Raw genomic sequence first — 1033617 nt, forward strand, 5'->3', positions numbered from 1 at the left:
GTTTTATGATTATTCTCAAAAAAGAGAAGTTTTTATACTGCATAGGTTCCATGACTTTCTCTTAAATGTAAACTAATACTCCCTTTAAAGGAAATAAAGGAATTGGATTAGGGCAACTGCCTTATTCTTTAAATTGCAAAAATGAAGCACTTTGACTCTGATAAGAAAACCCACATACGCACAAAATTTGGACCCTCCAGTGTAGACTTGAGTTTTATGACATCTACATACTTCCTTGTTCCCTGAAGTCTTGTTAATTATTTGTAACATGTAGCAATAAGAGTTTGTTGTTATGATTGAAGCAACTTACTGATGTTTCAGGTTTGCTTTTATATTTCCTTTGTTTTGTTTTACAAGAGGATTAAAATCCTAAAGAAAACTATGCCACTTAATTAATTGCCAGCTTTATGTTACATGAAATCATTTTTATAACATTAAGAAATATGACATATTAGAAATTAAAAAGCTTCACGTGACTTAGAATTTCTAATTAGTAAAATGATCTCTTTTGTTATGACTTGGTTCAGAGCTAGTTTTTCACGTATCCAAAACTTTGCTCTTAGAACTTTTAAGAGACCTGAGCTCAAATAAACGTTTAAATAAAATTTAGATTTGCCTCCTACAAATAAAGTGAACCTATGCAGCATTTACTATCCTTGTGGACTAGTCGAAGAGAGGTTAAATCAACTGTGTTGAAACTCATTTGTTTCCACACTTGGAATCAGTTCTTAGTTCACAACAGACCATTTAAAGTAATTTTAAAACAAATGAGTAATTGTAAAAAGAAACATCACATCTTCTCAGCTTGAAACAGATGTAAAAATGCAAATTTAATCACATAAGGTAATCCTGCAAATATTGCTAGTTATAGCAATCAGACAAATTAAGATTAATTAAACATTCATGATATCTATATCTAAGAACCAAACCCACTGATATAAAAGAAATAATAACGTAGGGCATGTGTTTTCGTACCACTGAAACCACATTTACTTTTCAGTGATATGGATTTGGAGAAATATTAATTGAGGACCCTAATCAATGGGACTAAATGATCTGATCAAATTAAGATAAACTCTTCAGAGTGTTTGTTCAAAATATTTCAAATACTACATCGTAGTATTTCAGGAGCCACACTATGCAGATGGTAGAATGGCGTGTAAAAAGTCTCAAAAGATATTTAAATTATTTAATTCTGAATTAAGTAAACTCACATTCATCAAGAAAAGCTCACTTTAATGCTTCTCCCATAGATTAGTTTAGACACACAGAGAAAAGTAGAAAATAGCATCTCTTCAAGATATTTTGTCTGATGTGGAGAACAAAGACAAAAGAAATACAGAAAAAAAAACAAAAAACAAACCTTAAACTTCCTTATAACTTAACAGCACATTGAGACAAGTACTTGAGACAGGAAAAGTGACCTTCCTCCAGGAATTCAACTGCCTCAATGTTAATACTTTGCTAGAGGCAAAAGGCAACTTTAGCTTGACATTAGGGGACCTCTAGGATCCTGCAAGTCTTCTTTAGCATATGGAAATCCCATTGGAAACTTCCTTTATCTCTTACCCGACACCTCCCTCCCCCAAAAATGTATGTTGGCAATCACCCTCCAGGCATATGGCCCACTGATACACATCTGAAGGGTCTCATGACTAAGGTTTTCTGAACAGTAGTAAATGATCTTATCCTAGCAGCAGCTAGGCCCCCTAGTTCCTGGAAATCTTGCTTCCAAATTCCTGAGAGACTTACACTATCCCTAACCCCCTCCCAACAAGAAAGTATATAATCAGTCACTCCTCACCACTCCAGTGCAGCTCTTTCTGCCCACAGGTCCTGTCCCTGTGCTTTAATAAAATCACTCTTTGCACCGAAGATGTCTCAAGAATTCTTTTCTGACTGTTCGCTCCTACACCGCAATGTTTCATATCATTGCTCACATCTAACATAATTACAATGATCATTAACAAGTCAAAGAAATAGGTTGTGGCCATTTACAAAAAATTGTAAGCCTATATCTTGGTTGCCTGAATAGCATTTGGAAGAAAAGAGTTGAAGTGTAAAGCGTGAACTAAGTAAATTCTTGTTTATGCATAAAAGAGAACAGAAGGAACAAGCACTAGATACATATGCAGTCTTTATTACAAATGAAATTGAGATGAAAAATAAAAGAAGACTTGTAGAAAATTCCTTTGTTATGAAGAGGTCCAGAATGCAAATGTAAAGCCTAGGTGCCTTGCCTTTCTAAGGCTTTTGGCTTTAAGGATGGTAGTTTTGAGCTCTAAGAGAAATGATATTCATGGAGTGGCTTTGTAAAACAAGAAAAAAAAAAAAAGATGGAGTAAAAGTAATGAAGGATGGTTGGAAGAAAGGCAGGCAGGGACAAGTCCCCCAAACCCCAGGAGGAAACCACCCTAAAAAGGATTTTACACCACCCTGGAAGGAGCCTTCTACCCTTTCCCACATGAATAGTGGATGACAAAAACCTGATTGGATGACAGGCTCATGGGGGGTTAATCTGATTAAAACAGCCCAACAAGCCCATAAAAACCCCTAGACGTAGACACTCTGGTGGCAACCCTCTTGGGTCGCCTCCCTCTTTGGGAGTTTTGTACTACGGCTCAATAAACTGCTTTGCTGCCCACCACCCTTCATCTGGTCTACCTCCTCATTCTTTGAAGTGGCGTGACCAAGAACTGCCAGGCACTAAGGAAAAGAAACCCTGCAACAAAAGTACCAGCCACTAAAGCAATGAAAGACAATCTTAATGAGACATAGTTTCGAAAAGCTAAGTTACAGGAACTCTAAAGAGAAATAGAGGAGGGGGTGAGGTTTCCTGGTCGGATTTCCCACGGTTGCTTAACTTCTCTGGGTCACAACGGCCAGATCTATAAAACGTAAAGAGCCGTGAAGATGTTAAATTGTACAGAGATTTCCTGCGATATCTCCAGGTTCCTTTCAGTTTGAGGTATATAACTTTACAAGCCCCTTGCTATGACAAGATAGATAATTTATTATTTTGATAAAAAGACAATTAAGATTAGAAAGAACAAGACTTCAGGGAGGAAGCATCTTTAATCAAACTAAAGGGGAGTTTATTTCTGTAAATCCATTACAAGAGCTTGCCTCCAAGATAAAACTGAGGTTTGTTGGAATCAAAGCTGCTCTACAGCCCGTCCCGTGGGACTATTGAAGTCTGAGTTGCAAGCCTAAAAATGAACCAAATGTAACATAAGATAAACTATACATGCCTCATCCTAGACACAGGCGACAAGATTTCCCAGCCTCTGTTGGGGTTCGGTTGTGCACGAACCTATGGATTGAACTCTGACTAATGGGATGTCAATGGGATTGATGTGGCCCCTCACAGGCCTGACACTTCAGAGCAGCCAGAAAAATCCTATGGCTCTCTCTGTTTTTCTTGTGGTAGCTGCAAGGTGTAAGGCAGCCATTTGGCTCCTGTTAGACTCATGTGAGCAAAACTTCTTTTGTATTGCTTGTGTGATGTGAAGGGTTATTTGTTGTTGTGAGTAGTATTGCTCTCTCCAATGACAACCTTTTTTTTTTTTTTTTAAGGATTTTATTTATTTATTTGACAGAGAGAGAGAGGAGAGCACAAGCATGGGGAGCAGCAGAGGGAGAGGGAGAAGCAGACTTTCCACTAAGGCGGGAGACCAACATGGGGCTCCATCCCAGGACCCTGGGATCATGACCTGAGTCAAAGGCAGATGCTTAACTGACTGAGCCACCTAGGCTGCCCTGATGACCTTTTATTTTATTTTTACTTACTTACTTACTTATTTATTGATCCCCTTTACTGATTTCTCCAACCCCCTACCCCCTACTTCTGGCAACTACCCATCTGTTCTCTGTTGCTGAGGTTTTTTGGTTTTTTTAGATTCCACATATAAGTGAGATGATGTGGTATTCATCTTTCTCTGTCTGACTTACTTCATTTAGCATAATGCCCTTGAAGTCCAAGCATGTTGTCACAAATGGCAAAAATGTCATTATTTTTTTACGGTTGAATAATATTCTATCACATATATGTATACATATGTGTGTCTATATGTATATAGGCACACATGTCTATTTATACATATATCTATATATATCTTAGCTATTATAAATTGTGCTGCAATGAACATGGGGTGCATATATCTTTTCAAGTTAGTTTTTTTTCATTTTCCTTGGATAAATACTCAGAAGTGGAATGATAGGTCATATGGCAGTTATATTTTTAATTTTTTGAGGAATCCACATACAGTTTTCTGTAGTGGCTGTAACAATTTATATTCCCAACAACAGTGCATGAGAGTTACCTTTTCTTCACATCTTCATCAACTCTTCTTATTTCTTGTCTTTTTACTAATAGACATTATAACAGGTGTGAGGTGATGTCTCATTGTGGTTTGGATTTGCATTTTCCTGATGATTAATGATGTTGATTATCTTTTTATGTACCTGTTGGCCATCCATATGTCTTCTTTGGGAAAAAAAAATGTCTATTCAGGTCCTCTGCCCATTTTTTTTTTTTTTAATCAGACTGTTTTGTTTGTTTTCTATTGAGTTGTAGGAGTTCCCTATATATTTTGGATATTATTCCCATGATCTATGTCAAGGAGTATATGGCTTATGTTTTCTTCTATGGGTTTTATGGTTTCAGGTCTTATGTTCAACTTGTTAATCCATTTTGAGTTGATTTTTGTGTATGTTGTCAGTAAGTGGTCCAGTTTCATTCTTTTGCATGTGGCTGTCTGCTTTCCTGACACTATTTATTGAAGAGACGGTCCTTTCCCTATTGTATAGTCCTGGCTCCTTTGTCATAAATTAATTTGCCATACATGCATAGTGTCTGTTACCATTGTATGTCTTCTTTGGAGAAATGTCTGTTCATGTCTTCTGCCCATTTTTTGACTGGATTATTTGTTCTTTGGGTGTTGAGTTTGATAAGTTCCTTATAGATTTTGGATACTAGCTCTTTATTTGATAAGACATTTGCAAACATCTTCTCCCATTCTGTCAGTTGTCTTTTAGTTTTGCCAACTGTTTCCTTTGCTGTGCAAAAGCTTTTTATCTTGATGAAGTCCCAGTAGTTCATTGTTGCTTTTGTTTCCCTTGCCTCTGGAGACATGTCTAGCAAGAAGTTGCTTTAACCAAGGTCACCGGTTGCTGCCTGTGTTCTCCTTTAGGATTTTGATGGATTCCTGTCTTACATTTAGGTCTTTCATCCAGTTTGAGTCTATTTTTGTATATGGGTAAGAAAATGGTACAGTTTGATATTTCTGCATGTGGATGTCCAATTTTCCCAGCAACATTGCTCCTTTTTTTTTTAAGGAAAGGTTGAAGTTAGCAGCTCAGTGATTCAGCATCAATGTGACTTCCCTATTCACCTGCTCTGACTTTGTAAATGAAATTTCTCTGCAACTGTGGTCATACTGTTTCCTTTTCATTTATTTTTTTCTTTTGAAGGTGTTTCTGATAACTCATTTCCTCAGAAATAAAATTGGTGCATTTACTCCAATTCTTCACTGATTTCAGGTTTCTTTTCTAAACTTGTATCTCATATAGCATTTCAGGGTCTTTCATTCTGTCGTCTCTACTTGTGCACCCTGAAACTTGTGTCTTCTGCTCATGAACACTTGATCTTCTGCAATTTTAACAGAAGTGTCTGTAATGTTTGCTGACAAACCTCCCAGGATCTGAGTCACTGACCTGAGTACTGTTGTCACTTGCTGGTCGTGTGGATAGCTACTAATTGTGCCACCACTGACACAGAAACTGTATCTTGGAATTAGACAATTTGGGCTAATGATTCTGAGTCTGTAACTATCTTTCCCACTCATTAAATAATCTCCCCATTTAGCACTTTTTCTTAGATGTATCCTCATGTGCCACATCTTTAACTAAACCACATTAATCATCTAAATCTGAAGTTCTCCTTAAATGCCATATTGTTTTCTGATCTAATCCATTTTGCTAATAAACATTCCTTAGAAGAGATGGGCTTAGAATTTTGGATATTTTTCATTATTCTAAATTTAAATGATAGTTAGACCTGTCCATCAAGCTTCTGATACAAAAAATAAAAATGGCATCTGGTGTCATCAAATCCTACAGGCGTCTTCAAAGAAAACCATTGATTAGGACACTAAAACCCAGTTAGTTCTTAATTTGAGTCATTAAGGAAACAATACATGGCAATTGGTTCATCCCGGTTTACATGATTAGATGACCAAATCTCCATGGATTAAGATAATAAAGACAGATTTCAAAATGAAAAAGTTATGTGAGAGGAGGTACTTAAAAGTCTACTATGTGAGATGTAGTGCTGACGATCAGTGATAACTCCCCTGATATTCAACAGAGACTAAAGCTTGAAACTCTGCTTTTCAAACTCTGCTCCCAACAGTATAGCCATTAGAATACATTTCTAATGAGTTAGCATATGAGATGTGGAAGATAAATAAGAAGAAAAGTCACAAATTTTGGTAGTATCTATAGGTACACAAGCGAGCATTAGCTGATGGCAGAAGAGGGGTCTTGTCCATGACTTTCAAGCATCCTCCAATCGATTACCCACTTCAGTGATGCAGTTCTAGCAGTTCGGAATTTTATAAAACAAATTTTGTAACGCTTACCTTTATGCATTTTCAACAGTTTTATAAATTTCTATCACCTTGTATTACAATTTGTGTTCAAAGTATTTAAAGTGCTTTTTAAATATATATACAGAATTCTGGCTGACACATTTATTAGCACCCTCACTTGAGTAACCTATTGTATACTTGACTGGTAACTTTAAGTATGCTCCCAAAAGAACAGATCTGTTAAGTTTTGTGTGCGTGGGGACATTTTGAAAAGGCAGGAATAAGGGTTCACAGCAGCAACAGAATAAGCATACAAGGCAAATAGAAGAGAGGATCAAGGAAGAATATGTAGGCACTTAAAAGAGGTGAGAGAGATAATAAAGACAACGCTTACATACCAATATTCTAGATTTTAGTCTGGTGAAAAAAAATGGCAGGTGTACTCCAAGGATTTCTATTAAAGACCACTTAAAATAATCAATGGCAGAAGAGCCAAGTTAAGGATCAGTGTTAAATGCATAGAATATTTTCTGGGGTGCCTGGGTGGCAGAGCAGTTAAGCGTCTGCCTTCAGCTCACGGCATGATCCCGGCGTTATGGGATCGAGCCCCATATCAGGCTCCTCCGCTATGAGCCTGCTTCTTCCTCTCCCACTCCCTCTGCTTGTGTTCCCTCTCTCGCTGGCTGTCTCTATCTCTGTCAAATAAATAAATAAAAATCTTAAAAAAAAAAAAAAGAGTATTTTCTATTCTGGCATCACAAGCTGGATATAGAACATGCTATATAACTTGACTTTAAGGAGTGACTCTTCTTTAACTATTCAATAGATAACAGAATTACATCCATTGAAATTACATTTTGGCAAGCGCTGAGACATCTTCATTAACCATTATGTATGGTTAAATATCACTGTACAGCAATCTAAGAAATAATATTCTTACCTCACTTGAACTCTCTACAATTCTAAGACTTGACCTTGTCTAGAATAACTAAATAAAAATTTTGCATTATGTAGTGTTTAATTACAAAAGTCTAATTATAAAGACTGTTGAAAAACATTCAATTCATAAATAATGCAATTGTGGCCTTAGCCGTTCAAGGTTTTACCATCACAAGACCTCATTGAATATCCAGGATATTTAACAGTGACCCTGGAAATGCCACCTCTTAGAAGGTATTATATATACATACACACATGTGCATGTATACATAATGCACACATATACACGTGTGTATATATGTGTGTATGAGGGAACAAGTGTGGAAACATTTCTTGGGAAAGGGCATGAGGGAAATTTCTGGGTGAGGAAATGTTGTATATCTTGACAGGGATATATTATCTATTTGCTGAAACTCATTAAATTATGCATTTAAAATTGTGAATTTGCTTTCACTACAGGTTAATTTTACCAAAAACAAACAAACAAACAAACAAACAAATAAGGAAAAAATCACCTAAACAAATATTGATTCTAGTTAGTAGGACTCCTTTTTGGTGGTGGTCTTTATTAACAATTCTGAAACTTATTTCTATATATTGAGGCTTATGGAAATGAATACATTCACTGAGAATGGGAATCAGAGTTACCACTGTCAAGCAAGGTACTAATAAATATGAAAATGGGTCTCAAACTTACAGTATTTTTATATGAACACAAAGTATACATTTAAATGTATACATATTTGCAAATTTTGAATATCAATACACATACATACATATACACATTCTAATATGTATGTATAGATGATAGATACAATAATAAAAGCATATGTTGTATATATAAACATATTCCCTAGTCCTCTCACTTTAGAGGGCTTAGACGCATGAACCTTAGTAGTATTCAAATCTTTATAAACAATATCCTCCATGGAGAGAAATCTCAGCTTCCTGAAGAAAAGGCTGAAGGATGAGTAAGGGACATTTGTGCTTCTAGAATGTAAAAATGTGCTCAGAAAATGACAGGGACTTGTCAATAGTACACAGATTACAGACTTCCACTGACTGAATCCAGGACAATTAGAACATACAAATAAATGATAACAGTAATGGAAAATAACCAACTAAATAAAGCCTAAATCCATAAGTCCATGCTGATGTAAATAAATAAGGTGAATAAATACATATGTAAATGGCAAAGAAGGAAAAATGCTTTCTTACAGTAGAACACCAACTAATAAATGGATTATATATTAGAAATTATTCATTAGAAATTATTTAAAGAAATGATGGATTTAGGAAATTAGCAATGTATATGAAAATAGTGGGTAAAAATTTGATCAGAAACTAGGCATTTATATGGTATTATCTCATAACTCTCTTATTCATTATAAAGTAAAAAATAAACACTCTAGTGGAGAAACTGACAGACATTGCCATAATCTAGTGACCAAAGTTAATGTTACTAAAATCAGGACAAGCTGTCATCATGAACCTTCTATATAATGCACTGAGGACATAACACTACTTTTTGGCATTCCTGACCCTCCCACCGAACCCCACTCCTCAAAACCCCATAAACTAAATCTAATAATGGGGAAATGATAGATAAATCCAAATTGAAGGACATTCTACAAAACAATGGAAATTACTGGCTTCTATTTTTCAAAAATGCCAAATTTATGAAAGACGAAGTATAGCTGAAGTACTGCGTAAAATTAAAGATTAAAAAGAGACACTATAATAAATGTAACGCATTATCCCTAGTTAGATATTGTACTAGGAAAAAGTGACTACAGAAGACATTTTTGGGAACAATTGATAACATTTGAATATGAATTGCATTTAACTCAGAGGAAAATAATAGGAGAGAGAAAAGGGAAACAGTGAGAAAAATAATGCAACTGTAGCAAAATATAAACTATCGGCAAATCTGAATTAAGGGTTATAGGAATTCTTTGACTAAGCAACTTTTCTATAAGTTTAAAACTGTGAAAAATAACAATGCATATAAAAGATATAATTTTAAATGTAACTGAGATTAATCAAATACCTAGAAATAATATAAATAAAATAAATATTTAAAAGTACAATATCTCCATACCACACAGAAGCAGCAGTTTGAAAAATTCCTGGGCTATACAGGAAGGAGATTTAATTACTAATCTCAGTACATGTGCTGGAGGGGCAGGGATCTTTAGGAAACTTCTCCAAGATAAAACAACTGGCAAGCACCATTTCCCTTCCCTGCTCCCAGCCCAGATAGATGGCCACCCGCTGGAATTAGTGCAAGCACTCTCCACCTAGCTTGCTAACAACATGCCCTGCCACCACATTCTCAGCCTGAGCACTCCAACCTACCCTTGGCAGGAGTTCTCCCAAGCAGCTTCAGGTCTGCTCCCACAGCAGACTGGTGTAAACCTTGGTAACACTACATGTTCTACCCCCTAATTCTCCTGCAGTCAAACCCCATCCAACCCATCCTTGGCAGGAGTCTATTCAAATCAGTGCCATATGCCTGACAGTGTGAAGGTATCCTCATCAGGGGCAGCACCACTCCAAAATGACTTCTGCCCTGGGGAGAGGGGAAGATAACTACACACACCAGTTTCACTACTGGGGGCAAATATCTGGTCTGACTGTAGACCCTGTCCACCAAAGAAAGCCTCTCAGAACACAACAGAGGGAGAGCACCCAGCAGTTTGATTTGACATAGCTCCAGCAGATGCCTGAGCTGACCCAAACCAAGCCTAAGGTGGCCCCAGAATGGCCCACTAACAACACAGGCACCAAACCTTGCCCACAATAGGCAAAGAGTCATGCAGATGAATGGATTGAAGGCAAATACAACTCAGCCACAGTAGTAGGGATCACACAAAACATACAGGAGACACCCCTGAGGTACCACGTTCTAGTCAACGGGGACTTTGAACAGCAGGGCATTACAGAATCACTTCTTCATAAAGCCACTACCTGCAAGAACAGGAGATGTAGCTGACTTTCCTAAAACAGAAACAGACATAAAGAGATAAAATGAAAAGACAAAGGACTATATTTCAAATGAAGGAATAGTATAAAATCACAGCAAGAAAGCTAAACAAAACAGAGATAAGTAATATTTCTGAAACAGAATATGAAGTAATGGTCATAACAATACCCATTGGATTTGAGAAAAGAGTAGAGATTTTCAGTGAGATCCTCAACAGAAAAAAGAACTAATCAGAGATAAAGAACTCAATAACTCAAATTAAAAATACTGTAGAGGGAATAAAAAGTAGACTAGAGCAAGAAGAAGAATGGGTCAGTGACCTGGAAGACAGAGTAATGGAAAGCAACTGAATTGAACGGGAGGAAAATAATAATTAAAAAAATAGATTAGATTAAGGGTGTTCAGTGACACCATCAAGCACAATAACATTTGCATTATAGGGGTCCAAGAAAAAGAAGAAGAGAGAAAGGAGGCAGAAAAATTATTAGAAGATATAAGAGCTGAACACTACCCAAATCTGGGAAGGAAACAGACATCTAGATCCAGGAGACACAGAGAGGCCCCCAACAAAAAACCCAATGAGGTCTACACAAAGACACATAATAATTAAACTGACAAAAAGTAGTAATAAAGAGAGAATTTTGAAAACAGCAAGAGAAAAGAAAACAGTTGCATACAAGGGAAACCCCATAAGGCTATCAGCTGATTTTTCAGCAGAAACATTGCACGCCGAAAGGGAGTGGCATAATATATTCAAAGTGCTGAAAGAAAAAAACAAAAACAAAAACAAAAAAGCCCCTGCAGTCAGAAATACTCTATCCAGCAAGGCTATTATTCAGAATTAGAGGAGAGATAAAGAGTTTCCCAGACAAACAAAAGTTAAAGGAATCCATCATCACTAAACCAGCATTTCAAGAAATGTTAAAGGAACTTCTGAGTGGAAAGGAAAGGCCATAAATAGGATTAAGAAAAGTAGAAAGCATAAAGGCAGTAAATCAAGTGTATCTATCAAATCCAACAAGGAATTCACAGAATAAAAGAATATAAAGTATGACGCCGTATACACAAAATGTGGGGGGAAAGAGGAGTAAAAAATAGTGCTTTTAGAAGGGGCTCAAATGGCCATGATTATGGTTACTCTATGACAAAGGGGGCAAGAACATCAATGAGTAAAAGACAATCTCTACAACTAATGTGGTGGGAAAACTGAAGAGGTGTATGCAAAAGAATGACACTCAAAATAGATTGAAGACCTAAACGTGAAACCTGAAACCATAAAAATCCTAGAAGAGGGCACAGACAGTAATTTCTGTGACGATCGCTGTAGCAACATTTTCCTAGATATGTCTCCTGAGGCAAGGGGGGGGAAAAGCAAAAATAAATTATTAGGGTTACATTAAAAAAAAAAAAAAAAAGCTTCTGCACAGCAAAGGGGAAAAAAAAACCCTAAATTATAAGACAACCTATTTAACGGGAGAAGATATTTGTAAATGATATATCTGATAAAGGCTTAGTACCCAAAATATAAAGAACTTGTATAAAAATCCCCCCAAGTGATCCAATTTGAAAATGGGTGGAAGACATGAAGAGACATTTCTGCAAAGAAGACATACAGATGGCCAACAGATGCATGAAAAGATGCTAAATATCACTCATCATTAGGGAAACACCAACCAAATCCACAGTGAGATATCACCTCAAACCTTTCAGAATGGATAGAATCAAAAACACAACAAAGAACAAGTGTTGATGAGGATGTGGAGATAAAGGAACAATAGTGCACAACTGGTGGGAACGCAAACTGGTGCAGCCACTGTGGAAAACAGTATGTTGGTTCCTCAGAAAATTAAAAATAGAATTACCAAATGATCCAGTAACTCTACTACTGGGCATTTTCCCTAAAATATGAAAAAATTAATTTGAAATGATATATGCACACCTATGTTTGCTGCAGCGTTGTTTACACTAGCCAAATTATGGAAGCAACCCAAATAACTGTCCACTGATAGATGAATGGATAAAGAAGTGACACATATATATAATGAAAAATTACTCAACCATAAAAAAAAAATGAAACCTTGCCATTTGCAACAACATGGATGGATCTAGAAGGCATAATGTTAAGCAAAATAAGCCGATCAGAGAAAGATAAATACCATATGATTTCACTTATGTGGTATTTAAGAAAGAAAATAAATGTAGAAAGAAAAAAAGACACAAAACAACAACAACAGATTCTTAATTATAGAGGACTGGTGGTTACCAGAGGGGAGAGGGGTGGGGGGTTGGTTTAAATAGGCGATGAGGATTAAGAGTACACTTCTCTTGATGTGCACTGAGTAATGTATAGAATTGTTGAGTCACGATATTATACATCTGAAACTAATATAACACTCTATGTTAATTATACTAGATTTAAAAATTAAATAAAAATGAAAATAAAAGTGTAATATCTCTGTACATTAATGAAACTTTTAAAAATTTCTAAATATATTGGAAAACTCAATAGCATAAAGTGTCAAGTCTCTCCTGATTTTTCTATATATTCAATTAAGTTCAAATCAAAATTAAAACTTTGTGGAAATGAACAGAATGATGTAAGAATTATAGAAATAATGTGCTGAGAAGAGCTATAATAGCTTTAAAATATCAAAATTTGGAGAAATTATATTACAATACTAATTCAAAATCTGCAGTATTGAACACAGTGTGGTGTTAGTGAAAGTAAAGACAGAGTAATGGAATAAAAAATTAGATAAATAGACCCACACATATATGGTCATCTGATGACAAAAGTAGTATTATGATGCAGAGATGATATATGATTTTTAAAACAGGGGCACCTGGGTGGCTCAGTTGTTAAGCATTCTGCCTTTGGTTCAGGGCATGATCTCAGGGTCCTGGGATCGAGCCCGCATCAGGCTCCCTGCTCAGCAGGAAGCCTGCTTCTCCCTCTCCCACTCCCCCTGCTTGTGTTCCCTCTCTCGCTGCCTCTCTCTCTCTCTGTCAAATAAATAAATAAAATCTTTAAAAAAATAAAAAATAAAACAGCAGCAATATATCACTCGGTATTTCAACAGAAAGAAATGAACCTCAATCCCTACTTTACACCATACAGATCAATTCTAAATGGACTTTAGATCTAAATATCAAACTTCTGCCAGATAACATAGAGGGATACTCTATGACCCTGGAGTAGCAAAATTTTATAAACATCTCACAGAACAAATATACATATAAGACAATATTGAAAAATTTGACTTTGTTAAAATGAAGAACATCTTTTATCATAAGATACCATTAGGAGCATTAAAAGCAAACCACAGTGTGGGAAAGATATTTGTAGTCCATATTTCTGACAAAGGACCAATATCCATGATATATAAAGACTCATACATTGATTTAAAGACAGTATAATAGAAAAATGAAAAAAAATCTAAATGGGAGCTTTGCAAAAGAACATTTTCTAAAGGCCATTACAAATATGAAATCTTCACAATAGTATCAGTGGTGAAGGAAATGCAAACTAAATCCAAAGCTGAGATATGAGTAGGCATAATCAGAGTGGGGAAAAATCAGCCTGTTGATACTAGGAAGTATTCACAAGTATTGGACCAATAGGGAATGTCATCCATTACTGGAACGGTTTGTACTGAAAAAAGAACCAAACAAAAACAAAAAACAGTTGACTCTTGGGGCGCCTGGGTGGCACAGCGGTTGGGTGTCTGCCTTTGGCTCAGGGCGTGATCCTGGCGTTACGGTATCAAGCCCCACATCAGACTCCTCCGCTATGAGCCTGCTTCTTCCTCTCCCACTCCCCCTGCTTGTGTTCCCTCCCTCGCTGGCTGTCTCTATCTCTGTCAAATAAGTAAATAAAATCTTTAAAAAAAAAAAACAAAAACAGTTGACTCTTTGAAAAACTGTCAGTATGTACCCAAACTAAACATACACATAACCTTTGATCTGAGTTTTTCTTTGCATATATTCTACAGAAATGCATACAACTGTGCACCAAAAATCATGGATAAGAACATTAGTTGAAGAATTATTTATAATAGCTCCAAATGAAAAATAAATATTATTAAGTATAAAATGGAAAAATAAATGTTGATATATTCCTGTAATAAAATATGACACAGCAGTTTAGAAACAACTTAAGTTGCTTCCTTACTCTTTTCTCCATTTATGAATTTTCATTAATGACCCCAGTATACTTGGGCTCCTAGATTTTTTTAAGTGCAATATACTCTACCCAAATCACCGCTGCTTAGTTACCATTGCAAATTTGGAGCCTATGGTGAAGAAACTGGTGTTGCGAATAGAAAAAAAAATAGCATTTGGGAACAATGCAGAAATAAAGCAGTGTATTTTAAAAAATTTAAGAACGCATAGTAGGTTGGCTGATTATTGCTCACAGTCATTATGATGAAACTTATAACTTAATGTTTTAAGATTTACTAAACTATTTGTTTATCGATGGCAGTTGTTATCCTGTTATCTTACAAGAAACCAATTCATTGATTTTCTATATAATCACAAACATTCATTCAATGCCGACATTTTCTACTTCAGTTTATCCTAAACAGAACCACCAGGATGATTTTGTGAAAATGTAACATAAGTCCCATCACTTCCATGTTCAAAACTCTCTTAAGCTTTTTTTTTTTTTTTTTTTTTTAAGATTTTATTTATTCGACAGAGATAGAGACAGCCAGCGAGAGAGGGAACACAAGCAGGGGGAGTGGGAGAGGAAGAAGCAGGCTCATAGCAGAAGAGCCTGATGTGGGACTCGATCCCATAACGCCGGGATCACGCCCTGAGCCGAAGGCAGACGCTTAACCGCTGTGCACCCAGGTGCCCCTCTTAAGGTTTCTCATCTGACTCAGAGCAGGAGTGTAGTTGTTCTTCATGGCCCTGCCCATCCCGGCCTCCCGTGTCTCTCTCTCCTGTTACTCTGTGCCTCGTTAACTCAACACCAGCCAAACCCAACTTCTTTTTCTTCTCTTAAACACAGAATAGCAGATGTTGGTACCTACTCTTTGCTCTACTTGGTATGTACTTTCTTGTCATCCTTCAGGTCTTTGCACAAATACTACCTTTGCCAGGAAGGAAATTTCCCTGATCATACTCCTGATGCTCACTAGTTATACTCACATCTTTATTTTTCTCTAAAAATAAATGTGTTACATACTACTCTCGATTAGAATAGACGTTTTTGAAGAAGAATTTTTTCTTTCTTTTTTTGTCCCATGTTGTATTCCCAGTACTTTGAAGAGTGTCTGGAATACAGTAGGCTATGATAAGCTATTTGTTGAATGAGTGCATGGGAATAAAGCCTATATGGCAGAGAGCAATGCTTGGACACATAGGGGATAACCACAGTCATGCTGTCTTAGAGAAGATGAGAGGATGGGGATGAAAGTGGAGAGACTCGCTTCTGCTGCCGGCATTATCCTATTAAATAAAAGCAAAGATGGGAGACTGGATTCCAAATGTAGGTAGTAGGTTTGTCAATCTGGAATGGAGAGACAAGGGAGTATTTCTCTGCTGCCATTTCTTAGGAAGGTATCTGGCAAGCTCATTCAGCTGTAAAGTTTTAGAAATCATAGCCTTTCTAGTTGAGAATCAAGAGGCATGTAGTAAGAAGTGGGAGAAATTAAAAGCAGGGGGAAAGGTGAAAGCATGTAATGACAGCACAAAGGAGAGAAAGTATTTCAGATTGCAGTGAGGCAAACCTCTAACTACACTGCAGAGGAATTTGCCCTGGGCTCCCACAGAAGTTACAGAAGAAAAGGAAAGAAATAAAACTTTTCTAAAATTGTATTATATAGAACTTACTAACTTTGCAGCGAATTTTAGATGTTATACACTTCTTTTTTTTAAAGATTTTATTCACTTACTTGAGAGAGAGAGAGCGCGTGCACATGCAAGAGCCCACCTGCTTGCGCACAAGCAGGGGGAGAGGGAGAAGCAGACTCCCCACTGAGCAGGGAGCCCCACGCTGGGCTTGATTCCAAGACCCCAAGATCAGGATCTGAGCTGAAGACAGATGCCCAACCTACTGAGCCACCCAGGCCCCCCTGTTACGCACTTCTTTAAGAGTCTTGGGGCAGCTTATACACTCTGATATTCTGAAATCAGAGTATTTAGGTAAACAAAACAAGAAAAGCAGAGAAAGTACTGCTACCAGGAAATCTGGACTGAGTTGATACCTTCAGGTACTGACATTAGCTCTGGTTTTTCTGGAACCTACAACCCAAGGATAAACAAGTTGAGTTAGAAGGAGGAAGAGGGACAGGGAGGAACTTATAAATTCATTTCAAGAAACAAGTATTTTATCCTGCCAATTGAATTCAAAGAGGAATTAATTATGAAGAAGACACTTGCATTTGAGGTGTTTGAGAAAAAAACAATCTTGACAAGTTGTGGACTTCAAAATAAATGGCTCCAATGAACATTTCTTACGGCCACTTTCACTATTCGTGTGTTGGGTATACTCTAAATCTTAACTCAGCAAAGGCATTATTTTTTTGAGCACCTGAGATAATATGGTCCAAGCACTTTGGTTTGTGATGTCTTAATATAAGAACAGACCTCAGGGAATCTGAAGAAAAGGTTAATTAAAATGTTTATTTGACAGATTCTCAAATACCACATGTTTCAAATGGCCTTTGGCAGAATTTCTCATTATGTTGTGAAACTTTAAGATCTACTCTTGTGGAATTGCCTGGATAGGTTTCTTTCTTTCTAGATGTGGCCAAAAACAGATAAAAAATTATCCTTGGAAGGAAATACAAAACATCGTCAAACAACTGAGGCAGGAATTTGCTTGAAATCATGGAGAACACTGCCATTTAACATAAAATTGACAGAGTTAGTCGAAATATTTTTAAATTTAATCAAAATAGAACCACATTCTTTTTAAGATGGACTTTCCATCAGGTGTTACCTGGATTAGGAAAAGATGTTAGGGTCTTGAAAGACCCCTGACAGAATTCTTGAGACGTCTTTGGTACAAAAAGGTGGTTTTATTAAAGTACAGGGACAGGACCCATGGGCAGGAAGAGCTGCACTAGGGTCGTGAGGAGTGGCCCATCATATACTTTCAAGTGGGGAAGCGGTTAGAGATAGCATGAGTCTCTACGGAATTCTGGAAGCAAGGTTTCCAGGACCTTGAGGAGGCTAGCTATTGTCGGGGAAGTTATTTAGTACCGTCTAAGAAAACCTGAGTCATGAGACCCTTCAGATGTTTACTGGAGGGTCACATGCTTGGGGGATGATTGCCAACATGGATCTTGGGGAGTAGAGATTAAGGCAGTTTCCAAAGGAATTTTCATATGTTAAAGTAGACTCATAGGATCCTAGGGGTCGCTAAGATGACCTGTTGCCCTGAGCAAAGTAGTAACATCGAGGCAGCTCAGTCCCTAAGGAAATGTCACTCTGCCTGTTTCAAGGACTTGTCAATGGGCTGTAAGTAGTCGGGAAATTTAATAATTCTTCTTCTGCTTTTTTCCCACATCATTAACTGTGAGTTAAATGAAAACAGCAGCTATTTACGAGTTTATCTCCCACATATCAAAATCTTTCTGTGTAACCTCTCATTCTACTATCAGAGTCACATAACGTAGACAAGACTCTGCCCTTTACTCCTTACAGTTGGGGAAACTGAGGAATAGAAAGGAAATTGTTCAACTGCAGTCACAAAGCTAACGGAAAGGCCAGACATGGAACCCAGGCGTGGTTTTAACCCTACAGTGTGGCCTCGACTTGTTGAACAGAAGGAGTTCTGAGTAGAGTTACTTAGTGTTATACGTATTACTGAAGGACACGTTTATAAAATGTACAACTTTATTTTAGTGTAATTGATAATAAACTGTTTTTGACAGTAATTACTTAAGTGTTTCAGAGATCTCTTTATTCTCTCCCTTTTAGAAACAAATGACGTTAACAGCATGGGAAAAGATGTTTTTTCTTATTTGGTGTATCTGGGGTACATGCATTCAATTAATAGTTGTCTTAAGTTGTTTCAAATGTGCTTTTTGAAGGGCTGGGCTAGAACATGGTCCTTCCAGGTAAAAATACCACTTAATGTAAGATCTACTAAGACTTTAGTCCACCTGGGTTTTAGTAGGCCAGGTCTGAGGAAGTATTATCATCACAGGAACTGTATCTAGAGTCTAAATTTCCACCCTTACAAAACTGATAATGAATGCTGTGAGATTCTTTTGATCTAATGAGAGAATGGCAAATATTTATCTTTGAAAATTAGATCACATTTTAACTTTTAAAAGAAACTGCTCCTGGGGACTATTGAGTCAATTAGGGTAAGGAGTCTCTTCAACTCACAAAGATTAAGTGTACCTTTCACAATTGAGTAAAAATAATCCAATTCCCAATGGGCTAAAGAAATTCAGCTATCAGAGATCAGATATTCTTGCGGGAATAAAATCACTAGATCTTATTAAAAGAAACCAGGATCCTAAAAGCTCAAAGAAATCTTTTTAGAGCTGCATTTTTGAGTGAATGTTCTCTCTGGTTTTCAATGGAGTATCAATTGCAATAGGATTCCTCTTTCAAAAGAAACATTCTCGCCAAAATTAAAATCATTGATAGGTAACCCAAATTCTCCCACTGAGATTTATCATAATCATAATCATGGTCTCATTCTTGTTTTTATAAAACCCAGTATTATTTGATTTTATCAAGTCTTCAGTTGCCTACAAGAGAGTTTCACTTGAGGTGCTGTTCCTATAACTTTGCCAGGAATTGACCTCCAGGCAATATTCATCATATCAGCTTCATAGAATGTCAAGTCAGCTGGGAGTAGTCAAGGCTACTTTCAGATTGTCTAATATCTGTTGATAGGAAGCATTTTTTTTTTCCTCCAGAAGAGAAAATGAATAGTATTGCACATTCTTTTGTCCTTTGGCAGTTAACGCTGAAACTGATAAATTACTTTCTCCATATAGAAAACCATTTTCCCTATAAACCAAAGATTATGCTTCAGATATATTATGTATAAAATATTTTAAAATAATAAGATTGAGGATAAGAATGAAATTTGTATCGCTGGTTAGTTTTTTTTCAATGAAATATCTCAAATAGAAAAGTAGAATACAACACATGTGCCAAGAAATTTTAACAAATGTGAACAATTAGGTATTTGGTTCAAGTTTTTTTTTCAGTTATTATTTTTTAAAATATATATATTTTAAAGATTTGTTTGTCAGATTGAGAGAGAGAGAGTGCTCGCACACAAGCAGGGGGAGCAGCAGGCAGAGGGAGAAGCAGGCTCCCCACTGAGCAAGGAGCCTGATGTCAGAACTCTGAGCCACCCAGGCGTCCTGTTCAGTTATTTTTTAAATAAACAATTGAGATACAAGTCAAGCCCTCTTTTCATTCCTCCCTGCTGACAAATCTCTCCTTTCTCACATTTTAAAATCCTTTCAAATTGTTCTAATAGTATATTTTCTTATGTAGCTCCCTACGAGCTTTTACTATTTAAATCGTGAAGTTAAATGCAGCTGGGTTTTATGTTTTGTGGCAGGCAGTTACCCGAGCCTAGCTGGGTGTATTGAAGTACCCGGAGCAACTCTAACATTTTTGCTTTTACTAGCGGCACTGAGCGCCCTACCAAAGAGTGAGATTTTGACTCATTTGGGGACACTTCTTAATTTCTTTGATCCCCCCCCCATCATATCCTTGAACAGTGGGAAAAATTCCTGTTGTTTTCTAAAGCCATTGTGAATAATTTTTCTCCCTCAATCTTCACAGATTGTGGAGTTAAGGATGAACCTCTAGGACACCTGAACTGGCAGTCTGAGGAGCTTCACAGAACTTTTCTGCAGGAAAACAACCGTACAATCAATATGTTTTGTTCAGATGCTAACATGATGTATCCTCTTACCATGTAAGGACGCCAGCCCCTACGTACCAGGCAGACCTATAACATACTATGACAAAGGAGATTCAGGTAAGGATGCTAACAAAAGAAAAAAAAAAAAAAGGAAAAATGAATCACCCAATTTTGTTCCACGAATGAAGAAAATGAATTTTGTCATTTAACGAACTATTCCTTTTTAAAAACATATACATTTATGAATGTAAAAGCAGGTACATTTTTTGCTATATAATTGTTACTTTACTTTGCCATTCTTTGTTCCGAAGTCATTCTTTGGTGGTAACTTATTTCTCTGGGAGACGTCAGGTACTTCCCTGCACATCTACATTACTACCGCTTAGACGCTAAGCAGAACTGGTTTGATGTTCTCTTAAATGGCAACCTGGTACAGAACCAATTTAATCAAGTTGATTGAATAGGACTACAAATCAGAATGTAAAATATAAACCATGAGAAATATGCCTTGCACCTGAAAACGCTCTGTCAGCTTCTCCAACTGTCATAGCAACCGAATTACAAAAGTAAAACAGATTTTTTTAAAAAATAGCAAGTTGCACATTTGTCTTCTAAATTAAATATGTTCCAAGAGATCTCACGCAAGGTTCTAAGTTTATTCTGTGAGTATAAACTCATTGTAGATGACAGACATCTAGTGGTTTAGATATATCGCTATAATCATAAAAGCACAAAAGTTAATATTTAAAGTACACGGCAGTAAATTTTGAAAAACACAAATAAAAATATTGTATTACAGAAAGAGAAGCAGTGAGAAGCCAGTGTTGACATCTGAACCTCATGGGGGCATTCACTGTAATATCATTAAGATTAGTGTAGGAATGGCAGTAACACACAGGAAACACATTTTTGCTTGCTCAAATACTCATTATTGTAATAGATAAAATTTTAATTGCCTGTTTCCTTTGAAGTGTAAATATTTGTGAGATATGAACTACTCTGTAAAGAAATCTTAAGAAATACTAAAAAAATGAATTATTTACACAAGTAATTTTCCCAGTCTTTAAATATAGCCTAAGCATTTTTATAACTGAAAAATAAGATTTAAATCTTTATGTACAGATGATTTTATATGTACACATGTGATTAATATAAACTTAGAATGATCATATGCTAAGACTATGGTTCAATAAACAAAGATATCTATAATGATGACAAGAAAGAGTAATTTTGGAAAACAGTATCTTATATCAAAATTTTATTAATAAGTTTAACCTAAAAAATCTTTCTGCTTTTCCCTCAGGCTCTATATTCTTTTTAAACTCCAATAACTGTTAAATTTCTGAAATTGCAAAGGACAAAATGAATTTCATAAAAAGCTATTTATCTCTCTCAAGAGAAATGGTAAAAGTCCAAGTAAATGAGCTAAGATTACAAATAATATCTGTCTAAAAAGACAGATGTTTTAAAGAACTTCTAACATGTAACTTCTCGTTCATTCATCTATCAAAACTATAATTATAGAAAATAAACATCTGACTTCAATTAATAATGAATGATTCGACTTTGAAAAACAAAAATGGGTGTCTTTCATGGATTTTAACATTGAAATCAATGGAAATAAACAGATCAATGCTATTTCAACTAACTAAAGTCTAAAATAAATGTATACTAAATTCTAGCTTGTTAAATTCATAAGAAAGTAACACATTGACAAACTCTAGAAGCATATACAAACTGAGTGCATTCAACTAACTCTTTTCACCATATAGAGAATAGCTTATTCACAATGTTTATTGAACACCCCTCTAGAAGGATAGTTAATAAATACTATTAATAAATAATAAAGAAATAATCACCTGGTGTCTTTTATTTTATTCCTAAGATTTTATTTCTAAGTAATCTCTGCACTCAACATGGGGCTCAAACTTACAACCCTGAGATCAAGAGTCACAGGCTCTACTGACTGAGCCAGCCAGGCACCCCCCCCCCCCCCCGTGGTGTCCTAATGTCAAGTTGAAAGTTTATTAAAATTTTCAAGGTACTCAAATACAGGAGAATAACATTTTATGTAATAGTTTTCTGAAAGAAATGATATTTCTAAATTAATTGGCTTATAATATAAAAATAAAACTTGATGCTTATATGTAATTTGACTTTTGAGAGAGCAGTGAATTCGAATTTCATACTCAACAACGCCTTGATTATTAACTACTGCCCCTCAGGTTACTTGAACAATAGCTGGGACAGAATAGCTATGCAGTAAATATTTACCGAATAAGAGAATATATGAATTATCAAAATATGTTTGGGGAATGGTGATACTTGCTTTAATGAATTTTTACAATGATCTGAATACATCCTTTGATGTAAAAGTAATCTTTAAAATCTATTTTTAAGGGGGTGGGGAGAACTATATAGAAGTGTATATATGTGTGTATGCATGAGAGAGAACTGCTGGACAAAATTCATTTCACAAATTGCTTGCTTTGAAATATAAGCATTTTACTTAGAAAAGAGTATATTTTGTATCCATTTAGATCAATTATCTTAAAATCATTTCAAATGGGCATAGTAAAAATGTCACCTAAGCTGCAATACCGTTAAAAGCGCATTTCAGAGGACGGGCGCCTGGGTGGCTCAGTTGGTTGAGCGACTGCCTTAAGCTCAGGTCAGGATCCGGAAGCCCCATGATTGGGTTGCCTGGGCTCCCCGCTCAGCAGGAAGTCTGCTTCTCCCTCTGACCCTCCCCACTCTCGAGCTCTCTCTCATTCTCTCCCTCAAATAAAGAAATAAAATCTTTGAAAAAAAAAAACAAAATAAAAGCACATTTCAGAAGAAAAGAATTATATGCATTATATCTACATTTTATGTATAAATGACTATATATGTAATGACAAAACAAAAATGACAGTGGTTTGAAAGCAGATAACAAAAATTTATCAAAAACAGTCACAAGCTCTGAAAAATTACAGATATTTGAAAAGCCAAAAATATTTAGAAAAATCAAAGATGCTTGGATCCATCTAGTATCAATTCAATAATATCAATTATAATTTAGTGCTGTATAAAAATGATGTTAATATAATGGATACGAATAACCACATACATTTTGTGTAATGAATTTTGACAGTTCAGGGAGCTCTGTTCTACCCTCAACAGCACATTCTTGGCTATGACAGGAAGAATTTTTGAAAAATGAACATTTCTTTTTGAATGAGAAATACACTGACCTTGGGAAAAGTAATCCAGATTAAGAAAAAGAAAAAAAATCTCAAGGGCTGTGCAAATAACCAGACTTCTCTGGTTGGGGGCAAGTGGCAATTTTGTCATTTGTCAGCTTGTCTGAGCTGCCACGTAAGATGGAGCGAATGTTTGTGTCCTCCCCAAATTCGTGTATTGAAATTCTCACTCCCAAAGGTGATGGCATTGAGCGGGGAAGGTAGTAGGCGGGGATCTACCCTCACGATTGGGATTAGTGCCCTGACAAAGGAGGCTCCAGAGAGCCTTCTGCCCCTTCTGCCACGTGAGGGTAAAACCAAAAGCTTGGCCCCTGGACGAAGGCCCTCACCTGACTCTGAGGGCACCTGATCTTGGACCTCCAGGCTCCAGGACTGAAAGAGTTAAGTTTCTGTTTGTGAGCCCCCCAGTCTGTGGTATTTTGTTAGGGTTGCCTGCAGGGACTGACAGCCGCTGTTGTACTTATCCCTGAAACCAGTCTTCGTTTTCTCCTTGACGCAAGGGGACGGGTCTGCTCAGCACCGAGCACAGCTCTTTTTTGAGGTCCTGAAGAGCGTCACGGCCATTCCAGCATTTAGTCCAACTTTCTCAAGAACGAGTGTTCAGTTCACTTCCTCTTTTACCTCATTTGACTCACTGCCCCTCTGTTTAATAACCAGCTAATATCCAATCTCAATTATCCTAACTAAATCATTTTTTGCTTAAAAATTTGAGCCATCTTTTAGCTCCTCCCCACCAGTTAATCACTCAGATATACATCCTGCATTCTGAATTTCCTCCTTGTAAATGCTCCCAGCAGACTAAGCAGTCCTGATAGAAGGATCCTTCGTGCCTTAGTCTCTGTGACAGAGCGTGAGCATCTAGAGACTCCAAGGTGACATTGCGGATTATCCCCTCTAGGACACTTTCTACAGTACATGTGGTTTTCTTATGTGGCAGGAAAGCATTCACATTATTTTTCACCATTTGTAATTTCCTTCTCCTATTTTAAGGACTTTTAAGAAGGATGAATTCTGAGGAAAACTATTTTGCTAAGTGAGGTGATGGGCGCAGAAAAAACGGGTGGGAAGAGACGGCTGTGTTTTTCCATCTTAAGGAGAAAGAAAAGAAGAATTAGAAAAGCCTGATAAGAATTTGAGGTAGAAGAAAGATATAAGAGGATTAGAATGTGGGTCAAAGAAGGAAAAAAACATGTTTAGGAGGAAGAGAGGGAGAGAGAGATTTGCGGCTCTCAAAGCCTGAAGAAATTTGTAAATAAGAGAAAAGGCTAACACAGGCATGTTTGGAGTGTTTTGTGGTTTGATGTGTGAAATGCTTCCTTCTTTCTTCTCACCACGAAACCCCTGGAAAAAATTTGCGTTTCTAACCATAGTAGGGAAGCTGAAGGGGCTCCATTTTGGAAAGGCTCCTTCTCTGCTGTTTTTCTGCTAAGCCCCATTTATTCATGCTCCATATTTTGCCTCTGAATAAGCCAAAGAAGCTATGTTCCCATTTCAAGGGGGAAGCAAAAAAAGTGAATCACTCTCTGAGCTTTGTCCTTCGCCCCAAACCCCTGATAACACCCGAGAAGAGCCAGATCCCAAACCTGCTGCAGGACTTCACATCAAACACGCCTCGGCTGAGGCTGATCAATACCCCCACCCTCAGGGATTTATGGAAGGACCTATCGTTCACCTGACACGCGCGTTGACTGGATCCTACCCTGGATTCCTGGAAGGACAGGCACCCTAGACCTTCTCTAATACAACCCCCGCCCCCAGCAATAACAAGACTCACTCCCTTTCTTTCCTGTGTCTCCCACTCTGCTATTCTCTACCTGACACACTCTTCAGTAAACCCTGTTTTCACTTTTTTCTGGCTCACATTTGATTTCTATCCTTCACAAAGCCAAGGATTCTCCTGGCTGGACCTGTGGGATCTTCGCCCGGGTCCTCAGACTGTGTCATTATCAGTGCATTGGGGGTTAGGCTTGTGTTTCTTTCTTTGCGGAACTTCTCTCCAAGTTCCAATTACAGTTCCAATTAAGGCCGATTACATCAGCGTTCCTAAAATAAGCTACAGGTCTTACAATATACGTACCTAACAGAAATAAAATTCCCTTTCTCCTCTGAGCAGACTCATCAACGACTCAGTGGGTACTAAATTTGTTTCCATAGAGTTTCATCTGCAAATTACGTTATAAAACGTCTTCTAGTGACTACCTGTCACGTAACGGAATCCACCATCGCTTCTCTCTATTGCAAACTCTAGACCCTCTGAGCTCTGCCCACTGAACACATTCCGTCCACGCATTCTGAACCTGAAACTACTACATTGATTTGTCTCCTTTATATGATGCCATTTTAGGTAGCCATTACGGCGTCACGGGATCTGCCGAATTACACATTGACTTATTCATTCTTTTAATAAGTTTCGACTGATCTCCTATGTGCCAGGCATTTTCTAGAGGGGGACGTTGAAAGCTAAACAAAATAGACATGGTTCCTGTCCTACTGGGGTTTACCTTCTACTGACAGCCTATAAAATAAACAAAGAGGAAATATATAAGCATAAGTACTGTGTTACAAAAACAGACTGATCTGAGAGACTGTGACAGGAACGTCAAATCTTTATGAGATGACACTCTCCGAAAGCCGTTTTTAATCATTTTTAATTTTCATGTTAATATGTACAATTTAAAATTGTATATTAATGTGATTATTTCCTTTAGTGAATTTGGCAAAGTGCAAAAATGGCAAAATTGTTGTACTGTACATGTTTTGCAAGCCCGGTTACTTTTTAAAGAAGCGTACCATAAATCTTGATTGAAGAATTTGCCACTGTCTCTTTTGAGTTTCCCAGGAACATTCAGGGTTTTCTTTGCTATACGTTTTGAATGAATTTATATCACTTTTTCCTATTAATGTCAGCATGGTTTTAAATTCCATTTTGCTGGGGGTAGAGTCTTATTTTGCTTGAGGCCTACTTGACCATTTTTATTAGCAGCAGCTGTTGTATTATCTGTGATTAGATTTCACCTGCATCAATTCATTTCTCTCACTACCCCCGGTTCAAAGCAAGTAAATAAACTTAAAACCAGCATAAGAGACAACTAAGGGCACAGAGGACAAAGTAAATTCAGCACCTAAGTAATAACCCAGAGCAAACTAAAATACCATTTTTTTAATTTCAGTGTATTAAGTGGAAAATACAAGAAAATATGCAGCCATATATTTTGGATAAAACTAGCAGGTTATAACGTAGAGCAAAACAGGCTTCCTGTACAGGGTAACTAGCATTACGCAAAGAGAACAAGATGTGAAGACTAAACATTCTAGATTTAGGGTCGCCACCACTCCCTTCTAAGTTGAATTTTCTTCAACTGAGAACAAGTTTTCCTGAGAAACAATGCCGCACACGATGGCTTGATGTATGTGTCAACCCAGGGAAGCTAATTTAATCTACAGTGTGACTTTGGGGACACTATCGTACTACATCAGATATCTGACAATCATACGTAAACACCACTTACGAAAAAGATGCTTTTTCAGATGAGTTCATTACACATTAAAATAACACCACGTGAGCAAACGATATATTATGCTAGAGTTAAAAGGCAGAAACATGGGCACCTGGGTGGCACAGCTGGGTAAGCAGCAGACTTTCGATTTCGGCTCAGGTCAGGATTTCAAGGTCATCTGACAGCCCTGCACTGGGCTCTGCACTCAGTGCAGAGCCTGCTTGAGACTCTCTCTCTCCCTCTCCTTCTGCCTCCCCCCCCCCCCCCCCCCCCGCTCATCCTTGCTTGTGCCCTCTCTCTCCCTCTAAAACAAATAAATAAAAACTTTAAAAAAGGCAGAAACAAAAAACTGAAACCCAACCCAAATCAAATAGAAATCACAGATCTCTAAGAACATGAGACAGGAACAGTCTGAAATAAATGACAAAGATAATTACTTTGAGGATCACTTCAAGAGAGCTTTTTCTCCCCTATCTGCCAGTCCACCTAAAATAGACCCCACAAGATGGCATTTGGCTCACACTTTCACATCATCATGTGCATAATTCTATCATCAAATTAATGTTGTTTTACTTGTGTGTTTCTCCCATTGTGTTATGACCTAATTGAGAAAAAGAGACCAAATTTTCCCAATTTCTAACACATAGTAAATGCTCAAAACATCCCCAGAAACCGAGCATCCCTATGCTTTAAAAAAGCAGTTTTAAGTAGATTTACAATTCATAAGCTCTCTGGTTTTACATTTTATATTTGATGGTTTGCCAAGTTGATTTCAGGACCAAATTCATTAACGTATGTGTGACTGTCCTATGCCTGTCCCCTCACCCCCTCTACTACCCACCCTCCACACACACACACTCAGTGAGGAGATTAAGTTTCTATCCTACTGGTTCCCTGGCTTGAGAGCCTAAATCAATTTACATTACAAAGAAAGGAGAAAGTAAATGCAGGAAGGTTCTGGCTGGGAAAGAACAGTGAGAAGAAAAAAATGCTTTTGAGAAATGTTGCTGTGGGTTGTGACTTAAGAGTCTTACTGACCTTTCCCTAGAAGCACAATTCAAGTATTGGAAAGCCTTTTAAAACAATTTTTTTGCTGACTGGACTGTGATATTTATGAACTCTGCAAAGTTTGGTCCGTGTGAGTTGCTGGTTTTATTAACCTTATATTGGAGGAGGTAAATATCTAGGATTTGGGACGTAAACTGCAGCATTCGGCAGCATCTCAGATTAGAAGCTTTGCCTCAGATTGAGCGAAGAATTCATGTCAACCATGACCATCTGATTTTGGGCGAATACGCTACAAATAATAAAATTTTAACAGGTAGGGGACAATCATTGTAGGTCTGAGATTATAGCCACAAAATCAATGCTGAGATCAGAATTCCAATTTCTTTTGTGAATGTGTGGGTTCAGAAGTGCCCCTGTACTCAAAAGACGACACTTCAATGAAACTGTATGGATTTGTAAAATGAAAGTCGATTTACCTTAAAAAAAAATAGTGTAGTATATAGCAGCAACAATATCCAACATTTAGTAAGTGCTTTCTTTGTGCGAAGCACTACTTTGAGGACTTTACATGCATCATTTTATTTAACCCCCTCAATAACCCTTTGACTTAGGCGAGGAACTAGGTCCCATTTCACAATAAGTAAACTACGGCACAGGGAGGTTACGTGTTGGGTCCATACTCAAGCATCAATCAAGTGTTGGAGCTCGGATTCAAACCTGGGAAGTCTGGCTCCAAAACACTGACTCTTCCTCACCATACCACGCTATCATTATTCCCTAAGACGCCGGCGTCCTTTCTAGGTAGCTAGCAAAGGTCAATGTCAGACCTGATGGGGTCAGTTGGATGCTATTTCCCTGCACCTGCAGCGAAAAAGCAAAAAACAAAAACAGATCCTCCAAGGGGTATGAATGCTATTGTGGGGCTTGCACATAAGCAGTTTTTGGACTGCTTTCAACGAGAATATAAAGACATAGCCGTAGCCTGTGCTATGGGTCAGAGTAGTGTCTTTAAGTTGTGTTTGGCACATGTCAGTGGCTAAGGTACAAATCTGCAGGGTACATCATAGCACACTACCCATGTACAGACATCATCTATGACTTCATCTTTGTAGAGGATGGCCTCACTGTTTCTGAGTGGGTGAACGGCAATGTGTGCAGGGCCTGAGACTTATGTTGGGTCCTAAAAAAAAAAAAAAAAAAAGAAAAAGAAAATCAGCTGAAAAGGATAATGGGCTCCATTTTCACGTTCCAACTGGCATGTCTGTGAGAATGGGCTGTTTGCCAAAGGACATTAAACTAAGCCTTGGAGAAGTAGAAAGAGCTCAACCAGATTCATTTCAGTAGAGAATTTGGATCAAAATTCATTAAAACTGGATTCCTCAAATTCTACTGGTAAAACTAATCAGGACACAGCGGAAGCTGGTACACCCAGGCTAGCACTCTCTCTCTCATGAGAGTGAGATCTTAACGCTACCTTTCAGCAATTGATTCAAGCTTCAGATGCATAAATTAATAAAAGAACAACCTGAGTTACGTGATCACCTATTTCCCTTAAAACTGGAAGTGGCATCTTATTTTTCTCAACATGAGTCATCTGAGGAAATATAGATGGAAGTATCAATGAGTAAGCCTTTTTTTAAATTGAAACTTGCCATTATGTAATTGAGCTAAAACAGATTTTTAGAATTAGAATGGGCCGTGCATGCCTCTGAGGAAATCTAGTCAGCTAGCCTGACAGTGTTTATATACAGAGATATTTACTCTTTAGTCAAGTTTTTGTCTGATTAATGTGGGTTTTTTTTTTTTTTGATTGATGTTGTTTTAGTTGATGGGTAGCCTTGTGAATAAATGATGAAAAAAATGAAAGCCAAAATACATAGCAATTCGAGCCAGCACTACAGAAAGAAAAGAGCTAATTTTAAAAGGATTATTATTCACAAAGTCGGGAGCAATTTTAAAGAAGCAGTTAATATGACAACTCAAATAATGAACAGCGCTGGAGAGCTGGTTTTCTCTCTGAGGCTGGCACGCTAAGTAGGGAGTGCGTATGCAGAACCAGGAGACGAACTGAGGGAGAACCGTTCTCCCATCTTGTGAGAACAGATTAAAAGCATACACATTTTGAAGAACTAAAGCAAATAATGCTATCTTGGCCAACTCTATGTGTTAGAAAAACAAAGGTAAGGGAGAGCTGAGTTAACGAATGAAAATTAGAAATACGAACTCCGCAGTACCTGGGGACATTCATACCTGTGCTGGGTTAATTTATTAACACTTGCACCCACTGGGAAAGTAAAGAAAAACAAAACATTATCTGTGCATTATCCTGTACTCTTTGCCCTGGGGAGCAACATCTTTACTTATTTAGAGATCAACCCAGCACTTTTTACTGCAGACCACAAATTGCTTTACAAACTTTCATGTTGATTTTAACTGGATTGCCAGATTTGCCTCACAGCTTGGAGCAAATCACATCCTATAATATCTGATAAACAGAGACGTTCTTTTTAAATGGCGCATGTTCCATTTAAGGGAAGTGCAGAATTGCTTCAGAAACCGTCTGGCCCATCAGTAAATTCCGTGGACGGTTTTACTTGAATGCGACCCTGGCACCAAAATGTTTTGGGAAAACAGTCCTTCAGGAGTGAGCATATTAGCTCGAGATATTAAACTGTCAGAGTGCAGAAATTGAATATATTTTTAAAAGTCAATTTTACATTTGAGGTCTACCGGGTACATATTTTTATTTAAAAAGTTCTGCTTTTTCAGGATAAAGGTGAGACTCTATCTCTAACTAAATCTAGGATGCTTTTCTCTCTGTGGTAGGGAAAAAATAAATTCCATACAGTTTTTTTGGTTTTTTTTCGATAACTTATAAAGGATACCCATTCACATACACAGGCACCTTCATCTAAAAGAAGGTTGTAAGGAAAATGCTTATGTCTGATTTATAGCTGAAAAATAAAGTTATTAAGAATAATGTGTTTGTTCTGCCGAACACCCAGATTTAGCTCTCCAGGTGAAATCGCAGTATTTTGGGAGTGCAGTAGACCAAAGACAATGTCTCCTACAGCATGTTTCTCTGTGCTAGAAAAGGGAGAGCCATTGTATTTTAAAATTTATTGTTTCTATTCTGTAAAGAAACACTGAAAAATAGTTCTTGTCAGAAGTTAAAATTATTATATTATTAAAAGAAAAAGGTCTGTAATATATTTTTATTTGAACCAGAATTAAAAATAGTAATATTGAATAGAGCAGTAAGTTTATGCATTTATACTTCAGTCTCAGAATGAAAACTTATTCTGGTTCCTTTGCATATTTAAATAACAACATGAGTTTGGAAAATTATTCCAACAGTCTATTAAAAGGCCTATTGAAAAATTAGACTTTATTTCCCAAGAACTACAAAGACCTAGTAATGAAAAACAATTATATTAAAAGTAAAGTGGATACAACGTTTCTTTGACACGAGTGGGTGGATATTATAAAATTGTTCTATTGGAGTCTAATCCTCTGCGGGGATGCATATCTCTGTACGTGTACATACACCCTCTCAGAAGCGGCTTGTTCATTAGCCTTACGAGTACGGCTCGTACTTTATTTAGAAAGCTTTGCCTCCTGAAAGAGCACCAGATCTGTAAGTGAATGGCTGCTACAGTTGGTATATAAGAGCTGTGCCTCGGCTCCTGTCCCCAAGGAAAAGACCAGCGTGGGAAATAATTTGTAGTAATAAAGAACCCTGACCTCCTTTTCCCACCATTCTCTTCTTATGTCTCCCTCCCCGCCCCCTCCGCAGTCTTGTCCCCTCCGGAAGAGAATAAAACTAAGTATCTACCATGTGCTACATACCATCCTAGGCACTTCATCATTTTAATTACAATGTATCTGAAACCATTTCAACATTGTATGGCTAATAAGCAGTTAGTGATGTTTGAAAAGAAGAAAAAAATAGTCCAATATGTTTCTTGCTAACACACGGCTTTCCTTTTAAATATGTCTATGATTGTTTTGAATGACAACATATAATTTAATACTCTTGAAGTAACTTGTTCTCTGTTGTGTTTGCTCTGATTGCCTGAAAGAAAAATACATGTATTTTAAATTTCTTCCTTTAATTAATATAGTCTATGAGGGATAATTTCTTATTAAGGTATATTGGTCATATATCAAACATATTTTTGATCTCTTTAGTTTTTTGTTTTTTTTTTTTTCCTTCTCTCCACCAATCCAGGAAAGGTTGCTCCTGAAACCACTGCTGTTCACCATTTTCAAACCCAGGGCCCTGACACACTTCTGTGCCCTATTTCAGCTACTATGGTGTCCTCTTCCTAGAACAGAGGGCCCTTCTCTGTGTTTTCCTTGGGGACAGAGCCCCAGGCAGGGTCTGTATCTTACTGATTTTCGCAGCTCCCACAATATCTGCCCGGGACAGTATCTGGACTACAACTGTTCTTGGTTGCTTCGTCTGGTTATATTGCATTGCAAATTCCCCCATTTCCTGTAGGGTTTTCAAAGAGCTAAGAAATGATAAAGGGGGGCGCCTGGGTGGCACAGCGGTTGGGCGTCTGCCTTCGGCTCAGGGCATGATCCCGGCGATCTGGGATCGAGCCCCACATCAGGCTCTTCTGCTGTGAGCCTGCTTCTTCCTCTCCCACTCCCCCTGCTTGTGTTCCCTCTCTTGCTGGCTGTCTCTATCTCTGTCGAATAAATAAATAAAATCTTTAAAAAAAAAAAAAAGAAATGATAAAGGAACCCCAAAATAAATTTCTAACTCTGTTTTCATAAAAATAGCAAATCTTCTAAGTTAGGAAACCCCTTTGTTACAAAGGTAGGTTGAGGAGGACCATGATACAAAGATGCTTCACTTTTTCTCTCCTCAAGGAAATTAGCTAATGATAAGTACAAAATGCTCTCTTTTATTTTCTTAAAGATTTTGTTTATTTATTTGACAGAGAGACAGAGCAGAAGCAGGGGGAGTGGGAGAGAGAGAAGCAGGCTCCCAACCAAGCAGGGAGCCCATGTGGGGCTCAATGCAGGGCTCGATCCCAGGACCTTGGGATCACGACCTGAACCGAAGGCAGATGCTTAACTGACTGAGCCACACAGGCACCCTCAAAATCCTCTCTTCTGAAGTGCTATCTTGATGGAAAAGGTACTGGTTTTTTCTGATCATAGGCTAGGACAAAATGAATTGTAGGAACCCTAGCATTAATTTCCTTTTGTGCTTTACTGAAAGTAGCTGTTGTTAAAGTAAGTATCACATGAGTTTTAGCTAAAATTATGCCCAAGAGTGAGCTACATTTGAGACTCACCCTGATAGAACCGTTCATACATCTCTTCTTCAACTTTATGTCTGACTGTTTGCAAAGTAAAGTATCATGTAACTCAGATAACCATAACTTAAAAATCTGGGATGCCTTCCTGCTATGGACTGGATTGTGTTCCCCCAAAATTCCTATGTTGAACTCCTAACTACCCCATCATGGTATTTGGAGATGCAACCTTTGGAAGACAATTTTGTATAGAAGTCACGAGGGTGGTGTCCTCATGATGGGATTAGTGACCTTACAAGAAGAGTCCCTGAGGGTTTTTTTGCTTTCTCCCTCTGCCACGTGAGGACACCGTGAGAAAGCTTGCATCTGCAGGGCAGGAGGAGAGCTTGCACCAGGAAATGAATCTGCCAGCACCTTGATCTTAGTCTTCCCAGCCTCCAGAACCATAAGAAATAACCTCTTCTGTTTAAGCCACCCAGTCTGCAGTATTTTGCAACAGCGGCCTGAGCAGACAGACACACTTCCCAACCGGTAGGTTTGCAAGAAGCCATATAATTGCAGATCGCTCCTGAACTAAATTTGAAGCGAAGTTCCCACATGTAGCGGAGTTTCAGCTTCACAGCACAAAGCAATCTCAAGAGCTGTCTTCAAGGCTGGGGTAGCCAGTTCTCCTCCCCGGGGAGTGGCCTCCCTTTGGGTTCATCCAGTTAATTCTACTCACTGATTCTAGGAAAGCCTCTGAGACCATCCAGAGGAAAAATAAATAACTGTTTCTTCAGTTAACACTTTTCCATCATCGTCAGAGTTAAGGAAGATTCAAAATCTAAGCCTAAAAAGCCTGAGTTAGGGCCCAGGGGATGCCTCAGACTCTAAGATACCTTGTGGGGCTAAAGGGGGGCAAAGCTCTTCAGGAAGTGCAGGTCTATGCAGGTTTAGTCAAAAACCTGACACCGTCTGGGTTACGCATCCCCAAACCACTGTCTTGCACATCGCCGGGGAACAATGAAGATGGGGCAAACTCTCGGGCATCTATAGGAAAGATGAAAACTCATGCGAATGACCAGAAACTTTTCTCCTTTGAGTCCCAGCCACGAGGGTCAAGAAGTCATCATTCTCTTACACATTTCTATAAAAACCCCAGTGAAGTAAAAAGTTTTCCACTTAAAGTTGCAGAAATAAAACAACAGCAAATATATTCGCAGCTTGGTTAGAAACCACACAGTTCCGTCAACAATGTTCACATCATTAAGATCAAGTTCCTTGGATAAATTAGCAGTTTTCATATGTCTAGTTTACATGGGCTCAATTATAGGTGTGGTGAAATTGGGGTCAAATAGATGGCAGCGGTTCAGATCTGGTTTTGATTACCAAGGTTTGTAGAGTATGTTTTTGTGTTTAACTCTTACTGTAACTTTGCTCGTGAGTGTTTGCCTAACCTCTGCCTCACGAACATCAAGTTTCAATTCCCTGACATACTTCCATGCTTTTAATTTGTATCTTGCTGCTCCTTGCCAGAGTCCCGCTGCTTCTTCTCGCGCCCTAGGGCAGCACGCCTGCGTTACTGCTTCTGTATGGATGCGCCAGGCACATACCACAGCCACGCAAGAACCCTTTCTGGATCTTCCCAATTAGAGCAAAGCTGTAGTATTTAACTTCTAATTGTACGAGTAACACTGATCTGTAACTAGTAACAGACTTCAAAATGAGCTTGAGACTGGTAGTATACACACTACTGAGTTCTTCAACCTACAAGTAACTCACAACAGCATTTAAATGCTGATTATAGGAAATTTGGTCTTTTAGGACCAGAGTTATTACCTTTACAGATATATTCTTTTCTCTGTTACAGAACTCTCATTATTTTCACGAGAAGTACAATTTAAAGTTAGTATTATATACATATGAAACTGGATGAAATAATTTCCTGTTGAATGAATGAGGTCTCAAGCATACAACCCTAATTGTTTATTACGGTTTTCTATATTCAGATCTGTTCTACAGTGGGATCTTTAAAGATATAGGTATTGAAAATTGTCAAGGCATAAATAAAGAAAATTGTTACTTGTTGACTCTAGAAGAGAGAAAGACATAAAACTTAACCAGATGACAGATTCATAAATTTTTTCTTCTGGGGGGGAATTTTCAAGTATTACAAAAATGTTTTTGAAAACATGGTATTAACATTAAGGCTTGTTAAAAGAGCGATAAGACAATCATCTCTGTAAGAAATGCAGAGCTAATTATTACGTGTCCTAGAGAACGTCAATGCAACCTGGCAACTGATAGAAACATGGTCCTGTTTTTATTCAAGTATTCCTCAGCAAGAGGCCATGGTATATTATCTCTGTGGAAAAGAAATTATATATATTTAGATCTATAGGATACACAGGACGCTAGGATTTAGAGTCGGCATTTACTTACAATATCACCATCCAAAAATATGAGGATGGAAAGAATTGCATAATATTTCTGGCAAAATAGATACTTAAACTACTTAACTTCTTCCAGCCCCACTCACCCACTTTGAACATTGCCCTTGCTGTCTCTGCCTGAGGCCTGTATCATTGCATTGACATTCTAGGTTGCACTGAGGAAAGCCTTTTTTTTTTTTCCTTTTTCCGTTTTTTTTGCTTGGAAATACAGAATTTCCAGATACCAGAAAATTTTGAGGTGGGAAGGGAGAGGGAACATGGGAGAAAATGAGAGAAAGTTAAGGATTCTTCAGTAATTTACAAATAAATAGTATTTGAACATCTCTTATTTAAGATCCAATGATATAAATATTTATGAAATATGGAAGACTCTTAAATGCAATCTTAGCTTTTTATAACTTTCTCTTAAAGAAACAACCATCTTTTCATAAACACATAAGTGAAGATATCTGTCATGGTATTCTGGAAGTGCTTAAGACAAACAAGAACGTACCCACACACTTAAAGAAAGAAAGGACGGATTTATAGTCCAGAGCCACATAAAGCGGTCAAGAGTGTTAAAATAATATATCTTGAGGGCGTTATGCTAAGTGAAATAAGTCAGACAGAGAAAGGCAAACACTGTGTAATCTTATTTACACGTGCAATTAAAAACACACTCAGAAAAAGAGATGAGACTTGCAGTTACCAAAGTTGGGGGTGGGTGGAGGGTCAAAATGTCCGAAGTTCCAGTTATAAGATAAGTAAGTCCTAGCGATGTAAGGTACAACGTGGTCATGGTCTGTGCTACACGATAACACAGAAGTCGTGAAGACGGTAAATCTTAAGAGTTTTCATCACACATTTTTTCCCTTTTTTCTTTCTTTTTATACTGTCTGCATGAAAAGACAGATGTTAGCTAAACTGATTTACATATAATGCAAAATAATTACCACAAACCATTATGCTGTACACCTTAAACTTACACAGAGATATATGTCAATTATTTCTCAGTGAAACTGGAAGAAAAGAGTGTTTTATAGATATATATAAAAAACACTATATATATATATATAGTGTATATATATATATATATATATATATAGTGTATATATATATATATATATATAGTGTATATATATATATATATATATAGTGTATATATATATATATATATATATATATATATATATATATATATATAAATCAGCTAAAGTGAGGCAGCAAAAAGCTGTCAGAGATGAAAGGTTTTTGTAGGTCTGAGGGAAATATGCACAATTAGCAGCAAGTGACTGATACGACGAACTCTTTAGCCAACGTGACAGCATTGTATTTTACAAATTTTTTAAGTCATTCGTTTGCTTGTTTTAAAGATTCCCTTAGTTAAAAAGCAATCTCAGTTTTGAAATGACATAATGATGTGTTTAGTTGGTGATACACTGATAAATCTTTAATATTTCCTTTTGCTGTTTTCTAAATCATCTGTTAAAAATCTAAATTTCTTATGGCGTACAAACATTTGATGCCCATACTATCTTTAAAATACTATAAAGATATTTTATTATCAAAAAAATCACGCTGAAAGGATTATCATTTTATATATTTTTTTGAGATGTGGCTCTCAGTATTTTAGTTCTTTTGAACTAAGATTTTAGATTTTACCTCCAGACTAAAAAACAAATGGGAAACATTTTTGCATTATTTTCATAACTGAACATGTCTACAGAATAAAGTAGTTTACTTTCTCATGAACTGTTAGCATTTTTCGACTATGCCAAATACCGTATTATCTATACTCTATAAAAACCTACAAATTCTCTCTGAACACGGTGTATCTTCCCTTTCCCATAGATGTAGATGGACATTTTCAAATACTAAATATGACTCTACAGTTTTGCAACATTACCATAAACATTGTAGCTTCAAGGAATCCAAATTTATTATCTTACTGTTGTGGAAATCAGAAATCTAAGTGGGTACTCAGGGCTGTGTTCCTTCTGGAAGCTCGAAAACAGTGCATTTCTTCACTTGTTCCAGCTTCCGAGGTGGCCACATCCCTTGGCTCCTGGCCTTCAATCACTGCAATCTCTGCTTCCATCATTCCTTCTCCTTCTCTGCCTCCCTTGCTTCCCTCTTCCCTTGTGACTACATTGAGCCCACTCTGATGACCCAGGATAATTTCCCATCTCAAGAACCTTAACATAATCACATCCACAAAAGCCTTCTGGTTGTGCAAGACAACGTGTGTAAGGGTTCTGGAGATCAGGACGTGGACATCTTTGGGGGGACTATAATTCTACCTGCCACAATTGCCTAGTCCTCAGTGTCCACTTGAGATGTTCAGAGCAAAAACTAGAAAGCCTTTAAACTACTTCTGATTATGTTCCCAAAATCTTTAAAAAGCACCTTGAATATAGAACAGCATTTTCACATTGCCTGGATAAGAACTGCATAATTTTTTTCCAACATCTTAATTAATATGGCTCAATTAATCTATATGTGGCACTTAAGTGACATACATGGGACATAACAGTACTTACTGTGCGTCCAGGAGCTGCTTCCTGCGATAGGATAGAGGTTGTCCAGTTCTTGGTAATGACCAGAGTTCACTAGAGCCGTGTGGGCTTCTCAGCCCCTTGATGGTGATCATATGCATGGCTTTGAACTCCTGAAGCATCCCTAACAGGCATCTAGTAGCCACTTGAGTATTAGTTGAATGAGCATATTTTCAACTCCTTCTCATCTCCCAAATAGTTTGCATCCTAAAAGGATATTAAAGAAGAGACATCAAATTCAAATTTGGTGTAAGGGCTCTCATTCCTTTCGTTAAAATTTGCTGATATATAAAAATAAAAAAAGCTACTTAAGATTTACCTACTATGAATTAGTTTCATTTACACACACACACACACACACACACACACACACACATACACACACACACTCTACCCCAAAGTAAGCATAAATGGGCATTCTGCAAGCCACCATCTCCAAGGGAAAAGAATGGGAACAAAAATTTTATTTTCCTGTGCAGCTTTTCATTAGATGCAGCCATATGCCTTTATTTTCCTATTTCTGCCCTAATTTCTTAAGTTCCTTTGAGAACAGGCTGTATAATCTAAAAGAGTGTATGTATGTGTGTGTGTGTATACGTATATATACACATACATATATATATATGACGTCTCTCCTTTCGAATGCCTAGGATGCTGGAGGAACTTTTAAATCATCTTTCATCTATATGATAAAAGGTAGTTTCATATCTTGGTAGCCAAAAGATTATCTCCTGGCCTTCATTCTGCTCACAGAACATTTCAACAATCTTAGTCAGCCTGAGCTATCACCACTTTTAGTCTGGACATTCTCCCTTTGCCCTCCTGAATATATATACCCTCCCTCTTTACTTCTCACTTAAGGAATTGAGATTATTTTTGAGCTTACTTTTATCAATGAGATGTTGCAGATGTAAGATTAAATATGATATTCACTGTTTTCCAATGGAAAAGTTATTACCATTGTACGAGACTGTGCTAAATTCTTGAAACCCTAGAGAATCCTGCTTCAACACTGTATTAGATTGATGATGTAGGATCATAGTTATGCATTATTAAATAACAAATGGAATTTTTTCAAGCTTAGGGCTTTTCATTTAAAAATAAAATATGTATTATAGCAAGTGACATAGATTTACTCTAAATCCTCTTGTGTTTGTTGGAGTTGGCAAAACATGAGGAGGGGTGATGACAAAAAGGGAAAGGGCTGCCTGGGTGGCTCAGTTGGTTGAGCATCCAACTCTTGATTTTGGCTTAGGTCATGATCTCAAGGTCATGGGATCGAGCCCCATATGGGGCTCCATGCTAAATGCAGATTCTGCTTGTCTCTCTCCCCTGCTCCTCTCCCCACTTACACGTGCTCTATCTCAAATAAATAAAATACTTTTTAAAAATCAAAGGAAAAGATGTCTTAATCAGGTGGCTTGGTGTGTGGGTGGCATTTCATCCCACAGGAATGCTCAGCTTTCGGGTCACGAATAACATGGGGATGGGTGGGGGTGGGTTGCCCAGAGATGGAAGGAGGGCTTTATTTATTTATTTTACTTTTATTTATTTATTTGACAGAGAGAGAGACAGCCAGTGAGAGAGGGAACACAAGCAGGGGAAGTGGGAGAGGAAGAAGCAGGCTCCCAGCGGAGCACGGATTCCGATGCAGGGCTCAATCCCAGGGACCCTGGATCATGCCTTGAGCCAAAGGCAGACACTTAAAGACTGAGCCACCCAGGCGCCCTGGAAGGAGGGCTTTAAACCATAGTGTTCTTCTTAGTGTCTGTCTTTTATAATTTGATGTGTAATAATAAAGTAATAATTCAGATCATTCAGGTAATAGATTGTTTTTAAAACACGGTTGGGAACTGAAGGATCTAACATTTCTATGTATTGTGTTGAACTTTAGCACCAATTAAACAATTGTGTTCCTTTCTGGTATTCTATAAACGATTCCTATATATATATATTTCAATATACTTTATATGGGTAATGAAGTCAGGAGGGGGTGCCTCTGGAAACAGATATACATCTTTCAAATCCTTATTTAGAAAGTATAATTTAAAGTTTTTATGATCAACTGTTACTTAATGCTGTGATTTAATGAGACACTTCTCCCTGAACTATCATTGATGTAATCACGAATATTTTCAGTAGTCCCATAATGGCAAGTTTTTTTCTTTCCTTTCAGCTGGGTTCTTTAGAGGATTACAAGGCAGCACAAATATGATAGCTTAGGATAAAGATGCAAAATTAGGCTTCAATTCATCAGCTTAAATATTTTGAAATTATTATTTATCTTAAAAATATTTATTTTTTAAATTATCAGGGTGTTTTCTTTACTCAGTATGTTAAACATGAACATGTCCTACATATCTTATTAATGGAATTGATTACAAAACTATGAAGGTTTTACTATGTTTGTATTCAGTATGATTTAGTTCCATTAGGGCAGAGACCATGCGTTATTCATCCCTTTCTCAACAAATCACACAGCATTTGATGTAAAGTAGGTGCTCAAGAAAAGTTTTCTAAATAAGCACGACCACAAAAACCAGTTCTATAGAGAAATCGCATCACTGTATAACTAGAAATTAGTAAGTTTTATAAATCATAAAAGGCTAATTTGATTACTATATAATACTCAACCATTTGCTTTTGTGGGCATATGAATACAAAACTAAATAGACTAATATTCATGATTAAGGCTGTAACTTGTGAAAACACAGAGCACGAATTAAGCAGGATACCCTGAAATTTTTTAAAGATTTATTTATTTATTTTAGAAAGAGGGTGTGGGAAGTTCAGAGTGAGAGTGAGAGGGAATCCCAAGCACACTCCCTGCTGAGCACAGAGGAGCCTGACCGCAGGGCTTGATCTCATGACCCTGAGATCAGACCTGAGCTGAAACCAAGAGTCAGATGCTTAACTGACTGTGCCACCTAGGTGTCCCCAGAATACCCTGAAATTTTACAGACATTGATGATCACTATAAACTTTCTTGAGTTGAGAACTGATAGGTAAATGGGTAGAGGGAGGAGGATAAAGATATATCTGTTTAACATTAAAGAGGTAGCTGAGAATATCTTAATTTAAATAGCCAAGGGAACATGCATAAAGCCACAGTCTAGGGTGGTTCTCAGTTGGGGTTAATTTGCCCCTCTTCCGCTCGTGGGTATATCTGTCAGTGTGTGGAGACATTTTTAGTTGTCACAACATGGGAGCGATGCCATTAGAATATAGTGGGTAGAAGTTAGGGATAATGTTGAATATCCCACAATACGCAGGACAGGCCCCTCATAACAAATAATTATCTGGCCCCAAATTTCAGTAGTCCTGAGGGTGAGTGACCCTGAACTAGAGGCTAGCAGTCCACAGAAAATAAACAGAGTTCTCCTGTGTGTGTCCTTTCTACAAACAGGAAGACTGTTCTAGGGGAATAAAACAATTAGTTTAAATATATTTTAAAATTCTGTGTGAATGTATTCTTCCAAACAAGTCATAAATGATCTTGAGATATGACTGGCTATTAAATTATGGGCCAAAAGCTAGATCCTGGTGGTTCTACATCTATTAAAAGTGAATATGCATTGTTCTCCTGATCAGGTATGCTTAACATATGTTCTTTTGCGTATTTACTATGAATTTAGTTGAATGTTTGCTACTAGAATAAAGGGCCTCTTTATTAACTGATTTTGTACATTAATACAACCAAAAATCAATAAAGTAGACTATGTCATATTTTCCAAGTGCAAGTAAGATTTTATATGATTTCCACTAGAAAAAAAATTTGTTACAATTTCGGGCATTCGTCCAAATGTAAAATAGTTTATGAAGAGAAAAGATATGCTTACATTATGTTTATGAGTAAATCTAGAACTTAACTTTGGTCAATAAGTTGGAGATGTTATTTAGCAGTGAATGTAGTAAAAATGTCAGTCAAGGAAAAGATGTTTATGCCAAAACTACAGGTTACGTTCAAGTGTGCCATCAGAGAAGTTCAAAATTCTAAACAAAATAAAACAAGAGCTAGACTGAACCTGAAGAATTGTACATAAATGGCAGAAAGAAATCTAAGCCGGATCCAGAAGCTGTATTTTTGGGTCTCAAAACTGGCCTAATAGATATGAAAATCTAAATGCGTTTTCTCCAAATGTAGAGAAGCAAATCCCTTCCACTTTGTGTAAGACTCTAAGTCATTTGAGAGGTACAGGACTCAATCAAATGAGGACCTGTTCCATCTTCAGAAGGAAGGTCTGATCACCTCAAAGGTTAATATTGGAAAACGCATGTGAAACATGGAGGGCAATTTAGCTCCAGAGGTGTTGAGGTGAGCTGCAAAACCTGTTAGCGAACTCAAATGATCGGTTTGTACTCATTTATTCATCTCAAGTTGAGAACAGGATTTTCTCTAGGTCACAGTTTGCTCTTGAAAAGTGCAGATAGTCTATCCTTGGCAATTACTGCTGTTATACGGGAGAATATTAATAAAGGAAAGCACTATCCCCCATTTCCATCGAATGGAGGATCTAGGTAATTCTTTCTTTATACAAGGAATCAAGAATATACTATATATATATATCTCTTGATCTTTGCCAGAAATAATCAGCCTTTATTGCATTTTGGGAGAAAAATATTTGTAATTCTCTTTTGAGAAGTGATAATGAAGAATTCTGAGAGAGTAAAGGATCTCTCCAAGAACACGTTTTATTTCACTTTTAGTTTCTGGTTTCTCATTCAATATACATACCGAGTTTTAACAAATTTTTTAATGGATTGGCTTTGCTTAAAGCTATTAATTGGAATTACATATAGACAATTATTCATTCATTGTATTTACCTTTAGAGAGAATTGAATACTATTTTGAAATAAGAGTAACTTGAGTTGGAAACTGAAACAACCCACAGAGCACTCTAATACCCAACTGGCACTTCATTAAATCTTTCACAATTATAATTTGTTGGATGAAACATTCACTACAAATCATTGCTAATGCAGCATCTTAAATAACTTCAAAAATGAGCTGGTACATTTCTATTAAGCAGTCTTAATGAACAATTTAAGAAGCAAACACAACCAGCATTTTATACTGTATTTTTTCCCCCTTCACATTTCTTTATGTTGTTGATTATTTTTTTTTTTAAATACTAATTTTCACAATGGGGAGAATTTGTGATAGCAGGATTATTTTTCAGGAGAATTTAGTCACCCCAAGGTCCCACTGGCCATTTCTTGGGGGAAAACAGCCATTGCCATGTGAGGTTTTTATGTAGGAAGTACTATGATGAACTTTTCTTTCCCACTCCAAACCCCTTCTGTGCATTTTGGGGCACCTGGAGACTGTTTGTTCAAATGTAGTACAGATTTTCCTTAATTCACAATACCCACTGTACTAAAGGAAGTTGCAAGAAGAAATGAAACAAATCTGTCTTAAGTTTAAAAGAAAAAAAATACTTTTTGGAATACTACTTCATTAAATTTTGTGTACATATATAAAACTGCTCCCTTATATGTGTCCCCAAGGCACATATAATTCACCAGTTTTTAATATAGAACAAATGACATTTCATTATTTTGGTTTCATCTACTTGGTTTCCAGGTACTCCAGTGTTGAATGAGGAAGAACAGAGCTCAGTGATATTTTAAGATTTTGTTGGTGTTTCTTTGCTTTTAAAACAGTGTCTGCAATGCAACTCCTAGTTATACAAAATAGAAGAACAAAGTACTCTGTAGGAAGGGTGATAGCATCCTTCCTCACGTTTAGCAATAGTGTTTCTAACTAGTTATGTGAGTTTTGGTAGAAGGAAGCCAACTGGCATATGGAATCCAGCAAACTTCGAGCAGAGCCCCAGCCCTGTTTGCCTGGAGCATAAATATGAGAGTCTTACTATGAATTGTCTGAGGTGGTCGCCATTACTGTGGACGATAAAGGCAAACAAGACCTTCAAGTCGACCTGCAATTAATTGAAAGAGACAAGACCAACAGGCCAACTCTGAGATGAACCACTGTGCTGGTGTGAAGGGGCAGTGCCTGCAGGGGTAGGGGTGGAGAGGGGAACAAGGAAGGGGTGAGTGTCTCAGATCAAAGCATTTGTCTATGCCATGTCCACGCTGTAGCTAAACCCTCAGGCTCAGAACTGTGCCCAGCAAAATTCCAGGGGATTAAAAGACCAAGAACCTTGATTCTCTTTCCCGTTTGGTGTGGTGTTTTCTTGTTTGGATGAACTTCACCATCTTTGTTTCAGTCGTTCCCTCGATGCTGCAATTGCACATGACGTTTATAGCAGGAGCCCCACTTGGGATGCCAAACACCACCTCGAAACTTCCAACGTCGGCTCAGCCAGAGGGTGGCGGGGCCCCGAAGTAGCTCAGCCGGAAGTCACAGGTGTCATGAGAAGAGTCACATGCATGTCTGTGCCTCACCCCATCCTCCAAATGCACTTCCTGTCGCATGAAAAGAGTTCCACTAACTCCTTATTCTCACTCCTGAAACATAAGTGCTCAGATGAAGGGACTGGTCACCTTTTGTCTACCCTACAGCGAAGACACTCTTCGTCTCCCTCAAAACACTTTTTTCTTTTCTTCCATCCTTCTTTCCTTTTCTTTTTAAAGCTGTTAAGAGCAATAATTCTCCAATATTTCATTTTAAAAGACTGCTTGCTCAATGTTTGTATATCTAAAACTGCATCCAAATGGCTTCCTTCAAACATAATCAGTTCTATAGTTAAATTTGAATTTCACTATTCAGGGGAAAACCCTTAGATTTAGACGATAGTGTTTACTTTGTGGAATTACTTTCATCATCATCTTTGAATATCATATCCACTACATGTAGAGAATAGCTTGTACATTTGAGTTGAATAAAAGTACTCTGGTAGGGGAGTCTCCATTTAAAGAGTATTTTGGTAAAAATATTTGAATCTCTAATGAACATAGTAATGATTCAAGTTTTAATGGATCTGATGTGCAGAACTGAGAGTCTGGCACGGTCTTCAACTCCATGAGGAAGAAATTAACCTCACAATTATTACTTCGGGTGTAGTATAAAGAAGCTTGATATTGTGATCTGGATTTTAAAAAATAAAAGCAGGTGGATTACCCAAATTAACCAAGACCAAATGCTACCTCATTACCATATTTGTCCAGACAAATTTTACCTATATTTTGAAATTTCAGTCACACTTTTTCTTTTTTTTTTTTTTCCTCCAACAGGTTCAGTTTGTTTGCAACCATTGGTGCTCAGTGATAAACAAAATCCAGGCTACACAAAAATTTTAGTTTTACAACAAGGATTAAAGATTAGCTGATTTTTTTTTTTAAGAAAATACAACAGTGAAGAAGGTAAACATGTTAAAAACCCAGAAACAAGCATTTACCTTTATAACTGATACATGGAAAAAATACACATTTTTGCTAATTATTTTCTTATATTAGGGGAGCTGCTCTTAATAAGGTACGCAGTCACATCCAAAGTGGCCCATCCAATGAATATGCACCTTCCTGGCATCGCTTAATACTGATAAGCAGTGCCATGTCTTTTAAGCTTTTGGACACTGATGTTTCTGGACCGATCTTATATCACTGGCTTTCTCAACTCAAATACCAGTGTTCACCAGAGATCTATCTTTAGCCTTCTGATGCTTTCGGTTGGCCTCAAGAACCACTTAATTAAGATTCCCACATAACCCTAGCCCAGTATGTTTCTCTGAACTCCAGAACCCCTATACTCAATTATCCCCAGGCCACCTTCATTCGCACACTTCCAAGTTTCTTAGATTCAGTATTTCAAGTCCTTTTGCAACTCCATCACCTCATATTCAATCCACACATTCTCTCCATATTACCAACGTTCAGAAAGTTCTCTTTCCATGCTACCATGACCTCAACCATTCATCTAAACACCTGCTAGATTGCAGTAAGCAATTTTCCTGCATCCAGTGTGGCACCCCCTGCCCCCACCCACATCCTGGCCATTGCTGACAGACGGCCTTTTCTAAAACACAATCTCTATCCGTCAACTCCTTGTTCTATAAGCCTCCTGCTTTCTACAGGCAGCTCCATTTGTTCATACCTTTCTAGCATCATATCCGTCCACTTTCTCCAGAATGGAGTTTCCTGTAATTCTCCAATTTGGCAGGATTTTACACTTCTGTGTTCACAGATACTGATCCTGGCATTCATTTGTACTTATTCTCCAATCATTTCATCCAGTTGATTCTTATCTTTCTTCAAATCAGCTCTAGTGTCAATGCATTTTCCTCATCTTGCATTGTATCCTGTGCACAACATCATCATAGCACTGATTTTTCTCTATCTCTATACCGACACCATTATCTTTTAGTGTGAGGTTAGGTTGTTTTTTTTTTTTTTTTTTTTTTTAAGATTTTATGTATTTATTTATTTGAGAGAAAGAGAGTGCATGAGAGAGAGAGCACTAGAGAGAACACGAGCCAGGGGGTAGGGCCAGAGGGACAGGGAGAAGCAGACTCCCTGCCCAGACAGGAGCCTGATGTAGGGCTTAATTCCAGGACCCCAGGATCACGACCTGAGCTGAAGACAGATGCTCAAGCGACTGAGCCACCCAGGCACCCTCAGGTTATGTCTTATAATACTAATTAACAGATATAACTTCATTTAATCCTCACAGCATGCTTATAAAGAAGTTATTATTACACACCTTTTTACAGATTAATACATTGAGGGAAATAAAATTAAAAACGTAAAACAAACAAAGGGCACACAGTAAGTGGCATAGGGAGAACTGAAACACAAGAAATAAGACTCGCAAACTCACACTCGTAATTGCTAAATTATTTGATGTTCGTTCCTAGGACACAGTGTGTGGTGCACAGGACCCTCTCTATAAACGTTGGTTAAGGAGTGAATGAACTCCCACTAGTGTGGTTTCTCTTAAATAGACATTGTAATAAAGATATCATGCAAGAACTATAGTGGGTAAAGGTCAGGAACTGAATACAGAATACAGCTTATATAAATATTCATTAATTAAATTAATTAAGGGACTGCTATATCCTGCCTTTGTTTTGTTGCTTATATAAAAAGCACTCACTATTCTCGGACATTAAGGTTGCTCAGGTCACCTAGAGAACACTAATCTTCTCTGATAAATTCTCTTTCATGGCTGTTGTCTCTGGATAGAAGACACACAAAAGCAGCAAAGTCCACAATAGCCAAACTGTGGAAGGAGCTGAGATGCTCTTCAACAGATGAATGGATAAAGAAGATGTGGTCCATACATACAATGGAGTATTACTCAGCCATCAGAAAGGATGTATACCCACCATTTGTATCAACATGGATGGAACTGGAGGGGATTATGCCATGTGAAGTAAGTCAAGCAGAGAAAGACAATTATCATATGGTTTCACTCATATGTGGAACATAAGCAATAGCATGGAGGACATTAGGAGAAGGAAGGGAAAAATGAAGGGGGAAATCAGAGAGGGAGACAAACCATGAGAGACTATGGACTCCGGGAAGCAAACTGAGGGTTTCAGAGGGGAGGGGGGTGGTGGGATGAGCTGGCCCAGTGATGGGTATTAAGGAGGGCACGTATTGCATGGAGCACTGGGTGTTATACACAAACAATGAATCATGGAACACTACATCAAAAACTAACGACGTAGGGGCGCCTGAGTGGCTCAGTCATTAAGCGTCTGCCTTCTGCTCAGGGCGTGATCCCGGAGTTCTGGGATCGAGCCCCACATCAGGTTCCTCCGCTGGGGGCCTGCTTCTTCCTCTCCCACTCCCGCTGCCTGTGTTCCCTCTCTTGCTGGCTGTCTCTCTCTCCCTGTTAAATAAATAAATAAAATCTTAAAAAAGAAAAAAAAAAACTAATGATGTACTGTATGGTGACTAACATAACATAACATAGCATAACATAACTAACTAACTAACTAACTAAATAAATAAATAAATAAAAAGAAGACACACAGAAACCATTATATCCCCTTTTCTCTCCTCTGAAAAAATGAACAGGGCCATTGTGTGCTTATAATATCCTGCTCTTGCAGAAAAAGATTATTGTTCCAGGAAAGTCACTTCTTATTTTCTGTGTCTTAACTTTCTCACTTGGGAAATGAAGAAAGATTTAAGAAGGATATATTTGCCTAACACTTCAGAAGAGTTTGGGGGATAGATGATGAAATAATGATTTCTAAAACACTGGCAAATTTGCAGACAAAAGTTGCTGTGAGATGCAATGATGATAAAAATTTCAGGGAAACAGTCCATTTAATAGTCATTCACAAGAGAGGTTTAATTCTAAGAAGTGCTTAAAGAAGTGCTTCGATTTAGCTCTTAAAGTCCAAGTGATTATTTTAGGACTTTAAAAAATGCCAACTTGGGTAGAAAACAAATAAGCAAGTCATAAACATGTCAACTTTGCTAAAAATCAGATTCTGTTCCTAAATTTAAAATGTAGTAAGACTGGTTACTCTGTATGGAAGTCAACAAAAAAGTTTCAAAGAAAACAGAAATAAGCACATTTCATAACAACACAAAGTGTCGTTAGAAAAAGAACCATAAATAAGATCATGAAACACATTCCATTTCCCAGATATATCAATATAGATTTTAGGTATAAAATCACACAGGAGATACCATTTCTATATTAAATATTGGAAAAGAGAACATAATAATTATAAAGGTGAGTAAAAAGTATTATCTTTTGGGGCACTGGGTGGCTCAGTTGTTAAGCGTCTGCCTTCGGCTCAGGGCGTGATCCCAGGTTCCTGGGATCGAGCCCCACATCAGGCTCCTCCGCTGGGAGCCTGCTTCTTCCTCGCCCACTCCCCCTGCCTATGTTCCCTCTCTCGCTGCCTCTCTCTCTGTCAAGTAAATTTTTAAAAAAATGTATGTTTTAAAAAAAAAAAGTATTATCTTTTGTTTTCATCATGTTAGTAAACAAAACCGAACTGACGTAAATTTCTCTTTGGCACAGAGTTGGATTATTTTCTTCAGACTACTGGATTTTCAGAGAATTCTTTAGGAACTTAGTTACCAAGTTGAAGGAAGATATATTACAACCTATAGCATTTTCCTCTAAGAAGGATAACCTTTTACTAAATTACCCTCAATTATGACCTATTATCTAAGTGAATAACTTTATTTTCTTTCCAATGTATTTTGGTTACCTATATACGTATTCAAGAAAAAGGTTTTAAAAAATTTTTAAGTGTAACTTTAAGGTAGATTAAAACTCACAAGAAGTCATGGAAATAGCACACAATTCCTGTGTACATCTTACCCAACTGTTACCAGCTCCAGTACCTCCAATACCAAACAACATTGTCAAAATCAGGACATTAACACAGGTGCAATAATATAAAGTCAGGTATAGGCAAAGGTATAAGTCATAGACAGATGACAGACAAATGATTGATAGACAGAAAAATAGAGAGAAGATGCAGATAAGATAGATAGGGCTTCATTCCTGGAAATAAAGATGAAAGAATGGGTAATTAATAACTAGTTTACATGAAAATGAGGCAAACCTAATCTTTACTTTTTGCAGTATAAACCCCTTAGTAGCCTCTGTTACTCATCCTCCAAATCTCCTCTAGATACACTGTTATCACAATTATTCATGCTGTTTCTGGCCATACCCACGACACCGCCCTTCCCCTTCCACACCTTTCCGATTGTCCACATCCTCGTCTGTGATGGCTCACAGCCAGCTCTACTTCCATAACTGCCTCAGGGTCCTCTGCCCAAGACAAACTCCTGCCTTCCCTCCATATACAAACTAATCATTCAGTTTTGCATTTTATAGCACTCATGCATGGACAGTCCATTTTTCTTTATTACTGGAAATGTCCTCTATTATTATTTTCATATTTGTCTGACTTCTTGCAATAGATTATAAACTGCAAAAGTATTTCTTCCATCACCTTTGAATTCCCCTAAGTGCACAATCAGTTGTGCATATGGTGAAGCTTAAAAATGCTTGTTGAATGAAAGCCTACCTTTGGCACTAAATGCCAATAGAGCAATTATAAAAGGACGTATCTCCTTAAACACATTGCAAGAAACATACATGTAAATGGAAGTTTTAGGAACAATCCATGTTTATTTAAAAAAATATTTCTCTTTGGCATATATTTGAAGGGGCAGAAAAGGGGTAGAAAATCAAGAAGAATTATAATTGAAGTGACCTGGAAAAATTGAATCTAAGGCTTTGTCAAGTCCTGCCCAAATTCCTGCCCACAAAAATTATGCACATTGAATGCTTATTATCTAAAGCCACTAAAATATGCAAAAATAGTGGACATTTGTTTTAGCATGAGATAGCAGTGCAGTCCTTACATTAATAACTATTTAAAAATAGTTTTATGACTATGACTACATTACAGTATGTGTGTTTGTTATTTCCAGAAAATAATGAATACGGCACATGAACTCAGAAATCCTTGAAGAATTTGACTTTCACTATGTTGAAATTAAAACAGAAACAATAAGAGTGAAACACTTACTAAAAGATAGCATCTGTGCATTAAACTTAGAAAAAAAAATCAAGCTAAAGTGTATAATGTTGATAGTTAGACACTGAAGGACTTGGTTTTAGACTAAGGCCATACATGTACAAGGTTGCTGAATAGAATTGAACTGAATATATCCATGAATATCTATTTTATACACTGTAAAATATTTATGTTTATTTTAATAGGCATGCTTTACTTTTCATTATACATACCCACATACTGAGAGAACCAGAAGTCCACTCATCCTGTTTGTAACTGATGACTTCCAGTGTGTCCCTAAGATCCTTTTTGGATGGAGGTTGTCGACTAAGCGTTTGATTGTCCAGAGACATTAGCTGTATCCTATATACATCATCTGCCTAAATTCAATCTGTCTTGTTTACTTTCAAAATCTTATGTCCTTATTGTGAAGGAGTCAGCACTGTGAGTGGCCATTTCTTCTTGGGTGCCCACATTTCTGAATTCAGTTTTCAAATTGCTTGCATAATAAAACTTTTTCTTTTTTTCCCCCCAAAACATGGAAATATATTTATTACAATCAACATACATATTTAATCAATTTTTTTCTAATCAGATTATCGCCTAATCACTTGAATCTGAATGTTACATTTTGGAAGGGAGAGCAGAGACCACCTACCTGTTCATAAGATGACAAGCAAACAACCAGAAAGGTTATGTGACTTGTCAAAGATCAAACACGTCTGACATCGTAAGTCATATTCTAACTTTAATTTTCAAAAATTTAACTATAAAATACTTTAAACAGATATTAGTGTAAGAAATAATATAAAACCCAGCTCTATACCAATTGCTGGGGTGTTGAACAGATAAGATTTTTGTCATATTGGTTTCAGAGCTCTGTCTTTAAGAAGAGAAGAGAAAAAGAAAGAATACTGATTTTCCAGGTCAATATTCTATTCCAAAACCCTGCTGCCTGTTTCTCAGCTTGGAATTATTGCTGATTTTTATTTTTGTGAAAGGTTAATAGTAAGTTTACTTGGCAAAGAACTTTCATCTATTAGCTCAGTTGATTCTCCCTATACACTTGAGGAATAGTTCTCTGCATTTTAGGAAAGAATGAAGCCCAGAAATGTTAAATGACTTTCCCAAGATGGCAGCGTGAGTCCAAGAGAACTGGGCGCACCTCTGACTGCCAGCCTGCCCGGGTCGTGCTGTCTCGTGCTGCATAGGCTTTAAGGTAATAACTCAATATGGGAATAGGAGCGCGGCATGAAAAGAAACACATATCAAAGCGCAGTTAGAACTCTAAATTTTTAAAGACCCTAAACCTATCAATATTTGACCATCACCAGAATTGCAATCTCATCTAGAAAATGTTAATAATCGTCTCAGACTCCCATGAGCTGCTAGTTGATTCTTTACCTGGAAGTATCGCTTTGGCCCTTTCCAAATGTTTTCGCATCGTTTAATTGTCCCGGCCACCCAACAAGGCAGGACTTTTGTTGGCCATCTTTCTGCAGTGAGAACGTGGACTTGCCGCGAATGCACGCGTTCATAGGGGCTGAGGCCGGTGTCCCCGGTCTTTGCTGTGGATTAGAATCAGCCGCGGAACTCTAAAATCCTCAAGACCCAGGTCACGTTCAATACGGAAAACAAGTCAGAATGTCGGGGAGTGGGTTCCGGGCACCGCCGAGCTGTAAAGAGCCGAGGCGACCCCGGCCTGCTGTGCTGCATGGCCCGCGGGCTTCCTACAGCGCAGTGAGTTACTGCTACGGTCCTAGCGCTGCCCCTGCTACCGTATGCAAGGGCACTCACACCGCGGGCTCTCCGCCCGGCCACATCGGCCCCTCAGTGAAAGGGATCCACGCGGCCCTGCCTTTTGACTTTTCATTCCACTCATGAGTAGAAACAGCTCCTTATATAACACCCCACATCACGCTACAGCTGAAGCGGTAAGTTCTCATCTAAGGCACTGACCTCTAATAACCTTGAGTCTATTTTTAGTTCACCTTGCTATGGCCTATCAGTTTATTCTTGTTACAACAATGAGAGAAAACGTCAGTCTTTTTAACCTGAATTTTAAATCCACGGTGGAACTTTGAACACCCTCTGTACTTTAAGATGGAAAGAGAAAAGTCATGAATCAATGTAATAAATCTCACATTATCTACAAGCTTCATATGCGGACAGTCTGGGGGAGCTCAGGAGGCCACGGTACCGCCAGCTGCTCCCACACAACCTGGAGGATAATGTCGTAGTTCCCAGGACCAGCCCCTTGATTGCTTATCAGCAGTTCTCCAAGACACTTTGCGAACCACAAAACCCAGACATCATGTTCAAGAAGGATCTGTTATTTTCACCACTGCACAGACACTCACAACATTAGAAATTTTCCAGCTGTCTCTCCAAAATGCGGATATACCATGCTCCCTTAATCTTGAACAAGAAAGAATGGCTAAGAAAATCTGTGCTCTAGTCTTTGGCTCCCTTGGAGAACGTGGGTCCAGAATGAGAAGGTAAGAAGCTTCAGTACAGTTACTGTGTCCTGTTCCTCAGGATCTTTACTAGTAATTATGTACAATTAAGTACAGAAATTATGAATCTATGTAATGTATGACTCCATCTTCAAGAAGCTTCCTGGATTCGCAGTGGCCCGATAGGAAAGGCCAGACATTGTGCCAATAAAAACAAAGGAATTATTTCACTAGAAACAATTCCAGTATTAATTGATCCCACTTTGCCATTTAGTATTATTTGGCTATAATATGTCAGCAGGCTCACCGTTCTCTTATAGTGCAAGAAAAATCATCCTAAGACCATCACACACCTCACTGAACTTCTTATTTCTAGATGAGAGAGGTCAATCTTCAGATATAACTAGTACTGAATTAATTTACTACTCGAATTAACAGTAAAGTTATTGAAAAGTATTTTAAATAACAATGCAGACTAAGGATCCCCTTAATTTTGACACTATAAATCTTCTGAACTTTAATCACCATAACATTTTCATGACTCAAATATCCTTTTCAGGAGGAGAAATTCTTAAATGGCATTAATAAAAAATTTTATTCCCTAATGAAACTGCTTGTGATGTCTTCCTTTAGAAAAGCCCACTTCTTAAAGACTAGTATATAGGCAAATAATTTGCATGAATAATAATTAAAATAAACTTAAAATAAGATCAAGGTTTTCTAAATGATATATATATATATCAAATGATTTATATCATATATTTATATATTTAAGGTGCTAAAGTATATATTTAGGTGATATATATAATTTAAATACTTAAAATACATTTAATATGTACGTGTACATATTCATATATATATAATCTTGCACATCTATATCTCTGATTTGCCTGAATTTTATTTTTGTGGATGATATGAGGTAGTGAACTTTTCTTTTTACCACATAAATCAACAATTATTCTAGCAAAGTTTATTGAAAACAAAAGTCCTTTCCCCACTGAAAACTAATGACACCTGTATTATATACCTGTTATATCTGTGTGGGTCTGTTTCTGTCTGTACTCTCTTCTGCCCCATTGACCTATTTGCCTATCGCTGGGCCAGGATGTTGTCTTTATTACTTTCACTAAATAATGTATCTATTAGAACAAGTCTTCCCACCTAGTTTTTCAAGAGTGTCTTGGCTATTAGACATTATCATTTCCATATAATTTAAATCAGCTTGTCAAGTTCCCCACTGCTACACACACACACCTGTTGGGATCTTAAATGGGGTCTCACTGAATCTGTGGATCAGTTTGTACAGAACTGACATTTTTTAAAAAAGATTTTCTTTCTTTCTTTCTTTCTTTCTTTCTTTTCTTTCTTTCTTTCTTTCAGGGAGAGTGAGAGAAGCAGAGAGGGAGAAAGAATCTCAAGCCTACGCCAACTGAGCATGGGGAGCTGGATTCAGGGCTTGATCTTGAGACCCTGAGATCATGACCTGAGCTGAAACCAAAAGTTGGATGCTTAACTGACAGCCACCTGGGTACCCTGAGAATTGACACCTTGAAGCTATTTATTGAGTCTTCCAATCCATGAATACAGTGTATCACTGGATTTTAATATCTCTTAATAATCTTTTATAGTTTTTTATGTAAAGTCCTTGCACACATTTTCCTAGATTTATCCCTAGGTAATTTTTTATGCTATTGAAATGACTTAATATTTATATATTTTTTTAGTTTCCAACTTCTTGGTGCTTATATACAGAAATGCAATTAATGTTCAATACTGATCACACAGCCAACAGTATCTCATTCACTTATTAATTCAAAGATTTCTTTCAGTTTTTTGGATACTCTATGTGTACAAATCATGTTTTCTACATATAATGACTGCTATTTTTTCCTTTCCAAATTTTTTAACTTTTTATTTCATTTTCTTATTGTCTTAGCTAGGATTTCCAATACAATGGTAATAGAGGGGATACTGGGCTCGTTTCAGGAGGTGAGCTTTTAAGTATGATGCTGCTGTAGGATTTCTTTTATAGGTAGCCTTTATCGTAATTAAACATTTTGCTGCTATTCCTAGTTCCTTATTCCAATTTGTATCCTTACAATAAATCCTTACAATTTAAGAGGAGTTGAGTATGTATTCCTAATCTGAAAGCACCTAATTAAAACAGTTTAATTTTGTCACTATCTTTTAAATATTTATACCTCTAATTTTTCTTACTTTATTCTGTAAGGTAGAGCTTCCAGAATACTGAGTGATAACAATGATGGCAAGCATCCTAATCTTGTTCCTGACATTAATGAAAATGCCTCTAGAATTTCACGTGGATTCTATTTGTTATTATTTTATTTAGAACTTTAACATCTATATTCAGGATTTTTACACCTGTATTTGTGGGTGAGATTGGTCTGAATCAATCACCAATCTCATCTGAATGACATTTAATAGCCAAATCCTTTTCTGTGGGTCTATTTTGTGATCTGGTCCTCAAATGCCCCATATTAAATAATCCTCACAATACTCAAAGAGTTTTGTTTTTTGTTTCCATAGTACTGAATAAAAGACAAGACACATTGCGTGATCTTAAAACCTCATGCGAGAAGGTTGCTGTACTAATCTGTGATATAAACATTTCCATTTTCATCAGTTATTTTATAAACTAATTAATACACTGGAATAAGATAGGGGATACATCTCCCAGCCCCAAATTCCAGAATGTGACATAAAAAATTGAATTGAATATGAATCCAATGAAGCCAAGTGGGTAAACAAGAAACAGTGTTATTAAAGCATAGGGATTTTACAGGATCCTTTAAAGTTTAAAAATACACAGGGCTCTAATCTATGGAAAATAAATGTCTAAAACAAGTGCTGGAGAAGATTATTTTTAAACATAGGAATGATGTGTGGAAGCTTAGGTCGAGAATTGATGGATGAAAGAAATGAGACATGCCTTGGAAAACCTGTCATGATTAAATGGAGGATAAATTGAGAGAAGTTAGAACATCTGACAAAAGCACGACAAATTATACAAGTGGACACCTACAGGAGCCTTTGTGCCAAGCAACAAATAGTGACCATTTATCTCCAGGTTATAATACAAATGCAGGAACTGGATCAGAGATTCAGGATAATTCCCCAGGTAACTGCTGATCGTGGAAAGGACAGTGATCTCTTACACACAGGAGTCAAGTCCCAACTTTCAGTTACCAATTCAGACTTAAGTAAACATAAGAAGGTGAATAGGGATTCTCAAATACAAATAAGAACAGACAGCCCCAAATTCCCAATATTGGTAGAAAATTGACACCATAAGAAGAAATCAATTTCAACAGAACTAATACTCAATTAACAGAACCAATACAGACTTAAAAATATATACATAAGTGTTACATATCTTCATAGATATAAAACATGATATGTCCCCCCACAATGAAGAATTCACAAATACAAGTTTTGGAAATTGGAATTTTCACCTTTAAAGTTTAATAGAGTAAATAGCAGAATGGACAATCTTGAAGAGAAAATTGGCCAAGTAAAATGATTAAACTTAGGAATTTTCTCAGGATATCAGGCAAAAGGTGAAGGAAAAGGGGTGTATTTAGGCGATAAGTTAAGGGACATGGAAGCTATACCCAGAAATCCAAAAATCTCTCTAATTAAAGTTTGGGAAGAGAAAATAAGAAGGATGAGGGGAAGGACTCCCTGAAAACAAAAATAAGAGAAAGAAACAATAATCCAAGTCCACTGGTTCTCCCTTTATCTCCATGTTCACATCCTTCGTATAGTCTGAAGAAATCAAATAATAATTATTTTCCTGATTTTTAATAGTCTTATAAAATATAATAATGAACACAATGGTAAAGCTAATATTGAATTAAATTTCAGCATTTTCATTGCCCTTCAGTTCACACTGTTCTCCTGGTCCCATGGAGCTCAAATACGAAAGAGTATACTCTACTTGGCCAACATAGGAATTTGCATAATTTTTCTCCAAATATAATTACAAACTTAAAACTCCAGGTAAATCAAATCACGATGGAAGGAATGGAATGACTGAAATTCTACCAACCAACCAACCAACGTACTAAACACTCATGTGCCGAATGCAGGAAGTTTACAATAGGTAAAGGCAAAGACTTCAGTATCTTAACAGACTGTTTTCTCCCTCATCATATACCTCGAATCTTTATAACAATAACAAATTAGCCCTCCCCCTATGGTAGAATAGCCTTTATTATTCCTCAAACTGGTTTAAATATATGTAAATAATAAGCACCTGATGTTTTCTCTATGGCAACGGCAAATAACTTGTGGTGCTTTCTTTCATTACTGAAATTATGTCTAATATTTCATAAACTCTGTGGCAAATACTCCATATGGCAGAGGAGACCCATTCCTGAATTTGTGTTTGTTAGGACTGAAAATGCCATTTCCAGTAGGTGCACTAACGTTTACAGCAGAATCAAGATTTATTAAAACTACTCCACGGAGCAACATTGTACAGAATTTATGAACTGTAAAACTGCTATAAAGGTCACTTGAGATGCAAAAGTTTAATTTGGAGTATCATGTTATGGTACAGAACCGCTACACTCAATGCTTGTTAAAATAAATGGTTTAAGGACATTTGTCTCAGTCTGTGGAGTTTATGAACTTCAACAAAAATAATTTCATATTATCGCATATTTTACATAGGCTTGGTTTCTTCAAGGTTTGTTCACAAATCCACAAATTATCTCGTGTGAAATAGCAAAGAAAACTGATACAGATTTGATCTCGCTTTCCAAATTGTTTCGTAGAGCATACTGCATATCATTACTTCTCCAGCTTTCAACATTTACTATTTCGTGTTGTTATTCATTCCTCTTTTAATCCCAAAACCTGTAGGAATGGACAACTTCTCAAGAAATATAACAAAAGTGAACAAGACATTAAGTATTTGTAATAGGAGCATTAGGGAAGGCATTGTTCAAGCAGATTATAGATTATAAAAATGTTTTAATTTGTAATATTATATTAATATATATGCAGCCATTTGCAAAACAATCCAAGTAAAATGTAAAGAAAAATACCAGTTTTAGAGAGTTATCACTTTTAGTATGATAAATATTGTGCAATAAAAGTATAACAAAATAGATAATATAAACAATAGTGAGCATTTTCAAAATTTTTCCTGTAGCAGATTCTGTTAATGATATAAATAGTATAAAATTATTTCTCTATAGTTTGATTTTACATCAAAACCAATATTTATTATCAAAGATCCAAAAGGTAGAATCAGCATATTATTTGATGTATGTGAGATTTCTAATTAGCACAGTAACAAAGTATAACTCTGCCAGGGTATTTGCATTATAAATCTCAGACTATAAAATACTGTACTCATATCTCAATCAATTTAAATAGTAGTTTCATTATTTTAAAAACAATGAAGTATCACAGAATTCAATTCTCCCTTTTAAAATAAAACTGGTGAAGATGTTATGTATCCAAAATAGGACTGAAATTTTCTTCCTATGATGAAAAAGTGTAGCTAAAATGTTTTGCACGTCTGTAATTCACTAAGCAATTCTTTGGAATAACTATTTTTTTCCTTTTAACAACCCTATGTCATAGATGTTATCATTACCAATATTTTTAGGATGGAAAAACTAAAGCTTGGATGGTTTAAATAATGTTCCTAAGGTCATCCAGACATATAGTGGAGCTAACACTTGAACCAGTGTTTCAATTCTAACTTTTTTTTCTACAAGTGCATTGCACCCTATCATACTGTATTTATGCTAAGGTCTGTTAGAGCAGGGCATAAGGAATCATCCAGGCAAAAGAATCAGAGATTACTGTGGAAAGTATAAGTGTTTTAATCTGGAGGATTGTCTGTTTTCAAATATCCAGGGTTTATCTCCACCTGAAGTTGCAGGTTATATATTAAAAAAAAAAAAAGTGGCAGAATTCAGCTAATTATTCTGGGTCTGATGTCCTCCGCAGACTTCTCTCCCTCTCACACAGTCCAATGGCACAGTTCCCATGCTGTCCTAAATCTCACTATCTTTCTTCGACTGCTTATACCAGGTCATGCTTTCCTATCAGATCCAGCCAACCCAACAACACCCACCTCTTCGGACTGAGAAATTTGGAATAAAATGGGGTTTTTCTTGGCTAATAGTGCCATGACTCAGGCCACAAACCCTTTAGGATCTGCTCAATGAGTACCACAGTACATAATTATGGAAATCAGCCTATTCACACCCATAACACAAGTTACCATTCTCTTTGAGGTCTGATCCTACCCAATGCTCTTACTGATCTCTGGAAGATATGTTTTATTCCCCCTCGAATTACAGAATTTTATACACTTTCTTTCTAAACTTAAGACATCATTCACAGACATTTGCGAGTGAGAGCACATTTTCATATTATCTTTTCGTGCTCATTCTCACATTCCGTGTACTAAGAGGGTTGTGTAATGGCAGGAATACTTACAGATAGGGTAATTACGTAAGGCTGATTAATATTATCTGAGACAGATCATCTCGATAATTTACATGATGAGTTTTGAAGAACTCTAGATAGAGGACAGAACTGTTAGCAATTAGTAATTCATTCTGATTCAAGGAAATAAGTTTAACCTAAATATTCGTAAATCAGAGTGGATTTAACAGAGTGGATTTAAACAAAGGTTAGACATAAAAAACAGAATGACGTAACAAGACTAACCCCATCATGACCAGGGAGCTCTTCCCTAGCTACTACTAAGTAGCATTTCACCATCATCCTAGAGAAACAGGCTTCTAGAATATGCTAGTTGAATTGTTCATATATGCAATTAGTAATGTATATATAACCTTGCTCATGACATGTTATGACTATACGTATTCTTTAAGTATGAAGGTATTTATTTTCAGCTAGTCGTCAAGTTATATTTTTAAAGTTTGGATTAAAAAAAAACTCTTAAAATGTATTACAGTGAGATACCAAACATATGGAAACTAATCAATGATTTTGATATGCAGCTGGAGATGTCCAGGTAGACAGTGATGCTTTTTATAGATTGGTGGTTTTATAGAGAAATTCCAATCTGAGAGTACCACTGTGTTCACAATAAACCATATTTATTTTAATCAACCCCAGAGACAGAATGTAGCTAAGAACATACACAGGGTAGCAGCTCTCAGTACTGCTGGTGGTCCCATGATAGAGAAAGACCACTAGAATTGCTACAGGCAAACCATAATCTACTTCTCTTATCTTTCTGTCTCTATGATCAAATAAAATGTCATTATACAAATACAGCTCTCGCCATAATCTAATGCTTTCATTTGTTTCTAGCACATAACAAGAGTAACTATTAAACTTGTTGTACAGCCCCTATTCAGCTATTATTGTGACTGAATTAACAGGAAAAAAGCCTATCAGGATCAAGAGTAAATATCCACGGGAAGATTTTATAGATTATTCCTTTTAAAGTCTTAATTTATCACTTAATTGCAGAAATAGTTTAGTAGGTTTGAGGGAAATGAAACTAAAAGTTTATCAATTTCAGGAACTAATGAAAGGGGCGCCTAGGTCGCTCAGTCAGTTAAGCATCTGACTCTTGATTTTAGCTCAGGTCATGATCTCAGGGTCCTGGGATCAAGCCCGGCGTTGGGCTCCCTGCTCAGCGGGCAGTCTGCTTGGGGACTTTCTCCCTCTGCCCCACCTCCTGCTCCCATGCTCTCTAGATAAATAAATAAATCTTAAAAAAAAAAAAACTATAGAAAAACAAAATATGTATTTGTTGATTTGAAACTGCAGAAAGACTAACAATTTTTAACACTGCACATATAGTGCTATGAAATTCGTGCAAACAGCTTTTTCTTCCTGCCTTGAAAACAACATAACACATTGAATTTCTAATACATTTTTTCAATTGGTAAGTGTGTGTGTGTACATGTGCATTCATATATTTTTAACATGAAGTTTACCTATCTGGTCAACAATTTTGGGTAAGCTATGTGGCTAGGAGATGTATTTTTATTAAAAAAATAAAACCTTAGGAAAATAGAATATACAATTTTGAACTTAGAATGTCTATATTTTCTCACATTTTCAAAATTCTCAACATGGCTTACAAGTGCTTTTGGAATCTTGCTTCAGACTAATTTTCCAACGTTATCTCCTAGAACTCATTATCCTTTTCCCTCAGTACTTCCCAGGCAACCGGGTCAGTTTTTAGTTCCTAGAAACATGTCAAACTGTTTCCTGTCTTGGCCATAGTTCACCTGCTATTTTTTCTGCCCTGAGCCATTTTGAAATATTCTCTTGCAGCTCTTGCTCATCCCCGCGTTTCCAGCACAGTGAAATTTTCTCAGACAATGTTTACTGCAGCATCTTTTTCAACTAAATCTTTACTTTCATTTCCTTTATAGCACATTTCATAATATACATTTTTACTTATTTAAAATGTATTGCTTTCATTAGACTCTAGGTTTTAAAAAGGCAAAGCCATTGGTTATTTTGTTCACATAATTGACAAACTGTAGGCACTAAAATAATTTTTGTAAGAATATGAAAGGAATCCCATTCAATCATCCAGATAAAAATAATTTATTTATGTACGTAAGTATTTGTTTTCACTGTGAACTTTCTTAAAATTGGAAAATTGCAAGAAATCCAAAGATAATGTATTTTCTGGTGAATATAAAACTGTATGTTTTGTATTTATATGGCATTCATCCAGTGAGTAAAACTATACACATTAACTGTTCTTGGTTATATCATTCACACCTAGGATAGTTCAAGTACATATTTTGTATGCATAATTTTTCCTGTGTATGTACCTGAGGGATTGTACTAGGAATTTTAAGTGGGTATCAGTTATCTGAAGAATTCTAGCACTGATACATTATCACTTAAAAAGATATGATTAAGTAATTTCCTACTATTACTATTGTGTTTATTAGGAATTTCTCTAGGTATAAATAATTCTGACATAACCATCAAAAATATAAAATACAAGTAGGAGCTGAGCATTTTTGAAAAATTACTTAAAACGATGACATTTCTTATATTTTTGTTTTCTGAAAGTTTATCTCAATTCTAACCAGTCCAGAAAAAAAAGAATGAAAATTCTGCTATCTTAGCCTTGTCACTGAACTCTGTAGAAGCTTTGCAAGTACGCAGAGGTGGGGGATTCTGGAGGAGATCTCAGACCCCACAGCTCAGCTTGCAGCTCCAAATCATAAAACCTGGATATTCTAAAAACACTCATGGTGAAATTTAATTCATGTTTTTCCCAGGCATCCCCAGATGCCTAGCAGAAAGAAAGAGGCAAAACCACCAAATTTTAAAACAACATTTAAAATATTCACAACCCCCCCCCCCCCCCCTGAAAAATGTACTTCTAACAGCCTGAGTAAATGAGGACAATGAAGGAGAATAAGCACAAAGAACTAAGAACAGAAAAATATTTGCAAGGACTTTTTATAATGAAATTATTAAACATATATTATGTAATAATACATTTAATATATAGAGTAAGTAAAGACAAGTTTGACAATATGTGAGTGAATAAGAAACTACAAAGGATGATCAAAGGGGTTTGTAAAATAACCAATATAATTATTAGAAATTAAACATAACTAGACTTTAAAAATGGAAGGAGTTAAGTAGATTATGGCAGAATTCAAAAGAAACTTAGGGAACTGGAATATGGATATAAAGGAATTATACAGAAGGCAGCCAAACGAGCTGAAAAGATGAAACATGTCAAAGAGGTCTTAAGAAACACGGTAGAATGAGTGAGAATATTTTACATACATGCAATTGGTGTTCCTGATGGAAAAGAGAAAGGGAGAAAGTTGTCCCATAGTTTAGGACCACAGTACAAATGTTGATTAATTTTAGATTTTGTTAAGTGGACAGATTATTATTATTTGTATGAAACTAAGAGCCTGAATAATGGGGCAATTCTAAACTGGATTGATAAATGGAAATACCCAATGATAATCATTAATGATAAGAAAACACTATTTTTGTAGCAGGCACTGTTCTAAGTACTTTGAATACTTTAATTTGAGGCCCTACCCCCCAAATCCCCAAAAAACAAAAACAAAATAAAAACAAAATCCAAGAAATACTAAAAATAAAGGTAAGAAAGAAAGAATAAGCAAAGAATAAGCATGGAAAATAGAAATTAAAAGATGGTAAACAGGGGCGCCTGGGTGGCACAGCGGTTAAGCGTCTGCCTTCAGCTCAGGGCGTGATCCTGGCGTTATGGGATCGAGCCCCACATCAGGCTCCTCCCCTATGAGCCTGCTTCTTCCTCTCCCACTCCCCCTGCCTGTGTTCCTTCTCTAGCTGGCTGTCTCTATCCTGTCGAATAAATAAATAAAAAATCTTAAAAAAAAAAAAAAGATGGTAAACAGAAATTCAAGTATATCTACAGTTAGAAAAAATCTAAATGCACCAAGTTGTTCAACTACAAGGACAATATTTTCAGACTATACCAAACAGAAAACAGAAAAACAAGCCATAATCTAACATTGCATATGAGACAAATTTAAAATTGGAAGACACAGAAATAATTTTTTAAAATGGAAAATATACATTTTTAAAATTCTTACTAAACAAAGCTAGTAGAAATACATCATTAGGTAACAGGGATTTTAAGGAAAAGGCATTACAAAAATAAACAAAAACTTCACAATGCTACAAGACTGAATTTGCCATTAAGATTTACCAACTTAATTTTAAGCACCTAACAACAAAGCTACAAACGAAAAACTGAAAATTGAAATAAAAAAGAATCTAACATAAAGATTTTATCATGACTCTCAGTAAATGTTTTCATAAATAAAAAAATAAAATAAATCGACAGGAATTTTGAAGGTCACTGAGACTGTAGAAAATTTGATAAACATTACCAAAAATCTTGACTTAATATATATAAAATGTTGCATAGAATTACTAAAGAACACACATTGCTTGCAAGCTTGTAGAAGATGCTTACAAAATTTGACCATCCAGTGGACCATAAAGGAAGACTCAATGATTTCAGTATTTGAAATCCTACAGCTTATATTAAGATAGAACTCAATAACAAAAGGATAACAACAACAACAAAAATTATATGTTTGGAAATAAATACACACTTTTAAGTAACCCATATTTCAGAGAAATTATCACAGAAATTAGATCATATTTTGAAATCAATGATAAATACAGTATAATTTGATGCTATTTGGAATTAAATAGTAATGACAATACTACATATGTATCTCATAGGTACAGCTAATACAAGAGGGCAACTTCAAACCTTCGAAGCTAATATTAAATTCCTATAATAGTGTATATCACATATGCTCTCCCAGAGCTGTCTATATTTTTTGTATCCCTAAAAACACAAAAAGTGTTCCCAGGAGGTCATAAAAGTAGCCTGTAACACTTTAGCAGTAACAATGCAATTTACTGATTGGCTATTACATCCCATTCGCCAAGTGCGATGACGCCTACTGTTACTCTACATTATAACGTAGAATGTGTCCATCCTTCTTTCCCCTGCCCTCTCCCCCTTCTTTTTGAAGCACATAACTGACAAGTGTAGAGACTACATTTTCCACCTTCACCTGCCGTGTGTCGTGACCACATACTTAAGTTCAGGCCACTGAATTGTGCAAGTATTGGGCGGTGCTTGCAGAAAATCTCTTAAGAAACAGTTGGTGTGTGCTCTTTACATATCTGAGTAATGTGGATTTAACTGCGGGAGCTACTAACTTGACACATGACCATGAGAATTATGTGTGGGGACAGCAGAGTGGTTAGTTGGAAGGGGTCTATGTCCCCAGAAACCTTTTAAAGCCACCATGGCCTGAATGCTTATACCTGTACTTTGTGTAAGAGAAAAATAAGCTTTTATCACAATTATGCCACTGATATTTTTGGTTTTCTGTAAACACAGTCAAACCTAATGGATATATTATGCTCTACATTTTACACATGTCACTTTATTTAATCTACGTACAACCTCATAAGGGAAACCATTATGTTTATTATATGAATTTGAAAACAGATTTCAGTTTTGTGTACTTTCTCAGTAAGCCTAAAAGCTGAGTTTTGAATCTAGGTTTGTCTGGCTCCAACAAGCATTTTCACACACTGATTTCTGCTATTTCATATTATAATGCCTTCTGAGGATACTGTCAGTTCCTAAAACATTGTACATTGCCTAACACATAATGGATATTTGTTTTTCAAGTCATCTATTACTGTGGGTTGATAGGGCTTAGATAAAGTGGCATTAGTAACTATAAGGAAAGGAAGTACAGTTGACCCTTGAACAACTTAGGTTAGGGGCATTGAGTCCTGGTGGAGGTAAAATCCACATATAAATTTTGACTCCTCAAAACTTAACTATTAATAGCCTACTGTTGACTGGAAGACTTCCCAATAACAAAAACAGTTAATTAATTAACACATATATTGTAACATACATGTATTATATATTATATTCTTACAATAAAGTAAGCTAGAGAAAATAAAATGTTATTAAGAAAAATCATGGAGAAAATACACTTATAGTACCACACCGTGTTTACCGAAAAAAAAAATCTGCATATAAGTGGACCTGCACGGTTCAAACCCTGATGTTCAAGCGTCAACTGTATTTAAAACGAGGTAGATACATGATAAAAGTGGTCCCTAAACTTTTGGAGTGAATTAATACATATACAAAATTATGTCAAAATTATGAGGATAACTGTTTGATAAAAAATAGTATCAGGAACTGAGAACACAAAGTGAAAAATATCCTGAGACATAAATTAAAATTGCTCATTTCTTGTTGCACCCTTAGCATATTTGTCTTTTTAGGAAAATTTTAACTCTTGGCGTATTTTCAAATTGCTTAACTCTTCGCTTATTATCAAATTAGATATTTTTTATTACTCTTATAAATTAAAAGTTTAAAAAAGAGCTTCCAAATAAATATGATTTTATAGTTTCTATCTCTAGTAAAAGGAGGAAAAAGGAAAAGAGTCATTCGATCATACTGTGTGAATATGAGAACAGACAATAGCAAAGAAGCTATCTCAGTAAAACTTGAGAGGATCGAAAACAGAAAACAGTTCCTTCCTTTGCAGAGGAGGGAAAGTTACTGCTTTTTCTTAGAAGAAAGGTACTGACAATGCCTGATTCTTTATACTTTGCAGAACCCCTGGATGCTCAGGATTTTAGGCACTAGGAACAGTGCAAATTAGTAAACACAGAGAGAAAAAGGGAAGGAGAGAGAAGATGAAGAAAATGGAAAAATTTAAAAAATAAAGAAAAAGGGACAGAAAATAAGAAAAAATTTTAAAATAAAAATATGAACAATTTTTATCTTAAATCAATATCCTACAGGTGCAATATCTCTCTGATATATGTTATAGAAAAAGAAAAAGAAATGGCATGTATAAATTATAAAATAAATTTCTCAACTGAATTTTCAGACTGAAAGGGTCAAAAAAAAGTGGATAATAAAAGAAAAAGATTGTCACATGAGCAAATCATGAAATTTCCAAATACTTAAGATAAAATTAAGATCTCAAGAGCTTATAAGGGGGGGGGAGCTCATGCAAACAAATAGAAAGCCAATTAGCATCAGAAGTCTAGCCACCATAATTAGATGCTAGGAAATGGTGGAGTCTAGATGTAATTCCCTAGGGGAAGTGATTTTTAATCTAGAATTCCATAACTGTCCATACTACCATTTAAATTTGATAACAGAATAGAAATATTTTCAAATACCCTAGGGCTAAAATACATATAACTTCTATAATATTATAGGCTATGCACAGAACAAATAAAACCAATAGACTACAAGAAAGAGAAAATCCAACAGAGAAACCTATCTGAAGATTAGAGTAGTAGATTAGTCTAAATTAAGGCAGGGGGCACAGGAGGTGGGTCTCCAGGAAATAAATGGATAAGTTTGTGGTGTGAAAAAGAAATATGTTCAGAGTAGTTTATGTGAGTACTTCTAAAATGAATAGTGACAAGTACACTGAAAATGAAACCAATGGAAAAATATTAAAAATTTAATAACTTCTAAGGAAAAAATAAAATGGTGGTCTGTAAAAAAACCTCAACATTTGCAGGTCATATTAATATAAACAATGACTCTTGATTTAACAACAAAAAAAATGATTTAACAATATTGAGTCATGGGAAGAAGCATAAAAAGAGGTAAGTTCTCAAAAAGAAATTAAAAGATGATGTTTAAATTAATAGTGTTATATACATAAATCTGAGAAGTATGGAGTTACCATGCCTTCAATATTCAAAACTATTTAAATTACTTTTTTAGAATTTATGTCTTACCATGCAACACCTTAGGATGGTAAATGGTTTTGCAAAAAGGAATCTATTCTGACTCATTTTTCCATTTACATGAGAGCCAACATATTTTCTTTTTCCTCTTGAATCACCACGCGATGATACAGCTGACTCTCACAGAATATCGTTTCATAGAGTTTTTCCCCTGGTCAATTCTTTGCTAGTGATGATAGAACACATGGTCCCAAGCCAGATGCACTAGTTTATGCTTTACCAAAATACTCCCCTCCATCACGTAGGCCCTAGTTACCAAGGACATAGAAATGAACTCCTATCTTTTTACAGTTGCATTCTACTGACTCATCTCTACTCTAACAATTGCATTCTACTCTCAATCACAGAAAACACTCCGAAAACACCTTTAGGATGACAACAGGAAGACAACAGATACCCACTGGGGGAACTAAGAGATATATTTTTCTCCTACATGTTCGGCTAATGAAGGTAACTGTCATATAACTTCATTTAATTAAGATAATTCAGATATGACATGTAAGAGAGCTAAGTAAAGCATTAAGCATTAATTTAGCAATATTTGAAAATATATTTTGATAAGAATAAACTAACCATTTAAATATAACTAACCAGAAAGCAAATTCTCCTAAAATTATCATTTGGCATATTTCACCAATATTTTTTTTCTCTAATTTGAAAGATCAGAATTTGAAGATGTGGGATTTAAAAATAATACTGCCTTGAGAATTTTTTTCATGCTGATAAAATTTTTCAGTTTCTGTTAATAAATAGTGCTAAGGAGAGTCTATAGAATTTGTACTCTATTCCTATAGTATTCACTGTAATTTCATTTAAAAATGATGCATTCAAAAAAATAAGGTGCTCCTTTAACTGCCTCTTCTTTTTTTGTAGCCAAGTTTTAAAGAAAAATTTGGATTTATAGCTCACTTTGGTTTTATTTTCATTTAAGCAATTATGATGTATTTCTTCATTATAAAGAGCATGAAAATCTCTTTTGGGAATATTTCCTACATATGGTAATAATCTCTCTACTTTATAGAAGTTAAGGCCACGCAGCTTCATGGCTGGATTGAGACGGACGGGTGCATTGCTTGGGGAGGGCCAGGGATGAGTAGATCAAGAAAGACAAAAAAATTGCCAGTTAATTTGTTCTTCATTTAAATTGTTTTGTAACAGTGAAATGCTTTTACTTTGTTTTATGTGTTAGGGTTTTTCCCCCTTGAAAGTGATGGCCTATGCTGTCAAAGAAAACAAATTGTTAGAATCAGACCTATTTCAGAAATAGTAATATAGCTTTATTTATTAATGACCACCAGTGACTTACGTAGGGGAGGAAAAAGTTTTCCTAGATCCTCTTAAAGTTCCTGGCTGGGTCTGAAAATGAAACTGATGAAGACAGATGAACAGAAGAAAAGCATATCAATTTTACGGAATTTTAATATCTACAAGGCAGCCTTCACAAGAAAATGATGACCATAAGAAGTGACCAGAAGAGGAAGATTTTAGACCTTTCAGACAAAGAAACAGTGTATTTGCGAAGACTTGATGAGACAGAAAGATTTGGCCTAAGGGTATGAAATGGTGAAGAAGTAATGAAGAAGGGGTAACAGTTGGTTTAACAAGGTTTGGTTGTACATATTTCTTAGCCCCCAAACCCCCATCTCTGGTCTCTGGGGATAAAAATGTTTTCTTTCCTCCTGGCACAGGGAGGGTACTTGTCACATGGAAGAGTTATGTCTTGCTTTCAGGGAAGAAGGACGAGGTGTTGGGAGGTCAGAGTGACCTTGCTTCTCCTGTTTTCTCAGATTCCTTCAGCTTAAGATTTTGAATATGCCAAGGAGATATATTGAGGTACTGTGTCCTGAAGCCCAACACTTACAGCAAGTGTGAAGTTGCATATTTAAAGAAATAAGCATCATATGAATAGAATGTAGAAGGGTCTGTTTAGCTGTTTTGTAGGTTTCGTTAGGATTCTGGCTAGTATTGAGAATGAATTGTAAGAGGCAAGGGCAGAAGGAGACTTTAGGAAACTATTGTTTGGAGCTGTGGTGTCCAATTTGAGAGCTCTTAGCTACATGGTGTTACTAAAAAGATGAAATGTGACAAGTCTGAATTGAGATGGGCTGTAGGTATAAAATATATACCAGATTGCAAAGACTTAATATGGAAAAAAATGAAAGTAAATACTTCATTAATATTTTTTTAAATTGATTATATGTCAAGATGACATTTTGGACACTATGAGATAAAATACATTATGAAAATTTATGTCATCTTTTTTTAATGTAGCTACTAGAAAATTTTAAATTACATATATGGCTTGTATATTTCCAGTGGCAAACTCTGGTCTTTTGAGAAGTTATCAAAGTCTGGATATACCTAGCATGTACAGGCAACAGATGGATTGCATATGGAATTTGAAATTATGACGTCAAGAAACACTACAGATTTTTTTGTGTGTCTGAGCAACTTGGAGAGAGAAGGTGACATCATTAAATCAAGATGGGAATAATAGAAAGAGCACGTTTGGAGAGAAACATCAAAAGTTAAGGCCAAAATATTATGAATGGAATATCTGAAAAGGTAAGACTGTATTTTATGCTCACCTCCAGTTCTTTTACAAGTTGCCAATTAGGGAAAGGCAACTTGAATGTCCTTAATCTTTACCAAATTGGGTAAAATGAGACCATATTAACACATAATTTTTCTTGGCTCCTACTTTTATGACAGAGAAACTCCACATCCCCCAAAGTCCTCTCCAGTTATGTCTGGCTGCTCATGCTTCTCTGTACAGATGGTATGATACTCCATCAAGTAAAAATGCTACCCTGCTGCTCAAGGCTGAGGACGGTACTCCACACCCAGAGTGTCGTGACCCGTGAAACAGTGAAATAACAATGCAGCACTGTAAGTGTCAGAATCCCACAATGGCTCTTATAAAAAAAAGCTATTTTGAGGGTATCTGGGGGCGCTCAGCTGGTTAAGCATTTGACTCTTGGTTTTAGCTTAGGACTTAATCTCAGAGTCATGGGTTCAAGCCCTGTGTTGGGCTCCATGCCCACTTACTTAAAACAAACAAACAAAAAACATTCTGTAAGATGCAGTCTTCATCTTCGCTGGTACTCAAAATCAGTATATTAGAACAGGTCCAGTAACATTACTAACAGGCCTACCATCATCTTTATATGTATTTTATTCATGCTCTGAAGAGTCTCTAAACAGAATTATGCTCTCCAATCCCATCCCACCACCATGTATAGCAACACAAGGAAGTACACATCGTCTAGGTGACTAGCCTATACAATGCCGCAAACAGCCAGACTCTAAACACGAATATAAAGTTCAGCTAAAACATTTTGCTATAATTGGTTGAAGGAAGTTTTCCTACTCCCTGATCCTCAGCAATAGGAAGACTTGTCTTCAGTAGAGGTCTTCCGTCTGTAGTTCTGTGCTCCAGGTGGACAGATGAACTGTACATCAGACAGAACTGAGATTGCAGAGGCGGAGAATTTAGGAAGTTATTCTGATTGTTTCAGATAACAAACCCAAGAAACAAATATGTAGATTTTTTCCATAAAGATAAATAGATAACTCTCCATTTGGGTTTTTAATATGTTAATTTCTACTTTTGTTAACAAAAGTAAAAAATATTTGTGACTATTAGAAATGGTTTAGAATACTTTGGCACCAAGCATATGAGCAATATTTCAATGCATATGTGTTAGACTTTAAATACGGCAAAATGTGTTGTAATTGAAGCTCTGATTTCGCTTCCTTGTCAACTCTGATTTTACAGTAAGGGGCTGCCAGCTTCCAGTTAGCATGGAAATTAACTTACCTTGCAGCTATTTCTCAGTGAGAGGAATTAGAATGCAAATAGCAGGCTAAATATTTGGTACATCAGGAGCAATATTGTTTGAAATCCTTTCTAGTTTTCATGATTTTGTGACTTACTTAAAATATAACTTAAAGAAAATTGGCAAAAACATTTTAATTTTTTCAGTTCACTAAATTTCTATTAAAATTGTAACAAACCCCATTGATTTCTGAAGTGATTGGTCATTAAAATAATAAATGTTATAGTTCAGTTTTCTTATTAAACTTTCTCTCTAAATCATAAATTTACAATAAAAAGTTTTTAGAATCATGTCTTTATTTTTATATTTATATGTTCATATTTAACAAAAATCAACAATTGCTAGTTAAAAATATTTCAAACTGTTTAATAAACCACAATTCCAAAATGTCTGATAGAGAGAAATCAGTTAATGTGGTTTCATGCTAAATATATGCAAGAAAGTGTGAACAGTTTCATTTTTTTTCAGTGAAGACCATGTCATTAAGTAATTTTATTACTTGTTCTTGGTCACAATCTAAACTTTATGACTAAAATTTACTATCTTTGCTTACATATGATGTTAAGATTTGGCAGTTTCCTTTTTTTAAAAAAATTAATTTTTCTGATTTCTGGGGGAGATAATAGGAGGATCCTAAGCTCACCTAGTCCCACAGATACACTTAGGTGACACACATATCAGTGTAAATAACCCACAAAATGACCCAAAGACTATAAGAACAGACTCTCCGCAGCTAGTCATAGAGAAGAGACCATATCAAAAAAACAAAAAACAAAAAAGGGTGGAGATACAGTTGGGAACAAAAGCGACCCATGAAATGTCCATAGGATGGAAGAATACCACAAGTATTGCGAAGGGAAAGGAACAGACCCCACAGCAGGCAACCCAAGCATGAGGGACCTACATTGGGAAGACAAATCCCCATAACATTTGGCTTTGAAAACCAAGGGGCTTAACTTTGTGAGTTCTTACAGTCAGTGGGCTTTAGCACCTGGAACTTTAAAAATCTGCACTATACTCTGCTCTGGGAGAGCTGGAGCAATAAAAGCTGAGTCCCCACCCATAAAAAGACAACATAACAGACAATTCCACTGAGATACAGCATACATTAGCAGTTTGAAAAACACCTGGGGTTTATGGGAAGGAAATTTATTTACTAATCTCAGAACTTGTGCTGCAGGGGAAGGGATCTTTAGGAAGCTTCTCCAAGAACAAAAGAGCTGTTGGGCGCCATTTCCCTTGCCCTCCAGCTGAGACACAATGACAACTATGGGAACCAGCACAACACAGCACACTCTCTACCTAGTTTGTTAATAGCATACATCACCTTCATGGTCTCTCGTGGATGATCCCTCCAACCTTAACCTCTGTAGTTCTCCAAAGCAGCTCTAGGTCCCCTCCCACAGCAGACCCATGCAAATGTTGCTAACACCTCACAATCACCCATCCAACCTACCCTTGACACGAGTCCATCCAAACACAGAATTATGCAAGCAGGCTTTACAGGAGCCAGAATTACTCTAAAGTGACTACTGGAGAAAGAAGATAATCACACATATCAGTTTGAATGTGGACCCAGCACTTGGCTGCAGGCAGATATCTGGTCTGACTGCAGGGCACACCCACCAACTAAAGCCTCTCAGGGGAAAACACAAGGAGAGTTCCCTGTAGTTTAATGGGACCCCAACTCTGGCAAATACCTGTGTGACCCAACTCAAGACTAAGGTGGCTCCAGACTGGTCCACTAATAATATAGGCACCAAGCTGCCCACACCAGTGAAAAAACCCATTGCAGATGACTGGACTGAAGGCAAATGTGGCTCAGCCACAATAGTAGGGTACACACAATACACATGGGATGCATGTCTGAAGTGGCAGGTTATGGTGAAAAGAGGACATTGCATTGCAGGGCACTAATAGACCTCTTCTTCATAAGGCCACTTCTTTCACGAGCAGAAGACATGGCTAACTTTCCTAACACCTACAAACATATATTGAGAGTTAGAAAAATGAAGGAGTCAAAGGAATATGTCCCAAATGAAAAAACAGGACACAATTACAGCAAGAGAGTTAAATGACACAGAGGTCAGTGATATGCCTCATAGAGAAGCTAATGAAATGGTCATAAAGATAATCATTGGACTTCAGAAGAGACTGGAGGCCCTCAGTGAGAGCCTCAACAAAGAGTTATAAAACATAAAAAAGAACCAGAGATGAGGAACTACATAAATGAAATTAAAAACATACTACAGGGCATAAATAGAAGAATAGAAGAAGCAGAATAAATCAGTGACCTAGAGGACAGAGTAATGGAAAGCAGTCAAACTGAACAGGAGAGAGAAAATAAAATAATAAACAATTAGAATAGATTAAAGGAGTTCAGTGACACCACCAAGCATAAGAATATTCACATTATAGGAGGAGTTAAGATGGCAGAGGAGTAGGGGACCCCTTTTTCAGCTGGTCCCCTGAGTAAAGTAGGATAGGTACTAGATCAGCCTGAACATCCATGGAATCAGCCTGAGATGCAGGAAGATACATCTGGATCTCTACAAATGACCATCTCCAGCTCTGAGTATTGAGGTACGAAGTGGGGATCCGTGAAACTGCTCACAGATATCGGAAGATAAACGGAAGGCGGAGGGAGCTGCCGCGTTAGGGCGCCGGGAAACGGTAGCCACCTGCACGGGAGAGCGGGTGGACTCGCGGACCCACACCCGCGAGAGACCAGACTGTGACCATGAGTGGGGAGCGCGTGCTACCAGACTGAAACGGAGCTCCGGTGCGCTCACTGGAACCAGACTGAGACCGGGAGCTCCGGGAGCACGCAGGGGGCAGCTGGCGGTGACAGAAACACAAAGGACAGAGACGCGCCGGCCCTGGATGTGAGGGCTGGGACGCTGGGTGTGGGGCGCACATCCCGGGACGCTACAGGGTTAAGCAGCACCAACAGAAACAGAGTTAAAGTGGCCAGAACATCAGTGGAGAACAGTCCGCAATTCTTCTGTTCTGAGACAGAGGCTGAGATTCGGCCACTGCTGCTCTGACTCTCAGAAGAGGCACAGCAAACCGCCAGGGAAAGCTGCCAGAGAACAAAAGCCTGGAAACACCGGCTCACAGCGTGCCTGTCCCCATCCCCCCTCGCAGTGACACGGAGACTCGAACCAAACAGGGTTGCGTGAATATTGGCATGGCAGGCCCCTCCCCCAGAAGGCAGGCTGAAAAATCAAGAAGCCCACATCCCTAAGATCCCCATAAAACAAGGGCGCACGGCCTGGGTCCCGGTCAATAATTTGGGCTCTGGACAACCCTGTAACCTCTCCTCATCAGAATGACAAGAAGAAGTCCCCCCCCCCCCCCTGGCAAAGAAAAGACAATGAGTCTGTGGCCTCTGCCACAGAACTAATGGATATGGATGTAACCAAATTATCAGAAATGGAATTCAGAGTAACAATGGTCAAGATGATGTGTAGACTTGAAAAAAGTATTAACGAAAATGTTAATGAGAATATAGAATCTCTAAGGGTGGAAATGAGAGCGAATCTGGCAGAAATTAAAAATTCTATGAGCCAAATGCAGTCAAAACTAGAGGCTATGACAGCCAGGGTGAATGAGGCAGAAGAACATATCAGTGAATTGGAGGATGGGTTAGTAGAAGAGAAACCTAAAATAGAATCTGGACTCAAAAAAATCCATTCTCAAGAATGTAGGTTACGGGAGATTACTGACTCAATGAAAAATTCCAATATCAGAATCATTGGCATCCCTGAGGGGGTGGAGAAAAACAGAGGTCTAGAAGAGATATTTGAACAAATTGTAGCTGAAAACTTCCCTAATCTAGCAAAGGAAAAAAAACATTCATGTCCAGGAGGCAGAGAGGACCCCTCTCAAGCTCAACCACGACAAACCTACACCACGTCACGTCATAGTGCATTTTGCAAATATTAGATCCAAGGATATAGTATTGAAAGCGGCCAGGGCAAAGAAATTTCTCACGTACCAAGGCAAAGGTATCAGAATTATGTCAGACCTGTCTACACAGACCTGGAATGAGAGAAAGGGTTGGGGGGGGGCATTTTTAAAGCTCTTTCAGGGAAAAACATGCAGCCAAGGATCCTTTATCCAGCAAGGCTGTCATTCAGAATTGATGGAGAAATAAAGATCTTCCAGAATCGCCAGTCACTGACCAATTTCGTAACCACGAAACCAGCCCTACAGGAGATATTAAGGGGCGTTCTATAAAAGTAAAAAGGCCCCAAGAACGATACAGAACAGAAAGTCATATTGTATAAAAACAAAGACTTTACTGGCAACATGGCATCATTAAAATCATATCTCTCAATAATCAGTCTCAATGTAAATGGCCTAAATGCTCCCATAAAATGATACAGGGCTGCAGATTGGATGAAAAGACATGACCCATCCATTTGCTGTCTACAAGAGACTCATTTTGAACCTAAAGATACATCCAGACTGAAAGTAAAGGGATGGAATACCATCCTTCAAGCCAATGGACCTCAAAAGAAAGCTGGGGTAGCAATTCTCATATCAGACAGATTGGATTTTAAACTGAAGACTATCATTGGAGACACAGAAGGGCACTATATTATTCTTAAAGGATGTATCCAACAAGTGGATATGACAATTATAAATATATATGCCCCCAACAGGGGAGCAGCAAGATAACAAGCAAACTCTTAACTACATAACGAGACATATAGATAAAAATACGTTAATAGTAGGGGACCTCAACACTCCACTATCAGCAATAGACAGCACTGGAGCAGAAAACCAACATAGAAACAAGAGCTTTGAATGCCATACTCGACGAGTTGGATCTCATAGATATATATAGAACACTACACCCCAGAACCAAAGAATACTCATTCTATTCTAATGCCCATGGAACATTCTCAAGAATAGACCATGTTCTGGGTCACAAAACAGGTCTCAACAGATACCAAAAGACTGAAATTATTCCCTGCATATCCTCAGACCACAAGGCTTTGAATTTGGAACTCAACCACAAGGAAAAATTTGGAAGAAACTCAAACACTTCCAGACTAAGAACCATCCTGCTCAAGAATGATTCGATAAACCAGGAAATCAAAAATCAATTTAAATAATTTATGGAGACCAATGAGAATGAAAACACAACGGTCCAAACCTATGGGATACTGCAAAGGCAGTCCTAAGGGGGAAATACATACCCATCCAAGCCTCACTCAAAAGAATAGAAAAATCTAAAATGCAGTTTTTATATTCTCACCTCAAGAAGCTGGAACAGCAACAGTGGGACAGGACTAATCCATGCACGAGGAAGCAGTTGACCAAGATTAGGGCAAAAATCAATGAATTAGAAACCAGGAGTACAATAGAGCAGATCAACAGAACTAGAAGCTGGTTCTTTGAGAGAATTAATAAAATTGAGAGACCGCTGGCAAGACTTATCCAAAAGAATAGAGAAAGGACCCAAATTAATAAAATTATGAATGAAAAAGGAGAGTTCACAACCAACACCAATGAAATTGGAAGGATTATTAGAAACTTTTATCAACAGCTTTATGCCAATAAATTAAACAATCTGGAAGAGACGGAGGCCTTCCTGGAAACCTATAAACTACCAAGACTGAAACAGGAAGAAATTGATTTTTTAAACAGGCCAATTAGAGATTGAGTCAGTGATAAACAACCTTCCAGAAAACAAAACTCCAGGCCTGGATGGTTTTTCTGGGGAATTCTACCAAACATTCAAAGAAGAAATAATACCTATTCTCCTAAAGCTATTTCAAAAAATAGAAACAGAAGGAAAGCTACCAAACTAATTCTCTGAGGCCAATATTACCTTGATACCCAAACCAGGCAAAGACCCTATCAAAAAGGAGAATTACAGACCGATTTCCCTAATGAATATGGACGCCAAAATCCTCAACAAGATCCTGGCTAATAGAATCCAACAGTACATTAAAGGGATTTTCCATCCTGACCAAGTGGGATTCATCCCTGGGATGCAAGCGTGGTTGAACATTCACAAATCTATCAGTGTCATAGATTTAATCAACAAGGAAAAAGCCAAAAATCATATGATTCTCTCAATAGATGCAGAAAAAGCATTTGACAAAATACAGCATCCTTTCCTGATTAAAACCCTTCAGAGTGTAGGGATAGAGGGTACATTCCTCAATCTCATAAAAACCATCTATGAAAAGCCTACAGCAAATATCATTCTCAATGGGGAAAAGCTGGAAGCCTTTCGCTTAAGATCAGGAACATGACAAGGATGCCCACTCTCGCCACTATTATTCAACATACTACTAGAAGTCCTTGCAACAGCAATCAGACAACAAAAAGGGATAAAAGGTATCCAAATCGGCAAAGAAGAAGTCAAACTGTCTACCTTCGCAGATGACATGATACTTTATATGGAAAAGTCAAAAGAATCCACCCCCAAACTATTAGAAGTTATAGAGCAATTCAGTAATGTGGCGGGATACAAAATCAATGCTCAGAAATCAGTTGCATTTCTATACACGAACAATGAGACTGAAGAAAGAGAAATTAGGGAATCCATTCCATTTACAATAGCACCAAATATTGTACGTTACCTTGGAATTAACTTAACCAGAGATGTAAAGGATCTATATTCCAGAAAGCATAACTCATTTTTGAAAGACATTGAAGAAGACACAAAAAGATGGAAAAACATTCCATGCTCATGTTTCGGAAGAATTAACATAGTTAAAATGTCCATGCTACCCAGAGCAATCTACACTTTCAATGCTATCCCGATCAAAATACCGATGACATTTTTCAAAGAACTGGAACAAACAGTCCTTAAATTTGTATGGAACTAGAAAAGGCCCCAAATCGCCAAGGAACTTTTGAAAAGGAAAAACAAAGCTGGGGGCATCACAATGCCAGATTTCGAGCTGTACTACAAAGCTGTGATCACAAAGACAGCATGGTACTGGCACAAAAACAGACACATAGACCAATGGAACAGAATAGAGAACACAGAAATGGACCCTCGGCTCTTTGGGCTACTAATCTTTGATAAAGCAGGAAAAAACAACTGGTGGTAAAAAGACAGTCTCTTCAATAAATGGTGCTGGGAAAATTGGACAGCTACATGCAAAAGAATGAAATTTGACCATTCTCTCACACCATACACAAAGATAAACTCCAAATGGATGAAAGACCTCGATGTGAGACAGGAATCCATCAAAATCATAGAGGAAAACATAGACAGCAACCTCTACGACATCAGCCAAAGCAAACTTTTTCATGACACATCTCCAAAGGCAAGAGAAACAAAAGATAAAATGAATTTGTGCGACTTCATCAAGATAAAAAGCTCTGCACAGCCAAGGAAAGAGTCAAAAAAACTAAGAGGCAGCCCATGGAATGGGAGAGCATATTTGCAATTGATACTACAGAAAAAAGACTGGTATTCAAGATCTACAAAGCACTTCTCAAACTCAATACGCGAGAAACAAACAAATCATAAAATGGGCAGAAGATACGAACAGACACTTTTCCAATGATGACATACAAATGGCTAACAGACACATGAAAAAATGTTCAAAATCATTAGCCATCAGGGAAATTCAAATCAAAACCACACTAAGATACCACCTTACACCAGTTAGAACGGCAAAAATTGACAAGGCAAGAGACAACAATTGCTGGAGAGGATGTGGAGAAAGGGGATCCCTCCTACATTGTTGGTGGGAATGCAAGTTGGTACAGCCACTCTGGAAAACAGTGTGGAGGTCCCTTAAAAAGCTAAAAATTGAGCTACCCTATGACCCAGCCATTGCAATACCTGGTATTTACTCCAAAGATACAGACGTAGTGAAGAGAAGGGCCATATGCACTCCAGTGTTCATAGCAGCATTGTCCACAATAGCTAAATCATGGAAGGAACCGAGATGCCCTTCAACAGATGACTGGATTAAGAAGTTGTGGTCCATATATACAATGGAATATTACTCAGCTATCAGAAAGAATGAGTTCTCAACATTTGCTGCAACATGGACGGCACTGGAGGAGATAATGCTAAGTGAAATAAGTCAAGCAGAGAAAGACAATTATCCTATGATTTCTCTCATCTATGGAACATAAGAACTAGGAAGTTTGGTAGGGGAAGAAAGGGATAAAGAAAGGGGGTTAATCAGAAGGGGGAATGAAGCATGAGAAACTATGGACTCTGAGAAACAAACTGAGGGCTTCAGAGGGGAGAGGGGTGGGGGAATGGGATAGGCTGGTGATGGGTAGTAGAGGGCACGTATTGCATGGTGCACTGGGAGTTAATGCAACTAATGAATCATCAAACTTTACATCAGAAACCAGGGATGTACTGTATGGTGACTAACATAATATAAAAACACTAAAAAAAAAAGAAATGACAAAAAAAAAATATTCACATTATAGAGATCCCAGAAGGAGAGACCAAAAGGGGCATAAAATTTATTCAAAGAAATGATAGCTGAAATGTCCCACTCAGGGAATAGAACAGAAAGCTAGGTCCAGGAGACACAGAGAACACCCAAAAATATCAACCCAAGGAGGTCCACACCAAGACACATAGTAATGAAAATGGCAAAATGTAGTGATAAAGAGAGAACTTTATTTTTTTTCCTCTTGTCACTGTTTTTTTTCTTTTTTTTATTTAAATAATTTTTTATTATGTTATGTTAGTCACCATTCAGTATATCCTTAGTTTTTGATATAGTGTTCCATGATTCATTATTTGTGTATAACAGCCAGTGCACCATGCAATATGTGCCCTAAAGAGAGAACTTTAAAAGCAGGAAGAAAAAAGAAAACAGTTAAGGAACAAGGGAAACAGCACTAGGCTATCAACTGATTTTTCAGCAGAAACTTTGCAGTCCACAAGACAGTGACATGATATATTCAAGGTGCTAAAAGGAAGACTGTGGCCAAGAACATTCTATCAAGCAGGGCTGTCATTCAAAATAGAAAAAGAGAAAAAGAGTTTCTTAACAAAGAAAACTTAAACAAATTCATCACCACTAAACCAACCTTACAAAAATGTTAAGGAGGATTCTTTAAGTGAAAAGGAAACACCATAAGTAGGAGTAAGAAAAGCAGGAAGTATAAAAGCAGTAAAATCAAGTATATTTATAAAAATCAGTCAAGGGATTTACAAAATAATAATATAAATTATGACACCATATGCCTAAAACATGGAGGGGAGGGGAGTAAAAATTTAGTGCTTTTAGAAGGGATGCAAACTCAAGGAATTATCAACTTAATAACTGCTATATGCATGTTATATAAACACCTAATGGTAACCAAAAATCAAAATCTGGTAATGGATATGCAAAAAACAAGGATAAAAAATCCAAATATACAAAAAGGAAGTCAAAAATGGTGAGAGTGGTAAGCAAGAGAAGAAAGGAAGAGAGAACTACAAAAATAAATAAATAAATAAATAAATAAATAAATAAATAATAAAACAAGTAACAAAATGGCAATAAGTATATACCTATCAATAATTACTTTGAATATAAATGGATTAAACATTCCAAACAAAATACATAGGGTGACAGAATGGATACAAAGACAAGACCCATCTATATGCTGTCTACAAGAGGCTCATTTCAGATCTAAAAACACATGTAGATTGAAAAGGATGGAAAAGATTTTATTATGATAAGGGAAGTGAAAAGAAAGCCAGGATAGCAATACTTATATCAGACAAAATAGACTTTAAAACAAAGACTATAACGAGACAAATAAGGGCACTATATAATCATAAATGGAAAAATCCAACAAAAGTTAGAGCAATTGGGGGCACCACGGTGGCTCAGTCAGTTAAGTGTCCAACTCTGGATCTTGGCTCAGGTCTTGATCTCACAGTCATGAGTTCAAGCCCAGCACTGGGCTCCATGCCTAAATATTGATGCACCCAATATGGGAGGACCCAAATACATGAAGCAGCTATTAACAAATATACAAGAAGTAATTGACAGTAATGCAATAACAGTAGGGGCTTTAACATCCCATCGACAACAATGGATAAATCATCCAAAGCAAAAATCAACAGCAAAACAGTGGCTTTGAATGACACATTGGACCAGATGGATCTAACAGATATACTTGAACATTCCATCTTAAAATAGCAGAATAAAGTATTTAGAAATGCACATGGAACATTCTCCAGAATAAGACACATATTAGGCCACAAAATAAGTCTCAGCAAATTCAAAGAGTTTTAAGTCCTATCACCCATCTGTTTCAACAACAATGCTATGAAACTAGAAATCAACCACAAGAAAAATCTGGAAATAACACAAATACATGAAGGCTAAATAACATGCTACTAAACAATGACTGGGACAAACAAGAAATCAAAAAGGAAATAAAAATGACATGGAGACAAATGAAAATGAAAACACAATGGTCCAAAATATTTGGGATGCAGCAAAAGATGTTCCAAGAGAGAAGTTAATGGCAATATAAGCCTACTTCAAGAAGAAAAATCTCATATAAGGAACCAACAATTACACCTAAAAGATCTAGGAAAAAAAAAAAAAAAGCAGAACCCAAAGCCAGTAGAATGAAGGAATAAAGACTAGAGCAGGAAAAAAAAAAATGAAATAAAAAATTAATGACAACAACAACAACAACAAAAGAGATCAATAAAACCAGGAGGGGGTTCTTTGAAAAAAACAATATAATTGAGAAACCATTTGACAGACTCAAAAACAAAAACAAACAAACAAACAAACAAAAACAAACAAACAAAAAAAAAAAACGGTTGGGGGAGAGGGGACTCAAAAAAGTCAAAAATGAAAGAGGAGAAACAAAACCAATACCATAGAAATTCAAAGGATTATGAAAGATAATTATGGAAAATATGCCAAAAAACTGGACAATCTAGAAAAGAATGGATAAATTCTTAAAAACATGTAAGCTCCTAAAACTGAGTCAGTAAAAAGCAGAAAATTTGAACAGATTGATTATCAGCAACGAAATTGAATCAGTAACAAAAATCCCAACAAATCCAGGACCAGATGGCTTTACAGGTGAATTCAACAAAATATTTAAAGAACAGTTAATACCTATTCTTCTCAAACTATTCCAAAATATAGAAGAGGATGGAAAGATTCCAAATTCATTCTATGAAGCAAGTGTTACCCAGATATCCAAACCAGATAAAGACACTTAAAAAAAGAGGACATAGAAATCAGTATCTCTGATGAACATATATGCAAAAATTCTCAATAAACTATTAGCAAACCAAATCCAAACATACATTAAAGAAATCATTCACCACATCAAGTGGGATTTATTCCTGGGTTGTCAGGGTGGTTCAATATTCACAAATCAATTAACATAATATATCACAAGAGAAGGGGTAAAAGCCATATTGTCCTTTCAATAGATGCAGAAAAAGCATTTGATAAGGTACAACATCCATTCATGATAAAAAGCCTCAATGAAGTAGTTTTAAAGGAAACATACCTCAACATAATAAATGTTCATCATAGATGAACAACCCACATGTAATGTCATACTCAATGGTGAAAAACTCAGAGCTTTTCCCCTAAGATCAGGAACAAGACAAGGATGTCCACTCTCTCCACTTTTATTCAACACAGTACTGGAAGTCCTAGCCACAGCAATCAGACAGGAAAAAGAAATAAAAGGCATCTATATTGATAGTGAAGAAGTGAAACTTTCACCATTTGCAGATGACATGATACTTTATATAGAAAACCCTAAAGACTCACCAAAAAGCACACAAAACTGATAAATGAATTCAGCGAGATTGCAGGGTACAAATTGATATACAGAAATCTGTTCCATTTCTATACACTAATAACCAAGTAACAGAAAGAGAAATTAAGAACACAATTCCCATTTACAATTGCACCAAAAAGAATAAAATACCTAACAATAAACCAAGGAAGTAAAAGACCTGTACTCTGAAAACTATAAAACAATGACGAAAGAAATTGAACAAATGGAATGATATTCCATGCGCATGAACTGGAAGAATAAATATTTTTTAAATGTCCAGACTGTATAAAGAAATATACAGATTTAATACAATCTCTATCAAAATACGAACAGCACTTTTCACAGAACTACAACAAATCATCCTAAAATTTATATGTAATCACAAAAGACCCCAAATAGCCATAGCAATTTTGAAAAAGAAGAACAAAGCTGAAGATATCACAATCCCAGATTTTAAGATACACTATAAAGCTGTATTAGTAATCAAATCAGTGCAGTACAGGCACAAAAACAGACACAGGGATGAACGGTAGAGAATAGAGAGCCCAGAAATATAGTCATAATTATATGGTCATTTAACCTGTGACAAAGGAAGCAAGAATATGCAATAGGGAAAAGAAAGTCTTCAACAAATGGCACTGGGAAAATTAGACAACTACACACAAAGAATGAAACTGGACCACTTTCTCAAACCATATACAAAAGTAAACTCGAAATGGATTAAAGACCTAAATATGAGATCTGAAACCATAGAAATCCTAGAAGAGAACACAGAGAATCTCAAGCGGACTCCATGCTGAGCACAGAGCCCAGTGTGGGGCTCAATCTCATGACCTTGAGATCATGACTTGAGCTGAAATCAAGATTCTGACGTTTACTGACGGAACCACCCAGGCACCTGAAAAGGAATCTGACTTTTAAAATGACCTGAAGCCTGGACATTTTCATTGTTTTTTTTCTTAGAATTTACATGTAGCCATATACATCTATACATATGTATACACACACACACTAAACTTAAACCTGATGACATCATACATGGTGAGTATAGGCCTAATTTTTTCCCCTTTCCATCTCACCATTATCCTAAGTATGTAATGACTATGAGCTATTGCCTAAACTTCTTACAAACGAGATTATATATTAGTCAATGGTCATATTATTGCAGTTTTATTTTTCACCACTATAAATATGCTTCAATAAATATTCATATATGCTTAAATATGTCAAGATGGGGATCAGTCAAAAATATGAACAAAGCTATTTTCATTGTATTTGATTTTGCCAGTTTGAATTAAAAAAAAAGAAATGAATATTGTCCCTTTCCACACACCCTCACTGACAAAAAGTATTTTAATTCTCTTAATTTAACCACTCTAATGGGCATAAAGTAGGATTTCATTGTTACTCTAGTTTGCATTTTCTGGTTTACAAATGAATTTAAATATATTTGCATATGATTGTTGACAATTTCCATTTGTGCTTTTATAAACTTAAAATTCACATATATTAACTCTTTATCTATTGGATGACATATTTCAACAATTGTATGAGATCTTTATATGTACATATACATACCTACATATGCACATCGCTTGTCTTTGTTTTTGTTATATATTCCCCAATGTTTGTCTATTTACTCTGCATATGATACATTTTAACAATTCAATTTTAAGAACTATTTTATGAACTCCCTACCATTTCTTTCATACTTTGATTTTTAGAATTATTCAAGTGGATAACACCTAAAATGTTGATGTGAGTTGTTAAAAAATATTTATTTTAGAAAGAGAGAGTGTGAGGGGGGGAGGGGTAGAGAGAGATGGAAAAGGAGAGAGAATCTCCAGCAGACTGTCTGCTGAGTGGGGAGCCTACTGAGGTGCCCAATCCCATGACTCTGAGTTCATGACCTGAGCAGAAAGGATTGGACACTTAACCAACTGAACCACCTAGGTGCCCCAGATATGATTTCTTAGATTGTCCTGTAATAATTTTTACTTTTTTTTTTTACATTTAAAAATTTCACCTATTGGAATTTTAGTTTTTCTCTATAGTATAACATGAGTATCCATTTTCATTTCCTTCTAAATATCTCAGGTTGTCCATCACTTCTTACTATTTTTTCCCTAATTTATTGAGCTACTCCCTTTTTAGGTATATAGTGTGATCTTTTAGTTCTCTATTCTCTTTTAGTTATGTATTTAAATTTCTACACTAACATCATAGTAACTTTCAAACTATACCAGTATCATGCAATATAGTATTTTTTAATGTCTGTATACTTACAAAATTGTTACTCATTACAATAAAAACAACAATCAATTAGGTGGAATATTTTTTTCTAGCTAAATAAACATCAGATGCTAAAAAAATACATTCCGTTCCTATAATCTTCTGGATAAAACTGAATAACAACAACAACAACAAAGCTTTTTAAGTCATAGTTCTTGCTTTCAAAAAAAAAAAGTGAAATCTCTATGGAATGAATACAAAGGGGTCATGAATTGCAAAGAATTTGATCAAACACTATGGCAGTTGGAGGCAGTTTGGTGGAAACTGGACCTGGAAATATACCCTAATAGCTATGGGCTTTTTTTTTTTTTTTAATGTTATGTTTGTTACCATACAGTACATCGTTAGTTTTGATGGGCTTTGTTTTTTATGCACACAGATACACAGGAAGCAAGCTCTTGGCACCATTTAGAGCAGAGAGTTGTAAGCCATTTCTTGCTTAAAAAGAGAGCCCTTGAGGTATTCCTTCTTCTATGAAAGGGTAACAGAAAATATTGGCTTAACTGCCTGAGAGGTTACAAAACGCTTATCTTTCCTTTAGGCTCTTAGTAGGGGAAACATTCATAGTTCTACGATAATTCGAAGCCCCAGCCTGTGCTTAGGATGAGAATATGATACCGTGGCTATGAAAAATGAATCTACACTACCTCCATGGTACAGAAATTCTTAACACTAAGAAAATAACACAAAACATAGCTCTAGATCACTGACATGCTTGGGGTATATGGCTCCCCCAGCAATAGGAAAACCACTCTGGGGGCACAATTCTTCCACATAGATTACATATGGTTTCCATAGGACTAGGTGTGGGCAATTCTAATGAGAAGGCCAATATGTGTTTTTGTTAGTCCCTAGTATAATAGACTATTATGAATATTTTCCAAAGCCTAGAAACATATTGAAATCTGCTCATTTTATGAGGAAAATATACAACTAATTCTAAATCTAAGATGTTTTCCCCATTAAAAACATGCACATGTTGTCCAAATTATTTTTAATGGCTTGTTTGCTGCTCTTTCACCCCAACTACAGATAAGACATTTTGTAGTATCATGGTTTGATCTATTGGTAAATATTAAAAATAGCCATCACAAACTTTATATGACATAATTATGTTTTAAAACAAGGATATATTTTAATATACTGAAAGATAATTAGAAGTGACCATATTGTAAAGTTGTTTACAGCATGGACTTTAATGTCAAAGGACTTATGGTTCTAGTCTCAGCTGAACTATGTCTGTATATCTATGTTATTCTTTCCATAAATAAATCTTATAAAATGGGACAAGTTTTTTTCTCAACACAGTAATGACCTGAAAAAAATAGTCATCATTATGTTCACAAATAATTTTTAGATACCTTTCCTTAACAAATGAGGAATACAAAAAGAATATAAACCTTCACAACTGTCATGATGGTACTGACATTTTAATAAAATGAGATAAAGAACTAAAAGGAGTTTTGAAAATGAGACGAATTTGTCATTTTCAGCAATATATAGCTATAAAGCTTAAACTGTCAGCTAATAAACACACAGAATTAATGATAAAAGAAAAGCAGGGTCTTTAAAAGTTAAATATATATGACTCAGAGACTTTACTTTCCACCAGTTTTTGTTGTTGTTGTTGTTGCTTGTGCTTTTGGTGTCCTATCCAAAAAAGAAAAAAAAAATCATTGCCAAAACCAATGTCAAGAAGTTTTTTCCTATGGTTTCCTCTAGGAGTTTTATGGCTTCAGGTCTTATACTTCAGTCTTTAATCCATTTTTAACACTGTGAGTAGTGTAAGACAGGGGTCTAGTTTCATTCTTTTGCATATGAATATCCAGTTTCCCTAAGGTCACTTACTGAAAAGACTATCTTTTCCTTATTGAGTGTCCTTGACTCCCTTGCCAAATACTAGTTGATCATAAATGCATGGGTTTATTTCTGGTCTCTCAATTCTATTCCATCGGTCTGTGTGCCTGATTTTATAAGCACAGTACCATACTGTTTTGATAGGTTTGTAACAGTTTAAAATTAGGAAGTGTGATGCCTCTAGCTTTGTTCTTCTTTCTCAAGACTTGTCTATTTAGAATCTTTTGTAGTTCTCTACAAATTTTAAGATTTTTTTTTCTATTTTGTGAATAATGTCATTGGAACTTTGATAGGAATTGCACTGATTCTATAGACGGTTTGGAGAATTATGGACATTTTAATATTAATTTTTCTGATTCATGAATACAGGGTATCTTTCCATTTGTCCATATCCTTCAGTTTCTTCCATGAGTGTCATAGTTTTCAGTGTACAGATCTTTCACTTTCTTGGTTACATTTATTCCTAAGTATTTTATTGTTTTTGATGCAATTATAAGTGAGATTGTTTTCTTTTTCAGATAATCATTGTTAGTGTATAGAAATGCCATTAATTTTTGTATTTTGATTTTGTGTCCTGCAACTTTATTAAATTTGTTGATTAGTTCTAACTTTTCTAATGGAATTTTTTAGGGCTTTCTATATATAAGGTTATGTCATCTTCAAACAGAGACAATTTTGCTTCTTCCTTTCCAATATGGAGCCTTTTATTTCTTTTTCACACCTGATTGCTCTAGCTAGGATTTTCAGGACTATGTAGAATAGGAATGATGTCAGGGAATACCTTTGTCTTATTCCTGATCTTAAAGAAAAGGCTTCAACCTTTCACTGTTGAGTATGATGTTAGCTGTAGGCTTGCCAGATATGGCCTTTATTATGCTGAAGTACATTTCTTCTTTACCCAATTTGGTAAGAATTTTTATTGTGGAAAGACACTGAATTTTGTCATATGCTTTTCTGCATCTGTTAAGATATTCAATGGTCCAGTAAGATTTTTTTGATCTATAGACAAGATTACTCTACCATGTAAATGGAGAGAGAAAGAAACCAGAATATCTGAAGCAATTTTTGAAGAAGATTATAAAGTAGGAGAAACCAGTATATTCTATATCAAGATTTTTATATGGCTACAGTAATCTAGACTAGGAATAGGCAATTGATCAATGGATCAGAACAGAAAATACAAACATAGACATATAAATATAATCAAAAAACATTAAAATACACAAAATTCACCATTTTAATATTTTAAAAATGTACAATTCTGTTGTATTCAGGACATACACAGTTCTATACAACCATCACCACTATCCACCTCTAGAACATTTTCATCACCCCAACAGGAAAATTCATCCTCATTAGGCAGTCACTCCCCATTTTTTCTTACCCTAGCTCCTGGCAACACTAATCTGCTTCTTTCTGTTTGGATTTACTTATTCTAGATATTTCTTGAAATGAATTTTACATTTGACCTTTTGTGTCTGGCTTCTTTTATTTACCATATATTTTTAAGATTCATCCATGTTGTATTAGAATTCATTCCTTTTAATGCTGAAAAATATTCCACTGTATGAATTAAATCACATTTTATTTACTCATTCATTTATTGATGGACATTTAGTAAGTTTTTACTTTTTTGGCTGTTGTGAATAATGCTGCAATAAACATTAATGTACAAATTTTTTGAACACCTGTTTTTACTTCTCCAGAATATATACCTAGAAGTGGAATTATTGGGTCATATAGTATTTTATGTTGAACTTAATGAGAAACATCACACTGTTTTCCACACTTTATGTGCCACTTTATATTCCAACCAGCAATATATGAGGATGCCTATTTCTCTACATCCTCAACAGCAATTGTTATTTTCCATTTGTATTTTTGATTTTAGCCATTTTAATCAGTGGTTTCCTTGTGCTTTTGAATTGTATTTCCCTAATGACTACCTTTGAAGATCTTTCATGTGCTTATTGACTATTTGCATGTTTCTTTGAAGAGATGTCTATTCAAATCCTTTGCTCATTTAAAAACTGGATTCTTTGTCTTTTTATTTTTATTGGTTTTAAGAGTTATTTACAAATTCTGGATACTAGACTCTTAGCAGAGATATGATTTATAAATATTACTTTTCCATTCTGTGCACTGTCTTTTCACTTTCCTGATATTATCCTTTGGGGCACAAGCATATTTCATTTTACATCCAAGTTATCTATTTTTCTTCTGTTTCTATGCTTTCAGTGTCATATCTAAAAAAACTATTGCCGAATACATCATGAAGATTTTTTTTTCTAAAAGTTTTATAGGTTTTTATTTATTATTTTATTAAAATATAGTTGACACAATGCTACATTACTTTCAGGTGTACAACATAGTGATTTGACAAGTTTATATGTTATGCTAGGCTTAGAAGTGTGCATATCATCTGTCACCATACAATGCTATTATAATACCATTGACTATATTCCCTATGTTGCACCTTTTATTCCCATGACTTATTCATTTCATAACTGGAAGGCTGTAGCTCCCCCTCCCTCCCACCCATTTTCCCCATGTCCCCACCCCCTGAGGGTTTTATTATTTTTAATGTTATTATCAATGGAATTCTTTTCTTAAATTCCTTTTTGGATTTTAATTGCTAGTGTATAGAAATAGAATTTTTACATGTTTGTCTTGTAACCTGCAATTTTGCTGAATTCATTTATGAATGCTAATAGTTTACATAGATTCTTTAGAATTTCCTATAAGATCATATCATGTGAGAATAAAATTAGTTTTACTTTCTTATTTCCAACTTAGATGCCTTTACTTTTCTTATCTAATTTCTCTGGCTAAATTGTCCAGTACAATGTTTAATAAAAGTGATGAAAAAGAGCATCCTTGTCTTATTCTTAATCTTAGGAGGAAAACATTCAGTCTTTTGCCACCGAGGATGAACTTAGCTGTGAGTATTTCATAAATATCCTTTATTAAGTTGAAGAAGTTCCTCTGTATTTTAGGTTTCTGAGTGTTTTTATCATGAAAGATGTAAAAAAAACCTCTGAGTTTTTACAGGTGACACTTGACACAAGGGAATTTAAAATTCTGCTCTGCTCTGGGAGAGCTGAAGGCAATAGGAAACTGAGTCCCCACTCTTAAAGAGACAGAATAACAAACAACCCCATTTAGACATAGCACAGAAGAATCAGTTTGAAAAATGCCCAAAATATAACAGAAGATTTATTTATGAATCTCAGAATATGTGCTGGAGGGACACGCATCTTAAATTAAAATTCAATTCAATTCAATTAAAAATACACTAGCTGGAATAAATAGACTAGAAGAAGCAGAAGAATGGATCAGCAACCCAGAGGATAAAGTAATGGAAAGCAACCAAGGTAAATAAAAGAGAAAATAAGGGAATAAAAAATGAGTTTAGATTAAGCAAACTAGTGATACCATCAAACATAAAAACATTTGCATTATTGGGGTCTCAGAAGGAAAAGAGAGAGAGAAGGGGGCAGAAAATTTATTTGAAGAAATAAAAGCTAAAACATCACAAATTTGGGAAAGAAATAGAAACCCAGTTCCGGGAGGCACAATAAGGCCACCCAAAAATCAGGCCAAGGTGGTCCATACCAAGACGCATAGTAACGAAAATGGCAAAATGTACTGATAAAGAGAGAACCTTAAAAGCAGCAAGATAAAAGAAAATGGTTACATGCATGGAAACCGCATAAGGGTATGAGCAGATTTTTCAGCAGAAACCTTGCAGGCTAGAAGAAAGTGGCAAGATATAGCCAAAGTTCAGAAAGAAAAAAACAAAAACAAAACAAAAACAAACAAAAAGCCTACAACCAAGAATACTCTATTCAGCAAGGCTATCATTCAGAGTAGAAGGAGAGAAAATGACTTTCCCAGACAAAGTAAAAGGAATTTATCACCACTAAACTAGGCTTAAAAGAATGTTAAAGGGGATTCTCTGAGTGGAAAGGAAGACTGTAAGTAGGAGTAAGAAAAGTAGGAAGCACAAAAGCAGTAAAATCAAGTATATCTATAAAAATTAGTCAAGGAACTCACAATAAAAAAGGATGTAGAGCATGACATGATATTCCTAAAATTTAGGGGGTGGGAGTAATGATATAGTGCTATTAGAATACATGCAAACTTAAGTGGCTATCAACTTAATATAGACTGCTGTATAAATGTTATATATAAACCATAATGGTAATCACAAATTAAAAAGCAGTAATAGACATGCAAAAATAGAAAGCAATCTGACTATATTACTAAAAAAATGCAATTAAACCATGAAAGAAGAGACCAAGAAGAGAAGGGAACAGGGAACTACAAAAACAACCATAAAACAAGTAACAAAATGGCAATGAGTGCATACCTATCAATAATTACTTTGAATGTAAATGGACTAAATGCTCCAATCGAAACACATAGGGTAACTGAATGGATAAAAGACCAAGACCCATCTATATGCTGCCTACAAGAGACTCATTAAAGACCTAAAGATACATGCACATTGAAAGTGAAGGGATAGAAAAGCATTTATCATGCAACTGGAATAAAAAGAAAGCTGGGGTACCAAAACTTATGTTGAAAAAACATAGACTTTAAACAAAGATTGTAACAAGAGACAGAGAAGGACACTACATAATCATAAAGGAAGCAATCCAAGGAAAGGTTATAACAATTGTAAATATGTGCTCAAATGGGAGCAGTCAAATACATAAAGAAACTATTAACAAACAAAGGAAAGGATTGATAGTAATACAATAATAGTAGGGGATTTTAACCCCCCATTTACATCAATGGATAGATCTTCCATACAGAAGATCAACAAGGAAACAGTGGTGTTTTTTTGTTTGTTTGTTTTAAAGATTTTATTTATTTATTTGACAGAGAGATAGACAGCCAGCGAGAGAGGGAACACAGGCGGGGAGGGGGTGGGATAAGAAGAAGCAGGAAGCAGTCTCCCAGCGGAGGAGCCTGATGCAGGGCTCGATCCCAGGACTCTGGGATCACACTCAGAGCCAAAGGCAGACGCTTAATGACTGAGCCACCCAGGCACCCCAGGAAGCAGTGGTTTTGAATGACACACTAGACCACATGGATCTAACAGATATATTGAGAATATTCCATCCTAAAATAGCAGAATATATATTTTTAAATGCATATGGAATATTCTCCAGAATAGATCAAGGTCACAAAACAAATGCCAACAAATATCATGCATCTTTTCCAACCACAATGCTATGAAACTAGAACTTGACCATGAGAAAAAAAATCAGGAAAGAAGAAAAATACATGGAGGTTAAATAACAAGCTACTAAGCAATGGATGCGTCAACCAAGAAATCAAGAGCAAATCAGAAAATACATGAACAGAAATGAAAATGAAAATACAATCCAAAATCCTCGTGATATAGCAAAAGTTGTTCTAAGAGCGAAGTCTTAGCAATACAGACCTACCTCAAGCAGAAAAATCTCAAATAAACCACATAAACTTACACCTAAAAAGAGCTAGAAAAAGAAGAACAAAACTCAAAACCAGTAGAAGAAAATAATAAATATTAGAATGAGAAGAAGTAGAAAATTAAAAAACAAAAAACAAAAAACAGAACAAAACACACACATTACAACAGATCAGTGAAACCAGGAGCTGGTTCTTTGGTAAGATCAACAAAACTGAGAAGCATTAAGACAGAGTCAGTTAAAAAAAAAAAAAAAAAAAAAAGAGAGAGAGAGGACTGAAACAAAATAAAAAATAAAAGAGAAGCAAGCAACACCACAGAAATACTAAAAATTATATGAGAATATCATGAAAAATTATATGCCAACAAATTGGACAACCTGGAAGAAATGCATAAATTCCTAGAAACATATAAGCTCCCAAAACTGAAGCAGAAAGAAATAGAAAACTTGAACAGACTGATAACCACCAATGAAATTGAATCAGTAATTTAAAAACTCCCCAAAAAACACGAGTCCTGGACCAGATGGCTTCACAAGTGAATTCAACCAAACAGTTAAAGAAGAGTTAATACCTATTCTTCTCAAACTATTCTAAAAAATAAAAGAGGAAGAAAATCTTCCAATTCATCCTATGAGGCCAGCAATACCCTGATACCAAAACCAGATAAAGAAACTACAAAAAAAGAGAATTACAAGCCAATATCTCTGATAAACATAGATATAAAACTCAACAATATAGTCACAAACCAAATCCAATAATACATTAAAAAAATTATTCACCATGATCAAGTGGGATTTATTCCTGGAATGCAAAGGTGGTTCAATATTCACAAATCAATCAGTGTGATACATCATATATGGTCATTTCAATAGAGGCAGAAAAAGCATTCGATAACGTACAAATCCAGATAAAAATCTTCAACAGAGTAGGTTTAGAGGGAACTATCTCAGTATAAAACAGGCCACATATGAAAAATCATCATCAATGGTGAAAAACTGAAAGCTTCCCCTAAGACGAGGAACAAGATAAGGATATCCTCCACTCTAACCACTTTTATTCAACATAGTGTGGGAAGTCCTAGCCACAGCAATCAGACAAGAAAAAGAAATAAAGAAAGAAAAAGAAATAAAGGCATCTAAATTGGTAAAAGTAAAATTTTCACTTTTTGCGATAACACGATACTACATATAGAAAAATCTAAAGACATGGGGCGCCTGGGTGGCGCAGTCGTTAAGCGTCTGCCTTCGGCTCAGGGCGTGATCTCGGCGTTCCGGGATCGAGTCCCACATCGGGCTCCTCCGCTGGGAGCCTGCTTCTTCCTCTCCCACTCCCCCCTGCTGTGTTCCCTCTCTCGTTGGCTGTCTCTCTGTCAAATAAATAAATAAAATCTTTAAAAAAAAAAAAAAATCTAAAGATGCCACCAAAAAACTACTAGAACTGATAAATGAGGTCAGTAAAGTCAGAGGATACAAAATCATATATATCAATATCAATATGCAGAAATCAGTTACACTTCTATGAGGTAGCAGAAAGAGAAAATAGGAACTCAATCCCATTTAAAATTGTATCCAAAATAATAAAATACCCAGGAATAAACTTAACCAAGGAGGTGAAAAACATGTACTCTGAAAACTATAAATGCTGATGAAAGCAACTGAAGAGGACACAAACAAGTGGAAAGTTATTCCATGTGATTATACATTGGAAGAATAAATATTGTTAAAATGTCCATACTACCAAAAGCAATACACACATTTGATGTAATCCCTATCAACATACCAATAGCATTTTTCACAGGACTACAACAAATGATCCTAAAATTTGTATGGAACCACAAAAGACCCTGAATAACCAAAGCAATCTTGAAAAAGAACAAAACCAGAAGTATCACAATCCCAGATTTCAGGATATACTACAAAGCTGTCATGATGAAAACAGTAAAGTACTGGCACAAAATAGACACACAGATCAATGAAACAGAATACAGAACTCAAAAATAATCCTATGATTATACAGTCAATCAATCTTCAACAAAGGACACCAAGAATGCACAATGGGAAAAAAACAATCTCTTGAACAAATGGTGTTGGGAAAACTGGACAGCTACATTCAAAAAAATGAAATTAGATCACTTTCTCATACCATACACAGAAGTAAACTCAAATTGGATTAAACATGAGATCTGAAACCATAAAAATCCTAGAAGAGAGCAGAATCAGTAATTTCTCTGTTACCAGCTGTAGCAAAATTTTTTCTAGTATGTCTCCTAAGGCAAAAGAAATAAAAGCAAAGATAAATTATTGGAACTACACCAAAATAAAAAGCTTATGCCTGCAAAGGAAACAATCAACAAAACAAAAAGAGAACCTACTGACTGGGAGAAGGTATTTGCAAATGATATATCTGAAAATGGGTTAATATCCAAAATACATAAAGAATTTATACAACTCAACACCAAAATCCCCAAATAATCCTATTAAAAATGGGAAGACATGAACAGATATTTCTCCAAAGAAGACATACAGATGGCCAACAGACACATGAAAAGATGTTCAACATCACTTATCACCAGGGAAATGCAAATCAAAACCACAATGATACATCACCTCGTACCTGTAAGAATGGGGATCACCAAAAACACAAGTAACAAGTGTTGGTGAGGATGTGGAGAAAAAGGAACCCTTACCTGCTGATGGGAAGGCAAACTAGTGTGGCCATTGTGGGAAATACTATGGAGATTTCCCAAAAAATTAAAAATAGAATTACCATAAGGTGCAGTAATTCCACTACTGGGTATTTACCCAAAGAAGATGAAAACACTAATTCAAAAACATATATGCACCCCAATGTTTATTGCAGTATTATTTATGAGACCCAAAATATAGAAGCAGCCCAAGTGTCCACAGACAGATGAATGGATAAAAAAGAGGTGGTATAGGTATAATGGAATACTACTCATCCATACAAAAGAATGAAATCTTGCCATTTGTAACAACGGGGTAAAGATAGAGAGTATATGCTAAGTAAAATAAGTCAGAGAAAGACAATACCACATGATTTCACTCATATAAGGAATTTAAGAAACAAAACGGACAAGCAAAGAATAAAAAACCCAGACTCTTAACTAGAGAATTGGTTGTTAGCAAAGAGTAGGTGGGTGGGTGGATGGGTGAAACAGGTAAAGGGTATTAGGAGTACACTTATTATGATAAGCACTGAGTAACATAGAATTATTGAATAACTATATTGTACATCTGAAAGTAATATAATTTACATTAGTTATATTGGAATGTAAATAAATAAAAAGAAAAAAAATATCTTTTAAATAAGAATAAAAAAATGAGGGCGCCTGGGTAGCACAGTCGTTAAGCGTCTGCCTTCGGCTCAGGGCGTGATCCCGGCGTTCCGGGATCGAGCCCCACATCAGGCTCCTCCGCTGGGAGCCTGCTTCTTCCTCTCCCACTCCCCCTGCTTGTGTTCCCTCTCTGCTGGCTGTCCCTGTCACATAAATAAATAAAATCTTCAAAAAAAAAAAAAAAGAATAAAAAAATGAGTGGGGGGAAAAAAAAGAGAAAACCACCCTTACATTTCATTCGTCTTCCAGAGAAAGGCCTTACTTTTTTAACTTAAATTTAGAAAAGGTATATTAAATAAGCCTATATTTTCACCTCTAATGGATGACCTTTCACATTTTATAATACAATGGTTTTAATACTGCTATATTATAGAGTATACATGTGGAGCTGCCAGAGCAGACAGGCACCGAAGTTACATTAAATCTTCTTTCATGACCATGCATTTCTAAACCTAGAGGCTATATAGGGAGTTTCTGAATTAACAATGGATTAAAACTGCTCAGTAATGTATAACTTCTACCTCAGAACAGATGTTTTTAAATATACATTCAATCATCAAAAGCCATGTTACCACCATGGGAACGATACTATGAGCCATTCATCAAATATCCATTTGGTACTATTACTAAAAGGGAAAAGCACCGATCTCAGAAGTGAAAACCTTGAGGGAGGTGAGCAAGTTCTGTAAGATTTTTAAAAAATAATCAGAATCGCCGTAATTCTTTCAAAATTGCGCTATTGCTCAATAAATGCATTAAAGAGAATAAGTGCATATATTCAGACTGTTAAGATTGTTCTATTTCACAGACAAGAAGAAATTGAATTTACACAGAATCAGATTTAATTATTAATATGCAAATGACTAAATATAATCCTTGGCTCAAAAAAAAATACTGAACTAATGATAATTGTTGGGGTTAATGCAGAGCATGAAATCAGCCATAATACCTGGGTTGCTAAAATGGAACAGGGGGGCCGCGGAGGGCAGGGAAGGTTTCGGAGAAGGGCACAGGCCTTTGGAATGCCCAGGCCTACGTGACCACCCTGCTGTTGGAATGCTGCCCCAGTTGCCTTCCGGAACTTTCCCAGCGGGAACAGCTGCCCTGGGATCTAAGAAACTTAGCGCTGTCCCTTCCGTGTAGCAGTGCTCTCAGAACACCCGTTCCAGACCCTCCCAGCTTCAGTAAGACCCCTTGTCACACATCATGGGCTTGAGGGACAGTGATAAGGATTGCCATTATCTTGAAGGACCAATAAAAGCGGGAGCAAAGACGAGCAAAGGGTCTTCGCCTGTGAGCGTGGACCCTCTTGCCTTCCCCTCTCTTTTACAGCAGAGTTTGGAGTCATCTTTCATCTGTCGGTACAGTGATTGCCGGCCATTCCTGGCAGATAATTATACACAATTATTTGCATGACAAATCCTCTCTAATATGCAACTGAACTATTTGTTTTCTTAGTGACTACTGCATTTCAAATCTCATGAGCATAAAATGTAAAACCTGTTTTTGACTATGTACATTCATTTCAGGGCAATAGGGAATACGCGCAATTATCTAAAAAATTCAAACCAAGTATATTTGTGATTCATTATTCAACTATTCTTATTTTCAACAGTGCATCTTTATCAACTATTGCTGCATTTTTCCCAGGATAGAAATGGATAACTTTATGGGTTAAAACTCTGAAGCAATCAGCTTGTATTTTTTTCTGGACATTAATTTTCAAAAGTAGCATTTATTTTTAAATCAAAGATATGATCATATAATATTGAGAGAAAGATACAGGTAAAATATGAGAGAAATAAAGAAGCATTTTTTTTTAACCAAGGTAATTAGTCACAGCAATACTGAAACACTGACAAGCCAGAAAGTCATGGCAAGTATTTTTTTTTTCTCCACAGAGTTGGTGTCTTCATAAAAACTGAAGGCAATCCTTTCAGCCTGTGACTCCATTTTAAAAGAATTGTGGCTATGAAAATCGTAAGGTAAATACTCCCGTGTTTTGTTTTGTTTTTTTCCGAAAAAAAATGAATGGTAAGGTGACTCAGTCCTTAAACTTTTCCTAGTACTTCTCACCTTGGTGCCATTTGAAAATGTCAAAATATTTAAACCATACTGATTAGAATTACTTGGAAAATAATTTCTCTTTCCAACATCTTCATAATAGATGACAATGTCATATGGGTCCTGGACAGCCTTTCCGAAAGACATTTCAGTATATTTCTGCAACACTGAATGTATCTTGAAAATAATGAGTCACCTACCTGCTCTTTAGTAAATTTATTTTAATAAATACCAAAATGAGCAGACAAGCCATCTGTGTTCTTCCTGCTAGTAATAAAAAAGGCATTTGTTTGATGATGACATATTTCTCGGAGTGCACCAAGTACTTTATTTTATGATGGTATTTATACAGCCTCCTCTAAATGAAATAATGCAAGATGTTTATTATTTCAGCATTCTTAGCCACTTGAACAGTGACTCACATTTCTTTGGGAAAAAAAAAATCACTTGATTGTTTCAGCTTAAAGTTACACAGATAGGGCTCTTTTCTTTTTTGAACATTGTTCACTCTCAACCCAACAAATGTTATAAAGGACAAATATAAATTTTACGAATCAAGAGAAACAGAAAAAAGTCTAGCAATAGAAAGTATTTATAAACAAGTTCTTAGCTATTTTCTTTACTCTTATTGATATATTTATTAATACTCCACTTGTTGGAAAGGATTTCATAGGGCTGTCCTGCATTATACTTTGCATTTCTTCTCACGCAGCCAATAATGGAATTTTTAAATGTTCACAGTTATTATTGTTATTCTTTTACTCTCGGAATCCCTAAACCTCAGATGCTTTACCTCTGTTTATGCTCTAGAGAAATAGGTAGTGGCAAGTATTGCAAGTATTCACTGGAAGACCAACCCTCCCTTGGAATGTCTCCTCTACGGATCTATCGGCACGACACCCTCAGCACATCTCTCCTACACACGGTCTCTAACAGAGTAACGTGCATCCATACACCCGCTGTACTGTAAGACTTCAGGAAAGTCCCATCCACTCGCTTTTATCACACAGCATATCCCTAATACAGGACTGTGGAAGAAGAAATGATTCAATTAAAGTAACTGCAACTAACCGTAGTAGGGGAGATGTTGACCCCTAGTAGCCTGCTTAAAATAACAAAATCGAGACAAATACCTCATTTGAAAGTATGGTATACTATATCATTCATAAGTTAGGACGATACTCAGCTCATACCCAGGTCTGACCACACCAGGGATACAGGACTTATCAATCCAGTCAGATTTCTTTGTGCCCTGTTGTACCGTGTGGCTGGTGAAATTCTGGCTATCACTTTGGCTTACAAGAGTTTCCCATTCTGAAAAAAAAATATAAACCTTAACAAATTAACAAAATTCTGTTTCATACGATATTCGGTTATCCTAAAACTCTGCCTTTCCTTTTTCATTTACATAGATTTTCCCATTTTAATGGGATATTGTTGTATTTTAAAATATTTTACCTAGAATATATTAGCAGGAAAGAGTATTAGGACTTAGTGTTAGGATGAGAAAGAGCGATGTCGAGGGCTGACATTTCCAATATTAGAAGAGAGTTATCTTGGGACAAATTGAGATTAAAAAGCTGGATTTGGAAGTGCTGAGATTCAAGTAACAGTAAGCTTCGTTTCTCTTACTAATTCATCAAGTAAATTACAATTATATACACATTAAGTATCCTCATCTGTTATGACCATGAATTTCATTTAATCAGAAAGTACTACTAGGTTTTTATTGAATAAAACGTAAAAGCTGAGTTTAACAGTTTGGTATGGGTGGGAAAGAAGCAGAAGGATGTTAACTACCATCTTTGCAGCTTGCTTAGTGCAATAACATTCCTGACATATTCTAAGCCAAGTATCTAAATTCTCCTCATTGGAGGGGATACAGTGGTTTGGATTACTAAACCTTGATGGTCTCTAGACCCTACAAACTACCCTCGGGTGGGTCTAAGTCACAGCAAGCCAAAACTCTCAGTCAGTTTTAAGAAAGTTCTCTCATTCTCTTCGCCAGGGAAATCTTTTGCTAGCTCACCAGGTCTCTAAGAGGAGATCCCTTGCTGTTCGAGAATACGGGCCAAGTTATTCAACTGCTGTAGAAGAGTGCATTAGAACAGGCCGGCGGACTTTCCAGCGTCCCTTAAAGCTAATCTAAAATATGAAACCAAAGGAAATAAAGAGAACTAATTTGGGTAATAGAGCAAGTCCATCCAAACTCACAGACCGTGCGTTTTGAGTTCTTATTCCATTTCATTTTAGTAATTGGGAAAAAGGCTTGGGGCAAATACAGAAGGCTAATGCGTTAGCTTCTTTCTTTGCTTTTCTTTAAATCAGTGCTATACTCACTTAACCCCTCTGCCAAAACCAAGTTCCATCTAAACATGGAAAATCTATTATGTCACTTTCAGGACAAAATCACTATTATTCCCAATCCATCGAACTCATTAACTTTTCAAGCAGGAAACCATCAAGATTATAATCTAAAATTTCAATTAAAAAAATTTTCCTGAAACAAATGAATCCACACTCTTTCCCTGTAAATAGAAAGTTAATTCTAAGGAATTCTATTCTTACCAGTTTCCTGAGATGTTCTTCACAGATACAACATACTCCGTGCTCTCAATATTTACCAGAAGAAAAGAGGAAGAAAACAAAGAAAGGAATATAAATTTCTATCATTTGTTTGTATTTGTGTGCGTGCATTTGCCAGTTTTGAAAGCAGAGAAGAAAATCTTTTATACATTTCAACACTGACCCATGTAATACAAGGCTGTGATTAGAGACCAGTTAAAATTGAATACAACCTGTGATGACCTTCGCGGTATGATAATATCTGCTGCTTATCTAGACTAATAATTTCAAGTAACAACAAAAGCTGCTATTTTGAGTTAGCCACTGTTTCTCATATTGGGGGGGGAGCAAAATATGCTCCAATTACCTAAAATTTTGAAAGTGTTGATTTCACTCCTCATGGAGATAAGACATTTGACAAATACATCGCTTTCAATTGTCATGCTTTAAACTTTAATAACTGAGAAACTTTTTCAAAAATGCATATAAAAATTCTCTAGAGATGTAAAAAAAGGAGCCTAACATACTGCAGTTCTATTATATCTACCAAGGGATAAGGAGAAGTAGTCCATCATATTTCTAATTAAAACGCTCCAATAGAAAGCACCTTGCTTTATGAGGCCCATTTGTAAGACGGGATTTGACACTAATGTGTGATTACTGAGATAAATTATGATGTTCTAACAAATATAACTAGGAGTGCATAGGTTAGCTATCAGGATAATTATGTTCTGTAAGTATTAATGACTCTTTTTCATAATCATAAATGGAAATTACTTTTTAATTGTTTTCATAACAAAATCACCCCGTTACCTATTCTAGTAAATATCTATTTACTGTATTTCTGTCTTCATTTCTGATAGTTATTTAGGAATGCAGCTGTTCTATCTATCACTAGATAAGTATTTAATTTTCATTATGTTTTATAGGAGTTAATTCATGTAAGTTTTATTCATATTCAATAATGGTATTTTCTACATAAAAAAGTAGGTCAATAATGCTATTTTGTGGAGTAAAGAATCCCTTAGAAAATTTTCAATTAGCCATTTCCCAAACATAATGGATGAATAACGTATCAGTACCCCATTGATTTGCAGGGCTTCTTAATTTCAGAATGCATCACTGTTACATAGTTGCTCCATTGCAGGGTTCAATGTTCTGTTTTGCTCATTGTATGTTTCATTCTGAGTAGTATCTTCATATGGGGTCTTTATGGTATCTTTTATCATCTGGACTCATGTCTCCTCCATAGGTTTATGTTTTACTAATAAATTTCTAGTTATTCTTGCCTGTTTGCTCCTGTGGATCAACTTTGGAACCATTCTGTAATACTTTTTGAAAGCACCATAAGGTTTTTGAGGTTTGTATTTGAGACACATGGAAGTTATCACAATTTCATGGTTCACGTCTAAAAGATTTGAGAGAGAGAGAGAGAGTGCATGCACACAAGCAAAGAGAGAGAGGGAGAAGCAGACTCCCCACAGAACAGGGAGCCTGCCACGGGACTCAATCCCAGGACCTGAGCTGAAGGCAGATGCTTAACCGACTAAGCCACCCAGGTGCCCCTAGGGACAAGGAAAATTTTAAACCACTTTATTAAAGTATGATTGACAGTACAAAAAGCTATATATATTCATGTATGCCATAAATGTATCCATCATCACCAAAAGTTTTCTCCTATCCTCTTTATTTTTTCCTTTTTTTTTTTTTTTTTTTTTTTTTTTTTTTGGTGTTTAAGAGCACTTAACATAAGTACCACCTACTCTCTTAGGCAACTTTTAAGTATGTGATAGTGTTTTAACTACAGGCACAACGCTGGACAATAGATCTCTCCAACTTGCTCATATTGCATAGCTAAAACTTAATACCCCTTGAGTCACATCTCCCTGTTTTCTGCTCCCCCAGCCCCTGGCAACCACCCTTCTACTCTCCTTCATGAGTCTGACTATTTTAGATTTGTCATATAAGTGGCATCATGTACTATCTGTCCTTCCGTTACTGGCGTATTTCACTTACCATAATTTACTCCAAGTTAATCCATGTTGTCACAAATGTCAGAATTTCCTTCTTTTTAAAGAACGAATAATATTCTGTTTTATGTGAATACTGCATTTTCTTTACTCTTGCATCCATTGAGCTTGTTTCCACGTTTATTGCCTATTGTGACTAATGCTGCAATAAACATGAAAATGCAGATTATCACTTTGAGATCCTTTTCTCAATTCCTTTGGGTGTAGACCCAGAAGTGGAATTTCTGTATTATGTGGCACTTCAACTTTAATTTCCTGAATTTCCACAGTGGCTGCACCAATATAGATTCTTATGAAGTATATAAATGGTCCCTTGTCTCCAAAACCTTGCCATCACTCATTGTCTAATAGGTTGGGCTGCTGTAACAGAAACACCATAGACTGAGGGCTGTAAACAATAAACATTGATTCCTCATGCTTCTGAAAGGTGATCAAGGTGCTGGCTGATGCAGACTTGGTAAGTACCTGCTTCCTGGCTCAGAGACTGCTGTTTTCTTGCTGTATACTTATAGGTGGAAAGAGCAGGGGAGTTTTCTGGGGTCTTCCCCCCACCCCACAATTTCCATTCATGAGAACTCTACATTCATGACCCAATCATCTTCCAAAGGCTCCACCATCAAACACCATCTACTGGGGATTAGATTGCAACATACAAATTTAGGGGGATACAAATATTTAGTCCATAGCATTTGTTACCGTTCTTTTCTTTTTTAATAGCTGTCTTAACAAGTAATATCTCATTGTGGTTTGGATTTTCATTTTCCTAATTATTAGGAGAGAACTTTTTCATATATCTGTTGGCCATTGTATGCCTTTTCGGAAAAAAGTCTATTCAGTGCCTTTGCCCCTTTTTAAATTGGGTTATTAACCTTTTTAATAGTTTTCTTTTTATAGTTCCCTGTAATAGTTTACTTGTTAAGAGTTTCCTATATATTTTGGATATTAATCTTCTAACAGATATATGCTTTGTGGATATTTTTTCCCATTCCATATATCACCTTTTCAATTTTCTTTTCTTTTTTTTTTTTTTTTTTTTTTTTTTTTGCTTTACAGAAACTTTTTAGTTTGATGCAGTCACACTTGCATATCTTTGCTTTTGTTACCTATGCCTTTGGTGTTACATGCAAGAAATAATTGCCAACGATTTTTCCTTTTGTTTTCTTCTAGAAGTTTTACAGTTTCTGATCCTACATCTAAGTCTTTAATCCATTTCAATATTTGAATATGGTGTAAGAGGAGGTTCAGTTACATTCTATTGCATGTGAATATCCAGCTTTCTCAACATCATTTATTGAAGACCATCTTTTTCTCATTGTGTATTCTTAGCACTCTCATCAAAGATCAATGGGCCGTATGTGTGTGGGTTTATTTCTGGGCTCTATTTTGTTCCATTAGTCTAGATGTTGGGTTTTTTGTTTTTGGTTTTTTTTTTAATTCCAGTATCCAACTGCTTGGATTACTTAGCTTTGTAATATATATTGAAATTAGGAAGCATGATGACTCTTTGTTCTTCTTTCTCAAAATTGTTTTGAATAATCTGGGTATTTTGTGCTTCCATATGAATTTTCAACTTTTTTTAATTTTTGTAAAATATTCCACTGGTTTTGGATAGAGGTTGCACAAAATCTGAAGACTGATTTGAGTAATATGTTCATTTTAACAATATTAATTTTTCTAATCCATGACATGGCACGTCCATTTATTTGTGCCTGCTTTTATTTCTTTCGTCACTTTTACAGTTGTCAGTGTACAGGTAATTCACTTTTTTGGTTAAGTTTATTTATAAGTATTTGTTTTCGATGCTATTATAAAAAATTTTCAAGCTATATGCTAACAATTTTCTTTTCACATAGTTCATTGTTAGCATATAGTAACACAACTGATGTTTGTATGTTGATTTTGTATTATACGACTTAACAGATTTATTAGTACTAATAAATTTTAGAAAAATATTAGTATTTCTGTGGAATTTTTAGGGTTGTGTACATGTCAAATCATGCATTTTTTAAACAGATAATTTTACTTCTTCCTGTCTGATTTGGATGTCTTTTATTCATTTTCCTTATTTAACTGCTGTTTAGGACTTCCAGCACTTTTTGAACAGATGCGGTCAGAGTAGGCATCCCTGCTTCTCAGAAGAAAAGTGTTCAGTTTTTCATAACTCAGTATGATGTTGGCTGTAGGTTTTTCATATATGACACTAATGCTTAGGTAAGTTTCTTTCAGGCTGAATTTTTTTCCCAGAGTTTTTATCCTGAAATGGTGTTGAATTTTTTTCATGTTTTTTTCTGCATCTATCGAGATGATCGTGTGATTTTTACCCTACATTCTGTTACCGTGGTGTAGCGCATTGCTTGACTTGCATATGTTAAACCATCTTCTTATCCCAGGAATAAATCTCACTTTATCACGAAGTATAATTCTTTTAATATGCTGTAGAATTAGGTTTGTTAATAGTGTTGAGAATTCTTGCATCCATGGTCATTAAGCATATTGGCCGATAATTTTCTTGTGATATCTTTATCTTTGATATCAACATGATACTGGCCTCAGTGTCTTATATTTTTGGGAAAAGTTTAACAAGGATTGGCATTAATTTTTTAAATACTTAATATAATTAATCTGTGAAGCCATCTGGTACTAGGCTTTTCTTTGTTGGAAAGTGGGTTTTTTTTTGTTTTGTTTTTAAGATTTTATTTATTTGACACAGAGAGCAAAGCGGGGGTAGTGGCAAGAAGAAGGAGCGGAGAAGCAGGCTCCCCGCTGAGCAGAGAACCTGACATGGGGCTTGATCCCAGGACCCTGGGATGATGACGTGAGCCCAAGGCAGACACTTAACCAGCTGAGCCACCTAGGTGCCTCTGTTGGAAATTAATTACTGATTCAATCTCCTTATTTGTTATTGGTCTCCTCAGGCTATTTCTTTGTGATTCATTTTTGGGGGTTTGTGTATTTCTAGGAGTTTATCCATTTCTTCTAGACTTTCCAATTTACTGATGTATAATTACAATAGTCTCGAATATTTTAAAAAATTTCTGTAGCATGATTTTCAATGTCTCCTCTTTCATTTCTGATTTTTACATATTTGAGTTCTCTCATTTAAAAAAATATTTGGTTAGTCAAGTGTTTGTTGATTTTGTTTACCTCTCCAAAAACCCAACTTTGTTTTAACAACTTTTCCCATTAGTTTTACCTATTTTATTTCTACTTTAATCTTCATTATTTCCTTCCTTCTGCTAACTTTGGGCTTACTCTTTGGTTTATTTTCTAGTTCCTTGAAGTGTAAAGTTAGGTTGTAATTTGAAATCTGTCTTCCTTTTTAATGTAGGGAGTTAGTCCTATAAAAGTTAGTCCTTTTGTTGTATCCCATAAGTTTTGATAAGCTATGTTTTCATTTCAGTTTGTCACAAGATATGCTTTAATTTCCATTTGAGGTCTTCTTTGGTCCAGTGTTTGTTCAAGAGTGTGTTTAATTTTCATATATTCATGATATTTCTCATGTTCATTTTATTGTTGATTTCTAGGTTTATTCCATTATACTTAGGAAAGTTACTTGGACCCTGGGATGATGGCCTGAGCCAAAGACAGATGTTTAACCAACTGAGCCACACAGGCATCCCTGCATGTAAAAAAATTCTATTTTGATATTAGGAAAATCATGGGAGGAAATATGACTATTTGCCTAACTCATGACTTTGAGGGATAACCATACAAGGATTTTATACAAATATATTATCTTTTCAAATTTTGGGGGAAAATATATGTATGTCTAGAGTGTAATAGAGTGATTATACCAGATAATGTAAAATTGTTCAAGAATGTTAAAATACTTGTAGAGAACAACAGGAGCAAACTTTTTTGCCAATAAGATATAGTGTGTCAATCTATTCCACACAACTATACCAGTGTTAGGCCATAGAAACACTCAATACATGGTTTTAAATGAGTAAAAAATTAAAAAGATGATATTTTACATTAATCTCCCTAAGGCTATTGTACATAATGACACATTTTTCAACTTGTATTTTTTAAAAGATATAGTAGGAGCTTTTAAGAGGAGGGAAGTTATATTAACACGAAGGTAAAGAGAACAGTAATGATTTATTGTGATTTTTCAAATATATTACAGGTCAATAGATATCTAAGAACCAAAACAGGAAAACCACACATGGAAGGCAAAAACCTTATTTTTTAATTAAAGTTATATAATTTAATCTACCTCCTCCCCCAAAATACACTCTTCCCCTGTTAACACTGTATTGTTTTCTTCCTTTTTCCATTTAAAAACAATTCTTTGTGCTTTTAGTCTTTGTCTTTTTATTCTCAAAGCTGTTTTTGTACTCAATGAGTTCTAATCATGGCAGTGTTTTCCACAAAGAATTGACTGCATTTCAACTTTCATTCTTCTCTTCTCTGACCTTCTTTTTACCCCGGATTTGTTCCATCACTTGGCAATTGTTCAGGAAACTACTGTCTATCACTTAGTCTCCAGAGACAGATATAAGAGGAATGGATCAAAATTGCTCCAGAAGTGGTATTAAGGAAGGAATCGGTGATTAATTCAAGATTTCTCTCTCTTATATAAATTGCAGGAAGGAAGCAATTTGGTGGAAAATTTCATCTATGACTTTGAAAATATTTTTTGAGACCAATTTCCTTGACATTTGGCCCTTATGTTATTTTATTAAATCTTTATATTTACCTCAAAAAAATAAGGATTTTATGTGCTATTCAATGCCCCACATGCTTAGTAAATGATCTTAAAACTCAAGATCTTTTCATTAAGCACTGGTCTTTTTACAGAAGATTATATAGTTTTATGATTTTTATAATTAATATAATGCTTTCTTAGGCCTCTGTCATGTTCATTTCACTATTTCATATAATTATTATCTTATAAAATGTAGAAAGTCAATCTGCCCTCAAGTAGAAGTTAATTTTGAAATTGTTGATATTTTTCCTGAATTTTGGAATTTCTCGTACTGATAAAATATATTTTCTAAAAATATTTATGGGAAATTTCTAATCCTAGGATTAAAAATATTTATCTAGCGTTCAGATACATTAAACCATACAATATGGTGGTTAGAAGCCTGGGGGCCTTGTGAAATCACAAAAACCTAAATTAAAAACCTGTTGTTTTACTTGTGTTAATACAGGCAAATGACTTAATTACTACATGCTTCAGTTTATTGCTCTGTAAAAAGGGAAAATAATAACTACCTCATAATGTAATTGTAAGGACTTGGACCAGCTCTGGAAAGGAAACACCCTGACAAGGAGCTACATATTCTACGTAGAAATCTTTCCAATCTTTGGCTGACTCTTACATCATAGAATTGAAAGACAAACTGACAGCAGTGAAAAATTAATGAACAGAGATTTAAACTCCTTTCCAAGCAATAAAGTTTGCCATTTGATTCTACACAAGTTGGTTGCTTCCTAAAGCAAAACTTCAAGATTCTTTGGTGGATATAGCAGAATCCAGATTCTCCACAATATATTATTCACAATGTCCATGATTAAAAAAAACAAAACATAAAAGACATAAAAGAAAATATGCTCACAATGAAGATTATAGAAAATCTCAGGAGCGAAACAAAAAATTTAAAGAGAAGCATATGGAAAATTTTAGCACTGAAAAATATGACACTTGAAATTAAATTTTCGCTGGATGAAGTCAAGACCAAAATGGAGATAACAAAGGAGTGTATCAGTAAATATGAACATGGTTTAAGATATATTACAAGATCTGTAGAAAACAGAAACACTTGAGAATGAAAAAGACAGACTCAGAATCCTATGGGACAAAAAGTCTAACATATGTATAATTGGATTCCCAAATGGAAAGAGAATGAGACAAAACATGTACAAATATGGTCAAAAATTCTTTCAAAATTTTTTTTTTAAGATTTTTTTATTTATGTGACAGAGAAACAGCCAGTGAGAGAGGGAACATAGCAGGGGAGTGGGAGAGGAAGAAGCAGGGTCATAGCGGAGGAGCCTGATGCGGGGCTTGATCCCATAACGCCGGGATCACGCCCTGAGCCGAAGGCAGATGCTTAACGACTGCGCTACCCAGGCGCCCCAAAAATTCTTTCAAATTTTTAAAAGATATGTGTTTATCTTTCAAAAATCTAAGCAAGTCTGAGCAGTATAAATATCATTTTATATGGCTATTGCTGGTAATATTGCTTTTGATGAAGTCTACTTTGATATTAACATAGCTAGTATGGCTATATTTGATCAATATTTCATGATATAAATTTAATCCTTTTACTTTTTAGCTATTATTATCTTTATATTGAAATGCTATTTCTTTTAGATAGCCTATAAGTGGTCTTATTTTATATCTAGTCTGACAGTATCTAATTTTAAATTGGATTATTTAGATAATTTCCACTTAGGTTACATTTTGCCTTATTTTGCTATTTTGTTTTCTATTTTTTCCCATCTACTGTTTTTTTCTACTTTTTTGGCAATTGAAAATATTTTAGGATTCCATTTTATCTCCATTACCGGTTTATCCTATTTTCATTTTCTAGTGGTTGTTCTAGAGTTTATTGTATGCATTTTTAAGTTACATAGTATACTTCCAAATAATTTTTGCATATTTTTAAAAAAGATTTTATTTATTTAAGAGAGAGAGAGTGACAGCACGTGCACAAGCAGGGGGAGTGCAAGGCAGAGGTAGAAGCAAGCTTCTTGCTGAGCAGGGAGCTGGATGTGGGACTCGAACCCAGGATCCTGGGATCATGACCTGAGCCAAATCAGACACTTAACTGACTGATCCACCCAGGCGCCCCTAATTTTTCCGTATTATCTACACTGTTTTGCATATAAATGAAAGAGATGTACGAATACCATAATTCCATTTCATCTTCTGTGTTTAGCTTTATTTTGTTATACTTCTAACTTTACCTATGTTGGAAACTAAATATATTGTTATTATATTTGCTTTCAACAGACACTTAACTTTTAAATAATTTTCAAAAATAAGGAAATGGACTTCTGAAATTATATTTATAAATACATTATCTATGCTCTTTCTGTTCCAACTCTTTTCTTTTTCATTTCTTTTCAGCTTGAAGAGATATCATTAACACTTCATATTGTATAAATCCATTAGAGACAAATTCTCTGTTATCATGTGCCCTCAGAAAATTTTTACTTCTCATCATTTTTGAAGTATAGTTTACTGGATAGAGAAATCTAGGTTAACAATTTTTATTTTTCTCTCACTACCTTGAAGATCTCATTCTATTGACTTCAGAATTTCATTATTTCTGATCAAGGGTCTGCAATTTGCTTATTTGTTTCCCTATAGAAAGGGTATCTTTTCTTTCCTTATTCATTTTATCATTTTTTTAAACACCTTTTTTCATCAGTTTTGATTATGGTGTGCTTAGGTGTGGTTTGCTTCATACTCATTTATTTTGATTTAATATTTTTGGATCTTTGTGTTTAGAGTTTTTGTCACATTTGGAAAAAACAAACAAACAAACAAACAAAAAACCCTGGCATTATTTCTTGAAGTATTTCTTTCTGCCCTACTCCTACTCTTTCTTCTCCTTCTAGGACTTCAGTCACATGAAATATGGAAACTCTTGATATCTTCCCACAGTTCACTGAGATTTTGTACATGGTTGTTCTTATCTTTTTTCTCTCTGTGCTACAGGTTGAATAGTTTCTATTCTTATATCCTTAAGTTAACTGACCTTTTCTTCCTATAGAGTCTAATCTGCTATTAGACCCATTCAGTGAAATTTTTTATTTCAAGTATTATAGTTTTAAACTCTAAGAATTGCACTTCATCAATCCATTACATTATTTCTCATTTCTTTAATCCATACTTACATCTTTGTAAGTCTTTGGGTATATTTATAGGAGCTTTTTTTTTTTTTTAATTTCAAGTTTTTATTTAAATTCTAGTACATACCAGTTTCTCCGACATGACCAGAAGACGTTTCTATTTTATTTTAAACCATTAGTTTCAGTGTGTTTTGTTTATAATAAGACTAAATTTAAAAGAGTGAACATATTCCAAGAAAAGTGTTAAGTAAATAAAGAAGAATGTTGGTGTTACTCATATAAAGTAATTGCTAAGTTAATATAAGCATAAGTGATGTATAGCAAACCCTAATTTAGTTATCAGTCTGACAGAGGATAAGGCAGTGAAAAATAGGGCAATAGTATGTGTAAAATTTTGGAGATATAGGATAGTCAAAGCACTGAAGACATTTCTCTCTCATAGGACACATGAATGTTGACGGATTAAGATCTAAAATGATTGGATTAACTTTACCCCATGCTAAGACATTTGGAGGTTACAGCAAAAACAAGTGAGGTTCTACTAAATAATTTTGATGCAATATGATATTTCTATTTTGGAAAATATACTCTTAAATATGTATGGAAAATGGAGTTCATCTGGCCTAGATTATGAATAAAAACCTGGTAGTCAACAACGCAAAATGCCTGTAAAAATTTAAAAAGGGATGTTGAAAAACTTGATTAAGGCAGGAATAGTGAGACCAGGAAAACAGGAGACTAATTTTAAAGACATTAAGGGAATATAGAGAACATGAAAAAGTACTACAGCCAAAGATCTGAGGGTTGGTAAAAGGGAAGTTTAATGCATATTCTAGGGGAATGATGATCTGCTTTGCATGTTTCTGGACTTGGTGGGACAGAGGACTATTTATGGGAGAAGAATTTTATTTAGGGCATTTATACAAAAGCAATTTAATTTTATACATATCTGTATCTAGTTTTAATTAAAAGCCAGTGATCTATTTATTATATTGCCCTTGGCTTTGGTCAGAACCTTATTAGCATGTGCATGTCTATACATTAAAAAGACTAATATAAGGAGACTCCGGAGAAGCCTTAAACAAACAGAAAATAGGCAAACATACAAAATAAGTAGGATACAAAAGTTAGTAGTATTTAGCTCTGGTAAGGCTAAAATCCTGTCAATGAGCCAGAGCTCCATCAAAAAAACAAACTGAAAAGAGAACAACCAGTAGAATGCTGCTTTAGAATGAAAGATTTAGAAGTGACCTTAAATTTTAGTGTAAGAGATGTATGTTTTGTTCAGTATGTAAGATTCTCTGTGTAGAATTTATAAGCATAGGATAAGAGATTTGTTAATTAAAATTTAAGCAATTTCTAAACTTGAGATTTGGTTAGAGAAAATATCTTGTAGTTAAGTATCTTGTAAATGTATTAAATCCAGGCTTTGCCAGATAATAAGAGTAAAAGAGGGAAAAATCAATGCATTTCTTGATCTCTTCAGGAACTTCAAACCTAGAAAATGCATTTTCACAGTTTTAATGTGCTGTATAGATTGCATTTTCATATGCATATACATTAGATATATTTATTGAAAAATCAATCTTTTTTTTAGATATTAGAACTACGAGTAAATTTGATGGAAATTATTAACATCAACATTATCAATAATTTCTGAAACAGTAGTCATTGGGAGCTATGCTCTAATATAAAATTTCTTAAAATGTTATTTTACATACAGACTAGAGAATTTCAAACTTTATGAATAGCTGCCATTTAATATAGTCCCATTTTTTTACGGGAAAGAAGAATTAAAACAGTTTAAAAAATAATAAGAATATCCAAATTTTGTCAAATTCAGAGACAAATTTCATGGTTTTCACCTTAATTTATCTCAATAGAACATGATGTAGATCCATATTTATCTCTTATTGGGGATTCCAATCAACTGTAGGCAGATATAATACAGCTCCTGATTAATTCCCTTTGCCACCAACCCCATCTGATGATTCATGTCAGCTGGCAGGCACAGGTTACTTTCATATCTGAGTCAATCTCATCAGTCAGAAGGAGAATATAGGACAACTTGGAATAAACCAATGATGATTCCAGACAAAGGATCTAAGAAGAGTTTTGTCCTAGTTGTCCTCCAAGTCTTATTCATTAATAATCAGAGCTAAAAAACAAAGCTCGGGAGCTCTACCACCTATCATTCTAAGGGCTTGGATCTTGTCTAGGTTTGCTTTGATTCATATTCTGATTGCTAGGTGATCTTGCCCATCTTCTCTCCCTTTCCACATTGAAGATTAGAATCATTCACCCACTTCCCATTCATTCCATTTCTCTGACTTGGCTGGTAATACCTGCCGGACAGTATGCAACCAAGAAGAGACTGCAGGAGTATATACTGTCTGCATAATTTACTCCCTAAATATCGTAATTTAATGTTTCAATGTCACAGAGGTGAAAAAAAGGTATGTAACTGTTGAAAACACACTAGATTTTGTAACACTATAGAAAATTAAATCATACTCACATATGCAACTTTCATTATCTGTTTTATGTTTAGTAGTGTCAACAGTGTAGATTTTGAATATACTAATTAAAACAAACTAAACCATGAACGCCATCTTGTGGGGAGATCTGCTACTACTGCTGCATATTGTGCCCCCTTACCCAAACTTCAGCTCCCGAGCAATTTTTAGTTTCCTTCTCCAGAGCATGGTGCTGTCCTAGAAAGCTCCAATCACCAATAAAAGTGTTTTCAGATAGAGACAAATCTGAAAATATTGGGCTCCAGATAGAATTTCATAAAATGTCATCTCCTTCATTTTATCTTATCTCTCCAAGTAATCTTATTTTGCTACTTTGAAAATGAGTCCCTCCCACCTAAAGTTTAAAGAGCTAAGTATTTTAGAAGCAAAAAATATAAAAGAAAACATGGGAAAATACTTATGATACTTTGAAATAGGCAAAACATTCTTAAGCAATATGTAAACTGCAAAAGCCCATAAAGGCACACGTTTAGAGAATTAGTGACATGCAAATAGGTCTTTCTTGCTGATAGAAGATAGCACAGAAACTGTCACACAATAAATACTCAAGGAGAAGAAACTATGTTCTAAGTATATAACTAAGAATGTTCTGGAATTCTATTGTACCTCTCTTCATCAGTTAATGCATCAAACAACAACGTTGTTACTTGAAAGTATTATCCGTTCTCTCTCATCCAGAGCCAATCTGGTCCTCTTAGCCAAGCCTCGGGGGACAAGCATTCTATGCAGTTCCAACTTAATTATTCCCTTTTGGTGTCCTCAAATTGGGGTGGTACATTAAGTATTATATTTAACTTATAGATTAGAGAGTATGCCATTGCATTGCAAATTACAAATGCCAAACTCTGATAAGATTAAGTAGCATTCTATCATTATCATCCAGGAATTGTTCTGAAAAGATAATGCAAAAATAGTTCTATTAAAGCTTTGTCAGAATTTGCATTCTTTACTAATCTCTGTCTATTATCAATTGGTAAGTAAACACATATTTATAGATAAAGGGATTTTTCGTGACTAAAAGACAAAGCAAATGAAGCTGTACCAAGATTGTTATTATCATTTTATACTTGAAGCACATTTCTCAGATCTTCTTTTAAAGCTCTATATTATCCTCAGAATGTTGCCAGGTGAGGACATGAATGTGCACATTCATTTTCCTGGGCACATTTTTGTCCTTGTTTTGCTTTTCCAATACATACAATACAAAAATAACTATCTAAGCCTTAGGAAGGTTATGAAAATGAACAACAAAACACGGCTAAGTACAGAAAGATATAAATGGGACATGATTTTTATTGTATTATAACCTGCTTCATCAAGAATCAGGTCTTCTGAAGTTCATGAGCATTACACTGCAAGTGTTCCAGGATTTGGACACAAAGAAATTTAAACAAAGAATGGAAAATATAAAATTGAGGACCAAGAAATTAAGTCAGAATACATTAAATGCATTTAATGTGTTTGCTTAAAAATTTTAGGTATTTTATAATTATCATATTTGATAGTAAAGACTCTTGACATAACCATGAAATACTCTTATCTCCCTGGGGGAGTTCGACATCATTAAAGTTTTCTATCTTTTTTTCTTTTCCAAGGTAACTTTTAATGGTTAGAGACTGTTCTGTAATGTATGTATCTCCATGTAATGTGTATATCTTTGGTCAATAAATACCTTGTTATAGAGATTATTTGTCAAAGATGAAGAAGAACTGAGAGGAGAGCATTTGTGAATTCTCAAATCATTTTTTTTCTTTTATAAAGGGATTATCCTTAGGAAAATGGTAATTCTAAAGTAGGTTGTATTTTCGTGGGCAGAAGACACGAACAGACATTTCTCCAAAGACAACATACAGATGGCCAACAGACACATGAAAACATTATCATTATCACTTATCGTCAGGGAAATGCAAATCAAAACTATAATGAGGTATCACCTCACACCTGTGAGAATGGCTAAACTCAAAAACACAAGAAACAACAGGTGTTGGTGAGGATGTGGCGAAAAAGGAATCCTTGTACACAGTTGGTAGGAATTCAAAGTGGTGCAACCACTGTGGAAAACAGCATGGAGGTTCCTCTAAAAGTTAAAAATAGAACTACCCTATGATCCAGCCATCGCACTACTAGGTATTTACCAAAAGAATACAAGAACCCTAATTCAAAGGGATACACGCAACCCAATGTTCATAGCAGTATTATTTATAATACAGGATATGGAAGCAGCCCAAGTGTCCATCAACTGATACAGAAAATGCTGTATATGTATATGCAATAGGATGTTATTCAGCCATAAAAAATAATGAACTCTTCCCATTTGCAAGGATATGATGGAGTTAGAGAATACAATGTTAAATGAAATTAGAGAAAGACACATACCACTCTATATGTTGAATAAAGGAAAAAAATGAGTAAAGGGAAAAAGAGAGAGAGAGAAAGATAGAGAAAGGCAAACCAAGAAATAGACTCTCAACGATAGAGAACAAGCTGATGGCTACTAGAGGGATGGTGGGTGGGGGATGGGTGGGGTAGGTGAAGAGGATTAAGGAGGGCACTTGTGTGATTGGCACCAGGTGATCTATGGAATTGTTGAGTCACTATACCCTACACTGAAACTAATATAACACTGTATGCTAACTGAACATAAAAACTTTAAAAAAAGGAGTTAGAGAATAAGGATGTGATTCTCCCTGCCCTCCAAAAAATAAAATAGGTTGCATTTTCATAGTAAGTGTTTCATATACTCTATAATTGGCATATATATTTTGACTTTGGTATTCTGGAAAATTTCAAACAAATACAAAAGTAAGCAGAATAGTATAATGAAATCTCATCTACCTTTTACCCATCTTTTAATAGTTACAATTCACGGAAAATCTGGCTTATTTATTGCCTACCTCTAAAAAAGATGAAAACTTAAACACACACACACACACACACACACACACACACACACACTACCACTTTCACACTGAAAAGGCATTAAAAATGATTCCTTTGTAAATAAGCATGTACTCCGTGTTCAGATTTCTAATAATTATTTCATAGATATTTTACTTTATATACATCCTTCACATACAATGTTCAGTTTGTCCTTCGGAATTAGAATCAAACTAAAATCCACACAGTGTAATTATTCTTAAGTCTCTTTATAGGTCTCTCTTCTTTCTGTCTCCTCTCCTCCACCCCCTTACTTCTCTCTCCTCTCAAGACCCTCCTGCAATTTACTTGATGAAGACATTGAGTCTTCTGTAATTTCAGTCTGAATGTTTTTAACATGTTCCTCTGTCCTCCGGATTCCCTAAAAATGATAATTAGATCTCAACCCCTTTCAGACCTTTGATATTAGAGTATACCTTGAGAAACATACTTTTGACTGATTTGTTCAATTTACCTTCACAGGATATATTTTTATTTAGTGTGTTTTTATCTGTCATACTCTCCACCTACTTTTACTTAAGCAAAAATGGCACAGTAACTTTGCCTGTGGAGTCCTGAATTGGCCTGTTTTAAAAATATATTGCTGAGACTAATTCTTTAGTCTCTTATTTCTGTATAGAATATTTCAATCTTTGCACTGATGCTTATTTTAACGATTGCATTGAGATACCTACACTATTGGATCTTAGAAAGGACAAACAGTAATAAAAAATGATGAGACAATGGACCATGCATTATCAAAAAACCACACTGATGTAAAGAAAACACATTGATTTCAAAAAAGAACCTTCTAACTTGGTTTTCCTCTATTTAAAATAACACCATTTAAAAGGATTAAATTGTGTCTTCAGGGTCGGGAAGAATTATAAAATTTGGATCATGGATTTGGATAATTCTACGAGAGGCTGAATGTCCCTCATCATTTGGAAAGCTCTTTGTCCATTTCTTTCCAGCCCCACCCCATCTTTAGTCAGACCCGACGTCCTGGCTCCCTTTTCCTCTTCTCTCTCTCCCTGTATTACTCCATTATGCTTTTTCCCGGTGTAATAGCTTTTATTTGAGGTTTTCTGCCACTACTTTCTCCATTAAAAAAATCTGCGCTCTTACCCTTTTAGGTCTTCTTTCTCCTTCTCACATAAGAACATAATCATCTCAGGCGCTTAACACAAAAAGTGACTGAGAGGGGCTTCCAGACCCTGGAAATTCCAGAGGATAACTCTGTGCCTTTCCTTCTTTAATCGGCGTATTTAGCAACGTCATGAGGCTATGTAAACGGTCAGTACTGTTTAGGTACTACGGAATTTCATTCGAACCTGCAGATCTGATATTCAGAATTAAAACCTACTTTCACCCAGTCACTTGATCTGCAAATGGTGACAGCAAACTTCAGAATGACTGTGCTAATAAGCTTCCTTGGCTGTAACATGGATATTGGATGAAGACGACGATGGGCTTGTAAGTACTTTCAAATTTCAAATGTGATATATATTCTGAGCCCATAGTAATAAGTCACATTCATATGCTGAACAAAACCACAAATGTGTCTAAATAAAGAAATGTTTTAGATGTGTTTATCCAAGTGACAATTCCCTTTGGCCTGACTACATGTCTCTTCTAATGTCTGTGATATAGACCAGAGTATTTAGAAAAGGACATTTATGGGATGAGTCTTTCAAAGTTAATTTCACCTAAGCTACAACAAACACAAACTGCAATAGCATTCTGGAAAAGAATCACACTACATGGCAGAATTTTTGAGAGGAAAGTAGTTTAAGCAGAACGAGGGTATCAAAAGCAGAGAGATAGAACAGTTAGCAAATACAAGAATTTCGTTGTTTAGCATGCATGGATGTTAAAAAAAAATGCAGTTGTTCTACACACCAACATTAGGCCTAGACTATGGAAGACAGAAAAGACGGACTGAGTTCTGCTGACTCTTCTGGTACAAACTGAGATACTGTGGTTGGACTGACTGTTAAAGGTAACCTTTAGGTGCTTTACGGGAGATAATGGCGAGACTCAGGCTCAACTGAGACAACTGGAGTATTATGATAAAACCTCGGACATTATTCAAAATTTTGAAATAAAAACATCTTAAAGAGAAAAACTGAAGTACGAATTTGACGCATGTCAACGATAAAAGGACTTTCCAGCATGACCCCACTGAACAATAAATATTCTGTTTGTGAATCTGTGGTTAATTGGTATAAAGAGGAAGCTATTTGCTTTTAGTAGATAAGCTACAGACTATATTTATGCACGCATATATATATTGTAGAGGAAAGGGGGAGGAAGGAACAGCACAAAGGAGTTAAATGCTTGGAAAAATAAATAGAATGATAACTTTTAAAAGCTACACTCAGGGGAGAATCCAATAATGCTACCATTATCATGAGTGTGTTTTCCTTTTTCGTAAATGGAACTAAAGGGAAGCAGCACCTCTCATTTTGAGGCCGATCATGTAGCATTGAGCTAAGTGACCTACTTACGTGTCAATAAACAGGAACGAGTATGAATACGCTCTTGAAGTCCACCGAGATTTTCTGCCTACATAAAAGGTAGAAATAAAAAACTGATTATTTTACAATCATTAAAATGATACTTTTAATTGTCCATGCTCGCTGCCTAGTCAAAGAACTGATAAGCTTCAAGAATTTGGCATTGAGCCACAACTAAATAAAATGTAAAGTTCAATTAACTATTTATTAGATTACAATTTCTTAGAATGTAATAAGCCAGTATTTATTTAAAATCACTTGTATTTGTTTCTCTCCAGATCTGCCAATCAATAACAAAGCAATGAATGGTCATTACTTATGCTTCTACCTCTGGTTCCATTGAGTTCTAGAAGGTGTTCTTTTGTTTTTTTTTTTTTTTTTGTTTTGTTTTTTTTAAGATTTTCTTTATTTGACAGAGACGGAGAGAGGGCACAAGCAGGGGGATCTGCACGCAGAGGGGGAGGAAGAAGCAGGCTCCCCGCAAAACAGAGAGCCCCAACCAGACCCTGGGATCATGACCTGAGTCAAAGGCAGACACTTAACTAAGCCACACAGGTGCCCCTGAGTCCTCGATAGTTTTAAAGGTATGTATATTGGCTCTTAAAGGTTCCATCGAGTTAAATAATAACTTGTTGCCACCAAAAGGTAATTTTTGTTGGAAATATTCTAAGTATATGTTTATATTTAAATCACTGCACATTTTTGCTTTTTTTAATGACTACTTTTTGTATGCAACATGCTTCTCTTTCTATATTTATATATTGCTAAATTTTCAAAATATGGTTACATGTTAGGATATTCTTTAAGTTTCTATATTCCATAATTCATGGCAGGGTTTTTTACAAGTAACTAAGTGTAGATAGAAGCACTTTAGCAAGAAAATTCTCCAAGGCAGCCATTCCACTCTGCATTATAGCAGGAGCCTATGGAGAGTTCCAGAGTAGAAAACCCAATTTATCTGCCATTACTGTTGTCTTGGGGAACCAGCATTTGGTGCAAATTTAAGACCCAACGAATCTTTCACATTTCCCCAAAGAAATACAGTTGAATCTTATGTAAATATATGTCCAATGACATTTAAGCTTATTCTATGTGCCATAAACTATAAACTGGAATAAAAAAACGATATTGCTTTTTTAAACTTCCCCACATCCAAAACAAATGTGAATTTACATTTTGAGAAATAATTATTGTAACAAAAGTCTAACAAAAAAGACAAGGTTTTGTTACTTAACGTGTTAACACTAAACTAAGAAACATACAAGGTTATGTGAGAGACTGGAGCAGCTCACCTATAAGGTCATTCGATTGCCAAATCTTGAATTACAACTGAATTTAGCTTCTGACCTCAGATATTAAGATAGATGGTGGGCCCTCCACACAGTGTTAGCTTTTATTTTTGAGGAAATGCTTGTTATTCTTTTTAAACTTTGTTCTATACAGAACACTGTCCCTTTTGCATGCAGCTTAAATTAGCCAGCCCCTGATAACCACCTCTCTCCTTTTTCATTACGATTAAAGTACTCTGATTTTCATCAACTACAAGCTTATTAATGTGTATTTATTTGCATATTGCATATATGAACAAAAATCTGGAATGAAGAGTCAATTGAGAATTTGAATTGAATATGTGATTCACGATTTGCTTTAGCTTTCCTAAAAGCTCCCATTAATAGAAAACTAGTTTTTTTATAGGACGCAATCTGATCTCTACCATCCCCTCTCTTTAAAAAATATTGCTCTCTCATGGAACTTTACATCAAAAACCACGGAACTTTACATAAAAAACTAGGGATGTACTGTATGGTGACTAACATAATATAATAAAAAATATTATTAAAAAAATATATTGCTCTCTCAAAGATTAATAATGACATTTTAATTACCAGACCTAGTGGCCTTTTTCCCTGTTATTTTCATGGATTATGTGCAGCATTTGAAATACTTTCCTGTCATTTTCTTCGCGAAACTTGTGCGTGCAGGTGTGCGTGTGCGGGTCTGTGTGTGCGTGCTCACGTGTGTCCGTGTTCATGTGTGTGCATGCATGTGCATATGTGTGCGTGTGTGCATGCATGTGTATGTGTGCATGTGCGTGCATGTGCGTGCTCACGTGTGTCCGTGTGCATGTGTGTGCATGTGCGTGCATGTGCGTGCTCACGTGTGTCCTCGTGCATGTGCGTGCATGTGTGTGCTCACGTGTGTCCGTGTGCATGTGTGTGCATATGTGTGCATGTGTGTGCTCATGTGTGTCCTCGTGCATGTGCGTGCTCACGTGTGTCCGTGTGCATGTGTGTGCATGCATGCATGTGTGCGTGTGTGCATGCGTGTGTATGTGTGCATGTGCGTGCGTGCCTTTGCTTTAGCGTACTAACTAAAGGCTCGGGAATGTGAAGTCCAACAGCCAACACTCGTATCTATATACTAGCTGTGTGACTTTAAACAAGTCACTTAACCTTTCTAATCTTGAATCCTCCACTACCCAATGGACATTAAAATAATCGGACACTATTAAATCTTAATAAACTAGTTAGATCTATACCAGGTCCGTGGTGAAGGCTCCTACTTTCATCCCACTAATATTTTAACAAGAGAGATCAATGATTTAAAAAAAAAAAAAAGCTAACAGAAATAAATAAAACAGGATGGCGTAATACATAAATGAAAGAAAAGTTTCCATTGTAGATGGGTAACCAGCAAGAGCCTGTCTCTGGAGCAGATATTTGAACTAAGATCTGAATGACAATAGGCAGTCAACTATGAGAAGGTCTGAGGGCAGAACCATCTTGACAGAATATACACAAAAACAAAACCCCAAGGCTAACCAACCTCCACACACTTTAATCCACTCAAGCCAACACTTGACTTCTGGCTGATTCATGACCTTTCCTGTGCAATTCTCCACATTACTGCCATTGTTGATGACAGTTCCTCTACTCTAATCCTCTTTGTTGAAATAAACCCCATCTTTCAAGTTCTGATTCAATTACAATCCTGAAGTTTCCTCTTTTCATCAAAATAATAGGACTTCTTCCTGTCCTTTAGAAGTTGTCTCTTTTTGGGGGCTTTGATTGTATTCCATCATTTATGTACTTATACGTAGCACATGCCCTCTAATAAACTGCAAAGTTTCCAAGAAGAACGTTTAGGATACATTACTATTCTGTTCTCTTCAGGTCTAAAGTACTGCCTTAAACATAAGACTTGTTCAAAAAAATATTTACAGAATTAAAGAAAAGTTACATTTTTATTTAAGCATCTGACTGCAAGTTTATTAAAATTCAGTCTGCATTGATCATAATGGTTCCCAATTGCCCTCCAGATAAAGACTATACTGTTTCACAGGTGTATAAAAGTCTTCGTGATCTCATGTCCAGCTGCCCCTGTGCAGCTTTGCTTTGTATTTACATGGCACTTTTATTTTTCTATTATCCAGCCATCTTGAACTACTTTCATTTGTAGTGATGGGTCATGCCATGTCTCAGTGTTCTCCTTGGACTGACCCTCTCCAATGTGCCCACCTGCAAAGCAACCCAGAATTTTCTATGCCTCCTTAAGTATCACGCTTTCCAAGAAGCATTTTTTTTTTATTGCTCTTTCTGCCCAAATATAGATTAGGGGCCTATCACATGTATTTCCTAAATCCCTGTATTTACTTCTATTATAGCACCAAAGTATAATGGTCTATTTAGTTATTTCTCCAACTACAGTAAAAGCTCCTTGATGTAGGAAATGGACTAAATTTTCACTCATATTCCCCAGGGATAGCATAGTTCCTGGTATCTAATCAGTGTTCGATAAGATCTTTGAATGAGTGAATGACCTGATCGGTCATAAAAGCCACAAGAGCATCATCCCTAGCACACTGCATCCCTAGCACCTGAACCAGGACTTGGGCATATGGTCAGTGCTCAATGAGTATTTGTTAAGTAAATGAATAAAATGTTACAATCATCCATATCTATTTTCTTCTATTTTTTTTTTTTAAGACTGTGCTAGGTATTAAAGGGGGTATACAGAAATGAGTAGAAGGCAGGGCTTTCCCTCTAGGAATTACGATCTTTTTGGGAAATAAAATATATTGACATAGTTTTAAGATGGCAAACCAACATAGGTTGTTTAGAGATAACATACAATATTTATGGACTTAAAAGATGGTCATGGAAACACTGTACATGCATTGAAACAAAACTATGTTTAGTTATTATATAATTATGGGCAGATTCTTTTACATTTCTCATCTTCAGAGTCAGCCAATGTAACCGAGGACAGTAACCCATTTGAGATTTGAGGGAAGATATTGTTAGATACTCTGGTATCTATTGTCTGAGTCATTAGTGGCAATAATAAAATATTAAACATTTTCTTCAGAATGCAAATGCTTTCATTGGTACCATTTACTCCCAATGCTGTATATATAAAGTAGAAAGCTAATTAAAGATATGGTCTCTGCTCTCTAGTGAGCATGTTTGTTTTGGGTAATAATTGAAATAATATCTATTTCTTATGGGTTATGTACATTTATCTAGTAAAACTTCCTTCATAAATTATATAAGGCTACACGTTCGAAACATTTCCTTGCAGAACTAGGAATTATTTGGACTTCATTCTTAAACCATGCTTATAGGGACCCTCTACGTGAAATATGGCATATGTGGATGAGAAATTGCTGAATGACATGTGGATATAAAACAAAATGCTGAAAAGTACCTTGAAAGTACTGGATTAAATCTAATGTCTTTCAGAGAAAGAGACTATGTATTTCTTGCCATTTGAAAATTGTCCCATATGACAATATAGGTTATTCCTAACACTGTATCTTCACATTAAATTTATCACTACATACTGATTTGAAAATGATGGCATGGGATATAATATGCTCTGATTTAAGCATGTACTTTACTATGACCTGTCCTAAGAGTCAAGTTTAGTTAAGTATCTGTAGAAAATCCCTCTGCATACATTTGTGATGGCAAAAATAAGTCTCATGCCCATAAAATGGTCAGGATACTTCTCAAATGTGAGCAATAAAATGGCCTGGAGATGAATCACACTAATATCGATGGGCAATATAATCAGGGTATTTTTAAAAACATTTCTCTTTATAAATCTGTTTAGAAATGAATGTGTTAGGAGAAAAAAGAAATTACATGTAAATATCTGTACTTCGTATGTTGGTCGGTGTAAACCCCTGAGTAGTGGAAAAGGAAGGCTTTTGAAACCAGACAAGGAAGCGATGTGGCAGGTTTCGTGGGAAGAGCTCTGGGCCCTGGCTTAGGAGGACGAGCAGAAATAGTGTGACTTAGCCATCACCAAGGAACATGCCCTTGCTCTGGGTAATATTTCTATTCTCAACTGAGACAATTATTTTTGTTGTTTGTTTCCTCCCCGGTCCCTGCTGCCTTTCTTATTGTTTTCTCTGTGGTTAGTGGGCTGTATTTCCTTTGTCAACAGCTGTTCCTTCTTCCCTAAGCTCCGGGTATCCCCGGTGGACCCTCACCTGTGGTGCAACCAGCATAATTTTTTCTGGCTCTGATCATGTGGTTTGTCCCGTTCCTTGTGGTCTTTGGTAAGTTGTTTATCGAATCCTCTTTCCTTGAGATAGTATCTGCCACATGAAGTTTACTGCACACTTTGGGGGCTCTGTACTCTTTTGTCTACCCGAGGAAGTTGTACAATTGCTTGCTTATTCATGTCACTAGATGGGGATAAACAGGTCTCCAAAAAATAAACACCTGAAATATTCTCAAATTTGTCAAAAATCTGTAGAACTTTGACACCACAAACTTTAGGCATACCACTTGGTGCCAAAGAATTAGGCTCTAAGCAATACTATCTCGTATATAAAAAAATAGGCACAATTACAGCACTCTGATACTTTATGTGAGGATAAGTCATTTACATATAAAGGACTTAGCATAATGTTTTATAGGTCTTATATAAGTCACTAAATGCAAGTATTGTAGGGTCATACAATTTTAAGTAATTATTAACCACAGAAATTCCAGTCACATATTCAGCAGGTAGGACCTAGACTCAGTAGGGTTAGAGTGTGCAAACGGAGAGTAACCATGCACCCCGTTTTCCTCAGAACAGAGCCAGGATAGGTCTGCAGTGCAGCATAATTGTCAGTTATTAACACACCTTTCACTCTCAAGTATCAAAGTTTAGATGATAAAGTTCAAGTTTGCTCTACTAGGAGTCAGAATCACAGAGCAGGTCACCAAAGGAAGTATCCAGGGAATCTGGCCATAAAGAAAATACAGATGTGCCCCAACCTAGGATGTTTTGACTTGATGATGGTGTGAAAGTGGTACACATTAAGCAGAAACCATACTTTGAGTTTTGAATTTGGACCTTTTCCTGGGCTGGTGATATGTGGTCTGATACACTCTCAGGATGCTGAGCAGGGCAGCTCAATGTCAGCCACACGATTCTGAGGGGGAAACAACCGATACACTAACAACCATTCTGTTTCTCATGTTCAGCATTCAATAAATTACAGGAGATATTCAACACATTATGATAAGATAGGGTTTGTATTAGAGGACTCTTCTCAGCTGCAGGACATTTAACTTGGCTACACTAAGCCAAGATGTTCAGTAGGTGTATTAAGGGCATTTTCAGTTTATAGTATTTTCAACTTACAGTGGGTTTATCAGGACGTAACCCTATCATAAGTGAGGGAACACCTGTAGGCATTTGCCCTTCTGGAGCTCCAAGTAAACTAAACATAGGGGGAAAACCAGTCATCAGTTCAGGGGTCTGGACCTTCCACAACAGCACATAAGAACTTACTTAGGTATTTGATTCTAGGAACTGTGATGTGGCTCTGAGAGATGTAGTTTATGCCTTAGAACAAGGTCAAGCTAGCAAAAACAAGACAGCAACATGCCTTACAATGGGTTAGATTTCTAGGAAATCTATTGGGCCAGAAACAAAGCACAGAACACCCAGGAAGGAAGATAGAATGCATAGTAAAAATGTTTTTAAAAATTAATATTTAATGAAAGCTGTTTAAGTGCTATCATCTCCTTTAATTCCCTGATCTGGAATTTGGTGTCATTCTTAAGTTCAAGTCCTATCCTGTTACTTATGTCTCTCACCTTGCCCAAATTACTTGGTTGTATCATAACTCAGTTTCCTGGTTGTTGAAGTAGGAATAATAAAAATAGCTCCCTAGTTGATTATGATGATTAACAAATATATATAGAAAATACATACACACACACACAGAATCCAGCAAATAGGAAAAATGCATTAGTGTTATGATGATTATGAAAACTATCATTTAAAATGGAGGTTTCATCTCAGGAGCAAAGTGAAAGTACAGCTCCTTCCACTTAGCTTCAAATCAAAGCTGGATTGTCAATCAGTTTTACGTGGTCCTAAATCACCTGTTTCGAGCCTTTTAAATTGCCATGCTAATTTGAGCCATGTAAGGTGGGGTAAAGGGGAGCGGAGGAGGGATACATGCTTCAGGTGTGGGTTAAGAAGAGCTAGAGAGGCTAAAAAATAAACAGTCCTTGATAATATCCGTAACACATGTGCTCGACAGTATTAGTCCTCTAGGAAATCTCATGTATTCACAGGACACTGGTGTCACACTAAATCATCAGGTCTGCAAGAAAGCGGACAGGTCAAGATCGGCGGTCTTAAACATTCTAGAATGGCTATTTTCTTTCCTAGAAGCATGATGCACGTATAGTATGACAAATTTAGCTATTACCTGAAGTTAAATTCCCTTAATGGAATATTATCAAGTTGAGCCTCAGACAAAACTTGTTTCCCTTCCTAGAGAAAGTACACATACTATGAATGTGGAAACAATGCATTCTTGATACAAAATTCACTTCAGTGCACGTACTGGCTTAACAACTGAATTCCTGTGCTTACGAAGGAGTTGAAGCTTGTTTTCCTCAGTGACGGCCAAGATGCTGATAAGACAGAAATAGAGTAGAGCTACAGTGGTTGACTGGTCTCCAAAGGCTCATAAAACACCCATTTGTTTTTGTCTATTGCCTAGAAAATCAACTTAAAGTTTTAGAGCAATAGTTCCAAGGACTTAAATAAGGACGTGGGGAATGAGTTGCTTATTTTTAGAATTAAGTACGTCCCAAATATTCTATTCCATTCACTGTGGTTTTAGAACAGAGAAGCTATACAATCAGACTTTGGGACAAACCAGTCATTATTTCTCTTGTTAAGTCTCTTCCAAGACTGCATATTTAGAATTCGTCGTAAATACAAAAATTCTCAGACCCAGATTTGAATTTGGATCAGAATTTGCTTATCAGACCATTCCAATGATTAAAGTATGACTATTCAGTCAATAAAATCATCTGTTGACCAAATATTTATAGCTCTCCTGGTTGGTGCCCCATTCACTTCCCCATTTCTGGGAATCACCTTGCTTTTCCCTTCTCCATTTACATGGAGCCGTCATGTTTTTATAAGATGATCTTGTTTATCTGGTTGAAGGCATTATGCTCAGGAATGGGGCCTTGACTTAAGCTGGGCATATGAGATCACTCCACAAAAATGTTACACTGGGGCCAAGAAAAATTTTATGGAGGGTCTGCCTGAAGACTGAACAAGAACATGTAAACTTGAAGTTTGTTATGACCATCCTTTTCAGCTATGTGGTCAAAGAAAGAAGATACTGCGATGCCTCAGCACATAGAAGAATCAGACAGGAGATGAAGACAGGACCTAGTTTTTACTCTACTGCCTGGGTTTATTTCATTCCTGAGGCTCTGTTGTATCCCTTCCTTTTATTCTCATCCGAAACTCATGGAATCTACTGAATTTTCTTGTCTGTTTAAGCTAGTTACACTAGAATCATGTTTCTTACAGTCAAGAGTCTTCACTAATGCCTACTGTAATTCTGTTGAGCACCTGGGAAAAATGATCACATTTACCTCTTCAAGGTATTTTCAGCAATCCTCTATCTCAGTATTTTTGAGATATTTGATTAAAAAAAAGATAGTTTTGAAAAACTATTTAATGATGTACTGAATCAAACAAAGTTAAACTTTTTCTTTTTTCCTTTTGGCTGTACTCTGAGCCTTTAAGAAAGCTACACACGTTGTGACTCTGTAAGAGCATATTATATGTATGGCATTTTGTACCCATACGTGATCTTAGGACCCTTTTCTGAGGAGCACCTTCAGAAGTAGTATTCCACAGAAAACACTTTGGGCTATGCTGATCTGTCCCAACTACCTAAAGAAGAATGTTAAGGCCAAAAAATTTGACTTAACCTAACCCAAATCATGGTCAGAAGAGAACTACCAAGAAAATCCAGATTTCCAGTCTCCTTGTCTATTTCTACTTCATTATATGCTTTCTGTTGTTATAGCCAAAAGGCACGGAAAAATAAACAACCTAGAAATAGCTTTCAAAACATAAGACCCCCTCATTAAATACTGCAGTCATTTCCCACAAGGCACAAGTTGAAGTCAGCTCCTGGAGAGGCCGCAAAGTAAGATGGCCAGAGAGAAGACTCAGGAGCCAATATGTCTTGGGTTCAAAATCTGGTTCTGCTTCCTTTTAGCTGGGTAACCCCGAACAAAGCCATGAACTTGCCTTGCCTCACTGTCCTTGTATAACACGGCAATACCACTATTATGGATATCTTGTGACGGTTGTGAGGAGTACAGGTTTAATGAGGGTGTAGCAAATACTGAGAAGTTGTTCATTTGTCATCAACCCTAACCACATTCCAGTGGGCCTTCCTGTACTGCAAGACAACATCTTGTGGGACTTGAACTTCAAACTGAGCCATATGGGAAAAGACGTAGACTGCAGATCACACATTTTGGGGGTACAAATTTTGTCAGAGACAGTGTAACGGTAGAGCTGGCAACAAAAACAGCAGCTTCTCAATTCAGCGGGTGGCTTCTCAGAGTGGAAGGAGAAGCAGGTCCTGTGGAGACACCCATCTGTGGCAAGTTGGGGAAGTTCCCAAAAACAAAGTCTAGTGCCTGTATTTTCAGTCCTCCTAAGGATTCTGCAATCCATTTAATACATATAATAAATCTCTTTCTTAAACTTTCCATGGTGGAGTGGATTCTCAAAAAAAACCAGCTCTGAATGGAGAAAAAAAAAAAAAGAAAAGCAAAAAACACGTTCTCACAATACTGCATGGAATGGAGGACACAAAGCACTCACTTTGTATTCTCTCTTATGATTATCTGGTGGACTTCCAAGCAGCAATATATTCTGTCTTACTAGGATGCACTAATTGCTACCCTAGCAACCCAAAGGAATGAAGTTGCCCCTCTAAGTGGAAAATTGTTACAAGGGTAGGTATTAAAGAGAAATGGAATTATGTGCATGATCTGGACATCCCTTTATCAAAGGAGCTGCATTTTCTTTGTATTTGTTGCATGTTAACTTCAGCCAAATATTTCCAAAGAGAGGGAGAGACAGAAGCAGGGAACAGATGGAGAATGACAGAGGCAAAATATGGACTTAGCACTCATAGAAGGAACAGAAGTTATTTCAAAATATTTCTTTGTGAATTTCTGTAACAGAACCCAAAATGTGAATCTTATCGGTTACTTGGTCATACAAAAAAATAACTTCAAAGAAGAAAATCTATTTAAATCATCTGGAAGCAATAAGAAGCAAACATATTTATGGAAATCCAATTGCTCTTGACCTATATGTCTTCAACTCGTACAGCATAGCTACATACGCAAGCTTTCATTAAAAAGTAGCTCTAGTTAAAATTCCTCTTTTCTTCAGTATTTGGTTTTTAAACTGAAAGATTGTAGATTTTTTTTTTTTTTTTACTTAAAAAGTAGACAACTGTTTCAGGGATTTATAGAAGAGTCAATAAATGCCTCTCTTCTCTTCCCTTGTTCTTCCTCCTACTCCCCATTAAATCACAGGTTATTTTTCTAACCTTCCAAACAGAGACCACCATCACAAGCTTCATATGATCACTTTACATTACCAATTATTATGAGCAAATTAATATGTAAATACGAACAAAACAAAAAAGACAGGTACCTAAAAGATGTTATAGTTTGTAGGACAATGGACTTGAATGAAGGCCAAAAAATGACAGATATACATAGATGTCTGCTTTTTAGTAACTTTGGGTCTTCTGAAGAAAGGTTGTGAATAATGAAAGCATCATAGATCCTGCCATGAAAACTTACCTATTGTGTCACCATTTTAATATAACTTTATTAAAGCTGGTATTTCCAGCTGCCCACAGAAGGGGCCGCACCAGCCATCAAGTCACACTAGACAGACTCTGGGATCTTTTGTGGTCCATTTCTTCACCTCCTACCATTCAGTCATTCACACTGTCTTGTAAATTCTACCTTCCACTTCCACAGACATATCTCCACAACTTAACACAAACATACCTCCATAACTGAAACGTTTCTCCAGTTATAACTTAATCATCTCCTGTCCAAGACTCTTTCAGATTCTTTTCCTCTCCTTTAATCCATTTTCTACCTTGCCATCAAAAGGACTGTGGTTTTTAATCTTTGAAATACTATGACAACCAGAGTAGACACATAGGACCTTCTAATTTTTCTGTTATACTTTGTTGAATGATTACAAATAGCCAAGCATTGTGCTAAATAAATCCCCCAGTACATATTATTCCATGCAATTGTCACAGTAATTCTAAGATATCCTATTCACCACACGTGTAGTCAATGCCAGACCCAGAATCCGAAAGAAATCCTGTGCTGCTTTGAAATCAAGTGGATTTGCAGTAAATATTTGATGAAGATCAAATGTCATTACTATAAGCTCACCGGTGCCCTAACAACTCCTAATTCATGAACTGAAGAGAAGACATTCGCCAAGTAATAGTCAACACAGAAGTTGACTTTTCATCTAAAGTACCTATAATCACAGCAGTGATTCTGTAGATGATTCAGTAGTTTAAAAAAATGCAAAGAAAGAAAAAGAAAAAAAATATATCGTAAACACTGGGCGAAGGTAATAATTTGAGAACCCAGGTAGGGCATCGCAAAAATCAATGTGAGAACACAAACCGTAAAACATCATCGTCATTTTCCCCTATATTCTCAACGAAGTAGGCCATCGTAATAGTCATCTTGAATTTTAAATTTACCACATCATTTTGCATAAATCCATTAGACATAATGGCCAGAGTCTGTTTGAATCCAAGCAAAAACAAAGAGGTCACCCAGGATCACACGTGCTTTGAGAGAAGCTGCTGGGTCAGGCTCATGAGCTCCTTCCCAGGATCCTTACACGAGTACTTGCCAACGGTCTTCCTGGGGACATCAGTTCCCTGTTATATGTGTGAATATTTAAAGGATTAAAAAAGGATTCCGTGTTGAAGTAAGTCTAGGAAATTATCAGGACAGAACTTCTCATACATTTGTACTGTTATGCTGTGGAATTTAGGAGTGAGGGGATTCGGAATACCTCAGCCCTTGGGGGGCCCAAGTAAGGCACTGTGAGGCTAGAGACAGGAATGACTAGTTTCAGTTACATATCACAGAAAGCTGAACAAATTGTGTTATTTTCCATGAGTGCCAAAAATGGAGAAGACTGGAAGCATTAAGTTTTTTGTTGCATGAAGCAGACATCATATCTTGATAAAGTGATTAAAAAAAATACCTCATTGTTGAGGATAGTACTAACCTGTATATAATGGGTGAAAATACACTTTTTCAAAGGACATTGGAATTGTATTAAGAGGAATGATTTTCAGGTGGTCATAAACAGCCAGATTGGCACTAATCTGAGTTAAACAAAGGAAAATAGGACTTTGAGTTGTCAGTAGTTTTGATTTGATTAAGTCCATTTATTTGGCTTAATTTTCCAAGGTTTTAATCTGCCTTTTAGATTATAATGTGAGAAACATATGAATTTTCTATATGTGATCAGAAACAATACGTACTCGACTACTGGGCATTTATTCACAATTTAAAGAACAGAAGTTCTACAAAGTATATTTTGTTAAATTTTTTTTCTAATGAAATTTGCTTAAAAGGCTTGTTTTTACACACTTCAAATGCATGTAAATAAAATAAAAATAGATATGTAGAAACACAATTAACAATTTTAACAGGCTGTTATAAATTATCAGGACCGAAGCTGGTAATTATCACAGTTTCACTTTTACAGGAGTTCAGTTTTTTTAAAGGTTTATTTATTCATTTGAGAGACAGCATGCACTCAAGCAGGGGGAGGGGCAGAGGGGGAGACAGAATCTTAAAGCCGACTCCTAGCTGAGCCCGGAGCCCAAAGCAGTGCTCCATCCCAGGACCTTGAGCTCATGACCCGAGCCAAAATCAAGAGTCAGCCATTTAACTAACTGAGCCACCAAGACGTGCCTGAGTTCAGTTTTTAACTCTGGTGAGAAATGGGAGTTCAAATGAGAAGAAAAGAAAACTGTGTGTTTGCTCAAAGCACTGTGACCCCTTAGCAAATGGAATAGCTTAAATTCTTTAAGTATCAGAAAGATGGCCAGATTTACTGGAAACACCTTGTGTTTGAAACATACTAAAATCACATTAAAACACATTAAAAAGTAAAGAACAGATGCTTGTAAGGTGAAAACTTATTTGAGGAGGTCCACTCACCAGTTCACTGGATCAAGCCTTCTTTTAATCTCCAAACAGGAACCAAAATTAAAAAGCAAGAAATAAAACAAAAAAACCAACAAGAAAAAAACAGCAAATAGTCTTGAAAATCTTCCTGCTATTCCAATACTTTTTTAAACTTAAAATCAGGACTTCTCTTTATGACCTGCCATGCCCTCTATGATCGCCTGCCTGTTGTGCCTCAACCTCTTGCCCAGTTCCCAGAATATATAGCGAGTTGTTTCCACCTTAGGCTTCTTCACGTGTTATTAGAATTCAGAATGCTCTTCACCTGCTGTTTGCAAATCTTGCCTCTCTTCATCCACCAGGTCCCAACCTCAGTCACACTCGGGAAGGTGCTGACCAAGAATGAGAACTACTCTTCCCCTTCCTTCAGGCCCCTCATATCCTCTATTAAAGTACCTGCTTTGTTTCCTTCATAGAAGTCAGAATTTGCAGTTTATATAACTTGTTACTCTTTGTCTCCCACAGTAGATGATGCATTTTATAAAGGCAGACACTTTATCTGCTGTCTTCATGACTCTATTCCAGCTACGTGCCTTTCATTGACCAGGTGCCAGTACTTATTTGTTAAATGAATGAACGACTTTTGGGTCTCTTTTGCCCTCCTATTTATGTTTCAAAGGAAAGAAGGTCTTTTTGAGCTCCTGGACCCAATTCGAACGTTTATGTTGGGGGTGGGGGATGTCCTCACACACCACCAAGCACTTCTTGGACACCAGTAGGGTGTCTGGGAATTCAACTCAATTCTGGAACTGTCTACCAGAAACAGCATCAGGTTCCACAGGTTAAGGGTTTGACCCTGCAAGTCTGCCCATCCCCCCAGACTCTAGTCACAATCCCAGGCCATCACCTGTGCTTCGGACCAACCTGGCTATAAATAAGAGGTTCCCGCAATCTTTCCTTTGGTTCAATTAATTTGCTAGAGTGGCTTACAGAATCAGGAAACTATTTTACTTAAGTGCCAGATTATTATAAAAGGATATAAGTCCGGGAACAGCCAGATGGAAGAAATGCACGGGGCATGGCATGGGGAAATGATGCGGAACCGCCATGCTTTCTCCAGGCGTACCACACCCATAGCCCCTCCTTGTATCACCAACCTGGAAGCTCTCCGAACCCTGTTCTTTTGGATTTTTATGGAGGCTTCGTTAGATAAGCGTGTTTGATTAAAGTTCTGGCCATTGGCAATTAATTCAATGTCCAGCCCCCTCTACCTTCCCCAGAAGTTGAAAGTTTCAACCCTCTAATCACATGGTTGGTTCTCCTGACAGCCCCCAACCTTAGGTGATGTTGGGGTATTCCAAGTCACCTCATTAACATAACAGAACACCATCATCCCTCTCATCACTTAGGAAATCCCAAGAGCTCTGTGCCAGAAATGGGGACAAAGACTAAGTACGTATTTCTTATTATACATAAAAATATCACAGAGGGCTTATCTTACTGCCGTTTCTGATATTCCCCAAAGCAATGAAAAGCCCTGATGAATGCCTGTTCTGATTGTATCATTGACTCAAATGAAGGCTAGGGGCTGAACTCCTGAGGGAACTGGGCCATGCGTTTCTCTCTATGCTGTTCGGTAGTAATAATGACAGAAGATGCTCCTGCACTGTCAACCTTAAAAATAATATGGCCAATTATTTTACTAGTAAAATGAGTTAATTGAGGAATTGCAATTTAGAGAAAAAACACAGGTGAACCATAGGCAAGTCTGCAGAAACACAGGGGAGGTCGGCTTTTATTAGGTTTTAGGAGGAAACTGAGTTGCTCTGAACAAAATTTCCTTGAAGAGGGAGAATTCAAGGTTGTGGGAGATTCTCACTGGCTGCAAGAGGTGGTTAGTACGTTGTTGCTGTTCTTTTTCTCAAAAGGAGGAGACAAAATTCCTTTGTGGAAAATATATTCCCCTATCAAAATAATTCTTTCTTCCTGCTGATTATGCAAACGGCAAGGAGCGGTGCGAGCACGAGAGCTCCCCCTTCAGGGCTTCCTGACTCCATTTTATTTATTTATTTATTTATTAAAGATTTTATTTATTTATTTGACAGACAGCCAGCGAGAGAGGGAACACAAGCAGGAGGAGTGGGAGAGGAAGAAGCAGGCTCCTAGCGGAGGAGCCTGATGTGGGGCTCGATCCCATAACGCCGGGATCTCGCCCTGAGTCGAAGGCAGAAGCTTAACCGCTGGGCCACCCAGGCGCCCCAGCCCCCGACTCCTTTTTAAAGGAGGTTTTCTTTACTCCTTTTTGCAGGTGCTGTCTTGATTTCACTTTTAGAAGTCATTTTCAATGAGAAGTCCTCTCGAAAATGATTAATTTAGTTGCATTCGGGTCATATAAATGGTATGTTACAGCTACTTTAAAGCATCTTATAGGAAAATATATAATAAATAAACAGTTCCTTTCTTATCTTCCCTCTTGGAGAGATGTTGACTTTTATACATATGACAGTATGTTCCCGCTGCTTTCCAAACAGCCTAACGCCATTCAATTAAGAAACCTTCCCAGCTGGCATAGCCAATAAGTACTTGCATTTTTCTAAATGTTTTTTCGGGATCTTTCTCTAGCCCTGAGGTCTCCAGTTTTCGCAATGTTGCAATTTAAATGTGAGTTTCCTTTCATAGCCTCAAGGTTAGCAAAAGAAATAGAATGAACTTTTTTTTTTTTTTTGATTACGCTTTTCCAAAAAGAGTGTTGAAATTACTCAGTAATTGCTTAAAAATGCTTATATTTAAATCTATGTTTTGGAAGACATTTATGAAAGAAATTCAATCAACTTCGATTGTAAGTATTCATTTCAATTAATGAGTTGTTTTAAAAATACAGAATATCATTTCAGTTTCTATTAGAACATAATAATAAGGCTTTGGCATTTTACGTAAATCTGATGCTGGGGACCTCTCTTCCTATCTAGTAATAATACATATGTGACATAATAAGAATGTTGAAACATGGAGCAACCATGTTTATTAATAATAAATTATTCACCTTGATTTTATGAATATTTAATAATTTTCTAAAATATTTTATGAAACTGAAAGGTTTGGTTAGTCCGGTGATCAGAGTAAAACTAGTACAGAGGTGAAGGTTTGCTAGAGTTCACTGTGTAGCTTGCTAGGGCTACGGTAACAAAGTATCACAAACTAGGTGTCTTAAACAGAAACTTGTCTCACAGTGCTGGAGGCTGGAAGTTTGAGCTCAAGGTATATACACTGTTCCCTTCTCAGGGCTGTGAGAGAGAATTTGTTTCATGTCCCTTGTCTAGCTTCTAGTGGTTTGCTGGCAATCTTTGGCATCCCTTGACTTGCCAAAGCATCGCTCAGATCTTCACATGCCTTCATCTTTGCATTCTCTGTGTGTGAATGTCTCTATACACATTTCCCCACTTATTAGGAGAGCAGTCCTATTGGACTAAGGCCCACCCTGATGACCGCATCTTAACTATTAATTCTGCAATGACCCTATTGCAAAATAAAGTCACATTTTGAGGTACTGGGGATTAGAACTTCCACTTGAACATTTTTGTGGGGATTCAATTCGACCTATAACATTTCCTATAGTTTAAGCACTTGCCTTTCATTACTTCATTTAATCCCATGCCAGCCGCATAGAAGTGCCATTATTTCCACTTTAGGATAAAAAGAGGCTTCAGTAGCTTAAGTAAATTATCCAGAATCACTCAAGTGGTAAATGTCAGAACCAGGAGTTAAAACCAGACTTAACGAATTCCAAGCTCCATGTCTTTAAAATGACATTTTGAAACTTCCAAACAAAATAATTCTTTCGAACAAGTTTCATTAATGATGTGACAATGTTTGTTCTCAAAAAGTTATATTTAAAATGGTGGTTCATGGTACTGTTTATGGTGACAGTTTCACAGGTGTAGACTGTGTTTGAACTCAGCAAGATGTATACATCAAACATGTACGGCTTTTCTGTATGTCAATCACACCTCCTTAGAAACAAGTAGGGCAACAGGAAACAATAAAAAATGAGCAGAAGATAAAGACAGAGAAATGACGGGGTAAAGAAATGGCATGTAGTTATTTAGAAAGAAATATTGCTACTTATTCCTCAGAGTTTTGTTTTTGTTTTGTTTTTCTGATGGCTTCTGTGCTGCATAGGGATAAATAGTAAATAGATAATAATACCCAAACTTTGTTTTCCTAAGTCATAACTCAAAAGACACTTAGGAAACAAAGATACAGGCTTACAACTCTATTTTATGAAGCCTCATCTCTAATCTAGGCAGCTCTTCTGTGACTTCATCTTTGAAATCTGGACTAGGTAACATATTCCTTTGAAATTAAATTTCTGATATGGAGGGGCTTCTGGGTGGCTCAGTCGGTTAGGTGGCTGACTCTTGATTCTGGCTCAAGGTCGTGAGGGTCATGAGATCCAGCCCCAAGTCAGGTTCCACAATAAGCGAGGAGCCAGCTTAAGGTTCTCTTTCTCCCTCGCCCTCTGCCCCTGCCACCCCTCCACATGCAGGTGTTCTCTCTCAAAAATATGGTTTTTTTCTGATATGGGAAAATATCTAATATGTATCATTATAAAGCCTTTTCAAGCCATTAACTTCTATTATAAATATGTAGCATTCATACCTTGCAAATATGTATAATTTGAAAAGATCATATCACATATATATGCATATATAAACTTGATTGGGGGGATGTTGCTAACAACATTTTGATTCCTATTGCATTTACTGTCTCTACACTTTTTCTTATCTTCTGGTTCTCAAAATCCAAAATTGGTAGCCAAATTCTGGAATGTTCCCTCAAGCACATGCTGTGAATCTGAAACCAGCATACTTCCCTGCCCTGTGTTAAAATTTACTGAAAACAAACAAAATTAAGTTAATTACTTGTTCCAAGAACTACTTGCACTTGAGAGAGAAATTGCACCGACCAAAACAGCTTGCTTATCAAGACCAATGGCTGTTCTTCACGACTCCCTTCAAGATCTTCCCTTTACTGTGCCAAATAGTCTAAAGCTCTTATATCTAATTTATGCCCAATTCCAATGAGTTTCAAGTGTTTGAAGAATCACCTTAAAAATCACATATCCCAGACCTTAAAACAATTTGAATATCCTCTGCTGACTTTCCTCTTCTGAGACTGCGAAGACTGTTTCAAAGTGATGTTCTGTTACCGCAGTAACTGAATGAGTTTGACTTTTTTGTAACTAAATCTTCTGGTACTCCTCTGTAGAGCTGACTGCCAGCAGTTGAAAATAGAGCACCTGAAAATTTGTGAACTTTTTTTTTTTTTTTTGAGAAAGAGAGAGCACAAGTGTGGGTGGAGGGGGGAGGGGTAGAAGAGGGAGAGAATCCCAAGCAGATTCAATGCTGAGCATAGAGCCCAACCTGGGCCTGATCTCATGACCCTGAGATCATGACCTGAGCCAAAACCAAGAGTTGGATGCTCAACCGACTAAGCCACCCAGGTGCCCCATATGTGAACTTCTGTTGGTGATAATGATGGTAACGGTAGTAACAGCAGCCATAGCAGAAGCAGCTGCAGAAGTAGAAATCATTTCGCCATAGCAAGTACTTTGCATGTTCCCCTATCAAATTAGGATTACAAGACTATAACAAATCAAACCATTTTTCAAAAAGAAATGAAAATTACTGATTTGATATATGCTTTCAGATTATTAAAATGTATTGCATCCAATAATTTGAAATTCATATTAATCCTTCTGGACTCTTTGGAGACAGTTACCATTAAATTAAGTGTAAAAACGTATGCATTCTTAAGGTATATACAGCACTTTTATTTTCTTTCTTTTAGAAATCTCAGAAAAAACCTGTGTAATAAGTAAAGTTATGCCCATTTAAAAAACACAAAACCCACAACTCAGAGGAATTAAAGTTCATTGAGGTACTATATGAATTAAATCCTTCAGATTTAAAAGCTCATGTTCATTCTCTCATGCCACACTGTCCCTTCTGTACTTAGTAAAGCAGCAGGTAACTACCTGGAATGGCATATTATCTAATATACTGTAGCAATTTTTATAAAATAAATAGCATATTATTACCTTTGTACATTTCATTATATCTTAAAATGAGTGTAGCATTTTCAACATATTTTTATGAGCATTTATTTTATGATGAGATCACTTGTTAGTACATTTGTTCCCTCAATTTCTTTGTGGCTAGAGATTACATATCATTCATTCTTATATTGCTTTCATTGAATGATGTCTAGAAGTTAGAGACTCAATAAAGAAACATATGTACTAGTTGAATAAACCAAAAAAAAAAAAAAGAATGAGCAGAAGCTCTAAGAAAAATTCAGTGTTTAATTATGTAGCCCATTATTTTTTTTAAAAAGAACTCAGAAAATTTGATGAATATAATAATTTCTTAATTGTTTTTTTTTTCTTACTGGGTTTTTCTTACAATTACGTCTTATACTTCACTCCCAGTTATCATGCAGTGATCTTTTGTTATGAACATTTTACTTAAGAAGAAACTAGACCTCAGGGCACCTCGGTGGCTCAGTCAGTTGAGCATCAGACTCTTGATTTTCGACCTGCGCTTTGTGGGATCAAGCATGGAGCCTGCTTCGGATTCTCTCTCTCCCTCTACGGGAGGGAGGGAAGGAAGGAAGGAAGGAAGGAAGGAAGGAAGGAAGGAAGGAAGGAAGGAAGGAAGGAAGGAAAAAGAAAGAAAGAAAGAAAGAAAGAAAGAAAGAAAGAAAGAAAGAAAAAGAAAGAAAGAGAAAAAGAAAGAAAAAAGGGAGGGAGGGAGGAAGGAAGGAAGAAAGAAAAGAAAGAAAAGAAAGAGAAGGAAAGAAAGGAAGGAGGGAGGGAGGAGGGAGGGAGGAAGGAAGGAAGGAAGGAAGGAAGAAGGAAGGAAGAAAGAAAGGAGAAAAGAAGAAAGAAAAGAAAGAAGGAAAGAAAGGAGGGAAGGAAGGAAGGAAGGAAGGAAGGAAGGAAGGAAGGAAGGAAGGAAGGAAGAAAAAGAAAGAAAGAAAGAAAGAAAGAAAGAAAGAAAGAAAGAAAGAAAGAAAGAAAGAAACTAGGCCTGAGCAGAGAACCACAGAAACAAATACATTGCTCACTGCAACAGAAGGGACATAATATGATTCCCAGTCTTGTTTTCTGCTGAAGCCTTCAGGGTAGCGTAGTTACTCCAGTTAATTTGTAAACCTAGCGTCATAAAACATTCACGAGAGCTCTATAGTTAGTACGTCTGTGAAGCACACACACCAATTGCTGCACCTGTCGGATGGATACAGCGGAGTTCCGGCCGGGCCCACATTCAACAGGGTGAGCATCTCAGGGTGATGAGAAACGCCGTGGGCCTGCTGGAAAGGAGCCAGATGCTAGAAGCAACATCTTGCGGCTGTCTTAATAACCCAAAGTGGCCTAAATTTCTGTTCTACAGTTTGCCCGCTATTGCAGGTCCCTTTGGAGCTTTTGGGTCTAACCTCAGTAAATCAGTCGCATTGTTCCACCCCTGCACTCCTCCTCACTCCGGCTTTCTGCCCTGCCCCAGAGCTCTGCACTGGGCTGCCGGGGCGGGGGCGCTGTGAAGGGGGGGCGCTATGGAGGGGGGGCTGTGAAGCGCTTCCCTGCCTCTTGGACCTGACCGTACGCACTGGTGTTTCTGCATCTCCGGAGTCCAGTAAGGGACCAGACCCTTCTTCAACACCCACTAATGCTTACAAACTGTGGACTTGCCAAGCCCTGCTTATTGACCCTTAAGCAAAGGGGCGGTCTTGCTCTCCTGGCTCCGAGAAACGTTGTGCTGCCGCAGTTCTACTGAGAGCCGACTTCTGGGAGTAAACTGCTTGCTTCAGAAAGTGTTCTCAAGTCTTCCAGGTCATCACCGAGAATTAGTGTTGCATTAATGGTGACCAAGTGAAAGATTTAAAGCAACTGACAAAATGCTTAAGTGGCAACATAGTATCCCAAAAGGATGTATAAATCTCTGTCTCTCTCAATCTCTTAGCTCACTCTCCAAATATTTTATACCTCTCTTTTTGCTCACAATAATCCCATACGACTCAGGAGGTAGATGATTATTTCATAGACATGGATGCTGAAGCCCTTTTCCCAGTCATAGTCTTACAAGCAGTGAATTTTGGTTTATTCTCTTAAGAATATTATAATTATAAAATTATTGCAGTCATTATAAAGTACTAGAAAAATAGTGGGAAAAAGCATAGAATAAAATTCTCCTTAACTAGCCCAACAAGAGCTACAGAGCAAACCTCTTCATGCTCCCATGTAGTTACACATTTAATGATAAACTTGCAGTTGTAGATTTTATTCACTTAATAATGTACTTTGAGCAGTTTCTGAAATTCAAACTCATTTTGGAAAACCTGATGTTTAGTAGATAGAGCATATCTGTACTTAATTCAAGTGAACTACTTCTAAGTAACTGGCCGCAGCAATATCTTTGTAAAGGGCTCTGGGCATTAAGCATGGCTCTTTCCTTCTAATACAGTCTAGAAAGTAGAAATTGGGGTTATAAGGTGTGTACATGTAATATCAAGAGTCTTGATTTTAATTGCCAGATTACCTTGATAAAGATGGAAAAAAATTACACTCCCATTACCAATGGATGAAAATGCCTGTCATGTTGGCAACTCTGAATGTGTTCATCATGTTAAATCTTCACCAATTTGATAAGTAAATAATGGTAAACTGTTTAAATTTGTACATCTTTGATGGTCTTTGAGATGAGCATTTTTTTAAGCATTTATTGGCCCCTTATGATTATTCTTTGTGATTGTTTATTCACATCCTTTGGCATTTTTCTTGGGAGTATTTGTATTTTTCTTTACGTGCTTATCGAAATCCTGTATTTTTTTTCCAATTAACTGTGTACTTTTAAGATTATTTCAGTTACGATTTTCTTATCTATATTCACAAATTCATCAGTATTTATTTTTATGTTTTTTCCTTTTGAAAACATTTCCTAATTCCAAGATCAAATACATGTTCACTTAGATATTTTTTTCAGCACTTTTATTGTTTTACTTTTACTTTTACCTTTCAAAACGATCTGGAATTATGTTGGCTAACTGGGAAAAAGAAAGGTATTTGTCCAGAACTATTTATTTGTTGATTCATGTAAAATGACACATGTATACTAAAGAGACTATACATGCTTGAGTCTGTCTCTAAACTTTCTGCTCCGTTCCAAGCATCTTATGCTAATTCTTACACCATGAACATACTTTCATAACTAGCATAATTGTAAGGTATCATACAGGATATTTGATTTCATCCTTAAATTTACTCAACATTTTATGTTTTTATATTTCACTGTTGTTCCATGTGAATTTAGAATCATTTTATAATATTAAAAATAACTCACTGGAATTTCAATGGTATTAAATATATTCACTATTTTGGGGGAATTAACAGCTATGTGTTTTGAATTTTTAAATCTAGGAATGCAAATTAATTTCTCATTATTCAAATCTTATTTTTTTAATCTCATGGAATTTTTTTTCATGTATTGTAATTCTTTCATATTCCTTATTAGCATGATGGTTAAATATAAGTTAAGTTCATTGAATCTGTGGTTTTAAATATTTATATTTAAATTAAAATTATATATTTAAAATATTTGAATTTATATCTCAACACTCAACTTTTCTGCTCAATTGTTGATTCATATTCATTAGTTTATCAGATGTTGTTACTCAAATATCAAATATTCATTTAAATTTAACCAAGACAAAAACCTGGTTTTATTTTCTGTACAAGTAATGTAAACTCGTTGGGAAGTCTTCTTTGACCAGCCTAGATAAATACTCTTCCAAGCCTACATGACTCACTGCTATAAATTCTTAGTCTATTATTCTGCTTTGCTTTTCTTCTGAATAATGCTAATTACCTAAAATTAGATTGCTTATCTATACGTGTATTAATGATCTCCTTTAAATACACCTTAAAGTATATATTACTTGAGAGTCAGAACTTTGTTCTTCTTACCTATAGCTCAAGTAAGTGTTTCAAACAAGTTATTACTACATAACTATTTTTATTTATTTATTTGTTTGTTTATTTATTTATTTTAAGATTTTATTTATTTATCTGACAGAGAGAGATAGCCGTCGAGAGAGGGAACACAAGCAGGGAGAGTGGGAGAGGAAGAAGCAGGCTCATAGCGGAGGAGCCGGATGTGGGGCTCGATCCCAGAACGGTGGGGTCACGCCCTGAGCTGAAGGCAGACGCTTAACCGCTGTGCCACCCAGGCGCCCCCTTCAATTATTTTTAATGATTTATTTTGCCCACGAATTTATATCCATTCTATTAAATTTTTCAAATGCTTTTGTTGTGCATGGTTTTCTTTCAAGTAGTAGTGCTTTAGGGTTATCTTTTTTTTTTTTTTTTTTTTTTTTTTAATGTTGGATGGTTGTGCTTTTCTTTATTTCCTGGATTAGGTGGGTTTTATTTCATTACAACTTTTTCCATAGCAATCACCTCTTTAATTTATCAATGCCTCTATTTTTTATGTATGTACATATGCATGCACGTGTTGTTGGATATGGTATATAGTAAGGCGGTAAGGAGCACTGGAGTGAGGCTGTTTGAAATGTAGCCCATCACTTGTTAACTTTGTGACCTTATGAATTGCCTAACTTTCTATACCACAATTCCCTCGGATGCAACATAGGATAATAATCACAAGAGATGAGACATGCAAAGCAACTGGAATGTATCTGCCATGCAATAGTGATCACCAGAGTCACAATCATATTTACCTTCTTTCTGCTTTTTCAGAAGTTATTTTTCTGACTTTTAAATTTGATCACTCAACTTATGTCTATTCCTCCTCAATTTAGATCACTCTATTATTATTTCTTTAAGGTCATCATCTCTGATCCTCGGTCCCATACTCTTGGGTAGAATTAAGCACTCATTTCCATGAATCCCCAAGGAATAGAGTATAACCTATACCCTAGTCATATGTGTATTGCACAAGTATGTGCAAGAGTGTATGCTCTTTTTAGTATTTAGTTAGTTAGTTATTCAGTTATTTATTTTAAAGTGGACTCCACACTGGGGCTTGAACTCATGACTCCGAGATCAAGACCTGAGCTGAGATCAAGAGTCAGATGCTTAACCAAGTGTATTCTCTTTTTAATAATAATAATAATAATAATAATAATAATGTTATTCTCTTCATCCTTTTAATAACTAGAAATAAACTACTTTGAAGCAAGTGCTCGATCTTATTTAATATTAAAAACTTAGAAGGAAACCCAATCACTGATATGTAGAAGTACCTTGAATACGACATTGGTGAAAGGACCAGTGATTTGCCTTACTGACTGGAGGTAAGAAAATAATACATCAAAGTAAGATAAATATGGGCAAAGAAACAAATTTACTTTTACCTAAACAAAATAAGGTTATCATAACTTGAAATTTGGTGTAGTCTCCTACTTAGTAAATAGATGTCTTGATGTTCTTTTAGGAGTTTTAATTTCAAAAATGTATTTTAAAAATACTATTATATTCTTACATGTCTTTTACCCATGTCAAAACAAATGGCTATAAATTAAAGAAATAATATATAATAATTCCTCAGTGTCTCTCAAAATCAGGTTCTAAATTTTCCCAGCCCAGACTAATCCTTTATATTTGGCTAAAAATTTACACTGTATTAAATCTTGTCATTTTTTTCTCTAAATAATAAATTGAGCTCTCAATATTTGCTGACGTCTCTTTGGACAGCTGTCTGTTTATAATTTTTTTTATTAATAGGAACATTATCCTGAAGTTCAACATCAACATTTTGATTTAGTTAAGCCTATAATACAGAAGCTGAATAATAGGTCTTAGATAACATTTTCAACCTTTTATTTATATGATTTTTGGCCTAAGTGCCCCTGAAATACAAGTTGATGAAAACAGCTGTGCCACAGTAAACACACACTGTGGTTACAGATTAAACTATTTATGGATCATTGTTGCTAACTCGAGAGTTATGATGAAGTATTGACTCCTTACTATGGCGGCAGATGGTAACTGAAATACGTATTGTCCAGCTTCTAAAAATACTTGTAATTTATCTATCTTTAAGAATATATAAATTATAATGTTATAAAACCCATCTAAAGATATTTTTTTTCTATAGAAATAGAGAAATACTCATTTGCATTCTAAAACATTAAGTTTAACTAATAAAATTCTCACATATCTCATGGAGCTTTTGGGAAACTTTTACATAACAAAATAACCTACATTATAAAATGCTTAATAGAACAAAAACATGGATGATTAATGTTTGTAACAGATTACATGAAATATTCCATATCACGTAACAATAAAATTATGCATCAGGAGATGTCTGGAATGTTAATTTGGTTCATCTTGTCTTAATTAGATTTGTCTACTTTCTAATAAAAAGCATAATTAGTTCACGGATACCTTCCTAGAACAGGAAGTGAACTCTCTCTAATAAGATTCAGAATCCAAGTATCTACCATATAAACTATTCTTATGTGAAGGACAATAGGTTATATGCTATTTCTGGTATATCTTTCTCCATATGTCTGAATAATATGAATCTCAAGGACTTGGACTGCATCTTGGATCTTTTTATTCTCAAGACAGACTACTCACCAGGATTCTCTTTCTGGAACTTTCTTTCTAAACACTTTTTGCAATCTCACACTCTACTTTCTTTGTGCCCACTAAATGTTCAAGTAACATATTATACATTTTTTGAATATATAAAAATTTAAAGTAAAAAACCAAATGAACCATATTCCCATCACCAAGGTAATTTTCTGTATTGGACAAAGTTCTTAGTTGTGAACAACAAAATTCACTTTTATTATTTTAAGCCAAAGAGTAATTTATTACAGATTTTTAGATAGCTCCCAGAGTCCATGGGAGGACTTGAGAAATAGATTGAAGGCACTGTGGGGCGCCTGGGTGGCTCAGTCAGTTAAGCAACCTATTCTTGGTCTCAGGATTCTGAGATCAAGCCCCCTGTCAGCTCCATGCTGGGCATGGAGTCTGCTTAAGATTCTCTCTCTCCCTCTCCTTCTGCCCCTCCCCACCCTGCACCCAGGCGATTTCTCTCTCTAAAAAAAAAGGGGAAAAAAAACACTTTAGACTGAAGTCACTGCTTCCAGTAAAAGTATTCAGAACTACTCTGCAGAACTATCCTTACGTAGAAACCACAGTGCAAACATCACAGGACACCAATGACAGCAATGCTTCCCCACAACAGCGACTAGGACAGCATCAATGCCATCTCCGTATCAGGGACTTCATCTGGTAACCACTGTTCCTTACTTCCCTGACCTCCCAGAACCAGGTAGTTCTGAGGTCACTTATAAAAGCAAAGTGGAAGCTCTATGCAGGGCATGGCTCATTATTCTGCTTTTTCTAATTAGGACACAGAAACCCAGCTCATTGTTTCTAATGATTGGATCTGTCAAATGAATGTATCATAATTTAATTGGACCTCCTCTGAATTTTCTTTTTAGTACTGAAAACTCTTGAAATAAACATTGCTGCTCCTAACTTTGAATTCTCTTTTTGGTATTGAAAACTCTTGAAATAAACATTGCTGAACATACATTTTAGCATTTAGATATGTTTATTGTGAATTCCCAGCAGTGTGATTGGTAGATCAGTGGGAATGTATATATTAAATTCTGAGAGATGCTGCTAAATGCTTTCCAGTTACGCCAATTAACCTACAGACAAAATTTATGATCATGGATGTTTCTTCATACTTGCAAACATTGGTGCTAATATGGTATACAAAAATACTATTTACTGGGGTGCCTGGCTGGCTCATTCGGTTAAGTGTCTAACTCTTGGTTTCAGCTCAGGTCATGATCTCAGAGTCCTGAGATCAAGCCCTGCATGGGGCTCTTCACTCAGCAGGGAGTCTGCTTGAGATTCTCGCTCTCCTTCTCCCTCTGTCCCTCTCCCGCTGACACTTTCTCCGTGTCTCTAAAATAAATAAATAAATAAATAAATCTTTAAAACAATAATATTTACTTTATGTCAGAACTGCTTATTTTGGTTTTTCTATTAGAATTTTTACAATTTTGATATATATTGCTTTAAATAAAGGAAAATAACCATATGTTTATCACATATTTTCAGTTGTTTCAGTTAAAGGAATTATCTATAATTTACTTAATGTAAAAAATGAGGTAGAATTCCAGTTTTATTTTTTTTTCGCCCAAATGGATAGTCAACTGTTCTAGTCTTATTCACTAGTCACTGAATAATTTTTGATCCCTAATCAATCTAAAATGACACATTTAATATTCGTTTTTCTGAATGCTATTTTAATTATCTGTATATTTATTTTCTAATATCAACTTTCTAATTGTTTTATAATAAACTTTATTTGCTCACCATTTTCTGTTCTCTATTACTGATCTTGGGCCTATTCCTCAACAGTGGGATTATCTCAAACCATTCCTCTATTTTCCTTTCTAAACACGGATTTTCTTCTTTCTTATTTACTTACTATTTATGCAGTGATGTTATTTTTCTTCCTCAATTCCTACCACTATGATCTCCTATATCCCGCCCTGTTATTTTGTTAGCATGTGGTTACATCTCTTTCTTCTCAACTTACATCCTCCTGTATTTCATCAAGACAAATAAACCAACTTGAGGGAATTTCTTTTTTCTCCTCCTCTCTTGGTTTTATTTTTTTTCTAGAGTGAATTTTGCATCTTTATTTGCCCATACTCTTCCCTTACCATTTTTCATTCATTGTATTGTTTTTCGCTGCCTGCATTTTATTTGATCTCTTTTCCATGTTTAATGGGGAGAGCTCTTTTGTTTTGTATGAACATACTACAAGATTTCTTCATTTCCATCTTCTCTATTTCATTTGAGAATTGCATTTTTTCCTTATGTTAAGATACATGTATATTTTGTGTTTTCTTTCCTCTCCTCTCCCCGTCCCTTTCCTTCCTTCCCTCCTTCCCTCTTTCCTTCCTTCCTGACCACTTCTGCTTCTGTTCATTGTATGACAGGCGTAGAGGGCATGGTGAATAGTCCCGGGGAGTTAGGAAACACACGGTCTAGTCTGGGCAATTTGATTCTTGGAACTTTTTGTCTTTTTTTTTTTTTCTTTCATCACACATTTAAACATTTTTCACGGGGTCAAACCCTTTGTTTTCTTGATTGTTGACTTTTTCTTATTAAAAAAACCTAATTTGGCACAATTTAATTACATTTTAGGGAAGGATTTGACTTTACTTTAGATTTGTAACCAGTACATCTTTGTTACCTTTATTTTAAAAAAAATAGCACAAAAGAGGATTAACAACATGCAAAAATAGTTTAGCATCCACAACTAATTGGTCTGATGAGAGGGGGACACTGAGGCTGTGCTACAGGAGACAGAGAAGCTTCACCACCATGTTATGCTTTAAAATACGTGCTCTTTCAGCAGCTTCTTCAGACCATGACATATAAGTTCTTGAAGTAGTACTGTTTTTACATTGGCATAAAAATGAATATTGCTTCTTTTTAATTAAATAGTTAAATAACAGCAATTGAGGATATATTGGCAACAAATATGAAAGTCAAAGGATTAGCCTTTTTCATATCTGATGAGTCCAGTCTAACGGATAAGGTAAGTACGGAAAGATCTGGGCAGATATTTGGGAAAGAAAGAAAAGCAAAAGTCTACAAATAATGGAGAGTCATGTTGGGTAGGTTCAAATGTATAATTAACTGAAGAAAGGTATTATATCCACCTATTAAGCTAGCAAGGTACTAAACATGTAATAAAAATGAAGCAATATGGGACACCTGGGTGGCTTAGTCGGTTAAGTGGCTGCCTTTGGCCCAGATTCAACCCGGGGTCCCAGGACTCTAGCCTCACTGGGGACTCCTTGCTCACAGGGAGCCTGCTTCTCCCTCCTCTTCTGCCCCTCCACCCGCTTATGTTCTCTTTCTTTTTCTCTCTCTCAAATAAATGAACAAAATCCTTTTAAAAATGAAAAAAATATGGAATGAAAGAAACAAATGGTAAACCTAAGAAGTCAGAGCAGAAATAGACATTTCCTGCACTGCAAATGAGAATGGGGAATTGTACAGTTTGGGAGGAATCTACTGATAAAATCAGTCACTTCCACCTGCTGGACACTAAAGATAGAGCAGTAAGAACACAAACACTGTCCCTGACGACATCATGGAATCTTCTACTGGGAAGATAATGAGGTAATCGATAAAACAGAGGAAATACAGTGCATGATAGAGGGATAAAATCCAGTCTTTAAAAATGTTCATATATTTTTCACATTCAAATTAAATTTTAGGAATTTATCTCAATATAAACTTGAAAACACATAATGTTTTATGCACTGAGGACTTTCATTGCACAATTAATGAAGTGCAAAATTACGAACAACCAAAACATTCAACATTTGTAATAACTGCAAACTAAATTTTATCACAAATATACAGAATAAGATATAACCACTAAAAAGAATATATATGAAAAAGCAGTAAAATCAGAATAACCTACATGTTATAATACTAACTTTTAAAAAGGTAAAAATTTCAAATATGTTATATTTATCATTTAAAATACATATAAACTGGACAAAATGAGTAAATATAAAGAATGGTCAAAGAGCAGGATGATATATCTTCATTTTTATGTATTTGCCAGGTACAAGATTCTTTTTTATATAATAAAATTAGAATAAAATTCAAGACATAAACACAGGCAACTTAGAGGCAATTTATTTTGATTGCATCCTTATCATTTGGTTTTGTTTTTTTAAAAACAGGTACACATGAAAGGATGCATAATTCAAAAGATACAAGTTGATTTATAGTAGAAAGAAGACTCCCTGGCCCATAGCCTTCCAGGCACTTAGTTTCCCTTTGCATTGGAAGGAAACACTTTCCCTCCTCACCAGCTGCTGATGTGTCTTAAAATGTATGTGTATAATATGTACTCCGTGGTTAAGTCTTTGAACCTGTAGATTTCGGAAATAAGAGGAAACAGTGTAGTGAGTAGACATGGAATCCAAGTACTCAGTTGTGTTAGTTCTGGCACCAGATCCTTCATCAGATTTCTAGATTCCTTCTGGCTTCAGGTTCCTTAGGTATGAATGAGGAAAACAGGCTCCTGCCGGTCTCCCAACAGAAACAGGTCTGATGAGGTATGGACAGCGGTTCAGAGCAGGGTCTCTGGAACCACAGGCTTGGATTTGCTGCATCCCACACATTTCCAAATACTGTGTAGTTCTTTAGGGTTATGTTGCTTAATTTCCACGTTCCGCATTTCCTTCTAGACGTCATTCTGAAAGAATTCTAGGTTGATCTCTTTCTTTAAACATGCTGTTCCATCATCGTCTGGCTTGCATGATGTCTGACGAGGCAGTTCCTGCTGTCTTTATCTTTCTTCCTCTGTACCTAATGTCTCACCTGATCTCGGGTTGATCTTGAGATCTGCCTGTAGACCTGAATCTTCAGCAACTTCTGAGATAGTCTTTTTTTTTTTTTTTAAGATTTTTTAATTTATTTATGTGACAGAGAGACAGCCAGCGAGAGAGGGAACACAGCAGGGGGAGTGGGAGGGGAAGAAGCAGGCTCATAGCTGAGGAGTCTGATGTCGGGCTCGATCCCATAACGCCGGGATCACGCCCTGAGCCGAAGGCAGATGCCTTAACGACTGCGCCACCCAGGCGCCCCTCTGTGATAGTCTTGGACGCTGTTTTGCTTGTGTTTATTGTGTTAGGGTTCCTTGTAGCTTCTTGGATCTGTGGGTTTCTTTCATCAAATCTGTAAATGTTTGTATATTCTTAAAATATTCTTAATTTTTTTTTGAGTTTGTACATTTTTTCTATAGTATTTCTCTAATAGTTTATTTTTCCAACTCCATTGCTCTTTTTTCTTTTAGAACTTCAGTTATCATGTATTAGTAATATTAACCCACAGATCACTTGGTTCTGGTTATTTTTGTTCAGTTTTCTTCTCTCTATGCCTCATACTGCACAGTCTCTGTAAGTTCATGTTCACTTCTTTTTCCTTCTGTAGTATCTGATTTCATATTAAGAAAGTAAACATTTGATTTCCTGTATTTTATTTTTTATACATGTGGGTCTCCTGATTTTTTCCACATCTCTTTATCTTTTATCCTTATCTTTTATTTCTTTATCCTTGTGATTATGTTTTCTCTTATATCCTGAAACATGGCTGTTTTAAAACTCTTGTCTGATAATTCCTCACTGTAGTATCTTAGGATTTCTTTCTATTGACTATTTTGAAAAAAAAAACAGTCATATCTTCCTGTTTCTTTGGATAACTAAAAATTATTGCCTGGATGCTGGACATTGTAAAATTTCATTGTTGAGTGGTTAACTTTTGTTTCTTTAAAAAAGTTTCGCATAAGTTATGAAAAAAAGCTACTTGCAGATATTTCATACGGGTGTGTGTGTGTGTGTGTGTGTGTGTGTGTGCACGCACATGTTGGTCTTTGTTTAATTTGAGTGTGACTCTAGAGTGAACTCTACTCTAGGACCAGTTTAGTCCCACTACTAAGAAATAATGCCTCTGGGACCCTCATTTAATGCTTCACGTTTATCAGGTATATCAAGGTGTATTTAATCTAGCAGATAAAAAAAATCAAATAATTCTCAGCCTTATATGACTTTTTTGCAATGGTTAAATTTTAGCTTCTAGACAATTGTACTTTCTCTCACAGCAACTCTTTTTCAAACTTCATAGACTTTTATCCTGTGCTTATATGGACTGGTGTTCAGGATCTAATCAACCGAAAACTTGAGAAACTTTCATACAGAGAACTAGAGCTCTTTCTCCGTTTGCTTCTCTCTCTCTCTCTTTCTTTTTTTCCCCTGATATGAGGACCTATACTTTTAAGCCATCTTGGACTCCTAAACGTTTGATCACTGCCTCTTTAATTTTAGCAGAACTGTTGGACTCTTTTTGGACTGACCCTCTATGCACTGCTGTCTGGAAATAGCATCCAGGCCAAAAAAAAAAAAAAAAAAAAAAAAAAAGCCTGGTATACGGTTGGAAAAACTTTCCTTGGTTTCTTTTTATTAGGGATAATAGTCTTGCAGTGCTCATTGTCCTATGTCTAAAAACTGGTATTGTATAAGTTTTGTCAAGTTCCCTGTTATTTTGTTTTGTTTTAGTGTTTGTTTCTTCTGGTTTTTGGGGTTTGGTTTTTGTTTGTTTCCCTAACAGCAGAGTCAGTTCCACAGCCCTTACATCTGCATGGGCAACCTCACTGCCTGGTTTAAATCCTGACTCTGCTGCTTAGCAGATGTGTGACCTGGGACAAATTATTTAACTTCTTGCCTCTATTTTTTCATCTGTAAAAGGGAAAAGATAATCATACTTACTTTACAGGATTGCTGTGACAATTAAGTGAGTTAATGTTTGAAAATTGCTTAGAAAATGTCTGGCACATTGCAAGCTCTGTGGAAAATAATGCTTGAAACTTGAGCGGCAAGGAAATGTAGTCACTGTCACTACCAACATGGAGCATAGCAGCCGGTGTGAAAATGCTACAGTGAGAAGCGCAGTCTGCTCCTGGTGACACTGTAGGAAAGGCTTCCCTGAGGAATTGATATTTGAGGCGAAATCTCTGACAAATTGATATTTGAAGTGAAATTTGATATAAAACAAATTACCTTGATTCTCCTACTCTGTAAAACAGGATATTACAAACCACTTTGTATTTTTTTTTTAAAGTTCTGTATTGGATTTCAGTGGGTTATTCCCGTAGTTTGAGAATTTGATGTAGTTTGCTAAAGTATAAAATATAAAACGTTCCTGAAATGTTGTATATTTCCTCAACGTATTTGGATTACATGAAGAACAAAATATCTATGTCAAATGGTATTCAATGCTTTTCTTTTCTCTCCAAAAATAAAATTCAACCTGGCTGATAAATCTTGTACTTTAAATTCTGTGGACATTTGCTTTACTATAGGGGCCTTTAAAAATCTCTAGTAAAGACAATTTAATTTTTTCCTTCCCAACTGAAGGGTGCTTTTACATTTTGGTGGCTCACAATAGAATTCTTTTGATCTTTATAAAAGTCTATATACACTTCCTTGAACTTTGCAAAATATTAGTAATTATTAGCGCTTGTTCCTGACAAGGTAAAAATTGAGTTGGTAATGATTCATGGCATATTTATTCATTGTCTCCATCTCCTAGAAGCTTGAACAAACAGGTAAACGATTGGTTTAAAAACTGAATTAAGACAATATGGTGGGCACCTGGGTGGCTCAGTCAGTTAAGCATCGGTCTTCAGCTCAGGTCATGATGCCAGGGTCCTGGGATCAAGTCCCACATCGGGCTCCCTGCTCAGCAGGAGTCTGCTTCTCCTTCTCCCCATACTCATGCTCCCTCTCTCTCTCTCACTTGCTCACTCTCTCTCTCTTTCAAATAAATAAATAAAATCTTAAAAAAAAAAAAAAGAAAAAGAAAATATGTGAAGGCAGGGGCACCTGGGTGGCTCAGTCTATTAAGTCTGACTGACTCACGTCATGATCTCAAGGTCCCCAGATGGAGCCCTGTGATGACACGCTCCAGGTTTGGCAGGGAGCCTGCTTCTCCCTCTCCCTTTGCACCTACCCCTGCTTGTGCTTGCGTGCTCGCTCTCTCACATACATAAATAAAAATTAAAAAAAGAAAGTATGGGAAAGCATATTAGCGTTCATTTTGGAGGGGGAAAATGATAATAGACAAAAATCCTGTGGACTTACCAGAAAAGTGACTATACAGAATGTATGTGTATCTAGATCAATACCTGTGTCTGTGTCTGAATATGATGTATAAATTTCTTCAAAAAAGTTCTATGTAATTTTACAATGACTTTCATTTTGCTATTATGTTCTAAATACATGTCTTTGGATTCTCCAATAAGTGGAACCCAGATAAATTGTGAAATGCTTATGGAATCATGAAGAGAATGAAATCATCATTTTGTCTTCTTGAAGAAGACACTTTTTTTTCCTCTGTAGAATGATGTATTTTTCTCTCCACCAAAATCTTCACAGTCCATCAGATGTTGAAACCAGCATCACTGGTAGCAGAAGGCTTAATTCATTTTATACTGAAGTAGATATGATTTTATTCTTTCTATAAACGAATAAGAGTACATATATTTTAATTCTACCTGATTTTATATGATTGCTATATAACAAAAGGGAGTGGTATGACTGTTTCTTCTTCCTCATAAGTAATCACTAACTTGAGGTTACTTATTCATCTTCCCCATGAATATTCTTATATTTTAATTTTTTTGTTTCTATCCATAAACAGAAAATTTTCCACTTGGTTAACGTCCATGTAAATACTATCTGTAAGTGTTTTTTGTTTAACTTTGCTTTTTTGTTGTTCAAATTTATTTTTAAAATTTATGCATATTCCATCCATAATTTACCATTCTCCTCTTACATATATTAAGATACTGTTAATTTTCAGCAATATGTACAATGTTACCATAAGTATTCTTCTCGAAAGATTTAGATTTCCTCTAAGGAATAAATCTGGAAATATAATTGTTGGATGACTACTGGGTTATAGGTTATAAACAACTTCACTTTACCAGAAATGACCAAATTAGTCTCCGAAAGTTTGATATCAATTTATGTTGTCATGAACAGTTAGACTGTTTCTATTTCTCAATATTGTTGATATTGCTTGTTATTAACAAATATTTGCCAACCCGTTGGGTGTGAAGTAAAACGTTATTACAGATTTATGCCTTTATAGATTTTTTAATCTGGATATTATTATTTGCTATTTGTAAAAGTTGCAAATACCTATTTTTTTCTGAGGAATGGCCTTGTTCTAACTTTAGCATGGTATCGTCTTTCTTTTTTTATAATAAAAATATTCATTTTAAATTTTTACTCATGATTTTTAGTTTCTGTATCTTTTTAAAAGTATCCATTTTTAATCCACGATCACAAAGATATTGTCTCATATTTTCTTCTAAAATTTTTGTCATGTCACATATCACATTTGGATCTTCCATCTACCTGGAATTGCTTTGACTTTTAGGGTATGATAAGAATCTGGTTTTATTTTCTTTTTCTCTTTGTAATTAAATATGAAAAGTAATTTCTTCCTCATCTTTCAATGCCATCTCTATTTTGTCATGTTTCCATAAATGTTCTTTCTGTTCCCGTGGTCATTTGCTTATCCTTATGCCAATACCACCCTGAAATAATTACCATTGCATTTTAATGTCTTTTTTTTTTTAAGAGAGGGCAGTGGGGGAGGGGCAGAGGGAGAGCGAGAGAGAATCTTAAGCAGGCTCCATGCTCAGTGCAGAGCCTGACATGGGGCTGGATCCCATGGCCCTGAGACCATGACTGACCTGAGCCAAAACCAAAAGTTGGATGCTAAACCGACTGAGCTAACCTCAATATCACCTACCCTCAATATCATTTTAAGATAGATTTGATGTAATTTTATATTACATAGGTGAGACTGATATATTTACCATCTTAGTCCTTATGTTCTTTAATGTAGTATGTCTGCACCCTTATTCAGGTCCTATTCATTGCCTTCAAAGGTGTTTTGAAATATTTCCATAAAGACATTGCCAGTTTGTGTTAGATTTATTCCTAGGCATAGTATATCGGCTCTTATGATGAATAGGATGCTCTTCCAATATATTTTCTAATTAGATTCTAGTGGTTTATAGAAATGTTACTACTTCCTAGATATATCGATTGTCTACCTACCAGTATATTCTGTAATTTCTAATAGTTTGTCTATTTGATTTGATCATTCTGTATTTTATTATTTTGTATAGAATTATTTCATTATTTGATTTTCCCATATAGAACATTTCATTCGATTGTGTGTACAGATAATTGTATCACCTGCAAAAAAAGTGTTCTCTCCCTTCCAATTATGATTCTTTTGCCTTCATTTTATTACACAGGCGAGTACCTCTTGTCCAATGTTGAAGAGATAGTCTTTTTTGAATTAAATAAGAAAACTTCTAAAGAAATTTCCTTTGTTTCTGAGTTAGCTAAGTGTATTTTTCATCTTTTGAAATATTGGAAGCTTTTTTCCCTCATTTACATTTTCTTTAATGTGGAGTATTTCTTTGATATTTTTTTTTCTAATGTTGAATCATTCTTATGTACCTGAGATATAATCTACTTGATCACAGTGTATTTTTAATGCATTCTTGAATTATATTTTCTAGTACTTTAAGTGTGATTTTATTAATTTAGCTCTAAAATGAGACTTACCTAAAATTTAAGTTTATCTTAAATTGTTTTTCCCCAGTTTTAATAGAGAGGTTCTTTTAGCCTCATAATTTAAGTTTTGTATCTTCAATGTTTTTCTACCCCTTATACTTCAGATATAGGGATTATGGTTTCTTTAAATTGAGGTAAAGTTCAATGATAGTTTTTGATCGGATAAGATTTTAATCATTAACTAATCTTAAAAGTATTTTTACCCCCTTTTTTAGCCTTTCTATTCTTAATCAATTAGAGAAATTAATGTTTTCTAGAAAATTTCTTGCTAACAGAAGCTTTCAAGTTTATTGGCACTTGCATTCAAATTTTCTTATAGTTGAAAAATATCTATTGTTTATAGAATTATATTCTTATATAAATTGTTGTTTTCTTCCCTGTTTTCTTGCTCAGTCTTTCTAGAAGTTTGTCTGTTTTATCAGCAATTCTAAAGATCCAAAGTTTACATCTATTTCCTTTTTAAATTTTGTCTTATTTCTACAATATCCTTCTTTCAGTATTCTTGGATTTACTCTACAAAGCTTTTCCTAATATCCTAATTGAATATTTAACCTCCTTAATTAAAAAAAAATAAATTTACCTCCTAAGTTAAGCTTTGACTGCACCTACACACTTTGTTATATAGGGTTTTACATTCTACTTCAGTTACTATTTCTTACAATTTCAATTTTGACATTTTCCTCATGCCATCAATTTGAGTACTTTTTTAGTTTCTAAAAATACATAATTATAGTTATTTTGTTAATTGTTGATTCTTAATATCATTTCTCATTTCTAATGCTGTAATTGCACTTAGATCAGAGAATGGGATCTGTGTTATAGCAATTCTATTACATGTGTTGACACTTTTGTAGTGACTTGGGTTGTCATTTTTTGTAAATGTTTCATGTTTTCAGAAAGAAAAAACACATTCTCATCTTTTGGTATAAGAACGGATAGCTACCAAGTAGATCATGTTTGTAAATTCCAATTTCAATTTTTCTGTTTGATTTCTCTGTTTGATTTATTTCTTCATGTGAGATATATCTCACAAGGAGAGTTTGACACATTTGTTATTTTAATGGCAAGTTTTGATTGTTTTTGCTTTATGTAATTTAAGATTTTATTAAGTGTAGAAACTCATTTGTAATTAACATCATCCAGTGATGATATACACTGTACACCAAGGAAATTTAATAGTGGAGGAGATATAAGATGTCTATTTATTTACATTTTATGCCCTCCTTAATAATTAAAAGAAATAATATTTATGTTTACATATTAGTGAGATTGATTTTTTTGCATGTCCTTATAAATTAAGTCTAAAAGCATTTCTAAAAGATGAATTATAAGAATGTTTTGGATAATGGTGGCATTACTGTTACAAATGCTTTTTTACAATCATAATTGTGACGGGAAACAGCCTCACTGTTTTACCACTACGCGGTCTGTGTATACTCGGATACAATGCAATGCCCATTAGAGGGGATTATCTGCTTATCATCTATCTGTCTATCGTCTACTTTAGAGACTGAAGAACTATCCTTTATAAGGAAACCATTAATTTTTATCTCTGGATGTGGGCTGGCAATTAACATTTTACAGTGCCCCTGGGTTTTTGGGAAAGAATCTGAATGCCTCCAATTGTTCACTTAAATTTTGAACACTACATCAAAAACTAATGATGTACTATATGTTGACTAATTGAACACAGTAAAAAATGCTAAAAAAACAAAATAAATTTAAAAAATATAGTTTGAACACCCACCCAATTTTCCTGAGGAAGAGAGTAAGAGTATATGTGCAAAGAGTGAAACAAAGGGGGAGAGAAAGAGAGAGAGCACAAAAGCCTTATTAGTGAGAGGTGTTATCTGTGAAGGAGGGAGGTATCTACGTGCATTATCAAATGTTCATAGGAATGTGCAAAGTATTTTAAGAGTATGTTGGAAGGACTCAGAAAGGCTCTGTGGTTGGAAAGAGTCACATGACTCTAAGATACAAGAACTGAAGGTAGGAGGAGGGGATTTGGAAGTGACCTCAATGAGTTGGCGAAGCTACTCCTTAAAAGGTGTTACTCGGATGACGATGAGAACTTTGTAATTGAGAACAATTACGCCTCAAGTTCCTGCCATTCATTTCTTTTTTTTTTTTTTAAGATTTTATTTTTTATTTATTTGACAGAGACAGCCAGCAACAGAGGGGACACAAGCAGGGGGAGTGGGAGAGGGAGAAGCAGGCTCCCAGCGGAGGAGCCTGATGTGGGGCTCGATCCCATAACGCCGGGATCACGCCCTGAGCCCAAGGCAGAGGCTTAACGACTGCACCACCCAGGCACCTCTGCCATTCATTTCTTTGGAATGGATAAGTGCTTCTGGGCCTTTTTAACATAGAGAAGGAGGCAGAGAGATAGAATCTCAAATACTCTCCTTCCTATTAATATGGCAATTTGGGATTAGGGAGTAGTCATAATCCAATTTTATAAGAGTCAGGTCGGACGGTGGATGCTATCGGGTCAGGCTAAACTCTGACATCTGCAGTGAGTGCTGGCTGATCTTCTCCAGACAACTGCCATTATTCCAGAGAGATCCATCTCACCCACACACCCACGTCCTGAGACAACCTTGACCAGTAACTGATTGCCCTGGGGGATGAAAGGCCAGCCCTCTTGCTTCAGTTTTTTAGGGGTTTCAAGATGGAGTCAGGTGTAAGCTGAGACTGCATCCTTGCTTAGCTTTTATCCTTTGACTTACCCTATGTCTCTCATACCCTTTCTCAGAGATTTCCACTCACGTGTGTAAGAATAAGGTTTTGTGTGTGTGGGGGGGGGGTTGTCTGTTTGTTTTTTAATGCTGTCTTCACACAGTTTTGAGGTCCTAGCTAGAGGCCAGCCAGTTCCCCTTCTTGAGTGGCTGATTAAACCCACACCCCAACCACCTCCTCCATCAGGATCTCCTATTCCCAGCCACAGGATGCTACCACCCTAATATCCCCAGGGCCAGGTACCAGACAACTGGGGATTGCTGCCCCTAGGTCCCAGACCCAGGTGAAATTACACAGTTATACAAACCAGCCACTCGGAAGCCCTTTTGCCCTGTGTTGCCCTTCTCTTCCTACAGAAACTATGTTAAACACTCTTGCCTAGATCCCCTTCTCTCCCTCTGTCTCAGGACCAACCCTGGTGCCCCCCGCCCCAGCAGCCAGCCAGCAGCTGTGCCCCCCTCCCCACAAGGGAACTGTGAGTAAAACAGAAATGTCAAACTCTTTTCAGTTTTTTCCTCGTGACCTGCGCCTATCCTCATATGCCCCACACAGGTTAATATACTTAAAACCCACCTCAGGCTTTTCTAGGAAATCTGCCTAAGTTAGATGATGAGGTCTGGGAATATCCAGATTTCAGATACATTTTAGAGAAAACCTAGGGCCTCAGGAATCATGAATTCAGTGTTTTTCAATGTGGGCCATACATATCAATCATATATTAGTGTAATATTTATCTGTTTTAAAATATGCGTGTCCATTCCTGACTCTCAGAGACTTGGGTTCAGTGAATCTGTGATGAAGCCACAAGCATCTGTGTTTCTTAAAAAATCTCCAAAGTGTCATGATATGGAGCCATGATTAAAGACCACTGACTGGATCCCTCTTCTCTCATGTTATGGTTGATACATCCATTTATATATTCACTACATGGAGGTACAGGCAAGGGAACTAGGAGCCTATTGTTATTTTTATTACCCTTAAAATTCCTTCCATCTTTTTCTTTTCATTATTTTTTTTCTTTATCTTGATGAAATTTCAGTTCTTTCACACATCCTAGTTGACCTTCAGAAAATCACTTGTCTACTCAAAACTTTTTCCTTTATTAGTAAGGTATATTATTGCTATGTAATTTGCAAGATAGTGCAGAACAGAGAGAAAAAGTATGAAAAGTACAAATGTCTAGACAGCAATTATTACACAGCAACAAGCACACAACTTATTCCCTTCCTTCCTCCCTCCCTTCCTCTTTCCTTCCTCCCTTCTTCTCTCCCTCCTTCATTCCTCCCTCTTTCCCTCCATCCTTCCTTCCTCTCTCTCTCTCTCTGTCACCTTCCTCCCTTCCTTCTTTTAAATTATTCTTTAGACTCTTTGGACCAACTGAAGATATTTGGCCATGAGGTTTTTGCAGCTAACTTGCCTTCATGTATCTGTGTGTATAATTTATACTCAGGTATCTATAATCTTGATGGAACTTCCCTACTTTAGAAACACCTGTCCTTGGATTATAATGAAACAACATAAAGGCTAAATAATAAAGCCTTGGGGGAACCAAGGTATGTAAAGCCCGGAATTTTAAATAAATAAGGTTTACTGAACATTAAAACCAAATATACTGAACTGTCCATGGAGAATACTTTATCCTTGGATGCACTGAAGATAAATATTAACAACACAAGTAAGAAGCAAATATACATTCTTAGTATGCAAAACATCAATCTTATTTGGCTTATAGCTTTGATGTTGTAATGCGAGTGTTCACTGACATTTAATTTTTGGTATAATACTGTCCCTGCTGCTGCCTGCCTTTATGGTTTATAACACAAGCTATTGTCAAAAGTGACTTTGAGAAGTCTTTAGGGGCACTCATTAAATTTATAGCGTTTATAGAAAATACAACCTGGCGACTACAAAATAAAAATAACTTATTTTAAGTTTTTTTAGACGAAACGACATTGTGAGACTGTGAAACTTTCTTATTCTCCACTCGCACATATATTGCCCCCAAAAGTTTTTTGTCCCCCTTTCCATTTCCCACCAAAGTTCTCCCTAAGGAAACTCCTTACCGATTATTCTTTTTAATGCAATATTTACTAAAATGTAGCTTACTAATTCCAAAACAAATTCCAAATAAATTATTTTTTAATGACCAGGGAAGTGTGCTATTTAAAGGTAAACATTACTTATCAGATAGCTCATTCCTGTCTTACTCAATTTATCTATTTACCTATCTTTATCATAATCTACATATTGATAAATGAGATCTGTTTAAGTAAGGCAAATGTATATTATGATTCAGTAATTCCTGAAATTAAATTCCAATAAACTAAGTGCCTTTAATCCTCAGGTAGAAACTATTTATAATAATATACATACAGGGGCGCCTGGGTAGTTCCATCGGTTGAGTGTCTGCTCAGCGGGGAGCCTGCTTCTCCCTCTCCCTCCACCGCTCCCCCTGCTTGTGCGCTCTCTCTCCGTCAAACAAATAATAAATAAAATCTTTAAAATATATATAAATGATATACACTTATAAATTATGTATAAAAATTAAGACTTAATCATACACTGTATAAATTTAACAAGTCCAATATAAAAAACTTAATATTGATATTTTTCTAATTCAAGAATGAGAGATACCTTTCAAACCTGCCTCTGAGTCTGAAGAAAACAGATATGACACTATAGACCTATACTAATGTAAGAGGGTAGCTTGTTATGCTGAGTCTTTGTTTTAATTTCTCTATCTTATCACTAGTGTGGTTGAATAATCTCTTGCTTATTGAGTTTATATTTCTTTTTAAAAGTTGCATATTTTAAGTTAGATATTATAGTGTAATTATATATTTTAATCATATATTATAAGTTCTATAAATTGTTATGGATTCTATTTATTTAAAAATATTTTTAATTAGGGGCGCCTGGGTGGCACAGCGGTTAAGCATCTGCCTTCGGCTCAGGGCGTGATCCCGGCGTTATGGGATCGAGCCCCACATCAGGCTCCTCCGCTAGGAGCCTGCTTCTTCCTCTCCCACTCCCCCTGCTTGTGTTCCCTCTCTCGCTGGCTGTCTCTATCTCTGTCGAATAAATGAATAAAATCTTTAAAAAAAAATATTTTTAATTAAATGTAACTTAATTATATATTTTGAATCATATAATTTTTTAAAAGATTTTATTTATTTATTTGACAGAGAGAGACAGCCAGCGAGAGAGGGAACACAAGCAGGGGGAGTGGGAGAGGAAGAAGCAGGAAGAAGCGGAGGAGCCTGATGTGGGGCTCGATCCCAGGACCCTGGGATCACGCCCTGAGCCGAAGGCAGACGGTTAACGACTGCGCCACCCAGGCGCCCCTGAATCATGTAATTTTACAGATTATATTTCTTTTTTAAAATTCATGGTGCTTCATTTTATGTATTAACTAAGCCAGGCTGTGGTGCCCAGTGGTTTGGGGAAACACTAATCGAGGTGTTGTTGCGAAGTTATTTTTCAGATGTAATTAACATTTAAATGAGTAGACTTAGTAAAGCCAATTACCCTACATATTGTGGGTGGGCCTCATACAATCAGTTGAAACCCTTAAGAGAAAAGGCTGATATTTCCTAAAGAAGGATCAATTCTGCCTCAAGACTGCAACGTAGAAACCCTGAGTTCTAGTCTGTATGTCCTGGACTAAATAACCAATACCAACTCTTCCCTGAATTTCCAGCCTGCATACTCTACAAATTTTAGACTTGCTAGCCCCCACAACTGCATAAGCCAATTCCTTTAAATCTCACTCTTTCTCATATATTATGATATATAAAAGAATGATATATACATAAGAATATATATACTTTAGGGATGCCTGGGTGGCTCAGTCGGTTAAACGTCTGCCTCAGCTCAGGACATGATCCCAGGGATCGAGTGGGATCGAGTCCCACACCGGGCTCCTTACTCAGCGGGCAGCCTGCTTCTCCCTCTACCTGCCACTCTCCCTGCCTGTGCTCTCTCGCTCTCTGACAAATAAATATATAAAATCTTAAAAAATATGTGTATATTTTTTTCTATTATCTGTATCTATCTATACAACTATCACATATATGTATACATATATATAACTCCTATTACGTATATACGTATTTGTGTGTGTGTGTGTATATGTATGTATGACATCCAATAGGAAATATATAATATCCTATTGGTTCTGTTTCTCTGAAGAAATACAGTAACCCTTTCCTATTTTTCTATCAGTATATTCACCCATTCCTTTCTGAGCAAACTTACTTACTTAATAAAATGTTAAACCTTTTACATGTCTCATGATACAATTATTTTTCTTATAGTGTGTGGTTTGATTTTTGTTTTCCAATAGTTGAAGTTCTTACATTTTTATAAAGTATTTTATTTCTTATAGATTTGTTCCTATAAAGCTCTTCCTTGCACAAGATCAGATATATTTCCCCACATATATTCTTCTAACTATAGTTTTATTTGTTACATTTAATTTGCTAATCCATGTGGAATTTATTTTGGTACATGGAATAAGATTAAAAGTTACAGTTTTTCTTACATAGTTTATCAACTGTTTCAGCACCATTATTAAAAAAAGAAGAAGACTGATTTGAAATGTCTGCTTTAGCTAGGGTTGCCAGATTTGGCAAACAAGAATATAGGATGCCCTGTTAAATTTGAATTTCATATAAAATAAATATTTTTGGAATAAGCATGTCCTGTATAATATTTGAGTCATATTTAACACCAAAAATTATTTGTTATTTATTTGAAATTGATGTTTAGCTGGATATCCTGTATTTTATCTAACAACCCTAACTTTAGCTGTTATTAAATTTTTTCTGTGATTCCTATGCATTCTAATAAGTCTCAAATCACAAGGAGGACGACTGCTGATAATGGAGCAAATACAGTGGAAGTCATTAGAGATAAGAGAACCCAAGTCTCAGACATATCATTTCAGCTTCACCTGGACTATTGGGTCACATGAGCTATGAATTCTTATTACTATTTTCAAAAAGTCTAAGATGGTTTTCCAGTATTTGGAACTGTAAATATTTTAACTGACACAGAATAGAGTGTGTTCTTGTAACTGAAATTAATGTACATTTTTGCTTACTTGGGAAGACATAGTTGAATTATTTTATAAAATAATCACTTTACTGTCTCTGACATAAATCTAATTTTGAATATATTTTTGGATTTAAATTAAGCACAGGATTGCCAATGTAAATTAAGAATGGGATTGTCAGAATCAGAGAAAGCAATAGATAGTGGAAACTTTAATACAACAGTAAACTTTTGATACTTTGGTTACTCGCCTCTATAGAATAGGGTAGGATAATATGCACAAAGTCTGAGGTAGAGAACCACCATTTTTCGGCATAACTATACTTCATTAAGTCTTACCCATTTTGTTGTGACTCTTCTCCCCTATGGGGGTAGTTAATATTTTAAAACATAGCAATAAAGATATTGCTGGCATGGGTAGGGGTCATCTTGAGGGGAAAAAAAGTAGCTCAGGGAGGGTAACATTAAGCTGGGAGCTAAATAACCATTATATATGTGTCTACTGCTCCTTTGCCCAACTTCCCTAAACATAGAAGAGTAAGTCTGCATTTGGATTCACCAACACTTTAGGATAAGCTGAACTGACTTTAACAATATTAGAGATTAGTAAGGCCCGGATATGAAAACGTGAGTTTCTAAAGGTGATAAAAAGAGTGTTCCTTAAGAGGAAGTTATAATTTCAATGCAAGGAGTAGAATTTTCTCAACTTTATTAGCAAGAGGAATTTTAGCATGTATTGGTAACATAATTTTGAATGGAATTCCAAGAAGTTTTGGTCTTTCAGGTTGTCAGAATACAGTGGAAACCGTTATGTAATGCATGCGTGAGGGTTGAACGGTTCACAGAAATCTCCACTACCGGTAATTACGATAATTACAATTGACAACTTTTCAACAAGAGTGCTCCTATTTTGCCAAGCTACCATTTCTTACCAAGTTGTATTCAACTTCGGTCTCAATATATTACAACTGATTTGTAATTAGAACTGTGTCAGATTATATTTTCAAATGACTGTTACAAGAATATCTGCCATCCAACATGTTCTTTGACCTTGCCAGTAACTCACCACTAACTCACCAAAAGATGAAGTCTATTTCTTTACTGCCTTAAATCTCTGTGGACCCTACAACTACATTGACCAACGGGATGATGTCGTGTGATTTCTGAAGATAGATCATAAGAAACCAAATCCTTGTATCTTCTCCCTAGGTCTTTTGGAATGCTCACTGTTGGGAAATTCCCTCTTGGAACACATTTTCCATGCTGTGAGAAGAAGCCTAAGCCATATGGAGAGGCCATCTGTAGGCACTGACAACCCCATGTGAGTTCTGAGATGATAGCCAGCTCCACTACTAGTAATGTGACTGAGTCTTCTTGGATATTGTCCAGGCTTGAGATGACTAGCCCTGGCCACAATCTGTCTGCATACCTATAAAAGACCTCAAATGAGAGCTACGCAGAACTACCCAATCAACCCAGAAAACTATGAGAGATAATAATAAATTGGTTTAAGTTAATAAATTTTGGGATAGCTAAAATAGATGCTCAGAATAATTTGAAAAGTCGTCCAAGCAGAATCCATAATTGACTCACTCTTCCAGATGCTACCTTCCTCCACTCAAACATGGCATTGTCATTAAAAAATTGTAGTAAACATTTTCATATAATTTCTGGTTTATCATTTTTTTTTAAAGATTTATTTATTTGAGAGAGAGCGAGAGTGATTGAGCACAAGTGGGGTGAGGGACAGAGGGAGAAGCAGACCCCACAGTGAGCAGGGAGCCCAATACGGGACTCAGTCTCGGGACTCTGGGATCATGACCTGAACCAAAGGCAGACACTTAACTGACTGAGCCACCCAGGCACGCCCCTTACCCCATTATTTTTTATTTCATTTCCTCTGTCAATATCACTGAAATCAATGACTTCATTTCTGAGTTTCAAATGCAAGGAACCATCTCTTGAAGTACTGTATCCTTCCTTAATTGTCTACTTTCTACTGCTGCAGTGATCCTGCTGGTCTTCCCAGCAATGTGACAGTGATGCTTTATTTTGTTGTACTCCTAGCTTAGATTAGGAAAAGCAAAACTCCCATGAGGCACTTGGGGAGAGGTATGCAGTGGACAATCTAGAGAACACTTCTCAGAGGTTAGTCTGGTTTCTCTCGCCCCGTCCTGAAACTAGGAGACAAATAAATTAACTTTTTCCTCTGTAGACTTTCCAAAGGATATTTGGTAGCCATTTTTCAGTGGGAAGGTTAAATATGCAAAATCTTTTAATAGCACAAAAATTTGGAGTTCATTGGAAATATGTGAATAGCCTACCCACTCTACTGGAAGTCCTTTTAATGTGACATGATTGTAAATGAGAAAAATGAAATGAAGTAATGCAAATAACTTTTTGATCACAACGTGAGAAAGCTTCACTTGTAGTAATATCTCTGAATAAACTGAGAAAAAATGTTTAATTGAATTATTTGTTAAAAACAAAAGCTTTTTTCATACTTGTATTTTTTAATGGATGGTCAATAGCAATTAATGTGTAATACTCACTAATAACATGGTCGAGGTCCATCAAGTTACACAAACTATTTAGAATTCAAGATTATTTTGTGATATCCAAGGAATCAATTAATGGGGAATGTGCAGAGAAATTGTATTCCAACAAGGTAGGTCTTGCATTGACACCTATATTCTTTCTACTAAATTGTAGAACTCTGGGTGATTGTTTTATTTTAATATAATGACCTAGTTAAATTAAATAAAGGTTCTTTTCAGAGAGCTTAAAATGTCATTAAAATAGTGCTTCATGGAATATTAAGTTTGGACAGCTATATGACTGGTTGGATTTTTTTTTTCTTGTCATGAAGATAGTAAAAAGTCTCAACTAGCTAAAGACTACAAATAATTGGCAATTTTGAAATAGTAGGATTAAGTTGAAATATATGTAATACATGTTTCTTAATTTCATCTTAAAATTACTACCGACTCTATGTATTAATTTTTACTCACTTTTGATTCTAAAAAGTATTTTTCCAACTCTTATCTGTGGCAGCTCTGAAGATCCTATTTATACTTTTGTGAGGCTGTCTGTGTAATTATTGCTGTCAAATACTGTCCTCCTCCTTTCACCTGAAGAAAGCACCTTCAGGGACCACTAAAACTATTCCCTGAAATCTAGGAAGCAGAGTGATGAACCACCAGTACAACATGCAAACAACAACAATAATAATAAAGACAATAGGCTAAGTATTGTTCCTGTTGGTGAAAAAAACGTCAACTTCATCAGAAGGGAAGAAGAATGATATCTTGTTTATGAATGTGACAGGATTGGAACTTTTTTTCTTTCTGCTTCAGGTGTTCAAATTATTTTATTTTCTTCATATGGTTTGCTATATAAAATGATTCATGGATTAAGTGGTCATTTGACTGACATACATAAAGAATTATTTCATTATGCAAGCCAATTCTTCTTAGTAGAATATGTTTTTAAAAATCCATTCTATACTGCATTGTAAATGGCAAACCAAATTGACAATAAAATTTTGTGCATGTCAAATCTGGTCCCTCGTTGCTTCACAGGAACACACTGGCTTACAGAAGCATCAAAAGTCTTACTCCAAATCCCATTTTTCATTTTTAATTACTCACGAGGACCAAATTATGAGGATGTGTCTTATATGAATTTAATCTTTCCCTTTTTGTAAGGGTTTTGTAATAAAATATAAAATTAAGGTGAATTGACTTCTATCTGTCTTCATAAGACATTTGGCATTAATGGAAATAATTATTCTATTCCTTGCCAGAATGTCTGGATAAACTGTGAAATGAGTGTAATTTGTCACAATGTTATTTTTTTTCAGAAATGAGACAAAGAAGCACTATAATGCATTCACTTTCCATTATGCCATTTTCTTCAGACATTTGCCACGTTATGAGCTCCTACAGGGAAATCATTATCTCTCTTAGAAAAAAAAAAATGAGGCAAGTCACCATTTCATTACCTATATTTCAAAAAGTTAAATGATTTAAAATGTCTGCCCTGGGAGATCACTGTATTTGCTTGTCTGTGCTTCCACAAGCACTATTATCTTTAGCTATAATTCACTTTTGAAATGCCAAAATCAGGCAAAGTAATGTTTACCAGATTTAACCTTGTTCATTTTATTGGTTAAAATGAATCCACTGAATATGTGCAAAGGACATGAACGTGCCCATTCAGAAAAATAAAATAAGTAGGTCTTACCTAGAGATTCATGTGCACAATTAATTTTATTTATGCATATGATTTCTAATGGCTTAAATGTTATGCTTATTTATGATAAGCACTAAATAAATATACAAACAACAGAAATATACGTGCACTGATGGCAAGTTCAACAAGGTCTGTTTGAAATGAGAGTTGATTCATCACGATCTAGTGGACTGTGGAGCAAAGCAAAACCGTAATTCCAACTTGTGTCTGGCACCGTGAGCATGAGCAGCTTACTTCTACTCTTGTCCTTGGTGTCATGAATTCTATGCTCTGCTACCCAGATCTCTATTTTAGGACTGCAGTATTTTTAACCAGCAGCACAAAGGTTGTCCACCAACTGATCTCCACTGAAAGCCTTTTCCTGGATTTCTTCTCACCTGAAGAGAGCTGGCTTGTCCAAGTCCACACCCTTCTCCAGAGACAAACCACCACAGAAGAAAGAACCGAAATGTCTGGTAGGTCCCTTTGGATCTGAAACTCAGATATTTCATAGCAGGGAGTAACAATATGACCTACATATGGGGTGATTAAATGCTGTCAAGGCTGGATAGAGTCCAGAGCATGGAAAGTCCAGGCTAAGGTACAAGTATCTTCTGGGTCAGATGACTGAGTTATTAGATCGATCAGTAGTGGGAAAGGATGCTGTGTGGCATTTCTTGCAAGACCCAATGGGAAAATCACAATATACTCCCAAGATTTTGGAGCAACGCCATGGCATCTTAAGGAGAATATTATACACCTGCTAGCAAAGGAAGAAGCCAAAACTTGGTTTGCAGATGTGTTAGCTGAGGATAGCCCTGGTTGTGAATAGCCTTGCTAGTGCGGAGGAGAAATCCTCTTAGGAGTTTTGCGTGGTGTATCAATTATTTGTCTTGTGCAGAAGAAGGGTCCTTTATTCAGAGTATATAGTAAAACATGTGCAATGGTGAGAAGCTAAGACATCTGACCAGGAACAAGATGGAATACTTGGGAAAAGTGGGTTCATGGACCTACGTGGACACAAGTTTGAATATTATTGTTGTTGTGTGCTAACACCCATCAGAGAATGTCCAGTAAGGAAGCATTACTAAAATACATAGACAGAGTCACCTGGACAGATGACACGCGCCAGCCTGCCTTTAGCCACCCTAGTGCTGACATATGAGCACATGATTGGAAAGCCCAGGTGACAGTAATGGAGGCTACATATGGACCTGACAGAAGGGGCTTCCGCTCATCAAGCTCAACTTACCTATCGCTGCTGATGAATGTCCAGTGTGCCAGCAAGAGGTTAAGTACTAGGTTTCCAACAGCCGTCCCTCAAGCAGAAGAACCAGATACTTGGCACTGACTACAGCGCACCTCTTTCACTCTGAGACAGCAATTTAGACTCACGGGAATTGTCATACTCTGAACATGGCTTCACTTTCCCCGCCAGCAGGACTTCAGCCAGCATCATTATGCAAGGGCTTGAAGAATTCTTGATTCTAACAATCACGAACCCATATGACATCAGACCAAAGGACCCACTTTGTAACAGGAAAGTCGAGGGATGGATGGATGGCTCCTAACACATAGCGCACGATTCAGAAGCAGCTGACCTAACAGAGTGACAGAACAGCATAATGGAGGTGCGGCTAATGCACGAGAGGCACCCTCCCCCAGGCTAAAGATGCTCATTACATTAGTGACCACGGTATGGTGCTGTGTCCTCCACCAAGTAAAATACCTAAGTCTTGGAATCTAGACACAGAAGTAGCCTCATATGCCGATACTGCCAGTAACCCATTTGGTGATCTTGTACTTTTTTTCCTCTGCAACTCTGAGCTCTGGGTTTTAGAAGTCCTGATTCCCAAAGAGGAAATACTGCCACAGAGAAGGTCACAGCAATGATATCAAACTGCAGCTGGAAATTAGGAAGTTGAGACTCTGCTTGCTGAAAGAACAAGAAGAATCATCTTCCTGGGGCGAGGTTCGGGGGGATAATTGGTCCTCACCATCATGAGGGATGCGGTTACTATTGTACACTGTGGGTGCCTTTAGCACCCATGTGATCCACTTGGGCACCCTTAAGACTCATTTGTCCAATGTTGATGGTAAATGGACAAATGTAGGTGCTACAGCCTGAGAAAGCCATAAGAACCAAAATTTAGACTTCTCGGGGATGAAGATCTGGGTAACCTCACCAGATAAGATGCCTAGACCAACAGAGGTGAAGAATTTAGAATGAACAGTGGAGGAGGGAGATAATGAGTATCAGTCACAGCCCTGTAAACAGCGATAGCAGCACAGGATGTTTTTTGTTCCATTAACCTTCCTCTCATCTGTTTCTCCCAGGAAAAGAAATCCAGCAGAATCCTGAAGGTATACATTATAGACCCTGTATGAAGCAACTGAATCCTAGCAATGCATGGGATAATGTTTTGTAAGAACTGGATTCCTTTAAAAGCTACAGGATTAAATTCCTTAACTCCTGAGAAGGTTGCCAACTGAGAGATTTCAGCTGTCAGCTCTAACAAGAACAACCTTTAGCTGTAAACAGACTCTTTACCTGCTCAAAGTCGTATCACTTCTCGCAAGGGTGGCCAACATCCAATGACCGGTCAGTGCAATGACAAAAGGACCCAAACCCTTTATGTTAACTCAGGACACCTCTGAATGGCCCTTCCGGCTATGGGAGTGTCCTGATGTCAACTGAGGCTATGCTACTGCCTAACTCCTCTGCCTGCCCATGCACTCTTGTCTCTTCGATACAATTATAACCCTAAGAGCATCCCTTAATACAATTCCTGTGCGCTAACCCATGTTGCAGAGCTGGCTTCCTGCCAACCAGTGACACTCAATTTACTGATCTATGTGGATTATCATGTCTATATTTAGTTACGAAGTTCAGATACATTTGTGGTTATAAAGGAACAGCCCAGCACTCAATAAAAATTATTTCCCCTCCTGGTTTGTTTTGCTACTGAATACAACCAAACAAACACAAAAGTCGTGTGAACATTTTTCTAGGCTAACCACACCTTTTCCAAAGGTAGAAGAGTAGAAACATCTTGGCACCACGGAATCCAGCTGTGCACTCCCTTGGGGCCTCATTCATGAAGTTACTTTTTAACAGATTCACTTGAGTTTGCTCAGCCAACTCAAATTATTTACTCCAGTTCTTTTGTGATTTACCTTTTTTTTGTCCTGTTCTTTCTTTATTATTATTATTTTTTAAAGATTTTATTTATTTATTTGACAGAGAGAGAGACAGCCAGCGAGAGAGGGAACACTAGCAGGGGGAGTGGGAGAGGAAGAAGCAGGCTCCCAGCGGAGGAGCCTGATGTGGGGCTCGATCCCAGAATGCTGGGATCACACCCTGAGCCGAAGGCAGATGCTTAACCGCTGTGCCACCCAGGCACCCCAATGTTCTTTCTTTATTATTTTTATTTATATTTGTAGTCTGAATTACATGTTATACTTCTCCATATATGTAAAGTAACATATTTTTAAAAAATTAAATGACTTTTTTTTTTTTCCACAAAGCCACTCATAGGGTAAGAATGTGAACACAAATCATAATATGAACTGGGTTTTTACTTGATTAAAATTGAGGCGCTGATATCTCAAACTATAAAAGTTAGGCCGGTTCACTTTGGTTTATTATCAGATTATTTTTATAGAATAAATAAATGCTTCTGAAGATATTTAATGGCAAACTTATTATTTAAAAAATTAGAAATATAAAATAAGGGTTACTTTATTTTAAATTCACCATGCATGGTTTTGATTGTACCCTCTCTGTGAAAGTAATTTGGTTCATTTGGAAAGAAATTTTCTAAGAAATTTCCTGTGCGCTTAAGAAAGTCAGTTCAAGCTAAAGGTCAGGATTTGGGGTTTTCAGTACAAATGTTCCTAACCCCGCCTCCTATAAAAATGCTCAAACCAAGACTGAGGTCAACAAGTAGTTTTTAAAAATAGCAAGAGATACTCAATTTTCTACTTGGTAAATGAAATTTAAAAGCACATCAAGTTGAGGAAATAAATCCTAGCTTATTACAGAGAGGCCAGATTAATCAAATAAATCAAAAAGTTGTCAGAAATTTAAAACAAACAAGCAAAAAACTACCCAAAACCACACACACACACACACACAAAAGGACAGAAGATCCCATGTGGAAAAGAATATAGGATATTAAACACGGAAGTCTTGGCTTTATGCACTATTCTGCTCTGTGCTATGCTTTGTTCTTGATAAATCTTTTACGTCTTCAAGGCACCCCCATTAAAACCTAAAATTATGCTAATATGTCCACAAACTAACTCTGCTTATGAGCCTATCACCAAAAATTTCCTTACCTGTAAAATAAAAAAATTGAATGAGTAATCTTTAAGTCCAATATTTTAGAAATCCAGTATTTATCTTTCTTAACTTACAGGTTTGGTTTAAAGATTAGATAAGTAATGAATGTAAAGTGATTTATAAACGGTAAATGCTATGCAAAGTTAAGTTATTGATAAACATGTAAACCGTTTTTTCCCTAAAATAAACAATTAAATATAGCAGTAAAAGCACAGTAATCCTGTTCTATACAAGATAACTGCTATATAAAGTATCAATTATAGTGGTCTTAAAAACCAATAATCCACGGTAATATAAAATGTTAACTGCCATGTAAGAAACAAAAATTTTAAACGTTAAATAGATCATACTTATTGTGTCTTTGCTGTAAGAACAAAGGGAACACTTGTTCATGGGAAGTTGACTCCAGGCTGGAGGCTGAGAGCACAAATAAGAGGAAAAACAATACAAACAGAACAAAACAAAACAAAATCTTGTACTTGGAGGGAAAGGTCGCTTCAAAGAACTAAGCAACTGAGACTCTTCCCAGTAATTTTAGCACTTCGAGTGGACGCACTTTAAAATTTTGAAGCTTACTAGGTTCTAGCTTCTAGAAACTCACTAGGTTTTCTATTTGTTTTGTTCATCTTGCTCATTGCTTTCTACATAAAAATCATTTTTAAAAAAACCCACTTGTATGCCATTTTATAAGGTCGACTTTGCCTCATGGAGATTGTCCTTAATGATGGAGGATTTCTCCCCCTCTCTTCAACTTATATATATTCCTCAGAAACCCCTGCACAATGTGGATTTTTTAATAAGAATCCCACACTTCTGAGTAATCATTTAAAAACTGGTATAGCTGGTTTCATTCATTTTCTAAATAGTTAATATGGATCTTAGATTTGAGAAAACTCAACAAAACTGATTGACACTAACAAATTTTTCTCAAAAAAACCCCACTCTAAATGAAGAAAGTCGGAATTCAGATCAGCAATCCTTGATTACTTACGACTTTCAGCTTCCCATAATTTTTCGGTATTGTTAGTCACCATTCTCTTTTGATGGACTTTTCTTGCCTCCTGTTGTGTTTTCCTCTATAAAGAGACAAAGAGAGAGGCGCCTGGGTGACTCAGTCAGTTAAGCATACCACTCTAGATCTGGGCTCAGGTCATGATCTCAGGGTTGTGGGACTGAGCCCCACACTGGGCTCTGTGCTCAGCACAGAGTCTGCTTGTCCCTCTCCCACTGCTCCTCTCCCCACCCCGCTTTCTCTCTTTCTCTCAAATAAATAAATACATAAATACATAAATAAAATCTTTAAAGAAAAAAGAGACAAAGAGAATTTGTAAATTCATATGTAGATGTTGTTAGTGTCTTCCTCTTAGGAGTAACTATCTCAAAATAGAATAAGATAAGGGCAGAGTTTATGCCAAAATAACATCTGATGGTGACATGGTGGGGCCTCTCACACTGCTCGTACTCTGCACACCCATCAGGCAGGCAATTGCTAAAGGCTGACCAGGTTTTCAGAAGAAGAAATGAGCAGGATTCAAATTAAAAGGACATAATTCTACTGTAACAACAGCAAGATAGAATGCCTTGCTAAGTGTCAAATTTATTGATGGCCCAAACTTAATGAAGTTTTCCTCTCTTATTCTTCTCAATTCATAAGAAGTTCAGCTTTAGAAGAAAAGTAATGTATGTTTGTGAAAAATGAATTATAATAAAGTGAACACATATTTTCAATTGCTAAATATTAAGTCTAATAAATTAAAAATGTCTTCTGTCTCATATTAGTTGATGATTTTTTAGCAATCTAAGATGGCAAGCTTTATATCTTTTAATTTCCTGTAACTTGTCATCTTTTTTATAATATACAAAATTCTACACCCTAGAAATGCCAGAAATCAATCCTGTAAATAATTTCTCCTGGTTCTGAAATATTATCCCTGCAGAAGTTGTGAGGGCTCCTGGGGTGCTACACTCTAAATAACATATAAGAGAGAGGAATCATCTTTCTTCACTGTAAATCATTCCAGCACCACTTGTGATACAGGAAAAAAAAAAGATACAGATTTTTATCTCTATCAGTATTATCCATATAATTGATCCTTTAAAGTCTCAAGTCCAGCAGGAGACAAAGGCTGAGGCTTACAGAATGCACCAAATGCAGAACTCCCATTTCAAGTTAGGAGTCACCCAAAGCAACTCTCATTGGAATGACTCAGGTGCAGGTAGAGAGACCGACCTCTCAAAGAAAGGTGGTAAAGAAATAAAGGCATTCCCTTGGACACAGGGGAAAATAAAGCCTCCCTTTATACTTTATAAGAAATTCTGGCTCTCAAGTGGGTTTGGGCTAGGATTCATAATTCACCTCTACCAAAAAAACCCATGTGAGTTGAGAATTAAATTTAAATCTGTTCTGGGTGAGTAACGCAAAGCATAGTGCCTGTAACACAAAAGAGCAAATACTCTAGACTAGGGTAATACATTTCAAACTATGCTTCATAAACATGACTTTGAAAAAAATTGTGTGGCGTATGTAGAAACAAATCAACATAAGTGAGAAAAGGAAGGAAAAAACACACTGCAAGACTGGACATTGGAATGAAATGAGTCAAGATATAAAATATTTCTAGAATGCTTAAGGAAACATAAGTGGGTAATCAAAGGACAATAATGAGATAAGAAACTATAAAACTGCCTGTGTATATTAGAAACTAACAGGAAATAACTTCTAAAATAGGATAATATAATTATTGACAAAAGAAATTCTACCGACTAATCAGGCAGTAGTTTAAGCATAGCTAAAAATGAATGAGTGAGGTAGAAGATAAACTTCTGAAAGAAATACCAGGATGGAGCATAGAAAAATTATGTAAAAATATGGATGAAGCACAAAAAGTCATAGCAAAAAAACAAAAAATCTAATATAAATTAGAGGATGCATTTTGAAGAGATATTGGCTTGGAATGTTACAAAGCTGGGGGGAAAAATCCACTAACTGTTGGATCCAGGAAGACTAAAAACCAAATGAGATAAATAGAAAGAAATCAGTGCTCAGATGAATTATAGTGAGGCTGTCAAACACAAAACACTAGGGAAATTCCCTTTAATAAGTCAAAGGAAAGCAGTTTACTAATACAGGATGACATTTAGGCACACCTTGTTTCTCAACAATAAAAGTGAAACTGTTAAAATAGCAGCATAATATCTTCAGTTGCTTAAAAAAGAAATAACAAGTGAATATCATACACCTTATTTGAACTATTTTTCAAATTAGAAACATATTAATATAAGGCCAAAACATTTAGAAGAGGATCTTATAAATGACAGATTTCAGGAAGAAGAAAAAATGAGCTAGTATGAAATGTGACCAAAAAAATAAAAAGCTAGTCAAGAAAGCAATCAACATGTGGATAAATCTAAACAAACACTGACTGTACCAACTAATGACAATAAAGCAATAGCTGCATTTATACCATACGATGTAGACTTCCAGAATTATTAGAAATAGGAGGGTCATTAATTATAAGTAAAAATTCAAATCATTAAGAATATATAGCAATTCTGAAATTGCATGCACTTAATGGCATAACTTCAAAATGAAAAAAAAAAAATCACAACCAAAAGGGGAGATTTTAATACATAGTTTATAGTAATTGCAGGCCAACTACAGAAAAAAAAATTCTCAATATACAAATGGATTTTTTCAGGAACATCGGTGGGAATATATGAAGCACTGCATCCCCAAATTGGAGAACACACAGGCCTTCATGTACATATTAAAAAGCAAAAACAGAAGGAGGTCATATAATTCACATATTGGTAATATCAAATAACTCATTTCATACAGGAAATATATTCTGACAAAAATGAAATTAAGTAAAAATATAATTAAGTACCAAAAATATAACAACAAAAACCACAACAAGAATATTACCCAAAATGCAAATTTAATCTCATTGGTGAAAGAAAAAAGTTCTAGAAATTAAAAAATACCAAATTAATTATTCTTTGCACTGATTACTATTATAATGCTACTATAACATCAATAAGCTAAATGTCTAAATTTAAAAAAGTAAACAAGAACAAGAAAAAAAAAAACCTCACATAAAAGTAGAGGAAATAATGAAGCAAGAGGAAACCAGAGAGGGAGACAACCCTTAAGAGACTCTTAATCTGAGGAAACAAACTGAGGGTTGCTGGAGAGGAGGGGAGTGGGGTGGGGCGGTGGCTAGGTGATGGATATCAGGGAGGGTATGTGTTGTGGTCAGCGCTGGGTGTTGTGTAAGACTGATGAATCACAGACATGAACCCCTGAAAAAAATAATATATTATATGTTAATTACAAATAAATAAATACTAAAAAAATAAAAATAAAATAAAAATTAATGTTATTAAAACATATCTAGACAATGAATGAAACCCAAAATTAGCTTGTCCAGGAGCATAATAAAACCAATAAAATTATTTGATCCCAGCTGAGAGTGAGAGAGAAATGAAACAAATAATATCAAAAATGAGGAGGGAGATAGAACAACACATAAAGTGGGGATGGATTAAAAAGTAACTCCATATTTGGACAATATCATGGCAATAAATGTTGACAATTCTGTGAAATGGATAACTTAGAGAAAAAATTTCAAAGCAGCTAAAAATCTCAAAGAAAAGGATAATTTGAACAGTCCTCCATCAATTAAAATATGTAGTCACTTGTTAGATATTTTCCCACAAAGGAAAGCATCAGGCCAAGGCAGATATTCAACCCAACATTTATGAACCAGGTGATTGCAATCTTCCACAAGCTTTTCCAGACAATAAGGGGAAAAGTATTTTATGCCTCATATACCATGATAACAAACCCAGGAAATTATGAGACAGAAAATTATAGGTTTATAATCTCTCAACATAAAGGCAAAACTCCAAAACAAACATTAAAAAATCAAATCCAGCTATGGGACGCCTGGGGGGCTCCGTGAGTTAAGCGTCTGACTCTGGATTTCGGCTCAGGTCATGATCTTGGGATTCTGAATCGAGACCCACGTCAGACACTGCTGGGCATGGAACCAGCTTGAGATTCTCTCTCTCATTCTGCCCCTCCCTCCCTCCCCCCAACAAAAAGTCAAATCCGGCTAAATACAAAGTTTGTTTTATCTAGAAATGCAAAGGTAGTTCAATTTCAGAAAAAAAAAAAAACCTACTTATATAATTTTCCACGTGACATGGCCAGTGCAAGAGGTGGGCGTGATATGAGGTGTGAGGAGGAGGGCCATGCGTCAGCATCCGGTCGTGTCCCTCTACTTAAGGCCCCATTCTGTCAGGTAGCTCTCTCCTATAGTGACTGTCCCTTAAGTTTCTGTAACAGTTCACTCCCCTTGTCCTTTCCCTTCAGGCCTATGCTGAGGAATAACTCCCTGATGGTTCCGAGTCCCTGGGTGCATCGTCCTCCTCTTTCCTCTACATAGGACTTTAAAATTATTTGTTATTAAGTTAATAATGTTAAGTTACTATTTATTATGTTACTTTCAATTACCCTTATTTAACTGTAACTTCTATTTCCCGCTGCTACTTTGACACAACTGTTTTCAAAAACTATCTGGCATTTTTCAAAAAAATTAAGATGATTATCCCCCTGGATGTTAGAATTCGTTTCTGGGTCTCATTCCAGCATATTGATACCATGAATAGGTTATGTGGGTGCCTGAGGACTTCTCCACTTCAGCCCTGGAGGGGAAAGGGCAGGGCTAGCAGAAGGCAGCTAGAACCCATGGGCTAGTCGCCTCCTCCTGGGAGGAGATCGAAAGGCTTACTCCAGTATGATTGATATGTGTGCTTTACTCCGTAGAGAATTTGAGGAATTTCTTCCCCAGAGGAACTTTTTCACGCGTGGCAAGAGGAGACTGATAGACGAATGTTCACAGCAGCATTGTTTGTAATGGCCACGAATTTCAAATAACCTGAATGTCTATCAACAGATTAAAAAAGTAATCTCATATAATCTGATACTTTACAACAATGATAATGAATGATATAGAGGATGGACCCAGGTAGCATGTTACATAAACCAACATGATAATCTTAAGTCAATTGGAGCAAAAAAAAAAAAAAAAAGGTTTAAAAATATATACAGTGACTCTATAGTTAACACAATTCAAATACAAGTAATACTAACCAATATTTTGTTAAAATACACATAAAATGGATAAATTATAAAGAGAAGCAAAGGAATAATGGATACACAGTTCAGGAAGAGGGTACTGATTATGTCTAGGTCAATACAGAGAAAAATAATCTGACAAAGGTAATCACTGTAATGTTCTATTTTTTAAGCTGAGTGATGGGTGCATGAATGTCCATTTTATTCCTTTGCTCAACATTTACTTTGAAGATTCTCTTATTTTTCATATGTTCATCTTATTATAAAGTATATGCATGTTTTGAATATAAAAGATTATATTAAGATCAGCTTGGGTGCTACTTTTGAGAAATTCAATATATATAGCTTAGAAATAAAAATAACAATACAGATAGTTTTGATAGATACTTTGTTTTGAGCAGAAATAACCCTAAAGGGAAATAAAATTCTGGACAAAGTACTAAAATCATACACTGATTCATATTTTACCCTTTGCACCTTTTAGTACCTTTCAAAACATAACTGGCATAATTAATGAACAGTCTAATAGGAGAAGCAGTTCTAGCAGTAAAAGGAAATTGTTTCGTGCACTTCCCTACAGATTCTGGAAGCTCTATAAAAGTACTGCTTGCAGAAAGAAGAGGAGAGGATGAATGACCCTTGGCTTTACCTAATGTTTGCACTTGACTGCTTTATAAAAATTATACCCTTGAGTAAGACTTAAGGTAGTCAAAAAACTGTAACCAAGGCCAAGGAATTCTAAAATTAAAACATAATCCACTCCAGAAGCTTAATTACATTAGTAACAAACCACAGATATATAAATCAGTACTAGAAGTGGCTTCCAAAGACTGATTAAAAGAAATCTTACTTATAAGGATGTTCTCCTACTTCACCATATTCCTGGCAGAGGTTTCTTACCTCTGCCATTGAAGAGAACAATTTGCTTCACCTGAAGGTGAGGAAGTGCTCCTCTAGCCACTACCTGCCCCTTGGAGATGGGGGACTTGGGAAAGACACACAGAAAGCAAATGGCAGGAACCGTAACTGCCATATCTTGAGGAAGGAAACTACTCACTCATCTTGGCTATTAAACTTCAACTGATACACATGTTCTGAGGTAAAACTGAATCATTGTCCCCATCTCCACTCTTCCAAAAATTCAATATTTAAGAATCCACTATTATCAATAAATATCATTCTTACCGATGCTTCTTTCTTTTGAGAAATACTGATTCCCATTATTGGCATTTTTTTTTAATCTCGTGTCTTTTTGTTGTGGGATTTTAGCAACTTATTTAACCTGTCTTTTACAAGAATTTTATGGTGGCAAAGAACTGGAAACCATTCCATCTCTCTCAAATAAAACTTGTGGACGGATTGAAAGGATTGAGAAGGGAGATGTTATTATATAGATACACATCTCATGTGATTTGATGAGTATTTAAAAGTACTCAGACAACCTAAGTGTCCTTAGACAGATGACTGGATAAAGAAAATGTGGTATATGCAGTTGACCCTTGAACAATGTGAGGCTTAGAGGCACCAACCCCTCCACACACAAATGAAAAATCTCCATATAACTTTTGACTCCTCAAAAACTTAATAGCCTACTATAGACCAGGACTCTTACCAATAACAGTCAATTAACATGTTTTGTATATGTATTATATACTGTATTTTTACAATAAAGTAAGTTAGAGAAAAAAAGTTAAGAAAATTATAAAGAGGAAAAAATACATTTACAGTACTGTACTATAAGACACCTGAGAGGACGGGTGCCTGGGTGGCTCAGTCAGTTAAGCGTCTTCCTTTGGCTCAGGTTATGATCTCAGGGTCCTGAGATTGAGCCCCCACGTAGGGCTCCCTGCTCAGCGGGGAGCCTGCTTCTCTCTTTCCCTCTACTGCTTCCCTACTTGTGCTCTCGCTCTCTCTCTCTCTCTAATAAACAAATAATAAAATCTTAAAAAAAAAAAAGACACCTGAGTGTAAGTGGACCTGCACAGCTCAAACTCATGTTGTGCAAGACTTAGATATACATACAAAGGAATATTATTCAGCCCTAAAAAATTAGGAAATCTTGTCATTTGTAACCATATGGATGGAATTTGAGGGGATTATGCTAAGTGAAATAAGCCAGACAGAGAAAGACAAACACCATATGATACCACTTATATGTGGAGTCTTAAAAAAAAAAAAAATCAAACTCATAGAAACAGAATAGGAAAGTGGTTATCAGGGACTGGGTAAAATAAGAAGAGGCTGATAAAAGGATACAAACTTTCAGTTATAAGATAAGGTTTGAGGCTCTCATAACATGGTGACCATAGTTGACAACACTACTGTACAATTAAAATTTTTCAAGAGAGAACTTAAATATTTTTACCAATCAATCTGTAGGTCATGGATATGCTAATTAATTCAGTGAGGGCAATCTTGTCACAATGTATATGTATATCAACTCATTACATTGTACAATTTAAATATCCTACAATTTTGTCAATCATCCATCAATTATTTAAAAAAATAAAATAACAACAACAAAAAATAAAATTTTCAGGGTGGTCAGAAACCAGGTGTGTCCTGGGACATCTACATTAAGAGTTAATGGATCTTATTTCTAAGTACTCTATTTTGCATGCAACTCAGCTTGTTTCCATGTTTGTTAACTGATTCTAATGATGAATGGCATCTCTGCAACGCTTCCAAATTTTTAGGAGAAAATTCTGATTGGTTCAGCTTGATCATAGAAATAAGGACCATGGGTTCATTCACACCTACTTGACCTCTGGATGCTTAAATCTAAATATGGAAGGAAATTTATCAAGATGGCAGGGGATAACTCATGGACTTGGAAACCCCAAGTAGAATTTTGGATTGATACTAAACAATTGCCTTTAAAAAAAAAAAAGATTTTATTTATTTATTTGAGAGAGAGAGAGAGAGAGAGAGCACACACAAGTGAGGGAGGAGTAGAGGGAGAGGGACAAGCAGACTCCACACTGAGCGCGGAGCCTGACATGGGGCTCAATCCCACAACGCAGAGATCATGACCTGAAACAAAATCAAGAGGCAGACGCTTGCACGACTGAGCCACCCAGGTGCCCCATTACTGAACACTTACCTTAGAGCATACAACACTGCTCAGAAAATGTATGTTTCTCTCACTCACATATTAGAATTCACTTAATGAATTGCTCAGTGTACTCAATACACATTTACTGCTTCCTGCATTCAGTAGAAGCAATTGGAGTGAGAAGTGTTCATTGACGTTCTAAATCATACTTTGTCATTTACCTGATATCTCAATATTGGGCCCCATCTATGGAAGGGTGATATTGTTTCTGTCTTCCTAATACTCAGGAAGCATGAGACTCCCTTATGTAATTTTATGATATAAGATGCATATTTAAAATGTAAAGCAATATTCAAGGTTAGGAATTGCTATCATTCATAACAGATGATATGGGAAATATAGAATATATTCTATAAAATATAGAAATCAAAATATCTAACCTTTAGGAAGTCATTAAATTGGACTAGAAACCAGGTATTCAGACTCCCATCCAGTGTTTTCTTATTAAACCACGCTTCGTGATAATTTAAAAATTGATAAAATAATTAAATGAGACTGGTATATGATATGCAGCGAAGGAAGCATGACTTTTTTAAAAAGTTCTTAAAATCACCTTCTAATTAAATTATATATTTGTTTGACACGGACAACTGCCTTAAAAAATGAGACTTTTAAAAGTAACACAAAAGATAAAGCAGTTAAGTGATACATACCTAAGAGCTGTGAATTATTATTGTGTTCAAGTAATATTTTCAAGTTTTGGTAACAGTTTCTAAACAATCATACGTCATTTTGTGTATGATATGAATATATGAAGGATATCTCATGATTTAATTACAATAGTTTTCATGATTGGAGAGTGTAATTTATGGTGAGCAGACATAAAAATTGATATAAATCATTTAGATTTTCTAAAACTAATACACGGACATGATTGTGAAGCATATGCTTCCCATATTAGCAGAAAATTGAACACAAAAATTGTATCCAGAAAATTGGTTTTTCAATGGCTCAAAAATGAAATACAAATTATTTTCTTATTACTTAGTAAGTCAAATGACAATTCAAAAGAAAATAAATCAAAAGAAAAAGAAGATAGGAACACCCAGTAAACCAGTAAAATCAGCTAAGTAAATCAGCAGCATGTTTTCAGTTAAACAGCTTTTTAATAAACAAAAATAAAAATTTAAGCAAAAATAAATTGCAAAAGTAGCTGGCTATTTACTATTTACTGTTTAATTGTGCCCACCTCTGTGTTAGGTGTTGTGCCTGATGCTGGTGATGCAAAAATGAGTAAGACGAACTTTGCCCATCCTTCCATTAGATAGCTGGGGAAAGGGAGGGATGAGAATTGGATGCTAGCTTGTAATCTTTACTAAGAAGTTGAAACAGTCCATGGGTTACCTTGTACTTTCTAGGACCTTCATTACCATGTTACATAGAAGTGGTAAGAGGAGACATCCTTTTTTTGTTCCTTCTTTTAGGAAGAAAGCATTCATTTTTGAACCACTAACTATGTATCTTTCAGCCATTCTCTTTTATTGCTATGGGTTTTATAGTTAAATTTTATTCATTGCTTTATCTTTGGTAAAATAATCCCGTGATTTTATGTTGATAGGTGGTTGATGTGGTGAATCACACTGATTTTTGAATGCTAAACCAACTTCCATTCTTGGGATAAACCCTATTGGATCACCCTTCTTTTATATTTCTGGATTCAATTTGCTAACATCAAGGACTTTTCTGCCTATGTTCATAAGGGATATTGATCTGACTTTGTTTGGAAACTCTTTTTCTGATTTTCTAGGAAAGTAATATTGGCCTTTTTAGAATGGTCTGCAAAGTGTCCCTATAGCTTCTATTTTGTTAAAGACATCATGCAAAGTCAGTATTCCTTTGAAACTTTTTGGAAAATTCTGAGCCTAGATTTTTCTGTATGGGAAGGTTTTGAACTTGGAAATTGTTTCAATAGATTTAGAATAATTCAGGTTGTCTACTACTTCTTAAGTAAGCTTTGGTAGTTTGCATTTATCTTGCAAAGAATCAAAGTTATTTTCATCTAAGTTACCAAATTTAAAGCATGAGGTTGTTTTCCTAATTTTGTCTTATTGTCTTTTAATGTCTAGTTGATCTGTAGTAGTGGGTCCTCTCTATTCCTAAGATAAATAGTATGTGTCTTCTTCCTTTTATTCATGATTATTCTTACTGGAGGTCCATACTTTTACTGATTTTTCCAAAGAACCAGGTTTGACTTTGTTGATATTGCCTATGGTTCCTTTTTGTTTGTTTGTTTAAAATTTTATTGATTTCTGTATTTATTATTATCATTTTCCTTACTGCTGCTTATTTGAGCTTTAATTTGTTCTTCCCTTTTCAATTTCTTAACATGAAAGACTAATTCATTGATTTGAGCCCTTTCCTCTTTTCTAACATACATGTTTCATGCTTTTAATTTCTCACTAAACGCTCTGAGGCCCACAAATTTTGATATTATAGTTAAGACTTATTTCATATATTTTCTAATTTCCTTTCTGATTTCTTTTTGACCCACAGGTCATTTACAAAAGGGCTAATTCCAAATATTAGTTATACTTCAGAAATTTTTCTGTTACTCATTTCTAGTTTAATACATTTGGTCTGAGGTCATACTTTGAATGGCACTTAATTATTTTAATTTTATTAAAATCTAGTCTATGGACCAGTATGTGGTCTATTTGAGGAAATCTTCCATGTGTGCTTAAAACGCATATGATTTCTATTCTTGGTTGAGTTGGCTGACGGTGTTGTTTTCTTCTCTTTGTTGATTTCTTTTCTCTACTTGTTCCATCAGTAACCAAGAGAGAACTGTTGAAGTCTCCAACTATACTTATGGATTTGCCTATTTCTCCTTTCAATTATTTCAGGTTTTTCAAAAACTGCATTTTTGAAGATCTGTTATTTTGTGTGTAAATACTTAAGATTATAAAATCTTCTTGATAAATTGACCCCTTTCTACTTACATCATGCCCACTTTTCTTCTGGAAAAGTATATTTGTTCTAAATCCTAGTTTTAAATATACATATAGCCATTGCAACTGTCTTATGGTTAAAGTCAGCATTGTTTATTTTTTCCATCCTTTAGTTTTATCTATCTATGCTTTCACATTAAAATCAATTTCTTATCAATAAAACATACTTTGGTCTTATCTTTTTATCCAATCTGACAACTACTAATGCTCAAGTGTTGTGTTAGACTATTTATATATTTTTTTAAACATTTATTTATTTGAGAGAGAGAGCACGCATGCACGTGCATGAGTTGGGGGAGGGTAGAAGTAGAGACTCTTCAACCAGACTCTCTGCTGAGGGCAGAGCCTGAAGTGAGGCTTGACTTCACAACCGGCGAGATCACGATGTGACGCAAAACCAAGAGTCAGGTGCTCAAGCTACTGAGCCCCCCAAACAGTCCGAGGCTATTCATGCTTAATGGAACTGCTGACACTGTTGGATTTGTAAGTCTACTGTCTCACTGGTTTCTACCTACCGCGTGTGTTCTTTGTTCCTACTTTCCACTTCTCTGCCTTAGGGATTGAGCATTTCTTATTAATTTTTTTCTCTCAACATTTGCTTGTTGGTTTTACTCATTTTTTAAAAATATTTTTTAGTTGTTCCTCTGGTATTTACAATATGCACCTTTCGCTTATTACAGTCTATCTTCACATAACATTATACCACTTCACAGGTGGTAGAAGAATCTATAGCAGTATATTTCAATTTCTATAAACCCATTCTTTGTGCTCTTTTTGTCATATATTTTATTTCTACATATGTTCCAAAATCTTGTTATTTCTACTATAAGAAGTCAACTATCTTTATATATTTGCCCTGAATTTTTCTGTTTTTTGTGATTCTTTGTGTGTGTGTGTGTGTGTATCCAAATTTTCATCAAATAGCATACTCCTTTCTGCCCGAAGAATTTCCTTTAAAAGTCCTTGTAGTTCAGGTTCGCTGGAAATGAATTCTCTCAGCTTTTGTTTGTCTGAAAAAAATTTATTTCACTTTCATTTTGGAAAACATTTTCACTACATAAAGAATTCTGATTTATATTTATGTTTATCTCAGTACTTTACAGATGTCAGCGCACACTGCTAGCATGCAGAGTTTCTGACAAGAAGTCTTTGTTCTCTTCAAATATGTATTCTGCCCCATTCTTAAAGAGTTTATGGGAATTTAAGCTTCTTTCTTATCTGCTTTAATGATGGCTGCCGCTTCCTTCCATGGTCTGCCAAATGCGACACCAAGTATGGTTTATATCTCCTCCAGAATAAGCTTGTCATTCTTTAGACGTCAATTTAGTTGGTTATCTTGTGAAATTTGCTATGTGATGTGCTCAACAGTAAGTTCTAATTTTATAGACTATTCCGTTTTCTCTCATTGTTAGGGTGAGAGAGATGTCTCTTGCAGCTTTTTACATCTTAAGTATAAGCAGAACAAGAAATTTATGTTTGATGGCTTTTAAAAAATCTATATAAATATAAGATAAGGATATCTGCTAAGAGTGAATGGTCTCATGGTGGTATGGAAAAATTTAAGGGGATAAAAAAAGTTGGATATAGCTATTGCAGATGAAGAAAAAACAAATTAAAGAAATATGAAAATTTGGCAAATTAGAGTGAAGATGTGTATGATGCTGAGTATTATAATTTGCCATTGGCACTGATCTGTATCAATGAGAAATTTTCTCCAGCACCACTCTGCAGTAGAGCCTAAGTGGGGAGAATGAGATCAATATGAACAGTGGATTGACCCAGTTATGAAGTTGTTTTACTCCAATATATAGGATAATGAAGTCAAAAAAATTGGGATATTAGTTGAAATAATTTAACAATGTATAAACTTGTTAAAGACAGAACTGAAGACAGGAAATAGCTGGTGATTTGGAAGAAAATATAGCACTTAAATCAATGGCAGAAGTAAAATGTGTTTTAGGATTATGATAGCTTAGGAGGCAGGAGAACTGGGAGGCTAATCTTCAATGAGTTACCCGTATAGCTGATGTCCACCAGTGTGATGGCAAAACATGAAACACAGAGAAAGAATATGATACAAGGGAGAAATTCTTTAATGAATGAGAGCAAGCAACAGAAAAGTTGTCTGGAAGCACCTTGGCGAGCATGAAAGACACACCCACATCCTAATAATGAGATATGTGAGGAATGGTGGAATTAGTCTCACAGTTTGCCCTCAGCGAAGAGAGGTGGAGGAAACACTTAGAAAGGAGATCGAGGATTCCAGAGTGACTGGTAGAAAGTTTTGGAAGGGAAGACAGTAACTGACCTTTGAGTCAGAGAAGGATAAACACAAGAAATGGTAAGAATGACTGAAAGAGGTTATATATTTGTTATGACAAAAGACCACAATGATATAAGGTCTGAGGGGTTTAACAGGTTGTAAGTAGTTTTCCCAAAGTTTGTCACCACATCCCTTGGCCATGAGAGGCATATCCAACTTATTGGTAGGTCCCAGTTGTTCCGAATGGAGTTTGCTACAAATGGAGTCATTATCCCCATAAAGTAGCAACATCAACTAGTTGATTACCAGGTATAACCACATATTAAAAGCAGTACCAGCTTGTGTTTAGGGGAAATTTTCCCTTCTTAAAGGACGTAATTGTAGCTTTTCATACAATCTTCAGGATACAGAGAAAAGTAAAGTTTTCCTGGTCTAGGAACCATTCTCTATCTTTAAGATTATTCTGCATATTTTAGTATGAATTTTAGAATTTTTTGACAATTAACGTTAACTATTAGAAGGGAATATTACTTCCCTTTCCATTTTAAATTTTAAGATCACATATATGTCTTTACCTTACTCCAACCCTCACTCCAGTTAATTTTCAAAGATAACATTTTTATACTATTTGAAAAACTTCTCCAATTTATATAGTTTATCATATTTCCAATGTTTATTTCAATCAGGTCTTAACTCTCTTACATATGCCAAATTCTAGTCTCTCTCTCTCTCTCTGTATGTGTGTGTTTATATATGTGTATATATATATGTGTATATATATACACATATATATGTATATTTATGATTAATTGGATTTGAGACACTGGATAACATAAATAGACACCTTGGCCTCCCCTCTCACCACTGCCACTGATAGTATGGCCTTAATGAGATCAAGTGTAAATCAAAAACATGGAAGGTTTCATAGATCTGTAAATACCCAACATTAAAGCCATAAGTTAGTGGTATATTTTTCTGAGGGGTGTGCTAATCTTATATGTAATAATGTTGTAGCACAGCAATTAATGAGTTGCTCAGAAATAATATCACTGCCATCAAGAATCCTGGAAACTAAGGGTCAATTATCCCAGACACATTTTATGGATTCAGTAAACTCAAAGATTTCCAGGGTGCCTGGGTGGCTCAGTCATTAAGCGTCTGGCTTCGGCTCAGACGTGATGGGATCAAGCCCCACATCAGGCTTCTCTGCTGGGAGCCTGCTTCTTCCTCTCCCACTCCCCCTGCTTGTGTTCCCTCTCTCACTGGCTATCTCTCTCTCTGTCAAATAAATAAATAAAATCTTTAAAAAAATTTTTCCTATGGAAATAAAACAAGATAATTCTAAACTTTTTAGGAAATCAAGACCAGACAAGGCAACTTTGAAGAAAAAAGAGAAAGGACTTACCCTACCAGTGAGATTTGTTATAAAGCATGAGATTTGTTATTAAACTACCACATAAAAATAGTTTGGAGAGACAAGCAGACTAGCGGATTAGCATAAAAAATTTAGAAATAAACCAATATATAAATAGACATCTAATACACAATAAAAGTGAAATTGCAAAGCAGTGGAAATAAAGATAATTTTGATAAATGGTTCTACATCAATTGGATAGCCTTAATGAAAAAACAAAGAGGAAACAACTCCGAATGCATAACACACAGAAAGATCAAATTAGGATTCATTATAGATTTAAATCATTTTGGAAGAATTAATACTGTTCAAATGTCCTTTCTACCCAAAGCAATCTATAGAGTCAATGTAATCTCTATCAAAATTCCAATCATTTTTCACAAAAATAGAAAAAGATAATTAAAAAAATAATATAGAAAATATCTCCATGACTTTGTATAGAAAAAAATTTCTTATTCAAAATACATAAGTATTACCCATAAAGAAAGATTATAATTTGAACTTCATTATACTTAAGAACCTCTAAATATCAAAAGCACCCAGTCTGTTGGAAATGCCCCAAAGAAAAGCAACCACTGACATGATCATTTTAAAAAAGCACTGTTATTTACAAGCCTGAGAGCATGGAGAACTACGAACAGAAAGGGCAGCCACAGACTTACTGAGGCTCTTTCAACACATATAACAGAAGTCTTGGACTCAAATACAAATGACTCCTACAATTCAGTGAGAGAAGGAACAGCAATAGAACTATGTGAATAGATCTGAATATGTGGTTTCCAATGAGAATGTCCAAAAGGACACTATACACATGAAAAATGTTCAAGCCCATTAGTAATCACAGAAATGCAAATTAAAACCAAGATGAGTACTTCCCACCAGAATGATCAAAATCTCAAGGTGTTCAAGCTAAGTGTTGGTAAAAATACGAAGAAAGGATGGAAATATACATTTATAATCCACTTCAGAAGACTACTTGGTTACTATCAACTAATGTTCAAAGTATGCATGCCCTACAGCCCTGGAATTCCATATCCACATGGATCCAGCGTAAAAGTGTACATATGAGCCCAAAGGATACATCTAGCATGGTTTTTAGTTGGCAGCGTTATAGGAAATTGCCCAAATTGATGCTGTTTCTTAACTAGAATAGATACATTATAGCATATTCATGTAACATGATACTACACTGCAATGAAAGTGAATAAGCCTCTGCAACATGCAGTCACATGGTTAACTCTCACAAAATGCTATTGGATGAAAGAAGTCACCTACAAAAAAAGAAAAAGAGGAAAGCAGGAAAGAAGGGAGGAAGTGGGGGCGCCTGCGTGGCTCAGTCATTAAGCCAGGGCGTGATCCCGGCATTATGGGATCAAGCCCCACATTGGGCTCCTCCACTACGAGCCTGCTTCTTCCTCTCCCACTCCCCCTGCTTGTGTTCCCTCTCTCTCTGGCTGTCTCTCTCTCTGTCGAATAAATAAATAAAAATCTTTAAAAAAATAAAATAAAATATGCATTTCTGAATCATGAACTAAACTAAAATATGTGAGTCAGGGTTTAATTTCTGGAGAGCTACCTATTACCTAATCCCTAATTACCCACTTTCTTTAAACATAACTTAGATGGTTTGTTGCTTAGCTTTCATCAAAGTTTTAATTTTGTTCTTTTCTCTCCTGATTGAATGTAGACTCGACTGGCTTCAGTCCAACAAGCAACTCATTAAGGCTAAAGATTCTCTTTCTCGGCATACCTGCTAATTTACAACTCCGCTCAATCTTACGAAGTTTGTGACACCTTTCTTTTTTCCCCACAACAATATTTTTACTAATGTCTTCATAATTATAAAACTGCAGTATAATATTTCAAAATTTCTACAAACCCAGCTGGAGATAATGCCACTGGCAAATTTTATTGGTCATTGACAGGCTTCACCAACATAGGAGAATACAAAATATCCATGTCTTAGCTGATCCATAAAACTCTGCATGTGAAAGTTATTATAATGATGTAAATGTGTAAGTTACTACAGTGTCAGTTGTTGAAAAGCAGAATATATTAAAAATAAGTATGTCTAGTATAGTTTATTTTATAATGAATTTCAAATATCTACCGGTACTATTTTCCTTAAGCAATGCCTAGTCTATAGACATACTTCTTGTATATTTTGTTCAAATAAGCTTAAAAACTAGTTTTCAGGTGACCTGGCTGGCTCAGTCAGTAGAACATGCAACTCTTGATCTCGGGGTTATGAGTTCGAGTCCCACGTTGAGGGTAGAGATTACTTAAAAAAAAGTTTACTCTGGCCATAATGAATAAGTGTTATTCTTGAGGCATAAAGAAAATTGAGCTGTTTTTAGTTCTTTTCCCCTTCCCTTAAATTACTCTACCTTAATACCGTATGTTTTCATAAATTTAGAGTATCATGCCTATATAAACAAAACTAGACATGTTGCTATGTTCCTCAATATTTAATTTAATTAACTGATTTTTTAGAGATTTTATTTATTTGAGAGAGAGAGACAGAACGAGCAGTGGGAGGGAGAAAGGGAGGAAGAGAGAGAAGCAGACTCCTGCTGAGCAGGGAGCCCAACACAGGACTCGATCCCAGGACCTGGAGATCATGACCTGAGCCAAAGGCAGACACTTAACCGGATGACCCACCCAGGCGCCCCTGTTTCTTAATATTTTAATCTTCAAACAGGAGGAGCAGGTTTATAAGCTGTTTTGAACATTGTGTGACCCATAGCATTCCTCTATAACTATTTGTTAAAATAAAACATGACATACGTAGGATAAAATAAAATCTTCCTAATATGTTTACATTGTAAGTTGGTTTTAGACTCTCTGGGACTAACAAATGTTAAGTGTCTCTCTCATGGGTTTCTTGGGCTTTTCATTTTATTAATGCTGTTTTGACCATTAGAACGTTTTCTATAGTTATTTATTTTCATCTCTTCCATTATGATTTCTTCTTTTAGTTTTATATTTTAAAAGTCTGATATACTTCCCTTCCCACTACACATATATATCAATTTAGAGTAAGTATTTATTATTTTAGAATTTTAGATTTGATTTTTTTTTTTCTGTCTACATTTTTGCTGGGGCTCTGTGTTATGGGTCAGTGATTTTTTTCTGTTACTTACCGAATTTTTCCATCAATATTTTTTGCATATCTTCCTTCTACACTTGTTTTGAAATGCCACGTTTATATAAAATACAGACGCCTCTTTCTGTTTCTGAGATTTTGGATCCTTTTCCACTGATCCGTTTATTTGTGAGCAAGAACTTTATTTATTTATTTATTTATTTGTTTGTTTGTTTATTTATTTATTTATTTTATTTTTGAAAGCATGAGAGGGCACATGAGGGGGGGCAGAAGGAGAGGAAGGAGAGACTCTTAATCAGGTTCCATGCCCAGTGCTGAGTCCCGTGTGGGCTTGATCTCATAACCCTGAGATCATGATCTGAGCTGAAATCAAGAGTCAGATGCTCAACTGACTGAGCCACCCAGGAGCTCCCTCTCTGAATTATATCTTAATATTGCCCTTTACTCCTTTTCAAGTTTATTCAAAACCTTCTAAACTGCTGTCCACCAATTTTTTGACAATTTTTAGAATCATCTGAGTCTTCCAGGATGAGTAGGAGTGACCAGTTGAAGATGGCACTGTCCATGTCAGGCACAGGACGCTTCAGATGAAAAGGCATAATACAAGAGACCATGGAACCTTCTACGAATTGCAAATGGTAGAGTATGCTTGGACTGAATAATTTAACAAGGTGAGTGGCACAAGGTAGTGTTGGACACATGGTCAGGAGCAGGTCATATAAAAATGTATAAGGATTTTATTCTAAAGACAATAAAGGGTGTTAACCCAGGAGGAAACATGAACAGATGAGTGTTGTTCTTTATTTTTTAATTTTTATTTATTTATTTTTAAAAATTACTTATTTGAGAGACAGCTCACATGCATGAGAAGAGGGAGGAGGGACAGAGAAAGAGAGAGAAACAGACTTCATGCTGAGCAGGGAGCCTAATACTGGGCTCCATTCCAGGACCCTGGGATCATGACCTGAGCCACAGGTAGACGCTTAGCTGAATGAGCCACCCAGCCCCCCCCAAAACGTGTGTTTTTAAAAAGATCACCTTAAGAATATCAGAAAATGAATGAAGAGGAGTGAAGAGTGAGACTGAGATGCCTCTGTGATCGATGCAAGAAATGTTAAAAGCCTAAATTAAGCCTGTGGGGCTGGAGAGAAGAATATAGAATATTCAAGAAAGTGCAAGATGATGACTCAGGAGGTGTAAAAAACATGATTTTTTTTACAATTTTTAACAATTGTAGTCAGAGGTGAAAAGGGCAGGGAGCAGAAGAGTCAAGGATCACTTCCAAGCTTTGAGATCACCGGGAGAGGTATACTTGTTAGAGACTGTCTAATAAGGTACACATGTAAGATACATAATGGTACATATTTGAAGAGAAATTTGAACCGAAGATATGCAATGGAATATGACCAATAGATAGTGGTAAATGTATGTGAGGTCTCAGGAGAACCAAGCAGAACGGCGATTTACATTGAGAGGTTATCCCACATAAATTGAGATCGTGGGATTCCGTAAGATTACTCTGAGAATGTAGGAAAAAGTGACTATAAGGCTGATGCTGAAAACACAAAAACATCCACATTTAAAGTGTAACTAGCAGAAGAATCATCAAAAAAGGCAATGAGGAGAATGAGAGTGAGCAGTCTGAGAAGTCAGAAGAAAAGAAAAAAAAAAAAGAAAAAGTAGTTCCCTGAAAGATAGGGATAACATTTCAAGGAGTAAAAGACAGTCACATTTTCAAATGTTGCACAGAAGGGATGAGATAAGAAATACATGCACTTGATACCACATCTAGCACTTCACTGACAACTTTTGTGAGAGAGAAGTGGGGGAAGGAGACAAAGTCACTGCTTTGGAGAGCATTGATAGTAATTCCAATCGACTACTTATCTATTCATTGGGTGTATATTTTTTCCAGTGCCGCTCTGTGCCAGGCACTATGCTGGACAGGGGCGTGTAGCAAAGAACAAATCAAATTCTCTAACTTAATACAGACTACCTTCTCCTCCGGGAAGGGATAAATCATGAAGAAACAATAAAGAGATAAAACATAAATTAAAATAGACAAGGTCTCCCTGCAGGGTTTAAAGACAGGGCTGAAAGCAGGGAAGGGGGAAGCACTATGAAGAAGAGCACTGTGGGAACAGGCCATGGTCCATGGCTCCCAGGCAGGTGCACGGGTGGTGGGAATGAGGCATGATGGGGAGCCCAGAGTGAAGAAAGGGAAGAGTGTGCAAGATGAGGGAAGAGAGGTGGGAAAGTGCTTGGTCATATAGGGCCTTGAGAATTTGGTAGGGAATTCTGAATTTATTCTAAGTATGCTGAGGTGACTTAGGAAGGTTTTAAACCATGACTGCACTGATTTGCCAAATTTTGAAAGAATCCTTCTATTGCTCTTGGGCGAACAAATCATGGAAGCAACGTACAGAGCAGTGGTAAAATTCCATGCAAGTAACTCTGCAGAAGGAAGGGGATGGATCAGGGCGATGGCAAGACTGCAGTGAAGGTGAGAGGGGGCTTCAATCTGAGAGACTGGAGTCTGCTAAATGGTCTAGAGGAAGAGGAACCTGTAGAGAGACAGGTGAAGACACCACCACGTGTGACTGATGCTGGAAAGGTTGAAGGTGAGAGAAAACTTAGATTTGGGCTGGAGGAAGGATAACTCTTCCATTGACTTAGAAAAAAAGGAAAAGAAGGGGAGCCACTTGAGCTAATTTTATAATGGATTCTCAAGAAGTTGAAAATGCCTTTGTCTGTTGGTCCCTATTTTCTACATAAAGTAGGTGGAAGGTTCAGAAAGGAAAAGGTAAAACGCAGGGATCAGTTTTGGAAAATGGAAAAATTGAGATGAGAAACACATGGAATGATTGCCAAGCATTATTAAAGCCCAGTTGAAAACTGAGGTGATGTATTTTATGACACAGTCATAAGCTTGTCATTTGGCATAATCACTTATTGCTATGTGTTTCTATCCTTATGCTGGGCCTTAACATATCTTCTCAACACTAGACACGTTTGATAGGCATGCCCCAAAAAAACCTCTATATTGGTCTTATTGTTTTCTGTTAATTTTATATTTTTCTAAAATATGATTTATTTAACAGATTGTCTTAATGGGACAATGCTAATAATTATGATTAGGTCAATGTTTCACATCCATCACAGGAAAAATGTTTCTTATAGAGAAGTAAAGATAAATGCTCTAAATTTATATATCATATCAAATCTCATGATAGAAAATATTTCATAAAAAGTCCCATTGTACACAACCCATTGCTAATAAACTGTGAATGCCTCAATTTTATCTCTATTACATTAGGTGCTTAAGGACTAAATATAAATATTCATTGAGGGTAAGGGAATTAAAATTACACATTGAATGAGTAACTGATTTAGACAGAAATAATCCCAAGATATTTATACTTCAAGAGTCATGGTTCAAATAATAAACATACTAGACAGTGGTCCCATTTTAGGAAAAAAAAAATATATATATATATCTCCACATTTATTCTATTACATTAGAATTTTCTCAGGAACAGGTATTGCATTGTAAAATTTAATGGCATAATGGAGAAAGACCTGACCTCTGACTGAAATATATTTTATGATAATAATATTTTACACTTCTGGTATATTTTTTATTTCTAAAAGCTTAGAAGTCAAGTATATAAGAAAATATCTAACCTAACTATTCCTGAATGTGTACTTTTACTTTTTGCGATATTATCTGAATTAGCCTAATGTAGAAATTATTGTTGATTTGGGTACATAGCTATGTATCACTCAACCTTAGAAATATTTTTTTCCCCAAATTTCTCAACTAAACAAATGCAATTAGCATGAAGATTTCAAGAGCTTTCTTACTCCCAGGTAATTTGATGTGCTTCACTGGCCTGCACTTAAGTTTCTGTGCAAAGCAGGGGTAGCGATCTCCTCCCGGGAAGAATAAAATGATCCATGATAAAGAAATAAGGCAAGCACTGTGTGTTTCATTTAACAAAAATATCAATGCACACAGGCCCTTAGGCTAACACATATCATATTGAGAACACACTACGTAAATTAAAACGTGGATTGTGTACTCTGTTCCATGTATTCCCCTATTGCCCTCAGTCTTAGCTCCTTCTACAAGTCTTGTCAGCCTGGGAAAAAGTGTGGTCACCAAATACCAGTCAGCATCACCCAGGGGGGAATGTGTCTTCCATACATTCAAGACTAGAACTGAATACTAATGTAATGAATATGAAGGGCTGTCTCAGCCAGCCTTGGAAAGTCAGATTACGTCTCTGAGAATCCAGGGAATACCACGAAAGGCAAACCCAGTCCTGGTAGGAGGTGGAAGTACTTTCACAAAATATGAGTATCATACTGATTATTTTCAATGGTCTACCTGACAGTATGAGGATGTACATTCCACCTGAGTGTATCTGCAAACACGGTTATCTTCCCCAAATATATAACACTCCAAAGTGTGTACCCAGGTAAAGAAAAATGTAGACAACTCTAGTTTCTATGCACACATGGTGATTTATAGGGGTGACGGGGTGATGGTGGGGGAATTAGCCTGCATGGCTACTGAGTTCTTCAGAATGTCTCCTGCAACATTCTCTTTTCGTCACTTCAGAAATTCTACCCAGGTTTTGGCACATCAAGCTTAGAAAACTAATTTATCCTTTCTCCCCTAGAAATTGAACATTTGAAGGTACCTCTTAGTATTCTTCTTAGGAACAGCATAAATAAGTTTTACAACTTTCAGAAATTGAATGTTACGGGAATCTAAAGAAAATCTGTAGCTTTCTTCTAATTAACATTGAGTCCTCTGCCCAGAGGAAGGAGATGACCACAGGACACTAGGTCATATTTCCCTACACATAACTCCTAAACTTGACCAACATGGCAATTGAAAACCTCAATGGAGCATCGCCCTGTGTTATTTTACAGGAATTTGTAAGCATCCACTTTCAAACACTACCATATAACTATAAAAATTCAAGTGGTGTATAGGAAATATTAACCATAACCTTTATTTTTAATTTTATTCCTAACATCATTCCACTTATTGTATTTCCTTATAATGTTGTACTTAACTTCTATAAGTGTAGCAATAAGTGTTGAATGTTGATTTTAACATGATTAATTTGTTCCATATTGAAATAGAGAATATGTTTTAATATTTATCTTTCCTTATTTCCCTTCCTTTCTTCCTTCCTTTCTCCCTCCCTCCCTCCCAATCTTTTCCTTTTCTTCCTTCTTTCCTTCTTTCCTTCTTTCCTTCTTTCCTTCCTTCCTTCCTTCCTTCCTTCCTTCCTTCCCTCCTTCCTTCCTTCCTTCCCTCCTCTTTTTCTTTCCATTTTTCCTCCTTCCCTTTTCTTCATTTCTTCTTCCTATCAGAGGTCCCAAAATGATCAAGTAACTTTTCAGAAAATATACTCCTGACAAAGAGAACTGCTCCCCCCCCCGCCATCAATCACCTAGTCCACGATTTAATAGGATATCACCATCCTGTCTACTTGGAAACTTGCTGAAAAGGAATGCATATACTTGTTCCATAAATGCTCATAACATTAAAAAAAAAAAAAAAGTAAGAAATGTCCATAAAAGGCTACTCTCCCTTGTCTAGAATTCTGGGTTGAGTTACAAATTTTAGACTCTCTCAGTGATTATCACTCCCTTGCCTTTTTTACACCATTGTAATCTAAAGTAAAAATAATATTAAACTATAAAATAAGAGGAAGAAAGACATTCAGGTTCAGTTTTTTCTCATGGTGACTATTTTGATGTGCTTTGTATTTTGGATACAGATGTTCCTTCAAAAAGTGTCTAGTTTTGTACTGGATATTATTCTTGCACTACTGGTGTCCTAAGCATGTGTTGAGTCTACCCGTTTGGTTATCTAGCATGGTTACCATTCTTTCAATATCACTGGTCCCTAGAGGAAGGGTTGGTTCATACTTAATGATTCTCTGCCTCCTCCTAGATAAACCACTTCTTTATTGTTCAGAATTATCTTTTGTGGGCTTATGACATATCTGTAGACCAATCAGCAGAAATTTATTGAGCATCCAATAAAAGAAACAATATAACAGGTACTACATGCAGGACAAGAAAAAAAAGGCCAAAGAAATTCCTATTCCCTTGGATTTTTTTTTTTTTTAATTAAGTTGCTGCAGTGATGAAGGAGCATGGGGCCATTAAACATATCGCTAACAGTGCAGGGACAGATGAGCTAGATAAAAAATGAATGATAAAAGACCCAGGATTTAAAAAGACAATAAAACTCATTCTGGATTCTTTTTCTCTTAGAGAAATTCAGACCTGATCCATCTTGAAAGATAACTACGGTGTTTCATAGACAAGGAAAAATGGACCGAGTGTTCAGGATATCTAAAAAGTATCGGCAAAGAGAAAGTACACATCCTGTTTGAAGGCTGGGAAATGATTAGCTGAACTTTAAAGGCCTTTGAAAAGTGGAGAGTGGGAGAGAAACATATTAACTACGTTCATCCACATTAAAAAGGGCCTCAAGTATACTGCCAAGGAATTTGGTATAAATGAGGAAACACTGCAGTCTTTTAACCGGAGAATGACATGACTGAGCAGAAACATGACTGTTTCTGGGTTGGCTGTGCAGCAATGTGCAGTGTTTATTGGAATCGAGACCAGGCTGTTGCACCACACTTATTATTACCGTTCTCTTTATTATCAAGTTTTGGAACAGGTCAAAACCTCCCCTGATAATGTGAGGGCTCTCCAGCTCATCTAGCACCGCTCTATACATCTCAACAGCATGACTCCTCTTGACGCCAGATGTCGGGTCAGGACGCTTCCCTTGAAGCTAGTCCACATGTTCACAGCTCTGAATGGGCCAGCCACACCCAGGGCGCCACACCCAGGGCACCACACAAGATGTTTCCTAAGAACAGAGTTTGCAACTCCAGATTGTTTTCCTTTTGAACTTAACCCTTGCATTATACGAAGATGCCCTCGAGTTTTAAGAAGTTGTCATACTGTGATTTCCTTTCTGGTTTCAGGAGAAGGCTCAATGTTCATTTTCCTCAATGTTCTGAAGGGATATTGCTTTCCACTATATATTATCATAGACACCAGTCACTTTATGTGTTTCTCAAATTCACTCCACTTGGCTTTTGAATACCAATCAATTATGAGTATCGGTGATAGATAAAGAACAATTAAAGTGGTATTATCTCAATTTGGTTGTCTATACTTTTGACAAGATTCTAGTTTTCCTAAGAGTTCACGGACTCATTGAATGATATTACATAGTGAAGTAGATGCTGTTAACTGTTTTACAAAATTTGGCTCTTCAGCTTCCTAGGGGCTCAATTCCACTTATTTTCAAGTCTGCCTTGAAGTTAAAAGTTGTCATAAAACCAGACTGAAACCAGTACAATGTGGTCAGAAGTAATGAATGCCATTTGAGCCTAATCCTTAAAATTCTCATGTATACTTGCCATGTTCTTCAAATCTATGAGAAGCTAGAAATGGGATAATACCAAGGTTGACTTCATAAATCACATGCACAAGATAATATACTCTTTATTAACCCAGATCCCTAATGACTTTGAAGAGATACATTATCCTACTGATGTGCCCACATATCCACTATTAGTACATAAGTAAGAAATCAACTTCTATTGTTAAAGAAGTTCTATTCTATTCTATTCTCTTGTACATTGGAACACTATGCATATTGGGAACTATTTGTTATATAGAAGTTAATCTAGCATAATTATACACAGACCACAATTGGTTTGTTCTATTGCGAATAACACAAAATAGTTTTAAAAGAATGTAAACTCATGGAAAGTTTATTTTTAATAATACATTTATGGTGAGTAAAACTTTAAAAATATAGAAATTAAAGGGAGTTGTGGCTACACGATTTTTAAACATTTGACATATACAACATAATTGGGCATATTTAGATGACTAATCACTGTCAAGGATTCAACTCAATACGTTGGGTTGAAAATAACTTTAAAAATATTTATGTGTCATCGCCAACCCCTCCCCTTTTTATGTTTCTTACCACTAAATTTTCAAATCTAAGAAAATTCAATGAGTAAGGAATTTCTTAACATATTTAAAGGCAAACATATTTTAAAGAAACTTTCTTAATCATGGTTTTCAAATGTATTTTCATATGTGGACTGTACCTCTACCTCTACTTCTAAGAGATTAGCTATTTTGGATAGTTGACCAGGATCGCTTCAAATATATATGGAATATGCTGTGTATGTCACACATACTTTTAATAAGTACTCTTTCTAAATATGTTAAGAAGGAAAAAAAGAAATATCCAAGATGCTGAAGGAATAGTTAGGACTACAGTAGATTTCAAAGCTACTCTACCTCTTTAAATATTAAGAAAAAAATGTAAACAGTGTTAGATACACAATTATGTTCCATTCATAATTTCAGTCATTACATTTCATTAAGCATCTACTTGGTAACTAGCTGATAGCTCCCTATTTTCATCTCAGAGTGATTTAAGGGTTTTGAAAACATACATATTCTCTCCCTGCTTCTCTTTTTTTCTGTGTACAGGTGATGGACATGATATAGAATGGACTTGTGGTTTAGAAAGATAGGTTTTCATAGGGTGTTTGACAGCTGCAATCAAATAATACCTTTTCTAAGGCATTTTATTACTAGAGTTAGCCTCACATAAGGCTTGGCTTTTTGTTGCTGGTTGGGTCTTGTTTGTTTGTTTTGATTGATAATTAGAGATCACAGATGATGAATTCAGTGGTGAGCAATATTTTAAGATCCTTACTTTGAGGCACAAGTCTAATATTTAAAATTACATTTTGAAATAGTAGCCAATTCAAATTTTGACATTAATTACAAATTCAATAATAGTCTTAACACAGGCTTGACTCTAAGATTTTTATGATAAACTTCCCTATGACTGTGTGTATGTGTATTTGTTTGTATGTATTTCTTTACTTCTGTGTTTGAATTGGCTTTTAGCTCAAGGATTTTACTATGACTTCCTCACATTTATTTCATCTTAAGTGAGAGATGTTTTACATGCATTTCCTAAAGATTTTTTTTTTGTGGCGATTCTGTATTCTTGGTACTGCTATCAATTATACAAGTGATCCAATTAAATGTAACTAATAATTACGTTCTAATCTCTTATATGCGCTAAAGACACATCCGCAATACACTGTTCAAAATACACTGCCAAACACTGACAGTGAAGTCATCTTAAATATGACATGTGATATCCTATTCATGTCCCTTGAATCTTTTTAATGGATTCTTATATACACATTCTCATCAGTATTGAATCTAAACCACTTGTTGATATTTGATACTAAAGGATTAAAAAAATGTGAGGACAACTAAGCAATGAATCATTCAATCATCGTCCTGATTCCGCCACCAGTACCTAACAATAAAACTGCAATTGTTCTTCTTCAGCCCAGTATTCCTGATAACAAATGTGAATTCCTTATCTCCTCTTTCTTTTTCTTTCAGTGTTAAACATTATTCAGTATTGTCATTAAAAAAAAGAAAAAATGCAAAAACACTCTAATTGTTTGTTGAGGTTTTATGCTAGGAGAGCAATTTTAGATGAATAAAATCACCTTGGAAGAATGTAAAATGTCTTTGCAATCAAAAGAAGCATTATTTTAACTGTTATTATTTTTGCTAATCATACACAACATAGATTGGGTACTATAAAGAAAATTGGTACTTCTGGGGAAGATGGCAGAGTAGGAAATCCTTAGCTCACGTCATTCCACTGATACAACTAGATAGCACATCAGTGTTAATAACTGAGAAAATGACGCAAAGAATGACAGAACACACTGTCCACAGTTAACTGTAGACAAGAGCCCACTTTGAAGAGGGTAGGAAGAGAGGAGACATGGTCAGGAGCCAATGGACCCATGAGACTGTCTTTGGGAGGGAGGGACCTCACAGGAGTGAAGAGGGTTGAGGAGTAGATCCTCAAGCCAGGGACCCCAGACCGGGGTGGGGCGGGGTCCACATAGTGATCACAAATCCCTATAACATTTGGTTTTGAAAACCAGAGGAGCCCAAAACTCAGTGGAGCTTAATACCTTAACATATTAATACTTTAAAAGTCAGCAGGCTCTACTCTCAGAGAGCTGGGATGGGGGTGGGGGGAGAGTCCCCACCCTTAAAGAGGAAACACTACAAACAGACCCTCAGAATAACAGCATAGAAGCAACTGTTTGAAAAATGTGTGGGGTATACAGAAAGGAGATTTATTTACTGGCCTCAGAATAATGTGCTGGAGGGACAGGGATTGTTGCAAGACCTCTCCAAGAACAAAAGAGCTAGCAGGTGCCATTTCCTTCTTGTGCCCCCAGACTAGATAAACTGTCACCTGCAAGGACCAGCATGGTGCCAATACTCACTACCTAACTTGCTAACAGCATGCCCCACCCCTGCATTCTCCTGCAGACACACTCTTCCAGCCAGACCCCAATCCAGGTCTCCTCCGACAGCAGACCCACACAAATCTTACTAACATTAATGCCCCATGCCTGCATTCTCCTGCAGACACACTCTTCCAGCCAGACCCCAATCCAGGTCTCCTCCGACAGCAGACCCACACTAATCTTACTAACATTAATGCCCTGCCCCTGCATTCTTCTACAGATCTGCCAACTCCATCCAAGCCTCGGCAGGAGTTTCCCTGGCTGCTGCTGGTCCCCTGCCACAGCAGACTATCATAGACCTTGCTGGCACTGCATGCCTCACCCCCACATTCTCCTGTATATCTGCCCCTGACAATACCCCCTTGGCTGTAACCCATCTACAGTGGTGCCACAAGCGAGGGCCAGCACCACCCCGAAGTGACTCCTGCAGTATGCCTGACAGAGAATTTAAAGTAAGGGTCATAAAGATACTAAGGGGATTTGAGAAAAGGGTGGAGGATCTCAGTGAGACCGTCAATAAAGAGACAGAAAACATAAAAAAGAACCAACCAGAGATGAAGAACTCAATAACTAAAATTTAAAATACACTAAAGGGAATAAAGAGTATATTAGAGAAAGCAGAAAAATGGATCAGCAACCTTGAGGACACAGTAATGGAAAGCAATCAAGCTGAACAGGAGAAAAAGAAAAGAATAACAAAAAGTGAGAACAGATTGAGGGAACTCAGCAACACCATCAAGTGTAACAACATTCATAGGGATCCCAGAAGGAGAACAGAGAAAAGGGGGAAGAAATATTTGAAGAAAATATTATTTGAAGAAATAATAACTAAAACCTTTCCAAATCTGGGGGAGGAAACAGAAATCCAGGTCCAGGAGGCAGAGAGAGCCCCCAACAAAAATCAATTGAAGGAAGTCCACACCAAGACAGATAGTTACAAAAAAGGCAAAAAGTACTGATAAAGAGAGAATTTTAAAAGCAGCAAGGGAAAACAAAACAGTTAATACAAGGGAAACCCCATAAGGCTATCAGCTGATTTTTTTCAGCAGAAACTATAGGGCAGAAGGCAGTGGCATGATTTATACAAAGTGCTGAAAGAAAAAGAAAAGAAAAAAGTAGTATACAACTAAGAATACTCTATCCAGCAAGTCTACCATTCAAAATGGAAGGAGAGATCAAGATTCTCCCAGACAAACAAAAGTTAAAGGAATTCATGACTGCTAAAACAGTCCTGTATGAAACGTTAAGGGGACTATTTGAGTGGAAAGGAAACACCATAACTAGGAGTAAGAAAAGTAGAAAGCATAAATGCAATAAAATTAAACAGATCTATAAAAACCAATCAAGGGATTCGCAAAGTAAAAGGATATAAAGTAGGACACTTTATACCTAAAATATGTATGTGTGGGGGGGAGAATGGGTTCAAACTTAAATGACCATTAAGTTAATATACACTATTATATGCAGAAGATGTTGTATATAAACCTAATGGTAATGGCAAATCAAAAACTGGTGGTAGCTATGCAAAAAAAAAGAGAAAGGAATCCGAATATATCATTAAAGAAGGCAAGCAAACCAAGAGAGAGGAGAGCAAGAGAAGAAAGGAACAGAGAACTACAAAAACAACCATTAAACAAGTAACAACATGGCAATAAGTACATACCTATCAAAATTACTTTGAAAAAAAATGGACTAAATACTCCAATTAGAAGACATAGGGTGACAGAATGGATAAAAAAAAATAGTAAGACCCATGTGTATGATGCCTACAAGAGACTCATTTCAGACCTAAAGACACATGCAGATTGAAAGTGAAGGGATGGAAAAGCATGTGTCATGCAAATGGAAGTGAAGAGAAAGCCAGAGTAGCAATACTTTATTAGACATAATAAACCTTAAAACAAAGACTATAACAAGAGACAAAGAAGGACACTATATAATCATAAAAGGAATAATCCATGAAGAAATGATAATAGCTGTAAATACTCCCAAAATGGGAGCACTAAATACATACAGAAGCTATTAACAAATACACCAGAAGTAACGGATAAAATATAATAATAGTAGAGGACTTTAAAACCTGCCCCACTTACATCAATGGATAGGTCATCCAAACAGAAAATCTACATGGAAACAGTGTCTTTGAAGGACACATTGGACCAGGTGGATCTAACAGATATATTCAGAAAAGTCCATTCTAAAACAGTAGCACACATTCTTTTCAAGTGCACATGGAATATTCTCCAGAACAGATCACATGTTAGGCCACAAAACAAGTCTCCACAAATTCAAAAAGACTAAAGTCCTATCATGCATCTTTTCCAATCACAACACTATGAAACTAGAAATCAACTACAAGAAAAAATCAGGAAAGCACACAAATACATGGAAGTTAGATAACAAGGTACTAAACAATGAATGGATCAACCAAGAAATCAAAGAGGAAATAAAATAAATGCATGTAGACAAATGAAAATGAAATACAATGGTCCAAAATCCTTGGGATGCAGCAAATGCTACTCTAAGAGAGAAGTTTATAGCAACACAGGCCTACCTGAGGAGGCGAGAAAAATCTCAAGTAGATAATCTAATCTTACACCCAACAGAGCTATTCAAAGAAGAATAAACAAATCCCCAAACAAGTATAAAGAGGGAAATAATAAAGATGAAATCAGAAATAAATGAAGTAGAAACTAAAAAATCAATGGAACAGATAAATGAAACCAGGAGTTCATTCTTTGAAAAGATCAACAAAACTGATAATTCTCCAGCCAGACTCAGAGAGAGAGAGAAAATGTGTGAGAGAGATCTCAAACAAAACCAGAAATAAAAGAGGAGAAATAACAATCTATACTACAAAAATACAAAGGATCATAAAGAATATTATGAAAAATCAAATGTCAACAAATTTGACAACCTAGAAAAAAAAAAAAAAAAGGATAAATTTCTAGAAACATATAACCTCCCAAAACTAAATCAGGAAAAAATAGAAAATTTGAACAGACTGCTTATCAGTAATGAAACTGAATCAGTAAAAACAAAACAAAACAAAACAAAACAAAAAAACAACTCCCAACAACAACAACAAAGTCCAGGACCAGGTGGCTTCACAGATGAATTCAACCAACATTTAAAAGGAGTTAATAACTATTCTTCTCAAACTATTTCAAAAAATAGAAAAGGAAGGAAAGCTTCCAAATAGATTCTATGAGGACTGCATTACCCAGATACCAAAACCAGATTAAAAAACCACACACACACACACACGCACACACACACACAAGAGAATGGCAGGCAATGTCTCTGAAAAACATAGATGCAAACATCCCTAACAAAATCTTAGTAAACCAAATCTAACAATACGTAAAAAAATTATTTGCCACAATCAGGTGGGATTTATTCCTGGGGTGCAGGGTAGTTCAATGTTCACAAATCAATCAGTGTGATACATCACATTAACAAGAGGAAGGTTAAAAAACATGATAAATTCAATGGATGCAGAAAAAGCATTTGACAAAGTACAACCTTCATTCATGATAAAAAAAACCCCAATAAAGTGCAGAGGGAAAATGTCTCAGGATGATAAAGGCCATCTATGAAAAATCCATAGCTAACATCATACTCACTGGTGAAAAACTGAGAGCTTTTCCCCTAAGATCAGAAACTAGACAAGAATGTCCACTCTCACCACTTTTATTCAACATAGTACTAGAAGTTGTAGTCACAGCAATCAGACAAGAAAAAGAAATAGAATGTATCTAAACTGGTAATGAAGAAGTAAAACTTTTAGTATTTGCAAATGATATGACACCATATATAGAAAACCCTAAAGATTGCACCAAAAAACTATTAGAACTAAAAACAAAACAAAACACCAAACAAAAACAACTACTAGAACTGACAAATTAATTTAGTAAAATCACAAGATTTAAAATCAATACACAGAAATCTGTTGCACCTCTATAAACTAATAATGAAGTAGCAAAAAGAGAAATTAAGACAACAATCCCACTTACAACTGCACCAAAAATAATAAAATACGTAGGAACAAACTTAACCAAAGAGGTGAAAGACCTGTACTCTGAAACACTGATGAAAGAAATGGAAGACGACACAAAGAAGTGGAAAGACATTCCATGCTCATGGATTGAAAGCACAATTATTGTTAAAATGTCCATACCACCCAAAGCAATCTACAGATTTAAAGCTCCCTATCAAAATACCACAAGCATTTTCCATGGAACTAGAACAAAGAATCTTGGGATATGTATGGAAACACAAACGACCCTGAATAACCATAGCAATCTTGAAAAGGAAGAACAAAACTGGAAGTATCACAATCCCAGACTTCAAAATATACTAAGAAGCTGTAGTAATCACAACAGTCTGGTACTGGCACAAAAATGGACACATAGACTGGGACAGAAGAGAGCCCAGACGTAAACCCATGTTTATATGATCAATTAATCTACAATAAAGGACACAAGAATATGCAATGGGAAAAAGTCTCTTCAAAAAATGGTGTTGGGAAAACTGGACAGCTATAGGCAAAAGAATGAAACTGAACCACTTTTCTACTCCACATACAAAAATAGACTCAAAATGGATTTAAGACCAAATTGTGAAATCTGAAACCATAAAATTCCTAGAACACAGGCAGTAATGACTCTGACATCAGCTATAGCAATATTTTTATAGATATGTTTCCTCTGGCAAGGGAAACAGAAGCAAAATTAAACTACTGTGACTACATTAAAATAAAGTTTCTGCACAGCAAAGGAAAAAATCAACAAAATCAAAAGACAACCTACTGAATAGGAGAAGATATTTGTAAATGACATATCAAATAAAGGGTCAGTATCCAAAATATATAAAGAATTTATACAACTCAACAACAAAAAACCAAATAATTCTACTTAAAAATGGGCAGAAGACATGAACATATATTTCTCCAAAGGAGACATACAGATGGCCAACAGATACATGAACAGATGCTCAACATCACATATCATCAGGGAAATGCAAATCAAAACCGCAGTGAGATATTGCCTCACACCTGTCAGAATGGCTAAAAACAACAAAACAAGAAACATCAAGTGTTGACAAGGATGTGGCGAAAAGAAACACTCGTGAGACTGTTAGTGGGCACACAAACTGGCATAGGCATGGTGAAAACAGTATGCTTTCTCAAAAAATTAAAAAATAGGGGCACCGGGGTGGCTCAGTCAGTTAAGGGTCTGCCTTCGGCTCAGGTTATGATCCCGGAATCGAGCCCCAGGTTGGGCTCCCTGCTCAGCGGGGAGTCTGCTTCTCCCTGTCCCTCTGTCCCTCCCCTGCTCCTTCTCTCTCTTTCACTCTCCTTCTCTCTTAAATAAATAAAAATAAATAAAATCTTTTAAAAAAAAAAAAGAAGAGGTGGTAAATATATGCAATGGCATATTACTCAGCCATAAAAAAGAATGAAACTTTACCATTTGCAACAACATGGATGAAACTAGAGGGTATAATGCTAAGTGAAATAAGTCAGAGAAAGACAAATACCCTATGATTTCACTCATATGTGGAATTTAAGAAACAAACAAACAAACAAAGCAAGGGACAAAGGAAAAAACACGACTTTTAACTATGGAGAACAAACTGATGGCTACCAGAGCAGAGGTGGGTGGCGGGATGGGTGAAATAGGTGACGGGAATGAAGAGCACACTTATCCCGATGAGCACTGAGGAATGCACAGAATTGTTGAATCAGTATATTGTACACTATACTAGAATTTTTAAAAAGTAGAAGAAAAAAAGAAATTAACTGGCAATACTTAGTTTTCATTTTCATCTATTTTATATCTTCACATGAAACACGTACTAGGTGATGTTTACTAAATGTCAGATTTTAAATGCTTCTACACTGCAGATTTTAATTTTTTTAAGTCCTTGCAACAAGTCTCTGGGATGAGCAATAGGCTTATGACCATGTTACTGTGAGAAATCTAAGCCCTGTTGATGTAGGTAACATGTCCATCAACAGCTGAGCTGCGATACAAACACGACAGCCTGAGCGGACGTTAGGGTTTAACCGGTATGTTGTGTTTACTTGTCACACGTTCAAACTGTAATTCTTTCTCAATCATCAATCAATCAGACCATAAATCAGTCAGAAATATCACTATGCCTTTAGCTCTGGTTTCTCTACTTTCTTTCCACTGGCAGCTTTGTTTGTATCTGTTCTTCGAAAACCAAATCAAGCAAAATGAAAGAAACTTGTCCTTTCGTTCACTGTTTCTCACAATCACACTTGATTTTTCCTTTGGGATTATTTTGTTTATTATTTATTTATTTCATTCTTGTTTTGTTTTTATGTTTGTTTTTAAAATTTTTAATTGTGGGGGGCGCCTGGGTGGTGCAGCTGGTTAAGCCTCCGACTCTTGGTTTTGGCTCAGGCCGAGATCTCAGGGTCATGAGATCGAGTCCCCTGTCGGGCTCAGGGTGGAGTCAGCTTTAAGATTCTCTCTCCTTCTCCCTCTGCCCGTCCCCCACTCTCTCCTTCTCTCTCTCTAAAAATAAATAAATATATCCTATTTTTTTTAATTATGGTAAAGTGCACATAATATAAAATTTAGCATGTTAACCATTTTTACGTGTACAGTTCAGTACGGTAATTACACTGACATTGCTGTGCAACCAATCCCCAGAACTCTTCTCATCTTGCAAAACTACGTCTTTCCATTTCTCCCTGCCTCCAGCCCCCAGCAACTACCATGCTCCTTTGTGTCTCCACGTTCATCCCTGATGGACACTTGGGTTGCTTCCTGTTATTTGTTTTTTAAAGAACTTTCACATTCCTTGTGCCTCCGCTGATGCCTAAAAAGCTTATGGAACACAAAATTTTACCACTAATTATATGTCTCCAGTTTGGAGTCCCACAGTACACTGGATAATCTGGGGTGAATGAGAACTAAGATTCCTACAAATTACAGACATTCAGTAATGGCTTCAAAAGTCCAATGTATCTTTTAGTTAAGATTAGAAAAAAAGAAAAGAAAATCATGCTACCTTTTGGATATTTTATCAATAGTGGATTGATTACAGAGTTTTCTGTACGGTTAAACAATAACCAAAAAAAAACCACATAAACCTGTAAACAGACTCTCTAGTAATAGAACTAACCTGGGGCTAGGAAGAGCTTAAGTTCCAGTTCTGTAAATTCCCAAGTTGAAATGAATGTCTAACCTCTATTTCCTACTTGTAAAAAAGAACGTTGGACTCAAGGCCCCTGTGCTCTCCTACTTCATGGACTGCCATTGGGGAACCCTTTGCTCAAAATGCACCTCAGCTGAGGTCCAGATGCGTCTCAGGAGTGCTGAACTCACCTGACATCTCTTCTCTAGGAGAACATATTTTGATTTGGCAAAACAAAGCTCTAAATCAAAGAGAATTTCTGCGATATAAATTTGCATTGAGAAAATAAATACTTGCAGACAGGAAATACATTGCAGACAGGCAAGGATTCGAAATGAAAAGCCCTATTGATAAACCTCCAGGAAAAAGGGCATATCCGCAGGCTTGAAAGAGAAGCCTGTTTTCCAGGGCTGCCCCACAGCCCACCACCTCTCCGCTTTGAGTCAGCATTCCTTTCCCAGGTGCATCCCTTTCCAAAGGTCACACATACATATGTTTTGGACACAAGCACTGGGTCATAATTTTCTCTGTAATTCTAGACTTTATTTTCAAAATGGGAATTTTCAAGGGGGCAAATTGTGTGTAGGGTATTTTTGGAAAGTTTGAAAGGTTAAGTAGAGTATTAAGGAATTTTAAAGCCAAGGGACCTATGAGTTGTCCCAAAGTATCCATTTGTCATGAGCCTATCATTGGACCCAGGACTCCAACTAATACACTGCATATAAAAAGTAACTCCTTTTCCTAGCTCTGTCCTAGTGATGAGGGAACAGAAAGCAAGCTGAGGACAAAGCAGAAGCTGACACCCGGCAACCCCCTCCCCCTCGGATGTAGGCAACATTCCTCAGGCTCTCCTGACTGCCCTAAAGGACAAAGAAATACTACAAAGAATGTAGATACAATTAAATGTCCTTATAATCTGCAGCTCATAGACAGATACTTCCAGGAATCCAGGAAGTTCCCAACCATCATAATGTTAATGCCTTACTAGAGGGGTAAACAACCTGAACTGGACAATGGCAAGGCCTCCGGTACCTGTGAGTCTTTAACACATGAAAGTACTCTCTTGACACCTCCCTTTGTCCTTACCTCCCCCAACCCCATAGTATATAATCAGCCACACAATCTGGGGCAGCAGCTCTTTCTGCCCAGGGGTCCTGTCCCCGTACTCTAATAAACCACCTATTTTGCACCAAAGACTCTCAAGAATTCTTTCTTGGTCATCGGCTCCGGACTCCACCCCACTGAACCTCACGTATATCTCACAACCTCATCATTAGGACCTTGCAAAAATCTGTACACTCTTTCCAAAAAACACACTCTTCTCTAATGCCATCCAGTATTAGATTTTCATTTGTGTTACTCCTTGCACTCCTTGCAATACAGAGATAATAGCTTCAAAATGGGAAATTCTTGAAAGACGCTACTTCTGAAATCCCTAGTTCTTTAGTCCAGTTTATACCAAGTTCATAAGAACAGGCCAGGCCTGCATGGGTTGTGTGCCTGTCAGCAATATTTCCAGTCCATTTGGTTAACCCAGTTAGATCAAATCTGAAAGAAAGTCAAGTTCTCTTGGAAGCGAACCGATAAGTATAGCTAGCCCCACATTTTGAAGGGCTTTTTGGTACTTTTAAATCTCTAGCAAATAGTCTATGAGTGTTGAGTAACTGGATTTATATTTTCAAAAACATCCAGACCAGTAAATGTACCTTAAAAGGCAAATATATTGGTAGAATGAAAATTTCTTTTGTCAAAGTACAGATTTAATCTCCCCAAATCTCACCTTTCTTTGTGCTGCTTCTCTCCAGAATGACTCTCATTTTTCCATCCTGGATGGTTGTGGTTCCCCATCCCTCAAAATCACACTTGTCAAAGGAAAACAATTTTAAATGCATTTCTAGGCACTCACCTGCTTATAATCACGCCATTTTCCCAGATAATTTTCATATATTTCATCACTGCAAGTCATTCTCCTCTCAGCAACCTCCATAATGATCCAGCATCTGCAAAATAAGAGAGTCAAACAGTCTAAAACACAGGATCATGACCAACAGAGCACAATCCATGCCCTTTATGCCCAAATCAGCACCTCCTCAGAGAGGTTCCTATAAGCAGAGCTGAAGAGGGAAACTGCCCAGAGCAGGCCCAGGCCAGGAGGCCCCGGAAGATGGAAAGTTACTAACAATAAGCTAGAGGTAACCATAAGCCCTCCTGGGAGCAAGAGATAACCAGCTGTTTCTGCTTCTGTAAACAGGCTTCCTGCCCCAGACTCCCTGCACTACTGTTCCCGCCTAAAGCAGCCCCCACCCCCCCAGTTCAAACCCACCTACCAGCAGTCAGCATAGCCCTTGGAACCTGTCTGATGAGGGAACAGAAGGCAAGCTGAGGACAAAGCAGAAACTGACACCCCCCCCCCCCCCCCCCCCCGCCATGGGATGTATGTGACATTCCTCAGGCACTCCTGGCTGCCCTAAAGGACAAAGAAATAGTTAACCTACAGAGACCACAATCCTACAATACTTCAGTCTCCCTCAGTTTACAAATGTTCTAGCAGTCTACAAGAACAAAACATTTCTATCAATAACCTAGCTTCGGGAAGGAAATGTATACAACTGAATGTCTTTGTAACCTGCAGCCCATAGACACTTGAAGCGGCCAGAGTGTAATGTTCCTCCAGGAAGTTCCCAACTATCTCCAAGTTAATGCCTTACAGGAGGGGTAAACAACCTTAACTTGACAATAGCAAGGCCTCCAATATTCTGTGAGTCTTCTTTAACATATGAAAATCCTTTTGAAACCTCCCCTTCTCCTTACCTCCCCCAATCCCATAGTATATTATCAGCCACCCTCACAACCCCGGTGCAGCAGCTCTTTCTGCCCGTGGGTCCTGTCCCCGTGCTTTAATAAACCATCATTTTACACCAAAGATTCTCAAGAATTACTTCTTGGTCGTCGGCTCTGGACTCCACCCCACTGAACCTCACCTGTATCCCACAACCTCTTCATGACGGCCTGCAGTCCCCTATGAAAGCCCTATAACCCTGTTGCCTGGGGCCCAGAAATTTGAGCATGAGCTCATCTGGGTCCGCCAACGTAAAATAAATCCGAGTTCTCCTACGTCTCCAAGTCGCTTGGTCTGATTCTTATTTTTCTGCAACAGAGCCTTCCTTCACCAAATCCATGCATGGACTCTATGGATACCACCTGATTTATTAAATGTCTGAATGGAGAAGTTCCCCAGTGTACTAATACTTGTCTCCTAGGTGTAAGAGTGAAGAAACATGCCTTAACCTGACTGTATTCCAGGGTGCTAAGGATCGAAGCTTTTTGTGAAACCAGCCTAGCTTCCCGTGGTGCCTTTACGAATGGAGTCCTAATAAAGTAGCCCCGGGATAACTCAGTACTTAATTGAACTAAAGGCAGTTTCAGTCAAATATAGACCTACGTTGGGAAGAAAGACCCAAGTCTGGCTTTTCTAAAAAAAAAAAAAAAAAAAAAAAAAGGTGCCAAATTGCTGCAATGCTCTAACAAGCCATACATTTTTAACAGTCATTGTCAAAGAAAACCAGATAATTTCTGAGATGGGCCTGGAGGCTAATGCAGTGTATTGATTTTAAGATTTCCCTGCAGGTGAGAGCGTGGCTATCACATAATTCCTTGGTAGTGATTTGGCCCATGGATCATCAGAGTGACAGCGCCTGGCGTTCACCATCAACAAACAGGTTCTTAATGTTCTGAATGCTGACTCGGTCTGTTGCAACACTATGCTGGGAGGGCCCCTAGCTGTTTCCACCAGGGCAGGTTCCAAAGCAAAACCTCATTGAATACGCCCCCAGGAAGGAACAAACGTTTTAGTGGGTGTTTTCATGGCAGATAGATCCTACATTCCTGGGTAGGTCTCTGAGTGCCCTTGTTCTGCTGTATGACAATGACGAGCATGCTATTTCTTTCCTTCCGACTAAAGTTTTAATTCCATCTATAAAGAAACAAAAAGAGAGAGAGAGAGAAAGAGAGAGAGAGAGACAAAGCTCTTAGCAAATATTTAAAATAATTTTTTATACAGGATGCTTTCTACAAAATTATAATCATTGCAAAGGACACAGATCTAACATACATATATTCAACTGTAAGATGAGTGAAATTAAGGACCAATGCAGTTTTAATTGCTTAGGAAAAAACAAACAAACAAACAAACAATAGGAAACCAAGAAAAGGATTAGACGATGGATACAATCCAAGGAATTTAACATCAGAGAGGTGTCTCTAGATTTTATTAACAACCTGATTCCTATTGGTTTTAGGTATGCCTTATTCAACCTCTTTCTGTGTGTTTGGGGAAAAGATGACAGAGAGAGAGAGAGAAAAAAAACATTGGTGATTTGAAAACTTGAACGTTTATGCAGATCACCAAAGTCACTCCCATTTTTATGGATCTCACATTCCCTAGTAATGAACTGAACACTCTTCGCAGCAATTAATATGAAAGGCATCCGTTAAGCCCTAAAGTTGTTACTATAACCTGAGAAGACTTTAAACTCCGCGCACCACTCACAGCTAAAAGGCCAACAAATAAATTACTACCTTAATATATTCACTGAAATGACCTGCAAGAGTTAATGGTGTTACCCAGGAGCCTATTTCACCTTCAGAACACCTTTGGATATAAACTGAATCAAATTCGATGTGAAAAGAGTCAGTCTCACTGCATTCCTTACCAAAGGGGGGCACATGTTTTTATTTCTATATTGTAAACAAGAATTGTGACACAAGAAAGGATTTTATCCTTATGTGCATAGCAATCTCCATAGAACAGACAATGCTAATCCTAGGCTTGTAATTAATTTGATTCTAAAGGTCACATTTAATAGCCTTTAAGAGTAAATGTACATTGAAGCTCCTGGACAACATTTCTGATTGCTAGTGCACCTGCATGGCTCTCACACTCGCAGTTTATTAGTGGAACAACAGGTATCTTCACTCTTCTCTGCTATGCCATTTTTAAAACAATCCTTGAAGGCTGGTGATTAAATTTAGCTGTTTTTCGGTGAATGTAAGTATTGCTGAAAAAATTCTAAAATAACTGAAGTTACAGGAAAATTAGCCAGATTCAAAATTAAAATAAGAGCGCATCAACTTTAGTGCTAGAATATTGTCTTTGACGTCAACGTCAAGAACATGAAGGCATAGAGTTTGGTACTCGCCGTGCCCAACGAAATACAACAAGGGCTCGTCAGGTTATGTCTTGCACCGATCCTCGGCATATTAGTTTGGCACTGTCTCACTAGTGCCATGACATTCTCACTTCAAGATTTTCATAAGAGCAACAGAAATGCTGGACAAGTTTCCGAATACAGTTTTGTCTTTAGAAGAGTAGACTGCTACTTCATAATGTTTTACTCCAAAGGAGATTTGCAAAGTACAGTTGGCAGGGTTTAAAAAAGTGCTAGGGCTGCATTTTAAAAGTGTGGCTTTTTAAAACCACTGCATAAATACAGATAAACTTTATATTCATCCTTTACTGTTTACTAACTACATAGAAAGGAAGTGTTTAAAATCCCAACAAGCTCTCATACTGCAGTTTCAGATACTACATTTCTCCAAGGGTAAACAGAAATAATTAAGGTAATTATTGTTCGGATCCTCTGGCAGCAAAGCACATGTTTATTTTAAGCAATAGATGTTCAAAAGATCTTTGAAAATGTATGATTCTACCTGAACCACAGTTTCATAAGGAAAGAGAAAAAATATGTACCTGCAGCAAGATTTTTACAAGCCTGCAGCAGCCTTTCTTGCCCATGTAAATAGCCTCACTGCTGAAGAGCTGAGTCATTGTTTTTTCTCACTAAGTAAAAGAAACAATGTATTTTTTTTCCAGAAGCCAATGCACCGTGGCTGTTAATTAGAGTGTCTGTGGGTGGCATTTGAGACATTACCAGGTCAAACATTCTACATTGCGGGTAGGGTATCAAATTAACCCCAGTGAGAAGCCTTGGGTAGGTTTTAGCATGCCAGCAACAACCCCCAGCCCATTTTTGGATTGCAGAATGAGGAATTTGAAGGACTATTAAACACTCTGTAAAATGCTCACAACAGATCAGCATAAAGTCTTAAAGCGCAGGTGTTCCTGTAATTGGAAAAATGCTCTGTGTTCAATGGCCCCTCAAATTCACCCTCTTCCCTGGCACTCCTCTGGGTTTTACAAAGCAGTTTCAGGAAACCGAAATGCTGACTGGACTTTTCTGAGTATTTAGGCTTACACATTTTGTGTAAAGTCAAGAGATGGGTTTTATTTTCCATTTGTCTTTACTTAGGGAGCTGGCGTCCCCTTTCAGCAAGACAGGCATCTGTGGCTCCCTCTACAAGTCTGTGTGAAATCAAGGATCCAGATGCATGAAAAATTCTCGCATGAGGAATGAAGGAATATGTGCCATGAAGAATATATTATAAATATTAGAAACTCTTTTATTTACAAAGCTATTTTACAACTTCGAGCAAACTATATTCACAGAGTAATCCATAGATTAATCCAAAGAACATGATTTCATGCTTTATCTGAATACTGACTGCGTTGACTAGAAATGCCTTGGATTGCTGAGCATGGCCCCTAATTTCTGTTATTTTTACAGATGATGTGCTGATAGAAATCGTAAAGAACCAGCAAAGGAAGACTCTCTGTTGGGCATGCAGTAGGCAGAATGCTTGCCGTTCTTCACGCTGTCTCCTTAGCAGGGCAATACCTTGTTTGCTGAGCCATATTCACTCCCTGTTCTAAGCAGCACCTGCTTGTCACTCTACCTTTAGAGAAATCTGTAATTTGGCTGCACTGTGAAAAGCAGTGTTGCTTGTATTTGAAAGAAAACCTTTCCCATCCCAAGTACCTCTTTTCCTTTTTCAGTTGCTGAAACAAGAGTTTATGAAACTCTTGAACAAGACGCTGTTCTCCTGCACAGCTACCTGGACTCACTTATCTGCCTGAAAGCCGAATACCTCATTCAGAAGGGTGACTCCTACAGAGAAATGGCTCTCTCTGAGAAAATAGCTCAGCCCTGAAGACCTCATTAGTAAGAAACTTCTCACCAAATTAATTATTTGCGTTAGTGCAGGGCTCAAGAAACACAGGATAGCATGTAAAGTCCACAGATTTCAAATAGCAGAACATGGAATAGAGAAGATCCATTCCAAACCTTCTCACGTTTTCTTTCCAGATATTACACAACAAAGTCTGAGACCATGCTTGTGATTTGTCTTACTAATAACCAAAGATAAGCAGTGGAAGAATCAGAAGTTAGTTTAGCTACAAAGAAAATTAAAATTAAATTTAAAAACTTCATTAGTTATATAACAGAAATGGATGTTTTAAAGATGGAAAATTAGACCATCCCCACTCAACAGAAACAAAGTTAGACAAGGCCTTTCATGAGTACTTTGGATTCTCTTTATAAATTATAAAATATGATACATATGATAAAGAATGATGATCGTATATTTGATTTTGGTCCTAAGGCTCCTCACTGGAAAGTTGTCTAGTCTTTATGGAGCATTATGATATGAACAGGAACCCTCCTTGCATTTCACATTTAACTAGTTAAGTTGGTGAAAATTAAAGTTAAGTGCCTAAAATATTTTTCAAAACTGATTGGAAGTATTTATCTACTCTGGTCATTCTTACCATTTTAACACAACTTCATGTACTGGTCACTTAATGACCAGTACTATGTATATATACATATGTCAGGGTGTTTCCCTTATAAAAATTACCTTTTATGGATATGGTATCTTTCAAACAAAGTTGTGAATACATGGGAATGTTTTAACACTCTATGTGGCAGGTATGCAGGCCGCCTGTCTAACAGCGCAGTGGTGAGCATATAGTGAAAGTATGTTTAGGAACACGCTCCACAACACTGAGGACACCACATTCATTTTGTTGGCATAGATTCTATTAGTTTCATTTTATGTTATTATATTTATTTATTTTTCAAGATTGTATTTATTTGAGAGAGAGGGAGACTGCATGTGAGCAGGGACAGGGCGCAGGGAGGGCAGAGGGAGAGGAAGAGGGACAAGCAGACTCTGCACTGAGCATGGAGTCCGGGGGGGAGGGTTGGGGGGGCTTGACCTCAGGACCCTGAGATCATGACCTGAGCCTAAACTGAGTTGGTTGCTTAACCCACTGAGCCACCCAGGCATCCCTATTAGTTTCATTTTATATTAGCATGTGTCATCAGTTACCTGCCATTTTCTTATAATTAGCAAATGTAACTTCTAATTTTTAATTGATAAATTATAGTTTTGCCTGGATTTTCAGGTTGAGAGATAATATAAGAAAACAGAATACGGTGAGTGAGCAAGAAGCATAAGATAATACGTGGCACCAGTGGTAATATAACTGTGAATGTTAAATACATCAACCTTTAAAGGGTAATAAAATTTCAAATCATTGCTCAAATAAAGATCTTACAGTAATAATTCTTATAAATCATAATTACAATAACATTTTAAAAAGGTGAAATTAAAGGATTAACAGTGTATATTCACGTTATACTTTCAACAACAAACATGCTTCATTTGGCACAACAGATGAATTCCTACATAGCTGTTCCCTTTTCTTTCTTTTCCTTTGTTTCTGGTAAATTATTCATAAGTTGAATACCTGAGGGAAGATTGCTAATTAAAGGAATCCAATAATAAATCATTTTGTTAATATAAAACTTAATCTTCTTGTTAAACATGGATTTTTGCTTATAAAGTTAATTTTAAAGTCCATTTGAATTGGGCAGACATTTGTTTATGTGTAATGGTGATGGTTTGCGTGAGTGGCAACTGCAGTAAAATGACACACAGACCACCCAGCTCTTAACCCTGCGATCCTCACAGTCCCGAGGCTCTGTACTTCCTAAGAGAGGGGTATCACTCACATTGCCCACGGTCAGTGTTCAACCTATCCACACTTTTTCAGTAAGTTTTACCTAAATTAGTTGCTAAGTATTACAACCAAGATTTAGAGAAATAAACAAAGTATAAGCCTTGCCTTCTTAAACGCATAATTTAGAAACTTGAAAATAGGTGAATATTGATGATACAATAGGGGACTGGAATAGGCTCTTTAGTCTACAGCCGTACCACCCTGAACGCACCCGATCTCGTCTGGAATAGGCCCTTTAAAAGTAAAAGTATTTCTTGTTTTGTTTTGTTTTTTTTTAATTTCAAAACCATTTACCCTATCATACATATATGTACACACACAGAGGAATGTGTAACATGTACGAAAACGTGTTATGAATGAGTTACATGCATGTGTGTGATGAGAAATAGTGATGAAAGTGTATGTATTATTTTGTAACTTACCTACTTGCCTTAATATTGGTTTTCTCCATTATTTCTAGGAGATATTATTGAAATACTATTGTACTATATATATATATATAATTTTTAGAATAATACTCAACACAGACGCACATAAGCAATGCACACACATAGTTGTAGCTAAAATAACAGAGTAGGTAAAATTTAGCACTAAAAAATACTTCATGCACCCAAAATAAAGCAAAGAAAGTAAGAACAGAACAAAAAATAGAGGTGTGATGAATAGAAAACAGATACCAAGATGCTAGACTTAAACCAACACATACCAATTACTTTTAAGTAAAACATAATGAACACACCATGTAAAAAGTAGAAATAGTCATAATAAATAACAAAAAGTTAAATAAATGTGATTTTTTTTTTTAAAGTTCAAACTAACAATATGCTGTTTAAAGAAACACAATTTAAATATAAAGGAACAAACAGGTGGAACATACATGGAAAGAAAAATACAGACCAAGTTATTATTAAGCGTAAGAAAACCGGAGTGGCTATATACTATCAAAAAAAAAGTAGGCTTCAAGACAAAAAGTAACTAAAAATAAAGGTAAAAATTTCATGATCATGGAAGTTTAATGAAACAGAAGCCATAAACAATTTTAAATGCATCTAATAATAGTGTTTCAAAAAAAAAAAAACAGGCAAAAACTGACAGAACTAAAGAGAGAAATAGACAAATAGAGATCTGAATGCCTCTCTTTCAGTAATTGACAGAAAAATGGAAAAAAATAATTAATAATATGGAAGATTTCAACAATCCTATCAGCGAAATTGCATAATTGACATTTATAGAACATTACACCACATCTTTAAAATACACATTTTTCAAGTGAATATGGACATTTCAAGACAGATAATAGGTTGATTAATAATTCAAACGTGAATAATCTTTAAAGGATCAAAGTCATTAAAAAGTATATGTTCTGACTCTCTTACTATAAGAGTATTAAAATAGATACCAAAAATAATTTAATAGCTCTAAAATCCCCAAATACGTGGGAATTAAAACAATGAATTTTTAAATTACCCAAAGGAGAAAAGAGAGGGGAAACTTAAAAATATTTTATACTTCATTATTTTTGAAAAGTATGTTAGAAATCTAAAATAAATTACCTAAGTTTATACCTTAAAAAGCTACAAAAAGAAGATCAAATTAAACATAAAGGAGGTAGAAGGAAGGATTCAGTAAAAATGAAAATAAAATAGAAAAGCTATTGATAATGGAGGAGATTAAAAAAGACAAAATCTAATGCTTTGAAAGGGTTAATAAAATTGCAAGATTAATCTGGTAAATTCTATCAAATATTTTGTAAAGATATAATACCAGCCTTGTATTCTTTTAGAAAGTAGCAAATAAAGTAAAAATTCATAACTTATCTAATAAACCCACCACAGGAATGATATCAAAACCCGACAAAGATACTAGAAGAAAAGAGAACTGAAAAGGAGTACCTATCATGAATACAGACTCAAGCCTTAAAAAATCTATGAGAAACTACAGTCCGGTAATAGGCAAAAAGCGCAATGGCCAAATGAGGTTTATTCTAAGATCTTAAGCAGGACTGTTTAAACATCCAAAAATCAACTGATGTACCCACCATATTAAAACAAGAAAGGAAAAGAAAATATTATCCTTTCAAAAGGTGCAAACAAATCACTTTACAAAATTACTGGATATTTGTTAAATATCATGCAGAAAATTACGATTAAAGGAAAATTCCCTGATCTAACAAAGGGAATCTAAAAAAACCCTATAGTTAACATCCTACTAAATGCTAAAATGTTCACCCTTAAAATCTATGCCATTTATTATAGATAAATTAATCTCCAAAAATATGTCTGGTTAAATGTTTTATGTGTTTTTATATACTAAGTTATATCCATCAATTATTTGGTGTAACACACACACACAGAAGTAGGCTTATTAACCATGTTATTCAAACCACCTGTATCTTTATAATTTTGTCAGGGATAGGTATACAATTTACGAAGAGCTATTTTTATATCTCCTAATTTTATTTTAGAATTTTTATTCCTGCATGTAATTCTATCAATTTTTACTTATATATTTTAAGTCTGAATTACTAAATGCATTGTAGCAGATTATAAACGCGGCCACAAATTCACCCCTCCCCGAATGTATACCCTTAAATAATGTTTCAGGTCTTTCTATTGAGAGTTGAGAGGAAGCTTTTGCTCCACCCCTTGAATCTGGTTTAGGCTTGAGACTAGTTTTGACAGACGGGACAAAATTAACAAAAGGAGAAACAGAGGAGACCAACAAAAGCAGACACTTGAACATCACTGGTGCATTGGCCCTCTTCTTTCTTGTTACTGTTTGGATCCCCATTACCAGCGTTATGTGGAGAAGCTAAGGATAGCCTGTAGTACGATGAAAAGCAGATGACCCTGCCACTCTACTCACTCGAGTTGAGAACCACAGGGATTAGTCCCACTTAAATTGTCAGTCCATTGAGTCATAAAACAATAAACATAAATAATGCCAATAGTCCTACACATTTTTTTGTTTTGGAAAATATATTTATTGATGAAATATTTATACTAACATGATTGGCTGATTATTGTTATTAGAAATGAATTAAAACTTTTTAAAAATTTTTCTCAGTTTTACTTTTTAATATGCTAAATATCAATAAATATAACTCCACACAAATAAAACACTTGGGGTTTTCTATTATTATTATTAATAATAACAGTTAGCCTCTGTATATTACATCATTAGTTTTTGATCAATAATTTTTAAGAGTGTAGAAGAGTCCAGGGGCACCTGGGTGGCTCAGTCAGTTAAGCATCTGCCTTTGGCTCAGGTCATGATCCTGGGGTCCTGGGCTAGACCCCTGCATTGGGCTCCCTGCTTAGCAGGGAGCCTGCTTCTCCATCTCCTTCCTGCTCATGCTTTCTTGCTCTCTCTGTCTCTCTCAAATAAAGAAATAAAATATTTTTAAAAAAGAAAAAAATAAAAACTTAAAGAGTGTAAGAGTCCTAACACCAAAAAATTTAAAAACCTGTTAGATTCTGGGGCACCTGGGTGGCTCAGTCGTTAAGTGTCTGCCTTCTGCTCAGGTCATGATCCCAGGGTCCTGGGGTTGAGCCCTGCATCGGGCTCCCTGCTCAGCGGGAAGCCTGCTTCTCCCTCTCCCTCTCCCCCTGCTGGTGTTCCCTCTCTCATTGTGTCTCTCTCTGTCCAATAAATAAATAAAATCTTTATAAAAAAAACAACAACCTGTTAGATTCTTCTAAGTTAGATGCACTTCAGACAATTTTGTTTTTATTCTGTCTTCATGTATTTCCTCTGTTTTCCTAATTGTACTTTATTCTGTAAAATTTTCTCAAGAAAATTTTTCTAGTTCCCTAGTTCTCTTTTCAGTTGTGTCTAATTTACTCTTTAATTTTTCCATTGAATTATAAATGTCAATAACTTTTTCATATGAAGGCATTTTATGTTATGTCTGATATTTCCACTCTATAATCTCCTTGGTGTTATAAGTCTGATATGATAGGCCTTGATGACTCATATATATTTGTTAACTTTACTGTTAAATCTTATTCATTCAAACCTAATTCTCACGAATACGGAGGGCCTGGATTGAGGATGATATTCATTAAAGGGGTATTCCTTCATTCCTGACAGCAGGTGCTACCCACCTGTAAGTACTTTAAGTTGATTTTTATAGAGAGATTTCCCTGATTGGGCAGGGAATGTCAATTCAAACCACAGATCCTCATAAAGAAAGGCTTTGTAATTCTCAGAGAAAAATTAGTATCATCATTTTTTTTCCCTCACATGGAATCTATGAAAATAAACTATTTTCTAGATTGGTTCTGTTTATTCCAAGAGGACAGTTCTCAGCTTAAAACTTATACTGAGGTTATGGCACTTTCTGTTTCCCCTTATTTATCTGGCATTCTTAGATTTAGATTCTCTTCTCTGCCAGGGCTACATTCTAGTGTCTTGTTCCCATCACAGCTCTGTTTTCCTGCCAAAGTCCTTTGCATTCAGGGAAGCCCCAATCTCTATGTTTACTTACCACTCTGGAAACCGCTTACTCTCTTTGGGGAGAAGCAGGGTACAGAGGCCCTTGGGGATCTCCATCACCTTCTTGTAAACTCAGCAATGCATTTAAAAGTTTATAGTTGTAATTTATCCAACATCTGTATGTTTTCTGCTAGAAGGGCATTTCAGAACTTCTACTCTGCCACCCTAATGGAAATATGAGACTGGACCCCACGACCTTAGGTATTTTCTGAAATAATTCCTTAAATATTATATAATGACCCACATGCAATGATAAAACGAGGTATATGTCTAAGCTATGGAGCTTAATTTTGTTGCATTTGAAAAGTATAATTAAAAGGTAAAAATAAAACAAGATTCCAAAATTATTTCATTGGGGTTAGGCAAACTTGGAAGCTGCTTGGTTTCAGGCAACCAGAGAATAGTGGAAAATTACTGTTTCAGGAATTCGGGCCCTAGGAAATACGGCTCAATGTGTACCTGTTTTACAGAAAAAATAAATTTATACAGCTGTGAACAAAACCACTGTAATTTGCCATACTCCCCCATTTTCTGAGGTATTCTATTTCCCAGTCTTTACTTTGCTGAGTCATATGGCTCATCAGAAGAAAACAAACATTCGGGCTCTCCCTTACTGTATTTTACACTAAGTGGTATGTTGGAAATTACAGAGCTGACCAGCGTTAGAAATGCTGACACATGGATAATCCAACTGTTTTTTTAGTCTGTTCAGCTCATGCAGTTTGGTATAAACACTGTAATATCACCTGCCTCCTTCTGCATGCCCATTAAAAAATACAAATAAATCCAGGCTTACTTTGACTTTAACGGTTATGGTGTCTGTGTTTTGTATTCTTGTCTTTCATAGCACTGCTCCAATTCCATTCAAAGTATGCCCTTCTGAAAATTTTAACTTTTTAAAATACAACCTTTTTCTGTTCTTTTTTTTTCTTTTTGCAATTCAGAGCTTAGGGGTTTATCTTGTTTTCAGTCAATGGGCATGGCCCATTAACTGCGGCATTGATTACGCCAGTTGTGGTGAAGAAGTAATGAGGTGATTTGAAATCAGAGTGTCCCTTTTAAAATATTACTGACATAAACCCTGGAAATTTGGGGTCTCCTTCTTTGTTATGTTTCCAATGACAAGTGATAAGCCTGAAAAGTAGAGCTTTTTGATAACAACAACAGAAAATAAACAAAACACATGAAATAGTTTGGGCCAATGAAATAGAAAGAAAAGATTCATTCCATTAGTTAAAATTTATTTAACTAATTTATTTAACCTGTTTGTATAGGTTATACCTATGAATACCCCAAAGATGTTTTTCATAATAGCACTAATATATCATACCATGTGAGAGTTTGAACAGGAGCCTGGTTCTGCTGCATGTTGTATCTTTTCGTGTCTGCACATGACAGAGGAGTTTTCTGCATTAGGATAAATCACCGAGGAAGCAGCTTTTCCTGATCCATGACAGGAGACCCCCCTCCTCCTCAGACTCCCAAGCTAGTTCTTGGTATAGAGGACTTTTAGGATCCTTCGCACTTTCTTGTGGACTCAGCAGTGAATTTAAATGTTTGTGGTTGTAATTTATTCAGCAGGGGTGTGTTTTATGGTAGAAGGGCATTTCAGAATTATGTGTCCTGTCATTCTGATGGAAATGTAGTCACCATGTTGAAGTATTTTTTTTTTAAATAATTTCTGGGAAATAATAAACATATATATTGGTCTCTATCCCTGGTTCCTGACACAGAGCTTTTAAAACCCTTATAAATGCTAGGAGAATCATTTGTTCCAATATTGGTCTTTGACCCGAGTTTCTGACACAGAGCCTTTAAATTCCTTGCCATTTCCTGGGGGATGGGACTATCTTTTGTTCTAATGAGGCAACTCCTGGTCAGCTCCTGGATGGGAGCTGGACAGCCGAAAGACCAAGTCATGACTAGAAGCTTGAACCATTCAGCCCCACCTCCTATTCTCTGGAAAGAGGGGGTGCTGGAAATGGAGTTAATAGTCCATCAGATCTAGGGGATACAGCCTCCAAAAAATTTTTTTTGAAGTACAAGGTTTGGAGAACCTAGGTTTGGATTTGGGGTTGGTAAACCCATCTACAAGCCTGAGTGTGGCATACCCCAACTCCACTGAGACAGAATTCCCTGGGCCCTGGACCCTTCCCAACTTGCCCTGTGTATATCTTCATCTGGCTATACAATTATACCCTTTAAATTTCCTTTGTTATAAATTGGCAGTAGTAAGTACTGTTTTCTGGGTCTATGAACTGCTTATTGAACCCAAGAAAATTGTGGGGAACTCTGATTTATAGCCAAGTTGAACAGAAGGTGTGGGTAACCTGGGGACCTATAATTTGTGATGGTGGCTGAAGTGGGAGGCAGTCTTATGGGACTGACTCTTACCCTGTGCATCTGAGCTAACTCTGGTTAGCGACAGAATTGAATTGTATTGCATCCAGTTGGAGTCAAAGAATCGGTCAGTGTTGGGGGAAAAAAAATGCCTCTGGTGACAGAAGTGTCCTGTGTGAGTAGTGAGTTTTTTGTTTTTTTTTTTTAAACAACTGCTTAAAGGCAACTTAAAGGCACATACACAACAATGAAGCAAATGCATATGTTCTGTTCTCAGGCCGTAGTCCTTGCTTATTTTACATGATCTGAAAAGCCATTACAATGAAAATACCCCGAAAAAGCTGTGATGATTTTCCAATGCTGATTAAGGAAGGCCCTATGGAATTGTGATGGATGAAGTTACTTCTCCCTAAATTTATCTGTTGAAGCCCTAACTCCCAGGGTGGCTGTGTTTGGAGACAGGGCCTTTAAAGAGATGATTAAGATTAGACGATGTCCGGTCCTTAATCCTATAGGACTGGTGTCCTTGTAAGAAGAGAAGAGACATCGCAGAGAAACAACCATGTGAAGGCACAAGGGGAAGTCAGCCATCTGCGCGCCGGGAGCAAGAACTGAGGAGTAACTCACCCCTGCTGGCACCTTGATCTTGGACATCCAGCCTCCAGAACTGTAAGGAAGTAATTTTTTAAGCCACCAGTCTATGGTGTTTTGTTACACCAGCCCTAGTTGACAAACACAGGTATGCTTCAGAACACAGAATTAGAAAACACAAAGGATATTTTCCAATCATCTATTTTAGTGTTCTTCAAACTGTGGGGCATGAAACCACAGAAGTTCAGATGATTTACTACCTTATCAAATTTTCAGAGATAAAAAATTGTCTCATAAAATACTATACTCCAATATGGTTTTTGGATGGGGAAAATATTAGTGGAGTTAATTCCAATAATGAAAATAGTAATAACTATAAGTATTTAATAACACCATATAATATATAAGATTTGGCCCTATATAATAATGAACATTTGATAATTATTTCTTCTATGCCAGACCTTGTACTCTTTTCATGCTTTCCTTACTATAGTTAATATTATCTTCATTTACCAATGAGAAAATTGAGGGGCAGAAATACTAATTAACTTGTAAACGGTCATGTAGTTAATAAATAGTCTCTTCCTAGAGTCTAGTACATTCTTAGGTATCATTTGGCAGTGTGACCCACAGGGGAATAGCATTCATCATACACTTCAAAGCAGAATAAAAATTATACCAAAACATGGACTTGATCCAAGCCTGCATTTATCAGTTGACTCAGCTAAATGCCAAGAAACTTTAAGAAATATATTCAAGATTAGACATCCAGTTAGCAGGAGAATCAGAACTAGAACCCAGATTGACTAAATAATTGTCAAAATCCCCTTCCTCTCCTCTACACTAGGAAAAATCATAAATTTTTTAAATGATACTAAAATCAAAATTATGTAAACATAAAAGGCATAGCATAGGGAATATAGTTAATGATACTGTAATAGTGCTGTATGGTGACAGGGGATAGCTACACTTGTAGTGAGCATAGCCCAAGGTACAGAGCTCTCCAATCACTACATTGTACCTGAAACTAATGTAACATTATCTGTCAACTGTATTCAAATGAAAAAATTAAAATTATTTCTGAAACTGAAAAATGTGAGAGCCAACCAAAACAAATATCGGATGTCAAAAATAACGTGATTTACCTAATTTCTGATTCTGATATAGTTAGATTTCATACAGTCATAATAAGGACACTTATTATGAACACTTACATTTTTAGGACAACATTTTACACCATTCATGCTTACATTAAAAAAAAAAAGTATTCAATGAGAAAAGAGAGGAGGATGGAGGCAGAGTAGGAGGACCCTAGGCTCGTCGAGTTCCACGAACATAATCTAGATAATATCAAATCATCCTAAATACCCCAGAAATTGACTCAAAGACTGACAGAACAAAATCCACAACTAAAAGGAAAGAAGTGGTCACATTGAAGAAGTGCCTAGACTATACAGCCTATTGGATTTCTGCTTTCATGAAATTAATTACATGATAGACCTAAAAACTTGTCATTAAAATATTTTTTTGTATTGAAAAAGAATGTATATCCTCTGTTTACTCATGAAAAATGCTGTCCTTTTGCACCTAGTACCAGTTAGACAAACTTTATTTTTATTCATCTATTTATTTTTATTTTATTTTATTTTTTTTAGAGAGAGTATGTGTATGAATTGGGGGAGAAGGGCAGAGGAAGAGAGAGACTCTGAAGCAGGCTCCACACCCAGCACAGAGCCTGACATGGCTCTCAGTCCCACAACCCTGAGATCATGACCTGAGCCAAAATCTAGAGTCGGACACTTAACTCATTGAGCTACCCAGCTGCCTAAAAGATAAACTTTTTAATAAAGTAATTTAAGACTAAAAAAAAAAAACCAACTTATTTAATGAAGAGCTGATATTGATAAATTGTGGGTTGTAAAAAAAAAACTATTAATAAATTAGCAAATGATAAACAAAACTTCCCCATGACATCTTAAAGAAAAACAACTTATAAATTATAAATTGGGAGAATTTTGATTATGAAATACAGTTTTAAACATTCAGTTTAGGTTTTCATTTGGAATTTTATATTTCTTGATAGAAACATTAAAGAATAAGAATTGGGAGCACCAGGGGCGCCTGGGTAGCGCAGTCGTTAAAGCGTCTGCCTTCGGCTCAGGGCGTGATCCTGGCGTACCGGGATCGAGTCCCACATCAGGCTCCTCTGCTATGAGCCTGCTTCTTCCTCTCCCACTCCCCCTGCTTGTGTTCCCTCTCTCGCTGGCTGTCTCTCTCTGTCAAATAAATAAATAAAATCTTTAAAAAAAAAAAAAAAAAAAGAATTGGGAGCACCAAATTATAACTGTAATTTTTAAGGATATAGAGTGTCTTCTAAACTGTGGCTTGTTTTTCTGATTTGTCTTAGAATTGTTTCATCTGTTCTTCCCTCATGTTTATCTGACTCACATAGGATTTAGAGAGAATAATCTTAGAAAATCAGTATGGTTGACATTTTCAAGAAAAAGGAAATCTGATGGTTCAATCCTGAAGAAAATCTTGATAAATTTTTTCATCTTATTTAAAAGGCCAAGTTTGGCAAGTAAGTAAAATATTTTGATAGAAACATGCTTTGATTTTTGTTGTTGTTGTAGGAAAGTTTCCTAGATATGTAATGCCTCCTAGATCATAAAGAGCTTTCTATTATGGACAAGTCTCATTAGAAGTGTTAAGTGGGCATCACCTATTCTTGGGGTCACTCCAACTGGGAATGCCGTGTGGAGACTATCACGTGGCTATCCAAAAAGCATCAAGCAGAAGAAGGTGAATTCATCCATTTTCATATCAAATACTGATGAAACTTATTAAATCATACCTGAAATCCAAATTCAGTTATATTGTTTTTGTACAATGTCCATTGTATAATATATAATATATTGTTATATCGTATGTTTGAGAAAACAAGAAACTTATAGTCTCCAAACTTTCTATTTGAATCTAGTTTTTTAAAACTAGTATAAGAATGTTAAATTTCTTAAAATACCTATATGAAATTAATAGATATCCCACCAGTAGCTAATTGCTCTTTAAAATACTAATAATGTAAAAAATAAGATTGAAATATCCCTCATGACTATAGATGCAAAAATTTTCAACAAAATATTACAAAATTAATTAAATAACACACTGAAAAGGTCATACGCCATGGTGAAGTGGGATTTCTCTCTGGAATGCAAGGATGGTTCAACATATGCAAATCATAAATGTGATACACCACACTAATAGAATAAAAGATAAAAATCATGATTATCTCCGTAGACGCAGAAAAAGAACTGGACAAAATACAACATTGCTTTATGATAAAAACACATAACAAGTTGGATATGAAGGAATATCCCTCAACACATAAAGGCCATATATGAAAAACCCATAGCCAACATCATACTCAATGATAAAATGATGAAAAGATCAGTACCAAGGCAAGGGTGCCTACTCTTAACATTCTTATTAAACATAGTACTGGAAATCCTAACTAGAACAATTAGGCAAGAAATGGATATAAAATGCATTTAAATTAGAAAGAAATAAGTAAAATTATCTTTGATAGCAAATGATATAAATCTATAGAAAATCCCAAAGACTCCACCAAAAAACTACTAGAACTAATCAATAAATTTGATAAAGTTTGTAGGATACAAAATTAACATACAGGAAAGAGTTGTTTCTATACACTAACAATGGAATATCTGAAAAAGAAATAAAACAATCTCATTCACAATAGCATCAAAAACACTAAAACACTTGGAAATAAATTTAATGAAAAAGGTGAAAGATCTGTACGCTGAAAACTACAAAGCTTTGATGAAAGACATTGAAGACACAAATAAATGGAAAGCTATCCTGTGTTCATAGATCAGAAGAATTAATATTGTAAAAATGTCCATGCTACCCAAAGCCAGCAATAGATTCAATGCAACCCCCATGAAAATTCCAATGGCATTTTTCACAGAAACTGAAACAAACCTAAAATTTATTTGAAGCCACAAAAGACCTCTGAATAGACAAAAGAATCCGAGAAAGAACAAAGCCAGAGGTATCATACCTTCTGATTTCAAATGATATTAAAAAACTACAGTAGTCAAAGCAGCATGGTACTGGCATAAAAACAGACACAGGGGCCAATGGAATAGAATCAAGAGCCCATATATACATCCTCCCCTGTATTGTCATCTAATACTGGACAGACTACTCAATGAGAAAAGGAATACTCTCTTCAGTAAATGGTGTTAGAAAAAGTGAATACTACATGAAAAGAATGACATTGAACTCCTATCTTACACCAGTCACAAAAATAACTTGAAATCGATTAATGACTTAAACATAAGACCTGAAACTGTAAAACTCCTAGAACAAAACATAAAGGAAAAGCTCCTTGACATTCATTTTCGCAGCAATTTCCTGGATATGACAGCAAAAGCACAAGCAACAAAAGCACAAATAAATAAGTGGGACAATATCAAAGTAAAACCTTGTGCACAGAAAAAGAAACCATTAACAAAATCTAAAGACAATCTATGGAACAGGACAAAATATTTGCCAACCAATTACTGGTTACAGTTTTAATATTTAAAATATGCAAAGAACTAATACAACTCCATATTAGAAAAAAAAACTCAATTCAAAAATGGACAGAGGAACTGAATAGACATTTTTCCAAAGAAAATGTAGAAATGGCCAATAGGTACATGAAAAGATACTCAACATCACTAATCATCAGGAAAATGCAAATCAAAATCATTTTGAGATACCAACTCACCCCAGTTGGAATGGCTATTATCAAAAGATAGACAAGAGATCACAAATGTTGGCAAAGATGTGTAGAAAAGGGAACCCGTGTGAACTGTTGGGGGAAATGCAATTTGGTGGAGTCAGTATGGAAAATAGTATGGAGTCTTCTCAAAAAATTAACAACAAATCCACCACATGATCCAGCAACCTCACTCCTGGGTATATATCCAAAGGAAATGAAAACAGGATCTTGAAGAGATATTTGTACCTCCATGTTTATTAGGGTACTATTCATAGTAGCCAAGAAATAGAAACAACTTAAGTGTCCATTAATCAATGAATGGGTAAAGAAGATGTGGTAGGCATATATACATTGGAATATTTTTTAGCCACGGGAAATAAGGAAATCCTGTCATTTGTGACAACCTGGATGAATCCTGACCACATTTTATTAAGTAAAATAAGTCAGACAAAGATAAATACTATATGGTATCACTTATATGTGGGATCAATAAAAGCCTGACTCAGATAAACAGAGAGTACAGTGGTGGTCATCTGGGGTTGGGGATGGCGGAGATGGGGAGATACTGGTCAGAGGGTACAAACTTCCAGTTATAAGATTAACAAGTTCGGAGTAATATAAGCATAGTGATTATAGCTAATAATACTCTACTACACACTTTAAAGTTGTTAAGGGAGTAGATCTTAACTATTCTCACCACAAAAAAATAAATGGTAATTATCTGAGGGAATGGCAGGGTTGGCTAAAGCTATGGTGGTTATTATTTTGCAGTATATAAATGTATCAAATCAATAGGTTGTACAACTTAAACTTACACAATATTGAATCACTACATTTACACCTGAAACTGTTAACTAACTGGAATTTAAATAAAAACTTGAAGAAAAACTAGGAAAAAATCAGTTGTCCCTACTTATGAAGTCTTTTAATTATGGATTTTTCTTTCCTTGTAGTTGCGAATTCAAAGATAACATACCGCGGACTGCTTTTATGTGAAATATTTTTGTGTCTAAAGGAAAATTGTACCTGGGAAATTCTAAGCACATAATTAAGATTGTATTTACTAACTCTAATAAATAATGTAAAAAATCCATGAATATCGATTTCAGAAAACCTTCTCTTTTAGAGATGAACCGCAAGTATAAGTTGAAGAGCAGTTCCTTTGAAATGCAGGGCCATAGGGGCTGAAAGGATATGTAGTTGCAAATAGGTTTTCACATATGGTTATTATGTAAAGAATTATTTGTAAATGCGTGTTATTCTTTGACCGTCTGCCATTAACTAGAAATATTTTTCAATAGTTCATAAATCACTGATTTATGAATGTTAATTTTTGAGAAAGAGCTTTCATCTGTGAAAATAAAATATTTGGAAAACGAAGTGGGATTTAAAAAATAATTTATTTAAGTAGTAAGTAAATTTAGGGCTCCCAGGTGGCTTAGTTGGTTAAGTGGCCCTTGATTTTGGCTCATGTCATGATCTTAGGGTCCTGAGATGGACCTCTGCATCATGCTCTGTGCTCAGCAGGGAGTCTGCTTGAGATTCTTTCCCTCTACCCCTCCCCCCCACACACTCTCTCTCTCTCTAAAATAAAGACATAAATCTTTAAAATAAATAACTAAATAAATATTAAGTAAACTTAACTTTACATCAATATCCACTTGGTTAGATAAAGAGGAGATTATCACAGAAAGACATGGAAAAACTTGGAAAATACAGTATGAGTCAATGCTTTTGAGGACAGTAGAATTATGTCAGGTTAGATTACTCAGCTATGAGCTCAGATACAACTTTTTTTTGGTGGGGGAAGGAGCAGAGAGAGAATCTTAAGCAGGTTCCACGAGTCCCACACGGGGAACTCAATCTTCAATCTCATGACTCTGAGATCATGACCTGAGCTAAAATCAAGAGTTGAATGCTTAACCTTCGGAGCCACCCAGGCATCCCTCAGATACAACTATTCTATATATAACTTTGTATAATCCTACCTTAAATAAATCTTCATCTTTCATATTCTATCCTCCCCCCCCCGGGAATGGGAGGACATCATAACATATCAGATCATCAACATATTAAAATCTCAACCATTGACTCGTCATCTACAGTTTATCTCACTCCTTCAGCAGTCCTTTCCCAAACGTTAGCCATGATTTTCTATCATAGAACTATACCTATTATATACCGCTTTACTGTAAGCACTTTAAAATCAGAAATGTCATTTGCTGTCACCATCATAATCCAGTGCCTCTCATGGCTTGGCTAATTCTAATTCCCCATATGGTATATTTACATGTATGTATGGTTCATTTCTTCTTTTCAGCCCTATGTCCTCCAAGTTGGTGTTTAAACTGCCTCATCAATAATTGTGAAATTACAAATTCCCAAGATTTCTTATTAAAATTAAGACTGCTTACATTTGGATAAGGGGCTCAAAATTATTTTAGAAAATTATTGTAATCCAGCAATTATGAAAGCACTACTCTAATTGAACACTGTATCCTCATGGCTTAGAAAGAGGCGCTGAGATCCTACGGAACCTTAATGACGTGTGGAGTGTGTTGACTGGGATCGACTGGAAACTACCTAATAAACTATTTTCAAACAATTAAAATAAATCACTTCAATTACATTGCCTCGTCTGGGTATGTTATTTTTAGTCACAGGTATAATAAGATTTCCCAGGAGGTTTTAGAGAAACTGGGGAGGATCTCCTTGTGGCAAGCTAAGCCTCCCAGAGATCATGAATTCATGTTGGATAGAGCAATCGAACTGGCAAACACTGGCAATAGCTTTAATTTTCTAGTTAGAGTGCACTGTGGGTGGGCAGGTCAATCACTGTCACTTAGAGCCGCACACCTGTGCATCTTCACCTTTTGGTTCAATGACAAATTTAAAACAAAACAAGCTTTACCCCCAGAAAAACACAAACCTTGAAATGATGAATGACAAATTCTACAAAGGAAAGTGCTGTCTTGTGGTGTTCTTACTTTGTTTTTTAAGAAGGATTTATGTTTACTGTAGGCAGATGCATGTGTCTTCGCATACTGATGAGTTCTCAGGTGCAGTGTCACTGAGCTTGAGAAAGCAAAGCTTGCAAAACCGAGGCAAGGAGTTAAGTAATCCTGCCACAGATTGCAACCACCTGCTCTCAGGCCAGCTCCGTAAGTGCTGGGAGTGTATTTCCAAGTTTCTAGAAAACAGATCGACCGCTACTCTTACTCTCACAGAAAACTGATGAGTGAGACGGTCTTAAATTAACCCGAATTTCACTGTAAGTCTCTACTCATGAGAGAAAGATCTGAGTGAAGTTTCAGTCTCAGAGTACAATGTGTGTGTGTGTGTGTGTGTGTGTGTGTGTGCGCGCGCGCGCGCAGGGCATTGGTCAGTGGAATCATTCATGGAATAGCTTACATTTTAAAGCATATTATAAATTAGCAACTTAATTTAAGAAATATATACTAAAATTTGTAACCATATATTCTATATATAATACCAGTTATTATTACCAGAATGTAAGCTTCATGAAGGTGGGCATTTTTCTGTTTTGTTCACTATTGGATCCTCAGCATTGAGAATAATGCTGATCTCATGGTAGGTACTTAATAAATATTTGACAGGATAACTGAGTCTATGTTTCTGAGTTTGTATAATTATTTATAAATGTTTTCCTTTCTACTTGTATCAATGTCTTATTATTCTTACACTCAGTAACCCATGAAGTTCAAAATAATTTATCCTACAATGTGCCAGGTACTTTCACATACAACACATTATTTAATGCTCATACAAGTTAATGACATAGGACTTCTGATTTCTTATTTTATAAATAAACAGAGAGAGACTCAATAGTTGTTCAAAGAGCTTATCAAATACTAGTTCATAAATGTTGGGTTTTGGTCTTGAGCCACTTGATGATATTTATAAAATTTAGATATCACACATATTCTGGCTCCTATTTTGAGTTTAGTGCATTTTGTTCATTTCTTCAATTAAAGTTGTGCATCTAAAACTATGCACTCTGAGTTGAGTTTTTTATTCTATTCCATATCATATATTTGCTCATTTATAATTTATACCCACTTACTTTCACAAGGAATGAGAAGCATGTTTTCCCCACTCTAGAGTTGTCACCAAAAGGATTAGAAGACCTGGCAGGTGTCTGAAACTCAATCCAAAGCAGTAGGGATGAAGGTCCAAAGAAGTGGTCTCTCTCATCCCACATAACATGTGATAGCAGAAAGTAATAGTTGATAAGAGTCTCCTGAAAGGAAGGGCAGCGGAGACCAAGTAAAGGAAGAAACACACACACACACACACACCTTAAAAAAATTATATATATATAGGAAAAAAATAAAACATAAACAAAATAGAACATCTATCACCCAGCTTCAGCAATTACCAAACAATAGCCAATCTTGTTTCATCAACATTGCCTTTCCTTTTCTCCACCCCCTGGATTATTATGAAACATCTTCTCAACATTACATCCTTTCATCTGCAAATATCTCATTATGAAACTATAAATAAGAGTAATTATTTAATACAATTAAATAGCCTAGCATTTTTTTCAGTACCTCATATTAGTTTAGGTCTGTTTGATTGAATTGGGATCTAGATCAGATCCATATGTTGCAACTCGTTGATATGGTTTGTAAATCTCTCTTGATCATTAGGCTTCTCTACTCCTTTCTTTCTCCTTGTGATTTATTTTTTTGATTTTTTTTCTTGTCTTGTGGAATTTTCTACCCACTGGATTTTTCCAGCAGAATTTTTCCGGTGATGTCATTCATCATGTCCTTCATTCCCTGTATTTCCTATAAATTGCTATTTCTAAATCTAGAGGCTTAATCAAATTCCAGGTTGATATTTTCACAAAATAGGTTTGTAAGTGGTGGGAGCCATCTGGAGGCACTCTCTAGGTGGCTCTTCCTGATGACGCAGCCATTAATGGCCGCTGCCTGAATCCATTATTGCGTTAGGTGTTGCAAAGTGGTAATCTTATTCTATCAATTCTTTTTCACTAATTAGTGAGAATATATCCATAAAGAGAAACAACTCTCACCTGGGTGCATACTCTGAGGAGGGGTTTATATAGGAAAGGCAGGACAAAAGCTTGATTATTGCAAACTGGGACACTTTTGAGGGTGAAAGGGGGCCCGATTCACAATGATGCCAGAGCAAATGCATAAACCTGGGAAGTTCTGAGCAAGATAGAACATATAGCGACTATATACATAATTCATCGTTAATTTCTAAAAGCACATGCATATACTTTTTCCTCCCCTCCAGCACACAGCATGTATATGCTAGGAATACAAAATATTCAGACATGCCTATTTTATGATCCCTGCCCTTATGGAGATTTCTGAGAGACATACTAAGACAGAAGTACACTCAGAGCTTTAGGGGCCAAAATAACATAGAGAGTTGGGATGCTGTAAATGGTACTCTCCACATTCCATTTATTAGAATTCAGGCACATGCTCCCCTCTCCCAAACAAGAGAGGCTGGGAAATATTCTGGCAATTTGCCCAGAAGGAAGTTGTAATAGGGACGATGTACAATTAGGCAAATTAAGCACCATGCTCTTTTTATGGAGTAAGGAAGTGAATTTGGAATATATGGAATTTATTGTAAGACATCCATATGCATGTGTACATGCAGGTTCATGATAATACTAGTTTCAGGGTTTTTTTCAGGCAGAATTCAGACACATAGTTTATAAAGTTTAATTACATAACCTCATCCTTAAAAGGGCTAGGGTTATCATGGTGACCAGGAATATGATCTTGGTACTCTGCCAGGTCGATACATAAATTATTTTGATAATTAAAATAAAAGCTTGAAATGAAGCAAAAATAGTTTTGTTAGCTTGGAGTCCCACAATTTCCTATTTTCCGTGGTTGACATGGATAATTTCTTTTTCATTGGTCTGTTTTTGTGTTTATTTTTTTATTTTTTAAAGATTTTATTTATTTATTTCACAGAGAGAGAGACAGCCAGTGAGAGAGGGAACACAAGCAGGGGGAGTGGGAGAGGAAGAAGCAGGCTCCCAGCGGAGAAGCCTGATGTGGGGCTTGATCCCAGAACGCCGGGATCACACCCTGAGCGTAACCAGATGCTTAACGACTGAGCCACCCAGGCGCCCCTGTTTTTGTGTTTAAATCACAGGTGGTTTTCTTCAAACTTAAACATATACCTACCAGTTTCATATTTCCAACACTATATTGCAAAACACTTCACATGACTGAACTTCAGTTAGAGTACCCTTTAGCCACTAAATCACTAAAATCGATGCAGTAAAAGGATATGGGGATGTGGCTTCTCATTTCAGCTAAACTAGCTGGTGTATCATTCATCTTATTTGAAACTGGAGCTATATAAAGGAATTATTACAAGTGTATTCTATCAACATGATTTCATCTTCTTGTAAAATTTTATCAAGAAATGGGTATTGCAGATTTGATGTGATTTCATCTCAGAGAAGAAGCAAGGGAAAGAAGGGCATTGATTGCTAAATGAACTCTCACCACCTAGAACCTGTGGTCCATTCTCACAATGATGATAGTGTACGAGTTCCTATGCTCCAATTTGAAAACAGAAATTATTACAGAACTGGGAGTATTTCTCAGCTTAAAGTAGATTGATATTTAACTGCATGTGGGGATAGCAATATATCATGGTAGATCAAAGGTCTACAAGTTAATAGCTAAAAAAAGATTGGAGTATTTTCTTTCATTTTAGACTACACTCTCTTGAGTATATGCAGTGTAATAGAAGCAGATAAGTACATCCATATACAAATTGTCTTGTGTTTTACATCCAGACTTTGAAACCCCTGCTCAACATTTCCCTTCAGGTCCAATTCATGAACCTGACACTTATAAATTTAAGAATCAAATTGCAGATCATTTTAAGCTGCACGTTAGGCTGAATTGTGAACTCACAGTGAATGTAGATTTTCAGTACACATTTTTTCATATAGAAGAAAATAGAATAAGGGTGTTTGCCATTTGATATAAGAGGAAATAAAATGTTATAGGATTGATTTGAAGATGCAAACTTATTTTAAATGAATATTCACCCTCTTTTCCCATTGACACACACATAGCTCAGGTGATATGATTCATGAGATTTTAAACGTTTCCTTAAAAAATAATCTGCATGTAATTTGATACTTGGAATTTCTCAGGAAACTTATATTTTGGCTTTTTCACTCACAGAGGGATATGGAAAACTAAGGCCATAATAAAGTAATTAATCAAATTAAATATCATAATGCTTTCAATTCTCCACATCCCTCTGTGCTCATAGACACAGACCATGTCTGAGAGGACTCTAGAACAACGCTCTGTCTTTACAAAGGAGAAGACATTACATACATTGCTTAAAAGTTGTAAAATCAATTCTAATACTCCTACATAAATTAAGGACATGGACTATATTAAGAAATGCTATTAAAAATGATATTATAAATTATGGAACCTAGTTTTGATCCAGCTCCCAAATTATCTTAGAGCCAAATGGGAAACTGTTTCTAAGGTAGAGAATATCTAGGGTAGAGGATATCTAAAACAGTCTCAAAATTAGGTATTTGCCATCCTCACTTTTTTAATGACCATTTTAATCAAGTATGGATGTCTGAGTAGTTTTCCCAATTATTTAACCAGATAATTCCTAATTTTATAGAAAAAGCATAAGTCAGTTTACCCTAGAAGTTTTGTGCATCATATAAGTAATAAAGGGATAGAAGTTTCTAAGGAGTTTATCATGGTTCTCTTACTCCTCCATAATCAACTAAATGGCTTGTCGCAAGCTTCTGAATCCAAAATACACAAGAAACATATTACCTGACAGAAAATCGTTTATTAAGTGGACAAGACAGCCTCTGTACTGTAGGTCCAATCTCCTTAAAAAATGTTAGCTAAACTGTAGTGTTGGCAAAGTATGTTGAAGAATAAAGCAAAACTGTATTGGTAATTTGAATGATTTCTCATAGTTGTACTTACCAAATAATCTTTGTCATATTTTTAATGTGGTGATTTATTAAAGAATTCTTATGCTTTTATAATACATGGACAGAGTTTGGATAGTGAAGAAAAAGGGATAGCCCATTCCACAAGCAAGGAATTGCATGTGAAAACCCATGTCAGGACTTTGTAGGGCACACTGAAGCCATGATTAATAAGTCCCTGTGTTGGAAGGAGGGCTCAGTTTATAAGAGTGATGAAAAATGCACGTTAAAATCCTGTAATACAAACTACAAGTTATGAAATTTATCTTCAAGAAGAAAGGACACATGGAGATACTTGAGTCTGGTGATAAGGTGAGACTGAGGTTTACAGAAGATTAATCTCGTAGATGTATGCAAATTGTGCTGAATTAGAAGAGACTGGTAACTGGGAGATTAGTAATATATTTTTACTATAAAATTAGTGAAAGAAGCCTATTGTCTTGGTCATAGGAATAAAAATAAGGGACTACATGTTAAGAAATACAATTAAGGAAGACAATGCTTAATGACTGAATGGAGTTTAAATTTGGAGTTGAGAACTCCAAAATGTTTATTAAGCTTCTGTTACTAGGAAAAGTACAATGTTGTGGACAGAAATAACTGTAGTGGACAGAAAATGTTAAGAAATGAAATAAGAGCAATTAAACAGGTAGGTCATGAAGAAAAAAACTATGTGGTTCATACCTTGTCTCAACCCTTCACTGCTGAGGAACACTGAGCAAATGATACAGTTTTTATAAGCTTCTTCTTCTTCAACTACAAAATGGAATAGTCCTGGGGCACCTGGGTGGCTCAGTCAGTTAAGCATCTGCCTTTGGCTCAGGTCATGATCCCAGGGTCCTGGAATCAAGCTCCATGTAAAGCTCCCTGCTCGTGGGAACCTAGTTCTCCCTCTCCCTGCCCCCTGTTCATATTCTATCTCTCACTTCCTCCCAAATAAATAAATAAAATATTATAAAAAATGGAATAATAACAGTGCTTACTGTTAGGTTTATTGTGAGGTTCATTGTTTACTAACAAAGACAGTCAATGTGAAGTGCTTGGCACATGACATCTCAATAAATGTTAATAACCAAAGAAGTAAAGGATCTATACTCTAGAAACTACAGAACACTTATGAAAGAATTTGAAGAAGACACAAAAAGGTGGAAAAACATTCCATGCTCATGGATTGGAAGAATAAACATTGTTAAAATGTCTATCCTTCCCAGAGCAATTTACATTTAAATGCCATTCCTATTAAAATACCACTGGCATTTTTTAAAGAGCTGGAACAAACAATCCTAAAATTTGTATAGAACCAGAAAAGACCCTGAATCGCCAAGGGAATGGTGAAAAAGAAAAACAAAGCTGGGGGCATTATGTTGCCTGACTTCAAGCTATATTACAAAGCTGTGATCACCAAGACAGCATGGTATTGGCACAAAAACAGACATATAGACCAATGGAACAAAATAGAGACTCCAGAAATGGACCCTCAACTCTACAGTCAACTAATCTTTAACAAATCAGGAAAAAATATCCAATGGAAAAAAGTCTCTTCAATAAGTGGTGCTGGAAAAATTAGACAGTTACATACAGAAGACTGAAACTGGACCATTCCCTTACACCATACACAAAGATAAACTCAAAATGGATAAAAGACCTCAATGTAAAACAGGAATCCATCAAAATCCTAGAGGACAACATAAGCAGTAACCTCTTTGAGATTGGCCACGGTAACTTCTTTCAAGACATGTCTCCAAAGGCAAGGGAAACAAAAGCAAAAATGAACTTTTGGGACTTCATCAAGATAAAAAGCTTCTGCACAGCAAAGGAAACAGTCAATAAAACTAAGAGGCAGCCCACGGAATGGGAGAAGATATTTGCAAATGACATTACAGATAAAGGGCTAATATCTAATATCCAAGATATATAAAGAGCTTCTCAAACTCAACACACAAAAAACAAATAACCCAGTCAAAAAATGGGCAGAAGACATGAACAGACACTTCTCCAAAGAAGACATACAAATGGCTAACAGACACAAGAAAAAAGGCTCGACATCACTAGCCATGAGGGAAATACAAATCAAAACCACAAGGAGATACCACCTTACACCAGTTACAATGGCTAAAATTAACAAGACAGGAAACAACAAATGTTGGTGAGAATGTGGAGAAAGGGGAACCCTCTTACACTGTTGGTGGGAATGCAAGCTGGTATAGCCACTCTGGAAAACAGTATGGAGTTTCCTCGAGATGTTAAAAATAAAGCTACCCTATGACCCAGCAATTGCACTACTAGGTATTTACCAAGAAGATACAGATGTAGTGAAAAGAAGTGAAAAAGCATCAATTCCACAATAGCCAAACTGTGGAAGGAGCCGAGATGCTCTTCACCAGATGAATGGATAAAGAAGATGTGGTCCATATATACAATGGAATATTATTCAGCCATCAGAAAGGATGAATACCCACCATTTGCATCGACATGGATGGAACTGGAGGGGATTATGCTAAGTTAAGTAAGTCAAGCAAAGAAAGACAATTATCATACGGTTTCACTCATATGTGGAACATAAGCAGTAGCACAGAGGACCATAGGGGAAGGGAGGGAAATCCAAAGGGGGAGAAATCAGAGCAAGAGATGAACCACGAGAGACTATGGACCCCAGGAAACAGACCGAGGGTTTCAGAGGGGAGAGGGTCGGGGGATGGGGTAACAGGGTGATGGGTATCAAGGAGGGCACATGTTGTGATGAGCAATGGGTGTTATACGTAACTAATGAATCATTGAACACTACATCAAAAACTAATGATATACTATACAGGGCTAACTGAACATAATTTAAAAATATAAAAAATGTTAATAATTATTGTTATTGCTGTTGTGGTGGTGGTTATTGCTGTGATTTAGGAGACCAGGGAGATGACCCATTAAGGGAAAAACTGGGATATGATTTGAGCCATATTCATCCTATTGAATAGTCAAATAGGCTGCTGGAGATACATGATTATAGTACAGGGATGGCTCACAGCTTGAGATGTGGAACTGAGAAGACTTAAAATGGGGTAAAAGTTCACATTACGGAATCAGCTTCCTTTTACCAGGATGAGGTAAAATGAAGACAGGAGAAGTCAAATTTCAGTCTTTCCTCACAAAAGAACTGGTTAAACCACAACCACACACCAGGAATTCAGACAACCAACTTCTAGGAAAGCAATCTAGAAACTTATGTGCCAATGCAGCAAACATCCTTCCTTGAAGAAGTCAAAATGATACCACAAGGTATTAGGGTTTCCCAAATAGTTTTCTACAGAGCATTCATTCATCCAGATATTTCATTTAGAAACTTTTCACATTTAGGGGCACCTGGGTGGCGCAGTCGCTAAGCATCTGCCTTTGGCTCAGGGCGTGATCCCGGCGTTCTGGGATTGAGCCCCACATCAGGTTCCTCTGCTATGAGCCTGCTTCTTCCTCTCCCACTCCCCCTGCTTGTGTTCCCTCTCTCGCTGGCTGTCTCTATCTCTGTCAAATAAATAACGTCTTTAAAAAAAAAAAAAAAAGAAAGTTTTCACATCTAATATGGTTTAGAAGCCTATTAAGAGATCTGAAAAGTCCTGCAGGAATCTTGCTTACTTTACTTGAGCCAGAATTCCCAAAGTTATTCAAAGAAATCCTTCCCTCTTCCCTATTCTATCTAATAACAGTCTGAGGTATTTGTGTCAGAATCTTTTCCAACCCAGACAGCCCTTTCATGTAGGGAGAGATCAGCTTGTTTGATACCTTACACGAAGTAGGTAAATTCCTCAAGGATTCTCAGGAACCAAGGAAAGAACAACGACAACACATGCAGAAATTTTCAGAATGAAAGAAAGTTCTACTACTCACTCAGCTCTAAATGGACTGATACAGGAATACATATATAAAGACAGCAGAGATAAAGGGCCTTCATGTTGCTCAAAATAATAACCACTTTGAAAACTATTTGGGTTACATACCTTAGAATAATGCAAATTCTACATTAGATTAATTGTTCAATAAAACATAAAATTTTACAAAAGCATAAAATTTTGCATTATTTTTGGAAACACAAAGTAATCTGGTATTGCTCTGACAATACAACCTCAAATCATAGTACAAGACAGTTATCAACAAACATGGTCTTAGTCTGTGTTTGCATTTCCTAGTGAATTTTCAACACATCAGCCTTTTTTTAAAAGTTTTTATTTATTTATTTATTTGAGAGACAGAGAGCACAAGTTGGGTGAGGGGCAGAGGAAGAAGCTGAGCAGGGAACCTGATGCGGGTCTCGATCCCAGGACCCTGTGATCATGACCTGAGTTGAAGGCAGACACTTAACCGACTGAGCCATGCAGGTGCCCCTCAACACAACAGCTTATGTTATTTCAGGTGTGTGTGTGTGTGTGTGTGTGTGTGTGTGTGTGTGTCTATGTGTGTTAGGTGCCTAGCCTATAATTAAAAATAAACTGGTAGTAGTTATTCTTATGAACGTTGCTAAAAGTGTTAGAAACATACAGTTATAATGTCAAGACCACTTGGAAAAGACACAATACTTTGCCAAGATCCAATTTATTCTGGAATGTTTTCGAGATGCCAATTTTAAAAGTTGTAAGGAGCTAAAGCAACACAGTCTTGTACAAGAAATTCAGTTAAAATGTTGTAAGACTTATTTGAATATCAGACACATAGACTGGCTTCAGTCGTATCTGATGTTATTAATAACTATATGTTTAGATTGATAGATTGCTTTACTATTATTCTGAATAGTTCCATAGACCAAGCTATCTATGTGACTGGAGTTTGGGGAAATGACTCTGACAGTATTTGCTGTGTTATGTAGTCTGACACTCTTCTGCTCAGTAATGCTTCATCTGCCTCAAGTAAAGCAGTTGAAATCACAGAAGACATCATCTTCAAAAGACCATGTTTTAAAAGATGTACTACAAAGTTTTCTGTTACCATTTACATGGTAGAATACAGCTCGATGCCTTCAAGCAGGAGTGTTATGATAACATATATGAAAATCATACTAGTGTAGTGAGGGGGGTGCATTAATGCGGGGAAAGATTAGAGGCACGCCAAAAACGTCAGGAATGAGTTCCTGGCTTTCTAGGTGATTTAGCGTAATGAAAACTAATAATGTTTATATAAAACTGATGCTTACTGAACAGAACATCCACAGACAAGCCTGGTAACTTAATTAAAAAGAAGTAAGTTTTATCAGATAAAAAATTTTGGCTAAAAATAATAGAAAAATGAACTCAAATTAACTTAAATAGTGTAGTTATAATTTATTAGCTCACAAAACAATAGGTCCAAAGGCAGAGTAAGTCTTGGCATTGTATTGCCAGAATGTTCTTCACTTCTCTGAATTCTCTTGGCTCTATTCTTCCTTCTATTTGTCTCATTTTCAATCTGATAGCAAAATGGCTGAAACAGCTCCAGGAATTATATTCAGTCATAGCAGAGATATAAAGGGACCATCTTTTTTAGTATCTTCTTGTTATGACTGAGAAAACCTTTTGTAAAAGCCCTCACTCCTATCTTTGTAACGTCTTTAAGTTTCATTGACCAGAAATGAGTTAGTGAGTTTTATGTCCACCCCTATCAGAGACACCAGCAAAAATAATGGAATTATAATGATTGGCTTGGACCAAAAAGAATGTGTCTATGAGCTGTGAAAAGGGTACCATTCTCTGAGAGTAGGTAACTGAAAAAATGAATTCTGGTTAGCATGGAAGGAAGAAAAAATGTTGAGTAATAAACCAACAATGTCTACCATCTATTGTCACGAAAAGTCAACTAATACATATCAGTACTGTGAGGGGTGCTTCTTCTGGAAAGCAGAACTTTCCCTTTTACTAGCTTCTGATGGTTTCCAGAACTCTATTATTCTAAGTCCATCTTTCCTACCATACCTTTACATCTACATATTTCTTTGAGTAATTACAGAACATTTTCCTCCTCCTTTCTTCTAAAAATTTCTACATGGGGCGCCTGGGTGGCTCAGTTGGTTAAGTGTCTGACTCTTGATTTTGGCTCATGTCATTATCTCAGAGTCGTGGGATCAAGCCCCATCTAGGGCTCCACACTCTGCTGGGAATTCTGCTTGGGATTTTCTCTCTCTCCCTCCCTCTACTCCCCCTCCACACACATACTCTTTCTCTCTAAAGTAAATAAATCTTAAAAAATAATAAAAATACAACAAAATACAAATACAAAAAAGTAAAATAAAAATTTTTAATCTCCCTTGAATATATATATTTTTTCTAAAGCATCAATGGTAACAGTGAATGGAACGTTGAGTCAAATATAGACATTTTAAGAGAAACAATTTGAGCGTCACTTTCCACCTTCAAATTTTATGGATGATATAATGAGAAATACAATGAAAACTTAAGGCAGTTTAACATTGTCTCTTCTGAGACCCTGCTGGTGTGCAAATGGTGGCTATTTAATTGGGTTCTGTCTGAAGTTGAAATTGATATATAAACTGTGGTTTTTCAAGTTGCTGAGGATTTGCTCTTCTTTCACTTTTTCTCAGTAATCATTTTAACCCTCAATCCACTACTCTCTGTGACGTAAATTCTATACATGTCCTACTAAATGAAAAATAGTGAATGAGATTGAAATTAATCCTATTTGATAAAATTACCAGGGAATGTACATAGAGCTTATGGACATTGGAAATACATATTAAGATTTATAATGTTATTCTCAGCAATTACAAACACTGTGTTCCTCTTAAATATGCACTAAAAGCATAGTGAATATATAATTTTTTTTGATATTTCAGCTTTGATCATAGAATAATTAAACAATAAAATGAAGATTGTATGATTCTTTAAGATAACACAGTAATACCCGAATATGACTTGCATAAAGTAGTTCAATTGGAAGGAAATGATAGTAAATTGAACAAAATCAATGAAATTAATAGCAAATTATGATATGGGGAATTACAAGAAAACTTAGTTAAGGCAGACAGCTGAAGGGGCACCTGGTGGCCAGTCCATTAGGCATCTGACTCCTGATTTAGGCTCAGGTCATGATCTCAGGGTTGTAAGACCCAGTCCCATGTTGCGCTCTGTGCTGGGCATGGAGCCTACTTAGGATTCTCCCTCTTCCTCTCCCTCTGCCCTTCCCCCACTGCTCTCCCTCTTTCTCCTGCTTAAAAAAAATTAAATAGGGGCGCCTGGCTGGCACAGTCGTTAAGTATCTGCCTTCAGCTCAGGGCGTGATCCCAGGTTCCGGGGATCAAGCCCCACATCAGGCTCCTCCTCTGGGAGCCTGCTTCTTACTCTCCCACTCCCCACTCTCTCACTGGCTGTCTCTCTCTCTGTCAAATAAATAAATAAAATATTTTTTAAAAATTAAATAAAAATAAATAAAATAAATTATTTTTTAAAAAGACAGGTGGAGATAGAAAAGACGAAGGAGGGGAGAGAGAAGGAATGGATGGAGGAAGGAAGGAAGAAATTTACTTTGGTTATATGTCTTAATTTAATTGTGAAGGTGCCTTAGCACACATGAAGTTTGATATAAGGCTTCACTAAATTATTTGTATATATTTTGTTGTCAGAGCCTACAAATATATGATATGCTTGGAATCAATCAATCAATTAATAAATAATATCGTTTCCCCCAAATTATCCATTGCAACTATATTCCTTAATATTTGATTAAAGTTCCACATTAGAAATGAATGACTTTCAGGCTCCTGGGTAGCTTAGTCAGCTAAGTGGCCAACTCTTGGTTTCAGCTCAGGTCATGATCTCGCGGTCATGGGACTGAGCCCCACATCAGGCTCTGGACTCAGTGTTGAGTCTGCTTGAGATCCTCTCTCCCTCTCACTCCCTCTGTCTTTGTGTCTCTCAAATAAATAAATAAAATCTAAAAAAAAAAAGTAATTAATACCTTTGAGAAAGCCACTATGATGGTTTTTACACGAATATTGGGACCTTCCAAAAATAATAAAGGTATTCATCTAATTAAAAAAAGAAAGAAAGAAATGAATGACTCAAATATCCATAGTAAAAGTTACAGAGAATTAGGAGAAAGAGATACCATCTAATGTGCCAGTTTCATGATTATTGTCAAATAAAATTACAGTGACAAGTGACTGATTACAAAATACAAATATTCTGAGAAAGCAAAATACAGTGATTCATTATTCATGAATCAATTAATTATTCATTATTTTTCTTTTTTCTGTCTTTTTAGTGCATGGATTCCTCCAGTGGCTCTAACTGTCACCCACAATTCTCACTTCTATCAACCCTCAGTCTACTATAGGATTTTGCTAATTTCCAAAAGACTGGATATTAGAAGATGAAAAAGGAGAAGCCTATAAAGAATAATGAAAGAGAAGGATATAGAATTCATGTGAACTTTCATACTTTAAAGACCTATCCAGATCATTAAAAGAGCAGGTTTTTAGCCAAGATTTCTTTTTTTTAACTTTTTCAAAGTAATCCATGCTACAAAGGCTGAACTCAGCTGAAACTGTATGACTGACAATTTTAAAAAATTGTTTAAGTTAGAGACAAGTAAATAAAACATCTGAAACACCTTGTAGGAGATGTTTCCTTTGTCTGACAGATGGCACTACTAGAAAATATTTGATCGTCTGCAGTGTCAGAGGGATTCCTGGAATGTTGTTAATAAGTGAATCATGAGGGCAAGATAAGAACCTTGAATTTACTTTATCAGATTAATTATCACTCCGAAAAGCAGTTACTGCCCAATTTGTGAGCTCATAAAAATCTCCTTTGTAAAGAAAGAAGACTGTGTTGGGCCCTGACTATTGGTCTATTGTAGCAAGTGTGCTTTATTTTTTTACCTGAGGAAGAGTAGAAATAAAGCAAGTTAACTGCTGGTTGCCTCTCAGATAATCCCTGCCTTGAAGTCACAGACCACGACCAAGATAGAACACCTAAAACACTCTCTTAACAGAATAGAGGGAGACCGTTGCCTGGAGGAAAAAGAGATTACCTGTATGCACATCAGACAGGACACTGGACACAGACCCAAATACCATATAAATCCAAATCATTTTCAATCAATACTAGGGCATTCAGTAAATACTCTATGATCTCAGGGTAAAACAAAGTTTAGAGTTTATTTCCTCATGGGCAGAAACCATATTTTCCAATAGAAATTAGATTTTCTCAAGCAGGCAAGATTTGCTTGGATAACCACAGAAGCCTTATACTCACTGTAGAGCACAAAATCAATATATGTCCGTCTGAATATTTGGCCTAGGTGAGGGCATCTGGGCACACTTATCAGGCAACCCTATTTCCATACCATTTATCGTACTCAGGGCAGCGTGGGGCACGTGGTGCACAACAGGCAGCCAGTTAAATAGAGATTAGTGTGCTTGTTGAGCAATAACTCAAGTCCAAGTGAACTTGGACCCTTAAAAGCTGCTCAGGCACCACCAAAATAAATTAATCTTTCCTGTTCTGGTCCATTGTTCAATTTCAGGCCGGAGAAAGAAACCTGAATTGCCAGAACATTCATATTGAAAAATGTGAATTGATTTGAGTTTTCAAATATACCAGCCAAGACTCTTCTCTGTAATATTTTAATGTTCTTTGAATCAGTATAATATCTTTCATCTGTAGAAATCCTTCCCATGAGGCTTGAAAAATATTATGCATATTCACAGTAACTATGTTAAGAAGAGTTGATACTACTTGACGGGGCCAGGCTTGCCCCCAGCACCGGGAGATTTCATACGTTTAAGAAACTCAGCTGTACATATAGCTCAAAAGCCCTTCTCCTGGGAAAGTAAAGTAAAGCAAAAGTAGACTCTTATGCTTAGGACTCTGGACTTCAGGAAGGGGTCAGTCGAGAATTACTTGACATTTCAGCATAGCCATCCCACGCATTGAGAGCCAGAAGCAATGCGCAGAATATCATTTCTCAAAACTTTCCATTGTGTCTTGTTGCAACCATGCAATATATAGTAAACGCCCCTTAGATGCCATGTTATATTTTGGTGTGGAATACTGAAAACAAACATTACAGCCTCAAACCTACAAGAGAAAGAGCAGCTAACACACAGGAAGGAGTCCTGACTGGAAGCACAAGAGGGTATAATATTAGGGTTTGTAAACATGTGAACAGGATTTTGTACCTAGTCAAGGTAAAAGAACACTAAACTGCACACCAAGCCCCATCCACAATGAGCACTTACTGATTTCACTTGTAAGAAAACTGGTAATGTATATGGCACAAAGAAGAGCTTGATACATCAGTACTCTAATAGTTCAATGTGATAAATACACAGAATAATTATAGTTGGCATACTGAAAATAACCTTGATTTATAGAGCACATGGTCATTGATTTAAGTACCTTTCATAAGGCATGCTTTCAGAGATTACTTTTGACTCATTTGTAGTTATTTACACTTTACTAAGGTAGGATGTATATGTTTCTTTTATTATGGGCATGGTCCAAGTGATTTCTCTCCCTAGATGTAAATTACGTGAGCTTATTTTTACCCTGAAATTATTATTTTGATGGGATATTTTGTAAAATAGAGATTCAGAAAGATGATATAATTAGAACTCAAGTGGCATCAGGAAAATGTTGACCAGAGAAAACCAGAACTGAATTCCAAACATATCTAATTGATTAGGCAAAGGCCTGGAATTTCTCAAAAGGAGGAAGGCAAGACTGTACTAATTTCAGTAATAAAAACTGCAGAATAGAGGGTCTTAAAAAGCCTCAAACTGATGAATCAGCCCACAGGGGCAAAAGGATAGGTAGGATACAAATCAATGTTGAGACACTGAGTCTAAGTGAGATCTTGGTCAATCGATAATTGGTAAGGATCAGGAAAGAGAGGACTACAGCCTCCGAGTGATATGATGGCTATCATTAAGGATACATTCTCTGAAATTCTAAGTCTGTAAGTAAATATTCGGTTATGATTGAAACAAAATTAGAGAAACTGGGTACATCTATAAGAATTATTGAAAACAGGAATGGAATAAATACTTGATTAAAAAGAAATATGAGGGGCGCCTGGGTGGCACAGCAGTTAAGCGCCTGCCTTCAGCTCAGGGCGTGATCCTGGTGTTATGGGATCGAGCCCCACATCAGGCTCCTCTGCTAGGAGCCTGCTTCTTCTTCTCCCACTCCCCCTGCTTGTGTTCCCTCTCTCGCTGGCTGTCTCTATCTCTGTCGAATAAATAAATAAAATCTTAAAAAAAAAAAAAAGAAATATGAAACAGGACAAGAACTTGGTTTCTCTCATACTAACTGGAATCATGGCAGATGGGATCATTGCAAGGCAAATCAAGTAAACGCTTTCTAAGTTTCTTATATATCTTCCGCTAAAATGCAAAATTAATCTGGAACTAAATCAGATATAAGTTGATTACATTCCACTACTAACACAGAAAACCATAAATGTGAGAAGACAAGTCAGGATTATATATGTGTTGTACCTTCAAATTGAATTATTTTCTTTGTCCTCTCTACATGGTCCATAGAGATAGTCTAAATTTCCAAGTCTCTCTTGCAATGTTTGCTAATATGACTAGACTTAGGCTAATTAGATGTAAGGGGAGGTGATTTAATTAAAATCCTAATCTATTTCCAAGTTAAGTCAAGTTGTTTCCTTTGGACATTGTCACCATCCCCCACCCACAACCACCACCACTCTTCCTCCTGGCTAGAATGACCACAGAGCAGTAATCAAGCTTCAGCATTTCAAATGAGCACAGTATTTTAGGGAATAGCCAAACAACAAGATGGAAGGAACCTGGGCTTTAATGACCTCAAGAAGCTATACTGCCTTCATGGCCACAGACTGATGGGTACAGGAGTGAGAAACAATGTATCACATTTAATCCACTGTGTTTGGGGGCTTATTATTTAAAACAGCTTAGTCTTTCTTGTAATTAATTCACTTGAAAAAAAAAAAAGAAGCATATCTGTTATATCACTATTCTGACCAATAGTAAGTCTAGAAGAAAAGATAAAAGGACATGTGAGGGAAATTATCATAAAGCCCTTGAAGAGGAGATGCTTTAACTTCGAGGTAGTTATTTCCAAATATGAGAAATGTTTCTCTATAACATGGAGCTGTAAAGACAAGGGGTAGTTGTTGAAACTACTCACACATTTTCAGTTCAAAATTGAAGGCAGTGTTTAATTAGAAACACCAAAGGCCATATAGCATCTACTTGACTTTCTCATGAAGCTTTCTCACTATGGAGCTTCTCCATCAACTTCATGCATTCTGTTATTGTCTTTGGAATTGTCTATTATGATACAGGAATACAGGAACGTGGTCTTGATGGCAAGAAGGTGGAGACCTTTCATTTCCACGGGAGCTGTCACTTTCATGGCCTGCAAGTTTCATTGCTCAGTGTGCTTTACATATTAATGTTTTCTAGTTCCAACCAGTTGTGATCCCTTCATTTTGTTCCACATATCAGGGTGCTCTTGTTGACTGGCTTTTATGCTCAATCTCAAAACACAGTACTTGTTCTGCAAGTCTCTATTTATAAAATCATTATATGATCAGTTATCATGGTCAACAGAAGTAATTTCTAATTGTGTTTTGCCACCTATTTGCATGAGTTATTGATTTCTCATAATACTGATATTCCCTTGATGATTACATATTGTAATTTCTAATAAATCTATTGGCATATACTATTATGTCAGCTTATTATGAATATAATAATTTTCATTATGGAAACTATTAGTCCACTCACAATTATTAGCAAATATATGCAGCTACTTATTAATAACTTGAATCGTAAGTAATATAATAGTTACTTTATCTTTATGTCATCTCACAAAGCTTCATTCTAGGCATTACAAAATATTTTTAGCTCTATTGCAACAAATGTTATGCACTAAACTCAAACAAGAAAAAGGGGAAAATATTTTTATTCTATTAGTTTTTGCTTTTTCCATTTACTTTTTTTTTTTTTTTTAAGATTCATTTATTAATTTGAGAGAGAGAGAGAATGGGGGAAGGGGCAGAAGGAGAGAATCTTGAGCTGACTCCCCAATCAGTGGGGAGCCTGACAGACACAGGACTCAATCCCAGGACCCTGAGATCATTCGTTACCTGAGCCCAAATCACGAGTCAGATGCTTAACTGACTGAGCCACCCAGACACCCCTCCATTTACTTTTTCTAAGTCTTGAACTCATTAGGATTAACTCCTTGCAATATAACCTTAGTTTGTACTGTAGTTCAATAATTCACATTGTGAAAAACCTTAAAATAGGGCACACACCTTTTATTTTAGTTTTCTGTTTGTGTTGATTAAACACAGCATGAGGCTCAGACATTTGCCTTGGGTTAACATTGCAGGCTTTTTATTTTTGTTTTGTTTTAATATTATACAGAAATCCCTCCTTCCCCATATTTGTCAGAAATGACACAACTCTCTCTATAGCCTTTATTTTTAAAGACCTTGATAAGGATAATATAAAAAACTATTTGGATTTCACAAATGAAATTTGTGTTTGCCTAGGGATTTAAAGCCAAGTTAGAAGAGGTTTATGACAATAGAATAAACATGAAGGAATCTGTAACTACTGAGGTATTGTAAGGGAGTTATTTCAGTGCGGTGATTAGGGGGTGGTAACCTTAGAGAATTATACATTTTATTTATTTCTAAAATGTTTTACTATTTTACCTCAATAGTTAGACAGCAAAGAATGAACCAGTATCAAGCCCTTTTCTGTTGTACTTTATCTAAAGATTAGAGTTAACATATAGGATTAATGTCTAGTTTTGGATCAAACAACTTCATTTTCTATTAACAGTAATATGTTTTCTATCCAAACAGCAGCTATCTGCAAATCTAACTGATTCAAACTAAAGAATCTTTAAATTGGCACAGAAGGAATCTGAGCAGATAATTTTGATAAAAAATTTGAAGCATTCATAATCAGCACTAATACCTTCAGCTATTATTGACTCTCAAAATGTTACACTCAATTTGAAACAATGTTTTCATTTAATTCCAAATACATTGCTGGATGCTTACTATGCTGCACGCTGTTCTACGGTTTTACCGACAGGGGACACATCAGGAAATAACACACCAAAAGCCTTGCCTCCTGGAACTTACCTTCTAGCAAGAGGAAGAAGAAACAAATAAAAATTCTGGGAAACAAACTGAGGGCTTCAGAGGGAGGGCGTGGGGGAATGGGATAGACTGGTGATGGGTAGTAAGGAGGGCACGTATTGCACAGAGCACTGGGTGTTATACGCAAGTAATGAATCATGGAACTTTACATCAAAAACCAGGGATGTACTGTATGGTGACTAACATAACGTAATAAAAATTATTAAATAAAATAAATAAATAAAATCATCCATTAGGCAAAACAAAAAAAAACAAAACAAAAATCAGTAAGTAGATAAAGTAGGGGCGCCTGCGTGGCTCAGTGGGTTAAGCGTCTGACTCTTGACTTTGGCTCAGGTCATGATCTTAGGGTCCTGGGATCCAGCCCCGCATCAGACTCCCTGCTCAGTGGGAATCTGCTTGTCTCCCTCTCCCTCTGCCCCTCCCCCACTCACTTTTTCTCTCTCTCCCTCTTTCTGAAAGAAACGAATACATCTTTAAAACAATAAGTAAAGTATATTATGGACTCTAGGGCTATAAATACTTTGCTTTAAGACACAGAGCTCAGGAGCAGTGCGAAGAAGGGGCGAGAACGACCCCGACGGCCAAAGCCCGCGCGCTGCATCCCCTTGTCCAGCGCTTGCGTCCCCCCGTGGCCACCACGCCCAGGACAAAGGCTGAGCGGACGCTAATGGAGACAAAGCCGGGGTGAAGGACGAACCACAGAGGAGATGTGCAAGGCTATCTGCTGAACCTGCCCCTCCAAGGCCAGAGCCCCAGCCTGAAGAGGCCCCTGCAAAGAGGGGAGAGAAGGTGCCCAAAGGGAACAGGGGACAGCTGGTGCTGGCAGGGGTGGGAACGACCCTGCAGAACACGGAGACGCCGGAGCAGACCAGGCACAGAGCGCCGGAGGTGCTGGAGACGCCACGCCAGCTGAGCGCATGTTTGATGACTGTGTACTTCTGGTGACTGTACAGTGTGAAATTCCATGTTTTATCAAGTGTTATAAAAATGCAGAATTTTGTTTTGCTTTTTTTTTTTTGAAGCTCTGTTGTTAGCACACAGAACACTTCATTGTTGTTTTGGGAGAAGGGCCCATGTCACTCACAGAATATCTCGGAAGCTAGATTGATAGAAGGGGAAAAACACCTTTCCCTCCCAGTTCTGAGAATTCCTTGATGTCCACACACATGAGCCGCCCCGGCACAAACACCTTGCTGCTGTGGAAAAACTAAAATTCATTTTTTATGTCCTCTTCTCCCTCTGCCTTCCACATAGACTTGACTCCCTTAAGCCCAGAGACCTGTTGGAACCTGACCCCCAAGACATGGTTCCCAGTATGTCAGGCAATCTGGACTTGACACTGTCATTCCACTGGCGTCCCTCAAAAGAGTTCCTTTTTTAGCTCGTGGATCTTCAGACTGATAATTCTGCCATTTTCATTTCACTTCCTGAAAGTCAGGGCCATTTTGTGAAAAGTTGTTAAACGACATGCTAAATGTGAACTGTCAACCCTCACCCCAAACTGTCCCTGTTGAGGGCATCACATGAAGACTTCACTGGGTTTATACTGACGTTCTGGTTTCGGTAGTCCACTGAAGAAAGGAGTTTGAAAGTTGTTGTATTCTGTTTATGATCGTCTGCCCATGTCCTGCCTGAAATACCATGATTGTTTATAAAAAGTATCTTTAATAAAGCTGGATACAGTTTGGCTTGGGAAAAAAAAAAAGAAATAGAGCTCAGTAACAGGACATGACAATGTGGAGAGTGTACAGGTTGCAATTTTAAATAGGGCAGGGGGTCGGATTAGACATCACTGTGGAAGTGAAATTTGAGCAAAGATTTAAAAGATGTAATCAAGATAGCCAGATAGATATCTGGGGGAAGAGCATTTCAGAACGAGGAAACAGGAATGAGAAAGCCCTAAGGTGGGAGCATGTGGTATGAGTTTCAGGACAGCAAATCACCCAGCAGGTGTTAGTACAGTGAATGAACACAGCTAGAGTAGGAGAGGTGGGGACAGGTCAGAAGAGCAAGGAATATGTCTGTAAGACATTTTAGGATTAGAAAAACCATTCAGGGGTGCCAGGGTGGCGTAGTCGTTAAGCGTCTGCCTTCGGCTCAGGGCGTGATCCCGGCGTGATGGGATCGAGCCCCACGTCAGGCTTGCCGGCTGGGAGCCTGCTTCTTCCTCTCCCACTCCCCATACTTGTGTTCCCTCTCTCGCTGCCTGTCTCTCTCTGTCAAATACATAAATAAAATCTTAAAAAAAAAAAAGAAAGAAAAACCATTCAAACAGAAAATCTTCCAACACTTAAATAGATACATTTTAGTGCTTTTTTAAAAAAAAAATTTTACTTTTGTTGAAAAAAAATCTCTGACAGCAAAAGATACGTGAGGCTAATATATCATTATGTGTTGGTTAGTTTTGCTCCACACAAACCTTGGACAGGAAGAATAAAAATGGCATGTTAGCTTATTTTTATTTTCACCAGAAATAATCTTCTATGAGAAAACTGATAAGAAATGGGTCCTTTCCACAAAGTTTAGGGGGAGAAAAAAGTAAGACAGAATGGGGATTCCTGAATATAGTAAAATCTAGTTCCCTCCCATTTACAAGCATCCCTTGTCGGCCAAATGAAAATGTGGATCATGTATTTTATGTGTCAAAGATTCCACATTTTTTCCAAAACCCAAATCCAATCCATAAGAATCATACATTCTTAAATATTTTGTTCAGAAATAAGTGACATCTAACACAAGCACTGACAAGTGTCTCCTTTAACCTTGAGTCAAACTACAGTAAATGCCAACCAGGCACTTAGAAGAAGCTATTCCATTTCGTTACTTCTTTGTATCTTTCCTTTAAATGCAGCAATTTCTTTGGTGGCTTAGCCACATACCAGATTTGAGATGCTCGCATTCAGTCATTTTAGTTACTGGCGCACCTACTCCTTCGTAATTCAAAAATAACTGAAAGGATTATTTTTTCTCAGAGCTTTCCAAAAGAAACACCTTATCACTTAGATGAAGTGTGGAAACGTTGAATTCTAAAGCCAAAAGGGTTATGAATGTACAAAGGACTGAGAACATAGGATTATCAAAGGCAACTGGAATCCACATTTTTTAAATTGTGTTTGCCACTATAAATATTACATTTAACACCCCATTTTTATTTCCTGGTCTTATTGTTATATCCAAACTTATGCTGTTGAAACATATAGTAAGAAGTCAATCCATTTTTTTTTCTGACAAAATTTATGAAAAATAAAAGAAAGTAAAAGCATAATCTAAGGAAGGGTTGGAACGTAAAAAATCAGTCATATTTTTCCTATAGAGTAGAAAAACTACTCATGAAATAATCTGCTCTTATTTCACACACACAGGTTCTAATGGTTAGTAAAACTGCTTTTAGAGACCATTTTCATTTCATCGGAAGGGTACTCTTGATATGTGGGACTGTGACAGCAAAGATAAAGTGTTAGCTGTCTCATCCACAGCTCAAGATTTACCACCCTATTCAAATCAATCGTAATATAATATTGACAGAGAGAAGGGGTCCCTCTCAATATGTCTCAATATATCTCCCTCAGGGCAGATTTAGTCCCCTAGAATTTTCAATGTGTGGCCTCTTAATAAACATAGATTCTTTCTCACATAACAGCGTCTGCAGTACTTCTGTTATGACTTTGAGGAGGTGACACTTACGCTGGAGTTATTTCAGCTTCTTCCCTAACAAATATATCATCAATTTTGTACTCGTCAAGGAAGATGGGAGTCCCAGTGGGTCCAATTGTAGAGAAGTTTGCCATGTTCTCTCAATTCCTGTTTCTTTCCCCATTATGATATAATTTCAAGCGATCTTGTGAAATGAACCATGACATGGCAAAGGCTGGGCTGGCCTTATGGATGGGCAAGTAGAAATGGAAATTAAGTAGAGAAAGTAAAAAGGAGACCGTCTTGTGCTTAAAGGTCACACAATTACCTTATCATGCTATTCCACACTCAAAATTTAATTTAGATTTCTTAAAACGTCTACCTCGAGGGTGCCTATAAAAATCAAATACCACTGAGAGTGTTAGGAACATAAAGTTAGAATAAATTTTTCTCAAATGGCTCCTAGAAGAGTCTGCTGGGATAGACTAGAACAATTCACATCTTGATAGGGCTGGGGAAGGCCACCTGTGGTGCTGCTGTCTGCGCATGCGCAAGCGTCCTCAGGAAAAAAGGGATATTGGAAGCAGATGCACGGAAAGAAAGCACACTTCACTCGTGCCAACATTCTGCCTGAGTCCAAGCGCTGGGCCACCAAAAACAAGCCTATTTCAACCCCAGCTACTACTAAGGGACAAAATAAACATGATTTTAGTGAAACATAGAGGGTGCAGACTGTCTACCCCTAAGAAATTCTCAAGTCATCATTTCCTGAGCCACAACATGGCTGAAAGTCATTTACTCACTTCCTCATTCGTGCCCTGTATTCAAATGTTAATATGTGGAATATGCTGGAAATCGTGGCCAGCACTCGGAAAGACATAGAATGGAAGACAGCACGGCCGTTCTGCTCAAGGAACCCACACTCCAGTGGGAGGGATAAAGCCAAAAAAATTATCGTAAAAATAGAAGGTGATGGAGAGAGGTTAAAAATGCTCTGAAGAGTGCACAATTTGAAGGAGGAATCTTCGACTAGGAAAGTGACAATGACGAGTTTTTCCTCCAAGAAGAATTTTTTCATGGGGGAAGTAGCATTTCAAGTGGCTGTGAAGCCAGACAGTCTCAACGGGCAACATTGCTGACAGCAACACTCACTACATGTTGACTGAATACAGAAGTGAAGAGTGTGGAGTCGAAAGTGAAGTGGATTAGTATCAGTGATGTGGTGTATACCTCTAGCTCTGCTATCATCTCTCGGGCAAACTATTAAAATGTTTGAGCCTCAGTTTCCCCATTTGCAAAGTATGAGGATTAGATTAAATTGTCTTTAAATTTTTTTCTACCACTATAATTCTATGAAAACATGGAGTCCATGTTTGGTCAAGTTTCCTGTGGAGAAACTAACTAGTCTTGATAGTGTTCAGGAAAGTGGCAGAATTCTACAGTAGGTATTGTGGTTTCTTACCAACCTCCATTCTATCCTACCTCCTTTCCCCTCGTTATGGGTAGCCGCCAGGTTCACTTTATCCCCAGATCCAAGGGCACTTCCTGCCTTCCCACTACTTTTGACAAAGGAAGATTATCCCGTCATTCATCATCTAACTCCGTCTGAAATCAGGGCTCGGCACAAATTGGTTCAAAGCTGACCAATGAGACCAAACTTAGACATTTATTCAGCAGTTGAGGACAGTGGTCATTTTTCTCAAACTGGAAAAGAAGCTGACAGCCGTCACATGACCACAAGGCTACCATCTTGAGGATAAAGATGACAGGCAAGAGTGCAGACGCAAAGACCTCAGGTGACATGGAAACAGAGCTCTGCTCACACATTGAGTAATGTTCATCTATCCTTGGACTTGTTCATTATTTGTTCACTTGTGAGTTAATAAACCCCCTTCACAGTTTAAGGTGTATGAGTTTGGTTTCCTGTATCTAACAACCCACAGTTCTAAACCACCTTTTACATTTTTTTTTAAAGGTATTTTTTTCAAAACCAATCTTACTAAACAAATTAAGTAGTAAACCACACATTCACACATACACACTCTCAACTTAGCCTACACAAACTTATCTGACAAAATTTCCAACAAAAAGGCTATGACTTTCTCTTTCCGAAGTGGAAAGCACAGTTAACTTTATAGGAGAGCTGTAACAAGAGGGAGGACTTAAAAAGGATGAAAAGAAGAAAATGCCTATTCTCTGGAGGCCTTCCATCATTCTGGTTAATTTTAGTCCAGGATATGTTTGGTGTCATCTTTACTTCCATCCCTTTAAAACTTGAACCCAACTCTCTTCCCAGGGAGTGTCAGTGTTTTCAAGAATTGAAAAGAAAAGGGAGCATCCTTTGTAGTCATGTGGCTCACGGTTTTCTTCTACATGTGGGGCTCCTGACTCCCAAGAGGGGAATGGCCTTGCCTGGGATGGTCAGGGTCAGGGTCACAGTGGGGACAGGATCTCGGGAGTATGCCCATCCCCACCCCTGCATCCTGAGCTGGACAGCCTGTTCTCATTTCAGCTGCAGGATGCTCTGATGAGGCTACAGAGTCTGTTAACAGTGGATGCTGCCATCCAGTTCCACACAAAACTGCCAACTCATTCTTTTAACTTCCCCAGTGTCAGTTTTCCAACTTCCATTTCACAGATTATAAAGAAGCACAGAGAATCAAAGAACCCCAATTATTCAAACAAACATTTGTGGTTGACATAGGACCAAATACAGGTTTCCACACTCTAACTGCATGCTCATTCCTCAGTTCCATTCCATTATCCCTACTAAGTAAATGGCACACCTTGAATAAATGTTTCCCTAAATCTCTTGATGAACAAATCAGCTTTTGCTATTAGAGTCATGAAAATGTAGAATTTTGCACTTGGAAAGAACCCTAAAGATCATTTAACTGAAAACATTCCCCAATTAATTATGATGCCAGAATCTACTTGCTAGGCCTATTCCTTCTTGAAGAAGAAGGTGGTCTCCATTCTACATAACAGATGTCTTCTCTACTTTGTAGGGCTAGGTCCAATGTCATGAAAATTTGAGCACTAAGAAAATAATTCTTGGCAATATTTCCCTTGCTATTTACTGTAATACTTTTATGTATCAAAAACAGAGAGAAATTTTTAGGGAAAGGCACCCTATTCTGCAACTATGTTACCACAACATTTACTATGTATAAAATATCTTTTTTGAATTACAGAGATTATTGTATAAAACTGCACTTTGAAATATGGTTATTTATATACGAAATGTTACTTCTCTTGTCTATTGTTAGTTTTCCCTAACTTTGAATTTCCTTTAATGAATGGCAAGAAGAAATTCCCTTGTCATACATTAGGCTGTCCTACTCATGCTATGCTTTGGTGGAGAGTTTCAAGCACATATTATACCCAGTTCCAGAAAGATTTAGATTGTTTAACTCGAATTTTCAGATGACCAAACAATCCTTTCCTTGTGACCAGAAATAAGTACTAAGTATCATAAGCTCTGAGACAGAAGTGCTCAACTGTGTACAAATTATAGGATGTTATGAAATATCTGTAACGTTGTGAGAAATTAGCTACATATTTGGTTGACCTATCCATGTGGGCACTGGCCATAATAGAAAAGTCTTTTTTTGTTGGTTTAACTCTCTCTTCAGACTACGGTTATTAATAGATAGTGGCTAATTATTTTAGAATTTACTGAGGACCACAATCATATATTAGATACAAATTGAAATAAACAGACTTGGTTACTGCAGTTTACTGTAAGCCAGGAAGCTGAATAGTATATTGGAGAAAGACTAGACTTTAGCCCCAGATAGACTTGAGTTGAAACCCTAGTTATAATGTTTTTTAACTGATGTTTTGGGAAATTTGCTGAAATATTTTGGCCCTCTCTTTCCTCATTTGTAAAGAGGGAATACTAGTATCTAATTCTAAGAATTTTTTTTTGAGATTAGAAGTAATATACATAAGTTAGCCAACAAATTATAAGTATTTGATGTTTGTGAGCAAGATATACTAGTTTTTCCTTTCACAGAGATAGTTTAATGAGTCAAGGGAAATCACACTACTCCAATCTTTAAAAGTCATGTCTATTTTTGTCACTTCTAAAAACAGATTCTCTTTCACTTTGCCATAATGTGCATTATTTTTTAATTTAAATTCAATTACTATATATAGTATAATGTACTACACATGTAGTGTTCAATAATTTATCAGTTGTGTATAACACCCAGTGCTCATCATATCACATGCCCTCCTTAAAGTCCAACACCCATGTACCCCATCCCCCCACCCACTTCCCCTCCAGCAACCTTCAGTTTGTTTCCTATAGTTAGGAGTCTCTCACGGTTTTTCTCTCTCTCTGATAACTTCCCATTCAGTTTTCCCTCCAAGCAAAGGAAAGAGTCCATGAAACTAAAAGGCAACCTACGGAATGGGAGAAGATATTTGCAAATGACATATCAGATAAAGGGCTAGTATCCAAGATCTATAAAGAACTTATCAAACTCAACACCCAAAAAGCAAATAATCCAGTTAAGAAATGGGCAGAAGACATTTCTCCAAAGAAGACATACAAATGGCCAACAGACACATGAAAAAATGCTCCACATCACTTGGCATCAGGGAAATACAAATCAACGCCATAATGTTCATTATTAAAAACATATCTGGCTATGTCACCTGCTTCAGTAACCAAATAGGACTAACTGTAACAGATCAAATTATTTAGCACTGAAAATATATCAGCACCTATGATTTATTCAATGCCATATGTTAGCATGGCCTCAGTTACTTAGAACCTCCATCACTTCTTACTTTCTTCCAGTAAAGAAGCTTCTAAGAACTAACACAATTAAAAATAGATTTAATGTCAAACTAGGATAAGAATTTATTCACATTCACTGGTGAAAACAATATTATGTGATTAAACTACAAAGATAAACAAGTTAACTTATCAACTGAAAATGCCAGGGGCTCTGGTCTCTTCGTCATTTGTATTTTTAATAACATTAAAGCATTTTTTTTAAATGTTGTTTTATAATTTATCACCTGTCGATTGAAAAACTACTGTGTTCAGATTAGTATGATGTTTGATATGGTGTTGTAAACAGATTTGTGGAATGTTTTCTGCCTCAGAAAATGCCGTCATGTGCTTATAACAAGCTGTACAAGAGGAGAATGAATTGGTTCTAGTTTCCCCGCAGTTTTACTTGTTGATAATTAACTTCTCAATGTCCTTTTTGTATGTCTCTGCTTTCATCTTTCTTCCCTATTACTTAGCCACATTGTCAGCTATAGAGCAGAACTTTTTATCTGCTAGCAAATGTGGGATTAAGAAGTATCATAAGAGAACTGCAAAATAGCAACTGTTCAGCTAAGGTCATGCCACGGGGAGATACAAGGCAATGAATAAAAAGAAAAATCATTTAAACGTGAGAAAGTTATTAATAAATCAGGAGAAATCAAGTGTGTGTGAGAAAGCTGGGTATTTTGTATTGTGTGTTCTCAGATATATGGCTTATTACCTGTGTCAGGACTCTACCATGTAGGATATGCATTTGAGCAAATGCTGTAAATTATTACAAACTACATACAGTGAGACTTCTTCATAATATTTCCCCATTTAATGGCTTCCCACATGTAGGAAGCCTCTGACTTACACAGACGTGATCCTCTAAGAGTGGGGCTCAAGCCAGCGAGCTTTCCAACCCTCCCCATACATTCCTTAGAATCCTATTAGTGATATGTAAGAGCTTCATGGTGTTAGGGTTTAAAATACAAGCAAGAGGACTTCAAGATACAGACAGTCTGATGAAGAGGAAGAAAAGTAAACAGCACACCGGGGCTGCTACTGTTACTACTACTTAATAAAAACAACAGAATGTATATGTGTCAATAGAACCTTTCCTTTAGCAGAACATAACCTTGAGCAAGTTACTTATATGAACCTAGTTGTCTATAAAATTTGGATAATAGTTGCCTTTGGAAGAGTTTTGCGGGTCAAATTAGATATGTATGGGAAATGTTAGCACTGTGCCTGGAACAAAGTAAGAACTCAATGAATAGGAGCTATTTATGTATTGCTATTATTACTCATGTTAGTTTTATTACTGGTGGTATAATGACGTATTAAAAAAGCTTTTCCGCCCAAGTAGAACATAGACTAGTTAGCACATTAAAATATGCAGGCATGTTAAAAAGTAATTGTACCAGACATTATATATGATAATTATAAATGATTGCCAGGGAATCCATGCCAAAGATGTTATTTTTATATTTCTCTCCAAAAAACAAATAGAGCTGGCATAACATTCTTATTCACAAAAAGATTGAAGAGAAAGAAAAAAGCAGCTTCCTTGGTGGTTGCTAGACCCATTTCTCAACACAAAGTTTATAAAAGATTCTTAACAACTATGTGTCCGATGTAGATGTCTTAATATCAATAACAATTTTTAAAAAAGATTTATCTATTTGAGAGAGGGAGGGAATGAGCAAGCATGAGTGGGACAGGCAGAGGACATAGGAGAGAGAATCCCAAGCAGACTCCATGCTAAGCGCGGAGCCTGACGCGGGGCTCCATCTCATGACCCTGAGATCAGGACCCTGAGATCAAGACCCCGAGATCTGGACCTGAGTCCAAACCAAGAGTTGGATACTTATCTGACAGTGCCACCTAGGTGACCCAGAATACAAATAACAACTTTCATAACCCTACTCAACAGTCTAAAAGTTAATATATAGTCAAAGATATGCAAGGACAAAAATAGCAGAATAATATATCAGAAATATTGGAAAACATCTAATGTGGTTTTCTTTACAGTTTTTAAAATGCAGATAGTTATTGAATTTGTCTGGTTGGCTGTCCTTTATCTTTGTTGACACAAAGACTTGAAACTTGCCACCACTGTAAGTTTTGTCCCTAAATGCATGGTGGTCATAACAATAGCCATTGGGAGGACAACACTGCCCCTGCCGCTGTGACCAGAATTCTTGCTCTATGCTGATGAACGCTGATTGTCTCCATGTGTGCCAGCTAAATCAGGGGCAGTTTTGAACTTCTGGGCAGGAAATGATTCGATGACCAGACAGAGCACTGGAGGGGATGATGGCAGAAAACATCATATTGGCAGGCTTGTTGGGTGGGAGGCAGAAAGGGGCAGGTGTCATCGTTGTTACACACCTGAGCTCATTCTGACCCAACAAGTGTGCAGAGGGAGTGCAGAGGGCTCCGTAGGGCCCACCTGTCCTCACAAGCACCAATCACTCGTTTTGGCTGACAATTCCACACAAATGATAGAAAATGTAGTTTCAACCTTTTAAACGGGGGTGTTTCCCTTCTTATTACATATATCACAGGAGATAGGAAAGTATGTATGACGACCATAATGCTGACAATAGAGTGACATCAAACTTTTAGCCCTGTTCCCAAACTTCCTCATTTTCATGATATGGTTACAGATGTTCGTCTTAAAGCTATGAAGGTGAAAGTGTGATTAGGAAACTTTATTTTTCATTCTGCTTATATAAACTACACTTGTGGGTTTGGTGGCACAGTATTAAAGATGTTTACTAATACACTGGATAAAAAAAATTTGATAAACTACCTTTTTTGCCTCCTTCATTTTGACTGACTACTTCATTTATTTGTTTTTGTTTTGGGAGGGGCTGAGAGGAGAGTTAGTGGAATGGCTTAATTGATAGGAATAGAAGAGGGAGACTATACAAATTGAGAATGCGTGAAAAGAAGCAAAAGCATTAATTTTGAGGAAAAATGCTTAATTCAGTATCTTAAATATCACTTCCCCACAAGGGTAAAGATATCTAGTAATTATGTATTGCACAAGAGAGCTATAAAATCAGTAGAGCTGAATCTTTTTAAGCCATATCTCTTTTAAAATGATATTTTAGCCTCATTATTATATGAAAATAATGTGCTAGAGTATTACTATGAGAGAACTTTAACTCCTATTACAATAAATAAGGTCTTGGTTTGCAAGTATTCAGGAAGAACGTACATAATTACATCAACTTGAACAATGTGCCACGGATATAAAAGTGGCTCAGAGATTTGTGGGTAGTTCACTTAGGACAGGAGGAATATAGTGACGTGCTAAATAATTTGGGGATAAGATTGGTAAAGTACTGACTTAAGCAAAAATACGTGAGTGTTGATAGATGTGTACTTGTGAGTATTTTTGTCTCCATCAAGAGTTCCCCTCCAGGAAACCTGGGATCACAATACAATGATGTCAAGATGATGTGATGTTGTCTCTAGAAGGACATTAGCATAGTCCTAAAAAGTAGAACACAAGGAACGAGGGTCTGTTATTGTCTCCAGCAATATTCAGTGTGGGAGGGGTCTTATCTGCTGGGATCGATTATTGGATCCCACTGTTTATCACTGAGAAGGGGCATCAGGACCCTCTAATACTATCCAACCATCCAAAACTATCCCTTATACATCGTGAATTATTTTGGCTTTTCACTCAGTTTACTATGCAAGGATCAGAATTTTCTGCTCAACAGGAAAAAAATCTTAGCCATTTTCCAGTATTAATTTTATTTTAAGAATTTGGAATTTTGATATAGTCAAATCTTTTGCCAGTTATGTAACAAACTCTTAACTATAATACATAGTCGATAACTGAAATGACTCAGATTTAGTATTATATATGTAGGCAACTTGAACTGAGAAGCCAATAGAAAACTATTTTTTTTAAAAATAAGCATGTCTATCAGTTATTATTCCTATTACAAAATCCCTCCAAAATAGTACCATAAAACCACAATGATTTATTGTTTCCCATCATTTGGTGCATTGGCAATTTGGGCAGTTCTTCTGCTGGTCTAACTGGAGTTCCCTCAATGAGCTGCAGTCTCTGATGGTTTGAGGGGACTAGGAAGTCAGAAATAAACAGTAGATATGAGAGCTTTGTGTTTAAATGAGAAGAAAAACATGAAGAAAAAAGATCACTAACAAAACTTCCAAAGAAAATGAAATATGAGGTAGAAGGGAACCACTTTACAGTAGCTAAAAGGAAAATTGATGACAACTGAGGTTCCCGGGCCTCTGAACAACCTCAGCTCCTCTGTCCTTAAACTTCAAACAAAGGAGACGCTGGGCCACCGGGACACTGCTGCTCAAGAATGTACGTTAAATCAAGCTCCTCCTTGTGGAAACATGAGAGTTTCTACATGCAGCTCCCACCGGACGTATCCAAGCTGGTCTGCCTCAGCTCCCGCAAGGAGCCCTCGGTCGGCTCAGGAGCCATCGGCACGCCGGCGATCAGTCATGCCGATCTTCCATCTACCTGCCTGTGCTCACGCCACTCCACCTCGGAACTCACCGTATCCTATTCTCATTATTCCCATCCGCCGCATTCAAGATCTGCCCACCTCCAACACCCTCTGTTAAAGACTATCCAACTCTTCTAGGCTACACTGACCTTCCCTTTCCCTACTTCCTAGGGAATTCTTAGAACTGATAATATGCAATAATAATTAGTAGAGAAACAGCAATTGCTGCTGTATCGGATGATTTTTATGGGCCAGTACAGTGGCCGATGTCATATTTGGGTTTTCCAGCTTCTGTTCTCTCTCTCAAATAGCATCCTTATTACCTAGTGAGCAATGATCTCGGCCAGTTGTAGATAGTCTTAAATTGAGGAAATTCCAAGAGACTGTCTTCCAGTACAAAGCCCAGAAGACCGCTCTTTCTCCGCAGGCAATAAACGCATGCCTGTGGTTCTTGAGGAAGTGACGGAAGGAGTAGCAGAATGGCCCGGGGTCATTTACCTGGTGGTGGCAGTCACCAGAGTAGTGTTCTCAGCGTCCAGTCGAGGCCCTTTCAACTATAAGACCACTGTTTGCTTCTTACCTCCTGCTGCTTATCTTTCTGGAGCTGCTTAGTTCATGTCATTCCTATATCCGCTCTGGGCAGCCTTCCATTAATTCTATGAGTTCTCTGAACATTTTTAAATAAATTGCTTTACTTCGATTAGCCTGAATCTCTTTCAGTTACTTGCAGCCTGGCATTGTGGTACAGCCAGGTGCTACAGATGCAACAGGTATAATCCCAAGTTACAGACACAGTCCAGAGCAAAGCTACTTTTCAATCGTCCTATAACTGCACTTAAGGGCTATGTTGTTAGATGGTAGAAATAAATCTTAGTTAATTCAGGGCAATCTTAGTCATTTCAGTGTTTTTTCAATCAACTTATAATCTCCCCCTACCTGTATTCTCAGGGTTGCTTCCCGTTCATGAGGCTTATAAGACATGGGCTGGTCAGGAGGAGGGGCTCTGTGTCCGCGGTTATTACCTACCCACGCTGGCATCCATTGCGATGCCTGATTTCCTGCCAGATTCATGGCCGTTGTTATGGGCTGAATTATGACCATTTCTCCTCAAAGTTACATGCTGAAGCCCTAGTTTCTAGGGCATCAGAATGTGATGATATTAGGAAATAGAGCTTTTAAAGAGCTGATTAAGTGAAAATGACACTGTTTTGGAGGGCCCTACTACTAACCAGCGGTGTCCTGATGGGAAGAGGAAATTTTAACACAAAAAGAGACATCAGGGACGTGCTTGCACAGGAAAGGCCCACGCTAAGACACAATATAGAGGCAGCCATCTGAGCGCTATGGAGAGAGGTGTCAGGAGAGCCAACCCTGCCAACACCCTGATCTCAGACTTCCGGCCTCGAGAGCTGTGAGGGTATAAACGTCTGTTGTTGAAGTCACCTGGCCCGTGGTACGTAGTTGGGGCAGCCCGGCGACCCGTACTGCCAGTGCTCTGTGTCAGCCATTGCTGTTTACCTCCTCCTATTCCTAACCGCTACAGATTCGAACCTGAAGCTCCTTCACAGACTTCCCTGACCCTCCTGGGCAGTTCTAATTTCCCCTAAAACTTATGTTCTTAAACACTTAGATTGGTTCTTGCCCCATTATCCTATCAGATTGCTTGCTTCATGCTTCAGTGTATGCTCGGTCCTCAAGGCAGAGCACATGAATTTACTATATAATTAAACTCTAAGTCATATGGATGACTGACACCTTCGTAGATTTTGGAACCAATTTACATTTGTAGACACTCCCCACTTGGCTCCAGGACTCCTGTCCCCAGCTAAAGTATCTTCTTATGGATAGATGAAAAAGGAATATTGGATGTGGGTCTTACCACACAATAACAATTGCTTTGTATGGAAACATTTAGGACAAATGTTATGTCAGGTTGCTTTATACAAAATAAAGTTTCCATAAAATAACTAAAGATACACACAGACATACACACATACATATATATCATGATGTTACTTTATATAAAGTTATTAATCCTGGAAATCCTTGAAACATTTTGCAACTGGTGTAGTGTCCAGTTCAGAGTGGCCACTTAGGAAATGGTTTTAAATAATTGATGCAGAAGATAATTAACATCAATTCATGCTTTGCTGTAGTCAACGACAATTTGTTCAGTGTCGTTTCACCTTTAGTTTTAGGAAGAAATGAAGAAAAAGAGAAAGTTGATTTTCAGGCTGAGAAAGGAACAAAATAGTGCCGGACAGCCAACATCTGGTATCACTTAAGTCTGGACTGGACAGAGAGAGAAAAAAAATTATACCAAAGGGAACAATGCTGTATTCGCAGGGAAAAGAAGGAGATGGCACAGTTGGTCTTTGCAGAGATTAAATACCTCCCATTTCGTAGCCTCTCTGCAAGCAGTGTTTATCTTTGTTCAGTGTTTGCATTTCATTGTCCAGTAAACAACGATGCTGGAATGATGCCAAAGTACCTTAACCTTCCCAACTCCTTAGCAAGCTGCTCTCGATGGCTGCCATAGGTAAAAGTGCATTAAATGCACACGGAGGGGTTGGGTGGCTGTTCTGCTTTCCAGGAAAGTAAGAAAAAGAAAGAATGTCCTTTCCAGGTCAGCGTGCTGTATGATTACCAGGAAATTTGAGCAAATTAAATCAACTTGTGTTGGGAGTAAGATGTTGTAAGTAATAGCTCCCATACAAATCAGTGGTGAACTGAACGTTGCTCGTTTACCGTTACAGCCTTGTAAAAGCAGCCAGACTTCGGTGTATCTGCAGTGTAGCCACATGGCTGCTACGTCCTGAAATACAAACTTCACCTGAGTCACATAAGCCTGAGGTGAGCAGGATGAAGCATCAGGCCCCTTGGCCTTGACATCTTAGATCCCCTCACTTGCCGCAGGGTTTAATCCAGGTTCATTCATAAGTGCTTTTTCTCTAGCTAGCCCACTTAATGGCCCCTTTGTGCAATTATGGTACATTTCTTGATTCTATATGACTATACTAAAATGCTATGAGTTATAAACTTTATAACATAGTTACAATATTGATACTAAAATTTAAATGAATGCAGGAAGGCTGGAAGCTGACTTGCTACACAGATAAGTCTATAGAGGAAGCTAGACTAGGAGAGTCAAATGTCAAATCTATGTGACAAAAATGGAATTACTACTTTCCTCAGAAAACTATTTCCTATAACTGATGTCTCCAATAATTTAAGATCTCTATTTCCAAGTGATCTCAGATACCACGTGGTTATAGTATAGCAGATGATTCTGGGCAAGAAAGTGAAAATTTTAAGACATTGCAATCATTAGCAAGAAAAGAAGCAAGAGTTTAGCTACTGTTCTTTAGGATTACCTATCTACACACACACACACACACACACACACACACACACACACACACATAAGGGTCACAATTTAGCAAACTGTAAATATTTTCCTGGGTAATAACGGCCCAGATACTCATGACTTGTCTGCTCCCTGTTGAAAAAAAGAATTCTATCTATGTAAATGGGTGTGGGTTTCCCGACAGACATACTTTCTTTTCCACCCTGCAGACAGAGAGAGAACATGTTGGAGAACGTGGCTGAAGCTGTTGGCCTTGCTGGTATGCTAATACTGAATCCCAGAATCTATAGGCTTCCCCAGCCAGTCCCTGCAGTCCTTCCCCTCCCCAGGAGCAACGTCTCTGAGGAAGGACATGAGCTCTCCAGCACCAATTCACCCCCCTAAAAGGATGGAAGGTCTGAACAGAGCATGCATTGTTTCCCCAAACTTTTCAGTCAGATCAGTCACTCCACCATCCAGGGGTGACATCAGTAAAGGACTGGATCTGGGAGTGGGCAACTACTATCCACTTCAAGAGCTCAGGTGAATTCATTAGTGCTCCAGTTTATTATTATGCAAAAAAGAAGACACCAGTTTCAAACCATTGTCTCTTCAGGTCAGTCACATGCCCTGTTGCAGGGCAGCCATGGAGACCTCGGAGTCAGGTTTGTAGCAGGAACACAGGTGATTGTTCTGGTGAGAAGTGTGGGCTGGAAGAAGGAGTGGGAGGGGTGCCTGACTGTGGCAAGGATGATTATTCTCATCTTTGTGTCACCAGTCCCAAGAACAGGGCCAGGCACTCATTAAATGTTTACTGACTATAACTGATACATAGTAGCACTTCTGAAAATAAATACACAACAATGCATAGTTGCATGGCTACCAAAGATGGTGGGTAAAAGAATCAACTTGAGAGTTAGACTGCCTGTGATCAAGGTCAAATACAAGTCCACCACGGACTAGATGATGACTTGGGTGAGATGCTTCTCCGTTCCCTTACCCTTACCAGTAAAATGCAAATATGATAGTATCTACCTGAGAGGGTCATCATGTAAACACAAGAGGTAATACAGGCATGGCATAATGATTCGCCATCATAGGAACTAAAATAGCTGATGAAATTATAAAATTACTTAGGAACTACATCCATACTTAACTGAAATTGATTTTTCCTGGAGGATTCTTTTTATATGGGGAGATATGTATAAGGACATATATAGATGGTAATGGGGAGGCATCTATAAGGACCTATAGAGATGGTAAGAGAATATTTGGTGCCACCATGATTTTACAGAGCCCCCCTTCTCTAAAGAGCCCAAACAATCACTGATGTTTATAGTTGTATACACTTATATTAATAATGCTTGGTCATACATCTTCCACTGTGCTAACTGCTTCAGTCAGCGTTTCCGTCCTTTACAGCAACTCTGTCTTACAGAAGTATGCAGCCCAGGTAAAAATCGAGAATGGAGAACTTAATAATATATGCAACGAAATATGCACACGATGTTTTGGCTACAATACTTAAATTATGTTAAATTTTAGAATTTTGATATCCGGATTTGTTGATTTAGGGACAAAATCACTTGTCCATGAAGAACAGAATGTGCATAGATTGGAGATTAGTTAAATAGTAATGATTTACAACACATTCAGAGAGAAATTAAGTTCCTCAACTGGTAAAATGAGCCTTAAACAATAGATCAAAAGATAATACACCTGAAAAGGAAGACATTCAAGGAATGTCATGAACGGCAGCAGCCCCAGCTGACAATCGCTGAGCACACACTCTGAAGTGCTTACTTCAGACTGTTCTATTCCTCACCTGAATATACTCTGAGTTCTGCCTGAATCTCTGAGGTCACTTCATACCGTAACCCAGATATTTATTTTCACATCTCATATTTCCCTTAAGGCTTCTTGGTTGTCCTTTACTTTCATAACCACATATAATGTCTTGAGAGATCCTCGTTCTATAATTAATGGGAAATCTATTTTTTCTTCCACTTACTCTGGGCTGGGGGCTATGGTATAAATTACTCTTTTCCTGGTAAATTCTTTCCTTTTATTACAGTATTCTATTCACTGAATTATTGATCCTTACTCTGACCAATTTTTAATGACTACTGTGTCCTTTTTCTGTATTATGTCCCAACATGCTGGATCTCAATTCTTTCATTCCCCAAAAGGCCTACCACTGCAAGGATGGAGTGCTTAGAAGAGATTTTTCTAAAATTTTGATTTAATAAGAGGGATTTCAGAATGCCCATTGACTACCAACAACTGAGATTAGAACATTGCTCTCCTAAAAATTTAAGAGACATTTACTGAAAGAGTTAACTTCTCCCAGTGTTTGTCCGTAATTCATGCCTGAGAGTATCATCATCTGGGGAGACTACTCTCAAGACTCTTCTTCTCTTTCTAGGTGTCAATCCTCAAACTCCGCCTCCTTTTTTGACTATATCTGTCAAGCAATTGGCTTTCCATTACTTACCCCAAATAGGTCCCAGGCACATCATTTGCTTAAAAGAAAACTCATTAAGGTGCTCATTACACAAACAGCTACCTACTCCTGAAACGCACTCCTGTGCAGAAAATGCACCAGAAGAAAAAGGAAAGTGGAAATGATACTTTCCTATTAATGATTATCAAATTTTTAGGTTTTCCTACCAATTTCAGACTACAGAAAAACAGCGATGGAAATGTATTTCCTCTCTGTCCAGAACAAACCCTTAGAAGTCATATGTTTTCATTACCATTATTCGTATACATGAATTATCTCTGTCCTAGACTGTGAGATCCCTACGCACAACATTCAGTTCTGATTAATAGCCGAATAGAGCGTAGTACCTAAAAAAAAAAAGTAAGATAACTAAAATGTTGCAGGATTGTGTACATGCTGAATGAATGGCAGTAGAGGTTACAGAACACACAGAAAATGGAAAATTTATATTCATATAATTATGCATCTATACCTAGACAAATCAAAATAAAAATAAGAGTTGAATAAAATATAAAGAATTTGGACAGTCACTGACTCTATGCTTATTATGTATACACCATAAGGTAAACATATACCTGGGGTTTGAGGTGTGTTCTTTGTGCAGAACTTTCTAATGTGTCCCATACAAGCATTTCAAAGGCAGAGGGAAGCATGCTTGCCTACCCTCAGGAGCCATGCTATGGTAGTCCCACCCTTATCTGTGGTTTCACTTTCCATGGTTTCTGTTACCTGCGGTCAGCCACAGTCCAGAAGTTGATGAGGTAGCCTAACACTACATCACAATACCCACATCATTCACTCCACTTCATCTCATCACATCTGCAGTTACCATCCCACATATCACAAGAAGAAGGGTGAGTACAGTACAAGATATTTTGAAAGATATGCTCAGGTTTCCATAACAAAGCACCACAGCCTGGGTGGCAAAAACAACAGAAATGTATGTTGCTGCAGTTCAGGTCTGGTTTCTTCTAAAGCCTGTCTCCTTGGCTTGTGCATGCCCATGTTCTCCCTCTGTCTTCACATGGTCTTTCATCTGTACACATGCATGCCTGCTGTCTAAATTTCTTCTTCTTATAAAGATACCAGCCAGATTGTGTCAGGGCCACCCTAAAGACCTCCTTTTAGCTAGTGTGTGTTTGAACACCTTATCTCCACATATAGTCACATTTGAAGTACTAGGTGTTAAGACTTCAGTATATGAACTTAGGGGATGGAATAAGTGAATCATTACAGATGCCATACAGCCAGTTTATGGGAAGGGCAGAATTGTATCCTGATTTGTGCCTGTGTGACATACTGATAAACTCTACATACCAGAGAACATTTATTTAAATAAATAGGAATCTGCTCAATGTTTGAAACCTTGCTGTCATGGCATGGACAGTCCATATGTCCTCATTGATCTATAGGAATTCCATGTTGGGCTGTTTGTTTGTTTGTTTGTTTTTCAAGTGATTTGGTCAAATAAGGTTACTCTCTAGAAAGAATATAGTAGTTCTTTGGGATGACTGAATAATTTTAGTTAGTAATCTGCTTAATCAGCCACTATAGGCAGAAATTCAATATTATGTCTGCACAAATTCCTAATTCTAGCATCAGACAACAGCATTTTTTCTTCATGTAAAATTTTGGAGGAAAGCAAAATTTAAATTATTCAACTAATATTTATTGAGTACAATTTTGTATGCAGTAACACAGAGGTGTTACATAAAATAGAGCTGAAAACCTTTGTAGTTTAATATGGCTCCCGTAAAGCCTCTTCACCTCTAAAAGATGAAACAAAACGTGAGATAACTTCACAAAATGAATTCTAAACCATCACAAATTTAGAAAATTTCATTCTTAGGCAAAAGTGAGAAATTTAAAAACATATAATTTTGTAGCAGATATTTTATTCTACATTTTAATGAGAAAAAGTTATTTTTATAAGGTGACAAGCCTATGTAGTTGAATTTAATTATGAGTTAATATAATTTAATTTTCTAATTTAAACTATTTACTGAATCATATAAAATGTTTGTCTAAAGAAATATGAAAAATTAAACATTAATCATGTTCAAAACACTATTCTCTACATGAATGTTTCCATGAATGAATATATTTTTCCTCAGTCTTAGAATTATTGAATGCCTACTACTTAAAAATAGTAGGAGGATTTGTTTCTATGTCTGGCCAGCAATCATTTTTAATATCCATTTCAAACAACCAGAATCAATTCCATAACACAGAATTCAGTTATTTTATAAAATAATAGCAGAAAAAATAATCACAAAAATAAACAATGTTACAAATAATGCTTATTAATACTGATAAAATGATCCACTCACAATACACTCTTAATTTAATATTATAGCTGGTTTTTAATAGATTTGTATATTTTTACTGAATACTTACTATACTCAAAATAAAACAAGATACTATGTAAGATGCTGTAATAAATAAGGTGAAATTCATAGTCCTCACAGAGATTGCAACAGGGCTTAAAAGCTATTTCATATATTTGTAGAACAAAACATTAGTAAAATAAAACACAGATAAGGTAGTAATGTAAAGGTGTAAACAAAGTTCAAGAGAGGTAGAGAGCCTGTTCCTGTTTGTTTAAGGAAAAGTCATATTAAGAAAGAATTAAGGAGATAGAAATCAAGAAGCTACTTAAAGAATTAACAATATTTTTGTTAATAAAAATAGGAATAAGGAGCTAAAGAGTGAACACCAGGTGGAAGAAGCAATTTATTTATAGACATTAAAAAGTTTAATGTCTAAAACAAAAAGTTTAGATGGGGTAACCTTACAACCTGATTTACCCAAGACACTGCAGGTTTCTTATGCATTGTCTTACCAACCCCTTTCTCTCTCTAAAGTGTCAGCTTGGATGGTACTTTATATAGCCACCCTAAATAGAGAGAAATCAGAAACCTCAAAGAACACTTACAGCTAATGATTATAAACGCAAAACATATCCAGGAGGAGGTAATGAAAAAGTGGGAGAAGAAAGTGTAGAAATCTCACTTCCAATGTGTTTACTAGTAGTTATAACTGGGTCACATGTTACAGTGTTTAGTATTCTTCACAAAAGCATTACAGTTAGCCCAATTTCCATGTTAATAGGGAAAAACTGCAACATAACCTTTGTATTAATCGTATTTCACTTTGGAGTCACATTTATTTATTTTAACATCATAACTTATTTTTCTAATTTTTAAAGAACTTTAAAATAGTTTGCACTCATGGGGCGCCTGGATGGCTCAGTCAGTTATGTGACCGACTTTTGATTTTGGCTCAGGTCATGATCTCAGGGTCGTGAGATGGAGCCCTGTGTTGGGCTATGGGCTGGGCACGGAGCCCACTTAAGGTTCTTTCTCTCTCCCTCTCCCTCTGCCTCTCCCCACCAGTCACAAGTGTGCACGTGCACTCTGTTTCTGTCTCTAAAAATGAATAAATAGTTTACACTCATTAAACCAATACCAGCTCAAATCAAAAGAAACTGGTCATGATCATGATAAATAGTACAGACCATGAAACAGCAAGCATCTATCAAGTGGATTATTCACATGTGTATAAAATAGAATTACTTTCTGGGAGGAAGACTACTTTGTACACATTTCTTTAAATGATTCTGTTTATTTTTATTCAATTCCTACATTCAATTTTAACCTTCCTGCAGGCAGTGACAATTCCTTTTCTGTTTCTAGTAAAATGCCTGTATACATGAAATAAAAAGTGGGGACTGACTGACTAACTGAACAGTGCTCCGTTAGAAAGGGAAAACTGCCATGAGTATATCTACAGCAGCCACTACAATCTCTCGCTGCGGCATCGTGTATGCAGTGCTCTAACAGCTTCACATCCATACTGCTAACCTCACCCTGAGACACGTCTAGCAAATGTCCCTCATCAACATCGTGCTGTCGTTGGCTCATGTGTCCCATGCTTGCCATCTTTATTATGTCACATTTTCCCTACAGAAGTCTAATCTCAGTGGAGAGCACTTAGAGAGGAAAGCAAACACTTTTCATAAAAGACCTATATTTATTATATGGAAATACTGATAAGTTTTCAGCTATTTAAAAGCCTATTTGTTTTTACTAAAACTTCCTCTTCATTGGACAGGTGTGATAAAGGTTTATTTAGTAGAATATACATTAAGGAACATTGGCAGGTTAAAATAATGAATATTGTCCCAAACTGCCTACTAAATATTGGATTTGCCCATTTCTCTATGTCTCATTGCTTGCTATGTGTAAGAAGGTTGTGTGTAAGTACCCACATGTGCATTCATCATATGGAGCTTGTGAAGTTTCCCTTGTTAAGAATGTGGATTTTTAAAGTTTATTATAAGAATAGTCTTAAATTGCTCAAATCACTTTATTTCACCCTTTGTCATGGTCACTTAGTAATTATTGACGTGGCTTTCCAGAAAGAATGGCTTAGTCTTCGATTTGTGGTGGAAATAACAAGACAGTATTTTCACATTCACCATTTACATTTGGAAAAATAAAAATAATTATCTTAATGTTTTAAGTATTTGACTATGCAATAAAACCTGAAGGTATAGAATAGACCCTGGAACATTTTGGAGAAATGGTACTATGTTAGTTCTGAAAGATGAGAAAGTTAAAGTCTAAACTCGATTCAGATTTTGCTTACTATGGTTCTTTTCATCACTTTATTTCGTCACGATATATATATATATTTTTTGCCAAGTGGTTAAAATATACAATGCAATATTAGCAGCTTTCTTTTTCTTCATAGAGGCATATTTTATAGTATCTGGGGGTCCACGATGTTGACATAGGAAGATACTGAACGCAACCTCCTCCACGGATATAATGAATCTTCCTACAGAGACAGCAATTCCCCTGGAAGAACTGAGGGCTGACTGAACAGCTTCTGCACAACAAACACCAGAGACGAGGGACCCCGCAGGGAATGGCAGGGGGGATGAGACACCATAATGAAGGGAACCTCGGCCTGACACTGCACACTGCAGTGGGGAGGGCTTGTATGCAGGAACGGTAAACACATTCATCTGCCCTGGGGCACAGGGAAAAAGCCACCGTTTAAAAGGGCAACTACAACATAAAGGAATAAGTCCTGGAACCCTGCCAAAAGGGGGGAAGCACTGGAACGCTCTCCAGGGTTGGGTGTGGTGAGTGCCATTATTTACATTCTGCCTCCACGATAGTGCAGATGGAGAGAAGCAGGATCTGAGCACCCTAGCTGGACTCCTGGCTCAGTGAGTGTTCTCTGGGGTCAGGGGCTGGTGAGCACCACTGTTTACATTCTTCATCCATCTTGATAGTGCCGATGAAAGGAAGGTATGTTGCCCTAGTCAGCCCACCATCTCAGGGAGCCCTGGGCTCCTAATTCACACTAATCTGAGCATTGCCACAAGGCAGCCCCCTGGCCTGCACCCATTCAACCTCCAGCTGTTCCACCAAGGTGGCCCCAGGGCAGTGCATACTAGGACACCCCTGGACAATGCCCACTATGGCTCCAGCCACTGCACCAAGTGACACAGATGCAAGACACCTCAAAATATCCCAGGCCCACACATACTTCGGTTCCAGAAGACTCACCAACACACCCGTGGCTGAGAGTGCCCAGGGACCTCTCAGCCACTTCTCCTTCAGCTCTAGCTGTCCCACCAGAGCCCCCCCTGCAGCAAGCACTACAGGACCAGCTGGGCCATGCCCACTTTACCTCTGCACCCCACCAGAGCACCCCAGAACACCCCGAGCCCATGCCCACTTCAGCTCCAGCCATTCCACCAGGGTGGCCCAGCATGGAGTGCCACAGGACCCCCAGCCTGCACCTGCTATAGTTACGGGCAACCATCCCAACCGCCAGACACCTGCAGACTCTAAGGAGCCATTCCTAATACGGCCATTCATTTAAAGACTAGGAGAAATAGCTATTCCCACTAATGTGTAGAAGTGAATACAGTTTGCAGGATACAAAATTAATATATAGATATCTGTTGCATTTCTATACATTATTGACAAAGGAGCAGAAAAAGAAATTAAGAAAACAACCCCATTTACAACTTCACCAAAAATTTCACCAAAAATACCTGGGAGTAAATTTAATCAAGGAGGTGAAAAATCTGTACCCTGAAAATTACAAGACACTGATGAAAAAAGCTGAAGATGCCACAAACAAAAGGAAAAATAATACCATGATCATGGATTGGGAGAATTAATATTGTTAAAATATCCATACTATCCAAAGCAATATAGAGATTCAACATAGTAATCTCTATCAAAATATAACAGTATTTTTCACAAAACTAGAACAAATAACTTTAAAATTTGTATAGAACCACAAAAATACCTTGACTAGTCAAAATAATCTTGAGAAAGAAAACAAACCTGGAGGTATCACAAACTCAGATTTCAAGTTATATTCCAATGTTGTAGTAATCACACAGTATGGTACTGGCACAAAAAACAGACACATAGATCAGTAGAAAAGGACAGAGAGTCCAGGAATAAACCCACAGCTATATAGTCAATCTACCAGAAAGGAGGCAACAACATACAATGGGGAAAAGACAGTATCTTCAATAAATGGCACTGGGAAAACTGGACAGCCACATGCAAAAGAATGAAACTGGACCCTTTTCTTATATAACATACAAAAATAAACTCAAAATGTATTAAAGACCTCAATGTGAGACTTGAAACCATAAAACTCCTGGAAGGAAACATAAGCAGTAATGGACATTAACCTTAGCAATGTGTTTCTTGGTATGTCTCCTTAGGCAGGGGAAGCAAAAACAAAAATAAACTCTTGAGACTACACCAAAATAAAAGCTTTTGAAACCCAGCCTACTCTATCAGAGAAAATATTTGCAAATGATATATCTGATAAGGAGTTAATATCCAAAAAATATAAAGAACTCATATAATTCAACACCGAAACCCAAATTATCTGACAAAAAATGGGCAAAACTTAATATTAGAGACCATAATAGTCAACAAAAATGTCACTAAACATCAAGGAAATGAAAATCAAAACTGCAATGATCACCTCACACCAGTCAAAATGGCTAGTATCAAAAAGACAAGAAATAATGCATTGGCAAGGATGTAGAGAAAAGAGAAGACTTATACAGTTTGCCATTAAACACAGGATAAGTTAAAGAAAGTTAAACTGTAACAAAATGTTACGAAAGTTTCACCACGCTGACCTTAACTTCTTATGATAACAAAATTATTTCTGTCTCTGCCTACAACATTGAACACAAGAGAATGAGTGAATTTGATTTTTACAATGATCCCATTAATAAATAACTTTTAAATACAAACCTCTCATTTCAATTATAGGCGAATGTAGTATATTAATGCTCAAATAATGAGATACTACTCAGCAATACTGCATAAAAGTAAATAATTTTTGAGTCCCATTTTTTTATAAGTTAACTGAGTTGATATATAACTATTTATTCCACAGAACTCTTGAGATGATCAAATGAGTTAATATTTGTTAAAAAATTAGCACCATTTCTTGCTCTTTAGGAATGCACAGTATACCTAAACGTGAATAAACACAGGTGACCCAAACCACATATAATGATTCCACATGATCAAATATGTACTGCCACAAAGAGTCCATTTCTATCACATTCGGATATCTTACAAGCCATGTTCTTCAAAATAGGCTATTTAATAAACTGCAAATTTCCAGAGGTTCTGTTGTCTGTTTTATTGTCTTCTCCCCAAATTTTCCTTATATTATCCACAATATTTGATTAAGTGGCTCTGTAATACAACAGAATCTAGCAAAGTCAAAATGTTATGCTCTTCCTATGTACACTAGTGCTTTTATTCATTCCTTAAATTTTGGTAGTATCTTAAAGCAATGACAAAACAAAACAAAAAACCCCACACAAACACAATTGAGTTTGTCTTCTTTATATTTGCTAGCTGTGTTAGTCTCCCCCCCCCATGCCCAGAGCATTCATTGATCCTGATGGTATACACATTTTTCATTACAGAATCATCAACAGTATTTCTTCTATTTTAGTATCAGGTTCATTTTAGAGTCCTCTGTAAAGAGATGATGTCCCATAGGTTGGAAGAGTGTGATCATCCATAAGGAAATCTACAGAGTGGGTCTCCCATCTCCGGCTGAACTCAGAGCATCCTCCCCACACATGCCTTGATTCACACTGAGGGCTTGCTAGGGAATAAAGAAAACAAGTCTGACTATCTTTCAGATTCTGCTAAGTAGGTACGTCACTGAAATACTTTGGGAAATGTGCTTTCATTCTCAGAGGTATAATCAGGCAATGCACCTAAATAAAAATTATGGTAAAAATGGAAAAGGAAAATATTTTGTAATAGTTTGAGTTATGGAAACGAGTCTGTGTGTCTGAGTTTAATGCCCTTGGATGTCAATATTAGTTTTCACATTTTTCACTTTTTATTTTAGTTACTTTTAAAGTCAACTCAAAAACTAAACTGCACTTCAGAGAGTTGGTGTTTAGATCCTCTGCTGTACAGCGTGTGGTTTTGAGACGGTGGATCTCCATAAATCTGCTTATAATTTTCCTCTCACAGAGTTCCTCTGTAAAATAAGTTTGACTTGGCTTTCAGTAATAAAAACGTCCAATCTGGGCCACCCATCACTAAATAGCCATGCAACTGCCCTAGATGTGTTTTTGTACATATTTGGCGTTTCAACTGTTGGAGTGTCCACACTACAAGTGCTATTTTATGAGCATTCTGTCAGAGAACCGTGAAATGAAGTACTAATGCCTGTCCAATACATACTTTATAGTATGATCATTTTTTCTAAAATGAAGATAATTACCAGATTGTCAGAGTGAGCTATTAATTCCCTAGAAACAAATACAAGTGTGAAGAAACATGCTGATTTTTGAAAACACTTTTCACAAGAACCAAAGGACAATATGAAATTTTCAGATTTAAAAAATTCCTATTACAGTGATTTTTTTTTATGTTCTTTTCTAGCATGGTATCTCTCATTAACTAAAACTGAGTTAAAGAACAACTTTTCCATTTATATTGATAAGTTCAATGAATTGGGAAAGGGAGTGAACTGGAAAATTATGAAAATTGACTCTGTAATGATGTTTATTAAAGAATAGGAGTTTTATACATTAATGGATATTTTATTTCCTAAAATATGTTTATTGTCTACTTTGTCTATTCAGGACTTTTCTTTTTCTTTTTTCAGTCAGGAGAAAATGCACAATGGAGTCTCGCTTTTAAAGACCAAGTCTGTACAAGTTTCAAAAATGTATGAAGAGAGAATTTTCATTAGAGACCATAATGATCAACAAAGAGCCAAGGTTTAGAAAGTTAGTACTTGTCACAAGGTCATTTTACTAATAAGTGGCAGAGTCAGGATGCAAACTCACATAATCGACCCCAGATCTAGTGCTCTAGTGTTTTTAAAATCCTCATTGATCATCTTCCTCTGCATGGTACACTAATTCTGGAAATTCCTCATTATTCTCCTTTTTCCTCAAACAAGCTCCTCTTTCTTCTTGTATCGGTTCTACCATCCTTAATCCTAAAAAAAAATTTGATCCATTTCCCACAATGGTATATATATGTGTGTGTGTACAGTTTTAAATATATATATAGTTATACATTTACATGTGTACATTATACACTTGAATATATATAGTTATACAAGTTTACTGATATAAAATATATAATATATATAAAACATGCATATAATTATAATGTATAATTTGACAGAATTTATATACAGGGGCCACATCTACCTACAAAAGAGACTAGAACATTACTTTTTGTTGGATTCATAAGAAGGAAAGGGACGATGATACTGGGTAGAAAAATAGCAATCAATCCAATAAATATAATTAGGGAAGTCCATGTGATGTTTTCCCAAAATATTAACCATGGAAAGTATGCAAATCCAAAGGCTAAGACATTGAAGTGATATTCTCATTTCCATGCTTCCTATTCACCTAGGTGAATCTCCTACAGAGTGGTTTTGTTTGTTTGTTTATTTGTTTTGTTCTGAGTCTGAACATTCTTTGAAAATTATTTTCTCCCATTTAATATCCTGTTTTTTTTTTTTTTTAAGGTTTTATTTATTTATTGGACAGAGAGACACAGCAAGAGAGGGAACACCAGCAGCGGGAGTGGGAGAGGGAGCAGCAGGCTTCCTGCTGAGCAGGGAGCCCAATGCGAGGCTTGATCCCGGGACCCCAGGATGATGACCTGAGCCAAAGGCAGACGCCTAATGACTGAGCCACCCATATGCCCCTATTCTAACTGTTCTATTAAAATCACATTTATATAAAATCAGTTGATTGTGGAATTATCAAGTTAATAATGGACTGTTGCTCAGTTTTTCTGATTATATGTGATTAAATTAAATGTGAACATTTGGGTCATGAAGCTGGTTGAAATGATTGATTGTGTCATATAAGATTTTGGGGGTTTTGATGTTAAAACTGTACTATATCATGGCTGTGCAGAAATTAGTACAACATACTTCGCAATTCTTTATATAATTTAATCACTTACGCAACCTTATGGGATAAACTGGAAAATAAAAAAGTTTCAGTACTAAATTATACTCCTTGATCATTAATTGAATGACAATTTCTTGCTTCATTTTTCCCTATTTAATAGAATATTAACATTCTATTATTACTGCCTTCATGCACGATGTATCTTCTTAGTGCTTCAGTTATCAAATATATGAATTGAAAGCTAAAATGTCTTAACATCTGTATTCCAATTAATAGCATACTTAAAGTAAATTAAGAAACTTTATATAGACAAACTAGTTTTTATTAAGTGGTAAATCTAAGAAGTCCCTAAAGAAAACTAAAGAATTATAAATATCAAGTTAAAATTACTTTAGAATTGAACTAGACAATTTCATTTCAGGAAGAGCATTAATCCTAAATCTTTTCTAAGTAACTTAAGACACTTAATTGTGAAAGCTATCAACTGTCAAATACTGTAAAATTAAGTACTATTGACACTAGTTACAAAATTTTCTTCAAAAATTAACATCAGTCATTTCTATTTCTGTAAACATTCCATAAAAAAGACATTATAAAATGTTAGAATACCAGCTAAGAAACTGCAGGCAGGTGTTTATTCTTCAAATTCTCAAATATCGATGTAGATAGACATAATTTATTTTTTTATTTTCTCTAGTAGGTAACACACCCAGAATTGTTTATCCCATATTTAAATTTAGAACACAATTTGAATAATAGGGATCAATTTTATTTAATAAGTACCCTAGCAAACATGGTGGCTCTATATTTTCAGACACTCCATATTTACTGAATTTAAGTCGTGGATCTGTAGGCTAGACATAGAGCTAATGATTAACGCAAATGTGCTTACAGAATTGTAGATTACAGAGAGTGAACATCCTGACCATCACCCCATCCAGAAAAGGGGGTTTTAATAAAATTTGCCTTGTTTTCTTTAATGGCATATACACACACAAATCACCTAATTCCTGTAATTTGCTAATTAATTGTATAATGCTGGTCCAGAGTAGGTTTTCCCCCACCTCAGACCGTTTATATTCACTTGTATAAATTTGTGGACCTACTTTTATTTTTGTCATTTTTCCCCCTTTCTTGTCTGTGACCTGTGGTCCTTTATTATTTTTCTTCTTAGCACTTGACTCACCCTCACACGTTGGGCATTTATTTAATCGCTTGTTTCCTACCTCTCAACTAAAATAAAAAACAGAGCTTTTGTGATTTTTCCACTACTCTGTCTTTCTCCAGTACCTGAACTGTGCCTGGAATGTACTAAAACCTCTACAGCTATTTACCAAATATATGAATAATCAAATTATCACCACAATTGCTGCCTCTTAGGTTGTAACTGCTTCCTAAGTAATGTCTTGCCTCTGCTCTGGTCCTCTTCTGAATGATTCTCCACAATGCTGCCTAAATGACCTTTTCAAAACCTGGTCATGTTATCTCCTGCTTAAAATCTTTGGAACTTACTGATAAAAGCCAAAGCCCATGCTGTGGCTTACAAATCCCTCTTGACTGAATCTTTGCTCTGCTTGCCTTCTCTAGTTTACCTCCCTTACTCCATGCACTTAAGCTACACCAACCATCTTTCCATTTTTCCCTTATGCCTTACATCATCCCAAATTAGAGTCTCATGAAAAGACTTTTCTCTGAACATTTAAAGGTTTGGGAAGATGGTGGAATAGGAGGACACTGAGCTTATCCCGTCCCATGTTTTCAACTAGATATCATCCACATCAAAGTCAATAAGCTGGAGAGTGACCTGAAGACTGGCAAAAACACAAAAATAAAAAATACTCCACAACTAAATATAGAGAAACAGCTGTCTCTGAAAGATTAGGAAGGTCAGAAAGGCAGAGGGAAACTGTCCAAAGGATACAGGGAGCTGCACGTACAGAGAGTGTGGAGAAATGGACCCTTGCACCAGGGAGCTCACACAGAGCAAACTAATCCCCATGACACTTGGCTTTGAAAACCAGAGGAGCTGAATTCCAGTGGGACTTGGAACCTGGAGCTTTAAAAGTCAACTAACCAGCCCTGGACAGCCAGGAGGGCAAGTGATATTTGGGTTGCCACTCTTAAAGAGACAGCAGCCTGTGCAGAGAGGTAACAAAAAATGCGAGGGGCAAACAAGAGATAGATCTGTTTATACTGATTTCAGAGCATGTTGGGGAACTTTTCTGAAAAAGAGGGGACTGGCAGGCACCATTTTCCTCTCCCAGCATAAACACAGAGACATCTGCAGGAGGTGGGGCTACATGCACTCTTTTTACCTAACCTGCTAGCAGTGCACCATGCCCACAAGTTCTTAGGACTCACCACTCCCAGCCTGCTAGCCAGCCTGGGCCCAGAACAAATTTTGTTAAAGTCATACATGCACCCTGCCTAGCCTCCAGGTACACTGCTGCTACCACGGACTATGCACATCCACTGTGCAGCATCCAATTACCAGTTGCACACCTGCCACCTTGCACCGTGCCCAGCTGCCACAAGGGGCCAAACCCCACACCACACCAAGGCTTGTGCTGCCAGCCACCCTTCACGCAGCCCTCAATCACCACAGCACTTTAGGAGATCAGCATAGGACTAGTAGCCCACTGGAAAATTTGCTAATACTGCCGTCCTGCTCCCACATTCCTGGCAGGCACCCCTCTCAGAGTAGGCCTGTCTGGGTCCCATTAATACCACAGAAGGCAAGCACAGCCCACAACAGGCAGAGAGTCAGTACAGAATGCACTGAAAGGAAAAGTGATCAAACAAAACAGCAGGGTGTAACAAACACACATAGGATACTCTCCTAAAGGCCCAGGTTCTGGAACTCTGTACTTTAGGACACTCTTGAACCTCTGCTTTATATAGTCACTACTTTCAAGAGCAGAAGACACAGCTGACTTTCTTAACACACAGAAAGAGACACAGAGAGGCAGACAAAATGAAGAGAAAGAGAAATTTATCTCTAACGAAAGAATAAGACAAGGCCATGGACAGAGATCTAAACAAAACAGATATAAGTAACATTCCTGATAAAAAATTGAAACCAGTGATCATAAGGATAGTCACTGGACTTGAGAAAAGAGTGGAAGACATGAGTAAGACCCTTAACAAAGAGATAGGAATAAGATAGCAGAGATAAAGGGATCAATAAATGAAATGAGAAACATGCTTGATGGAATGAACAGCAGGATGGAAGAGGCAGAGGAATGAATTAGTGACCTAGAAGACAGAATAATGGAAAGTAATCAAGATGAACAAAAGAGAGAGAAAAGAATTATGTAAAATGAGAATAGACTTAGGGAACTCAGTGATTGCACCAAATGTAATAACATTCATATTACAGGAGTCTCAAAGAAGAGAGAGAAAAGGGGCAGAAAACTTATTTGAAATAAGCTTGGCTGAAAACTTCCTTTATCTGGGGAAGAAATCAAATATCCAGCTACAGGAGGCACAGAGAACCCCCAACACAATCAGTAAGAGCAGACACATACCAAGACACACTGCAATTGAATTTGCAAATATCCACAATAAACATAGATGCAAATACCCTCAACAAAAATTCACAAACCAATTTTAACAATATAGTAAAAGGATCATACAATATATCAAGTGGGATTTATTCCAGGGATGCAAGTTCGTTCTAACAGTTACAAAATTGTCAATGTGATAAACTACATTAACAACACGAAGGACAAAAATATGATCATCTCAATAGATGCAGAAAAATCACTTGGCAAAATTCAACATATATTTATGATAAAAACTCAACAAAGTGTGTATAAAGGGAATCTACCTCAACATAATAAAGGCTGTATATGACAAAGCCACAGCTAACATCAACCTCAAGAGTTAAAAGTTTCAAGCTTTTCCTCTAAGATCAGAAACGAGACAAGGATGTCTACTCTCATCACTTTTATTCAACACAATATTGGAAGTCCTAGCCAGAGCAAGTAGACAAGAAAAAAAAAATGCACTCACATTGGAAAGAAGAAGAAAACCTGTCATTATTTGCAAATGACATGATATTACATAGAAAACCCAAAGACTCATCCAAAACACTGATAGAACTAACAAATTAAGTACAGTTGCAAAACATAACATCAATACTCAAAAGTCTGTTGTGTTTCTTTACACTAATAATGAACTATAGGAAAGAAATTAAGAAAACAATCTCATTTACAATTGCACAAAATATACCTACAAATAAATTTAACCAAGAAGGTAAAAGACTGGTATATTGAAAACTTCAAGGCATTCATGAAAGAAATCGAAGACACAAATTATGGGAAGATATTCTGTGCTCATGGATTGCAAGAATATTGTTAAAATGTTCATATTACCTAAAGCAATATAGAGATTCAATGCAATCCCTATCAAGATCCCAATCGTATTTTTCACAGAAATAGAGCAAACAATCCTAAAATTTGATGGAGCCACAAAAGATCCCCACTGGCCAAACAATCTTGAAAAAGAAGAACAAAGCTGGAGGCATCATGCTCCCTGATTTCAAACTATATTACAAAGCTATAGTAACCAAAACAGTATGGTACTGGCATAAAAACAGATACACAAATCAACGGAACAGAAATAAACAAACACGGATATAGCCAATACATTTACAACAAAGGAGCCAAGAATATACAATAGGAAAGAACAATCTCTTCAATAAATGGTTTTGGGAAAACTGGACAACCACATGCAAAACAATGAAAATGGACCACTATCTTACACCATGCACAAAAATTAACTTACAGTGGAATAAAGACTTGAATGTAACCTGAAACCATGAAACTCCTAGAAGAAAACATAGGCAGTAAGATCCTTAACATGTCTTAATGATTTTTTTTAAATTAATCTGACACCAAAAACAAAAGCAACTAAAGCAAAATCAACAAGTTGGACTACCTCAAACTAAAAATCTGCACAGCAAAGGAAACCACCAACACATGAAAAGGTAACCTACTGAATGGGAGAAAGTATTCACAAATCATGTGTTTGACAGGAGGCTAACAGCCAAGATATTGAAAGAACTCATGCAACTCAATAGCAAAGAAACAAGCAATGTGATTTAAAAATGGCTAGAAGATCTGAATAAACATTTTCCCAAAGAAGATATACAGATGGCCAATATGTACATGAAAAGAACACTCAACATCATTAATCATTAGGGAAATGCAAATCAAAACCAGAATGATATATCACCTCAAACTTAAGAGTGGCTATTATAAAAACAATAAGAGATAACAGGTGTTGGAAAGATTGTGGCAAAAGGGAGCTTTGTGCATGGCTGGTAGGAATATGAATTTATACAACCACTATGGAAAACACTATGGAGGTTCCTACAAAATTAAAAGTAGAAATACTGTATGAGGGGCGCATGGGTGGCTCAGTTGTTGAGCGTCTGCCTTTGGCTCAGGGCGTGATCCTGGCATTCTGGGATCGAGCCCTGCATCAGGCTCCTCCGCTGGGAGCCTGCTTCTTCCTCTCCCACTCCCCCTGCTTGTGTTCCCTCTCTCACTGGCTGTCTCTCTGTCAAATAAATAAAATTAAAAAAAAAAAATACTGTATGATCCAGCAGTTCCACTTCTGGACATTTATACAAAGAAAATGAAAACACACCTTCAAAAACTATATACACCCTCATGTTTATTGCAGCATTATTTACAATAGCCAAGATAAGGGAACAATGTAAGAGTCCACTGATGTATAAATGGATAAAGAAATTATGGTATATATATATACACAATGGAATATTATTCAACCACAAGAAAGAATAAAATCTTGCCATTGTGACAACATGGAGGGATTTAGAGGGAATTATGTTAAGAAAAATAAGTTGGACAGAGAAAGACAAATACAAATATGATCTCTCTTATATGTGGAATCCAAAACAAAACAATACAAAACAAAACAACAGCTTCATAGATGCAAAGACAGAAGAGACAGATTAGTGGTTGCAAGAGGTGGTGGTGAGGGTGGGAGAAATGCATGAGTGGTTTTTCTTTTAGTTTAAAAAAACTGAATAAAAAATTTAAAAGAGAAGAATTACAAACAGTAATATTACTTAATATTAATTAATTAGCAACAGTGATAAAAAGAAAAAGAAAACCTGACACAATTGTGAAAGAAAACAGGCAAATAAGAATTAAAAAAAAAAAAATCACAGCAATTTTATTTTGTCCCAGTAAACCCTTTCAATGTGCTAAATTTAAGAGCAATTACTTCATTTTTTAGCATTGAAGAAGGTCCCTAATGTGACGGTGAAATAAAATTCATATAAGAATATTTACCACAGGAATAGTATATATAAATTTCTATTTTGCTACACGATAATCTTGACTAAATAATAAGGAACATGAATTAACCCTAATAAATAGCATTATTCTTATAAAGTCAGAATTTTTTCATCACTTTTCACCTTTGTAGGGGCAGGTAATTCTTTGCTTTCTATTATTAGCAATAACGTTGAAAATCTCCTTTCACTATTGATATTTGATGTATCCCCACAACAGCCCATGATGAACATTAACAGTTCCTAGAAGTCCTCAAGAGTGTTGCCTCCAGTGAATGACCCACCTCCAGTCTCCAGCAGCGTTCTTCAGAATCCAAGGTTGAATCATTGCTCCCAAAAGAAACCTTACACTCAGGGCGCACCAGTATATTTCCCATGACCACGACAAAAAAACATTTTGTTGAAGAACTACTGTCAAACATTAGAAGATTTTGAGATGTGGTGGGGATTACATTCACACACGTCATCCTACTGTACACGCAACTGTTAATGTGTGTGGTTTATAAGTTCGACGTCAGTGAAGCTGATGGAAAGAAAAGCTTTGCGCCCAAGTGATATCAACCTTCTCCCATGCAGGGCCCCATAAGGGCGCCTACAGCTGTAAAGGGTTAGTGGGGAGAGAGGAGGCAGTGGGGTCGGGTCAGGAGTCCGGCAGCAAGTGCGGCTACTACCACTATACCGCGTCCAAGCGGGTCCGCGCACCTTCCACGTCATTGAGTTGGATGTGGTTAGCAACTGGCAGAAGACCCTTGTCTTCCAACAAAACAAACACAGCAAAAGCAGAAAATACCACACAAAAATCTGTGCCTGACACTCTTTTGATAAATTGAACCGGTCTTCTGGGCTGGCAAACCCCTGCCTGCTTCCTGCCCTGGAATTTGCAAGCCCTGTCCACATGACTGCGCTCCGTGCCCTCCAAGCCCTTCCTCCCCTCTGCGCCTATCTGCAGACTATTTTGACTGCCTGACCTGCTCTCTTCATTTCTACTTGTCAAAATCCCATCTGTTCTTCGAAGCCAAACTCAAATGTCACTGTGTTCAACATCTCACTGCAAATGTAGATTCACAGTGTCATTTCATGTGTTTTACGTTGTTATAAGATTCATCTTTTGCTTTAGTTATTTATTTTGCATTCTGATATCACATTTGATTTTTTTTTTATGTGATCGTACCTCCTTTTTGGAAATGTATGTAATTGATTCTCACCTAAATGGAATGCCTGAAGATAACTGATTCAGGAAGTGATCGTGTATGTTTTTATGGAAGATAATTTCACTGCCCTCTTCAGTAAGCATTTCATGAGTCCCGCTCCCACACTGTCCATTTCAGAAGGGCTTCAGCATTAAAGCCTATTGTTTCCCAAACAAGAACAACGCTGCAAGTTTATTTTAGTGTTTTCTTTGGCCGCATAGTTCAGCAAGCATGCTGATCACCTCCCATTTGAGCTAAAAAAAGAAAAGCAAAAAAACCACCCCGCGTTTTCTCTCTTGATTGCTTTGTTATCCGTAAAACGGACGATCATTCATTTTGTTCAATGAGGAAGGAAAGTGGCTGCGATTAACTTGCCCAACTTGTATGTATTGTGGCAGAAAACACTATTACTGGCTAAACTTCTGAGAACATGGCACCGCTGTAAAGGATGAGCATTCAAAGTGTTAGAAATCTAATTCCAGATACACAAGCAATAATTCTCAAACTGTCCAGCTTCTGCTAATACAAAATGACACACTGGAGAAGAAAACATTCATTTCCTTCCCACAGCTTGTCCAAGTTGTCTGAGCATCTGAAATTTTCTATTACATAAAAACAGTCGCTAATGCTTTTCAGTGGTTGTCCTTGGTGCACAATCCCTTAGGCTTGAAAAGAAAACATCTCTCACAATACTGTTCTCACACAATGCACACACTCGCTGTATAAAAATGAAAAGAAAAAAAATATTTGTCTAGAAAAGAAATATGGGGGAAATGTGATGTAAGAACTTAATTACAAGGGATTATAAGAGGCTAAACAAGTCACAGGTATAAAGGCATGAGAAAAAAATGGAGGTCAAGCTACACACAGTCAGTGCAAATATCCCCAGGATCGCTTCACTTTTATTAACTAATAAATATAATGTGCTGTGGTCTGTACAGATATCTATGACATCCTTACTTTTCTGGTAATAGCATCAAATGCACCCAAAACCATTCAACAGAACATTCCTTTCAATACATATTATGTTACTTCTTTGAGTGTATTTAGGTCTTCAACTGATATTTTCATTTTAGTATTACTTTTTAATGCAATTTTTAACCTTTATTGTTAAGTCTTGGATTTATTAGCCAAGTAGGGTGATTTTCCCAACTGCAAGATGTGGCCAATGTGGGGAGTCTGCATCTGGCTCTTGGTCAGCAGGAAGGGACAGATGGGAGGGAGATACAACGGCTCATTAGTTTCACCGACATCTTTTTTTTTTTTTTTTTTATTTCCTCTATATGCCAGACACTGTCACAGTTTCATCAGGACTGGTTATAATAAGGATGCCTTTTTGAAAACCATGGTACAAAGGACAATTAGGTTATTAGGAGCAGACTACTTGTTAAACCTAGATGATGTCAGAATTCCATATTTTAGCAGTGGTTGACATCCAGAATTTCTGCTACAGATCCTAGCTCCTTCTATGCTAAATCAAGATCCAGGCAAGAATAAGGTGGGGTTCCAGGGCAATTTCTGGACTACACAGCCTGCCAGGAAAATAATTCATAAAGTGGGCCTAAGTCACTCATACAATTGTATAGGTTGTCCAATGTACATGAGCACCTCACTGGGGGGTGAAATGGGCCTGAATTCAGCACCTACTCTGCTGTCCAGACCTAACCTACCATGGGGTTGCATCTCCCAGATTATAAGACACCTGTAATAGATTGCATAAAACACAGTCCGCACACCAAGGCACCCACCGTGTGCACAGGGCACAGCCAACACCCAGAGGAAGGGGCTCTTTTTCCGATTTGCACAAAGATCCCCTGAGAGTCTTTATCAACCTGGAGTCAGCATGTTAAAGATGTGTAAGCACTGGAGACTGAGAATCCAAACAGAATCAATGACTCAGAGGAAGAAGAATATGAAATTCCACGTAGGCGATGGTACAGAATTGTAGAAGCTTCCATTGGGACCACCTGGTCCAGGTGAGGTTTGAAATACATGATTTAAAGCACCACAAAGACACCCAATAGTAGGAGCAAAGGCACCGCAATGTCTCATGGCAACATAATAAGGAATGTCCTCAATATTAAACTGCTCAAGTGCTTCCTGCTGCCACTCACTACTGGTCTGAAATCTGGAACAACACAAAGCCTACAGATCCAGCTGAGGAAGAGCGTAACAGCGTTGGGAGCTTGAGAAGGATACTGAAAGCTCCACCTCTCTCTAGGCTTGCCTCAGACTGACTTCAGCAATGGCAGGGAAGGTCAGACCCAGTCCACGCTGTATGGTTGTAAGCCCTGCACGCTGGCGCGCTGGAGACATTGTGTGAATCTCATGCATGGGACTGAGATCAGTCCTGTTTCTCAGAGTCCGGCTGCAGTACTCTCACAATCCTGCACACAGCTCCATGTTCGAGCCTTGTGAGCCACGTACAAAACCTTTTCTGCTGCGTTCACTTTTATATATACACATCATAACTTATTTTCTCATATAAAACAGCCAGAAAAAGTAACCTAAGGTTTTGTACCAAATATTTCTTTCTTACCTGTACAGCGTGAAGAGACTATAGTCATGGGTTTATACAACTACCACTTTGCTTTGCTGAGTATCAGAACCAATAGCTGGATTTTACTATGCCCGTTCCCAAACTGCAAAGAAACTAGGTAAGATAGAGCATATATATAAAAATGAGCACATCACTGACCCTGGAGAAAGTAATTCCAGCAAGCAGGCCTGGTAGGTGGAGTATGCTGGTACGTAAGGAACAATACCTTTCATTTTCTTAAAAGATTTTATTTATTTGAGAGAGAAAGAGATAGTGAGAGAGAGCACAAGCACCGGGGTGGGGGTGGAAAGGGAGAAGCAGTCTCACTGCCGAGCGGGGAGCCCATGCGGGACTCGATCCCAGGACCCTGGGATCATGACCTGAGCCAAAGGCAAATGCTTAACCAACTGAGCCACCCAGGCGTCCCCAACACCTTTCACTTTTTTATTTCACCTAGCAAAAATATGTGAACTCCTACTATGTACAAAGCACAATCTCCGTACCCACTGAAACTATAAAATTTAAGCTTTCCTTTAAAAGATTTTATTTTTATTTATTTGAGAGAGAGTGAGCGAGAGAGAGCATGAGCAGGGGGAGTGGCAGAGGGAGAGGGAGAAGCAGACTCCCCGCTGAGCGGGAAGCCAGACATGGTGCTCAGTCCCAGGACCCTGGGACCCCAGGACCATGACCTGAGTCGAAGAGAGACGCTTAACTAACTGAGCCACCCAGGTGCCCCTAAAAATTAAGCTTCTAATAAGAACCCAGTTTGCACAAGTGGCATTTTTGTTGCATTAGGCTTCTTGGGTTACTTCACAGCACAGCAATCCACTGGCAGAATGCTTTGCTTCCCCCCAGCTAAAATCACCCTCTGTCAAGTGCCATACCTGAATCTAAATCACTCTTCAAGGAGTTTTAAAATATAACCACCAGCATTTCCTCAAGGTAGGCAGTTAACCTCTGCATGCCTTCAATACTCTGGGAAATAGGAAAGTGATGGTTGGTGAGGAGCAGACTGAACTGGAAAACGAGTGTTTCACAGGCTGGAAATTCTGCTATTGTTATTCTATGGTGCAGATTTGAACGTGGCCTCACAGCTTCCCTCTGTGCTCCTAGCACAGCTGTAAAATGTTCTTTCTAGATGGAAACGATTGCTGAGTGGAGTCTCCAAGGAAGAGATGTGGTTTGCTCCTCAGCCAAGAAATAGCAATATCCAGATGTCCCCACAGGGCATTAGCTCTTCACGTGAGCCTGTTATGGCTCCCAGGGGCTTCCTTTACTTGACGATGCTCTCGGTGTGCGGCTACTTCTTTCAGAGACTTCTCAGAGGTCTGAGAACATGCCAGGGTCAGTATGTAACCCATGGGCAGGATATTCACCAGAAAGGACCTGACGCTCTGTGCTTTGGTGTGAGACATTCAGCTCCTATGATCGCTCAAGAACCGACGGATGGCTTTGAGGCATAGCCAGTGTCCCTGCTTTGAAGTGATGCTCAGTGTTAACCAGGCGAGTCACTTACCCGCTCACCGCTCTGCGATTCTCAGGAGTACACCCCAGGGGTTCCATTGGCCTGGGCCTCACTTCTGCCCTTGATCATCTGAAAGTGTAAATTATAATTCAGATTCAACTCTATGAATATCTCCAAACTCAGAGCACAGCAAGAGCTAACACATTTGATATATACTTAACATTAAAAGGATGATGAAAAAAAATGATGTATCATTATATTATCTTTCTTCTAAAATCAAGAAGTCTTATTACTAGTATCACATATGCAGTAATTGTTACACACAAGCTTTACCCTATGCTTCAGCTCTCTGAATACCCAGAGTGAGAAATTTCACATCACCGACACTTCAAAACCTGAATTTTTTTTTTTTAAAGTTCACAGTACCAGGAACAAGACCACAAATAAGCAGATTTTAAATATTCTAGCTACTTCTGCTTAGTAATAAATACATCTTATAATTTTATATCAAATCATGAATATATACATATGTATATACAATTGGAAATTTGTTTCTGTTCATTTGATATTTTCATCATCTATTCCTTAAAATACGGTACTGTTTCACCATTCAACATGGTACATCCTACTAAATTGACTTTATGATTCACTCATAGTTTGAGACCAACGGCTGGATTGAAACTATTACAGGCAGTAGAGTAATTTGCAGAATGCTGCAGGACAATGAAAAGTCCCTCTGGTGAACAGTGTTTCTTGTCATCAGAGGCAATATGAGTCCATTAGCAAAAGGCACTGCTCTCGAAATCTACTGTTAAAACTGAACACCTTTAAGCTGAGATATCCCCTAGTCTAGGATCTCCAATTGTATGTATCATCTATGTTTCTGTTATAGATATTGCTAATTAGTCATTGCTAATCACTCATGGTATCTTTCTCCTTGAGCCTAGATAAGGCTTCAGATCCTTTCTCAATACTGCACTCCAGGCAATGGCTACTGGCTTATTGTAATTGACAGGAAAAATAACACCTATTTTCCATCTGATCCCTAGTCCCTTTTTATGTTATTTTGAGTCATCTTCCAATTTGCTACTTTGAGACAGAGGAGGAACTTTGGGGATGGGATAAGAAGGACAACAAAGGGCAGAGCTAGATGAGTGACTAGGAACCCAGCTGATGAGGACTCAGGACGCAATGGTTAGACTGTGCTACCAGAAACGACATAATTTGCCCCAAAGTCCTCTATCCTATAGTCTGAAATTTTTGATCTTCCAAAATTTAATCATATATCATCATTTTTATGTTAAAGTCAAGCTTGACAAACGAGCTGACAGAGGTATTCCATAAGGATACCAGATGTTTCTCCTGTTATCTACTTCACTCTAGGTTTGCTTTCCTTCTTGATAACCCTCTGAATTTACTCTTCTATTATAGATAAAACTTTTTCCCCTTTATTTATTTATCCCTTTATTAAGGACAACCCTTCTTATCACAGAGATATCCTTGGTTATATATAATCCTGGATAACATTCAAGGTGTGACTCTTTCTATGCACAGACATCGATGCACATTTTATTTCACCATTCCAAGGCTGGAGAACCTATTAATTACTCTATAAATGTTAATTAACTTTCTACTAACCAATTACATCTGTATAAAATTTTAAAGACAATTCCAGAAAAATATGATGAAATATCTATAAATGTTATCTATTTGTGTTTTTATGATTTTGAGTTTATTTTGACTCTTGCTTTGGAGGCAGGCACCATTTCACCTTCTTGTTTCTTAAGCAAAATTTCTAAATGATAAAATGCAAAGAATTTAAGCATATAATTCAATAAATGTTGATAACTGATACAACCAAGTAACTAACACCCTAAATAAAACACAGATATTTTCATTTCCCCCAAAAGTGTCCTTTATGTCCTCTTCCTGCTCCTCCATAAGCAATCACTGTTCTGATTCCTATCTTTATAGATTGGTTTTGTCTTTGTAAAACTTTATTTTATACTTCTTGTAAGTATAACATGCAATGTAGTAATTTTAGTCTAGCTTCATTTGCTTAGCATTTTTGGAATTGTACATATCAGTGGCTCTTCCTGTTTTATTGTTGAGTAATATTCATTTATCCATTCTACTGATGGAAATTTAGTTTATTTCAGTGTTTGGCTGTTGTAATAAAAATTCTATGAAAATGTTTGTGCATTTTTTTGGTAAATGTATGTTTTCACTTCTCTTAGATAAATACATAGTAGTGAAATTATTATGACATAAAACAGACTTCACAAGATACTGCGGAATAGTTTATCAAAGTGTACCATTTCAAACGCGCAGCAACCACACAGGAGAGTTTTAGCACCATACAATTTTGCTAATATTTAGTATTATTCATATCCTGAGTTTTTCCCTATTCTAGCTTTCATACCATCTATTGGTATTACTCTTTCAGATCATGGGTTTGCATAGTGAGTGTTGCATGGAGGTTCAGTTAACTATACTGAAATCCAATGTGCACAGTCTATCACACTCATAAATGCTAAGGAGAGAGACAGAGGTGATAGCAGAAATGTTGAAATGAGATCCTACACCTACAATTAGAACTTTTTGTATCTCCAGAATACAGAAATATGGTATAAAGCAGTATCTACCGTTTCTCTCTTCTCTCTGACCTATATTTAAGACTTAGCAGTAAGTTACACGAATTTAGTATGTGAGTGTGTGTGTGTGTGTTTCAGTATATGCCTCATTTTGAGTTCCTGAAATAAATAAGAGGAGGTTTTATGTTCCTTTTTTTGACAAAAGAAAAAAGGTTTCAGGAGCCCAACTGACTTTTCCTAAACCACTCACCTCACTCAGTTACTGAGTCACAGACATAGATTTTGAATCCAAGTGTTTTTATGTCAAATTGCCTGTGCCAAACTATTTTTGGGTTCATAACAATGAAAAAGAAATTGCACAAAATAAGGCAAAGTACAAATGCTCAACAAATTCTGGAAAAAAAAAAAACCCTCAAAGATCTTCAGTGTTGCTAAGTTTCATTTAAAGATCATAGGGACTTTGAAAAGTTCCATATTTACTATCTTTGAATTACAAAAATTAATCAACGTATTCATGATGAAATAAATACATACTTCTCCAAAGAGTCAAAAACCTGGAAAAATCTAACGTGGTTACATCAAGAGAGTCCTAATTTGGTTACATCTAAAAATGTGCACAGCAAACAGGGGCAAAAGGAGGGAGAGATTTCTTTTGTAATCACATTTTCAATTTATATTCTAAAATCTTCAGGTATCAACTTTCTCCTCCATATTTCTATTTTGTATTATATGTCTGGCGGTAAGGTATAGATTCTCCTAGAGAAAGTAAGACCACATTTATTTTAGGAGCATTTATTTTATTTTAGAGTAAAACATTGCTTGACCCCAAACATGGGTGTGAACCGTGTATTCCAAAGTTTGACTCTTCCAAGCTAAAAGAATCACTGTGATATAGTAGCGTTTGGGGAAAAAGCTCAATACTTCAGAAATCTCTCCAGAAGACACAGTCAGGATAACTTTAAATAGTTACTCAGTAGGAAAGGAGCAGCATTTAATAATCGCATAGAAGAAATTGAATCTGATCAGACCCAGGTGTGACAAAAGTGCCATGAAATTATCCACTAAAGGCAAGAGCAGGGTCACTGTAATCCTAAGCATCGATGCCAGAGGACACAGCCAGGTGATACTGAGACTGAAGAGAAGAAGATAATTTACCCTCTCTATTTATTTGTATAAATAAAGCTCAGAGAAAGTTTGCCATAAGACTCCAGGAATACTTATTAAGAAGCTTCTTCACAAGCAAAAGAAGAGATAGGTATGAAAAAGAAAAAGAAGCTGAGAAATGGAGAATCTATTTTCAAGGATAAAAGCTAACAATAAAGAAAATTTTGAGTGTACAATTTGACTTTTTTTGGGGGGGGGGTTTGGTTTTGTTTTACAAAATGCTCAAGTAAAGATAATTCCTCTTAGAAGCTGGACCAATGAAAGACTGAATTTTCTTTACTAGACATCTACTAAGAACAATTGTTGGTAAAAAGTGGATCACAGCTAAGGATTGGAATTTCTATTAAACTACAATCTGAATGTGTTGTAAGAGAATGATTACTTAGAAACCATCAGTCATAACGCAGCAGAAGTTCCTTGTCATTCTTGTGCCTATTCAGGCACATGCATCTGATGAGCATTTGTGGAAAGCATATTTGCTGCCAGATATTTTCCCTAAATTCAGGTATGAATTTAAGGAATCCAAAGCAAAGCAGGTACCAACATAACCAAAGTCTTTGCCTTATCTTGTTATAGTTGATTTCTCTTCTGTGCTTTCTGATTCACGCTATTTGAACAAGGGGACACAGAGATAAGTACAGAGGACCACGCTCTTGCCATCTTTAATCCTCCAGGGAGCCTTCCACATCATGCTATGCTAGCAGTGACTGGGTCATTCTCTGACCTCAGAATTATTTCAGACCCCCTACTCATTCTACTCTCTTGTGATGAAACTTCTTCAACCAGGGCCAGCTTGAACTCAGTCATGGTCCTGCACCTAACTGTACACCCTTTATCTTCTTTTTTTGTGTGTGGATTAAAAAACTTTTATAATTGTATTATTTTTTTATAATAATATTTTTTATTATGTTAGTCACCATACAGTACATCCCTGGTTTCTGATGTAAAGTTCAATGATTCATTAGTTGCGTATAACACCCAGTGCACCATACAATACGTGCCCTCCTTATCTTCTAGCAGTTAGATTTTTGTTGGACTTTGGCAGCCAAAGTCTGTACTAAATCACTTAACTCATTGAGTGAGAGAATGCATGTTGACTTGAAAATTAAGTTTTGGCTTATTCCTTTACCTTTGAAAACCTAGTTTACATGGTAGCTTTCCTTCAACTAAGTGGGCCATCCAATATGTGCCAATGCTATTTTTAGAGAGATGGAGCCTCCTATGGAAGTATCCTCTCACAGTGCCAAGGTTTTGGCTGTGTTTTCCAAATATGTTAAAATGGGTGATTAAATGATATAACAACTTCATAACCTTGAATCTTGGCAATTTGTGTGAAAAATACAAAGTTACCTAGAGATCTGACAGCAATCACAATGTAGCCAGCAAAGGCAAAGATAAACATGTTGATCATAGACACAATACACAGACTTGTATCCTCTCCCCTGAACAAATTCCCTTCATAAAGTGCACACACACACTCATTTATAAACACACAAGCATAAAAATATTTTCCTAATGTGACCACGGCTTATTGGTAAGCCTACCCAACAATTTATCTTTCTTCTCATTTGAATATTTTCAAAGAAATAAACTATTTAGTATTTGTAGGAATTTTCTCTTTTAAAAAATATTTTATTTATTTATTTGAGAGAAAGAGAGTGAGTGAGAGAGACAGCACAAGCTGGGGGGGGGGGTGAGGCAAAGGGAAAAGCAGACTCCCCACTAAGCAGAGAGCCGGATGCAGCTCTTGATCCCAGGACCCCAGGATCATGACCTGAGCCCAAGGCAGAGGCTTAACTGATTGAGCCACCCAGGTGCCCCTGTAGGAATTTTCAAATAAAAAACACTGATGGACTTGAAGCCTTGAACCTTTAAGAAGGAAAAGCAGCAATAGGAGATTTAGGACTGAAGAGGGCTTATTATTAAGTCAGCTAATGATTATAAGTTACATGGAAACTTTGTGTTCAAGTGAGAAAATACATAACACATTACACATGATTAAAAGCTAAGATAAAAATACAAGAATGTAGGAAGGGTTACATTTGTTTCCCCAGAATGACCCTTCAATCTTACAAAATATCAGCAACACTATGGACTTATGATGTAAAACGTCTTAGCAGATGTTGAAGTAATCAGACATGTACGGCCAAATAGTATATTATATAGAAAATAAGAGAACCACAGGTTATTGAAATTGTAGTAAAATAAAAGTAGAACTTCTAGTAGCTGAAGATTGATGGGGATGTGGTAGGGGTGAGCCTAGAAATTTAGCAAAACAGACAGACTTTGGATAACAATGGAAGCAGACCAGAATACGATGACACTTGGCAATCCTCTCAATCAGCTTAGTCAGAGAAAGTCCCCAACAAGTGATCTCAGTCAACTACGAAGATAAAGTTGATGATTTATCAAGGGGGAAAAGAAAAATGTTGAGTCCACAGCTACTTCTGAGACTTACAAAGTGGCACAGTTACATGGGTATATAAGCCATTGATTTCGCCTCTAACTGCAAAGTTGGAAAGAACCATTCCAGAATTCCAGGTGTGATTTTATGGAGATCACAGGAATGCTGGAACAGGAATGGTTATAACACTGGAGAGACCAAAGCATTCAACCCAATGATCTCTATATGAAGTGGGAGGCAGGATTTAGATTCCTCTCCCCTTTCATTCCAACCTCTCCTCCAGTTTAGGGAACAGCAGTATCCATAAGCTGGCTATCTGTGTGTGTGTGTGTGTGTGTGTGTGTGTGTGTGTGTGTTTAGGTAGGAGATATTCTATGGATGAAGAGTTGTCTCTGGATAGCCTCATGGATAACCACTTTGCTTATGAATATGTAATACTAATCAATCCATTCAAAACATCAGGACCACTATGAATATAAGCTAGTGTCTTGCCAGTGCAACAGTACATATCCAGGCAAATCATTTCAGGAAAAACCTGCTTTTGGATTCTGGAGATAAAAGCTTTGGAAGAGACAAATGTTCTCTGTTCCTCTTGTTACTTTTTGGGACACAAATCCATGACTCATCTCACCTCCACGTTAAGTTTTCCCTGGACAACCCCAGATGTTTTTCTGTTTCAACCCCATCATCCACACCATCTGCCCAATCTGGGTATGCTTGAACTTGACTTTGGATATTTTCTTCTGCTATGGAATCCCAGGATTTTTGGGTTTACTTCATGTGGTCTGCATGAACACTGACTTACCTGACTGATAAATAAGTTTTCAGCTTTTGTCACCTAATTTCTGACCTGAACAACTTCTCATGTAGACTATGTATGATTATTCAGACTCTATTTTAGTTCTAGAACTTGGATGTAGCAACCAGACCTTCACCACAACTATAAGAATAATTCTAATTTTTCTATACTCCTCTCCAGTTTCCCATACAACATGGGTTTTTGTTTTGTTTTTTCACTTTTTGGACAACAAGGGAGTATGACAGACAAACACAATACATATTCTTCTTTCTGATGACTTAGATGGTATAAGAGAGACATGAAGTATATCATATAAAGTTAGCAAGGGAAGTATCAAATGAAAAGTTAAAACAAATATTATAGAGTTATATTCAGCATGTGCAGGAAAATCTTCCAAGAAATGAAAGGACCTAGGGTGAAGAGGCAACAATCAAGAAAGGGGTGACAGAAAAAGGCATTTTAGACAGAAGGAAGAGTATCAGTAAAGGATGATGGGAAGGCCAAGTATCTTGTTTTGTTGGAGGGAGAGAGTAAACTATAGAAAATAATGCAGAAGAAAAGAAGTTAATGCGAAACTGCATGATTAGTTTGGGCCAGTTTATACAACATATTTAAATGTGGCACATGGGAAAAATATAATGCAAATACCGAAGAGATACTATAAAAACAGACATTTTATGGGTGGGAGGTACAAGCTGCCTATATGTGAAGCAGGAAATGAATGGTCAGAATAAAAGTTGACTTCTATGTAAAAAGTAAGCCTAGGATGGAAGAGAGTTTAAAAAAGTAGGACACGCTCTATGTGTAGAATGCTATAAATGGGTAATGTTCAGAATAACATAATGAAACCAAGAAATCAAGAATTTATAAACATTATCAATATCAAAGAGCATTTATTGAATGTATGCTGTTTACTAGGAATTATACTAAGTACTATAGCACTGTATCTCATTTAATCATCAACATAAAGCCTATGACTCATAGGCAATTGGAAATGTGAGAATAAACTTCTAACTAATCATTTGGTAAAAAGGTAAAAGAAAAAAAAATTCAAAATATGTGGGAAAAACCCAAAGCAAATGCAGTAGAAAATATATAGACTTTAAAACACAAAATATAAAAAACATTGAATATAAATGAACTTTCATTCAAGAAACTAGAAAAGCTTATTATGGAACTCAAAACAAATTGAAAGAAAGGAAATGATAGAAATATAAATTATTAAAGTGAAAATTAACATATAATAGAGTTGAACAAAACCAAAATCAGTTTTTATACAGCATAATAAAATACAAAGAAATAATTAAATATAACTACACATAGATACACACAGATATAGCAGTACCAACAACAGTATAGTTCGTAACTGAAAATAAGTCAGTTTATTAGAGATTTAAAAAGCCTTAAAATATAAAGTATTATAAATTATGTAGAGTAGCAAAAATCATAGTTTGTGAAGTAATGTACAGAATGTGAACAGAATTAACTTCTGTATTTAATCAATTCTCCATTTATCTCCTTTCTTTCTAATAAGCATGTTACAGATAATTAAAACTGTTTACTTGTTTTCCAAAAATATATTTAACAATTTTTAGAACCATCTATTTTACCTAAATACAGGCTAGAGTTTTCTTATTTTGCCAAATAATTAACTATTCTATTAGACCAAATACAAAAACATATCAGCAAATTAAGATATATGTTTCAGTTACAATCTAAACCAAGCTATAGAAAATTACTTTTAAGTTACTTCAATTTATTTTCTTTCCCAAACATTTATAAAATAAATCATCTTATAATTGATTGCTCCTTTAAAATGTTCCTAGGTAAAACTCTTAAAGTTTTCATTTCAAAAGGAAATTTCTCAATTAGATGATTTTTAAATGTTGATTATTAAAGGGAATATTAATATACTATAAAGTCATAATTACAAATAGAAAACAACATTGATTCAAGGAAACAATGGGACAATGGCCAGAAAGGGGGATAAAGAGATGTACTTATGTACATATGAACACAAAATATATGTAATAATGTTATCACAAATCAATGAAGAAATAATATACTGTTTTGGCAGATGTTGTGAGTAAATTTATCATATCAAGAAAAATAAAGCCAAATCCTTACCTAAAACAATATACAAATATGAACTCCAGACGGTAAAGGGAAAACTATGAAACTAGTAGTCAATAAAATAGGAAAATATCCTTGGACACAGTGATCAACATGTTAAAAATAGTTAATTACATGGGAGAATAACCTTGAGACACAGTCAATTTCTCAAGAAGATATTCGAAAGACCCAAAATGGCAAAAATGAATTGATAAATGTGATGACATAAAATTAAGAATTTCTTTCCAATGAAGGACATTGTTGGTAAATCAATTAATTAGGAAAAGATTAGGATAAATTACAGGCAGTGTCTAAAATCAACAAGAGACTGGTGCCCAAATACAAAAGAAATGCCTGAAATGCCTGAAAGCCCCAACAACAAAAGGAATTCCAAGATTACAAAGGGGAGATTAGAGTAAATATTTTACAATGCAATACATTCTGAAGACAAGTTGTATGAAGGGGTTTTCAAACACATAATGAGATATATACACATTAAAATTACAAAAATATATCATGTTGTAGTCACCATATAGGCAAAAATTAGTAACCCAAATAATGCATATTAGTTGAGATGTGGGAATATAGGCATCCTTATATACCACTAATGAGAAAAAATTCTTAAAGCTTCTTAGGAAATAGAAAATAGGTAAAGATAAGAATAATAGTACAAAACTATGAAAAATTAGTACAGAGCAAAGTTTCTAAGTCCAAATAAAAGGAGTTCTAGAAAAAAAGAGAACAAAGAAATGGGGAGGGTGTTGGAGAAGAAATTTTCAAATAAATAATTCACAAAAACATCCAAAACCTGAAAGACTTGAACTTCCAAGTTGAAGGAGTACAGAGTAATGAATTATGAGATTTCCATGCCAAGGCATATCATCAGGACAATTCAGAACACAAGAACAAAGAGAAAATCCTAAAACGTTAGAGAAAAGCGAAAAAAAAATATTCACATAGAAAGAGTAGGAAATCAGATAGGCATCTGACTTTTCAACAGCAATGTTGGAAGGTAGGAAACAACAGAGCAATGGTTTCAAAGCTAAGGAAAAACTGTTTCCAATTCTGAATTATATACCCAGACAGACAATCAGTCTAAGGCTTGAACTTTTGATAACTAATATAAATTTATTTTTATTTTATTTTTTATTTTTTATTTTTTATTTTTTTTTTAATGATTTTTTATTATATTATGTTAGTCACCATACAGTACATCCCCGGTTTCCGATGTAAGATTCGATGATTCATTAGTTGTGTATAACACCCAGTGCACCATGCAATATGTGCCCTCCTTACTACCCATCACCGGTCTATCCCATTCCCCCACCCCCCTCCCCTCTGAAGTCCTCAGTTTGTTTCTCATAGTCCATAGTCTCTCATGTTTCATTCCCCCTTCTGATTACCCCCCCCTTTCTTTATCCCTTTCTTCCCCTACTGATCATCCTAGTTCTTATGTTCCATAGATGAGAGAAATCATATGATAGTTGTCTTTCTCTGCTTGACTTATTTCACTTAGCATTATCTCCTCCAGTGCTGTCCATGTTGTAGCAAATGTTGAGAACTCGTTCTTTCTGATAGCTGAGTAATATTCCATTGTATATATGGACCACAACTTCTTAATCCAGTCATCTGTTGAAGGGCATCTCGGCTCCTTCCACGATTTAGCTATTGTGGACATTGCTGTTATGAACATTGGGGTGCATATGGCCCTTCTCTTCACTACGTCTGTATCTTTGGGGTAAATACCCAGTAGTGCAATGGCTGGATCATAGGGTAGCTCAATTTTTAACTTTTTAAGGGACCTCCACACTGTTTTCCAGAGTGGCTGTACCAACTTGCATTCCCACCAACAATGTAGGAGGGATCCCCTTTCTCCACATCCTCTCCAACAATTGTTGTTTCTTGCCTTGTCTATTTTTGCCATTCTAACTGGCATAAGGTGGTATCTCAGTGTGGTTTTGATTTGAATTTCCTTGATGGCTAATGATTTTGAACATTATTTCATGTGTCTGTTAGCCATTTGTATGTCTTCATTGGAAAAGTGTCTGTTCATATCTTCTGCCCATTTTTTGATTTGTTTATTTGTTTCTCGTGTATTGAGTTTGAGAAGTTCTTTGTAGATCTTGGATACCAGTCCTTTACCTGTAGTGTCATTTGCAAATATATTCTCCCATTCCGTGGGCTGCCTCTTAGTTTTTCTGACTGTTTCCTTGGCTGTGCAGAAACTTTTAATCTTGATGAAGTCCCATAAATTCATTTTATCTTTTGTTTCTCTTGCCTTTGGGGATGTGTCATGAAAAAGGTTGCTTTGGCCGATGTCGTAGAGGTTGTTGCCTATGTTCTCCTCTAGAATTTTGATAGATTCCTGTCTCACATTGAGGTCTTTCATCCATTTGGAGTTTATTTTTGTGTATGGTGTGAGATAGTGGTCAAGTTTCATTCTTTTGCATGTAGCTGTCCAATTTTCCCAGCACCATTTATTGAAGAGACTGTCCTTTTCCCACCGGATGTTTTTTCCTGCTTTATCAAATATTAGTTGCCCAAAGAGTCGAGGGTCCATTTCTGGGCTCTCTATTCTGTTCCATTGGTCTATGTGTCTGTTTTTGTGCCAGTACCATGCTGTCTTTGTGATCACAGCTTTGTAGTACAGCTCGAAATCCGGCATTGTGATGCCCCCAGGTTTGTTTTTCCTTTTCAACAGTTCCTTGGAGATTCGGGGCCTTTTCTGTTTCCATACAAATTTAAGGACTGTTTGTTCCAGTTCTTTGAAAAATGTCCTTGGTATTTTGATCGGGATAGCATTGAAAGTGTAGATTGCTCTGGGTAGCATGGACATTTTAACTATGTTAATTCTTCTGATCCATGAGCATGGAATATCTTTCCATCTTTTTATGTCTTCCTCAATGTCTTTCAAGAGTGATTTATAGTTTCTAGAATATAGGTCCTTTACATCTCTGGTTAGGTTAATTCCAAGGTAACGTATGGTTTTTGGTGCTATTGTAAATGGGATGGATTCCCTAATTTCTCTTTCTTCGGTCTCGTTATTCGTGTATAGAAATGCAACTGATTTCTGAGCATTTATTTTGTATCCTGCCACGTTACTGAATTGCTCTATAACTTCTAATAATTTGGGAGTGGCTTCTTTTGGGTTTTCCATATAGAGTATCATGTCATCTGCAAAGAGAGACATTTTGACTTCTTCTTTGCCAATTTGAATACCTTTGATCCCTTTTTGTCGTCTGATTGCTGTTGCAAGGACTTCTAGTACTATGTTGAATAATAGTGGCGAGAGTGGGCATCCTTGTCGAGTTCCTTATCTTAAGGGAAAGGCTTCCAGCTTTTCTCCATTGAGAATAATATTTGCAGTAGGCTTTTCATAGATGGCTTAATATAAATTTATTTTTCAAAATATGTTCATATGGGGCACCTGGGTGGCGCAGTCATTAAGCGTCTGCCTTTGGCTCAGGGCGTGATCCTGGCATTCTGGGATCGAGCCCCGCATCAGGCTCCTCCGCTAGGAACCTGCTTCTTCCTCTCCGACTCCCCCTGCTGTGTTCCCTCTCTCACTGACTCTCTGTCAAATAAATAAAATCTTTAAAAAAAAAATATGTTCATACATAGTTTTCATAAGACCAAATAATTTAAAAACTGTAATTTGATGCCAATCCAACCACAGTGTCAAAACTTAATAATATTAAAATTACCCAACCACACCTTCTTGCTTAGATTGCATACTCAAAGACATATTGAAAAAGTATTTTTATCTAAATTCTTTATTTGAATGTTTAGACCCTGCATTAACTTGATATCAAAGTTAAAACATGTGATTAATCGCATGAATATTTTATTTATACACACGTGTATACATGACTACACACATGAACGTTTATATAAACACACACTTAAGTTCCTACAAATCATCCAATACCATGTCTTTTCTATAATAACTACAGTTTATTTTATTTTTATGGGGACACTTTTTTAAAGCACTGCATTTACTACTTCACACATTATGCCTATTGTCTAAAATTCTGGTATCAGTGTTCTGAATGTTAACAGGTCATCATTGTCCTTGAACTATTGTCCAAAATAATTTACTATAACTGAAATTTATGTGTTTATACATCTCTTATTCATGGTTGGCTCAACTTTGAAAAAGAGATTTGAGAATTTGATTTTGAAGGCCTGACCATTAATATAGTTATTGACCCATATTTTCTTTAATAATGTGATAGAAGAAGTAGTTTATTCCATTCAAATAAAATTTCACTCTGCTCTCTGCCTCAGTAAATGCATTGAGTCTTTCATAGAATGTAATAGTAAAAATCACATCCATGTCTGGCTTTTTATAGCATTGCATGTTCTGTCACCTATCTTTCCAAAGACCTGAGCATTCATATACTAATATACGATAACTAGCTTTCTTTGTTTAGAGTACACCAGGGAAATTACAAGCAAAAGACTTTTATCTAAAAAAAAAAAAAAAAAAAAAAAAAAAAGTTTCTCAAAGTACTAACTCGGCACATAATTTTTAGAAAGATAGGTAATGGATGCAGTGCAACTAATTTTTAAAATTTAAAATAACTAATTTTAAATGCATTACTAAATTACTCCACCCAAAATGAGAATAGTTAAAATTCAAGTAATTGCTTTAATGGAGATTAATAGCAAATGCCAAAAAGAAATGAATGGTATACTTTTAGAGACATTACCTGTCAGAGATTACATACTAGAAGCATATATTTTGGCTTTGATTGCTTCAGGCATCCCTTTGAGACTTTTAACAATTCACAATGATTTCCACTCTTCCTGATAAATATGTGCCAAACATTTGTAGTAGCAAACCTTGGGCTCATGCTACAAGAGATAAACCAAACTATACACCAAGTCATCATATTCTCCCCTTTCAAGAATTAGCTGCCAGTGGGCTTTTAGATATTACCTTAAGTTTTCACTTTGACAGTCATCTAGAGGTTAACTTTTCATATGATTTATTCTTCAGCAGTACTGTATAGATATGAAAGAGTAACAGGTATTTTTAAAAATATACATATTCTTTAATTTGAGTTAATATGGCTACTTAACAAAGTATCTAAAATATAATGGCTTAAAACAATAACATTTATTTTTCTCAAATATGCAATTTTGGCATGGCTTAGTAGAATTATTGGATTCTGCTCCACTGGTATCAGGTGCCACAGCTCAAAATCTGGGGGTTATAATCATTTGAGGGCTTACTAACTTGAATATTTGGGAGTTGATGTTTGATATGCCTGAGACCTTGCTTGGTGCTGTGGGTTAGAACACTTATACATGACTTTTTCTTGTGGTCTAGGTTTTCTTAAATCATGGTGGCTGGCTCTCAAGAGCAAATGTTCTGAGACACAGAGAGAGCTGGGCAAGAAAGCTTTATCATTTTATGAATTAGCTTCAAAAATCACATAGCGTAAATTCTACCACTCACTATTGGTCAGAATAGTCATAAGTCTCACTTTATTCAAGGAGAAGGAAAACAGACCTCTCAACTCTTCATAAGAGAGATGCCAGTCATATTGTAAGATGAACACATGGGATGAGTTATATATGTGAATATGTACATTTGTGTGTGTGTGTCCATATGCATATACACACATATGTGTGTACAAATATTTGAGGGATGCAATCTGGTACACTTGCCTTCATTTTAATTCCAGTGGAACTAAAAAATTTTATTACCTATGGAAACTGTTAGAACTCTCTTTAAGAAGTTGATAAAGAACTATCTTACTTCATTAAATGAGTGGGGTAGGCACTACCAACTAGGACCCTTTTTACAAACACTTAGATTCTGTCAGTACTGTGGGAAAATAAAACCAATTAAGAATAGAAGAGTAAAACAGCGTATCAAGGAGAGGATATAATAAAAGGATGTTGTTTTTGCCAGCTCAACATTCTTTTTTTCAAAAATATCTATTACTTTTGAGGAGGCTCAGGCTTTGGAGTAGTTTATAATATCTTTTGGCACCTGTAACGGTCATTGACACATGCCTAACCAATAAGATAAATCCATTCCCTTGACCATAGTGATGGGCTCAGCAGTAAGTTATAGCCAATGCTTATCAGTCCTGGGACTCTTGCTCAAACTTAGGGGAAATTATGATCATTTCCCTTTGCAGTGCCCAAACAGGTAGGATACAAATCTGTGTGTCATAATGGTCTTTTTGCTACTGAAATAAAATCATAAAGAAGAAATCAAAGATACAAGCACTTTGTGAGTCATTTGAACTTTTAGATTATGTGAACAAATTGTTTGTTTGTTAATTCAGGTCAATTGGGTTTCTGTCTCTTACAATCGAAAACACTGAATAAATGGTATGTGGGCATTAGGAGAAAAAGGGTATATGTAAAAAGGATATTTTCACAGTTGAAGTGTGGTTGATTGCATTATACAAATAGCAAAAAGGCCGATGTAAATCCAACCACATCAATAATTACAGAGGCAATTGGAAGGCACAGATTGCCAGGCAGTAATATTTTTTTAAAATACAACTGTATAATATCTATAATTAAGAGCTTTTCTACTTACTCTATACAAGTATTTAAAGTGAAATAAATTTGGTAAGAATAGTCACTAGATCTTGGCCAACAACTGGTGAAAAGTCAAATATTTAGATCCATTATAGTCTTGACCGGTAAAGAATCAATAATCAAGCCCTAGCTAATTTTATATCCTTTTTCCTTTATTTCTTTTCAAATTACCTTCTTTGTTTTGCAAAAATAATTTGTTTTCAAGAATCCTTCTAATTTTCAGAATGGGTGAGTGAGGTGTTCATTAAAACCTCTCCCCAAAAGCAACCAAAAAACCAAACAAAATTATCAACCAAGAGTTTTGGATGCAAAGATACTATTCTTCAAAAATGAAGCATTTACAATTTATACCCAAACTAAGATAATTCATCATTAGCAGACCAGCCTTAAAAAAAACACTAAGCGGGAGGTGCCTGGGTGACTTAGTTGAGTGGCCAACTCTTGGTTTTGGCTCAGGTTACGATCTCAGGGTCCTGAGATCAGGTCTGCATCAGGCTCTGCACTCAGCAGGGAGTCTGCTTGAGATGCTCTCCCTCTCCATCTGCCCCTCCCCTCACTTGCATGCTCTCTCTCTCAAATAAATAAATACATCTTTTAAAAAAATGCTAAGTGAAATATTTAAGCACAAAGGACAGTAATTTGAATCCATAGGAAGAAATAAATAAAGATTCCAAAAATATAATCTAAATTTCTACTTTAAGAACTAAAGAAAGAAGAATAAGCTAAACATAAAGGATAATAAAGATTTGAGAAGAAAACAGAATAATAGAAAAATCAATAAAAACAAAAGTTGGTTGTTTAAAAAGATCAATAAAATTGACAAATATTTTAGAAGACTGACAAGAAAGGTGATATAAATTAACAAAATCAAGAACGAATGTACATAATTACTGACATCACAAAAGTTAAAATTATTATCAGAATAATATGAAGAACTTTATGTTAACTATTAATAAATTAGATAATATAGAAATGGAAAATTCCAAAGAAAATGCAAATTTCCACAACTCAAGAAGAAAGGGGTGAGAATGTAAATTGGTGCAACCAATGCAAAAAATAGTATGGAATTTCCTCAAAAAATTAAAAATAGAAATACCATATGATCCAATAATTTCACTCTTGGATATTTACCCAGGGCAAATGAAAACACTAGCTCAAGAGGATATGTGCACCTCTATGCTTATTGCAGCATTATTTACAATAGCCAAATTATGGAAGCAACCTAAGTGTCCATCAACAGAGGAATGGGTAAGGAAAACGTGTACCTGTATATACAATGGCATGTTACACAACCATAAAAAAGATGAAGTCATGCCATGTGAGACAACATGGATGGACCTAGAGGTTATAATGCTAAGTGAAATAAGTTAGAATGAGAAAGACAAATACCATATGATTCCACTCATAAATGGAATCTAAAAAAATAATGAATAAACAAACAAAAACCAAAATCAGAACTATAAATACAGAGAAAAAACCTGATGGTTGCTAGAGGGCAGGGGTCTGGGGGATTGGACAAAATGGGTGAAGGGGAGAGGGAGATACAGGTCTCCAGTTATGAAAAGAGTAAGTCATGGGAATAAAAAGCAGAGCATAAGGAATACAGCCAATTATAATGTATAGTTATATAATGGGGCAAATATTAGCTATACTTGGTGAGCACAGCATAATATATAAACTTGTCAAGTCACTCAGTTGTACATCTGAAACTAATGTGACGTTGTGTGTCATATATACGCAAAGAAATAAATAAGAAGATGAAAAAAGAGAAAATCTGAATAGAACAATAACAAAGTGTTTGAGTTAGTAAATAAAATTTTTCCCGCAAAGAAAACTCTAGGCCCTGATGCATCATGGATGTATTCAGTCAAACATTTAAAGATGAAATGCTAATTCTTCACAAACTCCTCCCCCGAGAAAGTGGAAATGGAGAGAAAGCTTCCCAACTCATTCTGAGTCCAGCATTTCATACCAAAGCCAATTTCATCACAAGGAAAGAAATATTTGATAAAATTCAACACCCAATTCAATATAAATCCAACATTCCTTCATTATGAAAATTCTCAACAAACTAGAGGTAGAGATAGAAGGAAAACTTTCTACCATAATAAAGAGCATTCATGAGAAACCTACAGCTAACATTATATATCATAGTAAAAAAAAATGCATGCTTCCTTCATAAAATGGGAAATAATGCAAAGATAATGACTTACTATGTCTACTGAACATTATACTGGAAGTTCAACAAGTGCAGTAAATCAACAGAAATAAATAAAAGGCATCCAGATTTAAAGAAAGACATGTTTGTTTGCATACTACTGATCCGCTAGGTAAAAACAAAACACGACACAACAAAACACCCCTAAAAAATGCACAAAACACTTCTAGAAGTAACAAGCGAGCTCATCAAGTTAGACAGATGCAAGATCTATCTACCAATGTTAACAGATATGTATACACTATCAATAAACAGGCTAAAAACAAAATTAAGAAAAAACTCATTCCTAGTGGCATAAAAATATACTTCAGAATAACTTTTTTTAAAGTATTATAAGACTATTATACTGAAAACCACAAATTTTTGCTGGGAGAAATTCAAGAACACCTTAAAAAAACTGACAGGCCGTGTTCAAGGATGGGACAACTCAATATTGTTAACATGGCATTTCTTCCCAAACTGATCTATAGATTCAATGCCATCCCTTATTAAAGTCCCTGCAGAGTACTTTTTGTTTGGACTTGTCTAATTTGGTTTGTTTGGTTGGTTGTTTTTTGCTGAAATTTATAATTTTGTTGCAAATTCTAAATATAAATATGGAAGTGCAATCAAGGCACTAGGTATAGAATTACAGCTAAATGAAACATAATTCAAAGTCTAGAAATAAATTTTCACATTTATAGTTAATTTGTGACAAAATTGCCAAGGCAATTCAATGGGGAAAGATAGTATTGTCAACAGATGTTGCTGGGACAATTGGGTATTCACATGCAAAAGATACAAATTTATAACTTTATTTCAAATGAACTAAATAAAGGATCATAGAACTAAATGTAAGTACTAAAACTATAAGGCTTTTAGAAGAACACACAGGTATAAATCTATGTAACCTTGGGTGAGGGCAGGAGTTCTTAGTCTGATGCCAAAACCATGATCAATAAAGAATAAATAATAAATTAGTCTTTATAAAAATTTTAAATGATTATATCACACACAAAACAAAACACTGTTAAGAAAATAAAAGGAAAAGTCATAGACTAAAAAAATTATTTGCAAATTATACTGCAGATAAAGTACTGTTATCCTGAATATATGATAACACTTGCAACTCAATAACAAGAACACAAAAATCCAATGAAAAAAATGGGCAAAAAAATTGGAATAGACACCTCACCAAAGAAGATATATTCATGACTAATAAGTAGATGAAAGATGATCAATATCATTAGTTATGAGGGAAATGTAAATTGAAACCATAAGGACAATCCGTTTCACATGCACTAGAATGACTATAATAAAAATGATATACAGTAGCAAGGGTTAGCGAGGACATGGAGAAAGAGGACCCCTCGGACACTGCAGGCAGTGATGCCCAAGAGAAATGAAAATATGTCCACAAAATGACGTGTATTCAAATATTCATGCTATCATTGCTCTTAATAGCCAAAAGTTAGAAACAATTTATATATTCCTGAACTAATGAGTGAATGAGCAAAATTTGCATATTCATAAAATAGAATACTATTTGGTGATTAAAAGGAATGAAGTACTAATACATGCTACCATACAGATGAATCTCAAAAACATGCTAAATGAGAGAAGTCAGATTAAAAAAAAAAGTATGATTCTACCTTTATAAACAGTCCAAAAGAGGCCTATCTATAGAGTAAGAAAGTAGACTAGTGATTACACGGGTTTGTGGATTAGAACAGGGATTGCGTACATAGGCAAGAAGACTCTTTTTGGGGTAATGGATATGTCCTAATTTAGGATTGTGGTAATGGTTGCGTAACTCTTTAAATTCACTAAAAATCATTGAATCATATACCTAACATGGTGGATCTTATACTATGCATTTTATACCTCTTAATAAAGCACTTTAAAAATTATTCTTTAAATAATTTTATCACAGTAAGTTAACTTAAGTGTACTTTAAGCACTGAATATTAATACAGAATGATACTACTTTGCATCCATTGAGAGGTAAACACTAGGAGAAAATGTTAGGGAAAACATGGCACTACTGTGAGATATAGGACCTATTTTAATTGTCTTCAGCATAGAAATTAATTCAAAACATACCCCACAAAAACTACTGGACTAATTATAATATTATTAAAACGGAAAACCACTTTTCTCCATTTATTAGAAGAAAAAATTATTTCATAATATTTTGCTTAAGATAAGCTATTTCAAATATTTAAATCAAGTATGGTTTTGACATTATTTCCCTTGGTTCTTTAATTTCTTCTGAGTGTTTAATTGCTAATATAATAATTTTAAATATACGGTGATACTTTATTTAGATAATTAAAGTGTATAAACTGTGAACTGGGTTTTACATACCCAGAATTACTATTAGCACCACATATCTTCTTTTATATTTTGTCAATTTGCAGCTTACAAAACATTCATAATGTTTCACTTATATATTCAACAAAAAATGGATCTGTCATTTACAATGAATCAGACAAAATTCTGGAGTCTGCAAAACATTAGGACTAAAGTAACCCCCAAAAATCCATGGATTCATAGAGCTCATACCCTAGTAGGGAAAATTTTATTTCACATCTTTTCAAACACCTCATTAGAATTTATTTTTGTCTAAAATGGCTTATTACTTAAATGATCAATTGTTTTTGCAATTTTATTTCATTCTAAAACAAATTACAAAATATAGTCAAGAAGTGCCTGGATGGCTCAGTCAGTTAAGCATCCGACTCTTGGTTTCAGCCCAGGTCATGATCTCATGGGTCATGGGCTTGAGCCTGCCTAAGGCTGGGTGCTCCGCGGGCAGTGTGCTTGAGATTCTCACCCACTGCCCCTCCCCCTGTGCATACATATACTCACTCTCTCTCTAAAATAACTAAATCTTAAGAATATATATAAAATTTAAAAATATATAAATATATAAATATTTTATATATAGTCACATATATATACATAGTCAAAAGATATGTCTGTGCTCTAAGGATATTCAGATTTATTTTCAGATGTCAATATAAATCAGTCAGATATACATTCTTCTATATTAGGATACATCAGAATAATGGATAAACATGCTGTAGGTATATAAATTTAGTAGTGCTACCAACTGAAATTCTAACATGATAAATTAGAAAAATAGCAAAATAAAAGCAACACATTTGAGTAGGAAGAGTTCTTGCTATACAGTATTGCTAACCTTTATTTAAAATGTAAAAATAAGGGGTGCTTGGCTGGCTCAGTCAGTGGAGCATGTGACTCTTGATCTAATGGGTTGTACCTTCGAGTCCTAAGTAGAGATTATTTAAAAATAAAATCTTCGTGTGCCTGGGAGGCTCAGGAGGCAAAGCATCAGACTCTCAATTTTGGTTCAGGTCATGATCTCAGGGTTTTGAGATCAAGCCCCATGTTGGGCTCCACAATGGGCATGAAACTTGCTTAAGATTCTCTCTCTCCCTCTGTCCCTCCTCTCCACCCACACCCCCGAAAAATAAATCTTTAAAAAAAAAATAAAATATAAAAATAAGTTCCTACTTAATGCAGAACTTCACCCAAAGATACAAATATTTTAAAGGAAGCAGATTATTTATTTTAAAAAATGCATTATTTATTTAAGAAAGCACTTTGGCACATTTATGAAATAATTTTTAATGCTTGATGTGTTTGGAAAAAAATTGGTTATACAGATTTTACTAAACGCAAGGAAAGTGCCTCTATTCTCACTGTTTTCAGCTGTAATTATTGAAAATGATCAAGTAAAATACGTAGAGAATTTTGATTCATTAATCTTCTTAATGATTCTGTTATTTTCTCAAAACTTACTGGATATCTGATAGTAATAATATTCTTAGCTAAGATATATTGGCATTTATTTTATATTATATAGTCTATGTTAGGTCTCCTGAATAGATTATCTAATAAATCTTCAAAAAATCCTATGAGAAAGATGTTCTTCAATATCTATATTGTAAATATGTAAAGATAAACTGGGACATAGACTGAGAAAGCTGTATGGGGCACACATCTAGGAAGAGAAGACTTAGAATGTAAACACAGTCCTGCATCTAGAATTCTCTAAATCTAGAGACCTACATCTCTATTTATATTTACCATTACTAAAATCTATTAAAAAGTGTCAGGGAATAATAACTTCATGCAAGGTTACTCTTAGACTATGATTAATAAAATGAAAGCCACTTTATAATTTTTTTGTCAAAGAATTCTTTTATCTAAGAAAATACAAAAATAAAGTCACTGTGGCATCCACCAAATAGCAAACATTTACCTGTACCAGCTCATATAAGAGCGTGCTACTTCTTTACCAACTATATGTTGAGCCTCGCTGTGTTCTGCCCTTCCTGTAGATAAGATTCACTGAGATGACCAACCATAGAAGTGCTCCTGCTTTCTGAAAACTTCTACCTAAAACAAATTCTCTTGCTTCGTGGATCCTTCCACAAGTCTCAAAACCAAATGTCAAAACCAGAGCATGCAACTCTTGATCTCAGGGTTGTGGGTTCTGGCCCCACATTGGGTGTAGAGATTAGTTAAAAATAAAATCTTAAAAAACAAATAAGAAAGAAAATGAATCTGGAATAGGTCTTGGCACAACCAGTGTTCAATACATAATCTTTCCTTTCCCCCCTACTTCTTTCAGTTTAAAGTAATTGGCTAGACTATAGTTTCAGAGGAGCAACTGGACAAACTATCACTGTTAGTCAAAAATAATCCAAATAAAGTATTCCAAAGAGAAATGACCCTCTGATTAAACTTGAAAAAATTATTTTATATGTTTAAACCCATCAGGTCCATGACTGACTGGAACACAAGCATAATCCAAAATTACAAAAACCTCCTATATTCCAGAAGTCCAAGAATATCTTTGATTTTTATTTTCCTACTTCTATCTCTACCATGTTTATAGTAAAAGTAATCCTTGTCATAAGTTCCTCCATAACTTCATTCCAACTACCACTCTCTTCTAGAAACTTAACTACTTCTTGGACATTAAATCCTACAAAAAAACAATGACCCAATCCCCCGTAAGATTTCCAAACTTTTTACCTAATGACCTTTCCAAAGTCTACCATGTACTTAATTTAGATTCCATAATCCATCATTATAATCACATCTTTGATTTTACTTTTAACTCTCTTACCCTTCTCTTTCCTAAGCATAACTGGCAAAAATTTTACCCTCATAAAATTCTACTCTCTTTACATTTCTTTTTTACTCCAAATCAAATAAGCATAGCTAGAGAAAACTATAGACTATGCTGACTGGTCTCACTTTTAAGTTCACAATCACAAACTTTGTGAGTCCTTCATGCTTCAAGGTAATCATAGCGTTTCCCTCGTCCATTTGTCATCCCTCCTAGGACATTCAGTTCTGACTTTTCTTTCTTCAAACTTCAAATGTTTGCCTCCTCATTCTCACTCTTGGCTGATAACCTTTCTTATTTCAGTGAAAAAACAAAAATAATTGAAATACATTCACATTATCCTACCACCAACTCTCCCATTTCTCTCCCCACTTTTTCTCCCCCATCTTCTCTCTCCCTTTAATCCTATTACAATGGATAAACTCCCATACTTTTATTTGAGATCATTTCCTCTACATGAGCACTGGATGCTATCTCCAGCAGTAGAAGACATCTTTTTGCCTAGATTGTTCTTAACCTTCCTCTCCAGAAAGAAAATTTCCCAGTTCTTTCTAAATGGGCAAGTTGGGGAAATGAGAAAGAGATCCAGAGAGTTTGTTATTGATACAGCTTTTTGAAGAAAAGAGAATTAACTTTGACCATTTTTTAAAAGATTTTATTTATTTGATAGAGAGAGAGAGAATGAGTGGTAGAGGTAGCAGAGGGAGAGAGTGAGAAGCTGGGAGCCTGCTGCTGGGCTCCATCCCCAGACCTAGGGATCATGACCTGAGCTTAAGGCAGATGCTTATTAACCAACTGAGCCACCCAGGTGCCCCAACCTTGACCTTTTTTGGGGGGGGCAAGTCTCTGAAAGTGAAAAGAAATGTTGAGATTGTGAAATTAATGATAATCCAAAATTCTTGGTTGAACTTGAGGGTTCCAGAAAAATGAGAGTGTTCCATATCCCTATCAGATGATTCTGTGGAAGCAATAAATGAAAGGTGATGAGTGAGATGTCAGGTCCTAAGTGAATCAGAAGTGATTTCACTGTGCTTCCTATGGCTGAAAAAGTGAAGGAAGGCAGAGGAACCTGTCTGTACACCATAGGAGTATACAGAATTAATGACAGAAAATGCTAGTACCTGTGGAGGAATCTGATGACTACAACCAGGGACATCCAGTGAAAAGCCTTATATACCATAAAATAAAGTGGAAACTGAGTAGAGGTCAATAAGGAAAATTGTAGAAATATTTGAAGCAGATGGGATTTGAACCAAATAGGTCTAGTTATAACTTAGCAAAAGCCAGCCAGGCTTTTTTGGTGATGAGAAGAAACAAGACATCACTGGGTGATGCAATGGCCCTATGTAGGCCTCCATATCATATATCACATGGAAATCATGGAGAATTGCGGGTAACTCTGACCTGACTGAACTCATACTTGTTTAATGACATATTTCAAATATTAATATTTGTGTCTTTATTTCCCCTGTCACATGGTGTGTGATCTTTCTCCCAGACAGCCAGAAGACTTTTTTGATGAAACTTAACACTGCATAACTTTAAAACAGCAGGTCAACGTTGAGATTTTTTTCTGTTGTTGTTTGTCCATATGCATTCCAAAAGATTTCTGATTAGTCAAGAATTTATAATGAAATCAAGTTACATTGCATTATATGGGATTGGAAAGAGTATAGAGGAAGAAACATTCTTTACCACTATTCTCTCTACTCTTGAGAAATCTTCAGAAGGGGTCCTCAGGTCAGAACAAGTGAAACATGAATGGGTGTGAACTTGGAGGACATGAGCGTCCCTGCTCTCTCTAGGATAGAGAGGAGGAGCGAGGGCTGCATCAGGAGGTTGCACTGTATGTGAAGTACCATATGAATAAAAGAGTCATCTTTGGCCTTGAAGCTCAGAGGGGCAATCACTGTAATGAAGAGAAAATTCTAGCACAGATATTTGAGTGGGACTTGAGAATGTATTACTTCTAAAATGACTAAAAGAAGTGTTGAAATTGATGAAGATGTGTTTTCTATTATTAGATGCAAAGGGATACTCAAACACTACATTAAATTCTATAACACAAATTCATAGGATTACAAAGCAAATATCACATCCAAGCTCTGAGACCTGTCAATATTAGGTTTGCCATATTTTCACCTCATAGATTTATTGTATTTTTTTTTCATATGTACCCTCCATATTACACTGCAATCCTCTGGATGGTAGGGACTATATGTTACTAGTTTCTCTAGCCCAAGAAATTACTATATTATCTGGAATATAATAACTGTACAACAAATAGTTTTGAATGAAAAAAATACAAGCATGTGTCGATAAAAATAATTCATAACTGTTACCCATATTGCCATGATAAGAGGAATGGAATAATGGAGAGATTTATTTCTTTAATTTATATTGCTTGTCCAGGTCATCTGAAATGTCTTGCTTTAAAATATTGTACTTCTGAATAAATAAAACCACATCACAATGAACCCTTTGTGAGCTGAAAGAGTTAGTGCCCCACTAATGTATTCAAAACCTTTTCTTCACTGAGTATTCTCCAGCATCTTTAGTAAATAAAAACTTTCATGGAATGCGTAGCAATTAAAGTACAAAAGTGTTTCTCAACAATAATTTTGGGTAGATCTCCACTTTCTGGCTCTACAAATTCTCAGGCACATATACTGATAATCATTCAGTCAACATGAGCGAAAAGGAGGTCAAGCAACTGTCTGACAGAGCGCCTATGTTTAGAGCACATATGGTTCCACAGAATCCAGCTCATTTGGAGAAGCTGGGACAACTGATATTTTTATGTAATTATTGTAAATTCCACGGCAATATTAATAATACTATGAAAAACGTTTCATTTTATATAGTATTAAATTTCGGTTTAAACACAGAAAAAATATTTCTCTTGCTAGTGTATAGCCTTAAAAGAATCATCTCCCAAGCCTAGTATTATTGATAATACTCAATACTATCAGAAAAACTGACTTTCCATTATTTAATGAACCCATTTATTCCTTAAACATATATTTTCTAAATTACAGTGTAGAGCCAACACTCTTAAAGTTGCTTGGATACATGCAGAATATAGATAAACCCCTGCTCTCACCGAGGGACCGGGAAGAGCTGTGGAGAGGGGTGGAGTAAGGCATTAAATATAGAAAGATGACCAAGAGAATTCAGAAGTCATGTTCCATAAAGACAATGGAAAGGTGTGATCAGAGAGTAGCTAGACGGGCCTATTTGAGGAAGTGAACTGATGCCTGAAAGATAGAAAAGAACCAGTAAGTGCCAGGGCTTTCAATATGGTTCTTGCCACCTTTTGTGGAAACGTCATAAGCTGGATAGTAATCAGGAAAATAATTTTAGTGTGAAAAAGAGCTCAGAGTCATTCAAGAGAATCATCGTGGGAAGGGTTGATAATTGTGCGGGAGATAGTTATTCCATAAAACTGGAGAATATGGGGCGCCTGGGTGGCACAGCGCTTAAGCGCCTGCCTTCGGCTCAGGGCGTGATCCCGGCGTTATGGGATCGAGCCCCACATCAGGCTCTTCCGCTATGAGCCTGCTTCTTCCTCTCCCACTCCCCCTGCTTGTGTTCCCTCTCTCGCTGGCTGTCTCTATCTCTGTCGAATAAATAAATAAAATCTTTAAAAAAAAAAAAAAAAAACTGGAGAATAAGTTAGGGGGAATTCAGGAGAGCCATTAAGATATTAGTGGGCCTAGTAAGCAGCTATGCAGTGGTAACTGCCATTTAGCACTTACACCTAAAAGCTGAGATTAAGCAACAGTAGAAACGATTATTCAAAAACAATTAAATAGCCTAAGGCAGACTCTATCTAGGTGTAAAAGAGAAACACAAAATACTTAGCAACTGGCCACCATATTCTTTTAACTTCTCAAAATGTTTAGTTACTTCACTTAACTGCTTGTCTTTCATTATTTTATTTTTTTGAAGATTTTATTTATTTGTTTGTTTATTTATTTAATTAATTTGAGAGAGAGCGCAGGAGCGGGGCGGGGGGGGGGGGGGGCAGAGGGAGAGAGACAAGCAGACTCCACACTGAGCAGAGAGCCCCACACAGGGCTTGATCTCAGGACTTGAGATAGCGACCTGAGCAGAAATCAAGAGTCAGACACTTAACCGACTGAGCCATGTAGGTAGCCCTCATCTTTCATTACTTTAAACTGGCCAATGTTTTCTCAAATATTAGTGCTACTGAGCTACCTACACCTCTTTCAGCACTGCCATGTGATTCCACTAATCATTCATTCCTTTCTTTCTCCAGTGATTTATTATTGTTGCTGAAAAACTATATATTCAGTAGTCAGGGTTAAAAATGAGTTAAATAGAAACCCTTCGCCATACAACTTAGGCCTGTGCTTACTTTGTAAATAATAAGTAACACCAATTTCTTGGTAGCAATGATCAGATCTACTATACACTTAGGGATATTCATAAATAACATGGGATTAAGTAAATTTAACACAAGACAAATTATTTTGAAAGATCAAATTAAGAAGAGCAGTTTCCATAAATTTTACCCTTGATCTTGAAATTAGCAAAGTACTGCACCCCCTTAGCAAGAATGATCCCCTATGAACTGCTGGGGCTTAAGACCCCACAACCCTATTTTCTCCCAGATAGTGTTTGTCAAGTTACACGGCAGCACGGAAAGCTATGAGAACCTTGAATATGGTCCAAATAACATATCTGTGCTTGGCTTTGGCGTCCCATTTGTCCTTTTCAATCCTCATCCTCAATCCCTCATCCCGTAATGAATAAAATGCCGCCCACCCAGAACCACTGCAGGGGATTATAGCAACAACTACTTTTCCAGGCTTTGCAGTGCCTGTAAAACTTTAATAAACTCATGAAACTTTTATCATTTTCTCTTCTTTTTGACTGGTGTGTGATATAACCATCACCACAGAATTTTTTTAAAAAATTAAAAATGTAAAAAAACAAAACAAAACAGAGCAGTAGAAATTTTCATGAAGACAAAACAACTCACAGTTCTTTAATCTGTGCTAGCAAGACTGGAAGCCTTTATTGTCCCTGTGAATGATGTCTGATATAACAAAACAAAACAGAACAATCAGAAGACCCCACATAAATCTGTAAGAAAATAAAAGGTTTGCACAGTCAACCCTTATCTAATAAGAAACACTGATTTTACTCTCATTCTCTTGACTACGTATTATAAAAAGCAAGAAAGTGATTTTAATGATTTTTTTAGGGCTGTTTCTTGGAATTTCTGTTACAAATGATTTGCACTAAAAAAAAAAAAAAATGACCATGTTGCTCAGAAGTTTAAATTCAACACTCAATCCTCTTTTTTCCATCTTTTTAATCTCCTTACAAATCTACATCCTATCATTTTGAAGAGCACATAACAAACCTCATAATATTTTTTACTAAGGCAATTTGCCATTTTTAACATAAACATCTTTCTAAGGCTCTCTTTATTTCAATTAATCTTTTCTTATTTCCTTATGTTTCTTCTTGCATGATTAGTTCAGCTCATCCCTTAACCCAGAAAAAGATTCCATCCAAAATAAATCTAGTCAAAACAGGAGATGCCAGTTTATTTTTTTTAATTTAATTTAATTTAATTTAATTTAATTTAATTTTTTTAATGATTTTTTATTATATTATGTTAGTCACCATACAGTACATCCCCGGTTTCCGATGTAAGGCTCGATGATTCATTAGTTGTGTATAATACCCAGTGCACCATGCAATACGTGCCCTCCTTGCTACCCATCACCGGTCTATCCCATTCCCCCACCCCCCTCCCCTGTGAAGTCCTCAGTTTGTTTCTCATAGTCCATAGTCTCTCATGTTTCATTCCCCCTTCTGATTACCCCCCCTTTCTTTATCTCTTTCTTCCCCTACTGATCATCCTAGTTCTTATGTTCCATAGATGAGAGAAATCATATGATAGTTGTCTTTCTCTGCTTGACTTATTTCACTTAGCATTATCTCCTCCAGTGCCGTCCATGTTGTAGCAAATGTTGAGAACTCGTTCTTTCTGATAGCTGAGTAATATTCCATTGTATATATGGACCACAACTTCTTAATCCAGTCATCTGTTGAAGGGCATCTCGGCTCCTTCCACGATTTAGCTATTGTGGACATTGCTGTTATGAACATTGGGGTGCATATGGCCCTTCTCTTCACTACGTCTGTATCTTTGGGGTAAATACCCAGTAGTGCAATGGCTGGGTCATAGGGTAGCTCAATTTTTAACTTTTTAAGGGACCTCCACACTGTTTTCCAGAGTGGCTGTACCAACTTGCATTCCCACCAACAATGTAGGAGGGATCCCCTTTCTCCACATCCTCTCCAATTGTTGTCTCTTGCCTTGTCTATTTTTGCCATTCTAACTGGTGTAAGGTGGTATCTCAGTGTGGTTTTGATTTGAATTTCCTTGATGGTTAATGATTTTGAACATTTTTTCATGTGTCTGTTAGCCATTTGTGTGTCTTCATTGGAAAAGTGTCTGTTCATATCTTCTGCCCATTTTTTGATTTGTTTATTTGTTTCTCGTGTATTGAGTTTGAGAAGTTCTTTGTAGATCTTGGATACCAGTCCTTTATCTGTAGCATCATTTGCAAAGATATTCTCCCATTCCGTGAGCTTCCTCTTAGTTTTTTTTACTGTTTCCTTGGCTGTGCAGAAGCTTTTAATCTTGATGAAGTCCCATAAGTTCATTTTATCTTTTGTTTCTCTTGCCTTTGGGGATGTGTCATGAAAAAGGTTGCTTTGGCCGATGTCGTAGAGGTTGCTGCCTATGTTCTCCTCTAGAATTTTGATGGATTCCTGTCTCACATCGAGGTCTTTCATCCATTTGGAGTTTATTTTTGTGTATGGTGTGAGATAGTGGTCAAGTTTCATTCTTTTGCATGTAGCTGTCCAATTTTCCCAGCACCATTTATTGAAGAGACTGTCTTTTTCCCACCGGATGTTTTTTCCTGATTTATCAAATATTAGTTGCCCAAAGAGCCGAGGGTCCATTTCTGGGCTCTCTATTCTGTTCCATTGGTCTATGTGTCTGTTTTTGTGCCAGTACCATGCTGTCTTTGTGATCACAGCTTTGTAGTACAGCTCGAAATCTGGCATTGTGATGCCCCCAGCTTTGTTTTTCCTCTTCAACAGTTCCTTGGAGATTTGGGGCCTTTTCTGTTTCCATACAAATTTAAGGACTATTTGTTCCAGTTCTTTGAAAAATGTCCTCGGTATTTTGATCGGGATAGCATTGAAAGTGTAGATTGCTCTGGGTAGCATGGACATTTTAACTATGTTAATTCTTCTGATCCATGAGCATGGAATATCTTTCCATCTTTTTATGTCTTCCTCAATGTCTTTCAAGAGTGATTTATAGTTTCTAGAATATAGGTCCTTTACGTCTCTGGTTAAGTTAATTCCAAGGTAACGTATGGTTTTTGGTGCTATTGTAAATGGGATGGATTCCCTAATTTCTCTTTCTTCGGTCTCGTTATTCGTGTATAGAAATGCAACTGATTTCTGAGCATTGATTTTGTATCCCGCCACGTTACTGAATTGCTCTATAACTTCTAATAGTTTGGGAGTGGCTTCTTATGGGGTTTCCATATAGAGTATCATGTCATCTGCGAAGAGAGACATTTTGACTTCTTCTTTGCCGATTTGAATACCTTTGATCCCTTTTTGTCGTCTGATTGCTGTTGCAAGGACTACTAGTACTATGTTGAATAATAGTGGCCAGAGTGGGCAAGGAGATGCCACTTTAATTATTCCTAGTTGGAGAGTTTAAAAAGTGATCACAGTCCCCCTGTGAGTTGTCAAAATTATTAACTTCTGGCAATCTTTTTCTTTAGAGTGTGATCAGCATTTCATGTGGAAAAAGAGCAAACTCACAGCACAAACACAAAGCTTTTGCATGAAGGCCTTTGTGTTCCAAGGGGCTTGTTTGCTTGGAGGGCGAACAGTGTTCATCACAGACTAATTTTCCATTTTGTTAATAAATGTATGAAAGGTATCACTCTAAGAGAAATATTAAAGTCAGATATGATTCCAGTATGACCTTGGGGATATGTTAAAGTGACAGGGCACCAATTATTGCCTTTAATAAGGCATTAAAAGCTGGACACTGGAAACACCATTTTGTCAGGGCACAGGCAGCAAATCCATCAAGTGTTTCTAATCCTGCAATATCCTGAAATGTGATTACAATGCTAATATGATTTTATGTGCTATCAGTCTCTGTATTTACAATAATAGGGACACATTTAATACTCCTAAAGTATATCACGTTAAAATGAGATTTCCACACTGAACAAATAAAGCAAAAAGAAAGAAAAAGTTATATGGTTTAGCTATTCTATTTCAATTAGCCTGTTTGGAGTCCCAATTTAAAGACTAACAAATCTATTAAGTAAACATACATATTCACTCATCACACTGCTGTTAAAGATTGCTTTAACATTCTAATGTTTATAGATAAAATATTTAATAAGAGAAATAAGCCTATAAATTTCTTTCTGACAATTCATATTTGTAATCCAATGTACCACTAGATATTAATTACAGGACCACAAAACTCTGAAAAACCCAATATGTTTATATGTCATAGCAGTGATAATATTTGCTTCTGTCATGGATTTTAATATTTCAGGCCTGAATGTTCTTAAAAACTTAACCATGTCTCATAAACCACAACAAATGAACCATAGCTGAAAATTTATTGGAAATGTTTAATTAGTTATTAATATGTTGTTACAGTGACTCAAACACAAATGGTATGTTTCATAGTCTTTATTCCAACACCTGAAATATCCATTTTTTTAAGGAGATATAAAGACTAATAAAATAGCATGACTAGAAAAATTAAAGCTCATTTTCCCACTGGAGTTATGGTTGACCCTTGAATAATATGGAGGGTAGGAGTGCCACACCTGCACAGTACAAAATCCACGTATAACTCTGACCCCCCCAAACGACTAATAGCCTACTGTCAACCGCAAGCTTTATGGTAACATAATCGATTTACACATATTTTATATGTTACCCGTATTATATACTGTATACCTATGAACTGGAGAAAAGAAAACATTATTAGGAAAATAATAACAAAGAAAATACATTTCTAGTACCGTTCTGCAAAAATTCAGTTTAGGAGTGGACCCTCATTGTGTAAACCCGACTTGTTCAAAGACCAAGGACACTCGTTTTTGAAAAAACCTCATTGCAAAGCATTGCAAGGATAAGATTCATTTGTAGGATCTTTTTATTAATGTCACAACCCTGCAGCGAAAATTGAAAACATAAAGATATGTAAAAGATTTACTTTTCATTCCCTGAGCATTAAGTATTAACTGTTTCTGAAATAAACTGTGGCATATGTGAAATAATTTTAATAGTGAGGGGAAAAAAAAACCCAAACCCTTGAATTCTCAACATGTTTCTTTAAAATAACAGCCATAGGAAACTTAGCTATATTTTCGTATTTCCAAATGAACGTTTTAAATAACCTGACATCCTCACTACATGCATGTCCTCTCTACTGTTTCTATTTGGCTCCTGTATCCTTCTTTCTAGGCCACATCACTATCATCATCTTCGCTTCTGACAATGGATGTTCATCTGCAGTGGTTTCGGGCTATCGGATCTGGCACGTGCACCTGCAAACACAGCTGGCAGCCCCCACGGCTGACGTACACTAACGCTAACCGCATGGAGAGGCTTTTCACATGGTGCTTCCGCTATGCGCATCATCCCGCAAACTGTCTTCCATCATAAACCGAATACAGTTCATATTTTTTCCAAAAGATTGTTAAACCATATTCCTCATGGTGTGATCTGACAGCACACATGTTTCTGGTACTTATTCCAATAGCATAAATGAACATTCAGAATCTTTTTTAAGGAGAAGAAAACTATTAGAGGTCAAATGGTATCCACATAGATCAAATTATATTGGGAAAGTGTCTGAGATTTGGCTGTAGCAATTGGTGTTACTTACACCTTAATGTGGAAAAATAAATAAATAACATTAAGTTCAGTTCATGAGACAAATGTAAAATTAGAATATCCACTAATTATGCTCAAAGCCAATTAATTACTAGCTTTATTAAATAAGCAGGAATTGGCCTTAGCCTGCAAAAATATCCTTGAGAGTTCAATAATATTGAGACTAATTGTTTCAGTCTATTACAAGTTTTTTTATGCCCAGGACTTTTTATGCTTGTTATAATATAACGTCATTCTTAGCTAAAGCACTATTGAATAAAAGTTTTTTTATTCAAAGTATCTTTTTTTTCCCCAAAGTTTTAACCATAAAATTGCACAAAATTATATGATCTAATAATGAGCCAGCAATTTTTATAGCATCTCCCAAAAGTACATCTGGAGCCCAATAGTAAAACTGTATAGTAATACATTAATTAATATATATCAACTTTTTGCTACAGAAACAAACGTATTCTAGGTAGAAGTGCATTTTGTTTTTCCAAGTACATCTTTTTCATACTTCCTCATTTGCCTTGTATGTATTCAATCTTATTACTCATTACTTTAAAATATATTAACATAAATAAACTGCACCGAGTGAGAAAAGGAGGACATTTACGGAAATATATGTAATAAGAATATAATGTAATGCCCCTATAAAACAAGGAAGACACTTCATCTGGGAACATTGCAAGTAGAGAACCCCAAGTAGTTGATCTGGCTCAGGAGGAAGGAGAGTGCTTCAGAGGGGTTAGGATGGGCACAAGCTCATCACAGACACCGGAGTTACGTCACTGGTGCTCGGCACCTGTGTTCTTCACTCTTTTGCTTTCTTCTTCTCAGGGGTCTCTTCTGTTTAATAACAACTTCCTTCTGTCCTATAATTTTTTATTTGCATGGAGTTTTGACTTGTTTTGGCACCAACTCTATGTTAATTTCATACTCACCTTTATCTAATGACTTTCTCTGAATCTTATGGCTCAAATTCTCCACAGAGAAAAATTGAATGACCTAATCCATGGATTAGTTTACCTTGTGATAAAGATTCATTACAGGTCCAAGCTGCTGAGCCCAGAGAGGTGAGGTTAAATAGTGTATTCCTCTCAGACTAGGCCCACTCCTTAGAAGAGATTGTAGACTGGGAATTATATACATATAAAATAAATATATAATATATAATATATAATATATATTTTCTTTTTTTAAATGAGGCATGAGCTCAGCAAATACCACATACTGTACTTTCTACAATGGAAAAATACCAATTTAAACATCCACAATTCAAAACAACCTGCTAGAGATCATTATTAAAAGGAAAAAAAAAACAATAAAAATAAAAATTGAGGGTAGAATTTCTACTTTTTAAGAAACACAGTGATTTTACTAGAAATTTAATAATATGGATCCATGTTACTACTGGGTGGCTTGAAAACGTGCTCCTAAAGGGAGCTTATTGGAAGTTACCAAATTATCAAAAATTATCAAAATTATCTATCAACCTACCTACTTATCTATTAACCAAAAGCCTTCCAATTATATACTACATATGCATACATACATGTGCATTATGCACATTCTCATAAAATATATATTCTGTATGTACACGTATTTGCTTATGTATTTATATATGTATATACATCCATGTGAAATTATCTACATATGGGATGTAAGAATTATGGGTTCCCCTAGAGATGCTATCTGTGCTCTCACACACTCCTCGCTGAGAGAAGAACTGATGATAGGGACGACATAGCTTAGTAGTTTCAAGGCAGTGAATAAGGGGGCAGATGGGAGAATGTCCATAGTTCTGCAGTGGTTCCCAAAAACTCTCTAAAGGCTTCACAAACGGGGACTTCTGTGGCTTCCTCTGGCTACCTCCACACAGTATGTGACATAGAATATTAAGTACGAGGTCGGTTCTATATTCTAAGAAATGTAAATGCAGAAAACTTCTACCATCTTCACATTACCCCGTAACAAAAACTATTGTTTGATTTTCTTAAAACATGTTTTCCTTTTTTTTTAAGATTTTATTTATTTATTTGAGAGACAGTGAGAGCCGGAGAGATCACAGAGGGAGAAGGGGAGGGAGATGCAGACTCGCAGCTGAGCAGGGAGCCCGATGTAGGGCTCGATCCAAGAACCCTGAGGTCATGATCTGAGCCAAAGGCAGATGCTTAACCAACTGAGCCACCCAGGTGCCCCATAAATATTTTTCAAAGTATATATTGCATCAGATTATAAATCTTCTGTTTTTGAAAAAGGAGAAAATTTTAAGAGTGCAGAATCTAAAACATAGAGTCCTGCTTTAGTGACATGATTGTTAAGAGAGAAGTAATTGGCCTATAGTAAGGTGCGTAGTATTCTCCAATGATGATTAAAAATATAGAATATTCAATTTCTCACAAACTTCTAGAGAGACTGAATACCTAATACATAAATTTAAAAATAAGCAGCTTTCTCTGCTTCATAAATTTGACTTGTTCTGTGTATACTTTTAAATTTTATACTGTACACATGCATTAATTGCTTTAAAAATCAATAAATATTTTATATAAATTCATAAGTCAAACATATGCAAGAGTGGAAGGTGAAAGACAATGGGCATCATATCCTGGCTATGAGGAGGCCACCAGAGAGAAACGTACTAAAGGAATATTTAAATAATCTAGGAATAACTTGCCCTTCTCATATCAGAAATACTAGATAGCATGATCTCAAGGAAATCCTTCCACAACCTGAAAGACTTGCTTTTCAAAATTACTCACAAATACCACCTAATGCCAGAATTTGGAGTAGGGAATATTCACATCAGCCCTCCTCCTATCTGAATTCTGCGAAAACCATTACTACCTAATTGACAGCAGTGAGGACTACGAGGAAATGGAACACCCTGCCTTAGCCAACACCATGCCTATATATGAATAAAAAGTAATATTAGCATGGGGCAATAAAAATGATCTCAATTACAAGGAAAAAATAGTACTTTCTATATACGGAAGAAATACTTTTAATTGTAAGAGCCTTCCTGAATATAAGAGAAAAATATGTTAATAAACAACTGCTCTGTTTTGCAAAATAAAACATGGACCCTTCCAAAAATATACAGGATGAATACACATACATGGGTTTTCCAGCAACAAGGTGAATAACCTGGCCCCAGAACAAAGGCCACCAAATGTTGGAAGTTAGTATTTCCCAGCATTCTTAACTACTTCCTGACAATAAGCCAAAACACAGACAACCAGTTTATGTGTTTCACATTCTGACCACAGAGCTGGCAAAAGACACAAGAAAACAAATAAACCATCAAATGAAAGTATAATCTAAAAGCTAAAAAAACCCAAAACAAAACCCACCAAAACAGACAAGGAAAAGATAACACCAAAATTTGAAATGCCATCCTTAAAATGAAATCAGACTTTTGATGAGAACAAAACAGTATAATGTAGAATAATCAGAAGGTAAAAATAAGCCACTTGGATTGCTCAAATAAAAATTCAGTGGAGGGAGGAGTTAAAATGGAGGAGAAGCAGGGGGGCTCTGGGCTTCCTTCCTCCCTTGAACACAGCTATTTTGAGGTCAGAACACTTGGAACACCTAGGAAATCGATTTGAGGATTGGAAGAAGGATTTCCATGGTTGAAGGGAGACAATATGGAAGGTGTGAGGTGCGTGGAAGCGAATTGGGGGAGAGAAAAGCTGCTGTGCTGTGGACGGGAGGGAATTCTTTCCAGGGAGAGAGAAAAGAGAGAGAGGGAGAGGGGTTGAGAGAGTGCAGCATTGGGTTTGCACAAGAAGCAAACCTCTGGGAGCACAGACTGACGAGCCCAGGCAACTAAATGGCACAGGTTTTTTGCAAACGGTGAGTGGAGCTCAAGCTTAGAGATTTTGGAAGCACAAAAAGTTTCGCTGAAGCAGAGCTGTAGCTTGCTCTCCTGAAGAGAAGGAGGGCTCTGGGCTGGGAGCATGCATAAAGTGGTATAGGGATCTCTGGGGTGGCACGGGGAGACATCATTCCCCTTCCTGGAGTACATTTGGAAGAGGGTATATTGCCTTTCCAAGGACAAAAGACCCTGCAGGCACCAGCAAATGACCTTTCATCAGCAGGGGACAAAGGGAAGACCAGAGTGTTAATAACCTGGTCACTGCTTTTCACAGGGACATGCCATCGATTCCACACACTGTGCAGATGGGGGACTGTTTTTCTAGGACAAAAGGCACTAGTCAGAGCACTGCAAACCTCTAATCCAGAGGTGTCAGCTCCTTTAAGATTTGGAGGTTTAAATCCCAGCCAGGTGCCAAACCTAAAACACAGGAGAGCTGGGTGCCCAGGGCTGATGGGTTGTGAGGGCTTCCTGAACAGCAGCAGGTGTGGGATCCTATCCAGGATGAGAGAGTGCTGTGTCACCATTTTATCCCTACTACCAAAATGGTGGGACATTAGAAAGCAACACAGCATCCCCCAGTGGAGGTGGGAGCTGCTTACAGCAAACCTATCCCCCTGTGCTTGGCAAGTGCTTTATTTTACTGGGGCAGGATTGACTCTGAGCCAGCACAGCTGATCTCTGCCCCAGAAAAGCAACACAGGCAGCATGCCCCATTCACCAAGTCTACTGATCATACAGTGCTTGAAAACATCCCTTTCAGCTCCGGTAGAAATAGGACCAGGCCGAATTTTTTTTTTCCTTATTCTTTTTCCTTTGGAATTAGGGTTATAGTTTTTTATTTGTTTGTTAGTTTGTTTTTCCATTTCCTTTTCTCTCTCTCTTTCTTTTAGGGGGATGGGAATCAGGCTTCTTTCTTTCTTTTCTTTTTCTTTATTATTTTTCCTTTCTTTTTCTTTGGAATCAGATATACAGTTGTTTTTTTTTTTTGATTTTCTGTTTTTATTTCATTCCCTTTCCTTTTCTCTCTCTCTCTCTCTTTTTTTTTTTTTTTTTTTGAGCAAGCTTTTTCTTTCTTTCTTTTTCTTCTTTACCTGCCCCCTTTTTAAAAAATTTCCCTTCTATTTCTTTCCTCTTTTTCTGGGATTTTTTTCAAAAAACAGATCAAAACATACCTAGTTTAAGGTCCAAGCACTCTACACTCAAAAAAGGAGGAACTTTGCAGAGGACTGACTTGTGGGAAAGAGCAGCCATAACACAACAGCAGAGTGCACACAGTATACACCAGAAACATTTCCCAAAGTGCCAGGCCCTAGACAATGTATGACCTCTTTTTAATACAGGATTACTCTGAGGTGCAGGAAATATAACAAGCTTTCATAACATGCAAAAGATAGAAACTTAGCCAAAATGACAAGACAGAGGCATTCTCCCAGAAAGAAAGGTCAGGAAGATATCACAGCTAGGGACTTGCTGAAAACAGATATAAACAATATATATGAACAAGAATTTAGATCAACAGTCATAAAACTATGAGCTAGACTTGAAAAAAACATAGAAGACACCAGAGAAACCCCTGCTGCAGAGAAAAAAGACCTAAAAATTGTCAGGCTGAAATAAAAATATGCTATAACTGAGAAACAAAACAGATTGGATATGATCACAATGAGGACTGAGGAAGCAGTGGAGAAGATAGGTGATATTGAAGATAAAATTATGGAAAATAATGAGGCTGAAAAGCAGAGGGAAAGAAAACTATTAGATCATGAAGGTAGACTTAGAGAACTCAGAGATTTCATAAAGCAAAATATTATCCATATCATAGGAGTCCCAGAAGAAGAAGAGCAGGAAAAGGGGGCAGATGGTTTATTTGAGCAAATTGTAGCTGAGAACTTCCCTAATCTGGAGAAGAAAGCAGGCATTCAAGTCCAAGAGGCACAGAGAACTCCCCTCAAAATTAACAGAAATAGATTAACACCATGACATATCATAGTGAAACTTGCAAAATACAAAGATAGAGAATTCCAAAAGCCACCAGGGAAAAAAGGGTCCTTAACATACAAGTGTAGACACAAGAGGCTAGCAGCAGACATGTCCACAGAGATGCAGGCTAGAAAGGAATGGCATGATATATTCAACAAGCTAAATAGGAAAAATATGCAGCCAAGAATACTTTATCCAGCAAGTCTGTCATTCAGAATTGAAGGAGAGATAAAGAGTTTCCAAGACAAACAAAAACTAAAGGAGTTCATGAACACTAAACTAGCTCTGCAAGATATATTAAAGGGGACCCTTTGGGAAGAGAGATCACAAGTAACAAAGATCAGAATGAAACAGACAATCTACAGGAACAGCGACTTTACAGGTAAATACAAAGACACTAAATTCATGTTTCAGTAATTACTCTGAATGTAAATGGACTAAATGCTCCAATAAAAAGACATAGGGTATTAAAATTGATTTAAAAAAATAAGACACCCATCAATATGCTGCTTATAAGAGACTCATTTTGGACCAAAAGACACAGATTGAAAGTGAGCAGGTGGAGAACCATCTATCATGCTAATGGACAACAAAAGAAAGCTGGAGTAGCCATACTTACATCAGACAAACTAGATTTTAAACCAAAAACTGTAATAAGAGTTGAAGAAGGACATTATATCATAATAAAGGGGTCTATCCAACAAGAAGATCTAACAATTGTGAATATTTATGCCCCTAACTTGGGAGCAGCCACGTATACAAACCAATTAATAACAGAATTAAAGAAACTCATTGAGGGGCGCCTGGGTGGCACAGCAGTTAAGCGTCTGCCTTTGGCTCAGGGCATGATCCCGGCATTATGGGAGCGAACCCCACATCAGGCTCCTCTGCTATGAGCCTGCTTCTTCCTCTCCCACTCCCCCTGCTTGTGTTCCCTCCCTCACTGGCTGTCTCTATCTCTGTCTAATAAATAAATAAAATCTTAAAAAAAAAAAAAAAGAAACTCATTGAACATAATACAGTAATAGTAGGGGACTTTCTACTCACAGCAATGGCAGATCATCTAAGCAGAAGATCAACAAGGAAACAAGGGCTTGAAATGTCTCACTGGACCAGATGGACTTAACAGATACATAGAGAGCATTTCATCCTAAAAGAAGTAGAATACACATTTTTCTCCAGTGCACATGAAACATTCTCCAGAGTAGATCACACACTGGGTCACAAATCAGGACTCAACCAGTACAAAAAGACTGAGATCATTCCATGCATGTTTTCAGACCACAATACTATGAAACTTGAAGTCAACCACAAGAAAAAAATTGGAATAACCACAAATACATGGAAGTTAAAGAATATTCTACTAAAGAATGAATGGGTCTACCAGGAAATTAAGAGTAAAAAAAAATACATGGAAACAAATGAAAATGAAAACATGACAGTCTAAAACCTTTCGGATGCAGCAAAGGTAGTCCTAAGAGGGAAGTATATAGCAATACAGGCCTTCCTCAAGAAGCAAGAAAAGTCTCAAATACACAACCTAGCCTTACACCTAAAGGAGCTGGAGAAAGAACAGCAAATAAAGCCTAAATCCAGCAGGAGAAGGAAAACAAGAGAGATTAGAGCAGAAATAAATGATATAGAAAAAACAAAAACAAAAACAAAAGCAATGAAACTAGGAGCTGATTCTTTGAAAGAATTAATAAGATTGATAAACCCCTAGCCAGACTTATCAAAAAGAAAAGGAAAGGACCCAAATAAATAAGATCATGAATGAGAGAGGAGAGGTCACAACCATCATCACAGAATAAATGATATAGAAAAAACAAAAACAAAAACAAGACCAATGAAACTAGGAGCTGATTCTTTGAAAGAATTAATAAGATTGATAAACCCCTAGCCAGACTTATCAAAAAGAAAAGGAAAGGACCCAAATAAATAAGATCATGAATGAGAGAGGAGAGGTCACAACCATCATCACAGAAATAAACAATTATAAGAACATATGATGGGGAATTATATGCCAATAAATTAGGCAATCTAGATAAAATGGATAAATTCCTAGAAACATATAAACTACCAAAAAGGAAACAGGAAGAAATAGAAAACCTAAACAGACCTATAAATAGCAAAGAAATTGAATCAGTAATTAAAAATCTCCCAACAAACAAGAGTCCAGGGATGGATGGCTTCCCAGGGGAATTCTACCAAACATTTAAAGTAGAATTAATACCTATTTTTCTGAACCAAAAAACAGAAATGGAAGGAAAACTTCCAAAATCATTCTATGAGGCCAGCATTACCTTGATCCCAAAACCAGACAAAGACCCTACTAAAAAGGAGAATTACAGACTAATATCTCTAGTGAAAATGGTTGCAAAATTCTCAACAACATACTAGCTAATCGGAACCAACAGTATATTAAAAGGATTATTCACCATGACCAAGTGAGATTTATCCCTGGGCTCCAAGGGTGGTTCAACATCCCAAATCAATCAATATGATACACCACATTAATAAAACAAAAGATAAACACTATATGATCCTCTCAATAGATGCAGAAAAAACATTTGACAAAATACAGCATCCTTTCTGGATAAAAACCCTCAAAAAGTAGGGATAGAAGGAACATACCTCAACATCAAAAAGGCCATACACAAAAGACCCACAGCTAATATCATCCTTAATGGGGAAAAACGGAGACCTTTCCCCTAAGGTCAGGAACATGATAGGGATGTCCATTCCCACTGCCGTTGTTCAACATGGTACTGGAAGTCCTAGTCTCAGCAATCAGACAACAAAAAGAAATAAGAGGCATCTGGATCAGCAAGGAAGAAGTCAAACTTTCACTCTTTGCAGAGGACATGATAATCTATGCAGAAAACCTGAGAGACTCCACCAAAAAGTTGCTAGAACTTATAAGGAATTCAGCAAAGTGGCAGGATATAAAATCAATGCACAGAAGTGTGTTGCATTTCTATATACCAATAATGAAGCATCAGAAATAAAAATCAAGGAACCAATCCCATTTCAATTGCACCAAAAACCATAAGATACCTAAGAAGAAACCTAACCAAAGAGGTAAAAGATCTGTACTCTGAGAACTATAGAACACAGGAAAAAAAATTGAGGAATACACAAAGAAATGGAAAAGCATTCCATGCTCATGGGTTGGAAGAACAAATATTGTTAAAGTGTCTATACTACCAAAGCAATCTGCACTTTCAATGCAATCCCTATCAAAATAACACCAACATTTTTCATAGAGCTGGAAAAAACAAATTTGTTTGGAACCACAAAAAACCCCTAATAGCCAAAGTAATGTTGAAAAAGAAAACCAAAGCTGGAGGCATCACAATTCTGGATTTCCAGCTATATTTCAAAACTGTAATCATCAAGACAGGACAATACTGGCACAAAAACAGACACATAGATTAATGGGAACAGAACAGAGGACCTAGAAATGGACCCTCAAATATATGGTCAACTAATCTTTGACAAAGCTGGAAAGAATATGCAATGGAAAAAAGACAGTCTCTTCCACAAATGATGTTGGGAAAACTGGACAGCCACATGCAAAAGAATGAAACTGGACCACTTTCTTATACCATACACAAAAATAGACTCAAAATGGATGAAAGACCTAAATGTGAGACAGGAATCTATCAAAATCTTAGAAGAGAACACAAGCAGCAACCTATGACCTCAGCTGCAGCAACTTCTTACTAGACACGTCTCTAGAGACAAGGGAAAAAAAAGCAAAAATGAACTATTGGGACTTCATTAAGATAAAAAGCTTCTGCACAGCAAAGGAAACAACCAAAAAAAACCTTAAAAGACAACCTACAAAATGGGAGAAGATATTTGTAAATGGCATATCAGATAAAGAGCTAGTATCCAAAATCTATAAAGAATTTATCAAACTCAACACCCAAGAAACAAAAAATCCAGTCAAGAAATGGGCAGAAGATATGAACAGACATTTCTCCAAAGAAGACTTGCAAATGGCCAACAGACACATGAAAAAGTACCCAACATGACTTGGCATCAGGGAAATACAAATCAAAACCACAATAAGATACCACCTCACACCAGGCAGAATGGTTAAAATTAACAACTCAGGAAAAAAAAGATGTTGGGAACCCTCTTATGATGGGAATGCAAATTGGTTCAGTCACTCTAGAAAACAGTATGAGGGTTCCTCAAAAAGTTAAAAATAGAACTACTCTATGACCCAGCAATTGCACTACTAGGAATTCTTCTGAAGGATACAAACAGTGATTTGAAGGGGCACATGCACCCCAATGTTTATACAGCAGTGTCCATAATAGCCAAAACATAGAAAGAGCTCAAATATCCATCAGCTGATGAATGGATAAAGAAGATGTGATACACACACACACACACACAATGGACTATTACTTAGCCATCATAAAGAATGAAATCTTGCCATTTGCAATGACATAGATGGAACTAGAGTGTATTATGCTAAGCACAATAAGTCAGTCAGAGAAAGACAAATACCATATGATTTCACTCATACGTGGAATTTAAGACAGATGAACACATGGGAAGGGAAAGAAAAATAAAATAAGATAAAAATGGAGAGGGAGGCAAACCATAAGAGACTCTTAACTATAGGGAACAAAGTTGCTAGAGCAGAGGGGCATGGAGGATGGGGTGATGGCCGTTAAAGGAGGGCACTTGATGTAATGAGCACGGGGTGTTACATGCAAATGAATCACTAAGTTCTACCCCTGAAACTAATAATACACTATATGTTAACAATTTCAATTTAAATAAAATCTAAAAAAAAAAAAAAATCAGTGGAAGTATTGGAAGGTAAAGTCCAGGAATTATCTCAGAAATTAGAAGAAAAAATGTAAATGAAAAAATAATTTTTTAAAAGATTTTATTTATTTATGTGACAGAGAGACAGCCAGCAAGAGAGGGAACACAGCAGGGGAGTGGGAGAGGAAGAAGCAGGCTCCCAGCGGAGGAGCCCGATGTGGGACTCAAACCCGGAACGCCGGGATCATGCCCTGAGCCGAAGGCAGACGCTTAACGACTGCACTACCCAGGTGCCCCTGAAAAAAATAATTTTTTAAAAATTCATTCCTATATTGAGTTTTAGCAGGATGAATGCATTTCTGAACCATCTGTCTATGGGCAGAGATTGAAACCATCACTGGAGAGACTGACTAGAGAGAGAATGATGAGAAGAGAAGAAGTCCCAAAACTAAGCCTTCTAGAACTAAAAAATTTAGTCATCCAGAAGAAGATAAATCCGCAAAGCAGACAGAAAAGGAGTAGCAGGCAAGGTCAAGGAGAAAGTAAGAGATTGAGAAACTAAGCTCCCAAGTCAATAAAAGAGAACGGTCAACAGTAGAAAATGTCAAGGAGAGTTCATATAGATGAAAACTGAACATAAGTAATGCAATGTAGAGGTAGTTGTTGGACTTGGCAAAAGCTATTTTCGGGATGTATGAGATTAGAAGTTTGATTTTAAAGTCAGGGAATGAGTGAACAGAAATAGTAAGATGAGGCAGAGCCAGGAGGAGAGAGGCAGAGTACATCTTTAACATGATCAGAAAATTCCTACCTTACTTTTCAAACCCAAAGCCTAGATTGTTCATAAAGTAAAACACTTAAAAAGTATTCTCACTAAAATCGAGAACACATATAAATAACTGATTTAGTGGGAAATATAAATTCCTATGTACATAAAGATGAAAATATTCTCTTTGTTCCAATAAATACTAAAACTTGTGCTCTGTCATACTAAGTACATTTTTTTGCTATCAGATTTCACAATTATATAGGTGGTATGGGTTCTTTAAGCCTCAGTCTACTCATTTTAAAAACTGTAAACTCATTTAATTAAAAAATCTTATTTCCTCTTCCCACCCACCAAAAATATGGAATATGTGTTTTGTTTTAAGTGTATGTGTTTGGGGGAGAGAAGTACTTTCTAGTACATATTATTCATTCCAGTTTTCAGATGGAGAAGAGGAACAAAGAGTAAGGATAGGGCTTGGGAAGCCTGGGTGGCTCAGTTGGTGAAGTGGCTGCCTTTGGGCTCAGTTCATGATCAAAAGATCCTGAGGTCGAACCCCATGTAGGGCTCCCTGCTCAGCGGGGAGTCTGCTTCTCCCTCTCATTCTGCCCCTCCACCTCCCACCCCCACATGTGCTCGAGCTCTCTCTCTGTGTCAAATAAATAAATAAAAATCTTTAAAAAAAAAAAAGTAAGGTGTTTTGGGAGCACCACTGAAGAGGGTAATAACTCTCTCTGGTGGTTGCCATTTCTGTTTTACCAACATTGACCAGTTCTTTCCCCATATTTGTTATTTTAGAGGATGCTATGGGAATTTTGCTCTTGATATGGGATATCTAGTCTGAGATTTACCATTTCCTCTCTCTTTCTGCACTGGTGATCCGCCATAATTGCTATGTGACAAGCAGGGTACTTTAAGCTCTAACAACCTTTTGTGGTTTCCACTGCATACACAGTAGGAAGGCAGGCTGCCTCACCAGCAGTCTTTCATCATCTCTGCCTTCTCTCTTTTCTATTCTTTTCTTGACATTTGAGTAACACAATGCACAGGACCAATTTAATGGCAGAGCAATATTCACTTCACATATTCAAAATCTTTTAAATGGTTCTTTTTTACTCAACACAAACATAAGCTGAAAAGAGAAAACAGTCTCTCTTCATGGCCACTACTTTCCGAAAACTTAAACACTTCCTTAGTCATATTTTACTAACTAGGGACTCAAAATTACACGGGATGAGTAATTCTTGCTTTTCTAGCTGATGTACCTCAACAAACTCTGAAAGGAGGAGATTGGCCTCACCAAAGGGCAGCTCTCTGAATAAGGCATATGTTCTCTTCTAAGCTATAGGCATTAAGTGACAGTGTTAGTGCTTGGCATCAAAATCCATCCTGTCACACTTGTATTATCCATAATCACTTAACACAGTTGCTTGGATCCTGTCTAAGACAGAACACAGAGACAATTAACATGTGTGTATTTAGAGAAAAAAAGATCATTTTGCAGATGACATTCCAGTTTAGAAAATACACACAACAAATAAAAATTTAAAAGTACTAAAATTGATAATAGAGTTCAGTAAATTGGTCATTAAATAAACAAAGAGAAATAATATCTACTATTGGTCAGGATACAGTGAATTGAGTATCATCAAACTCAGCTAATGATGTAAATTAATTTTTTAAAATTCTGAAAAATTTTAGAGTTTATCAAGTCTTAAAATGTTCATATCCCTAATCCAGTGATTCTTTTTCAAGGAATCCATCCATTTTTTTAATTGGTAAGAATTTACATTCTAAAATTATTATTAACGATATATTTAACATCGATATAACATAGAAAATAACAATACGAGAATAATTTTAAAATGTGGCATCTTCTCACAATACATTATCACACAGTCATGAGATATTATATTTATACTTTTCTTCTACAATATAGGAAGAAGTTATGATTCAATGTCAAAAAAAGCGAAGGAACTTATTTGTATGTAAGACAGACCACATGCAACATTTATCTATTTATTTTTCTCACATGCAACACTTAAAACAAAGTCCTTTGTGTCTCAAGATCAGTGGAGGCCAAGATAAATGGACATCAAATAGCCAGCACATCCTAAATTTCCATCTCTGTATCATTATTTCTTCTACTTAAGTCCAATATCTACCTTGAGGGTAAAAAGCTGTAACTATGTTTGGTAAGAATCATCAGTGTTGTAAGCATCCCACCACTCTGAGGGTAGGGTGTGTCTCTCTCTTACCCAAGTCAAATGAAATGGACCTTAATAAAATCACTCAGATATTGGCACACGTTCTACGACATGTTGACTTAGTTAACACAGAGACAAACAGCTGCACAGGGATGGAACTGTGCTTTCACCAGGGGTGGGTCAGGGATCCTGCACAGGGGCCATGAAGAAGGGAAGGGGGATCTCAGTGGAAGGGAGGGAAGTTGAAGGCTCAAAGGGTATGATAGGATGGTGGGTAAGCCATCTGCTGGAGCCAAGATGTTGCCAATGTCAAAGATATTGCAGCTAGAGATAGAAGGGGTGCTCCTGGGAAACTATAGCCCAAGAGAAAGAACCAGCAACTATACATGTCACCCACAGACAATGTTAGGTCACATATCTAACAGCCAGATTACTACTCTATAGTCCTTGTGCCATGCTAGGCACCCATGACTGCTTCACTCAGGGGCACCATCCAAAAGTGACAGAAACCCTGAAGTTTGGAGTCATATTACATTACACTTGTATTTATCTTGGAGTTAATAGAAATAACAGGAGAACTACCTGAGATTTCATCTGGGGACAGAGAAATGAGCAAAAGAATAAATTCAGCAGGAAGTGTTGAATATAAGTCAGTTATTTTAGAGTTGTAACCTATCAAATTATACTTGTTTAATCTACCATTTACATGTATATAATTTTTTTAAATGGAATATAATATAGAAAAATATTTATAGAGGTTGTTGGGTAATAGACTTACAGGTAATTTTTCTTACTTGTACATTTTGTATATTCTGTCTATATGCAAAAGATGTTAATTCTAAAATCATAAAAAGTTATTTAAAAATAAATGAAACCAAAATGATAGAAAAGTAAATTCCAAATCATCCTCCACCACCATGTTGGCACTAAGATCACTGAACCACGTATCAGTCCTGGAACATGCTCCCGTGAACTTTGTTTTGCCTCTGAATCTTTCAACAGTCCAGTTCTCTCACACACACTGTAACAATTGTATCACTGACCTTAGCTAAGGGAACACTGTAAGATATGTTTTTTTCAAATTACTGTGATAAATTTTACAAACACAAAGTTCAAGGATAGAATGGTGCATACACTAGGTATTAGATAAATGTCATCTGAAACCAGAGACAAAACTCATTATTTTTTGAGGACTCTTGCTCGTGTGTAGAATAAAGATGAAGTACTGATTCCAAAATGAATAAAGTATGCTAAATAACTACCCATCACCTCACTAATTAGAGCTGGATGAACAAGAGATGCTGAATATTCATTCCACAAACACAGAAATCTGTGACAGCCCCACAATTCTTCAGAATGACCCATTAGAAAAAGGCCCATTTAATTGAAATTCTTAATTGGAAGAGGGGAAGGATTCCTGTTTTATTGTTTATTCTTGTCTACACTTATTCCTGCTTCAATTACATTCTCAGGTTATTCACGATACACAGACCATGTCCCCTCAATTGCTGTAAACATTGGCCTTCAGTTTCCTTCTGTGCTATAAATTTGGCAGGATATCCAATGGGAAAGGTGCAGTCATTAGCCATTTCAACCCTGTTTTCATGCACCAGGCTTTTTTCCCCAACTGTGAATGTGCTCTGCTTGTCAGCAGTGTAAGTAATTAAAAGGTTCAGTGGTTAAATATTGCTACAAGTAGTTCAAAAATAAATTGTCATTTTAAAAGACAGACGGAGAGACAAACACAGATGGATAATAAATGCATGATACATGGACTGATGCGGAACTAGAAAAAGAAATGCTGACACCATTCTTCACTAAAAGAAGACAGGCAGGGAAATTTAAGGGCAGTGGAAGCCCATAAAGGAGTAAGTTGTAATCGTGAGGCACATTATGGTATTCAATGGCAGGCACTTTATGAGAGAAAAAAATCAATACAAGCATTACATTTGTAAACTAAAATCGAGGTTATTGTTTCATTTGTCAAGGTTTTAGACCACAGAGTGGAAACATTTAAATGAGTGATTTAAGTCAAGCTAATCTTCTTCAGATTGTCCATTTATCCAAGACATTAAACTTAATTGGCACTTCAAGACAGATTACTTTTTCCTTTCTATCCTGGTTGTCTTAACTCTCACCGCTGTCTTCCTGCTGGTTTCTCTTACTAGACTCCTTAAGTCCCATAACTGCAGCTAATAGGTAGAGCCACTCTCACCACTAGGCTTACTAATAAGTGACAGCCCCTAACATCTCCAGGATTCTAAAAGGGGGAAGGAACATACATGATAAAAATATATTTATAGTTTACATATTTTAAGATAAATCCATACCAAAATATCCATTTTTCTCTTTAGAAAAATCATCTCAGGCATTTGTTATAATCTGGTTCCAAATATCGTTGTACTGTTTGGGTTTTTTTTTTTTTTTATTATTAGTATCATTAAAAAAGCAAGCCAAAAGAAAACAGTCATTTGCAGCAATAGCTGTTTGATTTCATCTCTTCTTAGTTTTCCACTGATAATGTACAGAATAGAGGACGAGGAGCTTCATGTAGCAGAAAGGAAAGTAAGTGTACTATAGCTTGACTATTCCTGGGGTTTGAAGTTCCCTGGGGAGAGTGTATCACACTATGTGAAATAAATCAGAGAGATAGACAGACAAATACCATATGATTTCACTCATATATGGAATTTAAGAAACAAAACAGATGAAGATAGGGGAAGGGGGGGAAGAGAGGGAGGCAAACCATAAAAGAAACTCTTAATGACAGAGAGCAAACTGAAGGTTGATGGAGGGAGGTGCGTGGGGGACGGGTGAGATGGGTTAGGGTATTAAGGAGGGCACTTGTGATGCGCACCCGATGTTGTGTGTAAGTGATGAATCACTAAATTCTACTCCTGAAACCAGTATTACACTATATGTTAACTAACTAGAATTTAAATAAGAATCTGAAACAGAAAAGAATGAAGCTCCTGGAGAAGTTTGTGTCTGTTGTTTATTGCAGTTATATCCTTCCCAGGGGGCACTCAAGTCTGCTCCACGTCCTTTCTTATTAACCCTCCCAGTGGCTCTGGGATGCACTTATTTTTCAGATGAGAACACTAATCTAGAGAGCTTGGAATGACTTTTTCCTTAGAGATCCACAGCTAGTATGTGACAGAATTGGAGTTGGTATCAGTGCCCACTGGTGAGGTGATAGCACGCTCCTCTCTCAGACAGCGAGGGTCAAAGGAATTAATACATGCAGAGCACATGCCTGGCACAGACTTAGCCCTTGATAAAGGACTACTGTAGCTTGTGGCTTACTCTGTTAAGTTCTAAGAAAGAGAAACTAACAGTATTTTGGAATGTCCTAAAACAATAATTCTCGGAGCACTGATAATGGACCACCCACATTAAAATAATCTGGTTGTTTATTAAGGGGGGAAATTCCTGGATGACATCCTAGACCTCCTAACTAGAAACTATAAACAGAGCCTGGAAATCTCAATCTTCAAAAAAACTTCTCTTCAGAAATTTTGAGCACACTAAGGTTTGAGAAGTGTCGTAAAACTCGGTCAGGTCTATTTGCATAATTTATAATGTGATTTTTCCAAGGTGATGTGTAAATAATTTAAGATATTAATGATAGTAGAAAATGATAGGTTAAAGTTTACACTTGTTTAGTGGTACGTTATTTGGATTTTTTATACTATTGTAAATCAAACAGCTAGAGAACTAGAAATATGACCAAGGTTCTTACTCCTTATTTTATAATTATCACATACATATTTAAATATCTCTTATAATAGTGGAGCTTGGAAGAAACATTACTGTAGTCTCAGCCTTCTTACATTCAAAGGTCAACAAGAATTTTCAGTTTCCTGATAATTACTTCTCCTAACCTAGTACTGAACACACCACAGGTTGAGTCAGGCACCGCTGTCTCCATTGTTCTATCCACTTAAATCCAATCACAATGCAGTGTTCTCAATTACCCAAGGTCGCGAGAACCAGAGAACCCTGATAATTGAAAACCTGACTAATAGGAAATGACCACAGTGGAGTGGAGCAACAGGCTTCTTAGAAGCAATAAGGATGCAAGCAGTGAGCTAGAATTAAGGGGTCCCTTCAAATGTCCTATCGAGTACACCTTTTAGCAGCATCAGTGTCTTAGCAAATCTCAGGTGCAAAGGTAGACATGTAATATTTCACCCATCTCCTCTCCTCTTTCAACCACTTACATGTCTCCCTTCTCTCCATTGTTTCACCTCTCTTTTTCTATCTCACATGCATTATAACTAATTCAAAACATTATTTAATTAAAACTACCGTGTATAGCTAAAATGCTTAATTGCTTTATTTAAATTTTTAAAAATCTCCAATTAGTAAATCCATCAGAGTTTTGTACCTGTCATATATACCTACCAGTCAGTCAGTTTTCAGCTAAAATAATCTCCACTAATCAAGTTTAAACCTATCAAAGGCAGAGACTGCTCTTCAGGAATAATACAAGGCACATAATTCACTGTGGGTTCAGAGTGCTAGATTAACTATCGCATAATTAGATCCTGTGCAACCTTTTAAACATAGTCAAAATGAATCTGGGTTTCTGGCATAAACGCAAAATGTCAAAGATACAGCCAATGAAAACACTGATTTTCAATGTAGTCCTGTGTTCCAGATTATAACATTTATTTATTTATTTATTTTTAAGATTTTATTTATTTATTCGACAGAGAGAGACAGCCAGCGAGAGAGGGAACACAAGCAGGGGGAGTGGGAGAGGAAGAAGCAGGCTCACAGCAGAGGAGCCTGATGTGGGGCTCGATCCCAGAACGCCAGATCATGCCCTGAGCCAAAGGCAGACGCTTAACGACTGAGCCACCCAGGTGCCCCTATAACATTTATTTTTGAAATAATAGCTCCTGCTTCATGTCCATAAAGTCTATGGAAGAAAAAGTGTGATGTAATACTCATATTCAATCATATCAATGTTGAAAAGCCATTGTTTTTGTAAAAACGTGTTTTAAATGTTTAAAAAATACAATGTCAGAGTACTCAGTGGTTTGTCTCAAAGATACTCCTGGCTTGTTTCATACCACATGTATCCATCATTGCCATCAACTGTGGCTGTCTTCGCATGTGGACTGGGGAGTTTGCAGCCATGACAAATGCCAACCGACTTTCATCTACTGGACAAAACCCAGAAACTTAGGGTGTTATTACCTTATTAGCATCCCAGCTTCAAGGAAATCCACATGTTCCACAGATTTTTGAAAACACAAATGTAAGTATTTAGATGTCTTAAAATGCAAAAGGAAAATACAATTGTTTCTATTTTGCACATGAGAAAGCTAAGTCCCATAATACCTGATGCTTTCTTGAGGACAGAAGGGAAACGTATTCTAGATCCTAGATCTGTCAATACCAGACCCACTTCTTTGATAAAATAAAAACAATAAAAATCAAATACACAGAACTTGTTTCACTGGTTTGGGAGCGAAACTAAACATATCATTAGCTATTATTAGAGCACAATAAGTGATTGGTAATTGCAAAGGGAAGCCAATGGCATTTCTCGTTCTGAATGTGGCCTGGTGCGATTATAAAGCGGATTCTTCTGAACAGGGCGGGCTGCTCCTGATTTTAACCACAGCCATGCACTGCTGTAAGCACAGTTAGCACGTGCTGGAGCCACGGTCACCTCTGGGCCACCTGTCCCCTCTCTGTCCCAGGCTATGTTCCCATAGATCACATATCAGTAGAGGAAGATATCAGCAAGCAAGTGATAACTGAAGTTTGATGATACTTAGAGAAAATCTATTAATTAAAGGAATTACTTTAATTAACAATAGAGTTTTCATTGTACCTTAGTTTTGGAAACAAGTGCCAAAGTTGTCACCAATATCAAAGTTCTCAACATCAAGACTAATGGTGAGTCATTTTTATATTTACACTTACCTTAATATAAAAATTTTAAGATGTATAAATCTCCAAAATGGAAATAAGATATATAATAACTACAACAATAATAATATGAGCTAACATTTTGAGTACTTGCTATATATACTTTGCATATAACTTACAAATTGTATTTGTAAACTAATCTTACTAATAGTCTTATAAGAGAGTTGCTAGTTATTCTTATTTTACAAATGAAGAAACAGGCATAGAAAGATGAAATAACAGAAAATTGTCTTTATTCTCCATAATTTCTTCATTTGAAATTTTCTTCCTCTTTTATCCACATAGAGCATCTCACCTCATTTATTTGCAGGGATGATACTCAGATTTGAAAAATATGGTCACATCTTCATGCACGCATGTTGCTAAATATATTTAATATCAATCCAAACTATATGTTTGTGTATATCAGGGTTTCTTCCCCTGTATTTCTAAGACAGGTGGAAGTCACCTCTATTATTGCAGAAATCACTATCAAATGCATCAATTGTATGTCTCCCTCCCAACTATAGACTAAATGTATGATTTCCCCAGAATGTCTATGTTGAAACCTAATCTCCAATGCGATGATATTTGGAGATAGGACTTTTGGGACTTTATTAGGTCATGAGGGTGGAGCCCACATGAATGAGATTAGTGACTTTTAAATGAGATCCCAGATAGATCTCTCACCTTTTCTCCCATGTGAGGACACAGTCAGAGGATGGCCATGTATGAATCAGGAAGCATGCCCTCATTAGACAGTGGATCTGCTGACACCTTGACCCTGACCTTCCCAGCCTCCTAACCTGTGACAAATATTTGCTCATCATAATAGCAGCCCAAGGAGAATAAGCCATTCCTTAACTAGATTCTGACCCTCAAAAGGCAAGAATTAATTTATGCATCCTTTTATTTCCAGTATATGACAAAGTACTTTATAGATAGTGAGTACTTTAAGTACATAAAGCAAGAAATTTGTGGCCCTTACTCTATTTTCCCATTTAAAAATAGGGGAAAAGAACAATACGGCATCACAAAATAGTTGTGAAAATAGATTAAAAATATAAAATATGCTTAGAAAACTATGCCACAACCACCCCACTACAGTTATTTTAACAACTGTACAAAATACACATATGCTTCTTAACTATGGGAATACAGTTCCTAAAATAGCAATGACAAAAATAAATAAAAAAAGAAATCCCAACCTAAACAGATTAAGTTTATTCCAAATGGATACAACTCAAGTCTGCCAAACCACTTGTGAGCCAATGTTCTGCTTCTCATATGTTCTACTCACTTATAAATGATCAGAAGAGAATTTTTTTCTCCTGCAGCTTTGTTTCCCTAGGATTAGTACTGATATGCCTCTTCCTTATTATAAATAACCCTCAGCGATCCATTTTTACACTAATGGGCTACTTGGCTGTTGTCTCTGGACTCCTAAATCACTGCAGTGTCTGCTTCACTCCAAACTGTGAGACAAACTTTGGCCCAGGTTATAACATAAACAAATAGCCAAAGGAACAATTCTGTTTTATACCTATATACATTGTTCTCTGTGTTTGTACTTCAGTTTCCAGTAACTAGTATCCCTGATATTCATTTCATGGTCCCATGTTTTCTATTCATAGCACCAGTTTCTTCAAAGCAAATGTCCTGACGTCTGACATCCCTAGTCTGCTGAACTTCTTCAAAAGTCTGTCTACCTTTCCACTGATGTCTTGCAATTAGAATCTTGTTGGTCATTTTATCCAGCTGCTTCTGATTAACAGATTCGGGAAATTAATTCCAGTTTGAACACTGACTAGAAATCCCCCAATTTACTTGCCCTTCCACGGAAAGGTCACTCTGTTGCAGCTGCACCTGATGGTACATATCCACATGTTGCCAGCACTGGAACATTCGTGACTGGGCTTGATCTTCATAATCAAATATTCAGGGCTCTCAGAAAAATTAAATAAGCTGTAAATTAATGCAGGCATGAGAGAGAGCTGGGAATGATCATGTGTACACAGAAGCTTCCTTCTTTCCTTTTAACTTTTTCCTTCCTTCCAATTAATTTTCTGGATTCTAGGTGTCTGCTTGAAATAGTGATCCTCAAAGTTTCCCCCAAGTCTCTATCATTAAACTTCAAACAAACCTATATTGACTAGCAAGCTTGTTCCTGGGACTGTGGGGTTATAACACATTTATGGCATGTTCTTTCTCCTTGAGTGATGAGAAGTCATTGCAGCAGGAACAGAACCACGGTACAAGTCGTATCCTTTCGCTACTCTGTGGGATCCTATGAATTTCTCCAACATGCTAGTCATAACCTTGCTGGGGCTTTCCTTCCAGAGAGTCAGATGAATCACTTTGTCGCCTCCTTCACATCTTTACACCACTGTCACATTCTCAATGAGACCTTTTCTGACGAAGTCCTGGCAGCCTATACCCTACTCTCCTACTCCAACATTCATTATCATCCCTTTCTGCTGTATTTTTCTTCATTGTACTTCCAATATACTTTATATCTGTATTTTATTAACTCAACATGTTTGCTGTCTGCCTCCCCCTATTTAATGGAAGTTTCTTGGATGTAGGATTCTTGTTTTGTTATTTTTATTTGTTGTTATATCTTCAGGGCCTAAATTAGACCTGCCATGTGCAGGAACTCAGCAAAAACTGGCCAAATGAATGAATGGAGAGAAATGCCAGAAATCAGCCCACAGAGCACTGAAATGATATGACTTGTATGACATGATTTCATTCTTTTTATGGCTGAATAATATTCCATTCTATCTATCTATCTATCTATCTATCTATCTATCTATCTATCTATCTATCTTTTCCTTATCCATCCATCAATTGATGGACACTTGGGTTGCTTCCAAATCATGGCTACTGTAAATAATGCTACAATTAACACAGGAGTGACTATAACCCTTTGTATAACCCTTTGTATATCCTTTTGTATTTTTTGAGTAAATACCCAGTAGTGCATTGCTGAATCATAAGGTAGTTCTATTTTTAGTTTTTTGAGGGACCTCCATACTGTTTTCCACAGTGGCTGTACCAGTTTACATTCCCACCAACAGGGCATAAGGGTTCCTTTTTCTCCACATCCTCACCAAATGCCTGTGTTTCTTGTGTAGTTGATTTTCGCCATTCTGATGGGTGTGAGGTGCTATATCATTGTAGTTTTGATTTGCATTTCCCTGATGGTGAGTGATGATGAGCATCTTTTCCTGTGTCTGTTGGCCATCTATATATATTCCTTGGAGAAATGTCTATTCATGTCATCTGCCCATTTTTTAATTGAATTATTTTGTTTATGGATGTTGAGTTGTAGAAGTTCTTTATATATTCTGGATACTAACCCTTTATCAGATATGACATTTGTAAATATAGGTTGCCTTTTAATTTTGTTGATTATTTCCTTTGTTGTGCAGAAGCATTTTATTTTGATATACTCCCAATAGTTTATTTTGGCTTTTATTTCCCTTGCTTCAGGAGACATATCTAGAAAGAAGTTGCTATAGCTAATGTCTAAAAAATTACTATGTGTGTTCTCTTCTAGGATTTTTATGGTTTCAGGTCTCAAATTTAGCTCTTTAATCCATTTTGAATTTATTTTTGTATATGGTGTAAGTAAGTAGTCCAATTCTATTCTTTTGCATGTAGCTATCCAGTTTTCACAACGCTTTTGTTGAACAGGCTTTTTCTCATTACATATTCTTTCCTGCTATGTAGAAGATTAATTGACCATATATTTGTGGGTTTATTTCTGGATTTTCTATTCTGTTCTACTGATCTATGTGTCTATTTTTGTGCTAGTACCATACTGTTTTGATCACTACAGATTTGTAATACAACTTGAAGTCTGGAATGGTGATGCCTCCAGCTTTGCTGTTCTTTTCGCAGACTGCTTTGGCTATTTGGGGTCTTTTGTGGTTCCATATATATTTTAGGGTTTTTTTTATGGTTCTGTGAAAACTGCTTTTGGTAATCTGATAGTGATTACATTAAATGTGTAGACTGTCATTGTTGTATAGATATTTTAACAATATTTTCTTCCAATCCTTGAGCATGAAATGGAAAAACCCATCTCTTTGTGTCACCTTCAGTTTCCTTCATCGGTGTTTTATACGTTTCAGAGTACAGGCCTTTTACCTTTTTGATTAGCTTTTTTCTTAAGTATCTTATTACTTTGGTACAACTGTAAATGGGATTGTTTGCTTAATTTCTCTTTCTGCCTGTTTCATTATTGGTGTGTAGAAATGAAACAGATTTCTGTACATTGATTTTGTATCCTGAGACTTTACTGAATTTGTTTTTCAGTTCTTGCAGTTTTGGGTGGAGTTTTACAGGTTTTGTTTATAGTATCATGACATTTGCAAATAGTGAAAGTTTTACTTCTTCCTTGCCAATTTGGATGTCTTTTCTTTCTTTTTGTTGTCTGATTGCTCTAGCTAGCACTTCTAGTACTATGTTGAATAAAAGTGGTAAGAGTGGACATCCTTGTCTTCCTGACCTTAGGGGAAAAGCTCTCAATTTTTCCCCATTAAGGATAATATTGGCTGTGGGTTTATGTATACAGTCTTAATTATGTTGAGGTATGTTCCCTCTAAACCTATTTTGTTGAGGATTTTTATCATGAATGAATATTGTCCTTTGTCAAATGCTTTTTCTTCATCTATTGAAATGATCATGTGGTTTTTATTTTTTCTCCTAATGATGTGATGTATCACATTGATAGATTTGTGAATATTGACATTCCTCACAACCCAGGAATAAATCCTACTTGATTGATTTTTTAAGGTATTGTCGGGTTTGGCTTTCTAGTATTTTGTTAAGCATTTTTGCATCTATGTTCATCGGAGACATGGGTCAGTAGTTCCCTTTTTTAGTGATGTCTTTAACTGGTTTTGGTATCAGAGTAATCCTGGTCTCATAAGATGAATTTGGAAGTTTGCTTTCCTTTTTTATTTCCTGGAATAGTTTGACAACAGTAGGTATTAACTTTTCTTTAAATGTTTCTTAGGATTCTCGTGTGAAGCCATCTTGTCCTGGACTTTTGTTTGTGGGGAGGTTTTTGATTACTGATTCAATTTCTTTGCTGGTTATGGGTCTGTTAAAATTTTCTATTTCTTCCTTTTCAGTGATGGTAGTTTATATGTTTCTAGGAATTTATCCATTTTTTTCTAGGTTGCCCAATTTATTGGCGTATAGCTTTTCATAATATTCTCTTATGATTGTATTTCTGTGGTATTGGTTGTTATTCTCCTCTCTTATTTATAATTCTGTTTGAGTCCTTTCTCTTTTTTTCTTGATAAGTCTGGCTTAAGGTTTATCAATTTTATTGATTTCTTCAAAGAACCAGCTCCTGGTTTCATTAATCTGTTTTATTGTTTTGTGGTTTTTTTTTTTTATTAGTTTCTGTATCATTTATTTCTGTTCTAATCTTTATTATTTCCTTCCTTATCTGCTGGTTTTAGGCTTTGTTGTTCTTTTTCTAGCTTCTTTAGATGCAATTTAGGTTGTTCTATTGAGATTTTTCTCGCTTCTTGAGGGAGGCTTGTACTGCTATCAACTTCCCTCTTAGAACTGCTTTTGCTGCATCCCAGAGGTTTGGACTGTTGTGTTTTCATTTTCATTTGTTTCCATGTACTTTTAAAATTTTTTCTTTGATTTCATGGTTGACCCATTCATTGTTTAGTAGCATGTTATTTAACCTCCATGTATTTGTGGTCTTTCCATATTTTTTTCTTGTGGTTGACTTCTAGTTTCACAGCACTGTGATCAGACAAGATGCACGGTTTGACTCTGATCTTCTTGAATTTGTTGAGGCTGGTTTTGTGGGTTAATATGTGATCTATTTGGAGAATGTTCCATGTCCACTTGAAAAGAATGTGTGTCCTAAGATGGAATGCTCTGAATGTATCTGTTAAATTCATCTGTTTCAATTTGTCATTCAAAGCCATTGTTTCCTTGTTAATTTTCTGTTTAGATGATTTGTCCATTGATGTAATAAGTGGGGTGTTAAAGTCCCCTACTATTATTGTATTGTTATCAATTAGTTCCTTTATGTTTGTTATTAACTGTTTTATGTATTTGGGTAATCTGAACCCAAATGTTCAGTGCATAAATATTTACAATTTTTATATGTTCTTGGTTGATTGTCCCTGTTATTATTATACAGTGTCCCTCTTCATATCTTGTTACAGTCATTGTTTTAAAGTATATTTTGTCCAATATAAGTATTGCTACTCTGGCCATTCTTTTGACATCCATTTATATGACAAATGTTTCTCTATCCTCTTCAATCTGCTGCTGTCTTTAAGTCTAAAATGGGACTCTTGGGGCACCTGGGGGGCTGAGTCCGTTAAGTCTGCCTTTGGCTCAGGTCATGATCTCAAGGTCCTGAAATCAAGCTCTGTGTCAGGCTCCCTGTTCATCAGAGAGTCTGCTTCTCCTTCTCCCTCTGCCCCTCTCTCTGCTCATGCTCTCTCTCTCTCTCTCAAATAAATAAATAAAATCTTAGAAAAAAAATAAAATGGGTCTCTTGTAGGCAGCATATAGATGGATCTTATTTTTTTATCCATTCTGTTACCCTATGTCTTTTGAGTCAAGTGTGTAGTCCATTTACATTTAAAGTAATTATTGGTAGATATGTATTTATTGTCATTTTAATACTTGTTTTGTGGTTGTTTCTGAAGATTTCCTTTTATACTTTCTTGTATTTATCTCTTTCATGTTTTTATGATTTTCTTTAGTGACATACCTGGATTTATTTCTCTTTATTCTTTGCATTTTTATTAGCGGTTTTTGATATATGATTACCATTAGGTTACCATTAGACTTGTATATAACCTTTTCTGCATACAGCAGTTATATTAAATTGATGAGTTTGAACCCATTATTTTCTCCTTTCCTCCCCATGTTTTAGGTATATGTTACTACATGATATGTCCTTTTCTGTGTGTGTGAGTTCATTGACTGATTTCTTTAATAGAAATATTCATTTTTACTGCTTTTGTGTTTCCTTCTTTTATACTGTCAATTTTGGCCCTCCTTTCCACTCAAAGAGTCCCCTTTAATTCCTGCATGGCTGGTGTAGTGGTCATGAATTCCTTTCGTTTTTGTTTGGGAAACTTTTTTTTTTTTTAAAAGATTTTATTTTTATTTATTCAACAGAGATAGAGACAGCCAGCGAGAGAGGGAACACAAGCAGGGGGAGTGGGAGAGGAAGAAGCAGGCTCATAGCGGAGGAGCCTGATGTGGGGCTCGATCCCATAACGTTGGGATCACACCCTGAGCCGAAGGCAGACACTTAACCGCTGTGCCACCCTGTTTGGGAAGCTTTTTATCTCTCCTTCTATTCTGCCAGATAATCTTGCTGGCTAGAATATTCTTGGTTACAAGGAATTTTCCCTCTCAGCACTTTGAATATATCATGCCACTCCCTTCTGGTTTGCAAAGTTTCTTTTGAAAAGTGTCCTACAAACCTTATGGATTTTCCCTTGTAAGTTACTGACTTTTTTTTTTTTCTTGCTGCTGCTGCTTTTAAATTTTTCTTTGTCACTATATTTTGTAAATTTAATTATAATGTCTTGGTGTTGGTCTGCTTTTGTTGATTTTAATGAGAGTTCTCTGTGCCTCCTGGAAGTAGATATCTGTTTCCTTCCCTGGATTAGAAAAGTTTTCAGTTATTATTTTTCAAATAAATTTTCTACCCTCTTCTCTCTCTCTTCCTCTTCTTCTGGAACTCCTAGAATACAAATGGTATTATGTTTGATGGAGTTACTCAGTTCTCTGAGCCTATTTTCACTTTGCATAATTCTTTTCTCTCTCTTTTGTTCAACTTGATTACTTTCCAGCACTCTGTCTTCCAGGTCACTAATTCATTCCTCTGCTTCTTCCATCCTGCTGTTCATTCCATCAAACAAGTCTCTCACTTCATTTATCGAGCCTTTTATCTCTGCTATGGCATTCCTTATCTCTGTGTTAAGGGTCTCACTCATGTCTTCCCTGCTGTTGTGTCTTAGTCACTTTTCCTTTCACTGCAGTCGTCTGCACTGACTCTCTGCCTGTTGTGGGCTGTGCGTACTCTCTGTGCTTACTCTCTGTGGTGTTAATGTGACCCAGTCTCTGAAGGTGGTGCCTGCTCGGGCAATTGGGAACAGGGTGGCAGTGTTAGCAAAATTTGTGTTGGTCCACTAATCCTGTGCCAGATCCCCTGAAGTGCTCCAGTGGATAAGGGCTGTGCACTGGTTGACTGAGTGTACAGGGCTGGCCAAGGCACAATGTCTGGGTGCTGCATGTGGTGGCAGCTGTGCACCTGTGGCTGGGTGTGGTATATGTGTAGGTTTAACAAAATTTGCACTGAGCCCTGGGCTGGGCTTCAAGTGTTTGTGTAGCCCCACCTCCCACAGGTGACTCATTTTATGTTGGGGGACAGGAAAGGAAAATGGTACCTGCCAGCTCCCTCATTTTCAGAGAACTACCCCAAAACTCTCTGAAATCAATATGTACAGATCTGTCTCTCATTTGCCCCTGGGGTTGTAAACTGCTATTCTTATGCTACCTCTCAGCACAGGCTGTTATCTCCTTAAGGGCAGAGACCCACCTACCCCTGGCCCTCCTGGTTCATCAAGGGCTGAATTAGATGACTTTTAAAGCTCCAGATTCAAAGTCCCACTGGTTTGTAAATTCATGGAATTCAGCCCCTGTGTTTTTTTTAAAGCCAAATGCTATGGGGAATTAGTGTTCCCCACATGAGCTTCCTGGTGCAAGGGTCCATTTCTCTGCCCTCTCCACACGTGCAGCTCCCTTCCTCCTGTGGGCAGCCTCCCTCCACCTTTCTGACAGTCCTAACCTTTCAGATGCATCTTCTTCCCTATATTTACTTGGGAAGTTTGTTCTGCCAGTCTTCAGGTCGCTCTCTGATTTATTGACTTGGATACAGATTATATTCAGTTGTGAATGTGGGACGGGGTGAGCTTGGGGTCCTCCTACTCTGCCATCATCCCAAGCTCCTCTCAGAAACAGCACTCCTAAGGTAAGAAAAAAAATCTCAATGCCTATAAAACTTAGATATTTTATAGTCAAATGTGATATATGACTATATATGTACTGATTTCTCCTTCTCTTCTGCCTTGCACGGTAGAATTTTCCCCAGACATAGTGTCAAATAGAGACTGTTGCAATGATTTTCCCTGAAGTACTTCTTCACGAACAAATATAAAATCATGTTCAACATTTTGCTTCTAAACCATGACAAACATTGATGCTTCTTCTATTCCAACTTTTCCCTATTGGGAGTGGAGGGGAAAATACACCAGCTACATATTATGACCAATAACGAGCAGGACATTTTCAGAAGAGTTCAATATATTTCAGTTTTAATGAGAAATATATGTATGCACATTCAGTGGTAAAGAAATACCATCTAATAAATCAAAAGCAGGGTCTGTGATAAAGAAAAGGGGATTTCAGTAAGGATCCTAAGTTTGTAAGTTATCCTTACCAATAATTAAACAGGTCAAGTGTAGTCAAATAGTCTATCAATAGGTAAATTACAATTGTTTCTAGAAGGCAAAGGGGAAAGCTTAAGTTTTTTATGGACTTGATGAAAATCCCCGCATGATATCTCATATAACCCACATATTAGGTTCTTCTTTAGGGGAGGACCTTTGTTTTAGAATACATAATGGATTTTCAAGGACAAAGATTACACATTGAGACTGAGTTTCTGAGAACCCACGAATTCTTCTCAGTAATGAAAAGAACTATCACTTCACCAGAGCATAAAATACAATATATTTTGAATTTAGCTTCTAAGGATCAAGAAACAAACTCTGTTACTGATGACAAATATATATTGAACGTTTTTACAAAAAGTATATAGAATGTAGTTTTGGGAAAGTCCACTATCGGCCTCTTGGGAAAAAAAATATTAATAAAACAAATGGGAAGGGAAAACGTAGTCATGCCAAGCTCAAAGAAACTGTCAGATCCAAGACATCTCTGAGGCAATTCTGTTGACTTTGTGTAACTATTCCCACAGGGGCTGATTCTGAATAGAATGACGATTAAAGGCAGTTAATGTGAAACAAGGACTATGTGAAAATACAAACTGCTTTCAGCATTATCTGTTTTTACACTCCCCAAGAAGGTATCGATAATAACAATGAGCCTGAGCCAAAACACATGATGTCTGTTATCAGCTATTAACAGAGGAGAGTTAGAAATTGAGACATAAAACATTACTTACTTACTCAAATCAAATCTTTGTAGTTTGTCTGCCATAAACCATGTATAAGTAAGGCCTGATTTCAACATCTGAAACTACCAAACTATAAAATATTCAAAATAGTATTAGGACTGTTGACAGAAGCATTCGATTCATGTTTACTTGGATCTTACATACTTTCAAACTGAGTACAGAGTGACTGGCTAACGTGCTTTTTAATGGAAGGCTGCTATGAATTACATCCCTTGCTCAGAACACATTCACCTAAGATAAGCTTCCCAGGATGGATGAAACTCCTGAAAACAGTATCAAATCTTTCAGTCTTCCAGGATCATTCATGAATAATAGGAGTTAATGTATGATACCATTTAATTATCAATTATCAATATTCCTATACGATATTTTTCTCTCAGTCAGCTCCACTCAGATCTCCAGATATTCCCAGAACAATACAAGGTACACCAAATAATGATGAGTGATAAAACTCTGGCCCTTGGGCCACTAGATAATTAATGCCCATTTTTCTCTTATTAGCAAAGTAACACACACCACTCCCACACATCCTCTCCCCTATTTAGTAAAAATGCAAATTCTTCATCCAAAGTGCACTTTCATCTCTAGAAAGATAATGGAAACATTGCTAGCAGTGCAGACATGTCAACCTCTTAAATTCAGATTCAAATTTATTAAAGAGGAGGGATAAGATCAAGAGAACAGAAATGCTGAAAATCACAGAAAATGTTACTGTGCTGAAGAGAGATATTTAAAGTTCCCTCAGAGTAGCAGAAACCAAACAAGCAATCTCGCTCATCTGAGCCAGATATTTGACAAACCACTTGATCAATATACCAGTCTCAAATTAAAAACTCACAAGGCTGCAATATAAATGTGTGCGTTTAAGAGTCGAATCCTCCATCACATACCTAGATGACAGGAATAGCTACCAAAGGTGGAACGTGGACTCGAAGTTAAGTTCCAAACTTCACTGTCTGTACAATGGACCAACAATTAAAAGTAGGCTTGATTACATCAATTTTTTTAAAAAAAATCACAGGGTTTTTCACTACCAAAAAGTTATATCCTTTCATGATAAGCTTGCTTTGTGTCTGATGAATATGGCGGGACATTTCTAGGAGGGAAAATTATCAAGTTTTCTTTAGACACCATTTCAGTTTAATTATAAAATTTGTGTAATATTAAAGAAAGTTGCAGTTGTAGAAATAGCAAGTGAGAAACTAGGTTTTCTCCCTTAAACATAAACATTTATCAACTAACCTTCTCCTCTACTTTTCATCAAATGTTCGCATCTTTGTGGCACTTTAACAAAGGCCTCAACTTTACTGTTAATAATTCATTTATATTTAATGCTTTATAGATTTCATTAAACATATAGATTGCTTCATAGCAGCTTTCTATTTACTTACCCATACAGTTTTTTCTATAGTAGTTATTTCCCAAATGATCATCTAGTATTTATTTTTATCAATGTATATTAAATAATTTTCACAAATAAAACAAAAAAAAATGAACTAAGACTGCATTGGCATTATTTTCTCCTGGAATTTATTTTTTAAATAATGGAGGAGAAATTCTATGAATTATTAATCTGACATTAGTAAATGGATGGCAGATGCATAATTCAGAGACAAAACTGTTTTTTCCCCACTAATAAATTGTGAGCCACACCTGAGAATAATGGAAAGATGTGAAACAGCACGTGTTATGAAACCACAGGACCGTGACCCATGGATACACAGGCCCCACTTGCCATCTTTCGGTCGCACTGATGAATGTCATCAATTCAAGGTTTCCATGTATATTACCCGTTCCTTTAACTTCAACCTGCAGCTGTGATAATATCATTTATAGCATAGTAAATATTTCTACAAAACTTGTTACCCATAGCTGTGGGACTAAAATAAAGATTATTTTTAAAAGATTTTATTTATTTATTTGACAGAGAGAGAGATAGCAAGAGAGGCAACACAAGCAGGGGGAGTGGGAGAGGAGGAGCCCAATCTGGGGCTTGATCCCAGGACCCCGGGGATCATGACCTGGGCTGAAGGCAGATGCTTAACAATGAGTCACCCAAGTGCTCCAAGATTTTTTTTTTTTTAATAAAACAAAATATCATGATCCCAAATCATTTGCTAAAGATAGACAAGTGGGGGGGGGTCAGTTGATTAAGGGTCTTCCTTCAGTTGAGGTCATGATAGAGCCCCTCACTGTCAGGCTCCCTTCTCAGTGGGGAGCCTCTTCTCCCTCTCCTCTCCACTCTTTCTCTCTTTTCACTATCCCTGTCTCTCTCAAATAAATAAAATCTTTAAAAAAATAGAGATAGAAAAGTAATCTTCAAAAGTAAAGATCACCAATTTATAAGCACCTATTTCTAAATTTTTGGAGTAAAACTACCTCAGAAAAAAGAAAATTGTTGGGTTTTAGATTGGCTTAATGCAAAATACTTGATAGGTACAAAATACACAGCTCTATGCTTCTTTTTTTTGGACCACATATCTGAGGGAAATTGCATCCTCGTATTACATTGAAATGAAAAATATTATATAGATAAAAACTTTGTTTTATGTCTTTGTTTGAAGATCATAGAAAGTGATGTGACTTCTAATAGTTGACATATATAGGACATAAAGATCCCAAAGTGCAATTTTCATTTTAATATGTTTTCTGTAAGTCATATTTCATAAGAACGATACAAGTGCAAGATGTTTGACTTTCTCTTTATACAGGTTTTTTTTTTTTTTTTTTAGGGAATATAAAATGAAATCTCTTTGTTTTTTTCTGGCATGGATTTAGAAAGGCAAATATGTTGGGAGATTGGAAGAAATTAATCCTTCATCCACATTCCCCTGTAGATTCCAAACTGATTAAAAATAGAGGTGTAGAACCAATTAAGAATAGACGCACCCTGTGCGGCCATATGTGGTGCTTCTGCACAGGAGCCAGAGGGGAATGGAAACACGGCGATGCTTTGGTAATATGTGTTCTGGGTGAGGGTGAAGTTTGTCTGGCAGCAAAAATGGGCTCCCTCCAATTCCTGTCCTGCCTTGGATTCTATGACTAAACTTGTCCAACAAGCTTGAAGAAGCAGGAACCACAGAAGAGCAGATGAAACATTCTTTCTTAGTTTCTCTTTAAGGGGGCAGAAGCGCCTAGGATCATGGTCTGGGGCAAGAACACAGGAAAGGGAAGACTGAGTCTTGAAAATATCTTGTAGCAACTTTATCATAACCGGTATAATGAAAAAATGCTGTAACTGTTTTTGGTAATGATTTCACAAAGAAACAGGTATCGTGCTCTGGAAAGAGGCAGCATTCAAATCCTAGTTCTGGTGTTTATTGTGTCACAACGATCTCATCCATTTAAAATACAGATAGTACTACTGTTGGTATCAAATCTAGAAAGCTCTCAATTGTACGACAAAATTTTAAATGTCACTGGGAGAAAAAAAATCACAGCCGATTAAAAATACGACAAAAAGCTCTCTTAATGCTATGAATGTCTGTTTTGTGAGCACACTGAAAGATGTCTTTTAGAATTAATTATACGTAGATGATTTTAATCATACACACTTCTCATTCAGATATAAAAAAGAAAATATAAGCAACATAAATTGGCTTAGACATTCCTACGGCTTCTTCATATTCAGATTCAAACTCTTCCAAATCAGTTCTTGAAGCAGATTTGCCAATGTCTGAGTTTTTCCATATAGTGTTGTGTATTGTGCCATCAAAGTGTTAATGGTACAGCATTTCTTAGTAAAAACACATAAACCCACAAAGAGCCTTAGCACTGGAGTCCAAATCTGGCGGTGCAGTTACAGAATCCACCTACTGTTGACCTGGGTTCAGGAACTCTGCTGAACACTGGTGGCTCACCAGTCCCCACTACCAACCACCAGCTCTGCAGCTCCTAGAAGCTAAAAAGCGCCTCATACACTGTCCCTGGGATTTCCTTCCTAGCTCCTGACCTCGGCTCCTCATGCGTTAAGGCTGGTGATTTTGATGTTCTCACATGTGCAGGTTATAACAAATACCACCTCAATTGCTGGCTCATGCATAGCAATTATAAGAAGTCATCAATTTTAAGACATCCTGATTTTAGAGCTGTTAAAATGTGAAAAGTATGCATCATAGAATTGAGGTGAAATAGTAGTTATGTGGATTTAAATGAGTTAAACCATCTAAAGACCCTAGAATAATGGCTGATACGCTGTAAGGATGCACCGAATGTGGTCAGTTACCATTACTCCTAGGTAATCTAGCACATGCTCATGCGTGCCAGTTGGTTACTTAGTTTAGGAAATGCTATTCCACCCATCTTCTGTATTTTTGGCTCCCTAACAATGAAGACAGTTCTTTGGAGAGCTAAATGCTAAATAAATCTCTCTAATTAATGGCTTCTATTATGGTGAAAATTAAACTAGGGTTTCTGTGACAAAAGAAATATATGGACCATCAGCACCAGTGTTATAACAAATCCTACTTAAGGTATCTGTACAATCACCATGGCACTCGAGAACGTGTGAGTTGTAAAAGGGAAAGAATTTTTCCACCTTTCTCTAATGTACGTACATATCAACTTGAAGAAAAATAAAACAGCTTTTACTCTACATGAATGCTTAGCCATTTACGACCCCCTGAAGTGGGGGTATGGGAAGCATGTTGCTCAGTGGGTCTGTTATATTGCTTTTGGTTTACTAAGAGGCACAGCGAGCCCCCACCAGAAGTCTCCCATGGCTCAAGATCGGACAGGGCAGACTACATTACATTTAGAGCTGGTGGCAAGCTTACCCTGATTCATAACAGTATTTTCAACAACATAAGCTCATGCTTTCGTTAAACTGGAAGAAAACTTCTGAGGTTTGTTTCTGTTTCATAAATTTGCCTTCTATTTACAATCCAGTACATTTAAGTCCACAGCACTGCAAGGGTGAAGGGTCGCTGCCACCTATAGACACAGACTGGATTAGAGAAACAGATTCATGCTTCACTAAATGAGAGTATTCCAGAATATAGATTAGAAATATTTTGTTAAAACAGTACATTAGCAAAGGGAAAGCAAAGCTTGCAATAGAACAATCTTTCAGAGGCATATCTTTTGTCTGTTGCTTTACTGCCAGATCAAATCATTTATCCAAAGAGACATCAGTGTTACCTGTGAGATGAGTTATGTTTACTTATATATAACACTGAGGTTTCGAAATACTAATTTTCCACACAGTTGGAAACATGTAGAAATAATGTATGTGGCTTCCTAGTTTGTTTTCTAAGAGCAGCTTGCTAAAACGTAAAAGCAACTTTGATTGTACAATAAACAGGACTCTTCTATCTCCCCTAACATAAGCAAAGAAAAAGTGAAACGTTGTTATTGCTGAAAGAAAATAGCTTACACAAAGTAAGAATCCGATACTCAGTCTCCACTGAAGTATTTCCTTATTTATCAAAAAGAAATGTTCCCATATATTTCCCACAAATGCGTGTTTTCAGCAAATCAGCCAGATGTCCAAACAATGAAATTCCATCTTGTGAAAAAGCCTGTGCTTATGGTATTTCTGACAAACCCACGCCAAGTGACTCTGGCCAGATTCCTCTTTCTTATGCTCACAAGTCGAATTTCCAGAGAGGAGCGATTCAGTTACAGTTGGCATTGGGCATAAATGCCAGGAATTTATCCACACCAATTCACACTTAGTTAATGCCAACATTCTTTGGTCTTAACCTGGGTATTTAATCCCACCTTCCTGCTCTAGGATCCTTTTGATCTGGGGGAAAATTTGGCCTAGAACCAAAGAACAGTTTCGGTAAAACTGAGGAGATGGAACTGCTGAGGCGCTCATTACCTCTCAAACGTTAGAAGTGACTTGTCCCAGAATCGTTTCAGTAGCAGAGTGGCATGCCCATGCATTCTTATTCGTGAACTTTCCATGACTGTCTCTGCTAAAGTGATCAGAATGAGTTTTCATGAGACACACCCTGACTCGATGCATGCCGTGCCCTTTCCTTCCTCAGCATCACTCTTAGAGCTCGAAGATATTCATGTCTCAAATATGGACTGAGCTTAGAGTTCTTACATTACAAGCTATATGTCAGCACAGCAAACATAGAGTCAGTCTCAGCAAACACAATGAATGAATGAAACTTCTAACAAAACATGCTACTGATTAACACGTTCATATTAAATAATTGATGGCTCTGTAAATATATGATTGCAAAAAATAGCTTACCAATTAGGCTTTTAAAAGACAGGATCAAGGTTGTATGGCCAAGGCCACTGCTGGCATCTGACTCCATGTAGGCAATGAGGATAGTTCTTGGATGTTGTTCACCTTTGGTAAACACCTGGAAAAAGAGAAGATGGTGGGGAGTGGGGCATGAGATTACACCAGAGCCATAAGTTTCTTAACTTCTTTAAGACAGTAATGTCTTCAATCCACACTTCACCTTGGAATCCATAGATTCTGAAGTAGTCTACCATATTATTTCAAAATATTGGTCTTGGTTCTCTCTTTTCTGGCCATAAGGGGACACAAGAAATAGGAACTCCTTGATACAAAGAGGTAAATAATTTTATCCTTTATTCCCTATTCCAAATTTCTTACTTGAGTCAAAATTTTTTTCTCAGTTACTCAAGATTGCTCAAGACAGGCAGAGAATTTGTTCTAATTCATAGAAAAGATACTGTAAACACTATCAGAATAGAGACATTTTTGAGCATTTTTTATATGCAAAGGTTTTATAGGAATTATCATTCCCACTTAATGAATGAAGAAATGGATGATCACATAGACCCAGTGGCTTGATCAAGATCAGACAACTGGTAAGTGAAAAGCAAGAATTTGAATCCAAGTCTTTGCATTATGTTCTATTCACAAGTGGTGGGGGGTGGGCAGAGTTGGGCTATTACAACTATAGACCTACAAAACTCACTGGTTTAAAAAATACATGGCCCCTGTTCTACTATAATCTAAAGCTTCTTTGGACAATCTATAATCAGATTTGCACTTAGATGTAGAAAATTACTAAGACAGCATTTTATCTATTTTTACAGAAAATAAGTACTAGAAAACTATTGCCTAAAATTATAGAAAGCTGACTTCAAGGCTTGAAAATAAATCAAAGGAATCACAAGTAAGAATTATGTTCAGTATAGTGATAATTCAAATCAATGTGCAGCCTATGCTACATAAATTAAAAATAGAGAGGGTATACTTGCATTCTGAAATATTTAAAATCAAAGATTAGTATCTACGCTTCCCATACACATGTGGTTAAATAAGGCAACTTGCTTGCTATTTAATCAATGAACCAAATGATCGAAATAGCAGTATCATAAAGCTACGCTGAACTAGTGTTAAATCCATTTTTCCTTAAGTAATGAAGGCTACACACCTTCTGGGGTTTAGTAATATATAATAGGCAATCGAAACTAAGCATCATGCCTAGCTTGTGTGTGAGTGACCGCGAACTCTGCTTGAATAGAATGAGAGAGTTAGAAGAACCGATGTAGGTAAAGCAGACTTCCGAATCCGAGAGTGTATAAAAAGGAAATAGACTCCCCACCTATGAGTAATCTTGACCCAACATTGGCTATAAATTTGTAGATGAGAGAGAAAAAATGGGTAGAGGACATTTTTTCCATACAAAAGTATTTTAATAGATTCTGAAGGAGCATTATATTTAAATTGCTTTTCACATATTAGGAAAGTCAGAAGAAAGCCCCACAATTCAGAAATTGTAACATTAATCATTAAATACACAATTTCATCATAATACTAATGTGTTGACATTGGGCAAATTATTATATAGTGACAGGCAAACCAACCTATTGTGGGCAATTCAGTTCAGATCATCTGGCAAGAAAACTTCCTTGAATGTATGTTCAATCACAGCACAGAAATGAAGAGATTGCCATTTTTAGAAATGGAAAAAAAATGCCTGTGAAAACCTAAAGATCTACTCTAAACTGTTATAATGAGAACATCAAACTTTCAGATCCAGTGGGACACGTGCAGTGTTCCTAGTATCAGCATAAAGGCAGGTCCAGAGCAGGCGGTGAACACACTTTGTTGAATTAGTAAATATGTAGCTATATATTAGCAGGAAAGTGTATGCAAGGCCTTCCAAACACAGAGCGGAAAATTCTCAAGAAGAACCGTGTTATAGAACATCAGAATGACAACTACAAAGGAGCAGCTGATGTTTGAATCATATTTTTCCATCAATTTGATCAACCCTATTTCTTTTTTTTAAAGTTTTTATTTATTTATTCAACAGAGAGAGAGACAGCCAGCCAGAGAGGGAACACAAGCAGGGGGAGTGGGAGAGGGAGAAGCAGGCTCATAGCGGAGGAGCCTGATGTGGGGCTCGATCCCATAACGCCGGGATCACGCCCTGAGCCGAAGGCAGATGCTTAACCGCTGTACCACCCAGGCGCCCCAGGCCTTCAACTGGTTTTAAACAGAATCACTGATATGGTGGTCTCAGGTGGTTTATTTATTTATTTTTTTAAAGATTTTTTTTAAATTTATTTATTCGACAGAGAGAGAGACAGCCAGCGAGAGAGGGAACACAAGCAGGGGGAGTGGGAGAGGAAGAAGCAGGCTCATAGTGGAAGAGCCTCATGTGGGGCTCGATCCCAGAACGCCGGGATCACGCCCTGAGCCGAAGGCAGACGCTTAGCCACTGTGCCCCCCAGGCGCCCCGATCAACCCTATTTCTAAGCAGCATGTAATACAAGTCCTGTCATGTCTCAGAATTAACAGTCCAGGGTTCTTACTTCTTACTGAGGTTGACAAATTATTGTTCCTTATGGCACCAGTCACACTTGTTCATAAGTAGCACCTCTACACGTCACTCTCCTTCCGTCAAATTGAGCCTAAGTTTATTTGTCTAATGCTAAACGCCAAAAGGTCTATGGTATGCAATGAATCAAGTGTTCTCCATTAATAAGCAAAATGTTTCATGTGCGGGAAATGATTCCTCAGCTTTCAAATAGCCTCGTACAAACACAAAACCACTGTTGCAAAGTTATTATTTTATTTCCAGGGTAAATGACTGCTGTTGAATACTTTTGGAAGTAGCACTAAGTTGTTTTCAAGTCATTGAGCCTGGAGACAGTGAAATGTCACAGATTATAGATACGTATGTACATACGTCTTTTTTTCTTGACATCATCACATACTTGCTTTCCTTAGCTTCTGTAACTAAAGGACCTATCAAGAGGATACTGTCATGCTACCATTAAATTAATAAACATTATTTTAGGGAAAATTGTCTCTTAATATGCTATATCTTTTAGCTCTGCTAAGTGTTCTAAAGAGTAGAAATTAAAAGTATCTATTCTTCAGAATCCACTAGTAAGAGGGAAATGGAAACCTTAAAAGCAGTCAGAGCCCAAAGGACAGGGTTTAAATCTTGGACTGGTTACCTCACTTTAAAAAAAAAAAGATTTATTTATTTATTTGAGAGAGAGAGAGAGAGAGAGAGAGAGAGAGAGCTTGAGTGGGGGAGGGGCAGATGGAGAGAAAGTCAAGCAGACTCTGTGCTGAGCATGGAGACCAATGTGGGGCTTGATCTCATGACTGTGAAATGACCTGAGCCGAAATCTAAAAGAGTTAGATGGTTAACCGTCTGAGCCACCCAGGCAGCCTCTGGTTACCTCACTTTTTATATTATTAGTTTGATATCTACAAAATGGGTATAATTGTACCAATTTCATTATGAAGATTAAATAAAATTATGTAAAATACAAAGCTTAGTGCTCAGCACATGGTAGATGCTCAATAGATAATATTTCACTTTCCCACTTTCAAACATCTACGTTCCCATGTTATTTGATAACGGAAGAAGGAAAATATCCTTAAAAGTCCTTTTTGGTCTAAATGCACAGTTCATGACTAAAGAATGACTAAGATTAGCTTACAAACCTAAACGAAAGAAACAATGGTGGATTTCATATTTAATTGACATTCTATTTATGTAAGGGATAAATTTGGTATAAATCTTTATGCTCTTCATCAGGTAAAGTTTTCCAAAGGGTGTGACTGTCCCAGTTCTTAGCTCTAGCCCTACTCTAATCCATTTCTTCTTTCATAGCACAGATACCTCAGCAGAGGGACAGAAGTGGGTTGAAATGTTAAATTTCACCTTTTTGACATATAGCAGGTCTTATCTAATCATGACAGAAGACAAGCAATCTACAGATTCAACACAATCCCTATCAAAATACCAATAGCATTTTTCACAGAAGTAGAACAAATTATACTAAAATTTGTATGGAAACACAAAAGACTCCAAAGAGCCAAAGCAATCCTGGAGGTATCCAGGGTGGAGGTAACACAACCCCAGATTTCAAGATATACTACAAAGCTATACTATTCAAAACAGTATGGTACTGGCACAAAAACAAACACAGACATCCATGGAACAGAACAGTAACCCAGAAATAAACTCATGCTTCAATGATCAATTAATCTATGACAAAGGAGGCAAGAACACACAATGGGGAAAAGAGAGTCCTTTCAATAAATGGTGCTGGGGAAACTGGACAGCTACATACAAAAGAATGAAACTGGACCACTTTCTTACACCATATACAAAAATAAACTCAAAATGGATGAAAGACCTAAATGCGAGACCTGAAACCATAAGAATCCTACAAGAAAACATAGGCAGTAATCTCTGACACTGGCAGCAGAAAACGTCAATTTGATGTTGGATCATCCCACTATCCAGGATTCTCAGCGTGAACATGTCTCTACAGGGTTGGATCCCTCTGGCCCCATCAGATTAGAATTCTTATAAGAAGAAGAAAAAAAAGACCTTTCTGGGTTCTGATCATACCTTGGAAACCAAGATATTTCCAGAATAACTGCCTATAATCCATACCCTCTTTTAGGTAGACCATCTCTCAATTCTTACTTCTTTGGCCTGATGTCCTAAAAATATTAAATTCACAACTCTACAGAGGGTTTCAGAAAAAAAAAAACACAAAGATTAAACTAAGATAAAAATATCATCATTAGTAAATACCTTCATTGTAATACTACAGTTACTTGAAAATTGGTAATTCATTTATAGGATTAAAGCTAATTTTTATAAACACAATTTAAGTAACTAGAAAAAAGTTATTTACTGACCTAGATAATAGAATTCCCCATGCCCAACTATTATAACACTAATGTAAAAGGAATAAAAATTTAAAAAAGCATTCTTATACAAATGAAAATTCCATACAAAAAATTTATTTAAATTGTACTGATTAAGAATGATCACTTAATCCTTTATACCTACATTCCTATACTAGGATATTGTCAAATTATTCTTTTTAAAAAGTGTTTTCAGACATTAACTCTTATCAATGAAATAAAGCATCGCAAGGCACGACTTAAGCAAAGTCTGAAGATCATTTTAGAGGTAGTTCAATCTCAGATGTAAATCCATATCTTATCTTCCATCACTGGAACTAGCATGCTCCCCCAAATAGTAAATTTAGCTTTATAAGGATGCAGGATTGTGTTAAAAAAGGTTTTCCTCAATATAGGTATCAAAAACATACTTTTCTTTTGAAACTATTGAGATAAACAAAACGTATGATATCACAAGGTTAAAATTATATACACACATTGGGACTCCAGGGTGGCTTAGTCGGTTGAGCGCCTGACTCTTGGTTTTGGCTCAGGTGCTGATCTCAGGGTTGTGGGATTAAGCCCCACCTTGGGTTCCATGCTTGGCAGGGAGTCTGTTTGGGATCCTCGATCTCTCTCTCTCTCCCTCTGCCTCTCCCCCTCAACTCTCTCTCCAAAATAAATAAGTCTTAAAAAATTATACACACACATTCTGCCATTTATTCCAACAATGCATTTGGAAAAAAGAAAGTTGAAAACAAGACCATTTCAGGGTTGTATATGTAATGGTGGAAGTGCTTATTAAACTCCTTATTGAATAACCTCTCAAAAGGCCAAATATTTCACCTTGATTAAAATGCTATAGAGACTTATGTCAGCAGCTGGATCTCAAACTTAAAGTCCTGACCTTAGATCACAATGGTGGCACATAATCCTGGTGCAACCCTTCAATGGCTAACATTATAGGGTGATAAAGAGCTCTCAGTCCCTCCAGTCTTCCTGACACAGCACAAAGCTGGAGACCATTGTGCAAAATTGAGTTTCGGCAGTATCTTCCTCATACAGGCCTTTGGTCACTCAGGGCCCAAAATCAGATTACACTTGATCCAGTTGGACAAACCCCCAACATGCACTGAACATAATTTCATTTGTTAAGGGGTTTTCTGAGACAGGACTAAGAAGACATCTATTGAGATCTCTTTTTTTTTTCTCTCCCAACTGAATTTAAAGGCATTACACGGACACCCTTAAAGACTGGAAATTGGAAAGTGGCCAGCTCCAGCCTTTAAGACATCACCTGAGCCGTATTCCTTTTTCAGTGTTTCAGCTCCACCTGACTAAACCAATGTAGATTCACTCAATGCATGACTAGCCTAGCCCCTTTCTGACAAGACCACTGATATTAAAGTCATGGTTTCAGCTTTGATGTTATTTATGCTTTGGATCACTGAACTCAGACATGTAACCAAGCTGCTCATGTTATAGGCCAATGAACACGGCACAAACAGTTCTGATTTCGAGGGCCCTAATGACAGGGAGAAATCTTGACTGATAACCTAAAATAGGAAGATTTTCAAATACTATTACAAATCACCTCATCACCCCAGAACAATGTTGGAGTCTGAATATTTAATGAAAAGCTCAACTATTTCTTCTAGTTGAATGCCAATGCATTTTAAACCTTTTCTAGATGCCAAAGTTACTTATACGCTACATAATGACAACATTAAACATAAAGAATATTCCATTTATTTTCTTTGCCATTGCATGTACACATATGCAAACGGGAGCAGGAAGACCAACTACCAATCCCAAGGGAGGACTCCTATTGTGAGGAAGAAGGCAAAGATTGTAACACTAACGATCACCAGAAGTAGGAGCCCAAAGACCTGGCCCACTGCAACATCTCCAGGTTCGGAGTGACCAAGGAGGGCTCAACACAGAAGACGCTGGTTAGAACAATGCTTTAGTTACAGAACGAAGAGATGCAGTAGGATCCGTGTCTGTGGTCTGCTGGCCTCCCGAGGTCCTGGGCCCCTCCTGACAGCCAACACAAGGCACCGGACTGCATACACCCATCTCTGGCTGCAGGTGAAGACGTGTTCCCTACTCAGAGGGGCAGATGTACTGGCAGGCTGGCAAGGTGGCGTGTCAGGCACACACTTAAGCAATATGAGCTGCTTCACCATCCACCCAGAATGGGGGAAAGGGATCTCCGGATAAGGAAGAGGAATCTGGGACCAAGCATCAGCTCAGCACACAGCTTCCACACAGAGGACTGCTCCAGGTCAGGACACTGGAAAGCCATGTAAGGGAATATTATCTGTCCAAGAAAGAATGAAATTCGAATGCGTGCTGCAACATGGATGGACCTTAAAAACAATATTCTAAGTGAAAGAGGCCAGACAAAGTCCACATGATTCTATTTACAATGTCCAGAATAGGCAAATCCATATGGATAGATTCATGATATTATGGACTGGGGTGAGGAGACAACAGAGAATGACAGCTCACGTAAACAGGGTTTCTTTTGGGGGCGGATGAAAATATTTTGGATTTAGTGGTAATGGTTGCACGACTTTGTTGATATACCAAAACCAACAAATTGTATACTTTGAAAGTACAAATTTTATAGTATGTGAATTATATCTGTAAAATAATGGTTACCTGTTTGTTAATAGTGGGGATGAGGTAATAACAGCTAACATTTATTGAGCACATACTATGTGCCAGTCACTATACTAACACTAATACTTCCATTACACCGAATGCCTAATTTAACTTGCAAAGACCTTCTATGATTGGTATTGTCTCAATCCCTGTATTGTAGTTTGAGGACCTATGTTCTGGAGAGATTAGGAAACTTTCCCAAGGCCAATCAGCTAGCAAAGAGCAGAGCCAAGATTCCAACTCTGGCAGTCTGACTCGAATTCACACCCTTCACACCAGGCAGCACCTCCAGTAGTACACCCTTGGGAAAGTCTGAAACATGGCAGACGATTATTTTTGTACATATGTGTGTTCTAGTCATGGCAGTAAATAAGATGATTAAGCTGCCAGGTGTTCAGCTGCACTTCCTTTTCTGCCCGGTTTAAAATAACTCTGAACGAAGACGTTATCAGAGAAGTCAACATTTTAAAGTGCTAAACTTTTCCATAAACACCTGGAGTTGGAGGTGGCAGCAGGGAAATAGGCCAGCAAGAATTATGAGAGGTTAGGCCCATTCCAAGGTAAACATACCTTAAAATATAGAGAAGACCAAATCAAAATAGGTCTGACAGTAGTTAAAAAAATGTGGAATATTTTAAGGATTCTTTGCTGTGTAAACAAGTCAAAAATAAAATGGCAGGTAGAAATATTTCAGAAAGCTTTTCTGCCAATCATCGCAAATTTGTAATCCGGAAACTAAAAGTGGACAAAATTAGCATTTATCATACATGTAACATATACAGGAATATTTAGAAATAATTATGGAAAGGAGGGAATTCTACTTTAGGGACCTAGATATATTAATATAAAAATTTAAGATAGAAAATTAAATAGGTAATATGTGATTATAATTCTAAACGATGTCCAAAACAGTTTAATATTTTCAAGATGTATTCCTGTTGGAAAGGATAAGCTGATTTTGGTCCTATAAAAAATCCCAAATTTAGTTATGTTTATAATATTCCATAAAGATGTATTTGTGTGCATAACTCCTTACTAAATATCTGTTAAAAATGGAGAATAAAGTCTACAGGTTAGGATAGAGGAATGAATCAGGCAAGTCTTGTGCTACTAATTTGGCAATAAGCCCTGAGTTTTTGTTTGGCCAGAGAGCAGTCTTGTTCCAGGCAATCAACGATTTTTCGGGCATCTATTATGCACTCATTAAGAAAATTCCAATTACTATACTTGGCTATCTTTTGTTTGTCTGCTTCCAGCCGCTGCTACAATTATAACTTGAATTTCTAGCGAACCCTTGGGAGATTATGAGTGAGGAGTATTATTATCTTGGTCTAGTGGTAATGACTAGGTCCACTATTTCTTGCATTGATGAAATTCATATTAATAACTTCGTAATGTTGTAACATTTTCCTTAGCATGCAAACAAATTGTAGGTAACATGGTAATCATACCTTGGAATACATTCTGAATGTGTTTATAGTGGATGTTTCCAGTTTTCTTATTCCTCTCACCATTTGTAAATCTCTCTCCATCTGTTCCCAAAATTGTTTTTCTCTTTCTTTCTTTAAGGATTCAGATATTCTAAGTTACTTCTCTATCAACTTGTCACAATCCAGGTAAAACAGTATACTAAGCAATATTTTTGTTATTGGCATGTATCCTAGAAAGTAATATTATTTGTTCTCTTGCTTTAATTGAGCTCATCTTACCCCAATATGCTCATTATCAGCAACTGTTTATAAGCATATACTGTGTACAAAGAACACTATATGCTAAGTCTTGGGAGAGTTCCTGGTACAAGATGTATTTTACAGGGACACATAATAATGTTCTCTGGCTCAGACTCCACCAGCATAAATATAAGAACACCACCTTTCCAGATCCCATCCTCCTCTGAAGAGAATTGTTACACATGTTCTCTGAAGGACCATTATGGCTCTCCTCTTTATACATATGTTGTTCTTCTTGGGAACTTCCAGAACCTAACGGGATTCTCCTCCATCGTGTTTACATGGCCACTTTACGTGGTAGTTGCAGTTCCTGTTGCAGCCCGGTTACAGCAACTGTTCACTTACCACAAGCAATGTCTCCATTCCTGAAGGTGATACGATATGTATTAGAATTGCTCTAATTCTTTTTATGCACACGCACGCACACAAACACACACACACACTAGTACTGGGCAGCGGGGCAGAAAGAACTCATTCTATGGATAAAAATTGGTGGGGGCGCCTGGGTGGCACAGAGGTTAAGCGCCTGCCTTCGGCTCAGGGTGTGATCCGGTGTTATGGGATTGAGCCCCACGTCAGGCTCTTCCGCTATGAGCCTGCTTCTTCCTCTCCCACTCCCCCTGCTTGTGTTCCCTCTCTCGCTGGCTGTCTCTATCTCTGTCAAATAAATAAATAAAAATCTAAAAAAAAAAAAAACTGGTGGACCCAACCAATATTACTGGGATTTATTTTCCCCTCAGAGCTTTTTTCCTCCCTGAAATATTCTACAGATATTAAGGGTCAGCATTTATCCACTGTTTCTCAGAGTTGATAAAGAGTTTAATTCTAAATATTGGTTACAATCTCCAATATATCTCATCTTTGTGTCCTGCATGAGATTTATCAGAATCTTATGAATATAGAATCTCTAATAACCTATCTTAATATAAAATAACATCTCTTGCATATTCGAGAATTCTCACTACATACAAATAATTAAATACATACTCCCTTCCTTCAAAGAGTTTACAGGTGAAGAGAAAGGAATGATACGGGTAGTTTTCCACAAGGGCTGCTTTGTCTTTGTTACTGTTGTTTGCTTGTTATTGTTTTTAATAAGTAAGTCCTCTAATTCAATATTGGGCACAGGGTATTGCAGGAACCACTGACTCAGTGGTCAGTGTTAATATTTTTTATAATAATTTTTTATTACGTTATGTTAGTCACCAAACAGTATATCTTTAGTTTTTGATGTAATGTTCCATGATTCATTACTTGCGTATAATGCCCAGTGCACCATGCAATATGTGCCCTCCTTAATACCCATCACCGGCCTATCCCAATCCCCACCCCCTCCCCTCTGAAGCCCTCAGTGTGTTTCCCAGAGCCCACAGTCTCTCATGGTTCATTTCCCCTTCTGTTTACCTGCCCCCTTCATTCTTCCCTTCCTTCTCCTACTGATCTTCCTGCTATTTCTTATGTTCCATACATGAGTGAAACCATATGATAATTGTCTTTCTCTGCTTGACTTATTTCACTTAGCATAATCTCCTCCAGTCCCATCCATGTTGCTGCAAATGTTGGGTAATTGTTCTTTCTGATGGTTGAGTAATATTCCATTGTATATATGGACCACATCTTAATCCAGTCATCTGTTGAAGGGCATCTCGGCTCCTTCCACAATTTAGCTATTGTGAACAATGCTGCTATGAACATTGGGGTGCATATGGCCCTTCTCTTCACTACATATGTATCTTTGGGGTAAATACCCAGTAGTGTAATTGCTGGATCATAAGGTAGCTCAATTTTTAACTTTTTAAGAAACCTCCACACTGTTTTCCAAAGTGGCTGTACCAACTTGCATTCCCACCAACAGTGTAAGAAGGATCCCTTTTCTTCACATCCTTTCCAACATTTGTTGTTTCCTGCCTTGTCAATTTCTGCCATTCTAACTGGCAAAAGGTGGTATCTCAATGTGGTTTGGGAAAATTGAACAGCTATATGCAAAAGAATGAAACTTGACCACTCTCTCACACCATACACAAAGATAAACTCCAAATGGATGAAAGACCTCAATGTGAGACAGGAATCCATCAGAATCATAGAGGAGAACATAGGCTGCAACCTCTTTGATGTCGGCCACAGCAACTTTTTTTATGACACATCTCCAAAGGCAAGAGAAACAAAAGAAAAAATGAACTTGTGAGACTTCATCAAGATAAAAAGCTTCCGCACAGCCAAGAAAACAGTCAAAAAAACTAAGAGGCAGCCCATGGAACGGGAGAAGATATTTGCAAATGACACTACAGATAAAAGACTAGCATCCAAGATCTACAAAGAACTTCTCAAACTCAAAACATGGGAATCAAATAATCAAATCAAAAAATGGGCAGAAAATATGAACAGACACTTTTCCAATTAAGACATACAAATGGCTAACAGACACATGAAAGAATGTCCAAAATCATTAGCCATCAAGGAAATTCAAATCAAAACCACATTGAGATACCACCTTATGCCAGTTACAGTGTAAATATTTCTTATTATGTATATGCTATCATTATAAAAGGAAATCTACTGACAATCAGAATGCTTTCAGAGTATAAGAGCTTCAAACCATGTGTCTTTTTTGAGAATATGGAAATTTGTTTAAGTGGACATTGGTATGTCAATGAAGGAATAAAATATTATAGTTCAGTCACTTTAAAAATTAATTTTGTTAATGTTATGTTATTTCATTTATTGACTATTACTTTCATCATTTATGCTGACAATATCAAGTCTATAAATTTGTTATTTTTTTATACCTGATATTTGTATTTCCTAGACATGGTGAACAAGTATCCCTACTTGCTTATAACAGTTCTTCTTTATACTGTTTTTTCTGACCTAATTTTTAATTAGGTACTTCTTTTCACTCATAATAATTTGGAAAATTAGTTACATGGACATCCTATTCATAGATGTATTAGGTTGGATTCATCCCACCCTCCCCCACAGCTAAATGTGAGTCACATATTTGCATACATGTAGTTTGCTGTGGGAAGTAAGCTATGGGGACAGGTATGATTGGAGGAGGAAGAGTAAAATGGGGAAGAAGGAAAGGCAATGCAAAGGTAATCCTAGTCACCTGGGCAGCTAGACTTATTTCCTTTGGGGAACTCTGAAAAAACTTATAAAATGTGTTTCATAATTTCAAATTTGTCTGCCTGAGACATGGAATAATGGGATCTTTTATACACTAATTTTTCATTCATTTTTACTTTTTTAAGTAGACTCCATCCTGGGCATGCAACACTTGAACTCATGACCCTGAGATTAAGACCTGAGCTGAGGGGTGCCTGGGTGGCTCAGTCTTCAAGCATCTGCCTTCAGCTCAGGGCGTGGTCCCGGCGTTCTGGGATCGAGCCCCACATCAGGCTCCTCCACTGGGAGCCTGCTTCCTCCTCTCCCACTTCCCCTGCTTGTGTTCCCTCTCTCACTGACTGTCTCTCTCTCTGTCAAATAAATAAATAAAATCTTAAAAAAAAAAAGAAAAAGAAAAAAAGACCTGAGGTGAGATCTAGTTGGATACTTAACTGACCTAGCCACCAAGTGCCCCAACTAATTTTGTCTTCTATTAGATGAGAATTTCCCAAGGGTTTTAATTCCATCTCCCCCAAGGTTAGTACATACCTCAAAATGTCTGAGTGGAGTCCTACAGTTGCATTAGATAGAAAAAGAAATATAGACAGTTGAGGTAAAGTGCCATGAGGCTAAATATGTGTATTTAGTTGCTTCAGCAAAGCTAGAGCAAAATTTAGACCAAATGTATGTGAGATAGGGCCCAGGAGATGTCAAAGACAATCGACCACTTGTACCTCTTGGATACACTACTGACAGCCTCTAAAGATGACACAATAAAAAAATTACAAACCAATACCCCTGATGAATATAGATACAAAAATCATCAACAAAATATAAGCAAACCAAATTCAGTAATACATTAAAAGGATTATACACCATGATCAACTGGGATTTATTCCAGGGATGCAAGGATGGTTCAACATCTGCAAATCAATCAATGTGATACATCAAATTTACAAAATTAAAGATAAAAATCTTAGGATCATCTCAATAGATGCAGAAAAAGCATTTGACAATATTTAATAGCCATTTATGATAAAAGCTGTTAACAAAGTGGGTACGGGGCACCTGGGTGGCTCAGTTGTTAAGCGTCTGCCTTCAGCTCAGGTCATGATCCCAGCATTCTGGGATCGAGCCCCTCATTGGGCTCCCTGCTCAGCGGGAAGCCTGCTTTTCCCTCTCCCACCCTCCCTGCTTGTGTTCCCTCTCTCGCTGCCTCTCTCTGTGTCAAATAAATAAATAAAATCTTTAAAACAAAACAAAAACAAAGTGGGTAGAGAGAGAACATACCTCAACATAATAAAGGTCATATAATATATATTAGGTCAAATATATAATAAGCCCACTGCTAATATCGTACTCAAAGGTAAAATCTAAAAGCTTTTCCTTTAGAATCAGGAATAAGACACATCAGGAAAAAGACATCCTGACCACTTTTATTCAACACAGTATTTGAAGTCCTAACCACAGCAATCAGGCAAGAAAAAGAAAAAAAGACATCCAAATTGAAAAGGAAGAATTAAAACTGTCACTATTTGCAAATGACATGAGATTATATAGAGAAAACTGTTCTCCATCAACAAAAAAACCAAAAAAAAAAAAAAAAAACAACAAACAAACAAAAGTGAACAACCAACCAACCAAACAAAAAAACACCTGTTAGAACTAATAAATCAGTGTTATACTGGCATAGGAACAGACACAATGGAACAGAAGAATAGAGCCCAGAAATAATTCCATGTTTATAGCAAATTGATATCAACAAAGGTGCCAAGAATATACAATAGGAAAAGGACATCTCAGGAATGTTGGAATTATCAGACCAGGACTTCAAAACCAACCGTGATTTCTATGCTAGTAGCTTCTTTGGGTAAAGTAGACAGCATGAAAGAACAGATGTTCAATGTAAGCAGAGAGATGGAAATCTTAAGAAACAAAAAGGAATGCTAGAGATAAAAAAGCCTAACATAAATGAAGAATGCCTCTGATGAGTTTACTAATAGACTGAATATGGCTGAAGAATGGATCTTTGAGCCTGAAGGCATCTCAATAGAAACCCTCAAAACTGAAAAGCAAAGAGGGAAAAAAAATGACTGGAAAAAACCCCAAAACAAAACAAAACAAAATATCCAAGAACTGTGGATCAACTACACAAAAGTGTAACATCCTCATGATGGGGATTTCAAAAGAAGAAGAAAGAGAAAAGAAAATAAGAAAATATTTGAAACAATAATAACTAAGAACTTCTCCAAATTAACCTCAGACACCAAACCACAGATCCAGGAAGCTCAGAGACCACTTAGCAGGATAAATAACAGAAAAACTATACTTAAGCATATCATTTTCAAATTACAGAAAATCAAAGATAAGAAAAACATCCTGCAAGAAGCTGAGGGGCTGGTGTGTGGGAAACAGCTTGCTTAGAGAAAAGCAAAGGTAAGAATTACATCTGACATCTACTCAGATACTATGCAAGCAAGAAGACAGTTGAGTGAAATATTTAAAGTATCCAGAGGGGGAAAAAAAAAACAACAAAAAACCTGAATTCTATATCATGGGAAACTAGCCTCCAAAAGTGAAGGAGAAGCAGAGACCTCTGACAAACAAATATTGAGAGAATTTGTTGCCAGTAGACCTGCCTGACAAGAAATGTTAAAGAAGTTCTTTAGAGAGAAGGAAAAAGGCATAGGTCAGAAACTTGGATCGACATAAAGCAAGGAAGAGTATGGGAGAAAAAATAAGTGAAGTTGAGAAAACTGAGGCTCCAAGAGGTCATTCAGCTAATAAATGGTGCGTCCCAGAATTAAACACAGTTGCTCTGGCTCCAAAAACTGCATTCTTTTCACTATCATACTGCTCCAAAGGATGGAATTTTAGGGAAGAGTTATGTTCAGGGGACAAAAAACAAAACAAAATAATACAAAAATCCAGCTCATTAGATAAAAGAATGTTTAGTGGGTATTATGTTATGAAGACCAAGAGAAGATAGAGTTTCAAGATGGCAGAACTGGTAAATAGTGTTAGATCTTGCATTTGGTGAGCAAATAGTTACTAGTAACTGTGGACAGTTGGAGGGGGCTCTGTTGGTATAAACGTAAAGGTGCCTGTGTAGGAGCAAGACCTTACCTTTCATGCCTCTACGGTGTTGGTGGAGTGGACCCCTCACTGTGGCCAATAACTGATGGATATTCCATGTGGTTTTTCAGGGAAGCCAAAGCCCTTGTTCTCATGCAACTCACAACATAACTGGGGACACTAGTTTTCAGACATGAAGACAACCAGAGAACACATAGACTAAAGGGGACCTAAGACACTGGCATCTTCCCATCCCACTTCTGCCTTTGTCCTGCCACTTTTCTTCAGCTGCTGGTCAGGAGAGCACAAACACAATTCCTCTGCTGGACCAACCCTAGATTTAGATGCCCCTTACCAGAAAAGCACTCAGCTGCCATAGTACCTGAAATATTAGGATTATCATCAATTCCTCTAAGAATTTAAAAGGAAAGAAAGACTACTGTTGATATCCCTGTATCTCCTCCATGCATTTCACAAGTCTCTATTACTCTATAAAATAAGAAAAAACAATAATAACCATTTTTTAGATAATAGCAAGTTTTGATCCAGAAAAGTACATCAAGATTTTGCTACTGAATATATCGATTTTATATATGAATGAACAAAAGTTTTTAATTTGAAGTTTCAGGCAGTATTGCACAATTCTAAAAAGAAAATATCTTTGCTACTGAATGTACTTTTTTTAACTTCCATATGATTAGAAGTTTTATATTCAAGAGTGTCCGGCAATATTACAAAACATTTGTTATACAAATTTTAGTAGCAGCATTATAACCTTAATGATTAACAATCCAATATAATGAGAATACCTTTTTCTTCATAAAGAGATATAATAGAACTTATAACTACCATATAGTTTTCCCTTAAAAGATGAATCAAATCAATAAGTTTTTGCTTACATTTGATTCTATAAGGTTGTTCAGTGTGGGTCAGTGAATATTTCTCCACAAACTGAAAGAGCTGTGCCATATGCCCTCATTTGTTTTATCTGTAAATGCTCTGATTACAGATAATAAGCTACAGCATCTTACAGAGACACGACTATTCTGCCTGCTTAGAGTCTGGAGTACCCTTCATAACTTCATCGCTGAAGAGACTTTAAAGGACGGGCATAAATTCTTCCTTGTTCTTATTCAATAACCACCTCGTACCCTCAAGGAAAGCATCAAACACATCTAGAGGAAGAGGTCTGTTACTGTCAGAATGACCACTTGCCTTTCACAGGTGATCTGTGGTAGAAGTCTAAATCCACCATTTCAAATGATACAGAACAGGAGAGGCTGTGCTGCTTTGGAACTATCACTGATGGTCAGTCGTCAGTTATTTCCAACTCTCCTCATTATGTTTAATAACACCCAGCAAGTGTGTTGAAGATCCCCATATGGGAAAAGATGTCACACAGCTAAACAGCAGAAAACAGGAAAGAGTTATCTAGGGGAAAGGGAACACAGCATCTCCTGAAATGGAGAGATCACACCCACTAGCAATCACGTTAAGAGCCCAGCAAAAAGACTGACACGGACCTCATAGCAGTTCAGACCTCACAGGAAATCCTTTATCCACAATATATAAAGATTCCTTCCTGGGCAGATTGAAAGTCCTTGAAACAATAATCTCTACAAGACACTGAAAAACAAGGGGATATGGTAGGATTGTTCTCCATAATTCACCAAGTACTGGCAAGGGTGTAGAAGTGAGATGCTCAGAAATCATTGGCGGGAATGAAAACTGGAAGATCGTTTGGAAGTTTCTAGAAAGTTAAACATGTATTTATCATATGCACCAGAAAAGCCACCCTAGATATTTACCCATGAGGAGTTAATACTTACGTGCACACAAGAATGTGTGTGGATGTTTGTAGGAACTTTATTCATGATTGCCAAAAACTGAAAACCCACTGAATGTCTTTTAATTGGTAAATAAATATACTTTATTATTGTTAATTATAAGTTGTTTGTAGATGCCTTTTTAAGGTTGAAAATGTTCCCTTATATTCCTAGCCTGTTGAGGGTTTTGTTTTGTTTTTCATGAATGGAAGCTAATTTTTTTTCTGCATCAATTTTGAAATCATCAAAAGGTTATACATCTTTAGTACACTGATACGGTATATTAGATTGTTTGATTTTCAACCATTAAATGAACCTTGTATGTGCAGGATAAAATATATTTTGCTACGATGTACTATCTATATTATGTAACATTGGGTTCTATTTAATAAAATTGTTTTGAGAAATTTTGTGTTTATACTCAAGAGGGATAATATAAAGGCCTGTGGTTGACTTATCTGGAAGTGCTTTCTCTGATTTTGTTAATAAGGTAATTATACCTTCATAATATGAACTGAAAAATATCCCTACTTCTATTTTCAGGGAAAGTTGTATACAATATATACAGAATATCCTAATATAAATATAGAATTTATAATATTTCTTCCTTAAGTGTTTTTTTTTAAATTCAGTGAATTTGTCTATACATGCAATTTTTGTTTTTGGAGTTTTAAAATATAGATCAAGTTCTTTAATACACATTAATTCTACAAGGTCAGGAAGCGTAGTTTGATTTCAGTATTTTAATTTAATAAAGGTTTGTTTTATGGCCCAGAATAAGGTCTATCTTGGTGAATGATCCCTGTGCACTTGAAAAGAATGTATTATTTTGCTATTGTATTATGTTCTATAAATGCAATTAGCTTAAATGTGTTTCATAGTGTTTTTCTGGTCTTCTATATCCTTAATAATTATCTACTTTTTATATCAATTACTGAGAGAGAACTGTTAAAGTTCCTTATTATAATTATGAATTTGACTACTTTTTCTTCAATTTCTAACAAGTTTTGTTTCATATATTTTGAAGCTGTATTGTTAGATGCATATACATTTAGGATCGTAACGGCTTCTTGGTGATTTGACCCTTTTATCTTTACAAAATATATTCTGATGTTCACTGCCTGAAGTCTACTTTGTTCAGTGTCAGTATAGCTAATCCACATTTCTTTTGATTACTGTCTATCTGATGAGTGTTTTTTTATACTTTTACCTTTAACGTATTTGTATCTGAACTATTTCTGGTAAGTAATTTTATGCCTCTGTGACTTGGTTTTCCTTTTCGTTAAAGGTATAATAATACCTGTTCTGCCTGGCTTATAAGGTTACTGTAAAAATCAGGTGATATATATATATATATATATATATATATATATATATAATCATTATTTTAAGATTTTTAAGATTTTCTGGTCTTGCAAAAGAAGCACTTCAGGAAGTCCGATTGGTCAAAGGTATATGGAATGAGAAAGATGAATGAGGCTAGAGGGTGAAAATCATATCTCCAGGCACTTTCAGTGATCTATCTAGTCCTTAGATGGCAAGGGTCTTTAACAGCACTCCACACCTATTCCACTCATTCCCTTTACAGTACTTCCTCATACTATTTTCAGCATAACTTCATCTGATGACATGATTTTGTTGCACATCACATTCTTTAGGTTTTGTGAAGACATACTGAACATGCTATACACTCATCCTTACAAAGATAGGTTCTCTAGGGGTTATCCCACCATAATCAAGAATTCTGGCTTTAAAAAATTCCACATTAAATTTCTGGAAGTTAAAGAAGCTTCTTAACTGAGAACATTTTAGGATCTTTCCTATGTTAACACTCATTAATAAATATATCTTATGTATGTGTGTAGAATATCTCAAGGAGTAGGAGCTGCCCTTTAATGCGCCTGGAAAAATCTCATTCCATAGGAATATACGATTGATCAAACTGTTTGCTGCATTATGTTTGTATACTCTAGTTTCATGTCAAGAATATTATTATTTGATTAGAAAACAAATCCAAGTACCTATTTAAAGTGCATGGATATTTTAAAAAGCAGTTGTCAGAACCTTGGACAATTTTATGCTAGCAGGGTCTGGGGGGAATATTCAGATGCAAACATTTTGAGATGTATGGTCAAAATTAAATATAACAATAAGAGATATAGAGAAAAAATAATCATCAGAATGATCCTAACATGTCCAGCTCTTTCCTGCCAATTTACTCTTCCTTACATTAGATACTTCCTCACTAAAATTCACCACAATGCACTGGACTGATCAATCTTGTTTCCACCTATGCTGCAATGTGTTTTACTTTATAAATATTAAATAAGTAACAATGGTATACATTTTCCTTCTCATTATACTGAGACTATTAGTATGGGGAGAAGACTTGAGGGAAAATGTTCCTTGCGTACAAAATATTAAAATAGTAAAATTTATACTGTATTTAAATAGCATCACTGAAGATGAAACTGCACTCTACATATAGAATTATTTGTCCAGTTTGGGCCCTTGTCAGGAACTAACTAAACCTTTCTTTTGAAGGGACATACTACAAGCTTTTTCTTTATCCATGTACTTCAGAAATTCCATAAGGACAAAGCACTCCATACAGCAATGTGGAACTTAAATGGAACTACTTTGAAGAAAATGCCAAGGGATTAAAAAAAAAAAGAAGAAGAAGAAAAGAAAAGAAAAAAGAAGAAAAGGGCTTTCTTTACATAGTATCTCATGGCATCTATTTGTAACGCAAGTTTATCTACCTGAAACAAAGCCCCTCAAAATTTTCATAGTTTTATGTTAATCAAGGCATAGAGGAATACTTAACTGCCTGCAAAAATGGTCAAGCTAGGCAAGAACAACTTAGAAATAATGATTCATATTCCACAAAGTTCAACATTTTAAAGTGTATAATTCAGTGCTTTTTCATATATTCGTGCAACCACCAAAATTATCTACTTCCAGAACATTTCAGTACCCCAAAAAGAAAACCCCTACCTATTAGCCAGTGACTCCCCTATAGCCCTGGAAACAACTAATCCTTTCTCCTTCAGTCTCTGGATTTGCCTCTTCCCAAGATTTCATATAAGTAGAATCATACAATATGGGCCTTTTACGTTGGGTTTCATTCATTTAATATACTGTTTTCAAAGTTCTTTCATGTTGTAGTAAGAATCCATACCTCATTCCTTTTATGACTGAATAATACTATATAGGATGGGTATACTACGTTTTGTTTATCCAGTCACCTATTGATAAACATTTGAGTTTCCATTTTTTCGCTATTATGAATAAGGGTGCTATATAAACATGGATGCACATATTTTTATGTGATCATATGTTTTCAGTTCTCGTGAATATACACCTATGTGTGGAATTTGTGGGTCATATAATAACTATGCTTCATCTTGTGTGACACTGCCAGACTGTTTTCCAAATAAGACATTTGTGTATACAAAATTCTAAGGACACCCAAAACACTTTTAGAGATAATAAACAGATTCAAGATTATAGGATAGAAATTGATATATAAAAATCAATTGTACTTCTGTATATGTTTTACATTCCCACTAGCAATGTAAGAGGGTTCCAAGTTCTCTATATCTTCTCCCACATGTGGTACTGTCTTTTTAATTATAGCCATTATAGTGGAAGTGAAGTGGTACCTCAGTATGGTTTTGATTTGTTTTTCCTCAACGAACAGGATGCTGAACATCTTTTCATGGGCTTATTGACCAATTGTATATCTTCTTTAGAAAAATGTCTATCTAAATTCTTTACCCATTTTTAAATTGCGTTTTTTGTTAAAGATGTTACTTACTTATAGTGAGAAGAAAGAGAGAGAGAGAGAACACACGTGCGGGGTGGAGATGGGCAGAGGGAGAGGGCGAAGCAGGCTCTCCACTGAGCAAGGAGCCTGACTTGGGGCTTGATCCCATTACCCTGGGATCATGACCTGAGCTGAAGGCAGACACTTAACCGACTGAGCCACCCAGGCACCCCAATTTTGTTTTTGATTTATAACAGCTCTTCATGTATTTTGGAACCACCCCTTATCAGTTATATGATTCTCAAGTATCTTCTCCCATTATGCCAGTTGTCTTTTCACTTCCTCAATAGTATCCACTAAAACACAAAAGTCTCATTTTTATAAAGACCAATTTATCTACTTTTTCTTCTGTTGCTTGTGCTTTATTATTATCCAAGATATCAGTGACTAACCAAAGATAATGGAGATGTACACCTATGTTTTATTCTAAGAATTTTATAGCTTTGGCACTTACATTTAAGTCTTTGATCCATTCTAAGTTAATTTTTTATATGATGATATAACAATTGAGTTTTGTCTATCAATTTCTATCCTATAATCTCAAATCTTTTTATCATCTATAACAGTGATTTGGGTTGTTCTTGTAATTTTCTATACACAATATCATATCATTTGAAAGTAGGCATAGATCTACATTTTCCATTCCAATTTGGGCATTTTTGCTGTTGTTGTTACTGGTTTTGAATTTTCCTGAATAAAATATATAGTAAAATGTTGAATAGATATGGTTGGGAGTGTTTATCTTTCTTTTTCTCTAATCTTAGGGAAAGCATTCAGTGTTGCATCATGAAGTATGATATTAGTTGGGGTTTTTCACAGGTTTGTTATGGACTGAATGTGCCTCCCCAAAGTTCATATATTGAAACCCTAACCCCCAATGTGATGGTATTAAGTGATATAAGAATTGAAGAAATATGCAGTTCAACTTTCATATATGCTTTCATACTCTACTTTCAATAAGAAGTGGAAATAGAGAGCAATCGACATGTTGAACAAGATTATAAATCAAGAGATATAATAGAGTATCTGAATCCTAATTATAGGGAAAATATTGCTTCTTATTTTTATTCCTTGTAAATCTGGAGAACTGTGTTCAATTCTGGGCTCCACGTTTGAAGTGGTGCCCTGGACCAAGGGCCAAAGAGAACCACCAGGAACGGGATGTTGTATGAAGTGTGACAAAGTTGAGAAGATGACTAATTTTAAGCATGTGGATGAGAAGACTTAACCAGGAATCTGGTAGTTTTCTTCAAACATTTGAAAGATTATTGTACAGAAAGGGATTATGCTTATACTATACTTTCACATAAAACAGAATTGGGACCAACAACAAGATGTTCCATCATTAACAAACATCAACTCAATTTCTAGAATAATACTAAAAAATGAGATATTCAAAGAAAGAAGAGGATGTTACAGGAGATAGCAGATATTCAACCTATTACACACCTATTAAAGGCACAGCAGGAATGTCCAAACAGAGATTTAAGAGACAGATAGGATTTTGATCTAGAAGTCCTGTTTCACCTTGAAATTTTGATTCCCTTATTCTAGAATCATCTCTGACATAAGTACTTGACCCTGTAGGTACTCTGACTTCCTCCTCTCTGACTGCTAAGAATAGACAGAAATAGTGGTCCTCAAATGCTATAACTAATTATAAGGGTCCAAGCAAGAGCTATAATGATTTATTAAAAGTTTCAGACAGAGGGAACAATGACTTTTTATTCCCTTATATGTATCTCAAAGCATCTACATTTTTTAAAGGTGAGGTCATTCATCCAATTTCTTAAGTAGAAAAGGACCTAGAGAATAACACGTCTCTTTTCTACCAACACTTGAGTCAGAAATTCTATTTTTCATTTTCACAAATGTTAACACACATTTTCACAACATGCTGATCTAAAGGTTTGAAAAGTACTTAATTGTAACAATTTTATAACTAAGAATTTTATGGTAAAGTCCTCTATTGCTTTCCCCTGCCTCAAAGTTCATGCATTTTATTAGATAAAAGGCAAAAAAGAAAAAAGAAAAAAAAAGAGGAAGGAAAAGTTTGGCTGATGACTGGTGACTCTGATACATTTTATAGACTAGAGCATACAATCAAATCCATGGTTATATCCTTATTCCTTTCTGAGGAAATGCTTTTCACAACCACAGTTTTGGCAGACATCTTTCTGTTGTGGGGACCAGGAGTAAAACAAATGTTTATTGTTACACTCTGGCCAGGAAAATTATCATAGCATAAAATACCCCCTTTCAATAAACATTTTATTCATGGAATGAAAAAGCACGTTGCACTATTTCCAGAAATGATGCTCTAACAAGTGAAACATTAGTTGGACAGAACAATGTGGTCACAGATGTAAGACCATAAGAAAAACAAAAACAAAACTGGATACACACTAAAGCAGCCCACTGACACATGCCTAATCATTTTCTTGTGGTTTAGGGGGATGGTGATTATACTTGGTGGTGATTTTGTTTATGATACAAACTTCAAGAGAGCAAAAGTTTTTCAAATGGACTCCATGGGTATATTTGTTAAATTTTATTTTAGAATCCATCTATTCATCTGTCTATCTATACATCTATCTATTTACTTCCAGTGAGTAGAAGGTAAGAGAAGAATGTTTGACTAATGTAAAATTCTTACATCCATTCCCTTAGGATGCATGAGAACATACTGATAGAAAAACAAAACAAAGCGAATGTTGAACATTCAGGGTTTACTCCCTTTGCTCAGTTGGAATTTTTTTTTCCCAACTTGTCTGGTTTTTCTCCTTAGCCTCTATTCAGAATAGTGAAATTCCATTAACAGCAATTTTGAATAGTAAAGATGACAAATCAAGGATGTAACCCAGACTGTGGTAATACTGTGATATCTTGCAACTTCAGATATTTTGATTCATTTATTGAGCATATGTGATAATATGTTATCCCGCATTGTAGAATAGTTATGAGATTATTTAATAAAGATAAATAAACATCTTCTCATTTCAGCCTCCAAAGATTGTAGGGAGCTGCTACCAACACATAAAATACAATAAATTTTCTAGCTAGATCACTAATCTGTTGGTAGCTTATATATACTGCTTTGTGGGGGGTTTTGTAAATACTAGACTGTTTTTACATTATCAAGAACTCTGCAGTAAATTCAGAATTACACTTTGGAAGCTGATTTAAACTTACTTAATGATGTTAATAGCATTACAAAGCATTCCTTATGGACTTATGATATTTTGGAATTGTTTTGGATTTGATCGAGATTGAAAAAGGGTTGGCACTCAGCCTGAGATATTATCTGTTTTAACATTAAAAAGACTATGGACTCTGAGAAACAAACTGAGGGCTTCAGAGGGGAGGGGGGTGGGGGGAATGGGATCGGCTGGTGATGGGTAGTAAGGAGGGCACGTATTGCATGGTGCACTGGGTGTTATACGCAACTAATGAATCATCGAAATTTACATCAAAAACCAGGGATGTACTGTATGGTGACTAACATAAATATAATAAAAAAATATTAAAAAAAATAAAATGCAACCACAGGAAACTCCTGTGACAATTGTATAATTTGAAAAAATAAATAAAAAAATAAAAATAAAAATGTAAATTTTTGCATCTTTCTTAAAAAATGGAGTGTTCTCTTTGGCACCACCTCAGAGAACTTTTGTTGGAAAAGATGTTAACATGTGCATATTTCTTGAATAGTATTATCCCTCAGTTTTTAAATTTTTATGACTTTTCATCAAACGAAATCAGAAAAAAAAAGTAAGAGAGTGACATGGAGCTAAGACTGGCCAAAAATTGAGCTGATAATGTATCTTTAATTAATTTGCTTTAATATATAAGAATCAACAACAGAAAGTTTCCTATCCCATACATGCCAATTCCTAGCAGTTCATTAATGTTGAATTTTAAACATAACAGAAATTGAATCATAATGCTATTGAAAGGAATTTGCATGAGACAGAGGTCACAAATGTAAATGCTGTCATTTTACTTATACCCAAAAGTAAGATTTCTTGTCCAACTAGTTTAAGAAAATATGTCTTTACATTTTGATGTGAAACATGTTCAATTTTATTTTGGTTAACATTTTGAAAAAAAAATTCTTAACCATGCTGCAATAAAAAATAAATCTGAAACAATACTGTCAAATATTGTTCCCAAGCAAAAGCATCCCTCCCTACCCCAGCTTTGCGATGCAGCTCATTACCGCATGTCCTCTGAATTGGTTTTATTCTCCAGAGTCTCAGAGCACTGTTGTCAATATACTGTCCACTGTTATTCCTATGCAGATCTGCAATACTGGAAAACTAGCGGCATGATTTACTGTTGTTTAAGAGAAAGGCACTGCAATTGATCTTAATATGGACATGTTTACAGGGAATTTAGCCTGAAGAATACAACTAAGACTTCTTAGATTGCTTTAATATTGAAAGAGGAAACACACTGGAATTTGCTTGTGTATCAATATCTGCCTTTCGTAATACAAGGAAAAGTTAATTGCCAAAAGGCATTTTTTTTTAAAAAAAGTAATTTACTTCTGTCTTGCTAAAGCCTCCTTCTTTTTGTTTTACTAAGAAAAGTAATACAAAAGAGATATGTAATGCCAAGTTAGTAGCAAGTTGGGGATAAAAAAACCAACCAAATTTATGTCAAGAACATCACATATGATGCTGATAACCATTATGATATTTCTTCTTTTGAATATATGTATGAGTATTTTCATGTGATTTCCACTCAGAAAATGCAACATATTGCCTCAACCTAATTAGGTAAGAAATCCTTCTTTTAAGTATAAATAAAATGAGACCAAAAAAAAAAAGAAAGAAAGAAAAAATAGATATTTACTGTTTTGTTACTAGAATCTGTAAGCTTGTAAAATCTTAAACAGATTATAGTTTTAAAACTTTTTCAATACTTAGTAATAAGTACCTGACCACATTTTTTTTATTTTTAAGAAATAATATTTTTAAAATTCAAATTCAATTAATTAACATATAATGTATGATTTGTTTCAGGGATACAGGTCTGTGATTCATCAGTCTTACATAATACAAAGTGCTCATTACAACATATACCCTCCCCAATGTCCATCACCCAGTTACCCTATCCTCCCACCTCCCTCCCCTCCAGCAACCCTCAGTTTCTTTCCTATGATTAAGAGTCTCTTATGGTTTGTCTCCCTGTCTGGTTTCGTCTTGTTTCATTTTTTCCTTTCTTCCCCTATGATCTTCTGCCTTTTTTCTTAAATTCCACATATCAGTGAGATCATATGATAATTGTCTTTCTCTGATTAACTTATTTCACTGAGCATAACACCGTTTAGTTCCATCCACGTTATTGCAAATGGCAAGATTTCATTTTTTTGGTGACAGCGTAATAGTCATTGTGTATATATACCACATCTTCTTTATCCATTCATCTGACCACATTTTCTGAACCAAAAATTAGGACATACGTCTGAACATCTCTTATCACCCTGTCCCAGAAGTAGGACATACTATTTGGAATCTTGTGACCATAAACATGAGTAAAATGACTGGAAATAAAGTCCTGTACATTGACGATGTGAAAGCTGACACCATGCATTCACTCATTTAGTATCTTCTCTGATTCTTGGCACTATGATACAATTTAGAAGCAGAGGAGCACACTTTGACAAAACAGACATGCTCGCAGCATGCATGAATTGCAGAGATGTTCAAATGAAGGAAGGGGTAGCCTCCTTAGAAGTGGTCATTTTTGTGGTGCTAAGTGAATTCAGATGTCCATGGAATCCAAAAATAGCTCTTTGGAGCAAAATTAGCATGGCAAAAGCACTCTTCAAATGGACAAATAAATCATAAAAACATAAAATTTAGAAATCTTGTTTATACTTTTGTATTTGTAATATAACCAGATTACTATTTTTGTTAGTTGTAATAATTAAGGGAATTAGCTTTAGCCATTAAGGAATTTTGGAGTGGTAAGGTGATTCATTTTTGTACCTTAGAAACAATTTTTAATATTAAATATAATATTTAATATTAAATATCTTTATCTGCATTCCACTCTGTGTAGGGCAACATGAAGAAGTCAGGACATTCTAATCTAAAGAAGATAAATATGACCTCAGAAATTCAGACAACATTTTAAAAAGCACAAAGAGGGGCACCTGGACGTCTTGGTTAAGTGTCTGCTTTTGGCTCAGGTCATGATCTCTGGGTCCTGAGATCAAGACCCACATCAGGCTGCCTGCTCACCAGGGAATCTGCTTCTCCCTCACCCTCTCCCCTTCCTGCTACTCATGTGCTCTGTCTCCCTCTTTCTTAAATAAATAAATAAATAAATAGTCATTAAAAAATAAAAATAAAGTGCTCCATTTGGCAGCACATATACTAAAAAATAAAAATAAATAAAAGCACAAAGAAAAAGCCTGACATGAGACATTAGTGGTTGCACACTATTTTGCAGTTCGAGTCCAAGCAAGTTAATTGCTTATTAAAGCAAAGCAGAACAAAATAAAACCAACATCCTTCAGAGGAACAAAACAGAATCTAGAGTTGCTACAAGGTATTGTCTATGATGTCGAATTTTCAAACAAAAGATATTATATATAAAAGGGTCAGGAAATTGTCAGGCATTTCCAGGAGAAAAAATGTCAACAGGAACTGACTCTGATTGGCACAGATGTTGGATTTAGCAAAAAAAGGCTTCAAAATATGTATTATAAATAGGTTCAAATAATCAAAAGAAGATACATTCAAATAATAAAGAAAAATTATTAAATATGAGTAAGTAAGGAATATCAATGGGAAAGTGTGAACTATGAAAAAGAAATGGAAATTCTAGTAATTAAAAAGTAAAATATCTGAAATAAAAAAAAAATTACTTGAGGGCACAATAGCAGATTTGAGATGCCAAGAGAATCAGTGAACCCAAAGTTTGATGAATAGAAATTACCTAATATGAAGAACAAATTTTTAAAAAGGAAGAAAAATAAGACCTTCAATAAACTATGAGATAATTTTCAACATTCCAATAGAGCAATAATTGAAATTCCCAAAAGATAGTTTAGAGACATGGGACAGAAAACAAAATTTAAATTTTGACCAAACAGCTTCTCAAATTTTATGAAAATTATAAACCCATAGTCCTCAAAAGCTCAATCAACCCCAAGGAAGATAAAAACTATCATGGCTAGACACGTAAGGCACGACTTATATAGATGTGTGTGTGCTTGTGTAGCAAGAGTGTATTTATCTGTCTAATGATAGAGGGTGGGCAACTATCCAAAGCAGTAATTCTGAATAACGTAAGCCGGGAAGTGACTGAAGAATGTAAGGAACAGGACTGAGAACATAAGTCTGAAGAACACTCACATTTAAGAGATAGATGCAGAGAGGATAGCCATGGAAGGAGCCCTTGGAAGATAATGTCCTGAAAGCAAATGAAGTCTGAGAAAGTGTGTCATAAAAACCAAAAAAAAAGGGGCGCCTGAGTGGCTCAGTCGGTTAAGCATCTGCCTTTGGCTCAGGTCATGATCCCAGGGTCCTGGGATCGAGCCCCACATTGGGCTCCCTGCTCAATGGGGAGTCTGCTTCTCCCTCTCCCTCTGCCCCTGCTCATGCTCTCTCTTGTGTGCGCATTCTCTCAAACAAATAAATTAAAAAAAAAAAAAAAACGAGAAGAAGAGTGTTAACAAATCCAAATGCTCCCAATGTGTCAGGCAGGATGGGATGAAAAAGGGAAGCCTGAAAGTTAGCAGGTGAGGGGACACTGAAGGCCAAGCTAACAGTGTTTCTTCACAGAGGTAAGCTCAGGAGCCGCAATGGAGTGCATTGAAATTAAACGCAAGGTTAAGTGAATAAATCTAAGGACGTTAAAAAGTAAAAGTAAATGAAAAGATAGGGTGAATAGTAGTTTTATGATAATGAAATATGAGTAGTTTACGGATAGATGGTTAGACTCTGGCCCTCAAGAGAACACTAAACAAAATTCCAGAGAAAGAGTGAGGCTTCCACAAGAGTGTGCTGTCTGTAGGCATGGGTGTGTTTGGGGGCAGTGTGTTTGTGTTTCACAAGGAGAAAGATTCAATAAAGTTGTTTTGAAAATATCAAAATACTTTCACAGGTTGTTGTGTGACTGCTGCTCTGAATGCACCTACCCCTCTGCTCTCTCCACGGCCACGACATGTTTTCCACCCCTCCCCGACACCAAGCCCCAGCAGAAGGCCTCAGAAGCACAGATTCTAGTTCTGATCACTTGGTGTCAGTTCCTCCCTAGGTTGTTAAATATTTTTGGTATCACCCCTGACTACTAATAGTATAGGATTACAGGAATAGGGAATATAGATTTTTATCTTGAAGTAGGAGAAGCTGGGCAAGTCCGTGTGTCAAAATTTCAGTGATTTATATGTTATAAATCATCTGCTGGGAGGGATACAGAAAAGATGATTTGGAGAACATGAGAAAGAAGAGAATCTAAATAACAGAATTGAGCTTTCCTAAAAAGTCATAAGTCTGGTTGAGGCTGGAGCTCATACAAGTGTTATGGAGTTATCACCACTGTTACATGACATTCTTAGAGGAAGCAGGAACACAGAAACCCAGGAATTGATTCTATTTTTAAAACTGTCCAAGTCATAGAAGTGGAACAACAGGGGAATAGAAAAATGGAAGGCACTAGAGAGAGAGCTCTTACCGACTTGGAGATCCAAGCTAGGCTGGAAAGGGCTTTATGTCAAGAGGGAACTGAGAGATCATGAGAAATAGCAAGACTCAAGTGAATGAAGGTCATAATAAAGCCACAGCTTTGTCAGAAAGGTAAAGGGATAGGATGCTGACATAAAGAAAGAAAAGGAATAGGAAGGGAATTTCAGGACTTTGAGTTTCAAAGACTGAATAGCTGGAGAGATGATGTCTGGGGATCAGTCAGGAGAAGGTTAAGTGAAGCAGAATAAAGTTCTCCTGAGTCAGGAAGGGCAAGGCTATGTGAGTCCAAGGTGGAGATGTCCAAGTGGATGCTGTGAATTAATGAGGAAGATGGAAGCAGACAGAACAAGCTGCACAGAAATGTGACCAATGACAATACAGAGAATGGGCACCAAATCTTAAAGAAATTTAGGGTCAGAGGAGTAACGGAGGCAGTTCTTATGCTACTTATAATATTTCCAATGTGATTCGGGCAGGAAGATTTGCAAAGGAGAATGCCTATTAGTACTGCACATTGCAGTCCTTAAAATAATAAGAAATTTTCCTACTACAAAACATTTTTTTTTTCCTAGCAGCACTACCCATAGCGGTATATTTGCCAGAGAAAAAAATGAAGCGTGCCCCTCTGGAAATATTCACACAAACTTGGGCCTTAAGTTTCCCTTTTTGAAACAGACTGGTAAAATCTAGTTCTCTGAGAAATTTGTAATACTGCCATACTACTCGGGGATCCAACATCACTCTTTGCCGCTACGTGCAATGAACGGTGGATTGCCATCTCGGAAAGCTTTGCTCTCTGGTTGAACCTGTAATGATTTGTTTGGCCTTTTATTGCTTGAGAGAGTAAGGGGAGTGGGACCGCTGAGTTATTAGAATAGGAATGCTTGCTCTGGGATTGCTACAGCCACTGACCTGACCACGAGGTTCTAGTCTCCTTCAGCATTTGCCTTTTTTATTGTGATATTCTTTTGTATGCAGCAATAATAAATAATACATCTCTCAACACAAACACCCACAGCCATGGAATTCAAAAGCCATTCAGTATCAAATTATCCCTTTGGAACTCTAAGTGCAGAGCTCCTGCTTGAGACTGCCACATCCCCGACATTCAGAGATAATAGAAAGTTAGAAGTTGCAAATACCTTCGCTGTGCTGTAAAGCAAGGGGTATACAGCAATGCAAGACCAACATAATTCAAACAGGGTTTCTTTCTCAAGCAGTAAAAATTCCCAACCCATTAAAATGACGAATAATATTGCTCTATATTTATATAGTGTCTTCCTACAAAGGAGCTTAAAATGTTTTACTAACATTTTCTCATTAACTCTGCCTTCATCTCTATGAAATATGTGGTGAGAGTTGTTCCTGCTATTTTTCTGTGCTTTACCTGTGATGTCTGGCATGGTGAGACCATAAACCCAAGGTCATTCCTGTGGATTGGTGATTACAAGACTTCCTTCTACTTGTTTTCTCCTCTTGGCTCTAGGCTCAGTGATAATGTCTCCTTAATTTAGATGTTCAGTTCCCTTGTCAGACTGCTGAGAACATATCTAGTGGAGAATAACTGGGCCAAGATGGTATACTAAATTAATGATAATATTGGTAAACTTTCACTGATTTAATTTCTCAGCCATTAATGACATACTTTGAAAATAGTTATTTGCCATTTCTCTGATAGGTAGTGGGGGAAAATTGCTGTGAAAAATAAAAGAAGAGAGAAATCATTATTCAGCTTTGTAGAGTTTGCTTTTGAAGAAATCAGATTTCAGGACATGAGAGAAAACTGACAAGCACTAAGATTATCTCAGTAAAATTCTTTTTAACATACATGGAGTCACCTCTTAACAGTCTTCTGTGAGTATTAGAATACTTAAAAAAAAAAAAGGTCTCTGCATTCTTATGTGGTAAAATGATACACAATAAATTGGAAATTTTAATTATGACCAAAATAACCTAATTTAAAAATGACATTGTAAAGTAACTATTTTCATTGTGTTGACTTTATATTCTATTGCCTGAAATTTATTTATTTTTTTACTGGATTGTTCAGTTGCAACAATGTCTTCTAACGTCTCTGTGCCTTTGTAAGACTGTGTCTTTATTGTAAACATGCCACAGTAATGGCATCTTTTGAAGTCTTTTCTGAGGCCCATAACAATGTAGGTCCCTCCTTCCACTGGGACCCCAATGCATTATGTAAAAGCATGTCTACTCTGGCTCTCACTCCAATTTTTCAAATATGTGTTTATATATCAGTCGTCTCTTAGACGATGATCTGCTTGAAGGGAAGGGAGCATACCTTATCATCACAGTGCCAGACCCTGCCATATGAGATGCACTCTAAATATGAAGAATGAACGATTGAACCAATCCTTGCTGATTCCACCGTACCTTACTGCCCTCCTCCATTTACTTGCTGAATGAGTCTGTAGCTAAATAAATGATAAATGAAGTAATGAATGAAGACACTCAACTGATCAATAACTCTATTGTGATAAACGTCAGCCTCCTCCAGGCAGCTCTTTGTAAAACAGTACTTCAGGACAATGGTTGGCTTCCAGCACCCACGAGTCATTAAGCCAAGTGCAAACTCAGCTGATGACCTGGGCCAAAGAACGAGTTTCTGGGTCTCTACAGTTTACTCACAATGAATATGGGTATAGCTACTGGCTCCAACATTCTGTCCGTATTTTTGGGCATAACTATGTCCATTTGTTTCCTTATTTTCAAAAATGTATAGGTTGTCATCTTGGGTGTCTACTTTTAATCAAGTTACTAGCACAAAATTCAAGCATTTTCTTTGCCCGGATCTCTCTCCTGTCCCCAGACATGGGCAGATCCACAGCCATCTGAAATACTTAAAATTATTCTATGGTTTCACACTGGCAGAACAATTTGAACAATTTGGGTCCTGAGAGTGGATTTATCCCAAGTTCTGCCAAAGACTGGTGTATCTTCACTCACATTCTCTTCTCCATGAATATCTACTACTTTTTATCATCTTTTGGGTTTTCCTGTCACCCCCATTCCTGGTACATATACACACGCACATATGGATGTGTATGTATATTTATGTTTATATTTCTTTGAGGACAGCATAATACACATGGTGATAAATATTCAATAAACATTTAATATGCATTTAAAAAGTATGTACAGGAAGAAAAGGTGATCATCAACAGTCATATGACTCCACATACGTAATATTTTTTCTTTACTTTATGTTTCCTTCACATATGACCCTTTAAAACTCCATTAAAGAAGAGATGGAGTTTAAAGAAAATGTATATGCATTGTGATAACAACGTCATATCTCAATAAATTGAAATTTTAAATATTTAGATGTAAAAATTTAGAAATATATCTTCATCCTATTAAAAGGCATCCTCACTGATATAACATTTGGTGATAAATCATGTCATTAATAAAGTTAAAACTGGCTAACAAGGCACTACAGTGAGACATTTTCCCAGATAATTAATTAACTCAGCCATTATTATGCAATGCCAAACACAGGGATCAATATTCTGAGAGATTAAGAAAAGTATCTTTGATGGTATTTGAATAAATTCCTATAATTCAGTATCTCACTTAACTTAGTGGACCTAATGTGTTGCTTATATTTGGAAAGAAGCTATTATCATAATCATGCTAACTCTGGTGAAGAAGCACTTTGCACTAGTGACTACACAGGAAAGGTCTGGTGACGGCTCTGAAATGGTACCGAAAAATAAAAGATTAAGTGCACCTTTTCAATCAGTACACAGTTGCACTATTAAAATGCATAAACTTTCCCATGACAGACTTTTCCAGTAATAAGAAATTACCCAGTAAGTTTATTTATTTAAAAATTTGAGGATTTTACCAGGTATTTCCTTTTTAAATAGACATTAATTTTTCTAAGGACCCAAATGGAGAGTGAGTAATCCATTGTTTTTCTTATTTTTGGTGTACACGAATTCAAGAAAAACATTTTTGCTTGTCCATATGTTTTTGACTATTATCTGGAAGAGACTAACGAGCTATTAACAATAGTAATGACAGTGATAATGGTAATTATATTTTAGTTTAGTATTTACTATGTGTCAGACTCTATTGTCACAGACTATTGTTACCCTGATACTTAAGCCAGATAAGAACATTACAAAAAATAAAATAAAATTATAGGCCAATATCATTGATGTACACAGATATAAAAATCCCCAATAAAATATTAGTCAAGATATTCAACAATACATTACTAGGATTATATACAATGATCAAGTGGTATTTATTCTAGGGATAGAAGAATGATTCAATGTCTGCAAATCAATCCATGTGATACATCAACAAAATGAAGACTAAAAATCTTATAATCATTTCAATAGATGGAGAAAAAAGCATCTGACCAAATACAACATCTATTCAAGATAAAAATTTTCAACAAGAAAGAGAGAACGTACCTCAACATAAAAAGACCATATATGACAACCCCACAGCTAACATCATACTCAATAGTGAAAAACTGACAGTGTTTTCTCTAAGATCTGGAAAAAGGCAAGGATGCCCATTTTTGCCACTTTTATTCTACATATTCCTGGAAGTCCTAGCCACAGCAATTTGTCAAGAAAAAGAAATAAAACATATCCTGATCAAAAAGGAAGAAGTGAAATTGGCTCTGTTTACAGATGAAATGATCTTATATGTAAAAAAAAAAAAAAAGCCCTAAAAACTTACACACACACACACACACACACACAACTATTAGAACTAATACTCTTAGCAAAATTTAATAAAATTCAGCAAAGTTGCATGATAACAATAAACATAGAAAAAAGTTACATTTGTATACACTAATGACAAACTATCTGAAGAGAAAATTTAAAAAATAACCCCATTTAACAGAATTAAAAGAATGAAATATCTAGTAGTAAACTAAAAAATGTACAGTAATCAAAACATGCCACTGACATAAAACAACATATCAACCAATGAAATAGAACCAGAGTCCAGAAATTGAGCCACAGTCTATGATAACTGATCTTTCACAAGGGTGGCAAAAATATACAATGGGGAAATGACAGTATCTTCAATAAGTGATGTTGTGAAACTGGATATCCATAAGCAAAAGAAAGAAATTATACTCTTATATCACACCACACACAAAAATAAATTAAGAATGGATTAAAGAATTCAAAATTATACCTGAAACCATAAAACTCCAAGAAGAAAACATAGGAAAAAAAAAAAGCTTTTTAACATCATCTTGGGCATTATTTTATAAAGATGAAAGCACAGGCAACAAACGAAAAAATAGAGAGGCTTACATCAAACTAAAAAGCACTGCAAAGGTAAACAATCAACGGGATATAAGGGCAACCTATGTCATGGGAGAAAATATATGCAAACCGTGTATCTGATAAAGGGTTCATCTCCAAAACATACAAGAAACTCCTATGACTTAGTGCAGAAAATGAAAGAAAGAAAGAAAGAAAGAAAGAAAGAAAGAAAGAAAGAAAGAAAAGGAAAGAAAGAAATGAAAAGAAAGAAAGAGAAAGAAAGAAAAAGAAAGAAAGAAAGAAAGAAAGAAAGAAAGAAAGAAAGAAAGAAAGAAAGAAAAGGAAAGGAAAGAAAGAAATGAAAAGAAAGAAAGAAAGAAAGAAAGAAAGAAAGAAAGAAAGAAAGAAAACCTTATCTTAAAAAGGGCAAAGGAAGTGAATAGACATTACTTCAAAGAAGACATATGAATGGCCAACAGGCATATGAACAGGTGTTCAACATCACTAATTAGCAGGGGAATGCAAATCAGAGTCACAGTGAGGTATCACACACACACACACAAGATGACAATCATTGGCAACAATGTGGTAAAAGGGAACGATTGTACACAATTGCCGAGAATATAAATTGGTGCAGTCACTGTGGAAACAGTATGGAGATTCCTCAAAAAATTAAAAATGGAGCTGGAATGATCCAACAATGCCACGTCTGGTATATACTGTATCCAAAGGAATTGAAATCAGCATCTCAAAGAGATATCTACATTCCCATATTCACTGCAGCCAGTAAACACAATAGCCACGATATAAAAGAAACTCAAATTCCCATCAATGGAGGAATAAAGTGTGGTATATATGTGTAATGAAATATTTTCAGCCTTAAAAAGGCAGTGGAGGGGGGACATTCTGCCATTTGGAACAAGATGGATGAACCTGGAGGACATTATACTAAAGGAAATAAGCCAAACACAGGAGGACAAATACCACATGATACCACTTATATGAGAAATTTAAAAATCTCAAACTCATAGAAGCAGAGAATAGAAGGGTAGTAACCAGGGGCTGGGGGAAGGGAACATTGGGAAATATTACGCAAAGGGCACAAAGTTTCAGTTGTGGAAGATGAATTCATCCTGGAGATCTCCTCCTATACACCACAGTGTCTCTAGTTAATAATGCTGTATTGTAAACTTAAAAGTTTGTTAAGATAATAGGTATTAGATTGTATTCTTTAGCACAAAATAATAAATAAATAAATAAAAAGGGCAGGAGGAAGCTTTTGGTGGTAAAGAATATCTTTATGGCATAGATTATGGTGACAGTTTCACGGCTTATACTTGTCTCCAAACTCATATACTTATAAAATTAAAAATGTACAGTTTGTACAATTGTACAATTATATATCATAGTCTAATAAAATGATTTTAAAATATATGAATTAAAAAAATAAGTATCTAATTAAATGTCATGGGAAGGATAAATGGATAGAGCACAACAGGGGATGCCACTTTATGGACAGTGGTGAGGAAAAGCCTCTCTGAAGGGCTGATTTTGAGCAGAGACCTCAATGAAGTTAAAAAGCAAGTCGTGTGCAGATCTGAAGGAAGAACATCGCAGGCAGACTGAAAGGCCCTGACATGGAGACACACTTGTTCATACTGCAAAAAAAGGTCACTTGTGAAAAGGTCAGAATAATTGAAGGGGAGAGTGGTAAGAGTTTAAGTTTGAAGCAATGGAAATAGTCAAGGGTCCTATAATGTGAGCTGTGCAAACCACTGTGCGGACTTGGAATTTTATTCATGGCCGTATTAAGCTATATAACCTTCTCATCTCACCCTCTCCTTCTAAATTGATTCCAAAGTTTGTCCATGTTGATACACATCTTACAAATGTACAGTTTTCTACACCAGCCTCTTCTTGAGAAACATGTTTGTCCCTTATACTTTCCACATTGTTGGGTAGTTGTTACTCATTCAGAAAGGCTCTGCCTTAAATTAAGAAGACAATATTGGTTTATATATTATGATTGATATTATGAAATAGTTTCTATGACTTAATTGTGTTGGTATTAATTTGTCATATTTTTGCTTTACTTTTGTTTGTCTCTTTTTTTCTGCCCACTGTTGGACAGACTGCATTTTCTTAATTTTCATGTTGGCTTTCTCTGATTCGAAATTAAAATAGTATAGTTTTAGGTTTACCTTTAAATGTTTAACATCCATACGTATTTCTTCAAAGGTAGAAGTGATTCTTCAATTAAAATAAAAACTTAAAAAAAAAAGTGATTCACTATCTTGGTCAACTTCCCAAACAATGCAATTCCATACCCTTCTCATCCTCTATAGTTTTGAAATCTAGTATTTAATGATTATCTTTTTAAAAATTTCATCGAAGTTGTCATTGGCATTCTTTTTAATTCTAATAAATACCTTAAGATGTAACAACTTTTACGAATTTCTTTGTGTATAATTACTTTGTATCTACTTCATCTGTTTTGTTTTTTAATTACTGAAGTATATACTTTGGGAGAATTTTCAGTGAGTCTCTATGAGCAGTAAACTCAGACTTTCCTGTTTTTACTTGTGTACTTGAAGCATAGTATAACCTTCCATCTGAGCTTCAGTTCTGCAAAAATTTCGTCAAATTATCATAGAATTCTGCATCTTCACCAGTTTCTCAACTTTTTAATTTTAATAGACAAAGGCTGGAGTTTGCCTTTATTCCTCCAGTTGTCAAATTCTCTTTCATATTTTCTATTTATTTTCCTCACTGATTCACATTCAATGATTTCATCACATTTATACTCCAATTAATTAAGCACACTAATGATTTACTCAACTCTACATAATCTAATGTTTAAAATATGTGATTTTTTAAGAAAATCTATTTTTAATGTAGTCTCATTCTTATTTAATGATGTGTTCCCTGTCTCTTTGATCATTTCAAATACACTTGATTTAAACCCTCAGAAGTTGAATTCTTAGAGTATCAACCTCCTATTTTTATATCAGCTAGCTCTCACCCACAGAAGTTTGTTCCCTGGTAGTAGTTGCGATTTTTTATGGTTATCTAGGATACATGTGGTTCTCTAAACTGTGGAAGGAGCCAAGATGCCCTTCAACAGATGAATGGATAAAGAAGATGTGGTCCATATATACAATGGAATATTACTCAGCCATCAGAGAGGATGAATACCCACCATCTGCATTGACATGGATGGAACTGGAGGGTATTATGACAAGTGAAGTAAGTCAGTCAGAGAAAGACAATTATCGTGCGGTTTCACTCATATGTGGAACATAAGCAGTAACACAGAGGACCACAGGGGAAGGGAGGGAAACCTGAAGGGAGAGAAATCAGAAAGGGAGACAAACCATGAGAAACTATGGACCCCTGGAAAAAAATAAGGGTTTCAGTGGGGAGGGTTAACAGGTGATGGGTATTAAGGAGGGCACGTGCTGTGATGAGCACTGGGTGTTATACATAACTAAGGAATCACTGAACACTACATAAAAAATTAATGATGCACTATACAGTGGCTAACTGTACATTAAAAAAGAAGAAGAAGAAGAAGAAGAAGAAGAAGAAGAAGAAGAAGAAGAAGAGGAAGAAGAAGGAGAATCGTCCCAGTTTGTAGCATTTGTTCTTGTTAGGGTTACAAACTTTTCAAAGAATCTGGGCTAATTTTATGTTTCTCAAGGAGGAATTTCCTACGTATGTTGTGTAAAATTAGACTCCATATCATTACTTGGCACCTGCTTAGTGTTCCAGTTTTGTGTTGGTGACAATGTTTTTCTGGGTTCATGGGCACTTTTTCGAGTCCCCATTTCACAGAGGAAGCAGTACTTTAGGATTTTTAGCTCTATGTAGGGAGCTCGGTTTTGGTTTCTACTCAAACAGACTTGGAATCTTACTTCCTATCCCCATGCTGGTAAAAAATCCTATACCCCAAGCCAATATCTGGTGCTAGTATTCACATGAACCATTTGGCTTAGAGATCCCTCCCAGCAATAGTTACTTGGGAATTTTCCTTTCTTGCTTAAAATGCTTGCTTTGTCTGTATTATATGTATTTTCTCATTGAACTAATTTTATGTAAAATCTCTTTCTAGAACTAGAACGCTGCTATAGACTGTTTATGTCTCACCAAAATTTATATGTTGAAATCCCAATCCCCCGTGTGATGGTTTTAGGAAATGGTGCCTTTGGGAGGTGATTAGATCTTGAGGACAGAGCCCTCCCGAATGGGTTAGTGTCCTTATGAATGAACCCTGGAGACCTCCCTTGTTCCTTCTGCTACGTGAGGACACACAAGAAGACAGCTGCCTATGAATCAGGAAGAGGACCCTCACCAGATAATGAATCTGCTGGCAACTTGATCTTGAACTTCCCCAGCTCCAGAACTGGGAACAAGAAATTTCTGTGTTTATAGGCTATCCAGCCAACAGTATTTTGTTATACTAGCCTGAATGGACTGTGATGAATGTCAAAAATCTTTAAGTTACAGAAACCAGTTTAATGCCAATGCAAAAAGCCAACACACTGTGATGGAAAATACCTGGTTCAAAGTTTGGTTCTTTCATCACTAGCTGAATGGTTCTGGCAAAACAGCTTAAATTCTCTGAGTCTCATTTTCTTCCTCTCTGCTTGACCACACCTTCTTTTGTAAATTTCTGTTATTCTCTTTTCTTGACCTTTTTTTTTTTTAACCCAGTAAGCCACTGAGAAGTGGGTTAGTTCTACCCATCAATATTTCTTTTCTGCTCCTTACATTATGAAATCTACCTTTTGAGTTTACCATTGTAATGAAATTATTCAGGTTTTTTTTTTTTTTTTTCAAATGCAGCAGCTTGTAAGTAAAATAGAACTCTTTCATTAAAAATCTCAAAGTCAGGGAAACCACAATTTGAGACTTTTTCCCATGCGATCCTCTGTGAGCTGATGGATATGGCATTTGGGGCAGTGTGGCAGCAAAGTACCTTTATGACTCCTTACTGACCTCAGTGGATTTTCCATCAAACATCCTAGCAGAAAGTCTGGGTTACAACAGCAGAAGAGCAAACAGTCCAACAGCATGTCTTAAGTGAGGAACTGTGTTCATGAGACATTCTTAAAGTCCCCCAGTCAAAATTAAAGAAAAATGACAGAGTTTTTTCAATAGAAATGGAGACAAAATTTAAAAGGTATTCCTGGCTTACACGATATGTGGTGTGAAACACTGAGATAATTTTAAAATTTAAGAAAAAGATTGTATCAATTTCCCTACCTAATTCTTAGATGTAAATAATAGAAAAGTTCCTCATTCCTTCAGTGAAATATTTGAATACTTAATGTATTCTAAGTGGAGGACTGGTATCACCATATAAATTCTTATTTATAAGTCCCATACCATGGGATGTCATAACACATAACATATAACCTCCTAAAATTTTTTATATTCTATAGAACTGTAATGATTATCTGCAATGAATTTTTGCATAACAGTTAAAAATCATATTTTCATTTATAATTACTCTTTGCATACAAATACAAAAATGAAAAAAAATTGTTAATACTTCCTAAATAAAATTAATCTACTTTTGTGCTCTACCTGCTACCACAATCTCATACAAACCACAAGAAAAAGTAACAAGCTATCTTTCATTACAGAAAGCCCATGTGCTTCTATTATTATTATTATTACAAATGTTTTCTTTTAAATGGTCTGAAGCAGAAGTCTAAAAAAATAAAGAGCAAATTTCGCTATAAAACAAAGAGATATATAACTTGTGTGGAATGTTGGTGTTGTTGTACCGCAGGAGTGGAAGGTATGCAGATGGGGATAATTTGCAAACACCAGTTTTATGTTACTAAAGGCCAGGAAAGTTGAGAGGCTAAAGGATTTCAAAAGCCCTTACAAAGCTTCAAACTCACTTCAGGCTGATCAGCAAAATCCCTCTGTTGATTATTAGAGCCAAGTATCAGTAGAGGTTTAAAATGCACATGTAACTATGTGTTAAAGAGATTTATGAGGGTAGGTGTGTTTTAAATGCACACATAAATACATAGAAATATATATATATATTTTTAAATCTGTCCTGCTATTAAATTACAACAAAAACAAGAGATTTTCTCAGGCAGCCAAATGTCAACATTGTGTGTGTTCATTCCCTGTTTATACTCCTTTCAAGGAATTTTGCGTGTGGTGTTGCATATGCCAGATAATGTCATTCGAAGCCTTTTCTGACTTTCTTCTGGGTCTACCATACAGTTTTAATTTTCACAGTTTAATGTCTGCACTTGTCGTTAATGTACATAGCAACATGATCCACGGCAGTGCAAAGCAGAAAAAGCCAGGCGTGATTACTTTGATTACTGTGAAGATGATCTTTTGTGTGTGTTTGTCAGCCTAAATGGAGATGCACAATGAAAAATTCAAGATGAAAGCACTGTCGTATTGGATAAATATGAGCTCAGAAGCCTACTCAGTACCATAAGAATTCCCCACAGGACTGAGAGCCTCTAATAATCTAGATTGGACCTTTTGAATTAGTGCTGTGAACTCTTTGCTCACTGCATAACTGCAGTCAGAGAACTGTTCCTGTAATTGACCGAAGTTACCAAGTTTCATACCTACTTTTACTTACCTTGACAGCTCACAACTGGGATACGAGGCAGCTGCCAGGATTCAGTACAGCCATTAAGTGGCAAGAGAAAATTGCACAGTTCAGATGAGGCCACCAACTGAAAAGGAGCCTCAGTTTTTGGATTAGAATGTATTTCAATTGCATTCTGCCTGGTTTGTCTATGAATTTTATTTTCCATTAATGTGAATTGAGACTAAAGTTATAGTTGAAACTTTTCCAATAAATTCATTTTGTTTTTCAGAATTCTAATAACATACTTCCTTGAATTAACTTTAATTTCAAGAAAGGTTCCCTAAGTGGGTAAACGTCTTATAGGTTGCCTAATTTTCTGGTGGGGAAAAAAAGTCACCGAATTAATATTTGTGTGCGAATGTGAACAGTCATAAAGTAATGCTGTGATATGCTTACATCAACCAGATATGCTGGTGAAGATGTCCCAGTCCAGTGATTTGAACTGAAAAAGATTTCAGAGAAATTTCTCAGGTATGCTGTGAAGGAAACCATTGGTATATATGGACTGAGACACACATGCTGCCTTATAAACAGTCATACCAACTTTTCAGACACAGAGTAGAGTGCTGATATCCTACCAAAGCCAAAAGTCTTACAACCAACGGTGTCTGGTTTCACTTTTTCTCTTTCTTTAACTTTACAATTGATCTTTCTATGATTATTCATATCTCAAGGAATATGAAAGTATAATAGTACCATAAAGTACTAATTAATTTGTTTGCAAAAAGACAATTTTATTGATATAATAGAATTACTATGGTAGTAGGGGTTTTATTATCTATATTGCCCTTACTGGTCTCCAGTTAGCCAATTTGGGTCACCTGTTAAACTGTCACCTCATAGTTAGAGTCTAAATATAAAAAAAATAAAAAATAGAGCAAGGTGATAGATATGAGGGTTGCTTTGGGCAGTATTTACACTGTCTACCCTCCACATTTTTCCAGAAATAGTAACCCGAAACCTCCTTTCTTTACTATACTCAACAAAAGTAAGGCTTATTATACAAGTTAATTTAATATTGGTCATTTGTAAGACGACACCATTGAAGTACTATTCTTTTGTTATTACAGAAGTATTTCAGCCAATCCTGAAACTGCTGTCAAATGAAATTTTAAGAATCTAAAATTCAACTCCTCAAAGTCCCAAATATGTTAAATTTAAGTACTTACTCAGATTATTTTGATATGAAGTGTAAAAGCAACCCATATACTTAAGAAGACATGTTTATGAAAAGTGTAAAACAATTAGTAATGTACATTTTAAGATACTGATGCCGACCTTTAGCCATAGAAGAGAGATGAATTCTGAAAGATCAAAAACCTAGAAAAACTCTTCTAAAATAAGGTACAGTGAGATATGAAAAAAGAGAAAAATATCCTACATAATCACATTCTCATAAATTTATTATTTGCAAATTTGTGAAAGAGAAAAAGTACTGTGCAATAAATTTCACAATATTATCACACTTTGTGTTCTCTATTTATTCAAAAGGAGTTACTCTATTCCCTTCAAAAGGAGGAAAAAAGAACAGTATCCCCCTTAAATGAACAATGAAAGGAAGGTAAGGCATGGAGAATTTTCGGGGTTTTATTCACTAGTGAAAGATTAGTGCCATTATGTATTAGAGGTCTTGAATTTATATTCTTATCTGCATAGAGCAAAGTAATCTGGCAGTGATTCAAGTTATTATTTGTCTCCTTTCAATACAAGGTGTGTTAAATAGTATGTAAATAAACATGTCAACCAAAACCTATTTATTGTCACAGGAAAGTCATTTGGTAGACAGCTTGTCAGAGACTGGAAAATTAATATCTTTTTCAGATACTTTTTCTTCTAAACAGGTTTATATGTTTAAGACAAATATATAGCCTGCTGTTATTAAAGGTATAACCGTGCTCCCTGCATCTGAAGCCTACAGAAAGTAGTAAAACAAATTTTAAATTTTGTTGTTGTATCTTTGATACAAAGTAAGTCTGTGTTTTAACTTTAATTGAATTTTTATCATTTCTTAAGGTAGATGTGTGCTTGTGTGCTCATTACTCCAAAATAGAGACATTTAGCATTGATCAAACTTACCAAACCACAGAAAGAAAGGCAGTTGGAAGAGCTATTCACATACACCATTAGTTTTCATTAATTTGCTGCCCAGCCCTCCTGCTCTGTTATAAGGAGGTAATAGAAAGTGAGGGTTGCTCTCAGAACTACTGCAAAACATCTCCTAGGCCAGAGCTCTTGGGATTGTTTTCCAAGATTTGAGAACAGAACCACCGAGGTGGATGTATCTAACGCCCTCCCTCCACAGTTCAGTCTACTAAAACAAGTAAAGACAGCAATAATAAATACAGAGAGGAACGAGGGATAATACAGAAACAAACACATGTTTTGGTCATCTTAACAGTTTGAAGAATAAGGCTTTAAAATACCTAAATGTTAAAGCCCCAATGCAAAATAAAAAATATTATTCAGCAATTAGTGGCATAGTGTGCATGACAGAGTGACAAATGCATCAGTTGTAAAGACCCACTGGTAACACTAAAGACACTTGTTCTGAGACTTATTACTCTGATGACGATTAGACGTAGTAGTCGTAGTACAAGTAGCTGCGGCTCTGGAATAAGTCATCAACACCAATTTATAGAATCCAGATTTTATCTACACACAGAGAAGCTCACTAAGTTCAACAAGGGTTGAAGCTAAGTTCCCATCAGAGATCAATCTTTTTTCTTGATTCAAAAGCATCACATACTAACCAACAAGGTAAATGGATTAGCTCAAAAACGTCAATGATTTCCCTTTTGCCAACAGATACAAAGTCCTCAACCTGTGATGTCGGCTGACCAAAACCACTTTGGCCTTTCTCGTTTATTAATTTTGGCGGGCGGGGGGGGGAGATAATCAGTCTCTAATAGATAGATGTAGTTGTGAAATACAGATTCCTTCTCCCAGCACCACAAGCAAGTGGAATGGAATCACAGCTCCAGAGGAATCCTGCCCCTGAGTCCCACACACAAGTACCAGCAACGTAGCAATGCAATACCATGTAATCTTTGTTATCTGACCAATAATATCTCAGGTCTTTCTTCTTTTGGCCCTTCAACTATGACCTTGCATGTGAAATTCACTTGAGGCAAATGGCACAATATTCCAGTAGCAAAATTTGGCCACCCTTGTTGTTGGAATCAGGTGACGAAATATTCAGATTACAATGAAAACCTAAGCCAGGAAAGGGCTCAAAGGATTATAGGCTACTGAGGTCTCTAAACTCTCATGCCTTGTCTGTGCAAGTGTGGAGGTATTTTATCAAGCCCATCCACGCATTTCAAATGAGACATGTCTTACCAATGAAAATATATTTCTAGCATTCTTTATGCTACTTGAAAAATGAGTAGTGCTGATCGAGACAACAGATAATGGAACTACTTGTGAGAGTTCTCTTTGGAAGGTGAAGTACCCAATACAATCTTTCAAACGTCAGATAACCACCCCTGGACTACGTATTCCTGTTTATTTGGGGATATTTCAAATATTACCTAATGCCTCTAGGGGTAGATTAAAAATAACACCTTTCTAGAAGATTTCTATACACTGTCTGTGCTGAAGTTTTGGTGTTTTTTTTTTTTTCAAAACAGAGAAAATATGACATATTCAAGGCTCTCTGTGGTGTGGTTCTCTTTACAATCTTCTCTAAAATTTTCCTTACATGTTCCCATCAAATAACTCACTGGACTTGAACCTATCCTGTGCCATCGTCTGCACTACTTTCTCTATCTGTAAAAATTTCTCTCTCCCTATTTCTATTAAAAAAATGTAAGCCATCTTTAAAAGCTAATTTTTAAAACAAATTCTTATTGTCTTTATTTATTATTCATTTAATAACATCCATAAACACATTTCTACATAGTTCCTTCTATGTTTTATATACCATATATATTATTTATATATCTATGCAAACTATAAAGTTAATAACTATACTTTTAATGACAAATTTCATTAATCCCCTTATTTACTATACATTTATTGAATACAGACTATATTCTAAGTAATGGACCAAATGATATATTTAGTCCCTGAACTCAGGTAGCTTACCAGCAGGTAAGCCAGAGAAAAACAATGTGCTGAGTGGTCTGGTGGAGAAATTTATGACAAATTTGCTGCTAAGACAACCTGAGGAAGGGGCCTTCTAAGTCGGATTGAGAGAATCTTGAAGGTTGTTCCAAAAAATACTGCTTGAGGTGAGATTAAAGATAAATAAAAGCTGTTTTACTTTAAAAAGGCAAAGGCAGAAAAGTGTTAGAGAACAAAATTTGATTTTACAAGAACATATTGACTATATTTGGACCTGGCTGTTATCATGTATGTGTGCCACGGTAAGAAATTTGAATCACATTTTACAGACTGTGGCAGCCCTTGAGATAGGAAGCATCAAGAACGATTTCAAATTACCATCTTAGAAAGATCAGATTGTCTTATGGAAGACAGACTGGGGAGGGCAGGATGGAGAGAATGAATCAGAATTGCTATGGTTCAAATGAGTAATGAGGAAGGTCTGAAGTAAGCCAGTGGCAATAGGGACAGAAAGGGTGAAAATGGGACTAAAATATGAGATTTAATTAAAAAGCATTAATGTTGCTTTTTTTCGTGGTGCCACAGAGACAGAAGGCTGCTTCAGGATGAAGCTGAACATCTTTTTCCCAGCTACCGGCTGCCAGAAACTCATTGAACTGGACAGTAAACATAAACTTCCTACTTTTCTGAGAAGCATATGGCCACAGAAGTTGCTGCTGACGCTCTGGGTGAAGAATCAAAGGGTTACATGGTCCAAATCAGTGGTGGCAATGATGTACAGGTGAGAATGATAAACAAGGCTTCCCATGAAGCAGAGTGTCTTAACCCATGGCTGTGCCTGCGGGCTGCTGAGTAAGGGGCATTCCTGCTACAGACCAAAGAGGATTAGAGAAAGAAAGTGCAAATCTGTTCGGGGTTGCACTGTGGATGCTAATCTCAGTGTTCTCAACTTGGTCATTGTAAGAAAAGGGGAAAAGGATATTCCTCAACTCACTGATACTATTGTGACTTTTGGGCCCAGGGCCCAAAAGAGCTAACAGAATATGCAAACTTCTCAATCTCTCCAAAGAGTACGATGTCTGCCAGTATTTTGTGAGAAAGCCCCTAAACAAAAAAAGTAAGAAACCTAGAACCAAAGTGCCCAAGATTAAGCATCTCATTACTCCCCATGTCCTCCAACACACACATCGATGTACTGCTTTGAAGAAACAGTGTACTGAGAAAAATAAGAAAGAGGCTGCAGAATATGCTAAACTTTTGGTCAAGAGAATGGAGGCCAAAGAAAACTCCAGGAACAGATGGCCAAGAGACGAGGCTGTCCTCTCTGAGAGTTCTACCTCTATGTCTGAATCTAGTCAAAAATAAGATCTTCTAAGAGAAACAATAACTAAGATTAGACATCTACATAAATAAACAAATAGTATTAACACTTATTCCCAAAAAAGTATGAGAATGAAAGGAGAGTTGACAGTTGACTGCGGGGTCCATTGTAACAGCGTGTGTGCCGTAAATTGAGAGAAGAAACACAGAAAGAAAAGCACTCAGTGGAGAGGAAGAAAGTCAGTGGTTTCAGTTTTAGAAATGCTGAGTCTGAGGAATACATAGGATGTCTAAAAGCTCCTTTTATATATGATTCTAGAAGGCATGAAAAAAATACTGGATAGAAATATAAATTTGGGCTCATCATTATAAACTAGTAGATTAAAGAAAGTGGACATGAGTAAGTCTAAGTAAAGCAAAACAGAAGGAAAAGAAAGTGTAGGCTTCAACCTACTTTGGAAATAGGATCATTTAAGATGTAGGTATAGATAAATAAATGTATTGGGTAGACATAGGAAGGAGCAGTCAGAGAATAAGAATGGAACTCAAAGGAATTGAGAGAATGAGAAGCAAGAGAGAAAAGAATTTCAAGATAAAGTGTGTCAACATTGTCAATTTCTCCAAGAGAGTAAGTAAAAGAAGAAGAAAAAATAGTCCGTTAGATATAATTCCTAGAAACTCAGAGGTGACCATAGCAAAAACAGTTTTAGTAAAGCAATGGGGCAGAATATAGATAAAATAACTTATTCAATGTTGCCCTTATTCTCCCTTTAAATAATAGTATGAAGTCATTTTGTTCTTTTCTAATCCCCCCTACTATTATGCTATAATGACTTATCTTGGTATCCACTCTAGCAGCTGGGGCTATATCTCATTTAAAAATTTCTGAATTATCTGATGTTGTACATGATATTGAAAATAGTAAACTTGTGCAAAAGCCCAAATAAGAAATTCATCTCTAAAAAGTATTTTCCTACATATAAAACCCATAAAGTTTATTTCCTAGGGAAAAAATTTAATAAAAGTTCCATATCTGGTTACAGTGCCCCTCATGTATTTTGAATTCACATAGGGAGAAGAGGAGCTTCTCAAGGCTTGATACTTGATATCAAGCTTGCTACTGAATATGGATCCCCAGTGCTTCTTGTGGAAGAACAATGTGGAAGAGAATCAAATATTTCAAACTCTTGTGTTGCAGGATTCATAACCTCAGGGATATGCAGGAAGTCTAAGGAGTCAGTGGCTCAGCGGGAGAAGAGAGTGATAGCTCCAAGAACAGCTTGGGCACAGAGAAGATAACATCGGAGTCCATCCAATCGCAGTTGTTGTCCATTGTAGACAATAACTGTGTATGGCTCACCAATGGACTTTGGCTCTTCAAAAGAAACAAACAAACAAAATGCCTCTCATGGTCAAAACTACAAAGTGTGAATCGTCCTGTGGCACCCAGAGAACTTAAAATTCAAGACCAGGCAACAATGAATTGTGTACAGTGTGTAGTGATTCTCCCAAGAGTCATTGTGAGCCTTTCTACCACTTTCTACACTGTGCTTGCTGCTTTTGTGATTTTTTTTCATCTGAACCATGAGAATATACCACATGAGGTGAGTCTAGACCTGGACTAGATAAATAATTAATTCTCAATTCAGCCAGAAGCTATCACTGCTGGCTTCAGTTGACAAAAAACAACCCTGACTCCAACACTGAGTGTACAGACTTGGAAAAAGTCCTAAGGTGTCATGATATTTGCAATATGTGTGAAGGACAATTTCTTTTTAAAAGTTTCCTACCTCCTGTTTTCCCCAGTGATATTCTAGTAACCAGGAGCAGCCTGAGGGAATCTACAATTCTCTTTTCCTTACTACACAACAGCATGACTCAGGCTGTTGATGCTATATTCTTTACCATTGTTATTTTCAGTCTGCTTAAAACATTAAATGTTAAAGATTGGCAGAAATGTAGAACTCCCTTCTTTAAAACCAATTTAAATTGCAGATATCTGTACTTAGCCTCAGAAATTCCACTGCATTTACTGATAAAACAAGCAGGTCAATGCAAAAGGCCTCTTCTAAGCGTACTAATGGCAATTTCTTTTTTAAAATTTCAAGCCAGGTACCTTGGTTTTCCATTTATTTTTCCTTCCCCTCCTCCCATTTCACACTAAACCTGGTAATATTTATTTAAAAAAAATAACTAAAAAAAGTCTCTTGGGTAAGATCAACTTATCTCTCCCTACTAGATTCCTATATCTGATATATACCTTTTTTAAATGCCCTAATTTTTTCCAAAGCAATAATTTTCTGTAGACACAAAAAATCAGTACAACTGATTCAAATAATCCAGAGGTTCAAATAATTTCTAGAGAGGAAAAACAAATGCATTTAACATCTACTCAATATGTCACTGGTGAAATCCTCATTGACCAAGGCCATACTGATCCCTGAAAGCCCCTTGTCTATCCTTGACTTGATTATAAAGATCTGTAGAAAGCTGTGAATATCATGGCCATGGGTTCAGCATCCTTAGTTTCACCAATACCCATCCCCATTGAAGTCTTACTACCATCTCTGAACACTGCTTTGATGGGGGAAGTAGTCCTTAAAAAGCATGGGACCTTCATTTCCTCACCTGTATTTGGGATTATCCTACTCTTTCATAATAGTGAAAGATAATCTCTTCTATTCCCATTCTGTATAATTTACTTCTTACTTCTTAAGCTTTTACATACAGGAAAAAAAAAAAAATCACAAAGAGCTGTTGCCTTCCCGCAATTCTGATTCAGGTATGCAAAGATCCCTGAGACAAAAAACACTAGGGACCTTCCTACCAAAATGGAGAAGCAGGAAAGGGCCAGAGGTAGAAAACCCAAATATCCTGCTGCCATTGGTGGTTAAGAGCCTAGCCAAGCCTAGTTTCAAATCCTGACCTTGCCATTTACAAGTTGTATGACCTTGAGCAAGACATTTGACCTCTTTTTTTCCCTAAATATTTTATTGAAGAATATTGTATAATATATATGCTAATATAGAGAGAGAAAAGTACACTTACCTGAAGTGTATAGCTCAACACATTTTCCCAAGGCGAACAAACCTAGGTAACCAGCACCCACATCCAAAAAAGAATGCCATGAGCACCCCAGACACCCCCCCCCTCTTTTCACTTGCTAAAGTAACTACTATTCTACTTCTAATAGCACAATAGTTACTGTTGGCTTCCAGGGACACTGACTCTTAGCCTCTTTTTGCTTCATCTGTGAAAAGGGGATTATAATAGTATCTTTACCCCAGGGGTTGCTGTGAAAATTAAATGAGTTAATATTTATGAAAGCCTTAGAAGAACTACAGCATAGCAAAATAAATGTCTTAGAAGAATTAATCAATGTCTGATTATTTGTTTAATATAAGTTATATGAACCTAACCTATGAATTTTAATTAAAAATAAATTCACACATGAGGAAGTAAATGAAGATCTTTCTAGTTGAACTAAAACTCAATTTCACAAATGTAGCCTTCACTTTTACAAAGCAACCTTGGAAATACATTGTACAGATTCCTTAGATTGGTTTGATTGAATAAAATTTAAATGTAGATCTGTATCTCAATGATAATTTAACATGGTTTCTTTCTGAAACCCAACTTTTTTTCCTATTGTGAAATAGTTATACATCATATCATGTGTCATTTAAAAGAACTTCTAGATATTAATAAAATTTGTTTCTATTGAAAATTTTACATGTTGGTCATATATACAAACTATTAACTTGAAAAAAGTAGACAACAGGATTACAAATCTTTGGATTTAGTATATGTGGTTATCGAATTTTAAAAATACACATTTGTTAAAGAAAAGATATCTACAAAAGATACATACACCTCCCATCAGATTAAAGTGGTTCATTACATACCAAAAGGGCATGAGACCAACATTAAGAATGCTATTTCATTTATCACCATTTTGTGGTATTGATTTTTTGTCCTTAGAAATAAGGAAATTTTATACCTGAGATACCAGAAAACAACATGACTTGACTCTAAATACCTATTTTTTTAAAGGAAAAGAAGAAAAAAAGTAGAAAATAATTTTTAGAAAAATGCATAGATTAAAGCACTACTTCAAGTAAATTTTAATATATTTTTCTTTTTCTTTTTCTTTTTTTTTTTTGGTTTATGAACAATTATGTGACTGCTTTAGTTTTCTGAAAATCTTTGTACTTATTCACTCACAAATTATGTTTCTAGTTATTCAGTGATATTACACAACTAAACAATTATGTCTGAAGATACAATATCGTGTTCCATTTGGAAACACATGCCAAAATGTCCAACAATACTAAACTAAAAGGTGTGAATTTAAGGAAATATTTAATAAAGAAACTTAGAAACACATCATGTCAAGTTTAGAAGTACTCATTAAGAAGGGTGATTCTCTGAAGTTTCATTTCTACAAAAGAAGTTCCGATATTTTTGAACTATACTGAAAACCCAAAAAAGCAAGAAAATAAGTAGCCCATATTTGACAGACATCCAGTTTTTCAACTTGTTATGTTGCTGGGGGAAATATTTGAATTTCTCCTGGGCATATGCTACCTGTGCCTTAGAATTTAGGCTTCAAAATACTTAAAAGTTATCAGAGGTAGTGCAGGTTTGTGAGTATGCAGCTGCTGCAGCCACAATGGCACCCTGCTCTTGGAAGGGTCTCACCTTGTAATTTGATGGCGCCATCTTGAAATTCTTAATTTTTGAACAAGGAGTCCCCATTTCCCTGTCTTTTAGACCAGGTACATTACATAAACTGTCCTAATTAGAAACCTGCTCAATACCCCAGTTCTCTGACATATATGTTCAATGGACATTCAGCCCATTTATTTCCTCTAAGACCATCTGAAAAGAATGTAAGTAGTGGCACTTGTCTTTCCACATCCTTGAATCATGATATGTCTTTGTAAATGGGCTACATGCCTTGGTCTTATTTCCCCTTGTGTCACCTGGGATTTTTTTTTTCATTTGATCAGTGACACCTTCTTCTTTTATCTTTAGACTCAAACTCCTCCATATTAGTTTACTTTTGGCCAAAATATGCCCAAATAGCCTCTGTATTTAGAACAAAAAAAATGTGTCTTTTATTAAACCTTTGTCTTTTATATAGAAGCCTATCCTTCTACAGCCAAGAGTTCAAAGCATGATATTCTTTTCTTCTTCTTGAAAGTAATATGAACTCATAGTAGGACATCGGAAAAATACATTTAACAAATTTTAAAGGCAAAATGTCATCCATAATCTTACCACCAAGAGAAAATAATTTTTAAAAATATGATAGTATTTTCCCTTTCTCTAAGCATTTAACATACTTAAAATCATGTCACTTTTTCTCAAAGTGTGATCCACAAGAAGACCAAAGAAGGTCTTCAAGGCTCAGAGGATCCATGACGTCAAACTTACTTTCATAGTAATGTTAAGATTTTATTGTTATTTTTCAGCATGTTCACATTTGCAAATATGGTTCAAATTTGCAAACATAAGTGAGGATAAGTAAAACTGCTATCTCCTTAGCCTGAATCCAGACAATGGCCCCAATTCATACTATTAGTCATTGTATTCTTCACAGTCACACCCTTGGGTAGGGGGAGAGGGGAAGCCTTTCGTACTTAAGAATGCCCTTGATGAAGCAGTCATTTTTATTAATTTTATTAAATCTCAAACCGTAAGTATATTTTTTAAAATATTCTGTGATGACATGAGAAAAATATACAAAGCTCTGCTACACAGCAAAGTCACATAATTGACTCAAGGAGAAGCGTTTGTGCCATTGTTTGCGATGTTACTAGAACCAACTACCCTTATCACGAAGCACTGTGACTGACAGAAAACTAAATTTCTTCAGACGTGAATATTTGGCAAAGACCTTTCTTTCCCCCCAGAGATGAGCACAGTGAAGCTGACACTTCAAGGGAAACCATGGACATATTTGTTGCCAATGATAAAATTCAAACTTCCAATCAAAAATTAAAATTTTGGATAGCACTTAACCACCAGATTTTCTAGCCTCCGAGTAGCTAAGACTTTCCTGGTAAGATTGGTGGTGATGTTAACAAATGCAATTTTTAATACAGCATAGTTAAATATGTCATTTGGAATATACGTGTACCTCAACAAACCAGTATCTTCCAAGGTCATGCATGGGCAAGAGAATGACTCAAAGTACAAAACAGAACAATGGATTTTAATGTAACAGTAAAAAATTTCATATCAATGATTTCAGATTCCATGTTGCAACAACCTTTAAGAAACTGCTACTTGTCCAGCTAAAATGCATTCTCAACAAAAAATACCAAATTATCTTCAAAGGCTACTTAAAAATTTCTCATTTCTAGGTACATCTTTGTGTGAGGTCAGCTCTTATTCATATTTTTTAATTCAGAAAACATATTACAACAGATTGAATAATGAAGCAAATAGAATTCATATAAAGGAAAGCTACTTGAGATCTTTAATAATTTTTTATGAGCATAAATGATTCCTGAGATGAAAAATAAAGAAAAAGTTTAAAAACTTTTGAAAGTATATATAATTTGAAAGCAATATATAATTTTTTACCTTGAATTTTTTCACTTAATATTATTTATTACTTGCCTAACACTTACCATAACTTTTTTTATTGAACTCTCTTCTAACTAGACTAGCAACTATTTGAGTCTGAGTTTTATTCATAGTCATATTCCCAGTTTCTAGCAGAGTACTTAGCATGGTACTTAGCATATGTTCAAAAGACTCCACCCCCAAACTACTAGAACTTATAGAGCAATTCAGTAATGTGGCAGGATACAAAATCAATGCTCAGAAATCAGTTGCATTTCTATACATGAACAATGAGACTGAAGAAAGAGAAATTAGGGAATCCATTCCATTTACAATAGCACCAAAAATCATAAGATACCTCGGAATTAACTTAACCAGAGACGTAAAGGATCTATATTCTAGAAACTACAAATCACTCTTGAAAGACATTGAGGAAGACACAAAAAGATGGAAAAATATTCCACGCTCATGGATCGGAAGAATAAACATAGTTAAAATGTCGATGCTACCCAGAGCAATCTACACTTTCAAAGCCATCCTGATCAAAATACCAACGACATTTTTCAAAGAACTGGAACAAACAGCCCTTAAATTTGTGTGGAACCAGAAAAGGCCCCGAATCACCAAGGAACTGTTGAAAAGGAAAAACAAAGCTGGGGGCATCACGTTACCAGATTTCGAGCTGTACTACAAAGCTGTGATCACAAAGACAGCAGGGTACTGGCACAAAAACAGACACAGAGACCAATGGAACAGAATATCTATAAATGTTTATAGAATGAATAAACTGCAATAGAACTAATCATATATGTGAACACTACTGAGTTTCATTAAATTTTATTTCATGACTCACTTCTTGCTTTGGATTAACCCCCATGTCCAGAAATGGTTACTGAATATTTCCAATACTTAACCTGTGAATTACTCCCTGGAAACATCTAGGCAAATCACTTAACAATGAAGTTGTTTTATTGAGTGGGAAGAGCTCTGATCCAAATACCTGATTTCTAATCACTATTTCTAACAGTATTGATATGAAGTACAATCTTGGAAAAAAGTAATAATCATATGTTTTCTGCAGTTATGAATTTTACTCTTTGTATATGAAACATAAATATTTGAATTAAAACATGACAATATTTAGAAATTTTAATGCATCAATAATTCCCTATAGTATCATTAGAGAAAGAGCGACCTGTGAAAGATCAGTGCACAAGTTTGTGCCCTACAAAGGTAGAGGTGCTAAATTTGCCCACAGTGGAGAAGTTATAAGATCAGAAAATTAAAGACAAAAATCTGAAAAAGGACCAGAGAGGAATAATTACGTATTTAATAATTACTTAAAGTAATTTAGTAATTCAGCAATTACTTAAAGTAATAAGAAGCAGACTGTAAATAGCACTCTTGTCAATGACAGTAGGTATGCATTTGTTTTTAAAGTGTCAGAATCCAATTTAAAATTCACTTTCAAAAATAGTGTGAACAAGTTATTTTCAGACATTTGAAGGCCAAAATCTTTATTATCTATAGATCCTTGTTAAAAATGATGAAACAAAGAGCTCTTGATTGAAATGGATGGGGTTAAATGTAAAAAGAAATTATGAAAGAAAAAAAATAGGAAACAAGTTGATACACCTAAATCAGCACTGAGTACGCAAAAACCTAGAAAATAAATTGGTGAAATAAAATTGAGGTCAAAATAAAATACTGGACTATAAAAATAGAGATAAGAGGAAGGAATTATAGTACTCTGAATCCCCTTAAGTGTGTGAAAAATTCATAGTGTATATTCACGTTAAGAAAATTTAATGTTAAGCCTGTATTTTTAAGATATAAGGACAATAATAAAACTAATATAAATAGAATGCACAAATTTTATGATAGTAGGGTGGAAAATGAGGTAAAGAACATGAGATGATTGCAATGTAAGGCATGAAACGGGGAAAGAAGCAAAGAAAAGCAGAGCTAAGTAACATAAAAATAAAAGTTGAAATAAACTAAAGGCATCCAATAATCACTGTATTAGCCTGGGTTCTCTAGAGAAACAGAACCAACAAGAAATAGATATATAGTAGGGAAGCTCTTAAAATTGCAATATAAAACAATATAAAAACAAATTGATACATAGCAAGTCTAAGAGAAAGCAGAAATTGGAACTTTCTCCTTAGTTCAGAAGATTTGCTTTAGAAAAACAGCTGTTAGACAACAGAATGCACCACAGACACTACACAAATCTTCAAACTGCCAGCTTAGTATCTGAGAAAAGGATGCTGAAACTAATCAGGATAGTACTGGAAAAACAAGGAGAATCTATTCACTCTATCAGTTAGCAAACATTTGGTGTCTACAGACTTTTCCTTGTTCAAGGGAAAAATAATCAGACAAAATAAATACCAACATAAGGCCTGGGTAAGAGGCATCTTCTAAATAACATTTCCCAAAGTCTATGCCTCAGAATTCATAGGTAATATAAGAGACAAAATTCTATAATAAAAAAATATTTTTAATATAATTTCAAATTCTGACTTAAATGTTAAAGTGGCTTCTGTATTTTAGTATCTTTTGGTACTTTGAATATGCTGTTTTTCAGCATGTATCCCTAATTGATCAATAATTGCTTCCTCATGGAACTGGTATTTTCAGACACACTTTGGAAAATTAATATGGAAAATATGTCCAACATTCATTGTAAAATTACAGAATCAAGCTACAAAGTTGGTTATATAATAAATTTCCACATATATTTCCATTTGGTAAGAGAACGGAATGACATTTTGTATATTCAATGAATATGGGAAACATATAGACAAATGAACAGAGTACAGTATTACGAATGGTAACTGAATGCATATGACATATTGTACCTGTAGGAGGATATCTAATTCTACTTTGTAAAGAAAAGGCTTTTTAGAAAGAATAGGGATCTATTAGCTTAGACATGATTATCGAATTAGAGATGTTTGCAAGATAGGAATATGGAGGGGAGGGCGGCTACGAGTCTGGAAAACTGAATTTTGCATTCCTGTCTGAGAAAAGATATGACCACCAACCACAGCCCTAAAAGGGTGGGATATTACAAAACTGAGAGTATTAGGGTGTGGCTGAAGTTAAGAGTATGAGGTAGAAAATGGGGAGACAGCCTGCGGGAAAGGAAAGAAGTTGTCCTATCATGAAAGCCCATACAAGATATATAAAGAAAGTGATCTTTATCCCAGGGGCAATAAGGAACCAAGGAAAAGTTTTACACAGTTAAGGGGGAAACCCACTTTCGTTTAAAAGATTAGGCTACACCCTGGAAACGTGATATAATAAGAATAGAAAAAAGACCAGCTGAAATGCTGAACGAGATGACAATGCGCTAAAAGTAAGAGATAAAAGACAATATGGGGCTGATAGATCTGAGAGCTAGCTAGAGAGCGGGTAAGGCATGGTTTCTCAAGGAAAAAAGAGGAATCAGCCTGACACCCAGGTTTCTAAGAGGCTTGATGAAAACCTGATGGCATGAAAAACAGTGAGCATTTGGGGGTGAAACAGAGCATAGCTCAGGGATGTGTTGGTCCAGCTTTGATCACGTTAGATTTGAGAAGCTTTTGGAATTTCAAAGTGGAGTGGGTCATGAGGTTGGCTCAGGGGATTGAGCAAGCTGACTCTTGATCTTGGGGTTGTGAGTTTGATCCCCACATTGGGTGTAAGGTTTATTTAAGCAAATGTATAAACAAAACAAAGGGGAGTGGGTCAGTAGTTTGTTAAGGGACCTGGATTGAGATGAAACTTTGGTTATTCCATGAGTATACTTAACATTTTTTCAAGCATTTAAGAAACAGATAATTTCCCTTCCACAGAAATCATTCTAAGGCATACAACAAGGTGGGATTTTAACCTAATTCACCTTATGAAGCTAGCATAATGCTGGTACTAACACCTCAGAAATATAGCAAATTAAAAGGAAAGTCACAAATCAGTCTCTTGTAAATATAGAAGCAAATATTTTAATTTAAATACTAGCTTTGACAAGATAAAACTTTAAGGAACACTATGACAAAAATACCCTAAATATAACAAACCGTTAAAAATAACATTTGGAATTACTTGAAAAGGTGTCAATATCCATAGTATTTAAAAAGAAAATACTGTTTGAATGATTAGTAAAAAAAAAAATAAACAAAACAAAACAAAAAAAAGGTAAAAGGGTAAGAAATATGTTATTGGAGTAAGAACTGAAAGATTCCAAAGGTCATTAAAATGAAAGTTTTTTTCCCCCCTGGTACTGGAAAACTCTAGAGCAACCTAGTTCTGAAGAGCTGTAAACTAGAAGAAATTGTGTGGGTAAATTAGGATATTCCCAAATGTGCTGTCATGGGACCTCAGAAGCTTTGGGAAGTCTTCTTCACAGAAGACAATATTACTTCAGTTCTAGCCAGGGAAGAAAAAAGGAAAAAAAAAATTGACACCGCACCCTTGGCCAAAGCAAATCCTGAGAATGGAGGAAATATAAGCACTAGTTCCATGAACTAAAGTCTTGGAAGGAGAAAGAAAAGAAAAGAAAAGAAAAGAAAGAAAAGAAGAGAAGAGAAGAGAAGAGAAGAGAAGAGAAGAGAAGAGAAGAGAAAGACAAAAATCAACAAAACATAAAATGAACATAAATGTAATTAAAAAAAAAAAAAGATTATCAAACCAAAGCCTGAAGCTATTACAGGTTTAAATCACAGGAACTGGCAGCTCATCTTGAGGAAAAAAAAAAAAGATGCAAAAGGGAATTCTTCTGCATGTACACAGAAAACATGCTATCCTGAAATCTGTGTATTACTTAAAATTAACAGCTACCCGGAATCGTGGAAACCCACTCTCCCCACAAAACCCAGACAGCTAAAAGGCTGAACAAAACATAAGAAACATCAGCACTCAAGCTGCTATCTGCTATCTTAGTCTCCACAATAAAGAGTCCAGAACTGTACAGCTAAACAGGACAGACAGACAGGAAAGACACTGGAAGCTCTGATGATTTGGGGAGGCAATAAAAAAAACCTAGAGAAAAAACACTTGGTTAAAAAATACAGAGGAAAAATATTATCAACGCAAAATATCTAAAACAAATTGGATTCAAACTTGTGTATGTGGGGTGTTGTGTATATGCATAAAAGAGAGACAGAAAAAACCCAAATATGTCTAAAGGTTAAAAAAAATATATGAAGAAAAATCCATTTGGAGGGAATAAAAAGTAAAACATATTAATAAACACGTGATGTTACTGTGAAAAACTCTTGTAATCTCAAAAAGAAACATTAACTCAATGAGACAAAAATAATAAAAAATATATTGGTAAGACAATGATCCACCAATATGTACATGAATGGAAAACATGGAGTTTATGTGGAAAACATAGAGTTTATACATAAGATCTTTAAGGTTTTTTGGATGATAAGACTACAAACTTTTTTATATTTATATTTATAATATATAATATATATTTATGTATTTACACAAAAAAACAGCCCTTTGGAGTTGGCTAGCAGGAAAGAACTCAGCAAAAAAATAGTTTATGCAAAGAAATGGTTTATGATAAGGTGAGTGGGCATTTAAGTAATGGATGAAGCAAATATACATTTCTAAGTCAGCTCTATTAGGACATGGAGGGCTTTAGAATTAGAGAAGTAGGATATCACCTGAAGGGCAACATAGAACTTTAAGAGAACATTATATTGCATGACTGTGTGAGAGCTGTATTGATGGCAAGAATAGGGGAGTGGGCTTGAGAGAGAGACAAGGCCGAGACAGAGAGACAGAGACAGAATAGAGAGAGAGAAGAGGAGAGGAGATAGAGGACGGGGAAGGGAAGGAAACAGGAAAGAAGATGGAGGTAGTCCCATTAGCTTAAGAGCCCAGACACTCTAGCTTTTCTACGCTCATCTGAATTTCCTTACTTCCTGGTGTCTATCTCACTGAAACACACTGTTCCTTGTCACAATTTCTTGGGTTAATTTTTATAGTCATTTTAATTCTTCAGCAAGCCCTCCTTAGTGATTTGTCATTTGGATCACAGAATGTCTCTACAGTCTTTACCTTGTTAAATTTAAATGCTAATGCCCCTCATTATGGTACAGCCTTTACCTGTGGCAATTAACACCTGAACACAGGGGAACTATTTGGCTCTAGATGAAACAGCTAATCTCTTGTTTAGTTACACTGTAGGTATAAAATGAAAAAATATTTTGAATCAGGTGTATGTTCTCAAATACTTAATGGCAGGAAAAAAAAAGAGAGGGGGTAATTAACATGTGGGTATTTGGGTATTTTCAGTCTTTTTTTTTTTTTAAACAAATATGGTCAGGAAAAGAAAGTTATTTGAAAATTAGTCGCAGATACTCCCAGCCTCTTAGCAAGGATAATAGTTTAAGAAGTGAAAGGATTTTCTAATGAATTCCCAAACCTAAAATTCAAAACTCCAAAAAGAGTTCTTGTCCTTTATGATTGTGATTTTAGAACCAAATTCAAGAGAGTGTTCACTGTCTGGTGACTCCTGGTGACAGGGCTTTTAGCCAGATTCCTGACAATATCAATAAGTACACCTTCTATCAATCACACACGTCTCAGTCCCCTGGAGAGCAGGATATAAACTCAAGTTGGTTAAATATAGTCTCCCTGTTCTCTGAGAATGCCAAACTTGACTCATGATTATGGCACACTGGCCACACTGTCCCATGGGAGTGGAGTCGTGGCATTGTGTGTGCACTCTGCGGTTCAAGCAAGGCACCAGCAGTGCAAAGACAGAGAAATAGAGCAGGGAGGCGCCCATTCTACATTTATTATATATTCATAATATTATATTTTCAAGTAGAGATTTTTTCTACATTTCACCAATTTCTGCTTGATGATATCTTACTAATATCTTGAAGCTTTTTCACTGAGTATAAATATCTAATAGGTATATTTTATGAAAAGAAGGACAGAAGAAGGAAGGAAGGAAGGAAGGAAGGAAGGAAGGAAGGAAGGAAGGAAGGAAAACAAAACTTGTGTTACCCTCCTAAAAAATTCTTGTGTTCAAACACTGTTCATTATTTCTTTCCTTAAGTATAACCCTTAAAAAATTACGCATTCTAAAACTCTAGAATAATTTGCATTTTTGTGGTTAAAGAAACCAGTGTGAACTCTTTAAATAATCCATGAGGGTTTTATAACTGAGATTCAAATGTCCAGGTTGTGTTTGATCATTAAACAGGGTTTCACCTGTGGCTCGAGGACTATTGTAAACCAAACCTCATGGAAACAGCCCATATTTAAAACTCATTTGTGATCCTTAGGGACAGAATACATTGACTTGGCTTAGCTCCTGCATGAAAACACTTTTCTTGCTTCTTCAATCGTCTAAACCATACGTTCATCCCATGTATGTGAACATAAAGGCATTCAATACATCTAATTCTCTGGAAGCTGCTTCTGCAGTCATAAACTCAGAGAAATGAGCCAAAATCTTTTCTGGAAACTGTCTCGTGGCCTGAAACACCCTGATCAGTGAACGCTTCTACCTCTCACTCTGACCTCGGCCTCATTTCTGTCCACCCTCCTCTGCAGGTAGCATCTCCAATCACACCTGCTTCACTCAGTTCCCACCCCTTTGTCTCAGCAAAACCTCTGAGCTTCCTGGTCCCTCTGCCTGAAGGGTGCCACATGCCTGGACCCTGTTCATCCATCAGATCTCAGCTTGCACGTCAGCACAGCAAAGCAGCTGTCCTTGACCACACAACAGAAATTAGTCTTCCCTTTTATTTGCTTCAAAGAACTCACCCCGAGCGACAACTATTCTACTCACTTCCTTCTACTCGGGTTCCTTGTTTATTGTGTATCTAAAAGATAAGTTTGACCAATATCAATATGGTTATATTAACTATCTTATTTACGATTTAACTTCCATCCTATAGCACCATGTTTGGGGGAGAAGGGTGCGCAATAAATATTTTTGGAATGCTTGGATGAATGCTCCCACATGAGTCAAACTGGACAATGTGAGGATCTTCTGATAGGCGTAAACATTGATCATATCATTCTAGTACCATTTTGTTAAGAGATAACTAACAGTCTGTAAAGACAGAAAAGAGGTAACTACCGAGTTTATAGTATTTGTTTGGTAAATTTGTTTGGCAAGCTTATGGGAAAATGTTAAAACTTGCTCTGGATTTCTCCACTATTGAAGAATAAATGAAGGAAAAGTATCAATGTTTCTCTACATGTGATGATCTCAGTGCAACTGAAAAAAGTTTGAAGTTATTCAATGTTTGGCTAGCTGAATTTAATATATATCTATACACATAGATATATATGTATATATATCCCACAGAATCTTGATACACTGGTCTTTTTAAGTATGGACTGAAGAAAATTAGAATGACTGAAGCTTTTGTTATAATTCTTCTGGATATATGTTTTGAATGTGTAGACAGTTACAATTAACCCAAAGAAATAAATATTTCTGGAACAGTTCATTCCATCAGACTTCATTATTACATATTTTATATCAATTTTAACTGTTTTGTATGTTGCAGAAGTACCAAGATTTTCTCACTTAGTGATAAATTAGTTCCAATTAAGATTGTTTATTTATGAAATCTGTTTAACTGTAACTATGACAGGTATAATGGAGAGGAAGTCTGCAAATTAGTAGGCTAGAAGAAGTTTCCATGGAAGAATGAAAGTGAGACACTGTTTTAGAAAAGGAATAAACAAGAGACAGCAAGTAGGAAAGAAAAAAAATTACAAATGTAAAAGAAAGCAAATAGGGCATCCTTTTCCAGGGAACATCAATGGTCTTCCAGAAAAATAAGGACTGACAGACAGACAGATACATAGATAGAGATAGATAGATAGATAGATAGATAGATAGATAGATAGATAGATAGATAGATTAGATAGATAGGTAGATGACTTTGTAACATGAGAGGGATGTATTTAATTTAAATTTTAGTATTCTAACTGTAAAAATTGAAAATCACTTAACCTGATGTTGGTACCCCCAATTTCTGTTTTGAAATTTTACTTAACTGTGATGTGCAACAGTTTAGGAACCAGTTGACGCTGAAATAGAACTAATACAAAAATGATAATGGAAGCAGAAGTATCAGGGATTTACACCATGAGAAGTTATCAGATAACACGACATCAGAAGAATGCCCATGTACTCATTCACCTACAGTTCTGTGACAGACTACAGAGGTGAGTTTGACTGCTTGAGAGAGGCACATCAGCCAAATTTGTTTGCCAACCATTAAGTTAATGTTGGACTTACAGTTAACCAGATTAATTTTACTGCAGCAAGAGGATAAGTACTGTTTTCCATATATTCTAGGAATTTGGGGAATGGAAAAATGCCAAACCAGAAATACTCTGTAAACTAATAGCAAACAGATTTCAGATAAATTTGAAAAAACATGGGTAGAACACTGCTTAAAAAGTGATGTTTCAAAGTTATTCAAAAATTTTCACAAGGCTGATTTGTGGGTTTGTGGCTTTTAGGATAAAAATCATTATATATTATTCATAATTTTGTTAATTGATATTCACAGGTCAGTCAAAAGAGAAAGTAGAAAAATAATTTATAATGTGTTCTTGAAAACTTAAATTTTCATGTTCTTAATGCGCACATAGCTGTTAGAGGAACAGAGGGTGAAGGGGAGTGGGAAACACAGGCTTTCAGTTGCAGACTGAATACTTCACAGGATACTACCTTACAAAAAAAAAAAAGAAGAGTCGGATGCTTAGCCGACTGAACTACCCAGGTAGGGACGCCTCGGTGGCTCAGTCAGTTAAGTGTCTGCCTTCGACTCAGGTCATATCCCATGGTCCTGGGATCGAGCCCCGCATTGGGCTCTTTGCTCAGCTGGGAGCCTGCTTCTTCCTCTGCCCCTTCCCCCACTTGTACACGCTCTCTCTCTCTCTCTGACAAATAAATAAAATATTTTAAAAAATACTACCTTAAAAAAAAGAATAATTCACAGGAAATAAAGGTACAGCATAGGGAATATGGTCAATGATACTGTAGTAGTGTTATATGGTGACAGATGGGAGCTACACTTGTGAGCAAAGTATAGCACAGAGACTATTCATGTTGTTATGTTGCACACCTGAAATTAATGGAACATTGTGTCAAATATAGTCGAATTTTTTTTAAAAAGGATAGGTAAGCAAACATATCTAAGCAAATTTCTTAGACATATAAACAAAGGAAAGAAAAAAGGGCAAGAAAGGCAGAAAGGAAAGAAACAAGAAAGGGAGGGAGGGACAGAGGAAGAAAAGAAGGACCTCGATGAGAATACTCTAGAGCAACACTCAATGAATTCTGGGAATAAAGAATTATTTGTTTAGACGGATATACATGTGTGTCTGCCTCTACTTGTGTGAATAATATATGCTTAATAAAACTTGAAAATGTTTGACATCTTGCTTAAAAATGCATATTTCTCATTTTTATTTAAATAGTGAATTTAAATTTCATTAAAAATAAATATGACCTGTTATCATAAAACCATTTATAGTTTACACACTAATAGAAACCATGTTGTCTTTTTCTTTGGTACTGCCAGTTATGGAGACATTGTTAATTCCTGAGCTAAGAAGTGACATAAGTAAATGGGTAAGTTCATAATGAATTTGCAAACTAGGCATTATCAGTCCTGCCATGGTGTTGAGAATAGGTGATGGCCCAAGGACCTTTAAACTATTCTCCCCATGCATGTAGGTCCTCAAATTTAGAGTTGATGTCATATAACAATGGGTTTACTGTACCTGAGGTTATAACAATAAAGTAGTAAAAGCAGACAGATAATTTTCAGGATAAACGATAATCTCAAATGCAGAAAAAAATATATAGAAGACAAGATTGGAATTTAGAAGAGAGATGAGGGAAGAAGATTTACATGTGAGTTACACAGAAAGAAGTGACTGGAAGCCCTGTAAGTTGACAGGGCCCTGAGATGAAGAACAGACAAGAAGAACAGGACAACAGTGAAATTCCAATGAGTGCGTATGTTTAGCTTGCTAAAAGAAGAAGAGAGAAAACTGGATCATGAAACAAGAAAATCAGTAGAGCAAAGCTTCACAGAAGCCAAGACCATACTATAAACACAATCACTTGGCTTTGGCTAGTAGAAAACACATACTGACCAGCTCAGTTCTGGCTTGTAGTCTTTCCGCTAACTTCAGTTACTCTCTTTAACTAGCCATTCAGAACAATAATCAAACTGAAATGGGCTATCACTGATTTATTCTCCAGTTTTTTTTATGATAACCATTAATTGTTTCAGGTATTGGAGCCATTTTCTCACTCCTCTGAGAAAAGGTGAGCCCCACGCAGTTTAAAGTGCTGTATCAACTAAGTAGTTATGACTTGTTTTATAGATTGGTATAGATCAAACTCCAAGAGGAACAGATAGCAGCTAGAGACCCAAGAAAGGGCAATATCCATTGAAAACAAATATGAGAAAGCACAACTGACCAGCAGAATTGGGCAGTGCTTTGAGCCTCTGTAAGAGAGTTTGTTTTCACTCAGTGCCTTATAACCTAGTCCTCTTTCCCACCATCTGTCTTGGCACAGACACCGGTAAGGACAGCTTTCCACTCACTCCTTTTCTCCACGACCAGAAACTTGAAAGTTAAATTGGTTCCTTTTATTGTCTGCTCCTTGAATGGAAGCCAAACTAGCCATTCACTGCAGGTGGTTATCAGTCAACACTTGGAATTATGGTCCGAACAAGTTTTCCAACAGAAATACATCACATATTAAAGGCAATGCATAGTGTTTCTCAAAAGATTCAAGGGTGCCAACAAACTCACTCTAAAAGGAACTCTAAAAATGTTTCAAATGATGGATGAATCTTCACAGTCCTAATTTTCAAAAGTTAGCTAGAATCACTTTAATGGTTTCCTTTTTTTTTTTTTTTCTCCTCAAGAAAAGCATCTACAAAAAGTAGGGTAGAGTTTTGTCTTGTTTTTTGTTTTGTTTTGTTTTTGTTTTTTCTGCACTTTTGTAACAAAAATTTCTGGACACTCACTCCCAGGACAGACCATTTTAGACATTGGAGATACAGCGATGCATATGACAGATGTAGTTTCTATTCTCATGGAATTTACATTCTGGTGCTTAAGGATGACAGAAATTAGACATATGCCTACAGATTAGAATGAATAACGTTAAATACTATGAAGAAACTAAGACAGGTTAAAGAGATACGGAGTGAAAAAAGGGGTGATTCAGGGGGCGATTTTTGTGAGTGAAGACCTACTTAAAGAATTAGGTTTTGAAATGAAATGTAAACAATGGAAATAAGTCAACTATCTAAATATCTGGGAGGATAATCTTGATCATAGAAAAGCAACTAAAAGTCCTAACACAGACAGAATAACAAAAACAAAGAGTCTGGCTAGGTAAGGAGGCAACGGAAGAATGGTAAAGGTGATGTTGGGGAAGAAGACAACAACAGAATTATCTAGAGCCTTGTGGTCCATTTGAAGAAATTTGTATTATACTTTGCAGACAAAGGAAAATCCTTGAAGTGTCCTCAACAAAGAATTGACACAAATTGATTGCCATATTTTTTTTTTTTAAAGATTTTATTTATTTATTCGACAGAGATAGAGACAGCCAGCGAGAGAGGGAACACAAGCAGGGGGAGTGGGAGAGGAAGAAGCAGGCTCATAGCAGAGGAGCCTGATGTGGGGCTCGATCCCACAACACCGGGATCACGCCCTGAGCCGAAGGCAGACGCTTAACCGCTGTGCCACCCAGGCGCCCCATGATTGCCATATTGAACCTCCTTATTTCTACATGGTTGATTCATTGCAGGAGAGCAGAGCCCCCACTGTCTTTCCCCACATACCTGCAAGGTATGATGGTGCCACTCTTCCTGAAAAAAAGCAAGGAGGGACAAATACCTCCACATTCAATAAGCCAAGGAGCTCCACCTAGGGAAAAAGCTTTCACTAAAAAGCAATCCGTGATTTCTAGTAGGCTACTGATGAGGTCTTTGCTAAGTGAAACATATTTTCTCAATTCTTACACCTGAACACATCTCCTCTCCCTATTATTTTAGCCAGAAGCAATAACAGTGTCCAAAGATGTGCGATTTTAGCAGGAGTGATAGTGTACATGTTCTCAAGTGGAAGACCTTTTGGAATGATTCAGAAATTACAGCCACAGTTCTGCAGCAAAGAGGAACGGATATGGCAGCCCTCTGTAAACAGTAATGCATCACGCAAGTAAACATTATTACAGAAGCTGAACACCAAATATGCTTCAACGAGGACAAGCACCTGCATTAAACTTCTCCTTCTTATCACTTGGCCCATTGGGTCTCTGTTTGTAAGCAAGCATCCGAAAAATATATTTGGTGCTGCAGTGACAACAAAACTCCATAAGAGTTGGGAGCTTTGAACCCTCTGAATTATTTCCCAAAGTAAAAACCTCAAGCCAGAGAGAGTCATACTCACTTTGGGCATTTCTGTAAGAATAAATATTACATAAAAGAATGAAGGACATACTCAATACTGAGATTTATATATTCTTTTCTAGTGACTTTCAGAAGACACGGTACGCAAAAAATGAATTTTCTCCTAGTTTATATTTCTTACGCTGAAATTTATTGAAAAACTCTTTGATGCAAATATTGACCCGGCCAACTGCTTTTTAGCATAGTAGTACAAGCTCATTTCACCAAAGGGGGAACATTAAAACTACATGACAGAGCAGCTCCGGAATGCCACGGCGACGGTAAGGCTACTACTAAGACAAAAATCACAGTTTCAATGACTATGGAAAAAATGGAAAGGCATTTTTTCCATTTAAACTTATCAAACTGATAATGCCAAAGTGGAGACACAATTTCCCCCCTGGGCTATGATTAGTCTGGTATGTAGAAAATGTATGGATGATTTTTCAAGGTCATCGGGGCCTACAGACATACTGACTCCACTGTGCTGCAGGAGCACAGATCCCGTTGGCTTGAAGGGATACTGTGCAGGCCTCTCAGCTACGTGAACGTACGCTCTGGGTTCTGTCTGTTAGTGGAATACATGGATCAACAAGCCGGCATGTCTTGATGAAGTCAAGGATGTTTCTCATCCTGAGGATCAGACTCTATGATGACAAATATTCTAGTAATTTCTAATTTATACTCTAATTATATTCAAATAATCTACATACACCAGATCCAAAAGTTTTCATTCTTCCAGTTTTGTCAAAGCTGGATATGTCTGTTCTTACTCAAAACCAGAGCAGAACAAGCTTTGGAAAAGTATAGAAATTACTTGTTCTATATGATACCCAGATATTCTAACTTTTTGCTTCCCTGTATGAAATTTAAATGGGATGTGATTTAAAAATTCATTGTGAGGCTGTTTTCCATATTAAAGCATACAAAATTATTAATTTACCTTGGGAAGATAAAAGTTAAAAGGGAATCTAGTCAACGTATGTAAGTCCAGAATGTTAATAAAATGAGAGAAATATTATTTACTAACTTATGAAATAAATTTCAAGGCATTCCTGAAAACTTGAATAAAATAGTTTCAAAGCAAAAGACAAGGTTTATTTTTATCTTCTTAGCGTATACGGGAAAAACATTTATAATCATTTAACCATAAGTACTAGGTGTTTGAATTTTTAAATATGCATGTATGTATAAGAATGATAAGAAAATTTTCATTCTGGCTTTCTTACTTTCTGGAATATCCACCAGGATAGGACATAGTGGGGCTTCTCCTCTCCAGATGCTTCTTTGAACAACAGTGCTAGAACTTGTTTCGTGGTGGTGGTAGTAGTCATGCCTTGCTTTAATCAACACCTTCCTTTCTTCCTTTAGTCATTGTTTGTTAGAAGTGTTTCTTCCTATACAAGGTTGATTTCTCCTCCTTCGCTCTGGACCCTGGCTCCTTCTGCCTTCTCAGTTATATCGGTCTGTACTCCCTCTATGACCTCTACTACATTTTCACACTCTCTCCATAAGACCCTTTCCCATCATCACCGACATTTTTTTCAGATCTCCCCCATTTTAACCAAAAGTAAAATAATATAATCTCTTTTGATTAGTTCTTCCTTTCTGGTGATTGCTCTGGCTCTCCCCTCACTTTTGAGCACAAACTTATTAATCCAAATTCCCAACTTGGGCTGACTACAAGTTCTCACCTTTAACTATGAAGTCCTTACCTCATTATGCAATTGAACTTTTGCCCGTTTTCAACTGACCTTGCAAAGGACCAATGACTTTCGTGTTGCTAAATCCCCTTAACCCATTTGATATCGTACAGTGCTGGATTTTTCAGGGCCATTTTGTTATTCACTAACCTCATCATGCTGAAAATGCCCTCCTCTCATGACACCACTTTTGTGGTTTTCCTCCTCTACCTCCTGCCTATCCTTCTCACTATCTTTTGAGGTTTACTTGTCATCCATCAATCCATTTAACATTATTTCTTCCCTAGGCTGTCTCCTCCTCTTTCTCCATATGTATTTCCTAAGGTTTAAATATGTATATTCAGTAGCTTTCTAGACATCCCTACTTGGCAGTCTCACAGCACTATGAACTCAACATAATCCAAATTGAACTGCTCATTCTCTCCCATCAGATCAAACCTCAACAAATCTCCTTTCCCTTTAGTGCTCCATACCTCAGTAAAAGGCATCACCATCTCCCCTGTCACCTAAACTCAAATCCTGGAAAACATCAACACCTCCTAATACCAAAACAATTATCTAATCTTGACAGTTTCAGTTCAATTCCAACTCTTTTCTGTCTCTAGTGCTAAATTAATCCAGGACTCCACTGTTTCCCTTCTGAACTATGACCAAAATACCTCTTTCCTACTTCACGTTCTGTACCTTTGCAATAGATTTCTCATGTTGCATCCAAAGTGACCTTCCTTAACCACTATCCTAAAACTTTAATGACTTTCGTGGCTTCTGACCGTTGCAATATCGCTAAGTGCCTTGAAATAGCTTACAAAGACCTCCGTCACCCAAGTCCACTGCCTTCTTCTTCACTTGTTTGTTAATGTCTTCCATGTGCTCTATTCTTCAAAAATATTAGATTTCTTCATATCCTTCAAATCCTTCAGGCCTCCAGGCCATTTCACCAGTACCTGCATGCTGTCATTCAGTCCTTACTACTCTAACTAGAGAAGGGACGCTCATGTTGGTGAGATTAAGTGTGACTTCCTCAGAAGGCCTTCTCTGAGCCTTCTGAATTTTCTCCCCTTTTGTGTGTTCTGCAGTGCCCATATTATTATATTTTGTTGTTAGATTGAGGGTCTTCCCTGCTGTACTAGAAACTCCAGTGTTACTTATCTTGTAGGGACTGTGGCATTCTTACGTCCAACACTCAAGTATGGCATGGAGAATTTAATTACTATCTGGAAAATCAATAAGTTAATGAAATAATTATTAATTGATATTTATTAAAGATGATATCAATGGTTAAAAGTGAAAGATAAGAAGCCTGTTGGATTTCTTGTATATAGTGGTTAAAAATGAGGGACAGATAGTGGCCAAATCCATCTACAAAACATTAAGTAATGTCAATAAACGTTTCCAATTTGGGAGTTCTGTTTCTGTGAAATAGTTTACTGTTTCTAACAGAAATGAGCAATGACTAACAATAAAGCAGGAAGCTAGGCAAATTTGATTTAACATTTGTATGAATCCCCTGGATCCCAACAGTAGAAAATGACTTAAAAAGCAAGGCTGTCCTTGGGACGCTTAGGTGGCTCAGTCCAAGTGTCTGCCTTTGGCTCAGGTCATGATCTCAGGGTCCTGGGATTGAGCTCAGTGGGGAGCCTGCTTCTCCCTCTCCCTCTGCCTCTCCCCCTCTTGTATTTGCTCGCTTTCTGTCTCTGCCAAATAAATAATAAATAATTTTTTTTAAAAAAAGTAAGGCTTTGGAGAGCAACAATCACTTTTTGGCCTGGTGATCTGCAAAATAAGTTATAATAAGGGTATTTCATAATGCTCTTAATTTACTGAACTATTTGGTTTTTGGGGTAGGTCTTAAATAAGTTTTTCTCTCTGTCTATAGATTCATCTGAAAGTATGTTTGACTTTTAGAAGTTGTTTATATAAACAAAGGAATTGTTTCTTATGGTAAGTCAGAGATATCTAGGATTAAATACTCTCTATTTGCCGTTCTTGATAAATGATTTCAAATCTTTGCAGCTCAATTTACTTATCTTGAGAAGAGGATTATTTGTAGATTGAAATTGGGAATGCAAAGGAGGAAGCATGGAAACGGGTCCTCAGTGGGTTCTATTCATACATCTCACTTCTGGAACTGATGCCAATCCACCATTAATTCTACCTTTATGCCTACCACGGATATGTTTCTGGTTATGTCCTTTATTCATTTATTTTTTTTTAAGCATATTTATTTAGGACCAGGCACTGAATTCATTCCTGTGGTTACAGCAGTGAACAAAGTGGAAATGACGTCTTTCCTTTCAGAACATTTCGTGTGATTTATCAGTCATTTGTAAATAATTTCTTTACCCCCTGATTACTCTGCTATACTGAGAGCTTCTGTAGGACAGGTGCCATGCCTTGGTCAATGATGGACTTCTAGGGCTTGGCCCTTCATGGGGGCTCAGTGAAATGGTCAGTCTAGGATACTGGATCATCTGGATAATTAGATTAAGAATATAAATTTGGTTCTTCCTTTAAAATTCAATTACAGTTTTATTCCCACTACAAAGTCTTTTCTATATTCTTACCTTCTTAGCCCTGTGAAAATTAACATCTGTTTCTTTTGTGCCCTTAAGGTATCTTTTATCACCTTAAGGTATCTTTTATCATACTTCATTAGGGTGTATTCACATAGTTTTCTGATTAGGTCTTTATATATCTCTCCTTTCTGTTGACTCAGTCTTTTCAGAGTAAAATTTGAATCTTCTTCTCCAGAGCCTTTCAAATAATAAGTAGATAATAAAGGGACACACAAATGAGTGACAAAGTGGCTGTCCTAGAAAAAGGTTATGCCTTTAAGAGTGGCAAGGGAAAATCTCATCAGGACAAATATTATTTTATTTTCTTTTATTTTATTTTATTTATATTATTTAATTTTACTTTATATATTTTTAAAGATTTTATTTATTTGAGAGAGAGAGAGGGAGCACAGTCAGGGGGCAGGGGCAGAGGGAGAGGGAGAAGCAGACTCCCTGCTGAGCAAGGAGCCTGAGTCCAACTCCAGATCATTCCAGGACCCTGAGATCATGACCTGAGCCAAAGGCAGATGCTAACGGACTGAGCCATCCAGGCACCCCTGGACAAATATTTTAAAAAGTGTGGATTCACTCTAAATATCACTTCACGTGTTCAGGGGATTAAAAGACATGGGTAATATTAGCTATTTTCATAGGTAAACGTTGTAATTTCTATCCCACAAAATGTTCTGATGCTTATTAGTTTAAGAAATTTAAGAATATAGCATTGTGGAAATGAATTAAACCAATAACAGACCTTGTTATCCCTTTGTTTCAACTTTCTTCACACTTACTTAGCTATTAAAACCTACCACTCTCATGCCACCTTCATATTACTTAGAAGCAAACATTTAGCCTTTAACATAGTTTATGAATAGAAGGTGTTACTACCAAGCCCAAGGAACATCATTTGTTGAATACTTATTGAAACTATGAAGTCCTAAGCCAGAGGCTGTTAAGGAGGTTAAAATATCAATGAGACATTATTAATCTTGTTTTGGCCTTAGAGCATAACTAAGATATATGTTCAAAGAATTATTAAAGCACATAGGAAGTGTTGGTTGTCACTCTAGAGTTGAAAGGTAAAAGTAAAAGGTAGGACATTGGTAGTGATAAGGAAGGTTCGTAAAGCAGGAGACATTATTTAAATCTAGCTTAAATAATCATAAATGAAATTATGTATAGGAAAATCTAATTTGAATATAGCACAGATGTCTGAGGGAAAAATGGTGATCCAAGCTTCAAAGTAAAAATACATTTTAAAATTTTCAGTTCAATTCTTGTTCAGTTAAAAGCATCCCAGAATTACTCTTCAGAACACACAAAATAATCCATCTCTTTATTTTTCTCTTTAAACAATTAACATGTTCTTATTTTTCAACGGTGACTATATTAGATTTTTAAATTTACTGAGTTATTTTCTGTCCTAAAACTTTACTACTAATACAAGTTCTTTTCTGCCAATTAGAATATCTTGTCTCAGACTCAAATACCACATTGCTTATGTTTTCCACATTTGCCAGATAGCATTTTAGCTTATCTGCCTTTTATTGAAATCCTCTCTCTATACCTGTGTTTCTCCACTAGTTGCTGAGCTCTTGGTGTCTAAAATTATGTTTTTCAATTTTGGAATCTATATAACAATTGTACATAGTATACACGTAATAAATATTTATGAATTGAACTGTTAAAATACATTGTGAAAATACAAAGGTGAAAAAAATGCATTCAAACTTTTGTAGTAAAACTCATTTGTAAGTTGGAGGTTTCTTGATTACCAGAAGTACAAAATACAGCTTTCGGTCCCAGTTGTAGGTAGTACCAGAACTGAAGAATCCTTCTAATATTCACTTAAATAATTTTTATACGGAGAGAATAAACACTTTTTAAAAATATCCTCTAAACAAACCCCAAACCCACAATGTTGGCGCCTCGTCTATAAAAGTTGGCTTCAGATCCGCGAATGTTTTATTGAGCATTTCACTATTGTCTGCACCAGGCACTCAGGTAGGCCCTAGGGATCTCTCAGTGAGTAGAATGGAGAACCCACCTCATAACAGGTGAGGAGAACATATTTTGACTGTACTCATGTGTTAGCTATTATCTCCACAAGGGCATTTGGCCCTTGGAGCTGGGGAACAGAATCTGATCAACTTTTTTTTGCCTTAGAGTAATTTAGTACCTACATTTCTATGCCATTCCACTACTACATATCTCTTCCCTTCCTCTGAAATTACTTCTCTAAAATGATTCATGAAGTTTGATAAATATTCTAGCGAGCTTACAAAAATAAATTATATGAGGACATTTGAAGATTGCTATTTGAAAAGTGGTTTATCACTTTTACTTACACTCATATAATTCATATCTAGTATTGCAACTATCCAGACACGATTTTCTTGTTCTGGGCTACTGTGGCTATTTAACATAAATAAATAGGTGAGTTCATTTCTTCTAATATTTCTATGCTCTTCTTATTTCCATCAATCATTTTTTTGTACTTCTCCCACCAAAAGAAACACTGACAATATCTGAAAGTATTATGTGGAGCAGTCTGTAAGAGAGGGTATGTGAATCTCAGTTCCTGTTCTCGGTGGGAGGCATCTGCAGGCCTTTGTCAAGAGTTACCATGGCTTCATGGCTACCACAAAGTGTTTTTTAGATTCACCCCATACTCCTGATTCAGCCAAAGCCACTATGTGTTCTGCCAGACACTTAAAAACATATAACACAATGTGGGGTCTCAGAGTTTCCACCTGGCATTATAGCTCAGTTTTCAATCAGACATGCCCAAATATGTTAGATGAGCAAAGTTGTCCTGCTTAATACGATCCGCCTGTGGGCTATATTTTAAATAGGGCAGAAACATAAAAGTTTAACTTTGCCTTTTGCCTTCATCATCTGAATAAACATTTTGGCATAACTGAACCACTTTTTGACTCAGGAATCTAATGTTACTGCACTTTCAGTTTTAAGTCCCCCTCTAAAAAGGACATTAAATGACACCTGCTGCTCCTTCCCCATCATTTTGCCCAGTCTTTATGGCTGTTCTTAGCAGAAGTAAAATGTATGCCCTTTTAAACTCCCCTTTGTTTCCTTCCTCAGCAGATATTCTGCAAGTCTAGGTTATTACATATTTCTTCAGTGCCCTTACTTGCTGTTTTCACATAGTGCCTTTCATCCCGCCCACCTCCAGAAAATGGTGACTCTTTTTTCTTCATGCATTTATGCTAACATGAGTGCCTGGCTCTAAGTCAGGAATTGTGCTGGGCACTGGGACACATTGGTAAAGAAGGCTTACGCAGCTCTATCCCACGGAGTTTTCTCTTGAGTTGTATACTTCAGATTAGCAGTGCAAATAGCCACTGGGAAAGGGGTTTAGCAAAAGGGGTTACCATTTAGGACTAGAGAAATTCAGTAAAGTTTCTAACAAAAAGTAAGATTTAATCCCAGAGATTTCAAGGAGTAGTTTTCACATTTTGAGTGTGCTTCAGGTAGGGCTTATCAAAAATACAGATTCCTGGGGTCTGTCCTCGGGATTCTGACTTAGAAAAGGTGACAGGAGGCTTATAAATGTGCCATTTTTACCAGCTGCCCAAGTGACTTTGAGACATAAATTTATGGACCGGACTATGAGCACCACAGCCTTACCAGTGAGTCTAAAATAAAAGGATGAAAAGAAGTAGACAACTCTTGAAACTAGCAGGCTAAGTGCAGTGTGACCAGCAGGAATAAGGATGAGAAAGCAAACAAAGTGGAATTTCCACACAAAGAAGGATAGTTGGAAGAACAGAGCCTGATTCTTCCTTCTCCAGTTTGAATTTGTTTCCTTTTGCTCCTGCGTAGATATACTTCTAAGAGTTCAGGAAGTCATCCAGTGACTTATTTTGAAAACCTACTCTATACCAGCTTTTTTACAACTGCTCTCAAGGATTCAGTCTAGGGAAAAATGCTGGGGAATAAACAAATATCAAAGATCCATGAGAACTGCTATAATGGATGTGGGGGTACATTTACCAGGAAGCCAAAGCATCAAGGCCGCTTACTTTCATGGTCCGTTGCAAGGACCTACCTGATTTGTATTCTTTATCTTAAAGTGAGGTTGCAACATTCTAGAACCTTCTGACTTCATGAAACCCCGATCCATCCTTGAAGATTGATGTTTTTGAAATAGATGTAAGAGTGAAAGGGGTGACAGATATACCTTTCTAGGAAATCAGAAGAGAATCAAAATATCAACGGTTGAGCTGGTAACAAACTAGGGTTTGTTTGGAGAGAAAAATACCCGGAATAATAGTGAAATATTGGTGGGGTGAATAACATGTGATGACTTCAGCAGCAAGGACTGAGTACCTGTGCCTAGAATATATGTATAGCCAATAAATAAATAAATAAATAAATAAATAAATAAGACCAGAGGAGAAGCTGCCCACGTAATTGAGGGACAAATGGTAAAGAGTCCTATGTATGAAGCTGGGAGTTTGGACTTGATTATACATATTAGGAGTACTTTAAAAATATCACCTGAGACTTCTTTAACACTACCAAGGCCTAGGCCACACCATCAGACAATCTGTTTTGATAGGTGTGGTGTGGAGCCTACTGACATGGGGCTTGAACTCAGGACCCTGAGATCGAGACCTGAGCTGAGATCAAGAGTCAGATGCTTAATGACTGAGCCACCCAGGTGCCCCAGGAAGCAGTATATTTTGCATTAAAATCTACCACTGAGAAGAGCATGAGAGGATGAGAAGGAATAATGGAAAGAAGCGTGACAGTTTAGGGGAATTCTGTCTAAGGAAATGGCTCTAAAGCAAGAGGGGAGGAAGTGTAGGCAGAAGCTAGGCACACAGTGACCAGAAGAGTGCTTCAGGCAAAAGAAGAGAATTTGTAGTCTGAGGAGGGAAGGGGCCAGGAAGTGAAAGCAGACCACTCTGGTGGAGGGTAACAATCAAGGAGGAAAGTATGCCAGGCCACTTGGTGGAGGAAGCAGTGGCTTGATTACTCAGAGTCTTGTGGGCCATGAGTTTATATTTTATTCTAAATATAAAAGAATGTTATTCTAAATATAAAAGAAAATTACTGAGTGGTACTGATTGGGAAAACGACATGGTCCAATTTTTATTTGCAAAAATGTCACTTTGGCTCTGGTGAGAAGAATGGATTAGAATGAACAAGGGAGGACTCGGGCCAGCTTCTTTAGAGACCATTACAAAAATGGCTCAGACCACGGTGGTAACAATGGAGACGGGAAGATTTAATCATGTGTACTCGTATAGTATTTTCTCTCCTGATAGGTGAGTGATGACCACGTCTTGTTTACCACAATATGCCTACACTACTTTAGCTTAGAAAATGTCAGGCACCCAGTAAATATTCTATGTTTTTTACTGACTGACTTGAATATATTAATTATGGAGGCAAGGAGAATAAATAAGATTTTCTAAAGGAGTTTATTGAGAAGGGAGGGAGTCTACAGGTTATAGGGTGAAATCAGTAGCATTCATGCCGATATGGGAGGAGGTGAAGAAGAGAGTTCCATATTAGGCAGCTATGGTATAGGGAATGTCAGTCAGCAATAGAGGGGATAAAGGTAAAGGAAGGTTTTACAAGAAATGAGAAAGAATGAGATGAATCCAAGATGTGATTAGATTGATGGGTTGGCTAGGAGCTGTTGGGAAACAATCAGGAAAATAGCGATCTTTTCAGAACAACGTGGACAGGAGGTATGCATTTAATATTTACATGCACAAATGTGATCATAGTTAGATGTATGTTATAGTATGTTCTAATAAACAGATATGAACTTCTTTCCTTTTTAAATATGTATGCCCACATTTTATAGGACGTTAGCTACTTTTCTCACTTTTTAAAAAAATCTCACAGGCACCCACATACATGTAACTATCGTAGTCAATGACATGCAAAGAGATACTAAAAAACACATTCAAACATAAGTTTTAAAAAAGTTAAAAAGTAAGTTCATAGATTCATAAAAAAAAAATCTCACCAAGCTCTACTAATATCCCACATATAGTACACAACAATCTTGTTATTTACATCTTGGTAGGATAATTGTATCAAAAATAGCTAACTATATGGTGGGTAGCGCTAACTGCTTGACACAAACTATCACATTCAGTCATTACAAAACCCCATTTGACAGATACTATTATTATTCTGGCTTACTGATTTAGTTTTAAACTAAAACTAAGATAGTTTAAATAATTTGCCTAAAATTGCAGAGTATTCCTGTTCTTAATTGATACTTTTAACTCCAATTGCTACTTGTAATTCTAATCTGTTCCAACATTGCATTACTGACATCAGTAATCCGCAAATCTGAAGGTTGAAGAGAAGACCAACAGTCCATAGAAAATAAAGCAAATTGATTAAAAATTAGAAACATTAATCCTAAAAATCAAATAAGGTAGAAAAGATTGAGAATAAATATCATTTTTATATCACAACAAACTTGCTCAGGATTCATTATAGATTAAGCATGAACTCACATAAGTTTCAAAAAGAGGATATGTTCACATTTTATTTGGGGTATATATAGAATTAGTTTAAGAAAAATAGTGAATAATATTTATGTCAACAAGGGAAAAATAAGCAGGTGGACCTAGTTTCATGAAGAGAAATTTAGGATAGATGAAAGAATAACTTTCAAAAAATAAAGGGAATGACTATGATTCCTGGTAACTAGAAAGGACGGTTATGTTTATGAAGGAGAAAGAGAGAATTTAAAATAGATATGCCTCGTTAAATCATCATGTCCAAGTTTGAGGCAGAGAAATAAACTGAATGACCTAGCTCTCCTAGGTCTCCAGACTCATCCAAATAACAACAGCAATTAAACATTCACTTTAATCATAATGTAAGGTAAAATTAAAAGGAAATATAAATGCAAGCTAATTTCTTTATTCTCACATCCTTAATTTCAAGCTACTTAAAGCAAAATGCTTTATTCTTCACTATCCAATTCTTGATTGGCTCCATTCTGCATTCAATATGGCAGCAAATTCTGAAAACTTACTCATATATATGAAATGACAGAATGTGTGTGTGTGTATTTATAATGATGATATGTTGAGATATATATAATGTTTATATATATATAAAATGATTATACAGACACACACACATATATATACATAATGACAGAAAGGAGATAGACTAAAATCAAAGTCCTATGCACTCACTCTATTATATCATCTCCTGTCATACTTGCATCTGTCTTCTTCCCTCTGTCATCTGTTGACTGATGAAAAGCTGCAGCACTGACAGTAGAGTCTATAATGAAATCTAAAATTGTAGTTGGACACCAAAAATTCAAGTTGCCATCTAAACTGACCACTCTATGATTATATGCCATTAAATGAATGTATCTGTTAAAGATATTTTCAGCTGAAAGTGACAGAAACCCCAACTCCAATTCTCTTAAATAGTAGGGAAGTACATTATCTCTCCTAACAAGAAGTTAAATGTGGGGCAAGATCCAGGCCTGAGTGATTCAACAGCTCATTACCGTCATCAAAGACCCAGTTCCTGGCACTGTGGTCTGCCATCTTTGAAGGCTTTGCCCTCTACCTCAACCCCTCTTCGCTACAGGATGCCTGTAGAATGCTATGTATCATCTGGCATTGTCAACGGGACAAAGAGAGGAATCGTTTCTTTTTTCAAGAAAGAATAAACTATTCATAGAAGTTCTATGATAATATTCTCCATGTTGTATTGGCCAGAATTAAGTCATAATGTCATCCCCTAAAAAGTCATTGGCAAGGACAGGATTACTTATATCATTTATGGTGGAATGACTATTAGGAAGTCAGTTTTACTGGCTGACTTAATAATTATCTCTCTGTAATGAAGAATAAGTTTCTATTTATTAAAAAATCATTGAATAATTAAGGAATTAGGACATAAAGGAATAATTAGGAAAATGATCATGAAAAACCATCCAACACTATCTCAACTTCCAGAGGCATATATGCAGTATTTAATAAAACATAATGACACTGTATATCATCATCTTTAGCAAACAAAATTTAGAAAGCAACTTCTTATAGCTGATGCTAACATCCAAAATGTAGACTAAGTGTCAACTGTTCTTATACTGTATTTACCTGAAAAAAAAGTAAATCAGCTAAAATTAAACATATTATGATTTTGAATAGACTTTGGTAATTTCAAGTGACACCTTATGAGCATATCATTAAATTAAGTTAAACTAAAATTGAATATAATGGCATTTTTAACATCTTCTTATTGGATATCTGAATATTTCCAGCTATGGGTCATTTGTGTATGGTGTTTCATTATAGCCACAGGGTATTCATGTGTTAATAGGAGGAAAAAGGCATGATATTACCAGTCACTGCAACAAAATTATACTTCTGATTGCCATACTAATTCATATTGTGACTTTTTAAAAGCCCTTTAACCAAAGGCTGTCCCGAGAAGACTTTCAACATTTACTGTTAAGACACAGGATGCTCAATAATGGCTTAGCTTTATGGGATGTTGCTTTTTAGTAAATTTCTTCTTAAACAAAGCTGCTGGATTTTTATATTTCAAATATTTCTAAAAATTTAATGTATTTTTAAAGAATAAAATGTTAGAACATTTTCATTCTTTTACTTTTCAATACTTCTTACTGACCTTACTTGACTATGCCTTGATGGTAGAATCCGACAGAGATTACTAGCTAGAGGGAGTGCTCACTTACCAATGAACTAACAATCTATAAAGTTTGTCCTCAATCTGGACCTCTCCCTTGCCAGGGGTGGGGGGTGGGAGAGATGAACAGGCAGAACACAGAGGATTTTTTAAGGCAGTAAAACTACTTTGTATGACATTATACTAACAGTCATTTGTCCTAACCCATACAATGTACAACACTGAGAGTGAACCCTAACGTAAATATGGGTAATTATTATGTGTCTATGTAGGTTCATCTCTCTAAAACATGTACCATTCTGGTGGGTGATGTTGATAGTGCTGGAAACTATGCATGTCTGGGTGCAGGGAGTATCTGGAAAATCTCTACCTTTCTCTCAATATTGTTGTAAAGTTAAATTGTTCTAAAAAAGTTCTTAAAATTTTAGAAACGGCAATAAACCTCATATGACATAGTTTAGCAATCATACAAAGAAGGATTATAAATGGCCAATGTTACATGAAAAAGTATTCTATATCATTAGCCATGAGGGAAATGTGAGTTAAAACCACAAGGAGATACATAAGACATGGAAAAAAAAAATCAATGACACCTAACACAAGCAAGGATTTGCAGCACCAGGAACTCATACATTGTTGGTAAGAATATAAATTGGTTGTATCACCCTGTAAACAAAGATTTACTATAAAACTAACCTACCTAAAGACCCTGTGTTTCCAATTCTAGTTATTTCACTAATAGAGATATACCTACAAAAATTTACATAAAAGTTCTATAATTGAAAAAAATTTTCAATAGGTGTTTCATAACAAATATTATTTTATAAGCCTGTATCTGTAATTTTTAGTGAACAGAAGAAAAAAGTATATATTCTAGACTAAAGAGTATTTTTTTGTATGTAATTAGAAAATACATCGTAAGTGGGGTGCCTCTGAGTCTTCATTTAGGCTCAGGGTCCTGGGATGGAGCCCTGCATGGGGCTCTGTGCTCAGCAGGGAGTCTGCCTGAGATTCTCTCTCTCCATCTCCCTCTGTCCCTCCCCCCATTCACCCACTCTCGCTCTCTTTCTCTCAAATAAACAAATCTTCAAAAAATACATCTTAAGTAACTAAAACATAAAATATAAATCTCAAAATTCATGTTATTATTAATTCAATTGTATACAAGATATATAAGATCATTGTCTACCAGTTTTTCCTTGATTTCATCAAAACTCCATGGAAAGATTTCTGGTTTATTTAAATAAAGATTTTATTTATTTATTTATTTATTTATTTATTTATTTATTTGAGAGAGAGGGAGAGAGAGAACACGAGTGGTGGGAGGGGCAGAGGGAGAAAGAAAAGCAGACTCCTTGCTGAGCATGGAGCCCAATGACAATGCAGGGCTAGATCCCAGGACCCTGGCATCACCACCTGAGTGGAAGGCAGGTATTTAACCAACTGAGCCACCCAAGTGGCCCTCTACTTTTTTTTTTTTTTTAAGCAAATCATAAATTACACTTTAGGATTTAAAGTGATTTTAAAGACCATTTAATCCAACTCCTTAATTTATAAAACAGAAAAATGATGTTTAAACTTAAGTGGCTTACTCACATCATCATGGGGGGAAAAAGCAGAATACAGCATATAACAAAGTATAGAAATCTATAGTACAGTTTACAGTTCTATTTATTTCCTTTTTTAAGATTGTATTCACTTATTTGACAGAGAGCAAGCACAAGTAGGAGGAGCTGCAGGCAGAGGGAGAAGCAGGCTCCTTACTGAGCAGGGAGCCCGATGCAGGGCTTGATCCCAGGACCCGGGGATCATGACCTGGGCAGAAAGCAGATGCTTAACAACTGAGCCACCCAGGCGCCCTGACCTAATGCATTTATTCCTATAGAATATAACAGCACTGCTACACATATTTTTTTGATGTATGTCTGTTGATCTTATAGCAAGCCAATTGGCATTCTTCAAAGTATATTAACAAAGGTGGCATGTAGAATATGGTCATAAAACTGGGGCACTAAATTAATACTTTTTTTTGCACTATATGTTAATTAAATTGAATTTATTTATTTTTAATAACAATATTTTTATTATATTATGTCACCACACAGTACATTCCTAGTTTATGATGTAAAGTTCCATGATTCATTACTTGTGTATAAAACCCAGTGCACCATGCAATTAATACTTAACCATCTATCATATAACTTGCTGTTCAAAATTTTACTAGTCTTCCTCATGTTTCCACTGACAGTAAAATACATTACCAGCATCTTTATTTCCTCATTTTTTCTCAGCTTTATTGAGGTATAATTGACAAATAAAAATTCTATATATTTAAGGTGTACAACTTAGTGTGATATATGGAAACACTGTGAAATGATCATTACAATCATTACAATCAAGCTAATTAACATATCCATCACTTCACAGTTACCGCTTTCTGGGTTGTGCACGCATGGGCAATAAGAGCACAAGATCTACTGTACTAGCAAACGTCAAGTATATAATACAGTGTTAACTATAGTCACATGCTAGCTATACGTTATTTCCAGAACCTATTCATCTTGTTTTGCTCAAAGTTTGTACCCTATGACCATCATCGCCCATGATTTTTTTTCATGAGATGTCAAACTAGTTTCTATTAATTAAGTTAGATGACTTCTTATACTGTCAGGATTGAAAAATCTATCTGTAAGTACAAAGCAGAGATCTGGTAAAGCAAACAGTAATTTGGTTTTTTTCCAGATAGCATGTGTATTGATTATTGTCATCCAGTTGTATTTAGACTTCCCTGACCGTGTGGTGTTCTGTTGCAAAAAAATATCTGGAGTATGGCAATAGCCGCTAAGAGCGTCTGCAGTCAAGGGGCAATTTGGTTTGTAGTGACACAAACAAGACGTGTTAAAAAGGCTGAAGTGCAGCCATTGCAATAAAAAGTATGTAGACTATCTTCGTTCTACTTGTCAATTCACAAACATTCTCTCTGCATACTGTGAATATAGACAAAACAATGTCTGCCATTTCACATCTAAGTACTTAAAAGTCAGCAACGAGGTGTTGCATGGTTTTTATCGTAGTGGCCAGATAAATATTTGAAGCACAGTCTTCTGGATCTCTTTATTTATACTATATCCTAGAAATATATTCTCTCTATGTCAGACCCTTAGCAAATGCCTTGATCCATTCGGGCTGCTATAACAGAACACCATGGAGTGGATGGCTTAGAAACAACTGAGAAATTTATTAGACTAAGAAGTCACGTAGTCTAGGCGGTGTCAGCAGATTTGATGTCTGATGAGAGTTTGCTTCTTAGTTCACAAACCTCCAGTTTATAGCAGTGTCCTCACGTGGTAGACAGAGCAAGGAAGCTCTCTGGGGCCTCATTTATAAGGGCACTAATCCTATTTACGAGGGCCCTATCTTCATGACCTAGTCACCTCCCAACAGCCCACCTCCTCATGCCATCACCTGGGGGATTACACAAATGTTAGAGAGCAGCAGCAACACGAGTAATTTTAAACTTGTCTTGGCATATGAGAGTTTTCTATTTTCTGCCCAGTTTGCTCACCTTGAAGGTGCACTTCCTCCTAGCCAATAAAATAATCACATATTCACTCCAACTCAAAAGTTCCCTTCAGGGACTGAGCTTATTTACATTAATTTTTCACCAACTAATAAGGTTTTTCAAGCTCAGGTAATATGTTCCTTGAATTGTCATTGCATTTGAACTACTGTATATTCATTATACAAATTTTAATGGCAAAAGAGTTTGGTCAAAAGAATATGCTTCTAAATTCGAGTCTTAAACATCGGTACATCTTACATCAGTTTGGGAAGGAAATGAGAAAGAACAGGACTTGTTGAAACCTCCAAATTTGCACAGTTTATGAACCCAGCAATTCTGTTGTCAGGTGACAGACTTAGTTCATTGAAAGGAAAAAACATTGCTTCAAATAAAATGAGAACATCTCTTACAAATATTTAGATGATAATATTAAAATGTTCTTCATTTTTTTATTTCATAATTTCTCTTGATAGTGTATAGTTAGATATCAAGGTTTCTTTCACTTTGGGAAATTATATATATTTAAAAAATCTTTTATGTGATTGTTTCAATTTACTAGGGTTTTAAATCTAAGTAATAGAGATCTAAATGGCATAATATATTTTATATTTTTATGTTTTACTCTAATCTGGTGGTTCATAAAGTCAATAATATCTAATTCCCAAATTGTGGAAGGTGCTGGAGAAGATAGACTGTTTTGTAGAAGTTTTAGAACACTTACAGGAGATAACTTAAATGTGAATTACTTAGGCAAACTTCAAGATGTTCTAACATTATAAACCAGATTGTATACCACAGAGGTTTAGATAACGGGACAAATAAATTGTTAGAGGTTCTTATAATGAAAGCAATAAGAGGAAATCTTATTTAAGGTAGTAGAGAAGAAAGACTAAATTTTGAGTGATGGGAAACAGAAGAGCACAGGAGGAAAGGTGAGCATATCATGTAGGGAGCAGACTAACAGACCTGAGAACAGAATCACTTCAATGAGTTGTGGATGGAGGTGGAATAAGAACATCAAGAACCCGGGATGCCAGGTGACATTATTTAATTTGATATTTAGAAGTATAGATCTGAGGACGTACAAGAGGCGTGATGAAAGCATCCGTAGACTAGGGATATGTTGGGTGACCTGACCAATGCAGAGCTGGGAATGACCCTGCTTGGGCATGACTGAATGATGGCTGCCTACACAAGATGGATAAAATGATACTAACCACAGCGCTGGGAAGTTACAATGAGATTAAGGTGTTTATTTGTACACCTGGTTTGCGCTATAATCAGGTTCTATTTATCTTCTCTTCAGTGACCTCTGGCAAGTTCTGTGCATTAGGAATAAAGCAATCAGAGCATAAATTTAGTCACTGATGCTCATCGCAGCTTATGAACACATCAGTGGGCACAGTGTAGTATTTTCATGGCCATCTCATAATGAAAACTAAACTGACCACACTTTTTTTGAAGGACATACTAGAGAAGGCCATGTTGTAACTTGCCAGCTCAGTTTCAGGGAAAAGTACTCAGTGCAATTTCATGTGAAGACAGAATGTCTACGAGGGTTTCAATATCATGATGGTAGGGAAACATTCTAAATTAGGGATGATGATTAATAACCCTACAAGCCCCTCTATTCATTCTCTAGCTGGCTTCTTGCCTTTGATGTTCATCCAGTCATGCTAATTTAGTCTCTAAAAATAGTCTACTGTTTTGTTGTTAATGTTTTCAATTTGAGTAGTTGTTTTTTGTTGTCTTTAATTTAATTTAATCTAATTGAATTTTTGTATATATAAAATCATTTGCAGGACTCAAAAGTCAAAACCATTGCTTATAAGCATATTCAGAAATCTTGAGTCTACTCCAAATTCATCTACTTTGTTCCTATCCATCATTCTCATTCGTTCCTTGTTTATCATATCCAGGTTGTCTAGTGTTTGCATGCATTTTTCTCTCTTTTTTAAAGCAATATATACAATATCCCACATCCCTTGCTTTGAACACTTACAAATATATTCTGGCAGTCATGCTACTCCAATAGAAACCTTTTTCACTGAGAGAGACGGAGGGAGAGGGGGAAAAAGAGAGAAAGAGAGAGAGAGTTTATACTTGATAATACTCCATTTGGTGGTATACCCTAGATAAATGGACATTCATTTTATTTCTAAATCTTCTGTTTTTACAAATAATGCCACACTAATAAAACTTGTGCATTTTTTTTTTCATATTTTTGGAGGTGAACCTTCCAGCTATATTTATACAAAAGGGATTGCCGGATATGGAGTCATCAGAATGACTAGTTTCTTAGATATTACTAAGGGATCACCCTGCTTTATCAATTTGCACCCCCACCAAACTACCAGAGGGCCTGATTCTCTGCACCTTGCCAACAGTGTGTTTTCAAAGGTTTCAATTTTGATATGTGAGAAATAATACTCACTTCTAAAAGTTTTCTAACTATAGAAAATTAACAAGCATTACTGAAGGAATAATAACTTGCTCTAAATTTTATAGTCCGGGAAATGCTCAATTATTTAGAAATTGTTCTTTAGTGTCCTCAATTTGCAAAACAACTTTTAAAATGCCAAAAACAGGCATCACGGTGTCGGTTCATTTGCCAGCCAGAGAGAGAGCCGAATCTTTCTTTGTGCTCTGCAAAGGGAAAATGTGTAAAACAAACTTTACTTGTCATTTGGGGCTGAAGAGCAGTCAGTTGCGTCTCCTCTAACATTGCACAAAGTATGGTAGCATGTGCTGCATAACAGTCCTACTGTTCCAACCGAATCATGTAAGTGCTTCTTTCATTTTTTAAATGAGATGATTTTGATTCTCTTCTCAATGGACTGTCCATCTCGTAAGATCTGACATTGAGTACACCACCCATTATAATTAACCAAATAGCAAAAAAATAATAATTTTCTTTCTTCTTGCGGAAAGATGGGATTCCATCTAGATTTTCTGATTAATTTGGTATTTTACTCCGTCATTATAATTCAATTTATGTGGCTTTTCAGTACACTCCTTGAAGGCACTTTTATCATCCATGAAAATCCCAAATAAAAAGAAAAATCCTTCGATGTTCATTTTTCCCCACAAGGGATACTTGTGCTACTCCACTGCAAATAACTACTTAGAACTGGCATTTTCAATGCTGTTGAACTGTCAGAAAGCAAGTTTCTACTTTTTCTTACCACTAGTTTTTATTACTCACAAGATAAATGAAAATTAATTCAAATTACTTATTACTACCACTTATATTATTTATTCAATTATCCAAATAAAGTTAAGGTAGTTTTGTTATTTTATGTCATGCTAGAAAATAAATTATTGTCAATAAAATTCCTGTAAGGGACTCTCCATTCCAGAGGTACTGAAGGCAACAGTGCCCGGGTGTCAGATTGTTTTATTTCTTAGTTCGCGCACCCTCATTTGCACTGTTTTCATGCCTTTTTTCGACAGAGAATCAGGACTACATAAAAATGTACCTCATGGCCATCATTAATCTTTTAACGGAGAAATCATACTATATAGTAATAAATGCTTCATAGTAATAACTTCACTTATTTGCCAAACATCCCCTCTAACTTATAAATCAGGTACATTCCAGAGATGCTTTAGCTCACACATATACCCAATCTATTTGAATTATAATGTAACTAAACTCTTGTATTTCAGTCTGGAAGGAAAAGATATCTTGAAAAAAAAATTTAAATACACATGTTGTTATTTAATAGGTTAAAGTTCTTAATGGGTAATAGGTACAGGTTACTTATATGTTATTATCTAGGTAATAGGTACAGACCAATTATTTGTAATAGGTAAAATGGGGACAGAAAGGCTGTATGGGTCAGGCAAAAAAGCTGATTATGTGTACCTGTGTATTTTCCAAATCTAGAAAGGGTCCCGATACTAATAAAATAGCCAGACTTAGCTAGGCACAGTCATGCCCTTTCCACATCCCTATCCTCCCAGCTGGGTGTTTTTATGCGGCACTTAGCCTAGCTCTCAGACACAAGGAGAACCTAAAGCACCTTCTGCCTCCTTCCTCCACTTAAAAATTTTATGAGAGGCTCTGTATGCTGTGCACTAGTTTTCCTTCTGAACCTGCTGAGTTCCCTAAGCCCACCTTCATAATGTCCAATTCATAATCCCAATACTCTCCAGGGCAACACATAAATACTCTTTTAAAATGCAAGCCCAACATAAAATGAATGAATGAATGAATGAATGAATGAATGAATATAAAATGCAGATCCAAAACAATTCCTCCACTTCCTTTTCAGAGTCTTCACACTTTAGGTTCCGCTCATCGTTCAGCTCCAGAGCCTATCCTATACTTTCTATCACGTAATTCTGGAGACACAGCAGACAACCTTCCTCCTTAGAATACAGTAGGCACTTGGGTGCCCTCTTGTTCTTACTTCAGTGTCTTCTGCTTAAAATTCCCCCTTCCACGTTTCTGTCCCCCATTCCATGTGATTCGTTCCAATCAACAGAACTGGAAATTAGGAGTGTCCCTTCCCAACCTAGGCATTTAAAAAGAGGCTGTGCCCTCCCCACACCCACTAATCTGCCAGGTCGATGCAGAGAGCAAGGCCCCATGAAACAGCAAAGCTACCATAAGGAAGGAACCCCGGCTCTAGGACAACTGCTCACCTTTCGGAATATCCACATTGGATTATTATGTGCAATAAAAAAGCATCTATTAGTAAACCACTGGCCTTTTGGAGCTGATTTGTTATAACAATTTTAAACACGAAATATTAAAGATCCTAAGCAAAAAGGAACATTCTATAATTTAAACTGGGCAACTTCTCTCTAATATTCTGTTTCTGCTAATTCAGGAAATCTATTTTTTAATTAAGTTCTTTATTTTAATTCTAGTATAGCTAACATACAGTGCTGTACTAGTTCCAGGTATACAAAATAATGATTCAACAATTCTATACATCACTCAGTGCTCATAATAAGCGTACTATTAATCCCCTTCGATTATTTCCCCTATCCTCACCCACCTCCCCTCTGGTAACCATGTTTGTTCTGCATAACCAAGAGACTGTTTCTTGGTTTGTCCTTATTTTTTTTGGAAAAAATATTTATTAAACATCAATTTTGATTAGAATACCATGCTAAATTCTCTTGTGAATTTAATTATGATGAAGATCAAAGCATGGTCTTTACTTTTAATAAAATTAAAATTTAAGATTATCATAGTTTTTACTAAGCTATAAAGAGATCTTCCTTGTTTTTTTTTAATTTTTCATTTTTTTTAATTTATTCATTTGAGAGAGAGTGAGCACAGGCAGGGGGGAGGGTCAGAGAGAGAGAAGAAGCAGACTCCCCACTGAGCAGGGCACCAATGTGGGGCTCGATCCCAGGACCCCGGGAACATGACCTGAGCTGAAGTCAGCCACTTAACCGACTGAGCCACCCAGGCACCCCAAGATCTTCCTTGTTAACATTGTCTTGGAAAATACACAATGTGTATAAAGGAACAAGTGTGAGAGAGGTTTCTAATTCTGTATTTTCTGACAATGAAAAAAATCCTGTCAAATGTCATTTATAAAGTATTTCTACATTTTTATTAAATTTCTACTATGTAAAATGTACTGCATGTCACCATAGAGACTTTAAAAAGTACATGGTCCCTGCATTAAATGAGTTAAAAATATATATAACAACAACAAGCTAGTAAGTCAGAATATTTTCTTCTTCCATTTTGAAGGAAAGTCTTAGTTTTATAAATCTAACAGAGAAATCAAATAGATAATAAAGGCGAAAAAAGCCAATTGAAACTCCATTAACCAGATCTTAACTAAATTTATTTTTCTTTAATGAGAAAAACAAGTTTCTTAGCAACTAAAGTAATTCCTTCCTTAAAGAGGCAAAAATAGGATCTAAAAATAAGAAATTCAAGTTGGAAAAAACAAACAAACATTCTCAGAGCCAGGGCTCTCCTGGAGTAACGCGGCATCAGTATAACATTCACAAGACTCTACTTGAAATTTTAATATATTTATGGTGTTTGGGGCCAACAGATTTACTCAGTCTTGGCTCTGAAACACATGACCATTTAAACTTAATAGAGTCAGAGTAAAACTGCTTTAAATAAAGGGGGTACCCTAGAGAGAATCACTGGATTGGCTCAGGAGGGTACTGTCACGTGCTGTGATAAAACATCAGAATCCTTTCAGATTTTCAAAGTAATTCTATGAAATAATTCAACTATGTAGTATTACTTTTTTTTCAAGATTATATTTACCTATTTGATAGAGAGGGAGAGAAAGAGAGAGAGAGAGAGAAAACAAGCAGGGGGAGCAGCAGAGGGAAGGGAGAAGCAGACTCCCTGCTCAGCAGAGAGCCAGAAGTGGGGCTCCATCCAGGGCCCTGAGATCATGACCTGAGCTGAAGGCAAACACTTAACCAACTGAGCCACCGAGATGCCCCTATGTGGTATTTCTTAATGCCCAGAACCTCTGGTTTTCATTTAGGAATCCTATACCTTTGCATAGGTTGCTATAGTTGGAGTGCCTGGGTGGCTCAATCCATTAAGCCTGTGACTCATGATTTCAGCTCAGGTCATGATCTCAGGGTCGTGAGATTGAGCCCCAAGTCAGGCTCTGCACTGGGCATGGAGCCTGCTTGGGATTCTCTCTCTCTCTGCCCCTCCCCGTCCCACTTGTGCACACACACTCTCTCTCTCTCTCTAAAAAACCAAAAACAAAACAAAACAAAACAAAACAAAAAACCCTGCAACAGGTAATTAAAATAATCAAATCTAAGAACAAGAACATGCACAAATTTCTACAGACTCACATACTGTAATGCAGAGTTTCAACAATTTAATTACATCTCAAGCTTTTTCCGCTCTATTTTTCACCCTAAGTCACATAATATATTGTTTACCTTGAACACTCAAGTACAACACAACCTGAGAGAAAATATTTTTATGATGCATTAAAATGGATCAGACATTTCATCCAGAATAGTACTTTTGCAGTGAATGCCCAATTTCCTATTTGCTCTTGAATTAAAATTTATTTTTTATCTCAATAATATTAAAAAAAAAAAAAACCTCAGCTCAATTTTGTGTTGTTAAATGAAAATTTAAAATTGTTTGAAACAGTGACGTCTCTTAGCATAAGAATGTATTCTGGCTTTGGTTGTAGATAAACCTTGTCACATTCAAATATGTAATTTCTAGTCCCCAGCATTAGCATTTCTCAGTGCTGCAGGCAAATAGGTAATGGCTTTTCATCAACAAGAAAAACTACGTTACACCACATATTATTTCCATATAAAGTTTATCAAAGCAACAAAATCTCATCTTTTTTTGTTTATGTTTTACTATTATCATATGTAGGTGTTCATTTTCTGGTTTTGTTTTATTTATGCAAAGTACTTTTAATTATCAGCTTTAATTCCCTCTTGCATTTACACTGAGATTGTTATTGCTTGTACCATGTAAACTTTAAAAATACATAAACATTTATAATATGTGTATATTACACATATATACACACACATATATATATGCGCACATACACATACACACATAGGTTAACTCTGGACAAAATTATTTTCTTTCACATCTTTAGTAATAATTTTGAAACCATATAAAAATAAAAATACCAATTTTAGTATATATAGCAAAGATAGCTGGTGAAGAAACTATAATTAGAAAAAAATTAATGAAAAATAGCCAAGGATTAAAGACTCCGTTACTCTCCTAAGTATTAATATTTTTCCAAAATTTTGCTCTAATCAATGTTATCAAATCTAATATTCAATATGAAGAACACTGTTTGAGATAATCCTTTGAATAATTTTATTAATGAAATCTTTTTGTCTGTGTGAATACATATTAACCTTTCCTTTAACATTCAAAAATCCAAGGCCATCACCAAGTAGTACCTTCATGTAGTGATAAGGTATTCCAGGAAATAACCCTAGAAAGACATACTCTGATTCACTCTATCAATTGATCAATTGTTTATTGAGCTGATTCAGATAGTAATATGCATAATCACTTGTTATTTGTTATATTCAAATTTGCATTATTGGATATTAGTGTAATTTAGCAGCATATTATTCTTCCTCTATAAAGTTACAATGGAGAAATTAAAAGATAATGGTACTGGTTGTATTTCTTTGTACTCAGAATACCTTCTCAATTATAAATTCTCTGTGTGGTGGTTTGGTCTTATACCTTCATGATAACTGAGCCACCCAGATACTATAGAGCCATCACATAATAAAAATAGAGACAACATTCTGCTCTATTTTTTTTATAGGGAGGGTAATCTCCAAATTGATTCTTTCTATTGATCATACTCTATTTCATTTATTATGTCTCTCCCCTTACTAATTTGATGAGTGACTCTGTCAAAGACTGATAGCTGTTCAACAGAATTTATTCTCCCGTTCTTTTTGCGCACACATGTAGACAAATTTCCCAGCCTCTCTTGCAGTTAGGTGAGGCCATATGACCAATTTAACCAGCCAAGTGTGAATGGAAGTGACATCCGCCACTTGGGGCTGGGGCCCTCAAGATAGCAGCATGGTTCCTCCATGTTTCTACCATCCGGGATTAGAATAAGTAGAAAGCCCTTAGAAGCCTGTACTATAGACCGCAGAGGCGCCCGGTCTGGGTACCTAAATAACAATGTACAGCCAACTTCCTGCCTACCTGAAACACCAACACAGACCAGTCAAGGAGGATAAAAAATAACACTCATTTTGTTTGGGTCACTAAGTTACTGTTAGTTCTCATGTTATAGAAGCTTAGCTACCCCAACTGATATAGAGCTCACAAGTTCGGTGCTATCATAACAAAAATATATGGCATTTGCTTAGCAGTTAGAAAATACACAGTAAGTAAATAAGTATAATGGTCTATAAAACCAATAACCCTTTTTACACCATGATAAAACTTATGGTAAATGGTCAAGTGGACTAAATTAGAAAGATCCTATTTGCTTCTAAGAGAGCTTATATCACTAGAATTTGTAGTTAGAATGTGTCATAATATTAGTGTTTGGACTAACAACGGCTGCTTGATTTTTTTTGTTTGTTTTTTTTAAGATACAAGAAGAATTGAGTAAAGACAAAATGTAACTTTCACAACCAGAAAAGAGTTCAGAATTAAAATTAAGAATTATATATCTTAGGTTGGGTCCTCCAGAGGAGACTATGAAATTTAAGAATGAAAAGAGAAAAGAATTAACTAAGAGACAGAGAAAAAAGAAGGAATCAAAAGTGGGCATTACCAAGCAGATTGTCACTGTGGACAGGCTCAGTCCTTCTGGGGAGCTCTGGGAGACTGTCTAAAACACACTTCAGATTTATCCCACCTGAGGGACAAGAAGTTGGGTTATATAACCTTAGTTCAATCTGCTCCTAGGGTCACTACCTCCCTGGCACTTTTGACTTGTCTTATGCACATAAACTAAGAGGAAGCCCTCAAGCAAAGGACTGCAGATGCTTGCAGGGGTGGGCTACTGTGGGCCCATACCTGAGCATGCTGAGACAATTCAAGAGGGCACCAACGGCACCTGCTATGGTTTATATGCTTACTCACATGTGTAACAGACTAAAAATGAATACATTATGAGCCTAGTAAGTTTGAGAACAAATTGTGTAGCAAAAGAAACCACAGGTCTAGTCTAAGAAAACCTATGATATTAGCACTTTACATCATCCTCAAGCCCCCAAACTTGGGCCAACAGTAAGAATTGTATAGACCTAAAGTAGGTCAATTTCCCTCACTCAATTTCCCTTATAGTTACATCTTGCGTAATTATTGCAAGGTACTGGATATTAGTATAATGTATGCGTATATTTTTATCATTTTGCCATATACATAGATTTATGTGACCACCACTAAATTAAAATGCAGGATTATTCCATTACCATAAAGATCCCCTCATGCCCTTATAGTCACACCTCCATTTTCAACAAAATTCCTAACCCCTGATAATCACTATTATCTTTTTTATTTCTATAATTCTTTCATTTTAGAAGTGTTATATCAATAGAATCATACTGTATGTGATGTTCTAAGAATGGTTCTTTTCACTTATCCTGATGCCCCTGATATCTATCACAGTTGTTCTGACCATTGATGATTTGTTCTTTTTATTGCTGAGTAGTAGTCCAGGGCTCTGTGGGTGTGCCACACTTTAACCTTTCACCCATTAAGAAACATTTAGGTTTCAAATTTTTTTACTGTTATAAATAAACCCATTATAAACCACTGTGATGAGATATTGAGCCAAAAGTCCTTTTCATTTCTCTGAGATAAATGCCCAGGAGTGCAACTGTTGGGACATATGATAAGAAACATCATATTTTTAAAAAGAATCTTCCAAACTAATTTTCAGAGTGGATGCATTATTTTACTTCTTCCCCAGCAATGTATGACAGATCCAGTGTCTCTGCACTCTTGTCTGCATTGGGCATCATTGCTATTTTTATCTGTTCTAATACATGTATACAAAGATCTCACCGCAGTTTTAATTTACGTATGTTACATGGCTAGTGATATTGTAAATTGTCATGTGCATATTTCCCACCCATACATTCTCTTTAATGACCTGTCCCTTCATGTCAAATTGGAATGTTTCACTGAGTGTTGAATTTTGCAAGTCCTCTATATAACTCTAGATAGGAGTTCTTTGTCAGGTATGAGTTTCACAAATATTTTCTCCTCGTTTGTAGCTTGTCTCTCTACATCTAATTGACAGGGTTTTTCACAAAACAAAAGTTTTGTTTTTGTTTTTTTAATTTTGATGAACTCTAATTAATTACTTTTTTTTCTTGTCAAGTCTGAATTTTTCACCAAATCTTAGTTTTCAAAGGTTTTCTTTTAGTTTATCTTCTAGAAGTTTTATAGTTTTACATTTAATCCTACACTCAATTTTGAGTTAGTTTTTGTATAAGAAATGAGGTTTTGGGTGAGGCTCCTTTTTTGCCTATGGACATTCCGTTACCCTAACACCATTTATTGAAAAACCTGCATTTTCTCCATTGAAGTCCTTTGCACCTTTTTCAGAAGTTGGCAAGGCTTATTTGTGTGGGTCTGTCAAAGCTCTCTATCCTGTTCTGTTGATCTATGTGTCTGTCCTTCCTCCAGCATCATGCAGTCTTGATTCCTGTAGCTATGTAATAAGTCTTAAATTGGATAGATTGATTTCAACCACTTTATCCTTTGTTTTTTGCAGAACTGATACACTAAGTCTTTTGTTTTTCCATATAAATCTTGGAATAATATTGTCTATATCTACAAAAAAAATCTTTGAAGGCTTTTGATAGGGATTGCTTTAAGACTGTATCAATTTCACATCTTTACTGTGTTGAAAGTTCTAATTCTTCAACATGGAGTATCTCTCATTATCTATATTTTCTTTGATCATTTACATCAAAATTTTTAGTTTTGGACATATCTATTTTCTTAGTTTCACCCTGAGTATTTCATTTCATTTTTTGACAATCTGTATATAGTAGTGCAATTTAAGCTTGGTTTTCATGTGTTCACTGGCAGTATACAGAAATAAAGTTGATTTTTGTGTGATCTTTTAGGTTTTAGTTTTTAGTTTTAGATGGGATTTTTTTCCCCTTAAATTCCTGCTGATTTTCAACATAAAACATCGTATCAGTCTGAAGATAGGGTTTTATTTCGTCCTTCCCAATCTGTATGCTTTTCATTCCCTTCCCTTCCCTTCCCGTCCTGGCTAGAACTTGCACTGTATGTTGAAGAGCAGTGACAACGGTGGAGAGTCTTCCCCTGCTCCCAGTAGTAGGGAAATTCATTCAGCTTCTCAGCATTGAAATATTGATAATCGTAGGCTTCTGTATGTGTTCTTCATCAAACTGATGATATTCTTCTAGTTTTTTGTGAGTTTTTTTCTTTCTTAAGAAATGATGCTGAATTATGTCAAGCACATTTTTCTGTATCAATGAATGCAATCCTGTGATTTTTTTTTTTTTAGCCTGTTAATATGGTGGATGGTACTAAGTGATTTTCGAATATAGATGCAGCCGTGAATCTCTGGAAAAAAATCTCGCTTATAATTCCTTGTTATATAATTCCTTTCTTACATACTGCTAAATTATATTTGCTAATACGTTATCAATACTTTTTCATGTATGAAATAACAAAATTTGATTTGATACAAAAAAGTATTAAAAAATTCAATTTTTCATGCTGATGAGGGATAATGATCTATATTATCCCTTTTTTTTTTTTTTTTGGTCTTATTTTAGAATCATGGTAAGTTTTCTCATAGAATGAGATTAGAAGTGGTCCTTATCTATTTTCTGATACAGATTCTGCAGAATTGGTGTTAATTCTTTAAATGTTTGGTAGACTTTTGGTTTTACTGATTTCTCCATAATTTTATTGTTTTCAATATCACAGGTTTAAGTTCTTGTCTTTATTACTTGCTTCTTTCTGCCTGTTTTGGGTGGACTTTGCTCTTCTTTTTTTCAGTTTGCTGAGTTGGAGGCTGAGATTATTGATTTGAGACTTTTCCCTTTTCTAATGTATGCACTTAATGCTATAAATTTCCCTTTCATCACTGCTTTAGCTGTGTCCCACAAATTTTAGTATGTTGTACTTTCATTTTCAATTAGCTCAATGCATTTTTCCTTAATGACATTGTCTTTGATATGTGAATTATTTAGAAGTGTGTGTTTATGTTTCAAATGTTTGGTGATTTCCTTGTTATATTTCTTTTAGTTGATTTCTGTTTTTATTCACTTGTGGTCAGAGAACATACTATTATAATGTCAATTTGTTTTTTAATTTGTTAAGGTTTGTTTTATGGCCAAGGACATGGCTTATGTTGGTGTATATTCTATGGCACTTGAAAGGAAGTCTATTGTGTAATTGTGGGTGTGTGTTCTAAATGCTGATTAGATCCTGTTGGTTGATGGAATTCTTCTATAACCTTGCTGATTATCTATTGAGGCACTCTATCATTTGCTGTAGAGGAGTGTTAAATTCTCCAGTTACAAATCTTTTTTTTAAGATTTATTTAGTTATTTGAGAGAGAATGCATGCCTGAGTGGGGGGAGGGGCAGAGGGAGAGTATTCTCAAGCAAGCTTCCCGCTGAGCTGAGCACTGAGCCCCAGGCAGAGCTCTAGCCCATGAGATCATGACCTGAGTGGAAATCAAGAGTTGTTCACTCAAGTGACTGACCCACCCAGGTGCCCCCAATTATAATTCTTTTTAAAACATGTTCTAGGGATGCCTGGGTGGCTCAGTCAGTTAAGCATCTGCCTTCTGCTCAGGTCATGATCCCAGGGCCCTGGAATCCAGCCCTGCATCAGGCTCCTTGCTCAGCAGGGAGCCTGCTTCTCCTCTCTCTCCCTCTGCCCCTCCCCACCACGCATTCTCTCTCTCTCAAATAAATTTTAAAAACAAACATACAAACAAAAAAACATGTTCTAACCCAGCCACTTTGATTCATCCATGAGGAAAAATGTTATAACTTAAACCATCATTCTTTTAGAATTTGCCTTTTTTTTACTAAACATGAAATATAATATTTTAAACTATCTATTTCCCTCCAAATAATTCATTTTTTTATTCTTTACATCTTTACCTTCAGGAAGTACTCACTATTTAACTCTGAGAATAGTTACAACAAGTCTATTCTAGGTTTTTTTTTTCTTTTTTCCTAAATAAGCTTTCAAAACTCATAAAGACATTATATGGGAGGCAAGGTTTTGAAACAATTTTGAGAACTTAATACTAGAACCATGAGAGACTCAAGAAATAAAGTTCATTTATAAATAATAGAATAGGAAGAATGTATGAAAAAGTGAAAGTCATTTTTCTGTCCCAAAGGAAAGGAAGATCTTAGGTACTGAGGATGGAGGACAAGTCATACACCCAGAGGGTTAGACAAAATTCTTACACCTCTAGTGTGGGTTGTATTGTGAATGTTATCGAACTTAGAACCTAGTAGAATATGCCAGACTGGTTAATGAAAGAAACTAAGGATCAGACAAGAAAAATGGGTATCTTATCCTAAGCCACTGTAGAGAGGGACAGCTGAATCAGGCAAGACTTTGCTTCTCTAAATATTGACATTTCTAATAAACCTCTCCAAAACTTAAATGCAATCCCTAGGAGAAGTCGCTATTGTCTGGGTTTATCCAGAATTACAAGATTATTAATTTTTTAGCCATCAGAATAGAGTAGCAGTTCATATTACAAATCAAATGCAGTGTAGAAAAACAAACCTGCATTTTTTATACACCGAAGTCTGTGAACTGCGAAATGTGCACCCACTGCAAGTCTCTGCATCACACAGACTAAAACCATCTGGAAACTTGCCAGAATCCCTATCACCTCTCCAACCCTAATGAGATTCAAAGTTGTAAGGTCAGTGAAAGGGAGAGAATTAGAAATAGGAAAAGAGTCAGGAACTCCAAAAAAATTATTTGGAAATCAATAATGTTAAAATGTTAATGGCTTGATCTGAGTATCTGTATTTCCAAAGGGTCAAAAAGGTCACCTCCAAATTCTTTCCCATATCTTGGTGCCTTTTCAGGACATTCTGGATGAAAGTTCACGTACTTAGCCCCATTACCTAGGACGCTAACAACAGCCCAATCACCCACTCCTCTGTGTGGTCAGTGTGTCCCAAGTTATAAACCAACACCATACATGGTAACTTTAACAGGAAGATACAAAAGTGTTTTATAGAAAGAAAATCAGTAAAAATCAGATATAAACATCTTTGTTTCAATCCTAGTTCTATCACTCAACCAGGTAAAATCTTAAGGGGGATAGTCATTTTACTATCAGAGTGTCATAGTAGGACCGTACTATATGCTCAGTTCTCTATTAGCTGTTTTCTAAATCTGATCAAATTCCACTTCTCTATTAATAGTACTATTGAGTAACTGAAACTGTATTTCTTTAAAACTATGGATACTTACTCTTCCTATGTCAAAATATTATATTGCTGAATAAACGGTGTATATATGTGATGGTCCTTTAAATATTAAAAATTACATTATACAAATAAAATACAACCATCATTATTACATCATCATAATATTTAGCATCTCAATTGGTTAAAAGAGTAAATTTTTCATTAAATATCAAGTTCTTGATAGGAAAAATCAATTTCAAAAGTAATGGATTTCATGTTAAAGCTGGCACAGAATAAGTACACGTTGTACATGTAAGTTAATATTAACAGAACTATAAATCACTTGTAACATTCTGCTAGCGTTCTTTGAAAATGTCAGAGTCCAGCTTTCTATTCTGAATATATCAGTTTTCTAATTCTTTGTTTTTTTTACAATGCTCAACCAGATTTACACAAACTTTGCCAAGACTAGGGTGAGAAAGGATCTATAAATATTTGCATTATTTAAATTTTTAGTTCAGTGGGAAAAAAATGATGACTATTTGCTTGCACCATCTCACGGCTGAATAGACGGTAAATTAGGCAGATGCATAGTTAAGGTGCTGTCGTTTCATCGTTCCAACATGAATTACATGCATCTGCTCTGTTTCTCACATTTGTGATCGTAACAACTTGGAAACCATCAGTTTTCAGGTCACATAAATAAAAATGTTAGAAACATAGAAATTACATAGACATATTCAAAAGCACTGTTTTTTTTTTTTTTAAAGATTTTATTTATTTATTTGACAGAGATAGAGACAGCCAGCTAGAGAGGGAACACAAGCAGGGGGAGCAGGAGAGGAAGAAGCAGGCTCATAGCGGAGGAGCCTGATGTGGGGCTCGATCCCATAACGCCGGGATCACGCCCTGAGCCGAAGGCAGACGCTTTAACTGCTCTGCCACCCAGGCGCCCCAAAAGCACTGTTTTTTTAAATCATTTGTAGTTTACCTGTGTAATTCACATGTGTCACACATATGTAAATATTTGATTTACAGTAATAAATCCTGTGTTCCTTTATCTTGACTACATTAAGCTTATTACCATTGGAGGTAAGTTGTGTTTAATTCAATATTTTCATTGTGAATTTTACTAGATTATTTATGCAATTCAGAAAATATTGCTTTTATATTTGTAAGCCTTTGTGCAGTTACTTAAGTTCATGACTTTCATTTCTCAAACTCAGAATCCCCCTGACATAAGCTGCACACTTCCCTATCTTTAGAAGAAAAGAGACCAATTAGAACACAGTTTCAAAAGAAAGGCTCTGACTTTATACCTTGCCCGGCATCTGTTTCTGTGTTAAGTGACAAGTTAGAAGTAGTTTCTACATTATGACCTCTTGGTGCTAGACCTGTCACAGTATCTCCAATGATTTCACATTAGACCAGAATGGTTGATGCTATGTTTGAAACCTAGCAACAGTTTTCATCCAGAAGTAATACAACTGCGATGGGTACAAATAAGAGTCAAATACTATACATTACTCTGTAGAGAAAGGCTGGTCTTAAACAGTAACAGTTGCATGGAAGGTATCTTTTCGTGGGGAGCTATAATTTCTCTTGACTAAAGGGAATAACACACAAAACACAAGCTAGAAGATGGTTTTTTAAATAATTACAGATAGCTCTCTATTATTCATGCAAAGTTGTACTCATTGCCAGGTACAAGGTTAGGACTCAACCAGCTGGGCCATGCAGTCAGGATGCCACAGCATCTCTGCAGACAGCTCTGCACTGGCACAAGTGTTTCTTCATCAGACAAAAGCAGGATGGTCAGAGGACAGTCAAGTTGACCCCACTTCATGTCTCTGTATAAAAACGTTCCCTCAGTCACTCACAGGATCTGGGCTTAGTCTTATCCATTCTTTCCAAAAATATTTACTGAGAAGGTGCTCTCTGCTGAGCCACGCCGTAGGTGCTGTAGCAGTTTAAAAAACAAAAAAAATTACTGCCCACCCTGAAGCTTACATTATAGATTCTTTTATTAAAGGCTGTAGCAGACTTTTCTCTACCCACTACCTAACTCCTCGGCCTATGCTTTTCCTAAAAAAACAGTTTTTGCTTTCAAAACTTCTCCAAAGCTGAAAACTATTATAAGATAAGTTCTTGGAGTATAGAAAACTAAGTATGGTGGGCCTTTCCAAAAAGGTCTCAGGGGTGCCTGGATTGTCCAGTTGGTTAGTATTTTACTCTTGGTTTGGACTCTGGTTGTGATCTGGAGGTTGTGATCTCAAGGTCATGGTCTCAATGTCATGGGATGAGCCCAGCATCAGGCTCTGCACTCAGCAAGGGTCTGCTTGAGATTCTCTCTCTCCCTCTCCCTCTGTCCCTCCCTACCCTGCTCTCTCTCTCTCTAATATAAAATAAAATCTTTACCAAAAAAAAAAAAAAAAAGGGGTCTCAGATTTTGTTCTTTGTGAAAGGCACACTGAATCTTCTGGTAATGAGAACCAACGAATCAGTGTTCTCTTTCATTAACAGGTTTGTGACATTGATCAAATACACATAATGCTTACCCTTCTTATCCAGAGGGCTAAAGAACATACAAAAGCACTTCCCTTGAACATAAAGGATGATAAAGAGGCCCAGTTCTTATCTTGTGTTCTCACCGCCAGCCTGCGTGCGCGCGCACACACACACACACACACATCATCACTCTGTGAGGTGAAAGATATGTTAACTAGCTTGACTGTGATACTCTTCTCCCAATGTATCAATCCAAACATCACATTTTACACCTTAAATATATACAATTTTGATTTGTCAAGTATACCTCAATAAAGCTGAAAAAATGAAAATATAATATAATTTTTAAAAAATAGTCCCAGTTCATTCTAGATGTCTCTGGGAAAGGAGTAGTAGAGATTTTGAGCAAGCACCAGAGACAATGGCAGTAAAGGCAGGAGAACAATCAGGTCAGAAGCACTTTGGCATGGCCCTCACATAAACATGTCCACTTTTATTTCACCTTGTCAAATATGGAGTAACTACAGCAAAGTAGAAGCAGAAAATGAGTAGCTATTTCCTGGCCTTTTAGAAAATGGCTCCACTGAAGTCATCCTTGCCCTTTGCTGGAAAGAGCCTTTGTAGGCTCTGGCCAAAGGGGAAAGCCCTGCCTTTTCTCATTCTTACGTAGAGCACGTTTTTATTCTGTAACTCTCATTTCCTTGAATGAGGTGAGGGGATGAGTTACCTGGACTGTTCTCTCCATCCAAAGCCTGCTCTGAATGACCCTCTGGTCACTAAGAGTCATTTGGATAAATGTCACCAAACTCCCCAGATGCTGCTCTGTCAACTATTTAAAGCAGAACTGAGCCTAGCTTATTTTTTTTAATGAATGTGTCTTCAATGTTTGATTTATTTGTATCATAAAACTATAGTTTTTCCTAAATAGTGAACTTGTGCATACTTTGAAATATTTTAAGAATAAAACTACACAACTAAGTCTCTTATGAATCTGATTCATCGTAGACTCTTAATGTCAATAAAGCCAAATGATATGAATGGAAGACAGAGCATTACACAGGATCACTTTCTAAACTTCAAGGAATGATATTTCAATAGTTCTGATATAATACAGACATGTTTCCTGGAGTAAATATTATAAGAATTCCATCAGGAATGGCAATAGGATTTATTACAATCACTTACACTGTTAATGTAATAGTCACTATTACTTGGCAAAGCATACTTTATGATCTATATTTTGTTATGGGCACTTTCATTAATTCATTTACTAACTTTTTTTTCCTCACTTACTATAATTCCATCATGATGCCACTCAAAGGAAATATAGAGATGACCATGAAATAGGAATTGCTTTCAAAGAACTTTCAGTTTAGCCAAAGAAAAATATGATGTATTTGCAATTAAATATTTAATTACAATATTACAGCAAATTCTACAATGAATTAAATAAAGGAGTCACATAGAAACAGTATTTAAATGAGCCAGGTGGGATCTGGAGTTCTGTGAGGAAGACATAGTCAAGCACAAATATGAAAAATAGGAGGAAAGCCAGCTAAAAAAATAAGAAAAGTGTGGGCTAGGCAGAAGGAAGGAAGGAAGGAAGGAAGGAAGGAAGGAAGGAAGGAAGGAAGGAAGGAAGAAAGAAAGAAAGAAAGAAAGAAAGAAAGAAAGAAAAAAAGAAAGAAAGAAAAAAAGAAAGAGCGAGCAGAATTTGGCACATTCAAAGAACTGAAGGGAACACAGTATGTCACAGAATTGAGTGAAAGTAATAGAGGTGGAACTTGGGAAGAAGCTGCAGAAGCCAAACCCTGAAAGGTCAGGAATTTGAACACTTGGGTAAGAACAAGAAGTCTTTAAAAGGTTACAGAGTAGTAATAACAGATTTCTGTTTTCAAAATGAAGCTCTGGCTGCCATGTGAAAGAAGTATTAGAGGATAATATTAAAAGCAGAAAAATTCAGGGCACCTGGGTGGCTCAGTCGGTTAAGTGTCTGCCTTCAGCTCAGGTCATGATCCCAGGGTCCTGGGATCGAGTCCCGCATCAGGCTCTCTGCTCAGCGGGAGCCTGCTTCTCCCTCTCCCTGATGCTCCCCCTGCTTGTATGCTCTGTCTCTGACAAAAATCTTAAAAAAAAAAAAAAAAAAAAAAAAAAAAAAAAAAAACCTAGAAAAATTCATGATGAGGTGGTTGTTCCACCCAGAAAAGACAATGGTGATACGAACAAAAGAGTCTGCAATATGAACGGCAGTGACTCTCAATTTCTTTGAAATATCACACGAACTGCTTGAACTTGTTCGCAGTTTCGGCTAAACCGTGCAACATCCCTTTTAATGACATCGTATATTCTTTGGGGCACCTGGGTCGGTTGAGCACCGGACTCTTGGTTTTGGCTTGGGTTCTGCTCTCAGGGTCATGAGATGAGCCCTAAGCTGGGCTCCCTGCTCAGCACAGAGTCTGCTTAAGACTTTCTCTCCCTCTCCTTTTGCTCCTCCCACCATGCTCTCTTTTTCTCTCTAAAATAAAGTCTTTTTTTTTTTTTTAAGTGAGTACTGCAAAAAAGCATAGAACAGGATATGAATGCGGCAGCATAAGACTTGATTCCAACGGTGGAGAACATGTATAGTGTCTGGCAGGCACACATATCCCATCACCCCATTAATTACAGTTAAGGATGAAAGAAAAACAGTATTTTTTCTTTCAATTTTCTTTTTGTATTTGGCTACTAAGTTATTAGGATATGAATTTTCATCAAGCTTTTTAGGTCCACCTATCTAATAAATGAAACCATTAGGTGTTTCTTTTGGCTTCAAGTTGCCACGAAAAATGAAAATACTGAGAAACTAATGGCATGTTAGTAAACACAAGTGGCAGCTGCAACATTAGAACAAACAAGCACAAATGCACATTGTGTTCAAAGAGAGAGCTGACTGTGTTTCAATTTTGAAGGTGAAGCAGTTATGAGTGAGACCACGAGAGCGACCTGCCGCCTTAAAGTTCAACGTGCCCCAAAGCAATTCATCATTCCCGCCCTGAACCTATTCATCCTCAAAGGACCCATCAGTAAATGCTACCACCAACTACTCAGATGGATAAGTCAGAAACTGGAAAGTAAGCTATGCCACCTTCCTCTTCTTTACTTTGCAAGCCCTACCAATCTCCTAGTCCTAAGCATTTAAGCTTCCTCCATATTTCTGGATTCGCCGATATTTGTTTTCTTCCATTTCCAGTCTGCTACCTTATGCTACGCAGAGAAAAGGAACCTGAAGAGAAACTGAATGAGAAAGTGCTAGGAATTAAAACAGAAAACCAGGAGAGCTTCCTACCTACTAAAAAAGAGAGACCTCCAAGGAGTAGGGTCAGCTCAATGTTGCTGAATGACCAACACAGGGATACAAAGTATCGATTGGATTTGCGTATAAGAAGAGTACTGGTTTGGGGAGCACATTTTACCTGGAATAGTGAAGCAAGACTCTGCTGAGCTGAAGAGTGAATTAAAAACCAAATAAACACACACAAACCAATAAAGACATGGAGAGTAAAAAATAATTCTTCCAAGCAGACTAATAGAGATAGTTATAGTGCCTGACAGGAGATCTGCCATCAGTGAAGGTTCTGATCTGAATTTACTTTCATGTGTGTGGGGCGGGGGGCGGGAATGGGAAGGCTTTGAGTGTATTTAAATGCTGCTAGGGAAAAATCAGTAGAAAAGTTTTAGAAATAAGTGAGAAAATCTAATTTAAGAACATAGATTTAAGGGCCACCTGGGTGACTCAGTCAGTTAAGCGCCTGCCTTTGGCTCAGGTCATGATCTCACGGTCCTGGGATCGAGCCATCATCCGGCTCTCTGCTCATCCAGAGTCTGCTTCTCCCTGTGCCCCTGCGCCCGCTCATGTGCGCTTTCTCTCTCTCTCTCTCCCAAATAAATAAATAAATAATCTTGGGGGGGAAAAAAGAAGAAAAATTTAAGAGGACAGAGAATTGGGCCAACATGAGGAGGATACCACTTGGACTATAACAGAAAAGAGAAAGAATGGAAGGGTGTGTTTTTAAGCAGCAAATATTTGTTCATCTAGAATTTGCAGAGAAGTTATAAGTAAAATTCACTGTATAGTTATCTTTCTCTTGTTACTGATTTAGAAGAGATGCTTGTGTAATATTAAACATGATACTGGCTAATATGACTAATGAGAGAGACATATCGATGCTGATACGTTGTATTCATTCATACCCCTATTATCTTGTTTTATATTGTTCTTAATATCAATGCTTTCTTTAAAACACTTTTGCTTTATATTGTTTATATTTTCATTGACTCTTTTTCTTTTTGATGCATGAAAATTTTATTATCTAGATTTTTAATTATCCTGAATATACCTTCATAATAAAATTAAGCCTTTATATCTTGATATCAAAACATCATGCTGATCGCCTATCAATTTGACACTGTATCTACTGAGTTCCTACAATGAAACATGAGAAAATGAAAACACGTAGATAACCACTCAAATTCCAGTATCTTCCACCGCCTCCCAATTTTTTTGGTTGTAGTATTGTTCCTTTTCTTTCCAGAGTCCAACTTGTATATTTTAGTTATAAGTATAATATGATTATTGGTGAAAATATGAATGCATTTATTTTTATTACTATACTATATGTTTAGAGCGGTTTTAGGTTTATAAAGAAATTGTGCAGAAATTATAGAGTTCTCATATACCTCATTCCTGCCTACCCATGTGTCCATTCTCCTCTATCATGAACATCTTCATTTGTGTGGTACATTTGCTATAATTGATGGCTCAATATTGACACATTTTGATTCACAATTTACATTATAATTCCCTCTTTGTATTGTATAGTGCAATGGATTTTGACAAATGCAAACAGTAATATGTCTAACGTTACAGGATCATACAGAATAGCTCCACTGTGGTCTACCTATTCATCCTTTCCTTCCTTTCCCTGAATTTCTGGAAACCACTGACCTTTTCAGTCTCTACTTTTGCCTTTTCCAGACGGTCACTGGAATCATATATATGATTGGAATCATACAGTGTATAGACTCTTATGAAGGCTTCTTTCTCTTAGCAATATGCAGCTAAGAATCCCTCATATCTTTTCCTCGCTTAGTAGTTCCTATCTTCTTATCACTGAATAATATTCCATTATATAGATGTACCAGTTTTCTCTTAGATTCACCTATTGAAGGATGTCTTGGTCACTTCTCATTTTTGCCAATTATGAACAAGTCTTCTTTGAACATTCATGTGCAGGATTTTGTGTGAACATAAGTTTTCAACTCATTTGTGTAAATATTAAGGAACGTGATTCCTGGATCATATGGTAAGCCTACCTTTAACTGTAAGAAACCACCAAGCTGTCTTCCAAAGTGGCTTTACCATTTTGCACTCCCACAAGCAATGAACCAGAGCCCTTCCTCCTCTACATTCTGACCACCATTTGGTAATGTCAGTGTTTTGGACTTCAGTGACTGTAATTGGTGTATAGTGGTATATCACAGCTGTTTTAACTTGCAACTCGTTAGTGACATCTTTTCACATGTCTATTTGTCATCTCTGTATCTTCTTTTAGGAGGTATCCGTTCAGATCTTTTGCCTATTTTTAAAATCAGGTTGTTTGTTTTCTTATTATTGAGTTGCAAGAGTTCTTTGTATATTTTAGATACAAGTCACTTAATTGATATGTGTCTTGCAAATATTTTTACCCATTCTGTGTGGCTTGACTTTTCATTCTTCTAAGAGTGTCCTGTGCAAAATGTAAGTGTTAATTTTAATGAAGTCCAATTTATTGATTTTTCCTTTTACAGATTGTGTTTTGGTATTGCTTATAAAAACTCACCACCAAATCCAAAATCATCCAGATTTTCTCCTATGTTATCTTTTAGAAACTTTGTAGTTTTGGGGTGCCTGGGTGGCTCAGTTGGTTAAGTGTCTGCCTTCGGCTCAGGTCATGATCCCAGGGTCCTGGGATCAAGCCCTGCATCAGGCTCCCTGCTCAACGGGAAGCCTGCTTCTCTCTCTCCCTCTGCTGCTCCCCTCTACTCACATTCTATCTCTCCCTCTCTCAAATAAATAAATAAAATCTTTAAAAAAAGAGAAACTTTTCGGTTTTGTATTTTACATTTATGTCTATGATACATTTGAGTTAATTTTTACGAAAGGTGCAAAGTCTGTGCCTATATTAATTTTTTTGAATGTGGATATATAGTTATCCAGCACTGTATCTTCAAGAGAGTATTGTTTCTTCACTGTATTTCCTTGTTTTTTTTAATAAAAAATTAGTTGACCATATTTGTATAGGCCTATATCTGAATTCTCTATTCTGCTCCATTAATCTGTCTGTTCTTTTCCCAATACGACACTGTATTGATTACCATAGCTTATAAGTAAGACCTGGAGTTGGGTAGTGTCAGTTCTCCCACTTTGTTCTACTCTTTCAATATTGTGTTGAATGTTTTAGATCTTTGCTTTTCTATATAAACTGTATAGTTAGTTTGTTAATATCTGCAAAGTAACTTCATGAGAATTTGATGAGAAGTATGTTGACTCTATGTATCAAGTTGGTAAGAACTGACATCTTAACAAAATTAACTCTTCCAATCCAAGAACATGGAATATGTCTCCATTTATTTAGATATTGATTTCTTCAAATAGTTTTGTACTTTTCCTCACATAGATACATATATTTGTTAAATTTATACCTGTTTCATTTCTTTTTGTTGCTAATTTAAATGGTGCTGTGTTTTTAATTTCAAATTCCAATAGTTTATTACTGACATGGAGGAATATAATTGACTTTTGCATATTGACCTTGTATCTTACAACCTGTCTACAATCCCTTATTAGTTATAGGAGTTTGTTGACTCTTTCAAATTTTCTACTAGACAATCATGTCATCTGTGACCGAATGTAGTTTTATTTATCTCCTCTCTCTCTCTCTCTCTATATATATACATATATATACACCCTTCTTCTTTTATTATATTAGCTACGGCTTTCAGTACAATGTTGAATAGGAGGGATAAGAGCAAACATCCTTGCCTTGTAACCAATTTTAGGTGGAAAGCGTCTAATTTCTCACCATACATATGATGTTAGCTGTAGCTTTTTCTATACATACTCTTTAGCAAGCTGAGCAAATTCCCTCTTTAGTCCTAGTGTGTTGTGAGCTTTGGTCATGAACAGGTGATGAAATATGTCAAATGCTTTCTCTGCATCTATTGATATGATCGTATGATTTTTTTTCTTTAGCTTGTGGATGTAATAGATTACACATATTCATTTAAATGTGGAGCTAGTCATGAATTCCTAGAATAAATGTCGGCTGGTCATAGTATACAATGATTTTTATACATGGCTGGATTCAATTTGTTAATATTTTGTTGAGGACTTTTGCATCTATGTTCATGAAAGATAGTGGTCTGCAATCTTTCTTTGCTCTAATGTGTTGGTTCTGGTGTTAGGATAATGCTGGCCTCACTGAGTGAGTTAAAAAGTATTTCTTCTGTTTTTGTGTCCTGGAAGGTAATGTAGAGAATTGTTACCATTTATTCCTTAAATGTTTAATAAAATTAACCACTGAAATCACCTGAGCCCCATGTTTTTTGTTTGGGGGAAGTTATTAATTATTGATTCAATTTCTTTGGTCAATATAAGCCTATACAGATAATCCATTTCTGAGTGTTGGTAGATTTTGTTATTCAGAGAGCTGATCTGTTTCATCTAAGTCATCAAATTGGTGGCCATACAATTGCTCATGAAATTCTTTTATTATCCTTTTAATGGGGTCAGTAGTGATTGCCTCTCTTTTATTTCTGATATCAGTAATTTTTGTATTCTCTTTTTTTTCTTACTTAACTTAGATAAGGGTTTATCTATATTTTAATGATTTCTTCAAAGAACCAGCTTTTGGTTTTGTTGATTTTCTCTATTAATTTCCTGTTTCCAATTTCATTGATTTCTTCTCTAATTTTTATTTTATAGCTTCTGCTTATTTTGTATTTTTCTCCTTTTATAGCTCCAGTATGTATTTATGTTTACCTCTAGTCATCTATCATTTCTTTCCTCATTGAAATCTTACCTCTACATGGTCTAGAGCAAAGCAGTCATTACTTGTCTCTGCGTTTAAAAGGAGTGGGTTTTGGTACACATGTGATAATGATCTGAAAGCAAGTGATTTGGATTTCCAGAAGCAAGCATTTATTGTGAGAAAAAAGAATTTTCTTGAAGCTTTCAGTCTGGACTCTAGATAGCAGGAAAGCTCCCAGGATTAAAGCATAGTGGCAGAAGGATTAGGGTAAGACTTTAGGATGGCTGCTAACATGCACAGAAAAGCAAAACACTTGTTGGGCTGGAGACAGAATCTAGCAGGGAGAAGACTGGACAGCCGAGTTCAGATACAAGTTTCCTACCAACCCCATCCCCTTGAACTCAAAGTCCTGTAAGCGAAGTTTCAAAAATACTAAGGTAGGGTTCAGCAAGTCCAGGAAACATGTGGCTATTGTCTCATTTTCACAGGTGGAGGTTTAAGAGATGGAAGTTTTTTAAACAAGCCAGATTTTCAAAAGAGCTTCATGTCCTACAGGTTTACAAAAAGGTGCAGAAGATCAAGGGTTCAGGGAGATGTCTAGGCATAAACGCAATTGTACAGCCTTGCAGAAAGCAGTCCACTGTATACAGAAATTTTCGGTCCTCCTCAAGAGATTGGGAGTACTGAGATGACCCAGGGAGGCTTGGGGTCAGCAGTGGAGGTAGCAGCATGTGGGAATGGCAAAGACCACAGTCCCTTGCAGCAAAGACCAGCACAATTAAAAGGCCATTTTGGACCAACTGCCTTTCAGCCAGTACAGCAAGAACAGAGAACATATCCACAAAATTAAGCAAGATGAGAAACAATTAAGAGCATCAAAAATCTAATCCTACTTCTTGTTAACATAACAATATATAAGGCCCTAGGTAATTGGGTTTACTATTGGGAAGAATGATTGAAGATTTTCTAAAATAAGATGTACCCAAATTGACTGAGTTCTGTCAATTATACATCTCTTGCCATGTGGCATCAAGTCATGTGACTCGATGTGTCCAAAGATGTGTGAGTAGATGCAACATTACTATATCCAGATAGACGGTGGAAGAGCTGTTACATGTTTCTGTTAGCACTCTGTGCTTTTGGAAGAAACATGACAGTGATTTAGCAGGAGGAAATCAAGATACTGTCACTGCTTTTTTCAGATTACAATTCTGCAGCCCTGGGTGAGTTCAATGATTGACACAAACTCATACAAATGATAGGTTAGAGAGCAACACGTGAAGGATTAAATTTCAAAATATGAAAATGCAGAATTAGAGTCTTACTCATGCTTTGATCCAAACCCCTATTTTACAGAGTAGGAAAAGGAGTAGACAATCTTCACTAACTTCCAAGTAACTTTAGTCCTTACAGAATTAACATTGATATGTAGGGCCAGTGCTCTTGGACTAAAACTCCTTGTTGAGAACTAAGCTCTTGATATCCAAGCCTATGGCCCTTCCATAGGGAAAGCAAATATTTCCTTAACTCGTGTTCTTCATCAAAGTGATTCAATTTTTTTATTTCCCAATTGTCACCCAAGAGAATCCAATTCATTCATTCATTCATTCATTCAATCAACGTTCATTCATTTATTCACATACTCATCCTAATTATGATATAGGGAAAAAAAGACAATATATAAACAAAAAGTAAACACATAATGGGTAATACGGTAATAACTTCTGTGTAAAATAAAAAGAATAAAGGAGATAAGAAGTGCTACATAACACAGCGAGTCAGGCAAAACCTCCATAGTAAGGTAACATTTGAGCAGAGACACATAGGAAGTGAGAAAGTCAACCAGCATCTGTGGGAAAAGCATCCCAGGAAGATGGAACGGCAACTGAGGAAGCTCAAGGTACAATAACGCTTGTTATTTTATGGAAGGGAAAAGAGATCAGAGTAAATGGGGAGGGAGTAGTGGGGGGTGAGATCAGACAGGGAAGTGGTGGTAGTGAGTGAACGGTCCAAGGAGGACTTCGGAAGATTTGGGAACTTGCCCCGAGCGAGGGAGCAACCTGTTGGTGAGCCTACAGATACAGGAGCAGTACTTACGAAGCCACTACAATGAGACAGGGATGCTTAAAAAGGAATGGTGGCTTAGATCACATTTGTAGCGGTAGAATGAAGGAGAAATAACCAATATTTGGTTACATTTTGAAGGCATACATAATCTGTGACCAACTGCCTTGAGTGAGAGACAAGAAGAGCAATCAAAGTCACACAGTGGCTTTTTATGGTTTCATTTTGTTGTTTCTGCTTTTGCAATAAGGACAGAAAAATCATATCAGCCATTTTCTCTTTGACTTTATCATTATTAGGCACAAATCTAAACAGCAAGAAACTACAGTCTACCCTCCTTCCACACACACACACACAGAGTATCCATCTGAACAATTTCCCATCTCAACTGGGAATGTTGCCCTCAATTTTCTATCCTGCTCAGTACAAATGGTAAACCACTTGAATCCTAGTCTATCCTTTTTTGTTCTTCTCCTGTAACCTTGAGAATTTCAGGTGACAGACAAAGACTTCACAGCTGTGAAGAAACACAGCCCAGCACATGCTCTTATTTATATTTAAACCAAACTGTGTCCCAGGCAAGCTACATGACTTCTGTAGGGTAACCCCCCGAAGAGAAATGATATAACCTGCACTTGCATAAGATTTTCCTACATTCCATCTACCCTTCTTTATCTGAAATCATCTTTTTTCAATTCTCCTTCAAAAATATACAGGGAGTCAGTGTTACCAGAAAGACTGGCTATTATTTTGCCCTGGACTGACATTTTAAATTACCTTAAGTTCTTTAACTTTGAAATCTTTAATGTCATTTAAAATAATTTTTTATTTGTCTTTAATCATTCGAATCCAAATTCTTATCTAAAACTATCTCATTTATGTACTCTCGTCTCTTGTCTTGGTTCCCTCCTATAACAAAAGTTCTATGTATACTATCGCTAATCCCCCTCCATTCTCTCTTCATAACTTCTAATCATACTGTCCTCCAGTCACTCTACCAAATAACTTCTTTTCATAATTATCACTGACTTCTTGTTTGTAAAATCTAAGGTCCACTTCTCAGTCCTCATCTCACTTGACCCATCAACAGTATTTGACATAGTTGGTCACTTTCTCTTCAAAATACTCACTACACTTCTGAGAAAGTGCCCCGTCTTGATTGTCTATCTCATATGCTGTGTATTCACAGTACCCTTACCTGGTTTATTCACCTCTATGTATTGGCGGTCCCTAGAGATGAGTTCTCAGAAATCTCTCTATATACACTGACTGTAGAGTCTAGATGAACTCAACCCAATTCATGACATAATTTAAGAACTGTATACTGATGATTCCAAAAATTCATTCCTGGATTCCATTTTGTCTATTTCCATTTTGCATCTAAGAGACCTCTCCAATTTTGATGTCTGAAACCCAGCTTGCTATTTTATATCCCCATTGCTCTTCTTATAGTCCTCTCAACATCAGTAAATAGCAATTTTATTCTTTCAGTTGTCTAAGCAAAAACAGGCTATTTTTTTGCTTTCACAGCCACATTTGATCCATTAGTTAACTCCATCACTCATATCTCATTTTACCCAGAAATCTGACCATCTCCTCACTTCTGTCATTACTACCCAGTCTATGCATCATTTCATCTTGGATAACTGCAACACCCTTTCTATTCTTTCTGCTTCAGCTTTGCACCTTGTACAAACATCAGAATTATTACTTTAAATCATAGAAAAGACATTACAGCTGTGCTCAGAAGCTTTCTATTGGCTTCCCGTATCATTCAGAGTAGGCCAATGGGCTTACCATGGACCACAAGGCCTTCTTGATCCCATGTGTCTTCTTCTCAGCTCTAATTTTAGATACTCTCCTCCCTTCTACTCACTTTGCTCCAGCCATACTGAATCCCTTACTCGTTCTAAATATGACAAGCAGAATCCCGCTTTTTGGGAATGTTCTTTTTCCAGATATCTGCTTGTTTTACTTTCTTATTTACATCATGCTTAACATCACCAACTCAGGACGACAACCCTATTAAAACAGTATAAGTCTCTACCAGTTCAGCCCGAGCAGGCATCCTCTACCTCTCTTTGCCTGCCCCTTCCCTCCCCCGCCCCGTATACCTGACACCATCTAGTATACCCATTTTGCTTGGTTTTATATATACTTTGCTTTGTTCTTGCTATGTCCCAGCACCTAGGATAAAGCCTGACTCATATTAGGTGCTCACTAAGCAGAAAATCTAAATGAAAGATTTAATATAAAGCCAAATGTTGATAGTAACAAAAAGATAATTTAGACAAAATTCATTTTTTTAAGTACCAGAGTCCATTTATAAACTTGGAAGATCTATATGACAAGCCACATTTGGGAGATGTAAATCTTTCTTTTCACTTCTTTATAGACTTTAAAATAGTCATAGTAGTTTCAAAATGCACAATTCATACTGAAAACCAATTGGGAAAAATGTGTTATAAAAGTTTTCTAGGGTTTATGTTTGTAGTAAAATAAATTTTAGAGTAGAATCATAATTCCTGTCTCCTGACAACTGCCATCTATATATAAATCTGTTTAGAAATGGGCCAAAGGATACATTGTAGAGTATCACCATGAAATTTGATTAAAAATGATTTTTAATTAAAATATACTCCTGAATATATTTTATTCTGACTTTGACAGTATATTTTTAAATCTTGTATCAGACAGATAACTACTTATTAAATCAACTATTATTTTAATAATTAAACAAAAGCTTAAAACAAAACAAAACAAAAAATGGTACCTAACATGAGTGCTTTAAAACTGTGTCAAATGAAAGCTGCACGTCTTAGTTGACATATAATTCAATGGCTAATATAATGAGATTCCACCCCAAGAATGAAAAAATATTAGCTCTTAAATCTTCATTTCAGGAACCAAAACCATATGTTCAGCTGCTGATAGTAAAAGTTTTAGTACATGCACTTCTAAATTAGAAATATCACTGTAGCAGATTTTGTGACTATGAAATGAATCTATACCAAAGTATTTGAAATATTTAGTTTTGCAAGTGAGGAGAATTACATTTTTTTAAGTTGACTGCTTTTATATTAAATGCAAAACATTTAGCCAAGAATTTCCTTGAAGGACTTCAAAAAATAGGCAAAGCTAGAAGGGTTACTCCCCAGAAAAGCAGCAGCTGGACGAGGGTATTAACCCACCCTCTTTTGAGCTGTATTTTAAGAGGCAATTACCAGATATGGAACATGAGGTGTTGAGAAAGGTTATGGATAGGTGGAATCGGACTCCAAGATCAAGGGTAAGAGCAGGAGAAATTTTGCCAGCTGCCCCAAAGGCCATATGTGGTGGATCTGACACTCTTTCCCAGAAAACTTTCAATTTTCAGTAAAAGAAATAACAAAATTATTATGCCTGATAGAAAAACCACTGATAGAAGAGAATTTTGCACCCATGTTGGCCTTGTGGTAGAAAGACATGGTCTGTGTGGTTGTGCAATCAATTAGAAGTGAAATCCTTTATAAAGTAGGCTCCAATACCAGAGGTTTGGATTGTGAATCATGTATATCTAAATATTGAAGCAAGGAGTCTTGTAATTGAAACCTGCATTGTATTTTGGGATCCTCATCAGGGAGCTGTGAACTGAGCTATAATTCCTAATAACACTTTGGGTGGAATTTTCACTTTAACACTCAATGCAAACTGTATTTCCTCCATGCCTGCCACACTATTAGATGCACAGTACATGGAGGAGTGGTGATAAGCTGGCATGAAAAATGATGTTCCTTTTAATACTCTGAGATGAGTATTATAGATTTGATGGAGCGGGAGAAGAGGAACAGAATTAAAAATTGATTTTTGCATAATGAATCAGTCATACAGACCATTATATGATTTTGCTAGAACAATTAAGTCTTTGGAATTTCTTCATGAAATAAGCATCAAGAGGATATTTTGGATGTTAGTGTTTAATACACCCTCAACTGACTCACAAAGTCTTTTAAAATTGAGTCTTTGGCAGAAAAAGAAAGGAGACTTGTTTGAGCTCATTAAGCCCTTATTCTGTGATTTACTGTTGAGAAAGAGTCTCTGTTAGAGATTCAGATGTGTCTGTAAATAGGGGAGAATAGCTATTGAGTCCACCTTGGAGCTAATGAATGAAACCACAGAATAGCTGAGTCCAAAATTTATCTATTTGGAGCCCACTAGTTACATTGATGACAGCAATAATTATAGAAAAGAGAGGGGATCCAAGATGGCATAGGAAGATCCCAAACTTACCTCCTTCCATGGACACACATGGACAAATCTATAGCTACATATAAATCATTTCCCTCTGAAAAGAGATGTAAAAACCATACAAACTGCCCTCAACAACATGAGATAAAAGGGCTAGATGGGTAGAAGATGGGTAGGACAGAGGCGAATAGGAGGGTAGGAGAGAGACATGGTCTTGGCGGAAAAAAAGAATAAACACATACCTGGTAGGGCAAAACACCATAGGCAGGGATCTTATTAGACAAATACTTCTCCTAGAGAAGTGAGAGGTTAGTGCCCTACATCAGGCATCCCAGCCCTGGGATCTATGCCACAGAGATGAACTTCCAGAATATCTGGCTTGGAAAACCAATAGGGTTGATGTCCATGGGTCTCCAATTGCTAGAAAATTGAGATTTCCCTCTTGGAGGACTTGTATGCAGTCTTATTCACCCCAAGACCCAGAAAAAAAGAAAGAAAGAAAGAAAGAAAGAAAGAAAGAAAGAAAGAAAGAAAGAAAGAAAGAAAGTATGTTTCAAAAGTGCTGAGACTTTATATGAGGGAAATTAATTTGCTGATCTAGGGGGCATCAGCTGGCAGGCAGCAGACAGTCGATACCTTCTCTTTAGACAGATGTGCTGTTGCACTCTCCGCGTTGGGCTACTAGCACAGGCAGGTGAGCTCAGATGCAGCAGCCTACAGCTGCCTTGTTAGAATGTTTGTAGGCAAGCAGTTGTAACACTTGTTGAGGCAGGAGAGCATGGGTAGTTGCAGCATTCCCCTACCTGTTGCCTGGGCTGGGAGAACACAAAAGGTCAGGAATTTCTCCTGCTCCCTAGCTAAAGTCTGATAGCAGAGACCATTGTGACAATTCCCCACTCCCTGGCTGGGACCACTGTGAGTGGTGGCAGCATTCTCCCACTCTCAGCCTAAAGCCAGTCACATGCAAAGACAAGTCACTCTCCTATTGCACTGCTGAAGTCCATAGTCCACACAGTTAAGACATTCTTCCACTGCCTTTCTGAAGCCAGCAAGCATGCCCCACCTGAAACAATCTTCAGCTGCCTTGCTAAGCGAGTGGGCACAAGCAATCCACAGGTAGGACACCCTTAATTGTGGGACCATCATGGCCTAGGGCTGCCATTCCAGAACTCCATGAGCCTGTAACCTTAAAAAAAGATAGTTCTTAGTAGGCCACAACCACTAGGGCATTGCACAAATAGCAGAATGAAACACAGCCCCAGTTTGCTTGGGAGAAAACCTATTTATTTAGTCTTGAGTTTCAGCCTAAAGGACAAGCTTCAGGTCCCACACACCTGGAGGATAAGGGAGTGCTCTCAGGGAACATAAGTGGGGAGACATCATCCCTGCACACACCCATGGCCTCATTCTAGCTCAGCAACACATCCCAAAAACCTTATAAACCCATCAAGATCCTGATTTTTGTCACCAAAGGGACACTTCCAGGTTTCCTGGACTGGAGTCCCACAGGGAATACAATTGTGGCCCAAAGAACTGTACATATTTACATATTTCAAAAGCTGCTGTCTGAGGGTCTGGGTTCCAGACTGCAACTAGCGTTAAGTGAGATTTCTCCCCTTGGATCACTGACATTACATGGCACACCCTCAACACTGAAGGCATATCAAAAATAAATCAGGTAGTTAACATAACAAAGTGCCTCTAAATTTATGTGATGAATGGCTGAACAGTAAGACCAGTATTAAAAAATAAAACTAAGATATTTAAACTAAATATGACTTTTAAAAGTTGATCCAATTTTAAATGGCCCAAGAGTGAATATATAAATGGAGGAGAATAGAAAGTACAGAAACAGACCCAGGTAGAAGAATTTACTATAATAACAAAATAACATTTCAAATTAGTAAAACAAGAACAGTTATTCCATTCATGGTGTTAGGAAAAAGGTTAACAGTTAAGGACAGAGTTAGATTAACACCTCACATCTTATGTTGAAATTAAATCCAATAATAAATATAAAAAATGAAATGGAAGAAGAAAATTGTGTTTTTTCTTTCTGACCTTAGAAGAAGATGCCTTTTAAAATTATATATCACAGAAAAATCACATAAAGAAGGGTGATAAACTATAAAATATAAAATTATTACACATTACACCACCATATAAAAAGCAAAGACAACTGTGGAAAAATTAGAAAATATGTTACATAAAGGTTAATATCCTTATAACATGTAGAAAATACATAAAATACATTTATTATTATTATTATTATTATTATTATTATTATTATTACTGCCTGTCTTCCAGCACACCACTTCTTTACTGATACTCTATATTAAATTATAACCCTGCTTCTCTAGCCACAAGAATTGATTCCGGGATAGGAAACTGAGCCAAGGTGGGCTTCAACCCCTAAACACTGACCAGAAATCAAAAAGGGTGCTGGTCAAGCCAGGACTATCAAATTCCCTCCTGGAATGTCTCAAACACCAAACGGGACTGAGACTTAGTCTCTCTGTGAAAAGATTATGAAACACTTGTTGCAAAACTATCATTTTCTAAGTTCTCAAATACAGACAAAGCTAATCTGAGAGTATATTAACATGATGCTGACTCTCTCTCTCACACACACACACAGACACACAGAGCACACATACAGTCCTAATTTTTAGAAATTAGCTCAGTTTTTTGAAGCCTGGAGAGTAAAATACTCTATCGACATTTGAATGAGCCAAGAAAATACATATAAACACATGTATATATAAAACCACAGTGAAAATCAAAACTCAATTAAATCATGTAAGTTATTTAATATTTTTAAGAAATCAAATATTTCTCATTTTCCCAAAAAGTATTTGCTGGAGTGGGAGATTCCTAATCGTGTCAAAAAGAACTTTTGGAAAAACGTCCCCTTCATGAAATTTTATTTAATAAACATCACTTCCATTGTACAGTATTTCTTTAAGAATTTTTTAGCCTCTTGCTCGTCATATACAACTGTGAGTGCCCATCTTCAAAAGGAACATGGAGTTGCTTTTCACCTATTGCTTCTAAAATCTTGCAGGAGGGTTTTAATTATTACCATCTCTGATTCGGCTGTATAAATCAAATACTTTACTTTGTACTGATAAGATTTCTCTTCTGTAGCATATATTATATCATTGTTAATAATTATTTAAAGACACTTATTCCATAAAATCTTTGTTATTTGCTTTATACAGAATTCAAATTTAATTACTATCATAGACAGTTAAAAGTAATCCTTCCAACATACAGACGTCTAAATAATTTACCAAAACACTCTAATTTTAAGTTACATTTGTCGAGTGTATCTATATTTCTATATTAATTCATATGAATATATATTTTACATCACTGCAAGTCTTGTGCTTTTAATGACTTTTGATAGACGTTTTTATTTTTATCACATTTTCCCAAAAGTGAATTAATTTATGCTATTATGTTCAGTTAGAAATATAAAATGAATTCCCTATTTTTGATGACTTTGAAATATAACTCTTGGGATATAATCTCTGTGTGAAAGGCATAAAATGAATTGTCTGTCAAACAGTATGCATTTTTCCTGTAATGAAAATTTCCTTGACAATATCATCCGTCTTCTATTGCCTGATGGGCACATAAAAGTCAAGCTTTCTAACATAGTTAGATGTTATTTACCTTGAGCTTGTGCCGGCTTCAGGTGTCACAGGAACCGGGTAAGAGGCCACAAAGTGCACAGACAAACACAAAATTTGTATCATCATACCTATATAAGAATCTGGTGAGGTAGGTAACATGTTAGCCTTCTCTAGAACAAGGTTTTTTTAATGAGGTGTATTGAAAAGTATGACTGTAGTTAGAATGGGATGCCAGTAAGAGAGATCTTAATTCCATTTAGCCATTATTTATTATCTAATTTTGAAAGTACTGACAGAAGGTACTTAAGATAGGAAGTCCATTTGAAGCTTGTGATGAATGTACTGCTAGATATTACAGTAGGAAAAATTGTGTGGTAATTTATAAAACATACTTAAATATCTATACTTGTTTCTTTCTTGAAATTCTTACAGGCTGACTATGTCTGTGGATTTGAATCTTCCCATGTATGAAAATAAGTTAAATAAATAAATAAATGCCACTGTAAGATTAATAACTGACTTTAGTGCACAGGTGCTATACAGGCGCACCTTACTTTGTTGCACTTCTTTTGCTGTGCTTTGCAATATTGCATTTGTGCAAATTGAGTCTTTGTAGTAACTGCTGAACAAGTTTCTCAGCACGTTTCCAACTGCATTTGTTTACTTTGTGTTTGTGTCATACTTTGATAATGTTTTCAATAGTTCAAACTTTTATTATCATTATTATTATTATTATATCTGTTACAATGATCTGTGATCGGTGATCTTTGATGCTACTATTGTAATTGTTTTTGGGTGCCACTAACAGCGCCATTGTAAGATGCCAAACTTAATCCGCGCATATGTGTATTTTGACTATTCCACCAACCAACCATTTCCCATCTCTCTTCCTCTCCTTGGGCCTCCCTGTTCCCTGAGACACAACAATATTGAAATTAGGTCAATTCATAACCTACAATGGCCTCTAAGTGTTCATCTGAAAGGAAGAGTTGCCTGTCTCTCACTTTAAATCAAAAGCTGGAAATAATTAAGTTCAGTGAGGAAGGCACGTCGAAAACCAAGACAAGCTAAAAGGTAGGCCTCTTGGGCAAACAGTTAGCCAAGCTGTGAATGCAAAGGAAAAACTCTTGAAGGAAATTAAAAGTGCTACTCCAGGGAACACATGACTGATAAGAAAGTGAAATAGCCTTCTTGCTGATATGGAGCAAGTTTTAGTGGTCTGGATATATGATCAAAACAGCCACAATATTCCTTTAAGCCAAAGCCTAATCCAGAGCCAATTCAATTCCAGGAAAGCTGAGAGGGATGAGGAAGCTACCGAAGAAAAGTCAGAACCTTCAGAATTTGGGTCATGAGGTTTGAGGAAAGAAGCCATCCCCCTAACATTAAAGTGCAAGACGAAGCAGCGAGCACTGATGGAGAAGCTGCAGGAGGTTATCCAGAAGATCTAGCTCAGAGAATTCATGAAGGGGCCACACGAAACAACAGCTTTTCAATGGAGACAAAGTGGCCTCCTTTTGGAAGAAGATGCCATCTAGAACTTTCATAGCTAGACTGGAAAAGTCAAATCCTGGATTCAAAGCTTGAAAGAACAAGCTGACTTTCCTGTTAGAGGTTAATCAAGCTGATGACTTTAAGTTGAAGCCAGTGCTCATTTACCATTCTGAAAATCCTAGGGCCCTAAAGAATCATGCTGAATCTATTCTGCCTGTGCTCTATAAATGAAAAACAAACAAAACAAAACAAAACAAAAGCCTAGATGACAGAACACCTGTTTACAACATACTTTATGGAATACTTTAAACACACTATTAAGATCTATGTTTTTTGTTATGTTCTTTTCATGCCTGCTAACACAACATCTAGTCTGCAGCCTATGGAACAAAGAGTAATTCTGACTTTCAAGTCTTATTATTTAAGAAATATGTTTGGCAATGATATACCTGCCATAGATAGTGATTTCTCTGACGGATCGGGCAAAGTAAACTGAAAACCTTCTGGAACTTATTCACCATTCTAGATGCCATTAAGAGCATTCATGATTTATAGGAAGAGGACAAATATCAACATGAGCAGGAGTTTGGAAGAAGTTCATGGATGACTTTGAGAAGTTCAAGACTTCAGTGGAGGAAGCAACTGTAGATGTCATGGAAAGAGCAACAGAACTCGAATTAGAATTGGAGCCCGAAGATGTGACCAAATTTACTGCAATTTCATGGTAAAACTTAAATGGGTGAGGAACTGCTTCTTATGGATGAGCAAAGAAAGTGGTTTCTTGAGATGGAAACCACTCCTGGTGAAGACGATGTGAAGATTGTTAAAATGACAACAAGGATTTAGAATGCTACATAAACTTAACTGATGAAGCAGCAGCTTTTAATTGACAGGATTCACTCCAGTTTCGGAAGAAATTCTATCATGGATAAAACGCTACCAAACAGCATCACACGCTACAGAGAAATCATTCACGAAAAGAAGTCAATCAATGCAGCAAACTTCATTGTTGTCTTATTTTTAAAAATTTCCACAGCCACCCCAACCTTAACAACCAGCACCCTGGTCAGTCGGCAGCCATCAACAACAAGGCAAGATCCATGACCAGCGAAAAGATTACAAATTACTGAAAGCGCAAATAATGGTTAGCATTTTTAGTAGTATTTTTAAATTAAGGTATCTATATTGTGTTTTGAGACATAATACTACTGTACACTTAATAAGCTGCAATATAATGTAAACATAATTTTTATATGCACTGGGAAACTGAAAACTTCATTTGACTTGCTTTATTGAGATACTTGCTTTATTTTGGTAGTCTGCAACTGAACCCGTAACATCTCTGAGGTATGCCTATACCTTTCTCTAGATCTGTGTTCACTTTCACATTTGATTATTGTATTTACGATTTGATATCAGCTTTGAACCCCATGATGCCATAGATTTTTCCAGCACCTGCTAGGACAATTGATTTTACTGTCAGAATTATGAAACTACCTATGGCATGTAAATATTTCATTCTCATTTGTACATAAACCAGATAGGAATGACCTGAACTCAACCATCTTAGTTCAGATTTTTCTGTCTAGTTGATATTTGTGTTCATTCTTACAGTAACTGACTTACTATTCTACTTCATACGATGCCAGGAGTCTTGATTCATAGCTGCCTTATTCATCTATGTTTGTAGCCTAATTAATATAAGCTAGAGGGAAGAAATGGTAGTCAGCATGAGTCTAGAATACAAGTCTTACAACAGCATTAGTTTTGAAATAGTTCAAGAGTATATCATGAAGTAACAGATATGCATAATTAAAATTCATTTCTAGTATTAACCAATATATTCTATAAACTGGGAGAAATTTTTAAACGCATGAAATGTAATGACAGTTTCATTCAACAGAAATATATAATTAACACGTCAAGAATGCTGTTTATATTTGTGTTTTTGTCAAATTTAGAGACACTTGGGAGGAAGAAGGAAATGTTTATAATCACAGAGGTGTCTATAAGGCTGGAGGGTGGTTTTAGAGAAGAGGGAGGACTTTCATCATCATAGGTGTGTAGAAATACTAGATGTGTGGTCTTCCCCCTCAAACTCATCAGGCAATCAATAGTCAATTCACCGTCACTGATAGCACTCACCCACATTGGTCAGAGGAGAAACAGTATGCCACCTTCAGAGTCCATCATGTATGACGCGTCTGTAGGATAAAGACAATGGATCATTTGACATTTTATCTCCAGTGTCTAGTATAATGTCCAGAACACAACAGATATTCTATATAGATATTCACATTCGATGTATGCTTCCTCTCCAGAAAGAATAAAAGTCCTAGAGCTTGGTTAATATGGTGGTAAGTCTGTGCCCAAATCAGTAGCAGACTCTCAGCAGTGTCTTCAGTGCTCGGATTCCCTACCCTTGCTCCTCAAAGCATGGTCTGTGGGTGTGCATTCCATGAGATCCCCAGGTGAACTGTGGGCACGTGGAAGCTGGAGAAGCACTGTCTTACACCGTATGTGACAGGCTCTCTACTACACATGATCACAAGCAGAGGTTGCATTTAGAGCATCTAGGTATGTGAGCTCTGAAATCAGATGATTTAGCTTGGCACTTGCTTCTACTTCCTACTAAGCATAGAACTTTGGGTCAAGTTATTCCATGTTGCTAGGCCTTGGTTTTATCACATCTGCACTGGAGGCAGTGGGTAATAATAGACTCTTCCATACAGTATTATGTATTAAAGTAGTAATACATATATGATCCTTCTGCCATATGCTAAGCATTGAATAAATATTAGTTATTATTAACTTATTTAATGTTAATAAGAGGCCTATAAATGTATACACAAAGATTTTTTTCTGTAATTACACAATGTTCCACAATTAATCTCAATTTAAAAATCATGGAACTCTCTCACCTCTAGCTGTCAATATCAAAGAATTATGTATGTAAGTATATTATTGTAGGTAGGGGAGATAGGATCTCTCTTTCTCTCTCTCCCTCTCTCTCCTATCCCTTGCTTTTCTTTCATTCCCTTCCATCTCATTTTGTCACTGGACAAACCTGGGGGGGGGGGTCTCTTTATTCTTCTCACATTTATGAATTTCTTCCTCCAAACAGCCCAAAAGTGACATCCTTGGGCTTAAGGGCCTCCCTCACAGCAACAATTGTATGGTTTCAGTACCCTGGACGTAGGTTTGCATGAATCCCTTCACTGTGCTACAGGGTACAATAAATCAATGGGTGTTTTTCTCAGTAATTCTCAGAATCAGTGTTTTTGTTGCAACGGAATCTTAAGTAGCACAGTGGCACAGCAGGAATGGGTCCACAACACAGGCCAGTAGGTTGACACTGTTCTCTGCTGCAGTCCCATCTCTTGTCAGGAGGACTTCCCTCTTTTCCCTTTTACTGTCTTGGGTATCCAGCCAGTTGCAGTCATAGTTTTCTATTTTTGTCTTCATCTGATTATTCATAGTACAGACCATTGGGTGGTTATGGAGGAAAGGTAGCCCAGTGGTTTCCCACTTCCTCTGCAAATGCCAGTCAATTTTCCTGGGATCAGGGTCCCACAGACAATTAGGTCATTTTGTCTGTGGTCTGGGTGTGGGTATTCAAGACCTGTAGTGGCAAGATTAGCCACTGGTTGTGGTAGTAAGCTGCAGCACTAAATAAAGCCCTGGCACATTGGCTAGGAATCTTGCACGGGAGAGCAGAGGAGTACCAAATATTCCTTCCTGCCACCTTTATTTCTCATCAGTGCTGGAGCCACTGGCCACCATGATGTGCAACTCAATACCTTAAGGGGTCAGGGGAGCACACAATGACAGCACAGCCAGCAGCAGACAGGAGAAGGCCTAGGTCATTACCCTTCTACTACCCCTGCCCTTACTCTTATGAGACAGTGGGTAATCATTCTTGATTCTTCTCTTGGTGGACTGAAACTCAGCCTTTCTGTAAAACCTTATGTAAGTGAGCTACCTTCCTGAATGATGGCTGGGTGATTGCCCCAAATGATCTATCTCCAGTCACCTGCTAGATATAATATCCTAGAATCTTTACCTTCGAGAATTCTAGCCTGATCAAGTGCAAACAGGACCCAAGATCCCACTGCCCCAGCTCCTATTGACAGATAAGCCTCTCATCATACTCTGCATGGGCTTGTCAAGCCCCCAGCATCATACTTTGTGGCAGGAGTCCCAGAGACCACCTGGCAGATGCAGGCCTCCCCCAACAGCACCTCATGTTATGATATAGTCAGTTAACAATAGTTCTCACACTAGGGGTAAGGAGGAAGCTTTGGAATGGAAGAGATGACAGCACTTAGAGGGATAAGAGGAGCACAGGCAAGCTAAAGCACAAGCCAGCCAGCAATTGCTCTGTCCCAGAATGCCTTCCTTCATATTAGGAACCAGTTAATTAGCTAAGAAGCTGTCAGTCAAATCTGTCTGGATGTCTCCATCATGATTGGACCATGCTGTCCATGACACTAATTATTTCATTCACCAATTCTTCACTCCCTGAATGAAGGACAAAGTCTTGCCCTAGCACTCAAGAGACAGGTAGATACATGGCACTCAAAGCTAGAGAGGTGAAATACCATGCAGGGCTACACAGGGATTTTACTCTGTAATGGAGTGAACCAGCAGGTGCTATGGGAGGCCCTACAGTAACAAGATGTCAATGTCCCCCACAAGAATATGTTTATTTGAAAATTCCTCAGGTTGGCCAGGAGCTGAAAATCAGCAGCTGGTCCAGTTGACACAGCGGAAGTTGCCAGGTGCCAGACTTTCCCACCTAATGTTGGGGGTCCTTAGCTAACAAGAACAGATGAACTCACAATTAACTCTGTGGGGGCCTTAAAAGACTCAAAGATATCAAGGCAGCACATGAATTTTTAGGTCTTACAATTCATGCCCTCAATGGAGTTCTAGGAGAATTACAGAGCTGGGAATGTTAGCAACTGGCACTAGAAATAGAATTCATGGCAATATTCTAGATGAGAAGCCAATAAAAGGAAACTTTATTTCTGTTTTATTTTTTGTTTGTTTGTTTTTAATGTCCATCACCCAGTTACCCAATCCCCCCACCCGACCCTCTCCAGCAAACCTCGGTTTGTTTCCTATGATTAAGAGTCTCTCATGGTTTGTCTCCCTCTCTGATTTCGTCTTTTCTTTTTCCCTCCCTTCCCCTATGATCCTCTGTTTTGTTTCTTAAATTCCACATATCAGTGAGATCATATGATAATTGTCTTTCTCTGATTGACTTATTTAGCTTAGCATAATACCCTCTAGTTCTATCCACATTGTTGCAAATGGCAAGATTTCATTTTTTTGATGGGTGAGTAGTATCCTCGTGTGTGTGTGTGTGTGTGTGTGTGTGTGTGTGTGTGTGTGTGTGTATACACCAGGCTTCTTTATCCATTCATTGGTCAATGGACATCTGGGATCTTTCCACAGTTTGGCTATTATGGACATTGCTGCTACAAACATTGGTGTGCAGGTACCTACATTTGTATCTTTGGGGTAAATCTCTAGTAGTGCAATTGCTGGGTCATACAGTAGCTCTATTTTCAGCTTTTTGAGGAACCGCCATACTGTTTTCCAGAGTGGCTGTACCAGCTTGCATTCCCACCAAGAGTGTGAGAGGGTTCCTCTTTCTCCACATCCTCCCAACATGTGTTGTTTCCTGAGTCGTTAATTTTAACCATTCTGACCAGTTTGAGGTAATATCTCACTGTGGTTTTGATTTGTATTTCCCTAATGCCCAGTGATGTTGAGCATTTTTTCATGTGTCTGTTGGCCATTGTTTTGTCTTCTTTGGAAAAATGTCTGTTCATGTCTTCTGACTATTTCTTTACTGAATTATTTGTTCTTTGGGTGTTGAGTTTGATAAGTTCTTTATAGATTTTGGATACTAGCCCTTTTTTCTGATAAGACATTTGCAAATATTAGGGCGCCTGGGTGGCTCAGTCGTTAAGCGTCTGCCTTCGGCTCAGGGCGTGATCCTGGTGTTCTGGGATCGAGCCCCATGTCAGGCTCTTCCGCTGGGAGCCTGCTTCTTCCTCTCCCACTCCCCCTGCTTGTGTTCCCTCTCTCGCTGGCTGTCTCTCTCGCTGTCGAATGAATAAATAAAATCTTAAAAAAAAAAGACATTTGCAAACATCTTCTCCCATTCTGTCGGTTGTCTTGTGGTTTTGTCGACTGTTTCCTTTGCTGTGCAAAAGCGTTTTATCTTGATGGTGTCCCAAAAGTTCACTTTTGCCTTTGTTTCCATTACCTTGTTCCCCTCTAATATTTTGAGGGATTCCTGTCTCACATTGAGGTCTTTCATCCATTTTGAGTCTATTTTTGTATATGGTGTAAGAAAATGGTCCAGTTTCATTCTTCTACAAATGGCTGTCCAGTTTTCCCAGCACCATTTGTTGATTTTTGGTTATACTTTCCTTTGGTTCCTTTGGTTATACTTTCCTCCTTTGTCAAAGATTAGTTGACCAGAGTTGAGGGTCCATTTCTGGGTCTTCTGTTCTGTTCCATTGATCTATGTGTCTGTTTTTGTGCCAGTATTGTACTGTCTTGATGATTGCAATTTTGTAATAGAGCTTGAAGTTCAGGATTGTGATGCCACCATCTCTGGTTTTCTTTTTCAACATTCATTTGGCTATTCGGGGTCTTTCTGGTTCCATTCAAAGTAGGATTATTTGTTCTGGCTCTGTGAAAAAATTGATGGTATTTTGATAGGGATTGCAATGAATGTATAGGTTGCTCTAGGTAGCATAGACATTTTAACAATATTTCTTCTTCCAATCCATGAGCATGAAATGTTTTTCCATTTCTTTGTGTCTTCCTCCATTTCATTCATTAGTGTTCTATAGTTTTCAAAGTACAGATCCTTTCCCTCTTTCATCAGGTTTCTTCCTAGGTATCTTATGGGTTTTGGTGCAATTGTAAATGGGATTGATGCTTTAATTTCTCTCTCTTCTGACTCACTGATAGTGTATAGAAATGCAACAGATTTCTGTGCATTGATTTTACATCCTGCGACTTTGCTGAATTCCTGTATGAGTTCTAGCAATTTTGGGGTGGACACTTTTGAGTTTTCCCCATAGAGTATCCTGTCATCTGTGAAGACTAACATTTTGACTTCTTCGTCAATTCCGACTGATGCCTTTTATTTCTTTTTGTTGTCTGATTGCTGAGGCTAGGATTTCTAATACTATGTTGAACAACAGTGGGGAGAGTGGACATCCCTACCACATTCCTGACCTTACGAAAAGGTTCTCAGTTTTTCCCCATTGAGAATGATATTCACTGTAAGCTTTTCATAGATGGCTTTTATGATATGGAGGTATGTTCCCTCTATCCCTACACTGTGAAGAATTATAATCAAAAAAGGATGCTGTACTTTGTCAAATGCTTTTTCTGTATCTGTTGAGAGAATTATATGATTCTTGTCCTTCATTTTGTTAATGTAGTGTATCACTTTGATTGATTCCTGGATGTTGAACCACCCTTACAGCACAGAATAAATCCCACTTGGATGTGGTGAATAATCTGGAGATATCTTTGGGTCTAAAATGGGCCTCTTGTAGATAACATTTGGATAGGTCTTGCTTTTTTATCCAATCTGATACTGTATGTCTTTTGGTTGGAGCATTTAGCCCATTTACATTTAGAATAACTATTTAAAGATATGAATTTAGTGCCACTGTATTACCTGTCAAGTCACTGTTTCTCCGTATTGTCTCTGTTCCTTTCTTGTCTGTTACTTTTGGGCTCTGTCTTCTCTTAAAGGATCCCCTTTAATTTTTCTTACAGGGCTGGTTTACTGATCAAAAATTCTCTAATTTCTATTTGTCCTGGAAACTCTTTATTTCTCCTTCTATTTTAAAAGACATCCTTGCTGGATAAAGTATTCTTGGCTGCATATTTTTTCTCATTTAGCACCCAGAATATATCCTGGCAGTCCTTTCTGGCCTACTGAATCTCTGTGGTTAGTTCTGCTGTGAGTCTAATATTTCTACCCTAGTAAGTTATGGATCTTGTCTTGAGCAGCTTTTAGAATTTTCTTTGTCTCTGATATTTGCAAATTTCACTGGTATAAATCAAGGTGTTGCCCTGTTTTTATTGATTTTGAGGAGAGTTCCCTGTGCCTCCCAGACCTGAATACCTTCCATAGATTAGGGAAGTTCTCAGCTATAATTTATTCCTATATACCTTCTGCTCCCCTCTCTCTTTCCTCTTCTGGGATTCCAATTATTCTAATATTGTTTTTGCTTTATGATATTACTTATCTCTCCAATTCTCCCCTCATGATCCAGTAGTTGTTTACCTTTTTCTCAGCTTCTTCATTCCCCATCATATAGTCTTCTATATCATTACTTCTCTCTTCTGCCTCACTTATTCTAGCAGTTAGACTCTCCATCTTTTATTGCGTCTCATTATTAGCCTTTTTTATTTCAACTTGATTAGATTTTAGTTCTTTTATTTCTCCAGAAAGGGATTCTCTAATGTCTTCTTTGCTTTTTTCAAGCCCAGCTAGTATCTTTATAGTCATTATTCCAAACTCTATTTTCAACATCTTACTTATGTCCATACTGATTAGGTCCTTGGCAATCAGTACTGCCACTTTTTCTCTTTCTTAAGGTGAGTTTTTCCATCTTGTCTTTATGTCCAGAGAAGAACAGATGAACAAGAGAACAAAATACTAAAATGGCAACAATGACCCCAGAGAAATATACACTAAACAAATCAGAAGAGACTGAAACTGAAAACTGTAAATAAAATTCTTTTTTTTTTTTTTAAGACAGAATATAATCAGGTGAACAGAACAGAGCAATACATTGGATCCTGTGTGTATTTTGGTCTTTTTGTTAGAATACTAGATCCCAAAATTGTAAAGAAAGAAAAACTTATATAGGTACAAAAATAAAATACATTGAAAGGATAGAGTGTAACTATAGAAATGAAAACTAAAAGACAAAAAGTGAGAGAGAGAGAGAGAGGGAGAGGAGGAATATAAACAAATAGGTGAACAGAACAGAGCAATACAATACATGCTGAGTGTATTTTGGTCTGTTTGTAGAAGAAACTATATCCCAAAATTGTAAATAAAGAAAAACATATATATACTAAAATAAAATTAAATACATTGAAAGGATAGAATTTAAGTATAAAGACAAAAATTTTAAGAAGACTTTAACAAAAGAAGAAGAAGAAGAAAAAGAAGGAGGAGGAGGAGAAGGAGAAGAAGAAGGAGAAGGAGAAGGAAGAGAAAGAGAGTATGATCAGACAGGTGAAGAGAACAGAGCAATACACTAGAATCTGGGTGCATTTTAGTCTGTTTGTTAGAAGACACTGCATCCCCAAATTGTAAAGAAAAAAAAAACCTTATACATATACAAAAATAAAGTTTAAAACAATGAAAGGATAGAATGTAAGTGTAAAAATGAAAATTTTAAAAAAATTTAAAAAGATAAAATAAGAAACTGGTTGAAAAAGAAAAGAGGAAAAAAATTAAAATTGAAAGACTAAAGAATCATGAGAAAAAAACATGAATTCTATATACTATTTTCCCCTAGCACTGGATTTTTGAGTTCTGTGTGATAGGTAAACTTGGTTCTTTCTAATCATCTGAGGGAGGGAACTGCTGCATTGATTCTCAGGTGTCTTTGCCCCTGGCAGAATTGTACTGCCCTTGCCAGGGGGCCAGGCTAAGTAAGTGGCTCTGGATTGGTCTACGTGGCTTTTGTTCCCTGAAGGCTTCCCATGCCCCTTAAGAGGATGAGAATGAAAATGGCTGCTTCCCTCTCTCCAGTCCCAGCTCTGAAAGCTTGGGGCCCCACTCCTCAGTGCACCCTCCCAGAAAAGCAGTTAATCACTCCTGTCTCCAGGGTCTCCATCCTCATTCTGTGCTCACCCAGCCTGTGATGGAGCACCTCTATCTCAGGCACGTGACCCCATTTCTAGTCTCCAAACCGTGCAGACTCCTGCAGTGCACTCCCTTGCTGATACTTCAGGGGAAAGAAGGGAGGTCTTGCTGGTTCTGCCGCTTGTTGGGTCCCTGCTTGGAGAGTGTTCGCCAGACTGTGCTATGTTTTGTGGTCCCTTTCACCCCACTTCACCACTTGAGCGCCCTTCAAGCAGGGATGTCCCTCACCTGAGCAGACTTTTAAAAGTTCTGATTTTGCACTCGACTGCGATAGCACTTCCCAGTAGCTGGCTTAGGGAGGCTCCTTCCTCCTGAAGTTTATCTTCCGATATATCCCCTCAGATTCACTTCTTTTCACCTCCTATGTTTCAGAAAGTGGTCACTTTTCTATTTGTAGAGATGTAGCTATTCTTTTCTTAGATCTCCAGTTGAGTTTGCAGGTGTTCAGAATGATATGATAGCTATTTAGCTGAATCCCTGGGACCAGATGAAACTAACATCTCCTACACCTCTGCCATCTTGGACTATCTCCTGAAAAGGAAACATTCTTATTCTCTCATTCCCATTCCACTTCTAAGAAAGGTTGAGAAGGAAGAGAAGTCCCATTGGGTCTCTGTGATTGGCCTTTCTATAAATATAGGGAAAGGCATAATTTCCTTATAATACAGGGTATACTTCCTAACAAGTAATCTAACACTATCTTCTAGATCTCTGGGACAGACATCAGTCTTTGAAAACTAGGTACATATTTTTACTTATAAAACATAAATTGATAATTACAAAATATTATTTTTTGATGTAGGTTACTAAAAACCAGGTTTATCTTATGTAGCAAGATGAATACAAAGAAAGCAAGAAAGGAAAAGGAAAAAGAGGAAGAAAAAGATAGGAAAACACTTTTAAATTATGCATGTGAAAATGTTTATCTTTAAAATGCTCTCTCAATAAGCAATTCTTTGCATTTTGACCAAGGAACATGGCAAATATAACTTCTGCGTAAGGACTATACTAAGGTTCTAATATTGTATTATATTTAGATTTTCCCAAAGAAGAATCAATGAAGCTGAACGGGAGGAGCAGTTGTAAAATAAGCTGAGTGCTGTTGGGTTATTTTTGCAGAGTGTGAGGGTCAAGTGAAAGCCAATCCAATGGGTAGGTTGCAATCTTCACTCACAGTGCATCTCAATGGGAGCATTGTCAGAATTTGGCTTTAAATTTATTTATGATTGAGGACTGTCTCACAGACTATAGGATTTTTAGTGTCCCTAGCTTCATGTGCTGAGTATCAGCGGTCACCCTGCAGTCATTGTGGTACCCAAACAATGATCCTTCCACAACACACACACACACACACACATTTCTAAATAAATCAGAGACAGACAGTACTATAAGGTTTGAAAAACACCCTTGGAGCCACTGCTTTGCCCAAATCCCTTTTGAATACTTTAGTTAGTTTACATTCCTCCTAAAGTCTGGCAGGTCATAGACTAAGAAGCCTAGTTTATAGTCCTGCTGTAAATTCACATATCTTCTATGTTTCCATATTTCAATGAGAAGACCAGGAATTTCAAAGCAGTTATCACAAGTAAGTTTCATGTTAGTCAAGAAACCAAAAAACTTAAGAGAAATTCTAATGTTTACTGAGCATAACCAGTAACAACTCCGAAAGGAGAGGCATGGATTTAATCAGTTTCTTACTTCACTGTAACAACATATAGCATCTTCAAGTGATGCCTAGCTTTTAGTGTAGAAGATGTCTTAGACAATCTGTAAATAATATTTGACCTCCTCTGTATCAGAATCTTTTCAGAACTGAAAGGTATCTTATTAATGGTCCTGTTATGCTTTATTTTCCATGGAAGCATCAGACCACATTTAAAGTAAGTGCTAAAATGTTCTTAAGAAAAGGTGAATCCTGAGATTTGGCATGAGAATGTAGGATCTAAGTAAAAATGTGAAACTGAATACTTTCACTATCATGTTGTACTTGTTTTTTTCATTCAAAAAAGACCCCCTCACCTCTGGACATTTCATTCTGCTGATATAAAAAGAAGGAAAATTACTATTTTGTGTGTGTTTTATGTTTCCTCACACCCTTGAGATTGTTATTACTTTACAAATTGAGTGTAAGTAGAATCATAGGTCTGAAATACCATTAATATTCATTTTATATACTACCACCGTTTATTGGATTAGGAAAGCTCTGTTATTGAAATTGTGAGAACACTGAGACTCAAATGATTACAAAAAAGGGAATTTGTCCTTAATAATGGAGCCATTAATAAGGTCAGAGTTATTGATACTGAATAAAAGAAGCATGAGAGACTATGGACTCTGAGAAACAAACTGAGGGCTTCAGAGGGGAGGGGGGTGGGGGAATGGGATAGACCGGTGATGGGTAGTAAGGAGGGCACATATTGCATGGTGCAGTGGGTGTTATACGCAACTAATGAATCAGCGAGCCTTACATCGGAAACCGGGGATGTACTGTATGGTGACTAACATAATATAATAAAAAATTATTAAAAAAAAGTTTAAATTTTAATTGTGCCTAATATGTTGTGACTAAGTTGGCTATCCCACAACCAATCGATTCTATTCATTTCAACTTCTGCCCATTCAGTTGAAAACTCAGACATTGTCACAATTTTCGTGTGCATCTATGATAACATGATGAGACCATATTCAGCTGGGATTTGCATCTCACAATCTTCTATTAACCCCTAAAAATACCACAGACTTTCAATATAAATATAGCAAGGGGACATCTTAGGATAATTTGCTTGATGTGTAAGCCTTTATAATGTCACAATGAAGCACGCTGAGGGAGTGGAACAATGAGAAAGCTTTTGTTTAGGTGCAAGTTAAGTGGTTTTTTCTCACCCCACTTGATCAGCACTGTCCAATAAAAACATAATGTGAGCTGTAGGTGGGAGTTTAAATTTTTTTACTGGTTACCTTAAAAAATAAAAAGCAATAGTGAAATTAATTTTAATGATATATTTTATTTGACCCAACATATCCCACAGTCCAAATTTTCAACCAGTAATCTCTGTATGACATTTAGTGAGATACTAATGTTCTTTCTTCATACTGTCTTTGAAACCCTGTTTAATTTTACACACAGCACATCTTAATTTGTACTACTTACATTCCAAATGTTCAATAGCCACATGTGGCTAACTGGCTACCTTACTGGACACTGTGGCTCTAGACTTTTCTAGTATAAAAATGAGGAACAGGAATCCCAAGGGTAAAAATCAAAAGGGAAGGAGAGAGAAATAAAACCAGTAGAGTCAAATATATTTTTAACATCCCCACCACTGAAAACGTGGTTCAGTTTCCTTTGTAGACTAGACCTAACGGATTCAAAACAGCTTTTCTTAGGGGCTCAAGAGATGGTGAGTGGAATAAGTTCAGGAAGGGAGAGGAAATTTCAGCTGCCCTAAAAGGCAACACATTATACTGAATATATTGGATAATAATAAGACATGCTAACAACCCTCCAAGAGACCACAATCAGAAACTGTTTCAGTTAATTTATAAGATAATAAAAGCTCAAACGTTAGTAACAAGAAGGAAAACTCACAGTTTCAAAGTTCAAAAATAAATGATGGTTAAATACCTATAGATTTTAGGCAAAACTATAGACCCCAAATGTCCAAATATATCATGAAAAAAACATGCAAAAATTTTCAAATTCAAGTGCATGTTAAACAAAAATTAGTTAGAAGAAAATTTTTATTTAGTGGAATCCTACTGCTGTCTTTTAACCATTCAGAATACAATTCCCATATTGTATTCTGTCTTGTTTCAGTGAAATGTGATGTATGCTATACGCTTAGCAGTACAAAAGTTGAGAAGACTTTACAGATTTATCTCTGTAGTTTTCACCAAATACAATAAATCTATATTCTCTGAAGGAAGTACAATTTAAGGCAATGCCAAAAATTTTTTAAAAGAATTTTACCCATGAATATAAAAACCCATGAAAAGTTTCTGCTATTTAAAATGTTTTTCCACTATTAATAAGAAATGCCAAGATTATACACATAGCGTAGTTAGAGATCTGGCTTATAGAGTTTAGACACAAATGACAAATTGCCAATGACCAATTAGAAGAGATAGTATTGATTAAATCCTTGAGAATAACTATGTTCAGGGTCTTAAGTGACCTATCATTGGATGAGCACCAAAAATTAAAAGTGACATTTCCCCCTAAAAGGATAACATGCAGCTCTGAATACAAAACACGCATTCGAATAACTACTGCACAACATTTGACAAAACTACTTTATATGTCAAAAAATAATTTAGCGTCACATTTGGAACTTCCCATAACAAGATCATGACACCAATGAAGTTTTTCAATCTCTCCAAAACTTTTCTTAAAAAACAAAAATTAAAAAAAAAAAAGGATTCAAAGCACACAAGACAAAGCAAACACAAAACAGCACAAATGAGCTCTTTGACCAACATAAATGACAGAAAATATCCCAAAGTCCTGGGTGCTCATGGCTGCAGTTGACATAATACCAGCATCAGGACTTGGGAAAGATCAGATATTTTATGACAACAGAAGAAGAAGCTATAGGACACTATTCTCAGCCCCAGAAGGAAAAAAAAAGGTCAATTAGTAACCACCCTAAAAAGAGAGGATCCCTTCCTATGTCTGAGAATGACCAGCAAAATGAGGAATATTCCCCAATTTTCCAGTAAGTGAAAAAAAAAAAAATACACAACCACCATACAACTAATAGAATAGCCAAAACCCAGAATAATGATAATACAAAATGCCGGTGAGGGTGTAGAGAAAGAACTTATTCATTGTTGGTAGGAATGCAAAATGGAAAGCAACTTTGGAAGACAGTTTGGTAGCTTCTTACAAAACTAAACATTCTTACCACATAATCCATGAATTATGCTTCTTGGTATCTACCCAAACAAGGTAAAAACTTAATGTCCACACCAAAATTCTCACACAGATATTTATAGTAGCTTTATGTGTAACTGCCAAAACTTGACACAACCAAGATGTCCTCCAGTAGATGAATGAATAAACTCTAATACACCCATATAATGCAGTAATATACAACACTAAAAAAAACAGCTATCAAGTCATGAAAAAAACATGGAGAAAACTTAAAGATTACTAACTGAAAGAAGCCAACCTGAAAACAGCTACACACTTTATGATTTCAATTATGTGGCACTTTAGAAAAGGCCAAACTATGGAGACAGGAAAAAGATAAGTGGTTGCCAGGCGTTGGGGACAGAGGGGTAAGGGACAAGTAGGTACAGCACAAGGAAGTTTGAAGGCAGTGATACTCTGTATATTACCCTAACGGTGGATACATGTTGTTATATATGCACCACGCCAAGGGGAGCCCTAATGTAAACCATGCTCTCTGGGTGATAATGATGTGTCAGTGTATGTTCATTAGTTGTGACATGTGTACCACTCTGGTGGTTTTTATCAATCATGGCGGAGGCTAAAACAATGAGTGAGGGCAGGGGGTATAAGGGGAATTTGTACCTTCCTCTCAATTTTGTTACGAACCTAAAACTGCTTGACAAAATAAAATCTATTAAAACCAAACTACAGAGAGATTTGTGAGGGTCATGGTGTGTGGTGTAACTGAGAAATTCAGAAATACCAAGTAGGTACTACCTTGGGGAAAACTACTGGGAATAAAAACCCAATGGCACAGGGCACAGCACTAGAGGTAAGAGAGCAAGAATGTTTAGAGCATGAATAAGGGAAGGGACTGGGAGAAAACAAATAGTAGAAAGTATGAAAATAACAAACTATAACATCTAACCCTGAGGGAACTGTCTTGAAAGACACGGTTCATAGAACTCTAGAGTGGATAGAGGACATTGTCCTGAAGCTGACTTAGCTCTGAGAGAAAAATCAGGGCCATAGAGGGGGAAAAAATGTACTTCAATCATCTATGTTCACAGGAGAGGAAGGAACCTCAAAGCTTAAAAGCTAAGAAAGTTACCCTACTGTGCATCTCCCCCTCACCTCCACAGGAACCTCCTCTAAACAGCTCAGGAAAGCCTATCTCATTATACCACGGTGTGTGTGTCGAGGGGAGGGAGTTTATCTGATAACAAACAAATTTATTATAAGAAAATAGCAACATACCAGAAAAACACAGGACCAAAACAGATGAATAATTATAATATTGCAAAATGAGCTAAAATAAATTAAGAAAATGATAGAATTTTGGAAATAACTGGACAATCAAGGTCAGAAATGAAATGGTTAGACAAAGATACAAAATGAAAACTGATGGATCATATGAAATAATGAAGACAGAATCAAATTTATAATGACTTAATTTTGAAAAGCTCAAGAGTGAATAACATCATGGAAATTCAGTAAGGAAGACAGAAGAAGGAAAGGATAAAAATTGAAAAATAGAGATAAATATATTTGGAGTGTCAAACAGAAAGCCAAAGAAACAGAACAGAAAAAAAAAATGAAAAACTGTCCTGAAAAGTCTTAAATCTACATATAGTCAAACCAACTAGTTAGAAATTTTGATCAGAATATTAATCATGGTGTGTAACCTAATTTAACAACTGGATTTTGTCATCCAGTCACCTCCATCAAAAAAGTTATACTATTTATAAGGGAGAGAAAATCAAATCCGCATCAGATTACTGACAAGAGTATTAAATGCTACATAAACAACGGAGCAACATTTTTTTATTCTCAGTGAGAGAAAAGAGGAGCTGAGAATTTTTTATATCGAGCCAAATTATCCTTGAGGTTTTGCTACTGAAAAGAATACTAAGGAAATGTAAGAATTCAAGAAATACTATATTCATCAGCCCATTCTGGAGAATCTATTTATGAATATGCTTGATAAATCATGAAATGAGTAGAGGTGTTTCAAGTACAAATGTCTGCGGTGAGCACCAACTATAATTAATTATAGAACTCATACTTCAAAAAAGGTATAGGAGAGTAAAAAAATAGCGGGTCTCTACAAGTCATCAATGAAAGACAGACATCCCAATTAAAAAATGGGCAAAGGACTTAACCATTTCCCAAAGAAGCTACACAAGTGGCCAACGAGAATATTAAAAGATGCTCAACATTATCAACACATCACCAGCCTTTAGGGAAATGCAAATCAAAACCACAAACAGACATGCCGTCACAACTTCACAACCACCAGATGACTGTACTAGAGCTAAACACACACCAGCAACAGCAACAGCCAGAAACAGAAATAGCAAGTAATGAAGAGGATGGAGCAAAATTAGAACCCTTGTCAATTTTGGGAGGATGAGATATGGTGTAGCTACTGTGAAAAACAATTGGAGGATTCTTCAAAAAGTTACACATAGGACCCAGCAGTTCCACTCTTAGGTATACACCCAAAAGGTCTGGAAACAGAGACATAAACAGAAACTTGCACACCATTGTTCGTTGCAGCCTTACTCACAATAGCCAAAAGGGTGACAAAAGCCTAAGTGTTCATCCTGGATGAATAGAATTTTCAAATGTGGTACGTACATACAACGGGAAATCATTAAACCATAAAACAGAATAAAGTTGTGACACATGTTACAGTATGCATGAACCTTGAAAACATGTTAAGTGAAATAAACCAAGCACAAAGGAAAAACATTCGCTTCTAGGAAATCCCTGTAATAGACAAATTTATAGAGACAGAAAGATTAGAGTTGGCCAGGGATGGGAACAGGGAGAAATGCAGAGCTACTGTTTAATGGTTTCAGAATTTCCATTTGGGATGATGAAAAAATTTTAGAAATAGATAGTTGTGATCGTTATACAACATTGTAAATGCACTCAATGCTATGAACTATATACTGAAAAATGCTTAAAATGATGCATTTTAAATATATGTTTTATGGCAATAAAAACTTTTAAACAGTGGGTAGGTATTATACACTCTATTAATATAGAAGTAATAAAATTATTAAAATATAGAATGGGAAGAAGTAGAACTAGAGTAAGCTTATGGGTTGCCATATAGGTGTTGGCTGGCAGGAAAGGATTCCCTCTTGCATCTGAAACATCAAGTCACAGGAGCTTAAATGAATTTAATAGAACAAAAATCTCTAGCCCTGCTGCTCAGCTCTCTTCATGCAACTGCTTATCACTTGAACCCTGGCTTTGCTTGGCCTTTCCTTTTATCTGTCATCTCTGTCCCCCTGGCTGTTAGGATCATTTGCTTGGTTGTCATTCCTAAAAATGGATGCATTACAAGAATGAATTGTTCTTGAACATCTAAAAATATCTTTTTTCCGGTCGTATTGAATGAATAGTTTTCTATTTTCAAAATTCCAGGCTTCAAAGAATTTTCACTCAAACTTTGGATTCACTCTACTATCAGCTGGCATATGTATTTTTGCCAACGAGAAGCCTGATGCCACCCAAATGCTTATTTCTTTGTAAGTGGCCTGTTTTGTCATTTTTTGTTTTGCTCTGTTTTGTTTCCCTCTACTGTCTGGATGTCCTGAGAATCTTCTATTTAAAATCCGTGCACAGTTTGGACTTTTCCCTCCTTCTTCTTCCTTTCCATCTTGAAGTCTAAGTTGTCCCTGAAATCTGAGAAATTGTGTTTTCTTCTTTTTCTTTCTCTTCATCTTTTATTATTTCCTTCCCTTCATTTTCACTGTCATTTTTTTCCCCCTGAAATTTCTAGAAATTAAATGTTGAATCTTTAGGATTGATCCTCTTTTATTTTTTTTTTTTTATTTTCTTCCTTCTAGTCCCCTTCATTTCTTTTTTTGTTTTTTAATATTTTATTTCTTTATGTGACAGAGAGAGCGCACACAAGCTGGGGAGCGGCAGGCAGAGGGAGAAGCAGACACTCCGCTGAGCAAGTAGCCTGATGCAGAACTCGATCCCAGGACGCTGGGATCATTACCTGAGCCAAAGGCAGACACTTAACCAACTGACCACCCAGGCGCCCCAGTCCCCTTAATTTCTGTGTACTAGGAGATTTTCCTGGGTCGAATTTTGCAACTCTTTATTAATTTTTTTTTGGAAATTACGTTTTTAATTGCCAAGAGTTCTTTCTAACCTTCTGTGGTTTTAATTTTTGTACATAAAGCAATATTTTATAAGTATGAAATCTTTTAAAACTTTTCTGAGGATACCTATGAAGGGTTTTCAGCTTTGTTGAGATTGCGTTCTCTAACTTATTTCCGGTTATGTGGATATGGCCCATCAATGAGCAATCCCTCCCACACCACTAAATGGTGACACTCCACCTTGAGGAATAAAACTGAGGAGGTTTATTAGAAGTTTATTAAAAAGCTTTATTATCTGAACCTCAGCTCTAAATGTTCAGATGCATGTGGTTTAAGTACCCAACTGAATACTAATTTTTAAGATAATCTTCAAAGTGATTCTTACAATCAGCCAGATTTGGTAACTTGACTCCAAGCTCTTAGACTGAGATAAAATGAAGGAGTTAAAGCAGTGGGCTATTGATACTCTGCATTCCAGAATCACCAAAGCAGACTATCTATTGCTGGTACTTGGAAGTCTACATTTTAATAAGATCCTTAAGAAAATCTTAGGCACACAGGTATCTAAGAGCTATTAGTCTAATAGAACTCAAGGTTTACCCCAACCTCAAGCTCACAGCATCCCACCCTAAAGAACATAGGGGACGTAAGTCAAAGCTAACCAGTCTGGGCGATGCTGCTGAAGAGGTGCTTTCGGAGGGAGGAGGAAAGACATTGAAGACTAGTTGCTTATTTAGCACATACTCTGGATTCTGCTTTTAGATCATGGCTATTTACTTCTTTTGAGTCCATGCTATTTTGGACTCCCTTTTCATCTGTCGATATGATAAAAGAAGAGGGAGCTCTTACTCTAATCTCCCACAACATTGAGGGCCAAGCAAATTCCATGGTCAGGTGTATGGGAAAGGAAGAACATTTAGTCTAGCTTCTAGTTTAGACAAAAAAATTCTTGTGGCTCAATACAATTCAGCAGAACTCGAGGCTATTGATCTATAAAGCAATTGGTCGTCACGGTAGTAAGTTTAATAAAATGCATGTGTTTACTTCACTACATAAAATAGCGCTGCCCACCCCGTCCCTCTCTAATCCCTTGTGCTGATCCATCCTTCTTCATAACACTTATTACCACTTTACAGAGTATATAATCACTTATTTTTACTGTCTTCTCCCTAACTAGAATTTAAATTCTATTCAAAGTGGACAATTGTTTCCTGTCTACTCTACCCCTAGCATGATAGGCCTCCAATAAACATATATTGAGTAACTGAATTTACCTTCATATCTTCTATTATCTTTCCTGAAGTCCTACCTGGAGATGATAGGTAGGCATAAGATTGGCTACTGATTGTGACCACGAAAAATGACTTTGGAAGAAGATACAAAAGTCCTGCGTCTAGCAATAAGCATACTATCTAACAGTATTAACACCAAAATAAAAGTCAAATGTTAAAAAATTCAATTCAATAAAGGTTTCTTTGAAAATTTTTCCAACTACTGGGGTACCCAAAAGAAAAAACAACTCAACAAGCCTGTTAACTTCTTAAGAAACCAGATGGTACACACATATGCTTTTAAATTTATTTGCGATTATATACGTACATACTAAATCTAGAACCAGTATGTCTGTACAGAATTTCAAAAACGATTCTTTCCATTTCTTTATGCCTGAATTATTGAGATTGGTTTTGATAGTCATATAGAATAATGGATATTTAGTGTGAAGGAACTCATTACAGAAGCACTGTGGTAGTCTAATGAGATACTTTTGAAAAAAAAAAATGGTGCTTGACAGTTCTAATTCATTACTGCTGACAACACTGGCAGCTTAGATTAGTATGTACTCTCACACCAAAAATAGTATTTGAAGCCAGGTAAACAACTAAAACAATAAAATTGTGTGATTTTAAAAACCATAGATCATAGGGGTTTTTTTTCCCCCCTGAAAAAGAGGGCAAAAAGATTGAATTGTTGGTCTATTCCATTGTAAATAAATGCAAGTAGAATTTCTAATTTACAAAATTTTAATACAGAACAAGGTAAATGTATGTTGCTTGAATTTCTACAATTGTGGTCAGCCATGTTCTAAACTTAATGGGCTACTTGACATAGTCCCTTCCCGTGGTTCCTCATTTAACCTCCTACTGGCAACTGTTTCCCTTCTCTAATTACAGAACATTAAAATTCCTCTCTAGCGACGCTATGTCTTACATAGTTCAAGGGCTATCCTCATTCTTAGTGTCTCTGGTCAGGAGAGAAAGACTCTTTATAGGAAACTAATATCACTGAATCTTGGACTTGGACTCTGAAGAGACAAGAACTGAAAGAGGGCATGTGAGGTGAAGATGAGCGAATGTCCTGTACAAAGGCACTGGCCCTGCAGCAGCAATTTATGGAATGCATACAGACAAAGAACTAAAAGACCAGCTCCGTTATAAAAATAGCTCCTTGCAATAATGACAGAAGGTTCCCTACTAAGAAGCTTCTCTGTTGGGGTGGTCAGCTTCTCAGGAGACAGGTGGTTAAGAGCATGAGCTTCCCTAGTCAGGGCTCTATTATCCCACCTATAGACCCTTAAGTTGTTTACTCAGAATACAGTCACCATTCTAACATTATGACCATCCCCATTACGACATCTCCTGGTCTGAGTAACTACCCCCTCATTTGGTTTGCTGAGGCCTTTTAAGTTTCCCTACTTTCATCCTAACTACACTAAAATCTCCTTTCAACATAGCATCCAGAGGGATTCTTTTGAAACTGAAGTAAAATTATACCACTCTTGTGGCCAGAGCTTCGCAATTCACTGAGCCTAAGTGTGAAAGACCTAGCCAAGTCTTTCCTTCTCCCCCCACATCACTGCCTTTCCACCTTACCCCCTGCCCGACTGCATCTGCACTCTCCCTGATGCTCCTCCACTCCAGACACCACCTCAAACACACCAAGCTCCCATCTTAGAGTCTTTGCACTAGTATTTTCTAGAATGCTTTTCCCCTTGTTTCTATGTATGACTAATTTCCTCACCAACTTTGAGTCTTTTCTTAAACATCACCTACTCATGAGACCTATCCTGACCACCCTATTTAATATTGTACCTGTTCATCTTTACCCTGATCCTGTTCTAGTTTTTCCATAACGTTTATCACCTTCCAACATATTATATAATAAACTTATTTAATTATTGCTTTTATGAACCGAATGTTTGTGTATCCTCAACATTCATATTTTAAATCCTAACGCCCAATGTGATAGTATTAAAAAAGTAATTAGCTCATGAAAACAAAGCCTTCATGAATGGGATTGGGGCCCTTACAAGAAGAAACAGGGGGGAGCTTATTTCCCATCTCTGCTCTTCACCACATGAAGATAAGAAAAACAGGGACCACCTGCAAACCAGGAAGTGGTCCTCACCAGAACCTGACCATGCTGGCGCACTGAGTCAGAGGACTGCCAGACTCCAGAACTATGAGAAATTCATGTTATTGATAAATCACCCAGTTTATGGTATTTTGTTGTATTAGCCTGAAATAACTAAAACCACTGCATATTGTTTTTCTCTCACAAACAAGACTATAAGTTACATTAGGCCATCTTAGGGATTTTTGTTGTAAAGACTTTTATTATTCTTAACATATTTCACAAACTTCAATTTTGTTTAGAGCTTTTGATTTCCAGACACTCTTACAAAATTTAACCATTATTTTACATAAGTCTTTAAATTTTCATTTACATTCACCTATATATAAAAATTAAAGTCTTATTTAATAGGAAGGTCTCCATGCAGTCACTTCTGTTTCTTTACATACTTTTTCTCTTTTTCCTCACTGGAATTATCTTCAATTATACTGACAATGTTATACCTGCGAATAGTTTCTCATTTCCCTTTAACTGATTGTAAAAATCTTACCTTTTAAAGACAACTTTTTGGTCTAAGTTATACGTCTCAACATACCCGACCCCAGGCAAATTCCAAGGACTCTCAACATATTTATCATTTATAATTTAACAAGAAATTCTCATTAGCATTACTAAGTGTGAGGGTTGATGGAGGGAAGGGAGGCAGGGGGATGGAATAACGGGGTGATACATATTAGGGAGGGCACGTGATGTAATGAGCACTGGATATTATACAAGACTGATGAATCACTGACTTCTACCTCTGAAACCAATAATACATTATATGTTAATTGAATTTAAATTAAAAAATAATTAAAAATAATAGAAAAATAAAATAATGAAATTAAAAAAAAGGTGTCCCTAATTGTTTTCACTAACCAAGGAATGAAATTGTTAAAAGGAAGGCAAACATTCACATGTTCAGTTTTAGCAGAATAATATTTCCATAAGATAAGTGAATATGTGAGGTCAGCCATCAGCACATTATTTTCTATTTATGAACTTCATTAGAAAAGCATTAAGCTTCTCCTCCATCTATTTAGACAATCTCTACCATTATCACACAGAAGTTCCACTTTGCTTTCTCTCAGCATGACCCCTCAATCATGACCTGTCCATTGAGGTTCTATATGTATTTGTATGTGTCACTCCATGCTTCTGATAGATCAGGTTCTTTGGAAAAATGATTATATCCCTCCGCTGACAGATCATCGTCATGACTTTCATCTCAACATGTATTAGTGTTACATAATATATCATGATCATTCCCTTTGTTAAAATTTAATGCTTCCTCATGTGTTCTGAGACTAATTCTCTGCAGTGTCCTTCTGAAAATTACTGGACACTGCCCTACCAATTGTTCTCTTTTTTTATTTTTTTCAAAGACTTATATATTTGAGAGTAAGAGTGAGCACAAGCAGGAAGGGCAGAGGGAGAGGGAGAAAGAATCTTAAGCAGACTCTGCGCTGAGTGTAGAGCCCAAAGTGTGGCTTGATCTCACAATCCCGAGATCATGACCCTAAGATCATGACCTGAGCTGAGCGGAAACCAGGACGCAAATGCTTGACCAACTGTGCCACCCAGGCACCCCAATTTTTCTGCTTTCTTAAAAGCAGTTTCTACAAAGAATTCTTCATAAGAGACTATCTCTCTCTCTCTCTCTCTAGCCATAAATCTATCATTTTCTAATAAATTAAAATTCATGTCCATATAGCTAAATTTTGTTATTTGACATCTGCTATGTAGATAATTGCTTGATTCCAATCTCCTCTTCATCATTTCACTATCATAAACTTCAACTTGAAAAGAGATTTAAATGCCACTTATTTCCCTAAATTCTCTAGTTCTCATTTTAAAATATCAAGAATGTGGAGAATAATAGTCAAAGGAGATAAGCCAGCATCATGCAAACACATTCAAAAACAGAAAGAAGTATAATTTTTAAATAATTGCTCAAAAACTACTCTACTATTATGAAATCTGATGTAATAGCTGTGCTAATGGAAGTATTTATAGTCTTAAAAAATCTTTTAGAGATTTGCATGCTACTTAGACTAAATCATGATGAAACTATCAAACATGGGAGGAAACTAATTCCGGGTGGTAAGAGGTAATGCCAATATTTCACCAATTTTGCCTCAAAGAATAATGAAGCAAAGATCATCATTCATAAGAGCAGTCTATCAAAGACATGCTTAAATCTCTCAGTTGTTAAAGAGTAGATGATGAAATGATAGGGCTTTAAGTTTCTATCTAACTGTGCTCCCCTCAATTCCCAGAGATCTCTCAAATTTCTAATCTAAAGTCTCAAACACATGGCTTATTTCATTCTATTCAGAATTCAGCAAGCTATAACAACATTAACCATTTTGTTCTGCTTCATTGAATTGAATATACTAGTTTAATTAGTTTGATAATAAATTTTTACAGACTCATAATTTCTGGAAAGAATCAAAGGCATTTGTCTATTCCACCAAAATGCACGTTTTTCCTAAACACATTGCATTTTGACATTGATATATGGTAGGAATGAAGGGAAAAGACTCATGAGTGACCTTGAAAGGCTTCTCAAGATGGCTTACACTATTTAATTTCTGAGCAAGTTAAACACCAGCATTCTTCAAGAGTTCCTCAATGTTTTCCTGGTGACAGATATACCTCTTGTTGCCTGCTACATTCTGTGAGATTTGAAAGTGCACCGGGACCGGATTCCTTTGCTACCAAACATATTGGAAAACCACAGACATGATTAGACTTGGTGGTTTTATGTGTTTTATCAGCCAGTGACATCATGACAGATGAGAATGTTCTGCCAAGAAAAGTCAAAATTTCCTAACATTAAGGAATTCACAGACAAATCACATGTACTCAATGTCATTTAATCTATACAATGATTTGAACATAATCCAGACCCAAGGCAGGAAAAAAATCCTCAACCACCAAGCTTGTTATAGCAAGACATTTGATTCAGAGCAAAACACGAAGTTAGGATTTACAAACTATTTAAATGAAATAGTTTGATACCCACAAAAAAACGAATATGTTCTTTTGTTTTCCCACTATTATCTCATTTGATGAAGCATCAAACTCCCTACTGGGAAAAACAGACAAAAGCTAGTAAATAGTACCTTGCTTTTAATGTTCTTTTATCTGTGAATCACAAAAGGAATACAACAATAAGTAAATGAGCTGAATGATGTATGCAGAGAACAGAGCATTCTACCAAAATTGCTTCTTTTAGAGATAAAACTCTAGGATAAGTGTGTCCAAGGGGAGATTAAAGCAAGTCAGCAGTGTTTCTCTAAGACAAATTGGCATCACACTTTCCAAGGAAGGGCTTTTTATCAAGCATGGTCGTTTAGATAAAGTACAATCAAACAAATATGAGCCCAATCCACACTTCCCAATTTTTCTAACACCAAGCTAATCGTTATAGGATCATGTCCAAAAACAAGTTCCTTAAAAGCCACACTCTGTGGACAATTGCCTAAGAGAACAATGACACAACCCTCATAAAAGGGGATTTAATAAAGCAGAATGAAGCCATGATTGGGTTCGTTATTGATGAGACATTGAGGAATGGCTACATGATGTGTGCTACTTTCCAAATGGGTTCTGCCTCCAGCAGTTGTCTAGACCAGATGGAAAAGTGACAAGCTCCACTTAATATGTCACAGCATCAGCATGGTCATAAAAGAGTCCCCAGCAATTCTCTTCTGAACAGAAGCCACCTGTTTACTATAAACACACCTCTTATTTCTCAAACTGCAATTTTAATGTGCAACTTGCCCCTGAAAGGCAGCACACCTTTGAGTTCAAAGCTGCCAGACTGCAAGTCAATCATGAGTGTTTGAAGACTTCAAATCTCTGTGGTAGAATTTGGGCAGTTTTAAAACTTTAATGTGTCCAAAGCTTGGTTGTAAATGATCCAATCCATCTTTTCTTAGAAGGGAGTTTTGTCATAATTATAATCTCAGTTGGCATTTTATTTGGCTCTTGCTTTATTCTAGAATTACGCTTATTAGAAACAGACTCATTACCCTTTTGGTTATTAGAAACAGATTCATTATGCCTTCTACTTTATCTCAGTAACAGAAATTTAGGCTGAAAAACTGAAGATAAGGCTCTAGCCTATGGCTATTACTTCTTCACAAAAGGAGTGTTTCATCAGGCATCTGGGGCCCCTTGCCATTCATTATGGGAGATCATCGGTGTCTCTAGGTGTATATGATGCCTTAGGAATGATCATATGTCTCATAGGAGGGAAAGAAAAATCACTTTAAAACATTGGAGTTAATGCATAATCTAAAACCAAAGATAACAGACATTGCTAGAGCATCGATTCATATTGCTGTGCGATAAATCTATTAGAGGAGACACAATCTCTCTCCGAACCAAGGCATTCAGCACAGGAATGAAGCAAAAGTAGAAGAAAAAATTCTTACTTGGATGATGAATTCTACAAGAAATTTATGGTATAGCTCAGTTTTTCTATTAAGGTTTTATTAGGAGCCCGGGATTAAACTTGGATCCCTTCAGGATCTAATGCACAGATAATTTTTCTTGCCCTTTTCATTTTGGCTACAAACTCACCCACTAAGTTAATAATGCTAAATCCAGAACATGTAAAGGAGTCTTCATGTAGCAATATTTTCAAAAAGGACTAAGAAGTTTCATCAGTAGGGTTGGAGGATAACAGAGGTTAATTGGGAATTTCTGTAGTTGCTGATTTTTTAGGGGAAAAACCACAAATTCAGACAGAAACTTCTGTTGTGTCTCTACATCATGTTGATCTACCTGCCTTGTTGGAGAGTCTGAAAGGGCTCATTAGTCACAAACACGTAGCTATGTTTTTTGCTTTTGTTTTAAACTGCATATCTGTTTTATATACATTTTTTTTTTATTTTATAGGTCCAAGTTTTCTGGTTTACACTCACTAGGAAAAAGCCACAGAAGTCATTGGAATTGTTAAAGGGACAACTGATTGCTTAGACTATGTGTGAGGCACTGCTGCTCTGGGAGCTTAGACAGCATCATACTGGATTACACACTGTGAGGCAGTCCACATCAGCACATCATACATACCATGCCATTCATTTACACGGACAGCTCTTAGGAGATATAGATGGTACAGACAAGATATTTTAGAAGACAGAAATGGGTCAAGTTTAATGTCAATTACTGCAATGATTACACACATAAAAAAACAAAAAACAAACAAAACAAACACAAAAACAAAAAAAAACCCTTTCTTGTTCGTGTCCTCTCCCAAACTCCCACCACAAAAAGTCAAAGCTCCAGGATGAAAGACAAATTAGCAAATACTCTAATATAGGCAGCATGTGAGTCACATAATAGATTGCATTTTAATTTCCAGGATCCAGCAGATTTCTCTGTTTCACCATATTTTCATCTTCTCAGCTAAGCAGCTCCTACTGGGGGACCACAGCCATCACTTTGTACAAACGGGCTTGCTGTAACTCACTTGTCATCCTTCACAGCAAGCCCTGCAGTGCTATTTCCCAGCTTATCAGAAAGAGAAGGACCTCATCAAACATATATGCGGAATAAGTGGTGAAAAATAAAATGTTCCTGACTTTATGCATTCAACCAAATAATGCTAAAAATATTGCGAATATAATGTAAAACTACATTTCTTTTGTGAGAAATAGGCAATCTCTCACTTAAGAGAGCAAAACATAAAACAGTATGTCTTTTTACAAAAGAAATTACCCTAATATTGAGTATGGTAGTCAGAAAGTTTTCCCTAATATATACAGCATGATCTCATCACTTGTCAGAACACCTCTAACAATCTTTCTTCCGAAGGCAGACGTGCTCTCACAATTAAACAAGCATTTGTTTGCTACTACATCTAGTTGAGAAAGGGAAGGGAGCAATTTATGTCTCTCAAAAATACAAAAGTGGCACTTTTATTTTTATAACATTTTACTGTTTGCTATTTGCAAGGTGGTTTACAAGTCATTAGCATATCTTTCTAGTATTTGTCACGATTACCATTCAAATCTTAAAGCTGAGAAAGCAGAAAATAAAAGATTTATACATGCCTACTGACTAAATCTGGTGCAGTGCAGGATTACTCTTGAATTGAAGTAATTCACTTTTTTTAATTCAAAAGTTTTACCAAAATAGGTAAGATATGACAAATCACAACATGTTCAAATTACTTTTGGTCCCCAATATGATATTAAGAGTTTATGGCAGAAAATTTGGCCTTAATATTTCAAATTTAAAAATTTGAGTCATTTAGGAAAATATTTATTAAGTATGTGATACCTTTGTATAATTAGAAATAAACATCATATTTTCATTTAATTATTCATGTCGTTTGGGGGAGGTTAAAAATCTAAATGACTTCAAAGTAATTTTTAGGGTCTACATACATGCACTGCCCACCTGAGACTCTTTAATACTATATAACTCAGTAAAATTTCCTTTTATACTACTGTTGATGTCAGCTAACACAAACAGAACAAAAATAATTAAGATTGTGAAATACTCATTTCCATCACCTTAGTAATTTAATGAATATTACCGATATTATTTAAAATATTTGTTAACACGGGCGCCTGGGTGGCTCAGTCGCTAAGTGTCTGCCTTCGGCTCAGGTCATGATCCCAGCGTTCAGGCTCCCTGCTCAGCGAAAGCCTGCTTCTCCCTCTTCCACTACCCCTGCTTATGTTCCCTCTCTCACTGTGTCTCTCTCTGTCAAATAAATAAACTCTTTAAAAGAAATTTGTAAACAAAGTAATCTATATTTATTATCCTTTTATAGCAACATACTACAACCATGAAAGGTCTGCTTTCAACTGAATACTGTGTAGGATAAGGAAGGTGGAGAATGTAGACTACTGACGTCTATATTGCTAGCAAGTAAGTACAGAACTAGATTGTAAGTTTTCTTTTGTATTCTAAAATTTTATATTACATGAATTATTTTTTTTTAAGATTTTATTTATTCATTCGACAGAGAGAGAGACAACCTTTGAGAGAGGGAACACAAGCAGGGGGAGTGGGAGAGGAAGAAGCAGGCTCCCAGTGGAGGAGCCTGATGTGGGGCTCGATCCCCGAACGCCGGGATCACGCCCTGAGCCGAAGGCAGACGCTTAACGACTGAGCCACTCAGGTGCCCCTATATGAATTAATTCTTGATATTAAGAATGTAAACAATAGAGAATGGTAAAGAGTAAAATAAAAGCCACTTTTCAGTGACTTATTCTAACCTAAAACTCAACAAATTCACAGAGTTGGTATTATTTCATTTTACAGATGAAAAAACTGAGGAACAGATTGGTTCTGTAACTTGCCTCAGTATCACTGATCGAGTAGCAGACTCAGATCTCAACCCAAAGCTCTGAAGACCCAAAGTCCACATAATTATGATTCTCAAAATTTAATGAGCATAAAAGATACCAGTTTCTGGCCAAGATGGAATAAAAGTTTCCAGATTTATCCTCCTGTCTGAATCAATTAAATAGATGGACAAAATATATGAAACACCATTTTTCAAGATATTCGACTTTAGGCAATGAAAGACAGTGATCCCTGAGAGATGAGAAACAAATGAGATGAGTCCTGCACTTACCTTAGCTTGCTGTGGAGAGGATTTCTAAGCTGAAATGCAGTGAAGGGAGATATTTGTGAAGGTTTGCATCTGCAACAGTTGAGGAGGCAGAACTGGAAGATTAGACAGCTAGAGTTCATAGGACAGAATACTGGAAAGGAACGGGCTGCACAGACAAAAGTCCAGAGACCTTTGGAAAGTGTCCCTTATATATTCTGCTTAGTAATATACTGCTTAGTAATGCATGTATATGAAAAAACCATGAAAGTCAGGAAAAGAACAACCAGATATAAGAGCTGAAGAATACAGAAGAGTGGAAATAATGTCCATTCCCACCAACCAGGCTGGACAACTTCATAATTAACTGCGCACTGAATAAAATACGCAGAAGGGTCTTGTCTTGGTAATAGAGCAAAAACTGCCCTAGACTAAATGCTAACAAAGCCAAAAAGCAAGACCCAATAAGACCATATTCTTTCTGTATTAATCAACTGTCTCAGAACAGAGCCCAGGAATATTTTAGAATATTATTCAGTGGCTAAAAAGGTAGAATTTACACTGTCCAGCATCCAAACAAATATTATAAGATGTTAAAAGAAACAAAAATATACCACCTAATATGAAGAGAAAATAAATCATTCAAAAATGACTCATAACTAGCACAAACTGAATTAGCAGAAAAAGATATTAAAATTATAATCCACATAGCTAACACTATACTTAATGGTGAAACACTAGATTGCTTTCCCCCAAAGATCAGGAATAAGATAAGGATGTCCATTTGACCACCTGTAATCTATAGATTGTCCTGGAGGTTCTTGCCAGGGCAATTAGGCAAGAAAAAGAAATAAAAGGTATTGAGATTGGAGAGGAAAAAGTAAACTATAGTTGACCCTTGAGCAACATGGGGGTCAGTGGTTCTGACCCCTTGCACTGTCAAAAATCCATGAATAATATTTGACTCCCCTAAAACTTAATTATTTATAGCCTACTATTGACCAAAAGCCTTATCAATAACAGCTGATTAGGGGTGCCTGGGTGGCGCAGTCGTTAAGCGTCTGCCTTCGGCTCAGGGTGTGATCCCAGAGTCCTGGGATCGAGCCCCACATCAGGCTCCTCTGCTGGCAGCCTGCTTCTTCCTCTCCCACTCCCGCTGCTTGTGTTCCCTCTCTCATTGGCTGTTTCTCTCTCCGTCAAATAAATAAATAATAAAAAATCTTAAAAAAAAAAATAACAGCTGATTAACACATATTTTGTATGTTAAATATATTATATACTGTATTCTTACAATAAAGTAAGCTAAAGAAAATGTTAAGAAATCATAAGGAAGTAAAAATACATTTACAGTATTGTAAGTATTTTTTTTTTAAATCTGTGTATAAGTGGACTGCACTGTTCGTATCTGGCTTGTTCAAAGGTCAACTGTATATCCATTATTGGATGACAGGATCTTTTATATTAAAAAACACTAAGGAATCCACTAAAAATCTATGAGAACTAATACCTTAGTAAACCAAGTTGCAATGAACAAGAGAATCCTTGCGCATTATTCCTAGGAATATATATTGGTATAGCCACTGTGGAAAACACTATGGAGTTTACTCAAAAAATTGAAAGTAGAACTACCATGTGTCCAGCAAACTTTCTACAGGTATATATCTGAAGGAAATGAAAACAGGATCTCAAAGAGATATCTGCATAACCATGTTCACTGCAGCATTATTCACAACAACCACGACATAGAAACAACCTAAAGTGTCCATAAGTGAACGAATGGATAAAGAAAGTGGAGTATAAATATGCAACAGACTATTATAAGAAAGAAGGAAATCCTGCCATTTGTAACAATATGGATGGATCTTGAGGGCATTATATTAAGTAAAACAATCAGAGAAAAACGAACACTATAGGAGCCACTTATACATGGAATTTTAAAAAGCACCACTCATAGAAACAGAGAGTAGAAAAGTGGTTTCCAGGGACTAGGTGGTGAGGTTAATGAGATGTTAATAAAAGGGCACAAATTTCCAGTCATAAGATAAATAACTTCTGACATGTACAGCTTGGTGGCTACAGTTAACAATATTTTATTGTACACTTGAAAGTTGCGAAGAGAGTAGATCCCAAATGTTCTCAACACAACCACAGGGATAAAAATTATGGTAATCATGTGAGGCAATGTATGTGTTAACTAATCTTATTGTGATGATTATTTTGCAGTATATATATGTATCAAATTATCATACTGCATACCTTTAACATACACAATGTTATATGTCAATTACATCTTAAGCTGTAAAAACGGATACCTGAATATGCCTATATCTATTACAATTCATCTATATCACATAATGTCAAAATTTATCAAACTGTATACTTTATCCGACGTTTACTGTGTATCAATTATCTCATTAAAGCTGCTTTAAAAAAAAAAACTAGGCAGGGGGAAGAATATGGTGGAAGTAGAATGTGGTAGAAATGATACTGGTGACTTCTTAAGTCTGGGTCATAAAATATGATTTATCCTCCAATTTGTTGCTTGAAAACTCACTTTAGAATCCTGAGACACCGTGTAAGATCTGAGCACCTCAAGACTATCTGTGAGAAAGACCAGGCGACATTGGAGGAGCCTTGTGGAGACGTTCCTATCAATAGCTCTAGGTGAGGTCTCAGCAACAGCACGCATCAACCAAATTGCGTGTGAGTAAAAATGCTTCCAGATGATACTAGGCTTCAGTCATCACGTCAATCTCAGGAATCAAGTTCCAAGAGGCTCAGTCATGATGGTATAGAGACAAGTCATTACCTCTACTCTTCATTCTCAAATTAAGAACCTATGAGCAAAATAAAATTGTTGCTTTCAACTGCTAAATTTTGGATTAATTTTTTTTGTACAATTATCTGGAACAATTAGACAAAGTTTCCTGTAGATAGCAATCATAAAATCTGTATAACATTTTAAAAAAACCAGCTATTTGAGGGCACTGGTGGGCAATAAAAAAATTAGGCTGAAACTGGAAATGAGGCCACCCTTAGACAATCGTATTAGGTGAGATTTCCAAGCTTGCAATTTTTGCCTATGGCTCACTCCAAACTAGACAGCTCAGTGTGATAGAAAGCACACTTGCAGTGACTCCAAGCTCTAACAGAATAGTTTCAAACTGACAAAATGGCTAAAATATTGGAAGGAAAGGAAGGAGCTACAGAGGAATGAACTTCAAAATCTGTGTTTAAGAATTGTTCCAATTCTCCTGGACTGATAAGTTTCTAGGTCTTCTTTTCCATTATCATCCCTGACCTACAAAGAATTCCTATCACCATCCACCACTTACCACAACACCAGTGTTTTATTCACTGCTTTGGTAAAGGGTGCTTTTAGGGACAAAGAGAAGGAATTGATGAGTGAACCACACATGATTGTTCACTGCAATATTCCTCTATTTCCCCACTGCCAAATTCCTTCCTTTACATTATATCAAGACATAAATGGTAGGCCAATTTCACTTCCTACAGTCATCTATCAGGCCCAGGATGCAGCTACTGTCTGTGAGCAAGGAGAGGCACTCCCAACTGTCTGAGCAGCCAGAGAACGGAATCTTTGGTAAGGGTGCCTATGTTGACAACTTCTGCCTAGACAAAAACCTAAGCTTCTCTTTCCCTGATTTCAGGAGAATGAGCATCAGAAGAAACATTCCTACATGTGTTTCCCAGAATTTTATAGTAAAGATGAGCACAATCTTTGCCTTTCTGGTGTTATACCAGTCATATCCAGGTTTGACTTTGTAATTGGCTCCCTGGGGTGTGCAAGAATTTGGAAGCAATGAGGTGTGGTTGGATAGCACATTAAGAGAAATAGCTGCTTCTTGTGGAGTTGCTTCCTCTTGCCAGGTTGTCAAAGGATTTTCAGTGAAGTGGAGAACAGTTTTATCAGACAGGGAAGGAGAAACTGCATCTGCTGATAAGGGCGGTGTGGTTGAGCTCCAGACTTCAGGTTATTCCTGTTCATTTGGATCTTCTCAAACATTCCCAGTCTAGTCATTAACTCCCTACTCTTTCACAACCAATAATCTGGCTTTGATTTTTTTTTATTATTATGGTAAGTCTTCTCTGACTGCCTGCAATATTACAGAATGGTCACAGCTACATTTTTTTTTAACTAGACACTGAGATTTTAAAGTTTTAACCTGGCTAATTTATTTCTAGTTAGACATAGCAGCACATCGCATATCCCTGGCATTCTTCATGCCCTTTTACGTGACTCCAGGGACTGCAATTTACCATTGCATGTTACAGACTACCAGAATCCCATCCAATAGCAAGATAATCAAGCTCCAGTTCCCAGTTTCTTTGAAGTCCATTACTGTATCATGTAAGGTTCATTGATGAAAGCAACAGAACACATTTTTTTATTTTAAAAAATTATTATAAATTTCAAATCAGTACATATAATCCCCAGAAGAGCCTGAGAATCAGCTAAAAGTTAACCAGGTAGGGACAATTCCCAAACAGTCCCACTGGCCTAGTTTTGCTGGCTAATCTCAAACCCCTAGGTCACTGGCACCACTGCTGCTGGGACATCTACCTCTGCTGTCTCTAAAAGTTCTTTATCTCTCCCCTATCTCTGCCAAGCAGAATGTTTCCTGACCTTCACTCTCCTGAATCCATGTTGGTCCAAGTACATGGTGGAATTTGTCATGTTTTAACATCCTGGCTTCCAGGAAGACCAGGGAATTAGTTCTGTTGGGGTTATCATCGGAAGTGAAGAAGTGAGAATACTCCAAATAAAAACAAAAACAAAAACAAAACTCAAAAAGTGGACAGCTACCCTGTGGCAACTTTCTCTAATCTATGTGATTCAATCATCTGCTTACTCTTCCATTCCCTGCATTGTCTGGTTTAGACAGTATCTGTAGAAGAGGTGAACGTGAAGCAGAAGGCAGGCTTCCAACCGGGATCTTTTACTCAGGGAGTAGAGGACATGAGTATGCTATGCTATTCTCCGAACAGAGATCCTACCCTCTTTGTTCCTTTTTTTTTCTTCTTCCCACCTATGCCTTTTATCATTCACTCACTATGCTTTGCTCCTCTCGCTATTCCCCAAACTTACTAGAGGAGCTCTCTCTAAGCAAGTAGTTCCCTTGTTTTCCAGTGCAGCTCTGGGTTTGAAATCTGTGTTCATTCCTGTTGCCCCTGGTGAGTTCAAAGGGCTGGACGGAGGGACAGAGTTTAGGTAGCCTGACCACCCGTTTACCTGATTTCCCAAGTCCCCTCCAGGTCTTTATTATTTATTTATTTATTTATTTTTACTCCAAGGATAATGATTTTCTGAATATGCTCTCACTTTTACTCTGGTAAAACATAGTGTTCTCACGTTTTTGTTTTTGTTTTCCAATCAATTCTATCCTCAGTGCTTCCATTGTCCGAAATGTTTTACAACTTACCTACCGAGGGCACCCTTTCTTGCATTAGATCTAGGAATTATGTGGTATTATTCACACTTTAAATAAAAGAAAACTGAGGTTTAGAAAACTGAAGCAGTTTACCAAAGGCTGACGTGAAAAGAAGTCAAGATTTTAACTCAATTCTGTTTAACCCCAGAGCTCAAGACTTTTACTAGTGTGAAAGATATTTCCCACACATTACATATATCATGTTGCTCTGAACAAATCGTTATTTTCCTTGCCATCTCTATTCAGCATTCTAAGGATATCTATTCATTTGAAATTGTGAGCGTTGTTATAATTTGAGGTGGCCAGAATCAGTATTCCACCTAGTCAATACCCATCTATTTCTCATGGAATGATGGTTCCCAAATGTCAGTTTCACTCTTCTCCTCCAATAATCAGGCAAATATTTCATTTGGAAATTTATTCTTCTCTATGATTTTTCTGTTATAAATTTGAATGTGATGGACAAAGTCACGGCTTGTCTTCATCCCAAGAGTATGAGAGGAAACCGCTTTCCTCTCTTACAGGGGGAAAGCATTCTGTGAAAGAGTAAGATTTCATGGATGGTATCAGGAGAAAGAGAAAAAAAATCTCCAATTTTCACTAGCAAGAAACTCTAATTACTCCAGTAGAGTAAATTCTCTGTGTTATTGAACACTGAGCTAGTAAAGCAGAAAGGAAAGTGACACTGTTGATTCCCTAAACCTAAATAAACAACAAAAATGAGTTGACTTGGAATGGAATGAGCATTGGGACCCTAGGCATACAAGTGAAAGCAGAACATCTTGTCTAGTGGGTATCAGGGTATAAAGCACTTTAGTCAATGTCTTTATTACTACATACACTAAAACACTTAACAGCTTGCGCTGTAATCTATCAGAGTCCTGGAGGTAAGAAGGGATTCAAAAAGTACCCTTCTGAGAGAGGCTTTGAAAGTCAACTCTCCTGAAAAAAAACAACTACCTATTCAGCCATATTTAATACTCAAACAAACACATCCCTTATAAAGTTGCTTGCAAATTTACGTCTATTAAGCCTATTATTTGATTGATTTGCATTAAAAAATCAAGGACAAATAATGCTGGGGAAAAAATGTCCATGAAACAAAATTAGTAGAGAAGCCATATTTTTGCAGGCAATTCAATACATAAGTAAAATGCACTGGCATAATGCAATTTGAGCCTTTAAATGTCCAGTAGTCACAACTTTATAGCTAGAGAAACTGAAGCAACTTAAGTTTGAAAATATCACAATTAATAAACTAATGTATTTTATGTCAGGAAAAAAGTAGAAACTAAAACCTGAAAGTTACAAAAAAATAAAACTGAAAGTAAAATGGTTAATGGTGTAAGATACAGTTAAAAGGGGAACTGTTAAGAGTTTGAAATCAGAGATTGATATACATGTTTATCATCTAAGAATTCTGGAATATTTCTGAACCCTATAACCCCATCATCAAAACTTTCAAGAATAAAGTATGGGTTTAACAAAGTTAAAAAAAAAAAGAGGATTATTTTAACACTACAAGAGATTTCATCCAAAATGATAAATTACAACCTTTAAGTTTAAATGTCTTAACCATGTCAAAGACATAGCCTTTACAGGTAGCTTACATGTAATGAGAAAAGTGAAAAGCTTACTTCTTCATTCTAAAAAAAGGGGGGAGGGAGAGGAAAACACAAAACAACAACAATAACAACAACAACAACAAAAAACCACAAAATATCATTGGATATAAATTCCTACCAACGGTTTTCATGTTTTTCTTAAATTTTCAAATATCAAAATCTCTCATAGCTTTAAGCATGCTAAATTCACTGGATGGGGTAAGCTGTTTTCATACACAAAGAACACATTTAAAAATATACAAATGATGTTTCCAACAGGTTCTTTTAATGGACCAATCCCAGGTGTGACAATCACATCTCTGGTTCCTGGATATCCAAACATGATTTAAGATCCATCAAATCAAAAGTAGAAAAATTCCTAAATCATTAGTTTTAACTTTTCCTTAAAATGATCATGATTTCAGCTCACTTTGCTCATCAAATAGAGCTATTCATGGTAACTTCTTCCCAGAGTGTGGTAAAGATTAAATAAAACACTTAGAATAGCACTCCATGAATACAAGATGTGATGATAATAACAATGAAACACTGATGTTTATTAAATTCTGCTTCCTGATAGAAGCCATATCAACAAGATTGGATATTTGTACTTAGCACAAGGTTAGGAAATTTAGCCAATAAAAATTCAGGACACCCAATTAACTTTGTATTTCAGTAAACAACTAACTCTTTAGTATAATAAGTATGCAATATTTGGGACATACTGTAAGTGAATTTCAGATAAACAAGTGAGAAGTTTTTAGTGTAAGCATGTCCCAAAGGTTGCATCAGGCATGCTTATTCCAAAAAAATTATCCTCAAATTTAACTGGTTGATCTGTATTTTATCTGGATTTTTTTTATTGAAGTATAATTGACATTAAAAGTTGTATTAGTTTCAGATACATAACAGAGTGATTCTACAATTTTATATATTACTCATTGCTCACCACAGTAAGTATAGTCACCACCTGTCACCATATAAACATTATTACAATATTATTAACTATAGTCCCTATGCTATACTTTTCATCTCTGTGACTATAACTCTAAGTGTTTATCTGTAAATCTCCTGTATCTATTTCACCCATCCCTTCACTCACCTTCCCTCTGGCAACTAAGTTTGTTCTATGCTTCTCTCTATGCTTGCCGTTTCCCCTACTTGTGGTCTCTCTCTCTCTCTCTCTCTCTTTCTCTCACAAATAAATAAAAATCTTTAAAAAAATCAATTAAACCAGGGCGCCTGGGTGGCACAGCAGTTAAGCGCCTGCCTTCGGCTCAGGGCGTGATCCCGGCATTATGGGATCGAGCCCCACATCAGGCTCTTCCACTATGAGCCTGCTTCTTCCTCTCCCACTCCCCCTGCTTGTGTTCCCTCTCTCGCTGGCTGTCTCTATCTCTGTCGAATAAATAAAGATACCCCCCCCAAAAAAATCAATTAAACCAAGAGCTGCTTCTCTGAAAAGATAAAACTGATAAACCTTTAGCCAGACTTATCAAGAAAAAGGGAGAGAGGACTCAAATAAAATCAGAAATGAAGATGGAGAAATACAAAGAATTATGAGTATTATGAAAAATTATATGCCAACAAATTGGACAAGCTAGAAAAAATAAATCCTAGAAAAAAAAAAAAAGCCTTCCAAAACTGAATTGGAAAGAAATTTGAACGTACTGATTCTAGTAACGAGACTGAATCAGTAATCAAAACCTCCCAACAAACAAAAGCCCAGTACCAGAAGACTTCACTGGTGAATTCTACCAAACATTTAAAGAGTTAATACCTATTCTCAAACCATTCCAAAAAGGATAAGAGAAAGAAAGCTTCCAAATTCATTCTACAAGGCCAGCATTACCCTAATAGCAAAAACCAGTTAAAGACATCATAATAAAAGAGAACTACAGGCCACTATGTCTGATGAACATAGATAGAAAAATCCCTAACAAAATATTAGCAAATTGAATTCAACGTTATATTAAAAAAAATCATTCACCATGATCAACTGGGATTTATTCCAATGATGTAAGGGTGGTTCGATATTCATAAATCAATCAATGTGATAGATCACCTCAACAAGAGGAAGGATAAAAACCAAATGATCATTTCAATAGATGCAGAAAAAGCTTTGACAAAAAACATCAGTTCACAATGACCTCTCAACAACGTGGCTTTAGAGGAAACATTTCACACCATAATAAAGGCTATATATGAAAACCCACAGTTAACATTATATTCAATCCTGAAAAACTAACAGTCTAGAATATTCATAAGGCTATGTTATTCAGTAGGAATTACACAGGCCCTTAAACCGTTACATGAATCCTGGGTCTATCACTTAAGAGTTGTATGACCTTGACCAACTTAAATAATAATAATCTGTATGAGCACAGATTTACTTCTTTTTAAAGTGAAGCCAAATAAAATGTATCATCTCCCTTCTGTAAGATTATGAAGAGGAGGAAAGGACATAAAATACCCAGTGCAATGACTGTCCTATCCATTTGTGCTCCTTTCTCCCTCAAATGCTTCTGGAAACAAAACCTACATTGCTTTTAAAATTACAACTGTAATTTGCAAAGGTGAATCTTGCAAAGGTGAAACTAATAGACTGATTAAATGAATTAGATGCTAAAATGGGAACAGTGGAGAGAGGTCAAAAATAACTCCCAGGTGTGGGTAATGAAGGGGGAAAAGAATAGAGTCCCTAGTGAAAGTGAGTGAGTATAAAATAAAGCATGTTTGAGAGGCAAGATCATGAGTTTTAAACATAATGACTCTGAAATAGTGATGATTTTCTGTGAGAGCCTCCCAGCTGATCTCCTAACACATGATCCTTATTTTAATTTCCTCTTTCAATTATCATTATTCATCAATAAATAAACTAATTCATGTAAGACACTTGAAATATTACCTGGATCATAGTAAGTCTCACTTAATGTTAACAACTATTCCATTCATGTTTGCTCTCTTATTATTACCTTTTCAACTGACAAATTTGAAATTGTGAAATCATTCTTCACTCCTTAAGATCTCCTAATTTTTTTCTTTTTATATATATTTCCATTCATTTCCTCAGATTTGTTCTGATCAAGATAAGAAAGCCCCAAATTCCCTCTTTTGCCTTTGGCATGCCTACAAAAAGTAACCCTGTTCTCTTGATCTCATATTTGGACCCACAACATGTGTATTTAAAGAAATTTTAGTTATTATTTAAATGCATTATATATGTACATATATTTATTTATATCTTTAAAATATATGCTTATTTAACTTTAGAAAAAGTAGAAAGACAACAAGGATAAAAACCACTCACATTCTTAAAATCATAATATTATCAACTAATATTTTGGTGTATGTCCCTTCAGTATTTTTGAGGTCTGAGTTTTATAAAGATTCCTTCCATAGTTATGTGGCCACACTGCATATCTGGATTTACATGTGATATAAGTGTCCCTCATTCACGGAGAGATGCTTGTGGTTAGGTACTGACGTGGATTTATAGAATGTGGGTTCATATAATGCCAGGATGTTAAATCTGAGACCTAATCAGATTGAACATTTACGGACGGAAGCTTCTAAAGACCAAGAGCCCTTATTTGTTAGCTTTAGCGCACAAAAATTTCTCCCTGAAAGCTTAGACCTTTCCACTGGAACTCATATGACCAACATACAAGCTATGTCTGCCTCCTTCTAGAGAAATAAGAATCTACACAACCACCTGATCTTAGGGCTTCCTCAAGATTGTGCATTTGGCCCAAACTTAATTCTAATGCTACTAGCACATTTCAGCCCTCCCACCAGCCACCAGAGTATTACTGGGAATAATTCTCTCGGCACACTTGTAACTAGCTGAAATTAAGATGTAAGAATGTCCTTCCATCCCTCTTCTGCTCTGTGATTTCATTCCTATTGACCAAACTGCCCTTCTTCCTTCCAAAGTCTTCCATCAGAATTAGCACTCTGTAATTAGAAGGCTCCCCTGAATGGGGCATATGTGGCATGGGCCCTATATACTCCTATTTATTTCTCTTCATCAATCTCTTTACCAATTTAAAAATTTTATTCACTCAAATATCTTTGCCTTTCCAAGTATAGTCAAACATATAGTCACTCTTCATCTCAGTGTAATGTTCATCAAAGTGGAGAGGACCTGTTTTATTTATAACCTATTATGGATTGATAACTTGACAAAATATAATAAAAATGAATAAAGAAAATGACTTAAAAATTATGTATAAAAGAGTCCCATTTTAAGAAATACTAAACATTACAGATATAAAATTATTCTATCAAATTATTTTTAAAATTTCTAATGCTCACTGTCAATTTTGATATTTATCAAGAACAATGACAGTTACAAACAGAAGTCATGGACCTGACTTTGAGTACTCCTGTCCTAGTATACAAATACCATCTTTACTATCACCACTTTAGCATGGAGTAACATGCTAGGAAAATTTCTTGTAATTCTTATTCTTCAGTGATTATTTGTTCCATATAACCTAAATGGATAAGATAATGAAGATAAGAATCTTGTACTTACAGAATCTATTAAAATCCACTACATGATGGGGGCCTGGATGGCTCAGTCAGTTAACCATCCCACTTGGTTTTGGCTCAGGTCATAATTGCAGGGTCCTGGGATCGAGCACACATCAGGCTCCATGTTTTAGCTTGGAGTCTGCTTGAGGATTCTCTCTCTCTCTCTCTGCTCCTCCCCCTGTTCTCTCTGTCCCTCTATCTCTGTAAAATAAATAAATATATCTTTAAAAAAATACAGTACCTGAGGGGCACCTGGGTAGCTCAGTCAGTTAAGTATCTAACTCTTGATTTTCACTCAGGTCATGATCTCAGGATCCTGAGATCGAACCCTGTGGTAGGCTCCATGCTCAGCTTGGCCTCTGGTTGTCCCTCTCCCTCTGCTCCTCCCCCCAACATCTGCTTACGTGCTCATGTGATCTCTTTCTCATTCCATCTACAATAAATATACAAATAAATGAATAAATAAAATCTTAAATATATACTACTTGATACATTTGCCAAGTAAGTGGTAGCTGACAGGTGTGTGGTTTGTACTATTAGGCATACTTGTTATATCACTCTTTGTACAATCTCTAATAATGTGGTAAAACTTTTTGATGTAGATGTACAAAATTACAGAATTAACTGTCAGGCATAAAATTAGACTAAATATGGGAAGCTTATTTTTTTTTAATATTTCAGCATTTGTCTTAGATTCTGTGTCCTAAAATGGACTCTGCCAGGCAAAATTGATATAGAAATTTTCTTGGGGGGTGTGCTTGGGCAATGTAGGTAAGAGGTGGAACAGAGGATAAGACTGGGAAGAGGGAGAGGCTGATGTACAATGCTGTGACAACTAGAGCCTCACTCATCCCAAAAGAACTCTAGAGTTGAAATAGCTCTTAACAGTTGTCCCAGCATGTGGCCACGATTCTGGGCCCACTTCAGCAATCATTGGTCACAGGCTGTGAGATGGAAGTCATTGGAGTGTTTTAGGCAGAGGACTGGCATGATTTGTCCGTTGTTTAAAAGGAGCACTCTGACTAGTACGTTGAGTATGGGTTATTGGGTAAGGAGGCAAATGTAGAAGTCAGGAGACAGTTAGGAGACATAGTAATAGTAACCAAGGACCAAGATGACATAGATTAGCCTGGTCATGGTGGAGATGGTGAGAAACAGTCGAAGTCTGTGTGTATGATGAAGTCATAACTAAACAACTAATAGGTTGAATAAAGACTGTCAGGTTAAAAAAAAAAAAAAAGAATCCTATAAGGTTTGAGTGCAAAAGGAGGAAATAGTCATTCACTAAAATGGAAAAGACTACAGAAGAAATCTGTGAACTGAGGTGAAGGAAATTACGAATTTAATTTGGACATGTTAAATTTAAGAGATCTATAGATAATACCAAGCAGAGTTTAAGCAAGCAGTTGGATATAAAAATTTAGAATAGACAAAGAAAGAAGAGACCTAAGGATTAAAACCTACAGCATTCTAAGTGTCAGAAAACTAAGGAGAACCAGTAAATAGTCCAAGGAAAGATAGTCAATGAGGCAGGAGAAGACCAAGAGTGATTAGTGTCATGGAAGCTAAGTGAAGAAGTATTTCATGAAGGAAAGTGATCATCTGTGCCAAATGTTGCTGAAATGTCTAATAAATTAAGGATTGGAAATTAATCATTGGATGTAGCAATATAGAAATAATCTGTATTCTTGAAAGAGAAATTTTGCTGAAGTAAATGGAAGCAAGTGCCACATAGGAATTTGAAATAGTAGATATGGCCAACTTTTCCAAAGAGGTTTACTGTAAAGAGGATGAAAGTAATATAGGTCTATAGTTGGAAGAATAAAGTGGAAAGGTGTTTATTTGTGTGCAGGTAGGGTTACTTAAGTTGGAAAAATTAAAGTGTGTTTACATTTATGTAGAGAGGGGAAAAACCTGAAGATACAGAGGAAATAAGGAACAATTACCAAGTGAATGTATTAGTAACAAGGAAAATGCAAATTCAAATTGCAATGAAATACTATTTCACATCAACTAGGTTCGTGAAATTCAAAAATTCTGGTATCACTGAGAGTGGGCCAGAATGTAGGAAATCACACACTTTCCTACATTGCTGGCAGGACTATATGTGGTAACAACTACTTCAGAAAAATATTTGACAATATTCAGTGAAGTTGAAAGCGTTTATTTCCTGTGACTTCCCTTTCTGGTGAACCTCCTAAAGCAGTGCTCTCCAAATTTTCATGTGCACAAGAATCCCTGAGGACCTTGTTAAAATGCAGATTCTGATTCAGGCGGTCTGGGTCTGGGATGAGAGCTGAGATTCTGCATTGCTAACAAGCTCCCATATGATGCTGATGCTGCTTGACTGTGGATACGCAACGTGTCACAAGGCTCTGCAGACACTCCGGCACATGTTCCAGGCGACAGATGCAATGCTGTTCACAGACACAGTGAAACCCCTGACAACAACCTGACAGTCCGGTAATATGAGAATGGATAATACATTATGGTATATTCAAAAGAAAATGCTGTACTAGTTCTATCCCTAACAAGATGGTGTTAAATGAAAACAAATCAAAGAATATTACCTTTGGTGTCCTAGCCTTTATGTAAATTTTGTTTCTGAATGTAGAAATATAAAAATTGTAGTGGAAGACTCGATACAGAAATGTATGAAAATGGTTCCTCTGATGAGGAAGAGGAATGGAATCAGATGGGCAAGGCACTTGATCTCTGTAATATAAAGTAAGTGGGCAAAATGTTAACATGTGTTAATATAGTATGATTTATGTACACTGTATTATTTCTTTTTAATTTATGGGTTTTAATTGCTTAACTTTAAACTTATATAAATATATTTTTTAAAAAAGCCTGGAAGAGAGATATTCATGGAACAATTATGGGACTATTTCTATGCCCCTGAGTTACTTTTAAAAAATATCCCTCTATGTGCTATTCTATATAGATGTGGATCCCATATAGGTTTCTGTGAACCAGGAACAGAGTGGAAAATTATATACCAAACTCAAACTTACAGAAATGAAGTGGAAGTGACAGAAAACTCCTTACATTTTGTTATATAGTCTTTGTCTTATTTTTTTCAATTTCAAACAATATTTACACAATATTTTAATAGAAACAAAATTTATGGTAAAATAAACTGAATAGCAAATAAATTTTAAAATATTAGAGCAAATTAGCATAAGAATAAAAAAGTATGTGTCAGTTTAGAAGACGAACAGAAAATTTTAAAAACAAAAACAGGTAACGGTTATGACCTACTACCCAGCACTCAGGGCAATTTACAAAGAATCATCTTGTTACTAATTAAGAACTCTTACTGCATAATCAGATATAAGATATTTAATTTCTACCTCAAAACATGGCAACATACATGTCATAAACTTCCAGCTTCCCTACCTTCTCTGCCCCACTTTCTTCTTACTCAACTGCTGTGTCTCAAGCTGCCTCCCATACCAAGTCAGACTTCTTAGCACCTCTTTTTCTGATGAATTCACCATCGGTGAGTCTTTTCCATAATTTAACCCACTCCAATCAACATAACCCCCGATTGAAATTCTCTTCTAAAAAATCTGCCTTTGAAAGGAATAGCATTGTAATCAGTATAAAAGATAGAAATCAGTACTGGCCTCCATTTTTCAAAAAGCCTCCATGCTACCTAATGGCCAGTTCAAACTGAATATCATGAAGTCAGCAATCTACAGCAATCTAGATCTCAAATTCATTCATGTGGATCAAAAGCAGAATCTGATATTGGAAAGGACAGAAATGTAAAACAGAGTCACTCACTACAAATCTATTATACACCTGCCATGTACCAGGTGCTTGAGAGAACGAAAGCATAACAAAGGTCACCTTCATGCTTTATCTTTTTTTTTTTTTTAAGATTTTATTTATTTGACAGAGATAGAGACAGCCAGCAAGAGAGGGAACACAAGCAGGGGGAGTGGGAGAGGAAGAAGCAGGCTCCTAGCACAGGAGCCTGATGTGGGGCTCGATCCCAGAACACCGGGATCACGCCCTGAGCCGAAGGCAAACGCTTAACCGCTGTGCCACCCAGGCGCCCCCATGCTTTATCTTTTAATTAGGCACAAGCCACCCTTCCAGTGTGTGCTACAGCCCGGAGACACTGTCCAGAAATGTTGATTATGTCTATGTGTAAGAAAGGGAAAGACAGAGATCAATGCATGGTAGTATTTTCTCTACAGACCCTGATGAAATAGAATGTGCCAATCTTTCCCCCGGAGCTAAAGAAATTGATGGTTCCATATAAGGCGTTCTACCATTTCCTTTGTTCTTTCTTTTACAATCTCTTCCACACAAGTATTTATTTCATAGACCTTGTCATTGTTCAATTTAAATGCTCCAAATGGAGTTCAACACTAGTGGGGATTGAAAATGACTACAAGGGTAGTTAAGGTGGCTTTCAGTCTGCCTTTTTATCGCCATGTAGCCAGGGTCCCTTGAAGCTGAGATTATCTAAAAGAGGATAATAACAGAAAACTAGAAGGGGAGGAAACAAAAGATTCCTATACTCAGCAAGCTTATAAAAAAACCTGGAAGATGTAGCAAATGAGTAGACATTTTTATACCACTGTGTGTTCATCTTTCATCAGTTATAACAGAACTGGTGTGTGTGTGCTATGATGACCTTATTTCTTATATAGATGTATTTGCAGAAAGTCTCTTATTTTCTGTAATTTTAAGACATTAGAAACACTGTGTTAGCAATTTGAGGCAATCTTTGCTAAAAGTAGTAGTTGGCAGGCCTCTGTACTGATGATTCAGCATCACGAGCATCTATTCAACTTAGACTATTCTGCTTTATCAACCTTCAGCAAAACAACCTCATATATGTATTATCACAAAATTAAAACATAAGACATTAATTAAAAGGAAAAATAAAGGGGAAAAACCTTATGCTTCCTTTCTTCATATTTCCAATTTTCTTACCAAAATTCAAAATGAAAACAAAAAGAATCTTAACATAAAAATATGTATGCTTTCTTAGACCTCACACCTGAAATGCCTGGAGAACGCCTTCCATCTTCCCTGAATATCAATGTGTGGTCCCTGTGATTCTGTGGTCCCTTGTGCTTAAAATCTCTTTTGCCTGTGGATCTAATCAGGTAGAGTCTCCTAAGAGTCATTTGTCTGATAAGCCCTGTGCTTCTGCAGAGGTCTTCAGTTTGTACCACTTAACCACCAATGCCCATTAAGAAAGTTTCCCAAAGACCCACCCTTAATACACAATTCTATTAAATTCTCCAAAGGTTTCTTAAGGGCTTGCTATCAGGACCCTACATTTAAGTAGCTCACAGTCTAGAAAGAGAGATAAACATAAAAGGAAATTATTGCAGTGTAGTGTGATAAGTACAATAACTAGGAGTTTGGATAGAGAAGTAAAGGAGAATGTGAATGGCCAGGGAAATTTTTCTCAGAGGAATTTCCACCAAATCTTAGTTTTGAAGGATGAATAAGCACTCGTCAAAGGGTCAAGAAGGAGACCTGACAAAAAAGAGAAAATGATACTATCTTTATCTTCCATTGCAGAGCCATAAACGTGTAAATCCATGTAAATTAAGTGGGAGTCTAAGAGTTTAAAATGAAGGAATTGGGGCCCGAAGAGTGAAATATGAAATGAAAAAGTCCGTATGATGAAAACTGAACCCTACTCTTTTGATCTGGTCTCTGTAAACGTGGCTGGTGGCTACATCTGGACCATCACCTGTTTTTGAAAATAAAGTTTTATTGGAATACGAACATACTTGTTCATTCACATATTGTCTTCAGCTCCTTTCGAACAGTTGAGACAGAATCTGTGGTCCAAAACCTTAAAATATTCACTGTCTGACCCTTTACAGAGAAAGTTTGTCAATACCTGATCTAAGTGATGAGGATTCAGTGAAATATTCAATGGAATGTTAACAAGAACAGATCTGTGTAATAACTCTGCTGTCAGCAGAGGCTAAGGACAGAGAGCCAGAAGGATCACTGAAGAAAGAGAAATAATGAGAATCGAAACTAAGGCAGGAACTGTGACAATGAAGATGGGGAAAAGGCATCAAAACCAATTCATGTTCAAAAGATACAGTATTCCGAAGTTCTACGTGTGGCAAATAAAGTAAACAAAGATTTTTCTGCACCCACCGAGATGGGGGAAGGGTGGCTTTGGGAATGGGAATACCCAAATGATAAGAGAGGAGCCAGACATGAGGTCTGACTGCTCCTTTGAGTCAGAGCAAAACCATTTTTATCTTTTTAAAAGCAAAATATGTTCTTATTCTTGTTATAAAAAGTAACATAATACATGTTTGTTGAACAAAATTGTAAAAAAAAGAGAGAGAGAGAGAAAACAAAATTATAAAAGTAATCTATAATGGCACAATTATAAAACTTTTAATAGTTTTTGAGTGTCTACTGTTTCTATGAACATCCATGGTCTATAATTTTTTACCAAAATGGAAAATAGTCTTACGTTGTTTCATAAAATCTAACAAAGGATGGGCAGTTAGGATATTTTCAAATTTTCCTTTACAATCAGTACTCTAATTACATTGTTAGATAAATATTTTATCATGTATTTATTTCCTTGGGATAAATTCCTATATATGGAATTGCCAGGTCAAAGAGAATGCACATTTTAATTATAAGTACTCTTTTCTTACAAGTGTCTTATAATCATTTGTTTGCAGAATGTAAAAATCCAGGCAAACCCATGCCAGAAGAAAGAGAATTTATTAACAAAATACTTAGACTCTAATTGGAGAAATAGAGTTGTGCCTCCTGAGAAATGTGCTGGGAACTTGAAAGTCAGGCATAAAATATCTTTCATTCTTTTTTTTTTTTTAAAGATTTTATTTATTTATTCGACAGAGATAGAGACAGCCAGCGAGAGAGGGAACACAAGCAGGGGGAGTGGGAGAGGAAGAAGCAGGCTCCTAGCAGAGGAGCCCGATGTGGGACTCGATCCCATAATGCCGGGATCACGCCCTGAGCCAAAGGCAGACGGTTAGCGACTGTGCCACCCAGGCGCCCCCAAAATATCTTTCATTCTTGTTCTACTCTTATTCTTACTCTTTCTAGTGGCCTGATATTTCTTTTATATTCTCTGAGCTACTACATCATGATTTTTAATCACAAGCACTTCCTTGGCTCACCCATCTAATTACACATGGCTCATTTTAGTGGTCCAATATGAGCTTTAATCCGTAAATTTAAATGATCTCATAGCTCTATTTGATACTAATTTCAGATTTTCTAAAATAAAACTATCAAAGGACAAAAAATCCATTTGACCCCACCGAGATCATCTGTCCAACCCTCTTCGAAATAGCTCTGGAAATGGGTCCATTATCATTTGTAAGAACCTCTCATCTTTTCTAAAAAGCACTTTGAATTGGACAGATCTCTTGTTAAGGGATATAACTACAGGTATCTTTATCACAAAAAGCATTCAATAATTTTATCAATTAAATATAACCACAGCTCTCACTTTTGTTTAGTATCTCCTGGATGTATTTTTTTACACCAAAAAAAAAATAATAATAATCATGAACATTTTTCCAGGTCAAGAATGAAAACTCTACACTATCATTTTTAATGACTGATTAATATTTTATTCACTATATAAATGTGACACATTATCAATACATGTCACTTTTAGGGATACTGAGATTAGTTCCAGTGTTCAGATACCAAAAACTGTTCAGTGATGAACCACTGGAGAATTTATTTCAGATTACTTATTTAGAAAAAAAAAAAACCTGGGGCGCCTGGGTGGCACAGCGGTTAAGCGTCTGCCTTCGACTCAGGGCGTGATCCCGGCATTATGGGATGGAGCCCCACATCAGGCTCCTCTGCTAGGAGCCTGCTTCTTCCTCTCCCACTCCCCCTGCTTGTGTTCCCTCTCTCGCTGGCTGTCTCTATCTCTGTCAAATAAATAAATAAAATCTTTAAAAAAATAAAAAAAGAAAAAAAAAAAAAAACTTAGGAGGGCAACTGGTAATTCAAGATTTGCAACCCTGAAGCATTTTAATACACATTAACATTATTCTGTGCAAATTCTTACCACCTTACAGGTACATTAGGCCAGCTTGGATCATGATGATGTTGTTTCACTATTGCCAAGCTAAGAGATGAAAAATTCTATCATCTTCATTTATTTCCATCCAGTTATTCAAATGGTTATCAGTCATTTGTACTTTTCTTTTTACCCACAGTCTGGAGTGTTGTTGTTTTTTTGTTTTTCTGTTTTGTTTCATTTCGTTTTTTGCACAGATGAGTGGTTAATTCAAATTTACATGGACAATGTTTTCCTTTATCAGATAAGGATAGTAAAATTTCCACTGACATATTGGTTCAATTTTTTTTTTCTCGGTATTCTCACTTTAACAGTATTTAAGATACAATCTTTTTCTTCTTTGTTTTTAGTTTGATATAGAATGGGAATTTTTTTACAAATATGTAGTCAAATCTGTGAATCTAGTCATGTATGCCTTCAGCCTAGGTCAGGATTCAGAAAAACATTTAGAAAAGCCTGCCCCAATTATAATATAATGTTTATTTATTTATATCTAATTAACATATAATGTATTATTAGTTTCAGAGGTAGAGTTCAGTGATTCCTCAGTTGTATATAACAGCCAGTGCTCATTATATGAAGTGCTCTCCTTAGCCCATCACCAAGTTACCCACATCCCCCACCCATTCCCCTCCAGCAACCCTCAGTTTGTTTCCTGTGATTAAGAGTCTCTTACGGTTTGTCTCCCTCTCTGTTTTCATCTTATTGTTTTTTCCTTCCCTTCCTCTATCTTCATCTGTTTTGTCTCTTAAATTCCACATATGAGTGAAATCATATGGAATGTCTTTCTCTGACTTATTTCACTTGGCATATAATACCCTCTAGGTCCATCTACATGATTGCAAATGACAAGGTTTCATTCTTTTTGATGGCTGAGTAGTATTCCATTGTACATATATACCACTTCCTCTTTATTCATGCATCTGTTAAAGGACATCTGGGTCCTTTCTACAGTTTGGCTATTGTGGATGTTGCTGCTATAAACACTGGGTTACAGGTGCCCCTTTGGATTTGTATCCTTTGGGTAAATAACTAGTAGTGCAATTGCTGGGTCATACGATAGCTCTATTTTCAACTTTTTGAGGAGCCTCCATACCGTTTTCCAGAGTGGCTGCAACAGCTTGCATTCCCACCAACAGTGTAAGAGGTTTCCCCTTTCTCTGCTTCCTCTCAAACATCTGTCATTTCCTGATGTGTTACTTTTGGCCATTCTGACCAGTATTAAGTGGTATGTCATTGTGATTTTGATTTGTATTTCCCTGATGCCCAGTGATGTTGAGAGTTTTTTCATGTGTCTGTTAGCCATTTACATGTTTTCTTTGCAGAAATGTCTGTTCATGTCTTCTGCTCATTTCTTGATTGGATTGTTTGTTCTTTGGGTGTTCAGTTTGATAAGTTCTTTATAGATTTTGGATATGAGCCCTTTTCCCGATAAGACATTTGCAAACATCTTCTCCCATTCCACAGGCTGCTTTTGGTTTTGTCAACTGCTACCTTTGAAGTGCAAAAGATTTTTATCTTGATGAAATCCCAAAAGTTCATTTTTGCCTTTGTTTCCATTGCCTTTGGAGACTTCTCTAGCAAGAAGTTGCTGCAGCTGAGGTCACAGATGTTGCTGCCTGTGTTCTTTTATAAGATTTTGAGGGATTCCTGTCTCACATTGAGGTCTTTCATCTATTTTGAGTTTATTTTTGTGTATGGTGTAAGGAAATGGTCCAGTTTCATCCTTCTGCATGAGGCTGTCCAATTTTCCCAACACCATTTGTTGAACAGACTGTCTTTTTCCATTGGTTATTCTTTCCTGCTTTGTCCAAGATTAGCTGCCCACAGAGTTGAGAGTCCATTTCTGGGCTCTCTGTTCTATTCCATTGATCTATGTGTCTCTTTTTGTGCCAGTACCATACTGTCTTGATGATTACAGCTTTGTAATAGTGGTGAGGGTGGACATCCCTGTCATGTTCCTGACCTTAGGGGAAAACCTCTTAGTTTTTCCCTATTGAGAATATTCACTGTGAGCTTTTCATATATGACTTTTATGATATTGAGGTATGTTCCCTCTATACCTACACTGTGAAGAGCTGTAATACAGAAAGGATGCTATACTTTGTCAAATGCTTTTTCTACAACTATTGAGAGTGCCATATGGTTCTTGTCTCTCCTTTTATTATTGTAGTGTATCACGATTGATTTGGGGATGTTGAACCACCCTTGGAGCACAGGAATAAATCCCATTTGGTTGTGGTGAATAATCCTTTTAAAGTACTGTTGGGGGGGGGGTGCCTGGGTGGCTCAGTCCTTAAGCATCTGCCTTCGGTTCAGGGCGTGATCCCGGCATTCCAGGATCAAGCCCCACATCAGGCTCTTCCGCTGGGAGCCTGCTTCTTCCTCTCCCACTCCCCCTGCTTGTGTTCCCTCTCTCGCTGGCTGTCTCTCTCTCTGTCAAATAAATAAATAAAATTTAAAAAAATAATAAAATAATAAAAAAATTTTAAAAAAATAAAGTACTGTTGGATACTACTGGCTAGTATCTTGGTGAGAATTTTGGCATCCATGTTCATCAGGGATATTGGTTGGTAATTCTTTTTGGTGGAGTCTTTGTCTGATTTTGGGATCAAGGTAATGCTGGCCTCATAAAAAGAGTTTGGAAGTTTTCCTTCCATTTCTATTCTTTGAATGAGTTTCAGAAGACTAGGTATTAATTCTTCATTACATGTTGGGTAGAATTCCCCTGGGAAGCCATCTGGCCCTGGACTCTGGAGGTGTCTTTGAGTCTAAAATGAGTCTCTTGTAGACAGCATTTGGATAGGTCTTGTTTTTTAATCCAATCTGATACCATGTGTCTTTTGATTGGAGCATTTAGCCCATTTACATTTAGAGTAACTATTAAAAAATATTAATTTAGTGCCATTGCATTACCTGTAAAGTCACTGTTTCTCTATATTGTCTCGGTTCCTTTCTGGTCTATGTCACTTTTGTGCTCTCTCCTCACTTAAAGGTTCCCCTTTAATATTTCCTGAAGGGCTGGTTTAGTGATCACAAATTCTTTTAGTTCCTATTTGTCCTTAAAGCTCTTTATCTCTCCTTCTATTCTGAATGACATCCTAGGTAGATAAAGTATTCTTGGCTGCATATTTTTCTCATTTAGCACCCTGAGTTTATCTTGCCACTCCTTTCTGACCTGCCAGGTCTCTGTGGATAGGTCTGCTGCCAACCTCGTGTTTCTATCCTTGTGTTAAGGACCTCTTAATCCTGCTTTCAGTATTTTCTCTTTGTCTCTAAATTTTGCAAGCTTCACTACTATATGTCCAGGTTTTGACCTATTTTTATTGATTTTTGCTGCCTGGACTTGAATGCCTGTTTCCTTCCCCAGATTAGGGAAGCTCTCAGCTATAATTTGCTAAAATATATCTTCTGTTCCTCTGTCTCTCTTTTTTTCCTCTTCCTCTATGACCCCAATTATTCTAATATTGTTTTCCTTTATGGTATTACTTATCCTTGAATTCTCCCCCTTGTGATCCAGTAGTTATTTATCTCTCTTTTTCTCAGTTTCTTTACTCTCCATCATTTTGTCTTCTATATCACTGCTTCTATTTTTCTGCCCCATTTATCCTAGCAGTGAGAACCTCCATTTTTTATTGCTTCTCATTAGTAGCCTTTTTTATTTCGACCTGATCAGATTTTAGGTCTTTCTCCAGAAAGGGATTCTTTAGTGTCTTCTATGCTTTTTTCAAGCCCGGCTAGTTTCTGTGTAATTGTTATTTTGAATTCTAGTTCCAACATCTTCCTGATATCCATCTTGATTAGGTCCCTGGCAGTCAGTACTGCCTCCTGTTCTTTTTGTGGGGGTGAGTTCTTCTGTCTTGTCATTTCCTTCTCCAGAGAAGAACAGATGAATAAGAAAACAAAATACGAAAATAGCAACAATGACCCCAGAAAATTACACAATAAAGAAATCAAAAGAAATCTGAAATCGAAAAAAAAAAAAAGAGAGAGAGACAGAGAGAATATAATCAAACAGGTGAACAGAATATAGCAATATACTATAGCAATATACTAGGTCCTAGATATACTTTGATCTGTTAGAAGAAACTAGATCCAAAAATTGTAAAGGAAGAAAACCATATATATACAAAAATAAAGTTCAATACAATGAAAGGAAGCCAAAAATGAAAAAATATATATATAAAATATAGATGTAAAAATGAAAATTTAAAAACACTTTTAAAAAGTTGATAAACTAAGAAATTGGTTGAAAAGAAAAAAAATTAAAATTGAAAGACTAAAGAATCATGAGATAAAACCATGAATTCCATATACTACCTTCCACTAGTGCTGGAGTTTTGCACTTTTGTGTGATTGGTAAACTTGGTATTAGCAGGATGTTTCTGCTGGTCTTCTGGTGGGGAGGGTGGTGGCTGTTGCAGTAATCTTCAGTACCCAGGCAGTACTGCACTACCCTTGCTGGTGGGCAAGCTCAGTGTAAGTGGCTTTGGATTGCCTTCTGTGTCTTTATTCCTTGAAGGCTTTCAGCTCAGATGAAAATGGGGGATGAAATGGCAGCATCCTGTTGTCTAGCCCTGGAGCTCAAAGTTCATGCCCCCCCCCCCCTTCAGTGAACCCACACAGAAAAGCAGTCAGTCTCTCTTGTCTCCCTGGTTTCTGTTCACACTCTGTGTTCACCCAGTCTGTGACCAAGCATTTTTATCTCAGGCACGCAACCCTGTTTTGAGTCTCCAAACTTCACACACTCCTGTGGTGCACACACTTCCTGCTCCTCCCAGGGGAGCAGAGGAGGGTCTCATTGCAGTTCTGCCACTTGCTCAGAGAGTGATCACTCCACCGAGCTGTGGTTCATGGCTTATGGCAAGACTGAGCAGAAATCCAACTCCTGAGTTTGCTGTTTGCAGCTGGCTTCCCTGCTCACATGCTTGGGAACGCTGCCACACTCAGCCACCCCCTTTCTATGACCCCGAGGACCCTGAGACCACACTGTCCCACCTAGGATTCTAACCCACTTCACCACCTGAGCACCTTTCAGGCAGAGATGTCCCTAATGGGAGCAGACTTCTAAAAGTTCTGAGTTTGCATCCCACTGCTATATCACTTTATGGTACCTGATTACAGAGGCTCCCTCCCTACTATATTTATCTTCCAATATATCACCTCAGATTCACTCTCTGCACCTCCTACCTTGCAGAAAGTGGTTGCTTTTCTATCTGTAGAATTGCAGAAATTCTTTTCTTAGATCTCCAGTTGAGTTTGCATGTGTTCAGAATGATTTGATAGCTATCTAGCTGAATTCCAAGGACCAGATGAAACTAGGGTTCCCTACAACTTTGCCATCTTCCTCCCAACCCCCTATAACTTTTAAATGTTTTTATCATGTTATATTTATTTCCAGTATTTAAATGACCTCATCTTTTATAGTAAAATCTTCAGTTCATTTGTTATATGTGAGGAAGGGATATAAAGTTTTTATCTCAGATAAATACATTAACAACATAATTTGATAAACTTTCCTCTCGTTAATTTAAAATTCAAAAATTAGTGTATATAATTTCCAAAAAAATGCACACAATTTCAGCTCCAGTGTGTCAAGAGCAAGTATGTTGACAGTCTCATCTATACAACTAAAAAAAGCTGGGCAAATTTTAAGTCAAGGGGTCTGAATTTGTAGGATGAACCACCACCCAAAAAGCTGGAGAGACAGGCACCTTAGAGAGATAAATCAACCAAGATCTGTGTGCCTAGAGCAAAACTGTCTTAAGCTATAAACTGGCAGGAACACTTAAAAGGTAATTTGGATATTTGGAGGCAGAGTATGGACTAGCATGAGAGCAAGAAATTCCTGGGGCCAGAGTCTTAACGGTCCCACACACACATTCATAGGGTTTCTTTCCAGGAACTCCAACAGATTCTCACAATGTGGATTTGAAATCTCCTCATAGCTTTGGCAGGTAAAAACAATGAGTAACAAACATGATATATGCCAGATTCTTCTTCATAAAAAGCCTACTTTCCAGGATAAAGGACTTTGTCAGAGCTCAATTCTGAAACTGTATCCCAACTGGGAGACAAAAATTAATCCCATGCCAGCTTTGTCCAGCCTTTCTGCTTCATCTATGGAGAAACAAACAAAAGAAAAAGAAAAAAAAACATACCCATATTGAGTAGGAGTCAAAGCTTCAAAACATACATTGGGAAAACTACAGTTAAGGAATGGACTAGGAAGTGGGGGAGGGGATAAGATATACCATTGGTGGAGGTCACAGTCCAGAAAAACAAGCCAATTTAAGACTGAGATTTATTTGGAAGGTTTTAGAACACTTTCCTTATCTACCTTCCATCACATCAACAGGCTCCAGTAGTAACAGAACATACCAGCTGAAAAAGCTGTAAGACTCAGAACTTCTCTGAGAAGGGATTATATATACAAAGTTAGGAGGGGAGACAAAAACAAGGACACTAGAGGGATTTGAAGCCTCTCTCCCTTGTATGTATAGTTACAACAAACACTGAGTACCCAACCCTTTAACAGAAACCCCTACACTAAAACCTATTTACCTAGTTCCTTTTACTGACACAACATGTCTGGTTTTCAACAACAACAAAAAATGTATAAGGTATGCCAAGAAAAAAGTATAATCTGAAGAGACAAAGCAATAATCAGAATCAGATGCAGAGAAGATACAAATTTTGGAATGATCAGAGAATTTAACATAACCGAGATTAATATGTTAAGGGTTCTAAAGGAAAAAACAGATAACATACAAAAATAGATGGATAATGTTAGCAGAGAGACGGTAACTATAAGGAAGAATCAAATGAAATTCTACAAATCAAAAACATATTAATGCAAATGAAGAATGTCTTTGATAGGCTTGTTAATAAATTCAGCGTGGCCAAGGAAAGAATTTGTGAACTTCAAGGTAAACAGGTAAATAGAAACTTTTCATGACGAATGTAAAGGAAGTAAAGGGTGATAAAACCGTAATGGAATATTCAACAACTGTGGGTCAATGACAAAAAGTGCAACATATGTGTAATTGGAATGTCAAAAAGAAAAGACACAGAATGGAACAGGAGAAATATTAGCCAAGAATATTCCAAATTAATAATAATCATAAAACCACAGATACAGAGAGCTCAGGGAACACCAAGCAGGATAAATTCCAAAATATCTATACCAAGGCATATCAGATTCAAACTGCAGAAAACTGAAAATAAAGAGAAAATCTTGAAAGAAGGTAAAGGGAAACAAACAAACAAACAAACCTTATCAATAAGGAACAAGGAAAAGAATTACAGCAGACTTCTCAACAGGAAACATGCAAAGAAGAAGAATGTACACAGAAATACTTATGACGTTGAAAGAAAAATATTACCGACCTAGAATTCTACATCCAGTGTAATTATTCTTCAAAAGTGAAGGAAAAAACAGTTTTTCTCAGACTAATAAAACCTGGGGAGTTCATCACCAGCTGACCTGCCATCAAGAAATGCTAAAAATAAGTTTTTCAGGCAGAGAGAAAATTATGTATGTCAGAAATTTGGATCTACAGAAAGAAAGAAAAGCATCAAACAATGATGAAATAAAGTTAATTATTATCTGTTATTTTTTGTATTCTTAATCTAAAATATAGGTTATTTAAAACAATAACAGTGTCAGTGTATTGGATGACTATAACACACAGATAAGTGAAATGAATGGCAGCAATATCACAAGAGATTGGGGTGAGAAATGAGAATATTGTTACAAGGTATAGGCACTACATGCAAAAGTGGACAAAGTGTTTTTTGAAGGTGTACTTGGATTAAAAATGTATGTCATAGGGGCACCTGGCTGGCTCAGTCGGGAGAGCATGCATGTGACTCCAGATCTCAGTGCTGTGAGTTCAAACCTCATGTTGGGTGTAGAGATTATTTAATACATAAATAAATAAATAAATACGGATTATCAGGAAAAAATAAAAATGTATATTGTGAACTCTAGGAAAACCACTGAAACACTTTTAGAGAAGCATTATTGATACATTAAGAAGGAAGATAAAATGTAATTAAATTACATACTCAATTAGAACCACACAAAGCATAAAAAGTGGGGGAAAATAATATTTAAATTTTTTTCCTATATACTTGGCCTGTCTCTGTTTTTCTTTTTCTACAAAAGTCAGTCACATTCAAAAATTTTTTATTATATTTGCATTAATCAGATTGAATAATTTCTGGAAAAATGATGTCTTAGCCATGCTGCATTTTCTTTTGTTCCATTTAGTGAAGGCATATTGCTCTCAACAAGGTTTTGTATGTTTTTTCCATATATCCCACACAGCTTTTGTTCATTTGATTTCTATTTTCATCGCTGTTGTATAATAATTTCTTAATCATTTCTTTTTCCAGTTCATGTCAATCAGTTTCAAAATTTCGTATTTGAGTATATTTTTCATGCACTTACCAAGCTATTTAACACTCTTATTAAGTATAAAGTATTCTTTTTCTTTTCTAAAGGCAGTCATATTTTCTAAAAATAATGTCAATTTGTTCTTCCTAATATTTGAATTTTTTATTTTTATTTTTTTTTATTATGTTATGTTAGTCACCATATGGTACTTCATTTGTTTTTGATGTAGTGTTCTATGCTTCATTGTTTGCGTATAACACCCAGTGCTCATTGCAATATGTGCCCTCCTTAATACGCATCACTGGGCTAACCCATCCCCTTACTCCCCTCCCCTCTGAAACCCTCAGTTTGTTTCCTGGAGTCCACAGTCTTTCACAGTTCGTCTCCCACTCTGATTCCCCTGCTTCATTTTTCCCTTCCTTCTCCTGACGTCCTCCATGCTACTCCTTATGTTCCACATATCATATTGCACAGGACTTCCAGAATACTGCTATATATCATGGTGCTTATAGGACTTCATTATCTAATTATCGAATTTAAATAGAAAGCTTTCATGGTCTTCTGTTAAATATTTGCTTACCATCAGTTTCTTTCATATATTCAACCAAAAATATCTTTAGTACAGGCATTTTTCTAGGTTCTACTTATATAACCAGCCAGACAAGATCCCTGCTCTACTGAATTTATAGTCTAATGTAATGGGTTACAGAGTTGCAGTCATAAAATAAATCAATAATTAAATAAATCATTGAATCAAAGATGCATTAACTTTAGTTTTATCACATTTATTATGGAATGTTAAGGAAAAATAAAGTACCAATTAAACTATTACACAGAGGTTGATTGTAAGACATATTCTAATTTCAAAAATGTAAAAATATTTTAAGAATTTTGGTTTGGAATCAGTAAAAATAATTGATGAAAATAGCCCCAATAGATTAAACAAACATGGAAAGTATCAGCTGGCAGAAGGAGCTATTCAGAGAGTAAGAACAGGGTGATGACTTAGGTTTCTTGAGTGGTTTTTATAGACTGGTGTTCAGAAATGCCTTCTCTGTTTAGGTGATATTCAGGCAAAGAGCAAACAGAGACCGGATACCTGAACACTACAAGCAGTGACAGTGTCTAGTGAAGAGACTCCAGGGGATATGAGCTTATCGTTGGGAAGAACAGAGCAGTTCATTATCACTGGGGTGAACAGTGAGTGGAGGGAAGATGCTGCCAGATAAGATCAGGGTATAAGCAGTCCACATTTTATCCAATTGCCTTTTCAGACAGTTTAGATTTATTCCAAGAACAAGGAGAAGTGTTAAAATGTTTTAAGAAATAGGTAGTACAATTCTTTTTACCTTTAAAAAATAATCTAAGTAAAAGGTATTTAGTAGAGTAAGAGTAGAAAATGAAAGACTAGTGAGGAGGCCATGCTGGTGGTCTGCATGGCTTTGGACATAGGTGGTGGCAGTGCAGATAGAAATAAATAAATCTTAGTTATATTTTGGCATAAGAGCTGGCAGAACTTGCTTAGAGATTGAGAGGCAGATGAAGGAATGTGAGAAATAAAGAAACAACTCCTAGATTTTGATCTGAACAACTAATTGCATCATAATGGGATTTTCTGAGATGGGAAGGCCTTAAGGAAGGAAATATCAGAAAAAATATAAAAACGATATTGTCCACATGAAACATGAGATGCTTCTCAGATGCCAAATATAGGGCCAAATTAGGAGATGGCAGTTACAAGTATAGGACTTTGAGCGACAACACGTCTGGAAATAAAATTAGGGGCATCATCAATATACAGATGTTATATGAGGAAGTAGAGATAGTAACTGCAAAGATCTCTGTCAGGAGGTCCCACTATGTCTGGGAGCAGAGCTACTGAGAACTAGCTAGAAATAGAGGTCAGAGGTGGTTTTCTAAAATGGGAGATGTTATAGCATTTATAATGATTGAACATTAAGAAGGACATATTGATGGTATAAGAGCAACAGTAGGAGTCAAGTCCTGGGAAAGGGGTGAGTTAAGGAGCTCCCAAGCACAAGGTTTGCCACAGAGCTTCCATCTGTTGTAACAGGAAGAGGGAAGAGAGTATAGACAGATACAAAAGTGTTGCACAGTAAATCCGGCAGTGGAAAGAGGAGAGTCTTGGCCAGCTTGTCTGATTTTCTTCAGCTTTGTTCAACTGCTCTAGGGCAGACACAGAGCAAACAGAGTAAGGTTTAACCAAGATTGGAATATTCCCAGAAAGGAAGTCAAGAATGTTTACAAGAAACTGATAGATACTTATAATATGAAGAGAATAAACTTATTCTTAATTAAATAAAAAGAGGACCCCCCCCAACTGAGAAGGGACATTGAATTTTATCAATTATATATGAAGTATCCAAATTGTCATATTCTTTTTCTCCTTCAAATTCATCTTTAAAGGTACACAGCATTCTGGTTATCTTCACTAACACATTTAGTGTTACTAAATCACTAGACTTCAATGCTGCACCTCAAACATAAAATGTATGTGTAGTCTTTCTTAACACTGTTTAGATTTCATAGTATTAAATAAGAGGCACGTGGTCATACCTATGTGGTAATAGTGAAAATGGTGCCCAATAAGTCAAGAAACTCTAACCATGGAGAACTGGACACAGGAGTAAAAGTGCTGCCTCTGGTTCATAGTCAAGGAGCTTTCACACTCTCCAAAAGGAAAGACCAACATTTCTGGGAAGAGCCAGCAGTTTGGTAAATCCTAGTAAACCAGACCAATTATATCTAATTATTGTGGTCTAGTTCATTTAGAACATGAGCTGCATGTTTCAACTAATTCACACTGAATTAGCATTCAGAATATAAGTTGAAATATGTATTTAGAATAGCACCTGGCATATAGTAAATAACAAACAAATGTTGTTACTATTATTTTTTTTAATATTGGTCAGCAATGCTTGTCAAAAGAAAATAAAAAATAATGCTATATAAAGTCTATTCATCATGGTGAAACTATTTTTATTGTTTTATTGAAGAAAAAGCAATAACCATTTCTCACTTAGATTTGTTTCTTATCAGCATTAGAGCAATTACCACAAACTCATGATGAACAAGCCTGGTTATAATAAGTATAACCAATGTCGGGAAATTCATGTAACCCAATATCCTGTTCTTCCTATTATGTCTTAGACACACTTCTATCTTTTCAGGTGAATACTAGAAATTTTAAAACTCAGTCCAGGCATTATTCATATACTGTGGCCAAAAGTGTAAATTAAACAACTTTTCTATAAGACAATTTGGCAAAACAAAACTTTTGCAAACTGTTTGAACTAATAATCTTCTTTCCTGGAGCCAACCATGTATATTCAAACATATTTATCTGTAAAGATATTTACTTTAACAAAAGCAAAAAAAAATTAAATACAAATGTTCACTAGTAAACAAATAGTTAAATTATGGCAATAACATATGCATCAATTAAAAAACAATTTTGCATAATACTGTATAGTGATGTAAAAAGAGATTCTTAACCTATTAAAAAGTTTAGCTGTTGTTACCAAAAACTAGTGTGACCCAAGTAAAATATAAAAATAAGAGACAGTCACTGATAGAAAAATACTGGAAGGATATATACTAAAATGCTAACAGTAGTTACGTTTGAATGGTGGTATGAGAGATAATTTTCATTGTTTCCCTTCTTCTCTGTGTTATCTAATTTTTTATAAATGTATTTCAGATTTTATTTAGAAAAAACGAGGGTTTTTTTTCCAGCTAAGTATAACAAAGTGATATACAAGCAGACCCACTTCTGAAAATGTAGCACGACATCAAAACTAGTTTACTAATGTCGTGCATACTAATAAACATTCAAAATCAAAAGAAATACAGAAAAATACGTTAAAATTAATAAAAGTACATAATTTATATTCATTCAGAGAGAGTCAAATATTTAAGATGTATTTTAGTGAGGTCAGGAATGAAAAGCTCATGTATACTAGTTACAAAGACAACAGATGGCTTTACAGTTCTGGTAACATCATCATTATCATCATCATCATCAATTAACATTCACTGGCGTCTAAATCAATTTCTCAGAAATAGGGCACATCTGGAAATAAAATTCACTTCTTCAGCGCTCAAGGAGACTTCCTAGGAAACTGTAGTTTCAGAATATTACACAGTATCTAGTCACCTGAAAGAGTTAATGTAGTTTCCAGAACAGCCCAGCATATTAAGTAGTGTCAACAAAAAACAACTGGATTAGAAAGAATAAACCCTGGACAACTGTACTGGGAACAGCATTGCTCAAATGATCTATTATGGAAAACTGCCACAGGCGTGCCCTACAGCTGATGAGACTTCTATCCCAAGACACCACTGTCCTCAAAGTAGACACTTGGTACAAAACAAAATTTAAGACATGTTAATTGAGATACAAAGTAAATAAAGTGTCAGAAAAAAAAAAAAAACAGTTAAACCACATTTAAAAGAAACTTTAAGAAAGGCTCTGAAATGATCCATTCAAAAAATTAGTTTCATTTTGAAATTGTCCATACATATATAAGTAGGTTTTTTGGCCTTTAAAGGTATGTCTTCTTCTAATTAGTCTTTTTTTTTTTTTAACAATTTTATTTATTTGAGAGAGAGAGAGAGAGCACGAGCAGGGGGAGGAGCAGAGGGGAAGGGAGAAAGAACCTCAAACAGACTCCACACTGAGAGGGAAGCCTGACACAGGGCTCGATCCTACCACCAAGATCATGACCTGAGCCAAAGCCAAGAGTTGGACGTTTAACTAACTAAGCCACTGAGGCACCCGTCTTTTTTTTTTTCTCTTTTTACAATAGCTTTTTTAGTCTAAATTACATTGAGATTTAATTGAATCACACTGGCTGAATAAATGTGATTCATTCCCAAAGAATAATATCTAGGCTTTGTTTTTCAAAAGAAAATAAAAGCTTCCAAATTTCCTATGGTAACTATGCAATGGAGTTAAGAACATAAAGTCTGTCCAGGCATATCCTTCCTCTGCCTTTGGTTCCCCGGACTTCCATGCCACCATGGGTGCTGGAGGCAACAGTGTCCTTCCCCATGACTTGGCCAAAGCCGGACCAGTAAGCAGAGTCTCGGGCCACCTGGTGGCAGAACCAGCATGTCTTCCTCTTACGGGAGCAGGAACTGATCAAACAGCCTTTCTGCTGGGCTCTCGTGTTGAGCAAAAAAATCCCAGAGGGCAAAAAACCTCCCAGGCAGTGGTGATCACTAAGACGTGTTAGGCTTGTTCAGAGGACACACCCCACTGTTCCCTAGGGTTGCTCTGTTACTCACCCCTCACGTTCTTGAAAGATATCAGTGTGAAAAAAATCACAAATTCCTATTAAATCAGACTTTTTGCAGATTAAAAACAAAACAGAACATAAGGCCTGGAATCAAAAGTCTTGGGAGTCAAATCCTATTTCTGCCAATTATTTAACATCTCTATGCTTCAGGTCCTTATCTGTAAAATGGGGATAATTACTCATTTTAATACCTACTCATAGGTGTACTATCAGGATTAAGTGAGTTATGCATGTAAACACATTTAGAAAAATGCTGGGTACATAACAATAAATACGTATTATTATTCGTTTTCTGTAGTGTACACTCGTGTCAACCTAATCGGAATTGTTTTTAGGTACCATCCTGGATGACCTTCCCTGCAGCAGAATCAATGCCTCCTACCAACTAACATGGGGCCTTTGGGGAAGCACCTTAGTGCTCTTTTCTAGTTTTCTCCCATTAGCACTTTCCCCTTAATTCCAAAAAAGCCAAACTCAAGCTTTTCAAATTTACATGTCACTAAGCACAGAGAGATAGGAATGTATGGAATGATAGACTCAATATTCAAAATAATCTCCACACACTGGAATGCCAAACTATAAGTACTATGATCAAATGTCATATGAATAAATATGACAACCCACACTTGGGATCATGAGAGTCAAATGCATAAATATAAGACAATGGAAACCTAGTTCTAAAAGTTTAGATACAACTGAATATTGCAATCATGCTCTTCTAAGAGCCAGCTTATTTTTGTCAATATGGAAATTATGATTCCAAGGAAAACAAAATCAAATTGATATAAGTATGGGGGTGGGGAGAGTTTAAATTCCTTTCCAAACTCTTGATAAAAAAAAGAGGACAGTCTATGTTCCCTCTCAACACATCTTTACACACATGTACAGAATCAGTAATATTGTAAACAGGGAGTATGATGTGTGAAGAAATCCCAGGGCTAAGCCCTAAAGATCTCTACTATTTAGGAATGAAGAAAGAGTAACTGACAAAAGACCTTAAATGAAACTGTCAAATTAGCAGGAAAACAAAGGTGCAGTGGCATATCATATAAGCTGAGGGAAAACAATGTTTCAAGGAGAAAGTGGTTAACTATTGAATGCTACCAAGAGATCTACTAAAATGATGACAGAAAAGGGCCTTTGGACTAAACACAGTGACAGACATCAATGGTACCAAGTCGGTGGAGCACAGGGCCCTGGGTAAGGAGGCAATGGGAGGCAAGGAACAGCAGCGTATACAGATGATTAAACAATTTTAAGAAGTCAGGTTCTAAGGGGAGCAGAAACATTTTTGGAGGAGCTTACAAGGTAGAGAAAGGATTTTCCCCCAAAAATATTCCAGAATATTTTTGAATGCTGATAAAGAGGTCTGTCAAAGAAGAGTTAGGGCATAACCACATCTCCATGGCTCCTAAATGCAGAGAAATAGGATTGATCACACTGGACAGGAGGGCAAAGGAGGGTCCATCCACATGGCTTCCACAAGCAAGGGTTTGTCAGAAGAGAACGGGAATTTTGGCTTTCCATGATCTGTAAACTCAATGCCTGTTGTTTCAGTTATATTATTAGAGCTCCTTAAGAACAAAAGTACAGCCATGTAGCTGAGGGCAGTGAAGTGTGTGGATTCGACTGCTCTGTGAAATAAAATGCAGTACTTCCCTGATCCACAGTTCCTCGTATGAGAATATTCTTAGTGTTTTATTGTTTTTTTAACCTCTTTATTATAATAGATACCATTTATTTAAACCCTATCATGTTCCAGGTACTATAAAAGGTACTTTACATATATTAATTTGAATCCTCACAGCAATTGTATGTTATAAAAAGGAGTGTGGGATCCAAGCCAAGAGTAATTTTCCTTCTATATTCTTAGCCTCTCAGCGCAAAATACCAAAAAAAAGAAAGATCTCAGCATTTTAAATCACCTAAATCAAGCCATAAAGTACATTGATAATCATTACAGACAAATGCTTACAACTGGTTTATTCATCATGATATTTATTGGGCGCTTGATATTCTGGAGTGTGTTCAAGGTGCTGGGGATTGGGGCGCCTGGGTGGCTCAGTTGGTTAAGCATCTGCCTTTGGCTCAGGTCATGATCCCAAGGTCCTGGGATGGAGCCCCACATTGGGCTCCCTGCTCAGCAGGGGGTCTGCTACTCCCTCCCCCTCAGCCCATGCTTGTGCTCTCTTGCTTACTCTCTCTCAATAAATAAAAAATAAAAATTAGAAAAAGGTGCTGGGGATTGATTCAATATTTAAAAAAAATAATACAATTGTGATTGACACTTTAAGAATATTGCATCCACTTGGGGAAACGGTACCAAAAACCCCAGTTCATTATTGATTGAGTAGAAGTCTATTAGATGCTGATACCAAAAAAAGACAAAGTTCCCCCAAAATTGATTTAAAGTAACAATTTTTAGGGGCACCTGGGTGGCTCAGTTAAGTGTCTGTCTTTGGCTCATGTCCTGATCCCAGGGTCCTGGGACTGAGTCCCACATTGGGCTCCCTGCTCAGCGGGAAGCCTACTTCTTCCACTCCCACTCCCCCTGCTTGTGTTCCCTCTCTCTCAAATAAATAAAATCTTTTTTAAAAAGTATTAAAAATAAAAAACCAAAATAACAGTTTTTAAAGAATTTACCAAGAATATGCTGATAACATCGCACAAACTTAAAGCAATACAATGCACTCATATCTTACAAATTAAAGTCATAAACAAGTTAAAATCCAAACTCTAGAACATGGACAAGTGCATGTTAGGCATTTATTGTTACCCCCAAAAAGAATGTATTATTTACCATTTTGCTATTTTCCCCCAATTTTTTTTCATTTTGAATAGACTTACAAAAAGATAAAGTCACTGAGATGAAAACACAGAGGTGAGAAAAAAAGAATTAACAAGGAAAACTTTATTACAAAGTAGATTACAAATGAATTCACTAGAAATCATAGTTTAAAAATCTATCTTTACTACCTTCTACCTTCCTAAACACACACATACACACATACACACACACACACACACACACACACAATGTAAAATATTTGAAATTCTGAGTACTACTAGGTTTCTTTTTTTTAATTTAAATTCTACTAGTCAACATGTAATACATCCTTAGTTTTTGATGAAATGTTCAATGATTCATTAGTTGCATATAACACCCAGTGCTCATCACATTACTTGCCCTTCTTAATGCCCATCACCCAATTACCCCATGACCTGACCCACCTCCCTTTCCACAACCCTCACTTTGTTTCCCAGAGAGTGAAGGGTTTCTCATGGTTTGTCTCCCTCTTTGTTTCTATTAACAACATAAACTGATAGGTAGGGAGACCAGGGAGAATGAGTCTATTTGGATACATTAGCCTGGAGATAGTTGAGGGTTTGAATTTCAAAATCAAATAGTCTTGGTTAAAATTCTGGCTCTCTGACACCCCCAACATATAACCTTTCCAAGCAAATTTCCAAGCCTTTTAAATATGGGAGTGGTAGTAATACTTACCCTTATAGTGTTATGAGGATTATGTGGGTTAATGCAAATAAAGAGTTTAGAAAAGCTTCTGGCACATAGTAAGCACTCAATTAGAGTACTATTACTATTACCACTGTTTTAATTATTTAACTTTATGTCAAATTAGTGTTTTTTAATGCAATTCGGAAATTATCATTTTGAAAGATAGGCATTTTTCAGATTGCCTAAATTGTGTTTGTGCGTGCGCGGACACACACACACACACACCCCACACACACACACCCCACACACACTTTGGGTCATCACATTAATTCCATATTATGTCTAAGGAGAATATGAATTCCAATGAGTCACCATAAACCTTGCTCCCTCTGAGCATTTTTCTAGGGGATTTATTACCATTTATGAGAAAAGAGTCCCCACATGGCATATTATTGCAGATTCTGATTGAAAAACAACTGTTAAATTTGAGCATGAACATGTAGCTTGTGGTAGTGATTATGAGTGGAGAGGTGACTTCTGGTTTCATGAAAAAGCAACCCATTATTTTGTTTCCATTTTTAAACTGTACCAGGAAAGTCAGGAGCCATTAAGAGAAATGTATATAACATAAACTGTACTCTGTAAAAAATATAATATATCATTCACTGTTTAATATTTATTGAAACCATTTTATCAGTTCAAGCACTACACTGTACATTTTCTGTTTCACTTTGGGCATTCTCCTTTTTCAGAGAAATCAGATGCAAGTTACCGGGAAACACTATTTTTACGGCTTATTAGAGAGATTAGATGGAAAAGATTTTTTGTATTTCCCTATTTCCATATTTGACCTATAGAGTAAATCCTGATTAGAGACAAATAGTCCACTGGAAACTTTCCTTGTGGGGAGCAAACTGGAATGGAAAGAATGAGAAAATAGGAGCCCGAAAAGAATTTGTTTTCCATTTTTAGCCCTAGCCAATTGAGTGAACATACTTAGCTTATTTCTTTGTCCTTATTCCCTCCTCTGTTAAATTACGGGGTCTGAAAAGCTAATTTCTGAGTTATTTTGAGTACAATCTATAATAGTAAGAAATAAAAATGGTATATATTTAGAAACTCTAAAATGAAAAAGCTTATGATACCAAAATAACCTAATAACCTAGCTAGCTCATTCTCCATCAATTTGTCATGAGTTAAATCAAATTTTTCTTATCCAGATTTTGGAATAATTAACAATTTTCAACTAATATTGACTATCTGCATTTTTCGTGGCTTTCCAGAACAGCACCAAGATGTAATTAATACTGAATGATATGATATGATAAAATAATTATATATTTGTCCCCTTTCATTAAGCAAACACTCAAGACCTTTTATAGATATGGTTAAAGGGTCTGTTGAGAACAACTAAGTCTAAGTTTGGAAACAAGAACCACATGCATTACCTTTAGCACAGACACAGAGAACAAGAGTCTTATGCATTAACTCCCAGTGCTTCATCTTTGCCTATAACTTTTCCCATAAAGCTTGTAAACACATGTAAGCTTTAGGACATTACTTGGATTCCTTTAAAAATGTAGGATCTTCTGGGAAATAAATACTTAATCTTTAGTCATTTAGGACCGAATATAAACAATTTTTGAAGTTTTCTAATCTTCCAAAGTGGGAGGAAAACAGAACTAAACGTTGTCTAGTTCTCTCCATTTTGCTGTGAGCCAGTTCGGATAAGAAAAAAAAAAAAAAAGGTAAAACCCAAAGGTATACTATGTATTAACTGTTGCTGAAAATTCAAGAAAGAAACAATTGAATCAATAAGTCAGATTGAACAAGTTGTACACTTTCAATATATACAATTTTTATTTCTCAATTATACATCAATAAAGCTGAGAAAAGGAAAGAAGTGAGATTGAACAAACCACCGTCTTCTCATAAAATGATAATAAGATTTCAAAAAAGAAAAAAAAAAACAAGAAAGACCAAAAAAGATCTGCAGAATTCCTAAAGAAAGAAAGTATATTAAGCCAATGTGAGCAGTGGGATAATAGGTGGAAAGAAATTACAAACAACGACAACCAGGAAGAAAATGCCACTGATGTGGGAGTGGTTTGCAAGGAGCTCAGAGCTAAGACCACACAGACAAAAACTGTCCTGCAATAGTTATTAGGAGTAATTAATGTGGTCACCAACAGAAGTGCCTGGACCCTATTGTCCCTTATACCTTCTTCCCCTTTACTGAGCAATGGTCATGAAGAGCACACGCCTCTGAGAAAGCAGAAAATGAGTCTCCCTAAGCAAGAAAATAAGTGGCCAGTTAGCTACCTCAGGGGGCTAGCACACTTCAATTAGCCCTCACACAACATTGTGACACCTCACCTGCAGTCACCCATGTTCTATTCCTATAAACTGAATGGACTAATGGATAGGATTAAAAAAAAAAAAAAAAAAAAAGATGAGCTAACCATCAAAATTCCATAAGCATTTGAACAAAAATTGTGCCAGAAACAAAACACATTGAATTCAAAAAATATACCAAACTCAATGATCCATATGAGCCATGCCAATATAATTAGTAAGTATAACTAATAATGACAAGGATATTAGAGGAGACTGCATGTATACAGAAAAGAAATACCTAAAGATCTCAGAAATTACAAAAAGTTTGTCAAAACAACAGACGACCTAAAAAGTAAGATGTGCTCAATTGAAAAACGTATTAGTTAGTTGATACATGAAGAAAAAGATTCTTCCATTGAACTATTCAAAAGACCTGAGTAAAGAATGTATCAGAGAGTTAGAAACACAAAGAAATTTTTTAAAAAATTAGAAATGGGGGGAGCTGTGTAAGTAGAAAGTGTAAATAATTGGAGAAATGATAGAAAACAGTTTCTAAGAACAAAAGGCAACTTGACTCTCCAGATTAATAGGTACCAATACATACCCAGAATGTATAACATAGCACAGATCTATACATCGTATGTTAGGAGAATGTTTGAAAGAATACACAATAACCTATCAATGATAGTACTTCTGGGAAAATTAGAATTAGAAGAAAATAGAAAGAAGGAAGATTTCTCCCAATTACTCTGTATGTATTGTTTGAATCTTTTATAATTAAAATACCTACATGTAGTACTTGGTTTAATCAGAAACATAATTTAAGGAAATGAATTAATACTACTTGTAATTGATTAATAACATTTTAAATATTAAAACAGAAAGTTTAAATTAATTACACTTTAAGTTAATGGTATGTTAGTTTATATTAAAATAAAATAATAATATAAGAAGAAGAAAATAATGGAATTGCCAATAATTTAATATTAAAGAAAACAATATTTAAATTCATGCCAACTCCATGAAGTCCCACAACTAGAAGAACTTTCAAATTAGAGGAAGTCTGAAACACTTCTTGCTAAACAGTAAGTTTATACTAATACTATAATACTTATATACTTATAATACTAAACCAAAATTGGACTTCCAGAAACTCACAAGAATAGAAAATGCCAAAACCACTGTCTTTCAAAGACCTGTTGGAAATGTTCAAATGAGGGGCATGGTAGCATTTTAAGTAAAAGGGATACTACCCAATAATATGAATTATTCCAGAATAATATCCTAATTGCTACACAATCCTCTTCTTTTAAATATTAAAAAAAAAAAATAGGAATCTTTAGATGACTTTGCTTTACCAGTGGTGAGCAGTCAAGGTAAACAGCATTGAACTCTCCAACTATTATACCTGCGCATGTAAAGCCAGATGAATGATGAAACCTCCTTGCCTTTAACCAAAGTATTTGGATCTGTTACCTAGTACAGCAGCACTCCATAGAATGTAGACTCAATCTTTCACCCCTCAGGGTAGCCTATGAGAAGAGGAGGAGGAGGCTGAGAAAAGAAAGGAGGAAAGACAGACAGACAAGGAAGTAAAGAAGGAAAAGGAAGGAAGGAGGGAAGAGGAAGGAGAGAAGGGAGGGAGAGAAGGAGGGAGGAAGGGAAATTAACCAAAAGTAGCCCGAGTCACAGAAAAACTGAGGGAAGCTTAGGGAAGAGTAAGAGGTACCATCCATATCCAACAGGTTTAAATCTGCACTTTCTGACTACTAATCCCTATTTAATCTCTGTACACATATGTAAGAGGACTAATCAGTTTCTATTAGAAAACAAAACAGAAAATCCAACAGCTCTTGAAGAGAAAAGGGCTGTTCAATCACCAAGTAATTTGACAATTTCTTTAATTCCAATGTAAACAAACTCTAAATCATTCCTTCACACTCATGAAAAGTCTTCCAATTTCTTATAGAAAAAATACCTTTAGTTATATTAAAAAAAAAAAGCCTACATTTGAAAAGGAAGGTAGATGAACTTTGTACTGAAATGAAATCGAAGCAGTACATAAAAGGCTTATTTTGTACTGGAATTAAACTTATTTTGCATAGAATTATGTGGAAGACCTAATTAGTAGTTCTAAGAGAAATGATACACACAGTCATTAAATTTTAGGGGTTTTTATAGTGTCCACAGGGACTGACAGAGATGACTAATAAAATAGCAAGTATCTCTTCCAGCCACATGCAGAATACGTGGTAATAGCATTTCATGTATTAAACAATCCTCAAAGCTCTTTCCATATATTAGCTAATTATTCCTCACAACAACCCCATGAAGTAGTTACTCTGAAAAAAAAATATTGAGGCACATAGAAATTAAAAGTTAAAAAGTGTCCCAAAAACAGTACCATGATTTTTGGTACTACACAGTACTACAGAACAGTGACGGTGCGGAGTCTGGATTCCAGTAATAAACTGAGCTATTAACTACTGCACATTTTGCCGCATACATCCTAACAACAGGTAACCCTACTTACATATACAATGCACACTATAAGCCACCAAGGAGAATGCTTACTGAGGTAGAAAGGGCTAATACTCTGAGAAGGACAGATGAACAAAGAGTGACTTTCTCTGAACCAGGTAGACTAAGGAAGGATACAAACAAGGATTTTAGTAAGACAAAGGTAGAATGCAACAAGATTAGGCTGAAATTAGGATCCATGCTTTGACATGTTGAACAGAAGACTTGAGTTGACATTTTAAAAAATATATTCAAAGTTCAAATATCTGCAAAAAATATAATTTCCAGCATATTTTAATTCTGAAAATTTTAAGTAAATGGTTAACTTACTCATTTAAATATATCCAGTGAAATTTAAATACCATTAAAATTTGTAATTCTAAAAAGGATTTTTGTAACAGCCAGAAATTGTTGTGTTACCTTTTTCTCTTTAAATTGATTTTCATTCTCATGGAATATTATTTTTATGTGATGTACTTGTGCTTAAAAACCTTTTACTGATCACTCAATCATATTTTTTCAAATGATGTTGTAAATACAAATATATTATTCTTATTTAATGTGACCTTAATTCTCCAAGTGTTTAAAATTTGCTCAGAATTGAGCTTTCATGACAACTACTATTAGAACTCAAATAAACAAACATAAATACATTTTTAAATGTTTAATTAATAAGCCTAAAGCCAATTTTCATTGGAAATACATCTCTTAATAAAATGGATGGAGCTGGTTTGCTTATTTAGTTTTTGACTAGGACATATCACCATGGTTATTACTGCTAGAATGAGATGAAATTCAACATCAATTTTATTCCCATATTTTATTTTTACAGATGCAATCTCTGAAAACCTTACTCACATAAATAAGTATATGAAAATGGAGAGAGTTTGGTCATAGCCATGTCAATTTTTTAAAAAATCCTTCTGAATTATCTATTAAAAATTTCATAGTCAGGGCACCTGGGTGGCTCAGTCAGTTGACCGTCCAACTCTCAGTTTTGGTTCAAGTCATAATCTCAAGGGTTCTGAGACGGAGCCCCACGTGGGCTGCACGCTCAGCAGGGAGTCTGCTAGAAGATTCTCTCCCTCCGCCCCTCCTCCCGCGCACGCTCTCTCTTCCTCTCTAATAATAAATAAATCTTTGAAAGAAATTTCATAGTCATTTATCATTAAAAACAATCCTTGTTAATAATCCAACAGGCTCTCCTTTGGTACTTTAACAAGTACTTTCATCAAGGCAGCTGAGCTGCACGCTCTCTCAACCCCAACAGCATTTCAGACACTTCCTTTAGGGCTGCTCCTTTGCTTTTACAACCTTGGATGACATACTTAGAAAAACACAGATGGAAAGGGATGTGCTTTCCCTTTTATAAAAGGGAAGGCAGGAAAGACAAGACAAGCTCTTTCATCTCAGACGTGTTCAAGATCAATTTTAGGAACAACAAACAAAGTTAGAATCTGGAAATTATTTTTCTTAACAGCACCCAAGAAGTCTTTGTTTACCTTCAGGATAGAAATTCTCCAGTTTAGAGACCGCTGGTCTAACATGCAAAGTTTCATTCAGATAGAAGTATACCCAAGTTCGTACGTTTATGTGTCATGTGTAAATGTCTGTGGGTGTGCAAGTCGTTTCACCAATCAGCCTCAGTGCCCTCATTTGTAAAAACAGAAATAGCTGTTTACAGTGCTCTGATGAGAATTAGACATAATGCATGTCAAGAGCCTGTCATCCTGCTAGATAGAAACCAGACAGTCAATAAATGCTAATTTTATCAATTTTCCTATGGCATTTTGCAGTTAGGGTTCTTGAGACCTGGAATCCTCTTCCTCTGCATAATCTCAGGCCTGGCTCCTTATTGTCACTCAGTTCTTAACTTCAATATCTTCCTGAGGCCTTTCTGAACCCTTAGTCTGAAGTGGCCCCCAATCACTTGCTACTGCATTACCCTGTTTTCTTTCCATCGCAGCTGTGAATGCCGCCCCATATTGTCTCGGGGTTTTGTTCTGCTTGAGTCGTGTCCGGCACCTACTATGTTTGCCTTGAATGACTGTTTACTGAATCAATGACTGAGTCTATCAGTTTGCTACGAATGCCATAACAAGTTACCACGACTCAGTGGCTTAGACAACAGAAATTTATTTTCTCACAGTTCTGGAGGCTAACAGTCCAAGATCATGGTGTCCACAGATTTGGTTTCTTCTGCGGGCTCTGCCGTGGAATTGAAGATGGCTGTCTTCTCTCTGTGTCCTCGTGTGGTTGTCCCTTGGTGTCATACTGTTTTGTCCTAATGTTCTCTCTTTCTAAGGACATTGGAATAGGGCCTCCCACATGACCTCACTTTAATTACCTCTTTAATGGTTCTCTTCCAAATACAGTCACAATCTGAGGATGGGGGTGGGAGGTGGGGGTCAGGACTTCAACATATGAATCTGGAGTTGGGGGTTCACGCTGGCTCATAACAGTGAGTGATTACTCTGAGTTCCCAGCTTCTGACCTAAAGTGGCCAAACCATTAGCTCTGACAACTTCGGAACCTCCACTCACCAAATGAAAAGTGATACCTGACAAAAACCTAATAAGCAAAATACAGCCTCCAAAGTACAGGGTAAGAGCAGAGTATATTACATGCACATGAAGTTTCTTGTACAAATAATTATAACAGCTTTATCCATAACAGCCAAAAACTGGACACAACCAAAATGTCCATCTACGGGTGAATAGATTAATGCATTGTGACCTATTAGATGGAATAGCACTCCTCAATAAAAAGGAACTGCTGGTGTATGAGATAACATGGATGAGACTAGAAAGCAAGATGCTAAATGACAGAACCCAGACACACTCTATACTACATATATAATATTCTAGAAAAAGCAAAACTTTAGTAGAGACAACAAGGAGATCAGTAATTGCCAGGGGCTGGGGTGTGGGGAAGAAGATTAATTGCAAAGGTGTACAGGTGAACTCTGCGGCAATGAAAAAGTCCTATGTCTTGACTGTGCTTGCGGTTCTGCGAAGATCTGTATTTATCAACACCCATCAACTATATGCTTAAGATGATTTAATTTTATTGTATGTAAATTGTACCTTAATGCAGCTAATTTCTCAAAAGTCAGAACATATTGAGAATACTTGAAAATCCATGTTTTCATCCCATAGCCTGTCACAGGATTTTTGAACATATCTTTTTCACATCTATTTTGGAAAGAAAACAAGTATGCCCAAAAACAAATACACACATGTTTATTGTAAGACTAGGAAACAGAAATGTAGGTTTTGTTTTTAAAACTTCTAGAGAGTGCTACAGGAGCAGAGAGCAGTGTCAGTCTGAACCTCGAATTCTGACAGCCGCTGAGAAAATGCCTCATGCTTTTCTCTTGTTTGAATCCCCAAATCCCAAAGCCTTCCCTGAGCAGCCCGTGAGGACACTGGAAGGATCCCCCCAAGCCATCATTACTCATCCCCATTGACTGGAACAGATTTAAAGATTTTATACACTTTTCTACTCCATATCATTTAAAAATTTCCTATGGAAGTACTTCTCCCAAAAATAAAACATGTTAATGCTAGAGACAAAATCGCACTCAAAAGAAATTAAAGCAATTTTCGGGTGTCGAACACTTACACCCCAATTGGAAAAGGGAAGAATTTTGGGGGGTAAATGTTTTTATTCTATAGAGGACAGACGAAGAGGATATTGGCATTTAATTTAAATGTTCTACAAAAGTTAACACTCTCAGCATCAAAGAAATTCCCCCAGTTTCCTGGCCAGTGACAGAAACACTTCATCCTGAATCCTCAGGGGATCTCAGACTTCTGGATGTTGAGCCCATCTGGAGCTAGAGTTCTCTTTTTGAAACGAGGCACCCCGGGAAAGGGCTCTGAGATTTCCACACATCCACCACAAACACACACGCAACCCTAATCCCCCAAAGGTTCATGTTCTGATTAATTAAAGATACCAGGTTTTCATAATCACTGACCGCTCTTTCTTTGGGGGCTGATTTGGTTTAATGATTCCTGACATTTCATCCAGCACACTCTGAGCCTTTTCACAGCAATAAAAAATAACAGCCTCTCTGCCTGACAGCAAGGAAGGTTTATTCAGTGCTGTCAGAGAGATGAACGGTTACGGCTCTCCTCCATACTCACTCACGGCACAATAGGTGGAACATCAGGAATAATTATATCAAATGGCCACGGAAACTCATTCTCGGGATGTGCAGGTGAACGCCAGTTTCAAACCTGACACGCTCTTGTGTCTTGTGCTGATTCTAGCAGCAAAGGGGTTCTTGAAACTTCCCTCTGCTCCTCATTGGAGTGTGGAAAGCTGCCAGGAAATTTCCTTTTCAAAAGCTATGATCTAAGTGACCACCCCCACCTGGGCTTTGAGGACTTTCCCCAGGAAGTGGCCCCTTCAGTGTCTGCATAGAGACAGCTATTAAGATAAGGACACCACAGTGCATGGAAGGGGCACCTGGTGATGTTTGGGGCCAGCACGGAGTTGTTGAGATAGGCAGAAAAAATGTGGATAACGGCACAAGCAGTTACCCAGGGGAGTCTGAGGGAAAAAAAAGGATTAATGATCTCTGAGACTTGTTCTTTTTCCACTCTTTTCCTGAAATGCCAAACCATGGAGCCAGTTATCCATCAAGAGAGTGAAATATATCAGTGGATGGATTCGGTTTGCTACAATGACAGCCAGCTCCACTTTTGAATACTCTTTGAAAACAATTTTTACTGTGCAATGCTGGAGAAAACCAACAAATAATAAACCTGTCACAGTACTCACCAAGCGCTCGTAAATACAAAAGTCTGCCATGCGGCTGCAAAGGGAAGCCATTCCCAAGCTTGAAAAATGGTTGGTGCTTAATCATTGCATCTGATGTCAGTTCTCATTTAGGGCTGCAATTTGGGGTGACTCTTATCTTCAGCACTCTTGAGGTGGGAGTCCCTGCTCCCACTGGTCAGGAGTTTAGAGTGGAGGTACAGCCGTCAGGAGGAGGCCGGGAGTTCCCGCAGCTCTGTTTTATCCTCCCAACTGTGCTACAGTTACACGCCAATAAGTGCATCTTTGTGCGTAACTCAAAAAAACTGTACTGAATTGTGCTTATCGTGCGTTTTTGCTGACAAAATTCAAAGGCAACAAAAACCCAGTTAGTGAAAACCACAAGCCTCCAGGCTCTGCCCAGCACCCCTAGCACTGCGGCTCTCCAGGTGGCCTGTGCTCCTCGTCTGTCCTCCCAAAGCACTTCCTTTTATGCATCGTCCCCAGAACACTTTGCCCCTGTCTGTCCAATTGCCTGCTTTCTCTGTTCCTCTCTAACGTGGTCAAGCCAGCCCTTGACAAATAAAAACAGAGAAAACAACTCCTCACAGAAATCCTGCTATAAGAGAAATGAGAGTTCCGTTGGAAGGCAGGGTGCTAAGTGGACATTTTCCAACCACATCCTGACGCTTTAGTGGGATTCAGCTGGAAGAAACTATGACCAGATTCTTCAAAAGAGAACCAGGAAGCTGCCTGCCATGTACTTTGGAGGGTTCACTGTGGACGGGACCAAGCGGCTGCAAGTAAGGAAGTACTGTCTCTAACCAGAGGGAAGTTTCTAGGTGTTTCCTGAGAGAAGCCAGGTCCACACATTTTGGTGCTGAAACTAAGAAGTTACAGGGTTTAGCAGGAACAGCTACAAGCACACATCCCTCAGAAAGGTGTTATTCAGTAAGAAGAGCTAGTTTGTTAAATGAGTTTTCTTTTCCATATTAAACTTTCCCATCCCTGAAGCATGTGGAACAGAGGAGCGTGCAGTCCTGCTGGCTTCCTTCGCAGGGATGCTAATACAGTCATCGCCATAATTCCCGGGTATCACCAACCTGACCCTCAGTTTTGGTTCAGGTCATGGTCTCACAGTCATGGGATTGAGCCCCGCGTCAGGCTTAGCACAGTCTGCTGGAATTTCTCTCTCCCTCTCTCTCTGCTCTCTCCTCTCTCTCTCTCTCAAGTAGATAAATAAATCTTTAAAAAATATGTGTAAAATAGAGCTATATTTCACCAAAACCATTCATTTTCCCCAATCATTACATTCAAAATAACAAATATTTATTGACTGATTATGTCAGTTGCTGAAGGCAAAAGATATTTAAAGTCATACTTGAACCTTCTTACATCTGATGGATCTAAAACCCTGTCAACTTCACCTTCAAAAATAGACTCCATCTTTCGGTAGGAGGAGTACCACAGAATTTGCAGCCAACTTTATTCCACTGCAGTGTTCTTGCTTACATGCACACGTTCTTAGGTCTTTGCTCAAATGTCGCTTCCTCTGAGAGGCAAGTACTATACCCAAATCACTTTTTATTTGCTTAGCGCCATGTTTTCTTACTCCAATTCTACGCTGTATATATTTATTAGTTCATGTGCTAATTTCTCTTTCCCTACCACTAGATAGATGTGTGTTCATTGTTCACTAATCTCTCACCATTTCCTGGAATTGTTCCAGAGACAGAGAGGGCATTAACGATGTTCTGAATGAATGAATGAATCAATGAACGAATGAACAAATGCCACCTCCATACTGTGCACTGTGCTGTCCACTGGAGATAAAGATTCATCAGAAAATGTTTCTGCTCTCTCAAAAACTTAGAGCCTAAAACTAAGAATCTGTTAATCTGGAATTGATGACGTGGCTCCCAAACCCAATATTGTGGAAGAGAATCATAAAATTTTGTAATTGATAAAGTTTATGGTGCTCAAAAATGAAAAAGGAATACTAAATATTTAAATGAGTGAGAACACATCGGTCTTTACTCCTCTGTCAGAGGTAGTGGCTTCCAGGAACCCATAAGGAGAAGACATCTGAAGCCATTTCAAGCAAGGGAGACTATCAAGACTGAGGACTGTTTTCTGCCAAGACTGTTGCAGGGTGTATTTACCAGTTATTTTTCATTTATATTTAAATACTGAGATTAAGGAATTTTAAAAAAACATACTGATGAAAAATGGCTTACAAATATCTTCAAAATACAAAGCATGATCTATTTCTTATCTACTTGCATATTTTAGTATTTGCTTTGATACTTATACCCTGAAAGATGTCAGGGAGAGAGTACCAAGACTAAGGAAACATATTAGACCATGCTAACATGTTAATTATTATCATTAATATTTGAGATAATTCTATTTACTAAATAGGGAAGCTCATAGAGCAATATAAAACAATAGCAATAATTATCAAAATTCACCAAAATCTAGGGTGCCTGGGTGATTCACTCAGTTAAGTGACTGCCTTCGGCTCAGGTCATGATCCCAGCGTCCTGGGATCAAGCCCTGCATCAGGCTCTCTGCTCAGTGGGGAGTCTCCTTCTTCCTCTGCCCCTCCCCCCTGCTCCTGTGCTCACTCGCTCTCTCTCTTTCATGCTTCTGTCTCTCAAATAAATAAATAAAATCTTCTAAAAATTCACTAAAATCTAGATATCCTCTCCTTAATCTCTAAATTCAGGAATTTCTTGACATTCAGAAAAGACACATGTTCATGTCATATATGTGTTGTGGAAGAGTTAGAATATTATGGATGATAATGAAGATATGTGGATGTATAATAGGAAAAGTGGTGTTTGCATTCAGGATTTAATTTTTTCCAAAATTTAACTTAGACCTTAAATCACTCTTGCTCAGAGAGAAATTATCAAAACAACTATTACAACCCTGCAATGCTGCTGCAACCTCTCAAATGGGTCAGAAGTGTCCTCGGAGGCCCAGCCTGCTTCTTCCAAGACAAGGGAAAGATTATGGGATAGCAAATGTGATTAGAACAGGGAGTGTAAAGGTTAATCCTATAATAAACAAAGTCAAAATTAAGTGACTCAAACAACAAAGAAGCAGCTTCTTCCTTATGTAACAGTCTGAAAGTCAGGGGGCAGTCCTAGCCCATCAGGTGTACTTCCTCTATGATGTTACTGCTTTACTCACCAGTCTTGAGTGGACGCCCATCAACTGCACACTCAGACTTGGATCACCATCATACTTCTGCATTCTTGTCCCTGAAAGGGGAGAAAGGATGTGTGGTGGGTACACATTTTCACATACTTATCTGGAATTTGCACATGACACTTGCACTAACGTGTCTGTCGCCAATGTTTACATATACAGCTCAAAATGTAGTCTCTGGCTGAGTGGCCATGAGCCCCACAGGACTGAGATGATACAGAATGGGGGATGAAGACTGAACAAGGGGCAATCCTTGGCATAGCTGTCTAGTTCCACCACCCCCAAATCAACAGATTAGCTCTACTTAATCTAGATGAAATGGGGTTCTTCAGATGCGAAGAATTTACTAAAGGACAAAATGTCATTTTGGAACAGAAAAATCAATAGGAGGGAAATTACACTGGAAAACAGTAACTTTTTTCCCTTTCAAAATCTGAAAGGTAACACACAAGTCACATACACTCACACACACACACACACACACACACACACACACACACAATGAATACAAGAGGTAATGTGATCCTTGTATGCTCAGGGACTTGTGATAAAAGAGCTAATCAGGACAAAAGCAATTATACATTTTTAGATCTGCAACAGGGGGGAAAAAGTCAAAAGGAGAAGAGAGATGATCAAATTCTCTCATCAGAAAATGATCTTGTTTTGAACTTCCAATGAGGAACTTCATAGTATGATTAAATTGAGTGATTATATATAATGGCCACATTTTAATGTTCTTGAATTGGGCACCAAAAATAAAAACTAAAACGTTTTCCATTTAAGAAAACATGAACAGATGACTGTGGAATAACACTACTATCACCTACAAAGTTTCATCTTTACAAAAGAATCTAAGGACAGAGTATACATATCTAACAATTTTCAAGGGGTAAACAAAAATGAAAGAAGCAAAAAGAATGACAAGTACAGAGATGCAAATACAAAATAAATAACTGAAGCTGTAACATCAGTCTCCCAGGTATACCTTCGTATTTGTTTAACTAGTTTACATGTTCCTTTTTTTTCAATCATAATATAACTCCACATAAAAGAAAAACTATTCCGTGCACTTAAAGCTCAAAGAACTATTTATTTACTGTGATTAGATTTGTTCTAAAAGAAACTACTTAAAAAAAAAATCAAGACACCATGTAATATTCTATTTCCAATGGCTCTAGAAATTATTGAGAAAACAAAAGGAAGGAAAATGTTACAAAAGAGGAGACAAGCTAAATGAACTTATATAAATTGTCCCAAATAAATTTATATTACCATCATTCATTAAATAATCGGGATTCAGTTCTTCTAGAATATATTTTTTTCTGCAGTTGTACATTGATAGTCTGCGTGTTGTGTTTGAAGGGATTAACTATAAAAAATTAACAAATTGTTAAAATTGATTAGAAAAAAAGGTTGCTTAACAACATTGCCTAAGAATTTTCTGCATTTCTAGTATGATTTTAATTGGAAATATTATCAATTAGTGAATATGTGGGGTTTTTTTTTAATAGTAAACTGACCAGACATTGAAATTGACTCAAAATGAGATTATGTTAGACTGACAAGATTAGACAAAGTTAAATTATCTAGGGGCGCCTGGGTGGCACAGCGGTTAAGCGTCTGCTTTCGGCTCAGGGCGTGATCCCAGCGTTATGGGATCAAGCCCCACATCAGGCTCCTCCGCTATGAGCCTGCTTCTTCCTCTCCCACTCCCCATGCTTGTGTTCCCTCTCTCACTGGCTGTCTCTATCTCTGTCGAATAAATAAATAAAATCTTTCAAAAAAAAAAGTTAAATTATCTAAACTTGGAAGAGGGATCAGTATATTTTTTGTGAAAAAATCAGAATAGTAAGTATTTTCAGCTCTGTGAGTCAATACATTCTTTGTCCTGTATTCTTTTTTTTTCTTTTTATAACTCTTTAAAAATGTTAAAACCATTCTTAGCACGTGGGCATAAAAACAGTGTGGGTCTTGTTTGCTGAGCCCTGCTCTAAATGATTAAACATGTGCTCAAAATAATTCTCAATTTATATCTCCTCTATGTATACATAATTACACATAAATATACTTATATTTTTTCTTCTCATAAATTCCTTATGTTCATTTCTTGAAATTCATTTATTATATTTTTAAACAAAACCCCCTTTCCCTACCTTTAACTCAACAGCTAATAATTAGGTCACAGCCTTTGGTTTTACTACAAAAATTTTATAGTTGATCAAATATGCCAAAGTTCAGACGTATTTGTAATAGTATTTGTATTGAAGGAAAGATCAACCTATTATATGATACTGACTGATGCGCTAAGCTTTGCACAAGCCATATTACATACACTATCTCAGTTATTTCTCACTATCATATTATGAGGTAGCTACTTTTTATCTACATGAGAAAACTGGGCCCAGAACAGCTATGTAACTTTCACATGGTCACAGAGCTACTCAGCCGGGAAGTCAGAATTTGAACCTTTCTCTTAAATTTAAGACTAATCCCCACTATTACCCCTTCTTTGAAAATCCCAGTCCCATCTACCTCCTCAGTTATCTTATACTTTATGGACCAGGGAATGGATAGGTCCTCGCCTGTTTTTGCATGGCCCAGAGCTAAGAATGGTTTTTCCATCTTTAATGACTGGAAAAAAAATTTAAGAGGATAGTATTTCATAACATGTAAGAAATATATAAAGTTCAAATTTGGGTCTATAAACAAAGTTTTACTGGAAAATAGGCATGTATATATTGTCGGTGGTTGCTTTGGTACTACAGAGGCAGAGTACCCTCCAGACTTATTACTGCAATTTGATACAATCTCTTTGGTATCTCCAGTGAACTTTAAAATATTCAGAACCAAACCATGGCCTTTCTGTATGCACCTGTTCCTCTTCCATCCCACCCTCTAATTGCAGATATTGGCACCACTGTTCGTATAGTGACTCAAGACCAGAAAACTAAGTACTTCACACCACTCTCTCTAGCTTCCCATATCCTGACCATCAAAAGATTCTACCTCCTTCTAGAATCCATCTACTTCTCTCCATTTCTCCTAATCCCCAAGCTCAAACCAACATACTCTTTCATCTAACCTACCCCAATGGCCTCTAGCTGCTCTCTTAGGGTCCACTCTGGCTCCCCTCAACCCCAGTCCATTCTCGACATTGTGATAAAAGTGGTCTCTGATTTGGTGACAGAAGTATCCAGGAAGGAAAGAAAACAAAAACAGGATACTGACAAAATTAAAATCAAGTTGGTATCTGCAACAAGTGATAAGGAAAATACATTTTCAATCTAGCAAACTACATGTAGTCAAAATACTATTATAGATCATGGGGTTACACACATTTTTGGATATTCAATACTCATGATATTTAACCTCCAAACATTTTTGGTGGAAAAAAATTTACTTAATGGTTTATTATAATCATATATAGAGAGAAGGGCACATGGATTATCAGATACAGTGGACTCTATTTGTTTATACAATGCCATCCAAGCAGTCCACATATAAAGAGAGACAGAGTATTCTTGGAAGGATAACTTCAAAAGTATTGTGGGTTTGTTTTAATCAATTATATGACAAAGCAACAAGATGATGGTAGTGATAATGTAAAGGCATATTATTCTTTTGCACAAGAAGGAAAATATATGATGAAAACCTCCAGGGAGAGCAATAATGAAACACTACTGAAAATACATGGTCCTCATGAAAAAAAAATGTGATATGATTTTTAGAAAATATCTAAGTGTAAACAAAGAGAACTTATTTAATCTTGGGATTTGGAATACTCATCTTTGAGTTGCCTGGTTTTTCTTTCTCCACATATCTGCATGTAGTATCTGTATATATGAATATTATTTGGAAATGCACATTTTTATATTTACTGGTTGTCAGTTTTTAGATCAATCTGCACACAAAGGAGAAAAAGCAATATAATGCCATTTTTGTGAACTTTTCTAATTTAAAAAAGTTATTGAAAAATTAAAAATTTAAGAGGTGGACCATACTGGAAGGACATAGTGGCATGCAAAATCCTGAATTTATAAATCGGGCAATCAAGGTATACTGTTTAAAGCTGCTGGAGAAGGAAATAAGAATTTAAATATATTAATATTAGAAAGCTATCAATGGAGGGCATTGAGTAAAATTCTATCAACTATTGACAGCAGTAGGAGGAGGTGAGGAAGTAAGGAGAGGTTGGAGTAACTGGAGCAAAGCCTGTCATCTGTTATAATAGTGATTTCTTATTACCTATAGCTCATAGTTGATATAACAACAAATTAAGATGGAAATACATTATCTGGGATATAAATGTGACCAGTGGGAGAAGAGAAAATAGGTGAGCTCTTGGAAAGGAACAGGAGCTCGGTGGAGGAACTTTGCTCTTTTTTTGTACTCTGAGCTCCTTGAATTATTTACTTATTAAGTAAGTGTATTACTTGTATAATAAAAGAAAAATAATTCAAAAAACTAAATTGGAGTTTGACTTCATTCAAATATTAAAATTCAGAAGACACAAAACTAACTGTCCTGAGAAGTAATAACAGAAACCCCCAAGAAAATAGGGAAACTAAAAGCAATTTAGAGATACTTATATTCTTGGATATAAAACATCTTGATCTTATTGCCAAAAGAATATGATGTTTAATATATCTCTCATAACAGAAATAATAAGAAAAGGCTATCAAACTCCAAAGTCTCTCACACACACAGGAGTTAGAAATACACAGAATCACAAAGATGTTTATTTCATATCAAGCAACAGCAACAGAAAAAACAGTAAAACTGTCCTTAGCATATCTAACTGAAATAATGTGAGGTGAGAAACCTAAAGTATTATATATTCTTTACTTATTAGATACAGAGTTCAGCACGAAAGTCCTCCTTCTGTGTGTAAAACACAGCCTGGCTGCACATTGTGTAATGCACACCTGTAATAGAGACGGTAAGGTACTCAGTACTTTCCAGAAGGTGCCTTTATTCTCCCTACAAGCTTCTAAGCACCTGTTCTTTCAGTTTTGTGTTCTAGGGAATACCTTATATATTTTACAGCTGAGGACAGATAAAAGCATAACAATTACATTTAATTATTAGAAGAGCTCCTTTATTTTTTAAAAGATATTATTTATGGGGCGCCTGGGAGGCACAGCGGTTAAGCATCTGCCTTCGGCTCAGGGCGTGATCCCGGCGTTATGGGATCGAGCCCCACATCAGGCTCTTCCACTATGAGCCTGCTTCTTCCTCTCCCACTCCCCCTGCTTGTGTTCCCTCTCTTGCTGGCTGTCTCTATCTCTGTCGAATAAATAAATAAAATCTTTTAAAAAAAAAAAGATATTATTTATTTATTTGAGACAGAGCAGGAGAGGGAGAAGCCGACTCCCTGCTGAGCAGAGAACCAAACTCGGGGCTCGATCCCAGGACCCTGAGATCATGACCTGAGTTGAAGGCAGATGCTTAACTGACTGAGCCACCCAGGTGCCCCCAGAATAGCTCCTTTAATCACAACTATCTACTATGGACTTTGAGGGATATTTAATAGAGGCCTGAGTGTACCCTCCATAGTCATTTACTTTCTGTAGTTAATTTATTTCAACATGCCTAGTAGTGATAAATCCATTTTCAGTATGTACACAACACAGAATGTAATATTTAAAAGTCACGTAAGGGGGCACCCGGGTAGAACAGTCAGTTAAGAATCTCACTCTTGGTTTCAGCTCAGGTGGTGATCTCAGGGTCGTGAGATCCCACCCCTTGTCAGGCTCCGCAATCAGAGCGAAGTCGGCTTAAGACCCTCTCTCCCCCAAGGGGCGTCAGTTAAGCAACTGCCTTTGGCTCAGGTCACGGTCCTGAAGTCTCAGCAGGGGGTCTGCTTCTCCCTCTCACCTTCCCCTCTCTAATCCTCTCTCTCTCTCAAATAAATATCTTTTTAAAAAAGACCCTCTCTCCCTCTCCTTCTGCCCCACCTCCCAAAATAAATAAATACATCTTTAAAAGCCGCTCAAGGATCATTGTCTAAATCACACGAGGTACGTTGCTTCTTTCTTTCCCTTGAGAGACAGCTTGCACACTTCCAAACACAGTCTGACATTAAAAAAAAAAAAAAAAGTAATAACAAGTGTTGGTAAGGATGTGGAGAAATTGGAACACCAGTACACTGTTGGTGGGAATGTAAAATGGGCACAACCTCTAACAGAGTGGCTCACAAAATTAAAAACAGAATTGCCATATAATCCAGAAACTCCACTTCTGGGTATACACCCAAAAGAATTGAATGCAGGGCCTCCGAGACATATTTATACATTCATGTTAAAACGTTATTCACAATAGCTAAAATGCAGAAGCAGCCCAAATGCCCATCAGCAGAAGAATGGATTAAGACAAATGTGGAATATACATACAATGACATATTATTCCATCTCAAAAAGGAAGAAAATTCTGACCCATGCTACAGCATGGATGAACCTTGAGGACATGACGCAAAGTGAAATAAGCCAGTCATCAAAAGCTACTACATGATTCTACACATATGATTCCATATATACTCAGAGTAGTCAAAATCAGAGACAGAAAGTAGAATGGTAGTTGCCAGGGGTTAGGGGAAAAGGGGAATGGGGCTGTCATTGTTTAATGGTATGAAGTTCTGGTTTTACAAGATGAAAGAGATCGAAGGTGGTGATAGTTGCAAAACATTATGACTAAACCTAATACCACTGAACTGTATATTTAAAAATGGATAAGATGGTAAATTTTATGTGTGCTTTACCACAATAAAATATATTGAAAAAAAATCTGATTTATTGTTGACAAGCACTAGTTATTAGAATATTCTACCTTATACTGAGTTGAAACTTGTTTCACTTTTAACCTCATTGGTCCTGGTAAGATCTTACCTTTAAAGCAACACAGACAATTTTTTTCTTCCACATTACACTTCCTTAAACATTCAAATTTACTCATACCACAAAGAAGTCTTCTTTCAATGCAATTAAATAAAGTTATTTGGTAATCTTGGTTCAGAGCATAGTTTTGAAATCAGACAGACTAGAGTTCAAGTTCTATATCTGCCACATATTAGGCAAAAGGTTTTGGAAAAGTGTTTTAATGTTTTTAAGCCTATAATGTATACAAATAATGGTAGTAAATAGCCAATAAGTTAGTGGTAAGAAACCACAAATAATACGGTGCTGGTAAATAACTGATGTGCATGAGTCATTTATCATTTTTGTAAGATTGATATTTCACAGGATGCTATGATACAATCCACAGAGAAATATTTGCCAATTCTAAGGCATTGTACAATAGTAGTTAATTCTAATTATGCTTGGTCTTTAATAATAGTGGTCAACTTAAAGTATGACAATATTAAACTTATTTCATTCATGAACTTAGCATAATAAACCAAACTACTAGATATGCTACATTTTTTATTTTTATAGATGTGTGCTCATGACTTATAACCAGGAATTCGTTCTAAAATAACCATTGGAAGAGATTTTATCCTTAACATCTATTAATTTTATACATAAAATAAACTGTAAATGAGCCAGGCAGAAGTGAAAATTCTAAATAAAATTTTCATGGAGCAACAAACAATTCCTGACTACTCAGTCTGACAACTAGAGAACAAAAATGAATGTTGTTATTATTTTTTTTGAATGCTATTATTTTGAGGAATCCATGTTATTACCTTGAGAGTCTATTCAAGAACTTTATGATTTTCAACATTAAGCACGCCATTGTGCATCTCTTGCCTTGAAGCTGAATAAGCTAGCCATAGCCCACTGATACTAGAATAACCCAACAGCCACTAAACCATGTCATTATGTGACTTTTACCCCACAACTGAGGGTCATCTCAAAGAACAAGTTGAATTTTACCATGACACATTTTAGCAAAGTACATTTCTGTTTTTTAATATTAGTATTAATCAACTAATGTGCTACAAGCAATATAGTAACCCATGAATCACCTGGTAAATTCACAAGGAGCTGGGAGTGTTTACAGGGAGAAAGGAAAGAAATGAATAAATAAAAAGGAGATACAGTGCTTTGTGACATTAATCTATATACAAAATGAAATTCTTTGTGGCTTCTAGTCATAAAAGCATAAATATTTAGATAAGAATTACACTTTTGTAGTTTTACATTTAGCATAAGATGTTAATACATTGTACGAATATCAATATTTGCTATTTGGAACCTTAAATATTTGTTTCTGAATGCGCATTAAAAGCAATAATAAAAAAAACAAAACTATCAACATGGAAACACATACAGTCTTTGGAGTTTATATTTCAAAATCATCTGACTGATCACAGGAAATCAGAACGTTTACTTTAGTAATTAACTTAGTACTCCCTGATATCATTTAGTGTGTTTTAACTCACTGATATGGAAAACAGAGAGATGTTTGGATCACTGGCCATCATTTTTTGAATGTTTGAGAACCAAACAGCATACATACTTAGGTACTGGGAGAATATTAAGTAATAAAATCAAAATTTGAACACTATAGCTTACATTGGTTGTATATTCATTTTTTATTGTGGTATCTATCTAGAAGAACTAACTAAGGACAAATAATTTATAAATTAGGCCCATGTGGAGGTGGCTCCTTTATATTACCTTAAGATATTTTGCTTTGGAAATCCTTTAGTTCATATATCAAAATGAAGTAAGGCATGTAGTGTAAAATAGAACTTCACCACAAATTAAGCAAAAATATGGCATGTGACTAAATTCATGACCTATGTTTATTACGAATAATAGTTGATTCTTTTTGGCAAGCAGAGAAGTAGGAAAATAACTGGAAATTAATACTTGAAAACATGTAATTTTTTTTAAAGAGAAGAAAATGTAAAATGATTAAAAACATAACAATTATTGACTTACAGATCACTTACTATATTAGTACAAATTTGTATCAAATGTATATGCTTTATATGCATTATCTCATTTATTCTCCACCAAAACTATTTAAAATAGTTGCTTTTATTAACTTCTTGTTATAGATGATAAAAACAGAGCATTAAAAAGGTAATTTTTTTCAAAATTCAAATAGTGAGTAAATTTTTTTTTAACATTAGGATCAAGGAACTAATGTAATGCAAGCAATATTGAAGCACATTTGACTGTAATGTGCTATAAGCAATTTGAATCCTGATCTGTCTGAAGCAAAATGCAGACCCCAACTATTATACATACCACTGATTTTCAAAAATGAATAATAACATAAAAAGCAAAGGCAACAAAAGCAGAAATCAGTAGAACTATATTACGCTAAAAGCCTCTCTATAGCTAAGGAAACCATAAACAAAATGAAAGGCAACCTATGGAATTAGAAAAATATTTGCAAGTCACCAAGCTCATAAGGAGTTAATAGGCAAAATACACAAGAAACACAACTCAATAGAAAAAAATATTTAAAATAAACAAAGAAATCTATAAAAAACTTATCAAACTCAACACCCAAAAAACACAAAAAAATCCAGTCAAGAAATGGGCAGAACACATGAACAGACATTTCTGCAAAGAAGACATACAAATGGCTGACAGACACATGAAAAAATGCTCAACATCACTTGGCATCAGGGAAATACAAATCAAAACTACAATGAGCTACCATCTCACACTGGTCAGAATGGCTAAAATTAACAACTCAGGAAACAAAAAGGTGTTGGAGAGGATGTGGTGAAAGAGGAACCCTCTTACACTGTTGGTGGGAATGCAAGCTAGTACAGCCACTCTGGAAAACAGTATAGAGGTTCCTCAAAAAGTTGAAAATAGAGCTACGTATGACCCAGCAATTGCACTACTGGATATTTACCCCAAAGATACAATTGTAGTGATCCAAAGGGGAACCTGCACCCCAATGTTTATAGCAGCAATGTCCAAAATAGCCAAACTATGGAAAGAGCCCAGATGTCCATCGACAGATGAATGGATAAAGAAGATGTGATATATATATATATATATATATATATATATATATATATATATGCATATATATGATGAAATATTACTCAGCAATCAAAAGAATGAAATCTTGCCATTTGCAATGACATGGATAGAACTAGAGGGTATTATGCTAAGCAAAATACCACTCAGAGAAAGACAAATACCATATGATTTCACTCATATGCATAATTTAAAAAACAAAACAGATGAACATAGGGGAAGGGAAGGAAAAATAAAATAAGATGAAAACAGAGAGGGAGACAAACCATACGAGACTCTTAACTATAGGAAAAAAACTGAGGGGTACTGGGGGGATGGGGTAACTGGGTGATAGGAATTAAGGAGGGCACTTGATGAAATAAGCACTGGGTGTTATATGTAACTGATGAATCACTAAGTTCTACCTCCAAAACTAATAATATACGTTAATTAAATTGAATTTAAATTTTAAAAATCTTTAAAAAAGAAACTAAATGGATATTTTTCCACAGAAGATAGACAAATGGCCAACAGACACATGAAAATGTGTTTAACATCATTTATCATCAAGGATGCAAATCACAACTACAAGGACATATCACCTCACACCTCCTAGGATGTGTATTACTAAAAACACAAGAGAGCAAATAGTGTTGAGGATGTGGAGAAAAGGAAACCCTTGTGCACTCTTAGCAGTAATGTTAACTGGTAGAAAAGAGTATGGAGGTCCAAGAAATTAAAAACAGAACTACAAGATGATTCAATAATTCCATTTCTTGATATATATCCAAAGGATGATAAAAAGATGTGTGTATATGTGTGTGTATATATACAAAAAGTATATATATGTGTGTCATATATATATATATACACGACATACATACATACATAATCTCTATATATACATACGCACATACGCCTGTATAAGCAACAGAATATTACTCATTCTTAAAAAAGAAGAAATCATTTGTGATAACATGGATGAAGCTTGAGGGCATTTATGCTGAGTGAAATAAGACAGAGAAAGGCAAATCCTGCATGGAATTACTTATATCTTACTTTAATGCAGATTTTTTTTAAGCTCAAAATAAAGTGAAACTCAGAAATAGAGTAGGAAAACAGTTGCTGGGGCTTTAGAATAAAAGGACTAGGGAGAAGCTGGTTAAAAAGGTACAAACTTTGGTTATGAGATGAACAATAAACAAGATCTGAGGATCTAATGACTACACGGTGACTATAGCTGAGAGCATTGTACTGCATAACTGAAACGTGCTGAGTAGCATTTAAAGGATCTCACCAATGAATGAATGAATGAATGAATGAGTGAAATATGCAGTAAGTATGTGAGGTGATAGATGTGTTAATGAACCAGACAGTAGGGAAATCCTTTCACCATATGTATGCATATCAAATCATCATGTTGTACACTTTGTTCTACTGATTTTTTAAAGGTTTATTTATTTATTTCAGAGAGAGAGAGAGAGAGAGAGCACAAGCAGGGGATGGGCAGAGGGAGAGAGGAAGAGACTCCCTGCTGAGAGAGAAGCCAGGCACTGGCCTTGATCTCACAATCCTAACATCATGACCTCAGCCAAAACCAAGGGTCACAGGCTTAACCGACTGAGCCACGCAGGTGCCCCCATGTTGTACACTTTAAATAGCTTACAACATTATTTCTCAATGAGACCTAGTAAAGCTGAGGAAAAATGAGATGTAAATCATTTTAGTTACAGCCGACCAGTATTTATTACAACACGTGAAATAGAGTAGACTCAGATAGAAACTACCAGAAAGCATTATGGAAGGGTAAATACTCTTTCATAAGCTTTTACTTCAGAAGACAGGTGGCAGATGATAAATCATAGAACTATGTAGACAGCCCGAAGGCCATGTAAAGGCATCTCCTACTGTAGAAATGCTCTGTGCCAACAATTAGGAATTAGATGAATGAGAGGTGACAGGGTTCCACCAATAGGCCCTAACACATTGGATTTTTGTGAGAATCAAACAAAATAATGGACAGTACCTGAGATAGAGTAAGAGTTCAATAAAGTTATGATTATTCTGTCAGTAAATCATAAGTATTTTTAGTATTTCTGCCCCTGCCACCCCCCCCCCGCAAAAAGCGAGGGCTACCTGCATCTTAGAGTTTTATGCACCTTAATGAACTTTCAATTTTATCTAATCTAATAGTTTCTGAAATTTAAATCCCACTGTATGATCCAGCAGACTGGATGAAGTGAGGCAGGTGTCTGGTGTGAGCTCTGCCTGCCATTTCCGATCATTCACACAGCAGTCTCAAGTTCATTTAATGAGCTCTTCCCTGACAACAATCTATAGCTCTATATCATTCTGTTGGTATCGCTACTTGATAATCTCTCTTTTCCTTTATACATACGTACATATATGTATGTGTATATATAGGTATGCATATATATGTATGTATATAATGCTGTTTCCCCACTACCAAGAACAATTAGTCCATGAAAGCAGATCTCTCTTGTTTACTAGCTAGAACTGTGCCTGAAACATAACAGACTATCAATAAATATTTGTTGAATACAAACAGACAAAATCAAGATATCAGTGGAATTCACCTTAGTGCCCACCCAATCTTCCTTTAGATTCTTTAGTCCTTGTATAACCAATATTATTTTAAGGTTTCTGCTCCTGGGTGCAGATTTTTTTTTCAAGATTTTATTTATTTATTTGAAAGAGAGAGGGAGAGGGAGAAGCAGACTCCTGGATGAGTGGAGAGCTGGACATGGGTCTCAATCCCAGGACCTTGAGATCATGACCTAAGCTGAAGGCAGATGCCTAACCAACCGAGCCACCCAGGTGCCCTAAGGGTGCACTAGAATTTTAAGAAAGGTTTACCTCCTGCATTCCAGAGCTCATAAAGGGCTGGCTGGAGATAGCCAGACAGAATCACCATTACCCTCAGAGTATCACTAATAAGTACTAAATCTCTCACTTTCCCTGCCCTTCTATCCTAGGATTTTCCCAGCTGTTTTCACACTGAATGTAGGTCTTATGTCAGACCCAAGAAAAGTGGGAGCATAAAAAAGAAAAAAAAAAAAACTTACGAAAATATGACTTGTTGCACTGCATGAGGAAGTATACATTTATATGTAAATAAATATTGCTTTATATGTACATAAATCCCTTAAGTCTAAGGCATGTTTTCTTATATTAGCAAGGGATGTCTGTTAACCAGAAAATTCCAGAATCCTAAGGCAGCCTGCAGAATTTATTGAGATTCAGAGATCATCCTCCCCTGAATTAAATTTTTAAAAGTACCCTTTCATCATTTTTTTCTTTTTTTAAAGACATATGAGCTAGAATTTAATCCTTTATCCTTGGGAAGTGTCTCGGGGAAAGGCAATATTCAATTTCTTCACTTAGAGGCAGTCTTATTCCCCCTTCTTATCGTTTATAATCTGTTTTTTTTTAATGGCCTAGCCCTTGAATGGAATATGGAAGGCAACTGAATGAAATATGCAAAGATAGGGTGCATAGGAAGATGAAAATCTAGAAGAGGGTGGGATAAAGCAAAGACCATTCAGAAAAACCACCTTTAACCCTTAGTAGTGAGACTTCAGGTGACCAGAGTGCCCACTATGAACCATCTCCTGTTACTCAGTGCAGAGCAATAAAATCCTGCTCTAAAGAGAAATGTCAGGAACATTTTACACAGACAAGGAGATCCCAATTTGTTAGTTCCTTCCTCTTTTTAAAATTCCTTTCCCATCTCCTTTCTCTCTTAATGCCTTCATTTTGATACTTACCCTTCATTTTGATTTCCCTTACCCTTTCATTCTGAATTGAAGTAGTCACTTAAAGATCTGTAATAAAGCAATTGCACTACTGGGTATTTACCCCAAAGATACAGACATAGTGAAGAGAAGGGCCATATGCACCCCAATGTTCATAGCAGCATTGTCCACAATAGCTAAACTGTGGAAGGAGCCGAGATGCCCTTCGACAGATGACTGGATTAAGAAGATGTGGTCCATATAGACGATGGAATATTACTCAGCCATCAGAAAGAACGATTGCACAACATTTGCTGCAACATGGACGGGACTGGAGGAGATAATGCTAAGCTAAACAAGTCAAGCAGAGGAAGACAATTATCATATAGTTTCACTTATTTATGGAACATAAGAAGTAGGAAGATCGGTATGAGAAGAAAGGGAAGAAGAAAGAGGGGGTAAACAGAAGGGGGAATGAACCACAAGAGACTATGGACTCTGGGAAACAAACTGAGGGCTTGGGGGGTGGGGGGACAGGATAGGCTGGTGATGGGTATTAAGGAGGGCATGTATTGCATGGTGCACTGGGTGTTATACGCAAACAATGAATCATGGAACTTTACATCAAAAACTAGGGATGTACTGTATGGTGACTAACATAATATAATAAAAAATATTATTAATAAAAAAATATGTAATAAAGGGCCTCTCATTCCTCATGTACCATTTTATTCCTAGCTGAAATATTTGCTGTTGTATAGACATGACCATACTATTGAATGTCTATAATTCGTTCTATATCATGATTATAATAATAGGTGCAATCCTAGGGTAAGCAAATAATCTCTCAAAGAGCATACTTCATTCCTCTAAGGAACATAAACTCTTCCAAGAAAATGGGATTTCATTAACTAACTTAACCAAAAACACATATGCATAATGGCAGTAGGCATTTCTGATGGCAAAGTGCCAATTTTGAATTCCAGAGGAATCTAAGAACTAGCATGTTGGCCTCTGCCACATCTAAACCACCTACACCACAAAATGAGAACACAGAACACAACAGACATGACTCTTTGGATAGTACGATGATATATTTTTTGTGTCAATTTAACTGGGCCATGGGTACCAAGATATTTGATCAAACATTATTCTGGGTGTTTCTATGGGATGTTTTCAGATGCGATTGACATCTGAATTGGTAGACTGAGTAAAGCAGGTCGCCCTCCATAATGTGCGTGAGCCTCGTCTAGTCAGCTGAGAGCATCAATGAAACAAAAAAAGCTGACCTTCCCCCGTGTAAGAGTAAATTCTTTTTCCTGATGGCCTTCAAACGGGGGCATCCGCTTTTTCCTCTCTAGCACCTCTGACTAAAACATCAGACCCAGTCTTCCTGGGTCTCCAGCCTGTCCACCTTCAGACTACAGTTACACCATTGGCTTCCTCTGTCTCCAGCTTGCTGACTCATCCTGCAGATTGTGGGACTTGTCAGCCTCCATAATCTTATAAGCCAATCCTTTTAATAAGTCTCTTGCTTTATTACTCTTATTTGTATTATATACAACCTATTGGTTCTGTTTCTCCTGAGAACCTTGATTAATACAAATAGAGTAAGTTATATTACAAAAGGCAAACCTTTAAATTCAGTTTAGATTTCTAAAAGCTGGGGTACATTTTACCCCAGTAGTCAACTTTGGTAAGGTTTCTGGATCCTCCTCTTTATTTAATTTCCCCTCAAATTTCCAACAGGTAACAGTTTAAGATATCACATTTTTTTAAGGAAATGGTAATATTCTCCCATATAGTCAGTAGAGGAATTAACTATCCTACCCTGCCTTATAGAATTTTAGTTGGAACGAGCATGAAAGGGAAGCTATCTACAGCCTCCGTGTCTGGAAGTGAAAAGGAGCGCCAAGAAGATGAATTTATCTCCCAAGGGTATAGATCCTCAGAAGAGACACTCGGGCTCAGATGCAATCTTCTAACTCAAATCAGAGCTGGGCTAATACTTCGCATAGTTAGATGTTTGGTACAAATAAAAGTTACCAACGTATCTGAACTCTACTCAGTTAAGTTTCATGTGCATAAATGGGGAGAAAAAATAAAATTATGAAGAGATTCTTCTTAGAATGTTTCACACCCTCTCTCCCAGCAAAGCAAAGCACAAACCCTGAGCAGTTACAAGTCATTGTCTCTGAAGTTGGTTAGAAATCTATTGATAATATTTCATTACCAATAGTGCATTAAGACCTTTTCCAGATTCCAGCTCACAAATGTGGAGAAATTGGATTCTTGTGGGTAATGATTCATTTATTTCATCTCCTCCTTTGCCCTTTTTCATTTGGTGGGATTGATTTTCTTTCTTCATATAATTTCACTTGTCACTATTCATGACTTGCGAATTGACCCTCTCTTCTCTTTGTACTTTCCTTTACGAGCCAACTTCTATTCTTAAAAACAACTGAAACGCACATTAATAAAAAAATACTGAAGATGGCATTTATGCAAATACTTGCTTTAAGTTATGTTTTCTTACTAATATAAAGTTCTGTGCTTCAGATACACCTATAAAGAAATATCAAACTACCACCAGGACTAAGATAGTGAGACGAAAATTCCTCAGGTGTCCAACGGTAGCCCCTCTCATCCCACGTATGCATCCCAGCAAATTTAACCTTGAGCTACCTTTTATCCTACAGAAGGAAGAAGTGGGAAATAATGGGATCTCTGCCTTCAATTTTCTAAGGCAATGCCCAACTGTTTTAAGTTATTAAAAACAACAACAATTAGTCGAATTTCCCTTGAGTTGCAGAAAAATGGGCCTTCTAAAATTCTGGCAAGCCAGGGGGACCCTGCTTTCTCCCCTAATATGAAGACTGAGTGTTCTTGGAGCAGCTTGGTTGAAATAACTAGTATAGTTTGATGCTTATAAAATTTCCTTATGTCCAAGTATTACTACTGAATATTATTCCCAACTGATGATGTAAGACCTGGGAATAAAAGGGCAGAATCAGAGCAAGAGAAAAGATTTCTGGGCTGGGCAAGCCCCTCTCATGTACAAATAGTGACTGTGGGACTGTCCCCTTGCCATAGTCTTTAGGGAACAAAGAAAGCTATATTGAAATTTGTGGCATTAGTAGTTACGCTCATTGTCTTTTCTTTCTAACTCCACTCAGTTTATCAGGTTACTTTTTCTGGTATGGTAGTTCTGAAGTTTTTTTCTGAAGTAGAAATTACAGTTTCTGGCATGACTATCTTCAAGCTAAAATAGTTGGACAAATTTATTTCTCCTTTTTTGTATGAACATAAGGTACAACAGAACAATAGATACCTGGGCAATGTCACAGAGATCTTAATATTTTGCTACATTGCCTCTTGCAGATGAATCAACTGTCAAAAGCATAATACTCCACTGAAGAAGAATTTATTTGCACACAATAATGAAATATTTTACATTCAGCTGATTGCCCACATTCTGAAATATCTTAATGTATCTTTAAAATTTTATTTCTCAATCTTTAAGTGACTTGAAGATCTATCAATTCAAGAACGCTTGGACCATCAAGAGGAGGAAACACTGGTTTGACTGACCTAAAAATCAGATTTGGTATATATTTACTATAATTTGGATATGTTGTTCAAGCATCTTGAGTATCAGTTACCTCATTGACAAAATATGGAAATAATGCCTACTCTGAAGACTTTTTACCAGAATTAGAAAATATAATGTCTTAACAAAGTACTAGACACTAAAGGGAAACACTGCTCAGTTTTAAGAATATATTTAAAATATTCACTGAGAGAAGAGTCAGTGCAAGGCTTAGGATAGATGGGTTAAAGATAGAAATGGTACCTTCCTGGAATCTGAGTAGATGTGAAAAAGCTGGAGCTAGAAATAAGGGGGAAAAAAACGTGTCTGGGTATTTAAATACTACAGAAGGTCAGAATTAAAAAGTACATGGCAATTTCTTTGCTATATGGAAATACAGAGAAAAGTGTTCAACTCTGACCCTAGGATCTGAATGAAATGATCAAACAGATATAAAAATTGAGTACAACGGTGTCTGGGCTGGTAAACAAGAAAAAATGCAAGCCATGTACAATCAATCAATCAATTAATCAATATCTGCTAAATATAGTGCAAACATTAAAAATAAAACAAGTTAGAAAAAGATCTTTCTCCTGCCCTAACAAGAAAGTTCAGCATTTTGGGAACTCCATACTGAACCTCGTGAAACCATACCTACCATCGCCAGCAAGTGAGACTGGAAATACTATTGTACCTGGTGCAGTTAGGAAGTTATACCACTCAGAATCCTTGCTAATTCTGAAGATCGGCCAAAATTGCAAGCAGATGCAATCAGTGGGTTAAGTATTCACAAAAGCATATAGCCAACAGGTATTTAGAAGACCAAAGGGGCCTCTCCATTGTGCAGACAATATAGAACACTGTATGGATGATGCTCTTCAGGGCACAGGCACAACTTGCAACTGGCTTAGATAATTTATCTCTGGATTTATCAATATGGGTATTTTTTGACATATTGATCAGAACAATTTCATTAAAAATAATATCAGTATCTCTTAAGCTTAAAAAATAATTTTAAGACCAATGGAAGAAGTTAGTAATATTCTGTTAGTGAGGATATGGGAAATTGGTATTCTTGCTTATCAAAATGGGAAAGGAAAATTATTGTGGAAAAAAATTTGGCCTGTGAACTGTCTGTAATTTTCTTTTTTCTTAAAAAAATATATTTTTTTAAAATTTTAAGTAGGCTCCACACCCAACATGGGGCTTGAACTCACAATGCTGAGATTAACAGCTGCATGCTCTACCAGCTGAGCCGGCCATGAAATCCATTTTGTCCATAGTTTTTGAACCAATAAATTAAGATTTAGAAATTTCTGAGAGGATATATAGATGCACACAAGTATTTACATACAGGACATGTTCACCTTTGCCTGACTTCAATTAACAGAAAACAAACTGGGTATTTTCTGTTATCCTCTCCACCTATTGTTACTACATATATTATTTTACCTGCCTTAAATACCTTTGTATCTTCTCTTCCTTACCTAACTCGGGCTTCTCTTTTCAGACATAGCTCATTTCTCACCTTCTCTGGGAAGCTTTTCCTGACATCCCGGACAAGATAGAAGGTTCCTTCTCTAAATTCCCAGAGAGGTCTCTGCATATTTTTTATCATTGTGCTTATCACATTACATTAAATCTATGTAAGTGATTTTCTTCTGTACCAAACCACAAAATCTTGAGGTATGCAAAAAATAGTTTTTGAATTGAACTAAAGTGAACTGTACAACTGAACAGGGAATACAGAAGATACAGTTTGGGGAAGATGTGTATTCAGCTTAGATACGTTGAATTTGCAGTAGATATTAAACATTCAGGAGAAAATCTCAAGAACTGTTTGGAAAATTGGCAGGTGGAAATTCACATTCGGGGATCAAGAAAGATGCCCAGTCAAGAGAGATTATCAATGAGCTTTAGCTATTTTTTTAGAAGTAGCACTTTAAAAAAAAAGGATGAGAATATTAAGGAAAAATACAGAAAAAGAAAAAAGAAGGCAGCACAAAGAACCTTAGGAAGTACCAACACTTAACCATTTGAAGAGCAGGCAGTGGATTTAAAAGATATATGGAGAGGACAATGTCCAAATCACAGGTTGCAAAGAAGAGTAATCTATATACTATTATTTCTTGTTATTGTTTATGGTTAGAACTGTGTTCTCAATCTGGGACAGTTTTGTCCCTCAAAAAATATTTGACAATATCTGATGACATTTTTTTGTCACAACCAGGGGAGTACAGGTGGGGTGAGGGGAGAGATGCTGTTAGAATATGGTAGGCAGATGACAGAGTAGCCACCTGTGTTAATTTGATAAGACTCCCCAAATCAGACACCACAGATTGAGTGACCTAAAAAACACAAACTTATTTTCTGAAGACTGGATGTCCAAGATCGAGGTGCCTCCAAGGTTTGGTTCCTCCTGAGGCCTCTCTGCTTGGCTTTCAGATGGTGGCCTTCTTGCTGTGTGCTCACTTGGCCTGCATACTCTGTGTGGACAAACCCCAGTGTCTTTCAGGGTGTCCTGATTCTGACCCAGGATATGGGTCAGAATGATTAAGACCCACCCAAATGAACTTATTGTAACTTGATTAACTCTTTAAAGGCTCTATCACCAAATACAGTCACAATGCTGAGGGTTAGGGCTTCAACATATGGATTTAGAGGGAAACAATCCAGTTCATAACACTCTGCCCTCTAGATACCCAAGAATTTATGTCCTTCTCACAAGCAAAATATATTCACCCCACCCCAACAGCCCAAAATTATTTTTTTAAGGTTTTTTTTTAAGATTTTATTTATTTATTTATTTATTTATTTATTTATTTATTTAACAGAGAGAGGCAGCCAGTGAGAGAGGGAACACAGGCAGGGGGAGTGGGAGAGGAGGAAGCAGGCTCCCAGCAGAGGAGCCTGATGTGGGGCTCGATCCCAGAACGCTGGGATCACGCCCTGAGCCGAAGGCAGATGCTTAACAACTGCGCCACCCAGGCACCCCTGTTTTTTTAAGTTTTTATTTAAATACAAGTCAGTTAAAATGCAGTGTAATGTCAGTGTCAGGTGTACAATTTAGTGCACACCACACATCAGCGGGAGCTCATCACAAGTGCACTCCTTAATCCCCATCACCTATTTCACCCAACCCTACCCACCCACCTACCCTCTGGGAACCATCAGTTTGTTCTCTGTAGTTCAGAGTCCACTTCTTGGTTTGCCCCTCTTTTTCCCTTTGCTCATTTGTTTCATTTCTTAAATTCCACATGTGAGTGAGATCATACAGTACCTGTCTTTCTCTGATTGACTTATTTCACTTAGCATAAAGCTCTCTAGCTCCATTCATGGCATTACAAATGGCAAGATTTCACTTCTGATATATACAAACACACACACACACGTGTATGTGTGTGTGTGTGTGTGTGTGTGTGTATCTCACATTATCCTTATCCATTCATCTATCAATGGACACTTGGGCTGTTTCCATAGTTTGGCCATTGTAGATTAAGCTGCTATAAACACTGGGGTGCATGTGTCTCTTTGAATTAGTATTTTTGTATTCTTTGAGTACATACATAGTAGTGTGATTGCTGGGTTGTAGTTAATTCTATTTTTTTACTTTTTGAAGAACCTCCCCACTGTTTTTGGCTGCACCAGTCTGCACTCCCACCAACACTGAAAGAGGGCTCCCCTTTCTGCACATCCTTGCCAACACATTGTTTTTTGTGTTAATTTTAGCTATTCTGAAATGTGTGAAGTGATATCTCATTGTAGTTTTGATTTGTATTTCCTTGGTGGTAAGTGATGGTGAGCATTCTTTCATGTGTCTGTCGGCCATCTGTATGCCTTCTTTGGAAAAATGTCTATTCATGTCCTCTGCCAATTTTTAATTGGATTATTTGGTTTTGGGGTGTTGAATTTTGTAAGTTCTTTATATATTTTGGATACTAACACATTATTGGATACGTCATTTGAAAGTATATTCTCCTGTTCTGTAGAATGTCTTTTAGTTTTGTTGATTATTTTCTTTGCTGTGCAGAAGCTTTTTATTTTGATGTAGTCCCAACAGTTTATTTTTTCCCGGTTCCCTTACCACAGGAGACATAGCTAGAAAGAAGTTGTTACAGCTGATGTCAAAGAAGTTACTGCCTGTGCTCTCTTCTAGGATTTTTATGGTTTCAGGACTCACATTTAGGTCTTTAATCCATTTTGAGCTTATTTTTGTATATGGTGTAAGAAAGATGTCCAGTTTCATTCTTTTGCATGTAGCTGTCCAGTTTTCTCAACACCATTTAAGAGACAGTCTTTTTCCCAATAGACAGTCTTTCCTGTTTTGTTGAAGATTAATTGACCATACAGTTGTAGGTTCATTTCTGGGTTTTCTAACTTATTCCACTGATCTATGTGTCTATTTTCCTGCCAGTATCACACTGTTTTGATCACTACAGCTTCACTTTTTTAAGTTAAAATATTTTATTTAATTATTTGAGAAAAATAGAGAGAGTGAAAGCACGCGTGGCTACAGAAGCAGATGGAGAAGCAGACGCCCCGCTGAGCAGGGAGCCCATGCAGGTGTTGATCCCAGGACCCTCAGATCATGATCTGATCCAAAGGCAGACACTTAACTGACTTAACTGCCCAGGAGCCCCATCGCTATAGCTTTGTAATATAACTTGAAGTCCAGAATTCTGATGTCCCCAGCTTTACTTTTCTTTTCAAAGTTTGCTTTGCTATTCACAGTATTTTGTGATTCCATACACATTGTTGGAATATTTGTTCTAGTTCTGGGAAAAATGCTGGTGGTATTTTGACAGGGATTGCTTTAAACCTGTAGATTGCTTTGGGTAGTATAAACATTTTAAAAAGATTTGCTGTTTCAATGTACGAACATGGGATGTCTTTCCATTTCTTTGTGTCATCAATTTCTTTCATCAGTGTTTTATAATTTTCAAAGTTTTTCAGTTCTTTGATTAGGTTTATTCCTATGTATCTTACTGTTTTAGGTACAACTATAAATGGGATTGCTTTCTTTGTTTCTGCTGTGTCATTGTTGGTGCATAGAAATGCAACAGATTTCTGTATATTGATTTTGTATCCTGTGACTTTACTGAATTTGTGTTATCAGTACTAGCAGGTTTTTTTTTTTTTTTTTTGTGGAGTCTTTCCAGTTTTCTATATATAGTATCATGCCATCTGCAATAGTGACATTTTACTTCTTCCTTGCCAATCTGGTTTCATTTCTTTTTGTTGTCTTATTGCTATACCTAATAACTTTTAGTACTATGTTGAATAAAATTAGTGAGAATGGACATCCCTGTCTCATTCCTGACCATAGAGGAAAAGCTCTCAGTTTTTCCCCATTAAGGATATTAGCTGTGGGTTTTTCATATATGGCCTTTATTATGTTGAGGTATGTTCCCTCTAAACATACTGTGTTGAGGGCTATTATCATGAATGGATGTTGTATTTTCTCAAATGCTTTTTCTGCATCTACTGAAATAATCATATGGTTCTTTTTTTTAATAATAATTTTTAATTATGTTATGTTAGTCACCATACAGTACATCCTTAGTTTTTGATGTAAAGTTCCATGATTCATTGTTTGCGTATAACACCCAGTGCTCCATGCAACATGTGCCCTCCTTAATGGCACCGGCCTATACCAGCCCCCCACCCCCCCAAAGCCCTCAGTTTGCTTCCCAGAGTCCATAGTCTCTCGTGGTTCATTCCCCCTTCTGTTTACCCCCCCCTTCATTCTTCCTTTCCTTCTCCTACCGATCTCCCTATTTCGTATGTTCCCTAAATGAGTGAAACCATATGGTAATTGTCATTCTCTGCTTGACTTATTTCACTTAGCATAATCTCCTCCAGTCCCATCATGATATATGGTTCCTATCCTCTTACCTATCTCTCTATTGATCATTTGATTGATTTTTGATCCTACAAGAAGCCATAACTTTATTTATGGTAGAAACAATACAAATTCCAATCTAAGTTGCAAATATTCTTTTGAAACACCAAAAAGTGGTCCTTGTTTTCAGATGGTTACATTGTTAATTCTATAATAACATTTACAATGTCATTCCTGTTGTTCCTCAGGACTCGGATGCCTTTGCTCTTGACACATTTGCTTGTGACGTGACTAATTCTATGTCCTTAGCCTCTCCATGTGTTTCCTCAACCTCTTCCTCTTTGCTCTCCTCCTGTACAGTTGGAGTCTGTGTGTTTTCTTGAATGTTTGAGACAGCTTAAACTTGAACACTGAGTTTCTTAGCAGCCGCTAGTTGTGCCAGCTAAGACAAATCCTTGATCTTGGCTTCCCTAAAAACTATGTAGGTATCTGAAACTGGGCTCTTGTAGACATCTGGTTTTGTGATGACAGAGAGAGTATTCTTAGATTTCTGGATAGTGACTCTAGTAACCCCTTTAACCTGTCGTAGACCCATTTTAGACATAGCCTTCCATACCTTCTTTTTACTCTGGCTCTGTTTTGCTTTACTGACTGGTTCTTTATCAATTTCAGCTGCTGCTGCCAGCTGGGCTTATGTGGTTGCCAGTGTGGAATCTTGTTTCTTGAGCTCTGACTCATTAATGTTGGATTCTATTCCAGACCCAGTCTCAGTCTGGAGCTATGGTACCTCCTGCTTTATGGTTTCTGTGGGTTCAGCTGGCATTGTGTGCAGGGAACATGGAACCAAGATGGCAACAGAAAGGGAGCAAGTGGGAGTGTAGCCCATACCTGTTGCAGAAGGATTATCCTTTCTTTTATAAATGTGATATATCACATTGATTGATTTGTGACTGCTGGACCACTCTTGCAACCCAATTATAAATGCCTCTTGATCATGGTGAATCATTTTTTTAATGTTGTCGGGTTTGGTTTGTTAGGATTTTGTTGAGGATTTTTGCATCTATGTTCATCAGAGATACTGGCCTTTGTTTTCTTTTCTTGTGGTGTCTTTATCTGGTGCTGGTATCAGGGTAATGCTGATCTCCTGGAATGAAATTGGAAGTTTTCCTTCTTTTTCTATTTTTTGGAATAGTTTGAGAAGAAAAGGTAATAACTCTTTTAAATGTTTGGTAAAACTTGTCTGTGAAGCCATCTGGCCCTGAACTTTTGTTTGTTGGGAGATGTTTTATTACTGATTCAATTCTTTGCTGGTTATTGGTCTGTCAAAGTTTTCTATTTCTAACTGTTTCAGTTTTGGTACTTTTTGTTTCTAGGAAATTATCCATTTCTTCTAGGTTGTCCAATTCGTTGGTATATAGCTTTTCATAATATTCTCTTATAATTGTATTTCTCCTTTCTAATTTATGACTTTATTTATTTGGGCCCTTTAGCTTTTCTTTTTGATAAGTCTGGCTAGAGGTTTATTAATTTTTTCAAAAGATCAACTTCTGGTTTCATTCGATCTGTTGTATTTTATTTTTTTAGTTTCAATATCATTTATTTCTGCTATAGTCTGGGTTATTTCCTTCTTTCTGATGGCTTTAGGCTTTGTCCTTCTTTTTCTAGCTCCTTTAGATGTAAGGTTAGGTTGCTTATTTGAGATTCTTCTTGCTTCTTGAAGTAGGCCTGTGTTGCTATATACCTCCATCTTAGGACAACTTTTGTTCCATCCCAAAGGTTTTGGACCATTATGTTTTCATTTTCATTTGCCTCCATGTATCTTTTTTCTTATATTTCCTGGTTGGCCATTCATTGCTTAGTAGCATATTATTTAATCTCCATGTATTTGTAGTCTTTCCAGAGTTTTGGTTTTTTGGATTTTTGTTTTTATTTTTGTTGTTGGTGGGGGTGGTGGTTGACGTCTAGTTCATAGTGCTGTGGTCAGAAAAGGTGCACTGTAGGACTCTGATCTTCTTCTATTTGTTGAGGCCCATTTTGTGGCCTGATATGTGATCTATTCTGGAGAATGTTCCATATGCACTTGAAAAGAATGTATATTCTGCTGTTTTAGAATGGCATGTTCTGAATAAATCTATTCAGTCCATCTGGTCCGGTGTGTCACTCAAAGCCACTCTTTTCTAGTTTCTTTTCTGTTTGATGATCTGTCCATTGATGTGAGTGTGGTGATAGCACCCCCTACTATTATTGTATTATTACAGATTAGTTCCTTTACATTTATTATTGTTTTATGTATTTGGGTGCTCCCATGTTGGGTGCATAAATATTTACAATTATTATATCTTCTTCTTGGGTTGTCCCCTTTATTATTATATAGTGTCCTTCTTTGTCTCCTGGTACAGTCTTTGTTTTAAAGTCTAGTTTGTCTGATATAAGTATGGCTACTCTGACTTTCCTATGACATCCATTTGCACAATACATGTTTTTCTATTCCCTCACATTCCATCTGCAGGTGTCTTAAGGTCTAAAATGTGTCTCTGGAGGCAGCATATAGATGATTCTGGTGTTTTAACCATTCCGACACCCTATTATTTTTTTTTAATTTTTATTTATTTATTTGAGAGAGAGAGCCAGCGAGAGAGGGAACACAAGCAGGGGGAGTGGGAGAGGAAGAAGCAGGCTCCCAGCAGAGGAGCCTGACGTGGGGCTCGATCCCAGAACGCCAGGATCACACCCTGAACTGAAGGCAGACGCTTAACCGCTGTGCCACCCAGGTGCCCCCGACACCCTATGTTTTTTGATTGGAGCATTTAGCCCATTTACATTCACAGTAGTTACTGATAGATATGTATTTATTGTCATTTTATTACTTGTTTTGCGGTTGTTTCTGGAGATTTCCTCTGACTCTTTTTTGTCTTACTCCCTTTCTTGTTTTGCTGATTTTCTTTAGTGATATATTTAGATTTCCTTCTCTTTATCCTCTGCATGTTTATTACTGGTTTTTGATCTATGGTTATCATTAGGTTTGTATATAACTACTTCTGCAAATAGAACCTATATTAAGTTGATGGTCATTTAAGTTTGAACTCATTCTTTTCTGCTCTCCTCCCCATAAACAGCCGCAAATTCTTAACCCATTCTAGCATCAACCTTAAGTTCCAAATCTGAGCTAATATCATCTAAATGAAGTGGGGATGTGACTCAGGATATGATTCATCCTGAGGCAGAAATTTCTCTCCAATTATGATCTGTGAAAACAGACAAGTAATGTACTTTCAAAATATAATGGTGGACAAGCATAAGACAGATATTCTCATTCTAAAAGGCAGAAAAATGAAAGAAAAAGGGACGAGGGGTCTGAATCAAGTTCAAAACCTATCAGGGAAAATTCCATTAAATTGTAAGGTTCAATAATTATCTGATCACATTTTCAATGCTTTACTTAAAAATCTCCTCAGCTCCACATAACACGAGAACACAATTCAGCCAAATTCCTCTCCACTTTCCTCCAATGTCCAAATAACATGTTTCTCATTTCCATCTGAGATCTCACCAGAGACAACCTTAATGTCTATATTTCTACCAACAACTTCTTAAATGCAATCTAGACTCTTGTCAACGTGCATCCCAAAAGTCTGCCAGCTTCTGCCCATCACCTAGTTCCAAGACCACTTCCACACCTTCAGGTATTTGTTATAGCAGCACTTCATTTCTCAGTACCAAATTCTGGATTTTTCAGGGTTCTCCAGAGAAATAGAATCAACAGGAGATATATCTAGATATATAGCTATAGATACAGGTAGCTATAGATATAGATATATAGAGAGATTTACTTAAGGAATTGGCTCACACAATTTTGGAGGCTTGGTAAGTCCAAGATATGATGGGGTAGGATAGCAGGTTGGAGGCTCGGGGAAAGTTTACAGTTCAAGTCCGAATTCTTTTTTGTTTGGGAGACATCAGCTTTTATTCTGCTGAGGCCTCCACCTGATTGGATGAGACCCAACCACATTATAAAGGGCAATATGTTTTATTCAAAGTCCACCAATTCAAATGTTATTCTCATACAGAAAAATACATTCATAGAAATATCTAGAATAACATTTGAACAAATATATGGGTGCCATGGCCAGGCTGAGCTGACACGCAAAATTAACCATCGCAGGGCCTCCTCCTACAATGCAAAAGACATTCCCTCATAACAAAAAAATTATCTGGCCAGAACATCATTTGTACTAAAGTTGAGAAAGCCTGGTCTCAATTCCTGGAAAGATTATGAGGACATTATAATGAGCATTATATAAATAATAGCAACTATAGCAAAAATATAAATAATAATAAAAGCGAATGAAGGAAGGATGGAAGGGAGTGAGGGAGGGAGGGATGGAAGGAGGGAGGGAGGGAGTAGGAAAAGAAAATAGAAGAGAAGAGAAAAAAGAAAAGAGAAAAGGAGAGGAGAGGAGAGGAGGGGAGGGAAGGGGATGGGAGGGGAGGAGGGAGGAATGGGGAGGAATGGGGAGGGGAGGGGAGGACATGAAACTGTGACATACTCTCTCTTTAGGTCACTCTCAGGTAGGTCCCACTAGAAGAACTCAGAGAGTAGTGGGTTAACTCAATAAATGTCACTGATTAATAGTAAGTGGGCCCTATGACCGTGAACATCAGGAGAGACATATCACCAGCATGTTTTATTTAGTTTCATTATATTTCATGGGAGAACTTTTTTCTTGGCCATGGGTTCACTATATACATTTCAAAGATTGACTATTAAAATAACAGACTTGGCCTTTTTTTTGTTTTCCCTATCAGCCTCGATCACTTTATAGTGTTTTTGTTTGTTTGTTTGTTTTTGATTTTATCAATCTGAGAGTCTTTTGTTGCCTTAAAGCACAAATAGGGGCTTTTATTTGGAAATAAGGGTACTTTGGCCAAATATACCTATATAAAAACCAGACAAACTACAGATTTAAAAATTAGTGTTCTCACAAATAATAAATCAAGGAGACTCATCCTTAAAAGGACTTGGTTTGAGTTTTCTGAACTAAGAAAACTTAAAAAAAATAGTTGAATCATGAATCATGGTGTTATTAGGCTTTCTCCCATAAAATCATTGCTTTATCATAACTAAATTAAAAAGTCTATTATCCTAAAAACTTATAGTCTTGACTGTTTTAATTTTGTATTATACAAAACTGTTTAGCAAAAATTTTGTTATAACAATATCTGGTATTTTTTTCTAGACATGAATTGATTACTTAAGTGACACAAATCCTTTTATTAAAAAAATGTTACATTGCATTTTCTATATAGCATTTCATAATTCACTGTGATTGAAGCAGTAAGTGAAGCTGAGAGCATGAGAAGCCCACAGAAGTTTTATAAAGTAGTCAATGAAGTACCAATGATAACTGCAAAATAGCAGCAAGGCTATTGTGGTGCTTTATAGTTACTAACATGCTGTCCAAAAATGGATTCTTGTTCCGAGTATTAAGCACTTGTGTCTAGGTATTTAACTGACCCTTTTAGATCTGCAGTTGGTTGACTTTGAGGGATCGTTAGCCATACCTTAAGTCATCACTTCCTTATGAAATACTACAATAATCCTCAAATTCTGCCCTGAGTCATTCATATACTTAAAGACGAAACTTAATTTTACAGAACATTCCTCAGGCTAGTTGGTGATGCCCAAATGGTTCTTCTTTGGTCTGAGCAGTGTAAGGTGATCATGATAACAATTTTGATGTTTTTTTTAAATTAAAGAAACTTGTACAATATGTTCAGCTTTCCTTGCAAATTTGAGTCATGCACTTTTAGTTAAAATAAGGAAGACACAAGAAAAGCTAATTGATTTGGATCAGTGGTTAAATCCTGACTGGTGATCAATGAATAAGGAAACAGGATAGAGTAAATTTATAGTCTACTGAAGGTCAAGTGATACTTAGGTGTTTAAGCATCATTTGTACCACTGGTTAAGATCACTCACCTCAATCAATTACAGACCAGAGAAAAACTACGTTAGCTCTGAAACACAGTGAAATCCATATGCAAATGTATTGTTCCAAACCCGGCAACTGCCAAACCAATGTTTCCCATTTGAAAGATTTTTCTAGAAATGTTTGGTTTTATATGCAAGACATTTAATGACATAGTAGTCACATTATTAAAAAGAAATATCAACTCTGACTCATAACAAAGCAGAAGTAAAATTCACACCTTTCTTTGAGTTGAGTTTGGGGGGGTTAATAAACTTCTTATTTTGGAGTAATTTTAGATTTACAGAAAAGTTGCAAAGATAGTACGGAGAGTTTCTATATACCCCTCATCTAATTTCCTTTATTATTAACATCTTACATTACCACAGTACATTATTCAAAACAAGAAACTGACATTGGTAACATGTATTAGTTTCCCAAGGTTGCTGTAACAATTATCACAACCCTGTAGTTTAAAACAACCAACACATATTCTCCCACAGTTCTGGAGGCCAGAGAATAAAAACAAGGTGTTTCCAGGGTCACACTCCCTCTGAAGATCTTGAGGGAGATTCTATTCGTTGCCTCTGACAGCTTCTGGTGGTTGCTGGAATTTCCTGATTTGTGGCTCCAATCGCCACCTCCATGACCACACTGCTACCTTCTCATCTCTGTGCTTATCCTATAAGAAACTTGTCATTGGATTTAAGCCACCCAGATAATCCAATTATCCTATCTGGATACCCTTAATTATATCTGCAAAGATACTTTTTCCAAGTAAGGTAACATTCACAAATCCCAGGGGTTATTAGGACATTGACATATCTTCTGAGTGGGTGATCATTCAATCCATTGCAGATTATTATTAACTAAACTCCATGGGCACCTGGGTGGCTCAGTCAATTAAGCGTCTGCCTTCAGCTCAGGTCATGATCCTGGGGTCCTGAGATCAAGTTCCACATAAGGCTGGCTCCCTGCTCAGCAGGAAGTCTGCTCCTTCTTCTCCTTCCGCCCCTCCCCTGGCTTGTACTCTCTCTAGCTCATTCTCTCTCTCTCAAATAAATAAATCAAAAACAAAACAAAACAAAACTTCAAATAGCTTTTGCATCAATGTCATCTTTCTATTCCAAATCAAGTACCAAATAAAGGACATCACAGCACATTTAATTGTCATGTCTCCCACATTCCCTCTCATCTGTGACAGTTCCTAGCCTTTCCTTCTTCATGACCTGGAGAATCTTGAGGTATACTGGCCAGTTATTCCACAGAACACCCCCCAGTCCGGGTTTCCCTGATGTCTTTCTCATGATCGTCTGGTTTATAGATTTGGGAGGAATCACAGGGATGAAATGCTTGTATTGTCACATCCTATCAGGAATACATGATATCCACATGACATCACTGCAGATGAATTTTCATCACTGGTTTAAGGTAGTTTATGCTGGGTTTTCCCAATCTGGCATTGCTCCCCCCCCCCACTCTAGTCTATGGAATTGAGTCACCAAGGCCTGTCCATGGTGGGTGGGGGATGGTATGTGGGGGATTAAAGCTGTACCTTCTGTAAAGTGAAATAGCTACATATATTATTTGGAATTCTTCTGTAACTTCTCCCTCATTTATTTATTTTTAATCATTTTACTATCAGTATAGACACATATATTTATTTTATACTTTGGGTTATGTTCCAGTACTACATTATCATTTTGTCATTTGTTCCAGCTTTGCCAGTTGAGAGCTATTTCAGGTTGGCTCCTGCGTCTCTATGACTTGTCCTCATCCTTTTGGGTTTTGTTTTGTTTTGTGTTGAATACTTCTTCACTTTCTGGTACTACAAGACGTTCCAGACTTATCTTGTATTGGTGGTTTACTTTTCAAAGCCAAATAAAATATCAAATATTTAAGACTTTGGTTTTGCTTGTCTGGGATGATGAAGGTAACTCTCCTATTGATACCTCTTAGAATCTTAGTAAGTAAAAACAGTGGCACAGTTTCATAAAGTATTGATTAAACAAACAGCCAGACTAAAGAGTTATGTGAGACAGTAACTCTTCTTAAAAATAAATTGTTCATGCCTCAAGCAGAAGACAAGGCAGTCACACTGAATTCTAGTAATAGAGTCAGCAGTCTTTAGTTCCAGTGCAAGCTTGGCTGAGATGGCCGATTCCCTGTTGGTGCAAACCAAGATTAGCTATAGACTTGCAGCTCCCCTCTCACTTGCTTTTAACCTCTGTCAGTGTTTGTAAATTTACAGATGCTGCTCTCTCATAAAACCATCGATTGAATAACACACCATTTTCATATAACAGTTTTGTCCCCTGAGACCCTGGAAAAGTTTACAGTGTAGATGTAGGTCACTTACCCCAGAAATGAAATGTAACGAGCTGCCTGTGGAAGCCGACCGGCAGACATTTAAAATAAACAGCACTATGCAGAATTCTAACTTGTGTGTTTATTTATATTTTCCCTACAAGAGGGAAGCAAAGAGAAATTTCTCCAGTTATTGTTAGACTTTCTGTAAGCCAAGCTGTATTTACCTAGTACTACTTGCTCAACAACACACGAAAACAGGCTAGAATTAAGGTACTATATAGCAATAAGGGTTACTTCAAGAACAGAAGACATTTACAAATATAAAAGAGAGCACAGAAAAGATACAAATATATATGGAGAGAATGAATATGTTCATTATGTCTATAATATAAAATGTATGTATATGCTTATTTCATCACCAAATAGTTCTGTGAGATGGGCAAGGAAACTATTCAATGCATTATCTCTACTCTAGGGATAAGTATGCCTGTAGTAAGACAGGCTAATTTCTTGGTGCAATCATAGTCATTTACTTACAGAGCACAAGGATTCAGGTATTCAACACCTTTTGGTATTAAGAATACATGTACAGAAAATCACAAAGTATGTTATATACCTGAAGTGTTCTTTAATGTTCTTATGGAACATATGAGGCTTTCATTTCCATGAGAAATTTATAAACAGCTACAAAGTAGTGAACCTTTCTCTAAACTCAAGCTGTGCTTATAAACCCAATGTGCTTACAGCCTGATTAAACAGTTTCCAAAATTCAGTCTGCCATATAAAAAAAATATTCTAAATCCTTAAAATGTCATTGGAAGGAAATTAGGTGTGTATTAAAGTCAAGGTGGAAAATCTGTGTGCTACTCCCTCTAAAAGGAATCCTTTCAGTAAAATACATTTTAGCAAGATACACATTATAAGATTATAAATGGAGAGACATGACATGATGTGCTCTTTTGTTTTTTGGCATGGAAAAATTTTAAAATAGTGTATTTTGCCTTGTTATTTCCACAAAAGCACTTAGTAACCTTTCATATTTTCAACATCATTTCTTGACAAGACAAAGAGAAGAGTAGTCTGAGGGTGGCACTTCGAAATGATAATCAGAGGAGTGTCATAAGAAAGAACATCATGTCAGCTGTTAGAATGCTCACCAACTATCCTCCTCAGAGAGTCAGAATAAATGTCTTTGTGATTCCTTATCAGATAGAGTGACTTTACTTTTAATATCCAAATGAAGTCACTAATGCTAAAGGGGAGGGCCTCACGACTGATGCAGCCCAGTTTAAAAGAGCAAAGAGAGGAGGAAATTGTGTAGTCAACCTATTTAAGATTACTCTTTCTCTGCTTGTCACATTAGCCTTCTGTTATTCTTCACGACAAATGTGATCTAAAATATCACTGAACATGAATTGTGGAAAACTCTGAAGAATTAATCTAATGTATTTTGATGTTTGCTTTTTACGTGCAGTAGTGAAATTACCATCCCTAAGAATTAATGCTAAAACTGCAATTTTCTATTTCCTCTCAGCATCAGAATTTTGGTGAATGAAAAAATAAAACAAAACAGAATTTTGGTGAATGCTGGATTCTCTAGATTTTTCGATTATGAAAGCAACAGCATGTAAATCTGACTCCATTTCTTTGTTTTTTTAATTCATTTATTTACTTTAGAGAGAAAAAGAGTGAAAGTAGGGGGAGCAGAGGGAAAGAGAGAATCTAAGGAGACTCGCTGATGAGTGTAGAGCCCTGTACAGGACTCGATCTCACCACCTGGAGATCATGACCTGAGTGGAAATCAAGAGTCCAATGCTTATCTGACAGAGCCCCCAGCACTCCTGCTTCTTAAACTTCTGCCATACGCATAGCATTAAGTGTTGGCATTGTACAACTTTCTGCGTCCTTTTACTTTTCACCTGAGTTTTATATTCAAATAGGATTCAAGCAGACAACATATAGCTAATCTTATTTTATCTATTCTGATAATCTTTTTATTAGTGTAATTAGACCATCCAGACTTAACAGTGATTACTGATATAATTGGACTAATATCTAAGATGTTTGTAACTATTCTATTCCTTGCATTTGTGTTTTGTTCCTTTTTGTTTACTCCCTCTCTCTCTCTCTTTTTTTTTTTTTTTGGCTTCTCTCATTTTAATTGAGCATTTTATCACCTCTCCTAGCATATCAATTATACCTCTTTTTTAAAAAATGGCCATGGATTTTTTTATTGTAATGTATATTTTCAATTAAGCCAGTTTCACCTTCAAATAGCACTATACCACTTCAAGGACCTTACAACAGAGTATTTCTAATAGTTCCCTTAACCCTTATGACACTGCTATCCGCTATCAACTGAATTGTGTACCCCTCATACCCCTTGCAGAAATTCATATGTTGAATCCTTCACCTCCAATGTGATGGTATTTGGAGATAGGGCCTTTGGGTAGTAATTACATTTAGAAGGAGTCATGAGGGTAGGGCATGATTTTATGATGGGAAGAGGAAGAAAAGAAAGAAAAAACGAGCACACTTTCTCTCTTAGCCATGTGAAGACACTGAAAGACAGTAGCCATCTATACTCCAGGAAGAGGACCTTCACCAGGAACCAAACAGGCCAGCACCTTGGTCTTACTTCCCAGCCCCCAGAACTGTGAGAAATAAATGTCTGCTGTTCAAGCCACCCAACAGGTAGCATTTTATTTATAGTAGCCAGAGCAGACTAATACTCTACCATTTATTTCACTTAACCATTTGCTATAATCACCCGATACAGTGTTGTTATTATTATTACTTTAAGGACTATAATCCAATGCTCTTCCTTTCCTTATGTAGAGCCAAGTTTCTGACCTGTCCTTTTTCTTCTTCAAGAAGAAACTACTTACAATGTTTGTCTCAGGGAACGTCTTCTGGTCATGAATACCCTCAGCATCTGGGCTTCTTTTAAGATTTTCTCTTTGTTTCCTTCAATTCAAATATAATAACTCCGGGGATAGATTTGTTTTTATACTTATCCTTCTGGGTGTTCTCTGAGCTAACCAAATTTGTGAATTGGTATCTCTGATTTGGGGAAATTCTCAGCCATCATTAAATATTTCTTCTGCTCTCTTCTTTCTTCTCCCTCTGGTAATTTAATTAGATGTATGTTATATCTTTTGCAGTTGTCGCACAATTCTTGAATGTTCTGGTTTTATTATTATTATTATTATTCTTTTTCTCTTTGTATCTTAATTTAGAATGTTTCTACTGACATGTATTCAGTTCACTAATTTTTTCCTCAGATGAGTTTTATTTATTGATAAGCCCATCAAAAGCATTCTTCATTTCTGTTACTATATTTTTGATTTCTTGGACTTTCTTTTGATTATTCGAGTTTCCACTTCTTTGCTAACATTATCCCTCTGTTGTGATGACTTCCAAGCTTTTTATGTATCAGAGGAAGCTATATTAGGAAGTCTCCCGATTTAGCATTAGAACATTTTCACTTGGTAATTTCCTCGCTCAGGACGGTTTCCAGAATATGTCATTCTCTTATCCAGGACCAAAGGAATACAGAACTAATATATTCAAAGCGCTAAGTGTTCTACCTTTAGGCAGCCTTAGCATTAAACTACTGAAGACAGATATTTAACCGTTCTCTTAAATCTAAAGGGAATTAGATTAATCAATCTTAATAACTGATTTCAGCAATTAGTACTAGCCATAAATAGAAATCTGGACTATAGGCCTATCAAAGTAAGCTGAGTTATACTGCACATTATACTGTGCAATGGATTTTAAGGAACTTGATGGCTTAGATATATTATAGCATCTATATAATATGTATGTGCATGTTCTGCCCTTTAGGGATTTCAGATCCATTTTCCACCAGTCTCTATCCTCCTCTATGCCCTGGGAAACTGATCCATGTACACTAAATCAAAATTTTTCTTTGCCTTCTGGCTTCTGGTTGGATTCATCAAGGGACAGGAACTCGGAGGGAGGGGAGTGAGTTTCAGGCATCATTTTCCCATCTTTCTGTGTTCACCTCTGAGTTCACAGTTCTCCCCAGTGCTGTCCTCTCCATGTAAATATCCCCTTTAGGATTTTCAACTGACCCTGACCGCTACCCACCCATGCCTGTGTTACAAAAGCATGACTGCTTATGTGCCTGACCCCTAGATCAATTTTCAACATTTAAGACAGAAAAACTCCCAACCTGGAATATATTGTTATGTGATCATGCCATTCCCACACTTCCTTGTCTTTTTCCCACTTGTTTTCTGAGACTATGGCATATTAGTGTTTCTAAAGGAAGAAGGAACAGTGTTCTGGCTGGTCCAAAAGCAACACTCGCATAGAAGAGATGACTGCCCAATTAAAGACCTTACATGTCTGAATCAGGACCAGCAACTCTGTCTGCTCTTGTTTCCAGGAGGCAGTCCTTTCCAATGGTCTTTTACTTGCTGGAAATTCTTTCCAAAGTCTGGCAGTGTTGATCATTAGAACTATCCTGTGTGTTATCGTGAATTTTGGCTTTTATTTTTATCTTAATAAATAATTCACTGGAAAATTAGGAGAGGATACAAGGCACTATTTTAAGCACAAAGGCTGAATACGGAATTAGTAATGAATGGTAAATAAACCACAAACGTTTTACCTTCCCACATAAGACGCAACACAATACAGCACTAACCTCCTAATCTGCACTCTACGCTTGAGCTAAGCCACCTAGATATTCCTGAACATTCCCAAACCTCTGACTTGGTTTTCTTACCTTCTATTAGAATTCCCTTAGATCCGTCTCTACCTGTTCAAATTCTATACTTCATTTAAGGATTATCATGAAGAGCAACTCCCCTATGAAACATATTCTATTATTTTTAAGAAGATAATATCTCTCCCTCTTTTGAACAATCTTTGTATATTATTTATTTCTCCCATTGTCTTTTCACAAGATACCCACACAGTAGATTCTCATTCTTTGTTACAGCTGTATATGTTCTACTAAGTCACTGCAGTCACTGAATCAGCAAATACTGAACTCCTAGGGGAAATTCAGGGTGAATTCCTATAAGCCTTTGGCCACACATCGCTGTTAACATTTTGATCAACACATAACCTTGTTTTGTATGCATTTGTGTTTGAAAATACCTTACTTAATATATATTGTTAATTCATTAACACTGAACTCACACCCAACAATACTAAAATCTCATGCCTGAATGAAAATTATCTGTCACACTGTTTTCTCCATAAGGCACATCACAGCCTCTGCACTTAGGAACACTAGAAAGTACTTCAAAATACAGTTGAGGGACCTTTTAAGCAATAACGTCCCAACAAGAAGCACAAAAATACAAAAAAAAAAAAATGATGCTACATAGATTGTAAGAAGGACACTCGTTTAGTGTGAGAGTAGAAACAAGAAGGCAGAGTATGTCCTTGTTCAACCTCAGCTGGGAACATGCACATCAGGCGACTCAAACTTTCACGACTCTGCACAAGTCTGTGAATGACTGCAAAGGCACTGGGATTATTGGTTTTGCTATTACAAATAAATTTTAGTGATTAGGCAAATTTGGAAATAATAAATGTGTGAATAATGAGGCTAGGGGTGTGTGTGGTGTGTTATGTACCAGCTCTGTTGGCAGGCCCTGGATTAGGCATTGTAGATAAATAAAGGAGGGAGTTCACGACTTGGAAAGGAAGATAAAAGTACACTGATGCTTCCAGTGTGATATTAAACATGCAAGAGGAAAGCATGTGGTATGATAATGCCTCATAATCAGAGTACCTAGCAAAGTACCAAGGTTCAGGAAAGATTTCTAGGAAAAGATGGCCTGTGGGTTGAGTCTAGAAGCACAATTACAGCAGAAAACTTCAGAGTCTTGTTCCATAGTATCTAATACAGTGCCTGGCTACACTGGAAACAAACGGGAAGAATAAAGCTTTTAGCAAGGTATACTTGGTTAAAAACGTAAAATAGAGGGAAAAGTTATACCTAATTGAAACTTGGATATACAATTACTTCTAAAACTCTTGGAGACCCTTTTCAGCCACTATAATTACTGAAGCGGAGCACAGCGCTTTCCTGTCGCACAGACGCCACACGTCATGACATCACACACGACTAGATGGGGACAGGCGGAGCACCAAAAGGGACTGACAGCAGCCAAAATATGGGGAAGCTCACCTGTCATTCAGAAGAGTAGACTGAGAAGGAATCATGGAGAAGTAAAAGCATCGTCAGTTGTGACATCCTAAAATTAAGGCAGAAGTTTCATATTGGAGGGAGTGTTCAGTGATGGAAAGAGTCCAAGTAGTATGAAGAATGAAAAGCACCCATTAGATTTCACAGCTAGAAGATCATTGCTGACCTTGGCAGGAGCAGTGGCAGTAGATAACCACAGCAAAAGCCAGATTGCAAAGAGCAAAACTAATGTTTGTGTGCTTTCTTCTCCAACTCCAGCCACAGTGGCCTTTACCACCTTCTCAAACATGTCATGCTCCCTCTGGATGAGGGCCTTAATGTTCTCTCCTTTCCATTTGGTTGATTCCTTCTTGGGTTTGACTCAGATTTTACTTCCTCTGCAAGGTCTTCCCTGAACAACACATGCCACCTACCATACTGGATTTTCTTGTTATATTCCATATCTGAATAATGAATTATGTCTCCCTCCCCTTGCCACACCTAGGTAAAGACCAGAACCATGACTTGTTTTCCTGACAAGGGTATTCCTTGCATCTAGTGTCATTCCTGATATGTCATTTTTACTCAACTAGTAACTATTCCCCATATAAGACTAAAAATCCACTGAATTTATTCATTCCTTTTGTTTCCCTGCAGTGTCTTACATAAGTACTCAATAAATATGTTTAAGCAATCCAGCACTAATTAATTAAATTGCAAAAAAAAGACTAATAGAAAATATCTAGGTTATATGGCATCTAGAATCTTCCCCCAATACTATATGTTTGCTTTGTTCATTGTTGTATCACTTTTGCCTGGAAAGATGCCTAGCACAGAATAAGTAAACGACAGGTTGGTTTTTTGTTGTTGTTGAATTTATAAATAAATAATTGAAAGAATGAAAAGTATGAGTTTGGTCCAGTCTGTACCATGAGTTTATAAATTTACAAGGCAAATTTCAAAATAATAGAAAAAGCAACAGCTTCTATGATGATTCTACAAGGCAAGGAATTCTGGCTCTTACTATAACCTATATCATGAGGAAAAAAACAAAAAGGTCTTTCAGAAGTCAAGGTGGCATACAGAGGATCTTTCTAATAAGCTTAAATTCAAAAGGTTATTAATAATAAATGCAAGACTTGCACATAACCTTTGACACATAAGAAAATAAGCATCACCCAAGACACACTACAGCCAGAATAAAGGAAAAATATAAAGACTAAAAGTAAAGAAAGTAGATATGGAACTAGAGGAAATATGAAATAAGCAAATCTCTTCTTAGTCACAAAAAAACCACAAAGTGCACTAAGATTACTACGTGCCTACACAAATGGCTAAAAAAATAGCAGGAATCAGTGAAGACATGGATCTCCATCTCTTAATTTTGCTGCTGGGAAGGTAACAGGGTATGACGACTTTGGAAAACATTTGGCAGTTTCTTATGAAGTTATACATAAACTTACATTATGACCCAATTCCACTCTTAGGTATTTATACAAGAAAAATTAAAACTCCATCTACAAAAAGACTTGCATTTGAATGATCACAGCAGTTTTATTTATTACAACCAAAAACTGGAAACAGCTCAAATATCCATCAATAGGTCAGCAGATAAACAAGTTATGGCCAACAATGGAATGCTTCTCAAAAAATAAAACAGAAATGGAATACGTATATATTCCACAACATGGATGAGCCTCAAAAATATTTAGGTGAAAGAAGCCAGAATAAAAGACTCATACTATAAGATTACATTTATATGAAATTCAAGAACAAGCAAAACTAAATTATAGTGATAGAAATTTGATTAGGGATTGCCTGGGTTGGGTTACGGTCCAATCTACAGCTTCAATTTATAAACTTACTTATCAATGGGAAAGCACGTAAGGAAATGTTTTGGAGTGGTGGAAATGTTCTACATCTAATACGTGATAGTGGTTCCATGTATAATTAGTCAAACTTATTACACTGTATTTTTAAATTTTTTCATTATGTTCAGTTAGCCACTGTATAGTAAGTACATCATTATTTTTTGATGTAGTGTTCACTGATCCGTTAGTTACGTATAACACCCAGTGCACATAATGTTTAAAATTAGTGTATTAATTTTATTGTATGTGGATTATACCCCAGTAAGTTTTATTAAAAATTTGAAATAATACATTAACAGAAAAAAATAGGAATCTTCAGCTTCTATTTTGTTTCCATACTTACTGTTAAGGGATATTTAGTAGATTTAACATTGATAGTAAAGAGTCAAGATCAAATGTGCTGAAGAAGATTGTACATAGTATCTGGTTCTTCTAAATTCAAATTTTAAAACAGAAATTTACCCCATGTATTTTGGTCAAGGTTCTTCACTGCCATAAACCAGAATCCATTCTAGTAGATTAAATTGCACTATGGACTGAATTGTATGCCCCCCAAATTCATATGTTTAAGTGCTAACGCCCAATGTGACCATATTTGGAGATGGGCCTTTACAGAAGTAAAATTGTCCTTCTAAGAAGAGACACCAAACAGTTTGCTCCCTCTCTGCTATGTGAGGGTACAGCAAGAAGGCAATCAAATGCAAGCCAGAAAGAGCTCTCACCAGAAACGACCCCATTGGACCTTGACGTTGGACTTCTAGCCTTTGGAACTGAGAGTAAATAGATTTCTGTTCCTTAAGCCACCTGGTCTATGGTTTTGTTATGGCAGCCTGAGAAGACTAACACAAACTGAAATTGTTTTATTATAGGGTACTAGATAGCTTACAGAATCTCTGGCACAGCAAGGAAACCAATTTTAGTCACCATTCAGGAATCTGATACTTTAACCTCTAACTAGAACACTCCAGAAGAACCAACAACACATGGTTGTAAGAGCCACCTTCCCCACACAGACATTGCCTCAGTTTCCTCCCTTGATTCCTCCAAGTCTCCGCATCTGTCTGGCAGAGTATAGGTGGGCCAGCCCATAGAATCCACCCCTCACTGTGCCCAGACCCTTATTGGTAAGACCTCTAAGCTGTTGTCAGGCCACTTTGAGTTCTTCAAGAAAGAGTTCAAGAGAAAATAAAAATATTCTATAGCCAAAAAAGGGGACCAAAGAATCAGAGACCAGACTAGTGAGTTGGATGTTCCTTTCCAAATTTCAAAGAAGCTTGGAAAAGGACAATTTTGGGGCCTTTAATGGAAAAAAAGTAATAATCAATGAAAGCAACACAATTTTATTATAAGGTTGGTACAACTGGCTGATCTCAAAAAACATTCAAGAGTCTTCCATACTATAACTTGCATAAGATTAAGAAATTTGAAACAGGTTCCCAAAAGAAAATAATTAATTGATTCATAATACCCCAAAAGGAAATTCCTATGTGCATGCCATTAGAAACATTTTAAAAATATAAACACACGGACACGTGCGCCTGAACACACACCAGCTTATCAGATTTGCACATGGTCTAGTACTGAGATGTGGGTCAACAGAGATGCCCTGTGACATCATAACTGCATGTATTCTGCCTGCTTCGACTAGCGTACTTCACTTTTGCTCCACAGCCCCCACAGCACCCTCCTTGAAACTTAAGAGCACTGGGCTGAGACAAAAAGATCTCTTCCACAATTTATCTGTTTAATCCCAGGCGATTCATTCCACCTCTCTGGGCCTCTGGTTTATCATCTGAACACAAGGATCATTTCCAAGGCGCATCCCAGCTCTTAATCCCCATGATTCTTAAGAAGTCTCTCGCGTTTGGCAGCAGTTTTCTCCTTTCTGAAAAAAGGAGTCTTTAATCTGCTCTTACCTACCAGTTTTATGAGGCTATCTTATTAATAGGTCAGGAAGCATTTGGGAACTGTTAGTTACAAAGGACAAACAGAGCATCTTTGCTGAAAGATCTCTGACCGAGACCCCAGTTCACAGCACTGTGCTTCTTGGTATACCCAGGGAGTGATTTAAAAACAAAATCATCCCTGATGAATACAGATGCAAAAATCCTCAACAAAGTATTAGCAAACTGAATCCAAAATGCATTAAAAAAATCATTCAGCATGATCAAGTGGGAATTATTCCTGGGTTGCAAGGGTGGTTCAGTATTTGCAAATCAATCAACATGATGCATGACATCAATAAAAGAAAAGATAAGAACCATATGATCATTTCAATATATGCAAAAAAAGCATCTGACAAAGTACAACATCCATTCATGATAAAAACCCTCAATAAACTAAGTTTGGAGGGACCATACCTCAACAAAATAAAGACCATCAACAACACAAGAAACAACAAGGACTGTTGAGGATGTGGAGGAAAAAGAAGACTCATGCACTGTTGGTGGGAATGCAAACTAGTATAGCCATTGTGGAAAACAGTATGAAGTTTCCTCAAAAAGTTGAAAATAGAACTACCCTATGATCCAGCAATTGCACTACTAGATATTCCCCAAAATACAAAAACACTAATTCAAATTAACCCTTATGTTAATTTCAGCATTATCTATAATATCCAAGACATGGAAGCAACCTAAGTATCCACTTATTGGATAAAGAAGATGTGGCACATATACATACATATACATATACACATACACACATATATATATGAGAAACAGAATATTATTCAGCCATAAAAGGAGTGAAATCTTGCCATTTGCAATGACATGGATGGAGCTAGAGTATAATACTAAATGAGATAAGTCAGTCAGAGGAAGACAAATGCCATATAATTTCACTCATAGTGGAATTTAATAAAACAAAAGATCAAAGGGGGAAAAAGAGAGAGAGGCAAATCAAGAAACAGACTCTTAACTACAAAGAGCAAACTGATGGTTACCACAGGGAGGTGGGTGGGGGATGAGTGAAAAAGGTGATGGGGACTAAGGAGTGCACTTGTCGTGACGAGCACCAGGAGATGTATTGAAGTGTGAAATCACTATCTTGTACACCTAAAGCTCATGTAACACTGTATGTTAACTGGAATTAAAAACTTAAGAAAAAAATCAAACAAACATCTGGGGTAGGAGGAAGAATGAGGTAGATTATGAATTATGTCTGAAATCTTCTAATGATTACCTTATTCCTGGAACTCTTAAACAACAGGAATAATCTTTAAAGTATATTGTGTGTTCAAATCCCTCCACCTGAAATCCCAGAGAAGGCATAAGCTGAACCACGTCTAGTGGCAGTGGGAGACAGTCTGGTAACCTCTCAATCTGCATCCAGGGCCACATCCAATTTACCCTTCCTCCCCACTACAATCCTCATCACAGTAAGAGTTGCTTTGATATTTAACCAAGGGCACACTCCTCTGACATTTGGGGTCTTCTACAATTAAATCAACTGGCTGTTTTTATTACTTCATTGTACAGCTTTCAGAAAATCAAACTTACCTGTGATATGAGAGTCAAAGCAGTAAATCATATGGAAAGGGACACTAGGCATGAATAATTTACATCTTGATATCACATATACAAAAACAATTAGAAAAATTTACTAGGGGCGACAGGAAGTGAGAACAGTGTTGTTCATGCTTTAGTTTTCATTTCAAATCTTGAGCTGCTGGTGAATACAATTCCTTTCAATCATCTCTAGCACAGTCATGCTAGTTCAAAGCTAATAAATCCCTACAGTCTAGTGTCACTTGTTCAAATGATGCATTTTCCTTGGGCTCATTATGAGAATGAGAATTATAAGCCTTCTTGCAAAACTCAACAGAGTCTAGACACTATGAGGAAAGGAATCCAAATAAATAGGAATGCTGAATCTTTAAATTCATTTCCAAAACTAAAAAAAAAAATCTCTCAATTTATATTTTATTTCTTTGTATCCTCTTTGGCAAAGCACTTTGTAAGATAAATTCATAAGTAATGATCTCTGTGCAAAGACTGACAATACTCTTTCTTGAGGCCATGTGACTTCTAAGATTTGCAAAGTAAAGAAATGATTGATATTAATAGAGAATTTCTAGGTTTGATGTACGGTATTTGTGAAGAACCCCGACTCATTTTTCTGTGTGCTCACAGGCCCCTCCCCCACCAACATGTGAATCAGTGGGAGCTGAGAACTCACCTTGAACACCAAGTATGTTCTCTGATCAAGTATAAAATAATGGGCTTCCAGATCCTCTTCCCCAGAATGCTGCACGTTTTGATTAAGATCAGTTCTTACTGAAGCACTCTAAAACTGTCAATTCCCTTGCTGCATTACCTATTCTTCATATTCTGCTGAGGCCAAAATGTGTCAAATGGACATATTGCTCTGCCAGAGACAGTCAGATTTTGTCAAACCAAGAAAATTAAACCCAGGCCCTGTCATAAAAACACAGCTTTTGAGCCTGCCGGATACACCAGCAAAACTGGTCTCACTAGCAGCTGCGCTCCCTCCTGGCATTTCAACATTGGCCAAATGTTGATTCAAAGCATAACCAAATCCAAAATCTCTCAAGCAACCTCTGTTTGAGCTGACACAGCCAAGTGATTTGGGGTAAGTGGTGTTTTTCAACCCCCAGTCCGAACTGCCGGCCATAAAACACGAGATAATGAACAAAAATTAGCTCCAGAAGAAAAGTTTCAGTTGTCTGAACTTGTCTTTTCCTGTTTTTTAGGCTCTTGGGAAAAGTGGGAATTCTTTAATTCATTCTTCATCATGTTTTAGTATTTTAGGAGTGTCTATTCTCTAAATTGGCTGGGTTTTCATTTAGGATTATTATTCTAGCTGGATTATCATTAATAGTATGATTCTACCAGTTAATTTATGATGATTAACAAGTCCCTATTGAACAAAATTGTCAAAGATTAGATACATAAGAATACAGTCAGGTATTAAGGGGAGATGTACTGTCTGGACCACTTCGTTCTGCGGTGTTTCTGGTCTGCCTTCATCCTGGGGTATCTGATATCTGTATGATGTACTCTGAGGCTTATGGATGAGCTCTGGATGGATTCTGAAGTTTCTACATAAATCTCAGAGTTCTTCATTTCTTCCACATAAATATTCCCAAGAACAGATGGCTTGAAAATTATTGCATCATGAAATAAGATAGACATAGGAATGACCTTTTCTTGCTCAATTATTAATCATCATCTGACGCCAGCTAATTTGAAAGTAGCAAAATGGTTGTTTCTACCTTTAGTCATAACTCAGTTTCTGGACAAACTATACACTGCCAGAAAGGTAAATTCTATACTGATACTCCTATTTATAAGACAAGGTTTTACTTTTTTAAAGAAAAATTGGCCAACTTTGAAAAATATCATTTTAACCAATTCTATCTGTGTTTACCTTTTGCTTTTAACAAAAAAAGTTAATTTGGACTCAATCCTTTTAGAGCAATGAAAAAATTGTGTTCATAATTATTCTTTTGTTCTTGATGGTTTTAATGTATCAACCCCAAACCACAGTCCCAGTGTTATTTATTAAGCAATCAACTATTGGGATGAATTAAGAATGGTTCCTACAGCCTGAAACTATTACTGTATTGCTTATCATAATTTGCTGAAATTTAGTATAAACACATATATACAACTGTCAAATTAAACAGCTATAAAATTATTGGAATATAAAACTGAAAAAAAGAACATACTTCTTCAACTATCTCTCAGGGCTCATTCTTCCAAGAATTCTTCCCTTTATTGTCTAGGTGCTTATTTAAGTCATTTCTTTCAATCCAGGACAGAGGAGTGCCTGGGTGGCTCAGTGGGTTAAGCATCTGCTTTTGGCTCAGGTCATGATCTTAAGGTCCTGGAATCAAGCCCTGAGTTGGGCTTCCCGCTCAGCAGGGAGTCCACTCCCTCTGCCTCTCCCCCTCCCCTGCTCACTTTCTCTCTCCACCTCACTTTCTCAAATAAGTAAATAAATAAATCTAGAAAAAAAAAATCCCCAGGGCAGAGGCAACAATCTATGTCTAATTTATTTTCCCATACACAAGTGGATTTGAACTGAAAATTTAAAGGTGAAATGAAGCTGTCAAACCTATTTTGTGATGATTTGCAATTAACATAAATTAAGTGAATACTACAGAACTTTAGGGCTCAGCTATTATTGAGAATAGTGTATATTCATAAGTTTGTTGATGCTTATCTTGTTTAATCTTTAAGTAATTTGCTCTCTATCCTTTTCATGTTTCTCAGCCTGTTTAAGTGAAACAAAAAACCTGTTCTGAAATCTTATCTGTTCTGAAACTAAACCTATCCAGCTATTACACAGTGCCTCTTTTTTTCCTACACTTTGCCTTATTCTCTCAAGGCGTCTAGGTAACTATTCATTTGACCTTGAAGGTATGACTTTTATTTGTTACAAGCCTATGAATTCAAGATCTAAAAAGATGGTCATTACCCCATATTACATTCAACCACATTACAGAAACAGAAGCGGTAAATATAATGCACCAAAAGTTATGGGTTTTCTATTGAAGGGGCCCAAACAACACTAGGCAAAACACATGAAGGGAGAAGAACCTTGAAGTGGTCATGGATGCAAAGAAAATATGTGAATATAAGTTCTGATCTATGGAAGCTGAAGGAACTAGCAAGGACATAACCTGATTTTATGGCTTAAGCATTTAAGGTATGGAACATAAAGCAGAACTGTAATTTGTAGCCACCACAAAACACACCTTCCCTGCTAATATCTGGCATCTTAACTGCCTTCCTTTGAAAACACTTACTGTACTTTGGATCTGTTGTATTTCTATGCTATTGACAATTGGGTAGATTGCCTATTAACTTCCTAGGAAAAGAATCCAACCTAATTTTTAAAAAAAAATTTAGTTATATACCTATTAAAGTGCTTTTTATTTTCACAGTGCTTTTCATTTTCTTTGTATACTTAGAGTGAATAAGTATAATATTCACCTTAAAAAGTCTTTAAACAAGTAGAATTCCAATCACTCGAGGTAATTTGGGTGTTGTTCTGGTGAGTTTTTAAAGACTTCCTTTAGTAGCCGAGCCTCTTCTTCAATTGGAATAACAGACAGGAGTGCAGTATGTAGAACTAATTAAAATATGGTCAGGGACCAAAGCACCCCATTCTCCTCATGGTTTTGTAATGGACTCCCTACACACACACACACACACACACACACACACACACACACACACACAGATGACTCCTGAGGAGGTCCAAAAGATCCATTTTGAAAATAACCCAACTAGAGGCGCCTGGGTGACTCAGTTGTTAAGCGTCTGCCTTCGGCTCAGGGCGTGATACCAGCATTCTGGGATCCAGCCCCATATCAGGCTCCTCTGCTAGGAGCCTGCTTCTTCCCCTCCCACTCCCCCTCCTTGTGTTCCCTCTCTCGCTGTCTCTCTCTCTGTCAAATAAATAAATAAAATATTAAAAAAGAAAGAAAATAACCCGGCTAAATGGACTCTCAAGACCTCTTCCAACCACTCATTAAATGATTTTTTACTAGGAATCATTAAGAAAAAGACTAAATGGAGAGTACTTTTCAAGTGTTATTTTGCTGGAGCGCCTGGGTGGTGCAGTCGTTAAGGGTCTGCCTTCACGCTCAGGGCGTGATCCCAGCATTCTGGGATCGAGCCCCACATCAGGCTCCTCTGCTGGGAGATTGCTTCTTCCTCTCCCACTCCCCCTGCTTGTGTTCCCTCTCTCGCTGGCTGTCTCTGTCAAATAAATAAATAAAATCTTTAAAAAAAAAGTGTTATTTTGCTATCTCCATTTTTATTTTGTTCTTTAAAGGCCCTATCTCATGGTCTGCACTCTGGAGCCAGACTGCCTAATTTTAGAACATGGGCTGTGTCATTTACTAACTGCATGATCTGAGGAAGTTACTTAACTTCTTTGAGCCTGTGTGTCCTCATCTATAAAGTGGCAAAATCAGTATGAGTTACCCCATATAGAACCTTAAAATAAAAGTGCCTGGCATACAGTAAGCACTCAGTGCGTGTAAGCTACTATTATTCAGTTAAATAATCAAGTACCTACAATGAACAAGGCACGAAGTGTTTCAGGAGACAAAGTCGTTAATACATAATCCTGGCCCACAAGGAATTTACAGCAGCCTTAGATAAGGACCCATACAAGTTCTTAAGCGTTGCTATGATTTATGGGGATTCAGATACTCAAAACATCCTCCAATCTACTTAAGCCTAACTAGAAGAGAAGAGACAGACGCAAGTTACTAAATGTGATCCAAGTGCCCACCTCATTAATAATGTGAGGCAAGCGCCCAACTGCTCCTAGGAGTGGACTCTCTGACTCCCAATGGTGTAGAAGGGGAAGCCTCTGTGTTACCGCCATAAGCCTAACAAGAGGCCCTGCAGGAGTCCAGGCCTAGGAGTCGCCTGGCCAGCGGCAACAAAGCACAGCACAAGAAAAAAAGGACAGAGTGCTGCCTGAAACGTTTTAGCTGATGAGAATGCAGAGTGGTACAGTCACTTTGGAAGACAGTCTCACGGTTTCTTACAAATCTAAATATATTCTTACCATACAATGCATCCATCACACTCCTTAGAATTTAGCCAAAAGCATTAAAATTTTATGTCCGCACAAACACCTGCACACAGATGCCTGTAGCAGCTTTATTCATAATTTCCAAAACTTGGAAGCAGCCAAGATGCCCTTTAGGAGGTGAATGGATAAACAAACCATTATGCAACCAAATAATGGAATATTATTTGGCACCAGAAGGAAATGAGCTATCAAGTCATGAAAAAACATGGAAGTTTAAATTTATATTACTAAGTGAGTGAAAGCTACATGCTGTACACTTCCAACTATATGACATTCTAAAATGGCAAAACTATGAACACAGTAAAAAAAAAAAAAATCACTGGTTGTCAGAGGTTGGGGGGAGGGGAAGAATAAACAGATGGAGCATAGAGGATTTTTTTTAGGGCAGTGAAAATACTCTATATGATACCATAATGATAAATACATGCTATACATTTATCCAAACCCATAGAATGTTCAACACCAAGGGTGACCAGTAATTTAAACTACAGACTTCCAGTGATTATGATGGGTCAACACAGGCTCGTCAATTGTAACAAATATACTAGTTTGGTGATGTTGATAATGAAGGAAGATAAGGGGCGCCTGGGGGGCTCAGTCAGTTGGGTGTCTGCCTTCAGCTCCAGTCGTGATCCCACGGTCCTGGGATTGAGCCCCGCATCAGGCTCTCTGCTCATAGGGGAGGCTGCTTCTCCCTCTGCCCCTCCCCCTGCTCATGCACCCTGTCTCACTCTCTCTCTTGCTCTCAAATAAATAAATAAAATCTTAAAAAAAAAAATGAGGGAAGATAAGCATGTGTAGAAGTAGGGGGTATATGGAAAATCTCTGTACCTTCCTTATATTTGCTGTGAATCTAAAACTGCTCTTCAAAAACTGGCCTTAATTTTTTTTAATGAAAAAAAGTGAATTTTACCAATTCAGCTCTGCCCATTAGAGACCCATGGCCAATGAATGCTGGACTGTTATGAACTCACTGGGTTAATCAGTCCATCTCCCTAGAAGAGGAGCAAATAAGGGGAGTCAGTGGTTTTCAAGGGTGTCAGATGACACCCCTGGGAGAAAGAAATAAGAGGGAATTTTTGGTTCACACAATCATAGGGATGCTAACCTGTCTTGAAATAAGAGGCACCATTCTGTACAGTAAGTCCATACAATGAAGAACTGTCAAGCCCAGCATACCAGTAATGCCTCCAAAAGAAATGGTAGGAAGGTGATAGAAACACCTTTTCAACATTGCTATTACAGAATGAAGGTAATAGCAGAAAGTAATTTCTCTGTGACTCTAAGTGTAAAAGTAGGAAGAAGTTTGAAGATGTTTTAGAATAACAATATCATGATTTTTTTTCTTTGTTTGTCCCAATGTAGCTTATTCATGGGCAGCATTTTGTATATTGTACCATTTTTCCTCAATTCTAATGATAGGAACAATGATTTCTAACTTCTCAAAGTTTCACAAGAAGGGTGAAAACTTCCATTCTACCCCCAGCTGAGAAAAGTATGAGAGAAACATTGCTTGTTTCTCTCCAAGGAAGCAGAAATAACTAATAATTAGGCAACTAGAAAAGAAACTCTCTCACTTTGCTCTTTGTTTTCGCAAATCATCTTTTTCACAGGAGAGTTGAGACTTCTGAGTTCCTGCTGTCACATGGGAAAAGCAAGCATGGCCCCTAGGCCAGGTGTGTCTTCTTAAATGTAGTCCCCAGTGCAGATCAATCAACATTTGGGATATTTGGTTATCCATCTACATAATTTATCCTCCTTCTTCTTCTCTTTCAAATTTCATATAATTTAGTATTTGGAGATATACAGATTATGACATAGTACATTTAATAATTACTTTCCAAGGACAAATAGAGCACCAACTTAAAGATCCACCTTAGTTTTAAGACATACTGCAATCTAAAATGTTCAAATGTGAAAAGGCAAAGGGAATGCAGAAAATACCCTAATTTGGAAAATATCAACCCTATAGGTTAATTTCTTTCACAACAATGAAATACGTAATTAGTAAGTAGTAATAAATATGTATTATCTGAGGAAAGCTTATATTTGAATTGTGTTACAATACATTACTGTAACAAGAGAACCTTCCACTACTGAAGTCACATGGTTTCCAGAATTCTCTTTCTCCTAGCACCATCATGCATGACTAAAACATTGAGCACCATTGCACCATTCTTTCTGAGCTAACACAACACTGCCCATCAAGGCTTTTGTCTTTGTCACAGTTTTCACTGTTGCTATCCCAGTCTACTGAGAACAAAGTATCTTTCTGCAGAGATGAAGTTGACACAGAAAAGGTAAGTAGCCAAGCACAGGCAGTCCTTGGACTATGGAAAAGAGGTAGAATTAGGTCAGGACCAAATCCTGAAATCATAAAAGACTAGGGGATGTGACCATGAGTAAAAGAAACAAAAACAAAAACAAAAAAGTACTTCAATCATTCACAGCCCAGATCTTTCCAATTTTAAACCCCACACAAAGGGTGACTGCAAAGCCTTTGTGACTGCTGGATGGGAAGAAAAGGCTCTAGAGGAATTAAGGTTGCAGACTTACCTTGCAAGAAGAGCTTTAACAGGCAAGGAGGCTCTAATGTTATATAATGATATGTTTTTTAAGGACCTGTTTCTTTAAAACCTAAATTTGTATCCCTTAGAAAATGATTTAAAATAGCTAACAATTATAATTAGCTTCAGGAACAAATAAGCACAGAATAATATATAAATATTGCCAATTAATGGCCCCATAATAAACAGCCTGCAGTTGAATAAATAATCCTTTAGGCTGAGCCCTGAAGTATCAACGCTGGCAAAATTAATGAATCTTTTATAGACTCTAGTTAATAATAGACCTTAGATCTGACAGGTGCATGTTCCGGAAACAAGCAGAAATCCAAATGTTATAAGGCTCTCTATCCCCATTTGCTGATATTATGTCAGATATGGGGCCATTTTTCTAGCAAAGACAGCAGCATGTCTTTCAATTGATGACTTGAAGCTTTTCAAAATTATTTGTGCTTATCAGTGACTCACAAGAATTGTTTTAAGCTAACATCCCCCCCCCCTCCAAAAAAAAGGAAAGGTAACAAGGAGGCCAAAAGATACATAACTTGCTTGTTGAGGATTTGGGCTCCACAATCAAGATCAGATTGGAATCTCTACTCTGACTTGTCCTTAGACAAGTTACTGGCTCTGCCTCAGTTCTTATCTGTGAAGTGGTTAAAATAAGAGTATCTACCTCAGGGCGCCTGGCTCACTTGGTTAAACATCTAGGACTGAGTCCCACATCAGGCTCCCTGCTCCATGGGGAGCCTGCCTCTACCTCTCTCTGTCTCTCATGAATAAATGAATAAACAAACAAACAAACAAGAGTTTTTGTTTATTTAATATTGCTTACTATATTACTTGTATATACCTACCATATAACCTACCACACCAGTTACTGTGAGGGTCAGTCCATGAAGGTAGTAACCTGAGAATAGTGCCTGGCACGTATTACGGCCTCAGTAAATATAGCATTATTAATATTATTGGCATTAAGTATTAGATTTACTGTGCCCCTTGCTTAGCTGAAGAAGGAACGAAAGAGTAAATTCTGTTTGGTCATTTTGTCTATATTTAACTTCGGTTAATATGGAACAGAACCCATCATTCACAGTTGTACGTAGTAAGCAACATTAAATAAACAACTTGCTAATCCTTATGTGTCAGTCAGACACGTTGAGTGGGATCTTGATCATACTGACACACTCTTGTTTTTAACCGTTCTTTCTGTTAATAATGTGACCAAGGAGGCATCATTTACAAACCATACCAAGAAACTGCAATCAAAAGACCCTGGTTTTCAAAGTACATTTTTTTTTCCTGGCTTTTCCCAGAGCACAGGTTTCTCCACTCAACAGTAACATAACTTCTCTTTTGAGTATTTCTGTGTATACTTTGACTGTGGCCTTCATTCCTTGTCAGATTTGCTACTGCAGTTTTTACTAATCCCTGCGGGTGCCTTCCCTGACAAAGAATAGAGTCTGGGCCATTAACCCAGTCAAGGGCACTGGGCCACATTTTTGACATTTTTTTTTTTTAAATCACACACCTTTGATCCCAAGCAATACTTCTAAGCTGACAGTTCACTGAAAATTTAATACATAGGAAGCAAAACTGACAGAGAAGTGTTCGCCCTAGTTGCCCCCAAAATGATTCCCTACCCCAGAGATTCGGATCGATCCCAGGAAAACCTGTAACCTGACCAAAAGTGGGACTGAAAAGCATATTCTCCATGCAGATGGTGGCTCAAGCATGTTTCTTTTCCCAGATTGTATGTTTAATAATAAAAACAAACAGAATAACCCTATCCTGAACTAGCCTGTAATCTCCGTCACTGTCTTTATGCTACAGGAACTCTTCACTCTAAACTTGAAGACAGATTTATCTCCTGTCTTTTGCAAGTAATTGGATTAAAAATAGACAGTTTGAGCTGCTGTAACTCATTGGCTCAGATCTGGGAGGTCTACCTGAGTATGAAGTTTTCCCTCATTAATAAGCAATCAAAAACCAGTAGATACACTAGCCCATTAATCCATTCAGAAATTTAATGTCTACTATCTGATCAGCACTGCCATGAGGGCTGGGGATACAGTAGTAAATAAAAAGGAGGTCTGGCTTTCTAATACACCATGCCCCCAAGCGGAGTTTTACGGACTTGATGTTTAAGCTTTTAAAAAATTCTAAGAAGTTTAGGGCTTACAGAAAGGAAAAAAAAATAGAAAAAAAGTTAGCTTGGAAAGGAGAAACAGGCAAGATTTCTTCTTTCATAACCTTTTCTAAAAGAGTAACGATGGCAAAAAGAAACCCTAAGGACATGGAAAGTACAAAAAAAAAGAAAGAAATACTAGTATTTTGGGAGAAAAAAAGCCAATTCTACATTTTATAAGGAATAAATGGCACGAATCAGAACACTATCCATAAAGATAATAGTTCGAAAGTAGGCTGACACTAAGAAATTCAGTATTTGAAACATGTTCAATATTAGGCATACTGATTTTAATGAATTGAGAACTATATTCTTCAATAAAGTTTCTAAAACAATAAGCAGTAGTCTATCAACAGACAGGAGTCAGCATGAGGTAGACTGTTATTTATCCATGAAATGTGTTAAGTTTGCTTAAATCCAGGGAGAGTTTTCATGGTTATTCCTGCAGAGACAAATGTCAAAGAGAAAGCCTTCAGGTTACTTAGAGGTTTGTAGAGGTATGGTTAGGACACAAGCTGGTCCATCAGAGAAACCCTATGACCTAGAGTGATTACGCTGTACCCACGGATAGCTGAACCAAGCTTATTGCGCCAACACTGCTTTCAACATCAGGTAAGGCAAATTTAAGAACTGCAAACTAAGATAATAGATGTGGACAGTAAGACCCCTATTTTAAATCAAACAACAGTTATCATGCCTTCCTGTGAGGACACAGATGGTAGTAGTTGACAGATTTCCCTATAAACATTAAAATGAGGGCATGGAGCCAGATTGCACTAACTGAAGAAAAACATACTTGCTAAAATACAGTAACTTTTAATTGTTGCACTATTTACCCTTTCTCAGAACCAAGACTGAAAGAGCTACGTAACTTTAGGAAGCAAAACACAACTAGTTGTAAGTTGAGAAAGGCACATTTAGAAAAGTCCACATAACATTCCCTCTGCTCTGATGGCACAGACACCTTAAATTCATACACACAGACGTGAACTCTTGCTCATACCACCTTCCAAAGAAGTTTATTCCTCCATGCTCCCCAGTTCAGGCAAAAGCACCACAAGCTACCACACTGCCTCAGCCAAAATTCTGGCAATCGAATTTGGTTCCTCACATTCTTCTGCTCCTGGACACCCAATTATCACCCAACCATCCTAAAATCTTGCTGGCCGCACGACTAGAAAGTATCCTGAATCAGTATTTTTCTTGCTACTACCTTAGCCCACTTCACCTAGCAAAGGAAATAATCATCATCTCTGGAGGAATATAGCATCATATGGAGTCATGACTTATTTTATACAGTAAGGGGCATTTAATTTAAAAAAAAAACTAGCAAAGAATAGACTATTTTCACTAAAACCCAATAAAATAAAAACTGACAATAGAAACAGAGCTACAGACAAATGGGATACTACACTTGAAAGAAGATGAGAAATCTAAAATAACTGAATGTTATGTGCAGAAAATAGAGGAAAAGATGACAAAAATAAATAAAAGGATGGAGACTCCCTTCAGACTGCAGGAGTCACTGGTAAAATTCTAGAATTGAAAAGTACCATAACTAATGAAAAACACTTGAATAAGCGCATTTGTGGATTTGATACAGAACAAAACAATTAGTAGACTGGAACACTGGTCATTAGAAACTAAAATACAATGAAAAAAAGGGATGACAAACGGGACTGAGAATAAGAGACAAATAGGACACCACGAAAAAAATTCAGGGCTGAGGTCAGGAGGAGAATGAGGAAAAAGAAATATTTAGGGGCACCTGGGTGGCGCAGTCGTTAAGCGTCTGCCTTCGGCTCAGGGCGTGATCCCGGCGATCTGGGATCGAGCCCCACATCAGGCTCCTCTGCTATGAGCCTGCTTCTTCCGCTCCCACTCCCCGTGCTTGGGTTCCCTCTCTCGCTGGCTGTCTCTATCTCTGTCAAATAAATAAAATCTTAAAATAAATAAATAAATAAATAAATAAAATCTTAAAAAAAAAAATATTTAAAGAGATGGCCAAGAATTTTCCAAAACCTGAAAAAAAAAGAAACCAGGAAGCACGAGTAGGATAAATTCAACAGAAACACACTTAGATCACACTAAAATGGCTGAACAGAAGGGAGGGAAGAATTTTAAACAGCAAAAGAAAAAAGGTGCATTATTCTTAATGAAGAGAAACTTAAGACTATAGCTGCTTTCTCAATAGAAGTTAATGGAAATCAGAAGAGAACAGAATCTTTGAAATGCTTTGTAAAAAAATAACTACGTTATTATTATTCAGCATCCGATAAAAATTAAAGTCTTCCTTAAATATGAAAGTGAAATAAAGATGCTTTCAGACAGTACACACACACACACACGCACACATGAGTGAGCAGTTTAAGCTAAAGAAAAACTATCCTGAAGAGAAATACTAAAATTCAGGAAGAAAGGAATAAGAATGGAAAAAATAAATGTGTGGATGGATATAAATATTGACTGTAAAAAATGATGATAAGTGTCTTGTGTGGTTTAAAACATAGAAAATTAAGAAGTAAAAGATCTGGATAAATGGAGATGGTCAATAAAACAAGAAAATGTATTACTACTAAGCTAATGTGGGGACAAAAGAATGACAAGAGATATGTGTTAATCCTAAAGAAGGCAAATGTGATAGGACAAATGGATATCTAATACAATCAATAATATACATTCTAAAATCTAGAATATGCATGCACTCTGAGAGCAGTCACATTGAAGCTGGTCTAGGCACCACTAAAAGTGAACATCAGCCAGAAACAGATGCTGATTATCTGATATGTGGAAAGGCAGAGATTCAGTCCTTCATCCAATCCCACTACACCCAAAAGAACGCCACTTGGAATATACCATGAACACCCTAAGGATCTCAAACACAGTCTCCTCCAACAACCTGATGGGTCCACGTCCATGTGGGCAGGATGTCTCCTTGGCCACATTCAGCATGACACAATGAAACCGAGAAGGGAAAGACACTTAACGACTGAGCCACCCAGGTGCCCCCTGGCATTGTTTTCTATTTGTCTAATTACAACTCCTGAGTTAAGTCTGTGTGAGGAGACTTCCAAATACAGAGCACTTTATCTCTCACTCTGCCATGTGTTATGTGGTCTCTCTGACCAGCTACATATTCTAGATTCTACATCCCTGTAGAAACATAACTTTTCAGTCTTAATAAGCTTCACAAAATAGAAGCAGGGTCTACAGAGGCAGATGATTGGTTCCTACAGCCCACAGTACTCAATGGCAAAATAAGGGCATACACTTGTTAAAGAGACTTGTTGAAGAGACCCTGGCACAAGGTGCAGGCTGATCTGTGATGCTAACCACCAACACAGGGAAACACAACCGATAAGAATGAATGAACAGAGTAGAAGACAGGTTCCTAGAAAAGAAATCGCAGTGAAAAGGTACACACATACACATATAAGAGGAGGTAAGGAAGAGGAGAGGAGACTCTATTTGGTATCAACAAAAAGGAGTAAGACTAAGAGAAACAAACTCTACATTTGAAAGGATCTCAATGGATCATTTCACCACTATTTTGGTTAATAAAAGAAATGCCTTGCTCACATTTTTTTCAAAATATCCATCTACGCTAACATTGAAGATGGATGGCAAGCATTTTCATTCTTGCTTTATAAGCTCTTCTCTACTTAACCTCTCAGATTAGCTCCTCCTACTGGATGACCTGAAATGTTGGCCCATTCTTTAACTTTTACCCATGTGCCATCTCATCAAATCCTCCACAAAGTATTTGCCCCTCCTGTCCATGGCAAATATCTAATTCAACACCAAGACAAATCCACTTTTTTCCTTTCTCACTTGTCAAGATTGGAAAGCTAAAAATACACCGCCCCAGTCTCCCTTTATTGGCTGTGTGATAGAGTCATTACCAATGAGATCATTGTAAACCTCTGGAAATTTCTGTGAAAGATTTCACTTTTCTGATAAATAGTATGGGGATGGGGATGGGGAACAGGGACTGTGAGAGAGGTCCATCCCACTGAGAATATTTTATTACCACCATTTTTTTAATTGCTGGCTCATGGTGATAATGAAAGCCAAGAGGCTTTTACTCAGATTTATTATTGTTTGCATTTACGCAGACAATGCACCCCTTTTTGCAAGTAGGCAGACAACTTCCATCACTCCCTCCACCTTAGTATGTCATTCTTCCTGACATGAATACCACTCTTCCATCCCTCTTGCTGCCTGCAATCAGACATTTGGCTGGAGCTGCAACCACCATTTTATCACAAGGGAAAAGCAAAAAAAAATCACAGGTATTACAGCGTTGACATCCCAATCTTCTGAAATAATGCTAGCAACCATCCTTTCAAGATACTTGATACTTGTTGGAAAAAAAGCCTCCAATTTTTATAAGGTACTGCTTATTCAGCTTATCTGTTACCGTCAAAGGCTGTCTGCTATTCACCCCTAAATGTGATCCTTATATTAATACCCGTTTCTTGTAAGATGTATATAATTGGGGTTTTTTATTCAGACAATTTTATTTTTTAATTTGTATATTTAATCATTAATATTCATGTAATTATGGCTGCATGTGGACTTATGTCTACTATTATATAACTTTTTTGTTGTTCTTCTTCTCCTTTGTTTTGTCCCACCCCTATGAGCTCCTTTGATTTTCCTAATCAAGTTTTATTCTTTTATCTCATTTTCAAATATATTACTTTGTTATTATAAGTTCTTCTACTATTCCTTAATTGGTTACCCTAGAGATAACAGACATCCTTGACTTTTTAGAATCAACTACAAATTAGTGCTTCTATGATTTTTCAGACAAGTCTATCTAAGTTCTTAAAATTCTTTCCCAGATCAGTGCATTCCCCTCTGTTATGTAATTCTGTCACTCAATTTGATACTACAGATGACCTACAATACTGGGATGTATTACAATATATTCACAAGGTGTAATTATTATTGTTTAATTTAGTCAATATTCTTTTATTTGTATACAAATTTACAATTTTTTTGCTCTTAATTCCTTCCTTCATGTCTACTGTTCTGTTGGGGAAAACCCCTTGCTTTAAGAACTCCCTTTTAGGGGTGCCTGGGTGCCCCAGTCAGTTAAGCATCTGCCTTTGGCTCAGGTCATGATCTCAGGGTCCTGGGAGCGAGCCCCACATCAGGCTCCCTGCTCATCGGGGAGCCTGCTTCTCCCTCTCCCTCTCCCTCTGCCTGCCACTCCTCATGCTTGCACACTCACGCTCTCTCTCTCTCTCTCTCTCCCCCTCTCTGTCAAATGAATGAATAAAATCTTCAAAACAAACAAAACAAACAAAAAAAAACCTCCATTTTAATGCCAGTCTGGTAGTAAAAAAGTCCCTTCATTTTTGTTTTCTCAGGAAATGTATTTATTTTATTCCCACTTTTAAAGAATATTTTGCTAGATACAGAATTTTATGTTGACAGCTGTTCTCTTTCATCTCTTAAAAATAATACACATTTTCATTTCTATTAAAAAGTTAACTGTCAATCTTGTTCTTTTGATGATATTACTCTTATTCTCTGATCGCTCATTAAAATTGTCTTGCTTTTCAGTAGTTCACTAACAGACTAAGGTTGAGGCTCATATTTACATTGCCTGAGGCTCATAGAATTTCTTGAATCTGTGACTAATTTTTCAATTTATCAGTTCTGAATATTACTAGGCATTATCTCTTCAAACACTGATTCTGCCACATACTCTCTCCTCCCCTTCTGATACTTCAGTTAACTAGATTTTAGACTTTTCTATCGTGTCTTATATACCTCTTAGAATCATTTCTACTTCCCATGCTTTCTTGCTTTCCATGCTTCAATCTGGATTTTCTTTCTTTTACGAATTTATCTTCCAAGTCACTATTTCTCTCTTCAGTTGTATCCAATCTGCTGTTAAATCATCTCTGGTATTCTCAATGTCAGTTATGGTATTTTTCAGTTATAGAATTTCTATGTGATCCTTTCTAATAATTCAAGTTCTCATGCAAAATTCTCCATCTTATTCCTTATTTTCTGGAACATGTTAATCACGGTTACTTTAAAGTTCATGTCTAATAATGTCAATATTTTGATCACCTTTGAATATATTTCTAATGTCTATTTTTTTAATCTGATGTTGTTCATTGAACTGTGCTAATTTTTTATTCACTGTAGACATTTTATGTGAGAAAATTACAAAGGATTTGGAAATTTTCCACCAGAGAGGATTCACGTTTGCAGAGAGCTCACATAGAACATACTAGACCAACTTCATCATAGGCAGATCATGCTATCTTGACATAGGGTTTCAGTCTTTTTATGGAACCCCACTAGAGGTGCCAAACAAGAGTCTAGGTGTTTCCTAGTGTTCTTCTCTTTGGAAGTTTCTGAATTCCAAGTTTAGTTTCCTCAATACCCTGAGATTATAAAAACTCTGTTCCACATTCAGCTGCTTTATTATTGGCTACCCTCCCCCCCCCCCCCGCCCCGCAATTCAGCAAATACACCAATGGAGAAAACAAGTGTCAAACTTTCTTCTTTATGCTTCTTTCTCTCAGTGCTCTTGACATCTCTATTTCTGGCTATCTTGGCAACCTCCAAACTTCAGTTTTCATTTCCTCATTTCAATTCATTTCCATGAGGTTGCCTTACTAACTTTTCTACCTCTCAGCAGCCACACTCTTCATGACTTTTAATCCCCTTATCTCCCCATTCCCCAACCCCATTTGCAAATGACCCAGAGAAAAAGAAGCACATGGAATGTTAAATTCATGCTCAAAGAACTCTCTTTTGTCTGATTCTTGTTCCTCAAAGTCTGGCTCTCTCAGCAGCACACTGGTACCTTTAGAAAGATGGACTTTTATAATTTATTCACTTTTCTAGTTGTTCTCAGAAAGACCACTAATACATTATATGCTACTCCATCATAGCTAAAAGTGGAAGCCTCTATCATATTTAAATTTTGCTTTATTCATGAAAACGGCCTTTTCATGGTCAGCAACATGAGCAAATGAACAAGTTTGGATTTTTTTCCCCACCATCCTCTAAATTTGAAGATAAGGTGAAAAGATACAATGTTATTACTACATAAGTGAAAAAAAATTTACAGGCTGTCTTGGTTAGGAAACTTTCATATCAATGGAATCAGAGATAGGAGCAAATCTCCTGTATCCTGTTCTGTCCCAGAAAAGCTCCAGATACGTACCATCATCTTCCATGATACACACTAACTTCACTACAGCAAATCATGATATACTGGTTTATTCTTTTTTGGTTGTAAAACCTTTTCTGATTGGAATTAAATATTGAAATCCAGTTTAATATGTTTTGTTATCAGAATTCCTTTGCCTGATTCCTTGTTAGCAGCAAAACTAAGTGTATTTGGTAGTTAATGGTCTCCACATCAGGAAAAATGTATAAGATTCACCCATGTTTCATTTAGAAGTAAGCAATCTGCCTGGTTCATTTTCAGACTAAGCAGAGGGTCTGAGGTACAAATAAATTTCCTCCTAGAAACTAGAGTGAAATAAAACCTAGGCACAAGAATTTTTAACCTTGAATACAGTAATAAAAATAATACATTTGTATTTATGTTATGTTCTCCTAAAAATGTCAGATTGTTGTTTCTATGCAATTAACCTATTCTTACCTATGTTTACATACATACATTGGTTTTGCCCAACTGATCTGTTATACAACAGTTTTGCGAAATCAAAACACACTTCAAATTCTTCGTTTTATTTAAATGAACCATGTGTTAAAATCATTTTCTAGACAAAAGAAGCTCTCAAATTAACTTTCAGACATATTGATGGCCAAAAGTATATCAGATATTAGTCACATTAATGAATTCTGGGCTTCCCTTTACTCTTCCTTTCCCTATCTCTTAGGAACTAATCAAAAGACTTGAAAGAATTACTTCCTTATTAATATATTAAACCAAGGCTGATTGGTAAGTCTCCATGGGAACTTTTTTGGCAAACCCTTCTCACTAATTTACACTTCGCCAGAGGATCCTAGCAGATAAATTATCATTGCGAACTGCAAAAACGAATAGCAACACTTGACCTCCCTGTGCATGTATTAACCAATCTGACAACACCCCAGGTAGGGCACAAGGTACCAAAGGAAAGAACATCAAGATTTCCCTGCTGCTTTAGCAGGCAAAGTACTAGACTTAATCACTATCCATTCCGTAGACAGTGGAATGTGGACAGTGATTCACATGGATAGTGATCCCAATGGGCTGCATTTCTCTGGACAACCCTCACAACTTGGACAGCATTAATTCAAGTAGTACAGGCTGGGAAGTCTGACCAGACAGAACTAAGTCTTGGCTCTGTCACTACAAACTGTGTGGTCTTAGGGATGTTTCTTAATCTCCTAAATCTTAGTTTCCTCAACACCAAAATAAAGACTAATAATACACGTATGCTGTAAAGTGCTAGAGAATTATTTAAAAATGTATATGAATACATTTATAAGCTCTAAATAATATTAAAAAGGTAAAGAATGGCATTTATGTTGTTGCTATTATTATATCTGCAAGTTAAATAGAAAAATACTACTGGTTATAACAAAGACTTATATAGTGTCACTATGCCTATGTTACAATGAGTTAATCCATTTCTTTCAAGAATTATGCTATGTGAAATAGGTTCATTGCAACAAAATAATTCTATTCCTGTAAGCTTTATATAAAGGTATGTTTCTATTTATGGACTTAATTTAAATTCTACTATATTTAAATTGTGGTTAACTGCCTTCCAGGAAATAGCCACTTTGAAAAGAGATGCTAATTAAGGAAACAAAAAATGCATTATCACCATTACTTTTACACTGATTTCTCAACTGCATTCAAAGGAGGTCAACATGGTGAAAATATGCTAGAAAGTGAGAACTGAATAAATTAGTTTCCATGACCCAATCCATGCCTCTACTTGTGGTTTAAGATGCCCTATACTCACGAAATAAACTGTGGGATCAAAACCTAATATTAAATCACTTGCATTATTAGAGACCAACACCTAAAAACCAAATGCTTTTTTCTCCTAAACCAAAAAATGCCCTCATCCATCTATTTTTAATTCTCTTTCTTTCCTTTCTTCCCTATTCTTTTTTTTTCCTTCTTTTTCTTTCCTTCTTTTTTTCCCTCCCTCCCTTCCTTCCCTCTCTTTTTCTTTTTCTTTTTCTTTTGCTTTTTCTTTTTCTTTTTCTTTCCTTTCCTTTCCTTTTCTTTTTTCTTTCTTTCTTTCCCTCTCTTTCTATCTTTCTTTCTCTCTTTCCTTCCTATCTACCTACCTACCTACCTACCTACCTACCTACCTACCTTCTTCTAACAGTTCTATTTCATGGAGATACTTCACTCAACTATTCATCATCTGACTGTTATTTATAAGGTCATGCTTGACTCCCACGAGCCCAAGTGTTGTCTATTACAGGAATCTAAGTTTGCACAAGAGATCTCTTCCGTGGCAGTGACAGACAACAGATTCCAGAATACCAACCATTGGTTAAAACATCTATGAAGAGTAAGTTCACTCACATGACACATAAAACCCTTTCAGTGTATAAGAAAACGTGAAAGTAGAGGAGTGTCTAAGAATAAATAAAGTATTGCTACAAGTTAGAAATGCAAAAAACAGAATTGTATCAAAACCTGGTCTATTTGACCTTGCTTAGGGCTGCTGATGTCACTAACATCATATCATAGTTTGTTAATCAAAGTAACATATTATATCTTACTGTCAACTATTACCAAATATAAGCAATAAGAGTAGGGGTGGGAGAGTTTATTAGCTATTAAAATATTGATGAAATGAGCAGATTTTCCTGTTTTGGTTTAATCAAGATATAAGGAAGTAGTATACAGTCTATAACAGAGTAGACAGTTTATAGATATTTGTGAAATCAATTAGCGTATTAATGAGAAAATAATGCCTGATTAAAATATTTAAATAGTAATTAATGGGACCCCATTATTTTTATTATATGACAGATTAGTTCAAATATTGGCAAATACTCCTCAATAATGACTACACAGACACTTTTGTCATCATAGGAAAAATCTGTGATACTTGTAAAATTTCCTGTAGACAGTGGTAGAAATAGTCACATGCTCACTTTATATAAGGTTCAATATATAGCCACCAAGATGGTGTAATATGAGGGATTAAAGAACTCCAAGCCTTTTTCCTCTCCTTATCTCCATATCTTTCCTACATTAGCTAAATATTTCAATTCCAGTCAAGATGAAGTCTTTGATTTCACAATCAAAATAATAGTTTAAGATTAAAATACCACCAAAAGAAGTATGATGGCATTAATTCCATAAGGCATAAATTACTAAAACAAATGTATATACGAAATTATAATATGGGAAATATGCTCTGACTCAGGTTGTGAAACTAGCAAATATGTTTTAGGAATAGAGACCTTCAAAGTTATAAGGCATATATAAAAAGAATGTGTTTTGCACTACTCAAGTTGGAGATAGCAAAATATACTGTAAAATTTTTTACCAGCAGAGAAAAGCAGTAATTGAGCATATAACTTTACTAAACATAGCTTTCAGTCATTACTCAATAAATGTTAGGAAGGGACAAGGAGGTAGAGCCCCTTCTGGAGGAGACAGCTGTAGCATGATCAATTTCCAAAATTAAATGTCAAGAATTACTCCCCCCCAAAATAAAAGCAATACAATCTGAAAAACAAGAATTACCATACCAGGCTCATTAATATTCAAAGCAACCAAGATTCAGAAATGTTAAGTATGTCTCAGGCAAGACCATACAAGGAAAGATGGAAGAACTGGGCTGTGAAATGAGGTTTGGGTAATGACAAAATCCAAAGTCCTTCAGTCAAGCCATACTTTGTCCACCATTCTTGAAATAGTGGTTGAGCAGTTTGGGTTTGTTTTACTTTGTCTTGGCTTAGTTTTAAGACTAACAGAAACACCAAGAATATGTAAAGTTTCTTCTCTTGCTATTTTCCCTATTTCAAATAATTTTTTCAGCTATGCTAGAAAAATGAGGAAAAGTAGCATAACAAAAAACCCACTGGCAATGCCACTATGCAGATATCGTCATTGCTAACATTTCAGTACCTGCTTTGCCCCTCTTTTTATGTATATGTATGTATATGTGTGTGTGTGTGTGTGTATGTGTATATGTCTGTATCTGCACTTCTTTAAAATGTTGTGATCTTTTTATTTGCATTTTCCATTGACATTTTATTTTTTGAAAATAAGAGTTCTAAAGGCTGCCTTACCTATATTTTTTAGTTATACCACTATTTCTTTAGCCATTTACCATTCATCGGGTCTTTGCTTTGTTTCCAACTTTGTTCACACATTAAATCTCTTGCTACTTTTTTGTCTAAATTCTCTCATCTGGAAGCCTGCAACTAAGCTATTTAACTCATGCAAACTTTTTTGAGAAAAATTATCTTGAAAAAAAAACTTAAGGAAAAAGTGGCCCTATGTGGAAAATATTTGCTGTTTTCTGACAATTTGATTGGTTGATTTTTTTTAAAGACGTTTATATATTTTTAAGCTCAGATACAATCAGACAAGTTTCTCCTGCTCAAAATGTGTTATTATCATTTCTTCTGTAACACATTTTATTGTTCCTTTTTGGAAGTTGTTGATTTCCTTTTATACACTTTCAAGTGAGTCAGCTAAACAAAATAATCACATCCTGAGATGATAGGTAGTAAAAACCACTATCAAAAAAAGTATTTGCAAAAACTATTACATGTTTGGCATGTCTGACGCCCAAAGAATAATCAAACTACACACTGGGACTTTAAAAGGGATATATGATGGTACAGTGTCCAAACATTTATGATTTGAAAAAAATATCCTTGTGATTTTGAAAGGTAAAGCATAAAGAATAGATAAATACAAATAATTTCAGAGCCTGAGTGCCCTAAACCAAATGAGGATCTTTCTTAAGAAGAAAAAAAAATCAATTTATAATAATCAAGAGGGTTTCATTTTTTTTTTTTTTTAATTACAGGAGAAGGAATCAATAGAACCCAAATCAGTAAGTCCATCTGAGAAAATACGAACATGTTTGGTAAATGATAGCTCTAGGCTAGAGAGAGAGAGAAAGAAATGAAGTATAATGAATGGTAACTTTGTAAAAAGTTTAGCCAGAAACAGCCGTATTAGGTCCTTATGGCTAAAATATCTTTCAAGCTTCCATCTTTGACCATGGAAAACACCCGATAGGTGGAGGACAGAGGCTAGAACTAATTGAAGAAGATGAAGTTGAGCAAAGGAGTTTGTTTGGGCTTCAAAATAAAAGGCACAACGAATCAGATGTTGATGTACCTACAGAGTTTTAGCACCAGTGTCATTTTATTGAACACCAGAAGTTCAAAGAAGAAAAGGTCATGAGACTTTCAACGTCACTCAAATACTCCATCTAATTTAAAAGCATATGTCCCTTTAAATGGGAATTCTCTTTTAAAAATCAGAGATCTGACAACAAAATAAACACCAAGGAGCAATACAAGCTGACTGACAGATACACCACCCTGATTAGTATTTTGCTTTAATCCCTCAGAGCGCCAAGAAAGTTGGCAAGAAACAGTCTAAAAATCTACCCTGTCCCACAAACCTACACTGGCAAAGGAAAGATTTTTAAAGTCAAATGTAGAGAATTTAATATTTAAGGAACAATTGCTCTACATGTGTTTTTGAGTTTTCTATGATTTTTTTTTTTTTACTGTTGGTCCTATTATTATATCAAAATGCTGTTCTTATATCCTTTTCAACTCAGACACAGTCTTTTGTTCCTTCCTTTCTTCCTTCTCTCTAGTTCTCTACCCTTCTTCCTTCTCTTCTCTCTTGTCTTCTCCCCCTCCCATCCCTCTTCCTATCCTCTCTCTGCCTGCTTCCTCCTGCTCCCTGCCTTCCTTCCCTCCTCTTCCCTCTCTTTCTCTCTCTCCTCTCCTCAAGTCCCCACTCCCTTCCTTCCCTCCTCCTCATTCTCTCTCTAAAAACAAATTGTATCAGAAGTGCCTTAATTGGTGTAGAAAGATCATGTTAATGCTAAGACTTTGGCAGACAATGGTCAATTTCGGCAAGATCTTTAGTGTGAGCTTGAAATTGAGTTAATGGTTACAGCACTACAACTTAAGAAAGCGGAAATAAAAGATTTTATTCCTGGGCAAGACTACAAATGAAAGCAGTGTATCTACAATGCCAGGTGACCCCATCTGGATTCTTCTCAAAAGGAAAAGAAATGATGAGCAAAAGGATTTCTAAACACTAGTATTAGAACTTTGCCTATTTTTCCTTTACCAGTGATGTTTTCAACATAAAATCAGCATGAACATTAGGAAATATTATATGTAAATAGTATTCTAGAAGAAACATTTTTACTAGCCCACTTCTGAATTTATTACACAGAGGAAAGAGAAATGAAAATTAATTGCAAATGAAGCTGCCAGTTAGACTCCAAAATATTTTTTAAATATTCCTGTGGTGACAGAGGCATATTTTTTTTGTTTAATTTAACCAGATTCTAAACACAATAAAGGCCATGTTACAAAGAATCACTGGGAAATAGTATAAAGGAATGACACAGAAAGTAAAGTGATAGGTCTTAAAATCAATCTATTTCTTTCAGAGATCAGTGATTTCTTTAACGTACACGCTGAAAAGTACATTTATACTGCATTGACAGTGTTGCCTATATTTTGTGTGGAGTGACAATATTGCATGTTTTAAATTTAGGATATGAAAGAACATCCATGATGTTTACAATGATAATAAAATCAAGTATTCACGCTTTAGCTGCATTTTGGTTCCTAGCATTTACGAAAATTGCTCTTCCTCTGGACACAGGTGTCACTCATTTTCAAGTATGTCTTCAGGATTGAACCCTTTGGCTTTTTAATCCTAGGTCAATAGTGGAAATATTAGCACAAAGAAAGTTAATACTGATTTTCTCACCTTAGGCTAACAGATTTCTGGATTGCATTGGCAAACAATTCAACAGAAATTTAGAAAGGATATTTTAAGAGCAGGAAATCCCTTGTCTGGGAGGGGGAAAAAAAAAACATAGGCAGACAATCCTTATGTCCAATGACTTCTACATTAAAAACAAATGTTTCATACTATTGAAATCATTTCATTACCCAGCTCATTCCTCTTATCTGGAGGTAATTTTTAACAGAGTCCAGTCTACTTTGCAGACACAAATTTCCAGCCACTCTCCTTCAGGCCCCAAGAGGCCATTTCATAAGCAAGCTAACATCAATTCAAACAAGATTCATTTTTTCCATCACTTTACACCCTAGAAAACTGATACAGACTTCCCCAGATGAAGTTTAATACAGAACATAAGTTTATGAAGTGTGGAACCTCATTTCAAATGTACACATAATATATTGATATAGACTTTGGGAACATTTTCAAAGAATACAAATGTGCTGGGTCCAAGGCTTAAATGGTGCTTTTTGCTGAAGTAAAGCTCATAAAAGATTTCAGAAGGCCAGAAAACTTTAAAATTTAGTGCCCTTTTTTGAGATTTCCCAGAATGTTCTAATTTAGAAACTAAATTGTATATCCAACATGCAAATGTGTAGTATAAGCAATTCATTATATTAAACAAATTTGACAATTGCAGACCTGATTATGAATTTCAAAGCCTGAGTACTTAGAGAAAAGGTTCCCGAGTAAAAACCATGATGACAATAAATAATATATAATAGTCTATGAACAATAAACTGTCCCCCAGACTCAAGAATGTAATTAGTCTTAGATAGAAGAAATACTTTTAGAGCCATGGTCACTCAAACTCTATATCTAGTCTTAGAAATGTCTAAGGGATCTAACGTAATACACAGAATTGTCCCTCATAGCTCATCTTTTTTTAAAAGCTTAGAGACATACCCACGGTCACATCTCACTTTCCTTATGGGCATCCTACTCATATGATATGCTTATGTGTATCTGTTATCATACCCTTATTACATAAATTTATATTTTATCCTAAGTAATGAGCTCCATAATTGAACTGGACTATGCAAAAATTATGTATCTTCTTCCTGCCCCAAACTGCCATTTCTGTTCGATAATACTCTCACTTCATGGTATGCATCCTACTTCGTTCCCCTTGAATCCAAGCTATTTACTGCTTGATTGATAAAACAGTGTACAGTTAATAATGACCTGGTCCATAAGAAATGGGCAGCTTCCACTTTCCACTCTAGGAAAACTCACTCTCAGAACCTGGCCACTATAAAGTAAGAAAAAGCCCAATGTGAGAGCCACATGAATGAGCCATCTGGAAGTTAATCCTCCAGTTCCCAGTCAGGCTGTCCCAAAAGATGACACTTGAAAGAAAGCCAAACCATCTCTACCAAGCCCTGCCCAGTTTGCAAATTCATGAGCAGTATAAATGATCATTGTAGCTTTGGGCCACAACGTTTTGAGGTGGTTTGCAATACATAATTAGAAATGACTATAATGTTTTACTACTACCTAATTAAACCTTTAATATGTAATCTTGAAATACTGCAAATTATTGTAAAAGCAACTTATTTCAGTTTCTGTTGTCCCCCTATTCCACAGTGCTTTCCAAAGTAGGACACAAAACGGAAGAAACAAAATTTAAGGAGACCAAGTGTGATACAAGGGCTGGATAATCCACCAACTGGATAATCAATGTTGTGTCACTGAGATATAATCATCCTGAAAGGCAGTGTGTGAAGAATTAAAAGTGGACATTATGGCAATGCACATGTTTCAGAGGGCATAAATTTTCTGTAAGACTTAGAATCAAAGCCGTGCTCTAAGTGTTTTCGAACTACTCCCAGAAGCTGAATAGTGGACATTGGCCAGTAAAACTGAATCTATTAACAGACTGAAATCCTATCTCTTACTAGGTTGTAGAGCTAACGTTTGGATTCACGTGAAATATACTAAACCATGCGTGTGCCAGATATCAGGTTGCATCCAGGCCCATGTGTCTCTGTTATATTGTTTTCTTAGGATATTGTGTCATCTCAGACACTCTTCTCTTACAGGGAGAAATGTTCTCCTTGAACCTTCCCTGCATAAACGTGAAAAATAAAAGGATGGTGTAAATTTTTTCCAACCCAGATCACTGTATTTTCAATTTGGAATTAAAGTTTTACTTTGATAGTTACTTCACTATGACAATCATTCTGCCATCAAGGTATATTTATTATTTTTTAAATATTAATGGCAATAAATGACTGACACCAAAACAGAAACTTCTTTTAGAAAATGCCATTCTAAGAAAATCTAACTGCAAACTATGGTACTCAGGATGGTCTATTATGTCCTTCAAGACAGTAGGGGGAAAAGGAATAATGGCAGCATCAAAAGTAGTAGTAATAATAATAAGTTAATTCATAGATAAATGTTATTGAATGTTTTCACACACTATGTTATTGAATGTTTTCAAATATGCACAATAATTAATATAAATTAAGGCCACATATTAAAGAGATTATATTTATAAATTCACATAAGACAATCACATTTATTCCCAAGAACATGTAGAAAGCCCCCAAAGTCTCAGGATTTACCTACTCTGACCCCAGAAGCTTAACAGCCAGCAAGAGCTGATAAAAACCTATGATGTTAGATACAGACTCTCTGGAAATGAATAAAAAATATACTGAAAGTTCCTCTAGGGGCGCCTAGGTGGCTCAGTCATTAAGCATCTGCCTTCAGCTCAGGGTGTGATCCCAGAGTCCTGGGATTGAGGGGCTCCCTGCTCTGCTGGGAGCCTACTTCTTCCTCTCCCACTCCCCCTGCTTGTGTTCCCTCTCTCGCTGGCTGTCTCTCTCTCTGTCAAATAAATAAATTAATTAATTAATTAATTAATTAAAGAAAGAAAGAAAGAAAGAAAGTTAGTTCCTCTAGTCCCATCTGCACTGTTTTTTGAGTTCCTGTCTAGAGACTATGCGTATTTTTTAAAAAATGATGTCCAACTAGTGTCTCATTTTCCTCAAGTTCTCATGAATTATATGTCTTCTATTCATTAGATATCATGAATTGCTTTGGTTATTTTTAAAAGACCTCCAAGTCTGAAACAATAATATTTGGGGATATTTGACTCAGCAGCTTTCATGATGGGGCAGCTGGAAAAAAGAAAAATGACTGATGAGGTGACGACATTCATTTAAGCCACTGATAAATATGTTATCCTCTGGAGAGAAGTGGGATTACCACCTTTCTCATATATATGCATAGTCACAAGTACACATGTGAGCAACTAATAACACTGAAAAAGAAACAAAAAAAACTAACGTTCTAAGGGTACTACTAGGAAAAGAAAGTTCATTATACCCAAAGCAAAAAATAATTTATATATACATAAATATATATATATATACATACAAATACACTACACACCTATGTTTTTAAGATATGTACATATGTATTCTATACATACATGTATATATCCTAAGACAACTCCTGACAATAAAAGCTAGCTATTATTATGAAAATAAAAACATAATTTTGTCAGCAAAAATACTATTAAAATAGCAATATATATAAACTGAATCCCTCCCATGCACTTAAAGAAATGAGTTGCTTTATTAATGATAGTTGTAGTAATACAGTATTTAACTTGGCTTGTCATTGGTTTCCATATTTTTCTCCATGAGTAAACGTGTCAGAAATTAAAATACAGATTTATGTCTGAATAATTTCTTATGTTCAGGAGCAAATCTTTTCCCAGCATTTGACAGGTATTAATTAAGAGCACAAAACAAAAATGATTTCTTTAGGCTTGGCCCAAGTTTAAGTTTGATTAGAGCACTGACAATTTAATCCACCTCTTCAGGTTATGTGGAAATCCATTGCAACTGTTGGGATTAGAAAGCCAGATTAATTTATCATCCATGCTAACCACAAACCCCTTTTCTCAGGGGGATTTTTTTTCCTGGTTTTGAGAAATACCATATGCCCATAGTAAAGAGACATTAGCATAAGAAAAACTGGATCAGATTTTATTTTTTTTTTTTTCAAAGATTTTATTTATTTGATAGAGATAGAGACAGCCAGCGAGAGAGGGAACACAAGCAGGGGGAGTGGGAGAGGAAGAAGCAGGCTCATAGCAGAGGAGCCTGATATGGGGCTCGATCCCATAACGCCGGGATCACGCCCTGAGCCGAAGGCAGACGCTTAACCGCTGTGCCACCCAGGCGCCCCTGGATCAGATTTTATTAATCCTGTGAGATTCTAGATGGTCTTTCTTAATATCAGTAGAAACCATGGCTCTAGGCTTCAGGGTACAACTCTAAATAGACAGTAAAGAATAAGGATGTAGGAGCACCTGGCGGACTCTTGATTTCGGTTCAGGTCACTATCTTAGGGTTGTTGGGGCTCCATGCTGAGCCTGGAGCCTGCTTAAAGATTCTGTCTCTCCCTCTGCCCCATCCTCATGTGCATGTACTCTCTCTCTCTCTAAAGATAAATAAATAAATAAAAATAAGGAGGCAAAAACCAGAATCATGGAATTCAATTCAAAGTGTTCTTTCCCATGAGACGGGATGCTGAAAACCAACCATCATGCCTAGACTCCCTTGCTGAATCCAATCTGAGAATTATATAAGCACTCAAATCTAAAAGTGTAAATTTCTTCCATTACTTTCTGTGAGTAAAATTTTTAACCTTTGTTTCTTTCTTTGGCTTTTTAACTTTTTGCCTGGATTATTATTTTGGGAAACTAAGCAGTTTCAGAGACAGTTCTTTCTGGTAACAAGAACTTAAGAATAGAGATACTCACAATTCCTGGAGCATAGTTACTACCTGGAGTGTGAGTTATACCTGTGGACATTTTTAAACATACATTTTATATAGAAGTCAGAGCCCATCATGTAATTGTTTTACATGAACAATTTTAAAATGCATATTTGCTGCCCAGACCTGAGCCTTTTATGTTTTACTCTGATGATATAAATTACTATAATGAAATAAACTTTTAAGCCTAATCATCACTGAGAAAAATGTACGCCAACAAATAAATATCTAAATGTATTTCATTCCTTTCCAAACTAATTTAACTGCCTTATCTTTTAACCTCTTGGTAAATTTCCTGATTCAATTTTAATCTGAAAAGTTCTCCTTAAACATATTAAACTCAGTAAGTGCTTAGAAGCTTCAGTTCTGGAGTGGAGTTTTCTAACTTTCTTGTTTGATGGTGAATAATGATGGAAGATACAATATAAAAAGATCTCAGCATAAGAAGCTAAGAAACCATAATAATGCCCCATATACTGCTCTAAAAAATCATCAAATGTCATCATGTCCAACAGCACCAGCAAGAACTCTGAGATACAGGTTAAGATTTTAAAAGTATAATTCTCCCAAATCCAGATATGACACAGTGATAGTTTAGACAGATGATAGGCATAGAGGATAGAAGATAGATGATAGATAGATAGATAGATAGATAGATAGATAGATAGATAGATAATAGAGATAGATAGATATAGATAGATGGAGATAGATGGAGATAGATGATAGATAGATAGATAGATAGATAGATAGATGACTAATTAGATGTGCTGGCAAGAAAATGCACCAGGCAACATCTCTAGCAGCTTTGATTATGAGAAACTGTTTATAGGACAGACTTCCAACCTACTGGGGCTTTCCTGTCAATCCATGGGTGCGACACATAGAAGGACGGACACAGAGAAGACCTCCACCATGGGTCCCTTGGTTCTAGGAGGGTTACAAATGCTGAGATAATACAAACTGGCTCTGGATCTTACAGTTATGGGATGAATAAGTCATGCGGATAAAAGGTAAAGCATAGAGAATACAATCAATGGTATTATAGTGTTGTATGGTAACAGATGGTAGGCACACTTGTGGTGAGCACAGCATAACATAGAGATGCTGGATCACTATGTTATACACCTGAAATCAATGTAACACTGTGTGTCAACTATACTCAAATTAATTCTTTTTTAAAAAGTTAGGGGGAAAAACTATACCTTAATCATGTAAGGATATACTCAGTTACAGCAAATCTACCATAGATAAAGTAATGTTTTTTTCTTTTTTTTTTTTTTTAAGATTTTATTTATTTATTTGAGAGAGATAGAGACAGCCAGCGAGAGAGGGAACACAAGCAGGGGGAGTGGGAGAGGAACAAGCAGGCTCTTAGCAGAGGAGCCTGATGTGGGGCTCCATCCCAGAACGCCGGGATCACGCCCTGAGCCAAAGCAGACGCTTAACGACTGTGCCACCCAGCCGCCCCAATCTGTTTTTTTTCTAAATCATTTTCATCACATGGAATGGATTGTTCACGTCATTTCATCATGTAAAGCAGGTGATGCTACTGTGGCATTTCATCTGTCATAAATTTGTGATTCATAGATTTCAACTATCACAAAATATAAAGTTATATTATTTAAAAAATTGGCTCTGGGTTCTGTGATTCATGTTAGTTTACGGTTCTTTGTGGTAATTATGGGGAAGCTTATCCAGTGATAAGGACAGAAATAGGCCATTTTCAAAACCTAATTTTCTCATTTGAAATTTTTAAATGAAACTAAATGACTACCTTGCATTCAGCATCCATTTAACAGATTAAATTGGGGAAGGAACTGGGTATGATTTAGGGTCTGAATTCAGATACCTGAAGCAGAAGAGCACAGGCCAGGGAATGATCTGGGTATAGACATAGGCCATGAGAGAACAGGCAAGGAACTCAATTCTGTAGCCAAGGAGATGTAGAAATGGAAATGTCAGATCTGGGAATTTCTGTTAATCTCAGAATGCAAGACATTGGGGCGCCTGGGTGGCTCAGTCGTTAAGCGTCTGCCTTCGGCTTAGGGCATGATCCCGGAGCCCCCATCAGGCTCCCTGCTCCGCTGGGAGCCTGCTTCTTCCTCTCCCACTCCCCCTGCTTGTGTTCCCTCTCTCGCTGGCTGTCTCTCTCTGTCAAATAAATAAATAAAATCTTAAAAAAAAAAAAAAGAATGCAAGATATTTGCCCAGTGGCCCAGGTAGGCCAAAGAGAACTAAACTGCTGCAGAAAGTGAGGCCAGCTCTTCGGGCCACGAGGGCAGGCAAGGCAGAGCACTGGGTTCTGGGCAGCTTTAACATGGTCACTGGCTTCAGTATAATGACCTGAACGTTACAAAGGTGAATGAGGGTCACTTGCCAAAGTTTGGGATTGGAAAAAGAAATAGTTTAAGAGTAGATATGCCTTCTATAATAGATAACTATACAAACTGGTAAAATAATTTTCACAATTCAGCAGGCCTTTAGGCAGTAGGCTGTTTTCTTTTGGGCTTTGCAAGTCTAAAATTGTCCCTAATCTTGTATGGTGATTAATATAACATAATAAAAAATAAATTAAAAAGAAGAAATAAAATAAAATTGTCCCTAATCTTGTTTTCTGGAGAAAAGATACGTGTTAATCTACCTTGCTTGCTCAGAGCACATCAATGCCCCTTAAACAGTGCACTAAAATTTCTAGAAGAGGTACACTTAAATCTGTGAAACTCTTTATCTACAATGAGAGCCTTTGTGAGGGTCAATAAGACAGGTTACCTATCTCAGAAATTCTAGTATTTCAGAGGACATCAGCATCCTTTTTGTATGTCCTTATTACTTCCTGGAAGAAATGAGAAAAAGGACTTTGGGATATGTTGAGCCTTGCAGCTCAAGATAAGTAGTCTTAAATATAGGAAAGATAAAATCTGTTCTAACCTATGGATGGTAGAAACAAAAAGCAAAGACTTTGGAACTGTACTTTTTGTTTTGTTTTCTAGTAGTCCTTAAAACATTACACCTAGGGAAAAAAAAGTTTAAAATTACGGAACAAGCATACATTGGTTCTCATGTCTCCTGCACACATGCAACACTATATTAGGATTTTTCTCTGCTTTAGGGCAGGACTGACTTGAAATCTATAGATGGCTATTGTATCCCAAATAGAATCATCTTAAATGTACTGTGATATACATACTTGCCATTTACACAAAATATTCGGTGTTGTATCTTCATGCTCACAGTCTTTAATTTACCTTGAGACTTCTCTCAAAATCTGTTATATAAATTATTCATGTTTTAAAAGTAAAGAAATCTGACGGCTCTAGTGGAGAAGACAAACTTTAATTGGAACAAAAGGATTGGGTAATTTTTGCCCCACAGCATCAAAGTCCTCCATATGGCATATGGTTGTCCTGGCTCTCAAATCCTCAGTCAACACTACCCATTCTCAAAAATAGAACACCATCCTCCCCGTATCAGGGAAAACTACACACACATTTATGGGGGGGGGGGGGAGGAAGGCTGTGTCAAACAAATGCCAACACCTCTACATTAAGCCAGACAGAAAAACCTTTCTGACTCAACCAATATGAAATACCCTTGGTAAAGCAAATGCTCATTGCAAGTATGATTTATCAGGTGCTTTTTCTACTCTAACTGAATTATCTTGGGAATTTGTCCTTTGTTTCATATAGAAGATGGTAAAACCATGGCAGCAGAAATAATCCTATCTATAGATCTGAGATCCGGGTTTTCTGGGTACTACTGAGCAAACCCTTTCACCTCATATGTATTTTTTTAAAAAAAGGTAATTAGAATTTTATGGTGGATATCTCTTTTATTGCCTGCCCAGCATCACTTCTTTTTCTTGTGGGATAAAGCCTCTCCTACTTGTAGTCCCGTGGTTGGGTGATGCTGACCTCTACAAGTGCTACGAGCCCCTGACTACAGAGATGGGTTGGGAATGGACACATGCACCAGGCTGACCAGTGAGAGCCACACCTTGGACCTTGGCTGCAGCTCTCAGGGAATGTATGTGTTCTTTCCATCTCTGACCTAGGTTTGCTAAGTGGAGAAGGATGGCAGCCTGCAGTACTGGTGACCATGCTTGCTACCACAAAGGAAGAGTATAAATGAGAATAAAATGCAATTGAGAGAAAACAGAAGCCAGAGAGAAAGAGAGATGGCCAGACAGAAAACTATACCCTGGTGCTATTGTTTGGCCTCTGAATTCATGTCTGCCTGAAATCAGAAACTTCCAGTCTCTTACATAATTATGTAAATTTCCATTTTCTCCCATTTGCAACCCAATCATCTTAGGGCTACTGTTAAAATGGATATCTACCAAAACATATACTAATGAATATGAACAATCCTTACAAACTTTGAAGTGCTATATAAAAATCAGGGATCATTTCTCTAAAATAGAACATTCCTTTTACATAAAACTGTAAATATGACCCCAGGTAAATGTGTCCCTGTAGTATCACAGAGTGACAAATTCTAGTCTAGCATACAAAAAAGTAATATTTTCCCTCAGTTTTTCCTAAAACACTATATAATGCAAAATCCTATTACAATGACAACTAACAGGTTTCCAGAGTTGTAAAGTTGCAATTAACGTGTCCTGGAATGTTTCATCACAGATTTTTTGCAAAGCTAAGCAGGTTCAAATATGAGGCTGGTTCAGATGTGCTGATTTGGGGGCTTCCACTGGTCTCCAAATGCTTCACGGTTCCAAGGACCTCAAGGGGCTTGTTTTTAAGCTGCAGAGGTGATCTTTTTTTAACATTAAGATGTCACTGGTCATGCTAATATACTCCCTGATGGCTATATAATTTAGTTCTTCCATGATCATTATACTGAGAGGAAAAGACTCCCAATTAGGCTGAAGGTAGAGCAGATGAAGAAGGAAAATGGAGACTCAGTAGAGTTCGCCAGGAATTTTAAACTTGGTCTTTTCCTGTAGACTCAGAAGATCTGTGTTTGTGCCTTGTTCATCCCACCAAATGGGTGAAACTGAACAGGTTGCTTATCTTCTCTGAATCTCTTTTCATATCCATGAAATGAGAACAATTGTTTCTGTTAAGGATTTGAGGAGATAGGGCAACTGGTTAAAGAGATGGCTAATATAACTGAAATATGGAATGTATTAATTTTTATCCTAACCCATTCAGTCCGAGCAGCTCACTTTCTTGGTGAATATACCATGGTCCATGATTTGGTCTTCAGCTTTGTAAGTACAAAAATTAAACAATAGCAGCAGGCAAATATACAGTAAAAAATCACAATAAGGGACTTCCCAAAACTAAACTCACTGGATATATAACCTAAGTGGTTATTATCACAACTTCAGCAAGCATATCACAGCCATCTACTTCATGGTCTCAAGTTTCCTGAGAAGCTTGAATTTGAACCAAAAAAGGCCTTTGGGTATGTATGAAATGAGAGCAAAGAGAAGTGGGTATTCCTGAGAAACATCTCATCAGACCCCTTTAGCCAAGAACTTCTCACAATGAGCAGAATTTTCCATCCCTCCAGCTCATTACTCCAGCATTGCCAAGTTCACTGTGCATGAAGTACACTTCTCTGAACTAAATGTGTTCTCACTGGCCATCTCCTACAAGAGTTGGGTTAGATGATGCCCAGCCAAGATGATGCCCAACTCCATCCCCATTCGCTCTTGCCTACCCTCAGTAGAGCAGCTAAATAGTTGTTTCTCAGCCCCACTGAAATCAGAGATAGCTTTTCGGGAGTTCTGTCAAGTGCATATAAGCTGAAGACAGCTGGGTCCTTCTGGCAAACTACTGCATTCCTGATACAAGGGGTAGGCAAAACCATTTCTCCCCCATCTTCCTGCCTTTACTAGAGATATGATCTCTGAGGTTGTAGCAACCAACTCTTTCATGATTCAATAAGTCAAACCAACACACTTAAGATAGCAGAGCAAAAGTCTAGAAGAAAGCTAGGTTTTACTGACATCACTAAGCCACTCCTAATTCTGAACCATATGTCTACATACTGTGTTATGACAGATAATTAAATAGTATTATTGCCATTTTAAACCATTTTTAGGTGAAATTGTGGTTTTTGTTTGTTTTTAGTAAAAGCATTCCTAATATATATCAATATCAATGGTTAATCTATAGTTAGGAAGCTGGCACCTTGGGCCGAGGAGACACTGTACCTTGGATACTTAATTAATTCATCTCAGGGCAACTGTATTTTCTGTATTTCCAAGTTCTTAGATAGGTCCTCACTGCATCTCCCATGTATTGACTTAATGCCTACCTTAAAGGCTTATTGTGAAGATGAAATTGCTTTTTCCAAAAGTGTCCTAAAACTATACAGATCTACACAAAAGCAAAGCAGTCTTATGACTACCATTTGTAACATCTTCTAATTCGAGAATGTAAGAAATCATTGTTATCCCCCTAAATTAAAGCTATGTTTTATAATATTCAGAAGTTACATAATGCTATTTAATTTCCAAGATTTTTAGATAGAATCTGTATGTACCAAGAAGTCATTAGCCACTTTAATTTTACCTTGCTTATTTTTAAAAATGTTTTAATATGGATAAGTATTTAAATAAAGATTTTAAAAAGCATATCAGGCTGACCAATCCACCATACTTACCCAGGACTGTTTCAGTTTTAGCACCGAATTTCTTGTATCCAGAAATCTCTTAGTACCAGACAACTCTGCTGTTTGCTCCTGCTATGACCCTTCCAATTTTGTCATCTTTCAGTCTTTTAAGTTTTGTTGCCTTCCACTGTTTCTAATGTCAAAGGTCCAGTATTTCCATTTATCTGTTCACTCAACAAGCATTTGCTGAGCCAGCTCACCTCTACGAAAGGCTCCATGGGTACAAAGAAGAACAAGACATACCCAAAGAGTTCACAAACCTAGTGGGAAAACCTGACCTTGACACATAATGGAATCATTATAACACCACTTCAGGCTGACCCAAGCAAATTTGGTCACTAACATCTATGAAGTTCTTTTGTAACTATTTGTTGCCTCCAGCAATAAGAAGCAGTAGGAACTATTATTTTTTATTTTTTTAACCCAGTAAAAAATTACAATAAAGGCAAGCTGCAGACCAACTCTGCTACAAGTTGAAATATTTGGAAGCAAAAATTCCTCAAAATAGTCATGAACTTAAAAAAATTTAAAAAAGATTCCATGATGCCCTGCTCTCTGCCCTAACCACTCTGATAAAGACTTGACATGAAAGGTTTACTCCAAGAGAGGTAGAATTGCATTCTAATGGCAGGACAGGCTAACCTTTGAGTGAGATTCGACAGAACAGCCCTGCCCAGGAGTGTGGAGAAAAGTCCCAATGGGCACTTAGAACGTGAACTCAACACAAAAGGTGTGACCTTGCTAGGTTTGCCAGATTCTAGTATTTCATTCACACAAGGGAAACAAAGTTCATAACTTTTTCTAGCTAACTATATATCTTGAGAAATGTTCATGTCATCAAGGAAAAAAATGATTTTTAGCCCTCTTTACGCTAATTAACACACCTCTGCACTGTGGAGTTAGATGCGAGCTACCTGCCGTAGGGAACCTCCAGAGTGTGAAATCCTGCTTAAAGTTTTTCTAATGCAACCTCACAATCACTAGACTACAGAACAAATTTAATTTAAACAGAGAGAGAGAGAGATGCACAATACTGAAATATTTTTAAGTAAATTATCTTGCAACAAATATGAGATAACCAGTGATTATTCTTTTCAAATACAGAAGAAATCCCCATGGCCGAACAAAATACTTGGGTATCTCAAGGACTTAACAAGGCAAACCATGAATGAGGTCATAAAAGATGAATGTTAGTCTACAAAATGGGAGGAAAAGTCATTTTAGGAAGGACAGAGCACAGTGCAAAGGCATCTACATGAAAGGGCTTGCTATCCTGGGAAGCAACAGGACGTGTCTGAAAGCTCACAGAATTTCAGGGGTGGTGTTGACAAATACACCTGAAAAAGAGACTGGAGAAGCCAAGACAGTGGCAGGATGTGCAGAGCACACTAAGTGGTCTGGACTTTTTGGCCTAAGTACTGGGATGATAATTTTTTATTTTATTTTACTTATTTTTTTTAGATAATGGGATGACTTCTTACTTAAGTAACACTAGAAAGAATGGATTGAAGAGAGAGAGAGGTGAGGAAAACAAAACAGAGCAAGACATGACGTAGACTGAACTTAGGCCTCAGAATGTATTCATCCACTCAACATGCAACACGATATTAAATGAGCATCTGTAGGCACCATGTTCTAGAGACTGGGGAAATGTCATTGATCAAACAGTCAAAATTTCAGCCCAGAATGCCTTTCTGCCTGTTCTCTGGGGAGCTCCTATCCACTGTTTTAAACACTGCAGCTCTTCTGCCTATGCTACCCCAGGCCCTCAAGCTGCTGGTGACTTCTCTTTATACCCCATCGTCCATATCATGCTTTTATGATGGAGTTTGTCGCATACATTTATTCTTAGTTATGGTAAAATACACAGAGCATACAATTTACCACCTTCACCACTTTTACCTATACCGTTCAATAGTGTTAAGTAATTCACATTAGTTGTACAGCTAATCTCTGTAACTTTTTAATCTTGCGAAACTAAAGCTCTATACCCATATTCTTATTTCTCACTCCCCTGAGCCCCTGCCAACCACCGTCCTACTTTCTGTTTCTTTAAATCTGACTGCTCTAAATACCTCATGTAGTGGAATCAGATGGTATTTACCTTTTCTGACTGGCTTATTCACCTAGCATAACATCTTCAAGGCTCATCCTTGTTAGAGCATGTATCAAGAGTTCCTTCTTTTTTAAAGCTAAATAATATTCTATTGTGTATACATATGCGTGTGTGTGTGTGTGTGTGTGTGTGTAATTTCTGGATCATGTTGACTTCTACTTTTAGTTTTTTGAGGAACCACACACTTTTTCATAGTAGCTAAACCATTTTACAATCTCACCAACAGTACATAAGGGTTCTAATTTTTCTATATCCTTGCAAACACTTTCATTTCCTGGATTTTTGATAGAGCCATCTTAATAAGCGTGAGGTGACTATCTCATGGTATTTTAATTATCTGTTTGTTGTCTGGCACTGACCTTCCAGAGAGAGAGAACCATGCTTTTTAATCCTGATTCACTCATCTTTATGTAGCTAATATCTAAACACATGCCTGGAACATACTATGTTCTCAAAAAAATGCCTGTTCAATTAATATCTATTGTCACTGTTAACCATCACTATAAACCTTCACAAGAGCCTTAGGCTTTCTTTAGGAATGGAAGGACAGGTGACTCACTGCAGCCTGTGTACAACATACTAAGGAAGAGAAGAGTCATGGCTGGAAGCTGCAGATGGTGGTAGTAAAAAGAGAAGCAAGCAAACTAATTCCATGACACTTTACAAGGAAACATGGAGGAGGGAGACAAAATTGGGAGCGGAGCTGGGACTGGAAAGTAGCCCTGAGAGTTTGTATTAGAATAAAACCCTACTTGTACATATTCTCAGTCCCTAACTTGCAGGAATCTCCATCTCCACCCACCTACTCCTGTCTCTGGCTGTGAGTACCACTGGGTATGTAGGAAGGGGATGTTTCTGTGTTCTTGGCACTCCAAATCAGAACACTAGAGACACTGTATAATTATTCCTTTCAATTGGGCTTTTGTGATCCAAACAACCTTGGAACATTGCCCACTGGCAAGATGGAGAATGCCATCAACTTTATCATAACTTCATGTGTGACAAAACCAAAATTCATAAAGAATATAAACAATGGCACAAGATCAAAGATTACCTCCCAAAGATCCTGATTCCTGCTCTATTATGGAGTTTGGCCTTGTGAACTTTATCAGCAACTTAAAGATGCATTTTGCATATTTTATTGTCAAGCTGTTAATATATTCCTTGCCTGTAGCTCAGTTTTTCTAAGCCTAATTCCTGGCTTTGGATTTCTTGCCTTCCTTATTACTACAGCATCAGCAGTTCCAGAACTTTGTATTGCTCAACGTTCCACACTTTCAAAGTGTAGGTCTTCCTATTCAGTATATTCTTTAAATAATTACAGGTCTCTTTTATAATAAACTCTTCCCTACTTGTTACCAGTCTACATTTTTATCTGGTTTTGGTTCCTCCTTTAAAGTTGTTTCAGCAATGCTAATTATCAAGAAAAAGATAAGGTCGGATTGCTTTTCTTCCCCACTCATAGCAGCTCAGAAAATGAATTGTAGCATTCTGCTTTCTTATTTGTGCAGGTAATGATGGATTCATTGTGGCAAAGTCTTCACAGATAACAAAAATTACATGCTTTTTGTAGATGTGCTAATTATCTCTTCTCAATCAAAAAAAAAAAAAAAAAACATTGACTCAGCTTCCAACTACACAGTTTAATTTACACCCATTCTTGAGGCTGGCAAGAAGCCTTGGCTACTTTATGTCACTTCATTTTTTGGCTAGGAAATTAAAGTATTTTGGAAAATTATTAAGAAATGCTTAAAACAACTAATATATATGATTGATTGTTGAAAGTCACCATCATTTAAAGTTATAATGCTCATGTAAATGCACAGAAATTGTGAGAGTAAATCAAAGGACAAACAGGATGGATGGTTTGCAGTATCCAACTTGAATAATGAGAACTAATTCAATCTGTTTCGGACATGCAGAGATAACTCCGTTATTAAATGACTATTTGCACCAGCAAACGAACAAACCATATATTTTTAAGACATAAAAATTCATTCCCTGGCAACACAGAAAGAGGCCAATATTTTCATGATGCTTATTTCTTTATACTTGTACAACACTAAACCAGAACTATTTGCAATCGCAGACTACTTTTACTAGATTCTGTTACTTTTAATAGCAGTTCTTTGTAATATTCTGGAAGGCCTATTTAGTCGTGAAATTTGCTTAAAATCATATTTTTAGGGGGAAAAACTCTGGTCTTCAATTTGTACGTTTCAACTTCAAAACAATCACTCAGTAGGATTTATATTTATAAAATAATACTTTCAATACTATGAAATATGGCCACTTTAAAACCAAAATGCTTCACTGTCAAGAGAGAGAAAATGAGAGCTTGAAAGAGTTTTTCTTTCTATGTACTTTGTTTTGTTTTGGTGGAAACCAGATTTCTCTTCAATTCCAACCAATGGACATTTTCAAAATAAAAACTGGCTTGCCTTTGCTTCTAGTACATAAGTCATAAGCCAAGTAATTTTCCTCCTTTTCTCTACCAATCTATCTGTCAGACACACAGACTTCCATGAAATGTTGGTGAGATGTTTAATATGAGCCACTGGAAGATCAAAGGATTGCTGAGCCCATCGCCACAGATTGGTCTGGATATTGGTGCTCCTCGGTTAACAAATATAATATATATTATATTATATATATGATAATATAAATTAAGATATGAAGCGAGAATTAAAATTCAAGTCTTTTGTTTTTGTTTTGTTTTTAAAGATTTTATTTATTTACTTGTCAGAGAGAGATAGAGAAAGAGCACAAGCAGGGGAGTGGCAGGCAAAGGGAGAAGCAGGCTCCCCACTGAGCAAGGAGCCTGATGTGGGACTCGATCCCAGGACCCTGGGATCATGACCTGAGCCAAAGGCAGAGAAGACAGACACTTAACTGACTGAGCCACCTAGGCGTCCCAAAATTCAAGCCTTTTGAATCCCAAATCAAAGTTCTTTTGACCAAAAAACTCTAGCTCCATGACACTGTACAAGACTTTTAACTTTTTTGAGTCTCTGTCTTGCTATCAAAATTAATATAATAACACTAACCTAAAACTACTCATCAGGTTATTTTGACATAACCTCTCACATTCACATGAAAATACAAGGTACGACATAAATACAGTAGCTGTCTCTTATCCATGAGGGATACATTCTAAGACACCCCCCCCCCGGGATATCGGAAACCATAAATAGTCCTGAAATACATGCTATATTTTTTCCTACACATACATGCCTATGACAGTTTATAAATATGGCACAGTAAGGGATAAAGAGCAAAGTAATAATAAAATAGTAACAATGCACCATAATAAGTTATGTGAATGTGGTCCTTCTCTCTCAAAATATCTTACTGTACCTCACTCACTATTCTTTTGATGATATGAGATGGTAAGATGCCTGTAGGATGATATGAACGGAGGTGAATGATGTGTGTGTTGTAACATAGCATTAGGCTACTACAGACCTTCTGATGCTAAGTCAGAAAGAGAATCATCAGCTTCTGGACTGCAGTGAATGGCGGGAAAGTGAAACCACAGAAAGCAAAACCTTGAATGGCGGTTGGGGAGACTACAGTATGAAATATGTTGACCTTGCAAATAATAAAACTCTCAGTTTCAAAGCACTGATTGTATCACTCATCCTAGCATATGGATCAGACTTCCCTCTCACCTGATAATAAGTAATAACGAGAAAACCTCCATGTGGAAAGTGCATACCTAACTCATGTGTCAACCCAGGTATGTGCGCTTGACTTGTGGTCTGGCCAGAGAGTCCCTGGCAGAGCTCGTGCTGGTCCCTGACCCTGGAGCCAGGTTATTGCTGCTGATATAAAATGGAGAGTGCTCCTGTGGTGGCTGCACATATCATTCCTTCCTGAACTACACCTGGTAGTCCCGACCTGTTATCGATGCCAAGTACTTCTTCCCTTCCTCAGCAGGGCTTTTGTGTTGACACTAAAGTGCAAGATGCTACGGGACTTTCTCAACATCCATATATGTGGAACCCAGAAGTGTGAGGTAGGTGATGCCCCATGGAGTGACATTTGACCAATGCAAGACAATTACTACGAGGTAAATCTGGTACCTTTCACTCCCTGTATGACCTGTTTGGAGAAGCAGCGGCTTCTTAAGGCTTCTTTGATGATATTCTGTGGGTTGTAGCTGTGATCAGCCCAGTAACAACTCCCTTGCAATTTCATTCCCTCCTCCCTGCCTCACTCGCCTTTCCCTAACTTTTGCATTCCTTGGATTACAATCATAATAAAGTAGCTTCTGATATTTGCCTGAAGCACTATTTCCTAGGGGACCCAAATGGAGACTCTATCTAACTAGAAATGAGAAAAACAAAAAACAGTAATGACTGATTAAGGGCCCAATTGAAGATACAAATTGTAAATTTATCTTCAGTCAATAAATAGAGTTATAGGATTCTTCCCCCAGAATAGAAGTAGAGAAAACAAAGAATTAGGTTCATTTATTCATTTAGCAAATTGAGTTTCTCTTGTCAGTCACTAGATTACTCGTGAGCGATTTCAAGATACAAAAAATAGCAACCCACTGGATTCTAGTTAGTCCTTCTTTAGGAATTAATATTATGTAGTAGGATTTCAAGTGAAGATAATCCAAGATACAGATACAGTAGTGTTTGTGAAGAACTGAGAGGGAAGTAATTAGTGTATCAGACAATGAGGAGGGGCAAGGAAACAGAAGGTCCAAGTGAGATCGGAGAACAAGTCAGTAAGCAGGGGGCATACAGACACATTTCAGATAGTAAGCCATTCTCGGTGACAGCGAAGTTCAGAATACAAGCATAGTAATGAGTGGTGTCAATCGAGTAGAGATGAAGGTTGTAGAAGTAGAATTCAAAGAACTGGAAAACAGATATGGGAGTGCTTTATCAGTGTGACTTGGAAATAAAACAGAAGACATTCACTTCTACCTTAGTCTTTGCTCTTCCCTAAACTTGGCTGAGATAACAACCAACCACCTGCAACCAAGAAGGAAAAATACTAAATGCACCAGCTTCTCAATTAGAATAACCTGCATCAGTCCAGTAATGGATAAAATAAGATTTCACAGGCCTTTTCCGGATATAAATATCTTAACCATCACCATGCTGTTAAGCCAATTCCCATGGCGAGAAGTGTTACAAATAGGTCAAGAGCAGGTAGGAATGAGAGGAAGCAAGGAAGGAATTATTAGGAAACAGAATAGGAAGTTCACCCTGTATGACAAGGGCAACGAAGGTGGTGGGGAGGTGAGTCAGAGTGGGGAGGATGCCAGGAAAGCAGCTGGACAGAATACCATGTGCTACAGGTAATGAGAAGTGCAGCTGCCGGAGCTACCATTGTGAAAATGGTGGGCCGACGTTCCATTCTGTGACTCAATTACAGTAGGAATGCAGTGCCACGCAGGGTTGTTGTGATGGCTTTCTTTAATTATGCCATTTCCTCTATAAGCAATGCCAAAGTCCTCAAACTGAGATACCCGGCCTTATGAGAAGACTCAAGGGTACTCATAATAAACCAAGCTGTAGCTTCTTACCTTATGACCATCAGTATGGTCCTTCCCCTCGGCAGTCTCCCAGGATCACAGTTTGGAAGCCTGGGAACTGCATTCACCAGCATCCCCCACCAGCAGAATTGCCAAAGAGAGGCCCTTCTGAAGGATTTGGAATGGAGAGACAGAGCTGTGTGAATTGTCTCTGACATACATACAGCCTATGACAAACATGAGATTTTTGTGCTAGCCTCCAAATGTTCTCCTGAAAATTACCTTCTTCAGTGTAGAAAAAGATATGATTATTGGCATCTGTTTCCTGGATCTATGACCTTTTGATTCTCTAAAGGCTGACAGTGCACCTGAGAGTCCCTATGTCTTGTTCTGAACTTGGCTTTCCTGGTACTTCACCAAGTTCAAAAGCATTACATTCCCTGGATTAAATACTATTCTGCTTGAAATACCTAGATTGATTTCTGGTTTATGGACAGAATCCAGACTGATATTTATTTATCTTTTTTTATACCACCCATCTTAACAGAATTTGATTACTTATGGAGGGAGTTAAGATGGCAGAGGAGTAGGGGTCACCTTTTTCAGCTGGTCCCCTGAGTTGAGCTGGATAGGTACCAGACCATCCTGAACACCCACGGAATCAGCCTGAGATGCAGGAAGATACATCTGGATCTCTACAAATGAACATCTCCAGCACTGAGTACTGAGGTATGAAGCAGGGAGCCATGAATCCGCACACAGATATCGGAAGATAAATGGAAGGGGGAGGGAGCCGCCACGTTCGGGCTCCGGGAAGCAGTAGCCACCTGCACTGGGGAGTGGCTGACTCGCAGACCGGCACTGGGGAGCGGGATGACTCGCAGACTGGCATCTGCGAGAGAGCAGACTGAGACCATGAGCCGGGGAATGCGGGCGACCAGTCTGAAACCCAGAGCTCCAGAGTACGCGTGAACCACACTGAAACGGAGCTCCAGAACGCGCAGGAGTGGCTGGCGGCTGGCGGTGTTAGAAATACAAAGGACAGAGACGTGCCGGCCCTGGAAGTGAGGGCTGGGACGCCGGCTGTGGGGCGCACATCCCGGGACGCTGTAGGGTTTAGCAGCACCAACAGAAACAGAGTTAAAGTGGCCAAAAGAGCCCAGTGGAGAGCAGACTGTGATCCCTCTGTTCTGAGACAGAGCCTGGGATTCGGCTACAGCTGCTTTGACTCTCAGAAGAGGCACAGCAAACCGCCAAGAAAAGCCGCCAGAGAACAAAAGCCTAGAAATACCGGCTCACAGTGTGCCCATCCCCATCCCCCCTCGCAGAGGACAGGGAGACTCTACCCAAACAGGGTTGCCTGAGTATCGGCCATGGCAGGCCCCTCCCCAGAAGGCAGGCTGAAAAATCAAGAAGCCCATATCCCTAAGATCCCTATAAAACAAGTGCACACTGCATGGGTCCTGGTCAATAATTTGGGCTCTGGACAACCCCACAACCTCTCCTCATCAGAATGACAAGAAGGAGAAATCCCCTCCAGCAAAGAAAAGACAATGTGTCTGTGGCCTCTACCACAGAACTAATGGATATGGATATAACCAAATTATCAGAAATAGAGTTCAGAGTAACAATGGTCAAGATGATGTGTAGACTTGAAAAAAATATTAACAAAAATATTAACGAGAATATAGAATCTCTAAGGGCGGAAATGAAAGCGAATCTGGCAGAAAATAAAATACTATGAATCAAATGCAGTCTAAACTAGATGCTCTGACAGCCAGGGTGAATGAGGCAGAAGAATGAATCGGCAAATTGGAGGATGGGTTAGTAGAAGAGAAAGCTAAAACAGAAACTTGGATCAAAAAAATCCAATCTCAAGAATGAAGGTTACGGGAGATTACTGACTCAATGAAATAGTCCAGTGTCAGAATCATTGGCATCCCCAAGGTGGTGGAGAAAAACAGAGGTCTAGAAGAGATATTTGAACAAATTGTAGCTGAGAACTTCCCTACTCTAGCAAAGGAAACAAGCGTTCGTGTCCAAGAGGCAGAGAGGACCCCTCCCAAGCTCAACCACGACAAACCTACGCCACGTCACGTCATAGTGCATTTTGCAAATATTAGATCCAAGAATACAGTATTGAAAGCAGCCAGGGCAAAGAAATTTCTCACGTACCAAGGCAAAGGTATCAGAATTACCTAAGACCTGTCTACACAGACCTGGAATGAGAGAAAGGGTTGGGGGGGCATTTTTAAAGCTCTTTCAGAGAAAAACATGCAGCCAAGGATCCTTTATCCAGCAAGGCAGTCATTCAGAATTGATGGAGAGATAAAGACCTTCCAGAATCACCAGTCATTGACCAATTGCGTAACCACGAAACCAGCCCTACAGGAGATATTAAGGGGGGTTCTATAAAGGTAAAAAGGCCCCAAGAGTGATACAGAACAGAAAGTCACAATCTATAGAAACAAAGACTTTACTGGCAACATGACATCATTAAAATCATATCTCTCAGTATTCAGTCTCAATGTAAATGGCCTAAATGCTCCCATAAATGCCACAGGGTTGCAGATTGGATAAAAAGACATGACCCATCTATTTGCTGTCTACAAGAGACTCACTTTGAACCTAAAGATACATCCAGACTGAAAGTGAAGGGATGGAATACCATCTTTCATGCCAATGGACCTCAGAAGAAAGCTGGGGTAGCAATTCTCATATCAGACAGATTGGATATTAAACTAAAGACTATAGTTAGAGATACAGAAGGGAACTATATTATTCTTAAAGGATGTATCCAACAAGTGCATATGACAATTATAAATATATATGCCCCCAACAGAGGAGCAGCAAGATACACAAGCCAACTCTTAACCAGAATAAACAGACATATAGATAAAAATACGTTAATAGTAGGGGACCTCAACACTCCACTATCAATAATAGATAGATCACCTAAGCAGAAAATCAACAAAGAAACAAGAGCATTGAATGCCATACTAGACGAGTTGGACCTCATAGATATATATAGAACAGTACATTCCAGAACAAAAGAATACTCATTCTATTCTAATGCCCATGGAACATTCTCAAGAATAGACCATGCTCTGGGTCACAAAATAGGTCTCAACCGAAACCAAAAGACTGAAATTATTCCCTGCATATTCTCAGATCACAATGCTTTGAAATTGGAACTCAATCACAAGGAAAAATGTGGAAGAAACTCAAACACTTGGAGACTAAGAACCATTCTGCTCAAGAATGATTCGATAAACTAGGAAATCAAAAATCAATTTAAACAATTTATGGAGACCAACAAGAATGAAAACACAACAGTCCAAAACCTATGGGACACTGCAAAGGCTGTCCTAAGGGGAAAATACATAGCCATGCAAGCCTCACTCAAAAAAGTAGAAAAATCTAAAATGCAGTTTTCATATTCTCACCTCAAGAAGCTGGAACAGCAACAGAAGAACAGGCCTAATCCACGCATGAGAAAGCATTTGATCAAGACTAGAGCAGATATCAATGAATTAGAAACCAGAAGTACAGTAGAGCAGATCAATAGAACTAGAAGCTGGTTCTTTGAAAGAATTAATAAAATAGACAAACCACTGGCAAGACTTATCCAAAAGAATAGAGAAAGGACCCAAATTAATAAAATTATGAATGAAAAGGGAGAGGTCACAACCAACACCAATGAAATAGGAAGGATCCTTAGAAGCTTTTATCAACAGCTTTATGCCAATAAATTAACCTGGAAGAGATGGAGGCCTTCCTGGAAACCTATAAACTACCAAGACTGAAACAGGAAGAAACTGATTTTTTAAACAGATCAATTAATTATGAAGAGATTGAAGCAGTGATTATAAACCTTCCAAAAAACAAAACGCCAGGGCCAGATGGATTCCCCGGGGAATTCTACCAAACATTCAAAGAAGAAATAATACCTAATCTCCTGAAGCTGTTTCAAAAAACAGAAACAGAAGGAAAACTACCAAACTCATTCTATGAGGCCAATATTACCTTGATCCCCAAACCAGGCAAAGACCCCATCAAAAAGGAGAATTACAGACCGATTTCCCTGATGAATATGGATGCCAAATTCTCAACAAGATCCTAGCTAATAGGATCCAACAGTACATTAGAAGGAAAATCCATCATGACCAATTGGGATTCATCCCTGGGATGCAAGGGTGGTTCAACATTCGCAAATCTATCAGTGTGATAGATTATATCAACAAGAAAAAAGCCAAAAATCATATGATCCTCTCAATAGATGCAGAAAAAGCATATGACAGACTCCCTTCCCCCCGGCGCGGCCGGCAGACTCGGGTCCCCCGGTCTTGCTGTGCCCGGGCCCCCTGAGCGACCGGCAGCCCTCTCCGTGGTGCGCCCAGGGCTTCCCGCACCCGACTGTCCTGGACTCCTGTTTCTTCGAGCACCGGTGGCAAAGCGCTCCAGGTTTCTCCGCGCACAAACGGTGTCCGGTCCGACGCAGATGACACAGGCTGCAACCGGTGCACCCTGGCGTCTCCGACATCACGGATTCAACAAACCTACACCTTGGACAATGTTGACGTGGGGATACAGATGGACAACATGGAGACACGTCGCTGTTCTTCTCCATAGAGCTAGATCCAGAGAATGAGATCGATGGACCCACGGACGGAAATCAAGTTTCTCTTTCCCCGAAATGACCCAGGACACCCCTCTTCTAGTCAGCTCCCGTCCTGCTCCCCCCGCCCACCGCAACAACCTCTCACTGGACCTTCCCCCTTTGCCACCAGAAAGCTTTTCCACTCCTCCGCCTGGCCTGCGTTTGCTTCGAGTCTCTGCCAGACCCAGGTGGTGATAACTGCCCACAGACTCTGTTGACCTCAACAGGTGATTCCTGTTCTCATGTGGGTGATCTTTGTTTATCTCCACAGAGGTGATTAGTTTGGGGAACAAATAAAACCACTCAGAACAAGAAAAAAAAAAAAAAAAAAAGAAAGAAAAAGCATATGACAAAATACAGCATCCTTTCCTGATTAAAACCCTTCAGAGTGTAGGGATAGAGGGTACATTCCTCAATCTCATAAAAACCATCTATGAAAAGCCTACAGCAAATATCTTTCTCAATGGGGAAAAGCTGGAAGCCTTTCCCTTAAGATCAGGAGCATGACAAGGATGCCCACTCTCGCCATTATTATCCAACATAGTACTAGACGTCCTTGCAACAGCAATCAGACAACAGAAAGGGATAAAAGGTATCCAAATTGGCAAAGAAGAAGTCACACTGTCTCTCTTCACAGTTGACATGATACTCTATATGGAAAACCTAAAAGAATCCACCCCCAAACTACTAGAAGTTATAGAGCAATTCAGTAATGTGGCGGGATAAAAATCAATGCTCAGAAATCAGTTGCATTTCTATACATGAACAAAGACTGAAGAAAGAGAAATTAGGGAATCCATCCCATTTACAATAGCACCAAAAATCATACGTTATCTTGGAATTAACTTAACCAGAGACGTAAAGGTTCTATATTCTAGAAACTACAAATCACTCTTGAAAGACATGGAAGAAGACACAAAAAGATGGAAAAATATTCCACGCCCATGGATCAGAAGAATTAACATAGTTAAAATGTCTATGCTACGCAGAGCTATCTACACTTTCAATGCTATCCCGATCAAAATATCAATGACATTTTTCGAAGAACTGGAACAAACAGCCCTTAAATTTGTGTTGAACTAGAAAAAGCCACGAATCGCCAAGGAAGTGTTGAAAAGGAAAAACAAAGCTGGGGGCATCACAATGCCGGATTTCAAGTTGTACTACAAAGCTGTGATCACAAAGACAGCATGGTACTGGTACAAAAACAGACACATAGACCAATGGAACAGAATAGAGAACCCAGAAATGGACCCCCGGCTCTTTGGGCAACTAATCTTTGATAAAGCAAGAAAAAACATCCGGTGGAAAAAAGACAGTCTCTTCAATAAATGGTACTGGGAAAACTGGACAGCTACATGCAAAAGAATGAAACTTGACCACTCTCTCACACCATACACAAAAATAAACTCCAAATGGATGAAAGACCTCGATGTGAGACAGGAATCCATCAAAATCCTAGAGGAGAGCATAGGCAGCAACCTCTACAACATCAGCCACAGCAACTTTTTCATGACACATCTCCAAAGGCAAGAGAAACAAAAGATAAAATGAACTTGTGGGACTTCATCAAGATAAAAACTTCTGCAGAGCCAAGGAAACACTCAAAAAAACTAAGTGGCAGCCCACAGAATGGGAGAATATATTTGCAAATGACACTACAGATAAAAGACTAGTATCCAAGATCTACAAAGAACTTCTCAAACTCAATACACAAGAAACAAATAAATCATAAAATGGGCAGAAGATATGAACAGATACTTTTCCAATGAAGACATACAAATGGCTAACAGACACATGAAAAAATGTTCAAAATCATTAGCCATCAGGGAAATTCAAATTAAAACCACACTAAGATACCACCTTATACCAGTTAGAATGGCAAAAATGGACAAGGCAAGAAACAACAATTGTTGGAGAGGATGTGGAGAAAGGGGATCCCTCCTACATTGTTGGTGGAAATGCAAGTTGGTACAGCCACTCTGGAAAACAGTGTCGAGGTCCCTTAAAGTTAAAAATAGAGCTACCCTATGATCCAGCCATTACACTACTGGATATTTACCCCAAAGATACAGACGTAGTGAAGAGAAGGGCCATATGCATCCCAATGTTCATAGCAGCATTGTCCACTATAGCTAAATGGTGGAAGGACCCGAGATGCCCTTCAACAGATGACTGGATTAAGAAGATGTGGTCCATATATACAATGGAATATTAGCCATCAAAAAGAACGATTTCTCAACATTTGCTGCAACATGGACGGGACTGGAGATAATGCTAAGTGAAATAAGTCAAGCAGAGAAAGACAATTTTCAGATGGTTTCTCTCATCTATGGAACATAAGAACTAGGAAGATCGGTAGGAGAAGAAAGGGATAAAGAAAGGGGGGTAATCAGAAGGGGAAATGAAGCATGAGAGACTATGGACTCTGAGGAACAAACTGAGGGCTTCAGAGGGGAGGGGGATGGGGGAATGGGATAGGCTGGTGATGGGTAGTAAGGAGGGCAAGTAGTGCATGGTGCACTGGGTGTTATACGCAACTAATGAATCATCGAACTTTACATCAAAAACCAGGGATGTACTGTATGGTGACTAACATAATATAATTAAAAAATTATCATAAAAAATAAAAAAAAGAATTTGATTACTTTTTAGTGCAATAGTAAGTTTTTTAAGACTCTATTTTTTCATAAGCTGTAGTTTTAAGTACTTCCATGAAAGTGCCAGAGATTAAACATAAAAATATCTCTGAAACATTATAAAAATCATATTATCAGAACTTATTGATATGTTATCCTTGCCATTATAAAATCAAATAAATTAATAATAGACTTGTTTCTTTGGGATAAATCCAAATTTATACATTTCCTACCTGATTTCCTCAGTGTGTAACTTAATAGAAGCAGTAACATTCTAAAACTGGTTCTTTTGTAATAAGTGAGAAAAAATAAGTTAATGACTGCTCTGCATAAAAGAAATATTTTCACTTCTTTCTCGGGAACACTGTTGGATTCATAAAATAACGATTTAGTCATTATTAAGGCTATAGTGAAAATTGTTAATTAATGTTAACAATAATCTTTGTAATTCTAGGCATAATTTTAATTCATTTCCTTTACTTAAGCTTAAAATTACCAAATTATCCTTTAAGAATTCCTCATTTTTCTCACCTTTTGTTAGAAAAATGTTTATTATCTTTATTACCATTTCTGATATTTAAAAAGAAAGAGTAACGGTTTATAAGTTCAATCTTTAAAGTTACAGACCAGATAAATCAGTTACCCAATTTCAAACAAGTGCAGTTCATTTTACCCAGAGAAGGACATGAGCCATGGACACATAATGGCCCTGGAGGGCAAGTATTTAGCCTCCAGACTAGCTGCTGCCAAGGCAGACCCAGAGACACCTGGCTAAGAAAGACTTTTTTTTAATGTTTTATTTTTATTTTTTTTATTTTTGGCTAAGGAAGATTTTAGCCAATCCTTATTTCAGCCTCCTGCCTATATGAGTATCAGATCTAGTTATAATAATCATTCAGCTTTTCTATGAACTTAGTAAGAACAACTTAAAGAACAAAGTTGGCACAGTGGAAATGGGAGAGAAACTGGGATAAGTATTCCATTTCTGAAGGTGAATGTAGGGGAGTCTAGAGAGGGAGCAGACGGGGAAAAGCATGCTCACCTGACCTGCATGCAACCACCATGAAGACATCACAGAGAGTGCTCTCAAAAAGTTCAGGGTTTAACACTGAGAAAATGAACCGATAGGTTTTTGTGTGTGCAGCACAATAACATTCCTAAAACTCTTAGAATTATCTTGAGCTAAAATCAGAAAGAAAGGAGAAGGGAGAAGAGCTAATCACACAAATACATACACTTACGGAAAAATTTCACCATCTGTGTGTAGTTACCTTTTCACTTCAAAGAACAGTCCCAAGAAAGTACTGCCATAGCAATGCCACTAGAACCAAGGACCTGCTCTTCAGAAGCTGTGCTGTGATACCGAATGAGGTGGGCAGGGTGAAATCTTTGTCCCTGATAAACATGACTGAATTTCAATGTGACTAAAGATTCTAGTCATCAAAAAGTTAAGGCAAACTTGAGGCAGGACCCTTTCTATTTAGTTTGCTCTATTTCCAACCAAATTAGATATTCCTTGCACGGATGGTATTAAGGAGAATAATGTCAACAACTAGGTATTCACTATCATAACTGCAAAAGAATGAAAATACCCTGTGGAGAGAGAATAAAAGGGCCACCAAAAAATCAAAACAAAAAAACACTTTCTAAGTATGAGATTTCTCTTTTTATATAAAATTCATATATAGACAATATTTCATCTTTTCATGTTATATAACTTCTTTCCACGGTTACGTAGGTCCAGGTAATGTGGCACCGATCTTCATCCCATGTGAAGCCAGTGGGTAGAAGCTGGCCTGAGCAGCACCATTCACGAACAGAGATTCTAGAACACAGGGAGTTCTTGGTATTTACCATGAAATTATCTTTTCTGGAAGGTTGAGTAGTACAGAGAAAAAATGAGCTAAAAAGAGTTTCACAGGTTCTTAGTGAGTTCAACCACATGAAAGCTATTTGCTCTCTTAAATGATTAAAGGCATTAATTTAATGGCTATGATCAGGAAGACAAAAGGAATTCAGGAAACTTAGTATCAAAGGATATGGAGATTTTTCTTCACTTAATCTGTTTAAATATGAAATCCCCCCCCCCAAAAAAAACCACAAAAACATACAAGCTTATAGTTGCATTTATTTAAATTTAACTTATTTTTTTGCATATGGATTTTACCTTTCATTAAAATTCCTATAAAACTAGGACAATCCCTATTTTATTAAAATTGAACTATAGCCAATTCAGCAGAGTTCATAAAGACAAGTATTCAGAAACATATTTCACAGTGACTAAGAACATTAACTTGTGAGATTTATGGTTAGTCCTCACATCTTGGTCTTCCTTATCTTCAGCACAAAGTTTAAAGCCTAGTTCAAGCCTTCTTGGCTCCTATTTCAATAAATATAAAGAAGTGAGTGAGTGAAGGAAGGAACATTGGAATCTACACTTTCTTTTCCTATCCAAGTACTTTCCCTTAAAGACCACTATCTATTTCTATATCTAATGATGTCCTGAACCAATTTTGCCCCAATATCTAACGACATAAGATAGAAGCCCCCTATCTATCTCAGACTTTTCTGGGAACTCCTAAGCTTAGGCCCTCTCAAGCCATCAGAACACACTCAATTGCCTATTTTCAATCTGATTAGCTGAGAATAAATCACAAACCTGTAGCAAGATTTCTTTTTTCTTCACAACTTCTAGATCTGAAATATGAAAATTTTATGATCCTATTACATGAATTTGCACTAATACAATTTATTAAATTAGTTCAAGCAGCTTTTCCTTCATAAGGATTGACAATAAATTAGCTTGGGTGCACATCTTTGCTATTCTGTATTTATCTGCCAGACCTGCTCAACTTTCTGTATCTGAAACTCTTACCAGATACTATTCCATTCTAATTAGATTCTTCCATTCCAGACTGTAGACTATATTAATTTATAATGTAAGATAGTTGCTGCTATCTGAAAGATACACATAAAAGCAAATATATAATTAACCTCTTTAAACCAGCAGGACATAAATAAGCTATATTTCTAGGGTGACAGAGCAAGTAAAGAAATGCAAAGATGAATAGGAAAAGCCAAAGTTAGCTAATAAATGATATTCATTCATTGGCAAATGGTATTTACAAATCATTCAGAATCTCTCTCTTGCTAAATAAGTCATGGGATATGTTTTTGTTCTCAAGACTAAGTGATGAAGTCCAGATAAAAGAGTCTCACCAAATCACCATTATTCACCACACATCTTTAGAAGGCTGAGAATGAGAAAGATAAAGAGAATTAATTCCTGATTTACATATTCTGCTAATAAAGTGGCAAGGTCTTACGGAACAAACACAACAGCTGCAAATTATGTAATTATGTATCTGTATGCAAATTTGCAGACATCTCATAAATGCTGGAACACTATTTGCAATGCTAATTAAGTGGCTTTTATTGCTGCTGCATAATTCCTACATGTGATTTGGTCCCAGATGTCACTGTAGCTTGTGAAACCTGTATTGTAGGTTAGCTGAGGTAGCACACATTAACACCACTCATAAAAACTCTATTTATAATTAAATTCCTTGCAGTGACTCAGTGATTTTTCATCATCATCCTGTCCAACTCCACTGCTCATACAATATGTAGATTGAGTTGCAAGTAGAAGCTTGGTCTAAAGGAAATTTCTCTGTATCTACATTCCCACATAAGTGGTTAATCTGTTTAATCTCATCCACATAAACCAAGTTCAAATGTCTAATGAGCATGAGAAAGTCCAGATAACAGACAAAAGCCAACAGGGATTGTTGACAGATGATATAATGTTTTATTTCAGGTTTTACAGTTGTAAGAAGAATAATTCCATTTGCTATAACCTAATATCAGTATTTTAGTCACCTGAAGAGCTATTTATTTTGCAACAATACAAAACGTTTTGAGCACCATACTGTAGGGAACTGGTATGATATTTTCAATTTACAAATAAGAAAAAAAGACATTATGAAAAAAGTGTAGGGGCACCTGGGTGGCTCCATGGGTTAAGCATTAGACCCTTGGTTTCAGCTCAGGTCATGTTCTCAGGGTTGTGAGACTGAGCCCCGCGTCAGGCTCTGCGCTCAACATAGAGTCTGCTTGAGATTCTCCCTCCTTCTCCCTCTACCCCTCTTGCTTGTGCTCTCCCTCTCTCAAATAAATATATAAATACTTTTTAAAAACAAAGAAAAAAGTATATATCAAACACTTACCACAGGAGTTCCAAAGAAGCATAATATATCAGCCCTCAAATAGCTTATAAATAGTTGGGAAGCCAAGACATAAAAAAAAAATTTACAATATAACACAAGAATATGAGACCCAGTTGTTCTTTGGCAACTAAAACAGACAAATGAAATCAGAGATAATCTTTGTAACTGTTTTAATCTAATTATTTATTTCAGCCTTTCCCCTTACCAAAACTTTCATCAGAATCACTGATAATGTAAGAATAAAAACTGGTATTTTCATTGCTTCTTTCTACTTCTCTAAGAAGGATCAGGGAAGTTATATAACCAGCCTCTTTTAGATGATGGCATCATGGACATACACCATAAACTATTGTAAGCGGATAACTACCTTATATAATAAGGTGCTGAGTGGGAATTTTCTTGGTTGCTAGAGATGACTAAGGCTGCAAAATAAAACTAAGGCACTAATAAATCCCCTACTTTAAAATTAAGCATCTGATAACCCTGGTACTTGCTGGTAGGCATACTCTGAGGCAGCAGAACTGAAAATACTAGCAGAACTGAAAATACTGAAAAAACACCACCTCGCCATACCCTCTCCAGGCTACCCAAAATGAGTAATGACTTCATGTATTGTTCTCCATAAGAGAGCGAGCGGCATTCTAATTCTTATTAAGAGAGGAGGAGCTTAAGATTAAGGGAGTGTGCCAGAATGGAAATATAGGATATCATTCTTTGGCTTGATACTTGCACAGTGGAGAAGCTCCAGGTCTAGATACTGCTACCCCAGGAGAGCTGGATGGGAGAGCCCCTATGAAAGCTTGACATCTGCACCCAAATACTGGGAGCATATGTGAGTATAAAGATAAGCCAAGCAGATTTAAAGGAGATACAAAAGAAACGGGTCATTCCCCATGGTAGTTCCTTGTGCCTCGTGAGAGCCTAGAAAAGATAATTAGTAGTTCTCATGACTCCACGTGAAAGCACAAGGATGCTAAAGAAGTTACTCTACTGCCAGCAGGTAAAGAGGCTCCAAACCTACAGACAGGGACTTGGGGACATGAACCTCTGCTGCCAAAGGAAAACTAAGCCACCCTGTCCTCAGTGTGAATGGGGCCAAGCTGAAGTTGCACCTTAGTGTGAGAAAATGTGCAGGCATGTCAACATGAACAAAAGCCATCAGTATCAGAATAAAACCAGATTAAACCACAGCTAGAACAACGTCAGCTCCTCTGCACTACCATGAACATCTCTAGAGTCTATTATCTTCTTTCCTGTCTCCGCCCCAGCATCAAAGGAGTCATCCCCGGAATCAAAGGGGTGGAGCTAGAGGTATCTCAAAGCCAATCCATAACCAGCCCCCTTCTACACACACACATTCAAACAGAGAAGGAAAAGACCAAAGCTCTAGTTGGAGAAGGAGTGAATTTTAACTCATGTATGAATATGAGATTCGTGTTCTAAATGGACTGGAAATAAATTTCAATGTCAATAAGCACAAGGGTTCAGATACTTGACTACACTGAAAAGTTGTTGAGTGTGTTGGGGGGAGAAGGGGGTTGGAGGGGGATTTAATATGGGGTATTGGAAAATATTAATTGAAAACTATTTTATCCTGTACCGCAATAATACAAGAATCAAGAATACTGGACATCCTAATTTTTTTACCTTCTATCCTTTTCTAAACCTACTTCATTGCTGCCTTTCAAATGCTCTATATTCAAGAAGAGCAGCAACGCCTCAAGATTAGAAACCAAAAACCTGTTGTGCTTTTTCTTCTCAATTTATTTATTTCAGAGAGGGAAAGAGCATGACAAGGAGGGGCAAAGGGAGAGAGAAATTCAAGCAGGCTCTGCACTGAGCACAGAACCCAACATGGGGCTCGATCCCACCACCATGAGATCACAACCTGAGCTGAAACCAAGAGTCGGATGCTTAACTGACTGCACCACCCAGGCACCCCAAAATACTTTTTAAACAAAATTATCAAGATATACATCACACACAATAATTGTCACTCGCTTAAAGCTCTCTAGTTTGGTCTGGTTCTGATGTTGATGGCCTTTGTTGGTATTGAGATGTCTACACAGATGGTATTCATGTCTTCCTCTACCCAGTGTTCAACTTCAATGTGGCCTCCACTCTCACTAAGGAGAGGGTAGCCCAGTTTTCCTTTGGCAACACCAGTGGCTAACGTCCCCAAACCCCTGCCTCTGGGTTTGAAACCTCATTACTGGGCAACACTAGGGGAAACATACACGCCAATTGTTTTTAATATATTGAGAATTAGATAACATCACCACAATCATTCTAGAACATTTTTATCACCCTGAAAAGAAACCCATCCCTATTAGCTGTTATTTTCTACTTTCTCCAATTTCCTGCCCTTTACTTAGGGCTCTCGGTAACCAATAATCTACTTTTCATCTCTACAAATGTGCCCGTTCTAAACATTTTATACACATGAAATCATATAATATGTGGACTTTGGTTAGTAAAAACCCCTCAGATGTTGCAAGTTTTTAGCTGATTTCCAGATTTCTGAAAAAGTTGATGATGAACAATTTGTGCCACCATTTTCATTGCTTTTATGTTAGGGCAGATTTATGGAGGTCCTCAGTCCACTATTTTGCCAGTCCTGCCAGAGTTAATGTATGTTTGTTTAATTTGGGGTATGAACACTGAAATATTTTTTTCTGTAAATTTCTCAGTTGGTAACACCATAATTTTGCACATTAAAGTGTTTCCAGAGGCGTCTGGTTGGCATAGTTGGTTAAGTCTCTGACCTTTGGTTTTGGCTCGGGTCATGATCTCAGGGGTCAGCCTAACAAAGACTATTATCATATGACAAATCAAAGACAGTGAACTCATTCATGATTGTATAACTAAAAAACCCAGAGATTAAGATTTGCTGTCCCGATTAGACATTCCAATAAACTTGTCCCTCACCTTTGCTGCCTATATGCATAACAAGTAGTTGAAAGGTCAGCTGGGATTTTTAAGATGTTTATATAAACCACATGGATGTGGGTACTTTCCCTTTTTTTTTTCCACCTCCAATGTATTTTTTGATTTTTACTTTCTAGAAGGTTTACTACTGCTCAGCTGGTGAAGATAAAAAATGAGATACTTAAAGAAGAAAGGAAATAAATGATAAAGATATTGTTGGGTTATGAAAATTTAACCACTCATCAAATTAAAGAGATGGAAGATTATCTGGGAAACTGCCATTTAATATGTGTATTTAGATCAGCCTTATCTTCCCTGGTTTTTGGCATTTTGCACAAGTAGCAAACAATTTCCTAATATAAAAAATCAATCCTGGGTGAGGACAAAGTAATATTGATCTAGGTATACTATCTCTGTCAAAACATCACAGTATAATTTGTGAGAGTGCATCATTGTGGTTTTCCATGATGTTGAACTCAAAAGATGGAGTTGTCTCCTGGGCATATTAAATGAGCATTTAATAATTCCATATAGATCCCATCTACAATTTTATTTAAATTTTTCTTAATTCCATAGATATTTTATCCTTTTTATGAAGTAAAATTCAGTTTGATTTCAACCTTGAAGTAGTCACAATTCTTTTAACCCTTAAATACCAATATGTCTCAAATAGGGCCTTCTGTACTAAATAAAGATAAATAGGGAAGGGATCACTTATTTAGATCTTAAGGCACAAACTGATCTGTAGCCACAAGAACCATAAAAAAGGCCACTGAAGATATATGCTAGTAAGCCCAAAGGATCACCAGTTATCCAAGTCCCATGTTCCAATCTCATTTCTACCCAGTTCCTTATTATTATTTTTATAACTTTACCAGCCCTTTCAGAATGATGACTCCTCTGGATGGTATACTGGGTGTTTTGCTTCTTCTTGCTCTAAGACTGCCTTTTCAAGTACACGGTAGGCTCCACTTTTGGTGGCTCTGGTTTAGGAGTGATACCATTTACCAATCCAACTTTTCCATATGCTATTGCCATCCTAAGTTTCTTATAGTGATTTTTAATTTGTTACATATCTGTTCAGAAATCTTTAATAACTCCCCATTTCATACTGTACCAATCCAGAGCCTCCACAGCTTTCAAGGATTTCAGATTCATGGTTGAACCCTATAATCCAACATAATTACTTGCTACTCCATAACCCATATCACCCAAAGCAAATAAACTGATCTTCCACGATTTTCCACCAACTGACCTTAATATGATTCTTTATTTATGGCCCAGCTTAAAATGGTTTTCTTCTTGTTTACTCTATAAATACTGTTTTTGATATCACTGTTATTGGTGTGGATATTGGTTCAGCATTTTATTTACCAATGATAGCTAAATATAGTGACTATAAAACTTATTGTCCAAACCAGGACACTTTTAAAAGTGAAGGGAGTATTATTAATGATACAGCTGGACAAGAGGCATAAACCAGAATGCTTCAGGCAAACTGGGACAGTCACAAGCAAACCAGGTCTCTTATTCACCTTATAAGACAATCTGTATATAAAAGTTTAAAAATAATATTGCACACAAATTAGAAAATTATTGACCAAAGTATAACTCTATTTTGGATTCATATTTAATTTCCAAGCAGAGAAAATAGCAGCTATAATCTTAATAACTTGGACAAATACAAACCTGATTTTAAAATAGCTATTTCTCACCATAGATGTTCCCTGTTTGGCTCAACATAGTAAGCCACTATCTTTTAAATAGATAAAATAAATCCAATAGATCAACAATTTCTATATTAATTTGGAATGTTTTTTGTTCTTTTTTTAATTTTTTGTAAACTGGTTTAAGAACCTATTAGTGGAAAAGTTGGGCTGTTTTTCTCCTCATCTCATAAAATCTAGCTGCTCAGAGAAGTTCAAAGTTCACTTCATGACCAAAGGTGAATTAGCCAGAAGTTAATATAAAGGTTAATTCAGTTAATCAAAACCAATCCAATCTATTTGGTCTGTTTAACTTTACAAAACACTGATAGAAATCTCTCCCTAATTAGTCTTGAAACATTAGGCATTATTAATTGAGACAACTGAAAAAAGGCAATTTGTTTTAATCACTTAGAAGATGCCTATTTGGCAAGCCATACATCCCAGAGAATCGAGGAAAAAGAAGGAAGAGCCCCATATGAGGCAATAGTTTTTCTGTGAAAAGGACACACAAAGGGAACATAATTCTGACCAGCTGATGAAAGCCCAAGGGAAAAAACTTCACCTCTTTCAAGGAGAACAGCTCGGAAAAAACCCAACTCTGAGAGAAAAGACAAAGCCTCAGTTGTGGTGTCAATGGACCGTCTCAGAAAAACAACAAGACGTCAATAATGACTGCATTTAACATTTATTAAGCACTTACTATATACCAGGCAATGCTAAACCTCCAGGGCTTCTTTCTCCACACCTAATTATCATCTGAAATTCTGCTTTCTCACTTCAGTACCTGGAGACTACCCTGATCAAAAACTATGTTAATAGGTCGATGGAAATGAGTTACCGAGAATGCCCTAGAACACCTATTTACACAGCTATTTAGACAGTGAACATGATTACATGTCCTTGGGTTTATTAGTCCCTACCCCACAGAGATGCATTTTATAGAAATTATGACTCTGATATAAAACTAGTTTGAGATGTTTTATAAGTAGCCTGGGAGTTCCTTTCACTGTTATTCAGGCACTGTGCAGTGTCTTTATTTCTGTGATGTGTGCGGCTCTCACTGGCTTTCATGTTCCAACAAAAAAGACATTTTCCCTGCTGTGGGAGAAATGACCAGGTGGGAAATACTGTTAATGCTGCATGAAAAAAAAAAGGGACTTAAAAAAAAAATTGTTCCGCTTTTAAAAGTCGGGGCTTTGTACCCCTCTGGCACATCACACACGTTTTCAGGCATTCCCAGAGAAGAGGCATTTATTTCGAGCTGCTTTATGCAGATGCGTTTTTACTGAACGCAGCAGAGCAGAGACACCATCAGTTCTTTTGCCAACCTGCTGGCTTCTTTACAAAGGAGCGGAGTCACAAGCCCACAGGACATGCCTCACACAGCAGAGGCCCCTCTCTTCTCAAGGCGGCCACTCTCTTCCTCTGTGCCAGGAGATGTTTACCCACATGACACTATATTCCATCAAATTCACCCAGCACTTGCCTTCGGAACTCAGTATGCCACCCTGAAGTTTATAAACCTTGACTCTGACCTTACCTCCAAATTACGGTTGGGAGAAATTAGGAAACAGAAAAGGGAACTGAGGCGGCAATCATTACAAGGAACTACGGCCAAGTCCTTTTTTAAATTTACAAAAGAGCCAAAGCCAGAACAATCACTATTAGAGTTTACTTTGCATAATGACCTTGGGAACCATGGGATACCTGGAAGCTGATCTGCATGTCTGTTTTTGAACTCTGAAAGAGTTGAGGAGTACTGCCAAATTTTTCAGACCCCTGAGCTTGCCCACCATTAGCAGAATGCTATACGCTCAGTCTAGTAATGATCTAGGGATGTGGCAGCCTGAGGTGCAGGAGAAGAATCCCTCCATCAAGGGAGCATGGCAGGAGCTGGGGAGGAAGAAGAGCAGCCTGGTATCAGCACACTTGCTTCTCTGATGTACCCCAAGGACCTGTAAATAGGGTTCCTAGAAGACCCACTGAATGGAAGTCAGGGCACTCAGTGGCTCTGCTGACACATTGCTGTGACCTCCCCTCCAGGGGAAGGTGACCCAGGTACTAACCTCAGCTCAGTGAAACACCAAAAAATCCATACTTCATCATTGTCTAAAAGCACCAGCACAAAGATAATCTGCCAGGGCCTTTGGCTCATAGGCCACATGACAATAAAACCCGTATTGGCAAAACTATGTTCTCATAAATACTGAGACATTCAGATCAGGATTCCCCAGCATGATCTTCCTAGGGTTTAGGGACCCTGATAGCGACTACTCTCCTGATTCCAGTCCCCACTCCCTCCTCTTACTAGATGCTCTTCAGGGCTTTATCCTGAAGAAGCTTAGAAATGAAAGCCACAGGTGGCTTTTGAAAATAAAAAGATTTCATTGATCAGCCTCTCCCACCATCATTCACCCAACAAGCCTCTGCAACTTTGGAGCACCCATTCACTGCTGAGCACCTGCCAGCACCAGGTACTGAGAGAGGTGTACGGCTGACACAAGGAACAGGGTGGATATCTTGCTCTCCTGGAGTGTATGGGCTACAGACAGAAGTTCACAGCAAATACACCAACAATAAGACAGTTACACATGGTGATGAGAGGCAGGAAGGAATGAACAGAGCTCTGAGACAGAGATAACATCGGGGCAGAAGAAACTGTTCCAGATAGAGTGTTCAGGGGAGGCCACTCTGAGTCCCTGAGACTTAAGCTGAGACCAGAAATATGAGAACAGACATTAACAAGGAAGAGGGGGCAGCATTTCTTACAGGGAAATGAGCTCAGTTCAGAAAGGAAAACAGTGAGCCTGAACACTAGAATTAAAAGAGAGTTGACATGAGATGAAGCTGAGGAAGTAGGTAGGGACTGTATCATGTAGCCATGAGAATCTGGGTGAGAACTTTGTTTTATACTCTAGTATAAAAGAAAACCACTGCAGGGTTTCAATCAGGGGAGGAACAGGATGAAGATCAATGTTTGCTGAATGAAGGAATAAATGAGTGGATGAATTCATCTCTTCCCAGCCCCACCGACTGTGGATGGAGTCTGTGTATCTTGTGTCCTGTCCTCCCTCACTCTCTCTTCTCAATATTACTATCTTTTCATGACCACTTTTGGCAATATGAAAGCCAACTCCTCTCTCTCCCTTATACCTCACTTCTTTCCACACACATTCAGACCTCACTGGGAGAGGAGAGCCATGAGCCAGCATAGTTACCCTTTGAAAGACATGGAGACCTGCAGAACTGCTTGCTGACTTTTGCATTCGATAAAAACCTTTTTTTGCAATTTGCTCACCCCCAGCTGCTGGTCTCCTCCCTAGCCACGGGAGGACTTATCTAGTAGAATGGAAATGCCATGAGAGCACGATGCAGTCTTCTTTACTCCAGTTCTGTGTGCAGATATGTTACCTAGCTCTGCAAACCCAGAGGCACCAAATCTGCCCTTTTGTTCCTGCTTTACAGGTGCGCTTATAACCTCCAGCTATTTCCTAATATCTCTCTGAGGGGAAGAGCAACAAATGTATACTGTTAGCTGTTTTTATTGATCAATAAAACTGAGGACTGCTGGTACCTTTTGTACGTACCAAACTTTCCTAGAAAAGCACTGAGTACCACCAAAAGCAAGGAACTTTAGCTCCAGTATCTTGAGAAAATACCTTCTCTCTCCAGCAGGGGAAGGATTTAATCTATTCAACATGGATGTTTTAAGACTTTAATGAGACCCAAGTCTGTTTCACAAGATTGTCATGGAAATCTCAACTGATCATAGCCTTTCTGCATTTGTAGAGCATCAAAGGTCTGACCTTGTCTTTCTACAGCTCAAGAGAAAGCCTTGTGGCTTCTATCTAAACACGTCTTCATGCAGTGCATATTTTGCATAAGTTAAATAGTTAATGGGCTGCTCAAGGGTTGTATAATGTTCTGCATTTGTTTTTCTTCCCTTTATCCTTTTTTTTTTTATCTCCTCTAGGTGATTCATCAGGCATACTTCTTGAACCAGCTGTGAGAGATTAAGAAATGTTATTTGCATTTATGGGAGGAATTCTCAGTCAAGGAACAATCTGCCTGCTGAACACATTCATGTAAATAGAACAAATGTTTTAAAGCTGAGCAAAACGAAAGCAAGGGGCACATGAAGAAAAAAAAAAACACCTCTCAGCATGAACCATGCAGATCTTTGATCATAACTTCAAATGAGACTGGGTCTCACCACGTGTGACAACGCTCTTGATCCAGGATTTCTGCAGCTCTGATTAGAGTTCAGGCTCATACTAACAAGGCTTCCCTTTCTCTTTCAATTCCACTGTTGCAGCTGTGGAAGATCTTGCTTTCAAACATTCCTCTTATGGGAGCCTGCAGTATATAAGGGAAGTACAAGGAAGAGGAAAAAAGCACTGGACCAGGAGCTGAGAGACCCAGGTTCTGCTTTCATTTGGGTCAATGATACATATAATTATTAATAAAATTAAAACTCAGGGCATAATTTTACAACCATAATAAAAGCCCATGTTCCCTGGGTGCTTCATATGTGTCAAGCACTATACTAGGTATTTTATTAAAATAGAACCTGAACTCTTCCCAATATGTATCTTTTTAACAAAGGCACAAACGGAGATTCAGGGTAAGTGATTTGCCCATGGTCATTTTGCTAATTATGGGACACTGATCAACTAATTAAACCTTCCTGGGCCTTCATTATTTGTTGTTGTCTTCTGTATTTAATCTGAAAAGTGCAGAGTTGGAATGGGTAAGCTCTATGGTTTTTTCTAACTCTGCGGTGATTTGATTTGCGACAAGAGGTGTTTCTCTGCACTTTGAGTTCTAGCAAACCAGTTCTGCTACCCCATTCCCCTGAGTCTCTACCACTTGGGCAAAAGGAAATAAGGCAGTGGTGATGTAATGGAAATTCACTCAAAGTACAGCTCTGGTTTCTAGCATCTGTCTCAGAGCACACATTCAGGGGTGGCTCTTTGTATCGGTTGGTGTGTGGTGACTTCAGTCAACTTGCTTGTTCTTAATTTTCCAGCTAGTTCCTTAATTTCTTCATTTTTGAAGGTGTAGGTCTACATAATCTTTAGAATAGCTATACACTCTATTATTTTATATCTAGGGAAACTGAAATGCCAAGTTATGAAGTGCTAAAATAATATCAGCCTCAGACTAGAGAAAAAAAATTCTTTTATTCTGCCTCTCCTTGCTAGCTAGTTTCTTCCTTGCTTTGCTTTCCAAGAGAATCTATAAACACATATGGGCATCTTTGTTCTCAAAGCCTAACATTAAGAAAATTATAGAAAGGGACAGGCAGTTGGCAAATTTCAAGCAGAAATGGTGAATGATCTTGTAATACTAGAAATCTAGTATAGATGTGAGATTACAAATGCAAGGGCGAAAGGGAGCAGCAAATTCAGTCCTAAACTGTACCGAGATTATACAGTATTCTGACTGCTGTCTACTCACAAGCAGCTTAGATAAACAATGGCTGCTCACAAAGGAAAGAAACATAATACTGAAGTTATATACATATATATATATATATATACATACACATACACACCCACACACAGATAGATAGATAGATAGATATATAAAGGTATGGGCGTGTGTGTGTGTGTGTGTATACACATACACAGAGAGAGAGAGAGCGAGAGAGAGATGGGTAAACTATCTGAAATATCACCATTGGTAAATACTAGATTTGGTTTATTTTGTTGTTTTGTTTGTGGAAGAATTTGATGTCACACAAAACTAAATTGTGATGTAAATCCCACAAATTCCCATGAAGAGGAAAGTTTTATTTTCTTGAAACTGAAAATAATTCAAGTCCTCAAAGGTTGCAGGTTAATCTTTGATTTGCTGTCAACTTACCTACCAATTGAAAAGCTTTATTCTGCAGCTTTGGGTCCACACCTGTGGTTGAATATTTGCTTGCCAGAATTCAGAATTGAGTGGGGGTAAAATCAAAGCCCAGTTCAAGTTCAGGGACCTGAACTTTCTGCTGTGAACCCCATGCTCTCTTCTTATCCCTTTCACCACTACTTTTCTTCCTTTCTGAAAGTAAGCTGCCTAAATAGTTACCAATTATTTACTTTATACCATAAAAATACAACTAAATGATATAAATAATTCAAGACTTGTACATTTCTTAACTGGACACTAATTTTTAGGTATCTTAAATGTTTCAAATCTATTTCCAGATATTTTAGCAAACCCTTAGAATTCAGTTAGTTAGTTAGAAATAACTTCAAACTTAAAGCAATGCTGCAAGAACCTTATTGTCATGCACCGTCTGGTAACCCTAACTCAGGATGACATCAACGCAGGAAAGCACAATCCGAAGAGAGAGAAAGATTACTAATGTTACTTTACCTAAAATCATATTTAAAGTCTATCCCTGAACTTATCAATTACATGAAATAATAAGTTATTTTTCCTTAAAAAAAAGGAAATCCTGCAAGAATAAAAATAGTACAAAGAACACCCAAACAACTTCAGTAAGATTCACTATTAACATTTTACTCCATCTCTTTTACCATGTACTCTGTTTCTTTATTTCTATACCTCTCTCCATTTCTCCCTCTCTTTTTCTCTCTCTCACCATGTGTTTATATAAGATAAACACAGATAAATACATTGTGGCCTTTACATTTTAGTTTATATTCCCTAAAAACAGGACTATTCTTCTACACAACCTCAGTACAATTTTCAAGGTGAGTAAATTCTTAAAATACATTTATGCATTACTCTTATCTAATTTTCTATTTTCCTATTTTTTAAATTGATCCAATAATATACTTAATAGCATTTTTTTCTTCCATATAGGATCCAATCTAGAAGCAGGAATTGCATTTACTTATTGTGTCAAAATCAGATTTTCTAATATTGTAATGGTGCTGCATAATAACTTACAATTTCAGTTTAAAAATTAAAAACCAAACATATTAAAAAGTATAACTACAATGTTATTGAGTGCACAATTTTTAAAAATATGTTAATTGCAACATAAAATGTGAGAAGTAAACATAAAGTTTCTATATGCCACTGAAGTAAAGGTGTTGCTAGTTTTAAATAGAATGTTATAACTGCAAGAAATTTTATGTCTCATGGTAACCACAAAGGAAAAACCTGTAGCAGATACACAAAAGATTATGATAAAAAAAGGCAAAGCATACTACCATAAAAAGTCATCAAATCACAAATGAAGAAAGCAAGAAGCAAAGGATTTACAAAATGTCCCAAAAAACTTTATAATAAAGGGCACCTTTAAGTCCTTACCTCTCAGTAACTAATTGAAATGTAAATGGATTAAATTCTTTAAACAAAAGGCAGAGAATGACTGAATGAGTAAACAAACACGGTTCCTACACATGCTGCCTACAGGACACTCAGTTTAAGGACACACATAGCTTGAGAATGAAGGGATGCTAAAAGTTATTTCAAGCAAATGGTAACTAAAAGAAAGCAGAAGGACTTACACATATATCAAAAGAATAAACTTCAAGGTAAAAATGGTCACAAGAGACAAACAGGGTCATTATTTAATAATAAAGGGGTCAATTCATCAAGAAGATCTAACAATTATAAATGTTTATGCACATATCAGAACACCTAAATATAAAGCAAAAACTAACAAGACTAAAAGGAGAAATAAAGAATAATACAGTAATAGGTGGGAAAGGTAATACCCCACACTCATCCACACAGAGAATAAGTAAGGAATAGCCGATTAGAATAATACCATATACCAAATGGATTAACAGACATATCCATAACATCTGTCCAACAGCAGAAGAATGCACCTCGTCTCAAGAACACACAGAATTCTTTTTTAAGATTTTTTTTTTTTTTAAGTAATCTCTATACCCAATTTGGGGCTCAAATTCACAACCCTGAGATCAAGAGTTACATACTCTACTGACGGAGCCAGCCAGGCACCCCACACACACAAAACAATTTCTAAAATAGATCACATGTTCGGCCACAGAACAAGTCTTGACAAAGTCAAGAAGATTAAATTATGTCAAGTATCTTTTCCAACAACAAAGGTATGCAACTAGAAATTAGTAACAGGAAGAAATGTGGAAAATCCACAATACATTAAAATTAAACAACACACTCCTGAACAACATACATCTGAACAACCAATGAAAGAAATCAAAAGGAATACTGAAAAATATCTTGAGACAAATGAAAATGGAAATTCAGCATACAAAAACTTATGGGATGCTACAAAAGCAATTCTATGAGGAGAATTTAAAGCCCTGAACACACACACTAAAAAAAAAGAAAGATCTCAAATAAACAACCTAGCATTACACCTCAAGGAACTAGGAAAAGAAAAACAAACTAAACCCAAAATTAGCAAAAGAAAGGAAATAATAAAGATTAGAGCAGAAATAAATGAAATAGAAAACAGGAAAACGATAGAGAAAAGTAACAAAACTAAAGGTTGGCTCTTTGGAAAAATATACAAACCTGGAAAACCCTTAGCTAGACTAACAAAGAAAAACAAGGGAAAAGACTCAAAATAAAACTCCAAATTAAAGAAGAGACAGTATAACTCATAGCACAAAAATTTTTAAAAAGATCCTAATAGACTACTATACCAACAAGCTGAATGACCTAGAAAAAATGGATAAATTTCTAGAAACATACAACCTTACCAAGACTGAATCATGATGACATAGAAAATCTGAACAGATAAATAATGAATAAGGAAATTAAATTAGTAATCAAAAGCCTCTCAACAATGAAAGGTCCAGTATCATATAATTTCACTAGTGAGTTAACAATAATTCTTCTCAAACTCTTTCAAAAAATTGAAGAGGAGGGAAAACAACTAAACTCATTTTATGAGGCTAACATTGCTCTGATACAAGGTGATCTATTTAGAAGAAAAGAGAAGTCTTGAATCAGTACAGGTTTGTGTAATCTTCAAATCATCAAATTAAGAAACAACAAAAGTTAAAGAAAATTTCATTGGTCATAATTTGTACTTTTATCTCCAATTCCAGAAGAAAAACTTTCCATCAACTTTCGCTTAACATCTAAAACATGGCTTTGGCTTAATGATATGGGCCATCTGCTTTATGTGAAAAAATGAAGGTGGTGATTTATTTCTGCGCCTTTATCATGCGAATTAAACACAACTCAGATTGCACCAAAGAGCAAAGCCAAATTACACATTGGGATGAATAGAAACACAAAGTTTCCAACATCTTCAAAGAAGAGGTTAGGCCTCAACTGATCACAGTTCAAATCATATTCAGGTCAGGTTGACTAGGGTTTTTATAACATATGAAGTTAAAACAAAAAAAGTAAGAATTTTAATAAGATTCTCCAAGATAATAAAGTATTTACCAATCTGTGCCATAATCAATAATTTAAAACTGGATACCAATCATCAAATAGAAATCAAAGAATTTAAAAATTACCAAACAATTTTTGGAAGAAGCACTGGAACCTCTATTAAAAACTGTGGGGTGCTTCTCCGAATGAAGGAAGGAAGGAAGGAAGGAAGGAAGGAAGGAAGGAAGGAAAGGAAAGGAAGGAAGGGAGGAAGGGAGAGAGGGAGGGGAGGGAGGAAGGGGGGAGGGAAGGGGAGAGGGGGGAGAGGGAGGGGAGGTAGGGGGGAGGGAAGGGGGGAGGGAGGGGAGGGAGGGAGGGGGGAGGGAAGGGGGGAGGGAAGGAGGGAGGGGGGAGGGAAGGGAGGGAGGGAGGGGGGAGGGAAGGGGGGAGGGAGGGGGGGAGGGAGGGGAGGGAGGAAGAAACAGAGAAGCGAAGGAAGAACTTCATCTGAAAGCAGAGATTGCTTTGTACTTTTCTGGACATCTAAGGAAGCTATGATTTTATTTCTTTGACTTTCAAATTTTTTTTATTATCAGATTCCCCAAACACCTGCAAGTTTTAATATAATCAAATCATGAGAAATATAGGTTTTTGGAAATTCTTCCTAACTTTTCTAAGTCACCAAGCTAGATGAAGTAAACTTAATGCTTTCATTCTGTCATTTCCCCCCCATTTATCTCTAATGCTACCTCTTCTTGTTCCTTTCGATCAAAGAAACAAGTAAGTAACTCAAGGAACATGAAAGTGAATTATTGGTCTAGTGTTGACCTCATAATGGTATTCTTTAGAGCATCCAATGAAAAATCACTTTTGGTTGAAATTAATCATCTCAGACTTTCAAGATTTATAGAAGTTAACTTTTATAGAAGAAGATGACAACTGATGCATCAATGGGGCATCTGCTTTTGAGTTGCTTTTCCAGATGGATGCATACCTAATATCTTCATTCTACTTTTCATGAAAAATTACTTAGTTTTAGGAAATGGCTATTTCAATAGCAAACTAACTGGGTCTCTTGAACACCAGTATTCTCAGTTTTTGTTTTTGTTTTTTTTTTTCAGTTAAAATAATAGTAATGCATAACTCCCAGATTTTATCTGGATTAAATCAGATTTGTCAATGTACAGATCTAGAAGTTGGAACAGTGTTCAATACATTTATATAAATACCTATAAGTGTTTGCTGAATTTGAAAGTCTTGGTCTCATTAGTAACTATATTAATAATATACTAAAACAAAGGGAAAATTATTATTAGAGATACATTAGCAGTTTTTAGAGTTAAGTGTAGGAAATGTCTTTAGTTCTTTTAGACTTTAGAACAATAATTGGCCTAAAAATAGGTCATGAAATTATTATTTGTCACTGGTATTGTCACTTGGGAGGGGAACTTTCAGCTAAAGCCTCAAACCAAAAACCAAAGTCACTAATCACCACACATTCAGAGTTCAAATTCTGCTAACAATTTGCCAATAGTTAGGGCCAGGCTTGCCCAGTTTACCGAGAAGCTCCAATTCAGAATGGCCTAACAACCACAACCACTGTATCACTAATAAAGAAGAAATGAATTTGTAGCTAGAGGGATTGTTGGGAAAAAAGTGATTGTAGAGAAACTCTTCCCTTTCCTCCATTGCAAGGAGGGGACTCCAAGAGAATAAAGATGGCAATACCTAGGGACACCTGGGTGGCCCAGTGGTTAAGCATCTACCTTTGGCTCAGGTCATGATCCTAGGGTTCTGGGATCAAGTCCTGCATCAGGCTCCTTGCTCAGAGGGGAACCTGCTTCTCCTTCTGCCTGCCACTCCCCCTGCTTGTGCAAGGTCTCTCACTCGCTCTCTCTCTGACAAATAAATAAATAACATCTTTAAAAAAAAAACAAAAAAGACGGCAATACCTATTAAGAGGAGATTGGCACTTAAATCTCCGGTTACGTGTCACTGAGCCAGGGTACTCGCCTGTCACCCCTCACATTACCAAACACAGGAAAAGAATCTAAGAGATGACAGGAAAATGTGAGTTCTCTGTGAGTAAGCTATAACCACACCAGTTAGCAGAGTCTGAGCCTTCTTGCCAATACTCCACTCAAGATGTACCTTTAGATAAAAAACCTTGCCACCAGGAAGGCAATAGTGGTATGTGGGAAAGAGGTGAAGAGGAAAGGGAAACAGGCTGTATAGAAGTAGAGGGGAGTGTAGAAAAGGTCAGTCCTGAGCTACGCATTGGAAAGGTCCTCTTCCCCAAGTGGCCCATGCCCCCATGAGAGAACCAGCATTTGGATACCCTCCACTTAGATGCCTAAAGCTCAATCAATACTTACTGAGAAATGACAAAAAAGCAGCAACCCACCCAAGGGAAGACTGCATCCTTCTTGACCAACCAAGGAGATGTTTTCCATTTTCTTTCTTCCCCTACATTCCCCTCAAACACACTGAAGACATGGAGGTATCACTAAGAAAGGGAGAAGGCAGATGTTATTAAAGAGCAGATGAATTTCCCCTACCTTCCCCCAGATCTATGCTCTGGATCACAAGAGTAACAGGTCTAACTGCAGTGGAAGAAGAGGAGTTCTTCAGTGGACTATCTCAAACTAATCCTAAAATGTATGTAAGTGTGAAGGACCAAAATTAATCAGGACAACCTTAAAAAGGAACAAGGATGGAAACTGTACACTTGCAGATTTTAAGACTTTCTATGAAGCTGTAGTAATTAAGCCAGAATAGGGTTGGTGCAGGCACCAGTGACTAAACCAATGGAACAGAAGAGAATCTTGAAAAAAATTCTCTGGTATTTATAAGGTTACTTGATCTATGACAAATAGTGGTATCAAAGCAACTCAGTATCTGCATGGCAGGACAAAAAAGAACCTCAATACCCATCTCACATTATGCACAAGAATCAGAGATGGACTGTAACCCTAAATGTGAAATATCAAACAATCAACCTAGAATCACACGGTGTGCCAAGGCACCTTAGGGAACTATAGCAAACTCAAAGAGTACCACACAAGATTTCACATTTGTGAGACAAACACAGCAATATAAACTTCTATTAGACTCTTCCCAAACTACCAGCTCAAGGTCATACACTTTCAATATTACATTTTTCTATATTTCATTCCACATGTATCTTCGCAAAACTAGGTGTACAATGGTAGCTATCAGAAAAAGTACTGTGCAAGAATTAACATGAAAAAGGTTATGAAGGTGTTGGTGTCCAATCCAATTCCAAGACTCCAAGATTTGAGAAGTCGTACAGTGTAATACACATATATCCCATTACTAAGTATTTTAAGAATAAAATAAAAATATTATTTTTCTTTTATTTAACTTATGTTATTTTTTCATATATCAACTGTGCTTTAGGATAAAAATCCTAATTAAGTTGTTTGGACCTACCTACTTAATAAACTGAACTGTTAGGTGTTTCTTTTAGCCTATTAGGTCTCTAAAAATATTACTAACATATTAAAGTCTCCATAGAAGAAAAAAGTTTGGGAAACTTTTTTGTAGAGAAAAAAAATATGGGGGGAAACATATTCATGACCCTGGGGTAGGCCAAAAATTCTTAAACAGGAACAAAAAAACACTACACATAAAAATTAATAAATTAGACTGCATTAAAATTGGGAACTTCTATTCACTCAAGACACTGAAAAAAAGAAAGGGCTAGCTACAGACTGAAAGAAGATATTCACAATACATATACTTGAATAAGAACTTCTATCTAAAATATATAAAGAACTCATAACTCAATAAGACAACTCAATTTTTTAAATATACAAAGAACTTGAACATTTTAATATCTGCTTCAGGAAAGCAGACATTAAAATGATCAAAAAGTCTACAGAGAGACGTCATCTTCATTATTTATAAGGGAAATGCAAATTAAAGCCCCCGTGAGATACCAATACACATCCACCAGAATAATATGAGAAGAACTGTTAATGCCAAGTATGGTTGCAACTGGAAAACAATAGAAACTCTAATGTGTTTCTAATGGGAACATATTTACACGTGGTTTGACCATTTTGGAAAACTATTGGCAATATATACTAAAGCTTAAACATATACCTACACTATGACCCATGGGAATTCCATTCCTGGCTATGTATGGCATGAAAAATGAATGCATGTGTCCACCAGAAAGCATCTACAAAAATGTTTACAGCAGATTTATTCACAGTAGCCAAAAACCAAGTCAACACAAATGTCTGTTGACAGGAGAACAGATAAATAAGTAATGGTATCCTCGAACGGTAGAATATAAAGGAACTAACTACTGTTTCACACAACAACACAGACAGTTCACAGGCTCTGTGTTTCATGACAGAAGCCAGGCACTACAAAACATATACATTATGATTCCATTTACATTATGTTCAAGATCTGGCAAAACTAACTGTTGATTACTGAGTTGAGAATAGGAATGACCTTGGAGGGAGAGCTATTACCTGGGAAGGAACCTAATTGTGGTGCTGAAAATGTTCTCTATCTTGATCTAGGTGGTGGTTACTTACTTTGTACATATATAAAAATCTACTGAGCTGCCAGTTTATACACACACACAATACTTCAAAAGAAAATCATCAGAACTGAATTCTTAATAACAAAATAAGGCAATTCTGAACAAATTACTAGAATATTATGTAATCTAACAGAATTATTAAGTATCAGGGTATTCAACCTAGCATAGTTGGTACCAGTTATTTACAGATAAAAAATAATACATATTTATATCCCACACAATTTGATATCCTCAATATACAGGTCAGTAGTACAATACAGCAATGTGCTTACAACAGGAGTTTTTGGGTTCTAGCTCCCTACTTATTATCTGTGTAGCCCTGATAAATTGCCCAGCCTCTCTTTAAAGCCAAGATAAAGTGTTATATACCATACTGGATTATTGAAACAAATAAGGGGACAATATATGCCTAGCAAAGGGTAAGCACTAATGTTTTATCATTACCATTATTTTCATTTCTCTTTCACAAATCACTGGCAAGTGCGCATATGTTTTGTATCACTTTATGCAATTATAGCACTATCTTTTGAAGTTTAATTACTAATTTTAGTTACTTTGATTGAGGCAGTTTTAAGACCAGGAAACTAGAAGGAAGTTGGGAAGAAAACAGGGAGGTAGCATTCAATGGATGAGAATGAACAAGAATAAAGATATTTGGAGTACAGCTTTGAAAAAGAAAATATAATGCTGAAGCACAATAATCCTGTTCTTTAATTTCTACACCAGTATCTGTGTGCAGGAGGCCCTGAAGTTCATCTCAGTAGGACTAAAGCAATACAACCCTATCTACTCCAGAAGAGGAGTAAGAAATGTCTACTCAACTGCACCATTATCATCTCAAGAGTCTGAGTTACTGTATGTCTGATGCCAAGATGACATTGGACAAGTGCAGAGGAGAGGCATCCTCATCTCAGAGTTTATGAAATTACTGTGTCAACGACCATCTGAACATGTGACTAGAAAAAAAGCACACTTTGACTCAGTGTACATATTGTCTGTATCAAAGCAAAATTAATTCCAGTCATATTTTTGAAACTGAAGAAGTCTGAAATTTTCAAGCAACCATTGGATAATAAACAGAAGTCATATTATACCCATTAATTTAAGACATGTGAAATGTTTTTGCAGTCACTGTGCTATTTTACTGGTTTTCATAAACAGAAAATTATTCATAGCTTCACTCAAAACCTTAGGCTCTCAACCCTATTTTGTGCCCATAACGTATTAACCTTTTTTACTGGGAATTCTCTGAACATATGATTATTTCACAATGTTGATCCTCAAGAAAGGGGACATAATACTCTAGCAAAGAATTACCTTGAGCCAATACTTACAATTCTAAGATTTCTAAGTCCACTTGAGCATCTAGAGGATTTTAATTCCTCATTATTTGTGTTGAAATAATGGACTTGATTCTCTTTCTCCTTGACTACGAATCAATAGAAATTAATTTATTTTTCCCAGGCTGAACTAGTTTTCAATGACCAAAATCCCTAGTAAGTGTTATCTGTTAGCCTTAAAACACTTTTAACACTTTAAAGAGATGCTTTCTTCATTGTTTAAGGTAGAATTGTATGAGTACTAATGACAAATATGATCTCCTCTTACCTATGGGCAGGTGAAAACTGGCTGAGCACGTTGTCCTTTCAAACTCCCCCTCTGCATGCCCCTAATCCTGGCCCCTTCACATGCTGATGGTGTTTCAGCTGTTAGGATCATATCCAGTTAGAACTGACCTCTAAGGCAAATCAGGACAAATTAAAATGGTAAAAAGCTTGGAGACATTTGACCCATCCCTCATGGGCCCTGAAATAATAAAAAACAAAGAAGCCTAAGAGACCAGCAACTTGGGAAAGAATGTGAGGAGTGTTTGACATTGCCCAGGATGGCACAGCTGAGATGAATACACTCGCTGTTCTGGAACAGGCAACATGGGATTGCAGCCCCAGCTGTGATAATAGGAGCACAGTGACCCGTGACTACATCTTGACTGAATTGCAGGTCTTGAATCTAATCATTATGTTAAGAAGAGGTGTTGAGCCTCCAAAAGGAAGGCAAGTCTGGAAAAAGAGACATGGCAATATGTTAAAGCCAAACTATAACCTAAAATCCACAAATACATGTCATCCCACCTGCTATTTGTTTCTGCCAGAGCTGTCATCCAGTGATCTGGAGATGAGAAAAGGGAGCAACAGCTTTTACAAGAAGTAATAATGTGTGGTGTGAAATTGTGTCTGTTGCTGAAAGGCCATATTCCTGTGCAGCAGTATTTCCATCCCTTTAGGTGGTGCTCCATGAACTCAACACTTATCTCAGAAACACACTGGTTCGGCAAGCTAACAGCGTGCGGATTTCTACTCTTTCCTATTTGAAACAGGAAAAATGATGAAGCTGTATTCCTTACATCTTGAGCAATACCACACACTGAGAAATATGTCCTGCTGAAAATAAAAATGTAGTCTCCTAGAAAGAGGCCCTGGGCCTATTAAACATGCTTAGCAAAATCTCTCCCAATGTCAGCGTCCCCAGGGGTCTCCAGAACTCATCAGGAATAGCAGCTGCCTCTGGGAAAGGAAATTGGGGACCCAAAGAACTGGGGAACAGCAGGCAGAGGAAGCTTGCACAGTGCACCTTTTTGTACTTATGGTATTTTTCCACATGTGTGTACCATCCTGTATTAGGCCAGAGCCTAGTAATTATAACGCCTTGCGTTTATATTTGTATCATAACTGGCAGTTTTAAATACCTTTTGTATCTACTCTCTCATTTGAGACTGTGAGTTGCATGAGTTTGTGTTATTAGCTTCATCTTACCAATGGGGAAATTGAAATCAAAGGGCTTTATATATTTCCTATGAGTAAATACTGGAGGACAAACTAAAATACAAGTTTCCAAACACTAGTCCAATCTTCATTCCATGACACAATGTCGCTTTCGAGAGAGGGAGGGGAAATGAGAACAGGAAGTCAAATTATTTCCATCAGAGGACAATAGTCAGAATTATCAGTTTAGGAGAATATTATTAATAAACCAACCAAGGTGATGCCACTAAGCCTACTTCAAAATCTAATTCAAATAATTTATATAATTAGGTAATAAAAATTCTTTCCCTTATATTTCACTTACCAAGCATAAATAACAACATAAATTTTAGTTATCTAATAATTAAGAATGAATTTCTATAATTTATAAGGCCAAATCATATTTCTAATATGAAACCTAAACTGAAAACTTACCAGTAAAATGCCCTTATAGTTAGGTAATTTAAAAATATATATTTTTTTTGAAATTGATCAGCTCTAATCGTCATTTATTAACAGATTCAATAATTGTCATGGCTAAGAAAGCAGCACTAACCCAGAAACTGCGAATATAAAAGCTAGCAATAAAGGCTTAAAGGCTCTGGTTTGCCTAGTCAAGAGGGTAATGGTGTTCCTAAAGTATGAGTGAGGACCACAGAAGCATTCCAAAGACACTGACTACGTGAGGTCCAGAGCCTTCATCAGGCCTAGTGACCTGGTAATCCCATTCCCTCCCATTTCTTCCCTTAGTCCTTCAGTTTAATTTATGTGGCTTATTAACACAGATGGTTCGAGCCCAGTTGTCAAGCACAGGTTCTAGTTCTAGTCCTTCTGTCAGTGCCCTTACTACAGATTTGAGATCAAGTGAAGTGCTATAAGCCTCACAACTTCACACCCTGTTTCAAGTGGGCCTAAGGGACAGAGAGGAGGACAAAGCTAACGTGCGAATAGTAAAACCACTCAGGACACAAGGCCAGAGCAGGAATGTACTCAGGTGTACCACACACACCTGAACTTGATTTTATACTGTTACCTTCTGCCCCTTAAAAACTTTTCCTCTATAGTCAACCAAATGTTTCCATCTATCAGCAGAACTTAACATCAAGAGACTCACTACACAGGGGAACTCCGGGGCTAGGACTTTCTCTCTCGTTCGGTGTTACATACCCAGCAATCAAATAGGAGCTTTTACACAGTTCTTCTTGTATAAATGATCTTGGCTGAAATTAACAATGAGGTAAGAAAATATTTAGAACAGTAAATATCCGCTTGACAGTGGGAATGGGAAATATGGGAAAATAATGAGATTTTACAATTGAATGTGTATCATAATGCTTCCTATATAGCTGATTTGGTCCGTACAATGGAAACATCATATAACCAAAACTGGTCTCACTTGAAACGTCTTCCCATATGAAAACAGGTTATTTGACTTCATAGTGAAGTTTCTCCCAAACTGCCAGGCCATTCCACTAAACACACTCCCATGTTAAATACTGCAGATATAATTACTTGGAAATTCACAGATTATTATTTTCTAATACTGTGATTTAAAAATATAATAAATAGGCTTGCTTTAATTTCTCATGTCAGGAATGATTAATGTTCCTAAGATGTTTAGGGGGGCAAAGGGCAAACATTTGCTTATAACATACCAAAGGGTTTTTAAACAACCATAGATTATGAATATCAGAAAATAAAATATGCTTTAGGGCATGTTTATCTTTATACTAACTACTGGAGGAGATTTCAAAATAAGAGCTATCACTGACATGCTAGCACCTCCGAGGGGAGACTCTGTCCCATACATCACCTGTCTAACCCATATGAGTCACCACGTAGAAACCACTCATTCCTTTTATTCCCTTTAAATGATCCAAGAGACTGCTTCAATCACAAGCATGCATAATTGGTCCTCATCTTGCACTGGACTTTAGGGGAATGACCTTACAAGGAACTAATGGGCCTTGCTTCCTGAGAATCTCTATCAGGGCATGTAACGTAAGATAAATCATAGCAAAGGATTTCTCCAAAGTTTCCTGATGAGCAAACCGTGACCTTTTCAAGTGTAAAGTGATGGATTGAACCAGGAAAGCAATATGTAGATTTTTAAAAACAAGGCTGCCAAGAAACCAATGATGTATCTACAAAAGTTAGCTGGAATACCTCACAGGTGTCCTTAGCTGGGAAGTAAAGGAAAACGTTACATCTGTCTGAAACAAAAGAACTGGTTAAGCAAGAAATGAAGCTAAAATCAAGTTCACCATAAGAAAATGTTGTATGGGCCAGGTCTTAATTGCCACATCAGAAGTCCTCAGTGTTCCTGGAAAGGTGGGTGGCCAGGTGTCTGACCATGCAGCCTCTGTTCTGGGGCTAGGGCCTCTGGATTGGCTGCTGAGTGGAGACTGAGCAAGGAGCCTTTCAAGTCTATGTTGAACAGAGAAGTGCAAATCCCTTTAGACAACTCTCCATGGTGTGAATTTATGGAGTCCCACAAAGACTATGACTTTTATAAGTCACTTAGTTAGTTTTATGCTCACATCACAAATTTCATTACATGCTAGCTCTTGAAGAACTTTGTACTTTGAAAGACACAATTCAACTTCTTTAGTCATCACCTGACTCCAAATCCACAATCTTAATTGTCCAGAAGGAAGTCTGAGAATGTGAAGTAGGTTTATGTCTCCATAGAAAATAAACATTCGCAAAGGCACATCTGCTCTAATTTTTTTTTTTTTATTCAGTTAATATAATTGTTGGTTCCTTACGTTTTAACTTCCCCACAGGATCCAATCACAGCTTTCTGCTGCATTCCTATTGCACTGGCAGTGACAGCTACCAGACATTCCAAATAGAACCCAGACAGAAACTGGGAACAAGGAAGAGGGAGGGTATACCAGGCACTGTTCTGCTGAGGGATCAACTCTTTGATATGTGGGGTATTTCTACTCAGAAACACCTGCCTTACTGCTAAGGTGAAATGAGAAGACCACCCAGCAGAAAAGTCCCTTTTCTTCTGATGAACCTAGACTGTCTCAGTAGAAAGTGTTCTAGTGGTCCTAGCTCTGACCCCCAGGATAGTGCCCAGACTCTTCTGCTTTGTATGGACATGAACCTTTAGATCCCTTGGCATTTGTTTCTCCTGCCCGTATACTCATCCTAGGGAATGTCTTCTCCTGATTCTCTACCAGGCCAAGGTTGCTCCCCAAGTATTATTCTGTTTGCCCTCAGATTAAATTGTAACTCTTTCTTCCCTTCCTCTGCTTTGTAGCTCTGAATATGACTGCTTTAGGCTGTGTTTCCTGGTATCAGCTGGCTTAGAAGCTTTGGCTTCTGACTGGTGTTCAGGAAATGGAAAGCCCAGGCAGGAGACTGGATTGCAGGAGAAAGGGAGGAGAAAGGTATTTCTCCTCCTCTCTTCACCTCAAGCAGCATTGCCAGCAGCAACTGTACATTCTCCTTAACAGTTAACAAAGCAGGAGAAAAAAATTTGAATTCTGGATCTCCTTCTCAGTTGCCAAGAAATCTTCTCATTTGACATGTGAATGATCAATACATTTGCATTTTTTCCAGTCAGATTTTAAAGATTCAACCACAAGGATTTAACATTACAAAAAAAAAAACCACAAGAAACAAATGGACCGATATGAAATTCCAAGTCACTGAGTACACTATGATGAGGCAAATGAAGGATTATGAAATCACCTCCAGCAACATTCCACCTTTCTAAGGGCACTCAGACTCTTAGAACTCTTCAAAACGTCCAGGAGCTATGGGTGTTATCAACCAGGGCATTTCCAGAAGAAACCTTGGAGAACCAGGTCTGAGAATATGCTTTTAACAAGACCCAGATGATCCTTCTGAACAATAAAATTTGAGAATAACTTCACATTTCACTACAGTCAAAAGCTGCAAACAAATATATATAAGGATGGGATTTTTTTTCTGCATCTGCATACTCACTTTTATATAATAACATACTGTTTTGAGGGGCGCCTGGGTGGCACAGTGGTTAAGCGTCTGCCTTCGGCTCAGGGCGTGATCCCGGCGTTATGGGATCGAGCCCCACATCAGGCTCCTCTGCTATGAGCCTGCTTCTTCCTCTCCCACTCCCCCTGCTTGTGTTCCCTCTCTCACTGGCTGTCTCTATCTCTGTCAAATAAATAAATAAAATCTAAAAAAAAAAAATAACATACTGTTTGAAAAAAGAAAATAAAAAGGTACATGTATTTTGACAAAAGGATGAAATATGTACAGGTCCACTTTTCACTCACTTTAATAGGAAAAAGACAAGGAGTAAAAGAAACATAATGTGATCCTAGCCAAAAAGAGGGACATTACAGTTGGAATATTCATATATGTTCCAAAATTGCATCTATATTCTGTCATTACTTAGAAATAGGGAAAGACACACACACACACACACACACACACACACGCACACACACACACACACACACACACACACGGACTCCTTTCAAGGAAGATTAGAGGAAGACTTCAGGTATTTTTGGTTTCAGCTTCCACAGTTCTGAGTCAGATGAAACAATGGCCTACTTGTGGGAGACTTTTATTTTTACGACGCTCTCCTTTCAGCTGTTATAATACATATAGCTACCTACACTCAGCTGCTTCAGAACTGGATGGAACCATGGCCTACATTATGCTCCACACAAAATTCCCTTCTGGGAGAAATGTATCTATTTTGAATGCAATCCGCTTGAGTCTTAGGGTAACACTGAGAGGACGAGGACTGCATGTAAAGCTCCTTTAGAGTGTCCCCTGCTAAAGTGGTCTACATTTCAAAGTGGAAACCAAATCTTTAACACAACTCAAGTCTAATATTTTTGAGTTGTCAAAAAAAACTTTCATGAGGAGGTGATCCGAGGCGGTATAGGAAGACCCTGAACTCACCTCCTCCTACAAACACACCAACCTATAGCTGTATATGGAATAATTGCTGCTTTAAAAAGGGAAAACTAGCTGAAAAGCTCCCTCCATGACAAGGAATAAAAAAGCCAAACTGATTATAAAGGGGGGGGGGGCACGTTGAAACAGGTAGGCGAGGCAGAGAGGCAGTCTTGCCAAAAACCCACCCCTTGGGGACGCCTGGGTGGCTCAGTCAGTTAAGCATCTGCCTTCAGCTCTTGTCATGATCCCAGGGTCCTGGAAGGGAGCCCTGCATTGTAGGGATCCCTGCTCAGTGGGGAGTCTGCCTATCACTCTCCCACTGCCCCCCCCCACTTGTATTCTCTCTCTCTCCTCTCAAATAAATAAATAAAATCTTAAAAAAAAAAAAAAAAAAAAGCCACTCCTGGCACGGCAACACACAATAAGGAAGGATCTCAAAGGTGGAAGCCTCTCCCTGAGGTATAAGGGACTTGTACCCCTCACTGAGCGTCCAAGCCCTTGGGGCCTGTAGAGGTGAGTCCACAAAAATGTTTGGCTTTGAAAACCAATGGTGCTTATGTCCAGGGGACCTGGGGTGGGAGGGTTGTGGAAATTTGAGGTATTCCCTTTAAAGGGCTTACACACAGACTTATCTTGGAACTCAGGTGCAAAGGCACCTTTTTAGAAGTGACTGAATTAAGTGAAGAATTAAGTGAATTAAGTGAAGAATCTATTGGAGGGGCAGCAACCACTTCAGAGTTTCTTTGGGGGCAGAGGTGCAGGCGGGAACCATTTCTGCACTCTCCCACTACCCGGCTAGCACAGGTGGGGTATGGACACAGCCTCGCTAAAACTGTGGACATGCCGTGTCCCCACTGTTCTTCTCCAGCATCACTAAAACCGCAGGTGGGCCCTGCCTTCAGTCTTGCTAAACTGGTGGGTGGGTACTATCCACAGGGGGGACAGTCTGGGCAGGCTACCATATGCAGGGCATAGCACAGAGAAAAGGCTGAAACACAACTCCAGTCTACAACAAGCAGTTAAGGAAGACATAAAAATAAAAAGATGAGAAATACGACATCAAAAATACCAGCTGCACTGATGAGTACCACCAAATATTCAAAGAACATTTAATATCTATCTTTCTCAAACTCTTCCAAAAAACTGAAGAGAAAGAAATGCTTCCAAATTCATTTTGGGAAACCAACACTACCCTAATACCAAAACCAGGTAAGGATACCACAAAAAAAAGGAAATTACAGGCCAATATCCCTGACAAACATAGATGTAAAAATCCTCAATAAAATATCAGCAAACCAAATATAGTAATACATTAAGAGAATCATACACCATTATCAAATGGGTATTTGACAAAATTCAACATCCATTTACAATAAACTTTCAAAAAAGTGGGTATAGAGGGAACATACCTTAATATAATAAAGGCCATATATGACAAACAAACTGGCAACATCATACTCAATGGTGAAAAGTAGAAAGGTTTTCTTCTAAGATCAGAAATAAGACAAGGATACCCACTCTCACTACTTTTACTGAACATTGTATTAGAAGTCCTAGCCACAGCAATTAGTGAAGAAGGAGAATTAGGCATCTAAATTGAAAAAGGGTAATTAAAGCTATCACTATCTGCAGATGACATATGTAGAGAAAACCCTAAAGACTCTACCAAAAAGACTGTTAGAATTAATAAATGAAGTCAGTAAAGTTGCAGAATACAAAATTAATATACAGAAATCTGTTGCATATTTATACACTAATAAATAATAATGAATTATCAGAAAAAGAAATAAAGAAATCAATCCCTTTTATAATTACATTAAAAAGAATAAAATACCTAGAAATAAATTTAACTAGGGACGTGAAAGACTTGTACACTGAAATCTATAGGACACTGATGATTTGTGGAACATAAGGAACAGCATGGAGGACATTAGGAGAAGGAAGGGAAGAGTGAAGGGGGGGCATCAGAGGGGGAGAAGAACCATGAGAGACTATGGACTCCGGGAAACAAACTAAGGGTTTTGGGAGTGGGTGTGGGGGACTGGGTTAACCCAGTAATGGGTAGTAAGGAGGGCACATATTGCATGGAGCACTGGGTGTTATACACAAACAATGAATCATGGAACACTACATCAAAAACTAATGATGTACTGTATGGTGACTAACACAACATAGTAATAATTTTAAAAAGACACTGATGAAAGAAATGAAGAAGACAAAAATAAATGGAAAGATAGTCCGTGCTCATGGATTGAGATAATTAGTACTGTTAAAATGTCCATACTACCCAAAGCAATCTACAGATTCAATTCAATCCCTATGAAAATTCCAATGGCATTTTTCAAAGAAATAGGACAAATAATTATAAAATTTGTATGGAACCAAAGACTCTAAATAGCCAAAGCAATCTTGAGAAAAGAGAATAAAGCCAAAGACATCATGTTTCCTTATTTCAAATTATACCACAAAGCTACAGTAATTAAATTACTATGGCACTGGCATAAAATATTTGCAAATCATGTATCCAATAAGGAGTTAATATCCAAAATACATAAAGGACACAAACAATTCAACAGCAAAAAAACAAATGGATTAAAAAAATGGGCAGAGGATCTAACAGACATTTTTACATAGAAAACATACAGATGACCAATGGGTACATGAAAATATTTTCAACTTCACTAATTATTAGGGAAATGAAAATCAAAAGTACAATAACATATCACCTCACACATGCTAGAATGGCTACTATCAAAAAGACAATAAATAACAAATTTTGGCAAGGATGTGAAGGAAAAGGAACCCTCATACACTGTTGGTGGTAATGTAAATTGGTGCAGTCACTGTGGAAAACAGTATGGAGGTTCCTCAAAAATTAAAACTAGAACTACCATATGATCTAGCAATTCAACTTCTGGGATTTATCCAAAGAAAACAAAAGTGTTAATTCAATTAGATATATGCACCCTCAGTTTATTGTAGCATTACTTACAATAACCAAGATATGAAAACAATATAAGTGTCTATCAGCGGATGAATGGATAAAGAAGCACCATATATATATATATATATATATATATATATATATATATATATATATATATATATATATACATATATATATATATATATATATACAAATGCTCTTTGTCTACCTATATATATATATATATATATAGTGTATACACACACACACACACACAAAGGAGTACTACTCACTCAGCCATGAAAAAAGAAGGGAATCTTGCCACTTATGATCATGTGAATGAACCTTAAGGATATCATGCTAAGTGAAATAAGTCAGAGGAACTCAAATGTATGATTTCACTAATATGTAAAATCTAAAAAAACAATTGTACAAACAAAACAAAACTCATAGACACAGAAAACAAATTAATAATTATCATGCAACAAAGATGCAACACATCAACCAGACCCTTATCTAAAATCATATTCTATTTTGCATTTCCTTATCAATCTATAAAGTTGTAAACATTAACTTATACAAAAACCTTTGTGTCATTGACTACAAAATAATTTCAGGCTAATTTTCATACTAAGTAGTAAGTTAGAGAACATCTGGCCCAGTGCCATGAAGTTTGGTGTGAGAAGGGAAGACTGAGGATGATGGAATTCACATTAGGGGGCTGCTCTGGACTGAGATAAGTTTAGTGACTCACAGTGGGGAGTTACTGTCTTCCCCAGTGACTACCCAAGTAATAAGGAAATTCTAGGGCTCTTAAAAATGATCATCTGCTAGAGCAGTAGTTCTACTGTGCCTAGATCTAAACAGTTCAGCAAAAATTATACACAAAGAGAAAAACTTACAATGGTGTTCTAGGACTTCCCAGCTTTTTCTGGGGTACTGAGGAGTCAGGGGGTCTCACCTAGAGCTAAGAACAGAGGTTCTGGGTTGGAGGGAGGGGTGGTATCCAGAAAGTAAACTGTGGTTTAGAGCAGCTCCTTGAGGTAAACTCTGAGATACCTTTACAAATCTATACTCTCCTAGCCGACAGTTTTCATACCACTGGAATATAGAATTCAGCACTGGGTGTTACAAGCAAACAATGAATCATGGAACACTACATCAAAAACTAAGGATGTACTGTATGGTGACTAACACAACATAGTAAAAAATTATTATAAAAAAAGAATTTTGCATTTAAATCTATTAACCTTTGAAGTCAGATCAGAAATACCGTTTTGCTGATATATCTTGGTGTAAGATTATTAACACTGAAGCTAAAGTCTCTTCTCCTGGAAGTTGAGAAGGTTCTTTTCTTCCATGTAAACTGAAAGCCACCCAGTAGCTGAGAAATTGAAAACCACAAAGCTTGGGAAGAAAAATGAATGCTTTGGAGCATAAATTTTCCATTAAATTATGCCAATAAACTTAGGACCTTGAAAGTTACTCTCGTCAAATATAAAAAAGGAAGGAAATGCTCTTTGTCTACCTTCAAACTAGGACTGGAAATTTAAAGACTAGTATAGCAAGATTGTTAAGTCCTACTAAGATAAATTGATCAATTTATTACTTTTGTGTTACTCTAGTATCTATCAATATAAATTGAATGTATTTTTATTAATTTAGGATGTAACTTTTCCAATTTACAATTAAAAAAAAAAGCATAGACATACTTCCAATTATATCTTTCTTAAGCTCTCCATACGAATGCCTGTTTTTTCACTGGTTGACTCAGAATTACCAAAGATAAATTAAGGTTGTTATATTAAATCAGAATAAGACCAACTCCCAAGATTTAAAAGCCACAGAAAGTTGCTGAGCTCTAGTGTTTCTATCTTGTACTAGTTAAAGATTGTGATAACAGAAGAGTGTGTACAATTAGGGTTGGATTAAAATGCAGGATACCATGTTATCACAGTCATATCAGTATATTAGTGTCCCCTAATAATTCAGGGGGCACAGGGAGTGGAATGAAGTTATTTTATTGCAATACCTCTATTTCCTCCATTTCTTTCTTCTCTGCCTAATGTTCTTTTTCCTGTCTTCCACCCACTGAATAAAAATAAGCCAGTTATAGGATTTACCAGACAGTATATGGGTGGATAATCAGGATTTGGGGGTTCCACCACAGATCTGCCAGTAATTAATAAAGTAATCATCTAGTCATTTAATTTCACTCTAAATGACAGTAGTTGATTTCTTAATAATCCTTGATTTTACACTTAAAACATACTATTGTCCAATTTTATTTCAAGGTGGGAAAAAATAGAAGAGAGTAAATATAAAGCCACCTGGAATAAAGAAAGAAGCTTAAAATTTAATTTGAGACATAATCCCAGTATTCAAAAAATTCTTAAGTCAAAATTTTGTTCTATATGGATTCATCTATGTAGGCCCTTCTTAGATTTTCTTATCTATAATAGAAATATTGATTCCATTGTGACCTCTGTCTCTCTTGGCTTTTAGAACTCTGAGATCAGGGGCGCCTGGGTGGCACAGCGGTTAAGCGTCTGCCTTCGGCTCAGGGCGTGATCCCGGTGTTACGGGATCGAGCCCCACATCAGGCTCTTCCGCTATGAGCCTGCTTCTTTCTCTCCCACTCCCCCTGCTTGTGTTCCCTCTCTCGCTGGCTGTCTCTATCTCTGTCGAATAAATAAATAAAATCTTTAAAAAAAAAAAAAAGAACTCTGAGATCAATAATCAGGAAAACTCAGAAAATCATATAGGAACAGGTTTGCTCAAGAACCAAGTATCCAGTAACTTCTCATTGATATGGAAGAGGGAGACCCTATCAGAAGCTACTGGATGAGTCAATTACTAAATTGTTATTTCCCACCCAAATATCACATTCTTCCCACCTTCCAACATCACCCTCCCCATTCCTGTGCAATTTATGCAAATGCACCATCTTTCCTCCCACCCTGTTCACACTTCTCTGTTAGGCCCACAGGTGTTATCTTATTCATCTTGTCTCAACGCCCTGTTCCTCTAACCCCTGCTCTTTTAACTTTCCAATACTTGTTATCTTTCCCATGTTCCAATCCCCTGCTTCCCCCATGCCTATTATCCTCAATAAATACATACACAGAAGTTATACAGAGCTGGATACACCACAAGCAAATACATACCTTAACTAACTTTTTAGTACGGATACGCCAGTGTGAACATTCATTGGAGAATAGTTTGAGAAGAAGAAGCCATGAAAATTGGTCAGCAAAAATATTCCAATTTTGGAAAACATGTCAGAAAAGCATCATACATGAGATGGGATTTCCAAAACTGCCAATTAAGATTTAGTTTCCTTAGCCATGCCTATTTTAAATACTTCTTTTATAACATCACTATCTGCCATATCTGAAATACCAGTGGTCTCACTTTGCAACCCTTCATTACCATTATGTCCAAAGCAACTTCAAAGAAGGCTCTGCTCTGAATTGCATTATCTTCCCAGAAAAGTGCTGCCAAGAGCCAGCTTGTGAGGTTGTGGGACAGATAGAATTACCTACAGTCTGGCATTGCTTGCTTGCATTTCATTGGTTGCTTTATCACATTCAAAATTGGAAAACATAGCCATGCTGGTAGCTGCAAAATAACACCAACTATGTTGCGAGAATATTTGACCAGTCCACTTTCTCAAACGCCAATGAAAGTAAAACAAATAGGGTAATATGCTTTCCTATTGCCTAGAGCAACATGGGATATTATTAACAGTATTAAATCTTTTTCAACAAGGAAAAGAAAAACCTAAAATACCTAAAGCAGTCTTATCAACAGCGACTAACAAAATATTTTTGTTTCAGTACTTACTAAACTCTTTTCCACTAATCACAGCTGGAAGCATTATGACACACACAGCAAAATAATTTGGGCAGAGAGCATATAGCCCAAGCCCTTTGTAAATACTGTGGTAAGGAGAGGGCAATGTGAGCACTTTGCTTCAAATGTTCTAGATCAGTTAACTTTTAATTAGTAACAATCATACACAAACATACACACATACAAATATTTATCTTCTACAGTGAGGCTTCTAAAATAGTGTTTTTTATTCCAATTTGGTTAATTGAATGAGGAAGCAGATTCTTCCAGTAGACAGGTGCTCAGGAGTGGAATTTATGTTTCCTGCTACACATGATATTCCTTCAAATGGAACATCCTTGATTAAAGAGCCCAGACAATGCAATTCATGTTGAAGGCAGGAAATCTAGTTTTAGAACATAATGAGAATGGGTTCACTTTGCAGCTTTTCCCATTCTCATTACAATCTTTGCCATGAGAATAGATTCATATTGTGGCATTTTCAACTTCTATTATCATCTTTGTCACAAGCATGAGGTATTAGAATTTTAATACCTAATCAGTTCTGACCACAGAATCGTACACCACTGTCATTTTATGCTTCTGGACAGGGAAAGTACTCTGCTCTGTTGGCAAATTCCCCTGATCATGAACTGTAAACAGAGGAGGAGTGGAACACCAGCTGATCACATCAGCAGACAAAATTTCTAAAAATCCAAGAGCATATTAGTTTGCATCTTACAGTCTAATGACTATTAAAATTCCACTCATGTATTCTTCAAACAATAAATACTGCACCCCAAGACACACTCATAACCCAAACACATTTTAAATTCTGGAAGAATGTCACTCCATAGCCCTTAGAGTGGGAAGAGATGACACTGTCTTATTCCTTAGAGCTGCACATAGCCAACAACACAATGATAATAAAGGCAACAAAAACGATGCCAAACGAGCACATTTTTTTCTTTTTAAGAAATCGGATTTGTAATGTACAACATTTTCTTTCCAGAGACATGATTTCTTTTTTTACCAACTTTACCAATTTGGGGCCTGATTCTGGCTCCACTAATAATTAGGTCTGAGCCTCTATCTCGCCATCCGTAATGCAGAGATAATAGTACCTGCCTCGCATATCAAACAGGATTTGGGCAAAAATCACATGAGACAATGTGTCTGCAAACACTTCAACAAGTACAAAGTGTTTTCACAAACACAACATAATCATTTTTGAATCATCTTTAAATGAGGCATACACTGACTACTATGTGAAGCCTCATTTTGGGGATGCTAATATAAAATTCGTAACTGAGGTCTTCAATTTCCAGGCGAACGGGTGGCATCAACTAGCAGTGAACAAATCACACTGAGGGGCAGTGCAAGTATACAACAGAGGGCTTTGCTCATTCCTTCGGGCATTTTCAGCTCTATTTGCAATCCTTCAGAGCACAGGGCAGGAGCCCTTCTTATATTCTCTGTGAGTTTTCCTTCAAATCACCTCTTCTGCTCTGACATGGTTGAAAAATGTGCAAGCTAAGGAAGATAATGCCAATACTGCACCGTTGTCACTTACCATCGCAGCCAGCACTGGCGCTGGGAAAATGAAAAAGCCTCTGACATACTGAAGCTTAGCAGCGACATTCTAACTGGGACGAGAACAATATTTTTAATCCTCCCTGGAAAGATCAAATTAAATCAGTGGTGAGCTCTGCCTGATACAGCTCTATGTCACTGACTGCATGAGAAGCCTAGAGAGAAGTCTGCAGCTCTTGACTTTGTAACCCATGCCTTTCTAAAGAAATTCAGGGAGCAGTGATAAGCCATTCCCGCATGAAGATTAACCTCAAGACAGTGAGATGGTGTTAGAAGAGAGGGGTGGGGAACACACATTTTGTCTGGCACTTAGATTCTGCTAAAAGTCATCAAATTTCACAGCTGAACTTCAAACATGACTTGGTCAGAGGTTTGACTTTCCTTCTCTTTTCAGCAATGCAATGCATTTGTATATTGCAGTCTATACAGCTATGTGTTTTAGCGATTATATATTAGAAGCAGATTCTATTAGTCAATATTGTTATGAAATTATGGCTGGATGCATTAAAAGTTCTTTTTAAAGGCAGTTAAAACTTGAGGGCAGTAGTTTTAAAACTTTAGTATGCATAAGAAACATCTGGAAAGGGGCGCCTGGGTGGCACAGCGGTTAAGCGTCTGCCTTCGGCTCAGGGCGTGATCCCGGCGTTGTGGGATCGAGCCCCACATCAGGCTCCTCTGCTATGAGCCTGGTTCTTCCTCTCCCACTCCCCCCGCTTGTGTTCCCTCTCTCACTGGCTGTCTCTATCTCTGTCAAATAAATAAAATCTTTAAAAAAAAAAAAAAAAAAGAAAGAAACATCTGGAAAGCGTAAAAAATGCAGATTCTAGGTGCCCGCCTTCAGAGTCTCATTGAATGGATCTGGAATAAAACCCCAGAAACTGCATTCTTAGCAAGCACCCCGGGTGAAACTTATCCTACAGTCTTTCAATCTTAATGTGATTTTTATAATCCCAATTGCATTTAAATCCTTTGAAGAAAAGAAAAAAATAAAAATAGAAGGAGGAGGACAGCCCAAAATGCATCTTGACAGTTTTGTAGATAGTCTTACTGTGGCTTTTGGAGATTTTAAATGAAAATTTTACGGCATATTAATCCATAATATGAATGCTCATTTTGAACTAAACAAATCAAACAAAGAAAAGCTGTGTTCCCAGAAAATTATTCAGCTCCCCCAAAGCAAATATTTTTCATATGGGATATTTCAAGGAGCCTACTTTTGTATGTTTGTTCAATAGCCTTAACCACAGTATTTAATTTAAGCTTAAGGCTCTAAGTTTTTGCATTAACTTTGACAGTAAACAAAAGCATAAAAGTAAAGCAACCAATTCAAGATGTTCAAATATCCACAGCACATTCAATCAGCAGTGAAATATGACTTCAACACAACTCCATATATAAAGCTCAATACTTGTTATCACAATACCAACATTATTTTCTTATTTTAAAAGTCAGACCAACTACTAACTTTTCATAATGACAGAATTAAGGATAGCAAATCTAATTAGACCATTGGTATATAACATATATTAAAAGCTCTTTTCAAATCAACATATTATTCTTTAGAAGAAAATGCTGAATTCTCCAATTCTGGACAATTTGAAAACCTGTGTGCTATTGTTTTAGTTTTGTTCTATGCATTTGAAATTGGGTTTTACTTCCTATAGTTCTTAACAGAGCTGGCTTCACAAATGTGTGATATATATATTATCACACAAAGCCCAGACCTTGGTTTAATACTCTACGGTCACTGCCTTGAAAGTCTTCACAGTTTTTGAACATGGTGCCTCACTTTTTCATTTTTCACTGGGTCCTGCAAATTATGAACCTAGTCCTACTCCTTAATAACATTTAGGTGTGACTTTCTTTCAACAAACATCTCAGGCATTAATACAGTGCTTTGGTGTGCCCGTAATCCACTAATGTATTTGTTCACTGTACATATGCCTATTGTCAATCACTGGATGACAGAAGAGAAAAAAAGATACAATCCATGTCCTCACAAAATTCCAAATCCAGTGGAAGAACTAATTATCTCTGAGTGAGACAGCATGCATTAAATAGTGAGTAGTCTTCATGAACATATTCTCATAATTTCAAATGAATTTATTTAGATACTAACAGAAACACTGCACCTATTATTCTAGATACAGGGGGTTGGGGCTATGTCTAAAAATCAGGTAATATCAGGTACTTTACATCATGAAAAACAACAGAATTTTCACTGTTTAGCTGATTTATCTATCTCTTATTGATTTTGGTTCTCTAGGGAACCCTGACTAATACAGGAGAGTTTTCTCTGTAGTGGAGTCAGGCAGACACAGCCACAGTGGTTCACAATGCTCAAAACACCCCATGCAAGTATTCCTCAGTAACACCCGAAGACGACTCTTGAAGACATAAATCATTTTCCCTTCGTCCACCTGAATATGGATACTGGTTTCTCCATTAACTGGATTCAAGAAATAACCAGACTGTGTCTGGCTTTAGTTTCATACACATGTGTTAATAATCTCCACATAACTATGGAGTAAAGGACACAGATAAAACCAGTCTGGGATCTTTAAAGGCCACAGAGTATAGGTCAACAGCAATTATTCTTAAAGCTTCACTCGAAAATGTTGAAAGAAAGAAAGAAAGAGAGAGAGGGAGGGAGGGAGGGAGGTAAGGAGGGAGGGAGGAAGGAAGGAAGGAAGGAAGGAAGAAAAGAAAAGAAAAAACAAATGCCAAGCTACATGGTGGCCATGTATGTGCTTTAAGAGGCAAATGCCTATTAGTAAATCTCACAGGGGTTTTCTGCCTAGAAGTTAAGGACTGAAGGACAATATATACATATTTACAGAGGTTAGGCTCACCCTTCTGATGCATTTCCCAGCCATACTTCCTTGCCCCAGTCATCCCACTGGATTTTGTTTCTTCAGCAGGAATAATTTCCCCTAAAGGCACCTGCATATTAACTTCCCAAATACTGTAATTGTTTTTGCCATAGTCCATCTCTGTCTCCAAAACCCTTTCAGAAAAGTTACTGTATAGACCAAAGATTTCCAGATATTTGAGATTTTACAATTTTTGGCGCTAATACTTTGGAGTATTTTTTTTAACAAGAATAAAAATCTTTTGTAAATTGTACTATATAGTTCTATGTTTATAAATACCATATTTGATAGAAACTACTTTGGGCTTTTCTTTATGATCCCTAATTATAATTTAGATCGTTGACTAAACATTTCTATATTCAGATAAGATGAAGTAGATTTGCCTTCCCACCTAACACAATCAAAATGTAAGAAACAAAACCATGAAACGGTAATTTTCAGGACACTAAATCAGCTGACAAAGTAAAATAAGACGAGAAACAGATGATGTGAGCCCTACAACTGTACCAGCTTACTGATGTGAGAGGGTTTCCATTTATAATGCAAGGAGGTTGAACTCAGGTAGAGCTCAACAGTGTTGAGGACATGGAGCTGAGAGTCTGGGAAGATCAAGGTGTCTAAAGTGCTAGAGGAGAGAAAATCTCAGAGAAAACTTTCCTATATTAGTCAGGGTTCTCTAGAGAAACAAAATCAAAAGGAGATAGATAGATAGATAGATAGATAGATAGATAGATAGATAATAAGGAGATAAAGAGATATTTATTATAAGGAATTTGCTTACATGTCACAGGCTGATATGACAATTGGCAAGCTAGAGACCCAGGAAAGCTGATGATGTAGTTCCAGTCCAACTCCAAAGGCCTGAGAACCAGGACAGCCAACAGTTCCAGCCCAAATGCTGGCAGGCTCAAGACCCAGGAAGAGCCAATATTCCAGTTCAAAGACAGGAAGAATTCTCTCTTACTCCAGGGAGCATCAACTTTTTTGTTCTATTCGGATCTTCAGCTGATGGGATGAGTCCCACCCACAACCTAGGAAATCTGCTTTACTCAGTCTACCAATTCAAATGCTAATCTCATCCAGAAACAACCCCCTCCCCAGATGCACTCAGAACAACATATCGCCAATTATTTGGGCATACCATGGTGCATAAAATTAACCATCATATTCTCCTAGAGTATTTAGAATACTGATTAATGCATTAATGTAATGAAGTAATCCAAGTTAAGAAAAAAGAACTATCCAAAAGAATTAGGACACAAAAATAAACTCAAAATGAAATAAAGATCTAAATGTGAGACCTGACATGGGGCGCCTGGGTGGCACAGCGGTTAAGCGTCTGCCTTCGGCTCAGGGCGTGATCCCAGCGATCTGGGATCGAGCCCCACATCAGGCTCTTCTGCTATGAGCCTGCTTCTTCCTCTCTCACTCCCCCTGCTTGTGTTCCCTCTCTCGCTGGCTGTCTCTATCTCTGTCGAATAAATAAATAAAATCTTAAAAAAAAAAAAAAAATAAATGTGAGACCTGAAACCATAAAAATCCTAGAAGAGAGCACTGCTAGTAATTTCTGACATCAACATAGCAACATTTTTCTAGATACATCTCCTGAGGCAAGGGAAATAAAAGCAAAAATAACCTATTAGGGTTATATCAAAATAGAAAACTTCAGCACAGCAAAGGAAATAATCAACAAAACTAAAAGACAACCTACTGAATAGAAGAAGATATTTGCAAATGGCATATCCAATAACGCACTAGTATCCAAAATATATAAAGAACTCATGCAACTCAATGACAAAATTAAAAAAAAAATTAAAAAAAGGAGAAGACATAAGCAGACATTTCTCCAAAGACACAGAGATGGCCAAAAGATACATGAAAAGATATTCAACATCACTCATCATTAAGGAGATGCAAATCAAAACTACAATGAGATATCACCTCACACCTGTGAGAATGGATAAATAAAAAACACAAAAAACAACCACCGCTGGCAAGGATGTGGAGAAAAAAGAAAGCTTGTGCACTGCTGGTGGGATTGAAAACTGATACAGCCACTGTGGAAAACAGTATGGAAGTTCCTCAAAAAATTAAAAATAGAATTACTATGTGATCCAGTAATTCTGCTATACTGGATACTTACCCAAAGAATATGAAAACATGAATCAGATAGATATATGCACCCCTGTGTTTATTGCAGCATTATTTACAATAGCCAAAGCATGGAAGCAACCCAAGTGTTCATCAACAGATGGATAAAGAAGATGTGTGTGTGTGTGTGTGTGTGTGTGTGTGTGTGTGTAATGGAATATTATTCAGCCCATAAGAATGAAGGACACTATATTATTCTTAAAGGATGTATCCAACAAGTGGATATGACAATTATAAATATCTATCCCCCAACAGGGCAGCAGCTAGATACACAAGCCAACTCTTAACCAGAATAAACAGACATATAGATAATAATACGTTAATAGAAGGGGACCTCAACACTCCACTCTCAGCAATAGACAGATCACCTAAGCAGAGAATCAACAAAGGAACAAGAGCTTTGAATGATATACTGGACCAGACGGACCTCAAAGATATATACAGAACACTATACCCCATAACAACAGAATACTCATTCTTTTCGAATGCACATGGAACTTTCTCCAGAATAGACAATATACTGGGTCACAAAACAGGTCTCAACAGATACCAAAAGACTGAGATTATTCCCTGCATATTCTCAGACCACAATGCTTTGAAACTGGAACTCAATCATAAGGAAAAATTTGGAAGAAACTCAAACACTTGGAAACTAAGAACCATCCTGCTCAAGAATGATTGGGTAAACCAGGGAATTAAAGATGAGCTTAAGCAATGTATGGAAACCAATGAAAATGAAAACACAATGGTCCAAAATCTATGGGACACTGCAACAGTTGTCCGAAGGGGAAAATATATAGCCACCCAAGCCTCACTCAAAAGAATAGAAAAATCCAAAATGCAGTTTTTATATTCTCACCTCAAGAAGCTGGAACAGCAACAGAAGAACAGGCCTAATCCACACACAAGAAGGCAGAGATCAGTGAATTAGAAACCAGGAGCACAGTAGAGCAGATCAACAAAATTAGAAGCTGGTTCTTTGAAAGAATAAATAAGATCGATAAGCCACTGGCCAGACTTATTCAAAAGAATAGAAAAAGGACCCAAATTAATAAAATTATGAATGAAAGAGGAGAGATCATGACCAACACCAAAGAAATAGGAAGGATCACTAGAAACTATTATCAACAACTATATGCCAATAAATTAAACAACCTGGAAGAAATGGATGCCTTCCTGGAAACCTATAAACTACCAAGACTGAAACAGGAAGAAATTGGTTATTTAAACAGACCAATTAATTATGAAGAGATTGAAGCAGTGATCAAAAACCTCCCCAAAAACAAGAGTCCAGGGCCTGACAGATTCCCTGGGGAATTCTACCAAACATTCAAAGAGGAAATAATACCTGTTCTCCTGAAGCTGTTTCAAAAAACAGAAACAGAAGGAAAACTACCAAACTCATTCTATGAGGCCAGTATTACCTTGATCCCCAAACCAGGCAAAGACCCCATCAAAAAGAAGAATTACAGACCGATATCCCTGATGAATATGGGCGCCAAAATTCTCAACAAGATCCTACCTAATAAAATCCAACAGTGCATTAAAAGGATTATCCATCATGACCATGTGGGATTTGTCCCTGGGATGCAAGGGTGGTTCAACATTCGCAAATCGATCAGTGTGATAGATCACATCAACAAGAAAAGAGTCAAGAAGCATAGGATCCTCTCAATGGACGCAGAAAAAGCATCTGACAAAATACAGCTTCCTTTCCTGATTAAAACCCTTCAGAGTATAAGGATAGAGGGTACATTCCTCAATTTCATAAAAACCATCTATGAAAAGCCTATGGCGAATATCATTCTCAATGGGGAAAAGCTGAAAACCTTTCCCTTAAGATCAGGGACACGACAAGGATGCCCACTCTCACCACTATTATTCAACATAGTACTAGAAGTCCTTGCAACAGCAATCAGACAACAAAAAGGTATAAAAGGTATTCAAATCGACAAAGAAGAAGTCAAACTGTCTTTCTTTGCAGATGACATGATACTCTATATGGGTAACCCAAAAGACTCCACCCCTAAATTACTAGAACTTACAGAACAATTCGGTAATGTGGCAGGATACAAAATCAATGCTCAGAAATCAGTTGCATTTCTACACATGAACAAAGAGACTGAAGAAAGAGAAATTAGGGATTCGATTCCATTTACAATAGCACCAAAAATCATACGATATCTCGGAATTAACTTAACCAGAGACATAAAGGATCTATATTCTAGAAACCACAGATCATTGCTGAAAGACACTGAAGACGACTAAAAAAGATGGAAAAATATTCCATGCTCATGGATCGGAAGAATAAACATAGTTAAAATGTCAATGCTACCCAGAGCCATCTACGCTTTCCATGCCATCCCGATCAAAATATCAATGACATTTTTCAAAGAGCTGGAACAAACAGTCCTTAAGTTTGTGTGGAACCAAAAAAGGCCCCGAATCGCCAAAGAAATGTTGAAAAGGGAAAACAAAGCTGGGGGCATCACGTTGCCCGATTTCAAGCTATAGTACAAACCTGTGATCACCGAGACAGCATGGTACTGGCACAAAAACAGACACATAGACCAATGGAACAGAACAAAGACCCCAGAAATGGATGCTCAGCTCTATGGGCAACTAAACTTTGACAAAGCAGGAAAAAACATCCAGTGAAAAAAGACAGTCTCTTCAATAAATGGTGCTGGGAAAATTGGACAGCTACATGCTAAAGAATGAAATTTGACCACTCTCTCACACCATACACAAAGATAAACTATAAACTCCAAATGGATGAAAGACCTCAATATGAGACAGGAATCCATCAAAATCATAGAGGAGAACATAGGCTGTAACCTCTTTGACATTGGCCACAGCAACTTTTTTCATGACACATCTCCAAAGGCAAGAGAAACAAAAGATAAAATGAACTTGTGGGACTTCATCAAGATAAAAAGCTTCTGCACAGCCAAGGAAACAGTCAAAAAAACTAAAAGGCAACCCACGGAATGGGAGAAGATACTTGTAAATGACACTACAGATAAAAGACCGGTATCCAAGATCTATAAAGAACTTCTCAAACTCAATACACGAGAAACAAATAATTAAATCAAAAAATGGGCAGAAGATATGAACAGACACTTTTCCAATGAAGACATACACATGAAAAAATGTTCAAAATCATTAGCCATCAGGGAAATTCAAATCAAAACCACATTGAGATACCACCTTACGGCAGTTAGAATGGCAAAAAATGGACAAGGCAAGAAACAACAAATTTTGGAGAGGATGTGGAGAAAAGGGGAACCCGCTTACACTGTTTGTGGGAATGCAAGTTGGTACAGCCACTTTGGAAAACAGTGTGGAGGTCCCTTAAAAAGGTAAAAATAGAGCTACCTTATGACCCAGCCATTGCACTACTGGGTATTTACCCCAAAGATACAGACGTAGTGAAGAGAAGGGCCATATGTACACCAATGTTCATAGCAGCATTGTCCACAATAGCTAAATTGTGGAAGGAGCCAAGATGCCCTTCAACAGATGAATGGATAAAGAAGATGTGGTCCGGGGTGCCTGGGTGGCACAGCGCTTAAGCGTCTGCCTTCGGCTCAGGGCGTGATCCCAGCATTATGGGATCGAGCCCCATATCAGGCTCCTCCGCTATGAGCCTGCTTCTTCCTCTCCCACTCCCCCTGCTTGTGTTCCCTCTCTCGCTGGCTGTCTCTATCTCTGTCAAATAAATAAAAAAAAATCTTAAAAAAAAAAAAAAAGAAGATGTGGTCCATATATAGAACAGAATATTACTCAGCCATCAGAAAGAACGATTACCCAACATTTGCAGGAACATGGACAGGACTGGAGGAGATTATGCTAAGTGAAATAAGTAAAGCTGACAAAGTCAATTATATGGTTTCACTCATTTATGGAACATAAGAAATAGCAGGGAGATCAGTAGGAGAATTAGGGGGAAAATGAAGGGGTGGTACACAGAAGGGGGAATGAACCATGAGAGACTATAGACTCTGGGAAACAAACTGAGAGTTTCAGAGGGGAGGGGGGTGGGGGATTGGGATAGGCCGGTGATGGTTATTAAGAAAGGCACATATTGCATGGAGCATTGGGTGTTATACGCGAGTAATGAATCATGGAACACTACATAAAAAACTAAGGATGTACTGTATGGTGACTAACATAACATAATAAAAAATTTTTTAAAAATCCTAATTCATGGATTATTAGAAAGAGAACTCAGAAGGGCCTTGCCTCAGTATTAGGGGACAATCAGCCTAAGACTCAATACTGCTCTATTCTCACCAAACAGATCTTAAAAGCAATACCTAAAACGATAAACCGTTTCCTAATAATGTAACTGTGTCCTAAACCAAAGCGCAGGAATATTATAAGGACACAAAAATATTTAGCATCCTAAAAGATTAAATTTACAATGTCTGGCATTCAGTAAAAAATCACCAGGCATGCAAAGCAGCAGAAAAATAAATCTCATAGTGAAGAGAAAAATCAATCAATTGAAACTGACCCATAACTTACACAGATGTTAGAATTACCAGAAAAGAACATAAAAGTTATTATCATAGTATTCCATTTGTTTAAAAAGTTAAGTAGAGGCATGACAGATATTAAAAAGGCCCAAATTGAACTTCTAGTGATGAAAACTGCAATTTTCTGAAGAAAAAAAATACACTAGATGGACATAACAACAGATTAGATATTGCAGAAGAAAATATTAATAAACTTTAAAGTAGGGTAATAAAAACTATCCACAATGTACAGAGGACCAACAATAAGGATGACGGCAGATCTCTCATTCGAAACTGCGAGAAGACAGTGCACCAAAGTCTTTAAAGTATTGAAAGAAAATAAAAAAATCAACCTAAAATTCTCTATACAATGAGAATGTCTTAAGAACTGAAAGTAAAATACAGAGGTTTTCAGACATGTAAAATCAGAACTCATTTATTAGCATCATACCACACTATAAGAAATGTTTTACATGATTGATCAATGCACTTTATTAAGACAGAGTGGTCTTCAAGGTCTATTGAACTAATAATTTTATTTTATTCCTAAATAGCCCCAGTCAGCTAATTTTGTTTTTGTTCTGTCATGTTTTGTTTTATGCGCCCAATTCTACAATTTTAAGTTTTTCAGGCTTTCAACTCTCAGTTCTCACAATTATCACTTATCCTTTTCTATAACGGTCTCTCTTTTGTGTCCTAATTTGCTGCTTCCAACCAGGGAACACATATATATATCTATATCGATATCGATATCGATATCGATATAGATTTTTTCATCTAATTTAACATTCACAAAATAAACACAGGTACACAAAATGTTATCACTATACATCTCCTAACTTTTGCTACCTTGATCTTACTTTACCAAATAACAACGTCGAGGAAATAGAAAATTTCACACATAAATGGCGATAACTAAATTGATCACCCACCTCTAACAATCTCCCAAGGATAGCAAGGGCCATACAGTTTCCTTAAGGGAACCCAAAGTGTGCCAAGAAAATCAGAAAGGAAAATCAGGCCCAGTAGCCTGAGAGATGGGTTAGATGCAGCCTGTCACTCCAAAGTATGCTGCCAGAATAATGGGCAGGGACAGTGACATAGTCGTGAACCATAACTCAAGCAACTCAAGCAGCAGTCACCCAGCTGAAATAACCCCTATTTAGGTCTGATGCTCAAGATGGTGAAGGGTGTATGCTCTCTTTTAAAGGCACATTAATTCTCTCAATGTTCATTCAGCATTTTTCTGGCAGCAATGTGTAGGAATGTCATTTCATTTATGCTTTTCAGATATGTCTGGAATTTATAGATGGCTTCTTTTCCAAATGATCAATGAACTCCAACTTTAGAGTCTTTGAGTCAGAAGAGGAAACCTTTAGTACGTAGGTAGACCTAACCCTTTCTTTGATTTGATTTGGGCCTCAAAATTAATATAGCTTTCATCACTGACACTGCTGCTCATGAGTAATTTATGTTCTGTGGGATTATTACGACATCCCATTCAGTGCAGCACCTATGAAAGTAAAAGAATGAAAAGCAATGAATTATCTGTGAATATAGGCCAAAGAGTTAATCATTTCAAAGCACAGAGGTAAGATAGGTAATGGACCGAAGGCCAGGGGCCAAGTCAACAGCAGAGGTCATTTGATAACCCTCTATATACTGACCACTCAAAAAACTTCCTGCACCTGTGTCTCTATTCATCTGTCCCAGTTCCTCTTCTTCCCTTTTCCCCTTCTCTTTTCCATCACTTCTCTCTCCTTTTTCCCTTATATTCCCTTTCATTCTTTTCACTATCCTTTATTTAATATGAAATTCAAGTCTAGTCATTATATCTGTTGAATTATATTTTATTCCTACTCTTTCAAAAACTGGGACAAATGAAAACTTTTACATGCCACAAGAATTAAGCAGTTTTCCATGACAAGTTTTTGTTGTGTTTTGTTTTGTTTTTGCTCTGAGTCAGCAAGCCTTGTATTAGGACAAAAAATATGAAGCTGTTTTTTATTCGAGGCCCCCAGAGAATCAAGATGTGACTTCATCTTCATTGCCGTCATCAAAGTGCCTTCAGCACCTGTTCTACCACCGTCTGTCCTTTATCTCTCTTATCTTTGGCTACATTTCCCATCTTTTTGTTACTACAAGTACATTTTATATTAAAAATACACTTTATTTTTAAAATATTTCTTTTGAAAATAAATGTTCAATTTGGAATTATCTATGTTTTGGTAACGGCCTGAAAAATGCTTTGTTGTTTTGTTTTTCTGAGAAGCTAATAAATATGAAAGAAGAACACAAAATAGGTCAAGTAGTTAAATACCACTTCATCATATCAACTAGTTTTTGATTGTATTAAAAAAAAGTCCTTGAAAACTGGAATTGTATATTATATAGTCACAAAAGAGCTGTTTTTGGGGGCGCCTGGGTGGCACAGCGGTTAAGTGTCTGCCTTCGGCTCAGGGCATGATCCTGGCGTTATGGGATCGAGCCCCGCGTCAGGCTCCTCCGCTGGGAGCCTGCTTCTTCCTCTCCCACTCCCCCTGCTTGTGTTCCCTCTCTCGCTGGCTGTCTCTGTCTCTGTCAAATAAATAAATAAAATCTTTAAAAAAAAAAAAAAAAGCTGTTCTTGTGGAAGTATGGAAATATGCAAGTTCTTTACACAGAAATGGCCAGTGGAGCAAAATTCATTGGGAATCATATGTGACGACAATTTCAACAATCTGAAAGCGTAGCTTAGTAGAACCAAGGAGTGAAATACTAAGAAACCCCCCCCCCAAAAATGGTAGAAAGTGAAAGAAAAAGAAAAAAGAAAAAAAGCATGGATGGACATAACAGCTAGCTACCGCTACAATAACCTTAAATCAGTCAACAAGTATATATTGAAGGTCAACTCTGTACCAAGCCCTGTGCCTGAGGTTAAAAAGCACACGGAATTGTGCATGTTTTAGTGGGGTGGGAAATAGAAATGCAATTTCGAGGTAAGAACAGGTTGCACTGGAACATTTAAGAATGGGCCTCCAATTCAGATATGTAGGAATGGTTTCCCAAAGAAAGTGGCATCTATCCAAATTCTGAAGGGGATTAAGAGGTGGAAAAGGGGGGTCAAAAGATAGAGGCAGGAGAGCACAGCCATCTGAAGACATTCAACATGTAATATCTGTCATTAGAGATTTGGATCTATAATCTTCTAAATGTATGAAAACATAAAAGTTATTTCTTTTTTTTTTTTTTCATATGGAAAGGGCTGTTCCTTTTATTATCAACAATAGTTTTCTTTTTTTTTTTTTATAATGATTTTTTATTATATTATGTTAGTCACCATACAGTACATCCCCGGTTTTCGATGTAAGGCTCGATGATTCATTAGTTGTGTATAACACCCAGTGCACCATGCAATATGTGCCCTCCTTACTACCCATCACCGGCCTATCCCATTCCCCCACCCCCCTCCCCTCTGTAGCCCTCAGTTTGTTTCTCATTGTCCATAGTCTCTCATGTTTCATTCCCCCTTCTGATTACCCCCCCTTTCTTTATCCCTTTCTTCCCCTACTGATCATTCTAGTTCTTATGTTCCATAGATGAGAGAAATCATATGATAGTTGTCTTTCTCTGCTTGACTTATTTCACTTAGCATTATCTCCTCCAGTGCCGTCCATGTTGTAGCAAATGTTGAGAACTCATTCTTTCTGATAGCTGAGTAATATTCCATTGTATATATGGACCACAACTTCTTAATCCAGTCATCTGTTGAAGGGCATCTCGGCTCCTTCCACGATTTAGCTATTGTGGACATTGCTGCTATGAACATTGGGGTGCATATGGCCCTTCTCTTCACTACGTCTGTATCTTTGGGGTAAACACCCAGTAGTGCAATGGCTGGGTCATAGGGTAGCTCAATTTTTAACTTTTTAAGGGACCTCCACACTGTTTTCCAGAGTGGCTGTACCAACTTGCATTCCCACCAACAATGTAGGAGGGATCCCCTTTCTCCACATCCTCTCCAACAATTGTTGTTTCTTGCCTTGTCTATTTTTGCCATTCTAACTGGCGTAAGGTGGTATCTCAGTGTGGTTTTGATTTGAATTTCCTTGATGGCTAATGATTTTGAACATTTTTTCATGTGTCTGTTAGCCATTTGTATGTCTTCATTGGAAAAGTGTCTGTTCATATCTTCTGCCCATTTTTTGATTTGTTTATTTGTTTCTCGTGTATTGAGTTTGAGAAGTTCTTTGTAGATCTTGGATACCAGTCCTTTATCTGTAGTGTCATTTGCAAATATCTTCTCCCATTCCGTGGGCTGCCTCTTAGTTTTTCTGACTGTTTCCTTGGCTGTGCAGAAACTTTTCATCGTGCTTCCACTTTCTTCATCTGTGTAAGGGGCTTACGGTGAAGGTAAAATGAGAATTCTAGACAGTGACTAGCATAGAGTCTGGTACAAAACGTCCCCACAGGATCTGATATAATTACATATCATCTAATCTAGCACAGCATAGACTATAAAATGTATCATTTTATGTAATACAGAGGAAAGCGAAAAAACTGCAATATTAAGCTATAGTGTAAGATGCATCCTAATTTCAGAAAAACTATAGTGTGAGAAAAAAATCCGTGTAGCTTAGAATGTGTGGAATACAGTAAGTAGCTTATCCCCTCAAATCTAGTATATCAAAACTGAAAAAAAATCCAAGATACAACCATTATCATCGTCAAAATGGATGTGAAAATTTAAACAATGCATACCAGGATGGCACCCCTGGTGTATTCAGTGCTTCATGATAACAAATGCATTTGCTTATTTCTTCTCAAGAGTCTATATCATACTAATCAATCAAGTGATTATTGAACATTTATTGCTGTAATACATCAAATAATATGTTAGCAGCTCTGTTTCTTCCTGCAACAATCCCAGTTGATGCTCTGCTATTTTTCAGGCAGACAGTTTTAAGCCCACAGACCAAAGGGAAGGAACTATGGTCCAAGAAACAAAAATAAAAACTGTCCACTTACAGTTACTCTCTACTTGCACAATTGCATATGTTTCCAGCAGCTGTTTGTAGAATTCCTAGACTATTGCTTACCGATTTTTTAGGTATATTTAAATAGCAGCCTATGTTCCTCTAAAGTTAGCATTTCCAGGCATTCTCAACCTCGTCTGGCTGGAGGCTCAAAGGCTTTTTGAAAGAAGGCACTGCCAAAGTTATTACACTAGAAATGCTATTTCTCAAAATCAGTAACACAAAGGGCAACAGGATTCTTTAAGGATTTCCTTAACTTTAAGGAAAGCAACTGTTGGTGAATTCTCTTAATTCTAAATTTTAAAAAATCAAGTTACTTTTCAGAAATCATGTTTGAAATGTTATTAATTCCTATAGGAGCAAGTTATAAGAAAGGTAACAGGCAAACTTGGTGACTGACCCAGATTCTAGAACTCCCTGCCCAATACAGCAGCCTATACAGGCTATGGAGCACTTGAGATGTGGCCAGTCCAAATGGACTTGTGCTCTAGGTGTGAAACACACAGTGGGTTTCAAAGATTTGGTATAAGTTTTTTATAATGCTGTAATGTTGAAATAAAAAATATTTTCAATGCTTTGAGTTAAATAAAATATACCATTAAAAATAACTGCACATGTTTTTTTAACGTGGTATTAGAAATTTTTAATTACTTAAAGGCTCACATATTTCTATTGGACAGCACTTTTCTAGAGCGGACCCCATGTGGCTCAGACAAGCAGCCTGGTGGGTCCCCAGAACAATGGTGGGGAGACAGAGCAATTTATTTAGCTCACATGACCTCACTTCTTAGTCATTCTAATGTGAAGCAAAGCATTGAATAGATCCACAACACTTTTTTGTGGGAGGAAAAACTGACTAAGAATTTAACAGGCATGTAACAATGCATTAAAAAAGACCTCCATTAAGGGGCACCTGGTGGCGCAGTCGTTAAGTGTCTGCCTTCGGCTCAGGGCGTGATCCAGGCGTTATGGGATCGAGCCCCACATCAGGCTCCTCTGCTAGGAACCTGCTTCTTCCTCTCCCACTCCCCCTGCTTGTGTTCCCTCTCTTGCTGGCTGTCTCTATCTCTGTCAAATAAATAAATAAAAGCTTAAAAAAAAAAAAAAAGACCTCCATTAAGTTAGCCACATTACCCTCAGGAAACCTCTCATTGCACTGCCAACAAAACACCTCCAATAAGAACTTTTGCTCTTCCAAACATGCACCCATCCTACAAGCTTAGAGGTCTTGGTTTCTCTTCTACTTTCTTACATTTTAAGTGAGAAGTTAAGAGGTGTCAGTGGTATTTGGCCAAGCACCATGGCAACTCATTCAGTTTCCTAAGCCTGAGGGACGCATTACCCCACAAAGGTTTTAGTCACTGGATCCCATGAACTGGTCAAGAGCTGAATCTTAGGTGATTTCATAATGTTCAAAATGCCAAGTCTGAGATGGAAGGAAAGAAAACACCCAAATGGAAAGACACAGAATTCAAAGCTACAATCAGCTTTTCTTCAATGCACCTTTTCCCAGGGCCTCTATTCCCATGTGGACAGGGATAAGCTAGACTGTGCAGTAGCCCTGAGCCCAGACTGCACATCAGAATCATCTGAAGACATTTCAAAACATACCAGGACCCAAGGCTCTGTGCCAAAGATGACCAACCTATAAAGTTTTTCTGCCTTGGGGGCCCAAATATGGATAGTTTTTAAAATCTTCCAAGAGATGCTAACATGCCACCAGCGTTGAGAATCACTGAACTCGAACAACAGTCCTCAAACATAGGCTCGCATCAGAATTGCCCAGAGGGTTTTTTAAACATAGGTACTGGGCCAACACAGCGGTCAGAGGTCTGGGATGAGGCCCTGGAATCTGCATTCTCACATTCCCAGGAGATGCTGGTATTTCTGGCCCAAGGACCACATTTTGGGGACAACTCAGCTAGAGGAAGGCATAGCCCTTTCTGCCTCTTTCAGGCATGCCTTCCTCTGTGAAAGGAATGGCTGATCTCACTACTGAGTGCGGGAGAAGAAACAGTGTGCTCAGCAGAACAGCTTCCTCCCTTTTTTCTACAGATGTGCGAGCTTGGAGATGCCATGTGTCAAAGCAAACTCTGCAAGGGAAGGAGGAGGGCCTACAGTTTTTGTTTTGGTTTGGTTTGGTTTGGGAAGCAAAGTTTGGTTTAGAAGAAGTAATAAACCACAGAACTAGAGTCATTCTCCAACATAAGATTTTTTTTTTTAATTTTGGTCTCTTTTCATCTATCTTCTGGGTCTTTTCTCTCAATATATTATAAACTCCAGAAGGGAAAAAAAATGAGTGCTATATATTAGCTTCCTAAAACACCAACATAATTCTCCCTCTTTTGAAATCATTTTTCTTCTTAGTTTTTTGAAAGCGTTATAAACAATCTCACTGACTAGTAAACAGGGCTGTAAAAACTGAGGAGAAAACGTGGCCCATATTCAGTGGAAGCAATCCTTTGAAAGACCAAGAAGACAAATAGACATGACACATCCACAACAAACAGTTACTAAAATGTATGGATGAGCGCAGCTCTGCTCCACTCTACATACTTCACCTCATTGAGCAACAAAATTTCTATGTTCACCAAGTATGAGAGAGCACTAGCAGGTAAGAGGCACCAAATCAAATGGTTATTTAGTACTAAAAGTACTAGTAGTAGTGTGCGTTTCATTCAAACACCTATTATTTAAATCCCTGCTATTTGCCAGATTATGTTCTAACTACCTTCTGCACACTGTCATCCCACTAAACAACTCTCTCTATAGGTAGATATTATTAGGTAAGGAAACTTGCCTAAGGTACAGGCTGGTTAATATCTGCCAACATAAGAGGTAAAGCTGGAATTCATACTCTGGTCTGTCTGGGTAGAAACCTGATGCTGTTTCCATTATACTGTGTACACATACTTGTAGCCAAACATCTGTATACAGGCTGTGAAGGATGCAAAGAGATGGAATATATAATACCAGCTCCTTAACCTCAAAAAGCATGTAGTCTATTTGAGAAGATAAAGGTATTTAAACAAAGAGATCTAAAGATTCATATAATATTATCACCATCTAGAAAATGTTTCAAAAACAGTAATGTGACTAGGAAGAATCCAAGTGCATAAAACTCAAGTAATACAGAATATGACTGATCCCTCACAAACTATTGTGCTTCCAGAAAAAAAGTGGATCTAAATAGTCTCTGAGAGATTGAGATCTATTATGTTAAGTGTATTCTACCTCTTCTCTAGTCTCTCAAGGACTCACTCAGACAACACAAGACAAAATTACTTCTTTTTCATACATACAGCTTTATTAATTTGTTCAGTGTCTTCTGGTCTCTCTCTGGGTTTCATATATTGATCAAATTTTAAGGTACAATCTAGTAAACTCCAGATCCATACTGTCCAAAAGAAGAGCATTCTTCATGCCAATGAGTCGTTACAATTCTGTTTACTTCCCTCTAAATAAATAAGAGCATGGTGACTTGATGGATAATAATGAAAAAGATATTAGGGAATTTATCATTATATCCTAGGGTGGGAAAAACTGAATATGGTATCCATACAGCACCAAAATTCAGACAAAATTAAAGCATCTCAAAAAAGGAGAATTGTGCAGAACTGCTAAAATCAAACAAAACACAAACAAAACAGAACTAGGGGAGAATCATAACATAGAATCATCAAAAAGGCCAGCTTGCAATTTGGTAAACAGAAGCAATGGAGCATAGGAAAAAAAAAAAAAGTCCTGGATTAGAGGGATCCAAGATTGAATCCCACTTGGCCAACAATGAACTGTGTGATCTTGGTAATTTATTTTACGTCTCAGGGCCTTATTTCTGGGTAAAATGGGGAAACTGAACTAGATCAAGGGTTCTTAAAATTCATTTAGGAGGATCACAAGCAGAAATGTGAAAAGGCATCTTTATTTTTTCTAACCTAACTAAAATTTATAGCATTTCCTCCAATTATAGATGTAAGTGGTAAACCATAGTACTATTAGTAATACTTGCAATTTTGTTCCAAAGGAAATTACAGATATCTTTGCCTTACAGTATAGCTGTTACCGATATCTCAAAATATCATTTATAATCACCAAGTGTTCGAATTTATAGTAATCATAAAAATCTGGCTATTTCTCTTTTCTTTTACTTTTTTAAAGATTTTATTTATTTACTTGACAGAGAGAGAAAGAGACAGCCAGTGAGAGAGGGAACACAAGCAGGGGGAGTGGGAGAGGAAGAAGGAGGCTCCTGGTGGAGCAGGGAGCTCGACGTGGGGTTCAACGAGGGGCTCGATCCCAGGACCCCGGGGTCATGACCTGAGCCAAAGGCAGATGCTTAATGACTGAGCCACCCAGGAGTCCCTATTTTATGCATCAGTAAGGAAGCAGATACATTACTGTATCACAATATTCTTAAAAATGTTTTAATAAATGTATGCGGACATAATTCCTTAACAATCATATGTACATTAGCTTATGCTTTTTAAAATGTTTCTCTGAGACAGGACTTTACTAGATTTTCAGAAAGGTCCCCTGGCCCTGACAGGCTCAAGGCTCGTTCCCAATAACACTGTAGGCTCTGAATACGCATCTCAGAACCAGAGGTGTCACTGGCTGGGCTGTGTACCAAGAACGAACAAGAGCAGGTGGCGAGGTAAGCGCCCTACGGGGAGTGCGGCAGCAACCACAAACAATAATGGCATTGGAGCTCACTGAACGCATCTTCGGGCCTGATGGCAGGACGAGGAAATGCTCAAGCTAGAACATCAGTGAGAAATACTTAGTCAGCAAATACACCAGTCACACTGAGGCAGACCACACAACAGCCCACCCCCTCAAAAAAGGTAAAAGCATGTGGTACCCCAACTAAAATGTATGGATGACTTCCTCATCACTTCCTCAGATGGGCTGTTAGCTAGAGACAAGTAGAAAGACACAGGCGATGCTATGGTCACAGAGATCACACCCAGATGGAAGCAAATGTACGTGCTTTGATGAGAATGGGAAGAAACTGCATGCTTCAATACGTTAAGTTCATGACTGCTGCTTGGGTACATTAGGTAAAATTACAGCAGTGTGCTTACTGGTACAGGCCTGCCGAAGTGAGGCATGTGAACTAATCTGCAAATCGACCCTAGCTGCTTCTGGCAGTGAAAAAATAAAAGGCTGCCCTATAAAGAGAAGCATGAGTAAGCTGAGATGGCTTCTAGCAGTGAAATTTTAACAGTAGAAGGGGATGAGTAGGTGGTATCTCTTAAACTTTAATGTGCGTAAGAAATATCAAGGGTGTTTGCCAAGAGTGCAGATTCTAGGAACTCCCACCAGAGATTCTGGATCAAGAGATCTTCCAAACTTGTGTTTAACAGGCAGGCATTCCAGGTTTATTATGATGCAGGTGATCTGCAGACCATACTTTGAGAAAACCCAGCTGACACTACTAGTTAGGGAATTCTGAGTCAAAGAAATAAAGAGCCAAACCAAAACATCATTTTTGTAAGCCTGTATCTACTCTAGCCCAGGCATATGGGCAGGGCCCTGTACACGGGTAAATACCAGAAATGGGTTAAGAGTAGGGTGATCAAGAGGCCAATGAGAAAGCCTTTGCCTTCAAAACTGGGTGGAAGATCAAGGGGTATGGAGAATCACAGTGAGACAAGAGGTGATATGATATTGGCAGAGACATATTAGCTACGATATAAAAAAAAAAAACTTAAAAAAAAATTTTAAAAACCTGCTTCCCCTCATATAGTTATCTAAAAGGCACACCCTATTAAAAATAATGTCTCCTTGGAAAGTAGTGGGCTGAGGGCTTCTTGTATGGAAAAGTTCAAACATACAGAGCAGCTCTGAAGGAACACAGGACTGTAAAAATCCCATGCTCCTTGTTGACACATTATCTATGCTACAGCACCTGCAAACAGAGACCCAGAGAACCTCAGACTCTAGAATGATCTGGCATCTCCCTCTATCTGTGTGAACTCACAGGGGTTACTGTTTCAACCATTTCATACCTCCTGTTGGAACCGTACACTGGCCAAAGGCTTGGGTGCCCAAATAAAGAGCACAGGACATGGAGAGCTGGACTGATCTCGATAGAACTGCCAAAAGCCCCATCTCAGTCCAGTAATGAGTCCAGGTCAAGCAAGTGCCACTCTGTGTCCATCATTAATCTTCTTTTTTTGAATCACCAGTGGGAAAGCAGACCTTCTTAGCCACCATCCAAGTCCTTGAACCACCACTCCTGCTCAGAGTGGAGAGAAGCCCTTGAAGCACAGATAAAGAACTGCAGAAGAGGTGTCTTTGGAAACAAATATGCTGAAAAATCAGTCCATTGTGTGGCTTCTTCAGAACAGGATGTGCACTTAAAACTTAGAGAAGGGAGAAAATAATGGTGCTTCATGCAAATTAGATCTTCGGATCCACACCTTTGAATTTGAGAGTGGTCATTAGACAATGCCATGAAGAAGGTGACAGGAATTAATATTCATGGGCCATCTAAGTGCCAATCTCCTAGATAGGTGTTTTATATGCAACACTGAATCTGGCAGCACTAACCCACAATTTGGGAAATAGGACAGTAAAGACTACCAGAATCATTGTCAGAACAAGGAGGGTACTCAGAGATCACCCCATCTGCATCCCTAATTTTACACATGAGAAAATGGAGGCCAAGAGAAGAGAAGAAATGGAACAGGGATGAGACATTGTTTTCTGCTTACCTTATCTAACCTCTTTCCAATGTCCTATGTGGCCTCCCATATAAACAATCAACAGTCAGGTATGCATATTGATAGACACTAAGGTCTTTATTGGAAGTAAAAATGTATATAGTGGAAATAAACCTCAGTCTACACATTAATGTGGGGAATAACTTATAATCTCAAAAATGTTTTGAGCATCTGATTCCACTGGGATAGGGAAAAATTAGTATCAATCAATTTGCTTCCCTCTCTTTTCTAGAAACTATACCTAAGTTCCAGGGAAACATGGTATAGGGGACCATGGTATGGGGAACCACAATGTGGTCTTAGATATCATCTGTCTGGTCCAGCATCAGATGAGATGTTTGTCATTATGTAGGGGAACTCCATCCCCATTTATATATACTTGTCACCACTGGTCACACATCTTTGTCCATGTTTCTGCTTCTGGAGGGTTGATCTATAGACTATTTCTATGCCATAGATGGAGACATGGGATCTGATCTTAGAGTGCCACCCATTATCATGAGAAACTTCATGACTAGTATGACCCGTCTGCCCAAACTCACTCTGCAGCCATCTCCTTTCATCCCCTTTTAAGTCTCTCCCCATGTGTAGAATCTCTCTGCTCTTACACCCCACAAAGATTTCTTAGGGTTTTCAGACGACTCAGAGCTATCCCTGGGAGACAGAAAGCAAACCTTGTCTTCCCAGAGCTACCTTTCAAACAGTCGCCCATTCCACCCTACCCAGAGGAAATTTTCTAGTCCTAGGGTTGAGAGAGAAGAAATCTTGTGTTCTGGAGTTCTCTCTGGAGTTCTCTCTCTCTCCCTAATATCATAAATATTTATAAATAAAATCAAAGGAGACTGACTTCCTTACATTTTTCACCCTGTCACATCCCGGGACTGAGATAGGGAGCAAGACCCACAGGCTCAGATTCAGCAAAGGTCAGAAGTAGGGATGGAAGGAAATGACTGCATGTGCTCATTTCTGTCGCAGTAGATGGGCAGAGATTAAAGTCAATGGAAAATGAGGAAGGAGTAAAAGAGACCCAGAGGAAGGGCATTTGCAATTTATCAAACTATGAAAAACAGTACTTTTTTTTTTTATAATACATTGAAGAACATGATGCAGAGCAAGATTTTAAAGAAATAGAGAGTTTACCTTAATATCATACCAGTGCTTTATTTCTCCTACTTTTTGCTGAACTTTTATGGCCCTTTACTCATAACTGATGTGCTGTTCCTGCAGGCCTAGCCATTCTTAATGACCCAACCTTCAGGAAGCCGAAGGTAAGCTTGGTACGGATCCATCCATTCAACCTGGTGTCGGAAATCCTCTTATAACAAGATGGAGTATCACTTAATTTAACTCCTAGTCAATTAAATCTATAGGAGAGTTACATTTTCAACAATAAGAAAATATTATGAACAAAATTCTGAATCCTGGCGTTTGTTCAAAAATTATTATAATTAATTTAAATGAATTTAAATTCTCCATTTGTGGTCATAAACACATTAATGACCTGCTAGTCTGGGGGCATCTAATATATCTTTGTTGATAAAGCTTAATTATGAAGGGGAGAATTGGGCTTTTCTGATGATGTTTTCTAGAATTTTGCAAATTATTTTAAAATATGATATTCATTTTTGCCTGGAGGCCAAAGCAGGTTTTGCAGAGGCAAATCGAGAGCATATTTAAATGACTCAACTTGTGCCTATGTATAACAGCCTCGCAGAGTGTCAGTTGGAAGATTGTGCCATGCTGTTAATTTGAAAGTAACAACGAATTTTCAACCAACTCCACCTTTATCTTGACAAATCCTTTGGGCATACTTTTAAAAGTGAACCTTGCGTGCTCCATGACTTTTCGTTTCCGGGCAAAGATTTTGTGGTGCTAATCATGAACTAAAGAACCTAATTATATAGTCTTCAGAGAGCCAGGAATCCTGCCCAAAGTTGGTCAGAGTTTGAAGCAAAGTTTACTTCACGCAGTTCCTACTTCTCCTTACTATTGGATTTTTATTTATTACAGCAGATTTATCATGTGCTAGATAATTTCACATTCATGGCTTTTCTAGCGCTCAATTTATCAAGGAGAGTGGTGCCACATCCTTCTGTATTTTATCGCAAGTACCATCAGGGTAAGAGAGACAGGTTCTCTTTCTCCTGCAGTGACTTTACCGCTAAATCATAATTCATAACGATGCGTCTTTCCTGGGTTCAATTTTTAATGTTGTCTACCTTTTTGGAATGTTTACATAACAGGAAAAAAGAAAGCATTATATATGAGTCACATCCATATCACTCATGTGTTCTCTACTGAGAGGATGAAACCAGAGCTAAAAAAATACTGATTTTAGCTACTCGTTTTGGACATTTTTTTTTTTTTTTTGGAAGTTGCACACTTTTTCCTTATCAAAGACAAGAAAAATGAGGAGAAACGTGATGAGGGCTGAAGTCATGACTTTCACTTTCCTTCCAAGTTTAAAAAGTGAGGTGGTTAGTGATATAGCACATTGATTATATGGTACTCAATCAGTTAGAATCAGGACCATATGGATTAGTGAAGGGTCATTATCCATCAGTAAATGAAGTTATTTTCTTCTGATGCTGTTCTTCACGCTGTGAATATAGTAACTAATAAAATCCATTTTACTTTACAAAAGAGCAACAGATCCTCTCACTTTCTCTTGGAAATTGTGCTTGTTCTTTCTTAATACTGTTCTTCCCCAACTCCCTTATTTCTTTGCAGAGTACTTACCTGCACTACCAAGCAGGTGTTGCAGTTAACTCCAAAGGGAACACTGACTCTGAAGACCCCCAGTTTCATTTCCACGAAAGTTAATATAGATTCTCCAAATGGAGGCATTTTCGATAAGGGTGAATATCAGAGAACAGTGATCTTTCCAAAAAAGTTCAAAACTTCTCCTTCAAATGACTTCCTAGTGAATATCAGAAGGCAGTGAAATCACTCACACCCATTTTGTTGACTTTCAACAAAACATTTCATCTCTCTGAGCCTCTGGTGCCTCATCTGTAAATTAAGGACTATTCTTGCTCTCAAATTTTAACAATTTTCTGACCTTTATTCAACTTTGTTGCAAAGAGCAACAAAATCGCATTATCTGGATTTAACAGCTCTTATTTTAATTAATATTAAATGTGACTATCAAAACTCCATGCCAAAATCTTTGTCAAATTCATTTTGTCTCCTTTTGTCTGTATTTCATAAGTACAGATCTATAATTCTTGAACAACAGGACAACATTTTCCCAAAATTTCAGAGGTTTAAGTGATAGTTTTGCATCCTCAAGAGTTGTGAATGGGTCAGCCCCAAGAATATTTACATAAATGCAGTGACTTGTTATTAGCTTGGCAAAGCTTTCAGCATTGTATTAAAAAGTTAATAGCTGTTTGTAAGCATTCTAGAGATCAGTTATTACCCGCTCACTCTAACTTAAATTCTCGTTTTATACTAATAGTGCCCTAAATTGCTCATTGAAAGTAATTTGAGTCCTGAGGGAAATGAACTCAATATTACCATCTTACATAAGAAAAACTTATAATAACAAAGACTAGATGACTTTAGGATCATCTAATAGGTTATGGGTCAAAAAAAAAAAAAAGCCCAATACGTTAATCTACAAAATACTTTTTCAATAAAAAAAGAAAAACCAGATCTAGAACAATGTGATGTTTTCAAGCAACTTAATGAACAGATTAAATCAACAAAATGCAGAAGTCAGTTGTAGCAAAATGGCCCCAAAACATGCTTTGGGTAGGAAAATGTTTGATATACATAGCATACACTCAGTAAATGTCAGCTCTCATAAGTACAATTATTATTACAGAGCCTGAGGCTCTGTTTTTCTGCTGGAGAAATTTTCAGCATTGAGAAATAGTCAATAGTCATAGTTCTTGCTTCTTGTCTGTTCTGTCTTGCAAAAGACATTCCCCATCCTCACAAACATAAATGAGGTGTAGTATTCAGAATTTTGTGGTTGTGGTTATTTATTTATTTATTTTTTTTTTATCATTTTTGGCCAAACATACTAGCTACTTAATCTCAAACCTTTTTTCTTAGAGCCACTGGTACCTGTCTTTGAAAGGCCTTTCCCATTTAAAACCAAAAACAATTATAACTGTTACCTAAGTACCACAGTACCCTAAAGCGAACTCATGTTCCTGCTGCCTCACCTAAGTTTTAACTCAAACCAGGGGCCTGGGGACAAAAGACTTGATAAAATTATTCATTCACTGTCATTAATCTAAGTAAAACATCACGTGTGTGCATGTATATATATAGACATGTATGTGTATATGGCTATGAATATATGCATAACTATCCACATGGGATATAAACTCAAATTTTAAAACTAATATGTCTAAGAGATGGAAATTAGGTTATTTTTATCATTAAAATTTTCTGTTTTCTAAACTTACTATGAAGAATATGTATTACTTCTATAAGCAGCATAAACAATAAGCTTTAAAATAAAGTATGTCTGGTGATGGTTGCATAGCAATGAATGCACTTAATACCACTGAATTGTACATTTAAAAATGGTTAAGACAGTGAGTTTTATGTTACATGTGTTTTACCACAAAAGGATAATTGTAATAGTAATAATAATAATAATAAAGTATGTCAAAGCTATAAAACAGAATAAGAAATAATCACCATTCTAGGGCAAGGATATTCTCACAAGACCATTTGCCTCTTGTATACCCATTACACCTGGATCCCCAATTGGGTCCTATAGAAAGCACTGCTGCTAAAGGTCTGTGTACCCTGTAGTACCCACTGACCACCGACGAAAGTGGGATTTTCTCAGAGTGAGTCTAGCTGCAAGGTCATTCTGAGGTAGTGTGGGCTGGTGAAAGTGTAGTTTCTAATTACAAAAGCAAACTATGTTCATTTCACAATTTGGTGGGTGTGCAGAGGCAGGTTATGTAAAGACAGATTATCAGAATTATTCACTATTCATAAATGAGTATTCTTTCCATAAATTTGAGGTCACACGATGTATATTATTTTATAGTCTTACTGCGTACACTTGCAATGTCATTAAATATTTTTCTAAACAGTAATTTTATGGCTGCCTACATATGTATCAAATTACTTAACAAATCCCTTGTGCTTAACCCTTTAGGTTTTTCTCCATGAGAGATAGTAATGCCACCAGCATGCTTCTACAAATAGCATCTTCCCTCTGTGGATAATGGCACTCTCCTACTTTTTTAAATTCATTAATAAATTTTGTTTTTTAGAGCAGTTTTAGGTTCACAGCAAAATTGAGTGGAAAGTACAGAGAGTCCCTATATACTCCCTGTCCCCACACATGCACCGCCCTCCCCACTGTCCACACCCCACACTGCAGTGGTGTACTTGTGACAATCCAGAAGCCTACACTCATCCATCATAATCACACAAATCCACAGTTTACTTTAATATTCACACTTTGAATATCTTTTTTTATACCTAATTCATCCTCCTTAAGCTAAATCTCTTGAAATGGAACTGCTGATATAAAAAATATGAACATGGAACAAATATTCACATATATGTATATATATATATATATATATATATATTCACAAATAATATTTTCATAAATATTCAGTTTCTCACTGAGTTTTATCCTGAGACATTCATTCAACGTCACATAGTAATTTGGGATCAGACAGACATGGGTTCAAATCCCAGCTCTGGACTTCCCGTCACGATGTCCTTTGTGGAACTTGGCTTCTAAGCTTCAGTTCCTTCCCACAAAAAAAACTGGGACAGTAACTACCACCATACATGATCATTTGACAACTCAGTGAAATCATGTGCATAACGTGCTCAGCACAGGTCCTAGAGTCAGTGGCACTTTTGCCGAGAACATGCTTGAGGCCAGGCTATAAATCTAAATGCGTCAAAAGTTCTGAACGTCAGGGTCCTTTCCTGACATTTTAATAAGGTACATTACACGCAGAGCATCTATCTCCTTCAACTAGAATACCTACTTTGATCTCAGAGATCATCAATTAGCATCCAGGTTCTCCAGTTAAGTGCCCATGTGACCAACCTACCTGCATAATTCACAGCATGGTCAATGGGATGATGTGATCCCAATTCATCCTTCTCTCCTCAACCTGGCCAGAATTTCCTGTGGACAGATACACTTCCTCCCTCCACTGACTTTGAGCTTAGCCATATCACTTGTTTGGCCAATGGCACATGAGCAGACTCACGGTATAGCACATCCAGCCAGAGGCTACACATGAGCTGGGAGGTTTTGACTCACCTTCCTGTGCTCCTTGCCTGCACCCTGAGAAAAGCATGCCCTCGTGCCACTGCCCTTCCACCTGGAAATGAAAGACACATGGAACAGATGTAAGCTGCACTGCACCCAACCCACATACCAACCTGGGAAAAATTAATGTTTGTTATTTTAAGCCATAAGATTTGGATGCCCTAACTTGCTAATACCCATGGTTGTTAATTTCTGCCAACACAGACATACTTGACTTCAGAATAGACACCAAAGGAAAGGAAGGTGCCTCCTGAAGAGGCATCTTTGTTCTGAGACCTTTACTAAAAGCAGTACCACCACAATGCCCCAATCCTCCTTTCCCCGTAATAAAGGCAAGGTACTACAGAGTGTTCACAAAGACAATATGCTTGAGAAACTAGAGCCAAGGTCCCAAGGTGGACAGGCTGGTAATGGAAGTCTGCCTTGTCTCACTTTGGTTATTCCTCTCCAGGGGTGATTTACAAGGTGATAAAAGACTTCAAGCTGCAAAAGGTACTTAGGCTGTTAAAAACCAGCTTTTTTATGATCCCTTGTTCTTTATAGTACATGTTGTTTCATTAATCAAATGCTTATTCTATTAGAAGTCCCAACCCTTTAAGATGGTGGGACATTTCATTTTTATTGCCCTGAAGTGACATTAAAATCCACATGCTACCCAGCAGGTCGCTGGTGAATTCTTAGTGTTCAGACTCTGCATCCTCTGTCCTTTTCGATCTTGTCTATTTTGTGTAGTATTTCAGACTTCAGGTGTTTTTTTGTGTGTTTTTTTTTGTTTTTTTTTTTGTTTGTTTTTTTTTTTTTTTGGCTTTTTACCTTGTGTTGATACTGCAATAGATGCTGAAAAAGTTAGCCAAAATCCTTGTTTCCTCCATCACCATATATTTAAACTCTGGAGCCAGTCACTGATGTCATAATCAGGCACATGGGCTTGTGCAATACATCTCATCTCTTCTGGCCTAACCTTCAGCTGGGTCAGTCTTATCTGCAACTGCTAAATTAGATAACCCCATCCCATCATCTGAGAGGAAAGTCTGTCTGAGTCATTCCCTTGTCAAAGATGGGTTTTATACTAGAATCTCTTGCTGCGTATTTTTTTGACCAATGTAACGAATTTTTCATTTTCTAGTTTTAAGTTTTAGGCTGTCCTGAGTAAACTACATAATTATTTGTAACCATTTATAATTTGTAGTCATTATATAATAGTCACCTCAAATCATTCTTTAGAAATAGATGGAATATGCACTAGATAGGTAGAAAAATAAACTAAGAGACATAAACTAATATAAATAACATTTTCACTAAATTATAAATACTTGTACATAAAAATTATAAATGCTTCAGAGTCTTTAGAAATGCAACCCCTTTGCTGTAAAAGCAAAGATTAGAAGCATTCCTAAGAAAATGACAGACTCCAAACTGTTAGAACAATATTTAATAAATAAGATCCTACTGAGAGGAAGAGCTGCTAATCTACATGATAAAAACAGAACCTGGGAATAAAAGAACAACACAGAGAACCATATAATCCAACCCAGCCCCATCTACTTTGGGAAAGGGAACCCACTTCTGACAAGATTGGGGGAAACCCACTTCTGACAAGGTGTTGGCAGGGCCATGCTCCCTTGGAAGGCACTTGGTATTTTTAGTATGTCTTCACTGGTTTCTTCCTTTGTATCTTCAAACAGGCATAGATTTCCCATGTTGGGGGGAAAAATATGTATTTGGCTACGTTTCTTCCTTATATTTTCCCTTTCCTTTTACAACCAAACTTTAGATGTTTGCAAATTTCACTTTGCTCCACACTCTACTAAAAGTTGCTTCTCAAAGCTGGAAAAGTATCATGAGTCCCAAATATAGTGCTTCCTTACATTCCCTTCCTTCGATACTTCTGTAAGATTTGACTGGACATAGGGGAAGGGAAGGAAAAATAAAATAAGATAAAAACAGACAGGGATGCAAACCTTAAGAGACTCTATAGTTAAGAGAACAAACTGAGGGTTGCTGAAGGGCAGGTGGGTGGGGGGATGGGCTAAATGGGTGATGGGTACTAAAGAGGACACTTGTTGGGGTGATGTTATATATAATTGATGAATCACTAAATTCTACTCCTGAAACCAACACTTCACTCTATATTAACTCATTTGAATTTAAATTAAAAAATAATAAAATAAATAAAATAAATAAAATAAATAAATAAATAAAAAAAATAAAATAAATAAAATAAAAAAAATAAAATAAAATAAATAATAAAATAAAAAAAAATAAAATAAATAAATTAAATTAAAAAAAATAAAATAAATAACTCAAATAAAGATTTGACTCTGATTGTCCCTTCCTTCTTGAAACTTTGCTCTAATAACTATTTCTCATCCCACCTTCAAGACCATCCCTGTTCCATCTCCTGCACTAGCTCTTCCTTTTCCCTTCACCATCTAACCATGGCACTGAGCCACAATCTTTATCATCTCTTTCTATCCACTCTCCCTCTGAGCACTTGTTGAGTTTCATGTGACATGTGGGGATGATCCTGAAGCATCTGTCTCTTAACACAGACCACATGCCTATGCTTCATTGTAGTGAATTTCCTCTGGGATAGATATATGCATCTGTCTTACCTTCAATCCCAATTCCCCAAACATTTACTATGGGCCTCTTAGGAGCAGACCAATCAAAGCATCTTCCTTTCTAGTCCAACTACCCATATCCCAATCCAGCCCTCCATTGTCTCACATGTGGATTATTAGAGTTAATGCCCCTTAGCCCAATATCTGCCTCCTGACTTTACCAGGAAGATCAGTGATTCCAAACCAACTGTGAGCTTAGAGTCAACCTATTGTACTTCCATTTTTAATTTTAAAGCATATGCTTAGTCCGCACACATTAATATTCTTATGTAGTAAGTCTTAGGTAGAGCTTCCAAATTTATATACACAGACACACTGTATTACTTTCCTAAGCTAGCTGTAATGAAGTATTACAAACTGCATGGCTTAGAATGGTAGAAATGTATTATTTCCCAGTTCTAGAGGCTGGAAGTCTGAAATCAAGTTGTCTGCGAGGCCATGCTCCTTCTAAAGGCACTGAGAAAAGGTGTATAACAGGCCTCTCTCCTAGTTTCTGGTAGCTGCTGGTGCTCCTTGAATTCTAGATGGCCACCTTCTCCCTGTGTCTTCACATCATCTTCCTTTCGTGTGTGTCTTGTCTCTGTGTCCAAACTTCCCCTTTTCATAAAAAAATCAGTCATATTGAAATTAGGCCCACCCTTGTAACCTCATTTTAACTTGATTGCCTCTGCAAAGAACCTATTTTCAAATAAGGTCACCTTCAGAAGATGGAAGTTAGGACTTTGACATACATTTTTGAGGGGGCACAATTCAACACATAACACAAGTAATCCTTGTCACATTATAAATTTGTGAGCCACCGATATAGACCAAGAGTCAGCAAATGATGTCCCACAAGCCGAATCTCCTGCCTTCTTTCAGAAATAAAATTTTACAGAGACACAGCCACACCTACTCGACTGTGTTTTGCCTGTTGTTGCTTTCACGCTACGACAGCAGAGTTAAATATTCGCAACTGAGGTTATATGGCTCTTAGAGCCTAAAATACTTAGAGAGAAAGTTTGCAGGCCCCTGCTTTATACCACTAATGCCAAACGTGACGGGCACGGAGTTGATTTTATGTGGCATCATCTATGGAACCAAATAACATCTAATCCTATGGTGAGAAACATATTCTTTTTAATCTTCTTCCCATTGGTAGGGTTACATAAAGGAGATTGGTTAGTGAAGGATCTTTATCAGCTTTTCAATGCTTGTTTATCTCTCTTTGAAATACAGAAAGGACAGACTTCAAGCTTACAAACCTGGGCAGAAAACAGTATCTACCTAGAATTCACCACATTTTCACTGGATTTATTTTTTATGTGTATTTCAATTAATGGCAAGTGGTATTTATTTTTCATATAAAAGTAGTAATGCAATTTCCTCTTAAAATAAATCATTTAAATAGAAAAATCATCTAAAGACAAATGTGATTATATAGCAAACTTGGTACTCAGATATTTTTTTAAAAATCCCAAACATGGGGCGCCTAGGTGGCTCAGTCATTAAGTGTCTGCCTTCGGCTCAGGGCGTGATCTGGGAGTTCTGGGATTGAGCCCCACATTAGGCTCTTCCGCTATGAGCCTATGAGCCTGCTTCTTCCTCTCCCACTTCCCCTGCTTGTGTTCCCTCTCTCGCTGGCTGTCTCTATCTCTGTCAAATAAATAAATAAAAAATCTTAAAAAAAAAAATCCCAAACGTGTTCACTAACAGCTGAGGTTTTAGAAACAATGCTACTGCCCAATGCCATATCGCTTACATCATGTCACTCCCCTGCTCCAGCTCCTTCAGTGGGTTCCCTCTTCACCCTGGCACCCAAGGCTGTTAACTATCTGTTCTTACCCAATGTCTACAATTTTAGCCGCACACCACCAGGGCTAGACATGAGCCACTCATGGGCCAGAGTGGTCTAAAAGGTGGAAGGAAAACTACAAACAAAAAAGCAGTGTCTGAGAGGAAAGGAATTTTTAGTCAGTATTAATCTGCCCATTCTTTCTGTTTAAGACATCTGGAAGTCTTTAATAAAGGCAAGTTTTTTTCTGTGTTGTTTTTGTTGTCTGGGCGTTTTGTTTTTAGTCTTATACTTCTTTTATATCCATGATATCTAATAATGGATTCTCATGTGACAAACAATTGACACACAGTGTCTTTAATGAAGTTCACAAATAATGAGGAATTAGCTGAGCTTGATAGAACTTCAGAAGAGTAAAACAACTGATCAACTAACCTGTGGAATACATACTATGTAGAAACTGTGGGACAGTTTACCTAACAGAGTGGAGAATGGAGTCTGCCCTAAACACATGTTTGTGGAATTTGCATGGGAAGCCACTCATGGGTTAATATGAGCTGCAACTATCTGACCAAAGAATGACAGGTACTGACCATGCAGAACACTCACAGTGCCATAGAGCAGCCCCTGGGCTAGGAATCAGAGCTGGATTTTAGGTCCAGTTCTGCTGCTATGTAACCACACTGCCGTGAGCAAGTCTTTGTACTTTCCTGGGTCTACATTCACATTTGGAAGTTCTGTATTGTCCACTCTATGCCTTTGCTGCTGAACATCAGGGATCCCACAGATGCTAAGTCAGACGGCTGCTGATGGCAAATGGCCTATAAATTCTATTGGACAATGCACCCCTTCCATGTTACAGAACAAAACTTACTGTTACCGAGCTTTGCAGACCTGCCAACATGATATTTGATATACAAAAGATGGATTCTTCGTTTTCTGAGTGTTTCTACAGATCATGTGGGCCAGTGAGCAATTTCTAAGAATGGTGACTGTGATTAATTGCCAAATGGTTCTAATCTACTACCTAACACCATTCTACTACCAATGGAATGGAGGAAAGGAGTAAATTCATCACTAAATGAAACCTAGCATAAATAATAATTAATTGTATTTACAGAAAGCTAAGTTTGCTGCATAAATTAAGAGTATAAGCAGGAAAATAAAACGTGACCCTAACAACAAACAGATGGTATTCTCCTTTCTGTGATTATGTACACTTTTGAAGTTTTAGAGAAACCACACAACACTCATGCTTTCAATTATTTTTCCAGCTAACAGAGGCAGACACCAAATGTATTTTTTTCTTTATAACTGATTAGTCTTCCATTCCAGTTCATGTGCCTGGGCTGGAAATTCACCTCAGTGAAAGAAGAGAAATAAATTTGAGCAACCTCTTGATTTGGCCCCTCCAGAAATATCTGACTAAATTTAAGTCATTATTTGGCTAGGTCCCTTCTCCCACTTTGTTTTCTTCAGAGAAAAATAGGGAAAGGGAACTCAAAAAGACTGGATCCAATTAAGCTAACTTTGTCTTTTCTTTTTCTATTGGAAAAACTTACTACACTGGAAAATATTAAGTACACATGGACTTTCCTTTTGTTTCTTCCTCTTTATCTTCTTAGCTATATCCTTTCTGTCCAAACTGAGGCAACACTCACAAGTAGAGATGGGGCATGTTTATTATCTTTGCCCAAAGCATTCTAAATTGTGCACATTAACTGCTAAGGTTTTTCTGCAAGTGGAGAAAAGGAAAAGAATAACATCATAACTTGAAATATGTAAAAAATTCAAAGAAGTTAGCAAGAAAAATGTCAATTAAATTCATCTGCTAATTCATTTAAAAGATGTTAATGGAGTGCCACCTATGTGCCAGTACTTTTCTAGGGTTTGGGAATACCATGGTGAGGATGACAGACAAGATGCTTATTCTCACGCACCTTATACTCTACTAAGAGAAGAGAGACAATAAATGCTAAGCACATACATAATCAAAATGATTTCAAGTGATGGGAAGTGTTGTGGAGACACTGAAAAGCTCAATGTAACAGTGATTGCAAACTTTGCTAAGGGGGTAAGGAAGCCCTCTCTTAGGAGAAGATCCTTGAGATGAAAAATGTAGCAGGGAAATGCAAATGAAACCACAATGAGATATCACCTCACACCTGACAGAATGGCTACAATCAACAACACAAGAAGCAACAGGTGTTGGTGAGAATGTGGAGAAAGGGGAACCGTCTTATACCGTTGGTGGGAACGCAAACTGGCACACCCATTGTGGAAAACAGTACGGAGGTTCCCCCCCAAAGAGCTACCATATGATTTAGTAATTCCACTAATGGGTATTTACCCAAAGAAAACAAAAACACTAATTCAAAGGGATACAGGCTCCCTGATGTCTACAGCAGCATTATTTACAATAGCCAATATATGGAAGCAGCCCCACTGTCCACTGACAGAAGAAGGGATAAAGATTATATATATATGGTGAATTATATATATATATATTTGTGTATATATATATGGTGAATTATACATATATATTTGTGTGTGTGTGTGTGTGTATATATATATATATATATATATATATATATATATATAGTGAAATACTATTCAGTAATAAGAAAAGAACGGAACCTTACCATTTGCAACAACATGGATGGAGCTAGAGTGTATTATGCTAAGTGAGATGTCAGTCACAGAAAGACAAATACCATATTATTTCACTCATATGTGAAATTTAAGAGAGAAACAAATGAACAAAGAAAAAAATGAGACAAAAAAACCAGATCTTAACTATAGAGAACAAACTGATGGTCCCCAAAGGGGAAGTGGGTGGGGGGATGGGTGAAATTGGTGATGGAGATTAAGGAGGGTACTTGTGATGAGCACAGGGTATTGTATGGAAGTTTGAATTACTAAATTGTACACCTGCAACTAATATAACCTGTAGGTTAGCTATACTGGAATTAAAACATTTTTTTTTAATGAAATAGAGGAAAATTAGAGAATTGACTGAGAGAAAGAGTCACTGCCTTGCAAGGAGCTGGATAGGCTGGGGGTGAGGAAAGAGATTTCCATGCCAGGGCAAAGCAAATTCAAAGACTCTACAGTGAGAACAGCTTTGTGTATTTCCAGTAAGCACATTCGAAGATGATGCTGTTTGGGTGTTCCCATACATCAGCTGTTTAGATACACAGCACACTTGAGGCCCCTAAGAATTCCTGATATCCCTATTTTATAGGACAGGAAACTGATTGCTGGGAAGATGGAGCTTTCCAGGAAATAAATGACAGAGCCAGGACTAGGACACTTTCCAACTCCAAACTTATGTCACCTCGTCCAAAATGATGCTTCTGATACCCAATGCACAGAGCTACTGGACTGAGACGAAGACAATGGAACAAGAGTGACCATGTTTATACAACTGATATTTTGTCCCAGAATCCCGTAGATGCCATTGAACCATGTGGCCTGTTTTTCTTTCCTTCCACAGCAAAAGCTCAAACCATTCTCTGACACTGAAGCTCTGGACACACAGCCTGCTGTGGTTGTAGCTCTCCACACATTGGCTTCATCTTGTGTGATGGTAAAAAGCAGACCCTTCTGACTGAGAAAGGATTAAAATGCCATGCTCTTTCTCACAGGCACAGTTTGATCTTAATTTAATTATGCTTTTGATTATTATTCAAAGTGGCTTCATGAGAAACTATGGACTCTGAGAAACAAACTAAGGGCTTCAGAGGGGAGGGGGGTGGGGGGATGGGATAGGCTGGTGATGGGTAGTAAGGAGGGCACGTATTGAATGGTGCACTGGGTGTTATACGCAACTAATGAATCATCGAACTTTACATCAAAAACCAGGGATGTACTGTATGGTGACTAACATAATAAAAAAAATTAAAAACCGAAAAAAAACAAAGTGGCTTCAACCATTCAGCCAAGGAAAGAATAATGTGTAAAATATTTTTATTTGAAATTATATGCTAAAACCCCACACAGACTCTTACACAGAAAAATAAGGAACATAACAAAGTAAAGCCCACTGTAAGAGGAGGTGCTATTTCCCACCTATCATGGATCCCATTTTGTCTGGCCTTTGCAGACTTGTCAACACTAACCTACAGGAGCTGTCTGCTGTTGATTTCTGACCACAAAAATGTCCTCCAGATCTACTGAGGATATATTCATGCAACAAACATGTGTACCTCACACATGCATGGTACCAAACTAGCAAAAATAGATGCATAGTCAAATGAGACATGCCCCTGCCCTCAAAAACTTATAGGGGGAGATGGGATTATTTAAAAGGGTCTCTTGTGGTGAATTATGATGAATGTTTTGGTGGGAAGAAGCACAAGGATCCATGAAGACACAGAAGAGGTAGGAGGGAGCACTGCTCCGTATCATCTCACTTTTGTATCAAAATGTGACAGTTTGATACCTGCCCTCTGGCCATCTTTGCAATCTCTTCTTGGTGAGTCAAATTGCCCATATGAGTGGTCACTTTGGTCCTCAGGGACTCTAACTTATTAACCATGTTTGTTTCAATGGCTCTTCATCTTGCACAGATTTCCCATTCACATCATGTTTATTCCTAACTAACCAAATAAATAAGATTAGTGGTTTTCTCCTTCAAGTCTCTGTGAAGAAAATTTTTCTTTTTTTTATGCTTTTCATCTCTAAATAATCTCCTACAGGTCACTTCCTCTTAGAAGTCATTCCTATCTATCATTTTACCTGAATTTATGGTCTAGGAATCCCCCCAGTTATGCCTTGCCACACTTGATGATGCCCTGACCACTTTCTACAGTGGTTATTTGTTTATAATTGCCCTCCTCTGGCAGACTGTAAACTCTCTGAAGACAGGAACTGTACGGTTTCTATCCCCAGGACCAACATAATATCTAGCAAAGAGTAAGCATTTAATAAGAGGTCTTTTTTTAAAAAAAATTTTAATAAGAGTTTTTTTAAGTGAAAATATATTTTAAAAATCCCAATGGACCCAGATAAGCAATTACTTGCTTTGCGATGTTTAAAATAAAAAAACCATTGTCTCTGTGGTCTTGACCCTGTATTTCAATGGCCCTGAGCCCTAGACTCAATGACATGTCTGAAAAAACATGTTACACTTAGAATCTAACACTTAGAGTCTAACTCTAAGTACACTTAGAGTCATAATTATATATCTCTGGAGAGACATTTTTACCCTTAGTATGATTAGCGTACATTCACATCTACAGTGAAGCTTGGAACAGCAGGGAAGAGCTAACATCCCAACAGCTTACCCCCAGGTCAGTTTGTTACTCCTTGCATTGATGATATGGATTAGGGTGCATGACTTGATGCCAAGTCTCTTGTTTAATTCATCATTCAGTTACTGAGGTCTCTGATACACAGTTGTCTCTAAGTACCTGGCCAGGAGTTTCTGCAAGGCAGGAACTCACCCTTCATGTCTGTGTACTCTATCAGCCTGCACAGTTTGTGGCACATAGAAGGTTTTCAATAGATGCAACATGAAAGCTTCATATTTTGTATTATGACCCCAAAGCTCTGTTTACTTAAAGTAGTTTTAAATAAGTGAAGTCCCAAACAATCCAAAAGAATAAAACGTTACTTCCTCTTTTCTAAAAGAAATGTGGAAAAGCACTTTTGTACTCTTGCAGAGCTTCTCACCTTGTGTGTGTGTTTAGGGGGTGGAATCCAACTGTGGCAAAGAAATTGCCCAGAGCGGGTTTCTCCAAGTGCATACACTCAGACCTTGTCTCAGTCTTACCGAGCAAGACCTCAGGTAGGGTGAGGATAGAGGCTCGGGAATGGTTAACTAATGGATATTATTTAAAGGTTTCACTTGTAACTTTATCCTGTCTACTCCCTTCTTTATTTTCGCTTTGTCCCTTCTATTCCTCCAGGTATCCACTGACTATACTAAAATACATAATCCTTACAACGTTTAGATTTTAAAATGTATGAGGAAGACCAGGATGCCATCCAGAATTAAGAGCTATGCACCAAATAAAGAAAATTCTATTTGGTCTTTGTATTTCAGACACCCTTTTCATTAGGCAAAAAATCACCAAGGGAACAATGGGAAGCTGGACTATGCTCTCCCCTTTGATTTTCAGTTGATGATTTAATAGAGTACTTCCTGCACAGATGTAGAGCACAGTCTCCTGATTCATTAGCAATAATGGAATGAGCAGCCATTAATTAGAGAGAGATTAGTTTAAACAAAAGGGGATTAAATTTAGATTCACTTATTATCCTTTCCATTGTTGATACTATTGAACCCTGTTGTGAGTGGGATAAGAACAAGAGGATTGGTGATTGTGCAGAATATGAATCAATTAACAAACACATTATATGCCTGCTCTGTGCAAGTATTGCTCTGCTTAAGAAATAAAGATAAGACATGATCGAAGAGAACACACAGACACATAGAGATGAAGACAGAGAGAAAGAGAAAAAGATGACAGAGATTGAGAAAGAGAGAGATCCAGACTCTACTTTTTTCTTCCTTGATTATGGAACTTTATTTTTTTCTCTAAACAGAGCTGTAACCCCTTTCCCTAAACAGAGTCAATGTAGAATCTTTTTTCTTTTCTGCCCTAAAAAAAAAAAAAAAAAAAAAAAAAAAAAAATCAATGAGGTCCCTGGGGACAGCGTTCAAAGTTATTACATTTTACCCAATTAAAATTGCTTGCAAGGGCTCCTGACTGGTTCAGTTGGTAGAGCATGAGACTCTTGGGGATCTCGGGGCTGTAAGTTCGAGCCCCTCACTGGGTGTGGAGATTACTTAAAAAAAAAATCTGAAAAAAAAAAAAAATTGCTTGCATAGCAAAATGGCCCCCAATCCCATAAGACCAAGGCCCACTTAAAAAAAAACAAAAAGTAACATCCCATTTACTGTCCTAAAATGAAATCCTTTTACAATATAATCACCTAAACACCTAATTTATTAAATATCTTTGAATTATTAAATATTTTAAATTAGTAGAAACCCCCAAAAAACACTGGTAGTATGGTAGTTGAACATACATGCTTTCCAAATTAAAAATAATAATATAATGCCATAATAATAATATAGAAGATAAAAGCTAGTAAAGGATAAAGAGCAATTTAGAGATAAATAGTATGTATTTTAATCTTCCTATTTTCCTTTTTCGTATCAGATGGCTAATTTTTAGATTATCTCATCTTAAAATGCTGAATAGATTATCTCTTTTAAAAGAAATGCTTTCATGTAATCATAACTAGAGAATCAGATATTCACAGTTTCTGCACCAGTGATTCTTAACCTTTGCTGGGACACAAATTCTTTTAATCACCTGCTGGACATTTTCCCAAGAAAAATGCACAAATGCACAAAAGCTCCTATTTACAGACATTTCTTATGTTCCATGACTTCAGAAATCATCCATGACCCAAGTTAAGATCCCTCTGGTATCCCAATGACAAAAAGGTCAGCATCACTTTCAAATGCAAATGTACTAGCCTCACTCTCCACCTCTAGATGCTAGTTGTCTCATCATTAAACTCCATTTAACTCAGGTATTTAAATTAACCCGTAAAGGTTTAATTTATGCTTTAATAATAATAATAAATTTTAATAATTTTTAAGAAATTAGTCTCCTAGAGTCCATATTTTTAAAAACCGTTATAAAAATATAATTTCATAAGCACACCAAGACACAGTAATTTCTTCTCACCGTGGTTCTCTCTAAGCAAAATTGGAGTAGAAGCAAATTTCTTTTTGTACATCTTCTCCTCAACTGTGAGAACTTCAGGTAAATATATGTTAGTCAATCCAAGACACCACTATGTCCTATCAATGATGAGTTCTACAGATGGAAGCGAGCTGTGACTCATTCACCTTCACCTTCATTCTCCCTATTACCAGTCACCCAGTTGGCTATATATCTCTAACTTTATTTCATTTCACTTCATTTTTATATTTTATTATATGTTTATTTTTAACTAGCACTTACATAAGGCTTCTGAGATGACAGGCACTGTTCCAAGCACTCTAGCAATATTAACTTACCTAATTTCGTCTTAAGACTCTATCAGATAATTGTGATGATTATTTTCTTTCACAGATGAAACAACTGAGGTACAGTTAGATAGGTAGTTCTACTAAAGCTGTGATTGGAGCCCAAGTGGTCTGGCTCCAGAGTTACTCATTAAAATCAATTAGCTTTCACTTTTTTTTTTTTGGTCATGTGTGTGTTTTCATGCAGTGCCTATGTGGACCCCACAATATTGACCAGGAAGGGAATTCTGGTTGCTAAGTGTTAAACACAGGAACTAACATGCTGCTCTACAGAGAGATCCATTTTCATCTTGGACCTAAACATGAAACCACCTTCCTGCCAAACAGGATTCAAAACGCCAATCCAATCACCACAGTAAAGCAAATGTTCCTGGGGACTAAGAAGATGCAGATACCAGAGAGAACACAAGCCAAAAGCCCTTAAGTGAGAGCAGAGAGAACTGCAGCATGAAAAGCTCAGACAGAAGGATATTTACAAACAGATTTGAAAAAAGTTCCTATGGAAGTAAACTGATTAAAAAGACTCAAGACTTTCAAAAGCTGCTTTGAAGATGTACGTAAGCAATAGCCTTTCTGTGAGGCTTGACTGATTTGCTACAGTGTTGGAAAGATATGATAAAACACCAGTAACGTGTTACCATTTTCTTTTCTTGAGAACTGAGAAAGCACATTCAGGACAGTGGGATCCTCTTGCAGGGCTTTGCAAATAGACTCAGTGGGTTGTTAACGCTAAGACACCTGAGCATGCTTGAAACATCAATATTGGATTCAAGCCAGCATAGGAGAGTAGAGATACACAGGCTATAGGAACAGGAGCTTACAGAAGAATTATCTTCCCATAGTCTCCTAATTTCCCCCCTCCTCCCTCAATACCCGTATCAACAATGCCTTGTCAATGTCATAAAGTCACCTCAAGATTAAAAAGAAATGGAAATTGAATTTTCTGGATTTTTTTAAGTAATAACAATTTTTTAGTAATAATTTCCAATCTCCTACACAAACTTCTACTTTCCCCCATTAAAAAGAAAGAATAATAATAAAATCCAGAAGGAGAGCAAATATAAACATTCACAACCTATACCTTTAACATAACTAAGAAACCAGTGTGATCTTCAAATTACTTATAATTCCATCAGAGCTCCTGCTGCCTGCCCAATGTCACAAGTCTTTATGAAAAAAAAAAAAAATAGAGCAAAGTGATGTCCTTAGACAAAGTACAGACAATGCCACCCTCGGAAGGAGAAAATCCAATATCGAGTACCAAAAGACAGATACTTCACAGAACTAGTGACAGGGAGGGAGCTTGAAAATCTGCAGGATTAAAAGTGTCAGACTAGCATCACATCTAGGAGGAGAGTCAGACACGTGGAGAAGAGGTGGTACGCATTGGAAATAAAGCAGTGAAGAAAAGCAGAAAATAAAGGAAATTTTCATATCCGCAGAAACAAAAGAGAAGCAACACCAACGCTCCCAAACTCCTCCACAACTGTCTATTAAGAAAACTGCTCAGAAGAGGGCAGAACTGACCAAAAAGAGAATATTGAACCATAAATCTTATAAGGCAAAATAAGTAGAAACAGAAGAAAAGACTTCATCCACATAAAACTACTGTAAAAAATTAGAAAGGTAAATCAACCCATTTCTGCTGATAACTGCCACCCCTCATTAAACACCCACACACAACTGAGTAAAACTAATACAACACTCTAAAGTGAATTAAATATCCTCAAACAAGCATTTGGTAACAAGAAAAAGCACTTTCAAAACAAAATCAAGAAGAAAAAAGGACAAAAAAAATAGTCACTTTCTAAATTAATTCACCACAGGGTAAACTGTAACATTGGAACTTGGCAAATGAAGACTTCTCCTTTGTCCACGAGATCCCTCTTGCCTCAGAGGGAGAATGGAAGGCAGAAGGTGAAAAATGGAACCTGCTCCTTCCTATTTGCTTCTAGTCTGGCCCGAGTTGCTCACAAATGGCCTCTCATCTAGGCAGCAGCAGTTAGTACCAAGAGCACTGGTTCCCATTTCTGGCTTCTTTTCACACTTCCAGAGCCAGCCTCCATGTGTGCTGTCAAAGATACCAGCAGTAGTTGGGCGCTGACCCCTCATCAGGGGATGTCTCCTCCAGCTTCTGGGTTCTGAAACTTCCAAATTCTTTCCTTTGTTTGCTCAGCCCTAGAGCTGGCACCCTGCAATTATTCTGAATTACTTTAGCATTCCCTCTTCATCCTGTTTCTTTACATTAAATTCTCTCTATCAAAAGAGTTAGTGTGGTTTCTGTTTTCCTAGTTGGACCCAGAGTATACACCATATACAGACTTTCAGCTCTTATGTAACCAAAAACATATTTTGAAGGGTGCTAAAAATGAACTCTATTGGTATATTTAGTTTCCCTAAAATTGCTATTTCAGTTTCAGCCCTCTAAAACTAAAAAAATAAAAATAAAAATAAATTTTAAAAGCTTTATTCCTTGCTTTTATGTCCATAACTTTAAAAAGTCCAGAAATCGACATCAATATTTGGCATAGTACTATCCAGCAGTTCGTGCTTGAAAACTTGAGAGATGAATGTTTGGAAGAAACTCTGACCAGACACACTAGTAAGTCAATATGGGAGCAGCCTGGGCCCACCAGCCCAGAGTCCCAAATGGGAGCGGACTCTTAGGAGTGGACTGAAAGAACGTTCTCAAAAAATAAGTGGGAAAAACAGGATTTATCTATTGGACAGGGCTTCCAGACTAATAAGACATCAAATGTGGAATGTGCATTCATTCAATCAACAAATATTCTTTGTGTGTCAGACACTGTTTCCAAGGGAACAAGACAAAATGTCTACCCTCAAGACACTTACATTTTAGGGGAAAAGATTCACAAATTACATATCGATGATAGTGATAAGGAGAAAAATAAAGCAGGGAAAAGAGTAGAAAATGGGAAATTGGCACCAATTTAGATAGAGTGGTCAAGAATTTTTAAAGAAATCTTTATTTTCTAAAAATAGTTTTAAAATAACCCATTGGAAAAAAACCCATTGAAAAAAACCCTACTTTGTTGAAGATTAATTGACCATATAGTTGTGGATTCATTTCTGGGTTTTCTATTCTGTTCTATTGGTCTGTTGGTGTATTTTTGTGCCAGTACCATACTGTTTTGATCACTACAGTTTTGTAATAGAACTTGAAGTCCAGAATTGTGGTGTCTTTGCTTTCCACACAAATTTTAGGATTGTTTATTCCAGCTCTGTGAAAAATGCTGTTGGTACTTTGGTAGGGATTGTATTAAATGTGTACATTGCTTTGGGTAGTATAAACATTTTAATAATACTGTTAATAACTGTTCTTCCAATCCAAGAGCATGAAATGTCTATTTCTTTGTGTCATCTTCAATTTCTTTCATCAGTGGTTTATACTTTTCAGAATACAGGTATTTCACCTCTTTAGTTAAGTTTGTTCCTAGGTACCTTGTTTTGGGTGCAATTGTAAATGGGATCAATTAAACTGGACAGCAACATGCAAAAGAATGAAAGTGGACAACTTTCTTACCCCATACACAAAAATAAATTCAAAATGGATTGAAAACTTAAATGCGGACCTGAAACCATAAAAATCCTAGAGGGAAACATAGGCAGTAACTTCTTTGACATCAGCCATAGCAATTTCTTTCTAGATATGTCTCCCAAAGTGAGAGAAACAAAAGCAAAAATACACTATTGGGACTTCATCAAAATAAAAAGCATCTGCACAGCAAAGGAAATAATCAACAAAACTAAAAGGCAACCTACAGAATGGAAGAAGATATTTTGCAAAGGACGTATCTGATAAAGGGTTAGTATCCAAAATATATAAAGAACTTATAAAACTCACACCCCAAAAATGAATAATCCAATTAAAAATGGGCAGAAGATATGAACAGACATTTCTGCAAAGAAGATCTACTGATGGCCAAAAGACACATGAAAAGATGCTCACCATCACTTATCATCAGGGAAATGCAAATCAAAACTACAATGAGATATCATCTTGCACCTGTCAAAATGGCTAAAATCAAAACCACAAGAAACAATAGGTGTTGGTGAGGATGCAGAGAAAGGGGAACCCTCTTGGGGCCCCTGGGTGGCTCAGTCACTTAAGTGTCTGAGTCCCCTGCTCGCCCTCTGCCTCTGCGCCCCTCCCCCACTTGTGTTCTCTCTCTTGCTCACACTCTCTCTCTCATAAATTTAAATAAAATAAAATCTTTTTAAAAAATGATATTTTAACCCCTAATTAAAATATTACCCAGATATCCCCTCTGTGAAATCCGGTGTATTTGCAAGGTGTTTATTCAGACAACCAATACCAATGGCAGAGAGTCCCTGGATTCCATTCTACATTTAAGCTTCAGAGTCAAATGTTTTCTGTTAATCACTCAGGAAAGTTTGGGGTAAAGAGGTAAACTCATTGCAAACAGTCACTGTAGACCTTGTTGGCACAGTATCTAGGAGGCTGCAGCAACACCGAGTCACTGAGTGAAGGGAGAAAGAAAATGGCCTAACCGGCTTTAAGTCTTTGATATGATGGAATGATTATGGGATTTGGAGAGAGTCCTGGATGGTGAATTGAAGTTCCATCACTGTGTAAAATCAAAACACTTATATCTCCCTCGCAGGATACCATGAGAATTACATAATATAATTTATATAAGGCCTATAAAAACATACATGAGAGGCTTCAACAAATGTTGATCTGTACACCACTACTCACCCACCCCAGGCTGGGCAACTTTCTCTGTTTCTTGTGGGTACAAAGAAAAAAAATAAATACACACTGTGAACTGATGGAAAGATGCAAGCTGGCTGGTGAGCTTTAAACCACCTAAGAGGGGCGCCTGGGTGGCACAGCGGTTAAGCGTCTGCCTTCGGCTCAGGGCGTGATCCTGGCGTTATGGGATCGAGTCCCACATCAGGCTCCTCTGCTATGAGCCTGCTTCTTCCTCTCCCACTCCCCCTGCTTGTGTTCCCTCTCTCGCTGGCTGTCTCTATCTCTGTCGAATAAATAAATTTAAAAAAAAATCTTTAAAAAAAAAAATAAATAAATAAACCACCTAAGAGACCACCATATCAGTGATTCTGTTTAAAACCAGTTGAAGGCCTGGGGCGCCTGGGTGGCACAGCGGTTAAGCATCTGCCTTCAGCTCAGGGAGTGATCCTGGCATTATGGGATCGAGCCCCACATCAGGCTCCTCCGCTATGAGCTGCTTCTTCCTCTCCCACTTCCCCTGCTTGTGTTCCCTCTCTCGCTGGCTGTCTCTATCTGTGTCAAATAAATAAATAAAATCTTTAAAAAATAAAAATAAAAATAAATAAAACCAGTTGAAGGCCTATATACAAAATTCAGCATCTAAATGAGATTATTTATAGTCAATTCAAGTCATAACACCTTTAAGGAGAAGTGAATGGAGAAAGAATCATGGATAAAGGTTACTACACTGACAGAATAAAGTTGGGGTGGTCATATTATATTAATAAATTTTTTAAATAACACAGAAAGACAACCTCTAAGACTACAAAAGGGATCCCTGGACAGAAAAGAGATAGTCTTAGAATAGTATTGATGGAGAAGGGGTAGGCTAGTTGGCAGTGTTATTTATCCAGGGCCTGAGGCTGGAAAGGCTGATTAAATAAGGTCTGCCAGCATCAGGGAGAAGAAACACTCCATAGAAAACCAATCAATCCATCACTGCCATTCTCACAAATAATATGTTCTAGATTTCATAATATCCCCCCCCTTACAAAGATAATTGTGAGCTGCTCTGTAGACAGTGGGAGGAAGAGATACATTTGCACATATATTTTTTATTAAAGATTTTTTTAGACCCATTTTAGGTCCACAGCAAAACTGACAGAAAGGTACAAATATTTCTCATATGCCCCTGCCACCACACGTGTAGCCTCCTACATTATGAACATCCCCCACCAAAGTGCATATTTGTTACAATGGATGAACATAAATTAACACATCATAATCAGTCAACATCAACAGTTTCCATCAGAGTTTGCTCTTCCTACTGTGCAGTCTGTGGGTTTAAACAACGTATAATGACCTGTATCTATCATTATAATATGAAAATAGTTTCACTGCCCTCAAAATCTTCTGTGCTCTGCCTATTCACCCTTCCCGTCTCACAACCCCTGGAAACCACTGATCTTCTTTTTTATAGTTTTGTCTTTTCCAAAATGTCATCTAATTGGAATCATACAGTATGTATCCATCTTAAATCGAGTTATTTTGCTTAGCTAATACGCATTTAAGGTTCTTCCATGTCCTTTCATGGCTTGATAGCTTGTTTCTTTTTAGTGCTAAGTATTATTCCACTGGCTGGATATACCACAGTTTATTTTTCCATTTACCTACTGAAAGACATCTTGGCTGCTTCCAAGTTCCGGCAATTACAAATAAAGCTGCTATAAACAATCACGTGCAGACTTTTGTGCGGATATAAGTTTATAACTCCTCTGGGTATATACAAAGGAGTGTGATTACTGGATTATGTGGTAAGTGTACGTTTAGTTTTATAAGAAACCACCAAATCCTCTTCCAAAGTGGCTGCTCCATTTTGCATTCTCATCAGCAATATGTGAGAGTTTCTGTTGCTTCCCATTTTCCTCAGCACTTGGGTGTTGTGAGTGCTTTGGATTTGGGCCATTCTAGTAGGTATGTCCTGAAATCTCATTTTTGTTTTAATTCACATTTCCCTAATGGCTTACGATGTGAAGAATCGTCTTGAATGCTTATTTGTCATATGGATATCTTCTCTGGTGAGGTGTTTGTTAAGACTTTTGGCCTATATTTTAATTGGGTTATTTGTTTCATAATGTTGAATTTTAAGAGTTCTTTGTATATTTTAAAGAATAATCCTTTATTAGCTATGCCTTTTGCAAATATTTTCTCCCAGTCTGTGTCATCTTCTCATTGTCTTGAGGCTATCTTTCATAGAAAAAAAGTTTCAATTTTAATGAAGTCCAGCTTATCAATTATGTTTTTCATGATCATGCCTTTGGTGTTGTATCTAAACAGGCATTGCAATACCGAAGATCATTTGGGTTTTCTCCTAAGTTATCTCCTAGGAATTTTATATTTTTATGTTTTACATTTAGGTCTATGATTCATTTTGAGTTTATTTTTGTGAGGCATGTAAGGTCTATGTCTAGATTCATTTTTTTTTGCATGTGGAGGTCCAGTTTTTCTAGCACCATTTATTGAAATGATGACTGCCTTTGCTCCATTGTACTGCCTTTGCTCCTTTGTTGACTATATTTATGTAGGTCTTCTTCTTCCAGGCTCTCTATTCTATTGCACTGATCTGTTTGTCTGCTCTTTCACCAATATCACACTGTCTTGATTACTGAAGCTTTAGAAAGTTTTGAAGTCAGGTAGTGTCAGTTCTCCAAGTTTGTTCTCCTTCACTATTGCCTTGGCTATTCTGGCACATATATATTTTTAATTAAAAGTATTGATTTCTCTTAACTCTCCAAATGTTCACATTGGAAGACTTCACAAGAAATATAGGGAGAGATTATAGAGAGACATAAAGGAAGTTTACAGCAACTTATCCTTAATATCCCATCATTTATTTTGTAAATGTGTTTTTATTGAGCATAACTTTCACCTAGAGAAGTGTACAATTTGTAAGTGGTACACCTTAATAAATTTCCACAAATCAAACACATCTGCCTAACCAGCACTCTAAACAAAACACAGAGAACCCCAAGGACCCCCAATGGCCCCTCCCAGTCACTACCCCCAACTAAGGGTAATTACTACCCTGACTCTTGAACACCATAGATTAGTTTTGCTTTTTTCTTATCTTAAAGAAATGCAATCATGCAGTATGCATTCTTATTCTTGCTTCTTATGCTTCACATTATGTTTACAGGACTCATTCAATATGTAACCTGCAGTTGTAGTTTATTCATTCTCATTGCTGTATAGTATTCCAACTTCTAAAATCCATTCTACATTGATGGGCATTGAAACTACTCATTGAGTAATTTCTGATTTGGTGCTACTAAAATTAGGGCTGTTATATACATTTTAATAATGCCTTTACATGACCATTTGTATATATTTCTGTTGGGAATATGCCCAGGACTGGAATTACTGGGTCATAAATATCTTCAGCTTTAGTAAATACTGCCAAGTGGTTTTACCCATGTACACTCTCAGGAGCAGTGTAGAAGAGTTCTGTTCTACTTTCTAGCTGGTACTTAATATTGTGTCTTCACTATTTCAGCATTTCTAGTGGGTACCATAGATATTAGGTTTAAAAAGAATGCCATAAGAAAAAAATATTCCAAAAATTAAAAATAATATTACTGATTACTGTTTGTGGTGGGTCTAGATACTCATATTTTAAACATGAAATCCTATTTGTTTTTGATGCCGATTATCAGGACTGGAGTGATACTTTGCTCTAATTCTTTCTAAAGCTACAAGGATTCAAATGTGAGACCTAATGCCTGGGTAAACACTCTCTATTTTCAGGATATTAAATTCTCTCTAGAGGCACCTGGGTGGCTCAGTCGTTAAGCATCTGCCTTAGGCTCAGGGCGTGATCCCAGGTGCCTGGGATCGAGCCCCACATCGGGCTCCCTGCTCCACTGGGAGCCTGCCTCTTCCTCTCCCATTCCCCCTGCTTGTGTTCCCTCTCTCGCTGGCTGTCTCTCTGTCAAATAAATAAATAAGTAAAATACAAATAATAATAATAATAATAATAATAATAAAATAAAATAAATTCTCTCTGAACTGAAAGTAATGGTAGTCAAACTTTATTTTGTAACAGCACAATTTCTGTCCAGTTACAGTAATTATTGAAAAATTCTTCAATGATGTAGAAAGAGGTATTTAATGACATACCAGGTGGTTCTTAGACTTTGAATTGTTTATTATTTGTATCAGTGTTCAGGGTGAGTACATATGCCAAAGGGCAGACTTACCAAAAGTGTAAGTTTATCACTTAGCTAATACTGCCTAACAAAGCACCTCAAATCTTACTGACTTCTATTTCTCACAATTGTCTGGGTTGGCTGAGAGGTTCATTTGTTTGTCTTTCATGGGTTCATAGGTGTCGGAATGGAGATGGAGGGTTGGCTGGGCCTGGGGTCAGAGACAACTCAGCCTTTCTCTCCATATAGTCTTCCATCCTTAAGAAGGATAAATTGACTTCCTCACATGGAGGCAGCCATGTTCTAAGAAAGAGAAAGTGAAAGCTGTAAGGTCTCTTGAAGCTTAGGCTCTTCTACTAGATTCTATTAGTCAAAGCAAGTCATAGTATCAGCCCAGAGTCAAAGGGTATGAAATAGATGACATCTCTTAATCGGAAAGCTGCAAAATCACATGGTCATGTTTTTCAGTCTACCACTGAGGATGAGAGTCTGAATATACTAGCACAAAATGAGAGCTAAATAAATGTTAATATACTTGTTAGTATTGTAACTACTACTAAAAAACATTAAATTTACACTAAAGAAGACAGTGGTTTCTTAATTATATTTCCCAGCATCCAGAAGGCCTTTAAATTAGTATCTGCCCAGTGCTTGCACATATATATAGTCATTATGAGTCAACTACTGTTATCACCACAAAATCCTAACATTCCATTAGTCACTTTCCTGAACTAGCTTGGTGCCCTTTCTCCTCCCACCCACTGCCAAGGCCCTAGTCACACTGAAAAAAGATACCTGGTATCTATTCTAGCATATCTGGAAATCTTCAGTTCCCACTTTCTATTTCTCTCACAACCCTGTCCTCCTTGTCCTGCTATCTTTAGTTACAGTCTCACTGCCTCAAATTGGTTTTCACATCAGTACCCAGCCTCGTGAGATATGATTTCTTCTTCTTTGCTTCCTGCTCCCTTGCCCATCTTTAACCACATCTTGTTGGCTATCCCTCATTTCCATCCTCAAGATGTGGGTTACCCCACTCTACCCCTGCATTTGACCTCAGCCCTCAGATACCCCATCCAGCTCAGGGCTGAGTCAGCACTGCCAAGGATGGCTGTCCAGATTCCTATTCTCTGTGAGGTCAGGTTATAAACACACTCTCTCAGAACCTACTGCAGAGAAACAGACACACACACACAGCCCAGCAATCCTATAAATGAGCAAACTATGACTGGAGTCAAGAAAACCAACTCTATTGGAAGATATTCACGTGAATATAAGTAGTAGAATCTAAATCATAATAGTAATTATAGACAAAAAACGAGTTTCAATTATTCAGTTTATTCCTTCAGAAGTACTGAACAATCATAATTACTGGCAGTCATGGTGAACCCTCAAGTTCATTGGATGGGGCAAATTTGATCCAAATGAGAATGAATGTTTGGTGAATTGAGAACAGCACAGGAGAAGAACAGAAGATGATGATTCTGTCCCCTATATGAAGGACAGACTGGAAGAGGGATACCTGAAACCCAGTGATTGCCCCATGTCCAGCCCACTCAGAAAGGGGATCAGTAAAAAGAAATATACCTAAAAATAAGAAAGAAGAAACAATAGAACTCAATGACAAACTGCACCTAAGTGACAAATAGGAGAAATAAGAAAAATTTGCATTTGGTATCACTACCAGTAATCATGTAAAAGTTGGGGAAAGGGACAGCGTGGGAACAAAGTTCTGCTTTTGGCGATAATTAAGTGAAGATGTCCTTTAGAAAGGAAGAATTTGAGGTAAAAAAATAAATAAACAAAATAAAATAAGAAGCAGCCAGACTTAAAAAAAAAAAAAAAGTGGATCTAGGAGTCTGTTGTTATAGGTGACAAATGATTATACAAACATATTTCATAGTTTAAATAAACATTTAAAAACACTATTATTCAGAAGAACACCAATTTCATGGCATATTAACACTCTTCCTCCTCTCCACAATTAGTGGAATTTGGGAACTCCTAAAAAGTTCCAGCCAGACCTTCATTTTGAGCAAGCTACATATGCATTGAATCAACAGAAAAGAAAACCACTGAAATAGAACTAATGAAAAATGGTATCGATCCTTTTACTATGTTTTCAAAATGTCTGAAATGATATTAAGAGAAAGTTAAAAGTGACAATGGGCCATTAATCAACCTAACACTCATTCTGATGTCTTTAAGGGAATCTTAACTCTGGGCAAGCTGGACAAGGGTGGCAAGTTTTGCATTCAATATCCAACATAGCAAATTCTATCATATTTATCCTTCACCTATGTATTCCCAAATACTGGGATTGACATTTGCCTTAGTCTGTTCAGCCTGCTATAACAATATTACTGTCTGGGTACCTTATGAACAACAGAAATTTCTTTTATAGACTTCCGGAGGCTGGGAAATCCAAGACTAAGGTGCTGGCAGAGTCGGTGTCTGGTGAGGAACCCTTTTCCTAGTTCATAGATGGTTGTCTCCTTCCTGTGTCCTCACATGGTAGAAGGTGCAAGGGAACACTCTGGGGTTTCTTTTATAAGGACACTAATCCCTTTCATCTCCCAAAGGCCCTATTTTCAAATATCCTCACGTTGGCCATTAGCTTTCAGCATATGAAATGGGGGCATAGATATTGAGTCTATATCAACACCGTTATACAGAAGGTAGGTATGAAAGGAACTCTGCCTCATGTGACAGAGAAAATGATACTCAGAACAATGACATCTGTGCCCAAGACATGTGGGCAAATTTAAATCATTTTTTAACATTCAACAGAACAGATGCTTTCCCTTTTTCTTTTCTTTTTTAATATTTTATGTATTTATTTGAGAGAGAGAGAGATAGTGAGAGATAGTGAGAGAGAGCACAAGCAGGGAGGAGAGAGAGAAGCTGGCTCCCGCTGAGCAGGGAGCCCAATGTGGGGCTCAATCCCAGGACACTGGGATCATGACTTGAGCCGAAGGCAGATGCTTAACTGAATGAGCCACCCAGGATCCCCAAACTTTTTTCTTTATCTACACTCATGAACTGTAAACAGAGTCTTCGATCACTGCAAATAAAGCAAGAAACACAAAAATCTATTTAATGTGCCTTCTAGCACTGAAGTTAGAGGTTATAGTAGGTCTATATACAGACTTGTGTCTCAAGGGCTAGGAGGTTAAGCTCCACAGCAAGATGCTGAAAGTCAGAGTATTTACCAAAGTGCACAGGTAAGTAGGTTACATCCTACTCCTGGCTTCATACTTTCAGATATCATGTGAAGATCCTAGTTCCACATTTTTCCCCCCGAGAGAAGCACAGATGATCCAGGGTGGACACAAGAAACCTAAAAAAGCCAGCGAGGCAGAAGAATGTCAAGGTTCTCCCATGGAGCATTGGTATGGTCTCACTTCAGCCCAGCAAGCTATTCTGCTTTCTCTCCTTTTTATCACCTCCCTCAAAAGAGCCATGAAGTTTAACATTGCTCTCACAGAAACTTCCATATGGTATAAGAAAGTTGAAATTTATTTTATATATTAAAAATAGGCCAAATTTAGGAATTAAGCAATCTAGTCTTGTACTCCTCAAGTCATCTTGTGAGAAAAAACTAGATTTGGGAGACTGCTGGTTATTTTTTTGTTTTGTTTTCTTAATCTCTTGTAGACTAACACTTTTATAAGCTATAATAAAAGTGAATTACTAAAACAGATCACATCCTTTTATGCCATTGCAACATAAAATTTCTCTACCTGTTTCTAAATATTCACTTTCTGGATTTATCCCCACCTGGGAACAGTCCCCAGATCACACTTTGAATAGCACTGGTCCAACCCAAAGATGTATGGTTAGGAGACATAGGGGCAGATAACAGTGACACAGCTCAGCCAGGACATGCCCAGTGCTTTAGCCAGGAGATACCTATTCACACCGAAAGGGTGACCCCTGTGGCACAAACATACAGCTAGTCAAGTGTTCATGGTATGATCTATCACAGAGACTTTCTCCAGAGATGTCTGTGTTCCAGCTGAGACAATAAGTTCATATTCCTGCACAGTTCATGTGAGTTTTCTTTTTCTCATCTTACCATCTCTATACCATTCCTCCAAGTCATGAAAATAATTCAACAAAACATCACCCAATTTATATCTGGATTAACATTTAAAGTCCCTAACCAAGATCTATAAAGTATTTTTTTCTTCCAGCCGTTCTCTAATTTAGTGCTTAATTCTCAACCAGAAAATAATGGTATACAGTATTTGTAGATTAAATCAGCCAATTGCTTTACACACCCAGAGATAAAAGAATTGATCAATTGATAGTTTCTACTAGAGCAGAACCAGATATGAAAAATCCATAGTTTAAAATGTTTCAACTACCACTTAAAATATTGCCTTTTAAATAAACAGAATGCAGGGTCTCCACCTGTCACACATCAACCAGAAAAGAGGCATAAATTCACATTCAAAAATGTGAAAGCATTGGCTTTACACAGACCATTACTTGATGGACATTTATCAAAGTCACAGTAAATGCCAAGCCTTTTCTTTGGCCTCAAATGCTAGTAAGACCATCAAAACACCCGCACAGCTTTCATACTGAACCAATTCTCCCTTCCCAAAGGCCAGCAGTTCTCAGCTGGAGGCAATTTTGCCCACAGGGGACATTTAGTAAAGATCTGAAGATATATTAGTTGTCACAACAAGGGGAATTACTGGCATTGAGTGGGTAAAGGCCAGGGGTCTGCTAAATAAACTGCCATGCAGAGAGCAGTCCCACAATAGAGAATTTACTAGCCCCAAATGTCAACAATACTGAGATTGAGAAACCCTGTCCTAGACTGTGCTCAGCCATGTCCTCAGGAAAAAACAGATCTCCCCACCACATCAAGGTGCACCAGCGCTGCACCACAGCTGGCCTGCACCAGCTCATGACAGCCAAGTGTGCATGAGTCTTCCAATCTCCATTTTTGGGGACATCATGTTGGTAACTTGAAATGGGTCATGATGGGAGTATTTACACAAGGGAAACTGGCCAACACTACAAATTAAGAGTTTTTCTTGAGAACTAATTGTTCAACATTCATCCATACATCTACTAGGCTCTCTTACTTCTATTGAGAAGGGATGTCCCTACATTACCTCTTTAAAGGTCCTATCATCAAATACAGTCACATTCTGTGGTCCTAGGGGCTAGGGCTTCAATATTTGAATTTTTAGGGACACAATTCAGCCCGTAACAAGAGATGAGTTTCCCTTTTTGTTTTTATTGTTCCTCTTTTTGTCATTCCCCAGTAGAGCTGCAGCTGTGGTGACATAAGTAGCTAAAATTTGAGGAGAAATCCTATCTTCCTGACAAGAGAAAATGAGAAGGAAGGAAGGAAGGAAGGAAGGAAGGAAGGAAGGAAGGAAGGAAGGGAGGAGGGAAGGAAGGAAGGAAGAGGTAGGGAGGGAGGGAGGATTCCTTTTGCTCCCAAGCATGAGAGGAAGGAATCCCAGGCTTGCTGTCTCCCTCTCTCTCCTTCTTCTTGCCACATGGCCCTGCAGATGGGCACCGGTTACGTAGCTACATCTCTGGTGACGGTGTATGTAGCTACAACTGTAGGAAACAAACAAAACAAAATAAAACAAACACCTTATTTCTGGCCAAAGGAACACGAAAATGAGCCCTGGCAAGCTGGAGCATGTGGAGAGAGTTTCCAAAAGGAAAGCACTGGAGGTGAGGATCCCCTAATTCTGTGTATAACATGACATAGGCCCTGGCTCACTGCTGAGCTAAGAAATCAGAGCAGCATACAAGGGCTTTGAACCCACTGAAGTGGGACAAATTTGCCCTCTGAACCAAAGCACATCAACTGCCTGCTAGGGGAAAAGAATATTTTTTTCCAGATAATTTTAACAAGGTTATACTTATTTTATTTTCTTATTTTCTGTATTCTTTTTTTTTTTTTAAGATTTTATTTATTTATTTGACAGAGATAGAGACAGCCAGCGAGAGAGGGAACACAAGCAGGGGGAGTGGGAGAGGAAGAAGCAGGCTCATAGCAGGGGAGCCTGATGTGGGGCTCGATCCCAGAACGCCAGGATCACGCCCTGAGCCGAAGGCAGATGCTTAACCGCTGTGCCACCCAGGCGCCCCTCTGTATTCTTGAGGCTCTGGCATCGGGGCCTTGCTGACCAGGAAAGACTGCCCCTCCCAGGGTTAGCTAATTCCTAGAAATAGCAGACAACTGGTCCTGTGAGCATGCCTTTAATATGCAAACCAATCCAGAGTTCACACTCCCCAACCTCCTCTTTGAACTCTTAACACTCCAGGCCAATATTCCCCTGATCTAATCACTCCAGGACCAGGTACCAGACAATTTAGGGCAGCCCCTACATCTCAGAGCCTGCTGAAATTACTGAAACTAGCCCATCCTAAACCTGCTTACCCTGTCTCTTCCATTACTTCCTGTGGAAACCATACAAAAGTGTCTCACCACAATTTCCTTGGGCTCCCTCTGCTTCCTGACCAACCCCAGTGCTTCTGGTGTGGTCCTTCTTGTAGCAAGCCTACACCTCTTGGGACCTCCAATAATCTTTTAATTGGCAATTGTCTCCTGATCTGCCAGCCTCACCAAACCTAAGTCATAATAAAACCCACATTTTACAACAAAGAGCCAGAGTCTACATAATCTTTTTTAGAGTCTACACAAACTTTTCCACCTTTTCTCTTTTTCCTATTTTACCTAAGTATGTTGATAAAGTTACCAACACAATATATTACTATTTCAAAATATTTCCTCATATTGTATATTATCGACTAATATGTTATAGTTAAGAAGACAGTTCTAGATAGTACTTCAAGTAAACAGTGATTTTTCAAATTCATGAGTCTAACATATTTACACATCCATTCTAAAAGCCAATGTATTTATGAATGCTACCATTCTACCTATCACTAGTGTTCCCTGAGACTGCTATTTGTCCTTAACTGTCCCTTTTCCCTTGTAAGACAACTGAAAGCCTCCACATGGGCACCCGGAACAAAGATGCATTTCCCAGTCTTCCCCTTACAGTTAGCTGTGGACATGTAATAAAGTTCAGGACAGTAGGATGTGTGCAGAAGAAAGATGTGCAAATTCCAGGCTAGACTGTCCATGAGCTGGAATGTGGAATTGGTGGTGAGCCATCGTGGACCATGAGAGGAGGAAAGCACTTAGGGATAGCAGAATAGCAAGAGCAAAGGAGCCTGAGCCCCTGACAACCCTGTGGAGCAGAGCTGCCGCACCAACTCAAATTCATAAGAGAGAGAGAGAAGCTGCTTCCTTAATCCACTATTACTTTAAATTCTCTCAAAAGAAGTCAGACTTATATCCTTATATTCACTAAGAGAATGCACAACAACTGATTTTTTAAAGGCTTTAAAGTATTTTTGAATTGTGTATTAGCCTTCTCTGAAAGAAATATTATTGATACATGAATTTCTCAATATTAGTGTATCACTATTTGAAATTTCAAGCCTAGGATTTAAAGAACTGTTGTTTTCTTGACATTAGGTACCAAGATGAAAAGCCAAATTAATGCAACTCTCTGGGAGAACTACCTTGTTTAATATTTACATTAATATTAATACATTAATTTTATATCAAATTAAAGAACTTAAATCCATAAGAACTCTTAAAACCTATTGCTCTTTTGATATCAGTATGGACCTGTCTTCAAAGTTGAATTACACAATTATAAAACCAGGATAAGATGGAACATTAGAGAACAATTCTTTATAATTAAGACTCATCTGTCAAGAAAGGTGGCTTTAAAAAGGATTGCAGTGAATCCCAGCAACAAATAGAAAGCATAGAATCTCTAGCCTAGGAGAGTACCCAAAAGTAGGGTCAGCTAGCTTAAGCTTCAGTCACTTTATAATGCATTATTATCACCCCCACTTCAAAAAACCACCTTAAATGAGGCAGCTTCATGGACCTCTGAAATTAAGCATTTTGAGTGGAGCACCTCATGCTTATTTGTATACCCAGCCTGCAAAACTCTTGAGCCTCTTGTGTCTTAGAGGACCCAACTTTTATCAATACAAAGGGAGGCAAGAGGCAGCAAAGAGGCTCTATGTTCTTCTCTCTTCCTATTTCTTCTACCAGTTAACTATAAGAGGGGAATGAAATAAAACAGAAACATATGACAAAGCTATAGATTTTGCCTAAGTCTATCCCTAAATATCCTGGGAACAAAGTTGTTAGGGCATAGAGGAAAGCTAAGAAGTCTTCCCTAGAATTTCAAATTTTAAATCCTAGATGGCCAATACTCAAACAATGATGGGTATTTGGAGGCTCAAAATTGAAAATGAATCAAAATAATTTAGGACCAGCCAATATGATCAATCTAGAAAAGGTACTCTATTTTACTAAATGCATCTCCATGAGTAAAATAAAATTGTTGAGACAACTATAGTTAGAACTTTCTCTCTTCAGCCTCAATCTTAGGATAAAATATGACCTTTAGAAATAGCTCCCATTCTTTCTTTCTAACAGATTGGCGAGAGAGGGACTAAGGAGAAACTAGAATTTCTCTGATGTTTAAAGGAGCAGGTTGAATGGTGTCTCCCAAAATACATGTTCACATCTTAATCCCCAAAGCCTATGAATGTTATTCAGGGGGAAAAATGGTCTCTGTAGACATAATAAAGAATCTTGAGGGGCGCCTGGGTAGCGCAGTCGTTAAGCGTCTGCCTTCGGCTCAGGGCGTGATCCCAGCGTTCCGAGATCGAGTCCCACATCGGGCTCCTCTGCTGGGAGCCTGCTTCTTCCTCTCCCTCTCCCCTGCTGTGTTCCCTCTCTTGCTGGCTGTCTCTCTGTCACATAAATAAATAAAATCTTTAAAAAAAAAAAAAAAGAATCTTGAGATGAAATCATTCTGGTTTATCCAGGTCTCCCTAAATCAAATGACAGTAGCTTATAAGACACAGAGAGAAACAAAGGAGTCAAAGTGATCATAGAGGTAGAGATTAGCGTGATACAGCCACAAACCAAAAAAGCCAAAGAACACCTGGAGCCATCAGAAGCTGGAAGAGGTGAAGAGGAATTCCCTGGAGACCTTAGAACCAGTGCAGCCTTGCCAATACCTTGCTTTCAGACTTCTGGCCTCTAGAAACACGAGAGAATAAATTAGTCTTGTTTTAACCCACCAAGTTAATAGTAACCTATTGTGCCACCACAGGAAACTAATGTAGTAGGTTAAGCTCTACAGATAATCTGAATATGAAGGCCATGGTGCCAATGTGATATGCAAGATCCAATGGCATTCTTCTCTCTCTTCCATGAGCAGAAACACTAAAGACAATGTAGCTTAGCCAGGGTTCAAGACAACCATTAATTCAGATCCTCCATAAGTAACAACCACCCTAGAGGAAATACCTAGACCTCTGAGAGTCTTCTGTTCTGGATTCAGGAGTAGGAGAATAATTCATTCTCTTTTTTTTTTTTCCTTTTGTCCATCCACCCCAAAACTAAGCATCTCCTCTTTTAAGTACCTATTAAAATAGTATTTCATTGATTGACTCACAGTAGGAAGAATTGAAATAGGTTGTCTGTGAGACTGTAAAGTTCTCCTGAAGCCATTTTTCAGCAATATGAATTCACTTCCACTCTAAAAATTTATCATAAGATCAGAGTGAAGATGTACACAAAACTTTATCTGCAAAGTGTCACAGCATTATTTATAGTAGCAAAAATATGTAAAATAACCTAGATAACCAACACTGAGGATTGAGTAAATAAATTTTAGGACAACCACACAAAAATATTACATACAGCCACTAAAAAAGAATGCTCCTGGTGATACATATGTTGACAAGTAATATATTGTTGAGTGGAATATGATTATAAAATATTATGAATGGCTTTTTCTCCATCTGGTATGAAACACACAGAAATGTCTATATGATGATACAACAAAATAATGATGGTGATTCTCTGGGTTTAAAATTATAGGTGATTTTTATTTCTTTATGTTTACAACATTTAAATAATACATATATATGACTTAATTTAAAAGGTATTTAAAGGTAAACGCATAAGAAAATTATAGACATTGAAACAACTGCGAATTTTACCAAAAACTCTTCTATTCACAAATGCCAAATAATTAGTTGATATTTCTGTAACTTTTCCTCTGGGCAACTCAAAATGTCTTTCTGGTTTTATCATTCCCTTGTTAGAGCAGTGGAGACCTTACATATTTGCAGTTCATTAATTGCCTATTTGAGAAATCTGATGCAATTCACTAAATATACTGGATAAAATAATCAGAAAATAGTTAATAGACAAAAGCAACCTCAGCATTTTTCAGGGAAACCCTGAAAAATTACATTGCATGACTCAAATTAAACATATGATTTGTAATGAGACCCATTTCAGATCACATCATTAAATAAAAGCAGTCACTCAATTTTTCTAGTTGCCAGGCATGTCACAGGATTATGTAATTATTGCCATCGTTATATCAGTTTGAAGGGTTAACATAATTGAAGCACAGTCTACAAGTTTATGAAAATTTAGCAGATATAAAAGCACACTTCCTTAACAGCTCACAGTATCTTAAGTAGGGCAATAGTAAAGAAAATACTCCTGAATGATTTCACTTTGCTTTTTGTGTTATTACAAATAAAACTCGCTAGGAGAAAATTTAAAAATTTGACAAATAACTGACAATTTGGCAAACTTTTCATTGCATAACTTCATATAAAACAAATTAATAAGGGAAGACTCATAACAAATTAATATATGGAAATAGGTCTAAACTCAATGAGATTACATTAAAATCTCATTTCATTCTATTAAAAATTCAATAAAATGATGCCAATTAAATGAAGCAATCGGTAAGAACACAGAGTTTTACTTGATGTTTCATCTATTCTCCCTCATTATTAGGTTTCATTTTTAACAGCTTGTTGACAGTAATTCTCTCCTGACAGTACCAGAGCTAGAATCATGACTCAGCTTTGAAACCAACTTGGAGAAAAAAAATAATCCTCAAATTGCCATTTAGCACATCTGCTTCTCCAGGTAATTGAATTCTCGCAGAAAATACATCATTGGAGATGTATTAGAAGTAACGGCAGAGAGAATGAAGTTAGTAGGTGGAAGCACTAAAAATACAGAATAAAGAACAGCACAGAGCATAAGAAAATAATTTAGAAAGTTGCTACTTGCTGTAATTTCTATTGCATTTAAACTTGGAGATTAGTCCCCAAAAGACTAATCCATTCCCGTTTTTATTTATGCACTGCAGGCTTCAATTTAAAGAGGTGTGGTGTGCTTGCTGGGCCTGCTGATTTTAAGTGTCATATCCTGGGGCTTAGTCTATTGAAACACCCTGATAATGGATCCAACCACACTTCCAAACAGTCCACCCACCAGGTCTCAGCTGGACTGGCTCATTACAAAAATTCATAATCATTCAGCACATGGATTCAGAGTGCACCAGCAACTGAGGTGCCAGCAAAAAGCAATATTATTTTGCTAATCTCCAAGCAACACAGAGGCAGAGTCATGGCAGATATTTTGTAGTTTTGGGGTCTTCATTCCACTTGGTTTATATGTGGGACACACAGACTCAGTGAGGGCTTAAGCCTCGTTGACCATGCACTGAATTTGGAATGTTTTCTCCAAACTTTTATAATCCCAGGCCCTTTGTAAATCCAGACCTAACAAACAGGTGCACTTATTTTAATGGCTATTCTAATCAATCAAATGCCCAGAGCAACTAAGGAACATCAACTATCCCAGAATTTTCTTAAAGAGGGATTTTCCTAATGAAATTGTAAAAGAATAATGGAATATTTTATAAAGTCTAGCACACCAGCAGACTAGTATTTGGTGACTTGCTTATATGTATAAGGTAGCTAAGCAATAAATATTTTTTAATGAATAAACAGCTAGTAAGTAACTTATCAACAAACACAGAAGAAACACTCCAAAACTGATTCGTTATAAAAGGAATAGAGCCGAACTTCTCACCTAAAAATGGTTCTGTCCCTCTGCCACAGAATATTTGTTGGGATCTGGAAACCTTTCTGTCACATTTCAGGAGGATGCTACTGGTATCTACTGTGTAGGGGCTGGGGATATTGCTAAAAGAGAATTCCCACAACCAAGGTCTACCCAGTCCAAAATGTCAGTAATAGCAAGGTTGTGAAACCCTAGGTTAGAGAAAAAGGAGGAATTCTAACTCAGGATTGGCTAATTGATAAATTGATAAAGTAGAACAGTCTTTAGGGACCACTCATCATCTTCTGTTGTCTCTCTTTTCCTTTTCTATTTCTTCTCCTATGCTATTTTTCCTTCTTTATCTTGTTCACCTGGCTTAGGCCCTGCAGGAACACTCAGGGACATCCAGAAGCCTAGCTTCGCTTTCAGTGCACCGAGCAGCTAGAGGACTGATGACCCTCTGGTGAGAAGCAAGGAAAATCAGGTTCCTGTATTATAACAAGATGACTAATCGTTAATATTTATGAAATTTTGAAGGAGCACTTTGTCCCTGACAAACAATGACCAGTATGTGAACATGAATTAGATAAGAGCCTGGACACAAGACCTTCATAATAATACTGAACAGAGAAATAGAAAAACAATTGATAAAAATGAAACAAGGACAAAATCAAGGAATGGGTATTTTGGTGGCATTTGAACTCAACCTTGGAGATAGAAGGATGTCATTTAGGCTACAAAAGCCTGATTGTGAGTTGGGAAGACATCAGAGTCACCAAAGCATGAGGCAGTAGTCTATGAGGAAGGGGAAATACAACCTTTTTTGGACCATTGTTGAACACCTTTTGGTCATCTGGTGAAACCAGTGGAACCCTTCATAGAACAATGCTTTAAAAATGTGTAAAATAAAATACACAGGATTAAGAACCAATCTGAAAACACAATTCTATCAATAGAACTCATCAGTGGTCCATGGACCCTGGGTAATCCATTCCCATCTGGATTCTAAGGCCAAACTTCAAGAGTTAATTTAACTTCCAGGCTAAGGAATAAACAGGTAATGGGCAAGAATGAATGACACAGCCTAGAACTAGGAGACACTACTGTTATCCACCACGTCCTATAAAAAGAGGAAATCATACAATGGGAAGAGGGCACCTGAAGGTCAGTGCTAGGACCAAATAAAAGAAAGGCTCAGAGAACTAAAATAAGGATGCAAAAAGTAGGCTTTGCTGGATTGGGATGTCCACCCTCATCCTTCTCTGAAGGATGCTCACTTTTCCTAGTCAGAGGGTTGTTCTCACACCACAGAATACTATTCTTCAATGATGAGAGCTAACCATGTGGATGTGTGCAACTTTTTCATCCTTTTCCAAACCACCTCGAAGCTCAGTACTTCTGAGAGAATGTTTAATGACTAGCTCACAAATTGCTTTTCTCTGTTTATTTCCTGCTTTTGAGTAAATCAAGCTCTTTAAACCCTGTAATTGAAAGAAATTCAAATTCTTAGGTCTTAGAAAAACTGTGGAAATCTCCATAGTTGGGTGTGGCTGATCAGGTCATAAACCTCCAGACTTGCCTCTGGAGTGCCTAACTCTTGGCATCACTCCAGTGGGTTGCAGGGCTCACGTAAAGACTGTTTATTTCTGGGAATATCTGAGAAGCAACTTTGGTTGTTCTGAGGAGCCACCATTGATTCTGTCTTTGGGAAAAGTTACCAAGACTTCCAAAATGTCTTTTTGGGGGAATGGCAACAAAGCTGCTGGGGACTGTATTGAGAACAAACAACCAACACCAAACAGGGACTTGAGAAGGGTAAGAATCTGTCCCAAAACACTGCAACTCAGGCCTTACTCCCACACCCACTTAGAACCAACCATAATCAAAGGGCACCTCAGTGGCTCAGTCATTTAAGCAACCGACTCCTGATTCAGATCAGGTCATGATCCCAGGGTTGTGAGATCAGGTCCCACATCAGGCTCCACACTGCAAGTGGAGCCTGCTTAAGATTCTCTTTCTCTCCCTCTACCCCTCCCCACTCCACCACTGTCACACCTGCACACTCTCTCTCTTAAAAAAAAAAAAAATGATACCATGTTCTAAATATCAGAGGTTGGGTCACTCAGGAAAAGCAGTGACTCACTCAAAGTACCTTCAACTATTATCCCTAGTGCACCGCAATGTGTGAACTGTGACCACTACCATAACTCAACTATGTCTTATTGTAGAAACAAACTGTTAGTTGCAACTAATTGTAGATGCATGATGAAAGCTGTAGTTTTTTTTTTTTAATTTTTGTTTTGTTTTTGTCAGAGGGATATGTTAAAAAACACGCACTAATATGCAAAAGATATTTCAAAAACACTAAAACTTCTTCCCTAAGATGTTTCCATGCGAAGTAAAGGTCAATATGCTACCCTTCCCCACTCAGATGACACTTTAAGTGTCATTGGTGGATTTCTGTAGCTAATACTGCAAACCACACAGAGCGCATTCACTTTGGCAACTCACAGTTTGAACAGGGGATTCATTCGGAAATCAGCCAGCCAACATCCAAACGGATAGTCAGAATGCTAAAGGAAGGTCATAAAGTTTAGAGTGCAGTGACAGCAACAGGGCCTAACTTTTCAACTGTATGTGGGAAAAGGGTTGCTGAATTATCTGTGGAAAACCAAATGCATCTTTACTGTCTACTTGAACGACTGGTATACGGAGCAACAAATCTAACAGCCCAGGAGTGTGCAAATTAGATGCTCTCTCTTCCAGGTGTTATGATGTAGCTATTACATTCATTCTTTGCATTAATAGAGTTACATACTGATGATGCTTCATGGGTCACCCAAGGCATATATCTTCTTCTAACATTTTGATGATTTCATGTACCTCATAGAAAAAGCACATTAATGAAGATGAGCTTCATTTTGAAAGGTGAAAAGAGAGAGGTTTCAGTGCAAACTGTGACCCATTAATGGATAACTAAGAACTTATCTCTGCAGAGCCATTTCCTAACTTGAAAGAAGGAAGGAAGGGAGGGAGGGAGGGGAGAGTAAAAAAGAAAGATTGAACAATGATTCAACTTGTGATTTAACATTCAAGAACCTAACAAATGCACTCAGTGAAAATCTAGCCTTGTTATGCCCTCCTGACTTTGATAAACATTCCTGGTTCAGACAGATGCCTCCGACATTTGACTTGAGGCACCGCTGTCTCTGATAACGAAGAGAAACACCCAGGGATATACACACACAAGGAACTTTTAAAGGAAAACTCTGTAACTTTCTATTTCAAGGAAAATCTTGGTTGTCCAAGAAACTGACTTATTCAGCAGGTTTGTTGAAATATTCTTCCTGTACAAAATTCAAAAGGAAGACAGGCAACATTTGTGTTTAGACAATATTCTATCAGAGTTAATCAGAACTATGGTAATGTTCATAAGACATGTGTTAACACAGCATGCTGAATACAACAGATCCGCCATGTAAGTGAATGATAAAATATTATGCGAGGAAGTGTAAGTTACTTAAAAATATAGTCCCTAAACTCTAAGAACTTTTTAATCTAATACAATGTAATGCACACAGATATTTGTTTTTTCAAAATGGAGAAGAGATTTATTGACACAGAAAAATAACTAAGTTCTAAGTTTTGTTTGTTTGCTCATTATTTTGTCATTTTGGATCTCTTCATTTGCCTTTAAATGTATTTTTCTATGCCTCCAGAACATTTTTTATTACATACTGCTTTTAGTAGCTTTCAGTGTTTGTAAAAATTGTCCCAGATTTTTAGGATTTAGACATCCTTTTAATAATCTATTTTGATCACTCATCATCTTTTCTCTACCCACAGTTCATTCTGCTTGAATCGGTCTACTAAGTGTGGACATACTAATCTTTTGTTCAGCAAGCCACAGTCTAGTTCCAATAGTGCCATGGGGAAATGTATGGAGACCATGAGTGTCTGAACACTACCCATTAAAACCATTCTTAGTAATTGGCTTAAAGAAAGCGTTTTGCAATATTTGTTATAAATACTGATTTTATTTACTCTAATACTCTACAAATCAAAAGAAATGAATCCATTAGACATAGCTTTTTAAGGTAGGAGCATTTCTGATGGAGTTGGAAATAATATTAAGGAATCTCAAGGGCATTAAGCCTGAAAATAAAGCCATTAGATCTTCTAAACAAATGGAGCCAATAATGGGAGAGATTATGTGCATGTGCAGTTTGTCTCTCCCCCCACCGCAAGTTCCTAAAACACACCACCAAGAGGAAGTAATAACCCTGCAGATATTCAAAGTCCAATTTTTACTCACATTGATTATTTTTAAAATTTTGAAATATCATTTTTTTACCTCCATCTGAAAGTATTTATAAGACTAGAATTCCAGGGCTGCATTCACTATAGTATTTTATGAAAGCAATATTTTTCTTAGTCCTATTGGGAGGGGCAAAATGGAAAAATATTGTGACAGGCATAATTTTCTAGTCACTTTCTAAATTACACCATATTCTTTTTTTAAAGATTTATTTATTTGAGAGAGAGCAAGCTGGGGAGGGGGGAGAGGCAGAGGGAGAGGAAGAGAGAGAATCTCAAGCAGACTTAGCTCTGGAGCCCATCATGGGGCTCAATTTCAGGACCCTGAGATCATGACCTGAGCTGAAATCAAGAGTCAGATGCTTAACCAACTGTGCCACCCAGGCTCTCCTAATCTAATCCATATTCTTGTCCTAATTCTCATTAGTTGGACAACATGGACTTTCACTGTAGGATTATCAGCTGGTAAATATAAGAGAAAACAAATACTCTTCTTCAGACCTAATTCAAATTATGAGTTTTTACCTTCTCTCAATTTCCACTTTTTATCCCCTCATCTCTGAACCCAGAAATTGAGATATCATCTTTTTAAAAGGAAAAGCCTAAAGTCATTTCTCAGTCCTGAAACTCTGAGTTAATTCATTTCTGAAACAGATCAACGTCCATCAACACCGTTGGCCCCATCACACCCAGTCATTCTAGATGATAAAGTAGAAGAGACGATACACATGGTCAGCTGCCCCTTGAGAGAAAGAGACATGTTATCTTAATAGCATTGATTACAAATCTACAGTGTATGTCATGGTTGTTTGACCAAAATATTCTATATCTGTGCTTCTAATATCACTCAGGAAGATGTCAACAAAATGCAGTGTTTGAACTATATCACAGGTTCACAGAAAGAGGTTGTCAGTACTCTTGAAAGTTGATTTAGCATTTTTTTTTTAATCAGGTTATTTTCATCTTTATAACATATAGTGTTTGTGATGACTCAGGGCTGTTTTAAACAAAAATTCACTAGTTTTCTATTCATCATACCAAATTTTGGCCCTATAATTTCTGAGCAGTCCCCTTCAATTCAAATATACTATAGATATTTTAACAGGGGTGCATAGTCAGGGAATTATTTTTCTAATTTTCTCTACAAGCAAAATGTTTCTACCTACACTGTAGATGTACAAGCACTACTCCATGTGCTAGGGACAAAATATGCTAGCAGTTAAATGCAATAAGATGTCAAAACACAGTCAAAGAAAAAAAAAAGTGTGCAGTAGGTATTTGGAACAAAATGGAAAGTATAAGTCCATTTGAGTTAATTCTGCTCTCTCCTAACATGTTAAAATTTACAAATGTTAGCCATTTGTTTATAAGATTTTTAGGAATTATATTTAATATTAGTTCTTTTATTAAAACACTGGAGAGGGGCGCCTGGGTGGCTGAGATGGTTAAGCATCTGCCTTCAGCTTGGGTCATGATCCCAGGGTCCTGGGACAGAACCCTGCGTCAGGCTCCCTGCTCAGTGCAGAGCCTGCTTCTCCCTCTTCCTCTGCCATTCCTTCCACTTGTGTTCTCCGGCTGTATCTCTCTGTCAAATAAATAAATAAAATCTTATAAAAATTTTAAAAAAATAAAAAACTGGAGAAATAGTGAATCATGCTATTCCAGTAAAGTACACCAATAACATTTATGGATGCTGACATGACACTAAATATTCTTTATGTATTAACATGGCAACCTTCTAAAGATCTAATTTTCAAATCAAATCAAATCAAATTTTGGGAAAACATTGAGCCCATTCAAGAAGTATTGCAGACTCCTTATCTTTCATTTCTGTACAAATAATTTATCCCTCTGAAAATATTTGAGTCAATCTCTATTATTACTTTTATGTCCTATCAATATTAGAACTCTTTGCGTCTATCCATGACTCCAACAAACCCTATTTAAACCAATGGTGGGATTCACTGGAATCATTAATCTTTTAAACCTCAAACTCAAAAGTCAGTCTTAAGATATTTCCACCTTTCACAAAACACTCTATCTAGTTCTGACCTTTGAAATGTACTATAATTATTAGGAAGGAGTGGCAGCTGGCTCTCAACATAAAACTCAAAAAAATTACTGGGGAATTTTTAATTTCTTTTTAACTGGCGAATTTCTAAACACATTTCCCATTTCTTTCATCAGTGGCTCATCTAGCCACTATGATAAAGCAGAAAAGATGAGTGTTCAGATAAGACTAGGTTACAGAAGAGAAGATTTAGATTAAACTTGTGTTATTGCTGAAATAATTCACTTCTAAATTACCTTGTCACTTAAATTTGGTTTAGTTTTTCTTAATTTGCAACACGAGTTATCATATTTTAATCTTCAAAATATTGAACAGAGAATCAATGCCAAAACAAAATTACATTTAAAACACTACCTTTTTTATCGTTAGCTATTAGACTTGTCTCAAATAAATAACTCTTCTAGCATGTTTATATATAACTAAGAAAGTATGTGTAGTTCCTAAAGTAATAACACAAGTGAAAGGAATTGCTTTCAGTTAAAGAAGCCACAGTTTATGCATGGTGGAATAATTATTTCAACAAAAAACAATACTCACAGAAATAATTGGTTAACAACTTATGTAACCAATCTTTTCAATGTAAAACAGAGTAATCTTTGAAAGGTGTTATTTAGTGGGAAGGGAAAAAATAAAGCATTTAACAACACAGCTAATGCTAAAATCATAAGAGTTAGATTTTAAAATATCATGAGCAGAAGCTTTTTAAAAAATTCAGTACACTGAACCCTAACTCTTGCTTAATGGAGCATGCATGCCTACATGTTCAAGGTTAACGATACTTTCATTCAATGGTTTAAAGAATCTCAAAAACATTAGAACATTGACCCTCACTGTATCCCAGATAGTAACACCAATAATCTCTATTTGTAGATATAGAAAATAGGATACAGAGATAAAATGAATAAAAACTCAAGCATTTAGCCCAATGCTTTTGAATGCATCCCTGGCCACCACTTCTTTCTTATCACAAAGAAATCTAAACTCTTTAAGTAACATAATCTCTTAGAGAAATTTCCAAAGAATTAAAACAGATGTGGGTCTTTGCTTTCATGAATGCGTTTCTTTACTGTGGTCATAATTGTCTCCTTCAAGGTCTTCTTTACAAGCCTTATGGATTATTTTTAAAAATACATTATCTTGACCTCTATTTCTTAGTATATGTTTTGAGAGTATATAACTTCTATATACTAACTTCTATGGAGTACTGCCTGGGCATTAAAATTTTTTTCAAATCTCCTCAGGCAATTCCATGTGCAACAAAGTTTGAAAATAACTGCTCTATACTACATTTTCTGTAGAAAAATAAAACTCTACTGAAATCTGAATTTTTCACATAATTGCCTTAATTCTTCCTTTTACAAAGTAGGACAATATTTGGGCCTCACCTAAACAAATAGGCAGGAAATAAGGTTTTCATAGGACATTCACTTCTTTATAGTTGAAGTACATGTGCAATAGATCATCTCTAAATGACAAACCTTAACATCCTAAGGGAAGATCATCAATGTTCTTTGATGTGGACACTCAAATGTGGACACAGTCTTTTTAGAATTAGCAAACATTATCTTTACACACTGGTTCAACTTTCAGATGCTGCCCTTGTCAACTCTGAACCTGTGTATAGGACTCCCTTCTGCATCTAAAAAGCAGATGACCCTTTAAGGCCTTGCCAGATGAAAATCTCCTCACAGGTAAGTTACAGGCTGGCAGAGCAGCTAGTTTCATGAGTGATGACTCCAGTCACTACAATACTCCATCCTCCTCTAAAATGGCTCCCAGCCTGTTTCATTCATGCTCTCAGTTCTGCTCCATGGGGTAAAACTAAGTCTACTCAACCTCCCACTAAGAGCTCTTTACAGTTTGACACAATTACCATCCTCTCTTTCCCACTTTTCTTCCCTTTTCCTAGAAAGATTGAAGATGGATGCCATCAACACAAATGCCCATCTAGAATCTAATTACACATTCTGTCAATCATTCGAGTTCCAGTTAGTGATTGCTACATTAAAAACAACAACAAACATTAGTGATTTAAAACAACAATTTATTATTTTTACTTTACAGTGTGTGGTCTGACTGGCCTTATCTGCAGTTTTTGATTAAGGTCTGCCAAGTGGTTGCAAGTCAGATAGCAGTTATATAGTTACTATATAGTCTACGAAAGTTCGAGTAAGATGTGTATCCAATGTGGCCTCGTTACTCACTTCATTGATCCTTGTCCCCTCTCTCTCCACCTGCCTTCTCAATCTCCCAGAGGGTTATCATTTGGCATGGACTATGCACCACTTGATGGTCCCAAGGTTGTCTCACTTGTAATATGGCAGCTGACTTACAAGAAGCAGGAAGCAGAAACTTTGAGGACATTTAAGGGCTATGCCGAGAATTGACACAATGTCATTCTGGTTATACATATTTTATTGCTTAAAGCAGTCACTATATCTGTCCATACTGAAGCAGGCAAAGAGATAAACTCCATTTCTTGATGGGGTCACAATACAGAAGAGCATGTGGGATGGAAGATATTGTTGTGATATTGTTGTGATTATCCATGAAGTTTGCATCATTCAGCCAAACTTTCAGAAGTGTCCTTCACATCCTAGGCACCAGGCTAGTTTCTCATGATTAAAAGTCATGATTGAAAGTCTCAATAAGTTAATTTTAGCAGCTGAGTCACATACCACCTCCATCCTCTAAATTCTTTTTCATAGGAACTACTGCCTACTTTTTCATAGGAACTATATTAAAACAACAACAACAACAACTATCTTTACAACTTGGCTTCTATCTCTATGAAGTTTCACCTAGTTGATCTCAGCCTTTTATTCTAGCCTCAGAGTATAATTCTGAATTCTATTATCTACTGCTTTGATTCTCATCATCTAAAAAGCATTCCTTGGGGGCGCCTGGGTGGCTCAGTCGGTTAAGCATCTGCCTTCAGCTCAGGTCATGATCCCAGGGTCCTGGGATCGAGCCCCGCGTCAGGCTCTCTGCTCAGTGGTGAGTCTGCTTCTCCCTTTCCTTCTGCCTTGTTATCTCTTTCTCTCTCTCAAGTACATAAATACAATATTTTAAATAACATTTTAATAAAAAAATAAAAAATAAAAAGCATTCCTTCTATATTTTATATAAACCATCCATTTCTTGATTCAACACATATTTACAGAGTACCTTCACAGTCAAAGCACTGGCAAAAACATGTACATTGAATGTAACTTGAGCAATGACTTAACCCTTTGTCATATTACTCCACATCTACCTAAGGCTAATATTAATTCATCAACACATCCTGAATAGAGCTGTTCAAAGGGGCTGAAAACTATGCAAATGTATTATATGCTTTTCTACAGCTAGTTCACAAGGAAAGCCTAGGAGGCTTTGTCAGATGCCATGTTCGCCATATTTGATCTATGGGAGCAATAGCACATCAAAAGGGAGGCAGGGAGGCAGAAAGAAAGAAATTTGGTTTAATGACAATGCATATTCAAACAGGTTCCAGTTGATCACTGCTTTCTATTTTAGGTTCTTATAGAATATTTGTTTTATAAAATATATATTTTTATAATCTCTTCAAGATTAACAACTTACTTAATTTCACATGATATCCAAAAACACCAAAACCCATTTGCAAAGAATCCAGGATTGAGATGCTTTCATTAATGAAATACTCTAAATCAATAAATATTTATCAGATCTGGATTACTGGTTTCAGAAGAACTAAAATTTAATTAAAATACTCTATTGAGCATAACTCATTGGCCTTAATGATCCAGAATTTGATTACTTTGTCTTAAGTAATTATCTTAATATTGCTTTGTCTTGTCATAATTAATAACAACAATGATTACCATATAATAGGTATGCCCTCTATAAGGAGTTCTAATTGGTACAAATTAAGAGACAAAAAGGAAAATTTTCTATGAGACTCTTCTCCCTATTTAAACCCAATAAAACGGCTTTAATGCTATAATCTCTCACACAAAAACTTTTCAGATAAGTCAAATACTTTAACTTTGACGTATATAATCTTCCAAGATATTCAACTGACACATAAATTCGGTTTCTAATAATCAACTTACTTGATATTACAGCTTTATGTCTGAATTCCCACAACTAGTTCCATAAAAGTAAACATGTAATAAATTATTTCCAATTTCATCACCACCCAAAATAGTCTAGTTTTATTATTCTACTGAATCAGATCATTCTGTGGCAAAGCTGTGCTATATTTATGTCTGGTACTTTAAGATTACATGAAAACTTCCTAGGACGAACATTCTAGAAGCTTCCTATTGCTGAAGCTTTCCTTACTATGTAATACCCTTTCATCCAGAAAAACAGAATATTGCTAAAGTCTGTTTTGCTACAAACCTGGATAAATTCATATGCCACCATCCATTTCACCTTTAAATACTTCCCAAATATGAATTAAAAGACAATTACATTAAGTAACATGCTTAAAGACCCTCTATTTTTTTCAGAATTATGTAAGCCTACCACAGTTTAGAATCTTGAAGGTACCTAATTTAATGTTACTATCTATAACATTGTAAGTGTTCAAACTATTTTATTGCATTCTGTTTTTAACATATGGGGAAACTAAGTCATAGGGCTTCATAGCCTTATAAAAAGGTGAGAGATGCGTCATTAATTCCATCACTAAAATTAAAAGCTTTCCAGATTCTGCTCATGAGTCCTACCTACCAGACCATAAATTCCACTTTTAAAAATCATTAAATTACCCTTTAGCTGAAGTGACAGAACAGTTCCTTTTAGACCTATGGGTCTTTGGTTCAAGTGCCAGAATAGAAGGATTTGTCATAAAACCACAAAGAGAACTTTGATTAAAGAACCCCTAATGAAGATCTGACATTTAATCTGTTCTTTTATTGGAAAAGATCTTTAAATATTCTCTCCTTATAAGTTCATTTCATATTCATTTGGAATAGTACTTGATCATAGGAACGTGAGTGTATGCTAGTACTAAAAGAAGCTAATTAAGCAATATGTTCTGTCAAGGACATCACCACCCTATTACATCCATCATCCCACTTGGATGGTTAATAATTTCAGTAATATTGCCATGACACTGTAATGAAAATGTTTCATATCCTGCAGCTCCTTTGTCAGTTGGACCTGCTTTAAGGTCAAATGCTGGCAGTTTGGTAATAAACTTTCATATGTTTACTGTGCCCCTTTTGAGGGGGTTTCCCCCACATTAGTAAAGAAAAATGCCCAACAGAACTTAGATGTAGATAGGCTCCTGAAGATGGTCTTTCACACACCAATTACCTTTCTGAACATTCTACCAGCATGCATTGAGAAAAACAGTATTGGAAGAACTTGTACAAAGTAGCAAAGGCAAACAGCATGCATTATCAATAATAGAGATATGGATAATGCTGAAATAATATGCTAAGAAATGGAACCATATTTTAAATAACAATTTTAAAATAAATTGTTCCATGAAACTGACTTACAATTGAAGTTCTAATTGTGGTTTTTTTCTCTTTTTCCTTAAGAAGTTTTCAATTGACTAGAAATTTGTATAAAGCCAAAGAAAGTTCCAAATCCAAAATTCTACTCTAGACTGCACTAAACTCTCATCCAAAGCTTCATTTCAACAAAAACCATCAAAAGTAAAAACAGGCCAAAAGAATAGCCATAAGAATTTGGTCTTCTGAATTCTAGTCAATAGAAGTATGTGTGTATGGGTGTGTGTGGCCTTTATTCACATAAAGATAACAGGAATCCTGATAATAGTGTATCAGAAATAACACTCTCATGATCAAAAGAAAATTTATTTCAAAATAAAATAAGTCATGAGGATTAAAAGTACAACATAGGGAATATAGTCAATAATACTGTAATAACTTTGTATGGTGACAGAGTTATGGTATGTATGATAACAACTACACTTATCACGGTGAGCATTTTATAATGTACAATAGTCAAATCTCTGTGATGTAAACTTGCAATTAATATTATATTGCCAACTATACTTCAATTAAAAATAAAAAAAAGAAAAATGTACTTTCACATTAATAGTATTTTTCACTGACTGACCAAAGCAAAAGCAATAGATTTTAATCTGTATTTGTGGCCTTAAATTAGCCTATATATGGATAAATTTGAGTCTTTTGTAAGCCACTCTGAGGACAAAAAAGACTCTGGACTGGACCATAAGATCTTTGGGACACAGAGGGAATAGCTGTTTACCCTCAAAAAAATTCATAGAAAATGCTTTCCATTGACCCCTGTGAGAACATAGTCACTCTCCCAAGATTTTCAACATCAGATTCTTAAAATCTCAAGGGACTGAAGACATTAAGTCAGAAAAAGATACATGGAAAACAGTTTTAACCATCTTGCATTTTTCAGTAAGATTATAAACCAAAGAAGGAATAATTTCATAAAATATTATTCTCCAAAATATACAGAGAACTCTTAAAACTTGATTAAAAAATGGCCAAATACCTCAATAGGCAATTCACCAAAAAGATGTATAGATACCAAATAAGTTAATGAAAAGATGCTCCATATCATATGTCATCAGGAAAATGCAAATTAAGTCAAGATTCTTATCTGCGTACCTATTAAAATAGCTCAGATCCAAAACACTGAAAACACTAAATGCTAGTGAAGCAACAGAAACTCTCATACATTGCTGATGAGAATGCAAAATGGTACACCCACTTTGGAAGAGGGTTGGAGGTTTCTTACAAAACTAAACATGCTCTTACCATGAGATCCAGCAGTCGTGCTCCTTGGCATTTAACCAAAGGAGTTGAAAACTTACATCCACGCAACAATCTGCACCTGAGTCTTTGTAGCAGATGTATTCATTATTGCCAAAACTTGGGAGCAACCAAGATGTCCTTCAGTGGCTAGATGAATTATTAAGCTGGGTTAATATCCAGATAATGGAATACTATTTCATGCTAAAAAGAAATGTGTTATTAAGCCATGAAAAGAGATGAAGTAAACTTAAATGCATATCGCTAAATAAAAGAAGCCAATCTGGAAGGTTACATATGTATGATTCCAACTATATGACATCCTAGAAAAGGCAAAACTACGAGACAGTAAAAAGATCAGTGGTTGTCTGGGATGGGACAGGGAAGAGATGAAAAGGCAGAGTACAAAAGATTTTTAGAGCAGTGAAAATATTCTGAATGATATTATAATGGTGGGTACATATCATTATACATGGGTCCAAACTAACAGAATGAACACCAAGAGTCAACCCTGAGGTAAACTACAAACTTTGAGTGATTATAATGTGTCCATATAGACTCATTTTTGGTTTAAAAGAAAAAAAAAAGTACCACGTGGTGAGTGATGTTGATTGTGGGGGGAGAGAGTGTGTGTGGGAGTAGAGGGTACGTGGGTAATTTCTGTACTTTCAGTTTTATTACAACCCTAGCACTGCTCAAAAAATATTTTAAAAAATAAAAGTAGAGTCATCCACAGCATTTTCTTAGTTTGTTCAAATCATGAATAACTGTCTTTCCAGGTTAGGATAGAAGTTTAAAGAGATTTCGTTTGCTCTAATAAAGATTTTGTAATCCTCAGGACGAAATGCGATCAAGCTGGGTCTCCACTCAGATTCCTCGTAGCATGTATCACAGTGGACTGCAACAACTCTCTTTTCACCCACCCAACATCCCACGTTCCATAAAGACCACTTCTCATTTATGAACCTCCACGTTCCAACACAGTGCTTGGCACAATGAACAATAAATGTCAAATGAATTTTGGTGAAGAGAGGTGGAAAATTTCTGAAGGTCAGATTCTGAAAGAAATTATAAATACAGCTGGAGTTGGTTAAAGGCAAAACAACTAAAAAGAATTTTAAAAACCTAAAATCACTACAGATAGAAAAAAAAAATCAATCCTTCTAAATGCTAAGGAGAATTGTTCACTTTATTTCAACAATCATCCTTTATATGATTTGTATTTTTTTTAATTCCCATAAGCCTTGGGAAGTCACTTTCTTAATAGAGGCAAAGTATTATCCTGTGAAACATATCATGTTAGGACATCTGTCATCTTATGAAACATGTATTAGTGTTCCTGTTTATTGATCTGACCTCACACCTCTAGATTGTAAATAAAATTTTTTTTCTCCACATTTAACCTCATAATCTGATTCCTTTTGGATGGGTTTGTCCTGGCTACTCCATTCTTTTAGTTTTTATATAAAATCCTCCTTTGTGTTCCAGAAACTTAGTCCCACCTTTAATTTCTTTCCTTTTAAAATATTTTCAAGATGACACCAGCTTCCCTGTACAGAGGAGAAATGTAAACTTGGGTTCTTAAATTGGTTTTGAATACCTTTCTTCTTCCTTTATTTTAACTGAGAAATAAACAAAAATCCTCCACTAACACACCTTGACATGATTGATTCTGTCAGTTAACTCTTTATCATGGAACAAAGTCACCTTTAGAAAATGACAGAAAATAAAATAGATGGTGAGTATGTTTATTCTCTGATAATTTTGCCAGACCCCAAAGGAACAGGAAGAAAATACTGTGTGCTTACCTTCCCCTAAAGCAACAGCTGTTTCTCTCAACAAAAGAAAAGGCCATTGTTCTTGAGCACCTAAACCACCTTTAAATTCTTTCTTTTTCCTACTTTGCTCTTGCTCTGTACTCCAACATTTATAAACTTTCCATATGGCAGAGCGGATGAAGGTCCCTTTGGGCATATCTTGTAAATACCAAATGAAATATCATAAGCGATAAAATGTTACAGTTGTCTAATTCTTAAAACTTCAAATGTTTCCCATGGTCTCTCCACTGTGGCCTCATATGTGTAGCTGCAAAATCATCCTACTTCCTGTTGAATTGGAATAATTTACAGATTCTTTCCTGAATTTCAACCTTCAATTTAAACAGTACAAACAAAGCATCATAGCAGTGGGGGAAAAAATGAAAACATTTCACCTGGAAAACAATAAATGTGTTCTCTATGGGATGAATGAGTACAAAATAGGCCAACACTAAGAGAAAACTTCATATAAATGTAAGAAGGGGCGGGGGGGGAAACACCAAAGGTGATTGTCAGTGGGCTTGAGAAACAAATCCCAAAATAAATCCCTGAAAATCCATTCAAGTTCTTAGTATTTAACCACAATCAAACAAGATAATACAGATAAGCAAGTAAATCATCTAAATGAAGTCTCTTAAGTTTAAAAAAATATGAAAAGAATACCTGACAAACTTCTAGAAAAAATGTGAAAGCACATATCACCTGAAAATAAAGGTGGGGAGGGAATACTACAGTAAATTTCCCTGTTGCATTTTAGTAAAAACTACTACATAGGCGTAGGTTGGCCCTGGGATGAACACACCTACTACAGTTAGAGGAACTCTACAAATTATGCTGAATAGAATGAAACGAAATTGCTACATCATCACAGAGTACAACTCATTGGCCAATAACTCAAACAAAGATTTTCTGTTATTACACCTAAGAATAAAAATGGTTGTGTTGAAGACAGAGTTTCTAGAACATCCATAGATCCAACAGATTTGCCCTCAAGTTACAAACTCTTTTGTAAACTAGAACAAAAATGCCCATGGCTCTGCCTTTTTTTTTTTTTTTTAAATACTGTCCTTCATGAGTGTTGTCTCTTTTTTCAATGACTTTTCACATCCAACTAAACTGGAAAATTGAGATGGCTCATATGGAAGCGATATTTTGCCTAAATTATCTGAGTAAGTGTTTTAAAATTTTGCTTTGCTATGGTTATGTACATTTGGCCTCTATGCACTGAAGTTTTTTGAATCATTCAAATTATATTAATCTTTGATAATATACGTCATCAATTTTGCTTTAGAAATTGGGCAATTTGTGCAACTGCCTTTAAATTTAACATTTTTTTAAGGTGGAGACTTTACTACATATGGAGAATAAAAATATAAATGTGAAAAAATATATAAATATGATTTAGTTGCCAACCAAAAGGAGCTCAAACATATAGATGTTCATATAAAAACATAAGAACAGTGGTATGTTCTACAACTATACTAATACCATAGTTACATATAATTAAAGTTTGGACTATAACAAAGATCTATAGGCACACAGAAGCCTAGAGAGTCTCATCTGTGCTATAGTCACATGAGAGAATACACATGCAAGTCATTTATACATTTTTTTAGGATTGGTAATCAAACTAGAAACCCACTCATTTACAATAGACACACTATTTCATGGTGAAATGGGCTCTGGTCAAATGCCCATAAATCTTGGATCAAATAAGCTGGACCACTACAGGGTAATAAAAAGTATATTTGGGCTTTTTTCCTAGTTCATTGCACAGAGCTCCTAAAACCCTAGGAATTTCCTGAGTGATAGGAGTATCTTTCATTTTTGGTAATGAGCCCCTTCAAAAATACTTGAGTTTACTGATAGCGAGGTGATTAGAGTTGGCCCTAAGATGTCTTCAGATGGTGGCTAGTTGTCAGAAGAACCAACCATGTGATTAGAGGGCTGGAAATTTTGGCCTCTCCCCACTGACCTCTGGAGAGGGGAGAGGGGCTGGGGGTTAGGTTCAATCACCAGTGATATAATCTACCATGCCAACACGATGAACCCTCTATAAATACCCCTAAACAAAAGGAGTCAGAGAACTTCTGGGTTAGTGAATACATCACAGTGCTGGGAGGGTGGTATGCCTGAGACGGCATGGAAGGCCCACATATCCCCCAATACACACTTTGCCCAATGCATCTCTTCTGGTTCTTCTTTAGTTATACCTTTATAATAAACCAGTAATGGTGAGTATTTTCCTGGGTTCTAGGAGTTCTAGCAAATTACTGAACCTGGTGTTCATGAGAATCCCCACATTTATAGCCAGCAGGGCAGAAATGTGGGTAGCCTGAGTACTCCATTTGTGGCTGGTATCTGAAGTGGATATGGTACTGAGCCCTTTATCTGTGGGGCCTGACACCAACTCCAAGAGTTAGTGTCAGAACAGAATTGAATTGTTAGACACACAGTTGGTGTCAGAGAATTGGAGAATTGGTGTGAAAAGGACACTACATATTTGACGTCGGGAGAAAAAAACCTCTTGCAACTACATGAATTTTAGCAATTCCCCTGCCATTCGATTTCATTCTACTTTTAGATATGAGAAATATTATCAAAAGCCAAAGGTTTCTATGCTAAACTGATTAGCCATTCTCCTCTGAGATTTAGTATTTACCACATTATTTTGCAATTTTTTTTTGCAAACAGGAACCTGAATTCCTAGAAGGTATGAATCATGTGTTACTTGCATTTGCAACAGGAACCTGAATTCCTAGAAGGTATGAATCATGTGTTACTTGCATTTGCCACATAATGGGCAATCAATAAATACTAGTTTAATAAAAGGAAGAAATCTCTGATCAGAACAGTAATGTCTTAGCTCTAAGCAGAAGCAAATTATCTTTTGCATAACCATAACCTCTCCTTCAAACTATAATGAAAATTGAACTGGAGAAGATTTGGAATGCCACAATAACTCTTTGCACCTGGGAAGAACCTATAAGGCTATTTATAGTATCTGAAAAAGTTATAAAACATTAATAATATGCTGAAAATACACATGCTAGTAAGCATGAGTGACCAAAGTCTCATAAACTGCTGGTGGGAGTGCAACATGGTGTGGCCACTTTTCAAAACAGTTTGTCAGTTTCTTATGAAGTTTAATATATAGTTACCATAAAACCCAGCAGTCACACTCCCGGTATTTACCCAAGAGAAATGAAAATATATGCACATATACGCACTTGCATGCAAATATTATAGCAGCTTTCTGTATGTATAATCACCAAAATGGGGGGAAAGCAAAAACCTTCAACTGATGAATAAACTATGATACATTCATACAATTGAATTTTACTCAGCAATAGGAGCCAACTACTAATACAATCAACAACATGGATGAATATCAAAAATACTATGCTAAGTGAAAGACACTAAGTTCAAAAATATACATAGGGTAGGATTCTATTTATATGCCATTCTGGAAAAGGCAAAACTATGAACAGAAAGCAGATCACTGGTTGCCTAGAGCTGGATATCAGAGAGCAGACTGACTGCCAAGAGGCACAAAGGAAATTTGGGGATGATGGAAATGTTTGGTATCTTCATTATATCAGTGGTTAAGTACTACATACATTTATCAAAAGTTATTAACCTAACAATTTAAGAAGGATGACTCTCGCCATACACAAATTATACTGCAATAAACTGTGATTGCAAAAAAAAAAAAAAAATCACAGTCTGTTCTCTAATCCTGCAATTTTTAAATTGGAAAATATTTAAACTAAAACATTGCCCCAACTTTTGGGGTTTTGCTCTTGCTACATGTTTCCAGGACATGGAAATAGAAATTTCCAGTAGCAGAAATTTCCAACTTTGTATAGTGTTAACCTGAAATTTGAAATTAAAATATTACTTTTACTTTATCGTTTCCTTGTCATATTAAGAACGTTATGACTGTGGGTGGAGGCAATTAAAGTGAATCCACATTTCTATGACTTGATATTTTATTCTAGTAAATAAAGCCAAAATATTCTATCTTTAGATATGACTCCATTATCAACCATGAGACCAGATGCATGGGTTTCATTATTTAAACCAGCTCCATCCATCCATCCACAAGCAGGAGTAACTCGAGAAACCCTCCAAATCCAAAGTGAATGTTCAGTGGTCTTGGCCAAAGTCTCTAATATTACACAGCAGCACCAAAAATCATCATAACCCTTTAGAAGTAACATATTTAATTTGATGCAAGTTCTCTAGAGTTTCTCCTCCAAAACTATAAATAGCTGCTTTATTGATACAGAACTATAAGAATTTCTCAACCAATATTGCCAACACAGACAAGGAGAAAGCTTGTTTAAGGAACTGAAATGGCCTGAACCCTTATTCTAAGTGTATTGACTTTCAAGTATTGTAAACCCTTAGGACCTCAAAATTAGAGTGGAATGCACTCTCCTCTAAAATATATTCTGCTTCTTAAGATGTAGAATGTAGAATTCTCAGTAAGATGTTTTAGGTATTAGTTAACCAGTATTATGTTAATCAGTACCAATTTTGAAAAAGAAGAAAGAAAAGGAAAGACACAAAAAGAAGGAAATGTTTTGCTCCAAGTGGAAAAACACTGCTGTGGACTCTAAATAACGGCCTGAGAGAATTCATGCTTCTCTGAAATTCTGAACACAGCCTCTCTAATATTTCAGGATTTAAAGACGGAGAAGGAACACAGATACCTGAAACCCCTGTAATAATGATGTATCTTCCCATCTTACATCCCTGTCTCTGATAGATTCTGAGTTATTAGCAAGTTAAAATAAGGTAATATGTTTCTCACCTGATTCTTTCCTTTGCCCACATAAAACAGATTATTCATTTTCTTCAAAACCAACTTTCCTTCTTGACTATCCTATTTCTGCCAATTATATGATTTTTTATATAATCTCTGACTCTTCCCATATCCAAATCCCACTGTGCAATCAGCTACCCAACCCTCCCCTAGGAATGTTTCCTCACCACCCTTACACCTTCATCACACTTCCCCAGACCAGTGCTGCACAAGCTCATTTGGCTTCACCACCTCACATTTTTACTCACTCAATCCATCCAACTACTTCTTGCAATGTCATCCGCTTTCACAAAAATAATGTGTTTAAGTCATTCTCCTACAGAAAAAATTCCAATGGCTCCCAAATGTCAAAGGTCAAAATATTTAACTGGTCAAAACTTAACAACACTTCAAAATACAACCCGGTATCTCCAAAATTCTGCCATTTACTCACCTAAGTTAACCCTCTATTCCATTCTCTTTAACATGCTGTATCCATTACAAATTCAGATTTTTGCTGAGAAAACAACAACAACAAACCAGGAGACTCAGAAACAACTTGGCTGAACTTCTTTTAAGAAACATCCTCCGACTCTTTTCTCTCTTGGGAACTTCTAATTCCTCAGTGCTAAGTTTAATTCCCATGTACTTGGTTAGGCCTATTCCAGCCTCCACAGTCCTCAGTTCCCCAACAAGTGTGGTACGTGTTTGCACCATTCCTCTGGAACATAACATATGGCAGAAATATAAAGATTATTAAATATATATTTGTATTTACATACTATGTACTTATCCATACTTATAAAGTTGTATATCTAAACAAACTCAAGGGAAGGCTCTATAGAAGGTGTCTCAACCTTTTTTTGTAATAGCAAAATTTGAAAACAAACTTAACACTGAAAATTAGAATAGTTATATCAATTATGGCCAATCCAGTAATGAAACACCAGGTAACAATTTAAAATGTTGGTTTTGATGAATATTTAATAACATGGAAAATTTCACAATACCATGTTAAGGTTGAAAAGACCCAAGTTTAATCTTGAAATGTGTATATATATACAGAACATGATTCCAATTCTGTTTTAAAATATGTACAAGGGACGCCTGGGTGGCTCAGTCGGTTAAGCACCTGCCCTCAGCTCAGGTCACGATCCCAGGGTCCTGGGATCGAGTCCTACATCAGGTTCCTTATTCAATGGGGAGTCTGCTTCTCCCTCTGCCTGTTCTGCCTGCCACTCCCCCTGCTTGTGCTCTCTCTCTCTCTGACATATAAATAAAATCTTTAAATAAATTAATTAATTAAAATAAAATAAAATACATAAAACAAAACATTCTGGAGGAGATAGACCAAAAGTGTTAAGGACAGTAGTAGAGTTTTTACTTTGTGCTTTATATTTTCCATGAACTCCTTTACAATTGAACATGCATTAATTTAATAAGCTAAAATAAAGGTGAAGATTTTCCTTAAAATCATAGGTCTGAAGAAATACTAGATCTCTGAAAACATAGTTTGTATAACAGAAACTGCAAAATATCTGGGAACTAAAGATGCCATTTTATGCAAATTACTTATAAGTAGTGTCAAAGGCCAGCTCCTACTGGGAACCAGACCACTTTCTCTCTAATTTAGGAAATTCAGTGAAAGGAAGCCCCCTTGTGACTGGAAAAACAACCAGGGAGGTTCAGAAAGTACATAGAAATTTGACTTCTTCATTCTTTTCTGTCCTTTGTAAAACAGAAATAAGAGAGTTGCTACCAAAGGCCAGAAAGACTGGCAGAACTACCCAGGGAGAGCTTTTACTAAAAGCAGAAACATGAAAGGATTTTAATGTAAGTTAAAAGAATATGATTTAATTACAAGGGATTATTCCAATGCAGTGTGTGTATGTAAGATTCTTATTAGAGTAAGAATCAAATATGTTAAAAATTTACCTAAGAGAAAAAGAATTACTATGAACCTGTGTGTTTATTTAAATTTTGCTCTTGTTGCCACCAAGTAGTTGTGTGACCTTGGCAAGTCACTTCATTTCTGTGTTTTGATTTCCTCTGGGGCAATACAGAATGGTGCTAGTTAAGAAAGTGACCGCCAGAGTCAGGCTGAGCTTGCATTCTGGTTCTGCCACCTTCTAGTTCTTTGACCATGTAACATGTAAATGACCTTCCCCACACCTAAGTTTCTACCCATAAAATGGGGATAATTCTACCTCATCAAGTTACAAGAAATAAATGAGTTAATATGCATAAAACACTGACAGCAGAATATTTAGTGCAATAAAAGTGTATATATTATTTCCACCTTTAAAATGAGCAATTTTGAGAAGATCTCTAAGTTTCCTTTTAGTTCAAAAATTTGCATATTTGAAGGGTTGTAATTACTGATTGATGTTATCATGTTTGCATAATTTGATAAGGAATTACATTTTTAGTTTTAATTTAAAAAATTAGGAGTAACATCACCAGGACGGCAACATAGGTCATTTTTTACTTCATTCCCTATTACAAGAACAACTAACAACTATTCAAAAGTAGGATAGCACTGAGAGAATCCTAGAACATGTGGATGAGGCTGAAGCATCCCCTGGACCACAGAGACCAAGAGACTGCATTAGAAGGGTATGAGGAGGGGCGCCTGGGTGGCACAGCGGTTAAGCGTCTGCCTTCGGCTCAGGGCGTGATCCCAGCGTTATGGGATCGAGCCCCACGTCAGGCTCCTCCGCTATGAGCCTGCTTCTTCCTCTCCCACTCCCCCTGCTTGTGTTCCCTCTCTCACTGGCTGTCTCTATTTCTGTCTAATAAATAAATAAAATCTAAAAAAAAAAAAAAAAAAGAAGGGTATGAGGAGGGGCTTCACACTGACCACATTGCCCCTCTCTGAGGCCAGCACAGCACCACACACAAAGGTCTCCCCTGAGCCTCTGGTTCTTTCAGTGGAGAAAGGGAGCCTAATGGAGACAACATTGTGGGCACTTTGCAGAAGCCCCTATTCTGATCTTATGCCACAGAGATTGCAGGGGAATCTGTGGGGGTTCAACCACTAGGTATCTGACCATGATGGAGAAGCAGAGAGGCTTGCAACAAGCAGTGCACAGGTCTTGGTCAACAAGTAGTAATACTTGGTGCCCAAGTAGTAATCTGAACCAGTGTCTTTACTCATCTCTAGAACCAATGCAGAGCCATGCTCTAATCGGGGAACTCTGTTGGGTAGAGATTTGCCTGATTCCAGTCCTCAAATGAGGAGTTACTCCCATGCCAGCCAAGGAGCTGATCATAGCCCCAGCACTGTGGAGAGTGTCTTCTGGTCCCATCTGTGCAGAAGGGCTGGTGACAACTCCTAAAATCTATGTGACCCAGCAGTGCTTGAACCAAGAAGCAGGCAGGCAGAGAAGATCGCCACCAGAACAAAGCCAGGACCAGCATAGAGGCTTCCTGTGCCATGAACAAGCAACGGGATTAATTTCTAGTGAAAGTTGAAGGTCGGTCCTGGTTGGGAAATTGAGAGAAGCCTGGAGTGTCCCGTCCCTGTCCTTCCCTTGCAAGGGAGCTGCTACATAGTCTCAATCACTGTAGAGAATGTATTTCAGCCCCATGGGACCTGAAGGGCTGGTGACAACTAGAAGCTGAGGAGCTCACCTGCACTCAAGCCAAGAGGCAGGCAAGAAGAACTGATAATTTACAGAGCTAAGCCAGTGACCCTGTTTCATCAAGAAACCTGGAGTATGTATTAGCTTGAGTTAAGATAACAAAGAGCTTTACCAGGTTGAGAGCTGCTTCCACCACTGCACCCAAACAGGAAATTTTTTTCTTTTTTCTTTTTCTTTTTTTTTTGTTTCAAGTTTTTATTTAAATTCTATTGAGTTAACATATAGCATAATATTAGTTTCAGGAGTAGAATTTAGTGATTCATCACTTACATACACAACTCCCAGTGCTCATCACAAGTGCCCTCTTTAAAACCTATTTAGCCCTCCCCACCTCTCACCTCCCCTCCAGCAACCCTCAGTTTGTTCTCTATAGTTAAGGGTCTTTTTTATGGTTTGCCTCCCTCTCTCTCTCTCTCTTTTTTTTTTTTCCATTCCCCTATGTTCACCAAACAGGGAATTTAATATGTAGCCCTACTTATTGCTCAATATGGTCTTCAGCCTGTCTGACTTCAGAACCTAACCAAAGTATACAGGAAGCTGCACAGCCCATTCAACAGCCCTACATATAGTGGCAGTTGAACATAGAGCACAGTCCATAGATTCCCCTCATCCGTAGAGCAAAAACAAGGGCCTCACCTGGCCAAGGAATTCACTGCTTACTCTGACTGATTCAGGTCTCCAAACAATGAGCTGTATGTCCTAGGTCCTGTCCTGCTGCCCTGCCAAGGCAGAGAAGCTAATTCACAGTGCCATCTGGTACTAAATATAGTACCCTATAGCTCCTAAAGGAACCAGAAGAAAAAAAAAAAAAAAAACTGAGCCCAAATTTAGAAGAATTTCCTAATTAGGATTGTCTGATAAAGATTAGAACAGAAATAAATGAAAGACAGAAGAGTAAAACAATAGAAAAATTTAACCAAACTAAAAGTTCGTTCTTTGAAAGGATTTAAAAAACTGACAAACTCTTAGATAGACGAATCATGGAAAAAAAAAAAATAAAGGACCCAAATCAACAAAATTACAAATAAAGGCAACATTACAATGGACACCACAGAGATTCAAAGGATGGTAAGTGGCTACTGTCGAAAACATATGCTAACAAACAGGACAACCTAGAAGAAATGGAGAAATACTTAGAAACATACAATGTGCCATGACTAGATCAGGAAGAACTAGAATATCTCAACAAATTGAATATCTGAACACAGGAATAAAGCTCCTTGGTAATAATAATAATTATTATTATTACTAAAAATAAACAGGTGGGGACTACAGAAAACTAAAAAGCTTCTACACAGAAAAAAAAATCATCAACAAAGTAAAAGAAAACCTACAAAATGGGACTTAATATTTGCAAACTTATATCTGATAAGGGGGTTAATATCCAAAATATATAAAGAATCCACGAACTCAATAGCATGAAATGAATGAATGAATAGCCCAATTTAAAAACCGGTAGAGGGCCTGAATAGACATTTCTCCAAAGAAGATATACAAAAGGCCAATAGGTACATGAAAAGATGTTCGATATTGCCATTAGGGACATTCAAATCAAAACCACAATGAGATATCACCTCACACTTGTTAAGATGGCCACCATGAAAAAGACAAGAGATGGGGCACCTGGGTGGCTCAGTTGGTTAAGCATCTGCCTTCGGCCCAGGTCACAATCCCAGGAGACTGCTTCTCTCTCTCTCTTCTACTTGTGCCCTATCTCGAAAGAAGGAAAGGGAAAGGGAAAGGGAAAGGGAAAGGGAAAGGGAAAGGGAAAGGGGGAAGGGGAAGGGGAAGGGGAAGGGGAAGGGAAAGGGGAAGGAGAGGGGAGGGGAGGGGAGGGGAGGGGAGGGGAGGGGAGGGGAGGGGAGGGAAGGGAAGGGAAGGGAAGGGAAGGGAAGGGAAGGGAAGGGAAGGGAAGGGAAGGGGGGGAAGGGGGGGAAGGAAGGAAGGAAGGAAGGAAGGAAGGAAGGAAGGAAGGAAGGAAGGAAGGAGAAAGAAAAGAAAAGAGAAAAAAAAGACAAGAGATAACAAATGCAAGAACATGAAGAAAAGATAATCTAGGAATACTGTTGGTAGGATTGCAAATTATTATAGCCACTATGGAAAACAGTATTGGGGCTTCTCAAAAAATTAAAAATGTAACTCCCATATGACTCAGCAATTCCACTTCTGAATATTTATCCAAAAGAAATGAAAACACTAACTCAAAAAGATATCTGCACCCCCATATTCACAGGTGAATTATTACAATAGCCAAGACATGGAAACCACCTAAGTGCCCATCAATGGATAAACGGATAAAGAAGTTGTGAGATATCTGCCTATCTATCATGAAATATTATTCAGCCATAAAAGAGAAGGAAATCTTACCATTTGCAACATGAATGGAACTTGAAGGCATTATGCCAAGTGAAATAAGTCAGGCAAAAATAAATACTATATGATCTCATACGTGGAATTAAAAAAAAAAAAGCTCATAGAAAAAGAGATCAGACTTGTAGCTACCAGCAGCAGAGGGCAAGGAGAAGGGGAATTGGAGAAAGGTGGTCAAAAGGTGCAAACTTCTAACTGTAAGATAAATACATAAGAATAGCTAACACAGCTATACGATACATAAGAAAGTTGTTGAGAGTAAATCCTAAAAGTACTCATCACAGAAAACCATTTTTTCCTTTTTTTTCTTTTTTTCTTTCTTTTCTTTTTGTCTCTATATGATAAGATAGATGTTAGCTAAACCTACTGTGGTAACCATTCCACAATACATGTAAATCAAACCACCATGCTATACGCCTTAAAATTATACAGTGATGTATGTCAATTATGTCTCAATAAAACTGGAGAAGATCTGATCTAGTCCTGCAGAGGAATATTCTCTTTCCCATGCTTTCATATCTCAGAGAAATGGTTTTAGCTCCATAGAGCTATACAGACAAGGAAAATCAACTATCTGGCTAACTGATTAGCACATATAAGGCATCACCTATAACTTCGGGCATGATCACTCTTATGACATTAAAATATCTTCAACATGGTTAATTTGTTAATTGGATATTTAGTTCGATATTAAATATTATTGATGAATTAAAAGCACACTCTAGTCAACTTCTTTCATAAATTATTTTTCTTCCCCCAAGCTATAGCAGCTATGGCTCTAAGACATGCTGATTGGATTCATCTTCTTTTGCTGAATATACCTGCCAGAACGTTATTAGATGCTTAAACAAGAAGAAAACAGGGTATTTTAAAAGAGCTGGAAACAATCAAGTATTTGTTTTGGCAAAAAAAGAACATTTCACCCAAACATTCTTTTAGTCCTTAATTCAAAGTCAGCTATGTGTCTTTGGTGTCTCGGATCCCTCTTCCTCCCCCACATATACTTTTAATGCCTTGGCAATAAAAGGAGGAAGAAAATTAAAATGAAGGTTTGAAATATGTTATCCCAACACTAACAGTATATGTTACTCCAGAGAAAGCCAGGTGGTGGACACAGACACAGAGCTGCTACCTTTCAAACTTGAGACTTCATCATTATAGGGGAATCTGAGAAAAGATGCTTCCCACAGCCAAACAGAACAGCAGGAAACAATCAGTCTTGGTAAGCTTGGTGAGCTTTTTGCTGCATTAATCTGCCTCAGAGCCTGTGCACAGAAACATTTAGTAAAGAACAAGAATGAAAGGAAATTATACCAGGGTTTGATGGTCCATTCCATCATTTGGCTCTTCTTTTTGCAATCAGCTCAAAAATGAGATGGGAAACTCTACTTGCTTCTTTTGCAAAATATCAGTATGAAAAAGTAGAGAAAGAGAGAGTGTTCTCTCCAGGCTCTCAGGAGGGCTGGCAATGACTGTTGTGGTAAATTACTCCACGGAAAAGGTACGCTTTGTGGCTCGGCAGTTTCAAGAACAAAGTCGTCGGAAGTTTTTCTCAAGGGAAATCACAGGGGGGTGCATGAGTAGATTATAGAGCACAAAAGATATCACAGCCTCAAAAACATTTTTCAGCAACAAAACAAGTGACACAATAGAGTTGTTGAAAGCTTCAGAGTCTAGTCCTGATTCTAAGAGATGTAATATACATAAGCTGTCTTATGAGATTGATATGCCTCTATCAATGGTTAAATTAACTACTCCCCAGTGGAGCACAGCATTCTAAGAATTAAATTGCAAAAGCTCTTCTACTAGCAAGTGGTCTGTATAGTCACTGCAACACTGTCTTCACCTCTGAGAAATGGCTACTTCGCAAACTCCCATAATAGAAACTTGTAAGGCCACATGCTCAGATAGGCACTAACACAGCTGATACCAACTCATATTGTTTAGGTAAGAGGGTTCTAGCCAAAATGAACTGGACAAGGTGAATGGACTGGAAACTAAAAAAAAAAAAAAAAAAAAAAAAAAAAGTTCTCTTTTCAGATTCTTGGGCCAAGAAAAATTTCTCTCTATTGAAGAAAGACAATGAGATAATGGGAAGACCAAAAAGATTCTCTGACTCCCAATGCTTGAAGTTAGCTGCTAGATAGCCAGCTCCTACAGGCAAATTTTGATCTCAAAGAAATTACAGTGGACTAGCGTTTCATCCATAAATGAAGAAAGAAGATTGTACAACATAAGACAATGATACTGATTATGGCTCCAGCAGAAATTCTTCATCAAAAATGTTCATAAATAAAAATACAAAAAGAAAAAGGAATATATGGGCTCAAGAGAGAAGGCTTCAGGATCAATTTTAGCCAGAATCTGCTATCAAGTAGATCTATGAATATAAACATAGAGAAAAAAAGAATAGAATAAAAGAGGTAGAACAAAAATATTTTAAGTAATATGGAGAAAAGAAAAACAAATAGCCAAGGGAGAGGTAAAAGTGGGAAATAAAGCAAATAACACAGCACTGTGAAAATAATAATGCTGAAATAAGAAGGGGTTGTGAAGGCTGTCCAAATACAGTGAATACTAATAAAGATGAAAAGCTTACAGAATCGAGCACAAGGAGACAATTTAGAAAACTACTTTCCCTTTGAATCCATAGTTCTTATGGTTGCTAGAAAGATTCTATTAAAGTGCCCAAGAAACCCTGCAGCAGCTCATTCTAAATTCTACTTTTATGAGAAAAAGGTAAATGAATTAATCCAGAAATTATTTAGGGGAACACATTATAGCAGACACGGCCATAAATCAATAGCTAAATTTACAGGAGAATAAAGGATAATGGTGGATCTGAAACATCAAGAAAATTTTGGATCACCCTCTGTTCACTAAGGCAGAAAAGTCTGTAATACAGTTTTTAGATGTCAATCAAAAATCATTTTTAAAAAGCAGCAGTCCTTAGAGTTAAGACACAATCAGGAAAATAGGTCACCCACATAGGTCACCAGCATCTAAACTGTATAACTGAGCAACTTCTATTCTAGTAAAGTGCTCTTCATTTATAGAAGTCAAGGTGATTTTCATATTTATTATATTAATATTACAATTATTATTAGAATATTAATACGTGTCTATGTATCTGAGTATAATTACCTTACATATATCATACTTTACGTTATATTCCTATAAAATAAGAGAACAGCATAAAAACACCTCAAATGACTTAACCAAAGGCTCCTAACTGTTAATAGGTGGGGGGCTGGGAAGAGTGGATACTAGGAAGGGAAGTGACATGTATTCTGACTCCAGAGATTAAGAATGGAAGGCAGAATTGAGAGAAAGTCATAGAGAAGCTATATTTATTATCTTAAATTGAAAAGGGATGTAAAATATCCATTAAAGAGGACCCGTTCCCATAATGAAGTGCTACTTCCCGTGAAGGACTGGTGATGCCTTTAAAACCACCACTGGCAGGGGTTGTGGTTTTTTATTCTCTACCTGGTGTTTTTTCAAGACATTTCCACTTCCCTATTCTTTTTTTTTTTTTTTTAAGATTTTTTTTTTTTTTTTTTTTAATTGGACAGAGAGACACAGCGAGAGAGGGAACACCAGCAGGGGGAGTGGGAGAGGGAGAAGCAGGCTTTCCGCTGAGCAGGGAGCCCGAAACTGGGCTCAATCCCAGGACCCTGGGATCATGACCTGAGCGGAAGACAGATGCTTAAGGACTGAGCCACCCAGGCGCCCCTCCACTTCCCTATTCTGCCTGGTCCCCAGAGCTGGAGCAGGGCAGGAGGGCAAAACAAGTAGTCACTTCTCTCTTTTCTCTTCTTTCTTCCTCGGTCTCCCTCACCTCCTGCAGGTCCTCTCCCTCCCGCTATCTGCCCCTTTCCCCTCCTTCCTCTTTCCCTCCCTTTTCAGCACAGTTTTTAGACTCTGATCATCCACCACCAAACACAGGTTTGGCACAGCCTAAAAGACTAGTTAGAGCCAAACCCACTATATTATGCATTATTCTCTGTATAACAATAAAAAAAATGATATACTCACATTCATACAAATCTTATGCTCAAGGTAAATAAGATATTAGCAGGAATAGCTTCCCAAATCTGTAATGTCACATCACAAGTTATATCTGCATTTTCCTTGTTGTTAGTAGTCTGCAAAGTTCTTTCCATCATTTCAATGAGTATTTGTGTATAAGAATTTGTGTTAGTATTCCCATTAGAACTCTTTCTATAGTGATCAAAACCAGGGTTTCAGAGTCAGACATATCCATGTCTGATTCCAGATCTGCTGCCTTTTAGCTGTATGGATGTTAGCAAATTATTTAGTATCTTATTTTTAACCAGTTTTCTCATCTGATTTAGCTCACACAGTTGTAGTAAGAATTAAATAAGATAATCAAAGGACAACATCACACCTATCACCTAGTATAGTGATATGTAAGTCTCATGATAGTTAGCTTTTTCCCCATTTCCTTTTTTTTTTTTTTTCCAGATAGACTCTACTAAATAGATATTCATTCTGATCTTCTTCTAGGATTTTCAATAGTGTCTCCTCAGTGAAAGGTAAACTGTCTTCGCAGTTAGGATGCTTGGTAAGGTAAGATGGAAGGTTGACTTCTAAGAAAGTTGTGCAAAAATTCCCATAGTGGAAAAAAAAGACCATGGAAGCAGCTACTAATTAGCAAGCAAGCAGTGCAATGATGTATTATGAGTGTCAAAAACAAAGGAGCAAAGTCAGGACTATTTTTGCTGTGAAGATAGCCACCCTTCAGGAAGGGCCATGTTTCCCAGTAATTTAATCTGAAAGATATAAATCATGACTGAGAAGCTCCCTGCATCAGTAATGGAAAGAAATGCCTACATTCAAGCAAGTTTTCCATGATAAAAGACAGGTTTTCCTTACATATGAGATCAGGAAAAACAATTATCAATCAAAGATAACCCCCTCGATACCTGTTTGAAGTGAAATTGGAGGTCACCGAAGGCCAAAAAAATGAGAGAACTGAATTGTCTCTGTAATTTTAAGGAGCTCTTCACTAGATAGTCTATTTTACAAAGTTTCAGCTGTATGTAATTTTGAAACATTAATGATTTAATGCCTGCCAGACAAAGAAAGAGAAAAGATGTCAAAAATCAAAGACAGATATAACTGTATCATGAGCATAAAAATGGAGGCTGACATCATAATGATGAAAAATCAGTCCAGGGCAAAGTATGCAAACTAAAATAATGGCCAAATGTGGAATCACACAGTGCCTTAAAAGAATACAACTGGCAATTGATAAAAACAGGAGTATATGTACCATCTGATGCCAGAAAATGAGGCATTCGCAGAGCACAAAGTCAGAAGCCCCAGAATGGTCCTTTTTGCTATGCAAATAATATGCAATATAGTTCCAAGTTTACTTTCTAAATCAGGATGATCTGTCATTCTGTGTTACAGACAGTAGGGCTGTAGAAGCTTAACCATATTACCCAACCAATGTCTATTTGGGTGTCTATTTGAGCATAAAGGAAATTTTGACACCAACTTATCATTCAAATACCATTCAAATATCATTCAAGACCAGAGAATCCTGAGAACCTCGAAGTCTCAAAATGCATTCAATGGTTAGTCACTGAGCATCTGTTGTTATGCCTAGACAACTGAGTTGAGTTTTATGGTGAAATGAAAGGTTGAAATATAAGCAACTACTAGACCATAAGAGTCTTACTAAACAGTTACTTTCTTGAGAGCCCAGATCAGACTTTATTAAATCTCTCTAATCACCAGAGTATATCTCCTGTTAGAATCTCAAAATACATTAAGTGGGAAATGAAGAAAAGTTGGGAACGAAGGGAAGGTAAAGGGGAAAGAAATAGTGAAGAGAAAAAGGGGAAAAAATATGTGGCATCCCTACCCCCAATTCTAAAATCTAGATGGGGATTCCAAAATATACATGTCAGTCAAAGCAGACATGCTAAATTAGTCAGCACAATGCTCACTAGCTGCTATAACAAACAACCCCCAAATCTCAGTGACTTCATGTCTTTTTCATGCACATTATAGTCTCCTCAGTTGCTCTCCTCTAAGTGGTGACTCAGAGATCTGAGCTGCTTCCATGTGTTAACTATACCATTTAGAACTGTTATAATTTTGGAAGTTAAAACTTCCATGTTTTAACTACGCCATCTGGAACACATGATATTCTAGGTCACCAAAGAAGAGTGGTAGTTTATGGTCAACCCTGGAGGTGGAAGACATCAATTCCACCTACACACCACTGGCCAGAACACAGTCACATACTCCCAACAAAGCCATTAGGGAAGCTTAAAAGTATAGTCTCTGCATGCTTCCAAGAAGAAACAGAGAGTATTTTAGTCTCTCCCATAGGCATTACAAATCAGCAGATGATCCAAATGAGCAGACAGGGAAAACTGCATGAAAAATATGAAACGAAGCAGGAGGAAGAAATCACTTCAGGCAGAGGGAACCATATGATCAAAAGCCGACAGGAGGTTTGTGTAGAGGGCACAGGATTAAGGACAAAAGATTAGGGGAGCCTGGTTGGCACAGTCATTAAGCGTCTGCCTTCAGCTCAGGGCGTGATCCCAGCGTTCTGGGATCGAGCCCCATATCAGGCTCTTCCGCTATGAGCCTGCTTCTTCCTCTCCCACTCCCCCTGCTTGTGTTCCCTCTCTCACTGCCTGTCTCTGTCAAATAAATAAATAAAAATCTTAAAAAAAAAAAATTAGACTGGTCTAGGTGAGGCAAAGTTTTCTGGTAACTGAAAAGAGTGAGACATACTCAGATAATTAGACTGATCAGAGAGGATATTTAATGCCAAGGAGCTTTGACTTCTCCCTTTAGATTATGAATGTTTGTTCACAGCTTCTGACTATAAGCAGTAAAGAGTATGAAGGGTACGCATGGTCAATTTTAAGGAAGAAACTACTAGCAACAAGACAACCAGCAGGCCACTTTCATAAGAACGGGTATTAAAAACAAGACAACAGGCTCAAAAGAGAGTCACTAATGCCAAACCCCACATCACCAAATCAAGACTGAACTTATAGTTGGCTCTCCCAGAAACTGAATCTTTAACCAGGCAATCAGGAAACACCTGACCAGTACAAGTTGAATCATCTGCCTGACACATCCATGTAATCTCTTAAGGGAAATTAACTTTAAATTAACCAACCCACTTTTTTGCCTAGTATAACTTCCTTGTTCCTGCTCCCTGCTGCCTATAAAATTCCTTCATCTCAGAACTCCTGTTAATTCTACTACATTGGATGTTGCTTGATTTGAATTGGTTTTTGTTCAAATAAACGCAATATTTTTTAATATGTCTCAACTCAACCCTGGGTACTAGTCCTGGCTCTAATAGTTAACCATCTGTGTGAATCTGAACAAGTCCATTGAATCCTGTGTCTCAGTTTATTCATCTGTAAAATGAGGAAAATACTGGTTATTGTATAGGAAAGTTCTGTGGATCATTTTCTAACATATGTGACAGAAGAGTAAAGCCACACCAAAATACGTGCAGTTATGGTGGGGTAGCAATCAATCAAAAATGGAGTATCAAGAGTGGTACCATGGAAATGGAAAACACAGGCATGGCACAAAGGGTAAATTAACAAGATTTGGAAACACAAAGACATGGCAGATATAGAGTAGAAAGGAACCAAAACTGATAAAATTTTGAATCTAGGTAACTAAGAGAATAATGGTATCGATGAAAAAGAAGGTGGTTGGGTGGTTTAATGGGGAGGACAAAAAAGTTAAGTTCACTGTGCATGGTGCGTCTCTAGGACAAGAGCAGTAAGCTCCCCAGGGTAGGAGACAAATGTCTATTATGGAGTCATGGAAATAGAGCTGGGTGATCTGAAGTGCAGGGTGGAAAATAAAACTAATGAACAGATAGGAAGAACAAGACAAGGTAAATAAAATGTAAAAAAAGGAAATTTCACACAATTTTGTAAACTCTTGTTAAGATCCAAATCCCCAAACACTCAATAAAACAAAACTTTTTCACAGCTATTTGTGCCTCAGGCTTATTTTCTAATTCAACACTATAATGGAATCAAGTTAGTGAAAGCCTACAACAGAAAGTGAAGTACAATGCAAACTGATCTCTCCCACTGTAGCTAATTTATCTCCTAAGATATTTGCAAAAATTCTCTTTTCACTGACTCCAAATATTGTCCTTGTGGCTGTTTAGTATCAAAATGCGAAACAATTTTCTAGGTATGAATATCAACTATTAATCTCAGAAGAGTGAAAGCAACGCAGCTGACATGTATAAAAAGTATTTAACATAGCACCTGGGACAATATACAAACTTCTCTATATTATAAGCATAATATGGAAAAAAAAGACAACTTGCCCTAGAAAAGAACATACTCAAATGAGAGATTCACTCAGCCTTCCTTTCGGCTTCTTCTGTGTGAAGTATTTGGTAGACACGTATGCCCTGGCATATATTCAAGAACGAACCATCCCAGCCTACATCGTAGAGTATGCTGAGAAGGCCTACCCAAGACTAGAACTAGGGCGGGGAGTACTAGAGTCCACAGTGGTCTAGAGCAGACAAAAACAAAGTGTCTGCATCTAAGTTATGTCAGGTTACATAAGGCTTCATGAAAGCCAAAGAAATCAATACCAGTACCAAGTCCAAAGGAAGGGACACTGTTGTAAATGGCAGTTGAATCCAAAGCCGAGCACCAGCAGAAACTACAGCATAACCAGGCTAAGTTGGAAACAAAGCGAAGAGGGCCCTGAGCAGTGGCTGAGAACAGAACTGTTACTTCCTCCACTTGCCTTCATTTTTCAGAGGGCACAAAGGTATACGATCCATGCATAGTGGGAATATTTGTCTGCAGCTCCAAGGCCAACCTGTCCTCATTCCCCTATTACTTTACCTACTAGACTCCCTCAAAACTCATATAATCTAAGGTACTGTTCTTTCAATAAAATGTCTACAAGGCTTTGTGGCTTTGTGGCCAAGGCTTCGTGCGCCAAGAGGAAAATTCAAAGATATTATTAAAGTACCAATACAAGAAGAGATAAAATGAATTTCCATAAAACTTTTATTGAAAAAATTCAAAGTAGAGCATAAATATTTAGTTGTTTTTTTTGTTTTGTTTTTAATAATACAAGTCTACAAATGAGGTGAATTGAATTCTTTGGGAGCGAGATGACATTTTCCTTAATTGAGGTCCAAAGTAAGTTCCCTATGTTCATCATTTTAACAAGACAATTTAGGTGATACTAACAAACTTTATTTTATACTTCATGAAGTGAACAGTTTCCATTCAGAGAACTGCAAAATGGGTTGGAAGGCACAACGTTTTTACAGGATAAAGAATAAAGAACAAGAAAGAGAAAAATAGAAGATACCTGATTGGCTGCAGCAAATAGTCAATCTTGTTTGGGGTGAAAAGAACAAGGAAATCAAGTCAGATCCTGAATTGGCTTGACATTTGGGGATTGGCTAACTGGATGTGCTGTGATTTGGTCAAGTATTTATAGGAATGTGAAAGTTATTTAAGTTTCTATACTTGCTGATATGGCACTCTGGACAAGAGTGGCTCTACCTTGGGCCTCGAAAATTATTTCAACACCTATAATCAAATCAATTGTTCATCTGTAAAAGCCATTCCTAGGTTGTGCCTGGATTTGGCTTGTGGCATTTTGTCAACTCCTGATTTACACTAATCTGCTTACTTTGTAAATAAGGGATCTAAATCCCAGAGATTTTGGTATTGGTCAAAGTCACAGAACCTGTAGAAACAGGACAAGCATCTAATCCTACTTCATCATTTATGTGCCCTGTCTCTAGGACCATCCTGTGAATATTAAAGTTTCTTATCTACTGTGATGTGTGTCAACTTGGCTGAGTCATGGTGACCAGATTATGTGGTCAAACATTATTCTAGATATTTCTCTGAGGGTGTTCTAATATTTGAAATCAGCAGACTTTGAGTAAAGCAGATAGTTCTCCTTAATGTGGCTGGGCTTCACCCAATCCACCAAAGGTATGAACAGAATAAAGCCTGACTTCTTCCAAGCAAGAAGGAATTCTGTCAGCAGATGGCCTTCAGATTTGAACTGCAACATCAACTCTTTCCTCGGTCTCCAGCATTTTCAATTTCGCCAGCCTCTCTATATATATACAGATATATATCTATATCTATCTCCTATTGGTTCTCTGTCTCTGGAGAACCCTGAGCAATACACTGACCAAATTAATCATTTCATGGATAATGCTATGAAAAGATAACCCAAACTCCCCTCACCACCCCCCCACACACTGATTTTGTGACAAAAACTACATGAAACTAAATATATTATAATCCATATTTACTATTTTTCATTCACATTTATTAATTGCCTACCAGGTAGGGTGTTAGAGACACAATAATGTATAAACCAGACCCAGCCCTGTCCTTTCATGGCTTTTTTTCTAATAGGGAAAATGAAGCAAAAAGAAAAGTAAGCATCAAATAGACCAATAATAAATAAAAACTGGCCAAAAAATCCCAGACAGAAAACAAAAAGAAGACTGACAGAGAATGGACTAGGACCAGGAAAAGCCTCTCAGAAGTTCAAGACTAAAGAGTGAGGAGTTCATTGAAATTCCAGAAGGGGACAAAGTTGAAGCTAATAAAATGGCATGGACAAAACAGACCAGAAAGAGCAGAAAATTTGAACTCTTCATAGGCCTGGAAGGTCAATGAATGTTAGAAAAAAAATACAAAATAGGGGCGCCTGGGTGGCACAGCGGTTAAGCGCCTGCCTTCGGCTCAGGGCGTGATCCCGGCGTTATGGGATCGAGCCCCACATCAGGCTCTTCCGCTATGAGCCTGCTTCTTCCTCTCCCACTCCCCCTGCTTGTGTTCCCTCTCTCGCTGGCTGTCTCTACCTCTGTCGAATAAATAAATAAAATCTTAAAAAAAAAAAAAGAAAATATACAAAATAAAATCCTAAGCAGAAAATCAGAATTTGGCTCCAAAGATGGGGGTGGGGTAGGCAAATACAGTGTTCCATCCCCCAACACTTGTCTCTTTGTCTCCACTCACCAATGTCCCAAAAATGGACCGAAAGAGTAATTTCCCATTCAAATTGACCCAAAGTGGACAGATTCATGAGGAAAATCAATTCCTTACATTCTATACCAACTGCAGGCAGGGCCTTCACAATCCCTGTGTTCGGGCCTCCCTATATAACTATCTACACAACTAATCACTTGAGATGAATATTCAGCAAAATGTGAGCTAGACTTCAACAGGAGGGATCAAGCTCAGAGTAAATCATAGTAGGTTTGGGGGGTGGGAATTATTACAAAGCTAACTTTTCGTATTCAGCACCTAATTCAGTGCCTGGCATACAGCAAATGATCAACAAATATTATAGGATGTTATTAAGGGTTAAGAAATATAACAGTGTTATTAAGGGTGTGATATTGTGATTATAATAAGAAATGTAATTTTGGTCTTCTTCCCTTTTTCTGGCATATAGAACTCCTAAAACCTTTGGAATTTCCTAAGTGATGAGAGTGACAAAGGCATCTTTTGTTATGCTAAATGAGGTGATTTTGGGATCCCACCTAAGGGTCAGAGCTGCTTGCAAGGAGAGCTAACCATGAGATTAGAAGGTTATAACTTCCGGTCTCACCCCCTGACCTCCAGGGAGCAGTAGGGGCTAGAGGCTGAATAATTACCAAAGCCAATGATTTAACCCTGCCTATGTAATGAAGCCTCCATAAAAGCCCAAAGGAGAGGATTATAAAAGCTTCCAGGATGATAAACCTGGGGAGATTCAGAGAGCCTGGAAGCTCCACACCTTTGCCCCATACCTTACCCTATGTATCTTTTCTATCTGGCTGTTACCAAGTTATACCCTTTGCAATAAACAGATAATCTAATGAGTCAAATGGTTTCCTGAATTCTACAAGCCACTCTAGCAAATTAATCGAACTCAGAGGGAGTCATGGGAATCTCTTATTTATAGCTGTTCAGTAAGAAACAGGTGACAACCTGATTTTATGGTTTGCATCTGAACTGGGGGAAGTCTTGTGGAACTGAGCCCTTAATCTGTGGCATCTGATGCTATCTCCGGGTCAGAACTTAGGTGAATTGTAGGACGCCCAGATGGTGTCTGAGCATTGCTTAGATGTGTAAGGGAAAAAGTCCCACACATCAGAATTGGTGACCAGAATTGTAAAGTGTTTGTTAAATAAGCAAACAGATAAGAAGACTCAGTTTTTCTGTGTGTATATCCTACTTTATATCCTAGTCACTAACTGGTCTAGGCTGTTCCAAGAATTACCTCAGCTACACATTTGCAAGCAATATTCTAGGTGCTGAGATCCTACCTCAGAAATGTTTCACTGGCAGAAAGTAGCCTATTCTCCAGACTTTAAAGGCTCTTTCCTATGCTCCTTACTTCTGTTTATAAGTTTCAATGATATTTATTGGAAAAGTCAAAGCCAATCTTGCAGAGCTTGGGAACATTCTTATAAGCTGTAAGATACGTTTCTTGCGGTTTGGCTCTTCCTCTTCATTGGCCAGCTACTTTCCCTCTCTACAAAGATCATACTAATATTGTGGTACTTAACACAAAAAGACTAGACCTCCAAATGGCCAAAGATGGCCAAATGGCTGACTATGAAAATTAGATGGTTCACATGCAAAAACCTCTGGCTTTAGTAATTTGGGGAATTCTTTTATTTGTGTGTTTGGGGGGCGGGAAAGAAAATGTCAGTACTGAATCATTTTCATAACTCCTTCTGTAGAGACCAAGCCAAAGAAACCTAGAATGAATGAACACGAGTTTTCTAAAATAAATCTTTCTTAGATAATATTTTTAAAGATCCCCAAATCCCTTTTATGTACTCCATTTATGGGAAAAATAGCCCCTTCTATCAAGTTCCATCTCAGGTTTAAAGAACATATACCCTGGGGAGGACAAGGTGGTGGTGCTAGCACATGTAAGAATAGCAGCATCTAATATTTATCTAGAAGTTGTTTGTATTTTTGTAATATAATCACTCCTTATGTCTCCTTTAAACCTCCATGTATCTTGCCATAGATAAGGATAGCTTTATGTGGAAATCGAGTTAAGAGGTGGAATTTTCTATCTGGGTCAATGCCATGTGGAAGAGGATTAGCACACATAAGAAAGTGATACAAACCATAAACTACCATCTATAGGAAGTGGCATGCTTGTTAGTCCTCTCTTATCTAGATCCTAGGAACAGGAAAATCCCAGTGGATATCTGGATTACATATAGAGAATTCAATTGGCAACCACCACCACAACCACTGCCACCAGCAGCCAGACCAGAAAATTTAGGACTATAATACTTCCTTCCTTGGAGGGAGGGGAGCATTAAAAGTTCCCTGGAGGGGGCGCCTGGGTGGCACAGCGGTTGGGTGTCTGCCTTCGGCTCAGGGCGTGATCCCGGCGTTATGGGATCGAGCCCCACATCAGGCTCCTCTGCTATGAGCCTGCTTCTTCCTCTCCCACTCCCCCTGCTTGTGTTTCTTCTCTCGCTGGCTGGCTCTCTGTCAAATAAATAAATAAAAATCTTTAAAAAAAAAAAAAAAAGAGTTCCCTGGAGAAGATAAGTTTTGAGGCTCTATCATTTCAGTTCCTACCTCGTGTTTATACTCAGAACCAAGACCTTTGTTGACTGATCTAAAATCTCTTTATCATAATTGCTAAAAATCACCCCTAACCCAAAGAGCTTAAGTCATTTTCCAAACTGGTATTTTCCAAGCTGAGACTAGAAACCAGTTGTCCTGCTTCCCACACCAATGCATGTTCTCCAGCACATACTTCCTGGCTTTAAACAAAGGAACCAAAAGAAGACGGCATGATTTGAAAAGTAGGGGTACAAGGGAAGCACGACTACCTGGCAAAGACAAAGGAAGGGCATTACAGTAAACCAGAACTGGGGTCTTGATTGAGAAGGCATTGCGAGGCTGCCATAATTTCCTGATGAAGAAAGATCTGTCAGCAGCTACCTCTTAAGAACTAACTGAAGAGAAGTCACCCTGGAGGTGAGTGAGCTGAGGAGAAGGAAGCTGGGAAACTGAAGAAACCTGTGAGTGAGGATGAAAAGAGGATGGGAGGACCCTGGCTACTCAGCGACAGAAACAAACCACAAGAATTGTCACCTGCTTCCTTGTTTGAACCTAACTCAACAATGCCAGCGTTGTTTGTAAAGATGTACAGTTTTCATATGAACTCAGAAAAAAATGTGGCTAGTAGAGAAACTGGGTGCTGAGTCCAATATTTGTAACAAAGCAGATTGAGAGATAATCCATCCAATTATCTTGAAATGTTTGAGGCATCAGAGAAAAGTTTCTACCTGAAGAAATTTCCCTTTCACTATATTCTTCTATCATTTTTTAAAATCAAGAAGTCAAGAGTGATGCAAAAATACATTTTGAACTCTACATTAGAAAGAACAAAGATCTAATAAGGGCCCAGAGAACAAATGACTGCTTCTGGAACGTTTAGGACTTAGAGGAAAAAGTCCCAGGTTTTCAGATTCTACTATATGTTTTCTATAGGAATAAGGCTAAGCTCACACTTCATTAGCAGAAGAAAGGCTGTAATTAAATCAGTGGAAATTATCTTCAGGGTTTGCCTTAGCTGGAAGTGCTATGGCAAAATTCCATAGACTGTGGGGCTTAAACACTGTTCATTTCTCACAGTTCTGGAGTCTAGGAAATCTAAGATCAAGATATGGGCAAATTTGGTTCTTGCTGAAAAACCTCTTTGTGGCTTGAGGACAGGTGCCAAATCCCTAATTGCTCTAATGTCGCCTTTTTATTAGTGCTTGTGTGGGTGAGAAAGTACTCATGTCTTTTCTTCTTCATATATGGACACTAATCCCATCATGAGGGCACCACCCTCATGACCAAATCTAGACCTAATTACTTCCCAAAGTCCACCTCCAAATACCATTACATTGAGGGTTAGGGCTTCAACATCTAAATTTTGGGGAGGCCCAAACATTGTCTATAATAGCATCCAATCTGAGGCATTCAACAAATAAATATTAAGTGCTTCTGCCACACAAAATCCTCATATATTCCCTGTAAGTATGCTATGACTTCCCCTGAATATTTTACCAGATTTAGTAGCCTTGTTTTGTTTCTTTCATAATTTGTAAACTTCATCTGTCTGTCTATCTATTATGTTCAATTAGCCAGCATATAGTACATCATTAGTTTTTTGATGTAGTGTTCAGTGATACATTAGTTGCATATAACACCCAGTGCTCATCACCACATGTGCCCTCCTTGATACCCATCACCAGCTACCCTATCCCCCCACCCACCCTCCCTTCTGGAAGCCTCGGTTAGGTTCCCAGAGTCCAGAGTCTCTCATGGAAACTCTGTTTTAAACAAGACCAAAAATTTCAAATCAAGTGTTTCTGAGAATATTATTTTTTTTTAAATTTTGATTTGTTATCTAACCTAAATTTTGTAAACATAAGACCATATACTTTGGGACATTAGATAGTCACTTAACATATATGAACTAGAAAAAGCCACCACTGAATTTGGATGGTTTTGACTTTTTTTTTCTCCCTCATCTTTTAAAAGATTAAATCAAAGGATTTTATTCTCGTCGATTCCCTTTAGGGAAAACAATCTGCCAATGCTTTTCTGAAAGATGCTAACAATACAAAGAAATATTGAAAACAATTAGGGAAAATGGTACTTTGAACTTAGTAGAAAGCATACATCAATTTTTGCAGGAAATCTCAGAAATTGTATTAAGAATTCCAGCCAATTCATTTTTCCAGAGAGCAAAACAGCATGTAGTTATTTATTGAGTATACTTTGTAGGGGACATATAAAACATACAAAAGGCTTCTTTTGTTTATGATCTGGATTTTCACAGTGTTCAGAAGATTTGCTTCCAATATCATCATCACAGTGTGTCCAAACTTCTTACACAAAGCGACAAGGTCTCTACTTAAGCCTCTCCTGAACAGAATCATGGAGCCCGGTCATGTTGCTTTTCCCCTAAGAATTAGAGCCCTGCAGATCCTATTCTATCTATTCTTTCCCCAGCCTCCTGTTCTTTCAACAGGGCAGATGCCTCCCTGAAGGAAACCAGATGCTAGGACTGTGGGGCACTCTCAAGTGGCATAAGCTAAGCTACAGGAGTTAGGAAGAAGAAGTGTTGCGTGGTCCACGCCACCCCTAGTGAGATCTTTAATGTCAAAAAGCATGCTCACTGTGCAACACAGAAAACCATCCAGGCTGAAGGAGGGAGTTGCACAGACAGGAAGTATTGCTGAATATTTGCGAGCACACTCTCCTGGGAGAGCTGGTTTGCTCATCATTGTTCTGCCTTTCCTGTTACTGGCAACATGCTGTTGATAGAATGTTGTGCCCGGAGGGGTTCTAAGGTCTCCACTGAGATAGGAGCTCTGGAATAAGCCAGGGAAGTTTTTTGTTTTTGTTTTCCCAATTCCCCCCAGACTAGAAATCAAATGCACGTATTTCTCAGTCTGATTCAAAGCTCAGGAAATGTCATACTCTTACATCACGAATTTTTGTTTCAAAAAAATTTGTTATTTACCAGTGCTATCTCTCACCCAATTTAGAAAAAAAAAACTTGGATGGCAGGTCATAGCCACAGCGAGTCTGACTATTTCTATTCATTTTAAAATGAAACATTAACTTCTTGGCACCTAGTTTTGTGAAGAGTCCAGTATGGGACCTGGGTTTTCAGACTGACCTAGCACTGGATAGCCACGGAATATTAGACTCTCTGTGTCTCAGTTTTTCCCTTTTCAAAGGATGAGAAGTAATAACATCCCTCCTACCCCATTTCACAGAATGCCAAAAGTTAGTAAATATGAAAGGGATTTCAATTTACAAGAAAAAAAGCAAGACAGTGGAGTGGTTAAAGGAGCCACTTCTCCCAACATAACTATAAGCCTGGTCATGCCAGTTGTGGCAAACTGAGGTCACAGATGGAAGCAAATGTGAGGCAAGATCAGTTAGTGTGCCTGGAACGCAGTGCTAACCAAGTGCGTTAGCTACTGGGGTGGTCCACAAATACTCAATATCTCTTTCCAGTCTTAAGATTGCATACCCCATGTTTCAAGATTTGTACCTGAACTTTGTTTTGATTAGGCATGGTAAGGTGACAGATACGAAAACAACTGCCTTTGAAAGAAGAGTTTATTATTCACAATTTCCAAGAAAAGGGGGCATGCCACATCATGAGCCAGGAGGCAGAAGGAGCGAGGGAAGCATGGGCAAACCCTTACAGTAGTTCAAACTCCTTAGGTAGGGACGCCCCCTATCGGGTAGAAAGCAAAACACAGATGTTGGCGTTCATGATTGAATGGTAATTTGTTTTTTATGCCCCCTTGAAAGTCAGACCACAGGAAAGACATAAACAACTTTGGCCATTAATTTGGCTTTGTTATTAATGAATGCCAAATCATCCATTACAAAATCTATAAAAGCTTACTAGAACACCCCACCCCTGTGAGGTCGTGCTGTCCATGCAACAAATTAGGCATGAATCATGGCTATGTGGCTATGTAAAAGTGGCATATGTCACTTCCAGGCAGAAGGCCAACGCAGGAATCACATTCCTTCCCCTGCCACAGAGTTACAAAAGTATGTGTTGAGATGGTACCCCCATCTGCCTGCATTTCTGAGTGACTACGTAGAACAGAGTCCTCACCGACCAACAGAAGACATGTTATATGAATGAGGAATAGCTTTGGAATTAAGGCATCAAGATATTACGGTTGTTTATTCCACAGCAAAACCTTGCCTATCCTGACTAGACTTTGACCAGAGGTTGTGTGTTCAAATATTTCGAAATTAAAACTTCAGTCCTCTCTCCATTCCTCACTTCCTGCCCTTCCATGGGCACTTCTCACTTTGCTGCGGAATACTGCTAAAACACTCAAGATGAGCCCCCTCCACAGACCTAAGCAGAGAGATGGATATGAATTTATCACCCCTCCTCTTTATAGTCCCTTCTGGTTGTAACACGAGGCAGGTATATCACAGTGATATAATGGAAGAGATGACAATCTAGGACAAGCTGCCTACAGCACTCTGAAGGTAGAACTAGTCCAGAGTTCATGAGGAGAACAATGAAGTTTCTAACCTGACTCCTCTGGTTCTTAACCTGTTTCTGGATTATGTATTCAAATCTTCATTTACTCTTCTTGAAACCTACTCTATTCCCAAAGCAGGTGATTTCATTTCAGATTTTATCCCCTCTCTTTCAGTGCACATTTCCCCAAACCGAAGAAATTCAGGATAGAGTCATATTGAGCTGAATAGGGAATTGGTGGGGTTTCAGAGGGTGGTAAGTGATGGCCGTAATTATATCAGTGATTTAGGGGAAGGACCTTTGTTGCTCCTGGTCTTGCCATCGTTCAGGATAAACAGACTACAAGTCAGGGCTCCAGGCTTCTTCAGCTACGTGCCTATTTATTTGTCTCACTTAGTGGGACAAATGTCCAAGCATATCTTCCAAAGAAAACATTCATTCTTAGGGACCATACAAAATAAACCCTTAATAAGGAAGCAAATCTTTCTCCTACCTCCTAGCTTGTGTGGTGGCTTATTCGTCTCTGGATTCAAAGAGTTACCTTATTACGCAGAATAGGATTCAGCTGCCTCCTGCTTTCAGGAAATAAAAAAGAAGGACCTTCTCAGGTTGCCATCTGAGTGAAGACTCAGTTTAACCCTTGGCCAAGGGCCCCATTTCTCCTCAATTTTCATCTAGGGGAAGGGGAAGTGGTAGCCTGTTATTCCACCTACATGTGCTTTAGACTTTCATACAATTAGCTCTTTCATACTTACTGCACTCAAACACCCAAATCACCTTTCAGAGGTCAGCTTCAGTACTCAAACACTATCATCACCACTAGTGAAACTGCCTACCATCCGCAATGACCAAGATCAAAATCCTGGCCTCAGCCAAAGCAGCAGGAGGCTCTACCTAACAAGGGAAGTTTGCTTATGTGGTCTTACACTTTGTATCATATGAGTTAAATAATTTAATTTCTCTCTCCAAAAGATAATATCCTCCCTGTCCCCTACTCTTAGGGATGTACTCCAAGCTATCCTCTTCTCCCACCTGCAGAATATTCTAGGTGGCACTGTGAACAGGGAGTCACTTGGGGAGTTTTGGGAAAACCATGTGTGCATGTCAGGGTCTCGCTCACATAAGCTTTTATCATAGATCAGTTATTGCTTGCCAAAATAATGCTGTGTAACAAATAATCACAGACCTTCAGTGTCATGTAACAATGAGATTTCTTTTTGGCATGTTTGGGTGCTTAGCTAAGAGGTTCTAATCGTCGTGGCTGGCCTGGGGATTGGCTGGCTGCCAGTTGATCTAGGATGACCTCAGCTGGGACAACTGGAGTGACTGGGCTCTATTCCATATGTCTTGCAACAGCCAGCATGCTACCCTGGAGATGTTCTCAGAGTGATGCCAAAGGCTCAAAAGGCGAATTAATCTAACAGACCAAGGGTCTTTCCAGGCTCTGTTTGTATCACATTTGCTAATATTCCATTAGTCAAAGCAAATCACATGGTAAGATGGTTAATTTTATGTGTCAACTTGACTGGGCCACAGAGTGACCAAATATTTAGCCAAAAATTATTCTGGATATGTCTGTGAGGATGTTCTGGATGAGATTCACATGTAAATTGATAGACTGAATAAAACAGATGACCTTCCCTAATATGAGTGGGCCACATCCAAACAGTTGAAGGCCTGAATAGAAGAAAAAGGCTGACCCACCCATGAGTTAGGGAAACTCCTCCTGCCTTTGAGGTGGGATATCAGTTTTTTACTACCTTCCAAACTCAAAATGAAACATGAACTCTTCCTGGGTTTTTAACCTTCTGGTATTCAGATTGCAACTACATTATCAGCTCTCCTGGTCCTCAGGTCTTTGGACATGGATTGAAACTACACACACCATCAGCTCTCCTGAGTCTCTAGCTTGCCAACTGCAGATCTTGGAACTCGGCAGCCTCTATAATCACATAAGCTAATTCCTTACACTAAACCAATCTATTTCCCTGGAGAATCTTGACTAATACACATGGTCAAGCCTAAAGTCAAAGTAGGAGGGCTTTATAAAATTACATGGCAAAGGCTATACATATAAGGAAGACTAAAGTATCAAGGTTATTTCTGCAGTGCCAGGGTGTCATGGTTAGTTAAGCATGGACTCTTGATTTTGGCTCAGGTCAGGATCTCAGGGTCCTGAGACTGAGCCCGGTGTTGGGCTCCACACTCCATAGGGAGCCTGCTTAAGACTTTCTCCCATTGCCCCTCCTCCTGCTCTCTCACAAATAAATAAATAAATCTTAAAAAAAAAAAAAAAAGAATTAAGTCATTTCTGCAATCTACCACAGGTGGCAAAAATATATAACCCTTTCTCCTACATCTGTTTTTAGCTATCCAGACCTTCCTAAAGTTTAATTAGTAAATGCCTTGGCTGCTGTGGCAAAGGCCAGGAAGGGCAGCCTCTCCAGGGGAAGAGATACTCAGATCATCTTTCCCATCTCCAGGTTTAGTTATGCTGGACACATGCCAAGTTTTCACCCACCTCATAGGATATCTGAACCTGAGAGAGGCAGTACATAATGAACCATTATTAGGAATTATAAAATATATTTTTAGTTATCTGAAAATATAACTCTTTGAACAATCTGCTATTCAACTGCAAACATGTTTGTAGGAATCCACTGTGTATGGGAGTAAGGTGATGCCTACAACCAACCCCTTTTTACCTGATAATGTTTGGATCATACCAATATGATCTAGATCTTTAATGTTCTTAGCATAAAAAGATAACTTGGTTGTAAATAAAGCATATATTGGCAATCCCATTCTACATATGAGGAGACAAAAAGGCATTAAATGACTTGCCCAGAATCTAAAAGCTCATTAACAACTGCACTAAGAAGTAATTTCAGGGTGCTTGGCTCTTTGGTAAGGATGCTTTCCAAAGCATCATTTGGCCACTCACTGAGTCACTTAGAGATGAACCACTAGAGAAAAGAGTGCCCCCAAAGTTGGCCTCTAATGAAGTGAGGGTTAGGGCAAGCCTTCTAAAACATCTGCCCAGGCATCAGGTCAACAAATGTTCATTGAATAGTTTCTACCTTCTCACTGTGCTGCATTCTGGAGATACACCAGTAAGCAAAACCAGTGTAACCTATAGTAAAAGGCAGGGTGAGGAGTAAACTTTCACCCTATATTCGCATGAACAGATGGAAACACACAACCTTGATGCACACAGTGAGGGAGAGTCCAGGGTTGGCAGGAAGCCCTGGGCCAAGCAGAGGGCAGGGAGGACTTACAGGGAAAGTAGTCCTTCAGACACAATCTGCTGGAGTTGGAGTTATTAAAATAAAGAGGAAAAAGTGTTCCAAGCAGTATCTAGAATGTGCAAAGGTCTGTATAGCAGGAAGAAGCAAAGAGACTATAGGGGACAGAAGGAAGATAGTTCTGAGTGGAGCAGAGGAGCTTGTGAAAGATGAAACAAAATAAAAAATAAAACAGGCAGGTACAGATCACACAGGACCTGGAGACCATTTTAAGGAATTTGTGCTTCATCTGAAGAGACATGTCAAGACACTGAAGGTTTGAAAGCCAGAAGCTATCCTCCACTTCAGCCAACTACCCACTCAGAAAAGAAGTTTGCTGATTCCTGGGCAGCTCACTCTAACCATTGAAAAGCAGATGGGCTTTGTCACTTTGTCCACAAAACTTATATACGTCCCTAAAAAGGCCTCACACCATGCTTACAAACTAGAAATCTTTTCCATGATACTCTTATCCTTCTGAAATAGTACAAGACAAGAAACATGTCATGGAGTAGAGCAAGGAGGCAGTGCTTCTCAAGTACAGTCTGAATCTCAGCTGTGCCAAAAATTTTGACGATGAGCTAATTGCCAAGCTTTGTATTTTACCTCCCCTTATGTACAATGCAGTTCACCTCTAGAGCCAGAAATAGTTTTCTGCTCAAGGTAGTGGAGAAAGAAGGATTATGGGGCAAACGGAGAATCCATGCAATCAAATTTTTAATTATTATAGACTTTTCCTGGTAATTAAATCTAGTTTTTCATGTGAGCAAAGTTTCTGTTTAGAATTTTAACTTGTGGGGGTGGGGGTGGGGGTGTGGGTAGAAGTCCCTCAAAGTTCTATGATTCATTGGTGAAATAAGAAAATTCCAATGAATATGAGAAACACAGAAAGACATTAAAATATATTAAAAATCTATTGTCTATCCTGCACTTCAAAGTAATTTTTAAATGGTAATTACACCTTTGAAGAGTATCTAATTAGTATGGAAAAGAATTTTGGATGAATGTGGAGCTCTTCATCTGGCTTCAATTGATACACAGTGATAATAGTCAAGACTAATTTCTGAAGCTTTTATCGCTTGACTGAACATTGCTCTGTTTCTGAAGTTTAAAAGGATTTTCTAATCTTCTGCTTCTCAGAAGCCAAGCAGAGAACCTGTCATGGGTTATGGAGGTAAAAGAGAGGAGGTAAAAATATTTAAGTGCTTTGTGGAAAGTGCCTTGAAGTCCAGCCTAGGTCAAGATTACAGTCTGTGGTGAAACTGGGATTCAAGCCATAAGTCTCCAAAAAAAGAAAGTTTCTACTCTCTTTTCATCTGGATCCATCAGTAGTATTTGGTGTTCCTTTGTGTAGCTGACACCTTGTTAGAACCACCACCACCACCACCACCATCATCATCATCAATAACAAAATAAACCTAATGCTTGCCGTGTGCTGGGTTGTGCTGTTACAGTTAGATGACTAGCACAGTAAAATAGCTTTAAGAAAAGACATTTATGATCACTCTCAAGTAAATGTTCAAATGGTCTAACTAGCTTATTAAGCAGGATCACTCATTACAAATCTATTAGATTTGCATAAAATATACCCTACTGCTGCCACTCTCACAGATACAATGGCAACACCCTTTGAACTAAGGCCCATAAGTTGCTTTAATGGGTTACATCAAAATTTTAATGGCCCAGAACCTGGCCACTTACATTTAGTACCTAGACAGATGTTGAGTACTGCTAATGAGAAGATTATCAGATACTGGGTGTCTTATGACCTTCCTTTAAATTCTCTGACACACAAGATATTTTTAATATTCTTTGATCTCTCTCTTTAAAAAGGATTTTATATTAACTGAGCCGACTACTTTTCTTCTGCAAGGACTTCGGATGCATTTCTGACATCATCTCCTACATCTCTTTCCCTTCTTCACTTCAGGAAAACAAAACTGAATTCTTTGATGCTCCTGAAATATGCCAACCTCCTCAGGGCCTAGAACACTGTAAGTCTGGATCCTCAGAGTAGCAGACACCATAATGGTATTTAACATGCAAGAGATATACTGGGAGGAATGCCAATGAGGAAAAATGGGGAAGAGGGCTGGAGAAGGCTGGGAGAGCTGCCAAAGCGCAGTGCAGGTCTGATCCTGATGAAGAAGAGAAGGAAGGAAGGTTCGGTAGGCATAGTTTTAAAAGGTAGTGCATTCTAAGACACTTTCTACAAGATTTGTTAGTGGAATCCTCCAGTGCGGGCTGTCCAACAGGGGCGTACTTCATCTCCCCACAATGTGTCTGCCTTTGCATCCCTGCTAAGCTCAGTCACTGACAAATAGTGATGGATTTCAGAGTATAAATGTTTGTTGGTCATTTACACCCCTAGCAGGCCATCAGAGATATGAGAAGCACATTCTCAGAGATATGAAAACCACCTCTCTCTTTCTCTAGATGTTCTCATGACTGGTCCATGTACTTCCTTTAGTTTGTGCACAGATATCCCCTTAATGGCACGTCCCTGACCAAGGCATGTAAATGGCAACCCCCTCACATTCATTATCCTTCTACCACTTCTTACTTACCTTTCTCTGCTCTGTTTATTCTCCATATCAGATAGAACGTATATTTACTTGCTGATGAGGTACACTGTCTCCCTCCATGAAACTGTAAGCTCCATGAAGGGGAGGCCTTTGTTTTGTTAACTGGTATACACTGAACACCAAAGAAGGGACCTAACACCTAGTTAGCACAAGATAAATATTTGTTAAGTGAATGAAAAATTGAACAAGCAGACATATATAGCACATCACTATGTACAAAGCATGGACTATACACAGATATAAACTGTTAGATTCTTGCCTACAATATTTCATTTCTAAATAGATATGTTAGTCACATACATAGCATCTGCTCATAATTTTGTAAGATTGTTAGAGAGTCAGTGTGGTAGACAGACTTTAAGATGCTTTCAATATTCCCCATCTATCTCCTGGTATCCATGCCCCTGGATAGCCCCCTCCCTTGAGTGTTGCTGGCTTAGTGACTTGTGTCTCTCTAGCGTAATATGACAAAGATCATATTATGAGCTATCACTTCAGTGATGAGGCTACATAAGATTACGGCTTCCATCTCGCCTGTTGACTTCGTCTCTTGCTGGCTTTGATGAAGCAGATGCCATACAAGAGAGGTCCATGTGGCAAGAAACTGAAAGCAGATTCCAACTAATTGCCAGTTTGGAATTGAGGCCCTCAGTCCAACAAACCAGAAGTAACTGAACCCTGCCCAAAACCACATAAGATTAGAAGCAGATCTTTCATCAAACAAATCTTTCAAATAAGACCCCAGCTCTGGTCAACACCTTTGTGAGAGACTCTGAAAAAGAGGACCCCGGCAAGCTGTCCCCAAATTCCTGACCACAGAGATGATAAATTGGTATTATTTTAAGTAACCAAGTTGTGATAATTTCTTTCACAATAATAGATGACCAAAGCAGGCAGCTTTCCATGAACTCCAGCAGAGATGCCTCTCATGAATTGTGCTTTTTTCTGGTCAAGAATGGCATCTATAAATGAAGAGGTGGGACCAGAAACTTCTAATATTCTCATCCAACTGCAAAAACCCATGATTCTATTACTTAAACATCTTCTACTTTAAGGCAGATCTCAGACTATTCTTTTTTTTTTTTTTAAGATTTTATTTATTTATTTATTTAACAGAGAGAGACAGCCAGCGAGAGAGGGAACACAGGCAGGGGGAGTGGGAGAGGAAGAAGCAGGCTCCCAGCTGAGAAGCCTGATGTGGGGCTCGATCCCAGGACTCTGGGATCACGCCCCGAGCCGAAGGCAAACACTTAACGACTGAGGCACCCAGGCGCCCCCAATACAGACTATTCTTACTCAAGAGATAACTTACTCAAATATGAGTAGTTATAGGTAGCTCTCTCAATTTTCCACCACAGGACAGAACAAACAAGTAATTGTTTTCAAAAACATCATTTTGTGTGTTATAAAAATAATTTGGAAGCTCAATAAATAATAAAGAAAATTAAAATCACCTATAATTCTGTCACCTTGAAATTATTGCTGGTAATACTTTGATGGCTTGTTTCTAGTCTTTGGATGTGTGTATATTTAAATATAGATGAATTCTTTTTACAAAACTGGGATCATACTGCATATCCAATTTGGTATTTATGTTTCAAATTGATGGTATATAATGAACATTTTTTCATGTCATTAAATATTCTTCCAAAACATGATTTTAATGGTTGCATAATGTACCCTTTCACTATTTTAATTGGTAGCATAAATGTTAATTAATATGCTGTAATTAATTAAAATGCTGTCACTCTTTATCTACATGTCTGGTTACCTTGAATCCCAGAAAGATAAAAAACTGTACTCTTACTTAAAATTTTTGTTGCATTCTGCCACACTGCTTCCAAAAAGGCTGTTTCAGGTGGTAATCTCACCAAAGGTGTTTGAAAATACCTATCTCAATGTACCCTCAACAACTCTTTTTTTTTTTTATCTCTATCAATTCAATTGGTAAAAATATTTGTATCTTGTGAATTTATTTACATATATTCCATTATTCATGCTTTTGAACCTAGTTTTCATTTTTAATTAACTATTCAGTGTTTCTTTTTTAGTGAACTATCCCCTCCTCTATTTGACTAATTTTCCTATGGAAAGGTTAATGTTTTTATTAATGACTTTTATCAAATATACGTGATATATGATATGCATACATATGTACATACATATGTACACACACATATATGTATATATACTCATATATGTGATACTTTTTAACATTTTATATATATCTATATATTTTATATAAAAATTATACATATTTTATATATACTTAGATATGTGTATATATATATACATATATATAACATGTATATATAGTATATACACACGTGTATGTACGCATGTATTTATATAGTGAATTAAATGTTGCCCGCTTCCTTCAAATGATATGCCACCCAGATCTTGTGATTGTGGGGGCACCTGGGTGGCTCAGTCGTTAAGCATCTGCCTTCGGGTCATGGTGTGATCCCAGAGTCCTAGGATTGAGCCTTGCATCGGGCTCCCTGCTCTGCTGGGAGCCTGCTTCTTCCTCTTCCGCTCTCCCTGCTTGTGTTCCCTAGCTAGCTGTCTCTATCAAATAAATAAAATCTTTAAAAAAAAAAAAAAGATCTTGTGATTGTGATCTTACTGGGGAAAACAAAAAGGCCTTTTCAGGCCTTAACTAAGTTAAGGATCTCAAGATAAGATCATCCTAGGAATCCAAATGGGCCCTAAACCAAATAACAAGTTTCCTTATAAGAGAAAGACAGAGAGGAGGCCATATGAAGATGGAGGCAAAGACTGATGGAAATTGAGAGGGAGTCATGCAGCCACAACCCAAGGAATGTCTAGATCCACCAGAAGCTGGAAGGGACAAGGAAGAGCCTTCAGAGAGCGTAGAGCTCCACCACCAGCTTCATTTCAGACTTCTAGCTTCTGGAACCGTGACAGAATAAACCTCTGTTGTGTTAAGCCATCAAGTTTATGGTAATTTGTTACTGCAGCCCAAGGATATGTGTGCATGTGTGTATGTTCCAATGTATACACGTGCACATATGTGTTTATTTGTGTGTATCTGTCAGACTGGTACATATTAATATAATTCAGGGTAATTCAACCTTCCTGCTTCACATTCTCGCTCTCTGAACTAAACATAAGTAATATTCTCCTAGAAAAGATTCTTCTACCTCACAGTTTTATAAAACTTACTCAATTTACTTTTTAAACATAGCCTAAAAATTAAACTTCATCTTGTGTCATTTTTGGCATAATAAAGCAAGGCCTCTCTTCTGTAATTTTTTTCTTATCCTACTAACATTGCACAGTCATGTTTACAAGCTCAAAGAAAATTGGTGACCAATTCACTAAAATAAAAATGTCTTTCAATCCTGAAGATTTTATTTTCCCATAAAGAATTTTCATATATAAAGACAAGTAATCACACTCTCAGTTACCATAGATACAATACCCCATCCCTGGAACCTGCGCATCTTTGGTTCCTCCCTGCTCTGGATTCCATATTTTCATATGTTTCTACAGCACTAGTCTGTGACAATCCTCAGAGCAGGCGTTATGCTTCCTTGAGCCCAGTATGCAACACTGGTCCTGGGACATAACTGGTGCTCAACAAGTACTTATTAAATCAATCTTGAATACCGTGAAATAAATCAAGTGCTTGTCTATTAAAACATCCCCCAAGGGCTAACTCTACACTGTCTGGTTAATGAGAACACAAATGTAAATATATAGGATTGTAGGAAATTTGCAAAAGATGTGTAGGTAAATCAGTCATTCAAAGACCATGTAGACTTCTCTTTGGCAACTTCAAGTGAAATTCTATTCATCATAATCCACAGCATGGGGATGAGCCATAAGTAGATGCTTGTTTAGCACAAAGCCTTACCTACTCCAGACCTTGGCTTATGTTTCTTAGAGTAAAAATTTAAAGCAGCATCACAAAACTGAACCCCTCACTCACACAATTTAAATAGTGAACACTGAATCCAACTAACAGTTGTCTGATCACAAGATAAGCAGCAGTGTGAGAAAAATAGAAATAAACCGAGCATCTGAGCCTTAGGAGCAAACTGTTACAATCAATTAAAAACAAATCCACAGCTAGCAGGTACCATGATCTTCACAGTGTTGCTGCCTTCCACTCATCTTCCAGAGAGGTTACTCCGGGATGATATGTTCAAAATACTTACAGCCATTCATCTCAAAGAAGTTTGACAGTTACTTTGCTGTTTTCTTCCTACTCCTTAAGGGGAAATTTAATCAAGATAGTCAGAGCTTAAAAGAAAAGGGGGAAAAAACACACACAATCAAGCTACACTTCAATAACCAAATAAAACTACGAAAAATTAATCAAAACTTGACTTGAAACCCTTCCAGGACTGCAAAACTCACACAGTATCCCAGAGATGGATGATACCATGAATTCTGATGCACACAGCTCACCATTTGATAAAATGGTGATGCTTTCCTGCCATAAGTGGTATAATTATGCTATGCATCATATGCGTTCATTTAATAGTATCCCTGCTCACACTTAGCCAGGCATTTCTCATAAACTGCCATCTTCACAGGCTACTCGTTCTGCTGATTCGGCTTTCCCCTGTAGTGGGTCAGGCTGCAGCCACTGTATGTTCATGAGACGAGCTAATGATCTAGGGCTTTCTTGAATGTTGAGGTTAACAGGTAACTAATATATTTTAGCACATTCATTATGGCCAGTTTTCCACTAACAAAAAAATTGCACATCTGGGTCTTCTGCTTTGACAAATGTGGTGCTTCATCTTGAAAGCTGATTAAAATCAATACCTCTGTGGAAAATTATATATAAAATGTATTAGTATCCAGGATACTCTGATGAGATACTTCTCCTTCCCAACTCTGCTCTCATCCCATCCCCGCCAAAAATCATGCTGAAACTGGATGTGAATACTCATAAGGAATAACAGAGTATTTTCAACAAATTGAAATTATATATCAGTTAAGCTATAGCTTGTCATTTAAGACAAGTTCTATTTTAGTTGAGTTTGGAGAGTAAAGCTAACTAACAAAGAATTGCAAGAAATTTAAAATAATCTGAAGTCCTGTTTTATGCCCAATCAAAATTTCAGAAAGCCTCCAGAAATTCTATGACATAAGCTTTCTCAATTTAAAAAAAAAATACATTTTTGAAAGCAGTGGTTTGGGAGAAAATTACCTATTAATGGATAAGAACATTAAGGTTTTCACTAAACCATCTAGAACACTTTCTCACTGAATCATTTCTCATCTCCTTAATCCTTCCCACAATCTTATTTTCTTGAGCAACACTGAACTTCTTGGCCTTCTAAAAAGTCATGCCTTTTCCAAACAGTTCTGCCTGACACACACAAAAACAAAAACTATCTTTCAACGTCTAGCTCAAGTGTTACATAACCACTGTTCCAGTTACTACAGCTGTGTAACAAATAACCCCAAGCATCCTATTGATAAATTCTCATCCCTTAGCAGTGTCTGGACACTTGGAGGCACTCAATAAAAGCTCATTTGCTCATTCAATCATTCATGCATTGGTATTTCTGAATGTCCATTATGTGTCAGACACTGTGGCAGGTCCTGAGGATGAAGCAATGGGAAAAAAAAAATAAAAAAAGACACAAGTCCTGCTCTCAGTCTAGCAGGCAGAAAACATTACACAAACAATCACATCAACTAAAACACATAACATGGCAAAAGGGAACAGAGTACTACAGGAATACAGCAAAGTTTGGAGAGTAAGGGGAGGATTCTGGAAAAAAAAAAATTGTGAGCAAGACGTCAAGACTGAGTAGATGGGTAGAAATTCCTGGCAGAGGGAACACTATCAGCATGACCTCAAGCGGGGGGGATATGGCACGACGAGATCTAAAAGAGGACCAGTGTGACTGCATGGCAAAGATGAAGGTAGACGTACGTGTGCCTGAAGAGGCAGGAACTGCATCAGACAAAAAGACACTCTTCCCATTAACAGGAAGCAGTCCATAGAGATTTCTGCAAAGAGTAAATCCACGAGTGCTTGTTCCAGTCCCAAAACACTTGTGGTAGCTCTGCATTTTCTTCACAAACTCTTCTTAAAAAAAAAAAAATAAATAACTTCTTATATTAGAGAGAAAGTCTCTGTTAGTCCTGCTATGTTCTGAGCATGGGTTGTCCAACCTGAGACTCTGTCAAAAGCAGCTACTCTGACCACCAGAGGGGCAGCAGCTCCTCTGAAGAGGCACCAGCTGAAAGTAGGGGTCATGCAGCCTGTCAGGGTTTGCTGCAAGTGAGGCTGAGAGGAAATGCTTTGCCTACACTGGTGCTGGTGAAAGTACTTACACAGGTAACTAGTAATACTAGCAATCATTGGTAGATTTTTCTAAAAATCATAGACAAACCACAGTCAAACGATTCCATAGTTATTATTTTTTCCTGACTGACCATGTATCCTTGGCTTATATTCCTTGCAAAGAGGCATTTTTCCAAAATTATTTTGTAACCAAATTTTAAAATGATGAATAATCCCGTGGTATTATTGATATTACAGTCATCAGCAAATAAACCTCTGTTCGAACATGGTAACACGGAAAGCACTTTGCACAGCTGAGTCAGGGCACTAAATTCACCACCCACAACAGCTGGTTCTCCCAGAGCACAAAACACCGCCCCATCTGTTTGCAAAGCACCGTCCTTCTGCACTCAGGGTCCAGTCCCTCATCACCAGTACCACCCTCACCTGCACTCAATCATCACTCTCACCTTCTCTCATAACCTGCATCATCAGTGATTTTGCTTCCAACTTCCACGCACCCAATTTCTCAAACTATCCTCAACCTCTTGCACTCCCCCCATCAGCGTAAATTCTTCACCCAACTAAACTCACACATTTCACCAAAACCATCATTTAAGCTCACCCCTAGAGTGACCCAATCTCAGCAGATCCCTCACAGTTCAGGGACCCAGTACCAGGTGACCAGGCCAGCAATCCTGTCAGATCCAACCCACAAAGCAGAAGTCAGCTTTTTCCTCTGAATATGCTTGTGGCAGTCAGCTTGGGAAGAAATCAACATTTAGAAAGCAAAGACACAGGTATCAGTGGCTGGAGTTTACTGGTTCCCCTGCACCCCAATTAACTAGGTTTGTAATTCCATCTGTAGAAACTACCAGTAAGCTGAATCGTCATCATTATTCAACACTATATTCTAACACTAGAATTTAATTCCCAAGGATGTCTCAGCGCAGATGCTCAAATGGAATGGTTACTTTCTTAGAAATGAAGAAAGAGCAATGCATGTCCCTAGGGGTAAGTCAGTCATAACAAGGGAAAAAAATATTTAAGAAAACGTCCACAGGCCTAAGGCAGCATAAGGCATTTCTAGGCTTAAAGGAAGTTGAATGACAAAATAGGATGAAGATACATTATTAAAGAGCTTCCTGAATCGTTATCAATAAAAATACTTTTCATAGAAATTAGTGGGTTTTGTTTTGATTGGCTTTTTATTAGTAATTGTAACTCTTCGCATTTCCTGGATCAATAAGTCCCAAACTGGATGTGAGCAAACACAGAAGTACTATAATTCAGGTAGCTTTTGCAGATAAACCATTGAAATATTTTGGGGAATGGCTTCTTTTCATAGCTTTGAGCAAAGCATCCAGAAACCAGTCTGCTCCCAGGCCAGGCCCTGTTGTGAAACAGAAAAAGTCGAGCTAGGGGAAAGAGGCCTTTCCATACTCCATTTCAGGCCCTTCTCTCTCTTGTGTTCTCATGTACTCTTAGGTTAAAATGAATTAAATTTGTTCGCACTAAGGAATTGATAGCTGTTAACAGCTTAATGTGTTATCTCTCCCACTGATATTTGGAACAATTCATTAAATTCAAAAGGATGAATTGTTTTGGGCAGGCTGATGGAAGAGATGAGGGGTTGGGGAGGGGCAGGTGCTCAACCTCATGTTGTCTGCTGACTGGGCTAGCTTACAGAATTAGATCAGGAAGGACCTAGACCACTGCTCCATGTGCAGGCAGGGACCCTCAGAGACCCTGAGAGTCTGCCAGTGATGACACGAGGTCAAAACTACTCTCATAACAATAGTAAGAAGTCATTTGACATTTTTACTCTCATTCTCTCACAAACACAGTGGAGTTTTCCAGAGACTGATGGCGAGTATCACAACAGATCAAATGCCAAAACAGGACAATCCAGACATCTATTGCCACACAATGAGGAGATATGGAAAAATGTAAATTATTTTTTCAAAATTTGTTTTAGTATTTTAAAAGATGTTCAATAAAATTTTAATAAAAAATAAAAATTTAACAAAGTTTCAAAAGCAAATTAATTTTGAATAAATTTCAACTTAAAATTTTAAATATTTTCTTAAATTTAAAAAATTAATTTTTAACAAATACTTATTTTACATATGTTGGTTACTAATATTTTCTAAATTTTCCCATTTTAAGTTATAATAGCATAAACATTTATATGTTTTTATGTCTTTATAAATTTATATCCTATATAAACAAAAACTCTTAAGGTCCTCAATACTTTTTTTTTTAATGACTCAAGCTCCTTCTCACCAATTTGGTTTGTTTTCTTTCTCTTTCTTTCTTTTTTTTTTTTTTTTTTAAGTAAACTCTACCCCAACATGGGTCTCTAACTCATGACCCTGAGATGAAGAGTCATACACTCTACTGACTGAGTCAGCCAGACACTATAAGTCCTCAATAATTTTTGAAGCATGTAAAGAAGTTCTGAGACCAGTCTGAGGACCACTGAGTTGGATATTCTTGTTCTGACCCTTACGGTTCTGTGCAGTTTATCAGTTTAATACTTCTCGGCAATTTTAAGTCACATAACATTCATGGAAACTGTATCTCTTATTTAATAAGGCCAATAAGGGAGAAAGGGAAGGGAAGGAAAAAAATAAACAAAGAGGAAAGAGAAGGACAGATGAAAGAAGTAGAGGAAATGTACTAAACTATGCATAGGGATGTACCCTGTAAGGACCACTGAGTTGTTTATTCAATGCCTATCAGGTTCATAGTCAATACTGACCTATACTTACTACTAAAATATTTCATATACTTCCTGGGATATTTGTCATATAAACGTGACATGTGTTTGTTTACTTAACATGTGGCAAATAGATTTGCCTTTAAGACAGGTTTTGTTTGGCCTACTTGCTGCTTTCCAAAAAAACAAAAAAACAAAAGCAAATGAAAAAAACTGCCAAGAGTTAAATCTAGAAAGTTTTGTGTAAAAATCTGGGTTTCTAGTTGCTCTTGAAACTTGAAAATAACTGCTAAGACAGATTACGAAAGGCCTATAATGCACCAATTAGCTGGGACTAAGAGGCCTTTGTCTGTTTCTGCATCATGTGGCCTCAACAGACTTCTTGCTCCCCAAGACTTACAGCTCACCTGCCGCATTCATCTGTTACCTGCCTCACCTGGCAGGCTCTGAGACACTGACTTCTAGCATCAAGATAATATTTAAACCTCTTTGGATCCATGATAAGAATGTTTTATGTGTCAACAAAAATATAACTTGAAGTGCAAAATATTTTTTTAATTTTTTTGTATTATGTTCACTTAGCCAGCATATAGTATGTAAGTTTTTGTTGTAGTGCTCAATGAATCATTAGTTGCATATAACACCCAGCGCTCATCCCAAAATGTGCTTTCCTTAATACCCATCACCCGGTCACCCCATCTCCCACCCCCCTCCCTTCTGTAACCCTCAGTTTGTTTCCTGGAGTCCAGAGTCTCTCATGGTTTGTCCCCCTCTCTGATTTCCTCCTATTCAGTTTTCCCTCCCTTCCCCTGTTCCTTATGTTCCACATATGAGTGAAACCATATGATAATTGTTTTTCTCTGCTTGACTTACTTCACTTGGCATAATCCCCTCCAGTTCCAACCATGTCGACGCAAATGGTGGGTATTCATCCTTTCTGATGGCTGAGTAATATTCCAAATGTATATATGGACATCTTCTTTATCTATTTGTCTGTTGAAGGGCATCACAGCTCCTTCCACAGGTTGGCTATTGTGGACATTGCTGCTATGAACACTGGGGTTCTTTGCACTACACCTGTATCTTTGGGGTAAATATCTAGTAGTGCAATCACTGGGTCATAGGGTAGCTGTATCTCACCACACAGTGGCAGCCCTCAACTCTTTAATGTGTTTTTCCTATGCTTAGTGTTACATAGTCGTGATAATATACGGAATACAATCACAATCCCCTGTTGTTTTCCCTGGCTATTTAGAATAAGTACTTGACATAATTAAAAACCCATTTAAACATAGTGTCAAACGCTGTGTAATACTCCATTGTGTAAATCTGCCATACTTCACTATTTCTTTTTGTTAAATATTTAGGTTTATTGTTCCCTATTATAAATAATGGTGATGCATATCTCATGTCCCAAGTTAAAAACTAAAAACACTTATTTAACTGAAATTGGAATCCCTAACATGTACTTTTAAGTGGGACATTTTAAATATATTGGGGTTGTCTATGTTAAAATACACAGAAACATCCAAAATATGGATTTGGGTGCAAACATTTGGGTAGCACCATTTTTTGTGGGATAGTATTCTCATTTTTAAGCTCCCGTGATATTTTCACAGGGGTTTTTGTATATCATTAGGGATTTTGGATTCCTGTGTCAAGGCAGCCTTCCTCACAGGCTGCTATTATTTTATTGTAATTACTGTCTACATGAGCAGCTGTGCAGAAGTCCTGAACAAAATTCTGTTTAAAAACTGAGTGTCAGACACTAAATGGACATTCAAATTGGCTGGTAATAAGATGGGTGTGGGAAAGCCTGCACCAACTGATAAGGGCAGAAAATTAAAATAAATCACTGAGTGGGTGTGACTCAGCCAGGAGACAAGCACAACCTGACAGAAAAATAAAGCATCAATTAAAACAAATCCTATCCCAGGGCGCCTGGGTAGCGTGGGTAGCACAGTCATTAGGTGTCTGCCTTCGGCTCAGGGCGTGATCCCGCGTTCCGGGATCGAGACCCACATCAGGTTCCTCCGCTGGGAGCCTGCTTCTTCCTCTCCCATTCCCCCTGCTGTGTTCCCTGTCTCACTGGCTATCTCTGTCAAATAAATAAATAAAAAAATCTAAAAAAAAAAAAAAAAAATCCTATCCCAGGAAAGCAAACCACCTATGATATCGTTCAGCAAAATGAGCGCATGACAACTGTGATGTATATGGCGGCATTTATATTACCTTCTCTCCGGCTTAGACATGGATTAGCCAGGGAACAAAGATTCTATGTTGCAGATGTTGAAGAAAGCCTCACACAGAAAACCCACTTTAAAGTCATCCATACAATGAAACCCTCATGGCACTCCATGCTAAATATAATGCAGCACAGCAAAGTGACCCCCACTTGTGGAGAAGAAGGCAGAACAGGGAAATAGCACAGTTTTGTTATCATGTCCCTTGAAGAAACAAGAATGCGTGATGTTTTATTAATAGGCACGATCCCTTTATCTAAGTAACCTGGTAAAAGGGAATAGGGTGATTTCATGCTCCGATGAAAGGAAGTGGGATGGCTTTCCACCCTAAAGCCCTTGGTGCTCTTTCAAACACTGCATGACGCATATTTGCCATTTCTTTGCCACAAATACCATCACAGTTTCATGAAAGAGTTGATCAGGCTTCCTGCAGAAATGCTCTTACACTCCAGGGCCTGATGGCTCATGCAGTCATATCCAGTATGAACACTGACTACTCTAGTCACAATGACAGCAATCTTTTCTCTTTCCCATCATTTAGTTATATCACAATATGCTAATTAACACAAGATCATAAGATCAGTGCCTTGTCATGCTGGAGTGATACTTCTACAGTGTGAAAACTCAAAAAGATCTTAAGACATGTTACCAAGAACCACAAAATTCTGTTATTTTGAACAGGATTCATTGATCACAAAGTCCTGGAGACAGATCTTCCGTCCAACTTTGATTCAAAAATGCTATTTACTTGTTCAATTAACAAACCTGTACTGAATGCAGGTATGTGCAAGCACTTCTAGGCTCTAAGAATACAGCAATAAATGAAACCAAAAAATGCCTGGCTTTATGAAGAAAAATGAAGCCATGCAGAGACAGGAAGTGCCAGCTTACCATTTTAAACATGGTGATCAGGGAAGGCCTCACTTAGAAGAAGCCAGGTGAGCAGACATAAAGAAGTGGGGGAGCAATCCACAAGTGTATCTGGAGAAATAATATTGCAAGCAGAGGCCCAGAAGGAGCATAACCTCACAAGTTTAGAGTTGCAAGGTGTATGGAACAGGATGAACAAGAGAATGTGGGAGGTTCAGGAAGTGGCAACCAGGTGGTATGAGTCTTAGTTGCTGTTGTATGGTCTTTGGTTTTTACTGAGTGGGGTGGGAAGCCACTGGAGGTTTTGTACAAAGGACTGATATTATCAGACCTATCTTCTAACAGGAAATATAGAAATAGGCTGCCTATATAGAAAATAGGCTTCCAAGAAGTACAAATAGAGCAGGGAGACCAGTTAAGACACTACTGCAAAAATGCAAGTGCAAGATGATAGTGATTTGGACCAAGATGCAACAGGGTAGATAATGAGAAGCAGTCAGAATATGAAAGTGGTGCCACAGAATTTGCTGTCAAATTGAATGTAGTGCATGGGACAAAGAGAGGAGGTACAAGGATTTTCTCGAAACAGCTAGATATACAAATTTGGAGCTCAGGGACAGGGTCTGGGCTAAAATTTGAATCTGAAGTCATCAGTGAAGAAATGGTGCTTAAAGCTCTAAGACTGTGTGAGAGCTCTAAGGGCATAAGTGACGGTGTAGAAAATGTCAGACAAGTGAGCTCCAGTGGTAGAGGTCAGGATGAAGAGAAGAAACCAGCAAGGCAGAGTGCACAGGAGTGGCCAGGGAGGAAGGAGCATGGTGTCATAAAACTAGGTGAGAAAGTGTTTTAAGAAAAAGGAAATTGGGGAGCCTAGCTGACTCAGTTGGCATAGCATGTGACTCTTGATCTCTGGGTTGTGAGTTTGATTCCCATGTTGGGTGTAGAGATTACTCAAAAATAAAATGGAAGGGAGGGGAGGGGTGGGAAGAAGGAAAGAAAGGAGAAAATGACCAGTTGTACAAATCCTGTTAGTGGTCAAGTCAGAGGACTATGAACTGACCACTGGATTTAAGAATATGGGAGTCATTAGTACCCCTGACATTAGAAGTTTGACATGATGAAGTGAACATTTGACTAAAGTGAGTTTGAGAGGGAAAGTGAGGTGAGAAATGGAGACAGTAAACATGGAAACTCTTTCAAACAATTCCACTCTGAAGAAAACAGAAATGGGGCAGTAGCTAGAGGGAAACAGATCAGGAAAGGTGACATTCAGATGGGAGAAATCCCACTGTGTGTGTTGGAACACTGTCATAGAGAGGTAAAAATTAGTGCTGTAGGAGGCAGGGAGAGAACTGCTGGAATTGGAGGGATATGTTGAGACTTAGTGCTGCTTAGTATTCCATGGGGTAACGGGAGAGAAGGTGGAGTGTTTGCAAACAGAGTTAGATTGCTGTGTTAATGAGGGGGCAGCAGTCTGTAGAAACTGTCATTTCAGTACTTCTGTTTCTGTTTTTCAGTGAAACGTGGCCCAAGGTCATCAACTGAGAGTGAGGATGGGAGAAGAAATGCTGGAGGCAAGCATGAATGAGCTATGTAAAGAGCAGGATGCTGGTGTCCACAAGGGTCCCCTGGGAGTGATAGGGCCATCTTCACTGCCATGTGACCTATACAATTACACAGGACCCTATACTCAGAAGGGCTCCATGACTGGTTTAAGGTATTGCTATCTCCATCTTAAAATTCTTAATTTCATTTTTGAAATCGTGTTGTGTAAGTTTGGTGGGACAGTGGAGCACACGAATGAGCAGAATGTGTCAGGTGCAGTGCACACAGATGGTTGTGGTCCAGTGGTAGCCTGCATATGCATAGAATCAAGCCAGAGGAGGTCCGCACACTCACACTGAAGTCGGCCTGACCGACGTCTCGGAGCAGTCCTGGGCACCACAGTCTAGGCAGGCAGCCCAGAATGGCAGTCACAACTACAGAGGCAACAGCACACTGGTAGGGGCCCAGAAGAAAGAAAGAACTCAGCATGGGGGCAGCTCCTGGAAGGCAAAGGGAAGCCATTTGTCCCTCTTTTGGAGCCTGCCCTGCATTGTCTGCCCAAGTATTAACTCATTGGCCCGAGCAGTGAGACAGGAATTATTGGCTCTCAGGCAGCAAACTTGTCAGTAAATTGTTATAAAATATAAGAATACACATGAATATTGCAGTAAAGCATATAAGGAAGTTATTGAAACTCATCAAAAAGTTTAGAATCTCTAGGGGCGCCTGGGTGACTCAGTCGTTAAGCATCTGCCTTCGGCTCAGGGCGTGATCCCGGCATTCTGGGATCGAGCCCCACATAAGGCTCCTCCGCTGGAAGCCTGCTTCTTCCTCTCCCACTCCCCCGCTTGTGTTCCCTCTCTCGCTGTCTCTCTCTCTGTCAAATAAATAAAATCTTTAAAAAAAAAAAGAAGTTTAGAATCTCTAGTTTCAAAACCTGCTGCAACATTACAAAGCAAAGAGCCACAGGCTTAGAAATAGGAATTAAATTAAAAATCATCACACTCAGCAGAAAAGAATATTATTTTCATATGAAGCTTCAGATGAACTGATTCCTAATGAAGAAAACAATTTTGTCCTTGAAACTGAAGATACAGCAAGAGAGTATATAAACTAGCATTTTGAATTACATATACTTTCGGTTACTTGTACAATCCCCATGTGTTACAAGAAATACCAGAAGAAACACTAAACACTATTGTATAAATTTATATCTAAAATTTAATTAAGATTTACTTGAAAATGATTTTATGAAGTTAAATATTTTTAGAAAAAATGCTCAAAAAGAATCATTAGTTCCAGAAGTACTAAAATTTATATTTCAAAATAATTTATCAGAAATGTAGGCGAGTCTTGTCAAAGTATTAAAAAAAAACTCTTGAAAGTTCTAGCAGCAGTTGCACCACAAGATCCTTATCAAAATTAAAATTAATCAAAAACTTTTTAGTCTTGCATTTGCTTGAAGTTGCTTTTAATTATATTGATTGGAAATGTTTATAAGAGAATGTCTTGATAATCTAAATTTCATTGTATTACATTATGACACCAAAAATATTAAATTTCTTGCAATTTACAAATGTCTGTTACTACTACTCATGGACCACAATTACCCTTTGGTATGGGTTATAAGTCATAAAATATTTTTAAAATGAAAAAGCTTTATGTTTATTTTAGTGCACTTAATGACTTCTTCCCTGCCTTTCGAACAAGGGGCCCCACAGTTTCATCTGCCACTAGACCGGCAAATGACGAAGCCAGCCCTGGCTAGTGATCATGAATTTAAAGTAAGACCAATCAGTATGCCTGTGGGTTTTTTCCAGCCACATTTAGCTGTGTGAAGAGCTGTAATTTCAAAAGCTGGAGTTGTGCCAGGTAGGTGTCATGAGCTGGAGAGGGACAAGTTTGTTGCGAATATATAAAATTGATAAATAAAGATCAACTGGTAGTGAACAGACTCCAACTTGCCCCAACTGAATACAAAGCCAGGGCATCAGTATATATATTTAAGTATCATATAATACCTCAGAGAATGACCATTCTCCAGTGCTCTTTGCATGGGATCCAGCAGTGTCTGGGCTAACTCACTAGCTCTTTTGATAGAAGCACCTGCAATTTTATCAGCTAATGCTGGTTACATGCAGACTTCCTCTCAGTCAGTGGTAGATTGCTCTCAGAGGGTCCAACACTTGAGTAACTAACGGCCAAGGTTTCCTGTGTGAAAGCTGACTCAGACGAGCACATAAATTGAAATTCTTCAGCCAACAAAATTCTTCAATATGCTCATGCTTATCTCAAGTTCACATACTCATTCAATATATTGACTTTCTCTACTACTTTGTTATCATCACGTTATTTCCTAGTTCAGTAATAGTTATCCCAATTACTTTTCGTGATGATTAATTTCACGTGTCAATTTGTCTGGGCCAGGAGGTGCCCAGATATTTGGGCAAACATTATTCTAGGTTTGTCTGTAAGGGTGTTTTGGAGGAGATTCACAGTTGACTCAGTAGACTGAGTAAAGCATTTCCTGATGGAGGTGGGCCTCATCCAATCAGCTTAAGGCCTGAATAGAGCAAAGGACCCTCCTGCAAATGAGGGGGAAGTCCTCCTGCCTATTTGAGCTAGAACATCAGTCTTTTCCTGACTTTGGACCTGAAATGAAACAAGTATTCTTCTTGGGTCTTGAATCTGTAAGCTTTTGGACTAGAATTTACACATCCACTCTCCTAGTTCTCAGGCCCTCAGACCTAAACTTAGGACCTTGTCAGCCTCCATAATCACAGGAGCCAAGTCCTTATAATAAGTACACATGAACACAGGAACACATGCATGTGTACATCCTGTCTGTTCTGTTTTTCTGGAGAACACCAATACACTGTTTTTCCTTAGTTTACAGATATTACTGTATTTATTGCAGTACCCATAATGTGTTAGCATTCCTTGGCCACTGCACAGCCACAGGGTGCACCCCAATATCTAGCCAGTTAGTCAACTGGATATAACTCACAATGCAATCCAGGTAAAAGAACTTAGGTGACTTGCTCAAAACCCCACTGCAGAAACAATTCAAACATCTGATATGCTGATGGCTGCTCGGTAGAGTCATTGTCATACTTTCATATTCAACAAATACATTAAGAAAGCACGACTTTGGGGCACCCAGGTGGCACAGTCAATTGAACATCGACTCTTGGTTTCAGCTCGGGTCATAATCTCAGGGTCGTGGGACTGAGCCACACATGGGACTCCATGATCAGTGCAGAGTTGGCTTGGGACTCTCTCTCCTCCCCCTCTGCCCCTCCCTTTCCCTCTCTAGAATAAATAAATAAATCTAAAAAAAAAAAAAAAGCAAGTATGACTTTGTGAAACATTTTCACGACTGTTAATTTTTTAAATTCTTAAAATATTTCTGTGAAGAAATTATTAATATGCCCATTTTAAAACGAGGCACAGGGAGATTAAGTAGCTTGACCAAGTTCATAAAGCTAGAACTGAAGACAGACATGAGTTTTTTTTTTTTGAAATCCTGACTTTTCCACTAACCTTTTACAAGTTACCTAAACTCTAATACTGAAATTTGTCATATATGAAAGGGAATAACACTGTCCACCGCAGATGATCACTGTGAGGATTTAGGCAATCACATAAGTTCAAATGTCCAATACAATGCCTGATATTTATGAGATAATAAATTTTAGTCCTCTCTCCTACAAGTTCTTATTGTCAAACTGGGAAAGATAGTGCATTGCATAGATATCTCTGAAATAAGAACAAAAATAGTTCTTCAAACTCTATTCAAACCTGATAAGTATAATCTATAATTTATTATTTTATGAGCATGGTATTTGTTTATCACATCTAAACTTGAAAATCTTTTGGAGAAGCATATACTTTTAGTTTTCCACAGACTCCACCATCCCCTATTGTCCTACATCCTGTCTGAGTCACGTACTCATATCACGCTTCTAGTCCCTACAAGGTTTTAAATTTCAGTCTCTGCAATGAATATATCTTATGATTCTGCCACCTTAATGACCTCCTGCTTTGGGCACAATTACCTTATTTTAAAAATTTGGAGAATAATACAAAGAATAGTTTGGAGAGTGACACAAAGAACACAAATTTGGTTCTGATGAGCAAATCAAAGTTGCTTTTCCTTCATCACCAGCAAATGTTGCCACATCAGCTACATCCAAAGAGTAGAGCTCACAATTATTCATAACTGTCAGTACACCTAGCAACTCTTAAAAAAAAAAAAAAAAAAAAAAAAAAAAGGAGGGGCTGAGGAGGAAGGAAAGGATTAAATTTACAGCAAAGTAACCTAATTTTCAAAGAATCATTAACTCCATGTCTCTAAGTTATATGTGGTCTTTTTTTTTTTTCTTTTCTCTGGAGTGCCTTCAAAAATAACTATTGTAATTTGAGATGTAGCCATACAAAATGGACAAAATGATAAGATAATGAGCAAAAGCATTTCCAAAATGAGACCAGCTGTCGACCTTGTCTTTGGAAAGGAGGTTCTGGCAAACTTCCATCGGCCCCTAGCCTAGACTTGTTTCAAACTGATTAGCAAACATTCTAGTCAATCAATCTTGTCCCAAATTAAGTTGTTGGTAAGAAGCAGCAGTATGATTTGCATTTCAAAGCTCTCAGGAATCTAATAGATGAGATGTGACTTCCCTGAGGCTTCTTCATATTTAGTAAAAACAAGACTTCTCTTCTTTCTAAATCAAGAATGAGGGATAAGTAAGCCCAGAGTATTTAACATACCAAAGAATGGACTAAAATTGAGCATTCACATGTTTCTACATTTGTTGGCAAATGTAAGTCAATAATTTTATATGAACTGTATTTCTACCTTCATAGGTATCTTGACCCATATGCAGAAATGCTTGCATAGCTCCACTTGGTTCTAGAAATAGGTAGCTGGTCTATTCTGAGACAGGACCATTGTCTTTATTATTGCTAACCCTATAACTTTAGGCTCTTATTATATTTTATAATGCTTTAAGAATTAATAATGTAACCTGAGACATATTCCAATCTTTGGAACAACATTGCTGAAATAAAATTCTTTCCTTCTCCAGTTATCTGTAGATTCTATAAAAATTGAATGTTATTCCAGGTTTCTGCCTGAAAGTACATTATTACCAGAGTATTAAACTAAATTATGGCCTTAGAGCATAAAGTAAACTTTATATTCAGGATAGGCATAAGAGACCATCTAGTTCAAAGTCATGGTTTTGAAGTTCAGGACACTGTGGCTCAGAGATATTAAGTGATCTACTGCCAATTAGTACCACAGCTTGAACCAAAAGGTAAGTTTTCTGATTCTAAGCCAAATGCTTTTCCACTGTAAGACTGATAATTTTGTGTTCTCAGGAAGCCTAGAGTGTTGTCCCAGAGTAACTTAAAAGAACTTGGATCCTTATGAATCATTTAGTAATACAGAAATAAGTGATTTTTAATGTGTATAGAATTGACCCTGTGACCCTATATAAAACATTAAGCCAGAAGACAGATGTGAAATAAAGCTGGCAACAAGCCATGTCATGCTATGTATACCCATGCTAGGAGACAATATAATTTCTAACTTACCTACTTTATGAGAGTATGAGTAGCTTGTAAGTATTCAAATCCTAAAGTGTTGGCTGCATTCCAGTGGTAGCAGTGTTGGGGTACATATAAGCTTGGAAACTCTTGAAGCTACAGAACCCTCAAAATGTAGGAGTGGAGGAGAGACAAAGAATCAAATTTGTCATTGTAAACCAGAGGGAAATATTTGCATCCTAAGCATTAGGTAGAGCAGGAAAAAACTTTTCTTCTACCTCTCATATTCTGTGTCTGAAGCCCTGTGAATTAAACTGACACAATAAAGATCGACAAAATTTTGAAAAAAGGCATACAAATATAATTGATGTTTTGAATTGTACTTGCATGGGGGCCACACAGGAAAGAAGTGAAATAATAATAAATGGATAGACTGGGAAGCTTATATACTATTTTAATAAAGGATGATAAATTATGGAGAACTGACTAGACAAAGAAAAGGAGGGTTTGTGCTCCAAGGGAGTAAACTGTGTAAGGAAAATATAAGGGGGAACTAAAGGAAGAGAAAGGTTATTTAAGTAAGGTTTGTTTGTATAGACTCTTGGTGCCAACTTTTCATCTTCATGGATAAAATTCCCCCAGAAAGAAGACTTATGGCAATTATCGTTTCTCAGAATTTTTTGCATTTAGTCAGATAAGGGAAGCTCTGAGGCGTCTTTCTACATCCATTGATTCTCAGTTGCCTTCAATTCAAAAGAATCCACACGTCAAAGTGGCATATTTCCAGGTGGCATATTTTGATCCCCTTCAATCCAATAAGAAATGGGAAAGTCCACACAGAAACACTTTATACAAAGAAAGGATCTAGTGGATAGAAGAACAAGAGATCTTATCCATTGTAAACCTTAATTGCTGGAAGATGGTTTAAAGACCATCATATACAGCTCACAGATTTTACAGTTGAGAAAAGTAAGCTGCTATAGCTTTGCCCATGGTCTTCAGCTAACAGGTAACAAAGAAAGTGCTTAAACCAATCTCTTGACTTCCAGTCCAGCTCAGTACTTCCGTAAAGTCAATCCATCCACCAGGGATTTGCCGGCGGATGTGCCCTACAATATCACGTAGGAAACATGGTCTTCATCCTTGATGCAGTCAACACCAAGCATTTCAAACAGAATGCCTACAGCACTTTCTTATAAGCACCTGTATCTCTGATTCTAAGTGGCACTTGGAAGATCGTTCTCATACCAGATATAATCGAATAGATATACTCAATAAATTTCAGACCAAAACCCTACAGATTAAGGAAACAGATCTCAGTATTCTTTTCCCATCCATCCTACAGAAAGCAAGTTATAACTGAAAAAGTATTCATTGTAGAAAAAGTATGCCTAATCACTAACCAATGTCCATGGATTATTTTCAGTAGCAATTTGAAAATAAAGACTCTAAATCCCAAATACATGCATCTTTTGATACTATTGTTCCTTTCATTTGAGGAGTCCCAAAGGGCTATCCGGATAGGATGAAGCGTATAAAATGGAAAGAGCATATGTAGGTTGAAGATTCCCTTACTTCTGGCCTCAAACATCGAGGCTAACTTCAGAGATTTTTTAAAAATACATTCCTGGGATAATCCTTGACTCTTTCAACATAAAACTTTAAGTATTAAAACTATGCCAAACATGAGGAAAAGGGGGCTAGACTTTAACATTAATACTTCACAGCACAGGTCCAATTTTTTAATTCTGGAATAGCTCCCACTGACTTCACCAAAGTAGGAGAGGCACATATATCAGCATCTGAAAATGCAAAGGTATATGGGCAGTACAGAGCATTTAGGAAATATAAACAAATGTATAGAAATGGGAAGTTACTAGTATGTTCCAAGAAATTAATTCTGGAAATATGCTCTAGGTGAGAAATTCCACTGCAATTTTTGGCTATGGAGTCCAACAAATCTGAGTCTAAATCACCTCTTTGTCTTCTATCAGGAAATTCACCCCTTACCTCAATCTCTGTTCTGCAGAATGGGAACAAAAATAGAACTTACAGTGTTGATGCAAAGATGAAATTAAATAAATGAATACAATGTTCTTCATACAATTCCTCACAAATAATAAGAGATAAGAAAACGCAAGCATTAATTATTATTATTATTATTTATAATAGAAAGTTTATATAGACAAATACTAAGATGTGAACTGGTAACGAGTTGGGTTGAATCATGGAACTATCAATTATGTATACAATCAAATCTACTGAAATGGTTACTGAAATCTCACACATATATTTGAAAAATGCTCAGAAGTCAAACTGTTCCAAGAAAAATCAAAAAATGCTCAGAAGTCAAACTGTTCCAAGAAAAATCAATCGCACCCATCAATAGCTCATAATCTGGGCCCTTAAACAGGGTTTCTTCTCATTTGGAGATGTACTGTCTGTGAGAGGAAAAGGAACCATTTCCATTATGGGAAAACATGCTTTGGATTGGTGCGTAGAGAGGCACTGACTGCTAATAAATTTTGCTTTGTAGTCATTAAAGTGCAAAGCCAACAATGCTTGCTTGGATCCATTTCTGATATGGCAGATAATTATCAAAATCACATGCTTTGTTAAAGCATTTCAATGAACATATACAACAAAGCTGGTGAACTGCTTAGAATGTCCCCTAAATGAAATAACCTGTGTGTCTCCTAAGTAAAAATGTCATTTTGAAGACTTCTTTAGTACAAAAACTTTTCCCGAGGAACAAGAGAAGCCCACTAGCTTGATATGTAGTTACATCTATCTTTGTTGATTGTTCATGGTTACTGATAATTCTTAGTGAATGTGTTTAATTCATATGATGTAATATTCAACATTTTTATGGAGTTCTTTGTATGTCTCTTCCTAAATCCACAAGTTCTTCAGAGGCAGCACAACCATGTTTTGTGTTATTCTTTTTTTTTTTTTTTAAGATTTTATTTATTTATTTGACAGAGATAGAGACAGTCAGCGAGAGAGGGAACACAAGCAGGGGGAGTGGGAGAGGAAGAAGCAGGCTCATAGCGGAGGCGCCTGATGTGGGACTCGATCCCATAACGCCGGGATCACGCCCTGAGCTGAAGGCAGACGCTTAACCGCTGTGCCACCCAGGCGCCCCTGTTTTGTGTTATTCTACATGACAAAAGTAGGCATAAGTCAATGCACACACAATAAATATTGAATAAATTGCACCTTTAGCCAAAAGTGTGAAATACACTTCCTGGTCATAACACTATCTCTATAGGGTATTTTGTATACAGGGAATTTAAGAATCAATGCAACTAGATGAAAGACCTTGAGTATCAGATACAGTGAAATAAGCTCCAGTTACTAGAGTTTTAGAAAGTCTGTGTACCAAGAGAGTGTTTCAAGAGATTCACGGGGAGAGGTTACACAAAATGAATCACTAACGTCCCTCAAAACTCAAAGTCTATGATTTAATATTCTGCCAATGCTATTTCACAAATATATGTATATATTTAATGGTTCTTACCAGATTCTATTTTACTCACTTTTGAAAGGTCATTTAATTTTTTTTAAGTGAGCTAATTAGTGAGCAAGGTAGTCTTGAATGATTGCAGGTGGCAATACTATCCTATTACCTTACTAAAAGCTAAGGTGACACCAATTAAATTAAGGGTGACTGATAATTCTCCTTTATTACTACACCTGTATTCATATTTAGATACTTTTCATTAATGCTCTTGGGGTCAGTTAAAAGATAAAGGAGAACTCAACTTAGCTCATTAATAAAATTTAAAAGTTGAGTTTCCAGGTTCTATATACTAATTACTCCCTGCCACCACCAAGGCATTTTAAATCTGCACAGATGAGCACACAAGCAATGAAAAGAGACTCTCTAGAAAATTAACCTAGAAGAAGAAGAAAAAAATAATAACAGAGGATAAACAAGATCAGCAGTCCTGCCAATTCTTCTCTCATCCCAATGGTACTTTCAACTTATTAATGTTGGCTGATGCTGTTCTCGGGTGACCTGCTGTTATAAATGCCTCATTGTTTGGAAACCAAAGGAAAAAACATTCTTATTGCCGATATCCTGATTAAGAATTTTGAAAACAAGAGACAAAGCAGGTAATGATCTTTCTGCATGGGACCTCTGCACTTTGAAACCACTCAAGCTTTCAGGACACAAAATGTGATGTTTCCAGTCCTTGTGATTCCTCCATTGTGCAGTGCTGGTTGGTAAAAGGAAAACAACTACAGAATCCTTCTAATTGGCTCCCAAAACAAATGGGAGTGATCACCATGTAAACCATTACTCCAGACTCATTTTATTTACTCTAAATAAAGGAGCATTAACAAGCCCATTCTATTCAAATGTGCTTTTGTGTGTCTGTCTGTCTTTTAAAAGTATAACTAGGTGGTACCCTGAAGACTTTTCCCGGTAATGTAAACTCTTGCTCATTTTCAGCTTTTTCCTGACATTGGTATTCCAGTTGAATGCTGATCATTAAAACAATCTTAGTGAAATAATTTAGAACATTATAAAATTCCAGTTTTTAAAAAGGTACAGTACATATGAACATTTCCCTTAAGATGTTGATAACTAATGAAAATACTACACTGGCATTTTTCTATTAAACCCTAAAGCTAAAGCTAAAATGTCACCTGATGCTTTCTCCCACAGTGTGAAAGATCCATAGGGTAACTGACCACCTTTTATCTATTCTGCATACTGTTAAAGGACCCCATTCCTTCTTTAAACAATTGTTCTTTAAGAAAAAAATACTATTCCCTTGAAATCAATACACACTATGTAATTCATACCTTCAAATAATCTCTCTTCTGGGGAATCTTTCCTGATATATTCCCAAATGAAGTAAATTTTTCCTCCTTATGTCACTTACCATTTTCTACTTGTATATTCTTTTGCGCATTTGTATTCTCTTTTATATGAATCCAAGGTTATGGCACATGATATGAAAGATGCTTTATAAATTCTTGTCAAATGAAATGAATGAGTGATCTGATGCCAATTTTTCTCAAAATTACTTTCACTCTCAATATGAGGGACAGTTAGTACTCTTCTCACTTTCCTGATGATTAAACATAAGGAAATCCCAAGTCATCCACAAAGCCTATGATTCTGATTATTTTGCCTTCTTATTTTTCCCAGGTACTATTTGAGAGTAAAATAATGCCTGTTAACACTCTATACCCAGGGTCCTCCTAAGCACCGATTCTGACCCACCCAACCTACTAACCAGCACTGACCATAGGGTTCCAAGCAAACTTAATTGCCCCAATAGGAGTGGTACCTACTACAACAAAGGCAGGGAAACGGATGTTACGTATTTGGAGGGATGGGTAGTCTTTTGCCAAACATTGGCATCTCCTACTGACACATCATATGTAAAACATATGTTAAGAATAAAAATGTAGTAAGCATTGACAATATATATTATTCCTAAGCCTTAAAAAAGCCTAGGAGCTCCATGAGAGATATGGGACTAGAGTACTATTAGGTGACATGCAAATACCACGGTACGACCATAGTTGCATAAACAACATCTCTCACCACTATTTCTGGAAAGGACACTAAAAGCAGCAAGAATAATTTTTTAAAGTACATATTCCATTTTCAGCAAAACTAGGAAAAAACAGACATAAACTCTAGAACCTAAAAATATGTGTAGAAACTCAAAACAGGGGAGATCAAGCAAGTCATGTAGCTAGGCACAGTGATGACTGATTTCAGATAGTGTTGGCAAAATCACATGTCCTCAAGGCCAGAGAGTCACTCTGAAGTACAAAAATTATACACTCTGTTTGCAACAATGGCTTTAGGAACTGAGATAAACAGGATGTCACCAGGGGCGCCTGGGTGGCTCAGTCGTTGGGCATCTGCCTTCAGCTCAGGGCGTGGTCCCGGGGTCCTGGAATTGAGCCCCACATCAGGCTCCTCTGCTGGGAGCCTGCTTCTTCCTCTCCCACTCCCCCTGCCTGTGTTCCCTCTTTCGCTGGCTGGCTGTCACATAAATAAATAAAATCTTAAAAAAAAAAAAAAAAAAAAAAACAGGATGTCACCAGAAGCCTTCCTGGATCCAGTCTATCCAGGCTATAAAAAAGGTAGCACTATTAAAAAAAAAAATCAAAGAAATTAGCCATATTTGCAGCAGCAGTCTGCTTCTATGATGACAAAAGACAGACTCTTTGGGTTGTTAAGCCTGCAAGACAACTTTGGTCCCTCCCCCATTCTCCGTAGGAACTTCCCACAAATTACTGATTTAAAAAAAAATCAATTAATTCAGTAATAAATAATTACTGATTTATATAAAATCACTATAATAAGCTATGTAAAAGAAAAGCAGGGGCACCTGGGTGGCACAGCAGTTAAGCGTCTGCCTTCGGCTCAGGGCGTGATCCTGGTGTTATGGGATCGAGCCCCACATCAGGCTCTTCCGCTATGAGCCTATGAGCCTGCTTCTTCCTCTCCCACTTCCCCTGCTTGTGTTCCCTCTCTCGCTGGCTGTCTCTATCTCTATCGAATAAATAAATAAAATCTTAAAAAAAAAAAAAAGAAAAGAAAAACTTGGGTATAGATTAAAAAGTACCTAACAAATATCATTGCCAAAGACAAGATGAAAAATTTACCCAAGTATTTTGCCATGAAATAAAGCTTAGCAATGGTGTCACATCAAAAATAGAAGACCATGAAGCAGAAATACAAGAACTCTGGGAAGAAGGGGTGAGACCATAAAAAGAGGTCAAATGTATGCTGGCAAAAGGCAGGAAAAAGGAAAACCCAAAATCATCATTGAAATGAAGGTAAACATGAAAGAAGTACAGAGCTGAAAAGAGACTATGGAAAACACACTAAAGAAAAAAAGAGGATAGAAATGCTAGAAATTAATGAAAAGAAATTGAAATAAAGGAAGAGTTTAAAAGGCATTAGAGAAAATGATGACTACAGAAAATAAGCAAAGATGATCTGAGATACCACGTCCCAAAGGAGAGAGGGTATTGAAAGAAGAAATTCATCAGAGCGTTGAAACAGCACAATCACTCGAAGAACTGATTCAAGAAAAATTTTCAAAACTAAAATTATGTTCCCCAAGAGGAAAATACTAAGAATATCCTAGAAAATCTTGAAAATCCACAGAAAAAAATCCTTTAGTCTGTCAGCAAAAGGATCGAGTCTTTCATTAAAAAAAGAGAGAGAGAGAATGTAACTATCTGGTACATTTTTTTCACAGCAGCATTTTACACCAAAAATACAGTGGAACAACATTGACAAGATACTCCAAAAGAGAAACTGAGAGGGCACCTGGGCAGCTCAGTTGGTTAAGCGTCCAACTCATGATTTCATCTCAAGTCATGATCTCAGGATCATACGATTGAGCTCCATGTAGGGCTCCACGCTCAGGGGGCAGTCAGCTTGAGATTCTCTCTCTTTCCCTCTGCCTCTGCCCCCACTTGTACACGCTCTCTTTAAAATAAATAAATAAAATATTTTTTATAAAGAGAGAGAGAAACTGAGAACCAAAGGTTTTACACCCAGCCAAACTGGCCTTCAAATATAGACCTCAGGCAGTTTTAAATACACAAGGACTCAGGCAATATACAAATATCATAGCTAACAAAAACCGAAAGAGAAAAGAATGTAACACAAAGGGTAAATCAAAAGTTCTGCATACAGATATGCTGTTTGTATAATTCACAATGCTGAGGGATATCATTCACCTAGACCCTGACATGAATGGCAACCCCTGGAGCTGTGTAGAGACAATGTACACAAACACAGCCAGCAGTCCTGAGATTTACCACATTACCTCATCTATAATTGCCAGGAGTCAAAGTATACCGGTTAAAGTGATAAGTCACTAAACTCGACCCCTGAAACTAACTAATACATTATATGTTAATTAACTTAATTTAAATTTAAAAAATCAGTAAAATTACCTGCAAAATAGATACTGTGTTCAATAAAAAAAATAAAGTGATAAATCAAATTTTAGAAATGTAAGCACATTTAACAGCAAAATGGTAAATACTAAATATTAAAACACTGAGAAGGTCATTGATTAAATTCCAGAAGTGAAAGAAATGGGAGAAAGAAACAGAAAAATCTAATTTTAATACTGAGCAAAACAGGAGAATAACACTACGTAAATTAATGGATAATTAAAAATATTTTATTAAGTTATCATTTAAAGCAGTTATCCAAGCCTAATTGCCGCAAAGACTGTTCATAAACAAATCAGACCACATAGTGAAAAACTTTGAAAATTGATAAACACATAAAATCTAACATAAAACAGATAAAAGGCCAGGCATTTCTATTATATCAAATCTTTACACACACACAGATACACACACACGCACACACATTTAAATGTGACATTATAAACTGTTATATTAAAACATTGCTAAAGAACACAAAAAAATTTGATCAGACTTTCAGAATAGCTGTATGAGGAATTTGACAGATTATAAAACACAAATATTTAAAGTATCTAGAAATTTTTTTTAAAAAGTATCTGGATCTTTGGGGTAAATACCCAGTAGTGCAATTGCTGGATCATAGGGTAGCTCAATTTTTGATCCAGCAATTGCACTACTGGGTATTTACCTCAAAGATACAGACGTAGTAAAGAGAAGGGCCATAAGCACCCCAATGTTCATACGCAGTATTGTCCACAATAGCTAAATCATGGAAGGAGCCAAGATGCCCTTCAAGAGATGACTGGAATAAGATGTGGTCCATATATACAATGGAATATTACTCAGCCATCAAAAAGAATGATTTCTCAACATTTGCTGCAACATGGACGGGACTGGAGAAGATAATGCTAAGCGAAATAAGTCAAGCAGAGAAAGACAATTATCATGTGGTTTCACTCATTTATGGAACATAAGTAGGAAGATCGGTGGGAGAAGAAAGGGAAGAAGAAAGGGGGGCGGTAAACTGAAGGGGGAATGAACCATGAGAGACTGTGGACTCTGGGAAACAAACTGAGGGCTTCGGGTGGGGGGGGAATGGGATAGGCTGGTGATGGGTATTAAGGAGGTCACGTATTGCATGGTGCACTGGGTGTTATACGCAAAAAATGAATCATGGAACTTTACATCAAAAACTAGGGATGTACTGTATGGTGACTAACATAATAAAAAATATTTTAAAAATAAATAAATAAGTATCTGGAAACTAAGTGTATACAGCAAATCAATAAGCATTTATTCAAAAAAATCTCCTAAATGTCCATAGGAATGGTGGGAGTCTGTGACATTTGAGCCAGAACCTGCTCCCATTCCTTCCTCAGCAACATGTTACAGTGTTGTGAAAAAATAAGAATCAGACCAAGTGACACTCGGAGAAGTAGAACTCGGATTTACTTTATGCCTGCGGACCCAGATGAGCTCCTGTTCCAAATTCTGGGCCCCAGGCAATTGGGGTTACAGGGCTCTTATAGGGGACTGCAAGCAGTCAGGTTCCAAGGGCTATGCTGACTGCTGGTAGGTGCATTTGAACTGGGGGAGTAGGGGCTGCTTTAGGAGGGAACAGTAGTGCAGGGAGCCTGTGGCAGGAAGCCTGTTTACAGAAGCAGAAACAGCTGGTTATCTCTTGCTCCCAGGAGGGCTTATGGTTACCTCTAGCTTATTGTTAGTAACTTTCCATCTTCTGGGGCCTCCTGGCCTGGGCCTGCTCTGGGCAGTTTCCCTCTTCATTCCCCCCTTTAGATGCCTTTTCTAACTTAGAATGGGCATCGACCATTACTGCTGGGTTTCTTGCTGGTCTAGGGGTCTGTATTGAGTTACCAGCAGATTTTACTGAAGAGACTCACTATACCTATATAGACTATGGCTAGAGCGATTTTGTGTGTCCAGTGTCAGTCGCCTGGGGCTGACTCAGCTAAACCTACAGAGAGTACTGGGGACACAAGTACCACTACTATTACTGGTATAGGGTGGCACCGAGACTTTAGTGTCCAAATGTTCCCTGTTGAGTTCCTCAAGCTACCACCATGTACCGACCAGTCAGCCTCCGGGTTTGCGAATGGAGCAAGGTTGTGGACTCCTCAACTGGGGGATCCACAGGTTCCTTGGGGCGTCATGTTGGGCCGAAGGCCATCTTGGCGGCCGTGAGTTGCTGGGTCATCTTCTGGATCTTTAACTTGAGAGGGTCAGTCAGGACCCAGGCTGTCTGCCAATCGTCAGGGTCTGCAGGGGCCGTTGCCTTCTTTACTTGGGAATAATGGAACCAGAGAGTGATTCCTGAAACTTTAACAGCAGTAGGAACTGCCAGTATTACTAGATGGGGTCCATCTAAGTGGGCTGGAGCGTCTCCTTCTTCCAATCTTTTACCCATATCATGTGTCCCAGTTGGTGGGGATGGGCCCCGTTACCCACGGGGATAGGGGTCCTTTCTAAAGCTTCTCAGATGTGTCTTTGAGTTTTTTACAGGGCTTGGAGGTGTTGGGACACTTCTAAATCTCAAATCTATTTGAGGTCTCCTCCAAGCCTGATTATGACAGGGGGTGGCCTGCCATAGAGCCTTTGAGGTGAATTATAGCTAGGTAGGTGTACAGCCTTAAGAAGAGTAATGATTTCCAAATTGCTCTGTGAGCATGTTGGACTAGGGAAACATATCTGGAGTCAGTATAAATATTAATTTTATTACGGTTTTGGCAGTTGCCAAGCATGAGTGAGCACTATAGCATACCTAGCTTTTTATTCTTTTTATAAAACTATTGTCATTAGTAACCCAACTGTCATCTGTATTTTGATAGGGGAATCTTTTAAATATGATTAACTAGCATATACAAGATCAATAACCTCTGAACAGCTATGCTCTATAGAAGTACAATGGTCAGGTCTGGGTATAAGGGTAGCTGGGTTTAAAGTCTGACAGGTTTTAAGTATTATTTTAGGCATATCTATAAGCATTGTCTGGTATTTAATAAGTCTACCTCCCATCATCTATTGGGGCTTTTGGACCTGACGTGAAGTCATTTCAGTCAGGGACTGTCCTATAGCGAGCTTTGAGGCTCTTTTTACCGGGAGGGCTGTTACGTGCTTGGCTAAAGCCTTTGTTTACAATTATACCTCAATAGGATTATTATGACTATGAGGAATGAAATCCATCAAGAAGCCCTTTGAGGTCTAGCCTTACCAATATTCTAATTATAAGGAATCGCTGGCAAGTAGGAGAAGACTTGTCAAGAGATAAGGGCATCCCCGAGTACCACATCCAATTCGATCATAAAGAAAGTGGGGTCATCTATTATCTCCACAAGCCCATAGTTAACCCTATAAAGTGGGGTATGCTCTGGCTTTTATGGAATGATTTCATTGTCCCAGCCTCATAGAATTGGTCAAGGCACTAGTTGAGTTATACAATTGCTGGGGAATCAATCCCATTTTCCAGTGGTTTAAATAATCATATGCTCATGGGGTCCTGGCATTAACCCCACAGAATAAAAAGCACGAAGATTGGCTATATGAGCTATTGTGCAATTTTCTTTTAAGTTTATCTCAAGTTGTCTAGCTTAGGCAAACATCATTCAAATACAACCAGAACTAGAATGTAACATCCACAAAGGTGTGTTATTGAAAACATAATTTTTCTCTATAATAACTCTCATTTCCAGAGACAGCCAAATAAGACCAATTTGTTTGAAAAACAAGTCCAGTTTTAACAGATGGCATAATTATTTACGTAAGCTCAGCAAAAATGACTGATCATGTAGATCTTTTAGAATCTGCTTTGCTGGAACTTTCATAAGGAATCTCTAGGTTGGACTTTTTAGCAGCCTCTCCAGGCCAGAAGTCAAGGCAAGTAGTTGCCATGAGACATGCCTGCAATACATGTAGATGTGGGTGGATTCCTCTCCATGAAGTCCCCAATGTCTCTTGGGGTTTCCCGCACCTGCCAGGAAGTGACATTCTTTACTCACCTGGGGAGGCTGCTAGGAACTTTGTAAGCAACGTATCAGGCCAACATTTCCAAAGGGTGTTATGGCTCCACGTTTCATAAAGTTAACCTTAGTTACTTAAAGCTGTTTGGTGATACCTGAGTCTATGCATGATTCTCTCAAATATGACATTCCAGTTAAAGCTTTGGTAAAATAACCAATGTTTCCAGTGGTGTCCTGTTACAAGGAGAACAGATTCTTATTAAACTTATGCAAATGACTATGATTGCCGTGGAAGAAAGAATACTTACTGGGATCTTTTGAATTTCAGAGGATTCAGGTAGAGAGAAAAGTTAAATGCTTCAATTTGTTCACAAATGAATACTTCATCATGTTTTTGTAAGTCATAGATATCTTAAGAGAAAGTTTTCTTAATTTGGAAGAGTAAACATTAGAGAACCACCAATGTTTCAAACACGAGTCACAACACTATAATCATCTTTTTAGTTCATTTAGTCCCATGTGATTAATTCTGGTTTAGTTTGAACACAGCTTCAGTTAGTTCTGGAAATTCTTACCCATTTCAGTTTTGATCTTAAAGATACTGAATACCTGTTTTTGACCTAAAACTCCTTTATATGAACTTCCTTGAAGATGAAACTCATTTTGCAAGACAATAAGAACAATTATAAATGACCAAAAAAAGCTCAGAAATGGACACGGCCAATGATCCAATATGAGAGTTCACCATGATATGATTGACAAGGAAACTCAGTTATTTTGTGACACACAACACTTCAATAGCCAGAACATCGAGCAGTGATCTTGTATTAATACATTAAAATTTGGGGAACTGCACATTACCTCCAGAATAGTTACAGCACCCACCCAAATGTAACCCAAGGCTTACCATTTGCTTAAGAGGACTTCTGCAGTAACTTAGCATACAAGTAAAAGGTCTAAAGAGTTAAAAAGACTTCATTTACAATTCAAATCTTGGGAAAGTTAAAACCTTAAAGTTACAGCAGGTGCCTGCACAGGATTACAGATGATCACAAAACTCAATTTTATTTTACCAAGGTGACAATAAGAGACTTGTGAAGCAAATAGGTAGGGTTCTATAGTTGTAAAACTTAGTTCCTTTAACACCGAGAAGTTTTAACTAAGTAGTCAAAGACCTGATAACGACTAAACACAAACTTTTTGTTTTCTGGACAGACAAAAGAGAGAGAGAGAAAAAAAAAAACCTTTGTTTTGTTATCAATTATTCAGCACTTTATCCTATTTTGGAAAAGACCTAGATGTCTAACGAATTTCATTTTAGTATCTTTGGCTAACAAATTGCAACAGAGATAACATGAGTTTATTTGACCTTCAGTAAATCTTGGTAGAATAAAAGTTTCACATTTAGTGCTGATAACTAAAAAGACATGTCTATTTTAATTAAACCAACAAACTTAACTTAGTTTAAATACTGAACTATGTTCCACCTGGATCCTCCCCATTGTCAGTTTTATCTGAGACACTGGTGGGGAAGTCTGGAGTGGGTGGTGTTAGGTCCAGGGGGTGCTCTTCTCCATCCTTCAGATTGAAGGGAGAAGGAGCCAGGGTGCCTAAGGCACTGAGGATGGACTAGAAGCCAGTCATGCAGGCCACACCCAAGGTGGTGCCGAAACAGGAGAAGGGGGAGGTGAGACAGAAGAGGCAAAGTGCTGCCGAAGGCAGAGTAAGGGTTCCTGGTTTTAGAGCTCATCAGCTCCAAGGCCATGTCTTCCCACCAACAAGGGGGAATAGGCAGTCCATGTCAGCCAGAGAAGACAGGGAGTTTTCCCAAAAACAAAGGGAGTTTCGTCAGCTGCTTGAGAATATTCCTTAAAAATCCCGTCCAAGACTAACCCCAGGTGGCTCTAGTTACAGCCTTTAACCCAGGAAATGAGTGTGGGGGAAGCCCCCACATTTATTAGCCGGGCAGTTTCCATTAGCCCTTTCTCCTTCTTACTGGGTCTCCTCCTAGGTTCTGTGCTTTGTGACTATCTTGCTGCTTTCTTTGCCTCTCTACTCACAATCCCTAAGGCTAAGTTACCAATTAAGTTTTTTGTTTTTTTTTTAAATCACGTATTACTTATAACCCATCAAAGAGCAACTTTCAAACAACAAGGGTAAAATAAATTGAGTTTTAACAAATACACAAATGGCATAAGATTATCACCATAATTAAGATTTATCTTAATAGAAACATGAAAAGTATATTTTAATGGATATTATGATTGTCACACTCATATATGGGAAGGAAAATGACATTTTAGAATATCATAGATTTTGAAGATCACTGGAAAATAGTATCAAACATTTTCTGGGGAGTTACTAAACATTAGCTATTTGTCTAAGCAATTAATAGAGATAATCTAATTTGAATCTTACAACTCTGTTACGTAAACACTACCCATATTCTGCAGATGAGGAACCAAGACACAGAAGTTAGAAAAGTTGTTCAAGTCTCATCACCAGAAAGTGGTTGAAACAAATTTTGTACTTATTCACTAGATGACCAAAGTCACATTATTTAAACTCTACATGCATACATGGTGTTTTGGGAAACTAAATGAAAGTATATGTTTAACACACTCAACATAAGGCCTGGTTTATCAGAGACACACAGAATTCTTAGTCTCCTCTCATCTTTCTTAAACTCAAGGAGGAGAGCTCCTGTTATTTTACATTTTGTTTCTGTCTGGATCAAGTTTCCTGTGGGATGTCAGAGCTGCTAAATCAGGTATCTCTTCACACATGTCACTTACAAGAAGCAGGAGCACTCTTCCTGCAGCTCTTGGACCCTTTAAATACAGAGTGAGAGCCTCTGTCTGGTCTGTCCGTGCAGCAGCTCACTGTCAGCACCTTAGTGCAGTCTGCCCAGCACAAGAGCCTGGAGCTCTTGATAATCCAAGGAGAGAAATGTCTGCACCCCGACACTGATGCAGGGGCTGCCACTCCTAGGGGCCTGTGACTTGGGCCACATGCAAACACAGCATGCCGAAGGCTGAATCCACTTTGATGAAATTGGATTCTTCCCTCTATAGGAGGGTTCTTTGGACTCATTTAAATTGGGTTGTAATTCTCATTGGAACAGGCAGATCTTGGAAACTAACGATATTTTCACCATTCCTTTGAAATGCAATCAGCTATCTACGAATTTCATCCACAACTACTAAGTCACAATGTGACTTCCAGTCTGCATTCTGCCATATTTTATTCTGATTTCTAAAACCATTGTTTCACGTGGAGTCATATCGCCAATTAAAAGAAATATTTCCAAATCTTAGTTTCCTTCCCATCTATCATTTCCTCATCTCTGCAGCTCAGCCTCAGGGCCCGAGTCAGAGGAGAACTGCAGTCCCCTTGCTTCCTGATGGGCTCAGCCTTGTCCAGAGCTCATCCCCACCGCTGCCCTTGCTGCTCCTGGGCGGGGACTCCCCGATAAACAGGATTTGCTTCCTTATAGTCTTTGGGCTCTTTTACTCAGGTTACAAATATCCTACTCTGGCCCTTCCTATTAGCACAGAATCGGACTCACGGGGGGCAGAGTTTGGGCTATCAGGAGCCAAGAACCAATATATGGTAATCGGTCAGGGTGTAGGGAAGCTGAGGACAAAACAGAGGCTGACACCCCGCAGCCCCCCCCCCCATGGGATGTAGGTGACATTCCTCAGGCACTACTGGTTGCCCTAAAGGACGAACAGTTAACCTATAGAGATCACAATCCTGCAAGACTTGAGTCTCCCTCAGTTTGCAAGTGTCTTGGCAGTTTACAAGAACAAAGCATTTCTATCACCAACCTAGCTTCCGGAAGGTAATGTAGATACAATTAAATGTCCTTATAATCTGCAGCCTACAGGAAGTTTCCAATCATCTTTATGTTAATGCCTTGCTAGAGGGAAAAACAACCCTAACTTGACAATGGCAAGGCCTCTGGTATCTTGTGAATCTTCTTTAACATCTGAAAATCCTCTTCAAACCTTTTTCCCTTATCTCCCCCAACCCCATAGTATATAATCAGCCACCCTCAAAACCCCCATGCAGCAGCTCTTTCTGCCCAGCGGTCCTGTCCCTGTGCTTTAATAAACCACCAATTTTGCACCAAAGACATCTCAAGAATTCTTTCTTGGTCCTCGGCTCCAGACTCCACCCCACTGAACCTCACCTTTATCCCACAACCTCATCACCGACCATAATTCTGTAAACAACCTGGACAGTGGATAGATCTTAGGGCACCCTCAGAGGGCCAGTCACCCCAAAGGTGGGCCATTCCAGTTCACATAATGTGTGTAATTTTCCAGGAGACATTCTGATCCCATAGTCTCCTGAGAATCCCTTCTTAAAATTTTGAGCATACAGTCTAGGGACCATAGGGTTTGAAGAGCTTCCACCCCATGATGAACAGGGGCTCTCTTGCCCGCCCTATGTGTTCCCTCCCTGCCTCAATGGCGCAAAGACAAACAACAGTGCGTGTCCCTCCAAGGAGAGACCAATCAGATGCCCGCCTGTCTGCTCTCCCAGAGGAGACGTGGGTGCCTCTTAGCCGTAGGGAGTCTGTATAAACGCCGGAGTGGCGCCCCAAAGTTCTCGCCCTAGACTCTATGAGGTCACCACAGAAACAGGTTGGGGCCCACTCATGACCTTAGTCTCAAGACTGTGGAGCCACAAACACAAACAGGCCATTCATTCACTCAGACATTCACACCGAAGTTATTACAGGACCTCCCCCTGGAAGGAAATTCCTTACTGTTCCCTCTTTTGGGAGGTTCCTGTTTTGTGGGCCCTTCCCGCCAGGAGGCCCCCGACCTGTGGAATTCCTCACAGAGATTCCTGGAAGGCCACCACGAGCTTCCCTCCTGCTCACTGGAGCAGGTACTGAACACAGATTCCCGGGATGTTTACTGAGTCCAGATGAGTTGCCAGGCGAGTTGGTCCACTTCTCCTTGGAGTCCAGCCGGGACAAAACTCCCCAGTGGGTCGGAACTCTGGGTGAAGGAGAACCCAGAATACTGTCGGGTGGCACACTGTCTCTGTTCTAGCTGAGTTCCTCCCTGCTCCAGGGGCAGTCGAGCCACCAGCTGGTGGTTCAAGGGGCCAAAACAGTTGGAATTTCACTGGGGCTTCCAGAAATGTGTGGAAAAATAAGAATCAGACCAGCGAGACCCAAGTGACACTAGGAGAAGTAGGAGAACTCAGATGTATTTTGCGCCGGTGGACCCAGATGAGCTCCTGTTCCAAATTCTGGGCCCCAGGCAATTGGGGTTACAGGGCTCTTATAGGGGACCGTAAGCAGTCAGGCTCCAAGGGCTATGCTGACTGCTGGTAGGTGCGTTTGAACTGGGGGAGTGGGGGCTGCTTTAGGCAGGAACAGTAGTGCAGGGAGCCTGTGGCAGGAAGCCTGTTTACAGAAGCAGAAACAGCTGGTTATCTCTTGCTCCCAGGAGGGCTTATGGTTACCTCTAGCTTATTGTTAGTAACTTTCCATCTTCTGGGGCCTCCTGGCCTGGGCCTGCTCTGGGCAATTTTCCTCTTCAACAGAATGTCTACTGTGTATCTGGTGACCAAGAAGAAGCGAGCTCCTTTTTAACACCACTGCCAGTCAAAAAGCTAGGATCTTACCCTAGGAGGGCAGTTTGCCAGGAACTCTCACCCCACTCACCTCCCAACCCATCTTCATGGAAAAGAGATAAATATGGCATCTAAAATTATGGAGTAATGATGGGATAAATGGTGTTTTGGTAACTAGGTAGAAATATGAAAAAAAAATTGGACCCATTTTTCACATTAGATACTAGAAAAAAATCCAAATAAAAAATTTAAATATAAATATAAAACCATAAAAGTAACATAATATGAAATTTTTTTAAAACCTGGTAGAGAATAAAGCCATTCTATTTCTGAAAACTGAGAATCCATGGAATATTAACAATTTACTATACAAACGTAAAAAGTTTCTAATGGCAAAAATAATAAGCAAAATTAAAAGACATATAATAGGTTGGAGGAAAGATCTGTAATCATATCAGAGATAAAGTGTTAATCTAATATATTGGAAGTTCTTAGAAATTGAAATGGAAAGATTTGACAACAATAAGCAAATACATCCAAAGATACAAACAGATAGTTCTCAGAAAAATTTAAATGACTCTTTGACAGATGTCGACCTCAGTTATAAAATGAGAAATGCAAATTAAATTACCCTGAAATACCATTTGTCACCTTTTAGATTGGCAAAAACTCAGTTTTATAACATATGCCATACATGGGGCTATGGAATATAAAATGTTACTATCCCTATGGAGGGCAAATAGTACCTATCAAAATTACAAATACATATAATCTTCCATAAGGCAATTCCACTTTTGGATTTATAAGTACTTGAAAGTGTGCAAAATAACGTTATGTATAACTATACTTGTTGAAGCATTATTAGCAAACAATTGGAAATTAACCTTACCATTTTTCAATAGGGGGACTATAATTTACTTAAATTATTTTTAAGTAAATTATATCATATCAATATCTATACAATGTAATGCTACACAGTCATAAAATAATCACATATGGGGATGTGATGTACAACATGGTGACTCCAGTTAATAACAGTATTCCATATTTCAAAGTTGCTAAGAGAATAAATCTTAAAGAAGAAGAAAAAGAATTATAAATATGTATGGTGACAGATGTTTACTAGACCTATTGTAGTGATCACTTTGCTATGTGTACAAGTATCAAATCAGTATATTGTACACCTGAAACTAGTATGTTGTATTTCAATCATACCTCAATATATTTTTAATTGCAAAAATTCCACCTGTTGGCTGATATGGAATATGTTTAGAGAAAAAGCAAGGTTTAGAACAGTGTGTTTAATATAGTACCTTCTATGTAAAAAGTGAGAATTAAGGGAATACACTTGTTTTTGTTTGCATGCGCAAATAGAAATTCAGGAAGGATGCACAGGAAACAAACAGTAGTATCCTAATGATGTGGGCCATGGCAGCTGGGTGGGGGACAAGTATGAGATTAGGAGGAAGACTTTTCGATGTTTACTTTTTAAAAAATATTTAAATAGTTTCTTAGTTTCTTGGGACTCCTGGGTGGCTCAGTCTGTTAAGCATCTGCCTTTGGCTCAGGTCATGATCCCAGGGTTCTGAGATCTAGTTCTGCATCGGGCTCCCTGCTCAGCGGGGAGCATGCTTCTCCCTCTGCTGGACGCTCCCCCTGCTTGTGCTCTCTCTCTCTCTCTGACAAATAAAATCTTTTAAAAAATTTAAAAAAATAAAAAACAAAAATTGTTTCTTACTGAAAATACATTAGTTTCTTACTAAAAATACAATTTTTATTAAAAAGAAATAATAGTATAGGTCAAGTAATTCATTCTCCATGAACCAGTCACCACTCCTTCCTGCGAAACCCCCTAGAAAAACACACATACAGAGAACAATTGTAAAAAAAAAAAAAAAAATTTTTTTAAGTAAAGCAACATTTATTACTATTTATTAGATGAGTGAAATTTTGACCCGAACTCCACAGGCTGAATCACCTGGAGAACTCTTAGAGCTTCATGTCGAGACCTAAATGGACTTCTTCCTCTTGAAAGGAAATGTGAATCTCAGAGTTACACACCCGCCAGGGCAATAGAAAAGGAAAGCCGGGAAAGGACAGGAATAACATTTTCTCCAAAGACCAGCCGTAAGCTAGGGCTTCTCCAGTCAGAGCAATAGCTGAGGGCCAGAGTCCCATGAAGCTAGAAGGGGACGCCCTTGAAACCCTCACTCTGTCTGCCTCCTCCTGGACATTTCTAAAGGTGAATAACATGTCTGTTTGGTGATCTTGTTAGAATGAGAAGGAAGAGCAAACACACAATGATTCATATCTCTTCATTCAAGACTCCACCTACAGAAAAAGTAAGCCTATCAGTTTCACAAAATGGAAACACTATTTCTTGTTTTGGGGAAATGGATGTTACTCCCCTTGACCAACACTCAGAGACAAGAGGTTAGAGGAAGAGCCCCATTCTCTTCAGAGAGGCTAACTGGATTTTTTTTTTCTTCAAGGGTAATTTCAGGAGTTTATTAGTTACAGAAGACATGGGTTTAATGCTTCCTAACAATAAATATTTGCACATACATAACCTACATGAATTGAATCTACAATGTGCATACATTTCTTGTAACTTGAAAAACTCTAACATTAAACCAAGTAGAAATGTAATTATAGATAATACAATACACACAGTTATAGTTTAAATTTTAAATGGAGCGTTTTACATGCTAGGGTGGACACAGAAGCTGTTTGCTACTGAGGCCCTGGAGAGACATCTATGTAATCATTTCCATATTATTAAATGATACTTTTCTAGTGAAACTAGAAGATATTAAACTTACATCCATGTGTTTTCCAATCTATTTGGTCAATGTTGCCATGAGAGTTTCAGACATTGAATATTTCCATGTGTGGTTTTCCATTTTATTCACAATTCACATAAGTTAGAAGTTCAAAGGTAGGGTAAAAATTTTATATAAAACTCAATTACCTAAAGTCTTTGGAAAAGGAGAATTCTGGACAGCTAAAAATTCTAAATAATTGAGTTAGTCATAATTATGAATATTAAGTTATATCCATATATGTAATTTATATTCTGTACACGTACACATAATAAATTACAGGCTATTAAAGTATGTGGGGTTATTTGTACTGCTTAGCTTTGTCACCTGTGTCATGACTGCTGTCAGCACCCCCATGCAGAAACTTTTTCCCCTATTTCTAATTTTCTCATTTTATATCTACTGTGGGTTTTCAAATCATATATTGAAGCTTCTTCAAATAGTATGCAACCTAAGATTAGACTCTGAAATAAGGGCTAAAAGGAATTGCTTAAAGCCATGGCCACAAGATTCTAACGCAGGCACTTAGAGCCATTCACTTTGGATGTGTAGGGCTTTGTTGCTTACTGCTTAGGACTATGTCTAATGGAAGAGTGTGAATATATCAGTTTGGGTGAGATTAAGCATCACTTTGTAATAAATATCTACCCTATTTTATTTATGCCTTGCTTTTTTTTATATAAAAGGGAATTTTATTAAAATGCATATAAAATCACAAGATAAAATACTTTTTTCAAAGTAAAGAAAAAATGAGGTGCAGTATAAGGCAAAGGGAAAGAAAAGACAAAGACCCATCATACGACACATGCCAACTAGTCCTCTCTATTTGCCAGAGATGAGTAACAAGTTTGATTTTATGTGATGTAGTCAGTCCAAAGAAGGTAACAAAATTCATATTGTCTACTTAGAGTAAATAAAACAATTGCTTCAATAAAGCACAAGTTGGTTTTTTTTTTTCCACAGTGAGTCCAGAAAGCAATTTTCCTTAGTTCTTCATCAAGAAATCACTGTGAAATGTTAAACTAGCACCTGCAACAACTTTACAAGAGATGCAAAGGTGAGTTTCATTGGACTGTTTTTATAAAATTCTACAATGTAAATTAACAGCCCAAGTCAAAAGAAAAAAATCTAGGGGAAAAGAAAAGCCTTCAGCTCACGGAAAACAGTAATATGACTAATTGTAAAACACAACAACTGTCTGTGTCTGTTCCTGGTGGCCCGCTGGCAGTGTCCGTGAGTGCTGGGTACACATGTGGAGAGTTGACAATATGCGCCTACTTAGCTCCTCAAGTCCCTGACGGGTGCTTAACACACCTTCCTAGTTCCCACCAGTTTGTCCCTGTTCCTAAGTACAAATATCCACTTAAAATATAGTTGCTGGCTATAGGCTTTAGAACAAGGGAAGTAGAGACAAGTTAATCAAAAGAAACAAAACATTCATTAAAGAAATTACTGTCAGTGTTTAATAACCAATGCATGAAGGAACCTGAAGTACTCACTTATTGCTAAAGGTACAATCCAACATAAAGAGGGGGGAAAGTGAGGGGAAAAAAAAAAAAAAGAACTGCAACATATGAATACAGTACTACTCTTTCTTCCTTGTGAAAGCAAAAGCCGAAATGTCAAAACTGACTCCTTAACTTTACTTTCTATATAAACAAGCGGCATTAGCATTTCCCCCCAGAGGAAAGAGTAGAAAATTGTTCATAATGAGGTAAGATTTGGAATTAAGAACACAAACAGTGGTGTGCTTGAACAAAGCCAGATTATTTAATGCAAACAATGGATCAATTGTCAGTTGAGTGAAAGATAACCAAATCTCCAATGCCTAGGGGCCTAGAAGGATAGCTATTACAGCAGAACTTTTTGTGCATCAATTTTCCTATGTATTAGAGAAGGGAACGGTTTAACTTTAACCAAGAGCTCCACAAACACCAATGCCTAAAAGTAACTTAGCACTCAATTGGAGTAGGTCTGAGCCTCCTGGAAAAATGGATGACTTTCAGCTATTAATTTTTAAATATATACCCCAAAAGTGCGTATTAAAGATTCATTGAGCTTAGCAGTTCTAGAGATAGAGTGCCAAATCTACAGCTCTTAGAATGCAAATCACTAAAATGCAGAGACTGGATCTACGTAAATCACTTTGTTCATCACCAAAAACATGTCCATGAGTAACAAAATATTTACAAATACATATTTGATGAAGATGCTAAGGAATCAGGACCCTTGACTGGTAAGAGATATGTACCCAACCCAAACCAACTATTTCAAAAAAGGAACTGGAAGCTTCCCTAACCAAACTTCAGGATGACTGTGGACAAAGCTGGACCTGAAGTGAGGACCAAGTCCTAAGAAGGGGCCCCGACTCCCTATCTCTCTAGTTCCTGCATTGCTACTTTCTTGGTATGTTGGCTTTATCCTCTCTAATCTGAAACCTACCTCTTCTCCCACAGCAGGAAACATAAGTCCAAGGATTCTTTGCTGGCATCCTTCTAAGCTGAGATGAAAAGGTTCTCTTAATTTACTTCCATGTTTGGTCCAACCAAATCACCTACTTAATCTTGGACCAATTCAGTATCCAGGGGTGGGGTGTTTTGCCATTGGTCCAGATTGGGTGACATGTCTACACTTAAACAAGGGGCAAAGATTTATGATTGGACTGAAGGAAGAGAAGTAGTTCTTGCAAAAGAAAGGAGAATGCACTGTACTACAGGAAGAGAGATAAGTAATCAATCAAATAAACTACCCATACAAAACTTTGCTTATTTTGCTCTACTAGAGCATTTTGGTCACTTCAGGTCATGCAGAAGTTGCCTACAGAATGTAGAATTGCTTTAGAGCAGTGAATACATGATCTCATTAAGATTAAGGTCAGCAATCTTTATTTACGACCTACCTTAGAGTAGAATGGATTTAGGGCTGATTTGAATGTTACATAACTGACAACAAGAGTCACACTATACTAATGGTAATAGAAGCCAATATTCCATAAGAAACAAACAAAATTATAAAGCTCATTCAACAAAGTACAGTTGTGCTAAGAGAACATAGATTACTATGTGGCTCAGCAGGACTGCTTGAGAGTCCCATGTGTCAAGAGGCAAGAATGGCTTTTATACAGGCTATTACTTGAATGGAATTGGATATTTCTAAGGTACATTAAAACAAACCTCTTCTTCTAGCAATAAGTTGAACTGGATATTCTGAAAAGCCCTTACTGCAAAACACATAGAAATAGTAAATAAAATATAGCAAACATCCATTTAAATGCATAGTTGTGCTTCCGAGAGAGTGAGGGAAATATCCAAGGGGAAACAGTAAGACAAAAGCAGAAAACCTGGATGATCAATGAATACAAACACCATGACTGCTCTGCAAACATTTGCCAATCCCAACATTTTAGGGACTTGGATCTCAAGGCTGTGCAGGGGACAGAGGGCAAGGCTTGGGGCCCCTGCAAGAAAAAGAGCTGGAAGTGAGACTCCTGCTTAAATTCAGAAGTCATGAATCAGGAAAGAAAAGCTTCTAAAGAAAGTAAAGAAATGAAAGGCAAACTTGTCCATCTCAGTCTGACTCCTGAGAGAAGAAAAAAAATTCCCCCTTGAGAATGAAAAACCACAGTCCTACCCTCAAACAGGTTTGGATTTTGAATTTGTACTACAGCAGGGTCTAAGAAAACTTAAGCCGAGAAGGAAACGTACAGAAATCCCAAGAAGGAAATGTTTAAGAATGCCAGGTTAGGGGCGCCTGAGTGGCACAGCGGTTAAGCGTCTGCCTTCGGCTCAGGGCGTGATTCCGGCGTTATGGGATCGAGCCCCACATCAGGCTCCTCCCTATGAGCCTGCTTCTTCCTCTCCCACTCCCCCTGCTTGTGTTCCCTCTCTCGCTGGCTGTCTCTATCTCTGTCAAATAAATAAAATCTTTAAAAAAAAAAAGAATGCCAGGTTAACAAATGTAAAACTTACCTTGAGTGACATACTGACAACAGGGGACTCAGACTTCCCACCAATTAAGAAAAGCTGAACAAGCACCAGAAATGAAAACTACAAAACATATAAATTATTTGTTGGTTCTGCTGATTCTGGCCCATGGTAGCAAATTTCCTTATGCAGAAGTAGAAGGGGCTCAAGAATTTTTTAAAATTTCATTGATTACTACATTTGTATCTTTGGGGTAAATACCTAGTAGTACCCCAATGTCCTTAACAGCAATGTCCACAATAGCCAAATTGTGGAAAGAGCCAAGATGACCATCGATAGGAATGGATGAAGAGGATGTGGTCTGTATACATACACAGTGTAATGTTACTCAGCCATCAGAAAGAATGAATACTTACCATTTACATAGACATGTATGGAACTGGAGAATATAATGCTGAGCAAAATAAGTCAATCAGAGAAAGACAATTATATGGTTTCACTCATAGGTGGAATATAAGAAACAGCACAGAGGATCATAGGGGAAGAGAGGGGAAAACTGAATAGGAAGTCATCAGAGAGGGAGAAAAACCATGAGAGACTTTTAACTACTGGAAAAAAACTGAGGTTTGCTGGAAGGGAGGTGGGTGGAGGGATGGGGTAACTGAGTGATGGGCATTAAGGAGGGCACATGATGTGATCAGCACTGGGTGTTACACTCAAACAATAAATTACTAAACACTACATCTGCAAACTAATGATGTACTATATGTTGGCTAATTCAATATAAATAAAAACTTAAAAATGAAAAAAAAAAACCTTCATTGATCTATTAAGAGGAAGGGAAGGGGGAAAAGCAGCATAAAAACTTAAGGCAAAAGAAAGCACCTAAATAGGAGAGTATAATAAATTTAAATGTCTGTGATCACTAAATCTAAATGGCTAAACCCAATCATTTAGACACAAATAATAAGATGAGGCTCAAAAACTGAAACTAGCAATACGCAGTTTAAGAGTCCACCTATGGGTGCCTGGGTAGTTCAGTCAGTTAAGCATCGGACTCCTGATTTCAGCTCAGGTCATAATCTCAGGGTTGTGAAATCAAGCCCTGTGTCAGCTCTGTGTTGGGCATGGAGCCTGTTTAAGATTCTCTCTCCCTTGGAGTGCCTGGGTGGTACAGCTAGTTAAGCTTCTGACTCTTGGTTTTGGCTCAGGTCGTGATCTCAGTTTTGTGAAATCAAGCCCCACATCAGGCTCTGCTCTCAGTGAGGAGTCTGCTTAAGACTCTCTCTGCCCCTTCCTCCTGTACTCTCTCTCTCAAGTAAATAACTCTTAAAAAATAAAAAGATTCTCCATCTCCCTCTGCCCCTCCCCCCTCTTTCTCTCTCTCCAAAAAAAATAAAAATAAAATAAAAATAAATACAAGAGCCCACCTAAAAATGATGATATATACAAAGAATTCCTAAAACTCAACACTAAAAAGGCAAGCAACCTGATTTAAAAATGAACCAAAGACTTTAACAGATACCTCACTAATGAAGATATCCAGACAGCAAATAAGCATATATGAAAAGATGCTCCACCTCACATGCCATCATTTTTTAAAAGTCAAACTCTTAAAACAGAGATCAGAAAAGGGGTTGCGGGAAACAGGATGAAGTTGGTAAAACTGTACAAATTTTCAGTTATAAGATGAATAAAATCTGAGGATCTAATATATAACCTGATGACTATAGCTGCTAACACTGCATTGTATAATTGAAATTTGCTAACAGAGTAGAACCTAAACGTTCTAACTAACAATGTTTTTAAAAAGATAAATAGGTTAGGTGATGGGTGTATGAATTACCTTGCTGGGGAGAATTACCTTGCTGGGGAGAATCAATCACCATGCTGTACACCTTAAATATTTTACACCTGTACTTGTCAACTAGACTGCAATAAAGCTAAAAAACAAAAATAAACAACAACAACAACAAAAGAATGAATTAGGGGCGCCTGGGTGGCACAGCGGTTAAGCGTCTGCCTTCGGCTCAGGGCGTGATCCCGGCGTTATGGGATCGAGCCCCACATCAGGCTCCTCCGCTATGAGCCTGCTTCTTCCTCTCCCACTCCCCCTGCTTGTGTTCCCTCTCTCGCTGGCTGTCTCTCTCTCTGTCAACAAAATAAATAAAATCTTAAAAAAAAAAAAAGAATGAATTAAATGATCCAGCAATTCTACTTCTGGATATATACCCAAAAGAATTTAAATCAGGATCTTGAAGAGGTATTTGCACACCCATGTTCATTGCAGCATTATTCACAATAATCTAAAGGTAGAAGCAACTTAAATGTACATCAACAGATGAATGATAAGGAAAATATGAAATATGCATGCAATGGAATATTATTTAGTCTTAAAAAAGGAAATCCTGCCATATACTACAAACAGATGAACCTTGAGAACATTATGCTAAATGAAGTGTCACTCACAAAATACTACTACATGATTCCACTTACATGAGGTATCTAAAGTAGTCAAACTCTTAGAAACAGAAAGTAGAAATACAGTTGCCAGGGGCTGGGAAAGGAAGAAAAGAGCTTTCGTAATATGGGTAAAGACTTTCAGTTTTTCAGGATGAAAATGTTCTAGGGATTTGTCATACAATATTGTGCATATATTAACACTACTATACTATACACTTAAAAACAGTTAAGATGAAAAAATAGTTAAGATGGCAATTTTTATGTTATTTATTTTTTACCTCACTAAAAAATATTAATGAATGAAGCATCTAAGGTAAAAATAAGGGAGAAAAGAGAGCAAACAAAGAGGAAGAAAGGAAATAATAAAACTAAGAGCAAATAGTAATTAAATGGGGGGAAAGTTCAGTGGAAAAGATCAAGAAAACCCAAAACTATTTCTTTCAAAAGATTAATAAAATAGGGGCACCTGGGTGGCGCAGTTGTTAAACATCTGCTTTCGGCTCAGGGCGTGATCCTGGCGTTCTGGGTTCGAGCCCCACATCAGGCTTTTCTGCTAGGAGCCTGCTTCTTCCTCTCCCACTCCCCCTGCTTGTGTTCCCTCTCTCGCTGGCTGTCTCTCTCTGTTAAATAAATAAAATCTTAAAAAAATAAAAGATTAATAAAATAATCCTCTTTAAAATGGTTCAATAGGGGTGCCTGGGTGGCACAGGTGTTAAGCGTCTGCCTTCGGCTCAGGGCGTGATCCCAGCGTTCTGGGATCGAGCCCCACATCAGGCTTCTCCGCTGGGAGCCTTCTTCTTCCTCTCCCACCCCCCCTGCTTGTGTTCCCTCTCTCACTGGCTGTCTCTCTCTGTCAAATAAATATAAAATATTTAAAAATAAATAAAATGGTTCAATAAAGAAGAGAATAGAGAACAAACTGATGGTTACCAGAGGGGAGGTGGGTGGGGGGATGGGTGAAATAAGTGATGGGGATTAAGGAGGGCAGTTGTGATGAGCACTGATTGTTGTATGGAAGTGTTGAATCACTGTATTATACACCTGAAACCAATATAACACTAGGGTTAACTAACTGGAATTTAAATAAAAACTTTATAAAAAAATAAAATATTCAAAAAATATTTCAATAAAATATTTTAAAAAATGATAAATTCTCAAAAAAAGACTAGAATACAAGATATGTCTGTAGATACAGCCAGAATTTAGATTATAATATGAATAACTTTACAGTAGTAAAATTGTAAACATGGATTAAATGGATGATTTTCCACAAAAATACAATACTGAAGATTAAACTGAAAACCTGAATGATACAATAGCCTTTACAGAAGTTTAATTGGCAATTAAAAATAGGCTTCACCACTCCCCATTCCTGACCAAAATTTAAATCAACAAATAATACACTGAGCTCAATAGGTTTATAGGTAAATTCCAAACTCCAAGCCAACTCAGGCTGGTCTAGAGGATAAAAAAAAATGGAAAGAATAATATAAATTTTTGAAGGGTAAAAAGAATAAACCAACCATTCTATAAGTAGCCAAATTGTCATTCCTTACATGAAGAACAAAAATTCTTAAAGAAGAGTTTATGACATAACATCATTTGTATAACCTTACTGAAATCCATTCTCCAAAATAAAGTCTAAACAGAGACCAAATTATTAAAAATTATAGTACGTATTCTTTATCAAGTACCTGCTCTCTTCTAAGACTTTTACTAAATACTTGATAAATGTTATTTTGGTCTATTCTTCAAACCTGTAAAAAGATATTCCATCCACTTCAGAGATGAGAAATCTAAGAGTCAGAGAGGTTAAGGAATTTATAAAACATCACATGGCTGGAATTGGAATTTGATCTGGATCTTACTGATTTATTTTCATTATGTTCATTTAGCCACCATATAGTACATCATCAGTTTTTTATGTAGTGTCCAATGATTCATTAGTTGCATGTAACACCCAATGCTCATCTTCTGAGTTGACATTTATGCTGAAAAGTGTTGGGTTGACTAGCCAACAACTCAAACTCAGCACAGAGCCCAAGAACCGTGGCCTCTGTCCCTACTGGTAAAGGACCAGACTACTGAAAAAACCAATCCATTAATTCTCCCTCCTGATGATTGACATCATCAAAAGTTTATCAAATCTTAACATAATATCATGTATACAAGAAGCATTCAATCTACATTTTTAATAAAATCCGAGTAGGGTTTAGGAAAAGAACTATAGCAGTAATAGCTGAAGTTCAAACTCTATTCTAGCTCATACTTCAAGGTTTCGATCTTCCACCCCCTCCACTATTTCTACCTCCCTGCTCTCTTTCTTATTTCTAAGTCTAGATCCAGATAATGCTTTCCTTTCTTCCAGACTCACAATGATAGAACAGGAAGGGATGGAAATCACAGAGGACATAAAAACTGGAAAATGGGACCCCTGATGACCTTTTGACCCACATTACACAGGGCCAGACCTCACAGTTAGGTGCTTTTCTCTGTTGGTTCTTTCTTGGTTCCTCCTTTTCTTTCACTCTGGCTCCTGTCAAAGTGTCGTCTGCTCTGACGTTAAACACTACTTCTATCAACTGGTAAAACAAAGGAATAACTGAAGCCCTGAAAGGCTTAGAGATCAGTGATAGATATTTCAGTCATTTGACTTTAAAGTAATTCATAAGAAATCCATCACCTTTAACATGGCATCTACGTGCATACAGAAAAATGCATCCACACACCACCACAAAAGGAGTAGCAGCCCTTGTCATCAATCTTGTGCCTCCCCACCTTTTCCCTGAGATGCAAAGGATCACTACTCCTCCTTTGTCAGGGATGATGCTGTGTTATGTAAGAACCATAGCTGTGTGGGGCTGGATGTGTTGTGGTTTATAAAGGAGCAAAGTGGGAGATATTTCTCTTTTTAAAAAAGATTTACTTATTTATTTTAGAGAGAGAGAGCACGAGCAGGAGAGGCAGGGGGAGAGGGAGAGAGAATCTCAAGTAGACTCCACACTGAGCGCATAACCCGACATGGGGCTGGGTCTCACGACCTGAGCTGAAACCAATAGTCCATTGCTTAACCTACTGCACCACCCAAGCGCCACTGGGAGATATTTCTTATTTACCAATGTTTGTTCTTTATTCTCCAAAACCTGGGTTCACGCCTCTCAGATTCTCCATATCTTTGCACAAAATCTTACTGCATTGATGTCATAATTCCATGGACTTTAACCTGATTTAATATGCACTTATCTTTAAAAAAAAAAAAAGAACTATAGAAAACATGCTTCAGCAAAGAATTTACCATGCCTACAGTGTATATGGAACTGGTGTTATTGCAGACATAATATATATAAAGGATAGTGTCTATAAACCTGTGTTGCCATTGTGTATCTCATACAGATTTATTTCCTCAGCCCAATTTGCTACTGTTCTTACTTTTGCTGCCATCACAGAATTAATATTTTTGTCATCATTATAGAATCAAAACTATAATTTTATTCTATCACATTTCCAGGTCACTACATGCTCAGAGCCCCTTTTGAAGGTCACTAAGTATCACAGAGTGAGTGATGACATAAATTTCCCTGCACACCTAGGAGGCTGAAATCCCAACACTCTAATTGACCTTGGCTATAGTGTGAGGAGATGGTGTTGGTAAGCAATTTATTAGCATTGAGTTCCTAGGTGACCAGTTGCACAGAACTTCACTTATGTTACCAAATAAAAACTGACCGGGGGCCTTTAGTGTGATGGCATTTGGGGTTGACAGTGGTGCTGAAGGAATAAGGACTAATGCCCAGAGCAGGTCTAAAAAGAGCAAGGTGGTAAATGTATTTTCAATCGCATGATTTCTACAATGGGCCAACTGCAATTCTCAGACAGCTAACCCAGCCCTGAAGTGAATATACAGTCAAAAGCAACCATATCTTGACTCCAAATCCCAAATTCAATGGGTTTATGAATATGTTATTTTGTTCTATCAAATTTTATTCCTTGATTCCTTAAAAACAACTTCTGCAGCACTTTGTAGGTAAAATTAAAATTTGCATAATTACTTCTTTTGAAGTAAGGCTGCAAAATTGATTCAACTGATTTTCACTGAATTCTAATCATTAAGAAAAATGATACTTTTCCCCTCAAAAAAGTACCTATTTCCTGGAAATGTACTTCATGGCTTTATTTCCTTTGTTAATTGATCCTCGTCATTTAATTCAATAACTTTTATAAAGCTAAAATTATAAGGATTTAATTGACTTTTGCCTAACTTCCAATTATGTCTAATTTATTTCTATTCAGTCTCATTAAATCCAATTATGGTCAGACTAATCGTAATTTCTCCCAATAGTTCATTTACTTTAAAATAAGGACTCTGTCCTCTGTTACTTTCAGGTAATTTTTCATCAGGGTTAGGTAAGGTCTCTTCATTATATTAATACAAATGGCTTTCTATATGCACCAATAAGCTTGCATTTAGTACTTAGGCAATCTCTTGTAACTCAGCATAGCTGTCTAGACCCTAGATACAGCATAGTAGCTACATAGGTAGCTTCCCAGTAGCCACAATTAGTATTAATTTAATTGGGAGACAATTCCTTTACATTTCACTTCATGTTTCATTACCCCAGTTATGGAAAATTGTAAAAAAAAAAAATACAGAATTTGAATAAAAGGGAGTGAAATACAAGATCTAGCACTTGGGACTCTTTCAGACCTCATCCAATGTATCTCTTCACCTGGCTGTTTGGCTGTATCCTTTATTACAGTTTTTGTTACATAATAAACTGGTAAATGTACGTAAGTGTTTCCTTGAGTTTTGTGAGCTGTTCTAGCAAATCATCAGATCTGAGGAGGTGTTCATGGGCACCACCAATTCATAGCCAATAGCCAATTGGTCAGAACACAAGCAACAACCAGGGCTTATGACTACATCTGAAAAGGAGGGGGGGGGTGCAGTCTTGTGGGACTGAGCCCTTAACCTGTGGGATCTGACACCATCTCCAGGTACACAGTGGCAGCATTGAGTTAAACTGTAGGACATCCAACTGGTGTCACAGAATTTTCTGGTGTGAGGGGGAAAAAAAAATCCCCATACATCTGGTGTCAGAAGCGTCGTGATTATGATAATAAAGGAGATACACACCAGAGGAGCATAGGTTTTCTTTCCAATAACAATTCATATTTTTATTTATAAAGAGACAGTAATGGTAAGACATTTAAACATGGAGATAAAGGATAAGAGTTTGATAAGACTGCCATGGCAAAATACATAGAAAAGAAGACAAAATAAAGGAATTGAAAAAAAAAAAAAAAAAACAAACAGATAGCCCAGGCTTGTGGGTAAATCCTGGAACTGAAGAGCAGGAGAGCTGGGATTATATTGTTTCTGCCTCAAACTACTCTGTCACCTTATATAACTCATTCCCTTTTCCTGGAGTCTTAATTTTCTTTTCTACAAAGAATGAAGTAGGTCATCTCCAAGGTCCCAAAATACTGGCATTCTCACACTCTATATGGAGTGTAACTGGATCCCTAATTGCAGTTTTAATAATGCTTATGCACAGTACTGCAAGCAGCATGTCTAAACACTCGGGTTGGTCCTAATAAATAATTAAATCTAGTATTTGGCAGCGGGGGCTACGGCACTCTGTTAAGTATTCTTGAAGCTTATCCTATCAGTGTATCAAAATAAAATGCCAACAACTTAGTAGATATAAAGCCTATTGCCAACTGTGATTGCTGTGTTATCTCAGAAAACCTTGTGAGGATAGTGCTAAGAGGTGGACCATGCTGAAAATTAGCCTAATTTGTCCCCCAAGATGCACCAAAATGATTAACCATTCCATTCATGGAAATTCACTGCTCTCAAATATTCAAAAACCTTCCTAAGATTTGCAGTTTGAGGGCTGACATCACTCCAGCTCTTTATGCAAGTATTAATTGCATCTTCACTTGCCATCCATCGCAAATTATTGATATACCTGCTTATACTTATCATAATAATGTCAACCTTAAAATTCCTATCAAAAAATTCAGGAAAAAATATATGAAATGGGGTTAAATATCTAGGATGTCTATGAATAATCAAAAGGTAAAAGCAATACCAGTAATCTCTAGCAGTGCTATGAAAAGACATCAAGTTTAGCATTATCAAGTTAATAAAAAATTATTAACAAGCTGCTGAACTTTAAGGTTGTAATGTTGTCTGCAACTGAGATATGTGCCTATTCAAGATTATAGGTAATATACACATGAACATCTCTAGTAAACTCTACATGACCCCACTATGAGAGGAAACAGGGAGAAGGGATAGTGAGAGGAGAGCTCTCTCAATACAAGGTTTGAACCTCCAGGAAGTGAGGGAATGGGATTCTTGCCCCACCATGCCTCTTTCCCATCTATTTTGATTATCCAGACAGACCTATACCAAAACAAAATGAAAGCACTAACAAAGAGTTTCCTTGGCTGTATTTTTCTTAGTTTCACACAGAGAAACATCTGGTCATACTGCCACACACTGAACTCCTGACCTCAGGATTTTGCACTCTCATGCTATTGGTTATAAGATGCAGAAGGTACATCACTATAACTGGAAATACTGCACAAAAGACACGCTACAGATGACTAGTCAGAGCAAAAACATGATTCTGGGACATCAAAAGCGTTAGGACATGACTTAACTTTTTCGTGGGCCACCAGTTGCCCCCCACCCCACCTGTGGCACAACAAAATGTAACACAGGCCAATCCATAGAGTTACCAGCTGCCTGGGAGATGGTCAGACATTATAAGTTCTGCACAAAGATGCAAAATGAACCAGTGTGATTCTCTTCCTTGGCAATTTAAATTAGGAATGTGTAGAAATCAAGCACTTGACAATAGAAGCTCAAGTGGAAAAATTATGATAATGAGAGGACCAAAAGTGACCCAAGGTTAACACAAGAGCACAAACTAACTGCTAGTTCTTCCCCACCTCCAGTCTGAGCTAGAGTATAGAAATACATGGAGACAATTTATAGCTCAGATCACAGAGATAATATTTTTAATTGCCCAGTTCAAAGGAAGCTATCTTCCTAGTGCCAAACTTCCATATTGTATCAAGGCCAGACAGAAATGGTTTAGACACTTTTACTCACCACAGAAAGACATAATAAAGGACTAAGAGAATTTTGAAGGAAGGTATTCAGAAAACCAAGAGAAGGGGCCACTTACCCTTCCTCCAATTTATGTGATTGTATGAGAGGTGGGGAATGTGTACACTTGAAATATCTATGAAATTTGGATCACACCAGGATCCGAAAGAGTAAAGGGTGGTGTGTCAGAGATTTTCAGGTCATCTGTGGGCCTAGAATAGCCACAGAAGACATATAGGTAACAGGTGGCCAACTAGTCTCCCTTGTCAAAGGGTTTCAAATAGGGTAAATGGATTTTTATGGAGAATATGTAGATGAAACTGCCTGATATTTATGAAAGGAATGAAGCTATACCTTTTATAAGACTGTGCAAGTATGCCTCACTGTGCACCTAAGACCACTGATTTCCCTCTAATAGACAAAGTCTCAGCTGCCTAGCTGTATTTCCAGAGACCAGACCAGATGTGGGCAACAGCCCAAAGTTGCCAGTGGCATGACAGTGAAATGGGCGCCCAACTATCTTTTTCCACCAGTTCTCACCCCTATTAGTATACTGCCCTCTTTCCCTGCTGCCTACTCTTCCTAGACATGAATAAAATATGGAGTCATCTGGGAGTTAGGGATAGCCTGCAAGAAATAGAAAGGAAGCTGAGAGAGCACTTGTACAACCATTTTGGTATACAATCTCTTGATACTAAAACTGAAAGCTTTCATACCTTAAGGCCCAGAAATTCTAATGACATACTCAACAAAAATTAATATATTAATATATATATTAACATATATGTGCACCAAAAGCCACATAATGAATGTTAATAACACTTGAAATCAGTAAAAAATGGAAGCTACTGAAATGTCTATCAACAATATAGTGGTAAATATGTGTGAGGATATCGTACGATAGTAATAAACATGAAAGAACTATTTCTACATGAAATAACATGTATTAAATCTCACAAACAGAATGTAAAGCAGAAGAACCCAGCCACAAATAAAATTCAAAGTATAATTTCAGTTACCTAAGATTTCAAATCTGGCAAAACTAATTTATAGTGTAGGAAATCAGGAGAACAATTTCTTTGAGGTAGATAGAGTAATGCCTAGAAGGGGACTTATAAAAGAGCTTCTATAGGGCAAATAACATTTTATATTTTGATCAGGATTGTGGTTATATGAGCATGTCCACTTCATGATGATTCATCTGTACGCTTCTGATTTGTTCGCTTTTATGTATGTATACCATACTTTAGTAAAAACTTTATTTGAAAAAAAGATAAACACACACAAACACTCCAAAAAGGGCACACTATGACATTAAAATAGTGATCATGAGAAAAATCTTAAAAGCAACCAGAGAAAAAACAAATGCACACAGAGGAAAATAGATAGACAGATATACAGATAATAGATATAGATACACACACACCCCTTGTAAACCCTTGAGCAATCACAACAAAAAAGTTTCAACTAATAAACCAATAGTTGTAATAAAAGGTAATACTAAAAAAATTCAATCCAGAAGAAACATAATTTACCAAAAACAGAGCAAAATAGAAAACAAAGAGAAAATAGGAGACCTAAAGCCAGATATATTAATAATTTTATTAAATATAAACGGACTAAACTAAATAAAAACTGGAGATCATGAGATTAGATAAAAATTCAAGAATCTATGATATTCCATCTACAAGAAACTCACTTTAAATATAGGAGAATAAGAGGATGAAGATAGATGTACTATGTAAATACTAATAATTAAAAAGGAGAATGCTTTTAGTATCATAAAAAGCAGACTTAAGAAATATTATCAGCAACAAAAAAGGAAATTCCATAATGACAAGTGGTCAATTCATCAAGAATACCTAGCAATCCTAAATATATACATAATAATACAGCTTCAAAGTACATAAAGCAAACACTAATAGAACTAAAAGGAGAAATAGAGATTTCAACACTCCTCTTTTAAAACTTGATAGTAGTAAGGATAATGAAGACTCATAATGTTGTCAAATAACTTGACCAATTTATCAGCACAATACACAGATTTTTTTGAATTGCACACGGTACAATGACCAAGATGAGCCACTATGCTGGCATTTAAATATCAATAAGTTTAAAAGGATTAGTTTTATATCATGCAGTTAATTCTCTGACTGGAATTAAAAATAAGCCAAAAAATATTCCAAATTTCTAAATATTTAAAAATTAAGCAACACATTTCTAAATAAGCCATAAGGCAGAAGAAAAAGGATTGGGGGGGGAGCTAGAAAGTAATTTTAATAAAATCACAAATACCAAAATTTTTGGAATGTAGCAAAGCAGCACTTCAAGTGTTATATATATTTTTAGACACTTCTATTAGAAAAGAAGGTCTAAAAATCAACTATCTAAGCTACCATCATAAAAAAATGGAACAAATTAAATCCAAAATAGAAGAAAAATAACATAAGAAATCAGAGATATATAATATAAAAACAACAGAACAAAGCTGATTCTCTGAAAAGATCAATAAAATTACAACCTTTAGTCAGACTGATCAAAGGAAAAGAAAAAGGAAAGCACAAATTTTCAAATCAGGAATAAAAGGTAGGACATCACTGAGGCTATAGGCTTTAAAGAGTTAATAAAGAATATTTTGAACTTTATGACAATAAATTCAACTTTGATGATATAAATTCTTTCAAGACACCTAAGTAAAACATGGGCAAAAGACTTGAGCAGATACACCACCAAAAGAAATATCCAAATGGCTAATAACCACATGAAAAGTTTTTCCTTATCATTAGTCATCAGAGAAATTTGTATTTAAACTATGAAGAGATTCCACTTCACACCCGACTTGAATAATTAAAATTACAAAAACTGAAAATATCAAGTGTTGGTGACCATGTGGAGCAATTGGAAAATTCGAACTTGGCAAGTAGCAAAGCAGAATGGTAGAACTACTTTGGAAAACAGTTAATTTGGTAGTTTCTTATAAAGTTAAAAATACCATATGACCCAGCAACTCCATTCCTTAGGCACTTATCCAAGAACAGAAAGACGTGTCTACACAAAGACCAGTACCAGAGTATTCACACCAGCTATATTCATTACAGCTAGTAACTGGACACAATCCAAATGTCCATCAACAGATCTGTTACTCAGTAGTACAAGAAACCAAATAAAATAAGAAAGAACAAACTACTGATACATGCCACAACCTGGGTAAATCTCAGACACCTTATGCTGAACAAAAGAAGCCAAAAACAAGAGTCATACTGTAGGAGTCCAAATTTACTAAATTCTAGAATAGGTACTGACATAAAACAAGTCAGTAGTTGCCGGGACCTGGGGATAAGGGAATTAATTTCAAGGGAACATGAAGGAACTTTCTGGGGGGACAGGAAATGTTCCCTACCTTGATTGCGGTGGTGATTACCCAGATATACACATTTGTCAAAATTCATTGAGCTATACCTTTAAAGTGGGTGTATTTTAATATATAGAAATTATGCTTCAATAAAGTTGACATATATGAGGCATCTGGGTGGCTCAGTTGGTTGAGCATCCAGCTCTTGGTTTCAGCTCAGGTCATGATCTCAGGAATAGAGCCCCAAGGTGGGCTCCACACTCAGCAGGGAATATGCTTCTCTCCCTCTCCTTCACCCTCTGCCTCTCGCCCTGCTCATGCTCTCGTTCTCTCTCTAAAATAAATCTTTAAAAATATAAAGGTGACATATAAAAACACTTAAAATTAATCATATGCATGCTCAGAATTCTATATAACTCATAAACTCTTATGTAGTGTGTTCAGTTCCAACAAATACTATGTTTCAACATTACCCACTCTAGAAATTTTAATCTCATTTTTTTAAGACTATTTATTTGAGGGGCACCTGGGTGGCTCAGTTATTAAGCATCTGCCTTTTGCTCAGATCATGATCCCAGGGTCCTGGGATCAAGCCCAACATCGGGCCTCCCTGCTTGGTGGGGAGCCTGCTTCTCCATCTCCCTCTGCAGGTCCCTCTGATTGTGCTCTCGCTCACTTTCTCTGTCAAATAAATGAAGTCTTTTTAAAAAAAGACTTTATTTATTTGAGAGAACGCGAGCGAGAGAGTGTGAGAGAGCATGACTAGGAGGAGGCACAGAGGGAAAGAGAAGCAGACACCCCACTGAGCAGGGAGTCCAACATGGGGCTCGATCCCAGGACCCCAGGATCATGACCCGAGGCAACGGCAGACGTTTAACCAACTGAGCCACGCAGGGTCCCCAACCTTATTTTTTAAAGACTATAAATGTACTGAAATGTTAATAACTCCCATATACCTACATATATCTGTATATCCTGTATCTATATATAGATAGATCTGTATCTACATCTATAAGTATATAGATGTATATCTCCCAGCCTAAATAAAGAGAAAGGACCATGATAACCCTAAGTGGACAAGAAGGGCTCTTTCCATGGTGTTCAAGTGAGTCTAAACCATGCCCCCTATTCTGCCTCCACCTCAGGAGACCTGAAGCCCCTTCCAATAATTTACAGACTGAAAAAGAACACAGTAGGAAAGACTGCAGGGATCACAATTTGGGATGATGAGGTGAAAGGAGAGTATGAAGTAGCACATTTAAAACTGAGAAAATGAACACCCATGTACTCTCTCATCCCTATTACAACTTACAAACCTAATGAAAAGTCTCCAGCAATTGAGGCAATATTTAGGACACAGCAGTAGAGATTACCCAAAAGGACTAATACTCATGAACTACAACAAGGAAATTTAGAAGTTAACACTAATAAACTAACTCGGAATACCTACTTTTGGTGTATTTAAACACAGGCTGGAAAACAGACCATGAGACGAAGCAAGGAGAGCTCTTTTACACCTACTTACCATGTGGAACAAATGTCTACTTCCTCCATATGCTCCTATGAGGGCCAGGCAATGAGAGCCAGATTTAAGCTCTCAGTTTTTCTGCCTAATATTAGCCTACGTTCCTTCTCAAAAATAGAACCTGAGATAAGGGCCTGAGTGCAGGCAGTGTAGTTTCTAATTAATTCCCGGAAATAGGAGTGAGTTCTTGGAAGGGTGAAGTAGGGAATGAGGGAAAATGACTTCAAAGGTGCAGTATGTAACTCTCCACTGTGGGTAACGGAGGCTCAACCCACTGGGACACTGAGGAGTTTATGTGGAATAAGTTGTTTGGTAGAGTGCACTGAGAAATTTCCACCCAAGGGATGTTTTCCTACCAGTTCTATCCACCATTGGTCAAGGGGAGAAAGCCCTATACGGTTCCCAATCTTGATCAGAATTGCTTGAAGCGTTTTTAAATATCCTGATTCTGGACGCAAAGTAAAGCAACTAAGTCAGAATATCTGCAGGTGGTACTCACGAATCTCTTTTTTAATCATCTCCAGATTCTAATGTTAGTCATTCTTGAGAACCACTGCCCTAGACGATAATGCCCTTGTACTTCTAGATATATGGACGATTGTCAGGAAGTTTTCCCCCAGTGTTCTACGCCAAAACATAAGAGAAGCCCTAGGTCATGCAGGGGAAAAGCACCTTGGTGCAGCTGAGATGAGGTGCTTTCAGATACAACTGTAAAAGGTCGGCAGAGAGAATGAGTCAGGGCACGAGATGGCTGACACACTGTCCCCACTGTGGCTGTCTACCCACTTCCAGTTCCAAATGTAACAGACAGTTGGGTTAAGAAAGAAAGATAGGGGCGCCTGGGTGGCACAGCAGTTGGGCGTCTGCCTTCGGCTCAGGGCGTGATCCCGGCGTTGTGGGATGGAGCCCCACATTGGGCTCCTCCGCTATGAGCCTGCTTCTTCCTCTCCCACTCCCCCTGCTTGTGTTCCCTCCCTTGCTGGCTGTCTCTATCTCTGTCAAATAAATAAATAAAATATTTAAAAAAAAAAAAAAAAGAAAGAAAGATAACACGCATCAATCCTGAGAAAGGCAAATGGGAACTACTAAGTTCCTGGAAAAATCCTTAGTTATCCTTGATCACCCTGAGGCTCCTATTAATCACATGTACTACACATGGTTGCTACTCCATTGATGTTTGTTCGATTGAACTAAAAAATTCTCAAAGACACCAGTGATTTAGCCATAAGGCAGGAAGGAATACATCACTGGAGTGACCTCTTCATTCTGCCACCTACCCAACATCAACACATTTGTGTAACTTATATGTAGTATCCCATAATAAATATCCCATAATCCCCAAAATCCCCAAAATACCTCAATATTTTGAATATGTCTTGGGTTAAATGAAAAGCTATACTTTACAATGATATTTGATGGGAAGACTTTAATACTGTATCACCAGAGTTGGACTCCACAAAATGTGGGGGATTTTCCAACTGCCATGGGGAGAAGAGAGATTCCCACAATCCACCCCCCTCCCATTTATTTCTAGAAGAAATTCACTAATATCTTTCTGGACACAAAGACTAAAAAGTATGGCTTCAATGTCTCTGACATGCAGTGTGACCTTGCAATAGTTATGGATATTCTCCATGTTTTAGTTTTTTACCTTCAAATTAAAGCACTGGACTATATAATCTCAAAGAATCTTTCCACCTGAAAAATTCTATTTCATTTTAAATTCCCTTTAAGTATCAATCTAAGGAAAGAGTTTTATTGTTGTTCTTAAACATCTTGATTAATAATGTCTTTCCAAAATGTGGGTAGGATGAGGAATTTGGCAAATATGCACAGATCGCTGTCCCAGATTTTAAATTTACTCCTCACTGTGAGTTTCTATTAACTTTACAGTCTGCACCCAGTCTAGCCCTCATTTTGTACATATAGCTCTTTTTACCAATTAGCCTGAAAACTACTTGAATATAAAGCTGTGTCTCAAACATATTTACCGTCTCCTATAATGCACAGAAAGTCCTATCTACTCTGGAGGTGTTTATTATTCATTACTAAATTAAATATGATTAAAACTAACTTGCCCAAAACCTACAGCCAACTGCTATAAAAAGAAAAAAGAATAGTAAGTTTATCAAGTTTTCTTCTTTCACTATTAAATTCCATATTCCATTCAATATATTAATCAATGTTGGATACTGGGCATCAAAAACTATTTAATGTAGTACCCAAGTTTTCTGTAAAGGTGTGAAAGAAACATAACAAGTGTGGAATTAGAATTATAAGCTTCAATATTTATAATACGTTTTAGGTTAAATGAAAAGACTACAAGCTGTAATTATATTTGATGTGAAAACTGAAAAGGAAATACTTATATTGACCATAATTACTTTGAGAATTCAAATAGTATGCCAGTCATAATTCTTCTCAGCAACATAAAAGAAAGACTGTGGAAGACTATTTTGGTGATCTCAGCCAATAAACTATTAGAGATCAGAGAAGAACTGCTTCAATTTTAAAATTATGCATGCTTTATTTTTTTGTTAGAATTCTTATTTATGATTACTCTCCTCCAACAAGAAAAATGAGTGTGGGCTGTTTTATTATAGTTGTTACTGTTTTTTCTTTTTTTGTTTTTTGTTTGTTTGTTTTCATCTCTCAGGAAAGCAGTCAAATAATACTTAAACATGAAGTTGGTCCCATGTGATATGGCTCCATAATAACTATAAAGTTTAAAAAAGATGTTTGTCATGGGAAATAGTATTTGTTCATTAGGCTTTAAAACATGTTTTTAACAAGAAATTGAATTTCACTCAAGGTGTAAATCAATTTATCAGCTTTGTTGTGACTAACTCACACTCTTTAAACAAACTCACCAACTTTGTGCTAATTAATTTGTCCCAATCTTTTTTCATAAGAACTTTTTTTGTCCGGGTTTATCCCTGAAGAGCTGCTTGAAATAAAGGTTACCTGGAGAGGATTCTGATTCAAATAAAACATGTTTTTTTTTTCTTCTATAAAAAGGATGGCCCTTAATTTTGTGGTTGGGGTCCATATTTTAAATTATTCTTCTAAAGCAAATAAATGTGTCTCCTTTGGGTGATTTTATAAATAACAATATTTTTACTTTGAAGTCTCCAAAGTGCTTTCAAATTCATTATCTTATTTGCCTTCCAGATTCATACTGTGAACTAAGTATTTCCCAATTTTATAAATGTAGAACTAAAAAAGAGGTTAACCACTTGCCCAAGTTTGTTTAACTTGAAAGTTAGGGGAACCAGTCAGGTCTTCTCTGTTCAGAACCTCATTCTGAAATTGCCTGAAGATCCAGAGACTCAATGTTTCATGTTGAAAATCAGTACCCTAAGTGCTGTTCAGGATGGCACCAAGTCCCCCTGCCTCTTTATGTCAGTCTCTAACCTTGGTCCCCTTTGTCCACTTTACCTGGTCCCTTCCCAGCCAGTCAAGCAAAATGGAAGAAAAAAAAAATGATCTAAATGAATCATCATTTCCCATTTTCTGGCCCACATCCACTCAGTAAATATTTATTTAGCATCTACCGTATCAGGCCAATGTCTTAGTGCAGCTGATATAGGTGTTAATAGGACAGAAAAAACTCTTAAAATTCTATGAAAGTAGTAATGATTCTTATCTCTCTAGTATTTCAACGATTTCATTTTACTTCTGTCTTCTACTCAAACCTCTCAAATCCTTCCTGAGGTAGGGTCGTAATAAAGATATAACTTTAGGGCACCTGGGTGGCTCAGTTGGTTAAGCGTCTGCCTTCATCTCAGGTCATGATCTCAGGGCTCTATGACTGAGTCCCCTGCTCAGCGGGGAGCCTGCTTCTCCCTCTCCCTCTTTCTTTTGTTTGCACTCTCTCTCTCTCAAATAAATAAATAAAATATAAAAAATAAAAAAGATATAATTGGAGGTTATGATCACATATTGCCTTATTCCCATTGCAAATTTATACCAATCATAGCAAGTATTTGTCTCACTTTGGTTTTAGTTTTGTTTGAGGGATGAGGAAGGGAGATCCTGTTTTGCTACTTTTCTCCCTTCCCAGCAGTGCCCTGCTTTAAGTTCCCTTGTTGTGCTGGTTCCTTGGAAGGTAAATCCAGAAATCTGTCTGACAGTGGAATCAAAAAGAGGTTTTCTCTTCCAGCCCAGGGCAGTCTGTAAGTAGGCATGCAACCAGACCAAGGTGGCCATTCCTCCCCTGCGCAGCTTGGGTTCCTGATCTGCTGAAATCAGACCGGCCGTGTCACGGGATATTATCCCAGTAACAGGATGTCGATCAGACTCTTCCTGCTCAAAGATAAACTCAAGAGTTCCTGCTTCCTCTGATTCTATTTCCAACACTAGTTTTCCAGCCTCCAGTTGATTTTTTGAGCCTTGCTCCGTGATTACCACCAATCTTTGCAACAAACTCCCCTTTCCTTTAGTGTTATTTTCAAATGTTTGAAACTAAAGAGCACTAAGTGACAGACTAGCTAAACGTAACAGGGCCCTTCTAATACTTACGTTCCCCACTGAACAGCGAGCTTTAAGCTCCACAAAGGCAAGGGTGTAGTAGGTAGTAAGTAATCAGTCAATGCTTGTGAAAAGTGAAAGGAAAGCAGGTGGGAGGGAGAGAAGGAAAAAAGAAAAGGGAGAGGGAGGGATAAACACAAGGATTTAGGGATTAAGTCCATGTAACCATTTCTGACCAAAACTGCCAAAAACAAAACAAAGCAAAACAAAAAAACTAAAACAAAACCAGCACTGGAGAACCACCTAATTTTTGCTTAGGTACATGTTATTTCCTGAAGGAACAGGGAAATTATCATTCATCTATTTAATGTGAGAATGAAAGACAATTAGTATTTGAAGGAAATTCAGATAAATATATGAAAATACAATATTAGTTACCTAAATTCAGAAAAGTTGGTAAATATTAATGAAGTGAAAGATTAGGCAAAGAAATCAGGGAATGAAGTAGGACTCAGAAAGTAGACCTGAATAAAAGCATTAGGTGTTCTTTTAAACTTAGTTGAAAAACATCGGTAAGGATGGAAATCTGCAGCACCCTGGCTTTTCTATTTACAGCACGAAGGCAGTACACGGGTAAGGAAGATTGGAAAAAATCATGAGTGGTCTTTCTGCTTAAATATATTTGTATCCAAATGAACAAAAAAATCCCAGAACTTTTTATATGGGTCTCCTACCATGGAAATCTCTTTCAATATGTATTTTACGTGTTCCTTGATGATTTGGCTGGTTAGAGTTCCACTCCTTAAAATGCTCTTTACCCCCCTCATTTCTTGCTATTTGCTGAGGTTTGCTGATAGATGCCCTCTATGCCCTTGTTACCAAATTCCCAATTAATAGAAAGATTCCATCTCTCTCCTTTGTAACCTCCAGGTTTTATCAATGCTTCTTCCAGCATGCATCAGTTACGTAATCCAGGGACCCCGATATGCTCAGCTGTTTTCATTTTATGGCATAGAAATTTAACATGTCCAGCCACTTCCAAGCAGAAATGAGAAGAAGCAATTATCTGTTGAACTGATATTTCCCAGACACAAGTTATTTGATGTTTTTATTAACCCTCAGAATGGAAATATTATTCAGTCCCCAAGTCCAGTGAGTACTCCATGGGAAATTCAGCTACTGTATATACACAATCATCATTTAAAAACTAAAGGGAAAAAAATTAAAATGTCTCCTCAGCCAAATATACCTTTTGACCAGTCCCTTTTTAACATTTCTGTCATAAAATATAAATCCACTGACCGAGGAAAAAGGCTTATTTTAAAATCAAATGCTTAAAAGAAATGATGAGAGAAAAATCGAGCCAACTTTACCAAAATGAAATTCTACAGGAATTATGCATAATGAGCATCCAAAGAGAAACTTTCATTTACTCTATAAAAGAAGAAACTACAAATATTGGACGGGAAAAATCCTGTTTCATCCTTTCTCAAGAACACACTGAAACCATCTTTTTCATCATTTCAAATAACAAACCAAAATACACAAAAAATTGTTAATCATAAGAGTAATAGCAAATTTGAAATCTAGATTCTAAAAGCCATTCCCAGGCTACAAGAACTGATGTGATTCCACCAACAGCTAGAACAGCACCAGCTACGAGGAGGAAGTGGGTAGATATTTGTCGGGCAGCTTGTATTATAGCCCAAACTAGTACAAAATAGAACACTGCCAGAAGCAAGTCCCTTTCCAGCATCTCCCTTGCTTTGTACAATCCTATTCCTCACTTGATCTCTCCTTGCCTCTGGCCCTCAGAGCCCACTGCTTTCCCAAGACTTTCTAGGCCAGCCGCCACTACTCCCAATCTACTACTAGCCTTACCCTCCCAGAGGTCAGGGCAGCGGCAAATGAAGCAGGAGGCAACAGACCAGGTGCAGGGCTCAGGTCACAGAATAACCACAGATGGCTTGACTGGAGTTTAAACTCTGAAAATACGACGTCTGACCACAGAGGGAAAAAATTTAGCACCTGCAGAGACCCTGTGCACAGAGGTCTAAGTATAGCCATTGAATTGAGGGTACGATCCGTTCGCTGTCCACTGGATGCTAGCTTCCCCTGCCCCAACCCCATATACAATGTAGTCTCAGGTCTTTCCACACCATTTTCATCTCTGAGGTCTGTCTTCATCATTTTCCACCTCTTTCCTTTATCCTCAGACTATCCTACCATTCCTTCTTAGATCTCTAGAAAGATGATGTCTCTCCAAAAGAAAAAAAAAAAATTCTGACCCTGCATGTTGTTCTTTACCAGTGGTTCTCAAACAGGGCAATATCTAGAGACACAACTGGGGGGGGGGGAGGTTGCTGCAAAGCCCAGCTCAGCCCCCACAACAGAGAATCATGTGGCCCAAAATGTCAGCAGTGCTAGAGTTGAGAAATCTTGCTTTAGCCATCACTCCACACTTCACACCTAAACTTCCTGCCACGTCGTCTACCCTTAGCGGTTTCTACCATCATCCTTCCAACTCACTGCTGAACTGATGAGAATTTGCTGTCTGCCTTCTCTGTTCTAGTCACACCGCTCCTGCAAAGCTCACACAACTTTCATACAGAAATATTCAGTAGATACTTTAGTCTCTCTTTTCTTCTTTACTTTGCTTTTCAACAAAGATGCTTTTCAAAACTGCATTCTCATCTGGTTTCTGTGATCTCACTTCATGGGCATCATCACTAGTACTTGCAGGATAAAATCTGAATACCTCTGCCTGGCTCCCAAGGTTCTTATCTCCATGTCTGCCACTGAATCCCAAATGCCTTCTACTCACACCTGGCTTTCCAGTCATACAAACTATGCAGATTCCCAAAGAAAACAGGCGCTCTCTAACCTCTTCTTTTCTACACGTGCCATTTACTCTGCCCAGAAGTCCTTCCCACCAGCCTACCTACTGAGTCCTTACCCAACTTTCACAATTCGGGGCAAATATCTCCTCCACTCTGACAACTTCCTATGTTGCAGACAGAAACTTGTCCTGCTCTGGGTGTCTCCTGCTTTGCATGACAGAGAACTTCTAACACTTTGAGTTTATATCTAGTTGTTCATATTCTTCATCACCGCCCCCCATGAAAATAGAAGCCCCCGGATCCGGGTTCTCTGTATTTTTGTATACCCAGAGCCTAGCATAGTGCCTGCTAAATAATAAAAGTCTGTAAAATGAATAAGTCATTTTAAAGCAAACAACATAATTTTCATCTCAATGAATCCTCTAGCTCTATCCCACTACCTTTAAATGCTCTCTGTTTTTCCCCTCTCTTCCCCACTCCTTGTCAAGGAAAAGACCCATAATCTCTAAACCATTCTATCAAGGCTGGGGGTTGCTATGAGTTAATATAGTGAATTAACCTGTTTCAGAGATGAAGGAACTGAGGCACACAGAAGCTAAGGAAGAGAGCCTAGCGCCCAGAGTGGGCTCTTACAAGGTCCTTGGAAGACAATGAGTGGGGAAGCCAGCTCCATTAAAGCAGGAATACAAAAGGCAGGAGCAATGTCCCTTTATGATATATAAAGTTCACCTGAATTGACGGAAATATTAGCATCTTCCAGGCAGTGATCAGTTAGATGGGTGTAGCAGATATTATGCAAGACTCTAATATACTTAGTTTTGTTTCTTTGCTGTTTTTGCTGTTGTGCTTTTTGACTGGGGCTACTGACTCATAGTCAGGCATCACTGAATGTGACCTGGCTTTGCTCTACTATACTTAACACTAGTCAAATGTTTCCTAGTGTGCAATAGCATAGCCGAGCAAACATCCTCCCCAAACACAATTTCCTGTTTTTTTATTCTTCCTGACACATTTGCCTCTGACCACCTTTCCAATTACACACAGTCATATTTTAAAATTTTATTTAAGTAATCTCTACACTCAATGTGAGACTTGGAACTCACAACCCCAAGATCGAGTCACCTGCTCCTCCAACTGAGCCATCCAGGAACCCCAGACATGGTTATTCTTGAGGCTTAATTCCCAATTCAAAATGACGAAAGGACAAAACCCCAACTTGGTCTAAATCAAAATTAAATTCATATCTATGTTGGTTTAAAAAAAACGAAATGTTGTCAACTAAACCAGATCGGTGAAAACAAAAGGGAAGAATTGGTCCAAATTTGTTTGTCCAAAGGGCTGTATCATATCTTCAAGGTAAATGTTAGTCAAAAGGTAGAGTTTATATAAAACCCCAGCAAAAAATAGCATTCTGCTTGAAAAAACAGTTTCTGTAAAATTGCATATATTTTTACATAAAATACAATATATACTATATACACTTCATAATATATACAATCTGTGTATCAATATTTTATAAGGAGAGCTATATTGACATGATGTAATTGTGTTATAATTTTGAAAATCACAACAGTATGTTTGAACAATTTGTTTTGTTGTTTAAATAATATGTTTAAAATGTGGAATTGAACATTTGATGCATTAATGCCATTTCTCTTTCCAAAACAAATATTTAGCATTCAAGTAAATGAACTTCATTTCTCACTTGCCAGCAGTTTCTTAGAAAAATAAACCTAAAAGAAACAAGTTCTGTTTAAAGATGTTTCAAACACTCCAGACAACTTATATAATGTACAAAAATTTCCCATAATTTATAATACTAGTATGTGAATGTTAAATTCTGCTTTTATTTTAATGACTATTAAAATTAATTTCCTTTAGCATTTTTCCTTTTCTTTTTTTTAAGATTTTATTTATTTATTTGACAGAGAGAGAGAGACAGCCAGCAAGAGAGGGAACACAAGCAGGAGGAGTGGAAGAGGAAGAAGCAGGCTCCCAGCGGAGGAGCCTGATGTGGGGCTGGATCCCAGAACACCGGGATCACATCCTGAGCCGAAGGATGTGCTTAAGGACTGCACCACCCAGGCGCCCCCCTTTAGCATTTTTCTTAACCTAAAAAGCAATTAATAACAATGGGTAATACTGTTGCTCTGTTTTGGGTATACCCATGGGGCTATCTGAATTCTTCTTAACTGAGTTGTGTTAGCAAAGTAAAAAGTTTCTCTGAGAAATAATTAGGCTTTGAAACAGAGATGTTATTATATTAGGTCATAGAGACCCACAGCTAAATTTATCATTTTCATATGTCTTTTTTCATCTGCTAAATATAATTACCTTGTTATTTGCCTTTTCTTAACCATAAAATTCAGTGAATAAATAAAAACTCAATGCAGCTCAACACATAAAAGTTGTTTTTACAGTGATTCAAAATCAAAGCCATCCTTTCCCATCCTGGTCTCACTGAAAATGGTTTCAGTCGGGGCAGAAAGGTGCTGATGGGTAATAGCCAATCTGCAGTGAAAGAAACCCCCGACTATGAGCTAGAAGGCACCAGAGTTCAAAGCCTAATTACCCAGATGTCACAAGTACAAAATTACATGCTTTTATAATGTTAAAATAATTAAGATAGCTCCAAAAATTTTCCCAGTGAATTTTAAATCCAGTTAATCCCAATGACCTGAAAATCATCTTTTATTTAGTGACACTTTCCTTGCTGTCTTAAAAATGCACATTGTGACCCACACCTCTACCTCTGAGCAGAGACGGATAAGACTATATACTAGCACCTTCGTTTTTGGGAAAACATAAACAACAACAACAACAACAAAAACAGGAAATCCAAGCCTACTGCATGTTTACCACAGTGCTAGATACTTTCATAGACATTTAGCCTCATACTTCAACCCTTTTTGTTGCCAATAAGAATGTGGAGACCCAGATAGTCTGAATAAACTTGGCCAAGCCAGTGCCAAGCTGGGATTTTTACCAACTTCTGTTGATGTAGAAGACAGTTTCTAGAACTTCACTAGATGAATCAGATTTAAAGATATGGACACAGAATGGGCATAGATAAAATATTCAACTATGGTTACGTCTCTTAACTATGTATCTGAATAGGAATTCAACTGAAAAGAAGCAATATTATATTACTAACTAACACATTACACTAGTTGTCTTGGAAGAAGCTCTTTTTCTTTCTTATATATTCCTAACATCAAATGATTTCAGGCATTTATTCAAAATGCACAACATGCCACTACTAAAAACGTGCTGAAACTGTAATGACGACCCTCTTATATCAACCCCCAATCATATGCACTGGCCCACCCTACAAAATGCATTGTCACCAGCTATAAATAAAACGGTCATTAGAGACGACAAAAAAGTTGTAACAGCAAAGTTTCAATCATTCCCTGCCATGATTTCAAGTTTTTTCAAAGTAAGTAAGCAAAGCATATAAAGGCATTTTACTGGATTACATTTTGTGTCTCAGATTCAAAAGTTCCGTAGAAGAAAACCAAGTTGAACTTAGTTCGTTATCTCAAACACCAGATAAAGAAAGGGGGGGGGGGGTAAACAGAAGGGGGAATGAAGCATGAGAGACTATGGACTCTGAGAAACAAACTGAGGGCTTCAGAGGGGAGGGGGGTGGGGGAATGGGATAGTCTGGTGATGGGTAGTAAGGAGGGCACGTATTGCATGGTGCACTGTGTGTTATACGCAACTAATGAATCATCGAACTTTACATCAAAAAAATAAAAAAATAAAAATTAAAAATTAAAAAAATAAAAATAAATAAGCAAATTTCATGCCACAAAAATCAGAAAACAAACAAACAAACAAACAAACAAAAAAACATAGCCCTTCTCACAGAATCAAGTCAGATGGATCTGGCAGTGAGACTGAAGTTTTGCCAAGAGTTTGCATGTGGGTATTTCTCAAGGAATGAGACAGAAAGTGAGAGAGCAAATGTAGAGTTCAAGAGCAGCCATCTGGATACAGTCAGTTCTTCCCAAATCACAAGCACCTCAGTGATTAGAGTTGTACTGTCCATATAGTAGCCACTAACTACACGTGCATACTGACCATTTGAAATGAGCCAGTTCATTACATTCAGTTAGCCAGCATAAAGAACTGAAAGTAATAAAAAAATAAAATAAAAAATAATAAAGTGTTTAATAGGAAAAAAAAAAAAAGAAATGAGCTAGTTCAAAATGAGATTACTAGAAGTACAGAATATACCCTGGATTTTAAAGACTTAATATGAAAAAAGAATACAAAATTTTAAAAATTTCAATTATATGTTGAAATGACAATATATTGTATACACTGAGCTAAATTAAATGTTATTAAAATTAATTCTGTTTGTGTTTTGACTTTTTTAATGTGGCTACTAAAAATTTTTAAATAAAAGAAAATCCTAATTACCCATATATCCAGAGGAATTGAAAGCAGGATCTCAGAGTTATTTGCACACCCACATTCATAACAGCATGATTTAGAATAGCCAAAGATGGAAATTACCCAGATGTTCATCAACAGATGAAAATAAAATAGGGTGTATCTATATGGTGGAAACTTATTAAACCATAAAGAAATAAAGTACTATTCCGTGTTATAACATGGTTAAACCTTAAGAACATTATGTTAAGTGAAAGAAGCTAGTCACAAAACACTACACAGTATAATAATTCTAACCATATAAAAGTCCAGAATAGAGAAATCTATAGAGACAGAAAGTAGATTCCGGGATGCTTAGTTCTGGGAGCGAGGGGATTGGGGAATAAGAGGGAGTGATAGCTAAAAAGTACAAGGTTTCTTCTTTATGTGATTAAAACTTTCTAAAATAGACTATGATGAGGAATTTACATATTTGTGAATATACTAATGGTTAGGAATAAAGACTGCACAGCAGGGAAAGAAAAAAAAACTCACATAATGCATTAACCATTTACTTGTTAGCAAAGTTACGTAATTAGCACTGTTGCTAAGAGCCACAGAAGTTGCTAGACAAGGATAATGTAACTTCTCAAACTAACAAAGAATGGATGTATTTATAAAAATGAAAATTGTAGACGAGTTCTTTCTTACTGAATTGCATAATATGTTGTATTTGAAACAAAGGAAAATGTTCCTCCCCCAACAGAAATATGACTAATGCCATTCCATTAAAGAATGAAGACACTTTGCATTATTGCTTCTTACATTCCTCTGTAAGGCTACATTCTCACAACTGAATAAAAAGAGACTGCAAAACTGCTCCAGTGAAATGGAACTTTTGACCTGCGTTTCATTCAATTGGCAGAAGGTTGCAAAGGCTGACCTGCTCAGCCTGCAGATGAAAGAAGGGAATCCAAGCCCTTGCATAAAAAGAAAACTGTGTTATATGGCCCATTCACTCACTCGGTGTACTTGCAACAGGGTGAAGACAAGAGGATTCACCCCCAAATTACGGAAATACTAAAATGATATTCTCCAAATAGAAGCAGAAGGTTACGACACATATGGTACCTGCCGCCTGACTAAAAACATGAAGACAATTGTATGGTATTGTCAGTCTTTTTTTTTTTTTTTAATTCAAGTACCTGTGGATCCATTACTAAGCTTTGTTGACTAATCCCTCATGTAGTAAGGAATTTATGAAAAAAACTGAATTACACAGCCTTTTTTACATTTTCAAAATGTATCTTAGTCTTGGCCAGGAATACTTTTGGTCTCTAAATGGTGATTTATGTGATCTCATAAAGTGGCATAATAAGACTAGCATGCAATTAGCGTGAGTTCCAAACCACAACAGAGGACCCACACTACGCTATTTAGGACCCAAAAGGGAGAACTTGCTTCTCTTTCCTATCACTTTCCAGTGATGTGAACGAAATAAGCAAAAACTAAAGGAATCCATTACCACTAAATTGGCCTTCTAAGAAATGCTAACAGGTCTCCTTCAGTGGAAGAAAAAGACCATAACTAGAAAGAAGAAAATACATGAAAGAAACTGGTAAAGGCAAATATATCTTAAAGGCAGCAGACCAGCTGCTTAAAATGCTAGTATGAAAGTTAAAAGACAAAAGTAGTAATCAACTAAAAGTACATAAGTAGTTGAGAGATACACAAAATAAGATGTCAAATAGGATGTCGAAAACATAAAATTGGGGGAGAGTAAAAATGCAATACTTTTATCATTCATTTGAACTTAAGTGATTATCAGTTTAAAAGACTGTCTTATATTTGTAGGTAGATAGAAATATCTCTATCAGTTGATATATGTGAACCCTATGGTAACCACAAACTCAAAATTATGATAGCTCCACAAAAAATAAAGAGAAAGAAACCCAAGCATAACACTAAATGTATAAAAGAAAAAAAAGAAAAGACTCATCTATATGCTGCCTATCTGAGACTCACTTCAGATCTAAAGACACTCAGAGACTGAAAGTGAGGGATGGAAAAAGACAGTCCATGCCAATGAAAATAAAAAGGAAACTGGGATAGCTATACTTACATTAAAACAAAATAACAAAATACATTGCAATGTAACTTTACACCAAAAGGAACCAGAAAAAGACCGAAGTTAGAATTAATAAATAAATAAATGGAAGAGACTAAAAAAAATAATAGAAAACATCAATGAAACTAAAAGCTGACTCTCAAAAACTAAAACTGACAAAACTCTAGCCAGACTCATCGAGACAGCCCAAGTAAATAAAATCAGAAATGGAAGAGAAGTTACAACTGACACCACAGAAATACAAAGGATCATGAGACTATATTTGTAGTTCACATGCCACCAAATTGGACAACTTAGAAGAAATGGATTAATTCCTAGAAACACACAATCTTCCAAGACTGAATCATGAAGAAATAGAAAATATGAACAGACTGCAAGTAATGAAACTGCTCAGTTATTTAAGAATTACCAACAAACAAAAAGTCCAGAACCAGACAAAATTCACAGGTGAATTCTAGCAAACATTTAAAGAGTTAGCAGCTATCCTTCTCAAACTATCCCAAAAAAGCTAAAGAGGAACATAACTTCTAAACTCACTTTAAGAAAGTCAGGAGACGGGTACATGGAGAGGTTAGAGTGGTCACTCCTGGTTTAACAAGGCATTTTTATGTTTCTTAAAGCAGAGGTCTGTATACTTTGAAAATTAGATTTTCAAAGTTATTTGATAGGGTTTGTTTCTTTTTTAACTCATTTCCCAAGTTTTCTGTACTTTCTGCAATTTCCCACCCAAACCCATTCTCCCAAATTCTTCTGTTTGGAAGAAATGTACTGCCCATACCAGCTCTCTAAATCCTCTCTTATATCAAGTTCCACTCTGAACATTCCCTCCACCTCCTACCCATCAGTGAAGACTACTTTTCCCAGTCTTCCCTCTCAATAGGATAGAGATTTTTTTCCTCCAACACATCAAATAAGTAATGCCTACGAATGTACCCTCTTTGTACCCTCCTTGTCCCCACTGATATGCACAAACTTTCTCCATCAGAAGCCCTGGCTCCTTTGAAGCATGTGCCATCTGACTATACCACCTGCTATCCCCATGACCATCTTCAGACCTCCCATGTTCTTTCCTGTATCCACCAAGGAATTCAGCACCTGGTTCTGTCTTTCCCATTACACTACTCTCATTATTTTCCATGACTTAAGCTTCTAAATGGATACTGCATCCAGCAGTGAACTCCCAAATCCTTAGCCTCCTCACTTGCAACTCAAAGTCCCACCACAACGCCACTCCCACGATCATGCCTTAGACTTTGTCACAGAACAATTAATATACTGCCCCCAAGATATCAATTTTAAATTCTCACTGTCCTACTCATCCTTTTTATCTTCCCAGCACATTTACTCTAGCATACCTACTCCAACAACTTTCCAACACTGTAAATTACAGATCCACTGATCTTAAAATGTTTTTATTATCCATCATCCCTTCCTGTCCTTACTTTGCTCTTTCCCAGTTCAGAGTACAGGGCCCATCATTATATTATACTATTGTTTAATCATATAAATTATAACCATAAGTATTTATTCCATTATATTCACACAGCAAAGCAATATCCCTGGTTGGACCAAACCCTTCCCCTACTTTACCCAGAGCATAGTTGGGGGTCATGCAGGGTGTTGAGCAGAGGAGTGACAAGGTAAGACATAAGTTTTATTTATTTTTTTAAAGATTTTATTTATTTATTTGACAGAGAGAGAAACAGCCAGTGAGAGAGGGAACACAGGCAGAGAGTGGGAGAGGAAGAAGCAGGCTCCCAGCGGAGGAGCCTGATGTGGGGCTCGATCCCAGGACTCTGGGATCAGGCCCTGAGCCGAAGGCAGACGCTTAATGACTGAGCCACCCAGGCGCCCCAAGACATAAGTTTTAAAATGATACTTCTGTCATTCCCAAACTGAAGGGGACAGTGGTAGAAGCAGCAAGACCAGTTGGAAACTAGTGCAAAATCTAGGTGAAAATGATGACTGCTGGAACCAAGTGGTAGATCAGGAGGCGATGAGAAAGTCAGATACTGGTTGTATTTTGAAAGTAAGGCCAGCTCCGTCTCTGGACCTGTGAGATGAGGATCTGAGCCAAAACCAAGAGTTGAACGCCCAACTGACTGAGCCTCCCAGGTGCCCCTATGTTTAAATCATTTTTAAGTAAAGAATTGGGTGACAAATGGGGCACCTGGGTGGCTCAGTCGTTAAGTGTCTGCCTTTGGCTCAGGGTGTGATCCCGGTGCTCTGGGATCGAGCCCCACGTCAGGCTCCTCCACTGGGAGCCTGCTTCTTCCTCTCCCACTCCCCCTGCTTGTGTTGCCTCTCTCGCTGGCTCTCTCTGTCAAATAAATAAATTAAAAATCTTAAAAAAAAAAAAAAGAATCGGGTGACATTAAGTACATTCATGTTATTGTGTACCAATCACCACCCTCCTGCAGAACGTTATCATTCCATACTAAAACTCTGAGTCTATTAAACAATAATTTTCCATGCCCCCCTCCATTTTTTTTAATTTCCTTTTTAAATCTTTCATCATGAGTATACAGAAATGTTACTCATTTTTGCATGTTGATTTTGTACCCTTTTACTTTGCTGAATTTGTTTATTAATTCTAAGAGAGTCTGTGAAGTCATTAGGGTTTTATTCATATAATAACTTATCATCTGCAAACAAAGATACTTTATTTCTCTTTTCTAGATTAGATGCCACTTTGGTTTTGACTCCTTTCTCAGGTTATAGTTTCCAAGGCTTGTTGAATAAAAATGCCAAAAGTGGGCATCTTTGTCTTAGAAGAAAAGCTTTCAGTCTCATCACTAAACACGATGTTAGCTATGGGGTTTTAATATATGGCTTTTATTATATTTACCTGCTTTTCTGCAATTCCAGGTTTTTTTAATGTTTTTATCATGAAGGAGTGCTAAATTTTGTCAAATGCTTTTTTTTCCTGCATCAATTGAGATGATTACGTGATTTTTTCCCATTCATTCTGTTAATACAATACATTAACATATTGATCAATTTTGTGGGTTGAACCATTCTTGCATTCCAAAAATAAATCCCATTGTATATAACTCTTTCAATATGCTGCTGGATTCTGTTTGCTAGCATTTGGCTAAGGACTTGCACATAAATATCCATCAGAGGTACTGGTCTACAGTTTTCTTTTATAATTGTGTCTTTGGCTGGCTTTGGTATCAGGGCAATGCTGTTCTCATAGAATGAACTTGGAAAGTTCTCTCCTCTTTAATTTTATGGAAGAGTTTAAAAAGGATTAGTGTCCAATCCCAGGGCCTTTGAGAAATTTTTGGTTATTGACTCAATATCCTTACCAATTTTAGATCTATTCAGGTTTTCTGTTTCTTTGTGATTCAGTCTGTGTCCATTTCATCTAGGTTGATTTGTTGGCATACAACTGTTCATAGTACTCTCCTATAATCCTTTTTATTTCTGTAGATAGTAATACCCCTACTTTAATTTCAGATTTTAGTAATTCAAGTTTTTCTTAATCTAAAGGTTTATCAATTTTGTTAATCTTTTTGCAAAACTAACTTGTTTGCATTGATTTTCTCTATTGTTTTTCTATTCTCTTTTATTTATCTCTGCTCTGAACTTTATTATTGCCCTCCTTTTACTAGTGTTGGGTTTAGTTTGTTCTTATGAATATATTCATTTTTAAATTCTGTTTAATGTCATCTCTGGGGTTCCCCTCCTCAAAACACCAAAACACTTTCACTTTCTTACAGTAGTCAACAAGGTCAGAGTTAATGTCTGATTCATTTTTGTAGCCCTATATATCACTATTTCGGTCATAAGGACAGAGCTTAGAGTCACTGAGTCCCTACTATGTGCAAGGTGCTACACTAAGTGCTTTTCATATATAGTCTCATCTAAATATCCCATAGCATCTTCATTTTACTGATGAGAAGACTTAGGCTCAAAGAGAAAATAACCTGCCAAACTCATATGACCACTACATAACAGAAAAGGATGTAAATCCAGGTCTGTGTGAGCTCAAAGACCAGACTTTCCTATTAAACTATATCCCTCCTACTCACTCATTTATTCAATTGTTAGGTATTGATTGTCTATTATATGTACCAGGAGATGTTCTGGTATAGAGGATACACTAATGAACAAAACAAAGATCCCTGCCTTATGAAGTTTTTGTTCTATTGTGGCAGGAAACACCAAAGGGCCAGGTGGTAATGCAGTATTAAATAGGGTGGTCAGGGTAAGCAGAGACTTGAATCCAGGGATGTTAGACAGAACAAAGGCCAACAAGCAGGATGACGCTTTGGGTTCATGAACAGGCAAGGAGGCCAGGGTGGCTAGAGCAGAGCAGAAACAAGATTAATAGGAGAGGAGGAGGTCATAGAGAGAATGAGGCTAAGAGAGTCATGAGATAAATTTAAGTAAATGATTTTTTTTTTTTAAAGATCATGACCTGAGCTGAAGGCAGACACTTAACTGACTGAGCCACCCAGGTACCCCTATATGTATATCTTTAAATGACCTTAAAATGAATCACTTTGTACCCATCTCATCATTAGAAAAATGTGTGTGTCACTGTCTCCATCCAGAGAAAACAATTTTTCTAATTTTGTTATTCCCATACAATATATTAATGTAGCATGATTTGGACATATATATTAATTGAATCAAACTGTATTTTTCTACCCATTGTTTTTTTTTTTTCAATCTATATTTGGTTTCTGAGATCCACCCTATTTATATTTGCAGCTATAACTCATTAATTTTATACTTCTATATTATATTAATACACTATGTGAAATTACAATTTATCCATATTATGAATGGATACATGGATTTTTTCCAGGATTTTGCTATTATAATGTAGCTATGAACATTCTTGTGTATATCTCCTGTGAAAATGCATAAAAGGTTTGTCTTTTTTTTTTTTTAAGTATCTAATAGTGAAGTCACTGGGTCACAGAGAATACACATGCTCAATTTTGCTGGGTAATGTTTACTGTTCTCCAAAGTGATTTACATTCATAAGCATTCTGAACACATAAACACATCCAATAAGTATTTGAAGAGGGAACTTTCTAAATGTTCTATTTAACTTTGAAATATTAGATTTATAGAAAATTTGTAATGATAGTATAAATAATTCCCCGTACCCTCCATCTAGCTTCCACTAATGTTAGCATCTTATATAAGCATGGTACATTTATCAAAACTAAGAAATTACCACTGTTACAAGGCTATTAGCTAAACTAAAGATTATAGTTGGGTTTCACCAGTTTCTCTAATATTGTCCTTTTTATGTTTGAGAATCCAATCCAGAAAAACACATTGCATCTAGTTGACATGTCTCTTTAGTCTCTTCCAAGCTGTGACAGTTTCTGCCTTCCCTTGTTACTCATACCCTTGACACTTTCAGAGAATACAAGTCAGATATTTTGTAGAACATTCCTCAACTTGCATTTACCAATGTTTTCTCATAGGAATTTGGAAAGAATATACCACAGAGGTGAATTACCCTTTTCACTGCATCATATCAGGGGTAAACGTTGTTAATATGACCTATTACTGGTGATGGTAACCTTTATCACTTTAAGTTTCTATATACCAGGTTTTTCCACAATGAAGTTACATTGTTTTCTATTCCCATATTCTAGTCATTACAAACAAGTCACTAAGCCCCAGCCCACTGTCACAGGGAGGGAAATTAAGCTCTACCTCCTGGATGGGTATCAAAGAATTTATGGACATGTGTTAAATTCACCACAGTAATTAATAAATATTTAGGGAAAGATCTCTAAGCAAGTGTCCTGTTGTTCCTTACTATTTCAGCCACTAATTCTGACATTTACACATGAAGCTTGCCTGCAGCAATTATTACTGTGGCATTGCACTGTTCTTGCTCTATTTCCTCATTCCTTCTGTATTTACTATTTGGAATTCTCTTGTAAGGGAGATTGGTCACTTCTCCACCACTTATTTATTCGATTATTTATATCAATATGAACTCGATAGGTATTTTTTCTATTCTTTGGGTTGTAATTCAGTAGTAGTTATGTTTTGCTTCAATTGTTCCAGCTCTGGTCACTGGGATCTCTTACAAATCAGCTCCTATGTTCTTCTGACATGACCGATTCCTTCCCCGCCCCCCCCTTTCTGGCACCACAAATGCATGCTCCAAGCTCATCGTGAATCGTGACTTTTCCCTGCCCTGATTCCCTAGAATCAGCCATTTCTCTAGGGAATTCTAGTTCAGAAGGTACAATTTTTAATGTCAATTTCCATGTGTTACTACTACAATCCCTAGATTATTTCTATGCTATAATTAATGCTATAATTAACTACAGATTTTCTATAATTAAGCCATGTATATTATAGTCCCCAAGCTACTGGACTGTGTTAAAGTGGAACATGAATCTATCAACAATGCTTTACCCTTCTAGCACTTACCTACCTAATCTCTAAGGGCCCCATAGGCTATACAATTTCATGACTCTACAATGAAAAGACAAAAGGCAAAAGATGTTCGCATGAGTTACTTTTCCGTGGATCAGACAAAGGTTTCATTCTGCCAAAAATGTATTTAACCCCTAGTTGACCTCTACTTCACCTTTTCTAGCCTCCACCCCCTGCCATGGTTTAGCCTTATTCCTTCCATTTTATCAATTTTGAAATAAAATTTTAAGTTTGTTTAGCTGTATCAAATTGCTATACCAATATGGCAATAAAATATAGAACTACGAACTCTGCTTACTTATAAAATCTATCTTCTTGATATTAAGCTAATATGATCTACTGCTTCTTAAATCATTAGTTACCACACAGTTTAAACACTAGAGCAGTGGTTCTCAACAGAAGGAAATCCCACCCCTCCAGGGGACATTTGGCAGTATCTGGAGACATTTTTCCTTGTTACAAGTGGAAGGGATGTTACTGGTACCTAGTGGGTAAAGTTCTGTAATGCTACGAAACATCCTACACAACAACCCTTCACAACAAAGAAATATCCAACCCAAAATTCAGCAATGCTAAGGTTGAAAATGGTTCAGTTAAGGAATTCTCAATTTTCTAACTGTTTAAATAGTTAAATTGCAGATATTTTCCTCCAAAACTCTTAAAGAAAATATTTGCAAATACCAAGGACTATCTCCACTAAAAAGTTCAGTACAATAAAGGATTTTCTGGAAGAATCAGATGACAGAAAATAAAGGATCCACTAAAGCGACAAACACCAAGAAAACAAAAGCCGAGTTAAAGGCTCATGCTGCATCTTAACTGATTCTGTTTTGAATGAGTTATTTATCTGACACTGTCAGCACTCAAATAGATCAGAAAAATTGTTAAGTAAGTGGATTATCATTGAGTTTGCATCTTAAATCAAAACAGTAATGGTCTTCTGGCTAACAAGATATGATTCTAGTGTGACACAGGTAAGAGAATTTGAGGCCAGGAGATAGAAGCTAGGAGTCTAGACAGGGCTCCATCTTTTGCTAACTGTTTGATTCTGGGAAAGTGATGAATGTAGCTTTCCTGGGCTCCAGTTCCCCCATCTGGAAACTTTCCTCTCAAAGTTGATGATAAAATGCAAATGCTAATGCCTGCCTTATCTACATCACAGGGTTACTCTGAGAATTGATTTTTTTAAGTGCACTTTCTTTTAACTTATTTGGATACTAATACCTTATTATATCCTTTTTACACTTCATATATAAGATTTTGCAAAGAACAATACCTTTGGAAGAATAATGAAAAGTAGATTTCTAGAGAAAGAAGGTTGAGCAATCCCAGATAGAGACACTATTGAACTCTACTGATTCATTTCTTTTTCCTCTGCAAGGGTCCCATAAGAGTACAAAGACACATCAAAAAACAGAATCATATACAAGCCACGAACTGGGAGAAAAATTTGTAAAACATATCTGATAAGGAACTAAAATACACATAGCATTCTTTAAAATGCAACAATTTTACATACTTAAGAGAGAGAGAGTACACACAAGCGGCAGGGGTGGTACAGGGGGAGAGGGGAGAGAGATCTTAAGCAGGCTCCACACCCAGCATTGAGCCCAATGCAGGGATCCCCACAGGGCTGGATTTCAGGACCTGAGATCATGACCTGAGCTGAAATCAAGAGTTTGAGGTTTAACCAACTGAGCCACCCAGGTGCCCCAACAATAACCTCATTTTAAAATGTGGGAAAGAGGGGCACCTGGGTGGCTCAGCTGGTTAAACCTCAAACTCTTGATTTCAGCTCAGGTCATGATCTCAGGGTTCTGAGATGAAGACCCATTGGGGCTCCATGCTCAGCAAAGAGTTTGCTTGAGGATTCTCTCTCCCTTTCTCTGCCCCTCCCCCCACTCCTGCATGATTGTGCTCTCATTCTAAAATAAATAAATAAATCTTAAAAAATAAAATGTGGAAAAGATCTGAATAGACACCCTTCCCCCAAAGAAAGTATACAGATATCAAATAAGAATACAAAAAAAAATGGCCAACAGTGTTCATTAGAGAATTGCAAGTTAAGACAACAATGAGATACCACTACCTACCTATTAAAATGGGCAAGCATTTTTTCAAAAAACTGACAATACCAGTTCCTGGCAAAAATGTACAGCAACAACCACTCTCATTCATCACTGGTGGGAAAGCAAAATGGTACAGCTACTTTGGAAGATAGCTTGTCAGTTTCTTACGAAGTTAAACATAGTCTTACCATATGATCCAGCAATCACACTCCTAGGTATTTACCCAGCTGGTTTGAAAATTTAAACCCTCACAAAAATCTTCACATAAATGTTTATATGGCTTTATTCATAATTTCCCCAAACTGGAAGAAGATATACTTCAAATGTGAATAAACAAACTGTGGTACATTTATACAAGGAAACATTATTCCATTATAAAAATAAATGAACTATCAATACAAAGACGTGGCTGAACATTAAATGCATATTGAAGAAGTCAGTCTGAAAAGGCATGTACTATGTAATTCCAATTATAGAACACTCTGGAAAAAGTGAAACCATAGCAATAGTTAAATAAATCAATGGTTACCAGGGGTTTGAGGGGGATGAATAAGTGAATCACAGAGGATTTTATAGGTCAATGAAACTATTTTATATAATATGGTAATGGGGGAATCCATGACATTCTGCATTTGTAAAAACCCACAAAACTTTAGAGAATGAAGAGCAAATCTGAACATATACAAATATTTTAAGATAATTTAGGGGGTTGGCAATCCCTTAATGGTCTTCAGACTGTGACAAAAGAATCTAATTGTATTACAAATATGTGGAACAATCTTACCGAAAAGGATTGGGGGGGGTAATGGTGCTGACCTAAGTATTTTTGGAAACAAGTGGAGTCTATGAATAAAGACAAAATAAACTGTGAAGTATTGTACTCTAGTCAATAAAGTTGTTTCCCACAGGGGTATAGGTTAAAAATTCTAATTTTACTATGCAAGTATATCAAAGCTTAATAATTAAGTAAATCAATCATGAACAATGGGAAACAGGTGGCTCACTGTTGGAGAGGACACTTAAAGATAAGCAAGGGGAAAAGATTAGACTGTTCATGCAGTAATGGATTAGAGTTGGACACAACAGTATGTATGACATTAAGCTTAACACAGATATAAATGATTACATGTAGAAATACTTAGACACGTGTATATACGTGGATTTGTATACACACGTACATTCCCCTGCTCTGTCAGCTGAAGGGTCTAGAAGCAATGATAACCCAGGAGCAATAAGCACAACTAATGTTGGTCTCTAATACCATTCGCCAATAAAAGGAACCAGGGCTCCTTGGAGTGGTAGATTTCAGGGCTAGAGCAAAATGTAGACAAGATGATCCAAGAGCATCTTATAATACCAAATATTAAGGAAATGTTCCAAAAAAAATAAGGGTATATCAAAGGGACACAAGAATTCCAAAGCTAGGGGCGCCTGGGTGGCACAACGGTTGAGCGTCTGCCTTCGGCTCAGGGCATGATCCTGGCGTTATGGGATTGAGCCCCGCATCAGGCTCCTCCGCTATAAGCCTGCTTCTTCCTCTCCCACTCCCCCTGCTTGTGTTCCCTCTCTCGCTGGCTCTCTCCATCTCTGTTGAATAAATAAAATCTTAAAAAAAAAAAAAAAAAAGAATTCCAAAGCTAGCCAAAGCTAGAACAATTTGAGCAAAATAAATAGAATAGCTTAGGATCATAACCCAAAATATAAAATAAGGATCTGTAGTTCCATTTCGATATAAATAAATGAGTAAATAATTAAATTGGGGATGAGACAAATCTCTTACGCAGAAGAATTCCAAATAATTTATATTGGATACTCTACCCTCATGGAAGTAGAGCATAACTCCTTACTCCTTAAAGTGTGGGCTATACAAAGTGACTTCCTTCCAAAGAATATGCTAAGGAAAGGGAGAAAAAACACTTACGTCAACCTGATAAATACTACCTTAGCCACAAGATCAACATCAACAGTGGTAAGTCATATCGATAACATGTACCCTTGATGTGATATGATGATAACGGCACTTAACCTCTGAGATTCTTCTCCCCAAAACCCATAAGCTCAGTCCAATCAGGAGAGAAACAACAACAACAAAAAAGTCCGGGAGAAGGGCATCCTACAGTATTCCTGATTAGTGCTCCTCAAAACTTACAAGTCATCCATAGCAAAGAAAGCCTGAAAAACACTCACAGCTATGAGGAGCCTAAGGAGACTGGACAATTAAATATAATGGGGGTTCCTGGAGGAGATCCTGGAACAGAAAAAGCAAATTCAGTGAAAATGAAGTAAATCCAAATAAAATATGAACTTCAGTTATAATAGCATATCCATATTTGTTCATTAACTACAACAGATACATCATAATAATGTAATACGAGGTCAATGATAGGAGACATCATGAGGAGCACATGCTAACTCTTTGTACTCTATGCTCACAATAGTCCTGTAACTATAAAATATAAAACTTCTCTGAACAATAATCAATGTAAAACATCATTAAAGCAATAATGGATTAAACTGTAATTGCACTTCTTCACAAGCATCTGGTTTTACTAAAGAAGATGAACCAGAAGACTAATTTTGAAATTTGCTCTGTAGGCTACCCCAGGGCAGCTGGAGCCCTCATTCAGTCATTAGCAACTTATAAAAGCTAATAGAAAGGTATTGGTCTTTAAATACGTATCAGAATATTTATCAGAGAGAGCCTCAGACCAGGAAAAAAAAAAATGGAATAAGCTGGAAAATCTTTCCTTTTACATGAAAAGTGAGCTTGATTTTTATTATTTTTATTTTTATTTCCTAATTCCCTAAGAAAGGGCAAAGGACCTTCACTGTGCCATTGAGGAAGGTTAACAAGTGTCTCCTGTTTGGGATGCAGATCATGCAGATGCCCTTCCTCCCAGAATACTGGAGCCCTCGTGAAGTATACGTGCTTCTGAATATTCCCCTCTCCAATTCCAGGATCCGGTAATCTACTGGATGTTGCAAAATATACATCCAAGTATTTTCTTAAAACAGCAGATAATAGAATTTTTAAAGTGTAAATACTTAAACTTGTTAGAGAAAAGCTGGCTAGGGCCACTTGATGGAAAATGTGGTGGGTAAACAATCCTTTCCTTTTTCTCTGCTCCAACTATTCATACCAGCATCAGACTTACTGCAAAAAACAATGAAAGTAGTTGTTCATTTAGAACAAAGATCAGTTTGCTTTTGTATTCTGTACCTGTAAGATAATATATTTCTTCCCCCAAGTTTTACCCCAGAACATAGCTTTCTGACCCACAGAAATTTCCCCCTCAGCAAGGTTCAAGTTTTTCCCTGTTGAGAAATCACCAGAGATGCTGTTTCCAGCCTGACTTGTTTTGAATGCTCTAGTGCCCCTAAAACTGAACCGCTTGCATAAAAGAGGGGAGGGTCATGAAAGCACACATTCTATAGCAAATCTTGAAAACACTTAGAAAATTGAGCTAAAAACAAAAAAAACAAAAAAACCTTATTCTTTTTCCCCATACTAGTACAAATTACCGAAGTATACATAAAATCCCAATTAAAACAAACAACTAAAACTCAGTCTGTGGTACTAATTGTTAATTCTTCTCTGGTCCAAATTCAGTTTCATTTCCATGGAGCATCACTATCCTACCCTCACTTCGCAATACTACTAGGAAGACTTGTTTGTCTATGCACTTTAAGCTCCTTGGGGATGGCACGCAGGAGCAAAAGTGACCATGGGAAAGGAACCTGGATTGCAGGGAGCATACTGAGGCAGTCTGCACGCTCTGCAGTTTAATCCTGACATCACGTTATTGAAATTGAAGATGGAAAACCCATATTGAGTCATTTGGTTCTCTCCCTTGAGGGCAGTAGATTGTGGTGGACAGTATATTATTTAGCACTTTGACCGGTTCTGTTCTAAACAGCCCTTCCTTGGAGGCTAGTAACTCAAACCTGGCAAGGATTTTATTACAAATGGAGGGCTTTCTACTGGTTTATCATTTCTTTCACAAAATGCACATTCTCCTGCTAAGGTACTAAAAAAATAAAACTTGCCAAACAACATGAAAACAGTGTGGTATTATAGAAAGCGTACGGAACACTAAGCAAATTGTCCCAAAGTGGTCCCAGATGCTCACTCTGACTTGCCTGGACAACAGCCTTCTAAGACTACTTTCCTCTCTACCTTCTCCTTGGAAGGAGGGGCTATACTCAAGCTCAGCATCCCACAGGAGTTGTGATTTCATCTCCTTTCCTTATGGTATCATCCCACAGGCCTCACGATCCCCAGGTGCAATTAATGTTCCCAAGCAACTCTCATAAGCCGCTGACACCTGCATCCAGACTGCTTGGTGCGCAGAGTCTGATTATTCCCCACGTGTGAGTTTCTTTCAGGCTCATCCTATTAGAAGGGCAAAGTGCACCCACTAGAAAGCAAACGTGGCATTGTCAACAAAGCACTTTGCCCTAGTATTTTCTCCATGGGAAAAATGGGAAAGTAGGAGACCCTTGTCTTTTCTCCTCTATGGCTTTGGAAGAGTCTGCCTTCCCTAACAGAGCAGATTCCCTAACGCGTACCATGCCCTAATCTAGTGCATGACAGAGAGCGACCCAGATGGGACCCTCCTTGAACAACAAGGATTGAGGACTTCAGAGCCAAACACTGGGCCAAATATGTGCTCTGCTGCTCATTAGTTATGTGAACTTCAGTTTCTTCATCTATCAACTAGAAATAATACCTATCCCAGATTCTGAGAGCTAGTGATAATATATCCTAAGTAAATGGTTACAGTTGGCACATTAAAGAAACTCAGTAAATGGTAGCTACTATTATTATAATTATTCTCAGTAGTAGACTTTTGAATATTTTTTACAATGTGTAACCTAAAATGTACAGTTTGATTTATTACGCAGAAATAAAGCTTTTAAATCCACAGAATAGATGATAATGATAAAGCATGGCTTACTGGTTATATGAACGAGGAAGAAAATAAAGAAATGTCCATCTTGTTTTAGGCACAGTAGTTCATCCACCCTTCTACTGTCAAGATGCAAACCCAAACACATGATATTCATGGAGACAGCAGCTCCAAGTCACTCTCAACGTCTCCAAATCTGGGATCTTGAGGGGTTTGATCTCCTCCAGTCACTTAACATTGCTCAGCAGGTTACAGAGGAAGCATCAGTCACCCCTAAACTCTAAGTTTTAAATGCTATGGAACCAGAAAATGTTAAATAGGAGAGTGAGATATGAAGGTATGAAGGAAGTATGAAAGTACATGAGCGTGAACATTCAAGAACATGAAGAGTGGGTGACCATCTTGCAGACAAAACAAAAATGAACCAAGCCTCTTTCTAATCACCATTAAGGCTGTAAGTGGAGCTCAGAGATTTCTGGCTTCATTCCTCAATCTCTTAGCACTGCTCCCAGGTCTCTAGCCATAAAGCTATGACAGAAGACAGACAATAGAGGATCATGAGTTTAAACAGCTTAAAATAAATTGGCATCAGGTGTTAAAGACCTAGATTCTTCTACCATGTTTGCAGCATCTCAAATGGAGTTAAAATGAAATCCAAGAACATGACACAGCGAGATATTGCCTACTAGAAACACAAAGAAAGCTGAAAGGGAAAGCAACCAATTAAGGGCTGGGTGCATTTTAACTAACCTAACTTACACAAAAAGGAAGAAGGCTTGACAATATAACTTCAGGCAATTTAAAGCATTTTAAATTGAATGAGCATGGTATTATGTCAAATCAATAAACTAATAATAAAGATGACATTTATAAATTTTAATATGCCAACTAACAGAGACTCAAAGTGTACAGAACAAAGACATACAAATGTATGGCAGAAAGTGATGTGTTTAAGCCACTGCTATCAATGTATAACAGATCCCAAATTCAAAAATAAAATAAGGACCCCCCAAAAAAGAATGCTATAGCTAATGAGGTAGAACTAACAGAATATGACAACTTCTTTATCTTAAAAGTACAAATCTCATCTTATTTCTTACCCTTGGTCCATGTACAATCACCAACTGTGAAAATAATATTATCAATCTATTTCAAGGAATTATTATGACAAAGGGCTGATAAAAATATTTACCCAAATGAACTGTTAGACTACTAAGCAATGGTGATGTACATGATGGCTTAACGGCTGACTGCATGCTTCACTAGGCCCCCTAATTCAGATATTTGCGTTTTAACTTTTACAACCTTCTGGGCCACAATAATAATTTTATAGTTTGCTATGGAACTGTACCAAACCTATAAAATCTGCAAAGCCCTCAAAGTTCCACATATGTGGGCTGTCACTGGTCCTAATAATTGCTCTCCAAGTTTTGCACCAGATTCTTAACAAATGAAAAACAAATATACCACGTGTGCATAGAAATAAATGAAAAGGACCTACCAGAAGACCGCTAACAGCACCTTCCATAATTTGGTATTTGAGTCCTTCGTAGACAGTTCTGCCCTTCAGTTCCCCAATCAACATGTTAAATAGGCAGCATTTTCAAAAATTATTGTCTGTATACCTTATGAATCTAAATACCAAAACTATTTCACCAGAACGGCGGGAATCTTTTCCATGTTTGCTGTGAAGGACAAAAATCACACAGCTCAAGCGAACCATGAGCGCGCACATTTAGGTGAACACCGGCAACAGCAGGATCCTGAGTGTGCAGACAGAACCGTAAAACTCACAAAGCTGTTAATTTTTCCTTCAAAGCAAACTTCTCAGGAGATTAGGAGCTGTTTTCCTTTTTCTTCTCTCCTCTTGTTGACATCTGAGCCATTATTGCTGCCGCCACCCCTCCCCACTAGTGAATCCGTTCACTGCATGAACTGGGGGAGAGACATCTTGTCCCCGGTCTCCTCTCCATCCACAAGTGATTTGCCAGAGCAGCAGAGCTCAGGAAGCTGGATTCACTATAGAGGTTATTTCGGTACCACAGGGGAGGGGAGCGGTAGGAGGGATAGAAGAGGTGATGGGCACCGAGCAATGTATGGGATTGTAGAATCACTACACTGTACACTGCATGTTGAATATACTGGAATTAAAATAAACTTGATTTAAAAAATTCAAGGATTATTTTGTGGACATGTTTCTTTGAAATACTGAGGAATAAAGTATGTTTCCGTGTGTATTTTAATGAGGCAAGTTAAGGACCCCTGCGGGTCACAGACTTCTCGAATAGCAAAGTATTGTGCCCTAAGACACAAAAGAACTGATTTATGAAGCCCTTCAGAAAACCAGTATTGTTTTTATCTGCTCTACAGACTAAATTTTCAAGGAAATACAACAACCCGTTCTCCACAAAGATATACACGTAAATGCCCATGAATACAAGCTCGTCTGCTACGACAATAGCAATAAAAAGCAAACAAAATGGGACCCAGACTTACCCTCCCCAGCTCTAAGCTGCTCCCTCTGGAACGGATTCAGAAAACGGCCAGATACAATTGTCTCCTATAAACTCAACCTCAAGAGAGTAGAGACCGACCCTGTAACTTCCTAGGTTCCTTACACTCGTCAGGAAATAACTGTGTCAATAATATAGCTCTATAAATCATCACCTTTGGACTTCCCAATGGACCTGGCTCCTTCGAGGACCGTGTGAGGAAAATTCGAAGCGGCGGACTTCCTTTGCGGCTCGTGCGACGGGAAGCGACCGCGCAGAGGCACGTAAGATAAGGGCGCAGGCGTGTTAGCAGTACGGCCGGACCGCCGCTCCGGCTCAAGATGGCGCCGGCAGGCAGACGCCGAACTCGCCCCCAGACACAACGCGTCTACCCTGCGGCCAGAGAAGCTTCCCTTGAGAAACCCTACGACGCGCCTGAGCGACTCCGAAGCACCCAGCAACCACACGAGGCGCACACAGAAGCAGAGTCTGGGACGCGGCTTCTAGTAACGCCCGGGGCAGCCTTCCGTCAGGAGGAGCGTGTCCCCGGCGAGGGGCGGTGTAACCCGCCTCGGACGCCCCCACTGCCAAAGCCTGCACCTGAGAGACGAGCCCCCAAAGCAGTTGAGCAAACCAGCAGGGCGCGGCCCCTCGAGAAGTCGCTCTGAAAGGGCTGACGCACACACTCACCTGCCCCAGGACCAGCCGACGCCCTGACCGAGAGGCACCGAAGACCAACGTGACTGAGGCGCGTTTGCTACTTGTAAAGCCTCCACATGAGGGGCAGACGGCGAGTTGAGCACACGTCTGGAGGCTGTAGCTGGCAGGTACCATCTTTTTCCTTTTTCTTTTTTCTTCTTTCAGGTGTCCTCTCTACCTCCTTCTTGGCCTGGTTCCAGCCTACAGGTGCCATCTCCTTCCCCCGCCCCCCCCCCCACGCTGCCCCTTTGCCTTATTGCATTCCGTGGGTGCCATGTTGTCTTCTCTCTCTGCCGCACTCCAGAGCGACAGCATCTTCCAGAAGGGAGCTTTTACCTGCGCCTGCTGCCCAGGGACACCCCCTTAATCACCTGGTCAGGGCACCAGGGGGGGCTTAATTAGCCCTTTTAATTACCCTAGTTAACCTTTCCAGAATCGTCTGAGGGTGGGCACTATCTTTGCGCTCTCCTCCGACCAAGCTCCAGAGCGCAGGTATTTGCCAGAGGGAAGGTTTTAAACGCATGTGGTGCCTGATTTTAAGTCTACTGCCTTGGTTTTTGTGGCTGCTGCCTAGGTGATGCCCCTTGATCATCTGGCTCTGAATGCCAGGGCAGGAGGGTGCACGTGTGTTCCTGGGTCCCAGGGGATTGTAACCACCAAAGAGGGTCCTTGGCAGGCTTCACCCCCAGGGCGCTGCACATACAGCAGACTGGACACACCCCCAGCCTTTCTGTGAAAGAGGCCTTTGTGCTTCTCCAGAAGCTTCAGGCTTAATGATGAGGGAACAGAAGGCCAGCTGAGGACAGAGCAGAGGCTGACTCCCCCCCACAACCCCCCCCCCCATGGGATGTAGGTGACATTCCTCAGGTACTCCTGGCTGCCCTAAAGGACAAAGAAGCAGTTAACCTATAGGGACCACAATCCTGCAAGACTTGAGTCTCCCTCAGTTTACAAATGTCTTAGTTTACAAGAACGAAGCATTTCTACCAATAACCTAGCTTCCGGAAGGGAATGTAGATACAATTAAAGGTCCTTATAATCTGCAGCCTCCAAGAAGTTCCCAACTATCTTCATCTTAATGCCTTACTAGAGGGGTAAACAACCTGAACTTGACAATGGCAAGGCCTCCAGTGTCCTGCGAGTCTTCTTTAACGTATGAAAGCACTTTCTCAACCTCCCTTTTCCTTACCTCCCCCAACCACTTGGTATATAATCAGCCCCCCTCACAACCTGGGGCAACAGCTCTTTCTGCCCAAGGGTCCTGTCCCTGTGCTTTAATAAACCACCATTTTGCACCAAAGATGCCTCAAGAATTCTTTCTTGGTCGTCAGCTCCGGACTCCACCCCACTGAACCTCACCTGTATCTCACAACCTCATCATTAGGGGCAGGTTTCAGGGCTGGCACACTTACAGGGGGCTACAGAGATACTCCAGGGAATGGAGGCTATGGACGCCATCTTTGCGCTCTCCCTCTGCCCCCCCCCCCATAGCTTACTTGTATCTCCGAGATAGGCATTCATACACTCCTCTGGAACCCCAAATTTTGCCACTGCTATCCAGGGGACCTCCAGATCACCAGACCCTGGGGGCCACCAGGGTTGACAATTGTGGTCCCACAGGACTATATATATTTTCATACTTTAAAAGCTGCTACCTAACAGTCTGGATTCCAAACATTCTGAATCTAGGTACTGAATGTTATCCTTCCCTTTGGGACACTGACTGGGCTTGGCACACCCTCAACTACAGGGTTGAGGGTATACTGAGGATATAATAGGCGCTTAGACAATCACAAATGTTTGAGACACAACCTAGAACTTGGGCAGGGTGAAACAATGAGGTTCATGTCCAATACAAGGTTAGTTCTTCAAAACTGAGAGGTGGCTATTTAATCTAATGCATAGAAACTGATGAGGTTGTGGGATACAGATGAGGTTCAGTGGGGTGGAGTCTGGAGCCGACGACCAAGAATGAATTCTTGAGGCGTCTTTGGTGCAAAATGGTGGTTCATTAAAGCATGGAGACAGGACCCGTGGGCAGAAAGAGCTGCTGCCCTGGGTTGTGAGGGGTGGCTGATTATATCTGATGGGGTTGGGGGAGGTAAGGACAAAGGGAAGTTTCAAGAAAGTACTTCCATATGTTAAAGAAGACTCACAGGAAAGTGGAGGCCTTGCTATTGTCAAGTTAAGGTTGTTTACCCCTCTAGTAAGGCATTAAGATGAAGAAAGTTGGGAACTTCCTGGAGAACATTACACTGTGGCCATTTCAAGTATCTGTCTATGAGCTGCAGGTTATAAGGACCTTTAATTGTATCTACATTCCCTTTTGGAAGCTAGGTTATTGATAGAAATGCTTTGTTCTTGTAGACTGTTAAAACATTTGTAAACTGAGGGAGGCTCAAGTCTTGCAGGATTGTGGTCTCTATAGGTTAACTATTTCTTTGTCCTTTAGGGCAGCCAGGAGTGCCTGAGGAATGTCACCTACATCCCATGGGGGGGGGGGGGGGGTTGCGGGGTGTCAGTTTCTGCTTTGTCCTCAGCTTGCCTTCTATTCCCTCATCAGAAACCAACACAGAGAGTCAAGAAAAATGAAAAACAGAGGGATATATTTCAAATGAAAGGATAATATAAAACCTCAGGGGAAAACCTTAATTAATGGAGATAAATAAGTCACCTGATTAAAAAGAAAAAGTTCAAAAGTAATGGTCATAAAGATGCTCACTGAAGTCAGGAGAAGAATGAACACAGTGAGAACTCCAACAGAGAGAAAATATAAGAAAGTGGTGAAAACAAGTCACAAAGCCAAAGAATATAATAACTGAATTGGAAAATAAATCCATTCCTGCTTAAACCCCAGAAAGATGGAACAACATAATGGAAAGCCCAGTTGTCTGCGGGTCAGTCGACCCAGTTCTTCAGCCCTGTCATCAGTTGCTCCTGAGTCCAAACCTACCTTTGTCAGGTGGGTGTTAAACCAGATATTTTCATACATGCCTCATAGAGTTAATACTCTTTGCTTTGAACGTGCTACCAAATAGTTCCCAGGACTCTGTCTGTAGTTCATCCAGCAAATAGAAAAGTAGGCTAAAGACACACAGAGAAGTCAACCAGGACAGAAGACCGTACCCTTCTCTGCTGATTGTCTCTAGTATCCTCTCTTCCTTCCTTCTGTGTGTCAGAATGATTGGAAGAATTAGAGGCATTCACAGAAAAAAATGTCTTCATGGTCTATTTCTCACCTTCGACAAACAAAAAGTTATGAGTTGTCCTTTATCATGTCTGGTATTCAGAAATTTATGTTCCAATTTTGAGGCACTGTGTATGGAAGCATAAGCTATTGAATGCAATGATAGCCCACACCTGTTGCACTGACCTTCCAGTTCCCTTCCAAGCTCAGGTACAGCCATTAACTTAACACTGTAATTTATGTGCCTATGAGAGTATCTCAGACATCCCAAATTATGGACATGAAGTGTGCTGTGAAGAGCACAGTGACCCTGAACTCTTAAGACATCCTAGAAACATAATGGATAGGCTGGTCTGTTATGATTGTGGTAAATAAAGGGTTTGTCTTGCTCTGGGAAAGCAAGCAGAAGCTATAACTGCCAGCTGGCATAATCAGCTTTATCATGGACTTCCCCAAAAGGGGAAGTTTGAAACCATCTTGCCTTGTTCGAAATCTTAGTTAAGTTTCTCCGTAGACTCCAGAAGAGTTTTAGCCTATGGGAAAAAGACATGAAGTGGATTATTTTTCATAAATCTAACCTTAAGCACAATTATGCTTATTTATTAGTTCAAGAGAAGAAATTAGGCACCAGGTCAGATGTGGCTTCAGATGATAACTGTAACTTCACTGCTATAGCCACTTGGGCAGCCAATTCTGACATTGCCATCCATTCGTGAGAGACACACATCTTATCTCTCATAGAAAAGTTTGGGTTACACCACAAGGTTGGTTAGACATTCCCCCAAGGGCTAGGAGATGGTGCCCCAGGGGCACCCGAACTCGTAGACCCATCTTCAAGCTTCACGTCTTTATTTTATCACGGGGTTGTCAGTCCTCAAAAATCACCAACTCTAGAAGTCCCACCCCAAGCAGGAAACTGCCTAATGAAAAGTAACATAATCGTGATTTTTTAGGGCATGATTACAACTCATCTTCATGTTATTATTACCATTTAAACTGTTTGATAATACAGCCTTATTTTTTTCTGAGTTAAGATATTTACTAGTGTTTATACAAACAAGCTGCAACTGCTAATTCAAAAATAGGAAGGTCTTTTCTTCAATAAGAGTACATTCTTAAATGGGACTCTATTTGAATAAGAATTCCATACAAATAGAATACATACTTAACACAAGAAAGCGAGGAAGAAGGATTTTACATTACACAGAACAGACATTCAGTTGGTTCAATCATGGTGAGTTACCCTTCCAATCAAATACTTTTTATATTTATTACAAATATTGCAGTCAGTTCAGTTTATGTCAATAACCACACAATTTTAACATTTAGCAGCATGAAGCACACTTAACACATTTCCAAAAGGAAATGTGATACAGTCTTCATTTCAGAGGGGCAGAAGTGATTGAATGACTGTCTGCTTTTCAATGTTCCGACTAACCATCCATTGCCTCATCAAGGCCAATGCCTTTGGTTGCTGAAGTTTTGAATAGCTGCCATTTTCAGTCCTTCCGTTCAGGTAACCCAAGTGAACTTGCCATCTCTGAGGGAGTCATGTCCTATTCCATGTCCTGTTTACTTGCAAACGCCACCAAAATGGGTTTTCTCAGCTCTTCTTCCTCCAATATGGCAACTAACCCAATACTTGGGATTGCCAATCCGTCTCCATCACAACTACATACTACAGAAATGATTGCATCTGTGTTTGAATAATAACATCCCCTGTATGGCCTGATACTTGCCTGTCCTCCGAAATCCCAGATGTGGAATGTAAGGCTCTTGTATGTTACCGTCTCAACTTTAAATCCAGTAGTAGGAATAGTAGTAACGACTTCTCCAACCTGTAATCTATACAAAATTGTATTTTTTCCTGCTCCATCTAATCCCACTCCAGCTCGGGCTCCTGCTCTGTTTCCAGCTACCCTCTGCCATCGGCTCCCTCCAGCTCTGGCTCAGTTTCCTGGGAAGTCAGGTATGCCAGCACCTTCTGTGTCAGAATGGCCAGTACAGCCTTATTTTGACTTACAAGTCTCAAAGGTATTCTTTCAGGTTAACAAATTCTACTTTATTTCAGCTCAAAATATTTTTTTTTAAGTTTAGGATAAAATAAGTGGCATCAGGGACCACATAACACCATTCTAGGGGCTGACATGAGTAACCAAATTTTCATTTTATCCTGTATCTTCAGAAATCACCCAGCCATGTGAACACTTTAAAACAACAACCTTTAAAAATTAAATAAATGCATAATCAATAAATCAATCAACCTTTTACTGGAGATGAATGCACCAATATATATAATATGGTTGGGTTACAATGATTTTTATTTTATTAATGCTTTTCTGTATTTTCCAATTTTCTAGAGTATAAAGAAAAGTTGTTATTGAAACCGTAACTACCTCTTGAAAATATACACATTTAATACTGTGAAATTACTATTATGTGGAACATTCTAAAAAAAAAAAAGATAAAGTTCCAACCAGCCCTGTGTTTCTATTCTATACATCAAAACCACTTAGAAGGTACCCAGTACACAAATGCTCTGAGACCTCCTCAGGCAGCAGTTAAGTAAAAAACTTTAATTCACCAATTACAACAGGAAAAACTGAATTATAGGATAATTGATTTGTCTAAGATGCACAGGGACTTTTGGGCACTCTTGGGAGAAAAAAACCCATGCTTCACTCCTATGCTTTTGACCACTCCACATTTTGCTCTAAGACTCTCTGTATTACCCTTAGCGAAGGCATGGTATGGAACCACACTAAAAAAGTTTTGACTTCCCCACCGGTTTTCCTTCCCTTTTCTTCTTAATAAATTGAAGTTTGCCTTTGTCATAATTATGCAACCAGTGGAAAGACTTTTAAAAAGCTATGTTATAAACACATAAAAAGCGTTGCTGGATGGCTCAGTCATTAAGCGTCCACCTTCGGCTCATGTCATGATCCCAGGGTCCTGGGATTGAGTCTCACGTCAGGCTCTCTGCTCAGTGGGGAGCCTGCTTCTTCCTCTACCCCTCCCCCCTGCTCATGATCTCTCTCTCAGATAAATAAAATCTTTTTAAAAAATAAGTAAAAATAAAAAGTGTTGCTGCAGGGTGCCTGGGTGGTATGGTCAGTTGGGCGTGGGACTCTTGGTTTCAGCTGGGGTCATGATCTCAGTGTCCTGATCTCAGGGCCCTGCACTCAGCATGGAGTCTGCTTGGAATTCTCTCTCTGGATTCCTCTGCCCCTCCTTCTTGTGCTCTCTCTGTCTCTCTCTCAAATAAATCTTTAAGAAAAAAAAAACTGCTTTTGTTCCTCAGAACATCAAATAATAAGTCTAATATTTTCATTGAATTGGCACTTGGTTTGACTTATTTCCAAATTGGCTTTTTTTGTCCTTTGATATCATATAGAAACAACTTTAGAAGCTGATCACAACTAAATGTAGGATTACTGATGTAGCTGTACAGGAAACCCAAAAATTGATATCCTGATGAAAAAGATTCATGCATTTTTACAAGAATAGGTAGCACTTAGCATTTAATATGTGCCAAGGGATATTAGCACTTTACATACATTAACTCATTTAATCCCTGTAAAACCAAAAGAAAAGATGTATCATTATCCTCATTTTAAAGAGAAACTGAGACAAAGAGCAATTAAATAATAGCTAATTAGTAAAGCATTAAAGAATTGATTTGAGGCAGTCTTGGTCTAAGACTTGCAGTGTTAACCACTGAGCTAGAACTGTACCACCACCCTGCAAACAATGCTTTGGTTTATTAATCTTCTCACTGTCTAATGTAGTGATCAGGACGATGGGCTTTGGTGTCAAACTCGGGTGTTCATGCCCAGTCTGCCACTTACTATCCTTAGACAAGTCACTTTATTAAGTAAATATCCTTGCTTCATTTTCCTTAATACTTAACTTTTACATGATTGTCATAAGGGTTAAATTAGATAATGTCTGCAAAGTGTTCAGCCAGCATAACCACACATTAAGTCTCCCATGAACGGTTCTTATTAGAATTATATCTACTTTCTAACATAAATTTTGTCCTTAAAGATGAATGCATTTAAAATGTTTACAGTCAAATCAGAAATTTTCAAAGAAGAAGACAGATTCCCTTGTTTCAGAACCACAGAAGAGTCAAAAGCCAAGATTTAGCTATAGTTGGAAAGTTTTGCAGATCTCAAGTGAGTAGCACTTTCATCTAGTTCTTTTATTTCAGGGCACAGGAAATACCCTTACTGGAGTGTTTTCCAACTCTTTTTTTGCTGCCAACAGGCAGAAACACAAACAATGCACTGCTTGTAATCCTTGCCTCAAGAGATCTGTGAACAAAATGAAGAAACAAAGAACTGGCAAGGACTGTGCTGGACCAGTTCAATACTACACTGTTTTTGGAGTGAGGAGAAAAAAGAGCAATTTCTTCCATGAGAACAGCCAATGCATATTATTGTAGTGAAAGTACTTAAACACACAGAATAGAGACAGAACATAAAAAACAGCAAATTGTTTTAACAAAAGAATGAACTCATATGGGGAAAAAAGATGCTCTGGTTTACTTCTGTACCAGGAGAGCAGAGATTAATGCTGAGAGGGAATGTCTAGCACAGGGTCTGTCATGGAATAGGTAAGGAGGTCAGTTAACATTTACTAGTTAAGGAATAGGAGAATTTTCTACACAACAACCAAAACCTTCTTTCAGTAAAGACAATCACATATTTGCTTTGATTTGCTCTTGGACATCTGTCTTATTCAACCACAGTCACAAAGAAAGGAAGTTTGCTTATAGAAAACTATTGCCAACATTTATAACTATTTGTTCTGTTAATATATACTTCAAAACTTCAAATTTCATGGAGAAGAAAATTATTTTCTCTATTGAAATTAGTAAACTTTGCAACTTTTTGCTGAATAATTCTGAAGACTGCTGAGTGTACAGAGTTCAGAGATCAGCAGAGATGATGGATACAAAGTTGATCAGATAGTTTTTGTTCCCTAAGAAAACATTCTAAACCTGGTGATTGTGATAGTCACTTTTATGTGTCAACATGGCTAGTCAATGGACCCAGATATTAGGTCAAACACCAGTCTGGCACTTTGAAGGTATTTTTTAGATGAGATTAACATTAACATGAAAATCTGTAGACACTGAATAAAGCAGATTACCCTCCATTAAGTTGGTGGGCATCATGCAATCAACTGAAGGGTGAAAAAAAACTAAGGTCTAAGGAGAGGGAATTCTGCCTCTAGACTACCTTTGGACTCAAGCTATAAAACATCAGCTCTTCTGTGGGTCTCTAGCCTGCCAGGCTATTCTGCAGATTTCAAACTTGCCAGCCCCACAATCACATGAGCCAATTCCTTAAAATAAATCCCCCATATACATATGTACATACATATATTACATATACATACACACATACATACATACACATACACATGTACAAATACAGACACACAAATATATATAAATATACACATCCTGTTCTGTTTTTCCGAAGAACCCTAACTTACACAACATCCTTTATTTAGTTTATAGTTTGTGAGTTGGCAACTTGAGCCACCTTCATCTGGAGAGCTCTGACAATCCTGGCCAGACACAGCTGATCTTGGCTGATCACTCATGCAACTGCAGTCAGCTGCACGGTTGGCCAGGGGCTGACTGGTTTAGGATGGCTTAGCTAGGATGACTCCTCTCTGTTCCACAGGGCCTCTCATCCCCCAGCGGACTAGACAAGGTTTATGCACATGGTGGCTGGGCAAGTTTCCTAGAGAAAACAGAAGCGTGCAAAACCACTGGAGTGTCAGGCCTGGAATTTGCACAAATCACTCCTGATGCATTCTGTTGTCCAAAGCAAATACACGGTCAGACAAGATCCAGGAGGGAGCAAAATATGCTCTACTTTCTGATGACAGTAAGTGCAAAGGGACTGTGGCAATTTGCAATCTACCACACAGCTGAGTTGAAGCTCACAGAGTGTTAGTGGATGGGAGACTATTGCTGCAGTGGGTAATTTCTATATATACTCTTAAAGATGAATGAGATATTATACTTAACCTAAAGGAGCTTATAATAAGTTAGACTATGGGAGGGTTAAGAATAACAGTAATAATGGGAAACAGTGATACATGCAATAAATGAAACTATGAAAACCCTAAAATGGAAAATTTAAATTAAGTCAAGTAGACAACAAGACTTCCTGGAAGACATAACGCTTGAACGATTATAGTTAGAGAAGTCCACGGTAAACTAATATGTATGCCTGGAAGAATACCAAATTTTCATTTAGGTAATTAGGATAAAAAATATTTTATTACTAACTTTAGGCAGTGATGAATAGAGCTGGTCTTTAAGTTAAAAAGAACTGAGTTGGATGCTTGGCTTTGCCACTTACTAGCTAAGAGAAACTTGGGTAAATTATTTAACCCCATTACTACCTATATTCCTTATTGTTAAGATGGAAACAAAAATAGTACCTACCTATTATAAAGGTTGCCTTGTGTGTTAAACGAAGTGTATGTAGAATTTGACAACAGTGTCTAGAGCATAGAAAGCATTCAAAAAATTATGTTATTATTGCTACACTTATTCTTTTAAATATTCATTATTGCATATTTTGTTTTTAAACTCCAACAGAGATAACTATCAAAAACTCTTTTTAGTGTTAGAGTTATGGAAGTTAAATCAAATTCTTGAATAACTGCTTCTGTTGATCGTAAAAAACCAAAAAGCAAAAAACCACCTTTTTTGAAAGGAAGAGGTACTCTATGGCTGCTCTCCAAGACTGCAGTGTTCAATGTGGGGTCCACCAACCCATGGATGTCCCCAAGACCCTTTCAGGGTTAAGTAAGTACTATTTCATGATAGCACTAAGACATATTTGCTTTTCCAGTGTTGACATTTACACTGATGTTACAATAGCAATGGCAGGTAAGCTGCTGGGTAACTTAGCACAAATCAAGACAGAGGCAGCAAACTCTGCTAATAGTCATGGTATTTTTCACCTTCAAGCATCAATAATAGGAAAACATGTTCAGTAGACTTAGGGATTACCTTAAAGATGCAACATACATTATCAATATTATCAAATTCAATCCTTAGGTACAGGTTATTTTAATATCCTTTGTGATGAAATGAGAAACATACATAAGGCACTTCTGTTGCACATTTAATTAAGATAGTTACCTTAGAGAAAATCACTTGTGTGATTGTTTGAGTTGTGAGCTTAGCTAGCCAGTGTTTTTCTAAGGAAACATTTTTATTGAAAGAATGGCAGATAAGCTATTATTGTTCAGACTTGGGCATTTCACACACATATTCACAAAAATTAAATAAAGTGGGTCTATCGCTTCAAGGAGAGTGTTGCCAACAATACATTTCCATCATGAAAGCTTCCCAGTACCTAAAGAATTTAATAATGAGATTGGTGATAATAGAAATGAACATGATTTTGGAGTATTATATTTTAAAATGGGACAATATTTGGAAGATCTGCATAAGTCATAAACCAATATTTTCAAAATGACCAATGTATAACATTATAAAATCATGCATGTATAGCAAATCCATTTAAAGTTCAAAATAGAGCAGCGGGTTTTAGTATAACAATGTAAAAGTTTATCAATCTAGCCTCAGATTCCACAATGCAACTAACTTTTAAGAAGCTTCCACAAGTCACTAGTGAATTATCAAAGAATGGTCATAACTATGTGAAAAGGTTATTAAAATACTCCTCCTTTTTCTAATTATGTATCTATATGAGTCTGAGTTTTCTCTTATACAACCAAAACCATTTATCACAACAGACTGCATGTAGAAAGATATGAGATCCAACTGCCATCTGTTAATCGGACATTTAAAAATTTTACAAAAATGTAAAACAACTTCATTTTCTCACTTTTTTTTTTGGTTTTTGGAAAATGTAGTTATTTTTTATAAATAATATTTAAAGTGTATCGGGCTTATAATTTTTTAAATGAGTTAATATTTTTAAAATCTCTCAGCTAAATTTCTAATATAGTGAATATAAATAGATATAATGCATAAAAGCAAAAGCTCTTAGGGGTCCTCAATAATTTTAAGGTATGTAAAGGAGTCCTGGGTTCTATGAGGGCAAAGATTATTCTCTTTTGTGTTCCAAACACTTAGAATATTGCCTAACATGTTGTCAGTGCTCCATGAACTCTTGCTGAATATGTTAATTGATTAAGATGTCCATTGAGATTCATGTACAAAGATATTCACTGCAGCATTATTTACAATAGCTAAATATTGGGAAAATATAAATGTCTACTAATGGGAGATTAAGAAAATGAAGGTACCACCATACAATGGACTATTATGTGACTATTAGAATGTAAGTCAATTAAGACAATCAAAGGCTATGAGAAAATGTTCACAATATATTAAAAAGTTAAGAAAGCACTAGAAAAGCATGTAAACAGTAGCGTATTAAATTTATTAAGAAATAATTATTATGTCTGCCTAGTGAGGTTCTAGTCATCTTTATTTTCTTCCCTGCTTTCCATATTTTCTACAAGCATGTAAATAAAAGTTTGAACCATTCACATACTACACAAACATATTTCATCACACAGAATGGTGTCCTAATAGTGTTTATGCTAATAATATGAGGGCATTTTATAAATATTAAATTGTACTCAATATCCTCTATTTATAAAGAAGGAAAATCTGGGTGACGGAAATGTGGATTTGATTAATCTTTATACTTTTCTGTGTTTTTATCTCTAAATTCAGGAGGTGGGCAATGCAATTCTTAATGTTTTCCATTCAAACAAGTTAAAGTTTTAAAAAGTTAAAGTTCTTTAAGGGGTAACTTTCAATTACCTGAAAACATCATTTATATGTTCCCATATTCCTGGTTAAATGAAATATGATCGCACATCATATTACAGGGGGAAAGGTATTTATTTGACTTTTGGCAGTTTCAACAGTGCGATTTTATACTATACGTTGCATACTGCTCAAGTTGATCCTGTAATTTAAGTGGCAGAACTATGAAAACTCAATCCTGCATTAGAATCAATGTATTGTATCGATTAGCATCAATTATTGTATCAATTATCAATTAGGTATTATACATAAAAGTTTTATGAATATTTTAAGTTTCACAGCAAGTTTATAAAATATAGTATATGGGAAGCAGAGGCATGAAGAGTTTGTGTGGCAGTCCAGCCTTTCACAAGAGAGCATGCCTACATTGACATGTCCAACAGGAGAATTATAGAGATGGGAGTTGAGTCAAGGGTTCCTCTGAAGCCATTATGACAGGTTCAGACCAATTTGACAACATGCTGAATTATGTTATTCTTCATCAATACTCTCCACTAACTAGACTTTTTTTAACTTAGCAAGAAGTGACCAAACTTAATCCTACCATTTATAGGAAGAGAAACAATTTCTTCCCAATGATCTTATGGTTGTCATTAAAGAAAGTTAAATTCAGGAATCCCATTTTGACTTTAGCATAGCTTTCAACATGAAGATCTACCTGTGGGAGTTTTCTTGGGCTGTAGAGCCCGAATAGATATGCTGAAAATTCAGACAGATGCTGATTCCATAAATGGCGCTAAACTCCAATGCATACTATTGGTTTAATATGGTTATTATATTCAGATTTTGACCCTCAGGCCCCTTCATCTCACCAGTACGTGTGTGCTTGGCACATTATTCTATAAGAAAGTGCTTAAATTGAAGAAATACCAGGCTCACAATAACTAATCCAAATAAAGTATGTCATGATGTTTATATTTGGTCCTGTCTACTGAACATTGATTAATAGCCCTTTGGCCCTGTTGATCCATCACCTGAGCATATTTATTTAAATATATTCCCTCCTCCTTCTTTCACATCCAGGAATCATTTTTTTCACTATCTCCCATATACATACTTTTATTCTTTTTAACACAGCAATTATAAAGAACTAGTTCTGACTCCTATTTCTCCATGTATGGTTATAGAAATACTAGATACAAACACTGGTAAAATAGTAGCTACAATATCTTTAAATTTTTTTGAAGTATATTGATGAGCTGGCAAGAAAGTAAGAAATATTAAGAATTATAAACTAAGTCAAACAGAGACATGGAAAGTAAGCAGACCACTAAAACCAAAACCAAGTTGTGACCATTGGACTTTTGCCAAACTCAATGAACCTTAGTTACAACTTTTATAACCTGGTAGATAGGTGGAAAGAAATAGAAAGACAAAGGGCAAGGCTGACTCAAGAGCCCACCCAGCTCTTCAAAGAGTGGGAATTTGAAGTTAAAGAAAAGATTAATCAAAATATATAAAATAAAAAAACTGTGCCCACATTTTCTATTTGGAACATTTCCCATTACAGAAGTCAAAGACAGACCAGACATCTGATCTCTTTTCTCCTGGGAAGCTAGAGCAGAGGCACATAACCAAGGCTTGACCAATCAGAGCTTCTGGCCCAGTCTAGGATCTTGAGAAAGTGATGCAAAGCCAGGAGGATGGTAGAGATTCTGTAAAGCCATTGTAGCAGTAGCGTTAATAGCCAGTGGCATCAAGGAAGCAGCTATTCAAAGCTGCCTAGTTTCACTGAGTTCCTGCATATTTGAGTATGGTTCTCAAGACTCGTAATTGATTCTTTTAATATTACTTCTAGTAAATTTATACTTAAATTAGCCAGAGTTGATTTCTGATATTTGCAAATGAGTATTTCATTGATATGCTCCTCTCCAAACTCAGAAATTAATATCAGAGTCAGAGAATTCTAACTGGTTGAGAGGTCACTCAGGAAAGACTAAATGTAAATAAAAGATGGTAATCTGGAAGAAGGTTTTCTCACAATTACAGTTACTTTGGATTAGGGATCTAGCCAAGGTTCTCACCTCCATTATAACTCTATGACCTTGAAAGCCTTGTTGTGATCCTAATCTTCCTGCTTTTTATGTTCCTAAACTCTCATCCATATGACTATGACTCATGACCATTCCAATAACTCTCTTGAATCTTCATGGTCCAGTCACACCTTGACTAATTCACATCAAGAAGAATTATGCTGCTCATTTTCCAAATCATAAAACTGAAATTAGTTTAGTAGCTTGAGAGAGTTACCAGTGAGGAACGAAAAGCCTGTATCCTAGTCTTTCACAATGAATGCTGCCTTGCGGTACTAATAATTTGTTTCACTTTGTTTTCATAGAGGGATTTTCATTCATTTTTAAATAAATACACATTCAGCACCTGTAATGATCCCAGCACTTTGCTATATGTTCTAGTTGATATAAAAAAATGGTCTTCTAACAGGCAAGCCTGTATTAAGAATATCTTAATTTGAATGCTGATTTATCCAATCACTCTGCATGAATTTGGACAAATTTTCTAATGCTTTAAGCTTCAATTTCATTATCTATTAGGGGTGATTCATTTGCCCTGTCTGCCTAACAGAATTGTTATGAAGGTCAAATAGTAACTGTTGCCAGGAAAACAAAATTTGTTCTTCTAACAACTTAGAAACAAGAAAATTAAGATCAACAGAGAATAAAACTGTGGTGAATGGGGGTGAGGGAACTGGTGAGACATTGTTTAAGGGTACAAACTGGCAACCCGTAGATAAATAAGTCCTGGAGATCTAACGTACAGTATATAAACTTCAAAGTTGTTATGACTTAATTTTAGGAAGATTATTGATTTGGCAATGATAGGAATAACTAAAGGGGAAAGACCAGTGACAAAGTTATTGTAAGAATCCAATTGCAAAGTTATTTAGGACTTGACTAAGATTGTTTTCTGCCCTGTTCTTCTCCTTTCTTCTGGGAATAAGGCATCACTTCATATGGAAAACTATTTTTCCTGCCTCTCCATCCTATATGTCTAGTAGAAGTTGATGTAGTGGTACTCCATCTCTGGAGTGGAAACTCATTGGTCAAGGATTGGGCATATGATCCCAACCAAGGCAATCAGAGTTCTTCAGTGGGATTTTCCAATTGATTCTTACCTGAAAGTAAAGCCAATCATCTAGTCAGAGTTGAATTGGGCAGCCTAATCATATGGCAAAATTTTCTCAATAGTACTGCTGAATTCTAATCATCCATTGTATGAGCTGGTTTTGCTCCATTTGCTGTTTGCTCTGGTCACTCTGCACATCACTACACAATGCCCACCTCCATGCCTCATACCAATGCAAGGAATCCCAATTATTTCCAGTTCTCAACTGGCAGGTCACAACTTGCAACTGCTCATCCATACTCATTTGAGACGTTATAGTTCCAAATATTCTTTTTCAATTTTAATTAAGTCTGATATAAATTGATATTTCACTCTAAAATCTTTTCAGTGGGTAAATATTCTAATTCAGTGGCTAAAAATTCTATTTACACCTAAAGAAAGTGAGGAGTAAACCTGTTTGACACTCTCGAATTATTCTTTTTAAATCTTCTGTTTCTTACTTATTCTCTACCACTTTCAGTCACAAATATCTTTCTTTACATTTACTCTAATGATTAAAAAAAAAAGCCATTTGGAAATTTTTTTCTTCCCCAACCACATTTGGAGAAGTACATGCATAAAGATATTCCCAAGACTCCAAATTCTAAGTGCCAGCATTCCATACAGGAAATTCTTGAACATATGGCAAACCGTAGTATGGAGGAGTTTTCATCACCTAGAAGAGTATCTCAGAAGTCCATTGCACATGGGGCACCTGTGATTCAGTCAGTGGAGTCAGACTCTTGATTTCAGCTCAGGTCATGATCTCAGGATTGTGAGTTAGAGCCCTGCATCAGGCTCCACACTGGGCATGGAGTCTGCTTAAGATTCTCTCTCTGTCGCCATCTGCCCATCCCCCCACCTCTCTCTGAAAAAATAAAGTACATTATACTCAAAAGTTAAATACCTCAAAGAACGTTTGTTTATTTAATTTATACTTATTGGTATTTGCCATATTAAAATCAAAATTAAAAATTAAAACTAATAATTTTTCAAATACTTAATTCAGTTAATAATAATAAATTCATTACATAATAACATAAGCAAGATATTTTTATGAAGAATATCTTTCAAAACAAAAAGAGAGTAGTGAGAGGAGCCTGTAATTTTCACATTTTTCACATGTCTTTAATATCTTGCTCAGAAGACATCTAGATCCTCCTATCTGCTTCTCTATTCACGCTGGTATAGTACCACTCCACTGTATACTCAGAAGAGAACAAGAAAAAGGCAAATGAATTTTAGATATTATTGTGAAAATTTTGACTTCCTGGATCCACTGAAAGGGTCTCAAGAATTTCCAAAGTTCTCCAACAACGCTTTGAGAACAGCCAACCTATAGTATGTGTGGATGGCCCAAAACCAAATTCTAAAATAGGAAAGGTTTGCTTTGAGCCCACTTCAAATTCCTATCCATTACTTTAGCACTTCAAATACCTGGTATCCAGGGTCCTCAAGCTCTCTTTTGGTTGCCCAGAAATCCTTATCCCCCTGTGACTCCAAGGTGGGGCTTCTCTTTCTCTAGGACCACGTGTGTTCTCAACTTGCCAATTTCTTTAAATCAAAATATAAAATATTCATTGTCTGATTATTCCCTGAGGGTCCAAATAGGTAACATGCTAGTTTAATGAACTAAGTTATTAATGGGTGGTAATCATTTAATGGCTCAGCAATCCTTCATACAATATCATATTTAAACTCAGTGCTTCATTGTCTTCACCCAAAGAAGTTACTTACATGTGAGAGTATCCAGTGGAAGGGTTTTTGTGTCATTTTCTTCAGATAACATCATCTCTTCTTCCTTTACTTAGGGTAACTTTGTGCACAAGTGTGCTGTGAATATTGTCAGGTATATATGTGAGATATTTGAATAAATGCTTAGATTATTTTGCATCCCTTTGTAAGTGCCACTTTCAGTCATAGAAAGTACACAAAATCTAGACAAAGAGCAAAAGATACCAGCTAAAAAGCAGAACAACAAAAATACAAATTCAGAAATAGGGAGAAACGCTGCAGCTCTGACATACAGAGACAAAGAATAATAGTATCACTTAGCAATTTTCAACTTAACTTCTTTTAAGAATAAAAATCAACAGCGTTTTTAAAATTAGTTAAAATATGAGAATTCTTAAAATTATAATCAAGATACCACTCGTTGGGAGAAAATACTACTTTGACATCTCATCTATCCAAAAAAGAAGAGAAAATGGATTTTTACTGAGTCACTTGAAACCCACAAAAAGATAAAATTGAGTTACTGACTTATGGTGTTAATGAGCATCAGTTCACACATTGCCTCAAGATAGTGAGGCTACATTCTCAGGGTGTTGGATGGGTAATTAATGCTTCCAATTACCATGAATTTTCAGAGGAAACAATGGTTAGGAACTGCCATAAGCCTTGCTTTACAGTTTGAGTAGCCAAGGAAGAAAACCTCTCAGAAAATTTTATATCACTTTCTGTGCTGGAAGACACAAACCAAGCTATTTAGAAAAATATTTTTATTACATGGGAAACAGGAATATTCTTTTCTAGAGTACCAGACTTATAGCATCTATTCAAGAGTAACTAACGGTTTCACAAACTCCAGTCCCACGTGGTGGGTCTGTTCTCCAGTAACTTGATCTGTTTATAACTCCAGACTCTTTCCAAGGATTGGCTTCTAATTTTGTAAAATCCAAATGTATAGCAATATGAAAATTCAGAACAGGCTCACAAATTTTGCACTTCAGTTACTGAAAGGGATGTTGCCTTGTTAATCTCAAAGGATTGGCCGAGCAGTTTTATCACATTTTCTGAAAAAATCTATACAGATTTAAGGTCACGTTCTGGATTTAATTGAAGTAACCTTTTGTACAATCTAGTTTTAATGAAGTGCAATGAAGTTAAACTCCATGGGGGCCATTAATCTGAAACACTCCATTTAAAAACTACAAGGGGAGTTTTTAATAAACAGTGTGAACTAATGCCCATGTGGAAAGGTAATTGAGAGGGAACTGGTGTCTGGGCCAGATTGTTATTAAACCCTTATCACAGGTAAAGCTAAAACCCCCAATGGCAAGCTGCCCTGTGATTTATATTGCCCTTCTCATCCTAACTTTAAAGGAAAGGCTACGTTTAATAATGAAAAAATCCTGTGACTAAGCTATAAAATAACTGAGCAATTACTTAGAATAATTTATACAGTGCAATACACTGACCTTGCTTTAAGCATAAAATCTACAAAATAACTTTGGCAATAAAACTGTGAACTACTAAAAGGACTAAAGGTTTTAACCATTTTTATTGTGTGGCACCTGGGGGGAACATAAATACATATTACACTCTAATCACAGGGCTTAAGAAAATTCATAATTTTTTTCTCTTAAAATGGCTTTTCAGAGAAAGTTTCCTCAATTAGGCCAATTGGAAATCAAGAATTCCAATGTCTTGGCTTTAAAAGGATTACATATAATTTCTATAATATTTTTTTCTCTGTGTGCAAATTCTGCCTGACTCTCTTTTAACTCCTAGCCATGGCCCATGGAGGAAAATTGGCAATAACTTTTCTGTATTACCTATTTAAATATTTACTCTTTCAAAATTGAAGAAAGCAACTGGGCTCTATTGCAATAGTAAGGATTGATGCTACCCCCCCAGCCACTAAAGCAAGGATGCTTCTATTTCTGAATAAGATAATAATACTCCACCACTCAGCAATCCACAATCAATGTTTCCACTTTCCACAGTGGCTTTCAAAAACAAAGTTCAGCTTTTACTCTGAACTGGCATCAGAGCAGCACATAACCAAGCATGACATATTACTCTAGCTTCCTTCAATTTCTCAATCACCGTAGCTGAGCAAACATTTTTTCTCTGAATGCTTTGAATTCATGAAATGATTCCAACAGATTGTCTTTCAATTGACTTCAAATTCCATGAAATCCAGTTGATTTCTGCAAGATTGGAATATCAGGACATTGAAACCCTGCAGAACCAAATTGTCAAAGCAGCATCTTCTCTTAGGAACACAAAAACTTTGTACTCTTACCTTACTTTACCCCCAATAGAATTAGCTAATTTAGCTCCCAAATGAGAACAAAGACACAAAAATGTTCTCCTAGGGTAGCTTTACATAAACAGATCCTAAAGAAGAAACCCTCAGTCAAAAATACTGCCTGAATATGCCACCTTTATTACTCCTTGAACTATAGGTTTAAGAGCTAGTGCTTGAAAGCAAAAAGGTTTTAAGGTATAATGCATTACAACATTATTATTAGTCTTCAAAAAATACCTAGCAAAGTAGGTAACCCATCATCTGGAGGGGCAATAAAAGAATGGGAAATATGATAGTGGCATAGGAAAATTTCTGGGAGTTCCCAGTGAGGCCCTCCAGAAATAAAGTTCTGAGGACCTCAGAGACGCATGCGTTCAACTCAGGTTATCTGAGATAGGGAACTAACTGGGGTTGCACACGGTCACAGAATAAAGGGTGGAATACTGAAAAAAGAGAGAGAGAGAGAGAGAAGACGGTGCCAAGATTCAGGAAAGGGGTCTTTGTCTTGTCCCCAGAAGGCAGACTGAGTCTCAGAGAACAATACAGCTATAAACAAAATCTGATTTTAAACTTGCCCATAGGCAGCCAAATTCCCTGATGAACCCCACATTCCCAGAATAGAAAGGAGGCTTTCTGAGTGGGAGATGTACCACTCCTTTCAGGACTAGGAAACTGCTTTAAGAAAGAAACTGAGATTCCACACATCTAATTTCATTCTCTTGCAAAATTCCACTAAAACATCATGACAGGAACTTTTCAGGGCCAAGACCTACAAGGATGGAAAGGAAACCAGAGCTGGAAAGCAGAAAGATATGTGGTAATTGATTGGCGGACCAAAGAAAGACAACTCCTCAGTCAGTAGTAAAGAAAGCCAATAAACAATTTGATTAAAACTGCAATATCCTTAGAGGTCTGGGGAACCATATACCTCCAAAGTAGGGTGAAGGGGAAGGAATGTTTAGAAGCCTATCTAAAAACAGATGTCTAGATTCCCACTCAAAAGGGAAAATAGAAGTGTAATCTTTTGAGAAGATCAAATATACAAATGAGATAGTCAGGGGTTCAAGATGGCATCAAAGGTAGACCTTGAACTCACCTCCTCCCACAGACACAACAAATTTATAAGTACATACAATAATTCTACTCTGAAAAGGACATAAGAACCAGGTGAATAGCCCCCCCACCAACAAAAGACAAAAGAGACTTATCAAGAAGGGTGGGAGAGGCAGAGACACAGCCTTGCCCAGGACTCTACTCCAGATGTGGTGTGGTGACCCTGCAATTGGGATGGATCCCAAAATACAGAACTCATCCTTGAGGAGTAAAGAGATTATGCTCCAATAAGGCACCTCACCTTGGTGGCCAGCACTGAAAAGACAAGCCCCCAACACGTCTGGTTTTAAAAATCAACAGGATTAAGACCAAGAGAATCACAGGGATTAAAGACCCCACACTTAAAGGGCTCACTCACAAACTCATTCACCCTGAGATACAGTGCAAAAGAAACAGATTGAAAAGTACCTAGACCATAATAAAAGGAGACCCACTAATTCATTTTAAAGTGGCTGCCAACTGGAGGAGATAATGCTTAGTGAAATAAGTCAAGCAGAGAAAGACAACTATCATATGATTTCTCTCATCTATGGAACATAAGAACTAGAATGATCAGTAGGGGAAGAAAGGGATAAAGAAAGGGGGGGTAATCAGAAGGGGGAATGAAACATGAGAGACTATGGACTATGAGAAACAAACTGAGGGCTACAGAGGGGAGGGGGGTGGGGGAATGGGATAGACCGGTGATGGGTAGTAAGGAGGGCACATATTGCATGGTGCACTGGGTGTTATACACAACTAATGAATCATCGAGCCTTACATCGAAAACCGGGGATGTACTGTATGGTGACTAACATAATATAATAAAAAATCATTATTAAAAAAAAAAAAATAAAGTGGCTGCCAAAAGGACATGAACCTGTAGGGACTTTATATAGGGATAAAAGCAGGGGCATCTGGGTGGCTCAATCAGTTAAGTGTCTAGTTCTTGGTTTCTGCTCAGGTCATGATCTCAGGGTCATGAGACTGAACCCTGCATCAGGCTCCATGCTTAGTGCGGAGTCTGTTTGAGATTCTCTCCCTCTCCCTCTGCTCCTCCCCCTGTCTCATGCTCTCTCTCTCTCTAAATTTAAATAAATAAATAAATAAATAAATAAATAAATAAATAAATAAATCTATCTTTATATAGGGACAAAAAGCACTGGTAGACACCATTTTTGCCTCTCATCCTAACTTGTTGGTGACAGAACACATGAGTGTCACTTTTGGAGCCCTCCCTCTAGCCTGCTAGTACTAGAAGTCATGCTCTGCATACTCCATACCATAACTGGGCTGGCTGAGCACTCTGCACCATGTCATCCCTGCCTAGCATCCAAGCTACAACTAGAACAGATAAGTGCTCCAAGCACCATCTACCTGGTGTAGTAGCTGCAGCCCTATCACAACCCAGTGGGCACATGAGCCCGCCTGAAGGACTCCCATAGAATGCCTGGCTCTGGTGGCCATGAAGACTGCACTTCTGGGTCATATGAAACAATTTCTACACAAGACTACTCCTTCAGGACTGAGGGAGGTAGTTGTTTCACCTAATGCATATAGACAAACACAGAGAGAAAGGCAAAATGAGGAGACAGAGGAATATGTTACAAACCAAAGAACAAGGCAAATCCCCAGAAAAAGAACTTAATGAAATGAGATAAGCAACCTGCCTGATAAAGAATTGAAAGTAATGGTCATAAAGATGCTCACTGATTTTTTAAGAAAAATAGATGAACACAGCAAGAACTTCAACATAGAGATAGAAAATATAAGAAAGTACCAAACAGAAGTTATAATTGAACTGAATCATACCCTAGAGGGGTTCAAGAACAGAATGGATGCAATAGAAGCAGAAATTAGTGAACTGGAAGACAATTTTAACATTTATGCACACAACATGGCAGCACCTAAATATATAAAGCAAATAATAACAAAAATAAAGCAAGAAATAGAGTGCAATACAATAATACTAAGGGACTTTCATACCTGACTTACATCAATGGATAGATCATCCAAAGAGAAAATCAATAAGGAAACATTGGCCTTAAACAACACATTAGACTGATGGACTTAAGAGAAACATACAGAATATCCCATCTAAAAACCACAGAATACATTCTTTTTGAGCACACATGAAACATCCCCCAGGATACATCATATGTTAGGTCACAAAACAGCTCTCAATAAATTAGAGCAGATTGAAATCATATCAAGCACTTTTTCCAACCACAACAACATGAAAGTAAAAATCAAATACAAGAAAAAAACTGGAAAAAACATAAACACATGGAAACTAAACAACACATAACTAAATAACCAATGGGTCACAAAGATACAAATGTAGTGATCCGAAGGAGCACCTGCACCCCAATGTTTATAGCAGCAATGTCCACAGTAACCAAACTATGGAAAAAATCCCAGACGTCCATCAACAGATGAATGGATAAAGAAGATGTGGTATATGTATGTGTGTATATATATATATATATATATATATATATATATATATATATATACACACAATGGAATATTACTCAGCTGTCAAAAAAATGAAATCTTGCCATTTGCAAAGACATGGATAGAACTAGAGGGTATTATGCTAAGTGAAATAAGTCAATCAGAGAAAGACAATTATCATACGACCTCACTGATATGTGAAATTTAAGAAACAAGGCAGAGGGTCATAGGGGAAGAAAAGAAAAAAATGAAACAGGACAAACCAGAGAGGAAGACAAATCATAAGAGACTGTTAATCTCAGTAAACAAACTGAGGGTTGCTGGAGGGGAAGGGGGTAGAGGGATGGAGTGGCTGGGTGATGGACATTGGGGAGGGTATGTGCTGTAATGAGTGCTGTGTATTGTGTAAGACTGATGAATCACAGACCTGTACCCCTGAAACAAGTGATACATTATATGTTAATAATAAAAAAAATTTAAAAATAAAGATCAAAATAAATAAAAAAATAACCAATGGGTCAATGACGATATCAAAGAAAAAATTTAAAAATACATTGAGATGAGTGAAAATGGAAAGAGAATGTTCCAAAATTGTTGCAATGCAGCAAGAACAGTTCAAAGAGGGAAGTTTATAATGATATAGGCCTACCTCAGAAATAAGAAAATTCCCAAATAAACAATTTAACTTTACACTTAAAGGAACTAGAAAAGCAAGAAAAGACCAAAGTTAGTAGAAGGAAGAAAGTATAAAGATCAGAGTGAAAAAATAAAATAAAATAGAAACCAAAAAGTAAAAAAGATCAATGAAACTAAGAGCTGGTTCTTCGGAAAGATTTTAAAAAATAATAATAACAAACCTTCAGCTATACTCATTAAGAAAAAGAGAGAAGACCCAAACAAATAAAATCAGATATAAAAGAAAAATTGCAACCAATACTACAGAAACACAAAGGATCATAATATAATACTATGAACAAGTACATACCACCAAATTGGACAACCTAGAAGAAATATATGACCTCCTAAGAAACATACAATTTTCTAAGACTGAATCATGAAGACATAGAAAATCTTAATAAACTGATTACTAGCAATGAAATTGAATCAGTAATCAAAAAACTCCCAACAAATACAAGTCAAGGTCCAGATAGCTGGACAGGTGAAATCTACCAAGGATTTAAAGAGTTAATATCTATCCCTCTCAAATTATTCCCAGAAAATTGAAAAGGAAAGAATACTTCCAAACTCACTTTGCAGGGCCAGTGTTACCCTGATAACAAAACTAGACAAAGATACTACCAAAAAAAGAAAAGAAAGAAAGAAAGAGAGAAAATTAAAGGCCATTATCACTGATGAACATAGATGCAAAAATCCTCAAAAAAATGTCATCAAACCAAATTCACAATACATTAAAGGGATCATATGCTATGACCAAGTGACATTCATTCCAGGGATACAAGGATAGTTTAACATCTGCATATCAATCAACATGATACACCACTTTAACAAAACAAAGGATAAAAATCATATAATCATCTCAACAGGTTCAGAAAAATATATTTGACAAAATTCAAAATCCATTCAAGAATTCTCAACAAAGTGAGCAGAATGGGAATATGCCTCAACATAATAAAGGCCATATATAACCAACACAAAGCTAACATCATGCTCAATTGTGAAAAGCTGAAAACTTTTTCTCTAGGATTAGGAGCAAGACAAAGATGCCCACTCTCACCACTTTAATTCAACAAAGCATTCGAAGTCCTAGCTTCCGCAATTAGGCAAGAAAAAGAAATAAAATACATCCAAATTGATAAGGGAGAAGTAAAACTGTCACTATTTGCGGGTTACATGATACTATATATAGGAAGCCCTAAAGACTCCACCAAAAAACTATCAGAACTAATAAATGAACTCAGTAAAATTGCAAGATAAAAAATCAATATACAGAAATCCATTGTGTTTCACTAATAATGAGCTATCAGAAAGAGAATTTAAGAAAACAATCCCATATACAATTGTACCAAAAAGAACAAAATACTTAAGAATAAATATAACCAAGCTGGTGAAAGACCTGTACTCTGAAAACTAGAAGACATGGATGAAAGAAATTGGAGAGAGCACAAATAAATGGAAAGATCTATGAAAATAATGGATTAGAAGTAATAGTGTTAAAAAGTCCATACTACCCAAAGCAACCTACAGATTCAATGCAATCCCTATCAGAATACCAATGACATTTGTCATAGAACTACAATAAATAATCCTAAGATTTTTATGGAACCACAAAAGACCTTGAATAGCCAAAGCAATCTTGAGAACGATCAAAGCTGGAGGTATCACAATCCCAGATATCAAAGTATACAACAAAGCTATAGTAATCAAAACAGTATGGTACTAGCACAAAAACATATACATAGGTTAGTGGAACAGAAAGATAGCTTAGAAATAAACCCACATTTATTTGGAAAATTAATCTACAATAAAGCAGACAAGAAATACAATGGAAAGAAATTTCTTCAATTGCTTGGAAAACTGAATAGCTACATGGAAAATAATGAAACTGGACCAATTTCTCACAGTAAACACAAAAATAAACCTAAAATGTGTTAAAGACCTAAATGTAAAACCTGAAACCATAAAATTCCTATAAGAAAACATAAGCAATAACCTCTCTGATATTAAGTGTTATTTTTTTGGATATGTCTCCTCAGACAAAGGAAACAAAAGCAAAAATAAACACATTGGACTACATAAAACTAAAAAACTTTTGCACAGTGAAGTAAATCATCAACAAAACAAAAATGCAACCTCATACTGAAGAGAAAATAGTTGCAAATAGTATATCTGATAAGGGGTTACTATCCAATATATATAAAGAACTCATACAACTCAATATCAAAACAAAACAAACAACCTAATTAAAATGTGGACAGATGAACTGAATAGATATTTTTCTCAAAAAGACATAAAGATAGCCAACAGGTACATGATGCTCAACATCACTTAGCACCAGGGAAATATAAATTAAAACTACAATGAGATACTACTACCCCACACCACCAGAACAGCTAAAATAAAAAAGAAATAACAAGTTTTGGTGAGGATATAGAGAAAAGGGAAGCTTCATGCACTATTGGTGGGAATGTAAATTTGTGCACCACCATAGAAAGCCTGTGGAGATTCCTCAAAATTCTAAAATAGAAGTACCATACAATCCAGCAATTCCATTTCTGAGTATCTCCCAAAAATGAAAACACTAATTCAAAAAGATATATGCACCTCTGCATTTATCACAGCATTATTTATAATATCCAAGATATAGAAGCAACATAAGTGTCCACTAGTAGATGAATGGATAAAGAAGATGTGGTGTGTGTGTGTGTGTGTGTGTGTATACACTATATATATATATATAATGGAATAATACTCAGCCATATAAAGAATAAAATCTTGCTATTCACAACAGCGTGGATGGACCTAGCAGGTACCATGCTAAGTGAAATAAGTCAGGTACAGAAAGATAAATACCAAAAGATTTCACTTATATGAGGAATCTAAAAAACAAAACAAAAAAACTAAACAAAACAGAAATAGGTTCAGTTAAGCTGTGTCCTGGCAATTGCCACACAAACTCAGTATGTATGACTAAAATTCTCGGCCACCTAATCCTTCCACTCACTTGTAGATACTCTCAACAAGGTTACCCACAGGACCCTGGACCTTAATATGTGAAGATGTTCTCACACAACATTTCTCTACCTTCAAATCTCTCCCTCTTCTTGGACCAGTAGTTAGTTTTTAGCATGGGGGGTGGGGCTTATTTTACATAAACACTTCCACTGAGCCTAGATTTTTGAAAATACAGAGACATATGCTAATTGTTTAGCTTGTACATTTGAACTACTCTAAACTACCACTGACATATGCTATGGAGAGATAACCCTCCTCAGAGTGAGTGCAGATAATCTTACTCAGTCCTGCAAGGAATCAGCACAGCTGTGCCCACCTTATTCTATTATATAGGAACCACACAGCAATAGTTGCTTTTCAAATTTTATCTAGTATTTTAATCCTCAGCCAGATTTTCAACCATGAGCATCAATTCATTTAACCCTTCTGGTAGAGTCTCTTTCCCCACTCAAGATCTAAGGTTATATCTTATCAAATCATGAAAAAAAAAACATGGTCACAACATAAGTAATTCCTCCATTACCACACGATAAATTCATTCAATTCACTGAATATGGCAACTATAAAACATTACACAGCCTATATTGTTTCAGAAGAACAATTAGACCTTAATGTTCCCATGTTAAGGGAAGGGCTTATTAGATGGATTTCTAAAAGAGGACTTACTACATGACACCAAAGACCCTTCACATAATTATAGGTCTTATCAATACCATGATTTCTAGTCCGATCTCTCTCATAGTCAATTTGATAAAAATATGAATAAATATAGGAAAATATGTAAACCTATCTCATAAGGGCTAAGGAAGTCCTCATAGCCCAGGCTGATCAGTGAAGACTCCTAGGAAACTATTTGCAGGTAGGGCATCAAATAAGACCATATAATTAAACACTGTGCTCTTCCAGCATTGGAAAATCAAACAAGATTGTTCTTTCCTTTACAATTCTCTTGACTAAAAGTAAGGCTCAGTTGTAAAAAGCACAAACCACAACCAATCTGCAGAAAGAATGTGATATAGCAAACTGGGCATGAACAACATTGAAAGGAGGACTGAGTTCAACCCCTGCAGAGTTGACCATCCACTGGCAGCAGCCCAATCAGGAAAGTTAGGGACTAAGGAAGCAAGTGCCATTCAATACCCATTGGAGCTAGTGATCAGACTCAAACAAGGCTACAGAAAAAACCCTCTCTCCACCACTGGGCTTGCCAGCAGGGTGATTACCTCTTTCTCATTTCTGCCTTCCACACCTTACATGAGAAAATCCAATCAGCAAAGCCAATTTACATCTAGGTCCCTGGGCAGAAAGATGCCTGAGAAATGTAGTTTTGGACTCTGCAGCCTCTGTAAGTGCAGTGAAAGGAAGAATGTGTGCTCAATCTTAATCTACCACAGATTAGGTCATTCATCTAATCTACCTAATTTACCACATACACCTGAAAACATTATTTTCCCAACAGTCTCAAAGTGTATTCAATGCTCCACAAAGACTATCTTCCCTATGCCAACATGGATAAAGAACTACACCCACAGCTATCAACACAGCAAATATAATAGCTAATACTAACATACACTTACTTCTACTATTATTATCCCAATTTTAAAGTTGAAGAAACTAAGAAACAGAGGGCTGAAATAATGTGTCCCAGATGACAGTTAGAAAGTGGCAGAGCAATCTGGCCTCCAAAACTTGTGATCTTAATCTCTATACTGTACAAATGGAAATCATAGAAAAACCTGCAGTCGACTATCCAGACCAGGAAATGTATGAGGCAGACCTAGGATATTTACCGATAACCAGGTGTCCTCTAATTCAGATGTTCTGACAACTCATTAAGCCCAGTACCTTAATCTCCTGCCAAGAGGGAACCTAGATAGAAGGAGAAGTAAGGGCTTCCTGTCACTGTCCTTCCTCCTGGTTCCCAGAAAGTCCTGGACCACAGAAGAAGATGGATTGCTAAAAGAGAACATCAATCTTACATGATCTGGATGGATAGATTACTAAAAGAGAACATGAGCACTTGGAGCACTAATTTCCTTGGAGGTATACCCATCCACCATTGACAATAGGCGATCCACCATAAACAAGGACTTGGATATTTTCACTCATGTTCAGATTCTGCTTTTATAAGCCTGGCCCTTTAGGAGGCTCTACCATGAGGGATGGAGGAAGACATGAATCATCCATGTTAATGCGGCAGCAAGGGCTCCAATATGCCAGCAGAGAAAGAAGCCTTACTCGTAGCTGACCTTGGACCTTGGTACTAGAGCCTGCCTCACAGCTGCACAGCCTTAATCTCTGCCCGTTGGTCGGCAAAGGTCCCAAGCCCTTGGGCCATACCTTAAGTTTCCCTCCAACCAGCAATCTTGCCTTTCCAGATTCCTGCCATTAACAGACTCTACCTTGACAAGAGTCTACTTAATTTAATATACGTTCAAACACTTGACCTCCCAAACCTGCCACCGTCCCTCAAGGATAGGACATAGATACATACTATAGAATTTTCTCCTTCTTCACAGTTTTCAGAGGACTAATTTCATATAGCTTCCATAACACAAAGATAGGCATGCATATCTTTTTGTGAGCAAAGAAATAGAATTCCCAAGAAAAAATTGATCTTCAAGTGTTTGGGATAGTTCTATTCAAAAATATGATGTTACCATTTCAGAAAAAAAAAAAAAAACCCTTTAAGAGTTTTCAAAGGCTCATTGGCCATCAAATAGTCCTTACAAAACTGGCTATGGTATAAATTAATCAAAATTACATATCTTTAATGTCCTTTAAAAATCTAGCATTTTTTATTTTTTAGGGACACATTGAACCTCTGGAGCTATCAGAGTCAGGAGAAGGAGAAATAAGATGGCAAAAGATGAAGGAGATAAGAATTTGGGGAAGAGCGAAGAGGGCATTAGAAAGAGGACAATTAATGGAGAGAGAAGAATATAGGCAGAGATTGGAGCAACTGAAGGGGAAGATAAGAGGAAAATGGAAGAGAATATGAAGAGTGATGATGGTGGCAAAGGGCAAGAAGAAGGTAATATGCAACAAAAGACACTTGCTTACCTGCAAAACACATACACATACTTGCTTACACTCATACTCATACTCACACAGTCTCATGTTGTTACTTTCCAAACTCATTTATGCATTTCAGTCAGTGAATCTTCATTGGGCAAATAAATATGGTAGAAAAGACTAGTCTGGAATTCGGAAAACCCAAATTCTAGCCTACATTGTACAAATGGCTAGTTGTATGTGACTTCCAGCAAGTTGCCTAATCTTTCTTCATTTAATCTCTATATCTAAGGGAATAGACTTAAACATTTCTGGGCATGAGAGTACTGGGTCCCTGTGGACAAAGAGAGCAAGAAGACACTGGAAGAGAAAAAAAGAGAGAGAGAACTGATTTACAAGAAATGAAGAATGAAGCTCATCTAATTAATTCAAAATCCTTCCATGAGGGCAGCCTAGATGGAGCCCAGTGGTTAGGCCACTAAAGACGTGATCCACATTTCTGTTTCCACTAAGAGCAGTCAGGCTGATGCTACAGGGAGATCAGTATGAGAAGAGTATTCTCCTCCAAAAGAAACCTTCAAAAAAAAAAAAAATAAAAGAATGTGGGGCCTGATGAGAGTCCTGAATGTCCTTCTTTACCCTAAAGTCTTCTGAATAGCTTTCCCCACTGCCCCTGCCACCTTTTCTGCTAGACTGCCAGCCAGCTGTCACTAGCAGTCCCAGGCTATTGTAGAGGTGATATTAGGTGATGATTGATGATTATAATTATGATGGTGATGATGATGGCAGTTATAACCAATAGCCATAATAAGTAGGAGAGAAAAAGTAAAAGGAGTAAAAATAAAGAAGACTGTGAAAAGGAGAAGAGTTACCATGTCCTAGTAGCTGGGCTGATTGCCTTGTTTCTTGAGTCCTTCAATAAATGTTTATGGCATCCCTACCATTTTCTGTGCTTGTAATACAGTGCTATCAAGGCAAACATGATTCCCCTCCATCAGAGAGTTCACAGAGTAAGAAGAATTACAAACAAGCATGTGTCCTAATACATCATGATAGGTGCTGTGATAAGAAAACACAAGGTCATGTAGATGCACACAGCCCAAACATAGATGGTCTGAAAGTCTTCACATTTGTGTGTTGTAAATATGAATTGATTAGAAGTGGACACAACTGTGGAGGCAGGATAACCATTTATAGATTATCAAGGAGAGCATGGCAAGAATGTTGACAGTATGGGCTGGGGTAGTGGAAGTGGGTAAGGAGGGGAGAGGATGAATTGACAAGGCTTAGTGGTTAATTAGGTGTGGAGAGCAAAGAGAAGGAAGAAATCATGAACAAATTCCCAGACCATAGAGTGGATGGACATTTACTGAGGCAGAGGACACAAGAAGCAGAACAAGTTAATAATGAGTTCAACCTTAGACACATGAGTTTTACATGTATAAATGTCACCTAGCTGTAAATAACCGGTGGGCAGGTGAAGATATAAATAACCAGTGGGCTGTAGTGAATGGAAAAAGAGATGCTATTAGGGAAACAGGATTTCTGGGCCACAATGAGGGCTCAGAGAAAATCAGAGATCATGATCGTGGCCCCAGTCTTTGCAGTGACACACATTATCTTTTCTAATCCTTTTTCAACTGTGTGTGGTATGTATCATTATTCTCCTTTTTCGGAGGTGAAAACAAGGCTCAAAATGTTATTTGCCTAATTCTCAACTCTTGTCTAAGTTGACATGTAAACATAAATCTGAGCCCAAAGCTTACATTCTGGCCACCACATCATCCTGTCCTCAGCAAAGTGCTCATTTTTGTCTCTTCCCAGGGTAATTGTTCTGAGAATACAAAAATAATGATAAGGAAATGTAGATCCCCCTCCCAAGAAAATCAGTCTAGTGGAAGGAGAGAGACATAGTAGCCATTAAAATGGGATCTGGTTGGGGCACCTGGGTGGCTCAGTGAGTTAAGTGTCTGACTTTTGGTTTTGGCTCAGGTCATGATCTCAGAGTCATGAGATTGAGCCCCATGTGGGGGCTCACTCTCAGCGGGGAGTCTGCTTGAGGATTCTCTCTTTCTTTCTCTCTCTCTCTCTCTCTCCCTCTCCCTCTGCCTGTCCCTTCCCTCCAAAAAGTTAAATTAATTAAATTAAATGGGATATGGTAAAAATACAATAGGATCTGTATAAATAAGGTAGATATAAAATCTACAAGAACACGGAGGAGGGGCAGTCAAGGGAGCAGAGAGAAAACTACAGCTGGGATAGAATGTTTGAATCCACCTTAAAGAGTGAATAATCCCCAAATATGCCTTGAAAGATGATTTTTTCCCCACATTTACAAATGAGGTGAAAAGGCTAAACAAATAAACCCTTGCCAACCAAACACATGTCTTTCCACTAAAGTCCCTGACGGTTGACTGCCAGTGCAGCCCAGCTAGAGGCCTCTTTCAGTGCCTAACCCCATAGTTGTGGCTGCTTTGCTCATTCTGAGCATCATACACACAGGTCGTGTCAAGCAGCTAATTTGGTAATATCATTCTCTAACACTTCCTGTTTATAACACACCCCTCTTTAAACAATGCTGTTCTCCAGACAGTAGGAGCTATTCCTGGTAAGAATATCTTCGTATCGAAGGAACTTTTCCCCTGAACTTTCAATATCACCCTGTTAGAATAAGCATCTCTTGCTTCAGACTGCAGTTTCTCCATGTTCCACATAAGTCTATCCATTACGTGTTAATGATTGTCATTTATTACCCCCTTGTTCATTACTAAAATTAGGAATAGCGAAGTGATAAGAATCTACTTGGAATATGCTCAAGAAATAAGTTCCACATTGTTTCAAGGTTCCTCTTCTGACTTTATTGTATCTTTTAGCAATAATTTTTTCTTCTCTTTTAGAAAGAGAAGTCATCTCTCTCTTCACCACTAACTTATACACGTATGTCCATCGATTTAGATTAGAGAAAAAGAATGGCTGATTTAGAAACATTTATATTGTCAAATTCTATTGTTTTACAATTTTGATGATAATTTGTGCATCACAGCCAGATTATTTTCCTACAGCACTACCTTTACCTCACAGTCCTACTTCAGTGGTTCCCCACTGCTACCACCATATCTCATTGAAATTCCTCCTTGATTACCTTGATGGTATTATTCATCAGTGCCTCAAAGTTGTTTCTAATACTCTCCACAGAAATTCTGCTCCAACCTGTGGATGTTCCTTACTGAGTCCATCTTCTCCTCTTTATCCTACACCTGCCCACACATGACAAACTCACTTCCAGCTCTCAGCCTTGCTCCCTTACGCAATCAGTATTTACTAACTTTCTGGTATGAGCCAGGCAAAGTGGAAGACTCCCAGATATTTAAGACAGAATCCCAGCCCTCAACAGTTTACAGCACTAATAAGGGAGATGGAACATCCAAGTAAATAATTACCAGAGTACAACAGGCATTCTAACAAGCGTATAGGTAAAGCCTGTTTCAGGGACCAAGTAGAGTTAATGCCTTGAATACCCTTCACCTTCCTGCCCCATGGGGTTCTACTTTCAATATTTGTTTCAAGTCCTACCTCATTCATGAAGTTTCCCTAAGCCACATCTGTCTCCAGTGATCTCTCTCTACTCTTAAGTTATATTCCTAATCTGCAATAAAGAAATCTAATTCTGAATGATAAACTATCTTATACTACCCTTAGTATTTTCATGTGGGTTGTCCTCATCTCCCCATTTATATTGTAAACTTTAAGGTCAAGGATTATATCTTCCAGTTTCTTTGCTTACTTCTCTAAACCTAGCATTGCAGGTAATTATTAAAGACATTTGCTTCTGAATGAACATATGAATGAAACCATATGATAACTGTCTTTTTCTGCTTGACTTACTTCACTTAGCATAATCCCCTCCAGTTCCATCTACAGTGATGCAAATGGTGGGTATTCATTGTTTCTGATGCCTGAATAATATTCCATTTTGCAGGAAAAGGGGTGGGGGAGGGGGTAACAGGGTAATGGGTATTAAGGAGCCATGTGCTGTGATGAGCACTGGGTATTATATGTAACTAATGAATCACTGAACACTACATCAAAAACTATTGATGCATACAGTGGCTAATCGAACATTATATAAATAAATAAATAAATAAATAAATAAATAAATAAATAAATAAAATTTAAAAAATAAAGACATTTGTATTTCATTTAAGTTTTTTGTATAATCATAAAGATTAGATTTCAATCATTTCTGAAAATTATTTTTTATTTCTTATTTTTAAAAAATAACTATCCACATTAGGGGCACCTGGGTGGCTCAGTGGCTTAAGCCTCCAACTCTTGATTTCAGGTCAGGTCATGATCTCAGGGTCGTGAGATTGAGCCCTGCATTGGGCTCTGCACAGAGTGTGGAGCCTGCTTAAGATTCTCTCTCTCTCTCTCCCTTTGCCCTTACCTACCCCTCTGTGCTCCTGCATGCTCTCTCTCAAATAAATAAAAAAACACATAAACAGATTAATTAATTAATTAATTAATGAGAAAATTATCCACATCATTCATTCATTCATTCATTCAACAATTGTGTATTGAGGACCTACTGTGGGCTAAGTGCTGGCATTGCCTTCATGAAGTGAGTCTGTTGAAGAGTTTCTGTTCTGGAAGCTCTCCAAGAGAGACAAAATCCTGAACCTTGAACTTCAAGGGTTTCCTGATGCCACAGAACCGCAAGATGACTGAGTTGGAGCTACAATCCACAACAAGTTGTTTTAAGAATTTCTAAACTAAGAATATGTGTGTGTGTGTGTGTGTGTGTGTGTGTGTGTGTGTGTGGTCCTTTGTAGATTTTTCTCCTTTGACTTACTAGATCTTTGATGTATTATGTAATGTGACTGCCTCCTGGTCAGCTCCATCATGGACCACAAACAATAGGGTGGCCACAGAAAGCACAAATAAAACTGTGATATATCATACTCTGTTATTATTGCCCAAGATTTTTCATAATTTTCTCCAAAAAAAATAGGAATTACTGGTTCTGAACTACTTCTGCCCATAGCTTATGTGGCTTATTGTGGCACCTGCATTAGACAGCAACCTCTTTGATAAGGAGTAACATAGCATTTCAATTCACCTAGATTAAGGATTGACATGCAAAACACCAAGGGATGCATCAGATTCCCAGTTCTCTACATTCCTTTCTGACTTTTGAGGATTTATTTCTCTTTAAAAAAAAAAAAAAAGAAAGAAAAATGATCTTCGTTTTCCACTTAACCCAAAATGTCAGAAGACTTCCAAGAAAAATTTGGAGGGAGGAAGGAAATTGGAGGTCTAGGGAGAAAGAACATAAACCTCCTTCCGTCTTATAAAATCCCAGCACTCAAGAGAAAGTGGAAGCTCAAAAGCAATTGGAAAAAATATGAAATGACTTAATTCCTTTATAGGCAGCTGGGTAAAATCTTACCCTAATACAGGCACAGAGAATACTGTGGTTATTTAAACAACATGAAACAACACAGAAATGTTTGACCCATGAAGTTCACCGTATGCATGATACCACCAGTCAATGAGTGCTGCGCATAACTTCCAGTTCTGCACTGTCATGTTAAAGGGTTGGATCTGCAGAGCAATCATGACAAAGAATTTCATTGACCTCACAGTACATTTTATGTTTCTTCTCAGAAATGCTTAATGTCTGCAATTATATGTCAGCCACCTGAGAGCTTCAGAACACTATCCATTGCAGTCATCTGAAAGGAAACCAGTCAGAAAAGAAGACTGGGACTTTACTGTCCTCTGCTGGATACCCAGGCTAAGGACTATTTCTGCATTAGAAGACTTTTGAGAAGTACTATGAATAGCTGTATGTGGCTGGAGGACTTTACTTGAAAGAGCCATCTTGAGCACATGATGTTTAATCCATGCCATGTATACATGACCCTTTTGATGGATTGAATAATCCAGTGCACATTCAACTACATTAAACTAAATTACTATTAAAATCAAGGAGTGATTTTTAAAATATCATAATTGTTCATTTTAAGTAGGACTCCTATATTTAAGAGAATTTTTTGTCAATGTGAAAGATGTCTATTTACATTTATTCCTAATATTAAGTAATTACCCCCACCATCTGTTGAAAGAAATGGAATCACCAGGATTAATGCAAGGAATGCTAACACTTCTATTTAACAGGTCAGCAACATTATACAAACCATTAAGGACATTTATGTATGTTTGTTGTTTACAGATTTGGTTTGTTTTTGTTTTTGAAACTAAAATGTTCTTTAAATGTTGTCTTTATGCTTAAATTTCTTTCTTTCTTTCTTTCTTTCTTTCTTTCTTTCTTTCTTTCTTCTTTCTTTTAAGATTATTTATTTATTTATTTGACAGAGAGGCAGCCAGAGAGAGAGGGAACACAAGCAGGGGGAGTGGGAGAGGAAGAAGCAAGCTCCCAGCCAAGCCAGGAGCCCAATGCAGGGCTCGATCCCAGGACCCTGGGATCACACACTGAGCTGAAGGCAGACTTTTAACGACTGAGCCACCCAGGTGCCCCACTGCTTAAATTTCAGTGGGGTTGAAGACAACTCTGGAAAGAAAACATGGAGATGACTAACAGACACATGAAAAGATGCTCAACATCACTCATCATCAGGGAAATGCAAACCAAGACCACAATGAGGTACTACCTCACTCCTCTCAGAATGGCTAAAATCAAAAACACAAGAAACAACAAGTGTTGGCAAGGATGCGGAGGAAAAGGAACCCTTAGGTGAACTCCTGGTGGGAGTGCAAACTGGTGCAGCCACTGTGGAAAAGAGTGTGAAGTTTCCCCAAAAATTAAAAATAGAATTACCATATGATCCAGTAATTCCACTACTGGGTATTTATCCAAAGAATACAAAAACACTAATTCAAAAAGATATATCTGCCTCTATGTTTATTGCAGTGTTATTTACAATAGCCAAAATAACAATAACCAAATTATATATTGTAAATAACAAGAGCCAAATTATGGAAGCAGCCCAAGTGGCCATTGATAGATGAATAGATAACGAAGAAGTGGTATATACAAAATGGAATATTAATCAGCCATAATAAAGAATAAGATCTTGACTTTTGCAACAACATGGATAGATCTAGAGGGTACAATGCTAGGTGAAGTCAGTCAGAGAAAGACAAATACCATATGATTTCACTCATATGTTGAATTTAAGAAATAAAACAAACAAAGACTGTTTCCTCGGCTGTGCAGAAGCTTTTTATCTTGATGAAGTCCCACAAGTTCATTTTTTCTTTTGTTTCTCTTGCCTTTGGAGATGTGTCATGAAAAAGTTGCTGTGGCTGATATCAAAGAGGTTGCAGCGTATGTTCTCCTCTATGATTTTGACGGATTCCTGTCTCACATCGAGGTCTTTCATCCATTTGGAGTTTATCTTTGTGTATGGTGTGAGAGGGGGGTCACATTTCATTCTTTTGCATATAGCTGTCCAATTTTCCCAGCACCATTTATTGAAGAGACTGTCTTTTCCCCCTGGATGTTTTTTTCCTGCTTTGCCAAAGATTAGTTGCCCAAAGAGCCGAGGGTCCATTTCTGGGTTCTCTATTCTGTTCCATTGGCCTATGTGTCTATTTTTGTGCCAGTACCATGTTGTCTTTGTGATCACAGCTTTGTAGTACAACTTGAAATCCGGCATTGTGATGCCCCCAGCTTTGTTTTTCCTTTTCAACAGTTCCTTGGCGATTCGGGGCCTTTTCTGGTTCCACACAAATTTAAGGGCTGTTTGTTCCAGTTCTTTGAAAAATGTCATTGGTATTTTGATCGGGATGGCATTGAAAGTGTAGATGGTTCTGGGTAGCATCGACATTTTAACTATGTTTATTCTTCCAATCCATGAGTATGGAATATTTTTCCATCTTTTTGTGTCTTCTTCAATGTCTTTCAAGAGTGATTTGTAGTTTCTAGAATATAGATCCTTTACCTCTCTGGTTAAGTTAATTCCGAGATAACGTATGATTTTTGGTGCTATTGTAAATGGAATGGATTCCCTAATTTCTCTTTCTTCAGTCTCATTGTTCGTGTATAGAAATGCAACTGGTTTCTGAGCATTGATTTTGTATCCTGCCACATTACTGAATTGCTCTATAAGTTCTAGTAGTTTGGGGGTGGAGTCTTTTGGGTTTTCCATATAGAGTATCATGTCATCTGCAAAGAGAGACAATTTGACTTCTTTGCCAATTTGGATACCTTTTATCCCTTTCTGTTGTCTGATTGCTGTTGCAAGGACTTCTAGTACAGTCAAAAAAAATAAGAGGCAGCCCACAGAATGGGAGAAGATATTTGTAAATGACACTACAGACAAAAGACTAGTATCTAAGATCTACAAAGAACTTCTTAAACTCAACACACGTGGAACAAATAATCAAATCAAAAAATGGGCAGAAGATATGAACAGACACTTTTCCAATGAAGACATACAAATGGCTAACAGACACATGAAAAAATGTTCAAAATCATTAGCCATCAGGGAAATTCAAATCAAAACCACCTTGAGATACCACCTTACACCAGTTTAGAATGGCAAAAATTGACAAGACAAGAAACAATAAATGTTGGAGAGGATGTGGAGAAAGAGGATCCTTCTTACACTGTTGGTGAGAATGCAAGTTGGTACAGCCACTTTGGAAAACAGTGTGGAGGTCCCTTAAAAAGTTACAAATAGAGCTACCCTATGATCCAGCAGTTGCACTACTGGGTATTTACCCTAAAGATACAGACATAGTGAAGAGAAGGGCATAAGCACCCCAATGTTCATAGCAGCATTGTCCACAATAGCTAAATCATGGAAGGAGCCGAGATGCCCTTCAACAGATGTGTCAGAGAAGATGTGGTCCATATATACAATGGAATATTACTCAGCCATCAGAAAGAACGATTACCCAACATTTGCAGTAACATGGAGGGGACTGGAGGAGATTATGCTAAGTGAAATAGTCAAGCAGAGAAAGACAATTATCATATGGTTTCGCTCATTTATGGAACATAAGAAATAGGAAGATCTGTAGGAGAAGGAAGGGAAGAATGAAGGGGGTTAAACAGAAGGGGAAATGAACCATGAGAGACTTTGGACTCTGGGAAACAAACTGAGGGCTTCAGAGGGGAGGGGGTGGGAGATTTGGGCTGGGCCAGTGATGGGTATTAAGGAGGGTACATATTGCATGGAGCACTAGGTGTTATATGCAAATAATGAATCATGGAACATTGCATAAAAAAATAAAAAAATAAAAATGGTGCCAGTATAACTGGATATCCTCAAGAAAAAGAAAAAAAAAGAATTTTGACAAAGACTTTACTCTTCTCACAAAAACTAATTTAAAATATATTAAATACCTAAATGGAAAATACAAACATAATAAAACTCCTGGAAGATAACAGGGGGAAAAAATAAAAATAAAAATAAAAAAACAAAGAAAAAAAAGGGACAAACAAACAAAAAAAAACAGACTCTTTACCATAGAGAGCAAACTGATGGTTACCAGAGGGGAGGGGGACAGATGGGTGAAATAGGAGAAGGGGATTAAGAGTATACTTATCTTGATGAGCACTGAGTAATGTACTGAATTTCTGAATCACCATATTGCATACCTGAAACTAATATAATGCTGTATGTTAAATTTTTAAAAATTCAGTGGGATTGGGTCGCCTGGGTGGCTCAGTTGTTAAGCGTCTGCCTTCGGCTCAGGGCGTAATCCCACAGTCCTGGGATCTAGCCCTGCATTGGGCTCCTCGGCTGGGAGCCTGCTTCTTCCTCTCCCACTCCCCCTGCTTGTGTTCCCTCTCTCACTGGCTGTCTCTCTCCGTCAAATAAATAAATAAAATCTTTAAAAAAAGTTCAGTGGGATTGAATTATTTTGAAAATCATTTTGTGTCTGTGATCATGGCTCTACAATGACTGTGTCCTGGACAACCGAACTGCCCTGTGAAGACCTTCTATATTCGATAAACTGAAAAATCAGTATATCCAATTTCCTGCCATAATAACATCACTATAAAGATGAGCCACTATGTCTGTTTTCATCCAAACTGAGCACATTTGGAAGATGAGGGGAAGAACGTTAACCGAGCCCCTTCTCTGCCCAAGTATGATCTCATGTAACCTCACAGCAATACTGTGAGGTGCACATTGCTACACACATCTCAGAACTGAGAGAACAGTTTCAAAGCACATATATAGAAATGACAGCTAGCATTTACCACTCCACCCTCCCAGCTCAGGCTCCAAAGACATGATCTCACCTCTGCTTTAGACTCTCTCTCAAGGAAACTTTTCTACATTCGATAGAGAAAGGAAAGTCAAGGAGGAAATATCTAGAGCTTCACCCTTGATGCTGCTACTGACATACACATAACCTGGGATAAATCATAAACTTTCCAAGCCTCAGTCTCCACATCTATACAATGGGAACAGTATTAGTCCCACACCTTTCTCACTTCATAGTCATTTAAATGAAGTGTTTGTACTAGCAAATTTTTGGTACTGAGAAGAACTTATTTCAATTAGTATTTTTTTAAAGGGCTGTTTAAGGCAAAGAGCTCTGACCCTGGAAATTGACAGAGCTGGGTACAAACCCCAGTTCTGTCTCTTGCCCATGAAACAACCTTGTGTAGCTCCAAGTCCAAGATTCTTGGCTGCCAAAGAGAGCAGTAACAACCCTCTGCCAGTGTTGTTCTGAGGATCAAATTAGTGTGATAAACGTTCAACAAATGTTCATTAATTTCTATCTCCCCAGTTACCTTTAAACGTGGTCAAAACGTCATCTATTTTAAGTGCTTAAATCCAGCTGGGAAAGGGGACTAGATTCTTCTCAGGGTCCCTTCTAGTCCTATACTTTTAAAACCACTATTATGTAAACCTTTTCTAAGTGTTTAGGAAATAGGGAGAAATAAATAGGAGGCCACTTCCATGATCCCAGCATGATTAAAGGAGGTAAAAGAAATTTCATGAACACCTACTTCAGTTTCCTTATTTTAGATACAAGAAACCTTGGTCCAGTCTTTTTGTCCCAAGAAAAGCCAAGACTAGAATCCTACCCCAGTGGGTTCCAAAAGACATCATGATGCTGCTCTGACCCAAGCATAGCCCAATCTTTCTAGAGTATACACTGCTGGACAAGCTGACTTATAATACGAGGTCAGAAGATCAAGCCATCCCTCAAATCACAAAAGGTAATATAAAAATCAGACATCAGCTGAGGAAATGCTTTAAATGAACATCATAAGAGAGATTTTTAAAAATCTGGATAGAAATAATCCTATAGTCTTAAACACAATTTTTAAAAATCTGCAGGATTTACGTTCTGTGTAGAGAATGTGAATACATTACCCAAAACTGCTGCTGAGCACATTAATGTAAAACTAACTAACTAACTAAAACCAGGAGGTCTGAAGGAATTGCCATTGGCACAACTGAGAAAGAGATGATGTTTAACCATAGAAATGCCCCATTTCCCAGCTTATTCTGGGCTCTGTATCCCCCATCTTGGGAATGTTCAAGTACTGTTCACCCAGCCACATCATGCCTTGTAGAAGGCAGCCTCATTTTATTCTTTCCTGAGTTCATCATAGAATTAAAAAGCCCTGCCTAAGATCTATAATATAATATTACCACAATTTCATCCTTGCCAACATTCAGCATCTGAAGCATCCTGTCTCCCAGAATATATTACAAATATATTTCACTGTAAACTTAGTTGTCTTTCAGAAATGAATACAAATAGCAAATAGCACCTTGTTTGATCTAATTAGGCTGGAAAGGAACTTTGATCTGTCTTCCAGATTTAATAATGGGTGACCTATCATGTGTCGATTCTGCCTCCTTCCCTGCATCCCATCAAGAAATCCCTACTCCCTCAGATTTCACAGGCTTCCCCCTAACCCTTTGTGGTGTGTTTGCTTGTTTTCTCAGGTGATTAGTTTAGTAGAATCCCTGCCTGGAGAATGATTCTGGATTTGCTAGTGCTGATTTATTTACTTGCCAATGCCACAGAAGCAGCACCAGGCATTTGCATTAGAAAAGAAAAATTATTACCATTTCATCCTTGGTGTCATACCTGCATATGCATATAATTATGAGTGAAGATACATCACCTTTCAAAAACTGACAAAATTTTTTGTAGCATCTTGTGTCCATGTGCTTTTTGAGCAAATGGTAATATAATATTTTTAGGAGACTTGACTTGTCACTATAGCACTGTACAAACCCAACATTTTCAAGTACTAACCAAACATATGTTAAAAAGAAATATTCCACCACAGAGAGTAATACATAAACACAAATCTAAACTTTCCTTTTATCTGCTGCAGTTAACATATATTCAAATTATAAATCCAGAAGTCACTCCTGCTGGAGAAGTTTGTAATCAGCCAGGCAACATTCCTACATCACTTATAACTTAATGGCATATGCATTTGTATACCTGTCTACATTAGACAAAGACTTGTTTTCAAGCTTCTGGTAATCCCTAGAAGTGGGAAAATATGGGTGTGCCAATCCAGCATTTCTATAAAGAGACTTACGATGCCCCAGTGTCCCCAAGATCCATTCAAAATATCACCTTAGAAAAGAGGCCCTTTTAATAAACTAGTCACTCAACCCTTTGGATGGGATCCCAAGGAAGATCTTTCAAACATCAAATTACACTGTACAGCAAATTTGCAAAGTTGGAATACATTTATGTCTTGTATTCTCTCTTGGTAAAATAGAAAGGCAGGGAATTGGACTTTTGACTATCCTTCAGTAGGAAAGAAAGTTATCCTTCTTCCTTCACTTATTTTTAAACACACTAAACTTGTATTGATAGTAGAAATGTGGAAATAGTCTGGGAAAGAAATTCTAAAAAGCAGAACTGCATGAATCATTTTTAAATATTTTTTTGAAATTGTGAATGCTCCCTCCCTAAAAATTAGGTTGAATTAACAAGGCATGCTCTTTAGAGCTGATTAACCTCTCCTCTGCATGTTCCAGCAATTCAGGGGGTTCACACCAGCTGGGTAATTATGCCTTAGGTTATACAGCAAAAGCCCCAAGATCTCTACTTTGCAGGGAAAAGAGAAAATTGGAGGGATGTGCTGAAGCATGAGAACCAGACATTTCCCTGTGATTTACCTATAAAAACCAAGTTCTTTGTTTGAAATATATCATATTGATTAACTTGCAATATATATCATATTGATTAACTGTTAACTGCATACCATTTTATATTATCTTATAATAAAGTATAATTTGAAATATTTTTTAAATTTATTTGGAGAGGGATATATAGTTACTGCTCTCCACTTATTCTCAACCCCAGTTTTGCTTCTCAGACCTTTCATAGAATTCTTTGGTGTAATTAGTCATGATGTTTTCTCATAACAGCAAATTAACCCCTGAAATCTCAGGGGCTTAACACAATAAAGATGTATTTCTCACTCAAGTTCAATATAGGTCAGTGGGGGCTCTGCTTGACTTAGTCATTCAGGAAGTCAGGTGATGGATACTCACATCTCAACACGTGGCCTCACTACCAGGACAGGGGTAGAGCAAACATGAACTTAGCCTATGCGCCATCCCGGAATTCACATAAATGACTTTACGTTCAGCCTCAGCCTGTAAAAATGACATGGCTCCAACCTAATTAGAATAGAAGCTGTGAACTATGAGTGAGCAAATGGATATTCAGAGAGCATTAAGCATCTCTGGCATACCTGGAATCCTTTTCCCGAAGGTCAGAAACTCTCACACTATACTCACTCAAAATCAGGCTTGGTACACTCCAACTTCAGACAGATGCCCTAACATGAAAACTCGTCTTCCTTGTACCTGCCTCCTGGTTTTACGATCAAAAGTCATTGATCAAATTGATTCTTGTTTTTCAAAGAAAAATCCAATGTAACATTTGATTTCTCATTAAAAAGCACTATTGAGAATAGAAAGAGCTCTTGCTTAGAATAAACAGAAGAATCTGAGCCTAGCTCTAGCCTTTATTTGTTAAGATACTTAACTTTCTGTACTTCCGTTATTTCAGCTTGTTATGGAGGTCATTCTAACTAAATTATGACTTCCTTTTCTAAAGATTTATTTTTTTTATTTTTTAAAGATTTTATTTATTTGACAGAGAGAGAGAGAGCACAAACAGGGGGAGTGGCAGGCAGAGGGAGAAGCAGGCTCCAGGCTTCCTGGAGAGCAAAAAGCTCGACATGGGGCTCGATTCCAGGACCTCGGATCATGACCTGAGCAAAAGGCAGATGCTTAACCAACTGAGCCACCCAGGTGCCCCCAAAGATTTATTTATTTATTTTAGAGGGAGAGAGCGTGAGCTTGGGGAGGAGGAACAGAGGGAAAGGAAGAGAGAGAATCTCAAGCAGACTCCACTGCTAAGTGCAGAGCCTGAAGCAGGGCTCAATCTCACATGATCCCTGAGATCGTGACCTGAGCCAAAATCAAGAATCAAATGCTTAACTGACAGAACCACCTAGGTGCCCCTAAATTATAACTTCTTTAACAAAAGAATAGACATCTTAACATATCTCAGTATCTCCCATAACATCTAGCATAGCACCCTGCCCAGGTGTCCGGTTGATTTACAGGTACATCAGGAGTCCTTTTTTCATGTTGGCTATATCACATATTCATTCTCATCAGGGAGAAAAGGCAGCATCGGTCCAGCATTGACTTTCATAGAAAACTGCCAGTTGTAACCGTATTTTTGACAGTTGAGTTTCAGTATTTCTGCTTCTGTCAAGCGAGCTTCTGACTCTCACTTAGATTAGGACATGAGGCTTTGATTAACCTTCTGATCTGAAAGCTCTCCCACATTAACACTCTCAGAGAATAACTTTGACTGGTGTAGTTGATCTTCTTCTTAAAAATGAGATAAAATGTTCCATTCATCACGTTTCACATATTAACTCTTAAAAGATAAATCAATCTCTGTGTTCTTACCTAATCACTTCTGGCTTTCTCCACTTGGCTTTTAAACATTATTTAATCTGACCTTACCCTATTTCTGTAATCTCATGTGCACTAAGGCTTACAAAGACTAGTATTTAAGAATAACATGTTTGGGACTAAACACACCTGTCCTCCAGAGGAAATTGTGAAGGTTTTAAAACATTGCTGACATGGTCCCCCTTCCCATTCAACCTTGATTCTGGACAGGTCTGTGACCACTTAGACCAAAGCAGTATGACAGAAGTGACTCCAGCTGACTCTCAAGATGGATCATAAAGGATAATGCAACTTCTCATTCACTGGAACATTCATGCTTGAAGTCCTGAGCCACCATGTAAGACGGATAACTATTCTAAAGCCATCAAGCTGTTATAGAAAGGCCACAAGTAGGAGGAAACCCAGCTACATGGAAAGGCCAGTTGTAGGAGCTCTGCTCAGTAGCTCCAGTCTTTGCATTGTCCCACCCCAAATCAGACATGTGAATGAAGAAGTCTTCGGATGATTCTACCCACATTTTTTTTTTTTAGTCTTTCCAGCTAAAGATCCAGATGTCATGGAAGAAAGACAAGTCATCCTCACTGTCCAGTCTGAATGTCTGACCTAAATAATCAATAAACATAATGAAATGGTTATTCTAAGCCTCAAAGTTATGAGGTAATTTGTTGTGCAGCACTAGTAACTGAGTGAAGTCTAGGCCTACAGATCCTACGTTAGTTTTCTAGGGGCGCTGTAAAAAAAGTACCACAAACTGGGTGATTTAAACCCATGTCTCACAGTTCTGGAGCTTTAGAAGTCCAAGATCAAGGTATCAGCAAGATTCTTTCCTTCTGAGCCAGGCTTCTAGGTGGCTTATAGATGACTGTGTCCTCCCTGCGTCTTTACATTATTTTTCCTCTGTGCCTGTCTTTGCTCAAATCTTCCTTTTATAAGTGGACAGTAGTCATATTGTAGTAGGGCCCACCCTAAAAATCTCATTTTAACTTGATTACCTCTTTAAAGAGCATTAAGCATCTCTGTCTTATGTCTTCAAATACAGTCACTGTCTTTAAATACAGTCGTATTCTGAGGTAGTAGAGGTTAAGATTTTTAACACGTGAATTATTGGAGTATATAATTCAACCTATAACAGCTCCAAAGGTAATTTACATATGGCATTATATATAAAGGCATTTACATATGATATCTCTGAGGTAGTGAAAGAAATTACTTAAAAAGTTTATTGGACAGAGTTCCATCTTTTGAGTAGATACAAATATGTACATGTATATATGGTGTGTGTGTGTGAGTGTTGAAACATGGATGAATTTTGAGGGCATTATGCTAGGTAAAATAAGGAATCAAAGAAAGAAAATACTGTGTAATATCACTTGTATGTGCAAAAAAGCCAAACTTACAGAAAAAGAGTAGAATGATGGTTACTAAGGGCTAAAGAGCAAGGAAAATGGGGAGGTATTGGTCAAAGGTATAAACTTCCAGTTATAGGATGAATAAGTTCTGGGGAATCTAATGTACAGCATGGTGACTTACTTAACAATACTATATTATGTGCTTGAAGTGTCTAAGAGAATAGATCTTAAATGTTCTTACCCGCCCACACACACACAAATGGTAACTACGTGAGATGATAAAGGTGTTAACTAGCCCTACTATGGTAACCATTTCATAATATATACATGTATCAAATCATCACATTTTACACCTTAAACTTACACAATATTATATGTCAGTTATATCTCAGTATATTTCAGGAAAGGGGGGAAGCAATCAGATTCAAATCCTAGAAATGAAAAACACAGTAATAAAGATGAAAAATGTGTTGTACAGCCTCATCAACAACTTAACAAAAGGAAAAGGATCATGAATGTAAGGATAGGTCAATAGAAACTACCTAGGCTAAAGCACAAAGGAAAAAAGAATGGGGACTGGGAGAGGAAGAACAGAGCATCTGGGAACTGTGGGATAATATCAAATAATCTAATGTATATACCATCGGAATCCCAGAAGAAAAGAAAGAAAAACCAGGACAGGAAAAATATTTGAAGAAATAATAACCAAGAGTGTCACAAAATCAGTGACAGACCCCAAACCTCAGATCCACGAGCTCAAAGAACACTAAGCAGGAATAAACAACAGAATACACACATGTGTATGCACAAACACATGCATGCCTAGGCGCCTCATATTCAAACTGCTGAAAACAAAACACAAATTAGAAATCCTGAAGACAAGGGGGAAAAAGAAATACTTTCTATTGGGAGACAACTCTCCATGGGTCTCTCAATGTTTCTGAATGTCTCACAAGGGAGACACTAATTGCCTATTGTTATAAACTACCTATACAAGTATAATTGTGTATAAAACAGCTTAACAAGATGGAAATTCTGTCTCTTGCCAGAGAAAAGAGCAGGTTTGCTTACAGTCATAGAAGATACAGTGTCTTTCTTCAAAACGAAGGGCAGACATGCTTATTCCTCATTATAAAAGATTTGGTTCCCCTAAGCTCAGGGTTCCTCCCTTGGGGTCCCTCTGAGACCATTTGCTTCATCCTTGTAGGACTTGGGTGCAAGTGGAACACATGTAAATATGCTGGTATTCATGATGCTTTCTGTGCCATGTGTAATAAAATTCTTTGTTTTTCATTCAGGAGTCTTCTATCTTCTGTCAGCCTCTATGAACCTGTAGCAGGCTAAACTTTTAGCCTGCAAATAGTGTAATATCCTAGATCCTTCACAGTTCTTGATAGTAAGAAAAAAATTACAGTAGACTTCTCATTAGAAAACATGCAACACAGAATACAAGGGGGTGTTACTTAAAAGTGCTGAAAGAGGGGAACCTAGGTGGCTCAGTTGGTTAAGTGACTGCCTTCAGCCCAGGTCATGATCCTGGAGTCCTGGGATCGAGCCCTACATCAGGCTCCCCACTCAGCGGGTAGTATGCTTTTCCCTCTGACCCTTTCCCATCTCATGCTTTTTCTCTCTCTCTCAAATAAATAAATAAAATCTTAAAAAAAAAAGTGCTGAAAGAAAAAACTATCAACCCACTGCTGTATTCTCCGTAAAGATGTCTTTCAAAAAATGAAGGAGAAATAAAGACTTTCTCAGACAAGTACAAACTGAGAGAAATCCTTGCCAGTGAATTTGCACTATAAGAAATATTTTAAAAATATGTATGTATGTACGTATGTATTTATAAGAGAGAGCACAAGTGGGAGGGACAGAGAGAGAATCCCAAGGAGACTCTGTGCTGAGCATGGAGCTTCATGCGGGGCTCGATCTCATGACCCTGAGATCACAACCTGAGCCAAAACCAAGAATTGGATACTTAATTGACTGCACCATCCAGGCACCCTGGCACATAAGAAATATTAAGAGTTCTTCAGAAAGAAGGAATATGATAGAAGACAGAGAGAGATGCCCCACAGCAGTAGCTGTAGTGGCTGGAAGAGAAAAAGAAATTGGGATGTAGAATATCCATCCTTTCCAAGATGGAGTTCACTGAAGTTTGGAAGAGCAGGTCTCAGGGCAGTGGGGGCCGCTGCTTTCCTCTCTGAAGCATGGCTCAGATGTGGAGAAGGATTTCAGGACAATTCTGGGACTCTGTCATTAACAGCCGAAAAGAAGATTGTTACAGAAAAGCACCTTGAATTATCCCCTAGACCCAAGAAATTATTTAAATACAAATTTTAGGTTCGGAAAAAGATGGTGGAGGAGTAGGAGACCTTTTTTCAGCTGGTCCCCTGGATCGAGCTGGATATCTACCAGATCATCCTGAACACCCATGAAATCAGCCCGAGACATAGGAAGATACATGTGGTTCTCTACAAACGAACATCTCCAGTGCTGAGTATTGAGGTACGAAGCAGGGAACCGTGAATCTGTGCACAGATATCGGAAGATAAATGGAAGAGGGAGGGAGCCACCAGGCTTGGGTGCCGGGAAGCAGTAGCCACCTGCACTGGGAAGCGGGCGGACTCGCGGACCGGCACCCATGAGAGAGTAGACTGAGACCGTGAGCCTGGGAATGTGCGTGTGACCAGACTGAAAACCGGAGCTCCAGAGTGCTCACTGAGACCGGACTGAAACAGGGAGCTCAGGAGCACTCGTGGGAACCAGGGGTGGCTGGCGGTGTTAGAAGCACAAAGGACAGAGATGTACAGGCCCTGGAAGCGAGGGCTGGGAGAGTAGCTGTGGGGCGCACATCCCAGGACGCTGCGGAGTTTTTAGCAGCACTGATGGAAACAGAGTTAAGTGGCCAGGAGAGTTCAGTGGAGAGCAGACTGTGATCTCTCTCTTCTGAGACAGAGGCTAGGATACAGCCACTGCTGCTCTGACTCTCAGAAGAGTCACAGAAAACCACCAGGGAAAGTGACCAGAGAACAAAAGCCCGGAAATACCAGTTCATATTGTGCCCATTCCCATCCCCCCTCGCAGGGGACAGGACAACTCTACTCAAACAGAGTTGCCTGAGTATCAGCGTGGCAGGCCCCTCCCCCCAGAAGGCAGGCTGAAAATCAAGAAGCCCACATCCCCAAGGTCCCTATAAAACAAGTGCACACTGCTTGGGTCCTGGTCAATAATTTGGCTCCGTACATCCCTGCAACCTCTCCTCATCAGAATGATGAGGAGGAGATATCCCCCCCAACGAAGAAAAGAAACAGAGTCTGTGGCCTCTGCCACAGAACTAATGGTTATGGATATATCCAAATTGTCAGAAATGGAGTTCAGAGTAACAATGGTCAAGATGATGTGTAGGCTTGAAAAAAATATTAACGAAAATATTAATGAGAATATAGAATCTCTAAGGGTGGAAATGAGAGTGAATTTGGCAGAAATTAAAAATGCTATGAATCAAATGCAGTCTAAACTAGATGCTCTGATGGCGAGGGTAAATGAGGCGGAAGAACGAATTAGTGATTTGGAGGATGGGATGGTAGAAGAGAAGGTAAAAATGGAAACTTGGCTCAAAAAAATCTAATCTCAAGAATGTAGATTATGAGAGATTACTGACTCAACGAAACGTTCCAATGTCAGAATCATCAGCATTCCTGAGGGGGTGGAGAAAGAGAGAGAGGTCTAGAAGAGATATTTGAACAAATTATAGCTGAGAACTTCCCTAATGTGGCAAAGGAAACAAATCAGTTGCATTTCTATGCATAAACAATGACACTGAAGAAGGAGAAATTAGGGAATCAATTCCATTTACAAAAACACCAAAAATCATATGATATCTCGGAATTAACTTAACCAGAGAGGTAAAGGATTTATATTCTAAAAACTACAGATCATTGTTGAAAGACACTGAAGAAGACACAACAAGTTGGAAAAACATTCCATGCTCATGGATGGAAGAATAAACATAGTTAAAATGTCGATGCTACCCAGAACCATCTATACTTTCAATGCCATCCTGATCAAAATACCAATGACATTTTTCAAAGATCTGGAACAAACAGTCCTTAAATTGGTGTGAAAGCAGAAAAGACCCCAAATTGCCAAAGTAATGTTGAAAAGGAAAAAGAAAGCTGGGGGCATCACGTTGCTGGATTTGAAGCTATACTACAAACCTGTGATCACAAAGACAGCATGGTACCAGCACAAAAACAGACACATAGACCAATGGAACAGAATAGAAAACCCAGAAATGGATCCTCGGCTCTATGGGTAACTGATCTTCGACAAATCAGGAAAAAACATCCAGTGGAAAAAAGACAGTCTCTTTCAATAAATGGTGCTGGGAAAATTGGACAGCTACATGCAAAAGAATGAAACATGACCACTCTCTCACACCAAACACAAAGATAAACTCCAAATGGATGAAAGACCTCGATGTGAGACAGGAATCCATCAAAATCATAGAGGAGAACATAGGCTGCAACCTCTTCGACATCAGCCACGACTGGTATCCAAGATCTACAAAGAACTTCTCAAACTCAATACAAGAGAAACAAATAATCAAATAAAAAAATGAGCAGAAGATATGAACAGACACTTTTTCAATGAAGACATACAAATGGCTAACAGACACATGAAAAAATGTTCAAAATCATTAGCCATCAGGGAAATTCAAATCAAAACCACACTGAGATACCACCTTACACCAGTTAGAATGGCAAAAATTGACAAGACAAGAAACAACAAATGTTGGCAAGGATATGGAGAAAGGGGATCCTTCTTACACTGTTGGTGAGAATGCAAGTTGGTACAGCCACTTTGGAAAACAGTGTGGAGGTCCCTTAAAAAGTTAAAAATTGAGCTACCCTATGATCCAGCAATTGTACTACTGGGTATTTATCCCAAAGATACAGACGTAGTGAAGAGAAGGGCCATATGCACCCCATTGTTCATAGCGGCATTGTCCACAATAGCTAAATTGTGGAAGGAGCCGAGATGCCCTTCAACAGATGACTGGATTAAGAAGATATGGTCCATACATACAATGGAATATTACTCAGCCATCAGAAAGAACGATTACCCAACATTTGCTGCAACATGGACAGGACTGGAGGAGATTATGCTAAGTGAAATAAGTCAAGCAGAGAAAGACAATTATCATATGGTTTCGCTCATATATGGAACATAAGAAATAGCAGGGAGATCGGTAGGAGAAGGAAGGAAAGAATGAACGGGGGTAAACAGAAGGGGGAATGAACCATGAGAGACTATGGACTCTGGGAAACAAACTGAGGGCTTCAGAGGGGAGGGAGTGGGGGATTGGGATAGGCCGGTGATGGGTATTAAGGAGGGCACATATTGCATGGAGCACTAGGTGTTATACGCAAATAATGAATCATGGAACGCTACATCAAAAACTAAGGATATACTATACGGTGACTAACATAACATAATAAAAAATTATTATTAAAAAAAGAAATTTGTACTTACAGAAAACAATAAAGTGTGTTAGAAATAGAATAAATAAATATTGGATCCCTTGGACACCAATATCTGCCCCAAGTATCATGAAATTTGTCATTTACCTTTGAAGACTAAGTAGCCAGTCACCCTAAAGGTTATGGGGGAAAGAACCAGTCCTGCAATCATGTCAAGGAACCCAGAAATATGTGCACTAATGGTATCAAGGCCAACCACATCATACAACATTAGATACCTTTACAGTCGTGCACGGAAGTTTCAGAGTTGAAGTAATTCGCCTCTGGAGGTGTTGATGAATACATCAGTTCCTGAGGCTACAACTTCTACAAAAGGAATTCAGACTACCCAAGGACTTGAGTAACATTCCTCTGGCGAAAACACAGAATAAGAGATAAACATAAGAGAAGATATTCTGTGGGAGAGGAAATTCATCTTGGGAACTTTAAATGCTTCCTGGGAACAAGAAGTGGACTTTACAGTGGAAGGAGCTTGGCTTTGTTAGTTTGTATGGGTGGCAGCAAACCTGGGTGGTTATGTTCATTTGGACTATGTGACATTTGGATTATGCTGATGTCTGTTGAGCTTCATTGGATAATACATGTGGCTGCCATTTTAGTGTTCACCAATATCTAGTTCTTCTCTTCTTTCTGGACACGTGGAAGACTAACCTTCCCAGACTCTTAGAGTTACATGAAAACTTCTAGCCAATGAGACAGCAGCAAAAATGATGTTTCCAGGCTGAAGCCACGAAAAGCCTCTAACAATCCATTATCTTCTTTTTGTCTTCTCCAAGAATGTGGAGGTCTTGTATGGAGTTGGTAGACAACAAGATTAAAGCAGTCTGAATTGCTGAGCCATCACAAGGACCACAGCTGCCCTGGTAAGTTGCCTGGTCATATAAATTTTTTTGTGTTAAGCCACTGGGGGAAAAATTAATACAGAAAATTAACAACTTTCTGAAATCTGCTTTTACCTAAATGTCTCTCCATATCTTCAGAATGGTTTCTTGGATACAAAAGGAAAGAAGGCAAGAATAAAAAAAAATGTATAACGTTGAGTAGAAATATTTGTGAATTCTTGTTCAGTTTTTTACTTCAAATATGTCAGCAAGCATGAGGCCATCTTTGGTTCTGATACAATTGGCATTGATCATGTTTGTGAGTGTAGCTATGACACCAGGACTAACCTGTATATTATCACTTGTTTTCTTGTGTCAGAAGAACATAATAGTGAAAAGCAGCATCCCTAAGGTGATGAAAATCTCTCCAATTCACAATCAGTTGAAAATGTTTTGGGCCCACTGCCAGATAACATTCTTATGCTGGATCTTTCCCTCCGCACCCTAAATTAACCAGCTGGAATTCCCTGTTAAGTGCCAACCTATTCAGCCTTTCAAACTGCAGAGTCTTCCTTTTAGTGGGAGATCTGCCTCTCATCATAGAGATGGAACAACACCTTCTAGACTTCCCCCAAAGAGCAGACTTTTTTGAAACAATAAGCTCAAAGGAAGGTAAAGACAGATCCCAGAGCACTTGTTTCAGGCAGGATATATGGACCCTGCACATAGATCAAGGCAGACTCCTGGAGCACTGACTGTCACCTCACAAAACCCTCAGCAGTAATAGCCAGGCCTGCCTGTCTCATAAGTAATTCTTCAGGGCAAAATAAGTCAAGAGAAAAAGAGCTGTTGTAAATGAATAATTGAACTAATTAAATCCATTGATGAAGAAGAGTTCCCTGGTCCAGGAGCAAAACTCTTGGCATGATGTTTCAAAAAATGAAGAAATGCATATTCTTCTGGTGTATCTCAAATTCTTGTTTGGGAAAATACAATGCACTACTCAACATCATTGTAATTCTGAAATACCCAACATTAAAAAGCAGGACAGAAGTATAATACTATAAAACACTCATTTCAAAAAGATTAAGTGATATAAGATAAGTTTTTCATTTACTTATTTAAAAAAACATTTATTGCATATCTATTTTATGCCAGGCTTTGAACTGACCTAATTTACACAGGGGATAATATTTTGAGATATCAATACTTTGTCCTCCTTGCATGTTTCCCCTTTCTGTGTATAGCAGAGCGGGTATCCTGTTGAATGTGGCTCCAGAGTCAAACTACCACGGTTCATTCCACGGCTGTACCCTTACCATCTATGTGACTTTAACAAGCTAATCTCTTTGTGCTTAAATTTCTTCATATATAAAATGAAGGATGACGAAGGAGTCAATACATGTAAAGTATTTAGAACAGTGTCTGTAAGACAATAGGGACTCAGTATTACCCCCTATTATTTGCTATTTTTATTCCCTTACCCCAAATTCAAACTTGTAGTTATTTCTTGTCTCATAAGTATATGGCAGAGAATAAAGTGTAAGTGTCCCAAAAAATCACCCTGAGGGCCTAAAGGGATCAATATCTCAGCACCTTGTGGGGAGGCTCTGAGTGCTTAGCTTGCTGATGGATTGAACCCCTCTCAGCAGCAACTTCTTCACATAGCTCTATCCTTGATCGGTATAGCAGCTCTACATTCCTTTAGGGCAGCACAGCCTGCTCCTGATTTTTGTCAACCTGCACAACTTGTCATTCATGCTATCTCCTCTCTAGGCACCAAAACCAGTACTCTGTCCTACTCCTCCCTGGACCAAGTACCCCCTATGCTGTCAAGTGCTTGATGGCCTCGGCTGCTTCTGGTGCAAAGTAGGTCTTTGACCTGTTCCATAAAAATCACAGTTTTCACCCATTTCCTGTAATGTCCCTGCAATGAACTAAATGCTTGTGTCTTCCCAAAATTCATATGTTGACCCCCAATGTGATAGTACTAGGAGATGGAGCCTTTGGGAGTTGATTAGACCATGAGGGTGGAGCCCTAAGATGGGATTAGTGCCTTTATAAAAGAGACTCAGAGGCTCTATTGCCCCTTTTGCATGGGAGAACACAGTGAGAAGACAGCCTTCTATCAGGAAGTGGGCCTTCACCAGACACTGGACCTGCTGGCACCCTGATCTTGGACTTCCCAGCTTCCAGAACTGTGAAAAATAAATATTTAAGGCATTCAGCCTCTAGTATTTTGTTATAGCATCTGAACAGGCTAAGACACTCACATTGGCTTCTTTTCCCCTTAAAGGAAGTGTCTTCACCTTCCAGTAGTGTTTGTGCTGGCTGGGAGAGCAAATGGTGCTCTCTCTTCCAAACTCTGTTCAGTAATGAGATATCAGGAGCTTGAAAGTAGCCATAGTGGACATATTTATTTACACCTCAGAGATTCTGCAAATGCTGCAAATCAGGGCTTTTTACTTTTCCAGAAAGCTGGCTTACCAGCATACCACTGTCTTTACCTCAGACCCACAGATACAGAATTCCCACGTCTTCCCTGACTCTTGAAGGTCAGACCTGGGCCTCTCACTTAGTTAGGAAGAAAGGCTGAATAATATTCTCCCAAATTGGTCTCTCATGTAATTTCAGATTCTCCTTCACACTGCTGCCAAGGTAATCTTTCTAAAACACAAATCTCACCTGATATGCAAAGTTTAAACTTTAACATGACAAAGTCTTTCTGATCAGGCCCCAATTTTTCTTTTACCTGCTTTGACCTTAATATATATTCATCTCATTTTCTTCCGTGTTCCTCTAGATCCCAAATATGCTAAAGCACTCATTATTCCTCAAAGATTCAATGCGCTTCCAGACCCACATGCCTCTACCTCTACTGTTGCCTTTGCCTGGAACATCTTCTCTTTGCTTGAATGCACCCTCTTCCTTGTAGCTTTCCTTGCAATCGTGGGCAGAATGAGGACTTTGTGTCTCTTCTCTCATTTCTCTAGTAGAACACTAGCTCCACTAATTTCAGATGGCTGTATTCATGTCTAAGTTTCCTTGCTAGATGTTGTGCTTCCAAAGGGGACCGCTGTGTGACCCATCTTTAGTTCTACTAAAGGGAGAAAGTACCCAGCAAAATATTGGAGCTCAAAAACATTTTTGAATGAATTAATGAAGATCTAGAAGAGGCACTAAAGGACAACAATGACAACAAAAGTTCATCTTCCTCTTCCCTTCCTGAACGATTCAGTCCAAAAGCCATTAGCTGGGGCTGGGGAAGAAAGAAGTCCATGCCACTTGCAAGGGGATGCAGATGCAGCTGAAATGGCCCAGAGCAGGGTGCCAGAGCCTGAGTAAGGGAAAGAGGTATCTAAGAGGTAGGGCAGGAGGGAAACCTGGTGCAGTTTTAGATCTCAGGTGACATAAGAAGGACATTCACATAGAGATGTGCTAAAAGATAAAAAGCCAACTTAAAGATGCTCCTAGTGGCCAAAGCTTGGGGGGGTGGTGGAATGGAATATCAAATAAATGATAGCAATAGATTATAGCCCTTTGAATAAAGTAGAAAACCATAAATCCATACTGATACGAATAAATATATAAATTAATTGAAGTTTGATGAGAATGTAATATTTTCACAGACTCAAAGTACTTGTTAATTACAAAAGGAAAATGAATAACTTTCACAGAGAAGACTAGTAGACACTTATATTAATCAAGTAAACACACATTATCAGAAACATTATCAGAAATGGTACAAATTTAATTGTGCACCACTGGCAGAATGCAATTAGAAGAACAGAGTCACTTGTTTGATATTTCTGCCAAAGACGCATGTCTTGAATGTGATCATGAGGGACATCGCTTAAACCCAAATTGATGGACATTCTACAAAATAGCTGGCTGGTAATCTTCAAAAGTGTCAAGAGGATGGAGATTAAGAAAAGAATGAGGAACAACTTTTCCAGACTGAAATAAAAAAACAAAAAAATAATGACAACTAAAAATAACATGTGATTCTGAACTGGACCCTTTTGTTATAGAGTATTACTGGGACAATTAGCAAACTTGAACGGTGTCTGTGTATTATATGGTAGTAATGTAACAGTGATAATTTTATGATTTTGATGGTTATAGTGAGGATGTGTAGGAAAACACTCTTATTTTTTTGGAAATATACCATAGACTTTTCAAAAGTGATAGGGCATCATATCAGTAATTTGCTCTCAAGAGAATCAGGAAAAGGTTCTTTGCATTGTGCTTATAATTTTTCTGTAGGAATAAAAACAATAAGAATTGTGTTTATACATAAATTCTTCCTGATAATACATCATTGCTAGAGAACCAACCAGTCACATTGGTTTGGTTCTATGTGCATGCTGTTTGTACTAAGTATCAGAAATAAGACATTTTGATTTTCTTTCTTTCTCTTTTGGTATATTTGAAGTATATCATTAGCTTTAAGAAAATACACTTTTTACTTTATAAATATTGTATTTTTAAAATTTCTGTATGTGAGTGTTGAATTTTTCTAGTAAGGAAATATTTTTATTTTGGTTTTGTTTCAGTGTTATTTTTTTGAATATTGATGGTAGCAGGAAATATTAAGGTCTTTAAAACCCTGACTCCCTTGCTGTATCCACATTTGCTTTCTGTGTTTCTGTACGACTGATAAAATTAGTTTAGACACTCTTGGCTTGTGGTGTTTTGAAATAGAAATGGAATATGTCAAAGCAGTCAACTACAAACACATACGCATACCCTCAGAGGGGTCAAATGCAACTAAGTTTATCAGACAACAGGCAGGGACAGATGAGGTTTACCAGCTCATTTGCCCAGCCAGTCACCTTCCTAGGAAACAACATGCCCACCTCTGTTTCAAATGTCACATTTTTTGTATTTAAACATTTCTGAAATAAAAATTAATTTTTCAATCTTGCCATCTGCAAGGTACTAGTTATTGTTGTAACTAACATAACTAGTGTTCTAACAAGTGTTGTAACTAGTGTTGTAACTTGTTATGGCCTATACACCTATGAACTTAGCCACATCTCTTGGAATAGATAACAGAATTTTCAGAGCTAGGGAGGGTTATTGTGAATCCATGAAGGACTGCCTCTAAAGGTCTAAACATCTGTCTATCAGAAGCATCGAGTTGTTTACTTTTCAGAGACTTTTCAGAGATTCATAAATCAAATAAGGAAAAAGTGAAACAACAAATGTAGACACAGTATCCTTCAATGTGTCTCAAAGGTGTAGTAGCCAGTCATTCTCCTAGTGCTAAGGAGGTCCAGAGCAGACGTGTGAGTTATAGGAAACCCTCTGTCATTATATTATGCATCACAGTGGACTCTAAAAATGATTCAGGAGAAACTTACGATTTTGAAAATGACGAAGGTTTAGAATCAAACTTCAGGAAACAAAATAAATTTGCATAAGTAAACACATGCTATTGTCAGTTTTAAAAATTATCTACATTTAATGCATTTTAATCTTATAAAAGTTGTATATCCTATAAATGTTGGAGTCATGGAATTTTTAAAAAATAAAGATATCAGTTCCATAGACAATTTTTCCTGACACAGTGACTACAGCTGCTAATAGTTCTTTGCTTCAAATTATGCAAATAGTTCAATGCAATCACTGGATGTATTTCTGTCAGTTCACAATTACCTTTTCACTTCTGAATTCTTTTTCACCTGTGGCAGCAGAAGGCCAAAATCTAGTAATGTTCTGGACACATAGACAGCACTCTATAAATATTTACTAATTAGATGAATAAACAAATTAATTGAGTTGAATCAGTTCATTCACATAAAAAAGAATGCATATTGATGCCTAAGAAAGTTAATATTAGCTCTGGACTCTACTGCTTCTAACTTGAAAGATTTTCCAAGTCTTGTTTTCATTTCTTTTTATGTGACCTTTAAGCTCCTTACTATGGGACTTCTTGAAACCCTATGGGGGAAAAATGCATCTTACAGATCATATTAAACTACAAAAGAAACTTGTCAGAGAATTTTGTTCTTAAAATAACAAAACACCTGTTTTGAAAGCTAACCTATAAACCTATTCCTTTTTAGATTATATTTCATTATGCTGTTTTGATTAGAACTCTGTTTCACTATGCCATAGGGTGCCAGCATGAAGAGTTAGGTTGAAATACAATTCTCATTCATGGACTAATGAAAATCTTGATACTTCGCTTCCATCATGACCTTTATCTTCACTCCAAGGCTCTCAGTAAAGGAGTTAAAAGTCATCCCTGGCAATACCTATGTTCCCTCTGTCTTACGCCTTCTAGATGCCACAGCATCTAGATGTACAGCAGATGCATATAAATAAATATGAATTAGACACAAAAAAGGATCATCTTTGATCTCTCCAACTTGATCCCCTCTCTTCCTCAACAGCAAAGATGCCCAATATCAGCACACACACATGACTTGCCATCACGATTTCTCTAGCTATAGGCTTCCTCTCTGATAAGTGTGACTGGCAGCAGTTGAATCTAACAAGAAAGGTTTTGGCTGTTATTCTCTTCTGCTGATAAAATTGTACAAACCTGAAAAAACAATGGTTTGGGTCATGTGCACATGGTACACAAATGCAGGCTTCTTTTCTAAAAAAAAACCCAACTTTATCTGACCCAAGTTTCTGGGCATTTTGAACATAATCCTTGGGTTAAGAAATACTAAGATCTATACAGAACTCTCAGATGTTTACATCCTAGTAAAATCATGTAAAATCAACAAGCATTAAGAACCTAATAAGGGGTTCATATCCAAAATATATAAAGAACTGACACAACCAACACCAAAAATAATAATAATCTGATTTTTAAAAACACAGAAGGCCTGAATAGACATTTTTCCAAAGAAGACATACAGATAACCAACAGACTCATGAAAAGATTCTCAGCATCAACAATCATCAGAGAAATGCAATTTAAAACCACAATGAGATACCACCTCACACCTCTCAGAATGGTTAAAATTAACAACACAGGAAACAACAGATGTTGGCGAGGTTGAAGAGAAAGTTGGTGGGAATGCAAACTGGTACAGCCACTCTGGAAAACAGTATGGAGGTTCCTCAAGACGTTAAAAATAGAGATACCCTACAACCCAGCAATTGTACTGCTAGGTATTTACCCAAAGGCACAGAGACACAGATTCAAAGGGGTACATGCACCCTGATGTTTATAGCAGTATTATCAACAACAGCCTAATTATGGAAAGAGCCCAATGTCCATCAACTGATGAATGGATAAAGAAGATGTGGTGTATATATACAATGGAATATCACTCAGCCATCAAAAAGAATGAAATCCTGGGGCACCTGCGTGCCTCCATCAGTTAAGCTACCTACTCTTGATTTCAGTTCAGGTCATAGTCTTATGGTTGTGAGATCAATCCCCACGTTTGGCTCTGTGCTGGGCATGGAGCCTGCTTAAGATTCTCTCCCTCTGGAAATGAACCACGAGAGACTATAGACTCTGGGAAACAATCTGAGGGTTTCAGAGGGGAGGAGGATGGGAGGGTGGGTTAGCCCAGTGATGGGTATTAAGGAGGGCATGTATTGCATGGAGCACTGAGTGTCATATGCAAACAATGAATCATGGAACTTTACATCAAAAACTAATGGTGTACTGTATGGTGACTAACATAAAAAAAAAAAAAAAAGATTGTCTTCCTCTTCCCCTGCCCCTTCTCACACCTCTCCCTCTCTTAAAAAGAAAAAAAAAAATCTTGCCATTTGCAGTGACGTGGATGGAACTAGAGTACATTACGCTAAGCAAAATAAGTCAGTCAGAGAAAGATCAATACCATATGATTTCACTCATATGTAGAATTTAAGAAACAAAACAGATATCGATAGGGGAAGGGGAAAAAAAGAGAGAGAGGGAGGCAAACCATAAGAGATTCTTAACTATAGAGAACAAACTGAGGGCTTCTGGGGGTGGGAGGTGGGGGGGAAGGGGCTAAATAGTGATGGGTATTAAGGAAGGCACTGGTTGTGATAAGCACTGGGAACTGTATGTAAGAGATGAAACACTAAATTCTATTCCTGAAACCAATATTACACTATATGTTAACTGACTAGAATTTAAATAAAAACTCAATAAAGTAAAAAACAAAACAAATGAGTAAACAAACAAAATGCAGAAACAGACCCATAAATACACAAAACAATTGCCGGTTGCTGTCAGGGAGGCGTGCAGGGGTTAGGTAAAAAGGGTAAAGGGAAGTAAGAGATACAGGCTTCCAGTTACACAATGAATAATTCATAGGGATAAAAGGTATAGCATAAGGAATATAGTCAATGGTATAGTAACAGCATTGTACATAGTATAACGTACAAGCTTGTCAAATCACTTGATGTTGTACACCTGAAACTAATGTAACATTGTGTGTCAACTATGCTTCAATTAAAAAAAACTAACTCATAAACTATGAGAAAGAAAAAAAAATCTAAAACAATGACCAAAGTAAAAAAAAAAGGACTATCTAAGTACTACAATATTTTAAGAGATGAATAGAGCACAAGATATATAGTCAGAAGTTCTGTTCTTGAATTGTAGTACTGACTTCAGTTCAAGTTAACTAGCTGTGTGAACTTTTTGATGAGCACAAATGTAAACATTTGATGTCTTTATCCATAAAATGGAGAAAATGTAATCATACCCAATACTACTACTACTGCTACTACTACTAATGTAATTATTATGCTTATCTTACATTATAATAATGCAATTATTATACTTATTTGGGAAATCAAAGATTATGTTTGTGCAGTAATTTGTAAATAAGTACTATATAAATGTTATTATCATAGTAACACTAAACAACGCAGTAAATAAGAAATCATCATGTTTGCCAACCCCACAAATATAATGTTTCTTCCAAGAATTCTACATACTAGGAAACTTTACATGATACAATCTCCAGTGTCCATAGCGCAGGGAATGTCTGTGGTCTAAGAAGACATTCTCCTTAATAACAAGTTCATAATTCTAGGAGGTAAGACACAGAGTCCAACATAGTCATGTATAATACCATAAATAGGTAACTTGAAACCGACCTGTATCTAGTGCCATTATTTGCTGGGTTCTTTTAGGATTGTCCCTAGTTCACTGTAAATTTTAAAATATGGGGAAGATAACATGCACACACACAACTCGTGGGAAATGTAAACCAACAAATGGTAAATTGGCTTTGAAGTGAGTTTGGATCATCCCAAGCACCCAAAGGTGGACAAGCACACACAAGCTTGGCCTACATAATTTAAGACTAAATTTGAGGGTTGCCTGGTGAAATTGTGAACTCCTAGTCCCTGGAAGTGTTCAAGCAGAAACTAAATAATCCTCTGTAAGCAATATTATAGGATAGAGTCCCATTTTCAGTCAGTCTCTGTGACTCAATGGCTTAGCTGGTTTGATAGGTTTAACTATACACTGCAACTAATAAATTGAATAACAGTTATGTACATTTCATTGAAAAATATTTCAAGATTCATTCTCTCAGACCACATCTATTATGATTTCTATAATCTAAATACAGGTTCTGTTTAAATATTCCCAAAAACAATAATTTTAAAATTTGATATCCAACATTAAAAAATATGTAGGATGTAATCATCCTCATCCATTACTAGTTGAAATAGAGTGGAGGGAAATGAAAAGCCTTAAAAAATAGGGCTGCTTGGGTGGCTCAGTTGGTTAAGCATCAGACTCTTGGTTTTGACTCATGTCATGATCTCAGGGTCATGGGATGGAGCCCTGAGTTGGGCTGTGCACACAGTGGGGAGTCTGAGATTCTCTCCCTCTCCCTCTGCTCCTCCCATTGCTTACACACACGCTCTCTCTCTCTCTCTCTCTTAAATAAATAAATAAATAAAACCTTTAAAAAAAGAAAAAAAAAGCCTAACTTAAAAAATAATAATCACTTTTGGCTCAGCAACTCCAGTAATTCTTCTTATAGAAATTTATCCTATGAATCACTAAATTCTATCTCTGAAACCAATACTACACTGTATGTTTACTAACTTGAATTCAAGTTAAAAAAAAAAAAAAGAGAGAAGAGAGGGGAACTGGAAGAATAAGGGGAACAGAGGTGGGAAGCTGAAGAAGATAACATTTTGCTGCCCATATTAACCCTCAGCTGTCTCTGTTTGCTCTTGGTGTGGCTATTGTCCATTCAGGAAAAACTGATTTTTTTTTCTTTTGTTCATAGTTGTTGATAATTATAAGATAATTATAAGTTGATAATTATAAGTCTTAGCTCTTTTTATTTCCTGGTGTGTGACCTTGAGCAAGTCACATAATCTCTTTAACCTCAGTTTCCTCATCAGGAAATGAGAATAATGCTAAAAGCTAGGTCTCAGAGGCAAAGCAGTAAGATAAGGTATATAAGGCAATGCAGTAGCAACCGTGCCTGGAATGTGGTAACTGCTCAATAAATGTTCATTATCATTAAAAAACAAAAACATACAAAAAAGAAATGTATCCTAGAAATCCTCAAAGGTATATACAAATCTTATATATTAAGATTCCTAATTAGAAGTTCTATATACTAGTCAAAAATTTAAAATAACCTTAATATCCAGTTTATCCATATTCATATAATACAATATTCTGCAGTTCATTAAAAATCATATTTTATAAAACCCTATTAACCAAAGGAAATATTTATGATATATTAAATTTTAAAAACAATTTTAAAATTAATATGAGACATCAACTTTTTTTAAATCAATATATATAACAATATTTCTTTTTTGCTTTATATGTATACACACACACACACAGGCCAGAAGAAATATATCAAAATATTAATGGTGTTAGCTATCTCTGGGTAATAGAACTATGCACAAGTTTTATTTTGTTCCTCATGTTTTCAAGAGCTTTCCCATTCTTCTATAATAAACAAATAATATTCTGTAGTCAGGAAAATAATAAGTGATATTTTCCTTCTAAAGCTCCTCAAATAAATCCTTCCGAGTCTCATAGCCATCATTCAATTCAATAAACATATTTTGAGGATGAAGTTGAGCTAGTTTTTGAAAGTGTTCTTTTACCATCTTGATCATTACCATCAAAACAAGGTACAACTGATGGAGATTTTAAAAAGCTTTTATTACATACTTTGATGAACTACTTAAATGTAATTATTGCTAATGATGGAGTTGGTCTATGTAATTTCTATACACTATTTAAAGATTCATACTATATGACATAAAATAAGATACTTAATGTTTTGTTTCCCACTGTATTTTATGTCTTGAACATAAGAGATACTCAATATTTCTTAAGGAAAGAATGAAGGATGAGAGGGAGTGAAGAAGGAGTAAATGTAGTATTTCTCATTAAAATGGGTATAATCCCTTCTTATACTATTGCTATGGAAAACTTAGATTGGACTCTATCATGTCAACTTATGTCATATTTTGCAGAATATAACCCATAGGACAAGACAGAAACTGAAACAAGAGTGGCTTTCCAAAGCCTCAGAGTGAAGCCCTGACAGAGAAAGTTCATAGATATTATCTCAAACACACCTTGGCTCCACTAGGCCTCCATCACAAATCTTCTGGACATGGAGGCTGTTGGTGACATCCTGACTTTTCCCAGAACCAGTCTGGGAAAAGGCAAGCACAGAAGCGAGAATGCGGTTGAGTCCTTAGTTCTGAGGTCTCATGTTGGGGAACGCATTCCAACCTACAGCCTGGCTTCCCACATTCCTCCTGCCCTGTTCCTCATCTCTATGTACCAGTCGGCCTGCAGCTGCCGATGATTGGTTATACAAGACTGGCAGTGCGTTCTGGAGAAACAAAATACCAAATACACAGATTTAGCAAATATACATGGACAACAAAAGAAAAGTAGGGCAGAATTTGGTTTAGGTAGCCCTTTGTTAAATAAACTCAGTCAACTTTGTTTCAGATGATCTTGTACACAGTTGGAAGGTTTGGGAAGTGAATGCGTTTCTTTTTGAAGTCTCGGTAAATTCATAAGCTTTGTTGAAAAAATTAAGAAATTAGGTGGTTTTTAAATAACAATAGAATGTCCATAAAAGTTCCAAACATTTTTGAGGAAATGTCCTGCATTGAGTCTCACTGCTGGGGCCCAAGCTAAAATCCACGAGCAAACCTCAATGGAAATAAAAGACTGACAGACGGTTTGGGGAAAAAATACACAAGCAGTCAACATATACTCTCAGTATGGTTTACCTAAGTGATCTGAGTACTTTCTTTAAGAGGCAAGAAGCAACTTAGTATAGCATTTTTTTTTTAAGAAGAAGGTATGGTTTCTATCAGAGCTCTTAGTAGTTAATGGGATGAATGAAGATAGCACAGAAAATAGGAAAAACTGGCCTTCTGAATGCACCATTAAAAATGAAAAGCCTCACTGCTATATGCAATTGGTTTTGAAATTCTCATGACTGGAAGTCAGAAATGTTAGAAGTTAATATACCATTCAGGGATAAAGTGCACTTCTAATGTTCAGAGAGGATGTTTTCAAGGTGAAACCAAAGCCTATAAACAAACAAAAAAGCCACATCAGCTGTATTAGAAATCTTATCCATATAAATTCTTCATTGCTTGAAATGTCAAACTGAAAGCAAAGCCACATGCTGCTTGCTTCATTGCCTGTTGTGGTAGCTTTTAAATCCCTGCCTTCCGAGGAAGTGACCTCATAAGAAAATCTTATAACACTGTCATGTGGGGAAATCCTCATAACATTTGGGTTAATGCGCTTACACTGTAGGAGAGGTCTCCAAGAACATTTAATAATCAGAAAGTCCTAAGGGAATTTGAAGTTGCTGGGTCATGGAACGGTGTCTCTCTGCACATCTGGGACACTTTGTGGCATGTTCTGTAGCAGGCCACGTGACTTAACAGCGTAAATACAGGGCTGAAAGTTATGAGAGTTTCGGGATCATATAGCAACTGAGCTATTGACGGACGAGCTGACCCTAGACAAGTCATGACCTGTGTACTTCAGTCAGCTTAGCTGTAAAATTGGGCACAAAGGCTGGACTTTAACAAAACCAGATGTTGTTCTCCAGGTCTTTCTTCAAATAATATCTTTTTCTAATGTGGTTGTCGAGTCTCAATTCTTTTCATATGTAGCAAAGCAATGCGCTCTCAATAAGATTTGGACCAGACAGATAAGGTCCAAGAATGGTAGTCTGACACGGTGCACACCTAATGCTCTCCTACCTGGCAAAGGTGATGTCTGTCAGAGAAGCGCAGTAGCCTGTATGCACTTGGAGCCTATAGTCCTAGGTAAGTTATAATTAGAATCATTTCTATGTGTCCCTAAGAAAGTCCCTACCCTTCTCCCATCCCAGGTACTGCTGGGTTACCATGAGCCAATTGAGTTTATACCCAAACCCTTTGTGCTAGTTGCAATTATATTACCTAAATTAAGGAACTATTATTGAAACTGATAAAGAGTACAAAAAGAGAATTATTGTTTCTATTAAAAACTGAGGTGATTGTTTTGGAATAGCTCTATAAGGATGAGTTACCTTTTTAAAAGAGTTATAAAATTAGATAAAACTCCATAAAGATTCTGCCTTCAGGTTGCTCTTCAAGTATCTTTAGGTTCTCCATTTTAAAGAAAGAAAATGCTATATGGTGGTGCTTTCTGGAATAAAGACAGCCAGGATTCCAACCAATCAACCAACAATTAAAGAAAAGGCCCTGAAGTGCCTGGGTGGCTCCGTTGGTTAAGCGTCCGACTCTTGATTTTGGCTCAGGTCATGATCTCAGGTCCTGAGATCTAGCCTCTCATTGGGTTCCACACTCAGCGGGGAGACTGCTGGAGATTCTCTCTCCCTCTCCCTCTGCCCCTCCCCAGCTCATGTGTGAGCATGTGTGCATGTTCTCTCTCTCTCTCTCTCTCTCTTTCTCTCTCAAATAAGTAAATTAATCTTCAGAGGGGGAAAAAAAAAAAGAAAAGGCCTTGGACCTACATCAAAAGATTGGCAAATACATGTGTATACCCTTATAAGTTCAAATAATATGTATGTATAACGAGTACTTATATGCATAAATATGTGTATGGAGATGCACACATTTTACACATCAAATAACTTTGACTATATTGATTAGTCAATAAATGGTCAATCCTAATCTTAGATAATTTCTGAAATACTTTGTTGTTCTCCTGATTGATATTCTCCAAACTAACTGGAGGAGAGATCTGTTTTCTGACTTCCTTTCTATTCAAGTGTTACAAACTACCAATGGCTCAGGCAGATCTCATCTGGGCTACGGAATGGGGCTTCAGGCAGCAGAAGCACACCCCTCTTCCCTGGAGCCAGATGGCAGGGAGACTTTCTGCGGGGTCCTAAGCCAGGCAGAAGGCAGCCCTGGCATGCGGTGGAGCTTCATTTAATACAACAGCTCCCCTCCGCTCAACACTCGCACTGCCTGGCAAGTGAAAGCCAAGGCCCAATCATGCCGGATTCCTGCTGCAGGGAAAGAAGTCAGAGCACATTTCAGCTGGACCAAACACCCATAATCTCCCCTTCATTGACTCAAAGCAATCAAGGGCAAACTGTAACATTCAAAACTAGATGGTTGAGTCTCCTGTCCCTGGCAATTGGAACCATATATTTCATTAGAAAATGCACTAGACTCCAAAATCCAAGAGTTACCCATCTGTACACTCAACCAGAAATATAAATAAACAAAAGAATCATGCATTTTACTAATCTCTTTGAAAACTGTTGACTCTTGGCTGCTGGTGGGTAAATGCTCATTTTTTTGTCAATAGTGGCAAAAAATGATGAGCAATATATCTGTTCTACAAAATTCAGACTGGACCATTTTTAGAAAGAAAACAATTGCCTCCTGATTTCAGTGATTCTGTTGGAACTTGTAAGGCAGTTAGACATGAGAAGTTAATGGTCACTCCCTACAGATGACCGAAGATGAAGGAATATTCGGGATAGCAACAAAAAATAAGGCACTTAATGGGGCAAAACTACACTGTTAACAGGCTCTTGCCACTGCCCTATAGAAATAGAGAACGAGTAACTGTAGGACGGCTCTCATCCAACATTATTATGCCACTCCTGAGTGACATTAAAATACAGCACAAAATTTGGAACTAAAGGAAAAAACACTTACTTGAAAAACATTGACATTTACAGGTAGTTACATTTTTAGCAGCTCTTTGAGCATTTGAACATGTGCCAGCTGCCTCAAGCAGTTTGCTGCTCCATGGGAAAATCCAGACCCAGAGAGTCAAAGTTACTGTAATAGAAGCCACGATGACATTATCACTGAGAATGGCAGCAACATGGGGTGGTAGGAATGTTGAGAAACTCAACATTCTCCTTGAAAATGCCTTCTTTGTTTTCCTTTAGACAAAGTCATTGACTCTTTCTGGCTGGCTGAGGTGGTATTTCTCTAGCCCAGGTATTTCTTGTGATGCAAGATCATTTAACCACAGCCTGGAGCATTCACCCAGCAGACATTTTTTCACAGTATGAAGCAATTAAAATGGACTTCAGTCATATTCTTTACAGGGAAGAATTTGGTTTGATAAATTTTGCTATGTTCTGTATGAAATGAAGTACACCTATTAAATTGTCTGGGAGTTAGACCTATTACAAATATGAGCAGGTTAAACTCTTTGGGCCCACAGTCTAAAAAAAATAATAATTCTACAGAACTGGGATCTAAATATAGGAAATGTAAATTTCCTACATAAATTGTATGGAGAGTTTGAGACCTTTGGGTCTCAATCTCAGCAAAAATAGTTCCCCCTATTCCACTGTCCACCAGGCTGAGATTCTGAATGTACCAAGGTGGCTCATTCTAACATGGGCTGCCATTACAGTAGGCTAGTCAATAAGCCTTAACAGGGAACCAATTCTATGTGGATATCATTTGTACAGTTGAAAACCTTAGGGATTGCTGGGTAACAATGCATCATTATGCACTGCATATACTAGCATATACAGTTGGGACATTTGATAAGCTCTCAGCCTTGGTTTTCTCTATGTAACCAAAGACCTTTGTACTGTCAGAGAGTCTCAAACTTTAGAGTGAACAAGAATTACCTGGAGGGTTTGCTATGCATGCAGATGCAGTAGGTCTAGAATGAAACCCAGATCTCATGTGCTTAACAAATCCTCCAGGTGATTCTGGCTCTGATAGGCTGTAAACTACACCTGTTGAAACAGAGATCAATGTTCCAGGGCACACCTGGGTTCTAAGCAGCCAACATACTAGTCAGTCTCTAGCAAATGGAGCAACGAAGCTCATGAAATATCTTTTGACTCCAGAGTAAACTGAGTAAATGTAACAAGTTTCCTTTAAAATCCTCATTATCATTTGTATCAATATGATTTATTGAGCACCCTAGGCACATTTGTACATGCAGACTGTGAAAGTCACATGGCACTACCCTTCAGATCTAGGGAAATATAAGATACTTGGAGTCAATTATTTTAAAGAGCCAAATTTTACTAAGACAATTTGTGGTACTTACTTCCCCCTCTATGTTTTATAAAATCCTTTCCATAGAAAAGAAGATTATGGACCAATCTCCCACAGCATTGCCTACTGCCAGTTACTGCATTCTGTGCTATATTAAGTTGCCCTGGTGAAAGTTCTACTCTTGATTGCCTATCCAGCAACAAATTCTATGTATATTATAGGACATTCAGACTGATATGACCTCAGAAGGCACCTGTATGAAGCTTTTCAAAAGAACAGTAATAAGTTTTACTAGATGTGACAAACCTTATAAAAGTTAAGTAATGTCACACTTTATAAGCATTTCATTTAATACATCTGAACACATGGAGGGCATTGAGGATGATATTTAATTTTTTCCATATGTGGATTTAATACCACATAAAAGTTTCAGTCCCAGATTGCTAATTTTCCACCATGTGGTAGCCATTTAGTTGAATTTTTTAAAACACTTACCAAATTACAGAGTAGAGTTTCAGAGGCAGCAGCTATGAGTAGGTTTGGGGTGCATGGTGTCCCTCTGGCTTAGTCCTGGGTCTCATGAAGAAGCAGTAAATCTTGACAGGATTTTTATGACAGCACTCACTGTTTTTTATAGGAATGAAATGTGAGTTTGCAAAACCACATGCTAATGTACTTCTAAAAATATATTTGATTACTGTGACTCCTTTAAATTCTGACCATTTTTAACCACCTACAGAAATACAGACCAGCATCTAAATTCAGCCCCTTTAGAACATCTATGGATTACAAGACTTTCAAAGAAATCCTTACCCGTAATTTTAAAAAGTGAGCTGAACCCAGAGTCTTAATTGCTCGTTCTTGAAAAGTGACCTCGGATGTGTCATTTAACCTCTTCTGTGCTTGAGTATATTTATGTCTTTAATCAGGATGGTAATATTTGCCTTCATTTTCATGCCATAGAAAAGAGTTAAACAGTGAAATTAGAGGAAAGACACCTTCCAATTCCAACTAAGGTTTATCTTCTACAACCACAAACAGGGAACTTGGATCTTCTAGAGTAGAAAAGGCCAAGGGTCTATTTATTCATGTTTGTCTCATTCTAAAGCAGCTTTGAGTAACTAAATCAATTTCACGAAGAAATTCTTAGAAAGAGACAAAACCCCATGGCAGGGTGTGGGGGTCAGTAAGTGAAGACACATCATTCACTACCAGCAACACCACTTAATGTGATAAATGCACATGAAGGTTCTGCAGAAACATCGAAGCTCCAGCCAAACGTTAGTAGTTATTAATCCAGTGAGACTGACCAGAAACCTGGAACCACTAGCTAGACTCTCCATCTGGATTCTGTGGTCAGAAACAAAGATACCGCCCTGTACATCTATTTCATGATTCATGTCTATCTGGTCCAGAAGAAAAACTACCCTTTCAAAATCATCAACTCCTGGGGAAACATATATTATCTCCCAGAACCAATTATAGTCAATTCTCCTGAGTTCAAATGGTTTGGGACCAAATTTATTTTGCACATAACTGAATACTCCGGACAATTTACCCAATTTTGAAAACTCAAAATATATACATGGGACTCTCTACGGAGCCTCATAACACAGCGTAGGCAACAGGCATAGCAATCCAATTTCAGGCTTGCAAAATTAGTGGGAGCAGCCATTAGAGCAGGTTTGGGGTGAAGAGTGGGTTTGTCCAGTGAGAAAGACTGCCTGCCAGGATTCTGGAATGATCTCTGCCATCCCTCTGCCAAAGAGTATGTAATGGAATCAAAAGTCATATGCCCTTCTATTCAAGCTGAGAAAATGTAACATCTTCATTTCTATAACTAATTGAGCCTCTCAAACCTTCATCATACTAGTTATCAAACTCCTCAGAATTTCTAAAACGCCAATAAAGAATGCAGTCAAAATCTCATTTGCACTCAGTAATATAGTTTGATAGTTTGTGTTCTTAGAATATAGCAAGTTTATTAATTACATTATATTTCCCCTGCAAGTGCTAATAATAGAAGACTGTATAGGAAAAAATAAAAAAATATCCTCAAGAGCATATTTGGGGGTTTAATTATCTAGATGATGTCTTCAGATATGTACCTCATTATGATATAGTCACCTGAATTTATGGATACTCTGGGTGTAAGACAGAAAAGTAGTCATTTGTCTTCCGTAAATGTAGATAAACATCATTTTGGCCATAGCTCTTAAGTAAAAAGGCCTTCTAAATCCAGTTCAATCCCACCAAAAATTACCCTCCTAACATGCCTAGTGCTTGTGTCTTTATCTCTCACCATTCCCCCATGGAAAGAAACCGAGGCTCCTTAAAGAAATGGCTGATTTCAGGGCTAGAGTGAAGTGGATACAAGAAGAGCCTGAAATCTCTTGTTATGCAGAAAAGTAATAAAGTGCTTTAAAAAGATGATGGGAGCATCCAAAGGACAGAGGAGGCAGCTGGAAGAGGCTCCAATGGGCCTAATCTGGGAACATTTAAACACTAGAATAATTAAGGACAGTAATGAATTATAGACCATTGAAAACACAGAGTTAACAAGTCCAAACAAATAATAAGAAAAATAAATCCGTGGGGAGGAAAGAGGGCTCTTGCTTATGGTAGAACAGAGTGTTGATTGGTAAATGCAGAGGAAGTGGTGAACATAGAAAATCGTAATTTTGCAGATGTCATATTAAGCTTTAGCTCAGGCATGAGTCTGATGCCAATAGATGCCAAATCTCAACGGAAATTTTCATGAACAGAATATTTTCATGGTCTCTCCAGATAGCTCATTAGTTAGAAATGGTGGTGGTGGTGGGGGGAACAGTAGACAGTAAAGGGATAAAAGAGAATGCCTTGACCAGGTTATCAAATTTAATATCAGTATCAAGGGGAGATGGATATCATGTGCCTCTAGAGAAGAATACACATCACTTCTGGCCTGGAATTCACAACCTGAATGGAACCATGAGGAGCCATTGGATAAACCCAAAATGAGAAACATTTTCTTTTTTAGGATTAGATTCTTTTTTTTTTTTTTTCCGTGGAACACTACATCAAAAATTAATGATGTACTGTACGGTGACTAACATAACATAATAACAATAAAAAATTCTTCTGTTTAAAAAGGGACTGTTTTCTTCAAAACGTCAATGTCATAAAAGGCAAAAATAGTCTGTGGAAATGTTCTTCCCAGGTTAAAGGAGACTAAAGACACAAAACAATCTGTTCTTAAACTGTGTCATGTACTCCAGGGAGAAAAGGGCAATGAAGGACTTTATGGGTTAACTGCAAAATTGGAATGTGGATAGTAGATTAGATAAAATTATTGTAACAATATTAAATAGTAAAGTTGATAAATGTACTGTATTTAAAAGAATATCCTTATTCTTTAGAAATGTACATTGATGATTTTAGGGCTAGATGCATGTAATTTACTCTCAAACTGTATAATACAAAAAAAGAAAAATTCTTTAAAAGGCACACATACAGGGATGCCTGGGTGGCTCAGTCAGTTAAATGTCTGCCTTCAGCTCAGGTCATGAGCCCCTCTCCCTCTGGCCCTCACCTGACACTTGTGCTCTCTCTCACTCTCTCTCTCTCAAATAAATACAATCTTTTAAAAAATAAAATTAAAAAAAAGACACGCATACACACAGAGAGGAGTTAAAAGAGAGAAAGCAAATGAGAAAGCAAATGGAAGAAAATGTTAACAACAGGTTAATCTGGATAAAGGGTATACTGCTGTCCTATGTACTATTCTTATTCTTGTCACATTTCCATGAGTTTGAAACTTTTCAAATTAAAAGTTTTTAAAACTTCTCTGCTTGCTTTACATGTATTGTACACTCTGGTGACTTTATCATGACCTACACTTTCAGAAAAAAAAAATCAGACTGCTTCATGGATAGATAAGATAAACTTAAGGTAATGTTTTTCAATGCTCTTTAACAAGAAACAACAAAAAATAATAAAGTTAAGGGAGAAATTAAACATTTGAAAAACAAACTCCAGATTTACATCTAAAAGCATGAGTCTTGATTTGATCAGGAAAAAAAGCTAACACATAATGGCAAAAGAGGTAAAACATAACATAAAGATGAAAAATGTGAAACTAATAAAATGTGTAAATGTGTAAATAGCTCTCGGACAAAGCTGACATTTCTCTGCCATGTGGATTACAACATAAAAGCACTATATTCCTGCTTAAATGATCAAGGTTCCTTGAGAAGTCTGTGACAAAACCCCATGAGACTTTTTTAGATAAAAGTCAGCTTTCACCCACTGTCACTTTCACAACCAAAATCATCCACCAAGAGCTGGGGAGGTGCCTCTCTCCAAGCAACAACTCTCTAACCCTATAACCTCACTCTCAAGAGCTTTCCTGGCACCATGTCTCCCATGGATTATCATCAGCCCAGCACACTCTAATCATCCATTTAAAACGCAAAAATCTACTTTACTCTAGTGTGAAGACTGTGGAAGTAGCAGCTCTCTGCAGGCGATTGAACTGCAGATACACAGAATCCTTATCTGGTGACATAACTTTTAACATGATTCACTCTGACCAGGGCCATGCTCAACCTACAAGGGCCCTTCTGGGATTGTAAGGTGCCCATTCGGGTAGAAGTAATCCTGTCGCACCTGTCATGATTCTGTAGGTTGTTGCGTCCAACTGGGTGGTTTTTCCGTTCCACATGATAACAGCGAGTACTACTGTCATCTGGGGCTCAGGGCTGGAACACCCACAATGGCTCATTCATATGCGTGACATTGATGCTGGCTATCAGCTCTTGGCTCAGCTGGGGCCTCTACCAGAGCATTGTGATTCTCTTCCCCATGGCCTCACCATACAGCTCGGGCTTCTCACAATATGGCAACTGGTTTCCAAGATTGACAATTTCAAGAGCAAGCATTCTGTGGGTCAAAGCAGTCACAAGGCCAGACTGGATCCAAGTGGAAGGGAAATATATTCTGCCTTTAGATGTCAAGAGCAGCAAGCACATGCCAAGAAAGGACGCATATTGAGGACCATCTCAGGAGCTTAGCCATCATTCTGCACAAACGACATCTGGGGTTCCAGCTGACAACCATTTCCTGGAAAGTTCTGCCTTTTCTTGCAGGATTCACAGTGGAATCAGGTTCAGCCCAAACTCCAAATCACCTGATCCTTGACTTCATTTTTCTGGTAGTCCTGGCATTCTGCATCAAGTCCTGAAGAGTAGTCATGGTCTATTTACTCACATTTAAAGACATGTTTTAAAATATTCTTTCCTGGGGGCGCCTGGGTGGCACAGCGGTTAAGCGTCTGCCTTTGGCTCAGGGCGTGATCCTGGCGTTCTGGGATCGAGCCCCACATCACGCTCCTCCGCTATGAGCCTGCTTCTTCCTCTCCTGCTCCCCCTGCTTGTGTTCCCTCTCTCGCTGGCTGTCTCTCTCTGTCAAATAAATAAATAAAATCTTTTAAAAAAAATTCTTTCCTGGGGTGCCTGGCTGGCTCAGTCAGTAGGGCATGTGACTCTCGATCTTCGGGTCATGAGTTCAAGCTCCACGTTTCGCATAGAGTTTACTTAACAGATGAGTAAATAAATCGTTCTGAAAACTGCTCTTTGAATCGATCACCCTTGTACAGTTTTGTGGTCCAAGTGCCAGTCTTACTGTTCCCCTATGGACTTCTCATCTGCCAGTCATTATAAATTAGCATGTCAAAAACTCATATTTATATGGCACAACATCACATCCATAACATGATTTGTGCCTTCAGTGAAACAGTTATACCTCAAAGGCAGACATCATTAGTAAATGGTGGAATTTCATTTCATAGCTAAAACCCTATTTTGCTGGTAAAATAAAAACTCTCTAGCAATACTTCAGAGCTGGCCTTAACCTCTTATAAAATACAAACAATAAGGCAGAAAAAGAGGAAAATATGTTTCTAATCTGTGTTAAATCTATTCCCACTGTGAGTAAATCACTTTTCTTTAGATTTACAAGAGTTTTCCTATAAATGCATGGCACTGCCTTTGAGTGATTGTTGCCTAGTAAATAGCTCTAACTTTCTCCATTCTTTATCAGTCAGGGACAAAACTCCCAGGAAAGAGATTCATTTGTGGATGTTAGCCATTCTCAGCGTGAATCTATGAGGACACAGCTCGGTGCAAGGTCATAGCTGAATGAGTGTGGCAGAGACCTTTCAGGCCAGCCTACAGATGGTGCTGCAAGGAAAAATGAAGTCCTCTTATGAGGCACTCGTTCTAGGGAAGGGGATTATCCCCCAGTATAGCTATGCCAGTCACTGGGAGTGCTCAGGTGCTCAGAGGAAAACTCAATATCTATGACTTTAAGCAACATCTGCTTGTGGCCACCAGAAACAATAAGCTTTAAAAGATGATTTCAAAATTCCAGACTTCAGAGGGTGAAGCAACTATAAGAGGGATTTCTCTTATATAGATACCAAATGTAAAAAGAGTTACAGACAATAATAATGTACAGAGAGAGAAGTTAGAAGTCATATGTGAAGTTAGAAGATACCAGTAGAAGTATGATTAACATAGTCTTATAATAATTTTCAGCAACATAAAGGACTTTGGGTATTTTGCCATGTACTCTACCTTAATTCCCATATTCTCACTCTCTTTCAAATAAGACAGACTTTGTGTACTAATTTTATTTTTAAAACAGTTTCACATTTTCTTCATGCAGGCCTGAGAAGATATCAGGGCAGGGATTATTATTCTTAGAATCAGCTTCTAAAATGAGTTTCTGTTGGAACTTTCCCTTAAAGAATCACATCTAAGCAATTCAGCAAAGAAGTGAATGATACACATACTGAGTTTGTTTTTTTACTATGTTTTATTATACAGTCAAAGCAGAATGCAAAACCAAAAAAAAAAAAAAAGCAAAAAAGACATTCTGGAACAAATTAAAATATATTTGCTTCATGTGGACACTAGAAATTAAACCTCCTCCCATGATGAAAGAAAATTTTTCCAATTAAGGGTAAGGTTGACCCTTGAACAATGTGGGTGTTAGTTGTTCACAGTCAAAAATCTGAGTATAACTTTTGACTCCTCAAAAACTTACATAATAGCCTACTATAACCAAAAGCTTACTGATAACATAAACAGTCAATTAACACATATTTTCTATGTTATATGTATTATGTACTCTATTCTTACAATAAAGTAAGCTAGAGAAGAGAAAATATTATTAAGAAAATCCTAAGGAAGAGAAAATACCTTTACAGTATTATGCTGTATTTATTGAAAAAGAAATCTGCATATAAGTACAGTTTAAACCCATGTTGTTCAAGGGTCAATTGTAGTACCCTTTAAAATGAATAGAATAATAATTGAAGAGTACAAGATGTCATCATCACCATTAAAATCCTTTTGTGAGATAAAATGTCCTAACGGGCATCAAGAAATAATTCACTGCTGAGAGAGAGATAAACCAAGAAACAGACTCTTAACTATGGAGAACAAACTAATGGTAACCAGAGGGGAGGTGGGGGGGATGGGTGAAATAGGTGATGGGGATTAAGGACTGGACTTGTCCTGATGGGCACCAGGTAAGGTATGGAGCTGCTGAATCACTAAATTGTACACCTGAAACTAATATAACACTGTATGTTAAATATACTGGAATTAAAATTTTTAAAAAGAAATAATTCATGGTCTCCTCAGTAATAAACAATTACAGTTGATGATAAGATTAAGTGAGGTGACTTAATCATTTATTTTATTAAAAATGCTAGCATCACAATCTGGATAATGTATTTAGAAGGGGATGATGCACTTTTTAAATTAATCTTTACAAAGAACTCAGGGCCCCCGATGGTGGGCAACTTAGATTTATCCTAATGATCTGAAGGACAGCTGCCACCAGCCAAATGAAGTTGAGCACAGAGAAGAAAGGGGGTCCAAGATTATCAATATAATGCATTTATAGAGTGCCAGAATTGATTGATTTTGCGTGAATTGAGGCAACCTGAATATACCAGTAGGATCCAAAACTGCTTTAAAATATGGTCTTATGAAATGATCCAGGTTTGCCAGCAAGGGAGAAATGAATCCATCAGGCTTGTGTTGCAGCAGCCACACAGTGTGAAAAACCGAGCCAACCTTCTCCTGTTAACCTACATAATTTCATGGACTTAACTTTTGTGTTTTCAAGCTCAACTACTAAACCCCGTATATAGGCATTTTACATTGTACTTGTCACTCCCTATTCTCTAAAAGCAGGGAAGCAACCTTGCGAGAAGTAGTAAAATTATGAGAGTAAACTAGAAATGTTTTGGATAAAATGCTGGTAACATTTAGAGCAAATTGCTCTGGGATAAATTCAGCCCTGTACTAGTGCCATCTCATAGATCACATAGTAGATGGTTGGTGAAGTTGATGGGATATTGATTCCAGCAGGAAAATAAAGGGCTATAAAGCAAAAGATGATTAACATGAAATCGTTGAGTGAAGCAAAGTCTTAATAGACTGGGAGTTGTTAAATAAAACAGAGACTGGGTAAAAGAACTGAGCTTTCAGGTTGCTTACAATGGAATTCCTTTTCATTACTTATTAAAATTCTCCGGTATGTTTTTACTTCCCTGTGTATTATCAATTCATACTCACCACTGAAAACACCTGAAATTAACATGTGGGCAAAAGTAACCAAATCTGGGACACATCACCAATCAGAGAGAAGGCAATTCAGAAAGCAAAGGCAATCAGGGCCTTTAAAACCTATATATACTGTCAGAAAATAAAGTTTTACTTTATTTTTTTCATTTCGTGAAGCCGCACTAATGTTTTGCTAGTATACCATGTACAACTTTTTTTTTTTTTTTATAAACATTGCTGCAATGCAGTTTTACAAGCTGGTTTGTTGCTTAAAATATGCAGTACTCAGTGAACAGATATATTTCTAAAGTATTCTTCAAGTTTTTCAGTCAAAGTCATTCTACCAAAGAAACACACTCTGCATTTCCTCCATCTCTCAAGATACACACACGACCGCCACCACAATTCCTAAGATATTATTAGCAGAGAAGCTTCCTTTGCTCAGAAAATCAGGCATCACTGAAGCATTAATGGTTTCCTTTTATTAAAAAAAAAAAAAGAGGCAGCTTTTCTGAATCCAAGGCAAAGGGATTAGGAGAGTAACTACAGAGTTTACTGTGTCTGGTCAGCTACTGGGAGTCAGTGAAAAAAGGAGCAAACTTAGCTCTCCATGTACCAACTTTCACAAGCAGAAATGCTGATCTCAACTGAACAAATTCATGTTCCTTCTTATGAGAGAACTTTTTTTCCAGAAGACCTCAAGAGCCCTGCAGTACATTCAGATAAAAAGTGAAAACATTGTATCTGAATGTACCGAAACGAATGTACCCTAAATGAATGTTCTGAAAGTACTTAAATGAATGTACTGAAAATATTAAAGCAAAGTTTGCATCGAGGATTTTGCCTTGGTAGAGCTTCAGCTGAACTATTGATAGAGGTTCACATAACCCTTGTAAAGCTTCTAACCATTTCCATACTCAACAAAATATCAATCACTGAAAACACGGTTTGATATTAGCGAGATTTGACAAAAAGTCCGATTATACAAGGCAAGGAGATCTAAGCACTCAGTACAAGTTGCCCCAAGGTCTCTCCTTTACCCATTTCACTTGAGTGGACCCTGGGCTGCTGAGGAAGTGGCTTGAAACAACAAATCCAATTCTTTTTTATTTTTTTTAAAGATTTTATTTACTTGAGAGTGAGAGACAGAGATAGCAACAGAGAGCACAATCAGGGAGGAGAGGGAGAAGCAGGCTCTCTGTGGAGCAGGGAACCCAATGCAGGGCTCAATCCCAGGACCCCAAGACCATGACCCCAGCCAAAGGCAGATGCTTAACCGACTGAGCCACCCAGGCGCCCCAACAAACCCAATTCTTTGTACACAAGGAATTCATTCTTTGTATACAAACCTCTTTGATTTAATTTAGAGCTGCCAGATTAACAAATAAAAATACAGGATGCCTAGATAAATTTGAAATTTGAAAAATAAGGAATACTTTTTAGTGTAAGTGTATACCATGCAATATTTGGTACATACTTATAATTTTAAACATTATTCATGGTTTACATGATATTGAAATGTAACTGGGTGAATATTTGGCGAACTTATTCTGTACTCTCTTATAATTGTATTTTATTGTATACATTGTATTTTAGAACATACACCATCATTAAAGGAAATAAGATAGCTGTCAGGGATAGAAAACTGGAAAAGTCCCAATTTGTGAATGAGAAAATGTATACGAAAGTCATTTATAATTTTATAAAGAGTAACACTGGTAGTTCTGAATGGATCATGGCAGGGAAGAGGGAAGGAGGGATTAGAATCATTGAAGAATACTTTCCCTCAGATTGAAACCACAACACTGTACAAATATTGTATCGTACTTTGTGTTATAAGTACTTTGTATAGTACAATGGTTATAAGCACAAGCCTTAGAGTGAAAGTGACCTAAGTTTGAACCTCCGCTCTGCCACTTCCTAGATGTTTGATTTTAGACCAGATTCCTAACCTCCCTAAGCCTCCCCTTTTTCATATTTAAAATGAAAGTGACAATACCCACCCCATAAGGCAAAGGTAAACACTAAAAGAAGTATGGCCTCTTTTTAAAGCACTCAGAACATTATCTGACACTCAGTAAGCCCTTGTTAATTGAATGTTATTATTCTTATCATATTGCACAAATTGTTTTTACCATACCCATTAACCGAAGATAAAAACTTCCTGGCAATAATAGTCACAAAAGATCTTCTATACTGGGTTATCTGTGAACAGAGTTTTGCTCAGTTACAAATGAGAAGAGCCAACAGTCACTTGTAATTTGAAGAGTATCTGTTTCTGCATAAGCATTGAATATGAAAAAGTTCAGGAGTCCCGGGAAAATCAAGGTACTCTTGAAGCCATTTAGCCTTTCATACACTGACTTGTTTGAGAACTGTGGGTTGAATTCCTTTCCCACTCCAATGGACAAAAGCAATGAGTCCATCAGGTTTCCAAGTATAGAGCTCCCTCTAAAATTCCATTCTAGAATTTGCTCTGTGTGGTCAGAAATAAGTATTTCAGTGTGACATTCCCGCAGATTCTAAAATGGTTCCCTGTAGTCCGGTTCTGCTCTTGGAAGGCAACATTCCTCACACCTGGTCTACCTGTCTCTTTTTCTCCGCATGACAATAGAATTGGCCAAAGCACCCTCCTATCACAGCTACGGAGCTGCATGGCTGGGGAGAAGCTGTCCCATTGCTCCAAGACAGTCTGCATAGGCAAGCCTCTGTGATCATATACCCTCAAGGCTAACACTGCATTTTCAGGCTTAATACCTTATTAGAACCAATAGTACAGCTGCTTCCCTGAAAGAAGTAATGGGAAAGCCCAATTTATCAAATGTGTTTCATTTCAAAGTCTGTGGCTTATGGGCAACAAGGAGTTAGCAGAAGCAACTTATAATGCAATTTCAAACTCACTCTGAATCTGGAGTTTCTCTTAAGGATTTCTACCTTTCTGGCATGCTTGAGGAAGGGAAGGACTGCTTGTAAAAGTCTTTGCTACCTATAGGGACAGCAGATGTCAGCACTGTTAGAATTGATACATGCTGTGGGTGCTTTGCTCCCTGTTGTCCTGACACCACATGGATATTTTGCAGCTGATCACTTTTAAACTTTTAATAGACATCTAGAATTATACCATTGAATAACAAGCAGATAAGGGTACAGTCTCTTGAGTTTTCTTACAGAAAGAGAAAATGATTTCCTAGGACTCAGGATTCTGTTTTTCAAAAGCACTCCCATCTGCCAAAGTAATTAGCAGAGAACACCCCATGTGGACCGGATGCACATCCTTTGTTTGCATTACATTCCTAAGATGTTCTTTCAGACAACATGCTTTCCCCTGATACTTAGGCGGAGAAGGCAATAAATAACTGGATGGTTGACAAGTCACACGCACAGCTAAGTGGTACGTGCCCGGTCATCCTACACATTCCTCTTGAAAATGCTCCCTCCCTACACCTTCCACTAGCCCCACAATTAATAGGGAAACAATGGAGAGAGTAATTCTTATCCTCTCAATGATATACTCCTGTCTTTACTCAGCAACCCTGCACGTAACATCTAGAGAGCCAATCCATCACTCCTTCAAGTACACACGATACAAAGTAGGTAATAATAAATATATCCAGTTTTAATTATTATTATTTAATAAATTTTTATTATCTTCAAAAATCAAGATAAAGACTTTCTAATACAAATAATTAAAAATAATTTCAGAATGCTGAGAAGTCAGTCAACAAATGCTGAATTCCTAATATTTTCCAGGCACAGTGCTAGGCAATAGGTGTGAGCTATAAGCAAGATGATCAGAATCCCTGCTCACATAAAGTGTATGGTCTACCTGTTGAATTTTCAGATTTTTTTAACTGTATAAAAAAATCAAACCACATGCAGTTTCTTTAATTTTCATGTAATTGAGATTCAAGACTGCTTAATATTTGAGAATGTTTTCTTGTTACTTCCTTGTATTTAGTTATTGTGCCTTAGAGATCAATACATGGAATATAAAAGGGTACTTCTTCACCAGAGATGTGTATTGGGCCGTTCTAAATGTGGCAGAATAGCCCTGAAAATAAGCAGAGGTGACACAAGCAACTGTCCTTAACCCCTCTGATCAGAAATACAGGTCTGGGGCGCCTGGGTGGCTCAGTCGTTAAGCGTCTGCCTTCGGCTCAGGGCGTGATCCCGGCGTTATGGGATCGAGCCCCACATCGGGCTCCTCTGCTGGGAGCCTGCTTCTTCCTCACCATAGTCAGCCTAGAAGAGAAAATAGGGAGTCTGGGACCTAAGAGATAAACTTTTATTTTTATTCCACAGTAACAACATTCAATCATTTATTTAGAAAATATTTAAGCCCTTAGGATGGGCCATGTGCTGTGCGGGGCACTGGGAATGCAATCCCTAACAAGACAGTGTGCTCAAGATCCCTACCCTGTTCTGTGCACCGACAATTATGGTAAGGGCTGGGATAGAGAAGTATGAAAAATTGTAACTTGATAGATCCAATCAGTTAGAAAAACAGCTCTTCGGTATGGATCCTGACTTAAACACCAGCACAGTGAGCAATTGCTAGACTCATCCATTCCTTGCTCACATATTCCCTAGAGCCTACTAGGTACCACACCCTAGATGGTATGATCTGAGGGGCAGCCTGAAACCACTTATAAATCCCAGGCCTAACCCCACTGCATGAAGGTGTCTGGATATATTTCCCAACATTTGGCCTCTATTAGCCACCTCCAGCCACACACTCCAGAGCTCACATACCCAGCCATCTGCAAATCAGGAAAACATTTTTCTCACTCAGTCCCCCTAAACCAATTTAAAACCTTATACATTTGTCTCCAGCATCAGCCTCAGGCAACTGTTTAATAGGCAACATGGACTGTACTTTCTCATATTTTCCTTTATCTGCTAGCTTGCCCAGACTCTCAGACTCTGCCCCATTCTGCTGCTCCCAAGCTGGCTGCCCAGCCCTGGCATGTCTACATTCCCTGTACTCATCCATTTTTGTTAACCTCTTTCCCTCATTTCCCTTCCTCCTTTCATTCCCTCAGAAACCTGCTTAAGATAATAGCTAGTTAATTTAGTTGAAATCACAGAATGGTGCTTGACTTCTCCAGGTCATATATTTGCATCCGTCAGGTGCATTCTTAGCAAGCAAACCTTCTCCAGTGTTCCACAGGTATTGCCTGTTTTAGCACACCGCAGACAGTAAGCATTTCCTTTGCGGGCGCCCGGGTGGCTCAGTCAATTGAGCATCCAACTCTTGCTTTTGGCTCAGGTCATGATCTCAGGGTCATGAGATCGAGCCCCACTTTGGGCTCCATGCTCAGCGTGGAGTTGGCTTGAGATTCTCTCTCACTCTTCCTCCCTCATTACCCTTCCCCTCATACTCAGGCACATGCTCTTGCTCTCTCTCTCTCAAATAAAAATAAGTAAATAAATAAAATCTTTAAAAAAAAGTGTGCTTTGAAAACTAGAAAAGAATAAGTTGGAACAGAAGCAGTCAGGTTAGCAGTTAGGGGGACCCACTCTAGAAGCAGGTGATTTGGGCCAGAATCTCTCCTCCAATCCTTACTAATGTTGCCTGTTCAACCTCTCTGTGCTTAGTTTCTCCTCTGTGAAGTGGGAACCACAACACCTAACTCAGAAGGTTATTATAAATATTTAGTGAGCAAATCAAACACCATAGGATTTTACTTACATGTGGAATCTAAAATGCAAAACAAACAAATGAACAAACAACAAGCAGAGTCAGATCTATAAATATTGAGAATAAGCTGATGATTGAGGGAAGAGCAGCAGGAGGATGGGCAAAATGAGTGAAGAGGAGTGTGAGATACAGGCTTCCAGTTATGAAATGACTGCATCACTGAGATCAAAGGTAGAGACCAGGGAATACAGTCACTGGTATTGTGATAGCACTGCATGGTGACAGATGGTAGCCACACTTATGGGGAGCATTGCACAGCACATAGAGGTGCATTGAACCACTATGTCGTATACCCCTGAAACCAATGTGACATTGTGTCAACTATATTCAAATATAAATAAGTACATATATAAATTAATGTGAGTGGGTACATATAAAAGAATAAAAACAATGCTTGGTACATAGTAAGAATGCAGTAAATGCCAGGTATTATGTTACCTTGGCAGGGTGCACTATATAATTTGTGGTACCCAGTGCAGAATGAAAATGCAGGGCCCTTGTTGAAAAATTAAGAATTTCAAGACATTGACAGAAAAGCTTTAAATCAAGTGCAAGATCCTTCTAAGCATAGAACCCTGTGCAAGTGTATAGGTCACACATCCACTAAGTCAGCCCTGACTATCAGGTCTAGGGCAAAACCATATTGCTGACCCTTAGATCCAGGAACTTTTGTAGGTGATACTTTAGAAAAAGCCCTAGAAACCCAAATTTCTTTGCCCTTTGGGAGAGGGGATGCTGGAGAGAAAAATAACTAGCACTTATGAAAAATACAAATAAAATAGCCTAATGCTTAAAAAAAAATCTCCAAGTAGGTTTTGCAATTGTCAATCACTTGAACAACTTTGTGATAAAAGATCTGGGACAAAGATAATTTCTTCCGATATTTCATGAAAGCTGTGCTTCAATGGTAAAATGTTACCATAAGTCCATGTTGGTCATTCACTGTAAACTGCTGCAAACAAAAGCTTTTGCTAAATAAAAGGAACACTAGAACAACAAAGAATGTTGTAAGAAGTTTGAATTTCTTGTGAGAGTTTAAAAACTGTAGCTCTTTAAATTCATTTATTTCTAAAGCCATATCCTTTACTGTTTAATTTTGTGGTTTAAATTGCCTGTCAAACCATAAGAAAATAGAGCCCAGATCCAGAGCTGAGGAAACCAGTTTTACTTTCACATGCAATTATAGTTTTTTAATCTTTTTCACCAGTTCATTTCCAACATCTTTTTATTTTATCACTTGTAATCAATTCCCCACAATTTACTATACAAATGTTATCAAACGCCTTCCATTTATTTTAAAGATCTGGATTCTGATGAAATAAGACTATACAATCAATGTAGATAGCATCTTTTATGCACTCCCAGATCCCTGGCTGTAAATCACGATATGACAGTATCTATCTGGAGGCTGAATCATCCTGACTAGTCCACTTTGTTTACTACCAGATGCAAAATCATCATAAATCATATTCCTTTCTCCTTTTTTCCCCCCACTTCATATCTTAAGGAAAACATACTCATTTTCCAAACTCATCATTTCTAGCGGTGTTCATTTTCAACCTTAATTTCCTGGCCAACCGTATTCTTTCAGAATTCTTTTTTGGAGGTGGTATTTGAATAAACTACAGAAGAAATTTTTTGAGAGCTCTTCTCATCTGCTATATAACCTCTGAGAAAAGGTTAATATATCCTTATATATTCTTTAGTTCCAAATCTCTTCCTATGAGCTTAAAATCATATCAAGGTAATTTTAGATCACTGAAACTATGACTCTGTGCCATGTGCCTTAGCTCTGTCCTATGTTGGCTGACAGTGATGGTGTTATATTAATTTTCAGTCCCCAGAACTAAAAGTGACATACTTAAAATTTTTTAAATATGCCTTTTACAGTTTTCCAAAAACCACAATTCGAAAAGTTCACTTCTGGAAAAATTATTTAAAATTTTTAGTATAAAACAAATGTTTAATACAATTAGTACAGAAACTTCATGTCCCATGGTTTGGGAAAATCCTTTTAGCAAAGTACTTTAATCAATAAACTATTTTGATTAATAATAGGAGGAACACATACGCATTTCGTTTCTTGGGTGCTATGGCCTTGGATGGTAGAGAAGTAATAATTAGGAAATGGTTTTCAAATCTTCCAGTGCAATGTCCTTTCTTTTTTCCACATAATTTTGAACGTAGTGTCAGAGACAGGACTCTAGGGTCAATTAGGAGAACTGAACCTCCCCATCTTAGTACATAATACCCAATTCCCCTCTTTCCTGCAGTGGTATCACATTGGCTGTGAGACAATTTGTATCCTTGAATCCTAGGTCATAGATAGGAGCAAAATGAATGGCGGCCCAGAGCCAGGCAGTAGGGAACACAACTTGGAGGAACAATGGCCAAGAAAGGAACTGAGGAATGTTGACTCACAAATCTCCTCACTTTCCAAAATATACAACAGAAGAGAAAATAAATACTTGAACTATAACGGGGTGACTAAGAGAAACCATAGAGGGGTGCCTAAGAGAAATCTCTTACGAACCCTGCTATAGAGCAGGACGGGAACTATAATGGGGTGCTTAAGAGAAAAGGAGCCTAATTACCACCACGTGGATGGCAGGTGGAGTCACATGTGACCCACGGGCGGGTCCCGTGGGTGTCCCAAGCCAGTCACTTGCTTGGCAGGGACGTGGCTGTTCCAGTCACGTTCAGGTCACGTGGGCAGCCCGGGACAGTCACACCAGCGCCAGGAGCGGGTCATGTGCTTCTCCTGGGCAGGTCACGTGCTCGCCCAACCAGAAGTCTATCATAGCCAGCGCCCTCTAGTGCTGGGAGTGGCAATGAGCCTAATTAGCACCACGTGGGGCAGCCGCCGCAGGTCATGTGGGCGGCAGGGGCCGGTCATGTGCCCTTCAACGTGAGCACGTGCGGGTCATGTAGGCATCCCGAGAAGGTCACGTACCTGGCAGGGGTGGGGCCGTTCCAGTCACGTGTGGGTCACGTGAGCAGCCCGGGGCCAGTCCAGTGGGCGCCAGGAGTAGGTCACTTCCTCCTCCTGGGCAGGTCATAGGCTCGCCCAAACGGAAGCCCGATAGCGAGTGCACGCTAGTGGCGGGAGAGGTAATGAGCCTAATTAGCAGCACGTGGGGCGGCAGCAGTGGGTTACAAGGACGGCAGGGATGGGTCACGTGCCTGTCAAGCGAGTGTCACCTACAGGTGCCGTGGGCCCCATGGGCGGGTCACGTGGGCGCCCCCAGCGGGTCATGTGTCCCTGGGGGGGGGGTCCATTACAGTCACGTGGGTGTCACATGGGTGCCAGGAGCGGGCCCAACCGGAAGTCCCATAGCGAGTGCCCTCTAGTGCCGGGAAAGGTAATGAGCCTAATTAGCAACACGTGGGGTGGCAGCGGCAGGTAACGTGGGCGGTGGGGGTGGGTCAAGTGCCTGCCCAACTGAAAGTCCCATATTGAGCACCCTCTGGTGCTTATAGAGGTAATGAGCCTAATTAGCACCACCTGGGGCGGCTCAGGGATGGGTCATGTGGGTGGCAGGGGTGGGTCACGTGCCCCTCAGGGATTGGTCCGTTCCAGTCACATGTGGGTCACGTGGGCACCGTGAGTGGGTGATGTGGCCGCCCCCCAGCGGGTCACGTGCTCCTCAGGGGTTGGGCTGATCCATTCACGTGGGTGTCACTTGGGCTGCCCGGGCCGGTCACGTGGGCATCAGGAGCGAGTCACGTGGTTCTCCTGGGCTGGTCACCTGTGCCCCTCAACCAGAAGTTCCATAGGGAGCACCCTCTGGTGCCAATAGAGGGAATGAGCCTAATTAGCACCATGTGGGCGGTGCCAGTGGCTCACGTGGGTGGCGGGGGCAGGTCATGTGCCCGTCAAGTGCACGTCACGTGTGGGTCATGTGGGCACCATGGACAGGTCATGTGGGCGCCCCCAGCGGGTCATATGCCCCTCAGGAGCAGGGCCTTTCCAGTCACGTGAGGGTCATGTGGGCAGCCCAGCCGGTCACGTGGGTGCCAGGAGCAGACCCAACTGGAAGTCCCATAGTGAGCGCCCTCTAGGGCTGGGAGAGGTAATGAGCCTAATTAGCACCACGTGGGGTAGCAGTGGTGGGTCACGTGGGCGGCAGGGGTGGGTCACGTGCTAATACCAACAACGCTGCTGTGGAGGGTTCTTATATGCGTGTCTTGGGCTGGGTGATTGAGTGTTACCCTAAAAAACATTGCATCTAGGAATGTGAGTGTGGCTCGGCATTACCAGGTAATGCCACACTAGTATGAAAGCATTTTGGTTGTGTGAGGTGGCAACAGGGCACATGGCCTGGGATGCAAAGCATTCACAGTAGGTCATTCCCTCCCCCTTCAGGACACCCGGAGTCCAGAGTCCAGTTCTCCCTGTAACTCTCAGGATGGAATCTAACTGGTATGGGAATAACTGAGAAAATTCAAATGGAAGAAGGTTTGTAGCAGGAAAGACTTAATTTCTTTAGGCTAAATATGGTGAATGAAGCTGGAACTTACTGATCTATGAGGAACGGCTACAACCACCCAACAGCTTCCTTCCTTTTTTCTGTAATGATGACTTTACCTTCTGGGTAAAAACCAAACCATTTGGAACTTCAATGCGAAGACTAGTTGACTTTAAGTAAACCTTGTATGTTTGATAAAAAGAAATAACTTGAAAATTGTTTGAGTACACCATTAAAACCTATGGATATAAACTGAAGAGTGTTTTGGCAGATTTGAGATTTTTGTTACCCTTCCCCACATTAGAAGTTTGGTAGAATTTGGTTGTCTTCCTCTATATTCATGCTAAAGATGAGAATGTGCCTAATTATTAGCTCTGTGACCCCATAGCAGTTGGTTATGAATGAAATGAAATGAAGAATTTATTGGGTCGACTGGGTGGTATAGTGGGTTAAGTATCCCACTCCTGGTTTCGCATCAGGTCATGATCTGTGATCGACCCTGCTTAGGTCTGGGTGCTCAGTGCAGAGTCAGCTTGAGATTCTTTCTGCCTCTTCCTGCCCCTCCCTCCCACCCTCCTCCCTAAAATAAATAAATAAATCTTTAGAAAATAAGAATGTATTCACATATTTACATTTAAAATTAAGGAACTGATTGCACTCTTATCTATTTACATGTAAATATTTGGGCAGTTGTGATGACAAAATCTTAAGTGTTTTGTAAAACCTCTGGGTTGATCACAGATGAGACTAAGGTAGCTGGGGACTTGTAGGCAGTTATTTGTCCATTGTCCAAAACAGGAAATGATAAAAGATACAAATGAGGTCTCCTCTGGCATTGTCCTTGATCCTCATCCTCCCTGAGGATGACGGCCATCTCTGGACAGGTCAGTGGCAGGGACTCACTCACAGTGTGGGGCGTCTGTTCCCTAGAGACACCAGCCAGGGAAACACTTTTGGTTCTCTGGACCAGCCCAGCCATAGGCGAGTGTCACAGCACCCTCTCGTGGGCTATAAGGGTCTCACTGTCACCAGGCAGGTCCTTGTATTTGGGAAGCCACTGTGAGAGTTTGCAATTGCCTTCATCTCCTACCTCCTAGAGGCAAAGCGCAGATCTCTGGTATCACGTGAAGTCACGTGAAGTCATCGTGAGAAAGCGTCCCTTGGCTTCAGAAAAATATGGGTGGGGCTGCTGGGTGGCTTAGCCAGTTAAGCGCCTTCCTTTGGCTCACATCATGATCCCAAGGTTCTGGAATTGAGCTTCGCATCAGGCTCCTTGCTCAGCATGGAAAGGATGAAAGGAAATAGTTTAGAACCCACAGAGAAGGTGACTAAAGGGGAGTGAAATGGAACTCAGTTTGTGTGTTGCCTTAGGAATTGGAAGTTAGTTTCTTCTCAGTGGTGATTGTTCTTGAAACAGAAAAGCTGTATTGGTTTTTATAGATGGTCCATTGTCTAAAGGGACAGACAGTGGAAGTTCACCAAATACAAGAACAAAATTTAATTGTTCATTATGGATGCCACCAAGTCGTTCCCAGACGTTTCATTCTACTGTAGTGCATTCATTATACCTTTGCAGGCCCACAAGGAAGTAATTTATGCATATAGAGTGGTCATAAAATATGCCCCTCAGTAGTAGAATAATAGAGGATGCATATGTGTAAAATTATTAGACTACAACTTCCATGTTTTCCCTTTGGTTCCTTATTATCTGTGAAATTGGACAATTTTTGTTCTCTAGGCTTAAAACTCAATGTCAGTATTTAGAGTTTTTCGATGCAGATTTTCTCCTGTATGAGTTACCAAAATAGCTAAAATATGTATGAACTTTTTAAAATGCTATGTTGAAAATTACAAGAAAGTTCCATTTTGTGAATATTGTGTCAGTGCATCTCTATATTGACATTAGTGTTAATTAGAAATGATGACACTTCATGTGAGTACAAATATCAATTAGAAAAAGAAAAGTTAGGAAGAGTCCTGAATGTTTAAGTAATTGATGAATTAGACCAATGACAGGTTTTTTTTTTGTGTGTGTGTGTGTGTGTGTGTGCGCGCGCGTGTGTGTGTGTGATTGATTTTCAGGGGATGGTTAAGCTTTTTGTAGGGCCTCTGAGAGAACCCAGGTGAGCCTTTCAAGTAGTTGGTATCTGTTCTCAGAACACGGGAATCTCTTAGTCCATCAGTCAATCTGGTAAACTTTGAGGTCTTAAAGAGTTTCAGTCCTCGGAGACCATGTCTCAAACCCTGTGAGTATAGGCATTCTAGGGTATGCTCAGAGCCCTCATTAGCTGGTACCAATGTGTGACGATTTCAGACAGCATTTCCCAAAGAAGTACCTCTTGGGTCTGTGTCCATGTCAGTTCCCTACACTTCCTTACACTAGTTATGTGATCAGTGTGTTTCAGGATAATCCCCACATGTGATTTCTGATCTTTCCTACCAGTCCTATCTGTTTCTGAACTACTTCCTTTATGGTAGGGTTTGGGAAGCAACCTGTGTGGTATATGAAGGGGTGTGGTAGTTGTCTGCCTTCAGAGGACCGAATGATGCCTAGAAATTGTACTGTAGTTTGAGATCCTCGGCCCTAACTTAGGTCAATTATCCACCCTCTGAGCATCAGGAATTCCATCACCTGACTTGGATGCTCGTCTGTTCTCCAAGTTGTCCTCAGAAATAAGGACGTCATCCATCTAGGGAATACTGGTTTATGCGTATGTTTTTGTTTTAGGAAAGGCCTGGATGTTCCTGAAAATAATACTGTGGATCACCCTTTCCTGTGCTTGTTGGCCATCAGTAAATCTTTTGTGAAATATTCCTTTTTAAATAGACGGTCTTTTTATGGTTGATGAGTAGGAATTCTTTCTTGACAAGTCTTTGTCAGTGTGTGTATTGCAAATCTTTACTTCCCAGTCTGTGGCTTACCTTTTCATTTTCTTAGTGGTCAAAAGATAGGGAGAGATGTCCCATTTTTAAGGGGAGGGTGAGAGGGAAAAGCATGCTTCCTGCAGAGCAGGAAGCCCAATAGGGGGCTCCATTGCAGGACCCTGGGATCATGACCAGAGCCAAAGGCAGATGCTTAACAGCTGAGCCATCCAGGCACACCCCCCCCCCCCGAATTCTTTTAAATGGTTAGTACACTGTGGCCTACCCTAAGATCGACATCTTCTACATTTTCTTCCAGAAACTGTCTAATGTGAAGCTACAACCCATCTCAAATTTCTAAATTCCATGTTTAATTCTAATAGGGTATTTATAGACTATTTTGGATTTTCTATGTACACAATCCTATCTGTGAGTAGTCACAACTATCCCCTCAATTCTTACACTTTTTGTTTCTCTTGCTGTATAACACTGGGTAGATTCTCCAATGCAGTGTTGAATAGAGTCTCATTGTTTGGAAATTTTAATATACCTTTCTCCATATCTGATCGAAAAAGAAGACAAAACATTGGTAACAAATGTGACCTAATTGACATCTATGGAATATTCCATAATAAGTGCAGAATACATTATTTTCCAGTGGTCATAGACTATTTACCCAAACAGATGGGCCATGAATCATGTCTACAGATTTTAAAATCCTGAAAGTAACTAGATTCTATTCTTAGGCCACCAAGGAATGGAGCCCTAGTCCTAATGAAAAGAAAACCAGGAAGTCCCTCCATGTTTAAAAATTCAATGTAACTTTGCTGCATATCCTAAGGGTCAGAGAGGGAATCACAATGGATATTCTCAACTTTTTCTACCTCAGGGCTCACACACAATGGCCCTTTGTCTGTGAAGAGCACTCACTATCATAAGGTAGACAGGAGTTAAGATCCCTATCATAGTGCTGCATGTCCCAGCCACACCTGGCAACCTTGGCCTGTGTCTCCCCCCCCCCCCCCAGCTATCCTTTCTGGTGGCCCTGAGTTAAGAGGGTCAACATGGCCATATGGAAATGGGAAGCTCCCCACTCCTAGTGATGATGGTGCTATTGTCCCCACCAGTCTAACAACATGATTTCTGAGAGAAATATGACACAATAGCAGCTTCTTGACTTTCCTTAAGGTTTGAAAATCATCTTGTGAGTCATCTATTAGAAAAATGGTTTCAACATATGTTCTTTTTTCTGGAAAAGAAATAGACCCAATGGTAATTATGGCTTCCTGAGCACCTGCTCTTGGGAGACACCATACTGGTTCTGTGTAGCATTCTTCCTCTTAAACTTCTAAACTAGGGTGTAGATATAATGAGCCCCATTTTCTAGATGGTTAGACAAGGGCTCAGAGACTATATGAATTACAGAGGATTTTAATGTAGAAACCTAAGTGGGATCTCCAAACTGACTCCAAATCCCTTGTTCTTCCATACAGGGTACCATTTCCCTCTTACCTCTGGTCTTCTCGATCTGGAAACCTATGAAGTATTAGGATTTTCTTGCTGTGTGGACAACTGGAATGAATTCAGCTGCCCTTTTAACCTCTGCCCATCATGATCATGAAGATAATTATCTCAGTGGAGGACCTTTGAGTAAGAGACTTAAAGATCCCTAGGAATAGAGATACTGTAATATTTTTTCTGATATTAAAGTTACCAAAAGAACTAACTTTTTTATTTTTTTAATGTTTTTTTATTATATTATGTTAGTCACCATACAGTACATCCCTGGTTTTTTATGTAAAGTTCGATGAATCATTAGTTGCGTATAACTATCTTTTTAAAATTTATTTAGGCTCTGGTATGTTCAGAGTGTGCTGTAAGGTCAGAAATAGTATTTAAAAACACTCAGTCTCTTCTACAGAGTGAGACAATGCTTCTAAAGATTGCTAAAATATTCTCTTACCTCCGATTATTTACTTCCCAACCATCATAGTGTTTCTATGTTATGATTATGATTTCCATGAGGGAAAATTTGCAGAGAAAGAACTTAGTGTATCCAGGGGCACTTTCGTGTTGTGACAGTGAGCTACTCTGTTGTATTCTGTAGTCCAAGGGGATGGTGCCAGACATCTCTAAGATGTCTAGCAGTTCTAAAATTCTGACTTTAAATGATCTCTGTGCTTCAGATTTGGGCAGGACAAGGGGAGGAGTCCAGAGACCATGAACGCCTCTGTTACCTGTGATGACCATGGAGCAGGTAACCTTCTGTAGGGGTCCTTTGGATTTCTTTGTACTATGTGAAAGGTGCTTTCGTCAAATTCCTCCATTTGGTAGTAATGATAAGGATAAGAGTAATTTTTATCTCATACCATCTGTGGGCCCTGATCTTGGCCTTCCAGGGAAGCTACCCTTTAACATTTTACCCAGCTCAAAATGACTGGGCAAAACCTCAAAGCATGGCCCTATTTCTGCCCCAAGCACACGTTGTCCATCTGCTTCGAAAAGAAAAAAATAACCAAAAAATGCCATTGCCAACAACAAGGTAAGAACACAAAGGAACCTCTCTGGCTCCCATAAGATTAAAGTCATACTGACTTGTACATACTGAAAATATAAGAAAAAATCTGTCACTTTCTGGAATCTTCTTGATCATTATGACATGTAACTGTACGCAACACAAAACAGCACAAATATATAACCCTGCCCCAAATGTTCCTTCCCCAGATCACTCCCTTCTTTGTGAAGATTGTGTCTCCCAGACAGCTGTCCTGACTTGGGTTTGAATAAAACTCTTTTCCTTTCTCTCTAAAATGTTTTAAAAGGTTCATTCATTTAGTGTCAACAGTAACACTATGTTTTCTTTTTAAGTGAAAAATAAATGTTCCTGGTTCACAACAACAACAGCACAGAAGGGCAGCTGTTCTCCATCCTGGATGCTTCCCTGCAGAACCAAGCATGTGTATATAGATTCCAGCACAAATGGGCTCATCCTAGAAGGATGCTTTGAAGGTCTGAGAGGCACTGTCCACTCCACGGGTGAGACAAGAAGGCGAAGCTATTCCCGCTTGGAGCATTCCTTTTTGGGCTTAAAATTTCCTTGGAAATGCATGGAAGCATTGCGTTTCCTAAAGCCCAAGGCTGGAACAGTCTGAGAGCAGCTGACCTTGCCAGGAACCAGGCACACCCCTGCAGGGAGACATTTTTAGGACTTTAATTGAGGTCTTTGATCCATTTTTTAGTCATTTCTGTAAGAGGTGAAATGGAAGGGTCCATCTTTGTTCTTTTACATGGGGATATTCAGTTTCACAACACAATTTGTTTTTTTTAAATTTAATTTAATTTTATTTAAATCCAATTAATTAACATAGTGTATTATTATTTTCAGAGGTAGAGGTCAGTGATTCATCAGATGTATATAACACCCAGTGCTCATTACATCAGGTGCCCTCCTTAATGCCCATCACCCAGTTACTCCATCTCCCCACTCCCTCCCCTTCAGCAACCCTCAGTTCCTTTCCTATGATTAAGAGTCTCTTATGGTTTTTCTCCCTCTCTGATTTCATCTTGTTTTCTTTTTCCCTCCCTTCCTCACTGATCCTCTATTTTGTTTCTTTAGTCCCACATATGAGTGAAATCATATGATAATTATCTTCTTCTGATTGACTTATTTCGCTTGGCATAATACCCTCCAGTTCCTTTCATGTCGATGCAAATGGTAAGTATTCATCTTTTCTGATGGATGAGTAATACTCCATTGTATATATGAACCGCATCTTCTTTATCCACTCATCTGTTGAAGAACATCTCGGCTCCTTCTACAGTTTGGCTATTGTGGACATTGCTGCTATGAGCATTGGGGTGCATGCCCCTTCTTTTCACTTCATCTGTATCTTCGGGATAAATACCCAGTAGTGCAATTGCTGAGTCATAGAGTAGCTCTATTTTTAACTTCTTGAGTAACCTCCACACTGTTTTCCAGAGTGGCTACACCAGCTTGCATTCCCACCAAATGTGTAAGAGGAGTGTTCCCCTTTCTCCACATCCGCTCCAGCATTTGTTCTTCCCTGTCTTGTTAATTTTGCCATTCTAACGGTGTGAGGTGATATCTCATAGTGGTTTTGATTTGTATTTCCCTGATGGCAAGTGATGTGGAGCATTTTTTCATGTGTCTGTTGGCCATTTGTATGTCTTCTTTAGAAAATGTTTGTTCATGTCTTTTTCTTTCTTTCTCTTTCTTTCTTTCTTTCTTTCTTTCTTTCTTTCTTTCTTTGTTCTTCTTCCTTATAGATTTATTTATGAGAGAGAGAGAGGAGGGGCAGAGTGAGGGGAGAGAATCCTCAAGCAGACTCCTCGCTTGATTGTGGAGCCTGTCTCAGGGTGGGGCTCAATCCCAGGACCCTGAGATCATGACTTCAGTGGAAATCAGAAGTTGGGCACCTGACCAACTAAACCACCCAGGCACCCCACGAACAGATTTTTAAGTAATCTCTACACCCAACATGGGGCTGGAACTTACAACCCAGAGATCAAGAGTTGCAGGCTCTACTGACTGAGCCAGCTGAGAGCTCTTAGGAATCACGTGCACTCTTAGGAAGCATGATTTAAGAGGGATAGATCGGGCATGGAGCTCTGCTATGAGTTTGTCACCTGCATGATATAAAATACATTTAGTATTTCATTGCTTTGTGCTCAAGGGATTCTCTCTCAGGACTTAAGCATTCTGGGACAACTTGGGGCATGTGGAAGTTAATACTGCCATCCTGCTGCCCTGCACTATGCTATAACTGAATCCAGAACATCCCAACATGGGCCATGATATCTTCTTTCTAATTTTGCAGTGTGCCCTTAACAAAAATATATACATGACAGGGAAGACATGAAGACCTATCATAGGTTTGTGTTGATGTGATTACAAGAGGATTCACGAAAACCCATATTTTGGTGTCTTTTTTGTTTGGGGCCACCAAGCTTTTCCATTCTAAGCATTATATCTTAATAAAAGTCAGGAGATCTGAGAGGCTGAGGATGACCTGTGTGACAATGGAGTGGATTATTTTTTAACACCTTTTTCCTCTTTTAGACAAAATTATTTTCCACGGTAATTGTGAAATGAAATTATTCCATTTCATGCCTACTCTTACTAAACAAAAATAGTACCACTTGGAATCTGTCCTCCTTTTCATTGTTTTAAATTTGAAACACAAATAAAAAGTCCAAGTGAACAGAGGTAAAATAACTCAATTTACTTCTTCTGTCTTTACAGCCTCAGTGCTGTCATCACTTTGTTTGAATCTCCTGTTTAGACACAGAGATACGTAGTTTGCCCAGATGGATGCACTGACCTAGCATGAAGGGGTCTTACAATTGGAAAGGGGCACACTTGGCTGAGTCAGGAGTTGAGGGGCCTGCTGTATCATTGGAATTTCCACAATTGAAATTATCTGTAGAATATGATGTTTCTTAAAAGCAAGTTATAAAAAATGCTAATTTGCTAATATCTATGTTGAAATCCAATAGTAACCACAGCATTAGTTTAGATTTAGAAGTTAGACCAACATGAAAAGGAAAAACAAAGCTGGGGGCATCACAATGCCGGATTTCGAGCTGTACTACAAAGCTGTGATCACAAAGACAGCATGGTACTGGCACAAAAACAGACACATAGACCAATGGAACAGAATAGAGAGCCCAGAAATGGACCCTCAGCTCTTTGGGCAACTAATATTTGATAAAGCAGGAAAAAACATCCGGTGGGAAAAAGACAGTCTCTTCAATAAATGGTGCTGGGAAAATTGGACAGCTACATGCAAAAGAATGAAACTTGACCACTATCTCACACCATACACAAAAATAAACTCCAAATGGATGAAAGACCTCGATGTGAGACAGGAATCCATCAAAATTCTAGAGGAGAACATAGGCAGCAACCTCTACGACATCGGCCAAAGCAACCTTTTTCATGATACATCCCCAAAGGCAAGAGAAACAAAAGATAAAATGAATTTATGGGACTTCATCAAGATTAAAAGTTTCTGCACAGCCAAGGAAACAGTCAGAAAAACTAAGAGGCAGCCCACGGAATGGGAGAAGATATTTGCAAATGACACTACAGATAAAGGACTGGTATCCAAGATCTACAAAGAACTTCTCAAACTCAATACACGAGAAACAAATAAACAAATCAAAAAATGGGCAGAAGATATGAACAGACACTTTTCCAATGAAGACATACAAATGGCTAACAGACACATGAAAAAATGTTCAAAATCATTAGCCATCAAGGAAATTCAAATCAAAACCACACTGAGATACCACCTTACACCAGTTAGAATGGCAAAAATAGACAAGGCAAGAGACAACAATTGTTGAAGAGGATGTGGAGAAAGGGGATCCCTCCTACATTGTTGGTGGGAATACAAGTTGGTACAGCCACTCTGGAAAACAGTGTGGAGGTCCCTTAAAAAGTTAAAAATTGAGCTACCCTATGATCCAGCCATTGCACTACTGGGTGTTTACCCCAAAGATACAGACGTAGTGAAGAGAAGGGCCATATGCACCCCAATGTTCATAGCAGAAATGTCCACAATAGCTAAATCGTGGAAGGAGCCAAGATGCCCTGCAACAGATGACTGGATTAAGAAGTTGTGGTCCATATATACAATGGAATATTACTCAGCTATCAGAAAGAACGAGTTCTCAACATTTGCTACAACATGGACGGCACTGGAGGAGATAATGCTAACTGAAATAAGTCAAGCAGAGAAAGACAACTATCATATGATTTCTCTCATCTATGGAACATAAGAACTAGAATAATCAGTAGGGGAAGAAAGGGATAAAGAAAGGGGGGGTAATCAGAAGGGGGAATGAAACATGAGAGACTATGGACTATGAGAAACAAACTGAGGGCTACAGAGGGGAGGGGGGTGGGGGAATCGGATAGGCCGGTGATGGGTAGTAAGGAGGGCACGTATTGCATGGTGCACTGGGTGTTATACACAACTAATGAATCATTGAGCCTTACATCGAAAACCGGGGATGTACTGTATGGTGACTAACATAATATAATAAAAAATCATTATAAAAAAAAAAAGAAGTTAGACCAACAAAATATTTTTTCAGGAAAGGAATATTTTATCACTGATGTTTAGAATTGCTGGTTGAGGTGATAATAAAGAGCAGTTGGCTTTTTGTTGATTTTTATTTTATTTTATTTTATTTTATTTTATTTTATTTTATTTTATTTTATTTTATTTTATTTGTTTTTGATGTAGTGTTCAATGATTCATTAGTTGCATATAACACCCAGTGCTCATCCCAAGATGTGCCCTCCTTAATACCCATCACCCAGTTACCCCATCCCCTTACCCCCTCCCTTCTTTAACCCTTGGTTTGTTTCCCAGAGTCTCTCATGGTTTGTATCCCTCTTCTCTCCGTTTCTTGACTGGATTATTTGTTCTTTGTGTGTTGGGTTTGCTAAGTTCTTTATAGATCTTGGATATCAATCCTTTATCTGTCATGGCCTTTGCAAAGATCTTCTCCCATTCTGTAGGTTTCCTTTTGGTTTTGTTGACTGTTTCCTTTGCTGTGCAGAAGCTTTTTATCTTGATGAAGTCCCAAAAGTTCATTTTTGGTTTTGTTTCCCTTGCCTTTAGAGACATGTCTTACAAGAAGTTGCTGTGGCCAAGGTTGAAGAGGTTACTGCGGGTGTTCTCTAGGATTTTGATGGATTCCTGTCTCACACAGAGGTCTTTCATCCATTTAGAGTTTATCTTTGTGTATGGTGTAAGAGGTTGGTCCAGTTTCATTCTTCTGCATGTGGCTGCCAATTTTCCCAGCATTATTTATTGAAGAGACTGTGTTTTTTCCCATTGGATATTCTTTCCTGCTTTGTCAAAGATTAGTTGACCATAGAGTTAGGGTCTATTTCTGGGTTCTCTATTCTGTTCCATGGATCTATGTGTCTGTTTTTGCGCCAGTACCATACTTTCTTGATGATTACAGCTTGGTAATATAGCTTGACGTCAGGCCTTGTGATGCCTCCAGCTTTGGTTTTCTTTTTCAACATTCCCCTGGAGATTCAGGGTCTTTTCTGATTACATACAAATCTTAGGATTCTTTGTTCCAGCTCTGTGAAAAATGTTGATGGTATTTTGATAGGGATTGTGTTGAATGTGTAGATTACTCTGGGCAGCATAGACATTTTCATAATGTTTATTCTTCCAATCTATGAGCATGGAATGTTTTCCCATCTCTTTGTGTCTTCCTCAACTTCTTTCATAAGTGTTCTGTAGTTTCTAGAGTACAGATCCTTTACCTCTTTGGCTAGGTTTATTCCTAGTTATCTTATGATTTTTGTTGTAATTGTAAATGAAATTGATTCCCTAATTTCTCTTTCTTCAGTCTCATTGTTAGTGTATAGAAATGCAACTGATTTCTGTGCATTGATTTTGTATCCCATCACATTACTGAATTGCTGTATGAGTTCTAGCAATTTTGGGGTGGAGTCTTTTGGGTTTTCTACATAAAGTATCATGTCATCTGCGAAGAGAGAAAATTTGACTTCTTCTTTGCCAATTTGAATGCCTTTCCTTTCTTTTTGTTGCCTGATTGCTGAGGCTAGGACTTCTAGTACTATGTTGAACAATAGTGGTGAAAGTGGACACCCTGTCATGTTCCTGACCTTATGTGAAAAGCTCTCAGTTTTTCCCCATTGAGAACGATATTTGCTGTAGGCTTTTCAGAGATGGATTTTATGATGTTGAGGTATGTTCTCTCTATCCCTATACTTTAAAAAGTTTTAATCAAGAAAGGATGCCATTTCTGCATCAATTGAGAGGATCGTATAGTTCTTTTCTTTTATTAATGTGCTCTATCACGTTGATTGATTTGTGAATGTTGAACCACCCTTGTATCCCAGGAATAAATCCCACCTGGTCGTGGTGAATAATTCGTTTAATGTATTATTGGAACCTTTTGGCTAGGATCTTGTTGAGAATTTTGGCATCCATATTCATCAGGGATATTGGTCTGTAATTTTCCTTTTTGATGGAATGTTTGCCTGGTTTTGGGATAAAGATAATGCTGACCTCATAGAACGAGTTTGGAAGTTTGTCTTCTGTTTTTGTTTTTTGAAACAGCTTCCGGAGAGTAGGTATTAATTCTTCTTTATACGTTTAGTAGAATTCCCCTGGGAAGCTATCTGTCCCTGGACTCTTTTTTTTTTTTTTTTTTTTTGAGGGCGGGAGGTTTGTGGTTACTACTTCAAATTTCCTTGCTGGTTATTGGTCTGTTAAGATTTTCTATCTCTTCCTTTTAGTCTTGGTAGTTTATAAGTTTCCAGAAATGCACCCATTTCTCCAAGATTGCCTAATTTGTTGGCATATAGTTGTTAATTATACATTCTAACAATTGTCTGTATTTCCTTGGTATTGTTTGTGATATCTCCCCTTTCATTCGTGATTTTATTAATTTGGGTCCTTTCCCTTTCCTTTGGATAAGTCTGGACAGAAGTTTATTGATCTTATTAATTCTTTCAGAGAACCAGCTTCTAGTTTCGTTGATCTGTTCCACTGTTCTTCTGGTTTCTATTTCATTGATTTCTGCTCTGATATTTATTATTTCTCTTCTCCTGCTGGGCTTAGACTATATTTGCTGTTCTTTCTCCAGGTCCTTTAGGTATATGGTTAGCTTGTGTATTTGAGATTTTTCTAATTTTTTGAGAGAGGCTTGTATTGCTATATACTTCCTCTTAGGACCGCCTTTGCTGTATCCTGTAGGTTTTGAACTGATGTGTTTTCATCCTCTTTAGTTTACATGAATTGTTTAAGTTCTTCTTTAATTTCCTGGTTGCACCACTCATTCTTTAGAAGGATGCTCTTTAACCCCCAAGTTCCTGAGTTCCTTCCAAATTTCTTCTTGTGTTTGAGTTCCAGTTTCAAAGCATTGTGGTTCGAAAGTATGCAGAGAATAATCTCAACTTTTTGTTATTGGTTGAGACCTGATTTGTGACCCAGTATCTGATCTATTCTGGATAAAGTTCCATGTGCATTGGGAAGAATGAGAATTCTGTTGATTTAGGATGGAATGTTCTGTATATATCTGAAAAGTCTATCTGATCCAGTGTGTCATTCAAAGCCCTTGTTTCTTTGTTGATCTTTCCGTGTAGATGATCTGTTCATTGCTGTAAGAGGGGTGTTGAAGTCCCCTACTATTATTGTATTATTATCAATATGTTTCTTTACTTTGGTTATTAATTGGTTTATGTAATTGGCTACTCCCACGTTGGGGGCATAGATATTTATCCCTTTGTTAGATCTTCTTGTTGGATAGACTCTTTATGTATGATATGGTGTCCATCTTCATCCCTTACTACAGTCTTTGGTTTCAAATCTATGAGATTTGTTACTCCAGCTTTCTTTTGAGGTACATTAGCATGAAAAATTGTTCTTCACCTCCTCACTTTCAATGTAGAAGTGACTTTAGGTCTAAAATGAGTCTGTTGTAGACAGCATATGGATGGATTTTGCTTTTTTATCCAATCTGATACCCTGTGTCTTTTGGTTTGACCACTTGCATGATAACCCATTTACATTCAGAGTAACTATTGAAAGATATGAATTTAGTGCCATTGTATTGCCTGTAAAGTCCCTGTTTCTGTAGAATGCTACTTTCTGATCTATATTACTCTTGGGGTCTCTCTTTGCTTACGGAATCCCCCTTAAGATTTCTTGCAGGACTGGCTTGGTGGTCACATAATCTTTTAGTTTCTATCTGTCCTGGAAGCTCTTTATCTCTCCTTCCATTCTGAATGATAACCTTGCTGGATAAACTATTCTTGGCTGCATGTTCTTCCCATTTAGTACCCTGAATATATCTTTCCAGCCCTCTCTTACCTGCTAGGTTTCTGTGGATAGATCTGATGTTATTTATTTTTTTTTAAAGATTTTATTTATTTATGTGACAGACAGCCAGCGAGAGAGGGAACACAGCAGGGGAGTGGGAGAGGAAGAAGCAGGCTCCCAGCGGAGGAGCCCAATGTGGGACTCGATCCCGGAATGCCAGGATCACGCCCTGAGCCAAAGGCAGATGCTTAACGACTGTGCTACCCAGGTGCCCGATCTGATGTTATTCTGATGTTCCTCTCTCCATATATAAGGATCCTCCTCTCCCTAGCTGCTCTCAGGACAGCTTCTTTGACTGTAAGATTTGCAAGCTTCACTATTATATGTTGGGGTGTTGATCTATTTTTGTTGATTTTGGGAGGGTCCTCTTTGGCTCTTGGACTTGAATGCTTGTTTCCTTCCCCAGATCAGGGAAGTTCTCAGCCATGATTTGCTCAAATATACCTTCTAGCCCTCTCTTTCTCTCCACCCCCTCTGGGATCCCAGTAATTCTGACATTGGTTTGTTTCAAAGCATCATTAAATTCTTAAGCCTTTCTTCATGGGCTATTAGTTGTCTTTCTCTCTTTTCCTCAACTTCCTTCCTTTCCATCAGTCTGTCCTCTAGATCACTTACTCTCTCTTTCAGCTCTTTGACACTAGCTCTTAGAGCAACCAATTTAGAATGCATCTCATTCATAGCATTTTTAAGTTCAGCCTGATTAGATCTCATTTCCACCCTTAGAGATTCTGTATTGTCATTTACGCTCTTTTCAAGCCTAGCTATTAACTTCCTAATTGCTATCCTGAATGCTATCTTTGACATCTTACTTATATCCATATCCATTAGCTGTGTGGCAGAGAACATTGCCTCTGGTTCTTTCCTTTGTTGTGAATTCTTCCTTTTAGTCATTCTACACAGGGAAGGATGGGTGAGCAAATGAACAGAGTCCAAAATATCACCCACAACCCAAGCAGAATGCACCCTAAGAAAAAATCTGAATTGGTCAGAAGCCACCACAGAAAAGCAAACAGCCAAAGTGAAACAAAACAATAAAAAAGGAGGAGGAGAGACTATAATCTCACTGGGTGAATAAAGCAGGGTGATCCACTTGTTCCTGATTGAATTTTGGTCTGTGTGTTAGAAGACACTACATCCCAAAATTGCAAAGAAAGCAAAATATATATAATTGAATAGAGTGAAAAAAGAACTAGAATGAAACATGCACCTATAAAATGTACATGTGAAATATTAAAAGTTAAAAAGGGACTTAACAACATAAGTTGGCAAAATAAGAATATCACTGAGATGGGAAAAAGGTAAAAAAAAAAAAAAAGAATGGAAAAATTTAGACTGAAGGATAAACGAGTTGTGAGGAAGCACCTGGAGCTCAATATAATATTTTCCCTGGTGCTGGAGTTTTACAGTGCTGTGGAATCCATAAGCTCGTCTCTCACCTGTTCATCCAGTCCACCTTCTGGGGTAGGGGCCTGCTGTGCTGCTTTTCAGGTGTCTTTGCCTGGGCAGAGTTGCCCCACCCTGGTCAGGGAGATGGGCTCAAGGTGAGCCGATCGTCTGTGTGGCTTTTGTTCTCTGGAAGCTTTCCACCATTTTCTGAGGGTCAGGGCAAAAATGGCTGTGCCTAGATCTCTGGCCCAGAGCTGCAAGATCATGGTCCCCTCTCTTCAATAAACCCTCCAGGTCAAAGTGTCTTCACTTCTGTGTACACCAAAGTTTGCAGACTCCCGTGGTTTGTGTACACTGCAATCTTCCCCTGGGGAGTCCCAGGGCCAATCACTGCACTTTGTGTCTTTGGGACTGTGAGCGGTTGTGGGCTCATGTGTACACTCTGCTCCGCAGCCTTTTTGCCCCTCCCAGAGGATGGTAAACAGCCTGCAAGTTCCAGTCCTTTACAGGGTGGTCAGGCAGAGAGTGGTCTCCATACTAGCCCATCTTGTGGTTTATAGTGACCAGAACTGAGAGTCCCTTCTGGGCTCACTGACCACAACCAGTTTCTTTGCTCCACTTCTTGGGCACTGTACTGGTTCAGGCACCCCTGTTCTTTGTGTATCTCCTGGGATCCTGAGACCACAATGACCCACCTAGAATTCTGCCCTTTTCATCCCCTGAGCCCCTTTCAGAAAGGGATATTTCTCACCAGAGCAGATTTCTAAGGGTTCTGATTTGCACTACTTAATGGTAGCCAGCTTATGGAGACTTCCTCCCGCTTCTGTTTATCTTACAATATCTCCTCACAGATTCATGCCTCTGCATATCCTACCTTGCAAAAAACCAGTTGTTTTTCTGCTTGTAGAGATCTAGACATATATTCTTACATCTCAGGCTGATTTTGTGGGTATTCAGAATGAGTTGATAGATATCAAGCTAAATTCAAGTGACCAGATGAAACGAGGTCCCCTACTCTTCTGCCATCTTGCCTCCCTCTCTACTACTATGTTTAGAGTCCCTTTTACCATGTGACATCACAGTCACTGAATTTGGGGGTTAGGATGTGCACACTTTGGGAGACGATTATTCTGCTACCACATGACTAATTTTCTTTATTTATGCCTTCTCTCAGAGCTATGCTCTGAGAGACATGCACAAAGAGAAGAGGTCGTCTATTTGGGCCACCAGGTTCTGAGAATCCAAATGAGAGACTACCTGACCTGTGTCATTGGTATAAGAACCCCGCTCTTAGTCATCTCCCTTCTATTCCTTTCCAGACTTTGTATTCTAAATGTCCTTATCTGATTTGTCTTTTCTTGTTTAGAGCCCATCAGGCTACAGATGGTCCTGTCTATGCAGCCACAAATGGAGACAGCCCCTACCGAACCGACTTCTACCAAGGACCTTTGGACAGACCTCTGGGGATGAAACCCTGACTACAATTCTTCAACAAGGCCCCCGACCAGCAGGAAGCAGTTAGACCAGTCATCGCCCCCTTTCCCTACATGCAGTTAGGGTCACTTCTTCAGAGAGGGGAAAGTTAGGAGTTAGATGTACAGTTAGGTAGTCAGGGCCAGGGTCCCCAACAAGAAAATATGGAGTCAGGACAGCTAAAATAAAATAGCACTGATATCCTGTTCTGCAGTTTAGACAGGACAACCCTGACATTCTGCTTTGCAGCCTTTGCAGGAATGACTTCTGCAAAACGTCCTAAAATAAGACAATTAACCACAAAAGCATTTGTCAATATCATGGACAAGGGGCAGTTAAGATCTAAGCCCCCAGATGTTAGAAAAAAAAAAAGACCATCAGCAAGTGGATATGAACCTAATAGGGAGAAAGATATGTGACCAAAGCCCTGATTGGCACAACTCAGCACACCCTGCTTGCTTAAGAAAGTTCCACAAAAGAACTTATAAAAACCCCTAAACTTAGAAACTCCAGGTGCAACCCACTTGGGTCCCCTCCCTCTCTGGGAGCTTTGTACTTTTGCTCAATAAACTTTGCGTCGATGCCCACCACCTTTTGTCTGGTCTACCTCTTCATTCTTGGAAGCAGCATGACCAAGAACCCGGGCACTGAGGGGACACAAATCCTGTAACACCACAATGGTGAACATTCAACATCATGAAGGGATCTGTAGATTTATCAGAGATTGTAGGTTTAAATATGGACTAGACAATGGGCACGTGGCCTGGGGTGCAAAGTATTAATAGCAAGTCATTCCCTCCCTCCTCAGGAGACCCAGAGTCCAGTGTCTTTGCCAATTCTCCCTGTAACTCTCAGGATGGAATCTAACTGGTATGGGAATAACTGAGAAAATTCAAATGTAAGAAGGTGTGTAACAGGAAGTAGGTAATCTCTTCAGGCTAAATATGATAAATGAAGCTGGAACTTACCGATCTATGAGAAACGGCTACAACCACCCAACAACTTCCTTCCATTTTTCTGTGGTGGTGATTTTACCTATTCTGGTAAAGACAAAACCATTTGGAACTTAAATGCAAAGGCTAGTCGACTTTAAGTAAACCATGTATGTTTTATTAAAAAGAGATAACTTATTTTTTTTAGGATTTAAAAAAAAATTTTTTATTACATTATGTTAGTCACCATACAGTACATCCCTGGTTTCTGATGCAAGGTTCGATGATTCATTAGTTGCCTATAACAGCCAGTGCACCATGCAATATGTGCCCTCCTTACTACCCATCACCAGTCTATCCCATTCCCCACCCCCCTCCCCTCTGAAGTCCTCAGTTTGTTTCTCAGAGTCCATAGTCTCCCATGCTTCACTCCCCCTTCTGATTACCCCCCTTTCTTTATCCCTTTCTTCCCCTACCGATCTTCCTAGTTCTTTGTTCCACAGATGAGAGAAATCATATGATAATTGTCTTTCTCTGCTTTACTTATTTCACTTAGCATTATCTCCTCCAGTGCTGTCCATGCTGCAGCAAATGTTGAGAACTCGTTCTTTCTGATAGCTGAGTAATATTCCATTGTATATATGGACCACAACTTCTTAATCCAGTCATCTGTTGAAGGGCATCTCCGTTCCTTCCACGATTTAGCTATTGTGGATAATGCTGCTATGAACATTGGGGTGCATATGGCCCTTCTCTTCACTACGTCTGTATCATTGGGGTAAATACCCAGTATTGCAATGGCTGGGTCATAGGGTAGCTCAATTTTTAACTTTTTAAGGGACCTCCACACTGTTTTCCAGAGTGGCTGTACCAACTTGCATTCCCACCAACAATGTCGGAGGGATCCCCTTTCTCCACATCCTCTCCAGCAATTGCTGTTTCCTGCCTTGTTGATTTTTGCCATTCTAACTGGCATAAGGTGGTATCTTAGTATGGTTTTGATTTGAATTTCCCTGATGGCTAATGATTTTGAACATTTTTTCATGTGTCTGTTAGCCATTTGTATGTCCTCATTGGAAAAATGTCTGTTCATAACTTCTGCCCATTTTATGATTTGTTTATTTGTTTCTTGCATATTGAGTTTGAGAAGTTCTTTGTAGATCTTGGATACCAGTCTTTTATCTGTAGCATCATTTGCAAATATCTTCTCCCATTCAGTGGGCTGCCTCTTAGTTTTTTTGATTGTTTCCTTGGCTGTGCAGAAGCTTTTTATTTTGATGAAGTCCCACATGTTCATTTTATCTTTTGTTTCTCTTGCCTTTGGAGATGTGTCATGAAAAAGGTTGCTTTGGCTGATGTCGTAGAGGTTGCAGCATATGTTCTCCTCTAGGATTTTGTTGGATTCCTGTCTCACATCGAGGTTGTTCATCCATTTGGAGTTTATCTTTGTGTATGGTGTGAGTGAGGGGTCACATTTCATTCTTTTGCATGTAGCTGTCCAATTTTCCCAGCACCATTTATTGAAGAGACTGTCTTTTTTCCACTGGATGTTTTTTCCTGCTTCGTCAAAGATTAGTTGCCCAAAGAGCCAAGGGTCCATTTCTGGGTTCTCTATTCTGTTCCATTGGTCTATGTGTCTGTTTTTTGCCAGTACCATGCTGTCTTTGTGATCATAGCTTTGTAGTACAGCTCGAAATCTGGCATTGTGATGCCCCCAGCTTTGTTTTTCCTTTTCAACAGTTCCTTGGAGATTCGGGGCCTTTTCTGTTTCCATACAAATTTAAGGACTATTTGTTCCAGTTCCTTGAAAAATGTCATCAGTATTTTGATCGGGATAGCATTGAAAGTGTGGATTGCTCTGGGTAGCATGGACATTTTAACTATGTTAATTTTTCCGATCCATGAGCATGGAATATTTTTCCATTTTTTTGTGTCTTCCTCAATGTCTTTCAAGAGTGATTTATAGTTTCTAGAATATAGGTCCTTTACGTCTCTAGTTAAGTTAATTCCAAGGTAACGTATGGTTTTTGGTGCTATTGTAAATGGGATGGATTCCCTAATTTCTCTTTCTTCAGTCTCATTATTCGTGTATAGAAATGCAACTGATTCCTGAGCATTGATTTTGTATCCCGCCACATTACTGAATTGCTCTATAACTTCTAATAATTTGGGAGTGGCTTCTTTTGGATTTTCCATATAGAGTATCATGTCATCTGTGAAGAGAGACAGTTTGACTTCTTCTTTGCTGATTTGAATACCTTTTATCCCTTTTTGTTGTCTGATTGCTGTTGCAAGGACTTCTAGTACTATGTTGAGTAATAGTGACGAAAGTGGGCATCCTTATCGTGTTCCTGATCTTAAGGGAAAGGCTTCCAGCTTTTCCCTGTTGAGAATAATATTTTCTGTAGGCTTTTCATAGATGGCTTTTATGAGCTTGAGAAATGAACCCTCTATTCCTACACTCTGAAGGGTTTTAATCAGAAAAGGATGCTGTATTTTGTCAAATGTTTTTTTCTGCATCTATTGAGAGAATCATATGATTTCTGAATTTTTGTTTCTGAATAAAATCTAAGACACTGATATATTTGCGAATGTTGTACCACCCCTGCATCCCAGGGATGAATCCTACTTGGTCATATGGATAATCCTTTTATGTACAGTTTGATTCTATTTGCCAGGATGTTGTTGAGGATTTTGGCGTCCATATTCATTAGGGAAATCGGTCTGTAATTCTCCTTTTTGTTGGGGTCTTTGCCTGGTTTGGGGATCAAGGTAATATTGGCCTCATAGAATGAGTTTGGTAGCTTTCCTTCTGTTTCTATTTTTTGAAATAGCTTTAGGAGAATAGGTATTATTTCTTCTTTGAATGTTTGGTAGAATTCCCCAGGAAAACCGTCCAGGCCTGGAGTTTTATTTTTGGAAGATTGTTTATCACTGACTCAATCTCTTCATAATTAATTGACCTGTTTAAAAAATCAATTTCTTCCTGTTTCAGTCTTGGTAGTTTATGGGTTTCCAGGAAGGCCTCCATCTCTTCCAGATTGCTTAATTTATTGGCATAAAGCTATTGATAAAAGTTTGTAATAATCCTTCCAATTTCATTGTTGTTGGTTGTGACCTCTCCTTTTTCATTCATAATTTTATTAATTTGGGTCCTTTTTCTATTCTTTTGGATAAGTCTTGCCAGAGGTCTGTCAATTTTATTAATTCTCTCAAAGAACCAGCTTCTGGTTCTGTTGATGTGCTCTACTGTACTCAGGTTTCTAATTCGTTGATTTCTGCTCTAATCTTGGTCAACTGCTTCCTTGTGCATGGATTAGGCCTGTCCCTCTGTTGCTGTTCCAGCTTCTTGAGGTGAGAATATAAAAACTGCATTTTAGATTTTTCTATTCTTTTGAGTGAGGCTTGGATGGCTATGTGTTTCCCCCTTAGGACTGCCTTTGCAGTATCCCATAGGTTTTGGACTGTTGTGTTTTCATTCTCGTTGGTTTCCATAAATTGTTTAATTTGATTTTTGATTTCCTGGTTTATCGAATCATTCCTGAGCAGGATGGTTCTTAGTCTCCAAGTGTTTAAGTTTCTTCCAAATTTTTCCTTGTGGTTGAGTTCCACTTTCAAAGTGTTGTGGTCTGAGAATATGCAGGGAATAATTTCAGTCTTTTGGTATCGGTTGAGACCTGTTTTGTGTCCCAGAACATGGTCTATTCTTGAGAATGTTCCATGGGCATTAGAATAGAATGAGTATTCTTTCGTTCTGGGGTGTAGTGTTCTATATATATCTATGAGGTCCAACTCGTTGAGTATGGCATTCAAAGCCTTTGATTCTTTGCTTAGTTTTTGCAAGGGTGTTCTGTCTATTTCTGATAGTGGGGTGTTGAGGTCCCCTACTATTAATGTATTTTTATCTATATGTCTCTTTGTTCTGGTTAAGAGTTGGCTTGTGTATCTTGCTGCTCCCCTGTTGGGGGCATATATATTTATAATTGTCATATCCACTTGTTGGATACATCCTTTAAGAATAATATAGTGCCCTTCTCTGTCTCTAGCTATAGTCTTTTGTTTAAAATCCAATCTATCTGATATGAGAATTGCTACCCCAGCTTTCTTTTGAGGTCCATTTGCGTGAAAGATGGTACTCCATCCCTTTACTTTCAGGCTGAATGTATCTTTGGGTTCAAAATGAGTCTCTTGTAGACAGCAAATGGATGGGTCATTTCTTTTTATTCAATCTGCAACCCTGTGACGTTTATGGGAGCATTTAAGCCATTCACATTGAGACTGAATACTGAGAGATATGATTTTAATGATGCCATGTTGCCAGTAAAGTCTTTGTTTGTATCGGTTGTGACTTTCTGTTCTGTATCACTCTTGGGGCCTTTTTACCTTTATAGAACCCCCCTTAATATCTCCTGTAGGGCTGGTTTCGTGGTTACGAAATTGGTTAATGACTGGCGATTCTGGAAGGTCTTTATTTCTCCATCAATTCTGAATGACAGCCTTGTTGGGTAAAGGATCCTTGGCTGCATGTTTTTCTCTGAAAGAGTTTTAAAAATGCCCCCCCAACCCTTTCTCTCATTCCAGGTCTGTGTAGACAGGTCTGACATAATTCTGATACCTTTGCCTTGGTATGTGAGAGATTTCTTTGCCCTGCCCACTTTCAATACTGTATCCTTGGATCTAATATATGCGAAATGCACTATGACGTGACGGTGGCATTGGTTTGTTGTGGTTGAGCTTGGGAGGGGTCCTTTCTGCCTGTTGGACATGAATGTTTGTTTCCCTTGCTAGACCAGGGAAGTTTTCAGCTACAATTTATTCAAATATCTCTTCTAGACCTCTGTTTTTCTCCACCCCCTCAGGGATGCCGATGATTCTGACATTGGATCGTTTCATTGAGTCAGTAATCTCCTGTAACCTACATTCGTGGGCGTGGATTTTTTTAAGTCCAGCTTCTATTTTCGCTTTTTCTTCTACTAACCCATCCTCTAATTCGGTAATACGTTCCTGTGCCTCATTTACCCTGGCTGTCAGAGCCTCTAGTTTTGACTGCATTTAGCTCATAGAATTTTTAATTTCTGCCAGATTTGCTCTCATTTCCGCCCTTAGAGATTCTATATTCTCATTAACATTTTTGTTAATACTTTTTTCAAGTCTACACAACATCTTGACCATTGTTACTCTGAATTCTATTTCTGATAATTTGGTTACATCCATATCCATTAGTTCTGTGGCAGAGGCCACAGACTCATTGTCTTTTCTTTGCTGGGGGGGATTTCTCCTTCTCGTCATTCTGATGAGGAGAGGTTGTGGGGTTGTCCAGAGCCCAAATTATTGACCAGGACCCAGGCCATGCGCCCTTGTTTTATAGGGATCTTAGGCATGTGGGCTTCTTGATTTTTCAGCCTGCCTTCTGGGGGAGGGGCCTGCCACGCCACTACTCAGGGAACCCTGTTTGGGTAGGGTCTCCGTGTCTCCTGCGAGGGGGGATGGGGATGGGCACCCTGTGAGCTGGTGTTTCCAGGCTTTTGTTCTCTGGCAGCTTTCCCTGGCGGTTACTGTGCCTTTTTTGAGAGACAGAGCAGCAGTGGCCGAATCTCAGCCTCTGTCTCAGAACAGAGGGATCGCGGACTGTTCTCCACTGATGATCTGGCCACTTTAACTCTGTTTCTGTTGGTGCTGCTCAACCCTGCAGTATCCGGGATGTGCACCCCACACCCGGCATCCCAGCCCTCACTTCCAGGGCCGGCGCGTCTCTGTCCTTTGTGTTTCTAACACCCCCAGCCACCAGCTGCCAGCCACCCACCACCTCAGTGCGCTCCCGGAGCTCCCGGTCTCAGTCTGGATCCAGTGAGCACATCAGAGCTCCGGTTTTCAGTCTGGTGGTGCGCGTTTCCCTGCTCATGGTCTCAGTCTGCTCTCTCGCAGGTGTCGGTCTGCCGTGTAGGTGGCTACCGCTTCCCCATGCCCGAACGTGGCGGCTCCCTCCCCCTTCCGTTTATCTTCCGATATCTGTGCGCAGTTTCACGGCTCCCCACTTCGTACCTCAATACTCAGTGCTGGAGATGTTCATTTGTAGAGATCCAGATGTATCTTCCTGCGTCTCAGGCTGATTCCGTGGATGTTCAGGCTGGTCTGGTACCTATCCAGCTCGCCTCAGGGGACCAGCTGAAAAAGGGGTCCCCTACTCCTCCGCCATCTTAACCCTCCCCATCTAAAAAGAGATAACTTTTTAAAATTGTTTGAATGCATCATTAAAACCTATGGATATAATCTGAGGAGTGTTTTAGAGGATTTGAGATTTTTGTTACCTTTCACCACACTAGAAGTTTGGTAGAATTTGGTTGTTCTTCTCTATATTCATGCTAAATATTAGAATGTGCTTAATTATTAGCTCCATGACCCATAGCAGTTGGTTATAGATGAAATTAAATAAGAATTTATTAAGTCAACTGGGTGGTGTAGTTGGTTAAGCATCCCACTTCTGGTTTCACCTCAGGTCCTGATCTCAGGGTCATGAGATTGAGCCTTGCTTAGGTCTGGGTACTCAGTGCAGAGTCAGCTTGAGACTCTCCCTCCCTCTTCCTGCCCCTCCTGCTTGTGCTCTCTCTCTCTCTTCTCTCTAAAATAAATAAATAAATAAATAAATAAATAAATAAATATTTTTTTAAGAATAAGAATTTATTCACATATTTACATTTAAAATTAAGGAACTGATTACACTCTTACTTATCTATATGTAAATATTTGGGCAATTGTGAGGACAAAATCTTAAGTGTTTTGTAAAACCTCTGGGTCATTTACAGAAGAGACTAAGGTAGCTGGGGACTTGTGCGCAGTTGTCCACTGTCCAAAATGTAAATGATAAGAGACAGATGAGGTCTCCTCTGGCATTGTCTTTGATCCTCATTCTCCCTGAGGATGGCCATCTCTGGACAGCTCAGTGGCAGGGACTCATTCACAGTGTGGAGCATCTGTTCCCCAGAGACGTCAGCCAGGGAAATGGATTTGGTTCTCTGTGCCAGCCCAGCCACAGTTGAGTGCCACAGCACCCTCTCGTGGGCTCATAAGGGTCTCACTGTCACCAGGCAGGTCATTGTGGGGAAACCGCTGTGAGAGTTTGCAATTGCCTTTATCTCCAACCTCCTGGAGGCAAAGTGCAGATCTCTGGTACCATGTGAAGTCATGTGAAGTCATCATGAGAAAGTGTCCTTTTGCTTAAGAAAAACATCGGTGGGGCTTGTGGGTGGCTCATCCAGTTAAGCATCTGCCTTCAGCTCAGGTAATGATCCCAGGATCCTGGGATCGAGCCCAGCATTGGGCTCCCTGTTCAGTGGGAAAGGAGGTAGGGAAATAGCTTTGAACCCACAGAGAATATGAATAAAGGGGAGTGAAACGGAACTCAGTCTGTGTGTTGCTTTAGGAATTGGAAGTTAGTTTCTTCTCAATTGTGATTGTTCTTGAAATGGAAAAGCTGTATTGTTTTTTTTTAACTTTATTTTTTATTTTTTTCTAATAATAATTTTTTATTATGTTATGTTAGTCACCATACAGTACATCCTTAGTTTTTGATGTAGTGTTCCATGATTCATTATTTGGGTATAACACCCAGTGCTCCATGCAATATGTGCCCTCCTTAATACCCATCACCGGTCTATCCCAATCCCCACCCCCTTCTCCTCTGAAGTTCTCAGTTTATTTCCCAGAGTCAATAGTCTCTCATGGTTCATTCCCCCTTCTGTTTATGGTCCATTGTCTAAAGGGACAGACAGTGGAAGTTAATCAAATATAAGAACAAAACTTAATTGTTCATTATAGATGCTGCCAAGTAGTTCCCAGACATTTCATTCTACTGTAGTACATTCATTATACCTGTGCAGGCACACATGGAAAATAATTTATGCATATATAGTGGTAATAAAGCACACCCCTCAGTAGTAGAATAATAGAGGATGCATATGTGTAAAATTATTAGACTACAACTTCCATTAGCTGGTACCAATGTGGTACCAATGTGTGACGATTTCAGACAGCATTTTCCAAAGAAGTATCTCTTGAGTCTCTGTCCATGTCAGTTCCCTACACTTCCTTACACTAGTTATGTTATTGGTGTGTCTCAGGATAATCCCCACATGTGATTTTTGCTCTTTCCTACCAGTCCTATCTGTTTCTGATCTTCTTCCTTTATGGTAGATGTTGGTAAGCAACCTATGTGGTATATGATGTAGTGTGGTAGTTGTCTTCCTTCAGAGGATGAAATTATGCGTAGAAATTGTACTGTAGTTTGAGGTCCTCTGCCCTAACTTAGGTCAATTGTCCATCCTCTGAGTGTAAGGAATTCCACCACTTTACTTGGATGCTCGTCTATTCTCCAAGTTGTCCTCAGTAATAAGGATGTCATCCATATAGGGAATACTGTTTCTTGTGTATGTTTTTGTTTTAGGAAAAGCCTGGTTGTTCCTGAAAATCATACTGTTCAGCACTCTTTCCTGTGCTTGTTGGCCATCAGTAAATCTTTTGTGAAGTATTCGTTTTTAAATAGACAGTCTTTTTATGGTCAATGAGTAGGAATTCTTTATTGACAAGTCTTTGTCAGTGTGTATATTGCAAATCTTTACTTCCCAGTCTGTGGCTCACCTTTTCATTTTCTTAATGGTCATAAGATAAGGAGAAATGTCACATTTTTATGAAGTCCCAGTGAACTCTTTTAAATGGTTAGTGCACTCTATCGCCTACCCCAAGGTTGACATGTTCTACTTTTTCTTTCAGAAACTGTCCAATGTTAAGCTACAATCCATCTCAAAGTTCTAAATTCCATTTTTAATTCTAATAGGGTATTTATAGACTATTTTGGATTTTCTATGTACACAATCATATTATCTGTGAATAGTCACAATTATCCCCTCAATTCTTATACTTCCTGTTTCTCTTGCCTTATAACACCGGGTAGATTCTCCAATGCAATGTTGAATAGAGTAGCATTGTTTGAAGATTTTAATATACCTTTCTCAATATCTGATAGAAAAAGCAGACAAAACATTGGTAACAAATGTGACCTAATTGACATATATGGAACATTACATAATAAGTGCAGAATACATTATTTTCAAGTGGTCACAGACTATTTACCTAAATAGATGATATGTTGGGCCATGAATCAAGTCTACAAATTTTAAAACTGAAACTAACTAGATTATATTCTTAGACCACAGGGAATTGAGCCATAGTCATAACAAAAAGAAAACCAGGAAGTCCCTCCATGTTTAAAAATTAAATGTAACTTTGCTACATATCCTAAAGGTCAGAGAGGGAATCATAAAGGAAATTCTCAACCTTTTCTACATCAGGATTCACAGACAATGGCACTTTATTTGTGAAGGCCACTATAATAACCTAGACAGGAGTTGAGCCTTAAGTCAGAGTTCTGCCTGCCCCAGCCACACCTGGCAGGCTTGGCCTATGATCCCTCTCCCAGCTGCCCTTTCTGGTGACCCAGAGCTAAGGGGGTCAACATGGCCATATGGAAATTAGAAGCTCCCACTCTTAGTGATGATGGTGCTGTTGTATTGTCCTCACCAGTCCAACAACATGATTTCTGAGTGAAATATGACACAATAGCGACTTCTTGACCTTCCTTCAGGTTTGAAAATCATCTTGTGAGTCATCTATTAGAAATATGGATCCAACATGTGTTCTTTCTTCTGGAAAAGAAATAGACCCAATAGTAATTACGGCTTCCTGAGCACCTGTTCTTGAGAGACATCATACTGGCTCTGTAGCATTCTGCCCCTTAAACGTCTCAACTAGGATGTAGATATTAGGCCCACTTTCAGATGGTTAGACAGGGACTTAGATGATACGAGTCAAAGAGGATTTTAGTGTCAGAAACCTAAGTGGGATCCCCTAATTGACTCCAATTCCCTTGTTATTCCATACAGGGTACTATTTCCATCTTATCTCTGGTCTTCTCGATCTGGAAAACTATCAAGTATTAGGATTTTCTTGCTGTGTGGACAACTGGAATGAATTCCGCTGCCTTTTAACCTCTGCCCTTCATGATCATGAAGATAATTATCTCAGTGGAGGACCTCTGGTGAGATACTCAAAGATCCCTGGGAACAGAGACAGTATAATATTTTTCTGGTATTAAAGTTACTGAAACGAACTATCTTTTTTAGTTGATTCAGGCTCTGGTATGTTCAGAGTGTGCTGTAAGTCAGGTCTGAAATAATATTAAAAAACTTTTAGCTCAGTCTCTTCTACAAAGTGAGACAATGCTTATAAACATGGCTAAAATATTCCCTTACCTACAGTGACTTCCCAGCTATCGCAGTGTTTATATGGTATGACTGTGACTTACATTAGTCAAAATTTGCAGAGAAAGAACTTAGTGCATCCAGGGGGCACTTCATGTTTCAATTAATGTTGTGACAATGAGCTACTCTGTTTTATTCCATAGTCCCAGGGAATGGTGCCAGACATCTCTAAGATGTCTAGCAGTTCTAAAATTCTGATTTTTTATAAAAGATTTTATTTATTTGACAGAGAGAGACAGCCAGTGAGAGAGGGAACACAAGCAGGGGGACTGGGAGAGGAAGAAGCAGCCTCCCAGCATAGGAGCCTGATGTGGGGCTTGATCCCAGAGTGCTGGGATCACGCTCTGAGCCGAAGTCAGAAGGTTAATGACTGAGCCACCCAGGTGCCCCTAAAATTCTGATTTTAAGTGGTCTGTGTTCAGAGATTTGGGCAGGAGAAGGGCAGGAGTCCAGAGACTGAACACTTCTGTTACCTGTGCTGACCATGGAGCAGGTAGCCTTCCATGGGCATCATTTTGATTTCTTGGTACTCTTGTGAAAGGTGCTTTTGTCTCAAATTCCTCCGTTTAGGAGTAATTATAATGATAAAAGTATTTTTTATCTTATATCATCTGTGGGCCCTGATCCTGGGCTCTCAGGGAAGCTATCCTTTAACATTTTACCCGGCTCAAAATGGTTGAGCAAAACCTCAAAGCATGGGCCCTATTTCTGCCCCAAGCACATGTTGTACATCTGCTTCGAGAAGAAAACAATAACCAAAAATGCCAACATAAAGAAAAAATAAAGAACCTCTTTGGCTCCCATAAGATTAAAGTCATACTGACATGCACATACTGAAAACATACGAAAAAGTGTCACTTTCTGGAATCTTCTTCCTCATCGTGCTGTGTAACTGTGTACGTAACAGAAAACAGAACAAATATATAATTCTGCCCCAAACGTTCCTTCCGCGGAGCAATCCCTTCTTTGTGAAGATTGTGTCTCCTAGGCAGCTGTCCTGACTTGGGTTTGAATAAAACTCTCTTCCTTTCTCTCTAAACTGTTTTTAAAAGTTCGTTCATGTAGTGTCGACAATAACAATGTTTTCTATTTAAGTGAAAAATAAATGTTCCTGGTTCACAACTCCAGCAGCACAGAAGGGCAGCTATTCTCCATCCTGGGCACTTTCCTGCAGAACCAAGCATGTGTATATAGATTTGAGCACAAATGGGCTCATCGTAGAAGGATGCTTTGAAGGTCTGAGAAGTACTATCCACTCCATGGGTGAGACCAGAAGGCAAAGCTCTGAGCACTACTTTTTGGGTCTTAAAGTTGCTTTGGAAATGCATGAAATCATTGCATTTCCTAAAGCCCAAGCCTTGGAGGGCCTGAGAGCAGCTGACCTTGCCAGGAACCAGGCACACCCCAGCAGGGAGGGCTGGTGCAGAAAGGGAAGGGGCAGGGCTCTGAGGGTGGTCTGCAGCTGGAGGGGTCCCCAGAAGGGGCCAGGTGTATGTGTGGGGCCCGGCCCATGACCCCACCCACGCCTGCGCCAGGTGTTGGGGCGAGGAGGTGCCTTCTGGACCCCCTGCACTTGCAGGGTTGCTGGGCGGGAGGGCGGGTTGCCCGGCATCCAAGGGTCTCGGGCACCACCTTCCCAGACCAATCACTGCATGGGGGTGGAGCTACGTCTCTGTGGGCAGTCCTGGAGTTGCAGCGGGTTGCAGACCTGGGGCAGAATAAGGGGCGCTGGGAGAGAGAGAGTTGCCCTGCGGAGTTCCTGGCTGGTGAGTGAGCGCTGTGCACCGGGGTGGGGGTCCGGGGGTAGGGTGTGCCCTGGGTGGGAGGCGGGGTTCTGGAAGGGCGCGTGGAGAGGGTTCATCGTGGGGACTCAGGTGAGTTTTCTTTTTCCCTTAGAAGTCTCTTCTACCCATTGTCCGTCTACTGGCTGTATTCCCCAGACCCATGAACTCCAGGGCGCCCGCTCACCTGAGCTTTTGTGGGATGGGTTGCAGAATTTCAGGGTTTCCCGTGTTCCCCAGGAAGAGTGTGGGCAAGGATCACACACAGTCCCCATCTTCAGTGGGGTGTCCTCCGGTTCCCTGACACAGTGCAGGTGATGGACCTTGAGCAGTACCCCGAGTTCAGCAGGGTGTTACCTATTCCCCCAGGCACAGGTGTGGCGGTAACAAGCCCCAGAGCAGTCCCCCAACTTCAGCATTATGCCTTGTGTGCCCCCCAGGTTGGTGGTAATTGGCTATTAGAATCCTGTTGGAAGGTCCTCCAGGTGGGGGCCTGGAGGCGGGCGTAAAGCAGACCCCACTCTGGTTGTATTTGGAACAGATGAGTTGAGGGTTTGGAAGAGTAATTCCGCTTTCCAGAAAAGGCAAGGTCATTGGTCTATTTAGAATGAAGGTAATTACTAGTAAAAAACAAGTATGTGTTACCCCTTCGCCCAGAACCCGAAGCAGGTGTGCAGGCTATAGGTCGGAGGTGCCTTCTTCCCCCCAGCTGATAGCACTTCTCTGCTCTGGCTCCACGAGACCCGAGGCTTTGAACGTCAGCATCTGAGGCAGCTTGTCACAGGACGCCAGCGTTCAGAGAAAGCAGCAGGTACGTTTGGCATGATGTCATATCCATGTCAGGATTGGAGGTAAAACCTCTCTTTATCCCAAAACCTCCTGGGATTTTCTCCTTTCTCTAGCTGAGCCACGAATTAAAACGTAAGTAGCTGTCAGCATTCTGGATTTGGTGCAAGAGTTACTTAGTTTCCCTACATGTTGAACTTTGCAGGGGATCATATTTTCTCGTCCATTTATTGCTTAAGAATGTATTTTGAACATCTGTTTCTTAGGAAATCCTCTTTTATTAGAAAGGGAAGGTGAGATTCACTCTGTGTTTGTAATGTCTAATTTGTTCCTTAATCTAACTGTGTTATTTACTTGGGCCTAGGAAATAGATGAGTGGCCAGCATCTAGAGTTAGGTGGCTTTTTGTCGTCAGATACAGACTTGGATGATGTCATTTGACAAAGGTGATGTTTCATCATTGATTAGTGTTTTCATCAGAAGAGTTAAAATTGGGGTGGAGGGAAAATTGAAAATTATTCAAAGCAGACTTTTACTGTGTAAAATTTGAGCTTGACTTTCTAGTTTTACTAAATGTATTATCTCGATATTTTGAGGTGCCGTATTCTCTCTGTAGTTTCTTCGGTGGTGCATTCAGAAGGAGAGTCTGGGAATTCTTTGGATAGAGGCATGCTGGTGGCTTCAAGGGGCTTGGCATCAGGAGCCTTGGGGTGAATTCTGCAACTGCTTGCCTGATCCTGGGTGTATCTCACAGAGTTTTTGTTTCCTCTTATGAAATTGCTGGCAGATAATGTTCTGCTTAAAGGGGAACCCTCCCATCCTGTTGGTGGGGAATGCAAAGTGGTGCAGCCACTCTGGAAAACAGTGTGAGTGTTCCTCAAAAAGTTAAAAACTGAACAACCATATGATCCAGCAATTGCTCTCCTAGGTATTTACCCAAATGATACAAAAATGCAGATTCCAAGGGGGTACATGCACCATGATGTTTTTAGCTGCAATGTCCACAGTAGCCAAAGAAAATCCAAGAATCAGTGCACTGATGAATGGATAAAGCAGATGTGGGATACATACATATAATGGAATATGACCCAGCTTCAGAAAGAATGAAATCTTACCATTTGCAAGGATGTGGATGGATCTAGAGTGTATTAAGCTAAGCAAAATCAGTGAGGAAAGACAAATATCCCATGCTCTCACTCTTGTGGAATTTCAGAAAGAAAACAGATGAACAGAGTTGAGGGGTGATGAGAGAGGCAAACAAGGAAACAGACTCAACCTTGGAGAACAAACTGAGTGTTGCTGCAGGACAGGGGCGTGGGGGGAAGAGTTAAATGGGTGAGGGGTATTAAGGAGGGCACTTGTGATGAGCACTGGGTTCTGTATGCAGGTGAGGAATCACTAAATCCTACCCCTGAAGCGAATATTCCATGGCATGTGAACTAACTGGAATTTAAGTGGAAGACGAAAAGAAAAAGACAGTGTTCTGCTTCATGAAGAGTGAGGTAAAAATGTAGTGATTTGGGCTGTACTATTCTGTAGATGATAGTTGTAAAACACCCTGTTGTAGGGTACGCTCATTTCTTATCGCAGAAGGAGTCCTCGGAAAGCTGCAATGAAAGATCCAGATCTCAGAGCATGTTCATGTTCCACTGATATGTACCAGTTTGCACAGGTAAGAAGGAAGGTGGAGAGAAAGGCAACAGAAGGGGAAAGTAGGTGTGAACCTTTCATTAGTTAGCTTTATAGCTTTCTTGTGAAAGCCTTGAGCCAGTGTGATTTTGGAAGAAGAGGGGGAATCCTGGAGCTTTGCAGTGGACTGGGAAGTTCCAGGTCTGGGTAAAGCTGACAGGGGTCCCAGAGGAGAGCTGATGGCATTCTGCAGCAGGGTGTGGGCAGGACGGGCTCCAGGGGTGGCTGTGGGTCTCCTGTGTGACCGTTGTGACAGGTGAGGGCTGCGAGCAGGTTCCTGGCTGAGGACAGGTGAGGCACAGGTGGAGAGCTGGCCGAGCCCCTTCTTCTGGGCCACCAGCCTCAGCCAGCACACACAGCCTCATTGTCTGTCCCTGTCACTCCAATTCAGACTGTCAGAGTTGCCAGGCCGAGATGTTTGGTGGTGCTTCTTTCCTTGCACGCGTGAGAAGTTTCAAGCCTGTGGTGATGGACATGATGGGTCCTCAGAACACCTGTTACTCTTTTATTTCCTGCTCTACTTTCAATCACTGAAGTAAATCAGACCTGCTAGTGGAAGGGGCTATCTGTACCTTTTATTTCCTGTTTTAATTAAACAATGGGAAAACAGTCTTCTGAAATATTAAGAGAATCCTTTGTGGGTGTTCATGTTTTTCTCTTCTGCGAGCCACATTCCGATATGAGAAATTATTTGTTAAAGTAAAACAGCCTCAGAACTGTCACAGGGTTTCGTGGCCTTTGTGAGAGGGAGAAATGGAGAAGGAGCGTGGGTTCTTTAGGAGCTTGGGGAGTGCCACATTGTGCTCCCAAAGGAAATCGAGCCCCCCCTGTTAGCTTTCCGGTGGGGGGGGGCTGCTGCTCCCCTGGAGGCTCCTCCTGGGCTCTGGAAGCTTGACCTTGTGAGTCACTTGTGACTTGAGCTGGGGAATTGATGAAGAAAACAGAATGAATGCTGGGGGTTGCCTGTATCCTTTGGACGCAGACAACTCCATGTAGCAAAGGAACTCTTCACCCATGAGGTGTGTCGGGATCCCTGAGGGTGTGGGCTTTGCTTCATGGGCTGAGGTTGTGTCTTCATCCTTATCTGGACCAGAGTCATGTTGTCTGGCTGTGGATATCCAGACCCTTAGGTGACCGTGTCATTATTATTATTGTTCTTTTCAGAAAGCAATATAGACATTGACTTTGAGATACACATAGCAAAAGGAAAAACACAAGGTCAAATATGTATGTGATGATTGAACTTGTGGTATCTCTCATTGATCGGGGTTTTGTAGGGCTGCCCGAATGAGAAAGACCAAGGAATTCGATGTGGATAGAAGTGTGCTGTGCACAGGGAGTGTTTTATTCCATCAGTTGACTTCTCTCTCTGAAGGGAAAATAGAGTGGTGTCTGGAGCTGGGTTTCTGATTGGAAGGCCTGGGAGGCCAGTGAATCGAAGAGCAGTGTTCATGCTGGCATGGTGCTCAGTGCCCAGTGAGCGAAGGTTGGAGCTTGGACTCGGAAGCCTTGGTGTTCAGGGAGGATGTTGTCCGAGTTTGCAGTACATCGAGTCACTTGGCTGGTCTGCCTAATCGGGCCAGTTTCTGCCTTTCTAAGGGCAGCTTGAAAGTGGCTTGCAACCCTAGGGCATTTGCGGAGTGGTCTGCACGGGACCCCTGTGTGGGCCAGTGTAGACACAACCCAGGGAATTCCAGAGCTAATGATGAGCACTTTTCTGAGGCTGGAGATTGCTTCTCTGTGAGAATGATTGAGCTGGAGTGCAAATAAGTCTCTGGGTCTTAGGATTCACTGAGCAGGTGTGAGCCTGGCAGGGTAGTCGGATCAGATAGCTGGGAGGTTGTGATGCCATGGTCTTGGACCGTCGCTCTTGATGGGCAGGCCAGCTTGCTACAAGCATCGGTACTAGTGTCTCTTCCCCCCACCCCCACCTCCTGGCCCGGCAGCATTCAGGCTGCATATGTGATAAGACAGTTGGTTCCTGATTGGTTTTCAAGCCCTCGGCTCAGCAGGGTGGTCAGTGGGAAGCAGCCCCCAGGCAGCATTATGGATTCTTGCCCAGTGTGCCGCCCGCTTCCTCGGAGGACACACAGCAGATGTCCTCTGCCTGGTGTCTGAGTTCAGCCAGCAGAAGCACTTCTTCCAGAGCCACACACCTGAGAAATCCTCCCTCCACGTTGCTGTACTGTGTGGAAGAGGTCAGTGTTCCTTTGGACCTGAAATCTCTGCTCCTGCCGTTAGGTTCTGAGGCCACACAGGCCACCAGTCTCCGTGAAGGTCCAGTTCCACGTGGGGCTGACGTGCGGGACTGAGGCTGAGCTGGGCAGCCTGCTGACGCGGCTGCAGGCTCCTTCCTGAACACCGGTTTGTGAGGACGTCACAGGAAAGAGGGACAGGAGCACCGCTCTGCCTGAGCACAGGAGGATTCTGGACACCAATCCCAGGTGGTTGGTGCAGGGAGGAGAAATGTCTGTTTCCCAGGACCTTGGCCAGAGGGAGATTTGGGCCCTGGGATGTGTCTCTGCTCAGCTTTCTCAGATGAGCACCTCAGGCAAGGGGAGGAAGCATGTGTGCTCACCTGTCATTGAGGAAGGTGTCTGGTTTCAGGTTTCATGTGCAGGTGGATTCCTCCTATGGCTCCCTTTCATGATGGTGTTCAGGGTGCAGGAGGTGGACCCCCGTGTCCCAGGCATCTTGGCTGTGCAAGAGCCTGGGGGCACATTTTCCCCTGGGGATTTGGAGCACGACATTGGGGGGAGTCGGTGGTTAAGTGAACAGTTTTTACCTCAGTTTCTTGCTTGCCGAGATGGACTGGAGACATTTAATAAGTGCTATGGAAATATAAAACAGGAGACAGACAAGGGGAGGTGGGGGTGGTGTTTGCTATTCACATAAGGGCCAGGTGGGACTTCACTAAGAAGGTGTTAACTGAGTCAAGATATAAAGAAGGTGAATGATATCACATCAAGAGCATTTTTTAATAATGATTTTTTATTATGTTAGTCACCGTACAGTACATCCCTATTTTTTGATGTAGTGTTCCACGATTCATTATTTGCGTATAACATCCAGTGCTCCATGCAATACATGCCCTCCTTAATACCCATCACCAGCCCATCCCAAATCCCCCACCCCCCTCCCCCTGAGGCCCTCAGTTTGTTTCCCAGAGTCCATAGTCTCTGGTGGTTCATTCCCTCTTCTGTTTACCCCCCCTTCATTCTTCCCTTCCTTCTCCTACCGATCTTATTTCTTATGTTCCATAAATGAGTGAAACCATATGATAATTGTCTTTTTCTGCTTGACCTATTTCACTTTGCGTAATCTCTTCCAGTCCCGTCCATGTTGCAGCAAATGTTGGGTAATCGTTCTCTCTGATGGCTGAGTAATATTCTATTGTGTATATGGACCACATCTTCTTAATCCATTCATCTGTTGAAGGGCATCTCGGCTCCTTCCACAATTTAGCTATTGTGGACAATGCTGCTATGAACATTGGGGTGCCTATGGCCCTTCTCTTCACTACATCCGTATCTTTGGGGTAAATATCCAATGGCTGGATCATAGGGTAGCTCTATTTTTGACTTTTTAAGGGACCTCCACACTGTTTTCCAGAGTGGCTGTACCAACTTGCATTCCCACCAACAAGGTAGGAGGGATCCCCTTTCTCCACATCCGCTCCAACATTTGTCGTTTTTTGTTTTGTCCATTTTTGCCATTCTAACTGGCATAAGATGGTATCTCAATGTGGTTTTGATTTGATTTTCCTTGTTGGCTGATGATTTTGAACATTTTTTCATGTGTCTGTTAGCCATTTGTATGTCTTCATTGGAAAAGTCTCTGTTCATATCTTCTGTCCATTTTTTGATTTGATTATTTGTTTCTCGTGTATTGAGTTTGAGAAGTTCTTTGTAGATCTCGGATACTAGTCTTTTATCTGTAGTGTCATTTGCAAATATCTTCTCCCATTCTGTGGGCTGCCTCTTAGTTTTTTTGACTGTTTCCGTGGCCGTGCAGAAGCTTTTTATCTTGATGAAGTCCCATAAGTTCATTTTTTCTTTTGTTTCTCTTGCCTTTGGAGATGTGTCATGAAGAAAGTTGCTGTGGCTGATGTCAAAGAGGTTGCAGCCTATGTTCTCCTCTAGGATTTTGATGGATTCCTGTCTCACATCGAGGTCTTTCATTCAATTGGAGTTTATCTTTGTGTAAGGTGTGAGAGAGTGGTCAAGTTTTATTCTTTTGCATATTGCTGTCCAGTTTTCCCAGCACCATTTATTGAAGAGACTGTCTTTTATTCCACTGGATGTTTTTTTCCTGTTTTGTCAAAGATTAGTTGCCCAAAGAGCCAAAGTTCCATTTCTGGGTTCTCTGTTCTGTTACATTGGTCTATGTGTCTGTTTTTGTGCCAGTACCATGCTGTCTTTGTGATCACAGCTTTGTAGTACAGCTTGAAATCTGGTAACGTGATGCCCCCAGCTTTGTTTTTCCTTTTCAACAATTCCTTGGTGATTCAGGGCTTTTTCTGCTTGCACACAAATTTAAGGGCTGTTTGTTCCAGGTCTTTGAAAAATGTCATTGGTAATTCGATTGTGATGGCATTGAAAGTGTAGATTGCTCTGGGTAGCACAGACATTTTAACTGTGTATTCTTCCGATCCATGAGCATGGAACGTTTTTCCATCTTTTTGTGTTTTCTTCAGTGTCTTTCAAGAGTGATCTGTAGTTTCTAGAATATAGATCCTTTACCTCTCTGGTTAAGTTTATTCTGAGATATCATATGATTTCTGGTGCTATTGTAAATGGAATCGATTCCCTAATTTCTCTTTCTTCAGTCTTATTGTTCGTGTAAAGAAATGCAACTGATTCCTGAGCATTGATTTTGTATCCCTCCACATTACTGAATTGCTCTATAAGTCCTAGTAATTTGGGGGTGGAGTCTTTTGGGTTTTCCATATAGAGTATCATGTCATCTGCGAAGAGAGACAGTTTGACTTCTTCATTGACAATTTGAATACATTTTATCCCTTTTTGTCGTCTGATTGCTGTTGCAAGGACTTCTAGTACTGTGTTGAATAATAGTGGTGAGAGTGGGCATCCTTGTCATGTTCCTCATATGAAGGGAAAGGCTTCCAGATTTTCCCCATTGAGAATGATATTCGGTGTAGGCTTTTCATAGTTGGTTTTATGAAATTGAGGAATGTACCCTCTATCCCTACACTCTGAAGTGTTTTAATCAGGAAAGGATGCTGTATTTTGTCAAATGCTTTTTCTGCATCCATTGAGAGGATCCTATGGTTCTTGACTCTTTCTTATTGATGTGATCTGTCACACAGGTCAATTTGTGTATGTTGAACCACGCTTGCATCCCAGGGATGAATCCCACTTGGTCATGATGGATAATCCCTTTAATGTATTGTTGGATCCTATTAGCTAGGATCTTGCTGAGAATTTTGGCATCCATATTCATCAGGGTTATCGGTCTGTAATTCTCCTTTTTAAGTCAAGAGCATTCTAAACAGAAGGGAAAGCATGTGCAAAGGCCCTGGGGCAGGAGCATAGCAGGCGAGTCCAGGAGCAGCAAGAAGGCCCTGTGGCCACAGGAGACAGCTTAGGACATGACCTCAGGGAGGTGACAGAGCATGACAGAAAGCCATTGGAGGGCTGTGACCCCATGGGACCCTGTTTCACCAGGCCATCCTGGCTACAGTGTTGAAAACAGATGACAGAGGGTTGAGGATGGGCAAGGAAGGTCAATGATGACACTTTTCTAGGAACTCAGGCAAGAGATGGGCTCCAGTGTGGACCAGACAGGTGGCCTTGGAAGGAGTGGTTAGTCCTATTCTGGGTACGTCTTGAAGATGGAGCTCACAGGATTTGCCGACGGCTTAGATATTGGGAATGGGAGAAAGGAGGAACTGGGGTAACTCCCAGCTGTTGTGGGTTGTCCTGAGCGAGGGGAAGGAGGACGTTTCTGGGGGTAGGAGGTAGTCCGTGTTCTGCATGCTGAGGAAGGTGCCTTTCCCGGTGGATCTGCTGAGGTTTGTGTCCGGGAGAACCTTTCCCATCTCCTCCCTCAGCAACGTTCAAGTACAGTTATCCCCCACTTTTTAAACATTCACAGTAAGACACTTGGCTTTCTAGAAAGATCTACGTTATTACCCGGCTTCAGTAACAGGAAGAGATCTGAAGAGGATTTCCCTCTTATGAAAAAAGTCGAACAGTGAGAATCGCGTTCAGCATCTGTTTTGGGGAGAAGCACGACAGAGGCGGCGTGCACCCTAACCAGCTCCTTCTGCTGGGAACCGCTCTCTGCGTCCAGCCACCAGCGCTTTGAATTGTGTCTGTGAGCCTCTGCTGTGCTTTATCTCCATTTATTTTTGGCATCCGTTAGGAGTTGTGTCCTGACGCTTAAGAAAAGCCAAAGAGAAGGAATTTTTGGAGTCTGAGCACACTCGCTAATTTTTCTATATAAATTAATGGTCATTCCTTCTTGACACCATTTCTGCTGTGGAAGATTTCCTTGGAACTGTACTTTCAAAGAGCAGGGAAACCTATACCCCATCCTGCGGGGTTAGTTTTAGTCTCCCTGCTGGACAGAAATTTCCATGACTTACGGATTTTACCACTCAAACATTGCGCTTTTGACCACCTTCACCCATTTCTACCACCCCATCGCCGAACCTGGCAACCACCCATTTGTTCTCAGTATCTATGCGTTCAGTATTTTTTTTCCATGCGGAATGTACATGAGAGCATCTGGTATTTGTCTTTCTGTGTCTGAGTTACTTGACATAAGGCCCCCAAGGTCTATGTTTGTATGTCTGGTTATTGTGAATAATGCTGCAGTGAACGTGGGAGTGCATCTGTCTTTGTGAGGCAGTATTTTTGTGTTCTCCAAATCAATACTCAGTAGAGCCATTCCTGGGTCACGTGGTAGTTGTATTTATTTTTTCAGGAACCTCCATACCGTTTGTCACAGTGGCTGCACCAGTTTCCATTCCCACCAACAGTGCACAGGGTCCTGTCGTCTGCACACCCTTGACCCCACCTGGTGTCTGTCTCTGGGACGATTGCCATTGCAACAGTTATGAGGTGATGGCTGATTGTGGTTTTGACTGATATTTCCCTGACGATGATTAGTGATGTCGAACAACTTTTTCTGTCTGTTGGCACCTGTGTGCCATCTTTGGAAAGTATCTATTCACATATTCTCCCCATTTTTTATACAGTTTGTTTTGTTTTGATTTGTATGAGTGTTGTGTGTATTTTGGATATTAGCCTCTTCTCACACATATGATTCGCAGATATTTTTTTTCTTATTGGGTCAGTGGCCTTTTAAGTTTTTGCTGGTTTCTTTTGCCGTGTGGAAGATTTCACTTTGATGTTGTTCCACTTGTTTATTTTTGCTTTTGTTGCCTTTGCATTTGGTGTCCGATCTGAAGACTCTTTGCCAAAACCAATGTCGAGAGACTTAGTACCTGTGTCTTCTTGGAGGTTTATGGATTCAGGTCTTATGTTCAAATCATTCATCCATTAAAAATTTTGTGTGTGGTGTAAGAAAGTGACCCAGGTATATTCTTATGCATTTAGTGTCCAGTTTGCCTGTTACCGCTCACTGAAGAGACAGTCCTTCCCTCATGGCATATCTTCTGCTGCTGTGTCGTAAGTTAGGATCATCTACGTGTGGGTAAGTTTCTGAGCTTTCTGTTCTGTTCCACTGACCTGGTGTCTGTGTTTATGCCAGTACCATCCTGTTTTGATGACAACAGCTTTGTAATCTAGCTTGAAATCCAGGAGTGTGTTGACTGCACCTTTCTTTCTCCAGGTTGCTTTGGGTATTTGGGGTCTTTTGTGATTCCATACAAGTTTGAGGACTGTTTTCTATTTGCTCGAATAATGCCACTGGAATTCAGATAGGGATTTCATCACATCTGTCAATTGCTTTGGGTACGATGGACATGTTCACATAATTAACTTTTCCAGTTAAGGAGCATGGCATATGCTTCCATTTGTTTGTGTCGCCTTCCAGATCTTTGACCCATACATTCTGCCAACCCCATGTTTTTCCTTTCTTTTCTGCCATGTGTTGAGTGTACCATGTCTTTCTCATTCTTAGTTACTTTTATTCCTCTATTTTTTTTCTTGATGCAATTGTAAATGGCATTGATTTCTTAATTTCTTTTTGTGAAAGTATGTCATCAGTATATAGAGATCCAAGAAGCTGGGTCATCTGGGTGGCTCCATCGGTGAAGCGTCTACCTTCAGCTCAGGTCATGAACTCAGAGTCCTGGGATCGAGCCCCGCATTGGGCTCCCCGCTTAGCGATGGTCTGCTTCTCCCTTTGCCTGCCACTCCCCCTGCTCGTGCTTTTTCTCTCCCTGTCAAATAAATAAATAAAATCTGAAAAAAAAAATAAATGCAACAGGTCTCTGTATATTGAGTTTATATCCTGCAGCTTTACTGAATTTGTTTATTCTAACAGTTTTTTTTGTGTGTGGAATCTTTAGGGATTCCATGTCATTTGCAATTAGTGACAGTTTTCCTGTATGGATTTCATGTCTTTCTCTTTTTTTGGTCTTTTTAGTCTCCATCGGATTTATTTACACATTCCTTTTTGTTATTTCCTTACATCTACTAATTTGGGGCTTTGGTGGTGGTTCTTTTTTTTTTTTCTCTACTTCTTTACTATGTAAAATTAGGTTGTTTATTGGAGAGCATTCTTATGGATTGATGAAGACTCGAATTTCTATGAACATCCCCCTTAGAGCTACTTTTGCTGCATCCCATAAATTTTTGTAGGTTCTCTTTTTCATTTGTGTCAAGGTACTTCTAAAATTTCTTTTGATTTCTTCTTTGACTGTTGGTTGTTCAGTAGCATGTTGTTAAATGTCCACATATTTTTGAAAGATTTTTTATTTATGTATTTGACAGAGAGTGAGACAGCGAGAGAGGGAATGCAAACAGGGGGGTGGGAGAGGGAGAAGCAGGGTCCCCACTGAGCAAGGAGCCTGATGCAGGGCTCGATCCCAGGACCCTGGGATCACGACCTGAGCTGAAGGCAGATGTTTAACGACTGAGCCACCCAGGCGCTCCAATCTCCACATACTTTTGACTGTCCCATTTTCTTCTTGAGACTGATTTCTAGTTTCATATCATTGTGGTTGGACAAGCTTTGAATAGAAGGTGAAGGGAGCATTCAGATTAAAGGATTGTTTCCTGGGGGGTTTTCTGAGGGCAGACCATGAGTTCTGTGGGGACAGAGGATAGTTTTGTGAGATGGGGGTGGGGGTCAGCCCTTGTTAGAATTACTGACTACCATGCAGGCTGTGTGCTGCTGTTCACACCGTAGTCCTGATGGACTTGTACTTCATTAGAAATATTTTCTAGGAGGTGTAGGCATAGCCTTCTCTAAAACAAAGGTGCCATGTGGGTTCATGGCATGACCACACGTCAGCAGTCAGGATGTATGGTATTGTGGGGTATCAGAACCAGGCTTTCTGTGGGAAGTGACAGAAATAGGGCATGGTGAGCTTCATGACCATAGGCAAGATCCCAAGCGACCCACTGGGTGTTGGGTTCTGTGGATCTGTCTCATCAGGTGCTGTGGAATTCAGCGACACCCTCCTGTCTGTGGAGTTGTGTGGAGACAGGTAGACATCAGTGTCTGGCCAGGCATGAGGTTTGCACTGGACCACCATCAGAGGGTCCGTGTGCAGGGGAGCCACTGCTTGGTTTCCACGAAAACTGACCAGGGTCTGTGACCGTAATTCCTAGCAGCTGCAAGGGGAGAGGAGGCCGGGGGTGGTGCACACTTCCTAGGGTTGTGGTCAGGACTAGTCTGGAGCCCACTGAAGTCAGCCATACCCAGCACAGAAGGCACCCAGTCAGTGTAGCCGTGGGCACTGTTCACATGGCACTTTCGTTCCGGCTCCCATGCTGCCACCTCCTGCTTTTCATCATCATCTTCAAGGTCATGTGCCTCTGCTCTTGCGCCAAGGCCTTCGGGGTATTTCCCGTCCTCCATCTGGCCCTTGTCCCCGGTGCCCTGTGTAGTCTGATGCCAGGGTAGCCTTCTTGAGACAAACATCTGGCCCTGTCAGTTCCCTGATGGAACACTTCCATGGATCCCCCGTGAGGTGAGGACGATGCCCTGTCCTGGAGCGGAGAGTGAATCTGCTGCAGGTCCCCAATCAGGAGAGCCACGTCTCCCTTTTCAGCCTGGCCTGCCCTCCCCTCAGTCTTCCTCAGGGAAGCTCTCCCCACTTCCTGAGATGACAGCTCTGAACTTAAAAATGAATGTTATTTTACATATCTCTATGCCTTAGTTCATCCGCGGCATGTCTTTCAAACCCGTTAGTGGATTATTTAGCAGTTCCGAAGGGCTGTCTGCTCAAGGAGGGGATGAGCTGGGTGGGGCAGCTTTCCCTCTCATTTCCCTCAGCATGTCTCTGAGCCCTGGAGCCAGTGGTCCCACTGAGGATTGAGGGACCCGAGCCAGCCGACCCTGAGTCCAGGCTGCGTCTGTTGTGTATACTGATGTGTGCCGGGAGCGGTGGGCAGCTGGCATGGGCCAGGGGCAGGCAGTGTCTCCTTCTCATTCCTTCCCTCCCTTCCTCCCAGAGGTAGCTCAGAGCAGCCTCCAACCCCTGCATCTCCAGATCCCTTGACCTGTGCCTCCTGTGTTCACCTGGTGACCTTGGAGTTTCGCATGGATTCTACCTCCCATACCCACTCCTGTAGCAGTTTCTGGATCACAGGAGGGGTCGTACCCTTGTCTGTTTTTGGTCTTCTTCCTGTCCTGCACCAAGCCCACCCACCTTTGCATCTTCCATGTATGTGCTTGGAAGCAAGCCCATCCACAGGGAACCTATTAGCCAGATGGATCCAGGTAATGACCATTGAATTAGAGATCCAGGATCCATAACAAACCTGCTCTGAAACCTGTCCCACACTCTGACTATCTCACACTAAAACAGAAACAATAACAACTTTCTGGACTGTGAATTGACATCTGTCTCTACTTCCAATCTTGAATGCATAGGTGCTGAGCCTGGACAGAAAAGGACCATGGCTCCCATGGGCTGGGATCCACAGGTAGAGTGTAAGAACGCAGTGAAATTTGAATTCGAAGCATAGAGTGAATGATTATTGTAGAGTGAATCCTCCCAAGTAGGGTTCATGCACATTGTACAGGAAAAGTCTCCCTCTCTTTCTTTCTTTCTTTCTTTCTTTCTTTCTTTCTTCTCTTTCTTCTCTTTCTTTCTCTATTTCTCTCTCTCTCTCTTTCTTTTTTTTGAAGATTTTATTTATTTATTTGACACAGAGAGGGAGACAACCAGTGAGAGAGGGAACACAAGCAGGGGAAGTGGAAGAGGAAGAAGTAGGCTACCAGTGGAGGAGCCTGATGTGGGGCTCGATACCAGAACGCTGGGATCATGCCCTGAGCCAAAGGCAGATGCTTAATGACTGTGCCACCCAGGCGCCCCAGGAAAATCTTTTTCAAATAGGTTCCTGAAAGAAAAATCTTTTTCATATTTTAATTCCAGTAGAGCTAACATACAGTGTTACATTCTTTTCAGGTGTGCAATAGAATGAATCCATAATTTTATATATTACTCAGTGGTCATCAAGAAAAGTGTCCTCTTAATCCGCTTCATCTGTTTCACTCATCCCTCCATCCACCTCCCCTCTGGTAACCATCCGTTTGTTCTCTATTGTTAAGACTTTGTATTTTGGTGTGTCTCTTTTTTCTCCTTTATTTATTTTTGTTTGTTTCTTAAATTCTACATAAGAGTGACATCATATGTTATTTGTCTTTCTCTGACTGATTTCAGTTAGGACAATACTCTCTAGCTCCATCCATGTGGCTGCAAATGGCAAGATTTCATTCTTTTTTTAGCCGACTAATATTCCACTGTGTATTTGTGTGTGTGTGTGTGTGTGTGTGTGTGTGTGAATAAATACACACATCTCTTACCTCATTTGTCAATTTTTCTACAGACACTTGGGTTGCTTCCATATTGTGATATTGTAAATAATGTTGCAAGAAACATAGGGGTGCACGTATCCTTTTAAGTTACTGTTTTCATAGTCTTTGGGTAAATACCAGTAGAGTGATTATTGGATCGTAGGGTAGTTCTATATTTAATTTTTTGAGGAACCTTCATACTGTTTTCCACGGTGGCCACCACAGTTTGCATTCCCACCCACAGTTCGCGAGGATTCCCCTTTATCCACATCCTCCCAACACCTGCTCTTTCTTGTGCTTTTGATGTTAGCCATTCTGACAGGTGTGAGGTAATACCTCATTGTCCTTTGCATTTACATTTTCCTGATGATGGGTGATGGTGAACATCTTTTCACGGGACTGTTGGCCATTTGTATTTCTTCTTTGGAGAAATGTCTGTTCATATCTTCTCCCTATTTTTTTTTTATTAATGATGAATTATTATTATATTATGTTAGTCACCATACAGTACATCCCTGGTTTCCGATGTAAGGCTCGATGATTCATTAGTTGTGTATAACACCCAGTGCACCATGCAACACGTGCCCTCCTTACTACCCATCACCGGCCTATCCCATTCCCCCACCCCCCTCCCCTCTGTGGCCCTCAGTTTGTTTCTCATAGTCCATAGTCTCTCATGTTTCATTCCCCCTTCTGATTACCCCCTCTTTCTTTATCCCTTTCTTCCCCTACTGATCATCCTAGTTCTTATGTTCCATAGATGAGAGAAATCATATGATAGTTGTCTTTCTCTGCTTGACTTATTTCACTTAGCATTATCTCCTCCAGTGCCGTCCATGTTGTAGCAAATGTTGAGAACTCGTTCTTTCTGATAGCTGAGTAATATTCCATTGTATATATGGACCACAACTTCTTAATCCAGTCATCTGTTGAAGGGCATCTCGGCTCCTTCCACGATTTAGCTATTGCGGACATTGCTGCTATGAACATTGGGGTGCATATGGCCCTTCTCTTTACTACGTCTGTATCTTTGGGGTAAACACCCAGTAGTGCAATGGCTGGATCATAGGGTAGCTCAATTTTTAACTTTTTAAGGGACCTCCACACTGTTTTCCAGAGTGGCTGTACCAACTTGTATTCCCACCAACAATGTAGGAGGGATCCCCTTTCTCCACATCCTCTTCAACAATTGTTGTCTCTTGCCTTGTCTATTTTTGCCATTCTAACTGGTGTAAGGTGGTATCTCAGTGTGGTTTTGATTTGAATTTCCTTGATGGCTAATGATTTTGAACATTTTTTCATGTGTCTGTTAGCCATTTGTATGTCTTCATTGGAAAAGTGTCTGTTCATATCTTCTGTCCATTTTTTGATTTGTTTATTTGTTTCTCGTGTATTGAGTTTGAGAAGTTCTTTGTAGATCTTGGATACCAGTCCTTTATCTGTAGTGTCATTTGCAAATATCTTCTCCCATTCCGTGGGCTGCCTCTTAGTTTTTCTGACTGTTTCCTTGGCTGTGCAGAAACTTTTAATCTTGATGAAGTCCCATAAGTTCATTTTATCTTTTGTTTCTCTTGCCTTTGGGGATGTGTCATGAAAAAGGTTGCTTTGGCTGATGTCGTAGAGGTTGCTGCCTATGTTCTCCTCTAGAATTTTGATGGATTCCTGTCTCACATCGAGGTCTTTCATCCATTTGGAGTTTATTTTTGTGTATGGTGTGAGATAGTGGTCAAGTTTCATTCTTTTGCATGTAGCTGTCCAATTTTCCCAGCACCATTTATTGAAGAGACTGTCTTTTTCCCACCGGATGTTTTTTCCTGCTTTATCAAATATTAGTTGCCCAAAGAGCTGAGGATCCATTTCTGGGTTCTCTATTCTGTTCCATTGGTCTATGTGTCTGTTTTTGTGCCAGTACCATGCTGTCTTTGTGATCACAGCTTTGTAGTACAGCTCGAAATCCGGCATTGTGATGCCCCCAGCTTTGTTTTTCCTTTTCAACAGTTCCTTGGAGATTCGGGGCCTTTTCTGTTTCCATACAAATGTAAGGACTATTTGTTCCAGTTCTTTGAAAAATGTCCTCGGTATTTTGATCAGGATAGCATTGAAAGTGTAGATTGCTCTGGGTAGCATGGACATTTTAATTATGTTAATTCTTCCGATCCATGAGCATGGAATATCTTTCCATCTTTTTATGTCTTCCTCCATGTCTTTCAAGAGTGATTTATAGTTTCTAGAATATAGGTCCTTTACGTCTCTGGTTAAGTTAATTCCAAGGTAACGTGTGGTTTTTGGTGCTATTGTAAATGGGATGGATTCCCTAATTTCTCTTTCTTCGGTCTCGTTATTCGTGTACAGAAATGCAACTGATTTCTGAGCATTGATTTTGTATCCCGCCACATTACTGAATTGCTCTATAACTTCTAATAGTTTGGGAGTGGCTTCTTTTGGGTTTTCCATATAGAGTATCATGTCATCTGCGAAGAGAGACATTTTGACTTCTTCTTTGCCGATTTGAATACCTTTGATCCCTTTTTGTCGTCTGATTGCTGTTGCAAGGACTTCTAGTACTATGTTGAATAAGAGTGGCGAGAGTGGGCATCCTTGTCGTGTTCCTGATCTTAAGGGAAAGGCTTCCAGCTTTTCCCCATTGAGAATAATATTTGCAGTAGGCTTTTCATAGATGGCTTTTATGAGATTGAGAAATGTACCTTCTATTCCTACACTCTGAAGGGTTTTAATCAGGAAAGGATGCTGTATTTTGTCAAATGCTTTTTTGGCATCGATTGAGAGGATCATATGGTTCCTGAGTCTTTTCTTGTTGATATGGTGTATCACGCTGATTGATTTGTGAATATTGAACCACGCTTGCATTCCAGGTATGAATCCCACTTGATCGTGATGGATAATCCTTTTAATGAACTGTTGGATTCTATTAGCAAGTATCTTGTTCAGGATTTTGGCGTCCATATTCATTAGGGAAATCGGTCTGTAATTCTCCTTTTTGAGGGGGTCTTTGCCTGGTTTGGGGATCAAGGTAATATTGGCCTCATAGAATGAGTTTGGTAGCTTTCCTTCTGTTTCTATTTTTTGAAATAGCTTTAGGAGAATAGGTATTATTTCTTCTTTGAATGTTTGGTAGAATTCCCCAGGAAAACCGTCCGGGCCTGGAGTTTTGTTATTTGGAAGGTTGTTTATCACTGACTCAATTTCTTCATAATTAATTGGCCTATTTAAGGAATCAATTTCTTCCTGTTTCAATCTTGGTAGTTTATAGGTTCCAGGAAGGATTCCATCTCTTCCAGATTGCTTAGTTTATTGGCATATAGCTGTTGATAAAAATTTCTAATAATCCTTCCAATTTCAATGGTGTTCGTCATGACCTCTCTTTTTTCATTCATAATTTTAATAATCTGGGTCCTTTCTCTTTTCTTTTGGATAAGACTTGCCAGTGGTCTGTCAATTTTATTGATTCTCTCAAAGAACCAGCTTCTAGTACTGTTGATCTGCTCTATTGTACTACTGGTTTCTGCTTGATTGATTTCAGCTCTAAGTTTGGTCAACTGCTTCCTCGTGTGTGGATTAGGCCTGTCCCTCTGTTGCTGTTACAGCTTCTTGAGGTGAGAATATAAAAACTGCATTTTAGATTTTTCTATTCTTTTGAGTGAGGCTTGGATGGCTATGTATTTCCCCCTTAGGACTGCCTTTGCAGTATCCCATAGGTTTTGGACTGTTGTATTTTCATTCTCATTGGTCTCCATAAATTGTTTAATTTGATTTTTGATCTCCTGGTTTATCGAGTCATTCCTGAGCAGGATGGTTCTTAGTCTCCAAGTGTTTGAGTTTCTTCCAAATTTTTCCTTGTGGTTGAGTTCCAATTTCAGAGCGTTGTGGTCTGAGAATATGCAGGGGATAATTTCAATCTTTTGGTATCGGCTGAGACCTGTTTTGTGTCCCAGAACATGGTCTATTCTTGAGAATGTTCCATGGGCATTAGAATAGAATGAGTATTCTTTGGTTCTGGGGTGTAGTGTTCTATATATATCTATGAGGTCCAACTCGTCGAGTATGGCATTCAAAGCCTTTGATTCTTTGCTTAGTTTTTGCCAGGGTGTTCTGTCTCTTTCTGAGAGTGGAGTGTTGAGGTCCCCTACTATTAATGTATTTTTTTTTAAGATTTTATTTATTTATTCAACAGAGATAGAGACAGCCAGCGAGAGAGGGAACACAAGCAGGGGGAGTGGGAGAGGAAGAAGCAGACTCATAGCAGAGGAGCCTGATGTGGGGCTCGATCCCATAACGCCGGGATCACGCCCTGAGCCGAAGGCAGACGCTTAACTGCTGTGCCACCCAGGCGCCCCATATTAATGTATTTTTATTTATATGTCTCTTTATTCTGGTTAAGAGTTGGCTTGTGTATCTTGCTGCTCCCCTGTTGGGGGCATATATATTTATAATTGTCATATCCACTTGTTGAATACTTCCTTTAAGAATAATATAGTGCCCTTCTGCGTCTCTAACTATAGTCTGTAGTTTAAAATCCAATTTATCTGATATGAGAATTGCTACCCCAGCTTTCTTTTGAGGTCCATTTGCGTGAAAGATGGTACTCCATCCCCTTACTCTCAGTCTGAATGCATCTTTGGGTTCGAAATGAGTCTCTTGTAGACAGCAAATGGATGGGTCATTTCTTTTTATCCAATCTGCAACCCTGTGGCGTTTTAAGGGAGAATTTAAGCCATTAATATTAAGACTGAGTACTGAGAGATATGCTTTTAGTGATGCCATGTTGTCAGTATAGTCTTTGTTTGTATTGGCTGTGACTTTCTGTTCTGTATCACTCTTGGGCCCTTTTTACTTTTATAGAACCCCCCGTAATATCTCCTGTAGGGCTGGTTTTGTGGTTACGAAATTGGTTAGTGACTGGCGATTCTGAAATGTCTTTATTTCTCCATCAATTCTGAATGACAGCCTTGCTGGATAAAGGATCCTTGGCTGCATGTTTTTCTCTGAAAGAGCTTTAAAAATGCTCCCCCAACCCTTTCTCTCATTCCAGGTCTGTGTAGACAGGTCTGACGTAATTCTGATGTCTTTGCCTTGGTATGTGAGAAATTTCTTTGCCCTGGCCGCTTTCAAAACTGTATCCTTGGTTCTAATATTTGCGAATTGCACTATGACATGACGTGGCGTAGGTTTGTCGTGGTTGAGCTTGGGAGGGGTCCTCTCTGCCTCTTGGACACGAATGTTTGTTTCCCTTGCTAGATTAGGGAAGTTTTCAGCTACAATTTGTTCAAATATCTCTTCTAGACCTCTGTTTTTCCCCACCCCCTCGGGGATGCCGATGATTCTAACATTGGATCGTTTCGTTGAGTCAGTAATCTCCCATAGCCAACATTCGTGGATGTGGATTTTTTTAAAAGCATCTTCTATTTTCATTTTTTCCTCTATTAACCCATCCTCCAATTCACTAACCCTTTCCTCTGCTTCGGTGACCCTGGACGTCAGAGCCTCTAGTTTTGCCTGCATTTGGCTCATAGAATTTTTAATTTCTGTCAAATTCGCTCTCATTTCTGACCTTAGGGATTCTATATTCTCAGAAACCTTTTCGTTAATACTTTTTTCAAGTCTGCTCATAATTTTGACCATCGTTACTCTGAATTCCATTTCTGATAATTTGGTTACATCGATATCCATTATTTCTGTGGCAGAGGCCACAGACTCACTGTCTTTTCTTTGCTGGGGTGGGGTTTCTCCTTCTTGTCATTCTGATGAGAGGTTGCGGAGTTGTCCAGAGCCCAAATTATTGACTGGGTCCCAGGCCGTGCCCCTTGTTTTATAGGGATCTTAGAGATGTGGGCTTCTTCTTTAAAGATTTTATTTATTTATTTATTTATTTATTTATTTATTTATTTATCTGAGAGAGGGAGACAGACAGTCAGCAAGAATGGGATCAGAAGCAGGGGAGTGGGAGAGGAAGAAGCAGGCTCCCAGCGGAGGAGCCCGATGAGGGACTCCTTTCCGGAACACTGGGATCACGCCCTAAGCCGGAGACAGGCGCTCAATGACTGCGACACCCAGGCGCCCCGGGTTGTGGGCTTCTTGATTTTTCAGCCTGCCTTCTGTGTTCTGGGGGAGGGGCCTGCCGCACCGATACTCAGGCAACCCTGTTTGGGTAGAGTCTCCGTGTCCCCCACAAGGGGGGATGGGGATGGGCACGCTGTGAGCCGGTATTTCCAGGCTTTTGTTCTCTGGTGGCTTTCCCTGGCGGTTTGCTGTGCCTCTTCTGAGAGAGCAGCAGACGCTGCGTTGTCACAGAACAGAGGGATTGCGGCCCGTTCTCCACTGATGTTCTGGCCACTTTAACTCTGTTACTGTTGGTGCTGCTCAACCCTGCAGCGTCCCGGGATGTGCGCCCCACACCCAGCGTCCCTGCCCTCACTTCCAGGGCCGGCGCGTCTCTGTCCTTTGTGTTTCTAATGCCGCCAGCCACCGGCCGCCCCGCGCGCTCCCGGGTCTCCCGGTCTAAGTCTATGCCCGGTGAGCACACCGGGATTCCGGTGTTCCGCGAGATGCCTGGTGGCGCGCGTTCACGGCTCACTGTCAGTCCGCTCTCTCGTAGGTGCCCACCATGGGTCCACCCGCTCCCCCGTGCAGGTGGCTGCCACTTCCTGGCGCCCAAACGTGGCGGCTCCCTCCCCCTTCTGTTTATCTTCCGATATCTATGCGCGGTTTTACGGCTCCCCTCTTGGTACCTCAATACTCAGCGCTGGAGATGTTCATTTGTAGAGATCCAGATGCATCTTCCTGCATCTCAGGCTGATTCCATGGTTATTTAGGCTGGTCTGTTATCTATCCAGCTTGACTCAGGGGACCGGCTGAAAAAGGGGTCCCCTACTCCTCCGCCATCTTAACTCCTCCAGACCTTCTCCCTATTTTTTAACTGGATTATTTGTTTTTTGGGGGTTGAGTCGTATCAGTTCTATATGTTTTGGACACTATTGCTTTATTGCACATGATATTTGCAAATATCTTCTCCCTTTGAATAGGTTGTCTTATTATTATTATGTTTTCATTGTTCTTCCGCTGTGTGGAAACTTTTTATTTTGCTGTATTCCCAATAGTTTATTTTTGCTTTCGTTTCTTTTGCCTCAGGTGACAGTCTAGAAAAATGTTGGTATGGTCCATGTGAAGAAGTTACTGCATGCCCTCTCATAGGATTTTTATGGTTTCAGGTCTCCCATTGAGGTCTCAAAACTGTTTTGAGTTTATAAGAAAGCGGTCTAATTTCATTCTTTTGTGTGTAGCTGTCTAGTTTTCCCAACACCAATTGTTGTAGAGACTGTCCTTTTCCCTTTTGATATTGTTGCCTGCTTTGTGGAAGATTCATCGACCACATAATTGTGGGTTTATGTCTGAACTTGTATCCTTTGGTCGCTGTGTCTATTTTTGTGCCGTACCATCTTGTTAGGATGACTGCAGCTTTGTAGTATAACCTGAAATCTGAAATTGTGAGTCCTCCAGCTTTGTTTTTCTTTTCCACATTGCGTTGGCTGTTCAGTATCTTTAGTGGTTCCATACAAATGTTTAGGATTGTTTATTCGAGGTCTTTTATTTTTTAATTTAAATTCAATTAGCCAACTTACAGTACATCACTAGTTTCAGATGTAGTCTTCCATAAATTATCAGTCATGTGTAACACCCAGTGCTCATTGCATCGTGTGACCTCCTTAATGCCCATCACCCAGTTACCCTATTTCCCCACCCAGCTCTCCTCCAGCAACCAACAGTTTGTTGCAATAGTTAAGAGTCTATCATGGTTTTTCTCCCTCTTGGATGACTTCCCATTCTATTTTCCCTCCCTTCCCCTATGGTCTTCTTCCCTGTTTCTGATATTCCACATAGGAGTGAAAGCATATAATTGTCTTTCTCTCATTGACTTATTTCCCTCAGCATAATACCCTCCAGCTCCACCCAGGTCAGTGTGATGGTAAGTATTCATCCTTTCTGATGGCTGAGTAATATTCCACTGTATATATGAACCACATCTTTATCCATTCATCCGTCCACGGTCATCTGCACTCTTTCCACAGTTTGTCTATTATGGACATTGTTGCTATGAACACTGGGGTGCAGTGCCCCTTTTTTCCACTACCTCTGTATCTTTGGGGTAAATACCCGGTAGTGCAATTGCTGGGACATAGGGTAGCTTTATTTATAACTTGAGAAAACTCCATACCATTTTCCAGAGTGGCTGTACCGGACTGCATTCCCACAGGGGTGTAAGAGGGTTCCCCTTTCTCCACATCCTCTCCAACATTTATAGTTTCATGTCTTATTTTTAGCAGCCTCGTGTGATATGGCATCTGTAGGGGTTTAGATTTGCATTTCCCTGAAGCCAAGTGACATGAAGCATTTATGCGTGTATCTCTTGGTCACCAGTACGTCGTCATTAGTGAAATGACTTCCTATTTTAATCCATCTCAAGACCTAAAGCTGGGTAAGGCACTGAAGCTGGATGATGCCATCGGTTGGAATCATGGAGAATTTCAAAAGATCTCCGTGGAGAGCGAGTTTAAAGGTTAGTGTGAAGCTACTAATTGGATCCGGGGAGATCTCTGAAAGTGGGGGTTCCCTGGGATGGGCTGAGGGGGGCCATCCGATTTTCCTGCTATGAATCCTTGCTGCAGCCCCAAATGGATGGTTTCCTGCTGTGGGGCAGTCTGAGTCCTCTAGTCGTGCAGAGGTGAGCCCAATTCCTGGTGCCTTGGAGGCAGGCAAACGGGGAGGGGACCCTCAGCAGAAGACCCAGGGTTAGATTAGGCCCCAAAGACAGCAGGTCCGAACTGTCCAGTACTCAGAGAGCTACCAGGCCAGCTGAGATGAGGGCACCAGGGAGGGTGAGTATGAACCTGGGGTTTCCGCCCCAGAGAGTCAATGAAAGTCGGGAGGGGCTCTGAGGGGGTGCCCAGATTTCCTGTGGGTTGGCAGGCTGGGTCCTGCGGTGGGGCTCAGGTGTTCCCAATGCCCATGGCTGTGGCGCCAGACTGCGAGGGAGGGGCCCCTCCAGAGCTGACCTAGGGTTAGGGTTAGGCCCCAGGTGTCCGGCAGGCCCCATCTGCCTGCTGTGCCACGAGCTCCACTGCAGGCTAAGGTGAGAGCATGGGGCAGGGTGAGCGTGGGCCTCAGGGTTGGGGCGCTGGGGGCTGCGGAAAGTCACGGGAGGGCTCAGGGGGGCCCTCCCTGGTCTCCTTCCCTTAATGCTCTGCGGCGCTCCAAGGGGCATGGTTTCCTGAGGGGTGGCAGTGGAGTGCTGCGGTGGGGTTACAGTTAGGGGTTAGGGTACAGGTTAAGGTTTATGGTACTGGTTAGTGTATGGGTATGAGTACGGGTTAGGGTACGGGTTAGGGGTGGGGATGGGTTAGGCTATGGGTTAGGGTACGGGTTAGGGTAGGGTATGGGTTAGGATATGAGATAGGGTACGGGATAGGCTACGTGTTAGAGTTAGGGATTGGGTTAGGTGTTAGGTGTTAGGGTACGGGTTAGGGGTTAG

At 37.3% G+C, this 1033617-nt stretch overlaps 1 long non-coding RNA gene and 3 pseudogenes across 1 annotated transcript; 1 reads left to right on the forward strand and 3 right to left on the reverse strand.

Moving 5' to 3' along the window:
• Positions 1–407988: 407988 nt before the first annotated feature.
• On the forward strand, positions 407989–408748 carry LOC113247701 (40S ribosomal protein S6-like; annotated as a pseudogene).
• A 75459-nt stretch (positions 408749–484207) lies between these two features.
• On the reverse strand, positions 484208–892158 carry LOC125283702 (uncharacterized). The gene is made up of 4 exons (XR_007191697.2): positions 892088–892158; positions 721201–721261; positions 561720–561790; positions 484208–484316 (listed from the first exon to the last, which is right to left on the reverse strand). It is a non-coding gene; the product is annotated as an uncharacterized LOC125283702 (long non-coding RNA).
• On the reverse strand, positions 585047–585675 carry LOC113247700 (nascent polypeptide-associated complex subunit alpha-like; annotated as a pseudogene).
• Positions 892159–897142: 4984 nt separating the features above from the next.
• LOC113247704 (ADP-ribosylation factor-like protein 1) lies at positions 897143–974807 on the reverse strand (annotated as a pseudogene).
• Positions 974808–1033617: the final 58810 nt, after the last annotated feature.

This window comes from Ursus arctos, unplaced genomic scaffold (assembly GCF_023065955.2).
Source record: "Ursus arctos isolate Adak ecotype North America unplaced genomic scaffold, UrsArc2.0 scaffold_27, whole genome shotgun sequence".
Lineage (NCBI taxonomy): Eukaryota > Metazoa > Chordata > Mammalia > Carnivora > Ursidae > Ursus > Ursus arctos.